The following is a 1,153,433-nucleotide window of genomic DNA, read 5'->3' on the forward strand; positions in this document are numbered from 1 at the left end:
TAAGTCATTTCCACAGTTAATTGCTTAATTCTGATGCAGTTTCTGAAAACTTCACAAGCAAGCAAAATCCTAGAATATTGTGTCTTCAAAGAGGTTTGTGAAAGGATGGAAAGGACACTGATAAACCTTCTTGAATATAGGTTTCTGGTAACTACATGACCATATAATTTGAACTGGGTAAAAATTCCCTTTATGATTCATTTTATAATAAACCAGTAAACTAAGTAGGTGTTTTCCTCAGTTTTGTGAGCTGTCCAAGCTGAACCCAAAGAAGGGCTTGTGAGAATCTCAGTCTCCAGCCAGTCAAAGGACAGGTGACAACCTACTACTTGCAATTGGCATCTTAAGTAGGCTAAGTGTTGTGAGACTGAGCCCTCAATCTGTGGAATCTACACCATCTTCAAGTAAATAGTTTCAGAATTGAATTGAATTATAGGATATCCATTTGGTACCTGCTTGGAAAATTGATGGGGTGGGGGCGGTGAGGAAACCTTTACATTTGGTCACAGAAGTGTTCTATGTTGAGTTTGAGACTAGAAAGCAAAAAAAAATTTGTCTTTTCCTTTACAGAATCTAAGCCCTCAATAGAATGACACCACTGTGTGGTCAAGAATGGAGAAACCCAAGAAACTTAGCATCCCAATATTCAGGTGTCTTCAGTATCTAAAAATTCTTTTACATCCATGCTTTAAAAGAACTTAAAGTCATTTGATAATGAAAACAATACTTCCAGTTTGGTGTCTAATACTTTTACTTCCCAGCAGCATAATACCACTTTGGTCAGGTTGAACCACTGCACAATTTTGCAGCTCTTTCAGAAAAATAATGAAAACAATTGGAAAGACATGATGTACATGCAAATGGTGAGAAAATGATACTATTGTCCAATCCTTCCCCGTAAATGTAAAATGTCCTTAGTTCATCTCCAAACTGTGTATTTATTATAAGCCCTTACATCAGGGATTTTGTTTCTTTCAGTTTTTGTAGCACCAAATAGACACAGTGGCTAACAAGAAATAAATCTGAAAAGTCACTGAAATATTTATCACATGTCAGAAATTTTCTGGTCTGTACCTTTAACCATGTTCCTGGCTTCACACATTCTTCTTAAGAGTAAGCTATAACATAAGATTGAGTTCTCACCCTGTGTTTGCTACTGATGTGATTTGTTTACCATGAATAATACTTTGTTAATATCTTTTGTATATTACTTTACAATTTCCAAGTATTTTATATACAGTGACTCACTTAGTGACTCATTCATTTTAATGTAATGGTGTCCCCCAAACCACAGATAATGATTAGACACATGAACTCTTGTGTCAGACTGCGTGGGTTCAAACCCCAGTTCCACCTGCTAGCTGTGTGACCTTGGACAAGTCACATAATATATCTGTGCTTCAGTTTGTTTATCTATAAAATGGAACCTACTGAATAGAGTTGTTGAAGGGATTTAGTGAGATAGTCCATAAAAGCACTCAGCACAGTAGCTAGAAAATAGAGCTGCATAAATGTTAGTTATGAATAAATTACTTACCTACCTCACTGGGGTATAACCGTGGTTTATAGATAAACTAAGCAGCATTTTTGAGCAGTGGTTTTAGAAAAGCAAGCTCACACAAATCTGTGCAGGGAGTATTTCATGACTTCCATGGGGTGAGGAATTTTATTTTTTCTATCAGGTGTGAAGAGGACCCAATGGACAGTACACTCTCTAGTTATTGCTAGGGTAAATGTTGGAGAGTTTCTCACAGTAAGCTCCAAGAGGGATTGTGTCTGTCTTGTTTGCTGTTGCATTTCCAGAACCTAGCATGCACTAGGTACACAATAAGTATTTGTTAAATGAATAAACACATGGAAACATCTGAGTAAGTATGTGATTAAACTTCAGCTTAGTGTATTCCAGGAATCAAATATGAAAGGATAAATGATCTTTTGAAAATAGGAAGAGATTTAGGGATGGTGTCTCCAATTATTATGAATTTCTTAGAGAACAGTTGTTAATAAATATCAAAGGGGATAATATGCCTGATGATCTTTTTATATAAAAATGAAAATATCTTTTATAAAATTTAAAAATGGGGTTTTATGTTTGAATCATTCCTGCCAGATAATTCAGGAAGCTTGTATAAAGAACTAGAAAGGTTGAGTTCAACTCAGCATAAAAACTCTGTATCCCCAAACATTGTTCCTTATCCACCGTTCAAATGTCCTCAAATCTTTGAAGCCTTTAAAGTAATTAATGAAATTTCAAATTCATACATCTAAAAAGTTTTTATATAGACTCAAAATATGGTTCTAACCATGAAACTTAGAAATCATAGTGACAGTCAGTATAATATAAGCTGGTAAAATTTGTGAGATTTTCAGAAGGCAAAATCCATGTTTTTTGTCTATTCACTGATTCAGCCATTTATTCATCCAACAAATACCGAGTGCCTACATTGTGCCAGGCAGTGGTCAAGGCAGTCACAGCCCTTTCTCTATAGTTTTCCAGCTAGAGAGGGATGAGATGGGTCGGACCACCCCATATTTTGGAAGATCTTTTTCTATGGTGGCCTCCCTGAATCTTCAGAGCATTGAGTTCTACGTTGTCTAAAGCTGGTCTTATGAACAGGCTGTGTCTGTATGATAAAAACAAACTAGTTAAAAGATGAGAAATTTAGGCATTATTCACACATCCACACATATCTATAGATGTTTAAAATAATGTAGACAAAATATTCCACCTCTTGGGGTCCTACGGGCACAGTTGAGTAACATGAAATGAGATAAGATCAGTTTGATGTCACAGTTGAAAACTGCATTTGTAAATCTGTGTAATCCATCTCTAGCCAAGTTCTTTGGAGACAGTCTAAAATCCTTAAAAAGCCTCTGCATGCTAGATTTTGCATTTAGATCTAAGTATTGTCTTAAAAGATTGTGATTGTTCACATAACTGGAGAATTCCCTATTGACTACATGATTGAGGAAACACAAAAGTCTGTTATTCTTTCCAAAGTCAATTGTAACTTAAGCTCATTATCTCCCTGCAGATGTTCTATTTCAAATGACAACAGAATCAAAATGTAAATGCTCCAGTGAAAAGGCTTGGAAACTCTTTTACTGAACTGTGCTCTATGTATTTGTCTTCAAAATCATAGCAGGAAAAAGTTTAGAAAAATCTATCCCACCGGCCACTGACCTAAAAAAGGGAAAAAATTAAATTTCACCAGGATTTCTGGTGATATCATAGCAGTTTTTTAAATTATAACGTTTAATACCTAATTTGTTTATTACATTGAATTGAGCTTCATGTCAGAGCAATGCAGGTTTTTATTTTAATATAATTTGGGACATGTCAGTAGCTCTAATATGATCGTTAATAATGAAGATAATTAGTGTAATACAAGTTGTGGTAATTTCCTTCTTCTTCTGGCTTCAGTGAAACTTAAGAGAACCACAGGTGGCTTAAGTCTTAGTGATGGCTACCTCTGATTAAAACTTTAGGAAAAGACTTACATTTCAACCAACAATATTTTACTGAAGGAAAATGGTCATTTGTATATGAGACCACTCTGATGTATAATCCATCCTTAGATGTCCTAGGTGTGATGGATTGCTTCCTTACTTTGACAAACAATCTGGTATGCCTTTATCAGCACTTAACATTAACCAAATGAAGCATAAATACAAAGGCTTCTAGAAAACACAAATGTAAACTATCTTACCGTTTGATAGTTGTTTCTGTAACACTGTGACAATATTTGTATTGATGTGAAACCATATGATAACTTTAATTTTGACCAAACATTTATGACTAAGTGAAAACATACTCACTTACCTTAAGCTCCAAATTTATACAATGTATTGAAATGTGTTGAAATGACCATTTTCTCATGACAAGGGTTCAGTGATTTCCCTTCATGAGAATCCTGTGGCATTGCCTGAATAGCTTTAATATATCTTTGTTAAATGATAACTAAAATATATGTTTTATTAAATTTTTCTTATAAAAATGTGAACTATCTCTTTCAAACTGAATAATACATCGTCTCCATTCATTCCCTTTTATCATGCTTGTCCTTTTTGTAAATCTATTTTACATAACATACAGGGTCCTAACTGCCCCCACCTCACCACCCCCGTTCTCTCTAGTAAAAAATGATATGTATTCAAGGATGGGAATCTGTTATCACAGGGGGGCATTGTTGAAATTAGCAATTGTCCTAGTTTCCTTGCTGTTTTTCCTCTGGTGAGGGATGCATTGTGAAGAGCAGGAAAAACCTGGTATTGACAATACTATCACCCAACAGGGCATAATAAAATGTGCTGGGTAGTTTTGATTGGTTTTGTTTTATTTTCAAGAAGACAGTCTAAACTGAGCTTCATACATTTCTATTTTGGGGGATTATCTGAAGTGTCAAATTGTATTGTATCTTGGGGAATCAATTTCTGTATTTGAGAAAAGGGAACATTCAAATATTTGCCTGTGGTTTCCTGATCTATTTTGAACACTTCAACTAAGCAATTATTCTTTTCTTAGGTTCATTTATGTGCTTAAGGTATTCAAATGCCCAAACAATTATTGCTTCCTATTTATTTCATAAAGTAAAATCAGACTTAGGTGCCTAGATTTACCATAAACCAAAAATTATGACCTGTAAATGTAGTTCTAACAGATTATTTTCCAGTGAATGATATTTTCTGAAAGATGATATCTCATTGTCTATTTACCTATGGGAATATATTAACAAAGTTGGTGATTTTATTTTATTTTTTCTAGAGGAAGCAGCATCTGCCATTCACAATATTGATATCACTGGTTTCCACCTGCCCAATTATAAAAGAAATAATACTTGTTTATCTTAGAGTGCCAAAAATATCTAGTTTATATTTGGGGAAATTGACCTAAACTTTGTGTGACACAAATATTTGAATATATATGCACATATAATTTAGTTTTGCTAAGCTTTAAAATATGAAATAGGCTTCTATGACAGCACATCAGTGTGAGTAGAGTTTAGATTTCTTCAGTGTTTATCAATCAAAAAGTATAAAACTCAACAAAAAATATTGAGAGTGGGTTTATGTATATAACATACGAGAATCTGTTCACGGGGCTAGGTCCTTTGCTAGTATTCTCTTACTAGATTCTTAATACTTGGTAAGAAAAGAACCTAAGTTGTAACAAATGCACTCTGATAATATATATTTTATAGAATAAATATACATTGTACTCTGTTGGAATTAATAGATACAAGCAATAATTAAAAACTACAGTGCTAGAGTTCCTACACTTGCTTCTAACAAACTAAAAGTTGAGCTAAAATTGGTCCATTCTATTAATGCATAATAAAATTCGTGGAAACAAAAGAAAAAGCCGATTGCTTCTAGAACCTGAAGAAAATATAAATATAGTATGATACCTTGCGATTTTCAAGAGGAAAACAGGTTGAACTTGCAATTAACTGGAATTCCAATTCAGACAACTCAGCACTATGGATTGTGGAGCAGGTGAGGGTAAGGAGCAATGTGTAGGTTTCACTTTGAACTGATGCAGTTTGAATTATAGCCTAATGAGGGGTTTGCTAATATCTGGAAAAGCTATGGACCCAAGATTCACTCAATCTTGGCCCTGGTGATTTATTTAAAAGTCATAGACTTTATTCTTCTTACACTGTTTCAGTTTGCAGACTAGAAAACCTCTCCCTCTGCACACTGAGAATTCCCACTGCAGTGAATGGAAGGTCAATGTATGTAAAGCCCACGTGAGCAGTGGCGGTTCAAGCCCAGAGAAAGAAGGTGTCGAGTTGCCTTGGTAAAGAATTTATACACCATGTGTTCACAGCTTCTTGACAGGTATAATTATCAGTGTTGTCTTTTACTATGTGCTGGGATTCTGAAGCACGGTTTCAAATTTGTGACTATCGGATGTTTGATCAAGTAGCTTTCCCTCAAGGGCCTGAAAGAGAAAAAGAGTGAAGAGAAATCAGTGATTAGTATTCATTTGTCAACTACAATATGCTAAAAATATCAAAAGAGCATATGCTATGTGAGAACAGCAAGGATTATTTTGGGTGCTATCATTCATGCACCATCTTCCACATATGAAAAAATTCGTTTGATGTTTGCAAAGGAAGTAATTATCAAATGAGGATGGAAAAGCCACAGTTGTTCCCTAAAATGAAATAAAGAACACCAGTTTGGAAACATTTCAAATGTAAAACATTTCCTTCTTCCATTTCCAGATGATTCTATTTTTCCTCATGAAGGCAAAGAATAACCAACATTTATGTTACGACTCTTAGGGCTTTTAGTAGTGCTTTTGTTGAGGTAGAAGTCAGCAAAACCTCTCTCTGCTAGGCTGGGAGCACCAATATTCCTTCTCTGACGTGGACATTAAATCTGTCTCTCTTCATAAGGTCAGTCTGACACCACATGAAACAGAGTAGGCAATTACCTCTATGGTCAGATTTTGGGGAGCAGTCTTGCCAGATACTACCCCCATACCTGCCACTCTTCCACTATTAGAGGGTCATTTCTTTCAGAGAGAACAGTGATTTTTACATCTTCGTTCTCAAAGCTGCAGATATTTTTATTTCAATGAATGCCAAGCACCATATTGAAAACAGATTTTAACAAAATTGTTCTGTTTACTTTGCGTCAACACTCTCCAGCTGTCATGCTTTAAAGAGATGTGCCCAACCTCCCCTGGGGCCTACTGAGTGGATTGAAAACCGTGCATAAAGCCATTGTGTTTCCTCAGGAGTCACCAACGAGATATTATATAACAACACATGAGCATTAACATTTTAACTATTATAATATCATCACTCCAACTACTACTTCTATCACTAATGAAAATTTATTGAGTGCTCACTAAGTGTCACATATTTTGCTAAGAGTTTCACATTTTTTTTCATATTTAATCTTCACAACAGACCATTTTACTGAATCTTAGATTGAATAACTTCCTAAAGGTCATTTAGCTACAAAGTGACCAGAGATCTAGACTGAGTTCTTTTTTTTTTTTTTTTTGAGTTGAAGTAAATCTTCACTTCCCAGACTCAAGTGATTCTTCTGCCTCAGCCTCCTGAGTAGCTGGGACTACAGGCATGTGCCACCACCCCCAGCTAATTTTTGTATTTTTAGTAGAGATGGGGTTTCCCCATGTGAGCCAGTCTGGTCTCAAACTCCTGACCGCAGGTAATCTGCCTGCCTTGGCCTCCAAAGTGCTGGGATTACAGGTGTGAGCCACCGTGCCTGGCCTAGAGGCTGAGTTCTTAATGAATTAAATGATAATATAACTACATGTCCTGAAGGAATGGGACTCAGAACAGGTGAATTTTAGTAAGTCTTGGATCTCTTCATCTATCCAGGGCAGGAGTCAGCCTGAGAGAGATCACTGGGCATTCAACATGTGGGCCACTGACATACCTGTTGGGAAGAACCAGCTGCAACAAATGTTAGTATTGCCCTCAGTCATGATTTATAATTTAACTGATTAACAATTTATTTTTAAGAAAAGCTTCTTTTCCATATTAGTGTGTCTTGTTGATCAAATTGCCTACTAACTCTTAAAAGAGCCATTGTGGTAGGCAGAATAGTGCCTCCTCATCCACTAAATGTTAAGTCCACATCCTAATCTCCAGAACCTATAAATATGTTTGATTACATGACAAAAGGCAGTTAAGGTTGTAAATGAAATTAAGATTGCTAAGAAGCCTATGTTAAAATAGGGAAATAACCCTGGATTATTTAGTTCAATCCAATGTAATTAAAAGTGGAAGAGGGATGAGTCAAAGAAAAAAAATCACAAGAGAAATTTAAAGAATATTTTGAACCGAGTAAAAATAAAAAATAAAAATGTTTTGATAAGTTGTGGGAACCAAAAAATCAATCATCTATGCTTCTTCCTTAGGAAACTAGAAAAAGGGCAAATTAAATCCAAAGTAAGCAGAAGAAAACAAATAATAAACATTAATGCAGATTAATTTTTCATTAATAAAAATTAATGTGGAAGAAATCAATGAAATTGAAAATAGGAAATTAATAGAGAAAATCAATGAAATCAAAAGCTGATTATTTAAAATGATCAATAAAAACCAAGCACTGTAGTCCCAGCTACTCAGGAGACTGAGATGGAAGAACTATGTGAGCCCAGGAATTTAAGTCCAGCCTAGGCAACATAGCAAGACCCTTCATCTCCAAAAAAAATAAAATAAAAAGACGGATAAAATCAATAAACTTCTAGCCAAGCTAACAAAAAGGAAGAGAAGACACAAATTATTACCTCTATTAGAAATGAAAGCGGTCACATCACTACAAATACCATGGACATTAAAAGCATAGTAAAAAAAATACTATGAACAACTTTATATCCACCATTTTGATAACCTAGATGAAATGGACAATTCCTTGAAAGACACAGTCTGGGCTGGGTGCGGTGGCTCACACCTGTAATCCCAGCATTTTGGGAGGCCGAGGCTGGCGGATCACCTGAGGTCGGGAGTTTGAGACCAGTCTGACCAACATGGAGAAAACTGGTCTCTACTAAAAATACAAAATTAGCTGGGCATGGTGGCGCATGCCTCTAATCCCAACTACTCGGAAGGCTGAGGCAGGAGAATTGCTTGAACCCAGGAGGTGGAGGTTGCAGTGAGCTGCGATCGCGCCATTGCACTCCAGCCTGGGCAGCAAGAGTGAAACTCTGTCTCAAAAAAAAAAAAAAAAAAAGACACAATCTGCCAAAACTCACATGAGAAAAAATAGACAATTTGAATAGGTCTATATTTATAAAAGAAATCGAATCAATAATTAGTAGCCTTCCAAAGCAGGAAGCACCAGACCCTGATAGGTTCACTGGAGAATTCTACCAAAATTTAAGAAATAAGTTATACCAATTGTCTATAATTGCTTTCAGCATATCAAATAGAAGCAGAGCGAATATTTCCTAACTCATTCTATATGGCCAGCATTACATTAATACCAAAGCCAGACGAAGACACTAGAAGAAAAAAAAACCAACTACAGACCAATATCTCTCAAGAACATAAATTTAAAAACCCTCAACAAAAGTTAGCAAATCAAATCCAACAAGATTTAAAAATGTTAATGACCTTAATGTCCATTCAGAAGAGATTGATTATTGTATACCTAGAAATTAAAACTTTACACAGATATTTAAAATGTAGACCTAAGTCTACTAATGTTAACCATATTGTTTAATTTTTAAAAATCAGGTTATAATTTAGCACGTAAAATATGAGTGAAAATAAGCATATATATATATAAACACATACATATAAACATACATATATAGAAATAACATTTCTGGAGAAAAAACAATGTGTATTAAAATGAAGTGAGATTATAGCTGAAAAGTTAATTTATTCTTTATACTTCTCTACTGTCTAAAAATTTTGCAATGAAAAAGTGTCACTTTCATACACAAACATCAAATGTAAATCAATAGAAATAAATTAACAGTTTTACAAGCACCAAGACAACAACGAAAGTGAAAGAGGGGGACAGAAAACAGCGTTGTGATGAAGGCAGAGGTCAGAGAAATGCAATGTGAGAAGGATTCCACTACCGCTACTCGTTTTGAAGATGGAGGAAGGGCCCAGGAAGCAATGAATTTTCCCTCAGAGCCTCCTAAAGCCCAGTAAAACTGTGTTGGACTTCTATCCTACAGAATTACAAGATATATTTTTTAAATTGTATATTCAATTGGCAAATAATAATTGTATACATTTGTGATGTACAAATAAATTTGTGATGTATAAATATATTGAATTGATGTTTTGATATGTTTAAAATGTGAAATGATTAAACCAGATAAAATAATTAACACATTTTATCACCACACATACTTATTTTTTGTGGTGGAAATATTTAAAAGCTATCCTTTTAACAATTTTGAAATAGATATTATTATTTAACTCATCATTCTGTGCAATAGATCACTAAAGCTTATTCCTCCTGTCTAACTGAAACTTTATACCCTTTGGTCAACTTCTCCCCTTTCTTTCCCTGATCACCCTTCTCCTCTACCTCTGATAATCACTATTCTACTCTCTACTTCTATGAGTCTAACTTTTTTTTTTTTTTTTTTTTTTTTGAGACAGAGTCTTCCTCCGTCGCCCAAGCTGGAGTGCAGTGGTGCGATCTCGGCTCACTGCAACCTCCACCTCCCGGGTTCAATCTATTCTTTTGCCTCAGCCTCCTGAGTAGCTGGGATTAGAGGTGCACCACCACACCTGGCTAATTTTTGTATTTTTAGTAGAGACAGGGTTTCACCATATTGGCCAGGCTGGTCTCAAACTCCTAACCTCGTGATCCACCCACTTCGGCCTCCCAAAATGCTGGAATTACAGGTGTGAGCCACCGCACCTGGCCGAGTCTAACTTTTTAAGATTCCGCTTATAAGTGAGACATGTGGTATTTGTTCTTCTGTGCCTGGCTTATTTCACTTAGCACAATGTCTTCCAGGTTCATCCATGTTGTTGCAAATGAAGGATTTCCCTCCCTTTTAAGGCTGAATAGTATTCTGTTATGTATATCCATTTAGCTGAAGCTGGACACTTACGTTGCTCCCTTATCTTAGCTATTGTGAACAATGCTGCAATCTACATGTACTGCAGGTATCCTTTTAACATGCTAATTTCAATTCATTTGGATATATCCCCAGAAGTGAGATTGCTGGATCATATGGTGGTTCTAATTTTAGTTTTTGAGGACCCTCCTCCATATCATTTTCCAAAATGGCTGTATTAATTTACATTCCCACCACTGGTGCACAAGGATTCCTCTTACTCCATCCCTTGCAAACACTTGTTATATTTTTTCTTTTTTAAAATTTAAAATTTTACTTTTTTTTTTTTTTTTCAGAGATGGGGGTCTCACTGTGTTGCCTAGGGTGGACTCAAATTCCTGGACTCAGGCAATCCTCCTGCCTCACCCTCCTCCTCCTGTGTAGCCAGGACTACAGGTGCTTGCTACCACATCTGGCTTTGTCTTTTTTTGACAACAGCCATTCTAACTGGTGTGAGGTGAAACCTCACTGTGGTTTTAATTTGCATTACCCTGATTATTAGTGACAATGAGCATTTTTCATGCATCTGTTGGCTATACCTTAGGCTTCTTTTGAGAAATGTCTATTAAGTCATTTCCCCATTTTTGATTAGGTTATTTGTTTTCTTGCTACTGAGTTGTTTAAGTTCCATACATATTTTGGATATTAGTCCTTTATCAGATGTATGGTTTGCAAATATTTTCTTCCAATCCATGGGTTATTTCTTCAATCTGTTAATTGTTTCCTTTGCTGTGAAGAAGCTGCTTAGTTGGGTAGAATCCTGTATGTCTATTTTTACTTTTGTTGCCTGTGATTTTGGGAAGGTATCCAATAAATCTTTGCCCAAACCAATGTTGTGGAGCGTTTCTTTCATTTTCGTCTAGTAGTTTCACAGTTTCAAGTCTTACAGTTAAGTTTCCAATCACTTTAAGTTGGTTTTGTTATGGGGTGAGATAAGGGTCCAATTTCATTCTTCTGCTTTGGATATCCAGTTTTCCCAACACCATTGATTGAAGAGATTGTCCTTTATCCATTGCATGTTTTTGATACCTTTGTCAAACATCAATTAACTGTAAATATGTGGATTTATTTCTGGGTTCTCTAGCTTGTTCCATTGGTCTATGTGTCTGTCTTTATGTCAATAGCATGTTGTTTTGATTACCATAGCTTTGTAATAGACCCTGAGGTCAGGTAGTGTGAAGCCTTCAGTCTGGTTCTTTATGCTCAAAGTTGATTTGGCTATTTCATGTCTTTTGTGGTTCCATGCAAATTTTGGGATTTTTTTTTCCTACTTCTGTGAAAAATGACATTGGAATTTTGATAGTAAGAGCATTGAATTCTACAGCATTATAGGAAACAATAAATTTGTGTTATTTTAAGCTACTATATTTGTGGTAATTTTTATGGTAGCCATGGAAAGCTAATGCATCTTTGAGGATGAAGTAATTTGAAGTATGGGGTACTATTTTAAAGGTAATCGATAAGGGTGATTTGGATAACTGCATAAGACTGAATCCCCAGACAGTTCACAAATATGTCTGTGAAGTGGGATCAGGAAAAGTAAGGGTGGCAATATGAATAAGAGCAAGAGGCTTTAAAGCCCATGTTCCTGGGTTTGAATCATGGCCCTATTACTTGTTATAATAGCTGTGAAATGTTAGGTACATTGAAAAAACTCCTATATGCTTCAGTTTCCTACTTTATTTTAAAATTTTTTTAATTTTTAATTTTTGTGTGTACATGATGTATATATTTATGGGGTCTATGAGATGTTTTGATACAGACATGCAATGTGTAATAATCACATCATGGAAAGTGGGGTATGCATCCTCTTAAGTATTTATCCTTTGTGTTACAAACAATCCAGTTGTACTCATTTAGTTATTTTTAAGGGTATAGCTAAATTATTATTGACTATAGTCACCCTGTTGTGCTGTCAAATACTAGGCCTTATGCATTCATTGTGTTTTTGTACCTGTTAACCATCCCCACCTCCCTCCCCACTCCTCCACTATCCTTCCCAGCCTCTGGTAACCATCCTTCTACCCTCTATCTCCATGGGCTCAATTGCTTTGATTTTTAGTTCCCACAAATAAGTGAGAATATGTGATGTTTGTCTTTCTGTGCTTGGCTTATTTCACTGAAAATAATGATCTCCATGTTATTGCAAATTTCTGATTTTTTTTTTTTTTTTTCTGAGACAGAGTCTTGATCTGCCATCAAGGCTGGAGTGCAGTGGCATGAACTTGGCTCACTGCAACCTCCAGCTCCTGTGTTCAAATGATTCTTGTGCCTTAGCCTCCAAAGTAGCTGGGATTATAGGCATGTGTCACCAGCTCTGGCTAATTTTTTTTTCCTTTTTTTTGTATTTTTACTAGAGATGGGGTTTTGCCATGTTGGCCAGGCTGGTCTCAAACTCCTGGCCTCAAGTGATCCAGCCGCTTTGGCCTCCCAAAGTATTGGGATTACAGGTGTGAGCCACCGTGCCTGGCATGAATCTCATTCTCTTTTATTGCTGAATAGTACTCCATTGTGTATAAGTACCACATTTTCTTTATCCATTCATCTGTTGATGGACACTTAGGTTGCTTCTAAATCTTGGCTAATGTGAACAGAGCTGCAGCAAACATGGGAGTGCAGATATCTGCAGTGGGAACCTCCAAACTGTTCTCCATAGTGGTTGTACTAATTAGTTTACTCTTTAAAACAAGATTAAACATAGTACCTAATCTACATAAGGCTATTGTAAAGATTAAGTAATTTAATATATATGAAGCACTTAAAAGAGTTCTTGGCACACACTAATTGTTTAATAAGTGTTAGTCAGCTTTATGATTATTTCTGTCCGGTGTTCTGCTTGGAAACTCTGGGTTCCTTGCATTCGATTTTATTGGAGTCATCCCCTGGAACTTGGTTTTCTCAGTGACTAGGCTGATAGTTTTGGTAATAATTCCCTGGATTAGATCATCAGGATCATGCATGTGGTAATGCTAGAAGAAGGTAGAGAAGGGTTTTAAAGGTAGGCAAAATAAAGAAAATGGGGGGTCTTTAGAGTAGGAGGAAAAAGAGATTTGGTGAGGCCACTGGCAAATGCCAGCAACTTTGTAAATTTAATAAGATACAGGCTGGTTTTGACTGGAATGAATTCTCCACCCTAGATCCAGCCATGGAGGTCAGGGACACGATTTTGGTCTTGACTTCCTCAGAATGTTGATATCTCCAGAGATATTCCTCTTTCTTCTTATTTTTATTTTTTGAGAATCTGGGTGAAATATTATATACATGGAGTCACAATAAAAAACTGAGGTGCTTCAAGCTGAAGAAATATAACACTCTGACATGGTTTGACTGTGTCCCCACCCAAATCTCAACTTGAATTGTATCTCCCAGAATTCCCATGTTGTGGAAGGGACCCAGGGGGAGGTAATTGAATCATGGTGGCTGGTCTTTCCTGTGCTGTTCTTGTGATAGTGAATAAGTCTTACGAGATCTGATGGGTTTATCAGGGGTTTCTGCTTGTGTTTATTCCGCATTTTTCTCTTGCCGAGACCATGTAAGACGTGCCTTTCAGTCTGGGCATGGTGGCTCACATCTGTAATCCCAGCACTTTGGGAGGCTGATGTGGGTGGATCACCTGAGGTCAGGAGTTCGAGACCAGCCTGACCAGTATGGTGAAACCCTGTCTCTACTAAAAATACAAAAATTAGCCAGCCATGGTGGCAGGCACCTGTAATCCCAGCTACTTGGGAGGCTGAGGTAGGAGAATCGCTTGAACCCAGGAGGCAGAGGTTGCAGTGAGCTGAGATCGCACCACGGCACTGTAGCCTGGGTGACAGAGAGAGACTCTGTATTAAAAAAACAAAAAACAAACAAAAAATAGTGCCTTTCCCCTCCAGCCATGATTCTGTGGCCACGTGGAACTGTAAGTCCAATTAAGTCTCTTTTTGTTCCCGGTTTTGGGTACATTTTTATCGGCAGCGTGAAAATGAACTAATACAACTCTTTCTCAAAAAAAGTGGGTATAGCACGAATAAAACCCGAATTCATATTCTCTGTTAACATTTCTAGCATATTATTGTACAGCAATAATTTTTTTACATTTTAGAAAATGTAATGTGTATCCTTCAATATTATCAAATATAGAAGTTAGGGGAAAAGACGATTGATTTTTACTTTAAGAGAGTTTACAATTAAAAGTAAGCATAAGAGACAAATTTCCTGCACAGTACTTGCATTAAATCTTTTTTCCACTTGTATTCACAATTTACCATTGCTAGTTGCTTTATAACTTTTACCATCTCAGATAAAAAAACATATTATTTCTAATTTCAGAGTAGAAATTGCATTTCATTTGATAAACAATAAGATAATATCAGACAAGTATTTTGATTTTACTTGGTTTTTGCTTGACTGGTTAAATTTTATAAAAACCTGAGATGCTTAAAGTCTAATAGTTCAAATTAGCTTCAAACTTTTCTCAGAAGCAACTGTAGTAAGAATTAGCAAGTGTGACAATCCCATTTAGTCCTTAAAAATCAAATTAATTAAAATGTAATTAAGAGCTAATGTAAGTCTCTTTGACTGAAGTCACCATAAAATCCATGAATGACATGACTTGGATGTATTTTATTTGTACCTGAAATGGTCACTACAGTTTTATCTCAATGTGTGTGTATTGCAAGTGCCATCTTGGCAGGCACAAATAAAAATTTCATGTTCACTTAAATCGAACTCTACTATATCTCATGCCAGAAATAACATAGTTTGTATAATAAATGCTTTTTACTAAAAATACTAGTCTGTGGTGGTGAAACCATAGGAAATTTAATGAAGATGGAGTTTTTTTTTTTTTTTTTTTGACGGAGTCTCGCTCTGTCACCCAGGCTGGAGTGCAGTGGTGCGATCTTGGCTCACTGCAAGCTCCGCCTCTTGGGTTCACACCATTCTCCTGCCTCAGCCTCCTGAGTAGCTGGGACTACAGGCGCCCGCCACCACGCCCAGCTATTTTTTTTTTTATTTTTAGTAGAGACGGGGTTTCACCGAATTATCCAGGATGGTCTCGATCTCCTGACCTTGTGATCCACCCGCCTTGGCCTCCCAAAGTGCTGGGATTACAGGCATGAGCCACCGCGCCTGGCCCGAAGAAGGAGATTTAATTAAGATGGATGGAACTGAGAAATGGAATTGAGTAATATGGCTGAGCAAATAATTCTGGCCAAGTCGCATACTTTTAAAGATGATTGAATTAGCATAATATTGGAAGTCTTTAGTAAGACCTCAGAAATCTGAATGGGAACATATTTCTTTCAAAATACTTGCGCAATTTTACTATGGACCAATGTGGCAAATCAATTAGGAGAATTGGTATAAGTCTATATTATCAAGGATGAGAGACAAATGAGTTAGCAAAAAGAGTGTAAATGTTTAACTAAGGAATAATGCGTTGTCATTACCACAAAAGAGATCTTTAAGAGTTCTAAAAGTACAAATGTAAAGTGGCTTTACATTTGGAATGGATAACAGAGAAGAAGGATGTGGACAAAATGACTCGTCCTTGTCTGTCTATAGACTTCTGTCTCAACTACATCATCCTAGACCAAGTCACCATATTTCCTGCCTGGACTACTATACATTAGCCTCCTAATTGGTCTCTGCTTCCACTCTCAGTCTGCAATAATCTATTCTCACAGCAGCCAGAGCAATCTTTTTAATAAATCCAACCATGTCTCTCCTGTGCTTAAAAACCTTTAGTGGCTTCCAGTGCAATAAAATCCAACTTCCCTCAGTGGCTCACAAAGCTCTCTGTGACCTGGTCCCCAGCTATCCTATTGACCCCATAGCCACCACCACTGTTCTTCTGACTCACTATTCTCTAACTACTCGGGCTTTCTTTCTGTTCCTCAAACATGCCTGTCATAGAGCTACTGCATTGGCTATTTCTTTCTCTTTTTAGTCTCTTTTCCTGGCTTCTTGTGATTCAGTCTCATCTGCAATGTTACCTCCTTTGAGAGATCTTCCCTGATCACACAGTCAAGTTGCTACCAAGCAGTTCTCTATTTAAACCCCCTATTTTTACTCTGTAAAGTACTGGTCCCAATAGGATATTTTTATTTACTTGTTTATTTGTTTATTAACTATCTCATGCAACCAGAATGTAGGCATGAGGGCAAAAACTTTGCATTATTCATGCCATTTTTGCAGCTCATGAAACAGTGCCTCGCTTGTAACAGTGTCAAATAAATAATGTGCAATAAATGTATTTCTTTTTTTTTCTTTTTTTTTTTTTGAGACAGAGTCTCGCTCTGTCACCCAGGCTGGAGTGCAGTGACGCGATCTCCGCTTACTGCCAGCTCCACCTTCCAGGTTCACGCCATTCTCCTGCCTCAGCCTCCTGAGTAGCTGGGACTACAGGCGCCCGCCACCATGCCTGGCTAATTTTTTGTATTTTTAGTAGAGACGAGGTTTCACCATGTTAGCCAGGATGGTCTTGATCTCCTGATCTCGTGATCCACCTGCCTCGGCCTCCCAAAGTGCTGGGATTACAGGCATGAGCCACCACGCTTGGCTCCCAATAAATGTATTTCTTAGGATAGAATGCAATTTTAGATAAAGATACTAAAATATGGTACATATAATAAAAAATAGCAGCCTATGAAAGATAGATAGATTGTTGAATTCCCAGGATTGTTGTAGGACAAATCCCTATCTTTTCCCCCTTTTTCTGTGTAGCTTCTTCTTTTCATTTTTTTTTTGTGGTTTTTGGAGACAGAGTTTCACTCTTGTTGCTCAGGCTGGAGTACAATGGCTCGATCTTGGCTTACTGCAATCTCCATCTCCCAGGTTCAAGCAATTCTCCTGCCTCAGCCTCCCAAGTAGCTGGGACTACAGGAGCTAATTTTTGAATTTTAATAGAGACGGGATTTGACGATGTTGGTCAGGCTGGTCTCAAACTCCTGACCTCGTCATCTACCCACCTCGGCTTCCCAAAGTGCTGGGATTACAAGCATAAGACACTGCTCCCAGCCTGTAGCTTCTTCTTTTCACAAGTGTCACAAACAATTAAAAGCCTCATGTTATATCCAATATTTCTGTTTGTGCAAATAGTAATCTGATGTTGAATGACCTAAAACCACTATTACCCACAATCATTTTTCCAAGAATATTTGAAGTTCACTTCAAATACACATTCACAGACATCATAGTGTAAAGGTAGCTAACAATATGAACTGTCTTCTTCAAAGGATAGCAAGGAAAATTTATATAACTCCAGAATATCTGATGTTGGCAGATGAAAACCTGATAGAGTAAAAAGGGAAAGAATTCTATGTTTCTGTAAATGCAGTCATGGGAAATCCACTGAAGCTATTTTAGCTTCATATTTTCATCTAAAAAACTTTTTATTGATACTTGCCTTGAAGGTTTTTTTCTGAGGATTAGGGATAAAATGTGATAAGGGCATAGGGCATAGTAGGAACTTCTAAGATGGGGTCTCTTAACATTTTTTCTTCCATTTTCTTGATAATATACAGCAAAACCTGATTTAGTGTTCTTTGTTACAAAGTGGAATTTAGAAAAAGGCAGGAGAATCTTAGACACATTTTATTTCAACTTTACAACTTTTTCAAAACTCTTAAAGTTTTATTTTTCATTGACAAGTAATAATTTTATATATTTATGGATTATAATGCGATATTTCAATGCATGTATACATTGTGGAATGATCAAATCAGGCTACCAAAGTTGTCACCACAAATACTTATTGTTTCTTTGTGGTGAGAATATTTACAGTCCATTCTCTCAGCTATTTTGAAATATGCAATATAGTATTATTAACTATAGTTACCAAGTTGTATAATAGATCATCTTAACTTATTCCCCTTCTACCTAACTGAAACTTGTAACCTTTAGCTAAGACCTTTTCCCTTTTCTCTGTCTACCCTCCTCCCCCAGCCTCCCAGCCTCTGGAAACCACATTCTACTCTCTACTTCTATGAATTAAAGTTTTTCAGATTCCACACATAGGTGAGATCATGTGGTATTTGCCTGCCCATGCTTGGCTTATTTCACTTAGCATGATGTTCTCTAGGCCCATCCACGCTGACAAAAATGACATTTCCTGCTTTTTAAAGGCTAAATATTAAATGGTATATGTCTGTGTGTGTGTGTGTGTGTGTGTGTGTGTGTGTGTGTGTGTAGGTAGATATAGATATCTATCACATACTTACCACATTTAAAAAATGTATTCATCCCTTGATAGCACTTCAGTTGTTTTCATATCTTGGCTGTTGTAATAATGCTGTATTGAACATGGGAGTGCAAACATCTCTTTGACATATTGATTTCAATTCCTTTGAATATCTCCCCAGAAGCAGAATTGCTGGATCATATGGAATTCTATGAACTTTTTTGAGGAACCTCCGTACTGTCTGTCAAATTGGCTGTAGCAATTTATATTCCCACCAAGAGTGTACAAGGGTTCCCTTTTCTTCACATCCTCATAGCACTTGTTATCTTTCCTCTTTTTGATAATAGCCAAATTAAAAGGTATGAGGTGATATCTCATTGTGGTTTTAATTTGCATTTCTCTGATGATTAGAGATGTTGAGCATTTTTTCATATAGCTGTTGGCCATTTGTATGTTAGACACACTTTAAAGGAGCATCCGCAGAGAACTTCAGAATCTCTTACAGCATAGACAGTGGCAGGTCTCAGCTTCATTCTTTTCGGTGGGGCACTTTTCCAATAAATTGCATCTCAGTATTCTAAAGGAGATCTTTCCAGGGTCAGCACTATAAGGTTGTGCAGTTAATACACTGTGTAAAGGCAACTGGCCAACAGGGTGAGTGAGGCCTGGAATCCAGCCCACACTCTTCTCCTTAGGATCTGGGTTTGCACAGAGGCTGCATTTTCTTAATTTGTATAAAAGCATCCTAGAGCCTGTACTTGCCCCTTTCAAAGTATATCATTTTCCAAATTATCTTATATTTGTGGAGAATATAACTGAATGGCACATAAACTATCTTGCTTATATACTTTTAGATAACTGTCTTTTGTTTGATTGATTTTGTTTGGATTATTTAAATCTAATGATTTTGTTTCAGCTAAGAAAATATATTTTAGAACATATCTAAAATATATTTTAAATATATTCATATATACATATATAAATACATATACATATGTGTGTGTGTATATATATATACTCCTTGTATAGAATAAGTCACTTCTCACCTATGACATGTGGTTTTGTTGTGTTTGTTGCTGCTGCTGCTGTTGCTGCTGCTGAATTAGCAATTGCTGCTGCTGCCGACGCCTGGCTGTTCGTAGCTTTTCAAAGCGAGCCTCCATTTCTTCCAGAACTTTTGGGGTGTATCGCACCACCAGCTTGACGCTGTCTTTAGCAGCCTTGAGTAGTTCCACAGCTTTCTCATGGTGTTCTCCTTCCACACTCTGAAAATACAATGACACTTCTTAAAGGGAGGAGGTTCAATGTTCTTTTCCCTGGAGACAAATCTGAAATTAATATCACATTAAGAACCCAAAATTTAAAATTTTAAGAAAACATGGCAAATGAGTTATCTTACCATCATCGTTATTATTTATTACATTGTGGTTAAACTATAAGCAGGTTAGGCTGCACTAGGTCACAGAATGGACTGCGTGGGGATTCAGGTCATGAGGGTGAAAAGCAATGAAGACCTAAATTATAATGCTGACATTAGGAATGAAATTTCCAAATTTTATCTGGAAGAGTAAATGCACTAGTCAACAAAATTTTGAAAAAAATTAAAACATAGTAACAAAGAGGAAATTTCTCTATCAGATATTAAAATTTATTAAGAATCTACAATGATTAAAGTGGAGTCTTATTGTGTGTATAAAAGAGATAGTAGAACATAGCACAGAGTCCAGAAGGAGAGTCATCACATGGAAAGCTTTATTTATTATTAATGTGGACTTTAGACCAAAGGAGAAAAGGACTATTAACTAAATTAAATAATACAAAATAATGGAGACCCAATCTCATACACTAGGCTAAATATAACAGATTAATTAAAATTTAAATGTAAAATAAAAACATAAAGTAACTAAAATAAAAGAAAGGTGAACATTAATCATCTTTCAATAGAAAAGGAATTCTTAATTTAAAATGCCACAGGAAAAATAACCACAAAATCAGATGTGCACAGTGTAAGTTTCTATGTCTCAAACACTGTAAAAAAAAAAAAAAAAAAAAGGCAAATAAACCAGAAAAACAGTTTCAGTATATGACTGTCATATACTTAGTGCAAAAGGGTTTTTTTTTTCTGGTTTATTTGCCCTTTTTTGTTTTTTTTGAGACACAGTTTCACTCTTGTTGGCCAGGCTGGTGTGCAATGGCCTGATCTGGGCTCACCGCCATTTCCGCCTCCTGGGTTCAAGAGATTCTCCTGCCTCAGCCTCTCGAGTAGCTGGGATTAAAGGGGTGCAACACCACACCCGGCTAATTTTATATTTTTAGTAGAGATGGCGTTTCACCATGTTGGCCAGGCTGGTCTTGAACTCCTGACCTCAAGCGATCCACCTCCCTCAGCCCCTCAAGCTGCTGGGAGTACAGGCATGAGCCACCGCACCCAGCCTGCCCTTCATTCTTCTAACAAGTCAATAAAGATCTAAGCAGAATGAGCAGTTGACATGCATGGACAAAAAATAAAAAATATAAATGGACAATAGACCTCAGAAAAGATATTCAAACTCCCTAGTAATCAAAGAAGTATAGACCAACATAAAAATAAATATATAGATTTTTTTTTTTTTGAGATGGAGTCTTGCTCTGTTGCCCAGGCTAGAGTGCAATGGCGCGATCTTGGCTCACTGCAAGCTCCGCCTCCCGGTTTTACGTCATTCTCCTGCCTCAGCCTCCCGAGTAGCTGGACTACAGGTGCCCGCCACCACGCCCAGCTAATTTTTTTCTATTTTTAGTAAAGACAGGGTTTCACCATGTTAGCCAGGATGGTCTCGATCTCCTGACCTTGTGATCCGCCCACCTTGGCCTCCCAAAGTGCTGGGATTACAGGCGTAAGCCACCGTGCCTGGTTAATATTTCATTTTTAACTTAAAAATGATAAATATATATTTTAAAATTTGGTGTACAGACAAGGATGTAGGAAAATTGGACTCAGACTGCTAATAACTTAACAAAAACCGGTGAAATTTTTCTGGAGGGCACTATCGTTATGCATTGAATAAGCCCTTATTATAAGTGAATAATTTTATATTAAGAAAAATCTATTCAGGATACAATCAAATAGGCACACATACTTATAAGATAGATATAGAAAACAAAAAACAAATCAATTCTTGGCTTTTGAGTTTCAAAACAGTCTTTTGAACATCATGGCATAGACAATACTTGGAGAAACTATGCTTCCTCTAAGTAAACACAATGCTGCTTTTTTCCCAATCTTCTGAAGATTCTCCAGGTTAGGATGATGGAGAAGCAAAAAGAAGAAAGTTGTAATTAGACTTTGTAGGACCCTACATAAGGAAACCCTGGCTCCTGCCCCTCCGAGCGGATCACCAGGGCAGATGACAGAACCCTTAATTTACAGGATTGAACTGCCAAGGCCTTTTTGCCTTGCTTCTTGGGTAAAGTACAGAGAAAAAAAATCACTGTGCAGTGTGATAGATGGAGACTGAGATAAGATTAAAGAGTGTCAGACCACCTAGGAGTCACACTGAAGAGGCAGAGAAGGCCACCCTCAATTGTTTGACATTACATTTTCACAATCCAAGCAGAAGGGAAACTCAAAAAGATACTAAATTGAGTTACAGAAAAATAAAGGAAGTGAAATCTTAAGCACCCTTGAATTATACCTTCAGATTCATAATTTCTACTGCAGATTTGGAGACTTAAGGGATCATTTGATCATTGGCTTAGCCACTCAACTAATATGTTTATTAAGCATTTATTCTATGAATTATAGTCTACTATGTTTCTTGAGAAAACATGAAAGGAAGGTAAACTTTGACAGCATCGTGCAATATAAACCCTATTTTCAGTATGTTTGTAATTTCTTTATAACTGGTCCCACGATGATTTGTTAATGCATATAATTTTCCTTTGAAAGGAAAACTTGGTGATTTGGTTGTCTACATACCCTTCTCTAATTTCTTTTTTAATATTAAAACTTACATGTTTATGTTTTAATAATAATGGTTCACCCATTTTCTAGGCCAGATCATCAGTCTGTAGACTTCTTCGTGGCTTTTGTTCTATTTGCTTTTATTTAATAGGGTTGGAGATTCTAGGCCAGACCTTTAGAGGCCCATTATCTCTGTTTTGGCACTGTGTCTGCGATTCAGTTGCCACAGGAGGGCTGTGGTACTAATGTGTGTGGGCCATTAGGCTCTCACGGTGGTGGTGAAGAGTTGAGAGAAATACGGCTGGCTGGTGCACCACACACCAGGCCCTGCAAAACCATCAAGGTTATCCACTTCCAGTCTCTGCTCTGCCCTCTCCCACACAGTTAACAATGTATCAAAAGCAGACTCCACAGTTTTCAATTCCAGAAATTTTGCCTTCATGCTTTATCTTCAGTTTAGACAAGGACTCAGATTCTCTTTAAGGCTCAACAGAGTCAACAGGTCTCTTTGTTTGGCTCTACTGTCTTTCCCACCAGGACACAGAGCCACTATGAGAGATCTGGGCAGTGTCACAGTTCCTCATTTGTACTACTGAAATGCTTTACTAACATCCTACAAATTATATAATTAAGCAGCTAAGAAGTGAATTTTAGAAAGATATTAAGAAATATAAGCATACTTGAAGAATTTTTATTTCAAACACTCCTCAACTTTGCTTTTTAATTGTTTTCAGAAGCATATCTTAATTCTTGTCTTAAGGATTATTTTTGTGGCCTTTTTTTCCCCACTAGCTTTGCCTACTTTGTAAATACTTTTGAGTACATATGCTTGTCTCCTTAACCTATTATTTATCTCTGGAGTGCTTTTAGTCCGTCAGTATAACTTTGTAATAAGAATAAGGCAGTTTTCTCTTCTTCTTTCTTTCCCTTTTAAGGTAAGAACAAGAAATCAAACCATCTTGCCACAGAAGTCTTGTTGCATGAATAAAAAGAAGCCAAAAGATCTACTCAGTTAGGGTATAAATGTTGATATGCAAGCCCTTCACAGGTATTCCTTGAGCCCTGAAAGTTCAGCATCTATTCTTGCTTTTGACTTAGTCTGTGTCTCACTCTTAATGAAAGTATGCATCATTTCTAGCTAAATATTTAAGACATATTTTGAAATGTGATAGGTTATTTATAAACAGTTAAGCTATTTTTATCAAAGCTGTATATACAAGCACTCCTGATTCAGAGTTGTCTTTTATAAGAACCAGTGTAAGTTTGAGCAATCACTGAAAACTTGTAGCACCAGCTTCCTACATAGGCTGAGAAGGTGGTTCTTATATGACTTTAAGAGCTCTAAAAAGACTTCTTATTTTAAAGTGAAACCCCCTCCTCCATTTAAAACCTGAAATTCTATATTTTTAAGTTTTATCCCCTTGCTTTAAGAGTTTTGTTGTACCTATTGCATTAGCATAAATTAATTTAACAAGGCCTTGCAATGGACATCTGGTAAAATTGGATTTTATTAAGAAGGTGAGTAGTGATGAGAACAGCCTGAGAGTATATGGTAGGTACCCAGGAAATATTTTGACCAAAGAGAAGTATAGCCTAAAACAGAAAAACCCCTAAAAAGAAATGTTACCTACCCCACAATTATGCCTAGGCTGGCCATGAGCATACATGAAATGAATTAAAATGCACTATGAAGACTGTACTTTCCTATCCTGAAAATGCTTCTATCTTTAGCTGATAAATCTTTTAACAATAAACATAAAGATTAATATGAGGTCAAGCACAGTGGCTCTTGCCTGTAATCCCAGCCATTTGGGAGGCTGAGGCAGGAAGGAAGATTGCCTGAGCCTAGGAGTTCAAGACCAACCTGAGCAACATGGCAATACCCCATCTCTACAAAGAATTTTTATTTTTTAAATAGCTGGGGCGAGTGGCACGTGCCTGTGGTCCCAACTACTTGGGATGCTGAACCAAGAGAATAGCTTGAACCCAGGAGGTCGGGGCTGTGGGGAGCCATGTTTGCATCACTGCACTCTAGCCTAGGCAACAGAGCAAGACTCTGTCTCAAAAAAAGAAAAAGTATATATATATACACACACACACACACACACACACAATTATATACATTAGTTATTATATACAATAGTTATATATATATGGAGCCTTCAAAAAGTTGTATTACAATAAATACAAGCTAATAAAATACTAAACTGATATAAAAACCATACAAACTGGATCTCCTATAATATTGATATACAAAGAAATATATTTTCATTTAGGAAGCTGGGAAAAAAATAGCTCAGTAGATAACCAAAGGCATACTTGTTTCATCAGCAATCTCATACAGCGGTAAGCTCTAGGCAGCTTTCAAATTAGTTAATTTGATTGAAGTTTAGCAAATCAATGGCTGGTAAATGAACCAAGGTTTTCTTTGCTTCGTTTTGTTTTGAGATGAAGTCTTACTCTGTCACCCAGGCTGGAGTGCAATGGCACGATCTTGGCTTACTGCAACCTCCATCTCCCAGGTTCAAGCAACTCTTGTGCCTCAGCCTCCCAAGTAGCTGGGACTATAGGTGCCTGCCACCATGCCCAGCTACTTTTTGTATTTTTAGTAAAGACAGGGTTTGCCACATTGGCCAGGCTGATCTCGAACTCCTGGGCTCAAATGATGCGCCTGCTTCAGCCTCGCAAAGTGCTGGGTTTACAGGAATGAGCCACCGTGCCCAGATTCAACCAAGTTTTAAACATGGCTGCATTCTGTTCATTCAATAGTTTTTCTATTCGTATACGCTGTGAGATATTAAAATGGCAGCTTATTTCTGGTATGCTCGTATTTCTGGTATGCTCAACTTCCTGGTTGATTAAGGATCATCCCTTATAAGAGAGAATTTGAATTGCACTACATACATGAATTTGCTCATGACATGTGCTCTCTCTCTCCCGCTTCCATAGAGGGTTAAATTTTGACCCTGGCTAGATCTCAGATGGAAGCAATGCCTGCCCTGGGAAGCAATCATGCGATCTGTGCACCATCAGTCATCAACTGGCTAAGTTTTTAGGCAGGTTTTTCTCTGTGGGAATTACATAGATATCATCTTGATCCAGTTTTCTGATGTGTAAGTTACTTAAACACTTTGTTGGACAACAAGAGTTGGCTAGACCTTGTAGTTATTCAAGGCATACCTACAGCCAGGTTTATGCATAGATTCCTAAATAACATCAGTCATTCCTTTAGATTAAAGGCCAAATGATGTTATCATCATTTGGAGTAAAGGACATCAAGGGTATTAGGTAATTATACCTTAGTGAATTAGATAGCTCAGAAACACAGAACATTATACCTAAAAAGACCTTTAGAAATAATCTCATTTATGTCCTTATATCTTAATACTTAAGGAAACAGACACCTAGACTGGCTATGACTTACTCCATTTTATAAGTCCGTTAGTTGTAGGTCTGGGTTAGAACTCATTTTTCTTGATGACTGCTCTTTCAACAACCCTATGCTAATTTTCTAGCTTAACTAATCCCGAAATGAAATACATGGAGTGTCATTTTTGTGTGATGCAAAAGGATAGGAACTAATGGCAAGAAAAAGATCTGGCAACTCCTAGCTCAAACGTGTGAGCTGGAGTGAAGGAACAGCATGGGGCTACCTGAAGGACTCATTACTACTAGGATTAGGGGGTTATGATTCTCAACTTTGAAAAGGCCCAGTATAACCAAGCAAAGACCTATTCCTTTCCCACAAAGATAACAGTGATTATTTTTTTCTTATGATAGTTTTACTTTTGTTCCATGAAGTTCTTTTGTTTGTTTGTTTGTTTGTTTTCTTTTTGAGATGGAGTCTCGCTCTGTCGCCCAGGCTGGAGTGCAGTGGCCGGATCTCGGCTCACTGCAAGCTCCGCCTCCCCATGAAGTTCTTTTACTATCATTTTATTTTAAGAGTGTGTGTGTTCATACATATAAATGTGTGTAAACATGCATGTGTGTATATGTATACTGTAGTTTTTATTGACCATTTATTAAGTAAAAGGCTGTTTTCTGTGCATTTTATCTAATCCTTGCAACATATCTGTTAAAAAGGTAATGAAAAGGTTAAGAAATGTGTCCTAGGTCACCAGCTAGTAAGTCGAACAGATCAACCTGAAATGAGCTTTATTTGTTTCTAGAGTCGAGGCTCTTACCTACCAATCCTTAATCTTAAATAAAATAATAAAGAAAAAGTAAGTATCACATTGACAGTTTTGCTTACTCATAGAGATGTTTAGGCCAGTCATTCTTAAACCTTGACGTACATAGAAGTCAACTGAAGAACTTTTTAAATATAGAGACCTAGGCTCTTCCCAGCCTTGCCATATTAAGATCTGTAGCAATATGACCTAGGAATATATAAATACAAAACTCTGGTCCAGCCAGTCAGTCTCTGACATGTAGATTTGTGTTTGGACACACTACTCTAAACCCAAATAGAACTAATCAAAATAGTAAAAGTCATCTTAAGGGTTTCTCTACAACCTTACTACAGAAAAAAGTGTTGGTTAGATGAGGGAAATCTTATGATTTTGCCTTGATGTAGCTCTATAGTTGGCATTTTTGATCATTAAAGAAAAACAATGTTGATTGGGTATTTAATTAAGAAAGAAATATTTTTGAATAAGCTACAGGATATAAAATAATGCCTCCTTATGCACAGTTTCAGTTACCCAGGGTCAATCAATGTCCAAAAATAGGTGAGTACAGCACAATGGGATATTTTGAGAGAGAGAATGAGACATCACATTCACATAACTTTGATTGCAGTACATTGTTATAATTGTTCTATTATTGTTGTTAATCTCTTACTGTGCCTCATTTATAAATTAAACCATCCTAAATATGTATGCACAGTAAAGGAAAAAATGTAGTATACATTATTCAGAAAAGAATTTTATGATGTTTCATCTTTCCCTTTTTTCAAATGTGTTAATTTTCCTGTTCTAAATGTAGTCTTTTTTGATTAAGAAAAGTGGAAAATGTATTAAAAGTATCACATTTATCTCTTGGAAAAATATGCTAATGATCTCCCATAGTACTTTGTTCTTGCTTTATGCTAATATCTATCACAAGTGCACTATAATTTATCAGTTCACCATCATTCTGTTGCCACCAGACTGTCCAAGAGCAGGAAGAGTCTAATTTATTTATCTGTGTGTCCAGCATTTATTATGAACTCAATAAATAGTCAATGAATATAACATCAATATAAAATATAAAGTCTTATAGGCTAAGGAACCAGTATTGCCTGGGTTTGAATCTGAACTTCTTCCCTTACCAGCTCTGTGAACACAGACAAGCTGCTTAATATTTCAAAGCTTCACTTTCCTTGTCTGTAAATTGGGCATCATAGTGTACTTAGTTTATAGGATTATTATGAGCATTAAATTTAACATACATAAAGCACTTGGAACAGTGCCTAGGATTTACAAAGCGTCCAACAAACGTTAGTTCTTTGTTGAACTATTTTCTTGTTGATGGTGTTGCTTAGGGCTTTAGATGTTTACAGACAGCAGCAACAAAATATGATTTTGCCTTTGGTGTAAGTAGAAGTTTTCTTTATATTATTTGGGAAGCAAAAGTTTACCAAGTAAATTAATAGTGTATGGGGCTTGTTAGAAGAATGTTTAAAACTATCTAGGTGAATCCACTGCTGTTAATCATCCTCAAGTAATTTAGTGGCATCATTTCCATTCATACAATTGATATGCTAATTACAAATGATCATTAGTTATTCATTAAAACTGTTCCTCTCAGTCCCTCAACAATGTCATGCTCTGTTAGGTAAAGAAGGAACGTGCAGGAGATTTACCTGATAGGAGCATGCATAATGTGAGGGAACTTGAGAGGGGAAAATCATCAAATAACTAAACACCACAAAAGAGCAAGGAGGTTAATGGGAAAAAAAAGTGTATATAATTATACATATTCTTATCCTGTGAGAGCAGTTAGAAATAGAATTTTTGAACCATGAAAGTGGAGAATGCAGAGCATTATCAGTAAGGCTGGGGGCAGAAAACTGAAAACGAGCAAAAAAGCTTTAGAAAAAGATCAGTGCCTTCTAGAAATCAGATATTCACAAATCTAACATTTGGTTGACCTCAGCCCACCTTTCAGATCTGGAGACTAAAACTGGAAACAAATGCAGCTACTACATCCCGGTGGTAATGCTTTATAGTAACTGCTTGATCCTTGATGTCTGCACCAAAAGGGGGGAAAAGTCCTGATGGTTGTTGGAATGAAGATTAAATACACACACGCACACACACACACACACACACCCACCTTCAGGAGTACAAACATGAGCTTTAGAGGTCTGAAAGCAGAACAAAGCTGCCTGGGAAAATATTCCTCGAAAATGATACCTTTAAATCAGTCTACTAATTCTTGAGTGGTGGGTTTCACCCAGGAAGCAGGGATAATAGAGAACACTTACCAACTGTGATTCACACTGGTTTATCTCTGAGATGCAGGCTGTGCACCCCCGTGCTCTCCTAACCCATGACACTCTGTGACACTACACCCCCAATGAGCAAAGGCTTAGAAATGTACATATTCCTAAGCAGAGTGTTGTGACCGCCAGTTCTCATTGTTTGCCTCCAGGTCTGCAAAGGGTTATGGAAGTGGTGATCACCACCATCCCCTACATATCCGCCAAGAACTACCTCCTCCATACTCACCCCATTACAGCTCCACTTACAAAATGCAAATACATCTTAGCCACTAAAATTCACTGTGACTTCTTAAACCACCAAAGCCTTAGCAGAGCCAGGGTGCCAGGGCAGAAAGGCCAGGGATTGGGGTCAGGAGGATCTGGATTTGAATCTTAGACAAGTTGCTTATTAACAGTGTGACCTCTCCCCTCTCAGATAGGGACTGTTCCAGTTTTAGCACTGAAAGTCCCAGGAAATGCATCAGGCCTGGGCAAACTAAGATAATAAGTCACCCAAGACACAAGATGTTGCACATGTGCACAGTGCATAGTAGTGCCTGGTAAATTTTCCTTTTTTTTTTTTAAATTAAAAATACTTTATTGTTAGCAATGCTAATGATCATCTGAGCCTTCAGTAAATCATAATCTTTTTGCTGATGGAGGGTTTTGTCTTTATATGGATGGCTGTTGACTGATCACAGTAGTGGTTGCTAAAGATTGGGGTGGCTGTGGTAATTTCTTAAAATAAGACAACAATGCAAATACATGTGATGGCAGCTGCAGCCAGTCTGGAGTGGACACTGTGAAGACACCAGCTACAGTGGGGGAGGTGCTGCAGGGCTGTGGGCTTTAGGGAGCCAGTGGGAGCCAGCAACAGGCGGAAACCCCACCCCTTCCAAATTGGAGAGGTGAGAGCCCCACCCTCTTGGGCTCAGCTGCAGTTGCCCAGCTGCAGGTGCAGACCCAGGCATCTCTGCATTCTCAGGGACCCATGAAACCCCTCTCCCCTTGCAGGCTCAGAAGTGCCTGCTCCTGCTGCCTGGCCTCTCTCAGCTGCCTGTGCCGGCTGAGATTTCAGAGCAAAGTTGATACCAAGTGCAGGCACTGTTTCAACCAGGCCAGACGTGTGTGCACTCAGGGGAGCACTGACAAGCCAACCCCCTGACACCTCAGCACTCTGTGGACTTTGGGCACTGATGAGCCCAAAGTATTAGTCCGTTTTCACACTGCTAATAAAGAGACACTTGAGACTGGGTAGTTTATAAAGGAAAGCGGTTTAATTGACTCACAGTTCCACATAGCTGGGGAGGCCTCACAATCATGGCAGAAAGCAAGAAGGCGCAAAGCTACATGGCAGCAGGCAAAGAGGGAATGAGAGCCAAGTGAAATGGGAAACTGCTTATAAAACCATCAGATCTTGTGAGACTTATTCACTACCACAAGAACAATATGGGGGCACTGTGTGCAGTGGCTTGTGTCTGTAATCCTAGCACTTTGGGAGGCTGAGGTGGGTGGATCACCTGAGGTCAGGAGTTTGCAACCAGACTGGCCAACATGGTGAAACCCCATTTCTACTAAAAGTACAAAAATTAGCTGGGTGTGGTGGCAGGCGCCTGGAATTCCAGCTACTCAGGAGGCTGAGGCAGGAGAATTGCTTGAACCCAGGGGGTGGAGGTTGCAGTGAGCCAAGATCATGCCACTTCACTCCAGCCTGGGTGAAAGAGTGAAACTCTATCACACACGCACACAAAATAAAAATAAAAGGGGTAACTGCCCCAGTGATTTAGTTATCTCCCACTGGGACCCTTCCACAACACATGGGCATTATGGGAGCTACAATTCAAGATGAGATTTGGGTGGGGACACAGTCAAACCATATCAGGAAGGAAAGCCGAGGGGGCCCAAGGGTGGCTCGGCACAGGACTGTAGGTGTCTCTCAGCACAAAGAGCCGGGGTGCCACGGGCATCAAGGATGGCAGGTTAATGGTGGCAGGAGGCAGGCAGACTCCTGGGTGGAAAGGGGTGGATTGCTGGTGAAGCCCCACCTTCAAGCCAGGGACAGCCTGAAGCCCGGGGGCTGGGCTGCCTGTTCAACGGACCAGAGTGAGAACTTATGGTGCTTTCTCTTGGTCTGCCTGTGGACCAATCAGCATGCACCTACTCCCTTCTGAAGCCCATAAAAACCCCAGATTCAGCCAGACTCATGCAGATGATGGGTCAACCAGTCTACAGAGAGGAGCTACCCACTGTGGGTCTCCTCTCTGCTGAGAGCTGAGCAGATGGTGGGACAACCTGCCTGCAAAGAGGAGCTACCTGCCGTGGGTCTCTTCTGAGCTGTTCTGTTGCTCAATAAAGCACCTCCTCGCTTTGCTCACTCTCTACTTGTTTACATACCTCATTCTTCCTGGACATAGGACAAGAACTTGGGACCTGCCAAATGGCAGGGCTGAAAGACCTGTAACACAAACAGGGCTCAAACATGCCCCTTGCTCATAACGTTGTGGGTGATGAGAAGGAGAGAAGAGCTACGGCCTTTTGGGGAGCCCAGACCTAAGAGCTCCCCGAGCCAGGGTTGTGACACCCTCTTTGGGGCTTTGCAGTTCCTGGCTACTCCAAGCTTCCAGGCACCACTGCAGTCCCTGGTGCCAGGCATGGAAGCTGTTTGTGGTACACCTGGTCCAGCCACAGCCTTCTAGGGAGCCGGCCCCTGTGCCAGCGCCTAGAGCTGCCCACCCTGCCGCAGCCAGCATGCCTGACTCTGTGCAGTGGCCGGACTCCATGCTCACTTGCTCACACACTCCTCACCACTCTGCATCTGGCTTGCCCCTGGTAGGCATAGGATCCAGGCGAGTAGCAGAAGCTGAGCACAACTTGCCAGGCTGAATGTGTGGAATGAGCCCAGCAGGCCCGAGCAAAATTTGGACAAAGGCGACAATGGACACAGAGGCTTCCAGCCAGAAATGTGACACCCCAAGGATTCTGTGACACATGGAAATTAAATAATCTGCTCCTGAATGATTGTTGGGTCAACAATGAAATCAAGATGGAAATTTATAAATCTTTGAACTGAATAATAATAGTGACACAACCTATCAAAACCTCTGGGATACAACAAAAGTGGAGCTAAGAAGAAACTTCATAGCATTAAATGCCTACATCAAAAAGTCTGAAAGAGCACAAATAGACAATCTAAGGTCAGACCTCACAAAACTAGAGAAACAAGAACAATCCAAACCCAAACCCAGTAGAAGAAAAGAAATAACTAAGATCAGGGCAGAACTAAATGAAATGAAACAAAATATACAAAAGATAAATGAAACAAGAAGCTGATTCTTTGAAAAGACAAATAAAATTGATAGTCAATTAGTGAGATTAACCAAAAAGAGAGAAAATCCAAATAAGCTTAATTAGAAATGAAACAGGAGATATTACAACTGATACCACAGAAATACAAAAGATTATTCAAGGCTACTGTGAACACCTTTATACACATAGACTAGAAAACCTAGAGGAGATGGATAAATTCCTGGAAATGTACAACTTTCCTAGATTAAACCAGGAAAATATAGAATCTCTGAACAGACCAATAACAAGCAGTGAGACAGAAATGGTAATAAAAAACATTGCCAACAAAAAAAAAGTCCAGGACCAGATGGATTCACAGCTGAATTCTATCACACATTCAAAGAAGAATTGGTACCAATCTTATTAACACTATTCCACAAGATAGAGAAAGAGGAAATCCTTCCTAAATCATTCTATGAAGCCAGTATCACCTTAATACCAAAACCAGGAAAGGACATAACAAAAAATTAAAACTACAGACCAATATCCTTGATGAACATAGATGCAGAAATCCTTAACAAAATACTAGCTAACCAAATCCAACAACATATCAAAAAGATAATCCACCATGATCAGGTGGGTTTCTTATCAGGGATGCAGGGATGGTTTAACATACATAAGTCAATAAATGTGCTACACCACATAAACAGAATTAAAAACAAAAATCACATGATCATCTCAATAGATGCAGAAAAAGCTTTTGACAAAATCCAGCATCCTTTATGATTAAAACCCTCAGCAAAATAGGCATAGAAGGGACATACCTTAAGGTAATAAAAACCATCGACAACAAACCACCAGCCAACATTATACTGAATGGGAAAAAGTAGAAAGCATTTCCTCTGAGAACTGCAACAAGACAAGGATGCCTACTTTCAGCACTTCTATTCAACATAGTACTGGAAGTCCTCGCCAGAGCAATCAAACGAGAAAGAAAGGGCATCCAAATCAGTCAAGAGGAGCTCAAACTACTGCGATTTGCTGATAATATGATTGTATACCTAGAAACCCTAAATGTTATTTCTTTATAAATTTTTTTAAAAAATCAATAGCCAGGAAGGGAAGGGGTTTTATCAGAGAATGCGTCATTGCCAGCATGAAGAAGGGGAAAGGAAGGAGAGATCTGAGTGATAAGAAAAGTTTGAAACAGTTAGGTTCAAGGGCAGTTAAGTCATTTTTGCCCACTCTGCAATTCTGCCAAGACCCTAAGGGCAGACCTAGTGCCATGGGGCATTATCTCCTTCTGCCACTGCAAAATCCCAGGGATGATACAGCCTGGTTTAAAATGTGAAACTAGCTTAGAAAGAGTACCCAGAATCAGATGAAGACTTTAAAATGTTTATGAAGCAGTGTTGTGTACCGGGATACTGATTGAGATCCCTCAGAATAAGTAACAAGGCCTACCCTTCAAATTGTTTTCCCTGACTTTTATGACAGGTGGGCTGTTACAGTGATGGAAATAGGGCTGAAGCTAGGGAGTTCTATAAAAGATTTGCAACCTAGAAAAAGGCTTAGCCTATAGGAAGTTTTTGAGAAATCTTATTTCCCTAAGCAAGGAATACATCATCCTATCTCCTCTTCCAAGATGACAGCAAGTATCATGGGCAATGACATCTCCTAGAATTCCGTCAATCAGAATAGATTTTTTTTTTCTGTAAGTATCCTACTCTAGCGAGCTCACAGAGATCACAGTTTTTCAAGTGGTGTCATAAGACAACAATAGATTGCTGAAATTATTCAACCAAACCCTTCAAAAGATACACTTTAAATATCTAGCCTGTTTTATAATCCTAGAAGCCCAGGCAATTTAATATAAAACATCAGGGGGAAATACAGAAAATCTGGGCAGAAGTTGTCTGAGCCCGGCACTGTCAAATGTGTTTCCTATAAAGTGTAAAATGGCATGGACATTTATGTTGATGTGTACCATGAATAATAAAACATTAATAATAGCTATAACATTTAATTTAATTGGAGAGATTCAACATTGCAGATGCTTTCTTGCAGGAGAAGTCAAAATTTAAAGGCTATTTCAGGTTTATTGTCCAATATCTCTGTAGCTGTGCATATAAATGTCTTTTCCAATTAAATGTACACCCACAGAATATCCTTTGCTTTTGTCACCATTGATTTATACTAAGATCTTTTGCTTATTTTAAATGCTCTAACTGGCTCTAACCTCCAAAGATTCTTTTCAACCCTCTTCTCTAGTTCCTGCTATCACTAGTCATGCAGCCACCCAAGTTGGACCCTCCTGGGGACATCTTCCCTCAACCCACATCCAATTAACCACCAATACTGGCTGATATTAAAGCATCAATTACCACAATTGCATCTCATCCTCTCCTCCCTCTTATTTCTTATGATTTCTTGCCTGGATTTCCTCCAGCTTCTCTCTTGTCTAAATGCTTCTACCTATTCCAGCCAGAGTTACTTTACTCCTTTTTTTTTTTAGATGGAGTCTTTCTCTGTTGCTCAGCCTAGAGTGCAGTGGCATGGTCTTGGCTCACTGCAACTTTCCCCTCCTGAGTTCAAGCTGTTCTCCTGCCTCTGCCTCCCGAGTAGCTGGGACTATAGGAATGTGCCACCATGCCTGGCTAATTTTTGTATTTTTAGTAGAGACGGGATTTCACCATGTTGGCCAGGTTGGTCTCGAACTCCTGACCTCAAGTGATCCTACTGTCTCAGCCTCCCAAAGTGCTGGGATTACAGGCGTGAGCCACCACCCCTGGCTGAGTTGCTTGGTTTTTGCATGTCCTTGCTTAAAATCTATTGATGAGTAGAAAGAGCACAACTATGATAGGCACTGTCCTTGAGGGCAGGGACCTTGCTTCATTGATGGTTTATCCCTGATACCTAGCACAGTGCACAGTACTCATCCAATGTTTGTTTAGCTAATCTGAAGAGGGCTGACTTTAAAGCTTAGGTCAAAGATTACTGCTGTAAGAAGGTTATTTCATTTCCCTGAGCCTCTCAGTTCCCATATATGCAAAATGGCATTAATAACATCTCCTTCAGGGCTGGCACAGTGGCTCAGGCCTGTAATCCCAGCACTTTGAGAGGCCAAGGTGAGCAGATCACGAGGTCAGGAGATTGAGACCATCCTGGCTAACACGGTGAAACCCCATCTCTACTAAAAATACAAAAAATTAGCTGGGTGTGGTGGTGGGTGCCTGTAGTCCCAGCTACTCGGGAGGCTGAGGCAGGAGAATGGCGTGAACCCGGGAGGCGGAGCTTGCAGTGAGCTGAGATCCTGCCATTGCACTCCACCCTGGGTGACAGAGTGAGACTCTGTCACAAACAAAGAAACAAACAAACAAAACATTTCCTTCACAGAAGTCATTTAGGTTTATATGGACTACCTGTGTAAAGTGCCAAGTACTAAACCTGGCTCACAGAATGTACCCAATAAATGCATTACCCCATACATATTTTTCAATTTTCTAGAAATGAAAATGAAAACATCCTGTATCATGCAAAGCACTTCCCATGTACAGGCAGGTCCAATTCTATTTCCTAATATTAATCTTCAACATATAAGCAACACTATGCTTTTGATTTCAGCATGTGTTTTCATGTTTCTATAATCTCTCAGTTTTATTCCCTCAGTGTAGAATGTCCTTCCTCCACTCTGTTTTAATAACCCCCCACCCATCATTCAAAGCCCATCCCAAACAGTACTTATTCTCTATTATGTCACTTTCTTGCTCAAAATAAATAGCAAACACTTTATGATGGTTTACAAGGACCTTCACTCTTCACTCCCAGCTGGCCTCTATAACCTTATGTCTAATACTCTCCCCATCATTCATATTCAAATCATTCTGGGCGTTTTTTTGTTCTTGCTTATACCTAGTTCATTTCTGCCAGAATTTTGTATGACTAGCTTCTTCACATAAAGTTCTCAGCTACAAGATGCTCAACTCTACTATCAGTTAGGGAGATGCAGATTAAATCTAAAATGAGATCAAAATCATTCACATGCTTAAAAAAAGAATGTATCCCCAAGGATTTGGTGAAATTTATATCTTCATAAAACATAGAAGTATAAATTGATATAGGCCTTTTGAGTCAATTTGGCAATATCTATTAAAATAAAGTATATCCATATCTTCCTATCCTGGCTTGCATATATTAGGATCTACCTGAGAAAAATAGTTACTCATATACATAAAGATTTTCATTCAAGCAGTACTCAAAATAGCGAAACAAAATTAAACAAAAAACCATTTGGTTAACAAACTAAATGTCCATCAACAGGGGAATAGTTAAATGCACCATATATAGAATATTATATAGAAGATTTAAAAAGGTCTATGTACAGATGAGGCAAAATCTCCAAGACATTATTAACCAAGAAAGCAAGTCATAGATAATACGTATATGTAAAAATAGCAGTGCATTTAAGAAAATTACATATAATAATAATAATAATAGTAGCTTATATTCATTGAGTATTTACTATCAGGTACTGTTTCAAGGGCTTTAAATGTAGCAAAATAGTGACTTCTCATAACAACACTGCAAGTTATGTAATGTTATCATCCCAATTTCATATATGAGGAAACTGAGACACAGAAAGGTTAAGTAAGTTTCCATGGCCACACCGTTAATGGGTAACAAATCATTGTCTGGAGGCTGACCTCTTAATCACAGCCCTGCATTGTCTCATATGTTTGTATTTAAAAATAAATAAATAAGTAAATAAATGTGGTGTGTGTGTGTGTGTGTGTGGTGTATGTGTGTGCTTGAATACAAAGAGAAACGTTCAGATGTATGCTCACTACAATGGTGTTTCTACGCGTGGAGAGAGAGAGGGGCTGGAACGGATTGAGGAAAACAGTTAAAGGGACTCTTTAAAAAATCTGATTTTAGTCTTTCCACACTGAATTATTTAAAAATTTGCTAAGAATGCATTTACATATTTATTATATATTTTTAAATACAATAGCCCAGTATCATCCCATAAGGATCATGAGAGGAAAGGTCATTCTAGAACAAACCAAAGAAGGTGGGACAAAGGATAATTTTGTTTAAATAGTACTTTCAGGCAGAGCTTTCAAGTAGTTTGGGCAAAATAAGTCCCCCAAAACAAAAGCAAAAATCCCTACAACTATAATTCTATAATTGCCTGGGTAACTCAGGTGAAATGAAGGGATTTTAGCAAAGTTACCTCAAAATTTACAGATGTAGAAGTATAGTCTGTGGGAGCTTCAAAACCTCAGTCACAATGTAATGCCAATGATATTCTGTTTGAACTTTCATGACTGAATGGTTTTTCTCCCGACATTGTTAATTTGCTGAAACCAAAGTTTTCCTTTCCTATATTTCCTCTCAGTTGTTTATTTGTCGGGGCCAGCATATCACTTATACGGCATGGCAGATCATTCATGGTTCAATATATAGGCTATAAATCCATGTTTTCAAGGAATAATGTTCAATGGAAAAATCATAAGGAAGGATTATGAAATACTTCATGTTTAAAATTTTGCTTTTCATCTAATGGCTCCTGAGATTAAAAACAAACAAACAAACTTGCAGTGATCTCAATCTTGATAGATGTGAGATTCCACAGAGAGTAATCAGTTGACCTAGGAATTTTTCTGAAAATGAAATGAGTTGGCTTTGTCTTTCTTCTTTGGTACAATTACTGTTGATCTTATCCCCCTTCCCCAAATAATAATGTGTCATAACAAAGAAACATCAATATTCTCTACATAATAGATCATAATGAGATAGATAATAATGAGATCTGTGTTTCTCTCACTAAATATTAACTTACATCCACATCTGGTGGCCCTGCCTTTAATTCTGGCCACTTCTAAACCACTCTTCACATTGCAATCATAGTAATCATTCCAAAATGCACTCTCGTGCTTAAAATAATTACATGTGCCTGTATTGCAGATACAGGCCGAAGTCTTTCAGCCTAGTGTACCTCACCCTTTGTGATCTGGCCCCTGTGTATATTTTCACCCTCATTTGCTAATCCATGAAGGTCCAAACAGGAGAACATGCAATTTTTTCTTGTCTCTGGGCCCTTCCTTGTGATGTCTCTTTCACCTTCCTCACTGCCTCCGTTCACCCGCTTGCTTAAATCAATGGCTTGCTGCCTTGATTATAAACTGGCAATGATTATAAGCACTAACATTTATTTAGTACTTACTACATGTTCAGGAACTGTGTTATGCCATTTAAACACTAAAATAGAAAAACTAAGTCGCTTCTTATATTATCATCTTTTAGCAATGAGAAAACTAAGGTTCAGATAAGTTAGCAAATTATTCACCAAACTCCACCAATGACATTGAGTTTGTGCCCTATAGGGATTTACTGAGAACTAAAGGGCCCAGTGCATTTAGAGTGCTCTGCAGACGCTTGGCTTAGAAGCCCTGGAAGGAAGTATTTTCCATTACTTTTGTTACCAATGTTGTTACTACATTTGGGGGTGCTTGCTTTATTTCTAAACTTAGTGTCTCGGGATTTTAAAATTACCATTTTAACACAATGGCACATATAATTGAGTAGAAGATATATTTTTTAAAAGTTGATTTTTTTTAATTAGAAAAAAACTAAAAATTGAAAATGAAAGTGAATTACTAACACTGAACTCATTTCCTCCTCCCCTCTACTCCAATCCACTCCAGTTTCACTGGTTTTTCGTTGCTTCTCTCGAATGCCAGTGCCCTTCAAACCTTAAAGACTTGGTGTTGACGCTTTCCTCTGATGGTCACAGGAGAATGATCTGAATGTTCTTCCCTAGGTGTGGCTCACTCCCTTATCTCCTTTGACCTCCACCTTGAATATCACCCCCTAACTGAGGCTACTCTGACCGGCACCACACTCTCCCTGCCATGGCATCCCCTAGCCTCCTTACACTGTACTGATTAATTTTCTTGGCACTTGCCATCTCTAACACTATATGGATTTCCTTATTTATTTTGTTTATTGCTTATCTGCCATACTAGAATGTGAACTCCACAAAGGTAAGGACTTTTCTGTCTCTTTTTTTTTCATTAAAGAATCTTGACTGCTTCAAATTGTACAATGTAGATGCCTAATAAATGCTTATTGAGTGACTGAGTGAATGACTATTGAAACTGGCCAAGCAATGTTATATAGCCTTGTTTGGCTACACAGGTGCTTTAGATACAAGTTCATGTATATTTTGTCGATTTATTGCCCCATCTAACATCTCTCAAACTAAGGCTTTGGTGGAGTCACTGAGCAGTTAATATATTACTGAAAGCAGATGAATGTGCTTGGATCTAGGCAGAGTAACAAAACAAAGACAGCTAAAGTTAAAAGTCTGACCCAAGGTCTCACATTCCTATAAATAATTGATAATGCATCAGGGGAATTTTAATGAATATATTTGATTTGTTTTATTTACAAAATAGACATACTAAAAGTTGCACATAATTATTAATCCTTTTCTAGAAAAGTAAACAAATTTATTAGAGACCAAGCAGACTGAAAGTGATTGGGCTTCTTTGTGAAACACTGCCAATATACGCAAAACTATATCCAATACAACTGAAGGAAAATATATTTGAAGCAATTACAAATCCTGTCCCATAACATGATGTGTGGTGTGATAACCAACATCATACAACTTTGCATTATCCCTCCTGCCAATTTCATCTAATAAAACACGACTCATGTGAAATGGTGTGTGCCCTAGGTTCCTATGGTAATTAGCTGTGTCTAAATTGCTATAACATGGGCAATGATATTTAAAGTTGCTCTTACATTGCCTAAGAGTGCATAGCAAAATAATAATTATCATGTAATTTAGATTTGCAAAATGTAAACAGATCATGGCCACAAAAATAAGGGGAATTTCAGGATGAGTGGCTGTGCACTGTCTAGCCTGGTGGCCAGTCTCATTTCAGATCCATTGTAAAACTGAGAGACAGACAGCATTCAGGTACCCTGCATGTTTTGGTTACAGACTTTACTGAGTGGTCAAATAGATACTGTGTCTTCTAGATTTAGGCAAAAAAGAAGAGTGGTGAGGCTTTGGCATATTTCTGTTCATGACATATTGGCACAATATTTCTACAAATCACTCAAAGCTAAAGCTAAGGCAATTAGGAGTAGTGCATCCATTTCTACTTATGAAAAACTTAACTTGGTGTTTCTAGGATAATTAGATCAAAGTAAGCTCCCTTAGGGTATGATCTATGTTTTCTTTAAACTGTTCCTTTCCCAGTGCCAGACATGGTACCATGGTTAATAAATCTTATTAGCAGTCTGACTGAAGATTTTAAAGTGATATTCTTACAATAATGTTTGCCTGTAGAGACAGATTCAATACCAAATTTAATAATGGCAAGCTGTCAATTGCTTTGCCTTTGTCATCCATGGTAATTGGGATCAACTCTGGTGCTCCTCCACACAGAACATTCGATTGAGATCAAGCCTTGGATGAAATCTCTTTTCCAGAATGCTCCTCATTTATTGAATCAGAAGGAGCCTGGACTTACCATTTGAAGGTGGTAGGAAATGGCCACCTTCAAATGGGAAGTCTAGGCTCCTTATGATGGCTCACGGTAGCTTCTGTGACATGGCTCCAGCCCATCCCTTCAACTCTACTCTTTAGCTACAAACATGTTGATGCTATGACTTGGTAGAAGTCCATTCTATTCATATTTATGGCATAGTGTACAATGTGTGCATTTTTCAGATTTTAATATTGTAGCTACTATATGATTTGGAACTGTTTTCATGAAAATGAACTAATTTAGTTTAAGATAGTGATTCTCAACCAAGGATGATTTTGCTTGTTAGGGGACAGTTCACAAGGTCTGGGGACATTTTTTATTGTGGTGACTGGATGGGGAGGGTGTTACTGGCCAGGATAAACATTCTACAATGCACAGAATGGCCTCCCCCAGAAAGAATTATCCCATTCAAAATATCAGCAATTTCAAGGGTGAGAAATCCTGGTTGACAAATGTAATTGAGTGAAAAGTTTACATAATATAATTTTTAAGTGTTCTACTTTGAAATGCTGTCAGTTTGATAGAGCTCAGTTAATTAAATTTACATCTTGGAAAAGGCAAAACTAAATTAAAACCTATGCCCTTGTTTATGTTCATATGGCTGAGCCACAGACAACACAACCTCCAAGTACTCAGCTGCTCACTCTCACCTGAACCATCTTTTCTGCTGTGTCAACAAGAGGCAAGATCCTTGTCAGAAACCCAAGAGTTCTTGGTAACTCCCTATTCTTCACCTTGCATATCCAGTCAATCACCAGTTCTTGTTTATAGTCCCGTTACATCCAAAGTCATTTTCAAATCTTTTCCTTTCTCTCCAAATTGCCCCTCTTCCAGTTAAGACCTCCACCATGTCCCTCCAGAACTTCTAAGAGTGTCCTGGTTGATCTTCCACCTCCAGCTTTTCCTCCATGCCTTCACACACCCTATGCCCACATGTTGGCAATTGCCAGAATAACCTATAAAAATTCATGTCATTTTGGCAATTTCCTACCACTTTCAAATGTTAAGTCCAGGCTCCTTGTGATGGCTTATGGTGTCTTCCATGACGTGGCTCAAGCCCATCCCTTCAACCCTACTCTTTAGCTACAAATATGTTGTTTCTTATATGTTTCTGTAGATGTTGTCCCTCTGTCTAGAATGCCCTCCATCAACCTATTCATTCTAACATTCCATAGATAACTACTATTTATCCTTTAAAATGCTTCTTATTATATACCATTTCCTCTACAAAGGCAGAAGGTGTTGTTTGCTTATTTTTAAATTCTGAATTATCGCTACACTGTCCACAGTACCAAATGGCAATAACCGGCTAGAATTGTAATAGGGCATTTCTCCGCTAGATTGCCATCTTTCCCTCTTGATTATCTCTGCTCACTTATCTAATCTCCTTCTGGACCCTAAAATAGTCAAATTTAACCACTCCTACTTCCTGGATAGCCTTTTGCAAAACCAAATCTAGTACAATGTCATGTTCCCTTGACTTTCAGAGGTAGAAGCTCAGAGACTGCCCAGAATCCTCAACTCTTCTGATGTCACATTTTACTTGATTTTTAAGTATGTAAGGACTACCGCATATATAGTGATTAGTTCAGAATGAAAAATCTATGTTGAAATGGTAGTGCTGGGTGATAAGATAGGTTCAGGCTGATGCTAGATCAAATCTTATATACTACATATACAGATTTTGACTTCAGGATCTAAAGTCTTATGCTTTGGTTCTTATTCAAATTTATATTCTTAAAGCTTAAGATATGCTATATATTTACACAGTTGTTGGTGATAATAGGCACCTCTGTAAATAGAAAACATGACTTCTCTTGAGAAGTGATTTGGTGTCACTGAAGGGCAAGGTCAATAATTTACATTTCAGAGTAAGGTTGGCTGTGATAAAATTAGCAACTAATGATTTTGTATCTATGAGAGTAGAGAAAGAAACCCAAGTAGGAAAGGCCTATGATCAAATGTGATTCATTTGCAAATTTATTGAAACAGCCCATACCTCCTCGCTGAACTTAGAAAGATGTAGTTCTAATACCACAGTTGCTGATACTCATTTCCCATATCTGAGACTCAGCAACCAACATTTGAGTTAAAGTTTGGTTATCTCACATGAACCTGTCAGCAATCACATGTGGTTTGTGACATGTCATCTGATTGCCATATGTATCAGTGTCTTCTGTTTTTGAGAATATAATTAAAAACAGAACAAGATATAAATCCATTATGGAAAATTATATAAACCCTTAGACTTACACTTGGCTTGCATTTCACTAGGTATACTCATGTAGCTGTGGCATATTAACATTCCAACCTTGCTTTAGGCTAGTGCCAACAGTCTGTAGACCAGCATAAATAAGTTAGAAGAATGTTCCTCCCAAGTTAGGCTTAAATTGAATCATTGGCTTTTCACTAATGTTTAAAGCAATCACTGGTAATTGGGCTTGGTGAGTTCCACAAAATATAAATGATGCTTTTTTGGACCAGCACAGGATTTCAAGACAAATATTCTATTCATTTGAGATAAACCACACATTTCTCAGCTAGAACAGAAGAAGGATCATTACTTGGTTTACATATTCTGTTTTTGTAAATTAAGGAAAAATGTTGCAATAGGAAACATGGAGAGATGCATCTGGAAGTTTGGTGAAAGGCTGTTTAATAATAATATACAGCAACAATGCTGTGTAATTGTGGAAGCATAAGTCTTATCTTTTAATGCTGTATTTATCATTTCTCTTTTTTATCCTAATTACTATTAGGAAAGGTAGACAGGACAGGTGTTGTTACATCAGTCCTGCAGATATAAAGACACCAAAAATTCCAATGACTTGCCCATAATCAACCCACCAATGACAAGGATCCAATTGCCTCTGAAATTAGAGTATTTAATGGGGGACTTTTATTGTCTCTTGAAGATAAACAAAAAGCAGAGGAGATGACTTAAACTGGGCGGAGAGTCTAACTCTATAGGGAGATAAAATTATAAGAAAGAAAAGACTATTATCTGATTTAAAAGAAAAAATTTATAGTTACTGGGTATTTAAAAGGTATCCAGCATAATGCCAGACACTCTTACATACTTTCTCTTATTTAATCTTTGGATTAAACCTGTGAGAAAGATATTGCTATTTTTGCTTTACGTATGACAAAATAGAGTCTCAAAGAGTAAATAAACATATTATGGTTAAAATAACCTTAACTCCTGAGAAACCATAAGAACTTGAATTTGAATGAGTCCCTTTTGAAATGTTGAAAATATCAATTTACAATAAAGTAAAAGTTTGTAATTTTTCATTAAATATGATGACAGAAAAAAAGGGAAAATTGCTCTTAAGTTGTTATCATATGCAATATCCTAGTCAAGTGATTTAAGGATATAGAAAGAAAATTTCAATACAAAAAATAATAATAAGCTAACAGAAAAAAAAAGTAGAATACATTTCATTTCGTAATGAACAGCCTCAGGATGTATTAGAGACTCTTGGCATATCATCAGATTTCAGAATGGATTTCAGATTCCTAATGCACTTAGAGTAAAATGAAAACTTTTGGGTACCAACCTTAAAACTCCATTGGTTGGCTCCCAATCAGTTCTTCAGCCTCATCTTATCCCACTATGTATACTTTAGTCACTTTGTTCTTTCAGCTGCTCCTACATGGCAAATCATGGACTTCCTTATCTCAAGACCTTCATACAAGCTCTTTCTTATGAAAACAGACTCTTCTCCTTAATCTCAGTTTAAATGTCACCCTTCAAAGAGGCCATTTCTAACACTATTAAAAGTAGCTCCTGGCATGGTGGCTCAACATCTGTAATCCCACCACTTTGGAAGGCCAAGGCTGGTGGATTGCTCGAGCTCAGGAGTTTGAGACCAGTTTGGGCAACATAGTGAAAGCCTGTTTCTATCAAAAATACAAAAACTAGCTGGCATGGTGGCATGTGCCTGTGGTCCCAGCCACTCAGGAGGCTGAGGTGGGAGGATTGCTTAGTCTGGGAGGCAGAGTTTGCACTGAGCCAAGATCACGCCACTGCACTCCAGCCTGGGCCACAGAATGAGACCCTGTCTCAAAAAATAAATAAATAAATATGTATATATATATTTTAAAAGTAGCTTCTCTTGTTCCATTACATGGCTCCTTGTTTTCTTCTTTCCCCTCTGTAACACTTATCACAGTGTTTAATTATGAGGCCATGTTATATTCTGAAGTATTAATTCGTGTTCTTTGTGAATTTCCCCTCCCATTCTGCTTCCTTCAGCCCACACCTTAGGAGTAAAAAAGGACTGAAAAATATCTGAAGGTCTTTGCTGTGCAGCAGAATGTTTTGGCTGCATGTTTTCACGTACATTTTTTTTTTTTTTTTCTCATCAAAGACCAGGCAAGATGGGGGGCGGGGAAAGAAGGAAGAGGAGTCTGAATGGCTTTATTGACTGGATAGGCAGAAGTAGAAGGAGAAAAGTCTGAAAGTGAAAAGGGAAGAAACAACTTGCATTGTCAGAACTAGGAGTAGAGTGGAAAATATTCAGTGTGTGCTGTTTTGAGACTAGAAAACCATCGTGCCCATGCTCTGTGGACAACTGGTCCCATTCCATAGCTCTATACACTTGTAAGCACTCTAGATTTAGGATATTTACACATTGTAGAGGACTGGATAATTTCTCAAAGATATTAATATCAGGTCCTATTCCCCAGAACCTGTAAATATTACCTTTTATAGAAAAAAAAAAAGGTCTTTTCAGATACAATTAGGTTAAGGATCTTGAGATGAGGCGATTACCCTGCATTATCTCAGTGGGCCCTAAGAACTCACAAGTATCCTCATAGAGGGAGGTGGGAGATTTGGCGCAGAGAAGAAGGTAATAATGTTACCATGGAGATAGAGATTGGAATGAGGTGGCCACAAATCAAAGAATGCTGCAGTCACCAGAAGCTGAAGGGAGCAAGGAACAGATTCCCCAATAGCACCTCTAGAGGGAGCACAGCCCTGTTGATGCCTTGATTTGGAGCTAGTGAAACTGATTTGGGATTTTTGGCTTCCAGGGCTGTGAGATAATACATTTCTGTTGTTTAAAAACCACCGTGTGTGGTAATTTGTTATAGCAGCCATAGGAAACTAATATACACATAATGGAGTTAAAAAATCCTGTTACTGTGACCAGTGTGAACCTGAACAAAATCATTGGGAGCATTTCCCTTAGGCTGGGATAACTGATGGATATGTTACATTTATATGTATGTATTTATCATCATCATCATCCTCATCATCATCATCATAATGTTCTTACTCTCTACCAGATTATAACCCTTTTTTTTTTTTGTTTACCACTCCATATCCAAGACTTAGCTCAGTAGCTGGCACATAATAATTTCTCTACAAATAATTGTTGAATGAAAGAAAAGCATTGCTAAAATAACAGTACAAATAGAAGGAAAACACAAACAATAAATGGTAAAAATAACTATGAGAAAGACTGCACCAGTAACTAAACTGAATAGTCAAATACCCATTACCAGCAATCTAAATAGAGATTTAGGTCAGTCTGATCCCATGTGTGGGAATGCTTCCCTCATTTAGAGACTTGCCCTTTAGCACCAACTAACTGTGAGTGTGTTCTGGCACTGGTACACTATCAGCACAATCTCGTGTATGCTCAAAGCTCAAGTTGGTCTATGAAGGAATGAGAGACCTGGTGCCCATTCTTGCAGGCTGAAATCACAGGGTGGGAATGTAGTTGTTCTAACCTGTGAACTATAGTTACCTGTGCTATTGAGAGAGCATGATATTTCCCTGTTCTGCTTTTTAAATTAAAAGATCTCTTATTGTGAGCCAACTCAGAATGAAGGGGGGTAGAATACTGCCTGCTCAGTGTTGCAAAATATACCAGATCATGCTGCATTGTTTGTGCTCTTCTGAAAGTGACTGGGATAAAACAACATAAATGTACTTCTCTTGGCTTCTTCACAAATGTGAGTGAAGTGTCACATGATGTCATGCCGAGAATAAAAATTTTCAGCACTTAGAACTGAAATTTCAGCTTGCACTCCTATTTAATTATAACCTAAACAGTCCCCCACTCAGCTTCTGAGAAAGGTAAAGCATCTGCTAACGACTTCTAGGAATAGAGAGATTGTGAGAATAGCTTTACTTGAGGTCTCTTAGCTGGAATTAAGCTGGGGATCTGTGTGCCAGGCCTATAGGGGAACTGAAGACTGAGCTTCTGTCTTTCCCCTCTTCATGCGAGCACCTGCTCCCCTCTAAGGGCCAAGTGGCTTTAGAGAGTGCTTGTGGACCAGGGCTGTTCAGTTAGCCGGGAATGCAAAGTGCCTGGTGCAAACTGGAATAATGCAGATATGGAACAATTCAAACACATTCAAACCAAACTCTTCACACATCTGCAGTGGTGAATTAGAGTACTGAGCCATTTGAATCAGAGTAAATTCCTTTTCAAAACCTTACTATCTTTAGAAGTGGTTTTTAACTTTTTAAAGGTCAAAGTCTCTTATGAGTAGTTAAGAAAAACAACTGATCTCTCTCCACCAAAAATTTACTTATGCAAACCCATAAAGGCTAAGAAAACTTGATCTTTTCTACATTGTACATGAAAGTACTAATTTATTAATGGCTAAGATATTTATTTACCTTAAATTATGATTAATAAGGCTAGACTGCCTGAGTTAGAATCTCCAGTTCTGCCATTCAGTAGCTGTAGGAGATTGGGCAAGTTGCTTGATCTCTCTCTTCCTCAGTTTCTTCATTTGTAAAATGGGACTGATAATAATAACACCTACCACTGAGGATCATTACGGGTAAATAATGAATTCATTATGTAAAGTGCTTACAGCAGTGTCTGGCATTCAACAAATATATATAGAGCTTTGACCAAATACAGGGACTGTTCTAAGAATTGGGATAAGGCAATGAATACAAATTACTGCCATCATCGGAACATGCATTTTATTGTGGAACTTAAATCTTGCAGTGTAGTTCATAGCAATTAAAAAAACTTTTTGTTTATGTTTTCTCTTTGTTCCGACACAGATAAATAAGATCTTAATACAGATTTCCCCTCTGGGATGCTGTAGCTTCACAGAGCTCGAATCTACAGTTCTAATTTTTATTTCATCTTCATCCCACACCTGACAGCCATTCTGCATAAGTAATTTGGGCTGTGAGTACTTACTTTCAACTTGATATAGGTATTTATAAAATGTAAAAAAAGCCGATGGCAGGAAAACAATTTATTCTGTCCCATCCCTAAACTTTTATTCACTCATCTGTTATGCTTAAAAATCAATTAGCAATCTGTATACACTGTATAGACAATTTTATTTAGTTTTAACTGTAAAGCTAGGTAAATTCAGCTGCAATTTCCCACCAATGGTGCTCTAAGACAATGTTTGCATTTCAGAAGCAAATGAGGGCTTCTTTTCAGTATGCCATATTTTTTTTAAGTCCTCATGCTTATATTTTATCTTTCTATCCTTTTCTTTCCTGTTCCTCACCTGCCTCTCTCCCATCAGTACCAGTAGAATATCACCTTTTGGACTTTCTTGCTTTATAAAAATAAATAAATAATTATAGATTTAAGAGAAGTTGAAAAGTAATGTACAGGGACATCACATGCATCCTTTACCCAGCTTTCCCCAATATTAACATCTTACAAAATCATATTAAACCAGCGAATTGGAACTGGTACAATTCAGAGAGCTGACTCAGATTTCAGTGGGATTTGTTTTTAACATAACCAGTTATTACATTTGGTAAGCATCAGTTATGATTGCAGTAAAGGTTGAAATCCACTTTCTCACCTGCGTGCACGTGTGCACGTGTGTATTTGGATGTGAGTTCATGTGTGCTTTTGTGTGTATCCATTGGGTTGTGTGTGTGACAGAGGGACAGAGAGAGAGAGGGAGGAAACACTCCTGGCCCTACTCTTTCATGAGACTGTGTTTCTGAGGAACAAATGAGAGAACATAATGTAAATACTGTTTAAAAAAACTATAAAATACTAAATAAATAAAACATATATTGTGTTAGATTTCTCATCTTTCCATTCAGAAAAAAATGTCTTATGAATAGGGTACACAGAGCATAGGTAGAGCCTACTCATCTGCCTCAGAGTGTAAGGCAGCATGTGTGTGTTGGTCAGGGGAGGGTTATATGGTACTCTCAGCAAAATCCCATTGGAAGACATAGAATCACATAGTTACAGACTTAGAAGGGACTTTGGGGCCAACCATTCCAACTCTGTACATGGTACTCATATTTTGAAATACTCTGATCAGGTGGTCTCCTAATCTCTGATTAAAACTTCAAATGATGAGCAAATTCTGCCTTATGATTTAGTCACTCTCCATTTAGAGAGCTTTAAGTGTTTAAAAGCTCTTTATTATAATAAGATGACTACCCCATGGCTTTTACACACTGGTCTTGGTTCTGCCATCTGGTGCCCCATACAATGGATGATAGCTGAAGACAGTCATCATTCCCCTAAATATTCTCTTCTCCACTATAAACAATTCAAGTCATTCTTTAACATGTTCCTCATATACAAGGTTGCTCTTCTCTGGGTGAGCTTATTTTTCTTTGCAAGGATGGAATGAGCACAATAGGGTGTGAGCTTAAGCCCAGGAGGCAGAGGTTGCAGTGAGCTGAGATCATACCACTGCACTCCAGCCTGGGCGACAGAGTGAGAACATGAGAAAGAAAGAAAGAAAAAAGAAAAGAAAAGAAAGAGGGAGGGAGGGAAGGAAGGAAGGAAGGAGGGAAAGAAAGTACGAACAGCACCCTCAAGAGCTGGACCAATCTCTTTCTGTGTTCTATACAAGATATTTATATCAGAGCCCCTACAATCGCATTATGTTTTGTCCCCCTCCCTCAACTTGCTTTATATTCCTCTTGAAATCAACATTAAAATTCCCTAAAATTTTTTTCCCCAGGCTTTGATATTTAGTTGTTCCTCCCTGATTCTGCATATATGTAGCTAGTTTTTTTGGGCACAGGAGCAGGACTTCATGAAGATTCTTATTAAAATAGGCCTATTGTACCATTGTATTGAGACTTTTTATATCCTGACTCTATCACTAAATATATTTACGGTTGCCGCTGGCTCCACATTGGCTGCAACCCTTATAAACAGTCCTTGAGTTCTCTCTTAAAATTGCGGAGAAAACACTTGAGCATAAAAGGGTGAAAAGGAGATCATTAGAAAGCTATAAATTCTTACTGTAACATTTTGACCTCCTATTAATGTTAAATTTTAATTCAGCATTCAGTTGTAAGGTTTCACTGAGGATTGATATAAGAAGTAGCCATACACCAAAGGCCTCTGTATTTTCTATGGAATTGTATTAGGCAGTTCAATGTCTCATTTGTAACATTCCCATGGGAAATTTCTCTTGGTGCCTAGGGATAGAAAAAATTTTCTGTCCCAATGATTGCTGAGCTGACATGAGTTTCCATCTGTTTTTGACTTCTAAGAAGCTAGGAGGAAAAAATCAATTGTTCAATTGCTGTATTTTGTCTTTATTTTTATTTATTGATTTCCCCCCCCTTTCCATCACACTTTATAACCTAACATTCCATGTTAATAGTTCTGTGTGTGTATATATATTTCTGTCCTATTTAAAAAGTAAAGAAATTATTCCATGGACATTTAAACATCTGAAAAGACATCTGATGTGTTGTCCTGCTTATCTTTGATTGTTTGTCTAGTTTTATATTTTGCCTGCATTTAGAAAAAGGATATGTCATGGATCTGCCTAAATATATATATAATTTAAAGTTCAGAGAACTTATACTAAAGTAGTTAAGGTTTGTTTTAGCCCTCCAAAGCACTTCCTTTCATAATTTCTCAGTTTAGAATGGCATGTTCTGAAAATCTTCCATATTTAATCTCCTGAAATGGTACCTTATTTAAAGCCAAAAATATAAATCATTCAATCATTTGCTAATCTTTTCTTTTTTGGCCTTTCCATTACAGAATTTTTTTTCATTAAATATTGTTACCTGCCTAGAATTATTTACACTGATAAAACCTCTGGGCTCAGTGTTTGTTAGAAGCCCAGAGTTCTAGAATTGGATTAACTATTATTTGTGTGACTATGAACAAGTCACTGGGTCATGAAGTCTCTTATTTACAGAAAACTGCTTTTTGATGAACACCTGGTCAATATTAGGCATTGTGAAAGAGCACATAACTTACTTTTAAACAGTTTAAAATAGGTAGTTTATAATATATAGTTTGACTATATGAATGTGTAATACTTTAACCTTCAACTTTAGGAGCTTAATAAACCAGTCTAAGGTAGTTAGCCAGCATTATATTGGAAAGGTAATACTCTAGAGGTGGCTACTATATGAGTAGCTGTTGCACCTACTTCAATGAAAAAATGATGCTTTACTTATTAGCAAGAATATGTCAGAAATGGATTTTCTTTGGTGAAATTAGTAGCCCATTAACTAGCAAAATAAATGTTATAAATGGAACTTAATTGGTAAAATGAGAGGTTTAAATATATGTGGGATATTACAATCTTGGAGACATTCCTCACCTTTGCATGAAGAGGATATAAAAATCTTAGGGAGGCCCATGGCCTATACCATAGGATTAATGACCAAAGTTTGATCACTAAACTACCCTATTTTCAGCTGTCAATCTAATAGGATTTCTGATTGTCTGATGCTGAATATAAGGGTAACAAAGTTGTCTCATCTGCCTCACGTGAACCTTTTTCTAAGGTTATGATTAGAACACCTAAATGGACAGAGACCTGGGGTTGTATCAAATTTATGGAAGGGGTTGTGAGTCGAACACTGCCTTCTTGCTAATTAACGTTTGCTAACATATGCTTATATATGTAGCAGAGTTTGCCATAAGACTTACTTTTAACCTAACTAGCAAAAGCAGTACCACTGGGAGGTTGTTAATCCTCACCAACCTCAACCTTCACCAGTAGCCACATTTACCTGTCAAAGGTTTGTATGACCAAATTAACACAGGATAGCTCTCAACAAACATTTTGCCTCGTTTTATTCTTCATCAGAGCCCTTCAAATTAGTTACTATTCCCTTTTTTCAGATAAGGGGATTAAAGTTTAGGGGATACTAATCCATAATCATATGAATATTGAGTGGTAGAACCTTATGTGTTTGATTCCAGATAAGGTAACTGCCACCTCCCAGGTATATCAAAACATCATTGCAAGGAATGGGTAAGTAATTATGAAATGCGTACAATGTGTTCCCTGCAAATGTTTATGCTAAACAAAGTCTGTTTAGCTCCCTTATAAGAAAGTTCAAAGTCAACCACGTATTAAATTTATTATATATATATATATTCTTACTTTACACAATTATAATTACTGTTAATATACTTTGAATTTTTTTAAACTTTTCATACTGTTTTTAAATCTATACCTTATTTGATTTATATAATATATTCAGAGAAATTGCAAGTTCATACTCTGGGGCATAAGCCTCTACGTGATGCAATTGTGTGACCTAGCTCTAGAGTCCTCTACCAGAAAGTTAGACTCTGAAATTATCACTTGAAACATGCTTTGAAAAAGTCACAGTTATCTAAAGGTCAATAAAAAGCTTATCTCAAAACATTATTACATAGAAAAAAGTAAATAGTAATTGGAATGCTGAAGTTATATAAAATATTAATGGGTTGAGAATTTTGATATACATTAGAGGACAGCAGAGTTGAAGGAATAGTTTTGGGTTCTATGAAACTACTAGTCAGTCTAAAAATAAGAAACAAATGAATAAAATTCAAGATATGAATACAGAAGAATTTCATTCCACAGTTACCAATAAAATATCATGTTCCAATTACATTTGATTTTGGATATTGTGTCCCAAGCATAAATCAATCTGGCCACAAATAACTGAAATTGAGTTTATATATTAAAATCCTTAAGTTCTTAGAAAAAAGATCTTAGGTTAATCGAAAGGTAACATTGATAAGTTTCTGTTTATATTTCTGAAATGTATGCTTTTAGGTAATTTATGTCTAATATAAGTGGATGTTATAGGGAGAAAATGTTTGTTTCATAGGAAACAATTTCTTTAGCAACTCCTTATTACAAGTGGAAGTGGTGGCATCCAGAGAATATAAGTTATGAGAAAATGTATATTCATACTTTTACTTTAAAATGTTACATATTTTAATTTACTCTAATTTCATTTAAAAACGAAAGCATATATTATGAATAGGTAATTTAATCAAACTCTTTTTTGGAGGAAGGCTAATATGTTTTTATTATACTATAGCTGTAGATCTGGCTTCAAGAATTTTGAGGCTGGGCGCGATGGTTCACGCCTGTAATCCCAGCACTTTGGGAGGCCGAGGCGGGCGGATCACGAGATCAGGAGATTGATACCATCCTGGCTAACACGGTGAAACCTCGTCTCTACTAAAAATACAAAAATTAACCGGGCTTGCTGGCGGGCGCCTGTAGTCCCAGCTACTTGGGAGGCTGAGGCAGGAGAATGGTGCGAACCTGGGAGGCGGAGCTTGCAGTGAGCTGAGATGGCGCCACTGCACTCCAGCCTAGGGGACAGTGTGAGATTCCATCTCAAAAAAAAAAAAAAAAAAAAAAAAAAAAAGAATTTTGAGTGCATTAGCCTTTTCATATGTGTTATTATTATATAAACATTAAAATTACCCTTCCTCTGTAATTAAAATGAAAAACCCACACACATTACAAAGTAAGGAGCTATATCTTTATTCTTAAAATGTATGTATTTGCTTATAGTAACTTAGGATAAAAAGTATCTTGAAATTACTGTATTCTTGTAAATGTTACTTGGAGTATTATGGGAAGAAAGTTAGCTAGTTGGATTAATTTCCTGGGATGTTTTTTCAACTCACTGATATTTATCATAACTGAACATAATGATATGAGACATAAAAATTAGATCGCAGCTTTTATAGGTTTAATATCCATCAATGCTTAGAAAGCTGGTTAGACATAAAATGAATATTTGTTCTAGGATTTCAACCTTGACTTCAGTAATAGCAGGGGGCAAACAAAAGAATGTGCTTAAGGAGAAAATCTCTGGTTATTTTATAAACATACCACTCCGTTCACTGATAGCAGCTGGTCTCCTCTTTTGAGGCCTCCGTGTCTTTCAGCCACCCCTCCAGGAATTATGCGAGAGATATAAATGGGGGAATTTTGCTCCTTTCCTCCCATCACATTAAAACCAAGGCCTTCATCAGTCTTTGGCAGTTCAACTACTCGAGGGTGGGAGTGGCCTTCACTAGCTGCAAAAGCTGCAACTGTTGCCTGAAAAAAAAAAAGATGGTCTTTTGGTAATAAAATGAGGGAAATAAAGGCTAATCATATGCTTTGCAGTGGGTAGCTCAGGCAACTTCTCATATTTTTATAGTATTCTCCTGTGAAAGAAAGAACACAAAAAGCAGAGGACTTTTTTCATTTAGATGCCATCTAGGATTTCTTTCTTTGGTAAAGTCCCACTCATCTATTTCCAGCTTCCTAGGGCTTATCTGGTATGACAGAATTTTCCTGTCTTCATAAAAATCCTTTCCAGTTACCTTGGTTAGCTGCAATTCTTCCTATTCCTGGAGTCCAAATAACTTTGTTATATGTACTATCTGCTATTATAATTATTTTATACATGTGTTGACTATGAGCACCTTAAGAGCAGAGATGGCGTCTTGCACTCTTTTGCATGACACAGAGTCTAATCTGGTGCTTGCACATAAAAGTTCATAAGTATTTTTTTAATAAATTGAAGAGCACTTGTATGTATACATACTTTTGAATACATACGTAATCTTGCTATTGCCAACCCAAAAGCTTAGCAAATTTAACTTTTTTAAAAAATTAAGGATGCCTTAAAGAGAATGAAAACTAAAATAAAATAATAGATTCAAACAGATTATTGTTAGCTTATACCAATATTCCATATTATTATTCCATACTGAGAAATCTTATCTGGAACAGGATTTTTCTTCCTATATTATACATTAATATTTCAATTATTATAACAAAATAGGCAATATGAAGTCAATGATTTTATACCTAGATATACAAAACATCATTTAATATGGACATAATTTGTTTTAAAATTCATGTACTGATTTCATTAAATGAGTTCAAGAAAACAACTTACCATTAGTTCCCACTAACCCCATAGAAATAAAATAACAGCACTTAGGTAGTTTCTATCAAGAAATGATTCTGTGCCTGCTTATTTTTCACTTTTATTAATTCACCTTGATCACAGTTGATTAGATGCCTGCTATAAAGTGACTTACTCAACACTGTGAAAATATTTATTCCCAACGACTGTACCTTCTTTTCCACACACAGCATTATCACATCAATTTAGCATTATGCTACTGTCTGCATTTAGTGAAAGGTAGTGAATGACATGAAAACAATGGCTTGTTTTTAGCTACATGCATTTGCTCATGCAAACCTCGTTGTCATGCATAGATTTTAATGGCTGACATGGATGCAATGCAGACAGCCCAGAAACAACCAGAAAATACTGTGCTATTGCAACATTATGCTGCTATCCTGCTGTTCTACATGAATAAGAAATGAGAATGGTAAAACACTACACAATTCACTTTCCCCTTAATTAAACCACGTAGGGATCATTTTTCTGTGTGTGTTCCACTTCAGTACAAGCAAAGCATGACATAATGATAATAACACCCTCTTTTTTTCCCTGAGTTTAAACAAAACAAAACAAAACAAAAAAACCTTACAAATCTACAGTGTTCAGTTACAGAGTAAAAACTAAAAAATCAAGAGAGAAACTAAACAAGCGTTGATGTAACACAAAATAATTAAATGGAAAATTCTACTCATTTTCAATGGTTATTTCTTATACATTATTAGAAAAATAAAGTATTTTTAAAAGCAAGTCATGTTTCTATTATAACATTTGTGTGTTTGTAAAAGAAGAGCTGCATCAGTGATTTTAGTTTAAAATTGGTATTTCCTAATGGCCTATTTTCCTGATAATTTCCTGATCTTATCGGTATAACATTTCCATTAGTAGGGTCTCTACAGTCTCTGGATTTGAGTCTTTAAAGGGCAGATGTGGTCACTACTGCAAAAGGTGACAGGCGTTTTCTATAAGGTCTATGCCACATCCTTTCAGCAAGTTACCCACTGCTCAGCTGAATACACAGAAGTATCCTAGATCAGTGGGTGTCAGGTGAATTCTTTTCCTGTCTATTTGAAATCAAATCTTTAGACCGGTGCAAATAAATCTTCATGCACTGAATATGACACAGGTTCTTTCGGATCAGAAGTATGTGTCTGAAAATCATATAGTATTTCACACAATGAACCAGTAGATTTGCTTGTGCCAAATGGACATTAAGTGAGTTTAATGAAATCATTCTCCTTTCTTAAGCTACAGAAGCAGCAGAAACGTTCAATTTTCCATTAGGATTTTTACCTGAGAAGTAGTACTGGTTCTAGACTCTGGGCTGCCACTGATGTCTAAATTCTCTTACAGTGTACACACGAGAATACCTGAAACACACACGCGCACAATCAATTACTAGATAACTGGGGTCAAGTATATTTTTAAAGTTACTCAAGCCTTACCTTTGCTGTTGCCCTCGCACGGAATTCGGGACAGCCATTAACAGTTATCGTTTCATGCATATATTGATACACCTAAAATGTTCACATAAAAAGAAGAATGTGTAAGAACATGAAGAATAATAATTCTTTTATTGCAGAAAGAAAATTATATTTTCACTGTAGGAAAAAGATTCTTTATTGCAAAATAACATAGGTCTGATGTTTGGGAATGTACCTGATAGCACTCCTTAAACAGCAGATATTATTACTCATTGTGATTTTAGATACAATTACAGAAATCATTAAAATGTAGTAGAAAAAAATTGTTTCTTATAAACTTCCAGGGATGGGATTATAAAATCTTTGTATCTATGGTAAAATAAATAGCTTAATCTTAAACTAAAGTACAGAAAAAAAAAAACTTAAAGGATGCCTTGAGGAAGATGTTTGGAAAAAAGTAACAAGGTTAAATGTGTTGGACTATATGTTCATTTTGGATTTAAATAGTATACGTAAAAATTTATTGCATAATGCATAGCAATAAAAGTCCATTTGGTACTAGGCTAGAGTATTTTTGGGGAGTGATCCATTAGCTATTTCAGTAAAAAAGGAAAGGGAAAAACGGCAATCGAAGGTTGAAAGGTTTTTTTCTTCCTTTATATTAATCTTATTTTACATGCTTAACTCAAAAATTAAATAAGTGAATCCAACATTTGATTAATTCACCCATTCAACAACTATTTGTTGAGTGTCTGGGACTAATCTCTTCCCTACATTTTTGACTGGCTCATAATTTCTCAAATACATTTGGTTGAATCTCCACTAACGCTGACTCATCTTTCCCAGGTGACATGGTTAGAAGGAAATTGACAAAGTAGTCTGTACTAAAAAGGCAACAGTGGAATTCAGAATCTAACTTTTAGCTCTGAATCTCCACTTAACAATTATGAGGTGTTCAATTTCTATGGGAAATCTGAATGGAGACAGGAACAAGTTTCCAGAAGATCATTTATGGAATCTGAGATATGTTACTGCAAATTCTCCAGGTTACCTGAACAGCTGCTAAACGTACTTCCAGATTATTTCCTTGGAAATGCATTATTTTGTTTCATAGAGACAGCCTTTCCAAAAATAAATTATACGATTTGCTCTAATAGCCCATTTCAGAGGAGGATTTTCCCTGCCCTGCTTCTCTTGTAATAAACTCTCTCAAATCTGACCCTTCATTCCACCCTAGCTCATTATCTCTTGCTGCAAGCATTGCATTAGTGACTTAATTGGGTCTCCCTGCCATCAAACAATATACACTTTGGTGATCATCAAGTACCTACCTGACCATGTCCCTGCTGTGCTCTTGGCTGTCTGCTGCCCTTACTGCAAAGGTGATAAGGGCTAATACCTACAGGAGTCAAGCCACAGATAATAATGCCGAACTCAGCCTTCTCTCTAGTTTTATTTTCCTGTTTTCTTTTCTCCACCCCCACCATTCCTCAAACATATTGAACTCTCCAAGTTACCTAGGTCTCTGCACATGCCGTTTACTCTGCTAGGAATGCCCTTCCACCTGGCAGATTCTTATTCATCCAAATTTGATATGATGATAAAAGGTCAAATTCAAATATTGTCTCCTCTATTAAATGTTTTCTGCCTCCCTCAAGCAGAGTGAGTCTCTCCACAGTTCCTGGTCATCTGAATTTGTTTGAAGTTATTTTGGTTAACATTGCCAGGGAAAGTGACTTTGCCTGCATCCAAGGATGTTTATGAAGACAATCATTTAGCAAATAATTGGAATATTGTCATCAATTGAATAAAACAAAAGGTGATTTTGTAAGTGCTGGAGATAAATACCTGTACCTAATAAATATCACAAATTAAGAATAATTAGCCTTAAGACCCCAAATTGATTTTGAATTAGAAAGTGGGATATTCAAGGAGCAATACTGTGTAGTAGATAATTTCACAGACTCTGAAGATGGCTTGGAAGCAAACCGTAGCTGTGCCATTTAATTGTATGATGTTTGTCAGTCACTTGATTTCTCTGATCCTCAATTTCCTCATTTTAAAAATGTGCCTTAAAATAGTAAGTAACTTCTAGGTCTGTTATGAGGATTAAATAAGATAAGAACAGTCTGCCATGTTTAGTATGTTTCCAAAAGTTAGCTATCATTGTTATGCTGTTGCTGGCATTTGATGTTTCTCATCTTATTTGACCATGGATCTTTTGGGGAAAATCTCCTAAGATGAGCAGTTCATGAACACTGTTTACATAGAATTGATCAAGGGCTGTAGTTATCAACTGGGGACAATGTTGCCCTTCAGGAGACATTTGGCAATGTCTGGAGGCATTTTTGGCTGTCATAAATGGGATGCTACTGCATCTAGCATGTGGTGGCCAGGGATGCTGCTAAATTCCTACAATGCACAGTGAAGCCTCACAGAACAAAGAATTATCTGCCAAAATATCAATAGGGCTGAGATTGAGAAATCCTGATCTAAGGAATTAAGCTATACCTTTTCTTCTTACATGCAATGATTGGTAAGCTGTAAAAACAGACTTGGATAGCACTGAGTAAAGGCTCTTGTAAAACATTCAATAAATATTTGTTGGAGTAAATTACCATAATTCTGGTATATATTTAATGAGAAATCACCATGGGCCAAATGTAATGCTAACCATTTTATATCCATGAGCTCGGTTAATTATCCTAACTTCTTATTTAGGCACTCTACACACAAAGACACTGAGTCACAGAGGTAGGAACATACCGATGACCACACAGCTAATTTGTTGCAGATTTGGTACAGCAACTCATCTCTATCTCCCTTCAAAATCTTTCCTCTTTCAACCATATCAGACTTTCTTATATTAAAACAGCATCAGATCATTACTATTTTGGCAGTATCAGTGTGAACAAAAACTTGCAGGTGTTATGAGCATTTCTTTATATTTTGAATAAAGGAATCTAGGTTTTATACAGTGGCTACCATTAAACAAGTGAGGGCTGCAAATATACAATGCAACAATTCTGAAACCAATAAATTCATTAGTCCAGAGTGAAATATCATTTTAATCTTCCTTATGATTATAATATATGAAGATTTAGTGGAATGAATCCAATATAATTGCTAGTCTTTTTTTTTTTTTGTCTACAAAACACAATAGATTCTGATTAGCTGGTTTTCAAAAGTGAGCTGAAGAGGACATGATCTGGTTGTAGAGTCAGGTCAAATCCTGGAGATATTAATTCTATTTCTATTAGCTGTGTCACCTTATGAACTTCCTTAGCCTCTCATTTCCTAAGGCGCAAAATATATCCATGCCTATCTTACTTTTCAAGGACAATTTTTAAAGTATTTGTAAAAATCTGAAGCAAGTTTTCATGGAAAGCCAAAGTATTTTACCAGATACCCTGAGAGAGTTCTTAAAGGGAAAACAGAAAATAGTTGTATGTGCTTTAATGAGGGGCTTATACGTGGGGCTTACAGACTCCTGAATTATTTGGGTCCCAGAATGTATGACAAACTTCAGCTACAGCATTTGTAAGTACATTTCATTGGTAAAATGGGTTTAGTTCCTAGTGTAAGTCAAATAATTCATAGAAACTCATAGGGGTTTTACCTTATATCTCAGTATTATTAATTTCCTAACCTTGAATAAATTGCACAGATTCAATAGCATTTTGCATGTTTAGAACTTATTCCAAGCTACTGAAAATTGAAAAAGATTAACTTAAAAAAGCAACAAAATTATAGTGAGTTGGTTCAGAAAGTTCATTTATTCATTTGTTCAGCTAACATTTATTTAGGAGCAATTCTAGTCAATGTATTAGGCATCTGGGCTAAATTATGAAAATAAAAAATAATGGTTGTTTTTAATTAATGTTTGAAACAAAATTTTCACTATAGAAGGGCTGTTTTCAGTTTTTTAAGTGAAAAATTTCCATTTTATTTTTCTTTATATTTAAATGAAAATAGTATACTTTTTCTGGATGGAAATTTTATCCCTGAGAGAATAACAAGTATAAATGAAGTACAAGCTTCACTTTAATTTATTTACCAAGTTTACATACACAGGTCATGCAAACATTATCACAATATAAACTTTACATTGCATAGTTCCTCTTGATCTTGAAAACCCTAATTGGTACAGAAAGCTAGGTAAGGGATGACAAGCCTTTATTGTGAGTTTCTCATTCTGGATCTCTTTTCTACATGACTTCAAGTAACCTACTATCTGTGTAGCTTAGTTGTCTATTATGTAAAAGCCTATATTCAAAGAGGCAATCAAAGAAGATAAAGTATGTGACTTCATAAACCATAACCCATTATTCTTATTATGCTTTTATTCTAATAGCTGCTATTATTTCTATTATTACTATTATATATATATATACACAAGATGCAATTGGAAAAGTGCCTTTAGAATTTAGTTGCTTAGCCAGCAGCAAGTTTGAAAAAACTTTGAATTTAAAGCTAGATTTTGATTGTTCTCTCTTCTACTTTTATAGTAGAGGTTTATTGCCTTTTGTATTTTGATGTTATTTAAAACTTTCTGCTGAGGCAGACACTAGACAGACTCATCTCACACAATCCCCAGTTTCAATCCCCTTCTCCCAGTATTGTCTGACCACATGACCCAGTTCTGTCCAATGACAATTCAATCGGAAGCAGGTGAGAAGCTGCTGGGAAAGCGTTGCTCTCGTGGTGCAAGTGCTGTCTTTTCCCTGTCTTCTACTTCTTGTCTTGTGTGTGGATATTATCAGCTGTAGTGGCAACCTTCAACTTCACAGAGAAGGACCAAGGAAGTGTACAGATGTCAGTTCTGATTACATGGAACTTCTAAGTGCATGCAAAACACCTGCCTATCTCTGAATTTGTTATAACGAAGAAAAGCATTCTTGTTTAAGCCACTACAGCTGGACTTTCTGCTACTTTCAGCCAAAAAAGTTCCTGATTGCTATATTCCTCAAGTAAATGTTATATAGAACTATGCTATCTTTAGGGTCTCTTTTCTTCTGTTCCTTCCAATTCTGAAACTTATAATTTTGTCCATTAGAAATTAGTGCAAATTTGTTAATATGAGGGCCTACAAACCAAAAAGGTAGCCTAAAATAATAGTTAAAAAAAAAAAGAAACTCTTTGAAAAACACTGTTAAAAAAATGAAAAGACAAGCCAACTGGCAGAAAATGTTTGCAAAACATATATCTGATAAAGGCTTCATATCCAGAATCTATAAAGAACTGTCAAAAGCCAAAAAGTAAACAACACAGTTAAAAATGGGTTAAGTATTTGAACAGGTACATTATCATGGAAGATATATGGGTAGCAAATATGAAAAGATACTCAACATCATTAGTCACTTGGGAAAATTCAAATTGAAACCATACTTAGATACACCTACACACTTATTAGAATGTGTAGGTTAAAAAAAAACATACTGACGATATCTAGTGTAGGTGAGAATGTTGGAGAACTAGAATTTTTTTTCTTTTTTTGAGACGGAGTCTCACTCTGTCACCCAGGCTGGAATGCAGTGGCACTATCTCGTCTCACTGTAATCTCTGCCTCCCAGATTCAAGCGATTCTGCTGCCTCAGCCTCCTGAGTAGCTTACAGCCGTCCACCACCACGCCCAGCTAATTTTTTTGTATTTTTAATAGAGACGGGGTTTCACTATATTGTTCAGGCTGGTCTCGAACTCCTGACCTCAAGTGATCCGACGGCCTCGGCTTCCCAAAGTTCTGGGATTACAGGCATGAGCCACTGTGCCCTGCTGAAGAACTAGAAATCTTGAACATTGCTAGTGGAAATACAAAATGGTACAGCCATTTGAGAAAACAGAGTAACAGTTTCCTGCAAGATTTAATGTAAGATCCACTCATCTGCTTCTAGCTATTTATCCAAGATAAAGAAAAAGTTATATTCATACAAAAACAATATGGAAATACTTATAGCAACTTTATTCATAATTGGCACAAACTGGAAACAACCCAAATAGCCTTCAGGTGTGAATGAATAATTAACTGGTGGTATAGCCATACAATGGACTACTTGGCATTAAAAAGGAACAACTGGCTGGGCACAGTGGCTCACATCTGTAATCTCAGCACCTTGGGAGCCTGAGGCAGGAGGATCACTTGAGCGCAGGTATTCTAGACAAGACTTGGCAGCATAGTGAGACCCCATCTCTACAAAATTTATTTAGAAAGGAACAACTACTCATATATACAGCAGTGTAGATGAATCTGAAATGCATGTTGCTAAGCAAAAAAAAAAAAAAAAAAAAAAAGGCCAGACGTTATAATGATCTTATGTGACACTTTGAAAAAGACAAAACAATACGGATAGAAAGCAGATCAAAGGCTGCCAGAGGCTAAGGGTGGGGACCAACAGATTAGACCAAGTATGATGAAATTTTTGGGAATGTTGGAACTGTTCTATATATTCATAATCATGTAATGATTACATGATTGTATGTGATTATTACAGCTCTTAGAACAACACACTAAAAGGTAGAACTATTACTGTCTAAATTATACTTCGAAAGACTGACTTTTTAAAAAGCAAAAAATATTTTTTAAGACATAGGAAAGCAGAAAATATTTTAAAGAGACGAAAATATTCAGAAACTTAATCATGATTTCAGAAGCTAAAAGTAAGGGTTTGAAACATAAAGACATATATATCTAAGAATATATTTCATATAATAATAACATGACATTCATCCTCATTCCACAAAGTTTATCAGCATGGAAAACAGTAGATATATTTAATGGATAAGAACATCTCTTTAAAACATAGGATGCTCCAGAGATTTTGTAGTGCCTCGTTATAGATGGGTTGGCTACTAAAATGTCAATAGAATTACAATTAGCATCATATAAACCCCTCTCTATCAATGACTGGAAAAAAAAAAAGTAAATGCTTCAACAACAAAGTGACATTAGACCAAGTTATCTCAAGAGGGAAAAAAGTGAAAAGACATATAATAGGTATTATCAGAGCAAATGAAAGGACACATGGGAAAATGATGAGGTCTAAATCTCAGCACATTATAGTGTGCATTAAGCCTTGTTAAGTGTATGGCTTTTCTTAAAAAGCAAGTAAGAATGGTTTTTTAATAAGAAAAACTGTAAAAATTAAGATTAATATCTATACCTATCTACACTTTTTAAATGGATTTCTTGATTTTTCTGATTGGGAAACTCAGATAAGAGTTGAATAAAGAAAAATTATTTGATGTGGTATCTGACTTTAAAATATTTTAAAATCTTCATTACATTAAAAATAAAAATTTAGCTCCCCACACTCTTTTACAATTATAGGCCACCTGGGTAGTTGGACAACATTCATAATATTAAGCCATAATGTATTTATCATAATATAATAATACTGCAGGCTTCTTGAAAGAAGATTTTAGGCCAAGGGAGGTATCTAAAATAAATTTGGGGATCATTTGAGGCTCTAAGTTTAATTGCATTCAGTGGAATGGAGTCCATGCCTGCAAAATTAAGTGCCCTGATGTAAATGTACATACTGTACTTGATATGACTAGAATAAAATAGAAATAGAACTTAAGTCACCAACAATTTGGTCTGCTTGTTTTAGGAAGTTTTGTGAAAATAACTGATTCATCTACTAAGGAAGAGATGTTTTAAAAAATCTATTTATTGTCTTTTATCCTTTCATTTTGAAAACCTGGCAGCCACATATAAATTTTATATATTTTAAGCTATAGCTATCCATATAGCTTTCATATATCTTTTCTATATGCTTTTGTAACTGTGGAAAATATTGTTTAAAACTGTAGTGTTAGAATTCCTATAAACTAAAAAATTTAGGTTATGGAATTCGCTGCCTGCGGCCAGCCATTTTTTGCAAAAAAAGAAAAAAGAAAAATTAAATGGCAATCGTACAGACTGTATACAAGTCATGTCTACTACAGTAAGATCATCAAGGCTCAAATCGACCCAGTGAAAATCCAAGAAGGATAGAATTTCCAGAGTACTATCTTTCTACATTTCTCTGCAGCCATCAACTTCGATGAAAACATGTCACCCGTCGGACAAGAAAAAATACTGACAGGTATAAAGAAGCAAAGGACAACATCTTTGTTAGGTCGAAATGAGTTATAAAAGAGGGCTCCACCATTAAAGCAGATATTTGGTAGTATTACTGGTAAAATAAATGTGGCAAATTGGTTTTACCAGTTGACAAACTCTAGGAATAGGTCAAGGTCTTGGAGAGGAAGCATTCCTCCTAGGTTCAGTGGGAACTGTGCCATGTGACATACTCTTTATGTCCTCAAACAAGGACGAAAAACAAATGAACTCTCCAGTTTTTAGTCACAAAGGACATACAAGACCTTCGTGTAGGCTATTAGCTCCATTACTTTCATTGGTATTTTAAACCATGCTGATGCAGTGTAAAGTGCCTTTGGCTACAAAGTGCTTCCTTTCAGCACTGAAGAAGAAACTTCAGTTAACACTCACTAATATATCACTATTGTCTTCAAGAAACAAAATCAGCCTACCTCTAGAGCCTACTACTTCAGTCGTATCCTGACAAGATGTATCTGACAGCCAAGTTATTAATAGGATGGCAATACTTATAACTAAAAACAAAACAAAACAAAACAAAAACTCCACTGAATTTGACGATTGAAAACAAATGTGATGCAAACGTGATACTTTGGGATTAAAAACTTCCTGCCCATTGGCACACAATTTAGCCTCTGCACACCTGTTTATTAGTTGCCCCAATATCCTTATGGAAGGAAGATCTGCCCGTGTGGTTGATCAGCATGCAGGAACTGTACAAGGTCATGGCTTTACTAGTGGTATTGATAGTGTCTCTCAAAGGTTGGCTCTGTGAGATACACCTTCTTCTCTTTCTGCATCCATGTCACAAGAACTTAGGTGGGGGTACCTGCTTGCAGCCGACATAGCTAGTCTTCTCATTTTATATTCCACCTTCTAGGCCAAGCCAGATATCTTAGATTCAGAGTGGAGTAAAACAGATAGTTTACTTAGGCATCTGGGCCCAGTCTTCATTTTCCAATCTATATTTTATCAGAAAAAGCATCACTAGAGAAGATCTTGGTGCTTTCCATGCTGATAGCAAAGTGGTACTTTGTTTCCCATTTGGTTATGGCCCTTGTATCTGGCTTCCTTTGGTAGTAATCCCTGAGAAGGAAGGACAGAATGTGGAAGAGGATTTGAGCACTACTGGGCGCCTGGATAGAATACCATCTTAATAGCACTGAAACCTCATGTCTACTTCTTACAGCCCACAAGCATATTTCTGAGCTCAACTACATGACTCAGACATTTTGCTTCAATGTGATACATGCCATTTATGATTTGCTTTAAAGGACATTAACTAGACTGCAGATATAGAAAAGTCAAATTGAAATTATTCATAATTTATGACCAATCTCATGTCTTAAAGCCAATTTCTGTGAAAATGGTTTTACCAGATTGAAGAAAAATGTAGTCTCAAGTTGCAAGTCATCTCCAATGCTCAGATTAGATGAAGATGAGAAGGATTTTGGACACAGTGATGGCCTTAAATATCTAACCATCTGCCTAGCCAATTTACAAAGAAACTGGGCCTTTTTCTGAAATGATGTGTATAGATTAAGTTTAACGAGAAGGACACATGAGAAACGTCTCCAGCACTCTACCTCTTAAATGATGAGTAAAGGATGGGGAGACCCTCTAGGATGGTATTCTAGAAACACTTAACAGAGACGATTAAATGTCTCCTTGTGCCTGACAGTAAATGGCACATCCTTTTATTTGATTCTGGCTTTGTGGGAGCTCAGTAGGGAGGCATCAGGACTATAGGTACATAATATAGCACAGTCTTCAAAAGTGTCTACCAATTTTCAAATGTCCAGAAGCTATTTATATCACTTGTTTTAGGTGAATTAAAATGACCATGCCACACACTTAATTTTCCAAAGTAAATAGAATATACTTTGCTCAAATTTATAGTTTCAGAACTAATTATTCTATTACATAAAAGCAGAATAATTAGTTGTGAAACTATAAAACTGAAGAATGACTATAATTTTAAAGCTATGCTATTAATCTTAATTTCCCTACTTATTTTTATAATTGGTTTATATTTCCTAGTGGCTCTTAACATATATAACTTTAATAAAGTAGTTCACATTAAATAACTTGTACAAATCATTTAATAACTTCAAGGAAAAAATGAGATCACAAATAACAGGGTGTTTCTACTCTACATGGCAGGTGGCCAAGCCACCAAGAAGAAATTTCTTTTTTTTTTTTTTTTAAGTTGTTCAAAAAAGAATTCCCTTAAGGCAGCTGTTCCCTGTCTTGTCCTTGTTACACAGTCAGAATCCTCTGTGACAGGAAATGCCTGAGCAAAATTTTGGGAAGATGTCATTTTCAATTAGCATAGAACCATTCAAAGTGACTGAATTATCTTTATTTGCTTATTTTCGGTAAAATTCAAACAAGGTTTGGGGCTTCAAATATGCCTTAATTTTCACTGTTTGGATTACGTTGATGTGAAATTTTATGAAGGATTGTGAAGTGCTTAGATATTGGCTCAGCAGACTTGAAATTTACTAGTGTACTTAAAAGTTTGCAAGGGTTGTAAAGTAAGGTTTACTTTTTAAAATACGTCTTTATCAGGTGAATATATTATCTAGGAACAATTAGGGATACATTGTCATTGTCACAGGAGTCATATCAGCTAATCAAATGAACGCTGAGGAAAAAATTTAACTCAGTGAATAAGAGCCAACCTGATTATTCAGTTGATTGAATTAAAATTATTATAGCTAATAATAAGGTTGCCAGATGTAGCAATAAAAATATTGGATGCCGATTAAATTAGAATTTCAGATAAACAATGAACAAATTTCTAGCTTAAGTGTGTTCCATATAATATTTGACACACAGTTAATACTGCATCATAAATGAATTAAGGTTAAAAACAAGACTTATAGTTTGGGAGGTGAGAGATGTTAACAACAGTGAGTATAATTAGGGAGCAAACAATGTAATTTGATGATGGTAGGTTCAGGTTGCAAAAGATAGAAGAGGTCCAGTTTGATGTCATGGTAAAAGATGTGGGTTAATAAGTTTGATTTCAGACAATGTTGTTTGAGTCATTTTGTGATCTCTAGAAGGAGATGTTCAGTAGACAGCTGAATATGCAGGTCTAAAGCTCAGAGGGAAAATGTATGCTATAAAATATAATTTGTGAGTTATTTCTTTGTCAGAAGAAGCTTTGTGTATACTTTACCCTCTAGGAGAGATTGAGAATGAGAAAATGAGAGAATTTTGAGGGGCTCCAACATCTATTTATGTCATTTATAAGCCCAGCCTTAATCATATTGAACCTATTGAGCCAAGACATCTTTTTAAAAAAATTAAATAACTCACATGTACTCCTTTTTAAATGGATTATATTTAGGGGAAAACGAATACAATAAAACCCCAAATTTTTAAGAAATGATTTTAAAGTAAAAGTAATTCCTACACACTATAGAAAATATGTACAATATAGATACATATAAGCAAGAAATTAAAATGATTTATAATTCCATGCCAAAGGACAACCACTATTAACAATCTATCATACTTACTTTTAATCTGTTTATTAGTTTTTCAAATCAAGCCAATCATTACATACTTTTTATAATCTAATATTTTGTTTTCTTTATTTTTTACACTATTTGGAAATTATGACATGTGAGTACATATTAATGCTTATTCTACTTAAAGCTTCATATTAGTCCAATTTGGATGCATCATAATTCATTTAATCAATCCTCTAATGAGGTGTTTTTTTTTCTTACAATCTGTAGAGCAAGAAATAACCTTGAATATCTGTGTTTTGTAAGTGTGAGAACATCTCTTTATGATAAATTCACTGAAGTAGATTACTGAGTCAAAAGTATATGCATTTCCAGTGTTGATAGATATTGGTATATTGCCCCTTTGGTAGAGTTTTGGCAGCCCAGTGTGTGCCAATAATAATTATTGCATCTGTTACCGCACAGACTGCAAGAAGTTTAGAATCATGTTCAATACTGAAATAAAGCTTAGTATTTCAGAAAAATTGACATCAATGAAAGAATGGATGTGAGACAAGTCATTCAAATTGCAACACAAAATGTTGCCAAACTCATAGTCCGGATAGATGCCAACTACTCTGGCCTTTTCCTTTAGCAGAAGGATGACTAAAATAGTGCCTCAAGCAACAGAGTTACCATTCTGTAGCTCCGTTGTCCAGCATCTGTCTGTTCTGATAGAGATCACTTTCCTTTCCTGAAGAGGGAGTCTTTACAGCCCTCAAGAGTTAATTCAGGGTGGTGAATGGACCACTTCAGCCTCTCAGTAATGCTGGCAGGAATCAAAGTCTTCAGAACCCAGAACAACAGGATAAACTACATCATTCTGGAACCCAGAGCAACTGGATAAACTGCACAGGAGTGAATAGAGAGCTGAAGTTTTCAGGTGTTCATGCCTGTTGCAGATACTCTTGATGCCCAGCAGCACTTTCATTTCTGACATGACACTCTTTTCTGCCACCTCCTTTAATAGATCTTTGATTGTGGAAATGTCATCTGAAAATGCTATGTTTGCATTAAGTTTCTTTTGAATGTTCTTCTCTTCATCAACTAACCTTGAGAGAACTGCCTCTTGCTCATGATCCACAAATATGTTCAGGTGCTCACATTTAGAGAAAGATGTTTGTATCTGGTTTTTCACCCTATTTCTCAGTTGTAAAGGTTTTCTATCTTGAGTGGCTACTAATTTTGCACTGTCTACAACTTTCCTTTCCAGAGACTTAATGTAACTGCTGAGCCTCTTCTGGTGATGAGAGGCAGCTTTCTCTCTGGGCCTCAAGTGGTGACTGACCCTGGTGGTCAGAGGGCTGAGTACACAGGAGACGTCACACCTCTAGGTCTTCCTCACAGAAAAGGGTCAGGATCCGATAGTGCTCCTTGCACAACACGTTGGTACCTGCCTCTTCATTTTGTTCCCGGTGATGTGGAGTATCTCGGGAGTTTCAGTCGTCCTTCCCTGCAGGGTGTTGCTCCTGCAGTGGCCCTCTTGGCACTGGTGACACCGGACAGGCAAGGGAAGCTGTCCTATAAATCCACCCAGCGCTGCTTGATGGAGGAGTGACAGAAGTTGTGCCCATATTTGATGGTGATGGGGTCACTCATGTAATCCCGACAGATGGGGCAGTTGGCTTCTGCCTGGAGTCCAGGGCTGCTACAACCACCACTGGGCCATGAATGAAGATCTGGACTAAAGTGAGTTTTCTTCAGGAAGGTTTAGTTGTGCAGATACTCTGCAGTGAGAAGCAGATACACCCTGAGATGCCACTGCCTTTACTGTCCTGACTGTCTCCTTGTCTTAATTAGTCAACACTGATGTCCCAGGGAGCCACTGATCCTTGGTTGCAAAGCGAGGTGCCCAGAGGAGCTCTGCTCATAACCTGCAGACAATCTCACATTTCCTGGGCAACTAGCTGCCCTTGGCAGCCCAGAGGATATAAAACCAATCTAAGCAATTATCTTGGTCAGAAAACAGACATGACTTAAAGATGACTAGTTCCTGGAGCAGGCAGCTCTGTGAGGCAGGTTTTTGAGAGTTGTCTCTGAAGCCAGTCTTGCACCAGATTGTATGTAACCTGATTTTTCACTTAAAATATTGTGAACAGTTTCCCCACTAATTAAATATTCTTTTACATTATTTTAAAGGAGCCATCATCAATGTGATGGTATTAGAATCATTTGAAGACTTTTAAGATAATAGTTGTGTGACCCTCAAAATATATCTCAAAATAGAGAAATAGATGACTTGGTTATTTTCCAAAGAACTTACCAGATAGTTGAGGTTATAACTGTCTCAACTATCACCAAGTCCTTCAGCTTATACTAACCCAACAGAGAGTGAGTCACAATTTGGTAATCTGTAAAGCCTGCAAAAAGAGTTTCATCATATTTCACAATTTCCAGGAATCCTTTAAAATTATGGATCTTAACCTTTTATGTGATACAACTGTATACCTAGGTCTGACCTCTTTTCTTCAATTGATTATATTGAAAATAAGGACTACCACTGATTCTTTTTATTTGCAGGAATGTTGTATAAAGTCCCTGCAAAGACTAAATTAGCAAATTCTGAACCACTGTTTCTAGAGAAAATACATGGTTAGGTTTCTCTGAATCTCTGGTTACATTTTCACCAACAATCAATTCATAACAGTTTTATGAATGTTTTTTGTTTAAAGACATCTTATTTAATACATATTGTTGATTTGCTAACATTGAACTCAAGGCCAACAGCACTATAATGCATGTCTGAACAAAGCTTATCTAACACATATTTTCTCTCTAAGGCACATCATCAACTTCGTGTACTGACAAACAGTAGATAGCACTTCAGCACTATGATGAGGGGCCATTTGAAACAGCAAAATCACCAAGAAAAGGCACAACAATGTGATGAATAAGGCACTAAATAGATGGCAAAAAGCCCACTTCATTACAAGTTGTTGTAACAGGAAGGCAGAGCATTGCCTTGTTCATCCTCAGCTGGGAACTTGAGTGCATACATTAGATGACTCAAATTTTTCTACAGAAAAAGAAGGTACAGAATTAAAGATTCCAGATTGGGCTTACCTTTACTAACACCATCCTGACTCACTGTTACCAAAATGCCAGACTATACTCTTCACAGAGAGGAGTTTTCCATTACATCTTTTCTCATGTGTTCTGTTACATTCAAGTTATGGTAAATGCACCACGCTTGGCTCTGTATAATTAATTTCACAAGATGGATGTCAAGACTATAAAACAATCACTAGGTTCTGATTTGTAGCCTAAGATGGGCTCTAGCTCTCACGCATGTGCAGCTTTGATAGAAAGAAAGAGGAAGGAAAGGAAGAAGATATTAAGGATGCTGACTTAAGGCTGATTTCTATTAGAGTTCTATTTCAAGTTCATTATTTCAACGACGGAATAGACTCTCACAAATAATGATTTAGTTCTCTGCTTTCTTGTAGATTAAACTAGATAATTGATATAGAGGCAGTAAATATGCATAATTAAACATACTTTGTTTATAGAGGTAGAGTCTAAATCAAGTTCTAAGGTTTGATCTACAAAAAGACAGTCAATGTGTCGGCTTAAAGAAGGGAGAAAGAGAGCACATAATCACCTATCCAAAGGTGCACATAAACTTAGCCAAGCCGCAATTAACCATAGCTTTTATTTGGCTTGAATTATCCAGATTTCCCAGGCCCTTTGACCTTCTATTCTGATGAGTGTTTAATTATATGTCCTAATGACCATAATGGCACTGTCACCCAAGGAAGAGAGAAAGAAGACTCATAATGACCTCATTGGTAGCAACATGTGAAAACATATCTTGATGTAGTCTATATGATGTGGCATTTTGACATAGTCCTCTTAACATAGAAAAATTACTTTAAAGCATTTTTTTAATGATCAAGTTATAGACACAACAGACATCTCTGGTCCTCACCCTATCCTATACCCCATCTGGTGGTATGGGTTATGATGCTTAACCATAGGGTAAGGACATTTCTTTTGCATATAAGCTGGAAACTCTTTTTTAACAGCTAACTAATGAATGATGAAAGGCTTGTTTGTTTGTTTTTTTTTTTTTAACAACATTAAAATGTTCCTTTGAAGAAAAGGCAGCACCAAATATTTACTCAACCCTCAAAATGTATCTGGAATTTTGTTTTTGCAGAAACCTCACTGAATTGAGTGAAATTTCATGTAATTTTTAAAATAAAAAGATTTGTTAAAACATGATTTATACAGATATTTTTTTCATTATTTATATCTATAGAAGTCTCAAAAGACAAAGTTACACTCATAAGTTTAAGGGCATAATACCTGCAGCAACTGTTATTATTTCTGTGTTGAAATGAAATCAGCTGACCCAGACATAAGGCTTAAGATGACATGGCAAATCAACTCCAAGACTCAATACGCAAGGCTTGACCCCACTGCTCTAACCATCTCCACTTCCTTGGGATCTGCATAAGATTTTGTTAAAGTTGTTTCCACATCAAGATGAGAAAAAAAAAGAAATGAATCACTTTATTGCTGAAAAAAAAACAGCAAAAATGATGTGGAGAAAATAATGGCTGTTTACATTTGCCATTTTAGGATGAAAGCATTTGAATTTTTTGTTTTGAAAAATGATTTTTTTTATTTTCCAGGAAGTAGACATGTGTTTTCATTAGGAACATTGTTGGAAAATCCCTGCAAAGAGGAACATCTGCATCATTATCACTACTGTCAGAAAAATTCCCTGGCATGCAAAGCACTGAATGCGGCTTGTCTCAAGTAGCAGAGATGCTAACTCATTTAAAAGCCCAGACCTGAAAATGAACTAAACTTCATTTAACTTTTGGAAGTGATATGCCAGGTTCAATTATAGTATGGAAAAAGGCATCAAAACGCAACATTTTTTAATGTGAATAATATTTCATAAGACATTTTCTCTCTAAAAGAGAAAGTAGGTCAGTTTTATCAAAGTGAAAAAAGATGTGAATTTGAATACATTATTAACCTGTCTTTGGGGATGGCAAAAATCTGCCTTTGTATTTCCGTCACCTTCAAATTAAATCCTATAAAAATCTAAGTTAGTTTGTAAAGGGGGAAAGGAAAGCTCAGAAAGTTTTAATTAGGTTGAAGTGCTTCATTAGTACTTACCCTCCATCTGGTATATGCTATCAATTCATGTAAATGCAAAGAATCTCTCAGACACTGATTATTCCTCTCACATTGCTCATTCATTTTTATTGGAGATAATTGTCAGCATAGCTCAGCATTAAAGAAAAACAACCTTCTGATTCCATGCCTGTTTCAAAGTTTATGGTGTCTTCTTTATGTTCTTACTGCCTATCTAAATGCATATTTTAAAAAGTCTTTCACCTAAATGAAAAGATTGTGTAGTCATATTTCTCATCTGTTAAGCAAGTTATCTCTGTGTATTACAAAATTAAAGAAATTCTACACTGATATGACCTATGAAATGCAAAGCACATTCATCTGTCATTTTAAAAAACAGGTTTGTTTTTTAAACTGAGTGGCCTATCCTGCTGTTGGATAAGAATAAGGATGCCTGCTTATATAATATCTACCCAGTTTTTATCATCTTACTTAAAGATGAAGTAGGAAATCAAGGCCTACATCTAACAACTGAGCAATGGAGAAGAGGGATGAGATTAACAATAGCTGTGAGAAATCAAGGAGGTCTTCCTTGAAACTGGTAGTTTAGCAGCTGTCATATTAGATAACAATGTAGTGTGATCACAAACATGGTCAGGAGTTACAGTGCTGAAATGTCCACTTTGGGGCTGAAAGGTGACACAGATTCTCTGCAAGATGATGGATCCAGTGCATAGTGTTTTATGTGAGAAAGGACAGGCAGCTTCCCTCTGTATCTCAGATAAGGGAAAGGATTTAAGACATCGCTATGTGATCTGGAGAGGTAGATGATGATAAGCTCCCCTCCTCAAAATAAGTGACATACAGCCTTTCAGAGGATACAGAATGTTTCTTCTGTAAATTGGGTGAGTCAAAGAATTGTTACCAGGATTCACAATAAGCTGTCAGGTTTGTGGCCTATGTCTCCCATGTGGAGTTTAAATCACTATGGGCCATTTCTTAGTTAGTTTCCTAAATTATAATTCGTGGGTCAGACAAGAGGTAAGGTATTAAAGGGCCTTAATCAAGGATTCAGCAGTGGTGTTTTAAAAAGGGTGTGCATGTGTTGTGTGCAGGTGGGGGGATTTGTAACAAGTGACAAAGATAACTAATCTTCCTCTCTTGAAATTAGATATAATAGAATCTAATATTTGTTTCTGTTATGTAGACATATTCTTCAAAGACTAAATTTAATAAAGGTGAAAGGAGTCTCTCACTTTTAATTATTTTACATAAATTATACTACAGGATATTTAATGGATACAAAGCTTTATCAAAGGAAATAAGCAGTGAGACTACTCCATCAAAAGTAGTAGGTACTTGATTACATTTGAATATGGTTCAAACTGATCTCTAAGTAATTGACTTGGAGTCCCTTTTGAAAACTATGAAAGCATTTTGTTGACTCTATTTTACTCTTCTTAATTTTTTTTTCTGTCTTATTATCCAGTGAACCTACTGGCACAAATAATGTTTTCAGTCTGGATTTTCTTTTTTAGTTTTTGTTGTTTCAGTTATGAAAATCTCAGATAGAAATGAAAGATATAATTCAAAATTGCTCAAACCATATGGTTTCCAAATGTTGCTGCATAATGGAATCACCTGGGGATTCTTAAAACATAGTGATGTCTGGCTCCCACCCCAACATTCTGATCAAATTGCAATGGGCTGAGAGCTGGGCATTGAGACTTTCAAAAGCACTCTATGTGATTCCCATGTGCAGCACAGTTTGGGAACCACTGGCTCAAACACTGAGAAAAACTAATAACATGAAAGTTCAAGGTAAAGAAAATCTAAGGAATTAGTTCAGAGACCATTTTTTCATGAAGAACACTAGGTTTTTACACCTCTGGAATTCTTAGAATGCCAGCTGTGTCTTTGGAGGCTTGTTCTCCTCACCATCTTCCAAAGGCTGCTGCAGTTCCAAAAATCACATGCAGAAAAGACAACACCCAGTGGAAAAGAGGGCATTACTGGTTCCCATGTCTCTCTTTTTTTTAATTTTTATTTTAGAGACAGAATCTCGTTTTGTCACCCAGGCAGTGATGCTGTCATAGCTCACTGCAGCTTCCAAATCCTGGCTCAAGGCATCCTCTTGCCTCGCCCCCCAAGTAGCTGGGGTTACAGGTATGTACCACTGTGCCCAGCTAAGTTTCACATTTTTTGTAGAGACAGGGTCTTGCCATGTTGACCAGTCTTGAGCTCCTGGCCTCAAGCGATCCTGCCACCTCAGCCTCCCAAACTGTTGGGATTATAGATGGGAGCCACCATGCCTAGTCCCATGTCTCTTTTAATAGCCATCATATCTTTGTCAGAAAGTCACCCTTGGACTTCCACTCATGCCCCATTGGCTGGATCAGCTTCACACCCTCACTCTTGACAAGGGAAATTAGACCATGACCCCTGCCTTAGATTAATCCAGTCAGATTGACCCACCTAGCCGAGGATAGAGTCACCCCTTCCCTGAGTCAGACAGGGGCTAAGAGGTGGGGGTATAAACCTGAACAAAATCATTCTACCAGTTAGAGAGAGGTGAAAGAGACTGTTGATAGCAGCTCTGGAGTATCTGCTGTATTCCTTTTTTTTCATGATCTAACAGATAGCTTTCAATCTACTTGGATAAGTTTTCTCTTATGCAAATCTTCTATGAGTTTTCTTTTGACACGCTTTCTGTATGAACATTATGCTCCATAATAATGAGACATCATGAAGATGACAGGGTTCAGAGAAATATCAACCATAAATAACCCCATTCCTAGAGCAGGATGTAACGTCTTATAGTAAATTTCAATTGTTTACTTTAAAAAATGTTTTTCCCTCTTAAAAAAATTTATTGTGGTAAGAGCCCAATATCACTAAACATCAAGTATTTTCAATTTGTGCCTCGCTAGTAGTACTTCAACCCATCTCCTTAATACACAGAAATGTATTAAAAAACTGCTACATTTATTATATCTTGTCAATTTAACACAGTAGTATTTCAATTTTCATTTAAGTATAGTTAAGGTTTAGAGTCCACATAAAAATACTTATCCCTGAAATGTTACTACACTGACAGCAAAGCAAAGTGAAAGCTGGAAGCAGCTATTTCAGCTTCCTATAGTGAAATAACGGATGATTAGCAACTTGACTGCACCTTGGTAGCACTTCTTTTACTGATAATGTTTAAGTTGCCTCCCACAAGAGTGTAATAATCATTATGAGAGGCTATCTGCCTAGTACCAAGGTAATCATTCACAAAGTTCTTCCAGCATGTCACTGTTTGCATGCCCAAGGATAAAGAGACATCTGTCCTGCTGGTAAAAGAGGAAATCAACTGGCCGGGAACGGTGGCTCACACCTGTAATCTCAGCACTTTGGGAGGCCAAGGCGGGCAGATCACCTGAGGTGGGGAGTTCGAGACCAGCCTGACCAAAATGGAGAAACCCCATCTCTACTAAAAATATAAAATTTGCTAGGTGTGATGGCGCATGCCTGTGGTCCCAGCTACTTGGGAGGCTGAGTGGGGAGAATTGTTTGAACCTGGGAGGTGGAGGTTGCAGTGGGCCGAGATTGCGCCATTGCACTCCAGCCTGGGCAACAAGAGTAAAATTCTGTTTCAAAAAATCAATCAAACAAACAGATAACAACAACAACAACAAAAAACAGGAAAGAAACTGCAGGACTTACCTCTTTTCTTCATAGCCATGTGTTACGTGTCTTTTGATGTAATTCAGGTCAAAGTTTTCAGGAAGTAATTAATTCAGAAACCAGGAATGTTACCTGCCCAGCTGCCCAGCAGAGACCATTGCTAAGCTTTAATTAACTGAAGATAAACTATGTAGCAGATAAGATCACTAAAGACCAGTACTTGCCTCTGGGCTGGTTTCAGGCTGGGGGGCCCATATCAGATATGACTACTCTCAGGTAGCAAAACAGGATCACCCTCACAGAAATCCTAGAGCAGAGACTTTTCCAGTGTTAAAAGCTGGACCCACTGCATCTCAACTGCTCTGCACTTGACACTTAAGAAAGATGGATAAGAAGGCAATATGTAATCTAAACCATGACATGATTGCCAGCAAGAAGTTGCAAAGTGATGTAGAAGGTGAAGCTAAGGTGGCCTAAGTTTTGGCTAGGTGGAGAAAAGGCATTGGCATGTAGCAGTTTAAACCAAAGTATCTAATATATACATATATATATATTTATTTATGTGTGTATATATATATACATAAAAGGTTGTGTGGTATAGTTCATGAGACAAATGAACAGAATTCTAGGCAGCTCAAGTGAACACTTTGTGGGAACTCATGTTGACAGTTTAAGATGCATATGTTTTCTGGTCACACAAAAATATAGCATTTCTATCTGACTTGAGAAGATTCTGTAGTGGGGGGAGTTCTGTGGACCCATGAACATGTTCTATCACATTTCTAACCAGCTCAAACTGCCTGGTTGGATTGCTTAGTTGGCTGGGGGTGGATTCATCTTCAGGCAGAAGGCACTGCACTCCATCTGAGCACCACAGGAGAGGCTTGGCAAAGATCTGCAGAAGTGTGGGCAGAAAACCACGTCCATTGGCACCCTCTGACTTCTTTTTATCACACCTCAGGAGACCTCAGAATAGACATATACTTAATTTAAAAACTGTTGGGAATCATTTCATGGAATAACATGTATTTTTGAGGATTCTAAGAAATAGATGTCCAAAAATAGTATAGGTATTGTCAGAGATTTAAATGTCTATATAACTACTAAAAGCATAACTCAACCACATTACGCCAATGTTTTTTTTTTTTTTTCTTTTTTTGCAAATAGTCTTCTTTTTAGTTTAAGAGAAGGCAACACTTGAATGCTCTCAACTCTGGCTCAACAATTGGGTAACTGAACATGACTTACCCTAACAGTGTTGCATGGAAACCTATCATACAAAATATACAATTATAGAGTCAGATACTTCCAAGAAGAATTTCTCATGAATTTTGGAGATCATGGAGAGAAAGCTAGCCAGATGTTTTAAAGGATTGGAAACCATGACATATGAGGAAAGTTAAAAGAAAGATACGGTATATTTAACTTAAGGAGAAAAAACTTGCCAGTTGCAAGGCTCTGGAAACTTCCCTAATTCCTAATATAGTGGGGCTTCTCCTAGGATCTCAATGCACATGGTATGTCCTCCCTGTGATAAAGGCACAACATAACAAAGAATATGTTAGGGAAAATCTTGTTCCATCATTATCACAATTAGTGCATCCATGCATATTATAAAAAGCTGGTTCTTCCTTAAAACACTGCCATTTGCCAGGGAATTTAATAATAAATATTTAAATCTTGGATGAATACAAAATGAACGACTCCCCTAAAGTGTGGATTAAATAATATTACTTGGTATCCTTGAGAATTTTCAGAGTTATTACTAATGTAAGTATACTCTCTCTTTCAATAAGAAGAAAGGTGAATTGTGCAAGTCCACATGATTGGAACTGATAGACATACAAATACTGGGCATGTCCTGGGCAAAGCATGGAGAACAAGAAGTTGTAAGATGAACAGAAGTGGGGAGCACAGAGGTCTCATCACTTCCGTTCTTCTTATAAAAACATGGAGGACTGAATAAATGTTCCAAAGATACACTAAATCATAACTTCCATCACAAATACCTTCTATATGTTTGGTACCCTCATCTACAGATTACTGGGAGACCACAAAGGGGTAGACAAAGTCTCTTGTAACCAGAAATTGTGAACAGGAGAAAACTGTTGAGCCAAGACTATGGCCAGACTATGTATAGTGGAGTCAAGAACATCAGAGTGCTCCTCCAGGTGCTAGCTCCAAGTTGAAAGTTAATATTTCTTTGCATAGGGAAAGATATTTTGTTGTACTATGGTAGGTACATTCACATTCACAAATTTTGGGCCAAATTTACCTTTGTATGTGAAAACTTCAAATGTAATATATTCATATTATTTAAACAGCAAAGATGCTAAGGAATTATTTGTATACCTCAGGGAAAGGTCAATGCAAAATTCTGCTGTAAATGTAAAAAGCATTCAAATAGAAATGATCTAAGCCCCAAGGTCATAAAAGTAGTAACTGCTACATTTTGGAAGGAGTCAGTGTTTGTTAGACAAAATTAAGACATCTCAGGCTGAAAATAGTGCGGGAAATATACCCATCAAATTCAGCTTTTTTTCCTCTTCCTGCCACATTAGAGGATAAAGAATGGGATGAGAGGTAGAAAAGAGAATATATCTGTGGTTATTTTGTTTTAAAAGACCAAGTCAAAGGTGAGGTAATGGAAAAGAATGGGTAATAGGAAATGTCCCTTGGAGTTAACACACAACATATACTGAGTGTATTTCCTAAATAACTTGTTACATTAAAATGAAATTATGTATATTGAATTGCAGTGTCTGAAATAGTATCTGTAAAAGGTATTTCTCTATTAGGAAAGCAAGTCAACAAGCTTAATTATATTGCAACTGCTTTTAAATCCAATTAAATAGTTTTATATATTCAAATTAGCTATTGCATTGAGGAAACCTACTCATCTTACTTTTTTTTTAGTTGTCATTATGTATATCAATCCCAAACACACTGAAATATACTTCAATAAGCATGTTTTTCTAACCATTATAAATATTGCTTTATCAAAAGAAAACCAATACTTTTAAATATCAGAATATTTGGCATTGAATAAACAAAACAGCCAGATAGAGACTAATTCATAAATATTTTGCTTGTAAACTCGTTTTGAATTAAGCATTTATTGTAAAGCAACTTTCACAACTAAATATAAGTATTGATGGTAAAAATATTTCTAGAATCTTGTAATAGACAAATGTAAACCTTTTTATCACTAGGAATTCAATGAGGAAAACATTTTTTAACTTCTACAAAATAGAAATATTTTATAAAATATAAGAATATCAGTTGATATTTAAAGTATTTTTCTCACTGTTAGCTCATTATGCCTATTTAGCCAACTAAAGATAGCATAACTGTTTTGACAATTTTTTAAAGTTGTAGCTTAACAGAGTTAAATTTTCATTACATAGAAATTCAAGTTGAAGAAAATATGTTTGTATAGTTATATCTTCAAATACTGGACACTTCAATTTTTTTTCTTTGCACCTGGCAATAAAAGCATTATAAAGCCATAATTGGAACAATAATCAATTTCATTTATTTTTATGCCATTGTGATTAAATCAACATTTTAAGTCAACTCTTTATTACCCAAGTTTATCATTTCTAAGATGAAAATTTGAATATAAAGCATGATTCAGCAATTCTATTACTTGCAGTCCTTAAGTCATGGAGATCTTGAAAAAGTCCTCCCTCAGCTATAATGATGAGCCAAAATTAATTAAGGCAAATGAATATTCTAAATGAATCTCTTCCTCTTAACTATTGTTTAAATAATTGCTTATGCTTGACAAGATATTTTTCATGAACTATCAACAATGTGATTTGAATCACACTCATAATTACAAACTCCTCAACCATAGTAATTTATAAATTACTGCCCTCTCATGGGACTGTCTTCAAACATTTAAAACATTTATTATTGAGAAGTTCTGTTGAGCTATTATAGTGTATTCATAATTTTCTAAGACCTTAAATTTCTTCCAACCTTGTCATCTGGCTATTTTTTTTTATTATACTTTAAGTTTTAGGGTACATGCATCATCTGGCTATTTTAATTTTTAGTTTTCATTGAAATATACTTGACAAAATTCTTTGTCACATTTGGAGGAAAGACATATTTTATAGCTTGTTTAGAAAAATCTAATTTACTCAGTTAATGTCTAGCATTCTCAATTCTCTCAACATGCGGCAGTAGTTGGCTCTGTCCTGGAGACAAAATAATTACTGTCCCATATATGAAGAGATCAAATTATTTTCAAAGAAATTTTTATAGAATCCAGTTGCAATTCACTTTCTAAAATACGGAGTCAACAATAACTGACAGTTAAGCAGGTGGTCACAGAGGAAAATTAACAGAATATCGTTTTGATCAGATGCACTGTAAGGTAGAATTCTTTAATTTTGCTTGACTGCCAGTAAACTTCTCCACATTGTCTCCATATGGGCTTATATTCCTCAGAACAGTTAGCCCTGAGTATTCTTTAGAAAGATGTGTGTGGCACTGTTCTCTTTTTATGGCTGCTGTGCCTGTTGAGAGCCCCAGGTTGGTAAGACCTGAAAATTGTGTAGGAAGAGGTGTGAAGCAATCGTTAGGGAAATCAGTGAAAGAAAAATAACCTAATCTATTTGGTGTTCCAGAAAGGCTAATCCCCTCTCTCCTTTCCTGACCTTAAAACAGAGGAACAGGTCAAGCACAGTGGCTCACACCTGTAATCCCAGTACTTTGGGAGGTAGAGCCGGGTGGGTCACTTGAGCCCATGAGTTCAAGACCAGCCTGGGCAACATATCAAGACCTTGTCTCCACAAACAATTTTTTAAAATTAAGCGGGGCATGATTGCACAAGCCTGTAGTTCTAACTACTCAGGAGGCTGAGGTAGGAGGACTGCTTGAGCCCAGGAGTTTGAGGCTGAAGTGAGTTATGATGACACCACTGCACTCCAGCCTGGGCAATAGAGCGAGACCCTGTCTCTAAAAAAAAAAAAAAGAAAGAAAGAAAGAAAGTAAAAATAAAACATTCTGATTTGAAATAAGAGAGGAATATCTTTGCATTTAACATGAAAAATGTACACCTGTGCATTGTCAACAAGGTTATGCTTTTGTTGGCTATCTAGACCTCAATGATTTATCTGTCATTAATGCCACTGGTCACTGGCCCATGTTTCCAGAAGCAAGATTGAAAAGAGGAAGAGGTATGTTACTGGGGTGTCTCTAATCCCTCACCTGGACTATTCTAAGGTAAATGGTATCTTATTTTTTTTTTATTGTTTGGATGGTTACTTGTTTATCTGATTTTTATGTTTGCTTTTTTTTTTTTTCACAGTCCCTGAAACACTGGGAAAGACGCCTCTTAAATTACTGCTATTTTGCCCTACAACTGGTAGGGCTGGGTTCTGTAGCTGCATTTCTAGGTGCTAGCAAATAGGGAATAGGCAGCAAAGTACTCTTGGGCTGGACTTTAGGCAGTAGGATACGTCTGAGATGTCCTACTGTTGATCTGGGAAATAGAAAATGTAGTTCAAAAGTTTCCAAGTATCAGGCTTAATAAAGCCTAGGAGTCACTTATTATATGGTGAACAGGTTGACATGGGAAAAACAAGGTAGTTTGGGATAACAAGATTACATGTCACAGATTTCTTTTCTCTCTATTTAAGAAAATAGGCTTTCTTCCTAACTCTGTGGCTATTGGTTGAAAACGGTTTTTCTGCCTTTAGTGCTAACTTACTAAGAAAAGAACTATGGGCACATTTAAATAGACATGCATATTTGTGGTAGATCCAGAAATACATTTGCTAAAGTTTGGACTTAAAAATACTAAATTATTCCAGAAAGGGCTGAAATTTTCTGAAAATGTCATAACTGTTTTGATGAAATAATGCCAATTATACAATGATTAGTAACTAAACTTTTTACATTGTTTCTTGAAAACTTGAATAACAAATATATGAGAAAATAGAATACCAAAAGACAATACATTGTGTTGTGTTAACTGAGGCAAAGAAAGGACAAAGAGGCATATATTTTAAAAATCATTGTTGTTGGTACAAATGGAACATATATGAATAGGTATTGTGGAGATGGGAATTATGGTGCAATTTTCCTATTTTAACTCATTACTGACAAGCATTAAAATAATGTTTCGGCTGGCCGCGGTGGCTCACGCCTGTAATCCCAGCACTTTGGGAGACCGAGGCAGTCAGATTATGGACTCAGGAGATCGAGATCATCCTGGCTAACACGGTGAAGCCCCGTCTCTACTAAAAAATAGAAAAAATTAGCCGGGCATGGTGGCGGGCGCCTGTAGTCCCAGCTACTCGGGAGGCTGAGGCAGGAGAATGGCATGAACCTGTGAGGCAGAGCTTGCAGTGAGCCGAGATGGCGCCACTGCACTCCAGCCTGGGTGACAGAGCGAGACTCTGTCTCAAAACAAACAAACGAAACAAAAACAAAATACTGTTTCATTATTCCCACATTCCAGAATGTTCTGTTGTAGCTATTACCCATAACAAGTAAAACTAGAACTAGACTGGGACCTGGGATACTTTGGTTCTGGTGCTAACTCAGGCACTAACTAGGTTGAAAGACCACTTAAACTTTCTGTATCTTATTTTCTCATCCATAAAATTACATTTACAGTAGGTGAAGGTACCAAATGGATCAGTCTCAGATTTACCAACCCCCTGAATTTTTAATAAAAATATTTGCACATGTACATTTTTTCTGGAAAAAAAAGCCCATAATTTTACCTGCTTCACAAAGAAGTTTATGATTTCCCAAAGGCAAAGAAAGCATAGCACTAGGTGCTTTCTGTGGTTCCTTTTGACCCTGTATACATTACCAACTTTTATACACTTACTACACGAAACTCATGTGTTACATATCTGCACATTCATAAGAACGTACATATTTATGCAAATACATAAAGAACCCTGAAAATTTGGCTCTAATTACAGATCACTTTTCAAGGGTGGAAGCCATTTTAATGTAAGATGTTATTCTGAACTAGAAATGTTAGCATGTTTTGTCTGCGATTTCTATGAGCTCAGAGTCCCATTTGATAATACAAGATTGATGAAAATCAAAGATATGTTTGCCTACTAATAAAAATGAGTCATCTTAAGGAATTCTTCCATGGACCCAACAAATATTTATTAAATGCTTATTATTTGGCTGATATCATGCTAGGTACTAATTTTCTGTTATGATTAAAATAGACATTTTCTACCTTCAGTCTAATAAGGTAGATGACTATTACTTAAATCTTTAATTAACTTTAATAAGATAGAGATCCACAAATTATAGATTTGAAACTGTTCTGTTTTGAGAGCAGTAGGCTGTATTCTATTACATTTTTGCCCCCTTTGGATCTCATGTGCAAAGAACAGAATTGGAATCAACATGACCTTTTGTTTATGGCACATACTCATCATTATACATTTATCCGTGAGTTCCTTGGTTTTATTATTTTTATACACACACACACACACACACAGAGAGAGAAAGAGAGAGACAGACAGAGAGAGAGAGTGACAGAAACAAATTGAAATCTCCCACTGAGACAAAAGCTGGGATCACAAGTAGCTAGGATCAAAACTATGTGCCACCCCTGTTCCCCAAACTCATTCCCTTGGCTCTCACAGATGAGTTAAATAGTAATGAAGGGATCAGAACCTAGAAACAGATTCCTATGTGGAGACTATGATGGATAGTAAGGAGACAGACTAGGAAAACTTCAGTACGCAATAAAGGTAAATATCTTTCAGACACTGGGGTAGGGAAAGATTTCTGAAGTGAGATACCCAAAAAGCATATTTTAAACAAGAGCAATGTGAGCACTTAAAATTGAGAATTTTATTCATGAAAGATACCTTGAAGACAAGTTACAAAGGAAGAGAATATATTCACTATATAAACCACCCCAAAAAAACTACTAATAAGACTACATAAGAATATGTAAAAGCCCAAGTTAGTAGAAAAACACATGAAAGGATGTTTCACAGAAAAAGAAACACATATGGCCAAAAGGATATATTCAACAATCGACTGATCAAGTAAACACCAATGATAACTGTAATAAGACCCCATTGCATTGTACATTCCATTGGTGAAAATTTAAATGTCTCATATACAAGTGTTGGAGGTAATATGGATCCACAATTATACATTGTTTGACAGTGTATAAATTGGACTAATCAAGTTTGAAAACTGTTTGACATAGTCTCTTAAAGTTGAATATTCTTGGCCGGGCGCGGTGGCTCATGCCTGTAATCCCAGCACTTTGGGAGGCCGAGGCGGGCGGATTACCTGAGGTCAGGAGTTCGAGACTACCCTGGCCAACATGATGAAACCCCGTCTCTACTAAAAATACAAAAACTAGCTGGGCATGGTGGCACATGCCTGTAATCCCAGCTACTGGGGAGGCTAAGGTAGGAGAATTACTTGAGCCCAGGAGGCAGAGGTTGCAGTGAGTCGAGATCATGCCACTGCACTCCAGCCTGGCCAACAGAGAGAGACTCTGTCTCAAAAAAAAAAAAAAAAAAAAAAAAAGTTAAATATTCTTATACTTCATGACCCAGAAATTCCACATGTACACAAATACCCCAGAGAAGCCTTGGTCATCTAACCAGAGACACATGTATGTTAATAGTAGTACCAACCAAGATAGTGATAACCTGGAAATAACTCAAATGTCCATCTATAAGAGACAGTGATTTTATAAACTGTGATATCTTCACACAATGGAATATCACACAGCAGCCAAAGCGAATGAACCACAATGCAAAAATTATGGAATCTTAGCAGCATTATAGTAAGTGAAAGAGAACATTCCCCAAATATTTCAACAGTATGGTTATCTCTTTATAACATTTTAAACAAATAAAATTAAAATAAATATATTTTAGGAAAAAATACTGCAATCAGACTATATACAAATAAAGCAAGGAAATAATGAAAAAAGCTGGGATCAGTTTTCAGCCCTAAATCTATATTTCCCTATGAGACAAAAAAAAGAAGAAAGGAAGGAAGAGAGGGAAGAAGAAAGGAAGAGAGTAAGCTAGTAATCGCCTTACATATATTTGAATTATGAATGATACTAAGTTCATTTCTTTTTACATGCAAATTACCCCCAGGGAATAACAGCAAACTGGCTTAAAAATGTCTATTTGTAACTTAACATTCATTTTAGATGGCTTGTACAAATGAACTTCTTTCTCTCCATTTTTGTTGGCAACATTCAAGCAAGAAAAGGTTAAATGACTTGTGCACTGGGAAGAAAAAAAAAAAAAAACAGTTGTCATCCGTGGTGCCAAAAATAGAAGTTCTGATTTCCAGTCCTGTGATCTCAACAGAATGTTCACTCTATCTGACTGATATAAAATACAACTTCTCCAAGGACTCTATTATTTTAAACTACTGTGTAAGTACATGTAATTATAAGCTTCTGGAAATACGCACTGTTTATTTTATCATTTGTAATAGCAAATAGAAAGGCTTGGGCTGAGCATTTACCCAATAATGACACTAACAGCCTTCAGAGTCATTATAGACGATTTTTAAGGGTCTGTTTAGATATCCTTAAGATCACTGACCCATTAGTGCAATTATAGTTTAAGATGGTTCCTGTACTTGCTGCCAGAAAGTGACAAGTTGATGTTACAAACACTCTCTACACATCATTAAAAATGTGTCTTTACTCAGAGAAAACTGCAGAAATAGAACTATAACTATACTTTAAAATTCTGTTCCCAATGGGTGATGTAGTCATTCTCTTTTTGTAATTCCTCTGATAAAATGATAAATTATATTCTCAGAAAATTGAATAAAACAAGTGTGTCTGGAGTTTGTTCCTGCTGGTGGGTTTGTGGTCTCGCTGACTTCAAGAATGAAGCCATGGACCTTTGCGGTGAGTGTTACAGCTCTTAAAGGTGGCACAGACCCAAAGAGTGAGCAGCAGCAAGATTTATTCTGAAAAGAGAAAGAACAACACTTCCACAATACGGAAAGAGATCTGAGCGGGTTGCTGCTGTTGGCGGACGTGGCCAGCTTTTATTCCCTTATTTGTCCCCGCCCATGTCCTGCTGATTGGTCCATTTTACAGAGTTCTGATTGGTCCATTTTACAGTGTGCTGATTGGTCCATTTTACAGAGCACGGATTGGTCCATTTTACAAACCTCTAGCCACAGAGAGCTGATTGGTGAGTTTTTACAGAGTGCTGAATGGTGCATTTTACAAACCTCTAGCTAGCCACCCAGCACTGATTGGTGTGTTTTACAATCCTAGCTACAGAGCACCGATTGGTGCATTTTACAATCCTCTTGTAAGACAGAAAAGTTCTCCAAGTCCCCACACGATCCAAAAGTCCAGCTGGCTTCACCTCTCACAAGTACATTTATTCTGTAGCATTATTTTTATCAATTTAAAAATCTTCATAGTACTTGTCTTTCTTACCCCATTCACACAGTCTCACACAGTTACATATTCCAAGTATCCATACATGCTCAGCCTTTCATGTAGATGCAATCTATGTGAAGAAAAACATAGATTGCTTGCTATGTAACTATAGATTCACAGAACCGGAAGGATAACAGGAGACTGACTACCTAGTGGAGCAGTGTTTCTCAACTGATATTATAGTCCCTTATTAATTAGTCTTTATTTGGGGGTAGGAGGGGGTGGGAGAGAGAGGAGATATCATGGACGCTAGAAAATCTAATGAAGTTTGTGAAGTTATCCCAAGAAAAATCCACTCATGTGTGTAAATGTTCATGTCATTTATTTATTTGTTTGCATTTGACATTGAGTTATTTCACATTTTACAAATAATTATGTGACTCATTTTTCTTGTAAAAATTGACCTCTTTCTAAATAAAACATAAATGCAAATTACTAACCAAATCATATAAAAAAAGAAAACATAGATTCTGCTTAAAATAGTTTTCAATGAGAAGGCTGTTTTATTTGGCTTAGTAAGAAGTTAAAATTTAGGCTACTCTGGAACACTTTGCCTATGGGATAGCCCTGCTGTGTCTATGGAGCAGCCCAAAAAAAAAAAAAAAAAAAAAAAAAAAAAAAAGGAAGAAGTTAAAATTTAGACTGAGCCTTCCTTTATAGGAAAATATCAGTGTTATTTTTAGTATCCAAACAATTTTTTATCTGTTTTAATAGCACTATGTGCTCAAAGTTGCAGCTCACACAGCTTTCAGTATCAAACAGAATTAAATTCCCTATCAGTCGGAGCAGAGCAGACTTTTATCAAGACACCTGAGCTTTCTCCAAGCTACTTCAGGGTGAATTCAGGTTCTATGAAACCCTTTGTCCTCAAGTCAAATGAAATTATTTTTGGAAAGCTAGTGTCAACAATGCAGCCTTTGTCAGCAAGGGAAGATGTTTGAATGCTTTCAATTTTATGTAGTCTAAGCAGAAATAACCTTTAAAAGAGTTTTGTAGTCTTTACAGATGTTTGTAGATCTTCTCCATGGATAAACTGACATGTCTTTCTCATTTTCAACTCCCTTGCCCTCACTAAAGTCTTTCTTTCAGCACTTTCATGTCAATGGAAAGGTCACAAGATTTTACCTCTAATTTCTTCCTCCAAAATGACAGTTGTTTCCAGAGCCACCCTACTAGACCAGAAAATCTGAAATTGAATGACTAGCCTCATTTTTTTTTGACCTAACATCTACAAGGAAGTCCATCCATGAATAAACCTCTCTTGTCAAATTGTTTTAAGATTCAGCTCTCTTTTACTTAAAAAATAGATAAAATGAAATTTCTGACCCAAGTTCAGCCAAGTGCATTAACATTTATTCATTGGAAAGCCAAAAAACTTCTGATAGTAAAAATAATACATTTTGCTTCATTCCCAGATAAAAACTTTTGAAACTCTAGATTTCTGGCTATGTCTGTGAAATTATTTTAACAGAGCAGGCAAAGCATCTTTTTAGAATAATTATCAGTGTCTTTCACACGAATGCATGCTGATGGTGAGGGCAATATGTCTCTATGAAAAGTGGAACCTCTGTCTTCACCAGATTAATTACGCTGGATCTTGCATAAAGAAACTCCATATGTACTCCATATGTACTTGCAGTATCAAGATTTTTGTTCCATTAGGAGTTTTGCTTGATAGACTCTGTTGGGAGGAGGCAACACACACACACACACACACACATACACACACACAGACACACACACACACATCGACATTCAGGTGAGAGATAAAAATCAGAGTTTTACTGAAACAATCATAGTTTTCACTCAGTTGCATGCCAAATGGGAATGCCATAGCTGTTATTTTCACTATAACTGGCTTTGAAATATTGGCAAAATACCAGAGTTCAAGAGTAGGTTCTATCAAGTGAACAGAGGTGCTATTAATTTTTTTTTATTCTAACCAACCAACCAGCTCAAGCATTTCTAGAGTACTTGAAATGATAAAGCTTTCTCCAGTTATTTATGGTTTCTTTTGATTGGAAACATGTCAAAAGTTTCATGTTAGTGCAAATATAAGTTTTGGTAAATTTCCATCCTTTTAAAATTGAACTTCTTCTCCAGGGGAAAAAAATCTATATTGTGTGATTTATTTTCAGGATGCTCAGAAATAAGCTTCCTTGACTTCATCCTATCATTGGCAGGAAACTTATCACACAAGAAACAGTCTGGCTTTTGTGTCCCATCACATTTAGCAATGCAAATAAAATCAAAGGAAATGTAGGAGCCATCAGCTTTCTTTTCTCTGACATTTGCCAACTTAAGCTAAGTTTAATGTGAACAGAAAGAGATATGCACAAACATAATGTCAGATGCATTTTCATTAATTCTGATGAATGCAATGCCATTCCAGATGTCATTGTGCAAGGATAGTAACTTTATGTGAAAAAATACATGCTACTCTGTCCATGTTTAAAGGAAAACATTAAAATATTTTAAAACAATAAAAATATTAAAACAATAAATACATTAAAAAATATTTTATCATAAACAATTTTTTTGCACAAAAAGCAAAGAAAACAAAATAAAGCTAAGTTATATATATATATATATGTACACACACACATATATATATATGTTTGCTCTTACTTAACCTACAACATAAAGTCTGTATATGATCTTTAACTAAAATATCCCTTTTATAACGTGATCTGAAATACAGCATCTAATCTCTGCTGTTGTTATATAGGAAGTTTCCTGTATTACAAATGAGCCCATTTGTAATAGTTATGTATTTCTAGTTATCCTTGGTTATCTGGTCATCCTTGGTTATTCTTCCATTTTTCATCCAGTGTTCTGGCATGGTTAATTCTCTTGCCCTTTATCCCATCAACTATTGGGTGGTAAATCTTATGTTACGCATTACTTTTCTCTTTATGTGGCTGAATATCACCAAGTTCTTAACTTCTTGTCATCTAACAAGGTATCCAGATCTCTTTCTATGCTGGTTGCCTTTTTCTACAACCACTACAATGTGTTAACATCTATCTGAAAATTTGGAGCCATCCATTTAAAAATATTGCATTTTTTGAATGATCAAGAATTACATACATAGGTATATATTTTATTGAATATATAGGAGTGAAATTATATAAAGAAATGCAATGCTAATGGTTTCTCTAAATATTCTTTTGGATTTTATACATATATGATCATATCATCTGTGAGTAATAACAGTACTATCATTTTTCTTTCATTCTAATACTTATACCTATTTTATGTTTTTCTTGACTTATTTTAGTAGCTAGGCCATTCAGAATAATAGTCAATGACAATGGTGATTCTTAACTATTATTTCTAATTTTAGCTTTTTATCACTTAATCCATCAAAATTTTTACAATAGCTACAATTTCTTAATTGTCAACTCTTTAAGCTAGGCACTGTATTAGTCAAGGTATGTAATCCGCTATCTCATTTTATTTAATCTTTCTGACAATCCTATGTAGTTATTATTGTCTTATTTTATCTTAAGAAAGAGAATAAGCAAAACCAAGATCGCAGAAATTAAGTAACTTGGCACTAGATTACAAAATGATGTGGTCAAGCAAGGATGTGAATCCAGATTTGTCACCATCCATTGCCAATATTCTTTCTGCACTTTTCTATTATATTACAATAAGCTATGATTCAGTATCAGCTTTACTTCCCCCCCTCCCTCCTTCCTTCTTTCCTTCTTTCTTCTCTCTCTTTCTGTTTTTCTCTTCTTTTTCCTTCTTCTGTTTTTCTTCCCTACCTCTCTCCTTCGCATCCTTCACTCTCTCCCATTCTTTCTTCCTCCAAATTCCTCTTTCTCCTATTATCCTTATTTTATCTCATATTGTCACTAATGAGCCAAGTATGTATTTTCTTAGGGTAATTCTGAATCTAAGTTGTATCACCCAACCAAACATTGACTCTCTCATAAAGCTGATTAAGTTCTCCTTCTATGTTTTCATCCACACAGTAGATTAAGACATTAATAGGCATTAATTTGAAAAGCATCAAGAACAAAAACTTGTGTCATAATGCTACTTCTCATATGGTTGTGGAATTAGGGTGCAATAGCTCAATTTATTTTAATTATTGATGGTGGGGTAATGAATATAAATATACCAGTCTTGTGTGTTTTCTTCGATTCAGCTTATGGAAACCACCATGTCTCTTCCTATCTGTTATTAATTCCCTAACTTATCAAAACACCATACTTAGGGATACTGTGGGATCCTACTCTTTAATAATGATAAAATCCATTGATTGTGTAATTATTGGCTACCACGCACTGTACTAGGTAGCTGCACATACATGATATTTAATTAGCAGGATCAGTGCAAGACTGGTGGTATTAGTTCATTATTTTAAACTAAAAAATACAATTTTAGAGAAGGGAAAAATAGGTAACCAAGTTGGGATTCAAACTTTGGTCAATTTGACCACAACACTACTCTAGGAACTTAGCTTCTGTCTCTGATCTGACAGAATGTCTCACAGTGACCTTTCCCACATAGCCCTCTTGGGAGGCATTGTGGTGAAAATTCCCATTCCCTTCAAAAAATAATTCTCATTGGGGACCAGGAGCACTTGAACAGTAGACGGATAAACTCCAAATATTTCTCCTATCTTGATTATATCTTTAAGTTCATAAGACAAAAAAAAATCTCTTTATAAAGATAATAATGAAAGTAGGAGAAAATGAGAGATAATCAAGAAGCAAATAAAATTTGTGACTTAAGTTTCTCAAAATTTTAAAAATTGTGAACCGTCTAATGGCTATAGGTACTTATATTGGTTACAAATTTCATATAAGTTTTCAAAGATGTATCACAGTTTATACAACATAGTTTTAAAACATTTTGTTTTACAGCAATTAAAGGATTGATACTGCTTATAACCTTCTGCCAAAGTAAATTTGGTTTGATCATTGTGTATCAATGTGTGTCAGGAGAGCCTGGGTAATGCTGATGTACACTAATCTCTAAGTCTTGGAGATTTAGAGTAACAAAGATTTATTTCTTGCTCAGACTACATGTTCATAAAAGGTTATCTAGAGTCTCTATTTTTTATTTTCTCGTTCTTAAACCAGACTGATTGATAATTTATCATATAAAACATTACTAGTCGTCTAGCAAAAGGAAGAGAACATGGCAAATTATTTACTTATTCATAGGCTCCCATGAAGAAGCGGAACATATAGCTTCTTCCACTCACATGTGATTGGCTAACGCAGTTATCATAACCATAGATAGCTTTAGAGAGGACGGAGAAATTCAACTGTAGCATGCACCAAGAAGTAGAGAACTGGCCCAGTTTTGAAATCCTATTATCACAAAATGACAGTCATTCCATATAGGGTTGATTTATTTTCTTATTCTATACTTCTACTACTTTAGAAAATACTAACATTCAATTTGGTGATTAGCCAAAGAAGGCAGTTCTTGGTGATTATGACATTGTGTTCTGCGTTTTTGCTTCAAACCTGCAAATAGCAGTTATAAATGTGAGAGTAAGTCCTTACAACAGACCACTGTTAGCAGCACATCATCCTCCAGGTCAATGAGCGCATCATCCTGAAAAGCAGGAGCATGAATATTTTACAACTTGGAAGATGATGATAGTACATAGATTTTTAATTTTTTTATTACTTTGGTTGCCACAAGAATTCCTTTGTACTCTGTATTCTTTGTATTGTTTGTATTAGATGTCTTCTTAAAATATGATCACTTATACATTTATTGATTTCTTTCTCTGAGGTGCAAAGAACATGAAGTTTTGGGGCAAAGTCTAATTCTTGACAATTGAGCTATTTGCACTGCAATTCAGTTGTCTTCGGGAATTCTCTTATTAAAAAATCAACATTTCATAATCGTCATATTTCAACTCTATTAATAAGTTTAGGCTAATCTAGCTAATTAATACAGCATGAAGCTAAAACTTGAAGTCACTTGAAATCAGGGAAATGATCTTTACTGAGAATATCGGTACCATAAAATATTTATTTCATCTCTCATTCAAAAACTTGTGTAAATGTGCTCTTATCAGCCAGCACATCTCATTATAGAAAAGTAGTATCATGTGTCAGCCCATTTCTCTGCCATGTTCTTTAAAATCACTTGCACTGATTAGAAGCAATTTAAATATTGATCAGGGGTCTTTAGAGATCCTTCAGCAATAAAACATGACTAAGAAAAGTGTTGCTTACCACTATCTGTATTCTGTGAATGAAGATGTGTGAGGATTTGCATTCAAGTGTAAGTTATTTCTTGATAGAGGAATGCCTTTCTTAGTTGTGTATGTAGATGGTCTTCCTTCAGTACTGATCTCAGCATATATTTTCATGCTTCTTACAGGTTATAGAAAAAAATAGTTAAGGGAGCTTCGAATCTCTTTTAAGGCCATCTATTTCTAGTTAAAAAAATAAAATTTTTATCAAACTATTCTCTTCATACAGGTGCTGCACATATGCCAGGAGCTGATTCAGTGGTTTCATCCAAATGTAAAGCAAAATATGGAATTATTTCAACATATAATAATAACTACTGTTACACTTATGTAAGGCAATAAAAATATTTTTGGCAAAAGCTTGTCCTGCTTTCTTTTTTGAGCATAATTTATGTTTTACAATCTTGTTGGCAAAAGTGTGACCTGTGTCTGTTTTTGCTCTGGTGAGTGCAACTAAGAATGATGCCACTGTCATTTTTGTTCTTTTCTCTGTTTTGCATGACAACATTAATAACTTTCACAAGGAAAAGTATTAACTAGCAAATATTTCTGAAAAACTCAGATAACCACAAAGATTCTGAACATCATTTGAATAAAAAACTAAAACTTCAAATTTTTTTTTTTTTTTTTGCCAGTATTACAATCAGTACCCAAGACACCAGAAGAGGAAGTATTCTAGGCTCACTATAATGCAACTTCGAGACATTTATTATCATACTTTATAGCTGCAATTTTCTTTACTGGCATTTGGTTTCACCTGCCTGGCAACATGCATTCATATTTTATATTTTAATTGAAGAACTTTTCACTAGAAAGATCCATAATATTATTCAGAGTTGTTGTTTATATATTGCTACTATTATTATTTCCTACAGTAAATGTAAATCACACAATAAGAATAATAAAGAAAATTCCAAACTTAGTTGAATGGTCCATCCCACCACAAGTCAATACAAAATTCAAATAGTCATTTCAACATACTTGTTTCACCTTAGTCTTCTGGAAACCATTAGTCAAGAAAGGATTACAATGCAGATTTGCTAGAAAGGCATACCAGCCTATCTGTATATTTTCCATTGCCTTAGACAGTAATGTTTAGTCAGTAGGAGGTTACTACTTCAGATTTACCTGGGAGAGAATTAGTTAGATGTTCTTTTTAGACAAACTCAGCCCCCATTAATGATAACTATTTCTACCTGAATTTCTAGGTGGCTTCATGTGACCACTAAATAGCATAGACTACATGCAACAGTCACCTGCTAGGCAGTCCCTTCATTGGTACCAGAAGATCAACATTTCGTTTTATATGAATGATAAATCCTGGCTGGATCTAATTTAGCAGGCTAAATTATATTTTATCATCTGTCCAAGTAGCTAAAAACAGAAAATTAAAATGTAGTTCCAATCTTAACAATTTCAACTGTTTGTGTAGAGAAGACATGTTTTCTATGAAGAAGACATATGGCTGAATTTAGTTATTAAAATTTTAGTGCCATACCTCTCGAATAGCTGTACAAAACTCACTCTGAAGCACTTTTTTGAGGGATTGTAGCTTGTGCACTGGTACTTCTCCAGATTCCTGTAGTTTTTCCAGTAATTCAATTGCTCTTGCAACATCTGAATGAAAAAAAAAATGAAAATAGAGAAACCTAGAATAAATTGTATCTCATCAGCTCAAAGTACTATTATTCCAGTTGGATTATGACATTGAAAAGCAAGTGGAATTAAACTGCATAATCAGAACTTATATTCATAGCTTTTTGGTCTCATCTTTTGGTAAAAGGTCATTTTAATTTGTTCCACACATTTGTCACTTCATACATTTTCTTTGATGGGATTTCATGTAATTTGTGTCATACAAATTAATTTGAATATTATGTCAGTAAAGAGTTGGACACGTCTATTATTTATTCTGATACTCCAATAACAAAACTAATTCATCAATTTTGCCTCTGAGGTGCTTCCTTTCAGTTCAACTTTTCCTTTCCCATTTCAGTTTGTCATAGCTACAACGTTACATGTATTACTATGATGAATGGATTGCTGTGTATCTCCGCAGTTTGTCTATAAACTTCTTGAGGGTGGGAACTTGTCTGGTTTGGTTACCATTGTATCCTCAGGGTATGGTATATTATAGTGATTAAAATTAATGCACTTTTTCCATTTCACTGCCATTGCATTATTTCAGACCCTCATCATCTCCCCTCTGTCCAATTGGAATTATTTCTTCTCCTCCAGCCTCTTCAAATAGTCCACAAAGTTATTTTCCTAAAATAAAAGTCTGATCATGTGCCAATCTACCAGCCTTTAGAACAGTACTAAGCAAGAGTTTTCAATAACAATTATTTTAAATGCTTCTCTTTCACTTAACAATATCAAAGGTTAATGTATCAAGAAACATGTAGTCTTTTATAGACATAAAATTTAAAATTCCCTGGATTATTTCATATTGCCAAGAGAAAATAATTCAATAAAGAGTCATTTAAAAATACTTATGGGTGATCTCTTCTACCCTTGTCGCTACAGTAAATAACTCACTGAAAAGCCACTTAGGCATTTATGTTATAGGACATGAGGTTTTCGATTCCTAAGTGCCTAGCTCCAGAAAGCGTCCCACATCCCTGCCATCAGCTTATAAATTTATCCATTCACTCATCCATCCAGTATTTTGAGTTTCTGTTATCAATGCTTGGTGCCAGCTTAACAAGAGTATGATACTCCCTTTCAAAGCTCACAATCTAATGAGAAAGAAATATAATAGCACAGCCACCTTCAATAAAATTGTTAGCACCTCAGAATCTGGGTGGGGTTAGCATAGGTGTAAGTATCTAACTGAATAAAATAACAAAAAGTGACTTGGATGGGGACTGTCTTTGAAGTAGTAATTTTGACTGCCAATCGTGGGCCAAAGTAGCACAAATCATTAAATCAATGTGACACTGCCAGTTTCCAAAGTCTGTCTTTTAGTACATAAACAGGAAGTCTACATAGTCAACCGGACAAAACCAGACACTTCCGTAATCAATAAGGTACCAAGCTGAGATTTTATGCATTTCTAACTGCAAAAGATACTCTACCTAGGCTGCAGTAAGCCATGATTGCACCACTGGACTCCAGCCTAGGAGACAGAGTGAGACCCTATCTCTAAAACAACAACAGAGACAAAAATTCTACCTAGATGCCCATGGATGCATGGAACTCTCAGAGCTCTTTTTTTTTTTCCCTAAAACTCGCTCTTCTTTTCCTTGGTTCCATATTTCTAAAAATTTCTTCCCCCAAACAAGCCATCCTCTCAAGCAAAACTATGGTGTTTTTCACACTCCCCTTGCATACAGATAGTCGGCAAGTGCGGTAGATTCTATCTTGGAATTGCCTTTTGTAAAGAGCCCTATCACTCTCATGGAAGTCTTCATCATTTCTCACTTGCAGTACTGGAACATCTCCTAACTGATCTCCTTTAAATTAGCCTTCTTTTTTCAGTCCATCTGCCACATTGCTTCCATAGTAATTATCCTGAATGGTAAACCTAATTATTATTCTCCTGCACATCAAACCTTCCCTGGCTTCCCATTCCCTACAGAGTAAAGTTCAGAGCACTTAGGGTGACATATAAGGCCCTTAACAGCCGACTTCTTCTCGCTCATCTCAGAACACCTCCTCCTGTCCATCCTACAGTGGGGCCATCCCAAATTTTTGCTATTTCTAGGACATGCCACAGAATTCCACACCTATGTTTCGGCACATGTCATCACCTGTTCCTGAAATGCAATTCATTCATTTACACAGTAGTGCTAGCCCTGGGCTGTGCACAGGAGACAGTGGTGAAGGAGATAGCCCCTTTCTCTTGCTTTCACGGAACTCACAGGCTTGAGGAGCAGGGGTCACAGACATGCAATAAAGTGGGTGTGTTCTATAAATGAAGCACTACAGGCTTGTCCATGGAGGTATAACAAAGACATTTATCATCATCAAAGAAGTCAGGGAGGATCTATTTGTGGAAATAACTGCTAAGCAGAGTCCTAGGTAGGAGGTGTAAGTGGAGAAGGAGGGAAGAATGTTCAAGACAAAGGGAATAAATGCAGATCAAAGGCTTGTTAAGAGAGTGTGGGATATTCAAAGAAATAAAAGGCGTTTATTATAGCTAAAGCTGAAAACAGGGTGAGAGTAGAAAGAGATGAGTGGCGAGAGATGAGGTAGACAGAAATCACATCATGGTGGGTGTTCAAGGCCATATAAGGGCAGACTTGGCTTAAAAACTATCTCCTCAACAATGTCTTCCCTGACTCTCTGAAGCAGCTTCAGTTGCTATCATGTCTGCATTTCCACAGTTCTTTGTTCACTCATCTATTATAATAATTACTACCCTCTGTTTGCACGTACATCTCCCTCCTTTATCTCTGTGAATGTATACACTTCTTCAGATGTCAGAAACAAAATATCTCATTCATTGCATCCACAGAATTCCACATCCCTGTGTCTTGGCACATATCATCCCATGTTCCTAAAATGCAGAATACCTAACAAATATCAAGTGTTCAATGCATATTCGTTGAATGAATGAGGGATTAATTGATGAGACTGGCTCAGGAAGGCAGGTGTTAGAGGTCTATGTCTGTGTGAACCTGTAACTTCTCATGAATCTAGAACTCCAGATTATTATCAGCCTTGGTTAAGCCTTGCTTGGATCTGGACTAGGAGAAAAAGGCAAGCCTAAATCTGCAGGCTGAAGAGAATTAGAGACTACACTGGGTGAAGTCCAGCAAAATTGAAAATGATACTATCCTGAATATTTTTAGTAGTTCTCAACCTGGGCTGTGCATTGAAATTATCTAGGGTGCATTTAGAAGTTATTAATGCCTGAGACCTATGCCAAACAAATTAAACCAGAATCTCCAGAACAGTGGTTTTCAACCTTAACTGCACATTAAAATCAACCAGAGAGGCTTTAAAAAAACACAAATGCCTGGGTCGGTCCCACCTGGAGAATTTCTGATGTGATTGGCACAGAGTGGGGGGCTGGGCATGGGGCTTTTTAAAGCCCTTCAGGCGATGCTAAAGTGCAGCCAAGGTTGAGACCACTGCTCTAGTTCGCATGGGTAATTTTAAAGCCCCTGTGTGATTCGAATATGCAGCCAGGGTTGAGAACCTCTGATACGTATTATTGGTTCTAAACACGAATGTGTTTAAGAATCACCCAGAAAAGATTATTGAAATGCAGATGCCTAATCCTTACCCCATTTGAGAGATGTTGATTCAGAAGGTGTGAGGATAAGACCCCGGAATATGCCTTTTAAGCACAAGTTCAAAGTGATCCTTAGTGATTGTTAGTTTACAGACCCCAGAGAGAGAAAAGTGAACGAAATGATTTTTTTAGGTTTCTTTCATTCCAGAATTCCAGAAACCCTTGTACTCTCTATTATTCTTTAATACAGTGTGTAACATGGTGCTGAATGGGATTCTTTGAGGAGTTTCAGAATGATTCATAAAAGCCCACAGATGACAGCAATTAGTGCTAAGGAGGTCGTTAGCAAAGGCTGCTCATTGGAATCACCCGTGAAGTTTTTCAACCTGACCTACTACCACAGACCAATTAAACCAAAATCTCTAGGAGTGGAATCTACTAAACAAGTTGTTGTTTTTTTAATTTTTGTTTTTTAGCTTCCATATGATTTCTAAGACCATCAAAAGCTGAGAAAAATATTGTTCAAAAAAGAGCCATCAAGGAAACCAGACATGTCTCCATTAAGACTTATAAAAGCTGAGCCAACCCTTTTTTATTACACCACAGGCCTTTCCCAGTCCTCATAAGAGGTCATTGGGAGATAAGAGAAAATTCAAGAATTGTTAAATCATTAATTTGACACAGTACTGGGTCTTTTGCTTCTCTTCCAACAACTAAGTAAGGAAGGCTCTGACAGAAACAGTTGTAGCTAGTGGGCATGCCTGAAAGAAGGGAGGCTAGCATCTCTTTCCTCGTGGCATAGGCAATGAACTTGGTGACCCGCTTGCCCTCTCTGTCTGAGCAGAGGGAGACAGCTAAAAAGCAGTGCCCAATGGAGCCTAAACCATCTTGGGGTACCCCTTAAGCCATCTAGTGGGTACCCCTCCAAGGGAGTCTTGTAGTATAATGTCAGGGATACACAGCAAGTGGTAAAAGCCAACGGAAGTCTGAAAACCAGAAGTGGGAGAGATCAAGTTCCTCCAGCCAGGCCTAGCTGTTTTGGAAACAAATAGGTGGGAGTGATAAACGGATGTGAGGCTGGAGTTTTAAACAGAATTCTGATTCCCTTAAGTTCTATAAGAATATCAGAAACCTGCAAGGCTAGGTTCCAGAAGGAAGCAAAAGAAGGCTTCGAGTCAGCAACATACTTTTATTCTTAAATCCATTGGAATAAAGTGTGTGTGGTTTATTTATAACAGTTCCCTTAGGTTCTTGTTCAGAACCTCCTGATGCTTGTTTTATGAAACTCTTCTATCGCATTTGATTAGTAGCAAGAAGTTTGCGTTTACTGGTATAACTCAGATCAAGAGGAATATTAGATAAGAATTGGGGAGGCTGCCAGGTAAGCACAACGAAAGCAAGAAGGATTATTTTCCTAGAACCTACTCCTCCTATTGTCTGCCACCTCTGATGAATACCACTCTCCCAATGCATGAGGCAAATACTTGCATATTACACTTGCCCCTTTGCTCTCCCTCACACTCCCTCACACTTTCATCACACTTCTCAGAATGGGGCCCAATTTAAAATTTATGCATTGCTTATTTCTAGAATTTTCGATTTAATAATTTTGGATTGCGATTGACTGAGGGTAACTGAAATTTTGGAAAGTGAAACCACAGAAAGCAAAACTTCAGATAAGGGGATATTAAAAATTGAGATTAAAAAAAGAGAGGGAGAGGTGGAGCCTTAAAATCTGTTCTTTTAGTACTCATCTCAGATGATTCTGATGGAGGAAGTGGTTCACAAATGCACTCTACAGATCACTGAGTTTAATACATGGTCCAGAACAAAATGAGTTAATGGCCATCATTTAGTCAGTGCTTACTTGTCTTACTTAGATCATCATGTAAAATCCTTACTATTATATCAAGAGATTACTATTATTTATACTGCACAGTTAAAGAAAAATAAAAACAACTAAGGCTCAGAAAGATGAATCATCTGGCCCAAAGCTATACACCTAACAAATGGAGAGGCCAGAATCCAAAACCAGCTGTGTTTGACTCCAGTGCCTGTGCTCTTGTTTATTCCTCTACCCTGCCACAGAAAAGGGATTCAAAATAAAATAATAAAGATATGGCAAATTTATTTTTTAGATACTGCAACATGGACCATTGTGAGCTTGGGCAAACAGTTATAACGCTGCCGAAAGCCTCATAATACATAGTATTACCAATGTGTTTATAGTGATAACAGTGGATCATTGAAAGATGATCACATCATCATCAACTGCCTGATAGTAAAGTGCCACATTGTCAAAAGACTTCCTTCAAAATAGCTGGAACATTATAAACAAAACAAAAACAAGAATAAAATATTGGAACTTAAAAATATTAGAATTTAAAAGGGATGAGCTTACAGTGATCTAAAAGAGTTCAATTATTTTTTCATTCTCTTTTTTTTTATTATACTTTAAGTTTTAGGGTACATGTGCACATTGTGCAGGTTAGTTACATATGTATACATGTGCCATGCTGGTGCACTGCACCCACTAACTCGTCATCTAGCATTAGGTATATCTCCCAATGCTATCCCTCCCCCCTCCCCCCACCCCACAACAGTCCCCAGAGTGTGATATTCCCCAGTTAGAATGGCAATCATTAAAAAGTCAGGAAACAACAGGTGCTGGAGAGGATGTGGAGAAATAGGAACACTTTTACACTGTTGGTGGGACTGTAAACTAGTTCAACCATTGTGGAAGTCAGTGTGGCAATTCCTCAGGGATCTAGAACTAGAAATACCATTTGACCCAGCCATCCCATTACTGGGTATATACCCAAAGGACTATAAATCATGCTGCTATAAAGGCACATGCACACGTATGTTTATTGTGGCATTATTCACAATAGCAAAGACTTGGAACCAACCCAAATGTCCAACAATGATAGACCGGATTAAGAAAATGTGGCACATATACACCATGGAATACTATGCAGCCATAAAAAATGATGAGTTCATGTCCTTTGTAGGGACATGGATGAAATTGGAAAACATCATTCTCAGTAAACTATCACAAGAACAAAAAACCAAACACCGCATATTCTCACTCATAGGTGGGAATTGAACAATGAGATCACATGGACACAGGAAGGGTATTTTTTCATTCTCTAATGATGAGTTTTCATGAACTCGATTGACATTTAGACTGTGGAATTTGACTTATGACGCATCCAAAGCTGGAACATGGATAATGATGCAGCTGGGTCATTTAAAGTTACTGTTCACTAATTCCACAAAATGTGTTGAGCACTCAAGCTAACAATATGAATTATCTATCCCAAAGCCATCCACAACCCTCTAATCGCTTGCCATCTTCTACTACAGAAACTGAAAAGAGAATGCACTTCTTTTTCCAGACTCTACTGCAATTTTGCAAAGTTGTTTTAAGTGTAAAGTCACTGGGTATGGCTTCCAGGAAGGCCTTTGAAATGTACAAACTTCTGGCATAAGCTTTCAACATTTTCATCTTTGCACCCTTCCTCTTTCCCCTTTCTTTTGACAGATATAATGCCTTGAAGTGCCTTGGAGGTAAAACTCCCATTTTGTGATCACGAAGATAACTGCCATGTGCTAAGGATGGTGGAGTAGGAAGAAGGAAAGGACACAGGCCTAATGTCCTCGCTGAGCTGTTGTACTAGCCCTGAACTGTCCAACCCCATGATTCTTGTCTGTGAGAAAAAATATATGCTTCACTATTTGGTTATCTGTGGCTTTCAACCAAATACAAGCTAGCTGCCAGGGGAGCAGGTGACTTTACAGGTGCTTTTCTAGGTTTCCGGGATAATATTGATGCTATAGAGACACTGGAACAACCTACAGTGGTCTTTTGATTAAGATCGTCATGGAAGCCAATCTGGGAAAGGTCTGGAAAATGACCTTTGGACTGAGACTGGAAATGTCAGCCATGTAAAGATCCAAAGAAGGAGCATCCAGACAGGAGGACAGAAAGGGCAGAGATGCTAAAGTGAGGGAGTAAGCCTACATGTGGAAGGTCAGACAAAACCAGTGTTGGTGGAACACTGTAATCAAGGCAACAAGCGATAGTAACAGTGATGTTCTGGTAAACAAATAACACTGGCTACTGACTTATTACTAGTTTTTTGAGGTGCCTAAAAATTTTACCAAATAATGTTCAGTTTAAAAATCTAATACAACGACAGCGCATGTGTACCAACAACATAAAATAAATGGTAAATAATGCTTTGTACTTCTATCACTGTGACATGAAAGGAAACTGTCAATTTAGAAGTTACTAATGAGACATGACAATCGATGTGTCCTACTCATCTGACCCTCATCTCTGCTTTAATCTGCCAACAAGTTGCCGTGTTCGTCAAATGCAGACTAATTGGCAAACCCAGAGAAGAACTGGTTCAAGTTAAATGTGTTCAAATTTTAAAAATTTACTCAGTATGCTATTGAAAATACCCAACTTTATATTTGTTATCAAAAACTAAATGATCATGGGATTTGGGACAACACTGAAGTGTATCACAAAAAAAGTCTGACAATACTAGAGTCATGAATTTATATAACGACAAAATCCTGGCATTGACTGCTCAAAGTGTTTGTCAGACCTACTGCAACGAACAATATATGATACAAAATGAAAAACTATAGTTCTTAAGAGATTCTCTGGAGGTACTTATTTCATTTGAAATTGATTACCTACCCAATAAGCAAATCTTTAGGTATACAAAGCTTAAGATGCAGCCTTCTTTGTTAAACAATTGCTGTTATGTGGTTAAAGTCAGTAATGCATTCCCAGTTTTCCTAGGAACTATATTTAGCATTTTTTTCTGTTTCTTCTTTCCTGTTTTTTTTTAAAATCCTTCTTATTTTCTTTCCTAAACAGCTAAAACTGAAGTTTGATTTGCCTACTACTACCCGAGACATCATGAAATCAAGTTTTACCTTCCTTTCTGTTTCAGCTTTCATTTTTTTCTTATTATATTTGATGTCTTTCCTTTTTTCTGTATTTTTACCTCACTTTTGTATTTAATCTTGTACATATGTTTTTACATCCTTACAGCCAACTATAGCCTTATTCCTAATCCCAGTGAAATTAGCTTATTTTATTTTTTCTTGTTCCCAAAAATGTAATCTGTTTTTACACATCTGAAGGAAGTTGAACAATCTACTGCCTGCCCTTGTTAGGCTAAATACTAGAACACCTGTTTCCTATCAATTTTGGTGTCCAGCATGGAATCGTGACAATTGCAGACACCTGAAAATTGTTTGTTGGGGCCAGATGCGTAATCCTGTAATCCCAGCACTTTGAGAGGCTGAGGTGGGTGGATCACTTGAGCCCAGGAGTTTGAGAACAGCCTGGCCAACATGACAAAACCCCATCTCTACTAAAAATAGAAAAATTAGCCGGCGTGGTGGTGGGCACTTGTAATCCCAGCTACTCGGGAGACTGAGGAGGAAGAATCACCTGACCTGGGAGGCGGAGGTTGCAGTTAGCCAAGATCGTGCCACTGCATTCCAGCCTGGGCGACAGAGTAAGACTGTCTCAAAAAAATTTAAAAAATTGTTTCTTGAATATAATTGATTGCATTAAGTCAAATATTAAATATTGATTTATTATTTGCAAAATCAAAATATTGCCAATATTTTCCCTGATTCTGTAAGTTGTTTGTTTACTGTGTTGATAGTTTCTTTTGCTGTGCTGAAGTTTTTTAAGTTAATTAGGTCCCATTTATTAGGTTTTGGTTTTGTTGCAATTGCTTTTGATATCTTTATTATGAAGTCTTTGCTGAACCTATGTCTAGAATGTTATTTCCTAGATCACCTTTCAGGGTTTTTAAAATTTTAGGTTTTATATCTAAGTATTTAGTCCATCTTGAGTTGATTTTTGTATGTGGTATAAGGAAGGGGTTCAGTTGCAATCTTCTGCATATGGCTAGCCAGTTATAACAGCACCATTTATTGAATACAAAGCCTTCTCCATTGCTTGTTTTTGTCAACTTTGTTGAAGATCAGATGGTTGTTGGTGTGCAACATTATTTCTGGGCTCTCTATTCTGTTCTATTGGTCTCTGTGTCTGTTTTTGTACCACTATCATGCTGTTTTGGTTTCTATAGCCTTATAGTATAGTTTGAAATTAGGAACTGTGATGCCTCCAGCTCTGTGGCTTTTTTGTTTTTGGTTTTGCTTAGCATTGCTTTGGCTATTTGGGCTCTTTTGTGGTTCCATGTGAATTTTAAAATAGTTTTTTTTTTTCTAATTCTGTGAAGAATTGTAGTTTGATAGGAATATAATTGAATCTGTAAATGGCTTTGGGCAGTATGTCCATTTTAATAATATTGATTCTTCCTATCCATGAGCAGAGAATGTTTTTCCATTTGTTTGTGTCATCTCTGATTTCTTTGAGAAGTGTTTTGTAATTCTGATTGTAAAGATCTTTTTGCCTCCCTAGTTAGCTGTATTTCTAGGTATTTTATTATTTTTGTGGCAGTTGTGAATGAGATTGCATTCTTGATGTGGCTCTCAGCTTGAATGTTGTTGGTGTATGGAAATGCCACTGATTTTTGCGCATTGATTTTGTATCCTGAAATTTTGCTGAAGTTCTTTATCAGATCAAAGAGCTTTTGCACACAGTCTATGGGGTTTTCTAGAATTATAGAATTATATAGTCTGTAAACAGGGATAGTTTGACTTCCTCTCTTCCTAATTTGGATGCCTTTTCTTTCTTTCTCTTTCCTCATTGCTCTGGCTAATCCAGTACTATGTCGAGTAGGAGTGGTGATAAGGCATCCTTGTCTTTTTCTCATTTTCAAGAGGAATGCTTCCAGCTTTTTCCCATTCAGTATGATGTTGGCTGTGGGTTTTTCATAGATGGCTCTTATTATTTTGAAGTACGTTTCCTCAATGCCCAGTTTGTTGGAGGTTTTTAGCATGATGTGATGTTTAATTTTATCAAAAGCCTTCTCTACATCTATTGACATGATCATATGGGTTTTGTTTTTAGTTCTGTTTATGTGGTGAATCACATTTATTGATTTGTGTACATTTGAACCAACCTTGCATCCCAAGGATAAACCTTTTTCAATCGTGATGGATTAACTTTTTGATGTGATGCTGGAGTTAGTTTGTTTACATTTTGTTGAGGATTTTTGCATTTATGTGTATCAAGGGTGTTGGCTTGAAGTTTTCTTTTCTGTTGTTGTGTTTCTGCCAGGTTTTGGTATCAGAATGATGCTGGCCTCATATAATGAGTTAGGGAGGAGTCCCTCCTTTTCAATTTTTTTTGGAATACTTTCAGTAGGAATGGTACCAGTTCTTCTTTATGTATCTGGGAAATTTTGGTCATGAATCCATCTGATCTTGGGCTTTTTCTGGTTGGTATGCTGTGTATTACTGATTCAATTTCAGAACTTCCTATTGGTCTGTTCTGGGATTCAATTTCTTCCTGGCTCAATCTTGGGAGGTTGTATATTTCTAGGAATTTATCCATTTCCTCTAGGTTTTCTTTTTCTTTTCTTTTTTTTTTTTTTTTTTTGAAATCGAGTCTCGCTCTGTTGCCCAGGCTGGAGTGCAGTGGTGCGATCTCCACTCACTGCAAGCTCCGCCCCCAGGTTCACGCCATTCTCCTGCCTCAGCCTCCCGAGTAGCTGGGACTACAGGTGCCCGCCACCATGCCGGGCTAATTTTTTGTATTTTTAGTAGAGACGGGGTTTCACCGTGTTAGTCAGGATGGTCTCCATCTCCTGACTTCGTGATCTGCCCGCCTCGGCCTCCCTCCTCTAGGTTTTCTAGTTTGTGTGCATAGAGCTATTCATAGTACTCTCTGACGGGTTTTTGTATTCCTGTGGAGATGGTGGTAACATCCCCTTTGTCATTTCTAATTGTGTTTATTTGGATCTTCTCTTTTTTTTATTTATTGGTCTAGGTAGCACGCTTTCCATCTTATTCTTTCAAAAAACAAGCTCCTGAATTTGTTGATCTTTTGTCTGTTTTTTCATGCCTGAATTTCCTTCAGTTCAGCTCTGATTTTGGTTATTTTTTGTCTTCTGCTAGCTTTGGGATTGGTTTGCTCTGGTTTCTCTAGTTACTCTAGGTGTGATGTTAGGCTGTTAATTTGAGATCTTTCTAACATTTTGATGTGGGCATTTAGCCCTATAAAATTCCCTCAACACTGCTTTAGCTGTGTCATAGAAATTCTGGTATGTTATATCTTTGTTCTCATCAATTTCAAAGAATTTCTTGATTTCTGCCTTAATTTCATAGTTTATCCAAAAGTCATTCAGGAGCAGGTTAATTTCCATGTCGTATGGTTTTGAACAATTTTCTTAGTATTGATTTCTATTTTTATTGTTCTGTGGTCTGAGAATGTGGTTGATATGATGTTGGTTTTTTAATTTGCTGAGGATTCTTTTATGGCAGATTGTGTAGTTGATTTTAGAGTATGTGTTATGTCTGGCAAGATTGTTTGTTGAATAGAATTGATTGTATTAAATCAAAATTTCATATTCTATTTATGTAAGTATTTGTATTCACTAGTTAACAATGATACCATGTCAAACTCTATTTAACAACATTTAGAATTCTTACAAATATGAATTCTAAGAAGATGAGGATTTAGGAACTGGACTCCATCTTTTTATAATGATTAAATATAATTGTCTAAGTGAAGCAGAAAAGAACCGAAGGGTATGACTTGAAAATAGATTGGAGTTCATTTTATTAGCACTTATGAAAATTTTTAGGGAAGTAATTTTTTAAGCTTTCTGGGGAAGATATTTTAAAGTACATTATCCAAACTACAACAGTTTACATGCAGACAAACTTTTTTAGAAAATGAATATGATGGGCACTTAGGCACTACCTAATTAAGTACACTAGAAGTACAGCTGTAGGAATAAAATAAAACCACTATGTAACAGATTAGCAATATGATATAACTCAACAGTGCACTGCTGGCTTCCCATCCTGTCCATCCACACTATTCCTTATTTACATTCCATCTATGACCTCAATTGATTTTAGATGCAGCTAGGTGGAAAAACAGAACACCTTTCACAGAGCTTCAAGTTTAATTTAATTCGAAGTCTATGTATTTTACCTTTTCTTCCCTAATTTCTTATCGGTCTAATGATCTCTCAATAAGTTAAATAATTATTGCTGGCATGTTAAAATGCAAGCCACAAATATATACCAGTTGTAATATTTCCCTAACTTAGTACATAAAAAACAAACTACCTTTTATATTGGTGGTGTTCCATCTGTGCGCATTGTAAAACTTGAGAGATTTTTTTCCCTGTAATTATTATCAGTAAATCCCAGTACCCTTTTTTAGTGTTCAGGGAATTGGAAGAGAAAACCTATCAGGAAATTGCTGAAGAGACACCCCATCAATTGGGGTGTTTTTGGAGAGTTTGTTATAAAGAAACTACAAATTTAACTTTTCCTGTCCTCAAATACATCCTATACTAGCAAATGGATGAATATTTTTATCTAAACTGACACTTTGATATATAATTCTGCTGTAAAGCTCCTTAATAATGTTTCCTCTTTTACCTTATCATTACTGTATCATACTGTCATCCGTTTTCTTCATTATTTTGAGAGTTGTATGATGAGGTTAGTGTGGTGCTATCTACATATTTAAGGGGTAATTAGAGGGCAAAGTAAAGCTTGATGTTTGCAGAAGTTGTTACGGTGAATAGTACATCTATTTTGTTGAGAACATTATCACTACAGGGCAGTATAAAAGATTATTTATAGTTATTTTTTGTATATAGTGAAAGGCAGGGGTCCAGCTTCAGTCTTCTGCATATGACTACCCTGTTATACCCAGGACCATTTATTGAAGAGAGTGTCTTTCCCCCATTGCTTGTTTTTGCCAGCCTTTTTGAAGATCAGACGATTGTAGGTGTGTGGCTTTTTTTCTGAGTTTTCTATTCTGTTCCATTGGTCTATGTGTCTTTTTTTTTTGGACCAGTACCAAAATGTTTTGTTTAATGTGGCTTTATGGTATAGTTCAAAGTCAGGTAGTGTGATGCCGCCAGCTTTGTTCTTTTTGTTTAGGATTGCTTTGGCTATTTGGGCTCTTTTTTGGTTCCGTTTGAAGTTTAGAATAGTTTTTTTCTAATTCTGTGAAGAATGTCATTAGTAGTTTGAGACGAATAGAAATGAATGTGTAAATTGCTTTGGACATTATGGCTATTTTTATGATATTGATTCTTCCAATCTACAAGTACGGGATGTTTTTCCATTTATTAGTGCCATCTCTGATTTCTTTCAGCAGTGGTTTGTAGTTCTCCTTGTTGAGATCTTTTGCTTCCTTGGTTAGCTGTATTCCTAGGTATTTCATTTTCTTTGTGGCTACGGTAAGTGGGATTGTGTTTTTGATTTCACTCTCAGTCTGGACATTGTTGGTGTATAGAAAGGCTACTGGTTTTTGTACATTGACTTTGTATCCTGAAACTTCACTTAAGTCATTTATGAGCTCTAGGAGACTTTTGGCAGAGTCTTTAGGATTTTCTAGGTATAGACTCATATTGTCACTGAAGATATATAGTTTGACTTCTTCTTTTACTATTTGGATCCCTTTTATTTCTTTCTTTTGCCTGTTGCTCTGGCTAGGACTTCCAGTACTATGTTGAGTAGGAGCAGTAAGAGTGGGTGTTGTTATCTTGTTCCAGTTCTCAGGAATGGTTTGACCTCTTGCCCATTCAGCATGATGTTTTTTGTGTGTTTGTCATAAATAGCTTTTATTATTTTGAGGTATGTTTCTTCAATGTCTAGTCAACAAACATTGAAGAAACATACCTCAAAATAATAAAAGCTATCTATGACAAACAGACTAGCCATCAAAGAAATGTACTGCTTTAATATTTAAACATTATCAAAACATTAAAACATTAAAAACCAAGTGGAGTACTTTATTTTATAATAATAAAATAAATTAACAACTGAGAGATAAAAAATTAAATGTAAGGGGCACAAGTGCAATTTTATTACATGGATATATTGAATAGTGGTGATGCCTGGGGTTTTAGTGTAGCTATTATTGTCTGATTGATGTATGTTGTACCCATTAAGTAATTTTTCATCACCCACCCTCCTATCCTTTCAAGTCTCCAGTGTCTGTTATTCCACACTCTATGTCCATGGGTACACATTATTTTAACTCCCACTTATAAGTGAGAACATGTGGTATTGACTTTGTTTTTTAGTTGTTTCACTTAATGGCCTCCAGTTCCATTCATGTTGCTGCAAAAGACATGATTTCATGATTTTTTATGACTGAATAGTATTGCATGGTGTATATATACCCCATTATCTTTACCCAATTATTCACTGATAGACACTTAGGTTGATCTTTGCTATTGTGTGATAAACATACAATTGCAGGTATCTTTTTGTTATAAAGATTTTTTTTTTTCCTTTTTGTAGATAACCAGTAGTGGGATTGCTGGATCAAATAGTAGTAGAGTTCCATTTTTGGTTCTTTGAGGAATCTCTATACTGTTTTCCATAGAAGCTGTAGTAAGTTACAGTCCTATCAACAATGTATAAATGTTCTGTTTTCTCTGCAGCCTCATCAACATCTGTTATATTTATTGACTTTTTAATAGTAGCCATTCTGACTGATGTATGATATATCTTACTGTGGCTTTAATATGTATTTATCTGATGATTAGTGATTTTGAGCGTTTTGGGATTTTATAGAGTAAGTATAAATCCTAGTCCTAGACTTTAGATATTTTTCTATGTTTATAACAATCTTTTAAACTTTTTTCTATGTGGGCAAGACCATCACTAAGCTTTTGTTTTTCTAAAATTAAAACGAAAACTTATGAAAATAACTCAAAATAATATAACTAAATTAATAATTTTAGCTTAAATAAGAGCATATAGTTGTAAAATTTATTTATTTTTAATCAACAAAAAAATTGCACACACATTATATACAACGTGATGTTATGAAGCATGCACATACTATGGAATGGCCAAACTGTGCCAATCCACATATGCATCAACTCACATGCTAGTCATGTTTTTGTGGTGAGAACACTTAAAATCTACTCTCCTAGTGATTTTCAAGAACACTATACAATGTTACTAATTAAAGTCACCACATTTAACGATAAATTTCTTAAAGTTATTTTTTCAATCTGAAATTTTGTATCCTTTGACCTAAATCTCCCTAGCCCCCACCTTCTAGTAACTACCATGATAGTCCCTGTTACTATGAGATGAATTTTATTGTACACATAAATGAGATCATGCAGTATTTGTTTTCCTGTGTAGCTTGTTTCCCTTAACATCATGTCTTTCAGATCCATCATGTTGTTGCAGGTGACAGGATTTTCTTATTTTTCAAGACTGAATAACACATGAAAATGTGGTATACATACACAATTGAATATAGGTTGAATATCCCTAATCCAAAATTCTTGTGACTAGAGGTGTTTCAGATTTTGGATATTTTTGATTTTGGAATATTTATATATACATAATGAGATGTCTTGGGGGTGGAACCCAATTTTAATCATGAATTTTTTTATGCTTCATATATACCTATACATGTAGCTGAAGGTAATTTTATGCAATATTTTTAATAGTTTTGTGCATGAAACAAAGCTTGTGTACATGAGATCAGGTGTGGAAATTTTTATTCACATTTTTTTTCAAAGATTCAGCAATTAGTTTTGTGAAACATCTTTTGCTCCATGATCATTTACTTATTATTACTTGCTTTTATCTGTATTTTTTCTTTATAGTTTGACTAGCTGAGTGTGTGTGTGTGTGCGTGTGTCTTTTAATGATCCTACATTTTTCACAATTCCAATCTAGTGACATCTTGCTTCTTTTCATATAGATATCATTTCTTTCTACCACTTAATTTTGATATCTTCTTTAAAGTAAGTGTTGTTTATAATTTTAAAATTTCCAAGGATTTTTTTTTTCTTTTGAGGCAGAGTGTGGCTCTGTCACCCAGGCTGGAGTGCAGTGGCATGATCTCAGCTCACTGCAACCTCCGCCTCCCGCGTTCAAGCAATTCTCCTGTCTCAGCCTCCCAAAGGATATGGTTTTAAGAAGATTATACTTCTGCATTTTATATTTTAATTTTGTTATACATTGGTCAGAGAAAATTACCAGTGTTATTTCTCATTTTGGATTTTAATAGCATTTTTGGAGTTACATATGGTAAATCATCCACAGATGTTTAAAAATAATAGATAATACAGACACAAACATATATAATATATATGCTAAAGCTTGTTAAATGATTTAATGAAGTCTCAAATAGCCTTATTTTATTTTATCTCCTTGAGCTGGCAATCTTTGAGAAACTGGTTGAATTGCTAATTTTTCCCACTAACAGTTTTTGCCTCATACACATGTATTTCAAAGCTATGGGGCTAGGTACATAGTTGGCTCTAGGTTTAGGATGCTAATGGCATCTTGGTAACATTTCTCTAAGTTAAATATCACTCTTTCACATTTAATTTTGGCTTGAATTCTATTTTGACTGATATTTTAATATTATATTGCTGTATTTTTGTGTTAACTTTTTCCTAGTATTTCATTTTCTATTTCTTTATTTTCAAACTTTCTTTTTATGATTGTCTCTTTTTCATAGCAGCTTATTATTTTCTTGGTTGTCTCTGGTATTTATTTTCTAAAGCATATAATCAAATCATTCCATTAATTTTATATTCTTGGGGATAATTTATTTTAGATAAGTTCTTTCATAAAGATGGGAAGTCCTCAAAGAGCTAGTATTTTTTTGTTTTTATTTAATATTTGTACTTAAAGATTTAGATTAAATTGTATACCTCCATAATAAAATTGGTATTTTCATTCTCTTGTCAGTAGATACAGTTTCTAATAATAAGAACCTGTTTCTAGGGCTAGGTGTGCAGGTGTCTAAAGAATGGAGTGTTCTGCAAGGAAAAATGAAGAGCTGGTTTGTCACTGGGTGTGACAGTACAGTCACTCCAGGTCTTTGAAAAGTGTCTGAGAATATTGCTATGCCTCTTTTCCTATCTCAGCTCTCACTCTACTATTTGCATGTCATACTTCAGAGAAAAAGCTGGGGCTTTAACTAGCAGCAAGTGCTGCTGTTTCTCAGTGTAAAGAAGTGAGAGAAGATAGAGTGGATTCACCTAGTGATTCCAATTCAGTTATCAAGTGTTTGATCCAGGACTGTCTTTCACCTGTTGTCTTTGAGTTTATGGTTTTTCTTGCTTTCGTCGGGAGTTGGGGGGTTTGCCTTGCACTTGCTTTCCCAGGTTCATGCTTTGGGGTTCCTTTTTCTAAGAGCCACACTTTGTGTCTGGCTCCTGTCTAATCACTATGGCATCCTGACACAGTGATTAGAAAGGAGCCAGACGCAAAGAAGGGAACATTAGACACCATGGCCTTCCTGAGGGTGCAGGGTGGGAGGAGGTGAGGATTGAAAAACCACCTATCAGGTACTATGCTGATTACCTGGGTGACAAAGTTATCTGTAAACGAAACCCCAACGACACGCAATGTAGCCATGTAACAAACCTGCATATGCATCCCTTGAACCTAAAATGAAAATCGGAAAAAAAAACAAAGCAAAACAAAAAAGAACGGAGCTAGGAACTAGAAAGGTGGGGAAGCTAAGTTTTCAGGACAGATATTTAGGAGGGTGTCTCAAAGATCAGACTTCCTGGCTCCAATCTCAATTCAGTATTTGCAAATTGTGTCTTTTCAGACAATTCAACCAACCTAAGTTTTATTTTCAGTGAAACAATGATCATAATAGAACATACCTCAGAGTGCGTGCTCTGTGTGTGTGTGTGTATGTGTGTGTGTGTTGAGGATTAAATAAGAGAATTCATGAAAATACTTAGCATTGTGCCTGGCACACAGTGAATGCTTAATACATTTTACTGTGGGTGATAATTGCCATTATTTTCACTCATCAGTCTGATTTTATTGTGTGCTATCTTTCAGGAATTCTTCAAAATGTCTTGTGTGTAGTAACACCCTTTTTATCTCCAGTGCCTTTTAACATTTATTATTTGCTTTATATCTTTTTGACAGCTATGATGTTTGGAATGGGAGGCAATAAGGACATATGTGCTTAACCTACTATCTTGATTCAAATCTTCCTTTCATTGGCATCCACTTACTTGGAAAATGCATTATAACATTAAGGAAAGAACAATGGACTTGGAAGTCAACAGTCCTTGTTTCTAGTCCTAAAATTGTAACTGAAATTTTTGAAATTTGTTTAATTTATCTCAGCTTCAGCATCTTTATCTATAAAATGAGTATTTGGACTAGTTTATCTTTTCTGGCTCTAAAGAATAAATGCTCTGCCTAAAAGGATTGTTCATTTATCAAGAGAGCTATTAAATTAATAGAACACAAAAAAAGGCTATGAAAAAAAGTGATAGAGGGCAATGTGAGTTCTAGAGAGAATGGATTCCATAGAGTGTTACACCAACCTGGCTTTTTAGAGGAGAATGGAAAATGAAGAATGCTTAAAGAGTAGGAAGAAATAAAGAGGATCCCTGTTTCAAGGGAAACTAGTAATAAATATAAGAAGGTAAAAGAAAAAGAATTATTTAAAAGTGTTCCAGACATACAGCCAAATTTAAATTCTTCTGTGTGCTTGATATTAATCAATCCGTATAGAATAGACAATTCAAATTGAAGCTACCCCAATGATAATCAAATCAGTACTCATAAATTTATAGATAAGCAAACCAAAACCAAGTAAGATAAAGTTATTGCCCATGACCTAAAAGTTGAGCATTTCTAAGTACTTAGCCTGAGATATCAGTGATGAAGTTAAAACCAGTACAAAGATACTCTGAATCCCAGGTCAGATCTTTTCCCCACTGTACTACTCAATATTTAATTAAAAATTTCCAGACTTGCTTTTTCCATTTTGTCTTAAATATAGATTTGTTTAGTTAAGATTTAAGAAATATAGACTTAGATTTAGTCTTAAAAATAGATTGCTATATATACAAACATGTACCAACCATGAGAATGATTCCAACATTTTCTAAATCAATACTCACATATCTACTATATCGATGTTAAAGGGTTATGAAATTCATATGTATAAGTAATACGAGTTGTAATAAAATTTGACCCAGGGGAAAGAGTCATTAAAATGACCTAAATAAATGCTACATTTTAATATATATAATTATATGGGAAGTATGTCTTATCAGAGTTAAATATCTATACACATATATGAGAATTTATTATCAAGTAAAATATAATTACTGGAGAGAGATGACTTAAGGTATTAAGACTAATAAGAGAGCTTACTGATGCAAGAAGAGCCATTTCTATACTTTTCTGCACTTGAGACAATAATGATAGAGAATAAAGTTTACCTTTTTAAAGCTCATACACAAAAGGTGATATTTTAAAAAACAACATTCTAATAGAATGATCTCAGTGTAGTTTCAATTTGCTTTTTTCTTCTAAATACTAATGATGTTGACTATGTTTTCATATGCTTATTTGCCACCTGTATATCTTCTTTAGTGAAGTATCTATACAAATCTTTCATTTTTTTTTAAATTGGTTATTTTCTTTTATTGTTGAGTTTTAGGAGTTATTTATATATTTTGAATACAAATACTTTATCGACATGTTTTGCAAATATTTTCTCCTAATCTCCTTGTCTTTTAATTTTCTTAATGTTATCTTTTAAAGACTAATACTTTTTAATTTATCATCCTTTTCTATTATGATACGTGCTTTTTATATTTAACCTAGGCAGTTTTGGACTAACTCAAGGCCTCAAAGATTTTCTTATACTCTCTATTTTAAAATAATATTGGTTTAGGTCTTACATTTACATTTTTGGCCCATTTTGAGTTAATTTTTGATTATAGTGTAAAGGATTGAGGTTCAATTTTTTGCATTTGGTTACCCAATTTTTACAGTACCATTATTGAAGAAAGCTAGCTTTTCCCCAGTGAGTTCCCCTGGTACAGTTGTTCAGTATCAATTAAGCACATATTTGTGGGCCTGTTTCTGGACCGTATTCTATTTCATTGATCCTACATATCAATACTTATACCAAAAATCACACTATATCTTAATTACTGTATCTCAATAGTAAGTTTTGAAATAAAGCAGTAGTGTGAACCTTCTCTGTCTTAGTCCATTGAGGCTGCTATTGAAAATACCATAGGCTGGATAATTTATAAATCATAAAATTATTTCTCTCAGTTCTGGAGGCTGGGATGTCAAAGATTAAGGTGCTGGGAGATTCAGTGTCTGGCGAGGGTCCACTTTCTCACAGATGGCATCTTTTGCTGTGTCCTCGCGTGGCAGAAGGGGCAATGAAGCTACTTGGGACCTTTTTTATAAGAGCATTAATCCCATTCATGAGGGCCCCACCCTCATAACTTAATCGCATCCCCAAAGGCCCCACCTCCTAATAGTACGGCTTTGGAAGTTATTATTTCAACATACGAATTTTGAGTGAACACAAATATTTTTACCATAACACCTTTCAAATTTGCTCTTGCTTTTCAATTCTGTTATTCTATGTCCTCTGCATTTTTGTAAATTTTACATCTAATGACAATTTTTACTAAAAAAAAAAAAACCCTAAAAACACCTGTTGGCATTTTAATTGAGATTGTCTTACATCTGTGTATTAGGTTACTGTGAAAGTAGTTGCAGTTTTTGCCATTACTTTTAATAATGATTTGGGAAAAATTGACATCTCTACAATATTCAGTTTTCCAATCCCTTGAACAATGGTATATTATTTCATTTGTTCAAGTCTTTAATTTCTGTCAACAATGTTTTGTACTTTTAGTAAACAATTTTTGCACATATTGTGTTAAATCTGACTCAGTACTTTCCTGTTTTGATGATATTGTAAATATTACCTTTTAAATTTAGTTTCTAATTGTTTATTGCTATTATACAGAAATACAACTGATATTTTTAAGATAACCTTATATTTTCTTCCATTACTAAAGTCACCTATTAATTTTAGTAGCTTTTTTGGCAGATCCCACCGGATTTTCTCCATAGACAATCATATTGTTGGTGAATAAAGACAGTTTACTCCTTCCATTCAAATCTATATTACATATGTATTTCTTTTGTTTACCTTATTGTACTGACTAGGACACCTCATAAAATGCTAAGTAGAAGTGATGAGGGCAAACATCTTTGCCTTGTTCTCAATCTTAAGAGTAAAGAATTCAGCCTTTTACCATTAAGTATGATATCTACTATAGGTTTCTTGCAGAAACCCTTTATTGAGATAGCTTTCTTTTATTTTTACTTTGCTAGGTGTTTTAAAATCAGGAATAAATATGGAATTATTCAAATGCTTTTTCTACACCTATTGAGATGATGATATGATTTTTGTTATGGTAAATTATTTGGATTGATTTAAAATATGTTAAACCATACTTATCTTCTTGGAATAAACTCCACTTGATCAGAATACATTATCTTTTGTATGTGTATCCTTTTTGTGTATCTTCTGCTGGATTTGAGATGTTAAGATTGTGTTAGCCATTTGTACATTCATATCCATGAGAAATATTTATCTTAGATTTATTTTCCTATATTGTGTTTGTCTGGTTTGGGTATTTGTTAGGGTAATTTTGTACAACTAAAATGAGAAAAGTGATCCCTTTCTAGTATTTTCTGAAAAAGTTTGTGTTGAACTGATAGTATTTCTTTGTTATATGCTTGGCAGAATTCACCAATGAAACCGTCAAAGCAGGAATTATTCTCTGTGAAAATATTTTTAACTACAAATTAATTTTTAAAAACAGATTCTATTTATTCCTTTGTTGAGTTAAAACACCTGTCCAGAAGATGGAGGAAATATTTTGGGGAAAGTTTGCCTTGCTCAGTGCTATTCAGTACATATGTTCACTGACTCTATAATCAAAATTCAATCTTTACATACATGAAAATGTGTCAGAAAAATTTCAAATGTGATTTTAAGGAGGTTCTAGAGGGTGGAAGTTTGTCTATTTTTTTTTTTTTTTTTTTGGTGGGGAGAAGATGAGGTCTCACTATGTTGCCCAGGCTAGACATGAGCTCCTAGGCTAAAGAGATCCTCCCACTTCAGGCTTCTGGCAGTTGGGAATACAGGTACATGCCACTGGGTCTGGCTTGGAAATGCAAGCTTGGAGGTTGGGTTGTAGACTCTAAGCATAAGGGATTAATTTTAAAATTTATAAACAAGACATTTAATCATATGGAAAGGGATATAACACCTTAATATTTGACCAAATAACATAGTATTTACTTGCCAAATGAAAACAAATATAATCTTAGACCACTAGATTTCCTGAAAATTATTCTTGTACCTTTTCTAGTTGGGGAGTCATTAGGATCTAATTGACTCAAAATAAACAAGCAAATGCAATAAATTTGAAATGGCTCGTTCAACAAGATTTTGAATTTATAGTAAATAGCTTGGTATTGTTCCATTTGAGAGAAGATTAAATAAGCTTAGCTTTGTTTTATCTTTTGAACAAGATAAGATCCCAGTACTTAATTCACATTTTTTTAATGCAAGACAAATTACTCATACATAAACAAGTTTATTTGGAAGGCACTATTTTTCAAGTGGTATTAACATGAACTATTCCTGTCATAATTTACTGAGTATTTCTATCTTATCTTTAATAATACATACGTTGAATACGTTAACTCAGGTGCAAGTACTTCATCACATTTTATTAATGCTTTAAACATATTTATTTTTCTATTTATTAACAGATAAGAAAAAATTTAATAAGCCTTAGGAATTCCTTCTCTTATATGTGCATCTCAGTGTCAACACTTACTAATGCATATACACAATGCAAATGAAACAGGAAATTAGTATGCTGGTTTATCAAGCACCAATTCAGGGCAGCCTTACTATCTTTATCTGACATTTCCATAATGGAATGCAAATTCAAATGCCAAAGAAGTTTGAAAGCAGTGACTGAGAAAAACACATTGTTTACCTGAAAATCATTAGTTATATAAAAGGCATTATGTTCTTCTCATGTATGGGGGTTGGGGGGGGATATATAATACCTAATATAATAATTACATTCAAGAAACATTTGTAACTGAATTAGATATAAAATCAGTGTGGCTATTATTATCATTAATCATAGATCTCCTTTTAAAAATAGACTCTAGGCCGGGCATGGTGGCTCACACCTGTATTCCCAACAATTTGGGAGGCTGAGGTGGGCAGATCACCTGAGGTAGGAGTTTGAGACCAGCCTGGCCAACATGGTGAAACCTCGTCTCTACAAAAAATACAAAAATTAGCTGGGTGTGATGGCTCACACCTGTAATCCCAGCTACTCAGGAGGCTGAGGCAGGAGAATCCCTTGAATCCCAGAGGCAGAGGTTGCAGTGACCCGAGATCGCGTCACTGCACTCCAGCCTGGGTGACAGACTGAGACTTGTCTCAAAAAAAAAAAAAAAAAAAGAAAGAAAAGAAAAAGAAAACACTCTATAGAAAATATATGTTATACGTATGTTAAAATGGAAAAGATCTTAAAGGTTACCCACGCCAGTCTCCAGAAAAATGCAAAAAGAAATCCTGTATGTGAGCTCACCTCCATACCTGCATAAGCATTTTAGAAATTCTAAAACATTAATTTCATTCATATTAAAAATAAGGACAAAACACTCATGTTTCTTATTAAAAATGTTCAGAATTTATTGTTTTTATTTGCAATTAAAATGTCAAATGCAAGAATTCACATGGCAGAGAGTGAGTTGAAGAAAACACAGGTGCCTAATTCACAAGCTACAAAAAACAGTATAAAGGTGACCATCTGGGGAAAGCTGGCTGACTTAATTTTCCTATGAGCTTACCGTCTGTTCCTTATTTCTCTTCCAGACTCCATATTCTGACCTTGAAAATGCATCTACATATTTTGCTACATGCATTTCCTTCTAACCATAAATTAACAGGTATTAAATAGATCTAATTATGCAAAGGATATAATACAACAAAGGACATATTGTGTTGCCTTTTTCGTAATCTCAGTTTAAAAAGGTTTTGTTTCTGGTGATGACGCTTTTCAGCCTTTTAGCCATTCTATAAATTCCTACACTTTCCATGATATGCCTGCAAGTGCAGACAAGCACAGTTCTAAGAAACAAATGCTGCTTCTAGGAGGGTGGTTTACAAGGTGTAGAAAAAAGTTATATGTCTGAGAATGTGGAGACGAGGAAACGGGAGCCTGGGATTGTGATCTTGATGTGTTCGCAATGAATTATGAGGCAATACCAGCCGGAGAAAAGAGAAGGCTAAAACAGGGAGGAATTCCTGGCTTATCAAAAATCACCGACTGCTCAAGTACCCCGAGTATGCCAGGATTTCAGAAGGAAGCATCACACTTTACTGCCATAGCGAATACATATGCTGTGTTTATTAGGTTTTCTTTTTATGTCTCAGTCTGAACACTGACAATGATGCTAGTCAAATAAAACATACTTACTTTCAACTATTTGTTGCCACAGCTTTTCTTCAAGTAGTCTTTTGTTCTATTCTGCATTATTTTCTGAAAAAAATCTATAGCTATTACTTCTGTAATGTTGCTAATTCATGCTCTACTTACTTTGAGATTATTCTCTATCATTATATATTATTTGGCGTCTATGCTTCTGAAACTTGCCTCTAACTTAGAACACTTTTCATATATCAGAGTCCCAATTTATGCTTGGTTGTTTCCCCCACATCTTAAAGCTCATTAAGTGCTGAGCTAAACTGATCAACTTCATGGACCAACATGTTTCCTCTTTGACTTTTTCCTTTTCCTCATTTTCACCTCATATTAGTCAATAAAGCATGCCATCAAGATCTCTTTCTTCCTTTCATTCCCATTACTCCTCCTCAAGTTAAGATCAGATCATCCAGATTACTATAATAATAGAGTCCAATATCCTCAAACTATTCCAAAGAATGATCGGGTTCCATGAACAGAGTTTCATCGTCTGCATATTATGTACCATTTGGAGATTCACAAAGTATATTGTAGCCTACAGTAAAGAAACACCTTCAATTTTGTTTAACCCAGTGTTTGGGAAACCCATTATTTTCTAATTTATTTTACCATGAAACTTTTGTTCAAGGACCATCCAATAAACTCTCTCAGAGTAATGTTTATAAAGCACGAATCTTCCCCATACATTCAATCCCGCAACCAATTTTCACATTAGTTAATAAATACACCAGTCAGATTAGTTCACTTCCTTACTCAGAATTTTCAAACACTCTCAATCAAACACTCCCATCAAAAGAAGCTTATTAATCTGCAACCTGCATGTTTCACGTTATCTTTCATGACTTTCTTCATATTGATAGCTGCCCAGATGTTAAGCTTAGCATCCATTGTACTAAAACTGCCCACAGTCATATCAAATAAATAGGTACCATCACTTGGCAATGAATTAACTTTTCACACAGAACTGTGAGACTATGGGCAACCTCTATTAATAGTTTCTAATGGTCAGGATTGTGGCTCATGCCTGTAATCTCAGCATATTGGGAGGCTGAGGTAAGAGGATCTCTTGAACCCAGAAGCTTAAGACCAGCCTAGGCAACATAGTGAGAATCTGACTCTACAAAAAATAAATATTTTTAAAATTAGCTGGGTGCGGTGGTGAGCGCTTGTGGTCCTAGCTAGTCAGGAGGCTAAGGTGGGAGGATCACTTGAGCCTATTGCAACAAAAACAAAAATTGACAAGTGGAATCTAATTAAACTCAAGAGCTTCTACACAGCAAGAGAAACCATCAAGGGAATAAACAGACAACTTACAGAATGGGAGAAAATATTCACAAACTATATATCTGGCAAAGGTCTAATATCCAGAATCTACAAGTAACTTAAATCAACAAGCAAAAAAAAAAAAAAAAAAAAAAAATTAACCCCATTAAAAACTGGGTTAAAGGACATGAACAGACACTTCTCAGAAGAAGACATACAAGTGACTAATGAACATGAAAAAATGCTCATCATCACTAATCATCAGAAAATGCAAATCAAAACTACAATGAGATACCATCTCACACCAGTGAGAATGGTGTTTGTTAAAAAGTCAAAAAAATAACAGACAGACATTGGCAAGGCAAGGCTACAGAGAAAAGGGAACATTTATACACTGTTGGTGGAAATGTAAAACAGTCCAGCCATTCTGGAGATAGTTTGGGGGCTTCTCAAAGAACTAAGAGTTGAGTTACCATTCAACACGGAAACTCCATTACTGGATATATATCCAAGAGAAAATAATTCAACCTACCAAAAAGACACATGAACTCTTATGTTCATCACAGCACTATTCACAATAGCAGACACATGGAATCAACCTAGTTGCCCATCGATGGTGGATTGGATAAAGAATATACGGTACATAGACACTATGGAACACTATGCAGCCATAAAAAAAAAAACAAAATCATGTGCTTTGCAGCAACTGGATGGATGCAGCTGATTAAGCTATTATCCTAAGCAAACTAATGCAGAAACAGAAAACAAAATACCACACGTTCTCACTTATAAGTGAGAGCTAAACATTGAGTACACATGGACATAAAGATGGGAACAACAGACAATGAGGAATACAAGAGCGGGGAGGGAGAGAGAGGGGCAAGAATTGAGACTGCCTATTGGGTACTATGCTCACTGCCTGGGTGATGGATTCATTCATATTCCAAATCTCAGCAACATGTAATATATCTTTCTAACAAACCTGCACATGTTCTCCCTGATTCTAAAATAAATGTTGAGGGGGAAAAAATCCTGTTTACTAAGGCTTCCAAAGGCAACCAGAATTTGATCACTTGTCATTATCTTTTCTGCTACTAGCCTGATCCCAACCACCACCATCTCTGACCTGAATTTTTTCAATAACTTTCTTACTAATCTGTCTATCTACTCTTTACATTCTATGATCAATATAGCTGAGTGAGTTTATTCAAACATAAGTTGGATCATGTCACTAATCCACAAAATCCCTCCTGTGGCTTAGTATTTTAGAGTAAAAGCCAAAGTCTTTAAAATAGTAACCCTGAGCCTCATGCACCCCCTGCTTTCTCTCTTTCTCCTTCTCTCTCTCTCTCTCTGTTTGACTTCATTTCTTACTGTCCTTTGCCTTGTTCCCTCTGCTCCAGCTCTACTGAGCTCATTGCTGTTTGTCCAACACTTTAGAACATTACTGCCTCAGGGCATTTACACTCACTGTTTCCTCTGACTGGGCCATGCTTCTCCAATTATCCTGCTTGTTTGCCCCTTGTCCCCACCTCACTAGAATAGAAGCTTCCTGAGAGTTGAGACTGTGTCTGTTGTATTCACTGCTGCAGTCCCAAAACCTAGAAGAGAGGTTGAAATATATTGGGCCCTCAATAAGAATTTGTTGAGTGATAAGTGAATGCATTTACAAAAGAGTATACAAGTGCTTTGGAAGTAAAAGCAGAAGGATATAACCTAGGTTGCAGGAATAGGAAAAGATTTCATGAGGATTTGGAAACTGAGTGCCAAGAAGACAAGTAGGCATTTGCCAGATAAAGACAAGAAGAAGAAGGGAAGAGCTTTCCCGCAGAGAGAGAAACACACCAAGACTCTGAGGTAATTCTTATTTATTCAACAAATATTTGATAAAAACCTACAATGTTCCAGGCTGTGTTCTAGCATTTGGGACATCTTAAGTAGAGGAGGAAGGCTATACACAAATAAACATTGGCATATGGTCAGTTAATAAGAATGTTATAAAAACAAATTAAGCTGGGATACAGAATGAAGAATGATGGGAGTAGGGAAAAGACAAATTAGATATGGTGGATAATACTTCTAGGGAGGTGACATTTGGGTAGAGACTGAATGAAGCTCAGGGTAAGTTATTATCTGAGGAAAAAGCATTTCTGGGCAAGGCAACAGCAAATTCAAGAGGAGAAGGGTATGCTTATAAATGTGAAAAATTAAAAAATACTTAAAAAGTGGTGAAAGGGCAAACTGGAAAAGAAACCATGGACCCAATTCCATAAAACCCAGCAGGCCAGCCATATTAAGAATATTAGACAATGGGAAGCCACTGAAGATTTGAATGCAAAGGATGACCAGATCAATGTCTCAGGAAATAAAAGCCAAACATAAACTGGCTGTTTTAATACTTAACTCACAATAGCTTCCTTTTAAGTTCAAAAGTCATTTCAGAAATAAGGCTATAGCATCAGTTTAAATGAAAATGGTGCTATTTTTTTCTGTGATACATAAAAATGGTATTATAATTTAAAATGTTTGTTTTTTTAAACTTTAATATAAAATTTGATGCCATTTTATTTGTAAAAGTATCTTTCTTCAGTATTCTTATATTTTTAAATAATCTTTTTTCAAATTTACCTATTATTATTTCAGTGTTATGCTCTTACTTTATAGTTTCTATTCTTTCACAATACATACTTTTAATAATTATAAATATGCTTATTTTATAGTCTCTGACTTTTGTGTCGAGATCTCTCCACTCTTCAAACATAACCTTTTCCCTCCAGATTTCTGTTCCCTTGGCCTGAAACACAGGCCTCATTCATGTGTTGGTTTGTTGTGTACACTGATTCACCCCATATTCTGGCTCCTCCTCATGTGTTTTTAATGTTTAATTGTGAGCACACTTTTGGAAGGGACTGTTTCTTCTATGGGAAACCAGTGTAAATAAATGTTTAAGAGTGCTATCTTTCATTTTACCATCTCCAGTATGCCTTGGCCTACAATTCATTTTACGTACATTTCTTTCTTTCATTGTTTTTCTTTTCTTTTTCTTTTTTTTCTGAGACATCATCTCCCTGTGTCATCCAGGCTGAAGTGCAGTGGCACAATCACTGCTTATTGCAGCCTTGATCTCCCAGACTCAAGTGATCCTCCCACCTCAGCCTCCCTAGTAGCTGGGACTACAGGCATGCACCACCAGGCCTGGCTGATATTTTATTTATTTATTTTTTTAATTTTTTTTGTAGTGATGAGGCTGGTCTCAAACTCCTGAGCTCAAGCAATCCTACCCATGTTGGCCTCCCACAGTACTGGGATTACAGGCATGAGCTACCGTGCCTGGCCTTATGTATATTCCTTGAAAGGTGGATTCCTGAACCAAGTAGGTGGCATATATTTAGATCCCAAACTAGGTAATGCAGTTTGGCTTATGGGCATAATGCAACTCTAATGTCTCACCTCCAGTTCTGTATTGACCTCAGGCATAGGGCTGTCTGGGACCCCTTGCTCCCTTTTCATCTCCCTTCATCTACTTTTACTAAAGTATCAGCTCACACCTCTCCATTCCAGCTTTCACTTTCCCTTTAATTTCAGACACTTGGAGATTCTACTCCCTCATTTTCAATCTAAGCTATAGTTTTTTAATTGTTAAATTTTATCTGGCACGTCTTGATATTTGTAATGGAAGAGTTTCTGTGTTGGCTCAGTCTACCATATTAGAGACTCACTTAAAATTCATCTCTAAATTGGATTTTAATTTGAAATATGAGCAACAACAGAAAAATAGTTTGCATAAGCAAATACAGTCATGGACTACATAACAACATTTCAGTCAATGAGGAGCTGCATATATGATAATGATCTCATAAGATTATGATACTGTATTTGCACTGTACCTTTTCTATATTCAGATACACAAACACTTATAATTGTGTTACAACTGCCCACAGTATTCTGTGCAGTCACAGCCTGTACAGGTTTGTAACCTAGGAGCAATAGGCTATACCAAACAGCCTAGGTGTGTAGTAGGCTATACTATCTAGGTTTTTATAAGTACACTCTATGACATTCCCACAATAAAATCACCTAATGCTTCTTTTCTCATAGAATGTATTTCCATCGTTAAGGAATGCATGCCGGTAGTTGCTGAGATGTACAAATAAGCACCAAAAATTAACCATGCTACAAAAGTGCTTTCTAAGTCTGTCTTCCCATCTGGGAACACAGTTTCTTACTCTGCTAGGTGAGAATAACTTATAGTTCATATTGTATGAGTTAACATTGCAAAACAGTAGTAGTAAAAGGGTGTAAAACCCCTCTAAGAGGAGTTGGAAAGGGAACACAGGCTCCCTGACCTGTGGGAGAGCTTGGGAAGAAGAGACAGTGAGTACTATTCCAAATAAGTGAGAAAAATCCAGCTAAAATGTTTAACAAATTCAGGAAGGGCCAACTGTGAGCAGGGATGAGTATATAACCTTTGAGAGTGGCAAGCACTCACAGATTTTTTTCCACAAACTTCCACCGGGTGCTTCCTAGAAAGAACAGATCAGGGTGGAAAACAAGAGGTGAAGACCCATTACAACGGGGAGAAGGATAAAAGCCAAAAACCCTCTATCCCAGGAATGGGGTGGGAAAGAGAGGGCAGGAAACAGTCCTAGTCCTAAAATCCTTTGATAGTATATGTATATTATTATAGATTTCCTACCACTGGAAAGGGGCAGGGAACTCTCCCACATAAGACTCTCCATAGACAGAAGGCTGAATTTAGTCTGGCAGACCAAAGAAAGGCAGGATCCTGAGAAAGCCCTATGCTTGAGACCCAGACACACAGGGGCTTCCTAAGACTGAGGCTGGACCAGGACAACAGAGAAACACCTTCGTCTCCACCACCAAGCTCGTTCACTATCAAGTCACAAGCAATTGCAGTCTACCCCTGGGGGGAAGGTAGAGGGCAAAGAGACAGAATCTCTCGGTGACACAGGTGCACAGTGGAGCACCTCAAATGGTTAAGTTGAAAGTCAATATAAAATAGAACTTCTCTTTTTATTTTTCTTCAAGGCTTTATAAGCAGAGGTTGAAAAGTATTAGGCACATATAGTAAATAGTTCACAGACCAGTCTCCGTCCCAACTATTCAACTCTGCAGCTGTAGCAGGAAAGCAGCCAGTAGACAATTTGTGAGTAAATGAGCATGGCGGTGCTCCAATAAACTTCACTTATGGATGCTGAAATTTGAATTTAATATGATTTCCATGTGTCAAAATATATTCTTCTTTCATGTTTTTCAACTATTTAAATATGTAAAAGCCATTTTTAAGTCTCAAGATATATTTGATATCAGGACTGTAGTTTGTGACCTCTGGGTTAAGGTAAAATTGGTAGCAATAATTATGGGTTTATAGATACAACAATAGCACCGAAGATGGAAGGGAGCAATGGGAGGTATATTGTAGGTTATAAGTGATATTATTAAGAAAGACTGTGTTAAATTAAGGATATATACTCTAAACCCTAGGGCCACCATTACAAACAATACAAAAAAGACAGAGCAAAATAGGCAAAGGCTCACATCAACATTAGATCATTAAAGTATTATTTGAATATAAGCCAATTGATTAGAGCTCCATCACATTTGGAAAATTTACAGTTTACAAAGAGAAAATCTCATCTTTAAACATATTCAGGAGAAACTTAAAAAATATGCCTAATTAAATTATATTCTTTAAAGCTCTGAAAATAATGGAGAGTGATCCAAGAGAAGTTTTGAAAACTTGTTAGTACATGAAAGACAGAGATTTCTAAATGCAGAGAAGAAAAAATAAATAAAACTAAGCAAAAAACAGGAATACCTTAATATGTACAATATTAAGTTGTAATATTGGCCAGATAATGCTATCTAGTTCTAATATCCATGTACATCTATCTGGCCTATGGCTAAACTGTTCAGCTACTTAAGACAGAGGATTGCTGAGGCCAAGATCATGTAATGATTGCTACACTCTCTTAGCTCCAGCTGTGGTACGGCCTGAATGTGTCCCTCCAAAATGCCTATGCTGAAGCCTAATCACCAATGTGATAGTGTTAGAAGGTAAGGACTTTGAGATATGATTAAGTCAAGAGGGCTCTGGAGATTAGGCCTCAGAGAGCTGCCTTGCCCCTTCTACCACATGAGGACACAGCAAGAAGGTCCTCTAAGAACCAGGAAAAACAGGCCCTAAACAGACATGGAATATGCTGGTACCTTGATTTTGGAATTCCCAGACTCCAGAACCATAAGAAATATATATCTGTAGTTTATAAGTGACCTAGTCTATGGTATTTTATTATAGTAGCCCAAATAGACTAAAGCAGACTGCTGTAACCAAATGCCATACACTGAGTGGCTTACGCAACTGATGTTTATTTCTCATAGTTTTGGAGGCTGGCACTTCCAAGATCAGAGTGCCAGCAGATTCTACCTGACGAGGGCCTTCTTCTGGTTATGAACAGCAGCCTTCTGGATCTGTCTTCACAAGTCAGAAGTGAGAGGGAGATCAAGTGAGCACGAAGGCGTTGGGGAGGGTGGGAGGGAGCATGCTCTGCTCTCCTCTTCTTAGAAGGCTAATAATCCCATCAGGGAGGCCCCACCCTTCTGACTTAATGGAAACCTAATTACCTCCTAAAAGCCCACCTCAAATACCATCACATTAGGGGCTAGGGCTTCAACATATGCATTTCCGGGGAACAGAAATATTCAGCCTATAACATACACCCATCTTAACATTTTCCTATTGGTAGTTACCATGTGATGCCAAACTGGCAATATTTGAAAAATGTGTGACATCAGAAGAAATTAATGTCTGCCTGGTCACAGAATATCTCATTCATCCAGAGGCATGTATCTGTCAAACTCAGCTAAGTAGGATAGGTCTGAGAAGCCAGAAGGACGCAAATATTCCCTTTGAGTTCACAAAATAAGCATCTCAGCATTCCTTCAGTAATGTGCATTAAATTCTACTGCCTTATTTGTTTTATCTTCCACTGTTTACAAAAAGCCCATTTGCTAGAAAACATACGCTGTAATGAAATAGGAAAGGAAATAAATCCTATGCTTAGGTTAAAAATGGTTAAAAATAAAAGTTTTGGCCTACAGGAGTAAACATCTGTTATCTGTAAGTTTACTTAGGTAGAACATCTTTTCCAGATCGAGTGCTAGAAAAATATAGCATTACTTGGTCCACTTAAAATCCATATTAAAACCTCAAGGCATGTATTTTAATGATGATGGATAAGAACAGTCTATGTCTTTTAGGACATTCACAAGTAACATTAAACGGATGTCACGATTCTCTCTTCATGACCGAAATTCAGGGCCTGCTACATTCCCAAATGCCTTTCTCTCCTTTCACTAGGGGGCCTGCTACATTCCCAAATGCCTTTCTCTCCTTTCACTAGGAGGCAAAGACTATCAGGAAAGAAGACTTGGGACACTATTACCACTTTTCACTCACTTTTGTGAGCCTGTCAAAATTCCAGGTCCATATAAAGAAGTTTTGTCTGTGTATTACAGGCCACTGAAAGGTAACCTGAATGTCACAGTCATGATCTCTTGGTTCACTAGCACAGCCTGGGAAGAAGGATCAGAATATGCTGGTACTTTCTTATAATTTAATCTGAGATAGTTAATTTTAAGTGTCAATTTGACTGAATTAAAAGATACCCAGATACAGTAATCCCCCCTTATCCTCAGTTTCGATTTCTGTGGTTTGGGTTACCTGCAGTCAATCTCTGTCCAAAAATATTAAACGGAAAATTCTAGAAATGAATGATTCATCTATTTTAAATTGTGCTTTGCTCTGAGTAGCACAATGAAACCCCTTGCCTTCCATCTGTGTCCGGGACATGAATCATCCCTTTGTCCTGTATACACTACCTGCCCATTACTGTATAAGAAAAACAGTATACAGAGGGTTCACTACTAACCTTGGCTTCAGGCAGCCCCCGGGGGTCTTGGCACATACCCCCTTGCAGAAGGGGGGGCACTACTGTAGTTGGTAAATCACTATTTCTTGTTATGTCTGTGAGGGTGTTTCTGGAAGAGACTGGAATTTGAGTCAGTGAACTGAGTAAAGAAGATCCACCCTCACCTAATGTGGGCGGGCACCCTAGCTCAGATAAAACAAAAAGGCAGAAGAAAGGTGAACTTGCACTCTTTCTACCTGAGCTGGAAAACCTTTCTACTTTTGTCCTTGGACGTCAGAACTGCAGTTTCTCTGGTTTCTGGACTCTGGGATTTATACCAGCAACCCATTGGGGTTCTCAGGCTTTCTGTCTCAAACTGAGAGTTACACCGCTGTCTTTCCTGGTTCTGAGGGGCCTGTGGGTCTTCTCAGCCTCCATAATTGTGTGAGCCAATTCCTCTGATAAATCCTCTCTCTTAAATTTATAGCTGTATATCTTGCTGGCTCTGTGTCTCTGAAAAACCCTGCCTAATACACTGTCTATGAGTATTTTTGCCTTTTGTACTAAGAAATTAATAACCACTATTAATAAGCACAATCATTTATTTAACATCTGCTATTTTTCAATAATTGTGCTGGACCTTAAAAATATATTACATTTTTAAATTGCTTTACCAACATTGCTACGTAAGTTCCTTTTGTAAGCATTGTACAAAGTTCCGTCCTTTTTTTCTCATACAACATACTCTCCTGGTGTGCCTTCTACCTGTCTGTTCTTTGAAGTCTTTGCAAGCACCTGTGCCTCAATTGTTCCTTGCAAGTTCATGTTCCTCAGAGCTTGCTATAGATTCTATTACTGACCTATGCACTTGCTGTTGATAGTATAGTCTAGTGGTTAAGCTTAAGTTCTCAAGAATCAACCAGACTGAGCTCCATTCCTCCTTGTTTAGCCTCTTTATGCCTCAATTCTCAATTCTTCAAAATACAAATAATGTTTTGTATTTTGTTTGTTGTGAAGATTAATTGAAATGAAAGTTTGTTGTGAGGCTTGTTGCCTTATAAGTTTATTGTGAATATTAATTAAAATGAAACATGAAAAGTGCTAAGCACTATGTCTGTCATGTAGTAAATATTCAGTGTATGTGAGCTGTTGTTATCCTACTCAAAATATGTTATTCTAAATTATCTGCATAATAACTGTCTTCTTCCCTAGAATATTAGCTCTTTCCCTACCCCTGCCTTGGTACTGGGCACTCATTAGGCTATCATTTACTTTACATTGAATGGCTAAGCAAAGGAAATAATAATCAAAGGACTGTGTCACCATGCAAACTGGGTGTCATAATTCCTATATTAAAGATGAAAGAAATACAGTGTGGAGAGGGTAGCAATATTCAAAGCTTTCATAGATGGTAAGTGGCAGAACTGCAATTCAAATCCATATGTATCTAAATCTGAAGCCCATGCATTCTTTCATTTATTGCATTGGGGAAAATGCACCCCTGGGGAGAAGAAGTGGAGAATAAAATAATTGTTGAGCACTTACTATGGACTTGGTCGTGTTCTAAGCACTTGCATGTGTTTTCTCATTAGATATTTACAGCAACCTTATATGGCAGAGACTATAATTATTTTCAGTTTTACAGAGGAAAACTAAAGTACAGAAAGGATAGTAGCAGGTCAAGGTTATATGGCTAGGATGAAGCAGGGATAGACAGGACTGGGACTCAGCCATCTGGATCCAAATCTCACACCCCTAAAGCCATGTTTGCCTGTCTCAGCATTATGTGATGCATTGCAATTAAATAGAACTAAAAAGAAAGTTAAAAGTCACTCTTGGTTATATTTACCCCAGTCAGTTACTTAGTACACATTTGATATCTGTATATGATTAGCTTATCTTAGAAAAATAAAATAAGACAGCTGAACATCTACATAAACTCTAACTCCTGTCCTGAACTATCACTGAATCTCAAAATCCATCTGTAACAACTTTTACGAATTGTTATTGAATTTTGTCTGTCCATTTCCACTAATATGATGTTCATTAATTCCCAGAAGGCACTGCCTGAGTCTAATTTTAAAGAGAATAAATGTAGGAAATTTTTTTCTTGAATAAAAAATGTCAGTTTATATCCTTTGCTCATTTACCTAGTTTTACCCTCTAAAACTATGCAATATTTGAAGACAAACCACTAATTTACTCAGCAAATGTTTGAGCACATATCTTTCAAGCACTGTGATAGGCAATGAGTACGGAAAGATATATATTAAAACATATTTTTAGGGTGATAGCCATATAGAAGAAAATTTCAACCTCATGTGGTAAGTGTTCTAATAGAATTATTTAAAACGTGTTAATTGAAACATCAAGAAGTATGTGATTTGGGGCAACAGCAGGATGGCAAATTAGGTGAGTATACAGGGCAATTTTTATTTGAACCTCCAGGCATCTCCAAGTGCTTCCTGCTTCTGGAGATACCAAAATAAACTGAGCCCTTGTCTCTTCATATAGCCTGAAGGCAGCAAACATTCTCTGTCCTTGTCTGTTGGCAGGAGGGTGGAAGCACATGATATCCAGGACTCAGCAAAGAAATAATTATCATTGTTGGGTAGTTACTATATGTCAGGCCTGTTCTATGTGCTTTATACACATTAACTCATTTAAAACCAACAATTTTATCGGGTCAGTGCTATTATTACTATTTTCCATTTTACAGATAAGAAAACTGAGACTTATTCAAGTAACTTTGAGGGAAATTGGAGAGCTATTAAGTAGAAAAGCCATGATTCAAACCCAGGCAGGATGGGCTCTGGAGTGTATGTTTTTAAATACAGAAAGATGTGACTTCCCAAACAATACAATACTCCAGAAATGACTTCTAGTGCAATAGAAACTTGAAGAAAATAGTATTAAAATGTCACTTTACAGTTTGCACAGTATTTTGCTGTCCATTATCTCATTTAATCCTCACGACAATCTTGTAAAATAGGCATTAATACCTGACTACCACCCTCTATCCATCTGTTCCATTCTCCTCTTTATTTTCTTTCTTCTAGTTACTGCTTGCTATTGCTTGCACCCTCCAAGATGATGATCATTGCACTAGCTCTTTCCTCTTCTCAAAGTGTTCTTCCAGATCGTCGCATGGTTGTTTCTGCTGTAATGTCACCTCCTTGGAGAGCCCTTCCAGAATCTCATGGTGTAGCTTTCAGTCCTATTCCACTGTTAACTTTTCTTCTCTGCACTTTGCTCTCTGGAATCACACTATTTGTTTACTTATTTAAATATTTTATCTGTTGACTTAACTAGAACATAAGCACAATCACTAACAGAGAATCTATCTTGTTTATTTCTGTATCTCCCTCCCTAAACATAGAGTAAACGTGACATACAGAAGGCATTCAAAAATATAATTTTAGCTTTTTTTGTTCCTATTTTCATTCCTATTTTTAAAATTCCTTCTTTATTATAAATTACTTTTCCATCAATTTTTAACTTATTATTTGAATATAAGGGATTGATTTTTTTTGGACACTATTTAGAAATAGGATCATTGATTTGTGCATATGAAAGGTTGTATAACCTTAGCAAATTCACTAATATTATCTAATAGCTTTGTAGTTGACAATCAATCTGGAAATAATTACTTTGACAGTTTCTATTTAATATTTTGTTATTTATTGTTTTATAACATTGGTTAAATCATTTTTGTGCTTTGTTTGATGTGATGTAAACAGAAATGTTCACTCTCTCACCTATAAATATAATATTTGACAATCCCAGCACTTTGGGAGGCCGAGGCAGGTGGATCACGAGGTCAGGAGATCAAGACCATGGTGGCTAACACGGTGAAACACCGTCTCTACTAAAAATACAAGAAATTAGCCGGGCATGGTGGTGGGAGCCTGTAATCCCACCTACCGGGAGGCCGAGGCAGGAGAATGGGTGAACCCGGGAGGCGGAGCTTACAGTAAGCCGAGATCGCACCACAGCGCTCCAGCCGGGGCAACAGAGCGAGACTCCATCTCAAAAAAAAAAAAAAAAATTGACATTGGCGGCATTTCATGCCTAGTGTTTGTCAAGTTAAGGAAGTCCTCTACTTAGAGATTACTAAAAGTTGTTTTTTAATCAGATATTAATGTTATCTTTCATCACATGCCTTTATCAATATATACTAAAATGATATGGTTTTTCTCCTTTAATCTGTTAGTGTAAAGAGTTACAGTAAACTATTTTCTTTTCTTTCTTTTCTTTTTTTTTTTTTTTTTTTTTTTGAGACGGAGTCTCGCTCTGTCACCCAGGCTGGAGTGCAGTGGCGTGATCTCGGCTCACTGCAAGCTCCGCCTTCCGGGTTCAGGCCATTCACCTGCCTCAGCCTCCCAAGTAGCTGGGACTACAGGCGCCCGCCACCACGCCCAGCTAATTTTTTGTATTTTTAGCAGAGACCGGGTTTCACCGTGGTCTGGAGCTCCTGACCTCGTGATCTGCCTGCCTTGGCCTCCCAAAGTGCTGGGATTGCAGGCGTGAGCCACCACGCCCGGCCACAGTAAATTATTTTCTAATGTTGAACTATCCTACTTTTTTGGACACTGATGGTTCTCAACTAGATGGGATAGAACTGCCTTTAAAAAGGGAATGTGGAAATTCATTGGGTATTTTCAGTTAACACAGTGTGATTCAAGCTGGCATTTAGCTCCTGGGAACTAAGGATACTAAACCTTTTACATGACAAATAAACTTAGCGCCCTAACTACCAATGGTGTCTCAGTTGAGAAAAACTGCTAACTGTGAATTTGTTTTTCATCATTTTTTTAAAATTATACTTTAAGTTCTAGGGTACATGTGCACAATGTGCAGGTTTGTTACATAGGCATATATGTGCCATGTTGGTTTGCTGCACCCGTCAACTCGTCATTTACATTAGGTATTTCTCCTCAAGCTATCCCTCCCCATCCCCCCACCTCCCGACAGGCCTGGCTGTGTGATGTTCCCCACCCTGTGTCCATGTGTTCTCATTGTTCGGTTCCCATCTATGAGTGAGAATATGTGGTGTTCGGTTTTCTGTCCTTGTGATAGTTTGCTGAGAATGATGGTTTCCAGCTTCATCCATGTCCCTGCAAAGGACATCAACTCATCCTTTTTTATGGCTGCATAGTATTCCATGGTGTATATGTGCCACATTTTCTTAATCCAGTCTATCATTGATGGACATTTGGGTTGGTTCCAAGTCTTTGCTGTTGTGAATAGTGCTGCAATAAACATACATGTGCATGTGTCTTTATAGTAGCATGATTTATAATCCTTTGGATATATACCCAGTAATGGGATCGCTGGGTCAAATAGCATTTCTAGTTCTAGATCCTTGAGGGATCGCCACACTGTCTTCCACAATGGTTGAACTAATTTACACTCCCACCAAGAGTGTAAAAGTGTTCCTATTTCTCCACATCCTCTCCCGCATCTGTTTCCTGACTTTTTAATGATCGCCATTCTAACTGGTGTGAGGTGGCATCCCATTGTGGATTTGATTTGCATTTCTCTGATGACCAGTGATGACATTCACGTGTCTGTTGGCTGCATAAATGTCTTCTTTTGAGGAATGTCTGTTCATATCTTTTGCCCATTTTTTGATGGGGTTGTTTGTTTTTTTCTTGTAAATTTGTTTATTTGTAGATTCTGGATATTAGTCTTTTGTCAGATGGGTAGATTGCAAAAATTTTCTCCCATTCTGTAGGTTGCCTGTTCTCTCTGATGATAGTTTCTTTTGCTGTTCAGAAGCTCTTTAGTTTAATTAGATCCCATTTGTCTATTTTGGCTTTTGTTGCCATTTGCTTTTGGTGTTTTAGTCATGAAGTCTTTGCCCATGCCTATGCCCTGAATGGTATTGCCTAGGTTTTCTTCTAGGGTTTTTTATGATTTTAGGTCTTACATTTAAGTCTTTAATCCATCTTGAGTTAATTTTTGTATTGTATTGAGTTTAATTTTCATCATGTTGTAAAACTTATTATTAACATGATTAATATACCAATACAGCTATTCTAATATCTTTTAAATAATCCCTGCTAGGGTATGCTGTATTACTGTTTTTCTACATTATTAATATTAACTAGTTTTATATTTAATTTTCCAGAGAGTTTTTATAATATTTTGATAATTTAATCACACTGCTCATGGTGAATTTATTATTATGTTGGTGCAAAAGTAATTGCAATCTTTGATATTACCTTCAATGGCAAAAACCTCAATTACTTTTGCACCAACCTAATAAATAAAGTCCTCAATCTTTTCCAAATAAAATACTCTTAAACCAGATTATTCCAGTCAGACACCAGTACAATCAATATGCAATCAGCATTCTAATTTGATTCAATCTAATAAATGAAGGCTACATTCATTTCCTCTAAATTTTATCTCTTTTATTGTAACCTGCCATTCAAGCTAGGAATAATTTTAGGATATTGGCAGGGTTGGCCAAATTATTTGTTATTCCTCCTAGCTTAGTCACCTGTAAAGTTTGTTAAAATATATTCTGTGGTGCTCATTCAAAATATTGGTAACAGTGCCGAACAAGACCATGAACCAAACTTCCTTGGAGAAGTGTTTCTACTAGAAATCCAACAATGAAATCATCCACTTTATGTATTTCCACATTTTCCACAAGGCGTCTGTGAGAGTTGTGGGGTCATGAATATATAATGAGACTATGGTATATGTCTGAACTTCTGCAAGGTCTACTCTTAGTGATTTTCCACGTAGCCTCTGGGATCACCACTTTCTTTTCTAAGTGCCAATATCTCATTCTTTTAAATATATATATGTATACACACACACACACATTTTATATATATTTTAAAATATATATATGGGCCAAGAGGCAACAAATAGATTGCCCTATAGTTTCCCAAAACACCTTTGTCATCTTTTTGGAAGCCAGGTTATTTGTCCATCAGCAATTACTGCTCTTCTCCAATTTTTCTCAAAAATCACTTTCAGCAGTCCCTCAACTACATTCCCCATTTTTTCTTCATTATTGTTAAATAGACCCAGCTGTGATTTCATGCTATGTTTCTCCATCTATCTTATGGGTTTAAATCTTATAGCCATGTTGTGACTCCCATTATTCTATCTTTTTTTAGTTAAAGGTAATCCTTTGATTAATTTAAAAACAAAAGATCTTATATTTAAATATAACTATCTCCACACTGGGCAAGTAAACAAAAGTTGCACAAACAGACTTGGACTAGCTTTATTGTTTCTAAGGAAAATTACCATCAATGGAAATTAGACACCCTAGCTTTATGTCCAAGATAGGTAGATACTTGAATATAACTACAAAATAAGTTTCAATCCCTCATGATTTTTTTCAAGTGGTTTTCAGGCATATTTATTTTTATTGGACAAGTGTTTGAATTCAGTTAGTATATTACTTAGCAAAATTCAATCTTTTTTTTAAAAGATCTCAATTGAATAAACCAGAACTAAGGCATGGATGAAATTAATACAATTTTTAAGGTTAAGTTCACATTTGGTAGTGCAGAGTGAGTTCAAGTTAAATCCATTTTAATTTGTTTATTAGGACATAGTTCTGACATTCATGTATTTATGGTTAAAAAAATTGAAAAGCGTAGCTTATATATATGTGTGTGGAGGGGGGCAATTCTATAGCAACTCCACCCATTTAAAAAACCTTTTCAGTTGTATTCTGACATTAGCTTGTGCGATTCAATTCATAAGTTAAAACAGCAGGGTAAATGCAGACAACTGAAACAGGGCTATGACTATCAAAACCAACACCTCACATTCTTTCTTGGCCCTGGAGAGCACTACACTTTTAGGAGCCAGCTACATACACAGAGAGGCAAAGTGACATCCTAAGGTAGCCATTACTTTTGCATTATTTTAGGTTAGAAGGCTTTTGTTTTGTTTTGTTTTGTTGCATTAAGAATAATCCATGACAGCTAAGTCTTGCTAAGCCAATTTTATTCATTCATTCACTCATTCAATCAACAAATACAAAGAGCATGCCAACTATGTGCCACACAATGTGCTGGGTTCTACATAAACAAACCCGACATGGTCTCTGACCTGATGGAAAGTATATCCTAACAGGCAAATGTCATGACTTTAAGAAAAGAACTCAAAGAGATACTGGCATTGTGCATATAACACCATCTCTAATACCCAGGACAACTTCCTATTTGATAGTACTCCCTAGATGTTTTCTTTCCTCTACTTAAGAGCTAGGCCTTAGTTGTGATCCCTGAAAAACAACACTCATAAGCAAGAGCATTAATTTCATAACTGACAGGAGCACACCAAATACATTTCAGGGCTCGGATGAATGACACACCAAACTAGAAAGGATTCACCAAATTTCTTATTTTTGTAACCAAAATGCTTTAGAGATTTGAGTCATTCTCTTTGTAACTTTTAATTATCAAATAAAAAACAGGCTGGGTGCAGTGGCTCTTGCCTGTAATTCCAGCACTTTGGGAGGCTGAGGCACGCGCATCACCTGAGGTCAGGAGTTCCAGACCAGCCTGGCCAACATGGCAAAAACCCGTCTCTATTAAAAAATACAAAAACATCAGCTGGGCCTGGTGGTGTTGCCTGTTGCCTCCTCGGGAAGCTGAGGCCAGAGAATCACTTAAACCCAAAAGGCTGAGGTTGCAGTGAGCCGAGATCACACCACCACACTCCTGCCTGGGCAACAGAGAAAGACTCTGTCAAAAAGAAAAAAAGAAAAAAGAAATGGAAAACTCCTGGAGTGTTTTGTAACTATATAGTGTGAAAGGAAACACTCATTGATTTACAAAGAAATAAAAAAGTTCAGTTCAATTTTTTAATATTTGCTGGAGCCCAGAGAAAATATGAGAGAGCAAGCAAGCGCTTACTTGTTTGTACACTAAAACACATGCGGCTGCTGCTATGGGAAGGATTTAGGACAAGAGACATAAAATATAGTCAGCCCTCCTCTTTTCTACCCCTGATCAAAACACCAGGGCATACATCTTGAAAACGACATAAAGACTAACCTAATTTTTATTTTCCTTCTTCCTTAATCTTTCTCCGTGTCAAATTAAAACAAACAAACAAACTAGGAGTAAGAGAAGGGGCAAACCCCTCTGGAGTGTAAGCAAAAGCAATTTTCTGGCAAATACAGATTTTATAAAAACCGGTGAATAAAGCTGATTAGAAAACCTATAGGCTTCCCAGGGCTTGAATCGGAAGACGCATGAAGTAATAAGCTCTGCCTGCCTTGAAAAGTGAAAAGGGAAAAGAGAAAAACTGTAATGTATCACAAATTCTATGACAAGTGTGGCACCCATGGGATAGTTATTTGCATTCAATTTTTGTTCTTATGCTTGTTTTCCATAAGGTTGAAATCCACAAAATAAAAGTTCTTGGTTTTATAGCAGATTTTTTAAAGGACAAAAGTTTTATTTGTCTTAAATGAAAAGCACACTAGGATTTGTTTAATCAATATTTTAAATTACGACTTATTTTAGAAGCCAAGAAATAAAGATTTCCATTTTCATTTTTGCAACTTGTCCAAAATGAATTTAACTCACGGAAAAGTTAGATGATAGTAATACCAACCTTGTATCTTATGTAAGCATTTAAATGCAGATTGGAAGCTACTAATCATGTCATAAGGAAAGTATTAGAAATGTTTTAATTATTCATTTTTCTCCAAGAGTTGGTTTTGTATTATTCCTTCATAAGCCATGAGTATTCAAGAGCCATTTGGCTTAAAAATTAAGGGAACAGAGTAAGCAAAAGTAAAATTTGAAGAGTTATTTTGTATTATCTTCTCTAACCTTGAGATGAAAAGTGAAGGAGAATTGGAGCTACCATACTTTAGAAAATCCCTAAATCCATGCGGTCTTTAATTCCTGAAGCATTTCTATGTTCTTTAATATCCACGTGTTAAGTATTAAGGATTGCATTCTGCTTTGTTCCCTTGAGTTTAGCTGAAGGTCATTCCTGGTTTTAAAGATTAAAATCTGAGCAAACTAACCTCTGATGTAGAGAAGAGTTGCTATGAACATTTTAAGGTCTGGAAGAGAAGAATTCCACACTAATCTCCTTATCAGTATCTTCTCTTTGTTACAAGGGTAAATGACATGTACTACTTTCTATACCACTGTCTAACATAAAATATTGGACTAAAATTGAATATATCTCCTCTTATGACCACTTGGATTCAACATGTAGATTTATGCATAGTGACATGTAAATTACAGTGCTCAGTATATTTCTAAAAATCGAATTATAATATATGATGTTTTAGCCTTGTAATACAAAGAAGCAAAAAGCTGATCTATAGATTTTCTTGGCATATATAATTAAATTTCTACCCCAGGATGCATAATTAATGCGTTATTATTTCTTGGTAATTTCAGTTTTTGATCATTTTCTTGGTTATAAATGTAAAAACTGAAAGACAGATAAGTTGTGACTGTGGACCTGCTTTTATGTATACTCTTCACTCTCTCCAGAATGCTTTTCCTAAGGATCTTATTAATCTAATACACCAAAACATAGTTTAAATTTTGCTTTCTCAGCGAGCCTTCCTCGACCAATGCTAACCAAACAGGCCCTTCTCTGTTATTCTCTATTCCAACCACATGTTTATTTTCTTCAGAGCACTTCAAATTTCAACTAATCTGAAATTCTAATTATGAGTTACATCATCTGACCCCCGGCTACCAACTTTACACATCCCATTTTTCATATTCTTCCCTCTCTCACTTTTTCACACTGACCTTCCTGGGTGTTCCCAGTATGCACAGGAGTTCCCCCTCCTGAAGACATTTCCCCAGGTATCTGCAACTTTGCCTCCTCACTTTCTACAGGACTCTTCTCAAATGTCACTGATTCAGGAGGGTGTTCCTTTACTAACACATCTAAAACAGCAGCCCCCATTTATAGCACTCTCCTTTACCCAGTTTTATTTCTTCTCCTTGGCACTTGTAGTTGTATATGTATGTGTTCATTGTGTGACTCTCATTAGCATGCAAATGCCATTAGATTTTATTTATTTTGTTCATTAGCACTGGCACAGTGTATAAAACAATGTTTGGCATAAGTCTGGTGTACAATATTTATTTGTTAAATTAATTAATTAAGCCCTTACTTATCATCCGTCTCTGCCATTAGACTCGTAAGGACCACAAAAGCAGAAACTTTTGTTTCTGGTATTCCTCCAGCATCTTGCATATAGTAGGTGATAAATGAATATTGAATGAATTAATATTTGCCTCTGTGTGTATTTTAATCTCCCTCTCCTAGTAGGTTCTAATTACCACAAAAAGTAGAATTATGTCTCTTTATCACACCAGTGTGTACCAATCCCACAATAGGGTCTGGCTTATGATAGGTACTCATTAAGTGAAGGATATCAAGGACTGGGACCAAAGCCAATAAGAACTTACAATGACCATAGCCACCCAGAGGCCTTTACAGGGTTGATCTCAGGTCTTAATGGCAGATCAAAAAGAGTTTTGGATAGGCACAGGGCCATGAAAATCTGAAATCACCTTGTTCATCCTTTTGGGGCCCAGCCTAGACCTTGAAAAAGCTTACTTCCCAGAGCAGACCCAAGAAGCTAGGTGCAGACTTCTGAGTTTCTTACTTTCAGATATATCTTTCAAATTTGGAAAGCAGTAAATCTTAATTTCGATCCCTAGCTTTGATTTGTTTGCTTAAAACATTTGCCCTGAAGACTATATCCATGTATGATGTCAAAAGGTAGCAAGCAAAAATAATTCAATTGTAATATAAAAATCTCCACTAAATAGTAGAGCAACTTGAAAATATCTCTTATCATCACTTTTTCATGCTTTTTCATTTGTAAAATGAAGATACCAAAAAAGAACTAGCAGCTCTAAAATTGTGGATTATATATTCAGATTTGCTGGGATGCCCTTGGGAGGCTTTGTCAAGCACCTTCTTCCCTTCCTCTCCTTTGCCCACCTGCCACAATTCCTCTTGGTTAAACATCACAGTTTTAGTGAGCTATTGTTACTGACGGCAATCCATCAAGTGTATAGGGGAAAGCTAGGTTGAGAATCTCTGGCCTATGTTATCACTATCATCCTTTCCATGGTTAAAATACTGTGAATCTATGAAATGCACCTCAGTTCACTAGGAAATCACTATATTTTAACATTGCTTAAGTTACTGCTATCCTGAGTTTACTTACACCAACTTAACATTATTTTTTTATTGTACTGTGAGTCAGGGACTATAGCAGACACTGAGAATTCAAAGATGAATTTAGAAATGGTCTCTTCCCTCACGGAGTTCTATCCAATAGGGATAGACAAATGCAACAGAGTGTGATAAATGCTTTAATGGGGCCAAAGCAGCAAGTCAATTTAGAGCGCATCAAAGGGTACCAAAGCAGCCTGGGAGAGAGGTGATCTGGAAAATCTCCCAGTAGGTGACCAAAAACTGAGTCCTAACTCTAATTAATTGAATTATAGACTGCTAAAGCTGCACAGTGTTAGAATCATCTAATTCAAACTCCTGATGTGGCACAGAGAGAATCTGATGTCCAGAGAGGCTGATGTATGCAGAGTGAGTATCAGAGTTGCAGCTAGGACCCAGATATGTAATACTGGGTTGCCTCTTTAAAAATGCACCTTTTTTGAAGGGAAATTTTTAGAAACTTTTCCTTCATCAGTTTAATAATGAAAGTAATTAATCATATTTGAATAAGATACAGAGAACAATATTTATATATATTGACTTTATGCTCAGTGGTGATGCCAATAACCCATCATCTCTTGGTTATAGATTTTCCATGAGCTGCTGATGAATTTTTTTCAGACTCATCCACAGGGTAACCCTGCTTGTCTCCTGAGCTACTGCATGTACGTAATTACACTCAGAAGGACAAGTAGAGTTTGGCTGTGAACAAGAGCAAACTTTAAAAATAAATCTTAGTCCGATTAGCACCTCCTCTCATCAACTGACTGAGGCATCTAAGGGCTAAGGTAAAACCCAACATTGAAATATTTGTATTATTAGTAGTAGTGGTAGTATATAAAATGACTCAGGTATGCAATCTTCTTGGAGTTTTTGCTCCTAACATAGTCACTTGATTTGGGATGTTTAACGACTGTGATTTTGTAATGGGACAATATAAGAAGAGCTCATTACATTAAAACATAAACACTTGGGAAGCTCATAGTTTCTGATAGCTTGCCATCTGTTTGGTTCTTACCGGCAATGGATTTATCCTGCTTAGTGCAGATGATGATATTGTGGGTAAAATCATGGATTATACAATGGATTTCTGAGGTCTTTAACTACTGTTATTAATTTTGCCAGCTTACAAATCAACATCTTCTAATATAAAATCAATTACATTTTATTTTTCAACTCTTACCCTAAGAAAGGTTGCTATGGGCACCACATAACATCTGTTCTGGCGCCAACAGATTGCGTTAAAGTCACCCACAGTCTCTCCAAATTAAAAACCTCAAACTGAGTTCACTGGCTTTGTTACTGTACTCTCAGCAGGATGCTCTTTTGCCTTGCCCATCGTTCAGTTTAATCCTCTAGAAAGAAAATTTTTAGAGGTACATCGGACTAAATCATTTTCTTCTGAGTACACCATTTCCAAATGGCCGCCCAGGGTCCTAAATCCGGCGGCTGCGGAGAGGGACTAGAGGGTGTCCTCCTCTGCAGAGCCGTAGGACTCGAGCGCCTTCATCACTGGACGCTGGAAGCCAGGAAGGAAACCCACACACTCAGGGACAGGTATAACCCCACAGGGGTGCACCAGTGAGGCCCCGATCGCAGCAGAGGACTCCATCCCTGAGCTTGGTGGGGGCGTCCTGGGGAGGAAGCGAACACTTTCCCCGTTCAAGTCAGAGAGCAGGACTCACTGGGTGGCAGGTCAGAAGTTGAATTTTAACCCGACCTGCGCTTTGTCCCCGCGCCTTCCGCAGCCTGGGCGCCGCGGTGGCACCGAGCTGGGAGAGGACACGAGAGGCTGGCGCGGGAGAAGCAGAGAGTTGCTACCCACCGGGAGCTGCCGGCGGCAGGAGCAGACGCGACCCTCGCCGCTTTCGAACGCGAAGCCGCGGAGAGCCGATCTCGGCTGCTGGGGCTCGGCTCCCCGCGCTCTGCCTTGCCCTTTCGGCAGAGGGCAGCTCCCTGCCTGCTGCAGCCCCGCCACTGTGCACCCGGCAGCCCAGGGGTGCGCCCAGCCCGCCCCCCGAGTGGCCGCCGGGACTCCAGCAGTTGGACCGATCCTCGCCCTCCGGCGCCTGGACAAACTTCCTTCCTCCCGGGCCCCTGCGCCAAGCAGGCTGACAGGCGGCTCCCTCGCCGGTCTCCTCTGGGCTCCGGCCGGGCGAGCTTGCTCTCTGCCCCTCTCCAACCCCGAGCCCCTGGCGCCTATAGCCGTCCCCGCGCAGCGGCTCCAACAAAGCCAGAGGACCGGAGACGACCTGGCGAGGGGCTGGGAGTGGCAGCGGGGACCCCAGAGCCAGAAGGAGGCGTCCCCTCGGCGGGGCGAGTACAGTGGGAAGGGGCAGCGGGAACGCAGCGGGGAGAGAAAGGGGAAGAAAGTGTTCTGTTCTCGGCGCGAACGCCTTCCTGGCTCGTCCTCGTTCCCCTTCTCCTCCTGCCTGAGCGCGTCCCATGTCCCGTTGGGAATTGGCAGGCGGGGGAGGGAGGAGGGGAGAGGGGACGCGGTGGCCTGGCGAGCGAGCCGCTCCCTTACCTCTGTCCAGGGTGAGCGGCTGGACCACTGTCAATGTCGCCATGTCTGCCGTGGGAGCCGAAGTGACGCTCGGCTTCAGCATCAGCAACCGCTCGTAGTGAGAAAAAAAGGAGGAGATTGGGGGCGGGGGTGGAGAGGGAAGACGGAAAGGAGGGGGAGGAGGGGGAAGGAAGGAAGGTGGTGGTGGTGGAGAAGAAAGCTTGGGTGGGTTGGTAGCCAGATGGAGACGCAACTGTTCCGCGGCGGCAGATCTTCAGTTGCGGTGCGGAGCTGAGCAGGTATCCGAGAGCGACTGCATCGCCGGGCTCTGGGAGGGAAGGCTCTGCCCTAGAACTTTGCTATTCCACCCCCAGGAGCGCTGGGTGGGTGTAGCTGGCGGGCTGCTTCCTTTCAACTTTCCACTCTAATAAAATGGTCAGAATATACGTGTGTGCATGCGTGTGCGTGTGTGTATCAGGGGAAGAGAGAGGATGGAAAGGGGATATGGGGAAGGGAGTGGGAGATGAGTTTTCTCAGATTAAGAGAAATTGCCAATCCAATAATCCCATCCCCTTTAGAGAGAAAATGCTTCCATTATCAGAAATGTTTGGGATGTAATTACATTTGCAGTTAATTTCTGTTGAAGTTTTTCGGAATGTTGACCTATAACGGCATATAAAGATAACTGACTAAAGGCCAGCGTTCCATCAGTAGGTGTTCATTTAGGACCTGAGTATATTGCCTGGAGAAAAAAAAAAAAAAGGCAAACCTCTTAAAAGTGCTTCAAAATAAAAAACGTGTAGGTAAGTTTCGATCGCTAAGTTTTTCTTTTTCAAGCCACTGTTAATACATTACCAATTCAGTAAATGTAGCTCAGAAACAAGTACAGTGTTCAGATTTTCTCCGAATTTTTTACATACCACATCCTGTAAACATGCCCCACTCCCCCTCACCCACCCAGCAACAAAAACTTTGCTAGTAATGTCCAAACTGATTTTGGTTGTCTATGACTACGTTTGAAAAATATGTACCTAGCACTTTTCATGTTGATTTCTAACCAGTGGTTCAGAGATGCCACTTATCGATTGATTAACATATATGCCAGGAATCGAGATAGAAGAGTTACATTGCCTTGTGCCACGCCTTGATTTAGGAGTTCGATTTAGTCTCCGACTTCCTGTAGCCTGTAATCTAGTGGGAGATGGTGTTATTAAAAACCTGACTTTAGAGTCAGTTGATCAGGATTAAATTACAAGAGCCTTCAAATACTGGCTGTGACCTCTTCGCCCCAATAAAAAGGCTACTTTCACTATCTTGTCATAGTAGGGATTCATTTCCTGACTACGAAATCAAGAAACATAAAGAAACCTTCTATAAGCTGAATAGGGGTGACTGTGGGTGCAGGATTGGAAATGACAAAGCTGCCTCCATCTTGTTTCCTGTGACAGAGCTGAATTGTTTGGGCTAGCAATAAACTCTAAAAGGCAGATACTGTTTTATAGCAAAATATTTGCATATAATTGATGCCATTTTCTTCTGATTACAGATAGGATTTCTGAAGGTCTTTTTCATTTTATAGTCTACAATTGAATTTTAAAAAACAACATTTCACCAATGTGGGAAAGCCAAAGATGATTGGCCATATATAGACTTAACAGACCCTAAAAACAAACCTAAAATAGTAGTTCGATATGCTTATTTTTATTTAGTATTTAAGAAAGAATGCTGATCTTGACATTTGAGTCTTAGTTATGTACTCTTCGGAAGTCACACAATCTCTCACAGATCCTGTTTCCTCCTCTGTCATACAATGGAAATAATATCATTCAATGTCACAGAGATCTGTCATATGAGGAAACTAATTCTACCTTGCAATCTCACTGAGTTTTGTGAGGGTCTAATGGAGTCATACATGTGACTGTGCTTTGAAAACAGTAAAGAATATACAAATTTATTTATACAAGCATACATCCCCTGGAACCGTGTGGTAAGCTCTGTGCTAGGTGCTAACCATGCAAAGATTAATGAGATGGCCCCCTTTCTGCCCAGTCTTGCTTGGGAGACAGTGAGCAAACCATAAGCTTCTGTGCAGTAAGTACTCTAAGCACTATTAAAAGGAAGTGCCCTTGGTGGGCAGAGGTTGCAAAAACAACTTTGGTTTTTTACCGTTATTCACATGCCCTGAATTAAGCAACAGAAAGAAGTTGAGATGAGCGCAATGATACCAGAGTGTGTTACAAGCTTTTGCACAAAATTATTAAACCTCACTCAGTAACTGAGGATAAAAGAACATACAAATCCCTTGACTTCTAATGTAGTTATTTTACAACATCCTTTATTAGGGAATATGTATTTAAGCAACTTGATTCATCAGCCCAAAAGTCATAAATTGTACCCATTCCAACACAAATCCCTGATTGTGGTGTCAGTGAAGGTAGAGTTTTCTTTGTCTTTTTGTTTCCTGATGCATCCTCAGGACTAAACATTTCATAGCATATTTCTGGACTTCTGCCTTGAGCTTCCTATTTGAAATTTGCTCTGTCATTCTTTCTCTGTGTTGACTCTGTAGGGTTGTTGTTGTTTTTAAATCAAGATTAAAAGAGAAATTAAAAGGAAGCATAAATCACCATAAATTCATATGTTATTATTTTTAGTAGTGGAAAGTTCATTCCCTTTAGCTTATGTCTACACAGGTGTAGAAAATTACTAAAAATTCATTATCCATTAGAATTTGTTTTTATGAATAAATACTATCTCTCCAATAATATTTGTGAATTTCGTTTTGAGACATGCAGGGATATACTTGATCTAGTCACATGCCAGTTGCTTTGCTGTGTATTTACCTGAGAATTGTTAAAATATTTGTAATTATGCTTTTATCTTAGCTATTTGGTTACAAAATCACTACACTCTTTCATTAAATGATATGTAGAAATTTAGTTTAATGGTAACTATATTTTCATGGAGTTAACTAATTCAATAAATACTTATTGAGCACTTATATGTGCCAGACTTTGTGCTAAGTTGGTCTCTCCCTTTCTTTCCAGCCCAGAAAAGTAGGTATTTTTATGCCGTTTTGAAGATAAGTAAACTGAAGCTCACAGAGGTTACACAACTTGCTTAAGAATAGTAGCACCTGGCTTCACAATCTCCTGTGCTTTCCACTAAGAAACATCACACTTTGTTCTTTTTTTTTTTTTTTTTTTTTTTTTGAGATGGAGTCTCACTCTGTCGCACAGGCTGCAGTGCAGTGGCGCGATTTCTGCTCACTGCAACCTTCGCCCGCGGGGTTCAAGCGATTCTCCTGACTCAGCCTCCCAAATAGTTGGGCCTACAGGCGCCCGCCACCATGCCTAGCTAATTTTTGTGTTTTTTATGGAGGCGGGGCTTCACCATTATGGTCAGGCTGGCCTCGAACTCCTGACCTCAAGTGATCCGTCTCCTCAGCCTCCCAAAGTGCTGGAATTACAGGCATGAACCACCACGCTGGGCCTCATCACACTTTATTCTATGTTGTTGAAGATTTAGTGATTTCAGCCTTTTATTTCAGAATTCCAGATAAGTATATATATGTTTATAAAATCTTTTAAGAGATATATCAATATATATCTATTAAGATATATATCTTTTAAGAGATATATATTATAAATCTATTTTAATATAATATTAATAAATATATTTAATACATGTGAAATATATTTAATACATATATATGATATATTATATGTATATATACACACACACATCTTTTCTCTCTCTCTTTTATTTTGTGTGTGTGTTGGCTTGAGACATACTCAAAGAGAGGAATGGATGAAGGGAAGTTAGGTCAAAGGACAAAAGAACTATGATACTGGTTCCATTATATATACATATAGGTTAATATTCAAACAACTGCCTATTTGATATATAAAATCTGTTCTTAACAAAATCATTCAAAGCTATGTTAAGGTCGGTTTCACTTAATTGAATTTTTAAAAATTATATGACAAAATCTAGAGAAGGTTTGCATAGAGCATTAGCATACCAAGGAAATGTGTTTAGTTAGATTATAAATGAAGTATAATGAGCACAGTTTCATATGAGAAAATAGCACCTTCAAACTGGAGTTCTTTCAGCCTGGGTGTTAGAAATTGTTTTTGACTGATTCAAGATAACATATTATCTTTCTTAATTCATACAGCTTTGTCAAAATAGCACTAGATTAAGATGAAGTGCCAACCAATATTTTGAAATTTAAATGTTTATTTTTTAAAACCATCATAGAATATCTTACTATATTTAGTTTATCTTTTTTTTTGATAACTACTTATTTGTCTGTTCATTCAACAAACACTTAATATACTGACTATATGCCAAGCACTGTACTAGGCATTGGGGTATTGCAATGAAGAAGAAAAAGTTCCTGTTCTCACTTGGCTTGTATTCTCTAAGGAAGAGAAAGTCAATAAACAAACAAGAAAGAGAGCAATTAGTGACTAAGTATTGTGCAAAGAATGAATAAACTGATGACTAAACTAGATCTAGAATAATGTCAGAATTACAAAAGACAGGGATAGGGAGAATGGCCTTATAGGGAGCAGGAGAGAAAAGCCAGGGATGAGGGAGCAGGCACAGTGTGTATTTGGGTAAAATCGGCAGTTCATTTTGGAGTATAATTAAAAAAAAAAAAAAAAAACAAGCCTAAATAGAGCTATTGAGAGTTAGGTGGTGGAAGGTAATATAATTAATGAACAGAAATACAATGAACCTTTCATTAATTTCTTTGTGCCAACCATACAATAAAATGTATGAATACAATCTATGCTAAGAAAAATATTTGTATCATAGCATCTGCATTAAAAATTACTAACTTCAGAATGAAGAGTTACTAATTCAGAGTTAGATGTTAAAATATTTAGGATGAAATTGAAATATTAAAAGTAAATTCTAAGGGTGGGCGCGGTGGCTCATGCCTGTAACCCCAGCACTTTGGGAGGCCAAGGCGGGTGGATCACCTGAGGTCGGGAGTTCGAGACCAGCCTAACCAACATGGAGAAACCCCGTCTCTACTAAAAATACAAAATTAGCCAGGCATGGTGGCTCATGCCTGTAATCCCAGCTACTCGGGAGGCTGAGGCAGGAGAATGGCTTGAACCCAGGAGGCAGAGGTTGAGGTGATCTGAGATCATGCCATTGCACTCTAGCCTGGGCAAAAAAAAAAGCAAAACTATCTCAAAAAAAAAAAAAAAGTAAATTCTAATTATTATTATTTTTTATTTTCTCCGAAAGAAATAACACTTCTCTGTTTTCACAGTTAGAAGTTATGACTGATCTTTTAATAATGAAATTTAAATTCAAAGCTTAGTTTTTTGTTTTTCTTTAGGCATCCCAAATTCATATTTACATCTCTCGGGAATGTCTAGAAATACAAGAAATATTAAACAAACTAATTTTTAAAAGTAAAGCAGTCTCTTCTCACATTTGCTCAGGAGATGATATTTCTAAACTATTAGAACTCACAAACTTTAACAATTTAAAAAAACATGTTTATTACCATTGTCATCTAAACATTTTAAATATATTTAACATTGATTAAAAAGTTACACTTTTGTCCAACAAATTAAGCACCTGCAATATGCTAGGCACTATTCTGTGCCTGGAACTTAGTTTTAATGAAGAGAGACAGATAAAATACAAATTAGCCATTCAATCAGATAATCTTAGATATTGATTATCATGAACATTGATGTGTTGAAGCCTATTCACACTGTATGTGAGACCCAATAATGTGCATTTTGTCTCATCATCACTTTCAGTTATATCACATTGGTATCTTTTGATTGACCATGGTGGCAGTATTTAAACCATTGGGATTGGTAAATACTCTATTCCAATTTATTTTTCTCCCTCTAGAGAGCCACTTGTTAAACATTTACCAGCATACCACAAAGTATATGACGACAATAAAATAGGATGTTGTGATGAAATATACAGCAGGGAAAGAGGCTACTTTAGAGTGGTCAGGGAAAAAGTCACATTGTACTTAATAGAACATTTTTTAAAATAACAAATCTGCACTGCACTTGATGTGTATGTACTGACTAGGACACAGGACTAGAGATGGAGTTAGAAGTAGGAGACATTCATATTTTTATGGAGTTTACAAAATAATTGGAAAATAAAAGCATAAAATTAATTACAAAATGATATATCAATAATAAACAATACTATAAATTTATATGTGTTAAAGGGATACAGAAATAAAAAAGGTAAGTGTGGATTGTGATGACTTTCTGGAGGCAATTTATGTTGACTTCCAGAAGAAACTTAGAAATATTTACTTTCTTGCATGTAGATAGGAGAATGTTTTACCTTTGAGCAGAGAGAGCTACTCTTTGCAACTTTGAATCAGAGGATTGCTAAGTAGACCAGGAACTTCTTCTTCTTCTTCTTCTTCTTTTTTTGCATTCCTGTATGTGTTTTATTTCATTTTTATTTTTATAAAATAAAAGGAATCTAAGGAATTTCATAGAAAACTAAAGAAAGAGGAGGGGCAAAATGAATATAATAGAGTCTCAGTGTGGCTGGGGAATCTTACCATGGTGAAGGGACAACACTGCCACCTGATACTTGGAAAGGACATTAATGATAGCTAGGACTTGTTTGTTTGGGACTCTGGCTTTATTTAAAACATGGTTAAAATGGCTTTCTCTTGAGGAGCACCTCAATATCTGACTTCTATCCCTTTAAATATAGCTTAACTTACTCCTTCCACCAGCAAAATTTATCTCTAATTTTGGTAGTATGGAATTAATGAAAGATATTAGGAAGAAACAGATGAACAGGCCATCTTCAAATTCTTCACATTCTTACACTGAACAGTAATTGGGGCTAGTAACAGAATTTACTCTAAGTGTGCTGGGAAACATACATGTCAGTAATTAGCAAGTTTAAGAGCTAAATGCACAATTAGCATGGACAGCACATTCAGTAGAGAATTCCAAACTCTCTTTAGTTTTTATCCTCCAATGCTCTAATTTGGAGCAAAAAAATGCTATAATTTTAGTTAGTTTATATTTAAATATCATCTTTCTGGGCCCAGCCTAAAACATAGAGTGCCCTTTTCTCAAAACTAATTAGGAGGATCAAATTATGCTCCTCTAAAACTGAGTTCCTTACTCTCAACTTCTGTGGTTTCCTGGCTTTTCTGGTCCTGGAGGAACTCTTACACTCTTGCCCCTCAGGTGGGCCTTTCTGACCCTGTAATCTCCTTATGCCATTCCTGAGTCTATGCCATTACACAAGGCAGATCCACTTCCTGAAATGCAGTATCTCTGAGAAGTTTCCTCTTCTAAAGTTTTCTTAATTTTGCTTATTGCTTTAAGCATTTACTCACATAATAAATCCAGTTGTGACTTTATTGTAGTCTTTTAGGGATTTAACTAGAATGGGAGCAAATGAGGCAATTGAAGATGGTTTTAACTCTATGTTAGTATCTCAAGGCTCCTGTCACCCAGAATATTGCATAGATTAATTGTGGTAAACCAACCTGAATATTTTTATTTAGACCTCAAATCAAAGAAATCCCCAAAAAGTAGAGACAGCAAGCAAATCTCTGCCATCTTTATCAAGGTAAGATAAGCAAACAAACTATTAACTCTTTTATATATCTTATATATTCTTTCCTTCACAAGAGTTTTTGTTTTGGAATTTTAAACATAAGACAATGCACATGTCAAACAATTCAAAAGGTACTGCAGAAACCCACTCAATCACAAGTCATCAATGTTAAGAAGGATTTTTTTGGTATATTTAATACCATATATTGTATGAAATATATATAACATATATTACACGTGCACATATCTTTTTAAAATTCCAAGTAGAATTCTACTGTGCACTATATTTTGCATATTTATTTATTTTATTTTAGTGATATTTTCATATCAATACATATAGATCTATATAATTCTTCTTAACTACTTCATAACATTTCATTAAACTAGCCTGTCATAGGTGTACTCTCCGGTTGTTTCTAGGCTTTTGCTATCTCAAACAGGGCTATGAATGAAAATCAGTCTTGTTTATAGCATCTTTATAAACATGAACTCCACTCAATTATGGCCTTGTCATTTTGAATAATCCAGTGCTAATGTGGCCATTTTCAATTTTGTGCTTCCAGATTATAATACCTGCAATGGATTTATTCCTGCTTCATTGCATGCATTCTTTCATATGCCATTTGTTACCACTTATTTATAAAAATGTCATATTTAATTGAATTTATAAAACCTAAAGTGATTAAAAGCAAAAAACTAGTCACCATAGACTGATGACAATTTTTCCATTTGAAATACGTGGTATCATGCACTATCCAGCTGACTATTCAGTAAGTCAAGAGATCATGACAATAATTTTCTACTAAGAAACAAATGGTATATATGTCTGAAGGAAGATAAAAATTAAAAGCCTGAAAGTACCGCTTTTTGCAGTGACTCAGGCCTGTAATCCCAGCATTTTGGGAGGCTGAGGCGGGAGGATCACAAGGTAAGGAGATACAGACCATCCTGGCCAACATGGTGAAACCCTGTCTCTACTAAAAATACAAAAATTAGCTGGGCCTGCTGGTGCACACCTGCAATCCCAGCTACTCAGGAGGCTGAGGCAGGAGAATTGCTTGAACAGGGGAGTCGGAGGTTGCAGTGAGCCGAGATCGCGCCACTGCACTCCAGCCTGGTGGTGACAGACCGAGACTCCAACTAGGAAAAAAAAAGTATGTATTTATCATGTACCACATGATGTTTTTAAGTATATACATCACGGAATGACATGTCTAGCTAATTAACATATGTATTAACTCATCATATTATTATTATAGTGATGAGAACACTTTACATCCACTCTCTTATGTCAAGAATACATAGATTACTAACTGTAGTCATTATGCTGTACAGTAGAGCCACTTTTAGATATTTGTTTTATTGAACATTTTATTTCCATTAAATGAAATAGTATAGGAACACAATGAAAACACAAAGAGATGTTTAAGTACTTTCATTTTCAAATAAAATGACATGTTGATTCATTAACTGAATTAAAAAGCTAAGTACAACTTAAAACAATAAATACTATTCTTTCATTAAATTTTATTAGTAGTTAGTAATGCAAAGACTATTTTAAAAGCTAGTGCATATAGTGCTCTCTACTGGCCTTATCTTTATTACAACTACAATCAGTGTCGAGTTTGTAGTTATATGGGAACCATCATGAAAATCTTCTATACTGCAACTACAATCATCGTCAAATTTGTAGTTATGTAGGAAACATCATGATAAACTTCTGTCTCCGAAGACTAATAGTATTTTAATTTTAATTTCTTTTTGTTTTCTCCTTTAGGGGTGTGTGTGTATATGTATGTGCATTCAAAAACATTCATTCTTGAACTTCTATACTGAAGTCAGTTGTGAATTCTGCAAATAAATTGCTGGCATACATCATCACAAATAATCATGTAATAAAGAGAAAATACAAAAAAGATGGATGTAGAACAATAACCAAACTGAAAACATTATGCCTTACATAAGTCAGTAGCAGCTACAATGCTTGCTTTTATTGTCTTTGGAGAAAACAAGTGAAGGCCTCCCAGGAGCAGAATGGGTGGGTGTGTATATTTAGGAAATCATGGTGGACAGTGACCACCATCATAAGCTCCTTTCTTTCTTTCCTCCAACACTCCTTACTTCCTGCACCATCTTCTAAAGACTCCAGAAATCTTACTGGTGCTTTTTTAAAGCTTAGGAAAAAATGTTGGAGTGGTTATGAAAGACATTTGCTTCAGGAGAAATAGAGAGAGAGAGAGAGATTGGTTCATTTATTCTATAATTTCATGTCTAGTTGATACTAAGTGCCACATGCTGTGCTAAGCACTAAACATTGAGCAGTTTTCAAAACCACCAATACCCAACTGGAATTATTGGTATTTGTAGGAATTATTCCTCAATAATATAAATGCAATTGAGGAAAGTACATCGTGCAATGAGAAAGCCTGTAACTGGTACATAAACCGATCTGGGATTCAGAAAGGATATCTCCAGAGCAGTAACACTTATGGTATAACGTGAAGAATGAGTATTAGATGTTAACCAAGCAAAGGTGAGGGTTGTAGAGACCATTCCAAGATCAGGTACCCTATGGGGTACCTTAGGCATGAAAGCACTTGGCCCTTTCAAAAAGCAGAGAGAAAGGTCAATGTGGCTTAAGGAAACAGAACCAGAGAGTCTGCCAAGCTAAGGTAAAAATAACAGGTCTTGAAAGCCACATGAGGGATTTTGGATTTCATCCCAAGAGAAATGGGAAGTTATGGAAGTAGTCTTAAATAGCAGAGTAAGTGAAATAAAGAGATTTGTATTTTCTTTAATATCTGAATGCAATGTGAAGAGTGATCAGGGTGCAGGGAGCAGGTATAAATTAGAAGTGACCATTAAAGAGGCTATTCAGCAATCCAGGTAAGAAAGTACAGTGGTTTGGACTACAAAGATGGAATTGAAATTCAATGAAGTGGATGGATCCCAGAAATGCTTGAAGGATAACACCCATGGCCTTTGGTAAGATTGTATGCAAGTGGTAAAGGAGACACGATATTAAAAAGTGCCTCCTAGGCTTCTGACATGAATGAATGGATAAATGGCGGTAGGAAATATTGAAGGAAAAATTGGGAAGAAAAGTTAGTTTTCAACTTATGAAGTTTGACATCAAAGCTTGACACTTTTGAGATGTCAAAATGGTTATGTCATAATTGATGAACTATGAGTCTGTAGCTAAGAAAAGTCCTGAACTAGAGGTATAAACTTGGAAACCATTTGAATTATAATTGAAATTACTAGAGAGGAGGAAACCACACAAAGAAAGACTACTGAATGGGGAGTGTCTCACACTAAACCCTGATGAAATCCTACATTTAAAGTTCATATAAAGGAAAAGGATCCAGGAAAGGAGAAACAAGAGGTAGATGGAAAACTAAGAGAGACTGATAACATACACAGCAAGGGAATACAAAAGAAATGGGCACTGTGTCACAAGCGCTGCTGAGAGAATAAGAGCCAACCTGAACAAAGACCCCTGGGTTTAGTGATATAAGAAACAAAGCCATGTACTGAGACCAAACTAGGTCTGAGAAGAGTACAGAGTATTGAAATAAATATTGCATAGAGGTTTTTTTTGTTTTTCTTTTTTTAAGTGTGTGTATATATATATATATATATATACTTATATATATAAGTGTATATATATACATATATATGTTTTATATATATAAAACTTATATACACATATATGTGTATATATAAGTGATATACATAAGTTATATACATATAATGTGTATATATATGTTATATATATAGAAGTTATATATATATAGAGAGAGAGTTAATAAAATATATATATATAGAGAGAGAGAGAGAGAGAGTTAATAAAAGTGGATCGAGGTCCAGGTTTAATCAGTTTTTGAAGGATCTGCTTCACCTGAGTTGATGGATACTGCCTTGGACATATAGGTTCTTCCATTCTCAATCCTCTTAAATGCCAAAATATGGACTCTATGAGTAGCTTTGTGAATTACTTCTTTTAATAGTCTTCAAAGTAATGCGTAACACTCTATAGTTCGGCTAGTGCTTAGTGGCCTCAATTTCTCCATAGAGCACTGAACTGATTTGGAGCAGACGATCTTTCCCATCATGACTGCCTGACTGAGTAAACGTGGATGGAGGAAACCCTCATGACTCCAGGAAACTTCCTGGTCAGGATTTTCCAATGTGGCCATCATTTTTCTAAAGCAATACACTGCTAATTCTATATTGTTTTATGATTAATGTTTAGTACATGATTCTAGCCCTACTAAAATATTTGAAGCTGATTTTTACTTCTTTATTTCTATTTGATGTTACTTACTATGCACCCATATACATTGATTCTGTCTTTGGTGCACACAGAGAGAAAGCAACTCAAAAAAAAAAAAAAAGAAAAGAAAAGAAAAGAAAGAAAGACAGCCCTGATATTGACAAATATATCATAGAACAAGTTGCATCCATCTGAACATGTTGCTCCAGACTCAAGACAAAATATGAAAACATTTTTGAGCCATAATGGAATTTGATACTCATTACGAGTATCAAATTTAACCAACAGTGGAAAATGAAATGAGACCCAGAGAGATTATATCAACTGCCCCACTATTCCTAGTTGGTGAGGAACAGGGCTGAGACTGAAGTCCAAGTTTCAACCAGTCCAGTGCCCTTTATACTACACTGTGTTATTACACTAGATTGTAAATTCCACAAGTAGAGGGACAATGTTTGTTTGCCACTGCATATTCATTGCTTGGCATTTTACTGATACCCAATAAATATTTGTGAATAAAAGAATTAGAAGGCCAGCACAGTGGCTCACGCCTGTAACCCCAGCACTTTGGGAGGGCGAAGCAGGTGCATTGTTTGAGCCCAGGAGTTCAAGAACAGTCTGGACAACATGGTGAATCCCCGACTCTACAAAAAAAAAAAAAAATATACAAAAATTAGCTCAGCATGGTGGTGCGGCCTGTAGTCCCAGCTCCTTCAGGTGGGGTTTGAGGCAGGAGGATCACTTGAACCCGGGAGGTCAAGACTGAAGTGAGCCATGATCACACCACTGCACTCCAGCCTGGGCAATAGAGCAAGATCCTGTCCCAAAAAATAAATAAATACATAAATAAAAGAATGAGTAAGAGAACAATATACTGCCCAGCAAATAATCTCCATTTAAAATACATTTTACAATGGAAAATCAGTTCAACTACAGTTATTAACTGCTCACTTTGTACAAGATGTTTTATCTACTATGTTCTATGGAGATTTACAAGAAAAAAATAAATAAAATGTGGCCCTTGCCTTACAGGAACTTAACATTTATCACAATTCTCTGCAAAACAGGGTAGGACATGGTAAGCACCACCATATATAAGAGATATGAACACAGTATTACATGGAACATGGAACGCTTCATGAATATGGTGGTATTTATGCTGGATCTTTTAAAACAGAAGAGTTTTTAGGTGGAGATAGGATTGAAAAACATTTCAGTTGAACTAAACAGAATGTCTAAATGTACACTCAGGAAATGATGGTATGTGTTTTATTATTGAAACAGTCTACTTGTCTGGAACATGGGAGACATGAAGGAAAGTGGAAACCTGTGAAAAGTAGAAAGAAGCTGGTAGAAAAGGGAAAAGAAAGATACCATAGGGGGCTCTGAGAGTTACCTTAAGGAGCTTAAGATTCATTCAGTCTAAAGCTTTTTGAGCAGGAAGGTGACAGGAGGTCCTTCTTGCCAGTGTATTAAAACTTATTATAGAAAAATGATGATGAATTTTAAAAAGGTATAATTACAGAATGTCAAAATTATCCACATGAACTAATGATATTCTATGTTAATATGAAGAGAAGAGATTCATTCTCAGGTCATGGAGACAGGACTTCACACCACACTACAGCTTGACTCATTGGCTGGATGGCCGTCCATACAATTTTCTTCAATGTTCGCTATGGCAGAAATGAAAAAAACATTACTTTTTTGAAGATTTATAAGTCTGACTGTAGAAAAATCAATGGTATACAAAGGAAAGTATGCAGTGGCCTAAGTGTAAAATTCTGAAGACCCACGTTTTCTTAACATCCCACACCTTTCCTAAAGTGTCCCTTTATATACCCCCAAATAACTGTATTCTTTTGTGAATACCCTTTAATTATAGTAGCTTATCTGATCCCAGGTAGTATAAAAACATGGTAATAATTAAGTCTCAAGATGGCTTAAGTATTAACAGACTTGTAAATAAAGAACAACAATGAAATAATGAAAAAAAGCATGAGAGATTTTTGACGGAATAGGATATAAAAAATATTGGTACTACATCAGTGATGAGAGGTTCATTCTGGGAAGCTTTGGGGGAATTATTAAGGATACCTATTTATTTCAAGATGAGTTCTGAAATAATGATGATGTATTCATTTAGTTGAAATGTTTTGAGAACAATGAACTAGATGAAGAGAGAGAATGGCTATGGAGATTTAAACGGTGGTGCGTACACTGAGTCATTTATGTCAGTTCTGTTATAATTACCAATAATCCCAATTTTACAATAAGAGACAAAGCCTAAAGAAAATGTAAATATCATGGAGCCTATAGAAATGACAGAATATTATCACATGGGAAGAAGTTCTTCCCCCTTTCCTCAGGTCTTTATGTGGATTACATTGCCCCATAGATTTTTAGCATCATAATGTTTTAGTACATAATGACTGGCATTTTGATTCAGACTACTGGAAATATAAGACAAAGATGTGTGTAAGACAAATATTAAACATACACATGGGATTTATCTACCATTATCATGTGGGATGTATGCACATGATATAATTCTTGAAACAGAGTGTCTACATTTGATGTCAGTGGAACTTTCACATTAATAAATGAGATAAAATATTTAGGGAATAAGAGAGATGGTAAATGAGCAGGTTAACAATTTTATGTTATGTGCAGCTCATAATTGTAGCTTTGTGAAGAGCTCCTACTGAGTCAATGGGAAGTGTGGGTAGAGGTTAGTGCCAGGTTAATTGTTGTATTCAACATCTATCAGGAGAAAAAGTGGAGATAAAATTGCAGCATTTATGTTTTTTCCTTTCAATTTTCCTTCATCTCAATACTTGTTAGGTTTTCTTCCCTTATTATTTATATCCATGTGTGAATTTTTTTCTTCCCCTCTCTCTTCGGTTTACTGAAGAAATATATGTCATAAAATTGACTTTCAAGGCGTTTAAAAAAATAAAGACAATGTCATTCATCTATTCATTTTCAATATAAAGTTGAAAATATAGTTCCATGGAAAATATTACAAGTAATCTGATGGAAAAATAGATTTTGTAAGGAAAGAAGTGTTTTACCAGCTGTCTCTGTGGCATGCTTGGGATTGTAGTACACCAACAATACTAAACCTGCAGGTAATTTTAATTATCATCTGACAAGTCATTTTTCTTTTGTAGTAGTTCTCTAGCCCTTTGGGATTCACTCCTCTCAATGACTATAGATGTTTCTTCCATGTAGTGAAAGAACTTGAGACTTCAAATGTGCAGCTTTCCGATTCTCTATGAATCTTCATCTTTGCAATGTGATTTAGAGCTGAGTTATAGTATAATTATATGTCAAGGGTACTACTATCTAACCTTTCATCAACTCCAGGTTGACGTCTTTAAATTTGAGGCTTGAAATTACTATACTATTTTTTTACTTCTTTCTTAATTCAGAAAATTAACATTTATGTAAATTAAAGAACATCTGCATTTTACTACTAGTCTGATTTTACTTCTCACCTACTTATTCTTTCTTATAATCACCTTCAAATTTTCCATATCTATGTTTGTTTTTACTTTCATCTCTTTTATCAATATTAATATTGCCTTTCTAAATTTTTACTTTCTGAGACATTCCATTACTAAATTTGGAAAGAATTTACACAAATCCTGAGGGAATTGATAGCAAAAAGAAAAATGAAACAACCTTCTGTGAACTGTAAATTTTCATGTTTATTAAATGCAAAAAATCATTCTTTAAAGAGGAATAAACAAAACTACTTTTGCTTTGTGTCTTCACCTTTTGAAGAGAGCTCTGAAAAAAAATCCATCAGATTACATACGTTATTGAATATTTTAGTGAAAGAAACATTCAAATTAAATTAGTAAGCTTTGATGTCATGTATGTGTTTAAAATCACTGTTGAATGCTTACCTCACTTAAGTTTTTTGGGAAAGAAGTCTATTTTGACAAAATAGTTATTTAAAATTGTAACTTATTTTTTATAAGTCTGAGTACATTCTATGGCAAGCATATATAATTATATTTGTTCATAGGCTTATTGGTGATTTTGAGGAATTTTTCTTTTATCTCTATGAAAACCATGAGTCATTCATTCATTTTCCTAGATATACAAAATCCAAATTCATTTTAAAATTTAAAATAAATTAAATTAAGATATCTTCCTGCAACTTGGTAACATCATTATCTCCATCAGATGAGATATTCTCAGGAGGTCATTACCTTATTGCATTGAAGGGATTATAAATGTGTTATTTTCAGAATGAGATAGATTTCTGTTGCACTTCTTTATCCTCTTGGTCTGAAATCCCTACTTAAGAATTCATTTAAACAATAAGAACACATGGACACAGGAAGGGGAACATCACACACCGGGGACTGTTGTGGGGTGGGGGGAGGGGGGAGGGATAGCATTAGGAGATATATCTAATGCTAAATGACGAGTTAATGGGTGCAGCACACTAACATGGCACATGTATACATATGTAACAAACCTGCACGTTGTGCACACGTACCCTAAAACTTAAAGTATAATAATAATAAAATTTAAAAAAACAAGCAAAAAAAAATGAGAACACATGGACACACTGAAGGAAACAACAGAACTGGGGTCTTGAGCATGGAGGGTGGGAGGAGGGAAAGGAGCAGAAAAGGTAACTGTTGGCTATTGGGCTTGATACCTGAGTAATGAAATAATCTGTAAAACAAACCCTGTGACATGAATTTACCTACATAATAAACCTATATGTGTACCCCTGAACCTAAAATAAAAGTCTAAAAGAAAAAAAAAAGAATTCATTTAGTAATATTCTGGTGTTGCTAATGGTTTAGAAGTTTTCCTTTGGACACAATAGCAATTGGTTATCAAACCACTGTCTAATTCTATTTGTATCATTGGAACATTTAGACGTTAAAAATCCATGAATACTTTTTCAGAAGATTTAAAATGTGAGAGTATAAAAATAGAATATAGACAACTGCAATTGATCCCTCAGCTTGACAACAGATGGAAATTTTTAGAGCTAAACACATTATTTCTATTATCTAGCCATAAAAGGAAAATATCATGATGACAAGTGCATTTATCAATTTCAAACTAGATTCTCATAATCCTCACCTTGTACCAGAATTTTTTCTGAGTTCTAAAATATAAACATCAAGACATACTTCTATTCATCTTACATTTTTAAATAATTTTAAGGAAACGATTCGGTTCCATTGATTAATACTTGACATGTTTCTATGAGCTAAATGAATGCTGAGAAAGTGAAAGCTCCTTACTCATTTAAAGTGCATAAGCTGCACATGGATAAGGCCATGTTTGGATTTGTTGTTTTGCTTTGTTTTGTCCACAAATCTGACATAGTGCTGAATGAAAAATGAATAAATGGGAAGAAGTTAAGGGAAAGAGGAAAGGGGCAAATGGATGAATAATACAAATATATTTCTAAGTGTTTATCTTATATCTCAAATTTTGTACATTAACTGCAATATAGCAAGCAGACTAGCGTTGCCTAAAAAAGTCTGAGTCCGAATGAATTCCTATGTTATCTGTAATTAGCATATCCAAGCACCCTGTTAGGGATGGCTGGCTTCTGCTTACATTGTCTTTGCTTTACAGGCTGTCTGGAATTTTGGAAGTTACAGCGAGATTACTTCTAAAGGGTTAAACTATAAAGTTATCTACTAAGGCAAAATTTGCCCTTGAAATCCCTTATATTACCCATAAAACTTGATTTGGAAGATCTATACTTTTACATTGTAATTTGTAAATGCATTAAAATTTGAGGAGTACTGTGCTGCGCTTGAGGCAAAACAAAGTCAAAACTCTGGGTAGTGAGTGAGTGACCCATGTGACCCGTAGTGCTCAGTGACAGTATAGTTTAGAGATTAAGAGTCCCTGCTTTGAAATCGGTGTGCTGACTCTGAATCCCAGATCTATGGCTCAGCAGCTGTGTGACCTTGACCAAATGACTTAATATCTCTTGCTCCATTTCCACATCTGTAAAATTGGATTATAATTGTACCTATGGAGTAGATTGTTGTGATAATCAAATGAGATAATCTGTGTAAATGGTTTGAAATAGGGTCTAGCGTGTAGTGAAGTGTATTTGCTATTCCTCCTGACTTTATGGTAACTATAAAATTCCTAATAAAGAACAAATGATGGATGAGAATTATAAAATGTTTTTGTTTGCCTGCAGAATTTACTCCATTCTATTTTCATAAATCAGCCTCTGTAAACTTAATGAATATAAATAAATAGTTTCCTGGGAAGAGGTAAGGAGATAAATGTCACTGACACACAGTAGGTAATGCTTACTGGATATTAATCTAAATCTTGATTGAGCAGATAGATGCACATGCTATTCTTGGAAAAGATAGAACAATTACCTTGGCTGCCCATGTCCTATCTTTCCAGCCTGTCACTACCTTTGGAGGCCCTACTGAACAGGAATCAATCTTATGCTCTTAGGTATCAAATGCAGATTAAGTGAGAGTTACATTCTAAGCCCAGCTCAAAAGTTAAATATACCTGTAATGTAACTCCTTATCACTAAGATCTACCAGTTTAGTCCTCCTGAATAAATCTTTTTGGCTCATTGGCCAAAAAGCCTTTCCTGTCATAATTCCTGGCCACACCTCAATAGCATATCCAATCCCGGTTAGAATCACCAAAGGAATGGTTCTTCCAGGTGCTCTGCCATGAGGCCCCCAGGTTCACTTCCATACATACACACACACACCACACACACACACACACACACACATTCCTTTTGTACCACCAGCTATTTAAACTTTTACCCCTTCATTACCATGATCTGAGTCCTTGCCTCCGATTAAATAAGGGCAAGCTGTATTCTTTCCTACTGAAACAGTGGTGGCAGATGTATTCTCAGCATGTCCAGCTAAATATCTCATTAATTTAACCAATTTTTATTCAGTATTGCAGCATGTCAAAGATTATGTGGTGCACTTAATATACTAATAGGTGAGCAACATACACTGAATTCATGACACCTATTATCTAGTAGGGAAGAATGAACATTATATTCATAAATATTTGCTGCAATATATGAGATTGATACAACTCTGTAGCTAACTATTCTTTGTAGGATGGTCAGAACAAAGTATATCCTACATAAATTTGAAATATTTGTGTGCATTCGAGTATACGTATATTTTAATTTGAGTGACAAGTATAGTCATTTGATAAATAACCATTTTCATCTGTTTTACTTTTCATCTGTGAAAGAGAGAGGGTCAGGAGGAGTTTGATATTTTTCATTGATTTGTCTCATTTTACCAGTGGCTATATTATCTTTTTGAAGTGAATCTTTCCATTTAACTTTAAGCTGGAAAATGAGGGAAACACTGTTTCACAAACGCTGTACCTTTGTACTATATTTAAATAGAGATAATTATTTTTTCATCAACCTCATCTGAATATGAGTCAAGTTGCTAAGACATCAAAGCATGTTGGCCAAAGCTTATCATAATGATTTATAAATATTTGGACATTCTATAATGTCACCACAATGTTGCTTTTTTTCTGATGCTTTTCATTACTATAATGTAAAATAGGATTTGATAATTACAGAAGTAATGATAGCTACATTGATTGAGGGCCTACTGTATGTGCCAGGTACACAAAGGATATTTATTAACATTATTTTATTTCATCTTTCCTGTACCTTTATGAAGGTATTGTTTTCTATTCGCAGGTAAGGAAATTCGTACAGAGAGAGGCGAAGGAACATGACCACTTTCTCCAATAAGCCAGACTCCAAACCCCACCTTTCTTCTTTTCAAGAAACGACATTAAGGAACCCATCAGGGACCATAGCAACTTTTATTCACTGTTCAAAGGCTAACTCAACTATCACCATCCCAGTCTGTTCCTTGTTTATAGTTCTGATATTAGTATTCAAGGTTGGCAATTGTTTAAACACCAGCAGTTTACCTTATCACCAGGATTTGAACTGATACGACTACTTCTTTGAATAAAACTCTAATATGGACAAAGCAGATAGAGACACCATAATTAAAACAATGAGGCTAGAGATGGATTTATTTGATGTTGCAATGTATTTCTTTTAAAAACTAACACACTCAAAATGGTTTCTTTAGGTTTTCTCACAGATATAAATAATTGGCTATAAGAATTACCTAGTGGTTTCAATGCACCACGTATATGGAAAGGAATGTTGCTTCTTTTTCATTGAAATCTCTTTTCTTTTTGTATATGAACTATGCCAATCTTTAGATTCTCTTAAAAAACCTTCAAGCATTCTCAAAGCAGAACCAATATCTTAAAACATATTTACATTTTACATTTGGCTATTTCAATTACTGTGAATGGCTCCCTTTAGTTTTCACTGTCTTCATGCTTTGTTATGTTATTCCAATGCCTTTGAAAAAAAAGGCATTAAGAAGTTTGAGAAACAACAAAAGACCATATGCTTTAATCCTACCTGGCTCTTTTTATCTTAATATTTCTTGCCTTGTTACAAAGTAATTTTTAACATATTTTTATTTTCTAAAATGATAGCTTTAAACCAGTGTAAACCAAGAACATCTATGTAATACCTCTAAGATGTCTGCAACCATTTCTTCATACAATCCCTGAGCTCCATATCTCCCCTATTTTATTTTTTATATTCTTTAAGGGAGATTTTACTTTGAAATGCCATTAATAAAACATTCTACCAACATATTAAAACTTGCTAACTTGTACCCAAAATTATCTTTCCTGTAAACCATTCAAATTTATTATTCTATCCTTTAATTTTTTATTATTTATTTATTTACTTATTTACAGACAAGGTTTCACTCTGCCGCCCAGGCTGCAGTGCAGTGGTGCAATCACAGCTCAATGTATCCTTGACCTCTGCGGCTCAAGTGATCCTCCCACCTCAGCTGTGACTACAGGTTCCCGCCACCATGCCTGACTGATTTTTGTATATTTTGTAGAGACAGGGTTTCACCATATTGCCCAGGCTAGTCTCAAACTCCTGGGCTCAAGTGATCCAACTGCCTCAGCCTCCCAAAGTGCTGGAATGACAAGCGTGATTTACTGTGCCTGGCCTAAACATTTTTTAATAACAATTTCATTGAAATATAATTCACAAGCCATAAAATTTATCCATTTAAAGTGTGCAACTGAGTGGCTTTAAGTATATTTACAAAGTTTTACCACTGTGTATCTAATTTTGTAATATTTTCATCATCCTAAAAAGAAATACCATGCCCTTTAGCAGTCACTTCCTGTTCCTACTTCTCCTAACCCCTAGAAACTACTAATTTTCTCTCCAGATTTACCTATTCTATATATTTATATAAATGGAATCATACAATATGAAATATTTTACATCTTCCTTTGTTTATTTACTGTGACATTTTCAAGTTTCATCCATGTTGTAGCATGTACCAGTACTTCCTTCCTGTTTGTGACCAAACAAAATTCCTTTGCCCTTTTATTTTTATTTTTTATTATATTTTATTTATTTATTTATTTTGAGACAGAGTCTCATTCTGTAACCCGGGCTAGAGTGCAGTGGCACAATCTTGGCTCACTGAAGCCTCCATCTCCCGGTTTCAAGCGATTCTCCTTCCTCAGCCTCCCGAGTAGCTGGGATTACAGATGCCCACCACCACACCGGGCTAATCATTTTGTATTTTTAGTAGAGATGGGGTTTCACCATGTTGGCCAGGCTGGTCTCATCCTGACCTCAAGTGATCTTCCCGCCTTGGCCTTCCAAAGTGCTAGGATTACAGGCGTGAGCCACCACGCCCTGCCTCCTTCGCATTTTTAAAAACTACATTTTAAAATCCATTTTTCAGTTAATGGAGGATATGTGGGTTGTCTCTACTTTTTTTGCTACTGTAAGTAATGCTGCTATGGATATTTGTGTATTTTTTGTTTGTTTGTTTTTTGTTTTGAGACAGGGTCTCACTCTGTCACTCAGGCTGGAGTGCAGTGGCACGACCATGGCTCACTGGAGCCTCAATGTCTGGAGCTCAAGTGATGCTCCTACCTCAAACTCCTAGGTAGCTGGGACTATGAGTGCAGGCCACCATGCCTGGAGAGACAAAGCTCTCACTCTGTTGCCCAGGCTGGTCTTGAACTAATGGATTCAAGGGATACTGCCATCTCGGCCTCCCAAAGTGCTGGGATTACAGGTGTGAGCCACCACACTTGGCCCATGTATGAGTTTTTGTGTGAACATAGGTGTTCCCATCTCTTGGGCAAATACCTAAGAATAGAATTGCTGAATCGCATGGTACAATTTGTTTTCCAACTGTAGCTACACCAGTTTACAACCTCACCAGCAATGTATGAGTATTCCAGTTTGTTTTCTTTTTATTTTCTTTCTTTTCTTTTCTTTTCTTTTTTTTTTTTTTTTTTTTTTTTTTTTTTTTTTTTTTTGAGACAGAGTTGCTCTGTAACCCTGTAACCCAGGCTGGAGTGCAAAGTCACAATCTTGGCTCACTGCAACCTCCACCTCCTGGGTTCAAGTGATTCTTGTGCCTTAGCCTCCAGGTAGTTGGGATTACAGCCATGTGCCACCATGCCCAGCAAGTTTTTTGTGTTTTTAGGAGAGATAGAGTTTCACCATGTTGGCCAGGCTGATCTCAAACTCCTGACCTCTAGTGAACTGCCTGTCTTAGCCTCCCAAAGTGCTAGGATTACAGGTGTGAGCCACCACACCCAGCCCAGTCTTCCAGTTTCTCACCTCCTAGCCAACACTTGTTTTTGTCGTCTATTTTAGTCATAGAAGTAGGTGTGAAGTGGTATCTCACTATGGTTTTAATTTGCATTTCCCTAACAACTAATGAGGTTGAGTATGTTTTTATACGTTTTTTTGGCCATTTATATATCTTCTTCAGATAAATTTCTATTCAAATACTTTACCTTTTTAAAATTAGACCTTTGTCTTTTATTGTAGAGTTATCTCTACAAGAGATGCAAAAGAATGAATATCCAGTTTTTCTAATACCATTTGTTGAACAATTATTTTTTCCCATTGAACTGTCTTGGCACCCTTGTTGAAAATTAGTTGACCATAGTATAAAGGGTTATTTCTGTAATAACAGCTCTACAATACTGGAATTCCCTTATTAGATATGTTATTAGCAAATATTTTTTCCATTCTGTTTTCTTTTTACTTTCTTGATGATGTTCATTGAAACACAAAAATTTTTAATTTTGATGCAATTCAATTTATTTATCTTTTTCTTTTGTTGTTTATTCTTTTGTTTTCACATCTAAGAAAGCCTAATCCAAGGTCACAGTGATTTACTCCTACATTGTCTTCTAAAATATTTAAAGGTTAAGCTCTTATATTTAGGTCTGTGTCCATACACATATAATATTTGTATATGGTGTGAGGTAGGAGATATGTCTTCATTCTTTACATGAACTCAATGTTTACTATTTTGAAGAACTGCTAAATTTTTGTCCAAAGTTGCTGTATCACTTATAATCTCATCAGAAATTTAAGAAGATTTCAATTTCTGCACGTGCTATTCAATACCTGTTATTGTCATTGTCTATTACAGATGCAAAAGAATGAATACCCAGTTTTTCTAATTCTATTTGTTGAACAATTATTCTTTCCCATTGAACTGTCTTGGCACCCTTGTTGAAAATTAGTTGACCATAAGTATAAAGAGTTATTTCTGGACTTTCACTTCTATTCCATTTATTTATATTTCTATGCTCATGCCAGTACTATACTCTCTTGATTATTGTAGCTTTGTAGTTAATTTTGAAATCAAAAAGTGTGCATTCTCCTACTTTATTCTTTTTCAAGACTTTTATCTATTCTGGTCCCTTGTATTTCAATATGAATGTTAGAATTCTAGGGGACAGCAAATCTCTTCAGTTTTGCTGAAAAATCAACTCTTGAAAGGCAGATTAATAGCAGAAAAGGCATACAAATTTATTTAACATGTATATGTGGGATCCTTCAGAATAAAGAACTAAAGATACAGGGGAAATTGTCCATTTTTATGCTTAGAATCAACAGAGTATGGACAGCTATGTAGAAATGTGATTGGACAAAATGGGTTTGATCTAATTTTCATGGACTGAGTGGGGAAACCCAGCAAGGCCTGTCTCTACATTTGTCTTGGCCTCTCTGAGCATGTATTCCTTTCTTCTGAGTATAGGGAATTCTTCTCTGGAATGGGGGTCTTATGATCTGTAGTCAAACAAAGTAAGACAGATAATTTCTTTATGTCCAGTTTTTGCACAGAAAGGGAGGGGAAAAATTAGAGTAATATTTTTAAGTTTTATGGTTCATTTTCAGGAAGAGAGAATTAGTTTCTAAGGCTAGTCTTGGGGAAGAATGGGACTGAGACTCATGAGGGCAGGAGAAGGTCAAGGAAAAATGTTGCTTCTGAGGTCAGGGCTGAGGCCCTCATTTCATGGTATTATTTTCTCAGCCCCAGTTTCTGCAAATAAAGCAGTTGAGATTTTGATGGGAATTGTATTAAATCTACAGATCAATTTGGGAACTATTGTCATTTGATAATATTAAGTGTTGCGATACCTGAAGGTGAATATCTTTTCATTTGTAGTTACCAAGTGAAGTCATTTGGGCCTGGAATTTCCTTGTGGAAAATATTTTAGTTGCTAATTAAAACTTTTTACTAGTTATAGGTTTATTCAGATTTTTTCTTGAATTAGTATTGATAGTTTTTGTATTTCTAGGATATGTCCTTTTCATGTATGTTACCTAATGTGTTAGCATTCCATTTCTTGTAATATTTCTTGTTAATCTTTTTTATTTCTGTGAGGTAGGTAGTTGTTATTCTTGATTTTAGTATTAAATAATAATTTGAATATTTTCACATTTTTCTTTAGACAATCCAGCTAAAATTTCTATAAATTTTGTTGATTTTTTTCAAATTACCAACTTTTGGGTTTGCTGAACTTTTTTTTTTTTTTGACATTGAGTCTTGCTCTGTCCCCAGGCTGGAGTGCAGTGGTATGATCTCGGCTCACTGCAACCTCTGCCTTCCAGGTTCAAGCGATTCTCCTGCCTCAGCATCCCGAGTAGCTGGGACTACAGATGCATATCACCATGCCCAACTAATTTTTGTATTTTTAGTAGAGATGGGGTTTAACCTTGTTGGTCAGGATAGTCTCGATTTCTTGACCTCGTGATCTGCCCTCCTCGGCCTCCCAAAGTGCTGGGATTACAGGTGTGAACACCGCGTCCAGCCGGGTTTGCTGATTTTGATGACTGTTTTTCTATTCTCTGTTTCACTAATTTCTATTCTAATACCTATTATTTCTTTTCTTCTTCTTGCTTTGAGTTTAACTTGCCTTTTTTTTTTTTGGTTTCTTAAAATGGAAAGATGGGTTATTTATCTGAGACCTTTTTTCTTTTTAAATACAGACACTTGTAGATATAAATGTACCTCTAACCACTATGTTAGCTGCATCCTGTAAGTTTTGATATGTTGTGCTTTTGTTCTCATTCATCTCAAAGTAATTTCCTTTGGGATTTCTTCTTTAAGTCACTGGTTACTTAGGAGTGTGCTGTTTATGTTCCTTTTATTTGTGAATTTTACATTTCCTTCCGTTTCCTTCCTTCTGTTATTCCATTTCATTCTAGTTGGAAAGCAAACTTCGTATGGTTTAAATCCTTTTAAATATACTGATAGTTATTTTATGGCATAACAGATAGTCTATACTGGAGAATGTTCCATTTATACTTGATAAAAGTGTGCATTCTGCTTTTACTAGGTCAGTGTTCTGTAGATATCTATTAGATCAAGTTTGTTTATAGTGTTTTTTGAGTCTTTTATTTTCTTGTTCTTCTGACTAGTTGTTCTATCCGTTATTGAAAGTTGAGTATTGAAGTTATTGTACTTTTCAACTCCAGAAATTCTATTTTGCCTTTTTAAATAAGTTCTGTTTCTTCACTCATATTCTATTTGGTTTCTTTTAGTTCTTTGAACATAATCATAATAGTTGATTTAAAGTCATTGTCTAGTAAGTCCAAATTTTGACTTTCTTAGGGCCAATTTTTAACTGCTTTTTTTATTTGTTCAGGCCCTGCTTTCCTGTGTGTGTGTGTGTTTTATGATTTTTCAATTTAAAATACTAGACATGTAAAATAACATAATGTTGTAATTCTGAAATCAAATAACGCCTCACTACCCAGGATTTGTTACTGTTGCCATTTGTTGTCATTTTTTTTGTCGTTGATGCTGAGCAAAGCAAAGGACATTGCTTGTTTGATGACTTTCTTGGACTAATTTTGTAAAATCTGTGTTCTTTGTTGTTCCAGCCAGTGAAATTTCTTCTCAGTTAACTTAGTGATCAGTTAATAAATACACAGAGATTTCCTTAGAGGCTTGAACCAATAAGTTTCCAAATCTTTGTCAAGCTGTACTGTTTGTATTGTGGTCTATACCTTCAATGTTCCAGCACACATTTAAAACTCTGCCTTAGTCTCTACCTCCTGCTTGGAAAGGGCATCAACATCAGCCAAATGTGACAGATTAGAATTTTCTCAGGTCATTCCTGTATATGCACAGCCCTTCATATGAATGTGACCTTCTAGATTTTTAAGAATATGTTGGGCCTTTTCAAATCCCCCAGTGGGCATTTCATTCCCTTTTTCCCTTCTAAAATTCTTAGTCTGCCTCTTGCTAGCTACAACTGTTATCACTCCCTCAGCCAGCTGCAATGTTAAACAATTGTCATTATTTTCTACAACTTCCCTGGAGACAATACTCACATAGAGGGAGGTTTGAGTTAGGTCATATAAAGGCAAGCTCTAAGAATGGAGCTTTACTTAGAACCTGCTAGAAAAGTCAAATGGTAACATTTCTCTGGGGATGGCACTTTTAGGAAGCTCCAAACCCTCCATTGGCTGGTAGACTGCTGGTTGACCACTAACATAGTTGTGAGCCTGTTAGATTTCAATGCTGCTATGGAATAAGAAAGAGGGTAGTGGGAGTAGTGCAAGTTAAAATGTCAAAAAGTTCATTGTTCTTACTGAGATTCAGCCATTTTTCTCGCGTAAAAGCTGCGATTGTTGCACGTCTTCGGTTAATTTTCAGTTTTTAAACAGTTGATTTTGTCTATTATTGCCAGTTTTCCCATTTTCTCATTGCTTTTATGAGCAGCATTGTTTTATGACCTATTTTCAGGGATTTTTACTCTGCCATTATGGAAGTGCAAATTCTCCGTGAATGTCTCAGTGCTTTATTAATATCTCAAAATGGATAAATTCTACTCCACATCATTTTCCCCACATTTTAATGATCTTCTTATCTCAATGAATAGTCAAAATATTGATGAGACTTTATTAGCCAGAATCTTAGAGGCTAATTTTTGCACCTGTTTCTATTTCTCTCTTTTATTCCCCTATCGCATATTCAATCCATTACCAAGTGCAATGCATATTATTTCCTAAGTAACTCTCAAATCCATCCACATTTTGGCTCCATAGAAAACATGATGGTTTACTTATTATCTGACTCCAGGATACAATAACAACCCTTTAACTAATCTACTTGCATCTAGGCCAGTCCCATTTAATCATTTATCCACATTGTAGACTACATGACATTTTTTTAAATGCAAAAGATGGTCATTGTCACTTTTGGTTAAAACTCTTAAATACATTTGTATCCTCTTAAGGAAAAAGATAAACTTTCTTACTATGATTTTTAAAGCTCATATATGGCCCAAACTGTCTTTCACCATAAGATATTAGCATATGTTCTTCCCTCTACTTGGAAAATTTTCCCTCTGCCCTTGGTTGAGTAAAGTTTTACTTAGTCTTTATTTATATCTTGTGTGACTCCCCAGGAGATTTTTCTAATTCTCCAACTAAATCACATAGCACCATTCACCTGTTTTTCCTAGCAGTTATTCCAAGAGCAATTTCACATTTATTCATGTGATTATTTAATTAATATTGGTTTCTTCTATAAGACTATAAGCTCTATGAAGGCAGAGACTCTTTCTGATTTTGCTTACAGTTGTATTCCCACAGCTATACCATAATGACTGATGTAAATTTTGTAATCAAGAAATATTTATTAAGTAAATGAATGTTGGTAAGTGATTATGCTAAGGCTATAATGGGACAAGAAAAATTAATTCCTTCCCTTTTAGCCGAGAAGTTAAACAGAATAACTATCAAGCAGCTAAAGGAATTGGTCTAAGTTTGTTTCTCCTTCACTATTTTACTCTTCATTGATAGAAATATTAGTTGTTTGTTTTTTCAAAGATCCAAACAATGATATCAGGCTAAAGCAAACATGTGGAGAATCTATATGCTCAATTTAGTCAGCATAATCACATTTTAAAAATTATTTTGACAATGAAGTTCCTAATTGCACAATATTTAAGTATTAATATATAGCACTGATAAGCTAACAAATATTTTCTATATAACAGACATTTTCTGATCTAGCATTATGGAATAGATAGATTAAATAATTTAATTATCTTGAGTTGTTTGGGAACTATCCGTTTTTAAAAAGTGTTTTCAAGGCAAAGGAAAGGTGATTTTAAATATTTTTCTACTATATTGGGGAAAGCCTTTGATAACACTGATCTGTGGTTAACTATATTCTAAGTTAAGATACAAAAATGTGTCTTTTAGTGGAAATATCATCAGTCATCTAAATTAGGGGTCCCCAACCCCCAGACCACAGACTTGTGCTGATCTCTGGCCTGTTAGGAACCAGGATGCACAGCAGGAGGTAAGTGGTGGGAAGAGGCATTACCACCTGAGCTCCACCCCCTGTCAGATCAGTGGCAGCATTAGATTCTTATAGGAGCACAAAACCCATTGTGAACAGTGCATGTGAGGGACCTAGGCTGCTCGCTCCTGATGAGAATCTAACTAATGCCTGATGATCTGAGTGACCTGAGGTGGAACAGTGTTATCCAGAAATCGTTCCACAATTGGAATCCAATCCATGGAATAATTGCCTTCCATAAAACTAGTCCTTGGTTCCAAAAAGGTTGGGGACTGCTGATCTAAATGATTGACTTGCTTTCTTCTATTTGTATGTATTTTAAAAAAGATTTCTTGAGGATTGAATTGGGGGTTTATCACTTTGCTTTTACCATCAGAGGCCAAGGGTGCCAATAACACCCTATTTTGACATGACCTGACACAGCCCTATTGTAATATCAGTTTCCCTTTTAGAAAGATTGCCACCATGGCTTCATTTGTCTTAGAACTGTCATTTTATAACTAAGTATGTTGTCATGGATTTAAAATGCTTCAGATGACAGCTTTGGATTTCTTTGCTTAACTTTTTAAAGCATTCAAAGTTTAGCAATGTCAAGGATGAACTGTATGCCAATTTTAGATTTATTCTTGGCATAGAATTGTCCTTGCTGCACATTTGCTACCTGGAGATAGCTATTTCCTAGGAAATACATTTTTAATTTAGAGTATTTTTTCCTTCAAATGTAGAAAAAAATAGTTTTCCTTCTTATGCTGATTTTTTTTTCTCTAAATATACAAATCAACTGCTATGCCATTGTATTGCTCACTATAATTTCCCAGACATCATGCTAACTCTCTTACTGCTTTTGGGTAGTTTCTAAAATACAATACTCGAATTAAATATGTTCCCAGTAGATTTTACCCTTTAACTGTGTCCTTCTTTCTTTTTTATACTACTATTATATAGAACCTCTGAATGACTTTATTATATTCAGAGCATGACTGTTATGTCTTGCTATTTTTGTCTTTTCTACTTGAAATAGAGTTTTGTATTTCTCTAGCATTTCTGGGATAGGAGCCCATTAGTTGTAAATGCAAAATCTTCAAAAGTTTTCAAATAAAACACTTAAGCATAGAATATTACTGTAAGAGAATAAGCATATTTGGAACTTGTTTATTTTAATTTTCTTTGTTAGATCCATGGCGAAATAATTTCTACATCCGAATGTGTAAGAAAATTGTCATGAAATGTAATAACTTTTCAGATGTTTTCTGCCAAATATAAAAATAAACTTATACTTTAAAATAGTTTTAGGTTTACAGAAAAATCACAAAAATAGTACAAAGAGTTCACATATACCCCATACCTAGTTTCTCCTATTATTATCATCTTATATTAGTATGATAACTTTGTTACAATAAATATGACAACAATATTGGCACATTATTACTCACTAAAATTCCTAATTTCTTCATATTTCTTTAGTTTTTACTTACAACATTTTTCTGTCCAGGATTCCATCCAGGAAGCCACGTTACATAGTCATGGCTACTTAGCCTCCTCTTGGCTGTGACAGTTCCTCCAACATTCCTAGTTTTTGATGACCTTGACAGTTTAGAGGAGTACTAGTCAAATATTTTGTAGAATGTCTCTCACTTGAGATTTGTCTGATAGTTTTCTCATGATCAGAACTGTATCACATATTTTGTGGAGGAAGGCAAAGTACCAGTCTTATCACACAATATCAAGGGTACGTGCTATCAACTTGACTTATCACTGTTGATGTTAACTGTGATCACCTGGCTGAGGTAGTGTTTGTCAAGTTTCTCCACTGTAAAGTTACTCTTTTTTCCTCTTTTCAATGCTGTACTATTTGGAAGAAAGTGAGCATGCACAGCCCACACTTGAGGAGTGGACAGTAACGTTCCACCTCTTTGAGGGCAATGTCTACATAAATTATTTGGAATTCTTCTGCACTAGAGATTTGTTTGTTACCCCCTTATTTCTTTATTCAGTCAGTCATTTATATCAGCATAGACTCATGGACATTAATTTAAACTTTAAGTTATAATCCAATACCATTTTTATTTGTTTATTTATTAATGTACTTGAATTGCTCTAGCTTTGGCCATTGGGAGCACTTTCATTTGTGTCCTTTATCTTGTTGACATATCTCTGCTTTTTTTTTGGTTTTTGTTTTTTTAGCACCTCTTTACTTTCTGGCTTTACAAAATGCTCTGCTCCAGGCTCATCTTGTGTATTTTCTTTCCCAGTCATAAAATCAGCTATTTTTCCAAGGAGCTCTGGTTTGTTTTATTGGAGATCACAGTGCTAAGTGTTCTGTCATATTTTTTCAAACTAAATGGAGGGGACTGATCTTTCTTGAGCTTCTACTATAATCTTAAGCAGAGGCCAGCAAATGTTTTTTGTAAAGGGTCAGACCATAAATATCTTAGGCTTTGCAGACATATGGTCACTGTTACAACTACTAAACTGCTTTTGAAGCAAAAAAGAGCTATAGACAATATGTAAACAAATGGGTGTGGCTGTGTTTCATCAAAACTATTTTCAAAAGTAGGCGATAGGCCAAGTTTGGCCCACATTCCGTAGTTTGCTGCACCTGATTTAAGGGTGTATATGTGGCTTGTGAGTATGTAAGTGAAGGACAGAGTGCAAGGGAGAATGAAGGTGAGAGTGAAGGAGGAGGAAAGAGAAAGAGAGAGAGAGAAATACACTTTAGAGGGGAAAAAGTTGGGGATTAATTTTAAGTGGTATGATTATAAAACCAGTGTTATTTTAATTTTATTCTACTATCTTTCAGTCAACAGCTCTTCAAATTATGTTCTAGCAGTTCTCTGTATTTTTTTCCAACTCCCAGAAAGTAATAGACTATCTCATGTAGACTAATCAGATATTGTAAGTGGTACAACTGTAACAGTGATGCTGGTTCTACATGTCATACCTGTGTATTGATCTTATTTATTTTTGGTCACATATTGTACAGTTAAGTACTATAGGTTATCAATAAAAAGAAGTTAGACTGGGCATGGTGGCTCATGCCTGTAATCTCAGCACTTTGGGAGGTCGAGGTGGGTGGATCACGAGGTCAGGAGCTCTAGACCAGCCTGGCCAATATGGTGAAACCCCATCTCTACTAAAAATACAAAAAAACTAGGTGGGCGTGGTGGTGCATGCCTATAGTCCCAGTTACTAGGGAGGCTGAGGCAAGAGAATCACTTGAACCCAGGAGGCAGAGGTTGCAGTGAGCCAAGATTGTGCCACTGCACCCCAGCCTGGGCAATAGAGGGAAACTCTGTTCCAAAAAAAAAAAACAACTAGATTAATAAAACTAGCTTTCTTGGCTTTTTAAAATAATTTAATATAACTAGCCCAAGGAAGCTGTTTGATGAAGTATGCTGATTGAAAGCGTCATTCAAAGTAAATACATTTTTCAGTTAACATTGTTCACAACCAGCTACAAATCTGCGTAACTGTTTAATGAGAAGTCTTTTGCTTGCCAGCAAAAGCCGGTATACTGAGATGACAAGTTTAACAATAGTCTTCTCCAGAGTCTAAAAGAGGTCAATGAGGAAAAATGGATATGACAATTTAAACACAGAACTAAATCTTTAAAGAAAGAGAAGAATAAGGACCAAAGAAAAATTAAGGGACCTTAATGTGAATCATACTAATCTCTTACATCATTTAAGTCAATTTCTGAGCCAGATACTTTCCCTTTATATCAGTTCTATCTTTTCTGGATCTTTTTTTTGAACTATTCTTCAGTTTTAAGTCCTCATATTCACAAATTCTTCTGTGAATTTATAGTTCTGGATACTAAATTCATTGATCAAAGTTTCACTTACCAAGGCAGAACGGCTACTGAAAATAAACTTTGCTTCAGCTGTAAAACAAGGTTACCTGTGTAGTATATATTTTCTCCTTCAAACTGTTATAAATCATGGGTAATCAATACAGAGCTGGAAAAAAATAAAGTGTTCAAGGTATATCACACAATGTTTCTAGGCACGTTTTCTTTATGTAGGACATAACAGCTCTCTGTTATTGATTATACATTTTTATAATTGTTTAAATCTATTCTCCAAAATAGAACTCCAGTGAACTTTCTTAGACTGGCTTCAAATGAACTAAATCTTTCCTCCCATTAGGCCATTGATCAGTGATGGAGCTAAACCTACAGTGGAGTATTTAGATGAAACACCAGTTCATACAACTATTGACCACTCATTATATAATACTTCTGGGACAAGGACAAAGTCTGTGGGGAAACGTATTAGAATAGTGGAGTGGAAAAATGGGTATGAAGGTTAAATTGTTAGACTTTTTGGTCCAGTGTAATATTTCAGAGGATAATAATAGCAAGATTACTCTACTTGAGTAGTAATAGCAATAGCTGTGTCCATCAGTAAGGAAAACAGGAACCACTCTAGATATTTCAACAGCAGGGGGATTTAATGCAGGGAATTAGTTATAAAGTGGTTGGAAGGGCTGAGTGAACCAAAGAGTACAGGGAGTTATTCATGGGTATGGAGTTGTTATAACTCCTGGGCTGTAGTACACCTTGCCACTTCTTGGCTGGTGGCTCTGCTCGTGCTAGTATTGCAGTTTACTGAGCACCTGGGAGCCACACTGCTGCTGAGGAGCTCATCTGACACTGCTGCTATTTCTGCTGAGGCCATCTCCAAAGGTAGGAAAATGGTATCTCTCTTCCTCTTATTTTCCAGTCTCTGAACTTAACTAGTAAGGGAAATGTAGTTTGCAGGCTGTCACTCTTACAATTCAAAAGTGAACATAGGGCATCAGAAATAGCACCTATGCCAAGAGAAAAATAATCTAAAAGCAGACAATATAACAGACACTATTTGAAGATAGATGATAGATAGATATGCATTTAATTTTCATAACAACCCTGAATGGTAGATATGGCTTTACCCCTCTTTTACTGATGGGGAAACTGAAGAATAAAGAAGCTAGGTAATATGATCAAAACTGACATAGCTATTAAGAGGTGGAATTAGAATTTGAACCCAGGTCATATGATTCTAGAGTTCACACCTGCAATCATTGTGATGCAAGAGAGGCAAACCACAAAATTGGGGCTTAGCTGGGGAGTGTTCTTGGCTTCACCCAGAGAAGAATTAAAAGGCAAACCTGGCAGTACTAAACAGGAACTTATATTGAAGCACCAGTGTATAGCAACAGCAAAGCAGGACTGCCCCACAGCCAGGGAACCCAGAGTAGCAGCTGAGAGGCAGTTCTGCACTCATACTTACATCCACCTTAGACTATATGCAAATTAAGGGACAGTTTATGCAGAAATTTCTAGGAAGATGGTGGTAAGTTCCAGGTTTTGGGGTCATTGCCATGGAAAGGGGTAATAACTTTTGGGTGTTGCCATGGCAGTGGTAAACTGACATGGCAGGCTGGTGGGGATATCTTGTGGGGAGGTGCTTCCATCCAGGACCTGTTTTAGCTGCTCCTCAAATTGGTCTGGTGTCCGCGCTTCGCCTCCTACCTCAATTATACTACAATTCAACAAGTATAGGTGCTCCGGGCCCTCCTTCATATATCCAAGGGGAAAAGCCAGTCTTTTCCAGGGTCCCCTTCTAAATATTTCTGGTAAGCACCTCCCTAGTTTTTCATATGACCTGATCTTCGTTTGCCACAGCCATTGGCCAAACTGGACCTATATGACTCCTCTTTTTAATGCACCCAACAATGTTAATAATTAATTTCATATAGATTTCCTTCCCTTGTCCTCCCTTAAGCCACTGACTGCTGTTACCATCATACTGGCCTCAGTGTGAGGACAAACACTGTCTCACCTGTTTCTCTGCATGCCATAAGTGAAAATACCTCACCCAAACACGGAATGGACCCTTGCTTTAATTTCCCACAACACGTCTAAAGACAAGACTCAGCAGTATTTCATTAAAGTCTAGAGGTGATGAAAACACAGAATAAATTACAGTTATCATGATATAAGGCTGCTTTGGAAGAGTACTAGTCTAGGGCCATCCTTGAAGAGTCCCAGTCACAGGGTACCTCCTGGTCTGGTTTCTGTCTTGCCTCTGTGTGGCTGGGGCCAGGTTACTCTTACCACATAGAATGTTTTCAAGTCTGTCTATTATCAGAGCCCTGGCTTGCTATCCAAGTCTCATTTAAGGAAGGAGTCCCTTGCTCACTTCAGCTTAAGACTGAATTTCCCAGACTTATTTCCTTTCCCTCGCTAAGAAAAAGTATTTAAAATCTAGGATGTAAAAGGATGACTGCACCTTCTTCTTGAGGCCTAAAAAAGCACTAACAGGTCTGCCCCAGGTTTATCTAATTCTCTAAGATTATACAGTTTCATTTGATTTACTATTTACTATTGATAGAGTACCAGACTCTGTGCAGTAAGATATTAACCTTCAGAAGGCTGTTAAATTGCAAATGATTTTTATCTAGTTGAGTTGCAAATAATTTCTATCTTATAGAAAACATAACCCTAAAGGTTACTTGTTTTGGTCCTGGAGCACATTAAATCATTTTGTATTTAATTTAGCAACATAATTTCAGCATTTTTTCTCTTTCTGTAATTATACATACTTTGGTCTTTTCTATACTACTTTGAACCAATTTATCCTTTGGTTTAATTCCTCCTTAAGGTTTTTAATGTGAGCTCACTTTATGTTTTTTGAGTTACATTTTTATCTTTTAGAAAATTATACTTTGACAGTCATTTTTTCACATGATTAATAAAAACGGAAATGGTCACTTTCTTCAGAGCAAATATCACCACCAGGTTTACAACTGATATTTGTGGGACCTGGAGAACATTGCAAATGTAGGAGGTTCACATACAATATGACTAAATAAGTACAAGTTAGAAATCCGAACTTCAGACTACTACATGAAATATAGTACACTGTTCTTTTTTAACAAGCATCCCTTTATAATGAACACATTGAAAAATATGTATTAAACTTTAGTAACTCTTTATTATTAAAGGTCAAAAAATGTTTTAAATGACCAAATTTAAATTATTATAACATGTTCCTGGCTGCTTCATTAAAATGAGTAAAGTATTTGAAAGGTTAATAAGCAAAGCATATATACATATATTTATCAGTCATTAAGTATTTATTTTACATATTATTTTTATTGCATTCATGTCAACAAAGTTACTTATATATTGTTATAATCATGGCTTTCACATAAATTGTATTCTTTTGACAGTAAGACAAAATTAGACAACCTTTTCTGAATCATCAAAATGCTTAGGGTTTGTTTTAATAACTTCATTTTGAAAAAGTATCTGAAATTGCTAATAAAGCTATAAAGCAATATTTATATTTGGAACTACCCTATAAAATTATATGTTCAAACATTGTAATAAGGGTAACATTTGAAAAATTAACACTTTACAGAAACTATCACATAAATAGTTCAATTATATACTTTTATATTACTTATATCAAGATTTTTACCCTCATAATGCATCATCTAAAACTATACATGTTTCTTCTTCCTAATTCTTCAATGCTAGAATAGTATAAAGAAAATTTAAAATAGAACTATATGACTCAAATCTTCCTGCATTAGGAGTATACCTTAAATTTATAATAGAAAGCTTTTTTTTTTTTTTTTGACAGAGTCTCACTCTGTTGCCCAGGCTGCAGTGCAGTGGCGCCATCTCGGCTCACTGCAAGCTCCGCCTCCCAGGTTCACGCCATTCTCCTGCCTCAGCCTCCCGAGTAGCTGGGACTGCAGGCACCCGCCACCACGCCAGGCTAATTTTTTGTATTTTTTTAGTAGAGGCGGGGTTTCACCATGTTAGCCAGGATGGTCTCCATCTCCTGACCTCGTGATCCACCCGCCTTGGCCTCCCAAAGTGCTGGGATTACAGGAGTGAGCCACTGTGCCCGGCCTAGAAAGCATTTTTTTTAAATAGAAATTAGTTTCAGTTTATTTGTACATGAATCTTTTTCTTCATCATCATGCAAATATTTTTCATTTATTTAATTTCTTCCTATTTTATTAGAAAATCAGTTTTGTTGACATTTTCTCATGCATTTTTTAAGTTTAGAAACAACATTTTCCCTAAATTTTTACATAATGTACCTTACCCTGTCAAAAATTGAAGTAGCCAACCTTAGATTACTTACCTTTTTAATTGATTGCTGACATTATCAATGGCAAGCAACAATTTATACCAAACAATGACAGATAGTACAAAGTCAAGGTTGATTTTATTTTTTTCAAAGACCATAGTTCACTATTTTTTTGTTGTTTTTGGCATTTAAAAGATTGTTTTAATATGTCTAATAGTCTATCCAATTATTTATAACAAGCCCAGTGGGGATTTTTGATACATGATAAACATACTCTGCAATTAAAGTTTATGCAGCAAATATACAACAATTTTGAGCACCACCTGTATAAAATTACAGGTAGATTAAAAATATTAACAAACCTTGAAACCTCAAATTTTCACCACAACAATATACAATTTTTATACTATTTCAAAGGTACAATCCCATACTTATATATATTGCATGAGATTCTCAGATGTATTATGGAATTTGTCAAGGAAGAATTCTGTGCTTAAGGTAGATTCTTTATAATTTAATCTTTCTGGGTCAAGGCATGGACTAATGAACTTCATTTAACAAGATCATGGTTTGGTATAATAGTTGGATAAATATATGAAATATAGAAATTCCACAAATTCCTCCCAAAACAGAACGAGAGCTTTAAGTACCCCCTTTTCTCAGCGCTTCTTGAGTTTAGGGTGGTTTCACTATTCACTCCTTATTTGAGAACCTTCTGTCGTTTTCTTTAATTCCTCTAGCATATATTGTTTTAACAGCACATACTTGATATTTCCATAGTTTGTCCGAGAGTGATAATAATGTGGCATTTGGTATTTTTATTTTATGAAATATGTCAAAAAAATGTTTACACTGTTGGCATAGTTGAAGCCACATTTCTTTCTAGGAGGTCAAAATAAGCCCATATATAGCACAAAGAATGATTCTAGCTTTTTGTCTACAATTCTAGAAGTACATATTTGTTTTTTAGAGATGCGTTTAGCACTATTTCATGAGCTTCCCCTTGACAATTTTTTAACTAATTTAATAAAATGAAAAAAATCAACCATTTTTGAAACTTCAATTAAATCCCACTAAATATTTTTATAAAATATAACTATTTTGATTTCCAATGTTCAGTGTCCTGCTTAGTACCTCTGAATATTTGGTATCACACTTTACCCATATTAGGTCTACTCAAGCACTGTCCACTAGAAATACAATGTGAGCCACATAAGTAGTTTTGAACAAATGAAAAAAGTAAAAATAAGAGGTAAAATTTTAATGATATATTGTATTTTAGTCAACATATCTAAAAGCAATGTCATTTCAACATAAAATCAATATAAAACATTATTAAGATCGATGCCATTCTTTTTTTCTCACAGTAAGTCTTCAGAATTCAGTGTTTATTTTGCACCTACAGCACTCTGGGCCAGCCTCACTTCAAGTGTTCAGTGGTCACATTGGCTAGCAGCTACCATATTGTAAGTATAAATACAGACCAATGTGAATTCAAATTTAAGAGAAATATGAGTGGTATTATAAAATGTTTTTCAGCCTTCATTGGTGACTCTCACAAATACTGCACATTTTGAAAGTACTGCTGAGGCTGCAAACTGGAACAGGGGGCAAGTAAATGGACACTCAGCACTCCAGGGTAATAGTATCTTGTTAGGCAAGGTCTCGTATGCCTAAGAAAAGGGATTCCACAAGTTAGTTAATTTATGTTTTCTCTTTCCGTTTACCACTCTTCACCCCTCAATTTGTCTCCTCAACTGTCTCAACTTCAACAGCAGCATCACTCATAAGCCTCCATACCTACTAAGAGCAGTTGTCTTTGTTTTGACAAGAGGTGTGAAGGAGCCTTTCTTGGGGCTTGACTAGTGTTTGTAACATGTAGAGCCCTCTTAAGTGCTGCATCCACCATTTACTCCTGGTTAAACTTGAAATAATTCTGATCCTCAGTGTCTAAGGCTCTGCTTTTTATTTTCCGAGTAACCGTCCAAAGAAGAATACATGATCTTTACAAAAACAAATACTTTGCTACTGCAAATCATCCTGCTGAACCAGGATGATTCTCTGTCTCTCTCTCCTCTCTCTCTCTCTTCTCTCTCTCTGTGTGTGTGTGTGTGAGAGAGAGAAAGAGAGAGAGATATTTTGGACAAAGAAAAAAACAAGTCTTCAGAAATAGAGCTGTTATAGCTCTGATTAAAATGGACCAATTAATTGTCCCAATTTTCTTCAAGAACGAAACAGGAGTTAGAGAACTTGCTTTATTTGTGTGTAACAAAATAGCCTAATAAGATGCTCCCTCTTCCCCAACAAAGCAATCAATTCAAATTCCACCATTTCTCTGAAATTCCTTTCCAAACCTCTGTTTTCTAATTTTATCTGACCTCAGACTATAAGAACAGTGACATTTTTCTTTTTTAAAAAATTATTTTTATTTTAAGTTCTGGGGTACATGTACAGCATGTGCAGGTTTGTTACATAGGTAAACGTGTGCCATGGTGGTTTGCTGCACCTATCAACCCATCACCTAGGTATTAAGCCCAACATGCATTAGCTGTTTTTCCTAGTGCACTCCTTACCCTCACTCCACCCCACGACAGGCCCCAGTGTGTGCTGTTCCCTTCCCTGTCTTCATGTGTGCTCATTGTTCAGCTCTCACTTGTAAGTGAGAACATGTGGTGTTTGATTTTCTGTTCCCATGTTAGTTTGCTGAGGTTAATGGCTTCCAGCTCCATCCACGCGCCTGAAAAGGACATGATCTTATTCCTTTCTATGGCTGCATAGTATTCCATGGTGTTTATGTACGACATTTTCTTTATCTAGTTTATCATTGTTGGGCATTTGGGTTGATTCCATGTCTTTGCTATTGTGAATAGTGCTACAGTGAACATATGTGTGTATGTATCTTTATAATAGAATGATTTATATGCCTTTGAATCTAAAAGAAACATAAACAAATTTACAAAACAAACAAACAAACAAAAACCCAAACAACCCCTTTAAAAAGTGGGCAAAGTACATGAATAGACATTTCTCAAAAGAAGACATTCTTGCAGGCAACAAACATGAAAAAAAGCTCGACATCACTGATCATTAGAGAAATGCAAATCAAAACCACAGGGAGATACCATCTCATGCCAGTCAGAATGGTGATTATTAAAAAGTCAAGAAACAAAAGATGCTGGTGCAGTTTTGAAGAAATAGGAACGCTTTTACACTGTTGGTGGGAAAGTAAATTAGTTCAAGCATTGTGGGAGACGATGTGGCGATTCTTTAAAGATACAGAACCAGAAATACCATCTGACCCAGCAATCCCGTTACTGGGCATATACCCAAAGGACATTTTTCAAAATTGATATCTAAAGTGATTAATGAATATTTTTCCAAGTAATTCATTTATTCACATAAAAATATTTTATACTGCATTTGTTCATTTCACCACCATTCTAGTTGCTAGGAGTAAAATCATACAATCCCTATTTTTGGTCTTTTAAAAAGATGCATGTCATTGTCTGGATTATTTATTTGTCCAAGTGAAAATATTTCTGTAGACAAGGTGACTTGGGAGAACAGAAGAAGGATGTATTAGTCAAGCAGGCATGGCATCCATTCCCAGTGCTATTTCTCCAGGGTAATAAGAATTAAATTCAGTTCCCCATATTAATCTGTATTCATTTTCCAACTATTGATGACCTTGAAACCATGAAACCACAATTCAACTGGGGGCTGAACCCAGCTGAAACTCCCTTCTAAGAATATGCTAAAGCCATAGAGAAAAATAAATTCAACCCACTTGCAGCCACATCTTTACAATTCCCACAACTGTCCCTCTTGCATAAAAATGCTGATTCTGATGGGGGGATCAATGCATTATCTGTTATTTCATATAACGTGCATCATCACTCCTCTTTATTTATGGGCAAAATGGTGGATTGAAAACAGCACAATTAATATTAAAGATAGTAACACAATGACTTTTAGAAATTGATGCTAAGAATACAATTTGTTAACTTCACACAGCCATTGACTTAACTGTCTATAATTGTAATACAGGAAAGGAGGGTGTGGGTGTGTTTCTGGGTTTGGGCGCCACAGCTCAGAAAATACACCAGTGAATCCTGGCCCATGAGGACTTACTAGAGTGTTCAAAAATAATGAACTCAAAAGGACAGTGAAGAGGAAAAAATCAACAGTATTTATTCTGATTTACTTAAATCAGAGGTGTGGTAAATTAATGTTTTTTTAATTGAAAATATTTATGAAATTTTATATGTATTTAAAATAAAAATTGTATTAAATGTTCATTCTGTAGTTCCTCAAAAACAATGTTAGCTAAATATATATATATACACACACATATATACACACACAAACACTCTCTTTAAAGTAGCTCAAAGAATGTTCACGTATATTTTCCCATTTATCTTCATAAGAGTCCCTATGAGATACAGAGGGGTTATTATTATCACCTCCTTTGAAACAGGGAATGTGAAAGAACAATAGGTTAAATTAATAGTGGCAACCATAAATTGATTTATAGCTTTGAAACCTCGCAAAATAAAATCATGCTTAGTTTACAATTTATTTTTAGAAATAATGGCTTCCCGGGTGTTTTAAAGGCATTATTTATCACCTTAGACTTTATCTGATAATTGTAAAATGTAGAGGTTTTTCAATTACCCTAGAGGCTCATATTTTATTTCTCGAGATATAATCCACATAAGAAAATAATGCCTGAATGAAGTATGTAAATATTAATAGAATTTTGGTCAATAATTAACCGGTGAAGAAAATTCAACAATTTCTACATACGCATGAGTACTTGAGGAATTAATTTATGGATAAACGTCAAAAATGCAATTCACGTTTCCTGGTACAGCTTTACTATTCTAAACATACCTCACAAAATCATTCACTTTAAACTGTGTCATATTGAAATATTTCATGAGGATGTAAAATGGCTAATATACAATTCAGATTACTTTTATAACTTGGTTCAAATGGAAATATGGGGTGGGGGGACGTCCAATATGTTTTCGTTACAAAAAGAGACAACAAAAACACAGACAATAAATTAGTCTCTAAACCTTGCCTTAATAGACTGTCTACTCTTGTAGGCAACTGTTGGGAATGGTTTAATTTATGTCCTAGCCTAAGGGGGTATGCCAGAGAGACTTTCACATATGTTACAGTATTTAGCTTTTCCCTCTGTCTTCTCCCAGTATTGACATTATCTTTTCTTTGCTAATCTTAACATATAAAAAGGGTTTTTTTTAAAAAAAAAAAAAAGGAGGCAAGATGATAGAATCATTTTTTTTGCTTTCTTTCCTCATTCTTCCTTCTTTATTTTTTAAATAAAGAGATTTTGTATGTATAATTTGAATACCATGAAAATGTAGGGTTCTTCATCTCCTGAATATAGTTCCTAGAAGAGAACTCTGTAAATGTGCTTCTTTAGCTCCCTTTAAGAACATGTATTTACTTCTCTTGTGAGGGTATGCACACTCCACATACAGTTTATCCTGTACTGATAAACTATATCTACAGCCATGGAGCCACTGCTATATCCCATTACATGTTGCAGAATTACTTGAACATAACTGAAGGTTGTATATCAAGGGCAGAATTTGATGGCACGTTGGAGATCGAAGCGTATCTGGAATGAGGAAATACCTGTAAAGTATCTGGCACATTGCCTGAGTAGCACATCAAAAGCACTGAATAAATCCTGGTTACCTTTTCCTTCCCTCTTTCATATTACAGGTGTCAGCCAAGTCATTGTCCAGCTTGTAAAGCATTACGGTCTGTATTAGCATGTGTGAGAAGCACAGAGGGAGAATTTCTAACTTTCTGGGCTCTGAGGCTCAGTAACTGCCCTCGACAACAATGAGAAGCTCAAACCAACTGTATATTAGGCTTGTTGACCATTTAAACTGCACACTGTTAGTTTTTCTGAAGAGCTGTTTCGTTTGCTGTCAACACAGAGCAAAGTGTCTTTGATACTACAAGGCACTTGAGCTTCTTGTCATTGACTCTTTTTTAAATTTAGTTTTGATAAGAATAATTCTCCTTTTCATAAAAGCATTGTGATAAAATGAGGATGTTTAGTGAACACAATGCTGATGACATTTTCAGATCTGAAGTGAATAGGCTTTATATGTCTCCATAACTAGATCATCACTCAGAGCCAAAAGCAGAAAATCAGATGGTCTTGTGATTCATCACAGTCCTGAACCCATCTTGTTCAGATGCAAACTATTTTGATTGGATTTGGACCAGGCTTGAATATTGGAGATGGAAGGTGGGGGTGTGTGGAAAACTGGAGGGAGCTGATCAGATTCTCTGTCTGGAATCAATTTGGTTTACTATTTGGTTCTTCACAAATTCACTGACATCTTTGAGAGCAGTTTTCTGTCTTCTGCTACTTTTGTTTTTGTTTTGTGCAGCACCTATTACAGTATGAGCTCACCTGAAGGAGCCCACTAATATTTCTAAATCACACTAGTAAGATAAAAAGTCTCCCCTGAACACTCAATCTAAGGGGACCCCCCCAAGCACTGCATAGCCCATCTATCTATTATATTTCACTTGTTGCCTTTATCACTTTCTGACATTTTCAGTTCATTTGGTTTCCTGTTTATTACCTGGTATCCCCATGAGGGCAGAGCCCTCAGCACATAGAAAACTGCCTGAATTATTAAAGATATTAAATAGTATAAGTATTTGTTGAATAAATAAATAAATAAGTGAAGAATGCTAAGGTACTTAAGGATTTCCTTTTTAGGAAAGTAATTACCACTGCCAGGCTGGTGTATTTAACTTAGTTTTGAACTATAAACACACCCCTAGAAAATAATGAAACAGCTCTGCCCCGTCACACCCTTGAGTCTCCTGAAATAATACAAGGAAAAACAGGCTTAGTCTCCTAAAAATCTATGAGTAGTTCCAGCTAATCTTTAGTTCCATGAAACTGAAACCAAAGGAACTCTGGAATGTATCAGATATTAGGAGTTTGGCTCTAATTGAGTCAAATTAGGAATATGATGAACCAAACAAAGTGCAATTGATAGCATTATTTTGGGGACATAAAATTATTTGTTAGAAGGGTGCTGAACTAGGGATAAAGTCTTTGCGTCATTAGAAGCTACTTTTCATCAGGAGAAGAGTTAAAACAAATAGAAATAAAGGCTATTCTACTGTTGGTTGTCATCCACCATAAACCAACAATCTCCTAGATCAGGGGTCCCCAACCCCAGGCTGCGGACCAGTACCAGTCTACCGCATGATAGGAACCCAGCTGCCCAGGAGGAGGTGAACAGTGGGCCAGTGAGCATTATTGCCAGTGCGCATTATTGCCTAAGCTCTGCCTCCTGTGAGATCAGTGCAGGCATTAGATTCTCAGATGCACAAATGCTATTGTGAACTGCCATGTAAAGGATCTAGGTTGTGTGCTCCTTAAGAGAATCTAACTAATGCCTGATGATCTGAGGTGGAACAGTTTTATCCACCCCCACAACCCTGCCAGTCTGAAACCAGTCCCTGGTGCCAAAAAGGCTGGAGACTGTTCTAGATTATTACGTATAAATAGGATATGGAGCCTAAAAACTCTTCCTTGTAATTCACATGCATAGTTGTTGGTAAAGAATTTCTGTTACTATACTGAAAGAGAAGCTGACCAGTAATGTGTGATCAGACTAAAACTCAATGTAGCAATGACCTGCATAGCCAAAGTAGTCAGCCTGATGAGGAATACATGTCTAGAAAATTATTCTTCTCTGTTTGATCACAAAGAGGTTGATATAATAGGGTCTTTCACTGGACTGAGAGGCCTAATGTCTATTTCAGGTTCAATGTGCCTAAAGAAAAAGTGTATTTGTATTATACAGGAGGTTATTTGCAGTAGTGAACACAAAAATGTTAGTCATTTAAGATAATGATTACTTCTCACTTGTGTTGTATGTCACCAAGGGTTAGCCTCGGAGCTCTGCACATCATGGTTACTCAAGGACCTAAATTGAAAGTAATTTCGTTAATTTATCAATAGGGTTGCTATTTCAACATCATGCCTCCCATTTGCCTTAGCAGGAAAGGTGAGCATGAACATTTGTTCTCCCCTCTGAAATGCTTCTTTCAAAACAGACAAAGAGACTGTCGTCCCTGCTCCTCACATTTAATAGACCTGTGCAGGTCACACAGGCATTCCTAACTTTAATAGAATATAGTTTCTTCTTGTCCATCCAGTAAAGCTTTAGTTATGTCTGCTACAACAGCTCTGAGTACGAAAAAAGTGTTACAATGGAAGCTGAGTGCAGCAGGGTGTCATAATGCAAAAAGAGAACAAAAGACTTAGCAGAAAATCTAGAGATATTGGCAGCAGAAAAAAAAATGGGTATGGTGTAGTCAGTAAAAGGGAGCAGTGTCACCTCCAAATCTCCCTTCCTTTTCCTTCATTTAACTTTTGATTTCTCCTCTTTCTCTCCTTTTTTCTCTCATCCAGTATCTCATGCACACCACAAATAAAATTCTAAGGTTCCCCCTGCCCCAAACATCTGAATGGACCCAACCTCTTGGCCAAGGGCATTCCAAAATTAACCTGAAAAACTAGATCAGACCATGATGGGAAGGAGAGGTCCGATATGCCTCATTATGCCCTTCTTCCTTTTGGAATTCAAGAAAACCCAACCAGTATTAACATCAACATAGACAGTAAGTCTGATTAGAAACATTTACAATCTATTCTCTCTGAAGCCTGGAGGCTTCATCTGCTTGATAAAACCTTTGTCTCCACAACCCCTTATTATAACTTAGACATTCCTTCCTATTGGTAACAACTCTTTCAACCAATTGCCAATCAGAACATTTTTAAATCTACCTATGATGTGGAAGCCCTCACCCTCACCACCCCCCGCTTCAAGCTGTCCTGCCCTTCAAGATTGAACTAATGTAAATCTTACATATATTGATTGATGTATTATGTCTCCCTGAAAACAAGCCCTACCCTAATCACCTTTGGGACATGTCATCAGGACCTCTTGAGGCTGTGTCATGAGTATGTCCTTAGCCTTGGCAAAATTAACTTTTTAAATTGATTGAGACCTGTGTCAGATACTTTTGGGTTTACACGCATGTGGGATTAGGATATTGCTAAAAACTTGGAGGTAAAAAGATGGCGTATTCTGAATACCTAATGATGTTACTCAGATCACAGACCTGGCTCCACCATCATCTCAGGTCCTTTCAGGTTTTGGGGTGATAATGACAAGGCACATTCACATGTACTCATTTTCAGGTTAAGAATGTGAGGGCACTTTATCGCTGGCTGTCACTGTGGGTACAGAGTATGGGCTGATCTAATAGAAGGAGCAGGAATTAGAAATTTATCTCAACAGTCTGTAACACCCCATTGTATCATTTTCTTCCTTTCAGTGAAAAGATGTATATTTATTGACACATCATGGTAGCCAACAGACAGGCAAAGAGCATGCGTGGCTCCACCAAGCTATTCTCAAAAGGAGGCCAGTGGCTTTACCTTTTAAGCACCTGAGCTATTGAAAATATAGTTCTTCTCTGTCATCACTAGAGAGGCTCAGCTGGTTCACTTCACTTCTTCCCAGTCATACTTATTTAAATACAAACCCAAATGTACATCATCATAACAAATTACTCATTTTTTAGTCTAAAAGCTTTTTCAAATTTTGTTTGGTGATCATCTAAACAGGATCTTCGTCTATAAGCCATGCCTAAAATATTCACAGGATTTTCTCTGATTATAAGTACAAGCTGTATCTAAAATAGTTTACTGTAAAAAATGTAGAATGATATAAAATGAAATGCTATAACACAAAATAAATTACAATGTGCTAATTTTATTTTAGTAATAAAATTACAAAAGTAATAACTAATGTTTTGATGAGCATTTCCTGTGTGCCAGGCATTCTGTTGAGTCTTTTATGTAGGCATTCTTATTTAATCATCACGAGAAACCTATGACAGAGTTTCTGTTATTGTCCCCAAAGTGACAAGAGAAGAACCGAGAAATTAAATAACTTTACCAAAAGTTGGAGACAGGACTATACTCTTTGATATTCATCATGATATATAGCTAATACAAATGCACAAGAAGCAATGAGAGTAGAGGCGAAGTTCTGTCTAAGTTTTCTGGAAGAAATCACATCAATAAAACCTTTACAGAAAATGTGATATTTTGAGGCAGAACTTGAGAACCCTTAGTAGTTTGCCTGTCCTATAAGCATTCTAGGCTGAGGGAAAAACATGTTAGAATAATATGAAGTTTAGAGGAAGTAAAGGAAACTAAGACTCAATAGGTTAAAAGATTAAATTGCAAAGTGCCTTTTGAGCCAAGCATAAGAGTATATGGATTGTACAACGTAGGTGATGGGGAACTATTGAAGAATTATGAGCAAAAGGTAGCTCTGTATTATTTGCTTATGAAAAAAATAACAGCCTGTGGCAATGGAAGATGGATTGGAATAATATGGAAGGGAACTGTGGTGCTCACGCCTGTAATCCCAACACTTTGGGAGGCCAAGGTGGGTGGATAATTTGAGGTCAGGGGTTTGAGACCAGCCTGGCCAACATAGTGAAACCCTGCCTCTACTAAAAATACAAAAATTATCCGGGCACGGTTGTGTGCACCTGTAGTCCCAGCCACTGGGGAGGCTAAGGCAGGAGAATTGCTTGAACACAGGAGGTGGAGGTTGGAGTGAGCCGAGACTGCACCACTGCACTCCAGCCTGGGCGACAGCACAAGACTCTGTCTCAAAAAAAAAATATGGAGGGAACTCTAGACTCTTTAAATATATTGCACAAATATAGGTCTCAGAATCAATTAGTATAAAAAAATATGAATTACAGAGCCACACAGACCTGGGTTTGAAACCTAGTTGTACTATTAATACATAGTAACTCTGACTGCTATAATATTTTTTAACTTTTTTAAAGTCTTTTTTTATCAGTAAAATAGAAATGACCACAATACTTACCTTATTAGAATTGTTTAATGATTTAGTATAATAATGATTATCAACCCCTTAGCATAATTCCCTAAATATACTATGCACTAAAAGCAATAAGCTATTATTATTATGAAAATGCTTCCTATAGTATTTGGCATGAAGTTGGTTCTTGGGAATTGGTAGCCTTTTTCTGTACCCATATCATCATCTTTATCAATCTACTTACCTACATACCTCAGTTGTAGTACCAGAATGTATTGCAGATAATGAATTAGACCACTGACAAGAAACATAAAGAACAGAAAATAACCTTCTGTGAACTTTTTCTACAGGATAAATAATAGGAACCAAGACCCTTTCTCTCTATATATCCTCTTTCAAAGACCCGGTTCTCCCAGAGGGAATCAGAGAAGATCCTACATATTATACATGGGGAGACAGACATCTGATGAAAGCAAGAAGAAAATGTTATGGGCTGTGGTTTTTCAGGAGGTAGAAAGTAGAGCTTATTATGCCACAGGCCCTAAGATGGTGGCCTCAGTAAAAAGCAGGAGTGAAAAAATTTCCTCTTTTGTAAATATCTCAGATGAAGCTACAGCAATATCAATGCAAGGGACATGGTAGTATGAGAAAGGAAAATAAATTTTGATAGCTTCCTATAAAAGTTAATGTTTAAAGAATCTCTTATATGTATAATTTTGATTCTATAATACTTAAAAATATGTGTGTGGCATATCCTTCAACATATATATATATATAATTTACACTTTAATTAGAAAAAACAAACTCTCTAAGTAATGCAAGAAGGAAAATAGCTAACACAAGGAGCTAGAATATTGGGAAAACATTGAGTATGTTGAAAGAGCAGAGACTGAGAAAAGCCACCTTAACTCTCAGGTCCACTGCAAGCTTTCTGAGAGTCAGGCAACTGCAGTAAACAAGAATTCACTGTGTGTGTTTGTAGCTGCCTCTAGGCCAAAGGCAGATAATTTTTAGGAGAATTCCCAGAAGCCGTTTCAAAACTTCATATCTGCTGAAGCTCACATATATCCCACTGATGCCCCAAGAGCAATAAGACATTTTTAGCCTCTCTTAAGCTTTCTGTTTCTCACATGAATGCCTCTCATTGGTAAATCTAGGCCACAATCCAGTTGTGAAAACAGAATAAAAGGGAAAAACAGAAGAATTTCTAAATAGTGCTAACTTGCCAAGAGTCAGAGATAGTGATAGAAAATAACTTTTATACTAAACTTGGTAGTATATTATTCCACTGAAGATAAGATATTCATTAAAATTTTAGCCTAGAACTTTTTAGTTTGTCAAAAGATTATGGAATTTATTTATAATGATATGTGTACTTTCAGCATATTTCTTTATACATTGTTTTAAACATATGCATACTTCATAGAAGATTAACATGCAAACAAATGTAGATATCAACTAGAATAGTCTTTTCAATGAATGATGCTAGAACAAATGGATCTCCACATGTAGAAGAATGAAGTTAAACCCTACCATACACCATATACAAATATTATTCAAAATGGATCAGAGACATAAATATAATATATAAATGATAAAAATTACCAGAAGGAAACATAAGAATAAATCTTCATGACTTTTGGATTAGGTAATGCTTTTTTAAATAGAACACCAAATGCACAAAGAAGTAGGTGAATCCATCCTCATCAAAATGAAAAACTTGGTTTCAAAAGACAGCATTGATAAAGTAAAAAGACCACTCAAAGAATAGGAGAAAATATTTGCAAATTATAGATATGATAAAGAACTTAATCGAGAATATGTAAAGGAGACTTATAAGTCAACAACAAAAAGATAAAGTCCCAACTAAAACACAAACAAAAGATGTAAATAGCCATATCTGCAAAATAGAAACAAATAAAAATATGTACACATGAAAAAAGATTCAAATTAGTTATCAGGGAAATTGAATCAAAACCACAATGAGATACCAAATCACATACACTGGGATGGCTAAAATAAAAGACACAATTTGAGCATCTGTAATCTGAAATCACTAATTCTCCAAAATCCAATTTTTTCTGAGCACCAACATAATGCAACAAGTGAAAAATTTCATGCCTGACCTCATGTGATCGGTCACAGTCAAAATGCAGGTGCACAATACATAGATTATTCAGTGTCCTCAAGGGGAGAATGACATTTGCAGCTGCCTTCAGATGTGGTATATTTTTTCCACACCTGCCCAGTTCCCCCCAACAAGCATGTCCACAAAAGGTAAAAAAATGGCATGTGTGCAGGTTGGACAAACCAAATGACAAGTTCCCCATGATGCCCCAAGTGGGGCCAAGACCTACTTGCATTGCTCACAATGGTTTTTTGTGTATTCTCTCCTCTGTGGTGTAAAGGTGTTGTTGAAAATGTCAAAAAGGCCTGAAGGTACCCCTATAGATAACAGTGATAAGAGAAAGAGAGGCTATTTATGTTTTTCTATAGCACAGAAAGTCAAGCTGGTTGAGAAACTGAACAGCAGTGTAAGTATGAAACATCTTACAGATGAATATGGTATTGGAATGACGTATGTCATGTAGCTGTATGACCTAAAGAAAGAGAAGGATAAGCTGTTGAAGTTCCATACCGCAAGTGATGGACAGACATTAAAGAAAAATAGAAAAACACTGCATAAAGCTAAAAATAAAGATCTTGATTATATATTTGAAGTATCGATCCATGAGTGTTGTAGTGAACACATGTGTAATGGTACACTGATCATGAAACAAGCAAAAATCTATTGTGATAAACTGAAAGTGGAAGAGAATTATGAATATTCAGGATGATAGTGGAAATTTAAGAAAAAACACAGTTGGCCAGGCGCGGTGGCTCATGCCAATAATCCCAGCACTTTGGGAGGCCAAGGTGGGTGGATCATGAGGTCAAGAGATTGAGACCATCCTGGCATACATGATGAAACCCCATTGCTACTAAAAATACAAAAATTAGCTGGGCATGGTGGCACGCACCTGTAGTCCCAGCTACTTGAGAGGCTGAGGCAGGAGAATCGCTTGAACCTGGGAGGCGGAAGTTGCAGTGAGCCGAGATTGTGCCATTGCACTCCAGACTGGTGACAGAGCTAGACATCGTCTAAAAAAAAAAAAAAAAAAAAAAAAGACGCGGCACTACTTTACTACTTTTTAAAAGATTATTGATGGTAAAGCATCTGCTGATCACAAAGCAGCAGAGAAATTCATTGACAGGTTTGCCAAGGTCATCAGTGATAAAAATCTGCCTCAGGAACAAGCCTATAATGCTGAAAAAACATCACTACTTTGGCCTCCTTATACCAGAACGATACTGACTACAGCCGATGAGACAGCACCTACAAGATTTAAGGATTTCAAGGACAGAATAACCGCTCTGCGATGTGCTCATACAGCAGACACATATCAGTGTAAACTTGCTGTGATAGGCAAACTTTTGTCTTAGCTGTTTTCAAAGAGTGAGTATCTTAGCAGTCCATTGTTATGCTAACAAAAAGGCATGGATCACTAGGAATATCTTTTCTCATTGGTTTCACAAACATTTTGTACCAGAGGCTTGCGTTGATTGCAGGGAAGCTGGAATGGATAATGCCTGCAAGATTTTGTTATTTCTTAAGAACTGTTCTGCTCATTTTCTAGCTGAAATTCTCATCAAAAATAATGTTTGTGCCAGGTCCTTCCCCTGAAGTGTGACTTCCTAATTCAGCCTTGTGACCAGGGTATGCTTAGATCAATCAAGATTAAATATAAAAACACTTCCTTGAACAGCCTGTTATCAACAGTGAACTGAGATACGGGTGTGGAAGGTTTTCATAAGGTGTTTATCATGAAGGATGCCAGATAAGCTGTTGCCAAGGCTTGGGCCACAGTGACTAAGGACAGAGTTGTGCAGACTTGGCACAATCTCTGGTCTACAACCATGTTCACTGATGATGATGAATATGGTGGTGACTTTGAAAGATTCCACATGTCAAGTGAGAAAAAATGTCTGACCTCCTTACATATGCAAAGAGTATACCTTTAGAGTCCATCGGTAAGCTGGAAGAGGTGGATATTGAAGAGTTCTTAACATTGATAATGAGGCTCCAGTTGTTCATATTGACCAATGGTGAAATAGCCAAAATGGTTCTGAATCAAGGTAACTGTGATAATAGGGATGATGAAGATGATGTTAACACTGCAAAAAAAGTGCCTATAGACAACATGGTGAAAATGTATGACGGGCTTATTGAACTAGAGCAGCGTGCATTCATGACAGAACAAGAAATAATTTCAGTTTGTAAAATCAAAGATTTCTAAGATAAAAACTGTTAATGAGGCAGATGACTTTGGAGGAAACATTTTTAAAAGCCATCCAGCAGATTGCCTCCTCATGTGCCGGTTGCTCAACTGCTTCTGATGTTCTCACCTAAAAATAAGATGTACAATAATCTTATAATCAAAACACAGCACCGTAGGTGGAGTCTGAAAGCCTGCTGTTGTTTGTTGTTTTGTTCTTTAAGAGCTGATACAGGTATTCTGGCGATGCTGCTGTGCTGCTTAGTTACCCTGAATACATTATTTTTTCGCTGTATGAATGGTATGTCATTTTTTTTTTTTACTGTGAAGTACTTACGTGTGATTAAGTGTAAGAAAATGATTGCTTATATGTAGCATATAAATTCAGACTCAGAAATGATGGAGATGCCACACAAGCACAGTTTATCCACATGAGTGACTAAGATAGACGCCTTTGCTTTCTGATGTTTCAATGTACACAAACTTAGTTTCGTGCATAAAATTATTTTAAAATATTGTATAAATTATCTTCAGGCTATGTGTATAAGGTGTACACATAAATTAATTTTTGTGATGCGACTTGGGATTCCTCCTGAACATTTCTCACAATGTATATGCAAATATTTCAAAATCTGAAAAAATCCAAAATCTAAAACACTTCTGGTCCCAAACATTGCAGATAAGGAATACTCAATCTGTTCGAAATGTTGGTTAGGATGTGGAGAAATTGGAATACATAGACATTGCTGACAGGATTATAAAATGGTTCGGTGGGGAACGGTGGCTCATGCCTGTCATCCGGGCACTTTGGGAGGCCGAAGGGGGCGGATCACCTGAGATCAGGAATTTCACACCAACCGGGCCAACGTGGTGAAACTCAACCCCCTCTCCACTAAAAATACAAAATTAGCCAGGCGTGGTGGTGGGTGCCTGTAATCCCAGCTATTCAGGAGGCTGAGGCAGGAGAATAGCTTGAGCCCGGGAGGTGGAGGTTGCAGTGAGCCGAGATCATGCCACTGCACTCCAGCCTGGGCAACAAGAGCAAAACTCCGTCCAAAAAAATACATAAATAAATAAATAATAAAAATAATAAAATAAAATGGTTCAACCATTTTGGAAAAGTTTGCCATTTTCCCAAAATGTTAAATACAGAGTTACCATATGATGTAGCAATTCCACTCTTAAGTATATACTCAGGACAATTGTAAACATATGTCCATGCAAAAACTTGCATATGAGTATTTATGGCAGTATTATTCATAATAGTCAAGATGTGGAAACAACCCAAATATCAGTTGATGAATTGATAAACAAAGCATCATGTATCTATGCAATATTATTTGTTCATAAAAATAATTTAGTAGTGATACATGTTATAACACAAATGAACCTCGAACATCATTGTAATGAATCAAACTAGACAAAAAGGCCATGTAGTGAGTGATTCTATTTATGGGACATGTCCAGAATAGGCAAAATAATAGAGAAGAAAATAGACAGTACTTTCTAGGGACTGAGGTAAAGGGGAAATGGGTAGTGAATGCTATAGGGTTTCTTTCGGGTGTGACAAAAATATTCTAAAATTAGGTGGTAATGGTTGTTCTAAAATTAGATTTTGGTAAATATGCTAAAAACTACTGGATTGTGCACTGTAAATGGTTTAATTTTATGGTATGTGAATTATATCTCGTAAAAAGCTATAATTTAAAAAATGACAGAGCAGAAATGTGAAAAAAGAAAACCCTAAGAAGAGAATGCTAGCAATTTAACCTTTTATGTTTAGAAGTATTATAAGCTATGAAATATTAAAGAAACTATAAAATAATATATAAGATGAATTATTTTAAATGTAAAGGTATAAAAAATGAAAAGGGATTTAGGGTGGTTTATGATTTAAATAATAAATGACCCCATGGCAATGATCATTGTTGCTTTGCACTGTAACCAACATAGTCCCAATACAATGTAAATGCCTACTCCATACTTTCTTTCTTTCTTTCTTTCTTTCTTTCTTTCTTTCTTTCTTTCTTTCTTTCTTTCTTTCTTTCTTCTGCAGCCTCAACTACTAGTGATTCTGCCACCTCAGCCTCCTGAGTAGCTGGGATCACAGGTGTGCACCATCACGCTCAGCTAATTTTTGTATTATTTGTAGAGACAGGGTTTTGCCATGTTGCCCAGGCTGGTTTCAAACTCCTAGGCTCGACTGATCTGCCTGCCTTGGCCTCCCAAAGTGTTGGGATTACAGGTGTAAGCCACCACACCTGGCCAATACATACTTTTAATTATACTTCTCTTTCAGTTTTAGCATTGTTATTTTAAGAATGTGTAATGGCTAGCACTTAGCCTTAGTAAAACTAAAGACCTGGAAATGTATTCTATTTTTTTTAAAGGTCCCACCAAGGTCTTCAAAAGGGATTCTAAAATTTAAAATTCCATTACATGTACATTATAATAAAATAAAGGTGAGGCAATAAAGGTAAGGTAATACCATAAAATAAAGACAGTAAAATGCAAAATTCAAGATGCTAAAGGAATTAGTAAATAATGCTAAATTAGAAGAAATTTGGAAGAAAATATATGTTTTGTATTTATTAGGTTTCATCTAAAGCAAAGAAAGTTATTTTTAGAATCAGTCATATCTTTCTTATTTATAACAGTGCATGAAGATAACTAAATTTACTAGGAGAGAATGATATTGAATTATTCAACAGAAATACTTCAGGTTTTTTTCAGAACGATGAAACGAAGAAAACATAAAAATAACGAATCGGCATATTTGAGTTTTAAGTATCTAGATAAAGATGAATATTGGCCACATTTAAATTTCGAATAAGATCTATGATTTTCTTGGTTCAGCACTGTAGCAAAATGTTATTTCTCTTATGTACCAGTAATAAATACTTTATGTACAGTGGATATTTTCCCTTTCATACTTGCTAATTTAAAAAGAAAATGAGTGATAATAAAGTAAGTTGTGAATAGATTGCCATAGTATTCTATACAATCATCACTTCTTTTTTTACTTTAGCTATACTTATGCCTCATTTTCATTATATTTCTCTAAAATTCATTTTTACTTCTACGAACTCATCTTATTTCCTCTGTCCTATGATCTCATCTTATTACCTCTTGTCATTTTATGTGTCTTTTAGCATAATGCTCCTATTATATATTTTACTCATCTGCTTTGTTTCATAAATCTGTTTATTAGATATGAAAATATTTTCCTTTATCGCCAAATGTTAAATCTTTCCTAAAACACTAGTTCACATACATGAAAAACTATAACCTGTTTTGAAGTTAAGTCAATTAGAAGAGATTACTAGTAGCAGTTTTCTTTCACTTACCGGGGTTATTTTAATTTTCTGCCTCTCTACAGGAATCTGAATCATCTCCCCAACCCATAGGATTTTGGGTTCACTACACTGATGATATCTTTTTAGGATCTGGTGGCAAGAATCAACAAATACCCTAGATGCCTTGGTGTGACATACAATGTGCCAGATGGTGGGAAGTATTCCCCATGAAAATTTGGGCGCCTGCCACCATGGTGAAGTTTCTAAGTTGCCAGTGGTCTATGTCACATTAACTCATTCTCTACAAGGTGGAATTTAAGTTGCTACACCTTACACACCCCTGCCATTGAGAAAAAGCCCCTTTAGAGTCTGCAGGCAACATGCATTCCCACCATTCCTACAGCCTGTACCTGTGATCTCATGGGAAGTTTTCTATAGCCAACTGTATGAGAAAGCTAAAAAAATTAAGGCTGGTTTACACATTAAAAATAGATTTGCAACAAGTAACAACTACACAACTATAACATAACAACTCCATTCACTGGGGCCCTAGAAGACAGCAGGGGCAGAAACTTGGGCAGTGCACTTCAGTGGTAGTGGAGATGACTAGACATATTGATACATACCCATGGATGGATGGATGGTGTCAGTAGATTTCCTGAACAGTCATAAACATGAAAGGAAACTGACTTGAGGAGTAGTGACAAGGAAGTCAGAGGAAGAGGTAAATGGGAAATCAGCAAAAGACCTCTCGGGTCGTTACTTAGTGCAAATATATTTGTATCTCACATATACACTGCCTTGGCACAGGGCATACACTGCAGAGGAGTCTCAATAATCACATTGACAAGGTGACCTGCTCTGTGGATGTTGGAAGTCAGGCTGCCTTAATGCTCTTTGTTTTTAGAGACAGGGTCTTGCTCTGGTGCTCAGGTTGGAGTGCAGTGGCATGATTACAGCTCAGTGCAGCCTCGAACTCCTGGGCTCAAGCAATACTCCTACTTCAGCATCCTGAGTAGCTAGGACTATAGGGGCAAGTGCCACCATGCCTGGCCCTTTTTTTTTTTTTTAAGTTTTTTGTAGAAATGGGATCTTGTCATGTTGCCCAGGCTGATCTTGAACTCCTGTCCTCAAGCAGTCCTCCCATCTCAGCCTCCCAAAGTACTGGATTATGGGCATGAGCCACCATGCCTGGTCAATTATCAGTCCTTTTTAACAACCACCCCACTGTTTGCCCAATAAATTCAAGAACGAGTTGTTCAATGCAGCTTAAATGGAAATTATGCAAGAGTTAAACCATATGAGTGTAACCGTTTCCAAGGCTAACCTGGCCAGGAAAGTTGCTAAGTAATGAGTTTGCCAAGAGCTGAAATGAAAGCTGAGTTGCCAATATGGTACCATTCTCCGGGACATCTGGTGGCAAACTGATTACATTGGATTTTTATGTCATACTAAGGGTACCAATTTGAAATCACTGAAATAGACACCGTGGGTATGGATTTTCCTTCCCAGTCCCATAATATTCTGTCAGAAACATCATCCTTGGATTCACTGAATGCCTTACTCATTATCTGTATTTGTCTGTTCTCACACTGCTAAAAAGAACTACCTGAGATTGGGTAATTTATGAAGAAGAAAGGTTTATTTGACTCACAGTTCTGCAGGCTGTACAGGAAGCATGGCTGGGAGGCCTTAGGAAACTTGTAATTATGGCAGAAGGTAAAGGGGAAGCAAGCATGTCTTACCATGGTGGAGCAGGAGAGAGAGCAAAGGGGTAAGTGCTACACACTTTTTTTGAGACAGGGTCTTGCTCTGTCCCTCAGGTTGGAGTGTAGGGTTGCGATCTTAGCTCACTGCAACCTCTGCCTCCTGGGCTGAACCAATGCTCCCACCTCAGCCTCCCCAGGAGCTGGCACTACAGGCAGGTGCCACTACACCCAGCTAATTTTTGTAGAGATGGGGTTTTGCCATGTTGCCCTGGCTGGTTTCAAACTCCTGGGCTCAAGCAATCTGCCTGCCTTGGCCTCCCAAAGTGCTGAGATTACAGGCATAAGCCACTGCGCCCGCCCATGCTACACACTTTTAAACAACCAGATCTTGTGAAAACTCATTATCATGAAAACTAGAAGGGAGAAATATGCCCCCATGATCTAATCATCTCCCACTACGTCCCTCCCTCAACACTGAAATTATAACATGAGTTTTGGGTGGGGACACAGAGTCAAACCATATCACTGTCATTGGATCCCAAATATTGTTTCTGACCAAGGAACTCATTTGCTGTGAGATTAGTGAGAGGATAAACTAACACAATGAGATTCACTGGTTTTACAAGGTACTCTATCACCTTGAGGTACAGTGAGAACACATAGGTCTGGAACCAGTGGAAGAAATAATAGTGGTTTGTTTTACTCTTAGTATCCTAATTCCTGTTCTAACAACTTTGGACTCTTGTTCCTAATGGAGGAATTATTCTACCATGGAATAAAACTAAATGTCTATGCAACTAGAAGTTGAGATTGCCATCATAATATGTCATATAAATGAACTAACAGGCAAATCAGGGGTGTACTGAACAGTTTGGGGTAAATGATCCTGATTATTAAGGGAAAAGAAGGTCACTGCTACACAGTCGGGTGGAATGTGGAAAACTCTTACTGCTTCCATCTACCATGGGAGAAATTAAGGGACAACTCTAGCAACTGAATGCAGGTAGGATCACCAAAGTTTAGGGCACTCCACCAAGGAAAAAACCATAGCACCTTAGGTGCCAGCTGAGGACATAGAATAGTCACCAGAAAGGGAAGTTCTTAATATTAATTATTGCTTTATATCTAGAGGCAGAAATTACTATAGTACTCAGGCATGCTTTCTTGCTTGATTTGCTGTGAATATATTTGTGTATATTAACCTATGTAATTTTTTACATCAAGTATTTTAGTGGTGGATAACCTGATAGTTTAGCATTAAGGTTAAAGTTTATCAAAAAGGATTGTTACCAAACTGAAATTTTACTAATTTGGGTAAAATAACTGATAGAATTTGTGATCTTTTCTTTGTATTGAGAGAGTAAATTTCTTTTGAATAAGAAATAATTCCAATATGTTAGGTTTTAGACTGTTGCTATTTTTTTTGGTGTTTGTATGTTTAAATATAGATAGAAAGATTTATATGGATGCTAAACTGCCAGAGGACTGACTGCTGCATATTATTTCTTTGAGAGAAGCCAACATGCACCCTTATTTCTTTTTCTGGTTGTCCTCAAATCACAGTGACTAGAAGCCTAGAAAATACATTCCCCAGAATCCTTTGCCAGCAGGTTTCCTGGTTAGAGTTCACCAAGCAGAGGTTACAAAGCCTGAAAGTTGAACGAAAAGTGGAAACCATTATTCTTTATTCAGTGGGGAGATGTCTTGGGCTTCAACAGATGTGATGCTTTGCAGCTCCTCCGGATCCCCTGGAAGTTGTTCACCAGGTGCTATGGTGAGCTAAGATCCATGGTGAAGGGCTTCCTGTGATTCCTGAAACTTCCTAATCCTCTCATGGCTGGTGATGAAACTGAGTGTTCTCTATGATCGAGTAATAGCGAGTGTTCTTTATGATTGCTGCTCCTCCAGCCCTTTCTATGCATTTTTAAATCACTAAGTTCACTGTATTAAATTTATTCTTGCTTTAAATATCAGAGAGTTAAAAACAATTTTTTTTCTAATAGAACCCTGACTAATACCATGACATTGCTCAAATGAATCCTGAAAATTTTAGATTTGGCAACACAATTTGATTTAGCCTGCACTTTTTCAAATAATTGACAGGTCGACTCTTTTTTTTTTTAATTATACTTTTAGGGTACATGTGCACAACGTGCAGGTTTGTTACATATGTATACATGTGCCATGTTGGTGTGCTGCACCCACTAACTTGTCATTTACATTAGGTATATCTCCTAATTCTATCCCTCCCCTATCCCCCCACCCCACAACAGGCCCCAGAGTGTGATGTTCCCCTTCCTGTGTCCAAGTGTTCTCGTTGTTCAATTCCCACCTATGAGTGAGAACATGCGGTGTTTGTTTTTTTGTCCTTGCGATAGTTTGCTGAGAATGATGGTTGACTCTTAACACACTGAGCGAAATCCTTAAACAGGCTTTACAGGATGGGAAATGAGAGAATATGATTGATCATTGAGGAAAATGTAAAATCTATGACACAGTGCATATAGGATGGTGCTTACCTAAGATTATAATGGAATAGAAAAATTCCTATTGCCTACCACATCGTGACCATCCTAAGGTTGTGACACAACCTATTACTTTTCTATATTTAGATATACAAATATGTATCATTGTGTTACAATTGTCTACAGTATTCAGTATAGTCATATACTGTACAGGTTCACAGCCTAGTAGCCATAGGCTCCTATATATACCATATACCCTCAATGTGTAGTAGGCCATATCGTATAGGTTTGTGAAACTACTACACTCTATGATGTTTGCACAGTCAATGCCTAATGATGCTTTTCTCAAGATGTATCCCTGTCGTTGTCACGCTGTATTTTGAAATAACATTTCTTGAGTGCTTAGCTTGTGTTAGACTTTGTTCTGAGAACTTTACGTGCATTAGTTTATTTGATCCTGACAACAAACCAGTGAGGGAGGCATTAGTATTACTCTTACTTCAAGGATATAAAAACAAAGGTTTACAGGGGAACTTGTCTGAAATAGCATAGCTTGAAAATGGTGGAAACTACATTCATATCCAGGCATTCTCACTCCACAGACCTTACTCTTAAGTACTGTAATGTGCTGCTTTGTAATACAATTTTAAAAGGTCAATTCAAAGATACACAATCAATAAAAGCGATTAAAATGAATAATGCAGATGAACATAGGTCTTATATAAATTAAAATGTTTTCCGAGGCTTACTGTGTGACATGAATATGCTTCTTTTTGTCTCTTATCTTTTCGTGCACTCTTATTTCAACCACTGTTCTGGTTTTGGCTGTCTGCTAAAAAATAGTGATGATGGTTATGTTAATAACTAATATTTATTGAGCAGATATTCGTCAGGCACTGTACTAAACACTTCACATATGTATTTCATCCATTCTTCACAATAATTGCACTCTTGGCTACATTTTACAGCCTGGAAAGTTGAGGCTTAGGTGATTAGGTGATTTGTCCATGCAGAAGACAATATAAAATTATAACCCCACCTCCTTGCTGCAGGCCTGTCACTTACTCACCAGGTGACTGCATTTAGGAAGCTGCCAGTCTGAAGAAAATGCATTCATGTTCCTTGGAAAAAGCCCTGATCTCAGAAGGCGTTGATGAAATTCAAATTTAAGCTTCTCTCTCCTTTCTTCTCTCTATAAATACCTTTGTGAAAACAAGCTCATGCCCAGGACCTAAATTAAACTAAAGTGTCAAAGGAAACGAGGCCAGTAGCCTACAAGAAAATCTAGTTTCTGCTTTGTGACTAGTGGATTTTTATAGGACTCTATGTTTCTTGAGAAGAACTCTGGTTTATTTCCTGCAGTTTAAAACTTTTAATCTCTTAGTTTAAAAGAAGATAAAACTAACTGGGAGAAGGAGATGCTGCATACATTTAAGGCAGAGTTTTGCAGGTAGCTTGATGTTTGAAGTAACCTGAAGGCATTTATTTGCCTTTTCATCACTATCTTTCCCAAGAGATACGAACACCTAATTGGAGCTAGTGAGGGGAGAAAGCCTGGACCTAAGCCCTTTGAGGTTTCAGGCTCCAGAACTCTAAGAGGAAAAGAGGATTAATAAAGCTTCTTATGTCAGCAGATTGACATAGTACACATTACTCTGTGCTTCAATTTGATCTGCATTAAACACATCAGCTGGAGAACAGCCCTGTATCTGTTAGCTACCAGTCTTAGTGTGATCCAGATTCCATCTTTAGTACACTTCTGAAAATCCTGTTGCTTCTTTCAGAGGCAGTTATCTGCCAGGTGCTTTGTTATGCGTTCTCATAACACCCTATTAAACTTTGTGGCACTTACCACATTTGTTATATATTTGTAAAACTATCCATTTTATATTTGTCTTCCTCCTTTGCCTAGAGATTATGTTATATTGTAGATTAGAGAAGTTGACTTTGTTGTAATTGTAAACTAACAATCAAAGGCTGTAAGCTACAAGGTAAAAAAAAAAAAAGGACGAGGAGGGAACACTTTTTAAAGAAGGCAAATCAATAAATGAAGCTTTATGTTTTAGAACTTCAGTGGATACAAGTATGAGCAGAAAAATATAAAAATATCCTCAGGTTAGGGAAGGCTTTGTCAATAATTCTAATTCTATTGACACACGATTATATGGTGTGGGAGCTGTTAAGCCATTGGTTTGAAACAAATTTAATTTGGAGACATTTGCTCCATTTAGATTGTTATGGTGTAAAGAATCAAAAATTTTAAGCTTGGAAGAAATTTAAATAACAGTCAAATATTTTAATTTTATAGGTGAAGAAGGTAGGTGCTCAAAGTCATACAATTATTAGTTTAAAAGCTGAAATTACAAGTAGACATATTATCAACATCAGTACCCTTTCCAATAAATGGAAGAAATTACTAAGTTTTAAAAATTTACATCAGCCAGTGAATGCCCTCTCTTACAAGCAATAGAAATAGACTGTGGTTTCTTTTAATAGAAATAAAATTTACAGAATCATTTTAGGAAATTGTTAAATAAAATCCCTATCAATTAGGCTTTAATTGACTTAACCAAGTGGCAGACTTGGGTCAAAACTCCACCAACTTTCTAACTGCAGTAAACTCCCATTCTTACTGGTGATTGCAATGGCAGTGTGGGAAATGGGAATTAACATTGGCTCAGTGTACCAATTCCTTTAAAGGTCTGAGCAAATCCCTTTCTCCTATTACATCCTATCATAGGATGTAAAATCTGTCATCAATAATTTTATATTGCTTATATGTTGAAATTATAATGATTTGGGTACATTTCATCCAATAAAATATAAAAGATAATTTTATTGCTTACTTTTACTTTGTGGCTATTAGAAAATTTAAAATTGCATGCAAGGCACATATTTGCAGCTCACATTGTTTCTATTAACAGCCTTCGCCAAAGCACAGTAATGTGGGTAACTGGTAAGTCACTCTAGGAGAGCCAATAATTAGACCCAATATTTGAGGTAACACATGGAATCATGAATCTCTAGGAGGTGTGTTTATATTGATACCTTCAGCCCAATTTTAAATAATATTACTTCCTCCTTTGTTACATGCTTTCAGAATTTATTTTCATTAATATTTCCACACATTTGCAGAAATAAGAACCAAAGTTCTGAAATTCTTTGAGCCTGTGAGTCTATAATTTTGAAACCATGTTGATAATGGCTTCAGCAGGAAGTATGGAAACAATAAAGATGTGCCATCGTTGGATATGAAAGATACTGTCTTAATTTCCCAGATAACACTCATGTAAGGAAGTTGCAGCATTTTAAGTAAATGGGAAGGAGTTTCTTTGTCTGGCAATAGAAGGTTAGTGGGATTGAGGAATGAGGGTATTTCAAGTCTTCCAGAACCTCTCTCATTTACCCGTCTCTTTTGTGTCCTCACTCTCAGTCAATGCCGTATATCTCATGTAAGAGAATTAGCAAGACCATGATTTTAGTGATATTATAATTTGGCAATTAAATTTTGGTATTTGGCTAATTCAGTACCAATGCTGTAAGAGAAATATTTTGGTTTTTTTTAAGTTTTAATTTTTATTTTTTAAGTACATTAATAGAAAATACCAGAGTTTCAGACTGGCCCTCACGTTGATGGTTTAGGGAAGTGCTGTTAATAGAAACAATATGAGCTGCGAGTATGTGCCTTACATGCAATTTTAAATTTTCTAGTAGCCACAAAGTAAAAGTAAACAAATAAAACTATATTTTATATTTTACTTAATGAAATGTACCTAAAATATAATTTCAACATATACGCAATATAAAATTATTAATGACAGACTTACATGTTATTATTCTTAAACAACAAGTCTTCAATATCACTGGTATATTTAGCCATATGGGACTAGAGGGTAGAACAGCGTGGGTTTCATTCTCTTTCTCTCTAAGCTTTCTGTTACGACTATAAATAGCCACCTGTCTTACAGTCTTGAATTCCTCCTGCCTTGTATACCTTAGTTGCTAATTGCTAGATTTCCAACTGTTGATAGTTACAGGAGATTTTTATTTCCCTTCAGTACTCTTTAGGCAAGAATCCTCATTTCTCTATCTACTGCCTACAGTCTATTCCCAAATACCAATTTCTTCACCAGAGTTTCTGTAGTAAGCAGCAAAGCCAACTCTTGAGAAGTTAAGCAGAAATTGTTTTCTGGATGAATAATGATTAGTTCAGAAATTCACAGGAAAGCTAAAGATTCAGTCTGAGAAAATAAGCATGCGCTGAAAGGTTAGGCATCAATGAACACAACCAAGGTCGTGCTAAGGATACCATTCTTGGCACCTCTGCAAGACTCTCTCAATATTGCTATGCTAGAGTCGATTGGACCTGCATCTTTGCATCACCACCTCAAAATTCAAAGTTGAAGCTGAAGCACTTCACTGGTCAAGCATCATGATCTGGCAGCCAAGAGAGTCATGGAGATGAGATATCTAGATGCTTCCATTTCTGTACTAAGAGGTAGAATTTTCTCATTGCTTAAATCAGGGGAATTCTTCCCAAATAAGATGGCTGGTAGGATATGAGATAGAAAAAGAAGTCACTCCACTAAAAAATCACCCAAGAAATAAACATAGTAGAATAATTATTTCCTTGTTTAAGGAAAATAATTTATAGTGTCATTAATGTGCTCAATAAAAACTAGGGGCCTACTGACTTCTTTAAAGAGAGAGTTTATTCTTTTTTGTGATTAAAATTATATTGTCAAATATTTTAAATTTCAAAAAGTAGTATTTCTGGTTTAATAAGTCAAATTTTAAAAGTCATAATCTTTCCTAAAATAACAAGAGTTAACAGTTTGATGTGATTTTTTTTCCCATTTGTGTGTGTGTGTGCGCTCACACACGTGTGTGCCAGGAGTGATATTTTAGAAGTTTCTCTACCTGAATTGTTTTGAAATGGAAAACAAAATTCCATCTATTCTTTTTTTAAAATTGATACTATATTTATCTTAGAAGAGTCTATAGAAATATAATGATATTATACATCTAATGACAGTGACTGAGATTTAAAAATTTTTGTTTTTTTATTGTGGTAAAAACAATTAACATAAAATTTACCATCTTAACAAATTTTTTTAATTATTATTATACTTTAAGTTTTAGGGTACATGTGCACAATGTGCAGGTTAGTTACATATGTATACATGTGCCATGCTGGTGTGCTGCACCCATTAACTCGTCCTTTAGCATTAGGTATATCTCCTAAAGCTATCCCTCCCCCCTCCCCCACCCCACAACAGTCCCCAGAGTGTGATGTTCCCCTTCCTGTGTCCATGTGTTCTCGTTGTTCAATTCCCACCTATGAGTGAGAATATGTGGTGTTTGGTTTTTTGTTCTTGCGATAGTTTATTGAGAATGATGATTTCCAATTTCATCCATGTCCCTACAAAGGACATGAACTCATCATTTTTTATAGCTGCATAGTATTCCATGGTGTATATGGGCCACATTTTCTTAATCCAGTCTATCATTGTTGGACATTTGGGTTGGTTCCAAGTCTTTGCTATTGTGAATAGTGCTGCAATAAACATACGTGTGCATGTGTCTTTATAGCAGCATGATTTATAATCCTTTGGGTATATACCCAGTAATGGGATGGCTGGGTCAAATGGTATTTCTAGTTCTAGATCCCTGAGGAATCGCCACACTGTCTTCCACAAGGGTTGAACTAGTTTACAGTCCCACCAACAGTGTAAAAGTGTTCCTATTTCTCCACATCCTCTCCAGCACCTGTTGTTTAGAAAAAGAAGGAATCCTCCCTAACTCATCTTATGAGGCCAGCATCATCCTGATACCAAAGCCGGGCAGAGACACAACCAAAAAAGAGAATTTTAGACCAATATCTTTGATGAACATTGATGCAAAAATCCTCAATAAAATACTGGCAAACCGAATCCAGCAGCACATCAAAAAGCTTATCCACCGCGATCAAGTAGGCTTCATCCCTGGGATGCCAGGCTGGTGCTATATACGCAAATCAATAAATGTAATCCAGCATATAAACAGAACCAAAGACAAAAAACACATGATTATCTCAATAGATGCAGAAAAGGCCTTTGACAAAATTCAACAACCTTCATGCTAAAAACTTTCAATAAATTAGGTATTGATGGGACATATCTCAAAATAATAAGAGCTATCTATGACAAACCCACAGCCAATATCGTACTGAATGGGCAAAAACTGGAAGCATTCCCTTTGAAAACTGGCACAAGACAGAGATGCCCTCTCTCACCACTCCTATTCAACATAGTGTTGGAAGTTCTGGCCAGTGCAATCAGGCAAGAGAAGGAAATAAAGGGTATTCAATTAGGAAAAGAGGAAGTCAAATTGTCCCTGTTTGCAGATGACATGATTGTATATCTAGAAAACCCCATCATCTCAGCCCAAAATCTCCTTAAGCTGAAAAGCAACTTTTCAGCAAAGTCTCAGGATACAAAATGAATGTACAAAAATCACAAGCATTCTTATACACCAATAACAGACAAACAGAGAGCCAAATCATGAGTGAACTCCCATTCACAATTGCTTCAAAGAGAATAAAATACCTAGGAATCCAACTTACAAGGGATGTGAAGGACCTCTTTAAGGAGAACTACAAACCACTGCTCAATGAAATAAAAGAGGATACAAACAAATGGAAGAACATTCCATGCTCATGGGTAGGAAGAATCAATATCATAAAAATGGCCATACTGCCCAAGGTAATTTATAGATTCAATGCCATCCCCATCAAGCTACCAATGACTTTCTTCACAGAATTGGAAAAAACTACTTTAAAGTTCATATGGAACCAAAAAAGAGCCTGCATCGCCAAGTCAATCCTAAGCCAAAAGAACAAAGCTGGAAGCATCATGCTACCTGACATCAAACTATGCTACAAGGCTACAGTAAACAAAACAGCATGGTACTGGTACCAAAGCAGAGATATAGATCAATGGAACAGAACGGAGCCCTCAGAAATAACGCCACATATCTACAACTATCTGATCTTTGACAAACCTGAGAAAAACAAGCAATGGGGAAATGATTCCCTATTTAATAAATGGTGCTGGGAAAACTGGCTAGCCATATGTAGAAAGCTGAAACTGGATCCCTTCCTTACACCTTATACAAAAGTTAATTCAAGATGGATTAAAGACTTAAACATTAGACCTAAAACCATAAAAACCCTAGAAGAAAACCTAGGCATTACCATTCAGGTTATAGGCATGGGCAAGGACTTCATGTCTAAAACACCAAAAGCAATGGCAACGAAAGCCAAAATTGACAAATAGGATCTAATTAAACTCAAGAGCTTCTGCACAGCAAAAGAAACTGCCATCAGGGTGAACAGGCAACCTACAAAATGGGAGAAAATTTTCACAACCTACTCATCTGACAAAGGGCTAATATCCAGAATCTACAATGAACTCGAACAAATTTACAAGAAAAAAACAAACAACCCCATCAAAAAGTGGGCGAAGGACATGAGCAGACACTTCTCAAAGGAAGACATTTATGCAGCCAAAAAACACATGAAAAAATGCTCACCATCACTGGCCATCAGAGAAATGCAAATCAAAACCACAATGAGATACTATCTCACACCAGTTAGAATGGCCACCATCTTAACAAATTTTTAAGTGCACAACATTGTTAGCTAGAGGGACGATGTTGTACAGAGATTCTCTAATTTTGATGTTGCCAGTCTTAAAGTCCCTAAGAAAAGGAATCGTTCAGTTCTTAGAACTGCTTAAACTGTAAATTAACATTTCTGTTAATGTCAATGTCACTCTGCTTGGATTTAAAACACATTTTTTATTGCTATTTGTCATGTCATCATTTTAAAGGTTAGAAAAAATGATTTATACTATACTGCAATCTTTCCCATTTCCATTTTCTCTATGTAATGAAAGGTGAAAATGGCAAGACAGTTTAAATGAATTCTGTGGGATCAAGGGACTGTGTAGAACCTTGTCATAACCAACCAGTAGAGCCTCTTAATCAAGAGGAATGTATGCAGGACACAACACAGCTGAATTTCAATCCAGGAGCTGGCAGACACAGAGCAACGGAGAACTAAGGAAATTTAAAAATGAGTTGTAATCTAATTTTGATTGACTCTAAATGGAGATTGACACAAGGAAAATCAGGTGCTGACTGTTCCAGGTTGCCATCTATTATTTCTGAGAAAACTCAGAAATTATAATGTATTATTTCTGAGAAAACTCAGAAATAATAGATGGCAATCTGAAACAGTCAGATTTTAGGCTAATCAAAAACATTTATTAAAGCTAACAGAGTTTTTGATTAGGACAATATTCTAGTCATAATGTAAAGGTAAGCCTAACTTTACAAAAAAATCAGCTATGATTTCATTTGTTCTATTTCCTCCTCTGTACATTATAATTAACATTTGTATTAAGTGCCTACTATGAACACATACTGAACACCTAATATGAAGCTATATACCTACATGATCAATTCAACTTCCGTATAATGATTTGAAATGCCAGTTTTGTAAATGTGTCCCGGCTGATTATATTGGAAGTAATTTGATGTAATCAGCCAGCTAAGTGACTTATCTCCACCTGGCATATTGCTACTTTCTTCACCCTGCATCAGTCACTAGTGCCAAAATGAGCTATGACTCCAGCTGCTCTGGCAATGATGCCCATACCTACTCAGTTATAGAGCACTTTGCTTCATTAGACACTGAGGAGCACTTTAAATAGTACAGCAACCAACTATATTTAGGGTCTTTATTTCCCAGAGTATTATACATGCCAAAAGATAAGGGGGGAAATCAATAGAGACAGACTGCCTTATATTTTTCCTGCAGAGTATTCTTGGCAATGAGAAGCAAGTCACCATGAGGATGACTGAATGAGATACCAGAGCTCAGGGTAAACAGAAGCAACCTATTACTAGCACATCCGGTTTTGTTTTCTAGCTTCTAGCATATTTCTACTCGTTACAGCACATGTTCACCTCCTCATTTCACTGATCTTTTAATATCTGCCCTGTGAACATGAATCCCGAGTACTAAGAACTTCATTCGTATTTTCTGTTTCAATATTCTGCTAAATAGTATGCTCTACACAACTGCATACATATTATGAGGGAGTCCAGAAACTCATATAAACTTACTTTTGTTGGCAAATCATGTTAAGTGCTCTTGAAGCTTACCTGAAAATGTATATATACCTTCTTCTATAATGTCCACATCATTTTAGGATTTAAAAAAAAAAATTATTCAACAAATATTTACTGAGAACCTATTACATTCCAGAAATTCTTCTAGTATCAGTGGTTAGATCATGAACAAAGTTATATAATATCTCTTATATGAAATTTACATCCAAGTGGGGTGAGGCAGAAAACAAACAAAATATAAAACATGAGATGGTGATAAGTGCTATGGGCCAAAATAAATCATGCTAGTGGGTAGCGTATATTGGAGGTATACTGTTAAACAAGATGGCCAGGGAAGGTCTTGCCAAAAAGGTAACATTTAAACAAAGACCTGAAAGGAGAAAAGGATCAAACTTTTTAGATACACAATCAAGTCATTAATAAGAAAATGGATGACTGGGTTTATGTGACTGGAGGTGAGCTACATAAAAATGCATTAATGTAGGCATCATGTAAATTATTAATTCAATAACTTCTGGGGTAGTTCTTTTGACAGAAATAATTAGCTTACTCTTAGAAGCAGATTCCACACAGTGCCTGTAAACTATTAATCAAGTAATAATGGGAGGTTAGAATAAAAACTGTGAAATATGGTGTGTTCAAACTTTTAACCAAACTATAGTGTTGGAACTTAACCAAGCAGAAAGTAGCAACTTTTAGAAGTAATGATATATGTATGATATATGATAGTTCAAAATATGCATGCAATATATATATATGTGTGTGTGTGTATGTGTGTGTGTATATGTGTGTGTGTGTGTGTGTGTGTGTGTGTGTGTGTGTGTGTAGAGAGAGAGTGAGAGGAGAGAGAGACAGGGTGTCATTCTGTTGCCCAGGCAGGGGTATAGAGGCATGGTCATAGCTAGCTGTAACCTCAAACATCTGGTCTCAAGCAGTCTTCCCACCTCAGCCTCCCAAGTAGTTGGTACTACAGGTGTGCACCACCACACCTGACTAATTTTTATTATTATTATTATTTTTTACAGATAGGGTCTTGCTTGTTGTCCAGGCTGGATTCAAACTCCTGGCCTCAAGCAATCCTCCTGCCTTGGCCTCCCAAAGTGTTGGGATTACAGGTGTGAGCCACAGCACCTGGCCCGGAGGAGGTACTATGAAACCATGATGAATAAAACGCTCACATGTAGAAAGCCACAGATTGAAAAAGAGTGGGTCTTCTGTATTGATCATCATTTAAAGCCTATTACCGAAAACATGAAAATTAGGAACTGGATAATAGTTTTTATTGAGATATTTTTTAACTTGCATTAATAAATATTAGTATTATTCCTCATTTCCTTTTTAACTGGAAGGCTTTTATTTTATATTTGAAAGCTAAAGGAGTATAAGAGTCAAATTTTGATTTGATCATACCATGCAAATTAATTGAATTAAACTTGTAAAATAAGTCACAGAATAGTTCATGAGGCTTATAAATAATTAATGAGTCTGGTTTAAAAAAAGGGAGAGACTAATTTAGTGATTTACTTTTCTAAATATTGAAGATATTAAAATAGATGGCTTGCTGCATTTTTCCTTGGATTCATTTTATTTTTTTCATTATTCTACAAAATATCTTATAATCCAGTTATCACTGTTGGTGATTCCCTAGATATAAACTCAATTTAACAATTAAAATTTTAATTACACAATGAATAGACATAGGATGCTTGAACATTAATTAACTTAAAAGTAGGTTAGTTCATGAAAAAGTTTAATTTAACATTAACTTTAGTAGAGAGGAGATGCTACAGAAAGTATATTCATATATTTCAGTGAGCAGAGACTTTAGCAGAGAGAAAATATCCTTTCTGCCATAGCAGATTTAAATCACTATAAATATTTTACAATCTCAGTTTCCAAGAAAAAAACCAAAACATAGCAATGGCTTAGTTACTTATCTTCTCATTGCTCTCTCATAAAAAGCATCAAGGAAAATGGGAGTGGGGGATGCAGAGTTCACAAACTGTATCTTAGATACACCAAATGTTGTATAAACTACCACAGAATAGAAAAATGGAAAATTGTTTTCTATAATTTTCAATGTTAAAATGCTTCTGAGTTCAAATAAAGATTCTCTTTCTCATTGATGCAAATCTTCTTAGGAGTATGTAGAATAAAAGAGCCTATGAAAGTGATTAAAAATCAATAAACTAATAACCTACCATAATCACATAGAGTTATTCAATATTATTCACAGTAATTCAAGGATATATTGATCTTTTAAAATGTGATTATATCATCAATGCATTATGAAATAATATAACAAATTCAACAAATAACCAAAAAGGCATAAAATAAAATTTAATACCTAGAATTGGTGAATGCGGATAAAAATTAGGCAAATGTGATATCATAGAAAGCTCAAGAAAGAAGGATTTCAATATCAGGTTCGGTATTGGTATTATGAGTTGAAATATGATGAGAAATTTTTTAAAAAGCCACTTTATTCAGTAAGATGGAAATCACTATGATGTTGATTAATGGACTTTCATGGAATACTGGGAGCAGTGGAAGGAAAGAATGGGCAGTAGGAAGTCAGTAAGTACAGACAATCTGGTGGCATTTGACTATGAGGTCAACAACATAAATAATTAGATTGTGTGGCAAACAATCCAATTTCTTTAGAATCTACTTTCAAATAACAAATTTCAAAGATTGTGCACTAATGATTCTATTATTTATAAAATTTGTTATTTCTTTCTTTAATTCACCAGTAGCTGAGCAGCTACAAGGTAGAAAGCATTGTACCAAAGGATTCCAAGAAGATCTAAATTCCATTCTATCTATGAAGAGTTTGTATTCTAGTTCTGGAAATTAAAATAGTTAAAATAAAGAATAGAAGGTTTAGGGCTGCAATAATTTTTTGTCCTGACAAAAAAACACATAGCAGCAGTATATTTCCCATAATTATTTCTTGCAGGCCATAGTTTAAAGCTGATCCCAGCAAAATGCACACTAATGCTTTTTAAATTGTATCGTGTCTAGAATATAAAGGTAGGGATATTAAATATGTTATACCATGATAATGTGTAATGTCACTAAACAAAAGGCAATTATTGAAGCACTTTAGGCAGTAATAAAATGAAACTGTAAATCTTTCAAGAAAAATTGTTGGTTATTCAGAATTCCTGTTTACATATCACAAGTCTCATTCCTTCGGTAAATATCGACCTAGTTTTAGTAACATTTTTGGAGAGTACAAATAAATCAAAATCTTCAAACTTCAGAAAGAACAGAACTGGATTAGGAAAACAAAAATTGCAAAAGTAAAGTTGGAAAATTAAGTATTGATAGTTCAGATAAATTGGTGCAAAACTGTTAATTACAAATATAAATTTTTAAAAAATTTTTTGACTACCGACCTTGTGTAAGTTACTATGACGTGAATTGGGAGAAATACATAAAGGAGTAATAACAGTCTGTCCAATCACATTTTATAATCTAAAGTCTCAAGCATTTCTTGTAGTGTGGATCTCTGGGATGAATTATCTCAGTTTTGGCTTATCTGAAAAAATGACTTTATCAGTATCATTGAAGAATATTTTTGGTAGACATAGAATTCTGATTTCTTTTAGCACATTAAAGATGTAATTCCATTTTCTTCATTTTTTGTTCTGATGAGAAACAAGTCCACACAATTCATACTGCTGTTCCCTTTAATGTAATATATATATTTTCCCTCTTGCTACTTGAGATACTCTCTTTATCTTTGATTTTCATTAGCAATTTGATTATGATGTCCCTAGATGTACTGTTTTTGTATTTATCTTATGTGGAGTTAGCTACGTTTCTTGTTTTTCATCAAACTCGTGAAAATTTTGAAAAATTTATCCAATATTTATCTCTGCCCTATTCTCTTTGTAGAACTCCATTCACCTGCATGTCAGACCTCTTAGTTTATAAGACTGTGCTCATTATTTTATAACCTTTTTCTCTTTCTTCAGATTGTAAAATTTCAGTTGATCTATGTTCAAGTTCACTGGCCCATCTGTTACCTCCAGTCTGCTTTTAAGTTCATTGAAATATATTTATTATAGCATCTTTAAAAACTATGTCTATTTCCAATATATTGGCCATTTCCAGTGATTTTCTATTGAATTTTAAAATTTATTGACAATGGGTCATATTTGGTTGCTTCTTTGAAGTCTAGCACCTTTTGTTGCATGTTAGACATTGTGAAGCAAAGTTGCAGAAACTGTGCATTTTGTTATCTTCCTATGAAAGTGTTTTTGTATTCTAACAAACAGTTAAATCACTAGTCACTCTCTTGATTTTGTGGAGGTTTTGTTTAATAATTTGTTATATTGTTTTAATATCTGAAATGTATTCTTTCAATGACTGATCTTTTGCTAAATCTAGCTGAAATATAGTGGGGACTGGCTATAAGGCAGAAAAAAACCGCTCATGAATTGAAGAACTTTAAAAATGTACATTCAAACTGAGAGAGCAGGGAAGAAAGAAAGCCTGCAGCTGTTCCATTGCCCACAGGATTAAACACATTCTCCTGAGACTGAGATACATCACCCTTCGTATTCTCATGCCAGGGAATCTTAAACAGATTTCTCATCCCTGTTATATTCTGCTAATATCCAGCGGCAGAACCTAACTCATTGCAAGACTCAGAGCTTTTGCAATGCTGTTTTCTACACCAGGGATACTCTTGTAGCTAATGTCTTTCAAACACTGTTCATATTATTCCCTCATGAAACTCCACCTAATTCTATCAAATTAAATCTTACACCCTGAGATCTTTCACAATACTTTTTTAAAAATATCTTTATTACAGGTTTTAACTTACCTTATTAGTTCTGCAGTTCTTGGTGAGCATTAATTCATTTATTCAGCAACAACTATTGTGTGTACAATGTATCTGGCATTGGTCTGGGTTCTCAGAATGGAGGAGTGAAAACAATAGAAACAAATTCTGGCTGGGCACTGTGGCTTATGCCTGTAATTCAAGGTGTGATTGTGAGGCCGAGGCGGTGGAGGGGTGAGGTATCATTTGATACCAGGTGTTCAAGATTAGCCTGATCAACATAGGTAGACCCCATCTCTCCAAAAAAAAAAAAAAAAAAAAAAATAGCCAGACGTGTTGGCACGCGTCTATAGTCCCAGTTCCAGTTACTAGGGAGGCTGAGGTGGAAGTATCGCTTGAGCTGGAGTTAGAGGCTGCAGTGAGCTATGATGGCAACACAGCACCCCTCCCTTGGTAACAGAGCCAGACCATGTCTCCCCACCGCCAAAAAAAAAAAAAAAAAAAAAAAAAGAAGGAATAATTTCTGTTCTCAGTCTAGTGGATCATGTAGGTAGATCTTTTCTTCAGGAGTACTAGCTAGTAGTTACAGCTTATGTGAGAATGGACTTTGGAATTAGATTGCATTGCTTGAAGCCCATCTCTACTGTTTTTGAGGTATGTATCCTTAAGCAAGTTACTTAGATTCTCTGTGTTCCATTTTCACCACTTGCTAACTGTGGGTAACATTTGGTAGGTTTTTTATGAGGATAAAATGAGTTAAAATGTGAAAAGCATTTAGAATGGTGCTTGGCATATTAAATCTCAATACATAATTGACATTATGAGTTTTGTCTCTCCCACACCTATATAATTTTTAAAACGTAATAGGTGATAACTACATACTGTTGGATGAATGAATAAATAAATGAATGAATATCTATGCTTCTGGATTAAAAAATACACAGCATATAGCAACATTTTATACTGCTTCTCTCTTTTCTATGTTTTATAACAGAAGCTCTGGCTAGGAGGTGTTATAAGTAGAAAATGGCTGAACTACCTTAATTTTATTTGTTAATGTAATAACCGAATTGACCCCTTCTTTACTGCTATGGTCATATTTGCTCATCTATTCTTTCAACAAAATTGTTTTTGTGCTCTTCCTCATTAAAAACAAAAATGTGACATTCCTTTACATCAGGAATTGACATGCCAGATGAGAAAGTGATATATATTTAATTATATATAATAAAATCTAGTATACAAGGAGTACATGAGGGAATAGAATGAATCACACATTTAAAAGCATACATAAACTACTTTAGCATATATTAATTTAAATAATATGAAATTACCAACATTTTTGACTATTCAAATGGCAATTTGATACAGGTCAAAATAACAGACCATGAAAAATATATTCCATGTATCAGAATACTATGTCAGTTTAGAAGAGAGAAATCTTTCAACCAGGATGATCAAATAAGACTTTAGAAAAGGAGTCAATTAGAATAGATTTGAAGAAAAAGGTAGAGGCGGGGCAAGTGGTTGAAGGCAGTGATTCACCAAATGTGGTTCCACAATTTTAAATGAGCATAGGAAATAATGACCAGAAAACAGCTAACCTGAAAAAATAATGGTCAGGTATTTTTGTTAAATAGTTATTTTCAAGGAAGATGGTGGAGAGAGGGTTCTCATGTTTGTATGCTGGATAACAACCTATCACAAAAGACTGCAGAATTTACACCTTGCACAAAGGCTGTTGCCATCTTACACAAGAAACACTTCTGCAAGGACATCTGCCCAGCAACTGCCTGTCCAACCTCTGACTGACATCACCTTTGTTACTGATTTTTGTAGCCAAAGATAATGATTTTAAAACAATTATGTAACCCTCTTCTTTTTTCCTTTAAAAACTTTTGTCTTTCTCTACCTCCCTGAAAACACACATAGTTTACTATGTGTATTCCATTGCAATGCTTTATTCCCCAATAAATATCTTTTCTTTTTCAAAACAGTTATTTCATTTCATTTTCTTTATTTTTCCCACAGTATCTAACTCTCTGAAGTTGTAGGGATAAAAAGGAGAAAATAGCAGCTCAAGGCAAAGTATCTCCAACTAATGAAGTAAACATTCCTACAAATTAGGTTTTACAAACCTAATAGTAATTGCAAACATCTTATTATGTGTTCTATGTGATAATATTTCCCACAGGAAAATTTTACTTAACATAACTTGTAAAAGTCCAAGTGACTAATCTGGTTTTTCAGTATTGTATTGCATAGCACTAAAATATTCTCTATTAAGTCAGCAAAATTAAATTTTATTTTCTTGATTTACTTAGACAATTCATTTAATGAAATTCAACAGCATACATTTTTTCAAAAAACTTTTATACTAACAAGGTTTTATTGATCAATAATGAAACAAGCATTGAATTATAAAATAAGCAAAATACATAAACATCTGTTCAATAAAGAAGAAAAAGCAACTGCTAATTAACTTGCTTAAAGCAATTTATTTTTATTTTTTATTTTGTTTATAATTTCAACTTTTATTTTAGATTCAGGGGGTACATGTGCAGGTTTGTGACATGGCTGTATTGCATCATGCTGAGGTTTCTGGTACAAATGATCTTGCCACCCAGGTAGTGAGCATAGTACCTGACAGGTAGTTTTTCAGCCCTTAACCCCTCTCCTGCTCTCCCTACTACAGTAGTCCCCAGGATCTGTTGTTCCCATCTTTATGTCTATGTGTACCCAACATTTATATCCCACTTATAAGTGACAATATGTGGCATTTGGTTGTCTGTTCCTATGTTAATTTTCTTAGATTGATGACCTGCAGCTCTGTTCATGTTGCTGCAAAGGATACAATTTTGTTCTTTATATGGCTGCATAGTATTCCATGGTGTATATGTACCACATTTTCTTTATCCGAGTCCACATTTATGGGCACCTAAGTTAATTCCATGTCTTTGCTATTGTGAATAGTGCTGCAATGAAGATACAAATGCATGTCTTTTTGGTAGAATGATTTACTAATATTTTCCTTCGGGTATATACCCAGTAATGGGATTACTGGGTTGAATGGTAGTACAACTCTTACTTCTCTGAGAAATCTCTAACTTCTTTCCATAGTGACTGATCTAATTTACATTCCCACCAACAGTATATAAATGTTTCATTTTCTCCACAACCTTGCCAGCATCTGTTCTTTTTAAAATAATAGCCATTCTGACTGGGGTGAGATGGTATCTCATTGTGATTTTGATTTGCTTTTCTCTGATCTCTGATGATTAGTGATGTTGACCATTTTTAAAATATTTTTGTTGGCTGCTTGTCTGTATTCTTTTGAGAAGTATCTTCGGGTCGTTTGTTCATTTTTAATGGGATTGTCTTTTGCTTGTTAATTTTAGTTCCTTATAGATTCTGGATATTAGATTTTTGTCGCATGCATAGTTTACAAATATTTTCTTCCATTCTGTAGGTTATCTGTTTACTCTAACTACATACATTTCAAGGAATCAGCTCTTTGTTCAAAATACTTCATTTAACAGGAAAATAATAGAACTTCAGGACGCTCATACTTAAAGCACCGCATGAAGTTAAAAACAGTGTGAGTTTAAAAGAATAGTATGCAGTAAGCTTTCATGCTTTAAAATACAAGAAATTTGAACACTAAAGATAGATTGCTGATATTTCTCACTTGAAGGCTTGGGTTTATGATTTTTTGAAATGGAAATTTCAAATGATGTGTATGTTATTTATGATAACGCCACTTAGCTAAGGGAGAATTATTATTATATTTTCACATTAATTGGTATGCCTTTAATACTGATAGTTATTTTTGTACTTGAATATAATGTGAAAATAAGCAAAATACCTATTTATTTTTTCAAATAAATTTTATTATGTATATTTGGGATTGACAACATTATGTTATACAATATAAATAGTAAAATAGTTACTAGAGTATACTATATATATTAATATCTTTCATCTCATATAAGTACAAGGGCAGCTAAAATCGACTTATTTAACAAAAATTATTAATACTATACTATTTTATTAACTTTATCCTCATGTACATTTGATCTCTAAACTTGTTCAACCTACATATCTGCTGCTTTGCATTCTTTGACCTGCATTTCCTCATTTCCTTTTCCCCCATACCTGCTCCTAGTAACCACTGTTTCATTCTCTATCTCTGTGTATTTGACATTTTAAAATATCTATCTATCTATGCATCTCACACATAAGTTTAATCATACAATATTTTTCTTTCTGTGTCTAGTTTATTTCACTTACATAATGTGCTGCAGATCCATCCATGTTTGTAGCAAATGGCAGGATCTCTTTTTTTAGGCTGAATAATATTTCATTTCATATATATATATATATATATATATATATCACATTTTCTTTATTTTTCCCCCATCCATGAACATTTAGATTGTTGGCTATTGTGAATAATGCTGCAATGAACTGTAAATGCACTTACAAATTGATAATTTCATCTCTTTTGAATATATATTAAGAAGAGAGATTGCTGGGTCATATGACAGGGTTTTTTTGTTTGTTTGTTTTTTGAGACAGAGTCTCTGTCACTCAGGCTGGAGTGTAGTAGCATGATCATGGCTCACTACAGCCTCGACCTCCCAGGCTCACACTGTTCTCCCACCTCAGCTTCCTGAGTAGCTGGTACCACAGGCGTATGCCGCCATGCCTACATAATTTATTTTTTTTAGTTTTAGTAGAGAAAAGGCCTCGCTGTGTTGCCCAGGCTGCTCTTGAACTCCTGAGCCCAAGCTATCCTCCAGTCTAGGCATCTCAAAGTGTTGGGATTGCAGGCATGAGCCAGCACACCCCTGCCGACAGTTTTATTTTTAATCGCTTTAGGAACCTTCATACCGCTTTTCATTATGACTGAGCTAATCTACATTCCCAGAGTTCCCTTTTCTCCACATGCTTGCCAACCTTTATTATCCCTTGTTTTTAATTGCCATTGTTATAGGTGTGAAGTGATATCTTCTAGTGGTTTTAATTTGCATTTCCCCTATTAGTGATGTTGAGCACCTTTTCATATATCTGTTGGTTATTTTTGTAACTTTTTTGGAGAAGTGTCAGTTCAGGTCCTTTGCGCATCTAAAAATTGTGTTGCTTTTCTGCTATTGAGTTGTAAGAGTTGTTCATACATTTTGGCTATTAACCCCTTATCAAATATGTGGCTTGCAAGTATTTTTTCCCATTTCATGCATTACCTCTTTTTCTGTTGCTTGTTTCCCTTGCCGTGCAGAATACTCATTTTTTAAACAAAATGTCATATTACTGCTAACATAATATGCCCTGTCTAAAGTAGTAATTCAAAAATTATCCCAATATGCCAAATAATCTAAACATTGTTCTCTATTCCCTTACAGCTAACAGTTGTAGTCCTAAAAAAAATTATAAATAAAAGTGAATCTACTTGCTATTGGTGATTTTATAACAAACTAATGAGATAACACTATTTTGATGTTGTGGAATCACCTTTAAACTGAGATTTAAGGGACCTTTTTTCACCACCTGGGCAATGAAGGGTTTAGATTAGATTGTCTTTATCAGATCCCAAGTTTCATGATACTAATGTTAAATTCGCAGAGATTCTGAAGCTACTGTAACAATGGCTTAATAGAAAACACAAAGCTTCAGCAAGTCACCATGACACGTGTATACCTGTGTAACAAACCTGCACGTTCTGCACATGTATCCCAGAACTTAAAGTAAAATAAAAAAATTTAAAAAAAGAAAACACGAAGCTTATCTTTGCCAGAAGAAAAGCTAGATGTCTTCTCTATTTCTTCTATTTCTTTTGTTTCTCATAGTTTATCCGCAGTCTGTACACAATTCTTGTATTTGGAGAAAAAATCTATTCCCATGACATGAAAGCAAACCCTCTAAGAATTTTAAAGATTCAAAGTTATATGTAAAATATACAATGTGTTATCATGACAAAGAAGGTTTTCTTTCAGTAAAGGAACATTGGTTTAATATTAGAACCTTTATCAATATACTTAACCACACAAAGATAATAAAGAATAAAAATAATATGACCATCTCCATAGACGCATAAAAATTATTTGACAATGTTCAACATTCATTAAGGATTAAAAATTTTCTACAAATTAGCAATGAAAGGAAGTCTTTGTTATTGGGTAAGAGATATTTACAAAAAAAAAAAATCCCCTCATGGTTAACATCATACTTAATGGCTAAATATTCAACACATTCCCCTTAGGTTGGAAGAAGACAAGGATGTCACCATAACCACTCCAATTCAACATTGTACTATAGGTTCTATATAGTACAAAAATCATGAAAAAAGCATAAAAATTGATAGTAGGGAGGTGAAACAGAGGACATGATTGTGTATACATAAAAATCTATTAATATTTATAAATAAATTATTAGAAATTAATCTAGCAAGGTGGCTAGATCATATTTAATACACAAAACTAAATTGTATCTCTCTATGCTAAAAACAGGATAACTCTAAAATATTTATAACAGCACAAAAATATCTAACTCCTAACCATAAATCTTCCAATTGATGTGCTAGACTTCTACAATACAAGTTACAAAATATGGCTGAGAGAAGTTTAAAATAACAAATGGACAGAGAGAACACCATGTTCCTGAATTGGAAGACTCAGTACTTGTAGTAGGCAGAATTGTATTTATTAATTTATTATTTGAGACAGAGGGTTGCTCTGTTGCCTAGGCTGGAGTGCCGTGGCGCACTCATGGCTCACTGCAGCCTCAACCTCCTGGGCTTAAGCAATCCTCCCATATCAACCCTCTGAGTTGCTGGGACTACAGGCATGCACTACCATCCATGCCCAGTTAATTTTCTTTTCTTTTCTTTTCTTTTCTTTCTCTTTTCCTTTCTTTTCTTTCTTTTTTCCTTTCTTTTCTTTCTCTTTTCCTTTCTTTTCTTTCTTTTTTCCTTTCTTTTCTTTCTCTTTTCCTTTCTTTTCTTTCTCTTTTCTTTTTCATTTTCTTCTTTTTTTTCATTGCCTTTCCCTTTCCTTTCTTTTTCTTTCTTTTTTTTTTTGAAACGGGGTTTCACCATTTTGCCAAGGCTGGTGAGCTTCAACAATCCACCTGCTCCTGAGCTCAAGCAATCCACAAGCTTCAGCCTCATACCTGTCACACTGGGATTACAGGTGTGAGCCACTGTGCCCAGCCTAGTAGGCAGAATTTTCAAATGAGCCCTAATGATTTACAACCTTGCATAATCTACTCTTGACTGTAGGCAGGACCTTCAACCTGCTTCTAACTGTTAGAATATGGAAAAGGTGATGGGATATCACAGACATAATTATGTATTGCTGAGTGACAAAGGTGAAGGGATTTTGCAGATATACTTAACTAATCCCAAATTAGCTGAAGCTGAGTTAAGCAAAAGGGTGATTGAGGCAAACCTGACTCATCAGGTGAATCCTTTAAAGAGGGTCTTGATGACAGAGAAGAAAGTCAGAGACTCTTCTGATCATGGAGAAGCAAGTCGCCATGAGTTCTACGTGTTCCAGAAGCAAATACTGACAACAGGACCATGAGCCTCAACTGAGACCCCAGACCCTGCCAGCAATGTGATTGAAAGTTTGTGAGCCCTGGACAGAGAATCCAGATAAATTGTGCCCGGATTTCTGACTATGGAAACTGTGAGATAATAAGTGAGTGTGTTGTTTTGGTTTCCTAAATGTGTGGTAATTTGTTCTGTAGCCATAGAAAATTAAAACACTATTTAAAGATTTAAAACCTAACCCAAATTGATCTATGGATTAAACACCATCCAAATCAAAATCCTAGTATTTTAAAATTAAAATTAAAATTCTAAAATTTATAAGGAAATGCACAGGATTTATGTGAGTCAAAGACATTTTAAAGAAGAATAAATCTGGATTACTAATACTACCAAATATCAAGATACATCATAAAGCTACGGTAATTGTGAATGTGTGGTACTGATGCAAGGATAGATGTATAGATGAATAAAATACAATAGACAGTCCAGAGATGGGCCCACACATGTATGTTCATCTGTTTTGCAATAGAACACCACTGAAATTTGTGGTGACAATTATTGTCTTTTCAATCAATGGTACTAGGTCAACTGGATATTCAAAAGTAACATTAACCTTTACACATAAAAAATAATTTGAGATGTATCATACATATAAATGTAAATGGCAAGATAATAAAGCTCCCACAATGAAAACAGGAAAAAGTTTTCATGTGCCTGATGTGTACAAACATTTTTGAAACAGTTCACGAAAAGCAAACCATAAAAGAAAACATTGATAAACTGGTTTTTTATGATACTAAGATATATGTTCCACCAAGGACATTATTATGAGTGTGAAAAGATAAGCCATTGACTAAAATAAGGTAATTGCCTCACATACATACATCAGATAACTCATTTACAGAATATATAGCCTGTTCAATAAATAATCAGTCAACACGATTAAGATTAAGAAAATCAACCAATAAGAAAAAGATAGATCTCAATTTTATAAATGGGAAAAAGAAAAAACATTACAAAAAAAGAGGAGGTTCAGGTGTCCAAAAATTAAAACACGAAAACATGCTCAGCATCATTAGTCATCAGGGAAATGCAAATTAAAAGTGTAATGATGTAAGGAGATATCATTGCACAGAATCTAGAATTGTTAAAATTAAAACAAGGACAATGCTAAGTACCATCTTTTTGCAACTTGCCTCTTAAAAAGAACTTGGGTATAAGGTATGATTCAGGTTCTTGATTTGCAATTGAATTTGAGTTGGTAATATTAAGTCCTATTTTTCCTCTTTTTCTACATGTTAATATATGCATTGGACATTACAGATATTAACTAGTTAGCCTATTGAAAGAAAATTTGTGTTTCCTCAGGTTAACAACAGAAACTATGGTGCTCTTCAGTACAATGAAGAGAAGAATCAAACATGTTAGGAGAAAAAGCTCATGAATATCTTTTGATGAGACAATTCACTTATAATGTGTTACTTTCTATGAAAAGATGTGAAGAAATTTTTATAGATATCATGTCCTGGGAACTGATTATTGCACTTCTGTGTAAGAGTTCTTAGTTTTTTTATTGGTAGTAGTGCTGTTATTTGTTTTCATTCTCTTTTCACTTGTTTGCTTGTATAAAGGACATTAAAAAAAAAAGGAGTAAGTATAACAGCAGACTACTTCCACAGAGCAATGTCTTATTACTGCAGTAGTCTATAAGGGCTGCTACTTGTGTGTTCTGCCCTCTCAAAGTATAAGAATCTTAACCACAATTTCCATGAAACTCCCTATCCTCATAGGAGTCTAAAATAACATTAGAAAGTGTTCTTTGATTAAAATTATGATAAATTGAATGAGAACGATTCAACTGGCACTACAGATAAAAAGTTTGCTACACAGTTAAGTATAATTAAGTAACCAACTATAAATAATTTACGGATTTCCCACGCTCATTATTAAAGCGCTTGCTCAGGTCCTTAGACATAAAGATAGGGAACTGTGTTTGTAGAGTGTCTTTTCTCCCCTTGTCCAACCTCTGCCGATCTCTGTATGTTCCATTTCCCTCCAGTCCCACTAAGCTCTGATATAGTATTGCTTCCTTTTATAAGGGCTTTTATTACTAATAGCAAAAGTGATACATCTATGATATATTTTATCCTTTTTTTGAACTATAGGATTCTTTCTCTTGGGTATAGCTGGGTGAATCATTCATAGTCATTTAACTTCAGCTGGTACATTAGATTCTATTTTTCAGGAACTTGAAACTGTGATTCAGAGACAGGTAGGCAGTCTTTGTATGTAAATCAATCTGAAGCTATAAACTCAGGAACAATGAGGCTCCTGTGTATGGAAATTCATGCTAGTTGAAGAGCTCTGGACATAGAGCATAGTAGGGGTGTGTGTGTATGTGTGTGTGTGTGTGTTAGGGGATGATATAAATATTGATTCTTGTAGTGATTTATTCCAACTATAAAAATAACTTCTTTAAACGTTTATTGCTATAAAATGTAGGCATACTCAGGGGTTCCAATAATGTGTGCTACTACATTTGGGAGTGTAAAAATCGTTTTTATAAGTAACATCATCATTTTTAGGATTAAAAGAGTTAATACAGATAAAAGACTTAAAACAGTTTCTGACAAATAATAGACACTCAATAAATATTGTCTAATATTATCATTATGGAAAGCTGAGTTGATTGAAGTGACACAGAACCTCTTAAAAAAGCGATAAGGGGAAATGGAAATGACAAGACAAGGAAAAAAGAGACATGATGTGTTCATTAGAATATGTGAACATTTTGTCTTGCCAGTGCATGAGTGTCAGAAGAGTAGAAAATAAAACTGCACAGTGGCTCAGTACCTTAATAGATAGTTGAGTACTATAAAAAAGGAAGATTTCATCCCTTCAATTTTCTGAAATGTGCTTTTTTTAAAAAAAAAAACCACTTTCTTTTAATCCCTTTAAGTATAGAGCCAAAAAATGTTGCGTTGGAAAGTGTATCAGGAACACATGCAGCCTGAGAAGTAGAAGTGTTTATTCAGTTCATTTGATAAAGTAGTTTGTGAAATTGCTGGACTGTAGTTTACACTGCCAGATCAACTGTTGCTGAATAGTTAGTTTATAAATTTTTGCATGGGAAAAACGAAGGAGGATAATAGCAAAGAATTGTTTGGACCAAGATATATGATTTGGCTGTCCGTACAAGCCAAACTCAGGACACAAAATGGCAATGCTCTAATTCAGTTACGTAGAACAAATATCCTAGAATTTTTTTTCTAAGTTACAGCATATAATCTTGCCTTCTATATTTTAGATTGTGTACTAATAAAGTCATCAAATAAAATGCAAATAAAGCAAAAATAGTAGAAGAGAAATATTATCTAACTTTTATTTATCTTTTATTGTGTCAGAATCTCTGCTAAGTGCATTACACATGTTACTTCTTTCAATTCTACAGCCACTCTTATAAGGCAGACTGCAGAGGATGTTGATTTTGGCATCCCCAGCCATGATTTCTGTCTCTTCCCCCATTGAGAAGTCACTATGTGGTTTAAGACTGAACCTACTCCAGATGCACACTTTGGTCTAAACCAAAATAAGAATACTCCTTTCCATTCTTATTTTCTTTCTGCCATAGTATCTGTTTTTTCTTTTTTTTTTTTTTTAATTGAGACAGAGTCTCTTTCTGTTGCCCAAGCTAGAGTGCAGTGGTGTGGTCATAGCTTACTGCAACCTTGAGCTCCTGGGCTCAAGCCATCCTTTCACCTCAGCCTCCTGAGTAGCTAGGACTACAGGGATGCATCACTACACCAACTAATTTTATTTTTTAATTAATTAATTTTTTTTTGGTAGAGACAGGGACTGACTGTGATGCCCAGGCTTATCTCTAACTCGTGGCCTCAAGCAATCCTCTTGCCTCAGCCTCCCAAGCACTTGGATTACCGGATAAGCTGTAGACATGTTTTTAAAGGTGGGTATGTGCCTGTAGGTAGGTAAATCTGGATGAAACTTGGGGCCTTGTATTTGAGGGTTGAGGGAAGGGTATGTCTCTTTTACTCTAAAAGGAATAGTGTGAGATATGAGGCTCACAACTATTGCAGCTGTTTGGCTTCCCCTTGGTGAGCCAGCATTGGCACAAACCTTAAAAAAATGAAGCCAAGGCCAATGATGAAAGTGTTCTTGAAATTTCTGAACTCTCTACTTACATGAGCCAACACATTTTGGTTATATCTGGTTTGAGTAGAATTTTGTGAAACTTATAACTAAGCATCCTAAATGAGTCATAGGCATATTCTTATCCCTACTACACACATGGAGAAAGCAAGATTCAGAAATGTTATGTCATTGCCTAAGAAAATAAGTCCTAGAACTAGGGTTTGGATACTGTAAGTCTGAACTACAGAGCCATGGTGCTTAACTGATAAAGTAGATGGCCTTCCTTAATGATAATGGGACACATTATAGAATTTACTATCGGCATATTCAAGGAATTTTAAAGAACTGTTTCTTATTATTTCTTTACCTAGTTGATAACATTTTGATGGTGAGTTTTTAAAATTTAGTTTCTTTGGGTGAAGTGAAAGAAAGGATTGAGATAATTATTTGGATGTATTGAAATGTAAATACTTGGGTTACTCTGTTTAAAAAAGGAATTTTGAAAGCATGAATGATCACAATAATTGTTCCATATATCTAACTTGGAATCATTGTTGGGCTCCTGAGTGTTCTCTATATTTGATGCATTGAACAGTCTGCTTGAGGAGGTATGGAAACAGTAAGAGTATAGAGGATTAGAAGTTTGGAGGTCTTTGATTGAATTCGGGTAAGTCCCTGAAGGGCTCTGTGATACTGATCAGTCCATGAGCCTCTTAGTATTTTCTTCTGTTAAAAAATTACTTAATACTTTCCTCACCTGCTTGTTGAACAGATGAAATGTGATACTAGATTCATGACTGGCAAAAAAATAATAACTCAATAAATGATATCTAAATCAAACCATCAAAAATTTTGTAAATTATTTACATTATAGGGCCTATTAGAGTGCCCAATATTTAAAAATTCTTCAAGCACTTGTGTTCTTCAGATAAATGATGTTGGTAATATATTCATGCCTTCTCAACAACATAGCATAGCACTAAGAGCAAACTGATAGTTTTATTGGCTACATTTGCATATTTTATCACCCTTAAAATTCCATTTTTATTTTATTTTGTTGCATAGTTTATGGGAAAGGATATTGACTTTGTAATCATAGAACTTATAAAGTTTAAATCTTGACTCTGACTCTTACTAACCATACACATTTAGCAAGTTGCTACCTTCTCTTGCATGGTTTTCTGCAAATAAAGAATTTTTTTTTTTTTATTCTGTGGAGTAAAAGAGGGAATGACAATAGATGACTTCAACCACAATAAAAACATAAATAATCTGTAAAATGCCTTACATAAATTAGTAGTTACTTTGATGTTCATTTCTGTTTGTCCCTCCTGCCTATCTTCTCATTGTCACTAGACACCACTTCAGAGTATTCTTTTATGTATGGAGGGATAAGCACCTTTTAACTTATTCTCTTTGAAATCTGAGAAAATTGGGAAATCTAGAGTATGTCCCATCAGAACGTGCTGACAATAGTTCAAAGTGAGGTTTAAAACTGAATCAAACAACATTTCCTCCTATGTTTCAGACAAATTAATTAAATTCTCCTAAATACCATTGGAAAATATCTCTTCAAAAACCTCACCTGGCTTAAGAAATTCAGGTCCTTTTGGAAGTCTTTGTTTAATTTTTCTGCAAAATTTAAAACCAAACTTTTCATAATCACTAGAATGCAAAGATTATAATTGCATGTTATTTTGCTGCATGTGCATGCTTACACACACACACACACACACACACACAGAAACCATACCCGATATAATGTATCTAAATTATACAGAATCAAAATATTTTATTTATATATATATTAGAATTTTTATCTTAAAAGCATGAATAATTGCCTTAGTTCTCCATTTTTCATGTGCTTCAATCAACCTTAAATTTCATTCTTTAACTTTTATTGCCATTATAATAGACTAGGACTACATAGTATATGTTAAAGAATTTCATTCTTTAACAGTTATTGCCATTATAATAGACCAGGACTACATAGTATATGTTAAATATGTTTTAAAAAGTGCTTTATAATGCATTATCTTCACCAAGGTAAATTGTAGTTCTCTTTTAAACAAAAAAATGATGTGCCGAATGATAATAAGTTAAATGTTTATTTTTATGGTGTCCTATTTCTATTACAAACAACAAAGATCTTGAGAAATAAAAGATCAAGATAACAAAGCAGTAGTCTAAAAGAAAAGCTGAGCAGGTGCAGAGTAATACAGTATTCAGGGCAGGGTAATGGTAACCTTTTCCTTTGGGCATTTGTGGCTTATATATTAAGCATTAGTGCAGTGTCTGTGAGAGATTGACTTATACAAAGAACACCAAATTGGAAGTAAAGGCCCACTTAAAGGAAATGTATATTGGGTAGGGACTATCTATCATCTGTGCTCCCGAGATCGGTTCTAACAAGGGACGATATTAGTATGCAGGCATTTGCGTTTCATTTCTTTTCCAGGTTTTGTTCTTGGAATTAGGTATCCCCATGAAACTCATTAAACCTCCTATTTCTGCAGCCAACACTCCACTCAGGATGAATAATCTAAGGGGTAAATGGAATGTTGATATAAATATGCAAGCGTTTTTGATGAAACATAACATAATAGTAACTAAGAAACTGAAAGAGACTCATAAGCACGAAAAAGAACATTATATTACTTTATTATGTGTAGTTATGGGAAACTCTAATCTGAGTTTTAAATGCTTGTTGAAATACATGTTAGAACTCTCTAAAATTGTTGAGGGCTCATACAGATGTAAGACAGTATTAATATAAATATTTAAGCATGAGGATAAGAAAAATCAAATAAATAATTGTAAATTTATTTTCCTCAATCACCTTTAAAACAGGGTCTTACATACAAGGTAACCACAGGAGAAGGAGTCAGTATTTAACACATTCTTTGGGGATATTTGGATATCACTCTGAAAGAAATAAGCAGGGATTCACATATTCGTGAAAACAGAGAAAGTGGACCATCCACTCTGAATGAGTAATTGTGTAATATATCTCAAGGAAACGAATTCCAAAAAAAAGATTTTGTAAAGTGACAATTGGCACAACAATTAACACTCGTCACGCTGGCAAAAATTAATGATTCATAACACTCGTAAGGAAGTAGAACTCATACTTTGTTGGTGATAGTGTCAATTTGAAAAATTCCTTAGGAGAGTAATTTGGCAATAGCCAGTGAATTCGAAAATAAGCACACTCTTCACTTCGGTATCTTCATTCTGGGTGCTGCCATAGAGATTCATGTGCTCATCTGAAATCCAGTGAAAAATTGGTTTCAGTGTGGATGCTGACATAACAAAAATAAATGAAATCTATTCCTTGTGGATTAAAGATTCAAATTTAAAAACCAAAGCTTTACCAAATGTTAAAAAATGCATAGGACATTTATTTTTCTTAATGGGCAGAGAAAAAAGCGCAACGAATACCACAAAACATATATGAAAACTTGTGGAAATATACCATGTTAAATTACAAGTTTTGTTTCAAAAAGGGAACTATCAACTAAAAGATGAATCTTAAACTTAAAAAAAAGAAAATACACTAGATATTGTTTTCCAATATATAAGATATATAAAACATATGAGCAGATAATTCACTAAAAATGATTTAAAAATATATTAAAAATGCTAAATCTTTAAAATGTTCTTACTATATCAAATGATAAATATGTGAGGTGATGGATATGCTAGTTAGCCTGATTTAACCATTTAACAATGTATACAGGTATCAAAACATCTCATTGTACTCTACTTATATATACAGCTATTTGTCAATTAAAAATGAAATAAAAATTTTCAAAATAAAAATGCTAAACCTCATTAATAAACAGAGTTAAAAATTTAAATAACATTTCTGTACTATTTCACCTCCAATAAATTTGCAAAATTGAAACAGTCTAATAATTAAAATGTGAGTAAATATATGTAGACTATTAATTCTCCTAAGATATTAATGTGAATGTAAACTAACACAACAATTTTAGATAGCAATTTGGCAACATTTAGCAACTTTAAGATGTGTGCACACTTTAACTAATTGCACTTCTAGGTCCCTCAGTAAAACTCTAGCACATGTGCTCGAAGTTACAGATACAAAATATTCATGAGTACTTAAAAAAAAAATCTGATTAGCTTTTTAGTTATCACCTTATTTCTGAGTTTTTCTAAATGTAATTTCATGTTGTATTTTTCATGTATGTATCTCTTAAGTCATTTTTGGTGTCTTTTAGTTCATTTTAAAATAGTAGGTGTAGTTTTGGTATTTATTTATTTGCCTATGTATATAGATATATATTATGTGTGTATGTATGTATCTAAAGCATGTCTTTTCTGGGGTCCTTTCATTGCATATTTCGTTCCTTATTTTATTTTTACCTATGGAATTCAGGTTTAATATTTTTGTCTCGTTTATTTTTGTGTGAAATTCATGTTCCTGGACTTTTAAAAGGCGTTTGATTCAGATGGGTTTTCTAACTTCGCAGAGCTGCCTCTTATGTAGTTTCCTGTAGTAGCTGTAGTTCTGGGTTTTCTTTGTCTCTCAGTGCTTTCCAGTGGATACCTATTGGCTGTCTGGGTGCTCTTCTCTTCTCACACCCATCTGTGCCCTCACTGCTTTGCTCTCTTTCCCCCTTTCTTGGCACCCACTATTACAAACACACAGACGCGTGCACAGATCTTGTGGCTACTGCTGATTTATCTCCCAATGCGTTTATGTGTCTTTCAATATACCTTGTCACCTGGTATTTTAATAAAAATTGCCTGTGGATTTGGTTTTGTTAACTAAATGCTTTTTCTGATTTTATGTGAGGATTTGGGAAGATTCAAAAACTAAGCTGTCACTGAAGCCTTTAAAAATACTAACAAAGGAAAAATTCAGCAAAGAGGAAAGTGGATAAATTGTAATATACAATAAACTACCACAATCTTTAAAATGAACTAATTAAGTGTACCTAAATCAATATGAAGAAGTTGTTTTAAAATGCTGGTCTTTAAATATCAATCTGACTGGGTACATCATATAAATCTTTCCCATCCCTTTCTTGTCACTTCTAAGAATAATTTAAAAGCAAAAAGGAATTTTAAACAATATGTGCATTCATTAGCTGCATAACAAACATAAAACTCAGCAGCTTAAAACTACAGTCATTTATTATTGCTACCACATCTGTAGGTTGGCTGGGCTCATCTGTGCAACTCTGCTTCAGGCTGTGGTGACTGTGAGAGCTCTGCTTCTCCATTCATGTCTTTGTGTCACTTGAGGTAGTTATCCTTCATGTGTCTCTTATCCTCCCTGGACCAGCAAGCTAGCCAGGGCATGGTAATGTCAGAGGCTAAAACATGAAAGTGGGAACTTGGAGACTGTCGAGATCTAGGCCTGGATCTGGCAGAGCGTCACTTCTACCCATACATCATTGGCAAAACCAAGTCACATAGCCAAACCGCAGGTCAATAATGCCTATGACAAGAGGGTGGAGGTGGGGACAGGTGAATAAGTGGGATCAAAAATCCAATCTACCAAAACCTGCATATTCTATTTTTGGCAAATATATGCTATAAAAATAACTCTCAGATTTAATATTTTATGTAAATCCTCCTAAAGCAATTGAGGTCAGACGAGAGCTTCATGGAATAAATCGAATAAGAAACATAGTGGATCCAGTGGCACTAGATCTCAGAGGGGGGAAAAAATCCTGTAGGTAAGATTTATTCCCAACTCTAACAGTCAGATCTTTTCTTTGCCACCGAAGGTGTCAATAAATGCCCTCAAGTTCTCATTTAATTCTAAAGAGAAATGGAGGCATAGCCTCAAAATGAATCACAGAAGCAAGCCATAATTGCAGGAAGCAGTCTGTCTCTGTCGCAGCAGCAATGAAGCAATCTTTAGTGTATGGAAACTGGATAGCCTGCAACTCTAAAGAATGCCAAAAATTTTAACAATTGAAGAATACTTACCAGAAAAATGTATAATTACAATGCAGGTGAAAATTGTGGCCTAAAATTTTACCATACATTTAAAAAATAATAAAGAAGTGACCTCTGCGAGGAATATACAAAAAATATTAGTAAAAAGTCTACCGATGAATGTAATTATCTATTGTATTCTAAAAAATTGCTAATAGAAGAGATTTTATGTGTTCTCATCACACACACACAATGATAAATATAAGATAATCCATATGTTAATTTGCCTGATTTAGCCATTCTACAATGGATATATATTTCAAAACATGTTATACATGATGAACATAAAGAATTTGTATGTGTTAACTTAAAAAAATAGTGCCAAAAATAAATAGAGGATTTATACTGTGAGGTTTTCTAATGTTCTCTTGCTCAAGTAACAATTATATTTCGAAGTTTCAAATTAGATCTTCCTAAACCATATAACATTTGAAAATGTATTATGCTGAGATTATTCTAGCAATAAAACTATAGCAATGCAATTATATAAATATTTTAAATTATAAATGCCAATGTCTTTTTATAAAAATAAATACTTGTCTAGAATTGTTTTCTATTTTAATACTAAAAGTCAAATAAGTGGTAGAAGAAAACCGTAGAAAAAAATACAACAAGAAACTATGGGAATGCTTTTTCAATAAGTATTCTTTGAAATATCACAGAAAACAAATGACTCTATTAAAATAATGAAGCTAAGATAAATATTTTATAATACATAAGATGAAATGTACATACTTATCTTCAAGATATACCAATCTAGAAGATATTACTTCAGTTAATAACTTAAAAATTATTTTGAATTGTTATTCAACTCATGTCACAAGCCCCAAAGCAAACACAACGTTTATGTTCATCAAATATTTTATAAAGACAAAAAAAAAGACAAAAAATATTAGAAATCAAATGAGACAGCAGAGCTCAAAATCAAAGTAGGAATAAAAGAGCAAAATCATTTTAAGAATGTAGAAAAAAATGGGAAAGAAGGGAAATAGAAATCATGAAAAATAGAAATGAGAAAAATAAATACTATAGAATAGAAATAGAGACCTACTAGATATAGAGGGCCCAAGATATGATTCATGATAGCAATCTCTGAAAAAGAAAACTAAATTAATGGGTAGAAGAAGATATTTAAAGGTATAATTCAAGAAAACTTTCCTGAAATGAAGATTTGAAATCTACATACTGTAAGGGCAAACTCTGTGCCGGAAAAAACAACTAGGAACAAGCAATAATGAAATATACCAGTGTCCTAGCAAATTCACTGTACTGCAGTGATAAAGAAATCATCTTTGGGCTAATAGGTAAAAGATCAAGTAATGTATATCAATCTAGGCACCCAGAAGTTGTTATTGTTATAAATATCTAAACAATTAGTGTAGCATCAACATTTGTAAAGAAAAAAGAAAAAAAAAGAAATCCATTAAAAGCACACAGGAAAAAGATATTAACTCAAACACACTAGAGGAAAGAGATGTTAATTCAATATTCTAAGTCTTATTTACTCACATGTATTTGTTGCTATGGATTTTCCTCTGAAAATTGTTTTATCTATATGCTATAGGTTCTGATACGTAGTGTTTTTATTATTGTGGCTCTCAGATAATTCAGTACATTTGGTTTATAATTTTTCTTTTTCCAAGAGCTTTAAATGCTTTTTATCTTTAATATTTGATTGGGAGAGGCTTTGGTTTTCTGGTGTTATTATTAATTACTATTTTCATTGCATTGTAATCAGATAATCAGACAACATTGAGTGCAGTATTCCCACTTGGAGATATTCACTGAGTTTTTATTTATGTTACAGTATGTAACCAATTTTATTATCTTCATGGTGCAGGGTTATATATCTATACATACACATAGACATGTACACATAGATACATACATAAATATACATACATATAATATCTGTTATTAATGTTACTAGGTTTAATAGATCTAAATACATAAGGGAATTTAGTAATTTTTTAGATGACATCTCAAATCAATGAAAAAATATATAGATTATTTAGAAAATGGTGTCAGGACAACTAAAAAATAACAATGTTGGATCCATTCCTCACACACTATATTATGATAAATTCCAAACAAATCAAAGATGAAATATAAAAAAGATAAAAATTTAGAAGAAAATATGTAGAATTTCAAAATAAACTGCAACAGAAAAGATTGATAAGTTTGACTAAAATTAAAATTAAAAAATTCTCCATAAGAAAAAGTCATAAGAAAACTCCAAAGGCAAATGATAAAGTGAGAAAAATATTTGTAGTTCACAATATTGACCAAGGGCTTATCATCTTAAGACATAAGGTTTTCCTGAACATTGATATGTCAAAATCTAATAACCCAATAAAAAATTGGGCAAAAGTGATAGAAAATACAAATGGCTCTTAAATATATGGAAAAATACTCAAGCTTGGTTATGACAGAAGAAATTCAAATGAAAATACATATAGATAGATTTTTTTCACCCTTCAAATGGGCAAAAATATTAAAGTTCAATAATACAACAGAAATATTAACATGTGGAAATTGGTATTCTCATATACTTCTGTTGGGAGTGCAGAGCAATTTAGCAATATCAATTACAATTCATACGTATATACCTGTTGAACTAGCAGTCTTATTTCCAAGACTTTATCCTGTAAATATAATCATGTAGGAAGCCCTTAATATGGGCCCCAGTGATCCTGCCTCATTGGGGATTTTCACACCTTTGTATAATTATCATTCCCTTGAGTGGGTGTTGGACTTACTGACTTATTTCTAATGAGTAAAATATGGCAAAACCCATGAGATGTTGCTTCCAAGATTAGGTTACCAAGAATATGACTTGGGCTCTATCTATCTATCTATCTATCTATCTAATTTATCTATAATCTGTTTCTGTCACACTCCCCTCCCTCTGGCAGAATTATTAATAGCTCTGGAAGAAGCAAACTGGCATGTTGTGAGTGGTCCTATGGGGAGATTCATCTGACACAGAAGTAAGAAGTAAGACCACCCAACAGACAGTGAGGAGCTAAGACCATTAACCTCCAAGGAACTGAATTTTGCCAACAACCACATGAGTGAGCATGAAAGCAAATTTGCCCCCAGTCAAACCTTCAGATGAGAACACAGACATGGTCAACCCCTAATTATAGCCTTGTAAGAGTTATTGAGACAGAAGAATATACCTAAACTAAGACTGAATTCTTGGCTCACAGAATTCATTATACTACAATAGCTAATTCATATGTGTAAAATTATGTATATATTTGTTATATACTGTTGTATTATTTGAAATTGCTAAAACACAGAAACAACCTAAATATCTATCAGAAGAATAGCAGTTGAATATGTTAGGGGACATTCATAAGATGAAATGTGATACTACACTTAGAAAAAATAAGAATGTTCTTTATGCACTGATATGAAAAGATAATCCACATATAATTAAGTTATAAAAGCAATGTACAGAACAGTGTGTATACCACACTACCATTTGTTTATGCATTTAAAACATTTCTGGAAGGATACACAAGAAACTAGTAACCATGGGTACCTATTTTGGGGGACTGAGGTGGGTGGAAACTGGGTGTCTAAAGTACAGAGGTGGGAGGAGGACTTTTAACTCTGTAACATTTTTCACTTACTGACTATGAAACCATGTAAATAGATTAGCTATTCCACAAATTAGTTAATTGTTTAAATGCTTAAATGGAAAAATAAGTAAAATATATGTAACAGAAATGAACTTACTTTTTAAAAACAAAACATAATGTTGAACAAGAAATAGAATACAATTGGGTATACATATATACCACATAGAACACAATTTGCTTTTTCTTGTTATTGTTATACAATACAATTATATAACAATAATACAATTTGCTTTTTCTTATTGTTATATAAGCAAATATCAATAAATTACATATTACTGATTTCCCTGCTATTAAAATTTATACAAATATGTATAATTATTTTAATATTTATATTTTAATATAAATATCTGTATATATTGAATAAATACATATTCCATATACTAAATATATATTAAAATGTATTTTAATATCAGGCAAATAAATAACATGTAATTTATTGATATTTGCTTATATAGTAATAATTCAGAAGTATAATGGTAATGATGCTCAATTTCAAATTTAGGTTCCTGATTATTTTTGGAAAAAGGAGGTGAATAGGATTGGGAAAGGGGACCCAGGGAACTTCCACTGTATCTTTTATATTTTTATTTCAAATTAGGGCATATAGATTGAAAAAGTTCAGGCCAGGTGAAGTAGCATGCCCAGTGCTTTGGGAAGCCCAAAGCCCAGGTGGGAGGATCCTTTGAGCCCAGAAGTCTGTAGTGTGCTATGATCAAGCCACTGCACTCCAGCCTGGGCAGAAAGACCTCATCTCTAAACAAAAAAGAAATAGGAGAAAGCTCAAAGAAGAACAGATATATGGATATACTTAGTGATTTAAGGTAAATAAATTATTTTAGGAAAGTCATTTAAACATATTTTATATTTTAATGATATTAACATTATCTGTGATTCTGTAAAAAATCATATAAAATTTAAAGGTGGTTATAAATGGAATAGTCATTGGACCTATTTAAGAGCCTTCATACAAAGAAACATAAAAGCTCATGTAGCCATCTTCAATATTAGAGACTATGAAAGTAAAAATGCCAGTGTGATTAGGACCCATTCATTTTTAATTACTTTACTAAGGCAGTTTTATTTTATGTTCAAATTAGCAAATGAATCTATAATGTAGCTGAAGATCACTTAGGATAAACAAAGCATTGTAAGCTCACTATAACAACAAAAACTAACCAAACCAAACAAAAAAGTATAATATTTCAAGCAAAGCAGAACCAATAATAAGTATACACACTAAAATATGAGTAATTCTTATAACACCAACTTAATAAAATCTGGGTATTTTTCTGGAAATCAAGTGTCTTCTTGTTCAACCTATTAACCCAGTATAAGAATAGTCTCTATAAGACCCCTGAAGGATGGTGTTTCAGTTTTTATTTCTACTCAGTTGGTTCTAGTTATGCCCTCTTGGCTATGCAGAGCACATTCAATTCCTCATTGTATAAACCCTTTCAAATATTTGAAAACTGTTTAAAATATCTTCTACAACTTCCATTTCAAAGCTATACATACATAATTCTTAATAATTTTTTTGATAAGTAGTCCTGGTGTTGATAAACTGTCTTTTAAAGTGCTTCAGTTTGTCAAATTCCTTGTAAATTTGGTCCTCAACATTCACTCTGTGACTACTCTACAGGCAGAATTTAGGAGTCAAAGAGTCAGCTGCTTACAGGTATTAGATACATCAGGCTTGGTGTAGATCATAGTGAATTAGACTGCCTACCATTGTTTAAATACAGTACATTAGTCAGATTAACTGCTGTAACAAACATTCCCCAAATCTCAATGATTTAACGGAATAAACATTTATTTATTTTTATGTTGCAATGAAGATTAGCATGGGAACTCTGCTCCATGTAATAAATAGCTCAGGGGTGCTGGGTGCGGTGGCTCACGCCTGTAATCCCGGCACTTTGGTAGGTCGAGGCGGGAGGATCACGAGGTCAGGAAACTGAGACCATACTGGCTAACATGGTGAAACACCGTCTCTACTAAAAATACAAAAAATTAGCCAGGCTTGGGGGCGGGCGCCTGTAGTCCCAGCTACTCGGGAGGCTGAGGCAGGAGAATGGCGTGAACCTGGGAGGCAGAGCTTGCAGTGAGCCGAGATGGCGCCACTGCACTCCAGCCTGGGTGACACAGCGAGACTCCATCTCATAAATAAATAAATAAATAAATAGTTCAGGGGTCCAGGCTCCTTCCTGTGCTGCCCCCATTATCTATTACATCTATTCATCTATAGTTGAAGTCTTCCAATTAAATCCTTTGTATGAGTCTGGCTTACAGGATAAGAAAGTGGTTACTGATCATCTTATAGGCAATTTTTTCTGTGGTCATTCCTCAAAGTGACATACATACTTTTAACTATATTTGATTGGCTCGACTCAATCAAACAGCCATACCTAATTTATTGGGAAATGCAATCTAGTTCTGTGCTCAGAAAGGAAAAATAAATAAGATTCAGTGAGTACATAGCATTGCTTTTCTCCAGAGGATGACAGGTAGCCAGCTCAAAACTATTAATAGCACATGGGTGTGTTGGCTCAGTGTTCCCATATCTTTAAATTTTCAAGAGATACTGAAATTTTGTTTTTTCGTTAATGTGACCTCTCCTAATTTTTAAATGTTGACAACTAAATTACTCTTTTGAAGACCTTGTGTGAGCCAGAAGAAAATATATGTCTATGAACTAGATCCAGTCCATAGGTCAACAGTCTGCAAACTTTGGACATGCTACAGCATTCTAAGAGTGAGCATTGAGGGTTATCAAAGTTCAAGATCTCTTCTTTTATGGACTGCAGGCACACAATGTTTTAACAGTGTGCTACCATGATAGTTGGAACCCATAAGAAGAGTTAGTGCATGGTGCCACAGAAGCCAAGGAATGGGTGAGATTTTTGTATACAGCAATAGTCAACAGGGTCACATCCAGTAAAGTAGGATGAGAACTCAAAAGTCATTGGATCCCACAAATCAAAAGCTGAGGCCAGCCACAACCCCATAGTCAAGTCATGCTTCCTGTCCTCTTGAAAATTGCAGTGCAGTTGGAGAGAGGCTGCATACAAACAGAAGTGCCTTCAAGATAATACAACCCGCACTTTAGGAGGCCGAGGCGGGTGGATCACCTGAGGTCAGGAGTATGAGACCAGCCTGACCAGTATGGTGAAACCCCATCTCTACTAAAATACAAAAGTTAGCTGGGCGTGGTGATGGGTGCCTATAATCCCAGCTACTTGGGAGGCTGAGACGGGAGGATTGCTTGAACCCGGGAGACGGAGGTTGCAGTGAGCCAAGATCACGCCACTGCATTCCAGCCTGGGTGACAGAGTGAGACTCTGTCTCAAAAAAAAAAAAAAAAAAAAAAAAGATAATACAACCCAGAATTTGTGGTATAGATTGACTGCAACAAAATCCAGAAAGATAAATCATCATTCTGAAGTGTGATAGTTAAGAAAAGCTTTATGAGGTAGGAGAGACTTGAAGTAGGGCTTGGATAATTTAATAATGGAGAACCTGAATATATTCACATAAAAGTGGACATGTGGTAATAAAAGAATGAACAGGAATTCTAAAAAGCTCAAATTAACCCTCAAGTTCTGCCTTAAGTAGCTTTTTGGATGTCAGAAGCTGTTGATTATTTACCAATCACTATTGATACTTTATTTTCTGTTTTTAGATTGGCACAGGACTTGCTTGCTTTAGGTTTGACCATATGTCTAAATCCTAGCTAGTGGATATAAAGAGAATAAGGTATGCAACTTCCTTGAAATGCTTTCAAATAGAGCCATTTTAAATCAATCTCTCTCTCTCTCTCCCTTCTTGCTGGTTAGAATGAGCATTTAACTGCTGAAGCTTCAGCAGCTATTGGGGCCATTGAGGTGGACTTTGAAATGATAGCCCCTTATAGCACAGAAGCAAGAATAAGGAGCCTGGAATAGAAACATTTGGACCCCTTGAATGGGAGAAAGAAACAACTTGTCTCTTGTTTATGCCACAGTTATTCTGTTTGTTTATTGTTATTGTTTTCTTTCTCTTTTTGCATTTTTTTCTATTTCTGGACATGTGACTTCACCTCCCTGAACTGGAATATCCTTAAAATGAGGGACATGAATTTATTTAGATAGCCCAAATGATGACTGTAGTTTAGCACTCTGCATGCTTCAGCAGAAAATTGTTTAAGTCTACTTCAGTAATTGTACCATGTCACAGATTTCACCAAATCTTGTGTAAAATGTAAAAATTTAGGTATTTGTTTGGATATTTTCAAATAGATATTTCTCTTGAGAAAATATGTGATGATATACATCATACTTTATATTATAATAGGAATTAGAATAGAAAAAAGATTCCAATTCTACTCATTCATTAATATCACACTAAAAACCAACAATTACATCATTAATGATGGTGTTAAATTTTTTATAAATGATTCTTTAAAATTGGTGATTAACATTAGCATCCGTGAAGTCAACATTTCCCAAAGTCAGTTCATTTGAATACAAATCTTGATAAGAAACTAACAAAATATGCATACTGAAGTAAAATAATTGTTTATAGCACCTTTTTTGGAAGTCAACAAATAATAATTGTATATATTTATGGAGTACAATGTAATGTAATGTAATGTAATGTTTTGATATAGGTATACATTGCATAATGATTCAATGAAGCTATTATTTATATTTTTATCCGACAGATTTACCAAAACACATTATAATAAAATCTCTGAGGCATTTCAAACAAGCATATAAACAAAAACATTTATCTTTGTTTAATCAGTTATTTCTCTGACATATTTGAACATAACAATATTTCTTTTCGAAAGAGGGCTTGGGAAACAGTTCTAGGTGGTATACTTTTCCAGAATTCTTTCTTTATATCCTGCTGCTTCTCTAGTAAAGTAAAGAAAGCCCCAAGGTAACAGATAAGTTAAAGTTAGTTTGGTATTTCACAGTACATTCCACAGGAAAACGATAAACCACAGCTTCAGGTTCTTGGAGGAAAACAAGAATGATCAGCGAGATCCATTTAGACACTGCACATTTAGTTTTGCCTTTTGGGCTGTGTTTCTTGGAGGCAACGCTGAGTTTTGATTCAGAAGTACCATTATCGTATTATGAGCATCAGTCAGACATTTGACATAGGCCAAGGGCTTTATGTCTGGGGAGAGAAATTTTAAGAAGAGAATTTTTTTTAGTGGTTGCTTCTAGGCTTTTTTTTTTTGTTTTTCTTTTTTTGGCTGTAAACCTTACAATCTTACAATGTTACACAGGCTATCAATTTTTTATTTTATTTTATTTTATTTTTTTTGAGACAGAATCTCCCTCTGTAGCCCAGGCTGGAGTGCAGTGACGCGAGCTCGGCTCACTGCAAGCTCCGCCTCCCGGGTTCACGCCATTCTCCTGCCTCAGCCTCCCGAGTAGCTGGGACTACAGGCGCCGGCCACTACGCCCGGCTAATTTTTTGTATTTTTAGTAGAGACGGCGTTCCACCGTGTTGGCTAGGATGGCGTCGATCTCCTGACCTTGTGATCTGCCCGCCTCGACCTCCCAAAGTGCTGGGATTACAGGTTTGAGCCACCGCGCCCGGCCTCAAATTTTTTATTAATCAGTAAAAAATGGAAGCAAGAGACTAAAGTGAAAAAAAGTACAATAGAATACAAAAAAAAAAGCAGTTAGTGATTGGAAACACCTCCTTTGTGGTACAGCATAATTTTTTTGTTGTTTTAAATGTTTTGTCTACCAAAAGACCTTCCACAGGGACTAGGAGATACCATCTGGTGATTTTATACAGTATTACTAGAAAAAAAGCTCTATTTCTCCCAATTGTAATATGTCTAAAGATCAGTTTTTTTGACATTTCAGTAATTGTGCCCAGGAAAACAGGTTTTTTTCTTTAGTTTCTTTTTAGAATTTAAGAAAATAGTCTAAAAGCTATTTTCATTATTTAAAACACTAAAGCTATTTTCATTATTTAAAACACTAAAGCTATTTTCATTATTTAAAACACCTACACAAATTTGTAGTACCAAAGGAATGGAAAGTAAAACTGATACATATCACTAATCATAAATCCATAAAGTTGTTGAGTCCAACACATTTTGAGAAGTGCCCTCAAAAATTAACATTAATATTTTTCATCTAGAAATCATGATAGCTATCAAAAACTACAAAGGGCCATGTTATAAACATGTGGATTTTGAATATATAGAACCGTTGGTGGGTTTTCATTTATTCAATTGCTTTACAAATGGATGAATCAAACATCCAGTAAGGTTTTCATTTTAATTTAATTAGGACTTATAATTCTCATTATAGTAAAATGGGTGCTAAGAACACCTAACAGAATGCCTTTATAGACACATAATGATGACAATGTAGGATTACTGATTCAAAACTGCTCTTCCTGGGGAAGGCCCAGAAATCAGTAAGTGGCAAGTAAAATGTGAAACATTTGCTTAGAAACAATTTGTCAACTTCATGCTTCAAACTATATAAATGATCATGTATAGATGTGTTTGGTAATGATAATCATTGAGTTATGTTGATAGGTAAAATATGGGATATGTTGTGCAGGGAAAAAAAGAACATCTGTAGGAGGTCAGACACGAGGCTACCAATTTTGTTTTTTACCCAAATTGAATTCCACTGGGTTGTTAATAACTTGACTAAGAGGTGACCATTTCTGCTTATTTTTGGAACCTGCATATTTTACGTGATTACAAAATGTGATAATGCATATGCAACTCAGACTGGAAAATACACTCAGCTATAGACCTAAGGGTTGTATTTTTAGTTTGGATTCAAATGTTTATTTGCCCTTCACAATATTTCATGAAGACCTTGAACTTATGAACCCATACCATTCTACATCGCTGGTTTAACATGTGCAATGTTTGATTGCTTTTCTGAATGGCCACTAATATTAATTTGTGTATACAGTTCAGAATATTCTATTTTGAAATCCAGCATAACATTTCATTTCAATCTACTGATTTAGTCCTCTAGAGAGGACAGAGGCTATTAAATTTTCAAAGCCTCTCAGTGCTATTCCTGTATCTAATAGAAATAGCCAATTGAAAATAACTACCGTGGTTTCCCCAGGGATTCTAACTGTACCTCATTACATAATGTTCATTTTCTGAGACATAATGTAATCATAATTAATTTTGGGCTTATTAAATTGCTGTACTAGTCTTTATGGATGATTTTTTTATGAGAATAAATCCTTAAAGTTTCTAAAGAAACAATGAGGTCCTGCTTGTTGTTACTGTCATACAGCTGCTGTTGTGAAATGCAGTGCTTTCAGTAAGTGAGTTTCCTAGGTGACAAGTTGTTTCTTTAAGTATCAAACATGACATTTTTAATAACATGTATTTTAAAGTCAGCTATAGACCTGAGGTCTATATCTAAATTAACATTACAATTAATAAAAGTAAAATGAAAATAAAATAAGCATTTTACTTAAGTAAACAGTTACCTACTTGCTTTTATAAACAAAAAATATCAAGCGTAATCTCGCTCTTAACAATTTAGAGTCATTTTCATGACCATCGATTTTTGGCTTAGCATTAATATTATTGTTTTTCTATTCCCCCCTTATTGTTATTTAGTTATTGTGTAATATTTTAGTTTGCCAGTGCATTGCTGAGCACATGGGAAGTTTTTAAATTTTATGGAATGAATATATGAATTCCCAAGTGAAGCTTTCAATTATTCTCCTTTTAACTTGACATAGTCAGCAAAATAAGATAAGCATGATTGCCAAAAATGTGTATTTATTATATTGAATGTTGAATCAAAGGACCAGCCAATAAAGAAGATACTCAAATCTTGAAATACTTATTATTTTGTTGGGCCAGAATTTTTTTCACTTCCTGTAAAGTTCTCAGATTTCTTACAGGTGTTCAAGTTGCCAAAGGTTGAAGTCACCACTGAATGAATCAGATTTTATTTCAATGAGAAAATGACATGTGGAAAATAATGCATTGTGCCCTTGGGCAATACCAATATTTTAACAAATACAGGTTGAGTATCGCTTATCTGAAATGCTTGGGACAATAAGTGTTTTGGATTGTGCATTTTTGCAGATTTTGGAATATTTATAGGTACATAATGAGATATATTGGGGATGGGACCCAAGTCTAAATAAGAAATTTATTTATGTCATATACACCTTATGCACATAGCCTGAAGGTAATTTTAAACGTTTTAAATAATTTTGTGCATGCAACGAGGTTTGTGTACATCAGATAGCAAAGGTGGTACTATCCCAGCCACCCATGTGAACAGTCTGTGGTTGTTTGGCATCACCATCATTCCTGACCCTGAATTTATATGCTACCCATAAGCAATCATTTTCTTGTACTTATTCACACATAAATACTTAGCAGAAAAAAAAAGATAATGACAAACCACTCATACAGTGAAAAAATAATGTGCTCGGTGTAAGTTAGTAGCACTGTAGCATTGCCAGAATACCTACATCAGCTGTTAGACAACAGCAACAACAAACAAAGGTAACCTTTTAGTTTCTACCTGCAATGCCATGTTTTGATTAAAAGATTACCGTACATTTGTTTTTTGTTTATAGATGAGAATAAACGTCAGAAGTAGTTGTGGGATCAGGAAGTGGGTCCTCTAGGGTTGAGGTGGCATTCTGCTGGATGGCTTTTAAAAATGTTTCCTCCAGATTTATCTGCCGTATTAACAATATTTTTTGTCTTAGAAGTCTCTTTTGATTTTATAACCTGACATTATTTCTGGTTCTCTTATGAATGTGCACTATTCTAGTCCTTCAGTAAGCCCATCACACATATTCACCATGTTGTCTCTAGACACTTCTGCAGTGTTAACAAGGTCATTTTCACCATCGATATTATTATGATCACCTTGATTTGGAAAAATTTCAGTTATTTCATCATTGGTTGATGAATGAACAGCTGCAGTCTTATTATTGATCTTAAAAACTTTTTTGATATCCACTTCTTCCAGCTTACTGATGACGCTGAAGGTATCTTTTTGGCATATGAAATGAGGTCAGACTTTTTTCTCATTTGACATACAAAATCTTTCAAAGTCACCACCTTGCTCATCATCATCACTGAATATAGTCAGAGGCCAGAGGTTGTGCCAGGCACACACAATTGTGTCTTTAATCTCTGTGTTCCAAGCAGTGGAAACAATATATACAGCATAGTATTCTTCATGCTAAATGCCTTATGAAAATCTTCCTCACCCATGCCTCTGTTAATGGCTGCTAGCACACTATTGAATAAAGTGTTTTTGGTCAGGCTTGGCGGTTCATGCCTGTAATCCCAGCACTTTGGGAGGCCGAGGCAGTCGGATCACTTGAGGTCAGGAGTTCAAGACCAGCCTGGCCAACATGGCGAAACCCCGTCTGTACTAAAAATATAAAAAAATTAGCCAGGCATGGTGGTGGGTGCCTGTAATCCCAGCTACTCAGGAGGCTGAGGCAAGAGAATCATTTAAACCCAGGAGGTGGAGGTTACAGTGAGCAGAGTTAGCGTCACTGCACTCCAGCCTGGGTGACAGAGGGAGACTCTGTCTCAAAAACAACAACAACAACAACAACAAAAAAAGTGTTTTTATATTTACTCTCAGTGACCTAAAGTTTCCCTGGTTATATGACTGAAATAATGACATTAAATTTGGGAGAAAGTACGTGGCACAAACATTATTTTTGATGAGAATTTTGGCTAGAGGATGATCAGAAAGTTGCCAAGGGATAACAAAATTTTGCAGTCATTATCTAGTCCAGCTTCCTGTTAGTGAGTATGAGCTGTTGGTATAAAATATTTGTGAAACTAATGAGAAAACATGTCCCTGGTGATCCATCCCTTTTTGCCAGCATAATAATGGACTGGTAAGAATTCACTCTTTGAAAACAGCAAGAAGGCAAGCTTTGGCTGATCACAAGTTTACACTCATGTGTGCCTGCTGCATGAGCATATCCCAGCGCAGTTATTCTGTCCTTGGCATCCTTAATTCCTGTAGAGGCTGTCTCATCAGCTGTAGTCTGTGTCCTTCTGAGACAATAATGCCAAAGCAGTTATGTTTCATCAGTACTATAGACTTGTTCCTGGTCAGATTTTCATTAGTAGAATGATGAATGAATTTCTCTGGTGCTTTATGATCAGCAGATGATTTATCACCACAAACTGTAAAAATAAATGCCATGTATTTTTTAAAATTTCTGCAACCATCCTATTGAACAGTTACCATTCCCTTCAACTTTCAGTTCATCGTGATAGATCTTTGCTTCTTTTATGATCAGCATACCATTAAGTGGCATGTTTTCACTGTGATGTTGATGGATACACTTTTTCAGTATGTGATCAAGATCTTCATTTTTAAATTTATGTAATGTTTTTCTATTTTTCATTGGCTTCTGTTCATCACTTTCAGGATAGAACTTCAACAGTTTATCCTTCTGGTTCTTCAGGTCATATGTAGGGGTCCAATGCCATACTCTTCTGTAAGACATTTCACACTTAACAGCACCGTCCAGTTTCTCCAACAGCTTGATTTTCTGTGCTATAGATAATCATAAATACCTCTTCTTTTTCTTATCATTACTAGCAGGGTATCTGCAGGCTTTTTTGACATTATCAACAATATCTTTACATCACAGAGCAGAGAATAAGCAACAAACAAACAAAAACCACAATGAGTAGGTCTTAGCCCCATGTGGGGCATGATGGGAAGCCTGTGGTTGCCATGTCTGTCCACACATGTCATTTTATTATCTTTTGTAAGCGTGTTTGGCGTGGAGAAGATTGGGTGTGTTTAAAAAGATACATGGCGCCGGGCGCGGTGGCTCACGCCTGTAATCCCAGCACTTTGGGAGGCCGAGGCGGGCGGATCACGAGGTCAGGAGATCGAGACCATCCTGGCTAACACGGTGAAACCCCGTCTCTACTAAAAATAGAAAAAATTAGCTGGGCGTGGTAGCCGGCGCCTGTAGTCCCAGCTACTCGGGAGGCTGAGGCAGGAGAATGGCGTGAACCCGGGAGGCGGAGCTTGCAGTGAGCCGAGATCGCGCCACTGCACTCCAGCCTGGGCGACAGAGCGAGACTCCGTCTCAAAAAAAAAAAAAAAAAAAAAAAAAAGATACATGGCAGCTGAAGGGGGATAGGAGGAGTTTTCCCTTAGGATTAATAAGTTGTATGTTTGCACTTAAGTTTTGACTACGGTCTATCACATGGTTGGGTCAAGTATAAAATTTTCCACTTGTGTCATGTCTGCACTCTAAATGTTTTGGGTTTTGGAGTATTTTGGATTTCAGATTTTCAGATTAGGCATGCTCAATCTTGTATGTGTTGCCTTGAGTGGTTACTATATTTACTCATTGTTAGATATAGACAAAATGTCACACATAAAAATTAAAATCTCTTCTCTTTCCACATATGAGGCTAGAATCAAGTCTAAATAGTAGTTCCCTGAGAGGATAATATTGCATATGTTAAAAACTGTAAGATTTGTGAGTGTTCTGTCGGAAAGTCTTCAGGTTTCTTTATATATTACCAAACTGTTCTCTATGATTTGGTTATTATTGATATTTCTTGGGCTGAATACATTGATACTCTGAATATATATGTATACACACATATATGTCTAGACATGCTATTGTATCTATACTGTGAGAGACTGGGATGTATCTCTAAAACTCATTGTGTTCATATACTTGTAGTCATTATTTCCAGCCTCAATGATTTAATTAAGCTGGTAATAAATTAGACAATGATAAAAAAACAAACAAACAAAAAGTAATGTTAGATAATCATTTTTAGAAAATATCTGGACTCTTTTGCAATGATTTTTTCATTTACATTGTTGAATACTTTATAAAATATGATTACATTGGGACAATTATTATATTTCCCTTTTTGTGTTTTCTTCTCTTAGTTTTAGAATTTTTTGCCATAAAGTTTTGAAGAATCAATCCTAAAAGATGCTTTAATTTTAATCTACAATTCTGATTGTAATAATTTTATTTCATGATTCTTCCTGAAATTTTGAAATAAAATGACAGATAATTAAGAAATAGGTATATGTTTTTAAGATTTTTAAATGGATTTCAGTGAAATGTGTTTTATGAAGAGCAGCACAGACTTATTTTGTGGTACTGATGTAATCTCCAGTTGACAGGCTGTCTTGGATTTAGATGGCACCTGTCTAAAAGCTGGAAAGCTTTGTGCTCATAGAACCTTAAGTTAGAGTCTGCAGACTCCTGAATCTGAGGATATTTTCTATGGTTTTACAATAGCTTGATATACACATTTTAAAATCTGTGCTTCATTTGTATGTGTATGCTGAGTAGTAATTTTCTTATTAATAGTTTTAAATTCAACAAATAAAAATTCAAGACTTAGAAAAAAGAGACATCAATTCCCTACATTATAAAGAATGCCTGAGAGGATATGATCCCCTTGAAGCTGATTACAGGGTAGACATACATCTCAGCCATTCCCCATTATTAACCTAGTCTCCATCTCACCCTCAAATCCACTTAAGCAGAACTCCAGGGAATAAAGGGAGTAATTCCAAATTGTGAATTACTAGGCCATGGAAAAGCATTGTGGCTTTCCCCCTCTTTGCTTTAAGAGTGGGGACATCATGCTTACCACATCCAAGAGAGAAGGCCTCAAGAAGTAACGTTCCCAGAAAATAGAAGCCAACATTGGTATCTTATTGCTCAGTTTAATGTTTCACATGCAGCGAACAGGGAGATTTGTGCCTATCTGTGCAGAGGTAAGAGTATTAGAGAAATTATGAAAATAAATTGGATTCATTAAACATTTCCCCAAATTATAGGCTTAATATTTTTTTCTGAACCTTGCCTTTCTTTCTTTCTTTCTTTTCTTTCTTTCTTTCTTTCTTTCTTTCTTTCTTTCTTTCTTTCTTTCTTTCTTTCTTTCTTTCTTTCTTTCTTTTCTTCCTTTCTTCCTTTTTCCTTTCTTCCTTTCTTTCCTTTCTTTCCTTTGTTTCTTTCCCTTTCTTTCTTTCTGTCTTTCTTTCTTTCTTTCTTTCTTTCTATCTTTCTATCTTTCTTTCTGAGATGGGGTCTCTCTCTGTCATTCAGGTTGGAGTGCAATGGCGCGATCTCGGCTCACTACAACCTCCACCTCCCAGGTTCAAGTGATTCTCCTCTCTCAGCCTCCCGAGCAGCTGGGGCTACAGGTGCACATCGCCACACCTGACTAATTTTTGCATTTTTAGTAGAGACGGGGTTTTGCCGTGTTGGTCAGGCTGGTCTTGACTCCTGACCTCAGGTGATCCACCCACCTTGGCGTCCCAAAGTGTTGAGTTTACAGGTGTGAGCCACGGTGCCCTTCCCTAGTTATTTCAATAAGATAACACAATTTATCTAAACAATTTAAACATTGTATAAACGTTAATAAAAGTAACTTTAAAAGTAAAATTGTATTAGAAATATATAAATATTATTTTTTAGAAATAACTTTTTTAATGGGATCAAAATATCCAAAAGAATTAGTTCAGCTATGCAGAGACGCATATTACTTAATGTCAGAATGCAAAAAAGTCAACATTAATTCCATTCTATTTTTCATTTTTATAGTTATATAGGTGAAAAATACTTTCATAAATATGCTGATATTAATCACAGTATTTTTAATATAAGTATCACTTAATTATTTGAGTCCTATGTTATAAGCAAAAAATAACATAGTAATTTATAATAATGATTGTTAATAACATATTAATGGATAGCTCCATTAGATCCTCCTTCAATTTTGTCAAAAGCAAAGAATTTGAAAGCCACTGATTCCCAAAAGAATCTATTATGTAGTGGTCAAAGTCATTTATTTTCTCCATATCTAGGAAGTATTCTGAAATGGCTTTACTAGGGTTTATCAAATGACAATTGTCTGTAACTATTACTCTTTCACTAATATCTAGTTTAGCTGAAGAATAGCTAAGACTTAAATAATATAGTCTTTAGTCTTCACCATGTGAATTGGAAAAAATATTTCTTGATATGACTTGACAAAATAGATTTTAACTACCTTGTTGCATAAGCATAGAAAATCAGAATTTATAAAAATTTCATCCATGGCCTTTTTCCATGGATAGTTTTTGATCATCTCAAAACATGTTCAAATTGTACTTAAAAAACCTACTTCCTTAACCTACACTGCTTCAACTCTTCAAAGCTTTTCTTTTCAGCTAATGTCATGTCCCAAAGGTGAGTGTTGAGAATACCTGAAGAGAACTGCTTACATTTAGATACACAGAAAAAGCTGTTTTCCATACTCAAAAACTTTAATAATATGCTGTTGGCTTTCCTCTGGTGGAATTCTCTCAAAATTAACACATTCTTTGATAGTTGTAGGAAGATGGAGAAGTGAGGTCTTTAAATATTAATTATCAATGCCAATCTGTTTTAAATCCTTTTCTTTCACCTTTAACAGAAATATCTATCACATAGGGAAAACACAACTCCTAAGATAGTTTATGTTTCCTTGGTTATCTATTAAAAGTGATTTCTTTTCTTAGACTAATATTTCATATTAACTTTGTTTTATGTCTGGAGACGTTTTGAGGTGTGTGCCTTTCTTTTGTGAAGCAGGATAAAAGAGATAGGAAGAGGAATGTGGAAGAAGGAAAACTACCTTAATTTCTTCCACAGATTCACTCTCAGATAGATCAGTCTTAGGAAAAAACGTATATGAAATTGAGTATATGGAAATTGATATTCTTAAAGCTATCTTTCTCTTTTATTCCTTTTAAAGTTTGGCGTTATAGGTATTTCCAACCTGAGTCTGAAGACTGACCAAAGGGTATTGCAAAAGCAGGGACTGGAGAAAACTTAAACTCTTTTTGTACCCCACCAATTCAGATTCATCAATAACCAGATGAATAGATGGATGGATAGTTGGATAGAGATGGATGTATGTATAAAAATATTTTTGACAATCGGATAGATTCCTTTATAATCATGCAACTGCCTTGCAGTTTCAACATGTTTGTGTTTATGGTCTTATTAGTCCAAGATAAGAAACTATGTTTAGTAGTTAATGGCAGTATTTTCCAATCTAGGGTCCATACATCCTTGGTGATCCACAGATAACATCCTCAATTTTCTGCAATTTTTCATGTCTGAGAAATCCTGGCTAATAGACGTGGTCAATAAGAGCTCAGGCCATCAGAGCTAGTCACACATGAGTCAAATTATAGCTCCTCCCCTTACTAGCTGTGGATCTTTGGGAAAGTTACCTTCCCCGTCTGAATCTGCTTTCTGATCTGTAAAATGAGAAATGTAATATAAAATGTTCACTTCCTTTTATGTTGAATTAAGAGAAACATTTCATTCACCCATGAAAATCAGAGAGCCAAATATGCTACTTCAGAATAACAGAAACTCCTTGCTATTCTGATGTTTGGGTTCTGGATATAATTAGTAAAAATAAGGTACAATACTTCAAAACTAATGGTACTAGTTTTGCTAGCCATTGTGATAAAATTTTTTTTGTACACTTAAAGAAGGAGAAATTTTTATTGCTAAAAACTAATCAGCCCAGCAGCTAGCAAGTAATTTTGTTTTGTAATAGAAAGTAGAAAATATATTCATTTCATCAGATAAATTTAGATGAGGATTAATTCTAATTGGAATATGTATTTTATGATATGATTTCATAATATGGCTTTTAACTATCAACACAGCTTTTCATTAAATCAGACTCCTTTGAAGCCCAAATTGTTCTTTTTCTATGATAGGAAATTGTCCAGTAGAAATATATTAGCAGAGAATATGGAGTATGTGGGAGAAGAAATTATTAAAAATGAGCAAAAAAAAATTTATTTTATTCATTATTATTATTATTATACTTTAAGTTTTAGGGTACATGTGTACAACGTGCAGGTTTGTTACATATGTATACATGTGCCATGTTGGTGTGCTGCACCCATTAACTCATCATCTAGTACTAGGTATATCTCCCAATGCTATCCCTCCCCCCTCCCCCCACCCCACAACAGTCCCCGATGTGTGATGTTCCCCTTCCTGTGTCCATGTGTCCTCATTGTTCAATTCCCACCTATGAGTGAGAACATGCGGTGTTTGGTTATTTGTCCTTGCAATAGTTTGCTGAGAATGATGGTTTCCAGCTTCATCCATGTCCCTACAAAGGACATAAACTCATCATTTTTTATGGCTGCATAGTATTCCATGGTGTATATGTGTCACATTTTCTTAATCCAGTCTATCATAGATGGACATTTGGGTTGGTTCCAAGTCTTTGCTATTGTGAATAGTGCTGCAATAAACATACGTGTGCATGTGTCTTTATAGCAGCATGATTTATAATCCTTTCGGTATATACCCAGTAATGGGATGGCTGGGTCAAATGGTATTTCTAGTTCTAGATCCCTGAGGAATCGCCACACTGACTTCCACAATGGTTGAACTAGTTTACAGTCCCACCAACAGTGTAAAAGTGTTCCTATTTCTCCACATCCTCTCCAGCACTTGTTGTTTCCTGACTTTTGAATGATCGCCATTCTAACTGGTGTGAGATGGTATGTCATTGCGGTTTTGATTTGCATTTCTCTGATGGAGAGTGATGATGAGCATTTTGTCATGTGTCTTTTGGCTGCATAAATGTCTTCTTTTGAGAAGTGTCTGTTCATATCCTTCTCCCACTTTTTGATGGGGTTGTTTGTTTTTTTCTTGTAAATTTGTTTGAGTTCATTGTAGATTCTGGATATTAGCCCTTTGTCAGATGAGTAGGTTGCAAAAATTTTCTCCCATTTTGTAGGTTGCCTGTTCACTCTGATGGTGGTTTCTTTTGCTGTGCAGAAACTCTTTAGTTTAATTAGATCCCATTTGTCAATTTTGGCTTTGGTTGCCATTGCTTTTGATGTTTTAGACATGAAGTCCTTGCCCATGCCTATGTCCTGAATGGTATTGCCTAGGTTTTCTTCTAGGGTTTTTATGGTTTTAGGTCTAACATGTAAGTCTTTAATCCATCTTGAATTAATTTTTGTATGAGGTGTAAGGAAGGGATCCAGTTTCAGCTTTCTACATATGGCTAGCCAGTTTTCCCAGCACCATTTATTAAATAGGGAATCCTTTCCCCATTGCTTGTTTTTTTCAGGTTTGTCAAAGATCAGATAGTTGTAGATATGTGGCATTATTTCTGAGGGCTGTGTTCTGTTCCATTTGTCTATATCTCTGTTTTGGTACCAGTACCATGCTGTTTTGGTTACTGTAGCCGTGTAGTATAGTTTGAAGTCAGGTAGCTTGATGCCTCCAGCTTTGTTCTTTGGGCTTAGGATTGACTTGGCAATGCAGGCTCTTTTTTGGTTCCATATGAACTTTAAAGTAGCTTTTTCCAATTCTGTGAAGAAAGTCATTGGTAGCTTGATGGGGATGGCATTGGATCTGTAAATTACCTTGGGCAGTATGGCCATTTTCATGACATTGGTTCTTCCTACCCATGAGCATGGAATGTTCTTCCCTTTGTTTGTATCCTCTTTTATTTCGTTGAGCATTGGTTTGTAGTTCTCCTTGAGGTCCTTCACATCCCTTGTAAGTTGGATTCCTAGGTATTTTATTCTCTTTGAAGCAATTGTAAATGGGAGTTCACTCATGATTTGGCTGTTTGTCTGTTACTGGTGTATAAGAATGCTTGTGATTTTTGCACATTGATTTTGTATCCTGAGACTTTGCGGAAGTTGCTTATCAGCTTAAGGAGATTTTGGGCTGAGATGATGGGGTTTTCTAGATATACAATCATGTCATCTGCAAACAGGGACAATTTGACTTCCTCTTTTCCTAATTGAATGCCTTTTATTTCCTTCTCCTGCCTGATTGCCCTGGCCAGAACTTCCAACACTATGTTGAATAGGAGTGGTGAGAGAGGGTATCCCTGTCTTGTGCCAGTTTTAGTGTTTTATGAGGCAATGGAAGAATATTGTAGCTCTATGGAAAGCATTGTACAGTTTTAATTTAGACTTACATTTCTTGTAAAAATGCTGAAAACAATTGATAAGTAGATTTCCTAGTAATATCCAGATCAAATTCATCTTTATTTAAATTATATGGTACATAATTAGTGATAATACTCAGCAACATAGAGCATATTGAGTGGTAGCTAAGAGAGGAAAGCATAGACAAGAAGTTTGGAGTTGTTCTCATATCCTTTTGTATTACTCAGGTTAAGCTATCCATTGTGACAAATTCTGCCCAAATCTCAAAGGCTTCAAACATTAAGATTTATTTCTCACTCACATCACATCTGATATGGGTAGTGATGGACTCTACTCCTCAGGGTGATTCAGGGATCTAGCTCCTTTCATGTAGCTCTACGCTTTTTTAAGGTCCTATAATTTTCCACTGGATTCTCGCAGACAGAGAGCAGACAGGAAGGTAAAGGATCTGGAGGATCTCGTTCAAGGGTTTAGGGGCCAGTCCCAGAGAGCATATTAGACCCACATTAAATTGACCAGATTCGGACTCATTGCTTCACTGTGTGAGGGGCTGGAAATGTAGTCCAGCACCATGCCAAAAATGAAGAAAACATAGATATTGGTGAAAAAACTGGTTAGGGTTTGGTCAGTCTTATATGGAAATTCAGGAGATTTGGTTTAAATTCAGATTTTTCCTGATATGGAGATGATATTATGTTTTACAAATGTTCTGTTACACTCACTCCGTTTTTTATTTATCATAACTGATATTAATTCATTGATTCCTAACTCCACAAGAATCTGAATAATTTTGAATACGTATTGACTTAATTCTACTGTTAAAAAATTGAGTTAATTATAACAAGATCAATTAAGTGCCACCCAGTTAAACTGGAGTGCATTTAAATCCAATTTTCTAAAAAAAGTCCACCAAGTTTAAGTATAGCTTTCCATAACACCCAAGTAAACCAGCATCAAAATGTATGTGTTAGTATTAAAATAACAATAAACCATTGTAATAAAACTAAAATCTCCTAGGAAATCATCTTGCAAACAAATTATTACACTTGTGGGTAATAAGATATACATCTTATGATGGCAAGATCTAATAATAAGGAAGTTCCACTCAAACTTTGCTAATATTATATCTTAACATCTTCAAAGGTATCTGACACATAAATATTCTTTAGCTTTGTATTCTGTTATTTTACAAGATCTTAACGCCTGGCCCATTGCTTTGTATTTTCAAAACACTCATATTTAGAACTTTCCATTTCTTGTTCTCTTAAAATTCTAGCAGTAAAGCTTGGGGTTTGTCATCTCTAATTAATTTTAACTGATTCTTCATTAAAAATATTAGGAATTTAATTGTTTGTTTCCACTCCTAATTATATTATTATTTTAAGAGAAGTTGCACAAATGCTGCTGGTCAAAAATGCTAATATTTGTTCGTCAGAGATCCGTGATATCTGGAGCAGAATTTTTGATTTTCAGCTTCCTCATAGTGAAATAAATCATGACCGTATGTCTCGAATAGAAAAGTGGATGCTTTACCTGAGGTTCAAATCCTAGTTAAGCCACAGTATTTTTACTCCCATATTTCTAAGCCTTAAACAAATACAGTCATAATATCATGTCCAGAAGGAAGATCAAATTTGTTTCATTTTAAATATCAATACAAATGAGTCCATGAAGTAATCTATCTTCTACAACCCTTTTAAAATATTTTTGTATTTGTGCTTTACTCTTTACCTCAAAATCTTGCCTTTTCTGATTTGGTTCTAATTCAGTTTCCTCTACATACCATCAGTTAGTCTTCAGTACAACACTAACTTTTCAGAGGCTCAAATTTCTTACCTATAAAATTGGATTGTTACATCAATTTACCAAGGTTTTGTGAAACTGAAATAATAATGAGCAATAAGCTCTTTATAAAAATAAATACCAACATACAGTGTCCTGCTCTTGCATTCTCCTTTGCTGAGTGCCTTTGAGGTTTTGTTTCTATGTCTTATTCAATAACTCATTCACTCATCCACTTAGTAAATCAGTTGGCAAATCAGATGCAGTCACCAACAAACACTTATCAATACCTACTATGTAACAGTATGAGCTAGCCATCATGGATAGGAAGGTAAGAGAGATCACAGAGTTGTAGTTTATTGGAGCAGAGAGTGAAGGGTGATAATTGCTATGGGAGTGGAAGAACATAACACAGGTACCTATTATACTTAAAAAAAGCTTCCAGGCCAGTTGCAGTGGCACTTGCCTGTAATCTCAGCACTTTGAGAGACCAAGGCATAAGGATCACTTGAGTCCAGGAGTTTGAGACCAGCAAGCTAGTGAAATCTCGTATATATATGTGTGTGTGTGTGTGTGTGTGTGTGTGTATGTATACATATATATGTATGTATATGTATGAATATAGGTGTGGTGCACCTGTGGTCCCAGTGAGCCCAGTGGCTGTGCCTGGGCGACAGAAAGAGACCTTGTCAAAAAAAGAAAGAAAGAAGTAAAGAAAGAAAGTGGGGGGAGGAAGGAAGGGAGGAAGGAAAGGAAAGGAAGAAGGAAAAGAAAGGAAGAAGGGAAGGAAAGGAAGAAGGAAAGGAAAGGAGGAAGGAAAGGCTTCCTGGAAGAAGCAAATAACAAAGATATGAAGGCTGAGTAGGAATTAGCAAAGCAAATACGAAAAGAATAGTCTAGAAAAATGAAGCAATGTGTGTAAGCAGAGGGGGGTAGGAACCAGTCAATAAGGAACCTGAAAGTTCAGGGGGCAACTTGGGAATGTGGTAAGAGATGAGGAGGGGAAGCTAATGAGAGGCTAGATAATGAAGGGCCTAATAAGACAGGGGTTGAGGAATTTGAGGTTTATTTGGGTTGCAATACATAAAAAAAAAATTACTTTCCCAGTTTCTTTTCTATCTCTGACACACATAGTCCATTTCTTAGGTCATAATTTAGCATAAAGGCTTACGTGAGTTTTCTCAATATATGATTGTGCTTCTCATGTCACTCCTGTCATTACTATATCGTTTGGACTGCACATTCTGCATATTACCTTTAATTATACGCTGCTGGGTACACATCCATCAGGGTAGTATCACAGTAGATACTGTTTTCACACTGATCATGGGGGTATCTGCAACTTAATGCTATTACTTGCAGCTTCTGAACCATTCCATCTGTGGGTCTATTTTCTCAGCAACCCACAAAGATCCATTTCTCCCTTCCTTTTCCCAAGGCATGATGATGTTCTCTAAGTAAAATTCAATGAAGGGAGTAGTAACCTCCAGGAAACAATATTCATACACACATGTATATAGGCACATGCATTCATAAACCTTCAATTAGTTTCTGTTACCCTAAAGATAAATTCTGTGTTACATTCTATGGCTTATAAAACACTAATAGGACCTTATAAGTCACGACTACTTCACCTGACTGTTATTGACCACTGCATACAGTGAGGTGGGATTGGCAGGGAGAGAACAAAGAGGCAGAAGAGTGTTCCATACAGAGGTCACAGCATATGAAAATAGCTGGAGATGAAGATGAGAAAAGAATACATCCATCTGAATCACTGAAAAAAGATTAAAGTCTTTTTCATATGCTGTTTTCTCTGTCTGGAACATGCTTCTGCCTCATTTCCTACCTGACCCCAGTCTACTCCTGCAGTCTTAGCTTAAAATTAATCAGAAATACCATTTGACCCAGCAATCCCAGTACTGGGTATATACCCAATAGGATATAAATCATTCTATTATAAAGACACATGCACACATATTGCAACCCTATTCACAAGAGCAAAGACATGGAATAAGCCTAAATGCCCATCAATGATAGACTGGATTTTAAAAATATGGTACATATATGCCATAGAATACTCTGCAGCCCTAAAAAGAACGAGATCATGTTCTTACAGGGACATGGATGGAGCTGGAGGCCACTATCCTTAGCAAACTAACACAGGAACAGAAAAACAAATACTGAATATTGTCACTTATAAGTGACAGCTAAATGATGAGAACACATGGACACATAGAGGGGAACAACCCACACTGGGGCTTTTTTGGAGAGTGCAGGGTAGGAGGAGGGGGAGGATCAGAAAAAATAACTAATGTGTACTAGGCTTAATACCTGAGTGATGAAATAATCTATACAAGAAACCCCCACGACATACATTAACCTATGTAACGAACCTGCACTTGTACCCCTGAGTTTAAAATAAAAGTTAGAAAATAAATCATCTCCTCCAAGAAGCCTTCTTTGGCTTACCTTCCTCTCCTACCATCTTCAAGAATCATGACTGTGCTCCCATACTCCCATAGTACTTTCTTGTAGTTGATTGTTTAATTTTCTCTCCGACTAAACTGTAAGTTCCATGACAATAGTCTTGCTCCTGTTCTATTCCCATTAGCTGCAGGATGCCTCATATATAGCTGGTGCCTAATAAATATATGCTGAATGAATGAATGAAAATAACCACCTATTTAGTACTGACTGAATTACACGCTGTACCAAGCACTTTACATGCATTATCTCATTTAGCCCTCCAGTAGCTCCGGGCAGAATCACTGTTATTGTTCCCATTTCACACATGAGGAAACTAAGCCATGGAATGAAAAACTGGACCAAAAGCATATGGCTAATAAGCAACAGAGCAAGGACTAAAATCAGGGACTCAGCTTGAGCTCTTAAACTGTATATTATAATTATTTATCCCTGGTCTTCGCTGTTACATTTACCCTTTTGTTTCTGATGTTCTGGGATCACAACATGTTAGGCCCACATTAAAGGCTTTTGTAGTGACTGAAGAAATTAATACAATCTTAAAATGTTTTTAAGTTTCCTTTCTTAATTTCCCTCTCCTCCTAGCTAATATTTTCACATGTTCTGAACCTGAAATTCTGTTAATGTGCCTCTACTATATGGTTAAAAGATGTCTTGTTTCACTTTTGTTAATAGGAGGGGAGATTACAGATGACCTTAAATTGGAGTTCAAATATTATGCTCTTTTGCTCTTAGTAAATCTTTTTGTTTCCATAATTGCATCTGATGCTAATGTTACTTTTTAAATAAATGTTCTGTCTCCAAAGGGAAATTTGAAGTGAGTTGTGCCCTTTCTTTTGCAAGCTTCCTGATTATTATCTTTCTAATCTTAGATGATTACATATGTTTTTGAGAGGCAGAGAAAGATGATTGCCTACAAAGTCCATGTTTCCTAGATCCAGGTCTTGTAGAAATTCTTTATCAAATTACCAAAAGTAAACTTGCAGTAATTTAAACGTTTGCATGATTTTTTGTTGTTGGATTCATTAACATGTATATTATAATAAGTCATTTAATGTTACTTTCTAATAATATTTGTGAAGAAAAGAGCAGATTTGGGGGTTATAAAAAACACCAATAAAATATGATTAGCATTCAGTTGTATGCAACATAACCAAATCCCTAGAACAGATTTAATTTTATTATTACTACAAAAATCTTTAATTTACTCTACATAATTATTTTGTGTTTCATAGAAATTAAGGAGTTTAGTTACATGTCTTAATTACTAGACAATTAAAATAATTGCTTTTGAACATTACCACAAATGTATATACAGTACTGAAGATCAAATTTATTTGTCTTCCATGGAATCTTATAATGTACTACTATCTGTAGCACTGCTAAAGTCAATGGGCAATACACATATGACAGATAATAAAGAACTGTGTGGGAGTAAACGTTTGTCACTTTTCTATTACAGATTATATAATCCTCAAAAATATAATGTTAATGTTTGAGGAGATTTTGCTGGATATTTTAAAGCTAAAATTTTAATTTAATTACTGATTGTGGTCTATGTATCATTCAAAACAGTATTGCTTGCAGACCAAACTAAAGGTTTAAATCAATTCTTAAAGCATCTAATCTCAGGAAGACAAAGCATAAAAGAGGGATCTGTTTAGCTGAGCATCTGCCACTTCTATCATTGTCTACACAAGGTGGCTTTTTGTTTCTGTTATTTTTTTTTAATACTTTAAGTTCAAGGGTACATGTGCACAATGTGCAGGTTTGATACATAGGTATACATGTGCCATGTTGGTCTGCTGCACCCATTAACTCGTCATTTACATTAGGTATTTCTCCTAATGCTATCCCTCCCTGAGGCCTCCACCCTCTGACAGGCCCTGGTGTGTGATGTTCCCCGCCCTGTGTCCAAGTGATCTCATTGTTCAATTCCCACCTATGCATGAGAACATGCGGTGTTTGGTTTTCTGTCCTTGTGATAATTTGCTGAGAATGATGGTTTCCAGCTTCATCTATGTCCCTGCAAAGGATATGAACTCATCCTTTTTTATGGCTGCATAGTATTTCATGGTATATATGTGCCACATTTTCTTAATCTAGTCTATCACTGATGGTCATTTGGGTTGGTTCCAAGTCTTTGCTATTGTGAATAGTGCCACAATGAACATATGTGTGCATGTGTCTTTATAGTAGCATGATATATAATCCTTTGGGTATATACCTAATAATGGGATTGCTGGGTCAAATCGTAACTCTAGTTCTAGATCCTTGAGGAATTGCCACTCTGCCTTCCACAGTGGTTGAACTAGTTTACACTCCCACCAACAGTGTAAAAGTGTTCCTATTTCTCCACATCCTCTGCAGCACCTGTTGTTTTCTGACTTTTTAATGATTGCCATTCTAACTGGCGTGAGATGCTATCTCATTGTGATTTTGATTTGCATTTCTCTGATGACAAGTGATGATGAGCATTTTTTCATGTGTCTGCTGGCTGCATAGATGTCTTCTTTTGAGAAGTGTCTGTTCATATCCTTTGCCCACTTTTTGATGGGGTTGTTTGTTTTTTTCTTGTAAATTTGTTTGAATTCTTTGTTGATTCTGGATATTAGCCCTTTGTCAGATGGGTAGATTGCAAAAATTTTTTCACATTCTGTAGGTTGCCTGTTCACTCTGATGGTAGTTTCTTTTGCTGTGCAGAGCTCTTTAGTTTAATTAGATCCCATTTGTCTATTTTGGCTTTTGCCATTGCTTTTGGTGTTTTAGACATGAAGTCCTTGTCCATGCCTATGTCCTGAATGGTATTGCCTAGGTTTTCTTCTAGAGTTTTTATGGTTTTAGGTCTAATATTTAAGTCTTTAATCTGTCTTGAATTAATTTTTGTATAAGGTGTAAGGAAGAGATCTAGTTTCATCTTTCTACCTATGGCTAGCCAGTTTTCCCAACACCATTTATTAAATAGGGAATCCTTTCCCCATTTCTTGTTTTTGTTGGGTTTATCAAAGAGCAGATGGTTGTAGATGTGTGGTGTTATTTCTGAGGCCTCTGTTCTGTTCCATTGGTCTATATCTCTGTTTTGATACCAGCACCATGCTGTTTTGATTATTGTAGCCTTGTAGTATAGTTTGAAGTCAGGTAGCGTGATGCTTCCAGCTTTGTTCTTTTTGCTTAGGATTTCCTTGGCAATGCAGTCTCTTTTTTGGTTCCATATGAACTTTAAAATAGTTTTTTCCAATTCTGTGAAGAAAGTCATTGGTAGCTTGATGGGGATGGCATTGGATCTATAAATTACCTTGGGCAGTATGGTCATTTTCACCATATTGATTCTTCCTATCCATTAGCATGGAATGTTCTTCCATTTATTTGTGTCCTCTTTTATTTTGTTGAGCAGTGGTTTGTAGTTCTCCTTGAAGAGGTCCTTCACATCCCTTGTAAGTTGGATTCCTAGGTATTTTATTCTCTTTGTAGCAATTGTGAGTCAGAGTTCCCTCATGATTTGGCTCTCTGTCTGTTATTGATGTATAGGAATGCTTGTGATTTTTGCACATTGATTTTGTATCCTGAGACTTTGCTGAAGTTGCTTATCAGCTTAAGGAGATTCGGGGCTGAGACGATGGGGTTTTCTAAATATACAATCATGTCATCTGCAAATAGGGACAATTTGACTTTCTCTTTTCCTAATAGAATACCCTTTATTTATTTATTTTGCCTGATTGCCCTGGCCAGAACTTCCAACACTATGTTGAATGGGAATGGTGAGAGAGGGCATCCCTGTCTTGTGCCAGTTTTCAAAGGGAATGCTTCCAGTTTTTGCCCATTCAGTATGATATTGGCTGTGGGTTTGTAATAAATAGCTCTTATGATTTTGAAATACGTCCCATCAATACCTAGTTTATTGAGAGTTTTTAGCATGAAGCACTGCTGAATTTTGTTGTAGGCATTTTCTGCATCTATTGAAATAATCATGTGGTTTTTGTTGTTGGTTCTGCTTATGTGATGAATAACATTTATTGATTTGCGTATGTTGAATTAGCCTTGCATCCAAGGGATGAAGCCGACCTGACCATGGTGGATAAGATTTCTGATGTGCTACTGGATTCGGTTTGCCAGTATTTTACTGAGAATTTTCGCATCAATGTTCTTCAGGGATATTCATCTAAAATTCTATTTTTTTGTTGTGTTTCTTCCAGGCTTTGGTATCAGGATGATGTTGGACTCATAAAATGAGTTAGGGAGGATTCCCTCTTTTTTCTATCCATTGGAATAGTTTCAGAAGGAACGGCACCAGCTTCTCTTTGTACTTCTTTAGAATTCAGCTGTAAACTGGTCTGTTCTTAGGCTTTTGTTATTTGGTAGGCTATTAATTATTGCCTCAATTTCAGAGCCTGTTATTGGTCTATTCAGAGATTCAACTTCTTCTGATGGTAGTTTGTATTTCTGTGAGATCATTGGTGATATCCACTTTATCATTTTTTATTGCATCTATTTGATTCTTCTCTCTTTTCCTGTTAGTCTTGCTAGCAGTCTATCAATTTTGTTGATCTTTTCAAACAAACAAATCCTAGATTCATTGATTTTTGAAGGTTTTTTTGTGTCTCTATCTCTTTCAGTTCTGCTCGGATCTTAGTTATTTCTTCCCTTCTGCTAGCTTTTGAATTTGTTTGCTCTTGCTTCCCTAGTTATTTTAATTGTGATTTTAGGGTGTCAACTTTAGATCTTTCCTGCTTTCTCTTCTGGGCATTTAGTGCTATAAATTTCCCTCTACACAGTGCTTTGAATGTGTCCTAGAGATTCTGGTATATTGTGTCTTTGTTCTCATTGGTTTCAAAGAACATCTTTATTTCTGCCTTCATTTCGTTACATACCCAGTAGTCATTCAGCAGCAAGTTCTTCAGTTTCCATGTAGTTGTGCGGTTTTGAGTGAGTTTTTTAATCCTGAGTTCTAATTTGATTGCACTGTGGTCTGAGAGACAGTTTGTTGTGATTTCTATTCTTTTATATTTGCTGAGGAGTGCTTTACTTCCAATTTTGTGGTGAATTTTAGAAGAAGTGAGATGTGGTGCTGAGAAGAATGTATATTCTGTTGATTTGGAGTTGAGAGTTCTGTAGATGTCTATTAGGTCCTCTTGGTGCAGAGCTGAATTCAATTCCTGGATATCCTTGTTAACCTTCTGTCTCGTTGATCTGTCTAATGTTGACAGTGGGGTGTTAAAGTCTCCCATAATTATTGTGTGGGAGTCTAAGTCTCTTTGTAGGTCTCTAAGGACTTGCTTTATGAATCTGGGTACTCCTGTATTAGGTGCATATATATTTAGGATAGTTAGCTCTTCTTGTTGAATTGATCCCTTTACCATTATGTAATGGCCTTATTTATATCCCTTGATCTTTGTTGGTATAAAGTCTGTTTTATCAGAGACTAGGATTGCAACCCCTCCTTTTTTTTTTTTTGCTTTCCATTTGCTTGATAGATCTTCCTCCATCCCTTTATTTTGAGCCTATGTGCGTCTTTGCACATGAGCTGGGTTTCCTGAATACAGCACACTGATGGGTCTTGACTCTATCCAATTTGTCAGTCTGTCTTTTAATTGGGGCATTTAGCCCATTTACATTTAAGGTTAATATTGTTATATGTGAATTTGATCTTGTCATTATGATGTTAGCTGGTTATTTTGCTCGTTAGTTGATTCAGTTTCTTCCTAGCATTGATGGTCTTTACAATTTGGCATGTATCTGCAGTGGCTGGTGCCAGTTGTTCCTTTCCATGTTTAGTGCTTCCTTCAGGAGCTCTTGTAAGGCAGGCCTGATGTGACAAAATCTCTCAGCATTTGCTTGTCTGTAAAGTATTTTATTTCTCCTTCACTTATGAAGCTTAGTTTGGCTGGGTATGAAATTCTGGGTTGAAAATTCTTTTCTTTAAGAATGTTGAATATTGGCCCCCACTCTCTTCTGGCTTGTAGAGTTTCTGCTGAGAGATCAGCTGTTATTCTGATGGGCTTCCCTCTGTGGGTAACCCGACCTTTCTCTCTGGCTGCCCTTAACATTTTTTCCTTCATTTCAACTTTGGTGAATCTGACAATTATATGTCTTGGAGTTGCTCTTCTTGCAGAATATCTTTGTAGCATTCTCTATATTTCCTGAATTTGAATGTTGACCTGCCTTGCTAGGTTGGGGAAGTTCTCCTGGATAATATCCTGCAGAGTGTTTTCCAACTTGGTTCCATTCTCCCCGTCACTTTCAGGTACACCAGTCAGACATAGATTTGGTCTTTTCACATAGTCCCATATTTTTTGGAGACTTTGTTCATTTCTTTTTATTCTTTTTTCTCTAAACTTCTCTTCTCGCTTCATTTCATTCATTTGATCTTCAATCACTGATACCCTTTCTTCCAGTTGATTGAATCGGCTACTGAAGCTTGTGCATTCATCACGTAGTTCTCTTGCCATGGTTTTCAGCTCCATCAGGTCCTTTAAGGAATTCTCTGCATTGGTTATTCTAGTTAGCCATTCGTCTAATCTTCTTTCAAGGTTTTTAACTTCTTTGTGATGGGTTTGAACTTCCTCCTTTAGCTCGGAGAAGTTTGATCGTCTAAAGCCTTCCTCTCTCAACTCATCAAAGTCATTCTCTGTCCAGCTTTGTTCCATTGCTGGTGAGGAGCTGCATTCCTTTAGAGGAGGAGAGGTGCTCTGATTTTTAGAATTTTCAGTTTTTCTGTTCTGTTTTTTCCCCCTCTTTGTGGTTTTATCTACCTTTGGTCTTTGATGATGGTGACATACAGATGGGGTTTTGGTGTGGATGGCCTTTCTGTCTGTTAGTTTTCCTTTGAACAGTCAGGACCCTCAGCTGCAGGTCTGTTGGAGTTTGCTGGAGGTCCACTCCAGACCCTGTTTGCCTGGGTATCAGCAGCGGAGGCTGCAGAGCAGCAAATATTGCTGAACCGCACATGTTGCTGCCTGATAGTTCCTCTGGAGGTTTCGTCTCAGAGGGGTACATGGCCATGTGAGGTATCAGTCTGCCCCTATTGGGGGGTGCCTCCCAGATAGGCTACTCAGCGTTAAGGGACCCACTTGAGGAGGCAGTCTGTCCGTTCTCAGATCTCAAACTCTGTACTGGGAGAACCACTACTCTCTTCAAAGGTGTCATATAGGGACATTTAAATCTGCAGAGGTTTCTGCTGCCTTTTGTTCGGCTATGCCCTGCCCCCAGAGGTGGAGTCCACAGAGGCAGGCAGGCCTCCTTGAGCTGTGGTGGGTTCCACCCAGTTCCAGCTTCCAGGCCACTTTGTTTACCTACTCAAGCCTCAGCAATGGTGGGTGCCCCTCCCCCAGCCTCACTGCCTCCTTGAAATTCGATCTCAGACTGCTGTGCTAGCAATGAGCGAGGCTCCGTGCGCATGAGACCCTCTGAGCCATGCACGGGATATAATCTCCTGGTGTGCCGTTTGCTAAGACCATTGGAAAAGCGCCATATTAGGGTGGGAGTGACCTGATTTTCCAGGTGCTGTCTGTCACCCCTTTCTTTGACTAGGAAAGGGAATCCCCTGACCCCTTGCACTTCCTGGGTGAGACGATGTCTCACCCTGCTTCGGCTCATGCTCAGTGCACTGCACCCACTGTCCTGCACCCACTGTCCAACAAGCCCCAGTGAGATGAACCCGGTACCTCAGTTGGAAATGCAGAAATCACCTATCCTCTGCTCACTCATGCTGTGAGCTGTAGATTGGAGCTGTTCCTATTTGGCCATCTTGGAACTGCCTCCCGTTCTGTAGGTTTTAACATGTTTCTTAAATACATCTTTCTTTAAAAATAAAAATAAATATCTTTTAAAAATATTTTAAAATTTTTTTGCAGAATCATATTTTCAGGATTTAACATTTGGAATTATAAAGTTCAGGATTATATATTTCAGGATTTTGATTGGCTCATATCTGTAAGCTACAAAAATGAAAACTTATTATCCTATAAAAGAGTTAATACAATATTCAAATTGATTAACCTAAGGAATGGATTATTAATTGATTCATCTATGCTATCTGGAAATAATTCAATAGCCCTAGTATGCTTGAAGTTTTTCTCCTGATGTTAGGTTTCAGAATTGTCTGTTTTTGTGATTTTCTACCTATGAAAGATTCAGCCTACTAGTTACGATCATGCCCTGAATGACTTCCACCAATCCTTTCAGATGTTGAATGCCTTCCTTTATCTTCAGCTGCTCCCAGACTCTTCTTATTCTCTGCTTGGATATTTGCCCAAATGATTAATTCAGTGTATGATGTTCATTCATTCAGGTAGTCTCCTTAACAAAGAGCTATTAAATGTCAATTCTATGTCATGTATTGTATTAGTCCATTCCCATACTACTATAAAGAACTGCCAGAGACCGGGTATTTTATAAAGGAAAGAGGCTTAATTGACTCACAGTTCAGCATGGCTGAGGAGACCTCAGGAAACTTACTGATATCATGACAGAAGGCAAAGAGGAAGCAAGGCACCTTCTTCACAAGGCAGCAGGAAGGAGAAGTGCTGAGTGAAGGGGGAAGAGCCCTTTATAAAACCATCAGATCTCGTGAGAACTCACTCACTATCATGAGAATAGCATGGGGAAAAGCACCCCCATGATTCAATTACCTCCACCTGGTCTCTCCCTTGATATGTGGGCATTATGGGGATTATGGGGATTACAATTCAAGATGAGATATGGGTGGGAACACAAAGCTGAGCCATATCAGGTATATATGAATAGAAAGGTCAAGAGAACAGACAGTTTTTTGCCAGATATCATGATGTTTATCTTCAAATGGTCAGATATAGAAAATAAAGAACTAGCACACTGTAACACAGTAAATAAATATTATTCTAAATAAGGATGTGTGGACTAAGATGAAAATAAAACAAAGTGACAATCAAATCAATGATTTCTGTAACGAGGTGATATTTAAATTAAGATGTGAATTATAGGAAGAAATCAGCCAAGCAGATATCTAGGAGAAGAGCCCTTTAGATAGAGGGATGAAGGGACCAGTAAGGGCAAGGTCTGCATGGTGGGAACAAGCTTGGCATACATGGGAGTTAGAACTAAACAAGTGATGTTGGAGCATATTGTGGTTGTGACATGCAGTCTGATAGATAGAAGTGGGTTGATTATGAAGACTTTATATACTATGGAAAGAAGTTTAGATTTTATACTAAATTCAGTTAAGAGTGATTGGATGGATTTCAAGAAAAGAAGAGATATTATCTTATTTATACTTGTAAAGTTTTGGGGTTCTAACCCTCCTTATTATAATCTTTACTAAAACCATTTGCTACTAATTCTGACATTTGTGACCAACATCTCAAAAACAGAGATAACTGCACCTTTAATTTCCATTTTAATTTCATGCAACTTCAGTACTGGATCCCCCCTTAATTCAAGTTCAGGAAGCCCTTTCTTCTAGAATCTTTATTTTATTAATAGTTTTACTTGTGGGTTAAACAGGCACTTAATTTCTCAACCATTTGCAGTCTTTGCTCATTTCCTTTTGAATTCTGCTTTTGGGAAGTATCTACCAACAATGACAATACAACTTTAACACCTCAAGCCCCATTTTGAACTTTTTAAGGAGTGGGTTGGGTCCTATACAAACATCTACCAACAATGACAATAAAACTTTAACATCTCAAACCCCATTTTGAACTTTTTAAGGAGTGGGTTGGGTCATATACAAATCAAAACAATTTTAATGTGGTCAAATGATACCAACTGTCCCTCATTTACTGTCACAACATATAATTATTTTACAAACTGGAGAACAGTCAATGGCTATTCTAGGCCCAGGGCATGGAGCCTGCCCAAGAAATATCTTAACCTTAGTAAAATATCAGTTGCTTATTAAAGATATCCCTCTCTCTCCCTCCTTCTCCCTTCTAAAATATAGCCTCCTTATATTATCAAGATCATGTCTTTCCCATGTAAATTATCTGCAGTAGAGAAACGTTAAACAGAAACAAAGAGGGGTATTCCAAGATGGCTGAATAGGAACAGCTCCAGTCTGCAGCTCCCAGCATGATTGATGTACAAGACAGGTGATTTCTGCATTTTCAAATGAGGTACCTGGTTCATATCAATGGGACTGGTTGGACAGTGGGTGTAGCTCACAGAGGGCAAGCCAAAGCAGGGCATGGTGGAGTGTTGCCTCACCTTCTACACACTGCTTTAAATGTGTATACACTTTGGGAGGCTGAAAATATACTGACTTTCAGGGCTTAAAAAAAGCCGAAGTGCAAGGGGTTGGGGGATTTCCCTTTCCTAGCCAAGAGAAGCTGTCACAGACTACCTGGAAAAAACGGGATACTCCCGCCCAAATACAGTACTTTTCCCAAGGTCTTAGCAACTGGCAGACAAGGTGATTCTCTCCCATGCCTGGCTCAGTGGCTCCCACGCCCGTGAAGCCTTGCTCACTGCTAGTGCAGCAGTCTGAGATAGATCTGCGAGACAGCAGCCTGGCTGGGGATGGGGCATCCACCATTGCTGAGGCTTGAGTAGGTAAACAAAGAGGCCAGGAAGCTCGAACTGGGTGGAGCCTACCACAGCTCAACAAAGCCTACTGCCTCTAGACTCCACCTCTGTAGGCTGGACGTAGCTGAACAAAAGGCAGCAGACAACTTCTGCAGACTTAAATGTCCCTGTCTGACAGCTCTGAAGAGAGCAGGTCTTCTCCCAGCATGGCGTTAGAGCTCTGAGAACGGATAGACTGCTTCCTCAAGTGGGTCCCTGACCCCCATGTAGCCTAACTGGGAGACACCTCCCAGTAGGGGCTGACAGACACCTCATATAGGTGGCTGCCCCTCTGGGACAAAGCTTCCAGAGGAAGGATCAGGCAGTAATATTTGCTGTTCTGCAGCCTCTGCTGGTGATACCCAGGCAAACAGGGTCTGGAGTGGAACTCCAGCAAACTCCAACAGACCTGCAGCTGAAGATCCTGTTAGAAGGAAAACTAACAAACAGAAAGAAATAGCATCAACATTAACAAAAAGGTCATCTACACCAAAATCCCATTTGTAGGTCACCAACATCAAAGACCAAAGGTAGAAAAAACCGCAAAGCTGGAGAGAAACCAGAGCAGAAAAGCTGAAAATTCTAAAAATCAAAGTGCCTCTTCTCCTCCAAAGGATCACAGCTCCTCGCCAGCAATGGAACAAAGCTGCATAGAGAATGAATTTGACAAGTTGACAGAAGTAGGCTTCAGAAGGTCGATAATAACAAACTTCTCCGAGCTAAAGGAAAATGTTTGAACCCATTGCAAGGAAGCTAAAAACCTTGAAAAAAGATTAGATGAATGGCTAACTAGAATAAACAGTGTAGAGAAGACCTTAAATTACCTGATGGAGCTGAAAACCCTGGCACAAAAACTTCACAATGCATGCACAAGTTTCAATAGCCGATTTGATCAAGTGGAAGAAAGGGTATTGGTGATTGAAGATCAAATGAATGAAAGGAAGTGAGAAGAGAAGTTCAGAGAAAAAAGAGTAAAAAGAAACAAACAAAGCCTCCAAGAAATATGGGACTATGTGAAAAGCAAAAATCTACGTTTGATTGGTGTACCTGAAAGTGATGGGGAGGATGGAACCAAGTCGGAAAACACTCTTCAGGATATTATCCAGGAAAACTTCCCCAACATAGCAAGGCAGGCCAACATTCAAATTCAGGAAATACAGAGAACACCACAAAGATACTCCTCGAGAAGAGCAACCCCAAGACACATAATTGTCAGATTCACCAAGGTTGAAATGAAGGAAAAAGTGTTAAGGGCAACCAGAGAGAAAGGTAATCTGCCCGCCTTGGCCTCCCAAAGTGCTCGGATTACAGGCATGAGCCACCACGCCTGGCCAATATGTGCTAGGTAATCCCAGCAGTTTTGTCACCACCAGGACTGCTCTAAAAGAACTCCTGAAGGAAGCACTAAACATGGAAAGGAACAACTGGTACCAGCCACTGCAGATACATGCCAAATTGTAAAGTTGATGCTAGGAAGAAACTGCATCAACTAATGAGGAAAATAACCAGCTAACATCATAATGACAGGATTAAATTCACACATAACAATATTAACCTTAAATGTAAATGGGCTAAATGCCCCAATTAAAAGACACAGACTGGCAAATTGGATAAAGAATCAAGACCCATCAGTGTGCTGTATTCAGGAAACCCATCTCACGTGCAAAGACACACATAGACTCAAAATAGAGGGATGGAGGAAGATCTACCAAGCAAATGGAAAACAAAAAAAGGCAGGAGTTGCAATCCTAGTCTCTGATAAAACAGACTTTAAACCAACAAAGATCAAAAGAGACAAAGAAGGCCATTACATAATGGTAAAGGGATCAATTCAACAAGAAGAACTAACTATCCTAAAAATATATGCACCCAATACAGGAGCACCCAGATTCATAAAGCAAGTCCTTAGAGACCTACAAAGAGACTTAGACTCCCACACAATAATAATGGGAGACTTTAACACCCCACTGTCAACATTAAACAGATCAACAAGACAGAAGGTTAACAAGGATATCCAGGAATTGAATTCAGCTCTGCACCAAGAGGACCTAATAGACATCTACAGAACTCTCCACTCCAAATCAACAGAATATACATTCTTCTCAGCACCACACCGCACCTATTCCAAAATTGACCACATAGTTGGAAGTAAAGCCCTCCTCAGCAAATATAAAAGAACAGAAACTATAACAAACTGTCTCTCAGACAACAGTGCAATCAAACTAGAACTCAGGATTAAGAAACTCACTCAAAACCACTCAATTACATGGAAGCTGAACAACCTGCTCCTGAATTACTACTGGATACATAAAGAAATGAAGGCAGAAATAAAGATGTTCTTTGAAACCAACAAGAACAAAGACACAATGTACCAGAATCTCTAGGACACATTCAAAGCACTGTGTAGAGGGAAATTTATAGCACTAAATGCCCACAAGAGAAAGCAGGGAAGATCTAAAATTGACACCCTAACATCACAATTAAAAGAACTAGAGAAGCAAGAGCAAACACATTCAAAAGCTAGCAGAAGGCAAGAAATAACTAAGATCAGAGCAGAACTGAAGGAGATAGAGACACAAAATTTCCTTAAAAAAAATCAATGAATCCAGGAGATGGTTTTTTGAAAAGATCAACAAATTGATAGACCACTAGCAAGACTAATAAAGAAGAAAAGAGAGAAGAATCAAATAGACGCAATAAAAAATGATAAAGGGGATATCACCACCGATCCCACAGAAATACAAACTACCATCAGAGAATACTATAAACACCTCTACGCAAATAAACTAGAAAATCTAGGAGAAATGGATAAATTCCTGGACACATACACCCTCCCAAGACTAAACCAGGAAGAGGTTGAATCTCTGAATAGACCAATAACAGGCTCTGAAATTGAGGCAATAATTAATAGCTTGCCAACCAAAGAAAGTCCAGGACAAGAAAAATTCACAGCCGAATTCTACCAGAGGTACAAGGAGGAGCTGGTACCATTTCTTCTCAAACTATTCCAATCAATAGAAAAAGAGGGAATCCTCCCTAACTCATTTTATGAGGCCAGCATCATCCTGATACCAAAGCCTGGCAGAGTCACACCAAAAAAAAGAGAATTTTAGACCAATATCCCTGATGAACATCGATGCAAAAATCCTAAATAAAATACTGGCAAACCGAATCCAGCAACACATCAAAAAGCTTATCCACCATGATCAAGTGGGCTTCATCCCTGGGATGCAAGGCTGGTTCAACATATGCAAATCAATAAAAGTAATCAAGCATATAAACAGAACCAACGACAAAAACCACATGATTATCTCAATAGATGCAGAAAACGCCTTCAACAAAATTCAACAGCTCTTCATACTAAAAACTCTCAATAAATTAGGTGTTGATAGGACATATCTCAAAATCATAAGAGCTATTTATAACAAACCCACAGCCAATATCGTACTGAATGGGCAAAAACTGGAAGCATTCCCTTTGAAAACTGGCACAAGACAGGGATGCCCTCTCTCACAACTCCTATTCAACATAGTGTTGGAAGTTCTGGCCAGGGCAATCAGGCAGGAGAAAGGAATAAAGGGTATTCAATTAGGAAAAGAGGAAGTCAAATTGTCCCTGTTTGCAGATGACATGATTTTATATCTAGAAAACCCCATCATCTCAGCTCAAAATCTCCTTAAGCTGATAAGCAACTTCCGCAAAGTCTCAGGATACAAACTCAATGTGCAAAAATCACAAGCATTCTTATACACCAAACAGAGAGCCAAATCATGAGTGAACTCCCATTCACAATTGCTTCAAAGAGAATAAAATACCTAGGAATCCAACTTACAAGGGATGTGAAGGATCTCTTCAAGGAGAACTACAAACCACTGCTCAACAAAATAAAAGAGGACACAAACAAATGGAAGAGCATTCCATGCTCATGGGTAGGAAGAATCAATATCGTGAAAATGGCCATACTGCCCAAGGTAATTTATAGATTCAATGCCATCCCCATCAAGCTACCAATGACTTTCTTCACAGAATTGGAAAAAGCTACTTTAAAGTTCTTATGGAACCAAAAAAGAGACTGCATTGCCAAGTCAATCCTAAGCCAAAAGAACAAAGCTGGAAGCATCAAGCTACCTGACTTCAAACTATACTACACGGCTACAGTAACCAAAACAGCATGGTACTGGTACCAAAACAGAGATATAGACCAATGGAACAGAACAGAGCCCTCAGAAATAATACCACACATCTACAACTATCTGATCTTTGACAAACCTGACAAAAACAGGAAATGGGGAAAGGATTCCCTATTTAATAAATGGTGTTGGGAAAACCGGCTAGCCATATGTAGAAAGCTGAAACTGGATCCCTTCCGTACACCTTATACAACAATTAATTCAAGATGGATTAAAGACTTCAATGTTAGACCTAAAACCATAAAAACCTTAGAAGAAAACCTAGGCTATACCATTCAGGACATAGGCATGGGCAAGGCCTTCATGTCTAAAACACCAAAAGCAGTGGCAACAAAAGCCAAAATTAACAAATGGGCTCTAATTAAACTAAAGGGCTTCTGCACAGCAAAAGAAACTACCATCAGAGTGGACAGGCAACCTACAGAATAGGAGAAAATTTTTGCAATCTACTCATCTGACAAAGAGCTAATATCCAGAATCTACAATGAACTCAAATTTACAAGAAAAAAACAAACAACCCCATCAAAAAGTGGGTGAAGGATATGAACAGACACTTCTCAAAAGAAGACATTTATGCAGCCAACAGACAGATGAAAAAATGCTCATCATCACCGGCCATCAGAGAAATGCAAATCAAAACCACAATGAGACACCATCTCACACCAGTTAGAATGGTGATCATTAAAAAGTCAGGAAACAGCAGGTGCTGGAGAGGATGTGGAGAAATAGGAACACTTTTACATTGCTGGTGGGAGTGTAAACTAATTCAACCATTGTGGAAGACAGTGTGGCGATTCCTCAAGGATCTAGAACTAGAAATATCATTTGACTCAGCAATCCCATTACTGGGTATATACCCAAAGGATTATAAATCATGCTACCATAAAGACACATGCACACGTATGTTTATTGTGGCACTATTCACAATACCAAAGACTTAGAACCAACCTAAATGTCCATCAATGATAGACTGGATTAAGAAAATGTGGCACATATACACCATGGAATACTATGCAGCCATAAAAAAGGATGAGTTCATGTCCTTTGTAGGGGCATGGATGAAGCTGGAAACCATCATTCTAAGCAAGCTATCACAAGGACAGCAAATCAAACACCGCATGTTCTCACTCATAGGTGGGAATTGAACAATGAGAACACTTGGACACAGGGCGGGGAACATCACACACTGGGGCCTGTTGTGGGGTGGGGGTAGGGGGGTGGGATAGCATTAGGTGATGCACCTAATGTAAATGACGAGTTAATGGGTGCAGCAGACCAACATGGCATGTGTATACATATGTAACAAACCTGCACATTTTGCACATGTACCCTAGAACTTAAAGTATCAGAAAAAAAAAAAATATATATATATATACATATATAATTAAAATAAAACCTACAGAACACATTATAGGCCACTTTAAGCAATAAAACAGATAACAATAACATATTTTTTGGAAGCATAAACACTAAGATATACTAACAAAATTTGTACAGGTATAACAGTTATAAGAAGATGAACCATATTTGTAAAGAAATAAGTTAAAAAGCAAAGTGTATAAATGCATGCCAATATGGTTGGTAATTGTGTGCACCCAAGTTTCTAACTTTGGTATTTGAAATACTACAACAGACAACATAAGTCTTTTTGCAAGATCAATCAAAAACTGTTATGAGTCATCACCACATATGCAGTCACCCAAAGAGTTGAGATCTTGAGAAATTTTATCTTTCACAAATACAGTTTTACTAAGTGGACATCATTCCATTTATTGAAAAAGTTTTATTGTCTTTATGTACACAACCAATGCTTACACACAGAGTCAAAGATTTTAATGCACTTTGTGGAGTCAAATTAGCAAAAATAAATACAACGAATTTGATCTGAACTCTCTAAAAGTCTTTAAACAATTATTCCTCCTGTATTGGAAATGATAAATGAAAAATACACAACATAGAGAATTGTAAAAATCAATGCTGACCATTTAAAATAGTGGGAGAGAAACTAAAAAACAGGAAGAATATAATACCTAGGAATATATTTAATCAAGGAGATGAAAGATCTCCACAAGGAAAACTAGAAAACACTAATGAAAGAAATTGTAGATGACATGAATGGAAAACCATCACATGCTTATGGATAGGAAGAATCATTATTGTTAAAATGACTGTATTAACCAAAGCAATCTACAAATTCAATGAAAATCCTATCAAAATATTGATGTCATTTTTCACAAAATTAAAAAAATTCCCAAAATTCGTATGGAACCAGAAAGGAGCCCAAATAGCCAAAGCATTCCTAAGCAAAAAGAACAAAGCTGGAGGCATCACGTTACCTGACTTCAAATTATACTACAAGGGTGTAGTAAGCAAAACAGCATGATACTGGTATAAAATCAGACACACAGATCAGTAAAATGAATAGAGAACCCAGATATAAAGCAACATACCTACAGCCAACTGATCTTTGACAAACTTGACAAAACACACACTAGGAAAAGTTCACTCTATTGAAAAAATGTTGCTAGGAAAGTTGGAAAGCCATATGTGGAAGAATGAAACTGAATGTCTTTCTCTCACCATATACAAAAATTAACTCAAGATAGACTAAAAACTTAAATGTAAGACCTGGAACTATACCTATAAAAATACGAGAAGAATTCCTAGGAAAAATTTTTCTGGACATTGGCCTAGGCAAAGAATTCATGACCAAGACCTAAAAGTAAATGCAACAAAAACAAAAATAGACAAATGGGACTTAATTAAACTAAAAAGTTTCTTCACATTAAAATAAAGAATCATCAGAGAAAATAGACAACCTGTTGAATAGGAGAAAATATTTTCAAACTATGCATCTGAAAAAAGGACTAATAACCAGAATCTATAAGGAAATCAAACAACTCAACAAAACAAACAAACAAGATATAAATAGCCCCATTAAAGAGTGGGCAAAAGAAATGAACATACGTTGTGTGAAAGAAGAGATACAAATGACCAACAAGCATATGAAAAAAAATGCTCAACATCACTAATCATCAGAGAAATGTGAATTAAAACTACATGAGATGCCATCTTATGCTAGTCAGAAAGACTATTATTAAAAAGGAAAAAAAAATGACAGATGTTGGCAAGGATGTGGAGAAAAGGGAACACTTATACACTATTGGTGGGAATGTAAATAGTACAGTCTCTCTGGAAAACAGTATGGCGATTTCTTAAAGAACTGCAAATAGAACTACCTTTCGATCCAGCAACCCCACTACTGCCTATAATCCCAAAGGAAAAAAACCACTGTATCAAAAAGATACCTGCATCCGTGTGTTTATCACAACACTATTCACAATAACAAAGATATGGAATCAAGCCGAATATCCATGAGTGGATGACTGGATGAAGAAAGTGTGATATATCCTACCCTAAACACATAAACACATACACACACACACACACACACACACACATACACACACACACACACGCATATATAAATTGGCAACCTAAATTGTTAAGCAATCAACTACACTTTATGAAAAATATTATAACAAAGGGCATTTCTTTTTCTTTTCATAATCTGTTACCATGATAATGAGATAATTTCTTATATATTTAAAGTTATATTGCCAGTATTTGAGTACCACACAGTGGTATTAGTTAGGAATATGAAACAGACACAGAAACGAGATAATTCTTTTGGAATTATCTCTGCAAAAGAGTTAAAATCACCTTTTAAGGATTTGGGTTATTTGATTAAAATATTAGTAATTTTTATTGAAAATATTTGCCTACGTCGTCGTTCCCTTCATGTTTTTCTCAAATAGAAGTAACTAGATATGGTTTTTTTTGTTAGTTCTTTTTTTTTTTTTTTTTTTTTTTGAGATGGAGTTTTGCTCGTTGCCCAGGCTGGAGTGCAATGGTATGATCTTGCCCCACTGCAACCTCCACCTCCCTGGTTCAAGCAATTCTCCTGCCTCGGCCTCCTGAGTAGCTGGGATTACAGGCATGCACCACCAACACACTCGGCTAATTTTGTATTTTTAGTGGAGCCGGGGTTTCTCCATATTGGACAGGCTGGTCTCAAACTCCCGACCTCAGGTGATCTGCCCGTCTCGGCCTCCCAAAGTGCTGGGATTACAGGCATGAGCCACCGCGCCCGGTCAATATGTTTTTTAATTAGAAATAACTTTCAGTTGTTTTGTTTTTTCAGAAATAAAAATAAGATTAGTGGAGGATATTTGGCTGCTAGAATGAACTAGAGTTGTAGAATGCCTTCCCATCTATTGGAATGTTACATGTTTTAAAATGATTCTTTCATCTGCCTTTTTCTTCTTTTTTTTTTTTTTTAACTGCAGTTGCTATTTGGGAATAAAAAGAAAGTTTCAAAATAGGAGTTTACAATTTTATTACTATGTATGATTTCATTTTAGACATTTAAAAACTATTTTTTAAGCCCTGAAAATCAGTGTATTTTCCAGAAACCCTTTGCTAAATCATAATAAACTTGCAGTGTTTCTGCAGGGGCAAACTTCAGCTCAGCCCTGCTGCACAGATGAAGTACTTTATGCAAACCCCTCCACATATACTTGCTAAGTTTTCAAAATATTCAAGAAACCAGAAGCATGGAAGTTACAAGCAAACCTTTTTTTAAATTTTTTTGCGACAGAGTCTCACTCTGTTGCCCAGGCTGGAGTGCAGTGGCATGATCTCGGCTCACTGCAACCTCTGCCTCCAAGGTTCAAGCGATTCTTCTTCTCAGCCTCCCGAGTAGCTGGGACTACAGTTGCTCAGCACCACGCCTGGCTCATTTTTGTATTTTTAGTAGAGACAGGGTTTCGCCATACTGGCCAGGCTGGTTTTGAACTCCTGACCTTGTAATCTGCCCGCCTTGGCCTCCTAAAGTGCTGGGATTACAGGTGTGAGCCACTGCGCCCAGCCACAATCAAACATTTTAGTAGCTCTAATACTTGTAGTTAGACATTTGCCTCTTAAAATATTTAGGTGAAAATATAAATTTTGTGGCCAGCAGAATGCATTATTTTAAAATTGTTACAATTTAACTACTTTCTCTTTCTCTTTCTCTCTCTCTCTCTCTCTGGTAAAAACGTTAACCTCTACTAGTGATGACCAAACCTGGTAAAGATTGTAAAGTGGGAAAAACTGGATTGTAGGATCCTTATATCTTTTCTCTCTTTTAATTATAATTCCACTCTGTTCTTCCTTTGTATTTCAGCATTTTTTCCTTAGGCATTAGTATTCTTTTTTTTTTTTTTTTTTCTTTTGAGATGGAGTCTTGCTCTGTGGCCCAGGCTGGAGGCCCGATCTCCGCTCACTGCAACCTCCGGCTCCCGGGTTCAAGCGATTCTTCTGCCTCAGCCTCCTGAGTAGCTGGGATTACAGGCCTGCGCCACCACACCTGGCTAATTTTTGTATTTTTAGTAGAGATGGGGTTTCACCATGTTGGCCAGGCTGGTCTCGAACTCTGGACCTCAGGCGATCCGCCTGCCTCAGCAGGCATTAAGTATTCTGACTCCAGTTTTCTCCCCTCCCTTCATTCTTTCTTGAGCAAATTTCCACACCTTTTTATTCTCTCTGATCTTCTTTCTCTGCACTGTCTCCATTATTTTGCTCTTTCCATTTGCTAGAATGCTTCTCTTAAATAATTTTGTCAATAACTCTGCTTATGATGTTTTAAAATGCCATCCTGAATAGCATATTAATTATACCATTATGACATACAATGAAATAAATACTATGCATTAATAAGCTGGAGTTTTAGCATGCTTAACCATTGAAAAGATTGTGATTACCCTGTACCTCAAATTAATTAAAAATATAATTTTATTTTTTGAAATAATACAGAATTTATATGCATGCTTAAATTAAAATTGTTTCTTTTGAGAGGTTCTGTTTGTTACATTTTAGGTATGTTAATTTGCAGGGTTGAATTTTTAGATTATTTGGTTGTTCACTGGCTTGGCTGCTGTCCTAAATTAGCTTGGCTTGCTACTGACCCAATGCTAAGCAGTTTACGCATATTTGAACCTTGCAACAATCCTGTGAAGTAAGATTATCAGCTTCAGATTACAGATGCAGAAACTGCAGTTCAGAAAACTTAATTAACTTTCCAAATTTTCACACCTAATAAGTGGCAGTAGTGTAATAAGATTCAACCTGAGACTTCATGGCTCATGATTTTAATCTTTTCATATGCTTAATGAGCAATCAACAGGCTCTTGGTGTCTTAATTTAAAGGCTAATAGTTTATCCTGAGGTACTGACTTGCATTTGACACTATTTACACTCGTCTGTCTGACTGTTTGTCCAGTACAATCTTCTAGTTCCACTGGCCTTGCTTGCTCTACCTGTACACTGAACACTCTCCAAACCAGACCCGCTGCATTTCATGGATTATGTCTACACTTATGCTCTCCCTTCAGCCTGAAATGGATCTTACAGTAACAATCTATTGTATACAATTACTTTCAAAAGAAAAAATGGTATACTGATGGGTCCAGAAAAAGTGGTTTCATCTGGCGATACGGGGGTCTAACTTTGCCTCATGTGATCTTGTAATCAGTTCCTTGTTTTTAAGCTCTGAACTTCATACTTCCTTCTGAACCTTCAGAGGAACCCAGCACCTCCAAAACTTGAGACATACCAGGTTCCTAAAGAGAAAATGGATTCTCCTTAGGAAAATCTATTTTCTCCTCCACAAGCTCCTCCTCCCACTTTTAAGTCATATTCCACAGATTCATCTTCTTTCTATTCTTTCATTTGGTTTCTTTTCTTTTCTTTTCCTGTTCTCTTTATCCTTGTAGGATTTTTACCACGACCACCGCCCTCTTTGATTCTCTTTCAGTGGAGTTTCTTTAAGGAGAAGAATGAATGTGGCTATTCAATTTGTCATATTTTACTGGAATTCTAAGATCTTTTTTTTTTTTTTTTTTTTTTTTAAAGTAGAAGATACTCAGCCTGGAATTAAAATCGTGGACTTTGGAGTCAGATTCCCCTCCTTGTTCAAGTTGTGGCACAGAGATAAAATGATCGTATTTGCACAGTATCCTGGAGTGAGTGACAGGATTAGAGTGGGTTTTCCCCTAGCCCTCCACCTTGAGGTGTCAGTAAATTGTATCACGGCATATCTGTAATTCAAAGCATCTGGGCTTTGAAATACTGGGCATCCATAAAGTTTGAATCCTGACTGTTTCACTTGCTAGCTGCGTGGCCTTGGGCAAGTCGATCTATCTCTATACTAGCTCCATTTGTAAACATGGGATTATGGTTCCCACTTCTTGGTACTTTCATGAGAATTACAGGAGCTAACATTTGTTTAAAGTGCCCAGTACAATGTGAACACATACTAGGTGCCAATAATAAATCTGTCGTTCTGGAGAGGACGAAGAGGTTAAATGGCTTTGTAACTTTCTCTGGATTTAAATGGTGACTGTGTCTTTGGCTATTCGACATTATTTGATTTGAGACCTTTGGAAGGACTAAAGTAGACTGCAGATGTCAGGGAAAAGTCTAGTGCCTTGCCTCTCAGTGGAAAGGGAGGTGGTTATTTAAAGAAATATTCTCTGTTTTGCATTACACTTACCTCTGTTCTGTTTAGCCTTTATCTCCACATTATTCTTTTCCTGCAGAATCATTTGTTTACGGATTCTCAAGTTATGATCCTTCCCAAGGTCAGGGGCAGGCCACTATTTCTCACCTCAGATTTGGAAATACGTGTCTTTACATTTAAACCTGCAAATACTGTCACACCAAGACAGAATGTGTTTGGCATACTATTAAGGCAAAAGATTGCATCTGAATCTCGCTAAAGCATGAATAATAGCGGAGCTTGACGAATGTTAAACCTAGACAGTACTATATACCACCTTTCTTTTTACATTTTCCCAGTTTCCTCTTTTGATTCATCTTTACTTACTTCCTATTTTTGTTTTTTGTTTATTTGTTTGTTTTGTTTTCTCATTAGAAAAGCCACAGAAACTCCAAGCAGGCAAATTAGAAGGGAGGCAATGCAACAAGTCCTATCTGTTCTCTGTCTAGATCACATGCAGAGTCTGGTCAGCAGGTGAATCCGCATCCCAGTGGGGTCACCTTTCCTGTGGCCTGTCAATCACCCCAAGAAGCTCTTCCCAATTTGTTTGGCACAACCTCCTTCCACTCCTCCTACCCTCTCAGTGGTCAGGAAATCCCGGAGCAGTCCTTGCCCTGGAGCTGCTTGTGTTTTTAGTAACCAGGGACTGAGCTGATTTTGAAAAATCAATCAATCAATAAATAACAATCAAAGAGCCTTGCCTCAACGCACCGAGTTGCTGGTTTCCTGCAGGTCAGAGGCGATGCCACCTCCACCAACGACCTTCCAAAGATTAAACCAGCCGTGTACAAACTGCTGGATTGAAAATGGAAAGAGATGGGCCGTTGGCCTCCTCCTAGGAGTACTTGTGTGTTGAAATCGGAAGGACGTTCTGGAGTTTGAGCGCGATTTTTCCGGGAAGGCTGTGGGGTTGGAAGTGCGTGTTGGGGTTTGGATCTCGTGCAGCAGCGCAACTAACCTGCTGCAACGGCGCTGTGACACCCCTGTCCCGGGGCCCCCACTTTAGCCTGTTGCTTCTCTGGTCGCTCCAGGTCGGTTTTTCCCGGCGACTCTAGTGTGGCTTCCAAACTTCTGGGCTCCGGGCTCACTTCGGAATTTGCCCCCGCCCCCTACTCCCTTCCCTCAGGCCCCAGGAAGTTGCAAGAGTACCATTTGTCGCACACTCGGGGACCGCGGGTGGCCGGAGGAGATGAAACCGTCTTGGCTGCAATGTCGTAAAGTCACCAGCGCCGGGGGGCTCGGAGGACCCTTGCCTGGGTCCTCTCCGGCCCGGGGAGCCGGTGCGGCCCTCAGGGCTTTAGTGGTCCCGGGCCCGCGGGGCGGTCTCGGGGGCCGGGGATGCAGGGCACTGTCCTCCGGCAGTGGCAGCGAGTACAAGACCCACTTCGCAGCCTCGGTGACCGACCCCGAGAGGTTCTGGGGCACAGCTGCCGAGCAGATCAGCTGGTACAAGCCCTGGACCAAAACGCTGGAGAACAAACACTCGCCCTCTACCAGTTGGTGAGTGACTTCTGTGCCAACCCTGATCCCCCATCCCTGGTAACTTTTTGGGCGCCAGGACCTCCCTGGGACCTGGAATCTGGCATTCTATGACGAAAGAAAATTGAAACTGGAGATGTGTTCAGACCCCTCAATTCGTGTTTCATTTCAATTTCATAGTCAGTTCTCTTGCCTTCTGCTCTTGAGAGACCCTGTTACCTATTGTGAACACAGTGTCCCATAAACGGGAGATTTACCTGACTGGCAAGGTTCTGCTTTGGCAGTGGGAATATTAAGAAAACTAAAACAAGATCCTGCCTCCAGGGACCGCACAGTCTAGTAAGGGAGATACTAGGTAAACAAAGCAAGCGGTACAATAAACTAGGGAATTATAACTAAGTGTCCTCCTACTATGGGGAGGGAGGGTTAAGAAAAGACTTCAATGAAATCGCACCCCATAAGGGTTTGGAAGGATGGGTATGTCTTCTCGAAGTCGACAAGGCCCTAATTATCAAAGTTCTAGAGGTGAACAACAGCTTGAACTGTGACTGAGACAGTGACTGCCAATGATTGTGTTGGCTGGAGAGGTGGGAGGGGAAGTGGTGAGTCAGGGGCTAGGTTGGGAAGGGATTTATGTACTGTGCTAAGTAGCTTGGATCAGATCCATAGGCCTGTTGTGTATATGAAGCTGCAGTATGGGGTACCCAGAAAGAATACAGATAGATATAGGCCAGGTGATGTTAGAAGTCATCGTAGGAGTAAAGTCTTCTACCTGGAGTTGGAATTATAAGAAGTTATAAGCATTATTTTTTTTTGCGTTACAACAAACACAGACACATTGTAGAATAAATATCAAGCTTGCTAAGATACTGAGGGTGAAGCACAGTCAGTGATACTCTTAGAGTGTGGCTCCTTATGTGTCTGCCCTCTGGGGGTGTGATTGCTCTCATCTGCCAGCCATTAGAGAGGATGTTTCCCGTAAAAGTTTGAAAAACACTGCTCAGCAATGAGATGAGGGGAATGATATGGTCAGGTTTGCAGTGGACGAATGGCTCTATGGTCAGAGCAAGAAATCTGGAATGGAATTGGCTAGAGCCTGTTCTGTGTCTCCACCATGCCCAGTCCTCTCAAAAGTGTGTGGGGATGACATGGTGTTCCCTTTAGAATCTGAGCACCTTGCCCCTTCCTATCAATTATTTTTTCAATAGTATTTGATCGGTCCTCTTTTCTGTGCCAGACAGTGAACAAGACACTGGGTGTTCAACAATGAGTAAAACCTAGTCCCTGCTTTCTAGAAGTCATAAAGATTAAAAGCATGGACTCTGGGGCCAGACTACCTGGTCTGAGTTTGGCTTCTCACAGTTACTGTGTGTTCACAGTCAAGTGACTTAATCTCTCTGTGTTTCACTTTCCTGAAATGCAAATATGGAAATAATTGGAGGCTTAACTTAGTAAAGGATGAAGACTATGTCTTTATACACTAGACCCTATACATGTTAGAGGAAGAATAGCTCTCTTTGTATTCTCAGACCATAATTATCTTAGGAGCAGGAAACTCTCCTAGTATTCCTCAGATGAAAGCACAGAGATTATTGCATCACTGTTTCTCAAAGTTCTGTGTACAAATATCTGTCATAAAATATGGTACTATAAATGATTTTATGTGGCCATCTCTATTATAAAACTAATGTGCAGAGAATTCAGTTAAGAAGCCACAGGTATATTCTAAATGAAAACCAGTGAGGGCCAGACCTAAGGCAGTGGCAATAAGAATGGAGGAGAAAGGACAGATTGGAGTGATTCGAGAGGACAATCGGGGATCAGCAAAGGCCCAGGAGAGAGCTTTGGAAGTGAGTGTCAATGTCCCAGCAAGTAGAGCTTAAGACCAGGAGATTTCCTTTTCAATAATTTGCTTTTTCTTTATAATATCTAGTTGCTTGTCTACATTTTTTAAAATGGTGTGTATAAGATGTGTTTAATGAGAAATTTTGTGAAAGGGTCACTATATTTTTATAGATCACAATTTGATAACACTGTATATGAATTCTTTATCTTTTTAGTCTTGAACTCATGCCCAGAAAATCAAAGTGAAGAAGTGATAAAACTTTGACTCTATTTATTTCAGCAGTGCGATTCAATCTTACAAGAATTCTGGTTGGGCAAGCAAGGTTGGGAGGGAAGTAGACGTAGGAGACCAATCTTAAATTTCAGTTAGTCAGTAGTTTCAATTTGAATCTATGACTGCATTGGATACCTAAATGAAGATAGTCCTGATTGGTTAGCAATTTTCCACAAAGCAAAACAGAAGGGCAGACTGAATTTACTTTTATTTTGTTTGGCTTTATATCTGCAAGATCTAAGGCAGAGCTGGCATATAAATTTTTAAAGTGAGAGTCAACTAACTGGATACATAGCTTTGATGATTTTTGTTGCTATAAAACAAGACACCTCTTTGGGAGGTGATAAGTGGATTTAGGCACAATTTGGTGTGAAGGAGCTTTACTTACTTTCTTTGAAGCTGGGATCTGGAGAAGGGAGATATTGACAGCCAAGTGCTTAAGCAAAACAAGGCGAGATTACTATAGCTAATTGTTCTCTCCTCTGTGGATCTGGCATATGTGTAGTCACAGTCTCTGATGCCCTTTGGCTTCCCAGAGGCAAGAGGGATTCTTCATTATAAGCTTGTCTGTTTGTTGTTCACAAAAGTAAACTCCCCTCAGAACCCACAGGCTTATCAAAAGTCTCAGCATATAAATAGTATTGGATATTAGCTTTCACAATGACATAAGCTATGCAACATTTTATGCGTGCAGTAATATAGACATGGAGAATAAATCTTTAAGGGTGATATATGGAAGGGAACTTCCATTGTAGTGAATGACTTTATTAAATGCATTTCCAGTCCTGTAATTTCTAAGACCTTCGAAAGACAAATCCAAATTACGGGTAGGTGCTTTAGGGATTTATACGTAATTGCTTCTCCTCACAGTTTGGTGGTTACTCCATATTGTTAACACCTGGCTCTTTGGGTAATAAAGTCTCTATTAGAGAGACTTCAGTGGAGAACTGCAATCATAGTAATTTCTTCAGTCCTGGAACAACAAAGTGGATGTTTCTGGTTATTTTCTCCGGATAGACATCCTGCTGCCTGTCCTGAAATTGAAATCCAGCTGCCACTCTCTGAAGGATTAGTCAATTCACTTTTCTATTATATATTGTGGTTGACTCTCTGGGCCATCAATTTATCTCTTTCTATGGAAGCATTGCAATCCAATTTTAGTTTACTTTTATTTAAACAACATTCAATGATAGGATTCTCATATACCATTTGTTTAGAAATCAATATGTATTAACAGTGACTATAAACCAAAAAGGAAAAGACTAACTAAATGCAGATTATTAGAAAATAACTTAAGCTTGGCTAACATTTCTGTAGTCAAAATACTGTGGGTTTCTCAAAATGCAGGATCTGAATTCCTTACTAGCTGAGATTAAGGTTGTTTAATCCTGCCAAGTCTTAAAATGGCTTTTAAGAATTAAAGGACATCAATCATTCACCCACTGCATGTACAGTACAGAGAAAATGATGAAAGAGATAGTGAAGGAACTCACCACACAGCAGCGCGAAAGACATGCATTAAATTATTACAAAAGAGACTAATTTTAAATTTTAGATGCAGGGGTACATGTGCAGGTTTGTTATATGGACATATTGTGTGATGTTAAGATTTGGGCTTCCATTGAACTCATCACCCAGATAGTAAACACGGTACCTGGTAGGTTTTTGACCCTGCCCTCCTCTCTCCTTCCTTGCCTTTTGGAATCCCCAGTGTCTATTGTTCCCATCTTTATATCTGTATGTCTCCAGTGTTTAGCTCCCACTTATAAGTGAGAACATGCGTATCTGGTTTTCAACATGATGAACACTATTTAGAGTTGCAGTAGATGCTAGGTAATCCAACCTTTATTGGGTGATATGATACTGTCTTCTTTAGAAGGATCATGAGAGGGGTCTAGAGGAAATGATGTTTAAACTGAGATCAAAATGAGTAGGAGTTAGACATGTGAGAAGTGGGGAGGAACATTCCAGGGAAAGAAAATAGCATATGCAAAGGCCATGAGGTAGACATGTTTAGTAAGTTCCAGAAACTTAAAGAAGGTTTACGTGGTTGGGGCTTAAGAAATGAGAGAAAATTATCTTGAGATGGAAGGAGAGAGCCATATTGTGAATGGTCTTTTGAGTTATGTTAAGGATTTTTAAATTTTTTCCTGGCATATAATACCTGTCAGGTAATACATGACCAAAATGTAAATTTCCTATTCCTTCTTCTTCACTGGGTCAATACAGGCTTGAGTTCAACTGTAGCTTTGCCGCTTACTCTGAGAAAGCTTCAATACCTTTATTTGCAAAATTAGAATCATGACGGTATCTATTTCTAAGGATAAAATTGGGTGAGAGAAGCTTGTAAAGTGCCTAGGACTGTCCCTGACACATACAACTAGATATGATTATCTTTGGAATATGAAAGAAATACTCCTATGAGCTAATGTGGTCCAATAAGTTTTGAGGGGAAGTGGTAGCATTTAGAGTGAATCTTAAAGTAGGACTTAGGAGGAAAGTCATTTATGTTCAGGGAACAAGATGACAAAAACATAGAGGTAAGAAAAGCCAAGTGTCCTTAGAGGATAGTTATAGTAGACCAGCTGGCTTTTAGTGGCTTGTCTGAGTTGCTGGGACTTACTTTCAGAAAATAGTTTCAGCCTGCTTTTAAAAGGCTTGGAGTAGCGAGCTAAGGCATTTGCATTTACTTCTTAGGTCACAGCAGGGCTGAAAGCCTGCAGGTAGGCTTTGTTTGACCTACAAGTTTTGTTTGTTTAATTTGTTAGCATTTAAATATTGGAAGATAAAAATCTAAATTTCCTGTAAAAAATTCAGCTTTTGGTCTTTTTTTTGAGACGGAGTCTCACTCCGTCACCCAGCCTGGAGTGCAATGGCATGATCTCCACTCACTGCAACCTCCATCTCCCCGCTTCAACCATTTCTCCTGCCTCAGCCTCCCGAGTAACTGGGATTACAGATGTGCACCGCCACACCCGACTGATTTTTGTACTTTTTTTTAGTAGATTTGGGGTTTCACCATGTTGGCCAGGCTAGTCTCGAACTCCTGACCTCGTGATCCGCTCACTCGGCCTCCCAAAGTGCTGGGATTACAGGCATGAGCCACCGTGCCTGGCCCTTGGTCTTCTCCTTAAAGAATAAAAAATGGGCAGGGCGCAGCAGCTTACCCATGTAATCCCAGCACTTTGGGAGGCTGAGGCAGGCAGATGACGACGTCAGGAGATCCAGACCATCCTGGCCAACATGGTGAAACCCCGTATCTACTAAAAATACAAAAATTAGCTGGATGTGGTGGCACACACCAGTAATCCTAGCTACTTGGGAGACTAAGGCAAGAGAATCGCTTGATCTAGGGAGTCAGAGCCAAGATTGTGCCACTGCGCTCCAGCCTGGTGACAGAGTGAGACTCTGTCTCAAAAAAACAAACAAGAACACCAACAAAAACCCGGAATGTCTGTCGGCGATGGGTCAGTATTCCTGCACAGCAACACTTGGCTGGAACTGAGCAGCTCTGACCCTTTAAATGGTGCATGTGCTTGTTTGTTATTCACTGTCCTCACCCCTATTGCATTATACTTTGCCTGTCCCAGCCGTTAACTTTTCCATTGTGATCATTTTTGTTTGCAGTGCCTCGTAAGGCAGTAATGATCCATGGAAACATTTTGTTAAGAAGGTGATAGGATGAAAGTATTATCAGAAGCCAAGTTTGACTTCAGATTTCAATATTTCTTGGTAGGTTGGGAAATGAGGGATATTGGGAAACATGGAGTAATGAGAACATAAAATAATGTGACTAATGAACTAGGGTAATAGCAGGAGGTGTAGAAAGAGAGGAACTTCAGGAATAAAAATTAAATTACACATAGTGACTTTTTGGCAGTGGGATGCAGGGAAGTAAAGACATGGTAACTGTAAGAATCTGACTTAAATGTCCAGATGAGGAATTGATGGGGCAATTAAAGTTACGAGGCTGAAAACTGGGAGAGAGCTTGATGTAGAATTACAGATTTTAGTATAAATCTTAAAGAGGTGAGAGGTAGAAGCTTATGAAAGTTGAAGTGAAAGAGAGAAAGAGAGGGAAGAGAAGAGAAAAATAGTAAGGACTGAACTTTGGGAAAAAGTGGGAGAAAAAACTATGGAAATGGATGGACATTCAAAGAAAGAGGAAAAGAAAGAGCAAGATAGTCTAGTGTCATGCATTGTAAAGGAGAGAAAAGATAAAAATAGTGGTCAAGGGCTCTAGAGATGCTTTGAGGCTATTGAAAATCAAAAAAAAAATCTGCTGTGACTCAGAGATTCTTGATGACTTTCTATAATATGATATCAATGGTGAGATGAGGGCCAAAGCCAGAATAGCACATTACAGAGTGAACTGGTATAGGCAAAAACATTCCATGAGGATATTCAACAGTGACAGGAAGATGAAACAGGATAATATATGGCAGTATGGTGGTATCTGGGTCAAGTAAAATATAGTTTCTTCATCATTCCTTATTTCCTCTCCTCCCTTTAAGAAGAAATCTATGTTTAAATGCAGAAGTGAAGAAATTATGAAATAGGAATGAAGGGAATTTTGCTTGTTTTGAAGCCTACTGCTCAACAGGACTCCTTGTTTTTGCAAGTTGAACTTTGTATGGTTTCTTATGTTATTTTTTTGCTTTTGCTGCTAGAAGTTACTGAAAGAAACAGGTTGCAAAAGTCTCAGAATTGGTTTAAAGAGTACTCAGTGATCTGTTTGTTCTTTTTAAATACTACAGTGATTCTAGTGAGCTAAATATCTCAATATTTGTTTGTGAGTCTGACAGGGAGGATAAGGAAGCAGCTGGAAAGGGAAAAGATAATGAATATTTGTTGAGTCCTTTCTCTGAACTATCAACTATACAATAGAGTCATGTATTTCCATTTATTCCTTCCCCAGATGCTGCAAAGTTAGTATTATCATGCCTTTTCTACATATGAGGGAATTGAATCTCAAGACCACACAGCTAGTTAGTAGAGGCTAGACCTGGGTTAGTATTAATAGCTCCAGTGGCTAAGCCCAGAATCTTTTCCTCCAAATATCAAGGCAACTGTTCCAGAAGGCAGGTTGCCAAATCTTGGCCAACCTGAAAAAGATTTTTGGCTACTAAATTGAAGGAGACCAAAGAGATATGAATTAAATGCAAAAGGTAGTTTCTGAATATTTTCACCATAATTGATATTTTTGGGGACAAGTAAGAAGCCAGAACAGGATTTCAGGATTGGATGGTGGTAATGTGTCAATATTAGTTTCCTGAAGTTGATGGTTATAGTATCGTTCTCTAGAAGAATGTCCTTATTTATAACAATTACATATTAAATTATTCTAGGGTTCTTGGGTATCATGTCAGTAAATGTTTCAAAGGGAAAAAAAAAAGTACTTTATCTTGTAATTGCAAATTTTCTGTGAGTTTGAGATTGCTTCAAAGGAAAATAAATACAAATATAATGGGGATTTTATGTATCCAGAAAGCAATTTAATCCCCCTATTGAACTTTGGCTCTTTGGCAAACAAATGCTCAGCTACATTAAACTGTTTGAGAAATTCGGTATTTGTGAGATATTTTTAAAATTACATTTAATTCTGGTTTGAAGGTGAGAGTGTTATATAAAGAGGAAGAATTTTTCTCCTTTTGACAAACTCTAAATTAAATGAATTTATTCATAGCGTTGTACACAGTAAAGGTATATTTAAAATATAAAATCATCATTATTTTATAGATTTAAAAATATTTTAAGAAGGTATCTGGTTGGCATGAAAAATTGCCTGTTAGAAATAAGGCCTCTCAAAATAACCTCATCAAGAAAGACCAGTTTTAAAAGATGGGCCTTATTTTATATTCTGAAGGTCAGCAGCTTGGTACTGTGCCGTATCTAATTTTCTCAGCCTGTCATGCTGCTGAACCTTCAGGACAGAACAGAGTGAACTACAGGAATGCTGCAATTACATAAGCAAGATGGATTGCCTGGCAAATGGCGCAATCAATGAACAATGGAAATTCAATCGTCTGTGACTGATCAACTACTAGGTGTTGGGGGAAAATCCACACTCTTATCACCTCCTGAAAGGTGGCTTACTTTTCTTTTGTCATGCCACATATCGTATTAGTTGAAAGGACAAAAAAATCCAGTGGTTGAAGTTATTTGCTTGTTCTTCTTCTTCTTTTTATTTTTTTTATTCTACTTTCATAAGCAACAAGCTGCAACTCCATGAGGGAGATCATTGCTTTCCACTGTGGTGTGACATTTGTAAGAAAAATGTGTAGGAGGCTAATGAATCTTTGCAATTATATATATGAATGTAATAACCTCTCTAAATTACAGTTTCAAGTATATGTGAACGTGGAGCTCAAATCCTTTATCTAAACTACGTGGATAGGGAACTTGTTATATTAAAGTTATTAATTATATTTGTTTTTGTCAGTATTTTAGTTGAATGAGGTAAGGAACAGTGCATAGAAAGGATAGGTATTATTTTTATAACATCTTAGGAAAATTAAAGTTTGTGAATTTTGAGTTTGAAGGAGTCCAGTTGGAAATATGAGGATAGTAAAAAACAGAAGATCTTTCAAATACTAAATTAGAGAGGGATAGAGTTTAATTATGCGGCTTTAATAATTTAAAACATTAATTGCCTTAAGAGGGAGGAAAGCAATTAAAGTCTGTAGGTCTTTAACTTATGACCTGACTCTGGACAATAGGAATACCTTCTCTTAAGGTGTTTATGGTAGAATAACAACACTTGCCAAGTATAATCTTTCAACGTGTCATTCCTAAGTGGATGCAGCAGTTAAATAAAATAAATTTGGTAAGATGAAGAAGAAGGAGCAGGAGAAGAAGAAGAGCAGGAGGAGGAGGAAGGAGGAAAGAGGAAGAGAAGAAGAAGAAAAGAAGGAGGAAGAAAAAGAATGCTTAATTTCTACTGTAGATCTGGCCAGTATAGATATCTGTAGAAAAATTTAGTAAGACTAAAAAAAAATTAGTCACTCCATATTATTGTCCATTTGCTAAATAACTTTAATGAGTGCATGGGAGCTTAGAAAAGTCCACTTTTGCACTAATCTCACTTTGCATTCTCTCCATACATTTTTTCTTATTTTCATAGAATTCCATTGATTTTCAATTGAGAGGCAAGTATTTTTCTATAATAAACCACAAATACCTAGACTGTGCCTTCCTCTAACTCTCCCTCCCAACTCTCCCTCCTTAAGTACAGATGAAGTTTGCCACTCTTATCAATGGGGTTTGTTGGATACCCTAATTTTGGTGGTTAGGAGGAAAAGGTATTGAGAATTAGTGGAGAAAACAAACTGATTTCTGGTTCAAAATCTTGGCTCTACTCTTTGAACAGTATCTTGGTCCAAATAATTATAATACGGAAGAATTATAAAATGCATACTGTGATGGGTATTACTATTTTTTGTGTTGTTTCTTTTCTCGTCTGTTCTCTTCTGCTAGTATGTAGGAAGATTGGTCTTCCCCACATATACGTGATTATGCGATTAGCTTTGGCCACTGCAATAAGAGGAGCAAGGCTTTTCACTTAGTTAATTGCCAGAGCTTCAATTATTAGTTCTTTCTCATCTGCCATGGCCATTTGGAAGTACATGTAGAATAGAAGCAGTTTGGATTGCTAAGCAAAAACGTATAGATGACAATGTTTTGGGGAGTCTACCTGAACCCACAATGGAGTGGCATGAATGAGAAATAAACATTTATTTTTGCAAGTTACTGAGATTTTGCAGTCGTTACCGTATGGCATAATCCAGCCTGTCCTTACTGATTGACGGGTAAATAATAACTTTATGACTGTTGGGATAATTTAGTCTGCTAAAGTACATAAACATTGTCATGTATATCATAAAATAGCTAACCTTTTTATTATCTGTTATCATAAAAACAGCTGTTATGAAAACAGCTAACAACTAAGCTTTTTATTGTCTCCATAGTATGCGCTAGATACAATACTAAGTGTTTTAATTTATTTAATATTTATAACAACTCTGTGAGGCAGGGCCAATTTTTATTCTTGTTTAAAGGGTTTGGAAATATAGTTTCTTAAGAAACTTGCCTAAACTTATAAAACTAGTAAATAGCAGAGCTAAGATTTCAACCCAGGCTGGCTGAATTTAGCATCTGTGCTCCTAAATATATTCTATTGCTTGTTGAAAATAGTCTCAATTAATTTTAGATTTTTAAAAATTTTTTAACTCTTCTCCTCTGAAACTGTTTAAAGTTTTTACTTTTCTTTTTAAATAGTGATATAAGAAGAGTTTTTAAAGTTTGGGTCTACATCTTAAAAACATTCTAGATATGGAATAAAAAATAGCTGTTCTTTGAAAAAATAAACTTTTAATTTTTTATTGTGTATGACAGTCCTAAAGGTGGGAGGAAGGGAGCTTTAAATGAGTTGACAGCTTCTTTAGAAATGTTTCCTGGGCAGTAGAAAGCAATATTAATCTCTTCCTTAAAACTACTCTGTTGATTTTCTGGCTTAAGGAAAATCTATAATGACCACATTATTCATTGCTTATAGTATGCTTTAATGTTATTTTTATAAGAACATGATAAATAGCCTAATTAATGTATCTAATTATGAACACTTGGAAATTTATTCCTCCAACCTCTCAATAAAAAAATAGGATTTCTTTATATGTTAAGTTGTTGGTTTTATTTACTTTTAAATGCGTTGATGTGTACTATTTCTTTTTATTTTTCTTTCATTCTTTTTTATCTTGATCCTAATTCCCTTCTGCATTTTCAAGCAGAAGATATGCAGGTGGGGAAACCTTGATTAATGACATATGTTAAGTGCAGAGATATATTTCTTGGAAATTGCATTGCAACTGGCTCCCTTAGTTCTAATAAGAATATCCCATTTTTTAGGAATCCAGGGCAGGGTCAATGAGTTGTAGTGTCTCTCACCTGTGTTATTCCATAGACATTGCCAAACTTTGGAAAACAAATGATCTAGAAATGTTAAATGCTTCCTTTGAGTGTTTATGGGATGAGTCAAAAATATATGTGGAATAGAATGAGAAGGAAACTAACATGTGATTATTCTCTAGCTTGTTACTGAGTCATTCCTTTCTGTAACCTGATGTATTATGGTCAGTAATGATAATGGTGATAGTAATAATAACAAAACAATGACAATGGCAAAGACTATAGTACTGCTGTTTTGGTACTAATTATGAAGAATTTGATTTGTGTCGGGCCCTATGCTAATCACTATATGTATATTATCTCTTTGAATCTTCCCAACAACTCTTATAATGCATTTTTATAACACTGTAAACAAATGCACAGAAAGATAAGTGGCTTGTCCGAAGTCATACAGTGGTGGACTTAGTTTTTTCAACCCAGTTGGGTCACACTGTAGAGCCTAATTTCAGTTATAAGTTGTAATTATGCTCTCTACCTTCTGTTTTACATAGCAGAACCTAGAGAGTGAAAAAGCATGAGAGCAATGTAGCATTCTTAAAAATGTTAATCGGGATTTAACTTCCCTTTGCTTTATTTGTTCTCTGTGTTTCTGTGTGTTTTCCACTCTCCTCTTATCTTAGAGAAATGTAAGTCCTCACTGTTTTCCCAGAGCCAACTTGCACATGTCTTTTTGATTTCGTCGCCTTTCAATGTCTCTAGGGATTTTATCTTAAAATCTTTAGTGGTTCTTTCCTAAAAAGCATTTCAATCTTGTTTTCTTTTAAGAAAATTTGGCAAAAATGCTCAACGCTCATCTACATTTTGTCACTTCACATCTATTATGTGAGCTCATACTCTATTGATACTTCTACCAATAATTTGATACATCGCCACTCAGTAATAGGAGAGTAGGGTTCAGGTCTAAATTACATTTGTGATCTTCGCAGCAGAATGCACAAAGCCTTCTGTATATATCAGTTGAACTGACATTAAAACTTCATCATATACAGATTTACCTTCTAATCCATCTCCTAAATCTGATTTTTTATATAAATTGCAGGTAGATACTACCTGAATCATCTATCCAATCAGAACCTCAAATAATCCACAAATCCTCCATCAAGGAACCAAAGAGTTTGAAGTTTTGTCATCTAAGCTTTGGGTCTAAGCTTTATTTTGAGGCAGTTGGCTTCCTTTGCCTCTCCTTAGCTCATTCATTGATCCTTAAGCTGTAGTAGAGGATATTTTATAATCCATGGGTTTCCATTTATCAAGACAAATACATATATACTGCAAGTAGGGAAAGTAGGGAAATACTTCACCTATGTGGGGGATTGGTTCCAGAACACCACCCACTCCCTGCAGATACCAAAATCTGCAGATGCTCAAATCCCTTATGTAAAATAGTGTAATATTTGCATATAACCTATGCACATGCTCCCATATACTTTAAATCATCTTTAGATTACTTGTAATACCTAAAACAATTAAGTGCTATGTAAATAATTGGTATACTGTATTTTTCAAATTTGTATTTTTTAATTATTATATTGTTATTTAAAATTAATTTTTCTCAAATATTTTTGATTCATGGTTGGTTGAATCTGTGCACGTGTAACCTGTGGATATGGAGGGCTGACTGTTCCTATATGAGAATGAACTGGAAAAGTTGCCTCTTAGGCACATATGAGATTCCAAGGATCTCAGATTAAGAGTTGGGTTGATATTATGTTATCAGATTGTCATCTTTTAGTAAATATGTTAAGAAAATTAAAATCACAGAATGAAAAAGTGATAGCAATTATATAAAAATGTTGAATTAGAATGCATTTATGTTATCATAAATTATGATAAAATTTTAATATATTAGAGTAAAAGCCTATCTTGATCTGTTAAAAGCTTGAATTTTAGAAAAAATATAAAACTGATTTTATTATTATTTAAAAATATTGGGTCTTGACTGCTCAAGATCTCCTACATATGTCTAGCATAAGCATCGTTTTACTTTGCTAGAATATTTCAAGAGCAGTCTGAAAATGTAATTTGTAATTACAGGCTTAGTAGACCTAATTTGATGAAATTTTCTCTTACCTTGGTTTACTTAATTTATAAAAATATTAATTTTCAAGTTTATCATTAGTAAAAAATACTTTAATAAGGAGGGTTTTAAAAAAATTAAATATTTCAAAGACAATATTTGATGGAAATCATATAATACCACTCTTAGATCAAAATCTCTTAAATTCTAAAAGATGATTTTACTCTAAGTGTGCATACCTGTGTATGTGTATGTTAAAATGTTACAGGATACAAAACATGTTGGTACATAATAACAGCATCACCTTTTACCATAGTAATTTAACTTCTTAAAAGCATCCTGAGTTCTCAAGAATTTAAGGAAAGTTAAGTAACTTGCTAATGCTCACTTGCCATGCAGAGATAGCAGATCTAGGATGAAAAAACAGACTTACTATGCTTGAGAGTGTATCAGTTTCTCATTGTGTCACGTTTCCTCCCCAATTAATCCTATCTTATCCTCATAATACCAGTGTTACAGATTTAAAAACGAGCTGTGCATACATACATACATATATACATACACATATATGTTTGTTAGCCTTTTATATTTATAAAAGTGGGTTTTATTTTGTTTTTTAGCTCTGGAGTTTATTCATTTGTTAATGCATTTGTTTCTTCTTTATTTTGTTCTTTCATCCAATATTTACTGAATGACCTCTATGGACCAGGCACTATTCCAGGTGCAAGATGAGAGTCCAGATAGAGTTTAACTCTAAAAACAATGTTATACATCAAGCGAGGAAAAAGGGCATTTTGTTTATAGTAAAATAGCATTCATTTTCCTGTTCAATAAAAGAAGAGTAATAACAAGTGATATGGATTATCTAGCTATTATTTTCTGAAAATAAGAGTAACAAAATCCATTTTATTCTACAATCAGTTCTACTCTGAATTGCCTTTGATTGTTGAGGTGTGAAAAACTAGAGCACATAGCGTTCCATTTTGGTGAACAGTGGCCATTTTCTAACTAATGAATCCTTTAATAGATTAAAAAAACAACTAATTTTAATTTTATCCCTTTGTGCAGCCTCTCATTTTTTGTTGGAGGTGAAAACAAGCAGGAAGGCAAGGGAAAGACAAATCAGAAAAGAGAGAATAAAGGGAGATAGTGGGTTTCTTAGCACCAGCTAGATAATGAGATCTTGGATAATTGAGCAGGCTGCACTGTATTCAAGTTTCAAATTATCAAAATGTTAATGGGAAACGTTTCATCTAGGAATGTGGTTGGAGATAGTGGGGTAATTGACAAAAATATAATAAAGATGTACTTTGTAACATTGTTCTCAGATTATTTTGAGTATAAGGCTAGGAAAAAAAGGATAAAAGTTTTATGTTTTGCTTAGCATTAAAGTTATGTCCAATGGTGTCTATTTAGTGTAGTTGGATTTATCTTTGAGGCTATGTCTAGGTTATGTTTGTGTCTGTGTGTTTAAGGTTTTTTTTGGGTGCAAGGTATAGGTTGGACATTAGATGGAGATGTAGTGTGATTTAATTATCAAGGGAGAGGTTTTATAAATGCAAGGCCTAGGATTGAGACTTACGTTTAAATTACTTTCATTGGCATTTATTTATTCAGAAATAATTCTGAGCCAGACGCAGTGGCTCACGGCTGTAATCCTAGCACTTTGTGAGGCCGAGATAAGCGGATCAATTGGGGTCAGGAGTTCGAGACCATACTGACCAACATGGTGAGACCCCATCTCTACTGAAAAATACAAAAAAATTAGACAGGCATGGTGGCTCATGCCTGTTGTCTCAGCTACTGAGGAGGCTGAGGCAGGAGAATCGCTTGAACCTGGGAGATGGAGGTTGCAGTGAGCCGAGACTGCACCACTGCACACTCCAGCCTGGATGACAGAGCGACACTGTGTCCCCACCGCCACCAAAAAAAAAAAAAAAAAAAAAAAAAAAAAAAAAAAAAAAGAATTCTGATTAAAATGTAGGTTTATGCCTTTTTTCCCACTGTAAAAATAGGTATTACTTTACATTTTAATTAGGTAAATGCAGGAAAGTCAAATATCTTGCTATATTAGGTATAGTTCCCTTCAGTGTTTTTTTTTTTGGAAATAATTATAGACTTACAAGAAGTTGCAAAAATAATGCAAAGAGTTCATTTGTATCCATAATCCAGCTTCCCCCAGTAATAACATCTTACATAACTATAGTACATTATTAAAATCAAAATTGTCATTGGCATAATGCAATGAACTAAGCTATAGGTCTTATTCAGATTCACCAGTTTTTGCATTTATTTATTTATATTTTATGTGTAGATGTTATGCCTTTAAAAAATCAAGAATCTATGTCTGTCAATCTGTTTGACTCCCTGGATCTCTATTTCTGTTCTTACAGAGAAATGGAATTGTACTATCCATCCATATTATTTGGTAGCTCATTTTTTTTCACTTGTAAGAAGTGTTTTTTCCATTTTTCTAATTCATTATTTTTAATGTATACAGAATATTTAACATATTGGGTGAATATATAAATATTTCCTAATCCTTTCATATTGGCATTTAGATGGTTTCTCTTTATTTGCTATTATAAATCGGCAGATAGACTTGCATCTTTGGGCTTGGCATTCCAAGGATATATTTTTTTCCTCTCTCTCTCTCTCTGTCTCTGTGTGTGTGTGTGTGTGTGTGTGTGTTTCTCTTTCCTTCCTTCTGGTAAATTCTTAGCAGATTTCAATGTATATTATCCAGCCATTCTCCAAAAAAATAATAAATATTGTAAGTTCCCACCATCTTTTTCCTTATGAAATATTTGAAGAATAAAGATAATAACTTAGAGGAGACTCAACACTGAATTCTGTGAAATCTTAGTATTTTGTCACATTTGTTTCAGATCTTTTTATCATAAGCAGTAAAACATTACAGACACAATTGACGTTCCCTGTGTATCTCTCCCAATTACATGGTATTTACAGAAACAATCTTAGAATAATTTGTAAGGCTTGATGGAAAGGAAAAGTTCTTTTTGGACATTCTCAAATGATTGATTGTATTCCCTCTTTTTAATAGGAGCTCATATTCAACATCTCTCCATGGACATGAGCTAAGTGTTGAGCAGAATGAGTTAATGTATATGCTCTCTGCCTTCTGGGAGCCTCGACTGTAGAGGAGCATTTCATCAGAACATTGCAGCATGTTGTTTTGCATGAGTTATAAGCTGAAAGAGAAAGAAATGGATAGTTAAGATAAAGATGTAATATGAAAAAATGAAAAAATGTATAGTCCTAAAGTTCTCAGGTTTAGAGAACATTAATTTCAATCCTTGTCTATTGCTCTCCTGTCTTCCTCCCATTTCTCCTTAACCAGAGCAACATTAACACCAGGTCAGCTAGTTGGGGTCCTCCTCCCCTGCATCGTGCTGCTGCTGCTCTTTCTCTTTCTTCTCCTTCTCCTCATTTCCTTCTTTGTTCATCATTTCATTATTGTTATCATCAGGAATACATGCTTCTGTTTTTTCCAACAAATACTAGCTGTCATTAGGCAGAGTACACCCTCCATTCCACTCCCTCCTGGTTCTCTGGATAACTCTGAGGTTTCTTCAAAGTTACACACTTGTGGCCCTGGGGGCATTCTGGATTGTAGGTCTGGTTTCTAGGAACCTGCTCTCATTTGGAGTTTGGTTCTTTACAAGCTCATCATGACATTTCTGAATTGGTTGACTGGGGACCACTGTTCCTAAGAGAGTCCCTAAAGTGTTATGAAAAGGACTGACTGATGAAGCATGCTTTCCTTTAAAAACTCTACTTTTAAGTTTATTTGAAACTTAAAATAAACTTAAGCACTGTATTTGAATTTAATATGCTTATGCTTTGAAACCTAAATGTTTTTATCTTTTACTTTGAACCTTAATATTAATCTAATTATCATTTTACATTTTCCACTTTTTTAGATTAAACCAAATCCTATGTCCTTTTACTTAACTTATTGGTTTTTCCTGCATTTTCCTCTAGAATACAAATAAACAAGATAAAATGTATCCTTAACGTCTTTGAATTTACTGTCAGGCATGACTCACAACCGGAGAATCTTTAAGATCATTCATTCATGTCTTTTCATTGACAGTGGATTCAGTTCAGATAACAGGCATTGATTTCCTGAAAGCTTTTCTTTCTATTCTTTTTCCTGTGGGCTGCATTTCTCACCACTGGCAATTCACCTAGCTTTAATCCGAGATGATCTGGCAGGGCTGAAGATGTCTATGTTGTCCTTTCATGTCGAGATGGGACAATCTGGCTAGAGATGGTGTGATGGGGCCAGATTCTGAGTATACATACTCATGTAGGAAGGATCGTTGGGACTAAGGAATGCCTCTGTCTTTACATCAGGTTTCTCTGTTAAAATAATTATCTGTGCTATGGAGAGATGTGCTTTCCAAGTACTTTCACAAAAACAATATCCCTAGTGGTAAATTAACATAAGGCTATTATTCTGTTCCAAGTAAGCAATTACCCAATTTGGAGAGTTTCCTGGAACAGTCAGTTGATACTTCCCAAAGGCCAAGTATCTGTAATTCAGATGGGATATCACTGTGTGAATAAAGCAAAATGTTGCCCTCTTAAAAATACTTAAAGCCTGCTCTGTTTCTGTGCAACAGTAGTCTTTTGAGCTAGTCATTGTTTTTGCTGAGCACTGACTATTTACCTTATAAGAGTCTTTTTATTATTTGTCAGAAGAGAATGTGTCAGGAGAGAATTTGTAAGGAGAATGTGTCAGGAGAGTATATTACATTTCACATTTATTCACACTTACAAACTTTTATTTTAAAATAATCATTGAGCATTTGTTGTGTGCCATTAATGAACTAGCATGTGGTCCCTGCCTACAGAAAGCAGAGAGTCTGGGAGGACACAAAAGTACACAGAAAATAACATGGATACTTAAAAGCGGACATGCACTCGTACCATTTTCTTTTTCTTCTTCTGTTATTATTATACTTTAAGTTCTGGGATACATGCACAGAAAGTGCAGGCTTGTTACATAGGTATACATGTGCCATGTGGTTTGCTGCACCCATCAACCGGTCATCTGCATTAGGTATTTCTCCTAACGCTATCCCTCCCCTTGCCCCCCACCCCCTGACAGGCCCCAGTGCGTGATGTTCCCCTCCCTGTGCCCATATGTTCTCATTGTTCTACTTCCACTTATGAGTGAGAACATGTGGTGTTTGGTTTTCTGTTCCTGTGTTAGTTGCTGAGAACGATGGTTTCCAGCTTCATCCATGTCCCTGCAAAGGACATGAACTCATCCTTTTTTATGGCTGCATGGTATTCCATGTTGTATATGTGCCACATTTTCTTTATCCGTCTATCACTGATGGACATTTGGGTTGGTTTCAAGTCTTTTCTATTGTGAAAAGTGCTGCAATGAACATATGTGTACATGTGTCTTTATGGTAGAAATTTAAAGTTGTTTAATTTAATTAAACTTTAAAAATCAGTTTCTCAGTTGTATTAGCCAAGTGTGGCTATTGAGCACTCGTATGATGGCTACTGTGGTGGAGGAACTAAATTTTAAATTTTATTGTATTTTAGTTAATTTAAATTTAAATTTAGTTAGACACATGTGGCTAGTCGTTACCCTACTGAGCAGCAGAGACATAGAACATTTTCATTGTCACAGAAATTACTAGACAGGGCTGCTCTAGAGAAGGGAGTGGGAATGCTTTTCTTTTCAGGACTAGATTGAATATTTTTGGCTTTGCAGGCCAGACCAGTTCCATTGCAACCTCTCAGTTCTGCTGTTGTAGAGCAAAAACAGCCACAGAGAATACACATAAATCAGTTATATGTTCCAATAATGTTTTCTTTGCACAAACACATAGTGGACCAGTTTGACATGTGAGTTGTAGTTTGCTGACCCCAGCCCTAAAACTTTGGTTTCTTTGGTATTTGTTTTCCTTACTCTTTTCCTGTTTGCCTCTGAAATTTTCCTTTACAGTATTCCATATTTCTCAAACACCTCCCTGCTTCCATCTTTGTTATCACAACACACTTCATTGTTTCAAAACACTATAAATGATCACCCTCCACTTGTGTCCTGCTCCTGCCCATTCTACCTGTGACCATAGAGCTATGCCCTCCTAACTCACCTTAGCCAGTCTGCTCATCTGTTAATGTGTGTAATAATAGTAATTGTCTGCTGTGGTTATTGAAAGGAGCCAATGAAATGTGTATAAAATTACGATCGTGGAAGGCATGAACACTCTCACATTAACACAGAATAGTTGAGACTCAGAGCCCAACTAACACTAATACCAGTGTGTCACTCATTGCGTGTGGACCTCAGGTAGGAAACTTGTCTCTACCTCAGCTTCCTCATATGTAAAATGAGGATTATTGGATGTAGTAGGTCCTTGAATAACGGCATTTTGTTCAACTTTGTTTTGTTGTAATATTGAAGTGGAAAAAAAAAAAAAAGAACAATTCTTGGGCAGGGCCACTGTCTGTGTGTGTTGTTTGCATGTTCTACCCATGTATGGGTGGGATTATTCCGGGTATTCTGATTTCCTTCCACATCCTAAAGATGTGCACATAAGGTGAATTGGCATATCTAAATGGTCCCAGTATGAGAGAGAGAGAGTGTGTGTGTGTGTGTGTGTGTTTGTGTGTGTGTGTGTGACTGTGCCCTGCGATAGGATGGTGTCCTGTCTGGGGCTGGTTCCTGCCCTGTCCCCTGAGTTGCTGAGATAGGCTCCAGCCGCCCACAACCCTGAGCTGAATAATTGGGTAAATAATGCTCTTAGTGGTTGTTATTTATCTTTTTTAAATGTATGGATAGCTCATATTTATTTCAGTGTTTACTATTAGAAGTGTTTTGGGTCCTTATTTAGAAATTTGATGATGTTTTTGTGACCAGAAATATGCCCTAGGAACTTAACACTTGTTTATATCAATTAGCCTGTGGTGAAATTAGTTTCCTTGTATGTCATTTTGCTTAAAGTCTCCATTTCCAAAATCCTATTGATGATGTTAAATGAAGACCTACTGTATTTACCTCACAGAGTCCTCATGAAGATTAAGTGAGTTAATTTGTGTTAAATGCTCATAGCATTGTCTTGATACAATTCTTTAAAATTTTCCCCTAAGTTTTATAGATGAAAAAAGAAAGTCTTAGACATGTTAATTTGTCTGCAGTCATTTAAATAACTAGCAAATGACATGGCTAAGATTCGAACTCTAGTCTGTTGGCCTCAAAGCTCAGGCCTTAACATTGTACTACATTCCTTTTCACATCCATCAGCTCCTTACCACATTCCCTAGTTTAGAATTAATCTCTTTCTTATTATGTGCTTTCATCATGCTTAGTTTGTACCTCTGTCAGGAAATTTGCCACATTTTGCATCTTATCATAGTTATTGCAAACCAGTCTTCGTTTTGAGAGTGGAGAACATGTTTCCAGTTATAATGTTTCCCCTTCCTTCACAGTCTCTGGTCTAATCAATAGAAAATTATTATGAAATGTATTAAATAGAAACACTTTTGAATAGAAAAATTATTATAGTTAATATTTGGGATTCTAATCTGTTGTAGTCTTCTTATGAGATAATGAATTTTTTTATAAAGATTATATATTCACCTTTTTTTAGTATATAGGTAATCAAATGTAGCCTTCATCTTTGAATTGTTTCCAATATGTTGGCTTTGGTTGATTCTACTTTAGAAAAAGAGCCTGAAGTTCTTTTGTTTTATTGTTTATTTATTTATAAATTGTGATGAAGACCCATGTATATAGGAGGTCATCAAGGAAATAAATTGTAATGTTATTCTAAGAAGGAAGCTCATAACAGAAAGTAAATATAAACCTGAACTTTTCAGTTATTTAATAATAAATACATGCAAAGTGCAGAAATCAGTGACTGAGAACACAGATAAAGTTGCAACATTATGACTACTAAATATGGTTGTGTTGAAGGAAGCTTTCAACAGTTATTTCATACAAAGTGCGATATGGCACTTTTTGAGAATTTCATATTATAGGCCACACTGTTAAAAATATATTAAGCTTTGTTCTTGGAATGGGAGAGGATGGTGGAATTGAGAGAAACATTTTAGATTTTACTAATTTAACTTTCTGTAGCTCAGTAACCAAATTTGCAGATTAAAAGCTGTCCGTTACTCTCTGAAAAAAGGCTATCATTCACTCTGAAAGAAGACTTTTTTTTTCAGTATCAGTCTTATTCCCTTTTATAATATTTGAATAGTAAATACATATTTAAATTAAAAATTTTTAGCTCTCAGAAAAGGGAAGGATGGAAATTGGCAGTGATGAAAAAATTGATGGGAAGAGAAGAATCATGTAAACATTTACTACTAGCCACTTCTGGCACCCAGAGATCAAGACCATGGAGGGCAGGCTCCCTACCTCTTAAAAACCCTTCAGATATCCACACACGTTCACTGACTTAGCTCAATGTGTGAACCAAATACATGCCCCAGTCTCACTTATTTGATAAACAAGGCCAGAGTCAAACACAGAATGGGTGAAGTTAACATTAGGAAAGACAGCGAAGACTCAGGGTAGGCTAAGGTGACGAAGAGAACAAATCAGATTCAAGCAAGAGTCTCTCAAAGGGCTGAGTCCAGGTTTTTATGCTGGATGTGAGTTAGCAGGCATTAATGAGCAAGGGGCAAGGACAAATGCAAAATTACCTGTTTTTTTTGTTTTTTTTTTTTTTTTTGAGATGGGGTCTTGCCATGTTGCCCAGGCTGGAGTGCAGTGGCTATTCACAGGTGTGATTATAGGAGAAAATAGAAAATTATGTAAAATGAGAAGTCCAAAAGGAATTTTAAAAGCTATCTTCTTTACAGATCGCTTTGGGGAGGCCCTCAGTCCTGTCTCTGAGAGCTCACATGATGAAGGTGCATCTTTGACTTCTTTACAAGGACATCTAACATTTCTGTAGTGACTATTTATTTATAGGAGCTGAGATTCTTCCCATTTCATTTGCCCTGGAGTGCATCCCTCTGCCTCTTAAATTATGAAATACAACGATTTCAAAGTTTATTTGAATTTGCCGAAACTGATAGATCTTAAGAATTTTATATCAGTCAGAATAGCCTAGGATATGCTGCAGAAATAACCCCCAAATCTTCCTAGTACATCATAGCCCAGGTATTTCTCGCTCATCCTACAAATTGATCTTGGGTTATTAGGAAGATTTGCCCCAGGCCATCCATCCTCACTCAGAGATATAGGCTGACAGTACAGTCAACATTTGGGATGTCACAGGCTTTTGTGGCAGGGAGGCAGGGAGGAGGATATGTAGTAAGTACCCACTGGCTTTTGGAGACTACTTTGCCTGCATTCCTTCTCTTGTTAGGCCCTGGGCTACAGAAAGTGACATGGCCATGCCTCATTTCAAGTGGGTATGAAAGTGCAATCTTACAAATGCCTAGAAGGAAGGCAACCAAAATCATGATAGACAGCAGGAATGATGATTGATAGCATATCTCTCTTTGTGATCTGAAGGTTCTGTGTAGCCAGTTATTATTGACTTTTTAGCTGCTTGAGGTTGATTCTGTTGAGAAAATAAAAGGCAGAAGCAAAATTTTTATGGCCCAGATTTTAGTTTCATAAAACTGAGTTTAGATGTTGTTATAAGTGGAAGAAATGCTTCTTTTTACCAGAAGAAAAATTTAAAGTTATATTTTTACTTAAATATTTTTATTTGATTATAATTAAGCTGACTATTAAGGTAATGAGTCAGTTAAACCAGAAGCTAAGCAAGCTAGACCATTAAAATTTATATTTTTTATTTAAAAAAATTTAAATCACCCATTCAGTATGTAAATACGTGCTCAAATAACTCAAATAACACAGAAGTTTTATTACATAAAAATACAGACTATCCCTTTTCTATTACTGCCCTCCAATTTTTCTCTTACCTGGAGTTTACCACTATTATTTTCTTAAGCATTTTTCCATACTGCTTGTGCATTTATATAATACAAAACATAGATAAACACACAGGCAACTTGCTCTGGCTGTGTAAAAAGCTAATTTTGATCATTGTTTCATATTGATATATGTATATATCACATATACATTGCATTCCTTTAACGATGCATAATATGTATTTAAAATATTAATAGATACTGATTTTGAGCCCTCCTAAGTTGCTGAACAAATTTATTTGCTCACCAACATTATACGAGAATGCTGTTTTCTCTTCACTCTCACTATAACTATGTATGATTTTTTAATATCAAGTCAGAGGGGCAAATGACATCTTATAATTTTAATATTAATTTTCTTGACTGTTAATAAGGTTGAGCATCTTTTTTTTATACTTACTGGTCATTTTCATTTTGTTTTCATCAGTGGATATCATGCTGAAATTGTTTGCCTATTGGATTTTTAAGTTTTTTCTTATTAATTTGTAGAAACACTTTAAATATTGCAAATATGTCTTTCCCTTGTTAAATATGTTGAAAATATGGTCTCCCCATACCCTGGCTTTATATTCTCTTCTATTTTATGCACACGCGCACACACACACACACATACACATATTCTAGCACATATATATACACACACACACTTATATACACACATGCACTCATCTGAGTGTCAAGATATTGGTAGTTGAGTGAAGTACATTTCAGAATCTGAATAAAGATCCTTTTTCACTTGTCAGTTAATGGAGGTTTTGGTTACTAAAATCCTTCTTCCTATGAGTGTTTAAGGAAGAAGAGGCAATGAGAGTAGGATTTCTAGACTTTCCGGAAGTCATATAGAGCCTTGTTCCTGTTCCACAAGTCTTAAATCTTGTACAGGATCCTCTATGGAGAAACTCCTCCTCTCTCAGAAAGTTACACTCTAGGCCCAGAAAAGTTTGTGTGATGTCTGTGCATGTGCATGGGCGCAGGTGAGGGTGCAGGAAGCATAAGTGGGGGAGGGTATGTGTGGCTTAATAATAGTAACCAAAGAAACCAAAATTAAAACTATGTTTCACTTTTCAAATTGGAGAAGATTGGCCATGTGCAGTGGCTCACGCCTGTAATACCACAACTTCGGGAGGCTGAGGTGGGCAGATCACCAGGTCAAGAGATAAAGACCATACTGGCCAGCATGGTGAAACCCCATATCTACTAAAACTACCAAAAAAAAAAAAATTAGCTGGGTTTGGTGGTGCACACCTGTAGTCCCAGCTACTCAGGAAGCTGAGGCAGGAGAACTGCTTGAGCCTGGGAGACAGAGGTTGCAGTGAGCCGAGATCACGCCACTGCACTCCAGCCTGGCAACAGAGCAAGACTGCATCTAAAAAAAAAAAAAAGGAGAAGATTGAGAGTCATCTGCATTGAGAGGAGTTAGATGCTCATGTTAGATTCAGGGAGTGCTGATGATAATATAGATTAATTCAGTATTTCCAGAAAACAATTTGATTATTCAATTTTAATGTGCACACATGTGTTTGATTGTGGGAACGTAGCCTGCTAATGTAATTAGAAAGCAGTGTGACCAATATTTGTCTGCAAGAAACATCATCCTAGGATCATTTAAAATAATGACAGTGTTGTGAAAGGCAATTAGTAACAACACAGGATTAATTTTATTATTGAATAGCCATTGAATGGAATATTATGCCATCATTACCATAATTTTTGAGAATTCCTCAGGCCCTTGGGAAAAACTCATAATGCAGTCCTCAACACAGAGGCAAACTATGAAACTACGTAACAAGTGTGTTTGTATATAGAAAGAATAGAAAATACTCTAAAGTATATTTTTTAGTATTTTTACAGTGAGCATTAGTTACTTTTATAATCTGGGGAGACAAACCATTTAAAACCTGCCCACGAATTTAGAAGGAACAGTAGAGAGTCAGCACATAGAAGGCATTCAATTGACCTTTACTGAAATGATTTTATTTAAAATGAAATAAGAAACTTGTCATAGTAGAATAATCAAATCTTTGAGCTGGGCAGCTTCTTGCAGGTCACTTGGTCTAGTCAGTCGCAGTAAACCAATCTCTAAGCTTAGCCAATTTATATTGGTAGATTCATTACCTGTAACTGCCTCTGGACCATGCTGATTTGCTATCTCCTGCAGCAGTTCTGTGTAACATTGCCTACAGAACCTACCTCATTTGGATCTTTATATTGCCTCCTCCAAAAGGTACTCTTGTTTAAAAAAAAAATTGTCTAAAGGTACTTTTAAAAAAGAAAATCCTAGGATGTTAATATTTTCAATATTAAACTACTCTAAAGTTGCCACCAATTGAAAAAAAATTCCAAGTTCAAGTTTTTTGAGTATTGTTTATAGAAGTAGTATTGTATGTTTGAGGGTTTGGTTCTGTAATCAGACTTCCGTGAGCAAGTTGCTGTGATGAGTTTCCTTGTATGTAAAATGGGATTAATAATAATACCTGCTTCATAGGGAAAGGTTTTTTAAAATTAAATTTGTTAACATATATGATATGAAGTCTTGGACTACAGTAAAAGATTGATAAATGTTATTTAGAAACTTCTGTTTTCAAGACAAGACAGAGAAAATATACTTCCTGCCAAATACAATAAAAAACCTAGGATGTTGTATATCAAACACACATAAGAAGACTGAAAGGTAGAGCGAAGGTCAACCAGCTAGGAAATTTGGGGATGTGAGGAATGGCATGGCCATGAGTTCCCTGGGTTTTCTTTTTTTCTTTCTTTTTGTAACCCACACTGGGTTCTTAAGAAGCTAGCAACCGAGAAGCACCAATAGGCACAGATTTTAAAAAGCCCCAATAAAAACTTTCTCTCTGTGACTACAGAACCAAGAAAGGGACAGCATGGCAAGACAGAAAACTTTTAGGTGAGTGCTGTCCTAATCCAGCCAAACACTCCAGAAAAATACTGTGGCCTCAATTTCATCCTTACCAGTAAAGACCTGCTGAAGAGTCTAGATTTCTGCTCTTGCCAAGGTGTAGCAAGTGCCCCAGACATTGCCTCCTCCCTTGGTGGGGTCAGATTAGTTTATGTGGGGAGCTGAAACTTTCATTCTGGCTAAGGTAAGGAGGTAAGAAGGTCCTCCCACCCAGCCATGTGGGAGGACATGAAGGGTATGGGGGAGCAGTCACAAAGTGCCCTTCTCCTTTCATCTAGGATGAAAGGTTGTAAAAACCTCTTGGGAGCTTGAATTATTACCCTGACCCATCATTCATGAGCCATCCCCCAGCTGACGTGGTATCAAGGGAACCTGGAGATTAATTGGGACTTATACCTGTGCCTGGTAGTAATGAGGTGGCTCCCTGCCCACCAGCACAGTGTCAGAGAAGACCTGCTAAAACAGAAGATTTAAATCAGATTATTATTTTTGTTTATTTTTTAATTTTTATTTTTATAGATTTAGAAGGTACAAGTAGAGCTTTGTGACATGCATATATTGCATAGTGGTGAAATCTGGGCTTCAGCATAACCATCACCCAAAGAGCGTATGTTAAATCAGATTATTCAGTAATCTGCAGACCCGAGATGTAATATAAGACCCGAGATGTCTAGATATGATTTACTCATTACACAAAGATCCAAAAATTATGTGTTATGCAAGAATCAGGAACATTTCACTCTGAATAAGAAAAACAATCCATGGGTGCCAGCACTGAGATGATACAGAGTTTGGAACTACCTGACAAGTATTTTAAAGCGGCCATCATAAAAGTGCTTCAAGGAACAATTATGAACACACTCAAAACAATTTTTTTAGAAAGTTTCCATAAATAAGTAGAAATCATCAGCAAATAAATGAAATGTATAAAAAATAACCAAATGAAAATTTTAGAACTTAAAAATACAATAATGATAATGAAAACTCAGGAATGGGCTCAACAGCAGAATGCAGATGACAGAGAAAAGAATCAATTGAACTGGAGCAGAGAAAAAAAAGTAAAATCATCTATAAATGAATGAGTGAATATGATGTTGCCAACTATAACACCAGTTTAGACATCTAGACTTGGGTTTCAGGTATGGCTTTCTCCAATTCCTAACCACGTGCCCTGGGTATTCTTCTTATCTCTATTCTCTTGACTTTAAAATGGAGAGTAAAAACTTCCCTAGTTACTCTGTCTGGGTCCTAAATCCTATGCTTCTTGAAAGTTTAGTAACATTCTCATTCATTCATTCATCAAACAAATATTGAGTGACTAATACATGGCAAGTGCTGTATATATTCTCCTTGTAATCTTAGGATCTAAAACAGTGTCATATTCTTCTTGTAGTCTTTAAGATTCTTTTTAAAGAGTCTCTGCATTCAGGTAGATTACAGTGTAATGAAGGAAACATCTGAGTGGAGCAATGCTCTAAGTTAAGCTGTGTGGTAAGTGCTATGGTGGAGAAACATACACAGGTACACAGGGCTTTTGAACTACTTGGGGAGGGTGGTGGTAAAATGAAGGACAGCCACAGAAGTGGAAGCTGACTGAATTCAAGGAACTGCAAACTTTGTAATCAGTACAGCTGGAGTTGTGAAGTTGGATGAGTGGAAATGAAACAGAGTAGATCAATGGGTTTTGAATGTCATCTAAAGCAGGGGTCCCCAACCCTAGGGCCATGGACCGGTACCAGTCTGTGGCCTGTTAGGAACTGGGCCACACAGCAGGAGGTGAGCAGCAGGTGACTGAGCAAAGCTTCATCTGTATTTATAGCTGCTCCCCACTGCTCACATTACTGCCTGAGCTTCAACTCCTGTCAGATCAGGGGTGGCATTAGATTCTCATAGGAACACAAGCCATATTGTGAACTGCACATGTGAGGAATCTAGGTTGCATTCTCTTTATGAGAATCTAATGCCTGATGATTTGTCGCTGTCTTCCATCACCCCAAGATGGGACTGTCTAGTTACAGGAAAACAAGCTCAGGGCTCCCACTGATTCTACATTATGGTGAGTTGTATAATTATTTCATTATATGTTATAATGTAATAATAATAGAAATAAAGTGCACAATAAATGTAATGCACTTGAATCATCCTGAAACCATACCCTTCCCCCACCCCAGTTCGGTGGAAACATTGTCTTTCATGAAACCAGTCCCTGATGCCAAAAAGGTTGGGGACTGCTGATCTAGAGGTATATAGTTTTTATCTTGAACTTTAGAGAAATATATTGAATAATTTTGAGCACTATTTGAAATATTTTTGTTGACATATTTACATAATATTTACAATGAACAAAGCCATTATAGCAGCATATGGAGATGGCTTGAGTGAATGGGGTCAGGTCTAAAACAGGGAGATTAATTAGGATGCACTCATTGTAATCAGTGAGAGAACCAAACCATTACAGAGACAATAAAGGCTCTATAAGATGTGACATTACATATAAATGAATATGGAGAGTGAGGGTACAAATCTGACTTTGGAGTTTCTAATTCAGGCCACTGGATGCAACATAGTTCCTTGAAATTTAGAAAACAGGAGGAGGAGCAAGTTTGCAGTTGTGATGGAGCTGTGGGGGTGGAGGTGGAGTGAAATGAGTATAATTTTAGACAGGTTATTTTTTTTAAGTAGAGATGTCCTGCAGACTTTTGGCTATAAGGTATGGAGCTCAGAAAAGAAGGTTAGGGCTGGAGATCAAAGTGGAAGTTGAAACCAGAAGAGTATAGGCATCATCTAGGGAGAAACTGTAGCGTGAGCTAAGGGATGCATATGGAACATGAGATATCACAGCCAATAAAAGATGAAGCAGAGAAAACAAGATGCAACAAACATATTGAAAAAGAGCTGGCAAAGAAGTAGGAGAAGAATAATGCAAATAAATGACAAAGTAAATTCTGTGGAATTGAGGGAAGCCCCTTTTTTGGGTAAAATATCATGAGCATAATTGAATATTGATCACAAAGAATGGTAGAATAGAAGTCATAGATAAAGGAAAAGAGAATAATGATATTATCAAGAAATATTCTAGCAAGTAAATAGTTTCCCTGTCAGAAATGTTTTTTTTTTTCAGGTACAAATATATATATATATAAATGTTTTTGTGGGAAATTCTATAAAACACCTTTCCTTATTTCCACCACAGAATGACAACTTTACCTTTTTGTTGGTGTGTTAGATATTTATGGCCACAATTATACTATATGACCAGGAACCACAAAAATCTCCATAAAATGAACTATTAAGAGTTTATTTCCATGTGTCTGCAGGTGGTCAAGGCATCAGCTGATCTAGGTTGGGGGTGGTTGGGAGCATTGCTTCAAGACATAAATCTAGCTGGTGTGGGCTCCCTGCTTCTTTGGGCTCTGTTCCCACCTGCAGGTGTTCATTCTTGGTGCCATGTTGAGGAGGGAGCAGTTATATCTGGGAGGCTGTTCTCCTGGAGAAGGTAGTGGTGCAGGAGAGCTAGCCTCTGCTTGCATCGTGTCTGCTGACATTGCATTAGCCAAAGCAAGTACATGGATGAGCCCCAAATCAAGACAGAGAGTCTCCACTCATGGAGGAAGGGCCGAGGAAAGAGACAAAATACTTTTGCTAAGAGTAGGATGCTGGGAAGAGGTAATATTTTTGAACAAACATGAGATCAGTCACAGGGGAATTCAGAATCATTATATTAATTAATTCTGTGCTATGCTGTAGGTAGTCAAATTTGCTATTATTGAAATACATAGGGTCATTTGACTTTGATTAAATGATTCTTCCTCCTGTTGCTTTCTGTGGCTATTATTATTATTATTATTATTATTATTATTTTGAGACAGAGTCTTGTTCTGTCACCCAGGCTGGAGTGCAGTGGTGTGATCTTGGCTCACTGCAACCTCCACCTCCTGGGTTCAAGCAGTTCTCTGCCTCAGCCTCCCGAGTAGCTGGAATTTCAGGCACCTGTCACCATGCCTGGTTAATTTTTTGTATTTTTAGTAAAGACAGGGTTTCACCATCTTGGCCAGGTTGGTCTTGAACTCCTGACCTCGTGATCCACCCACCTCAGCCTCCCAAAGTGCTGGGATTACAGGCATGAGCCACTGAGCCCGGCCTCTGTGGCTATGATTTTTTAATGCTGCCACTGTATCTGTAGCTGCTTTTAATCCACTGCTTCATTTCACACAGGGCTCTTTGAGTGAATACCTGAAAGTGATACTCAGCTATTTAACAAGAGCTTTTTTATTTACTTCAATATATTTTCCTGTTATTTTGCATGGTTACTATATTTGGTAGTCTGACGTTGGAAGAAATGGACCATTACTGTACTTGCATATTTTATTCTAATTCCCATTTTACTAAAAATGTGGCATATGTAAAGCCTTTTCTTTTGGAAAAATGAGTTATATTTCCTTAAAAAATTATTCCATGTATCTACATGGTTTCTGTGTTTTCGAAGGAAAACGTTGATCAATTAAGAGATGAAAAGCACTGAATTGCAAAGGCTTTCAAAAATAAATATTTTATATGCGTGTCCCTTCTTTATTCAAATTATGAAGCATTTCAAACATGCAGAAAAGAGCTTATCTATTCTTTGTGAAATTGAAGGCATCACATTTAACTGAAATAAAAAATACATATAGCTCTTTCAGAGCAGAATAGAATTTTTCGGTAAGTTTTTCTATTTGCAGCAGGTACCAAAACTTCAGTCACACATCTGCCATTTGCCCTTTCACAATCCCCAATGCCTCTGCACTGCACTTACATACCATTTATTTCACCTATGTAAAAAGGCTGATTTTGGTGCTTTATACCCTAGTTTTATCCTAAGCAATAAAATCCACAAAGTCGCCAGCTGGAAGTGTGAGGTATGTATTTTTTTAGTGCACATCAAAATAAATACATGTTTATTAAAATAAAAAAGTATACTGTGTACCATCTTAAATATCTAGTTTACAGCTGTCATTACTTGACATAGAATGCACTAGGAAACATTGTTTTAAGGCCAGCTCTATCAAACTAGAAATATAATAACTTCATTAAGTGACAATATATTTTTAAAGCAATCATTCACTTTTACTTTTCAATTATTTTTCAGGTTTGTGGAAGGAATGCTTAACATTTGTTACAATGCCGTTGATCGTCATATTGAAAATGGTAAAGGGGATAAGATTGCTATCATCTATGACAGTCCTGTTACAAACACTAAAGCAACCTTTACCTATAAAGAAGTTCTGGAGCAGGTAATATCATAAACTTTATATATGTATATATGAATTCATATAGAAATTACTTAAATAGCATACCATCTCATTGTAGAGCCTTCAATTCTCTAATGCATTGAAATATGTTGCCATGCTTTTCTTTTGATACACGTTGGAAATGAATACAGGTGTGTTAACTCATGTAGACAGTTTTTATAGCCTTCAATTTATGTTTCACAGTGCTAAATGATGCTCATTTTACAGGGAGAGGATGGCAAATCCTGAGAATATGTGTCAGTCTTCCTCTGGTCTTTACTCTTCATCCACATTACCATCACCTTTGGCTGCTCCCCAGATCTTGTACTATTGAAACAGTCTTCTAACTGCCTTCCCTGTCACTAGGCTCTGCTCATATTAGATGATCACCAGGGTGTTCTTCCTAAGAAACAACATATTTCTCTATGTCACTTAAAAATCTATTTCTTAAAAAATGCTGTTATTCAGAGAGTAAAATCTAGATTGCTGTGGTGTCTAAGACACTTTGAAATCTGGTCATAACATTCCTTCCAAGCTTCATTTTCCAAAATTCTTGACTATGCACACAACCCTTTCTTTTACCCTAGATGTCTTGTTATTGCCTTAGATACTCCTGGGCCTTTGTAGCTCTTTGAACATGTTCATTCCTTTGGCTTATTTGCTCTTTTGAGTTCTTTCCCATCTGTGCAGTTCTTAGGTGGATCATGATATTAAGTGATGAGTTATGAGATTTTTCTCTTTTATTAACATTAGGGTAGAAATAAGGCCTCAGAAGTAATTATAAAAAGTATTTGGGAATTGTGGACTGTGGGAAAGTTATTCAAGCTCTGTGGAACATTTACTAAAAATGATTTAAAGAGAGGTAATGGTGCAAGGCAGGATTTCTCAACTTTGGCACTGTTGATATTTTGGATCAGATAATATTTTGTTGTGGGTGCTGCCATGTACATGGCACGACATTTAGCAGCATCCCTGCCTCCACCTTAAAGATGCTGGTAACACAACCCCACCTCCCTGAGTTGTGATGTCTGCGCACATAGCTAATGTCTGCTGAGTGGTAAGATTGCCACTGGTTGAGAAACTGAAGTTGAGCAGAGTCTGTCATGCTAGGGTTTGGAGGCATTTGCTTTGACATGAAGGCTTTTAAGATTGCATTCTCTCCTTTTGCTTTTTGAACCCATTTAAGGGTTCCATTCCATTTTTAGAAAGTTTCATCAACTCTCCCTGACTCTTTGAAATCATATTCTTTTTCATCAGCAAGTTCTTATTTTGCCTTGTAAGAAATTTCAAGAAAGGCAACTCAGACTAAAGAATGACCTTTCCAGTCCTGAGTAGTTGCAAATAAGAGAGAAGAGTTAGACCAGTTTGCTAGGCTGGGTATCAGCCTGGTTGTAGCAACAAATTCCAACCTCAGCTGATTTAAACATAAAAAAAAGACCTTATGAAAAGGGTAGACTGAAGAGCCAGGCTTAGAAAAATGGTAAACCCTAAGGGAGAAAGAGCAGAAGTGAGGAGTTAAGAAGAACCCACAAATTGTCCAATAACTAGACTCGCTGCCTTGAGTCAATCTTATAGATTGAAAGACAGAGTAGTAACGTCTGTCGTGCTGAACCCCTATTGACTCCAGTGGGGATGGCACCAGGTTCAAGAGGCCAAAGAAGAGACCCAGAGCCCCATACAAGACATGGGGTATTACTGGAGCCTTACATCCAGGGGAGAGGCCACTGGTGGCAGGCTGGGCAGGAGAACTGCACGACTTGCAAAAAGCGTGCAGTTTCTATAGCATCTTCACTTAGCACCATCCCCCTAACAGTCTCCATCTGGCTACTTCCATTTAACCTAAAGCAAAGGGCCTCGATCCCAGACGGGATAGGACTGACATACTCCTCAGAAATAAGGAATGGATGTGTGGATTGGCCACTCCTGGATTTGTATTCCCTAGCTCAGAACTCTGAACACATATTCCAGTGTGCCTGTCATACAGGGTCTTTCTCAGGGTATGGTCAAGTCAAGTCATTGCTGTCAAGGCGTCTATCATACAGCACTAGTTGGCCAAACTTAGGTGACTTGCCTAAACAACCAGGCAGTGGGGAAGAAATATCTTGTCCTCCTTTGATTTAATAGTAGGAACTGGGGGCCTGTCTCCCTCTAGGATGCAAACAAGGGGAATTTCAGTCTAATAAGAATGGGGTTCAAATGCTGGGCAGCTCAAGACAGAAAAAAGCAAAATAATGCTGCAATATATCGTTTGGTATTTTTTATTGGTCTGTAACTGAAAACTGTATTTTTGGGATTAAGTATACAGAGACAGCTCTCACATTGGGATGAGTTAGAAAGGCACTCTGTTACCAAATGAGCTTGTTATTCTTACGAGGCTGCGTTCCATTATAAGAGATAATGTCGATTTCCTGAAAACCTATTATAATCTATGTTTTGTTTTAGGATTGCATTTTCATCTTAGAAGAGGTTTAGTCTATGATTAAAAATCGTGCCTGTGATTTTGGCATATTGCTGCACTCTCATGAAAATACTGGCAAATTCTTATTGGTATACAAATACGTAAATTTACTTAAATATTGTAAAAACATTACGTATATCCACATATTTAATTTGATACATAATCAAACATCGGAGTCAGGGAAAAAGCTTTAGAGAAACCTAAAATAAGAAGAGTTGTTGACATTCTCATTTTCTGTTGTTGGTTTTCAATTAATTAATTACATAAGTGTATATGACAATTATACACATATGTTTTGCTTAGAAGCTTTTCTGCTAACTCATCTTTCAAACCCTTTCTGTGTTTGTGCTGGCTCCCTGGTTTCAGTTTAGCCTGACATCAAAGTAGTTAAAAGGACTGTTTCTCTCACCTGCTGACAGCCTCTGATTCCCCAGGCTTTTCTTCTCTAAAGTACTAAAGGAAGAACTGTTAGGAAAGAGAGAAGCATTGTGTGCTACTTTGATTACTTGCTTCTGATTCCTTCTGGCCTTTATTTTATTAAGTAGAGAAGACAGAGAAAGAAAGATTTAATGGGTAATTCCATTGAGAACAAACGAAAAGAAGTGCCTTTGTACATTACTTGTTTTACTCTCCCATGCTTCATTTCTACCAGAAGTTTCTGGCAGATAATACTTGATTAAATTTGTCTGTATTTCTTATTTAATTAATGAGCCAACAAGACAGACTACCTTGTCTTAGTAACATGAAAGATCTGAAAATTTTACAGAATGATTCAGAAGCAGAGGTTTTCTAAAACTATCATTTTTTCTATAGATCTGAAAATATTTTAAATAACCCTTTATTAAGGTTTTTGTACAGAGATTTGGGCCTAGTTCAAGATCCATCATTCACTCAACAAATATTTGTTTTGTATGCCAAACCCTGATAGGAATAAGAAATACAAAGTAAATGAACCCATTTCCTATTGTCAAAGAGATAAGAAAACATGTAAACAGGCAATTTCAATATAACCGAATAAGGGTCATGATAGGGGTTAATGTTATATTCTGTAGGAACACAAGTGAAGGCAGCCAACTCAGCCAGAGGTAAATAGAGTCTAGGGAGATTTCTGGAAGAGGTAATGCCTAAAATTATCCCAATTGCCTACCCTCCACTAGAAATAATTTTTCCTCCAGATATCTTATGGTCCATGTTACCTGAATGTTATGTTCTCAGTGAGATGTTTTCTGACCATACTAAATACAAATGCTCCTTTCCACACCACTTCATAAATTCATTTTTTCACTTTCTCTTTAATTTAGCATTTATTACTCAGTATCATTCCTTACATTTTATTTGTCTGTCTTTTTTAGTGTCATTTTCTCTTCTAGAATGTAAGTTCCACGAAGGCAGTGACTTTGTATTTGTTTGCAGAATGGTGCCTTGCATGTAGTGAATAGTTGTTGAATGATGAATGAGTCAATGAAAGAATAAACGAATGAAATACTTTTTGAAATTTCTAAGTGACTCTAGCTTCTTTTACTGCAGGAATGTCTTAGATTTAAATTGTATCAGTAATGGAATTGGATTATCTTTCCAAGTAAATTCCATTTCTATCTGTGAAGGATTTTAATTTATTTACATTCAGCTTGGTAGTTCAAGATGAATATATCCTCCTTGGATTTCCCACACTTATAACTCAGAAGATCTGCATTCCAGAGGACATGTATGTTTTTATTGTATTCTTGCTCTTGTTAGCTCTTTTCAAGTTAGTCGTTATCATATTAAGCCTCAGTGAAATAAAAGGTATGTGTAAGAGCGTATTTTATGTGTATGTATATCTTATATATATAGTACTATAGATATTTTAAAGTATCTTTATTTTCACCATCACTAATTTTATGTTGAATTTACTTCTGTGTGTGGCAAGTGTGCTCTGTTTTTTATTTCAACAATTATGAATTTTTATGTATTTATTCACTAAATAAGAACGTGACCCCTGAAGGGCGTTTGAGCAATTTTCATGAATACATGTATACTGGGAAAATTGATAAAACCAATTATGTGTTAAATTTTCCTGATTTAATTCAAACTGCAAATTCCTATTATCTTAACTAAAGGTAATTTTTTGAAACATAACTGTGGCAGTAGTTGTAATTATAAAGGTCAAAAAATTTAGAGGAGAAAATTATTCTGAAATCAAGGGCCATGTCCCATGAGAATTCTTCCTTCCAACCCCGGCCCTGTAGGATATTTTCTTCAAAGTATGTATTCCATCTGCTCAGACATATGTCAGAGTAAGATAATCTGACATTTTTTCATCTGTCATATCAGTATTTCCTTAAGCAAACACTTAAGACACAAAAACCAGGACTTGCAGAAATTCAGCCCTGTCAATGGTTGTCTTTGTTCAGGGGAAAGGATGCAGTGGCTTTTATTATCTGTTTCCTTTCCTTAAATTTCCTAAATAAACAATAAAACCTTCATTTATATTATGGTCAGTGCCACTAAAAAGTGTGTCTCTGTAAGTTAAATTACCTCTTCCATGCTTGGTAAATAGGGGAATGATGCTAGTGTGAGATAGAAGTTATAGTCGTTCATGCATTTCTTTTCCTGGCATGCAATTTTTGAACTTTTATTGATATATAATATATATTCAGATAGGAGAACAGATCACAAGAATAAATTTTGTTAGATTTTCACAAACAGAATAATTCCATGTAAGCAACAAAGAAACAGAATATTTCCAGGCCCCCAGAAGCCCTTGTTGTGCCTCTATTTAGTCATCCTCAGCCCCTACATGATTGCTATTCAGACATCTAAAGGTTTACCTGCTTTTGAGCTTTATACAAATTGAGTAATACAATGTACTCTTTTGTGTCAGGATTTTTTCACTCAACTTTCTGGTGATGAGTTTCATTCATTTCATTGCAAGAGGTTGTAGTTTGGTTATTTGGGTAATGTCTGGTTGGGACTCTTACAAACAATGTTGCTATAAATATGTTTGTACACAAATTTTGTTGACAATATTTATGCATTTGTGTTGGGGATGTGCTTAGGAATGAGATGAATTGTTCGTAGGGTATGCCCACGTTGGACATGAGTAGATAGTGCCAAACAATTTTCCAGAGTGGTTGCACTAATTTATATTCCTATCTGCAATTTATGAGAATGCCAGCTGTGAAAACAGTGTCGACAATTCCAGATCTTTCAAATTTTGCCCTTTCTAGTGAATGCATAGTGGTATTGCATTGTGATTTAATTTTTTTTTCCCTGATGACAAATTAAGTTGAACTTCTTATCCTGTGCTTAATGGACATTTGTCTTGTATTTTGTTTTATTTTAAGTTTGCCGAGATGATATCTCGCTCTATCCCAGGCTGGTCTCAAACTCCTGGGCTCAAGCAATCCTCCTGTCTCAGCCTCCCAAAGTGTTAGAATTACAGGTTTGAGCCACCACACCTGACCAAATGCTGATGCTCTTTTCTGAAATACCATTAATATCTTTTGTCCATTAATTTTTCTATTGGATTGTTAGCATGCCATGTTTTGAAATTTTGGAGAGAGACATTCTCACAATTAAAGAGAAGACCTTATCAATATTTGAAAACCTTAACAAAAATAATAAAGATTCTTTAGTGAGCTGATGGTGAGTTAAATGATTTTAGGAATCAAAGTTGAGAAGACATTTGCCCCTGTTTAAAAAATAATTAATGTTAAAGTCTACACTCTCTCAGTTTCTACTGGCCATTCTTTGAAAGCAAATTTGGAAATGAAAGCTTGCCAGTAGAATATTATGCAACAGGAAGCACCAGTGCCGGTGTTTAAGGATCTACAGAAGATGATGCTGTGTTAATGCATTTATTAATGTTAAAATGTTCTAGTCACATTTAAGTGGTCTGACCCAACCATATGTTTCTGTGAGCTATGTTGTATAATGCAAGTATAATGTATATATTGTATAATGCTTGTGTACACATAATGTACACAAGCAGAAAGGCTTGTATTTCATTTTAAATAGATGAGTATATCCTAAATACTGGCTTAAATTTTTATCAAAATTGTAACTGGAACTTTGGTTTAAAGTACTTTACAACTTACTAAAATTTAGGTTAAATTTTGAGAGGACTCAATATAAAGAAGATAAGCACTAGACAAATTTTAATAGAAAGTATAGGGAATTATTAAATGATGAAACAACAGTTTAGTATTTCCTAGTTTCCCCATTTATTCACAATTATAAGTGTCTAAAGATTATTTCATACTCAATCCAAAAGAGCAACAATACAACCAATCCCTTGAATATTCTCAGACAGATCTTTAGAAATTATATTGTCCATGAAATCAAGACCACTGTTGGAAGTATAAACTTACTTCTTTTCACTCCCCTCCATACCAGAAACTATTTTACCACTCTTTGAAGTCCAGAGCACTTTGCTTACACCTTCTCCTAATGTACTGGTTCATTATTGCTTTTTTAATCCAGTTATTAGGGTACCTACATGATCTTCCTACCAGAGAAAAAGCTCCTTGAGATAAGGGTAATATTTTATTCAGTTTTTCACCTACACAGTAGCTAATGTAGGCCTCATAGTACATGGAGTCATATTATGTAGTGAATTAGTTTGTGAATAAACATTTAATAATTCATTTATAAGAAAGTAAAATCTAATCATTATCTAAGATAAATGATTATTTCCAAAATTATCACTTGCCATCACATTGTGATTTTTGTTTTTATATATTAGGAATTTTTATTTTTAAACAGGGTGAGAATCTTTCTCATTTTAGTTCATTTTCTGACTTTGAAGGTCTGTGTGCTGTCTCATTTAAAGCCCTGATTAAAACATTTACCTTACTTTGCCATTTTAGAAATTGGAAATCTGGTCCATGGCTTTTATTCTTACATTTGCTTAATGCATTTATCATTCACTGATAGGTTCTTACTAGATTTGAATTATCTTCAGGGTGGCTAAACCCTGGTCTTTTAGAAAGTTATCTGAAAATCTGTAGGCCATCTGCTTTGAATTTATTTTCTTGGACTAGAATGATCATGGTGTGAAATTTATTTATTGAGAACATGCTTGTGGAACACATAGTATATATTTGACACTACTAGAGACACCATGGGTTTCAGTAGCGCATAAAATAATCTTTAAGAAAATTGCATTCTAGTTGGGAATATGTACTATGAATAAAAAGATAATACAATATAAATTAGGTATAAGTGAAGAACAATAAAAGGCTAGAGAGGGACTTCACCTGCCATTTGAGATAGGCTTGTCAGGGAAAGTACCTGTCACTTATGAAATGACATTTGAGCATAGACTGAAATAAAGAGTGGGATAGGAACTATGTGAATATTTGAGTGAAAATTGTATTAGGGCTCTGAAACAAGAGTAGATTCAGACCATTGGAAAAGCCATGAGGACTCAGAGCTCATGAGAAGAGAATGGTAGAAAGTGAGGTTAGATGAGTATCCAGGAGTCAGATCATATAGAACCTTGCAGGCCATGGTCAAGACTGTATCTAATTCCAAAGATGATGGGAAGCTCCATATTGTCAAAGAAATCACTTTGGCATCTCTGAAGATGAAGAGACTGTAGTAGGTAAGATTGGAAACAAGGAGATGACAAATGAATCGGCACCCCATAACATAAATCCCCTTAGAACAGCAGTATTTACTTACATGTGGGAAATTAAGGGATAGGATAGATACAGTTTGTGCCGTGAGATTCTGGAAGCTATTCTGCATATGTTTCTGGTCTTGGATCCCTGGCTACATCTAGTGTGTTTGAAAGAAGTCTGATTGAACCAATTATGCAGCAGTTACCTGTAAATGCCCTGCTTCCTCCCCATGTTTTCAGGTCTTTTGTGAGCATTCTAAGAAATTGTTTCTGTATAATTTTCAAGTAGAATTCTGGGAAAAGAAGATTATCTGTTGTAAGTATTTTAGTTCTATTTTTTTCACATACACACATACACTTTAAGGATGATTTTCATAATTAAACATTTACTTAATAACCGATACACTATCCCCCCCTCCACTCAAATTTTTAAATGTTAGGTCAAAGGCTAAGCTGCTAAAATAAGGATGTGCAGTAAAATAGTGGCTTAATTTTTTAAATAATGCATTTGTCTTTTATAATAATCTAAAGATTATGAGGTTTAGCTTGGCATGACCCAAGATTATGAAGTCTTATTGTACCTTCATCTTATAGCTCATTGCCTTCATCTGCATCACTGAAGCTGTGGCAAAGATATGTATGTCCCAACTCTTGGGAAGGTGGAGGAGGATATAGAGGAATGGACATGCTATTTTAATATCCACACAGAGAAATGTCATATATGCTTTCTACACACATCCCATTTGGCCATCAGCTGCTAGGAAGGCTGGAGAAAGTAGTGTAGGTGGAGGCATCTTGATGGGGAGTTAGGAGTTCCTGCCACAAGTACTCTTTCATTTCACAGGCAAAATAAATATCAGACCTTACATGTAAATAATTGTAACCTGTTAATGTCAATAAATTGTAAGTCCAGGGAAATAAATAATACCTGAAATTGAAGTCTCATAGGTGGCATGCTAGAGATTAAGAACAAAGTCTTCAGTGATGTATTCCTCAGACACATACTGAATGCTTATTGTGTATTATTTATTGATTTAGGCAGTGGGGCCATAAAGATGAGCTAAAACATGATTCCTGAATTTCAGGAATTTATAGTTTGCCCAGTGAGAAATACACAAAAGCTACTGAATGGTAGTGTGATAATGTAACAACAAAGCTTTGTGCATTTGTAGCATGGAGAAAGGACCAACCTGGCCACAGCAGTTCAGAGAAGGCTTCACTATTGGGGGAACCCACCCCCAATATTTCGTAGGTTCTATTTTCCCTAAGTGTCGGCCGATCTGAGAAATAAAGAGAAAGAGTACAAAGAGAGGAATTTTACAGCCGGGCCGCTGGGGGTGACATCACATAGCAGTAGGGCTGTGATGCCCACCTGAGCCACACAATCAGCAGGTTTTTACTGAGGATTTCAAAAGGGGAAGGGGTGCAAGAACAGGGAGTAGGTCATAAGATCACATGCTTCAAAGGGCAAAAAGGAGAACAAAGATCACATGCTTCTGAGGCTAATAAAGATCACAAGGCAAAGGGCAAAGCAAAGATCACAAGGCAAAGGGCAAAATCAAAAACTCCCGATAAGGGTCTATGTTCAGCTGTGCACGTATTGTCTTGATAAACATCTTAAATAACAGAAAACAGGGTTTGAGAGCAGAGAACTGGTCTGACCTCAAATTTACCAGGGTGGGGTTTCTTCCCCACCTAATAAGGCTGAGGGTACTGCAGGAGACCAGGGTGTATTTCAATCCTTATCTCAACCACATAAGACAGACACTCACAGAGCGGCTGTTTATAGACCTCTCCCCAGGAATGCATTCCTTTCCCAGGGTCTTAATTATTAATATTCCTTGCTAGGAAAAGAATTTGGTGATATCTTCCCTACTTGCACGTCCATTTATAGGCTGTCTATGCTATATGGCTCTATTCTGCCTGACCCCGCAGGCAGTCAGACCTTATGGTTGTCTTCCTTGTTCCCTAAAATCACTGTTATTCTGTTCTTTTTCAAGGTGCACTGATTTCATATTGTTCAAGCACACATGTTTTACAATCAATTTGTACGGTTAACACAATCATCACAGTGATCCTGAGGTGATGTACATCCTCAGCTTATGAAGATAACAATATTAAGAGATTAAAGTAAGACAGGCATAAGAAATCATAAGAGTATTATTAGGAAAGTCATAAACGTCCATGAAATCTTCACAATTTTTGTTCCTCTGCCATGGCTCAAGCTGGTCCCTCCATTTGGGGTCCTTGACTTCCCACAACACTTCACTGTGGAGGTGATGTAGAAGCTGGGTCAAGTAATAAAAATAGAAGTGTGTGCCCCACACATAGGTGACTCTTCCACAGGTGTCCCCTGAAGGTCTGCAGAAGATTTATCCAAGAGGTGGATTTGACATAGTTAATAATGAAAATGTGCACCCTGAGAACAAAACCAACTGCTTTTGTTGGCTTAAGTTCTAGGACAACAAGACAAATTAAGTAGGAAACAATATAGAAAGATTGTTGGAGAATAAAAGAAGGAGACAGGCAGTCTAAGTTTAGTAGGAAGAGAATAGAAGAAGAAAAAAAATGTCCTTACAAGTGGAAGTGAGGAGAGCTGGTCACAATGAACACTTGTACCTGTTATACAGCAATGTAAAGACAGCTGAATGCATCAACAATTTTCTGTTTCTGACCTTTAAAAATTAACATATGAAACTATAAAATCATTTAATCTAGCACAATTTTCATAACAAGTAGAGGATAAAGCTAACTAACATAAATTGAGGACACTGAGTGGCTAAAGTGGTGCAAATTAATATATTAGAATCGCACTCTGAGTATATAAGACAAAGTATTTTTCATATAAGGATTTTTGAAATAGATAAATACATAGCTATGAAAAATGATGCCACTAAATTATTTTAATTCATTTGGAAGTTTTATGCTCACATTTGTGCACTGTGTAGATATATGTAATACTTAAGTAAATGAATCTGAATAAATCAATATAGGTTGCATTCATTAGAATTATTGTCAAGATTAGAGACCTTGGAGATATTGACTGTTCATTTTCTCATGCCAACCTTGATTTAAAAGCATTTCATTTCCATTACAAAGCTGAATAATATTAACTTTATCATGTATAGGTTTTATGGGAAATTTGATATATTTTAGAATATTTGTCATAAATTCTTGGCACATACCATGATCTATGTTTGTTTTGTTTATTAGTTACTAGTGTATGCACTGTATTTGTGAATTTTTCTTCTCTTTAAATGTGTACAGCTCCTTTGGTTGAGCGATGTAAATGTTGTTAAAACTGACCCAGCTATTGCAATGATCTCATGTCTTTGTACCATTCCTGGGATATTTGGCAAGTTCTCTATGAGACCTTCACATATATTGATTGGCTTTCGAGATGTATTGATCAAAGAAACCGTAAAGGTTAACAGGAACATTGCCCAATCCTGGGAAGTGTGGTTGGTGTAGTCAGGGTAGTTGTCATGTTTTATGTACTGCCGGTGGAAGTGCTGGGGGTGTTTGTTTAATTAGAACTTTGATTAAATAATCACAGCAGAATTGATCTAAACAATGCAGCAGGATTCCTGTTGACATCTTTTGCATCTTTTATATTTGTCTTTCTTTAAGAGAAAAAAGCCTCTAAGAAACCAATTTGGCTTTTTTTTTTCATGAAATAGTGAAGCATATAAATACTTCATAAAGGCAAAACATTTTTACACACTTTTGGTGTTTACTTAAATTATTTTTATTTTAGTGTATTATTAAGCCTAGGCCTTAATGTTCTCTTTTTACAGCTTAGTACATAAATAAAGCCAAATATGAGTTATAGGCAGGGTAAGAACAAACCCACAAAGCTAATCAAGCTCAATATGACAATATTAATTTACTATAATGAATGATATTGCTCTACTGGAGCTGAATGACTGATTGTAAAGTGTGTTTGATGCTGTGACCCTGGGGCTTTGAGTTCGGTGACATGTTCCCTGTGATGCCTCAATTCTCTTGTCACATATTAGTAATTGAACTTCCATAGAGGCTTCGATTATACAATGTGCCATAACCTTATCTGACCTTTACGTATTCTCGGTGAGATTACAAAAATAAACAGTGAAACTGCATGAGTGCTCAGATAATCCAGAGTATGCTATACTATTATTATTATTATTATTATTATTATTATTATTTTGAGATGGAGTCTTGCTCTGCTGCCCAGACTGGAGTGCAGTGGCGTGATCTTGGCTCACTGCAGCCTCCACCTCCCGGTTCAGGCAATTCTCCTGCCTCAGCCTCCAGAGTAGCTGGGACTACAGGTGCGTGGCACCACACCTAGCTAATTTTTGTATTTTTAGTAGAGATAGGGTTTCACCATGTTGGTCAGGATGGTCTTGATCTCCTGACCTCTTGATCTGCCCTCTTTAGCCTCCCAAACTGCTGGGATTACAGGCAGGCATGAGCCACCTCGCCCAGCCTATTATTTTTTAATTTTATCAAAATGAAAACACAACGTTAAAAAATTCTCACAGAGAACTCATGGGCCCTGAGAATATCTCTACCGACTCTACTTGGAGAAACACTACAATAAAGAATTTATTAGATCAAGAGAAAAGGAATCTGGCCTTCATTAACAGTAGAAATTAATGTTCTTTAAAAAATATTATTCGCTAGCCCTTTAATGAAGTGTATATAGCAGACAACAGTGACAGTTTTAAAGTAACAACTTGGTTTCACATTTTGCATGTTTATTATTGTATAAACAAATATGTGAGGCAATTATTACTATCATACTATCATATTATGTTCACTGAAGGAATATAACCTCATCTAGATAACTTACATAAACTTGTGTTGAATTGAATAGTCTTTTTTAATAGAGTGTGGTAGATTCTGTACCTTTTCAAACACTCATTTGGGAAAGTGTGTACATTAGCCACAGAATTATGTTAGATTTTTCAGAATGCTTGTATATGTGAATGCATAACTGTGAAAAGTTACCTCTCTAATAGTTGAATTTTCTTTTTCATTTTAGTCCAGGTGGGTTACATATTTTTTATATGTAATAAAGCTTTCTTCAGCACTTGGGATATTTTCTTTACAAATACTCTAGGAAGCGTACAGAAAGTAATCAACTTTGAATTGTGTTATGTTTTAAAAAATCATTTGAAAAATTTTAAATAGGAATTTGTAATCTATTTCTCTATATATCTATCAGTGGTACTTTCTGAGTGGTGTTTGGGTTCCAGTCTGGCCACCCAACTGCTTAACATATAATATAGTTGAAATATAATGCATTTGCAGTAAAAAAAATCAATATTCTTGCAGTACTCATAAGGGAGGGAAATAAATGAATGTGAATTAAAAATTATTGGAAATGTTAGTTTTAGAGAAAAACAGATTCAATTAAATATCTCTTGAGGTGGGATAAATTGAATCCTGCGGTGAATGGTGGAGGGAAAGGGGCAATCATGGATATAATTTCCAAAAAATTAAAGGAAGATTTTGTGAAGGCTAGCTGGAAACAGATACATGAGAAGATCCTACGGTTTTGCTTTTTTGGTAGATAGAAGGTGGAGAAAGGCTAGAGAACATATGTAAATTAGGGCTTATAACTTTTAGAGTGTCTATTTTAAACCTCTCATATTCTTATACAGTGCAATAAAACTACATTTTTAGATAGCATGCATTTTTAGACACAATACCTATTTAAATACCACAGGTTTTTTTTGAACTTTTATTTTAGGTTTAGGGGGTACATGTGCCGGTTAATTACATGGATAAATTGCGTGTTGTTGAGGTTTGTTGTTCAGATGAGCACAGTACCTGATAGGCTTTCAGTTCTCACCCCCCTCTCACCCTCCCCTCTCTATAGTCCCCAGTGCCCAGTGTCTATAGTTCTCATCTCTATTTCCATATGTACACAATGTTTAGATCCCACCTACATGTGAGAACATGCCATATTTGGTTTTCTGTCTCTGTGTTAGTTTGCTTTGGATGACATCCAGCTGCATTCGTGTTGCTGCAAAGGACATGATCTTGTTCTTTTTTGTGGCTGCATAGTATTCCGTAGTGTATGTACCACATTTTCTTTATCCAGTCCACCATTGGTGGGTATTTAGGTTGACTCTATGTCTGTGCTATTGTGAATAGTGCTGCAATGATGGAACATATTAGTCCATGTATATTTTTGGTAGAATGATTTATTTTCTACCAAATATTTATTTTCCTTTGTGTATATACCGAGTAATAGGATTGCTGGGTCAAATGGTACTACTGTTTTAAATTGTTTGAGAAATCTCCAAAGTGCTTTCCACAGTGGCTGAACTAATTCACATTCCCACAAACTGTGTGTATGTGTTCCCTTTTCTCCACAGCCTTGACAGCCCCTGTTGTTTTTTGATTTTTTTTTTAATTATTATTTTTTTTTATTATACTTTAAGTTTTAGGGTACATGTGCACATTGTGCAGGTTAGTTACATTAATAGCCATTCTGACTGGTGTGACATGGTATCTCATTGTGGTTTTGATTTGCATCTCTCTAAAGATTAGTTATGTTGAGCACTTTTTAATATATTTGTTGGCCTCATGAAATACTAGTTTTAAACGATTTTGATGGTGTGTAGTCACTAGGTAAGGGTCTCTTCTGTGTTCACCTTTCTGTTATCCGGGTTAGGTTTTTAGTTTAACCACACAACTTGTCTCTTACCAGTGTCCTCACTTCTCCTGCATATTGTTGTTCCATTTCACTCTGTGGCAAAACTCCAGACCTGGATCAATCCAATTTCTTATTGTCTTCATTACTGTATCTGATACGTTGAATTCTGTTAAAGAAAAATCACGTAACTACAAATATAGATTTATATAAATTTATGGTCTCCAGTGTCCGCTGGGACTTCAATGCTGCATTTTCTTTTTTTCTTTAGCATTTCTCGAGTAAGTTTCTCTTTTACTCTCCAAAGGCCATTTTAAACTTTTGGCTTTCCTGCCTCTGTGCCTCAAGCTTAACAGGGTACATTGATTCAAACCTAGCAATGATTATATAAATTTATTATCACCAGACCAACAGACTTGCCTGTATCCACACCCATTGTTTTCTCTTTCCCTCCTTTTAAAATAGAAGGTAATCTTTCTTTGGTCTCCTGGAGCCATTCTATCAATTCTTTTTAGGGCTCTTGTTCTGTTAATCTATCTTATACCTATCTCACTGCTGGCTCTTTCTCTTAAAAGCATGCATAAATGGTCCGGGCTTGGTGGCTCACGCCTGTAATCCCAGCACTTTGGGAGGCCGAGGCGGGCAGATCACGAGGTCAGGAGATCGAAACCATCCTGGCTAACATGGTGAAACCCTGTCTCTACTAAAAATACAAAAAATTAGCCGGGCGTGGTGGTGGGCGCCTGTAGTCCCAGCTACTCGGGAGGCTGAGGCAGGAGAATGGCATGAATCCGGGAGGCGGAGCTTGCAGTGAGCCGAGATTGCGCCACCGCACTCCAGCCTGGGCAGAAGAGCGAGACTTCGTCTCAAAACAAAACAAAACAAAACAAAAAAAATGCATAAATGTTTCTACTACTAGCTAGTTTCTTATCTATTTTCATTCACTGATTAACTTCAGAAAAATGCCTTTTAAATTTCCTTACCACACACATAACCAAAATCCTCTAAAATATGCTACTGCCTCATTTAGCTAAGGTAATTAATGCTTTCTTCTTATTAATTCCAATAGGTGTTCAATATTTTACTTCCTCTCTTTATTATGTCTAACATTTTTGTCCATTCTCTGCCAGTCTTCACTTAACTTCTATATACCATTCTGCCCTCATTTTCCTTTCTTTCCTGTGTTCATTTTGTCTAATTATCCTTCTTAAGTGCTTCTTTTGCCTGTCCCTTCACTACCTGCTTCTAGGTTGCCTTCTTTTTCCATTTTACACATCCCGCCTGGGTGATTGTATCTGCGCCAATGGCCTTTTTTGCCACATATGTGATGGTTACTCCCAGTGGCAACGCTGGCTATTCTCAGTTCTGTGTCATCAGCCCACATCTTTCTTCTGATGTTGAGATCATATGCAGGATTGCCGAGTAGGTGTCTATACATGGTTGTTCCACTAGCATCTCAAATTTAAACGTGTCCAATGTGAATGGCATCACTTTCCAATCAGTTGCTAAAACCCAAACTGTGGCCCCATCCTTAATATTTCTCAAGCTTATTTATTTTTACCCCATTACGCAATAATCGAGTTTATGCAATAATCATTACATTATTGATTCTAGTTTATGCAATAATCATTACATTTTAAGAATGTGGAAAGCACTTACTTTTAAAGAGGATGAACATTTTTCAATTATTACACATTGTTTTTCGGGTTAGTCTAAACTCGATGGGCATAACAAGACTCTGTATCATATCTAATATTGTTTCTTCATACCTTTCCAGTTCATCTCACAACCCACTTCATCCTGAATGTTTTCTCTCTCTATACTAAACTGCCTTCACTTTTTCAGCCAAATGGCACATGCTGTGATGATTAGAGATATTGGCAGTAACTCTCCAGTGAGTAAAAGCAGGAGAAAGTTACAATTACCCAATTATTAATGTCTATAGTGGAGAGATGTTAAAATGGTAAAAAGTGGATGCAATCCTTAATTATTCTTTGTCTGTGTATTTTCTTTCTTTTTTATTGCATGCACCCTAGTCCTGTTGTGTGTTAATAACAGGCATCAATTGCATTTTCCATTCTTTTAGACCTTGGACTTCTCCTTGACGTAGAATTATTTTCTCTGTCCACAATGGCCTGTTACACAGAAATACTGTTTTAAAATTAACAAAATATGCTTTACAAGATATGATGAATTCTGATGATTTTCTTGTAAATTTTAACATAAGTATCAAGGAAATGGAAGACAATATTCCTTATCAAGACTGAGCACATATACATAGGGAAATACAGGATTTAACTAATTTTCTGTGAAATTACAGTCTGAAAAATCACGGTAGTCTTGAAAGCAAAGATTATTGAAATATTGATTATTTTGAGCTTGAACTAAAGGGATTAAATAATTATCTATTTCACTTTGCTTGTGAATACATAGTCTGAAAATGACTAAATATTGATTGAAACCCATGTGTGAAGAAACTGGTAATGAGAAAAATGATAATTCTGAGTAATGGTATTTACTCTTTCATTTGGAGAAAATTATTTGAGAAGAAATGTGCTAGTAAATGTTTTCTAGACCACTATCAGATAACTATTTTGAATGTAAGATAGCATTTTGTAATTGTTCTTGAAAAATTTAATACAATGCCATTCTTAAATATAAAATAAGTATTCCTCTGTGTTTTAGATAAATAATAATACATTTTACTTGTAAGTGTAAATGTAATGTTTTCATCTTTAAAAGAAAGATTTTTCTTTTTTAGATAACATCTCTAACTTTCCTGGTTTTAAGAGACATATCTCAAAATAAATTGGCTTAGCATAGTATCATCTTCAATGAAAATTATTTCAATGCTGTATCTAATAAATTGTAACTGTCTAAAAATGTTACATTTCTAGAAGCTTCTTATGTTATATGAAAATATTTATATTCCTGAAAAATTCTCTTCCAAAAAAAGATAGTTTTACTATCATTCCAGATCTTAAGCAGTTTTAGAATAACTGATTATTTTCACAGATATTTACCTGAATGCATAGTTAATGCATGGACTAAAGAATAAGTTATTCATTGTAGTTAAAATTTTAATCTTTTCAATGGCTGCCTGTATGTGTACAAGTAAAACAAACAAAAATGTGTATGATTAATATGTTTAAAAGTAAGGTGCAAGTATTTTATATAACTCTTTCTATGGAAATTATACATATTCTCAAGAACAATTCATTTATCCATACTTTTAGTAATCTGTTTCCTCAGATATTATAATTGGTTTTTAAATTAGTTTTATTTTTTGTTACGGTTTAGACCAGGGTTTGCAATGTAACATTGTGGCATTTTGAAAATATGCATTCCCTGTCTGCTTTTTCATACAGTTTTCTTTGATGTGGCTTTGAAGTTGCCCATGATCACTGCATTTTTACTACAATTTGGAAACTAGGGAACTATCTTTTTTCGTACAAGCATGATTTTCCTTAGGTGAGCACACTTGCTATTTGTGAAGCAAGTGATAATTTGTTCTGTAGAACACAGCTTTTGGCCAATTTTGACTAATCTTTATATTTGAGCTATGAGCATCTGGTCACAAAGTTATACTACCCCAAAGACTGTTTTTGAAAGATTTTCCAGAATGATAACATAAAATTTTTTATTAATTTAGTTTTCATTATTCATAGCAATATGTTTTCATTTTATAACTGAAATTTAAAGCTTTTACTTCTGTCTGATGCATTATATGTTATATTTATGTTATATATAAACCAAATATATGTACATACCATTTTATAATATATAAATTTCAGTTGTTGCATTTTCTTTACAATTATTATTCCTGTATGTGATTTTTTTTTTTTCCAGACTCCAAATTTCTTTGGTTTAAGGACCAACCATTTCCTTCTTATTTTTGTATCTGTAGACTTAACCTCAGTTTAGGACATACAGCTGATACTACATAAATTGAACCAATGACAGGACATTTATGTGTTAAAATGGCTTTAAATTAGTACCAAAATGATTCATCTAATTTCTAGTGGGAAGAGTCACACATTGTTATATCTAAATAAATACATTTATTTCATTTCCTCTAGGCTTCCTTCGCAGCCCAGTTATTCACACATTGGTAGCATAGTATCCTCATGCTAGCTGGCCTTGCTCACCTGGGATCTGTATTGCCCTTGATGTCAGACTGAAAATCAATTTTACTGGTCTATCGTTGTGTAAAACCATCAAGTTATTGACAAATTTAAAAACAAATTTGAGAAGGTGCAAAGATGAATGTGAATTGGGTGAACAGCACATGGTTAACTTTTCTTCAGTTGAAAAACTATTTATTATAAACAACCTATATTAAAATATTTTCCCTTTTGCTAATAATAGAAATTGTAACTCTACACTCAGACATTTATGGTAGGATAATAATATGTCATTCCATAAAAATAATACCTGTTTTCTTCTTTGATAATTTTCCACCTGAAGTTGATAAAAACTAGGTGAACCCTGAAATAGCAGTATCAAATGCCTTCTGTTTTGGAGTTCCAATAATACTTTGAGTGATTATGAACTCATATGTTTTCCCATGCATATTCTCATACATATATATTTAGATTTATAAATTATAATGGAAAATTTTACCAGAGTGACATTTAGGCCTGAAAACTACTGGAAAAGAAAATCGTACTATTGATTCTGTAAACCTTTTGTCTGTAGACCAGCTCTGGTGTGGTTATCAGGTTATCAAAACATTGAGGAGCAGCTGAAACAAGCAAGGCCAAATAGACTCCATCTAGTGGTTACACGGGACTGGTGCAGCCTAATTTGACTAAAACTTGTTTTCAGGGCAGTGGTTGACAACTCAGATGCCTACAGAAGAGGGTGGATGGGAGAAAAATCAATTGTCAGTATGTATCATACTTTCTGTATGGTTAGGGAACTATGGTGTAAGCATATAACATAAAATAAATAAGAGGTAAAAAATATATTTTAAACTCAGAATGAAAAAAAATGCAAGCTGTATGATAAATGCCCCTGGGAATAGTGAGTTCTATGGCAAACCACTAGGCTGATCATCTGGTTCAATTGATTGCTGTTATTCAAGAACACAGGCCTGGTGCTGCTAGACTTCACAATTTTTCTAGAGAAACTGGAGATCTAGATTTGTATGTGAAACCTACTAAATTTAATATGCTGGTTTATTTTCTTAAAATGTGATATGGCCCCAACTTAAATACATCTTGGTCACATTTGGCTGTGACCTGCCATTTTGAGATCTTTGTTTCACACAAGGTCTTGAATTTTTTTTATTATACTTTAAGTTCTAGGGTACATGTGCACAATGTGCAGGTTTGTTACATATGTATGTATGTACCATATTGGTGTGCTGCACCCATTAACTCATCATTTACATTAGGTATTTCTCTTAATGCTATCCCTCTCCCCTCCCCCCACCCCACGACAGGCCCCCGTGTGTGATATTCCCCGCCCTGTGTCCAAGTGTTCTCATTGTTCAGTTCCCACCTATGAGTGAGAACATGCGGTGTTTGGTTTTCTGTCCTTGTGATAGTTTGCTTAGAATGATGGTTTCCAGCTTCATCCATGCCCCTACAAAGGACATGAACTCATCCTTTTTTATGGCTGCATAGTATTCCATGGTGTATATGTGCCACATTTTCTTAATCCAATCTATCATTGATGGACATTTGGGTTGGTTCTAAGTCTTTGGTATTGTGAATAGTGCCACAATAAACATACATGTGCATATGTCTTTATGGTAGCATGATTTATAATCCTTTGGGTATATACCCAGTAATGGGATTGCTGAGTCAAATGGTATTTCTAGTTCTAGATCCTTGAGGAATCGCCACACTGTCTTCCACAATGGTTGAATTAGTTTACATTCCCACCAGCAGTGTAAAAATGTTCCTATTTCTCCACATCCTGTCCAGCACCTGTTGTTTCCTGACTTTTTAATGATTGCCATTCTAACTGGTGTGAGATAGTATCTCATTGTGGTTTTGATTTGCATTTCTCTGATGACCAGTGATGATGAGCATTTTTTCATGTGTCTGTTGGCTGCATAAATGTCTTCTTTTGAGAAGTGTCTGTTCATATGCTTCACCCACTTTTTGATGGGGTTGTTTGATTTTTTTCTTGTAAATTTGTTTAAGTTCTTTGTAGATTCTGCATATTAGCTCTTTACCAGATGGATAGATTGCAAAAATTTTCTCACATTCTGTAGGTTGCATGTTCACTCTGATGGTAGTTTCTTTTGCTATGCAGAAGCTCTTTAGTTTAATTAGATCCCATTTGTCTATTTTGGCTTTTGTTGTCATTGCTTTTGGTGTTTTAGTCGTGAAGTCCTTGCCCATGCCTATGTCCTGAATGCTATTACCTAGGTTTTCTTGTAGGGTTTTTATGGTTTTAGGTATAACATTTAAGTCTTTAATCCATCTTGAATTAATTTTTGTATAACGTGTAAGGAAGGGATGCAGTTTCAGCTTTCTACATATAGCTAGCCAGTTCTTCCAGCTCCATTTATTAAATAGGGAATCCTTTCCCCATTTCTTGTTTTTGTCAAGTTTGTCAAAGATTGGATGGTTGTAGATGTGTGGTGTTGTTTCTGAAGGCTCTGTTCTGTTCAATTGGTCTATATCTCTGTTTTGGTACCAGTACCATGCTGTTTTGGTACCAGTACCATGCTGTTTTGGTTACTGTAGCCTTGTAGTATAGTTTGAAGTCAGGTAACGTGATGCCTCCAGCTTTGTTCTTTTGGCTTAGGATTGTCTTAGCAATGCAGGCTCTTTTTTGTTCCATATGAACATTAAAGTAGTTTTTTCTGATTCTGTGAAGAGAGTCATTGGTAGCTTTATGGGGATGGCAATAAATCTATAAATTACCTTGGGCAGTATGGCCATTTTCACAATATTAATTCTTCCCATCCATGAGCATGGAGTGTTCTTCCATTTGTTTGTGTCCTCTTTTATTTTGTTGAGCAGTGGTTTGTAGTTCTCCTTGAAGAGGTCCTTCACATCCCTTGTAAGTTGGATTCCTAGGTATTTTATTATCTTTGAAGTAATTGTGAATGGGAATTCGCTCATGATTTGGCTCTCTGTTTGTCTGTTATTGATGTATAGGAATGCCTGTGGTTTTTGCACATTGATTTTGTATCCTAAGACTCTGCTGAAGTTGCTTATCAGCTTAGGGAGATTTGGGGCTGAGATGATGGGGTTTTCTGAATATGCAATCATTCATCTGCAAACAGGGACAATTTGACTTACTCTTTTACTAATTGAATACCATTTATTTCTTTCTCCTGCCTGATTGCCCTGGCCAGAACTTCCAACACTATGTTGAATAGGAGTGGTGAGAGAGGGCATCCCTGTCTTGTGCCAGTTTTCAAAGAGAATGCTTCCAGTTTTTGCCCATTCGGTATGATATTGGCTGTGGGTTTGTCATAAATAGCTCTTATTATTTTGAGATACATCCCAACAATACTTAGTCTATTGAGAGTTTTTAGCATGAAAGGCTGTTGAATGGTGTCAAAGGCCTTTTTTGCATCTACTGAGATAATCATGTGGTTTTTGTCTTTGGTTCTGTTTATGTGATGGATTATGTTTATTGATTTGCCTATGTTGAACCAGCCTTGCATCGCAGGGATGAAGCCAACTTGATCATGGTGGATTAGCTTTTTGAAGTGCTGCTGGATTCGGTTTGCCAGTATTTTATTGAGGATTTTTGCATCGATGTTCATCAGGGATATTGGTCTAAAATTCTCTTTTTTTGTTGTGTCTCTGCCAGGCTTTGGTATCAGGATGATACTGGCCTCATAAAATGAGTTAGGGAGGATTCCCTCTTTTTCTATTGATTGGAATAGTTTCAGAAGGAATGGTACCAGCTCGTTTTTGTGCCTCTGGTAGAATTTGGCTGTGAATCTGTCTGGTCCTGGACTTTTTTTTGGTTGGTAGGCTGTTAATTGTTGCCTCAATTTCAGAGCCTGTTGTTGGTGTTTTCAGGGATTCAAATTCTTCCTGGTTTAGTCTTGGGAGGGTGTATGTGTCCAGGAATTTATCCATTTCTTCTAGACTTTCTAGTTTATTTGCGTAGAGGTGTTTATAGTATTCTCTGATGGTAGTTTGTATTTCTGTGGGATCGGTGGTGATATCCCCTTTATCATTTTTTATTGCGTCTATTTGATTCTTCTCTCTTTTCTTCTTTATTAGTCTTGCTAGCAGTCTATCTATTTTGTTGATCTTTTCAAAAAACCAGCTCCTAGATTCATTGATTTTTTGAAGGAAATTTTGTGTCTCTATCTCCTTCAGTTCTGCTCTGATCTTAGTTATTTTTTAATCTCATTTCTTTCAGAGGACAGAAAATTGGTGGGCATCTTCCAGCAACACTGTAAAGTGAGACTGGATTATAAAGTTACTGAATTATTGGTAGTGTGGGCCTTGGTTGAATGTCATTTTTATTCAACTGGCATAATTCAAGATGCTGAAGTCACAGCTTTGGCTATGACTAGCTATTCTCGTTGGTCTCTCTCAGTGTGGTACCTTAAATGATGTACCTAGTAATGTGATCATGAAGCATGGTCACTTTCTGCAGGGGTTGCACACTGAGATGTTTGGATATAACTTTCCAATTTTTGTCTTGTTTTTTTGAGTTCCATGTATAATTCAAGTTTATGATTTTTATTACTTTGGTGTATCTTTCTCATAATCTCTGCTAGCGTCTTTGAAGTTCTTGAAACATAGCACTCAATTATAGAGTTTGCAATATAAAGTAGAATAAAACACTAAAATCGTGTTTTTTTTCTTTCTGTCTTTCACCAGATCCCTTAACCTTCACCACACCTGTCCCCATCCATACAGAGGAAGTGAATAAATAGAAAAGAGAAAAACGGCCAGGATTCAGAATTCTTTAAACTTGTCCAGAAAGTAGGAGAGACAAAAATGAAAGGAGCCATAAATAGACATGTGACCTAATTTCTTCTCCCAAGCCTCCTCTGTTCATTGTGTTGGACAGTCACATTCAAAGGCAAGCCATGGTCCTTCCAATTGCCCACCATGCCCCTACAGGCCCTTTGGCCCCCTGACCTGATCGACAACTGTCTTTTCACTTGTTTCTTCTCCAGGCCCCTGGTTTCCTTGCTGTTCCTTGATCGCATCACATATGATCTCCTTTACCTCTTACATGTTTGTATTCCACTGATGTTCTCTTTGCCTGAAATAGTACATTCATAGATATCCACTTTTTTTCAACTTCTACATGTCTTACAAAACTGTTGCTTTCTTAGTGAGCTCCCGGTGAGAATTACATCCACCCCTTCCCCTGCACTCTGAATCCTCTTTACTCTGCTCTACTTCCCTCCTCCATATGATTGAAGATTTTTTACCACAATAGATAATTTACTTATTTATTGTGTTTATTGCTTATTGTGAGTATTTTCTCTGCTAAAGTATAAGTACTTGCAGGGTAGAGATTATTGTCTTGTCTTGTTTACTTATCTGATGTATCTGAAAACAGTGTCTGACATATAATAGATACTTAATATATATATTTTAAGTAAAAGAATGTTGAACTACTTATTCATTAAGATCTGGGAGTACTTCCCACAGTCCTCTATAATTGCCCATGGGAAGGATTCTTGCAATAAATTTTATCATGTGTGGGCTTATAATCTGTTTTGTCTTTATTGCTAGAAAGTACAAAAACATGTTACGGGGAAGAGACATTTATATGTTGAGGTCTCAAAAACAGAAAAAAAAAAAAGAACTGTGTATGTTGTATCCAAATACAGAGGAAAGTCATTTTGTATAATAATTAGTGTAAAAAAAACTATAAAGGCAGTAGAAAGAGCAAAGAATATGAGGTTGGAAGACCTGTGATCGTGTCCTGTTACAGCATTTGCTAGTTCTCTGACCTTGGTTAGCTGTTTATTAGCTCTGAACCTTATTACCTTATCTTTAGATGTAAATAATAATATAGTAGAATTTGTCTTATTTGCTTTATTAGTGTTTAGTGATATGTTTTCTTTATGAATATATACTTGCTTCCTTTAACAGTTACCCAACATCTATCTAAATTTGTAATTATTTTGTTTTTCTGTTCACCTGACAGATTCACCTTTTGCAATATATAGGCTCTGCAGGGACAATTCTGTGTCTTTCTTTTATCAGTGTTACGTTCCCAACTCTTACATACTATGTCTGATATATAATAGTTGCTCAGTAAAAATGTTGTGACATGAATGGTTAAGCAATCTTAAGTCATAAAGTTTATGTGACATAATAATAGTAGGTTGGTTTATAATCAATGATTATAATACAATTGTTATTACTCTCACCATCTAAAGCATTATCATCATCATCAAATATGTGTTACTTAGGCTCCTTTAATCTACTACCAAGCGGGTGATCAGCTTCTAATATTACTGCCTTAAGTTAGAAGTTTGGTGAAATAATACAAAATACATTTTACTGATTTAATGGTCTTGGCATAGGTCTCCAAGCTGGCTGGTGTCTTGGTCAAGCATGGCATCAAGAAAGGTGACACTGTGGTTATCTACATGCCCATGATCCCACAGGCAATGTATACCATGTTGGCATGTGCAAGGATAGGTGCCATCCACAGTCTCATATTTGGAGGATTTGCTTCCAAAGAACTAAGTAGTCGCATTGATCATGTAAAGGTAAGTGCTTTATTTTGGGAAATCAAGTAGTAGCTAAGTATAATTTAGTCATATTTATCTGTGGATGAATCATCTGAGAATGCTCTATACTTGTTAGATCTTCTCTTCAAATAGGATGGTTGATAAATACTTTTCCTAGAAATCATTACATTAAATATCAAAAAGATGCCTACATGCATATGTTTATTGCAGCTTTATTTACAATTTCAAAGACATGGAATCAACCTAAGTGACCACCAACTGAAGAGTGGATAAATAAAATGTGATATATATAATATATTATATATATTATAATATATATTATATATCACATTATATATTATATATTATAATATATTATATATCACATATATAATATATATCACATTATATATTATATATAATACAATAATACTTAAATACATATAATAATATATAAATATATATAATATATAATATTATAATAATATATAAAATACAATATATACACACACACGCCATGGAATACTTCTCAGCCATAACAAAGAATAAAGTAATACCTTTTGTAGCAAATTGGATGGAACTGGAGATCATTAGCTTAAGTGAAACAACTCAGGAACAGAAAACCAGATACTTCATGTTCTCACTGTTAAGTGGGAGCTAAGCTATGTGTATGCAAAGACATATAGAGTGGTATAATGGACACTGGAAACCCAGAACGGGGATAAGGGATGAAAAACTACCTATTGGATACAATGTACACTATTTGGGTGACAGGTACCCTAAAAGTCCAGACTTCAAGCTATTTAAATAAATACATAAATAAAATGTTTTTTATTTCACATACACCTGTTAATCACACATTTGTTTTAAAGTCAGTCCTATGTGAAAGACATCTTGCTAGGTGCCTTGGGGAATATAAACTATAAGATAAGGTGTCTGCTTTCCAACTTAGCTTGTCATATATTTGGGTGTATAAGACATACAAGAAAAGGACTAATAACTAATTTGTTCATTCAACATATATTTTATTAAGCTCCTGCTATGTTCCTGATACTGTCTTTGCAACTGGGTAATAAGTAATACTTATCAAATGGATGGGACATATAACTAGTTTTACAATCCATATACTTCCAGGAAGTATATATGTTTGAATGGGGTACAAAAATAACAATTTAGTGAGTCTGTTGTGAAATATCATTGAGCTATTTAATCTAAAACAGCACACTGTCTGGCATATAGTACACATTTAAAAATGTTAACTATTATTAATATATGAATTTAGTGCAGGAGTTAGAAAAATTTTAATGGTAATTGACCAGATAGTAAATATTTTAGGCAGTATGGATAACATGATCTCTATTGCACCTACTCAGCTTTGCTGCTGTAGCACAAAAGCATCCTTAGACAACATGTACATGATAGGTGTGCATTTTTCAATAATATTTTATAGAAACAGGCTGTGTGCCGGGTTTGGCTCACAACCATAGTTTGCAGACCCCTGATTTAGAGGAAGAGGCATTTTCTTTCAGTCGGGTGGCCAAAGAAGGCTTCCTGAAGGAGATGAGATTTGAGTTAGATCTTGGCTAAGATTCAGCTAGTTGAAGAGAATGACATAGTAGGATCCAAAAAGGCAGAAAAAGAATCTGAGTCAAGCAGTAGAGACAGGAAATGGTAAAATTCATTTGGAAGGACAGTAAGTAGACCAATGTGACTAAAAGGTGAGAGAAGGTGAGCTTGCAAGGGTAGGTTTTGTCTGAACTGGATTCTGTTAATGAGTAAAAGTTTTTGAACAGGCAAGTGTCATGTTTTAAACAATGTTAAGAAGAGGCAGGTCTTGCAGTATGTAAGTGGGAGTGAAGCTGGAAGCTGTAATAAAAACCTTTGATAGGTGGTCTGTTTGTGAAACAGTGGGCAATATGAAGGGGAAAAAGGACTCTGGGAAGATTAAGGAAGGAAGGTGCTTATCAGAGCAAGAGATGGTTGACCTTTAGAGTTTTACAAGCCCAAGATGAGACATTCTTAATGGGAAGAGAGCTAATATATACTGAAGGCCCCCTGAGTACTAGGTATAGAGTGAGGCTTTGCATATCTCACTTTATCTTGTAATAGATTAGTTATTAAAACAAGAAAGCTGATTTGTGGACAAACCATCTGGGTCCTTTTTTATCTTTTTTTTTTTTCTTTTTAAACATGTTGAGTTAATGCCTATGAAGAAAATCTAGGGAAAATATATCAGTCACTGACCTGCAAAAGAAACTGTAAAAATTTTTGATAAGATATAGGGAAATTACAATATGTAAAACAATAAGGATTTAAAAAACTTCTGGTGTACCACTTAAGGAATTTTCATCCATCACACACACACACACACACACACACACACACACACACACACCCCTAATACTCCTTTGTTAAGGGGTTTATGCAATAAATGCTTTTATGGACAAGGCAATTGGGCAGGTCAAATGTAAGGAGAGAAGATGGAGATATATATATCTGAGATAGTTGGGTAAAATTAGTGTGTAGTTGAAATTAGGAATGATTTTGATGTCATGATCTTCAAATAAATAGGCTAAAGAAAAAGTTTTATTTTAACAGAAGAAGATGGAAAAGATGTATTCTAACAAGTCAGTCTAGACTCAATAAGATCTCCCATAAGACTGTTAATAGAAATGTGAAAGGAATTATTTTTTCAGAGGAAGAGTCTAATTTTGACTTTATTAAATTATTCAAGCTTTGATATATTCTATATATGCTCCTAATTTGATATGTAGCTTGCTTTTGTTTATTCAGAATTCTAAGGAATGCTATCTCGAGCTATTTTTGTGAGTATTATAGATATTAAAATGTGAATTATATTCAAATGTCTGACCTTTAAAAATAAATAAAAGGAAACAAGACTTTCTGCTTTTTTTTTCCTTTTTGTTTTAAGGCAGCTTGATATGGTGGAAAGAGGTTCTGCAACCAGACAGAATTGGCCTTCCTTCTGCCTTCGCCACTTGTAACCTGGGGCAAACTATGTAATTGCACTGAGCCTCCGTTCCATGAATATTAAATTATATTCAAAAAGCAGGCAATACTATATATGCATATATTTAGCACAGTATAAACCTTTCCTAGATGAAATGTATTATAACTAGAAATCAGAATTCAGGAATACATGCAATACTTTGGGTCAATTATCTGCCTTCCGAATAATTTATTATGTGTCTCTTTTGCTTTGGATTTCTTGGTGAAGAAACAATGTACTTAAAAATATGAGGACTTATTTTTCTGCAAATTAATGAGTTCTGCAAACGTTTACTGAAAGCTCATGACATGCCAAGCACTGTGCTAGGTATAGGAAACACAAAAATAAATGACATCCAAACTTGGCCTTATAGAGCTTACTGTGCAGTAATAGAGATTTATGAACACTGACTATAGCTGAACATTTGAGGCATGTCCAGAATGTACTGAAAAGAGAGGTCAACATAAGCTGTGGTTCCCACCAGGGATACATTTTGCCTACACCTGTGTTTGTCTTGAAGAATGACTTAACAAGTTGGCAGGTAAAGAGTATAAAGTGTATCTTAAGGACAGGGGCAGGTCTAGGCTTTGTGGGGCTTGAAACTTTAATCATTTGGGAGCCTTTTTAAGAAAATAATATAATGTAATATTTGGTGAACATGAATATATATTTAGAATGAGAAAAAATTATTACAAATTATTGGAGATTTGGGTCTTTTTCTGCTGTAATCTCTTTAGGCATTTAGTAGAGAAATATATAGAAAACCTATGAAATGCTACTACAACCTCAGCAGCAGCCAGCTCTTATTGGGGCCTTTGCAAGTAAGGGGCCTCAAGATTTGCATTGTACTAGTTTATGGCAAATCCACCTGGCTTAATGGATTATTTGAAAGGGATTTATACATTTCATACATATGAGTCAAAAACATCATTGAGTATGCAGTTTTGAACAGGTAAGTGAGATTTGTGTAGAAGTGATCAAGTCTATAACAATTACAAAGGGTTTACTGGTTTTCAGACCATTCAATAGAAAACAGAAACATTCAGACATTTCTTTAGAAATGTTGAATTGCCAGTCTGCAACTAAAATATTGTGATTACCTAATTAACATTGTTAAAGCTTTCTCTCCATTATTATTTTTTAATTGTAGCCCAAGGTGGTTGTTACAGCATCATTTGGCATTGAACCTGGAAGGAGGGTAGAGTACGTACCACTTGTAGAAGAAGCGCTAAAAATAGGACAACACAAACCAGACAAAATTCTCATTTATAATCGTCCAAATATGGTAATCTGAATATTGAATTTGGTTCTTGCTTATGGTAATATGCTAAGAATGAGTTTAGTTTTTACCATTTAAAAGAGACATTTGATTTATAAGCTATTAAGTATACTGCTGAATGTTATTGTTATTTCTAAAAAATATATGAATAAGACTTACTGACTTCATGAAAATCTAGCTTAAAACCAAAAGACTGAAACACAGAAAGATGTGTGAGATTAATGAATTGGATTCTATGTATATTGCTATTGTTGTGTTTTTTATTAACTCAGATTATATTAGCAATAATAATAACAAACACGAAGTGACTGCTTACCATATGATTTTTAAGACATTCTATTAATGAATATATATATATAAAATAATAATAATAATAATAATTTTTTTTTTTTTTTGAGACGGAGTCTCACTCTGTCGCCCAGGCTGGAGTGCAGTGGCCGATGTCCGCTCATTGCAAGCTCCGCCCCCTGGGTTCATGCCATTCTCCTGCTTCAGCCTCTGGAGTAGCTGGGACTACAGGTGCCTGCCACCACACCCGGCTAATTTTTTATATTTTTAGTAGAGACGGGGTTTCACCGTGTTAGCCAGGATGGTCTCGATCTCCTGACCTCGTGATCCGCCTGCCTGGGCCCCCCAAAGTGCTGGGATTACAGGTGTGAGCCACCGTGCCCGGCCATATTTTTTAATCTTCCTGGTAACTCTATTAACTAGATGATAATATTATTACTATTTTAATAAAAGAAGACTCCAGTGAACATGGAGATAAAGTAACTTGCTCAGTTTGAAAGTGCCAGAGTCAAGATGCGAATGCATGCGCTCTGACTGTATGCTTAATCCCTCAGCTATCCTGACTCTTGGAGTGGTGTGATTAATTTGCATGCAAATATCTTCTTAAAATTTTGAAGAGTATTTAGGCCAGAAATAAAACTATGCTTAGGAAAACAAAACATGAATATTCTAAGTAGATAAATTATTCTGTGATCTATGAAGGAAGGGAGAACAGTATAAGATATCCATGAATACAATTTACCGTACTTTTCCTGTAACTTTGAACTCATGATCACCTTACTTCTTCACCCAAGCAAATCTCTAGCTATTTATGATAAGACCAACTTGGGTTTCTAGCAGATTAAATTTTTTTTTTTGCAGAAGTGAAATTGCAAGACTGCAAAGAATCTTGTGCAATTAATTTATAGAACTCTTGACAAGTTTTCTTTGAAAATACTTAAATGACAAGATATGAGAACAGAGTGTTAAAAATATGTCATTTTGATTACCACCTAGCAATTCCCATTACCACATTAAATTCCTGTGTAAAGTTTTAGTAGTCTGTGGTTCATGAACTGCTGCACTTAATGATTTTAATGTTCTTATGATCTTGAAGAAGAATTTTAAGTTTCTTTCAGAAGACCTCAAGCACTTTTTTTAAAAAAGCTTCTTTGCTGTTTAAATCAGGTAATGCAAAATCAGTAATATAGAAGGCTTTGGGTAAGAACAGTTTAGAGGAATGGCAGGAACACACACACAATGTATGCATATGTGAGTATATGTGTGCTGTTTACATTCATATGTAATTTGTTCAGAACTTATGATGTACTAAGTTCTAGGCCCAATGCTGAGTACTTCCAAATATTTTTTCTTATTTAATTCTAACAAACAAATGAAATACATGCTGTTTCTAGCCTTATTTTGGAGATAAAGAAACTGAGTAATGGAGAGGTCATAGCCCAAAGTCACGGCTACTAAGTGGCAGAACCAGGATTTAAACTCCGGTTTAATGATTTGTAACCAACAAGATATATGCTATTTCTTTCACTATAAACACATTGGATATGTGCAAGTCTCTTCTCTTTTCTTCTTAATAGAGATTAACTGCCTGCTCCCCTCCAATAACTAGCTTACTTTCTCAGCTTCTCTCTTTTTCTGCAGGCCCTTTCCTCTATTGTGATATAGATGAGGGCTGTAGAAATCTCTTGTTCTTTCTATTAGACCTGCTGTTTTGGCAGTAACTAAGCCCAGTGGAATGGCTTTGCTTTGAATTTAGAGAGACACAAATTATGAGGCTCAGTGGTGTGTCTTATTAACCAGGATTGCATTTTTGTAAAAGGAGGTAAAAACTTGGCTGCCACACCTAAGCCTCAGGCAAACAATGATGGAATCAAAGGATATTGCATCAATCACCCCTATGCTCTCCCAATACCGCCTTTTAAGAATTATAAGAATTAGGAAACACATATCTATAGAAGTAAATGCATATATGTGAAAATGTTTTTTTTTCCTCTCTTTGTCAGATCTCCTTTGCACATACCTCTGTTTCTTAGCCTGAAGAATAACCATTTATTGAAGTCCTAATTTCATTAGAGTCCTATAAAAATTATCAACCTGTAATTATTTTTGTGATCCTCAATTTGATGTTTGTATTTTGCAGTGTGATGATTTTTATAGATCTCTGTGTTGTCAAAAGTTTGATAATTTGCAATTAGTTGCTTTTATCCATTGTATAAATAGAAATGGAAATGTATGATTTGGTCATAGTCAACTATTTTATTTATCTAAATGGCAGAGCCAGTACCTATCAGAGTGGGGCTGGAGAAAGCAGTTTGGCCTGAAACTTCAACTTGATACAGGGTCTTCGATTCAGCTATAAATGTGTTAGCTATAAATGTGTTTATTCATACAGGTATCATATTCATACAGGCATATTTGTGATATTATATTGAAGTATTAATTGGTAAATGTACCTATTTAAATATATGAACAGTTTTTACAACCCTGATTAATGTATTAAGCAGCCTAGAAAATGGAAGTGGCTTGTCTTTTCTAAATTTTTCAATCTTTGGGCTTATCTCAGGAATCACTTTAATGAAATGGTTACATACATCTCTAGATAGTAGATCTCATTAACTTTCATTGAGTGTTATATAACTTTGCTTGTGCTTGTGCTAACATGTTCGCCAATTATAAACTTCCTGATGTGTGATCTTGAGCTCAGCTAACATCTAAGAAAAAAACTAGGCTTTTAATGGGCATTAACTCTACTTAAATAGCTGTAATTCCCCATCAGAGTAACTTTTCCATCAGCCACTTCCCTGCTTTTCACCCATCTGGCCATTTCATTGTCACTGTTGTTAAAGAAGACTATTTAATTTCTTTAAAGGAGTATCTGTTTAACTCATGACTCTATTATCACAAAGTTTACTAGAAGGAGGAAAACTTGGATCGTATTTTAGATATATCACAGACTCTGACTAAATTTCAAAACTGGATTTTAGTCTTCAAAAAGGAAGAGTAGAATTCTTCCCTGCTCCTGAAGAAGAATTAATGTTTTCTTATTTGGAAAGGTAGCTGTGGTATTACTCCTACAGGCCATTGTATGAAAAGAAATTTTAATAGCTTAGTTGACACATCATTGTAAAGATAATAAATGCAAAATAAAATAAATAGGCTATGAAAAATAAAAATTAGTTTATAAAGTTATTAGTGTACATACATCTATAAAAACATGAAACGTTATTTAAGCCATGAGTGTTGATGGAAAAATTACTGCATTATACTGAATTTCTAAAGGATATTTCTAGATTTAAATGAAACATGCTTTTTTGTCAGTTTAGTTGAAGTGAATATAAAACTTTTGGACTTTTTATAAACATTTATGTTAAATCATGAACTTGAACTTTTTAGTCATAAATCTGATGTTCAGTGCCATATAGGCCTAGATTTTCAGTCAGATGCTCAGACTTAAATAGATTTAGCTACTTTTTGTTCTCTTGATTTAATCTCCTTATTACAGTACATATTCTTATATTTTTGCTGTGTAGGAGGCGGTTCCTTTGGCTCCCGGTCGTGACCTTGATTGGGATGAAGAGATGGCAAAAGCCCAGTCACATGACTGTGTTCCTGTTCTTTCAGAACACCCATTGTACATTCTTTACACATCTGGCACAACGGGGTTACCTAAGGTACTCACTCTCTTAGAGATAACTATCTATAGCAGTAGATTTACTTTGCACCAAGAATGTTTGATCACTGACTGGAAATGTTTGCAGACTTTACTTTGAAGTTTAGAGAGTTACTTCATTTGCTTTTATTTTTTTTTCCTGTGCCCAGTCTGGAGTGCAGTGGCGTGATCTCACCTGACACAGTTACTCCATATCTTAAAGAGATTTTGTGTTTAGTGCTAAATAGAAAAACATTTATTATTTAACATCAAATATTTTGCTCTCATTTCTTCCAGAATTGTCTCAAATGCTAGAAATATACAATTGCTTTAGTAGATGTTTAATTGAATATCAGTTGGTTTAATAACATTATATAAAAATATATTTTAAATAAAATATTTTTATTCTTTTAGATTGAGGTATAAGTTTCATGCAGTATAGAATTGATTTTTTGATCTAGGGGAATTCAATTATTTATTATGAATGTGATTTTGAGAATTGGCCTAGGCAGTTTGAACAGAGGCAATTTATCCAAAGTATTGAACTATTTGATTTACAGCATGGAAGACACTCAAGGATTTTTAAATCTGTTTACCATGAAATGTGTTTTTACAAAGCAAAGTTGAAAGCATCAATATTCATTGATGTGTCAAATAGCAACAAATACCACTTTTGCCTGGTATCTCCAAATAACACTGTTTCTTCATAGACCCTTATAAAAGATAACAGTATCATTTTCCTTACTCATCTTTATTAGGTGGTTTAATATTCATTGAGTTGTAGAATTTTAGTAGGGGACGGGACTTTCATAATCATTCTCTTCCTTGAGGACAGTGGCTTCTTTATTACTGTTAGATTACTATAGCCTCAGTGTTCTGAAAACTTCATTTCTTAATCTTCTTAGAATAGTGGTTCTATTTGATTAGTTAGCTTTTTAAAAGGAAATTTAAGATGTTCCATATAAACCTTGCTTGTGAAAAGGAACACTTTTGGTAGGGGAATATATTCTCTCTGAGGACACACGTTATGTTTTAGTATATTTTGGTCTACCATTATGCTGTATGTAGTTGGTGCTCAATAAATTTTTGTTGAATTCATACGTAGATACATGCACATGAAGATATTTGTTTCATTGTAGAATTGAAGCCTTATGATTTTGTTGCAACTCTAGTGACTTGAAAAATATTTCTGCATATTGAAGATTGGAAGATTTATTTATTGAAGCATGCCATATAATCTGCTCGACATAATTCTCAACCTCCACTTTTTCCAGTTCTGCCTTGCACACTAGCCACCTGGAGTCCAACTGAACATTTGGCTATAAAATAAGAGGGGACTCAGCAAAGTTATGATCTAATATAAAAGTATCAACATGAGAGAAAACTCCTGACCCTGAAAACACAGTATAACTTAATTTTTTAAAAATTTAGTTCCTTAAAAGCCTGAAGAAATCTTATAAAAACATTTGTGCTACCTCAAGACTTTAAGTCACTGAAATTCACTGTGACCTGGAATGGGATCTTATGGGAGGGGCAGAAGAAAAGGTTTTCAGAAATTAAAAGCTGACTTGCCAGTGTAGTAGAAATCAAATAAAAGCAATACACAGAGCATTATATTGAAAAGTGGTTCCAAATAAGGATGGACCCTAGCTATTCCAGGTTTTCTTTTTTTTCTTTTCTTTTCTTTTTCTTTTTTTTTTTTTGAGACAGTCTCCCTCTGTTGCCCAGGCTGGAGTGCAGTGGCGCGATCTCGGCTCACTGCAAGCTCCACCTCCCGGGTTCACGCCATTCTCGTGCCTTAGCCCCCCGAGTAGCTGGGACTACAGGTGCCCGCCACCACGCCTGGCTAATTTTTTTTTTTTTTTTTTTTTTTTTTTTTTTTGTATTTTTAGTAGAGATGGGGTTTCACTATGTTAGCCAGGATGGTCCTAATCTCTTGACCTCGTGATCCACCCGCCTCGGCCTCCCAAAGTGCTGGGATTACAGGCATGAGCCACTGCGCCCGGCCCAGGTTTTCTCTGAGAGGTTCTTTTCTGGATTCCTTTCAATGCCTAAATGGAAGATCCTTTGATATTTCTATCATCCTCATTTTCCTCCTAATGTACCATCCTGAGACAATCTATTTCAATAAATTTGAGAGGGCTTGAATTGTGTGGAGATTTCTGCATCACAGTGAATTTGACTCAATATAATGTATTTGTATTGAGTGCTCAACAGATACAACTATGAGTAAAGTACAGTCCTTCTAGTCTAGTGGGATTGAACTAGGTATGAACATAGGTGATGCAAGATAGAAGGTGATCCTTTAGTTGGGAAGATAGGTGACTACACACAATGGAGACAAAGAAATTAGTTTTCAGGCTGTTTAATTAGTTTGGGACTTTACATAGGACAGCATGCTTAACAGGGAGGAATCAGATTTGGTTCAAAGTTAGGAGTCTAAGACTTTGAGAACATATGAGGGTGCTTTTGAATATTCATTGAAATAGAATCAGAAGGATGGTTGGAGGCTAGGGAAACTAAAAGTCTTTGACATACTCATCATGATGTGTCTTCAGGACATTTAACATGAAGATGCCCAGTCAAGAGTTGGTGATGAGAGTCTGAGCCCAAGAGTTACACATATGGGGTTGGAGATAGACCCTTGTAGGTCACTGGGGTACAAGACTGGTGATTAAATTGTGTGCGTGAGTGGGCTTTGCAAAGTTAACATATACAGAATGGCAAAAGAAGGTAGTTATCTCTTTAGGTCCCTCTTCCTTCCAGTGGACTTTAGGGTTGAAATTGCTTTAAATTTTACATTACCAACAGACCTTCATGGCACTTATTTTAACCTATCTTATAGATATTAGTTTTTATGGCACTTATTTTAACCTGTCTTATACATATTAGTTTTTATTTATTTACTTTTATAACAATGAATGTTCTCTGAGGTCTTAGAATATACATTATCCTTTTTGGATCCACTGTAGCACTAACGTTAAAATTTGACCCAGGTAGAGCAGAATATTTGTTGAATGATCTCTTACTTCTCTAGTAAGTCAGCTTCTTGGACACCTCCTTATTCATACAATTCTCGTTTCATTTTTCATAGGTATAATCAGGATTAATAGTACCTAAAATCTTAATATGGGATCCACAGAATGTAAGTATAGGAAAAATAAACACACATGCATTAATGGAGCATTTAGATATAAATATGATGTCATCATATGGTTTGTTTCCTCAATCCTTGATCTTCATGAGGAAAAATAATGTTGTGAGCTCATAAAACTCTTCTGCCTAAAAATGCTTGTTTCTCAAATATAAAACACACATAAGTCAGTCTGTTCTTTGGTTAGAATTTGTAGATACATTTAAAGCATATTTGCATATCAGCATTTGCCAACCCTGGAGTTGTCAAGTTGCTGTATGACAGGTTAATCTGTTAGCTGCTGTAAATATTCCAGCAACCACATCTGAGCTTCTTTGCATACATTTCTGTTTTGTTGTGGGCTTCTATTCTGTTTGGTCTGGGTGCCTATATTTGAGATAGTTCAAAGCACTACATGATAAAAGAATCCCTCATCTGGATCAGATGTCCTTTTAGGTATGGGAGATTTAGTGATTATAATATTTATCTTGTTCAGTTTGATATCATAAAGGGATCATGATAATAAAAAAAGGAAAAATGTTCAGTGTCAAAAGAGAACGGGGGAAAGAAATCAAAAGGAAAAGATTGAAAAGAAAGCATGACAAGAAAGTGGTAGATAAGGCCTTTTGTCCTGATGGGCACTTACTTCCTGCCCCAGAAAAAAAAAAGAGTGAAAGTCAAATAAAAAACAGCAGTGAACTTTTTTGTTTGATCTGTGGTACGCTCTTGCAGTTAAAGTGCTGAACTGGTTGCACCCTTGCCCCTTAGCTCACAGTTGTTCAGATCGACAAAAAATTATACAACTGCCAAAATATCCTCCATGGACATAGCTTCAGAATCATCTGAAAACCTGTATCAAGATATTTCATGTTTGATTAAATATCCCGAATAGAAACTTTTTATGCCTTCTAAGAAGATTCAAGATTCACTAAGTTCTACAAGTGTCAAGGGTTTCTCCTGAACAAAGAGTGTTTGTTAAAATAATTGCATTGTTCACACGGGTTTATACACTCAACTGATCACTCATTTAGACAGTCAACAAATGTATTAAATGCCTATTCTATCCCAGACACTGTGCTGAAGATACAAAGATGTTGTCCTCACTGTGCTCAAAGTGGTGGAGAAGGCACAGCACTAGGTGGGGATATCAGTCCTCTGATGAGGTTTGCAGGCCCTGAGGGCTGTGAAAGAGGACCTGAAAGACATTTGACACAAATAACAGGATGGGGTGAAACTTCCCAGAAGAGGTGGTATTTTTGCAATATCTTGAAGTACTCCTGGTGAAGACATTGGAGTTCACCAGGTTTAGAAAACGGTTGGAGGCTTACTCTAGAAAAAGGGGATGCCATTTGTCAAACCACTATCGAAACAAGGTTTAGTGCTGACGTGTTAGATCTTTTAAACAATCAGAACCATTCATTTTTTTCTCGGACGCCTGCCATCATCTGGTGATGGGTTTCTTTTCTTTCCTTCAAATAAAATTTATTTTCCCCCTTTATTGTTTCTTGTCAGGCTGAATTGATACACACACACACGCACAAACGCACACACATATATATATACATACATATACATAAGCATATAAATATGTACACATGCATGGATACATGCATATGTTTACATGTGTGTATGTGAATAGACATTTTACATATGTAAATATATATATATTTGCCTTGTATGATTCTTTATTACAAAGTAAATGATAGAGGGACTTAATGTAGGAAATAGGAAGTTTTGTCATGTACTCTAAGCTTTTCTACTCTCAGTATTTTGGGATTTGCCTGTCAGATATTTAAAGATCATTAAAAAAAAAAAAACTTACATTTTTACAATGAAGAATCCCAGATTCTTAATCTTACCACACACTTCAGGCTTCCCTCCTCTTCTACAACGCCTATTGTTACAATTGCATTTTTCTTTTTCAAGTTGTGGCAGCCAAAACTGCACACAACATTTATACCAACATGTTTTCTGTTTTACTTTAATAGCCCCATTTATGACAATCTGTGAGTTTACTTGTCTTCAAAAGTAGCTCAGTAAGCTGGAAATTATAAAGAACTATCTGTGATAACTTTGTGGTCCCATTTCTGAGTAACTAACATTCACCCTTTACTTTTACTTGCACTGATTGAATTTTTTACACACCATAAACATTGTATTTGTCCCCCACTCCCAAAAGAGAGCACCTTCATATTGCTTCCATTGCTATGTCTGAGATAGGATTCACTTTCATGTCTTTATTCAGGGCACAGAGTGCTAGTCCCATCTGGATATTTTTCAAGTTCCGCAGACATCTTTAAGAATTATGACTGATCCTACCAAAAGATCGGAACAGCATATTGGCAGGTTACAGGGTTTTTATGAGAATATATTAGATCATCTAGTGACTTTACTTTTAAGGTAGGTAGAGTATAAGTACATAGAGAGGCCAGGTGCAGTGCATCATGCCTGTAATCCCAGCACTTTGGAAGGCCGAGGCGGGCAGATCACGAGGTCCGGAGATCGAGACCATCCTGGCTAGCACGGTGAAACCCTGCCTCTACTAAAAAAAAAAAAAAAAAAAAAAAAAATTAGCTGAGCGTGGTGGCATGCCTCTGTAGTCCTGTAGTCCCAGCTACTCGGGAGGCTGAGGCAGGAGAATCGCTTGAACCTGGGAGGCGGAGGTTGTAGTGAGCGAGATCGCGCCACTGCACTCCAGCCTGGGTGACAGAGCAAGACTCCATCTCAAAGGAAAAAAAAGAAAGTGCATATAGAAGGTAATAATAAATAATAGAGATTCGAAAGACTAAAATGAAGAAGGTTTGTGTTTTAGGGGTAAGCACTGGTATTAAGTATTTTTACTTCATATTCAGATATACTGTAAAAGTGCTATTTTTAGTTTACAACTAAATTTGCTTAGTTATAGTATAATGATTTGTTTTCTGGAGCATAATTTATGTGTTTTCAGAGGCTGAATGGTGTTTCTCTTTTGCATTTTAATTATCATTACCTGGAAAATGTGATTATAAACAGGAAATAAAAATGCTTTATCATCTTATTTTTGTTACAAATTAATATTTATGCTAAAGAAATTCTCTTGAAATGTAACCTTCGTGTTTTTTATACTTTCAAACCTCTTATAAAATGTGAACCTGGAGAATATGAAACCATGCATTTCTTTTTTCTGCACCATATCAAATACTCAGAAATTTGAAACTGTATTATCTGAGCATTTGAGAGGCAAGACCAAATTGCAGATCTAGAGTCTAGATTAATAAATGGTAAAAAGATGATTGATTAAAATTTTTATACTCATTCTTTAAAAAATAAAAGTAAGTGGGTATCAAAGACTAATGAAAATCAGAAATTACGGCTCTTCTCACTCCTTCAGCTTCATTTTAATTGTTTTAAATGAGAATCTTTGATGGCAACCTCTAATTATTTTGACATTTATGCCTTTTGACTGATAGGAGCACAGGGTAAAATAAAAAACAATAATTGCTAGAACCAAGGAAATAATATCGTTAATGAGATTTTAAATTTTAGTCTTTACAACTTTTAATGCTTTTTCACGCATGTTCTCCTTTTTAAGTCTCCTTTTTTTGGTCAGATGGGTTTAAGTATTCACTAATTTACAGACAAAGTGACATTGGTAAATGTCGTTTGAAGAATTACTCATCTGAGAGGTAAATAGAAATTTTTCAGCTTATCCTTTACATTTATGTTTCAGGTTTTACAATTGAATTACTACTCAGTTATGTCTTCCCTCACCTTTTATTTCTTGTCATCATTTCTAGTCAATGCATCTTACCCTCTGTACCATATGGTCTAAACATTTACCTAGTTTTAATAATATTTAGAGTTACTGATAAAAATGGGTTCTAAATGCAGGGACATGTAGGATGGAGAGAAAATTTTAAAACATGTTTAATTGAAATTATTACTGATATTAAGTATCACCATATGTCATAACACATGGACAGCATATTGTCTCCAAAAGCTACTTTTTCTAGTCTGTAAAATGAATAGTTTTTATAAAGTGTTTGCAAATTGATTAATATCAGATTCATCAATCTGTTGAGCCATAGGAAAAGATCTTCTCAATAGAACAAACTAGCAAAGTGCATGGACGATAGGATAGGATACAGTGGAAAAATAACTGTTTCGTTTACATGGGAAGGTGCACGTGTAAAGCCTACTGGCAGGGGGCTTAGAATTTCTAATGTTCCCATGGAGATCAAGAGGGCCAGCTGCATGCTAACCATGTCATACAATCTAGAAAATAGCTCTCAAATACCAACAACACTGCATCTGATATTTGCTAAGAGACCAGGTGTTGTTACAGGTGAATAAAATAATGTTCCACAGCATGATGCCTATGTTTTATTAGTGGCACCTGAGGAGAGCAGCAATGTTAGTAACTAACGGAAAGTCAATTTCTGTTTCATTTTCCTGATTTGTGTATGTGTGTTAAGGTGCAGAGCTATGCCAAAAAGCATAACTAATAGCACAGTTATTGATTAGATCCATGTTTGCCCTTTCATAAAAAACAATTTTTTTTTTGCATAAGAGCAGTTATGATTGTTGTACTAAAAGATGCTTCAAAATACATGTGAGTGGAATATACCTTCTATCTCTTAGCAGGTGTTCACCTACTCATTCTGAGTATTCACTCGGTTATGTCTTATTGGGCCAATGATGATTAATGTTTTTTAAAACAATAAATGAACTTAATTATTAAATTTTCCATTAGTTCTTATTTATGGTGACATTTGTACCCAGTGTTCAAATATTAATCTTGCATTTAGGTTGAATATGTTCCCAGTGTTGGGGAGAGCTACTTGAAACTGATTTGTGAAAACTGTACTACAATGATATAATGATCCCTACTTTTGCCCAAAATGCAATATAAGACAAATTTTTTAACCTTAGATTCAACTCACTGGAATTCAGCCCTAAGAGTTCTAGAGTTCATAACTAAAGAATTGCTCAGCTTTAAAGTGTGCTTGCATGATCCTCAGTGAAGCGTTGTAATGAGATTCCAGTTAGAATATGACTTTGTTTCCTCCAAGCAGCTATTATTATTTAATCATCTTAAGAAATAGAGGTCCTTATGTTAGCCTGCATTTGAGGTGTATAACTACATTTTACCTTTCTTCGCATTAAATTTTGTTCTGGAAATACGTCTGAAAATGTAGTGTTGATAATGTGTGGTGCCATTAGAAAAGTTTGTATTGCATGTAATTTTGTGAAATCATGTTTTCTTTAGAAGACTAATAATGTTATGTGAGAATGGATTCTAAAAATGGCACTAATGAGGACAAATTATTTTGTGTTGACTATTGAAGGACCCAAAGAAATAATGATTCAAAGATAATTTTATAAAAGCCAAAGTAACTTGTAGCTAATATATAAAATACTTTTGACCAGGAACTTTTAAAGTGGATGCTATGAAGATAGAGAGTGTTTTTACACATTGTTTATTGATTTTAATTTCACTTTTTCTCTCCTTAGGGTGTGATTAGGCCCACTGGGGGATACGCTGTCATGCTACACTGGTCAATGTCTTCCATATACGGACTTCAACCTGGAGAGGTAATCGTGGTTTTAAATTTACATTACATGACATTTTCTGAATAAAATATATTCATTTTATTATCTTATTTTTTAGGTGTGGTGGGCAGCTTCTGACTTAGGCTGGGTTGTTGGACATTCCTATATCTGCTATGGACCTCTTCTCCATGGGAACACAACAGTTTTATATGAGGTAATAAAGTAAAATTAATACCACATATAAATGATATTTATTTTACTAAAACTTTTCATGAAGCAGTCCTGAGTAGGATCAGAAAAATTGGGGTGGGGACAGGGGACATTATTATATCTTCTTCCAGTTACAAATATAATTTTGAAAGGGAAAGGGATATGTATGAAATATTAGCCAGTTATTTAAATTTCATTGAACAGTCAGAATTAAATTCTGAAGAACATACAAAAACAAGATTTATATCTATCCCTAACAGATTTCTAGAAATTATTGGCAAACTGATACTGATTTTAGAGTCCTAGAAAATAGTTATCATAAAGCAAGCAATGTAGATTCACCTTTTTTATTTTCATAGGATTAATGGATTTCCAAAGTCATGTTGTCTCAATTTTAAATAAATACTTTCCTTGGTTTCTAATAAAGCTCTGTGTATAAGACATAGGAATATACACTGACCAGATTTATAGCTGAATAAATAACTGTTTAAAAATTCGATGAATATATCAGTGTCACCTAGGAATAAGATTTCTTTGCATATAGGAAATTTACTTCATATGCCTATTCCATTTAACTTTATCAATGTCTTGTATAAAGACTTAGAAAACATACCTATCAGATCTGTAGAAGATCAAAGTCTTGGAGGGATAACTAATATGGTAGTTTGCTAAATTATCATTCAAAATGGCCTTGGACTTTTGGGACAAATTTAACAAGATGGAAAAATACATAAATATTTACAGTTCTATATTTAAATTAAAAAATACAGAAATAAAATAGGGAAAACTTGGGTTAGTTGTAGTTTATGTAGCCAAATCTCTGGGTATTATAACATCCATAACTTAAACATAAGCTATTGGTAGGACTGTTTTTAAAAAATACTTACCATGTGCAATGATGTAATCTTACTTTACTCTTCCACATTTGAAAATTTGTATTCAGTTTAACTGAGATGATAAAAAAAATCACTAAATTACTAGAAAGCATCTGAAAAAAGGGAGTAGCATGGAAATAATGTATACAAGAAAGAGGAGGGCTGGGCGTGTTGGCTTATGCCTATAATCCCAGCACTTTGGGAGGCCGAGGCAGGTGGATCACTTGAGGTCAGGAGTTCAAGACCAGCCTGCCAAACATGGTGAAGCCCTGTCTCTACTAAAAATGCAAAAAATAGCCAGACCTGGTGGTGCATGCCTGTAATCCCAGCTACTCAGGAGGCTGAGGCAGGAGAATCACTTGAACCTGGGAGGTAGAGGTTGCAGTGAGCTGAGATCATGCAGCTGCACTCCAGCCTGGGCGACAGACTGAGACTCCATCTCAAAAAAAAAAAAAAAAAAAGGTGAAGAAATTGGGAATGGCTAGTCTGACAAATAATACACTTAAAGTGCAGATATTATAAGTATATTTTGATGTTTAAAAAGTTGCTACATATAAATTATGTAGTCTTGAATGCGGAGTTACAGAGGGTTATATTTTGGGAATAATCAGAGACAAATTTAAATGCTTGGCAGTAGAACAAATGGACAACTTCTCAAATATAAGGCTCTCTCTCACATAAGTGTTCTGTCAATACCAGACAAGGATTGTGAAGTAAAGGGAATTTTATATGTGGGGTGTGGAGAATAGTATTAAATGATTTCAAGTTAATTTGCACTCTTAAATTTCTGCAAGTCAATGAATTTGAAAACATGAGAGGCCATTCTCAATCTTTCTGGAATACTCCAGGCCTCATCATCACTTAAAGGCTATTTGTGTTCTTTCATTTTTAACTGGCTGATTTTCTGTCTCTGAATGCTAACAAATATTAAGGTAGACTTTGACACAAGTATTAAACCATGATATACTACTCTACACTTTTGTATCATGCTTTTATATCTTGCGGACTTGATATGCATTTGGGAATTCATCTACTACTCTGCATCTTTTGTTTAGTGCTTTTATATCTTGCATACTGAATATGCATTTAGGTATTTGTAATAATTAAAACAAAATAATCTTGAGAAATCATTTTGTACCATTGTCTTTGCAATATAATGTTTTTAATTTAAAAAATTATTTCTCTTGAAGTAAACAAAATAAACCTCTACACTGAATAGTTATTTTGAATTGTGGCATTGCTTACATAAATATGACAAAGCCAAAGATGCTAACATATTTATAGTTATAAGCATTAAGCTGCTTTAGAATTGAGATACATACATATTTTGCGCTATTTACCATGGGCTTTTATTGTTTCTCAAGTTTATTTGAAACATGATATTAACACTGTGATGGAGGGTTGTTTGTTTCTATGTTGGAATGATTTGCTCAAGAAGAGTGTAGATGCTCTATAAATATTTGTTGTGTGAATAATTGACTGAAGTAAGCTACTATTTAAAACCTTTTCTCTGCACTCTGGCTTGTTTTCTACAACTTATAAATGTCTTTAACTTTCTCTGGTCACAAAACCAAGTCTTTTAGACCTTTGCCTGCTTCAACTATGCCATCTTTATTTTCTTCTCCACTAAGTTCCTTGAAAAAATATCCTGCCCAGATTCCTGAACCTCATGTTGTTTCAGTTATTCCTCATCTCACTGTAGTCTGATTTATGTTCACATCATTTCATAGAAGCTGCTGCAGCAGGGGTCACCAGTGACTTCATAAGTGACAAAGTCAAAGGGCCTTGTTTAATCTGATTTTATTTTTTCTCTTACTAGAGTTCAGCCCTGCAGACCATTCCTTTAGGTGATCCTTTCCTCTCTCTTGAGCTCCAGGCTCTTTTGCTAATGTTCATGTTGTTTCTTTTTTCTGTTGTGACTTTCCTCCTGTCTTTCCTTTCTTGGTTAACTCCTACTCTCCTTGTAGACTCTGCTTAGATGTTATAATTTCTTGAAAGTTTTCTCTCACGTTCTTGGGCTGTGTGCAGTGCCCCTTTTTGTGGTCCCGTTGCTTTCGAGCATATGTCTGTCACTGAGCTGGCCACACTGTACTGAAATGATACATTTACATCTAGAAGAGGGTATCATCTAGAAGAGGATAAAAGCCAGTTTCACAGCACAGTGCATAGCACACACTACACAATTAATAAATACTTGTGGAACTAAATTATATTCTACTCCTCGTTTTCTTTCTTCCATCCTGACAGCTTGTTCTTTTCTTCTCTTTGTTTCTTTCACTTTGGTCCTTAACATTAGAGTTTAGCAGGATCATAGTCTTTGCTCTATTTTCTTATTCTGCTTACGTTTCCTGGATAATCTCCAAGCAGTTTATATTTGAGGATCATTAATTAAATCATGGCTTCTAAATCCCCTTTTTATATCTGCCTTTCCTGCTGAGTACTAACCTATTGTTAGACATCTCTGAATAGTCTGTGCACATCTTATGCCCAAGATGACATGAACTGAGTTCTGTATCTCCACCCCACCCTGCAAACCATATTTCCTTCAGTGCACTCTGTGTTTCTGTTAATGTTACCTCCATTCATGTAGTAATGCAAACTGAGAATCTGCAAGTGATTCTTAAGTTCATTTTCCTTGCATCTCACACTCTGCTGGTCATTACAGTTTGTTGAATCTACTTATTCAGTACTTATCAAAAGTGTCCTCTTTTTTCCATGCCTCTTGACATGTATTCAAGGCTGATGTTCAGCTCATGCACAAATATGTCATGTTGACTGATGTCCATTCTATGTTTTGGCTTCTGATATGATGTGTGCCTATACATTCCAGTTACATATTTCAGGTTATCATTAGATACACTCCTGTCTTAATATTGATAAAACAACAGACAGAAAATCAGTGAAGATGTAGAAAAACTTGACATCATCAACCAACAAGATTTAATTGACATTCATAGAAAACTATTCTCGATAGCAGCAGAATACACATTCTTTTTAAATGCCCACAGAATAATTACCAAGATAAACGAAAACCTGGGCCACGAAACAAACTTCAACTAATTTAAAAATATTTGAAGTCATGCAAAGTCTATTTTAAGACCACAGTATTTTCAAACTAAAAATTAAAAAGAGTTAACAGGAAAATCCCCAAACAATTGGAATCTAATCAATATACTTCTAAATAAATAATCCATAGGTCAAATAGGAAATATCCAGGAAAACACACACACACACACACACGCACCCCACACACACACACACACACGTCTCTGGGTGTATATATCTCAAACTGATTGAAAAAGAAAGTACATCATATAAAATTTTGGAGGACACAACTAAGGCAGTTCTGAGAGGGAAATTTATAGCACTAAATGGATATACTAGAAAAGAGGAAAACTCTCAAATCAAGAATATAAGCTCCTATCTCAAGATCCTAGGAAAAGAGGAACAAAATATACCTAAAACCAGGAAGGAATAATAAAGGTAAAAGCAGGAATCAATAACATTGAAAACAACAACATAGAAAATTAATGAAAAAGGAACTATTTCTTTGAAAAGATAAATAAAATGGACAAACCTCTACAAGCCTAGCAAAGAAAAGAGACAGAAGACACAAATTACCAGTACCACACGTGAGACAGTAGATATCACTAAAGACCCTGCAGACATCAAAAGTGTAATAGGGGAATACTATGAGAAATTCAACACACATAAATTTGACAACTTAGATGAAGATGAAGTAGACTAATTCCTCAAAAACCATAAACTCACCAAATGAGAAATAAATTACTAGAATAGCCTTATTACTATTAAGAAAATCCAATATGTAATTAAATAGACTCCCAACAAGAAATCTCCAGACACAGATGGTTTTACTGGAAAATTCTACCAATGTTTAAAATAGAAGAGGAGGCAGGGGGCTGTTTGGTATTTCTGTATTCCGTGTGCCATCTACTAATGTTTAAGGGAGAATCAATACCATTTCTGCACAGTCTCTTTCAGAAAATAGAAGAGGAGGGAACACTCTCCTAATCATTTAATGAAGCTTGTATTGCCCTAATAACAAGTCAACGACAAAAAAAAATACTACAAACGAATGTCCTTCATAAACATATAGATACAAGAATTCTTGACAAAATATTAGCAAATATTTTGAATTCAACAATTCAGCAATCTATAAAATGAATTATACACTGTGACCAAGTGGAATTTATTCCAGAGTAACAAGGCTGCTTCAATATCTGAAAATTAATCAAGGTAATCTACCATATTAATAGGCTACAGAAAAATTATATAATCATATTAATTGATGTAGAAAAAGTTGTTTAATAAATTCAACATTCATTCATAATGAAGAGCTATCAGAAAACTAGTAATTGAAAGGAACTTCCTCAACCTGACAAAAGATCACCTATGAAAAAACCTGCTGCTAATATCATACCTAATCATAAAAGCCTGATTGTTTCTCCTCTGTTGTTCAGAAACAAGGCAAGTATTTCCACTCTCACCCTCTATTCAACATATCTGTGGAAGTTCTAGCTCATTTAATAAAGAAGTATAGGGAAGCTGGGCGCAGTGGCTCATGCCTGTAATCCCAGCACTTTGGGAGGTCGAGGGGGGCGGATCATGAGGTCAGGAGTTCAAGGTCAGCCTGGCCAATATGGTGAAACCCCATCTCTACTAAAAATACAAAAATTAGCCAGGCATGGTGGTGCGCACCTATAGTCCCAGCTACTCGGGAGGCTGAGGCAGGAGAATCGCTTGAACCCAGGAGGTGGAAGTTGCAATGAGCCAAGATCACAACACTGCACTCCAGCCTGGGCAACAGAGCAAGACTCCCTCTCAAAAAATAAATAAATAAATAAATATAAACAGAAATATAGAGGAAGAAAAGGCATACACACCAGAAGGGTAGAAATAAAATTGTGTTTATTTGCAGATGGCATGATTATTTGCATAAACGATTACAGAATACACACACACACACACACACACACACACACACACACAAATCCCGTAACTAATAAGTGAGTTCAACCCAGTCTCAGGATACAAGATTAACATACAAATATTCATTGTGTCTCTATAAATCAGCAATGGCCACATATGGCCATAAAGGGCATCACGAAGGATCCTTGTAGAGATGAACTGGTTTGTATCTTGACTGTATCAATATTCTGATTGTGATAACATATTGTAGTTTTGCAGTTTTTACACCTGGGGAAAACTGGTTAAAGGGTACACGGTATATCTCTGTATTACTTCTTACAACTGCATGTAAATCTGCTTATTTTCCTGATAATTACCACATTTTCTAACAAATTCATAAAACTACCTCATTAAAACAAACAACAACAAAAATCTCTAATCCCTTATCTCCTGACAGCTACAACATTCTCTTTTTAAGGCCTTGTCTACACTCAACAGCTTCAACAGCAATTGGAGAAGATTGCAGAGTAAGTTCCTGATTAAGAAATGGAATTTACTCTGCAATCTTCTCCAATTGCTGTCACCATCATTCCATAGCTACAGCTTTTCCTAACATCCCCAGTCATCTCTACTTTTCCAAAGTCATTGGGCATTTTCAGTCTTCACTGTGCTTGACTTCTCAGCATTTGAAAGTGTTGGCCATTTGCTCCATCCTAATCATTCTCTTTCCTTCCAAGGTACAACATGCTCCTGTCTAATGTACCACATGCTCCTGTTTCCCTGCAGTTATTCTTATGCTCATTCCTGTCCCAGGAACATTGCCTGAAATATATGCTACTTGTCTGTTAGATTTCAGCTGGTGTCACTTCCTCAGGGAAGCCCTCCTTGACCTCCCTGATTAGGTCAAATCCCTTTATCATGGTCTTTTAGCACATTGCATTTTCCCTTGGTGGTTTGTATAAAAGTTGCAGATTCATATTAGTCTTTAGGCTCCTTTGATGTGTTTGTTTGCCCTTCTTTCCTGTAACTCTACTAAGGAAGGAGTCATCTGAGTTTGTGTCCACCATCAATTCTCAGCTCCTTGCCTTAATGACACATATTCAATATTCAATACGTATTTGTTAAATAAATGCCTGAATGACAATATCAGAAGAAAACTTGATTTATACATAAAGATTTTTTCTATCAATGAGTAAGAGTAATTTAAATTTTCTTTTTTTTACAACAGGACTGCATGAGCAACTTATATAAGTCAGGTTATATGTTTTATAGACAGAGATTTACTTTTATCAGTGGAATTGGACACATTTAAATATAGAACACCTGTATTTAAGTAGTTTATTTTCTGAGAGGGAAATTTATAGCACTAAATAGATACATTAGAAAAGAGGAAAACACTCAAATCAAGAATATAAGCTCCTATCTCAAGAACCTAGGAAAAGAGGAACAAAATATACCCAAAACCAGGAAAGAATAATAAAGTTACCAAATAATAAAGGAATAAGTCAGGATATATGTTTTATAGACAGAGATTTACTTTTATCAATGGAATTGGACATATTTAAATACAAAACACCTGGCCAGCTCAGTCAGTGCAGTATGAGATATTTAAAGTATGCAATTCTTGAAGGAAAATTGGATTGACCAGTTAAAATATGGAAGCCAATTCTGAATAATTTAGTCTTTACTTTTGAGAGGAAAAAATTGAATGGTACTTCTTTAGAAATCTACTTCATTAATAGAGCACTGATTCCAATAGATCTAACCCTAACCGTGTATGAACAAGAACGGATATTTGGTAGGATGGTTTTGCCAAAGAGAAGGGATAAAACACAAGCAATCTTTTCACATAGGAATGCAATGGATAAACAAATTTAGCTAACAGCCTAGTGGGTATGTGCATTCATGTGTGTGTGATGGCAAATGGTGATTATACAGAGATATGCTCCCTTGCCTCTCTCTTCTCTCTAGTATTTCTTCCCTTTACCAGACTGTCATCTGCAGAATCAAAATCCAACACATTTCTCTAAGGCAAATAAATCTTTCCATGTCCTGCCTTCTCCTTATCTTTGCTGTCTACCAATGTGCAAAAGTGTGTGTTGTACACATATTTCAATTTCATGATACAGTAAGCCCAGGCTTCCACAATGACAGTGGTGTGGTTAAGCAAGAAATGAGATTACTGTTCCTTGGCTAGAATATTACGTAGGTCTAAAATGGAATGTTAGTAGTTACTGTTTCTCCTTAAATCCGGCTTGAGAGTAAGCCATAAACTGGTTGGTATAATTGGTCTTGATATAGCAGTTGTCATTTTTATGTAATAACAGTCTTCTTTTCCAGTCAAGGGATATAAGTTTGCTCTCATTTTACATTTGTTTGTATTTCACATATGGTATACATCACAGCAACAAGCCTTTTCAATAAATTCTTCAGTATGTTTACTAGATTAGCGAGGGCAGATGGCCATTTGTTAATAATTCAACAATTAACTTTGAAGGTATATGCCATACTCTGCCTTCTCAGGCAATAAATTGAATTAGAGAAAGTTGAGGATTTAAAATTCTGAATGATGGTACAGGAGTATGGTCACTGGACTAGAAATACTAACATATGTGTGGTTATCTTGCTCTGCCTTTATGTACCTATATGACTTAAGCAAATTAATTAAACCTCTTTGGTAGTTCATTTTTTAATCATTAAAATGAGAGGGTTGACACATACTGTCTCAATTTTCACTTTTGTGAATCTTCTTCACTTTAATTGGTTTTCTTGAATAAATATATTATTTGGTAACTTATTTTATTTTTTAACTCTGGAATTTATTCCAATTTGTTTTCATAGTTAGGGAATGCTGATTCTTCAAATATATTTACTAAAGAAAACTTTCACTTTAAATTAGTGAACACTTTTAGTGTTTGAGAGGAAGCATACTAGTTAAGGCTGCCATGGTATGATTTCTGACACTTCTGTTTATTAATTGTTTGGCCTCAAGCTGCTTTACTGCTTTCTGCCTTAGTCTTCTGAACTCTAATTATCAGTAGTAATAATACCTATGGCATTCAATTGGTTAATCTGTGAATAAATATTTAGAATAATTCCCACGATATAATAGTGTAATCAGTTCTGGATATTATAAGCTATAGTTATTATTCAAAAACACAAATGTATTATTTCCCAGAATATAATTCTAATATATAAATACTAAACATAAATTCTCCTGTAATCCAGTCACTTAAATGCTTGAATATTACTCCACATTTCTTCTTTCAAAGTCTGTTTGTCCTCATAACATTGAAGAATTCAAATCAGAGCACTAGAGGCAGCTCCCTTTGGAGCCCATTAATTCTCCTCTCAGCACCAAGAAAAAAGAAATCAGCACACAGGGATGTGTTGATTCAGCTACTACCAATTTTGAAGAATGAGCAGAAGATGTAGAAGAAAACTCGGTGGTCTCTCCCCTTGTAGATCTATCCTTTAAGTGTAGGACTTGTGAGTTAAATAAAAGTGAACTCGAAGGCTTTAATCAATGAATAACACAGAGAATTCCCTGGCTCACCATTACCAAGCATTTTAATGTTTCACTTCTATTTTTTTGATGGGCATTATCATTACTAGTTTTTCAACTTTGCATAAAAGTTTGAAAACTTCATAGTATTCAGCTTGATAATCTCTTACTGAATGCTTTTTCTTAAATTCATAGACAGAATGGAAAGTTTAGATAACCCTAATGTCACAGGACCCTTGGGATGTTGCTTTTCCAGCCAGAAGCCTCTGCAGCTGGTGATGCTTTGTCTTGAGTTTTACTTGAGCCTGCTGGGCTCTCTCTGCCCACTTGTCCTGGCAGGCTGTGCTCAGCTTGTCCTACTGGCCTGGATTCCATGCCTGCCAAGGGCAAGCCAGGACCAAAATGGCAAGGGGTGTGTGAGCATGCAAGCGTGGGGTCCAGCCACTGCACACAGTCAGGCACACTGGTTGTTAATGCTGGTTGGGCAGCTCCAGGAGCCACTACGGACCTGTGTCTGGATGAGGGAAACATGGTGGCACGTGGAAGCTTGGAGATGCCAGGAACTGCAGAGCCCCAAAAAGTTTGTCACAGCCCTGGCTTGGGGAGCCCCCAGGTCTGGGCTGCTCAAAGGGCCACAGCCCTTCTCTCCTTCTTGTCACCCATAACATGACAAGCAGGGACGGGGGCCGTGTTTTAGCCCTGTTTGTGCTATAGCTCTTTCAGTTCAGCCATTTGGTGAATCCTGAGTTCTTGTCCCATGTCAAGGATGCATGAGTATGCAGACAACTGGAGGGTGAGCAAGGCAGAGGGGTGCTTTAATTGAGCAACAGTACAGGTCTCTGAAGACATGAAGTGGGTAGGTCCTGTCCACAGGCAAGAGGAGACCTGGAAAGGGTAGCTCCTATCTGGAGGCAGGTCATCCCAATATCTGTGCAGCTTGCAGCTGAGAGGACACCTAGAGTGGGTAGTTCCTATTGGCAGGCAAGTCATCCCATTGAGTCTGCAGCCCTCTGGAATGGATAACTCCTATCTGCAGGCAAGCTGTCCCTCAACTCTGTGAGTCTGGCTGAGTCTGGGGTTTTTATGGGCTTCAGAAGGGAGAAAGTGCATGCTGATTGGCCTATTAGCAGCCATGGATGACCTGGAAAAAGCACCATAAGTTCTCACTCTGGGTCTGGGACCCCACCCAGAACTGACAGCCCTGCTCTCAGGTTTCAGGCTGTCCCTGCCTTGAAGGTGGGGATTCACTGGGGACCCACCCCTTTCCACCCAGAAGCCTGTCTACCTCCTGCTGTCATTAACATGTTGTCCATGGCACCCTGGCTGTCCATGCTGAGGGGCACCTGCAGGCATGCGCTGAACCATCCTTAGCCCCCTTTGATCCCCCTCCTGTGCTCGTTGACACCCAGAGTTCAGAGGGGGCCAAGGAGGTAGGGGGCTGGCATGTTTGCAGTGCCCTGAGTGTGCACACACTCGGCTGTGTTGTGACATCACCTGGACAGGGCCACAACTTTGCTATGAAATCAGAGCAGGCACCAGGAGCAGGGAGAGGCCATGCAGCAGGAGCAGGCACTTCCAAGCCTGTGTGGGGACAGGGGCTTCCTGGGCCTTCGAGAGCACAGGGATGGCTGGGTGGCTGAAGCTGTGGCCTGGAGGGCTGGGATCCTATCCCACCAGCTTGGAAAGTTGTCTCCACAGTAACCATTCCAGATGGGCCACTGCTGCTGCCACTAACCTTTCTTTATAGAATGATTGGTATAGAAATGAACTCTGTAGTCTTTATATTTGTTTAGGAATCAAATGGGATAGTGTAGTTGAAAGTAGTTCAAACGTTTCAAAAATATTATTTTTTTTATAAAGTCCAATCATGTGTTACATAAAAATGTTTTGGTCAATGATAGACCACATATACATTGTGGTCCCATAAGATTATAATGGAGCTGGAAATTTCCTATCATCATAATGTTGTCGCACATTGCATTTCTCACGTTTGTGATGCTGGTATAAACAAACCTACTGTGCTGCCAATGGTGTAAAAGTATAACACATGCAATTATGTGCAGCACATTAATACTTGATAATGATAACAAACGACTGTGGCTGGTTTGTATATTTACTATACTATACCTTTTATCTTTATTTTAGAGCGTACTCCTACATATTAAAAAAGGTTAACTCTAAAACAGTCTTAGACAGATCCTTCAGGTGGTATTCCAGAAGAAGTCATTATTGTCATAGGAGATGACAGCTCCATGCTTGCCCTAGTAGAGCTTCCAGTGGGACAAATTGTGGAGATGGAAGACAGTGATACCAATAATCCTGATCCTGTGTAGGCCTAGGCTAATGTGTATGTTTGTGTCTTCGTTTTTAAACAAAAAAGTTTAAAGTTTTTTAAAAATTGAAATTTTTAAAATGGAAAAAACTTATAGAATGAACATGTAAACAAAGAAAATAATTTTGTTCAGCTGTACAATGTGTTTGTCTTTTAAGCTGTGTTATTACAAGTCAAAAATTTAAAAAACTAAAACATTTATAAAGTAAAATAGTTACAGTAAGCTAAGTTTAATTTAGTATTGGAGAAATAAAACTACTTCTTTAGAAATTTAGTGTAGCTTAAGTGTGCAGTGTTTATACAATATGTAGTATTGTACAGTAATGTCCTACACCTTCATATTCATTCACCACTCACTCACTGACTCACACAAAGCAACTCCTAGTTCTATAAGCTCAATTTCTAGTAAGTGCCCTATATAGGTGTAGCATTTTTTATCTTTTATACCATATTTTTACTGTTATTTTTCTATGCTTAAACATGTTTAGGTACATAGTCACTTACCATTGTGATACAATTGTCTACAGTATTCAGTACAGTAACATGCAGTACAGATATGTAGCCTTGGAGTAAGAGGCAATACCATATAGCCTCAGTGTGTGGTAGGCTTCACCATCTAGGTTTGTATAAATACACTCTGTGAGGTTTTCACAATGCTAAAATCACCTAAAGATACATATGTCAGAACGTATTCTCATCATCAAGCAACACGTGATTGTACATTTTATACATGTGTAAATAAGAGTAATCATTATCATTTTATATGTGTGGACTGAAACTTTAAGCCATTTCCAAATATGCAAGTCTCATATTTGAAAATATTGAGGGTAGGAACTACTCGCAAGTTATTTTTTGCATTTAATACTCTTGCTAAATTATCCCCAAAGTATCTTCAATGAACATCTCAATTCTGTATTTCCCTGTATCTGTAATCTCCACTAAGTCATCCTATACTGTATTTTTCACATGTACACCTTCTGAATACTTAACCCCTCCCAGGCTTCATTTTCACAGTGTAATTTTACCTACATGGATGTAGTTATCTTCTCTTTGCAAGAATTTTGTATTTTTATTTATATTAACCAGTTTAATTTGTTTATTCCTTTTTCAAGGACAGGGATTTGCTTCTTTTAAAGACAGAAATATGCTATTTCCTTTTAAAACAAGTAGCCATGATTCTGCTAACTAGTATATTCAACTGGACACATCATAGTCCTTTTCTTCCCTTCATGTAATGGGAAATAACATTTAAAAAAATCTAGTATATAGCAATCTGCCTTCTGTGTATATAGAATGAGAAAAATGATGACTCAGCTATTACTCTGATTCAGGCTATATAATTTGATCTTCCCAATTGGAAAAGATTATAAAGCTGATGCTAGCATCTTTTAGATTTTTCCCATGACGAGTTGTTAAAAAAATATTTATTTTTGAGTTCCTTTTTCCCTTTATGTATGTCTATGTTTTATGTTGGAGCTAGCAAGCTCAGTTATTGTCATAGCTCCATCAACAATATTTACTAATGTCTATTGTCAGCTCCAAATCATGCTAGAAGGTGATGGGGAAGCAGAATAAATATCAGATATGGCCTTCCACCAAAGGCTCTGACAATATATTCAAGGAATTAAGATTAATATAAAGTACAGAGGCAGGGCGCAGTGGCTCATGCCTGTAATCCCAGCACTTCGGGAGGCCAAGGCAGGCGGATCACGAGGTCAGGAGATCGAGACCATCCTGGCTAACACAGTGAAACTCCGTCTCTACTAAAATACAAAAAAATTAGCCAGGCGTGGTGGTGGGCACCTGTAGTCCCAGCTACTTGGGAGTCTGAGGAAGGAGAATGGTGTGAACCTGGGAGGTGGAGTTCGCAGTGAACCAAGATTGCACCACTGCACTTGCAGCCTGGTGACAGAGCGAGACTCTGTCTCAAAAAAAAAAAAAAAAAAAAAAGATTAATATAAAGTACAGAAAGCAAACAAATCAAGACACACCTAACAAACTCTTACACTGTGTAGAAGATGACAATTTATTTGTAAACTACATGGTGTCATCACCTATGATAAATACTCTACATTTAGCTCTTGCATGCTGGCTCAAAAATCTGCACTAGGTTTTTAAGGGATGTTTGCAACTAGTAGATAGGAAGAACTTTGTGAATGAGACAATAACAATTAATAATTATTATTATTGATTGAGTGCTGAGTGATCAGAACTCTTCTAAGCACTTTTTATACATTGTTTTAATTATCAGTACAAACTCATGATGTAGATATTTTAAGTACCCCATTTACAGCTGTAGAAACTAAGAACAGAGACAGCAAATAAATTTGCCAGTGACACAATGGGGCTGGATCTGGGATTTGAAACAAGCTTCTCTGGATTCAAAAGCAGGATTCCCTTGCCATAATCTGGAGAGGGACAATTGGGAAGTCCAACTGGACTTGGATTGTTGTGTAGTCCAAGATACGTGGCCAGGACTAGAATATCAGTGATCAGAATATTGAGAAGGAGGTTAGGGTGTCAGGTGGCTATTGTAAGAGATGAAAAGGGAGCTGAAAATGGCTCTGATGTCTTCAGCTAGGACAACCAATATAATGGCAGTTATCAACTGAAGTACTACAGTAGGAGGAACAACTGGTGGAGAGGGAAGCAATACTTTTTGTTTTGATAATACTGAGTTTGAAGGTTGTACTCAGATGCTTGTATGACATTGTGAAGTAAGATTTGATCAAGTTACCCAGGTGAAGATTGAGAACAGAAACTTAGGAAATTCTTGAGGCTGAGGAAGAGAAACTATATAAACTGAGAGTTAGAAATTGGAGTCAACAGGAGAATCAGAAAAGCAAAGTGTACTAAAGAAGGGTGACGAGAAGGTTTTTCAGAGGATGAGGATCAACAGTGCCAAGTGCTACAGAGAAAAGACTAATAAGACAACTGAAGAGCACTTTGGTGATCAGGGTATCATTAGCCCCTTTTATAAGGGCAATTTCACGGGAAAGTTTGTTGTTTCATTTTTGACATGGAGAAATCTGAGCATGTTTGAAAGTTGTTTTGGACAAAGAATTGGATGTTATGGAGGGACCAGGTTTTGTGCAACCTCAGGTTGAATCGTAGTATGCATATGGAATAGCCACACTTCACTTCCTGGGCAGAAGTCTGGCAGTGTGATTAAGCAAGAACCCATTTAATTTCTCTGCTTGCAGCAAAGTCTCATTAATCACACTGAATAAGAAAAACCTTAATTTGTCCCTCCAGTACAGGATGGCAGAGTGACTGCACATCCACATGAAATAACTTAGAGATGAAAACAGTCCTGCTAGAAGCTATGAGCTGTATACTAGGGGTAAATGCTCTCTGTGACTACTGAGAATGTTAAATATGTCAGAGTCCCTAATTTGCTCAGCACTGCATCTGCAGAATTAGCAGTTTCCGTTCTCTGCTTCATTTACTTGACATTAATACTTCCAAAGGTAAACATTTTTTAAAGGGGATTAGATAGACTCTTATCTGCTAGATAGAAACAATGGCTTATTCATTGGGGGTTGGCTTCATTATAAGACCCCAAATTGTTAACTCTCAGAGCTAGGAAAGGACGAGAGAAGAACCAAACCGAAAGGATAGATCTAGACCATTTAGGATACACACCCTGCCCTAGTTTGTTTTATGCTGCTATAACAATACAACAGATGGGGTAATTTATATAGAACAGAAATTTATTTCTGAAATATATAGAACAGAAATATATTCTGTTCTATACAGTTGTGTAGGCTGTGACATTCAAGATCAAGGTGCTGGAAGGTTCTGTCTCTTGTTCCAAGATGGTGCCTTGTTTCTGTGTCCTCCAGAGAGGAGGACCGTGTATCTGCACATGGCAGAAGAACAGAAGGACAAAAGAGAACAAACTCACTCCCACAAACCCTTTGTTTTAGCACCATTTGTCCATTCATGAAAGCAGAGCCCTCCTAACCTAAGCATCTTCCAAAAGGCCCCACCTTCCAACACTGTTGCACTGGGGATTCAATTTTCAACACATGAATTTTGGGAGGCATGTTTCAGACCTTAGTACATATGTATCTTCAAAAATAATAGATTTATAGATATTTGTGTCTTGGAGCTTTAGCCATGGAGAAGTCTCACCTTCTCAGGCCTGGACACAGAGTTGTATCCTTAATTGAAGAAAGGAAATGACTCAAGCCTGAGGAATTGCAACTATGTGGGACCTACCACAAGGAGATAGTGAAGAGGGATTGTCAAAATAGCAAACTGATAGAAAGTATTAATCTGAACCATGTGACATTGCTGATATTTGCTTTGACTTATGAAAATGGTGATTCCATATGATTAAAGTAATAGGGAGTGGGGAAAGAAGACAGGTTGGTTGGAGACCTCAGATTGACCAATAAATTGTTGGTTCTTTGAGAATATTTATAACTCTTTAATAGAAGTGCATTAAAAGGGTAGTCTTGGCAATTTACCTATCTTGTGGAACAGAAAATGAAGGGATGTTATGGTCTCTACATGACCATCTGCAGTCTTGCTTCCTCCAAGCTGTTTCTGAGACCAATAGAAAATCTTTAAGGAGCATTTTGTGTTTTGAGAGGCTTTCATATACTTCGACAATTTTTGTTTATAGACGCTTATTAGAATCCCATAGAAGCTATTGACTCCTCTTCCATAGGAAAATGAACATATGTACATACCTTAATTTAATTTCAGAATATCCATGAACTCCTCTGAAGTTCGGGTCAGGAACTCCGTATCTATGAAATTAACATATAATCTTCTCAAGTAGTGATACAACCAACGAAAACACTGGATGAGAGTGATACTCTTTAAAGGTCTCTGGGTAATACATAAAGAGCTTCTGGGTCAGAGCTAATCCTTCCATCTTTGGAGAAAGGTCAGTTGTACTCAGGGTACTATGTCCTATAAATCATGACATTTATGTCCAGTCTAGAGTCTGGTTTATAGGGCAAGGCATAAATAATTAAGGACAGTGAAGCATTTCTCCCCAGTAATTTCCCCTGTATATGGTCATAATCAGATTTCAGTTATCATTATATTCACTTATTAACACTTGGATTTAGCTCATTTATTTATAACAAATGGAGAAAATTAGAAACAGCTAGTGTTACATTCTAGGCTCATCCATTAGGGCAACCAGGCAGGTTGGTATTGAAAAATAGCCTTGTCTGAGATAATGTCTATCGAAGGACCATGTATCAGTTCTAAATCCTGGCCGCAGATTAGAATCACTTGGCTGCAGATTAGAATAACTAAAACACAACAGTGCTCAGCCCAAATCAAGGCCAATTGAATCAGAATCTCTGGAAGTGTGACCAGGCATTGGTTTCATTCAAAATCATCCCAAGAAGTTCTACTGTACATTTAGGGTTAGTAACCACTGGATTTGAGTAATGTTAGATGGTGGTGTGAATAAGATGGAAAAAGGCAAGATGGCAGCCTATCCTTACAGGTGAGGCCTATAGAATGATAGTACATCTCTAGCAAGTAAGAATCAAGGAAGTCAGTCTGATCTGAATCAGATTGTATTTATAAGTAAGTTTTCAATTATTAAAGGAGCGTCTGCCATAACACAAAGTCCTTCATCTGAGGATCTTAAGGCATAGGACAATTATCCCATTTGGCTTTAAAGCAATATAATGTTTTGAAAATTGGAACAAAATAATGTGAGTTATAGAGAAAGGGGCATTGAGAAAGAAAAGGCCCATTTTTGAAGAGATTGTACACCCTCTTTTTTCATATTTTAAAACTTACGAAAGGGAAAACATTGGAAACCTCACCATCCCCTGTTCCAGTTTTACAATTTATCTCCCTTGAAGGTTGTCAATCTTATATGTTATGATAGTTAATTCATATATGAGCAATGTCTTTTATTGTTTTTTAATACAAATGGAATTGTACAAATGCTATGCATACTATTCTGCATTTTAATTTTTTTTCACTAAATAGTATATCCTGGATAATTGCTTATGTTTTAACAAGTTTTAAGTTTAAATGTTGCTGTCCCAAGCACTCATCCCTTGATAAAGACACATGACCTATAGTAGAAACTCAACAAATGCTATTTCTAGTTTTATCACTCTCCTGAAATAAACAAAACAACTCTCTGCATCACCTATCTGCTGAAATAAAATTTGCTACTAGTCGATAAAGGATGCTGCTGTCTTCACCTTAGAACTGCTGTGGAACATGCCTTGGGTGACATTTCGCAAAAGTAGTGCTCAGAAAGAGACTAAATGTATTTCTAATCCTGACACAAAAAAAGAGGCAAAACTGCAGTTGACTCAAAAAGTTTTATATCAGTGTCTGGGAAATCACAAGTAGTCTTAACCTCAAGACCTGAAGAAATGGAATCATAGGATTAATCATAGGATTAATAATAAAGCAAATTTTTTTGCCCACAGATTTAACTCTAGTGTTTAATTATAATTTTATTTTGCTAAGTGATTGTATTTCACTGCTTTCCTGTGTTGAAAACTTAACCTCAGTAGCAAATATGTGAGAAGGTGAGACAGTAACTGGTTTTCTAACTGGGGCCTTGTCATCTACAATACATATTAATACAATGAATCATAACTGGTAGAAAAGTATATATGGATGTTAACATTAAGGCATTTTGGTAACTGTTTTGGTTTCTGTGCTTTGTACCATTGTTAGCCACATTATAAATCTTGCTAATATTTGCAATTGATATTTTATAAATCTCTGAGGTTAAATTTTATAATTTCTAACAGCTGAAAGCTTAGAATTTTGGCTTCGTCATTGTAGACATCCCTTTCTGCCTTTATTATCTAGGAAGCAACTAATAATGTAGACTTAGTTTGGGAGAAAGGAATTAAATAAACAACTGGTAACCACATTGATTTGAGTTTGAGGAGCTTTAAAGTTGGTATTTTTGGCTGCATTATTGCTTTTGGTGTGTATGTTGTTTGTTTAAAATCCCTGCATTCTTAGAATCTTCTTATTTTTAAATTGAATATTGTCTGGGTTATTTCCCCTTACTGAAAACCAAGTTCTGGAATCAATGTCTTTTTCTTTAGGCAGTTCAGTATGCTTAGTGTGTTACTGGCTACCTTTAAAAAGCATTGTGAAGAGATTTTATTGCTTATGTGTGCATGCTTGTCTATGTGTGTGTGTGTGTGTACATGAAGGCAGGAGAGAATTTTAAACAAAATAAATAAGCCATTGAGCCACTTTTATTTACCGTTAATAATAAAAGATTCTTACAGGCTTTGCTTCAGCTTTCTGAAGCTATTAGTGGCGGTAGGTACTGAGAACATATAAGTCCTCTGTTTATTACTGCATTCTTTCTGTTTATTGGACACAAATAGCTTGCAGCATATATTATGCAATTTCTAATAATATTATCCCATACACATGAGAATGTATGTTCCATTAAAGCAGGACCTTATCTGGCTTATTCACAAAATCGTTCCCAGAATATTTATTAAATAAATAAATATACCAGTGTTGCTCACTTTATTATTATTTGTTTGTATGTAAACAACAGTTTCTGATGAAAGATCTTGTTCTATGCTGCATTATATTACCTGAAGTGTTTACATTATTCAGGGCTTAATATATATGTTAATCATCAGACTATTTTTGAAACAGGTAATTTCCTTAATATCATAATTGTTTTAATTTAATTTGACATTGAATAGAAGGTCTTAAGAAAGAAAAAACTAAAGTATATAAATATTAAGTTAATTTTAAATAGGAAAACATTTTATTCATAACATTCAATTCTCTTCTGGGGAATGGACAATAAAACACAAAGCAATTGAACTTTTCTATGTTCAATTAACTTATGAAAGAACATTGTGGGATTTTATGAATCTCTTCTTTACTATTCTAATAGTAATGCTACATTATCATGATTTTTATAATCCATAAGTATAATATTGACGAAAATTAGTTTGGTACAGAGTCAGACTTGCAATAGAAGTTAAAATCTTATATTATAAAAAGTATGATGTAGTTTTTTTACTAATACAGTCATATATTACTTAACAATGGAGATATGTTCTGAGAAATGTATCCTTAGGAGATTTTATCACTTTGTGTACATCATAGAGTATACTTACACAAACCTAGTGGTATAGCCTACTACGTAGCTGGGCTACATGGTATAGTCTATTGCTCCAAGGCTACAAACCTGTACAACATGTTACTGTGTTGAATACTGCAAGCAATTGTAACACAGTGGTATTTGTATAGCTAAATATATCTAAATATAGAAAAAGCGCAGTAAAACTATGGTATCACGCCTGTGATCCCAGCACTTTGAGAGGCCGAAGGCAGGCAAATTGCCTGAGGTCAGAAGTTCAAGACCAGCCTGGCTAACATGGTGAAACCTAGTCTCTACTAAAAAGACAAAAACTAGCTGGGCATGGTGGCAGGTTCTGTAATCTCAGGTACTCGGGAAGCTGAGGCAGGAGAATCCCTTGAATCCGGGAGGCAGAGGTTGCAGTGAGCCAAGATCCTGCCACTGCACTCCAGCCTGAGAGTGAGGCTCTGTCCCCCCACCCAAAAAAAAAAAAAAAAAAAGGCCCTGGTGATCCATGCCCTTTTTTTTAGTGTAACAATGGACTGCTAAGACACTCGCTGTTTTGAAACAGCAGACAAAATTTTGCCTATCACAGCAAGTTTACACTGATGTGTGCCTGCTGTATGAGCACATCCCAGCACAGTTATTCTGTCCCTGGAATCCTTAATTCTTTAGGGGCTGTCTCATCTGCTGTAGTATTTCGGGCATGCACCTGTGTCTTTCTGGCGTGCACCTGTAGTCCCAGCTACTCGGGAGGCTGAGGCAGGAGAATTGCTTCAACCCAGGAGGTCGAGGTTGTAGTAAGCCAAGATTGCACCACTGCACTCCAGCCTCCACGACAGAGCAAGACACTGTCTCAAAAACCACCGAAACAAAGCAAAAAAATATAGTGTCATAATTATCTAAAACATTGCTATATGGTATAGGACTGTATTTTCAATATTTGATCTGCATTTATCATCTTTAAACATAAGAAATTGGAGGCACTGTAAAATACTGTGTCCTCCTTGTAGGTGGTCTTACATGGCATATCATTTTAATTATGATATTAATATCACCCTTTAATGAGTAATTATTTTCTCATGACACTGGCACTGTCGTGGAATTCAATTTCAGTTGGCTATAAAATATCTTTCTTCAGTGGAGGTTAAATTATCCTACCTTATTATCCCAGTGCCTTTAGCTTATTGAGAAAATATTGGCAAAATGATTTATTCTTATTTAGCAGGCAAGTAAATGGAAGCATAGACAGGGTAAGTCAGTTGCACAAGGTCAATTAATAAATCATTTTCACTTGGGTGAGATCACGTTTTCTAAGGCACTGTGTCATACTCAAACTGATCAGTGCCTGAGACATATCAAAAATGTAAAACTAAAATGTTTACCTTGTTTGTGAGAAAGAATAAAGTTGTAGACTCATTTCAGACTGATGTACTAAAGCCTTCAAAATTTGTGAGTGAAATTATGTACATGTGTTGCCAGGCTGTATTTTGCAGCTTTTTATATTATTTGCATGTGTTGATTTGTATGAAGAGTAATGAAATAATTTGAAATAGTGCTTTAGACTAAACAGTTGTGATAATAAAAATGAATTTCCAGCTGCAGGAAATACTTCTTTGGTATTAAAAGAGCAAAATAGAAAGCAATAGAACATAAAACAGATTGAAATAGTTTTTTTTTAAGAAAAGAGGAACATAATTACACTAAATAATATTAAAGAAAACCATTTAAAAATAATAAAAAAATAGTGTCCTATCAATGATCTAATCAATGAGTATTGAATCTAAATTATTGGACAACTATCTTATACCTCACTTATAGTCCTTTCCTTTTTCTAAATTAAGAAAAAATTAATAGGTCTAACTGTCATGATATCATCATTTTTTTGTTGTTCCCTATTTGGGGACATTGTTGAGTTTGCTACTAGCAAATCCTTTGCTCTTTTTACCTTAGTTCAGTGTTTCCTAAATGTCATTTACAGAGTTTCATGGGAAACAGAGATCGAGAATTTAATCATGGAGGTTGAGGAAATATTAGATACAGTTACCCTTCTCGTAGAAATTAGTAATACATCTTAACCCTTTTAAGGTTTCAAGAAATGATCTAAGATTAAAACACCCTGTTGCCATTTGTTTGCCTCCAACTTCCACAAAAGGATTTTGGACATATATATATATCCAAGACATTTATTAACATTCCAGGCATCTTGCTTTAGAAACACAGGAAGAGGTAGCAGTGATGAGGATTGATTATGGAAGAAGGGGATGTGGCTTGGCCAAGATAGGTTTTATGAGTTAGTTAGAATGTTTGGAGAGTTACTGACTTATTTCAGTAACTTGCCTATTTTCCACTTTTCGGAAACATCAACTAAACCTTTCTTTGTCTTTTGAATTGTATGGCTTGCCAAATTGTGAGATTTTTATGCATGATTTTCCATTGAACATAAACAATGTTATTTTGAGTCTGTGGAAAACATGCACTTTGGCACATCTTATTGGATTATTTTTAATTCATAGGAGTTACTTTTCTTGGAGTGAGACATTTAACTGAAAAGGTCATTGCTCAGGAATCACTGCTTTTTCAGATTTTTCTTTTTTCTCAAATGTTTTGAGAAATACTGTTGTCATTTTTAATAGTGATCATGAAAAATACATTAAAGTTCAAAATTCATGACAACCATATATAGTTTTTTTGGCAAATACAAGAATGTTTTATATTCTTAATTTGAATGTGATATGTATTTTTAATTCTTTATTTTTCAAAACTTGATGAAGAAAAAATTGTAATTTGAAAGGTTTTAGGATACTAAAATGGAACAAACAGTCTCTCTTATGCCTGGGTATTTGGTCTGCTTTATTTATGATAGAACATGGAAATATTTTAAAACTAAGATTTGTTGAAAACCCCTTATTATTAATATTGTTGTGTTAAATGTATAACTATTGAACTGTCAGTGAAATATGAGACATTTTACCCAGTGACATTTTAAATGAATCTCATTGTAGGGGAAGCCTGTGGGAACACCAGATGCTGGCGCTTATTTCCGTGTGCTTGCAGAGCATGGAGTAGCTGCCTTGTTTACAGCACCAACTGCAATTAGAGCAATCCGTCAACAGGACCCTGGGGCAGCTTTGGGGAAGCAGTACTCTCTGACAAGGTGACGTTGGGATGCACAGGGCAAATGACATTAGAAAGTGCAATCAAAATGAATAAGTGAACATTATATTTTTTTCTGGTACTGGAATACTCTTATAGGAAGAGCCAAAAGATTCAGAGTGTTATTAAGAACAACTTGTCTAAATATAATTTTGAAATAGTTGGAATTTTAACTCTGCTTAGAGATTTTAAAATATTATATCATGTTAATTTCAGTTCAAATATTATGAAAATATTTCTTTTTAAAATCACTCTTGTTATATTTTCCTTAAAAGGTAAAATGCCAATTCTGACTTAAAATGCACAGATAGATGGATACAGATATACTAGCATCTGCCTTTTGAAAATAGAAGTATGGGTTAAATGAAGGGGCAATATTTGAATGCATGTATACAGATAAAATGTGAAAAATTGTAGTCCAAATTAAATATATTTAAAAAGTGAAGAACAAAGAGACTTAGGTAAACACAGAATAATAGTGGGAGACATCAGGACCACACTGACAGTATTCAATAGATGACTGAGGCAGAAAACTAACAAAGATATTTGGGACTCCACACTCAATCAAATGGACCTGACAGACATCCACAGAACACTCCACCCAACAACAACAGAATATTCATTCTTCTCATCTGCATATGAGAAATACTCTAAAATCAACCATGTGCTCAGCCATAAAGCAATTCTCAACAAATTAAAAAAACTTACCATTGACACTCTCAGACCACAATGAAATAAAAATAGAGATTAATATCAAGAAGCTCTCTGAAAATCATTCAATTACACGGAAATTAAACAATCTGCTCCTGGGTGACTTTTGGGTAAACAATGAAATTAAGGTAGAAATAAAGAAATCCTTTGAACTGAATGAAAACAAATGTACAATATACCAGATTATCTGGGTCATAACTAATGTAGTGATAAGAGGAAACTTTATAGAACTACATGCCCATAAAAAAGTTAGAAAAATCTCAAATTAACAATGTAATGTCACACCCCGAGGAACTACAAAAACCAGAGCAGACCAATCCCAAAGCTAGCAGACAAAAGAAATCAACCAAATTAGATCTGAACTGAAAAAAATTTAGATGCTAAAAAACCATATGAAAGATCAACAAAACCAAAAGTTGAGTTTTTAAAGAATAAAAATCTTGATAGGCCACTAGCTAGACTATTTAAAAAAGAGAGAAGATCCAAATAAACACAATCAGAAATGACAAAGGGAACATTAGCATTGATTCAACAGAAATGTAAAAAATCCTGAGACAATTACAAATACCTCTATGCACACAAAGTAGAAAACCTAGAAGAAATGGATAAATTTCTGAAAACATACAATGTCTTGAGATTGAACCAAGAGGCTGGGTGCTGTGGCTCATGCCTGTAATCTCAGCACACTGGGAGGCCGAGGCAGGTGGATCACGCAGTCGAGACCATCCTGGCCAACATGATGAAACCCCATCTCTATTAAAAATACAAAAATTAGCCAGGTGTGGTGATGTGGGCCTGGCCTGTAGTCCCACCTACTTGGGAGGCTGAGGCAGGAGAATTGCTTGAACCCAGGAGGCGGAGGTTGCAGTGAGCCAAGATCGCACCACTGCACTCCAGCCTGGCAACAGAGTGAGACTCCATTAAAAAAAATAATAATAGTAATACAAAAATAAAAAAAAAATTGAGCCCAGAAGAAATTGAAACCTTAATGAACCAATAAGGAGTTCTGAAAATGAATCAGTAATAAAAAAAACCTACCAACCAGAAAAAGCCCTGGATGAGATGAATTCACAGGTGAATTCTACCAACATAAAGAAGAGCTGGTACCAAACCTACTGAAACTATTTCAAAAAGTTGAGGGGGAGGGATTCCTTCCTAACTCATTCTATAAGGCAAGCATCATTCTGATACCAAACTCTGGCAGAGATGCAATGAAAAAAGAACTTTAGGCCAGTATTCCTAATGAACATAGATGCAAAAATTCTCAACAAAATACCAGCAAACTGAAACGAGCTGCACATCAAAAAGCTAATCCACCATGATCAAGTAGGCTTTACTCCTGGAATGCAAGGTTGGTTCAACATATGCAAATCACTAAATATGAGTCATCACATAAAAATAACTAAAAACAAAAGCTGTGTGATTATCTCAATAGATGCAGAAAATGATATAAATAAAATTTAGTATCCCTTCATTTTAAAACCCCAAACAAGGCATCAAAGGAACATACCTCAAAATAATAAGACTCATCTATAACAAATCTAAGCCAACAATATACTGAACAGGGAAAAGCTGGATGGATTCCCCTTGTAAACCACAACAAAACAAGGATGTCCACTCTCACCACTCCTTTTCAACATAGTTCTGGAAGTCCTTGACAAAGTAATCAGTCAAGAGAAAAAAAAAAGGCATCCAGAAGAAAAAGAGGAAGTCAAACTATCTCTCTTTGCAGATAATATGATTCTATACTTAGAAAACCCTATAGTCTCTGCCCAAAGGCTCCTAGATCTGATAAACAAGTTCAGTAAAGTTTCAAGATCCAAAATCAAGAGCTTCTGCACAGCAAAAGAAACTACCATCACAGTGAACAGGCAACCTACAAAATGGGAGAAAATTTTCACAACCTACTCATCTGACAAAGGGCTAATATCCAGAATCTACAATGAACTCAAACAAATTTACAAGAAAAAAACAAACAACCCCATCAAAAAGTGGGCAAAGGACATGAACAGACACGTCTCAAAAGAAGACATTTATGCAGCCAAAAAACACATGAAAAAATGCTCACCATCACTGGCCATCAGAGAAATGCAAATCAAAACCACAATGAGATACCATCTCACACCAGTTAGAATGGCAATCATTAAAAAGTCAGGAAACAAGAGGTGCTGGAGAGGATGTGGAGAAATAGGAACACTTTTACACTGTTGGTGGGACTGTAAACTAGTTCAACCATTGTGGAAGTCAGTGTGGCGATTCCTCAAGGATCTAGAACTTGAAATACCATTTGACCCAGCCATCCCATTACTGGGTATATACCCAAAGGACTATAAATCATGCTGCTATAAAGACACATGCACACGTATGTTTAGTGCGGCACTATTCACAATAGCAAAGACTTGGAACCAACCCAAATGTCCAAAAATGATAGACTGGATTAAGAAAATGTGGCACATATACACCATGGAATACTATGCAGCCATAAAAAATGATGAGTTCATGTCCTTTGTAGGGACATGGATGAAATTGGAAATCATCATTCTCAGTAAACTATGTCAAGGACAAAAAACCAAACACCACATGTTCTCACTCATAGGTGGGAATTGAAAAATGAGAACACATGGACACAGGAAGGGGAGCATCACACTCTGGGGACTGTTGTGGGATGGGGGAAGGGGGGAGGGATAGCATTAGGAGATATACCTAATGCTAAATGACGAGTTAATGGGTCCAGCACACCAGCATGACACATGTATACATATGTAACTAACCTGCACATTGTGCACATGTACCCTAAAACTTAAAGTATAATAATAATAAAATAAAATAAAAACATTTCTATACACCAATTATATCCAAGCTGAGAACCAAATAAAAAATGCCATCCCATTCACATTAGCAATGAAAAGAATAAAATACCTAGGAATACACCTACAGGTAGGTGAAAAATCTCTACAATTGGAATTACAGAACACTACTGATAGAAATTAGTGATGACACAAATAAATGGAAAAGCATTCCATGCTCATGATTAGGAAGAATCAATATTGTAAAAATGGTCATACTGTCTAAAGCAATTTACAGATTAAATGATATTCCTATCAAGTTACCAATGACACTTTTCACAGAAGTAGAAAAAAACTATTCTAAAATTCATATGGAACCAAAAAGAGCTCAAATAGCCAAAGCAATTTGAAACAAAAAGAACGAAGCCAGAGGCATTATACTACCTGACTTCAAACTATACTACAAGGCTACATTAACTAAAATGGCATAGTACTGCCTCTGAAATAGACACATAGACCAGAGGAACAGGTTAGAGAACCCAGAAATAAAGCTACAGATGTACCACCGTCTAATCTTTGACAAAGTTAACAATAACAAGCAATTGAGAAAGGACTCCATTCAATAAATGGAGCTAGGATAACTGGCTAGCCATATGCGTGAGGTTAAAACCAGTCCCCTTCCTTTCACCATATACAAAAATCAACTCATCATGAATAAAAGACTTAAATATAAAACCTAAAACTATAAAAACCCTAGAAGAATTTATACAAAATGCCATTCTGGACATAGGCCCTGGCAAAGATTTCATGATGAAGACTCCAAAAGTAATTGCCAAAAGAAAAAAGAAAAAAAAACACAAAAAAAACCCCCAAAACTGACAAGTGCGATTAAACTAAAAAGCTTCAGGACAGCAAAAGAAACTGTCAACAGAGTAAACAGACAACGTAGAGTATGGGAGACAATATCTGCCAACTACACATCAGAGAAAGATCTAATATCTGGAATATATAAGGAGCTTAAAGAATTCAACAAACAAAAACCAAACAACCCCATTAAGAAATGGGCTCACGCTTGTAATCCCAGCACTTTGGGAGGCCGAGGTGGGCAGATCACGAGGTCAGGAGATCGAGACCCCGATGAAACCCCATCTCTACTGAAAATATAAAAAATTAGTCAGGCGTGGTGGTGGGTGCCTGTAATCCCAGCTACTCGGAGAGGCTGAGGCAGGAGAATGGCGTGAACCTGGGAGGTGGAGCTTGCAGTGAGCTGAGATCGCGCCACTGCACTCCAGCACTCCAGCCTGGGTGACAGAGCGAGACTCCGTCTCAAAAAAAAAAAAAGAAAAAAAAAAGGGCAAAGTACATTGTATTAGTCCATTCTCACACTGTATAAAGAAATACCTGAGACTAGGTCATTTATAAAGAGAAGTCGTTTAATTGGCTCATGGTTTTGCAGGCTGTAAAGGAAGCATGATGCTGTCATCTGCTCAGCTTCTGAGAAGGCCTCAGGAAACTTGGCAAAGACATGTGATCAAGCTAAATGCCCATCAGTGGTGGACTGGATAAAGAACATTTGGTACATATACACCATAGAATACTACACAGCCATAAAAAGAGTATCATGGCCTTCACGGCAATATGGATAGAGGCGTAGACCATTATCCTAAGCAAATTAATGCAGGAACAGAAAACCAAATACTGCATGTTTACTCTTCTAAGTGTGAGCTAAACATTGAGTATGCATGGACACAAAGAAAGGAACAATAGACACAAGGGGTAGAGTGTGGAGGACCAGGATCAAAATACTACCTCTCAGGTACTATGCTTGTTACCTGGATTACTTGATAATCTGTACAGCAAACACCACAACACACAATTTACCCATGTAACAAATCTGCACATGTGACCCCTGAACCTAAGATACAAGTTGGATAAAACAAAGTGAAGAAAAATATTTTATTTTTGTTTTGTAATAATGTGCTTTGAATGGTCTAGGTATTTTTCTGCTGGCTTATGGATATATCTATATCTGTCTATCTGTCTATGTATCTATCTATCTATGTATCTATCTGTCTATCTATATTTTTCAATTGAGACAGAGTCTCACTGTGTTGCCCAGGCTGGAGTGCAGTGGCATGATCTTGGCTTATTGCAACATTTGCCTCCCAGGTTCAAGCGATTGTCCTGCCTCAGCCTCCCAAGTAGCTGGAATTACAGGTGCCTGCCACCACGCCTCGCTAATTTTTGTATTATTAGCAGAGACAGGTTTTCACCATGTTGGCCAGGCTGGTCTCAAACTCCTGACCTTTGGTTATCTGCCTGCCTCAGCCTCCCAAAGTGCTGGGATTACGAGAATGAGCCACTGCGCCAGGTCATGGACCTACATTTTTATTTAATCTGACGCATAATCAAAGATAATTATAGCAAGTTGCATCTTCAAGGAGAATGCCAACATCAATCTCATTGAACCTCTTTGAATTAGTTTACTATCCTGTAACTAAAAGAAGAGATTTATAGTTTACTCAAGTCAAAAAGTGGGCTTGAATTAAGGCTGCTTATATTGTATAAGTGAAATGCCAGAGTATTTTACTTTTATGTTTCTGTGGCCCAAGGGAATTAAAATAGATATTATGCCCTGAATCCCAGTGTCACTGTGACTGCCTGTGAACCATGTCAGAACCAATATCAACAAAGGCCTCTTCAGCTAAGACTTCCCAGTGTTAGAAAGACAAGAACAGTAGGATCTCTAAAGCCCTTATCATAATAGCCTACACAATCAATATCACTGCCACAAAATCATGCAGCCAGGTCACTAAGGCATCTGCAGTCATCACTAACACTGATCTCACGTGGAGAAGCTGTATGGAGACTACACCACTGCACCCACCTAGTACCAGAACAACTGCACTCTGCCCAACCGATGCCCTCCAGCCTGTCGTCAGGTGAAAGTTTTTCCCTATGAAAGTCATTCTCTGAAGTTTGGAAGAGGAGACTGTAACAGAAGATGCACAAGCATTAATGTGGGAATACCAGAAACATGAAAATGCAAGGGAACATGATGCCACCAAGGGAACATGAGAATTTCCCAGTATCTGACCCCCAAATTTACAGAAATTTATGAAGTTATTGAAAAGGAATTTAAATTAATGATCTTAAGAAAACCAAGAGAGACAAAATAGTATACAAATAGAAAATTCAATGAAATCAGCAAAGTAATTCATGATCTGAATGACAAATTCAACAAAGAAATAGATATCGTAAAAAAGAATCAGAAATCTTGAAGCCAAAGATTTCAATCAATTAAGCAAAAAAAAAAAAAAAAAAAGCAATAGAGAGCTTCAATAGTAGACTAGATAAAGCAGAAAAAGAATCTGTGAACTTCTTGAAAATCAGTCTTTTGAAATGACTCATTCACAGGAAAAAATGAAAAAAGAATGAAAAGGGGTGAAGACAGCCTATGAGATTTATGGGACATCATTAAGTGAAGAAGTATTGCATTATGCTATTTAAGAAGGGAAGAGACAGAGAAAGGGACTAACAGCTCATTTAATGAAATAAATTCTGAAAAATTCTGAAAACTGACTAAGTCTTGGGAGAGATATGGATATTCAGATCCCTAGAGTGCACAGATACCAAAATAGATTAATCTAAAGAGGCACATTATAATCGTATTATCAAAAGTCATATACAGAGAGGATTTTAAAAGCAACAGAGAAAAGCAACAAATTACATATAAGGGAATTTCCATAGAACATTAGCAGATTTCTCAGTAGAAGCCTTATGGGCCAGGGGAGAATGGCATGGTGCTGAAAGGAATAAGAATAAAACAAACACAAAACTGCTAGCCAGACATGCTGTCCTTCAGGAAAGAAGGATAAATAAAGTGTTTCAAAAATAAACAAAAGCTGAAGGAATTCATTATCATTAGACCTGCCTTATAAGAAACATTTAAGGAAGTCCTTCAAGGAGAAACAAAGGGATGGATTATTACTAACATGAATACATACGAAAGTATTCTTCTAGAGGTAATGGTGGTGCATAAATCATACATACACCTAGTATGAAGGTAGAAATCAATTAATTCATTAATAATAGCCAATACATTGGTTAGAAGCACACAATGTAAAAAGATGCATATTTTGACATCAAAAACAAATTGTGTATCAGGAGGAGCATAAAAATATAGAGATTTTGTATGCAACAGAAGTTGAGTTTTTATCAGCTTAAAAAAGTATATTATATCTGTAAGATTGTAACCAAGCAGCTTAGCTTCAAACTGCATTTTAAAAACTGTTTTTCTTTCTTTCCTCTTCTCTCCCCAGTCTCAGGACACAGCATTGAGACCAACTACAAATGCATTTTCTAGAACGTGCTGTGAACCTCCATTCTCTTTCCCTTTCCACTTTATCCAACCATGCCTTATGCGCATTTATTTACCTAAATGCTTGTCAAATGCACATCATGCTCACTTATCTGGTCATGTATTTTCTTGGAAGCTTCAGGACATGAATACTGACACAGAACAGACACCTCCAGTATTCTCTCCCCATACAGACCACTAAAAATTTTAACTGGCAAAGGGTCCAGCTGCTCACTGCTTGTAGAAAGAAGCCAAAATAACAAGAGTGAGGTGTGATAAAAAGAGAGGAGACTTTATTATCCATGCTGGCAAGGGGAAAAGTGGAAATTATTTTGGAAAAATTCCACCCACTTTTCCCCGTGTTAGCACAGACAATTAAAACTCCTCTCTTTTTATCACACTTTGTTTTGTGATTTTGGTTTCTTTCTACAAGCGGCAAACAGCCGGAGCCTTTGCTGGTTACAAGATGTTTTATGTAAATCTCATGGCAACCACAAAACAAAAATCTACAACAGATACACAAATGATAAAGAGAAAGGAATCAAAGCTTAGCACTACAGAAATTATCAAATAACAAAGGTAGACAACAAGAAAGGAAAAAGGAACATAGAAGCTACAAAATAACTAGAAGATAAATAAAATGGCAGTAGTAAGTTTTTACCTATTAATAATAACTTTGACTGTAAATGGATTTTGTTCCCTAACCAAAATCATGTAGTTGCTGAATGGATTAAACATGATTCACTGAAGTGACCCGCTTAGGCCTTAAGGACACATGAAGGCTGAAAGTAAAAAGATGGAAGGGGAACATCCATGTAAATGGTATCCATAAGAGAGCAGGAGTGGCTATACTTACATCTGATAAAATAGACTTCAAATCAAAAGCTGTCACAAGAGACACAGGTCATTTTTTAATAATAAAAGGGTCATTCATTAAGATAACTCAACCACTGTAAATATTTATACACCCAATATTGGATGAGCTAAATATATAAAGCAAATATTAATGAACATGAAAAGACAAATAGATAGCAATACAATATGGTACTTCAAAATCCCACTTTCGACAATGAATACATCAAGCAGACAGAAAATTAATAAGGTGATACTGGACTTAAATTGAACTTTTGACAAAATTGCCCTAACAGACATATACAGAACTTCCCTTCCAACAGAAGCAGAGTACTTATTTTCCTCTAGTGTACACAGAACATTCTCCAGGATAGATTGCATGTTAGGCCACAAAAAAAGCCCTAACAAACTTAATAAGATTGAAATAATATTTAGTATAATTTTAGACCACAATGATATGAAACTATAAGTTAATAACTGGAGTAATCTTGTGTGGTTCACAAATACGTGGAAATTAAACAACATGCTCTTGAACAATCAATGGGTCAAAGAAGAAATCAAAAGAACAATTTAAAAACATCTTCAGGCAAATGATAATGGAAACACAATATACCCAAACTTATGGGATGCAGCAAAAGCAGTTCCAGGAGGAAAATTTATAGCAGTAAATGCCTACAATTAGAAAGAAGAAAGACCCCAAATAAATATTCTAACATTACCCCTCAAGGAATGCAAAACAAATAAACAACTAACCAAAAATTAGCTGATGGAAATAATAAATATCAGAACAGCAATAAATCAAATAAAGTACAGAAAAAACATAAAAATAATTAATAAAACTAAAGTTCACTTTTTGAAGAACAACAAAATTTACAAACTCTTAATGAAAAGAAAAGACTGAAATAAATAAAATCAAAAATAAAAGTGAGGAAATTCTAACAGGCTTCTCAAAATAAAGAGGATTGTAAGGGAATATTACGAAGAATTATATGCCAACAAATTGGATAAACTAGAGAAAATGGATAAATTCCTAGAAAAATATAAGCTACCAATATTAAGTCAATTAAAGTGATTTGAGAAGTAATCAAAACCCTTCCCACAAAGAAAAGCCCAAAACCGGATGATTTTAGAGCTGAATTTTACCAAACATTCAAAAATAATTTATATCAATATTTCTAAAACTCTTCTGAAAAATAAAGCTAGAGGTATACTTCCAGACACATATTATGGGGCCAGCATCATCTTAACACCTAAGTTAGATAAAGATATCACAAGAAAACTATGGTTAATTTCTCTGAGGAACATTCATGCAAAAATTCTTAGTAAAGTATTATCAAAACAAATCCAACAACACATGAAAAGATTATACATTGTGTTCATGTGAGATTTTTCCATGGCATGCAAAACTGATTTAAAGTACATAAATCTATCAGTGTGATACATCACATTAACAGGATCATCATAATTAACACACAAAAAAGCATTCAACAAAATCCAACATCCTTTCTTGATAAAAACCTTCAACAGTTTAGGTATAGAAGGAACATTTATAATAATAAAGACTTTATGAAAAACCTACAGCTAACATTATAATCACTGGAGAGAACTGAAAACTTCCACTAAGATCTGGTAAGGCAAGGATGCCTACTCATGCCACTTCTATTCAACATAATACTGGAGCACTAGCAAGAATAATCAGACAAGAAAAAGAAATTAAATGTATCTAATTGAAAAAGAAGAAGTAAAATTATCTCTATTTGCAGATGATGTGGTCCTATATGCAAAAACCTCCAAAGATACCACAAAAACGTTATTACTAATAAATGAAATCACTAAATTGCAGAATACAAAATCAGCATACAAAAATCAGTGGCATTTTTCTACACAAATAATGATCTAACTGAAAAGAAATAAAGAAAAACCCCATATACAATAACATTGAAAAAATAAAATAAAATACTTTGGAATAATTTTAACCAAGGAGGTGGAAAACTATATTGGTACGGTAAAACTTTACATTAAAACTATAAAATATTGATGAAAGAAATTGAAGAAAACACAAATAAGTGGAAAGATAGCCCATTGCTCATGGATTGGAGGATTTAATGTTATTAAAATATCCATACTATCAAGAGCAATACACAGATTCAATGCAATCCCTATCAAAATCCCAATGGCATTCTTCACAGAAATAGTAAAATTATCCTAAAATTTGTATGAAAACATAAAAGACCCCAAGTAGGCATAGCTATTCTGAGAAAGAACAACAAAGTTGGAGGCATCACACTTCCTGATTTAGAAGTATATTACAAAGCTATAGTAATCAAAACAGTAGCTTACTGGCATAAAAACAGAAACATAGATCAGTGTGGCACAGGACAGAGACCCCAGAAATAGATCCAAATGTATATGGTCAACTAAGTCTTGACAAGCACACCAGGAAGACACAATAGGGAAAAATAGTCACTTTAATAAATGGTGTTGGTAAAACTGGGTTTCCACATATAAAAGAAGGAAATTGGATCCTTAACCTACATTATACACAAAAATCAACTCAAAATGGATAAAAGACCTAAGTATAAGACCAGAAATAACAAAACTTCTAGAAGAGAACATGGGGGAAATGTTTCTGGCTGTTGGACTTGGCAATGGTTTTCTGTATTTCATATCAAATGCTCAGGCCACAAAAGCAAAAATGAATAAATGGAATTACATGAAACTAACAAGCTCTGCACAGCAAAGGAAACAGCTAACAAAATGAAACAGCTGCCTATGAAATGGGAAAGATGTTCACAACTCATATATCTGATAAAGGGTTAATATCCAAAATTTTATAAAGAACTCATACAGTTCAATCGTGGAAAAACTAATAACCTGATCAAAAAATGGGCAAAATACCTGGAAACACATTTCTCCAAAGAAGGCATAAAAATAGCCAGCATGCATATGGAAAGGTGTTCAACATCATTAATTATCAGGGTAATGCAAATGAAAACCACTATGGGATATCACCTCATATCCATTAGATGGCTATTATCAAAAAGCAAAAGATAACAAATGTTGACAAATGTGTAGAGTAAAGGAAACTCTTGTACTCTGTTCTTGAGAATGTAGATTGTTACAGCCATTTTGGAAAACAGAATAGAGGTTTCTAAAGAAATTAAAAATAGAACTACCATATGATCCAGCAATCCGTCTTCTGGGTATATACTCAAAGGAAATGAAGTCACCACATCATGAACATATTTGCATTCCCATGTTCATTGTGGCATCATTCACAATAGCAAAGGGATAGAAACAACCTGTGTCTGCTGATAAACAAATGGATAAAGAAACTGTGTTACATATATACAATGGAATACCATTTCGTTCTAAAAAAGAATGAGATTTTGCCAGTTGCCACAACATAGAGGAAGCTGGAGACACTACGTTGTTAAATAGGTCAGACACAGAAAAATATTACATCATCTCATTTATATGTTAAACTTTAAAACAACAACAAAAAAAATTAAAAAATACAGATATACAGAAGAAAACCATGGTTACCAGGATTGGAAGAAAGGGGAAATGAACAGATATTCAGATGAACAGGTCAGAGGATACAAAGCAGCAGGTATGTAGGATGAACAAGTCTAGAGATCTAGTGTACAACATATAACTTTCCAACTTTAGCAACCACCATTATTAAAATTAAACAAGAAAATGTACAAGCAAAAACTTAATTTCTTCATAAAGTTACCAATATTTATTTCTAAGAGCTCTTAGAGATGCCTATGTCTTATCTACTGCACAAATATGACTCATATTCAGAGCTAATACTCCGGTTAGAATGATAAAATGACAATGCCTGTATGTCTGGCTGTCTTTGAGTTTGTGTTGGAGTTGCATATAAGCATTTCAAATATCCAGCTCTCATTATTACTAAATCATTTTTTTCATATAGCTACCAATTACCACAACAGTTGTCAAATCAGACAAGTAAATAATATAAACCCATTTTGTGAAAAAATAAAAAAAATTATAATTTATACAACTTAAAAAAGCATTACCTCTATCTGTTTCCTATATTTTAAAGCAACAAGGGTTGTTTGAGTATATTTTTATCCCTCTGGCGCTTAGAATAAAAATTTTAGTTTAGGAGGAAGTTTTTTATTAAATTGAGAAAGCAAGTTGAGGCTGATAGCACAGAAATGGTTGCTATCTTATTTGTGTATGTATGACTCAAGGTTACGCAGGTAAGCCTGAGGCTACATAAATATGAATGTGCCCAAATCTGGAATGATTTTAAATCCTCTAATGATGTAGAAAGCAGGAAAGCAAATTAGAAGGATGACATTATTGCTAAGCAAATTTGAGAATAGGATACCTCTAAAGGGAAGTAAATTATATTCACTGGCTAAAAAAACTTATACTTTTTTATTTAGTATTTTTTTGAATTTAGAGATATTCAGAGTATCTCTTCTGTGATATGCTTGATAAAAGATATTGAAAAGTGTTGTTATTGAACAAACCTAAAAATTTAAAGGTGATATATATCTCTGATATGTTAGTAAATAATGAAACTGATCTAGCCTTAGGAATATGAGAATTTTCATGTAGTATATCAAAATAATATCTATGGTTTCAAGTTTATGTCATTACTTTAAAAAATATTTCATATGAAGTAGAAGTAATTTAATAGGGAACTATGCATACATTTATATTTTAACTTTTATTGAGGTATATATACAGAAAAGAACATAAATCAGAATTTTAAAAGTTATAATTATTACAAAGTGAACATATCCATTGAACACATCCAGATCAAGAAATAGCACATATCCTGCATCGCAGAAGCCCTCCCTTTTGTCCTTTCCCAACCATTATCTCTTCTTGGCTTCCCAAAAATATGCCTTATCCTGACCTGTATCACTGTATATTAGTTTTGCTTGTTTTTTTGAACTTGATATAAATGGAATCATACAGAATGTATTCTTTGATACCTGGCTTCTTTCATTTACTTAATGCCTTGAGCTTCATCCATAAGTTTGCGCGTCAAAGTGGTTCTTGCATTTTGATTGCTGGTTAGATCACTCTTCATGAGTATTTCAGTTTATTTACCTATTTTGCTGTTGAAATAATTTTTACTTTTATTTTTTAAGTTGGCAGATACAGTCATACATTTACTCTGTACAACATGATGTTCAATTCCAAAGTATAGATACACTGTGGAAGGACTAAACCTAGCTAATTAACACATGCATTACCTCACAAAGTTACCATTTTTGTGGTGAGAACACTTTACATTTATTCTCCTAGCATTTTTCAAAAAGAATATATTAACTTTAGTCATCATGTTATTCCCAAATCATCTTGGAGTTATTCCCCCTATTTAACTGAAATATTGTAGCCTTTGGCCAATACCTCCCAACTACCCTCTCCCCCTCCAACCACGCTGGCTGCCGGCAACCACCATTCTATTCTCTATCAGATCAGTAGTTGAATTCTTTTTTGATTGTTTCTAATTTTTTGACTCATACAGTTGCAGCATTAATAATACATGTCTTTTTGGTGTCCATACACATATATTGCTGTTGAGCATATATAACTAAGGTATAATGGTTACATTACAGAGTATGTCAAACAGTTTTCCAAGGTTATTCACCAATTTACACACTCACTTGCAGTGTGTGATTGTTCTAGAGTTTCCATGTCTTCACCAGAACATGATATTTTCAGTATTTTAAATTCTGGCCATTCTGATTGTCATGTAGTGATATCTCATTATCATTTAATTTTCATGTCAAAGTTGTTAATGAGGTTGAATGAGGTTGATCACCTTTTAATAATTTTTTGGCCATTGGAAGGTCCTCTTTTATAACATGCTTATTCAAGTCTTTTGCAAATTTTATTTTCTCTTTCTTGTTAATTTGTAGGAGTTTCTCATACTTTATTTTGGATCCAAGTCCTTTACTGACTTATATGTATTATAAACAATCTTCTCCAACTTCTGACTTAAATTTTCCTTTTACCATCACAGTGGTGACTTCTGATAAAAAGATGTGCCTTCTTATCAATAGTTTTCTTTTTGATTACTGCTTTTCAAGTCTTATTTAAGACATAGGTGTTTTTCCTGTATTTCATTTTCTAGAAATTTTATTGTTCATTTTACCTTTCATACTTACAACTGTAATCTATCTGGAATAGATTTGTATGTATGACATGAAGTAAGAGGCTGAGTTTTATTTTTTTCCTTATGTATATCCATTTGATCAATTTCGATTTATTTAAATGGCCGTCCTTTTCTCGCTGCTGTGCAGCAACACTTTTGTCATGACAATGCCTACAAATACCTCATTTGCTTCTTGATTCTATTCTGTTCCATCAGCCTACTTGTTTGTATTCACATTACTCTTACATTGTCTTTATCACTATAGATTTATAACAGATCTTTATCTACTATTAATATATCAAGCTTATTCTTTTTCAAATTTGTTTCGAATATTCTTGGCTCGTTTTATTTCTGAACAGATTTTAGTATCAGCCTAGCAGTTTCAAACACAAAAACATAGAGATAGAGAGAGAGACTTTACATTGAGTTTACAGATTGATACAGTGAAAAAGTCCATGTTAACAAGTATATCTCTTTGTTTATTTAGGACTTTAATTTCTCTCATTAATGATTTTTGGCTTACTGTGTGAAAATCTTGCATATCTTTTTATATTTAAGAAATTTTATTTTTATGCTATGGTCAATGGTATTGTTTACATTTGCATTGTTTGGTCCTGATATAACAACATGTAACTGTTTTTGTATAATGACCTACTTTCTGAAGCTCTTCCCTAGGTCACTTACTAATTGTAGTAGTTTTAATGTATATATGTATGATTGTATTATGTACAGAGTCATGTAGTTTGAGAAAAGTATCAATTTTATTTCTTCTTTTATGCCGTTTATTTCTTTTTCTTACTTTATTCCTAGGATCCTCCAGTAAAGTATTTAATAGAATTGGTGGTAAAGCTCATTTTTGTCTCATCCAGATTATCAGGAAGAAAGCTTTCAATATTCATTATTAAGGAAAATGATTTTAGCGTTTTTTGTTATTAATGTATTATTTGTTTGGAGAAAAGCTATCAAATTAACAAAGTTTCTATTTTTGGTGTTTGGGGATTTTATCTATGTTTTTTCTTCATCTTCTGATGACCATGTGACTTTTCCCCCTCTTATTGTATTAGGAGTTAATGTGGTGAATTATAGTGACTGATTTTTTTAAGTGTCAAATAATTCTTACAATCTTGAAATAAATACATCTTGGTTAATATATTATGCTTTTTAAATATAGCTGAATTTAATTTGCTGACATTTTGTTGAAGATTTTTTTTTTTTTTTGGTAGACCTTGTTTTTAGAGCAATTTTAGATCACAGCAAAATCTTGTGGAAAGTTCAGAGCTTCTATATAACTTATGTTTTCATACATGCACAGCCTCCCCTACTATGAACATCTCACATTACGGCTGTATCTCCTTTAAAATTGATGAACCTATATTGATACTTCATTATCATCCAGAATCCATAATTTAAATATATTTTCATTCTTGGTATTGAACATTCTATGAAGTTTAAGAAAAGTATTGGGACATGTATCCATCATTATAGCATGATTTTACCTGCCCTAAAAATCTTCTATGCTCCACCTGTTATCCCCCCCTTCCTTTCTATTTTTGGAGATTTCTTTAAAATCTAGATTTTTAGTCAAGATTGATCTCTTATTTTCCTTTCTTATACTCTTACTGGTTTTGGTTTCAGGGTTTTGCTCGTCTCATAAAATGGGCATGGAAGTCTTTTTCCCCACTATTATCTGGAAGATTTTATGTACAATTAATTTTATTTAAATGTTTTGAAGTATTTAAAAATCAAATAAAACTCTCTGGGCCAGAAGTGACATTATGGGAAGGTTTTTAAGTTATGAATTCAATTTCCTCTGATGCAGACTGCTTCTTAAATCTGTGGCTTGATATCTTTCACTTATTTTCAGAACTTTTCCGTCTCTTCAAATACTTCTACTTTATTTTCCCTTCTTAAACTTTGATACTTTAATGACACATATGTTAGAACTTTATACCATATCACCTATATTTCATAGGCTCTGTTTGATGATTTTTCTGCTTTTTTTTCACAGTTGCATTTAGATGATTTTATTGTAACCTCTAGTTGTATCTAAACTTTCACTGAGTTTATAATTCCTTAACATTTTTCAGTTTAAATATTTTCATTTGATTCTTTATTATAATTTCCAGTTCTCTGCTAATATTCTACGTATATTTCCTGAACATATTCATCCGAATTATATTTAAGTCTATAGCAAAAATAACTGATTTTATGTGTGTCTTTCTAATGTCTCTTTTTTCTCTTGAGAGTTTAATCATATGGTCTTGTCTTCCATTATATCACTGTTATAAGAAAATAGCTATTTTGGCCGGGTGCGGTGGCTCGTGCCTGTAATCCCAGCACTTTGGGAGGCTGAGGCGGGTGGATCACGAGGTCAGGAGTTCGAGACCAGCCTGGCCAACATAGTGAAACCCCATCTCTACTAAAAATACAAAAAATTAGCCAGACATGGTGGCGGGTGCCTGTAATCCCAGCTACTCGGGAGGCTGAGGCAGGAGAATGGCTTGAATCTGGGAGGCAACGTTATAGTAAGCCGAGATCATGCTCTTGCACTGCAGCCCGGGTGACAGAGCAAGACTCCATCTCAGGAAAAAAACAAACAAGCAAACCAACAAAAAACAGAAAGAAAAAAGAAAAGTAGCTATATTGAGATACCAGATGTTTTAATATCCCCACAGAGTGATTCTTATTCTGACAGGCAATTGTCTTAAGGGAAGATCACTTCTATTCAATTAGGAATGGAGCTGACTTGAAGCTAGACTCCAATATTTGAGAGGGTTGGTTTCTTTCCAGTTTACCTCCATTATTAGGTATACCTCTTCAGGTGTGCAAACTGAATACCTGGGTGTTTTATGTCACCTTTTTTCCATTGTGAATTTTAATCTTCGATTTTCCTTTCCCAAGAAATTATTATGACTGGATTTACCATTTAGTTTCAACACCTGTCAGTCAGCCACATAGTTTTTTTTCAGTTTCTCAGCTCTTCAATTACTGTTTCCAATTAGCAAGTGTCCCAAGAAGGAAAACAGTGAGACAATCAGTCTTATGTCTCTCTACATTTTTCTTTTTAACCTTTTGATGCCTTAAGTGCTATTGCCTTTGAGTTCTCTGATGTGTTCAAAAGGTATTTCATTTTTATATTTTTTCCAGCTTGTTTGGTTGTACTTGAGAAAAAGAGAGAGATAGAGGGTTGTACTTGAAAAAGGGAGAGAGAGAGAGATGAGAAAGAAATGAGAAATTGTTGGGCAAAATGCTAGTCAGCCATTCACAGAAGAGTCAAATACATGTGTGATATTAACACTAGCGTCTTTACATTTTAAAAGTGAATTCTAATGGGGAGCAAATAGAAGAAAATTGAATGTAGGGAAAAGGAAGATAACCATAGGTATATTGATGGCAAAAAATAATGATAATCTGTCACGTGAACCGGAAGTCGACGAGGCATCACTGAAATAATCTGTTTTTATTTAACATCTGTTGGCACAAGTGAAGAGTAATTTTTGCTTGTTTGGTAGTTTATGGACCTTGAAGGAAATATTCACTTTTATTTTTTATTTTTTTGCCCTCACTTTATTCCCTGAAAATTCTTCATCAGATTTGTCTTTAGCTTTTTATTCATTTCTATTTTGGACAAAAATTAATTTGACAACATTATCATTTTTCCATTTCCCTTTTGCTTAATTTTCAGCTTCATTTTAGTCTTGTGTTCAATTTTATATAAAATTAGGGAAAGGTGCATAGGTCTCATGCCCATTCATTTTCTCTCCTCTCCTTTTTTTCTATTCTGAATATTATTATTTTGTTTAGTTTATAGTATTATAGATTTTAAAGTAGATAAATCTTTCCATGTGTTACCATCATCAGAAATTATCTACACATTTAATAGTCAATAATAATCTATGACAGCATTCTCCAATAAACTAATCTCTACAATATGATAGGCGCATGTGATTATTAAACTCTTGAATTGGGTTAGTATTACTGAGAAATTTATATTGTAAGTTTTTTTAAATTTTAACTAATTTAAATTTTAAATGGCCACATGTGGCTAGTAGCTACTATATTGTACAGTCAGATCTAGAGCATATATAATTAACTTAGGTAAATTTACCATCCAGAGGGCCCAAACTACTCTACAAAAATGTCTAATTTTAACTTTTGTAAAATGTATATTTACACAAAATATATTTTTGAATTTTCCACTGTAGACATTTATTCCTTTGTATTATTAATAAAATAATGTCAAGGTCATTAATGAGGAATTTAGCTGTTGAAAAGGTTACTATTTTTTTTTTTTTACAAACCACTATACTTCTTGAAACAATAAGAAGATACCTGATGCCTAAGATAACTACAAAATATAGATTTATACTAAGATTTGTTGTTTCAATTATTATCATGGTTACAAAAAGGGCAAATCACTTAGTGTAGTTTTGTTTACTAAAAGGAATTGAGAGTTAAATTGTATTTGATTAAATATTTATGATATATTGTTTCATTAATTATATCTTATTCCTAAATTTTATTTAGATTTGTATTCTGTTTATGTTCATTAGTATTATACAATTAGCAGTCTGTAATTGATAAAATAACAATAACTTTTTGATAGTTTGAGGAATTTTAATACAAAAATAAATGGATAGTTTCTAGCATATTTAGGGAAAGAAGTCATCCGTAAAGACTTTGACATTTTTCTAAACCACTAATGATCTCACAATTTTTCCTTTGCATTCAATAAATAGTAAAGTGATTTTAATGGAAATGGAAGGGATTTTTCTGACTTTCAGAGACGAAATCACTTTTATCATCCATTGTGGAATATTGTACCTTTCAATTTATTAGTGCCAGCATGACGATTGCTATAATAATGATATTAAAAAGAACAGTAAACAAGTTTAGGAACAAAAGCAATAGGAATATACTGCAAAAACATAGTAATAAATACTAAGTTTTAAAATACATAATAGTGAAATTTGCCATCAGATAAGAGCTCAATGATAATGCATGGTTTATTATTATAATCACTTACTTAGATTAATTGTAGTTTATGTGGTAGAGACTGGGAGATAGTCAAAAAAAATTACAACTTGCAAAAATGCTGGTAATATCAATATATCAGGTGTCCCTTGATTTGCTAAAAATCTGTATTTTAATTTTTTAATTGACAATGTTGTACATCACGTTTTTAATAGTGAATGTTTTTGAAGTTCTCGATCTCTAGTTTCATATATAAGCCAAAGACATGGGCATTTGAACCATCTAGATTTCTTTAAACTAATTTATGGCTTAACAGGCATTGGAAATGTGATATTAAGACCTGTAAAATTATTCATTTTGGTTGCTGTTTGCCTACACTGCTGGGATCAGCCAAACCTATCATGTTATAAATTTTAATGTGTTATATAAATGTATGATGTCTTTCATCATAGGAGTTTTCTAAAATATCAGAAAAGTGTTTGAATAACATATGATTAAAAACATGGACCTACTTTTCAGTCCTAGGATTATCAACATTATGGCCTTTATGTTTTTTATTTTGTCTTGTTTTTACATAGCATTTAAAGTTATAGGTATATCAACCTCATTTTAAACATTAAAACTTTACACTAATCTTTGTTATACTTTAACCTACTTTTAATAATTTAATGCTTAAATAATTTTTTCATTCTGCTATAACAGTTCCCTCGGATGAGGTCATTTTTGATCATCAAATTTTAATCTCAAATTATAAATATATACATTTGATTACTTAAATTTTATCTCAAATTGAAAATGGATATGTAATTTGTCAAAAAAATTGTGTGGTTTTTTTTTTCCTAGTCTCTGTCTCTTATTCATTCTCTTCCTTGCTCTCCCATTTTCTTCCTTACTTTTTGTGCCCCTTCCTTGTTCTCAAAGGTTTAAAGATTACCCTAGCAGCATTGCATACTGTTAGAGGGTACTCACAAAAATTATTCAAATAATTTCTCAACAAAGACTAGTAATAGGTTATTCTCTTATCTGAAATTTAAAATGATGCTTCTGTGTCTATATCAGGACATGCAAATTTTACCTTTGGCATTTATTGTGCTAAAGAACTGCTCCTAGATAATTTTGAATATGCAGTTGAGAAATATACCAGTGGGCAGCTACTCAAATATTATTTTTGACAGTGGATTGTACCATTATGTGAAGTCCTATAACGATGCCTAATTATTAAACCAATCATACTCTAAATTTTGGGAATCTGTTCAGATAACAGTTTACTTATAAAACATTAAGAAATAGATTGTCTTAGCTGCATTTCGTGACACTTGCATACCCACACATATACATGCATAAAGATCCATGTCAGAATAAATTATTAGCATAATGATTTGAGCAGGAATTGAGTATGTAGTATTAAATTAAATTTTTTCTTCATCCAGGCCAGTGTAAGAATTCTGTTGTTTCTTCAGAAAGTCATGATCTACCTCTACACTGTCCCATATGGTAGCCTCTGGCCTCATGTGGTTATTGAACTCTTGAAATACCCTCACGTGGCTATTGAGCTCTTGAAATGTGGCAAGTCCAATTTGAGATTTGGTATTTAAAAAAGACTGGAAGATGTCTCACCAGTAATTTTTATATTCATTGCATGTTGAAATAATAACATTTTGGATATATGTATTTTAATAAAATATATTATTAGAGCTAATTTGAACTTATTCTTTTTTTTCTCTGAATGTGGCTACTAGAAAATTTTAAACTAGATATATTTTTTGGATTTGTAGCTCACATTATATTTCCATTGGACCATGCCAATTGTATTAGCCCATTTTGCATTGTTGTAAAGGAATACCTGAGGCTGGATAATTTATATAGAAAAGAGATTTATTTCGGCTCATGGGTCTGCAGACTGTACAGGAAGCACGATGCCACATCTGCTTCTTGTGTGCCCTCAGAAAGCCTACAATCATGGTGGAAGGCTCAAGGAGAGCAGGCATCTCCCATAGCGAGAGAGGAAGCAAAAGGGAGGAGAGGAAGTGCCTGGCTCTTTAAACCAGCTATCATGCGAATAAGTAGAGTAAGTGAGAACTCACTTATTACCATGGGGAGGACATGAAGCCTTTCCACTAGGCCCCACCTTCAACACTGGGGGGTCACATTTCAACATGAGATTTGGAGGGAACAGATATCCTAACTATATCACCAATTTAGTTCATCCTCATGGCTCCAACTACATTATTACAAAAAATAAAATGTAATAAGGTAATTTTATTCTCTGAATATCTTTATATTAGCAGATTTTTTTAAAATTTTCTCAGAAAACGAATGTGGATTAGTAACAGCACATTGGATGTTTTATCACAATTTAACTAAAACCTTTTTGACACCCTTATAGATTTAAAGGTATCATCTTCTATAGATGAAAATTACCATGAATAATTCTAGGTGATTGCACTTCACATATAGACATCATTTATCAGTGATTCATTTATACTCAGAAATTAATTATTGTGTATTTTCAATCACTGTTTAAAACCTCTATTTTCTGTAGAATAATTAAACTGTTACTTTTTTCTCACTACTGCAGTCAAATGCACCTTCAGGGCCAAGATTATCTATAAAAGTTGGGGAAGATGTTAAAATAAAATTGGTAACGTGAGAACTTGAGAATTTTCTTTGTTTTGTGGCCCATCTTCTGTTGAAGTTCATGCTATCTCTTTGTAATACCCTCTCCCCACTCTTCAGACCTCCTTTAGCCTCTTTAATCAACAAGTCACAGACTTTCTTTTTACTCTCCACTGCTATGATACTTGAGTGATTTTTAATACTATCTTGAAGAGAATCCTTCTATGAAAATACTCCTCTTTCCCTCTGTGTCTTTCACTGTTAGACCTTGTCAGCTACCATAAACACTATCATCCTTCAGAACAGACAGGTTTTCAAGATCTGTAAGTTTGAAATTGCCTTCTGTCTATGACACCCTATTTTTCTCACCTTGCCTTCATTTTCATCAAACTTTTTCTTATGTGACTTCTAGTCATTTACCTCACTATTTTTCCTTGTATTTTTCTTTTATTCTGGTTATTACTGCCTTGCCTTCCTATAATTCCTGCCTAGTCTAGAGTTTACAGACAGCTTTTCCAGCATCGATTTCCCATCCCCTGTATCACACCCCAATATGTGCTACCCCCGCTTAGCCTCCCAGGTCACTGATTGAGTCCATAAAAAACAACTGGCTGTTCTCAAGTCTTTTCACATTTATGTTGTGTACTGAAAATATCCTAGATTAGTAATTCCAGAATTTTGCTCTCCTCAAGGCACTGTTCTTTTTTTCTCAATTTCCACACTCTAAGAAACCAACATGACTCTTCTTTCACTTAGAAGAACAAGTCAAACTGGTGTTAATTTTGCTAACTCCCCACCTCTGTACTTTATCATTCTGAGCATCTAGAAATGTTTAAATACCTAAAAATTTCATGTACTTTGATTGGTCTTGGGGTTATAAAGATACATGTTCCTAAGGAGCTCATAGTGCAGTGTGGGAAATAGACAAAAACAAAAGAAGTCTAGAATGAGATACATGTTCATAGCAAAGACAGAAACAGAATGTTATTGGAACATAGGAGTGGAAGTATTTGAATCTCCATGAATCTTTATGAAATGATATGAAAAATTAAGGGAATAGTAAAATATACTACATTGTTCAGGATCAGTAGACAGGTTTTTGTTTGTCAACTGTTTGTGTTTTACTTTGATGATAAATGAATTAACTCTTTGAACACACACACACACACTTTTTATATATATATAAACAGGTCCTGAGGGCATTTGAAAATGAAAAAAAAAAAACCATAAACACCCATGCTCTCAATGAACCACTAATGGGGTCAACACAATTGTATTTTCCTATTTCATTTTTTCCATTCTGCGATATGGTGCTTTCTGCCAAAGATGGTTATTCTCCTTCATCTTTTAGTACTCTTGTATTCCTTTTGATTGAAGAACCTTTTTGACTTCCAAGGCCACAGTGGCATTTACTTCTTTACCAGCTATTTCTCCTACATATGTCCTTGGAATAGGAAAAATATATACTCGAAATTAGAGTAATCTTTATCATAGGATCTCACAAGAAGGAACAAATTCATATTTATAAGAATATTTGCTACAAAGGACACGAACTCATCATTTTTTATGGCTGCATAGTATTCCATGGTGTATATGTGCCACATTTTCTTAATCCAGTCTATAATTGTTGGACATTTGGGTTGGTTCCAAGTCTCTGCTATTGTGAATAATGCCGCAATAAACATACATGTGCATGTGTCTTTATAGCAGCATGATTTAGAGTCCTTTGGGTATATACCCAGTGGACATGGATGAAATTGGAAATCATCATTCTCAGTAAACTATCGCAAGAACAAAAAACCAAACACCGCATATTCTCACTCATAGGTGGGAATTGAACAATGAGATCGCATGGACACAGGAAGGGGAATATCACACTCTGGGGACTGTGGTGGGGTCGGGGGAGGGGGGAGGGATAGCATTGGGAGATATAGCTAATGCTAGATGACGACTTAGTGGGTGCAGCGCACCAGCATGGCACATGTATACATATGTAACTAACCTGCACAATGTGCACATGTACCCTAAAACTTAAAGTATAATAAAAAAAAAAAGAATATTTGCTGCCTTAGCCAATACTTATGTATGTATTTTTTGTGTATATCCTTACTTAGAATATAGCAATCAAATTTGAAGCTAAAATTAGCAGAGACAATGTCAAGGTGAAATATATTTTATCTTTGATCATTAGATGAACATGGCAGATCGATTACAGAGATCAACTCAATTGCTCTTTTAAAAACTGAAAAGCACTAGCTGTGAATTCTACTTTGGAAGTACCTCACTCCAATTCTGTGATGTATGTTTGGTTACATTTGGGCCCAAACAAGAAATGACTCTCATCATTATACAGTGTGATGTATTTGTTATATTGCTGTATTCCTCTGACATAATGAGTGTGGTTAACCAATGTTTTTAAAATGTAAATACAATTATTTAGATTTATTTTCCAGGAATAATTTGAATTCACTGTCTCATATTCAGGTTCAAAACATTATTTGTGGCTGGAGAACGATGTGATGTAGAGACCCTGGAATGGTCCAAAAATGTCTTCAGAGTACCTGTCTTAGACCATTGGTGGCAAACTGGTGAGCATTTTCCTAACATGTACATAAATAGTAAAGAAATGTTCCAAAAAGCTGTAAGGATTGGAGGAAACTTTTGAGCTACGACCAGCAGATCAGACACAAACTCAGGATTCGAGTGGTTCAGGTTTCAGTAAAAATAAGCAATTTTTTTTATTGATGTGTTATTAATAATGTCTTCATAAGTGACATTGATGCCACCATTCTCTTGGTCCCTAGGTATAAAGTACTAAAGACCTCTTTATCTTCTCTTCTTTGTTTCTTATATCTGGTAAGTTACTAAGTCTCAGATTTTCCTTTGAAGTGTCTGTTGGGTTCATTCCACCTTCAGTATTCCCCTTGCCTTTGAGCTCTGGCAGCTGCATTATCCTCTGTCCTGATTTAAAGTTTCCTAATCACTCATCTCTATTCTCTCTGCTTTTTGATACACCCTGCACACTGCTCCCAGAGTCCTTTTATGAAGCCCTGTTCCTCTCATAGGACTCTCTGGCCACCTTCTTGTGTTCTATAATATCTAATATATTCTGCCTAGCATTAAAGGCAGAGAAATTTATTTTTCTTCAAAACAATTGTCATTACATATATAATTTGTTCATTTAATTTATTTTGTTTATTCCCTATAGTCCTCCCTCTAAGTGTTCCCTGGGAAACAAATTTTCATATTAAATGGATCAACTATAAACTTTGGAATAAGCAGACAACCACCACAACAATAACTCTTTCTGCTTCTTCTTTTGAGGGATGGCTATATATATGAGAATGGGTACATTGTCTAGAAGCCATTTACCTCCTCACAAAGTACAGAGATTTAAAAAAAATTTGACTCACTGAAAGCAGCTATGAGCCATGGGAGCCCTACAACCTTCATATGTACATATTTTATTTTAGTCCCACTTAGTTCAATGAATTAGATCAACCTTTTTATATACATATTTTCAGTATTCTCACCTTCTCTGCATCTGGGGCAGAATATCAAATTTGGGTTAAAAATTAGTGAGATTACTTTGCAAAAAATTAGCTCTGATTGTAAAAATGATTTTCATGTAGAAGATTAACTGAATGACTAAGTGTCAAATGCGGTGTTTGATACTTCAGAAATTTCTGATTCTGACAAATTACACTTTTTATATTATGTCCTTGAATATTGTTCTTTAAAAATGTGTTTTCTGACTGGGCACGGTGGCTCACGCCTATAATTCCTGCACTTTGGGAGGCAAAAACAGGCAGATCACTTGAGATCACTTGAGGTCAGGAATTAGAGACCAGCCTGGACAACATGGTGAAACCGCATCTCTACTTAAAATACAAAAAATTAGCCAGGCGTGATGGAGCGTGCCTGTAATCTCAGCTACTCGGGAGGCTGAGAATTGCTTGAACCCAGGAGGAGGAGGTTGCGGCGAGCCAAGATCCTATCATTGCACTCCAGCCTGGGCAACAGAGCAAGACTCTGTCAAAAAAAAGAAAAAAAAAAAAAGAAAGAAAGAAAGAAAAAAATGTTTTCTACATCCTTTCTAATATGAAATATAAAATGAATAATCAGAGCAGAGGACACTTTCCTTACATAAGATGAAAATCAGAAAGAAGCTTTCTATTCCTTCCAGTTTTATTTACTAAGGGGAAAATTATTTAAACTCAGATTTGTAACTCTTTAGAAAATACAAAGTATAAGAAGGAATTTTGAGAACAATCAATGCTATGTGTAGAAATACATAAAAACAAGTGAAGAATTATTGCATCTGCAAGAAGAATGTTTACAGTATTTATGTATCCCCTATTAGCCAGGAAAGCTTTAACAGTTATTTTCTTGGTCATGAACTAGAAAATGTTTTGTCACCTTTAACATAATTTCTCTTATCTGTTCAAAATGGGGGACTACTTTCCACACAAACGTGACCCGACACAAATGCTTGCAGAAAAGTTGTTTTTCCCTCTTCAAGGTGACTGTGCCAAAACTCACTGAAGAAAACTAGCACATTCACAAATAAAATTATAAAATTCTTTTACTTTTTCTTATAGACACCTTTGTACATAATAGCCTGTGTGGGTTTATGTAGTTAGTTTATTCAGGCTTACAAAAAAGGTCACTGAAGCCTGTGACAGAAGCATATGAGGCCCCTGGTGGATACTCAGTTCCACGAGAATTTGCAATTTTTCTTTAATGTATTGTTCCAAGGGAATTAATAGCTACATTGTGTCAGTGTGCTGTCACTGTAATCAGGTTGGAGTGACTGTTAATTGCCATGGAAAACATGTGGAGTTTACTAATAAAATGAATGATTCTTTCCATTTCCATTGTCCTCATCCCGTTTGCTTTTACAGCCTTTGTTTGGTATTCTGTCCTATTAAACTACACAAATATATTTGAATGGGTAGATGGGTAGCTAGTAGCTAGATCGCTAGATTATTTTGTGCTTTGTAAAATAATTTCACTATAGGTGATGCAGAGGTTGGCTAACAGGAAACTAGTTAGGATCTCTATACGTTTGCATAGAAAAAAATCAATTTATCATTTTCAAAGTTGTATGTTGTGGTGAGTAGTTATAAAATGATACTGAAGGGCTGGGTGCGGTGGTTCAAGCCTGTAATCCCAGCACTTTGGGAGGCCAAGGTGGGCGGATCACGAGGTCAGGAGTTTGAGACCAGCCTGACCAACATGGTGAAACCCGTCTCTACTAAAAATACAAACAAATTAGCCAGGTGTGGTAGTGGGTGCATGTAATCCCAACTACTTGGGAGGCTGAGGCAGGAGAATGGCATGAACCTGGGAAGTGGAGCTTGCAGTGAGCTGAGATCGCACCACTGCACTCCAGCCTGGGTGATAGAGCGAGACTCTGTCTCAAATAAATAAATAAATAAATAAAAATAAAAATAAAATAAAATTTCAACCATTCTTTCCTAAGGTGCTATCAAATTGATGTTTGATTCTGGGTGAAAGGGCAAGTATGTTATGAGTTATTATGAAATATTACAAAAAGATAAACATCTGGTATTCCAAGTGCATTAATGAGTTTCCTAGTTTTGTATATCAAATAGATGGTGGTACATTTCCCCAGGAAGTATGCTAGGAAACACATGTTAATGTTTAAGAGAAGGTTAGCTTTAACCAAATAATACTTTGCTTTATTTCAAATTTCAAGTTTTCTACAGGGTCCCTTTTTCTTGTTATTGACTTAGAAGTTGATATTTTTTACATACTTGCACACTTTTATGAGCCTTTCATATAAATTCATATGTATATGAATAATTCATGAATTTGCTCTCTGATTACACTGATACATGTGTACAAATGAGCTGCTTAGAAACTGTGATGTGTAATTTGAAATTAGTAAGGGATATGTTAAGTAACTAAAACGTATGAATAAAAATTAAGTAGTTCCTGTGACTTGAGTTGTAAGAAGGGACTCCGCAGTCAGTTCATTTATATGACCATGTTTTGTTAATCAGGGTTCTCCAGAGAGACAGAATTTGTAGATATAGATACAGATATATGAGAGGATACTTTTTAGAGAGATTGACTGACATGATTACAGAGACTGGGAAGTCCTGTAATAGGCCATCTGCAAGCTGGAGACCCTGGAATTCTGGTAGCATGGCTCAGTCCAAGTCCAAAGGCCTCCGAATGAGGGAAGCCAACGAATGATGTCACTCTTAGTTTAAGACCAGAGGCTTGAGAACTCAGGGGGCCACTTATATAAGTTCTGGACTCCAAAGATGGGGGAGCCTGGAGTTGTTTTCCAGGGATAGGAGAAGAAGAGTGTATTCCAACTTCAGCAGTTGGATGTACACATTCACCTTTCCTCTGTTCTTGTTCTTTCTGGTTCTGCCTGCTTGGATGGTGCCCACTCGCACTGAGGAAAGATCTTCTCATCTTGTCCATTCAGACTCACATATTAGTCTCTTCTGGAAACATCTTCACAGACACAACCAAACATACTGCTTTACCAGATTGCTAGGTATTTCTTAATTCAGTCAAGTTGACACCTAAAATTAACCATCACACATTATTATTGTTACTCTAGTGCAACTTGTATTAGTACCAACTGATTTTAGTGACTAACATCCTCTTTATTTCATTAAAAAGACATTATTTTATATCTGATTCAAATAATATCTAATAATCTAAATTGAGAAGTAATCTGTAGAAAATACAAGAACAGATTAGCACCCTCCACCCCTCATAGGAACATTTTAATACAGAATTGTTGTTGTTCAGCACCACTGAAGCATGAATCTCTTGCTTTGGAGTATAATAATGTAAATATTTAATGCTGTCATGAAGGAAATTGGTCTTGTCAAGTTTAGAGCGGAGAGTTGTCTCTATTTGTTTCTAAATCTGTATAAAAGCCAAATTGTCATTCACCCAGATGTATTATCTTCACAGTAACTCATCCATAAAAAGATTTAAAAATCTGGATTATTGACTGAATTTTTCATTTTATTTTTTACCCAGAGATAGAGAAACAGAGGTTTTACAATCATAATTTAAAAAGGGAAAACAAAAAGATAATGGTTTCATTAAAATATGGTAATCCATGTGCCAAAAAAAAAAAAAAGAAATGAACAGCCAGAACTTCCTTATCCTCAGCTGTACGATCCCCAAATAAAACACTATATTGTTATAGAGGTCAGACAGGAAGCACAATTTTAGAAGGAAAGAACTGTCAGTGCAGTGCATGGTGGCCTTCATGGGATTTTTTTTTTCTTGTGATTTAAGATCACTGTAAAGGAATTATTGTTTTTATGAGTAAATGAGCTAGTACAAAAAAAAGATTTGTTAAAGTTCAGAGACTTACTGTTAAATCCTAAACACAGTAGATCTACTTTTTTCTATTCTTCCTTCCTCCTCTTCTTCCTTCCTTCCCTCCCTTCCTCCCTCCCCCCTCGTTCTCTTCCTCCCTTCTTTCCTCCCTACCTCTCTTCCACCCTTCTTCCCTCCCTCCCTTCTTTTATTTCTTCTTTCCTTCATTCATTCCTATTTGCTATAAGATATGGTATTGGTTTAGAAATGATTGTAACAAAACATCCTGGAGTCCCAATGTTTAATGTTATTTAATCCTAGATAAAAACGCTTTGTTCTTTCTCTTGCTATCACTCAGTTAATTCATGACAGCTACAAAGATAGAATACTCAAATTCCACAATGGCTTTTATAAGGGACAACTTAGTGAAGGGTTTAGTTCAACAAAATTCAGATTATTTTTACCTGTTGACAGGACACTACCTGTGTACTTACCATCAGAAGATCTAGAGCTTATATTGAAAGTGTTTCAAGTGTCCTTATGTCCAGGTACTGATGACATAGTTGAAATGAAGTAATGACCACCAACTTGAGCAGCACTAGGTGATTTTGTTGTTTGTTTGTTTTCATCACTTTAATGGAGGAATAAAATTCTTAGATAATTCACAGAATTTGTTAAACTCTAAGGAGGAATTTCAATGAGAAAACAGTAGTCATCTAATGAACTGAGACATTGGTGATGATTGAAATGTTTGATCTTACTTTATCTGCCTTGAGCCATCTTTGTGGAGTTCTTCTATCTTGGTGTAATCTGAGTATTTCACTCCATAATTGATTGAACTGCTTCAGTTTTAATTGTAACTGCAGTTCTGAAGTAACTATAGTCTATATACAGCCTAACTCTTCCTCCTTTGGGGAATAATCTGATAATTCTGGATTTTGTTAAAGTGGACCCAAAGGCTCCTGCAAACTTCAGTCATGCCAGCTCCTAAATCTAAACTATTGATTCTAAGGGTACACATACCCTTATACTATGTTATTAAAATGTGTCAGGGCTGCTTGTTATGATTTCTTATTTTTGCATAGCTTGGCAAGTTAGAATTCCTGACAGTAGACAACTGAGGCAAGACTTTTAACTACAAAAGTTGACGAGGTTGATCGAATTTAATCCTTATTCTTACGGATATCTGGAGAAGATTCACTAGCCCAGAAATTGTTTAAGACAGCAATACATTCTATTTACAAAAATCAAAACCACAAAATAGAATAATTACTAAGAGTTTGATAACAGAGATCTCTGTGGGAAATGTTACAGGCACAACTACAGCCCTGTCTCATTCCTCCTAAGTAAACACATTGTAAAACACTTAACTAGGATTTGAGGATTTGCTAGGTAAGGTATCAAAGTCTAAGTCACTTTTTTTTCCGTGATCATCCTCTTCCATTGTTCCTCCTGAATTCTCAGACATTTTTCTTTCATGTGTCCATGTTGATACACTGAATTGCAGATGGATTTAATCTGTCAGCCTGCAGTTCTCTATATTTAGGCTATAATAGGGAATTTTATATCCCTGGAATCAGCATTGAGAACATTATGCCTCTTGTTATTTTTACACTTTTTAAAACGTTTCACAACTGTGTGTTAGTGTGTGACTTTCTTCGAATTTACTTAGCTTGTGTCCTGTGCAAAATCTTGTATATTTACTGCAAAATACATTCCTAGGCATACCTAGGCGTAAGAGGCCCATATAGCTGATGTGACAATGAAGAAAGCACTTTCTTGGTGACTTGAGGACTCCATCTTGATTTAAAAACCTGTTTTATGTGGTTTGAGTACCAACAGCCATTAGCAAATATTCCTCTGTCTGCAGATCAGGGAGCAAAATATTTCCATGTGCTATCAAATACTGCCTTCTGGATTTTGCTTTTTAACTACTTGTTATTCTCTGCTTCTGTATTTTACTCAATAATTTCTGAGTCTATCAAAATTGCGCTATGGTGGGAGGGTTTCTTTAAAGTACATGTCTGTGTTTCAAAGATAATGGATTGAGCTAGTGTGAAATGCAAACTGTAGAACTCAAAGAGTTGGGTTGTACTGAACCGGCAAAACATGACCCCATGAACCGGGTTACCCAGGAGATACCCTAGGCTACTTTCAAATAGTAAAATGCAAATGATCTTTCAGTAATATGAATGACTTAACTACTGTCTGATACATCTTTGTTTTTCACAATTTAATGGTCAGAAATACATTTATTTTTTTTCTTTCATTCATAGAAAAGATATTTTTTGGTAAATTTAGCATGAGAAATTGTGATGGGGAAAAAGCAGTTATATAGACACAGTGTCATCTCAGCAACGTGTAACTAGAGATGGCGTGACAGCATCCATCTGGTGAGAGAGAAAAGAAGCCCTATGTCATTATTGTTGCCTGGCAACAGCATTTTTTCTCATTTAGAGTAGTCTTCATTAGTTTAAAGTAGGTGATTTTTACTGATAATTTGAAAAGCCGGAGCTTAGAAGTAAGCTACATGAATTTGGTTTGTGGAAAGAATAACCTTTTGTCAAATGTAAGGCATGCTTAATAAGGCTTTCTCTTTCTGAAAGTGAATAACTGTTTACAAACTGCTAATCCACCTGAGAATGAATTCCCAAAGCAAACACCCTCATTGAATCAGACATTTCATCTTTATAGCATTATAATGTAAAAAGAACATCATTTTTAAAAAAATATATTACACAAATTAGTTCAGAGATGTAGAATTGTGTTTTGGAATCACTATTTGTGCTCATTATTATATCAGTGACAATGCTTTGGCAAGGGACTAAACGCTGGGAAATTGATTAATAACATAAAGTTGTTTTGGCCTTTGAAATATCTGTTCTATTTCTCCTCCTACTCTGGGCAAGGATCACGTATAAACCATGTTAGAAAGTTGAAAATATGTCATGTTTTTATAGATCTTCACAAGAGCAAGAGTTATCTATACCTTCCCTTGACAAACTTTACTGTCTGGAAATTTGATTCCCCCTGATACATGTAAACCCCTGCACTGGGCCTACTGCCCCCACAAAACAATTCCCAATCCCTCTTTTGCTGTGAATTTTAATTTGGAAAACAGCAGGTGGCTATTCTCCTTGGAGAAACAATGTGGGTAGCAAGGAGGGGGGAGGGGGGAGGGATAGCATTGGGAGATATACCTAATGCTAGATGACGAGTTAGTGGGTGCAGCGCACCAGCATGGCACATGTATACATATGTAGCTAACCTGCACAATGTGCACATGTACCCTAAAACTTAAAGTATAATAAAAAAAAATAAAAAAAAAAAAAGAAGTGATGCAGAATCCGGTAGGACTGCCTTTACATCCCAATTCAGCCACTTACTCTATAGCCAAGGGCAAATACTTGATCTTAAGTTTCCTCAGGACTAATTGAAAGCTTTAAGTGAAGTGAAATATGTACTAACAACCTAGAAGAATTCCTGACATATAGTCAGCACTCAAAAAATATTATTTTTATTTTCCTTTCTATAAATAGCCCTTCATTAATATAAAGGCCATCTTTAGAATCTTGGCCTGTAAATAATTCAGATTCAAAAAAACTTAGACTGTAAAAGCGGAACTTACGTTTGAGAAAATGTAACCGTAGAGATTTTACTTTCCTTGAGTCAACTAGCTAGTTGACATTAGAACCAGAACTCTCATTCTTCTGTGCTGTCCTGGGTCCTCTCCCCATAGCTTTTATCTCATGCCTTCATTAACTCAGTGTTTCTTATCTAGTTAAACACAGGGTTATTTATGGGCTTCTCCATTGAGTCCTCCACAGTTAGAGGCAATGTGCTATAAGGGAGTAGGATAAGACCAGTGTCTCATAGCTCGAATTAATGGTCTTCTTCCTATACAAAGAAGCAACCTATAGGTTGCTTTGAATTAACTATTTTAAACTAAAATCCTACCATCTCCTGAACACAAAGATTACATTGATTTTCTTTCACTAGTGTACATCTCACTGTTTCTGCTTTCTTTCTGCTACCTATTCAAGTTATTTATAGTTCACTGTAAAGATTCAGAGGTGGGGAGAATGGTTTCTTTACAAATTGCCTCTATGCCCATCGTGATGCTGTGATTAATATGATTCAGCAGTACTAGGTTGCTGCATTGATTTATTCGTAAGTCTTCCGCTCGCAGCATGGGCTACCGACTTCTAAATCCATATTGTTTTAATGTAGTTTCTGGAACCACTGTAAAGGCAGAATGGCAGATTGCCAGATGCAGCGGGAGCTCTGATTTATAGAGCTGGACTTGTGAACTTGCCACCACATCTTCCTCTTAACCCTCATTCACATCTAGTTTTCTTTAACTTTTGAGTCATATCCCAGGGGGTTAACTTGGCCTTTTCCCTCTTGCTTTTGCCCCGTATCCAGACAATCACCAAGACCTTTTGATCTTGAGTATAATTAAAATTTGGTCTTATCTTCCACTGCCAGTCACCTGCACCAGACCATCCACATCTATCTGATTTATTGCTTTGGGTTGGGATCATCAGTTTAGTGCTCCAGTTAGCAACTGAAGAGATTTTTCTATAATGCAATTCTGAGCAAATCGCCTTTACGAAACCCCCCATGTCTCCCATTGTTCCTGGAACAATATTCAAATTTCTTAACATGGGATTTTCATCCCGCTGTTTACTTCTTTCACTTGGTCTCTCATCATCTCCCTAAGTACACTTGCCTCCCGCAAGCTTTGCTCTGCGGAATAACTCACAGTCCTTTGATGGTCTAACTTCTGAACCTTTATACATGCTGCAATTTCTATTTGGCATGTTATTTATACCCTCAACACTCCCTTCTCCCCAGAAGAAATACCTTTTAGTGAATAGAATATATTCAATAAATACTTATTGAATGACTGTCCTTTGACTATCATTCTTGGAATAAGAAAATGTTGTAAAGGAATCATAATGGTAACATATAGCTTTTATCTTCCTGGAGTCCTCTATTTTTTTTCTCTCTGGTTCATTTTGGGATTACATTCTGTGATTTGCTACTTATTTTTTTTAGGCCCCTGATCTTTATCATGGGAGCCTAAAATCATGTTAGAAGTATGCATTAACTAGTCAGCAAACATTTCCCAAGCACAGAATGTCAGGGACTGGACTGTTGGTCCTGCTGATACAAATGACTCTCAGGCACACAGGCTGATTTCAGCTGCAGGCTAGGAGAATGTTTTTTGTTAACTACATGCACTTTTTTTTTGAGACTTGCACTAAATCTTTTTAAAAAGGTTATATAACATTTTTAATGGGAAATGTTCCAAGTATTTATTGCTATGTAAAAAAAAAAAAAAAAAATTACTCCAGAACCTGGCAGCTTAAAACAACAACCGTATCTCATGATTTTGTGGATCATAGGCAGAAATCAGCCAGGGATTCTGGTGCTCCAAGTCTCCAAGTATTGTTGACTAAAACAACTCGGACAGTATTCAGTGATGAATTTGTTACCTGAAAGAGATCCTGATCCAGACCCCAAGAAGGGGTTCTTGGACCTCACACAAGATTGAATTCAGGGCAAGTCCATAGAGTAAAGTGAAAGCAAGTTTATTAGGAAAGTAAAGGAATAAAAGAGTGTTACTCCATAGAAAGAGCAGCCCAAACGGCTACTGGTTGGCTATTTTTATGGTTATTTTTAATTATATGCTAGACAAGGGGTGGATGTTTTATGAGTTTTCCAGAAAAGGGGTGAGCACTTCCCAGAAGTGTGGGTCCCTCCCCTTTTTAGACCGTATAGGGTAACTTCCTGACATTGCCATGGCATTTGTAAACTCATGGCACTGGTGCGAGTGTCTTTTAGCATGCTAATGCATTATAATTAGCATATAATGAGCAGTGAGGATGACCAGAGGTCAATTTCATGACCATCTTTGTTTTGGTGAGTTTTGGCCAGCTGCTTTACCTCTTGCTGTTTTATCAGCAAGGTCATTGTGACCTGTATCTTGTGCCAACTTCCTGTCTCATCCTGTGACTAAGAATGCCTAACCACTTTGGAAAGCAGCCCAGTAGGTCTCAGTATTATTTTACTCAGCCCCTATTCAAGATGGAGTTGCTCTGGTTTGAATGCCTCTGACATATTTTCCCCTTCCCTTTTATAAGAGAACCCTAATCCTAAGGGTTGTAGACAGATTAAAATCCATCTTCTGTAACTTCTTCAGGCTGAATGGGGTGATGATATTCCTGCCTATTAGGGTCTCTCGTATTCAGGTTAGAGAGGAGCTTCGTCAGAAAGCATCAGTATGTTGAGGACCACTCATAACTCTTGGCTTCCATCAAAAGGTGATATCTGAAAGATTAAAACGTGTTCAATTTAAGAGGACATTGAGTAAGCTTATCCTGCATTCCCACACATAGAGTACAACAGCAATATATTCCACAATAGTATAGCAAAATAAGTAAAAACTATCCCAAGTAAACGGAGTAAGAAGGCTTTCTATGAACTTGCCAACTGTTGGAACCAAACTGATATGGGGATGCTAGCTGATTCCAATATATACCCAGAATTAGAATACTAATCTGGAATTTTACGTTACCCATCTCTGTTGTTTCTTCTGAGCTGCAGTCAGAGATCACTGATTGGTTCACATGAATAATCAAGGTCAGTCTAAATTACAGGAAAACACTCAGAAACAACTGATGAGACTGGAATCTAATAGCAGGTATACCGTAGTTCTTGAAAAATAAATTTCTCTCTCCAGTCTCCCATTTTTACTAAAGATAAATCATGATAAGACTGATTTGCTTGTAAAAATAAGCTTTAGTCTTATACTTGGCCTAATTATTTGTATAAAGTGCAGCAAGAATAATTATTTTTCACATAGGCTTTTAAAATTTGGCTTTGATGGAATTTTAATTCATTTTTAATTTAATTAATTAATTTGCCATTGTTGTTGTTTTGAGACAGGGTTTCACTTTGTTGCCCAGGCTGGAGTGCAGTGGTGCTATCAGGCTATTGAGTTCACAGACTCAAGTGATCCTCCCACCTCAGCCTGCCCAGTAGCTGGGACTACTGGGTGTGCACCACCATACTTGGCTAATTTTTGTATTTTGTATTTGGTGTTTTTGTAAGATGGGGTTTCACCACATTGCCCAGGCTGGTATCAAACTTGTGGGCTCAAGCAATGCACCTGCCTTGGCCTCCCAAAATGCTGGGAATGCTGTCAGGAGCCTCTTTTTTTTTTAATTTTTAATTTCAATTTTTGTGGATACATGATGTATATATTTATAGGTTGCATGAAATATACAGGCATGCAGTACGTAATAATCACATCATGTCAAAATGGGTAGATTAAGGATTTTTTATAAGAACTGCCAAATTCTCTTTTAGAAATGTATCAATTTTATGCATGCTCACACTTACATAACAAAAGGGATTATCTTTGGTTTATGTGGACCATCTACCCACACAGTCTGTCTGTCATCTGCCACCCAACTGGGCCCTAGTTTTTCTGTCAGTCTTGTGAATTATCATGTGAATTGGTCCCTGATGTTTAGAAAGCCACAGAAATCTATTAACCAGTTATTCTAATACAGCCTCTGTCTGTCTCTGCATTTCCTACTACACATCTCTCTTGCAGCCCAAATAAATTAAACATGGACATAGAACCTGAATGGTGTGTAACTATTTAAATAAATTATATTTACATTGTTATGATTCATTAATTTTTTGTTCAGAAGCCCTCATTAGCTTACAGTGTCACTCAGACTAAGGTCTTAGGATGACTTTGAAGTATTCCTGCATGATCTGCCTCCTCACTATTTCTCTGACCTTATTTCCTATCAATACTTTTTGTTAATTCTGTGATTCTATTTCAGTCACATTGGCTGCCTCACTGTTCTCAAACACTCTAGGTATGAACCGACCTCAGGACCTCTGAACTTGAGTTTCCCTTCTCTTATATTCTTTTCCCCTAAATATCTATGTGTCACATGTCTTCTCTTCTTTCAGATGTTTACTTAAATGTCACCTTCTCAGGGAGGTCTTTCCTGTTCAATACAAAATTGAAAACCCTCTCCATGACATTCCATACTCAGTTTATGTTTCCTTTTTCCGTTAGTATTTATCACTCTTTTACACACCACACATTTCACTCTTGTATAATATGTTGTTCATTATCTCCCCAGTTGGAAATTGGGAGGTCTCCATGCGGGTAGAAATTTTGGCTACTTTTGTTTATTGTATCTCCAGTTCTAACAACAGCACCTAGCACATAATAGCTGCTCAAAAACTATTTGCTAGTAAGTGATTTGTACCACCAATAATGCTATTTGCAAGTATGGGGGACTGGGCTCACTTCCTGCCACAGGGATTTTTCTTCCTCTACTGAGACACAGTCTAGGTGATTTTATTCCTTTCTCATCCTCTGTCTGTTACTTGAGAGCTTCAGAAGTGGTACTTGTCTATTCCATTCTTCTCCTTCTTTGAAAGAACTATGAAAACTAGAACAAGTTATTTAAATTTTCTTGGCTAATCCTCAGAATTTTTCATCAGTAAAAAGAATACTCCCTTTTCTCTCTGTAGTCTTGTAGTAGTGGGAATAAATGCAATTATATAGATTAAAAGCACTCGACTCTTGGTATATAGCATAATTCATATTGGAAAAATATGTATCTAGTTGTCTTCCCTGTTTTTACTTCAGAGTCAGAAATTTTAAAGTAAATTCATTTAGGTAACAGCTTATTATATAATAAAGTAGAGTGAGTCAGTAAAGACATGCAGTAAAGATACCATGAAGTTTGTCCTTTTTTAAAAACAAGGAAATTTCTCTATTAGCTTCTAATGCAGGGTGAGTATAAATGTGCTAAGGTGACATTCTTCATACCCTTCAATTCCCTGTTCATCTTCTTCCTAGCTGTCTCTTATCTAAAGAAACTATGCTGGTGATTTGCTGAACATTTTGTGTTTCTAAGGTGAGGTGCTTTTGTAAAGTTTTCTCTAAATGAAGTATCCCATGCTCTTCTACAAAGAGAATGCTCTAGTTTGTTTATTGTAGCTATTTCCCAATTGCAACATGACATCTAGATTTCTTGTCTCCATAAATAACTGCTAGCCACTTAATTACAGCCCGGGTAGTGTGAAGCAGATGTTTTTAGAACATCCTTGAAATGCGGCTTTGGGAGTTCATAGGATTTCAGTTAAGGATTGCAGCATGCTTAGGGGTTGTCACTAATCAGAAGCCTATTCTGCACATGGACCAGTTTGAGAGCAAGAGTGTTTATCTTGTCTGTGTGCATAAGTGTGTGAGGAAATATGTATATGTTTATATTGAAGATGCGTCAGTCCTTGGGTCCTAGGATGTTCAGAGGTACAAAGAAGGATAACCAAAGTATCTGTAACAACAACTACGGTCTTTTTCAGCTCACTTTTGTTCTACCTATGATTCCTTAGTATGCTTAGAGTCCTAGGAACTGCCATTTTGTCTGATTGTATTTTCTACAAGTCACTAGCAATAGTTCTCTTTCCTACTCTCCTCTCCTCCCCTCTCCTCCCCTCCCCTCCCCTCCCCTCCCCCTCCCCTCCCCCTCCCCTCCCCCTCCCCTCCCCCTCCCCTCCCCCCTCCCCTCCCCCCTCCCTTTCCCTCCCCACCCCCCTCCCCTCCCCTCCCCTCCCCACCCCCCTCCGCTCCCCTCCACTCCCCTCTGCTCGGCTCCTCTCCTCTCCGCTCCTCTCTTCTCTCCTCCTTCTCTTCTCTTCTCTTCTCTCTTCTCTTCTCTTCTCTCTTCTCTTTCTTTCTTTCTTTCTTTTTTCCTTACTTCCTTCTTTCCTTCCTTCCTTTCTTTCTCTTTCTTTCTTTCTTTCTGTCTTTCTTTCTGTCTTTCTTTCTGTCTTTCTTTCTGTCTTTCTTTCTTTCTGTCTTTTTTTAATGGAGTCTTGCTCTGTCACCCAGGCTGGAGTGCAGTGGTGTGATCTCGGCTCACTGCAACCTCCGCCTGCTGAATTCAAGCAATTCGCCTGCCTCAGCCTCCCAAGTAGCTGGGATTGCAGGTGGGTACCACCACGCCTGGCTAATTTTTGTCTTTGTAGTAGAGATGGGGCTTCACCATGTTGGCCAGGCTGGTCCCAAACTCATGACCTCTGGTGATCCACCAGCCTCGGCCTCTGAAAGTGCTGGAATTACAGGCATGAGCCACTACGCCTAGCCAGCAATAGTTCTTTTTCTAATCCTTTGAATGAATCAATCAAAATAAAGTCAACAAGACACTTGAATTACTAATGTTCAAAGTATAAACATATATTATCTACTTTAGGCAACCTGAATGAATAATCATTTTCAGCACCCTAAAGTTTAAGACTCAAATTAATTATATAGAAAAATAAGCTTTTAATAGTTGTCTTATAATCATAATGTATAAAAAAGATGAAGAATAAAGGTTATAAATAAATAATTACTATAGAAAGATGCTTGGGAATCTCAGGAGGTTCGTATATCAGCTTACTTAGGCAGTGAAGATGGACAACGCTTCATTAATCCTTTCTTGCTGTCTTGCAGCTTTATTTAAGACTAGGTTATACTCTCACCTTCTTTTCCTACATCCCCCTTCTCCCAGTGCGATAGGAACAACAGTGTGATAACGTCTTTCATGAGAATCCACACTGTAAGAACTGTAGAGACTCTGAACTCTAGGTAACTGGTGTGCCCCTATTGACAAACTGAACTTAATAAGAATACTTCTAAAATAGATTTACTCTAGCAGCTTCCTTGCACCAGGTAGTAGAAGTAACAAAAGCATCTTGAAGGTGGTATCTCCTTTCCTAATGTGTCTGAGAAGCTTCTCTTCCTATTATCATCTTATTTGTTCTGTGTACCTTCTTTTAAGCACCTCACTCTACAAGACTGCTTCCTGTCATCACCCTGCTCTGGTCTCTCATATCCATTTCGAAGGATAGCTGAGGTGAGCACCTGGACATTTCTGAAAAAACAGAGGGGGAAATGCTGTTAACACTTCTGAGCATGCAGATGTCCTCCCTTGCTTTGATTATGCTGTGGGGAAAATCGGCAGGAGTATTAGATGGCTATGGATTGCCATTTCATAAAATACCTTCCCCCCTGTCCCCCGCCTTTTTTTTTTTTTGGTCATGCTTGGAAAATACTTTAGAACTCTTTGTTAAACATCAGAAATGTCTGCTCTGGTTACTTGCCGATGATCCTCAGCAGTGACCATACGGCTTAGCATCTTGAGCACTAAACTGTGACTTAGGAACTGTGTTTTGATGTTCAAAAGTTCATCTTCTGTTATTGATGCCAGCTGAGCCTCCATCCATAAAATGTGAATAATAAAATGAACTACTCTGGAAGGTAAAGAGCAGTAATAAATTCTTCCCATCATTCTAAAGTGATATCAATATGTGATAAATTATGGTAGAGCCCATGGTAGAAGGAACACATTCTGAGTACTTTAGAAGATGGATGTCTTTAATTTTTTTGGATTACTTTAGATATGATGGGTTTGGCAGTTAATTCCTTGGGTATATGTATGTGTAGGTTATGTGTATAATACTAAGCAAGTAATTCCCAAACTTTTCACTAACCAAATACTATTTTCCTGCCCTTTCGTACATATATATTTTGTATTCAAAAGATTGTGTTAACTCCAAACTTGCTTTTATGAATGTTAATAAGTGCATCCCTCCATTAAAAATAACCACTTTCAGAACTTGTGGTAATCAGGTAATAGCTAGTATTCTGGCTGTTACAACTTGAGACACAGAAAACAAATTTAGCATTTTTGTCAATCATTGCAGGCTAGTTGTGAGAAAGTTCGTGGTTTTGATGAAATAGTCAGCAGAGTATAGTCATCTTCCTCCCTGTGTTTTGGGGCTTCTAACGTCCAGGAACAGCAGACTGAACAACTTGAAAAAGTATTGCCAAAATTAGCTTTAAATGCAGGTTCTCTAGGCAAGTGTAGCTCTTAGGAAATTAGAGCATGATATTATCCATATATATTATATATTTTTTTTAATTTATAAAGACATTTTATTAAAATGTTTTTTTCTGTGTGTAATCTTTTTTTATTTTTATTATTATTATACTTTAAATTTTAGGGTACGTGTGCACAACATGAATTAAACAATGAGAACACATGGACACAGGAGGGGGAACATCACACACCGGGGACTGTTGTGGGGTTGGGGGAGGGGGGAGGGATAGCATTAGGAGATATACCTAATGCTAAATGACAATATTATCCATATATTAAAAGTAATGGCAGAAACCACAATTACTTTTACATCAACGTAATAATTTCAAAAATCTTTGGGTTACTTATTCCGGAGAATGAGCTAGAAATAACAAAAATGTTTTGACACAGCTGTAATTAACAATGATAAACAAAATAACTTTAGGTGAGTCAAGAGAAAGCATCTTTTCTAGTGATCATTTTAGCTTTTAGTGTGTGTTATGGAACAGTCCAAGTCACATAATTTTCCATTCTTCACGCCTGCTGATCCACAATTGCAAACACTAGAGCAGCCTTTCTTTTCTTTAGAAGAAACACTACTATATAAATTTTTCTAATTATGAATTCTTAAGTTTTAATACTGTGGATATGTTATAAGTTACTAGATAGCTTTAAATTTTTAAATAATATATTTGCGCTATTCATCTATTCCTAACGCAGCTACATTGTATGACAAACTAGGGTGGGGTAGAGTGTGCATGTACTCAAGAAACATTATGATTCCAAGTTAAAACATGAAGTGATAAATAACATTTCTTTTTCCAGAGACTGGATCTCCAATTACCGCATCATGTGTTGGATTAGGCAATTCTAAAACACCTCCACCAGGGCAAGCAGGAAAAAGCGTCCCAGGATACAATGGTAAGGAATGACCCTGATAATACGTAAAGTTAATAAATTTGGCATTTTCTTGCATCTAGTGTGTATTATGTTGCATGAAACAAACTAGGGGCTTAATTAGAATCTGGTTGAATGAATGCCTTGTATTAAAAATGAATGCCTTAATTTTTGCTATCAAAAGTATGTTGTGGATTTCCAGGATATGTTCTAAATGACTGTCATAACCACAAAAATAATATCATTAATAAGGTATGTTAGGAATATGGGTGTGAAATTACTATGAAGGAAACACCTGCTGGGAGCCCAGTACTTTATATATGTCTTTTCATTTCATGCTGAAGTATATTTAATTCAGAGCTATCATTACTATTTTAGAGATGAGTTAACCAACTGGTTAACAGACTAAATAATTTTCTTGAGATAACACTGCTGGTTAGATCCTGGGGACAATGCAAACCATTGTCCTCAGAATTTGCTTGCTTTGATTTCAAAAGCTGCAATTTCTTACTGTATATTACACATGCTGCCTTTTAATTTAGGAGTGAGGACAAAGTTTTTAAACCTTATTGTTTAATAATAAAAACAGGCCAGAAGTGGTGTCCCATGCCTGTAATCCCAGCATTTTGGGAGGCCAAGGCAGACGGATCACATGAGGTCAGGAGTTTGAGACCAGCCTGGCCAACGTGGTGAAACCTCGTCTCTACTAAATATACAAAAATTAGCCGGGTGTGGTGGTGTGCGCCTCTAACCCCAGCTACTTGGGAGGCTGAGGCACGAGAATTGCTTGAACCCAGGAAGCAGAGGTTGCAGTGAGCTGAGATCGTGCCACTCCAGCCTAGGCAACACAGCAAGACTCTGTCTCAAAAAATAAATAAATAAATATAAAAATAAAAATAAAAACAAAGGGGGAGGATCCCAAAAGAAAACATTTCTTTGATGCTGGCTTTATGTGACTAGAAGCTATAATATCCTGTCAATTTTTGTTTTTAAATTTATAGTAGTAACCATTATTATTAAACAATTTATCTTGGATGGCTCTCTCTAGGTGTATAAATTATACAAGTCACATAACTTTTTGAACATTGTTTCCTTATTTCTAAATAAGAGTAACATTTTTACATGCTTTCCAGGGCTTCTGTTTTGTCATGTTATGCAATAAAGCATTAACACGGTGCCTACCAGTAGAAAGGCAGAATATGTCTTAGATAGTAGTGCTACTAATATTTCAGAAAAGTCAGAGGACTGACTTGATTTAGACTAACACATTCATTTTACAGACAAGGAAAATGAGGCACAGAGGTTTTGTAATTTGCTTAAGGTCACACAATTTGGCTTAGTAGACCTATGAAGAAAACCTAGCTTTGGGAGACAAAATATGATTCCTAACATATGTTTCTTATTTGCATATAAACTGCAAAATTCAGAGATTTGTCTTTTGCTTCTCTAACATAAAAATATTGGATTTCCCTTCTAGGACAATGGCTAGTTACAAAAACGTGGATCATTTGGTTTAACCTAGCAGATACATTTATAAAAAGATACTTTAGATTTTTTTTTTATTCAAGGCAGAAATAGATATTCTGTGAAGTCAGTGACTTCTCCAGCCCTGGAAAGGTGAACCCAGATTTAGTGAAATCCTCTGTTTAAACAGTCTGTCATCTCTGCTCCTTTTATCAGAAAAAAATGTTTTGTGTTGAGACATTTTTAGGGGTTTCTGATGGTGGAAGATGTTAAACACATTTCTCTGTTAGTATTTCAGTGCCATTTTTATATCTAGTTGTAAGAAATAGTTAAGCTTTGTTCCCTCATGTAACTTCAGTACAGAAGTTTCTCAACTGGCTTGCAGACAGTACAGGTTAAACATTTATAACCAAGGAATCAGTGACTTTATGACTGATAATTTTTATGTTTTGTGATTGTTTAGAGATTAAAATCATAATGTAATATTAAATAGTATAATAATAAAAAAAGGCAGGATCCTTTTAGGAAAGAAAAGAAAATCCTTTTTGTCTAAAAAACATTTAATTTAATATAACACATTTATTGAGTACCTTATGCAAACTTGTCACTTTGCATACATTTTTAAAAATACTTCTTGCATAACCACTATGAGAAAGAGATTTCTCCCATTTCATAGACAGGGAAACTGAACGGGTTACAGAATGTGCCCGGGGCATATAGTGATTTGGCCACTGTACTGAGATTTAGGGAAACAAAGATAAATTAGCCATGGCCTCCATGATCTCACAATCTAGTTAGATACAGATACTTCTACTAACTGTCAATACAGAATTTTAAAACAAAGTGCTCCAGGAACACAAAGAAGGGAACAATTAATTTTTTTCTGAGAGCAACAACCTTCTTTTCTCATATCTGCTTAAGGTAGAATTACCTGGATGAATGAGGCCACATAAATAATCTATTAAAGCCTAGAAGATGATGACTTATCTTCATATTTAGTTTGCACCAAGGGTTACTGAATGTGGATACAAGCTTTAATCTCCTAAACTCTTTTAGGATTCTATCAGGACAGCACAGAAAGTATTGAGATAATATTTGGGAAGATTAAATTGACCAAATTTAAAGCTCCTAAGTGGATATTACGCTTTAAATCAGAATAAGGGGTTTTTTGTAACTTGTAAGTATTTTATTTTTGTCGCGTATAATATTTTTTGGTGTGTTTGAAAACTTCATTTCCTTTACTTTTTAAAAAGCTGAACATGTTTTTAATGCTTCTAATAGATTACAAGGGTACATTTAGTGGACATAGACATAGAGATGAAATTACCACATGTTTGAAATATGATGTCTTCATTTAAGGGATATTCTGAAGGAAAATTTCTGATGTTGTTAGGAATCAGATACATGTGCTCTTTATTTTTTTGTAAGATATTTTAGTTTATATTTGTTCATGGTCTCACAGGAATTAAAAGATTACTCTCTTAAGCTAGAGTTTTTTGGGTTGAATATAAAAATATAGAAAAATGTTTAAGCTTTATGAATTTTTATTCAAATATTTATATTTTACTTTGTAGTTATGATTTTGGATGACAACATGCAAAAACTGAAGGCTCGGTGTTTAGGAAATATTGTGGTAAAGTAAGCAAAAATTTCAATACTACTATATTAAAGGGCAAAAACTGGTGTATATACTAAGAAAAAATGGGGTCAATGCAGTGTTACTGCTACTGAGGAAGTTGTAGAAAGAACTTGTGTGTTGCTTAAGAACTGTGTCAGCTGTGTTGTAATTTAAACATAGAAGCCCCATAAAATACGACCAATTTAAATGCAATTTTCAAAAACCACAAATTTTGCATATTTTTAAATAACTTTTTTTTCATTTTACAGGTTATGTATAGATGATAAAGTTAACTTACATACAAAAAAATATGAATAAGTAAATAAAGTTCCTGTACTCTCACCTCTCAGCAATTACATTATTAACTTCATAATATACATGACTATCTACATTTTTTTGGTATAGATTCAGGGGTACATTTACAGGTTTGTTTCATGGGTATATTGCATAATCCTAGGGTTTGGGCTTCTAATGAACCCATCACCCAAATAGTGAACATAGTACTCAACAGGTAGTTTTTCAACCCTTGCCTCCCTCCCTCACACCTTTTGGACTCCCCAGAGTTTCTAGTTTTCATCATTATGTCCATGTGTACCCATTATTTAGCTCTCAGTTATAAAATATAACATGCAGTATTTGATTTTCGGTTTCTGATTTGACTTTCCACTTTTTGACAAACATTTTACAATGGTGAATCAATTTATTTTTGTGTATTGCTGTTTTCCCTTAACCTTGTCTCATAAGCGCATTTAATTTTTACTCTGTTTCTTAAAATTTTCATCCCCAGTATAGGCTTCTTAGCATTTTTTGAATTTTTATGATTATAAATAATACTATATTAAACATTTTTTCATCTTGTTTTTCTGCTTTTCTGATAATTGCAATAGTATTGAAGAGATTTCTGGAAGTATAATTACTGGGTCAAACAGTATCATCTTATAAAGTTCCTGACTTAGCAAATATCCCATCTTCTTGTTAACATTTTTTTAAATTATTGTTCATTTGATAGGCAAAACTGCTACCATTTAAATTGAAAATATTTAAATTTACTTTAATTACATCAAGACATGTACTTTAAAATTTATATGCTAGTGGAAGCAGAAATGGAAGTTGATTAAGTTAGAAGGTTCACAGTATGTGACATTTTAATAATTGAAAGAGAGATTGCTTTAGTCCCTCTGATTAACATGATATTGACATCTTTACTGATAGAGTTTAAGTAGTAGAATTCACCAGATTGAGCTACTATAAATACAGAGCATCAGGTTTTAAAAATGATTTGCTTTCCTATTTATTTCTATTGGAAGTCAAAAGAACTCTTATTACTTGGCATTCTGAGATTGGTATAAGATTGCTTCCTGTAAAGAAGATATTTTAAATTCTATGAAAATTACATGAAAAACAGTAGTTAAAAAGAGGATGTTTCTTCAGGTAGAGATATTTTAACTATATAGAAAGCTAATAGAAAGCATACAAGTTATGATGTAATTCTTCTCATGCTTTTATCAGTAAACATGTAAGCACTATATTACTTTGTTAAAAGTTTCCATTTTAAAACAACATATCCATCAAGATGAAAAAATTAAATATTGAACATACCATTTGTATTCACAGTTCTCTGAGCCAGAATCTGTGTTAACATAGAGCTGGTTCAAATTTGACCTGTTCAAGGGAAAAGCAGCAGGGGAAGAAGGGAAGGGCTGCTAAAGAAATTAATAATTTGAACACGTTTGTGGGTGGATGTTTGGCTTGCTTAGGGAATAGAATGGTTTTTGAGAGCTTTTCAAAGCACTTTAGCAGCATACATTTTTATGTAACCTCCTAACTTTGTGAGTCATCTATTTCATAAAACAAACTTTTGCAAGATCTCAGAGGTGGCATTTGATGCCAGCACAGTTTTAAACTCCTCATGGGTTTTGTCACTCTAATTATGGGCTGCTTCACCCCACATCCATTCAGAGATAATAAAATATAACAGTGTCCCACATAAACTGTAATTTTTTTCTTATAGCCATTAGTGTTATTTCAAATACTTAAAAGTAACAACTATTGCCTTAAAGCATTCTATGGTTTAGATTGTCACCAATTCACAATTATTTTTTCCCTCTGTATTCCTAAAAGAATTTTATTGTACAGATCCAGGGTTCTGAGATTTCATTATAAATTACTTGATGATGTAATATGTTATGACAAACAGTAGAATTTGATTCCTCTCTTAGGTTAACAGTGAAACTAGATATTTGAATGTATTATAAATCTTTTTGTATTAGAAAGGTAAGGTAGAAATAATCGGAAAACAAAGGTTACCACCAAGATTTCTCTCTCTCCTGCTCTCTCTTTAAAAAAACAGATTTTGAAACTTTTTTTCAGAAACTCCTTTTATCTATAAGAGCAAGAATTTCTTTTTGAAACCCACATTGCCAGCAGCCATTCCACTCTAACTTATCAACTTGAAAAGGATTCACATATCCCAATGGCTGCCTGCAGTATGTGTAGGATGTTTTTATATTTAACATCTATAACATTTCACATTATAGATCTTAAGACTCATTTGTGTAGGTTCATATTTAGAAATAGTAATATGTGGAAACAAACAAACAAGTAAACAAAAACCAAAAAACCTTTTGATCCACCTAGATTTTTCTACATTCCTCTTTATGAGATTCCGCAAATCACTGATTTGTTCTCCTGGGGACCCCTTGACTAGAAGTTGGCTGTTTTAGCACTTCCTAAACTACTATAGGTCTTAAGATATAATAAAAAGGAATCCTGCAATTTTAGTGCTTTATTAGATTACTTACATTCATAGAATTTATCTTTCTAGTAGAAGCGAGAACTTCATGTCCACATGAATGTTAGAAAATTCTTTTGATTTGGGAACCTACTCCAGGCAGTTAATTTAGTAAGAAAGTTAAGGGATCTGAATTCCTATGCATACAAAATACTGATGAATTTTAGAAGGTATTCGTGTAATTGCATCCAGAGCTCCAAAGTGCAGAAATAAAACTATGAGTCAGTAATTTCCAGGCAACAGAGAACAGGGCATGAAAGAAAATTTTAACTGCAATTGCCTTTCTTCCTAGCACAGTGCTCACTGTTATTAAAGCCATAGGTCTCTGGCTCTTTCTCTCTGATGGACAAATGTTTTTCTCTGACCAGATCCATTGTTGCTATTGGAAGTGTGGCCTGTTCACCCTGTGCTGTGTCCTGCAAGCCATGGTGGGGTGCAAGGGAGTTGTATGGAATTGTCTGAGTGGCTTTTACTTTTGTGCCTGACAATTTCTCATTCTTCAGATATGGTTAACGATGCCTGTTCACATATTTACAGCTTCACGTAAATGATTCAGTCACTGCGTTGCCATCTTGGGAAAGAGCCAAGGAAGCTTTCTTTTCATCTGGGTATCCTTTGAGTATAACTAAGCATGTCACATAATTATAATCCTGCTCCTTTCTAAATCTCATATACAGTTTTGAGTGTGATATTTTATTAGCCTTATAACAGCACTATGAGTTAGGCAATGGGCAGACGTTATCCTCCTCATTGTAGACATGACAAAGTATGCAACATTAGTAGTTGCACAGCTAGAACTCACATTATTGCCCAGTCTTTTGTCTGCCCTGAGAGAAAGAAATTATGGTCAATCTCTTCTGGGGAGATAAAAATAACTTCATATGAAAATCTCGAGAAAATCCTAAGGACCCCATAGGAAATACTGAGAGTGCAAAGTTGGGATTTAACCCAGATCTCTCTAGGGAACAGGCTTCAATTTATTTCTATTGCTATGGAAATTCCAGATGGAGCAGTGAAAAATAGACCATCTTTTATCTAGGATAGGAGGCATCTAGGAGTGTAATATTTCGATTGGCCAGGAATGTATTATTTTCCAGGGTGATGGACATCCTTTGTCCTGCCCTAGCTATTTAAGGATTGCTCAGCACTCTAATGCTTCCCTTCCCACATGGCTGTCACTGCTGCCTCAATTATTCACCTTTCCCCTTCAGAATGATCTTTTAGGAAAGGGAATTCTCTAAGAGGACTCTCAATTCATAATTGGATGAGTTGTACCAAAACTCCCTCTTTCACTCTGCTTGGCAGAATTGGGGAAGGTATCACGTGGTGACAGCATTTGCTTTCAAATTTGAAGGATGAGTATAGGTATTAACTAGTTCATTTCTTAGTATTTTTGCATCTTTCCCTTCCTTCTGCCAATCCAATGCACTTTTACATTCTTATAACTACAGAAAAAAAAATTCTTTTTCTATAACTTTAGAAAAAGAGCTCCAGTGCACCCACTGTTCCAGAAGGAAGACCTTCACTTAATGTGTAATAATCCTTAGCAATAAGAAGAAAGGTGTTAATTTGGAATACTGCAACAAAAAAAATCTGCTGTAGCTCATATGCACCTAATGTCTATCTGGATCTTATTGCTTCTTTCCCCATGTTTTCTTTCATTGATCACATTTTCTTATCACATGTTTAAATATATATATGTAAATATATATATGCATATACATACATACATATATATACACACACGTGTGTGTGTGTGTGTGTGTATGCACATGCAGCAGTCCCTATTATCCGTAATTTCACTTCATGCAGTTTCAGTTACCTGTGGTCGACCATAGTCCAAAGTTATTAAATGGAAGATTTCAGAAATAATTCACCTTTTAAATTGCACACCATTCTGAATAGGTGATGAATTCTTGTACTGTCCTGCTTAGTCTTGCCAGGATGTGAATCAGCCCTTTGTCCAGTGCATCCATGTTTTCTACGCTACTGCCCGTTAGTCACTTAGTAGCCGTCTTGGTTATCAGATTGGCTGTCTAGGTGTTACAGTGCTTGTGTGCAACCAACCTTTATTTTACTTAACGATGGCCCTAAAGCACAATAGTAGTGATGCTGGCATATTGTTCTAAGTGTTCTATTTTGTTATTAGTTGTTGCTGTTCATCTCTTACTGTGCCTAATTTATAAATTAAACTTTATCATAGCTATATATGTATAGGAAAAACCTTATTATATGTAGGGTTCAGTACTACCATGGTTTCTCAGGCACCCACTGAGAGTCTTGGAACATATTCCATGTAGATAAAGGGGAACTACTTTGTGTGTGTGTGTGTGTGTGTGTGTGTGTGTTTCTGTATGTGTGTGTCTATTAAAAACACATGATTCCAATTATGAATCCTTTTTTCTTCTCCCCTTTTCTTTAGGAATATTGTATGTCTTCCTTTATGAGTCTTTCTTTAGAGATTTTTCTCAATATCCAAATTACCACATCTGATTTTTTAAGATACCACATCTTGTTAGTGAGGAACAGAAAGCATGCACTTATTTTATCCTATCAATTACCAATTGCAATTTCATATCTTGCTTTTCAGGCTGATCCTCAGTTAGACTTGTGAGTGATGAAGTAGTTTTCTGAGAGCATCTCAAAAATAACTTGGGACAAACACATGTGCTATTTCCAGCAGGTCCACACCTTGGATGGGGATAAAAACTTCTCTTCCAAGCACTACTGGCAAGGCAGAGTTTAACTACCTTCTGTAAAGTTCACCTGATGAACACTTGAATCGTTGCATTTGATGTCATTTCATTAACTTAATGGAGTAGACATCATTCACTATCTTTCCTATCAGTATTCTAAAAATACTAAATTTCTTTTTCTTGTAGTTCACAAAGTGCTAGGATCTCCACGTGTCTGTGATCATAGTTTATATCCTTGTATCGTTAATGTGTAGCACAGTGCATGAGGAATACGAAACACCTAACAAATATTGATCGAAGGAAGAAAATGAATGTTTGTGTTAACGCATAAATAAATGAATAAATAAACAAGGCAATTGAATAATTACTCTGGTGTTTTCTTCTCTACTGTTCAAATCTCCATCCTCTCTCTCCACTGGCTACTTCCACTCAAATCTTTCTCATACTAAATCAACCTGCCTTTGTGCATTAAGCCACTGACATATACATCTCCTTCCAATCGCCACAAATTTTAAAAAGTATAGTCTAACCTTACTGTCTCTACTTACTTCCTGATTATTTCTTAATCACTCCAGCTGTTGCTTTCCCCACTCCATTGAAATGACAATCATGAGAAAACTCAAAACATCTTAATTACTAAGTTCCATGATCACTGTTGCATCTGCTTTCAAACAAAATTTACACTTCATTTAACCTTGTTTAATACTAGGTCATTATTAAAACTGTATTCTAGTGGCTTCTTAGATACTACTTTCCCCTGGTTCTCATAATATCTCTGATTTTATTTTCTTTTTTTTTTTTCTCAGTGGAGTTTTTTCTTTGATATTTCTTTAACACTGATATTTAGCCGTAGAACTATTTTTCCTTTTTTATACTCTCTCCACGAATCATCTCACCAATTTCTAAGATTTCTGTATTACCTAGCTACACATAGTGAGAATATCAATATATCTACCTAGGCTCATCTGTCTTCTGATTTCAGACATGTATTTATTGACATATTACTTGATAACTCCATTTATGATGCCACAGGTTGCTAAAACTCAGTAACTAAACAAATTATTTGTCACCTCTCTACTTCTACAAATCCCAAAATGCCACCTCTCCTGAAAATACTGCTTTTACTACATTGCGCTCTCTGCGTTGGCATCACTATTGATCTAGAATAGAAACTTTCTGTTTCCATCTAGAATAGAAATTTTCTGTTTCCATCTAGAATAGAAACGTTCTATAGAAACTTTCAAAGAGTCAGCTTTGATTTTTCTCTTTTCTTCAACCCTCACACTTAATTTTCATCCTCTTAAACTGTGGCTTCTTGTTATCCAATTCATCACACCAGCTTTAGCACTCTTTCTAGAACAAAGATCCAATTACATCTTTTGTTTTTAAAACACATTTGGTAACTTGGCTTTAACATGTCCTATTGTACTAGTCAGGGTTCTCTGAAGAAATAGAACCAATAGGATTTACACACACACACACACACACATATATGAATACACACATATCTATAGAGAGGGAGAAATATTTGTTTTAAGGAATTAGCTCATGCAGTTGTGAAGGCTAGCAAGTATAAAATTTGCAGGACAGGCCAGCAGGCTGAAGACCCAGGAAAAGTTGTAGTTTGAGTCTGAAGGCAGAATTCCCTCTTCCTACTGGGAGGTCAGACTTTCTTTTCTATTAAGGCCTTCAACTGATGGGATGAGGACCATTCACATTATGGAGGATAATCTGATTTACTCTAAATCTACTGACTTAAATGTTAATTTCATCTAAAAAATACCTTCACGGAAACACCTAGAATGCTTGACCAAATATCTGGGTACCCTGGTCAAGCTAAATTGATGCATAGAATTAACCATCACACCTATTCATAATGTTGAGGACTATTTACACACACACACACACACACAGTAAGTGTTGATTAGACTGAGCAGACCATTTATACTTGTGCACTCATTATTCACTTCATTTTGAAGCCCTTATTGCTATACCTTACATATTTTAAGAAATCAATATCTATTTGCTGATTAACTGACTGAATGGAAAGAATGAATGAAACAAAGAAACACATGAAAGGAAGGAAGGGTTTAGGTACGTTGGTCACACAGTGTGAAGTGTCTTTCCTTCTTATTCCTTTTTCAGCTTCATGAACCTATTCTTCAAGATCGAAATCATAGATCAGTTTCTGCATGTCAAATTCTTTGAGCTTACTCCTTTCTCATGTTTTCTTTTGTACAAAATGTCTACCACATATTGCATATATTGAATTCTTTGTTAGATGCCTCTACAGGATGATTTGAATGATACCATCACCTGCTTTTATCCTTTCACTATTCTGGGACCTCATTCTTTTATCTCTTTTATTTCTTCCCCCACTTCTCACTCTTTTTCTTATTCTCTTCACTGCCATTTCCCAGCACCATGTGTCATATTTAATAGCAATCACCTCTGTAATCCAAAGGGAACCAGCTAGACATATGATGTCCCTCTATAAGGGTGGCTTTAATTCCAGAGAGAAAGTGAAGAGCTGAGATTTTCTATTCTTAATGATTAAGATTAACTAACCTGCACAATGTGCACATGTACCCTCAAACTTAAAGTATAATAAAAAAAAGATTAAAGGTACTTTTTGATATGATTAGGATGACCTATTTTTACCACTGAAGTACATTTTAGGTTGGGCTTTTCATTGAACAGAGGTTTTAATATTTGGTGATTGTTACCAACCTTCGAATAATTAGATGAAAGCCAAAGACATTCTCCTGGGAAACATACAGACAAGTTCTACGTTAAATTTCAGGGGGTTCAAAAGAGTCCTCAGTGTTCATGCACCCCATGGTGTGTTATTCTTAATCCCCAGGGTCTACAGGTATATACAAACTTACTCAGACCTTTCTTGTAAGAATGAGTGATGGTATGAAAATGTGTATTGTCCTTGTTCTTCAGGAACTTTGTGCAGATATTTAAAGTTTTGTGCAACAGCTCTGGAAGCCTGTGTCCTTAAGGCTTAGTTTTTTCTGGGAGATGGCTACGTATGCTTTCATCCTGTAGGCATCAATTAATTATAAGAATATATTCTCTCTATTACAAATTGCTAGCACCTTAATTTTTCTCAGGAAGCAAGAGGAAAGGCAGGTTAGCAGGAAATCTTCTTTTAAAAATAGAAGTTGCTAACATAATTGACTTCTGGAAAGAATGAGATTTTCCCTTTCTCTCTAGTAATATTCTTTCTGTAAAATGCAGTCCTCTTGGTCCTATCTATGCACTCTGGATTAGGTACATACTAGGCTACCAGGACACTCAGCTGTTGTAAAGAGCACTAAATACTAACTCATTTAGGTTATGATTGCGAACAGTTAGGAGTCTTTGCTGTGAGCAGATAGTGTGTGGATGCTGGTGGACCAAAATGTTTGATTTGGGGTACATAAAATGGGAAAAAATGCCTGTTTAATATATATTTTTTGATATGCGTAGCTCTCATCATGGGCAATATTACATGTTCAGATATTTGGATCAGCACTCCTGTATACCAGCAATCAGGTGGAACTAAGAAACAGCTGTCCCCATTGTACCTGGCATGTAAACTGTAATTTGCTTCAGACTCCACCATTCTCTATTTCCCTCAATCCATCATAAATGTCGGCTGCCATTGATTATCACAGATACCTCTTCTTTTTCTTTAGTATAATAGAGCAATAATTTCCAATACCCATGTATATGTCAAAAATGGCACCATAAAATACAGAAAAACCCTATATATCCTTATATTTTTCTTGGGAGCAACTGAAAATTGTCTCTTATTTAATATGCAAGCAGAATGCATCTTCATCAGGTTTATTATCATTTATTTTACATACAATTTGCTTCACTCACTAATGTTATCTCTCTTTGTCCATATTGACATGTGATTTGCCACTTTTTTCCTAAGATCCTCTTCACTTTTTCACCTTCAGCATCCTGAAAGTGCTGCTAAGTTGATTTTTAGTATTTGTTATAGTCATATTCTATTTCAATGCTTAAAAAATTGATGATTTTACACTTTTCTGTAAAATATTAACAATTAAAACAAACTGATGTAGTGATGTTATCTGTATTGTTATTTACAAGTATTTACATAATAAGCTCAGTTAAGAGAACCCGGAGGGATTATTGGCTTCAACCTATTGCCTTCATACAGATTTAGCAAACAGTAATAATCACAACAGCAACAGCAAAAACACAACAGCATTTCTTTGGATTATTTTACAGATTACAAAATACCCTTATGTGCATTTTATGTAATTACATGAAGTCCAGAAATGCTGATGTAGTATATTTCCTCTGTCTTAAAATAATTTTAAATAAAGAGCATCTAGCAAGGGAGAACTCCGCAGGATCGCTACTGGGAGGCTGGACATTATAGAAGTGGGCGATATCTGCTGGCTGCCCAAGGAGGCATCGGCAGCTGCTTCCACTTGTAACAGCATTTTGTTCCTGACAGAATGTGAGAGTAAAATTCAGTGCCATGAAGTTCTAATGTTGAGGTGGCCATGTGACCACACTGCTTTCTTTTGTACTGTCAGACCCGAAAATTCTGCTTGTGGGGAATGTGTGAGATGTCATCTTATGTGTACACTAGCCATCTGTGCTTCATTTTCAATTTTCTCAGCATGAGAACTACGAATTTACAACTCCATTTAGTATGTTTTTATTGTGTAAATATGGGAGGGTAGGTTTTGAAAGCCCCTATGTTTTACAGTATTGAAAATTCCAAACTAAAGTATCTAAAAGGTTTCTGTGTTCAGAAAGCAATTTGAGTGGTTGTCTTTGTTAGTAGGCACTTCCTACAAGGAATAAATATGAGAATTTCATTTATTTATGTAAACATAGGTAGATACATAGATAGATAAACAAGTAGATAGATAGAGGTTAAGCCCTTGCCATGCATATAACACCTGTTTGACCCTATAAATGAAAGAAGTATAAGGAGGAAATTTGCTGAAAACAAAAGATACATAGTTCTGTATATTTTCTATGCTGAAGCATTTCCATGTGTTTATAGAAGTGAGAAATCGCATAAGTCTGGATGATTATGAGAAGAAAAAAGAGGAGGAAGCAGTGAGAGAGAATTCCCAGCGGAGGGAGGCATATTGATTATGAAATAAGTTTTTACACTGGGTGTTTAATTAGAATATTTTCTATTACACAAACAGACAGGCAAAGATGACAATATCTTAGTACTTCAAAAAATGAATTAACTTTTCAATGGTGAAATAATAGTTTTCTAAGAAAGTAATTCAATGACACGTTTTTTGGTTCTTTTTTTTGCAGATATTATGTTTTTCACTGAAGCAATGCTTATTGCTAATAGTTATTTGATTTCCACATACTTGTGCCTTTTGTGCACTTTCCAGAGACTAAAGTCATTCTTCAACAATTCTGCTGTACAATGGTCAGCTACATAAACCTCTGTTAGACATGGTCTGTCCAGCAGATTTAGGGGTTATATTTCAATGTAGGATTTGAATTGTAATTATCTGTCACAGTAGAAAAATAATAGTTCTAATCAATCTGTGTTTATTACCACTTTTATCATAATTTTAACTTCTCTGTTTTTATATAAGGTTACCATTGCCACCTGGGGCTTTTTCAGGACTCTGGAAGAATCAGGAAGCATTCAAGCATTTATACTTTGAAAAATTTCCTGTAAGAACTTTAATATGCTTTTTTATCTTCTTATGTACTTTTCTATAATTCTTGCCTATTAAATGGAGAAACTTGCTCCTAGAATCGTAGATCAAAAAGAAACTTTTAAAGGTTATCTGGACCAGTTTCCAGCTCCCAGGGATAAGAATGCCCAACTCATAATTATCTAAATACGTCAATTTTATTGTTATTGTCAGTCTCTAGACATAGAAATTTATTGGTTTTTCTTAGCAGCTTTTCCTAGAATTTAATAGTCTTCAGTATCAGGACATTATTTGTTACATAAAAATATTTTTTGGACTTTCTGTATGTTTCCTCTACTGGATTCCTCTGTATCAACAGACAGAGAGCAGCAAATCAGAATTATATAATGCCATTAGGACCCTTTAACCTCTTACTGGTTATATGAGCAAAATCCATTCAGCTTGCCCAGAAGTTGTATTTTTCCACTTCTTTATTTTTGACACCATTTTTTGAATGTTCTCTGAGCTCTTTATTTTTAAATCTCATTTTAAAAATACAGATACAGGACAGAAACAGTGTACTCAAAGCCCAACACCCAGCGTCCTGGATAACAAAAAGTGCCTTCCTGTTTCACATTCTGTCATTGTGTGAAACTTGTTACTCCATGCCATGGTGATGTGTCTTATGTTTATAACAGCACTTCATTAATAAAACACATCAGGTTCTGCTCACATCATCTTTCTGTTGTCCCTCTACTACCACCCCCCACCCTCACCGCCTAACCCCAACAGGGACACCTGGTCCTCATTTTTCACTAAGTAAAATTCTGAATGAACAGAATTTCACTAAAAAAGTTTGCCGAAGTACTTAGCATTTTATCTTTATTATTTATTAGTGAAGGACAGATAACCTAATCAACGAAATGAAAATAATTAAAATAGCTTTCTTTAGAAAGAAATTGCAGCATTGAATGTCCTCAATAGCCAAGATTAAACATCCCCTGATAGAGTGTGGCAGGGAAGATTTGTCAGTATAGTTGACTGCAGTAAGCCCAGTCTATCTGCATGATGGGCCACAGTTAAATCATCAGAGTGCAGGTGGTGAGATGATTGATTATAGCCTGACAATGGCAAATGATATGTGCATGTAGTATTAACATGATCACCTTTAACACTAAAAGCTCCCTCAAAGCCCCTGTTTATGTCTACACTATGTGAAGTGACTCTGTACTCTGTCTTTTTACCTGATCTCAAACCTGTTATTTGAGGAATAATAACAGAATAATAACAGCACAGAAGGGTTGAGTAACTTCCCATGAGTTCAAATAAGTGAGAAGTGATGGAACTGAGATGAACCAAAATAGTCAGGCTTGAGAGTTCATACTCTTAACTACTACTCTAGACTGCCTCTCTAATATTAATAAAAGTATTAATTGCAGTAAAATTATTGAGAGCTCATGATGTGCCAGAGTCTGTCCTTTTTCATTTATATACACTGTTTCATGCATGCTTCACAGAAGCTTTAGAAGGCAGGACTCATTTTCCCATTTAACAGATGAGAATACTGAGTCTCAGAAAGTCTAAGAAACACAATAGTGGCTTTCCAGGATTTGTACTAAAGTCCATGTTCATAAACATAGGTATCAAAATAACTCAGAAGCATTAGGAAAAATAATATTTATTTTTTCTACTTTTTATTCTTATTATTCTTATTCTACTGTCATTTCTAGACCAGCAAAAATGTTTTACTTTGAGTGACTAAAAATTAAATTTCATACTTACTATTAAATTTCACTGAAGCTTGAGTCCAATCCTAACCCATATTAATAAACTACTGCTGTATTGGGAAATTATTCATTGGGAGCTTTAAAGATTTTAAAAGTTAATACAATTAAAGAAGAAATGTATCAAAGAATTACTTTGCAATATCGAAGTATATTAGAATTAGTATTGAGCTATTACTTCTCCATTAAAAAAAGAAATTGGATTCATAAACTTTACAACTCTATATTCAAACACTTAAACATTTCTAAAAACACTTCAACTTATTCTTGGCTGTTAGAGGAGCAAAGAGATTCTAGTACAGTTTCCAGATAAAAAGTAGTGTAATTTCCTAGTCTAGTTACGAAAAACGGCAAATGTTCACAGTAAATCCATTTCTATTACATTGTATATTTTACCAAGTTTAAATTGATTACGTTACTTAACAGTACATGCTAATCAAATGTTATTTTTTCTTGTTTTCAGGGATATTATGATACCATGGATGCTGGTTACATGGATGAAGAAGGCTATGTGTATGTTATGTCTCGAGTGGATGATGTAATAAATGTTGCAGGTCACAGAATTTCTGCAGGTGCCATTGAAGAGGTATTGATGAATATTGGTATTCTATTCCAAGTAGTGCTTAGGCACAGAGCTGCACTGAAGACAATATTGAGGTTATTTCACTTGGAAAATTACCACACCCTTCATTTGCAGCAGAGGCTAGGTTACTCTTACATCTCTCCCACCTCACTTTCTCTTTTAGATATTCATATTCCCTACACTCCCACATCCCTGGGTGGTAGTGAAGAGTTTTAAACACTTACATATATTTTTTGTTTATGGGAGAGCCTGTGTACATTTGCTTCTTAATACTTGCTACTTGAATGCCTCTAGCTTCTTGATTTACTCGTGTTTAATCATCAGGTTTGCACATGGTCTTTAAGTGGTATGGGATTAAACATTTTATTGTACTCTTAAATCATGAGAATTTTCTTCCAATGTAAGTCACATAAAGTCTCCAGAAGAGGTTTTTAAAAATGTTTTAAAAACTTACTCCTATGGAGTAAAATCTACATTATTGTTATACAATACTATGAGTATTTATACTAATACAGTTTCTTGTAACCATCACCACAGAAAGGATACAAAACAATTTCAACGCTGTCAAATAATTCCATCATAATATCACCTGTCTATTCTGACTCTGGTACCCCTTATTTTTTTCTTTGTTCCTATGTTTTAGTCTTCTCTCCAATTTTATATAAATAGATGATACAGTATTGTAACCTTTGAGACTGGGTTATTTCATTTAGGAAAATACATTTTAGATTCTTCCAAGTTGTTGCATTTATTAAGAATTTGCCTTTTTATGTTGCTGTATAGAATTTCATCGTGTGGCTGTACTAACAAGTTTATGTATCCATTCATGCATTAAAGGACATATGGGTTATATCCAGTTTGCAGCAATTATAAATAGGGCTGTTATACACATTCAAATACAGGTGTTTGTGTAAAAAAATATTTTATTTCTCTAGGATAAATACTTAGAGTGGGTTTTCTGGGTTGTATATTAAGTGTATGTTTAAGGTTATGAGAAACCACCAAAGAGTTTTCCCGTGTGACTGTGCTATTTTACATAGCCACCAGCAGTATTTAAGGGTTCATACTTCTTCCCATTCTTTCTAGAACTTGGTTGTGTCATTACTCTATTAAACTGTTCTACTCTGTGTGTAATAGTATCTCATTGTGCATGTGATTTGCATTTCTGTAATAACTAGTGATATTGAGCATCTTTTCACAAGCTTATTTGCCATCCATATATCTTTTTTGATGAGGTATCTGTTAAAATCTTCAGCCCATTTTTTTAAATTGGATTGTTTCTTTTCTATTGTTCAGTTTTGTAAGTTCTTTATATATTCTATATACAAGTCCTTTATCTGATATGCAGTTTGCAATTTCTTTTTCTAGTTTCTGACTGATCTTTTTATTTTGTTAAAAGTGCCCATAACAGAGAAAAAAATACTTTTCATTTTGATGAATTCTAATTTATCATTTTTTTCTTTTACGGATTATGATTTTGGTATTGTATATAAAAATGCTTTCCTAACTCAGCATCACAAAGATTTTCTCTTTTGTTTTCATCTAAGAGTTTTATAGTTTTATGTTTTATATTCAGTTTTATTGTTTTACATTTATATCATTTTAAATTTAAATTTGAGTTAATTTTTCAATATAGTGCAAGGTGTAGGTTGATAAATAATTTTTTAAGTGGATGCCAGTTGTTCCAGAATCATTTGTTGAAAAAACTGCCCTTTCTCTATTGAATTGCCATTGCAACTTTGTCAAAAATCAGATGATAATATTGGAGTGGGTCTGTTTCTAGAATATCTTTCTATTTCATTGATCTACTTTTTTTTATGATGATCATGGAAAATATTTAATAGATTTTTTATGTAGATCAATATAATTGATCTACATTATATTTTTACGAATATACTGCCTTGACACTGTAGCTATGTAGTGTATCTTAGAGTTGAATATTGTGAGTCCTCCACATCTGCTCTTCTTTCTTAGTCTTGTTGTAGCTATACTAGTTCCTTTAGGTATTCCATATACATATTAGCATAAAATTTTCTATAGGTACAATGAACCCATGCATAAATTTTGATTGAGATTGTGTTAAATCCATATATTGATTGGAGAAAAATTGCTATTTCAAACTTACTGAGTTCAGTCCATGAGTTTTGTGTATTTCTTTCTTTAGGACTTCTTTGGTATGTTTCTTAAATACTTTGTAATTTTTAGCATACAGATTCTGAACAAGTTTTGTTAAGTTTATATTTAAGTATTTAATTTTTTAGCTATTATACATTTTTTAAAAACTTTGGTTTGACATTTTTCATTGCTAGTGGATAGAAATACTACTGACCTTTTTGCAGACTGATATGTAACCTATGATCTTGTTTAACTTGCTTGCTAGCTCTAGCGGTATTTTTGGTAGACTTGTTGAGACTTTCTGTGTAAACAATTATGTTACATGTGAATAAAAACAGTTTTATTACCTCCTTTCCAATCTGAATGCTTTTTATGTCTTTTTCTTGCCTTTTGGAACTGGCTAGAACTTGGGATAGGATGTTGAACAAGACTGGTAAGAGCAGACACCCTTGTCTTGATCCTGATCTTAGGGTAAAGGCAAGAATGGTGCTAACTGTAGGTATTTCTGTAAACACACACTTCATCAAACTGAATAATTGTTTTTGTATTTCTAATTTGCTGAAGTGTTATTTTTAATTATGAATGAATGTTGAATTTTATCAAATGCTTTTTCTGCCTCTATTAATAGGAATATGTGATTTTTCTTTTTACCCATGTTACGTGAATTACATTAAATAATTTTCAGCTTTTGAACCAGTCGTGCATTCCTGGGACAAACTTTACGTGATTGCAATGAATTACTGTTTTTATACATTGATTTGTATAATTAATAATTGTTATTATTATTAATATTATTAATCAATAGTAATTTTCCTTATTCTGAAATCTACTGTTTGTAGTAATCATATAGCCATTCTTTTCTTTGAATCATATTTGAATCATAGATCTTTTTTCATTTTTTCATTTTTAATCTATCTGTATTATGTTTCGTGTGGGTTTCTTGTAGACAGCACCTACTTAGTTCATATGGACAGCATCTATTTGTTTTTATGTTTATCCAATCTGGCAATCTCCATCATTTAGTGTTTTCAGATAATTTACATTTAATTATTGATATAGTTATATATCTGCCTACCAGTTTATTATTATTCTTTTTTATTCTTCTCTTTTTCATTCTCTTATTTCATTCTCCCCCTTCTCTCTTTTAACTTATTTTGGTTCTTTTTTTGTAGCTTTTATTAATTTGCGAGAACGTCTATGATTCCATTCATACCAAGAGTTTTTGCCCATTCTTCTTGGGCCATGGTTATTGTTTGGTTTTTAATATTCATCTTTGACAGTTTTTTTTATAAGAGTGTCATTTCCACCTTACCCTAGGTCTTATTATGACCCAATGAAAGCCAATGGCAATTTTTCCTACGTGAGTAGCCAGATTCTCCATAAATGAAAGTTTAAAAAATGATTTTTCTCTACTTAAAAGGGAGGGAGGCAGCCGTCCTTCCTGAAGGCTCTTCTTAAAAACATAATGTCTTTAATCAAAACTGTAATTCTTTAATATATAAGTAAAATAGCCCCAGGAGCCAGAGCGCCCTGTGCATCTCCAGTTTTACAATGTGGAAATGTTTCTAACTCCTGGGAATTAATCTCTTTTTAGCAGGTAAATACCCAAGAAGATAGTGAGCCAATCTCCCCAGCTTCTTGGGAGTTTATACTAGGGATCTAGTCTGGACTATACACATTCGGCCTTGACAGATAAATTAAAGTTTTATTATCCTTTAAGATCTGAGCAATTCATTAGGCAAATCACTATAGGTCTAATTTTTCAGATGTTTCAAGAGTCTCAGGAGGCTAGGGCTTTTATAGGAGCACTGGTAAATTTAGAAGTTTATTTCCCCATAGTTATAATATTTAAGTTAAATTTTCTGATAATTCTGATATTTAGGTAATGTTGGGTTTGGTATCTAGCGATTGTCTTTTTTCTTAAAAGATGTTTAGATTTTCCTGATAAATGTCTATTTTAAATCTTATCCCGAGTATTTTGAATATTACATCATGAGGTTCTGGATCCTATTTAAATCTTCTGCATTTCTGTTCTTGTGGCTATTTATTTTAGGAAGTGGTCAGCCCAGTTAGGATCAGACTACATAGCTTTACCCACTTTCTTTGGACTGTGGTTTCAATGTTAATTTGTTTTTCAAAGCTTTTGTCTATTTGGATATTCTACATATATACGATCAGGTTGTTTGCAAACAAATACAGTTTTATATCTTCTTTCTCAGTCTGTATACATTTTATATTCCTTTCTTGTCTTATTGCACTACCTAGTTCAGTGTTGTCTTTCTTGTCTTGTTACACTAGCCAGTATGATGTTGAAAATATAGTTGAAGGTAGACATCCTTGCCTTGTTCCAGATCTTAGTGGGAAAGTTTTGAATTTCTCACCATTGAGTATGATGTAAGCTCTAGGTTTGTTTGTAGATGGTTCATCACCAAATTGTGGAAGTTCCCCTCTATTCGTAGTATACTTAATATTTTTATCATGAATGGGTATTGGATTTTGTCAAATGTTTTATTTTTTTCTGCATCTACTGATATGATCATGTAATTTTCCTTCTTCAGCCTATTGATGCGATGGATTACTTTGATTATTGAATTTCGAACCAGCTTTGTATACCTGGGTTAAATTCCACTTGGTCATAGTACATAACTCTTTCCACACATGATTGGATTCTATTTGCTAATATTTTATGGAGGGTTTTGGCATCTATGCTCGTGACAGCCTCTGTCAATAGTTTTTTTTAATTGTCTTATTTTAGTATTAATACAATGGGAATATTTTCTAACTTATTCTATGGGGCCAGCATTGTTCCAGTTCCATAGATTGAGTTAGAAAATATTCCCATGACTTCTGTCATTGGAAGGGTAGATTGTAGATAATTGGTCTAATTTATTCCTTAAATGGTAGAATTAACTGATGAATTGGTAGAATTCACCAACGAACCTATCTTCACCTGGTACTTTCAGTTTTGGAAGGTTATTAATTGTTGATCTAATTTTTAATAAATATAGGCCTATTCAGATTGTCAATTTCTTCCTGTGTGACTTTTGTCAGATTGTGTCTTTCAAGAAATTAGTTTATTTTGTCTAGGTAATCAAATTTGTGGGCATAGACTTATTCATAATATTCCTTATTATCTTTTTAATGTCCATGATCTGTAGTAATATGTCCTCTTTCATTTCTGGTTTTAGTAATTTGTCTCTTCCTTTGTTTTTCCTTAGCCTGGATAGAGGTTTATTGATTTTATTGATATTTTAAAGGAATAGCTTTTGGTTTTATGGTATTTTCTATTGATTTATTTTCAATTTAATTTATTTCTCCTCTAATTTTTATAATTTATTTTATTCTGCTTACTTTGAATTTAATTTGGTCTTCCATTTTCTAGTTTCCTAAGGTGAAAGTTTACATAATTGATTTTAGATCTCTCTTCTTTTCTAATATGTGAATTCAGTGCTATAAATTTTCCTGTGAGCATGCTGTTGCTGCATCCCATAAATATTGATGTTATATTATAATTTTCATTTAGTTAAAATATGTTTAAATTTCTCTTGAAATATCTTCTTTGACTCATGTGTTATTTAGAAGTGTATTGTTTAACCTCCAATAATTTGTGATTTTACACCTATCTTTCTGTTATTGATTGCTAGTTTAATTCCATTATTACCTCAGAACAGATGTTGTATGATTTATATTCTTTTTAAATTTTTAAGGTGTGTTTTATGGCCCAAAATGTAGTCTGTCTTGGTGACTGTTCCATTTAAGTTTGAAAAAAATGTGTAATCTTCATTCAACAATTTCATTCAGAGACAAGGAAAAAACATAAATCAGATATTTAGATCAACAAAAATAAAGGAAGAGCATCAGAAATGAATAAATGAAGGTGTATTAGTCTATTCTCACACTGCTAGTAAAGACATACCTGAGACTGGGTAATTTATAAAGGAAAGAGGTTTAATTGACTCATAATCCCATATGGCTGGGGAGGCCTCACAATCATGGCAGAAGGAGAATGAAGAGCAAAGTCATGTCTTACATGGCGGCAGGCAAGAGGGAGTGTGCAGGGGAACTCTCTTTATAAAACCATCAGATCTTGTGAGACTTATTCACTATCATGAGAACAACACCGAAAAGATTCGCCCCCATGATTCAGTTACCTCCCACCAGGTGCCTCCCATGACACGTGGGAATTATGGAAGCCACAATTCAAGATGAGATTTGGATGGGTACACAGCCAAACCGTATCAGAAAGTAAAATAAAACATTTTAATTTTCTTGTTCTCAATTTATCTCAAAAATAACAGTTTGTTCATACTAATAACAGCAACAATATGTGTGCATATATGCACATACATATATATATGCTTATGTATAAGCAAAATAGATGACAGCAGTGATACAAGGGCTAGAAGGGAGGAATTAGGAATTTTTGTTATTATAAGGTACTTACTCTGTCTGTGAAGTGTTATTTGAGTGTGGACTTTTTTTTTCTTATTCTTAATTATTAGTTGTTGAATGAAGTGGCCTATTGATGTCAATTTTATTCACTTGATTGATGGTACTGTTGAACTGAACTATGTCCTTACTGATTGTGTGCCCAGTGGATCTGTAAATTTCCAACACAGGAGTGTTAAAGTCTTGAACTATAATAGTTGATTGATCTGTTTCTCCTCCCAATTCTATCATTTTTGCCTGACATACTTTGATGCCCTAAGGATCATCATGGCTTCTCGGGTTATTGACCTCTTTATCATTATGTAATGCTCCTCTTTATTCTTGATACATTTTCTTGCTCTGAAGTCTTCTGTGCTTGAAATTAACATAACTACCCCTACTTATAAAAATTAGCATGGTATAACTTTCTCCATCCCTTTACTTTTAATCTATATGTATTGTTATATTTAAAATGGGTTTCTTTCAGAAAACATATAATTGAGTCTTGTTTTTGATCTACTCTCTGACATTCTGCCTTTTAATTGGTATATTTAGATCATTGATATTAAAGATCATTAATATAACTGAATTAACATTTACCATATTTGTTACAGTTTTCTATTTGTTGCCCTTACTCTTTTTTCTATTTCTGTCTTTCTTTCTCTGCATTTTGTGGTTATAATTGAACATTTTATATTATTTCATTTTGCTCTCCTTTCTTAACATATTAAATATACTTCTTTTGTTTTGGTGGTTGCCCTAATGTTTGCAATATATGTTTACAACTAACCAAGTCCAGACTCAAATAATACATATTACTTCATGGGCAGAGAAAATACCTTATAATAGCAAAATATTTCTTTTTTTTATTATTATACTTTAAGTTTTAGGGTACATGTGCACAATGTGCAGGTTAGTTACATATGTATACATGTGACATGCTGGGGCACTGCACCCACTAACTCGTCATCTAGCATTAGGAATATCTCCCAGTGCTATCCCTCCCCCCTCCCCCCACCTCACAACAGTCCCCATGTGTGATGTTCCCCTTCCTGCGTCCATGTGTTCTCATTGTTCAATTCCCACCTATGAGTGAGAATATGCGGTGTTTGGTTTTTTGTTCTTGCGATAGTTTACTGAGAATGATGATTTCCAATTTCATCCATGTCCCTACGAAGGACATGAACTCATCATTTTTTATGGCTGCATAGTATTCCATGGTGTATATGTGCCACATTTTCTTAATCCAGTCTATCATTATTGGACATTTGGGTTGGTTCCAAGTCTTTGCTATTGTGATTAGTGCTGCAGTAAACATATGTGTGCATGTGTCTTTATAGCAGCATGATTTATAGTCCTTTGGGTATATACCCAGTAATGGGATGGCTGGGTCAAATGGTATTTCTAGTTCTAGATCCCTGAGGAATTGCCACACTGACTTCCACAATGGTTGAACTAGTTTACAGTCCCACCAATGCAATAAAAAATGATAAAGGGGATATCACCACCGATCCCACAGAAATACAAACTACCATCAGAGAATACTACAAACACCTCTATGCAAATAAACTAGAAAATCTAGAAGAAATGGATAAATTCCTCGACACATACACTCTCCCAAGACTAAACCAGGAAGAAGTTGAATCTCTGAATACACCAATAACAGGAGCTGAAATTGTGGCGATAATCAATAGCTTACCAACCAAAAAGAGTCCAGGACCAGATGGATTCACAGCCAAATTCTACCAGAGGTACAAGGAGGAACTGGTACCATTCCTTCTGAAACTATTCCAATCAATAGAAAAAGAGGGAATCCTCCCTACCTCATTTTATGATGCCAACATCATCCTGATACCAAAGCCGGGCAGAGACACAACCAAAAAAGAGAATTTTAGACCAATATCCTTGATGAACATTGATGCAAAAATCCTCAATAAAATACTGGCAAACTGAATCCAGCAGCACATCAAAAAGCTTATCCACCATGATCAAGTGGGCTTCATCCCTGGGATGCAAGACTGGTTCAATATATGCAAATCAATAAATGTAACCTAGCATATAAACAGAACCAAAGACAAAAACCACATGATTATCTCAATAGATGCAGAAAAGGCCTTTGACAAAATTCAACAACCCTTCATGCTGAAACCTCTCAATAAATTAGGTATTGATGGGATGTATCTCAAAATAATAAGAGCTATCTATGACAAACCCACAGCCAATATCATACTGAATGGGCAAAAACTGGAAGCATTCCCTTTGAAAACTGGCACAAGACAGGGATGCCCTCTCTCACCACTCCTATTCAACATAGTGTTGGAAGTTCTGGCCAGGGCAATTAGGCAGGAGAAGGAAATAAAGGGTATTCAATTAGGAAAAGAGGAAGTCAAATGGTCTCTGTTTGCAGACGACATGATTGTATATCTAGAAAACCCCATTGTCTCAGCCCAAAATCTCCTTAAGCTGATAAGCAACTTCAGCAAAGTCTCAGGATACAAAATCAATGTACAAAAATCACAGGCATTCTTATACACCAATAACACACAAAAAGAGAGCCAAATCATGAGTGAACTCCCATTCACAATTGCTTCAAAGAGAATAAAATACCTAGGAATCCAACTTACAAGGGATGTGAAGGACCTCTTCAAGGAGAACTACAAACCACTGCTCAATGAAATAAAAGAGGATACAAAGAAATGGAAGAACATTCCACGCTCATGGGTAGGAAGAATCAATATTGTGAAAATGGCTATACTGCCCAAGGCAATTTACAGATTCAATGCCATCCCCATCAAGCTACCAATGACAATGACTTTCTTCACAGAATTGGAAAAAACTACTTTAAAGTTCATATGGAACCAAAACGGAGCCTGCATCACCAAGTCAATCCTAAGCGAAAAGAACAAAGTTGGAGGCATCACGTTACCTGACTTCAAACTATACTACAAGGCTACAGTAACCAAAACAGCATGGTACTGGTACCAAAACAGAGATATAGATCAATGGAACAGAACAGAGCCCTCAGAAATAACGCTGCATATCTACAACTATCTGATCTTTGACAAATAGCAAAATATTTCTAATTCCTCCCTTGTAGCTCTTGTATCACTGCTGTCATTCACTTGCTTACACATAAGCATATACACATGCACATATACACACATTGTTGCTATTATTATTTTGAACAAACTTATCTGTGAGGTAAATTGAGAACAAGAAAAATAATTTTTTTAATTTTACATTTGTTTATTCATTTCTGATGCTGTTCCTTTATTTTTATTTATACAAGTTTCTGACTTATTTTCCATGTCTCCAAATAACTTAACATTTCTTGCAAAGCAGGTCTACGGGCAACACATTACCTCAAGTTTTTTCTTTTGTCTAAAAAAGTCTGTTTCTCCTTAATTTTTGAAGGATGATTTTCCACAATATAGCAATCTGGAATTCTGTAATTCTAGAATTAATGGTGCTTTTTTCCCTCTTGACACTTTAAATATTTCACTCCACTCTCTTCTTGTTTACATGGTTCCTAAGGAGAAGTCACATGTGATTCTTATCTTTGCTTCTCTATAGGTAAGGTGTTTCTCCCTCCACTCTGGCTTTCTCTAGGATTTTTTTCTTTATCTTAGATTGTTTGAAATTTGAGTATGATATGCCTACATGTAGGATTTTTTTTTTTACATTTATCTTGCTTGATGTTTTCTGCAATTCCTGGATCTATGATTTTGTGTCAGCATAAATTTGGGGGAAACTCTCAGTTATTATTTCTTCATATATTGCTTCTATTTCTTTCTTCTCCTCTCATTACCGCTATTATGTGTTTGTTACAGCTTTTCTATTTGTTCTGAAGTTCTTGGATATTTTGTTCTGTTTGGAGATTTCTTTTCCATCTTTTTTCTCTTTGATTTTTGGTTTTGGAGGTTTCTATTGATACATCCTCAAGCACCAAGATTCTTCTTTCACCTACGTCTAGTTTACAAATAAGTCCATCAGAGACATTCTTTATTTTTGATACAGTGATATTGCTTTGTAGCATTTAAAAAATTCTTTCTTAGAATTTCAATCTCTCTGCTCAGCTTACATTAATCATCTATTATTGCAAGTTGTCTACTTTTTCCATTAATGCCCTTAACATATTAATCGTAGTTTTAAAAAATATCGTGTTAAGATAATTCCAATATTCCTGTCATATGAAACTCTGTTTCTAATGCTTCTTCAGTCTATTCAAACTGTGTGTGTGTGTGTGTGTGTGTATTTGTGTGGTTTGTTGTTGTTATTTATTTTGCCTTTTAGTATGCCTTGTAATTGCCTGTTGAAATACTGACATGATGTACTGTATAAAAAGAACTTCAGTAGGCCTTTGCTGGTGTATTGGTAAGATGCAGGGGGAGGAGAAGTATTCTGTACTCCTATGATTAAATCTTAGTTGTTTCATGAACATGTATCCTTGGACTGTGAACTTCATCTGTTCTTTGCAGATTTTTCCCCTCTTAAAATAGGATGAGCCTGGCGCAGTGGCTCACGCCTGTAATCCCAGCACTATGGGAGGCCAAGATGGGCGGATCACGAGGTCAGGAGATCGAGACCATCCTGGCTAACACAGTGAAACCCTGTCTCTACTAAAAAATACAAAAAATTAGCCAGGCGTGGTGGTGGGCGACTGTAGTCCCAACTACTCGGGAGGCTGAGGCAAGAGAATGGCGTGAATCCCCGAGGCGGAGCTTGCAGTGAGCCGAGATCGCGCCACTGCACTGCAGCCTGGGTGACAGAGTGAGACTCTGTCTCAAAACAAACAAACAAACAAAAAATAGGTTGAATAAAGGGGGCTGGAATTGGATATTTCCTTTCTCCTATGTCAGTTAGGCTCTGAGAAAACTCCAGCAGTTAGGTTCTGTTACAGAATAGTTTCTTTTAAGGGTAGGCCCTGGAAAGAGGAACACAGTGTTTTGTCATACAGCTCGGGTTTTCCAACCTTGGCACTTGTTCCTGTAGAGGTTTCTGCTCCAATAAATTGTGTTTTTCTCTATTTACTTGTCTGCCTCTACAGTTTTGGGGGAGTGGTTTTCCCTGTGAACTTCCTCTCTGACAAATCTAAGAAGAATTGTTTCTGTTTAATTGTTTTTTATTTTTTTTTCAGTTTGTTTAACTTTCTACTTGTTAGAATGGAGTGGTGAATTCGAAGCTTCTTACTTGTAGTGCCAAAACCAGAGGTCCCTTTTCCCTCTTTGGTTCACAAAACTCTCCTTTGCTGTTCTTATGGGTAATGAGTCAGGGCTTTGTCTCCCCACAGTTACCAGGATTCTTCCTGCAACATCTACAGGAACAGTGCCTCTGGGGAGAGGAAGGGGTCTTGTCTCTTTGCTGGCAGTTGCCTAACACATGCCAGGGTAAGTCAACAGAGAGCCACTCTCAGGAGCAGCATGGCTGCTGCTGCAGACAGCAAGTGGCACTGATCCTTTCTGGGTTCTCTTGGTTTAGGGTAGGAGAGTACCCAGGGCTCCCTCCTGCAGGATCTGTTGTACAGCTAGTGTGGAGAAGGGAAGGGGCACACCTTAATTGCTGACATTTACTTGGTGTAAGGTGTGGAGAGGTAACAAATTTTCTACAGCTCTGTAGAGAGAGGGGTGGGCCCTGCTTCTTTGTTGTCACTCATCTGAAGTAGGGAGGACAAAACCTGTTTTCTGACTCCCCTACTTGTTTTCCTGGGCCTCTGACCAGACACAGCAGGCTCTTAGGGCTTTTTCTGTCTGTACTCATTGTCAGTTACACATGCTGAGCTGCTTTAGTCCTCCGGCCAGATTATACAGAAAGTAAAGCAAACAAATGAACAAAAATAACAAAATCCGCAAACTCCCAAATGACAGTGAACTCATCACCAAGTTGTATTTCAAGTTCTTATGTTCTGACTGAGTCTTCTAATATATATTTTAGCCCAGAGTTTTTCATTGTTATTGTGGAAGATATAAGTTACTTCATTTTTTTCTAGAAGCAAATCCCAGAATAGTTTTTAAACTGAATGGAGCAAACAAACTACAATTTGAATGAAAGAAAATGTTTAAAGTAACATGATTAACAATTCACTGTGATCAGAGTATGCAGAGTCAAAGGTTTATTTCCTCTTTCTCTAATTAAAAGAGGATCAGAAAAAAATAGCTATTGGGTACTAGGCTTAGTACCTGGGTGATGAAATAATCTGTACAACAGACCCTTGTGACATGAGTTTATTTCTATAGCAAACCTGCTTATGTACCCCCAAATTTAAAAGTTAAAAAAATTAAAAATTAAAAAAGTTTGTACCTATCTTCAGTTCAAACTTAACAGCTTAATACTTCTTGTCATGTTGGCATGTGTTTCTTAAATGTGATTTTTTTTGAGTAAAAGGAAGGAACTTTATAAAATATTTTAGAACATTTGACCTTTGTGTGCTATTATAATGTTATCTTGTTTTTAAACGACTCTAAATTTTGTGATAACCTGAAATTGAAATTTCATGTCTTTTGGTGTGTTGGCAAAAGATGGTTCTGGTTGCATGAACTTTTAATTTCTTCCTTCTAAGAGATTACTTCCAATATTCACCTGCATTTCCGGCAGACTCAGTCATTCAAAATATGAAAATTATGTACGCATAGTTATTATTATTAGTCAAAAACCTTAGTCTTCTTTTGTTTTTAGAATGAAAAGAGGAGTATCAACCTATTCAAAGATATGTTATGCTTTAATGCTTCTACTGAAATCCTTCTCACTGTATGTAACAGCAGAATGAGATAGGCAGAAAATAGGCAGTTAAAATGGAAAAAGAGAAAAACATGCTAGAATTATTGGCATCTAACAGAAACTTTGTCACTGGGTCTTGGAGTATTTAGGGTGCATAACAGGAAACCATTCAGACCTTAAATCTTTAAGTTAACTTCTCTCTATATATGAATTAAATGACTAAGTTTTTATTAAGTATTTATATTTAATAAGAAAATTCTATCTCAGTTTAAATCAGATTTGTCTTCTCTGTCTTTGAAATCTCTTAGAGAATTGTGAACTGATACTTTATACTGACTTTTTACTAGCTCCTAGCAAAATTGCTTAGCAAATTGATTATTTCCTTCTGAAATGTTTGATGATATATCCAGCTCTTATTAAAGTGCCCAAACCTTACTATTTAACTACTTGACAAGGGTTGCCAGTGGTGAATACCATATTCCACTTTAACTTTTTGGAATAGGAATTGAGGGTCTTAATCCAATGAAAGTTTTATTTGTAGAAAAAAATAGACTGAATATTGTTTTTAAGTACAGTAAAAATATCTACACTTTTCCAGTTTCCCTAAGTAAACATTTTATGAGTAATTATTAGAAAGACAAAAAAGTGTGTAAGTTATTGTTAGAAAGTAATTCATGCTTGCAAGGATGTAGAGAAAAGGGAACTCATACACGGTTAGTAGGAATGTAAATTAGTACAGCCATTATGGAAAATAGTATGGAGATTTTTCGAAAAACTAAAAGTAGAACTACCATAAGGTCTTGCAATCCCACTACTGGGTATTTATCCAAAGGAAAATAAATTAGTATGTCAAAGGGCTACATTTACCCCCATGTTTGTTGCAGCAGTGCTCAAGTAGCAAAGATATAGAATCAACCTAAGCGATCATCAACAGATGAATGCAGAAATAAAATATGGTAAATGTGCATAATAGAATAATACTTGGCCATAAAGAAATATTAAAATCCTGCCATTTGCAGCTATTTGGATGGAACTGGATTTCATTATGTTAAGTGAAACGATCCAGGCACAGAAAGACAATATCTATCCTCATTCATATATGGGATCTGGGATAGTTTATCTTACAGAAACAGAGAGTAGAATGATACCAGAGGCTGAGAAGGGTATGTGTTTGTCAAGTGGTGAAAGGACATGAAAAGAGATTGGTTAATGGGTACAAATACAGTTATATAGAAGGAATAAGTTCTAATATTCAGTAGCAAAGTAGAGTGTCTATAGTTAATAACAATGTATAGTTCAAAATAGCTAGAAATTAGGACTTGAAACGTTTTCAACACATAGAAATGATAAATACTCGAAGTGATGGATACCTTAAGTACCCTGAATTGATCATTACACACTCTATGCATGTAACAAAATATCACATGTACCCTATAAATATGTACAAATATTTGTACCAATAAATTTATAAAAAGAATTTCGAGTACAACAAAACCGTAAAATTTATATTACCCAAATCAAGCAGATATTCTATTAAAATTATTACATCAAAAATATTTCAGGGAACTCTATGTTCTTTTCTGTTCTCATCATAAGAAAATGGAGCTCTAGAATAGCTTTTTATCAATTTAAGAGGACAGTATCCTTGCAGATCCAAGTAAAAATGAGGACCTTCTTTAACTATTAAGTAATAATCAAGTCTATTTTTAAAGTGTTGATTAGTTTTTGAAAGCCCAGCATTGAGCTAGACATTTAGGAAACTTTGATGGAGGTTAAGGAGTTCTTAGAAAAATTGTGTCTAAAATCTGCTAGTTCTGCACTTGTAAGCTAAAATTTGCAGAAGCTAATATGATTGTTCTTGCTCAGTTCTCTTTGACTGCTGTGGCTTTTCATGTGAAGAAATCTTCAGGCCTTTTCATACAAAGAAATGTACAGGAAACAAATTGGGCTCTCTAATTTCACTCTTTCACTTGTAGCTTAAGTGTAGGTTTCTTAAATAATCCCACTAATATTTGTGGGAACTTGGAAATCTGGTGTTAACATACTGCCTTTAAAGCCTACTTAGGACACGGTTCACATGCCTTTTGCCTTTTTGAAGGTTATTCTAACCAAAGTGTCACTATTTGTTTTCCAAGGTAGCTATTTTTTTTGCTATTTTAGGAATGATTCTTCAACATTGAATATATTTCCATAAAGTGACTGTGTATCCAACTAAGATGCCTTGCCATTTCAATTCTACCAAGCATTAAATGACTATTGGATTTAAGTAGTTGCAACATTGCTGAATATTTCCTGAGTATTCACATGAATATTGATGAGTATCTGGAATCTCTCTGACAAGTTTCCTAGATTACTTCAGTGTCAGAGGAAATTTTTAAAAAATCTGTCTTCTTCGAACCATTGCATAGACAATATTGCACTGCAAACTGGCTCCTCCCATCTTATGAGGGTGTTTGATTTGAACTGATTTTTTAAATTAAGATTCTTAAAAATGTAATTGAAAAACCTGTGTAGGTCAACTCAGTGAAGCCTTAAAATATTTTAAATTCATTAAAATCTATGCAAAATTGGCAATACCTAAGAAACAACAGATGACAGGAATTTACTAGTCCTAATCTCATAACATTTATGTACTCAATTGTGGTGAGACTATTGCCTTTTAAGTTCCATGACTTTTTTAGGTACTTAAATGCCAGTTAATCACAGATGCTTCGTAGATTTTATTTGGAGGGAATGCATTAATGTGGTTTTTGATATTTTTCCCCCCATAGGACATTTGGTTGGCTTCTGTCCCTTGAATGTTGCCAAGACATATTTCAACGCTTTCCCTTTTAATGATTCAGTTGTTGAAATCATCACTTGGCATGCAAATAATATTTGTGGGGCCAACATAAAAAGCTACCACCCTTCCTTTATGGCATTTTAAAAACTGATAGATGAATAATATTTGATGTCACTTAGATATGACACATAATTCTTGAAAATGATTTTGCATCTCATAATTTTTAAGAATTTATCTGCAGTAGGCAAAAATGGGAAACTGTAATATTATATTATAGGAAATGTTGTTGTATATTTCTTCTGATTTTAAAATACTCCTTGCTTTTATAGAAAAACAATCAACATTTTCCCATCCGCTTCTAAAAGCACTAAGGATAAAAACTTAGTAAAATTTAAAATAACAAAGTGAAAGAGTGGCAAACTAGATGTTTTGACATTAAATTTAGTTAAAACTCTAGTCATATTGGTTAGGTGACAAAATATGTGGGTGATTTATTTTTTAACAGTGATTTGAACAGATACCTTGGCATTTTAGGAACTCAGGTACAGAGAGTCATGGCACCAATAAACACTAATAATTTTTGATGATTAAAACTCTGGTTAGCCAAGAAAAAGAGATGTTCTTTACTCATTAAGGGAATACCAAGTCAGAATTCATAGCATCTAACTTTCCAAGTCTATATCCTATCTGGTACAGCAAAGTATTATTTTTCATGACTAATGACTGACTACAGTAAGTACTAAAACATACATCTGGCAGTAAAACTTGTCTCTCTGATCTCACCACATCTTTTTATTCTTACTATCATGACCTTAACCTACTGTAGTATCCTTTCAGGTGGTTTTCCTATATAAGCTGTGTCACCCACTCTCAACAATTCTTTATTTATTTTCCACGATGAAACTAAAATAAGTCTGTGCTTTTCAGAATCCACTCTGAAGTGAAAGAAGCTAATCTGAAAAGGCTACATACTGAGTGATTCCAATTATAACATTCTGGAAAAGGACCTTGAAGACAATATAAAGATCCGTGGTTGCCAAGGGTTAGGGGAAAGGGAAAGGATGAATGAGCAGAGCACAGGGAGTATTTGGGTCAGTAAAACTATTCTGCATGATACTATAATGGTGCATACCTGTCTTATACATTTGACAAAACTCAGGCATGTACAGAGTAGACCATAATGTAGTAATGTAAACTATGAGCTAGGATGATAATGATATGCCAATTTTGGTTCATCAGTAGCAACAAATGTATCGCTCTGGTACAAACTTTTGATAATGGGGGAGGCTATGTATATGTAGTGGTAAGATGTATATGAGAATCCTACTTTCTTAGTTGATATTGCTATGAATCTAAAACTACTTTAAAAAAATAAACATAGCTGGGTGTGGTAGCTTATGCCTGTAATCCCAGCACTTTGGGAGGCCGAAGCAGGTTGATTGCTTGAGCCCAGGAGTTTGAGACCAGCCTAGGGAACATGGCGAAACCCCATCTCTACAAAAAAAAAATAAATAAATAAATACAAAAATTTAGCCAGCCATGGTGGTGTGCACCTGTAGAACCAGCTACTGAGGAGGCTGAGGTTGGAGGATCACCTGAGCCTGGGAGATTGAGGCTGCAGTGATCTATGAACATGCCAGCGCACTCCAGCCTAAGACAGAGTGAGATCTTGTCTCAAACAAATAAACATACAAACGAACATAAAAACCCAATATTAAATCTGCTCTGATCTTGCATCTCCTTCTCAACTACTGAAAATGATTTATCACCTTCCCAGGAATGCTAAAATGAGTTGGAAGTTCCTAGCACAGTACCTATCCACCTCTGTAACTCCATCTCCTCCATTCTCACTCTTTTTGTTCTCTTCTTTCCAGCCACACTGGTCTCTTTGAGGTATGAATGGTACCTATGAAGTCCTTCCCCAGGGTTTTTGCCCCATCCCCTTCTCCTTGCCTAATAAATATCTACTCATCCTTCAGATCTACTCATTGTTATTTCCTAAAGAAAAAGTTTTTGAGGCCCATATCTTTCTGCAAAATTGGTTGCTTTTGCTGTATCTTTCATATAAAAAAAATTCCCCAGAGCCCTTATCACTTTTGTTTTTAGACATTTAGAATAGATATTCATAATTATTTATTAATATCTGTCTCCACTACTAGACTGAAAGCATCTTGAAGCAATATGCTGACTATTTTTGATCACCCCTGAGCCCAGTGAATGTTTGCAACACAGGAGTCATTTAGCAAATATTCATTGAATGAATGAATAGAAGAAAGAACAAGGACTGCCAGATGTGCTGTTGGTTAAAAGTTTGCTCACTGTTTTCTCTAGCTATTAGAGCTAGAGAGTCACTGAAATAAAGATTATTGGGGTCACCAAAATAACTATTAATCTTTCAGAAAAAAATCTGAATATGCATTTTTAAAAGTCTCGTCACCATATATATATATATGTATATATATATAAACCCTAAGCATCTGTATTTCATGTGGTTACTCAACTCTGTGGGTTTTTTTGATTTCAGATAGATACTAGCTTTGTGAACTTAAAGCGAGCAATATGAATATAGTTCAACAGTGGGGATTATCTGATGTCAGGGCTTCTCTCCATATCCAGCCTCTTGCAAGTCCTGGAAAATCATCTCTGGATGGGTGGCCACTAGAGGAATTTCATTGTTCACTAACAGACTCAGAAATAAAGTTATTATTTAGCCATAGGGAAGCCTCGGATTCCTTTGGAAGGTATGCCTATGGCAGCCAGCATTAAGACCAAATCGCCATGAGGCTGCCTGTTTGCAGAGGTTTGTTTACATACAGTATCCACTACACATTTTCTCTGACTTCATTAATAAACAACTGAGACAAAGAAACCATTTCCTTACTTTCCAGGTTAGCTGAGCAATTTATCTTAATTACTGTCAACCTTTAGTGACTACCATGGGGATTCTAAGCATTCACTTCACTAGTAATGATGTAAATTACTTATGAATTTTCAATAGGCAGCCATGGATTTTTGGCTTGTCTTACATGCACTTTTTTCCCCAACTGAAATTATATGTGTTTGTATATCTATATCTGTATCTATATCTATATGTTGAATACATGTATATGGTAAATAAATATATTCTAAATGAATGCCTTTCCTTATTACAGTCAATCCTTTCCCATGGTACCGTGGCAGACTGTGCTGTTGTTGGCAAGGAAGATCCCTTAAAAGGTCATGTCCCCTTAGCACTCTGTGTATTGAGAAAAGGTGAGAGATCTTTTTCTCCCTGATTGCTTGGGACCTGAATAATTAAGGTTAATTCAGTGCTTACCATCTGAACTTTCTCTCTAGATATAAATGCAACAGAGGAGCAAGTTTTGGAAGAAATCGTGAAACACGTTAGACAGAACATTGGCCCTGTGGCTGCTTTTCGAAATGCAGTGTTTGTCAAACAGCTACCCAAAACCAGATCTGGCAAGATCCCCCGATCAGCTTTATCTGCCATTGTCAATGGCAAGCCATACAAGGTAAATTACCAAAGATATTTAATCCTGGGTTCTCAGATATTTTTCTTCATTTCTTTGGCATTAGCAAAGCTCTTAAAAATGGTTCTCAAATGTGAATTGCATCTCTAGAAAACACGTAATAGTACTATTTTTTAATGTTAAGGGAGAGATTATATAGCCATTCCTTCTGTAGGAATGAAGGTTTTGGAAAGAAACTCAGATTAGTTAAGAACATATGCTTTAATGATAAGAACCAATGTGTGAAGATATTTTTATTTATTTATTTTAATTTAGAGATAGAGTCTTGCTTTATTACCCAGGCTGTAGTGCAGTGGCGCAATCATGGCCCACTACAGCCTCAAAGTTCTGATCTAAAGAGATCCTCTCACATCAGTCTCATGAGTAGTTGGGACTACAGGTGCATGCAACTGTGCCTGGCTAATTTTTTTCTTTTGTATTTATAGAGGTAGTGTTCTCACTATGTTGCCCAGGGTGGTCTTGAATTCCTGGGCTCAAGCGATTTGATTGCCTCAACCTCCCAAAGTGCTGGGGTTACATGCCTGAGCCACTGCTGCCTGCCAAAATATTTTTTCTCTTAGTAATTGTCAGTTAAATTCAAATAAATTTGTGGAAACTTAATCCTATTGAATTAAAAGGTACATTTTTCCTTATTATAGTAATTAATGGCAATTAGTGAATGAGAAAGCAAAATAATTGAGGCTAGCGGCAGTAGATGTTTAAAATGCTCTAACTGATAAATGCTAATTTTGTAATTATTTTAGGAAATCTTAGGCTTATTCAATCATATGTTTTCTTTTAATTTGTGTGTACATTATGTGTGCAAAGATATACCTATTTTTATCATTAAGATAATAAAAGGCAATGCAACAGTAAGGAGTAGTTATGTGAACAAGTGACAAAAAAGAAACATTCTTTCTACAGAAATATATAGAAGACTCTTAAGAGGAACTCCAACTCTAGCGAAAATACCATCTAGGTCCAATAGTTTTGCTAACTGAACTGTTTATTTTTTTACTCTGGAAAGCTACAGATGAGTATTAATATATTAGGTTCAAAGTTCCCTATTTTTAAACTTTCCATATGAATATTACAAGACAATGGGGAAAACAACATTGCATATAATTGTTTAATTATAGAAAGAGTAGAAGAAATTCAAGGAAGAGTATTCACCTGACCCTAATTTTTTTTCCAGATAACTTCTACAATTGAAGACCCCAGCATTTTTGGCCACGTAGAAGAAATGCTGAAGCAGGCATAATGAGTTTGTCTTATTCCTATTTTGAGTTGATTTAATTTCTTAATTGAAATTAAATTATTTGAGTTGTTTCTCAGAAATAAATATTTCAGTAGAAATTACTTGCAAAATGAAATGTGAATTGTAAAACTTGGCCTAAACAAATCTAATGAAAACATGTGAAAGACCTATGCCTTTTGTTTGGTTTGACCCTGTTAGCATTGTTATTAGTTATCTATAACATGCCTTATTGAATGTCATCTACTGCTTTAGAAAAAACGTATCTAGTGTATTATTTTTAAAATTGTACCTCCCAAGAAGAACACTTTAATTGAAAGCAACACTAATATAGAGCCACTTCCTGAAACCAAGAATCTGTAGTTTTGATCCAAAATCTAAAACTTAAAGTCAGAAAATAATTAAAATTTTTCTTGTAGAAATTTTAGATATTTTCTAGTATTCTTTAGATGCTCACATTGTTTTAAATAAAATAGATGAAATGGGAAGTTTAGGTAATCATCTAGACAGATGAAATTATTATCTAGGTAGGAGGGCTTTTCTATACATTTTCTGAGGGAAAGCAGAACACCGGGGTTATAGCTATACCTTCAGGTCTTTTGTTACTTAGGCAAGGAAAACCACATGTCTGACCTGGTTCAGCATGTAATCCCAGCACTTTGGGAGGCTGAGGCAGGAGGATCACTTGAGGTCAGCAGTTTGAGACCAGCCTGGCCAACATGGTGAAACCCTGTAGCTACTGAAAATACAAAAATAAGCCAGACGTGGTGGCGGGAGGCTGAGGCAAGGAGAATCACTTGAATACAAGAGGCAGAGGTTGCAGTGAGCCAAGTTCCCCCACTGTACTCCAGCCTGGGTGACAGAGTAAGACTCCATCTCAAAACAACAAAAACAACAAAAAAACCACATGCCTGGCAGAGAACAAAGAGATCATTCAGTCCAATCTCTTCATGGAGATGAGGGCTCCTGGGAGCCCCTCTTCATGTCTCAGGTTCTTAGTTGACTACGTTTATCCAAATGATTCCAGATTCCTGTGGAAACAAGGAATCGATGTACAAATGGGGTAGGGTGGCAAGGAAAACTCTTATGGAAGAAACATCAAGGTTTTTACATTAGGTTAAAGACAAGAAGATTTCTAGGTGGGTAGTGTAATGTCTAGGTGATTTTGAAGTGAACTTAAGCCACTAGGTTTGAGGGACAGACAGTAGAAAATGGTGAAGACTGCAGATCACCTGCTATACCTCAAGGAGCAGCGGACCCAGCAGAATATGGCCCAAAAAGGAGGCAGGTCTCCTGTTGCAAGAGCCTCTGTTTTTTTAAAGAGAAAACAAAGAATCCTGGTTTTTATGTGAAATCTCTAATTTTAAAACAATAACTCATTAAAAATATTGTAATGTCCAAAAGTATCTTTCCATTTAACTTCTAAAAATCTCTTAAATGTTTTTTTTAAATAATTGTAAAGTGAGTTTTTGTTAAGCTTATAGGAATGGGCCAGTTAAGGTAAACAGATGTAGGAAATTAAATATTTGATTTACTTAGGGATCTATATGACATCAGTTATCAAAGAATACATTTTAACCCAAAAGTATACCATGTTCATTGTATCTTTGATCGTTCTTCAAGTATGTCTCAATCTTTTAATCTATCAGGAACATTACTATCAAGAGCAGATTGTTGTAACATAATACTCAGGATACATGAAATGTATGTGAGAGATAAATAGATGATAGAAAGTTTATTGTTATAAAAATGACCTACAACTTATATAAAAAATTCTGAAAAGGTTGACTTTTTTTGGACTGAAGGCTGCAAAATAAATGGCTTCTCAAAGTAAATTCCTATTTACTTAATTTGCCTTCTTGATTGTTACACCTGGAAAAATATATTCATCTACTTTTTCCTTTTAATTATGTTAGTAGACTGAATTAAACCAGCTACATAGACACTCTCTCATTTGAAGCTGTTGGGATCCTTGAATTGCCTCTTTCATTGGTACATTTTATCCATTGTCACAACTGTGGTCTTCATTAATAACTCATTTTAATGTCTTAGAAGTAGAATGTGTTTCCTTATTTTTTTTCAAATAAGAGTCAGTTAATTTGAAATGGCAAATTATTTACCTGAATGTGTATCATTGTTCATTTGCAAGGTTTAAGCTCAGGCAGATCCAAGAATTAGGTAAAGGTTGCATCTTTTGTCCTCTTGCACATTTTTTCTGGTAATCAAATCTGAAGCGACATCTCAGCAAGCAGACTTGGGTTATTTTCCAATAGGATGGGAATGGAAAACAGTGCTGGAGACTGGGGAAGTGGCTATTTCCTGTGTCTCACTGGGGAATTGCAAAATCAAAGAATGTTGTTACTTTTATGTGATGAAAAAATAGGGCAAGAAAGATACACCTGAATCATCAGACTGCTTAAAATTTGGGAGGAAAAAATTCTATTTTACTACTAACCATAAATCACTTTTGCTAGATAGTACTTCTGAATTAAATGTATCTTTAAAAACAACAATATAATATTACTAAAAAATGCAGGCATACTTAAACTTGCTAGAATAAATTCTGTGAGGTCTTCGTTTGGTATTTTCATAGGATTTCTTACTGTAAGTTATTGGAAAATGAAAATATAAAGTGCTTTCAGAATTTATAGTATTTTCCAATTCATTGAATTACTTTGCTTGTGAAAATATATTAAACATATTTAAATGAGACCTATCCTACATTTAAAAACCAGTTTTGTTTATATAAAATTGTATTTGAAAGGTCCTGAACATTAAAAATGTGAAAATTTATAATGTTGATGATCAAAAGGTAACGTGTTGAGACTCTGAGCTTAATCCATTAAATGGATTTTAGAATCTAGTAGAAGTTATCTTATAAATTAAAACATATTTTATGCTTTTTTGAGGGAAATACCTGGATCTTTTGCATCACTATATGTTAGTGTCTATTATAGATGATTAATCTTTCTAACTTGATCTTTAAAAGAAAGAAATTGATTTTAGTGATTGAGTGGTATATAATAGTAGATACAAATCTAGTTATGGCATTATAATGTCATAGTTCCTATATTCTATTTCATTTCTATGACTCAAGATGCCCATGTTTAGATGAGCTTAGAAAGCTCTTTCTCATTGTTCCTACTCAGGCCACATTTTTAGAAAAAATTTAAGATCACTCCCATAAGCAAGTTTAGATCTCCCTCTTGTGGCAGACTCAATTTTGAAGCTAAATATTTGGGTCACCCAAAGAACACATTTCCTGATAGTTTAAGTAAATTGTCGAGCCTTATGTGACTAGAAAACAAAGCTTAAACAGAGAACTGGAATTATTATTTTTTTTTATTGACAATGGAAAGGGTTTCTGTTATCATTACCTTTTGACTGAATCTGTTAAATAAAAATAGACATCAAAACAAATGTAATGTACGTGCAAACATAGCAAATTAAAATACAGAAAATAAATTACTAATGACAGGTCTTGCGCTTAATAAGATCAAGCAGCAGAAAATCAGCAGTTAGATAAATGGTATTATTAAATAGGCTTTACTTTGAATCTCCCATATAAACAAAGAATAAACAACAGTAACACCACCAAATAAAGCCACAGGGAAGAGATTACTCTTCTATACTTTTATACACTATATATGTTAATCATTCTGTCTTTCATTTATTTCCTCTGATAAAACTGACTTCAGGGAAGTCGCAACAAGGCCATCTCGGCTAACAGCTTATAACATTAGACATGAGTCTGGCTAATGCCCTGTTACATTGACAAAAGGGAAAGGTATCTTGGGTTTTGTTTTCTCTAGTGGAAATGAGCCTCAGACTCTGCGGTGGTTGACATTCACTGTCCAGTACTGGCTGGCATTTCAAGATATTTGAATGAACATGTGGTTCTTAGTAAATAAGTTTTTTTTTTCTTTTTTTTTTTCTTGGTCCACAGGTAACAAGAGAAGATTATGGTTTTTTAATATAAATTTTTAAATAATTGCTTTTGACCCTTGTAAACAGCTTGGCTTTGTTTTGTATTGAAAAGGAGATCGAGCCATCACAGTGCTATTTCTGAAGATACAGGACATCCCTGATTGCCTTTAAAGCTCTATTTTTGGCTCCGGTTCCAGGTTAAATCATTCTTTTTTACATGATCAGAGGCAGGTTGTTCAGCTTTAAGTATTGACAGACTTGAAGGAGAAACACGTTGAAGCATGAAACATGCTTCAAGGAAACATATTGATTTGACTATTAACAATCCAAAAACTGTAAAAATGGTGGAATGGTAAAATACAAACAGTACTTGGAATTGTCAAATGTTTGCACTCGAGACTCCATGAACCATATATTTTATTTTTTAAAAAATCATATTTATATCCATTTACATAAGACTTACACATTTAAAAAGAAATGCACGGTAATACATAAATGCCTAGTATATTACAATAAAACATGAAAAACAACTGGCTTCATTTCATAAAAGCATCTGTTGTACAGAGTTTATGATGTAGATGATGTTTTTTATTCAAATGACTTAAGCATTTTATTACAATTGTAGTAAACTAATCAAATGTAATATCTGACTCCCCCCAAAAATCACATTTTTCAGCTTTTAATAAGTCATGACGTCATTATTTCCTTAGAATTCAGTTTTCACAAAGGTTTTCACTGCTCGTCTTCTTAGATGGTAGTGCACTTTAGGTAGAGTAGACTGAAAAGACGCCATCTAAAATATACAATGGATAGCATTAGTTCACTGAAAAGTCCCAGACTGGGAAATCTCATTCTACTCCTCTGTGGTGTACCTCCACGCAGCCTGCTTACTCCTGTCCTAGAAGATCATGAGAAGGAAATCATCTAGGATGTAGCCAACAGCCGTATGTAATTAACATTTGCTTTTCTCCAATTTGGTGCAGGGGAGCTTAACAAATAATAGAATTTGCTCAACTTTGTGGAAAGTATGGCAGTAATGTAAACAAAGGTAGTTATGCAAAATGTTAGCATGCCTTCTGAAAAATTTACAACTTGCTAATTAATAAATTGGGTTGAATTGACCTATTTCATAATGTAGATTTATATTCTAGTTCATATATTTTAGAGTTCTTAAAAAATACCTTTATTTGTTACAAAAACATAACAATAATAAGTCACCTATTGTAAACGTTTGTGTCAGTAGTATGGCATTGCTGATTGTTTTCAGCCATAATGTACTTAGAAAAAGCTCACAATTGCTATTACTGACACAAAAGAAACAGCAAGTAGTATGCTCTGGGTTATTTTAATAACAAAAGTGTTATTGTTTCACCAAAACAAAAAATGGTTGTCCTAGATTGAATTATTGTAAATGAATACTGTTATCCCAATTAATGGTAAAAACTAGGAAATATGAACTAGAACGTCATGCATAAAAAACAGATTGCAAATAGAGTAACTCTACCCATCACTTAAGAGCTAAGAAGCAAGCACTACTGAACATATTAAATAGTCATCTGTAAATTAGTGAAGTGTTCATTTCCTGAAGAAATTATAATGCTATGTGTAGAATCTAATATAAACAGTATTTTGGGAGACCTCTTATTTAGCCAAATTATTATATACTTTAAATCATGTCTAATTAGGTGCCAAATTATATACCATAATTAAAATTTTAATGTATGGGTTGTACATTCTGAAATTAAATCTCTTATCGGGATGCTTTTTATTTTATCAGCTTCAAATAGTGATCCAAATAAGGCAGCATATCTGCTCCCATCTTAAGCCCAAAAGACCAACAATAAATTGTGTGGCACTTTTAGTTCAAGGCAATGAAAACAGCACAAGGTGAGTTGTTCCTCTGTCTATAACTGGTTTCTCTTATCCCTGTGCACACATTTTGTTGTAAATATCGCTCTTAAAAAGTATTTTTCCAAAATATTGATTCATCAAAAGTGGTTAAATATTTTGGTAAAGCATAGTTTTAGGTTGAAAAAAATTATGAACATTTGACATTTATAAATCTAGGAAACCACAGTTTTACTATTAAGACTGTTCTTCAATAAAACCTCATTTTTATATGGATTTTAAAGTAGCTTTCATTAATTGGTATTTCCTTAAAATCAAATGCTTGGTATTTATGGTTACATAGGAAGGTTTTGTGCTGGTCCTATCCTCCATTCTTAAAGTAATTTTATTTTGTTCCTATATGTCTTAAATACTTAAAATTTATATTTGTTTTTAGCAAGTGTAAATCAGATTGATAAGAAACAATGTAATAAAGGTTTGAATTTTTCACAGTTTCTACTATTTATTTATTGATTTATTTTAAGACGGAGTCACGCTCTGTCACCCAAGCTTGAGTGCAGTGGCACCATCGCTCACTGCAACTTCTGCCTCCCAGGTTCAAGTGACTCTCTTGCCTCAGCCTCCCAAGTAGATGGGATTATGGGAGTGCAACACCATGCCTGGCTACTTTTTGTGTTTTTAGTAGAGATGAGGTTTCACCATGTTGGCCAGGCTGGTCTCTAACTCCTGACCTGAAGTGATCTACCTGCCTCGGCAAGTTTCTACTTTTTAATATGAAACCATCTCTAAATCACTTTCCTGTCTGTTGCTATTTGACTCGGTGAACTTGCTTAAATCCCTATCCACTACCTTGGCTTCCTTATATAAAATATACACTTAAAAAGATAGGATTTTTTAAAGTGCTGAATTATTATCAATAAAATGCTAAGTTACTCAACAGGAAATGGTACTAAAAAGTAGAAAATAGTGTAGTGGCAACCCATTGATGTGTAATAATACAGTGATAGGCCTCCAACAGGCAGACCTTAAACTATAGGAGACAGATGGTGATAGGAAATGCTAGACTAAGTGTTATAATACGAAGATTTCTTTTCCCCTGAAGCAATTCAAAAGGGTTATCTCATTTCTGTACTGCTAGGGCATACCAAAGAGTATAGTGTATATTTATTAGTCTATGTAGGTTCCATTTTTTAATCTTTTTTTTTTTGTCAGCCAAAGGGAAACTACTCACAGCAGGTCAGTGCTGCCTCCTTTGAGTGGCTGGTCAACATGAGTATGTGCGAACAGTGGAGTTGTCTAACCTCTGCAGTCTTGATGAAGCAACTGCAAATGGAGAAAAGGGCTTTAGAGGGACTTGGATGATTGAGTACAAGATTTCAGATGAGAAAGATTTATTTTCCCTGCATACAGGGATTCTGAACATAATAGTAGACCTTCTTTCTCTCAGATATAAGCCACTCACATTCCTCTTCTCTAGATCAAGTTCCTAATGAAAATTTATCCCAATGTAATTGACCTGAGCTTTTGAGTTGTTATGTATTCTTCCTTAGATAAAATCGGTAACAAGAGCAGCTCCCCAGGGTGCTTCTGATTTTGATACGGAGATTGCTCTTAGAGAACTCATTATAGTGGATTTTTTTTTCCTCTCCAAGTATTGAAGAACTTCTACACTAATTGTAATGATGTTAAATTCCTCATGAATTTCACTGACATGTTCCACCGTATTAACAAGTTGTAAGAAATGTAGATCAAGATCACAGTTTATGCTGGAACTAAATTTGAGCTATAATAACTGTGACCTTGACAAGAAATAATGATGCTAGGTGATTATCTTAACAAATAGCATGGGATTATTTTTCTTTAATGCCTCCCAAACAGAAATAATTTTGTGACTACTATTTCAAAGTTGTCTCTCCTCTGGAATGACTTTTCTTTTGTAAATTAGATAGCTTAAGTCTAATGTCCACAGAAGGAAATAGTAATTGGGAAATTACTGTGTTTTGTGTTTCTTTAATTCTCTTCTCATGTTCATGGCTTGTTTATTTAAGGGCTTCTGCTTTGGCTAGAGGGAAAAATATTTGATGAGTGAATTTCTAAGATGACACATAAAACTCGCAGTATTTAAACATGTGGGGAGACAGTGGAGTTAATTTCCATTTACTATGGATCTTTAGTCCAAGTCCAACCTCTAACTTAAACAAATTGTTACTTTTGGGAATAGAAGACTAAAGAAACACAAATCCTGCAGATGTTTATTGTTCCTCCTAGAGGTGGACATTAACCAAATTGTTCTTTTTAGGATGTTATAAATTATTTTGAAAATGTGAATAAAGTGCCATGAGTTCATGCAATAGCAGTGTAAAAAGGAGTCTGGTTTGTGATGAGAGCAAAGTAAATTTCAAGCAGAGCAAACCAACTCAAGAAAATAATTCCAAAAAGCAAGGTCAGAGAATTATACTAGCTTTGGCTAAACAAGCTTTTTGCTTGATAAGCAGCAATGCAAAACTACTGTACCATCTGTTGTCATTTTTCTTGACTGCCCAGAGGTTGTGGTTAACCTAAATCCAGCTGGTAATGTTTCTGAGGACCCAGGCATCATGCTGATTCCATGTACTTCACGAGGAGGAAACTGCCTTCTCCAGGTTGATCCACGTCTGAAGTTCTTGTCATCACTCTGCCAGTACAGTTTTAAGGTGATGTTACGAAAACAAGTAAACTAGTCCATGTGCTTAAAGCTCTGTGCTTAGAAACATGTAACATAGATGATTTACATTTAGTCTGTCAAGTATACATATGGAATCATGCTTTATCAAGATAGTTCTATGATTCCAAAACAAGACTATAGGAGATTTGATATATAAATTTTTAAATAAAACTTTTCATACGATTTCAAATTTAAGGTCTGACATCTATACAGTAAATATCCTTGAAAGCCTAAAATAAGCCACCAATGTTTTCCAAAATAAATATTGGATATACATTGTTCCACTTTATGCCTACGGGTTTTATGGAATGAGATGATATACTGAATTGAATTAGTTGTTGAGTAGACTACATTTAACTCACACACTTGAATGAAATGACTTCTATGTACACAAATACAATGTAGGTATTTATTTTGGGGAAATCTATATTTGAGATGGCATGGCTAATATGACACACTGTAGCCTATTATAATATCTGTACAAGAAACTCTTAAATATGTGATTTGTGAAGTTTTAGGTGACACAGAATTAACTTGCAATTTGTTGAAAAATCTGTGTAGCCTGGACACCATCATTTCAATAAATACATGTGGTCTTTGGGTACCACCGAAAGCATAATATTACCCTGGTTACATTTTAATAATGTGTATTTTAATATACACAGAGGCAGAGAGTCACATCCCATTTAATTGGCCCAGTAGACTTTTTCTCTAGTTCATTACTATCAGGAAGCAACATCATACCCCACATAGGCTAGTGTCTCTACTTGGACAGATCCTAGGGTGAATCCACATTTTAGAATGTAGCATAGCAATTATATTTTAATTCTGGTTGCTGATTTTGTTATGCCTTAATGAAATAATCTCTTCCTTCTCTTTGTATACACAAAGTACTTTTACAGACATAATTATTTTCCTCCAAATTGGCAAGTAGCAATATATAATTCAGCAGTTAATGAATATTCTGTGTCTAATTCTAAGGAAAATATGAATCATTCCACATAGGTCTTGTCTTCTCATCTCACTGTTTCTTATCTAGGGAAGGACTGTCTATGCCGTAGACAGTTATAGCCAAGTATATGTTGTGTATCCTAATATCTCATTTGATTTCATTCTGGCATTTGGAATAATAAGTCTATATTCACTCAACATAGTAATTTGTGCTATGTTATAGTGAATAATTCTATAAGGTAGGCTTTGTAGACTACTATATTAGTTAAGGGACATTTAAAGTCAATCAGGGAAAAATAAAATCATTTTTATATAATAACATATATCCACTGTTTCAATCCTTATCATTAAAATCTACATTTTGTTTCAGTGTGGTAGCCATTTTGCACATTAAGAGATGTCTGCTACTCTTCCCAACTGCTGTGTTTTTCATTGCCCTAGATCTCCAAATGTGTGTAAATGTAGAAAAGAAACAGAATTTCACAGTTGCAGCCTCTACGACTTCTTGATTCTTGGAGAAGTTTTTGCATTAAGCATAAATAGTCTTCAGTTTTATAAAACACTATGTTACACTGTAGAGCTACACAACTCCTTACAGTGTCGTAGCTAGGGGCTTAAAAATAAGCCAGTTTTGGCTGGGCGTGGTGGCTCACGCCTGTAATCCCAGCATTTTGGGAGGCTGAGGCAGGCGGATCACCTGAGGTCAGGAGTTCCAGACCAGACTGACCAACATGGAGAAACCCTGTCTCTACTAAAAATACAAAATTAGATGGGTGTGGTGGCACACGCCTGTAATCCCAGCTACTTGGGAGGCTCAGGTGTGAGAATCGCTGGAACCCAGGAGACGGAGGTTGTGGTGAGCCAAGATCACACCATTGCACTCCAGCCTGGGCAACAAGAGGGAAACTCTGTCAAAAAAAAAAAAATTGCCAGTTTTTAGAGTTAAGCGTTTGAATTATGATTCCTGACTTCTGTTCTTTCAACATATTGTTACTGCAGAAAGTTAATAGAACTATAAACAACAACATCATGGGGAAAAGTTTTCATGAGATAGGGTTAATTCTTTTAATTGGGGTCAAAGTCTGTATAAGCTTGTTGACACCTCTCAGATTATTTCAGTGGAATCTGAATGTGATCAGCAAAACCTCAGAAATAAGTCCACTATTGTTCTAAGTAAGTTGGCTATTTTTTCTCACACTAAAAAATAAAATAAAATTGAACAAAAGAGACTAGAGGGTTTAAATGACAAAATTATATTTTGTGCTTTTAAAAATAAGAAAAAGCAGCAGTATAGTTTAAAGACAACGAGTCACATCTCATTTAATTGGCTCAATAGACTTTTCTTCTAGTTCATTACTATTAAGAAGCTACCCCACACCTGGACAGCTCCTAAGAGAATGTAGCAATATGACAACTCTTCAATAATTTTTTATTAGAAATTTTTGCAACTTTTAAGTAAGAATAATTGTATTTTAAGATGTATGAGTTTATAAGACTACCTTTTTGAATCAATAATTTCTAGTAAGGATTTAAAAGACTGTCATGCAACTTATAAGACTAGGCTTTTAAAAATATTAATCATTATGCTGATTGAATAAGAGCATGAATTTATCAGAAGTTAGCTGAGTTCAAGACTGTAGAACTTATCTCTCTATAATCCCCACCATAAAGGACAGAGTGGATTTTATAATACCAAGATTATCTGTCCTGCCTATTTGAATATAGAATGATTGGTCCATATTTGAATTTGCTGAGTTCTTCACAAAATAATTTTAATCAGCTTGTCTTTGTAGTAAGGAACACCTGTACTTTGCAACACAGAATTATGCATCTCTTTATTTTCTATTTCATGCTCAGGTTTCCTTCCCACTTCTTCCAGAAAGACCCTGTAGAAAAACTCAGAAAGACTATTAAAATGTCTACAGTCCACAGCATTTGCTGATATCCCTTGTATTCATTCAACTCGGGAGGCTACTTACATGTTTATTATTTTCCAAATAACTTAATATGCACATATTATATAGCGATTCTTATATTCAATATAGCTTTCAAATTCTATGACTGTTAAAATGTTATTAATCTGTTTTGAAGGAAAACTCAGTATCAATATATAAAATAATAAAAAGCTTTCCATTTATTGAAGCAAGTTTTATCCTCATTTTAATTTTCTAAAATTTCCTGGCAAGATATACTGATATTTAAGAAATACATGCACTCTTTATTAAAAAGCTGAATTTATCAACATTAGTGTTTTAACTTTTTTCTAATTTTTAAAAATAATGTTGCCCAACGTTTTGCAGTCACGACTCATAACAATGTTTTGTAAATTACTGTTTAGTATCTCTACCTGCTGAAATGATAATATTTATGAATTAATATAGCTCTTTCCAAAATTAAGTAATAAGATTGAATATTTAACAACAAACCTGGAGAAAATTATTGATTCTAACCATAGAACAGTCATTTGATTAATTTCCAAGCACTATTCCTTAAAAACAAAGATGTTCTATCATTTTTCTTTTACTCTCTCAGATCTCTTTTGAATAACAGGTGGACTTACTTCATCCAGTCGCCTTTCAGTTCCCAGGGCCAAGAGGTTATTGTATTCCCTTTCAAGAATCTGCCTTGCCTGTTGACGTCAAATTACAGTTACCATCACCGAAATCACATTTTATTTTAAAAATCATGTAGCTTATATTTATCTGATAATGTATTATAAACCATACTTTATTTATGGGTTTTGAAGTTTTTAGCCCTCCATGTCTGTTATTAGCCATTGTAAATTTTAACTACAAAAAAAATACAGGGCTTTTTTTTTTTTTTCTGTGAACAGTAGAGAGACAGTCTTGCATAAACATCTGAGGTCAAGAGGCTTTGGTCTCACTTCGTTACTTTATTTCAATTGAGTATTTTGTTTAATCTCTGAAATATGTAAAAACAAAATAAAAAGTGAAACGGGACTGCCAAATTTTTATTGAATCTATGTAGGTAGTTCTCAAACCTGGCCAATGATTATCATTTGAGGAAAGTTTTGATAATAAAGATTCCTATGCCCTATCTCTTGATAACTGATGTCTTAGGACTATGATGTGGGTTGGAGGTTTTATTTTTTATTCATAAGGAACTATACTGATTCAAATTATTATCCAGTTTTGGGAATCACTGACATATCCAATGCTAAGAGTCTGTATAATTCATACATGTAAATAGAAATGACTGCCTCTCAGAGAGGCAGAGACTGATGGCCATCTGCCAGGGATTTCATTTAGTGGAATCTGGCATTCAGGTGGGAGACTGGGCCACATAACTTCAAAATCCCTTTCTTGTTTAATTGTATGATTTTTTTTTTTTTTGGCTAGAAATCCACTAGCCTGAAATTAAAACCCCAGTGACATATTTCAAACATTGAATTAACTTTCATTAACAATCATGAATACACAGCCAATTTTTTTCTAAAAGTTTAGTTTATCATTATATAAACCAGAACACATTGAGACGACAGCAGAAAGTGACTTGCCTGGGTGTTCTGTGTTGGAATCTGTAATAATAAAGCTAAGCTGCTGTAGTCAAAGTTTTCATCCAGGGCTATAAGTGAGCCATGCACACCGCTCTCAAGTATATTATTTGCATATTCTCGAAGTCCAATTGCTTGTATCCAGCGAATAACTCGGTCATTGCTCCACACCAACACGTCTAGGAAAAGAGATGCATCATTTTAGGATGCATTATTTTGCACAGTAGAACCACTGGCTGAAATAAGCCATGGGTATCTGGCCAGGTCACATTTATGCTGATTTATCCACACTCTAATCCATCTGGCTCCCTTCATTTGTGTGTAGTTACTGTTTTAATAATTAATCTTTTCGAGTCTCTATTTTAAAAAGTTGTTATTTTTCAGAGTGTTTGTTATAGCTAAAATGACAGCACTTCAGTCGCGTAGAACACGATGTCTGTGTTTCTTGTTTTCATACTAGAGCCCTAGGTGTCTGTCTGAAGTTCAATATTTTTACCATCAGAGGGAGACATTTCTTATTTGTGTCTTGATAACACACCTCTTCAGTAAACAGCAGACGAGATTGTAATACTGTCTTTCATCAGAAGTGTTTGTTAACCACTACCTAAACATTGGCATATAGACTAGAAGATTTTTTTTTCACCTGAAGTAATATATAAGAACAGAACGGTAAAATAATATAAGGCATCAACAGATGGATACTTACCTTAGTATTATATTTCAATATAATCACATGCTAATGCAAAATTCAAGCACTCAGTCACATGTCAACAATTATTTCCACTCTATTGAAAGTAGTATTCTATTGAGGAAAAAATTTTTTTGATTTTTATTTTCTAAAAATAAAACTTTCAGAGAAAAATGTCGTTTCTTTTTTTTAGATAAAAACATCAAATTATGTTTTATCATTTATTTTCTTCAATATCTTCCCATTAAAAGTTGGCAGAATGCTATATAAAATGAGTAAAATAGTCCGAAGGACTAAAATTGTCCATAGAAAAGAAAGAATTTTAAGAAACTTAAGGGGATATGAGAAAAAGATTAAAACATTTTTACTACCCATAGAAAGGGAAAGGAAACTATAATTACTATTAAAGTAAAAGTAAGTTTTCCTGTCCGTTTTTTTTTTCTTTCTAATGAAGTGCCTAGCTTTTTCAGACAAAGTATAAAAATCTTTCAGGAAATATTCTTCAACTTTAACTGTTTTAAATACCTGTTTCAATAAGCCTTTGAAAAGCATGTTTTAAACAACTATTTTGATGAGTCTTTGAAAATCCTTATTTATCTTATTTTATTCATTTATAACCAACTTAGATGTTCTTGTGTATAACTTTGAAGCAATACAGTGATAGCACAGACCCACTGAGGTCCCCTCATGCAACTTCTCAGGCACCATTCTCACCTAACAGTAACCAATATTCTGACTTCTTTCATTACAGAATCGCCTTGCCCGATTTATTTTTTTTTAGCTTTTCATACATAAAATCACCCAATATGTACTTTTTTGTCTGCCTTTCATTCAATATGGAATTTATCTACGCTTTAGCAAATAGCAGTGGCGTGTTCACGATCATTGCTATCTAGCATCCCATTGCATGATTATGCTGCAATGTATCCATTCTACTGTAGATGGACATGTGAGTAGATTCCACTTTGGGTTATTAAGAATAGTGTTCCTTTGAGGGGGAAAGGGTGGGGGATGGCAAGGGATAAAAAACAACACATCGGGTACAGGGTACACTGCTTGGGTGATGAGTGGACCAAAATGTCAGAAAAATCACCGCTAAAGAACTTGTTCATGTAACCTAACACCACCTGTTCCCCAAAAACCTATTGAAATAAAAATAAATAGTGCTGCTTTGAATATTGTTATACATGGATTTTGTTTTGTATATTTACATGTTGCAGTAGAATAAATAACAAGGAATAGAATTGTTATGTGTTTACTTGTTAGCAGATATTGCTAAGCAAATTCCACTCTCACAATTTAACCTTGCATTATTAATGTCTGAACATCTTCATCTGTACCAATGCTTTGTATTTCTCATTTTTGTTCTTGTTTTGTCTTGCTTTTTTTTAGCCATTATGGTAGGTGTGGTATTATGGGTTGAATTGTGTTCCCCAAAATTCATGTAGAAGCCCTAACTTCCAGTACCTAAGAATGTAACCTTACTTGGATATCAGGTCTTTATAGAAATGATCAATTAAAATGAGTCAATAGAGGGGGCCCAAATTCAATGAGACTGTTATCATTCTTGAATGGCAAAATTTGGAAATAGACATGCACACATGGAGAGCACTATGTGACTATGAAGGCAGGGATCGTGGCGATGTTCCTACACGCCAAAGAACATCAAAAATTGCCAGCAAATCACCAGAAGTCAGGGGCGAAGCGAATAGCAGATTCTTTTCAGTAGGAACTGACTCTGCTAACACCTTGGTCTGGAACTTCTAGTGTGTAAAACTGTGAGACAACACATTTCTGTTGTTTAAGACACACAATCTGTGGTACTTTGATACAGCAGCCCCGACAAACTAATACATGGGGTGTCTCATTGCAGTTTTAATCAGTAACACCCATTATGAACTGAAAACGTCTGCTACTTTTAAGGTTTGTCAGTTTTTACTTTCCATATTTTAAATCTACATATTAGATGTATACTAATTTGCTATATCTTTCCTTCTATTATTTGAAAATAGCCAACTTATTTCTAGTATGTTTCCTGCCTTAAAGTTTATATTCTGATATTAGAAGAATCACAGTAGCTTTGGTTAATATTTGCATGTATACCTCATTTACTAATACGTTTTCTATGTTCTTATATTGAAAGTGTGTCCACTGTATACAGCATATCATTGTTTTTTAATCTGTCCTTAAATTGAAGTAGTTAGTTCTTCCCCACTTAATATTATTACTTTGATATTTGTGCTGAATTCTACCATCTATTTGTCCTATCTGTTCTTTGTTCTTTTTCTCTCTTTCTTGCCATTTATTGTTTTCTAATTTTATTCTACCACTCCATTAGCTTTCTTTTTTCTTTTATTTTTTGAGACTGAGTCTCACTCTTGTTGCCCAGGCTGGAGTGCAATGGCATGATCTCTGCTTACTGCAACCTCTGCCTCCAAGGTTCAAGCGATTCTCCTGCCTCAGCCTCCCAAGTAGCTGGGACTACAGGCATGCGCCACCACACCTGGCTAATTTTGTATTTTTGCTAGAGATGGGGTTTTACCATGTTAGTCAGGCTGGTCTCATCTCCTGACCTCAGGTGATCCACCTGCCTTGGTCTGCCAAAGTGCTGAGATTATAGGCATGAGCCACCATGCCCGGCCCTCTATTAGCTTTTTATATTTACACTTTATATTATTATTTTAGTAGTGACACTTAAAGCTTATAATATGTGTTCTTATTAGAGTCTACTATAAATTATTCCTTTTATTATTTTCTAGATAATGCAAAGACTTTCAAATAATTTAATTTCACTTATTCCCTTCCTTTTGCATTATAGTTATGTATTTTAATTCTATGTAAAATTTAATCCCTGCAGATATTATTTTTACTATTATTATGACATTTACCCATACATTTTTCAGTTCTCCTCCATCATGTGTGCATTTTTTTATTATCTTTATGATCATTTCCATCTGCCTGAATCACTTATTCTAATATTTCTTTTCTATTTGTTTTTTTTCTGGTGAAATAGTCTCTCAGATTTTGTTTGTCTGAAAGTTTATTAATTCTCCCTTTAATATTGATGGACATACTTCAAAGTAAGTTAGTTTGATTCAGCATTTTAAGGTCATAATTCCATTTTCCTCTAGCATTATTTAGTTGAGCAATATCAGTTATATTATGTTGCTCCATTGAAATTATTGTGGAGTTTACTCTGGCAGATTCTAAGATTTTGGGGTGTGGGAAATCATGGTTTTCAGTAGCTCTATTGTAATGTGTTTAGATGTGTTTTTATTTCCCCTTTTATTTTTAATCTCACTTGGGGTCCATCGAGAACCTTGAGTCTGTGGTTTATCATTTCAATTATTTTCTTTTTATGTCTCCACCAGTATCTTTTCAAATATTGCTTCTTTCTTATTGTCTCTTACCTCACCATGTCCAATATGTCTCTAATGATGTTTTATATCATTCGTCCTTTTTGTTTCTTGTCATATGTGGGCTAGATGTTTTCAAGTGATCTTTTATTTCACTAAACTCTCTTCTACTGTTAAACCACCTATTGTGTTCTCAATTTAAGTCTTTATACTTTTCACTTCTTCAAATTTCCATTTGATTATTTGTTAAACATATTGATTCCAACTATATTAAATTCTCCATTTTGTCACTTATATTCCTTACATATTTTTTAATAAACACTGTCAGGGTCAACTATGGATATGTTTCTTTTTTCTGATTTTATCATCGTGGTTTTCCTCATTTTGGCCATTATCTGACATGTCTGAATTTTTCTTTTATTGGCTCTCACATAATATGATTGAAAAATTGCAGAGGCTCTGAATGTCAACTTCTTCTTGAAATGACTTTTATGTTTTTCTGAAGTTATAATAAGGGCAGATCAACTTAATTCCAATTAAAGATTGAGATAAATCAATGCTAGATTTCAATTTTAACATTTCAAAATAAAGCTTAGGAATCTCCTTCACTATAGTAACCATTTTACTACCTATATGTGTTCTGTAAAATGTTCTAAACCTCAAATATACATAATAAAATTTATTTTTAACATTAATAGACATAATAAATAGCCTGATCTGTTTAAGTTTACCCTTAGTCCTACGGTGTGTTTTATCAGAGACCTCAAATTAAAGTATATTTGGTGGTTATGACCTTTGATTTTTTTTGCTGTATTATCATGAGATTACAACAGTTCTCTTTCTAGATTTATTACCCTTTGGCTTCAGCTTTCTGTTCAATTTTTAGATTATAATTCCATCCTTCTTGGAAGTCCACAAATGTCTCTAGAGGAGTATTGTATAAATGGTCAGTCTTATTTTATTATTATTATGTTTTACAGATTCTTTGCTCCTGAAGGCCTGGCAGTTTTGGCACCTCTAAATTCCAATCCCCACCACCACCCCACTCCGTTCCCTGCTTCTCTGTTAGATAGAGGAAAAACAGCAGAGAATGACAGTTTTACTATTTCCTTACATTTTTCTTTTTTCCAAGATCATAACCTCTCAATTCCTGTCCCTCTTAATTGGTTTCTACTGTTTTCATATAGCTCTTTATTACCATTTATTGATTTATCTAGCCTTTCTATTTCTTCTTAGTGGAAGATTGGTCTGACTTAATATGCTCCAATCTATCAGAAGTAGAAGTTCTTCAAATTAGTTGGTGTCCTTTCTGTCTGTGCCAATCCACAGTACTAGCAAAACATTTGTATATGAATCTGGAAGCTGAACATGTATCAGCCTCACATCTCTCTGCTTAACTCCTTTTGTGGATAGAATGATCTCATTTCAAAAGAAAGGTCCTAGATCTTTCTTTGGATTTAGGTAATAAGGAACATGAGAGGAATGCCCACATCCCACAGTCTTATTACTATTAGCTGCTCCATTCTAAGCAGAATGAATTTCTGCACGAAGTAGGACATTTATTGTCCTCCCCTCAGAGTTTTGCCTCTTTCTCCCCGCCCCCCCCCCGCCCCCACCCACTGGTCTTCAGCAAAGCAAAGGATTTCCTTAATATTCTTTACTATATAAGGAAATTTCATATTATACATGTTAATTGTCTCTCTGAGTCAGTTCTGAAGTGTAGCTTTTCCTCCGAGTTTTCCTTAGCCTATTCCATTGAGGTTTTCAGACCTCAGAAAATGGGATGTGAGTTGGTTAGCATCACATTTTGGCTATGTAATCAGCTGCTGTTGATAGTTACTGATTCATTCTAACAACTGGTTACCCTACACTTGAATCCCAAAAGCTAGGCAAGTCCTTGTGGGTGGCAGCAACAGTTCTCCATTTAATTTTATTAAACACACCGTTTTTTAAAAAATGAACGTGACAATGCTCTCAATAATAAAAATAAATCCAGTTTTCCTTGCACTAGATGGATTTGTAAATAGGGAGTATTTGGTTTTTTTCTAGACTTAGGTTTATATTTTGATAGTCTAAGACATATTATGTGGTCGTGATATTTCTGCAAATATGTGCCCATCAAAAATTCCATCGTCACACCTGTAGTTAAGAGTGATCAAATATTTAAAATGACCTGTTTATGAGGTAAAGGCAAATAAAGCATGAATTCAAATGTTTCCTCCTCAGAACAAAATACTTCTTTTTTTTTTTCATTTTTAAAGTTAGATGCCTTTCCATAAATCTGTTTCCAAGCAATGTACGCACTGACTTTAAAACTGTGTAGAAATCTTCTTGACCTAAACAATAAATGGCTAGAGATCAGTGTTGACTGCTTCTTAGCAACAAATTAAATGTTAGTAGGTTCTTGATATTCACATGGTCTTTTCACTTCAGAAAACTATTCATTAAGGTCAGGGTTAATTCACACTTCGGATAATAAGAGACCCCTAGTCACTGTTGAGAATTCTTCCTGTAAATGTCACCAGATCAGTCACAGGAAACAAGCTATTTATGATCTCATTCACAGCTATTTATCAGATAGAGTTGTGTGTGATCATAGTGAATCATGGCAGTTTTTTTTTCCTCAGAGCTACACTCTAATCAGCAATTGCCAGATACTAATATAACATTTGGTATAGGGCCAACTGGGTAATTCCTCTCCTTTAGATCTATCTATATGTGAAACATTTCACGTGGTGAGCTGAGGCATAATAAAATCTAATTGGATAAAAATACTTCAGAAAGGAAACTACAAAGTGGTATCCCATGGGTAAAATCTATCTGTGTGCTAAGACATTCATTGTGTGGTCAAATGCAAACTTCCTTCTGGGGTCTATCTTTGGTCCATTAATTCCCAAATTTCAATTCAACTGAACAGCAATGCACTGAAAACAACCTGCAGTTTCCTGGGGCCCCCAAATAAAGTGAAGTCAAACAACTCAATTTTGATAATGGAAAAGCACTTTCGTGCTTCGAAGTAATGCATCAAATGAAGTGTTACAAGAAATCCATTGTGAGTCTGTCTACTCTCCGATGAGACATACGTAGAAAACTATTTTTAACCAATCACTTTCACATGCATTCAAGCCCGTTCCATTAGAACTAATGTACTTTCCAAGACCTGCCAAAGATAAAAGTAATTTCTGACATTGTTTATCAAAAATGTAAATTATAGAAACCTAAAAAAAATCTTAAGAATAAAACAGCACTAAACGTTAATACTGGAGAATGTAATATATACCACTTTCTTATCTAAATTAAGCCTTAAAAGGAGTGAAGATGAAAACAGAGATTCATGCCTACCCTTGAACCATTAATGTAATGTAGAAACACCCATTAAATTTGATGTAATGCTTCCACATATCAACTCTTGGATAATAGGAAATGGAAATATAACTAATAAGTATTTTAATATCCAAAATTTTCCTTAAAAGCTTTGGTTATATTTTCCTTTTTTTTTTTTTTTTTTTTTTTTTTTTGAGACAGAGTCTTGCTCTGTCGCCCAGGCTGGAGTGCAGTGCAGTGGGGCAATCTCGGCTCACTGCAAGCTCTGCCTCCAGGGTTCATGCCATTCTCCTGCCTCAGCCTCCCGAGTAGCTGGGACTACAGGCGCCTGCCACCACGCCCGGCTAATTTTTTGTATTTTTAGTAGAAATGGGGTTTCACCATGTTAGCCAGGATGGTCTTGATCTCCTGACCTCGTGATCCACCCGCCTCGGCCTCCCAAAGTGCTGAGATTACAGGCGTGAGCCACAGCACCTTGCCTTTTTCTTCTTTAAACAACAAAAGTGGATTGATTATTTTTAGCAAAAAAATACCCACGTATTATCTTCAGTGAAACAATTCAGAAACAAAGTCAAATACCTCATGCTTTCACTTACAAGTGGGCAATAAATAATGTGTCCAGGTGAACACAGAGTATGTAGTGATAGTCATTGGAGTCTCAGAAGGGTGGGAGGCTGGGAGGGTGGCGAAAGATGAGAAATTACTTAATGGGTACAATGTACATCATTCAGGGGTTGGGTACACTAAAACCCAGACTTCACCACCACAAATATATCCATGTAAGAAAACCGCACTTGAACCCTTTAAATTTAAAACAAAAAAAAAACCTTTACCTATATCTTTTTCCAATCATGTATTTTTTTCCTTCAACAACAACAACAATAAAAATAGAATGGTCTCTAAGAATAGAATCTAACATATTCCTCTTTGAAATTATTCTTTCTCGGGTATATTAAGGTACTTCTCTTTTGAAATTATTCTTTCTCAGGTATATTAAGGTACTTCTCTTTTGAAATTATTCTTTCTTGGGCATATTAAGGTACTTCTCTTTTGAAATTATCCTTTCTCGGGTATATTAAGGTACTTCTCAACATTTAGATGATTAATTTTTAAATACAGTATTTTTTCTAACAAACCTGCAATATGGAGTGTCTTTTCTTGTTATTCAAATAAAACATTTTTCTGCACATAACAGCTGCAGCAATTTACACTGTTCCTGATAATATTACCAGCTAAAATTATTAATGAACTAGTTTGGTTTATAGGGGAAAATCCTGATATCATTTCTGCATAAAATCACCATATAATTTCTTTAACTATACTGTTACAAAAATAAAATTGCTGGGGCACTGGAATAAAATTAAAATGATATAAACCAAAGATGAACTGCCATAAAAATGATATACCATGTTTCTCTGAATCATACTGAGAATGTTCCATTAAAAGTCTGACAAAAATATCTACATGGAGACATCTTTAGTACAAGCAGAATGTATAATTAATAGGTTCACATAAATAAATCTCAATTCAAAAACTCAAGATTACTCCCCAAATGGGATATTCACCCTATAATATGGAGATAACCGTTTCTGTATTTTAATTAGAAAAGAATGGAAAAAAAAAAAACAGTAACAATTCTAGCCAAATACTTATGCTACTTACTGACCATTGTAAAACATATAACATTTTAGGTTAGTAAAAGTGAAAGCTAAAAACTCCAGAATAAAGGCATTTCATATGAAAGAAAGATGTATTACCTTTTATTTCATGTTGGCTTGCTTCCCGTCTTCTTTCTAGTTCTTTTCTGTCATAATTCAACCTCTTTAAGCACATAATTCCATATTGTAAACTTGTTCTTTTTTTTATAAAAAAATTAAAAAAAAACACAGTGAGTCTACCTTAGCAGGTGGAGAAAGTTTTGTGATTAGCCATAGTCAACACTATGCACTGCTTCTTAGGGCAACAAGTTAATAAATTACATTTGCAGTCAAATCCTTCAGTATTGGAGGGAAATACATTTATAATTATTCTAAGCACAAAATGTTTCAAAGTAACAGAAAAAAAGTTTTCAAAATAAGAAAAAACAGTTTTAAAATCATCATGGATTATATTGTTCATCTATGTGTCTTTGTCTTTCATTTAGCTATTCCTACATTAGGTGCAGGCAAATTAATATTTTATTCACTTGAAAAGAATTTAAAGTCCCCATTATGGAGACAGTAAGGAATTTATTAGAAATGGATACTCTTTCTTAAGCTGATGAGAAAAATAACACAAAACATAAGTAAGTTAGGTAATAGGATAGAGGACCAAATACTAAAATGAGTAGCTCATAACTCTAAATGATACAGAAGTATGTAAGAAGAACAAGTCAGCAGATATTGAAACTGAATGAAAAGGATATGTGGAATGAGCAGAAAATTGATTGATCCTTAAAGTATCAAGTAGCAGAGACAGGTTGACTCAGGAAAATGGGGCATCATGAACAAAAGATTGCAGATGGAAATTTAAAGGTGTGGTTAGCGAGACACACATTCCAGAGCTGAAAACCCATGCTAGGAAGTAAGGAGGAATACAATTATACATGGAGAATAGGGCATATTAAGGAAAGCCTTAAATTGTGTTTAAGTATGAAATACATATAATCGATACAGAATTATTGGACAATTTTCGGAGGAGGAAGAGGTGACAATAAAGTTTTCTGTTTGGCCAGGCACGGTGGCTCACGCCTGTAATCCCAGCACTTTGGGAGGCTGAGGTGGGTGGATCACGTGGTCAGGAGTTTGAGACCAGCCTAGTCAATATGGTGAAACCCTGTCTCTACTAAAAGTACAAAAATTAGCTGGCTGTGGTGGCACATGCCTGTAGTCCCAGCTACTCGGGAGGCTGAGGCAGAAGAATCGCTTGAGCCCAGGAGGCGGAGGTTGAAGTAGCCCAGATCGTGCCACCGCACTCCACCCTGGGCAACAGAGTGAGACTACATCTCAAAAAAAAAAAAAAAAAAAAGTTTTCTGTTTAAGGAAAAATAATCTCATAGCAAAATAGGAGATGGAGAAATAAGTAATCAGAGAAGATAGAGAAATCAATTCAGGGTTCAGTTCTGCCAAAATAGGCACAACAGCCATGAGCTTGAAAGGAAAATCGATAAACCAGGCATGTTCTGAGAGAGAAAATGAGAAGGTTTAGTGACATTATGTATAAAGATTCAGAAGATGTGATAGGAAAAAATAATCTGTAGACTTCAAGAGTAAAGATCATTGATTATCAGTGATACTTTACATGTTTAGGAATATAAGCAAATTTAGACATACATATTGGCCAGGTTACACTTACTTGCTAGATGCATTTCTAAGCCCCGCATTTTAATAAAAACATTGTTGAGTCAAATATTTCAGAATCAGAGAAAAATGGAAAGAAAATTGCATTAGGCAGGTGTTGTGGTTGAATTGTGTTCCCTAAAATTTACATGTGGAAGCGCTAATTCTCAGTACTTCAGAATGTGATTGCATTTGGAGATAGTGCCCTTAAAGAGGTAATTGAGTTAAATGAGGCCATTAAGGTGGGCCCTAATCCAAACTGACTGGTGACCTTATTAAAAAGAGATTTGGACACTTGGTGACAACAGGAATATATATTCACAGAGAAAGGATTATGTGAGGACACCAAGAGGTGACCATCAGCAAGCCCAGGAGAGAGGCCTCAGAAGAAACCAGACCTGCTGATTCCTTGATCTTGAACTTCTAGCCTCCGGAACTGTGAGAAAATGAATTCTGTTGTTTATGACACCCATCTGTGGTCTTTTGCTTGGCATCCCTAGCAAACTAATTCAGTGATATACTAGATAATGCTGATATAATCACTATCACAGATATTGGGCAGCTTGAGATTAAACCAATGCTTCTTGGTCAGTTTCTGCCAAGTTTTGATATAGAATACAAAATTATACTATACAGAGGACATATAATATTATGAAAATGTCTGTCAGATGGAAAACTGTGCCGAAAGGACCATAGGATGCAATATACAGTCAGGTACTAGTTGCTTTAAGTTGGAGATTAGCATAACTTAAAAATGAAGCTTGGGCATTTCCCAGAACAAACAAAAACCAAGTCATTTGAGTATTTTTTTAAATTTGATCATTATAGAAAACATTTTACTAAAGTAATAAAACAGTATTAAATGTCAATCTAGTGAAGAACGGAAAAACTGGACCCCAAAAATCTAATGCAAACATGTGAAATATGAAGCCCTAAACTTCCCGTGACAGGGAGCTCACTCACTACCTCACAATGTATACACTACAAGGCAGCTGAGAGTGGTACAAAGTTGTTTCTTCTATTAACTAGAAGTCACTCACCTAGGATCTATATCTGTGTTAACTAAAAAATCACGTGCTCAACAGAGAAAAAATAATTCTTCTATCACATAATAGTGATCTTAAAACCTAAGAAAACTTACTTATTTAAAATCTTCCTTCATCCAATTTAAATGTATTTAATTACTTCAACTTTACCACTGGACTTCTACCACCTTATAACAATTTGATACCCATAAATAAATGCAATTTCTTTTTGTTACGTCACTGTATGGTAGCACTTTTGTTGTCTCTGCCAATAAACACAGTCTAAACATGCCTTGTCAAGCCATTAACCAAAATGGAGAGTTTCGTACTAAGGATAAATTCCTTATATTTTTCACACAACTTTCTGTTAAATTATGGATTCTCCATCCAGCACTTTAATGGGTTTTTAAAAAAACACTGTTATATTTATCTTTACCACATTGAATTCAACAGTGTCAACAACTGCATTAAAATTCAAAATATCACCATAAGTTGGAATCAAAAGCCCCAATTATCCTCTATTTATCCTAATTTTATGTCATCAACATATCTAATTTTTATACCATCTTCACTCCAGTCACTGATTAAATGTTGGACAGGAGAGAAGCAAATACAGTCTCCCAAGCCAAAATCATCTACGGTTATATTTATTAACTTATCACCACAATCAACTTTATGTGAAAAAAAAACCAAAATCCAGCTGACATTGTTTCACCTAACATAAACATAGCATTTATGATATGGTATTATAACAGACCCCTTTTTATCTGCTGGATGGTAAACAACTTGAAAAAAGACATTGCCTTTTGCTCAACTGCATCCTCACAGTTATCTAACACAGTATATTTTTTGTTCTGAAATTAATATACAAATAAGCAAACTCATAAAAAGACATAGAAAAATAAACACAAATATGTCTTAGAAGAACAATTTCTTCTCAAATTTTTTCCTAGAATGTTCCTAAATTATAAAATTTATAACCACCTATTTGTGTAGAGTTGAAACTGTGAATATTTGTTTATTCTTCCTAATTTTCTAATATAAACACATATAACTATAAAATTACCAACATGGAATTTTCAAAGAATCTCACAAAAAAATAGACATATGCTCTATGAGGAGAATTTTGTACACATATATTTCCATAAACTTTGGGCACATAATATGCACATAGCTCTAAATTAGAAAGTCCCTGCAATTTGCTGGATGAAAATATTTTTCCAAGTAGATGTATACAAACGATGTTTCAAATGACATATATTTTCTGTCTTCTAGACGTCCATTTTTGTTTTACTAAAGTATAGGTAATATATTGTTTCATTTTAATTATTCTTTGGGGAAAAAAAAGAAAAAACACCTACCGATGGAAACTATCCACCATTTTTAAATGGACACGGAGATCTTTTTTTGTTAGGTGATCTAACATTCTTGCATCTACCAAGCATTCCATAAAGTAACTTCTGTACTGAGGTAACCCCAAGCTGGGAAGCCATTCATTTCCAATCCACTCATGGTTCATATCTCCATAAGCCAGGGTCTGTAGAAAAACCGGACACTAGAATTGTTTTATAGCAGTCAAGTTTCTTAACCAATCAGATAAGATGGTAATTGGATAATATTACCTATTATTATAACTGATATTTAATTACTATGATATGTGGAAACAAAGCAAAAATAATATTCAGATAGCATTTGATTTGATTTGGTATAAAATGGAACTCTGCATACATTTATTAAAGTATCTGCGTATTGAAAATGATTGGCTATTTACTTTGTATTCTCAAAAGGAATTACATTTTGTCCAAGTATGTATTTTATTAATAAAGAAATTATTATACAAACTCTGAGCTTTAAGATTCTGTCTTTATATTGATAGGTTTGTTTTATTTGTATCTGTCATTTCCCTCTTGTCAATGACATTATTGCCATTTCCCACTTATCAATGCCGCTACTACCATTGCTATATTGTAATGGCAAATGTTGATGTGAAATGGAAACCTCAGTAAACAGAGAAAGGAATAAATGTTTTGGAGAGACAGAATTTTGAAGCTTTTTATGGACATTGTTGTTACTTAGCAAAGCAGGTCGTCAGCTTTCCAAAAAATCATTGGAAAGAATCAGTCTTTTCTAGAAATTAATCAAGATAGACTCTAAAAGAAGCAGGACAGGATCAAAAACTAAGACAGATAACCTAATTCTTTAATATAACAAACAAACTATTCTTACCAATACTGTTCAAAACAGCTAAAATGAAAACCCAAATCAACCATTACCACTAAACCAATATTTTAAAAGAACTATTACTCTCTATTATTTCTACAGAATTCCCATTTAGTTCCTTATCATGCCCTAATTTCTCAATTCTAATATGCATTTCTAGGGAAAATCTAACTGCTCCTCTTCTTTTGTGTGTTCTCAAGAACGATGAAATTTTTATCAAAATCAAAATCAAATACAATCCTACTGTGTGTTTAAATACAGGTCCTAATAAAACTACCAAAATTTTTCTTATATTGAAAGGTTTCAATCAGATTGAATATAACACAAATTTTCTCTTTTGGTCATCCAAAATGTGGAAATGTAGAAAAAATGCACAGCTTCCTTGCAAAAGTATATGTCTGTTCCAAGTATAGACACCTGTCTCATACAAACAGCTCAATAAATGCTAACGACTCTGTGGTCTGCAACGCCAACATTTGCTCCTCCAACCTCTCTTCATACACTTTGCATTATATCTGAAGGCATGTGCAACTCCAAATAAGTCTTTTCTTTCTTTTTGTTCCCCCTTTAGATCCAACTTGAATGCTTCCTGATTAAATATATACAGGAGTGATTTCAGAGGAATTTAAGTTTTGGATCATTCTTTTGAGAAAGAAAGAAAAGTACCCTTTTAAAAGAGGTAAGCTATGAAATGTCAATCATCTTATTTTAAAAATATGGTAATTTAAAAAGACATATAAAGTATTAAACATAATCTACATTTACCTATACACATCAGCCTAATATTGAGCTAAGTGAAGGTTTACAATATTGTGACTTATGACAGTTTCTTAATTTATATTCTCATTGCCTACTAAATGATATTAAGGGTCTTAAAGCATATGGATTTCCTACCTGGGCCCAGCTTCCTTCCTCAGATTCTTTCTGTGTTAGCAGCAGGAAATGATTAATAAAGCAGGTAAATATAAATTAATTTCAAATCAATACAGTAAAATTTTTCTAGCAGAAGCAAAATTGTTATACAAAATATTTTGTATAACAGGCAGAATAAACATACAGATTCATAGACCGACAGTGATCAATTTTGCAGTTCAAAGGCAATTAGGCAGCAACTACATCATTTTCAATTAATTCTAATTTAAATGTTAAATTCATAATTTTGTGAACATTTGATTTGGTCATTACAAACCTTTTTTTAATTCTTAAATGAGTGTAATTTTTAAAATGTAATGTGCTATAATAAAAACTTCTGATGACAAATATATATATGTATATATGATAGAGAAATCTTATACAAAGTAAATTAGTGAAGTGAAAAAACTAACTGTATCCCTCCAACAAAGCTTTGTGATAATCAAATAGATTTCAACAACAGCCAACAAAACAGAACAAGACAAAAACCAAGTACAACAAAACTAAACTAAAAATGAAATTAGTACATGACATTGGTGTTTTTATCCTTAACAAACTTGTAATCAATTTTCAAATAAGGATAACACTGAAAAGACATTAAATTAAAAAGAAATTGATAAAGATAAAATATATGATATGCCCAACTTTGTTACTTTACATGAAAAAATGATTTTTATAGCATTTTATTTTTAAAAGTGACAATTAAAGAGTCCCCAAGAAATTCTTTAAAATTGTGCTTTTCAGTACCAAATTAACATAACACTTTTTTGGTTTTTTGGGGGTTTTTTTGGTCAAGCTTGTATCTAAGATGGTAAAGCACAAGAAACCACATGATCATATTAAAAATGAATATTCAATCTAATCTTTTCTATTACCAATTTAATTTGGTTTAGAAACATGTTACCTGTGAATATGTCCAATACTAAATATTTGTTACAAAAACTTCCAGTGTTGCAACATGAATACTATTTATTACTTTCTTCCTTATTGTTTGTGTACTATAAGCTCTTATGATATTAGCCACAATCTAACACTATTTCATTAAAAAATTTCAAGAGAGTGCAGTAAAAGAAAACTGTAAAAAATGTTAGTTATCATTGCATGTAACTATAAAAACACACCCTATTACTCTGGTCTATTGTAAACAGATTAGTTTCCTCATCCAAAGAGCAGCAAAGTCACTTTCCTTCAGGTTCAACAAAGCCATTAAGACTAACCGTTTTTGCTGGAGCTGCAAGATTTTCCATTTCTTCATGAGTCACCCAAACGTTGCCTGAAGGCTAGTGAGGAGGCCCAGAGGGAAGCAGAGGAATCCATGGGAGGCAAGCAGTGGTAAAGAAGAAAGGCAGCACCTCTGTGAGTTAACAGCAACACAGCAATACCACAGTGCCCTTGCCCCTACCGTGTGAAAGAGATAGCATGGCTGGTTTGCTCAGAGCTCCCTGTTTCTTCTACTCAAAAAGATTAACTAGAAAGAGGCATTCTGTGAAGCTCTTGGGGGTGTAGATTTAAAATGACATTTCTGCAATTATTAATCAGAAAAAGAGCATCATCAAAATTTGCATTTCAATGGTATGTGGCTATCAGATCAATTTTTGTAATAACGGTGAACTGATTAAATTTGAACTGTAGAATAATGTAATTTTAATTTTTTACTCAGAAAACAATGGCACATGCACTTTGTTGTGTTATTATCAAAATTTCCTTCACATAATTTTGATTCTCGATATCCTTTGAAGGAAAAAAAATGGTTGTCAATATAAAGCGGAAAGCATTATCATAACTTATCTGGAAACCAGCATCAGCTTTTCCCAAAAGATTCCTTTTACTTGGTGTGATTCAGTAAATAGTAAGTGTCCCTGAATTCTTGCAGCTGAGAAAGAAGTGAAATGCTATTTTTAATTTAATAAAATGTATTTTTCAGCCACACTAGTAACTGTCAAATTATAAAATCCATATATTCCCTAATTCTTCACCAGTATCTGATACCATTATAGAGAAGAACATAGTGTAAAATAAATTTTTTTCTCTAGCAGGCAATATTCTGTTATAAAGTCCCATTTGCTTTCTAAATAAAACACCCCTTGGTATTAGTTCTATACACTTAATAACGTACAGTTTCGAAACCAAAGTCCACTTAGTAACATACAGATCAGGCATATCATTGAAGGTATTGGCCCCTGGAAACCACTTGCCATCAAATTCCATCATTTCTTTATGAACATTGCAAGGTTTTCCAAGCACATCAATGAAATTTACATCCTACATATTATCTGCTACTTGTTTTGGGGAGGGTCCAATTTTTAAAGAATTGGTGTAGCAAAGTTGTTACCCAAACATTACAAGTCATCACCATAATTCACTTTGGGTTTTTCTGCCATTCACCTAGTACCATGACTTTTCCTGTATTAAAAACAAATGTAACTACATATAAATTGATGAGTATAATTTGATGTAAGTGAAATCTTATATATGTATATACATACATATATACAGTCATGCACTACATACCGACATTGTAGTCAAGAATGGGGTGCATGCACAACAAATGGTCTCATATGATTATAATGGAGCTGAAAAGTTCCTGTCACCTACTGATATCAGAGCCATTATACCGCTGTAGTGCAATGCATTATTGACATGTTTGTGGTAATGCTAGTGTAAACAAACCTATTGCACTGCCAGTCGTCTAAAAGTATAGCACGTGCAACTACGTGCAGCCCATAACCCTTGATAATCATCATTAATGACTGGGTTATTGGTTTATGTATTTACCACACCATGATTTTTTAATCATTATTTTACAGTGTACTCCCTCTACTTTTGTTTTTTAAAGAGCTAACTGTAAAATAGCCCCAAGTAGGTTCCTTGGGAGGCATCTCAAAAGAAGGCATTGATATCCTAGGAGATGACAGCTACATGTGTGTTACTGCCCCAATGACTTTTCAGTGGAACAGAATATGGAGATGAAAGACAGTGATACTGATGGTCCCAATCCTATGTAGGCCTATAGTGATTTTTGTGTTTGTGTCTTAGTTTGTAACGAAAAAGCTTAAAGAGGGGAAAAAATAATGAAATAGCAGAAAGCTTATAGGACAAGGATATAAAGAAAGATATTAATTTTGTTCAGCTGTACAATGTATTTGTGTTTTAAGCTAAGTATTATTTTAAAAAGAGTCAAAAGTTAACAAAAAAAAAGATTTATAAATTACAAATGTTACCATAAGCTAAGGCTAATTTATTACTGAGGAAATAAAAAGGTTTTTTTTATGAATTGTGTGTAGTATAAAGTATAGTGTTTATAAAGTCTACAGTAGTATATAGTAATGTCCTAGGCCTTCGTATTCACTAAGTGCCCTATTCACGTGTACCATTTTTTATCTTTTATACTATATTTTTACTGTACCTTTTCTATGTTTAGACATATTTGGATACACAAATACTTACCACAGTGTTACATTTGCCTACAGTATTCAGCTTAGTATCATGCTGTGCAGGTTTGTACCCTGGAGCAATAAGTTATACCACATAGCCTAGGTGTGCAGTAGTCTATACCATTTAGGTTTATGTAAGTATGCTCTATGGTATTCTCAAAACGAAGAAATTGTTTCATGACTCATTTCTCAGAACATATATCTGCATTAAGTGATATTTGATTGTATATATACTTAAGTAACAAATGGAAATGGGTGGTAAGGATTCATAATTATAAGCAAATTCAAGGCACATAAAAATTCCACAGGCTAGACATCAAATATATGTATAGAATTTGTTTTCTTCTACTGTTTTGGAATTTAGAGTACAGATGATGTTTTTTCTATAAGATAAATCTGTGTACACCTATTAAATAAATTTAGAATATAAAAGTCATTTATGTCCTTAAAAGTCCCTTCCTTGTATTCCCTGCTTCTAACAATGATGCTCATTATAAACGGAAAGTTGCATATGAGTATATAAATCATTACTTTACTTGGAATAAATTGTTTTTATTGACTTTAGGAGGAGAGTGCTGTGCTGAAAAGTACTTTACATGCATCTGTCACATTCCCTTTACACCGAGTTATCGTGGTGCTTTCTTGAGTGGGTGTACTGTTGGTTCAAAGTGAGTTTCAGCAGTGATTACCTGAGAAGAAATTCATTTAAGCCAATCTTAAATGGCTTAAGCTTGCAGAACAGTGTAAAATCAATTTTACACTGATTTGTGTAGCTTCTGCTTTGAATCGTAATCCAAATAATGAAGATCTCATTACTTCTTTAAGAAACTACCTGTATTAATTATCTCATACTAGAATAGATACATGCATAGTATCTTTCACAGATTATCTTTAAGTCTGTGTCTGCCAGTCTGTCACCATATTCTGGGATGTGGAACATGCTGGAAGCTATGGTTTTATCTGTTTCATTCCTCACAAAATAAGCATATACCCAGGACAATTTTCTGAAGTATGACTGGCAAACTTTCAGAAGTTGTATGTTAGTTGTTTCTGTTTGATATGCAGTTTTACTTGTGAAGACCACTGCCAGCCCTATAGTCTTGTAAAAAGCCGACAGAAATAGTTTCTACACAACCTAGTCAAGTAGACATTAACTGAAGTTTTAACAAGTTTATTTTATAGGCAAGCTCATATGTAGTAAGTCAATTATTCAATCAGATTGCTCTCTCTCCACCACCACTTTAGGGGATGGAACTTGCATCTAAGTACATTGTGAGGGAGTAATTTAGAGCATGAGAGTTTCAGAGCAAAGCATCCCTACAAGATAGCTAGATTGGGAAACTGAGCAATCAAAGGGCATAAAGATATGAGTGCCTTGGGATTGAGGATACAGTACAAAAAGTAGGTTGGAAAAGCATAAGAAACAAATATTGTATAACTTGGTTGTGGTTCTCTGAGATCCCCTTAAAATTATCTACTCACTGCCCTCGGTAGTCTGTGCTGCAATCTCCCCCAAAAATGTGCGAGCTAGAAAATGCAAACCAAGGGTCATTTTTTTGTGGCTAATATCATCTGATTCTAACATGAAATTTATAAAATTTCAATTATATTATCAAATTAGAATCAAGGGGCTTGAGTTATACAGTAGCACTTACTAATGACTACCCTAGGACATTTCCTAAACCTGTCTAAATTTCAGGTTCTGCACTTCTTAAGTGGGACTAAAAGTGCATGCTCCAGAATAGAAAGAAACGCTAAAAAGTTTACATTATGATACAACATGTTCTTATACAGGGCTGGGACTAGGATGAGGCACATGAGGTCCTGGGAGGCTATCATTTAAGGAAACACTCACTTTCAGGGTTGACATCTGACAATGAGAGCCTCTTTAAATTTTATGCTTGAGATTATCTTGCTTGTCTCCCCTTAGTACCCATGGAATAGAACTTTGAGAAAGTATCAAGGGAGAAGGAGAAGGAAATTTCTAAAAAATGATCAGAATTAAAGAACTTACCTAATGAAATCATTCTGGAAAGAGTTAAGACAGAAAAATAAATATTACAATGAACTTAAGAAATAACTTGTGAAAATTAATCAGGTGAAAATAATGAGTAGTCTTGCTGTCAGAGATACAGTATAAGTAAAGCAGCCAGACCTCAGAATAATCCTAAATCTTACCTAGTTAAAGTAACTTTTATTACTACCTAGGTCATTTAAAGTGTTTTTTACTTTGTAATGGAATTACAAAGTAGTAACTTGAAATTACTTTTCACATTCAAATGGCCTGGATCCACATTTCTCCCTTATCTGAATTTTTGTCTCTCATTATAAGATAAATCCTTCTCATTATAATAAGAATGGTATTTACACCTCACTCTCTTTTCAATAAAGGTTAAGGTTTATAAAGAAAATTATACCACACCCTCTTTTCAATAAAGGTTGGGGCTTATGAGGTAAGTAATAATGAAAAGAGGAATCAAACAGACTAAAAGAATGCTATAAAAACAAGGAAAACTGATAGAGTGCAGGAAGCAGAAGCAGGGGAATGTGCTTGTTAGGAGCAAACCCACATAGGAGTATGACCTTAGGTGAGTCAGTTTACTTCTTTACATTAGTTTTGCCCATTTGTGAAACAGCTATAATAAAAGTACCTTTCTCATAGCTGTAGTTGTGAGAGTCAAATGGGCTATTACATATAAAGCGCTTAGAACAGTCCCTGACAGTGAGCATTCTGCTGATGTTGGCTACTACTGTAATTATATTAGATATTCTGTTAGGTAGTCTCCATTCAAGCAAATCTTTAATTCAAGAAATACTCTGTAGGTCTCTGTATTACACTGAGCTGACTAATGCCTATCTTACACCTTACATTTATGTTCAATCTTGTTGAATTATATGGTTATCAAAAATCACTTTGTTTAAAACTTTTTATTTCCACTGCACTTGCTTTTAAAATGTTTAATTCATCAATTTAAATAAATGTTACATAAAGCAAAATATAAAACAAATTTGGCTCCTATATAAACACTAAGTTGAATTAGTTGGAAAAACCAGAGATAGGCAAATCTTGAATGAAACACACTATCAATAAAATACAATTTTGTCAAAGTCTGGGGAAGGCATTGTAAATGTCCAGAAGGATTCCTCATTCAAATGGCTTTTTGAGTTATCTTGAAGTCGTCACTTTAAAAAGAAACACCAACTAGAGAAATTAAACATGTTTCCAGATAAGATTATCTAAAAGGATAATGTGGAACTCCAGACATTGGAAACATACACAAAAATAGTTTTAGGTGCTCCATCTAAATTTGCAATGCTTTAGGATTTCCGTAATTTTTACCTGAGATAAAGTATTCAAAGAATGCACTTATTTTTGTTACATCCTTCTTCAACCAAATTTCAATTAACTGGTATCTCCATCTCCATCCTACTAGGTAAGAGACTTTCTGTAGTAATAGTAGCTTGGAGAAAAGAAACAGAAAGCTGGAAATTTAGGGCTGGCCCAAGGTAATCATATATGTGACATTTAAATTTTCCTTTTTGATGGTCCAGCCCATTATATCTAGGCAGGAAAGGAGGCAGAATCAAATAAAGTAGTAGAAAAAATAAATAAATAAATAAATAAATAAAAGTTAAAAAAAAAAAGCCCTGAAGCCCAAGTACCTTGTCTTTTTCTCCTCAGAACTTCAGTTAATAAACACGAAATACCTGGCTGAGGAACCCAAGCCCAAACCTCAGTGTGCAAAATAACTTGTATAATCTAAACAAACTGTAGTGTTCTTGAAGACATGATAGAATAACTTTGTTAAAAAAAAAATCTGCCTTTGTGTTTTGTAAGTGTGAATTCTAATACATAATGTTAGGTTATGACTTTATGTAGTGGATTCATTAACAGTGATTTATGTGGAATTTTCATTTGCAATGCAAATTGTATTGGAAATATATTAGAAATGAGTAAATGCTACCATGTAGAGGGAGTAGAAGGAAGAGGAAACATTTAGTAGATATTCTTAAAGCCTAGAGACACAACTTGTCTCATAGAATTTGCATCAGTATCTGGCAAGAGGTACATATATTACGTGAATACAGAGCTATTACACATTAGTAAAAAGATAAATATTCCTATAATAATATAGATAAGTTGGAAAGGTTATGAATAGAAAATTAATATAAATACCAGATTAATAAGAATATAAAAATTTGCACATTTAGTAGTGATTTTTAAAATGTAAATTAAGCAAGGAGATAACCAATGTTGACAAAGGGAGAAAAAATAGCAACACAACACAATTTAACAATTAAAGTTTAAAAGTATTAAGAATATGCATTCCGTATACACAAATATAGCAATGGAAATAACCACAGTTTATGCAACAACATAATTACAAGCACATATTTTACACACAACAACAAATTGTGTTACACAAAACAAAGAAAATGTCCAATACTAGGAATTTGATTAGATAAATTATCACATTTCTACAAAGGACATATTCAATAACTAAAAGTGATGTTGCAACTGCATATTTAATAAAATGAAGAAAATGCTTACACTACATTACTAAATTTACAAAAATGTACAAATTAATATATTATGTGATATAATCCATTTATATAAAAAGATAATGAAAAAAGAATGACAAGATCTTCATCAAATGTTTTCAATAGTGAAAAAATTAACATTGATTATCTCTAAAATCAGTATTTTTTAATGTTTTTAAATTATTTTGTTGTCATCTTTGTATTTTTCTGTATTTTACAAATGTTATACAGGATCATGTATTAGTTCAATAAACATATAAAACTTAAATGCTATAAACAATATATTTTTTATGTTTCAAATGTTCATTTTTGTTTGAAGCCTTATCCAGCTTGTAGTGATTTCTCCTTTCTTGAAGCTCCATCACACTTCACTTCTATTGCACATTTTGGAGTTAATCTATATAATCCTGTACTAAATCTACCAGTCAACATGCTTATTTTCCTTAGTAGAGTTTCCCTTTCTGATCTCAAGGCCACACGTTTCTTATACTTCAGCAGAGTATATGAAATATGTGGGTAGAGTGATCTATACAATGATTATTTTAAGGTGAATATTTACATAATATCTAAAATTTGCCAGGCACTATTGTTAAGGCTTGGGGTTGATGGAAACCTGATGCTATCTTTATTTCGCCTAGTGTGAGATAAATGAAGAAAAGAACTGTAAAATGTTGTTTATAAGTACATGGAGTGGTAACTCAGGAAGGAAACCAAACCCAGGCTTTGGGGGCTCAGCAAAAGCTTTTCAGAGGAAATATTAAAGGAATCAATAAATGAATAATGAATTGGAGAAAATATGATGACTTTGAAGTAGGATGAAAGTTTTGGGCAAAGGGAAGACCAACTACAAAAGCTCATAACTGACCAAAAGGAAAGATGTTTGAAAAACTGAAAGTAGTGCCTGACCTGGGAAATAAAGCCTTCGAGGTGAACTGAGGCTAGATCATAAAGCTTTCTTTACTTCTCCCCATTCTTTAAACAATCGAATGTTAATTAATATGGTATAATTTAAATTCCTTCAGGTTGGTTAAATAGTTTTAGAAAAATAGTTTTAAAATTTCCTGTTGTTCATTAATAAATGAATTACACTGGTAAATAAAAATAATAAAATGTATCATATTTTTCATCTGGAAGTTGGGACTTCAAATTTATTTTTGCAAGATTCATAATGTTTAATAATTTTGTTTGCATTTGCTCTTGGGAGGAAAATGTGGATATAAACCATTTATGATGCTTCTCTCTCAGCTGGAAATTACTCAGCAAACTCTTCATCAGACTTAAATTCAATTTACAATAACTATTTTAATGGTCTTCTCAGTTTCTTATTTTAAATATACAGGTGGCTCTTGAACAACACAGGTTTGAACTGCATCATTCCACTTATACACAGACTTTCTTCTGCCACTGCCACTCCTGAGACTACATGACCAATCTCTCCCCTTCCTCCTCCTCAGCGTACTTTCAACATAAAGACGACGAGGATAAAGGCATTTATGATGAACTACTTCCACATAATGAATAGTAAATATAATTTCTCTTCCCTATGATTTTCTTAATAATATTTTCTTTAGCTTTCTTTATTGTACGAATGGAGCATATATGTGTACATATAAAACACATAATACATGCTTATCAACTATTTGTGTTATCAGTAAGGCTTCCAGTCAACAGTAGGCTCTTAGTAGTTAAGTCTTGGGAGAGCCAAAAATTCTAGCTGATTTTTTGACTGTGTGTGGGGGGTCAGCACCCTTAACTCCTATCTTGTTCAAGGGGCTATTGTATTCTAAATTGTCTTTTAGCTTGAGTCATAATCCAGGTATAGTGAAAAACATTTGTGTCTATTTAAAAATAATATAGGTAAGAATTTTAAAAATTATATATTTTTCCTACATGTCATTTAGGAAGAACTTAAAATGGAGTTATGTAAGAATTATATAAGCCTTTTAAATTTGACCTTTTATTTCTGGCATTAGAATCTAGTATACTGGGAAGGAAAATGTGTAAATAGAAATGAAACAAACTATTCACAACTGTTTAAGATCATGTATAAAAAAGTTATACTTGTTACTTTTCTGCCTGAAAACTGCAATAAAGTAATAAGACTTTTTAATATTTTACCTATTGCTAAAATTTATCTCATTCTCCCATATTTTATTATGCTATATAAGATATGAGATTTGGGAAATCTAGTAATTATCAGAAATAATATACTTTATAAACAAAATATATAATTTAGGAATGGAATAAACAAATAATTAAATACTATTTGGGAGTTTTTGGGAATTTGTCGTCATGCATGCCTTTTTTGTCACATTTTGTTCTTTTCTAGGATTAGAATAGGTAAAAAGTTATGAGATGATTAGGAATTTATAACTGAAAAACAAACAGACTTTGAAAGAAAAAGATATTCCAGATATTCCATTTGGTATTTGTAAAACGTCAAACTCACATAATTTCATAATTATGGAAACTTCTTAAGAAATAGTGAGTTACAAAAGAACACATACAAGTGTCCAACAAACATATAAAAAAGCTCAATATCACTAATCATCAGATATATGCAATTAAAACCAAGTGAGATACCATCTCACCTCAGTCAGAATGGCTATTACTAAAAAGTTAAGAAAAAAAAAAGATGTCGGCAAGGGCACAGAGAAAAGGGAACACTTATACACTGTTGGTGGGAATGTAAATTAATAGAACCTCTATGGAAGACAGTATGGAGAGTTCTCAAAGAACTAAAAATAGAATGAGCATTCAACTAAGTAATCTCGCTACTTAGTACCTACCCAAAGGAAAAGCAATTGTTATATCAAAATAATTCCTGCACTCATGTCTTTATCACAACATTAATCATAATAGCAAAATCATGGAATGAATCGAAGTGTCCATCAGTGGATGATTGGATAAATAAAATGTATATACACACCATGGAATACTATGCAGTCATAAAAAAGAATAAACTAATGTCTTTTGTAGCAACATAGATGGAACTGGAGACCATTATCCCAAGTGAAATAACTTGGAAACAAAAAAAATCAAATACAACATGTCTTCACTTGTAAGTGAGAGCTAAACAATGGGTACATGTGGACAGGTAGAAGGAAATAACAGACATTGGAGACTCCAAAAGGGAAGAGGTTGGTAGGGATGAGGTTTGAAAAATTACCCATTGGGTACAACGTTCACTATTTGGGTGATGGGCACACTGGAAGCCCCAAAATCTCCATTACATAATATACCCATGTAACGAACTTTCACATGTACCCCCTGAATCTATAAAAATAAAAAATATTAAAACTAAAAAATGTAGTCACTTAAGCCTTGCATCTTTAGTAATCACTAATGCTTATATCTTATCTTCTGAGAAATTACCTGAGGGAAAGAGAAAGGAAGGAAGGAAGAAGGGAAGGAAGGAAGGAAGGTAGGAAGGAAGGAAGGAAGGAAGGGAGGGAGGGAGGGAGGGAGGAAGGGAGGGAGGAACAAAGGAACGAAGGAAGGAAGGAAGGAATTGAAAAAAGAGTAAGCTCAGGGTCTTGTCGCTTGGGAGAAAAATCTAAACTTCAGATGCTAGCTCAAAAGTCTGCTATGCTAGCTTTCACGTCTGATATGAATCATAGTTCCTCATTTGAAAACCTATTAAAAGTAGCAGCAAGGTTAATAAAGAGCAAGCTTAATCTCTTGAGAATAATTCAAGCTGACATTGAAATGTGTGCTGTCACAATTTTGCTCTGTAGACTTAGACACACGGCTATTTGCCTAGCACTGAGGAAGGGGAGGAGCAGAAACTGACTCACAGTTCGAGATGTTGGAGGAGCTGAAGGACTTGTTAGGGAAACCATCTCCTGGATTGCTAATCGAAGTTTTAAGCGATGCAGTGGATTGCTGATTCCAATTTCTCTCTGGATCTCAGTGTCAGATAAAGCAGACATGATGGCACCACTCTTCACGTTGGCTCGGCAGGCTGCCACGTACCACGCAGGCATTCCCAACCAAAGCTGTTAGATAGGAAAAAATACATTAACAAATTATAATAATAGTTATCATTTTAGTGTCTCATATGCTAGGAATTATTTTATGTATCTTACATACATGACCTCACCCCATGAGATAAAATGTTATCATTATTTTCCCTAGAGGAGATAGATGCACAGAGAAATTAAATGATGTATTTAAAAACACCAGGGAGGGAGGGATAGAAACAAGATTTGAAATTGAGACATGCTAGCTCCAGAGACTCTATTTTAACTAATTCATATTACTAGTGGTAAAAGTAATGGCTGCATGGCACCAAGTTCCCCTTTGTATGTAGGGACCAGAACGGCTACAAGCCACATTTGATAAGGGACTCAATTAATGTTTGCTTAATGAGTGGCTTCAATTTATAATGCTTCTTTGGAATTCTGAGTGAAGAGAAATTCTGTCACAGAAAGAGACAGCTGTGCCACATCCAGCCATGTGATTTCGATCAAAGCATGCAGTGTAGCTAAGCCACATTTCCACCTACCTTCCTATACCATGTGAAAGATGTGTGAACTTAATTAGATGCTATATATGAAAATGCCTTTTAGAGAGTGAAATGATGTGCTAAGAAAGAAGTTAAAACTCAAATCATTGAAAAACTAAAGAAAGCAACAAAATTAATAATGCATCAGAAATTAGAGATTTTAAGACTGGGCACAGTGGCTCATGCCTGTAATCTCAGCACTTTGGGAGGCCGAGGTGGAAGGATCACATGAGGTCAGGAGTTCGAGACCAGACTGGCCAACTTGGTGAAACATCATCTCTACTAAAAATACAAAAATTAGCTGAGCATGATGGCGGGTGCCTATAACTCCAGCTACTCGGGAGGCTGAGGCAGGAGAATCACTTGAAACTGAGCAGCAGAGGTTGCAGTGAGCTGAGATCAGGCCTTTACACTCCAGGCTGCGGACAGAATGAGACTCTGCCTCAAAACGAAACAAAAGAAAACAACAACAAAAAATGAGGCCAGGCGCGGTGGCTCACGCCTGTAATCCTAGCACTTTGGGAGGCCGAGATGACTGGATTGCCTGAGCTTAGGAGTTCAAGACCAGCCTGGGCAACATGGTGAAACTCTGTCTCTACTAAAACTAAAACAAACAAACAAAAAAATCAGCCAGGCGTGGTGGCAGATGCCTGTAATTCCAGCTACGGGGGAGGCTGAGGCACGAGAATTGCTTAAACCCGGGAGGCAGAGGTTGCAGTGAGCTGAGACTGTGCCACTGCAATCCAGCCTAGGCAACAAAGTGAAACTCTGTCTCAAAAAAGAAAAGAAATTAGATATTTTGATTTTTCAACTTTGCTGTGAGACTCTTGAAAGACAATTAAACCAGCAGTGCTATTTACACAGCACAGGTCTCGTGCACATCTCAAGCACTGGGTGAATGCCAATCACAGGCATTATATTTCAGCACCTGAATAACATCACTTAAAACAGGAATATTCTCCCATTTTCCCTCCATCATTAGTTATGAGTAAGAAGTAGAAAACACAACAAAAAATTAGCAGCTTACATATTTGTTTTTGAATGTCCAAAAGATTGACTGATTTTTTTTTCTATTTGTTGAAATAACAGATTGAACAAAGGAGAGAATTGTGAGAGTGAGAAAAAGTGAGACAAAGAAGAAAAACTATAAATCAGCAAAATACAGTGCCAAGAGCTCTGGACCACAAATCAGAAGACCTGAGCCCTAATTCCTTTCCAGTCATTGGTGAGTCATGTAACCCATCTAAACCTCAGCCATATTTTCCTCATTTGTAAAATGAAGGAATCAAGCTTGATTATTTCTCTCTACCTCCTGATATCCATTCCCTTCTATAATCTCCTTCCTTTGGGGGTAGGATTGGCCCAGTGATTTATTTCTAATAAATAGCTGATGATAAAAGTGATGGGATGTCACTTTCCAGTTTAGGCAATAAAATGACTGTGGTTTCATTCCTGCTAGTCCCCTCCCGCTGTCTCTTTCCCTCTGAGCTCTCACTCTGGAGTAAGTCAGATCTCAGGAGCCCTATGGAGAGTCCCATATGACAAGGAACTAATGTTTCTGGCCAACAGCCAGCAGGAAACTGAATCATGACCCTGACCACATGAATGAGCATGGAAGTGGATTCTCCCCAAGTCTAGCCTTGAGATGACTGCTGCCCTGGCTGATACCTTGATTGCAGCCCTGTGAGAGACTCTGAGCAGAGGCCATCACAAAGCTATTCCCAGACTCCTGACCCATAGAAGTCATGAGATCATAAATGCCAAATTTGGGGGTAATTTGTAAACAGCAATAGCTAACCAGTATAAACATCCTTTTAGTTTAAAAATTCTACAATATTAAAAGACTATTTGTCTCTTTTGAAAAAAAAATGCCAACAACGAAACTCTTTGAGTCAGTGTGGACTGGGTTGTGATAGAGATAAGAGAAAAGAAGGGGAAGATCTAAGTACAGTGTGTGACTGTACAGATTATGCTTTCTTCCAGCAGGTTAGGCACAAATAATTGACCTTGACAGGTACATTATATATGACAGAAGATAGTACTTGAATATTTAGTTTATAAACTCAAACTGTTCAAAATAACTAAACATCTAAATATGTCTTCTTTGGACCCTAATGATTTTTTTACCTTTGTCTTCTAAGATATTTGGATTTCCACACTAGTTAACATCACCCAAATGCCTGCCAATACATTGTTACCAATGTCATCCATAATTAGACCTTAAAGAGTCTTTGATGTGGATAAATGGCATGTGAAGCATGGAATTCTCGCCTACACAAAATTCTTAACAGGCTGTGCACTCAAGGAGGAGCGAAAGGAGATGAAGTTAAAGTTTCATTCATTGGATCACTCAGCTCATTCATCTTGTTTATTCCATTTTATAATTTAAGTTGCATTAGGAATCATAGGCAATTTCTGTGTACTCAGAATAGGTTTAATTAGCACAAACTTCACGGTCTGTCATCTCCTATCACCTTAATGTCAGTAAATCTGTTTTTTTTTCCTTTTTATCTGAAGGATTTGTTCGTCGCTTGCCAAAACAGCAGCGAACTCTCTGTCAAACTGCAACTCATTTTATCGGAGCAAAAACTGAACAAAGAACTGCTATCATTTCTGAGGTGTGATTTCTTAAGCATTTTGTCTTGTGATTGATTTTTTAAATATAGTAATTTTAAAGACACGGTTGAAAGAAGCAGCTGATCGCTAATATCTGATGGCTAATATGCTAAATTTCCCTGTCTGATGTGAAAGAATAAAGTAAAAGCAAAATACAGGCATTTTTCATTCAGTGCAAGAAAAAATACAAAGCGTGTTTCTAGATCTATCTAAGTCTATTTTTAAAACTAAAATGGGCTTTAATGTTTCTTTATTATTTATTTACTTAGCTCTGGCTATAATAAAATGAAGACGGATAATTTTATACTCCAAGACCATTTAAAACAACATGTGTAATTACCTCTGGCAGGCAAGGAAAGCCTGGATTCTTCTTTGCCCTGACACAGGCATATCCTAGCAGCTACTAGCAGCTCACATAGAGAACTGAATAGAAGGGGCAGTGAACAGTACTGTTAAGTGACATGAAACAGCCCTTTGTAGTCAAATATGTAGTTCGGTCAATGTCAAAGTCAGTTTCTGCTGCCTCCTACCCTGTTCAGATATTCCCTTATTTTTCCAGAACACTATGTTGTACAGGAAATGCTGAAAATAGTTCTTCTTTTATTGTAGCATTCAGTTTGGACACAGAAGGGAATAAGGTGTAAGTCTTCTGTTTAATCCCAAGTGTCTAAACCTAGCTAGTCCATAGGCTTTAGAGAACTAGGTTCAGGAACTAAATTACAGGCAAAGGAATGTCTCTCTGTACATCTAGGTGATCTTACTACCTTGGATTACAGAAGTGTTGAATATAGAGAGGGTCTTCTCTGTAACCTTCTAATGAGGAAGGGCCCTGGCCTAATGGATGGGAATGGATGTTCTCTTGCAACAATAAAATTTTGTTTCTTCTCTTGCTCTAGAAATGAAAAGGGTGTGATTTAGAGACACTTCCTTTTATCCCACTGCATGATTTCTTCTACTACGATCACAAAAAAGTGTCAGCATAAAATCATAAATTTATTCCCTAGTAAGCAAATAGTCCCTTATGAGCAATTCCAGACTAAGGGGATGCTGTGATTTCAGAAACTTGCCTTTACCTGTCTCAAAAAAATTATCAACTTAGTAGTGATTGATTCAAGGGCCTCCTAGTTTCATTCTCTTACCTCTAGCCATGCGACCACAGTCGGCCCATCCCACTGGGCAAAAGGTAATCCCTTTCTCCGAGCTTCTTCAAGAAGTTCATGCCTGAAGTATATAGCAAAGATTATTAGGCAGGTATATGGAAAAATATGGCTGTGATTATTTTTAATGATAATATTTTAAAATAACCAATCATCCTTTACAAGATTTTTTATGATACAATATAGAATAACAGAATTCCTTTTTCCTTTGAGTAACACACACACATCATCCATTGATTTTATTACGAATGAAGCATTGACATAGAAAAGTAATTTTCCCCAACATTTATTCATGAAAATCAGAACATTAAGTGCTAACGGAATTAGAAGTGGAATTATATTACCAGCAAATATCGTATCCCTTTAATGAGAAAGTGGCCCAAATGTTCATATTCAAGTATGCATTATGGGATCTAAATGTGGCTTCCACCATCTGCCCTGCCCTCTTTGCCTTACTATCTCCATGGCAAAGAAAATGCTTATATAGAGAGGCAGAAGATAAATTTGGTCCTTTAAGTCACATTCTAGTGATGTGGTTGATTTTAGTATGCCCTGTGGGTCCAGGGATCTATCTTAGGAGTTAGTTATTTGTCTAGACTATAAAACTACATCTCATTTGGAGAAAACTCCAAGGTAAATTGATTTCTAACACTCAAAAGCAATGTAAGGTATCAAATTCAATGGTACACTTGTTTTTATCTATAATCACTACTGTTTTAATGAAATTAAAATATCTTAATAACAACAAATGGTTGTTTTGATAACAAAAGATGCAAAAGAACTCTGAAAAATGCATCTATAATTTCACTGACCCTCTTACTGATTTTTAGAATTGACATCCACTTACAAAGCCAATTTGAGATCACTCATTGTTAAGATAGTAGCTATGTGCTTTCACTGAAATTCAAATTGATATATACTTGGCCAGGAATATATTGGAAAATACATTCTCTTTACTTTAGTATGCCTTGATCTTACACATAGATGATAAAAACATGGTATAATAATTGCTTTATTTTGAATGCATATGTTTTATGCTTAGGAATATTTCATGAAAATCATTTATGAACTCCCAAATGGATAATTTGATTATTTTCTACTATTAATCAATTAGTTACTGTGGTAGACTATATTAATACATTAAGATATATAATGAATAAAATGCCTTTCAACACAGAGTTTTCTGTGTTTGTAATAGATGCAACCAAAAATTCATTAAAAAAGGGGCAAAATACAAATTTAAGTTATAGTGGCTGAAGAGACATAAATCAACTGCTGTTTCATTTGAGGGGATAGAAGTGTTAAGTTCTGCATGTAAGCTATTCAGCACCTGGGAAAGGGAACAGCAATACTTGTGCTCTGAATCTAAAAAAGTAGAGGCACTTCTTCACCTGGCTTGCTCGATCATCCTCCATTCCCTCAGGTCTCCCAGTGACATTCCTTTAGTGAAAACCAGTTTCAAATAGCTTAGCCTCACTGTGACAGATATATATATATAGAAATGGATTGAAGGATCAAAAACAAATAACCTATTAGGTACTTATCGAACACCTGTTGTGGACTGAGACTTGTGTTTGGTGTGGAAAATAGATATGGGTCTAATTTCCCAGGATATCCCGTTAGATGGGCAAAACAAACACATGAAACTGTCTGAAAATACAATACAATACAATATAATACAATACATTACACAAACAGCTGCTAACGTGAAAACTTGGTGATGTACCTTGTGAAGTATGTCATTTTAGAAAAGGGGTTAATAGCCATTGAAGGTGTTGTGAAGGCATTGTGGCAATGGAGCTGGCTTCGAAGGGCAGGTAGGAAAGAGGTGGGGATGGCATTCCAAGCAGGAGAAGCACTAATGGGGAGGTATGGAACTTAACATGAAATATGTGGAAGAAAATTTAGGGTAGGCCTTCACAGAGTTAAAGCATGTTGTAGGAGTTTTAATGTTACATCCAATAGGGAAAGCGACACTTCTAGTTATGTCATAGGTTTGTGACATTAAAAGGGAAGAAATAAATTTACATTTACAATTAGTTTTTGCTTCACATAGTAAAAAAGCAAGTAAATATGCACTAATAACCTAAGGAGCACGTAACATTTTCAGAAGTGTATTCTATGCGTTGCACAAAAGCTATTTTTAAATATTAGAACGCTTTCATTTTGAAACTTCTGACTAGTTCCCTAATAAAAATCCCACTAGAAAGGCCAGAGTGATCCTGTTGAGTCTGATCATGTAACTTTTCTGTTCATAACTCTCCAATCACTTCCTGTCTCACTGGAAATAAAAGCCAAAACAGCTGCTACAATCTATCCTACCCGCGCCATCTCTCTGACTAAACTCCCACCTCACTCAGCAACACTGGCCTCCTTGCTGTTCTTTGGAAACAACCCAGACCTCTTTTCTGTCTCAGGATCTTGGCAGCTCACCTGGAATGCTCTTCCCCTCTATCTCTACATGGCTAACTCTCTCAGCTACTTTAAATCTTTACTCAAATGTCACCTGTTGTCTGAATGTCTCCTCCCCTACTCCCTGAAAACCCCACCCGAAAACTCCAATAAGGAATTTCTTATCCTCATTGTTTGCTTTATTTTTCTCCAAGGTATTGCCCTTCTATCGTAGTATATTATTTACTCCTCATTCTGTCATCTGCCAATAAAATGTAAGCTCAGGGAGGATCTGTGTTTTCATATGCTCTGTTCAGAGATGAATTTGAAGTCTAGAACAAGGTCAGGCACAGAAGAGGTACTAAAGAAATACTTGTAAATGTTAAACAAAATGCCAATCAGTGTTTATATTTAGGTGCTTCTTGTTTCAGTAAATTGTGTCCTATAATGTTTTGTTTTTGTAGTCCAAATAGCTTTTTCTATTTTACCTTATAACCATGTACAACATTTTATATTTTAAAGAACAAATTTTTTTCTTGCATCTTACCTCCTCTTAAGCTTTTATTTCCCACTTTCTCACAATAGTACTGATTCTAGCTGATCCCAAGAGTCTGATCTGTTTGGGATTCCTGGTGAGAATATGGTTAAGAGGCAACCCAATGTGCTCAAATAGTTCTGTTCTATGAACAGAAGTATTGATAACACAATTGTTTGGGAAATTATTGAGCAATCTGGCCACTGAAAAAGTTTTATTTTCTTGGTTTTTGTTTTGTTTAAATCACAAACTCTAATAACAGGATGACTTAAGTAATAGCAGTCTAAGAAAATGAGATAAGGGAGCTCAAATCCTTTGGTCTCCAACTGTTAGGGCAAAATCTCTAGCATCTGTCTTAGGGCTGACATACTTGAGACTGTGGAAAAACGGATCAGATGGGAGGGATGGCTACGTTTTACACCAGGACTGTGTGCTACATGATGGTAACTCCAGATGTGCTTCTCCTTAACCTGAGAGAAGTAACAATTATGTAAAGAAGAACAGCATTGAAATTTCCAAAGCAATATTGCCTTGCATTATTATTTTTAATTATAAAATAATCGGCGCCATACAAAATTTATAAGAGGCATATATCTAGGCATGTTGGCTTGAGAGAGAAGCAATGCTAGAAAAATAAAGCAATGTGGGCAATGCTATAATAGTTGGAAATAACTGAATTTAATACATGATGATATGCTAATAGATTATTAAGGGTAGCACTAATTACATAAGGGCATGCTTATTCTCATCAAGTTTTGGAGTTACTGTCAGAAAAATAGTGATCTGAACTGTATAAGAAATCCTAAATGACAAACTGATTTGGCACAAAGAAGTCTTTTGGATATACTGCTCTTCTCCGTTCAACCTGTCAATGTATGTAAAGGGATTTAGTCTGGAATGGATTTTCTTTGTAGCCAGAATTCAACTTTTTTTAAAGGTCAAGTGACGGTTCTTCCAGAAAAAGAATGTGATCACTTACCCCAGTACAAATTTAACTCTGAAAATTACTCTCTTTCCCTGTTGGCCTGAAGAATAATTTTAGTGTGTTTTTAAAAATAATTTCAGTCAATCAAATATTTGACCATCTTTTCCCAAAGGATCACCTGTACATCACTAAATTTTGGGGCATACATTTCAGGTTTAAGATTCAGAATAGATTTTAGAGGGCATCAGCTGTACTTCCTTTTAGAGGAAGTGTCAGGCATGGAGGTGTTATCACTTGTGTCAAAACACAAACAAGCAAAGTACTAATTGCAAGAAACAGTTATTTTGATTCAGTACAACTTCTGAATCATTGTGCATTTTCAAGAAACACTCTTCAATAAAGAATGCTGTTAGTATCTTCCATAGGCCTCAGGTTCTCCTATTATTGATATCAATAAGTTACTGTGACTAGAAAGTGATATTTTAGGAGGCCCAACATGTGGTGAGCACTCAGATCTGTGAATAATTTGCAAGTCCATATCTAAATGTGCAGAGGGAAGTCTGCACTTGCTATGCCTGAACTGAAGACAGGAGCAAACAAAGGGTGTGCAATCAAGAAATGACTAGACTCAAAAATTTCTAGATAAAAGATCAATAGGGTCTAAAAAATGTATATAAATTAGAAGCATTGACCAAGCTACAGATTTCCAACTTTTAATGCAGACTAATTAACCAGGCGGGTGCAACTTTGGTTAAATGACTAAATCCAGATGGAAATGCCTGGATTTTCATTCTTAGGTTTTAAGTTTCTCCTTAGCGATTGTCGTTGTGGTCTAATTGGTATATGAGTCGAGTCTCTGGCTCCCATCTCTTGCATTTGCATGCCATCCCATGCCTCCCTGCCTTATCTCCCCACATACTTTGTCTTGATTTTCATGATTCAACAAAAATGCTTCCTTTCTATATCCATCCTTCTCTTGCCCTGGAGGCATTATCTACCACTTTCATACATAGGCCCCATAGTACTAAGCAATTTTCTCTATAGTATCTTTTATGTTTTATTGAATTTGTTGGTTCACAAGTTGTGATCCCCAACTCCATGGGCTTGACAGCAGAGACTTTGTATACTCTGTGTCTGAGTTGATTAGGGGGTCAGTCATCTGATTTGTATAGACCTACTATGTGCCAAGTTTTGCAGCAAGCAAAGAATAAAGCCAAGTGAATCTCTGACCTCAAAGACCATACATTCCAGTGAGGAAGGAAGATTTGTATAAACACATATACACATAAATAAACAAAATAAGTTGAGCCATTGATATGTGTTCTACAGGAGGTAAAATAGACTAAGGCAGTAAAGTAGGCAATGCTTATAGTGTTCTGGGAACATAGATGTCTATAACGAGGCAACATTTGAGTAGAAACATGTACGTTGAAAAGTGGCAGGGAGTAGGGGTATGGTGGGAATGTTTTAAGCAGAAACATAGTATAAAATTCCTATTAAAGGAGTGGAATTAAATGTTTGAGCAACTCATAAAAGCCAAGAAGGGCCAGTGTGACTGGAGTGAATTGAAGGACACGGGAGTTGGTGGTGGAGGAAGATGAAATTGGAGACGCAGACAAAAGAAAAGCAAGATCATGTTGGGCCTTGGGAGCTGAAGAGGAGTTTATTCTAAACGTAATAAGAAGCCATCAGAGGGTTTAAGCACAAGAACATAAAATAATTTGTACATTATAAAGACATTTCTGGCTGTTGAGGATAGCACGGACTTGAGTCAGGCCAGAGTTGTGATCTAAGGATACAAGTTAGAAGCTTGTTTCAATTTTCAAGCAGAAGATAATGGTTGCTTTGTCCTGAGCTGTGGCAGTAGAAATGGTGAGAGGTTATTGGAATAGGGATTCAGGCACACAGCATACATTCAATAAATCATAACTGAATGAATGAATGCATGGCAAATTAACTTCTTACCAGCTATGTGTTTTTTGGCTATGTACTTAATCTCTTTGAGACTTAATTTTCCCATATTTGAAGATAATTATAAATTGATCTCAATTTATAAGAACTAAATAAGATAATACTTACAAAAGCACCTAGCAGCCAATATGTATTCAATAGATACTAATTTCCGTTCTCCAATTTTTTCTTATTTTCCCAAAGCAATTCATTGTGTGTGCTACCATCAGATTAACCTCCTCAAAGTAAACATTTATTAGCTTACTATATAACTCAGTAAACATATTTATTAGCTTACTACATAACTCCAATTTCTATAATGGCTTTTAATTTACTATTGAAAGAATGGCCTTTAAGGTCATTCTTGATCTGCCCCTAAATTGCATTTCCAGATTTACCTACTGTATCTCTTCTCTCTAGCTACAATGGATACTCACCATTCTTTGTACTTTACCTCTTCTGTTCTACTGACTTTCTCTCCATTTGGAATGGCCTTTCCTCAATTCATACCATTCAAATTTTCTCTATCCCTTGAGTGATGCCACTCATATCACGTGCAAGACTCTGGTAGGCGGTTCACTGTATGTACACAGCCTTATTTCCTCTACACTATAATCTCCTGCAGGCATGAGCCATGTCTCAACTATTTAAAATTACTTATTAGACAATCCTTTCCATAAATAGCTATCCTATTGGCAACTATATTGGAATGGTAAAACTTGAATTTGTTAGTATTTATATTTGCAATTCTGAAAAATGAAATTCATTAGTTACTCAAAAAAGTCACAGACCATAGGGGACAGTATATCTCCTCCTCATTCTTCCTACTGTGGATGGTTTATCTCTGTCAGTGAAAAGAGACTTTATTCACAGACCTCTCACTTTAGCATGCTATTCTGGGATGCCAATTTGTGGTATGACTGTCCAAATACCATACAGCACTGTCCCTTCTGTCACTCATGATGGCCATTTCATTCACCTTCTATTTGATGCCTGTCATTTTCCCCTTCATACTTTCTAATGTATCTTCCTTTACTTTCTATTGTCACTTCTACCACAGTTTTTTTCTCAGCCTTTAATTGGTCCTTCTCTCCAGGCTTTTTACACTGACATTAAAGAAAAAAAATCTGCCTGGAAGATAAACTTTATGGCAGAGTGGATGAGAAAGTGGCTCCCAAAATCAAATTGCTTGAGCTTGATTCCTTTGCCTGTCCTTTTGGGCTGCGCATCCATAACAAGTCACTGTATTTTGCTGTGATTCAGTTTCCTCATGTGGAACATGAAGCTGATAACCCATCTAATAGGGTTTTTACAAAGGTTTTGTAAGAAAATATGTGTAATATGATTACAAAAGTAACTCACACAAAAGGCAATGGTCAATAAATGTGAGCTTCTTTCTTACTGTTTTTGTTTGTTTGTTTGTTTGTTTGTTTGGCAGAGTTTTACTCTGTCTTCCAGGCTGCAGTGCAGGGGCGTGACAGCTCACTGCAACCTCTGCCTTCCAGGTTCAAGCGATTGTCCTGCTTCAGCCTCCTGAGTAGCTGTGATTATAGGCACGTGCCACCACGCCTGGCTAAATTTTTGTATTCTTAGTAGAGATGGGGTTTCACCATGTTAGCCAGGGTGGTCTCGAACTCCTGGCCTCAAGTGATCTGCTCACGTCAGCTTCCCAAAGTGCTGGCATTACTGACATGAGCCACTGTGCCTGGCCAGGTTTTACTTTAAATAATCATAGCACTGTCCTCTAAAGCCCCTTCGGTCTTTCCTCAAATGTCTAAAAGATTATTTTTAATCTTCATTATAAAGAGATCCCTGGTTTAATCTTGATTTAATTATCTAATTACCTTTCCTTCTAACCAGAATTGAAAAGTACTTTCACAGTTTGTGCATTACCAATTCCACCTTTGCAAATAGCACTTCCCAGAGCTGGTAAGTTGATCGCTACTTTTTCAACTATCAACAACCTTGTGTTTACTTAACTCCTGGCTTCCCTTTTATATGAAATATTTTGTGATCAGCCCAATCTACAATTATCCTCTTCTCCTTTAAAATCTGGAAGCCTGTAGTGTCAATCTCACTCATAGAGATCACTGGTTACCACCATGTGCCTGGGGCCTCATCTCCAACCCAAGAGAGTAAAATCCTGGAAATGAGAGTTTGTTTTTCCACCGTATCATGCATCTTTCTCTGGATGTTCTAGTCAAGAACATCTTTTGAATGACTGCTAAATTGTAATCCAAAAAACTCACAATGTTGACAATCACCTAAGATCCTTGATTATAGGGCATTTTTAAAGTATTCTATATTTTTATAACTTCCAACTGTTCATTGCATCTTAAAAAGAAATAAGAATTCTGCATCACAGTTACCCAGGTTGGCTGCAGAAAAGACTACAATGTTATATCTAACATTCAGAAAGACATTTTGTAGACTGACTGAATACTGCCAAAGCTTTTGTTTAAGCCCTCATCAATTGATGATGATGGTGATGGGCTCCTAGAATCTCTCTATCTCTCATTTGGTAACTTGTCCCTTCCAACCTCCACTGAGACCTTCCTAAACACAAATCTTTTTGTAAGACTCACCTACTTAAAAGCCTCCCCCGCTGTCCTCAAAATAAAGGCCAAATATCTTACACAAAGACGCTTCGCAATCTGGCTGTCTCCCTGGCTTTTTCTGCTCAACTAACACAAATATTTGCTATTACCCAAATACCTCATTCGATTTTACCCCTCCATGTCTTGCTATATGCCCTTTTCTTCTGCCAAGAGCATCCTTCTTCACATCACCATCATAACAACTTTAACTTATCCTTCAGACAGAACTCATGCTTTATTTTTTCTATTAAGATTCTAAGTCCTCTCCCAGGCAGAATTAACTCTCTCTTCTATGCAAATACCATAACTTGTATCTATTATACTTGTACTTATTATACTTTCACTTAAAATTTAAAATGTAATCTAAATATAATTAAATAAATTGTATTACAATTTAATACAGTAAGTGCTATAATTGAGATACATCTAATGCGCTCTCCTGTTCATCTGAACCAGTTCATATTCTTATAAGATGAAATATAGTGGTTTGAAAGAGCAAAGGTTCTGGATGCAGACAAATTAGGCTTTGGATCACACAAAACAATAACTAATGTGCATTTATCACTTATTACCTATGAAGCACTATCCTAAGTGTTTTTATGTGTATTAATTCATTTAATTTTCATAGTAATCCAATAAGATACATATTGACACACATTTGCAGATGAGAACACCGAAGAACAGAGGCCAGTTGGAGTCATGGAACCGTCGAGGTGCAGAATCAGAATTTGAACCCCAATAACCTGTCCACAGAGTCAGCTCTCTTAACCTCCATGCCATCTCTTAGCCAATTAACATTTCTGAAATTTTTCATAACTGAAAAATGAGGATAATAGCACCTTCCTTATTGTAAGTGTAAAATAAAATAATGGACCCCTACTTTTCTTTCTTTTCCTATGGTTCATTTGTTTTTAGAAGTGGCATACATTTATTTGACTTCCTGGTTAATACATAAGGTCTTTACCTTCTTATTGTCACACATTTCAATCCTCAGCATTATAAAAGAACAAACGAACTGTGGCTTTTCTTTTCTTGTTATTCCCTAGTAATATCAGGTTGTACATCTTGGCCAGAGAAAAGTTAGCCTAGTTTAAATGAATGAGATAGAAAAGTTGAATTTGTTGCCATTCATTCCATTTCAATTGATTTTGTAATAACCATACAAAATAATTCTCTGGGTGAAAAATTTACCTTCAGAGCTACTGATTTACTATGGCACATAAGAAGTACTTACTGATAAAACCAGAAGAAATACATATGTGGCTTGATAAGAATGAAGAATAAAATATAAGTCAAATAATGTGACAATGCAATATACTTAATTTTGCATCACAGAAAATAAATCTTCCTTACACAATAGTAGCAGGAAATGTACACAGACTTCACACTATTATTAATTGTAGAATGCATATTGTTTCACTAAAATTCAGCTTTCAAGAGGGTAAATAGGATGTAACCTCCTCAAATTTCAACCAAAGAATGGACTTATTATTCAGGAATCCATACTTGATTAAGTCTGTAAAAACTAAAACTACATATTTGAGAAGCTAGTTGAAATTCTGGTCAGCAAATGCAAAGTATGGTGCCAACTCAATTATTTTTTTTAACATCTGCAAGCTGAACATGTATATCTTAGTTAACATAATTATTCTAAACAGAAATATGTTACAAATTCCAATCAGTTGCTTCAGAAGATTGATTATCTAACTATACATATTTAGCTTCATAAAATTAAGAGTTTCAAATTCAACATTAAATTTGACTTGATTTGAAAGCAAAGCATACTGTGATTTTGTGTATGTGCAAGTGCAAGCGTGTGTGCCTGTGTATCCTATTATTGCATATTTTCACATTTGGTGAAAATGTATGAAAATCCATGACATATTTAAGTAGTGTTTTATTCAGATTCCAGTAAAACATGCTAGGCTGTTTAGATTTCAAATAATTGCATTACATTGGAACTAAAATTCATTCATATTTAAACCGTTTATCTTCAAGCTTCTCTGAAATATAGGGCATAGTCTCAGGAAAGAAATGTATTTGGGAATTGAGTTGCGAGTTATGTAATCTCCTTCCTTACTGTATTTTGAATTTAAATATTTTCAAAGCCATTAAAAAGGTAGAAATACCCCCTGACACACACACACATACACACAAATATGATTGAATCATACAATTATTTATGCTGTTATTGAAAATGAGAGGGGCTTATATTCCTCCCCATTAAACAATTTCACTTTTGCAAGACACCATAGTCTGTACTTTCCAGTCACTTCCTAATAGTAATTGGGGACCTACTGGAGAATATTGTAATTTTTCAGGTTATATGAATACCACTTAGATTAGATTGCTCTAGTGTTTCATCTAATTTTAAGCCCTCTTTTACCCAGTTTGGAAGTTTATAGTTTGGATGCTTCTGAAGGTACAGACAAGTAGATAATAATATTAGTAAGTACAAAGAATATGTCAGTCACTCAGGGCCATGTAGCAAGTAAGTGGGGAAGATGGAATTTAAACTCTATCTTCTGATTCCTAATTCAGTGTTGTTTGCTCCTCACATCTTCCTATGTCATCTTCACTATGTTGTACTATCTTCCCTGATATTATATTATCCAAAGCTTTCTTTTAGTAATTGTACTAGGGAAATGGTGTTAAGGTCCTAAAATGTTTAAGTTCGAGGAGCTTGTGTAAGACAATAAGAAACTGAATTGTAGAATGAAGTCCATTATATCAGTTTCTTACAGTCCATTAATAAGAATGCATCATTCATTCATTGTTTTTCAATATTTAATTCAATAAGGACTCAGGGGAATTAAGTTTTACTTCTTGAAATTATTTTCCTCTGAAAAATTAAAAATCATTAGAAAACAGAAGACAATTTATATGATGACATGAAAACTGTGTTTTAAAACTCAATGTCTATAATATTTGTTATTTTCAAAAAGAGCTTACAATATTCATTTGGCCAACATGGTTGACGAGTACTCTAAACAAAACCTGCCTTGCATTTTTAAGAACACCTTACTAGAGCTTTTCTTAATTCCTCAATATTGTAAACCATCCTAACTGAAGCAAATAATACATCACTAAGTCATTTTGGCAATGGCAACTGTAACTTAAAATTATATTAAAAATAATATAAACCTTATTAGTTAATAAAGTAATATTACAAAGTACAAGAATTTGCATTGGCATACAATATATTTATATAGCCAACTAGTAATATGTTTAATAGTTTCCTGGATAATTGTATCTCATTGCAGTCATTTTATTGATAAAAAATAACACTGCTTTAAATTTAAAAGCAATACCTTCTTCTCAGTCCAAAGTGTTTTAATGAGCTCACCATGTTACAAATGCAGTAGTCTACACCAATGTAAATATTATGCATATTTTATTTTACTTTTTTACTTTGAAGTCAAATTTCTGTTAGGAAAAGATAAATACTCTAATTTTAGCTCAAAGAAAAGGATTTAAAATTTGAAGCCATTATCTGAGTAATTCAGGTTTTTAAAGCTTTAGAAATCAACCAGTAGTACAGGAAACAATGGGAACAACATACATTCAACCAAAACCCAAGGATTATTCTTGGCTCTCTATATGTAAAAGCTCTCCAGGGAAGAACAGCATTTAACCCTTTTCAGATATGTGCCGTTCTATTCATTGGTGAATAAGTTTGTCTCTTGAACATAACACAGGTGGAACATTAAGAAAGGTAGAGGCGGCCCGGCGTGGTGGCTCACGCCTGTAGTCCCAGCACTTTGGAAGGCCGAGGCGGGTGGATCACGAGGTCAGGAGATCAAGACCATCCTGACTAACACGGTGAAACCCCGTCTCTACCAAAAATACAAAAAATTAGCCAGGCATGGTGGTGGGCGCCTGTAGTCCCAGCTACTCGGGAGGCTGAGGCAGGAGAATGGCATGAACCCAGGAGGCGGAGCTTGCAGTGAGCAGAGATCGCGCCACTGCACTCCAGCCTGGGCAACATAGCAAGACTCTGTCTCAAAAAAAAGAAAGAAAGAAAGAAAGAAAGGTGGAGGCAATTCAGACAGGCAGCACAATCAGTAGTACCTGAGTGGTCTCAAAGTATGACTTGAGCCTGGCTGCTTGCCACATTGACCCTTTAGGGAATTACTTGAAAACTAGAGGGAAGGAGTCTAGAATGTCTTTTGACATGTGTATAATAAAACTGAAGAAATACAAGTGCCCAAAAGCTTACATAATTAATTAAAATGTGAACATTTCTCTGAACCAATGATTCCTTTTACTGTGTGGAAATAAATATGCTTCATGATTTTCATTTCAGGTCAGAGGCAGTGCAGCTTGTGTTACAACTCAAAAGAGTAATACTCTGAAAAAAGAAAAAAAAAGATGGCGCTGAAAATAAACATGTTCAGCAGCCATTGTGATTCAACTTACCCAGATGTGCTTTTCATGAGATGGAGAAGGACGGATGGAAAAGAAAAGCACACAAATGTTAATGGATACAGTTCAATCCAAAGAAAACCATGGAATAAAACAAGAGCATTATTTAAGATGTGAGAAAGCTCAGGTATGAGAAAGACATGGTGCCATTTTGTATTTCATCATGACACACATACTCACTGTGTCGAAAAGCATAGTCAGGCTGAGGGTAGTTCTAATAGTTGACCAATAAGTCTATGTCTTGAGTATGAGCCACTCTGAAACATGCATGACCACATTTTCCCAGCCTCGAGTACATCCCAGGAGGAAATCAAGAAATCTTGGTAAAGGACATTCTTTACCTCAGGCCACTTCCATGCTATTTTACCAGTAGAAACAATAACTTATTAATTGGCACTTAGATTTTTATATAGCTTTATAAGCCTACTGCTAAGGCCCAAGAAAAAAGAACAGCAGACATTAGAATGGGCAGCAACTTGAAGTGGAGAACGTCCTTCCTAGTTTGAGGATCTGAAAATCTAGATTCTATTTCTCATACACAATTTGGTCAAAATTATTAGCAGATTCTGATCTTCAATTTCCTCAACATAATCCCTGGCAATATAAATGTGTAAAGTCCATTCCAGATCCATAATGTTATTATTCCAACCAATGCTGTAATAATAATTACTATTTTGGTAAACATATATGGCTAGTAATCAGAACATAAGAAAGTGTAAAAATGTTCTATTCCTCTTCTTCCGTGGCCATATTACTTCCTTCTCTATTTGACTGGCAAAATAAACATCAAGTTTGTGTCTATTGTGGCTCTTTCAGTGGTAGAAATATTTAATTATTTGAATAGGTGTTTATAAATGTTGTTTTGGGGGAAACATCCATAAATTATATTGGTTCACCAATATTACCAGAAATCATCACTAAAACAACACTGATACACATATAGCTTTTGAAGAACCCACTTGCTCCCTGGATGTAGTAGAGGCATTGAGAAAATATGGAAGTTAAATAATTCAACAAAAATCCATGAGAGTATTGTTTTAAAAATATATTACAAGCATAATAGCCTAATTATTAAAAAATAAAATTGTTACTACAACTCATAAAACATGTTCAATATAACAAAATAGAAAGCAGAAATTCCTATGTCAGAAATTAGGCAAGTTAGAACATCTTCTTTTTTATCGCACAATTATTATAAAGAAAAGACTGATGTGCAATGGAACACCCTGCACATGCCTCCTCTCAAGGCATTCATTCAGAGAAACCGTGTACTTTTTATTAAATCGGCACTTTGAAAAAAATGCATATTTTTGGCCTTAACTCCACAGCATCTGTGGGAAACTCCTTAAATTTTCACATAAACAAAAACATAAATGTTCATAAACACTGGCACTACACTGTCCCAAGAAATTTATCATATTTTTCACATCATACACCCCACAGAAATGAAATTAAGACCAAAAGGAGATAGTTTTTAGATTTTAAAATGGTTTTCTTGTCAACATACCTGTGAACTCTATGATGAGCTCTGAAAAAATAGGCAATTTCTGAGCTTTCCAGGAAAATTGCCAAAAGCATTTGGGACTAGTTATCACCATGGACAACATAATCTTTCTGAGCCTACTAGCTATCTAGGAATCACTTCCCTATAAAACAAGTTGATTAAATTTGCACATAGTGAAACATTAATATTTATTAGATGTTCCTTGATCATTTTTCAAAATAGAAAACTTACACAGTATAAATACCTTAAAATATAAAATATAAGATAAAATATGAAAATAAACAGAAAACACAAATTTAAAAGATACTGCTCAAAAAGCATTGCACAAATTTCTAATATTTTTGTTATCAATTTGTATAAATTATCCGATTTCTCATAGTTTTTATGAGCTTTCTTCTCTTCCATAGTAAATAAAGTTAAGAACAATTTCAAGCAGCTATATCACTTTAGAATGTTAAGAATTTCACCTCATGACTTTCAAACAAATGTGTTCTGCAAAAGACAAAAATCTATAGTTATAAATGACCCATATTTTGTGCTAATATATTATAAACTTCATATAGGAGGTAATATATATTTGCAGAGAAGTTTTTTCTGATTAATTTTTCTTATTGTAAATATTGATACATTCTTTCCTACAGATATTTATTTATAGTAGCATATAGCCTCATTATTTTTCTCTCCATGTCAGACGTGTCATGAGGCTACGTTAATAGTAAGAAAGATTCTGTCAAGAATAAATATGCTTCAGTGAAAGACCATTGTGAGTAATTGGCAAGTAAGTTTTAATTAACATAAAAAATAGGTTATGTTACCATCTAATGAATTAGATCAGATCCAATTATTGACATTATGTTTTCCTTGCCAACATCAGCATATATTCAGTCAGGAGAAGAAGAAATGACCAGCAAACATATGTCTTATATTTCAAAATGAGAGCCTTCAACTTTTCAGTTTCCTCACCCTGATCTTCCAGATCTCCTACAATTGAATGAACCTTCTTCTGTTATAAACTAGTCAATTCTGGATTGAAAACTTCAAATAAGAAACAATTCATTAAATGAGTTTTATATTTGGAATATAATTGACTCTTGCTTTGTAAAGTTCAAGTTGGTGATTCAGACATATTTTTAAATTAGTTATTAACACCAAATTGAGTAGTTAATGGCTGGTAACTGAAATGGAAAAGTAAAATAAATAAAGATTTTTTTTTTAATAGGTGAAAGTTGAGAATGTTTAAATGCTGATGGGGAAAAAAAAGACAGGAGCAGAAGTTGAAAGCAAGGGAGAATTCCGCACAAAATGACTAAGAAAATGGAAAGGGATGATCTGAGTAAAAGAATAGCCTAGTTTTCTACAATAAGACAGATGGGACAAGTGTTAGTGTATATTTGGCATCAAGCAATTCAGGGCACTTGGATGGTTTCTCTCTCTGTCTCTCTGTCTCTCTAAGCTAGAATGTAAACTCATCAGCAGAAGATTCAAGTTTGAGGAGAGTGGAGGTCTCTAACAAGAGTTGCAGAGAGTAGAACAACACTAATGAAAGAAAACTCTTGGGATTACTAGGCAGTGCTGAATTTCACAATGAAACTATTTCTAATTTCTCTGCTGTAGTTTTCTCCACAGCACAGATGTGCCAAAATGTACACATGGAGAAAGAAAATTCATCGTTGGGGGTGGTTGTTATATGTAGATGTGACCAAATGAAAGTGGAGTGAAGAAATTTAACAAATTTTGAGGGTGTTGAAATTATGGACGTGATCTAAGCTAAACCAGGAGAGAGGGGAAAAGAGAAAGGGGATAATGCACTGGGAAAGGATAGAGGTTAAATAAAGATGATAGAAGAAAAAGTTCATAAAGCAAGATCAAAGGTGGGAAGACTGTGATTAGCAAGAAATGAGATGCTTGAATTGGTAAGTTTGAAAGAAGCATGATTTGTGGTGATGACAAGATTCAGAATAGGACCATGAAGAGTGTCTGACTTGGGGTAATGAACAACAATGGAAGCAATAAAGTTGTAAAACCAAAAGGTTAGTTTTTGAATGGGTGATCTATTTGGATATCAGAGCATACGAGGGTGACATCAAGAACTGCTTAAAATTCCTACTTAAAGACAGATGATGGGGCCTTTAAAGATAAATATTTAAGCATGTTTCTAGTGATTCTTACAAATGAAAGAAATGGTTCAGAAGTTTAAATGTGGTTCCTCATCACGTTAAAAATAACTTTTCTTTAAGTTAATATTGACTTCAAATAACTAAAATATTTGAGACTACTTAAAGGAGTTTAAGAAATCTTTATTGCTCTAAGAATTTTGTTATTCATCTGCCTAGCAAACCTAATACAGTTAAGCCTCAAATTAAAATTTCAATTATGGAGAATCTGAACCAAAGATATTTAATTTTATGTTTGTGTGTGTGTCTACGAAAATATACTTAATACACACACACACACACATATGTGTATATATATGTGTGTGTATATATATACATATATACATATATACACATATATATACATATGTGTATATATATGTATATGTGTGTGTATATATATATATATATATATATATATATATATGAAGTCTTTTTGTATTGAACTTTTTATCTGTAAAATCCCGGCAAGAGAGAGACTATATGTAATTACTGCCCTTCTTAGAAGTGTGGAGACAGATACATTTGCTTCATGAATGGCTCATTTGAAATAACTATGGGAAGAAACTAAATCTCCAAAGATCTTATAAAAAATACTATACAAAGCTTATATGAAATTTTATATTAACAGGAACAGATGTGGAAAATTCTAGATTAAGATGTCAGCATTATATTTAAATATGCTTTAATTTGATTTTTTTATTTAAAAAACCATAATTATTCTTGCTATTAGACACTCTCTTGTAAGTTTTACTGGAATGAATAATTTAGATTGATTCAAGCACACATTTAAATTCCTTACATGGTTTATTTATTAGGGAACATTAGCATTATTATATCTTATTATATCAAACATTGGAACATTATGTGTGGCTAATTATATCAGAAAAAGTCAATTTTATAAAACAGCTACATCTTGTGTTTTGAAATCCTCCCCATCCCCACTCTTTAAAAGCATGACTGGTTTGAATACATTTGTTGCTCATTTTTAAGGATAGGGTAGGGGCAGATAAGAAACTAATTATTCTCTAGAGGAAAAAAATATGCTACCCTTTCCAGAGTATAAAGAGACTGGGGAATTCTTCATTCACTCCCTATATAGACCATTAACATTAAAAGTTATATAGGATATTCTAAGTGCAGTTGAGATTGGACTACATATTCTTTAAATCACAGCCCTATTCTTAGATACTAAATAATTCCAAGGAAAACTGGGCTCTGGAGATCTACATTTTTGTATAACACAGTGCCTGGAAAGCTATATTTCTTGATGCATAAAAGAAAATAGCAGTTTTTATATTAAAGGCTTTGTGAAAAATATTAGAGATAACACATGTAAAATGCATAGAACAGTGCATTGCCTAGCACATTACAACTAATCACTGTGATTATTATGTAGATATTACATATAAAATAGATAATGTCATTAGCACGCAAAGGATGAGGAAAAAAATGAAGCAGAATATATGCACACAAGGAGGTAAGAGTAATCAGGAACAAAACAAATAGATATTAGGTATATCAAGGCCATGAAGTGCAAAATGGGAAGCAAAGAGAGATAAAGCTGGTGAGATACACAGGGAGCAGATAATGTAGGGATTTATGGACTACATAAAGCCATTTGAAATTAATCCTAGGGCTGTTAGGGAGTGATTGAGGGGTTTTAGGCAGCTAAAAAATAAGATTTAGATAGGTCTGTTTAGCTTAAGCGTGACTAATGGATTATAGGAAGGCAAGACTAGAAGCAGAAAGACTATTGTAGTATGATGGCTTGAGCTGGAAAGAAGAAAATCAACAGATTTGAGAGATTTTTTAAAAAAATGCAATTGACTACATTTGGTAATAGTACATGGACGTGTGCAGAGGAAGAATTAGGACAAGGAAGAGCAGAAGCAAAGAAGAAACCCACGTTTCAGGTTTGGTCACCTGGGTAGAAATCACTGCCCTAACTCCTATTACATTTTCTCAGGTTTTCTTCTTTATCCTAGAGTTCTTTCCTTATCCAGCTTCTGTTTATGCATTCAATTATTTGAGAAATGTATTTTAAATACTTACAATATGCCAGCATCTATATGTTAAAAATTCAAAGATTCTCCTCTGTTCAGTTCTCTTCTGAATTTTACAGAAGATCACAGAATCTCAGGGCAGGGACAATTTAAAAAGCAGGTAGTTCAAACTCTCAGCCAAACGTTGAATCCTCGATGCAATAATCCTATTATGTACATATGCCTGTCAGGTCAATATTAGACATAATTATGGTGAACAATTCCCTTTCAAGGTGGTCAATTCTTTCTTCCTACCTCTGTGATTGCTAATAATTCTCCTACAGTCAGCTCAATTTATCTGTACTAACCCCTGACTTCTGGCCCAAGGTCTTATCACAAGGCCATAGAGAACACGTTTGGTTGTTCATTCTGTTGGCAGCATCTATATCTTTGTTCTGTATATACCACATATTCCTATTTCTACCAGTCTTTGAAGACATGGCTTTGTGTCATCTCACTAGTATGGTCATGTTCCTCTGAACATATGCTGGTTTTAATACATCCACTTCAAGTATCTTTCCCAGAAACGAACACAATACCCAGCTACAATCTGGTAAGTGCATCGAATTTTGACCCTGTTACTGCTTTTACGGATATTGAAAAACATTAAATTATTTGTCAGGCATTGCTCATTTGCCTACCTTGTAGAAAGTTTTTTCTTAGGAGCTACAGGTAAATTATATATGTTCCCCTATATAGAAGAAATCAGTAAGTATAGTCCTAAAGCTGGCTGCAGTATTATAAAAATTCCCCTATAAAATTTCATCTTGTCAGATTTGGATGCCTCTGTAAAAATCATCCTTAAGCATATTCTTTATCTAAAAACTGAGCTATGCCTTCTAGCTTCGCACTTTGACAAATCTGATGTTCTTATTTAAATCATGTGTGAAAATGCTGGGTTATGCCACCTTCTGTTTCACTTAGTCATCATCAATTCATTTGTGAAGCCCCTTTGGTTATCTGTCTTTAGCTGGGAGAATGTCTTATAAATAAGAACATTAGGGTGCCTTTGAGTTTTCGGCACTTTTCTCATTCTCTACAAAGATTTAAAAAGTGATCATGAACCCTGAAATACTTAAATGCAATAATTAGTTTTCATGCCCATCTCTCTACAAGCTCTTTGAAGAACAGAACTATCTAATTCAAATATCAGTAATTTAAAACATTTCTTGGGACATACTGAGCAAAAGAATGAAAAATTATCATTTTCATGTTCTATTAATATTAATCCAGGATTTACATCAATTAAGATAAATGATAAGAATTTATTTAGAAAATGACATTATCTTCTAGTATATGTAACTATCTTGATTTTAATTTTTCATTTACTAATTTTTATTTTACTCTTTCCAGATCAAAAATGTTTCTCCTGGCAGAAATTATGGAGCCAGCACAGGGCTTCTGTTCTACTCACTTTGTTAATATATTAACATTGCACTGCTGGCTCAAAACAGCAACTCTATTCCTTTTGTGCTGTTTTCCTTCCTCTAAATAGATCAAATATATCTAAATATATCTAAAAGAGAACACTTTGGTTTTCCTTAGCTTTCTTTTTACTAACAAATTTCAGTGCATTCTGACCCTTATCCTTTGGATATTATTATTATTTACGTTCAGGGAATTCTTATAATCGTCCTTGGTTGAAGGTAGGTAGGGCTATGCATGATCACATGGCAAAGCAACAGCAGCTCTATTTTAGTGAAAACAGAGAAGACAGGCTTCTGGAGTTCCAAGTAGGAAACTGGGACATATTTTTCCAGAGAAATTTTGAAAGCATTGGTTTTAGGTTCTAAAATGTTGTATATTATTATATTCATTGAATTAGTTGCCGAGGAATTTTCCCGCAGTAATTGTGTCTGTACTAAATAAACCCTTGACTAAAATAAACAAACTGATCCAAGCACAAATATCTGTTCCAAACTAGGCCATAAAAGGATTTCATCTAAGGACTTCATTTTTGGAATGGGATGAAGGATAATATATGTGTTTGTGACAAGACTGGGAAAATCTCTCATGATCTCTTATTGTCAAAGTTTTGGGAATATCTTGGCTCTATTGTTTCTGGAATCTGTGAGATATCCTGGCTCTGTTGTTTCTGTAATCTGTGAGATAATCTAATATCATGCAAGTGAATCCTTCTTTTTGCTTTATCTACCCACAGACAGTTCCTACTGCATGCCTACAAAACAAATTTTTGTGGGGGAAGCACAGACTTTTACTTCCTGTGTATATAGAATACTCAGATGGGAAAATGTACTCAGAGCTTCTAACACATCTTACAAATTAAGTTCTGGAATACAGTTCATTTATAAGTTTAATTTGGCATATAGGCACTTAACGAATATGTATTAAATGAAAGAATATTGTGGAATTTCTGTGATACCTTCACATATAAATATTTTCCATATCATTTATTTTGCTTACAGATATGTACACTCTGAACCTGCCAAATGCCAAAGATTAAAAGTGCAGTCTCAAAACACATTAAAGATTACACACTGAAGGAGACCCTCAGGATTGTGATGGGAATAAATTAAGTAAATCTATAGAGCTTAACTTTTATGTCTTTGATATTCTAACATAAAGATTTATTGGTAGTAATTAAGTGTGACTGCTTTGCTTCAAGGATAAACTGCTTCTCGAGAGAGGATGCTGCTGATAGCTGAGTCGGGGTGTTAATTTCATTTTAATGATATTGAAAAATTAGTTCACATATGAAATCTATTTTCCTTTAGCAGTGTTATCCATTCAGAATACATAGAAAAGTCTAACATATAATAATATATTATTTGTATTGTAACTAAAGATTGAAAATGATAAATTAGTCAGTATATTAACATTCGTATGATATCTTTCAACTTTAGTTACAAAATAGAGAAGATTTCAGCATGGACATATGCTTTACTAAAAAAATTATATAATGTTAAGAGGCAAGAGAAAACATTAGCAGATAAAGAATTAAGTTAAATATTTCATCATTTATATTGCTGGAGATAAATAACAATTCAATGGATATTCTATCAATTTTAATATGTTCACTGCCTATTCAGGACGGTCTTGAGAATTAGAGAGGTGAATTACTGTTGAAACAGACATCCTCATCTTTAATCCCAGAAGTTTCTATAAGACTAAGGTTCTTGGAATCAAAATTGAGTGTAGAAATGTGAGTCCTCTAGAGTAACAGTTGTCAGATAGTCCAGCATAACAAGTCTTCAGTTTGAAAGAATAAAGTAGAAAAATGAAACAAAACATTTGAATAGACACCTACTTACGGCATTTCTGAACACCAAAGATAAAGCAAAAATAAATAAATAAAACACTCAGAGAGAGAGAGAGAGAGGAAAAAGAAATCCTACATGTTATATACAAAAGAATGGCAATCAATTGATCATTAGCCATAACTAGAAGCAAGAAGAGCCGTAACTTCAAAGGTCTGAGGACAAATTATTTTTAACCAATAGTTATATGTTTCGGGCAATTATCAACTGATGTTAGGTGTAAAATATATTTTCAGGTCTCTAATGACTTAAGGAATTTGCCACTTGCCCTATCATCACATTTCTAGAGATGCTGACATGTGAAACTGACAACTAAATATATTCCAGGGGAGAAAAGTAAGAAATTTAATGAGATATATAATAAAAATATAATTAACACTGGTGATTCAAAACTTGCTTAAGCAAGAATGTTGATGACATTAAACTTTATTAATTCCCTTGTAAGCTCATAGTTCTTGATTCTAAAGTAATATTATGTGGGGCTTATACCTGTGCAACTTGAAAGTCTGTGACTAACCAAGTCTTTCTGTGTCAGGTAGATTTAACTATTTGGAGCTTCCAGTTATGCTTTTTTTTCCCCACTATTTACCTAAGCCATGTTCTACCAGCTTTACTGGAAATATGGCTGACAGTTTGATTTCTAATTGACTATTTTGTCAGTCAACAAATAAATTCTGAACTTAGGCAAAGAAGAGAGTTTCTATTTATTGTGCCCTAAAATACTCAGATATGGTCTCTAAGTACAATTTGGTGAGTTGAACCTTATTCAGAAACACAGGAATTTCGGGGGGCCGGCCCATGTAGGTTTTAAATCTGAAGGGACCATCTATCATTCCATACAGTGTAATTGTAGCTCACTGTAACCTCGAATTCATAGGCTCAAACAATCCTCCTGTCTCAGCCTTAGGAGTAGCTAGGCTACCTGCACATGCCATCATGTCTGTCTAATGTATTTTTATTTTTTGTAAAAACAGGGTCTCACTCTGTTGCCCAGGCTGGGTCTCAAGTGCCTAGGCTTGAGCAGTTCTCCCACCTCAGCCTCCCAAAGTGCTGGGATTACAGGCATGAGTCACCATTACTGGCCAGTGTGGTTGGCTTTAATCGGCTATCCTGAACTTCGAAGCTTTTAGGTTAAAACATAGGCTGGAGAGCTAAGAATGGGAAATACGTCCTTAAATATGAGGGCGAAAGGTATAAAAGAAAAAGGGTGAAATTTTCAGGTCTGGTTGTTCTAAACGTAATAGTAAAAGAGAAGATATTTTTGTTAAATAAGAAGAGGTGCCTGGAGTTCAAAGAAATCCAACAGAGAGTGATGGATAAGATCTCAGAGAGTCATGGCATCCCCAGATGAAGTCCACATTGAATAAACTATGAAGAATTATAATATTAATACGGAAACTAAATATTGAGAATAAATGACTCACCCCTTAAATGTCAGGAGCCTACAGAGAAACTGCTCAAATTTTAAAAGGGAAAACCAATAAAATTACTGTGAAGCATTCAAAGAATTACAAGCTGAGTTTTAGTTTGACACAATTATTATAGGTTAACTATACTCTACATAAACCTGCTGGAGAAATTTATGGAATTGATGATGCTTTAAAGAAAAGTACAGCAAAGATGAGGCATAGTAAAGGCAAACTAGGCAGAGCAACAATAGATTGACTTTAGGCGGAGGTTACATGTTACTCTGATGAAACAACAACAGCAACTGTTTAATAATTCTCAGGAAGGTAAAGATGGACAAGACAAGATTTTCATGACTAGTGGGTGGTTTAGCAGATTCAATATTGTTGATTTCCTATTTCTCATAATAAGACAATAGAGAGAAATATAAGCAAAACTAATGCCTGGATCAGAAAACAAAGAAAAAGTAGGATTAAAGTAGGAAAACAAATCTTGTAAGTTGTTGTAACCTACGTGTGTTAAATTTACTGGATGGTAAGTGTGCCTCAAATTAAACCTTTGTTTAGGACTGCCAAGTTACAAATTTCTGAACTTTGCAAAAGTTTGGAATGTCTTAAATGCTGCTCTCTGAAAGTAACTCCCCCATATGGCTTTTTAAAAAATGTACCATAATTAACTCCTCTAGAGATTTCTCCCAATTAAATTTAAAGTTACAGATTGTCAATTCTAAATAGCTGCTATCCTAGCAAATTTGAAAATAAGATATTGTCTAGTTCTGGCTATCCTTGCAAAGACTAATGAATCTCTGCTATGAATTATGGGATAGTGAGCATAGCTCTGTTAAGTACTAAGTCTTGGAAACACCATTTTGCCAGTCCAATGGATAGAATTTAGAAACAACTGATAGGATAGCACAGGTTGCAACTGTGTACGTACGATCTGTAGTGTTCAACATTATGGAAAATGTTGCTTCATTTATTGTTTTTATTTATTTTTAAATAAAATTTACTTAAAATTATTTTTCATCTTGATAGAAGACTAGCAAACATGAAATCGGAACCCAGAAAAGAGTGTAACTCATTAAAGTGCACTGAAAGAGGATCCAGTTTCTTTAAAAAGAAAGAAAATTGGAATTGTTTAAATGAAATTTTAAACACTTGGACAAATCCAAGAATAGGCTGTCAACATTTAATAATATTAATAATTAACAACGTAAAATTCAATAGAAATAAAATTTGAAACCATGTAATTTAAAAGTAAATTGTCTATCTCTAATAAAACTCATTATATGAAGACAACTTACTCTCTGGTAATCCAGAAATCAAGCCACGGTGGCATGCAAATTCCGAATAGGTGTTAACAATTATTCATATAAGTCCTTTGAACACTGATTGCATATTTATGCTCACAGGGCTATTGCTATGGGATAATCAATAATAAGGGAAATACTTTTGTGCTTTCATTAATTAACTCTGACTTGCCTTGTTAAATCCATTTGAACCTAAATACCATTAATCCATGGGAAATAATCGTACTAAGAAATGTTAGCCATTTTTGCCTTATAGAATGTTCTTAATATTCTTCTTAATATTAAAAGCAAGTATTCTACATAACACATCTTACAGTTACATTTTGCCAATACATGTTGCAAAATAAAACCCAAAGTCAAGCATGGTAACATATTTAAGGGAAGAATTAGTATTTTTTTCTGACTGTGAGGGTACTTAGTAGTTGAGAAAAGAGTCTATAAAATTATTATCAAATCAACCCAATAATGTATAAGGTTAATGATAGCTAAACTTTAAATATGTTATTTTAAATCACTGTATAATTGAAATGTTTAACTTTAGTAGCTATTTAAAAAGATATTTCAGTTGGCTCCATCAACAACTAATGAAGTATGCAGTGCACTGCCTCAATATCAGACTTATATGCCATTGTGAAAGCTGTTCAGATTGCCATTCTTTGTCAAGTATTTCTCTGGGAGAAATGAGAATTAACTTTCAAGGGAAATAAACCGAGTCCATTAGTCAGGCTGGGTTTTGATCATTTATATATTTTTAAACTGGAAATCAACTGCCAACATTTAAAAAACTTAACAAAGGAAAGTATTTTTTAGAAGAATGTTTTTCTCAATAAATAGTCACGAAATAGAGTATATCATTAATTGGTAGGACTAAACAAAATGAAGACATTTGAAAAAGATTATGATAATATTTAAATATATTTTTGAGTGATCAGTAACTAAAGAATAAATATATATTATTGATTATGGCTGAGCATTTGATTGTATTGTAGAAATAATGATGTTCTCAAGGTCATTTTTTCTGGACAATATTCCTACTGAATTGGGATATATGTACATAATTTTTAGTAACTAGCAAACTAATAAACAATTAGGTTAGTGAGTTGTTCTGCAACTTGTAAGTATATACTTCCCTATTATTAGTAAACATTTACAAAGCAAGTGAGAAAGCAAAATATGAAGTCAATTGATTAGCCTGTATATTATAATCCTAAGAGCCTATCTGTTACCATGATGATGAGGGCAGTGAATATTCTTTCATAGGAAAGAAGGAAAATGTGAAAACCAAAAACACAATGTAAGGAATATTTGAGAAGAAGGAAAAGAAATAATCAACCAATAGATTCTGGAATAAAGAGAAATTGATTTACATTTAAAGAACATGTCCTAAAGGTGCCATTTTGTCAATGAAAATGTTACTATGTATTTTTAAAATGTTATTTTGGGACCTACTTGCTTTCCAACAGCTGCTGCAACTCAAAATTGGCCAATTTTGCAAGTCATTTAAATGTCCCATATTATATATGAATGAAAAGATACACTATCAATTTCCTGACAGATGCAAAACAATCTGCTCTGAGTCTAAAATAAGTTTATATTCAATCAGTCAGAGAAATGTTTCTCCTTTACTCCATTTCAAAGAGTAGATAGTTATAATTGCCATGAGAGAAAACAAAGCTAGATGGCATAATCTCATTTTATCAAACCAATCAGGTATTAATTTTGAACATCAATAGCATTGCATTACTTGTAAGGATTTTGAAACAAATCTATGGATGGTTACGTTGAAGAAACTGCTTATTTCAACTACAGGCCAAATATTTTTATACTCTTTTAAACAGTAGCTCATTATAACCAGGAAACGTAAGCCCTGAGTGTTTTAGGTAGTATCTGGAAAATATTGGCTTCAATATAGTTCTTTTGTTTCCAACCACTATCTTTTTAATTCCCTATAAATAATAATAAAGAATTGATAAAAGTTAGAAAAAGAGGGAAAAATCCCCAAACCTACTTTTTCTTTAGTCTTCGATCCTTCTCAGCTTGAGTTCCGAGTTTGCCTAACCCCAGGGACTCCTGAGCTGCAGCTTCAGTCTCCATAAAGCCTCCTGTGAAGAGAAGTAACTAAGTATTCAGATTATGTTGCATAGGTTGTGTCAATTCTGAAGTCAGGTTGTTAAAGGTTTAGTTGAGCAACTGTTTAGTATCACATTTTAAAATTTTCCTTATATTACTAACCCAAGATGCATAAAATGGCATGGGTACATACATAAACATACACTGAGAAAATGAAAACAAAACAAAACAGTACCTATGGGGATATAATTTGTTGCACCCAGTGGCAACATAATAAATGTGGCCTGTTCACTGACAAGACACTTAAATATACTGTCCCCAAGTCTTAAAGTCTGTTTTTATACTTTTCTTATGGAAAATAAGAGCAAATATCTACGCAGTGTGTGAGATTTGTTTATTTTTTCAACATGTGAAGTATTTGAAATATTTCACATATAATGGGATAAATGATAGCCAATTGGGTAGGAACTCAAGTATATGTTTTCTATTACAAGTTGAGAGAATGGAGAAGCATTTGCTGACTTCTAAGAGCTCTTCATAGACTGCTCCTGGAAATTTGTTCTGCTCTACTGGCTGACTCCTATGTCCTTCACTATAAATCTTACTTCCAGAACTTGATGTGTTCTGGGCAGGTTCTTGTGTTGTTTTTTAAACTTCATAATATTTTTTGGAAAAAGGCTAAATTTCTTCAAAAGAGCTTGATAAAAATAGTTATCACCAAGTAGGTCATAAGTTCTCATTTAGTGTCAACATATAATATGTATACCTTATATAACTTTATAATAAAAGGAAGGAGAAAGAAAAGTATAATGTACATTAAACACATATCACAGGATTTCTAAACTTACAAAATTAATTCATAAATTATCTATTGTAATTGAAAAATAAGGACTTACTCCTATGTTCTGAAGTCGAGCTAAATGAAAGTGCTCACTATTTTTAAATGAGTTAAGGTATATACTTTTTTTAATAAAAGAAAATTAAACTCCAGTTAAGGTCAAGATTAGGTAGAAAGATTTAAGCTAATATAAACTCTCACAAAGACTATGGAAGAAATTTCATCACTATATCAGTAAATAACTATTGAAGACAACTTTTGCTCTTCTCTCATTGTAGTGGACACTTCCTTACTTAACATTTGCAGGACTCGACCAAGATATGGTTTCTCTTTAGCAAAGTAAAATATCTTACCAAGGTGCCAGAAGCAAATTTTGATGTTACTGTTTTTAATAATGTATTTTACCAAATAATTTATAGTACTGGATAATATTAACTTGGGAACATTGATATAAATAAATTAATCTCATTCCTGATAACCTTTTTACTGAACTATATAATTTTTTAAAAGTCTCCTTTAATTAAAAACACATTTATTGCTGTATAGATCTAATTCAGAGATGTGGAGTTTGAGGGCCAAAATTTGTTTTAGTTATTATTCACATTTAATGAATACGGGTACTTAAATCTTTTTTTATTATGAAAGATTTTTCTTCTGGGTATGGATTAGGAAAGCCTTCTACTGGTGACTAAAGTACTCTTGGGAAACATTTTCAAATGGGAAATTTTCCATTATGTACAGTGAGTGCATATTTTCATTTTATTTCTCTCATCTGTATATTTGCCTTACTGTATATCAATAAATTATTATTCATAGTCTTCAAATAATAATAAAAATGTTTTCTTGAAATGTAAATGAAAATGAATGAGACACTTAAAAGTTATAAAATTCTTGAATGGTCCATATAGGGACATAGAGATTGATGAGGCAGACATATTCAATAAACAATGAAACATTTTCAACCACCAGGTGGTTAGATGAATCAGGCTTTTATTCTTCTGAGCAATATAAGAACATTTAAATTATGATTTAAATTTATTCATGTACCCAAAATTTTAATAGAAAAAAATCACATTTTTAAATAATAAAGCTTGAAATAAAAGCAAAGAAAAATCCAGGAATATTTTGTGAGTTAAATCTAGACATTTTATTTTCTCATAAATATAAAATAAAAAGCATGAAGAACTTAGAAATACTCGGAGAATTGTAAAATCTAGTATCTTTTTTCAAAGCATTTGATAGATAATTGGAACTACATCCTACTCAAAAATGCCAAGTACAAATGGGACGTAAGGCCATTGTAAGTAAAGCTATTTTTAAGCAACACATTCAGGCCAGTGCGCTTAACCAGGAGAAAAGTCCCAGCAAGTGCATATTTTCAGTCTAATTAAAACACTTCTGAGGGAGGACATTTTTTCACAGAATTGACCTAGCTGCTTCACTCATCTAATGTTTATCTTTCCACATACTTGATCAACTAACTGGTAAGGGTGACCTTAGCCAAACCAGCTTACTAATTATTTTACTCTATGGATGATTATCTAAATCCAGTGAGAGTCTGTCTCATTCTTTTCTAGGCATCAGTGGGCTCATATGGCTATGTGAACTTCAGAAATATCTATTTATCTATACCAATATTTTATTCACTCCCTACATGTGACTATTAAGCTCTTGAAATGTGCCTAATTCAAATGATGTATTATAAGTGTAAAATACACACCAGGTTTTGAAAACGTGGTAGAAAAATATATGTAATTCATAAATTTTAAGTGATCATGTGTTAAAATGAGATTATTGTTTCTATATCAGGTTAAATAAAATATAGGATTAAAATTAATCCCACCTATCTCTTTTAACTTTTCTTAATGTAGCTACCAGAAAATTTAAAATTACATATGTGGTTCACATTTGTGGCTTATATTGTATCAATGTTGGCCAGCACTATATACCAGAATTTCTACCTGGATACAGTACATCCACAGAGGGAATGTAAATGTTTGTGTATGTTGAGGGAGGGTGCATTTTTTTGGGTATTATAATGATTGGCACATATTGGACAGGGGACAAGGATTCTAAACATCCTTCATTAAATAGAGAACCTGCAGCTTGTTTCTTTTTTCTTTTTTTCTTTCTTTTTTTTTTTTTTTTTTAAACAGGGTCTCAGTCTCTCTCAGACTGGAGTGCAGTGGTGCCATCAGAGCTCACTGCAACCTCAAACTCCTGAACTCAACCCATCCTCCTCCCAAGTAGCTGGGACTATAGATGTGTGCCACTATGCCCGGCTAGTTTTTCTATTTTTTGTAGAGATGAGGTCTTGCTATGTTGCTTAGGCAGGTCTTCAACTGCTGGCCTCAAGGGATCCTTTGACTTTGGCCTCCCAAAGCACTGGGATTACAGATGTGAGCCACCATGCCTGGCCTAGCTTGTCATTCTCAAAATGATGAGTGCCTCAGAGGAGAAACACTGGCCTGTGGAAACTAGGGGTTACTCATTCTCCAGGAGGTCTATTAGGAAACTATGTGGAAAGAACACAATGAACTCCACCCCTTTCATGGCCTGAAGTGCTTGGGCTTGAAGGTTTGAGTCCCATGATTCAGCAGACTACTTACATAATAAATTGTTTATCACCTTGTCAGGGTCTGCCTAGTGGTTGGGCATGAGCAAGGCAGCATTCTTGCCCTCAAAGTTTTCTTGGCTATCACTCAGGCATCTTTACTTTTGTGAGGCCTTCGAGGACTTGAAATTATTGAGGGCAAGACCACTCCTAAGGTGTGACAGGCACTGTCAAGGATTTTTTTTTGCCAGCCCCTCTTCCTGTGTAAACAGTTTTGAACCACCAAAAAATCAGTGGGACAACGATCTACGGATTCAATCTCATACAATACCATTCTTGCCAGTGGGAGCGAGGGATCCAATTGCCAGACCACCCTCTTGAAAACAGGGTCAGACCACTGGCTCAGGATGACTCCATAGATGCGACTCACTAGGCTCCCTTGGGCATCTGGTTGAGTGCATGCGTGGCATAGAGTGTCAAAGAAAACCCTGAAGGGGAGACACAGGGACCCAGGCTCCTGCTGTTTGGCTGGATCGGGCAACATGTCCAGATGGCACTACTTCCCTTCTGGTCCCAGTGTCTGAATGGTAACTAAGAACATTTCGATGTTTCCCGTGATTAGACCCCGGGTCCGGGTCTCAGCTGGGGGTGCCTTGCCCAGATGGCACTGCCAGCCCTGAACTTTCCCAGACATCAGAGGGAGTCTTAAAATTTTTCAAGGAAGTTGCTACAAAATGTAGGGCTTGCGAAGGCTCAGGGCTCAGGGCACAGGAAGGAGACTCACATGCCTAGATCTGTGGATGGAACTAGTTGGAGGTATCTATTCATTTGGATTGTGAAGGTGTGGAAGTTGTTAGAATCAAAATGGAGTCACTATTGTTAAGAAAATCCTGGCAAGTAGAGCCAGGGAAGGCCATGAACAGAGGATTCTCATGCTCCTACGCATGATAGCAACAACAACAACAACAACAAAAGACCCTACGAAAGCCACAACCTTGCACGAAGGCCATTGCAATCCCATGCAAAAAAATATTTTTATAGGTATATCTGTCTGGCAATTGCCTGTCCAACCTCTGACTGGTGGCACTCTTGTTATTAATTTGAGTAGCCAAAGATAATTATTTCAAAAAATTATGTAATCTTCTTAATTTTTTGCCTTTAAAAATCTTTGTCTTCCTTTCCTTCCCTGAGTATACACATAGTTTATAGTTTACTATGACATACATATTCTTATTACAATGCTCTATTCCTAAATAAACATCTTTTCTTTTAGAGAGCATCTCTATTTGGTATTTAGGTCAACAAAGACAAATATCTCCCCATCTCCCAGTCCTTAAATTTCATTCAAAATCACTTATTTCATATTGGCCCTTGAGATACAAGTCTGTAGAAATTGCTTGACAAACCCATATTGCAAGGCCTCTGTCCTTCCATTTGTCCAGCAGAGGTCTCTGTCATTGTGTGAAAAAGAGATCTCTAACTACTACAATCTGCTGATGATTGGTGGCTTCATCTTTCTTTCAGTAGAACTGTCTTCATCATTAATAAATAGCACATGGTTTGTATTTAAACACATTTGAATTTATAAATTGTTACTTAATTGTTCAACATCTGTTAGTCTGTTAGCTATCTGGAGACTGTATTTATACACAGTGCCTGGCTCATAAAGGGTATGTAACAAATACAGTCATAATTGGAGCTAAATACTACTTTATTTAAAGAAAGACCCTTTCACTATGCAGAGCATGAGTCATTTCTAATGGACACTTTGTGGAATTTACATTGTAACTATTGGTTCCTTAGCATCAAGGAACAATCTAAATTTTGGCGTAAAGGCCGACACAGACACCCAAATTTTAGATGTAGAAAAATACAGTCATGCGCCACATAAAGACCTTTCTGTTAATGATGGGCTGCATTTATGACAGTGTTCCCATAAAATTATAATAGCATATTTTCACTATACCTTTTATGTTTAGGTACACAAATACTTAACCATTGTGTTACGATTGCCTATGGTGTTCAGTACAGTCACATATTGTGGATTTTTTATAGCAACAGGCTATACCTATAGTCTAGGTGTGTAGGTGGCTATTCCATACAGCCTGGGTAGGTAATAGGTTATATTATTTAGGTTTGTGCAACAAAATCCCCTAAGGGATGCAATTTTTAGAATGTATCCTTATCATTGAACAATGCATGACTGTACTTGTGAAATAATGCTGGTGTACTGCTGAAGCTGTTTTTGTCACTGTGAAATTATTTTTTTATTAAGCCTATTATAGTAGGTCAATGAGTTCAGACAATTATAATACAAACTGGCAGATAACCATAAAAGAATTGCCATTTAGAGGCAAAAAAAAGCTCTTTAAATGTGTATATTGCTTTTCATACGCATTTAAAGGAAACTTGCTAAAGTAGCCTTAACCTAATAATATATGCATTTTTATATATGCAATTGGGAATTCTGCTTATTCATAGTTAACATACTTTTCTGTTTTCATTGTTTTTTTCATAGCTTTGTTGTTTTGGCTCTATTTGATCACTCCCTTGTCTTGAATATCTCTTTGTCTTAGATTTGTTTCATCTTTTGCTATGCCTGTCAATAGCCTCTTCTTTATCCTAACCATTCACTATTGACATCAGCTAAGTTGGTCAGATGTGTTCTTTTTTCTTCGTAGTAATTATTAATAGAGCTCTGTGAAGACTCAAAAGAGTTGGCGTTTCTCAGGTGGCAAACAAATCAGTATGTTAAGATGGTATAGAGCAGTTAATTTCCCTAGAAATAGTAAATGTTTAAATATTTCTGTCTCTTCTCCATACACTATCATCATTTTTCTAAGCTGACAAACTGCCTCTGGAAAACAGAGCTCGTTTGCTTTAATCCTTAACTCTCACTTCTGCTTGGATGCTTGACCCTGGAACTCAGATCATCTTATTTCTGTGGTTGGCTCTGCTTCAAGATGCTGCCTCCCAATCTCTGCAGTTCCAATCTGTCTGTGGCTGGGTAACTTGATCTTCGGTGCTAATCACTTCCTTTGCTTCATAAGCTGGCATCACACTTCTGACCCAGCCAGTACCCACTTCCTATTTAACCACAGAAAACACCATTTCCATGACATTCGCTCTGGAGCTTGCTGTTTCACATAGTTTCAATACCCTTTTCTCAAAGATAGGTCCCGTTTGAGACTCTACCTTTACACCTTTTCAAATATGTAGGAAGATTGCACTTAGATGATCCTAGTAGAATCAAACATATACAGGGAGAGAAAGATTAACCCAGAACTCTCTCCAAACATTATGTCTGTATCTTGTATTAGAAAAATAATGTTTCTGTGTGATTTTTTTATTGTTGCCTTGAGTTATTACTTATTCATTTATATGGGATATCCTCAAGACGTTATATACTTCTTGAATAATCGTATTTTTAATTTCTTTATGTGCCCCCACATGTTCCACAGGGATAGGAACTCAATGAAGTATCTTTTGATTGAAATAATCCCAAGAGTTTCCTTTCCGGAGCATCAGACCAGGAAGTAGGAGCCAGGATTCACTATCAACTCTCTTACTAAGTAGCTGCTCTGTCTTCTGAAATCATCTCAGTTTCTATATGTATAGAATGTGGACAACTACATGATCCTCACATATCTTCTAGAATCTTTAGGCATACAGCTCTAGAAGTCTGTAATCTTAAAAGCAGAAATTTATTTTCATAGTAAATATTTTGTGGTGTTTGAGTTGTATAAAGAAGAGTTGCCAGAGAAAAGACTTAAATGTTAGAGATTCATAGATTCAGTATTCCTAGGGTTGAAGTAGATCTTAAAGATCATCCAGTCCAATCAGCTTTCCAATGCTTGGATCCTCTCCACAACAGCTCTTCCTAGTATTTGCCTAGCTTTTGCTCGGCAATTTCCAAGTGACAAATAACTCACTACCTCATAAGCCAGCCCATTTTGTATAGAATTCTGACACCCCACTGTTCTTTCTTACATTGAGATGAAGAATAATTTTGTACAACTTTAATACTTTGGTTCTAGTTTCGTATCCTTACTTACAATGAAAAGGACAATAGCTCTTATACAGAGCAACTCTTCAAATGTTGTGATCAGCTACTTGGTAGGTCAGCAAAGGGAATAAACACACCATTTACTTATGTTCTCCGAACGTGATTCCAATCCTCCACAGGTGCCTAAATTTCTCCTCCAACCTTCCTCCAGGTTGATGATGTGCCTTTAAAAGTACAGTAACCAGGATGCATTCCATTGCTTGGCTGTTCTTTTATCATAGCAGAGTAGAGTAGAAAAAACTTTCATATCAACTCTTATGTCTGTTAATGTGGCCTAAACTTATTAATCAATATTGACTTTAGAGTCACATGAATTTTTTATTTTCTTTTCTTTAAAAACTTGCTTCCAAGAACTATACTTTTAGAGTAGGAGAATTTAGATCCCACTTACATCCATTCTTTCTATTTTTGGTGGGGGGGATAGCATTTAGGGGTAATACTAATCTTTTCACTTAGGATTCCTCCCCTTATTAGTAATCCATCAATCAGATACCTGAGCTGTGGAAACATTCATATCCAAGTGATTTTGGATGTGCTGATCAAGAACAGAGTGAGTCCTAATCATGCCACGAGAAACTTTGATCCCAGGTGACGTTACTCCACTCATCAGTGGGCAAGGATTATTTAACCAGTTATAAATCCCACCTAACTGTTCCATCACTCAGGCCCCATTTTGACATCTTGTTCCCAGGGATGTCATGAGTGATGGCTTGCTCACCACCTTTCATTATCTGTTACTAAGTAAAGTTGCCAAACAAACAAAGGGCATTAGTCTGACACGGCTATTTTTAACATAGGTTAATTTACTTTGTTTCAAAATAGATTAATGCCTTCAGATAAAATTAAAAGTCAAGCTAGTCAGGACTGCAATTATTTATGCATGATCACAGATCTTAGGGTTCATAGCCACTGTTCCTAGTTCTGACAGGACAGACAATGTAGCAGATAAAACTTTTCTGGGCCAAAAATATAGTGAAGTTTTAGTTTTAAGTATAAAGTTTGTATTTGTTTACGTACTATCTTTGCTAAAGTGAAAATTCCTCGATGCCGATAGCCATGTCTTAGTCATTTTCCTAAAGTCCATAATTGGTACTCTGCATTTAAGAGTGGTTCAATATATGTCTATTCACTGAAAGTAGGAATAAATAAATTATTTTGGATTATCTATGTCTTCTCTCCCTCCACCAAAAAAAAAAAAAAAAATCTCAACTCTGGGTCATAAATGCCCTCTTGGTAATGCCTATATTCTGGTTGAACTCTTTCTCTTCAAGTAAACAGATAGAAACAAAAATGAGTTTTTGAATGGTTCCACTTATTTGCATATTCTATTCACATCAGATAAATCTTCATTTCATTCATTTTCTCTAAATTTATACATTACTAAACAAAAGTAACAATATAGATTCTATAATTCTCACTTTGGTCTTGGTGATTTTTCCAATTGTCTGTCTGTTTTGATGGATGGCATTCCTGCCACTGCTTTTACATGTCGATGCCACTTGCTTCTATCTATTATTTGTCATATTCTCACTTTCCAATTTTTGTAACAAATCATTTCATATCTGTTTTAGGCAGAAAACTCCCATTTCAGATACATTGCTTCTTCCTTAATCCACATCATCATAAATATAATTGTGTGTTACCATCCTCTGGAATTGCTTTGACAGTACACATCCTTTGGTGTCCTAACTACCTTTCCATGTTAGTTAAGACTGCACCTATTTCTAGCGTTTCAGTAGCGGTGTGTTTGGAATTGATGCTATGGTAGGTCGTAAAGTGATTGACAGATGAGGAAGGAAAAATGTAGTTGTGAACAACTCAGTCTTGTACATTAAATGCAGGGTAAAGATAAGTCAATATTTGGAGATAATGGCAAGATCAAGTGATAGCTTTTAAAAGTGTGAATTAGACATGAGCATATTTGAGCAATAATGAAAATATCAGAGATGCATTGCATATGGATGCATAAATTGAGGGGTGGGGAGAGATCATGGTCATTGTGCTGTCAAGTCTTAGCAGGATGCTATTACATCCTGAATCTATGTTCCAGGAAGTCAGCAGAAGTACATATTGGTCCTGTTGTCATGGGGATACAAACCAAACCTGTTTATTTAATTTTTCATCCTGGGATTTGTGACATTGAAAGACAATAAATGGCCAGGCACAGTGGCTCATGCTTGTAATCCCAGCACTTTGGGATGCCAAGGCGGGCAGATCACCTGAGGTCAGGAGTTAAGAGACCAGCCTGGCCAACATGGTGAAACCCCATCTCTACTGTAAATACAAAAATTAGCCAGGCGTGGTGGTGGGTGACTGTAATCCCAGCTACTAGGGAGGTTGAGGCAGGAGAATCATTTGAACCCCAGGGAGGCGGAGGTTGCAGTGAGCCGAGATTGTGCCACTGCACTCCAGCCTGGGTGACAGAGTGAAATTCTGTCTAAAAAAAAACAAAAACAACAACAACAAAAAAAGACAATGAACAAAAATACAAAGAAATAGAAATGACTCTAAAACCAGATCCCCGAGTAAGCTAGAAGGAATGCTTCCTCTGTTAGGTGGGTTTCCCTAAATTCAATTGTGGCCTTCAGGTAAACTTGGCTTATATTATGCTTTATTTTTCCTGAATAGTACTTACAAATGGAATTTGAATTCTTTACATGGAAGAACAAACCCTCACTGATTCATTTGAGTCTACATCACTCCTGTTTATTTTCTGCCCATACACTGATACACATTTCAGTTGGGAAATCTTGCTCCTACATTATAGGTAATAATAATCTAAATGAGAACTGTAAACCCTAGTAAGAACAGAATAATTTTTTCAAAAGATATATAAAAACTTGAAATCTCCTATTAGTACCGCAGCTTTTTCTATCCTACTTTTGTAATTTGAGTGAACTAACCATTTGAAAAGGATGTCATAAGAGAATTTTAAAATAAAATAATTTTGGTTGGTTTCTGTTAGGTTTATTCAGTTGCTTTTCAATACAGTGCTTCCTTTGAGTTTTGGGGTTTCCATACTGATATTGTCTATGCTAGTAATACATTAGTAAGAACAGACATATTGTTGCACATATTGAGTTTGATTCTTCATGGGTAGGAGTTATCCATACAATCACATCGACTGATCCTTCCTATCTGAAGTTTATGTTATTACCCTAGCATTTTGAAATATTATATAAAGCAAACAAGATATCCTCTCCAAATATTTCCCTTTGTGAATTACTACAAACATCTTCTTTGCTGTTCATCATTTCTGATAGAACCAAGGAAACATTTTCATAGTTTCATTTATACAGCTTTCCCTTTCCACACCATATTTCTTTATAGACATGTAGTATAGCTACTTTCAACTTAAGTCATGTGTCTCTGCTCTTTTGAGTTAAACCTTTTAAGAGTTATAAATCTTAGCACATGGTTCAGAATTTCAAATTTGGTACTTTGACATCACTATCTCTTTCCCGTAGTTCTTTCCCTGGCATACTATTCTATTTTCTAGTTCTATTTTTACTGGTAGAAGAAAGAACATTGGCAATGCTCCTGTGTTTTAGAATTTTCCAGATCAAGACATTAAAATCATAATCACTCGAGATTTTTCCCTAGGTTCCTCAGATGCATGAATAAGCAGTACTAGGTTGTAGTCCCTGGGTTTGAAAAATGTGAATGGTCTTTCCATCACAACTTGGATACCCCTTCTAGGACCAAAGCAGACCTAAAATTGGTAGCCCTTAACTAAAGTATCAATGGGGCCCATGTATCATTTCCTTTGGTGCAAATATGGTTTTCTGGAACCTGTTTAGACCTATGTTTTATTTTTATTTCTTCAAGTCCTATTTTCAGTAAAGACTTTGTTCTTTTTCCTGGAAGCTTTGATTCACCATTTATGTAGCTTCTACCTAGTTTCATAGGTATAGCATTTTGCTCCTGTCTTCCTCATCCATATTGCAGTCCTTAACAAGCTGCTGATTCTGGCTTTGTTTACACTCTACCTCTGCTATTCTATGAAATAAAGCAATATTACTCAGAGCTCAGAAACTTTCCCAGGTATAAACTGTGACCTGAATTAACTTTTGCTAGTTTCTGACTTTGGTGGGGTTGACGAGAATATAATAGTAATTGAGTTAATTCTTATCTGCTCTGACCTAAAACACACAGTCAGTGAAAATGAGTAATAAAGGCTAAGTTTCTCAAAAGTTCTATACTTTTCTAGACTTTAACTTATATCTTACATACCTTGATTTTGATAGAATATTGTTGGCAAAATTTCTAATGATTTAGGAATTTCTCATCAAAGTTAAATATGAAATAAAAATATAAAATTTTAAGTGATAAGGGCAATTAAATATATTTTAAAAGTAAAGTGTCAATTATGGCAACTAAGATGAATATATACGTTGAAATATAAATAAATATGATTATGATGTTAGCAAAATTAATACTCAAAAATAACCACTCACACTATAGTGACTGACACTGTAATATATTGGATATGACAGATCATTTGGTCAACCACTAGTTGTCAAATAAGATAAAACAAATTTTAAAATAATGTCTGGCATGTATATTTTAAATACAAAATAATCTGTGTCTCTCTTTTTTCCTCATGCAATAATATTATGTATAGCCTAAGGAGTTCCTCTACTGAGAAAGAGGAATACAAAAAGATTTAATTCCTTTGCTAGAGAACATATAATCACACACTGGCCACACATCAGTTTCCTGTAGCTTCCGATGCTTTGTGTGGGTTTCACACTATGGAAGCCAGGAAAGGCATTTTTGGATACTGTAGTCATAAATCTGCAAACATGAATATCGCAATCAGAAATTCTTTTGATGGTAGGGCAGAAAACTAAGTCCTGGAGTTGGGTATTCCTTGCAAATAATTATTACTCTATTTGAGAAACCAAAGGATGTACTAAGAAATTTGGATCATTCCATTCAGCACTTACCACTGTAGGTAGGAGTTTAATTCTTTCCCAATAATATAACTCTAAAAATTAATATATAGAAAGACAACCCCCCATAAGTGAAGGATATATATAATCATTTCAGAAATATCACATATTCTTCTGACAATTATGTAAGTATGTATCATGTATGTATATCTGCTTATTTCTAAATACATATTTAAGTAGTACCATTTCAAATGTACTGATCTATATTTTTATTCTATTAGTCACTGACAATAACTAATTATAACACAATATCTATTGCCCTATTCTTTTCCCCACATCCATCCCTCAACTATACACCATAGAGTTTATTAGGGGGAAGCTATGATAGCTTTAAGCAAAAAAAAATCATGTTCTTTACATTTTATGTAACATATTATAAAGCTTTATTCTAACTTTTTAAAAATTCTTTTTAATTTTTTGTAGGCTTATCAATTCTTTCAACAAAAAAACCTTTAAATCTACATAACTAAGCTTTTATACACATTCATGCTCTAAGTGGCAGTATACTCAATGGTTTTAAGCTGATTTTGAAACATTGGCACCACGATGAATATCACAGTTATGCGATTTATGAAGACATTATTTACCCATTAATAAAATAAGGTTTATACCACTAACATTTACTTTGTAGGTAACTGTGCCTGTCACAAGAGTTAGCATTAAATAAATTCTAGCTATTGTTATAAAGAGAGAAATAAAATGACTGAAAAGTTCACAATACCTTTTCGCTAAGTTTTATTAAGCATTATTCAGCTAAATTGAACATTTAAAGCTAATCAAAATATAAATTTTGTCAGGTAGAAAAGAGAAGAAATGAAAAGAAGAGCAATGAAATGAAATGAAAGATAGATGGATACTGTGACGTGACTAAAATGAGTGGCAGTGGAAAGTCTTAACACATGCATACTTACGGAGCTGCCCAAGTCGAGCTTTTTCTTTTTTACCAAACAAACGTCCTATTGAAGACTTGATTCCTTTCTTCTTGGGGGCTTTGTGAAGAGAGTCTTGGCTGCTGTTGGCACTACCAAGCCCGAGGCTTTCTGGCTCAAGAGAGACAGATAAACTACTGCAAAACACAAAAGAGGAAAATACATGCAACATCCACAAGGTACACAAAAGTCATTTCCTTTAAAAAATGCACCAAAGGAGGAACAAGCAGACCTGTAATTTCATTTTTTCCCCTATTTTCCCATGTTTCCTTTTAAGATATTAAATGCAGGTTTTTTTTTTTCAGCCTTTGGGCCCTGAAACTCCAAATTTCCATAAGATAAATTCATTTTCGCTCCGAATGGCTTTTTTTCTTTACTTTTTTGGTATAATCTCAAACTAATCAGTGAATATAGGCTGAGTTATTAACTGCATGATAAATGGCCTTCTATTATGGAGCACTTGATCCATTGTCTATTTATTTCTCAGAGTCTGTTTTTCTAATCTTAAACATAATGACCTACAGCAAGGAACTGAAATATAACTATTGTGAAATTGAAGCTGCTCTTCTAATCTACAGTTTTACTTGATTTTCCTCTAGCCATCGTTCCCTCTCTCAGTTTTGGAGCCAAATTCAGTTAATTTAAAATCATCTGGGTGCAATTTGGAAGCAACAAACCATGTATCCTCGTGATCAATGTATGTGTTTTCCTAATTAGAGTTCTCAAATATTATTTTAAATACATGTTAAACTGAAATGCTTTTCAAGCTGTTGGTTAAGTTTCAATTTCTGGTCAATATATTTGACACCGTATTAATAGGATGGGATCAATAGACATTGCTATTTGTTTCTATAGTTGTTAATTTTATAACACCACGATAAATTACTTACTTTTACTTACTCATGTGAATTAATTTGAACTCACATTCCCTAACCTTCAAGCAATAGCTTTTTATATGTTGAAATATACTCTTTTTTGGAGAGTGAAAGAAGTAATATTTTGAAGCTGAAGTAACTGATTTTTCCACATTAACAATAAAAAATAGTTGGAAAAAAGAAATGACTGCCAACACAGAAAGCCCTACTTTTAAAAGCATTTATTGTAAAACATAATATCTAGAAGATAGATATTTTTATTGAAGCATTCATCCTTAAGTCATTATATTTGGTTATATTAATTATGTGTCTACAGATGCTGCAATTGATGAGACAATAAGAGAAGATATATTTCAGATATAAACTACATGCTTAGGTATATTCATATCATCAGTGATTACAGAGATCTGTTTGCAGTGCTTTATGCATATGGATAAGACAGTATAAAGAATTGTGATGACAAATGACATATTTCTCCATCTAGACTTATCTTTTTATTTAATATTTTAGCCAAGGACTTTTTTATTTTCTAATAACTTTCTGACTGAGGAGTTATTACTGCTGGCAGCAGCAGTACCCACAGGATGCACATACCTGTCTGCTAAAAGGCACAATCATATACTTTTCAGACTTTAATTACGCTTATACTGCAATCCAAATTTATGATCTTGTCCTACAGTCTCCTTAGTTTTTTGTTAATATTTCTAGTAAGTCCTTCCTCTAGCCTGATCTCATTGTAATAGAAAATATCCACTAAAAAATAGAAGAGTTATTCTTATCTATATTGACCAATAATAAGACCACAAAGATACAGTTAACTTTAAAAATACAAATTTGATATCAAAGTTGAAATTTGGTTATTTCACAAGTGATACTGGGAAAGGGAAGCTGGAGAATTCTGGCTCAAATAATGTAAATTTTTAAGCAGTCTATTCGACAACAACGAAGGAAGAGGAACATTTTTGGAAGGAGGGCATTCAATGTGCAGTGTGCCTGCAGAGTCTTACCTTCGAGCATCATTGTGGTAGGAAGAAGGGAGAGTGTGAGTCATTCTGAGGGCTCTAGGGGTAGGAGGAGGAGAAGTTTCACATTTAATTGTTGCTTTGTCCTCTCGACCATCTTCTTCCACAACTGCAATCTAGAAGCAAAAACAATACATTCAAATAAACCCTTTCTAAATTTCAGTTGAAATTGACACAAATGGAGAATCATGAGAACAAGGCTGTCGAGTAATTTTAATACAAAACAAAACAACAAAACTTGGGGCATTTAAGTCTTACATACATAAATTCCCATTAAAGAGTTGGATTTTCACAAATATTTAAATTGGACACATTAAAATTAAAAAAAAATCATAGACCCACTACACAAAAATGTTTGATTAATAAACACCATAGATCAAGCTTTTCCAACCCACAGCCTGCTGGAAACATATAGCCCAAGACGGCTTTGAATGCAGCCCAACACGAATTCGTAAACTGTCTTAAAACGATTTATGCACGGACCTTTTTTTTAAAGTTCATTAGCTATCATTAGTGTTAGAGTAGTTTATGTGTGGCCCAAGACAATTCTTCTTCTAATGTAGCCCAGGGAAGCCAAAAGATTAGACACTGCTGCCATAAATCAACTAGTTGCTGACTATTGATCTATAGTGTTTATTGACATTGATCTATGATATTTTATAACATCAGAATATAAACTCTTTACAAAAAGGTATTAAACACACATTTGAACAATTCACTAACATATAGCATTATACATACTCAGGCTATCATAATAAAGACATCTTTTAAGTAGGGATTTTTGAAATGAGAAGTTGATAAAATATAACTTTATCAGATAAAGTGTTTTAAATCAGTCAGCCTAATGAAATTTATTACAGGGTATTTAAAATATGAGTTGTGGTTTGTAAGAAAAAAATCTCTTTTTAAAGAGAATAATAGAAGGTAAGATGGTAATGTTTTCAAATTGTTCCATTTTACTACCATGATGGGAAAACTGGCAAAGACATACAGAAAACCAAAAGAAGATGAGATGGGAGGGATTTCCTTAAAGAACAATTTAGTACAGAATCCAGAATGACTCAGGATACTATCCATTTTGTCAGAGATGAAGATATAGAGCTAACTTAAAATTTTTTCCAATGTCAAGTTAATTGTAGAGACATAGTTTTTACAACAATGCTGCATATTTTTCATGGCATCGTTGTGTATCACAATATGGAGAGATCAGGATTGTAGAAAACACAGCTAAAGACTTATGGCTTTAGAGTTCTGATGAAAAAAGTTCTTAGTATGGCTAAACAAAAATTTTTAAAGTTCTAGGGAAATATTTTGTTTGTTTTTATGTAAAGCTATTATGCATAAATGTGTTTACCTATAATAAAGACCTTGTAACTTTGAGGAACTTCATGAAATTGTCAGGACTTTTGTCACCCAATCTTAGGTTCCTTTTAACAGCTTAGGTAGGTAGGCATTTTTATATAATTCCTTTGCTCTATTCAACTAGCATATTGCCATCAGGAGAATCTTTTTCAATAACTGCTTTCGGATTGATTCTGATGCTGTGGAAAACCTTTTTAAACCCACAACCCAGCTAAACTCTTAAGTGTGTTTCTGAACTATTCCTAATACATGTTAGTGTTTTCACAGTTCTGTGATCCCACCATGACTCTTCTCTGATGGTTTCTGCTAAGCATGGCCATTTTTGCTGTCAGAATTTTGCTTCTGAAACATCTTATAAAATACCCTCTTTGTCCTCCCTGCCAGCCAAACTATACTTATTCCCAATAACAGCTTCTAAAAACAGCATGGCACATGTATACATATGTAACTAACCGGCACATGGTGCACAGGTACCCTAAAACTTAAAGTATAATAATAATAATAATAATAAATCATGTACAAAACTTTCCTCTGAATATCACTTAGAGTTTTGGAATCAGAGAGGGATTTGAATTCTGATTTTTCTTAAATGTTGAATAAATAGGCTGATTACTTACCTGCTCTAATATTACATTTCCTCATCAATAAAATGGAAGTGATATAATACTTTTCTTAATGTAGTCTTTTGAAGTGTAAATACCATCATTTATTTAACTCGTTCCCCTGATACACAAGATTTTTTTAGTTTGTGGTCCCTCTTTCCATGACTTTTCTCACAAATTATGTTGTTACTTCCTGAATTATTTGAGACTACATTTTCGTATAGAACCTTCCATCCTACCTTTCTATTTCTTACACCCATTAAACTTATATAGTCCTTTTAAGGTGATGGAGGTCAAAGAAAATAAGGACATTATACTTGGTAAATTTGGTAAATAAGAATGAACTGGTAGTGTTAAGGAGAAGAGGCTATAGGTAGATAGATAATAGCCCAGGAAAATAAAATGGTAATTCCATCTATTCAAGCCATGTAAGAATAATATAGATTCCTTTATTTTTTTTAAAAAAAGGACATAAAAGTTATCTGGTTCCAGGAGTGTTCCAATGTTTGGGTGTAAGCTGACTACCACATCTCGAAGATGCTGAGGAATAGATTTTCGCACTGAATAGAAGTTTGAATCTTTGAAATCTTTTTCATCTGATGTCCCATGAGTGCAAGCTCTACTCAATTATCTAATAAGATGTCATTTTGTGAATCAGAACTTCAGTTCATTTTGTTTCCCATATTCCATATTTATTCTCTTGATTTCATTCCAAACAGAAAAGCGGTGTTTCGAACATATTTTTTTATTTTGCATAGTCTTGATGCTCTGGCATCTGGAGAGGATGCTCCTCTAACCCTAGGGATAGTTAAATCCTGGAAATAGCACATCACTCACCTATAAGTACACCTTTCATATGCAAACCAAACAACTCACAGCCCATACTCTAAATCATCTTCTCCATCTGGCTCTTACTCTCCAAGAGGCAATATTCCTCTGCCCTAATCACCTGTGGGCCAGGCTGAGACAACTAGAGAGAGTCCCTACATCCTGAGGCCAGACAAAATTAATCAGGCTATCCATCCTAACCTGCTTATCCTGCCTTGTCTTGCCTTTCCCTAAGAGACCTCAGAAAACCTTCTGCCCTGCTCCTTCTGCCTCCTGACTGATGCTGGTGCTGTCCTGAGGCACAGAGTACTCTCTCCTCTTGGGAACTGTGAGTAACAAGCCATCTTTTTTTGACAGCTTTCTCCCAATCTGTTGTCCTCACCCTATCAAAATAATAATAAAATATTTGAAAACAATGAGCATTATTTATTATATATTAAATATTAAAACATTTGTACTATATTATATTAATAAATATAAATACTTATATTAAAATTTCAAATTACACCATCCTTGGTTTAAATATTCAATGGAAAACAGGATATTATGGTTCTTATAATCTAATTATTGCTCCAGAAATCATAAACAATTTTATCTTTGAAGTATTTTCTATTATAATCAAATTTAAACAATTCAATACACTTTAAATACTCTCAACTTTTTAATGTTTTATCAACATTCGACTAGAGGGAATATTATTTTAAAGCTTTCATAGAATAAAACAGTATTCAATTCGTAATGATGTAAAAGTTATTTACAGTACCTTTCTCCGATGTTTCCTCAGATCACTTGGCTGTGATTGGCAGTAATAAAAACATAAAACACAATTAATTAAGAATTAACAATCATTTGACCAAGTTACAATTTTAAATAGTGTCTACAACTTGACTATCATTTTTTTCTTCATTTTGTTATTTTCTAAATAAACATTTTAATTACTATAAAAGCACTCCGCCTGGTAGTTAAATTTAGAGAGGGAACTTCTCAGGTAACATAAGTCAGATGATTGTTTCCATAATGGGGCCATGTGTACAGGCACTGGATACGAGGCATGGACCCTGGGAAAGAGAAACTGTGGAATGAGTGAGTGAGTCTAGCTAAAAGAGTGAGCTAGCTAGAAATAAACGAGACTGCATCTTTTCAAGAAAATATTATTGGGAGTGAAGATCCAATGCATATACAAGGAGTTTATAAATTCTTGTTTTTGCCCCATCTATGCAGAGCTTTGGGCCTCCTTTGGGCAGATGTGCTGTTCCTGTGGGATCTCAAAATTTTGGGCATCCTAAAATCTTTCTCTTTCCCACAAATGCCAAAAGCATTTTCTTCAGGTTAAAAAAAATTACCCATATTTTATTTAAAAAAAATACAATTGGTGACAGAATTATATTAGGTGTTAAGGACTTCCTGGATTTCATTTCTTGCTTCTCTGACTTAGATATAAAACACTTTAAATATTTCTTTACTCTTCTAAAAATGCCTTATTTTTCAGTACTCTAATTATAATGTAATAATATTCATATTCCACTGATTTATTTACTACTAATTGTTCAAGAAAATTCATGAAAGCACTGGCATCTTTCTCTCTCTCTCTGTCTCTCACACACACACACAATCACATCTAAAGGATTATAAATATTTTATTGCTATGAAAGTAATAGCACTATCAAGAGTTATGATGCTTATGTTTATAAAAAGACTTAAAAGTGTAAAACTGTGTTGTAAAAATGTCAGAAATAAAAGCAATACAAAAATAATCAAAGTATTCCTGCCTTGAATGCTGACTAAATTTTATTCTGTGGTCCAGGATTCTTACTATAGGTTTGGTACTAAGTTGCTCATTAATACTATGTAGCATATCTTATATAGGCAGAAACTAAGCAAGAGACAATAACACTTTTAACTAACAAAATCAGATGAATGGTTCCTAAATTTCTAAAATAAGCAGATCACAATGTAGTTCCATATGTTTGGTTAGTATATCTCAGCACATTGGCTAAAAGTTTGTACTGTATCCAAGTGGAATCAGTTCTGATTAGCTGGGCATTTTTTCTGGTTGGCCATTGTCTATTCTATTTAAAAAACATTTTTAGTAGGAAGTTTTGGAAATGAGCAGAAAATAGTGGACTCAGCAGCTTAAAGAGGTAACTGTCTTCTTTTTAAAAAAATTCACAATTTTTCTTTTACATAAGTTTTATGGCTTGGAAGCCTCAAAATTGTTAAGTATGCCAATGCATATTCACTACAAAATCATAATTTTACCTCCATAAACAGTTCAGAATGTTTTAATCTTCATCATTGGTGTCATTTCAACATACTATATTTCTAGGTAATGACTGAAACAGAAAGACATGGTAGTACATGCTTTTAAATTAGGCAAATTTGTGGAAAAATCCAGCTCCATTTATTAGCTGTGTTGAATATGGGCACTCCATTTATACTCTCAAAACCTCCACTCTCTGTTGAGATAATGCCCTACTACCTCCAGTTTTGCCACGAGAATTAAATGACTAACATCATGGTATTCAGCAGTCATCACAATCATATTTTCCAGAGGTTTTATTATATATAAATATATATAATGAAATATATTTTATAATGAAATACATATATTATATATTAATAAATATATTTTTATAATAAAATTTTTTAGAATGGGGAAATTTGACTTTTTCTCAGTTGCATTCAGGAAACTTCCTAATTTAGGCTTCCATCTTCTAATCCCAAATATAAAGATAAATGAAATAAGGAATTAATGTATACATGTGAAAATGTGAATATAAAATCTAAAACAAAATTAGGAATTAGTAGCTGTTGCTTTTTATGGCTCTTAACACAAATAATGCAAGAAATTTATGTTATATATTGAAAAGTTATAAAACTCTATCTTGGTGTATTGAAGCAATTATAATACTAAGTTTTGTTACTTATTATGTTAAAAACACACACACACAGAGTCCAAAGTGATTTCCTCCGTATGCCATCAATAAAAATATACTTAATGGTTTAAGTCATTCAATTTTTTAAAAAAAATTATTTTATTTTATTTTTTTCAAGAAGGAATCTCACTCTGTTGCCCAGGCTGGAGTGCAGTGTTGCCATGATAGCTCACTGCAGTCTCAAATTCCTAGGCTCAAGGAATCCTGCTGCCTCAGTATCCTAAGTAGCAGTGACTACAGGTACAGACCACCAACACACCCAGCTAATTTTTTTTCTTTTTTTCTTTTTCTTTTCTTTTTTTTTGAGATGCGGTCTTGCTATGTTTCTTAGGCTAGTCTTGAAATCCTTGCCTCTAGGTAATCCTCCTGCCTCAGCCTCCAAAAGCGCTAGGATTATAGCTGTGAGCCACTATGCCCAGCAATTCATTGACATTTATAATGTGCTATTTAGATTTCTGCTCTACCATTGACTTACTATTTGACCCTTAGAAAGTTACAGCACCTGTGTGGGTTACCATTTCTTCATCTCATAATGGGATTCATAAATGTACTGATCACATAGGGATGTTGTGAATAAGAAAAGATATAAACAATAAAATACACAGAAAGTACTTAGACTAGAACAAACACCCAGTTAAGTTTTAGCTAAAGCATCATTAATCTTAACAGGAGGCAAAGGTTCTCTGGACACATCACCATACCAGTGTCATGACTCCCATCCGATCCATTTCCCTGGCAGGGCTTCGAGGGGTGAGCTTTGGAGTTGAGTGTCCACTGGGGGGAGATGAACTGGCCAGCGATGAAGCTGTAACAGAGGCAGTAATGGAGGTACCTGGGTGGACCCTTGCCAAATTCAGGCCTTCGAGGCTCACACTAGCCACTCTATTTTCAATTTCTTCAGCACGCAACTCTGTAGATTCTTTTTCTTCCTGAATTAGCCTGAAAGATACAGTTTAATTATGATCCATATATAATTTAATATGGATCCATTATATGCTGCTGTAAGGATCATTGGAATTCACATAATAAATCAGTAGAAACTATTCTTGAACATTTTACATCAAATCTAATTTTTTCATCTTTTTTTTTTTCTCTAAATAGTGTAACTTTCAGTAAATTCCAGGGACTTCCTGGCTGCAGTTTAGAAAATTGTTTTCAAATGATACATTTTTTCCTGACAACTTCCAGTTTTACCTTCTTTGTATACTACCACCTGCTAAAACTATTTAAAAATCTTGAACCTAATTAATTTCTACCATTAATCCTAACCTTACATTTGACCTCAGGAACCACTAAAAGAGACTTTAGAAACTCAGCCTTGAGATGGCAAAGGACTAGCAATAGCTTAGAAAAAGTGAAAGATTATAATTACATGTAAATATCCCTCTTAAGATTCAAAGTCATTGAATCTTACCTCCTACCTAATGAAAAAGTTTAAATGATAGTATCCTCAGTAAATGGTCATTCACAATTAGCCAAATAAAACCCTGAGTCTTTTCTTAATATTAATACTTAGCTAAGCCTCCTTTAAGTAAGTACCAGAAAAGGTAATAATGTGAAAATATAGTTATATAGATAGATGATGAATACATAAATAATGAAAAAGTAACTTGGAAATAAAACTAGGCCGGGAGTGGTGGCTCACGCCTGTAATCCCAGCACTTTGGGAGGCCGAGATGGGTGGATCATGAGGTCAGGAGTTCGAGACCAGCCTGGCCAATATGGTGAAACCCCGTCTCTACTAAAAATACAAAAATCAGCCAGGCATGGTGGTGCATGCCTGTAATCCCAGCTACTCTGGAGGCTGAGGCAGGAGAATCGCTTGGACCCGGGAGGCAGAGTTTGCAGTGAGCCGAGATAGCACCACTGCACTCCAGCCTGGGTGGCAGAGTGAGAAAAAAAAATTATATAAATTATTTATTACAAAGGCACAAATAGGAAAGAGCTTTAGCTAGGTTGTGTAAAAATCCTATTTGAATCCTGAATTAAATCTATACACATTTTGTATGTTGTTATAATGAAACTGTGTACCAGTATAGTTTGATAAGGGGGTCGTAAAATTCTCCTGAGCTATTTTGTTCTTGATTACAAATGGTTTATTGGGATCCCCTCTTATATAGAACCTGTACCTTCAAGTTTATGATCACTTCAAAGTTTTCTTTTTACATATTTAGAATGGAGAATGTAATTTATTTGCTAAATTTATTCGCTAAATTTATTCAATAGGAAATACTTCTCTGGTGTACGTTTACTATGGGAAGTTGAGCTACATTTACTCACCTGTTTTTATATGTTCACCAGCTCTTTGATTATTAACTCACTGCTTGTGTCTTCACTAACTATTCTGTAAATCTTTCAGTTTTTAAGTAGTATGTGTTTGCTGGCCAGGCAGAAAGTACTTTGGTAGTCTACTTACATGTCATTGGAATAAGTGATCTTTGTGATTTTAATAGGCTGTTTAAAAATCTTACAAAGTATGGACTTAAAATCTAATCATATATGTTTCACAAAGATTCATTTTGGTTAAAACATTATGAGGCACATTTACACTTAATTATGATCTTTCACTTAGAAAAAGAACATGAATTCTGTTACTCTCAAAGTTTATTTTCATGAATGCATTTTTTAACTTCACCCCAAGGTCAGAACTCCAAAGAAAGGTTTAATCAAGTAACATAGTACATAGTAACGTAGCTTAAAACACATTTGAAAGAAAAAACTATCTTCACCCTCAAAAAATAAAAATGTAAAAAAAAGAAGAAGACATTTTGTACTTTTAAAATACTTAGTAGAAAAATGACTCCTAGAAATTTTTTCTGGTGAGATGTAACATGGTTATGCTGTACGCAGAAATTTTGGTTATTAACTTTAGGTATTCTATAAATTGTACAAGACAGCCAAACCCAGAGGAACAAGTTGGGTAAGAGAGTACATTGAAGTTTAATTTAACAGACAATAGTAGCTAACTATAAAAGCACAGATGAATGAACATTGCTGTGGCAAATGAGTTTGAAGTAATTTGAATCAGTGAGCTGTGAAGACAGAAAACATGCATTTTTTAATGGCTAGATTAGTTTATGAAAGAAGAAAAATCTTAATCACAGAAAAATTCTGGTTGTTATTAGCAGTTCACCTGGTTTGAATCAAGATGACTATTTCTTTTAAATGTGATATAATATCATTTCATGTATTTTTAAAATCTTACAAATAAACAACTATATTAACCTACTGGCCAAGATTGTTACTAGAAATTACTACCCTAATGTTACAAAGCTAAGAGTCACTGAAGAGAAATAGCTTGTTATGGAGGGTGTGTTGATCTCTTTGGTGAAAATAAATATCACAAGAATATAGACTTGATTTCAAACTTAATTTGGTAAATTCGACCATTAGCTGAACAGCCTCAGAAAGTGTTATTCCGTTAATACTTGTTTTACATTATTTTTCTATTTAGAGTAATCAAATATTCATGAAGCACTTTCTAAATATCAAGCGAAGTGCTAAGACCTACAAATAAAGGTGAGCAAAGCCAGATACATTTCTTGCTCCTGTATAAAAGTTACAATCTAGTGAAGGTAAAGAACTGAAGGACAGTACTACGTTCCTTGAAGAAGTGATGGAGGAGCTGTCCATGGTGAGTAAGGGTAACATGAGTGAAATGTTAGGGTAGAAGGGTGTGGAATGACAGGAATGTTCCAGAAGAAAGGGATGACACAACAAAAGAAAGAGCATGGAACATCAAGGAACTAGAAAGTAGGCAAGGTAAATGGTTAGAGAATGGTGAGACAGGTGAGGTATTGTAGACCATATTAAAAAGTGTGGTTGGTATCCTAAGAACAATTGAATGGTTAGAAAAAGGGGGATTACATAAACACATTTGTGTGTTTAAAAGTCTTCTCTGGCTGTAGTTAGGTTGGTATATGGAGAACTAGCATACTACAAAGAAACCAGACAGTAATGGTTATTGTCATACAGGTAAAAAACTATTCTAAAGTGCAGTAGGGTGATGATAGGTAATTTGAATAATAGTAGAAGGAAGCCAACTGATTTAGCTAGAGCCAGAAAGAAAAAAGAAAGGCATTGTTCAAAAGACTTAAAACCTGTTCACCCGTTGAAAAAACAAGTTAAGAATGGTTTGTTGATATTCAGAAGAACACAAATCTACCTGACACAATTGGGTTCATCACTGGGGTTAGTCAAGGAAATGACAGAAAAAGCTGATGTCATTGGAATTCAAGAAACCATATATTAAATTAAAATAAAAGTATCAGAGTGCCAACATTTCTCAATATTTGAAATGTTAATTTGTCCAATTTCAATTGTAATGAAAACCATCTATTATTAGGGTACTATATAGCAACAGTACATTTTTTTCATAACTAGTATGAAATAGTTCATATCACCATATGTTTTATTGCCTTTGAAATGAAAATATAATAAAGATATTTGTTAGGCTATAATATTAAATTATGTCTCACAGATATAGTAAGGCTTTTATATGTAAAGAATGCAGATGAATTTGGTCCCCATTTACTTAGAAAATGTTCACACATATGTCCCCAAAATGCTAGGGGATTTTTAATGATCAGCCTGATTTGTTATAAACTTCAGCATTAATATGTGAAAAATGTATTTTCACTGATGTAAGAATATTAATCATAAAAAACTCTATAAGAATTGTGTCTCAGTTTAAGATATGGTAGCAGCCCAACTTCAAACGCAAGTTTTAGGCACCAGTGAATACAATTAAACAGTCACAAGCACTAAGATTAACAATCTGAGGCTGGGTGTGGTAGCTCACACTTATAATTTCAGTATTTTGGGAGGCCAAGGCAGGAGGATCATTAGAGCCCAGGAGTTCAAGACCACCCTTGGCGAGGGAGACTATGTCTCTACAAAAAATTAAAAAAAAAAAAAAAGACAGGCATGGTGGCACATGCCTATAGTCCCAGCTACTTGGAAGGCTGAGGTGGGAGAATTGCCTGAGACTGGGAGGTTGTGGGCTGCAGTGAGCCAGATCTGAGTTATGGCACACTAGCCTGGGTAGCAGTGTGAGACCCTATTTAAATAAAAAAAAATCTGAATTTTCATGCAATATATTAATACAGAAATGTAATTTTTATTACTAAGAATAGTAGTAATATGTTTGGTTTATCCCATTTAAAGGCATTAACTTTTATTTTTTCTCAAGTGTTCCAGGCAGAGAAGAGGACTCTATCCTGCTTTCTGCATTTGCTTTGCTATGAACTGAATTTTATCTCCCACCTTCAATTCATAGGTCAAAGCTGTAAAGGCCAAAGTGACTGTATTTGAAAATAGGATCTGGAGGAGGTAATTGAGGTTACATGAGGTCTTCCATAAATCTTTCTTTAGTAAAGGCTCTCAGATCCCTTAAAAGTATTTAAAAATTGGAGTGAAATTAATTTGCTGTTCTGAAAAGTTCAAGATCAAGGTTCCAGCAGGGTTCCGTTTTTGGTAAAGGCTCTCTGTTCCTGGCTCCAGGAAAAGGGAAAGGTGGGTGGGCAGTGCAGGGCAGAAAGAGAGAGAGAGAGAGGCTTAATTCCATAGAATTAATATATTAATGTTCTATCTCTCTCTCTCCCCCCACTCTCTTTCTGCCTCCCACTGCCTGCCTCACTTTCCCTTTCCCTGGAGCCAGGAAGAGAGCCTTTACCAAAAACTGAACCCTGCTGATACCTTCATCTTGGACTTTCCAGCCTCTAAAACTGTTAATGTTAATAAACTTCCAAGAAACACGCTGTCCCTGATATAAATGGCATAAAATTGACAAAAAGAATGGTAAATTAATTTCACTCCAATGTTTAAATATTTTAAGGAATCTGAATGCACATTAATTTGCATACTATTTGGTACCTTTACTGCAGTATGTAATGTATCTGAAGAATGTACGTGATTACCACACACACTTTCCCTTTAAGTAGTAAATTTTAATTTAAAAAGTGCTTTAAAATTCACTGGAGAAAGTTTCGCCTTTAACTTATTCTTCTGTATTGTCACTGATGTCATTAATCTTATATGTTTCATGTATGTTCCTTACAAAGGCTGTCCTAATATTATAAAGGAGATATACAATATCCTGGGAATCTTCTGAAAATACACATTCTGATTCGGTGTGTACGGGGTGAGGTCTGAGATTCTGCAGATCTATTAAGCTCCCAGTTAATGCTAATGCTTCTGATCTAGTAATTACATTTTTAGTACAGTATCAAGGTCTTCTAATTTCTTGAAATCATCAGTACTAATTGAAGTTACCTGATTTCTTTGTTGATGGCATCCAATTGTTCCTGAAGCATCATGGCTAGCGTCTGGGCATCGGAATGACCACTTGGAGAGAGAAGATCCATTGAGCTAAAAATTGTTTCTCTGTCATCATCATCAATATCAGACATTTCAGTGTCACTTTCAAAAGGGTGGCTGCTTAGTACTCCAATCTGCTGAGTTCTATTCCACTCGTGATCCCCAAGAGATTTCACCTGAATGGTGAATGAAAAAATGCAGAATATTTATCATATTGCTCATTTTCAAAGCATTAATCTCAAAGACAGCAACAACAACAACAGGCATGCTTTTACAACTGACCTTGCAAAAACTGAACCAATTATTAACATTTTAATTTATTTGCTTCCATAAAATAGTTCCTTGACATCTTAAGTAATGTGAGGGATTGTCAGTATAAATATCAAGATTTTAGTAGAAATAAAGATGATAAACTTCTATATGATTTATAGTTCAATCATATTCCAAGGTAACAATTACTTTAAAGCATGTATTTGTAATACTTTTCCTTATTTCCAAATATAACAATCTATTTATTTGTACTCAAGCACTCATGACTTAAACTAATTAGTCTTCCTATATTTTCTTATTATAAGCTCAGACCACTAATATTATCACATAAGAAATTACACAGGAATTCTCTTCACAACATTTATTTACATCGATTCTAACAAAATGTTATTTAAAATATTGCAAAATGATGTACAGGTATACTCCACAGAGATTTCAGGGTTAGTTCCAGCCCACCCTGATAAAGTGAATGTCACATTAGAGTCACACAAATTTATTGGTTTCCCAATGAATATGAAAGTTATGCCCATTCTCTACTGAAGTCTATTAAGTGTATAATTGCACTGTGTCTAAAAAATGAACATACCTTCATTAAAAATACTTTATAGCTAAAAAATACTAATGATCATCTGAGCCTTCAGTGAGTTTTAATCTTTTTGCTGGTGGAAGGTCTTGCCTTGATGCTGATGGCTGCTGACTGATAAGGGTAATGGTTACTGAAGGTTGGGTGGCTGTGACAATTTTTAAACATAAGACAACAATGAAGTTTGCCACATTGATTGACTCTTTCTTTCATGAAAGATTTCTCTGTAGCATGGAATGAAGTTTGATAGCATTTAACCCACAGTAGAACTTCTTTCAAAATCGGAATCAATCCTCTCACACCCTGAAACTGTCTTATCAACTGTGTAATCTAATATTTTATATCCTTTGTTGTCATTTTAACAATGTTCACCAAGAGTAGTTTCCATCTTCACTGGGAGTAGATTCCATCTCAAGAAACCACTTTCTGTTCATTCATAAAAAGTAAATCCTCATCTGTTCAAGTTTTATCATGAGATTGCAGCAACTTAGTTTCGTTTTCAGGCTCTACTTCTAATTCTAGTTCTCTTGTTATTTTCACCACATTTGCAGTTACTTCCTCCACAGAAGTATTGAGCCCTTCAAAGTCACCCATGAGGGTTAAAATCAATGTCTTCTTAACTCTTATTAAGTTTGATTTTTTTTTTTTTTTGAGAGGGAGTCTTGCTCTGTTGCCCAGGCTGGAGGGCAGCGGCTTGATCTCGGCTCACTGCAACCTCTGCCACCCGAGCTCAAGCTATTCTCATGCCTCAGCCTCCAGAGTAGCTAGGAATGCAGAGGTGCACCACCACACCCAGCTAATTTTTGTACTTTTAGTAGAGATGAGATTTCACCATGTTGGCCAGGCTGGTCTCGAGCTCCTGACTTCAGGTGATCACCTGCCTCAGCCTCTCAAAGTGCTGGGATTACAGGTGTGAGCCATTGAACCTGATCAAGGTTGATGTTTTGACCTTCTCCCATGAGTCATAAATGTTCTTAATGGCGTCTAGAATGATGAATCATTTCCAGAATGTTTTCAATTGGCGTTGCCCCAATCCATCAGAGGAGTCACTACCTATGGCAGTTATAGCCCTATGAAATGTATTTCTTAAGTTATAATACTTGAAAGCCAAAATTACTCCTTTATCCATGGGCTACACAATGAATGTTGTGTTAGCAGGCACGAAAAAAACAATCTCTTTGAGCATCTCTGTCAGAGCTCTTGGGTGGCCAGGTGCATTGTTAATAAGTAGTAATATTTTGAAAGGAGTATGTTTTTCTGAGCAGTAAGTCTCAAATCTGTGTTTAAAATATTCAGTAAACCATGCTGTAAACAAATGTGCTGTCATCTAGGCTTTGTTGTTCCATTCATAGAGCACAGGTAGAGGAGATTTAGCAGAATTCTTGAAGGCCCTAGGATTTTCAGCATAGTGAATGAGCATTGGCTTCAACTTACAGTCACTAGCTGCATTCATTCACCCCTGTCCTCTGAGTCTTTGAAGCCAGTCATTTACTTTTCTTCTCTAGATATGAAAGTCCTAGCTGGCATCTTCTTCCAATGGAAGGTGGTTTCAGCTACATTGAAAACCCATCGTTTAGTGTAGTCATCCTCATGAATTATCATAGCTAGATCTTCTGAATAACTTGTAACAGCTTCTCCATCAGCCCTTGTTGCTTCACCTTGCACTTTTATGTTGTGAAGATGGCTTCCTTCCTTAAACTTTATGAATTGAACAACCCTCTGCTAGCTTCAAAGTTTTCTTCTGCAGCTTCCTCACGTCTCTCAGTCTTCATATAAATGAGGAGAGTTAGGGTCTTGCTCTGGATTATGCTTTGGTTTAAGGGAATGTTGTGCATGCTTTGATTGTTTATCACTAAATGATCAAATTTATGTAGACCACCAAAACGTTCTCCATACCAGCAGTAAGGCTGTTTTGTTTTCTTACTTGCGTGTTGTTTCTTATTTTCCTTCAGGAACTTTTCCTTTGTAGTCACAACTTGGCTGTTTGATGCCAGAGGCCTAGCTTTTGGCTTAACTCAGCTTTTGACATGTCTTCCTCACTAACTTTAATTGTTGCTAGCTTTTGACTTAGTGAGAGATGTGCAACTCTTCCTTTCATTTGAACACTTAAGGCTATTGTAGGGTTATTAATTGACCTACTTTCAATATTGTTGTGTCCTGGGGAATACAAAGGCCCAAAGAAAGGGAAAGCAGTGGGAAATGGCTGTTGGAGCAGAAGCACACACAACATATAGATTAACTTCACTATCTTATATTGGCATGGTTCGTGGTGTGCCCAAATGATTACAATAGTGACATCAAAGATCACTGTTCACAGATCACCATAACAGATATAATAATAATAATAAAAGTTTGAAATATTTCGAGAACTGGTAGGTGCAGTGGCTCATGCTTATAATCCCAGCACTTTGGGAGGCTGAGGTGGGCAGATCACTTGGGCACAGGAGTTTGAGATCAACCTGGGCAAGATGGTGAAATCCCATCACTACAAAAAATACAAAAATTAGCTGGGCATAGTGGTGCCCGCTTGTGGTCCCAGCTACTTGGGAGGCTGAGATGGGAGGATTGCTTGAGCTCAGGAATTCAAGGCTGCAATGAGCCACGATCGTGCCACTGCACTCCAGCCTGGGTGACAGAATAATACCCTGTCTCAAAAAAAAAAAAGTATTGTGAAAATTGCCAAAATATGAGACAGATATAGGGAGTGAGCACATGCATTGAAAAACTAGCATCCATAGACTTGCTTGAGGCACGGTTATCAGGAACCTTCAATTTGTAAAAAACTGACAAACAAACAAACATAATGCTTGTGAAACACAATAAAGCAAAGCACAGTAAAACAAAGTATACCTGTAATTTTTAAGCCCAAGGCATGCTAATTTACATGGTTATGTTTTTTAAATGGATACTAGAAATCTTCCATTTGAAGTAAGCAATTGACCAGTGTTTTTCAAGCTGTTATCTGAATGTATGAGGAGGCTGAGCATAAAAGCCAGATCCTAGATCTCTTTTATTCTGCTTTTTAAAAAATTGGTTTTTATTTTTGTGATCATATAAAATGATTTCTATGGAAGACCACATGATACTTCCCTGAGCATTGAGTTAAGAATTGAGAACCAGAATTAGTATTTGTGTTACAATTTGTTTTGGTATCAAGTAGCACTAATTAATTTGTCACATAATAATGAGAAAAGAATTGAGATTAACTTAATTTAGTCTTCATTTGCTCATTTATTTATTCATGTATTCAACAGATATTGAATGCCTACTATGATGGATTAATTAATACATGGCATACTGGTGCCAGTTCAAACCCAAAAGTCATCAAGGGCCTGTGTACAAATATGGACAAATGGATTATATAGTATTTGGGGTGCATAAAAGTGGTTGAAAGAATAAACTATGCTTAGGCACCAAAGGACTATTTTACTTCTCTATAAAATACAACTACATTATTCAACAAACAGCTTGCAAATTTTAAATTAAGTTATTGACTGAATGGAAGGCTAGCACTGCCCCTTATCATTAATAGTTCTTTATGAACACAAGGAATAGGCTATGTACATTTTCTTCAAAGTGTTTTTAAAATACCAATTTTAATTAAGTTAATTTGAATGAACAACATGAATGCCATTGCTCAAGTGCCCAAGAAAATCAAAAGACTACATGTTTGGCAATGTAGTATAATAGTTAATATTACACTACTAATAGTATTGGAAACTACACAAATATAGGCCCAAGTTTTGACTCCATTACTTTGCTACCTGCGCAATGTTGAACATTTAACTTTTCTGAGCCTCAGTGTTTTTATGTCTGAACTTAGTATACAAGTAGTACCCACTTCATAATGTTATATGAATAAATACACGGGAAATGCTTATTCAACTTTGGGCCCATAGTCGGGGCTTTATGTTACTTACAGTTTTTTTAAAAATGTCATACTCTGTGTTTCAAATTAATAAAAATGCTAGCATTTTCTAATTATCTCAGTGTTAAAATTCTATCAAAAATGAAATTATCTATTTAAATAAAACTAGAGAAGTGTTGAAGTTAAAAGATTAACCTTTGGCTCATCTCTTCGCACACCCATGCGGCCTCTCCTTGGTCTTCTTATTACTTTAGTTGTTCTGTAATCAGACTGGCTGTCCACTAGGGATCCCACTGAGTACCGCAACTCAGCTGAGGTGTCTAGATGAGTTCTGGAAAAAAGGAAAAATATAAAATAATCCAATCTCAAAAATTAAACTTACCAGGAAATTACTATCTGCTGTTTTACTGGCAATAAAGCAGAAATCCTCAAGGAAATAAACCTCAAGAAAGATAACCAATAAATTGTCATGACTCTCTGAGGCCTCTTTAGAGACTTATGTCAGAAGCTGCAGTCTTAGGTCCATTCCTGAAAGTCAAGTGCACTTTCTTCTTTTAGAATATACAGTGCTTATAACCTTTCTGTTTATTATCATTTTCAAATGCAGTAGTAAAATGAATCATAATAAGACTGATAATCAAAATCCATTAGGTTAAATTCTGGCAATTTAGTTTGAGCTCTTTTGTGTATATCACAGTATGTGCTATTGATTACTGTATTTGTTTTAAATATTTCTTATACATCTAGCTAAAAATGTCTGAAATTTGAGGGTCCCAGAACTTTTCCAATCTTAAAATTTTTGGAGAAATTTATTCACATTGTCTATTTTTCACATTCTATTTTTCAATTTAGAGAATCAACAAAATGCTTAAATTTAGATGGACCCAAGGCTTATGGTCTTATTTTTATAAAAGAAAATAGGATATACTACCAAAAGGATTTTTTAAGTTTTTAATAAGACATTGTTTCAAAAGGATGAAGAAAAATCTTTTCATAAGCACATTTGATTCTTAAATCTGCTTAAAGATGAAAGAGTCGGAAAATTTTAGTTGGAAAGTATCATTACACTAGTTTTCAATAAACATGGTAATAAAGTACCCTATAATCAAAGTGCAGAAAAGGCTTCTCCAGGCATATTACTTATATGTAGATTTATAGCAAATTCATTTTATTGTTACAATAATGATGATAATAACAGTGACATAATGCTGTCCTATAAAATGAAATAACAGATCTATCATCAGTAGGAAATATACTTAAAGCTATTAGTTCTATTGAATTTGAGGCTCCTGCTGATTGACTATACTCTCTTTTTCAGTTATTCTTGTGAACAAAGACAAGCACTTCCAAATATCTGGTAACATTAAAAAGGGGAGGTGAGGTTTGGGTGTTTGCAACAGCGGAAGACACTAACTTAAGAAAGTTCTTGTTTTGCCAAATGGGGCATTAGAACAAATGAACTAAAACATTTTCCATCAAATAGGTGACAGCTATTGTTTTTGTAGCAATGTATTTGAGACTTAATCAAGTAAATAGGTTTTATCATGGATAAGTTACATTTTAAAAAAAAACAACTAGGCCATATTCATAAAGGACACAACTCTGTCTTTATCTCTTGGGCAGAGGCTCTAAGTTTCATGAAGAACAAAGATCAGATTTTAGTCACCTTCCTATGTCCAGGAAGGCATTCCTAGCATATAATAAGCACTTCATAAATATCTGGCAAGATGATAAATAAAAAAATGATTATAAGACAGGCTTAAACTGTCTTGTTGTGATCAGTCTGGGTTCCTTTTTCCTGTGGCTGCTTACCTTAATGTCCCTTTAGGCATCAGGGTGAAGTTTCTAACATTATAACTCATCATCCTAGGAGCATTGTTTTCTTGTTGATTTATTTCACAGCTCCAGATAATTTATTTTAAAAAAAAGCAAAACACAGATCTAATCATATCAATTTCCTGCTTAAAATTATTCAATGTCCTTAAAGGCCCTCTATAACTTGGGCCTTTGCCACTTTCCAGTTTCATTTTAAGGTACTCTCTGCCTAGCTTTTCATACAGCTGTACTGACTTTCTTTCAATTCCAGTAACTCACACTTTCTTTTCATTTCTTTGAACATGCTTTTGTTTTTGTTTGTTTGTTTGTGTTCTCCTGAAAACAGTCTCAACACATGTGGTTAACAGTTTTAAGGTCTCAGTTTAAAAGTGCTATTGCCATCTACCCTTCTAGCTCCTAGTATTCTTTTTTATTGTACCAGTCCTCAAACTCATCTCTCTCCTCTTTTTTCCAGTTCTCTGAGCTAGTTCTCTAACAGGAGAAAACAGAGGCAATATTATCATAGTAGTTCAATTTTTAAATCATTCTAGGTGTTCAGTATTTTGAAAGGCTTTTGGAAGGTCTAAGTAAGTCACAAAATAGGCATCAGTTCCTTTAAGCAATGAACCCTGTAGCTTCTCCTCCTGAATCTCCTGTGACTCTTGCATGTAATCTCATTAAAGAACTTGCATAAATAAGCCAGGTAAGAATTTTTTTAGAGAAAACCTATTACCCATCGCTCTGCTTCCTGGAGTGTTCTCTGTTGTCCTTTCCAATTACCCAGAGTCTATCTTTTTTCAGAGTTGAGCCAAATCAAGCCCTTTCTAGTCACTCTGGAACTCATTTTACTTTCTTCTTAGATGAGATATTAAGAGAGAAGAGTGGTCACTGATATTCACTCACCTTAGCTTATCTCTCCTCACCTCCCCACCTATTAGATCAAAGCTTAGTAGACTGAGTTCTCATGCACCTCCTATTTCCATTATTGTTTTTACGAAATTACTTGTCCTCAGAAGCATGAATGTTCTATAAATAATTGTTGTTTAATAAATATTGTTATCCTGTAACTTATTATAATAAGTTCTATCTGTTTAGCTAGCTTACCTTAATTATTTCTATAATACTTTATACTTGTGATATGATTTACTATACATATAATCCCTACTGCTTACTTGTCTTATTTTATCTGCAAAGCAAGCCTGTGATATAATCAGAAAAATATCATTTATGCATATTTAGGTACAAATATGTATTTATTTAGAATGTTATTAAGGAAAACAGGTTTCCAAAATGAAGCAGCCTGTAATTATCTGTGAGTCCTAGGAATGTGGATTGTCTTATTCTTGGTCTAGGGTTCCTTCCACTACAATCTGTTGCTCAAAGAATAATTGTTCTATATAGGCCAAATCATCCTTCATTGTAGATAAATGTCACATTGTTAGGCTGCCCATAATGACTCAGTGCAGTGATAGACTTTTAGACAACACTTTGAAACTCTGTATTTTGAGACATAAGGTCAAAAAAACAAGGAAATGGCCATTTATTCTTAATCAAATGTATTTAATCTATTGATTTGATAATGCTTATTCTATGCATTGACTCCCTTGGTATTTTACCAGTTCTTCTCCTTCTCCTTCTCCACCATCCTCATTATAATCATCATAACCATGTGAACACATAACATTGAAATAATAATTTCAGTTCACATGTAAAAATCAGAATCTTAAAAATGTGAAAAATAAGAATGATTTTCTCAATTAATGACTTACATATGTAAAAGTTCTTTGAGTGTTTTTATGCCTGCTGAACTTTTTCTCATATTCAATTGAGTATGGAAGTACTTAAAATATTAAATATTGTTTTTCCTTACATTTATATTGAAAAGAATTTAAGACACTTCAGGATTTTTTCAATTTGAATTTTTATTTGAGCATCTGAAAAATGCTTTACCAGATATTCATTTATTCATTCTATAATATATCTTGAGAGCATACTATATGCAAGATAGTTTTTTAGGTGTTGAAATTATGGTAGTTATCAAAACAAATACAAACCCGTCCTCTGGTGGAGTTAACTTTCTAAAGATGAACATAACACCAAGAAAGATGAACTTCTACTAAAAGCCTATGGTAGTGGAAAGTTTCAAACGGCTGCTATTATTCTGTGTTGCCTAGTAAATAAGTGACTAAATGAGTGAGTCCTTTTAGGGTTTCTAACAACTTTAAATAAAACATCTCAAACACAAAAGGAAATTATGTGTGAATTATTAACATATAGATCTATCTATCTGTCTATGTATCTATGTATCTATGTATCTATCTATCTATCTATCTATGATCTATCAAGTAAGCTGCCATCCATTGCTTCTTTTTCTTAAGATGAGATAGTGAATCAAAGTAGATGAGTATGTCTAAATTTATTTGAAGTTTTTGTTTTCTTTTCTTTTATCTGATTCATTTCTCTTTTCCTCTTTTTTTTTTTGCAATTACTTTACCGAAATAGGTAGATGCTAAGTGACCATAATCAATAATATTTGTTTAGTCACATAAGCATTGAACATATTTCTGCATGTTTCTACACTGAACACATATAGAAAATTTTATGTCGAATTCAATTTCTGTATTGAACACATATAAAGAGAAGGGCTGACACCTCTTCTTGAATGAGATGCAATCTCCCTGTACACAGTTCAATTTCTTCAATTAAGAATCTTTTAATATATTTATATATATAATGAAATGCAGAATACAAAAGGTAACATTTTAATTTTTTATTGATTATCTACAGAAATAATCTCTAAGTTAAAAAGTTATTTTTGAATGTAAAAACTGTAAATCAGTGAAGAGTCAAAACATGATAATGACTAGTGAGCAATAGGAAGTACTGATTTATTTTAGTTGAGGACATATGAAACCATAAGGGAATTCATGTTGATTTTCAGTGAATTATAGATAAGCTTTTAGTTTAATGTTACCTTGGTATTGTGGGTTCAATTAAAGAGCCAGTTCTCATTTTCAATTGGTCAAGTTCAGATCTCAGCTTTTCAATTTCTTCTGCTAATCTTTCCTAAAAAATCAAAACAGTGTTACTCAGGTGCCAGTAATATCAGCAAGCAATTATGATAAATGAGTCTTAATGATTTTTTTAAAAAGGAAAAACTGAGGATATATTTTTATTAAAGGTTATTACACATAATAATAAAGCATGCCAAAATTTTCCCCTTGTAATAAAAAATGTGGATAGCAGAAATTAATAAAAATTTGTCTACAATCTCTGGCATTCACTAATCCTGAATATTTGAAAATTCGTGGGAATATTAAAATTATGACTAGCTATGTAGACGTCACTTAAAAATGCGGAGTAGAAATCATATGCAGTTTTGAAAATAAAGAAAATGTCTTATTTATGCAGTAAATGAAGAATTTTCATTATTCTATGAGGGTTAAAGGACATATGGGTGAAGGAAAAAGATGATCGGATTGAAAGAAAAAGGAAAGTAAACTCTCTGGCTTTTACTCTGCATGAGATAGGCAACAATTGGAGGATTTTTTAAAAAATATTAATTAATTAATTAATTTATTTATTTATTTAAAGACAGGGCCTCACTCTGTCACTGAGGCTGGAGTGCACCTTAAAAAGTAAAGTTAATAACCAATTAGCTTGATATTGTCACAATTATTTGTACTTAATGATAATTTTCTCAAATTGGCATTATAGGTTCTGGTCTATAAATTTATGAAGATAGGGGTTGTCTTAGAGATTTAATTAACTGCTCATGTAAGCATTCAATTTGGTTTTAATGATTATAACTGTTATATTGTTTTACAGGTCTAAATGTATCATTCTAGATTTTTCTATTACTGTTTTTCCCCTTCCCAGTGGCCAGTGCTTGATATTTTACTTTACTCAAACTTTTCTCACCACATTTTTTTTTTGTCAATGTGGCCTTTGCAATGTTTCTCTTTTCTGTTCTTTTTATTCTCACTACGTCACTACCATCCTACTCTAAGCCCTTTTTATCTTTTTCCTGAATGATTTTTACCAGCTTCAGTCTCTTTCCTACACATTTCTCTGCTAGACATATAATTTCAAAACACATGTACAATAAACTAATGTGTTGCTTTAAAATGTTCAATAGTTTCTTATTGATTTGTAAATATCTTTGTTCATTATTTTCACAAAAGTGCGCTGAGTACCTATTGTGTGTCAGGCACCTGAGATACAGTAGTGAGCTGACAAATGTCTTGCCCTCATGCAATTTAGAATTTAGTAGAAAAGATGAATAATAAACAAGAAGTAATATAGAAATATAGCATGTTGTTAGAAAGGAGAAAACAGGGGAGTCATGGAAGGGTTTTTCAATAAAGTGATACTTGGACAATGACCTAAATAAAGGAGAAATTAAAAAATGAGACTCTTAGGAAAAGGCATGGCAGATAAAAGCAACAACACGTGCATACGCCTCTTAGTGGAAATGGAGTAGAAGGTAAGGAGTCCAGTGTGGCTGGATTGCAGAGGTTAAATTGACAAATAGAGGATACTTTTTTAAAGTATGATTGCAGAACTCAGGAATGGTAGTCCTAAAAGAGGTTGTAAACCACTTCAAACTCTGGCTTTTACTCTGCATGAGATAGGCAACAATTGAAGGATTTTAAAAAATTCTTTTATTTATGTATTTATTTATTTAAAGACAGGGTCTTACTTTGCCACTGAAACTGGAGTGCAGTTATATGATCACAGTTCATTGCAGTCTTGAACTCCTGGGCTCAAGTAATCCTCTTGCCTCTGCCTTCCAAGTAGTTAGGAGGACTACAGGTGTGCACCACTGCACCTGGCTAATTTGTTTTTAATTTTTACTTTCGTAAAGATGGGGTCTTGCTATGTTTCCTGGATTTTCTAGCAGAGAAGTGGCATGATCATTCTAATGGCTGTGAAATAGATTGTCAAGTTGAATTGGGAGTCAGAAAAGAGAGGAAATTTTGAGGCAAGAGAGTAATGGTTTGGACAAGAATGGTGTTAGGGTAAGAGTGGCTATATTTTGGCTGTATCGTGAGAGTAGAAATAAGAGGATTTGATATTGGACTAGATGTGGGATATGAAACAAACATAGGGGTCAAGACTAAGTCCAAGTTTTTTAGCCTGAGTAACTGAAAGAAAGAAAGAAATTGTAATTATGATTGACTGAGAAGACTGCTGGTGTGTTAGGTTAGATGGTGGTGGTGTTTGATGTGTGGGAGTGGGGTGAGAATAGATTGGCATGTTACATTTGAGGTACCTAGGTGTCCAAATGGAGATATTGAGTTGGCAATAGAATATATAAACTCTCTCAGGGAAGAGGACCCAGTAGGTAATCTAAATTTGGATGTGCTCAATTTATAGATGGTATTTAAATCCAGGAGATCAGATGAAGTCACTAGGGGTGAATCAGAGAGAAGAAAGGAAAGCTACCTAGAAACTTCAAATTGTAGAGATAAAGATGGAAAGGGAAACACTGAGAAAAGAGTTTGAGCCTACAGAGGGTTTTGCTGATAATGGACTGTGAGTACAGTTAGTTTAGTGGAAATTTGAGGAATTATAGAAGATGTGGTCAGATTAGTGAATGTGCCCATCTAAATGGGATGATAGTTCAGACATGAGATATGATCTGGGATTTACTCTCTCTGGAGACTGACATAAGCAAGGATGCAAAGCATGGCATGATTAGTACTCTTGGTTGCTTAGGCAGATTGTTGGAGTTACAAGGCTTTGGTAGGTGGTGGGGGAGTGGGTTCTGGGGATATTGCCAGGAGCACACAGAGCTTTGGATAACATAACATGCATAACAGCATCACGTCCAAAATTCACAATCTGCTCAAAAACTACTTCTTTAAATACATACCAGTCACAGTAAACTTCTGATGATTCATCAAATCAATCATCTTGATTTTCTTTGTGCCGTTGCAGAGGATTCATCCTCTACTTAGAATGCTCTACCTTTACTAAGATCATATATGTCTTTAAGAGGCTACTAAAAATGTAATCTCTGTGTTGTCTTTGTGAACTACCTCAGAAAGAATCAGATACTATATTCTAGGCCCCACATTACATTGTTCTAAAGACCTATCTTTCAGGAGATTGTGGACACCTTGACTGTAGAATTAGTTATTTTTAATTGCTTCATAATATGCAGCATCCAGTAGGGTTAAATGTATAATTGTTCTCTTTCCTTTATTCTTCATCTTTTCCAATACCTTCTATATCCCATACTATCCCTCCCTCCCTTCCTTCCTTCCTTCCTTCCCTCCCTCCCTCCCTCTTCCCTTTCCTTCCCTTCCCTTCCCTCCCTTCTTTCTTCCCCCTCTCCCTTCTTTCCTTCATTCTTTTTCCCTTCCTTCTCTCTCTCCATTTCTTCTATCTTTTCTCAACATACAGTTATAGATCACTTCTTAAGTTAGCAATCCTATCTTCTTTAAAAAAATAAGATAAAATTGCTAACAATAACTTTAAAGGCTAATGAAGAAGGAAAATACTATTAGCAATTACCATTAAAATTTCACAATCTGCCCTTAGTTTCCTCTTCTACCACATACTCTACAACAGGAATAATTGATTCCAGCCAAATAGTTGTGCCTATTATTTAAAATGTCACACTCATTACCCATCCCCTCACCCCACCAAGCACCTGTGATCATGCCACATGCACTATGTTTGAAAGCCTGGGGTCAGAGTCCTACTTTCCCTTAAATCTTCAGTCAAGTCCCTCCTTCCTGAAGTCTTCTTCACAGCAGCAATATATCATGGTCTTTCCTACCTGTAGCTCTTACTGCCTACTTCACTAATTTGGCACTTGGCATCTGCTACCCTGCATCCTCATTGGTTTGTAAGGGCTGTGTTCTCTCTCCTCAGTTAGATTTTTTTAGCTCCCTTGGAACTAGGATTATGTTTGGACATATATAACTTAGCATAATTCTATTTATAACAGTATTTAATGTATTTCTACTGAAAGAATATCTAAAACTGACATAAATTAGCGCATATATTTTAATTCTATTTATATAAGGCATAAAGCAAGGCAAAACCATTTTTTAATGTTATAAGTCAAGATAGTGATTATCCTTTAATGGAACAGTATGAGTATAGACTAATTTGGGGGGAGTTTCTGAAGTGCTAATTTTTGGTGAATTTGGGTTACAAAGATTCATGAAGCTCTTCCTCTCTATGTAGGCTTTTCTGCACATATTTTAAAAAGTTAAAATTGTTTTACAAAGATAGCATACTAAAATTATTTTTTCAAATTTATTTTACAACAAAACATTCATCAGTGGAATAGAAAATAAAAATAGAAAAATGGGCCCAAAACATAAGTTTCCATTATACCTTATCATGTAAAGATTCTTCAAGATTCTTTCTGAAAGTTTCTGATTCTTGAATTAAAACATTCTAAAGAAAAGAAAATAGCAGAAATAATTAATAAATTAAACATAAAATACTTAAAAATATATTGATTAATATCTTATCACTCAAGAATCCTCTTAGATTCCTTCCTTAGTTCAGGTATTTCTTGGTTTCCATGGAAACCATGCTTTGATGAAATTTTCAAATGTGAGACCTTCACATTTAAAAAAATACATAATTTAAATGGGAAATGTTATTTTGTAACACTTGAATGAACAAATGAAATAAATATTGCATTTTAAGCTATTTCTGTTTGCCTTTTCTCAGACCACATTTTAAATCAGAAACTATTGGTTATTCTTCAAGTAAGAAAAAGTGAGCAACAAGCTAAATCTTAGAGGTGTTATAAAAAATTCAGAAGAACTCACTTCTATTGTCTGAAGAAAGAAGAAATCATGAAATCATATTCTTAAAAATTTCACTTTCTGGACATCTACTGCAATGTGGAATTAACAATTTATAATGATACTTAAATTATTAGAGAAATAACAAACGCTAGCTATTCAGAAACCTAATATTACATGTCACAAAGTCAGTGGAAATAAGTTGGCATCATAGATACTTAAAATAAACCTTGCCAGAAAATTATTTTTGTTGTTAAAAATTATTTATTTTTCTACAAAACACACAAGTACTATAAGGCATTATTTAAAATAATGTATTCTTTTTCAAAGTTATAGAATAAAATTAAACTAAGAGTGTAGTAATTGCATAGGGGCCATGTATTTGAAGTTGTATGAGAGGAAGTCATGTCTTATTACTTTCTAATGGGTAAATTAATCAAACTACTTTAACTTTTTGTCAAAACATTTTCCCTATTTTGGTTTATTTTATGTACTAATGGAAAATGTCTAGCTAAAATAGTGATTGGCATTCAATCTAGATTTCTAAAATGATGTGATCATCCGGGTTTTATACCCTACCTTAATTTATGCTCTGGAATTGGTAACCAGCTCTCATAACTCTTGCTGGTCTGGTAGCTGCCAACTATCAATGAGACATATATAACTGTAAATCACATTGCAGACTGTACAGAAGCACTATTTCTGAAATAATGCAGCTGAAAATACTGGGTTCCTAAACCCTCTACTGGGATTGATACTAGTTCTTTTGATGATATAAACTCACTTAATTTTGACTTTTAGACTGGTGTGTAGGTATCAGTCACTTGACACGTGAATATTTCAAATCACCTCCCCCCCAAAAAAGTATTGACTTGTGTCTCATCACTTTTTTATTTTGCATACCAGGCAGAGGATAAATAAAATATTTTCATCATAAAAGCACAGCATATTTTAATACATTTGCCTCATATGAACATGTGAATATAAAAGATTTATATATCATGCAAATTTTTTATTCATCCCAAATTTGATCTTACACTTTTTTAAATAAAAAATATGCATTCCTTTCTAAGAATATACCAGGCATTTTTAAAAACTAAGTAAATGGATCATCTGACCATTACAATGATTGCAGCTGTATATAAAACAAACATGAGCATTGCAAAATATTCATGTGATTTTACCCTTCTATCGTTTTACCTTTTCTTCTAGAGCAGCCATTCTTTCCTTTAAGTGTAGTTGTAGGCGTTCATTGGATTCAGTCAGAAGTCTATCAACCGTATCCGATAATCTCTTGTTATGCTCCTCATTCATTTTCTCTCTTTGCCTAGCCTTACATTTTAAAAAATGACATAAAAATCCATTCAAAAACTGTTTGAGATTATTTTTATAGTGTTGCTAGTTTTAAATTGAATTTAATTTTACATCTGTTTTGATTAAAGTGGTGGAAACATTTTATTCAAGTCAACAGGTCATATTTGTAAGTTTTAAATATAACCCATACTCAGTTAAAGGCTTTCTTCTTATATACAGAATACGAATTCATAAACCAATGATTGGGGGGTAATAGTTCTTAATATACATACTCTTTGAAGTTCTTGATTCTTCTCTTCAAGTTGACCCTCTAAATGTCTCATACGTTCTTCAATATTTCCATGTCTCTCTTCAGCCTGTTAAGAAATATGAAGAATACACCTGAAATGTAAGATTTGGTTAACACTTTTCCTCTAAATAAATTGAAATAAAATGTAAAGCAAGCTACTACCAACTGCAAACATAGTTTTTAAAAAATAAACTTTCTTCAAACAGGCAGCTGAACAGCATTGCTTGAAATGTGTCAGCTACAAAGGCCTGTTACATCCAAGCATCAGCAAAACATTGGAGTTATTTATGAGCAATGAAATCAGCCAAATGTAACATGCAGACTGTGCATGGTTTGAACACAAACCTGCCATTGTCCAATCTTAAGCTCCTGAAGCACTGAACTGCACAGATGGTTGATTATCAATAAATAAAAGTAACATAATTTTTATAAATGAAAAGAAAAACTTAGATGGATTCTATTTAGCAATAGAAAGTAAAGTCCAGTAGGACTACCTTCCTACGTATGGAGATCATTTCTTGTAGTTTAGCTTCCATAACATATTGATAATCATCAGATGAGGTAGAAGAGGTTGGATCAGACTAACGAGTCAAGGAAAAGGAGAGGGACAAAATTGAAAAATCAGAACTAAAGACACTGACACCAAACAGAACATAGCACAGAATGCTTAAAAGAAAAGTGTGACAGCAAATTTAATACTTTAATAGACAGAATTTTATGTGGAAAGAACTACATTGATATTTGGTGAACGCGATGCAGTTGATGGTTTTAAATAAAAAAACAATAATATACTAAAATAAAAAGCTATCAACCTAAGATATGAAAGGTTAGTGATGGCTGGCAATGAAAGACTACTACAGAATGAATAAAGCAACTCTGAAAGAGTTATATAATAATTGGAATTATGGGAAACCAAACACCAGAATATGTCTCTGATAGATTGTTAAAAGTTTGTATTACGGTTTGTTTGTCTATATTACTTAAAAATAATGGAAACAGTAGTTTCACAATGTTGAGGAATATGCTAGACAATGACTCAGGTATAATTAATTAGGAACAAAATTTATTCTAAACCTTGCTATGTAGAAAAAAGATTAAAAAAACTAAGTTTATTGTGAGTAGTCCCCAATTCAAGCAAGATTGAGTTTCCTCAGCAACAGGAAAACTTATGAAATGACTTCTGGTCTCTGAATGCACACTATGGTCATTGGTCTAGAATCTAATGGCCTACTCTCAGATACTTGGTCTCAAATATTGGTCTAACAGTCCACTCTCAGATATTGGTCTAGAATTTAATGGCTTACTCTCAGATAGGTTTAATTAGAAATTTTAAATGAAAATGATTGAACGTCCTCAAATTATCAATTGACAACAATGCTGTGAGAACAAGAAATCTTGTTTGTGACTCTCCTAAATGACATTAGGGGCCAATCCCAAACTGTTTCTGCATTGATTTGTTGCTGTGGAAACAAAATAGTGCCTAAAGTGAATAGGCAGCACAGTTTCCTTGTAAGCTCATGTTTGCCCAGTGCCAAGGTTAGATACATGTCTTGGAGGTGACCGTCAGGTTACCACAGGTGCAGAGTGTTCAACACATGTGACATTGCTGATAGCAAAATTGTTAGTATGTTATGCAAGGATTACATATGAAGTTACATCAACATTTTAATCATTGCAAGTTAAGTAATTATTACATTTAAAGGATTCTATGTCAGGACTACAAATTTAACTCCACAGCATATTCTGTCACATTTTATAAGCTCATTCTAAAACAGTGAAACTCACTTTATGCCAATATAGAACTATATATAAATATGTCATGCAGTAACTGAAAAGAAATAGTAACCTATTCATTTGATTCAGATGCATATATACTATTTTATGCAATAAATTCAAATTTAATCTATGAAAGCAAACATTTAACATTTCAATTCTGGTGTGCTTATGCAAACTACAATTCAACATTTACATTTTGTAAGGCTTTCCTTCTGATATTCTTATTTTATAAATGTGGAAGATAATAAAGACATAATAACCAATTTCTTTCCTCCAAGTCGTCCTCAAATTTCCAATTTAGAAGCTATACAGAGTTATCATGGTCCCCAAATGCCATAATTTTTTAAATAAAATTATTTAAATTTTAGAGTTCTATTAAGAATACAGTAAGTGGGTCAAAATGTTGTTGAAATTATATAATATAAATTCATAAAGGTATCTGTGATCCTTCAAAATTACATTTTAACATGCAGTTAGTAGTGTTTAAATTAATTAGGTGACTGACTCAAGACACTTGAGACATGAATATTTCAGCTGCCAAAACTGTGTCTTCAAAAATACAAGTTTTTAGAGGTCTTTAAAACTTCTCGTTGTTTCTGTTTACTTATTAAAAACACATCAAACTTAAAAAGAAAAAACACACAAAACACCAAAATTGTGAAAATTCCTTTCAGAGATAAAATAAGAATTTGGTCCTGTTTAAATTCCTATTATTGCTGATACATTTTATCGGTACTAGAAATACATAAAATACCCCATTCAAGATGAATTATGTCCTTGCTAAAGGAATATGCATTTTAATTAAAAAGTAGATATAATAAATCATAAGACTGGGAGCCCAAAGTAATCTTTATTGGTTAATTGCGTATAAACTCGCCAAAGCAAAACTTTTAGTTGTATCCATAACCATTAATCAATCATTCTGACTTTCTAAAAGACATAAATAAGCTTTGCCTATACACACACACACACAAACACACACACACACAAACACACACACACACACATTAGAAGGAGAAAAATAGTTTATCAACCAAAGAATGCATTCAGACATCCCATCTAAATAATATATACTGGGACCAATTTTCAACCAACACTACTGATTTGCATTCTATGTGAAAACTATAGTTTTAGCAATTGTTGTAAATACAAAGATCACACAGAAACAGTCTGCTATTTTTTATACTCCTTGGTGAAAAACTGTTTATCTTGGTTTCACTCCTTAATATGATATAAGAAAATTTAAAATATACTAAAGTTTTAGGATGAACTACAGGCAGAAATGGTTTTGAGAACATGAATAAACTCAGAAAGGGAGAAGAAATTAAATTTAAAGAGAAAGACCTAGAAAAAAGAAGAAAAAAAGGTGACAGTAAAGTAGAAAAATGTATATTGGTGAAATAAAATGTCTGAGGGGTTATTAAGAATATCATTCAAAATATAGGAGGAGGAACCCATGTTTAAGCTAAGAAGAAATATTTTTACTTTAGTGAGTAGTCAAAAGGTTAATGAACAGAAAAAGACTATGATGATCCATAATAAGGAAATATCAGAAACAAATTGAAACAGAAAAAAAAAAAAACAGATATAAAGATAGACCCTAAAGGTCTTGAGAACAGAGTACAAGAAAAAGTACAAGGCTGTTGAAACCACAAAACTTGGGAAAAGGAATGAAAGGGTGATCCTCAAATGTTTAAAAAAAAATGACAGGCAAAAGGAATGTGTTCAGGATAAAATCTCAGTACTTAAGGAGCTTTCATAATGAATAAAATATGGTCATAATATAAAAAGTATATATTTAAAATATGTTGTTGACATAGCACCAGTCAGAAAAGAAAGTGATAAAAAGGAGAGTGAATTAGAGCATTTGAAGACTTTTTGGAAGAATTCCAATTTTCTGAAAAATGAAATCAAAGAGGTTCAGAGACAGTAAAGGGAGGAGAAAGCTGAGGGGAGCTATTTGTTGTGCCCAAGGTAATATTGTGCCCAAGATATATATATATCAACTTAACAGACTAGACAAGATAAGAGGAAAAAATATAAAGCACCTAATTCCAGTTATCTTTATATATTCTAAATCAATAATTCTTGGGAATATTTAATATAGTGTTTTTTATGTCAAATATTATATTTTAAATTGTTTTTATTCTCAGTCTATCAAAGGTTAATGTGGGGCAGTGATTTTCTGAATTGTAAATTGTGTTACTTGGGGGAAATTGCAGATTTTCTTGTGTTTTAGTCAAGATAATATTGATAATTATTTTAAGCTACAATTTTACAAAAGTTATTTTTCTTATTCAGTAACTCATCTAACCCCCCAAAACAGTGCAATGGAAAAAGATAACTCTTTTTGAAAGTCCTTTATGTTCTTTAGATGAAAGGCCTAATTATGCATATCTTAGTCTAGGTTATAGTCATTTAAGATCTGTGTTTGCAAGAAAAAATGAAATAATATGAACATGTTTAAATATTTTTTCAAATTAAATGATAAATTAATCTTTATCTTAGAAATCACATATTCCTGAAATTGCCAGAGTGGTTTACTGGTATGGTTTGTGACTACAGAACGATCCAAATTATAATCCCATCTTAATCAGTTTTATCCAACTAGTTACTCCAACACTCTGTAAACAAGCAACTATTTAAATGCTCTCTAATCCTGCTCTACGCCGTCAAAGGTTTGTCTTTCATTACCTGGTTAATTGTCCTATTTTAACCAACAGGAAGATCAGTCTACTGTTCATTTTTAATTATTTGCTTTTTTAGAAAATCAGATGTGTGTGTCTAATTCATTGCTGCATCAATTATTTTGGGTAAATCCTAATCCCGTAATTTTAAACTTAAAGTCCAGATACCTATCATACTCACTTATTGTAGTGGCCTTGAAAACTTAGCAAATATTAATGATTGTATAAAAATATAAATTGTGTGATTATTTTTGAAATCATATTAAATGTCAAACATGCTTTTAGTGACAAAATGTAGTTTTATATAACTTGTGACATATATATACACTTTGAAATGATGCCATTTCTGTTTGATTGTCAGAGGTCAGAATAGTTCTTTTTAACATTATAATGCTTGTAAAATTCTAAAATATTCAGATAGTTGCAGAATCTACCGGCCATATTATACAGAAAATTTTGAACACTCTTCAGCGTATTATTGATTTTAATTTTCAGATGAAATTACAACTATAAAGCCGCTTTCTGATTTTTAATTGTTTTAGACCTCAGAATTTTATAAGTCTAACTTCCCACTTCTAAGAAGTTTTATACTGTAGTTGGAGAGGAATCAAGAAGTTATGATATTCTCTATACTTCTAATAGCAATTGATGTGAAGCCTGTTAAATTGTTATGTCTCATATAACATTATCTTTTTTTGTTTATCTCCAGGATTATTATACAAATATTACCATGGAAAATTAACTATAACAATGACATGAAATTTTACTTGTTTTGTTAATGTTTAAATAGGCAGGGGGATCATCACATTTGTATAACAATTATTCCTGCTCGCATAAATATGTATGACAAGAAAAAAATTAACTTAATAACAGATCAATATAATGAAGATTAAATAAACTTAATTTTCATAAAGCCTATAGAAAATCTTAACACATTTCATTTTGATTACAAGTCCTTTCTACAAATATATCTAGGTTGACCAGTTGTTCTAGTGCAGTACCTTGGTTAGGGCTGCAATTCTCTGAGCCAGTTCAGCCTCTACTTCAGGCAAGGTTTCAGCCTTTCTCATGGTCTGCTGCAACTTTTGTTCAGCTAGCTCAAGACGTTCTTGTAACTGTCTGTTTTTCTCTTCCATCTGAAATGGGAATGGGAGCAGAGACACTTAAAGAGTCAGAGTTCGGATAGCAAACACCAGTCGCCAGGGGCTTTGCACTTCAGCCATGATTCTAGATTTAAATCAGCCACTACCACACCTAAATGTGCAAAGTGTTGATTGTTGTCTTGTTATCATATATTGCTTATCTGTTTCCTTCATACATTTCAGCACATTAAAACAATGAAGAAGCTCTTACCACTGGCAGCAAAAAGGAAAGAAATTACTCATGAGTATACATTTTAACAAAGGGAATATAGCTGAGTACTAAGACATCAGATATACCACCGTAGCAAAATATTGAAAATCATGGTATTTAGACTGGAGTTGGAGAGGTAATGTAGCATGATGATCCAGGCTCTAGAGATAAGGTTGACAAACATTTTCTGTAACAGGTCAGATAGTAAAAATGTTAGGCCTCCTGTATCATATGGCCTCAATCCCAAATACTCAACTGTGTTGTAGCACAAAAACAGTCATAGACAATGATTAAATGATTGGGCATGGCTGTGTTCCAATAAGACTTTATTAACAAGAGCAGGCAACCAACCAGCTTTGGCCCACGGTATAGTTTGCCTGTTTCTGCTCTAGAGCCCAATAAACTTAGTATTCCATTATTGGCTCTGGTGTTTAGTAGATGTATGATCTTGGGAAAGTCTAACTGTCTCTGAACTGTAGTGTCTTTACTACAATAACGCTACCTACTTCATAGGTGGTGGTTAGAATTAAGTGAGGTAATACATGAAAACTGTTTAGCACAGATTCTGGCTCATGCCTACATGAAAAGTAAATCAGAGTCATTATTTGTATTACTATTAAGATAAATAATTTATCTTTCTAGAAAGTAAATTTCACACTGAAAATCGTATTTGTTTTGCTAGAGAATTTCAAATTTTAGAGAATGATTACTCAAACATCTGTCAAGAAGTACCCTATTTTATTTACTCCGTTTTGTGAGAATGATGAGAACGCATGGACCAGAAGAAAACCAAGACAGAGATACTGAACCTGCCGTAGGATAGCTTCTTTATTTGCTAACTCATTTTCTAGTTTATCATTCATGTCATGTATGGAGGTAGATTCTCTCTGAGCACTGAGGTAACGCTTTTCAAGGGTTGTAATTCTTTCTTCCATATCTTCCTTTTGTGCCATGGCCTACAATTAAAATAATTAAAAAAAAGCAAATCAGATTCTCAGATTGTTTAATTATTGTCTTGTTAGTTAAATAAAAAAGAAACATAAAAACTACTGCATTCTTGAAGTAAATACTCATTCCTTTCTTTTCATTGAACGAATGTGAGATTGCAGGTGCATGTTCCCAACTTGGCTATCAGAATTATTTTTGAATCTTCGGTTAACCAAAAGCTTTCTGCTGTCTAAGAATGCAATGGAGTAGCTTTTGAAACTCTCTACTGTAGAACTGGCATTCTTGTAAGACAAGTGGCAGATAAATTAGTTCATTATGCAGTAAAATTAAGTACAATTATGAGTAGAGTTGCAAATCATAAAATTGTTAAAAAGGTGGCTACAGTTCTAAATTGTAAAGCAATCTTCAAATAGATAACAAATACCATCCGTATTCTTACCTTCACATTAAGAAAGAGGAACTCTGTGGTTAAAAGGGCAGGCCAAAAAAAAAAAATAGTACATTTGGATCTTATTTACAAGTTTACCAACTGACTTAGAAACTTAGCCATTTACCTAGTTATGTATGTTTCAATTACATAAGATTTTAAAGAAGTCCATGAACACATAAATATAGGAAAAAATCAAGTTCAAGTGGAGAAAATCATGGCATTGATAATATTTTAAACAGTAATTTTTAAATAATAGAATTTATAGATAGTAATATGGAGATAATTTTACCTTACTCACAGCTTACATGGAAATTTATTGGTAGTTAGATAACCTACTTTATTGACAAGATGTTGGGTGAAAATCAAGTGCAGAAGTGAGGCTCATTGGCCTGGAATTGTTTCCTGAGAATGTGGGAAGCTTCTTTGTATAAGGATCCTGGAATTGAGGAAATGGCTATAGTTTCCATATCTTATTATCCAGAATCATTTCATCACTTATTCTTAATCAGTGCCTTTGTCACTCTCCTACAGGGTCCAGACCCAGTCCTGTCACATATAATAATCAGATAAACAGACAGCCTTTCTTCCAATTTTCTTTCTTTTTTTTTTCAGATGATAACTCTAATGAAAAGATAGGTTGAATAAAAAGTAAAATAAGAAATAAAATAGGTAATGTCCTAATCTAATATAATAGCAAGACAAAAATTTTGTTTAAATAAAGAGAGAAAATACCAGAAGTAGTGGATAAAAGGGTTGAAATTAAGAATTTCAGGGAAATGGGATGAAAACTTGAAGTGAGATGCTGTGTGTGTTTATACATGTACCATATTTATACATGCCATTATTTGACTTTGAGAATTTTTGTATATATAAAAAATTAAAATTAATTAAAAAGTAATAGATCAGCCAGAGGCGATGGCTCACACCTGTAATCCCAGCATTTTGGGAGGCCAAGGTGGGCAGGATCTCTTGAGGTCAGGAGTTTGAGACCAGCCTGCCTGGCTAACATGGTGAAACCCCGTCTCTACTAAAAATACAAAAAACTTAGCTGGGCATCATGGCGCATGCCTGTAATCCCAGCTACTCAGAGAGGCTGAGGCCTGAGAATCGCTTGAACTTGGGAGGTGGAGGTTGCAGTGAGCTGAGATCGCACCACTGCACTCCAGCCTGGGCCACAGGACAAGACTCCATTTCAAGAAAAAAAAAAAAAAAAGGAATAGATCCACCATGAAACTCATCATGTTGTCCCTAGTCTCCTGCCCACCCACAAGTTAACTCTCTCTCTTGTATTTTTGTCTTTTATTCTCCTTACTTTTCCTCCACGCAGCTGCCCGAGAGATATTTCTAAATGATCATATTGCTTCTTGGTTTCAATACTTTTATTTCTTCCCCTCCATCTTCAGGGTAAAATCTGAGCTACAAAGCCTGGAATAAAAGTGGTTTCGTGACCTGATACTTCCTTGCTTCAGTGTACTGGGGCTAATAACATCCCCCCAAAATTCGTGTCCACTCTGAACTTGTGAATGTGACCTTATGTGCAAATAAGATTTTGTTCACATAATCAAGTTAAGATGAGGTCACACAGGATTAGGATAGGCCCTAAATCCAATGACTGGTGTTTTTATAAGGAGGGGATTTGGGGACACAGAGATATACCGGGAAGAAGGAGGAAGTCAGTCAGAGAATTGCGTTATACGGAGTTGTACTGCTACCAGCCAAGAATGCCAATGACTCCCAGTAACCATTAGAAGCTAGAAGGGGTGAAGAAGAAATCTCACTAGAGCCTTCAGAGAGAATATGGCCCTGCTGAAACATTGATTTCAGACTTAAAGCCTCCAAAACAGTGAGTGACTAAATTATGGTTGTTTTAAGCCACCCAGTTTGTGGCAATTTGTTATGGCAGCTTTCCAAAACTAATGCACTCTGACATCATGTCTACCTGGAATGTGTGCTGTCTTCTTTGTCTAGCTCAATCCTACTGACCATCAAGACCCAGTCAAAAGCTACTTGATTAATTATGTTGACATTAAAGTGCAAACATAAAAAATTAAATTTAATCTATGAATTCAGCAAAAAATAGCCAGACTAATTTTTAAGAAATATTATATACATACTCCTAGATTTTAGATATCCCAAATAATGCCTACTATTTAAAAAGCTTTTTATTTTCACTTTTGACTTTTTCTACTTTACATATTTTTTATCTCAATGATGGTAGAGTTTTTATCTTAGAGGATCTTTTCAGAGTGCTTAATATTGTATTCTGTCAGTTTCATTTGCAAACAGAACTCTGGAAAAATTTTGTGGTCTGAAGAGAGAAGTCTAAAGCTAACCTGTGTAAATAAACTTCTTACTAAATTTTAACAGCAATAAAGTCAATAAAAGATATACACACATTTCTCAAGAACGTGAGCACTGAAGTAGTACATACTTGCTCCAAATGCTAGTTTGGGACACTTATTAACTCTGCTATAAGGGATCAATATTGGTCACCTTTTCTGTGCTTCACCTTCTTCATATATTGTGTGGGTTGAGATTCTAATATGTAGCACATAGCATTGTTGTTAAGAATCAGGAAGTGCTTTGTATGGTGTCTCATGTAGAAAACACCCTCGATGAATAATAGCTGTTATTTATTATTAATTACTATTATGTACACAATTAGATGATCTCACTCTATGACACAGATTACATGCAGGAATTTTTGCATTTTGTAATTTTGGTACTGCATTTTTTGATTCAGTGATTCATGTGGGAGATTCAATTTTTAACTGCAGGCTGTGTTGCCAAAAATAAACTGGATTTACAAGTCAGAGAAATAGCTTTTCCCTCTGTCATTTGAAAAATTCTAAAAGAGGAAGCTTTTTCTAGTCCCTAAAACTTGCTACCTATAAAAAAATGAGAAAAAATAAAGATTCAATGATCTCTTGACCTGAAGTTCATGTATAAATTGGATTTTGTTCATATTTAATAAATATAACTCTCTGGTAATTTAGATCTATTAAAGTGAAAAATATAACTACATGTTTCAGATAACAGAAAAGGCAACACTGAGATGTATTTAATTCATTTAATCACATAGTGAAATTCTGAAGAACTGTTAATAGGAAGTTGGAAATACAGGATGGTTTTATTCACAAAACAAAATGTAATTAAAATACTCCACTGAAAATTTTAGCTACTGGCACAGCTATGTATTTGATATATCATTATCCATACACAATTAATAATCCTTTTGATTAAAAACTGGAGAGATAATCCACTTGTATGAGATTGTCTATTTTTCTAATTTGAGTGCTGTGTCTAGCTTTAATCCAATTCACGTATTCTTCCTAGATCAAAATCAATTTAAGGAGTTTTGTTTGAAGACAAAATGTAAAATGAAATTAAATTTTGGATAATTTCTTTTTTGACAAAGAAAAACTACAAAAGTATATTCTGAAGCCATCAGTGGAACATATTTATAAATTAGATTGGTGCAAAAGTAATTGCAGTTTTTGCTATTCAAAGTAATAGTTAATTTTAGATACCTTAGAATGTCCTCACATGCAAAGCAAATTATCTTTCTGTTTTTTATTATATGGTTGTTTTTTCTTATTTCCTAATTTTTATTCAATTATTACAACAAACATTTATTACCTGTACAATTTATAAATCATACTATGCTAGCAATGCTATAGGAGTATCAAGAAAAACGAGCTTATTTTTTTCTACTAAGAAACTTGCAATCCGTGGCTTATGCCTATAATTGCAGCCCACTGGGAGGATGAGGTGGGAGGATCCCTTGAACCAGGAATTTGAGACCAGCCTAAGCAACATAGTGGGACCCTTTCTCTACAAAAAACACAAAAATTTTCCAGACATCGTGACATGTGCCCTGTAGTCTTAGCTACTCCAAAGGCTGAGGTGAGAGGATTGCTTGAGCCTAGGAGTTCGAGGTTGCAGTGAGCTGCAAACACTACTGCACTTCAGCCTGGACAACAGAGCAAGACTCTTTCTCTAAAATAAATAAATAATATTTTAAAAGAATAATTAAGAAAAGGAAAAGAAACTTGCAATCCAGTTGACGCTGTGTGACCATAACCCGGAAAAATATTATTCAGGAAAATAAAAGCTTTAAGTGCTAAGTAATTTGTTTTTTAAGTACGTGATTTTCACATCTTCCTGCTTATTGAAAAAAAATAACCAAATATTGATTATTTAGAGGACAGTTATGTTGTAGCTGCATTTTATGATAGTTGCTATCACTGAATTATTTATTGTGCTGTGTTGATTTTGGAAGCAGTTCATAGTGGAAGAAGCACAGGTTTTGAAGCCATGCTGATCTTATTTCTCTTCTGTGCTGCCGAGGAGGGAACTGCATAGACCTTTGGCAAGTTACTTTACCTCACTGAGCTTTGTGGGTCTCATCTGAGAAAAATGGACATAATAATTAGCATTGCCCCTTTTGCCAGTTGTGAGGAATTTGAGACTTTCCATGTAATACACCCGTAATAGTTTTCACATGTGACTCATCCTTAAAAAATTCTTCATAAACCATGGGCCTGGGTGTTGAGACCTGAATATTTCAGAATTAGTTTATTTAGCTTTCACAGTGCTCTGTGTGTGTGTGTGTATACAAAAAAAAAAAAAAGTGATGCATCCAGTAATGCAGGCTGAGTGTAGGCCCTTTCACAGGTTTCATCAACGCCATCAGTTCCTACAGTCTTGCACCTGGCACTTTACACTTTTCCATTGCCAGCCTGGCTCTGGAAACATTTGTGTTTGCAACCTCCCTTCAAAGGTGGATGATGAGAGATATTCCTTTCTCAGGAAACTCTTCTAAAATATATACGTAGAAACGATGGGGCTGATAAGAGTAGTTGTATTTTAAAATAATTCCACATGAAAGGAGAACGTTTTGCCCGTTAGAATGGATTCTTAATAAAAGAACACCTGGTATCATAGAAGTGACATTTTCCATCTGACTGGGTGTTTTGTCACCTACATTCAGAGGCTATTAGTATCAAGGAGTTATTTTTAAATAGGCAGTTAGAAAATGGGGATTGGTTGTTGGGCCTTACCTGTAAGTGATGCTGGATTAGATAAGCATTAATAAAGCAATGAGTACTAAGATGAAAGGAAATCATCTAAATCTCCAGAGCCAAGAGAATGAAGATGGAGAGAATGAACAACAGACCAAGAAGTGAGCCCGGTGATTTGATAGCCAGAAATCCTAGTAATTCCTTAACAGTGATACAGAAGAGTGGTTAAACTGCCTTTACTTTATGAATTCTCTGAGTTTGAATTGTGGGGAGTAGTGAAGAGAAGAGATGCATCCATGAACTATTATATTAATTCACAAAAAGTTGTATCATTATCTGTGCTGCAGTGGAGCAGTCTACCACTTCATGGTTCATCTATCTCTTTTCTGTTTTGTTTTGTTTTGCTAGCAGGCATTGTCGTAGTACATATTCTGATATCATTCACACCTTCTGATATTTACCTATAAATATCTATTCTTTCAGCAAAGATTTTTTGAGTGCCTATTATACAATCAATAGCTGCGCAGGTTCTCTGAAGACAGCAGTGAACAAAACAAGAAAAAAATCCTAGCCCTTATAGATGTTTACGAATAGTTGGGGAGGGAGGCATATGATAACCAAGTATATCAGTAAAATATACATTGTGTCAGGTGATAGAAAGTCCTGTGGGATAAGCAAACAAAAGAAGAGGGAGAGTGTATATGTGTAAATAACAAGGTCAGGGCACATTTCACTGAGAAAACAACATTGAACAAAAGGCAGAGAGAAAAGAAAATGTAACAAAACAGGTCTGGCTTGCTTAAGAGGTCACTCCGGTTGAGCAGAGCATGTTAGGGTGAGACAGTAGATGATCTCCAAGAGGTCAGGAAGGTGGTAGTAGAGAGATTGTACATGGCTTGTAGACCACTGTGAGGGTTTTGATAATAGTGTAAGTAGAATAGGTAGTCATTGAAAAGTTTTAAGCAGAAAAGTGACATGAACTGACTTATAGGCAGGCTGCTCAAGCTGCTGTGTTGAGCATAGACTGAGGTGAGCTGAACGCATGAGCAGGAAGACCAGGGAACAGATGAGCATTGAAATAATCCAGTGAGAGAAAGTGATTGTGTAGAAAAAGCAAAAGCCATGAAGATTCTGAGAAGAGGTCCCATTATGAATATTTTAAAATTGTAAATAACAGGATTTACTGCTGAATCAAACCAAGTGTGAGAGGGGAGAGATCTTAAGGACAGCTTCAAGATTGTTGGCCTGAGCAACAATAATAATGGATAAGGAAGACTGCAGGAGGGTCTGGTTTGCTGAGAAAATATCAAGAAAAGAGTCTGAAATGCTAATTTTGAGATATCCCTTAGTGACTGAGAGAGAAACATCTGGAAATCAGGAAAGAAGGACAAGTTGGAGATATTAATTGGGAATCCTAAGATGATGGTGGCTTTTGGAGCCATGAGACTGCAGAAATTCACCAGGGAAATAAAGGTAGGTAGAGAAGGGAAGACACTCCAAGGTGGGGGAAGAGAAATAGAAGCAGTAAAGGAGCCTGCGAAGAGGTAAGCAAGTAAATACGGATGAAAACCAGAAGAGGATAATGTGCTATGAGCCCAGTGAAGAAGTCCTCTGGAAAATGGATCAGGTGCTTCAGAAGACTGAGAATTGAACCTTGGATTCAGTAACATGGAGGTCAGTAATGACTTTTATGAGAAGAGTTTTGGTGGAACAGTCAGGGAAAAAGTAAGATACAATTGGCTTACGAGAGAATGGGAAGAAAAGAATTGGACACATAGAATAGGGCCAACTTGATGAACAACTAGCTAGTTATATACAAAAGATACTTTTAAAAGATAAAAATACATTTAAAAGAATATGTAAAAATGGGAAAGGCAAAAAGTCAGAAAACACAATTTCCACAAATATAATTTTCTTTTTAGTTGTGACTGAAAAGGTGAAAAAGTGAAAAGACCTTAGCAGGTAAAATGATTTGACAGTGTTACAAATTAAACATCTCCTAGTATTTTTTTTTTAGTAACTTAAAGTACTCTCTTTACTTGATATTAGCCAAGAGACTGAGAAATGACTAAAGTACTCATTTTTTTAAGTAGAAAAAGGGATGTTATGTCTAACAGGAATTTAATACATAGACAAAGAAAGGTCATGTTATACATATGCATGTATATGTATATTAACAGAGCTACATTCCCCTTCATGACACAAAACCAAAATAAGCAATGGAACAATTTAAGGTATTTTTGTAGTATTCCTATATGCTAAGGGTATAGCAATTCATGATTCATACACATATCTAGAGTTATTTAAAATTAAAAGTTTACATTTAAAAAAATTTATTAACAGCTTCAGAATGTCTTTGTTATATCTGACCCTTGATAGCACAAATTTCTTTCCATATATATTTAAAATGCTCATGAAGTAAACTATGTTTGCCCTATTGAACAAGTTTCATAACTTATATAATGCATGCCAAAGTATGGTCTTTTGAGAAGTAAAAAGTATATGGTCATTACGGGAAATTATGGAAACAGTATCTCAGAAGCAGCATTCAGAAATCAAAGACTGAAAGTGGCATGAATCACTTACCTCCCTTATGTCCCTTTGATACTTGGTGTTCATTTCTTCTGTTTTAATGAGATCCTTTCTTGCTGTCTCTGCTTCCTGTTCCACCTCTCCCACTCGGGAAGAAAGGGCTGCTAAACGTTCTTTCATCTGGGCCATTTCATAGTTTTGCTTTTCAAGCAATTCTTGTAGTTCAACTATTTGACTAGTTTCATCGGTTGAGTCTATAGAACCATTGGACAAACGCTGCAGAAATAGAAAAAGAAATGGCACTTAAGAATTTTCATCTTTAATTTAAAATTTAAAATAAACTTAAAGAAATTAAACTGACACTGCTTTCACAGTGAGAAATAAGAAATTCTGAAAAGAACTAGTTTTGCCGAAAAACTAAGTTTCTAAGGAAACTGTTAATTGACATTAAAATATGAAGGTAGATCAGTAATTTTCAAACAGTTTAATAGATGTATTTGAAATATGCTATGCTATGCTCTCTCTCTATATAAAACATAGCATAAAACACTGATGTATCCTAAACATTTAAGTGTTACTACTATTTTATCAATTAGATATATAATTTATTATTAATTTATAATACTATGATATAACACCACACATTATTTTTAATTAATGGGTAAGGACCTATAAGGTGTACAATTGTAAAATTTTTCTTCAAGATCCCTTGTAAATTTTTAAGTTTTATTTTCAATCATGCCCAGAAGAATAACTTACCAAATATTTTTTATCAAAGATTATTCCTGCTGTGAATCTGACCTAGCTGGAACAAACATATAGTATAGAAAAGTTTTTATTTCTATATTGCTATTAACATAAAATCATGTGTGCACACAGCTCACAGGAAGGAGGCTGAAAGGGGTTAAATATTTTGAGAGCTCATTTTTCTTCTTTCCGAAAGGACTGCTTAGAAACCAGGGTTTTCTAAAAATATGTCTTCAGAAGTATGCCCTACAGCTAAAGTCCAAAATATATAAACAACTCAAACAACTCAATAGAAAGAAAATAAATCCCCAGATAAGAAACAGGGAAGAGACCTGAATAAACATTTCTCAAAAGAAGACATACAGATGACCAGCAGATACATGAAAAAATGCTCAATACCAACAACGCATCAGGAAAATGCAAATTAAAACCACGATGAGATATCACTTCATACCTGTTAGAATGGCTATTAGCAAAAAGCCAATAAGTGTTGGTAAAAGAATAAGAATGTGGTAAAATGGAACCCTTGTACACTACTAGTAAAAATGTAAATTAGTATAGCCACTACAGAAAAAGGTATGAGAGTTCCTCAAAAAATCAAAATTATCATATGATCCAGAAATCTCACTTCTGGGTATATAACCAAAGGAATTGAAATCAGTGTGTGGAAGAGATATCTGCACTCCTATGTTCAATGCAAAATTATTTACAATAGCCAAGAAACAGAATCAACCTAACTAAGTGTCTATCAACGGATGAATGGATAAAAGCGAGTGTGGCATACATACACAATGAAATCCTATTCAGTTTCTAAGAAGAAGGAAATTCTGTCATTTGTGACAACATGGATGAGCCTGGAGGACATTATTCTAAGTGAAATAAGCCAGGCACAGAAAGACAAATACTTCTTCACCTCGCTTATCTGTAGAATCTAAAAAGTCAAACTCATAGAAGTTGATAGAAGAATGGTGGTTGTCAGAGGCTGGAAAAAAAGGATAGCTGTGATGAGTTAATGGGAGATGTTAGTCAAAGAGTAAAATAATTCAATTATACAGTAAGAATAATGGTCTATTACACAGCATGATAGCTACAGTTAATAATAAATAATACATTGCTAGAAGAGTAGATTTTAAGTGCTCTCACCACAAAAATGATAAGTGAGTGAGTGATGGATATATTAAGTTGATTGAATCATTCCACATTGTATACATATAGCAAAACATTACATTGTAACTCACGAATATGTACATTTATTATTTGTCAATTAAAAATTAAAAGGCCTGGTGTTGTGGCTCACTCTTTTAATCCCAGTGCTTTGGGAGGCTGAGGCAGGAGACTGCTTGAGGCGATGAATTTGAGACCAGCCTGGGTGACACAGCAAGGCCTCATTTCTAGAAAAAAATTAAAAAAAAAAATAGGGTGTGGTGGCATGCACCTGTAGTGCTAGCTGCTCAAGAGGCTGAGGCAAAAGGATGGCTTGAGCCTAGGAGTTTGAGGCTGTAGTGAGCCATGATCATGCCACAGCAATCCAGCATGGGCAACAGAGCCTTACAACCTTTAAATAAATAAATAAATAAATAAATAAATAAATAAGAAAAGAAAAGAAAGTATGGGCTGTATACGGTGGCTGGCTATTGTAATCCCAGTATTTTGGGAAGCTGGGGTGGGAGGATCACTTGAGGCCAGGAGTTTGAGACCTGCCTGGGCAACATGGGGAGACTCCATCTCTAAAAAATAGGAAAATTAGCCAGGTGTTGTGGCACACACCCATAGTCCCAGCAACTAGAGAGGCAGAGGTGGGCGGGTTGCTTAAGCCCAGAAGGTCCAGGTTGTAGTGAGCCATGATTGCATTAGTGCACTCCAGCCTGGGTGAAAGAGTGGGGCTCTGACCAACATTAATAATGATAATAATAATAATAATGATAAATAAAAGTATGCTCCTCAGCCTAGCTACATTGGAGAAGTTTTGTAGTGAGGACGGTGCAGCAATTTGGGAGAAATAACTAAGAGAAAAAGAACATAAGCAGAAACAGAAAGTATGGAGAGAAAATACAGAAAGTACAGTCATTTCCGCTCATGTTTTCAGCACTTGTTTAAAAACATGAATTTGTTTCAACATAATAGATATATTATAAAACAATTTCAATGTAATGCAAATTTTTTAAATATGCAATTTTGTTCCTGAGAAGCACTGGCTAAATACAGAAAACCACACCTGGCTGAAACAAGCCACATAGGAACACATAAAATGCACACATGCCCATTCCTCAAATATCTAAAACTGACCTCAATGCCCCATGTATGTCATAAATTTGCCCATCGACACCTGTGTTACAACTTTCTGATTTCAGATACCTTTCCTTCTACCACTTCACAAGAAATGAAAGCCTTTAAGTCTTCTAACACTTCCACAAGCAAACTTCAGCTCTTTCTCGGGGGAAAAAAAAAAATACTTATCACTGGATTTGTGCTATTTCCAACTATTTAACAGGTGGAAAATTGTGCTACCATTTTTATTAGCTTTTTTACTTTTATTTTAATGTGACACTGATAAAGTTTTTAGTGTTGTGCCATAAACTTCATTACCCCCTTAAGCCCTGTGATTTTTATTGCACAATATTGCATAGCTCATGATATTTAGGAATGCAAATGACACATAGAGCAGAGTGGACTATAGGAGAATGAGAAGAATAGAAAGCATCATGAAAGCAGTGAGAAAGATAAAACACAGAGAAAGGAAATGCAGGCAAATGGCAAGAAGTACTGTAAGTCCAATAACCTAAACAATGTGAGAGTGTGGAGAAATAGCTGAGCAAATCAAAATTAAAAGAGCAGAGAACGATAGAGACAATTGCCTTTTTAAAGTTGACTAGAGGAATTTCTCAATGTGAAAAGGTAGAAGTTCTAATAAATCTTACGCTGGTCTAATTACTTGTAGACTGTATACAGGATTTAAAGATATTTAAAATTATGGCAAAATCCCTCTAAAATCAGTTATCATACCTCAGTTATCTCAAATTTGGAAATAACTGACTGGCAATTGGTTCCACCCGTCTTCCCTAATCCAGATCTTGGGTGCTGCCTAATGATTATAAACTGGCCTTTCTGAGTTCAGTGTACAGATAGTTGTGTACTGTAGAAGTTCACAATTCCCTCCCTCTAAGAGCAATTCCCAGAGAAATGTTCAGCTCTGATCCTTCAACCAGCAACATTTCCAGCAGAAAGGGGAATAGAGACTCTAAAGGGAGATGTGATTAATGAACTGCAGTACGCACTCCAACATTCCCACATATTCGTAACAGCACTTACTCCTTTTATTAAATAGAATTTGGCACCCAAAATACAGGAGTTCTATGTTCAGATATGGAATGATATCTTCAAAGAATTAGGTCTGTAGATTCAACTTGTATCTTTTTTTTTTTTAAGTTAAGAAAATCTTTTATTAAAAATTCTGATGATTTGCTTTTGCAGCCAAAGTTGTGGGAAGGAAAAAAGATTACAGACTTAAATTTTTAAAAATCAAAATGTTGCCATTTATGAGAACAATATTTCAGGAGGGAAGCCGGAGAATGCTCACTAATCAAGAGTTGGGGACCACTCAACCCTGTTTCTTAATATTACAGAATTACAGTCTGCCTTTAAACCCCAGTATTCTCAGGTCCAACCCTTCCTCTGACAATCAATATTGTTGCAGAAATTGCTTTATGGGAATAACTTCATGATTCAACTTGTATCTTAAGAGATAATTTAGTAACCAACAGAGATTTCTTGGAAATAACATTTACATACTATGAATAAAAGTACAATGCAATCATACTAAATAATTAAATTCAAACACACTTCTTAAAAATAGAAGAAACTATTGTATTTTTGGGGTAAACAAATATAACTTGATATGTTTGTACAATGAAAACAAATATATTACTGATCTCTCCAATAAAATGAATGAATCACAAAAACATTAAGCTGAGAAATAGAAGCTAGATACAAAAGAGTACATAATGTGTGATTCAATTTATTTGAAATTCTAGAAAAGATCATCCTAATCTATAATGGCAGGAAAACAGATTGGTTGTTGCCTGGGCTGGGAGTTGGAATGGGGGACGTGGGGTTGACTTCAAGGGGGCATGACAGCACTTCTAAGGTTTATGGGGATGTTCTTTATCTTGATTTGGGTGTTTACGGAGGCACATATATTTATCAAAATTGACAGAATTGTGCACTTAAATTGTATGTTACTTGTACGTTAATAAATTTGCTTAAAAACCTATAAAAACCTTGAAAAACAAATTTTTATTTTGAAAAATGTTTCATAGAATTGAAAAATCATATTTAAGATTCTAGAGCTCTGAAGAATTTTGGAGAAACTGAGACTCAGGTAATCACATAGAGGTGATCTGAATTAAAATGCAGAACTTTTATTCCCAGTTCAGTTAGTTTACCCTTTACCATATTGCCTCTAATCAGAACATATAAATCAACAGGATAAAATTATATATGATGCATGGTATAGGCATGTACCAAGCAGGTACCAAGCATCCACACACCATTATATATATATATCACTCACACACCCCCAGCCCCAGACAACCACTAACTACTTTCTGTCACACAGATTCACTGTTCTGGACTTTTCATAGAAGTGGAGCCGCTGAACATGTGTTCTTTCGTGACTAGTTTTATGCACTGAGCATGATGTTTTTGAATTTCATTCAATATTTTATATATATACATACATATATATATTCAGTGGAGTTTATATATATATACACATATATATTATATATATATAATATTGGTAAATATTTATTCAGTGCAAATGAACGATATTTATTTTCTAATTTGAAAAATGTTTGTTCTAATTCTGTGCACCTGCGCTCCATTAAAATCTTGTTAATGCACTTAACAAGAAAATTGCATACTTTTAAATGGGCTCAAGGTAAGAGAAATTTAACTAACTATAGATAGTAATCAGGCAACTAAAATAAAACACTTTTAAAATGTTAACTTTTTAAATTCCATTAAGCAGTAAATGTTCACTGCATAGTCTTTATGCTACTGTGTTGGGGTTACCCATGAGGAGATTTTAAAACTCTCAATTTTTATTCCGTAGTGTTTATGAAACTTGTATTTGCAGAAAATATATAATCTTTTATTTATTCTCATTACCTTAAATATATTGTATGGTGAGCTTACTGTGTGTCTTAATAATATCAGAATAAAAAGTCATATTAAAACTGTGATTTATATCTTAGAAAAAGATATTATTTTTGTTCCAAACCATTGTTAACTTGACTTACCTTTAAAATAAATTGTGGCACTTTAATTTAAATGACAAATGGCTGTATTAAAAGTCAATACTTATTTTAAGCAGCTTTACTGGGATATAATTTACATGCTATAAAATGCACCCTTTAAATATAAAAAGTTCAGTGGAGTTTAGTATACTTACAGAGTTGTGCAACTATCAACATTAGTTAATCTCACATTTTTTCACCCTTAGTGGAAATCTCATAATTATTAGCAATCACTGACACACCCCCAGCCCCAGACAACCACTACTTTCTGTCATACAGATTCGCAGTTCTGGACTTTTCACAGAAGTGGAGTTGCTGAACATGTGTTCTTTCGTGACTAGTTTTATGCGCTGAGCATGGTGTTTTCGAATTTCATTCAAGTACCGTAGCATGTTATCCACACCTCATTTCTACATTGATGAATAGTATTCCATCATGGGGATATATTACATGTTATTTATATATTCATCAGTTGAGGGACATTAACGTTGTGTCCACCTTTTGGCTACTATAAATAACTGCTGTGAACTTTTGTGTATAAGTCTTTATATGGACAAATGTTTTCAGTTCTCTTGGATCGATTCCTAGAGTAGAACTGCTGGACCATATGACAATTCTATCTTTAACATGTTGAGGAAATGTTTTCCAAAGTGGTTGCACCATTGTACATTCCTACCAGCAATGTATGAGAGTTCTAATTTTCCACATCTTCACCAAAACTTATTATTGTCTATCTTTTTATTTCAGCTATTCTAGTGGGTGCAAAGTGATGTTTCCTTATGGTTTGGATTTGCATTTCCTAATAACTGATGAAGTTGGACATCTTTTCATGTACTTATTGTTCATTTGTATATCTTATTTGGAGAAATGTCTATTTGAATTATTTGCCTTCATATTAATTGATTTACATGTATTTTTATTGTTGATTTACATGAATTCTTTACATATATTTTGATTCAAGTATTTTATGAAACATATGGCTTGAAAATAGCTTTTCTCTATTCTGTAGACTATCTTTTCACTTTCTTTCATGATGGTATTCTTTGAATTTCAAATGTTTTTAATTTTAAGAAGGTCCAGTTTATCATTTTTTTTTTTCTTTGTGGCTTGGGCTCATGGTGTCATTTCTAAAAAAATCAATCCCCAACAGAAGGTCATAAAGATTTTCAATTTTTTAAAGCAGTATAAGTATATATTTGAAATTATTAATGATCAAATACAATGAAGTCTCATATGTTAAATTTTAAAATATATATTTATATTTACTCATTCATCAATATTTATTAAGCACCTACTTTGGTGTCAAGTGGAAGATAATAAGTTTTAGAATGTTTTAAAAGGTGATAATACTTTTCTGACATCAAGGCAATTCTATCAAGCAAAGAAGTAATACACAAATAGGCAAGTATATGCATTGCAATAAAGTATTACCATAAAGTTTTATTTTGCTTCATATTTATGTGTGGGAGAAGAAAGCAGAGAATATCTTTGTGATATCCTTTGAGTTGGGTCTTCAAAGATGAGTTATTATATTTCAAGTAAAGGAAAGGAGGGGAGTACTTATTCTAGGAACAGAAAATAACATGAGCAAAGGGAGGGGGACATCCCTGAAGAATAATTGTAAGTCGTGCTGTATGCAGAGCAGGAAACATGTGCTATAAGAAAATGGTAAAATATGAGACTTGAAAGGGAAGGCCAGCATAGATTACGATGGCCTTTGTTTTTCCATACTGAATAGAATAAACTTTGGGTACCAGATAGAATGACAAGGAGCCATCAAAGGTGTTTGAACAGGGAAGTAACATGTAAAACTGTGCAAGTAAACTGTTACTCTCTCATCATAAACCCGGTAATTCAGATAAAGCCATTCCTATCTGTAATGGATAATTTTTGCTTGTTTGTTCAATATCCTCACAGCTAGGGTTGCCAGATGAAATATAGGATGTACAGTTAGATTTGAATTTTCAATAAACAATGAAAAACTTGAGTGTAATGATGTCACATGCAGTATTTGGGTCAAGCTTATACTAGGGGAATTGATAATGAAAAGAAAGCATTGAGCTAAACCCTGCAATACAAGCATAAATCATGCAGTTATCTGGCAGAGGAAACAGAAAGATCAAAGACAAAGCGACACAAGTGGGTTTAGGATTTTCAAGGAGACCATTGTAGCTAGAACGGACTGGACTAAATAAAGCAAGAGGGTGGGAGTGGATATAGATGGAAATACGATGTGTGTTCTTGAGATCATTTTAAGACTGGCTTTTGCTCAAGGTGATATGAAAACTACAGGAAGGTGTTGAGCAGAGGAGTGACAATGATTTCACTTACATTTTCAATGGATTCCTCAGTCCTCTTATAAAAGACAGGACAAAAAAAAAGGAATTTAAGAAAATGAATTAAGAGGTGAAAGATTAACGTTGGCTTAGACCAGGGTAATGGGACTAAAGGTTATAAAAGGGGTCATATTCTTTGAATGGATTGAATATGATATGGGACAAAAAGCATAGACTCAAGGATGACTGCAAGATTTGTAGTCTTCGATTAGAAAGATGGAGTTGCTATTTTTTGAGAAGAGAAAATCTGTAGGAGAAGCAGATTTGTGGTTAGGACGGGGCAAAATCCTGGACTGGGTTTTGAAAACAAAGTTTGAAATGACTAATTAGATGTCAAAATAAAGGTGTCAGGCAAGCTATTGTATAAGCCCACAGTAAAGAGTAGTGAGTATATGGATGCTTTCTGCAAGCAGCTATAACATTGGATGAGATCACCTGTGGAGTGAAGTAGGGGGTCGTCAAAGATGACTAATAACGTCTTTGTAGAACTCTCTTCAATTGTTACTTTATCAGAAAGGTCTTTCACCCCTGCCATATAATATATTTACAAAATATGTTTGTTGTCTTTCTCACCTACCAAAATATATATTCCTAAAATTTTTATCTCTATTAAAACTTTAAATCTTAACTTATATATTATTGTACATTTGACTGCGATACAATTTTCACACTTGGCTGTCAAACAGACTTTCCAAACTCAATATGTTTAAAACCTGTGTTCAGAACGTGCTTCTCCCCCTAATATGTTTTGCTTTAATTCATCCCCAACTCAATTAGTGAGAACTTAAGTTTTTCACTTTCTCCAAAAACGGTGGAGTCATCCTTGAGTTCTCTCTTTTTCTCCCATCTTTTATACAATCTATGAGAAACACTTGTTGGCTTTCTTTTCACAAAATATGTGAATGTGACCCACTGTCATGACCTCCACCATTGTCACCCTTGTCTGGGTCATCTACTCTCCTTTGAATTACGGTAACAATCTTGTAACTGGTTCTTTTTTTCTAACCTTGTTTCTTATTTTCATTCTTATAGCAGTCAGACTGATTCATGGTGATCCTGTTACATTGCAGTTAAGTGAATATTCCCATGATAAATGTTAATAATTATCAGAAATATAAAAAATAGCTAGGTCCCACATTACAGCAGGAAATAAACATGTTAATGATTGATACAGAAAAACATTCATCTGTCAAATTCTTAATCTGTATAGTTTGAAGAGATGAGAAGTGTGTATATTGAGTTTATTTTTCGTATATTGAGTTTATTTTTTTCTTTAGAGAAAGTCATCAAATTGAAAGCTTTCAAATGTTTTGTTGCTATTGTTGTTGTTCATCTATAAAATAAAGAATCAACACTAGAGTGGATCTTTCTTCCTGGATGAATTACCAAGTAGTCCTTTTAGATGTGTAAATATAAGTCAAGTAGGCTCCCACATCCCAAGGAAGAATATTTAATAGAATCCTGACAAAAAGTGTCTCTTCTACTGTGTCTTGATATTAAGAGAGTGGAGGAGGAAGATATTTGACATAAACCGGAAACTTCAGGAAGGAGAGGAAAAAACAGATTGCTCCCCTTTCAACTGTGAAGTTCAATGTTTTTCTTAATTCTCTGGTAGACTGACAATTGACTAGATCACAAGGAGTATCAAGAGTCCACAAAGAGAACTTACCATGAGGGAAGTAAGAGTATGAATGTGAACTATGGTCCAACAGCCAGTGGTGGTTCTGGCATGGAATCTGAAAGACCTTCCTGGCTCAGTCATCTTGATGAATTTGGGAACATGAGTATGAACCTAAACTTCAACTGGTAAAACTTGGAGAATGGAAAATTCTTCCTGAAGAATCACTTTGGTAGAGGTTGTCACTACTGCTGGTGGAACTAGTTTGGAAAAACTAGGCCATTTACTGGCATAAGATGGTTTAATTTGGCCTGTATGACAGTGGGTTATTGCAATGGTGCATGGATGGTGTTGGATTTTGAGGGAACACTTGTTTCAAAAGTGATACTTTGAGGGCTAAAAATATGCAATAGCAGTTTTTTAAAAATTTACTCACTTGTTACTTTATCACATTTTCCAGTTATCTTTTCATGAATTGTAAACAAACAAAAAACAAAAACAAACAATCAAACAAAAAAATTCCTTTTTGGTCTGATCAAGTTTTGAAAGTTTTTAGATAACTTAGGCAGAACAACATTGGCCCCAAGAGGCTGGTACCAGACTTACTGTTATTTGGATTACTTGGGCTCTTATATATTTTAGATAGTCAAAAAAGAGCTCAACTTGCCTGTATCCAGGTCACAAAAATTATGTATGTAAAGGATTAATGGTAGGCATAGAAATAATGAACACTAATCAAGTACAACAGAGTTTCATTTATTTTCTATTTTTAAAAATGTCACTTCTGTCAGAGAATCATGCATACAAAAAAAAAAATCAAGTTGTTTATCCCTAGGAAAAGAAAAACAGTTCCAAAAGAATATGTGCCATCATTCTCAGCAAACTAACACAGGAACAAAAAACCAAACACCGCATGTTCTCAGTTATAAGTGGAAGTTGAACAACGAGAACACATGGACACAGAGAGGGGAACATCACACACTGGGGCCTGTCGGGGTGTTGGGGGCAAGGGAAGGGAGGGCATTAGGACAAATACCTAATGCATGTGGGGCTTAAAACCTAGATGACAGGTTGATAGGTGCAGCAAACCACCATGGCACATGTATATCTATGTAACAAACCTGCATATTCTGCATGTGTCCCAGAAGTTAAAAAAAAAAAACTGTCAATGAAATCCACTACTTTTGAAAGATGAGTATATTGTATTCTGAAAATACTTCTTAGCAAACTTGTAAATGAAATTCCAAACCTGATAAAAGCTATCTACCAGTTACTATGATAAGCATCACATTAATGAATAGCATTATTATTAAAGTCTATACTTTTACAAGCTTTATATGTCTTGGACAATAACAATAAATGAAAACTGAAAAGGAAGAGAAGAGAAAAGTAAATCCTCCCAATCTGTGTAATTACTTAGAAAATACCAAGAGTATAGCAAACTCTTAGAACTAATAGTTTTGCAAGTTTGCTGTAATCCATATCAATATTGGAAAATCAATAGCATCTTTATATGCCAGTATTAATTTATTAGGAAAAACATATAAAGGAGATAACAATCACAGTAACTATAAATGCCTAGAAATAAATCTAATCATATATAAGATCTCTATGGGAAAAATTAAACAATTTTATTGAAGAACATAAAATAATACACAAATGAATGGAGACATAAGCCATATGTACATATGGTAAAACAGTATACAATAGAGGCAATAACTTCCCGAAGTTAATTTATTAATTTAAGCAATTGCAGTAAAAATCTTGTTGGGGCACAGAAAACGATTCCCCCAAATATGACTTTGGCTTGTTGAGTGCTTTGAAAATTGAAAGGCCTCAGAAATAATACTTAGAACCAAGATCTGTCTCTGACCTTCCTCTCCTCCCTTTCTCTCTCTCTCTCTGGAATTTCCTTATCTGACTAAAAACACTTCTTTCCACAAGGAATGTAATTGTCTTAAGATTCCCCTCTTCAGGAATCCTGTCAGATTAACCACTAGAGAAGAGCAGAAATTGAGAGTCGTCATGACAAGACAGATTTATAATCTGTTCTTCAGAGGACAGCTCCCAGAGATTACCCAGGGGACTTAATCTGCAATAATAAAGCAATATTTATTCCTGCACAGTCTTTCCCCTTACTTTCCTTTAATTTGTCAGTCCCACCCAGCTTCCAAAAAGAATCATTTGCAAAATGTCTGCCTCCTGAATCCATACATATCTCCTATGTCGAGAATATTTAAGCATCAGCCCTCTGGCCCCTCTTCCAGTCTAATACATTGTAAATGGCAGTTATATCCATATGCGTGTTAAAATAAGTTTTGTGTGCCTTTTTTCACATTAATCTGCCTTCCCTCAATTCATTTTCAGCAAACCTTTAGAGGGTGGAAGAAAATTTTCTCCTTGGCCCCTACAATCTCAACAGAGTTGAAAAATGGAATTTGAAAAGTTGATATTATAATTAAGCTCTAAGAATCAAGATTTATAAAGTTAATCGTTAAAACAGTGTGATATTTATTTCTTATTCTTGAACACGTATTTATTAAGTGTTCATCATGTTCTAGGAACTATTCTAGGTACCTGAGCTTCATCAGGAATAAAACAAGGATCCTAACTTTTATGGAGGTTATTATCTAACTGGGCTGGCAGACAATACATTACAGACATTATAAATAAGTAAAGCATATAAACACATGCTGTGCTATAATACATTACTATGTTAGAATATGTTATGACATTTGAACAAAGACTGGATGGAAGTGGGGAAGTTAACCATGTATCTGGAGGAAAGGCATTTCAGACAAAGGAAAGAGGAAATCAAAAGTCAACAGGAGGCCAGTGTGGCTGGGGTGGATTTGGATGTGAAGTCAGAAGATAAAGACAGTGAGATTTATGTAGAGCCTTGTGTAAGTGGAAAGAAGTTGCAGAGTTTTGAGCAGACGATTGATGTGTTCAGATATATGGTTTAAAACATCACTCTTGTATCAAAATATCACATGCACCATATAAATATGCATAATTAGAATATATCCATAGACATTTTTTTAAAAATGAAAATGAACAGATTACTCTGATTCATGCTGTTTTAAAAATAGACTGGAGATGGCCCATGGGAGAAGCAGAGAGACCTCATAAAAAGTGATTGATTATAATAATTCAGCTGAGAGATGACAGTGGTTCAAAACAGAGTGATCAATGGAAGTGGTAGGATTCTGGATATATTTTGAAGGTAGAGTAAATCAAATTTCTTTATAGTTGGATGGGAGGTGTGAGACATAGGGAGGATGTGAGAGTAATTCCAAATTCTTTAGCTTGAGCAACTGGAAAGGCAAAGTTTTCATCATGTAAACTGGAGATGATGGATCAAATTTTTTAAGGGGGGATATCAAATACGTAAGCTTTTGATATTTTAAATGTGCAAAGTCTTTTAGATATACAAGTGGAGATGTTCAATTGTGGCTGGATATATGCATTTGGTTGTAGGGTCTGAACTAGAGGTAAAGATTCATAAATTATTAGCATATGAATAGGATGAGATTGATTGGAATCATGGAGAGAGTGTAGGTAGAGAACATGTGGAGGGCTGAGCCCTGGGGTGAAGAAAGAAAGAGAAGAAGAGAAGAAACTGGGAGTTGTCATGCCAAGACAGACTTATCATCTGTTCTTCAGAGGGCAGATGCTCCATCATTCAGAAGTCAGAGGGAGGAAAACAGATGGAGATGTAGCCACTGGTAAGTAAGAGGAAAACAATGTAGTTTCCTGTAATGCAAGTGAAGAAGTATACGAAGGAAGAAAACTATTAACTATGTCATATACTGCTGAGACATCAACTATAGCAAGGCCTGAGAATTGGCCTTATATTTAGCACTATAAATTTAGTGATGACTGTAGCAGGAGTGGCTTCTGTGCTATGGTGGGGCAAAACCTTATTGAAATAGGTTTATAAAGGAATTTAAAATGTGGGGCCAAAAGATAATTTTTTTTAAGTTAGGGAAACTTTGTATATTGTAAGAATACAGTCGACCAGGGGTGCCCACGCTCCAAGCCATGGACATGTATTGGTCTGTGGCCTGTTTCGGACCAGACTTCTCAGTAGGAGGTAAAGGTGTGAGCAAAGCTTCATCTGTATTTACAACCACTCCCTATCGCTTGCATTACCGTCTGAGCTCTACTTTCTGTAAGATCAGTGGCAGCATTAGATTCACAAAGGAGTGTGAACCCTATTGTGAACTGTCCATGTGAGGGATCTAGGTTGTGCACTCCTTATGAGAATCTAATGCCTGACTATCTGTCACTGTCAGACGGGACCATCTAGTTGCAGGAAAACAAGCTCAGAGCTCCCACTGATTCTACATTATGGTGAGTTGTATAATTATTTCATTATATATTTCAATGTAATAATTTAAATAAAGTGCAAAATAAATGTAATGTGCTTGAATCATCCTGAAACCATCCCCAACCACACCCCCAGTCAGGGGAAAAATTGTCTTTCACAAAACTGGTTCCTGTTGCCAAGAACTTTGGGGACAATTGGAGTAGACAAAGAAAAGAAAATGATGGCAAAGGAAAGAGCAGTAAAATTTGCTGGGGAAATATACTTGATTAAATGTTTGCTGAAGACATTACACATGGTGTAACAAAGTTTTCTTTGACTAGGCTTTTTTGAAATTTTTGTAAGCCTCATGCTCAGTCTAATAAACTCTTCCATCCTCTTAGAAACATGGACAGGTTTCAGACTTTGCTTAAAGTAAATAATCTTATATTTTGAAATCTATAAAATCAGGTAGTTTTTACGCTGCCTTTTCCCTCCATAGTTCACATTTATTCTTCACTTATTTGTTACCTGTTTATCTCCAATCCCCCTGTTCATGAGCTACATTACTTTGAGCCATTGATCCTTGCTCTGCAAACCTCACAGGGTTGTCGTTACAGAGATCAAATAAAACAACTCACATAAAGGACTTTATGCTGGTTACTTATCTCATTCTTAAAGACCCGTAGCCGCTTTGTTAATGAGGTTTCCAGACAAGTTTGAAAAACAATTTGGCTAACTTTAAAGGTTAAGCACCAGCATTCCTTAATTCCATATTAAGGCATGTCCTGTTGAATTCTCATTCTGGGATACTCTATTTCCCTGTGGGTAAAGAGCGTCTCTGGAAACACTACATACTGTGTTTCTTTCTTGACGCTCGACAATACTAAGAGTTAAAATATAAATACTGTAGTACTTACACCAGTTAAAAATTGTACACAACAATATTTCCTAATCTACTTCTCCTGGGAATTTCATTTGTTGGGTGAGTGGGTCCTATCAAACACCCACTAAATTTCTGGGGAGCTTGTGTTTCATGAGAAATGATGAAATAGATAAATTCTACCAAAGTGAAAAAATACAATTAGATCAACTGAGGAACTTCTGAATGAAAAACTAAACATTCTCCTAGCCTTGCTTAACAGATCACACAAAACAAAACAGAGGAAAAAGAACTTATTCTTGTGTACATCACCAAAAGACAACAGATTCCTTGGCACAAAATGAACCCTCCAATTATGTTAATAAGATAAAGGTAAATGAACAAATTTCCAGTCAGTCAGTCTTTTAAAGTCTTTGGAAATATCCTTCTTCACCAAAAAAAAAAAAAAAAAAAAAAAAAAAAAAAAATTCTGAGTCCCTCAAATCCTAGCTAATACAAATGATACTTCTTATTGAAGACAGCAGAGTGGATTTCACTTCATCTTTCCATCTAACAAGGTCTTAGTTAACACACAATAACCCAGTCACTGCACCCAGAGCGATTGGTTTTGAACCTAATGAGTTTCCATACAGCATTAGAAGACTTTTATTTTTGCCATTGCATATAGAAGATTCCAGACCTTTCGTTATGTGCTTCCTCGCCAACTCAGCTTCTAGAAAATTGATAAAACTTCATGTATATATGGATAAGCCATGGAAGATCCTAACCTTACTCTTTTGGTCCCTTTTCTAGCCAATCATTGAACCTCTGGGCCAGTCCAGCCCATGTATATCTTTAGACCTGCTCTTTCCAAGTTGGCAAATTCATAAACTCCATTCAGTTTGGGGTTTCACTGCTTGACAATTCAATTGAAGAATAAAGGAGAAACATTCAAGTCGTTATGTTTTGTAAGGAATTAGAATACAATATATGGGATCAATACACAGAAGAAAATATTCTGTGAGTGCAATCCATTTGTAAATAAGCCCAATTATATTTTTGAGAGAGGGAATCAATAATGCATAAAATGAGCTACAGTTGACAAGACTGAATCTTTGAAAGAATGGTTGTTGGCCGTAGTTAACATGTATTGATGAACACAAAAAAATGAACAAAATATAGTCAATATATTGAAGACATGCCTGTGGATGATGACTTTTAGTCAGAACTTAGTGAGAATGATTAAAAGAATGGCATTTGTGATAAATGATGTTTATTAGTATTTTAAAATAGGATGAGATATTGATAAGCCAAACTTTTAACTGGACAGCTGACAGGTTTGCATGAGAGTGTGCAAATCTCCACACTATGATATCTCAATATTTCACAATAGCATGATGGAATGAAATCCTTTGTCTCCACTGAGGATCACATTGCTTGTAGAGCTATGTTGGCTTGTTCTAAGTACCTATTTTTGTCATTGGTTGTTCATTCTAAAACAGCATTGTGTTGCTAAAAGTCCACAAAACCCTTAATTTTGATAAAGGCACATCCCGTATTCCATTTTTATCACTTTGGCTCAATATTCTTCATGAACAGTAGTTCTATAATAAAAATACTAGACAATTATTTATTAAATTTACCGATCTGAGGATTATTCTTGCCACTGATTCTTCATTTTGCTTTATGTACTTTTTTGTCCATAATTCTTCTATCTGACAAGAACTAAAGAACTGAAAACGTGCAAACAAAAATGTATTTCTGATTTTACATTTATTCAGCTTTCACATTTCCATATTACTGTTGCTTAAATTGTTATGTTGCATTTTTAGAGAACAGTCACGAATAAATGTCAGATTCAAAGAGGAGAGAAGAATAAGAGCAACAACTTAAAAAAGGAAGCTTTAACTTAGTTCACTTAGTAATTAAGCTCAAAGTGGGAATGATAAGCAAACAGGCCTGGGAGGCGAGAAGAGGCCAGCCAGCTTGGGAAGAACCTCATGTGACATGCCGAGGATGTGCCTCATTTGTTGTATGGTCATTGAAGGATCAGTCAACTCCACTCTTCGATCTATGAAGAACTAGTGTCCCAGTCACTAATACATGACACGTATAAAAATTCACTGCATATAGTTAAGTGTGACTACTGTTTTGTGAAAGTTTTTCATATTGTTGACTCCTGGTACTTTTTCAGGCATCAGTTCAAATCCCACCATCTTAAAAAGATCCCTTCTTTAATGTCTTCACCACTCACCTTGTACGGGTCCCTTGATCATATCTATGCCCTTTTACACTGTGTATATTTGTTTATTGCCTGTACCCTCAACTGTCTTATCATCATTATATTCCTACCACCTAGAATAGGGCCCATTTCTTAGCACCTTTAATAAGGTTGCCACTAAATATTTATTTGATTGAAAACACAGGATTAATAAATAGAATAAGCATTTATTGCTTCTATACAATATGCCTAAGATGATGTAATTCATTGAATATAGTGTTTCTATTCTTATAACTCTGTAAGTTGGCAAGACTATTTCATCTGAAACTCAGAGTCAGCGGTGTTAAGGGTAAGGTTCATACAGCTGGTAGCTGGCAGAGACGGGAACTTCAAACAAATCGCTATTCCACATTGCCTCTCTGACACCCCTCAATGAGGATTAATTAACCTTGTTTTTAAACTCTAATATTATTTTTGATACCACAATATTTATCATGTTTTATGATATTAATTTGGGCATGTTTATTTCTCACTGTAGATTCTTATCAAATTTATTACAGACTATATCTTCTGAATCTCTAACATATCTAATATTCTACTGATTCACATCAGTTAGCAAATACTTGCAGCTGAAAAAATAATTAGAAGTACAGATTATACAAGTAATGAGCATTATTATATCCTTTACAAGAGTAGCATGTTTACTTTTTAAAATTCACCAATTAACTTCCATCTAGAAAGAAATAGGAAAAAGTTATTAGAGCCTGGCTCTGAAAAGGTGGAATTTAGTGTTCTGAAAATTTGTATTATCCTGTGAATATTTATATTCTTCTCAATCAGTTAAATTTAAGACCACACAGAAATATTTAAATTCGTTTCAGTTAAGTGTATTTTTTCTTTTTCTTTTTTCTTTTAAAAAGGCTGATAATAATTACCAGAGTTTTCCATGAATAATAAGGCCTATTTCAGATTGTGTTTTTGTGAGGCTATTTTTGTCAACTATTTTGTCAACAGAGTTCTCAATCCACCGACATAAAACATCTTCTTTGGGCTAATCACCCACCCTGACTGTGTAACTTAAGCAAATTAACTGCCCTAAACAAAGGGTAATCCTTCCAACTAGGGTTTAGAAGTCACTTTCTTAGTTCTATTAGTATCTAATAATAGTTTTACATTTTTGTCCTGATCAACCACTTTTCAATTTACACACTAACACTATAGTCATCGTTGATAATCTGCCAAAATAATAATTTCCTTTCTTTTGTTTGAATATACCTTTTTAAAAGTTCTCAATAAAAAAAATAAGTATTAGGCTTTAAATTACAATCCTTTGACAACTTGTTTTATGGCATTAATATACCTTGAATAATCATGTCATGGAGGATGATTTTGATAAGAAAAATGCTCTATAATATTATATGTGTGTAACTTGGGAGTATTTATATAAGGACAATGAAAATAATAATCAGGATACTGTTTTATGTTTTATCAAGAAATGTCAGGTAAAAAAATGTGGTATAGCTGAGCACGGTGGCTCACACCTGTAATTCCAGCACTTTGGGAGGCCGAGGTGGGCAGATTGCTTGAGCTCAGGAGTTCAAGACCAGCCTGGTCAACATGATGAAACTCTGTCTCTACAAAAATTACCAAAATTAGCCAGGCAGGGTGGCTCATGCCAGTAATGTTAGCTACTTGGAACATTGAGATGGGAGGATTGCTTGAACCCAGGAGAAGGAGGTTGCAGTGAGCCAAGTTCATGCCACTGCACTACAGCCTGGACTGTCTCAAAAATATGTAAATAAAAATAAATTTAAAAATGTGGCATAAATAAAACTTCTTATTACAACACTTTATTGGAACATCCTGAGAAATCAATCACAGGATTAATATAAATTGAAACATGTTTACATATTTTTAAATTTAGACTAAATATATATGATATATTATACACATTTTAGGTTTACACCAAAGGATATGGGCATGATATTATGCATGATAATAATATATAATTATTCTAAAGCATTTAGAAATCACTGTTTTAGAAATTCAAGGAAGCTGAAAAAAGCAAATGAATACCAGTAATCATAATGTTTAAAAACCTTTAGTTACACCAACACAAGAAGTGAATGACTTAGCATTGGCACACAATTTCTTTTCTCCACTGGCTGAAATGCCTTCACTAAGAACTGGAAATCAAAAAAAGTTAAAGACAATTGCTTTGGGTCACCAATGTCTCAAAATCCTCCATATGTGCACTTATATCTGTGAAGATCAGTAGAGACAAATATCAATTATGCATAAATCCTCATCCTAATTCTGTAACCAGTTCCTGAAAAATAATCTGTCATAAACTGTCTTACATTCTCTAATGTCTGCATATTCAAATATTTAGTGGTTATATTGTTAGAGTAGGTAGTTAGGCAACCAATAGGTGATGGTCAGGTGGTTGTTAAACTCTCTCTGTAAAACAATTATTGGTTGCTGCCAGTGCCAGGGAAGACAGACTGTAATAAATAGAAAACATTGAATCTGGTGATCAGCAGTTTCCAGATAAGATCTCAGGAGCTGGGCAAGTGGACTCAAGCATGTGCACTGAGAAGCAAAATGGCAGCATTTAACTGGTATAGGAATAGAACATTCCTCTAGGAACACTCAACTGGTAAGGGAAAAATGCCTCCAGTAAGCATGTATAGGACTTCAGTAAACATGCTGTGCATGCGGCCCCTCCCAAGTGCTGACAGGCCACCGTGCATGCAGACAGCCCACCCCAAAGGAAGAATCAGGGCAGAGGTACCACAACTCCAGAAGCATGCCAGTGTATAAATCCCCAATTCAGAGGTCAAATTGCACACTTGAATCTCTCAAGTTGCCCATTTGGCCCTTTTCCAGCTGTACTTTATCTCCTCTTGTTCCTGCTCTAAAACTTTCCTGCCCTGAAACTTGCCTTGGTCTCTCCCTTTGCCTCATGCCCCACAGTCAATTTCTTTCTTCTGAGAAAGCAAGAATTGAGGTTGCTGCAGACCTGTATGGATTTGCTGCTGCTAACAATACCTTGATGAAAAAATATTTGAAAAAAATATATATGTATGAGCATTCCCTGCCCTCCTCCTCCATAAGAAGAACACTTCAAGTATGAAATAACCTGTTAGGGGATAAAAAAAATCTGAAGTTGTTCATGTCTGAGAAAGGTATATTTCTTCATTTCTGGACTAGATTAGCATAAATACAGCATTATTATAGAAAACAATAATTTGTAGCCTTTTATGAAAAAGACTAGATGACCATAAAATCCATTTTTATAACCAGCCAATTGTGATTCTATAATTCTCTGAGGAGAGGTATACTACTAATGACATAATTAAAATGAAAGAGCAATATCAAATTACATGTTGGTTTCCTAAACTGAGTGCTGAGTGAAAATGCCTTATTAAAGAGCTTGGTGGTGTATCTACTGAAGCAGTATCAGTTTATTTAGTTGAAGGAAAGATAAATAATGTTATTCTAATCTCAGATACAGCTAATGAAATACGTCAAATTGTAGTTTATGTTTTATATTTAGCTTAAGATTTCTATAAAATACATGGATAAAGGCTAAATTCGTGGTCTTATGTGAAGATCTGTTCATTTGTCAGCCACCAGAATTGAAGCTTCTTTCCAGAAATTCATCTGATTTACTTACTTTATTTTGCTTTTCTACTTGAAGGAAGAAACATAAGAAGTCCCTCTATTTTTTCTAACCACATAAGTGAGGAAATGCTAAACTTAATTTATAGTAAGAATTCTAGTGCTATTTATTGTATTGTCCAGTCACTTGCTTCTTAATCGCTAGGTTTTAGAAACTCTTGACATTTTCAATTACAGCAATTTAGCTAGCTGATTCATGTGGTCTTCATTTAGGAGCTTAAGAATCCAAAGATATAACTTGTTACAGGCAAATGATTCTCCTGAGTTTCCAACACAGGATGTGTGAATGCCTCTATGTAATTTTCATCTGATTCTAGACCTACCAATAACTTACCTTCTTCCTCTTCTGTTGGAAAGAGGTGGTCCAGCACAGAAAGCTTTTGTCTTTTGCTAGTGGAGCAACAGAGCGCTAGTTTCCTTTGTGTGGGACTAAACTTCACCCAAAAGGAGAATCATTCCATTATAAAAAATGTAAAAGTCCCATGACTTCACATTTCATTTTATGTTATCTCTCATTAACAAGAGTACTGCTGAGGCCTCAAACAATGCAAGAAAAATACTAATCAAATAAAAGATTACCAACCATTTTCGCAGTCATAAACAACAAATAAGTTACCAATTGTATATTATATCACTTACAATTCAAAAGTGTTGTTTTTCACTTAAAATAGTCCTGCCTATATATGTACATATATATACATATGCCATATATACACACAATGTGTATATATGTACTTTAAATTATATTCTTTATACATATTATAAATTCAATTCTATATAATTGAAATACTTTTAAGAAAATCAATTAAGAGCAGGTAAAAAATTCAAATATGTGTATATGCATACACACAACATATACACATATGTATTATATTTAAGAGAATCAAAATAAGAACAAAAAATGAGAAAGGAAATCACCATAAACCTTGAACCTTTGACCAAAGAATCAACAAATCCTAAAAAAATGTTCATTATGTGGTTTTTATATTTCCTGTCAAATGATATAAGAAGTAAACATTTCCATGTAAGAGCATGTGGGGTGTGTCATACCTTCTCATGGACTTTCTGTCCAGGTTCCATCCCTTCAAGATGTTCTGACTCTGTGGATCCCTCGCTTGATGCCATTTTTCTTTGTATATGAACATTTTGTTCACGCAAGGCAACAATCTGCAAAATAAAAGCACTATGCCTTTAAAGTCTAAATAGGGAATAAAATATAAAAAGAAAATGAATTTACTTCAATGTGGTTAAGAACTAATGAACACTAACAAATAACCAGAAAGTGAACATTACATTTTACTGAATTATTATTCAAAATATATGTTTAAATGTAGGTCACCATTTTGAACATTTACAAAAATTCATAATATCTCTACTAAGAAGAGGTTAAAGCACTGTAAAATTTACCTAAGAAAATATTTTCTTAGAAATGTATCTAAAATCAATGATATATTTGTATTCACGTGATGTTAATTCAGAAATTATTTTTTAAATTAATTTGTAGGATGTAATAAAAATGTTTTTTTGGTCTGTATTTTTAAAGTATACAAGAAACATAAAAGATTGAAGGTTAAAGACTAATTATGAGCACAGCAATTTCGCCTACACTGATAGCCCATCTGCAATTTAATATAAGCAGATACACAGCTGAACTTAAAAAAAAATTTGTAATGCTGTCATGAGCATGTATTAAATTTGTTTTATTATTATAATTTTAATGTCCATTATTTTACCAAATTTAGTTAATTTGCAAACACAAATTAAGAAAGCAGTTATTCTTGCAAACTTTCAGCTCAATTTTAATGACATAATTATTTCAATTAAAAAACAAATTCTCTGGTACTTATAGCATAAGTGATCCTAGTAATAGAGTGAAAAATAGTATTTCAGTCTTTTTAAAATGATGTTTTAAAATACATTTGCTAAATATATATATATATCACTTTGAAAATATTTTACATTATATTAATGCTGTAACTTATTTATTCCATGGCATATTTTATTGTATTATCAACTCAGATAGTAGTCAATATTAGTTCTGGGAGAAATAAATGTACATAGTATTTAATGCACAATAAGATCTGAATAATATTAAACTTACATGTGGAAATTACAAGACCAACATGTCACAAGACGAATAATCATTAACTGAAAAAAACATGATATCAAGGGGTTGGGTGTTTGCCCTGCTACCTGACACTATTTCAATGCCATATTACCACCATGTGTCCATGACATCAGTTGATCTAGCTATTTGATCTCTGGTATTTGAGCATTTGGTATATCCTTCTCTAGGTATATGTTCTTTTCTCTCATATAACTGTAAACACCAAATAATTGGCTCCCTCACGCTTACTCTTGTTCATCTACAATCTATTATCCACAAAGCAGCCAGGTACATCTTTCAAACTTAAATTAGATTGTGTAACCCCTCAGCTTTCTAACAAAACTAACGTTTGGCCCAGCGCGGCAGCTCACGCCTGTAATCTCGGCACTTTGGGAGGCCAAGGTGGCCAGATCACTTGAGGTCAGGAGTTTATGACCACCCTGGCCAACTGGTAAAACCTGTCTCTACTAAAAATATAAAAATTAGCCGGGCGTGATGGTGGGTGCCTGTAATCCCAGCTACTCAGGAGGCTGAGCCAGGAGAATCCCTTGAACCTGGGAGGCGGAGATCGCAGTGAGCTGAGATTGCGCCACTGCACTCCAGCCTGGGCGACAGAGCAAGACTCTGTCTTAAAATAAAATAAAATAAAATAAAATACTTTAAAATTTTGTTGTAAAAAACCTAAAGTTTTCCCAGCTTATTTAGCCAAAATTTAAACTTCTTAACAAGGTCTATACTGTCCTACTTGAGCCCTTTGCTTCAGCGACACTGGCCTCCTTTCCATTCCTCAAACATACCTGTCTCTTTCTTACACAGAACTGAGGAATTTGATGATCTTCCTGTCTAAAACATTTTTCCTCAGCTATCACAGGGGACACAATCCCAGCTTTAAAAACAGTTGAGATACAACTCCTCAGAGTGAATGTGTGTTGTCATCAAACACTTTTTACAATATATCCCTATTTATTTTTGTGCATGTAGCACTCATTAAAGTTTATTATTCCATTTCTCCACTTCCTCATTTGCTTATTTATTTAGCTAGCACAAGTCCTAATAATATCTCCTGAGAAAATAATTTTCAAAAGAATGCTTCATTGAAAACAGCATTTTCATATGAAGTAGCACATCAAATTATTATGTGCAGGGTATTCACTAAAAATGTGTTGAATTAAATAATACATGGATATGGGAAAACAAAGAATCTAAACCTAATTAATTCAAAAAATAACAAAAGATAAAGATTTGGAGTGTACACAAAACTTCAGAAACATTCTTTTCACATTAGTCAACATGGAAATAGATTACATCAAAGGAATGACAAGAAGAATAAAATAGCTCCTAGATATATCATTTTTATATTACACTCTTAACTTCTTGCTTTTTGCATAAATATTATGTTACAATTGATACATGAGATTTTATGAACTATAAATTTTAAAATATTCAAGTATCATTTGTTGACATTCCACTAAGAAAACACCTATGACTAACAGAAATGCTAATACAAAGTACCAGGCCATTTAAAAATTACATGCTTTGTTCTATTATTAATCTACTCAGAAGTGAAGGGAGACATTTAAAAAATATTTAAAGAACATATTTAACTCTCAGCTTACAGATTAGCTTACATTTGTTTAATAAACAGATGACTTTCAAATATGTCCTGGTGCCTGAAATAAAGCAGGCCATCTATAAAAGTTTATTGAATGAATCAGTGAAAAGATGAATTAATGTCCCTATTAAAAAATAATCAAAAAATCAAATTCATTCAGAAAAAAGTACAAATATAATTGAGCCACTATGATTTTTAAAATTCTAAACTTCAAGTTTGCTACAGTGTATACATGACAATTAGTTCCAAAAATGACATAATTTTCAACCACTAACATGCAAACTTTGTTTTGTAAAAATGAATCAAGGCTAAAAATGTTGGCTCTTGATACAGAAGAACAAATGTGACATATTCTATATTCTCTACCACTGTAATATGCTATTTTCTCCAATAACAAATTATCCTGGGTAGTTATGAAACCAAAGCTTCAGCACCTGATTTAATTGTGGGTGTTAATAAGTGGATTATTTTTGACACTGGGGAAAGGGGGAAAGTTTGTAGTTCTCTTTTAAAAATTCCCCTTTGGGTGTTAACCATTTTCTTCAATCTGTTTTAAAGAGTGAAGGGGTCACCAATAAATAACTGGAGCCTAAGGTATCACAGACTTCTTTAGGAAATTCTCTTAGCTGGTTTGAGAAGTGAACACAAGAGATGGCTAGGGAACCAGCTTGGGACAATAAATAGAATGAAAAGAACCTAATGGCCTCAAAATATTCCCTAGGCTCTCACTGAGAGGGAATGTTGTCAGAAGGAGGGCCCAAGCAAATTGCCTACAAGAAAACTAACGTAGGTCTGGATGCCTCACCACTAAACAACATGGCCTACTTGCTATGGTTTAAATGTTCCCTCCAAAACTTATGTTGAAATGTAATTGCCTTTGTAATGGTATTAAGAGGTGGGACCTTTAACAGGTTTTTACGGCATGAGGGCTTTGCTCTCATAAATGGATTAAGGCTGTTATCTCTGGAGTGGGTTATTTATCATTGGAGTGGGTTCTGGATAAAAGGATGGAGTTTGCCCCTCATCCTCTCTCTGTATCATCTCACATGCTTTTATGCCCTTCCATCCCTCTACTATGGGATAAGGCATCATAAAAACTCATGCCAGATGCCAGTGTCATGCCTTGGACTTCCCAGCCTCCAGAACTTTCAGAAATAAATTTATTTTCTTTAAAAATCATCCAGTCTGTGATATTCTGTTATAGCAACACAAAACAGACTAAGACACTACTCCAAATATGATTACATGTTGAGTAGGAGGAACCACTTATGTACAAGTCCTGTTGTTTACCCAGTTCTTATATAACTGTACTGAAAAACTCACTATGTACAAGTACTGTGCTAAACTATTTTTATCTGCTAAGGGGGTATGATTCATATTTAACAAATGATCAGATTAAGATAAAGAAAGATTAATGGGGACAACTGCTATGGTTTGAATATATGCCCTCCTCCAACCCCCAACATTTGTATGTTGAAACCTAGGGCTCAATGTGATAGTTTTGAGAGGTAAGGTCTTTAGGAGACGATAAATGGAATTAGTACCAATATAAAAGGCCTCAAGGGTACTAGCTAATTAAGCCTTTTGCCAGCCACCTTCTGCCATGTGAGGACGCATTGTTCAGGGTGCCATAATGGAAGTAGAAGGCAGTCCTTCCAAATCTGCTGATGCCTTGATGTTGGGCTTTCCTGTCTCCACAACTGTGATACATATATTTCTATTGTTTATAAATTATGCAGTCTCAGACATTTTGTCACAGCAGCACAAATGGACTAAGAAGTAAGAGTCAAATAAAACTTAACTCCGTATCCTTATACTTCCTAATTTGTAACATTGGCTCAAATGGCTCCCCTTTTAAATTTGGGGTCTACTAAATCAGAAGTTAATAGCGGGCTGGGATAGGAAGCATAAACATTTTATTTCCAAGGGCTGATACCCTTGCTGGAATCCTTTGTATGTCATTAAGATTGGACATCTCCCTGGACAGATTCATATGGAGGCAAAGTTTTGCATATATTTTCAGTGAGTTAGCAACCCACTGAAGGCTCATGGAACTCTGTTCAAGATAAACATTTCACAACTGTTTTTACTCTTCAATCATCATTTATCAAGTGTCTGTTGACATTTGCTTTTAGGTATCCCTTCACATTTCTTTGATAATAACATCTTATATTTTCACTGGAGACTTTTCCTTTCTTATTCTAATCCCACAGAGACTGTCAATGAAGGAACCAAGAGCCCATGGCAAATGGGTGGGCACATGATCCAAGCCAGGGAAATCAGAATATTATTACTTTACATGTTTCTGGCTGAGCTATGGGAAACGATTCTATCTACTAAGGAAGGTAAGCTGGTAGAATATGAAAGGGGTACTCTTTGCCATTAATTCCTATTCATGCAGAAAACACATGGAAGAGATGAGGCCCTAACAAATTGCTTCTGGTCCTGATTCTAGGCATCCTTAAATCATTCCTATCCTTGGCATTTTAGTAATATGATCCAAGCCCCAAATTTCCCCTTTTGTGCCCCAACTCATTTGAAATGGTTTTCTGTCACTTGCAACTAAAAGTGACTTGCAAATGCAGCAGGAAACATGGAAGACAATACAGAGTATGCAATACCTAAGTGAGGATTTTGGAGAATGGCTAAGAATTTACCAGACAGACATGGTAGAAGACTTTTTTAGGTGTGTAGAAGATCACAGGCATTTTGTGTTTCTACAACTTTGTGTTCCTAGCACTGTAAGTTGTTTAACATTCCTGTGGCAAAAAGTACCTGGAAAAAATTGGAGGAATGATGGGACTAGCAAAGCTAAAGTGCTTCAACTAAATCTCAGGCATCTGTGTGCTTTTTCTCTCTGGCTTATTGCTTTGTCTTGATCCTTATTTGTGTTTTCTGGTTGCTCATAAGCTTATAACAGCCTGATCCATTCCTTCTAGGCACTCTCAAACACGTTATATTTTCAAGCCAATCTTCTAGGTTTCATTCATATCCTTGCCTCTGTCAGGTTGATTTTGGCTCTGACAAGCTCTGACCCTACACAATAGACAACTGGTAGTCTTGGCGGCTGGGCCTCCAGTCTGCAAAATTCTTTAGCCCTCATTTTTTCTTTCTACCAGCTTGAACACTACTATGTCTTGCAACAGACTCTCTTCTAGCTCCTTGCCTGTGAACAACTGTTTTTCTTTGATATCCTGGAGAGGTTCATTTATCTCAAAAATATTCATTCAGCACTGATGACATACCAGGCGTTAGGGAAACGCAATGGGAGGAAAAGGCAGAAATCCTTCCTAATGGAAATTGTACTCTCATTGGGGAAAATAAGTTATAAACAAAAATAAGTAGAGCATATTTTTAAATGGTGATAACAGAAAAGAGAAAATCAAACCAAGTGAGGAATGCTGTGAGGTATAATTTGATTACAAATTAGGTGATTTCTGAGTATGGGCTTGAGGACAAGAGGGAACAGCAATGTGGATATCTGGGAGAATAACTTTCTAGAAAATGTAAATAATTATTGAAAACAAATATTGAGATTTATAACAATATTTCAGGGAGTTCTTTCAATGATGTAAAATGTCCTCCCTAAAAGAGAGGTAAAAAATCAGTGCAAGTTGATGCCCTGGAGACTTAAGGAAACATATTATCATGAAAAAAATGATTTGGGCGAAAATAACAAAGACTATTAAATATCTTTTTATGCTAAAATTTTAGGATTTCTTGAGGGTTTAATAAATATTAATACATTTATTCAACAAATATTCATTTGATCACTGTTCTAAGTATCACAAAATACTGGGAAAAATGCAGACAGTTTCCTTCTCTTGTGTAGATTACATTCTAGTTAAGGAGGCAAAAAAAAAAAAAAAAAAAGGAAGCAGTAGGACTACAATAACAAAATAGCAATTATTTATTTAGCTCTTATAATATGCCAGAAACTGTGCTAAGTACATTATATAAATTTGCTTCTTTTCATAAACTTTGCATCTACATTATCTTTTCTTTCCAGGTTTGAGATTTCTTGGTATCAGACCCTGAGACTATTATATTTAATGGCAACAACCACAATTGCTTTTGCACCAACCTAATAATAATCAGGTACAAGTAGTTTGAAAGGTGATTCCTGGAAGTGAAACATTTCTTAAATATGCTTGAAAGGCTGAGGATGAATCCTGGCCCATGTAGTTGTTGCTGGTTGTACGATCTTGTACAAGCTATTTAACCTCAAGTTCAGGTTCTTCTTATATCAAATGGAGGGCAAATAATATCTACTTTATATTGTATTTGTTTGTAAAATACTTAGTCAAATTTGATGTACATTAAACACTTGTTATGTAATGACAATGACAATAATGAATTGACTTCCACTTGCCTCTTCAATTTTATGTTTCTATTCATATTGCGTGCTCTAGCTTACTGAAAGGCTTCGATCACACATATAAAAAGTGCCGTCTTGGCTGTGAGTTTTTATATTCACCTGGGTAACCTTTGTTCCTCTTTAACTGCCTCTTAGTCACTTAGTTTTTTAAGTCTTTCAGATGAATTCGGGGACAATATCTTCCCAAGGAGTTACAGAATGCCTTAGTAATCTCCAGTAACTCATGTCATGCAAGTGATTCTATCACAACTGGATGTTAGTTTTCTCACCAACCATTTTGACACAGTGCCTTGAGACTAGAAACTGTTTCTGATTCATTACTTATTCTCAGTTCTTAGGACACTGACTGACAAACAGGAGGCACTCTAGAAATATTTGTAGAATGTCAAATGATGACAGGCTACATGAATGAAAAAAAAGCATATGAGGAGTTGGAAAAATTGGACAGAAATGTTCACAGGATGTATACATGGAGAAGAAAATTAGTTATCCACATAGAGGAATATAAGAACTTGAAGGTCTTTCAAATGTTCATATTATAGGCTTCAAGGTTAAAAAGGATTCTGGGTAGAGCTCACTGGGGAAATAAAGAAATAAAAGAATGGGAAATACTGCAATGGCTTTGTAGGAAAGTCACTGCTCTAGAGTGAGGAGGCAGATAAAGTAGAAGGCATAAGCAACTGTAAAGGAGGCTAGCAGCAGGATCATGGAAGGACAGTTTAATGAAAGTCATCAAGAGTTGTTTTGTAAACTCAAAGTAATAGGCAATTTCATTGCATCTTAAAATATAACATTAAAATGTATTCTCAAGTATGCTGCAGCTTAGGTAATATGATTCACATGCATTGAAGCACATTGTGTATTTGCTTTAGATTTAGAATGAATCAGTGTTTGTGGACAGAAAAATGGAATTCTAACAGTGTCTCTAAGAAACTAATTTCTGCCAATAGAATTTGCCAATAAAAAAGGAAAAGCAATGTAAATTGATTTAGTATTCACTTCATTTTCCTTTATCTTTCTGAAATATTAATATACATGAAGAAATGGGAGTTGAGAAATTAAATTTCTAATTAAGAACTTCTAGCTGTAATAATAGCTATGTCTTGAACATTTATTACATGCCCCATATGAAATAAAGCAATTTACATACATTACCTCATTTAATCTTTCCAGTAACCTTGTAAATTTGGTATTTTTATTTTCATTTTACAAATGAGGCAACTAACACAGAGGAAATATGTAATATACTTGAAGTCATACAGAAAAAGACACAACAGAGATATTTCTGATTCAGGTCTGATTCCTTCAAAACATTTAAAAAATATTATGCTGTAATGCCTTTTGGTAATCAGTGAAATGATTCATTGCATACACAATTTAAATATTTATCAAGGTCAGGACTACAAGTTTGTGGTCTGATTGCAGGGGGATTTACCTGACCTGCGTTGGCAAACAATTTAGAAGATGTCTTCAAAAACATTTAAAAGGTGTCTTCATATATTCCCCAAAATAAAAAAGTCATGGTTTTTACCTTACTGATTATTTTCATTTATAACTCTTATACAGCATAAGCACTTAAACTTACCCTGAAAAAAATTTAACTACTTTTTAAAATAAACTACATCACATAAAATCTTTCATGCTATTTCTACAGGGATTTTCATTCTCATGTTTTTAAATTAATATTTGTCTCTACTTATTTAACAACTTCCAGATAGTGCCCACATCTAATTAACAAAGATTCTTTTCATCTATTTTTATCCCAAATTCAATTAACAATTCCCAGGGTGACACTTACTGAAGTCTCACTACACCAACACATAATTTGCTTCTACACAGATACTTATTCTACTTCTAGCTGAATTCCATGCTTAGATTATAATGAAGTTGAAACACACACACAAACAACAAGAAAAAACTAGTAAAACAGTAGGGATTTACAATTTAAACTTAAGCAACTTTCAGTCACAATAGTTTGCATTTGTGTTGCTATTTATTAATTGGGAAACCATAAAGGTTGAAACACTTATTTAAATAGAATTAAGAAACCCAAGCCAGTAACTATTTCCTTTTCTAGCTCTGTGTTTGGAAATAAGATTTATAAGCATCACTGAAGCATGTTAAAACCAATGGAGAGCAACTTCATGTAGTCTGTGCAGTTTGATCAGCTTACATGTAACATTCAATTTAAATGGCTTTCATTAACCATGGGCAGATTTTGAAAGCTTGTGACACCGAACTGTTCCAGTGAATAATCAAATTGCTTTGAGGTAAGAATCAGAGGTTTGCATTGTGACAATTTATCTTGGTTCAGGTAAAAAAAAAAATTATATATATATATATATATTTAAGAATTTTTACTACATAAAATACTTCCACTCAGTCAACTAATATTTATTGGATGAATAAGAATATTCTACATTTATTTATTTTAAACTTCCCACCCCAAATTTGGCTGACTAGTACTCCCAATTCCTATACAGATAAATTACCTAAGTCCTAAAATTTAAATGCACATTACCAGTAACTTTCTGGTGACCTTTTAATTGAAAATACATCATATAAAAAGTACATAAATTTGGCTATTTCCAAATTTTACATCTAAACTAGTCTTTCTTATATCTAAATACACATGGAATTCAAGCTCAGTTAGTTTATAATGATTAAAAAATCCTCTTTAAATTAATATTTAAAGGTTTTTTTAAAAAAGAAATCTTCCTAAAACAGTAACTGGAATTCAAAACTGTTATTTTTAGTTTTAAGTTTAAAACAGAATGATTCCAATAGCAAAAAAAAAAAAATCAAATATATTCTTAGGTAGAAAGTTTTGCTTTTTTGCAGGAGATGTTTACACTATCCATTTAACTTAGAATTATAATATTCAACAATAGTAATTTTGACAATAGCTATACAATTACATGTTATTAACATGTAATTCTAATGAAAATTACAACTTTATACTAGCATCTCTCTTCTTTTTGTCTAATCAGTATTTCAGTCAATACATTTTCTGATGCTTGATAATGCATCATTTATTTTAACCATCTACGTAGTTCCCTAATAATTAAAATGATAATAAAATAAAATACCAGCATCTTCATTAGAGGCATGTAAAAGGCTACAGAATATACAAAACAACTTATATTGGTCAGAAGAATTAGTGGACATTGTTAAGGCAAGACTATTATTTTACTAGGTTAGCAACTAAGAGTGGCATAATGTGGAAGAATAGTAAGAAAAATAGCCAAGGAAGCTGTTAATACCGGAAAGTGAAAGAATTAATCTAGAGAATGAAAGCAAACACCAATTTCTAAACAGTTTTTCAAAAGTGTTAGTGGTAGGAAAACACATTCTTAACCACTTGTATGTATCGCTGCATGAAAGCAAGACTCAATTTAGAATATATATAAGCAGATAAATAAGGAAGGGTAGAGAGTATTCATTAAGGTAAACAATACTGAGAAGTGCACTACCAAAGATAAAGAAACTGCAATAATTCAGTGTTGAGTGCTGACAGTATTGGCAGTAATTGCGTTAAAAGTTTTGAATTTCATAAAAAAATATGGCAAAATCTCCATCACCAAGGAAGATGCTATTGCTAATAACTTCTCACCTCCTTGAACAAGACAGAAAAATCCTATTCAAAAAGGGAAATAGGTGTCTCACAGTGAAAACAGCAAACAGAACTTACTGAAGGTATTGATTATTATAAAGTACTTCTTTGTACAGAATGGAGGCTATCTTGATTCATACTCGTTTCTCACAATCACTCCCACAGGGCTCTTTGCCCTCTAAAGTCAGAGGTATCAAAATCTGCTAACTTGGTTTAGTTTCAGCTAAGGGCATAAATGACAACTGACTGCAGTAATTAATTATCTCCCCAACTACAATAAAAAGGAAAAGCAAAATTAAAGATACTGAGTTAGGCTGAGAAGAGAGTGAATGCAAACTAAATAATCCAATGTGTGCGTACGTGATCATTTTATAAAGCAGGAAACATGCTCTGTGAATAAGAGCATTTGTTTTCAAAAGTCTCAATAAATATTTATTTTTAAATAAAATGAGATGTTAATATATGACTAAAAGTTTATATTTCATTTACTTTATGTATGCTAAGAAGTATAAAAATACTTTGAGCAAACACTGTTAATAGTATTAAATTTAAAAAGATAAATCTGCCCTATTCTAATCATGTCTTTGTCTTCTGTTTATTCAAGTGTATTCCATTTGCTTTCAGTAATATTTGAATGTTTTAGAACTAATATTCTACTTTAATAATCCAAACACACTATAATTCCATCAATTTGAGTCTTTTAAAATGTTACACTGAAATGAATCTCTCTGAAGATGGACTTATTGATTTCTATATTCTTCCTCTAGCATCATGAAATTTGACCTCTTCAGCCATGCATGGTTAACACTGTAAGTACACATGTGTTTTTTTGTTTTTTCTCCAATCATGGCAAATGTGTCGAAATTATAGGCTGTGTCCTAGATCTATTATTTTAGTTCTATTATGGCAAAGAAGAGAGTTTTAGGGAAAAGCGTTTCAAAGTGTTTGAAAAGTGCTTGAAAAAAATATAGAAGGCAGAAACAATATTCATTAATCAATCTTGCATATAACAAAGCAAGCTAGGGCAATAAAAAGGATTTATTCATTTAGTTCCTTTCTTAGAAATAACAAAAGCATACTAAACCCATTGTTCTGGCCAATTCCTTTTAAAGTAATCCATTTACTTGAGTTCTAATGGTAATTATCATGTTACATTTATCTGTACCCATTTCCATTTTATTTTTATGTGATTTTTAAATGTGCACATATCAAAATAATGTCAGTATGAGAAGGAAGCAGAACTTAAGTGGTCTTTACACCCTTACTATTATGAATAAAGAAAATGAGATTTACAGAGAATAGTGATAATTCTATTCTATTTGTCTCCAACAAATTGCCATCTAGTCAGTCTCACTGTGACAGGACACTCTGCCTCCCTAAATCTCAGTTCAATTATCTTTAAAGGAGATGGATAGTATCATATCTAAAAAGACCACAATGACATTACCAAAATCAATAATAATCATAATATTTACTGAAAGACTCCTTATGCCAACCACAGTTTCATGTTGTTTGAATGTATTAATTCATTTAAAACTCACAACATCATTATAAGTTATTATTATGGTTCAGCCAATTAAGGCAAAAAGAAAAAGGAAATTGCCTATGGTTACAAAGCTAGTGAATAGCAGAATGACTTAGGGAGAAAGTAAGTTTCACTTGGTGGGCGTTAAAGCTCCTCTTTGGAGTAGGTTTGTCTCTTTCCTTAGCCTTCTATTTCCAGAGTAGAATATATTTACTGGAACCAAGTAAATACTCTATTTAGAATAAAGGTTTTTTTATTTACCACTTTTCCTTACTTGCCAACGCTAATTTCTAACTACTCAAAGCTATCCACTTTCCATAAAATATTTCATACTTTTATTGCTCCTTATTTCTGTTTTTGTCAGACCTGCAAGCTAAAAATTGTTTTGACATTTTTGAATAGTTGAAAAACATTAAAAGAGAATAATATTGTGTAAATTATAAGTAATTCACTTTTCAGTGTCCATGAATAAATTTTAATTCGAAAATGGCCAAACTCATTTGTTTACACATTGTCTATGATTGTTTTCACTCCACAATGGTAGAGTAGTTGTGACAGAGACCATCTGGCTCATAAAGCCAAAAATATTTACTAGTTGGACTTTTACAGAAGTTTGCTGATACCTGGTCTAGTGGTTCTTGTCTATCTCTTTAAGGAAAAAAAAAAAAACTGTTCAAATGGATACAGTTAAAGTCAGAATTATAACTAAAATTCCTGAGTTTTAGGTTTATACATTGTTTCTAATTTCCTTCACATAAGTACAAAGAAAAAATTACCCCTGAAAATGAAATTATTTGATAGTGATAATGTGTTTTTTCACATGCTATTTTGTCTACTCATGTCTAAATAGCAGAGATTCAGATAATATAATGATGTTGGTTAATATTAAAATGGAAACAGTTGAGAGAACACAGAAAAAAAAACAGTTTAAAATTGAATGTCAATTGCATTTGCAATATTCTCCTTCTATAGGGGTGAAATTTATTTCACCGAATTTATCAGTACATAAAAATAGTTTTTAACTTATATATTTCTAATATAAGACCCTTAAGGAAAGCAGTTTATTCTTTGGTTACTGATATGCCCTTGACATCCAAAACATTGCTTGGTATCCACCAAGTAGACAGTATAAAGTACTGATTAAGATTATGATTTGTGTGGTAGAATTCTGGTTCTATCACTTACTAACACTGAAATTAAACCAGTTGCTCAACTACGCTCTGCCTCAATTTTCCTATCTATAAAGTAATGATGTTTGCAACATCAGTCTGAAATGTTATTCATGTAAAAAGAAAATCAGTTAAAATATATAAAGTACTTACAAGAGAACCTCACATGTTGTAGGGAATCCATAAGTGTTATTATTGATGTTTTTATAAATATTTATTGAATGAATGTTCTTACAATAAACATAAAGTCTCATGATATTGCCCTTGTATACACGTTTTGATTTAATCATGTTACATGGTATTCATTTTTTCTGTTTTTTTTTATTGTAATAAAAATTTTAACTTTTCTAAGATGGAATCCCAGTTTTTCTTTTGCTGTACCTTGTATTGTTTGAAAGATGTCAGTGTATTATTTCAATACAAATAATATTTCATTCTCTAGTTATAATTTCACTTTTTATATTTAACTCATTTTTCACCTTATTTATGTTGGATATTCAAGTTTGAGAGGGAAGAAAGAGTATATACATGACTTCTGGATATAAATTAGCTTTAAAAATGAAGTGGTTTGGCCATGTGCATTTGCATCCATATCCAAATCCATAGCCATGCCATATGAACCTGCATTCCAGACCTAGTACCACCATTGTTCGATGTATGTTCACAGTTCAGACACAGGCACCAAGAAGAATCCCCTCTACTACAACTTCTCCTGTGGGTGAGAAGGAAAGCAGGAGAACTTCAAAAGCTTTCATGACTGGGGATCCTGCAAGCCATTGCTGCCTTTGCAGACACTCTCAGCCTTGTCTACTAAAAACGCCGTAGTCTTCACTAGTGCTGACCTCAGCTGATGGAACTACCTGGAGTGTAATTGCTGCCCACTCCTGGAGCTGGAACAGCCACTGTGTCATTCAGAGAAGAACCTACCATGCCCACCCAGTTGGTGGCTTCATACCTTCCCATAGGTGAGGTCTTTCCTTACTGAAGCCAGTACAAAAAGTTTAAAGAGGTGACAACTCCTTCAAATGTGCAGACATCAATGCATGTCTATGAGAATATGAAAAATGAAGAAAATGCCACAAAAGGAACACAATAATTTTCTAGTAACTGACCACAGAGAAATGGAGAATAATAAGTTGCCTGACAGGGAATTCAAAATAATTATTTTAAAGAAGTTCAGCAAGCTACAAGCAAACACAGATACACAACTTGAAAATAATCAGCAGAACAATACATGAAAAAAATAAAAGTTCAATAAAGAGGTAAAAATCATAAAAAAGAGTCTAACGAAGTTCTGGAGCTGAAGAATAAAATGAAAACTACAATAGAGTGCTTCAATAGCAGACTTGATCAAACAGAAGAAAGAATCTAAAAATTCAAGGACAGGTCTTTTGATCTTAACCAGTCATAGGAGAGAAAAATGAAAAAAAGTGAAGAAAGCCTATCATATCTATGGAACACCGTCAAGTGGGCCAGTTTATGCATTATGGGAGTCCCAAAAAGAGAAAAAGAAAGAAAGAAATTGATATAAAGCATATTTAGAGAAATAATGGCTGAAAAATCCCCAAATCTCAGGAGAGAAATGGCATGCAAATTCATGAAGCTCAAAAGTTCCCAAATACGATCAACCCCAAAACACTGCACTGAGACAAATTATAATCAAATTATCAAAAGTCAAGGACAAAGATATTAGAAAGCCACAAGAAAAAAGCAACTCATTATGTGAAAGAGAATCCCTGTAAGACTATTAGTAGATTTCTCAGCAGAAACATTGCAGGCCAAGAGACAGTGGGATGATATATTCAAAGTACTGAAAGAAAATAACTGTCTACCAAGAACAATATATCCAACAAAATTATTCTTTAAAAGTGAAGAAGGGATAAAGTCTTTCCAATACAAATGAAAATTGAAGGAGTTTTTCAACTATAGACCTGCCTTAAAAGAAATGCACAAGCAAGTTCTTCAAATTTTAACAAAAACATGCTGAGTAGCAACATGAAAGCATGTAAGAGTATAAATCTCACTGGTTATGGTAAACATATAGATAAATGGAGGTTAAAGTAACATTATAATTGTATTGTATAAATTACTTTTAATCCTACTGTAAAGGTTAGAGATACAAAATTGTTAATGGATACACAATATAAAAAGAAACTCTGACTACAAGAACACAAATTGGGCAGAGTAAAAGGGGGAGTAAAAGTGTGGAGGTTTTGTATTCAATTGAAGTTAAGTTGCCGTTAACTTAAAAAAGACTGTTGTAACTACAAGATATTTTATGAAAGTTTTGAGCTAACCACAAATAAAATACCCACAATATACATAAAATATACAAGAAGAAAAAAAATCAAAGCAAATAACTACAAAAAACCATCTAATTAAAAAGAAGACAGTAAGAGAGGAGAGAGAGAAAAATCAATGGCAAAATGTATAGGAATCAATTAACAAAATGAAATTAGTAATTCCTCACCTGTCAATAATTACTTTAAATATACATGAATTAAAATCACCAATCAAAAGGCATAGCATGGCTGAATGGATTTAAAGGAAAAAAATAATATAACAAGATCCAGTGGTTTATTTTTCATAAGACACTCATTTTACATATAAAGACACACACAGTTTGAAAATGAGGAGCTGAAGAAAGTTATGTTATGCAAATGGTAACCAAAAGAAAGCTAGGGGTAGTTATGCTTATATCATGAAAAGTTATGCCATGCAAACGGTAATCAAAAGAAAGTTGGGAATGGCTATGCTTATATCAGACAAAATAGACTTTAAGTCTAGAACTGTCTCTAGAGGCAAGGTGATTATATAAACAGATATATATATATATATACACACATATGTGTGTGTGTGTATATATGTGTATATATATGTGTGTATATATATGTGTGTATATATATATGTCATTTTCATGAGCTCTCAGATGAAAACGAGAAACAAGGTATTGGAAACTAAAGTAAATGCCATCCTGTTACACCTCTGCAAAGACTAGTAGAATTGTGTCTATATTATTGGACTTTATGGAAGGAAGAACTTAAGAGTGAGGAACTATGATATCTGGTGAAAGAAATATCTAAGCAGCAAAGCATTCACCCTGCTGCGTGACTACTTTTAACTGTTTACAGTGAAGTGTGACAGAAAAGGATTGTCTTAAGGGCAGAATTTATAACTAAAAGGAAAGCAGAGTGAAAAACCTTGGCAAATTCACAGCGTGGGAAGGTAAAATGTGAAAAAATGTGGCCAAGCAACCATTTGTTAAAGAAATTACTAAAGATGGAAGGGAGTCAAGGGCTACTCTTTAAGATAAACAAGTCACTTCTTACATGGATGGCAGCAGGCAAAGAGAGAGCTCATACAGGAGCTCTTATAATAACCCTCAGATTTAATGAGACTTATTCACTATCACAAGAACAGCACAGGAAAGACCTACCCCCATGATAAAATTACCTCCCATTGGGTCCCTCCCACAACACGTGGGAATTCAAGATGAGATTTGGGTGGGGACACAGCCAAATCATATCACCACTCATTAGGCTCTACCTCCCAAAACTGTTGCACTGGGATTAAGTTTCAAACCTATGAACTTTTGGGAGATGTATTCAAGCCATAGCTTTCTGCCCCTGGTTCCCAAAATTAATAAAGTTAATAAAATCAGACATGAAAGAGGAGACATTACAACGAATGCCTAAAAAATATAAAGGATCATAAGAGACTACTATGAACAATTATAACCCAGCAAACTACACAGCCGAGAAGGAATGGATAAATTCCAATAAACATACAATCTGCCAATACTGAATCAAAAGGAAATAGATAATCCGAACAGAAAAATAACAAATAAGGGGATTGAATCAGTAATAAACCAACCCAAATATGTCCATGAACCAATGCCTTCACAGATGAATTCTACAAAACACTGGAAGAGGAATTGATACCAATTCATCTTAAGCTCTTCCAAAAAATAGAAGAAGCAGTAACACTTAAAAGGTCAGGATCCCCTAATTCCAAAATCAAAGATACTACAGAGAATAAAATTACAGGCCAATATTTCTGATGAACAAACATGCAAAAATCCTCAATATAATACTAGCAAACCCAATGCAACAGAACATTAAATAGATCACATATCATGACCAAGAGAGATTTATCTCTGGAATGCAAGGATAGTTTAACATACACAAATCAATCAATATGATACAACACATTAGCAAAATTTTTTAGAAACAGAATTATCTCAACAGATGCAGAAAAGGCAAATGAAAAAGTTCAACATCTATTTATGAAAAATATTCTCAACAAAATTGGTATAGAAGAAAATTACCTCAGCACAATAAAGATCGTGCGTGAAAAGTACATAGCTAACATCTTAATCCATGGAGAAAAACTGAAAACTTTCCTTCTAAGATCCAGCACAAGAAAAGGATGCCCACTTTTACTACTTCTTTTTGACATAGTACTGAAGTCCTAGCCATAGCAATTAGACAGGGAAAGAAAATAAAAAGCAAACAATTGGAAAGGAAGAAGTAAAATAATCTGTATGCAAATGACATGACCACAGACATAAAAAACTGTAAAGGCTCACTGTTATAACTAATATCTATTTTAACTAATAAACAAAACAGTAAAGTTGCAGAATACAAAATCAACATTCAAAAATTAGTTGCATTTCCACACACAAACAACAATATAAAAAGGAAATTAAGAAAACAACCCCCTTAATAATAGCAATGAAAAGAATCAAATACTTAGCAATAAACTTAATCAAAGTGGTAAAAAACTTTTAAATATATTTTAATATCTGTGCATTCTAGGAAAACCCCATACTCAACAATCTTTAATTTTCATAACATTATTAAATGTTTTACATTAATATTTAATAAGGAAATTTCAGAATTATTTTATTTAAATCTCAAAACCATTATATTAGAATTTTGATTGAATTACACCTATAAAATAACTTGGGAAAAATAGATATCTTTACAATATCTAGCTCCAGACACAAAAATGAAACTGTTGTTTCCATGTATTTAGGACATTTTGTATTTCCTAAAACAATGGGTTTTGCTATTTTAGCTAAAAATTTCTAAACATAATTCAGTGTTTACATATAAAATACATCTATATATCTATCTTTATAGTTATTTGAACGAAATATGCTTTTCACTAATGCTTTCTATTTATTGCTGGTGTGGGAATACTACTGATATTTACATATACATTTTTATATTACTTTATTAAGTTCATTAATAAATTCCAAACATTCTTTATGTTTTATGTGTTCTAGAGTCTCCTTTTTGCACATTAATATTCATTCTCACATTCTTTAGCAATAGAACTTTTGTATATGGCCATGAAAATAGAGATTGCATGTCCTGGTCTCTTTTACAGCTTAGAGTGATGTGAGACCAAGTTTTCTTCAATGGCATGTAAGTAAGAGTCATGTGTGCTACTTCCTGATCTTGCCCTTAAAAGTTTCCTTTATATGTTTATTAGCTCCCTATAATACCTGCTGGCTGGAAGTAGTGCCATCTGTGACAGGCACTTTAACCCATACAGCGTATTTATATGTCCCTCAGCCCACTTGTTCTGGATACAACAGACATATCAGTGCAGGTGCAAATCCATCTAATTCCATGGATAGATAAAAATGTATGCTTCTTGGAATAAGTGTTGATTAACCAAAACCTGGAGAAAAGATTTTCAAAGGAGAGATTAGAAGAAATGAATACATCCAAGAAAAGGGAAATGGCTCAGGCATTTACTAATTATGTGATTCAGGTGAATTACTTTAAGCATTAGAACCATATTTTCTGCATCTTTAAAGTGGTGATAGTACTCCCTGTTTTAAAGGTGATTAGATAATTGCAATATCTCAATACATTTTCACTGTTAATAACAGCAATAACCTCGTAATGTGGGGATCCATAAACTTGAAGGTAAGGAAAGGTAAGTAAGTGGTTGGAGCTTTCTGATAACGATAAAATAGCACTTACATAAATATACTTGACTCAGCCTCATGCCTCAAAAACACTAGTTGCCTTTCCTAAACTTGCTAGTGACAGTATTTTATTTTTTTATTTATTCTTTTTTGAGATGAAGCCTCACTCTGTCGCCCAGGATGGAATGCAGTGGCGCAATCTTGGCTTCCTGCAACCTCCACCTCCCAGGTTCAAGCGATTCTCCTGCCTCAGCCTCCCAAGTATCAGGGACTACAGGCCTGTGCCACCATGCCTGGCTAAATTTTTGTATTTTTATTTATTTATTTATTTTTAGTAGAGAGGGGGTTTCACCATGTTAGCCAGGATGGTCTCAAAGGTCTCGAAATCCTGACTTCATGATCACCCAACTTGGGCTCCCAAAGTGCTGGGATTACAGGCGTGAGCCACTGCACCCAGCCCCTACAGTATTATTTAATTGTTTTGTAATTTTCTTTTAAAAGACTCTCTCTCTCTCTGCACTGGCTTTACAAAACTTCCACGACACATTTTCTGATTCTACTGTAAGTTATTTTCTTCCTTATCTCCCAATGACACTGTTTTCTACATGAAAAATACCATTTTGGCTTTATCAACATGTTATTAATTCATAATATGAGAGATCTATCAGCACTATTTGTAAAAATATTCAGTTAAAAAAATTAAGATGATTTATAGTTGTGTGGTAAAGAATTTGACCTTACCCAAAGGAGGTCAGGCTTTTGCCCTCAGCCTTAAGGAGATAATCTTGTCATACCCAATAAAAGTGTTATTTTAAGGTGAGGCTGACTACACCTGATAATCCAGCTTGAGGGACAGTTATGCCAGTTTGACCAACTAGATGATTTAGGGAGCTTTCTCTCCCAACTTCAAAGCTGTGATGAATCAAACAGGTAATTAATCGATCATGCTTATGTAATGAAGCCTTGATTGAAACTTCAAAGATTGATTGATATTCCTTGGTTGGTAATACTCTGTCATGTGTCAATTCTAGAAGGGTAATACGTCCTGAGAATAACAGAAGCTCTGTGTTTGGAATCATCCTGGACTCTGCACTTTGTTTCTCCTGCTTTGGCTGATTTTGATCTGTAACCTTTACCTATAATAAACCATAACTATAATATAATAGATTTCAGTGAGTGCTGTGAGGCTTTCTAGTGACTTATTGAACCTAAGGGTGGATGTTAGAATTTCCTGAACTTGCAGTTGGTATCAGAAGTGAGGGAGGTCCTATGGAGGACTGTGCCCTCAGATGTTGCAGTTTGGCTAAACTCAGGTAATAGTATACGGTAAATACCAACTGATAAGTTATATTTGTTTTTTGCTACCAAGTTTTTTAAAAGTAAAATCATTAGCAGTCAATTATCAATTAAAAAATTAAGGCAATTAATGTATATCTTTTTCATCCATCTTATTTATTTTTTATTTATTTATTTATTTATTTATTTATTTATTTATTTATTTAGTGTTCCAAGAGTTCAGTTATTTGGAACTTCCACAGTTTTCAATACTTGAGAGCTATTGCACTTTCTTGTTAAAAATGACATGGGAACAAATAGGTACTGCAGAAATCCTTTCATCTTGTTTAATACGACCTGAGGTGTCACATTTTCTATATTTAAAACATAGTGGCCACTGTAATGTTCTCATGCTATTTATTACTATTATACTGAAGCCTATACTGTGATATAATAATCAAATGTATCTTAAAAACTGTAAATATCTGGATGCTTTAATCTTTTATGTATAGTTAAATGTTAAATTTTATCAAAGTATTTGGCATTTTTAAAGGTAGTTTAATTTGATTAATTGATTTAATACATGCTTTATTAATTTACACATTTTATGTCTCTTTCAGTGTAATGGAGTTATAAATTTTGAAATAATTCATGTATATATAATAGATATGAAGATATCATGATGGATTCAAATTACTGAAAGATGAGGAAACTATACCAGTTTTATACAGGAGGAAATATTGTTGGGAGAAAGGCCAGGTGACATAGTAACTACACCGAAATTGAAAGTCAGACATCTTGGATTTGGATTCCTGTCGACTAGTGATAACACTCAGAACAATTCACTTAGGTTCTATATGACTCAATTTCTTAACTTTCAAAATGCTAGTAATAATTATCCTTTTCTCATACATTAATTATGATAACTAAAAAATGTGTGTGGGTTCGGGGTATTGTTACAGTACTTACTGTAGTACCAAGCACACAGTAACCTCCTCTAAAATTGCAGATGCTATTATTTTTATCAAACATGTGAATAAGTGAAATGCAATATCATTTATAAAATTCATATAGTGTTACAGAATTATTCTATGAACAACTAAGGTATTTGTTTATTCACAAGAAGAAGATTTCAAAATACAAAAAAAAGGAGATGTAGTCGTGGGTATAACATAAAGTACAGAGTACTACTATCATTTCATTTTTTATCACATTCAAAGTATCAACAGAAAAGTATTTTCATTTGCTCAACTAATAACTAATGTTGACTTTTGAGTCCAATAATAGCAATACAATTTCAGTATGTCAAGTTTACAAAGTGCTTCCCTGTATATTGTCTCATCCAAATATTACGACTTCTTTGAAAGATACATCCAAAATTTACTAATACATTCTATTTCACAGATGAAAAAGAATGAGGCACTGAGAAGTTGAATTAATTGCCAGGTGCTATGGAATTAGTAAATGATAGCTCTATAATTCAATCTTGAATCTTCTGACTTAAAGTTAATATTCTTTAACTTTTTATCTTGCCTCTCACCAAAGTTCAATATTTCATCTAAATTTCTAAGCAATAAGTAATCTTTCTCAAAATGTTAGCTTAAAAACAATAAGAATAAATATGGGTAAAATAAAATAGGTCAATTTATGATGCTTATGACCAAAGTATTAATATCAAACACGATCTTATTATTAATAGAGAAAAAAAGCATTCAAAATCTCCACATGCAAAAATAAAACAACTATGTCTGCTACCACAAATAAAAAAAAACCTTATGCTCTCATCAAAGAAAATATTCTAATCAAAATAGGAGAGAGTCTGGAAAGATTTGCAAACAAACTTCAAATGTCTTATACACAGTAGGTGACACTTTTAACTTCTATTTTAGATAATTGCTTCACACAAGACTTGGAACTAGTAAAATTAGTGGAAGTAGCAAACAGCAATTTTGTTACCTATCTTCTTTGTTGGATTTTAACAGGTATTGTTATAAAACACCTTGATTTTTTTTGTCTGGGAAAGATTCTTTGTATTATAACAGTACAATCATCAACAGCAAAAGATACATTTTCTATTGATGATAATAACTTGGACAATTTACAGTTTATTCATTTATCTTTATAATACAATATCATCATAAAGGATAATCAAGAGGTACAATAAGAAATCATAGGTCTTTGTAAATAACTACTGGTTTAGCAATACTGAAACTTTTAGTTTACCAATCTAAAATTTAAAAAAAATCCATTGTTCAACCATTATTCAACTTTTCCAGAAAATTAAAATCTATACAATCTTCTAACCAAAAATGATACATTTCCAACAGGAATAATACTTTCCCAATAAGTGGGTCTTTTGGAATCTCACAACTGTTGGCAGGCAAGCTAAAAGCATAGCATCAGATAGTTTTGCATTATCTTTAAGGAATATAAGTTCAGAGCTCCAAGGGTGTCACTGTCCTATGCAAACACTGTTGTCATTAAACACATACTGTCATCTGGTAAGTTTAGTCATGGCGACTTGTTTCAATTGTTAATAAAACAAACAAAAAATCTCTTTTATCTGACTTTCTGTTCGAATGTTAACTGAAAATTGGTCATGGAATTTACTAATATGATTCCTAACGTTTAAAATAAGCTAATCAGTGGAATTAGAATATGTAGCATGCATAAACATGTGGAAAATTAGAAAGTCATTATGAGAGTAATCATTTTTATAAAGCAGTGATAGACATACAAAATTAAATCTGCTTTCATCTCACAGAACTGAGAAAGAGATAGAATTTAAAAATACAAAAGTGAGTAATTTGCAAAGGCCCCTCAAAAGAAATGATTCTTATTTTTAGGATTCTGAAATAATTTAACTTAAGAGCTTTTGCAGTGGTCTCTTTTTCTACATCTGGAGCTTTCTACTCACAGATATGGCAGTTTTAATTTGAAGAGAAAACTGACTTAGTCACTTGATTAATTTTTCAAATAAATGATCCTATAACTTCAGATGAGTATTTCTATTACTTCCCTCTAGGCAAATTCCTTAATAGAGTATTGTTCAGCAAATCTCCTACTTTCTCCATGTTTTTCTGCATAATTATCAGCTATTTAAGTTTCTTTTAAACTATTCAAATATAGCTGAACTACTCATGGATTTCAGAAGTTCCCTAATTTTTACCCATGTCAAATTTTAGGGAAAAGTTATAACACTGATTTTATTCTAAGTGGCCAAAGCAATCAAAGACAACTTTAGCTCAATATTTGTATCTCTTCCTTTTGAATTATGATGAATAAAATAACTTCATAGATTTAAATAAGGAAATACCATTGGAGAATCCATGTTGTTTCAGTTGATAAGAGCTGTGAAATACTGGCTTTTATTTAATTTGCTGGGGTAACTTAATGAGAACCTCATCTGGGTCCACCATCCCATACTAAAATTTCTTCGCTTAGTCTTATTGGTTCCTTGCTATGTTCTATGTTGTCTCGTTTACAGTCTCCTTAGTTCCTAAAAAGTAACTCTGTTCTCACTTTCCTTAGCAGATAACCCATTTCCTTGAGAAGAACCCCTGATAAAAAAGAAATCCTCTCCAAATCAACATCTTCATTCATCACTACACTACATGTTCTATTTTCCTTCCTCCATTTCTCAGAGGAAGGAGTTCTATTACTTGCCATTGATCTTAAAATTATAGTTATCCTCCACTGTGCTGCCATCCATAATTTCATGTCCTTCATTTGTGGCTTTGTTTTCAATGGCTATAAGCATTTTCAATTCTGTCCCATTATAATAAGGCTGTCACTCAATACTGTCTGGAATCATTCAGCATATACTCTCTTCTTCCCTTCGTTGCTGAATTTCTCAAAAGAGTATTACCTTCTTTCATTTATCTGAACTCATACATACTTTTAATCGCAGCTATTCTACTTTCATTAGAGTTTACTGCAACTATCTCTGTAAACATTTCTAGTGACCTCTTAACTATAAGTGAAATCATTTCATATCAGACATAATCCTCCATGCCTTCAAGAAACATTGAACACCTCCAATCTTTATGCTTAAAACTCTCTCTCTCTCTCTCTCTCTCTCTCTCAATATCTTGCTATCTCACTACTTCTATCTCTAATTTGGTTCAGTGACTCTTGACTTGCTTGAGTCTCATATCTCTCCTTCCTTCATTCCAGCCTTTTGCTTTTAGAATAGCTTCCACCTTTGCCTGTATCTATTCACCTTTTCCAGTTTTCCATTTATTTCCATGCATTTAACAGAATACTAGTTGTTAACCTAACTCAAAGGATTTGGGGGATGATTACGTGGAATAATGTGTATGATGCAATGGCTATGATCCATGGGCCTGTAATGCCCCCAAAATGTGTGTTGCTGCCTCTAGCTCCTTTCAACATCCTGATGCAATATTTTTCTAAATGTGAATGGTACTTAATACGCCCATGCAAGTTCTTTAATTTTTCCTTAGGAAAATAGACTTCAGAGATAAAGCTGGTTGTAGATGAGGTACAATAATTGTTAATTTCCTTGGAAAATTCTAATTGAAAGTTGGCAAATTCAGTGGTTGGAATAAGTATGCACAGAGTAAAGGCAATAAAAAATATAGTTCAGCCTGCAACTACACTTGCCAGTTCTTTTTATGTATAATGTAATCATGTGGAAAGGCTTTTAAAATAAGCACGCCTGTGTATTCACTGCAAATTAGTCTGTCAATTGAATTTTTACAGGTGCTTCTGAATAATCCATTTCGTCTGGCTTAATTACATAATTTTAAAAGTGTACAGGTTTCTGATAAAAGAGAACACATTGTTAGGATGTAATCTATTTATTCCCCCTTGTACTTCCCTTTATTGTGCTTTTTTTTTTGGCTTTCCAATTTTAAGCAATAACAACAATACTCTGCAAAAAAATAAAGACTTTATTGTATTTTCTGTTTAATTTGTATTTCTGTTTAAATTGTCTGGGCTCACTTTTTTAGGACGATGGCCTGGAACATGTATTCAACGTTAACAATCCAATCTGCCTAAGTGGGGCCATTCAAAAAGGCCTAAAATTACAACACATTTTCATTATGTATATATTTATTTACAATATTTTGTTTGATTTTTAAAATTTATATTCGCCATTACTAAAAGAACATAAGAAATGCCACACTAAGCAATACCTGTGGTCTACTCAGTGCTGTATTTTCTGACACTGTCCCCTTGATTCTTTCAAGATCATGAAGATTCTTTTAAATCTATCTTTAAACACAGTACCTTGACCATCTAATACATTTTTTACCTTTAACTTTTTAAGATACCATTAGTCTATAAAACTGAAAATCCAATCACATCTCTTCTCTTCCTAAAAATTCTGTTGGCTCACTGCTGTCTGCAGGACAAAGCCCAGCTCTAGCCACCTCTCACTCAGATCTGCCTCTCTCTGTCACCTCCTCCCCAATCCTACCTCTACCTGCTTCTATTTTCTTTCTCCAAGTCCATCTGGTGAGCTCTTTATAGTCACTTTTGTAGCACCATCTGTTTTTCCTATTCATACCCCTACAATGAATTCCTCCCTTTGGTAATATTACTAAACCTTGTACCTACTTTTATATTCACATTAGTCATATTGTATTATAATTACGTTTACTGTGATGAAACAAGATAAATAATTAGTGTTTTTTTTATCATTTTTAAGTGTGCCCTTTAAGTACTACTCAATGGCATAAAGTACATTCACATTGTTAATCAGCCATTACCATCATCTGTCTTTCGAACTTCATTCATCTTCCCAAACTGAAATTCTGTACACATTAAATACTAACTCTTCATTATAATTGCTTTTTAACAAATATGGTCTCGCTTTGTTGCTGAGGCTGGTCTCACACTCCTGAGTTCAAGCGACCCTCCTGCCTCAGTGTAATGAGTAGGTAGGATTTCACATATATGCCACCACACCCAGCTTACAATTAGTTTTTAACAGGTCTATCTCATATACTGGCCTTCAGAGCAGAACTAACTTTTTTTTTTTTTCAATACAGAGTCTTTCTCTGTCACCCAGGTTGGAGTGCAGTGGCGTGATCTTGGCCCACTGCAACCTCTGCCTCCCGGGTTCAAGCAATTCTCCTGCCTCAGCCTCCCGAGTAGCTGGGATTACAGGCACGCACCACCACGCCCAGATGATTTTTGTATAGAGACTGGGTTTCACCATGTAGATCAGGCTGGTCTTGAACTCCTGACCTCATGATCCACCCACCTCGGCCTCCCAAAGTGCTGGGATTACAGGCGTGAGCCACTATGCCCGTCTAGAACTGACTTTTTACAAATATGAGTTTGTTAACATATTTATACCCAGTACTTAATGAAATGCCTGGCAAATGGAAGATGCCCAATAAGTATTTGTTAAAGTACCATGATTAAAATCACATATTATATTATTATGCTAACCAAACGCATCAAATTATGCCAACTTTCTAGTTCTTTGCCACGTCAACCTTACACTTTACCAAAAACAAAACATTAACAAAAAAGAAACACAAAAACATACCTTTAATGGTTTTCACTTTACCAAAAATTAGAAAAAAAAAAAAACAGAAAAAAACCCATCATATTACCTTTAGTGCTTTCTCATTTCATAAAGCACAAAATCTACAAATTTTTAGCTCTTCAGAATCTGGATCCCATCAACCTCTTTACCCTCCTCTTCTGTATCTTTTCACACCCTGACTTTTATCAATGCAACATTCCTTATTCTTGAAACAGCAGTTTCAGATTTTCTTAATCATTCTGTCTCCTCAGCCTGAAATACTTCCCACAGTTTTGAGGTTAAATCATAGCCTTCCTTCAAGGATATGCTCAAATGCTGTCTTTTTAGGTTGAAGTCTTCTCCGATCCTTTGGCACAGAATACGCTTCTTCTCTGTTCCCTTCTGTATTTTGCTTGTGCCTGTATTTTGTATTTAGTTAGTTTTGCACTAAATTACATCTTAGTTATACGTGTATACGTCTGTCTCTTTCACTAGAGGGCAAGTTACATGAAAATTTACTTAATACCTCGTTTATTTTCTTTCTTTCCATTTCTTCCTTTCAGAGACTCTCAAAATTTTCTGCACATGGTAGAGATTAATTAAATTGAAAGAAGAAACAACTTGTTCATTTGATACATATGATCAACATATTGCTGTTTATTGAGCATACTGAATGTTGTTCAAATGGTTCATTAAGAGAATAGTCAAAGAACAACATGAAAACACTAGTCAGAATGAAGTGTAGATAATGCAATTTGACAAACATATATTGATCAAGAGGTTCATATCACTGTTACTGAGTGAAATAAATATAAAGGAGAGAGATGAAGTCTATTTTCTCAGTAAACTAACTACACAGGCTTACACAAGTATAAAATTAACCCTAATACTTGTTGAACAGTCGTAATACAGGCTGAAGTAATGAGCTTTAGCCATTAATTAATTAGCCTGTTGGCAAAGAATTATAAAATAGTTCATTAAAGAGGTGACATCTGAGCTTGAGCTTAAATGAGGAAATATGTTTTCAATGAGTGATTTGGGGTTGTGGAGGTATTCCAGGAAAGACTTTAGCATAAATAAGATTTAGAGTTAGGAAAAATGTTGGCTTCTTTAAAAAACAATACACTCTATGACTTAAGGCCTTAGAATGACTCAGGCAGAGCAGTAGGGGTGGTGGAGTTAAAGTAGAATCTGTAGGTTAGGAACACTGAAGAAATTTTTGATGGTATGTTACAAGTCTATGTAACATATATCACTATATTGTTAACATATATTAATATAGCATAATAGATCATTATGTTATCAGTGTACTAATACGGCATATATCATATATAAGTATATATTATAGATGAGAACATATTACAAAAATAATCATTATAATTGGGGCTTCACTTAGCAAGTTTAACCTTGCAGAATTACACAGCAAAAGAGACAAGCAATAGGAACAGATAAAAGCCTACTGTAATATTTCAGGTGAGAATGCATGAAGACCTGAAATATTGTAATTTTAATACATATGGAAAAAGATGAGAGTAAACAGATATGGGGAACATTATAGACACAATTATATACATAAATTGAAACAACCTGAAAGCAGAGAGTTAAGACAAATTCAAAGATAAATACATTTTCAAGTAGGAGGGAATAGTAGTACATTAGGAGAAATAACTTCTCTGGTCTCATCTGTAAAATAATAGTAGTATGTACCTTCCAGCATTAGTGTACTGACATATATGTATTTAACAATAAATATTAACTATAATTACTATTAAGTGCTCCATAAAATGATCTAGTATTGATGTCATTATGGACAATAAAATCTGACTCTAAAACAACTTTATTATTTTATTTGTTTATAAGAATAATGAAAAGTTATTAAAATTTCAAACACTACAGAAACATATGGTATATATACTTGCAAACAATGGAGAAAACAAATAATAACAGTTTGGCACTTATATCTAAAACTTTTTCTATTCCTGTCATAATGAATTATTATTATTATTTATATTTGAAAAATATTGAGATTATTCTATGCAACTTCATTCTTTTTACATAGCAGAATGTTTTGGGGCTTTTTCCAGAAAAGAACATATAGTAGTTTTGTATTCTTTTTAATGAGGCAACTCACTTTATTACATTAATGTGCCATATAGAATCTAAGAGGACATCAGGAAAACTAGGTGGCATTTCAGACCCACCAGAGCATAAGGCACTTTTGTGTAGAGTAGAAAATGTACTCCTTGTAGGTGGCTATGTCCTCTGGTGCGTGTCTGGATTAGCAAACCCTGAGCTATATTTCAGCTCCCACTGACCCCCCCTGCTGGAAATTTGTAGGAGAGAATAATCTATACAATCATTAACAAAGCCCTATGGAAATGCCAAAGGGATGTTTGAAATCTTTTGTGGAGCTCAGAAGAGTATATAAACTTTGAGCTATAGATTTTAGTTTCTTTTCTACAGAAGTCATGGTTGAATTCCTGGATGTCTGGGAAGAATAGACGAGCGATCAATGAAAGAGATTATATAAAGAAAAGATATTAGGAGGTGATAACTCCAAACCCATCTGTGAGAATAAGACAAGTGGTGGTGGTGGGGGGAGGAGAGAGAGAAAGAGAGAAAGAGAGAGAGAGAGAGAGAGAGAGAGAGAGAGAGAGACTCTATATATAATAATGATAGATGAGAGAATAAAGTCTATTAAAATCATATAATGATGATAGAATAAACTGTATGGTCTTTTCAGATTCTACATATGCATATATGTGTATGTATGAATATATCAAGAAATCATTCACAATCTAAATCTCTTCTCTTAATTCTCCATTCTGAATTTGGGAATTGAATTAATTCAGAAAAAAAGTTTGGATAAGATTTTATATCTAAACGGTCACTGTAACAACCAGAAACTCAAGAACCAAGCAGATTATCATAATATAGCACCCTTACTCTTCAAGATGGCAATATGAACTCAGAAAACAAATAGATTTGAATGTTAAGGGACACTTGTAAATACATTTTAAATTTAATTTAAAATCTGAAACGTTGCCGGGTGAGGTGGCTCACGCCTGAAATCTCAGTGCTTTGGGAGGCCAAGTTGGGCAGACTGTTTGACCCCTGGAGTTAAAGACCAGCCTGGGCAACATGGCAAAACTCCTCTCTACAAAGAATACAAAAAAAAAAAAAATTGGCTGGGCATGGTGGCATGCAACTGTAGTCCCAGCTACTCGTAAGGCTGAGGTTTGAGGATCACCAGAGGCTAAGAGGTGGAGGGTGCAGTGAGCCTTGATCGTGCCACTGCACTCCAGCCTGGGCAACAGAGTGAGACCCTGTCTAAAAAAAAAAAAGTTAAATCTGATGCATCAAATAAACGTTTCTCCAGCTCCTTGCTCATTTAGTCATACGCAGGACTTTTGCTCTGGTTCCTGATTATTCGGCTCTTAATAATTTTTTAAACTTTTTCATGAAAATTTGCTCTTTTTTTAAAAACTATCTTCTTCAGTTATTACCTCCAACATTCAAAATCACCTAGTTCTTATCCTAAAGCTGCTAATAGTATGAATTTTTCTAAATGTATTTTGTCAGGTTTCTAAATATATCTTCTTATCATCAATACATGATGCTTTACTTACAGTGATTTCTTATACCAATTGCTGTTACTATAGAGAATCAACAACTCAAACTGCAAGTGTCTTCTGATTTTTTCGTATTTCATTTTGAAATATCAATTTTATTAAAAAGTTAAAGTTGACTCTTTTCTAATTACTCTCTTAAAAGAATCACTATTGATAAGTGATTTATTATTAGAAAACTAAAGTAAATTTTCTTTATCGCTGGGCTTGTGAATTTCTAAATAGGGATTCGAGTTAAGCCACATGGACATTAGTTAAAATCAACAACAAAACCAAAATGGAAGTTAATAATGAGCACGATAATTACTAACAGACATGATTTTTACTTATGCAAGTGACTCTTATTTGTACAAATGATTTTAAACAAAACAAATGGCATTCAGAAAAGTCTGCAGTAATACACAGGAATGCTAAAAAGTAAAAATTTATTTTATCTATGTAAAATCAATCAAATGTACCACACCGCCTATAGGAGACTATAATAATACTTGAGGGATAAAACTCTATTCCAGAAAACAGTGATAAATCTTTCCTCCACTTTTGTTCTCAAGGGCTGCTGTTCAATTTCATGTATAATTGAAGTAACTACTTAGTTGCTATTCCTGGAGCAAATTTTCAGAGCCTCACTTTGAGAGAGTCTGGCTGTGTTGCCCAGGCTGGAGTGCAGTGGCGCGATCTCGGCTCACTGCAAGCTCCGCCTCCAGGGTTCACGCCATTCTCCTGCCTCAGCCTCCCGAGTAGCTGGGGACTACAGGCACCCGCCACCACGCCCAGCTAATTTTTTGTATTTTTAGTAGAGACAGGGTTTCACCGTGTTAGCCAGGATGGTCTCAATTGATCTCCAGACCTCATGATCCACCCGCCTCGGCCTCCCAAAGTGCTGGGATTACAGGCGTGAACCACCGCGCCTGGCCTATGGGACACTTTTATTTCAGCTTACTTTAGCCAAGTGGTCTCATCACACCTTTGTTTATGACAAACAGAAATTCTATCACGGTCATATTAAGCCATGCTTTTATATTAGTAGCCACCAAACTTTTTGTTTGTTTGCCCTTATCAATGAAATATTTTGAGAAATGCATCCAAAATGAATGTATATTTTATCACACATAAAAATCACAATTAACATTAATAAAATATAATATGAATACACATTTTACGTTTTTTTCTGATAGTTCCAGGAACAAGTGCACCCCATCCTGAAGATAATTTATCAACCCCATCTCTTTAAAAGACTGTGTACTCCTTCTCATTACCTATTATTCCAGAGGTTCTTTTCTTCTATGATGACTGAGAGGTACTAATCTCTTATTTCTTTTTTTTTTTTTCCCCAAACCATCCTGTTTACTAAGCTGAATCTGGTCATCAAAAAGTTTTCTTTCCTTTTTAAAAATGGCTATTTCATCATTTATGGTTTTAACACTACTAGCCTTTAATTCACATAGAGTTTACTCTCCTACTAGCTGAAAGTCCATTATTTCTAAAGGTTAAATTGCTATGGCTGGGACAAAGAAAAGCATATATACACTCATTTAATTAATCTAGCTTATTTTGAAGAACAAAAGAGTGGCTGGGAGTGGTGGCTCACGCGTGTAATCCCAGCACTTTGGGAGGCCGAGGCAGGTGAATCACGAGGTCAGGAGTTCAAGACCAGCCTGACCAACATGGTGAAACCCCGTCTCTACTAAAAATACAAAAATTAGCCAGGGGTGGTGGCACATGCCTGTAATCCCAGCTACTTGGGAAGCCGAGGCAGGAGAATTGCTTGAACCCAGCAGGCAGAGGTTGGAGTGAGCCAAGATCGCACCACTGCACTCCAGCCTGGGTGATAGAGCAAGACTCCGTCTCAAAAAACAAAACAAAAAGCAAAGGAGTTTGTACTGAGAAGATTTATTGAGTGGTTTGAAAATGTGTATTTGTCTGTATGCATAATGTATATGTAAACATTATCTTGTTATAAATCCCTTTATAAGACTTATCTTTACTGATATTAGCCTCATATATTGTTATAAATCTATTTATATTTACTTATTTTTTATTGATCCATAATAGATGTACATACTTTGGGGGTACTTGTGATAATTTGATACATTCATATAATGTGTAAAGATCAAAGCAGGTTATTTGGAGTATCCACCACATTAACTATTTATCTTTACTTTTTACTAGGAACATTTAAATTCTGTCTTCTAGCTATTTTGAAACGTATATTAGATTAATGTTAACTATAATCAACCTACTGATCTAGATCTATGGAACACTAGGTCATATTTCTTCCATCTAACTGAAAATTTGTACCCATTAATCAACCCTCTTCATTATTCCCTCCCCTCTACCCTTGGTTATTTAAGAGTAAGAAGATTTTGCTAATTTATATTAGTATGTCCAATACTAGTAATACCAATATTACATTACTGGAATAAACTTGTAGGAAAAATGCAGCCTTATAAATGTCAGAGAAAAAGAGAGATGGGACTATTTTAATTAATGGCTGACACAGGTTAAACTTCTCTGTCTCTCTCTCTCTCTCTCCCTCTCTCTCTCTCTCTATATATATATATATATATAATTTTATTTTATCTATGTAATATCAATAAAATGTACCACACTGTCTATAGGAGACTATAATAATACTTCAGGGATAAAACTATATATATATATATAGTTTTATATCTTAGGTATTATATACATACATATTTAGAGAGAGATAAACAAATATAGATAGATACATGTATATATAAACAAATTTATGTACTCTCTATATATACCTAATTATCCAAGATAATTTGTGCGTTAAAACCCAAGAGAAGTAAAATCTTCCGAAGATAAAATAACTCTTTAAATCTTAAAAAGATGATTGAAAAAACTTTTTTGGGGGTTGTGAATAGTAGCAGAAGTGGATTCAGTGACGTCACTAAATATGAGTACAGTGCTTTTAGAAGATAAGAATAGGCAGGACCTGAGGGCAAGTATATCTCTCCAAGGAGTTCACTTTTATTTGTAGCATTTTCTAAGTTTAACAGTTATTTGATATGTGTTCCAATTTTGAGCTGTGTTTTCCTTCTTGAAACGACTGATGTTCTGCCTGTAGTCTTTCTAAATCTTCATCTCACTAGCTCACATGTCACTAGCTTTTGATAATTTTCCTTTGGTCTAGTAGTGACACATATAAATAACCAAAAATCAGAAAACAAGACTCCGGCAACTAATTTCAACAAGCCTTGTTCAATGGCATAGACAGAATGTAATTTATTTTTTGTGACAGTTATAATAAAAGTGACGTGAAACACAAGGGATGTAATGTCAGCGATATTGCACCTCAAAAGAGGAGAAAGTGTGGCATGTTACCTCCTGATTAGCAGCAGCTAGTTCTTCTTCCAGTGCAGAGACTCTTTCTAAAGAAACCCTCAGTCGCTCCCTTACCTAGAAGAAAAATCAAAATATGTGCAGTAATGTACATCCCATACATATTAAACTGTGCTGAATCCATAATTAACATCATCAGAGACAGTCAATTTGGCAAATTATTAAAGTATTTATATCCCTGCGTGGTCAGAATACTAAATCTGGCAGAAATACAGTGAATGTATTGTCACCTCGTATTGTCACTGTATCAAGGGATTCCCTTGTAAGCAAATGCTTTTGGTAGTTCCCTGATAGAGCTTCAGGTGGGGTTGGAGATTGACTTGTCTTGCTCTGAATTCTGATTCATAGTAAGTGGAGACAAAGTTTAAAAGTATATTATGAATTCATCTAAAAAATAGTCACTGTTTAAGCATGACAAATAGGAAAAAAAATACCCCACCTTTTTCTCTACTTCTGTAAAATAACAAGTGAATTTTCATTTGGTACTTAGTATCTAATTTCAAAAATTATTTGCCTGAAGGAAAGGCCTTTTAAAACCTGAAAAATGTTCTTCGCTTCTCTGTTTTTTATTAATTAGAGGTCTACTTTGTTTTTGAGGAATTGTAAACTACTTAAGTATCTTGGAATTTCCAACTAGCTTCCAGATACCAAAGGTTAAACCATTGTATTTTATAGAACAAAAATCTCTGTATATTTTAGTTTGAAAGTCATAATTTATGCTTGTTTCTTACATAACTGAAACTCGAAGAAGTATTTCATTGATTCTTGCCTTCTTAGAACTTTGTTTTCGTTGTTTTATGTTTAGATCTATATATATGTCCTGATATATATATATATATATATATATATAAAACAATTCAGAGAAAGAAATATTGCTGAATTAAAATGAATGACTATAGCAGTTTAATTTTCCTTAAAAAATCAAAAAACTTTATAGCTTTAACTTAAGATGCAATTCATGGTGGGTTTTCGATTATTTATAAATTAACTTAGATTTTTCTTGGGAATGCTATAGTATTTGTGCAGTTAAGATGTGTTTTAACATATAATTATATTCCTATGAGCTTTCATTTTATTAACTGACAGCATATTTTAATAAATGGTATTTTTCTCCTCTAATAAGATTTAACTGGGAATATAGATTAAATTTATAAAATATGTAAAAACCCAGATACATAAAAAATTAAATTGGAATTATAATATTATTTTTCCAGTTAGCAAACAAACAAAAAGTCAGTAATGTCCTATTAACCTAGAATCCTATTAGGAATTTTTAAGAATCTAAGTCACATTTTAGTATTGTATTACAATACCATGTATATTCAGATGAATGGATGCATTTAATTCCTGAAATAGACCTTGAATCAGCAATAAAAATATCCAAGTAGGGGTTTTAATATTAATTATATTTTGTTATGCTTAAATTCTCTAAAAACAATAATACACATATAAATGGAGACTTGATGTCTAAAAGAGTTGCACAGGATCTTTCATCATATTGAGCTAGAGATTAACTGCCAAGTATCATTCCTGTTAGACAAATATCCAATTGTTAACAAAATACATAGGATTAATGCTGATTAATAACCAAACACTAGTTACATAGCAGGAAATCTTCGATGATTTGATTTGGAGAATACTTTTTTATGAATTTTGAATACATGAAAAAGAAGCAAATATCCCGAAGCCATGAAAATGAGCAGGACAGCTGATGTGTGGAATGCATATATCAAAAAACATTTCAACAGACGTGTGATGTTTAACAGGGATTCCCATATTCTAAAATACCAACTGTAAAATACGGGTGTCCTGAAGAAGGCCTAGTAAACCTAGTTGATGAGAACAGCAATATGAAGCAATCTAAATATGTTAATAATCTCTCCATACACAACGTTGATCATATCACACTTAAGCTGCTGTAGAGAGAGGAAGTTACCGTATTTTAAAATATCAACACATTAAAATCTTTCTAAAAGTCATTCGCATAATATAAGAAATGGTTGAATCTAGGCTACATGGTAGGTTAATATATCTTTGTTTTTTTAAACTTAAACTCTTAGAACTGTTCCAAACTGTTTTCTATTTACTACAAGTTAAGCATTTATATTTTCATTATAGTGAGTTTTTAAGGAGTAAAAGTTATCGAATTTATCCAACAATATGAAAATGAAATAATCATCTTTCATATATTTAGAATAGTGGTTTACAAATTGAGATTATGTTGTCCACGAAGTAATAAATCTAAAACTGTTTTACAAGAAAATAAAAAAAATTCTGAATATATTTTGAGTTATGTTATAAATTGAAAAATTGATGCTGTGAATATCAATAATGCAAACTGAAATTAATATAAGGCAGGGTTGCATTTGGGGAATTATCACTCCTACAACAGAAAATATTCTTGTGGAAATCTCCTCAGACCAGAAGCTCTAATTCATTTTTGACACTAAGATATTTGATAATAAAAATATATAGGGAAGGCATATATATTTAATTTGTTTTGGTTTACATTTCCCATACATGTCTGATATGTTATTTTTAAATAGTCAATGATTTCTGAGTAATTGAATAACACAAGTATATTTCTCATGTTCTCCAACCCTTGGAAGTGGTAAATATATTGTAGAGTAATTTCAAAATTACTGATGGTCTTAGCTAATTATGAATATTCTATGCTACAACTTGGTGGCTGTATAAATAATTGGACATTAATGATGAAAATTATGAATCACTGCAACTCTCTACAGCTATGCTCAATCCTTGTAGAGTTTATTTAGTTCTGCATATGTACTAATCCCTCTATGATAAAGTTGTTTGTTTCCTGTCCCCAAGGCATGGTTAATTGCATCTGTTTCTGACTATATATATATATATATAGTATTACTTGTTTATATATCTATATCCACATCCCTCCTCATCCCTGTGAGAAGCTGTGAGTTACTCTTAGGGAAATTGTCTATGAAGGCACTTAGACACATATGAGTCCCTCGACAACTAAATGAAATGCTATTGTAAACAAGCATCTGGATCAACAGGTTTGAAAGTTTATCAAATGCTGATGTTTACTCCTGCTAATAATAATATTCATAAACGTTCACTAAGGACTTGCCATATGCTAAGCACTGGCTGAAAGCTTTGCATATCAGATCATATCTAATCCTCATGATGACTCTGAGGTCAGTACTAGGATTATCTTAATTCAAGATAAGAGGTAATTGATGCTTTGAGAATGAATGATCAAGTCACTTCTCCAGATCTGTCTGACTCCAGAGCCCCAACTCATTTCTTCTTTAGGCCACTGAGCATTACTTGTTGACAATTAGTCCAGTTGTCCCTGAACTCACCAATGTTCAGAATACCTATGGTGAGTTAATACATATTATTATAGCTCCTAGGGTCATACGATGGAACAACTCATATAGTTATGCTAAACCCACTGAACTTCTATAAAGTAAATTATTTCTAGATTACGTTGTACAACAACCATTTTTTTCTTAAATGTACTCACACGACCAGGTTATTTGTCTTAAGTGCTGTTTATTACCTCTATTCTGATAAAGAATCATTCTTTTGTAAAAGCATCCCTCAAGTGATATGGGAATGCTTATGGGACCATCTCAAATCATACATTCTCTAGTACCTTCATTTAAGTCACTTAAAACTCTTGAATTTTCTCTGAATAGGTCCTTCTCTTCTTATAGCTCTGGGTTATTTTCTGTGTGGGTCCTGCTGCTTAGAGTATCTTTCTCTGCTTAAAAAACCCTTAATCATTCTTTAATACCTAGATCAAATGCCACCCTTTCTTGAAGATATCCTTGTCTTTGTCATTACTCACACAGTCACAGCTTTTTCTGTGGCTACATATTGTGATGGAAATACATCTGTTTTGAGTTGTTTTTCATTGATATGTGAATTCCTAGCACTAACTCTGAACTTCTCAGTCATAGTGAGCATATCTTATTTATCTCTGTGTGTCAAACATGTGCTATGGAGTCTGACACATACTAAAAATTCTATACATATAAACTCTTGCAAATTCTTAGCACTTTTATAAAAAGAGAGGAAATATAATATGAAACTAAATATTGAATATTAAATAATTATTTGATGTCATATTTAGCAAGAATTTTTATATAATATTCATTTCTGTTTTATTCAAAATAATTCTTATACTAATTGCCTCTCGTTGCTAAAATAAAAATAAGATACAATTTCTTCTTAATACTCTAGAAGACAGAATTATAGTTATCCTTACATACACACTCCACATAATCCCCTGTTCTCAGAACATCTGAAAGACCAATGATAAAAATATAAATGTATATAAATATTAAATAGAACAAAAATATTTGCATGCTTAAAAACTAGATATAACTGGGAAATAATCCCTAGTTTGGATTTTAATGCTCAGAACTTGTCGGATACTTTACAATGAAGTGTCCCAATTTCCACTCTAACTCCTAAAGATTTACTAATTTTTAAAAGTTCAGTCTTTGAAATTTCACGAAATTGAAATATGTCATAAGCCTTCCTAATCTCCTAAGGATATTATCATCATATTGGTTTATATATGTCAGTAGAACTTATTTGAGTAACAGCTAAGAGAAGCTTACAGCTACTTTTAAAAATATCTAAATACAGGTTTTTCTACTAATACTTTGTGATGTTACATGCAGAGAATATTCAAATGAATATTTAAAACTATGTTATTAGAGACATTAGAAAATAAGACGCTTCTAAAATAAATGTCTAAAAGTTAAAGTACATCCAATTTGCATATCAAAATATACATAATTTTCAGTTAGTGGTCTCTTATTTTGGAATCTATAAAGAAAGACCAAGTTGGGGGGGTGAGGGGAGAGAGAGAGAGAGAGGCTCAATAATAATATTAAATGATATAACATTTTGAATGTCATCTGAAGTAGGGTTATAATGTACCATAATAGAAGTCTAATTCTGATAAGCCATAGATTCAGTGGTTTAGAAAAAGAAGATGTTTATGAATATTACCAACATCCACACAGTAATCCATTTTCACTTTTAAAAAATGATTTTTCATATAACTCAAAAGTGTTCCTCAACTGACTGACTTTAGGAGTCAGGTGAGTCAATGGATGAAGACAAAGAGCTTGATGCTGATGACAGAAGTGTAGTTAAGCTTGAACTCTTTTTCCATACTATACCTTTTCATCCAAGGCCTTGTGGTGCTCAAACAAAGATTTCAGTGCCTTGAGAACTTCAACTTCACTGGATACTCCTGAGGGAGACTGGGCTTGCCGCTTTACCACTGTCATTCTTAGTGATCTTTCATGTCGTGACACAAGGCACTCCAAATGCTCCAGTAATAGCTATTGGGTTTAACAGAAAATGCAATTATCTTATGAATACAAGTCATAAATACTTACAAATGACTTCCCCCTTAAATTATTGCAGGCTTACATAGTATCTAATGTTAGCTGCAGGTTACACTGCAAGCAGCAACAAGGAAGCACAGACCTGTTTAAAACAGGGTTTATAAAATACATTAAAGATAAATAGTATTTGATCATTTAACAAGTTACTGAATTTAAAAATGTAATGCAAATGTAATGCAGTCCTTTAGCAAATGTAATAATTTCAGTACGAATTCAGCAGAAATAGAACACTTGGAAAAATATGTATGATAATGATGAAAGAACATTGCTTGATGCATCATGATCTTTTTAGAGGATCATAGTGACAGTCAAAATTTATTTCATTTACATATGGCCATTAAAATAATTTGAATTGAATAAAATGAGCATAATCATTATAATGTTACTTTAACTTAATCACATGGTTTTATTCACAATTAGTCTTTAGATTAATTATAGAAAAATATATGCAACCAATTAGAACATACTAACTGAGATTCTCAATTGTCAGTTCAGGAAAGGAAGTTAAGGATACAGTTTTAAATTGCCTGTGTTAGAATCTATGATTTCCCAGAGTAGCCTCTGGGGCCATGACAGAGGTGGAGGGAAAGTCCCTGAAGACTTTCCAGGCTGTTTCAGGCTTTACACTCTTAGCTTTTGCCAGAGGAGTTCTGCTTTGAAATGTTTTGTGAATTGGGGTTTCATATTTGCTTTCATTTCAAAAGGAAGTTCTACTGCTAAAAAACAAAGATATGCTTCACTTCGGAAGCATAGTGAAAAGCATAGGCTAACAAGTGGTGTCTACTTATGCAAAATAAAGAAGAAAATAAAGCAGAAATTACCCAAACAAAAGATTTAAAAACAGATATAAGACACTGAAGGTGGAAAGAATAAAGAAAACAACTTTATTTTTTTCTTTTCAAGATATTTTCTAAAAGTTTAACTGTAATGAAAAATTTTGGTTTTCACTATACCACTGTTAGATTCATTGTCACGTATTAGTATCATATTTTTTGGTTGATTTCTCTACATTTGCTGTCACTAATTATGACTCAAAATGTTAGAAAACTTTGCCATTATTGGGCACAAAGAACACCAGCATCTGAGACACTAAACATGCATAAATCAGTAGATAAGAGTCACATTTAAGGATCAAAATAATCGCCGGGCACAGTGGCTCACTCCTGTAATCCCAGCACTTTGGGAGGCCAAGGCAGGCAGATCACGAGGTCAGGAGATCGAGACCATCCTGGCTAACACAGTGAAACCCCGTCTCTACTAAAATAGTAATAATAATAATAGTAGTTTTTCAGTATGAAAATGACCTGAAATTTTCAAGGAGCCCTTTAAAATTTATCAATCTCTGATTATATTATGGTATTCTATTCTCTCAAATTCTTCAGATACATGTATTCATTGCATAAATCCAAGCTGTTTTACATAGGTTGTGGAGATTTGCATGAACTTAATAATGTCTGTTTTTCCAGTGGCATCTGATGTCAATCTTTCACTGGCAAACTATGTTCCAGACTTCTGGCCTACTTTTAGCTCCTCAGTATGTCAAGCCTTTGCTTATGCTGTACCCTCTGCCCAAAGCTCTCCTTCTTTGGTTCCTCATTTAACCAGCTCTTTCTCATTCTTTAAGTCTCAGCTTAAACATCATCTCTCAACAAGGCATTTGCTCACTACTGTCTAAAGTAAGTTTCTCCTTTTCCCCACCTCCGCAAGTCTCTATTTCAATCCCTTACTAATTTTTTTCACAATATTTTATGATATGCAATTTAAACAAATTTTTCTACCAAATTTCATTCTATTTTCCCATTGCAATAAAAACTCCATGAGAGTTGGCACAGTGTCCGCCTTAATCCTCTTGATCCTCTCTGGATTTGGGTGTTAGCTCAATTCCCAACATCTATAGGTATGCAATTAATACTTGTTGAGTGAACTGAAATATTAAATGAGTTAAATTTACATACCTCATATAGTTTTATATATCTCATACAGATTTGGCCTATATGAAAGCTAAGCCTGTGGCCATGGTTAATTGGCATTATTTCCTAAAAGCTTAGGCTAATTAACATTATTATGTACATCTATCCTTCAATCTGATGACAAAAATAATGAAACCTTTACAACACAATGAAAACTGTTTTTTTCTAATTGTAAATTAGAGTCATCTTGCATAATATAGTCATTCAATAAACATATCAGCATCCAATTTTGCACAATACAGTGTAAGATTTAGAAATATAAAATATCCACCCTCTAGGAAAAGAAACACAATAATGATGCTATAAAGGATATCTGTTATTAGAGACTACCTAAATCTTTTGATCACACTCTTCACATTTGGCAAGTGGAACTTTTTAACTGCTTCTCCCTACCCTCATGTCCTCATTGTCTCTTTACCCAGCTTAAAGTTAACAATTCAGTATTTGTAAGCACTCTCTTTCATGCTCCCTCAGTTTCTAGAACCTGATCACTTGCCACTACAGCCACTGCTTACATTTGTGTCCAAGACCTATAATCTCCCCCTGGATTATAATGGCTCCTTAACTGGTCCTCCTCCTTTCAGCCTTTCATCTTCAGGCTATTCTTAAAACACTATTTCAGTTAAAATGTGAGTTAGGTCATTTATACCTCTGCTCAAATTTTTAATGTCTTCTTATTGAGCTCAAGTGAAAGTCAAAGTCCTTATACATCCCAAAGGGATCTAAATTTTCTGAACTTATCTCCTATTTTTCTTCTTGCTCATTCTGGTATAGCTACATTGGCTGCCTTGCAGTTTTTTGTTTGTTTAGTTTTGTTAGTTTTGCTTTTAACAGGCTAAACATCCATGTCCCCACAACAGGGGTTTTGTACTTCTTCTTTTCTCTAACTAAAACATTCTCTTTCAGAAATCTGTATGACTATCTCACTTCACCTTCTCTTTCATATTTTAACTCAAATGCCACTTTTCAATGAGGCTTTCCCTGGTTACCTACAACATTGGATATCTCCTTCCTAGCATATTAAAATGTTGCTTTGTGTCATTAAGTTTTTGGATAGTTTGTCATATCATGATAGGTAATCAGAAAACCTTCTCCCAGAGGATCTGTAACTATTTATTAGAGTCATAGTACTATGGACAATAAAATATCAAAGTTTCTTGAATATTACCTCTGAGCTAGGAGTAATTTTCTGATCCTCACTCTGTAAGAGTCTTCAGTAACCTGGTGGACAAACTGATTCACCTTGTAGATATCAGCCTATTTCCCTTGCCACCATGTCATATTTCTCAATGTGCATAAAGAAGTGACCATGGTTTCAGGGTTATAAACCTGACAAAATGGGCTTCCCACGATTAAGACTGATGGAGATACCACCATGGCTGAATGGCCCAGCGGCAAGCTGCAGCCATTTAACTTGAGCCCTGTCATGATAAAGTACAGCTGGAGACCAGCTGTTCACCATGAAGCAAGCATATTATATCAAATACTTTCTATTAAAGAGAAGGCAGTTTTTCCTCACTATAATAACCCCCCTTTTTGGATATAGATTTGCTTTCTCTAATGACCATACTTCTACCAGAAACACCATCTTACCGAGTTTTTGCTTACAGTCATGTTATCATATACAACATTACTTCAGACAAAAAAAAAAAAATCTGATTTTACAGTGAAAAGAGTAATGCAATTGATGGATGCTCCCAGGGACCCCTGATTTTTATCACACCATTTAGAAGTAGCTGAACTTATAGAATGGTTAAATAAGCCAAGACTTTTTTTTTTATTTTTTGTTATCATACTGTAAGTTCTAGGGTACATGTGCACAACGTGCAGGTTTCTTACATATGTATACATGTGCCATGTTGGTGTGCTGCACCCATTAACTCATCATTTACATTAGGTATATCTCCTAATGCTATCCCTCCCCCCTCCCCCCGACCCCATGACAGGCCCTGGTGTGTGATGTTCCCCTTCCTGTGTCCAAATGTTCTCATTGTTCAATTCCCACCTATGAGTGAGAACATGCGGTGTTTGGTTTTTTGTCCTTGCAATAGTTTGCTGAGAATGATGGTTTCCAGCTTCATCCATTTCCCTACAAAGGACACAAACTCATCCTTTTTTATGGCTGCATAGTGTTCCATGGTTTATATGAGCCACATTTTCTTAATCCAGTCTATCATTGATGGACATTTGGGTTAGTTCCAAGTCTTCGGTATTGTGAATAGTGCTGCAATAAACATACATGTGCATGTGTCTTTATAGCATCATGATTTATAATCCTTTGGGTATATACCCAGTAATGGGATGGCTGGGTCAAATGGTATTTCTAGTTCTAGATCCTTGAGGAATTGCCACACTGTCTTCCACAATGGTTGAACTAGTTTACAGTCCCACCAACAGTGTAAAAGTGTTCCTATTTCTCCACATCCTCTCCAGCACCTGTTGTTTCCTCACTTTGTAATGATTGCCATTCTAACTGGTGTGACATGGTATCTCATTGTGGTTTTGATTTGCATTCCTCTGATGGCCAGTGATGGTGAGCATTTTTTCATGTGTCTGTTGGCTGCACAAATGTCCTTTTGAGAAGTGTCTGTTCGTATCCTTCGCCCACTTTTTGATAGAGTTGTTTGTTTTTTTTCTTGTAAATTTGTTTGAGTTCTTTGTAGATTCTGGATATTAGCCCTTTGTCAGATGAGTAGATTGCAAAAATTTTCTCCCATTCTGTAGCTTGCCTGTTCACTCTGATGGTAGTTTCTTTTGCTGTGCAGAAGCTCTTTAGTTTAATTAGATCCCATTTGTCAATTTTGGCTTTTGTTGCCATTGCTTTTGGTGTTTTAGACATGAAGTCCTTGCCCATTCCTATGTCCTGAATGGTATTGCCTAGGTTTTCTTCTAGGGTTTTTATCGTTTTAGGTCTAACATTTAAGTCTTTAATCCATCTTGAATTAATTTTTGTATAAGGTGTAAGGAAGGGATCCAGTTTCAGCTTTCTACATGTGGCTAGCCAGTTGACCCAGCACAATTCAAGCTTGGACATAACACATTGCTAAGTAGGAATTCTATCATCCTGGAATTAGTATATCCTCAGAACTACTGATAGAAGTAAGATAGAGTTTCTTTCTTGGAATAGCTATGGGTCCATGTATGTAAGTCCAGAAACCAAGGTTTATAATTGGAATTTATAATTGCCAACTAGGACCTGTGACTAGTGGAGAAAAGAGTATCATTCCTTTTTTGTTGACACACACACACACGCTCACATACAGACACACACACTATATATACACACACGCATGCATGTTTGTGTGTGAATATATATATATAATGTACATTAATACATTATTCTCTTTTCTGTTTTCTGTACCCTGTTACCATATTTTACCCATTAATTATCCCCATTTTCTACCCCTCCCCCTGACTGATAGTTCCTCACAATCCGAATCCCATCTTCCCAGTAACATTTCTTGGGAATGTTTACCACTAGGTGGCAGACCTGTGACTTAAGATCAGTCAACCAGACCTGACCACCCTGGGAGTTAGCCTGAGGGGGCAGAGAGGAAACATGCTGGGAAGGGGTAGTGGCAGAGGCTGCGTGTTTCTGGGACTGGGCTTGTGAGAAAAATTTACAAAGCTAAGAAATGTGGTCCTAGAGACTGTCTGAAAGCTCAGTTTAGAGATTTCTTATATGCTTTAATTAATGTCTTTATTTAAACAGCCAAGCTATATACTCTGTTTCGTGCAATTAGGAACTCTCATCTACATGATAATAAAAACCAAATATGTTTGTATTAATATAAACAGACTCCTTAAGGGATGAACAATTTCACTTATCCCCAATACCAAGGAAAATATTCTACATAATAAGTACTTAATACTTGTTGAATTGGGTTAATGATAAACATCAATTATTCAGGTTGAAGAATATGGACAAAAATGTTCTCATCTGGCATATATATATGGCCTAATTTAAGGTTAAAAATAAAAGTAAATAAATTAAGAGTACAAAAAGTGATACTTAGCTAAGATACCATTAACAATCTACTAATTACACACCTTCACTGGGAGCTACAACTTTAGCCTAATATTTAATAATTCTCACAGAAAGTACAAATGGAACTCTCTTTGGTATACTCAAAGGATTGTAGAGACTATGTGAATGGCCATGAATCCTATGTTTGAATTTTCTTTAAATGACCACAGGTTCTATGTGTATACACACATATGTATCATATATTCACACACAGACACACACACACACAAACGCACACATCATGTGTCATTGGGAATTTTTTGGACTAAGTTTTGCCTTGAAAAGCAAGATGGCCTAGGTAATCTAAATCTTTTATTTTACTATGATTCTGTAAGGATTTCTAAAACTATATAACTTCCTATTAGATCTTAATTCAACAAAACCTTGTGAACATTTATTTCCAATTATAAACGGCACTGAAACAGAAACACATTCTTCCCTGTAGACTAATGTGGCTGCTGTAATATGGTCATATAGCATGACATTAACATCTGAAAACAAAAACCTTTAAATTGGTTGCCTTCTAACTCAACCCACTCCATATCTTTTACCCTCAAATATCGTTTAAAATCCCATATGTTTCTTATGCCCATGTTTGATTATGAAATTGAAATAGCTGTTGGGAGGGCGTATGTCCTATCCTATTTACTCTTGTACTGATCATATCCTATCATAGAACTTTCATAAAAAACTATATACGCACATGCATGTACACACATGTAGAATCTTTATCTGCTTTCAGCTGAGAAGGTCTTCCTTTTCTGAATTGGACCGTATTTTCTACCCACTGATGAAATACGTTTGGATGACATTATTAACTTGTATAGGCAGAGATTTGTCAATAAGAAAAAATTTTTCTTTAGTAGTGATGGGTGTCTAATTGTATCTCAATATCTGTTAAGATAATTCCTTTGGCTCAAAACAAAAGTGAGGGCATGGTAAGAAATGTGTTAAATGCAATTATGTCTTCTTTTTAAGTTTATGATCCATGAGATTAAGTTACAGCTTTATTATTTATAACTAGGTATTAATACTGTTTCTTGAAATCATAACTTAATATGAATACTGTTTCTCAAAACCATAACGTTTTCCTTTTTTTTTTTACATTTTTTTAAATTATAATTTAAGTTTTAGGGTACATGTGCACATTGTGCAGGTTAGTTACATATGTATACATGTGCCATGCTGGTGCGCTGCACCCACTAACTCGTCATCTAGCATTAGGTATATCTCCCAGTGCTATCCCTCCCCCCTTCCCCCACCCCACCACAGTCCCCAGAGTGTGATATTCCCCTTCCTGTGTCCATATGATCTCATTGTTCAATTCCCACCTATGAGTGAGAATTCAAAGTCACACAATAGTTACATTCTAAAACATTATGAACAATTTAAAACATCCTTTGAGATCTTCAGCTATAAAAATAGTTGAAACAACTCCGACAATAAAAATGTTCTTCACACTGACATTCACAGGCAATAACTATACAAAAATTCCCAGTTTTTCTTTACCTCTTCATTAGTTCAGATAACTTTGTCAAAACATGTCTTATTGATCATTTTGAGTTGAAATAACATCAGGAATAAATTATTTTCTATAAATATAACCTTCTGTAAATATATACTTGCCAAAGTATGGTCAGAAGAGTTTTAGGAATAACAAATTTTGTTTCAATATTTTTTCTATATTTTTATCAGTATAAAAATATTGAACAAAAGCTTCTTTGTATGTTTCTATAAATATCCACTATAATTTTTTGAAATTTCTATTTTTGTATAATTGTTTATAATATTATAATGATTTTATTGGGATATTCTTAATTTAATAACTTGAGGCAGTTGGATTTAAGAACAACTGCAGTGATGACTGATTTTCTTTCATTCACTCAAATTTTTGCAATGTCAACGAGGTGTTTCTGCGGAGAAAACATAATACATAGCCAGGCCATGCATTTCAGCTTTGACCTCAGAATAAAAACATAGCACATTGACTTTCCACATGACTAACACAAAATAAAGTAGGATTGAATTACAAAAATTTAAATAGGCCAGGAGCAGTGGCTCATGCCTGTAATCCCAGCACTTTGGGAGGTGAAGACGGGCTGACTGCTTGAGCCCAGGAGTTCGAGACAAGTCCAGGCAACATGGCAAAACCCCATCTCTACAAAAAATAAGAAAAATTAGCTGGGTATGGTGGCATGTGGCTATAGTCCCAGCTACTTGGGAGGCTGAGGTGGGAAGATCACCTGAGTCCAGGGGACTCTAGGCTGCAGTGAACCATGATTGTGCCACTGCACTCCAGCCTGAGCAACAGAGTGAGACCTCGTCTCAAAAGAATTACAAAAAGAAAAAAATAAATTTGAACAAACTGTATTCTTCTTTGAACATAATACCTTTGCATCACATGTGAATTGTGGGTGACATAGGAATATGATTTCTTGAATACATAGTCTGTGGGTAAACTGAGAAGGAAGTAGTGGACTCTCTGGGTGTTTCATTTATAAGCCATTTATAGGCCTGGGACAAGTTACTTACTACCTTACTTTTCTCTTGAATTAAATGGGGATAATGAGATTGCTGTGAGAATAAAGTGAGTTAAACATGTAAAACATTTATAAAAACATTTAGATTTTAATGTTAGCTATTATATTATCATTATTACTCTCTATCTTCATTCAATTCCCACTGGAACTTCTATTTTCTATTTTGGGAGATGGTATAATTCATCCAAATATCATTATACAGAAGGACTTTTTCTGATCTATTGTTTTTGATAACATTCAAAATTAATACAAATGACCCCATCCACACATGGTTTCATGGACTGGCTTTTTATGTTATTTAGCTCAGTTCATGAACATATCCTAACTACTCGATGTAAAGTGAGCCACAAGTTGATCAGAACTTTGGAAATCGGAATGCTCAATTACACTTTATATTTTATTTTATTTTATATATTTATTTATGTATTTATTTTTTGAGATGGAGTCTCCCTCTGTCGCCCAGACTGGAGTGCAGTGACACGATCTCTGCTCACTGCAATCTCACCCTCCTGGATTCAAGCGATTATCCTATTTCAGCATCACGAGTAGCTGAGGTTACAGGCATGTGCCACCATGCCCAGCTATCACTTACGCTTTAAATTTGCTCACAATCTGACACCAATTAAAGTTTCTTTACATGTGAGAAGGAAACACTAGCTTGTTGCTTTGTCTCTATGACCAGCACACAGATATTTATAGCAAGAAGAAAAGCACAACATCTAGAAAGAGAAACAACTATAAAATCCATAAAAATGGTTTTATTTAGCAACATTTGATAAGGCATCTGGTGTGAAGAGAGACATATTTGATTTTCAGCTCTGGATATACTACTTCTGGGGGATGGAGGAGGGTGAGAGGTGGTTATGTAACTTAAGGAGTTATTATATAATTAATACTGTGTACAAGGGGGTTTTCATAAATCTGTTTTCCTTGATGTAGTCAACAACATCAACAACAAAATCCTCCACATCACTGCTTTGAAGAAGGTAGAAATGTATTTTCCAGCCTTATTCATATTTTCAAAGTAACTATTATGCATGGTTGAAATCAATGGCTTCAATATCTGTTATTGTTATTTTAAAGGAACTTTGTATTTTTCTAATTTTGACTCCCGAATAGGTACTTCACATGTGGCTCACCTTCCTCCCTTTATTATCCAAGACTCCTTTGCAAACACAATAGCCTCGGGTATTTCTGGTTCTCATGGGGTTCAATATGATGAAAATTGTACGGATTCTGTCACCAAATCTCTTAGCTCTCTAAAATTCATCACAATTAGATACTGTGGTGGTCTGACTGTTAAGCAATGTCCTCTCTAGCTGTAGTAAGTCTTTGAGTAATAATGCTGATGGCCTCATGGTTAGTGCATGGGCTCTGGATTTAGACTGCCTTACCTTTCAAATTCATTCTTTGCTATTTACTAACTGTGTGACTTCTGGCAAGTTATCTGACCTTTTCTGAGCTCACTTACCTGGTCTGTAAAATTGAGATAATTATAACATCTCCAGAGGGGTGTAGAAAGGAGTAAGGGGCTGAAGAAAAAAGGCTAGATGAACCTACACAGCTAATAAAAGAGTGTCTGATGCATTTTAAATGTGAGCATTAGTTATAAACCTAACCAAAGCTTTGTATTTCCCTGCATTCTCAGCTTTCTGCTCCTACTTTTACATTTGAGTGTGCTGTGTTAAATCAAGGAATGTAGTCTAAAGTACTAAAATATAACATAGTGGAATAGGGCAGAATAAATGTCATGGTATAAATAAATTTTAAATTTGCACGAAAACACAGTGTTAAGTTAAAAAAGTCAAGGGTAGGAAATATATAGAGAGGAAGACAGCAAAAGAAAAAAAAATTGTCTGATACCTGATAATATGATCTAAACTGCCCTTGTTATGCCCTGTTTGAGGCAATCCATTCGACAGGTTCATCAGAGTATCATTGAAAACCAATTCAATGTATGCATGTATGTGAATTCTCTTTACCATAAAATAAGACCTTGATAAATAAGGACATAAATTCAGTTTGATCATGTAACCATTATGCAAGCAACCCTATCTCTCATTAAAGGCACAAGCTCCCAGTTAGTAGAACTGTATTTTATATTACTCTCTAAGACTCATAAAGTGAATAGGCCATTAGCTATACCTATTTTTTTCAGGATTGATCTATTATAGCTATAACATTTAGACTATTTTTCACCAACTTCGTATTTAAATTGAACTTACATCCACATAGAAGTGGTTTTTTTCTACTTCCTTTTAGTAAACTGTACTCCTCTATGGGTAATGTGGTAATTTACATGTTTATAAAATTTAGTGATTTTTTTCTCAAAGAAAATATAGCATGTTTATCAAATTCTGAACTTTAATGTTACATGGCATGTCATATGCTTGATGGAAATACATGGGTTTCCAAAAGTAGAATCTAGCAAATTCCATGAGTTTCATGAAATCAGAATATCATGGCTGGACATTCCCTTGGAAATTTATTAAAACATAAAGGCACTCCTCTTTTAATGGGCAGATTTTTTTTCAGTTTTTTTTCTTGACACTATTTTTTGTTTCCTTTTTATTTTATTTATTATTATTATTTTTTTGAGACAGAGTCTCACTCTGTTGCCCAGGCTGGACTGTGGTGGTGCAATCTCGGTTCACTGCAGCCTCTGCCTCCCAGGCCCTCCCAAGTAGCTGGGACTGCAGGTGCGTGCCACCAAGCCTGGCTGACTTTTGTATTTATAGTAGAAATGGGGTTTCACCATGTTGGCCAGGGTGGTCTCGAACTCCTGACCTTAGGTGATCCGCCTGCCTTGGCCTCCCAAAGTGCTGGGATTACAGGCATGAGCCATCGCGTCCGGCCTTTTTTTTTTTCCTTTTTAAAAAAATCTTCTGCTGGGAGGAGGTGAGAACCAAACCCAGGCCACTCTTTTGTAGCAGCCCTTAATTTAAACTCTTCCTCTTTTCCAAAACTCTCCTCTTTTGCCCGTTTCCAACCTCTGAGGGATTACCCTACCCCCAAAACAACCTTTTGAAAGTTTGAAACCCATTATTGAAATCCAGATCTTCTTTTTAAAGCCACATAAAGTAAAGGCCAGAAGGAATGTGAACATTTTGTAAAGCAACATAGTGATTTAGTAGCTGTGACTATAATTTAGGTTTCCTGTCTTTTTGTTTTGAGTTTTATAGTATATCCTCCTTTACTTTAAGTAACTGTGAGTTACTATCTGCTTAAAGTAATTCTAAAGTTTTAAAGTGCATATATTTTCTTCTTATATGTGTGTTAGATGTAATGCATTGAACTACAAATAGAATTAATTCCAAAAAGGCTACTTTACACTTACTCTTGTGTTGTTTCTTTCAGCTTTAAGTTCAGAGATTTCTTCTTCCTTTTCTAGAAGTTGTTCCCTGCAGGCATTTAATTCTTTTGTCAGTGCAGCAAATTCCTGGAAAAGTAATAAAAATATTTGAAGAAATATTCAAGATCTAAAAGCAGAAAAACATTCAAAATATAAATTTCAAAATGAAAAGAATGGGGAAAAATGACCCCATTGACTGGTCAACATATGTTGCTCTTATGAAGTATCTTAAATTCATTATTCAAAACATGCTAATCCATAATATGCATCATATGCATTTTATTACAGTACACTGCTTAGATGGGTGTATAAAGTATATTTCAAAATATATCAGATACATCACACTGAGCCTAACGTTAATATGATAACTTATTCCTAGAGTAAATTTAAGTTTGGCTAATTTTATGAACAGCTCCCAAAATCTTACACTTTAATTCCTATACAGCAATGTTTATACAGAGTACAGTGGATCTTCAGAACAACCGCAAAAAACCCTGCTAAACGTGCTATTTTGAGATTAACAAATTTATTTGTTAACAAGATGAAGCAGGGGAATCTACCTTTTTTCTTTTTACAAAATAATAAATATGCCTAAGATTTGATAGCATTATCTAAGATTTTCTTATTAATTTGCGTATTGCTCAGTCTTTCTAAAAGGTAAGCTCCATGTGGACAGGGGCTTTGACTTGTTCACGGTTACACCACCAGTGTCTAAGACATAGTGGGAGCTCAAATGGTATTTATTTTTAGTTGATAGAAATAGGTCATATTGTTACCAAAAAATTGGGGATTCTGGAGTAATTCTGTCTTCATGTGGTTAATGACACTGTGAAGGAATCTTCATTGGCCTCCTTCCCCTAAATGGGATCAGAGATCATATGATATGGTATTTTCACCAATAGGTGGAGAGTTTGTTAACACACAGAAAAGGTTATTTAATAAGAAGACCAAAAAATTCAACTATTCTGCTATTCTACCTTATAAATAAATATTTATTTTTTTAAATATAGTAAATAGATCCATATTATCCAAACCCTTTAGAGTGATTTTCAGTAGTAACACTGATGCTTATCAAATATTTAAGTATTTGGGAAAACTTAGGTCCATGCTGAGAAGTCACTCAGAAGATTAAAAAACATAAAATGAAGGAGACAGGTTTGGTTAACCTAACCTCCAGGGAGGCAAATTTAATAAAAAGTAAATGAATATGATGATTATGCAAAGCTGGGGAAGGTTTGGAGTTTATATTTTTGTTTGCTTCAAATCACTTATTTTGCTTAGTTTCTCTAAAGGGCTTCAGCCCAAGTGAGTACTTCAAAGATCTCAGAGTAGGCTTCAGGGCTTAGATTCTAGATGACAGAGTTTGTTGTTGCTTTTTGGCTGACATAGGGATAAATGTTTTCTTCCCTGATTGCCGCATGCTTAAATGTTGCTAATACTCTGAGCATATTATTTAGGTGGTAAATGGAAATAAAACAAATAGAAAACAATAAACCTTTCTCTAGAAAATAAAATTTTCTTCATATACGGTATAGTTTTGATAGAGAAAAGAAGTGATACCTGAAGATTCTTTATTGCACATTATTAACATGTAGGCATTCAGAAAAAATCTTACACTTATGTATATTATAAACATTGACTAAGATAAAACATAACATCTGTATATTTATCATACTAATTATAAAAAATGTATGCATCTATTAGAATTTTAACATTAGATATCTCTAGGCGGTGAAATTATGAATGAATTTTGGTTTTTGGCTTCCACCGAAGTATTTCTATCATCAAACTTTTTACAATGGAGAAATATGTTTTCGTGCTTTGAAAATAAGAGAAAATATAAACCTGTAAGTGCACTGAAACAATGAAGTTTTTAAAGCAGAGGGGAGAAATTAGTGAAGATATTATAGGCCACAGAGAGCTCAGCCTTTTTTATTATCATGGCAATGATTCTGAGTAGGCTAGTGACTCCATGTATTAAGATTAGTCTTGCATTTATTAACTTCCTAGCAACTTTCAGGCACTACTTTCACATTTATTATACCACCTTGCTCTCTAAATACCTAGTGAGGAGGTCTCACTCCCATCTTATGGCTCAGGATACTGAATAATGGTAAGCTGTAGGTCTAAGTTCACAAAACTCACAAGCCATAGGGAGTGAGTTAGTTCTGAGCATCATTCTCCACTGCAAGTTTAGTGCTTTTCTACTATTTCATTTTGAACCTAGTTGTTTGTTGGGTTTATATTATTCAGATCTGGAGTACATTTATAGGTACCCTTTTTCCTTATCTGAAACATTAAATAATATTACTACTGATATGGTTTGGCTCTCTGTCCCCACCCAAATCTCACGTTGAATTGTAACAATCCCCACGTGTCAAGGGCAGGAACAGGTGGAGATAATCGAATCATGGGAGCAGTTTCCCTTCATACTGCTTTCCTGATTGTGAGTAAGTTTGAGATCTGATGATTTTATAAAGGGAAAGCGCTTTCACTTGGTCCTCATTCTCTCTTGCTGCCATCATGTAAGAAGTGCCTTTCACCTTCCACCATGATTGTGTGGCCTCCCTAGTAACATGGAGCTGTGAGTCCATTAAACCTCTTTTTCTTTATAAATTACCCAGTCTCGGGTATGTCTTTATCAGCAACGTGAAAAAGAACTAACACAACTACAATTATCTTGCATGATCCCCCTTAATTAGTCCAAGAGTGTGGGGAACTAGAAGGTCCAAAGTATAGTATACCTTCCACACAGAGCAACAAGTGTTAGACAAGTTTGTTCTATGTATCTGAGACTGTGTAGAGGCAGATATCTCACATGGAGTTAACCACCAAACATTTTAACACTTTTCCTCTGACAGTTCTCTTTCCTATACCTATTCTCCTTACCGTGAACATGAACTGAGCCTTACATCATCTTACAAAGATACCACTAACAGCAAATAGGGTTAACATTGATTGCAAACTTACAGTATGTCAGGTCCTCTGCCAAGCAATTTATATTAATTACCTCATCTATCCTAATAACACACCATAAGAAACTACTAAAATCTCACTGATGCCTAGAGAAGTTAAGTACATCGTGCAAAGTTACACACCTAGTCCATGATGGAGCTGGGCTTTGAACCCAGACAATCTAACTCATACTGGGTGATTACGATAAGTTGTTTGTTTCCCCTGACCACAGGCTTTTCCCTTCTGATTTGTGTTTCAATTTTTGGAAAAATTATATTTCCCAAGGTCATCAAACTTTCAGTGCTTTTTACCTTCAAATATATCAAATTTAAACCAACTTTAACTTTCAAAATTCAAACCACCCAAAACATAACCCTTTCATAACTAATTAGCTTTATTAATTACAGAACAATAGCAACTATTAATACCACTTTGAGCAGTTGGCACTTTGTTTTGCCATGCCCCAAGCTAACCATTTTACATGAATAATTCCATCGACTCCCTATTTTTCAGATGAGGACACTGAAGCTTAGCAGTGATGAATAACTTGTTCAAGGTCACAGCTCAATATGACCCACTTTGATTCTAAAACGTTTAGATTTCTGCAACACTGCCTCCTTCTGGCTAAAAATGAAGTCTCTTATCAAATGTCTCAAGCATTCCGGGATTATCATCCGTCTAACTATCCAGCCATTCATACAACATTTGTTGACCACTTACCACATATCAGACCCTGTGCTAGATGCTGAAGATATGAAGATAACATAGAACAGTTGTTGCAGTTGACCTCATAGAAATTTCAGAATTCACATTTGAGGCCCATCAGGGATCCCCATCATTAACCAGCACTCAAAACCCATCACCAAAGTGCCACACACAGAGTAATACCAGTGTATGCCCTTTAGAAGTCATATGTCCCTCAAAAGCCTCCTTCTTAGACGGTCTATCTTCTGCAACTACTGTGAAACATTTCTCTTTCCTGTTTCCATTTCTACCTTTTCATTTTTTTTCAACTTTTTTTCTTGTTTCTTTTACAAACTACCTACTGTGCCTCAAATACTCTTCATCATCCCTCTGCCTAACTAATTCATTTTTAAAAGCACGAGTTAGCCTTCTTAATGCTTTAAAATACCTAGTTGTATTGTTTTTATAATAACTGAATTATGTGTTCGTCTCCTCCACCTAAACAGTACAATCCTTTAAGGCAAGGTTGTTAGCGTATTTTTATATCCTTAGGTCTTAGCATAGTTCCTGGAAAATTAAGTAAACAGTAAATCCTTGTTGTGATAATAAATAAATGGCTTACTTTCCTCAAACTTTGGACTTTGATACCAAAATAAATTTATAAGATATTATTGGAGGTTTTTTTAAAATTTTTCTAAGTGAGATCACTATAATTTGCTTAACATATAACAGATATAATATTCTTTTTTACTTTGTAGCTGTTGTTTTGTCTATATTGAAATATGCTATATTCTACATGGCAATGACATTATTGTCTGCCATGCTTTTCTAACATATATATATATATATGCACACACCCATACATATATATGTCATTTTGCTCTTTGTAGTTGTGACTGATCTAATTCTCTTATCTCACTGATTCAAACACACTTAGATCTTTCTACAGATTCCTTTTAATTCAGACATGGTGAAGTATGAATAAAGTTTCCTTCTAAGATTTCTCACTGCTTTAACCCTCTGATAATACTCTGTATTATATATTGTATTCTGTTTCTTACCTTTTTCACTCATATATATGTATGTATGTATGTATATGTGTGTGTATATATATGTGTGTGTGTATATATATATATATATACACATATATATATATAATATAGTGATTACCTGGAAACTGCCAAATTCAACAAATTATTCAGAAAATCTTCTCTGATCCTGGTAGTTTCTTCAAAGAGATCTGCAGTATACCTCCCACCTAGGAATAGGCTAGCTCTAGTGCTGAAGCTCACTATTATGAAAGCATAATTTTGTGATATAAATATTTGTGTTGAATGCAAAGATACTAGAATGAATGACAGCATATGCACCTGAGAGAAAATGAATGTGGCAGGAGAAATAATGAAAATATTTTCTATTCCGTAGTGCTTTGGGCCTATTGCTCTGAATAATTCATGCATTTAAATTTATCATTTGTTCATTGGATCTATCACATTGGTCTTATTCATTCTTAAAGTGAAAGTATGTATTTAACTAATATGGTATTTCTCTAGTCTAGCATTTCTCAAATTATCATTTTAGAACAGTATTTCCACAAGATTCCCAGAAAGGAATTCACTGGGAACAACCTAGATTTCCATATAGAAAAGTGTATGAATTAAATATAGTAAATGTGCATGATGGAATATTATGCAAAGGGAAGAATAAACAGGTTAGATCTTTGTACAGCAACATGGAAAGATTTCAAAAATATAATTTTGAGTGAAAAAGGTAAGAAACAGAATACAATGTATAACACAGAGTATTATCAGAAGCTTAAAGTAGTGAGAAACCAATGTTAGAAGGAAACTTTATTCATACTTCATCAAGTCTGAATTAAAAGGAATCTGTAGAAAGAGCTAAGTGTGTTAAAATCAGTGAGATAAGAGAATTAGATCAGTCGCCAACTACTAAGCATACTCAACAAATTTTCAGACTATTTTGTTCACCAACCTATGCATGGCAAATACTTTCTTTTTCCAAAGAGCAAAGTGACGTTCCCCACTCTATATTTTGTCCTTTGGAATTTTAAAGAACAGTCAAGATCTAGACCACACAGTGCCACAACAGTACCCTCAGCGCAAAGGGAGGGGTGCCCTTCTCTTTCTTAGTGTGTCCTCAGGCACATCACAAACACATTTATATGAGCACTCACTATGTAGTGGACCCTGTTTTTAGTGCTGGGAAGATGACAAGCAAAGAAGCAAGTTAAAGTCCCTGCTCTTGATATGTTTATATGCATTCAGGGAATTAATAATTCAAACTACTTTTCTCTGAAATTAATCTTTTCTAGCCATTTCTATCCCTCTCAATAGTAATTCAGCTCATGGTGTAAAGCAATAGTTTCTTTATTTAAAAAAAGAGGAAAATAAAATAAAATTTTTTTCTGTTAATATCTTAAAATTTTGAAAGTATCATCTCTTATACACCAACATAGGACATCTAACTTCTGTGCACTCCTGAATTTGTTACAAGTCTCTTAAATTACATAAAATCTAAAGCTCTTCTATTTCAGCTAATATTCCCAGTTGTTACCTTTTTACTTATTTTCTTCCCCCCTCCCATCATTTTTTTCTTTTAAAAACAGGGTCTCACCTGTCTTTAAAAAAGGACAGGGGTCTTGCTATGTTGTCCAGCTTATCTCAAACTCCTGGCCTCAAGCAATTCTCCCACCTCCACATCAGCTTTCCAAAACACTGGGATTACAGGTGTAAGCCACTGAGCCTTGCTGTTTACTTAACTATCATTTCTTAAGTACTAAGTATATGCTGGGTATATTGTTATGAACTTTACCTCTATTATGTCGTTTAATCATTATAGCAGTGTTATTATTCACAGAACACAGATGAGAAAAGTAGAAGAGATTGTTTCCATCAAAACCCATTCTATTATATGGCAATGCTGGTGCCAACATCCCTGAAACCTGTCATATCCCAGAGCAAAGATAAGCTGTCTTGTATCTTATCAGTGGTTTCACTCTTTTGTGCTGACTTCTAAGCTAAGGATGAGCTTGAGTAATTCAAGTGTCTGTGCTGCAAATATCTCAAATGACAGGCCTTAGGTCAATATGTTGTTCTTAGTGAGTTTAATGAAAAGAGGCTTCTCTTGTTTTGATCTCTGCATATGTTATTTCCAAAGTGAAAAATACAGGGGCAAAGCATAGATTCACTCAGTTCTTGTGCCTATTTACATTCCTAGACAGGAAATTAAAGAGTGTATAACCTCTTCTGGCTAACTTTCCTCTTGTTTTTAAAGTATGCCTTTTCCACCTGGTATATCACCATAGCCTATCGGGCTACCCATTCTCAGACAGACACAGAGCATTCTATTTTTACACAGGTTCATCTTTAAACTCATTTTCTGATATTTAATAATAAACATCATAGAGCTTGAAAAAAAAAAAAAACTTCTAACTTCCCTGACTCATTTCAGATGGTATGCTTACTTGAGGAGGTTTAATTGAGAAAAAAAATGACATATTTTCTCATTTACTAAATGCTTGAAAGGCTTTGATTTAATAGGTAAGTCCCCACCTCAGGAAAGCTGGTTAGGAGAAGCTGCATGATAAGAGGAAAATTCAGCCTTTCAATTTCAAGTCAATGACACCAGACAGTCTCCAGAGAAATCTCTGACAATGCATTCATCTTGATTACAATTTTAATACTCTTTACCTTTCAATTAAACCTGCATTTTCTAATCTTGTGGGCCACTTAATTAATGAACTGACAATGGCCTTATTTCTGCAGCCATCTATCTGAGTAAGTCCTGCCTTGAAGAATCGTGAGTGCAAACCAGTTTGAGAGAGAAGAGGAAAAATAAATGGTGAGTTGGAATTCAGCTTCACTAAACACTGCCAACACCCTCACCAACCACAAAAAAGCATCTTTTAAGTTTATTCTTCAACCATTTGTGCAAATCAAAAATAGCTCTCAGGAAAGCATATGGCATGGAAGCATGCTGATTTGACCATCTAGCATTTCAATTAGACAAAATTAACTGCTTCAAAATGCTTTTTTTATAATGACTTCCTTAGGCTAGGCCCCTCATTTACTGTAGTTTGGTGTTTCCTCCTTTGAACTTTAATAATTCTTCTAGCAATTCTATTTGTAATACTCAGTGGAAAGCTTTGGATTTTAAATCTATTTTTATTTGCATATAATTTCACATAAATTTACATGTAAAAAAATATGTATTTTTTCCCCAAACCACAGGACATACTTTCTAGAACTGATTAATAACAGAAGTATTACATTTGAGAGATATAAACAAAGCAACAAAAAGACAATATATTTCTCAAATTTTATATCTACACTTAGTATATTTGCTGGTAAAAATTCAGAGGAGTCTTTAGAAATTCAGTTTGGAAATCATTTAGTTTGGGAAGAAAGGCATATAGAAATTAATACGTAATCATTATATCACTATGTATATGCAATATTTTTATTTTATTATGTAATCAAATGCAGTGTTAATGACCTCTGTTTTTATAATTGCCTTCTGGTCTCACATGAGCCCAGGGAATGCTGTCATCCAAAATTACTGTGCAAAACAGCCCATGTCTCACGGTCAGCCCTGGGCTAGATAGCTTGAAGGTAGAATCGCCTGCATAACTAATGCAATGTGACAGGCACAACTGGACTCAGAATTTTCACAAAAATCATTGGGTAAGATGGCTCAAGTTAAAAGAAAACTGGGTTTAAATTCCATGTGCATTATATTTTGTGCCCCCTTGAATTTTTATGTATCTATATTCTAATTAGAGAGCTTTTTGGTCTTTTTCCTAAAACTGCATAATAGAAGACTATGTTAATGTATCATGGTGACTTGGGGGATGCAAGCCTATTTAAAATCCAACATGCTACAAAAGTCATTCTCTTGGTAGATGTGTACTTGGATACTTAGTAACTTTTGTTTTCAAAATCTTCTAATCAAGGTACTTAGAATCTTTCAAAAAGTGGATGTTTGTGGAAATCAAAATTGTCAAGCAGTCTCAGGCTGTCTGTCCATCAAGCCATGAATCATTCACTATGCTCCTACTGAAATGTACCCATCTTATATCTTATTCCCACTCTGCTTTGCTTTGTGGACACCAATTTCTCAATGTATATAGAGAACTGCCCCAGGTATTAGGCTTTCTTTGACAACAGCTTGCTAGAGATGAGTCAGCTTGTTTTTAAACCCTGGAGAGCCAGTACTACAGATTGTTTTTAAATCCTGGAGAGGTCACTACAGATTGGTTGGGAACGTATTTGGAGGCAAGGTAGGGTTTTCTCAGTATCCCCACAATGGCTGTTCTGCTGCACTGCATTGCTTCTGTGGGCCCTAGTCACATTTGTCTTCTTGAGCCCATTCATCTATTAAATATATATATAATTTTTAATATATATAATATATTATATTAAATATAATATATAATAAATAATATTAAATATAATAAATATAATAAATAATATACATAAATATATATATATATTAAAAACCATGCAGTTTTTTTCTTTAATGGTAACTGAAACGTAACTCGAGATTCACCTACCTAAGGCTCATTTTACTCATTGCCCTTTTTCTTTGGAAGGCACTAATACTGAAACTAATTTTATATCAGGGACAAAAGGATTATCTTCAAGCATAATAATAAAAAAGAGAGAGTTCTACTATATCATTAGCAAACTAGCATGGCAGAAGTGATTGACATTAGTGTGATACAGTAAAAATACTCAGCACATTTTTGGAGAGAATATATCTTATTGTACCCCTCTGTTCCTGTGTTCCTGCAGTAATTCTTGCTGATCAAAAATTTACATTACTACTACCTAAGACACATCAAGTGACATTCTATAATGTTAATGTATATAAGGGTAGAGCCTATGAGGAAATTCTCTAGATATCATAAAACAGTTCTTAAAAGCTTTCTTAAACATGTCTCTGGCCAGGCGTGGTGGCTCACGCTTGTAATCCCAGCATTTTGGGAGGCCAAGGCGAGTGGATTACCTGAGCTCAGGAGTTCGAGAACAGCCTGGGCAACACAGTGAAACCCTGTCTCCAATAAAATACAAAAAAATTAAAAATATCCCTCAGTATCTATGGAATTAGAACATGTTACATTATTTGAACATTTGATGACACCATGTCATGTCAGTGTGTCCTTTATCTTCTATTATCCTCTCCTCCTCTCTCTGATTGCATCTATTATCACCAACCCAGGGCTCACACACCTCTCAAGATGTTTTCTGGTGTCTGAAATGCAATGATAGTATAAAACATATTTGAGAACTTTTTAATGAACCCTTGCATTGCTTGTTCTGAGATGCTGTTTGAGAGGAGCCCAGCTGCCAACAAGTCTGACCAGAATCCAGGGTTAAAGCCTGAAGTCTTTCACAGATTCCCTGACCCAGGTGAAAAGGATGCTCCCTATTGAATGAAGCTCCCACCTCACCCTTTGGGCTCCTGCTCTAAGTTTGAGTAGCTGCCTTGCTCCCATATCCTGTCCCTCTGCATAATATTACTAGAATGAGAAGGAGACAAACCCAATGGCTTAGAACCAAGACTGAAGTTACTCACTCCAAGTTTCCTTTTCCTTTGACTTGCTCCATCTCCCCTTCATTTTTCTCCAAATAGAAAAAAATAAAACAAAACCTTGTTCTGGTCTTATTGTATGAAAGAAGAGAGAGGGAGGTCATCAGGAAGCAATTCTAACAGAGGAACCAACCAACTTCTTCAGCCAATTAATGCTCTTGTCCTTAATTCTGACTCATCTTTATGGAGGAGAGGGAAAGAATCTTCAATCTCTATAAATGCCCAAAAGATATATTTGCTTATTTGATGCTTCATGCATTTGTACATTTATTAAAACTCAACATTCTAAGTACATTAGTACAATCACCTGGCCCAGTAAGCATTGTAGTTAAAGCATGTCAGGGCTGAGTCATTGCCAACCAAAAACTCTTTTGGCAGGAAAAGCCAATTTTCAACAGCTCTGACAGTGTAAAGCAGGAGGCATGTTTGACAAGATGCTGCATATTAATTTAAAAGGCTTTAGCATCTGGTTAGGTAACACCTGCTGTGGCAAACACTCCCAGACACACAAAATAGCATTCGAGCTGAATATTTAAATCTCCCAACATAGCTCAACAAAGCTCTAACTCTAAACAAAACAAAACAAAACAAAATCACATCTCTAGCAATCAGTTATAATTATATAACCAAAAATATTTGGGCTACAACATTGTTTGCTGTTCACTGAGCTGAAATGCTGTAGTGGGTGCTATAAAAGTTGTAAAATCTATTGAAACATATTTTCCTGCCTTGAAGAATTTAACTGTGTACAACATTTAAAATTGCACACTGTAGCTCAGAAAATAGCACTTTGTGTTATAATATGTTATATCAATATACAGCTAAGAAGTTTATCACTGGGGGGTTGGGGGGTGAAAGCATTAAATAACAGAGTAAAAGAAGCAAACCATGAGAGAGAAATCTGGAAAGACTCTTCTAACCACTCTCTCTGTGAAAGTACATCCCAGCCTAAGGATTGTAGTTGTCTGGCAATAGAGGCGTATGAGAGTTCTGGAATTGTTAGGACACACTAACATGACACGGTGTCATCAAATGTTCAAATAATGTAACATGCTCTAATTCCATAGATACTGAGGGATATTTTTTAATTACTCAATTTTTTTATGTCATTTACTGTAGAGAAGGAGCTTGCCCTTGTCAGCCTAGTTTGGATACTGGCTCACTTGACAATGCATTTCTCTCTGCAAATTTTAAAAACTGACACTTTGATTATTTCTCTATTTACTCCACAAAATATTATTGGATGCCTAATATGTAGGAGTGCCTGTGAAATTTTTCAGACAATACAATGTGTACAATGGTGAAAAAGACATCGTAAATAGAAGTAAGTGAACAATAATTACAATAAAATGTGATAAACGCTGTGATGGGGTTATATCCAGGGTGCCCCGCATGCACCCCTGTAGGAGGGTATGTGCGTGAAGGGGGCATCTAAGATGAAATGTGAAAAATGAGTAAGAGCCAGGCAAAATGTATGGTGAATGAAAATTCTTCCAGATAAAGGGAGCATCATGAGCAACTTTCTAAGATCCAAAAGAGCCTAAGCATACTAAACCTATAAAATTCTTACAGAAATACATAGAGGTAAATCTTTGCAATCTTGGATTAGGTAATGGTTTCTTAAATGTGACGCCAAAAGCTCATACAACACAAGTTAAAATAGACCAGACTCCATATGCTATGACTGAATTGTGTCACCAAATGCATATGTTGAAGCCCTAATCCCCAACATGGTGGTATGTGGAGATGGGAACGTTGGGAAATCATTAGGTTTAGATGAAGTCATGAGTGTACGGCTCTCCATCTGGGATTATTTCCCATTTTAGAAGAGGAAGGGACACCAGAGCTCTCTCTCTGCTATGTGAGGGCACAGCGAGAAGGCAGCCATCTGCAAGCCAGAACGAGGTCTCAGCAGAACCCATCCATGCTGAAACTCTGATCTCAGGTTTTCAGCCTCCAGAACTGCAAGGAAATATATCTTTGTTGATTAAGCCATCCAGTCTATGGTATTTTGTTATGGAAGCCAGAGCTAATTAATATACCATAAAGTTAAGATGTTTACACTTCGAGTAGTATCATTAAGAAAGTGAAAGACAATCCACAGAATGAGACAAAATATGAGCAAACTATATATCTGATAAAGGACTGGTTGTCAAAATATATAAATAACTATTACAATTCTATAATAAGAAGACAAATAACCAAATTTATACATGAACAGATATTCTGAATACACAGCTCTCTAAAGATAAATAGCCAAAAAGCACATGGAAAGCTGTTCCACATCATTAATTGTCAGAGAAATGAAAGTCAAAAGCACAGTGAAATACAATTTCACATAACCTAGAATGGCTATAATCAAAAACACAAATAAGCATTGGCAAAGATGCAGAGGAGCCTCATACACTGCTGGTGGGAGTGTAATATGGTGCAGCCACTTTGCAAAACAGTTTGTCAGTTTCTCAAGCAGTAAAACATAGAGTTATCATATGGTCTAGCAATTTCTCTACTAGGTATATACCCAAGAAAATTGAAAACATATGTCCACACAGAATCTTGTACATGAATGTTCATAGCAGCGTTATTCATTATATCTAAAAGGTGGAAACAATCCAAATGTTCAACAGTGGAGGAATGAATTTTTAAAATGCATATACTTTTTTGTTGTTTTATTTCATATCGTTTTATTTTCTGTGATAAGAACATTTAACATGATATCTGACCTCTTAACAGATTTCTAAGTACACAATACCTGAATTGTAAACCAAAGGCACTATGTTGATCAGTACACGTCTGGAAAAAACTCATCTTGCACAATTGTAATTTTATACCCATTGAACAACAGCTACCCACATACCCCTTCCCCCATCTGCTGGTAACCAATGTTCTGTTGTCTACTTCTATTTCTGTAACTATTTTAGATGCCACATATGTGAGGAATCATGCAGTAGTTGTCCTTCTGTAACTGACTTATTTCCCTCAGCACAATGTCTTCCAGGTCCTTTCATGTTGTCACAAATGGTAGGATTTCATTCTTCATTTTTTTGTCTTTCCTTTATTTATTTATTTATTTATTTATTTATTTATTTATTTATTTATCTGAGACAGAGTCATGCTCTGTCTTCCAGGCTGGAATGCAGTGGTATGATCACAACTCACAACTTACTGCATCCTCTACCTCCTGAGCTCAAGGGATCCTTCCACTTCAGCCTCCAAGGTGGCTGGGACCATAGATACACTCCACTACTCAAAGGTAGTTTTATTTTTATTTATTTATTTATTTATTTTGGTAAAAAAGAGATCTCCATATATTTCCCAGGCTGGTCTCGAACTCCTGGGCTTAAGGGATCCTGCCGCCTCAGCCTCCCAAAGTGCTGAGATTTCAGGCATGAGCCACAGTGCCTGGCTTGGGTTTCCTTTTTTTTTTTTTTTAAGGGTGAATAATTTTCTATTGTTTGAATATATCACACTTTCTTTATCCATTCATCTATTGATGGACATTTAGGTTGTTTTAATTTCTTGGTTATTCTGAAAAATGTTACAAAGGACCTAGGGGTGCAGATGTTTCTTCAAGATTCTGATTTTAATATCTTTGGTTATATACCCAGAAGTGGGATTGCTGGATCATATGCTCATCTTATTTTTAATTTTTTTTGTGAAACCTCCATACTATTTTCCATAGTGGCTGTACCCTATTACGTTTCCACCAACAGTGAATATGGGTTTCAATTTCTCCACAACCTTGCCAGCATTTGTTTTCTTTTGCTTTTCATTTTTGAAAATAGCCATTCTAACAGGTACTAGGTGACATAAGGAAATTTTTGAGGTGATGAACATGTTTATTACCTGAATTCCATTGTGGTGATTGTAACATGAGTGTATACATATGTCGAAACTCACAAAATTGTATACATTAATTATATGAAGAGTTTTTTTAAACAAATACACACAAGGAAATATTATTCAACAATAAAAAGAAATGTAGTATACATGCTATAATATGGATGCTCCTTGAAAAATATGCTAAGTTAAAGAAGCCAGTCACAAAGGACTATATTGTTGTATGATCCTCTTAATATTAAATGTCCAGAATAGGCAAATATACAGAAACAGAAAATGAATTAGTGGTTACCTAGGGCTAGGGGAGTTGGAGCGATTGGAGGAGGTGAGAGCTAAGGAGCTCTGGATTTCCTTCTGGGGTAACAAAAATATTCCAAAATTAATTGTGATGAGGATGCACAATTTTGCGAATATACTAAATGCCAATGAATTGCATTTTTAATGGCTGAATAAAATGGTATGTGTTGTTGCAATAAAGCTGTTTAAATAACAGTAGTTCAGTTTGGATGGAATGGAGGGTAAGCTATGTTAGTTATTTTGGTCTTTGGTAAAAGGCAATAATGGGCACCATGGAAGGAATTTAGGCAGGTGAATGACATTATTAACTTTATCCTCCTTATTATTAGTTTAGCAACCACTCACGGAAATTTAAAACACTAAATTTCTGGACTTGCCAGACTAAGGGCCAGACTCTGGACCTCACCAAATTCATCAAGGTAATGTAACCCTGAAATATTCTTTTTAGTAACCAGTATGCTTGTGGACACTTAATTCTTTTAACATCAATAGCATTTATTGATTGTTGCCATTGGACCCATCCTTATGACCATCTTAACATCTCCTTCCCCAGCAAAAAACAAAACAAAACAAAACAAAAACCTAAAAACAAATAATGCTTCACATTAAAAATATGCCATTTTCTCTCCTGTTCCTAGGGGACTTCCCTTGCTATGAGTATCTTGCTGGTCAGTAGAAGCAGAAAGAATCTCAGATGACTCTGCTTTCTTGGGAAGCACTTTGTAAAATACAATTTTCAAAAAGAAAAAATATATAAAATTACTCACATATTATCTTAATCTTTGCAATTGTTCATAAGCAGTTTGCAAAGACTTAAAGTAGGAATAACTCTTGAATCCTCTCTATCCTGTAGCTATTTACTCATTTATGGAACAAGCCTTGTAAGTATTGAATTGCTACGGAAACATATATGTACATAAAATTGCATGTAGGGCCAGGTGCGGCGACTCACGCCTGTAATCCCAGCACTTTCGGGGGCTGAGGTGCGTGGATCACCTGCTGTCAAGAGTTCCAGACCAGCCTGGCCAACATGGTGAAACCTTGTCTCTACCAAAAATACAAAAATTAGCTGGGCATGATGTGGGGGCGCCTGTAATCTCAGCTACTAGGGAGGCTGAGGCACAAGAATGGCTTGAACCCGGGAGGCGGAGGTTGCAGTGAGCCGAGATTGAGCCATTGCACTCTAGTCTGGGCAACAGAGTGAGACTCCACCTCAAACAAACAAACAAAAAAATTTCATATTGGTAGCAAAATATATAACTGGGTATATAACAAATTGAATTTTTGCTATTTTATACCATCTTCCTATAGCTTCATCAGATAAACCACATGTGTGATAACACTCTGTACTCCTTCGCCTGAGACATGAAATTATCATGACATTTTTCCTGAAGCAGCCGCATAATATCCCTTGATGCTGGACTTTAGGCAGCAACTACTTAATAACCCAAACTGGCACCCAAGATGAATTTTATTGGCCATGCTGTTCTGGAATTGTAAATATTTTACATCTCCTTCAAAATATAAAGTATAGCTGATAGTCCAAGTTAGAAAAATATCCTACCAAAAATTGTCCAACTGCAGAACCATGACTTAGTTTATTATTTACTTATATCAATAAATTACATTAGAATGATTGACTGTTGTCCATGTTATGCACAGAAATCAACATAAGATAATCACCTTATTTGACTGCAGGGCCATAGCATTCCTTACTCATTTTTATTTATGTAATAAATAATGTTACCTGGGAAAATGGAAAAACGGCTATGTGTCAAAGTGTGTATTCAGATGTTCTTTCTTCTCACATTTTTCTTTAACAATATATTTCAAGAGAAAGACTATATTTCAAGTAAGAACTCCAATCTTTTTTTAATAGGAAAAAATGTTTAACACCAAGGTAAGAAAATATTCTCAACATTTCCTTCGTGTAGAATTGTATTCTTTATTTTTAAATTTTAATTAACTAATTTGTTTTGAGATACAGTCTCACCACTTCGTCAAGCAGGCTGGAGAGCAGTGGTGCTCTCTCGGCTCACTGCAACCTCCACCTCCCGATTTCAAGCAATTCTTGTGCCTCAGCCTCCCCAGTAGCTGGAATTACAGGCATCTACCGCCAAGCACAGCTAATTTTTGTATTTTTAGTAGAGACGGGGTCTTGCCATGTTTTTTGGGCTGTTCTCGAACTCCTGGCCTCAAGTGATCCACTGGCCTCAGCCTCCCAAACTGCTGGGATTACAGGCATGCACCACCACACCCGGCTAATTTTTGTATTTTTAGTAGAGATGAGGTTTCACCATGCTGGCTCCACTGGTCTTGAACCCCTGACCTCAAGTGATCCGCCTGTGTCAGCCTCCCAAAGTGCTGAGATTACAGGCATGAGCTATTGAGCACGGCCCTCTTGTGGAGTTTAAAATTTTTCTTTTAATCAATCCCAAATTTGTAAATACATACTAGCACCAGTATCATTTTGTTATAACTTAACTACTGTGAAATATAATTATTGCTTTTTAACTGTATTCTTTAAAAATCCTGTATTACACTTCATAAGCAAAAATTGTTATTATTTCTAAATGTTTTTCCATGAATTAAAGAAGGTTTATCCTTCTTCTAATGAACCATAAGTTTGCTAATTTTGCCCTATTGTTTTGTATAGATCACTCTTAGAATCATTTCGGTGATAAAGTCACTAGCAGATACAAAAGAGGGACCCTGACTGATTGAAAAATCTAGATAGATGTTGAAAATGTGAATTATTTATAATAGAATAATACACAACACAAAAATAAAATGGTATTTTAAGATTAATGAGATTTCTACGTGAATTATTTCCAATTTTAATTATTCATACTACTCTTTCTTTGATTTTTGTTAGTAATCTTGGATAGTCAATCTTCAGATCCCACTAAGACAGAATACTAGAAGCTTTAATTCTATCCTGTCATACAAACCTCTGTATCTAGATGATAAACTCTGTGAGAACCAGAACTAAAACTTTCTGGCCTTCGTTATTTTGCCAGCTCCTTACATGGGGCCTGAAATAGAGACTCCGTATTTGTTAAAGGACCATGGTAAAACGATTACATTTAGTAATTAAAGTTTGATGCAGATTAGTAAGCATTTTTATTTAAGTAAAAATAAGAACAAAAAACTTGTTCCTGATAAAGCTATTGGTGAATGAATCTTAAAACATGGCATATATGTTTCATTATTTTAAAAGTGTTATTCTGTAAACATTTTAAACTTATTTTATATAATGTGTTTTATAATTTTAAAATTCGAGAATACAATTTGCTATTTATTATTTCCTCTGATTCCAGCACAAGGAAACATAGTTCTTCCTGTGATTTTAAATATTGACTTGCCCTGAGTGACCTACAAAGAGACTTAGACTCCCACACATTAATAATGGGAGACTTTAACACCCCACTGTCAACATTAGACAGATCAACGAGACAGAAAGTCAACAAGGATACCCAGGAATTGAACTCAGCTCTGCACCAAGCGGACCTAATAGACATCTACAGAACTCTCCACCCCAAATCAACAGAATATACATTTTTTTCAGCACCACACCACACCTATTCCAAAATTGACCACATACTTGGAAGTAAAGCTCTCCTCAGCAAATGTAAAAGAACAGAAATTATAACAAACTATCTCTCAGACCACAGTGCAATCAAACTAGAACTCAGGATTAAGAATCTCACTCAAAGCCACTCAACTACATGGAAACTGAACAACCTGCTCCTGAATGACTACTGGGTACATAACGAAATGAAGGCAGAAATAAAGATGTTCTTTGAAACCAATGAGAACAAAGACACAACATACCAGAATCTCTGGGACACATTCAAAGCAGTGTGTAGAGGGAAATTTATAGCACTAAATGCCCACAAGAGAAAGCAGGAAAGATCCAAAATTGACACCCTAACATCACAATTAAAAGAACTAGAAAAGCAAGAGCAAACACATTCAAAAGCTAGCAGAAGGCAAGAAATAACTAAAATCCAAGCAGAACTGAAGGAAATAGAGACACAAAAAACCCTTCAAAAAATCAATGAATCCAGGAGCTGGTTTTTTGAAAGGATCAACAAAATTGATAGACTGCTAGCAAGACTAATAAAGAAGAAAAGAGAGAAGAATCAAATAGACACAATAAAAAATGATAAAGGGGATATCACCACCGATCCCACAGAAATACAAACTACCATCAGAGAATACTACAAACACCTCTATGCAAATAAACTAGAAAATCTAGAAGAAATGGATAAATTCCTCGACACATACACTCTCCCAAGACTAAACCAGGAAGAAGTTGAATCTCTGAATACACCAATAACAGGAGCTGAAATTGTGGCAATAATCAATAGTTTACCAACCAAAAAGAGTCCAGGACCAGATGGATTCACAGCCGAATTCTACCAGAGGTACAAGGAGGAACTGGTACCATTCCTTCTGAAACTATTCCAATCAATAGAAAAAGAGGGAATCCTCTCTAACTCATTTTATGAGGCCAGCATCATTCTGATACCAAAGCCAGGCAGAGACACAACAAAAAAGAGAATTTTAGACCAATATCCTTGATGAACATTGATGCAAAAATCCTCAATAAAATACTGGCAAACCGAATCCAGCAGCACATCAAAAAGCTTATCCACCATGATCAAGTGGGCTTCATCCCTGGGATGCAAGGCTGGTTCAATATACGCAAATCAATAAATGTAATCCAGCATATAAACAGAGCCAAAGACAAAAACCACATGATTATCTCAATAGATGCAGAAAAAGCCTTTGACAAAATTCAACAACCCTTCATGCTAAAAACTCTCAATAAATTAGGTATTGATGGGACATATTTCAAAATAATAAGAGCTATCTATGACAAACCCACAGCCAATATCATACTGAATGGGCAAAAACTGGAAGCATTCCCTTTGAAAACTGGCACAAGACAGGGATGCCCTCTCTCACCGCTCCTATTCAACATAGTGTTGGAAGTTCTGGCCAGGGCAATCAGGCAGGAGAAGGAAATAAAGGGTATTCAATTAGGAAAAGAGGAAGTCAAATTGCCCCTGTTTGCAGACGACATGATTGTTTATCTAGAAAACCCCATCGTCTCAGCCCAAAATCTCCTTAAGCTGATAAGCAACTTCAGCAAAGTCTCAGGATACAAAATCAATGTACAAAAATCACAAGCATTCCTATACACCAACAACAGACAAACAGAGAGCCAAATCATGAGTGAACTCCCATTCACAATTGCTTCAAAGAGAATAAAATACCTAGGAATCCAACTTACAAGGGATGTGAAGGACCTCTTCAAGGAGAACTACAAACCACTGCTCAAGGAAATAAAAGAGGATACAAACAAATGGAAGAACATTCCATGCTCATGGGTAGGAAGAATCAATATCGTGAAAATGGCCATACTGCCCAAGGTAATTTACAGATTCAATGCCATCCCCATCAAGCTACCAATGACTTTCTTCACAGAATTGGAAAAAACTACTTTAAAGTTCATATGGAACCAAAAAAGAGCCCGCATCGCCAAGTCAATCCTAAGCCAAAAGAACAAAGCTGGAGGCATCACACTACCTGACTTCAAACTATACTACAAGGCTACAGTAACCAAAACAGCATGGTACTGCTACCAAAACAGAGATATAGATCAATGGAACAGAACAGAGCCCTCAGAAATAACGCCACTTCCCTACAACTATCTGATCTTTGACAAACCTGAGAAAAACAAGCAATGGGGAAAGGATTCCCTGTTTAATAAATGGTGCTGGGAAAACTGGCTAGCCATATGTAGAAAGCTGAAACTGGATCCCTTCCTTACACCTTATACAAAAATCAATTCAAGATGGATTAAAGATTTAAATGTTAGACCTAAAACCATAAAAACCCTACAAGAAAACCTAGGCATTACCATTCAGGACATAGGCGTGGGCAAGGACTTCATGTCCAAAACACCAAAAGCAATGGCAACAAAAGCCAAAATTGACAAATGGGATCTAATTAAACTAAAGAGCTTCTGCACAGCAAAAGAAACTACCATCACAGTGAACAGGCAACCTACAACATGGGAGAAAATTTTCGCAACCTACTCATCTGACAAAGGGCTAATATCCAGAATCTACAATGAACTCAAACAAATTTACAAGAAAAAAAACAAACAACCCCATCAAAAAGTGGGCGAGGGACATGAACAGACACGTCTCAAAAGAAGACATTTATGCAGCCAAAAAACACATGAAAAAATGCTCATCATCACTGGCCATCAGAGAAATGCAAATCAAAACCACAATGAGATACCATCTCACACCAGTTAGAATGGCAATCATTAAAAAGTCAGGAAACAACAGGTGCTGGAGAGGATGTGGAGAAATAGGAACACTTTTACACTGTTGGTGGGACTGTAAACTAGTTCAACCATTGTGGAAGTCAGTGTGGCGATTCCTCAGGGATCTAGAACTAGAAATACCATTTGACCCAGCCATCCCATTACTGGGTATATACCCAAAGGACTATAAATCATGCTGCTATAAAGACACATGCACACGTATGTTTATTGCGGCATTATTCACAATAGCAAAGTCTTGGAACCAACCCAAATGTCCGACAATGATAGACTGGATTAAGAAAATGTGGCACATATACACCATGGAATACTATGCAGCCATAAAAAAGGATGAGTTCATGTCCTTTGTAGGGACATGGATGAAACTGGAAACCATCATTCTCAGTAAACTATCGCAAGAACAAAAAACCAAACACCGCATATTCTCACTCATAGGTGGGAATTGAACAATGAGATCACATGGACACAGGAAGGGGAATATCACACTCTGGGGACTGTGGTGGGGAGGGGGGAGGGGGGAGGGATAGCATTGGGAGATATACCTAATGCTAGATGACGAGTTAGTGGGTGCAGCGCACCAGCATGGCACATGTATACATATGTAACTAACCTGCACAATGTGCACATGTACCCTAAAACTTAAAGTATAATAAAAAAAAAAAGAAAAAAAGAAAACAATGACACTCTCCAACAACCAGTTTCTCAAATGAAATCTTTCATAACAGAAAAAATAAATAAATAAATAAATAAATAAATAAATAAATAAATATTGACTTGCAAGCTCATATTTGGTTATTTTAATCCGTTGAGATTTTTTCTGTAATATCCACCTGAAGGCACTTCAGAGAGAATATATATTTTCCTTCTGCTAGGCACTATGAATCAAGGACTACTTTAAGTTAAAAGGGTTAAAAATGTGAACGCTGATCTTTTTGTTGTTGTTGTTTTGAGACGGAGTCTCCTTCTGTCTCCCAGGCTGGAGTGCAGTGGCGCGATCTCGGCTCACTGCAAGCTCCGCCTCCTGAGTTCATGCCATTCTCCTTCTCAGCCTCCAGAGTAGCTGGGACTACAGGTGCCCGCCACCACGGCCGGCTAATTCTTTGTATTTGTAGTAGAGACGGGGTTTCACTTTGTTAGCCAGGATGGTCTCAATCACCTGACCTTGTGACGATCATTTTTAAGGACAGCAATGTGGTAACTTTTTATTTTCCCTCCACCTTAGCTCAGGCTTATATTAATGGTCAAACTGATGTCTTTTTGTTGATGATAAGTTTCTTCTAGGCTAGTCTATGTCTTTCAGAGTGAAGCTCCTCAGAGGCTCTGGACTTATGCTGAAGTTTTAGTTTGACCTCCTTTCATTCCTCAAGTTTCTAGTTCCTGGAATCAGCAAATATCTACAGGATGCTCCAGCTTTCAGAATACACTCTGCTGGTTTTTAATGATTTGGTTTTTCATGAAAGTGATGTTGAGAGTTTAAAAGCATTTGTGTTGCATTTAGTCTAGGTTTTTGTAGTGAGAAGTCTTTCAGACTTTCCTATTTGCCACACAGTCAAAAGCAGAAGTTGAATATGATGAAATATTTATAGATGTTAAGCTCCAATACTGAATTAATATTAAAAGCAATTCAAGCCATTGCAGAATCATCCCTGAAAATTTGTATTTATTTTCTCTCTGCCGGTTATCTAGTTTGTGAGACACATGATTAAATGTGACATAAAAATTAAGTTCATAAAGAAAAATACAATAAATCTATATTTATATCACATAAATATGAACTGTAAAATAATTCAGTCAACTAAAACAGATTCACATTTCAATAGTGAAAGTGCTCTCTGTTAAGAAGTTTGGTCTGCATTGTGGAAGACAGTGTGGCAATTCCTCAAAGACCTAGAACCAGAAATACCATTTGACCCAGCAATCCAATTACTGGGTATATACCCAAAGGAATATAAACCATTCTATTTTAAAGATACATGCACACGAGTGTTCATTGCAGCAGTATTCACAACAGCAAAGACATGGAACCAACTCAATGCCTATCAATGATAGACTGGATAAAGAAAATGTGGTGCATAAACACCATGGAATAGTATGCATCCATAAAACGGAGCAAGATCATGTCCTTTGCAGGGACATGGATGAAGCTGGAAGCCATTATCCACAGCAAGCTAACCCAAGAACAGAAAACCAAACACTACATGTTCTCACTGATATGTGGGAGCTGAACAATGAGAACATATGGACACAGGGAGGGGAACACACATTGGAGCCTGTCTGGGTGGTAGCGGGGGAAGGGAGAGCATCAGGAAAAATAGCTAATGTATGCTGTGCTTAATACTTAGGTGATGGGTTGATGGGGGCAGCTAACCACCACAGCACACATTTACCTATGTAATAAACGTGCACATACTGTACATGTACCCTGGAACTTAAAATAAAATTTAAAAAAAGAAAAAAAAGGAAATTTGGTCTGAAGAAGAAAGACAAAACCTCAGGATTGAGAGGAAAGGAGGAGAGAGAGCTACTTTCAATTATTTGAAAGGCTTTCACCTGGAAAGCCTTTGACAAAGTTCCTTTGACAGAGAATGATTATGAAGAGGTCAGGAACACATATTTTTACAAAATGATAAATTCCACCATTTGTTCATTGAATGTTTTGAAAGTGATGGCCATGTGTGAAAATCTGTGCTGGTCTTGTGCCGGTCTTCAAAGGGAATGCTTCCAGCTTTTGCCCATTCTGTATGATATTGGCTGTGGGTTTGTCATAAATCGCTTGTATTATTTTGAGATCCATTCCATCAATACTTAGTTTATTGAGAGTTTTTAGTATGAAGGAATGTTGAATTTTATCGAAGGCCTTTTCTGCTTCTATTGAGATAATCATGTGGATTTTGTCATTGGTTCTGTTTATGTGATGAATTACGTTTATTGATTTGCATATGTTGAACCAGCCTTATATCCTAGGGGTGAAGCCGACTTGATCGTGGTGGATAAGCTTTTTGATATGCTGCTAGATTCGGTTTGCCAGTATTTTATTGAGGATTTTCGCATTAATGTTCATCAGGAATATTGGCCTGAAATTTTCTTTTTTTTTTTTTTTAATGTATCTCTGCCAGGTTTTGGTATCAGTATGATGCTGGCCTCATAAAATGAGTTAGGGAGGAGTCCCTCTTTTTCTATTGTTTGGAATAGTTTCAGAAGGGATGGTACCAGCTCCTCTTTGTACCTCTGGTAGAATTCGGCTGTGAATCCATCTTGTCCTGGGCTTTTTTTGGTTGGTAGGCTATTAATTACTGCCTCAATTTCAGATCTTGTTATTTGTCTATTCAGGGATTTGACTTCTTCTTAGGTTAGTCTTGGGAGGGTGTATATGTCCAGGAATTTACCCATTTCTTCTAGATATTCTAGTGTATTTGCGTAGAGGTGTTTATAGTATTCTCTGACGGTAGTTTGTATTTCTGTGGGATCAGTGCTGATATCTCCTTTATCATTTTTTATTGTGTCTATTTGATTCTTCTCTCTTTTCTTCTTTATTAGTCTGGCTAGCAGTCTATCTATTTTGTTAATCTTTTCAAAAAAACCACATCCTGGATTCATTGATTTTTTTGAAGGATTTTACATGTCTCTATCGCCTTCAGATCTGCTCTGATCTTAGTTATTTCTTGTCTTCTGCTAGGTTTTGAATTTGTTTGACCTTGCTTCTCTGGTTCTTTTAATTGTGATTTTAGGTTGTTCATTTTAGATTTTAGATCTTTCCTGCTTTCTCCTGTGGACATTTAATGCTATAAATTTCCCTCTAAACACTGCTTTAGCTGTGTCCCAGATATTCTGCTACATTGTGTCTTCGTTCTTATTGGTTTCAAAGAACTTATTTATTTCTGCCTTAATTTCATTATTTACCTAGTAGTCATTCAGGAGCAGGTTGTCCAGTTTCCATGTAGTTGTGTGGTTTTAAGTCAGTTTCTTAATCCTGAGTTCTAATTTAATTGCACTGTGGTCTGAGAGGCAGTTTGTTATGATTTCCTTTCTTTTGCATTATCTAAGGAGTGTTTTACTTCCAATTATGTGGTCAATTTTAGAATAAGTGCGATGTGGTGCTGAGAAGAATGTATATTCTGTTGATTCGGAGTGGAGAGTTCTGTGGATGTCTATTGAGTCCACTTGGTCCAGAGCTGAATTCAAGTCCTGAATATCCTTGTTAATTTTCTGTCTCATTGAGCTATTTAATATTGACAGTGGGGTGTTAAAGTCTCCCACTATTACTGTGTGGGAGTCTAAGTCTCTTTCTAGGTCTCTAAGAACTTGCTGTATAAATCTGGGTGCTCCTGTATTGGGTCCATATATATTTAGGATAGTTAGCTCTACTTGTTGCATTGATCCCTTTACCAGTATGTAATGCCCTTCTTTGTCTTCTTTGATGTTTGTTGGTTTAAAGTCTGTTTTATCAGAGACCAGGATTGCAACCCCTGCTTTTTTGTTTGTTTGTTTGTTTGTTTCCACTTGCTTGGTAAATATTCCTCCGTCCCTTTATTTTCAGCCTATGTGTGTCTTTGCATGTGAGATGGTTCTCCTGAATAGAGCACACCGATAGGTCTTGACTCTTTATCCAATTTGCCAGTCTGTATCTTTTAACTGGGGCATTTAGCCTTTACATTTAAGGTTAATATTTTCACGTGTGAATTTAGTCTTGTCATTATGATGCTAGCTGGTTATTTTGCCTGTTAGTTGATGCAGTTTCTTCATAGAGTCGATGGTCTTTACAATTTGGTATGTTTTTGCAGTGGCTGATATTGGTTTTTCCTTTCCATATTTAGTGCTTCCTTCAGGAGCACTTGTAATGCAGGCCTGGTGGTGACAAAATCTCTCAGCAATTGCTTGTCTGTAAAGGATTTTATTTTTCCTTCGCTTATGAAGCTTAGTTTGACTGAATATGAAATCTGGGTTGAAAATTCTTTTCTTTAAGAATGTTGAATATTGGCATCCACTCTTCTGCAGAGAGATCCGTGGTTAGTCGGATGGACTTCCCTTTGTGGGTAACCCGACATTTTTCTCTGGCTGCCCTTAACATCTTTTCTTTCATTTCAACCTTGGTGAATCTGATGATTATGTGTCTTGGGGTTGCTCTTCTCGAGGAGTCTCTTTGTGGTGTTCTCTGCATTTCCTGAATTTGAATGTTTGGCCTGTCTTGCTAGGTTGGGGAAGTTCTCCTGGATAGTATCCTGATGAGTATTTTCCAACTTGGTTCCATTCTCCCCATCACTTTCAGGTACACCAATCAAACGTAGGTTTGGTCTTTTCACATAGTCCCATATTTCTTGGAGGCTTTGTTTGTTGCTTTTCATTCTTTTTTCTCTAATCTTGTCTTCACACTTTATTTCATTAAGTTAATCTTCAATCTCTGATGTCCTTTCTTCCACTTGATCGATTTCGCTATTGATACTTGTGTATGCTTCATGAAGTACTCGTGTTGTGTTTTTCAGCTCCATCAGGTCATTTATGTTCTTCTCTAAACTGGTCATTTTAGTTAGCAATTCCTCTAACCTTTTTTCAAGGTTCTTAGCTTCCTTGTATGTGGTTAGAACATGATCCTTTATCTCAGAGGGGTTTGTTATTACCCACCTTCTGAAGCCTACTTCTGTCAATTCATCGAACTCATTATCTGTCCAGTTTTTTTCCCTCGCTGGTAAGGAGCTGTGATCCTTTGGAGGAGAAGAGACATATTGGTTTTTGGAATATTCAGTCTTTTTGCACTTTTTTCCTCATCTTCGTGGATTTATCTACCTTTGGTCTTTGATGTTGGCGACCTTCGGATGGGGTTTCTGTGTGGATGTCCTTTTTGTTGATGTTGATGCTCTTCCTTTGTATTTGTTAGTTTTCCTTCTAACAGTCAGGCCCCTCTGCTGCAGGTCTGCTTGAGTTTGCTAGAAGCCCACTCCAGACCCTGTTTGCCTGGGTATCACCAGAGGAGGCTGCAGACAGCAAAGATTGCTGCCTGTTCCTTCATCTGGAAGCTTCCTCCCAGACGGGCACCCACCAGATGCCAGCCAGAGCTCAGCTGTATGAGGTGTGTCCTCTCTTACCACTCCTATTCGACATAGTATTGGAAGTTCTGGCCACAGCAATCAGGAAAGAGAAAGAAATAAAAGGTATTCAAATAGGAAGAGAGGAAGTCAAATTGTCTCTGTTTGCAGATGACATAATTGTATATTTGGAAAACCCCACAGTCTCAGCAAAAAATCTCCCGAAGCTGATAAGCAACTTCAACAAAGTCTCAGGATACAAAACCAATGTGTAAAAATCACAGGCATTCCTATACACCAATAATAGAGAAACGGAGAGCCAAATCATGAGTGAACTCCCATTCACAATTGCTACAAAGTGAATAAAATACATAGGAATACAACTCACAAGGGATGTGTAGGACCTCTTCAACTAGAACTACAAACAACTGCTCAAGGAAATAAGAGAGGACACAAACAAATGGAGAAATATTCCATGCTCATGGATAGGAAGAACGAATATCGTGAAAATGGCCATACTGGCCAAGGTAATTTATAGATTCAATGCTATTCCCATCAAACTACCATTGACTTTCTTCACAGAATTAGAAAAGACTACTTTAAATTTCATATGGAACCAGTAAAGAGCCCTCATAGCCAAGACAATACTAAACAAAAAGAACAAAGCTGGACGCATCATGCTACCTGACTGCAAACGACGCTACAAGGCTACAGTAACTAAAACATCATGGTACTGGTACCAAAACAAATACATAGACCAATGGAACAGAACAGAGGCCTCAGAATTAATGCCACACATCTGCCACTATCTGATCTTTGACAAACCTGACAAAAACAAGCAATGGGGAAAGGAAATCCATATCTCATCAATGGTGCTGGGAAAACTGGCTAGCCATATGCAGAAAACTGAAACTGGACCACTTCCTTACAACTCATACAAAAATTAACTCAAGGTGGTTTAAAGACTTGAATGTAAGACCTAAAACCATAAAAACCCTAGAAGAATAACTAGGTAATACCATTCAGGACATAGGCATGGGCAAAGACTTCATGACTGAAACACCAAAAGCGATGGCAACAAAAGCCAAAATTGATAAATGGGAGCTAATTAAACTAAAGAGCTTCTGCACAACAAAGGAAACTATCATCAGACTGAAAAGGAAACCTACAGAATGGGAGAAAATTTTTGCAATCTATCCATCTGATAAAGGGCTAATATCCAGAATCTACAAAGAACTTAAACAAATTAACAAGAAAGAAACAACCCCATCAAAAAGTGGGCAAAGGACATGAACAGACACTTCTCAAAAGAAGACATTTATGTGGCCAACAAACATGGAAAAAAAAAGCTCATCATCACTGTTCATTAAAGAAATGCACATCAAAACCACAATAAGATACCATCTCATGCCAGTTAGAATGGCAATTATTAAAAAGTCAGGAAACAACAGATGCTGGAGAGGATGTGGAGAAATAGGAACGCTTTTACACTGTTGTTGGGATTGTAAGTTAGTTCAACCATTGTGGAAGACAGTGTGGCAATTCCTCAAGGATCTAGAACCAGAAATACCATTTGATCCAGCAATCCCATTACTGGGTATATACCCAAAGGATTATAATTCATTCTACTATTAAGACACATGCACATATATGTTTACTGCAGCACTGCTCACAATAGCAAAGGCTTGGAACCCACCCATATGCCCATCAGTGATAGACGGATAAAGAAAATGTGGCACATATACACCATGGAATACTATGCAGCCATAAAAACAGATGAGTTCATGTCCTTTGCAGGGACATGGATGAAGCTGGAAACCATCATTCTCAGCAAACTAACACAGGAACAGAAAACCAAACACTGCATGTTCTCACTCATAACGGGGAGCTGAACAATGAGAACACATGGACACAGGGAGGGGAACATCACACACTGGATCCTGTCAGTGGGTGGGGGATAAGGGAGGGATAGCATTACGAGAAATACCTAATAGCTGTAGCTGATGGGTTGATGGGTGCAGCAAACCACCATGGCACATGTGTACTTATGTAACAAACCTGCAGGTTCTGCACATGTATCCCAGAACATATATATATATACTGTGCTGGGATCACAAAGAATAAACAGTGTTCCAGTGCTAAAATTCTGCTTACAGTTTAAGAAGACACAATTTCAGGATATACTGTGATACATATTATTTGTGATAAAAATTGAATTGTGTTTTATAAATGTGAGATAGAATAATTCTGCCATGACAACTGTGCATATTAAAAAGTTATGTAGAACCCTACATTAAGCAATTCATCATTGCTGGCAGAACTGCAAAATGGCACGGTCACTTTGAAAAATAGCGTAGCATTTATTTGAAATGTTAGAGTTACCATATAACCTAGCAATTCCACTTCTAGTTATACATACAAGGTAAATGAAAACACATGTCTATAAAAAAGCTTTTATATGCGTGTTCATAGTAGCATTATTCATAATAGCCAATAAATGAAAACAACCCAAATATCAATTAACTAATGAATGGATAAATAAAATTTGTACAGCCATGCAGTGGAATATTAATTGGCAATATGAAGAAATAAAGTATTTATAAGCTATAACAAAGATTAATCTTGAAAGCAAAATACCCCATATTGTAAAATTTCAGTTACAGTATATGAAATGTCCAGAAGAGCAAATCCATAGAGGAAGAAAGTAGCCTGGTAGTTGCCAGGGCCCCGGAGGTGGGGCAAGTGGGGAATAATTGCTAATAGATAAAGGGAAGAGGGTGATGCACATGATCTAAAGTTAGATGGTGGTGAAGGTTGCTCAACTCTGTGAATAAGCTAAAAAACACTAAACTATACACTTTAAAAGGTGAATTTTATGCTATATATTTTTTCTTAATACAGTTGTTATGAAAAACTATAAGGAAAAAACTATATAAGGTATTTAAAAATCAAAATGGAAAATAACTTTCATAGAAGGTTCTATTTCTGAAGTTTAATATTTTCAATTCTATAAGATATATATTTCAATTTTATTGAAATTTCTGCTGTACACTTGGGAACTTATAACATTATAAATGTAATCTTTTCAAAGTACTTTATAGAATCGCCCTTCTCCCCTCTCCCTTTTTTTTGGGTTTTGTGACCTATAAAAGTAAATTATTTCTTGCCCTTGTGCAGAAGTTTGAAGTATCCCTCGGGGTAGGAATCACTTTTAAAATGCCCTACTGTTTCACTGATGGTGCTGTATTCTTAAAGGACACTGACAAAAAAATAATGTGGCATTACCTGGGCGAAGGTCATTTCCTTATTAATAATTCTACAATATCCTGGTACTTTCAGAGTTTCATTTTTCTGCCCTATGAAAGACCAAATAAAAAGCCTAAAATGCTGACAGAATAGAAGTAAAAAACTCTTGAGGTGGCTGTAATGGACAAATAAAAAAAATAGTCCACATTATTTTGAGTCCAGCACTATGCTAGACACTTTGGAAGAAGGGGTGGTTTTAACCACAGTGATGCTGATTACCTAGTGTGGAAAACAAAGCATGTAAATAGTTATATACAATGAGACAGAGGCTAGTGATGAAGATGTGTGCAAAGTGTTCTAGGAACACTATGGAGGAGGTGGGATTAATGGTGACTGTGGGAGGCAGAAATACCCTCAAAGATATTAATATTTTCATGTTGTACAATAATATTCAAAATTTTTCCAGGCTTCATTTGCCATAATGATTTTATACAATTAAAATTCACATTCTGTAATTTAAGTATACTCCCATGAATTCACATAATAGCAATATTCATTAGAGTACTACGGAAATGAATAACCATTAGAATTGAGAATATACATGATAGGCCAGACCCTTATTCTAGCAAGAGAAGCATTTGACCAAATTTGATCTCAGCTTTTAAATCTCTACTTTGGCATAATTTAAAACTTCATATGTTAAATATCTTTCATTAAAATAAAAACAGCATTGCTAATTTTAAATTCCCATATTTCTATTAAGGCTGTAAGTTGTGATGATTTTCATATAACTAATTTTGGAGATGAAATTTAACTACATGTATCAAAATGTTTTAAAATATTTTCTTTCTTTGAATCAGCAATTCAAAGAAAGTGATTCAGTAAGTGATATGATAAAATTATTAACAATATAATATATAGCTACAATATAATTATTTCAAGGATATTTAGAGACATAAGAAAATGCTTATTTTATATAGTAGGTGAAAATTATAGGCTAAAAACTACTTTAAAATTAAAGATTCAAATTATTTTTAAGGCCAAAAGGAAATCATTAGCTTGAGCTATATTTCAAAAAGCCAGGCTAGTAAATGAGTATAGGAATTATGAAGTTTTTGCTTGTCTTCAAATTTCTAATTCAAAGTGATACTTCCATAAATGTGAACCCAATGCATTATCTAGTCAATATATGCACTTTTAAGAAGACATCTCATTTTATTTTAGTTGTTCTCTTGTTTATATCGTTTTTGTACAGGTTATGTTTTTCTTTTCATCATCATTTAGTCTTTTTTTAACTCCTTGATACACTTTATATAACTATTTTTACATATTACATACTCAATAAATATATATATTTTAAAAATCCTTAACCTATAAGTTAGTTGTACCTATGTCACTTCCAATATATTTTTCCTCTAGTGCTAAGAAATAAAAGAGTACTTTCCCCAAATAACTCACTCAGATATACAACTCTCACCTCAAATCTGTCAACCCTTTTGTGAATGAAAAATATTTATTTTAAAACTCTGTGCTCTATTAACTTCAGCCTAGATCTAAATGTTGTGTGCTAGAACACAAATGAATCACAAGTTCCCATGAAAATTTGTTTTAATAAAGGTATTTCAAATTTTGTGCAAGAAATGTATAACACAAGTCACAAAATAGTAAACAAATCACTTAAAATACAAGTTTCTATGAGACAATAAAATGTAAATTTTTGTCATTATTGATTGCAAAATATGAAAGTCTGAAACTGCAAATAATTTGGCACCCTTTAAGGAACATTGAATGTTAAATGTATAATAATATAAGTGACATAATTTTTGGAACTAAATGACTTGGCAAGTTCAATTAAAATAGACTAAGTACCCCATCTGCAATTAAATTTATTAAATTATAACACAGATAATTCCAGCATATATGAGGTCATTCTGAAAGAACATTCCTATTTTGACTTTACTTTTCATTTAGCTCATTGTACACAATCTCTGATATACTATCATACATTTTTAGCGTTATAAATTAATTTTTAAATGAAATGTAACACATAGGATTAATAGTAAATATAATTTCACTATATTTCAAGCACTGTTCTAGGCACTTAATATGTATCAGCTTATTGACTATAAACAATAACCATATGGTGTTGCTTCCATGATGATCCCATTTTACATGTAGGGAAATAGTGGCACAAAGAGTTTAAGTGATTTTCTCAGTGCCTTACATGCCTTACTGTCTTATGTGGCAGAATTAGTACTCGAACCCAGCTAGCTGGTAACAAAAGTTCAGTTTAATCACTAAGACTGTACTTCTACTGTCATTTTATTATTATAATATGAACATTACAACATAAACTAATATGCCATGCAGAAAACTTTCAGGATATTAACACATATAAAACATTTAAAAACATAGCATTTCTAGAAATTATATTATTGATAGAACTTTCAGGTACAAATTGCCTTAGGAAAAAATTCTATTTACGATAAACATATGCCAATTTTTTTAACTGCAGATTTTTAGTGATAGATCTATTCAATAAATTTGCACAAAGATTTTCAAATTTAGATGCTGGATATTTAAATCAGCTTGTCATTACACCCTAAAACTAATAAGTATGCCATGCTTTATCCATGTAACTCCTATCATCAACAGTAGGACATCAGCTACACAACTTCAGTTTAGAAAAGTAGTACTCATATCCACTCTTGGCTGATAGTAATCATTAAAACAATAATAGATGATAACATTTTTCAGTCCACCTCAAGAAATAATTTTTATATAACTGTCAACTCCAATTTTTTGATGAGGAAATAAAAATGAAACTAAAAGAAAAATATAAGATCTTAATTGAACCTGAAAACATATGCCAATCAACTCCATGCCCTTCTTATAGTCAAATAATAAACCATATAAAGCCTTGGTACCAGATTTCTTTTAAAAATACATTAATTCCTTTGTTTACTCAATGCATATTTACATTTTGCAAAACACAGTGTGATTTCTGTCCTTAGAAAGCTTCCCTTAGGGAAGAAAAACACATGATCATGCATAGCACAGTGTGTTAAGCTTTGGAGCATCTGGAACCTCAACTTGCCTTGACTGGACTGGCCTAGAATATCCACTGGAGTGAGTTGGTTATCTGTCTATTTACATGAGGGAGAAAGGTGACCCCTGGAAAGACGAAGTAGCAAGGAGGTTAAAGTCTCCAGCTCTCAAAGCAACTGCTTGTTATCTGAATTCCAGCTCCATCTTTTTTAGCTGTGTGTTCTTGGGAAATTTAGTTTACCTTTTTTGTGTTTTATCTTATTAATCTGTAAAACACGGATAACAGAAACAAGCAAAGTCTTACTGGGTTGTTGTGAGCCTTAACTAAGTTATTCAGGTTAAGTGCTTAGACAAGTATGAGCACTTGGTAAGTGTTAACAATGAATTATTATTATTATTATTATTATTATTAATTACTGGAACAAACTCAAAGCTTGTATTTTTAAGGGTGGGAGGGCCTTGTCACTGGCGATTCTAGGAGTAAGCTGTATGTCTCCAAGTCCCGCCAATCTATAGGTACCGATATTGCCACATAGCAGTGGCAATAATCAGCTTCCATGGCTGATATCTCACACCCATGCTTTCAGAATTCTATCAGGCCCACTCTTAGGGTTATTTCACAGTCAATTCCAGTTATTTCTTTAAGGCAAGAAACAAACAGTGTAGGCATAATATCATTAAAATGACAGATGTTTAATGGCCATTGTGATATCTGAAAAAGCTGACAAAACTATATGGAAAGAATAATTAATATAAATGACCATAGAAGGCAAAAGAAATATATCATACTTAGAGGTAATTTGAAATGTGTGTGAGGACAATGAGGCCCATAATCTGATTTTATGTTTAACATCTGCATTTCCATTTAATTTTTTATTCATTATCACTTTTAAAGTATTGATTTAAAAAGCCATGTAATATAGTTACTTAGTGGATACATTAGTTGTGGCCGATAATTCCTTTATTTAAACCAGAGAAAATAGTTTTCCTATGGAACATTACTATACATAACAATAGGGAGGTTTGCTGGTCTATATTTTATTGTCTGTTCCTGTTATTTTATTATTCCAGTTTCTTGTTATATTTGCCTTTGGAGAATAGAATCAGACAAACATGAAACATTTGTCATATACAGAATAGGACCATAATAAAGCCAGAATCAACTCCAATTTTTATTGACAAGCGAGTTAAGTGTACTACGTTCTCATCTGTTTCCTCTCTCTACCACCACAATTCTTTTCACCTGACATTTTGCCATTTTTGGGAGGGTTTTCAAGGATCATATCCTATGCCTCCCTGCTCTGTCATAACAGGGGATTTCACTGAAGTTACCCCCAACACACACACAAACACACCCACAGAGAGACAAAGGACAATACAAAGATATCTCCCTCTCTTTCTGTCACCATATCCATTATCATGGCACCTGATAGCATCTGAGTGAATTCTGTCACTCACTCAAAAGCCCACGGGCCTCACAGCCTACTCTTAAGACACTGATTTTACTAATTTTGCATTGTTTCTTCTGTTTAAGGTGCTCTTCCTTGCCCTGTCTATTTGGAAAACTCTTCTTCATTCTTTAGGGCTTTGATGTCATATCCCCTATTCTAGGAAGCCTATGATCTTCAGACAAAATTTGGAAACCCCTCCTCAGGTTTCCCATTGATGAGAATATATATTTATGGTGCTATAATTGTTTGTACAGTTGTCTAGTTCCCATACGAGAACACATGACTCTGAAGGGATGGATGGTCCTTTCATTTTTAACCTTCTCACAACAATGTGTCTGAAAAGGGCAGCGTCTTAATGTGTTAGAATGAATAAGCTACTTAATGGAATATATGTATACAATTAGGCACAGCGCAATGATTCTAAGACTGCAGGTTAGCCACATAAACAAGTATCTGTCCTATTTCGACACATTAGGCCAGATCACCAATGCCCAACTTTTCTTGGACCAGATATACCATTTACCATATTCTCAATATGTGCTGACTTGGTAACATTGATACAAAAATAATGAACTACAGTAATTGGAATTATTAGTGACTCAGGTATTTCATTAATTTTCAGGCAAAGTATCCTTAAAGCATTGGAAAGAGTTTAAAATTTAGTTCCCTAGTTGCTCAGTATTCTAATATCAGTTTCTGTATCTATATATACATCTAATAATATATATGGGTGTATATATATTATTAATAGGTAAAATATTCATAATAGATAATTATTTTTTCAGTATTTCACAAAATGCTTTGGAAGGAACCGTAAAACTCAAGATGCATTCCCTATGATCAAGGACATTACTTTTAGCTTTCTTTATTTGAATGTTTGCATTTGCACATGTTTCAATGCACCGGTTGAAAGCAACCAAAATAACACAGAGAAAAATCATTAGACAGTTTTGATTATGAACTGGGAGAAAAAGAATGTAGTTTAAAAAAGTAACCTTTTCCCTACTTTTCTCTTAGTTACTATACTCCACTGCCACACAGTACAGAAAAGAAAAAATAAATCTATCTTTGAGAAATGTTTCATTTTCACTTGAAATGATGCAATTAGTCACTGCTCCATATATTTGTGTTTGAAACGTTTCTATCAAGTATAATCTTAGCCAGAGCACCCTATAGTGTACAAGCTATACATGAATAGTGAAAGTATTGTATTTGTTATTTGAAATGTGTCAATGCAGCACACTTCATTCAAAACATTTATGAGTGGAGGTTGACAAGTCTGTCCTTCTAACTCTTATGGCATAACTTACTATTTATATGCTACCTGTATTTCAAGATCCATTCTGTGTTCTAACACTATAGAGAAGGCTAATTGGATATTCCCTCAGAGGGAATAAAAGTTCTCTCTCTGTCCATCTATCTATTTTTATATCTCTTTTTCTTATTATTACAATCTTTCTTTTGTATGTATCCACTTAACCCATTGTAACATTTTCCCCATTATAAGACCTAGCATTCCTCCTCTTATTAAGAATAAACACCTTAGCAGTATTGGCTACATGACTGATGTTGAATTAATCTAATTAAGTTGTTGGAAATACACAATTCAAATTTACTATGTTTGTGAATCCAAAGATAGGTTTACTCGTGGAGTTTTAGGAGCTATAAGGTCAGCCTTTGGAAAATTCTGAATTCGTTTTTTAATTATTTCCTGTGAATATTGCTTTGTAGGATATTTCTAGAAATGCAACCCACCAAAAATAGCCAATCTAAACATTACAATCTCAGCATAAACATTTGCCTCAGTGGAAGTCCTTAATTACCAAATGGAGAGAAATGCATGCAGGCTGTCAGCATCATGTTTCTCCATGGTAGTGTCTCTCACCATTTTGCCACCACGAATGTTTCTAAATGGCCAACATACTACTTCTTCTCATTTGAATGTTTATGTTTGAGAAAATGCAAAAGTAAGAGCACTAAGTGCAAATAGAGGTTTGCTGAAGTTTGTGTATTTAGCTCCTATGGCGTTCTGGATGCCAGATTCACATTCATTAGACATAAATTGATGTTAAGCAGCCTTGACTGCAGGAGGAAAAGCAACAACAAAAATCTCTTCATACCTCTAAGACTTTCAGTCAGATTCTTTTCTTACAGAACCCTGTTCTGCCATTCCAGCACACTGTTTTCTGTTCAGTCTTATCAGTCTTTTCCTGCTTTATTCTTGTTTTTTGACTGCTGTTTATGCCACTTAGGCATTTGCTTATACTGGTCCCCATAGATTTTCCTCCTGTTTAACATTCACAATGGACTCAACTTTCTTTGAAGCATACCTCGTCTATGGAAGCAAATGACATCCTAATTTGTTAACTCTAAGGCATTACAGAACTTTATTTCTTCAAGGCCTCTAACTTTACTTTTGGCCTTATCTTCTGCCATGTCCCATCTGAACACAATGCTGCTTTTACCTGTTCCTTTATACTCTCCAGGAGGACTGTGCAATTGTTATCCTTCTGCCTGAAATACTCTGTTCTATGTCATCTTCTGAGATAAGGCTTCCCTTTTCATCCACTCTACAGTAGGTTTCTGCAACTCATTTTTACCAATTATGATCTCTCTCTCCTCTCATGTTTTAAGACAGTTACCTTTTAATGTTTCTGGAATTACTTTTTTTTTTTTTTTTGCTTTGTCTCCACTGTATTGAAATAATTGCCAATCCAGGTTTCTTACTTTCAAACCTTCTTATATTTAATTCATTTTACAGGTAGATTATTACTTATCACAAATCCTTGTTTGGCCATTTTATTTCCTCATCTCCATTTATTTCCTCATTCTCCCAAAAAAAAGTCACCCCACCATTTGATAAATCCCTCATGTTTAGAGGATAAAATGAATTGTCTTTATTTATTGCTAGAGAGTGAATGTGAACCCTCAAAATTCATTTGTTGACGCCCTAAGCCCGATTTGATGGGAATTTGAGGTGGGGCCTTTGGGAGGTAATTACTGTTAGATAAATCCATGAGGGTGGAGCCCTCATGATGAAAAGAGGAGACATGAGATATCGCGCTCTCTCTCTGTGCCACGTGAGGATACAATAGGAAGCAGACTCTCACCAGACACTGGATCCACCAGTGCCTTGATCTTGAACTTCTCAACCTCCAGAATTGTGAGAAATAAATAGCTGTTTAAGCCACTCAGTCCATGGTATTTTTGTTCTAGTATCCTAAATTGTCGAAGACAGCACTTTATCAAGGTCATCATGTACTAGTCTTTACCTATACCCCTAAACCAAAATGTCTAATACTTCTCTAAAAGGAATACTCTGCTTCAGGGAAGAAAGAATGTTTACAACATTTCTGCTGTTCAATTTAGCCTCACATCATTTCTCTTGCCTGGAACATTATCTTATTCACCCTTCAATGTTTCTAAATCCTATATACTTAATTTAAGGCCTAGTTCAAGTTGTAGTACTTCACTGAATACTTCTCCAATTGATAATCTTTCAATTTTTATTTATAATTACAAGATCTAGGCAGAAAGAGTTTTGTGTGCCTGACTTTGTAGACTTAGTAAAAATAGCTTCACCATTTTTTTTTTAGGAAATAGAAGCATAATGTAAGTACTACACGGCTTATGTTTGATATAATAACATCTGCACAAAAAAACCCACAAAAAGTCTCAATTACTCTTTTTTTTCAAAAGTTTATCACATTCCTTCATGCATTTACTAATTCAAACACATTTATAGGTTTCCTTGAAGAGGTCCAGGCATTCTGCCAGAAAATGGGATTATAGCAGCAGACTAAATTTAGTCAAAACAGATCAAACTCCTTGCCCCTAGGGAGCTTACATCCTTGCAGGGATGATAGTGGGGTTGGAGAGGAAGACATTAAAGAAGACAGGCAAATACAGAGTGTGTTACATGGTGGTAGGTGCTATAGAGTAAAATAAAACGGGGAGGGGTGGAGCTGCAATCTAGATAGAGATGGCAGAAAACACTTAGGAGGAGTGTGGCATTTGAGCAAAGGCCTAAAGACAGCAAGGGAGTAAGACATGTGAGTAGATAAGGGGTAGTTGGAGTATTTCAGAGATGACAGAGTACTTGAAGCAGAAGGAGCCATGAAGAGGAGACCACATCTCAGAGGTAACTTAGGACTCAAGTGTGCAGGACTCTATGGGCTATTATGAGAACTTGGCTTTTGGGAAGCAAATGGAAGATTTTGAGCAAAAAGTGACATGGTCAGATTTCTGTATAAATGTAATCCTTTCAGCTGCTATTTGAGGAACAGACTTAAGTGAGGCAAAAGAGGAAGTAGGAAAATCAATGAGAGGACTATTGAAAGAATCTGGAAAAAGATAAAGGTGACTTGAACCTAAGTGTTAGCTATGGAAGTGATTGAAGTAGATAGATTATGCATATGTTTTCAAGATAATGTCATCAGGTTGAACAATTATATGTGGGTGAGAGATAAAGAGGAAAGTCAGAGATGATGGCAGATGACTCAGAGTTTTTGCCAAAGCAGCTGGAACATAAGAATAGAGATTGGAAAAATTATGAGAAAAGGTTTGGAATGGGAAAGGGAATTAGGAATCAGTTTTTGATGTGTTAAATTGAGATGTCAATTAGATAACTAAGTTAAGATACACATTTTTGGTGTCTGGAGTTTGGGAGAAGGGTCCAAGTTGGAGACGCTAATATAGAAGTCATCACTTATAAAAAGGTACTTAAATCTCTAATTCAGCCCAAATTGCTAAAGGTATGAGATAGACTTAATACACAGAGAAGAGGTTCAAGGACTGAGTCTTGGTACACTTCTCAATGTTCAGATGCTGGGAAGACAAGAAGAGAGCTAATGAAAGATACTGAGAGAGTGGCTATTACAGGGATGAGAAACACCAGAGAAGTGTGTTACTGGGAGCATGGAACATGTTACAAGGAGGAAGTTACTAACTCTGAGAAATAGCCCTGAGGACTTAAAATCTGTCACCAGATTTGGCAACACAGAAATCACTGATGTTCTTAATATTGTCAGGTTCACTGGAGAGATAGGGGGCAACAGCCTGGGAAGATACAGAAGAGAAAAATTGGAGATAATAGGCATTCAAAACTTTTTGAATCACTTTGCTGTAAAGGAACTGATAGAAATCAGGATGGAAGGTAACTAGTAGCACAGATGGAATTGAGTGTGTGTGTGTGTGTGTGTGTGTGTGTATATATATATATATATATATATATATATACATTGGAAAAAATAACAGCATTTTGAACATAGAAACATACATGAAGGCAGGTGGGGAGATATGATGTTCAGAGATGCTGTTTTCTCAGAGAAAGAAGCAGAGTCAATAAGAGAATAAACATGAAAAAGTTATTATTAGAAATTTCAGAAAAAGCAAAGTTGAAAAAGTGTCATTTAGGTTAGACCTAAAACCATAAAAACCCTAGAAGAAAACTTAGGCATTACCATTCAGGACAGGCATGGGCAAGGACTTCATGTCTAAAACACCAAAAGCAATGGCAACAAAAGCCAAAATTGACAAATGGGATCTAATTAAACTAAAGAGCTTCTGCACAGCAAAAGAAACTACACAGGCAACCTACAAAATGGGAAAAAATTTTTGCAACCTACTCATCTGACAAAGGGCTAATATCCAGAATCTACAATGAACTCAAACAAATTTACAAGAAAAAAACAAACAACCCCATCAAAAAGTGGGCAAAGGACATGAACAGACACATCTCAAAAGAAGACATTTATGCAGCCAAAAAACACATGAAAAAATGCTCACCATCACTGGCCATCAGAGAAATGCAAATCAAAACCACAATGAGATACCATCTCACACCAGTTAGAATGGCAATCATTAAAAAGTCAGGAAACAACATGTTCTGGTGAGGATGTGGAGAAATAGGAACACTTTTAGACTGTCGGTGGGACTGTAAACTAGTTCAACCATTGTGGAAGTCAGTGTGGTGATTCCTCAGGGATCTAGAACTAGAAATACCATTTGACCCAGCCATCCCATTACTGGGTATATACCCAAAGGACTATAAATCATGCTGCTATAAAGACACATGCACACGTATGTTTATTGCAGCATTATTCACAACAGCAAAGACTTGGAACCAACCCAAATGTCCAACAACGATAGACTGGATTAAGAAAATGTGGCACATATGCACCACGGAATACTATGCAGCCATAAAAAAGGATGAGTTCATGTCCTTTGTAGGGACATGGATGAAATTGGAAATCATCATTCTCAGTAAACTATCGCAAGGACAAAAAACCAAACACCGCATGTTCTCACTCATAGGTGGGAATTGAACAATGAGAACACATGGACACAGGAAGGGGAACATCACACTCTGGGGACTGTTGTGGGGTGGGGGGAGGGGGAGGGATAGCATTAGGAGATATACCTAATGCTAAATGACTAGTTAATGGGTGCAGCACACCAGCATGGCACATGTATACATATGTAACTAACCTGCACATTGTGCACATGTACCCTAAAACTTAAAGTATAATAATAATAAAATTAAAAAAAAAGAAAAAGTGTCATTTAGGACATCAGTCTTCAAACATATTTGTTCAATCATCCCCTAACAGAAATTTAGCAACTGTACGTCCTCACACATCTGTAAATTAACATCTAAAATTTGTTATTCTATGTTTACCTGAATGCCAAGTATGGAATTTCTGATATAATGTAAATTTTGGCATATATCAAATTGAATCATAACATTTTTGCTATTCTACCCTCATCATTTTACATGAATAAATAAAAACATAAATTCTGCTTTAAGATAGAAAATTTATATTTTTTATTTTGCCTAAATTGTAGTTCCTTTTTTTATAATACAGAAAATATTTTTAAACTTAAAGCCACTTACTGATCACCTAACATAATTCTCTGCAATAAACACACTTAAATACTTTGATTTTAAAATGCGTAGGGCTAGGTATGGTGGCTCATGCCTGTAATGCCAGCACTTTGGGAGACTCAGGCAGAAGGATTGCTTGAGCCCAGGAATTCAAGATCAGCCTGGGAAACAGTGAAACCCCATCTCTACACAAAATACAAATACAAATAAAAATTAACTAGGCATGATGGTGAGCATCTGTAGTCCCAGCTACTCAGGAACCCGAGGCAGGAGAATCACTTGGGCCCCAGGGTTTGAGCCTACAGTGGGCTATAATTGTGCCACTGCACTTTTAGCCTGGGCAACACAGTAAGATCCTGTTTCCAAAACAAAACAAAAGTATAATTTATAAGTCTCCAATTTTAAAATGTTCCTTTGTGTTTGAATTCTCATAAATTATTATTAATTGAAAATGTTAAAAACACATATTATAAAGTTTAATGTTTAAATATGAAAGACAGGAAGTAAATTTTATTGGCAATATATAGTGTAATGACAAAGATAAGAAGTGATATTATGACTTAATTGAGAACTACTTCACAGATAACAATGCAGTGTTTTGTTGTATTGTTTGGAGACCCAGGAGTTTTTATAACTTAGAGCCATGCACAATAAAAGAATTTGGGATGAATGAAAGTGACGCATCTCCTCCCTCCTCTGCTTCTCTCTTTTATTTGAAGGAGATAAGCATTTTAAAATGGATATGAGAAAGGTGAATCAGCTGGATTCTTCAATAGGCAAATCATTTTTAGGAAAGGAGCTCTTAGAAGTTTTAAATTATCCACAAGCAATGTGTGATCCTTGATTTAATTTTGGAGTGAATTAACAAAAAACTATAAAGAAGAAGAATATTTTTGGAGACAATTGCAGAAAATTGCCAATATATTAGTAATGCTATTATATCATGTGAAATTTCTTGGGTGTAATAATGGTATTGGGGTTATTATAGGAGAAAGTCCTCATGAGACTTTCTGAAGTCACTGAAGAGAGACACTGAAGACTTTAGGAGTGATAGATCATATTTTCTGCTTTGTAGTTTCAAATATGTCAGCAAAATGTGTTGAGGAAAGAAATAGATGAGGTAAATGTGGCAAAACAATCATAAATCCACGTGAATGAAAGGAATCAATAACAATACTTTCTGTATACTCTGTCAGCTTTAATATACAAGATCAGAGAGTCCAGTGTTTCTAGGCTCTAACCCTCTGGGATAGAATGGGAAAATTCAACATGTAGAAATAAAACTGAAGGAATATGCTGAGTAAATGTATAGCATGGGAGGTCAATATTGTTACATTTATATGAGTAAAACCAGAAGGATGGTTTAATATGCTAAAAATGGGAGCCAACTTTGAGGCATAAAAATAAATCTGAGAAGTTGGATATCCTATGCCACAGACCACAGTCTACTCTTCTTGAGTATGACATGCCCCAGAGCAAATAAAGCAGACACGAGAGACTCTAAAATGGCTTTAGCCCTACTGAAGCTCCATCTACCTGGAGGAACGGTTTACAATTTTTTTAAGTCAACAATCAGTAATAAAAAGTTGTCATAATTAAAATTCCCAAATCATAAAGGTCAACATATATGTCCTAACTCATGCTTGGTTCTTCATGCAAATGAGCTGCTTGCCAGCAGTGCCACCTCCCTAGAGACAACCAAATGTTTAACTCACCAATGACAAGTGTGACTTCAGAAATAATCCTCTTACTGATTGTTCTTTGTGATAAATTAAAATGATAATAGAAGCAATTGCACCAAGCCCACATTTTCAGATCATTTTATGATTATTTGTGGCTCACGAGATGCTTCTAAATTTCTAACTGAGACCAGTGTCTTCCTTCTTTATCTTTCCAAGATTATTTGCAAATTACTCCTTTCTATTAATTGTCTCTTCATTAGGGCAAAGTTTTCTTATATACTTTTGGTATATGAGTTAACATAGGAATACATAATAGAGACAGAAGTAGAAAAAGGGTCTCCTCCCTTCCTCATGTTAGTCTTTAAGTGACATCCCTATTTCATTGATGTCTTTTTTTTTTTTTTTTTTTTTTTTTTGGCAGAGTTTTGCTCTTATTGCCCAGGCTGGAGTGCAATGGTGCGATCTCGGCTCACTGCCACTGCAGCCTCCCAGGTTCAAGCGATTCTCCTGTCTCAGCCTCCTGAGTAGCTGGGATTACAGGCACACGCCACCACGTCCAGCTAATTTTGTATTTTTAGTAGAGACAGGGTTTCTCCATGTTGATCAGGCTGGTCTCGAACTCCTGACCTCAGGTGATCTGCCTGCCTCTGCCTCCCAAAATGCTGGGATTACAGGCATGAGCCACCACACCTGGCCCTCATAGTTGTCTTTTTTGATGTTCTGAAATATAATCTAAGTTCTAGTTCTAAAGAGTTTCCTTCACCTTCCATGAGCACTGCTCAGTTTCCTTTTCCATAATTTTTCCTTTCCCAGGCCTTTCAATTAAATTGGTTTGGAAAAGACACAGACAAGGAGGAGGGCACAGTATCCCAAATGCTGATAACAAACCAAAAACCTTAAGGGCTGCTGTTCTGCCAATTTACAGAGTTGGCATGGTGCAAGAAAGCAAGCTGTAGTCTGTGTCACAGATTTTTTTCTCAAATTTAGTTTGAAATAATTTTAGATGTATAAGAGTTGCAAAGATACTACAAAGAGTTCTCATATACTCTTTACTCAGCTTCACCTACTGTTTGCATCTTACATAATCATGGTACATTTATCAAATATATTAAAATTAATGAAAAACTATAGACTGTCTTCAGATTTTTCAATTTCTACTAATATTATTCTGTTCCAGGATCCAATTCAGGATACAGATGAAATGTTCTATTTCATCAGGTCTCCTTAGTCTCATCTAATTTGTGACAATTTCTCAGTCTCTCCTTGTCTTTCATGATCTTCACATGTTTGAAGAGTACTGGTCACATAATCTGTAAAATGTCCCTCAGTTTGGATTTTTCCGGTATTTTTTCATGATTACTCATGATTACACTGTGAATTTTTGGAAGAGCAGCACAGAGAGGATGTGTCCTTCTTATTGCATCCTTTCACGGAATACAGCCATGGGGATTTTATTTAACTTATTAATTTATTTATTCATTATTTATTTATTTATTTATTGAGACGGAGTCTCACTCTGTCACCCAGGCTTGAGTGCAGTGGCGTGATCTCGGCTCACTGCAACCTCCACTTCCCAGGTTCAAGTGATTCTCTTGCCTCAGCCTCCCAAGTAGCTGGGATTACAGGCACACACCACCATGCCTGGATAATTTTTGTATATTTTGTAGAGATGGGGTTTCACTATGTTGGCCAGGCTAGACTCGAACTACTGACCTCGTGATCCCCCTACCTTGGCCTCCCAAATTGCTGGGATTAGAGACGTGAGCCACCACGCCCGGCATCATGGGGATTGTAAAATGCAATGTTTCCCATTGAGAAAGTGAGGTAAAGAAAAGAACTGTGCATCAAGCAATAGAAAAAAAAATCAATATTCTGTTTTCACTGGCACTTTTGGCCTGCTGTCCATAAGCCAATACTATAAACTAGCAGGTAGGGTGCTGCAAGAATGTCAATACTTCTGCCACATTTATCTTTGCAGGCTTGCCGCCCCTGCAGTTAACTCATGGAGCATCCTTTGTCAGGACATACATCTGCCTCTGTACCATGCCCCTGTAATGTGTCTTCAAAGGGTGCACCATTCCACATCTGTTCTCCATCTTTTATGACCAACCACTACAAAAACTAGAGAGAATCCCCAACTGTTTGTTTTCTTTCGTTCCAGTTAAGAAAATTGATGATAATCTTAAAAAGGGGCTATGAACTCTCATTATCTCTTTCATTTTATCTTCTTCCTCTCTTTTACCCTACATCTGAGCAGGGGGCCATAGTTAGAAGCAATGCCTTCAGGAAGTACGCACTCTTTCCTAAATTAATTCTCAACATGGAGGTATAGGATCAGCTAATAATAATTATATTTTTGAGGAACAGAGAAAGAGGACAAAGGGGAGAGGAGTCACCACTTATAATCCCTACCAGGATAGCTTTGTACTGTGCTAAACACTTTTTGTCAGATCCCATTTAAATCTGAGATGCCTATAAGGTAAGTATCATTTTCTCTATTTGACTGATGAGGAGAGTGGAGTTCAGTAGAATTTAAAAAATTCTTCAAGGTTAGCTGGTTAGTAAATGAGTAGAGACCACAGGTCATAGTATTTTCTCTCTCCCTCACCTGGAGGAATAAATCATTCATACCACCTCGTACGGGTTAAAGCCAGACATCTTGTCAGTGCTTCCTAAAAAAAAAAAAAGAAAGAAAGAAAAGAAAGAAATTGTTTTTCATATGAGATTCTGTGTCTGGGTCCCTGATGATTTCCTATGCCTAAGTATCTACTTGATAATCTCTCCAAAACGCCACTCTTCCAACACTCTGTGTTGCTATTTTCAGTCCTCTCCAGGAACTCTTAAACTAAAGGACATGATCCTCATGCACTGACAACTACTTCAGCCACCTCAACTCTGACCAGTCCCTCAAAGCAGGGAGCCATCTGTTGTTATTTTCACCACTAACAAATATTCACGGCCTCATGTTTTCCCGGCACATAGTGAACACGCACTTATCTTCCCCCTTTGAAACTAGGTGTGGCCATATTCAAATCAAAATCCTACCCTTTGGTAGTTATAAGACACACAAAAAAACTGAGGCAGGTATTAGAGTTAGAATTCTAGTCTCTCTGGCCCAAACTCTGACCTCATAACCACTGCAAGATGCCCTCCCTATCCTATAGAGCCTAGTACTACACTACCCCCTCCCAACTTTAGCCTCCACATATAGTAAAGTGCTTGGAACACAAAAAACACTTCATAAATTGTGCTGAATGAAATCATTTCCATGAGTGTTTATGGATTTTGAGTTCATTTGTACCTTTTACCTAAAATTCTAGCCACTTTAATTTGGAGAGCTTCCAGAGCAAAGGGCACAGATCCCAGGCATAACAACGCTTTGCGTATACAGCAACCAATATCTTGTCAACCCAGGAAAGTTCCTCCATTGATACCTAGTAGAAATAGCCCAGTTTTTAAAGTCCTCAAAACTATAACAAATTATTTGTTTTTAAAATTTAACTTAAATTAATACAATCAGATTTTTGTGTTATTTGGGTATTAGAGTATGTTAAAGCACATATATCCCAGGGACATAGAGTTTCCGTTTCAAAAAGTCATGCATTCATGTGTGCTAATGACGATCCTATCCTGACCCGCTATGTGACTTGTATCTCTAAACCATAGGCTTTCCTGAATTTTATCTGTTAATTTAACCCTGATTTCTCAGCAGCAGCTTCTCTTTGTAAATAGACTTGCCTCTTCTGTGTCTGACCTCTGCTCCTCATAATCAGATTAACTCAGATAAAGCTGCTTCAGGGAAGAGGTCAAAACCGTTGCCAAAAATAATAGTTGCCCTACTTCAGTCTATTTTCAACAGAGTAGCCAGGAGATCCTGTTCACACCAAAGTCCAATCAGCCCTACTGTTAGCACTCTGCTCACAAGCCTCCAGTGGCTTCCGACCTCACTCACAGTAAAAGCCAAGTCATCCTTTAGCCTATGATGTCCTACATGATTTGAATTCCCTTCCATTGATTTTTGTCACTGATTTTTAAAAATCCGAATTCATTCTCATGTAGCTGAATTGTCCTCTTTGCTTTAAGTATGCCAGGATTATTTCTACCTCAGGGCCTTTGCACTTGATATTCCCTTCACCTTTTCCAAGATAGTTATTCCCTCACCTCAGTCAAGCCTTTATTTAGATGCCCCCTTCTCATCAAGGCATTCTCTGATCTCCTTATTTAAATATATGACACCCCTTCTTTGCTTTACATTTAATCAGAACATGTATCACTATCTAGCATATAATAAATTTGCTTGACCTCTTTTGTTTACTGTCTATGCCTCCTGAATACTGTGTAAGCTCCATGATACAGGCACTTTTCTCTATTTCGAGCACTGTTGTATTACAGAGCCTTAAAAGTACTTGGCACTTACTAGATTACCAAAACACATTTATCACACGACTGAAAAAGTAAATGAATAGACACATCATTATCGATTTTTGCAAATGTTTGAGGCATGTATTATTATTACCCAATAATGCTAGCCAGCTAATACAGCTAATTTTATGTGGTCATATTTACTAAAACTTTACACTTTTGTTAGAGGTTTATCATTAGTATTTTTATTTTTAAATGAAAATTTAAAAAGAATATGCTAAAGGCAGTATTCTTTTCAAGGTGAAAGTTGGCTCTTAGGCATATGTAATGCTCCTAACACTGCTATTGTCAATTTGTTGCTAAGAAAGATCAAAGGAGAAATTGAAAGCCAAGGATGCATAGAGCTAGGAGATATTAATGTGGCTTTGAAGAGGAATATATCCGAGCCCTGGCAGTGGGAGAGTTTCATAAAATAGGGCATTTTCTCTCAGAAAAAGGGACGTGCAGTTTTCGGAACACTTCTCTGTTTTCCAGTGGAACACCATATTTTCACAGAAACCATGCCCTGACCTGATTTATAATTTTGAGAAAATAGTTCAAATGCCCTTTTCTCATTATGAGAAGATCATACTGCTGCCACCACAAGCATTTCACCACTGATAATTTTAATACTGACTCTCAGAGAACCAAGTAAGTAGTTGAACTTAATTCCCCAGAAATTATTTTGCAAGAAAATTTACCAGCAGTTGCTGCCTACATAAAAATGATATGGAACTGCAAACTTGCCATTTAAGAATCAGCCATTTCCCTAAAACAAAGGAAAATTGGTTATAGATTAAGAAACATTTGTGCAATGTAGAATCAGTTTTCGGTTCTGGCTGCATGTTTACCTGGGAACTTTTGAAAATATTCGTATGTGATATTTCATGTCTATACTTCTCCCACTTCCAAAGATATTCTAATTTAGTGAGTCTTGGTAGGTCCTAGTAATCACTATTTTTGACAAGTTCATCCAAACGATTTAATGTGCAACTAACTTTAAGGGAAACATGTAGTGGGAGAAAATGTATACAGGCATATCTGCCTAATACTCTTCACTGATGATTCATTCATTCATCCTAAATTACATCAAGTACCCACTATGTGCTAGGAACTGTGCTAGGGGAAAAAGGTGATGGGGTTTAGACTGTAGTCTAGAAAAAATAACATTGAGCAGAAGAGCAGAAATTACTATTCAAATGTTAATACCACTGCTACATTAATCTCAACAACACACTATTGATAATTTCTTTCCTTTTAGTCTCACTCAAGTTAATCTAATTTATTTGTAATCATTTATCTAAATAATATCTAAGATCTAGTATAACTAGTCATCTATAATCTAATGCAACTTGTACCACTCCACTGCTTCCCTGTTTGGAATGCCTCCTCTAGGACAAAACACACCCTCCATCAAAAGCCGTATGTCTATGGAAATTTTAAGAGAGACAGAGGAAGAGAAAGAGAATTCAACTTCACTTCAAAACCAGACAAAAACTCTCCACTTCAAAACCTTGCATATGGATTCTTTTCTCTAGACTAAACATTCCCACTTCCCATAAATAACACTTCTTTCTCTCTGATGAGTCCTTTCCGCCTCTCCCTCCCACTGCCACTGCCCTGGTCTGGACCAGTTCCTCCGATGAGGACTGTGGTAACAACCTTCTAACTGATTTTTTTTAATTTTTTTATTTTTATTTTTATTTTTCCTTTTAGAAGCTTCACCCTCCAAATAGTCCTTCACTATTCCAAGAATATCTCTGATACCCAGATCTGCTCATCCACACTGTCCAAAAAAACAAAACAAAAAACAAACAAACAAAAACTCTGTCAAATTTCCACCGTCCACATGATAAAGACCAAATGGTTTTCCCACTGACCACATCATAAGACCAAGTGGTTTAGCATGACACACACAGTCTTCTAGAACTTGACTCTGGTCAAATTCTCCAGTGCAGCTCTAGCTAGCCAAGTCTAGATATACAGGATTACTCATCCTTTTGTTATTTTGCTAAAAAAAAAAAAAAAGTTTCATTCCATGAGGAAATAAAAGAAAAAAACCTTTTTAGTCATTTATGTAAATTTTTATAAACTTATAGATAAACTGTGAATTAAAATCTATTCTTTGTACAGTAATTAATTATCTCTGGTCCCTAATAAGTTGAGTACATTGCTTATTTTTCTCTAGTTATAAATTTTATATTTAAAAATTGACCTAAAAGCCTAAATAGCCATGTAAATGCATATGTATAAACAAGGCAAAGCTATTTTAAGCAGAATCTACAATGTATGAAAAACTGGGGCAAACTAAGTAATGCTTAGTCTTAAAACTCATTAAAAACAAAATTCTTTTTGTTATTGTAGCATTTTAAAAAATACAATTTTTAATTGTATTTGAGCAAATACAATTAAGTACAATTAAATAAATTTAATTTAATTTGAGCAAAACAATATATTTAAAATAAGATGATTAAAGTTAGACAGTGATATATTGGAGACATTATTATTTGTTTTGAGATACTTTCATGTGCAGCTAATGAGAAATAATTAAATTATAAAGTAATTATAAATAAATTAGGTATTTCCCATATATTTAAAAGTCTTAATCAATGCAAAATTCTCTTCCTCGTAAATTCTTGAAGCTCAGAGATAATGGAACTATGGAAAGAACAGGCAATCTATAGAATGGGATAAAATTTTTGCAATCTATCCATCTGACAAACGGCTAATATCTAGAATCTACAAGGAACTTAAACAAATTTACGAGAAAAATCAAACAACCCCATCAAAAAGTGGGCGAAAGATATGAACAGACACTTCTCAAAAGAAGATATTTATATGGCCAACAAGCATATGAAAAAAAAGCTTATCACTGGTTATTAGAGAAATGCAAATCAAAACCACAATGAGACACCATCTCACACCAGTTAGAATGGCGATCATTAAAAAGTCAGGAAACAACAGATGCTGGAGAGGACATGGAGAAATAGGAATGCTTTTACACTGTTGGTGGGAGTGTAAACTAGTTCAACCATTGTGGAAGACAGTGTGGTCATTCCTCAAGGATCTAGAAATAAAAATACCATTTGACCCAGCAATCTCATTACTAGGTATATACTCAAAGAATTATAAATCATTCTACTATAAGGACACATGTACAGCTATGTTTATTGCAACACTATTCTCAATAGCAAAGAATTGGAACCAACCCAAATGCCCATCAGTGATAGACTGGATAAAGAAAATGTGGCACATATATACCATGGAATACTATGCAGCCATAAAAAAGGATGAGTTCATATCCTTTGCAGGGACATGGATGAAGCTGGAAACCATCATTCTCAGCAAACTAACACAGGAACAGAAAACCAAACACCGCATGTTCTCACTCATAAGTGGGAGTTGAACAATGAGAACACATGGACACAAGGAGGGGAACATCACACACCGGGCCCTGTCAGGGGGTGGGGTGCTAGGGGAGGGATAGCATTAGGAGAAATACCTAATGTAGATGACGGGTTGATGCATGTAGCAGTGGTACATTCCCACTTCCAAATATATTCTGATTTAGTGAGTCTTTTTACGTCCCAGTAATCAGGATTTTTGACAAGTTCCTCCGAATGATTTAATGTGCAACTAGGTTTAAGAGAAACATGCAGCAAACCACCATGGCACATGTATACCTATGTAACAAACCTGCACATTCTGCACATGTATCCCAGAACTTAAAGTATAATTTAAAAAAAAAAAAAAAGAAAAGGGAAGAAAGGGCCAAACTACTCAAAAGAATGCTGAAAATAAGGGGCTCAGTTGAATATGTTGAAAGTAATGGTAGAGAGGCTGTTAATGCTTCATCTTGGCAAAGACATAGAAAATCTTGGTGATTAATCAAAAGGTCAGAATCCATTACTCTATTTCCTTTCCAAGTGTTTTCCCCAGGATGGTTTTTGTTTGGTGTTTTATTGAGCTCTTGCTTCCTCTGCAAGTGAGCCTAATCTATATGCAGCTCTGGAGCAATGTCTAGCAATTGATTGTTATTTTCTGGACTCTGGCTGCAGGCTTGTCCATGAAAGTTGGAAGGTCTACCACAAAAGTGCAAGTGGAGGCTCAATGCTGTCCCCCTTCTTTTTCCTCCACCTCTGTTCCACACAATGAGTTCCCTCTTGTACATGTGTATGCCCTGAGCCACATGTACCAGCTTCTCAACTACAAGCAGTCTCCTTTTGGCTCTATGGTCCTAAGGATACACATGTCAGAGATGAGGTTTGCAGACAAAGGAGGAGGCCCATTCAGTCCTTAGAAATAGGCTCAGAGCATTGGATTAGGGATTTTCAGGGTTCCTGGTACATGCAGATGGTGTAGAAGAGGTAATGGGATACTGAATTGGATCTAGATTCTTGGCCTCAGGAACATCTGTTCTAGTGGTAAGGAATGAGACCAAAAGAAGACCAGAGCAGGGCTGAAGCACAGAGCATCCGACAGGGTTGCCTCGATTTTCTCACATCCCTGATGTACAGTAAGGATTTAGTACCAATAAGTCATTTAGCAGCTGCTGTATCATGAAAATGTTTCCATGCTGGTGGAAGGAACCAGAATGAGGATGTCAGAAGTTATCTGCAAAGTTACATTAGGCTTATACAATATTTTTTGTACTCATATTTCTACAAAGACCTCAGTTATAACTTTTATTATTTGCTTATGCCTATCATTCCATTAGAATACTTCTTTTCTTTCTTGTCTGCCTGAAAATTTTGCAAGTTTTCTTTAAAAGCCCAGGTCAAACTTATACTCTGTATGAAACTTTCCCCAATCTTCCATCAGCAGAATTAACTTATGTTTAGATAGCACTTTATACACAATTCTAACTTAACACTGCCACACAGCATTACATTTAGGAATATGTATTTTCTCTATTAGAATATAAATTCACTGAACACATGATATTTGCTCATTCTTCCTTTACCCCAAACCAAATACAGTATTTGGTATATATATACAAAGGATACAACTAACTTTTGATGAATTGAATTAAACACATATGTTAAGTTTCCTATTCCTACACTGTTTTGTTTATCTTTTTCTTGAAACTAACTTTTATCAAGATCTTTTGTGGAAAATGTGACAGAATATTCTAGGTATTATATAACCAGGATGGTCTAAAGTAGGCAAATTACCTTTATTGATTCAGCCAATCATTTGGAAACCTTTATTTCTGCAAAGGGCCAGATAGTAAATAATTTAGGCTTTTCTGACTATACAGTCTCTTTCCTGCCACTCAACTCTGATGTTATAGCACAAAAGCAACACAGATAATATGTATACAGCAGGCATGGTTGTGTTCCAGTAAAACTTTATTTACAAAAACAGGTAGCAGGCCAGATGTGGCCCTGATCTATACCAGCACTTCTTAAACATGGTTACACAAGAGAATAAGTCCTAATGCTTTAAAGCATCCAATTATACACTAACTTCTCTCATACACATACAGAATGGTGATAGTTATGTACTATCTTAAGAGAATTGAGAAAATAGTTATTCAAATAGTATTATTTTTTTTCTATGGTTCAGATGAGCAATGCTGGCTGACAGAAATGCTTATCTAGACACTAGACTTCCATTCATAGATAAGCCTAAGACTATATGATATTTTTAACACAAGCTACCATTGGTTCATATTGATTTTCTTTCCAGACAGATCCGCTTAGGTCTTTTATACTTCATTTGTTTTATTATATCTAAATGGAAACTGCATATTCATCATTATTAATTCTTTTCTTGTGGGTTTTATAAAGAAAATCTCCCATTTCTTCCATAATAAAGCAGTATTTTTTTCAATCTATATCTTATGAGCTTGAAATTGTATAGATACAACTAAAATCCAGAACATAATTATTATTAAAATGTCTGGGAAATTGTTTTTAATTGAGTTTTATATGTACCTCCTAAGTGACTTTTTGTATCCAATACTCCATCCAAGCTCTGTAGATGTTATCAAGGCCCAAAACTTGAAATCTCAATTAGCTCCTCTCTTTTATTTTTTATTCAGTTTGTTAGAAAAGTTTGTTGGATTTATTTTTCAAAACACATCCAGCATATAACCACTAGCAACCATGCTGGTCTGAGTCACCTTTATCTTTCCTCTCAATTACTGTAGTAACCTCCTAACTGATCTTTGCTTCTGTCCCTGTCTCCTTCAGTCTACGCTAGGCATACTAGCTAGAGGAGTCCTTTTAAAACATGAAACATATTTGTCTCTCCTTTGTTCAAAACCCAAAGAGTAATCAGTTTTAGATGGAGAAAAATTTATGAGAAACTGGAGAGACCTGTCCAATGTCACATAGACTGGTAGGTCTGGGCACTAGAGCACAAATATCTATCATTGAATCTGAAACCTTATCACATAACCAAAAGTTTCTAAATGTAAATTCATGTGCTATTTGTTTTCTTAGTATTAGACATTTTAAAAAAATAATATCAAAGAGTGTCTACTCCTACTTCTGACATAAAAAAGTGCTAAGTTCCTTAGATCTCAATTCTAGTAGTCACATTGTATTAAACTTCAGGGTGGGGCATTAACTTTATTATAGGTACGCAATATATAAATATATGTATGCTTCTTCATCTCTGAAATAAAGTTTATAGTATAAATACTATATCCCTTGTGTATTATCTGCAAGGATCAAATGAGATAACATTTATGGTAAGAGCTTTGTGGGGCCGGGCACGGTGGGTCACGCCTGTAATCCCAGCACTTTGGGAGGCCGAGGTGGGTGGATCACCTGAGGTCGGGAGGTCGAGACCAGCCTGACCAACATAGAGAAACCCCGTTTCTACCAAAAATACAAAATTAGTCTGGTATGGTGGCACATGCTTGTAATCCCAGCTATTCGGGAGGCTGAGGCAGGAGAATCACTTGAACCCAGGAGGCGGAAGTTGTGGTGAGCCAAGATCATGCCATTGCACTCCAGCCTGGACAACAAGAGCAAAATTCCATCTCAAAAAACAAACAAACAAACAAACAAAAAACAGCTTTGTAAAACTTAAAGAATTATAAATAGCAAGAGTTTACTTTCTTTTTTTTTTTTTGTTTTTTTCTCTCTTTTTAAAATTTATTTATTATTATTATACTTTAAGTTTTAGGGTACATGTGCACAATGTGCAGGTTAGTTACATATGTATACATGTGCCTTGCTGGTGCGCTGCACCCACTAACTCATCATCTAGCATTAGGTATATCTCCCGATGCTATCCCTCCCCCCTCCCCCCACCCCACAACAGTTCCCAGAGTGTGATGTTCCCCTTCCTGTGTCCATGTGCTCTCATTGTTCAATTCCCACCTATGAGTGAGAATATGCGGTGTTTGGTTTTTTGTTCTTGTGATAGTTTACACATGCACACGTATGTTTATTGCGGCATTATTCACAATAGCAAAGACTTGGAACCAACCCAAATGTCCAGCAACGATAGACTGGATTAAGAAAATGTGGCACATATACACCATGGAATACTATGCAGCCATAAAAAATGATGAGTTCATGTCCTTTGTAGGGACATGGATGAAACTGGAAATCATCATTCTCAGTAAACTATCACAAGAGTTTACTTTCACAGGTACTTTAAAGAATAGAAACAACATTACTTCATTGGGATCCAAACCAAAACAGAACCTTTTGTCCAATTATTATCAGTGAGATATTTAGATGTGTAGATGGTGAAACTCTAGATTATGCCCCTTCTCAGTGGCTCACAGACTTCCAAATATTACACAGAAATTAGAAAATGGTAAGAGAAAGAAGGTTTTCCATTTTAGCCATCATCTTGATGACAAAAGACCTTCAAATTTTATTATTGAAGGATTCCTATTTCATCCTCCTCCAACTTTTGGACTAAAAGTTGAGACCAGGGTGAAATACCAGGTATAGAGCCCAAGTGAACAAGCTTTTATTTGCAGGCATTTATATAGGGTCTTTTCTCTGTCCCAAGGAGCTTAGGGGCCTTGGTGCCCTTGAAATCTCTGTCTTCTTCACCCATATTTTCTTGCTTCAGGAAAATACTTCAAGGTCTTGCTTTCTGAACCTGCTCACTCCACCTAACCTTTTTTTTTTTTTGCTCTTGATTCCTGACTTCCTCTGTGGACTCAAACTATATAAAGTCTGTCCCCATCTCAAAGTTGTGGATCACCTCTACTCACTTCTACAACCACATATGCTTTCTGTGGACCTAGAACAGGTTGGAATTCTGGGAATCTAGCTTGAACAAGAAAGGAACTTGGACGTCATCTTTAAAGAAAATGTTCTCCTTTTTCCCTGAATACAAAGGACTCAGCATCATTTTGGTGAGAACTCAACCTTGCCTTTCTTCATCAGAAGTAAAAAGTGAATGTTTTTGAAAGCTCAGAACCATTCTATGCTATCTGTTAGATGTTAAACGCAACTGGAATTTAGAAGAGGAGAAAAGAACACACACCAAAGATAAAAGCAACCTCACCACTCCAACTGCTTAATTTCCTATGCTTCATGTTTTGGTTTCTTCAGTTGGCAGGTTCCAAAAGTTATCTTTACACATATTCAAAATGTCAATTGTATTTCAGAATCCAAAAAATATATTTTCCAAACAGCTATTATATATATTTATTATATATCAATATTTTCCAAGCAGCTATTATATATATTTCCTTAATAACATATATACAAATAAACAGATGAGGCAGGCAGATGCATACAAATGTGTGTGTTTCTGTATGTGTGTGTGAGCTCCAATCACACTTCCCACAGGAACCATACATTTCTCATGAGCTCCTGTAATTTGAACTTTACCACACTTGTCTTCATATTAACTTTTCCAATTAATCACATAGAAACTCAAACTCGTTTTACATTTGAATCTGGTAATTGTGTAATCTTTATCAGCAGAGCAAAAAGCTGAAATAAATTTTAAAACAGGTATATACAATATCATATCTAGAATGTATTAATTACTTAGGTATGAGACACTGTTCAAAGCTCTTTACAGATTTTATTTCTTTAATTCTAAAGACAACATCATGAGATAAGTTCTATGATTGTACCAATTTTAGCAACAACAAAGGAGATATGGAAAGTCACAAATGTGTGTGGCAGGCATAGCAGGAATTTAAACAGATGATCACCCCGAGTTAAGAATAACCTGTAGAATTTCCGATTTGTGGGTGGAAGAAGAATTCTCGCTCTTAACTGTTTTTTAAAAAATTAATATAGTGATGTACTAGTTTTGTATAGTCATCATAAAAGAAAAAATCTTCAAAGAAATTGCTATTACAAACAAAATATTCATGACTAACAAGCATAAAAATAAGGCCATGTCTGAAATCATGTTCACCCACATGAAACATTAAACTCAGAATCAGCCAGGGAGGCTGATGTGCAACTAATTAGAAAACATTCTGATTAGTTTTCTTTATAGTTTTCCTTGTTTTTCATCTTTATCCTTTCCTTAATCTTCAAATGGCAGCTGGGTAGATGTGGTGAAGTTACATCCACAACAATAAATTACCAGGAAAAGGAAAGCCATGTTCAATAAGATTTTCATTGCAAGATACATAACAAAAAAATCTGTTAATTTTCAAGCAAAGCAATGAAAGCTGAAAACTCCCTAGCATACAGAGATGATTCTGAAAAATATTGGGTCAATTTTGTGACCATTTTTGACCCATATCTGGGCATTTTCCAATAGTGTCAAGAGACATCATTTACATTTGAAAATCCGTATACAAAGGAAAAAAGAAACCTCTCACCACTGCCAACAGACACTTTGTGATGGGAGTGTCAATTAGCACAAACTTTTGGAAAATTATTAAGAAAATAATACATCTTCAAGGAAAACATTATAAGAAAATAATTAGAAATGAACATCAAGATTTATAAACAATAATATCCATAGGTAAAATTGATTAAAATGTAATTTATAATCATGCAAATTTGGATAACATAGGAAAATATTTCAAATAATAGTACATTTTTAAAAAGCACTGTACAGGATTATATCTACTAGTAGATTTCAAATACATAAAAATATATTCAAAGTTGCATCAAGCTATTTCCTCTATACTGTAGGTTCTGTGAGGGGAAAAACAAAAAACAACCCTGATGTTTACTTTCATACCTTCGGCATCTACATCAGTATATGGAACATAATCAATGCTCGGTGCAAAAAAGAAAGTTAAATGATGAATGAATACATATATTTCCCTTCATAGATATTCAATATATGCCTGGTAAGCAGTCCTTTAAGAACCCAACATTTCCAAGTCCTGAGCTGATTGTCTAACTGAATAGACCAAACATTTCTACAGGAAGCAGACAGTGTCTATTCAAAGAAAGAGTCCTTTCTTCTACTCTTAATTTTGCTAAATTGGGCAGTACAATGTTTATGTTTGTTAATTTGAAAAAAAAAAGATAATAGTCTAACAACTTTTTAGGTTTCTTGTGCAGTTTATGTGACACAAGGCATGAAAAATATTTAGCATATAAACACATAGCACTAAATAAATCAGAGGTGCAGTTACTCCAGTAAACGGAATCTCTCAAGGCCTATAGAGATGTATTGTGTGATTTATTTTTTCTGCCTGCTTTTAAGTTTTTTTCTGTAGTGTCCGTCAATGTCAGCATGTTAGCTAACAATGTGTTTAATACTTAGCAGATGCTGTCTTATCATCCCTTACTTAAAGTCCCTTAACGGCTCCCCAATGCCTTCATTACAAAATCTAAACACCTCATGCTGACACAAAACATACCTGATGTCCTGGTCGGCCTCTGCCTCTCCCTTCCCATCTCCCACTGCTATCTCTTATGTACCTGCAGCCAAAACAAATTACTTACATTCTCTGAGCATTCTACCTTCTAAACTTTGTGATGCTGGACCCAGCCTAAAATAGAATTTTTCTTTAATCTAAATTCTAATCTTCCTCTAAAGTTAACTCATTAGTTTTTATTGCACTTACAAATAATTTTAGCCTTTCTCAAAAATGTTTAATTTCTAAACTTTTTATTGCTTATTTTTATTTCAAAATATTTGGGGTTCAGGTGGTTTTTGGTTACATGGATGAGTTCTTTGGTGGTGATTTCTGAGATTTTGGTGCACCTGTCATTCGAGCAATATACTGTATACTCAATATGTAGTCTTTTTTCCCTCACTCCCCTCCCATTCTTCCCCACAAGTCCCAAAAGTTCATTACCTCGTTCTTATGCTTTTACAGCCTCATAGCTTAGCTTCCACTTATAAATAAATGAGAACAAAATATTGTATTTGGTTTTCCATTCCTGATTTACTTCACTTAGAATAATCACCTTCAGCTTCATCCAAATTGTAGCAAAAGACATTATTTTGTTCCTTTTTATGCCTGAGTAGTATTCCATGGTGTTAAGTAAAAAGCTTCTGAACAGCAAAATAAATAATCAGCAGAGTAAACAGACAACCCACTGGGTAGGAGAAAATATTTACAAACTACGCATCTGACAAAGGAATAATATCCAGAATTGACACAGAACTCAACCAAATCAGCAAGAAAAATAATAATAATCCCATCAAAAAGTGGGCAAAGGACATGAATAGACAATTTTCAATAGAAGATATACAAATGGCCAACAAACATGGAAAAATGCTCAACATCACTAATTATCAGGGAAACGCAAAGTTAAACCACAATGAGATACCAACTTATTCTTGCAGGGATGTCCATAATTTAAAAAGTCAAAAAACAATATATGTTGGCATGGATGTGGTGAAAAGGGAACACTTTTACACTGCTGGTGGGAATGTAAACTAGTACAACCACTATGGAAAACAGTATGGAAATTCCATAGAAAACTAAAAGTAGAACTACCATTTGATCCAGCAATCCCACTACTGGGTATCTACCCAAAGGAAAAGAAGTCATTATACGAAAAATAATCATGCACCTGCAAGTTTATAGCAGCAAAATTCGCAATTGCAAAGATATGGAACCAACCTAAGTTCCCATCAACCCAGTGGTTAACTTTTTATTTTGAAAGAATTTTAGATTTATAGAAGAGCTATAAAGATAGTACACAGAGTTCACATGTACCTTTCATCCTCTTTCCTCTAACATTGACATCTTATGGTATGTTCACCATACTAAGAAATTAATATTTGTGTAACAGTTTACTTTTATTTTTAAAGATGATTTCATGTAGTTTTAAAAATCTATGCCACTTGAAATTGGTCAACAATATATAATAAAGGTAGAACAATCAGGCATACATAGGTGGGTAACCTTTCTCTGAAGATCAGTGTCATAAGAATGTTTTCTCTATATTTTCCATTAGCAAATTATGAAGTGAATCCAGATTTGTCATCTATGACATTTAAATGGCAATAAATTAGCAGCCTGCTTTGTATATGATTTTCCCCTCAGTGCCAGAATTAAACTGCATTGCTCTACAAAAATGAACAAGCAAAGAAACCACAAAGTCATATTCAAGTATTTGTTTTTTATCTTCTTGTTTACCCGTATGATTATTTCTTGAATTAATACTACATGAGCAGATTGATTTGGAATTGTTACAACAGACAAAAAATCTTTTATCTCTGCCTCACTAGAACTTCCAGAATTTAATTAAAATTTATTCATTGATTCTGCCCTCTTCTATCCCAGTCAAGTTCCTCCCCTGAACAAATACAGTATATAGGGTCAGTGCAATGAGCAGAATTGCTCAGAAAATGTCCTCTCTCCTATTAACCTTACCCACATGTGAACATCTACTGATGTTAGCATTTAAAACACCTTATCCTTCTTTTATTCTAAAAGAAAATTAATTTAAGTAATAAGTAAAATTCAGAATTAAGGTCTTCACTGTTACATTCTATCATAGTGCAATTCACATATTAAGTTGCTAAATAATGACAACACCTGTAACTTTTCTTCTGTAATCATCTGAGCAAATGAATTAACTGTAAGTTAAGTTACTTTATTTTGACACTTCTAAGAGTGCTTTTTTTAAAATTAGGATTTTCATACATGTAACTTTAGGACATTTTTGGAGGTATGCACTGTCTTATACTGTATCCACATGCAAGTAAACTCACTTACTAAGGCTGAAATTAGAAATAAAACAGTTTAAGGAAATTTGGTATTCTTAAATCATGCAATTCTGATACAACTAAATGATACTTTTTTTGACACATATGACCATTCAAAATAATTACTTTTATACAATGATAAAGTTGATGTCTGTTTTAAACAATAAATATACTAAATTATCCTGCATGGGCTACCTTTATTCCCTGTTTAAATCCACTGTGCTTTCCTTGATACAAGATTGGTAGAAATAAATTAACTCATTTATTATTCTATGACATTTTATCATTTAAGCTGTAACTTATGCTTTTATTATAGAGAAGAATCTCTGGTGGATTCTTAGAGACTTTCTTCTTATCCACTTTTTTGCATTCCTTAAGTGTTGTTTTCTGCTATTATATTCAATCTTTAAGATCATATACAGCTAAAATAAATTTAATGAGAGAGAAAGTATGTGTTTCTATTACTGGCATTGCCGTGAATTTTATATCACTGGTTTGCTTTGGTATTTTTACACTGAAAAATGAAGATACATAAAATCATCATAATAAAAAACAAACTGCCAATTAAAATTATACTTTATTTATAATGAACAGTATTTGAGAGGTGCTGAAGTAACTAATGCTAACTCAAGTAATGGGGGGTACAAGGTTACCCCTTTCTTTCCTACCAGCTACATGTACCAAAGAGTAAATCAAAAGAAACCTTTCCTGTAGGATAAAAAGCCTGCTGTGTTTCCGAAATCTTGAAGATTACCCAACATAGATATAAACACACTCTGATAAATGCAAATAACATACAAATCTAAAAGCATATTATTTATATTCATAAATACGCTGTGTTTACACAAATTAATAAAAATGTAAATAGCAAAAATTCTAAAGATTTTGCTACAATTATTTTAGCTTTATCATCAATTTCTCTTTCTGACTTGGGTTTGGATTTAGCTGCTCTTCAACTACTCTGATGGCCAGTCTAGGCTACTGAAGACTATCACTTGCTTTATTCATCAGCTTAGATGCTTATACTACACCTTCTCAGTGAGTGTCATCTGGATGTTTTAAAGTCAACTCAAATTCAATGTCTTCAAAACTTACCTCCCCCACATTTTCTCTTTTTGAATATTGTTTGATAAACACTGGATTATTTAACAAATCTATTTTCAAATCGGAAATCTGGGAGTCATTCTACATTCATTTTTCTCATGAGTACATCCGGTATATCACCAAAGCCTAAAACTTCTACCCCAAATAGATTTCTAGAGTCTCACTCTTTTCTCTCTTTTCTCACATTTGATCATCTCTTACCAAAACTCTTTCTTGAATTTCCACTATACCAGCACATCATATACTTGGAAAGACCTTAAACTCCCAGCATGCCAATTTTTTTTTGTATCTCATGGTTTAAATGGTTTTAAAGATATTATATTTTTTCCACATGGATTGTGGGAATTAAGGAAAAGATGCTCTCCAAATTTATAATTCTTATATAGCTTTTCTACTTGGGGAAGAGTAGAAGAGTGGAAAAGCATATTGGATTTGTTTCATATAGATTAGTTTTATCATTTCTAAGTTCAAATAATGTCTTTATGCTTGTTTAAAGTTGGCCAAGTTATTGTAACTACCAAGAGATAGATTCTACTTATTTGTAAGAGGAGGATAATACTTCCTGAAAGAGTTCTTGTTGAGATTAAATCAGATGTAATATATAATGTTCCTGTCTTCATTTATCAACTCTTCTATCCACTTAGCTTTCAGTTACCAGACATTTCCAATTATAATTTGATATATAAAATAAAATTTCACTTTGTTGTTATGGGTTCAGTTGTGTCCTCTGCCAAATATGTCGAAGTCCTAACCCTAGTACTTTAAAGTTTGAACCTATTTGGAAATAGGGTCTTTGCAGACGTTAAGAAGAAGTCATTTGGTTGGGTCCTAACCCAGTATGACTGTGTCCTTATAAGCAGGAGAAATTTGGACAGAGAAAGACACATACACAGGAAGACAATATGAAGACACAGGGAGAGGTCATCTATAAGACAAGGAATCTGAGGCAATCAAAAGTTCAAAGAATGGACCAGATTCTTGCAAAGAGCCTTCAGAAGGAACCAACCCTGCAAACACCCTGATTTTAGACTTTTAGCATCCAGACTGTGAGATAACAAATTTCTGTTGTGTAAGCCACAGTGGTACGTTCTTATGGCAGCCTCAGCCAACTAATAAAGTTGTTTTCTTATGTTTTATATAAATGTGCCCACTCTTATGTTAACTTTTTTGGAAGGTTAACTAAGGAAAGATCTGAACCAGAAACACAGATAACTTGTCATATCACTTAGTGAAGTACCCCAGGAAACTAGGCAATTCATGAAAGATGTTGATAATCTTAGACATGAAACCAAGAGGAAAATATGTTTAATGAATTGCTCTCACATTCTACAGAACCAAAGAGAAGGCTTCATGATTAAAAGACAAGTAAAATAAAATATGCAGCATTTTTCCTTAACCCCACATTGTAGCTTTTTTTTTTTTTTTGGCTGTTTTGCATTGTTCAGAGCTCTAGTAGAAGACAACAGAATCCACTCAAACTAGTGGGCAATTTGTCACACATGTTAAATGTCTTACCGAATCACTGGTAGGGATGATTAAATAGACTTTAAGCCAAACATTTAGTAACTAATCCTAAAGCTACCCAGCAGAACAAGGATCCAGGAGAATTACTGTCTCTTCCACAGTTAGGAAGTCACCAGCTTCAGTTCTCCACCACTACTGCAACGATGAGGAAGGATATGTAGCCGTAGCAGCTCCAGAAACCCAGCATGTCTTCTACAGCCTGCACCAGTGAAAATCATTCCACACACTTCTCAAGATCCTCAAAGTTGCTGACGAGGTGCCGAGACCTCGGCTAATGCTGCCAAGAAAAACTCCACATGCCTTTGACTGTGCTTGTTGGCAAATAGAGCAGGAGCCACTGAAATACGGCTATCTGAGAAAGGTTAAGATTGACTGAACCTCGATCACATTGAGAACACTAGTTGCAAGAGAATCTTGAAGATGTAGATTGTAGCTTTCCATATTCTGCAATTCTTCAAGGACTATTAAAAGGAGATTGGTATGGTGTTGAGCACCAAGCCACTATACTCACCAAATAACACAGAAACGTTGGTTAGTTATGAAACTCTCTTAGGTACCTGATGCAGCCTCGACTTTAGGAATTCTTACTCTTCATTACCACATACAAGCTATTAGCCTTTCTCTTTCCTGAAAACATACAGTTTTGAGGCTGCTACTCTCAGGTGACACTGCCTGCTACCTTTCCTTGTAATAATTTACAAATGCCCCAGATTGGCCTGTCGTGGGGTGGGGGGAGGGATACCATTAGGAGATACACCTAATGTAAATGACGAGTTAATGGGTGCAGCACACCAACATGGCACATGTATACATATGTAACAAACTTGCACATTGTGCACATGTACCCTAGAACTTAAAGTATAATAAAACAAACAAAAAACAAAACATACACACAAAAAATGCCCCAGATTTACTTCCTTAAAGATTTTAACACCTGGATCATGGCCAATTTCACTATTCCAGTCAAAATTCTTGATGATCCAATACCAACATGGAAGGATATTGACCATCTCTTTTACAATGACTTGATCCTGAATCATATCTCAGCCATCTACTTTCAAGGTCATATCTATGTCCTGATAATAACAACAAGTACACCCCAATTCCATAATCTCAACCTTAACCATCTCATTCTCTATCTACTAGTTTTCTCTATTTCCAATGCTTTTACTCCCTCAAATAGCCAAGATTCGGTAATTCTTCAAAGCTAGGAGTACCAAGCTTTGTGATCCACTGCAGATCACTCCTCCACACTTTCTCATGTTCTCACATCCCTAGCTATTCATCTTAGATAGTACAACCCATCATGGTAAGCACTTTCTTACTGACACCTTCACCTTTCTAAGCATTTCTTTCTCTTCCCCAGAACTCCCTACAAACTTTCCCTGCCTTATCATTTTTTATAATATCTATCTATCTATTAATAGTTGCCTCTTTTCCTACTTGGCCATAATTTCCACAAGGGCAAAGACTCTTTTGTTTATTGCTATTGTCTCAGATGGTGAAACTGTGGCTAGTATGTAATAAGAGCTCAATAAATATTTACTGAGTAAATCAATGACATAATATTTTAGGTTAACTAGAATATTGTCCGTCAGGTTAAAGCTGCTCAAATATTTTACTGAATAAATGAGTCATATAGAATAAACCCTAAGATAAAACAAACCTTTAAAGCCTATTTGATCTACTCATTAAAGGTAGAATGAAAAATCAATTGTGTAAAGCCAATAATATACAAAATAAACAAATGTATTCTATTATTTTTGTCATATAACATACTTTGAAACTTTTCTTCCCTTTTTAAAAACTTTTCCTCCTAAATCTCCTACCTTTTAAATGGAAATTACCTCAATTAAAGCAACAATATGATTTTCAAAGATTAAAAATATATGAGATAACTAATTGAATAAACTCTTACATTGGTCCATTAAAATAACTATAGGTTATATTAATATTGTGCTGGAACTGATTATCTTCAAATTGATTCTATTCTCTTCAATCTGTCTTTAAGGAAGGATATTAAAAGACTTGAAAATACTTAAAGACTAATTTTAATGCTGTCTTTCAGCAGTCACAATGTAGTTCCCAAATTATTAATTACATCAGGTAAATCAACCATGACAAGCTATTAATAGGAAATGGAGAAGAAAATTACAATAGTAAAAACTATTTAAACTGATTATCTAATTATAGAGAGACCCACATTACATAAGCATGCAATAGGACAGCCTATAGAGGTACAGTTAGTCGCAGGTCTGTATCTTTGACTGTTTACAGTGATGTCGCTTCCGTTACTATAATGAACCATTAAGTGACCTACAATATATCAAATGGCATGGAATTGTGTACTTAAAGAAATGTCTCAAGACCTTGTGTAACTAATATGCTCCTAAAGCCTTCACAGCATTTAGCTATAGAAGCAAACAACACAAATTGCTATTCAGAACTTATAATAATGTAGAAAGATTAATTTTAAAATGGAATTTTCAGAGTTTATATACAGTCCCCCGTTATCCATGGAGGAATACATTCCAAGATCCCCAGTAAATGTCTGAAAACAGGTAGTACCAAATTTTATATATGTCTTTCCCTGTATATATGTACATGTAATAAAGTTTAATTTGTAAATTAGACACAGTAGGAGATTAACAAAAATAAAATAGGACAATTATAACAATATACTATAATAAAAGTTATGTGGATGTGGTCTCTCTTTCAAAAATTATCTTACTGCACTGTTTTCACACTTCTCCTTGTGATGATGTGAGATGATATAATGTCTATGTGATAAGATGGAATGAGGTAAAAGATGTAGGCATTTAACACTGGGTTACTTGGCCCTTCCGACAATATGTCAGAAGAAGGATCATCTGCTTTAGGTGATTCTGGATCACTGATCTATCATGATGTTGATGGCCGGATGTCAGGAGTAGATGATGTTGATGCCTAACGCGCAGGTAGTGCAGACAGCATGGATATGCTGGATATGGGGAGGATTCATGTCCCAGGCAGAATGAAGCAGGTTGGCGTGAGATTTCATCACACTACTCTGAATGGTGGGTAGCAATTTAAAACTTATAAACTGTTTATTTCTGGAATTTTCCATTTAATATTTTTGAGCTGTACAACTGACCTTAGGTAACTGAAACCACAATACTGACTGAAAGTGAAACTATGAATATGTGGGGACTACTGTACTTGTAACTCACAAAGTATGCAATAAACACTTGTTCTTTCCTTCCTTCACTTTGATTCTTCTTTTCTTCTTCGTTTCTTCTTTTGACATATATTACTTGTCACCTACTACATGCCAGGTGCTTTGACATGTCTGGCAGAATAGTACATAACAAGACAGACAAGGTGACTGAGATCTGAAGGATAGGAAGTAGTCAGTTAAGACAACAGCTGAGAGGAAGAGGGTCAGGAGGTGGTGACCACCCTTCCTGAGAGCATCCCCACACATTTCTGTTGGTGAGAAATGCATGGTATATTCTAGGAGCCAGGGTGCTGAACACAGAATCAGTGACAGTGCATGTGTCAAGAGGAGAGAGAGAGTAAGTAGGCAGGATTTATACCATGCAGTGCCTGGTAGCCCAGGGAGAGGGTTTGTTCCTATTAGAACTTCAATGGGAAATCATTATAGCAGATTTTTTTTAGGGGGGGTGAGGAAGGGAGGTGTCATATGATATAAACATTGTAAAACATAATAGCAGAAATGTCTATTTATATGTTGCTCTATTTTGTATATGGTGCTAGGGAATCATATAATTCCAAAAATTATGCCATGTTTTAACAAAAGTAAGGTCCTAAATATTCACAAAAGAATGACTAAACTGTAACTCAATGATTAGAGTCAATGGAATACAATTCATTCTTGACTGTTTCTAGAAATTTCAGGAGTCATGAGAAAAAAAAAAGTGCGGTCTAAAGATCACTACCAAAAGATCAAGGTGAGTTTTGAGCCTTCTGCATGCCCTCTTTAACAGCCCCTCATAAATGCAGTTTAAAATAGTAACTGTCATGAGTGATAACTAGACGTATTTATCATCTAATTGAGCTGGTGATGGTTTATTCTGATATTTACTAAACACTTATTCTTTGGAAAAGATTCATCTGCAATGTATCATCCACAGTGGTAAGTACAGTGTACATATGCAGTAAGTGCAATATACTAACATTTTCTTATTTGAGAACAATTTTGAAAAGTAATGTCATCCAAAGGAACAGTGTTTGAAGTGTTCACAGCCTTTTGTTAAAATCGTTGCCCAGCACTTTGGGACGCCGAGGCGGGCAGATCACGAGGTCAGGAGATCAGGAGATCGAGACCATCCTGGCTAACAAGGATCTCTACTAAAAATACAAAAAAAAAAAAAAAAAAAAAAAAAAAAATAGCCAGGCATGGTGTCGGGCGCCTGTAGTCCCAGCTACTCCGGAGGCTGAGGCAGGAGAATGGTGTGAACACGGGAGGCGGAGCTTGCAGTGAGCTGAGATCGCGCCACTGCACTCCAGCCTGGGCGACAGAGCAACTCCATCTCACAAAAAAAAAAAAAAAAAAAAATTTTGCACATTTTTTGTAAAAATCAATGATCTTGTATTATGAAACTAAATTGCATCCAGGACTGCTCAATTTTGTATTATAAAGTTTACATTGTAGATTGTTACATAAAGATAGCAGCAAGGATTAATTTTTGCTATTGTTCTTTTTCCAACCAAACATGATCATAAAATGCATTTACCTATGGGAATAAAGATGAATCAAATAAAATATTTGAAATATGGCATTGTACATATACTTGTTCCATAATAGCTTTTTGAAAGTATTAAATCTATAGATGTGAAAGAAGCAAAAATATAAAAAATCTGAAACTGGACAACAAACATTCATTATGCAAGATATTTAAAGCTAGCTATTGAATTGCTTCAAAATAATTTGTTGTAGGCTACTGTTTTCTTCTTGATTCCACTGCCTACACCTTAACAGGGAATAAATAAGTACTCTCCTATGTGTACAAACACCTTCTTTTTAGAAATATTAACCATCTACTGTGGATTTTATAGATACACTACAATGTAAGGAAAATTGGATGCAAATATATATGTCTTGCATGATCAGAAAAATATGATATATTAAAAGAATATTCTTTCTGAAGTTTCACTCTCTGGAAAAAAAAAGTTCTAAAAGGGCTTATACAGAGCGATTTAAATACAAAAATTTGAATCAATCAGCACTATATCTCTGTAAGTATACAATAGGAAAATTTCTGAATGAGAAATTACACATGCTTTCTGTCATCAGGCTCCTGCTAGCTCAGTGCTATAATTCATCCTACACTGCTGCAAATATATCTTTATAAAAATTATAGCACTACTACTAATATTTTGTGCTTCATTTCACCAAATTTTAACCTAATCACTTCCCTGCCATCCAAATTTTTCCTCAGAAGTCCTTTTCCATGACAAATAACTCTTATCTACCTTGATTCTTCACAGAACGGTTTTCCTCCAGCTTGCTTTGACTGCAAAAACTTTATTTAGAGTGCATCACTGCCCTATGATCCTCACTCACAGAGACAATATTGTGTATTGGTTAAGGTAGTGGTAGCTTCTGTAACAAATAAATCCTGAAATCTCAATAGAGGTTTTTCTAATTAGTGGACTGGGGGAATTTTCTCCCCACATTCACTCAAGGACTCAGGCTGATGGAGGTTCTGCCATCTTTAACATGCTGCTTCTAGTTTGCTCAAAGGATCAACACTCATCTATCAGAGGATTACATGAGATTGTTTTTTTGGCCAGGCCAGAAACCTATGTATGCTAATCTTGCCACTATTTCATTGGCGATAAATCTGTCATGTGCTGCTCCTGACAGAAAGGGAGGATGGGATATACATTATAGCCAAGTGCCCAGCAAGAAAGAAGAAGAGTTTTGCTAAATAGCTAAATAGTCTCTCACAGTCCCACAGACTTCACATATACTAGGCACAGGAGTTTGTTAGCATTTTTCTAGTTAGTAAATAGTTCCTTATTCCTAGGACACTTGTACAAACTACATCTTCCTTAGAATTGACCACCCCCTATATTCTTATCCCTGTGAGATGTTTTAATCTTCACATGGTTGACCCATTCCAAAACGTATCTTCCTAATTAAAAACACAAAAGTATTTCAACATAAATGTTCTTTACTGTCTACCTGCTAGTCATATTCAAGGACATGCATGCACCTCACTTAGCACATTTTTGTCATTAGAACACTTGAATTATTATTAATTATTGAATACTGCATCCTTTTTTTCATCTACATGCCTCTGGGAAATATTATTTCATTAAATAATAGAACCCTCTAATAAAATCTTCACTAAACTACCCTTCTCATTCCTGGGGGTGGTATCTGTACACTGTGCTGCCAAAAAAACCTAGAGCTTACCTCTACAATGTGAGGAACACTTAGAACACGAAAATTTTCTACTAACTTAACAAGACCTAAGGCTAAACTTTTCCACCCATACTTCTTGCTAAACTCAAATTAACCCACCAATAGCTGCTAAACCTTGGTCACAGTCTTGCTTTTTCTACATCTACTACCATGGTTAATGAAACATCAGTTTGCCCATACCTTCCAAAAATATAAACAATGAAAAATTCTTAGAACAAAACTGAACCTTTAGAACTTTGGACCATCTAATTACCTAGATGCCTTTCCCTCCTTTATCTGTCTTACAAAAGTTCTGTTATTTTCCACTACCATACTTACATGTTACACATTGTATGATGCCTCTGCTGCCCCCAGCAAAGCTGTGGGAGTGACTGCCTCCATCTTGTTTTCAAAGGAAGTCATGAAGAACATCAGTGCCCAGGAAGAGAACTGCCATGAGAGTGGGGTCACTTCAGACAGTCCCCACTGAGTCAATGCCCAGTGGAGCCATAGGGTTGGTTCTACCCTCAAGACTGGTAGAGCAACCAGAGTTCTATTCCAGCACAGAAGAGCTCTGGTGTGGGCTGCACCCAGCAAAACCAAGCAGGGATGCCTGGAGCCCTGGAGCCCATTTGCCCAGTAAAGCTGAGAAGATGGAGCCTCTACCCCACTGTGTCCACAAGGAGACCTCTGCCCCAGTGGGCCTCAAGGGCAGACAACTGAGTCAAAGAAGATTCTTCCACAACATTTATGTTTTGGACTTGTTCAGGACCTATCATTTACTTCTTCTTTCCTATTTCTTTATTTTCCAGTGGGAATGTCTTTCCTTGCCTGTCCCACCATTATATTTTGGAAGCACATAATTTGTTTTATTTCACTGGTTCACAACTGGACAAAAATTTGCCTCAGAATGAATTATATCTTGAGTCTCATCCATATCTGATTTAGATAATATTTAGATGAGATGTGAACTTTAGACTTCTAAGTTGATATTAGAACAAGTTAATACTTTTGGGGTAATTGAAATGAATGCATTTTACATTTGAGAAGGACATGCCTTTTTTGGGGGATGGGACAGAATGAAATGGTCTAAATATATCCCCTTAAAATTCATATGTTCAAACCCTAACCTCCAAGGTGATGGCATTAAGAAATGAAGCCTTTGTGAGGTGATGAGCTGATGAGGGCAAATCCTTCATGAATGAGATTAGTGTCCTTATTAAAGAGTCTGAAACTCCTCACCAATTAAAGCTGCCATATGAAGTTACAGTGAAAAGACAACTATCTATGAAACAGAAACCGAGTCCTTACTAGACACTGAATTTGAGGGTGCCTTGATCTTGGATTTTCAAGCATCCAAACTGTGAGAAATAAATTTCTGCTGTCTATAAGTTACCCAGTTCATGGTATTTTATTATGACACCAAAAGGATTAAGACACGTTCCTTAATAATTCTCTACCCCTTTAGATAGAGTCAATTTGGCTCCTGTGATGGATAGATCCTATGGACAAGGTCAAGACACTGGTATCTTTTCCTCTGGTGTTCACTTTCTATACATTCCCTCTTATGTTACAGAACTTGTGATTTGCCCCTCACCAAGGTGAAGAGGTGAAAAGATTTTTGCACATGTAATGAAGGTCCCAAATCACTTGCCTTTGGGTTAATCAAAAGGAATATTATTCTAGATGAGTTTGACTAAATCAGGTAAAAGCTCTTTTGAAAAAAGATATGAAGCACCCTGCAGGTAAGGGAAATATTCCTGCTGAACTTGAAGGAAAGTGTAGGTGACCCCTAAGAGCTGAGGGTCTCAGTACTACAATCACAGAGCCTAAATTCTAGCAGCTACCCTGTGAGCTTGGAAGAGGGCTCTGAGCTCCAGTTGAGGACTCAAATCTGGCCTCTGAAACTTTGAGCAGAAGACTCACCTAGATTGTGTCTAGATTCCTGAACCAAGGAAACTGTGATAATGTGTGCTGTCTTAAGTTGCTAAATGTGTGGTGATTTATTTCCAAGCACTGGAAATTAATGCAGAACCCTTATATATGTTCTCCTTATATTGTTTACTAACTCCATTACAACACTGGACATGAAAAACTGTTGCTCATCAGTGACTTTCTTCCCAGTGAGATTCCAAATTCCACAAAGGCAAGAACCATATCTCATTTATAAAATTCAGTAATCAGAACATATTTTATTTTTGGCTAGAATAATATAGATACACAACAAAATTCTTAGAAATTTTCCCACTATTCTAGTCTAAGTAATCTAGTCATTGGTTAAAAAAATATAAAATTAGAAAATCAAAAACTCCTTATTAAAAATCCAGGTCTCAGGTCTCAATAGCAGACATTAATGAATCCTTTTTTCCTTTCCAAGTACTTAGATATTAGACTAGGTATTTAGCCTTTTACATGCACCCCTGTAGTTTAAGGAAAGCCAATTAATCTCCTACCTTCAGATAACTCTTTTAGCTTGAGACAGCATTTTTTATTCCCCTAATCTCAAATGTCAGCATAGGGATGTGATTTCAGTGAATCTCTTACTTGGAATGCCAGAAACAGAGTGGTCTTTTTCCTGATAGTTGAGAATAAGGGTGCATGTGGCCCTGATTGCTAATGCAGGCCAATTTGTGGCTGTGAGCTTTTGCCTGTTTGGGGATGGAAATAATATCATGAACTGAAGAGCAGGGAAACACAATCAATTGTGTTTAATGACATGATTGAAGACCTGTACCACCATTGCTGAATCCTGCCTTATTTCTGGATTTGAGTCACCAGTAAATCTCTTTACTGTTTAAAGCCAGTATTAGTTGGGATTCTGTTGCTTTAACATATAGTCCTAAATGAGGCCATTTCTAAAACTATATTATCAAAGAATCACTAGGATTGGTATAAAGCAAACATTTGGTCATTCAACTAATTATTTACAGGATTTCAAATAGCTGAATGGACAGTTTTGTTAATACATCCTCATATTTTATGATTGTGGAAATAGAACATTATGACTTTTTAGATTAATGTTGATTTGTAAAGATAGAAGCAACAAATTTTTAAAATATTTAACATTTTTGCTTAGTATTTATCTCTAGCCCCTCAATACCCAGTGGTTCTGAGTAGGTTTAGTTTGCATATCATTGATACCTATTTTAATTGGTAGATACAGTTACTCATATATTAGAATTCTCATAACAGATTTGTACCTATGCTTCTAGCTGAAGGTATGACCTAAAAGTTAAAATACAGAATTATTCTCTGGGAGAATTTAAATTAGCCTTTGATCAGAACCAATAGGGTCACATAATACCAATACCAAGATGGTGGGAACTTCACATAATTGTAAAGTGGTGATGGCAAGGAGGATTAATTTTGCAAAATCCATGCCAATGATACAATAAAAATATTTGTGTCTTAATTTAGTCTTTGAAACATGTCATTTTCTTTGCCTTCAAGAATTCAGCTAATCAATATTTTATTTTAATAGGTGTCAGCACTGTAAAAGTAAGACACAGAAACAGACCAAGAAACCAGCATTGGGCATCTGATGCATCATTACTTTTCTTTCTTTCCTGAACCATTCCCACCATGCCACAATTTCAATCATCCTAAGAAATCATATTATTAATACTCTCGTCTTCCATTTTCTAACACTAGGTATTTACTCCTACTATATACACCCCAGGTAGCTCCATTTTATGCTTCTATTTAGAGTAAAATTCTTTGAAGAAGTTGTCTCTTCATTGTATTGACTTCCACTTTTCTTAGTCTCTTTCAAAGCCTTCTGACTAATCTTAGCAAGGTCCACATGAACACATCCTCCCCTCCCCCTACTCAAATATATGCATAGTTCCTTCTTTATTTCCTTTTTTGAGTTTTATGTCCAAATGGAACCTTCTCAGGTAAGCCTTTCCTCATACCTTCAGTGTTCCCTGCTTTATTTTTTTCTTTAGTGCTTAATGCTTATTTAATTACAATTTATTATACATTTCTGATGGACTGAATTCTTATGTTCCACCCAAATTCATATGTTGGAACTCTATCACCTAATGTGATGGTATTAGGAGGTGGAGTCTTTGGAAGGTAATTAGAATTAGATGATGTCATGAGGGTTTAGTGACCTTACAGGAGTCCTAAGAGAGCCTGCTTCCTGCTTCCATCATATAAGGACACAAGGCACCACCTATGAATGAAAATCTGCTGGGCTTTCACCAGACACCAAATCTGCTGACACTTTGATCTTGGACTTCCTAGCTTCCAGAACTGTGAGAAATAAACTTCTGTTGTTTATAAGCTACTCGGTTTATGGTATTTTGTTGTAGCAGCCTGAACGAACTAAGACAACATTTATAATCGCCACCAATCACTCCTACTAGAATGTAAGTTCCATGAAAGAGGGTTTTTTATTTATTCTATTAACCTCATTATTTCAGTTCCTAGAATAGTACCTACCCCTTAGCAGATATTCAGTATTTTTTGAATGAATGAGAGAGTGCCATTGATCAAGTGAGCAAAAATTAGGGCAGTCACCAACAGTAGACAGAGGATCTGAGGGTACATCTTGAAGCAGACAGATCAATTAAGAGAAATCAAGAACTCAGATAGTGATATGGGTAACAAGAATTCAGAAGCTCAACAAAATGATTAGGTAAAATGCACAGAATTCCATGTTACAGAATAGAATTAGATAAAGTGTCAGCTTTCTACTGAAGAAAATATCCGTACGCACTTTATATAGTCTAGAGACTGAATTTATTTCAAACCTGGCTGATTTATAAGTGGAATCAGGCAAATATAACTAACTTCTAGGTATGAGGGGAAATAAAACGAGTTCCTGACAATAGAATTGGCTTTCTATTCAAATTATTGAGTACATGTGTTCATCCCTAAGCAGCAATGCTTTATAATTGTCTATGACCACAAAATATAATTTAAGTTCATGAATTTATAAATATATTTACTAATAAATACACAGAAAAATAACACCAATATTAGAAACAATCTACAAATGTGTTGTGAAAAGCATTTCCATAGCAACATCAGAATAATTATCGCTATAATCAGCAGTAGAGAAAATGTGCTAAAGCCAAGCTTTATTTTTCTCAGAATCATGGGACTGCAGTGCTCACCCACACAACCGAATCAGCAGCATGAAAAACAACAGAAAATTATATTTTATGTATAAAACAGTAATTGAGCACTCTACAATTATATAGAAATCAATGAGTACAAAAAATAGATTAACAGCTATGAAAAGAGACAATTATGACATTTTTAGTGTCAGTAAAATGTATCATATTCTAATATGAGATTATTTTTCTAAAATTAATGCACTGTAGCTGGAGACCCAATTTTAGAAGAAGAAATGAAAGCTCATATCAAACATCTTAATTTGTAACTCATTAATGCAACTAGCATGACTTCATCTGGAATCAAGAAAGGCACAGTCTCTCAGAGTCAATGTGTCAGAGAAAAGATAAAACTGACAACCCTCAAGAGAATTATTCTTATTTTAATGGACTACATTAAACCAAAAAAATACTACAAAATACGTACTTTTCTGTGTTACATAAAGATATAAGCCATGAAGTATAAAAACAAAGTCATCATAGATTTCTATAGTCAATCAAAAAGACACTTGAGTCTATTTGCTAATATTTTATTTACTTTTTCAGCATCAAGTGATAAAGTAATATCTTAATTTTCTTGCATTTATATTTTTCTGCTATTTTCAATCTTCTATGAGAGAAGAAAAACCCAATCCAATAGTCCACCAGGAAGAAATAACCTCCCAAGGAGAATATAAGCTGTATATTTATTCCAAGTAAATAGAGAGAGAGGGAGAGAGACAAAGAGTGGCGGGGGTGGGGGGGGGGCAGTGGAAAGAGAGAGAGAGAGAGAGAGAGAGAGAGAGAGAGATCCATATACCAGGATTGCTCCAGGCACTAAAAATACAAAGGCAAGCAAGGCCATTTTTTGTTCAATGTCAGCTGAATGCCTTGAAAAACTGTAATTTTTCAATGGGGGTTGGCTAACTCCAGCTCCTCTGGTTAAATACAGCTGACTACTTGTTGCATGGTCCAGGTGCTAAATATGTTTTTTATACTTTTAAATTGTCCAGTTGGAGGAGAACAACACACATTGGGGCTACTGGAGGGTAGAGGGTGAGAGGTGAGAGAGGATAAGGAAAAATAACTAATGGGTACTAGGCTTAATACCTTGGTGATGGAACAATCTGTACAAAAAAAAAACCATGGCACAAGTTTACCTGTGTAACAAACCTGCACATGTACCCCTGAACTTAAAATAAAAGTTTTAAAAAAAAGATGTAGACCAACACATACAATGCTATAAACTAAATTAAGAAGAAAAAGAACTTTCAAAGATTATATGACTTATGAAAATTATATCAAATTCAACTTTCAGCATCCATAAAGATGTTTTATTGGAACACAGCCATGACCACCCATTCCTTCATGCATTGTCTGTCACTGCCTTTGAGCCACAAGAGCAGAGGTGGGTAGCTGACACAGACTCTATGACCTCCCAAAGCTCAAAATATCAACTGTCTGGCTCTTTACAGAAAATTTTGCTAACTACTATTGGGTTAAGCAAAGATTTGACAGATATTCAGAATACAAATGAACACAATTTTAGTATCCTGAAAATTTGGAGCTTCAATATAGGAAGAAATTTAAAAAGAAGGCAGAATTCTGTCAGAAGGTGAATAGAACTGAAATACTCTCTCCTAAGAGCCAAAGAAATGCAAGAGCCCATCTAGTGATGTAATAGCCTAGGTCAGGAATGTAAGCTTTGTGAACAGACCTGGAGTTTGTGAACTGCAAAATGCAGTAGAGCAACTTTTAAAAAAATTGTTCAAGTTTATTATTTTAAAAGAGGGCAAAGTGTGGCAACTGGAATGAACAGAAAAACCACTTGGAATGTCCACAGCTATTCAACTCCTGCTCAGCCACAATCTCTAGTTGAAAAGTCAGCACATCAGCTGAAAAGGGTACAGTCTCCTTAGTAGTACACAGTAAATAGTAAGCCTGGATAAGCCCAGAGAAAATTGAGGAGGATAAAAAAGAGAGAAAAAAAAAAACACATTCTATTAATATATGTGTTTAAAAAGAAATCTCTACATATTTGGAATATTATGTATTTGCAATGTTTTAGACATTCTGTCCTTATTAGAGATAGAAGTCAGGCTTGTGATTGAAATTTAAAATGATTTAGAATTGTGACTTTAAGCAGAAATCTTACTATGTTTGTATGCAGTATTTACATAATTAAGAAAACTCAGATTTCAATATATTATCTGATTTCCCTTTTAATTATCTAAGTTGTTTGACAGACAACATCATAATAAATTTTTTAATGTACTCTTAAACTTTTATAAATTCAAGATGCAGAAAGTTTCAATTCTTTGGTCTGAGTTACAAAAATAATTTCAATGCAATAACTTGAATTACTTTGCAACCAGTTTACTTATTCCCAGCGAATAGAAGCCATGCCAGTAAATCAAATTGGCAAAAATAGTACAAAATTTATTCATCCAAAAATACCTATTAAGTAGTTAGTTGTAATTTGTCTAGAATTCAATGTGGCACTACATATTCGAGATGAATGATAATATCCCTGCCCTTCAGAAAACTAAAGAATGGTGGAAGAGACAGATAATTAAATCACTAGGGTAGAAGTATGATAATAGTATAAATGGAGTGTACCATGAAATCACACATGCAGAAAAAAGGAAACAAAACCCAACATCAAGAGATCACAGAGGACTTTCTGGGTGAATTAAAGCTTACGTGGAATGCTGAATAAAAATGAAGAATCCCCTAGGCTATAAATAGATCACATTTAGTCAACTTACAAAGGACAAAACAAAACAATCATGAGGAAGAGAATGATGATAATTAATAACGAACAGTGATAAGGATGATTGAGATATTGGCATGTGAGGATATAGCAAGATATGAGATAGAATGAAAGACAGGGTCTACTGTACCAGGAACATTGTAGAATATTTAAAGGATAGATTTTCTTCTAAAGGTAATGAGGAGGTTTTAAAGATTATTTTATTTCTTTAAACAAGAGAGTAACACAGGTAAGGTACCCTTGACTGGAGTAGGACTGGAGGCAAAGACATGAACTCAAAGGCTTTGATAATAATGGTACTGGTAAGAAATAATGAGGACAGTAGAATCTGAAAATGAGAAATTCAAAGACCAAGGTTTATTAAATCACTTGTGGAAATAATTTCGAATTAATTTGATATTAATTAGAAAATAAGTATAATGGACACATTTCTTGATAAATGAGCTGCTCAATTCCTAAAAGGTCAGCATGATCTCAATGCAATCCATGGCTGCAACCCCTAACCACAACCTCTGGCCACAGTTACTTGAATCAAAAATTGTCTTTGGAAATAAAAACAGCCGTGACATTTGTTATACAGAAAACTTTTCACTTTGGTGGCCTGGCTTTAACAGATGAGCAAATCCAGTCAAATTAGAGATTTAAAGATTCCCACTAGCAAGCTGTAGACTTTGCAGCTGGAAGATTATATACCCTTGGGTTGTGGGGTGGACATTTTCAGATTTGTGCAAGCTGATGACTAAGTCTATTTGTAGAAATAGGAGGATAGGGCAGAGCAGAGAGAAAAAAGGAAAGTGAGATGAAAATCATATAGTCCCTGAGAGACTATCAGAGCAGCTCAGCTCCCAAAATCTTGCCAGTTGCCATGAGGTCAAGTAGTCCTTTCACTACCATCCTTGGATTTTGTGAGGCCCTTCAAAGCTTTACAATTTACTGTCTGTTCTTGATCTAGTTTACATGGGTTCCATTGCTCGCAAACAAAAAGGCTCTGGGTAGAAAATGCAAAGAACCACTAATGATATAGACAAAATACTATACAGTTAGAAATCTCTTTTACTCTACCTACAAAAAAAATTTTTTAGCTTCTCCTTGAATATTTTCAGTGACCACATGCATAACTGTTTCTGATTACAATCTATCCCATTTGCAGAATTTAGATATTTGCAGCTAATTCTTTTTATTATGATTAAATTTATCCTGATTCCCATTTTATTTTTAAAGCAAGAGCTATGACTCTTATTTGTTTCTTTGTTTTCCTCATGCCATAACCTCCTTCTCTTAAGCAGAGTGCCTAAAAATGTTTTTAAAATTATTATTTGCATTTCCCCTCTCAACATATTAACTGAAGCAGTTTTTCACTGATAGAATAAAATCCCCTTTATCTCAACCAAGAAGGCATCTTCATTTAACAAATATCATTTAATTTTTTTTTGTTAGTAATGTGTTTCTTATGTATCTGGTTTTTGGCCAAAATGCAGCTGTCAGTGCAACTTTGTATCATAATGTTGGTGAGGGGCACTTAACTTTCTGAGTAAAGTTTTAGAGCTCAGTTTCATATCCAGTGTTACCAATATCTTGGTAGAAGAAAGGGATTTAATAAAATGAAATGTTTAACCATGATGGAAAGGGCATTGGATAAAATGTTCAAAATGCATTTAGGTATTGAAATATATAATGGTTACAAATGACATCACAACGTTTTAATATAAAAGGATGACATCACAATATTTTAGTATAAAAGGATATTCTATAAAGGTACTCACATTCTCCAAAGATTACTTACGATTGTATAATTTATCAAATTTATGCATATATTTTTAAATAATTTGTATATTCAATGCCTTTCTTATCCTATTCTTTAGGCCTAGGTTATTTAAAAAAGTACAACCTAGAAGATCTCAAATTTATGCCAAATTAAGTGCTGGTAGATTACACTGAGTTACAGACTTTCTGCAGTGATTTTCCACAACTTGAAATTTTCCACCTTTGAAAATTCGTGAATTTTGGGGGGCAGAAACTGAATTTGGGTGCAAAAATTGCTCTGAATAAGAAATAGTTTTATAGTTATGAATATGTGAACAATGAATTAGAACTTATCAATGTTATACCGAAACTCCTCTTTGATTGTAATGGTTTTTAAATTCACAAATCAATCTATCTATCTATCTATCTATCTATCTATCTATCTATCTACCTACATATATATATATACACATTTGTGTATATACAAATGTGTATATATATATATATATGATAATTTGTGAATTATCAGGATATATATATATTTCCTGAAGTCACTGTATCATCCTAGTAAATTTGCACAATAATATCATATTTGTCTTTAAATTATCACTCCCTTGCTAGTTTTTTTACCAAAACAAAAAAATGAATGGGTAAAGAATATGTGATATATATACACAATAGAATACAATTTGGCCATAAAAACATGAAATCCTGTCATTTACAGCAACATGGATGGATATGTAGGTCATTAGGTTAAGTGAAATAAGCAAGGCACAGAAAGACAAATATTGCATGTTCTCACTCATATGTGTGAGCTAAAATTTTCCTTTCATGGAGGTTGAGAGTAGAATGGTAGTTACCAGAGTCTGGGAAGGGTGTGTGTGTAAAAAGAGGGAGATAAAGAGAGGTTGATTAATGGGTACAAACATAGAGGTAGATAGAAGGAATAAGTTCTAAAAGTCCATAGCAGAGTGGGGTGACTATTACTATAGTAAACAAAAATTTATCATGTATTTCAAAATGTTAACAACTAGAATATAGGACTTAAAACGTTCCCACCACATAAAATTGAGAAATTCTCAGGGCGATGGATATCCTAAATGCCCTGATTTTATTATTACATGTTCTATGCATGTAACAAAATATCACAGGTACTCCATAAAGATGTACAAATATTATGTATCAGGAAAAAATATTTTGAAACTCTATTAATGCATTTTCCCTCTTGGAAATTATACTGGTTTCTTTTTACTTTTCATTCTTTTAAAAAAGACTACAAGGGACCCTAAGCACTAATAATTTACTGCTAAACTTTGAGTTTCAAATTTAACTCAAAAATTCATAGCAAGGCACTCTTTCAAGAGGGAGAAAAAGAACTTTTCTAGAAACAACCCAAGCACACTTCATATACATCAAGAACCAAAGCTGAGAAGACAGTTCATGAAGTCAGAAGTGAGAGCAGATAAAGTAATTGCCACACAAGAACTCTTTCAGAAGTAGAGGAGGGAAGCAAGAAGATGAGAAAAAAGAGAGTAGTGCTGATATGCAAATGGCTTGCTCCCCAGTCAGTGTTGAAATTCTAGGGAGGGAGAAGATGGAGTAGTTTGAAAGATTCAGGTTGATTGGAGAAATGGATAATTAGGGGGAGGTTTCCTGCTTCCCCCAGTACAGTCCCGGCAAGTTCTAACATCTTCAGAGAAGTTCCCATTTTAGCAGGTGTTATGGCCACCATGCAACAAGAAGGTTTCAAATATGTGAACAATAAATTTGAACTTATTGTTATAGCAAAGATCTTCTTGGATTATAATGGTATATACATATATATGTCTCCATATAGGCAAAATTGCCTATATTGGGTGAAATGTTGCCTAGTTGAGTAGACATGAGAGCAGCCTCAGATGGTCTGGTACACTACAGCTTGGAGTATGAAACGTGTAGTTGAAATTTTAAGGGCAATGGACAGCAGAGCATGCACAAGAAGTTCTGAGAATGCTGGTGGATTTCAAGAGGACTGGATTCAGGAAAAGAGGGTTCCAGAGTTTGGGAACTCTTGATTATTGGCAAAGGCCAGATCTACAGTCACCAGCACTGGATTTCAGAACAACACTTGAAAGACAAGATGGTACCCACCATATCTCAGTGGACACTAGGTCATGATGCTCAATATCCTGAAAGGCAGAATCTCACTGTAGCAGGTGCCATGAGATCAGGTTGAGACACCTAAAATGAAGAACATCTAACTCAATAACACAAAAATACATACATTTCTCTGTCCTTCTAGATACTACCTTGGCAAGGGAGGAAGGAAAAAAGTTCATAAAACAGAACCACCCCACAGCAAACACACACACACACACACACACACACACACACACACAAACACACACACACACACACACAAAACTAGTGAGAGTGTTTCAAACTAAAAGAGACTGAGATCTCTTTTATGACACTTATGTGTTACTTTATATGAGGAAATGAAAGTTCAGGAGCAAGAAAATATTCATCATAGAAAACAGGAAAATTTAGAGGAATTTATTTTCTTTTATTTTTAGGAATTGCATGAAAATTTCACTTGTTATAACTATAACTTGGCAAACTCCTTCATTCATGCTGCCTTTGTGGTAACTGTATATATCTACCTTTTCTAAATAAAACCAGAATATAACACAAGGTAACATCTAGGAAGAAAGCATTAGCAAACCGTGCTATTAGCCACTTCATTAAATCAGGCAGGTCATAAAAAACAAGCATAGCCACATTTTCAAATTTGTTCCTCAGATTCATTTTCACACATCATCAAATCTAAGTCTTCAGTGAATACATGAGTGTTATAAATATAGTCAGCATCTCAGCCTGCAAAGAATACACTATGAGAATTAATTACCAAAGCACTTAAAATTCATCAAAATCACAACAAAGCTGACAACTATTATTTACTTCCATATCAGATCAGTTGAAGATTAACGTGAAACAAGATAAATGTATCATCTGTTCTGAACTACCTACACAGTAATCATCTCTGGCTCAGTATAATTTCCAAATTTCACTCTAACATACTCATGAATACTTAATATTACATATAGCCTGTATTTTATCTGAAACTTTCATGGTGCTTTACCATAAAAATAATCGCTTTCAATTATATTTTCCAAGCCATTCAAATGCCACACTAAGAAATATCAACAACCTTATTTTAGATACCAACGAAAGACAAGTATTGTTTCCCCAAATATCTTTATTACAGAAAATTAAAAAAAGAAAACTTTTCCTTAAAGTTCCAAAATTTTAAATTTTATATTGAAAAAAATCAATTTGTTCAATTTCCCAAAGGGAAACCAAAAAAAGTGAACAGCAAATTGACTATTGAAGATTAACCAATTAGTAATAAATATATTTATTGAGTTTATTGCAGATTATTCAATTAATATATACATGCTATATATATAGCATGTAATATACATATATACACAAATATATATACATAAACATATATATATATATATAGTTTTGAAGAAAAATATAAAATAACTTCTCCATTAGAAAATTATCTCTGAGATGTGGTAAGGAGAAGAGGAAATGAAGAATTTTTTTTTTTTAGGTTAACATGACATAGCTAGAAAAACACGCTATATTTCAAATATAGCAGTTAAGACTGATGGGAAAGTAAACATTTTTTAAAATTCATGATAAGTTCCCCACCGGTTATTGACAGGTTTATGGTTTTACGTTAGTAAATATTGATTTATTAAGTATATACTCTTTATAGAATACAATACAGCCCTAAAGTCTGAGTGGAAAGCAGAAGGAGAATTACAAAAGAAATGAAAAATAAGCATCTTCCAATGAAGCACTTAATTATGTATGTATGTTGTAGGCAAAATGAAAAATTTAATATGGAACACTTGTAGAGAAACCAGGCAACAGAAGATAATTCTTTGATGTGTTTAAAGTTTAAAAAAATTCTGCTGGGACAATTATGTAGTATATGAATTTCAGTATTTAGACATTGGACTTTTCCCATTATCTCACAAATCCTCCCCACTGGCAATGGAGACACCATCTCCTTATTTCAACACTTATAAGTAAAAAAGAGAGATAAATAAAAGAGGAGAAAGAGTTAAGGGAGGAAGTGAACAAAAAGAAAGTATGGCCCTAATTATAATCAAAGGCATCCAAAAATACAGAACTGAAAAATCAATTATTCCTTACTGTGTGCCTTTGCCATGCAATGCCAAATAAAAGAACTGAGTGTACTTGGATTCCCTCTTGCCCTTCACACCAATGTTTTGTGGACCACTTACTCATCTAACCTAATACCTGAGATGCCTCCCTTATAACTCTTGGTAAACTTAGATGTTCTCTACAGACCGCGTATTCTAATGTCAACATGCCTCAATTAGAGTGCATATCAAGACGTATTTTAAGAATCCCTTCTTCCTATTAGACTGTTAGTGAGTTCTTCGTTTTACCAATTTTTCCAGGGCCTGACACCAGGCCTGGCCTGCCCCATGTCTGACCTCTGCAAATGTTCAATCTGAACAAAAGATGAGCTCTAAGGGAGAAGAGAACTGGCTGGCTAAAAGGGATCTCAAGATGTAACATTTTCTTACTGAATATTCCCTAGATCAGTGCCTTCCCCGCAATCTTTTGGGGTTAAATATTTGATTTTGTTCAGGACACTAACAGTGGATCAATCTCTCAAACGTAGACTCACATTATCCATGTTTGCAATCTGATAATAAGCAAAAGTCCCAAGAAATGAATAGCAAACCTCACAGTATAGTAGGTGAGAGCACAATTCTTGGATTGAATTGAATCAAATGTTACCCCCACTAGGTTGTAATGTTAGAAAGTTATTATATCCCAATGAACGTGTTTCCTCCCTTGCAAAATAAGCATAAAAATAGTCACCTCAATAGTTGGTTGTGAACATTAAAAATGATAAGGTATGGTGAATACATAGCATAATTACTGCATATTGACAATAAAGAACAAATGTTCATATTATCATGACAATATTAAAGAAAAGAAGTTGTAGATCTTGATGATCAATCCATTCCTCCATTACATGCATGTTCATGGGTGTCAGACACTATTCTTAATACATGGATATATTATTATATAAAACATAATGGAGTTTAGGTTCTAGTGCAGATAGAAATAAGCAATAAAAATACACAATAAATATGTTTTATGTAACAGAGAGAAGATATATGCTTTGGAAAATATAATAGAGGATGTTCGGGAAGATTGGAAATGCTAAGGATGAGGGAAGGGGTATTGCCATTTTAAGTTGGGAAGTCCCAGTAGGTATCATAGAGAAGATGCTATTTCAACAAAGACTTGAAAGAAGTGAACATGTGGATATCAGGAGTAAAAGTATTTTATTATAGAAAACAGCAAATACAAGGGCCCTAAGGTGTAATGTACTGTTTTGTGGAACAGGATGGGGGCTGGTGCAGACAACATGGAGTGAACTAGGGAAAACATAGTATGAGGTGAAGTCAGAGCATGAGTCGTGTCCATGGGTCATTCTAAGAATGTTGGCTTCTATCTGGAGTAAGACAGGTAGTCTGGAGGGTTCTGAGGGCAATAATAACAAAAACTGAGTTTTAGCATCACTTTGGCTGCTGTGTTGAGAACAGACCATAGAGCGACCAGGGTAGAAGCATGGTTTAGGATATGTAGTTAGAGGACTATTGTAATAATCCAGATGAAAGATGATGCTCAGACCAGGGTGGCAGCAATAGAGGTGGCGAAATGTGGTCAGATTTCTGTATGGGTTATATTGTGTGAAAGAGAGAACTCAAGGATGATTTCAAGATTTTATACTAATCCACTGGAATTGAATTGTTATCAGTTAAGGTGGGGAAGACTCTGGGGGGGAGCAGTTGAGAGATGAAGTCCAAGAGTTCTACTTTAAGATACGTCAATTGAGATGCCTATTAGATATAGAAATGGAGAGGTTGGGTAGACATTTGCATATATGTGTCTGAAGGTCAGGGGAGAAATCTGGGCAGGAAATATACATTTGAGAGCCTTGGCCTACAAAATGATATTTAAAGTCACGAGGTTGGGTGACATTTGATGAGATCACCAAATAACCAAGGTCTGCATTTGCAGTATTCCAGTCTTAGGATGTCTGGAGAGGAAAAGAAGCCAGCAATGAAATTTGAGAAGAAACAAGTGATGTAGGAGTAAAACTTGATGTGGTTTTCCCACAATTAGCATCATTAGCATCATAGCAGACCTTGCTAGAAATGCAAACCTCTTACCCCACCCATGCCATAATGAATCAGTGGGGCCCAGCAATTTGTGTTTTAATAACTTCCAGGTGATTCTTATACATGCTAAAGTTTAAGAACCACTGCTGTAGAGGGGCAGTAGAATTTGGGGTAAAAATTAAGAATTTTAATTAATCTCCTTAAATGTTAATACAGTGTCACTGAACCTCTTTGAGGAATAACTCAACTAGATACAGAATGAAGCAGTCCCTCATTGAGCTCAAACTCAAGCACTCCACATTTAGATGCTACCACCCTTAGATTAATGTTTTCACACACTCTATATTTCTTATTTTCTCATTTTCCATTGCTGTTAGGTGTGATTGCTTAGAATAAGTTTTATTCCCTCAATTTGATTTCACTAAGTTCAATTTCTTTCCATTAAATCTGATTAAAGAAACTCAAATTTAACTAAGGTTTTAAACATCCAGGCATTATTAGCATTCCAGAAGAGGGGTTTGTTTATCTGCAAGAATTCCCACAATGTGGAAAAACAGAGAGAGAGAGGAGACAGAGAGAGAGAGAAAGAGAAAGAGAAAGAGAGAGACCAATAGATATTTGTGTTTATAGCCAATTTCAGGCAGATTCTGTACTTCTCACCAACTCCTGTTCTCTTGCCCTACCAAAGCAAACAAACCAAAATAAAATGACAGTTAACAAGGGAATAAAAACACCAAACCAGGGAATAAAGAAATAAATCTTTTAAAGTCTTCTTTAATATTTAAATAGAAATATTTATCATAAGACTTAGCAATTAAGAATGGAAAGAGCTATGTTTTATATCAATTCAACAACTGATTTGGGGAAAGTGATTTAACCTCTCAGAGTTTCTGCATGTTTAACGATACAAATGTGTACAGAAAGTAAATATTCCCTGTAAACTCACCACAAAGGCTGGGCTTGGTCTCTTATATGGGAAAATGCTTTGTCAGCTGAAGAACTAAGTAGAGATTAAATTGATATTAAAATAAATTTTTAAAATGTGTCTTTTATTAAGGGAAGAAACTTTAGGACAGGGAGAATTTATCAATTTTAAATTTTAAATAAATATAGCTCTTTAACTAGGAGTTTAAAAAATATTTCAAGGGAAGATTGCATATATATAGTCTTGATATACATTGTTGGCATTGTCTTATTGATACAAATGGAGTATTCAAAACAAAAATTCATATACTTAAATAATTAATTATCTATACTCAAATATTATTGCAGTTTAGAATTCTAAGCTATTTTGGCCTATTTAAATGAAAATAACATAGAGAAGAGTAGAAAATAAAATGACATACCCTATATCTATCATTAAGATTTAAGAAGTATTTTCGTACTGCTATATTATATTTAGATCTCTCTTTAGCAAGACAAATATGTCACAAAAACAATTAAAGTTGGTGCCTCCGCATTCCATTTCTCTTTATCTCTTTCCCCAGGGGTGCCTGCTATCCTGAAACTGGAATCTATTATTCCCATGCAAATTCTTGCACATTATATACATAGGTATATACTCATAAACAACATATATTATCATTATGTGTTTAAACATTTGCATAAACAACTTACTTTTTAAACATAACATTAAGTTTTAAAATTTATCAGTGTTGATACATGTTGTTAAATAGTCTTCTATTATAAGAATAAAACTATTTAGGCTCCTACACAGAATCAGTTAGGCTGTTTCCACATTTTTCCCCATATTATAAACAGTTCATTGGCAGGCATTTTCTTTTTTTAATGAGTGCTATTCAAATGAATTCAGCTGTGGGAAATTGTTCGTGGCTCATTCACATCTGATAATTCTGTTCATGGGCTCCTCCTCAACAGCTGTCCCTACTAATGCAAGATAATTTTATGTAAAATTAATGTTTCCATAAGAAGGCCTCATGAGAGGAGTTGTCTTCTGTGGTAGGAAGTCAAGAACCAAAGGAAAATCGTAAACTCTAAGAAGAAATATGCAACAAAGTAAATCAGTTTTGGTGATTTCCCAGGTGATTTTACAGGTTCTATGCCAATTTGGAAAATGTGTTGTCTTCTTTCGTTGAAAAATAAAAAAACACTTGTGAAAAAATTGTTACTGCTCAACAAATAGTTCTCTTTCATTATATTAATTAGACAAATTATGTCTTTAAAGCAATAAAAAAAAAACCCTGCTAATAGTTCCTTGAATATTTGGCATTTTTGTGATCAGACTGCTGGACTAAAAAGACTTTTATTTCTTGAGTTGTCTTCCTCAGGAGTTGACTTGTTCCAGGCTACAAGTGAACAATTCTGAAACCACTATACATGTATAATGGAATTGGACAATTAAGTAAATGGTGACTGATGCTGGGAGCCAGGCTTCTCATATTGGAGTTGGAAGTTACAGACAAGCAAGCTTTGAAGACTAGAATTATTGGTATATTACTGGATTAGGGTTAGAAACATCAGGATGAACTCATGTTCAGTTTAATATAGATGTAGATGGATACCGCAGTGAGCTGATTGGTGACTTCCAAAAAAAAAAAAAAAAGTATCTGTTCTAATCCCTGGAACTTACGAACATTACCTTATATGGCAAAATATGTGATTTAACTAAGAATTTTGAGAAGAGTTTATTCTGGTGTACTTGGGTGGGCCTTACATGCACTCACATGTATCCTTTAAGACAGGGCAAGAGAGAGCTTTGGGACAGATGAGCAGGCAATGAGACCATGCAGGCTGAGACTGGGGTGAGTGCAGATACCATGGAATGTCTAAAGCCACAGGAGGCTGAAAGAGGCAAGGACTATATTCTCCTCTAGGAGCCTTGGGAAAGGAGCATGGCTCTGCCAGCACCTCACTTTAGGACTTCTGGCTTCCAGTCTGTGACAGAATAAATTTATATCGTTTTAAGCTGCTGATTTTGTGGTAATTTGTTACCACAGGGCAGACACAGGAAACAAATAAAATAGATACATACAAGTTTTTATAAATATGTGCATATACAGGGGTTAGAGTGCACATATGTTTACTTTGCTCCATCTGCTGAGTGATCCTAGAAGTAATGGGACCCCAGTAACAAAGATAATGCTGACTAATATAACCTTAAAGTTTCCCTCAGCTGGACTAAATTTTAACAGACTTTTTCCTGACTCTAGGCTCCTGACCTCTTTTCTAAAGCTTTTACCTTAGAAAATTTGTGAATATAAATATTTCTATGTTCCTTTGAGATATAAATCTTTTAAACAGCCTCTAGCCAGCTTTATAGCCAGGAATGTCTTTTTCAGGAATCTGGAAGCCATTCCTTTGCAATGTAATCATAAAATAGTTTCCTCATCTCCCAGACTCTGGGAGAATGAGCCCCCAACTTCCTAGGGCATGATGGTTTAAGCTATAAAACTACCTTCAGTCATGAAGATCAGAGAAAGTTTACTTTTCCATTGGATAAGGAAAATTAGAAAACAAAAGTGGCCTAGGATTCCCCTATCCCAGCTCTTAAAATTTCTTCCGCCATTTGTTTTAAGGAGAATTAAGCTCAGATTAACTTGTGGCCTCTCTCCATGTCTGCAGTTGCCTTGAATGAATCTTCCTTTTACTGCTTTTACTGTTTAAATTTGCCAGGCACAGTTTTGGCTTTGACAATACCTAGAGCCTAGCTGTTGGTTTCTAACACCATTCTCCAATAAAAGAAATTAAAGATCCATGGAGAAATAGCTGATTCTAGGACTGGGTTGGGAAATATACAAGACAAGCCTGGAACATTTTGTAGTGCCAGAAGTGCTAAAAACAACAGCAACATAGCAATAAATAAACCACACACCAACACACACATAAACACACACAAAAAATGATGGGGTCTGTCAAAAGGACAGCAGTGAATAGAGCTCCTAATGACCAAAGTGTGCAAATTTTGAGCAACAAAAAAGGCAGAAATAAAGTAGTATTGTATTACAACTTAAAGGATAAAACAAATATCCATGAATCCATAATCACATAAATAAATGATGATATAAATAAATAAATGTGAAGAATATAGAAATCTTACAAAGGTTTGCAGAATTCAAAATAATTGATATGGATACTCTTCCTTAAGTAGGTGGAGCATAACTCCCTACTCTTTAAAGGTGGACTGTCAATAGTGAATTTCTTTCAAAGACAAATGGAAGGGGAATGAGTTCACAGAGTATGGACGTGGGCAGGAAAAAAATAACTTTATAGTGAAGAAACCCGACAAACACTTCCTCAGTCAGGTGATCAAGATTAAAATCAACAGTGATATGTAATATTGACAGTATGTACTCTTCATATGATGTGATGTTAATGGCACTTTACCTCTGTGGTCTTCTTCCCCAAACCCATAACTCTAATCTGATCATAAGAAAAATATCAGACAAATACAAGTTCAGGGATATTCTTCCCAACACGTGACTAGTATACTTCAAAACTGTCAAGGTCATCAAAAACAAGCAAAGTCTGAGAAACAGCCAAGATAAATATTATGTGGTATCCTGGAAGAGATCTTTGAACACAAAAAGGACCTTAGGAAAGAGCCAAAGAGATACGAATAAAGCTTAGACTTTAGTTAATAATAATATATCAACATTGCTTCATTAGTTCTGACCAATGTACCATACCAATGTAAGATGTTAATAACAAGGGAGACTTGGTGAGGGTATATGCTTTCTGTGCTATCTTCACAATTTTTCTGTAACCCTAAAAGTATTCTTATAAAAGCTTATTAAAAAAGAGATCTTTATTTTTGAGTTGATTTTCTCAGCAGATAAAGAAATAAGGTCCAGGTTTCCTACAAGAATGTTCATTATCTTCCCCAGAACTGATGGTTATAATCCCCAAGATGAGAATGTGCTCAGGCAGCATGGTCTTAATGGAGTGATAGTGTACCTCATGCCCAGTCTCCAGAGCAGTTTTTAGGCAAATGACTATTGCCATTAGGATGAAGAGGAGCTGTTCTAGCTAATGGGGCAGCCCAACATACTTCCAGCATAGCTTTTGGATGTCTCTTTGAACATTCACTTTGTTTATAATTATCTGACTGTACCTAATTTGATTCTACATGAAAATTTATACAATTATGTAATTATTCCATTTTAATGTAAGACTGAAACAGACTGTTACCACTATTCTTGAGATTCCACAGAGAACTGCATGCTTTTGCTATTAAAAGACCACTGTTGAAGTATTTGAATATTATCTCTTAGGAACTGATGAAATATAGAGGTTTCAAGCATTTCCATCAGCACACAATCATTCACAACAACCTTCTAGATGCTTATTTTCTATCTTTTCCTATACAAGGTGCTTCCAAATCACCGTCATCACTACTGAAGAATTCAAAGTCCTGAGCTCAAAAGCAATCAGAACCCATAAGGTAGCATAATTAATAGTATAAAATTTCAGTTAAATGCTTAAAGCATAGCAAACTACAAATAATATAACACCAAATAGAATATTATTGTCTGAATGAGGTAATGACTCATCAACTAAAACCACCTAAGATAGAACTTTTTGGTATCTGCTTTCTATTGGTACAATACTTTCATTCTTAATGTTTCTTATGGCTTCACAGGTTTTAGAAATAAAAGAATACATTTTCAGCCTTCCACAGTAATCAACACTTTCAAAAACTGAGATACACATATGCATGCTACACTAACTTACAATAGACAAGTATTTGGTTATATATTAACTCTCAAAGAACACAACTGTTTACTATTCCCTTTCCACAATTGTTAACAGGATGCACTTTCTTTAAATATAAAGTGAAGAAAAATCAGAAATTTTGCAACCAATATTTTCCTTCAGTTTTCTACTTTATCATCTTCTGATACCACCATACCCTGAGGCAGTTCTTGTTCTCGGGTCAGAGTTTGACCTGGGCCTCCACTAAGCAGTAGGATGATTATTCCATGTGCTAGAGTACAATGGAGGATAAGATGGGGGGCGGGTGCCACATGTCTAAAAAGAGTGCTGCTGATATACTGCTGCCAAACAAATACCCAATATTCCTCCAGTTCCCACACCAGTCCAGAATCCTGGTCCAGAATTTTCATATCCTTGTCCTGCAAAAGGACAGTCAAAAATAGAAGTTGCACCATGGCTAGAATTCTGCAGTCCTGTGAATGCAGAATAAAGACTGGGATCAGGGGTCCTGCTCAGTTGGTGAATTTCTGACAACGGTGGGAAATGCACAATACTCAGAATATGGTGGCATAGAATATTGACCATTGCTTAGGAACAGTCTATAAACTACAATGTAGAAGCACCACAGTGGTAATCAATCCACTGATGCCACAGGAATCTGCAGAGTACCACTAATAAAAATTATCTGAGAGGCCAGGCGCCATGGCTCATGCCTGTAATCCCAGAACTTTGGGAGACCGAGGCAGGTGGATCACCTTAGGTCAGAAGTTCGAGACCAGCATGGCCAACATGGTGAAACCTGTCTCTACTAAAAATACAAAAATTGGCCAGAGGTGGTGGCATGTGCCTGTAATCCCAGCTACTCGGGAGGTCGAGGCAGGAGAATCACTTGAACCTGGGAGGCAGAGGTTGCAGTGAGTCAAGATCATGCCACTGCACTCCAGCCTGGGCAACAGAGTGAGACTGAGTCTCAAAAAAAAAAAAAAAAAATCATCCGAGAAAGAGGTAAAACTGTGGTGTTTTCCAGATTCTGAATTTCTTCAGGCCAAGTTCCAAGACCATACAACCTAAGTTATATTCCAAGCCACAGGAACCTCTTTGTACACACAGGTGTTCAGGGGATTCATAGCATTTACAGCTTACCACCGTTTTTTTCTAAATTTGTGTGCAATATCTAAATCACTCTCACATTCCCATGGGGTCTTTCCAGCCCAGTGTAGAGCTTGCAATTACTAGAGGCAAATGCAGGCTGTGGTAGTGCATGCTGCTGTACAGTTACACCAGGAGCTCCAGTAAAAGGAAAGTCACTTCTACAGTGTTTTAACATACATGAATTTCCCCGCCATAGAATTACCATGTATATCTAGGATAAATTTATTTTATTTAAAAACATTTCGGAAAGTCCCACTACCAATCGCCCAATTTGTCAATATAATATACCCCATCTATCACACCCACAGAGATCTTAGGTATAAGTAAAAGCATCTAATGAATTCACTATGATTGGTCATGCCTGAACATTTACATATTAAAATATGTGCTATTTATTATGCATTGACTTTCTCTTACCTCTTTTTTTTTAACATTTCAGAGAAACTGGGCTTTTAAAAAATATTTCTTCTTTAGATAGATCATGTTTTTTACGTGTTTAGATTTAGGAAGTAAAAGAGCATTGGCTTAGAAAGCAATGGATTTATGGTAAGTCGCAGCAGTTGGGCCCAGAAAGTGTGAGGACCACTTGTCCAGAGAACTTCTGATTCTCTGCCTGTCTTCTTCTCTCATAGGGAAAGAGTTAGCAGGACGTCACTTCTCAGTTCCTAATCATGCCCTAAGCCTGGCAGTGAGAAGGGTGGCAGATGCTAGGGGTGGGCGTACTGGAAGGGAAAAGAAAATAATATTTTCCAGTGCCTAGATTTTGGTGTTGGCAGGAAAATTATTTGCCCGTGACAAACTGCATTTATCTTTTATGGAAACTGTGCTCAATTTATGAACTACACTCACTTTAAATTAACTAGAAACCAAAGTTATATTGTGTAAATTTCAGTTGAATTCCAATTTTACTACCCAAAACTCCTATTGGTTAGTTATACATTTTACATAATATTGAATTCAGATATCAAAAGTCGAGCCTCAATCTCTCAATCTAAAACAAAATTCAGCACACTTCACTGTAGGGTAACAACTGTTAACTTATTGACTAACTTATTTTTCTTTTCTTTTTTTTTCTTTTTGAGACAGAGTTTTGCTCTTGTTGCCCAGGCTGGAGTGCAATGGCATGATCTCCACTCACCGCAACCTCTGCCTCCCTGGTTCAAGCGATTCTCCTGCCTCAGGCTCCTGAGTAGCTGGGATTACAGGCATGAGCCACTACACCTGCCTAATTTTGTATTTTTCATAGAGACGGGGTTTCTCCATGTTGGCCAGGCTGGTCTCGAACTTACTGACTAACTTTTAAATGAATCAGTGCTACATTTAATTTGAAGAAGTAACAAAGAGTTAGAGAAAAAACAAAGATAATTGGGGAATTGGGTGCAAGTCCACCATAATCTGTTGACACTCTATAAAAATTCCATGTGACTAATATTTTAACCAGAAAAATAGGAATAATGACTGTTCTCTAGAGCAACCATAACCAGTACCTAGAAAATATGTAATAAATAAGGAAATGGACTAGAACACTAATGTGGTTTTCTGGCAAAGAACTATCCTTACCTAAAAATAATGAGAAGAATATTCAAATACTTACTTTCCTTTAAATAATGAAAACTTTAATTCATGACTCCCATAGCTGTTGTTAGGATTTATGAGTGAAGTCACTAAACTAACATTCATTGAGCACATGCTAGGTAATATAGCAAGTGCTTTGTATATTGCATTTCAATCAGCTTTCCAAACAATGGTATGAGGTTATTGCTACTATATATCTTAATTTCCAAGCCAAAACTTAGAAAAGATCAGTAATTTTTCCAAAGTCTATATAATCAAGAAACACCAGGGTAGGAGATAGAACCCAAGATTGGTTGACTCCAAAGGCTATTTTTCTAAACTCTAAGCTCTATTTACTGCCTATAGTAAGAGGGGATTAGCAGCAACATTGGAATTTACACAGGGAAATACACGGGGAATGTTCGATCATCTAAGGCCTTCCAATAATTTTTCTTTTTTTCAAAAGAAAGCAAGAGCAAGTTTATTTTCTGTTTTAATTAATATTTCAAAAAAGTCCATCAAGAAGTCTACTTGTTTGAATTTCTAAATTTTCACATCAAGATTCTGATTTTTAGGTTTGTCCAAAGCTGGAGAATAATAAAGTTTGATATATTCACAACAATGTTTTCCTTTGTAGGTTTTTCTAGAGATGGGAGTCTCAATATGTTACCTAGACTGCACTTAAACTCCTGTGCTCAAGCAATCCTCTCACCTAAGTCTCTCAAGTAGGTGGAACTATAGACATGCACCATCCCACCTGGCTTAAATTGGGATATATTAATGTTAGTCAATGGTTCATCTATAAATGAATTTTCAAAAGCCTCATTTATAATATTTAAAGCTTGTATGTAAAAATGCATGTAGCCTTCAGAATTTGACGTATTTCCCAAATTCAATGTAGTGCCAGATGATAAAAAAATCCAAAAGAATGCAACAGAATAAGTATGTTGAATAAATGTTAAGCAGATTTTATTTTGCATTTAAAAACATATTCTTTTTGCCCATTTGGAATAGACATCATGATTTTAAACAAAGAAACTGCAGGTACTTACTATGGAACTATACAACTAAATATGCAAAGACAATATTTGTGTTATTTCAAAGCTTTCATTGGTAAGCTTTTTATTAGCAAAAATATAAGGAAGCTTAGTTTCCTGCAAGAGGAATAAATAGTAAAAATTAATGTCTCTGAGCCATAGTTTGCCTCCACACAAGCAGTGAATCATTTCTCCCATCTGTCCCAACCTGAATATATCCCTTAGAGATATCTGCCTTTCTGGGAAGAGCGTTGGCATGTATATTTATTATTACTTTCATTTATATACAGTTCTAGCTTTGCTGCTATCTTCCTAGAGCCTTCAGTTCTTCTGTGATGTTGAGTAAGAGTTATATGTTTTACTGGAAAGATATCAGTCACTATTATTCATAATTAGAAATAAAATCTTTGAATTGATTAGAAGATAATTAATGTATATTCTAAGAAAAAAATCTACTTTTAAGATACATAATGATACACATTAGAGACACCACAAGAATGGATAGAACTTTTGGTTTCTCTAAAAATATGACCTAGATGTCAACTAGAGTCTTCTTCATTTTGATAGTTAAATAATACTAACTGCTGTCCCCATATCATGGCCTATGGGAAGTCTAATGCATTCCTCTTTGATGCTTTTAAGTATACAGGAGTTTTCATTCTTGCAACAACCTGGTTGCTCCAATGTTCTTATCTCACTAAATCCTTGAATATGTCCTATTCCATTAGACATTCTCAAAACATCACTCACATAAGGCTTTTGTGTGCTTACGAGGTAATAAACAATAATCATAGATCAAATAGTAATATCCATAAATAATAGCAATCAGAATATAAGGCATTCTTATTTTAAGATTTTCTTTTTTAGCCATGTTTTCTACTCACTGGCAGGTCATTTTGCTGTCTGGCTGGTCATTTTCCTGCTGGGGTCTCTATTCTCTCTCTACATCCATATATCCCAATTAACATATTATATGAAGCTATTTTTTTAATCTCTATTTCCCCTCGTTTGACTAAACCATCCCCAAATAATTTTTATCTTAGAAAAACAAAAACAAAAACAAAAAACTAAGATTTTTAAGGTATATTCCAAAGCAAAGATAGCTTTCTTTCTGAAAGGACCCTTTAAATATTCTATTACAAAAACAGTTTAGTCTAAATATTGTCTTTAATCTCAAATAAATTGACGAATTACCTAGCAGGAGGCACTAGAGACTTAGAGTAAATGACAAAAATCTCTGCCCTTTTGAAACTCTGTCTACCTGGGAAAATGTACAAATGAAGAAGGTTACAGACAATGCACTAAGTGTTATAATAGAGTTGTATGGGTTTAAGGAGCAGGGAAAATCCGGGGATTAGAGGTGTAGGGGCTCACAGGCAGATTCACATAGAAGGAAACATCTGAGCTAAGACTTTCAGAATGAATAAGAATTTGCTAGGCACTTGGGAAATTAAGGCATTCCAGATCCAGGGAAAACATTTGTCAAGGCATAAAGATAATTTATTTGAAAAAATAGTAATTGGATATCTTTGACAGGGTATGTATAGAAGCGATGTGATCCAATTAGACAGAAGGTAGGGGATTTAAGTGATATATTTTGAAGGTCTAAGTAAGACAGGCTGTGGAAGTAAACAGTAGAGGATCTGAAACAGATTTCCTGTTGGGAGTTTGGTTTCAAGGAACTCAGGTTTCTGGTGGAGGCATCTCTGCAGAACAGCATTAAAATATCCAATGGTGATTTTTAGTTTGACATTTGATTTATGCTGATATTGATGTGCATAGGGGATGTTGAGGTTAGTTCTTTAGTAGAACTAATCAAAATAAACTCAAGGTGCCATTAAAACAGCAAAGGCAAATATGTCAATAAAGATACAAGGGGAAATCATTTAAGGGAGAAGACCAGTGGACTAACGACTGAACTCTGGGGGGGGGGGAATCTATATTTAATGGCTAAAAAGAGGAAGAATCTGAGATGGGAAGAGGTCTCAGAAGGAAATTGGAAGAACCAGGTGATAGCGCTTTCTTAGAATCCTAATGAAAGAATTCAAGAAGGAGGGAGTTATCAATGGTGATAAATGGTGCATTATGATGCATTGAGATCAAATAAGAGAGTAAAAAATAGTTATTGAATTTGGCAAGTAGAAGAACAGAAAAGATAGAGAAAGCAACTTTATTGGCATGACTAGGATAAACACAGATTACAGTGAGTGGAAAATGATCAGGCTAGATATGTACGCTCAGAATTTGGTGTTGCTGCCAACACATCAAGGTCAGACAGCAGGACTTACTTAGCATGTAGCAGATGTTCAATAAAGTTTATGGTATAACTGAATGAAAAGATGAATGGCAAATGAAATTCTGGGGTGAGCCATATCCAAAATGAAATATGAACTATATGTTTTACTATCAGGTGCTGCATTATTAAATTTAGTTAATTTCATTATTTTACAATACTATCATTTTGAAAGGAAGCTATTCTGTCATTAGAAAGTACAGTCCACCTTCCATGTCCAAACAGATAAAAAATATTCAGGAAAAAACAATTAAAAATATCAATAAAACAATTTAAAATACAAATAAAAACAAAGCGACTATTTACAAAGCACTTACATTGCATGATTTACATAGTATTCGCATTGTATTAGATATTATAAGCAATCTAGAGATGATCTAAAGTATAGTGAAGGATAAGCATCCATGGATTTTGGTTTCTGAGGGGTGAAATAAACCCCCCATGGATAGCAAAGGATGACAGTAATCTATTTTTGAAATCTTATGTTTTTATAGTTACTTATTTGTGTACTATCATATTTACTTCTGAGTGTGTGAAACTGTTATTTTAGAAGTGATTTTTGTATTGTATATATAAATGTCTTTTCAAATAAGCATATTTATGTATCCTTTTACCACCTCCTTAATTACTTACAATCTCTGTTTTATTCACTCATTCTCAAAAAGAACAAGGAAACAAGGTGATACTGTGGAATCTTATTTTTTATTAGATAACTACAACTGGATTAATTACTTTAATTTCTCTCTTATTCAAGATGCTTTTTAAATAAATGCCTATACTGAGGCCTAGATGAATATTCTGAACACAAAAATTCTAAGAAATTATTTCAGTATAACCAATTTAAAGAACTTAATTATTTAACTTACATAATTTTAATAGATAAAATTAATAATTAATTTAAAAACAATGTTTATATAATTTCAATAATATTTATCACTATTATAGTAACCAAAATAATATTATATAATAACGAAAATTATTGAACTTTAGAAATAAATGGCAAAATTACTTTATAAGGTTAATCAGAACCTCAGAAATTATGGATTGAAGAATCAACACTATTAAATATGTAAGCATAGAACTCTATGCAGGAGGAGAAAGTAAGAAAACCTTCTGGTTAAGTGAATGATTTCATATTACATTGTGTCCCCTTCTAAGTGTAAACTGCACTGTGTAATATACACATTTTTTTTTCTTGAACAGACTTAGTCATAACAGTTAATTACAGAGACAGGTATTTACTTTGTAAATATAGATGCAACTAAATTGAAAGTATTATTCTGGAACCAATGTATAGGTTTCTGACTTGCCAAACATGTTACAATTGAAATGTCAAGAAACAGTACCTTCTAGTATCTAAGTTATCAATCATGATGACTATATCAATAAAAGCTTATTATATGTTTGAACAATATAATGAAAAATATGAATCTTTTGTTATTTAATGTTTGGTGGTTTAAATATCAAAAATTCATGTGTGTAGCTTTCCAAAATGATGATAATTCAAATAAACAACTCAGTTCAATTAATACTCTAAATTCAATTTTTGACTAAATTTTACATAAGTGAAAACGTAGTTTCCTATTTAGAAGATATGATCCCATTCACGCTAAACAGTAAAGTAGCTTTAGTCATTTTTGATGATGTAGGTTACCCAGAGAAGCTATATTACAGATCTATGCCACCTACACTCAGTCCATCGACAACAAAACAAGCAGTTGTAATGTAGCCTATTAAAAATCAAATAATTAATTCACATTTTTTCCATATAATAAATAGTAACTGAGTCCTCTGCCATTCACTTTGCTCATCACTGAGGACACAGAAATCAAAGACCGATTTTTTTCCCCCTAATGAAAGAGCCACAGTTCATGTACAGAATGTGGTATGACAGGAACACATGGATACATGAAATTCCAGAGAAGAAGCATTAATCTCACGGGCTGAGAGGCCAGAGAAGGTATCTTAGGCGAGCTGTAATCTGAGCTAAGGTTTGAAGAATGAATAGGAGTTAGCCAGATAAATAAGGGAAATAAATTGAAGCATTCTGAGCAAAGGAAATAAAAATAGGAAAAAAAAAAAACAAGAAGCATTAGAATGTAAGTAACTCAGGAATACATTAACAATTAAAACTGTGCCTGTAATATTAATGGTGGTAAATTGTATTTTTCAAAGATGGATACCAGAAAATATCCTATCTTTGCATACTCTTTTGAACGTTAGCTTGTCCTACTCCCATCAAGATGAAGACTGGACTTCATTTCTTTGAATCTTAGTAGGCCCTGTGAGCACTTTAACCCATAGCATGTGGCAGAAGTTGGTAGAATAAAAGACACAAGCATAGCACTTCAATTACCTAACAACTTCTACCTTCTGCTTCTTGTAGCCCTAATCCTGGACCTCATGTAAGAAGTTCAGGAACCACAAGACTCTGCTGAAGAGAGGGGCCATAGAGGAGCACTGAGCTGCTAGACATGTGAGTGAAGAAACCATCCTTGCTTGACACCAGCCCATCAAAGACTTTGCATGATGCTAGTCCCATCTGCTTTCCAATTGGAACTGCACTGAGAGACTCTGAGTGAGAATTATCCAATCAACATCCCGGTCAGAAAAAATAGTGATAAGGTGGTGTTTTAAGCCTCCATATTTTGGAGTTTTTGTCAACAACAGTAAATAACGGAGATATAAAGTGTCTGTTTTGATGGTGATGATGGAGTAGGTGGTAAGAGCTGGATAAGGGACTTGGAACCAGATTAAGAATGGTTTTTATGGCATTTAAGATTTTGGTTTTAGTTTTAAGGGCAATGCTAAGGCAAAAAGAAATTAATTGATTTAATACAACTTTTTTTTTTTGCTAGAAATGGGGATTTGATCCAATTTATACTAAATATCACAATATAAATTAAAAGAGGTGAGCACTAGAATGAGGAGACTCAGTTGAAGGGTGCTTCAGTAATTGAAGTAAAAATGATAAGCCTGAACTAAAATGGCAACAGTAGGAAGAAGGGGATACAAGTGATGTCAAGATTTACCTAGGAGATAAAATTTGTAGGACTTGATCAGTTGTATAGGAGAGATGTAATTTTAGGTACTTAATTAGTAAAAAGTGATGGCAACTCAAATTTTCCTAAGCCAAAGTGGGATATGTTTTCAGGATAATGGTGCTTCTCTTGGAACTCAAAGACTGGGATGTGTCTGGGTCTCAGGGACAACTGGAACTGGGAACCGAAATGTCACTTTCCACTTTTTAACTCTGCTCCTACCTAAATCTTTATTTTCTTTCTCTGTACCATGGCTTCTTCCAATTTTCTTATTATAATGGAGGAACACATGGCCTCCATATTGACCAAGATTTACATCTAATAGTTTTAAGATCCAACAAAATCTACTATCTCTTTCTCAGATCCAGGAACAAAATGTTCAAGAAATCTTCTGATCAGATATTTGAGAAGAATTGATTTTAATTTGCTCATGTCCTCAAAGCAACAAGGGGAGTTTGAGGTGTAGTGAATAGTTTCTTAGAAGAACAACGATTGTATTCCAATTAAGGGAACATAATTCTTGATCCTAGATCAGGTGGACATTTATAGTTCTGGGATTTGAAATATAAATGTTTTCTGAACTAAAAAGGTATACAGTTATTTCAGCACAAGAACTGAAGGCTGTTCAGAAATGTATACCAAAGTTTTTCTTGTTCAGTACCATGTGAGATCATTTCAAACTCTCAGTAACAGAGATGAGTCAACCTTCTAATAAGTATTGGTCTTCTCTTTCTCTAAAGATAGACATTTTTGGGGGAATAGGATCTCAGAGTACAGTTTGTGATCAAATCTCAAAAAAGTTTATTGCATTTACAACAGCATTTTTCAAAGAGAACACCTCTAAATACGACACACAGTTTTGTGGTCACACGAATCCTCAAAGTGCTATATTTTATGTCTGCCTTCAAGGTATTCACTATATAGATTAGAAGATTAAAAGCTCTAAGAAATCTGTAAACACACACACATGCTTCTAAAACTAGTATTTTCTAATGTATTTGACAACCTTTTTAATAGTCTTTCTAATATCCCATATTATATGTTGTAGGAAATTCATATAAAGTAATATTGATTTAGATATCTAAGTCCATGATTTCAAAATGGAAAGTTTTTGTCCCAATTTAAGACATATGGTATGTAATATAGCATAAGATATAATAATGTATATAAAACATCTTCACTGATACTCTTAGTCAAATGACATTTTATTGATATAACTTTAATTAATGAATGATGTTGGCACATTAATCCTTTTCTGTTTCCCAGTAGATATAATGCTTTATTATTCTGCAATTCTTTTTTTTTTTTTTTTTTTTTTTTTTTTTTTATTATACTTTAAGTTTTAGGGTACATGTGCACATTGTGCAGGTTAGTTACATATGTATACATGTGCCATGCTGGTGCGCTGCACCCACTAACTCGTCATCTAGCATTAGGTATATCTCCCAATGCTATCCCTCCCCCCTCCCCCCTCCCCACCACAGTCCCCAGAGTATGATATTCCCCTTCCTGTGTCCATGTGATCTCATTGTTCAATTCCCACCTATGAGTGAGAATATGCGGTGTTTGGTTTTTTGTTCTTGCGATAGTTTACTGAGAATGATGGTTTCCAATTTCATCCATGTCCCTACAAAGGATATGAACTCATCATTTTTTATGGCTGCATAGTACTCCATGGTGTATATGTGCCACATTTTCTTAATCCAGTCTATCATTGTTGGACATTTGGGTTGGTTCCGCAATTCTTGAAATTGATAATTTATAAATCTTAATAGGCACAATTTTCAAACAGTGACAGACTTTCATGAGGAGAAAAGAAATATTTAGTCATAGGTTTGTTTAAATTAATATTTTCACCATTTGGGATGACAAAGCACAAAAAATTACAATTTCTTTTTATAGAGGATAAGAATAAAATTAGAGCACAAATCTGTAAGTCAGTAAATTAATAGAGTTGAGATTTTTAAAACATCTAGTATTTTAATGCAATGAAGAAAAGAAAACATACAGAATCCCACAACTCATGTCTGCAGATCAATAAAAAGGTACAGACTTGATACATATTACTGCTATGCTTCTTCTGGGTACTTAAATATGGCTCTAACAAAATATAATAGGCCACTGTCAAATTCAGTGTTTTCTGAACCTTGTCGCCCATCAGGATAATTCAGAGTTTTTAAAAATAGAGACCCGTGGGGTTTCATCCTCTAAATTAAGTGTTAGTTGGGATGGAACTAAGAAATGTTTATGTTTAAAAGCATCTCTGGTGATTCTGACATCACTGGTCTGTAACTAGCCATGATATGTGGGAAACACTGGACTGGGTGTTCCTGGATCATTTGGCTACTATTTCCAAATACTGTAAATACTGTGTGTTATATTATATATTCCAACTTTTCAATTATCTTTACTTATTCATCAAAATGAAATGTTATTAATTAGACCAATACTTTGAAGTGATGGTAGCCTAATAATATTCCTTGATAAATGCATGGTGGTCATTTTACCAAAATTAATCAGATGAATACATAAAAGTTTATGGCTGTCAATTGAATAATACTTCTTATCATGAATAATGCAAATGGGTTTATTGGGGTCCTAACATTTTAAACTACATACATGTCAAACTTAATTAACTCTGCTTTTATAACCACCTACAGAATGTCTTACCCTTTTTTCATGCACATTAAAAGATGCAAAACTCTGAACTGTTTTCCACAAACTAACATAACATATATAGGCTATCTTACAAGTGAAGGCTAATTGCTAAAGGTGAGATTAGGTAAGTTGAAAAGTGGTGCTGGACATCAAACAAGTGGGAAAATTTGTGCAAGTTTTTAATCAATATTTTGATAGGTTATTATAGTTCAATATATCTACCCCCTACATTAACTTCTGTGGTTGTGGAGTATAAAAAAAAAATCAAGCAAAACTTTATCAGTGATAATCAACCAATTTAAGAGAGAAATTCCACATATGGCCTAAAACCTGGGGGCTACCCATTGTTGGGATCCTTATTACTGAAATTCACCATCAATCTAATAGAAGCTAAAATATAAGATGTACATGAGGACTGCACATCTTTCACTTTTTGCACTTATTTGCATTTTTAATCAGCAAGAATGTTGAAAATTAATTTTTATTTCAATAAAAATTCAATATTAGTTTCAATAAAAGTCAAGCTGTTAATTTCTTAACTGCTGAAAATATTTTTTAAAATATTTGTAGAAGTGATCTAAGTTATCTTGATGACTGGCATTTTTTTTTCCCTCAATGAGACCATCAGCAGTAAAAGGAGGAATTAAACAGGAAGTATTTATCAGGTCTCATTCTTATATGCTTTTACTGAAGTGTATTTCTCTCCCTGATCAATAGCTATGCATTAGAGAGGACAGATATAGATCTTATATCTATACACACACACACATACACGTATACATATATATAAAAATACAGATATTATACGTATGTATATGTATAATAATATAAAGAGTAATTTCTAAATAAATATTTGTCTAGAAATTTGACTGAACTCTGTGGGTGGAGGGACAAGATCTTTTATTCATCATGATATTCCCAAATCCCAGTTTCTGATAGAGTAAAGACTCCCCAAATCCCCATATCTTAAAGGGATATTTATATCCTTTCTATAGAGGCATCCAATTTCAAACTTACTTTGGTTAAAATCCCTGCATATTTTCTTTCCCATTGACCAAAGTGGAGAAGTATCTTTAAAACTGGTCAACCCTAGCAAGCTATTTAATAGCTACAGTGAATGCTTTCTTACTCAAAGATCTCATTATTAAAGCTAACAATTGTTCCAGGAATCAGCATTATTTCAGCAGTTTTCACCAGCTATCTTTAAAACTAGTCTTTGTATAGGTGAATAGGTATAGAAATTTCCTTTCTCTATAATTTAAGCTAATTCATAAAAATACACTAAGCTAGGTCATTACTCAGAGTTAAATACTTTCAGATTATAACTGAGCCTTCTCAAATTAAATGGCATTTAGCTCACTAAATGTGTAATTTACTTAAAAGTATTAATAGTCTTGAGAGAATTAGTGCTTATGCTAAAATATAATTACAAACTCTCTGGCCATAAATTATTTTTCTAATACCATCTGAGACTCAGAAAATGTGTCTAAAGGCATGCCATGGCCTAATCTGGGTAGCAAAATTATAGGGGATTATCTCTGGAATTGGTGGTCCTGTCTCAAGTCTACCATTATAATAGGGAAAGTAATGTTTAAACAGTTTTTGCATTATTCTTGTTCTTAAGATACTCCATTTATACTCAAATCACCCTAAAAAGATAAGAATCTATCAAGTTTATGAAATAAAACTTTCTGAATTCCCAGGTTGTGGCTCATTTCTCAAAGGGGATGTAGATGACTCATTCTGCCTAGTGTATAAATAATATCATTGCATAATGCCCAATTCTTCTAGCAACTAAGTTGAAATACATAGAGAATCATATTCATGCTTTTCCACATTTTCTTTGTACTTCTCAAGTTGTGGAGCTTGGACTTAAGCCAGTACTTAGAATGAATGGAGGATTGATCAGTAGTTACTGTGATCTACATTTCTTTATCCTAGGGCAACTATATTTTCATACACATTACAATTTGATACAAGCTTGCTGACAATAATTAGAAAATTCAGGCAATCAAAATACAAATAAATCAATAATAGTTACACTACCTGGAGAGAACATTCCCGTGCTTTCACATGGAATATAGGATGGCCCTCGCACATTGGTGGTAGTGGAGACAGCCCATCCCAGTGTGATCACAGAGCTGTAGAACAATGCACATCAAAGAAGCCAGAACAGCAGAAGGAGTTAACAGTCTCTCAAAGGATTTGTTTAGGAGGACTTCCAAGATATCTACAGGGACTTGAAAAATACTTGAAGAGGTGGCTACGTATTTCTGATCCTGTAATGGCAGGTGTGGGCAGAGCTGGTGAAAAAGGGATTACTACTTTCTAATTTCCACTCTGGCTGGAGTGGCCTGGGGAAGCACACACTATAATATATGTTATGAATATGTGTGTTTTTCCATGCTATATCACACAATGGCATTAGTGTCATTTCTAGAAGAGTGTATTGTGTATTCAAAAGGCCAAAATATAGTCCCTTCTAAACTAGAACAAGTATAATACTTATTCTGATAAGTTCTTGAATTACAATATATGGCTACTTGGCTAGCTTAATCTATTTTCTTAAATTCATTTCAGAGTTAATAGCCCTGAAAATTAAGAAATCTTTGAACCATCTGAAAAAGACATACTTTGTGCAATAGCTGAAACAATTTTAAAACACACGGAGAAAATACTACCCTTCATTTATTTAAAGGAGTTAAGAATTGCTTCAAGGTACTCTAACTGATAGAAAATGTGGGTAATATCAGCTAATCATATTTCAACAATAAGAGGGTTAAAGGACCTTGATGCTCATTATTAAAAAGGAATGTGGGTGTGGTAGAAACAGCGTGTGCATTTGCACGTGTGGATGCATGTTCATGCACGTGCATGTGTGTGTGTGCACATATAATAGTTAGCAAGGATATTATAGGACAATAAAACATGACACAATATTGTCATTCCAGAGTTGTTGTGTGTTATGGGTCCTTCAAAGGACTCAAATTTTATTTTGTTGTATTCTATTGGGAGAAAAATAATTTTTATTCCAAAGCTAAGTTAATGTTTTCATGTTGTGTAATCAAAATGATGACTTTGATCTAATGAGATTTTATAAGCACATTAAAAATTATACCCTTATAATTATAAACGTACCATTAGAAGACTCTTTTTCTTAGAAACTCCATTATAAACTTAAGAATGGGTTCAATTGCTATTGTGTCAAGGATTTCTCAAAAACATCAAAAGGAAAACTTTTTTATATTTAGGTGAGATCTTGTAAACCTCTTTGAAATTATAAATGCAAGATACTTATTAAGTGATTTTACACTTCATTTATTTTTCTTACCCAATGCTTTTTACATGATGCTTAGTTGTTTTGTTTTGTTTTGTTTTTTTGCAATCTTCTGTCTCATTTCCCCCAACCCAAATAATTTGACACACATCGTTTCAAATAAATTAACATCCTATCTCAGTGGACTCCTTTGGCCAAAATAGAAAGTTCAAATCCTAATTTGTGGGCTGACACATGTGGCCTCCTCTATCCAAGATATAACACGTTATTACACTTTGCACTAACAGACACTGAAGAGCTATGAGCCTTCTTTCTTATTCTTGTCTTTTAAACTGAGGTTTGAATTGACGTATACCTGTGATCCTGAATAATACAGGTACTGTAGACTGGAATGTAAAAGAGACAAAAATAAGGTCCAAATGGTACAGATACTAGAGGTAGTGTGGTAAAGGTGTTTAAAATATTATCAAAAGTACGGGCATGTCTTTAAAAAAACAGAATTGTGGTGGGGGGTATGTGTGTGTGTGTCTGTGTGTATGTGAGAGAGAGAGAGAGAGAGAGAGCTAGAGAGAGAGACAGAGAGAACAGGCAAAGGAGAGAAAGAACAAATCCTAATTTAGCTTTAGATGTAGAACTATATGTGAAAGGTGGTAGGTAATCATGTCATTAGTTTTACATTGTTACATGACCTCACCATCTGATTGTTTTTATAGAAATACTAGCAGAGTCATATGTGTTTTAAAAAAGAACTAGGAGAATTCATTAGGATGACTTACTTCTTTCATAAATAAAAACTGGATTGACTTATTTAATAAATGTCTTGTAAGAGCCCATGTGTCAGGCAGAAAACCAGACTCTCTCTCAGAGAAGACTTCTTCAGATCTTAAAATTTTGGTCTAAATATTTTAACTGAGCTTAAATGTGTTCAAAAATTTGCTTTTACTGCCTTTCAACATCATGTAACCCTAGATTTATAAACACAGAAAAGCATGGAATAGAAGAAAAAGGTCGTATTTGGAATCGCAGAGATGTAAGTCTATTTCTCAGCTCTAGTACAGGTGCCTCTGATTCTATTAATATGGGAATAAGTTATTAATGAACATACAAGCTTAAATTTATAAAATTTAGAGAAATAAATCTATCTGAAAACAGCTGATAATTTTTAATCTATTGAAACTTCTGATCAGGGAAGAATAGATATCAACAAATCACCTTTTATGCAAAAGACTTTCTGCCCACGTTTTAAATCAATGAGCTTTGTTCCTAAATGAAAAACTAATTGTGTATGTACGTGTGTGTGTATTTATATATAATCTTAGCTATTTTATGCAATGATTTACATAACTCACTAAGTTTAAAAGTGTAATAGCATTCCAAATTTTTTCCTATGATTCATTTAAGATAACAGCATCTATTTCTATTGTAGTTTACATGGGAAGAAAGAAAGACCCAGGCTGTGTATATGATATGAGATGGCAAAGAGCAAACTTCATGAACAGAATATGCTGTCTCCTATGTTCCACTTTTCCCTTATGATATTGCAGCAAATTTAATCTTACTAGTTTGAGACATAACATTTCAATTAGCATAGCTAATAATTTAGAAAAACAATTTTGGAGGCTTTTTAATATGATAGGCAACTATGATAGTATAAGTAAGAATTAGACACAGTTCATGCTTCAAAAACTTACAGTCTCTCATGTGAAGCAAATAGAAATACAGTAATGAATTAATGAGGTAAGTGTAGAGATTGTGATGTGCCAGGGTAATACAGGAGGGAGTCCCCCCCCAAAAAAAAACATTAAGCAAATCTGTTGGTATGTTAGAAAAACTCCTGTCCAAAGGGCTCATATAGCTATCTTCCTATTACTTCCCCTCTCTCTGATAAATAAATTTTATATTCTCTGGAGTGCTGTCTGGGGTAATTTTACAAATCACTTTTTTTAAATTATAGCATAGGGTTCAGATGGAATTAGTAACAGACGCAAGCTGCCAACTTCGGTTTCCTATGTGAAAGCCACTTGTTCTCAAAGGGTCTCCACTTTCTAGGCTTGCTTGGTTTTTGTTTTCTGAGTCTGGTTCAAACTTTACCATATGTTCTTAAAAAAATTAACTGCTTAAGAGTTGATTTATCTTGTCTGCATTGAATAGCTTATTATCTTTAACCATGCATCTACCTGGAGTATTCTTTTGATGAAGTTTTACCAAACAAAATGCTAACTAGACTTTCTTTTAACCTTAACAAATACTTCATGTTCACATTTGTTTTGCTAATGTCAGAAAACAGGTATCATCAAAGATAAAAATCATTTAATAAGTTAATATTGACAGTACTTCTTTTATTCTAAAGTTTTGCTGTCTCTTAAAAAGATAGGCCTTTATGTTTTTCAGATCTAGTTTTATAGGTCTGTAACAGATTGTCTGTTGCTAAGCATTCCAGAAAAAGAAATGTAACTTAGAGGGTACAAAAAGAAAATTATAAAATCCAGTGAAAGAAACATAAAAATTGAATACATCTAAAAGTAGTAAGTTATAAGAAGAATAAATTATGCTACTTTAAGCCAAGGGTTAATTGTCTTGATGTTCTTTGAATATAAAATTATAATTTAAGCCAAAAATAATTAGGCCAGTACATAAAATGAAAATAATTCTGAAAATGGTACCCTATTATATTTACTGCCAAGTGTTTATTTTTATTCTACAGATAGTCACAGAGAAAACACTATTAGGGGAAAACATTGAAAACTTACATAGTTAGAACTGAAGATGATAGGTAAATAAGTTTCACTGAGGAATATTTCAAGAACATGTAGGCATTTTGTAAGAGAGTATGTTGAATGTACAATAACTACTTACAGTGAATATTTCCAATAGGATAATATAACATTCATTCTTTCAGGATATTAGGCAAGGAAAGATATTCTTGCAAGTCATTGCCAATGTCAATAGACAACGAACATTGTCTAAACAGAGATGTCATGGCCCTCATTTTTTGTCTTTCTTTTTGAGGAGTGAATGTCTCCATCTTGTCCTCTTTTCTATATATATGTTCTTCTTGTTTTTAAATTATCTTTCCTAAGAAACTTCACTACATATTCCTGCCCAAGTATATCAGTTTGTCTATGTCATTGCTTCTGTCTTTTATCTCCTCTGGTTTGTGACTCCACTACTTAGTCTGGGTCCCCCTTTCTTCTGGCATCTCCACTAGATCCTGAGCCTGAACTTCAAACATTATACACTATTGACGGCACTTAAGGATTTACTAACACGTGCTTTTCATACATGTACAACCTCTGTTCTACTGTCTTAGATTTCTCTTTTCCACAATTACCCTTCTTAAAGAGGTAGTCCAACTTCACTGTTTCCACTTGCTTTTCAAGTGCAAAAGCTTGTGGAACTTGCTTGTGGAAAAACGTGTTTACTCCATACTCATTGCAATCTGGTTTCCTTTTTAGTGAATTAAATCCAAAATCCTCTTCTTAGTTCACATCTAATCTTTTAAATATATGACATAATATGTGACATAATATGACTCAAGAACAACCCCTCTACTCAGCATGGAGGTCTGTTGAGAAAACAGACTACAGCTCACCAGAAGAAATCAACACATGCTGTTAAAATCAGCTAATTGAACTGCTTTACTCTAAATATAAATGTCTTAAATCTTAGCATCTATGATGATACACTAGTCAGTCGTTATTCATTAATTTGTGTATTTAAAAGATATAAAGCCATTATCATGCAGCAGGCATCATTACAGATGCTAAGTTATAAAGCTGAGAATCATATGGTCCCAGCATTTGTGAGGGGAAAAAGTACACAAATAATTGTAATAAAATGTGTTATGCTATAATAGAGATATTTGCCATTGCAGTATGATATCATAGAAGATGAGTCACTTACAAAAAACCTTTAATACATATCATTGTGTCCAAGTATAAAAAAACAACAAAAAGTATTCAACATAAATCTTTTTATTTAAAAGGGAATAAAAAATTGGCTTCTAAAGATTTTTGTGTGAATGACATCAAACATCACTCACTCATTTTGCAAAATAGACATAAGTATGAAAAACAATTATTTTGAATGTATTATTAATTCTGATTAACATTGTACATAGAAATCATTCATCTTCATTGAACATTCATGACATTGATCATTCAAATAGCACTTCAAAAGCAGAGCATTTGAAATGAGAAAATTTACAGAACTATAGATTTTTCAAGCTGAAGGAAACTTAGAGACTATTTGGTCCACACTCATCATTTTACAAAGAAGGAATTGATGCTCTGGGAGACACTTGCACACAAATTCTCTGAAGCATAACTGAAATAGAAGTGAGCCTGCTCTAGTGCGAGTGACCTTTCTACCAAAATGCAAACTGACCAAAATAGGTTGTCTGTACAGTGAACTGCTATTAAGGATGGAGTTCTTTTGTTGGTTTTGAGGTTTCCGGAGTTGGCTGCTTAATATGATTAGGCCCAAAAATGCTAAGGACTTTACTTCCAATAGCATGTAGAACACTGATAGTCCTTGGTGTGAACTGTTTAGAGAGTTATGCAAAATAAATGCATTTAACATTCCTGATTCACTGCTTGTGAGAGGCAAGCAGTTTAGTGACCCTATACCTAATACCTTTGACCATATGTGGAGAACCAAGGAACATAATGAAGCTGGTTGGTTGTTTCTAAGTTCAGTGGACAAAGTGATGAAAGAAAATGATGTACTCAGGGATGCTAACTCCCGGCTTCAAAAGCAGATACTGAGCCTCAAATCTGCTAAGACTGCCCTGAGTAAGAGTCTTATCCTCTCTGTAGAGAAAGAGTTGAAATTGTGGAAAAACAGACACAAGCTCTTATCATACAAGTGGCTGACCTGCAAGGAAAGGTGCATGCACAACCTCACCAGCTGTCTACTGTTAAAGTGAGGGCATTGATTGGAAAAGAATAGGACCCTGCAACTCAGAATGGGGATGTGTGGGAGGACCCTGATAAAGCTGGAGATACTGAGTTTATAAACTCTGATGAACCTTTTTTGCCAGAAGAAACAGCTTACCCATCCCCAGTAGTGGTAACATCCCCTCCCGACCCATGCTGCCATCAGCCTCTCCACCTTTGTCTGAGGAGATAAACCCTGTGCTGCCTGAGGCAACAGTGATGACCTCCCCTGAGGCAGTTGCCAGGCAAGATAATGTTGATTCTCCTCAGGAGCCACCCCCAACACCTCTGTTTGCTTCTAGACCTATAACTAGACTGGCCTAGCCTCCCAGCCTACATCTTTCTCCCGTGCTGGATGCTTCCTGCCCTCGAATATCAGACTCCAAGTTCTTCAGTTTTGGGACTTGGACTGGCTCTCCTTGTTCCTCAGCCTGCAGATGGCCTATTGTGGGACCTTGTGATCATGTGAGTTAATAAACTCCTATCTATCTATCTACCTATCTATCTATCTATCTATCTATCATCTACCTAATTCGTTCTGTCCCTCTACAGAACAGTAACTAATACAAGTGCATACACTCCTTTCTGAAAGTATTTACAATAGCCTGAGAAAAATATTTTAATGAGGACTGTGTGTGTTTTGCCACCACTTCATTTTCTCCAATTATAAAATTATAGGCCAACTCCTAAACACAGTGTTAAACTCCCAGGAATCCTCAAATAGATATTACTTAACATAACTGAGATTGTGTTGCCCTAAGAAATGAAAATAAGGAAATCAAATGCCTAGAAACAGCTTTCATATCTTATAAAAATTACAAGCTGTGCCCCCAAAAATGTCATGGATAATGCCACAAATATTTTCTTTATCTGTCATCTGATCACTTCACTTTAGGACAAATCTATAACTATTTACTTTCCCTTGTAATAATTACTTGCCAGAGGCAGACCAGAATTTGATGTATTCAAACCTGTCACATATGCATATTTACAGGGAAAGCACATCTTCTCCGTGGGAGAGAATTAGGTTTTAAAGTTAGTTCATAAGGCAAAAGTCAATGTATTCAAAACCACCCTGGATGGTCCCTCAGGGAAGCACCAGTCTGAAGATCAAATACTGAGTCCCACTATGTTCACTCCAGGCATTTTTCTTCAGAGTTAGAATATATCACTCCTCCTAGGCAAGAGGACCCAGTAAATGACCTGCCCTGCCATAAGGGCTTTGTCTTATGAAAAGTACATGTACGTTTTGGCTGGGCACGGTGGCTCATGCCTGTAATCCCAGCACTTTGGGAGGCTGAGGCAGGTAGAGCATGAGGTCAAGAGATCGAGACCATCCTATCCAACATGGTAAAACCCCATCTGTACTAAGAAAATACAAAAATCAGCCAGGCTTGGTGGTGGGTGCCTGTAGTCCCAGATACTCGGGAGGTTGAGGCAGAAGAATCACTTGAAGCCGGGAGGCGGAGGTTGCAGTGCGCCGAGATTGTGCCACTACACTCCAGCCTAGCAGCCTGGTGACACAGTGAGACTCCAACTCAAAAAAAAAAAAAAAAAAAAAAAAAGAAGAAAAGAAAAGAAAAAAAGAAAAGTACATGTACTTTTTAATGTATGAAAAGTGTCTTTATCAACTAGGATTACATTCAGCATTACAGAGTGCTCACTTCATGAGAAGCACACATTTTTCAAGTTTCCGTATTCACATTCTCTTAGGGGGATATACACTCATTGCAATAGATTCCTGTAAGATTTCAGTGGTTATTTGTGTCCCATATTTTTGTTGTTGTAGAACATGTGTGACTGTATTTATACAAGATACATGTGCAACTGATGCCATTCCACTTACTACATACACTTTCTCATATATCTATGTTTTTACACTGACATAGATGTATATCAGTACTCAACTGTACATATATGTGTAGTGTAAGAAATGTTTTATGGTATAAGTTTGTTTCAGGAAACAACTGCATTTTGTAAGAATAAAATTATAATAGTAATGCAGTTTATAAAATATGTAATTGTTGTATAATAATTTGTCTGATCTTTTTCCCTCCCTGGGAGAAACTTTCTTTTTTTTGAGACTCAGCGGCACTCTGTCGCCCAGGCTGGAGTGCAGTGGCACAATCTCGGCTCACTGCAAGCTCCGCCTCCCGGGATTCACGCCATTTTCCTGCCTCGGCCTCCCGAGTAGCTGGGACCACAGGCACCCACCACCATGCCTGGCTAATTTTTTTTTTTTTTTGTATTTTTAGTAGAGATGGGGTTTCACTGTGTTAGCCAGGATGGTCTCGATCTCCTGACCTCGTGATCCACCTGCCTCGGCTTCCCAAAGTGCTGGGATTACAGGTGTGATCCACTGCGCCCAGCCAGGAGAGACTTTCTAGACCCTTATAATTGATAGGAGTGTTTTTATTATTAATACCTGATTTTGTGCTAATAAAATGACTTATGCTGGGCCTTTAGGTAGTTTTAGAATAAGAGATGGTCATGTCAAAAATATGAAGCATGTGATTAGTGGATTGGGGCTTTGATCCATGTAATATTTGACTAAACTCCTGACTCCAGTGAGAGGAGGGGTCTACAGATTGAGTCCAATCACTTGGCCAATGATTCACCTAATCATACCTGCATGATAAAACTCCAATGAAAACTTTGGACACCTGAAGTGAACTTCCTGGTTGATGATATGCACTGATGTGCTGGGAGTGTGATACATCCTGATAACAAAGAAGCTTCGAATTTGGGACCCTCCCATTCCAGGGCTTATGTGTCTCTTCATTTGGCTGGTCCTGATTTGTGTCCTTTCTACTGAAACTGTAATTGAAAATATAGCACTTTCCTGAATTCTATGAGTTGTTCTAGTGAATTATTGAACCTCGGTGGAAAATGTAAACCTTCACATTTATAGACACTTGATCAGAAATGTAGGTGGCCTGGCAACCTCAGAGCTTTCAACTGATGTTTGAAGTGAGCATAGTCTTGTGGATGCCTGTGTCCTTAACCTGTAAAGTCTTCACTAATTCCAGGTAGTGTTAGAATTGCATTGCAGTAATCATGTTCCTAATCTGACTAACACTAGGTTTAAATGAACAGATTAAGTTGTTTGTTTAATATGCAATTCATGTAAACTTCCTCAAGAAGCTGTACCCACTAGGGGGTGGATAAAACATTAATTTAATCCAATCTGATAATTTAAACAGTTTCTTGAGATAAAGGACTTCCATATCTCCTGCTCTGGCTACTCTCTGAGATGACAGTGCAGGGTACAGGTCATATATAAACTCATGAAAAAGGACAAGAGTCAGAGGCCTAGAATGTGCTATCTTTTGCCTCTTCTGTCACCAAGGCACTGTCCTTTGTTTGTCTGATGGTGGGTCTCCTTTCTTGTATTCAAACATTTGTCTGGGGTTAATATAACTTGGGATCTCTGTTGAAGCCTGGTTGCCATTGCCAGTTAGACTTTCCTTAGCTAAGCCCCTAGCTCTATAGAGCTTCCTGAATGGGTGGCCGGCCCTCCACCTTTACTGCTGGGTTAAGTTGCTTTTTCCCATGGCTGGCCCAATTGCAGGCCTTCAGGCACTCAAATCTGCAGCTTTCAGCGTGTCCTCTCAGGGAGATTTGATCTGAGAACTCATAAGTCTTTCCATCCTACAGGGGATACAAGGGAGTGTCTTGTCTCATATACAGAACAAGAATGCATGATGAGAAACCATCCCTCCACCTTGATATGCCTTTCTTTTTATCAAATATGTCTTACATCAGCTTCATGCCTGGCCTTCCTTTTCTTTCATTCCCCATCTTGATGGAGAGGAATAGACTCTCTACCCTATTCTCTACAGTGTTACTCAGTGTCAGAGGTCAAAAACTACATGGTATAATGGGGAAATTAAAACAATTCAGATTAATTTCTTCAAAATGGTATCTTTTGTTAAATAAAGATAAATATTCATATTTATATATTTAAAGAATTAAAACATGTATGTGGCCAAAATAGAAAATCACTGTTTTGATAAAAATATATTAGATATTGTTCTACTTTTCTTCATAATGGTATTCAAATAGGACAGCTAAAGACAAAACAGTATTTAAACTATTTAATTTAGTTATCAACATGCATTCATTTTGAATCATGATTTTTAAATAATATTGCTGAAAATTTAAAGTAGTGTGGTTGGTGAGAATCATAGCTTCTTTCTATGTGTTCATATTTCATTGAATAATAGAGTTGCTTTTTTTATCTTTAACAAATAAAAACATGATCAATACCTAGCATTAGATTTCTTACAATTTGAAGAAACTTTATACCATATTGGTTCTGCTGTACAAATGAGAGATAAAATTGCTATTTTAAGATGAGAATTGTACGTAACTTTTATCTTCCCTAACAAAAAGTAATGTGCATTTACTCCACAACGATTTGAAAGTGTGAATAAAAAGTGAAATAATCTAAACTCCGACTACTCCAACAAAAAAGCCTTTAGTTTCCAATACGTAAAATCACTGAATCCTATGGTTCAGAGAAACAAAACTAGTTGCTAATATCTTTCCAGGTATACTTGCAGATTTTTCAAAATGCATTCATTGAAAAACATTTATAACAATAACATTACACTGTAGAGGAATATTGTGTCCTATATTTTGAATTTAACACCAAATAATAAACAAAATTAGAATATTAAACAAGTTTGGAACATTGTCATTGTGGAATTAGGAAAGAACTATATAATAATACCAATAGCTTCTACTTACTGGCACTTAATCAATACAAGGATACTGCAAAGAGCTTTATTTATATATGCTAAAATTTTATTTAATACACAAAATATAGGAAGTGATATTATTGTTCCTTTTACTGATTTTTTTATAGATAGGTTAGAAATGATTATGTCAACCATCCAAGGTTACAAAGCTGGTAATAGGCAGTGAGGGCATTTGAACTCTAAACTATCCACAATTTAAACCCCAAGTTTGATAACTGAGAGAATGAGCCATACCTATAAGCTCTTTCTCCCTGTTTCCAAATCTAGACACAGGCTAGCCAGTTATCCTGAATTATTTCAAAACCCAGCAAAGCAAGTGTTCACTCTTTTCCCTTCCCCTTATTTTCCAACCTATGCTCATTACTACTTCCTATTTCTCAAATATATGATGGCTAACCATATGGTTAACATCATATATATTATCTTGGGAATCAAAGTTGATGTATTGAAAGACAAGTTTTCACTAAACCCAGTGATAATAGAACAAGAGATGCTGTTTTTTGACTTGACAATTACATTTAATATTGATTTGTATATTTTCCTCAAATGTTGATAATATTTTTTTCAAAATTCATTGGCCCCATTTATTCCTTTGAAAAATCCACACTAAAGTTTTTTTCTCCTCCCCCTTCACTTATTGCCAGACTAAATTTAGAGAAAGACAAGTGCTGTGTTGCCAAATCGTGAAATGTGTTTGGGCGAGGTGATGAGAGTTGGTTTGTGAGCAGTAAGGGCTGCTGCTATTTTTGCCAAGAGAAGTATAATATACATGACTCTTTAAAAATTATCTATTGTGTGTCTTTTAAGCAATCTTGGTTTTAAAATCTATTGTGGGTCTTTTATGCAATCTTGGTTTTAAAAATTGAAGCATTCTTTAACATTCATCAGTTGTGAAAATTTTTCTTAAAAAGGGGGAATTTATCTCATTCCTTTAAAAATAATTTTATAATTACATAAAAATATAATATTTTATAATATATAAAATATATCAATTAATAAAATTTATAGGTAAAAATTTATGTATTAATTTCAAAATAGTAACTGTAATGTGGATTATAAAAACAGTTTCACCATGTCTACCAGGAGATATCATCCCATCATAGAAAGCCGGTTCGAAACTAACTGAAGATATGATCTCTTACTGGTTTATATTCTTCTAAAGTTTTGACTGGCTAGATTCATTGAAATCTAGATTCACAAGGTATTTTCATTTATATGGTCATATTTAATTGCATCCCCTAGTAAAAAAAATCATCTAGAATATTTATTCTATTCATTATGGTGTAACAACTTGCATTTGATTTTTTTCATACTGAGAATTTTTTTCCCTACTCTACTGTGCTATGATTACATGAAATAGCTATGATACCAGCATTTATAGAATCTAATTAGAGTATGCCTATGTGGAGAATGATTCCAGGATTGAAAATTTCTTGCGTAAAATGCTTTAAAATATTCTTCCAAATCAACTCTGATTTTGAATTTAATTGTGGTGGCCCATTACTGCTTTTAACATTTCTGGACTACATTCTTGGCATTAAACTTGTCTTGGGAGTGGAAGGAAGAAGGAAAAAATATCCCAGTAACTAGTAAACAAAAACAGGCAGAATATTAGAAGGAAAATATTCATATTCATCCTACCAACTCTCCCTGCTGCCATTTGCAACGTAACCGAGCAGCTTATTTGAAGAGTCTATTATACTGGTTCAAGGACTGGGAAGCAGACTCCTTGGGTTGAAATCCCAGCTCTTCACTTACAAGTTGTGCCATCTTAAGCAAGTTACTCATCTGGAAGTAGTTTAACAAGCAAATAACCTAGCATGCTGGATTATAATAAAGGTCAACTGGTTAATATGCATGGGTAAACCACTTAGGACAGAACACACAGGGTACACGAAATATATGTGTTTCTAAAGTAAAATAATCTCATTCCTTGTGTTTTATAACCTTGAAATAATTATATCCATTTAATAATCTACTCATTCACATATTCAGAAAACATTTACAGAGTACTATAACTGTTTTTCACTTTTTTTCTGGGCCTAGAATAATTTTGTCCAATGTGACAAGCAACAATTTTTGTCAACACATTGTAGGTATTAAGAATTGAATAAAAGAGAAATCCAGTGTATTCCATCTACTTCTTTCATATACTGAAGTGGCATTCCAAATGAAATGTTGTCTAATTCCGTATCTGAGCCAAAGTGGTAAACCCAATGCTGGATCATGTAGTCTTAATATGCAAGAGCACTAAAGAGAGAACCTGTTTTAGGGTATCCCCCAGGACATAACAGATATGCAGATCTGTCTGATCACCTTGTCACTCTGCTACAGCCATACTGGTCTCCTTGCTTTGTTAGGACATGTCAAACAGTCTTCCACCTCAGGAGATTCATATTTGCTGCTCCTTGTCTAGAGCACTACACTTCTCCTAATCTCCCTACTTCTATCCCTGCTCCGACACACAATCTGCTTGACCCATGTCCTCATCTCCTTCAGGTCTCAACTCAAAAGTCAAGTTCTCAGTAAGCCTTCCTTGGACCACCCTTTATAAAATAGCAACTTCTCCCATATACTCAGCATTTTTGTCCTGCTTTGTTTTCATCTTTATCACTATCATCTTGTAATATAATAAATATGTGTTTCCTTAAGTATTGTTTTCATTTTACATGTAAAGACATATTTATTTTCTTTATGTATCCTTTCCCATACAGTGTAAGCTCAATTAGAACAGTCACTCTATTTGTATACTCAATGCCAAAAACAGTGCCTACCACATTTCACATGTCCAAATGTTTAATAAACTTTAGAATAAATGTAGTTACTTTATCTATTTGCCTGTGTCTTGGGCTATTTGCTTTCTTTTGTGCAAACTAAATAGAACCTTCAGCAACCTGGAGTTATGCCCAATGAGCACTACAAATTAGTGGTAGTTCTCTAGCAGCAATGGGACATCCTGGTGCTCGGATCTGTTTTTTAAACATCTTTTCCCATTAAAAGGAACTGAGATCCTTTGAAGAACTGGCTGATTTCAGGTCTAAAGAAGGCGAATCTGAGATAGTTGTGTGTTTGTGTGTGTGTGTGTTCAGAAAATACGCATACAAAGACTAATGGAAGTATGTCAAAGGACATATGGATCAACTTGAAGGAGCTTTCACTGGCAAAATTTGGGATGACTTGTGTACTAAAAAGAAGTGAGTGTAATTTATTTTAATGCAACAAAGAAAGAAAAACACACAAGTGTATTAATATTGAGAAAGAGAGAGAGAGAGACTGAGACTCATTTGCAACACTGGAACTAATACAGCTTCATTGGTTTCAGAGAAGACAATAATAAGTTAATTAAATGACATGTCCAAAATGTCAAATATGACTTCAGATTTTCAGAGCGTGTTGCAGATTAATTGGCAGAAACAGCATGTGTGTACTTTCTATAAGCTCTCAACATGAAGGGTGGAGGCCACAGACTTAACAGAAGAGGGAGCACCACACAAAACAGTAGCATATCTTATTCTGTATTTTTTTTAAATTAATGATGCCCTACAGAGTGGGTACAAAGCTGTCATTCACATTCTCTGCAGTGGTGAGAAAATAGTCAATTTCTTGCTAATAACAACACAAAAGTGGTTTATACTTAGCTTAGATCGCCATTCTGGAATGCTAACCATCTATGTTGAAAAAAATGTTTATAGACATCCATTCTTCTGCTTCTCAAACCACATTTGGTATTAGCAAGAGTACATTCTCAAAGAAGGAACTGCAGAATCAGTAACTAGGTTCCATAGGCAGTCTCTATTTCTAGGTTATTTCCGGTAAATGTGAATCTCCACACTCAGATTTCAGTGCTTTCATCTTGTGATTCTGATATTTGGTTTAACCACCACAATCATGAAGCACGCCTCTATCTCCCCAACTATGAATGTATACTCCCCCAAAGAGAACAGCATGTCTTTAATCACTGATGCCAGGGGCTTCAAAATTGTTAATTAAAATGCTCCTGTAGAACAGCAGTTAATCCTAGTCCTCAATGATATTAAATTATCTTTAAAATATTTATTGTGGTTAAAGAAGCTTTTATCGACTCCAAGGTCCTACTGTGGTCAGTAGTCCTTTGTAACCTAAAAACAGCCTAATATCATAATTGAAAGAAAAAAGAAACAATTTGTAAACTGCTCTATGCTGGAAACACTCAAAGTTGGATTTGAATCATTGACTTTCACCCTGTTATTAGAGTTTTACTTAATATGTCCAGATCTCAGATCATAATTTTGGCTTACAACTAGACAGATGGTACACAATTACACATTTAATGCTACATTTTCTAATGTAACAATACAAAAATAGTTATCAGGGGCTGCATATCCATTTTCTGTAGACACCCAGGAGAAATAACTTTCACATTTCCTCTTTTATCATCTACTTCTATGCAGCCAGAAGGTTGCATGCCACTCCTTACCATCTGTCAATGTATTGCTTGCTAATATATTTTTCTTTAATCAGAGAGTTGATGGGAAATTCTGGATAAGATTCTATTTAATAGCAAAAGATGATGATTTTTTAAAGAATTAGATTATACTTGAGTACTAAAATTACATGAAACATTATTGACTTTCTCCTTAATATTTCAGATGGCTCATCAGAGTTTTGATATTCCTTGTATTTTTTTTAAAGAAAGAGCTTACAAAAATCCCATAAAATAGAAAATGATCAGAATCAGAAGAGGTGATCCTTATTTCTATGCCACTATGTTCACCATCCCTGGTGTAAAAGATTGCATCCTTCTATTAAGACCAATTGAATGCAATAAAAAATTGCAAAACCTACTAAGTACCTTTTTAGTCATATCTCCAGAATACCCCTTGACTTTTCAGTTCCCATGAATAACACAGGTGTAAATAAAATTTTGCCTGTAGTTACCATGGTGTTTTTATAGATGTTTTATTATTATTGGGAAAAAAAAAACACCACTCTTCTGATAGGGCTTGCATGCAATTAGTCACGTGTATTTATAGAAACAAAGTCCTAATTTAACTGATACTTTTATGGTTCACCTTACTCTTACAGATGCAAAGTTTAATTGTTTACTGCTGTATGCCTTTGTGTTACCAAGGGTTAGATAACATGTAACCAAAAAGATTTTGACTTTTCTCCTCTTTTCATGGAATTGTATTAAAACTAATTTGAATGCTAAATAAATTGATGTTTCTCTTGGTTCTGAAAACTGGCAGAATATTTTCTGTGAAGCAAAAGAACACACACTCACACCTCTGCAATTTATGCAGAGGATGGTTATATAATCATTTCACACAGATGAACTCTAAAATTTAAAATGCAATATTTGTGAGACCACTGACTTTTAAATCACCTAAGAATGTTACATTTCTATCTTGTTGTTGATTTGTAAATGCACGTTTAATCATTACTTTTCAATATCCCCTTATCCACAATGGAAATAGTTTCTGAAAGTGAAGATATATGTATTTAAGATATCTGGAAACTATAGATGGTGAATGTAATCGTTCCACCAAATGATTCTCACCACTCCTCTCATCAGTTAGGTTTTATGACAAAGCAGATACTTACAAATTCATTACTACTGCTGAACAGCCAACCAATGCAAGCATAGTGCTGTATAATAATTTTTATTCAAAGTGTTTCATGAGAAATTTAAAGTCTCAATTAAGCTTATGAGTCTTAGATTATAAATATTGGCAATGTGATCAGACCATATTTAACAGGTATTTATGAAACATTTATTTCGTCATCAGCACTATGATAGACATCGGTGATATAAAGGTGAACAGAAAGATACATGGGCTCTGCTCTCTGGAAAGTTCCATTCAAAAAGAGAAAAAAGAATATATATAAATGTATAATTATATACTGAGATAACCTGTATGAAAGAAAAAATATGGGGTTATAAACCTATAAAACAGAGCAACATGATCATATCGATTTGGTCAGGAAAGGCTGTTATATTAGCTATGATGAGGTTCAGTTGCATATGTAAGTATCACGAAATAAGAGTGACAGAAATGAGAAAGAAGTTTACTACTCTTTTATAAAAAAGACTACTGAATATAGGTGTTCCAAGGTCATGCACAGAAGCTGCAAGTTGACAAAGGTCCATACTCCTTCTCTTTTGTTTCTGCCATTTTAAGCATGTGCTTCCACTTTATAAACAAAGATGGCTGGTTGAGCCCCAGCAATCAGGTTTGCATTCCAGTTAGCAAGTAGAAGGAAAGCTTTATGCAACCTGTTCCCTTACATTAGCAGGTGAACACTTAGTCATACAGCCAACCATAGCCATCCCATTTCACGTGACCACACCAGCTTCCCTTCAGTTTTAAGTTCCCTTACAATTGAAGGGAAGCTGGTGTGGTCATGTGAAATGTGCCTGATTAAGAATGGGGTGTCCTTCAATAAAGCAGAAGAAAAGAATGGATATTTGGAGGCAGGTAGCAGTACCTATCATAGATGTCTTGAGAAAATGACTTTGGATCTGAGATTTGAAGGATAAAGAGATGTTAGCCAGATGGAGTGAGGAAGGGAAGACTGAAAAGCAGTCCAGACACATGGCTGCACCAGCTTCACTTGCAACTGAACTTGAACTTCCTGTATCCAGCAGTCTTTATGTGGGAAACAAAACTTCTTTCAGTCAATGCCATTTTGTGATTTTTAACATATGTGATTGAACTTAATCCTACCAAATAAAACAACCTTTGCTGACCCTTTAGATAAGGCCTACTTATTCTATTTTTACTGTTTTTCTGGGTCTCATGCATGACTAATGGTTTTTGTTTTGTTTTGTTTATTAATAATAGCAGGTTTACTCTTACCATGAGTTTATGATAGCATCTAATATCACAAACCCAAAAGTAAATAAATCTCTATCAAGGCTATATAAATGTCTTTAGAATGCATACAAATTTTATAAGTAGCTTCTTGAAGTATTTCTTATTGCTGAACTATACCAAAGATTTTGAAAACTTTTAGATAATCACGTCATATTTTAGGAAATTGGAAAGCATTTTAAAACAAGTTATTCAACTAGTATGATTTCATCTGAAAATATTCCCTGTATTTTTTTTGGAGGGAGGGATTGGTAATTTATTCAAAATAATTTCAAATGCTGTTAATCCAGTCATTTGTTTTTGACACATCCAGACTCAGCATGAATTTTTTTATAATACAGCTGAAGATACTAGAATTTCACATACATATAATATTTCAAGTATAAATTAATTGAGCTGTAGAGATAAGAAAATAAATGTTTATCTAATTTTGTTACTCAGGATAATAAAGTGCTTTACTAAACAGGCTATTTTCCTTTGTAGATTTACTTAATAGGAATTCAAATTCTTTCAACAGAAAATGTTTCCAAAACAGACAAACATTAGAATATCTTGTCTTTCATAAAATAATTATCCCAAATAATGAGCTTAGTAAAATTAACATTCCTCTGCTTAGAGGAAAACCAGACATTATAGTAAAATATTTCACTTTTAAGAAGAGCTTTTAAAAAGTTTATTCTTTTATTGTTTTCCTCCACATTTTCTCTTTGGATTGGTTCCCTCCTGTATGAAAGGTTCCTATCCTGTGCACAGTATTAGCAAGTAGATATAACCGTCAAACATATTTTTCCTACTAAGAAGAAGCCATTGGCAAATGCCAGAGAGCATTCATTAAACCACCATAATGGGAAATATAACCATATGAGTGAGTTGTTCAAAACAATTCAAAGAAGAGAAGGTAGGACACCTGTTGACAAACAACATAGAAGTATATAATGTAAACTTTTTAGAAAAGATTTTCAGCAAGAAAGTTTCATTAAATTGATTTAATGTGAAAGATATTGATGCCTTAAAATTAGAGTATTTATGACAATAAAGTATTTAGGTAAAGTGAGGTGCAAAGATAAATTGGGTGGAGAGGAAGAGCAAGTTGGTTTAGCTAGAAAGGCCGTGTTAGCAGTAATGAAATATAGATGAACATAATTGGTTACTGTGAACTTGTTTAGTGACAACAAAGCTGACTTTCAACTTTGGCAGTTGTATCAGTTAACTATTGTTTTATAAGAAATTATCCCAAAATTTAGTGGCTTATGGCAGTGATTATATTTAGCCTGTTTTTCTGGTTCAGGATTTGGGGATGGCTTAGTTGAATGGTTCAACCTTGGGATCTCTCATGAGGTTTCAGCCAGTGGTCAGCTTGAGAAGTGTCATCTGGAATCTTTCTATTACTAGAAGATCCACTTCTTTCATTCTGTGAATGAAAAAAGTGTTTCATTCACAGGACCAGCAATTTAGTGCTGGCTACGGGCTGGAGGCCTTAGTGACTTTCTATGTGGGCATCTCTACAGGGCTGTGTAAGTGTCTTTAAGCATGGTAGCTGGTTTGTGAGCAATTTCAAGAGAGGTAGGTAGAAGCTGAAATGCCTTCATGATCTCATTTCAGAAGGCACACACTGTCACTTGCACCATATAATATTCACACAAGGTGACCTCTAATGTAATGAAGAAGGGGTCTACACAAAGGCAGACATATCAGGAAGTGAGGGTGTTTGGGGGTTGTCCTTGAGGTTATCAACCAAATTAGGTATTATTATTATCATCATCATCACCATAATGATGAACATTAGAATATCTTGTCTTTCATAAAAAATTATCCCAACTAACCAGCTTACTAAAATTAACACCCCTCTGCTTAGAAGGAAACTGTAAGTTATAGTAAAATATCTCACTTTTAAAAAGAACTTTTAATGAGTTTATTTTATTTTTATTTAAAAAGTTTCATGATGAGGATGATGATCAACATTTTTATTATAGAAAGGCTAATACTTAGTAGCTTACATCATTTCTAATCTTCATAAAATTTCTTTATATCATTTCCAATCTTTATAACAATTCTGTGAGATAGGTTTTATTATTTTCATTTTGTGGTGAGAGCATAGTTAAATAACTTGCCCAAAGTCACATGATTAGTAAATGGTAGCATATCTGTCCATCTGATTCAAATCTCACACTCTTTTAGCCATATCATGATGCCTCTCAGGAAATATTGTCTGCTCTGGGTTGATTTTGCTAGATATCATAAATGCCTGTATAGTGATTGATACACCTCTTAAATGAAGCACAAAGTACAGGAGAAGGAGACACTAATCAACATCAATAATTCAGGTACTTTAAAGTATTGTTTCCCATAATAGTTAAAATACATTTAAAAATAATGCTCATTTTACAATATTAGAATAAGATTGCCAATTTTCTTCTAAGTGAAGCTAAATTGAAAAAAATCTTGAGACAAGTTATTAGTGAATATTTAGCTGGTCATAAACAAGTGCTTTCTTTACGACATTTCTAATATTACATTTTTGTATCAATTTGTAATTTCGAACTTTTATAAAAGCAAAAGTGACACTCATAATAGGCCTTATTATTGAGATGTAGCTAAAGGTAAAAAGATAATGACCAAATCCACTAGGAGGGATTGTGTACTCGAGGAATAGCAACCACATAATACCCCTCTAGTAATGAACATTAACTGTTTTAATCAAGCTCTAATTTGAAATCAGAATTTTAAAAAACTAATCACATTTATTGTAGTGGATAATTTAAAGCTTTTGTTTCATTTTAAACAGATTCTCAGTGACAGATAAATCATTATTTAGGAAGAGATGAATATCATTCCTGACATGGCAATATATTAAGTCTAAGTCTGGAAATTCCTGGACAAACATATGCCCTAAAGGAGGTATAAGCTAAAGGTCATTATTACAGAGGGCTGTTCCACAATTTAATTAGCTTATTTTCATGTGAAAAAAGTAGTTTGGTATCCTCACAATGCATACATCAATTGGAGTTACAAATTGGCTTACGAAGGAAATAATTAAATGACTTCATCACACAAATCAAAGCACATCTTTCTAAAATATAATTATTTATAACTGAAGGAAGGCTCTGTGAATATTTAACCTTGCATTCACCATTCTTCACATAGACGGTACCGTTTGTAGTGCTAAAAATACTCCATCTCTTATACACTATTTTCCAATTTGTGATATTTTTGCATAGGCATCACCTCAGATTCAGATTAAAAATGCTAATTCATTTTCTCCTACATATTTTCTGCATCATCTCTGGAGGTAGTCTTGGTAGTCTGCATTTTGGATAATTATGCATTCTGAAGTTCGAGAATCACTGTAACAATTCCAAGGATCTTTTACTCTGATCCAAGAGAGAGAAGAGATAAAATAAAATGCAGCCAATAAAATCTGAAACTCACAGGCAATTTCTAGAGAGAATTTGAATTGACAGTAACAATTAATTATATTATTAAGAAACAAAGTATTTCATTTAAATATTTGATACTTTAGTAATGATATTAATAAAATAGTACTGTAAGTACACCTGTTTTGCATTCGTGCATGTCAAGCCTCATGATGGGTTCTTTACATATGCAGTATCTCAGTTCACCTTGATGACAATCCCTTGAGGTTGGTATTCCTATCTACCCCATTTTACAGATGTAAAAAGTGAAGTTAGAAAGATTAAATCCCTTGTCCAGAAGGTGGTAAAGAATGATTAACACTCAGCTCTGTATGACTTCAAATGCTATAAGGATTCAATACTAATAACTTTAGGGAAAATGGTTTGCTATTAAAAGAAAATTGAAGCTGATTTGAATAGCACGGTATTGTTGAACATCAAACAGATTGAAATGGAATATCTATATTTTATATAGTATTTATATAAAGTACAGGTAGCCTGATATTAAATACACATTAAATATAAATAAATATATTTATTTTAAATTTTAAAATATTTTAAAACTTTTATGTTAAAATGCTTACAATAAATTATTTCCCTCACTTATAACTTCTCTCCACCAAATAAACAAAAACATCAACAACTACACACATGCATAAATGATAATTATATCCTGTTAGATACTTCATATTCTATAGAAACGATGTCAACTTTAATGAATATATCGCCAACATAAAGCTTGGTACAACATGTGCTTTGTGCCCTTTGAGATAATTACATATATCCTTTATATATTTAGACATTTATTGAACACCCACAATTTGTTCACCTAAAAAAGTGTATTTTTTTCCTTAAGGAACTCACAGAATCATGGGAAAACAGATATGCATAATTAAATCAGATTTGTGGTAATTATTATAATTGAGGTAAGCACAACATTATATGCAATCTCAACAAGAGTAATGGTGAACCTAAATTGAGGGACTGTGACACATTCATATATTGCACCGGACTCTGAAGAAACAGTGAGATTTTAGCACACAGAAGTAGAAAATGGGGAAAGGATGGCACAGAAAGAAAGTGTTAGAAGAAGTGAGGACTGTACAGATGTCATAGACACTTTTTTTTTTTTTTTTTTTTTTTTTGGTCTTAAAGGAAATCTAAAATCTCCTTGAGCACAATCTGTGGTGTACCTTGTTATAGTAGGTGGGACAGTGTTGGGACAGGGGTTGAGCAAGCCAGGCACAAGACCAGCAGATCACAGCACATACATGATTAAATGAGGTCCAGATTGGGCCAGCCACATTTTCTCTGCCTTGAGTAGAGGGCTGTGAGTACAGTTAAACTATCTAGTGATGGATGACATTGTAAAGAGACTGCCCTTCAGTGCATTCTAGTACAGAGATCTCCAAAGCTGCTTTGATTCCTCCAGGACTTTACGCGCAGGTGCTCTTCTCTGTGAGGCCTCTCCTCCCCATATCATTTAAACTGCACACTCTAACACTCCCTTCCCACTTACTATGTTCCCTATTTCTCCTTAGCTTTTATCACTGCCCAGCATGCTATACATCATCCTATTTATTTTGCTATTATCTATTGTATCCTATTAGAATATAAGTTCCATGTTTCACTTCCTTGCCGTAATTTATCCAGTAACTAGAATAGAACTTTGTACATAATAGTCACGTGAGTCAAACAAAACAAAACAAAACAAACAAACTAACAAAAAACCCTGATATTTTTGGTTTTCTTTCAGTGTTTCTGTATCATTCTGATACATTTTTTATTTTGTTTAATGTGCCCATAAGTTTCTGCTGCTTTCAACTGCAAGCCTCAACTGAATGGTATTTTAAAATGTATAAAATGCCTTCCAATATATTTTCTCTTCAACCTTGAGAAACATATTTACTATTTTTATTACTTTAAAAATAAACTGAACCTCGGGGAAATTCAATATTTGCATATTAACGTTTCAAGTTTAGATATAAGGCCCATATTTATATTTCCTGCTCCTTGCATTTTGTAGTCCGCCTCATCTAGAAAATCCCCAATATCGAGATTTGACTAAGATTCCATTTTTAATGATTATTTTACTCCAATACTTATTAATTCATATTTATATCCAATTGAAACATCTTGTTTACATTCACTTTTATGTATTCCCGCAGGTTTCTCACCAGACATGGTGAACAATAATAATGTATTCAAATCAAAGAGTCTTGCTTTTGAATAGATGGAATTGAGTTTCTCTTCCATGTTCTTTACCTCAGGCTACATAATGCCTGTGATTTTCTTCATCCTTTCTTCTTAAGATCTATTTTTCACTTAGTAAATTATATTGGCAGCATTTCATATTAAATATTTCTCTATATTTTTTGAAAATGTAATATACTAACTGGCTATATTAATAAAATTAGATTAACGCAATATTAAAAATAAGGCTAATTTTCTAGGCCTGTGAGTGTATTTGACCTTTCTCTACAAAAGCACAAATTCTCCTACCTTTCGTTTAGCTTATAAAAAACACTATGACTGTCCCTCTCATCATTATCTACAATGGTTGATGTGCTCACACGTCCTTCAACGCATGTTTCATACTGCTACTTATTCTTTCTTATTAGATATATGTAAAAGTTAAATTTGGGGATTACTTAAAAGTGCAAAATACATTAACTTTATTTCAGTTACAATATTTTACAAGGTAAAAAAAAAATCTTCAAATTTGTATTACCAAATAACATCTATTCACTTCACATATATTTTTGGAGTGTCACATATGATGAAATGTCCTGGGAATCATCGTTGAATAAAATACATTTTCTTGGAATTTATGTCTGTAACATGGTACTATAATAACATTAAGCAAAGTACAATTTTCCGGGGAGTTTTTCCATTTTTTTGAGAAGTGAAATATATTTTCAATAAAAATATCACTTCCTATGTTCATTACCTAAAGACTAACCCATATTCAGTCAGTTCAACATTACTCATTAAAACCTTGAATTCCTTGCCTCCTTAATATTTTGTGGCATCTGCCAATACGTATTTCCATTTCAATTCTGTTTAGAAAGATAATCACAGAAATCTACTTAAAAGACAGCTACACATCTATGCTTCCAATTGCACCTTGACTCTCATTGCTGCTAACATCTATTATCCCCCAAAAATACATTATTTCCAATATTTCCCACTCTCCTGAAGCATGCAACGTCATTCCTGTGCCATTTACTTTTGGTACAGTGATTAGGATAAAGCCATTTGATGTAAACTGTTTCAAAATGCTTTCTATCAAGTTTTATTACGTCTCTTTACCCATCTTCTCTTTTCCTTTTTTTTTCTAAGAAAATGAAGCATTGGTCACTACAAGGTTTATGTTCTAGCTCTTAACCTCACCCTTTTCAATTTCTTCAGCATTCTCTGCCTTCTATCAATAAATACAGTAAAGATCAGAGAAAATACATATTTTCCTTCTTGTCATGCAAATAACCTAGAAGAATATTTAAAAATAAATATAGGATGTTTAAGATTTATTAAAACAAATTGGCCATTGCTTTTTCCAGTAAAACATGCTAAAACAGAAACTAGCCTGTTCTAAGAACAAGGCTCTTAGCTGATGGAGTATTCTTCATAATTACCATCACCAATGGGTTGTACTAAATGAGTGTGTCTGTGTGTGCATAACACAACATGGAGACAGGGAATGGCATCACTAAAGATCTGGAGGCCTAGGGTCCACAGTATGTTTTAGAACTTCAAGAAGGTAAAGAAAACAAAAATTCTAGGGAATGTCTGCCATGGAGAAGCTCTGTCTAGAATGGTCCCTCAGTTCATGGCCCATTGGCCAGCCATAAACCATGGCTGGTATGTATGTATTAATAAAATACTTCTTTACTTATGTTTTTGTAATATAATTATTTCAAAATTCCTCATGACTTTTTAAAGAATAAAATTCTTCCTCAAATTCTTTCTCAATTGACACATTTGGAATTAACTGATTCTTTTAGCACAATATAACTGCATCTTACAATCGTCTATTAAAATATTTGTTTTAACCTCTTATGCTTTACAAAAACTGCTCCCTGAAAATATACTTCACATCTAAAGCAAGTTCTTGATAAGTGTTTCCTGAATGAAAGAACAGTGTATGCAAATATTTGAAATATATTGTTGTTAAAACATGTGATTCCTTATATATTAAATATTTAACATTAAACAAAATTGTGTTAAAACAAATAATGTAGTCAGTGATAAATTATAATGCTCGAAATACAGTTAATGTATAATATTTTATTTATGATGCCATATATCATTTAGGATTTCAAAGATGGCTTCATTTTCAGCATCTGTGTAACATCAACCAACTACACCTATGGCTTCTTATAGTCCTATTATAACGTCAAAGCTGGATCATCTTAAAAAGAGCAGAATAATAATGTGCCAAAGAAGACAGAAGTACAGGATAAAGTATGCTACGGTTATACATCGTCTAATGACTGGCTTGTGTTCTGAGAAGTGCATAATTAGGTGATTTTGTCATGTAAACATCATGACACAATACATAAATCTAGATGGCGTAGCCTACTACGCATCTAGCCTATATGGCATAGCTTACTGCTCCTAGGCCACAAACCTGTACAGCATGCTACTGTAGTGATTACTGTAGGCATTGTAATATGGTAGTAATTGTATATCTAAATATATATAAGGCCTATCTAAAACATATGGTAAATATATAGCATAAAAGAATAAAAAGCATTATATATAATATATATATTTATTATATATAATAAATTTATATTTACACATTTTATAATTATATAATATAATATAATTATATTATATATTATATATTAATTATATTTATATATAATATATTATATAATTATATATTATATATAAATATATATAATATATATAAAAGAATAAAAAGCATAAATATATAGCATAAAAGAATAAAAAAGAATAAATATAGGGCACTTACCATAAATGGAGCTTGCAGGACTGCAAATTGCTCTGGGTGAATTGGTGAGTGAGTGGTTGGTGAATGTGAAGGCCTAGGACATTACTGTACACTACTGCAGGCATAGTAAACGATGTACACTTGGGCTACACTAAATTTACAAAACATATTTTTCTTCCTTCAGTGATAAATTAGCCTTAGCTTACTGTAACTGTTTTACTTTATAAACTTTAGGTTATTTTTTTCACTTTTTGACTCTTCTGTAATAACACTTAGCTTAAAACATAAACACATTGTATAGCTGGACAAAAATATTTTCTTTCTTTATATCCGTATTCTATAAGCTTCTTTTCTATTTGATTTTTGTTTTTACTTTTTAAACTTTTGAATTAAAAATAAGACACAGACATGCACATTAGCCCAGGCCCACAGAGGCTCATGATCATCACCACCATTGTCGTCCACCTCTACATTTTGTCTTACAAGAAGGTCTTCAGGAACAATAACACCCACAGAGCTGTCACCACCTATGATAATAGTGCTTTCTTCTGGAATTCTTCCTGAAGTACCTGCCTGAGACTATTTCACAGTTAAGTTTTTTTTAATAAGAAGAAGTACACTCCAAAATATCAATTAAAATATTGTATAGTAAATGTATAAACCAGTAACATAGATGTTTATTATCATTATCAAGTTATTATATACTGTACATAATTGTATGTGCTATACTTTTATATGACTTGCAGCACAGTAGGTTTGTTTACACCAGCATCACCACCAGCATGATGCATTGTGTTATGACGTTATGATGTGTATGATGTTATGATGACTATGATATTATGATGGCTATGATGTCACTTTGTGATAGGAATTTTTCAGTTGCATTGTAATCTTATAGGACCACCATTATATATGCACTTTGTCATTGACCACAATGTCATTAAGTGGTTGTATGACTGTATATACAAACATTACATTGTAGTTCAGAACTGTTGCTTTTGCATTAATTTTATTTTGTAGAAAACAACCAATAAATACAATGTTTTCTATGAATCATGTGTCTTTTCTTCACCAAAATAATTACAATCAAGAATATTTACGATACAATAATCAGGTTATGTTCATTGCTTCCTAGTTTCATTGTCCAGTTTTCTATTTAAAGTTGCTGAGGTTTGCTTTTTGATATAACTTAAAATATCAGTTTGTGATATTCTTTTAACATGCCAGTAATAGCATTGACTCTTTTTGACTCCCAGTGATACAAATTTATTTAAATCTTTACATGTTGTATGCAGCACTTAGCATACAAAGTCAGCTATTCTCTTTTAATTTGTAGATACAGTAAGTTATATTTTAAAATTAGCTAAATTCAGAAATTGGTAATTTTAATGTACATATTTATGACTATAAAACTAAGATGGTAATAAAAGTCATAACAAAGATTCAATATGGTAAACTTCAAAATGAATTATATAACACAATTTAAAAATACACAAGAAATGCATTTATAAAAGAAATACAAGAACACTTTCAAAAGGATACTTAGTATTCTGAAAACTTATATTATATAAGCACAAAATAATGTATATATTATAAGGATCTTGACAAGTCAATATATTTTACTGAGCTTCCCTAATTGATATATAAAATACTTAAAGTAGTGCCTGTGCTCACTTAACATTACATTTCTCTAAATTTAAGATAAGCCAATAAAAAGATTATTTGTAATCTTGAAATAAATTATGCTATTATTTAAAAAGTACCTTCATCATTAAAACAATAGTTAATCTTGAGTTCCATCTTTACTGGAAGTAAATACTTTTACAAGATTCCATATATATTCCATTGAGCTTTTAGAATAACCTTACGACCTAAATATTTTTTTTTATTTTCCAATGGTTTAGGGAAGTAAAAATAGAGAAATAATTTCACTTGCTTATAGTCACACTCTAGCAAATCATAGAACCTGTTTTTGAATAATGTATTTAATTCCAGTGGTCATTGATATGGTTTGGATCTGCTTCCCCATCCAAATATCATCTTGAATTGTAATCCTCACATGTAGAGGGAAGGACCTGTAATTCCCATGTGTCGAGGGAGGGGAGTGATTGGATCATGGCGGCAGTTCCTCCTATCCTGGTCTTGTGATAGTGAGTTCTCATGAGATCTGATGGTTTTATAAATGCTTGACAGTTCTTCCTTCACACTTTCTCTCTCTTGCCTGCCACTTGTAAGACGTGCCTTCTTCCCCTTCCACCATGATTATAAGTTTCCTGAGGCCTCTCTACCCATGTGGAACTGTGAGTTAATTAAACATCTTTTCTTTACAAATTACCCAATCTTGGGTAGTATTCTTTATACCAGTGTGAAAATGGACTAATACATTAATGCTCTTAACTATTATGAATTTTTTTAGAATAATTCTTGTTATTTGTAAAATATTTTGAAAATATAAAAGGAAAAAGCAATAAAAATGGTAGCAAAGTTAAATATGAACTAGAATTAAAAGTAAATTTGGAAGTAGAATTATGTAATTCAAATTACCCAATTTATAATAATATTGTCTGTATGTACATTTAAAGTCAAAGCATTTCTGTTTATCTGTCTACTCTAGAGAACAGAATAATATGCTATTGTGACTTTTTGATAGTTTTCCTTGGGGTAACTCTAAGACCCTTGAGTGCAGAGGCCTAGTGTTTTTCTCAACATTGTTGAAGTCTGACATAATGGTGCCTCACAACAAGGTGTGTCAAAGTTAGCAAACTAATTTTAGTCTAAAATTTAAATATGAACTCATTTATTCATTCAAAAAGCATAGAAACTTTCTATATGACAGGAATTATGCTAGGTGTCAATAAAAATGTGACCAGTTAAGTGAAATAAATTATATGCTCTCTAGGAATTCCCAATCTAGTCGTGCAGAGAGACAAGCAAAAAACTAAGGTTAGTATAATAATGCGATACACATATATTTATTATGGTAAGGAAGTATAAGAACAGGAGAATTTATCTTGAATTAAGTTTCAGGGATAATATTCTAGGATGGGGTTGAATGGGAATATAAGCTTCCAGAAAGTATTTATAAAATAAAGCTAATACACACATTTAGGAGTCAGGAGTATCTAATTAACTTCAGGGGTAATATTCAAGGAGGGGTGATAAGGAAAACAACTTCCAAAATGTACTTACAAAGTAAACCAAGCACACACACTCAAAATAATGATAATTCTGTGTAAGTGAATGTGTCCAGCCCCACCCTACTCCCAATCTCCTCATTCTCTGCTAAAGCCATTTCATCTACTTCCATGGCTTCCTCTACCCAGTAATCAGATGTCTCCCACATTAACATCTACTACTCAGACAGACCTCTTTCCTGAGAGCCAAACCTGTGTTTCCAGCTGTCTAATCAATCTGTTCAAAACTGAACTTAATATATTGTTTTCCAAACGGCTCCTTCTCCATATTCATCTCTCCTTCACTAGAAATATTAAAGATAAACCTGACCTTTCCTCTTTTGCCTCTTATAATATTCAGCAACTTTATAAATTCTTTTGAATTATATTTATTATACCTATTAAATATGTTTCACTTTCTCTTTTATTAGCTCACATCCTTGCCAACTCTAGTGTGATCTATGGACCATACCATACCACTGAAACCACTGTTTCAGTAGCTGCTTTATTGGGCTCTTTCTAACCACCTGGACTGTACTCGGTGTATTAAATACTTTATATCAAGAACTTGCCAAGTCATTTACATACTTCCAATTTCTTTCCCCTCCAGATGATACCTGAAACATAGAGTTATTTTAGCTAGGTACAAGTGAAATACATTTGTATGCCTAAACCTGAGAATCATAAAAGCATTTATGTGATTTTAAGGAGGTTGCACTAAATCAGAATACCAGCAATGACTATATGACACTAAGTAAAACATTCTTCTTTTTAATTTGTAATAAAATTAATTACCTATTTACTAATCATGGTTTTGTATTAGGCAATCTGCTTGATGTCTGTGAATTAACAATGAGAATAAGGATGCAGCACCTGCCCTCATATAATATACAGCCTAGCTAACTTGTATTAGGTAGAGACTTCTGCAAATGGAAGAGTTATAACTTACTATCTGGAGCCCCAAAGGCTACTCATTGATTTCTATGGTCGCTATCACTGATATACAGAACATTCTTAAAAAAACAAAGGTGTGTATTTATGACAGATGTTTTCCTCGAGTTGCCCTTTATATCTTTCAGTGCAATTTCAGGATATAAGTTTATTGGAAATTTGATTATAATAAATATGTATTTGCAACTAGGAAAATACTATCAGTAATGATTACATGAGGGGGTGTAGTTAAATAAAAGCCTTAAATTTAAAAATCCAGTGAGGCAATGTTTTCAAGTTATGGAGACAAATTTCTGTAAATGTCTGCCCTAATAGGTAAACAGTATTGGAAATTACATAGTTTAGAATACTTTTGTTGCTGCATGTAATAATTAACAGTTTAGGCAGCAGAATATAATGGAAAGACCATGGATTTTTGTGTTTTATAGCTCTGGATTCAGACAAACTATATTACTCCCTCTTTGCATTATTAAATGCTGATTTGGGTACCTTTATGGACCTTCATTTTTTCATCTCTAAGTGGGAAATCATGACAACTCATATGCATTTTTTTTAAAAGCTACTGAATTGTTCCCTCTGTTCTCGTCCAAATCCCAACCAAGGAAACATCCAGTATTCTAACAGCAAATCCAAGCTTTTTTTCACTCCTCACTGAAAATTCTTAAATCCAAATCCAAGGTCTTAGGGATTACAGTTAAAGCTATCTTTGTATTTTGGAGGTTGCATACTTTATTTTTAGCCATTTCCTGTCTCTAGGTTATGTTCCAGTTATTTTAAACATCTCTTGTATTATCTCTGCCATTCATAAGCATGAATGCATACAATTGGGTGACAGAGCAAAATACTGATTCTCTCTCTTGGCTGGGAAACTCTGCCTATATTACTAGGTAATCTTGCAGCTAAGAGGTATTTTGTATCATCTGTATATTGTTACTTTGTCTTCATTAATTTTATTTGAACACATAACACATGCCAAGCATTCTGAGAGGTATTTCCAGATGGATTTAAAATTTATCTACCATAAGAAGTTATATGGTCCTCCAAATAATAGAAAAATAATGGCAGACTCTTAGGTAGCAACAAAATGATAGAATGTAGAAAATCTTGTTCTTTGATGAAAAGCCAGAATTACCTCAACCTCATTTGATTACAGAGATATGATGCTATCCATATACTAATTACCATTAGTATCTTTTTTTCTTTTTCTTTTTTATTTTCTTTCCAATTTTATTTATCTATTTATTTATTTTTGAAACAGGGTGATAGGGTTTGGCTGTGTCCCCACCCAAATCTCACCTTGAATTTTAACTCTCTCAATTTCCATGTGTTGTGGGAGGAACCCGGTGGGAGGTGATTGAATTATGGGGGTGGGTCTTTCCTGTGCTGTTCTCGTGATAGTGAATGAGTCTCATGAGATCTGATGGTTTTAAAAATGGGAGTTTCCCTGCCCAAGCTCTCTCTCTTTGCCTGCCACCATCTATTTAAGATGTCATTTGCTCTTCCTTGCCTCCCGCCATGACTGTAAGGCCTCCTCAGCCATGTGGAGCTGTTAAGTCCATTAAACATCTTTTTCTTCCCAGTCTTGGGTATGTCTTTATCAGCAGTGTGAAAACGGACTAATACAGTAAATTGGTACCAGGAGTGGGGTATTGCTGAAAAGATAATTGAAAATGTGGGGGCAACTTTGGAACTGGATAACTGGCAGAGGTTGGAACAGTTTGGAGGGCTCAGAAGAAGACAGGAAAATGTGGGACAATTTGGAACTTCCTAGAGACTTGTTGAATGATTTCGACCAAAATGCTGATAATGATATGGACAATAAAATCCAGGCTGAGGTGGTCTCAGATGGAGATGAGGATCTTTTTGGGAACTGGAGCAAAGGTGACCCTTGTTATGTTTTAGCAAAGAGACTGGTGGCATTTTGCCCTTGCCCTAAAGATTTGTGGAACTTTGAACTTGAGAGAGATGATTTAGGATATCTGGCAGAAGAAATTTCAAAGCAGCAAAGCATTCAAGAGGTGACTTGGGTGTTGTTAAAGGCACTTAGTTTTAAAAGGGAAACAGAGCACAAAAGTTTTGAAAATGTGCAGCCTGACAATGCTATAGAAAAGAAAAACCCATTTTCTGAGGAGAAATTCAAGCCGGCTGCAGGAATTTGCATAAGTAACAAGAAGCTGAATGTTAATCCCCAAGACAATAGTGAAAATGTCTCCAGGGCATGTCAGAGACCTTTGTGGCAGCCCCTCTCATCGCAGGCCCAGAGGTAGAGGAGGAAAAAGTGTTTTCATGGGCCGGGCCCAGGGTCCTTCTGCTATGTGCAGTCTAGGGACTTGGTGCCCTACGTCCCAGCTACACCAGCTGTGATTAAAAGGGGCCAAAGTTCAGCTCAGGTTGTTGCTTCAGAGGGTGGAAGCCTGAAGCCTTGGCAGCTTCCACATGCTGTTGAGCCTGTGGGTGCACAGAAGTCAAGAATTGAGGTTTGGGACCTTCTGCCTAGATTTCACAGGATGTATGGAAATTCCTGGATGCCCAGGCAGAAGTTTTCTGCAGGGGTGGGGTCCTCATGGAGAACGTCTGCTACGGCAGTGCAGAAAAAAATGTGAGGTCAATCTCTACTGGGGAACCACCATTGCTTGCCTCCAGACCCCAGAATGGTAGATCCACTGACACCTTGCACTGTACACCTGGAAAAGCCACAGGCACTCAACATTGGCCCATGAAAGCAGCCAGGAAGGAGGCTGTACCTGTAAAGCCATAGGGGCGGAATTGCCCATGACCATGGGAACCCACCTCTTGCATCAGCATGAATGGATGTGAGACATGAAGTCAAAGGAGATCATTTTGGAGCTTTAAGATTTGACTGCCCTGCTGGATTTCAGACTTGCATGGGGCCTGTAGTCCTTTTGTTTTGGCCAATTTCTCCTGTTTGGAATGGCTGTATTAACCCAATGCCTGTGCCCCCATGGTATTTAGGAAGTATGCAACTTGCTTTTGATTTTACAGGCTCATAGGCAGAAGAAACTTGCCTTGTCTCAGGTAAGACTTTGGACTGTGGACTTTTGAGTTAATGCTGAAATGAGTTAAGATTTTGGGGGACTGTTGGGAAGGCATGATTGGTTTTAAAATGTGAGAACAAGACATTTGGGATGGGTCTGGGATGGAAAAATATGGTTTGATTCTGTCCCCATCCAAATCTCATCTTTAATTGTAACTCCCACACTTCCTACATGTTGTGGAAGGAACCCAGTGGGGTGTGGTTGAATTATGGTGGTGGGTCTTTCCTTTATTATTCTCATGATAGTGAATGAGTCTCATGAGATCCGACGGTTTTAAAAAGAAGAGCACAAGCTCTCTCTTTGCCTACTGCCATCCACTTAAGACATGACTTGCTCCTCTTTGCCTTCTACCATGATTGTGAGGCCTCCTCAGTCACAGGGAACTGTAAGTCTACTAAACCTCTTTTTCTTCCCAGTCTTGGGTATATCTTTATCAGCAGCATGAAAACGAACTAATACACAGGGTATCACTCTGTCACCCAGGTTGGAATTCACTGGTGCAATCTTGGCTCACTGCAACCTCTGCATCCCAGGCTTAAGTGATCCTCCGACCTCAGTCTCCCAAGTAGCTTTGACCACAGGTGTGTACCACCATGCCCAGCTAATTTTTTTGTATTTTTGATAGAGACGGGGTTTCTCTGTGTTGCCTAAGCCGGTCTTGAACTCCTGAGCTCAGGAGTTCCACTTGCCTCGGCCTTGCAAAGTGCTGAGAACACAGGCATGAGCCACCATGCCCAGCTAAGTATCTTTTTGAATAAAATTTCTTCATGCAATTGAGATTTTCAGTTTACATATCAGTCTCCTATTTCAGGTGCTAATCCTATCTGCCAAGTATGAGACTATATACAATAAAAATTTAAAGTTCTCTTGGTAAAATAAGAAAAACCCCAATTAATAAAAATGGTAAAGAGGTATTAAAAATCCTCAAAAAGGCTTTGGCTAGCTACCATAGAAATATTAAAAAACAATAAAATTAAAAATTTTCCTTGGTCACTCATGTATCTATTACATATTTTAAATAATCTTACTTTGTGTGGTACACAAGCAAATTTACATTTATACATCTTTAGATACTATCCCTATTAATAAATAGTTACGTCTCACTAACTGCCTATATAGTTAAAAGAAAAATAATTAGTTGCTTACTGTGTTAAATTTTAATAGGTAAATCATTTATTTTTGAAATATATTTTCCACCTTACACACATATTATTGGTCTCCATGTATGAGGAACACAGCTTAATAAAATGGTCTTGGGGATTATAACAAAGCATAAAATTTGTTTTGGTAGCAGTATGAACAAATAAAGAGGATTTTTTACAAAAGGCATTTAATACAGTGTGCAGGAATGGGTGAAGGCTTCACAGAGGAGGTAGCATGTGAGATAAGTCTTTAAGAAAAATTTTCCAGTGGGCACTTTGAGTGAAGAGGCAAAGACAATCACACAGAAAAGCATGCAAACAACTTTTTTAGGAAAGAAAGTAGAGTGTGTCCCATATCAGGAAGGTCTTTTTTATGCCAAGCTGGGAAGATAATTTCTATCACTTAAGGCAGTGATCCCAACTGGTGGTACCTGTCCATGGCCTGTTAGGAACTAGGCTGCAGAACAGAAGGTGAGCAGTGGGCAATTGAGCAAAGCTTCATCTGTATTTACAGCTGCTCCCCATTACTCACATTACCGCCTGAGCTCTGCCTCCTGTCAGATCAGTGGTGGCATTAGATGCTCATAGGAGTGTGAACCCTATTGTGAACTGTGCTTGTGAGGGATCTATGTTGCACCTGCCTTACAGAAATCTCATGCCTGATGATCTAAGATGGAACATCTTAGATCCCTTCCCTGAAACCATCCCTTCCCGTCCCCTTCTCAAGTTCATGGAAAAATTGTCTTCCAGAAAACCAGTGTCTGGTGCCAGAATGGTTGGAGAAGAGAAGTATTTTAAGCACGGAAGCAGGAGGTTACTATGTTTCCAAACCTATAGTAAAGTTTCTTTCTCTTGTTTTCAGTAGGTATGAAGAGTTAGCCACTTCTATACATAGTTCTGACAGATAATGTTATTAATGCTAGGATTCAATGGCTAAACAAATAAATAAATATATCTTAAACAGAAATAATTCTTCTATGGGCCCAGGAGATATAATGCCTTCTATCAGAAATTATTCCTTTGGTTTGAAGAAATGGGTTGCGAACTTCATTTTGTTTTGTATGTGATAGTAACACACTGTTGTTATTTATGAAAGTTTTCACAGAGAACTCATGAATAAAAAATGTAAATGTAGAATAGAGAAACTTTGTGAGCCTCAAAAGAATGTTTCTTAGCCTGGTGGGGTGGCTCACTCCTGTAATCCCAGCACTTTGGGAGGCCAATGTTGGAGGATTGCTTGAGCCCAGGAGTTCAAGACCCTGGAAAATATAGTGAGACTTCCATCTATACAGAACATTAAAAAAGTAACTGGGTGTGGTGGTGTGTGCCTATAGTCCCAGCTACTTGTGGGGCTAAGGTGGGAGGATCGCTTGAGCCTGGGAGGCTGAGGCTGCAGTGAGCTTTTATTGGGCCACTGTACTCCAGCCTGGGCAACAGAGCGAGATGCTGTCTAAAAATAAAAATAAAATAAAATAAAAATCTTTTCCCTGCTGTTGCTAGCAACTACTGACAAACTCCCGTGAAAGTTTAGGACTGTGCGGATATGGTTTGAAAACAGCTGAGTGAAGGTATTTAATTTCTAGGAAATGAGGGGAGCCATGGTGGTGGCCAGGATATCTGGGAGGAGGGACACATTAAGTCATGACTAACCACTCAGTAGGGTTAGTAGAGCAAATAGATGGTGTTATTTACAAAGATAAAGCTATGAAAGAACAAATGTAGAATCATGTTGAGATATCATTTTTATGGACATAAAGGTAACAAAATTCACTGTGTTTATATATATATATAAATATATTATATATTTATATATATATAAATTGTTTAAATATACTTTAAACAAACATATATATATATATGTTTTTTTTAAAGTAGGTTTTCCATTTGTATATATTTGAGTCCTACAAATTGACACTTCTAATGCATAAGAATACTGCAAATATTATTTTCCTCTAGTAGCTCTTAATTTTAACTTTTGTCAATTAAAGGGCATTTTAGAAACTACACTCTAGAACTTGACTTTTGATGAGAAGTCATTCATTAGACATACAGTGCAAATTGAGTGCTGGCATCATCCAGGGTCCAGGCACCTCTGAGTAGAAAACTGCAGGCACAAGTATATTCACAGTAATATAAAACTGATGATTCACACATAAGGGAATTAGCTTAAATTGAGTGTTACATATTCTATTAAAAAAGGCATATGTGTTTGCACAGAAGTATGAATGTGTTTGTCTAAATTAAAGATGCAATGAAGAGCAAGGTCTTGTACTAAGAATATCCTTCAACTTCTTATTTGTTGCCTTTTCACCTTTGAACTGCTTAGGTCAAATACATTCTAAATCTTACTCTTAAAATGTGATAGCATACCATGTCAGAAAAAAATGACAGGATAGTTTGGAAGTTTAACGAGAATATGGAGCTAAAACACAGTATTATTCATGCTAAGCTCTCTTAAATATATTTGCATATGTTAACTCCTGTGCTAGAATTATTTTAAGGAAGTAAGCATTAAAATCCCAACTCCTTGATGCAGAATCATTTTAGAAGTACATTTGCACCATTTCATAATGACAACCATTTTTGAAAATTTAATCATTTTCTCAAGATACAGTTTTTGACAAATGGTCTGTTACTTTACAGCATCTCATTTGTTTTTATAGCATTTCAACCAAAGAAAATATGCTGCCTCAATATGGGTTAATGTATATAGGTAAGAAAATCATTTAATTCTTTATAATCAATATATAATTCCAATAATCATTCAGTATAATTGTAATAATCATTTAATTCTTTCTTTTGGAAAAAAAAAAAGCCAAGAGTTGACTATTATATACCTTAATCTTTGTGCTTTAAAAACCTTCTTTCTCTCTTTCTTCCACCAAAGGCAAAAACAAACGACAATAGCAACAAAAAGATAAACATCAAAACTTAAACACATATTGTCTGCTATAGACCTCAGGATCAAATATTTTAGGAAATTAAAAATGTAGAAGAACAGAGTTTATGTTTGGTAAAATTTATATCTTATCTTAATTCATACGGTTTTTACAAGAATATGTTATTATCGACAAAAAGGGGGTAGTTAAAAATTGTTGCAGTGTGTTTTCAAAGAAAGTCACCTGCCAAGAAAGGTGTCAGTAAGATCTTTTCTGAAAGAATTGTAAAAAGCCTCTGTCATGACCGAGCATATGGAATGAACTGACCCTTAAACTTTAAGAGACTGAAGTAGAATACCTAATGTCAAATGCTACCCAAAGAGCCAGCTGCAGGATATTGTAAGAGGTGTTCATATCTCAGTGTACAGAGGAGAAAAAAAAGTAATAATTCTGTACAGCAGCCCCAGGGCACTTGCATTTTGAATCACTGCCACAATAAGCAGATCACCAGTAGGAAGAGAATATATTTTGTAAAACCACAGACTTGCACTATCAGTAGACATCAGTGTAAAACAGAAGAGGCAACAGAATTAAAAATAGAAGTATAGAAAGGGGAGAGAGAAAGAGTAATTATATCTACTGCCTACAGTTTGCAAAGGCAAGAGACTTATAATTCAGATGTGCATTTATTTAGAGATCCCTTCAAAAAATTCTGACCACCTTTATTATATTAATTCTCTAGGCCGTTATACTTATTTTTTCCAAGTATGGTATAATTATACAGCCAGAATAATTAAATGTCAGGCTGTTTATGTTTCTATAATGTATAATATACAGGGAAAAGAATATCAAGTTCCTTTTTCATGTAACGATGATATGACTGAATTACAAAGTAAACCTTAGGAATGAAAGGCACAGTTTGAAGATAAAAAGAAGATAGAATCTGATCTAGTTTAGACTTAGCCATTTTCTAGACTGATGGCTGATTTATTCACAGGCAATTGAAATACATTTGGTAGGTAACAGCTTTGTAACTCACATTTATATTATAAATCATTTTGACTTTTCGATAACACAGAAAATCTTCCATCTTAATGAGTTTCTACTCTATTTCAAATTAGAAAGCATACTAAACTTGGTTCTTAAACCTCCTGTATTGTTTATTGTCCTTATGTTATACACATAAGAAAATTAAATAATGGGAATTATGTTAAACTGTGTATATGAAATGCAAAATATTTTTCTAAGCCAAGAGGACTTAGTTTGCAAAGTTCATAAAATCTTACTCTTTCTGCGACGCACAAGGAAAGTAACTCTACAATGTTTACCATATTATAACCATAAATAACAATATCAGGAAACACATCACATCTCATTAACCTTCAAGGATGACACTGTAGCAGATTTAAAAATTCCTGTGGAAAATTGTGTTCACTATTTTTTTTTAATTCACAGAGACTCCTAATGCCATCCTATACCCACAGTTTAAAGTAGATTAAACTGACATGCACATTATTCATTCCATACATTTTCTTCAATACTTCCAACCTTTTTAAGTCTTTCTTCCTTTATATAGCACTTTGTTAAAAGTTTGACAATACATTAACTTACTAAGTAGTGAAGCCATTTAAAGCACACTTACTTGAAAAGTGTAAAACCGGGTCCCATTAGGAGGATGCACTTTAGGGGAGCCAGAAACGGTGTTCATATCCGAGAAAATCATTTCTGATCACTGAGACAATATAATCCACAAGGAGCTACAGATGCAGAGCAGAGAGCTTAGCATACAGATAAATCCATGCATGCATTGAGGGAGACTAGAGGGTAAAATGAAATCTGCCCCATCCTTCTTACATACACAGTGATAGCATTTTGAATCGTTCTTCTACATTTGAAATCTTAGCTGAAAGATCATCAGCCACCGACCTTTTGTGAAGCTAGTTCTCTAGAACATACAATGTTTTTTAAAAAATTAAAAACACAGAAGGAAAAAAGCAAGAACCAACGATAAATGGAGCTTGTGCAGAATCTGGCAGTGCTGTGGACCTGCCCATCTGTTCTCAGTGATAATCACCTCCCTCCACCACAGTCTAGCAGAGTGATTATGCTAAATATCCTGGTTAACCAATAACATACAGTTTCATTTCAGGGAAGCATGCACAGTGTATTCAGAGGACCTCTTCTGACTAACCTGAAGCATGTTTCATATACTGTTTAAAGCTCTACTTAGTAACAAATTGCTGTTTTATCACTCTTATTTCTGTATCTTTCTAAATCTTTTAGTCACTCCCAGACTTTTCAACAAGATGTGATTTTTTTTTTACAAAGCCTTTTTTTTTTAAAGGGAGTTCTTTTATAATTTATAGATCAAAGTATATTACAGCTGTTACAGCTGGCCCGGATATTGAGAGGCAATTGCATACAATTCAGTAAGACTGTATATACTAGGAGTACTATCAAATAAAATGTACCAAATATTTTCCACTTTTCTGAACTGCTATAGAATGTCATGAATACGAATGAAATTATTATTATCTCTTTTCCCCATCTTAGCTAAAAAATCATTATGTTTGACAATCAGTGCTTCAAAAAGTACCACATATTTGTTTTAAATAATCACAACCTTATTTCATATACATATATACACACAAGAATTAATAAAAATATTTAATACACATGAAGATTTTCAACTCAAAAATCCAAAAATATTGAATGCAAACATGTAGGTTTTGTTGCAAAATATGTTCTTTTTGTATATCTTTAACAAATTCTTCAATTTGTATAAAAGATCATATTCAGATGACTTGACAACTTTTAGAGGTAAAAATAAATGTTCCATTTACACATCGTTCAAATGTGGAGACTTCAGTAGGATAGGAAACAGAATAAGCCAAAAGTGGTGTCTTTGTGAATGTATCTAAGATGACATAGTCATACATAATAAAAACCACCTACTTTAAACCTGAAGGCTGTAAAGGATGATGATTTACACATACAACCTAAATTATTATTCATTAGTATTTCCGATTCTCCAATTATGCATCAAGTTTATAACATCAATGGAAAGGATGCAGAAAAGTGATCCTCAATTCTTTAGATGAGACTCCTACATTCTGATAAATTAAGTGTGTAGGTAATTATTTAACTAGCAAACTGCTAAATAAACCAGAAAATTATTTTAATAAAATTTTAATTTGGGAATAATTTCTGATTTATAGAAAATCTGCAAAGAAAGTACAGAGAATTCCTGTATATCCTTCATTCAGTTTTTCTAACTGTTATCTTACATTAACTATGGGACACTTGTCAAAACTAAGAAACTGATGTTAGTATATTATTATTAACTAAACTCAATACTTTACTTGGATTTTACTAGTATTGACATTAATGTGCTCTTTGTATTTTAGGTTCAAATTCAGGGTACCATATTTACTTAGTTGTCATGTCTCTCCAGTTTCTTTTGGTGTGTGACAGCTTTTCTTTGTTTCTCATGACCTTGATGGTCTGGAGAGGAACTGGCCAAATGTACCATAGAATATCCCCTAATCCCATGAAATCATACATGTTTGCCTGTTTTCATCCTGATTACACTGGGCTATGAATGGATAAGCATACCACAAAGGTGAAGTGTCGTCAATCACATCATATTAGTGGTACATGACATCCAGATAACATTATTAATGATGTCAACCTTTGTCACTTGACAAACAAAGTTTTTGCCTGGTTTCTCTACCATAAAGTTACTATTTTCCCTTTCCCATACTCTATTATTTGGAAAGTAGTATACCCTCAACAGGGTTGGTAAGAAATGGCGGAAATTAAGCTTGGCCCCTTGGAAGACAGAGTATCTACATATATTAAATAGATTTCTTCTGTAATGGCTGGCCTCTTTTCCTTCAATTATTTACTTTTTCAGTTATTTACTTACAACAGTATAGACTCATGTATATTTACTTTACACTCTGGTTTGAAATTTAATATTACATAATTTAATGTGTTTTTCATATTGTCCCAGCTTTAATCATTGGTAGCTCCTTTATTTCAGGTTGTCTCCTGTGTCCCTTGACATGCTCCCATCCTTTTGTTTTTAGAGCACTCAATGATATATTTTTAAAATGGTTTTCTCTTGCATAAATCACTTATGATTTGCTGAAACTATTTATCTCCTTAACTATAACTCTAATTATTATTGTGAGTAAACTTGAAAATTTATGTTTTATTTTCCAGTAATTTTTAAGCAGCTATATTATTCAATTTTTTCAAATTAATATTTTTCCCTTCTGATATCTTAGTCCACATGGGATTTATTCAAATGATAATCAAATTTTTTAAATGACTATATAGATTTCCTAGCTGTGGAAATAAGTTATATATGTGAAATATTCTAGATACGTGTTAGGATCTTACTTCCTCTTATGGTTAGCGAGGCCATGTAACTCATGTTCCCCACAGAGTTGTGAGTAGAAATAATCCCTCAAACAGAAACCTCAAGGTTTAAGAGCGAAGTTTTAAGAAAAAAAAATGTTTGTCAAATAGATTTTTACCATGCAAATATAAACTCCATGTACTTTTATGTTTGCCTGTAAACTGGGTCTAACACAATTGAGATCAGAAAATTCACCAGATCCCTTGTTATTGTAGAGCAACTCATAAATCAAATGTTTTTGGTAAAATATCACATATTCTTAATATAATCTCATGTATTTGCTGCATTTGCATCAGCCAGAAAACTATTTTATTTTAGCTGGGAATTATGAATCTTTCCAGCCAATAAGAATACACTTTCTTTTTCATATTTCTTTGGTGGGGGAGGAGATGAAAATAGTATAGATTAATGTTAAAAGAGGCAGGAGGGAGAAATAGTACTACTAATATATAATTATTTTAAGTACAATGCTTTATTCTAAATGTTACTGAAATTGCCAAAGTATACAATTTTTCCAGATAATTTTTTCCTATGATTATTTTGATAATAATGTTATCTCGTAATTCTGAATGTCTATTTGGAAACAACTCAATTTTCTCTTCTGCCTGGTAGCAATAGGAAAGGTGTTGTCCAGGTCTAAAAATTGCCAAGATTTAGAATTATTCATTGTCCATTGTGGTTGAGGCCAAAGCTTATATATCAAGGTACGGTCCCATCATTCTCATTCTGAAAAGCCATGAGAGTTGGAGTTGCTGGAGGATGGAAAAGTTTCTGTCTCACTAAAAAACACATCCCTTTAACTCATGTTAACTGCCTAAAGGAAATAATAAGTATTAAATTTAGTCAGGGACATTTGACACATTTTTTTTCTGTAGGGAAGCCCCATTCAGTCAGGCCCAAGAAGTCCTAATGGGCAGGAACTGAACAGTCTTGGAGCAGGCTCAGAGCTGTGCTAAGTTCCATGCCCAACATTTCATCTAGTACTGTACTTTCCAAACCTGGTTGGTTTGTACCCTTAGGTACATACAGTTTGAAAAACTATGAAGCCTCTCTTTGTCAAAATTTAAATATTTTAAGAGATTTAAATTACAGTACCTCATAGGTATTGACAGATGATACTCATTTAAATGAATCAAATGGAATAAAGACGATCTAGCAATTTAATGCCCATCTTCTATTAAAAACCTCAAGAGCTCTTAAAAATTGAAATTTTATACCATCCCTTTTATTCCTTCAACTTTTTTCCTTTTCTCCTGCACATAATTTTATTTTACTATATTGTACTATCTTTCTATATTGTGTGCCTTAAAGTATTTTATCAGTAATATTATATTTTGTTGCTGCAAAAATATATAATATACACTTAAAATATTTTTCTTTTTAAATTTTAAATGACTATATGGTTGTAAGTGTTAAAACTTGTCTCTTGAAATGAGCAGCATTCACAAATATTATTACCATACAATGTACCAGAACAGAATAAATATATTAAAATGCTGAAAAACATAGAAAATACAATATTATGTCTGGATAACACAAAAAAAGTATGTTTGTATGATACAACTGGAGTTTTATCTTTTTTAAACTAGCTTATGTTTCAATTCAAACATCCTATTAGAATTAGACAGAGTCCTAATTTTCAGTTTTGTAGATTTATTGTTGAGAAACTCTGTTCCCAGAAGTAAGTAGATGGAAAAGAAAAAAGGTTGTGTTGTTGTTATGGTTTTTATCAGCAATATTACTCAAATTTTCTGATTTCTTCTGCATATATACTAGAATAAAGATATATTTTATAATAATCATTAAATACCTTGATTAAATCAACCTCCGATTTTGTTGAAAGCTAACAACCAGAAAACATCTGGCTTTCAAAAAGGATTTCTTATGTAGCTATTAAAGTCATTCACTTTCCTAACACCTAAATCTATAATTTGAGTGGTTTCTTATTTTGGTCCTTGAAGTTTTGAGACCCTGGGGTAATGCGACACAGTTAAGATTCATGAGAAACATACACTCTGAAAGAGAAGATTGATTTAAATGCAGACAGAACTCCTTAATTGTGGCACTGTTCTCAGAATAATAAATTTTAGAAAAGGGTACATATAGAAGAAGAAAATGAATCCCTTGCAAATATCCATGTCCTTGTATTTCTTGGACAGTCTTCATACCTTAATTTTAAATAATTATCAAACATCTATCCCTGCAATCAAATACGTTTCAGGTGGTTGATAAATGTTGACTCAATGAATGTGCTGCTTACACAATATGGCTAAGTAATTGCTTTAAACATCATTTCTAATCAATATAATCAAAAATTAAAAATCAGCTTGGTCATAGTCTTATTAGAAATTCAAAACTTCAGCATATGCTCAGAATGTAAAGGAAAAAATTCAGTGACCACGCTGAGTTCATTGTTCCTTAATAAGCCTCAATCTCCTCACTTATGAAATGGGGATAATATTGCCTCACTCAAAGTCTTCTGTAACATTTAAATAAAATTAAGGTAGTAAGACCCTAATTTGTCTCCATTCTCTGCAATGTCTTGCATTAATTGCAATGTCTCATTAATTGCATATAGTAGATAATTTATAGTGTAACTGGCACATATTTGAGGGGAAAAGAAGAACGATCGATCATTATTTCAGACAATAGACACGAAGACTGTTCTTGGTAAACCAGAACTTGGTCTTTTTTTTTAGAGAGAGAGGGAGGGTCTTGCTCTTGTCGCCCAGGCTGGAGTGCAGTGATGTGAGCACAGCTCATTGCAGCATTGAACTCCTGGGCTCAAGTGATCCACAGTGTCCCTAGTAGCTGGGACTACAGGAGTGTGCCACCACACTTGGCTGTTTATTTTATTTTATTTTTTATAGAGACAGGGTCTTGCTATGTTGCCTAGGCTGGACTCAAACTCCTGGCCTCAAGAGATCCTACTGCATCAGCCTCCCAAATTGTTGGTCATGAGCCACCGCACCCGCCTGTTCTTCACCTTTATTTACATGAAATATACAAAGAATACATTCTCAAAAGCAGCCATATTCTCCAAATTGCTAGTGCTATTTGATGTAATGGGTTTCAGGAAGTTCCAAATTTCACAAGAATAAAATAATAAGTAAATACAGTGTTTACAAACTATGTTCAGTTACTCAATTAAAAAACTAATTCTTTCCTCATAAGTTTGTGTTTAAGATTTTATTAAATTTTTTTAAATGAATTGGTAATTAAAGATAAAGGTGTCACCATAAAAGTTCTGGAAATGGGGACTTGCTCAAACCATTCTCTGGAATAATTACTTAGAAAAATGAAAATATGTCAATTCAAACATGTAATTTCTATATATGTAGTTTTATTCATTCATTTTAAAATTATAGTTTTTGATATTTACATTTAGCAAAATTGATTTTAAATGTGTTTTGTTAAATAATACATTTAAAAAAATAAAACAGTACAGTTATCCCTAGAGAGCTATGGATATTAATTGCATATAGTAGATAATTTATAGTGTAACTGGCACATATTTGAGGGGAAAAGAAGAACGATCAATCATTATTTCAGACAATAGACACGAAGACTGTTCTTGGTAAACCAGAACTTGGTCTTGTGTTTACCGTGGCCTTTGTACTCATGGTAAACACAAAAGTATGTTTACATTTGAGGAGCTTTTATTATATTGGAGGAAAAAAACAGATACACTTTTTGAAAAATTACTTTAAGAGCATTATATATACCAAATCCATTCTAAAGAATATAAACAAATATTTAGGCTTATTAATTAGGGTGACTTCATGGGCTACATTACCTGAAAATCTAGAAAGGAAGAAATTACTAACATTCAGTACTTGTGTGTCAGACATCGACATATGGCATTTAATTTGAGCCATACACTGTCATTTGGCCTGAGTAATATATTGATTTTACATATGAGAACATTGATATTTAAGAAAGTAGAATACCTTTTTCAAGGACAGAATCACTATTCTGACTAAAAAAAAAAAAAAAAAAAAAAAAAAAAAAAAAAAAAAAAAGCCCTGTCCACTACACCTGTCCCTTACTGTTTTCCTTTCTCTTCCACATTTATTCGTTTATTTATTTATTCAACTATGCATTAATCAAAGACTAATTACCAAATGCCTTAAATTTGCCTGGCATTGTTTCCAGGCTTTGGGGACAGGATTATCAGATACAATATCAGTGCTTTAGGAACTTTAAATTTTGTGGGAGAGATACCAGCTAAGGAGAGGTAGTTAAGTAGCAAAACAACTGCAATGTAGTTTGACAAATACTAACCATTGACTTGATGTAATGTATACTGAGTTCATCTGGAAATCACTGAACTCCAGGCATATGTCAGGGTGACCATGGCAAAAGCAGGAGGTTAAAGGCTTTCCAAAAAGAGAATCAGTGTTTGAAACAAAATGAAATGGCATGGAATGGTTGGGAAAATATGGCTGAAAGCATTTCAGGACATAAGAGGTAACTGTGCTAGGTGTGTATTTGTATTTACAAGCAGTTTTTTCAAGTAAAATTAGTAAAGACACTTAATCTGGTCATCATCCTTTTCCTATAAAATCAAATAAAATTAGAACATTCCTGTTTGGAAAAAAAAAGATATGAAATGTTGAGTCACATTTTCACACTTTTGGTTAGTATATTTTAACATCTTTCTTTAGTTTGCCAAATAGCTTTCCAAGATTATTTTTGGTTGTGAAGAAACTTCATTCTTAGTTTGATTGCTTTCAATTTATCATAAAACTATTTCAATCAAAAATTATATATATATATTACAATATCACACCTCAAATAAAATTTAATGTGCTTATGTTATCAATCATTGGTTTTCAGGCAATGGCTACCACTTTACGTGAAGGGTAAATAACATACCCATTTTAATCGCTACAGACAGACCACTACCAAAAATTTCTTAAGATGTATCTTTTCCAAGAGAGGTAAATTATGAAGTTGAGCTTCATGAAATTTAATATTAGCTATCACAATCACCTCAATTTTTACAGAAAGGAATTGAAAATGAAACAGTAAAAGTATGACTAAACTATACTTAACTTAAAACGGAGTAAATTAAAAATCCTGAAGCCAGACATTTGCTCTTAATAGAATTAAGAGAAGACCCCAAGAAATTATCTAATACACCCTTGTGCCCTTAGGAACAGTTACTCCTATGCCATCTGAAATGCATGTTATCAGCTTCGTGTTAATCAATGTTCCAAAAATACTTAGAGCCTATGCTTTCATATCAGGAAATTCAACTCACATATTTTTATAATCCTGGAAAATAATTTTGTTTTAAGAAATAGTTGTGAGATATATTCTGTTTTAAGACCAGCAATTTGACATAGCCTTTCTTTCATTCATTTGTGGGTAAAGCTCAAAATTTTGCTAAAATGATAAGAATTTGGGGATTTAAATACACTGAAAAGGCTGCTTATTTTACATTAATTTTTGATAAATGGTCAGGGGAAAATGGTCATACTGAAAGAACAATGGGGTGAAGAAGGAAGAGAAGAACATAGTGGTGAAAGAGAGAGACAGATGAAAGTAGGTAAATGGGAAAGATGAAGGTGAGAGAGAAAAGGGAGAGGAGAGAGGAGGCGAGGGGAGGAAATAGATATTACACTTTGCATGGTAGCATTACAGGATAACAAAGCATTTTCCAAGCAAACATTCAGTTAAAATTCATGCCATATGGAATGAAATTTGCAGCCCAGATGGACAATACATTCTAGTAAATTTATATGGATAACATATGAACGCTAGTTAAGTATGTAATATCACTAGCCTGTCTGTCTATCTATCCATCCATCCAGCTATCTATCTATCTATCTATCTAATCTGTCTATAATCTCTCTATCTCTATTTAATCTATCTTCATATTTATCCACTTCTAACAGTATCTGTACCCTTAGCTTTATATCATGAGTTCTACAATATGTAGCAAAAATGACCCTTTACAGATAGCCAAAATCCTGAGTTTACTCTATGATTTATTTTCTCAACTTTTATTTCAGATTCAGGGGGTACATGTGCAGATTTGTTACATGAGTGTATTGCACCCAGGTAGTGAGCATAATAGCCAATAAGTAGTTTTTCAACCCACGCTACACTCCATCCCTTCCCACCATAGTAGTCTACAGTGTCAATTGCTCCTATGTTGACGTCCCTGTGTACTCAATGCCTAGCTTCCACTTGTAAGTGAGAAAATGCAGTATTTGGTTTTCTGTTTGTGTGCTAATTCACTTAAGATTATGGCCTCCAGCTCCATCTATGTTTCTGCAAAGGACAAGATTAATTATTTTTATATGGCTGCATAGTATTCTACAGTGTATATGGAGCACATTTTCGCTATCCAGTCCACCATTGATGGGCACCCAGGTTGATTCCACGTCTTTGCCATTGTGAATAGAATGACACTGAACATATGAGTCCATGTAACTTTTTGGTATAATGATTGATTTTCCTTTGAGTATATACCCAGTAATGGGATGGCTAGGTTGAATTGTAGCTCTGTTTTAAGTTATTTGAAATATCTCCAAACTGCTTTTTACAGTGGCTGAACTCATTTACATTCCCAACAATAGTGTATAAGCGTTCTCTTTATCCACTGCATCACCAGCATCTATTGTTTCCTGACTTTGTAGTAATAGCGATTTTGCCTGGTGTGAGATAGTATCTCATTGTGGTTTTCATTTGCAATTCTCTGATGCTTAGTGATGTTCAGTATTTTTTATGTTTGCTGGCCACTTGTATGTCTTCCTTTGAAAAGTATCTGTTCATTTCCTTTGCCCATTTTTAATGAGGTTATTTGTTTTTTGCTTGTTGATTTAAGTTCCTTAAAGATTCTGTATATTAGACCTTTGTCAGACACATAGTTCACAAATATTTCCTCCCATTCTGTAGGTCGTCTGTTTACTTTGTTGATAGTTTATTTCACTGTGCAGAAGCTCTTTAGTTTAATTAGGTACCATTTGTCCATTTTTGCTTTTGTTGTAATTGCTTTTGGGGACTTGGCAAAAAATTATTTGCCAATGCCGATGTTGAGAATGGTATTTCTTCAGTTTTATTTTAGGATTTCTATAGTTTGATGTCTTACATTTAAACCTTTAATCCATCTCTAGTTAATTTTTATATAAGGTGGGAGGTAGGGGCCCAGTTTCAATCTTCTGCATGTGGCTAGCCCGTTATCCCAGCACCATTAATTGAATAGGGAGTCACCTCCTCATGGCTTGCTATTGTCAGCCTCATCGAAGATCTGATGGTTGTAGGTGGTATCTTTATTTCTGAGTTTTCTATTCTGTTCTATTGGTTTATGTGTCTTTGTACCAATACCATGCTGTTTTGGTTACTGGAGGCTTATAGTTTGAAGTAGAGCAGTGTGATGCCTCCAACTTTGTTCTTTTGCTTAGGATTGCTTTGGCTATTTGGGCTCTTTTTTGGTTCCATATGAATTTTAGAATAGTTTTCTCTAATTCTGTGAAGAATGACATTGTTAGTTTGATAGAAGTAGTTGAATCTGTAAATTGCTTCAGGTATATGGCCATTTTAATGATATTGGTCCTATAATCCATGAGAATGGAATGTTTTTTCCATTTATTTGTGTCATCTCTGATTTATTTCAGCAGTTTTGCAGTTCCTCTTGTACAGAACTTTCAACTCTGTGGTTAGCTGAATTCCTACGTATTTCATTTTCTTTGTGGCTACTGTAAATGGAATTGTGTTCTGAATTGACTTTTAGCCTAAACATTATTGATGTATAGAATTGCTACTGATTTTTTAACATTGATTTTTTATCCTGAAACTGTGTTAAAGTCACTTATCATTTCTAGTAGCCTTTTGGCAGAGTCTTTAGAGTTTTCTAAGTACAGAACCATATCATCAGTGAAGAGAGATATTTTGACTTTTTTTCATATTTGGATGCCTTTTATTTCTTTCTCTTATTTGAATGCTCTGGCTAAGACTTCTCGTATTATGTCAAATAGGCGTGGTGAGAATGGACATCTTTGTCTGGTTCCATTTCTCAAGGCGGACAGTTCTAGTTTTTGCTCATTCAGTATGATGTTGGTTGTGTGTTTGTTAAAGATGGCTCTTCTTATTTTGAGGTATATTCCTTTGATGCCTAGTCTGTTGGGGGTTTTTATCATGAAGAGATGTTGAATTTTATCACAAGTTTTTTCTGTGTCTATTGAGATGATCACATTGTTTTTGCTTTTAATTCTGCTTATGTGATGAATCACATTTATTGATTTACATATTTTGAACCAACCTTGCATCCCAGGAATCAAGCCCACTTGATTGTGGTGAATTAGTTTTTTGATGTGCCATTGAATTCTGTTTTATAGTATTCTGTTGAGGATTTTTGCAACTATGATCATAAGGGATACTGGCCTGTAGTTTTATTTCTTTGTTGTGTCTCTGTCAGATTTTGGTATTAGGCTGATTCTGGCTTCATAAAATGAGTTAGGGAGGAGTCCCTCCACTTCAATTTTTTGGAATAGTTTCAGTAGGATTGGTACCAGTTCTTCTTTATAGATCTGGTAAAATTCAGCTGTGAATCCATCTGGTCCAGGGCTTTTTTGATTGGTAGGTTTCTTATTACTGATTGAACTTCAGAACTTGTTATGGGTCTTTTCAGGGTTTCAATCTCTGCCTGATTCAATCTTGGGAAATTATATGTTTCCAGGCATTTATCTATTTCTTCTAGATTTTAAAATTTGTGTGCATAGAGTTGCTTGTAATACTCTCTGAGAATCCTTTGTGTTTCTGTGGGATCAGTTGTGATGTCACCTTTATCATTTCTGACTGTACTTATTTGGATCTTCTATTTTTTTTTCTTTGCTAATATAGCTAGTGGTATGTCAACCTTGCTTATTTTTTTCAAAAAACAAGTCTTGGTTTCATCAATTTTTAAAATATATTTTTGCATGTCAATTTTATTGTTCTCTAATTTTAGTTATTTCTTTATGTCTGCTAGTTTTGGGGTTGGTTTCTCCTTTTTATTTTTCCTAGGTCCTTTCAGTGCAAAGTTAGAGTGCTAATTTGAACTCTTTCTAACTTTTTAATGAAGGTATTTAGGGCTATAGACTTCCCTCTTAACATTGCTTCAGTTGTATCCTAGAGATTTGGATAAGTTTTATACCTATTTTCATTAATTTCAAAGAATTTTTTTATTTTAATGTTCACCCAGGGATTATTCAGGAGTAAATTGTTTAATTTTCATGTATTTGTATACTATAGATTTTTTTGCTATCAATTTCTATTTTTATTGCACTGTGATCCAAGAATGTAGTTGGTATGATTTTAATTTTTTTAATTTATTGAGATTTCCGTTATGAGTAAGCATGTCATCAATCTTAAAATATGTTCTGTGTGCAGATGAGAATAATGTATATTCTGTGGTTGTTGGGTGGAGTGTTCTGTAGATGTCTACTAGGACCAATTGGTCAAATGTTGAGTTTAAGTCCACAGTTTCTTTGTTGTTTTTCTGCTTTGACAATCTAAGGCTGTCAGTGGGGCGTTGAAGTCTCCCATCATTACTGTGTGATTGTCTAAGTCTTCTCATAGGCCAAGAAGAACTTGTTTTATTAAACTGGGTGCTCCAATGTTGGGTATGTATACATTTAGAATGGTTAAGTCTCCTTGTTCAATTGTACTCATTAATATTATGCAATGCCCTTCACTGTCCTTCTTAATTTTTATTGGTGAAAAGTCTGTTTCATCTGATATAGAAATAGGGACGCTTTCTCTTTTTTGTTTTCCATTTGCATGGTAGATCTTTCCTTATTCTTTTACTTTGAACCTGTGGGTGTTGTTACATGTGAAATGGGTCCCTGGAAGAAAGCAGAAGGTTGAATCTTGTCTTTTACACAGTTTGCCACTCTGTGTCCTTTCAGTGGAACATTTACCCCATTTACATTCAAGGTTAATATTGATATGTGTGATTTTTGATCCTGTCATTATGTTGCTAGCTGGTTGCTATGTAGATTTGATTTTACAGTTGCTTTATAGTACCTGAGGGCTATGTACTTAAATGTGTTTTTGTGGTAGCAGGTTTTGTTCTTTTGATTCTAAGTTTAGCACTCCTTTAGGGATCCCTTGTAAAACTAGTCTAGTTGAAAAAAAATCCCTCAATATTTGCTTGTCTAAGAAGGATTTTATTTCTCCTTCAATTATGAAGCTTAGTTTGGTGGGATTTAAAATTCTTGGTTGATTTTTTAAGGACACTGATAACAGTCTCCCTATCTCTTCCGGCAAGTAGGATTTCTGCTAAGAGGTCTTTTGCTAGTCTGATAAAGTTACTTTTGTACCTGACTTGACCTTTATCTCTAGCTGCCTTTAAGATTTTTTTGTTAAAAAAATCTACATGCCTTGGGGACGATCAACTTATCTAGCTGGGGTTATCTGTATCTCTTAGATTTTCATGTCAACCTCTCTAGTGAGATTAGGAGAATTTTCATGGACTACATTTGCAAATATATTTTCCAAATTGTTTATTTTCTTTCTTTCTCTGTCAGGATGCCAATGAATCATAGATTTATTCTCTTTACATAATCCCATATTTCATAGAGGTTTTGTTCATTTTTCCCAATTCCTTTTTGACTTAGTTGCTTCAAAAACTGGTCTTTAAGCTCTGAGATTCTTTCCTCAGCTTGGTCTGTTCTGCTGTTAATACTTCAAGTTATACTATGAAATTCTTGTAGTGAGTTTTCCAGCTTTAGAAGTTCAGTTTGGTTCTTTCTTAAAATGGCTATTTCATATTTCAAATCTTGGATCATTTTACTAGATTCCCTGGATTTTTTGGATGGGTTTACTTTATCCTGAATCTTGATGAGATTCTTGCCGTCCAGATTCTGAATTCTATGTTTGTCATTTCAGTCATTTCAGACTGGCTAAGAACCATTGCTGAAGAGGTAGTGGACTTGTTAGAAGGGGATACTGTCTTTTTGAATTGTCAAGAGTTCCGGAACTGATTCTTTCTCATCAGAGAGTTTTGATGTTCCTTTAACTGTAGTATAAGTTGAGTATAGTCAGTTGCTTTGTTTCTGGATGCTTTCAGAGCACCAGGGCTTTGTGCAGGATTTTTGTTGTGGGTGAATTCTTGGGCTTGTTTTCACAGGTGTATATATTAAAAGGATAATTGTTGATGCTGTAGTTTGGACTGTGATACTGTAGATGGCACTTAAGAGTAATGGCTGGCAGCTAGGCTGATACCTAGTCCCCGACTCTTCTACTTCCTAGCATTCGCGGGGAGGAATAAAGATGGCTCGCTCACCATGTCTGCTCTCGGGCCTTGTGGGGAGCCCTCTACAATCACCAGCGCTGTGCCTCGGTTTCTTTTGGTAGGAGTTCCAGGCCATGAGCCTCTCTTGGGCAAAGGTTGTGACAGGGAGATATGCTGCACCGTTTATGAACCAGCTCTTCAGAGGGAGGCATACCCCACTCCTACCTGGGGCCCGGGACCCAGCAACTGGCCCCTCTCAGTGTTCTGAGCTGGGGTTTCCTCTCCTGCAAGGGGGGTTCCTCCCCTGCCTGAGTGCTGGCCGCAGCACTGAGCTCTTCACTGCAGCCCTGGGGAACCAGGACATCCGTGGTTCATGGTTGGGTTCTAGCTGTGCCAGGGTGTCTGTTGTGTTCCTGTGCTGTCTGGAAAGTACTCATATACAGCAACACATTCAGCAGGGCCGTGGAGGCTGTGGGGTGCACCCACTCCTGCAGGGCAGCTAGGCACAGGCCCTGCGGGGGTCAGGGGACAGCATGTGGAAGGGTTTGCAGAACAGATGTGCCCCGGTCACATCTGTTGCAAAGAAAGTTCAGCTCTCTTCTGGCTCAGAAGTCAGCTGGGGCCAATGCCTCTGGGGGAGCGGGGAGGCGGGCCCAAGTGATGGGCGTTTATGGCTGCTTTTCACTAGAGCTGCCAGCACACAAAAACTCCTGGGCTCCATGCCGTCTCAAGGCCTGTCTCTGCCTATTCCCTGGAGAGATCTCCTGACATCTCACATGTCCATAGGGGATGCAGGGTCCCCTGTCACTAAGTTCCCAGAGGTCCATGGGGAGACTGAACCAAATCTCATTTCCCTCACTCACCCCTCTCCCACGAGCCATTAGTGGCTGGGAACTGGCCCTAATGATCAGGTACCCTAAGTAGGGCTGCCAGCTTCCTTTCTATTCAGCCTCAGTTTCAGAGTCACATCTCCATCCACTATCAGCTTTTTCTCTCCCAATATCTGCTCAAATTATGGTGGCTGACTTAATAATTTGGTCTCTCTTGGTGGGAGCAGTGCTTTCTGGCTGCATCTAATCAGCCATCTTGTCCTCCTGAGTTTACTCATACATCCTACTTCTGGGCCTTCTACTTCCTGGGCTTTTACTTCCAGACAATCCACAGCTGGCTATGCATAGGATCATAGTGCTCATTCTTTCACTCACTCACTTGTAGTGCTCATTCTTTCACTCACTCACTTGTTCAACAAATCATTATTGAGGAGCTATGATGTGCCAGATAACAGCTACAGTTAGAGCAGAAATGATTCTGCAGGTGAACTGGGAGACAAACTCTGCATTTTTTGGCACCCAAATGAGAAACTCCATTCAGCAAGTGTTGTCAATTTTAGCAGTTAGATATTGGATTAGAGGATCCCAAGAAAAAGAAAAAAAAACTTCGAATACCTCAGTCTTTCTTCCAAGATCAAGAAATTTATTTTAGCTAACTCACCATTCATTGAGGATGTCACACAAATGAAGACATTTTTTAGACTCCACTGGGGTAACAGGATATACAGGCAAGTGAACAAAAAGGCATGTCAAAATTGAAATTTAAAACTTCTGTTTATAATAAGACAAAATTAGTAAATCTGGTTAAATTCACATTTTGATGATGTTTTATTTTTACATAATTTCATAAAATATGTATATGAATGTACATAGATGTGTCATATATATGTATGTATGTATATGTGTGAACATTATCTACATAAATACATGTGCATAAACATACACACACACAAATTTAAAATGGTGTTTTCTTTCCATATTTTATTTCTTCTTATTTGATAACTGTTTTTCTCTGTGCTTAAACCAAATTTTTCACAAATTTTTACATGTATTATCATGGTGATAGCCCATAATGACCTTTATGCTTAAATTATAATGTTAAATCATATAAAATACAGGATTAAGAGTTTTGTTTTTGTTGGTCCTTTGACAGACATGTTAGTTGATTAGAAGAACTCTAATATCATAACAGAATCATTTTATTACATGCTGTTAGGTTTATTTCATGTTTTGAAATATATGTCATCAACTAGTTTTATAGAAATTACATTAAAGCTCTAGAGCGGAATGTTATTTCTTCACCTATCACTCTGGATACCAGATGCCTCCATAGTTCCAGATTTTAAAATAATACCTGGAGGAGTTTTAAAACCATGACTTTTATAAACACAAAAAGAGTTACCTGAGCAATTTGGGGCCCACTCTATGACATGAGAACCACATACAGATTATTAGATGTTGAACTTCAACTTGCACACGCCCTCCATGCTCATCTATGTATTATGTAGTGCACTTTTGTCGTTAAATTTCAACCACTTTTTGTTAGCAACTGTTAAAATTCTTAGACATTCCTGACTCAATAAAATATTTCTTCTCTGGATAAATTTAAATTATCCACTTTATTTACTGTTCAGCGTCCATGTAGGTTCTATGATACACTGTGCAGTAATCATTAAATCAAGATACAAAGAATTCTCAGTCTCTCATACATAATTTGGATTTTTTAAATCTACAAGCATAATTCCTAGCCACAGTTTAAGAGATAATAAGTTTCCTTAGTGTGCAAAAGTTATGGAATCTATGGAACTTCTAGTGTATCACTGCTAAGGACTAAAATAATGCATAGCATGGAGTTGGTATTCAATAACTATTTAGGAAATGTTAAAGACATCTTCCTCTGGCTGTTTTGCTTCTCTGTGAGTGTGAGTTGCATTTTAATATTAATTATCTCATTAGACTTGCTGAATAGTCTTGAGAATTAGAAAATACTTATTCTAAGATTATTATAGTTAGTATGTGGTGCATCTAACACTTAAACTTTGGGCTGAATGCACTACTTGGTACTTAACAGGCTAGATTTTGGTGACTGAATGAACAAGCAAAACCATGACCAAATCAAGATATTCTAACCACCAAACTATATTATTTCTATGAATTTGTACTGTCTAGTAGGTTATATTGTTTTAAAAAAAGATTTTTATGGATTGTTTTTAAATATAGGGACATGCCCCTTTGCATACCTACATACATCCACTTGCCTAAATGCACACACAGTATGCTAATCCCCCTGCACATATTCACAGAGTATTGGGGGAAATATGACATTAATGAAAAGAAATATATGGTCTAAAAAACAGAAAGCAGATGTTTTCATGCTCTTCAATGTATGCTTTAGCATACATTTTATTTATAACATCTCAGAAGAAACAGATGTAAATGATAAGATGAGAAGAAAAGAAGAATCAGGATAATAACCAATTATATGCAAGGACTTTAGGATAACATTTACATGGGTAGCATAGAATCATAGAACAAAATTTTAAAACCCAGTAATTTATATGAATGGACATTACATTCAAAATCCCATGTTTAAGATGAGAAAGATTATTGGTTTTACAGGAACAAGACAATATTAGGCAAAACTGTGGAGTAGACTAACACAATGTTTAGGCCACCTTATTTCTTACTCATCAAGATCTCTACTGCCACTCTTACCTTGCTAGCAAATACAGTATTTTCTCCTTAATTTTACTTTTTCCAAGAATTTTATTTAAAGACAAAGCCAATCACTCTCTTGTTTTATTTCTACTAAGAGCAATAACAATGACCTCATAGTTACCATTTATTGAAGATTGTATGCCAAATATGAGGTTGCCCTTTATAAAATATTCTAGTAAATCTTCTAGAATAGTAACAATAATGATAATAATGATAAACCTTCTATTTATTCCTCAATTATGCATAAGGAGTCTTAGATAAATTATGCAACTTGTCTAATATCACGTAACTAATAAGTTGGAAAGTCACATCCTTTGAAATTAGATCTACCTGATTACAAAGCCACAGTATAAATTAAAATTACATCTTGGTACTGCTTTGTGTGACATGGATTTTAAATCTGTGCAGAATATGAAAAAATAATTGATTTCATACATAAAACAATTTTTAGGTGACTGGCTATCTGATTAAGTCTTTAATTTTATGTAATTTTTCAGATTTTTCTGATGGAGCAAATGGGTTGGGAAAGATAGAAAGGTATTAAAGACAGCTGCAAGGGCTTTGGTCTGAGCAGTTGCTCCCGTTTTTGGCCTATGCAATGGAAGGATAAAATAACTGAGATGGGGAAGGCTGCAGGAGTAGTAGGTTTAGGAAAAATTCAAGTGCTCACTCTTGCACATGTTGAGTTTGAGGTTTCTATTAGTCATCTAAATAGAGATGTCACATAGCCAGGTGGATATACAAATCTGGACACCACATTAGCATATAGACTGAAATTTAAAAGACCGAAATGAGGTCATCAAGAAAGTGAATGCAAATAGAGAAATGGTCCAAGCTGGAGGCCCTAGTGGATTCCAACAATTAGAGCCCTGGGAGACCAGCAAAGAAAAATCTGTAGGAGCAATTGCTAACATTGGAGGAAGACCAAAAGAGCAGTGTGACCTAAATTGCTCACGTTAATCCAGTAATTAACCTGAATATTTCTCAGAGGTCAACTAAGATGAGGACTGAGAACTGACCATCAGATTCAACAATGTAATCTGGCTTTATTGGAGGGTTAAGAAAAAAAGCCTGATTGAACTAAATTTAAAAATAAATGGGAGGAGAGAAATTGGAATCCATATTCTTATGCAACACTTTTTTAGCACATTGTTTCAAAGGGAAGCAAAGAAATGGGCAGCCCCTGGCAAAGAAAGGAGGAATAGGAATAAGAGCATGTTGTGCTGAGGGAGAGGCTCCAGGAGAGGATGAAAAACTGATGATGTAGGATGAAAAGTGGATAATCACTAGAGCAATGTCCTTGAGTAGATGAGAAGAGAAAGAATCTACAAGAGAAGAGACTGGATTTGGTGAAGAATGGTACTATCTTTGATAACAGATGGAAAGGCAGAGCATGTGGGTTTACATGCTGGTAATTGTGGTGATGGGAGTCTGTGCACATTTTTGGGAAATCAAGAAGCCAGGATATCAGCTGAGAGTATTGTTGGGGGAGAGAATTTTGGATGTTTAAGAAGTGAAGGATTCAATTCAAGGCTTCAGCATCCTTCTCTGTCTATATCAGTATATTGTAGAAATAACATGATTTTCTATCTGTATCATGATGTGAGCAAGATTGAAAAATTGATCTAGTAGAACGTTATCCACAAAATCTGCTAACTAATATTTCCTTTTGAGAGGTCATTTTACCTTTTTCTCCGTCAAATTCTATGATTTTATGCTGATGGTCTCTTCTAATTCCAGGCCATGTGACCAGTTTTATATTATTAGGCAAGTCTAACAAGTATATTATTAATTAAAATGACTAGGTAAGAAATAAAGGGGTTAAACATCACTTAGAGAGAGAATGATCCCAGCAAAACTTCATTTTTACATATTGACACTGAATTATTAAGAACGTCATGGATCACAACCACTTAACTGGAAATGTAAACACCTAAAATACTATGATCAAATCACAATTTTGCTGATTAGGAGGCCATGTAGATACAGAATTAAATTTATTACATCATGGTAAATTATGGGCATACATTAATTTCTTTAATTTGTCTTTCTCTACTTGACATTCACCACACATTTACTTAAATGAAAGAACCATAAATATTAATATTTCATAATAAATTCAGAAATTCTTATTACAAATGCTTTCCTTTAATATCAAAAGGGCACACATTCAGTAACATGATTACAGTGCTTTAGACAGCATTATACACACTGGCAGTCACAGTCATGCAAAATTAATATTAATTTGATTGAACTGATTAGGTGCAAAGAGTCAGATATTTCTCTGAATGCTGATTGCATTATTATTAACTCAACAACCCAGTATAACAGTTAAAAGCATGGGCTCTAGTGTCAAAGAGATTCAAATTCAAATTGCCACTCTTCTGCTTTCTAGATGAACAAAACTTTGAGTTAGCTTCTCTGAGCCTCAGTTTTGTTCTCTAAAAAGTGGGAATTAAAGTAGGTTTTTAACTTACTAGGGCATTTGCAAAAATTAAAGGAAATAATGTATGTAAAGCACTTTATGTCATTGCCACCCTCTTAGTCACTCAAAAGAAAAAAAAAAAAACTTCATCTTTCTAAATTTATTTTTGCCCAGTAGATTGTGTTGAATTTGTCCCTTTCTTAATTGTTTTTCTCTTGTCCAAAATTATCTTTTCACATTTATCCAAGATCCAGCTCCAGTGTCGCCTCTGTCATGTCATCCCTTCAGTCTAGAGGAATGGTTCTTTTTATTTTCCCACCACTAGTCTGTAGATCTTTTGTATCCCTTTTAAGGTCTGCAGTAGGCAAGTTATTCACATGTTATTGTGCCTGCCCCTTCAACTTGGAGCTCCTAGAGAACTTGAATTGTGTTTCTCCTGTTTCCACTTGTTTTCCACACAGTAGCCTATGATATCTGTAAACATGTAGATCAGGCCACTCCATTTTCCTAATCCCAATCCTCCAATAGTTTCCTGTCACATTTCTGAGAAAATCCAAAGTCTTATCCACAGCCCATAAGCTGTACAATATATGACCCTGGTCCTCTCTCTGTCCTCACTTTATTTCACACTATCTCCTTACACACTACCCTCAGGCAACATGGGTGTCGTTGCAGTTCACAAAGCATAATGTCAATTGATACATAAAAGACCTATTAAGTACCAGCTATAAGTTGCACACTATTCTAGGCATTTAGGATACATTAGTGAACAAAATAGACAAATATTCTTCTGTGTAGTTTCCACTGTAGTGGGAAGAAGTGCAGAAAAACATGTAAAAAGTAAATGAAACTGTATGTGACAGTGGGGAAAGGAAAATGAGAAGAAGTAGAGGTGGTGTGGAGGGACAAGAACTAGAGCAAGGGATAAAGGGATTCGTGAGTTGTGATTTTAAATCCTCCATTAAGCATGTTTTCTCAGGGCATTTGCAGTTGCTGATTTTTTTTGCCTTGCTTTCTCTCCAGTCCACCCAATGGTTCCCTCCACCAGTTAAGTGTCTGTGCAAACAGAAACATCTGTCAACACTTCTGAGAGGCCCAGTCTAAACAGTGTAAAAAGGCATGCCTCCACTCCCACATTACAGCTCTCTACTTTCTTAATCAGCTTTATTTTCTTCATTGCATTTTTACTATGTGTAAATCTGTGTGTGTGTGTGTATTCGATGAGGAAATATATTTTTTTCTGTTTTATTAACTGTTTCATTCCTAGTATGTAGGAACAGTTTGGCATAGAGTTGCCAATAAATATTTATTGAATAAATTAATGTAGGTAATAATTAGCTTTAGCTAATGATTATTAAATTTAAAAGGTAGAGAAAAGAAAACTGAAATTTACTCATTAATGTATTATTTCTGAATAATTAAAAGAACTTTCATTTTAAAATCTGCTTTTGATACCCATGGCACTTTTTTTTTTTTTTTTTTGAGATGGAGTCTCGCTCTGTCGCCCAGGCTGGAGTGCAGTGGCGCGACCTCGGCTCACTGCAAGCTCCGCCTCCCAGGTTCACGCCATTCTCCTGCTCAGCCTCCCAAGTAGCTGGGACTACAGGCACCAGCCACCGCGCCCGGATAACTTTTTTTTGTATTTTTTAGTAGAGAAGGGGTTTCACCATGTTAGCCACGATGGTCTCCATCTCCTGACCTCGTGATCCACCCGCCTCGGCCTCCCAAAGTGCTGGGATTACAGGCGTGAGCCGCCGCGCCCGGCCCATGGCACTTCTATTCATTCATTAATTCAACAATTATTTGTTGAGTGAGATTATTCATTCATTAATTCAACAATTATTAGTCGAGTACCTATAGTAGTCTAGGCTTTATATTAAGCATTGGAATACAATTCAAAGGACAAACAGTTATTTTTTAAAGTCATTCTTAATTATTAAAATGCTCTATCTACATTATTATAAAAATAAAACACAAAAATTGCTTGTGAAGATCACCACACTGTCTTTGAGTTAAATCATCATTCAGTAACGGCCTTAGAAACTTGATTTTTTTGTGTGCTATATGTTACTTACTACATTCTTCTCTTTGGACTACAAGTGAAGTAAAACATCCCTCTCTGGTAATGGGTTGGGAACATGTGAATTGGCAAATGTGCCTTTTATTCTTAGGAGCTCTGGTCCTGAGTCCAGTGACACTCAAGTGATTAGTGAAATAGATCTATAAAGTGTGGTTAATCATACACGTTAGATATGTAACTTTTCAATTCAAGTTGTCATACAACCCAGCAAAAGCAGTCCACTTAAATGCCATAAGATGTAAGTATCGTTTTTTCTTCTCTAAGTTTCTACCTGGACATGACCTGATTTCAAAAATGTGCCCATTCAAGAGTGAGTAGGACTAGTTTATATCTTCACTTGGTATCAATTTACTGCAAGATAGTAAAAAAATCTGTTACTTCCTACTTGGGAATATAAATAAATAATTTTTCTGGAACAATAAATTTAAGTAAGATCTTCATTATTTTTGCCAATAAAATGCTAAATACATTTTTCTGGAAATTTTAGAGTTTCTCCTAGTTAGATAAAATGCAAACACATTGGAAAATGTAAGCTTTAGCTACTCAGCTGTTAAGGTTTAATATTCCTGATACTCAGCTGCAAAGGTTTAATATTCACGATACTAAATATTCACAATATTTCCTTGTGGTCACAAACAAAATAAATCTGACCATTTAAGAAGAAAGGCAGGCCAGGCGCGGTGGCTCACGCCTGTAATCCCAGCACTTTGGGAGGCCGAGGCGGTCGGATCACGAGGTCAGGAGGTCGAGACCATCCTGGCTAAGGCAGTGAAACCCCGTCTCTACTGAAAATACAAAAAAATTATCCGGGCGTGATGGCGGGTGCCTGTAGTCCCAGCTACTCGGGAGGCTGAGGCAGGAGAACGGCGTGAACCTGGGAGGCGGAGCTTGCAGTGAGCCGAGATCGCGCCAATGCACTCCAGCCTGGGCCACAGAGCGAGACTCCGTCTCAAAAAAAAAAAAAAAAGAAAAAAAAAAAAAGAAGAAGAAGAAAGGCAATTCTAGTAGACATAAGTTGACTGGATAAATAAAAAGTAATTTAAAAAATTAAGACTGGCTTATTGAAAAACGATAAAACAGATGTATCAAAAGTAAAATATGCTACAGCTAAATCATAATTTACAGTTTTAAGGAAAAAAGTTTATTCCAGGAAAACTCCAAACAATAATGATTCACATCGTTCAAAATTTTCCTCTGGATCCAGAAGGGATGTTATAATGGATGTTTTAATGCATCATTTTTTTTGTATTTTGGTAATTAAACTATAACTAAAACCCAGAAACATAAAGATATAAAGAAATGTCCAAAGCTTAAGGTGAGAGACAGCCAGAAAGGCATATTCTGGGGCCAGAGAATGCCTAACGAACTGTATGAACTTAGATATCTACTACTGATTTTAAACTGATGATGTAATATCTTGTGCTGACCTAAAATTAGCAGTGAAAGTCTGCATTAGTGACACATTGGGGAAGAAATGCAATGGGATGCATTCGTGCAAACATTAAAGAGGCTCAGCAGAGGACAGAATCTGGTAGGAGTGGGGCTGAGATTATCTAAGGTAATCAGAATTGAGCTTGAAGTATGAATCTGAAGTAAAAGGTTTCAGGCAAATGTAAACATTCCTCTGACATCTTCTAAAATATTAAGGTCACTGAGATACCCATGTAAAATCAATACACTGTTTAGACATTAAAGGGAAAAATAAAATGATGTTCAAAAAGTCATGGATTCATTTACCAAATATTTTACTGAGTTTCTAAAGCTATATGAATTGGTGTGGAATGAAATGTGAGCAAAACGGGAAAAAAATTGTCTTCATAAAGTTTATCTGGCAATAGAATAAATAACCAATTTATCTATCATGGTAGAAGAAATCAGGGAGAAAATCAGAGAGAAGGAGTAGGGGAGTTGAAAAAATATCTTATAGGTAATTAGGGAACCCCTCAATGAGAATTTAACATTTAAACAGATATGAGGTGAGAAAGGGAGTCATAGAGGGCTCAAAGAGCATAACAGGCAGAGAATAAGATGCAGATCCAAAGGTGCTAGGTAGGCAGTATAGTTAGGGTGTGACTGAAGAACAAAGAGGGGTTTATCCAAACTGAGTAAGTGAGCAAGGGAGTAGTAGGTGGTGAAAGCAGAGATATAACAAGAATCCACATTGTGTTGGTTCTTGCATGGCATTAATTGGACATTGATTTTTATTCTAAGTAAGATCAGCAAGTAGGCTGAATGAAACTTTGGAAGGATCTGAGCAGTGGGATGCCATAACTGAATAATTGACCAAGATTTTGAAAGGATCATTTTAGCTTTTGGGTTGAGAATAGTGGATGCAGAGGGTTAGTTAGAGGGGAAGAAGCTAGTTGGCCATGTAGATGAAAGCTAATTGTGGTTTATACAGGGTGGCAGTGGTGAAGGTAATGTGAGGCATATCTGGACTCCAAAAATATTTTGAAGGTAGATTTGGATATGAGGGAAATAGGAGTCAAAGATAACTCCAATAATTTTCCTAAAGAAATGAAAGAATCAGGTTGTCATCAGCTGAGATGGAGAAAACTACAGAAGTATCAGGTTTGGAGGGAAGATCCAGAACTCAATTGTCAACATGTTGAGTTTGAGATATCCTTTAGACATGTACATGGAGATGTCAAGTGGGTAGCTGTACATATTACCTGGGATTTCAGTGGAGAGTACTGGCTATAGATATAAATTTGGGAATCCTCAGTATCTAGACTTAAGGGAGTAAGTATAGGGAAAGAAAAGAAGAGGTCCAATAGCTGAGCCCTGTAACATCCCAATATGAAAGACCAGAAAAATAAGGAAGTAGCAAAAAATCATATTAAAAGGAGGGGCCAGTAAGCATTAGACGAGGATTTGGTGTTTCACCAGTGAAGCAGCCCTCTTTTAGGCTCCTGACTGAAGCACATTCCTCCACTATCCGGATAATTTGGACAGCAATCCAGATGGAATGAGAAAGAAGGTGATGTTTCCCAGGCCAACCCAATTGGGTGTATCAACTTGGGTGACCAATGAAGTGACAAATTACCACATAATAATGTTCATATTCTGACTTTAAGCATAATAATAAACAACATGTGCTTGCAATTTGATACAGGGCTCAATAGCAATACCCCAAATCATTTGGAGCGCTGGATGTCAGTAATAAGGAAAATGATATAGCTTCCTAGAGTAAAATTTTGACATAAGCCTGTGCCCAGTAACTTTCAGTTTTTTTTTCCTCAGCATAAGAATGAATTTTCAATTAAATTTATATGTAGAAGCTCAAGATATAAGGCATATAACAGTGGAATGTGTTTGTTTGAGGCAGAGGTAAAATAAAAAATCAGAAAACAGGCTGCTCAGAGTTCCCACTGGAGCTATCCTTGAGGCATCTGGACATATCCCTAGAGCCTGGGTAAAGCTTATGAACATAGCTTTAAAACTACCGAAAACCTAAAAAGAAAAGAGTTCAGAGATGAAAATAACTGATATTGGAAGTACTCAGAGAAGGTTTACATAGTATTCAGGGAAAACCTGAACCCAACAGAATAGAATGTGCCCTGGCTTTCATTTTTATGTTCCTCCTTCTGCCCCTACCCCCCAGATTAAATATTGGTTGAAATACCTCTAAAACTACACATATCATCATATTGGTGATAACCAGAGTCCTTTAGCAACAATTTTAAGTAGATTTTGTTTAAAGAAAGGTAGGAAAGTTATAGTCCAGAAGAAAATTAAACTGATGTAAATAAGAATATACACATACAGCAAGGTTTACCCATTATAGGAAAACATTAACTGTATGATAAGGGGGAAAATGTGTTTACATGTTTTTGGTTTTGCTTTTCAGAAAGAGAAACAAGATAGTGACTATTCTCTTCTATAACTATCTTGGGGAAAGAAGAAGTTGAAACAAAAAGCAGGCATAACAATGAATCTACAGTGATATCTGATATGTATCTATTTTAATCAAATGGAAGATTAGCCTTACAGATAGCATTAAATAGAAGTGTGACTAGGAAAACAATCTTGTACGGTCCCTCAAGAGGAATATGCCAGTTTATTTAGATATGTGAGCCTTTCAAGAGGCATCCAAAATAGTGAAGAGATGCTAAAAATGTATAAAATCAATTAAAAAGAGAGAATACAAATAAGTGTCATGAGAAATACAAACTGGTATTAATAATGCTCATTAAAATGATGAATATCTTAGGCAATTTTCATGACCTAAAATGATGTATCATTGGCCTCATCCATCTACTACCTAGAATTGGGACATATTTGTATAAGACTGAAAGATGTATCACTAGTTTACAAATGTAAGCAGTTAAGTGATCTCCCCAAAATGTTGGGGTAACTTACATTTAGAGTGTAGGACTCTCACCGCTTCCTTTTTTCAGAGCACATTTGTAATATATTCATGATTGTATCCTTATAGTTGTGTGGGTAAAGTTCCTTAAACCAGACACTCGAAAGATGAACAAATTATTACATGTTAGCTAAGGATATTATGTTTTTGAGTTTTGAGTTTATTTTGAATAGTAAAGTATTAGCACTCAATTTTCCACCTAAGATATAGTGAAAGTAAGAGCATGATACTGGGGTCAAAAAAGGGCAAATTTTACTTCGTATTCTTTTATGTCCTATAAACAAGGCAGCTACATTTTGGGTACTACTTAAATAGCTGCAAAAAAACAAACACCCTACAACAAAAAATAATTTTCATTATTTTTTATCAGAAAATTATGCCAACAATCCTTTATAGTGAATTACCTGTTATATTATTTTGTACTAAATGCTTTTTGCAATTAATCTGTCTTTCCCTTGCCAGAAGAAAAGATCCCATGTGAAATGGTGAATAGGAAAGCACAGGTGCAATGCAAGGAAGAGGTGTTTTGAAAAGTGGGTCTCTACATCTGTAAGCACTTAATGTCAAAAGATGCTCTTCTTAGAGTAGTTGGCATCTATATATATATATGTATAAAACCTTGTATATATAATCCAGATGCTTGCTTTATGTTACTTATATGTCAACTTGTAAATTGAGAAAATATAGAGTAGATTCATACAGTTAATCTCTATATACTCCATTCCTTAATTATTAACTTCTTAGGTTCAGGACCAGTCCAATCCTATAATCTGTATGTTACTCTAGCATTAATCAGTCCCAGGTCACTATAAAATATATATACTGATTTTTATATTTCATTATAAAATATATATACTTCTTATATACATATATTTATATATAATTATAGTGACCTGGGCATATATATATATCATACATTAATGATACTATATATTATTATATGTATAATACATATTACATATGTATAACACATATATAACAAAATATGTATCTTATAGTGACCTGGACAAATATATATATATCATATATTAATGATAATATATAATTATATGTGTAATATATATTATATATGTATAACTATATATAACAAAATAATGGTTTTGAAGCAACTTGGATGGAGCTGGAGGCCATTATTCTAAGTGAAGTAACACAAGAGTGGAAAACCAAAAACTGTAGGTTCTCCCTTATAAGTGGGAGATAAGCTTTGAGTATGCAAAGCCATACAGTGATATAATGGACTTCAGAGACTCAGAAGGGGGAGGGTGGAGGGGGACCAGGGATACAAAACTGCACATTAGGTACAGTGTACACTACTCGGGGAACAGACACACTAAAATCCCAGAATTCACCACTATGTAATTCATCGATGTAACAAAAATCCACTTGCACCCCAAAAACTATTGAAATAACAAAACAAAAATAAATCAATACATACATTACTAAAAATTTACGGCAGTATGGGAAATGTCACTACGATCCCTAAATAAACTGATTTTATTATATAAAGACTATATTATACACACACAATATGTTTGTATGAATAGATATAAATTATACATATGTGTGTATACATATATACACACATATATATCTGTATGACTACATAAGTATGCTGTATATAAAGAAGAGCATGGATGTCAGAAATGTATCTTTTCAGCTCATGAGAATCATGAGGTTCCTAGTTGCTAAAACTATGTACTTACACACTTTAAATAGGGTCATGATCAGGGCCTAAACATATTAATCTCTGTAAGTCAAATATGTCGAGGTTGTCTATAATGTGTTTGATTTGCATGGACATGTCCTAAGCACTTGGAAAGAGTTGTGAAGGAGGAATTTTCACAAGACAAAAATAAAACCACATATAATAAATAGTATGATATATATGTGTTAACCTGACTAGGAATTTGATGGCATGAGTTGAATCCTGGCTCTGATACATTGTGTAGTTGAATCCTGGCTCTGATACATTGTGTAGTATCTATTATGTGTCACTAGGTAAGATACTTAACTTTTGAAATCATGATTTCTAAGGCTGTTAATGAATTTTAATGACACAAACCTGAAAGAAAAGATTCTTGCAACCATTATATTTGGACATCTAATTTAAGGATAATTAGTATTGTAGGTATTAAAATAAAATATTGATTGATTTCGTTTATATATTACCTCTGCTATCCTCCAACATTTTTCTAAACATTATTATAATTTCCTGATTTATTTGCCCTTCCTTCTACTTTTACTTTCTGTAGCTATTTTATATATTATTAAATATATTATAAATATAGTATATTATAGTATATTATTTATACATAAGATATAGTATATAGCCTTTGGTGTTTGTCAAAGAGAGAAAAATGATGCCTAAGTCACAGAAAGAGAAAGGGATAATTCTCAATAACAAAAATTGTCACATTTCCTTAAAAAACCTCAACCACAGGGCTCTACTAAGTTGACAGAAATGTCCAGTTTCAAAAGCAAAATATATAAAGCTCATATTTGTTATTCCTTTTCTAAATTTGATTCATAGGTCTTCAAGTTATCAATTCATGCTGTTATTTACAAGATTGTAGATTAACTTTACGTATATTTCCTAATTAAAGGAACATCAAACTACATAGAGGATTCATACTAGGTTAAAAAAAGGGGGTGGGATGGGGGCTCTAAAGCTATCTAAAATAATAACTTTCTGTAAGTTGGAAAATAAACTATTTTCAAGATTTTTATGTTGTTCATCAAAGGAATATTTTCTTCTAAAGTGGCCTATTCCAACTTATAAAACCCCAAATTTTAAGGCTACATTATATGATCTGAGGCATCATCCAAATATAATTGCATGATATATTTGATCCAATATTATTAAAACCTTATTAAATTTAACAAATGGCATAATCTTGAAAATTAAGGCATGTAACCAAATAAACACAATGTTGGGATATGAACAGAATTTATCTCTTGTGCTGTTTGAGTCACCCTGCAGTATGTCTGGTAGGATGTGCAAAGTACTGCAAACAATGACAAAATTAATAAAACTGGAATTGTGTGCTGCACATTATGTTCTTGGCAGGAAATAAGGTGATGCTATTATAAAGGACACCTGCTTCCAGAAATTCAATTAGAGGACTCTACTGCATTATTTTCCTAGGAACAAAAGTTAAAGTACATTTTGGACGATGTGTATTATTTTGGGGATTGTTGGGGTGAGATGTTAGGGTGAGCAAGGATTTTTGAGATACTCAGTATGCCAAATCATTCTTTATTCTCTAGACACTTTTTCCTCTTGATGTAAAATTTAATCATTTTATGCTACACTACCTTGAATCATAGAGAAATACACAAATTAGTAATTGATCTATTTTACCTATCAAAACTATTTTAATCCATAAAGGATACTTTTTTGCCTCAGGTCCCATTTGATGTGCTTGAAAGCAGGTAATGGTATTATCAATGATTATGCAAGGTCTCAAAATCCATGACTATCTTTAAAAAGCAAGAGTCATTTTGATAGTTGAAATAAGAATGATGGTTATCAGAGGCTGACAAGGGTAATGGGATGGGGAGGGACAAAAAGGGGCTGATAAATGGATACAAATTAAAATGAGTATCTATTTATAATAGATAATAGGAATAAAATCCAAAGTTTGGTAGTACAATAGGGTAACTGTAGTTAACAATAAGTTATTGAATATTTCAACATAACTAGAGGAGTGGGCTTAAAATGTTTGTAACACAAATAAATGATAAATGTTTGAGGTTATGGATTTCCCAGTTAGCCTGATTTTATCATTATACATTTTATACTTATAACAAAATATCTCATGTACCCCATAAATATGTGCAACTATTATGTACCCATTAAATTAAAATTGTTTTAAAAAACAAAGAATGTCACTCTCCTAGGAAAGTACTGACAGTCTGTTGCAACTGTTTTTCCAAGACATCATTACTAGAAAGATGTCATCTGATTCCCGTGTCACACATGGGATATATCTATTACATAACTCTCAATACCACAATCTAAAGGGCAATGTAGACATTAATTTGTCTCAGTTGATTTTCCAGTTTGAAAAAAATTGAAATGGAACTCTTTTATACATTCTGACAATAATGCTAAGTTCATGATCCAAGTCACCTAAGACGCACATATTAAACGTTGCAGAGGTTTTTCCTTGGAATTTCAATTACTTTCATAGGTTGCCCTCTTGTGGCCATCTGTAAAGCTACTAACAACAAAATGAAAACATTGTATGTCTTTTTTTCCATCTAGTAAATGCTTCGAGGGTTTGTTAACACATGGTATCTTAAAATTGACTTAATAATATGTCAGGATAAAATTGAAATGAAAAATCTTAAATATGAATTATAGACAAAATCTTGATTGCTGAAAATTCAGTATTGGCTACAATAAAATTATTCAATAAATACAATACCTAAGTATATGAGAGTTTGCTATGATTATTTATTAATTTTTAAACCATGGGCATTCATTGATTCATGAAGTTGATATAAGGCTTTCATTTCCTAAAATAAAGTTCCAATGTTATACTTCATATAATTTCAGGAGAAAGGATATTTTAAGATATCATAAGATGATTTAAAAAATTCTTTTTTTGAACTGACATATTTAATCAACCGAGCACCTCTATCATCAAAGATGGTTTAAGTAACAACACGAATACAATCAGGCATTTAAGGTATTAAGCATCAATTGATCCCAAGCTACCTATTTAAGCTTTCCTCATTTGTAAAAGAAGTTTGAGCCACATGATCTCGACTAAATCCACAATCCACTTTCTTTTACCTTTTTTTTGTTTTTGTTTTTTGATATGGCTCACTCTGTCACCCAGGCTGGAGTGCAGTGGCGTGATCTTGGCTCACTACAACCTCCAACTCCCAGGTTTAAGGGATTCTCCTGTCTCAGCCTCCTAAGTAGCTGGGACTACCGGCATGCACCACCACGTCTGGCTGATTGCTTTGTATTTTTAACAGAGACGGGGTTTCACCATGTTGGCCAGCCTGGTTTCGAACTCCTGACCTCAAGTGTTCCATTTGTCTTGGCCTCCCAAAGTGCTGGGATTACAGGTGTGAGACACCACGTCCAGTCATAACATCAACTTTCTATGTGTCCTACTTCTAGTTAGCAAGAACTGATTAGCAATCAATAGCTCCTTTCTCTTTTTTCTTTTTTCACTTCCTCCAACTGATTTCTAGAATGCAAGTCAAAATATCTATTGAGTCCTCTTTGTTTGAAGCTGCTGTTTCCTGGTCACATTTGCAGGTTTCAGAAGCCATTCTTTTTAGAGCAAAGGGATCCAATTGCACATAAGGCCTATAGCCTCCTGTTGTTTTCAGTGCTCAAATACTGAGGAGTGGCCCAGAGCCAATACAATGGAGGAAAAAGACCACAGGCAGAGAGATGCTGAGCAGACTGCCCTGGGTAATCTAAATTAGTTGACCTTTCTACCTCTTCCAGAAGGGATATGTGCCAAAAGATAAGGTAAAACCAGCTCAGTATGCACCATCACAATGAGAAATGAACATAAATGAGATCATATGAGCTTTGAAAATGTTTATGTAACAAGGATTCAGGTTATTTATATATAATATGAATTTTTAAATTGTATAATATAATCAATTACTTTAAAAAATTTAGATTCCATTGAATGAGCTTCAATATTATATTCTAACTAGGTAGAAATTTAAAATGTAGGAATCATTTAAAATACATTTTTGGTATGAAAAGGCTTTAAGATTAAAAATAACTGATTAATGACCACTACATTTTTTCAGTAAATCAATAATTAGTCTTTTTAACAGTTAGAAACTCTCTTTTAATTTTTTGGGGTTGGGGGAGGGCTGGATCTTTCATCTTCAAACATCACCTCTCTCATCCATTCATTACCATCTATACTCAATGCCCTCTCTTCCACAGATTCAGGTTTGTGATTAATCAGTAAGGAACTTATGGAAGGAGTGCTTAATAGGTCACAGAGCTACCCAAAACCTGAGAAACCTGGCTTGGAAAATAGAAACAAGGATGAAACGCTTAGGAGTAACTTGGATCACACTAAACATTAACCTTTCATTCCAGCACCCATCAAGTGAGGACACTTGTCACAGAACACTAAATGTCACTGATTTTCCAACTTCAAGTGAGGACACTTGTCACAGAACACTAAATGTCACTGATTTTCCAACTCCCACTGCACCCTACATGGTCCCACTAGGCCCTAGGTCACTGTTGCCTTTAAGAAATGAACACTGCTGTTGTTGGTGAGCCACTACACAGGATTTTTGTGATGGGCAGAATTATGGCTTCTCAAAGAGGTCCACATCCTAATCCCTGAAGCCTGTAAATGTGTTACTTTATATGGCCAAAAAAGTTTACAGATGTGATTAAGTTAATGATCTTGAGATTGAAAGATTATCTGGGATTATTCAGTGGTCCCAATGCAATCACAAAGTTTCTTATAAGAGAGAGGCAGGAGTTCAAGGGTGAGAGAGTGATTTGAAGATGCTTATCCTGCTGGTTTGTGGCTGAAGGGACCATAAACCAAGGAATGCAGGGAGACTCTTGCAGTTGGAAAAGGCAAACAAGTAGATTCTTCCTTAGAGTCTCCAGTGGACCACAGCCTGGCTAACGCTATGATTTTAGCCCAGTAAGACCAATTTCAAGTTTCTGACCTCCAGATAAATAAGATAATAAGGTTATGTAGTTTTAAACTATAAAATTATAGTAATTTGTTGTAGGTGCAAGAGGAAACATGTACAATTGCCCAATGCAGATGCTTCTTTGATCACCAGCTTTCAATTCCAGTCCTTATTGGGTGCATCAGACTTGCCAGGCCCAAAAGATGCAGCTACTCCCTAACTACAAGAAAGGCTGGAAAAGCCAGTATTTTTGTAGCTTCTATAGAACATACAGGTTACACTTCCCCTAAGAAGTATATGATGAAGAATTCCCTGAGGATACGGAAGGTATTGAAAAGCCCCTCAAGAGGACAAATATCTCCTATTATCACACTTTCTTATTATCATTACTCTTTGGACTCTGATATAATCAGCTTTTGGAAGCCTAATAGTCTTGTCCTGATGACTCTGATAAACTATTTCCATTCCTTCCCAGATTAATACCTTCAATAGCTCAAAGCAAGACCAAAAAACTTCAGAAACTAAGACTTTTGATTTAGCTCTCAGAGATAAAGGCTAATTTCTACGGTAGCTCAACCTAGATCTATTTCAAACATAATATAAAAAGAAAAATAAATTTTTTCTATATAATTGCGTAATGCTTTCTTTAAAAAGAATTGTGCTTCCAGGCCCTGTAACATTTTTATGTAAAGATGTCTATGGAAAGGCTATATACATATATATATATATACTTTTTTCCAGACAGAGTCTAGCTCTGTTGGCCAGGCTGGAGGGCAGTGGCACAATCTCAGCTCACTACAACCTCTGCCTCCCAGTCTCACCATCCTCCTCCCACAGCCTCCAAAGTAGCTGGGACTACAGGCGCTCGCTACCATGCCCGGCTCATTTTTGTATTTTTTTGTAGAGATGGAGTTTTGCCATGTTGCCCAGGCTGGTCTCAAACTCCTGGGCTCAAGCGAGCCACCTGCCTCAGTTTCCCAAAGTGCTGGAATTACACGCATGAGCCATAGTGCTTGGCTGGAAAGTCTATCAAATTTTTTAACCTGATTCTTATTATTAGATATTGATTTTAATGCTACTAGCAATGTTATACTAACAGAACATTTCCAGTTATTACAGTGAATATAAAATTTGGATTATGGAATTGAATTTGTTGGTGTTGTCTGATGAAAAAAAATACTGCTCGAGAGTCAGGATCTAAATTCTGGAACATTGAATGAATGAATGGCCTTGTGAAAATTAATTTTTTTGAGCCCAGTTCTTGTTAATCCTCTGTCTTACCTAACCCCAAGGTCCGATGATACACTAAAAGGAAGGGAAAACAATTTAAAAGGTTGTATAAAATTATAAATTCTTATATAGAAATACAGAGAAAAAAGGAAAGTTCAAAGTATACGTTTTTCATTCTATTAAAACATTTCTTCTGTTGATACATGGGGATCTAACTCAAGAATTCTAGAACCTTGAAATTGGAAGATACCATTTCAACTAAGTTGCAACATAATTTCCACAGTGTCTACTATTCAGTGTTCATGCTTCCGTAAGCGAGTTCATCATTTGCAAATATATCCAAGAGCAAGACTGGCTCTGACCTATTGGACTTACAGTCGCCAAACACCTCGCCTCAAGTATAAAGTGATAGTAATCATCATATTTTCCTCATGGGTTAGTAATGTGTGATGTAGTGGCATGACATAATGCCTTTAGTGACTTGGCATGGCATCTGGCACACAATAACTATTTAGTACATCTTAGCTATTAATATCAATAATAAGGACAAATTAAATATGTATTAAGTGTATAGCATTTGTATCAGTTCTTGGGGAAATATACTATGTTCACTTATTCCATATATTTTACTTTTATAAACCATTAACATATACAAAGGGCAGGTATTTTAAATATACTTCTTATCAAAATACAACTTTAGAAAATATTCATTAACAGAAAATGCAGAAGTGAGAACTTGGTTTGTGTTTTATAATTTTAAGTATTTTGTAGACCATGAAATACTCTCAATATAAAAGGAAGGTAAAGAAATCAACAGTGTCATAAACTACAGTTGTATTTTTTTTATTATAGTAATCACAGACATCACCCCAAATCATTCTGTAAATATTTGGCAATGCTAGTTTTTTTACTCCATCAGATGAAATTATTCAATTTCCCTTAAAAATCATCCTTACATAATTTGAAAAACATATAATGAATACCACTATATATATATGTAAATATATATATGTTGTAGATATTGAGAGACACAAAATATCATCTCTTATCTAGAAATTTTCAAGTGTACATTGCATTAAAATTCTTAAAATGCAAAAGTAGTTTGCAAAGAGATCAAGTCCACATATACATGTAATAGTTTGAATGAAGGAAAAACTCTATATTGAGCTGAAATTCTTTGCTCCTTCATTCTTGCCCTCTTTGCCTTTCCAATTCTCTTGCTGTATCATTACCTTTCTTTAACTCCTGGTAGGAATTACACAATATGTTTAATTTCTCACCTCTGTCAGGAATAAGAAAGGAAATATGCAAGCTACAAATGCAGTAGCTGTTTTAGTGTCTGAGCCAAAAAAGCAAATCAGGATGTGTATAAGGGGTCCCGTTTTAACTGGCAAAAGCAATCTGTGTCCTAAGGGGATTTACATGGCCATGGATACTCTGAGCTGCTGTACTCTTCTGTTCCCAGCCCTGTGGACCCTGGCATTCTGATAGGGCTCTAGTGTAGTTCTCCATATACTGATTTTCAGTGGCATTGGAGCCCATACTGCAATCTCAGCTTAGTTTCTGCCTGACTAGGAAAAGTAATGATTACTGTCGTTGAATCACTCTGCGTTATATCCACTTGGATTATCACATTGAATATTCATGCCCACCCTTTTGATGTAGTAAAAACTTGATCATAATCACGTCTAGTAAACGATGAATGTGGCATTTGTGCTCAGGCTTCTGTCTGACTTCAAAATCTGTGACTGTGGCTATTTTTATTACAATGTCCTTCCACCTTAATGGAGCTATAGGAAAAGGAAATATTTTACAATCTCATACACTTTGAATACATCTGGGATTTCTCTTTCTTATCCAAAAGATACAAGAGTAGCCTGCAGAGAGGCTTAGGGATGACTAGACAGAAAGAGTATTGAAATATTTAATGAACCACATGCTGGAGTCATGTGCTAGGTACAGGGTTGGGTACTGGAGATTTGGTGATAAATTTTTCATTGTCTTCACCATTTAGTTGCTGGCAATGTTCTTGAGAGGCAGACATGCAGACAATGTGATACAACATATTCTGAAGTTCACCTGGGGACCCAGGCAAGACAACTGCACTATAATCATGGCTAGGTTAGGCAGGACAGCAAAAAAAATACCCAAAGAAGCAACTTCTAAATTGGTTCTTTAAAGTTAAAGAGGAGCTTGCCAGGCAGAGAAAGGAAAGTTAGATATAGGAATAGAACATTTCAGGCAGGAGAAATTTTATGAGCAAAGAAAACAAACTAAGGATCGCATTTATATAGTGAAAATTGTATAATTATATAGAAGTAGATAATGAGATTAAATGGAGAATATTAGACAAGATAGGAGAGTATAAAATTAGCCATAATTCCTTATTAGGATGGTATTTAAGGTAATTTTGTTTTTGTTTTGTGTTTGGAGCAAGGAGGAGAGGAAGGTGGGTAATAGAGAGGTTGCTTATGTTTATATTAGGAGCTCAAGAAAATATGTGCCAAAACTGAGAAGACCAGGTACTTAAAACTCTGTCAGACAATGCTTTGGCAATGCTTGGAGGTGAACAGCTATTCAAAAGCACTCTCTTGTGTTAAACTGGTGTTAACTTTGTAATGGCTTAAAATATAAGTTAAAATGTTACATTAATTTTTTCCAGTAATGCATTTTTTGTTTGCCTCACCCAATATAGATCCAAATAAAAGAACTTCTTGCATTTCCAGAAATGTCTGTAACATTGCAATAGCAGGTTTTGTTCTTATGGGCTGCTCTGTATAATTGGTTAGTTTGAAGGTCATATTGCATCTTTTTGTAGCTTGCAATATGAATTTTGGAGCTAAGGGTTTAAAAATGTGGATAAGGCAAGACGTCCCCTCCATTCTTTCTCGAAATGTTCCTGCTTCAAGTGACTAATCCTATTTTTGTAATGAAACGAGAATGATTTCTGTAAGTTTATTTTGTGGAATGAAAAAAATGTTTGAGCTGTTTCATTTTGTATTCTTTAAAGCACAGAGCACGTTTCTGGCCTTTGGTTGAACTGATGAAGCATCCCAATCCAGCTGTAACTTTGCTATTCTGCAGAGTTGGAAAATCTGTCAATATCTTCCTGCAAGTGAGCTGTTTTCATGTCTTAAACATTAATTTTGTGTGGTTAAAATCAGTTCATCACACCAGAGGCTTCTGTATTGACCTCTTGTGAAAAGTGGAATAATTTTTCTTGAAGGAACAATGCTGCATATTATAATACAAGTTTCAGAGGCATTATTTGAATTATCATAATTAGTTTTGAGAACCACATGAGGCACTGTGATCATTTTTGCTTCAACCATTAAACATAATTCTGAAAATTCCAGAGGTAAAGAGAAGTCTATATTATTTACCCATATTTTCACCCTTGCTTGTTTTTTTCTTCTTTTCTGGTGTTCCAAATTTCCTTCTTTTGTTATTTCCCAATAGTATGGGTAATGTGTCCTTTAAAATTTTCCCTAAATATTGTCTTTATCAAAGAACACTACATAATAGCTCTAACTTCCAACATATCTTCATTGTCATTAATAGGTACTAGGAGATATTATTTTAAAACATCTTGCTTGCTTCTCAGTATGTGATACAAAATTAGGATTTTATTGCTGCATGATTGGCTCAGATTTTCTGATGTGAGACAATGGGAGCAATGATGAAAGTGTTTGCATTTTATTCTAATAAATTTCAAATGGAAAATCTATTGAAATGTCCCCTTTCCTTCTAGAATCTCTACTGCTTATCTGTCAAATATAAATCAAGGTGGGCATACTTTAGAGTAAGAATCTCCTGAACCTTGGTGACTTTCTTTATAACTCTCTTTGCATTTTAGGCAGTATAATTATTAAATTTGTTGCTTTGACTTCAAAAACAAATAAGAGCTGTCACTCATCAATACACACATTATTCTATTAAAGGAATATATACACACACTCACTGTTTCACTTACTATAATTGTATAAAAATATGTGACAGAAAATAATAATTTTATTAGGTTTATGGATTCTTTGGGTCAAGAATTTTGAAAGATCACAGTAGTGATGGCTTACCCTTGTGCAAGAATGTCTGTAGCCTCAACCAGGAAATCATGAAATGACCTCACACCTGGGGTCTACAGCCTCAACCAGGAAGACATGAAATGACCTCAGACCTGGCAGCTGAAATCACCTGGAGGTGTCTTTATTCAGATGTGTGGTGGCTGGTGCTGGCTTTCATTGGGGACTCCAGCCCTGCTGTTAGCTGGAACAGTACCACACCTGACTTGTCCATGCGGCCTCTTTGTATGTGTTAGTTTGAGCTCCCTCACAGAAAAAAAAGCCAAGTGGAAGCTAGATTGCCTATAATCTAGCCTTGGAAGTCTCCTAACATAATTTCTGCCGATGTCACAAACTCTCTCAGATCAAGTTGGAAGGAGTATCAAAGTCACACTTTAAGAAGAACATGTGGAATAAGAGATACTACTGTGGCCATTTTGGGAAAATGCAATCTCTCTCTCTCTCTCTCTCTGTCTCTCTCACACACACACACGTGAAATGTTTGAATTTTAGAAACAAAGATATCTTGTATTAGTATTTATTTATGCAAAACATTTTACCATTAATCTCTACACCTACTTAGATTTCTATGTTTTTTAATCCTTTTTTCTGTTTCTGCCAAAAGTAACACTTACTGTTAAATGTGAAAGAACATGGAAATATGTTACAAAATAATCTTTTTCTCAGTCTTCAATAATAGCTTTTGATCTTATCTCATACCTCTGTTCTATCCTCTAGACATTAATCTCTATTGGCGCCAGTTAATAGTCCTCAAACGTAAATCTGATTGTATCAATCATAACTCTCTGATATTAAAAAAAAAAGTAAAGGAAAAGAGACAGCTCACAAGATTATTTTCCAAATCCTTAGAATGAAATTTTGGTTTGTTTTGTTTTTTGTTTTGAGACAGAGTCTTGTTCTGTAGCTCAGGCTGGAGTACAGTGGCGCAAGCTCAGCTCGCTGCAACCTCTGCCTCCCAGGTTCAAGTGATTCTTGTGCCTCAGCCTCCTGAGTAGCTGGGATTACAGGCATGTACCACCATGCCCAAGTAAATTTTGTACTTTTAGTAGAGATAGGGTTTCACTATGTTGGCCAGGCTGGTCTCAAACTCCTGACCTCAAGTGATCCTCCTGCCTTGGCCTCCCAAAGTGCTGGGTAGAATGAAATTTATTAAGACACTTCGAAATTGTCAAACTACCTTTGTTCCATTTTTCTTAAAATGGAAATTTCTCCCTCTAACCATTCACTGTTGTATAACTTACTTCCTAAGAACACATCTTATAATTTAATTACTCTATATCTTTTTATTTTTCTTTTTGTGAGACGGAGTTTCACTCTTGTTGCCCAGGCTGGAGTGCAATGGTGTGATCTCGGCTCACTGCAACCTCTGTCTCCTGGGTTCAAGCGATTCTCCTGCCTCAGCCTCCCAAGTAGCTGGGATTACAGGCATGCGCTACCACGCCAGGCTAATTTTTTTTTTTTTTTTTTTTTTTTTAGTAGAGATGGGGTTTCTCTATGTTGGTCAGGCTGGTCCCAAACTCCCGACCTCAGGTGTTCCGCCCGCCTCGGCCTCCCAAAGTGCTGAGATTACAGGCATGAGCCACCGTGCCCAGGCAACAATTTCCTTTTTTCTAGATTGATCTTCCTTTTCCTAAACTGTATTTCCCTTTATCTACCTGTCAAACATTTGGATTCTTCCATACCTAGCTCAAGGTATGGCCATCTCTACCCCTACCTCCCCTCACATGGAATCATTTCATACAAATAATCTTTCAGAACTTACAGCATTGTAGCATTTGCTTACCTGCCTGATTCCTCTGTTACACTATGAGCCTTCTAAGGGTAGGAATCAAGCACTAGATAATAACATTTGTTCATCCATTTATACTGAGTATTTATATGCCATGAAAGATGATTAGCCATGGCAACTGATGGCAATTGGTTCCAGTCACCTCAAAGCTTGTAGGCTAATGTGGAAAAGAGACAACAGTAGACATATTTTTTCTTTGTCCTGCACATGTATCATGTGCCATATACCATGGTCTACTCTTCCACAAAAAAGCACAGTTTCAAATTATCTGGTTTTATTGAAAACAAAGAAAAAGGACATACATATCTTTAAAAGGTATAGGTATAGATTTTAAACGAGATATAATAATAAAATACTCCCTTTCCAAGAGCTGTACGCTATCTTTTGCTCAGTCACAGAAGAAGAAAACTTGTATTCTTTTTCCCCATTACCCGACTATTTTTCCTAGTTATTGCTTCAAATGTCCTCTGCTTTGAAATTTATACATCACTATCTATTTATTCCTCATTATTCTTCCTTCTTCTTGTCATCTCATCCTTTTCCCATTGCTCTCTAGTCACTTATGTCATTTAATATTGACTTCAACTCTTGAATAACTTCCTTATTTCAGCATCAATTCTTATCACCACCCTGTATGACTTGAAAATCTACTCAAGATCATCTGACTGCATGGCAGAACTATTTACTAAAATATAGAATGTAGGAGAAAAATAAGGGTAGTAATGAATTTGTACTTCAAGGTCCTATGTGCCATCCAAGTAAAGTGGATCTAGAGCTCAGAAAAAAACCTAAGGAATAAATAATATAAATATTTATAGATAAAGAGATAAGTTTATCTTCCTAGGAATTGATAATTATTATAGCTACAAATAGAGCCATAAGTTAGATGATTTTTATGAAGAGAGAAAAGTAAAGAGTTGAGGATGAATCTTAAAGCAATGTTTGATCAATATAAGATGAATGCAAGATGATCACTTTATAAATTTGGGATATGTACATAAGGATTTCTTAGGGTTCTGTACCTAGTATGGTAAAATAGAGACTGTAATTTCAGATTTTCTTGTTTTGTCATACATTTTCTTTCCCACTTTAATATACTTCAGAAATGTCTTTCCATATTTCTTCTCTAGTGTCCTGTCACTTTTCTTTTCCTTCCTTTGAAGGAAGTACTTGTTATTAAGGGAATTGTCTGAAGTCTTTAGTATGTCAAATATGAAAGCCAGTAATCTTGTTCATCACTCAGTATCTCTCTCATGAAGAAACAAAATAAAACTGGAAAAGCAATAACAACTACCAGATGAGTAGTGTAGGAGTATGCTTAACTAGTATCAATTTCCCCCTACTTTTTTTTTTTAAAACATGTTGCTCTAGATCAAATTTCCAAATACCATCTGCAAGAAAAACAACATTTAGCACATCTCTGACAAAAGAAAATAGAAACTACAATAGAACATTCACTCCCAAGACTAGAAATATCCCCAACATATCAAAATACTACCCACAGCCTAGAAAAATAAAACACAACCACCCACATTTCTTCCCACCTCCAGCATGACTCAAACACACACATTCTTTTTAACCACAATTACAATTACAAAGAATATCTACTCGGTAAAAAAATATATATATATAGTATTCCTAAAGTCAGCAATAAAATATTATGTATTATGCAGTTACAACAGGTGAAATGTTTTTGGATTTAAATAAAGAAAGCTGAGATATATGTGTTTTTCATAAAAGTTATAAATGTTTTCTTAATTGATAAACAATATCATCTTTCACATAATATATGCTAAATCAATGTCTTTTGAATAGGACTGAAAATAATGATATAATATTTCACTGTAGAATTCGCATTGATATTGCAATACTAAATTATATATGTGAGGACAAGGTCGTTGATAAACTAGACAACCTCTGCCCTATGGTGAGCCATACAGGAAAGAATCTCCATTTAAGAAGCAAAACACATCACCTTAACAAAATGAATATAAGTTTGCTTTTGAAGGCAGCAGAAGATGCCAACATTTCTTATATAAATTGAAATTATTATTATTTATACCTGCTAGTACTAAGTGTATACTCACTTATGAGGAAGGAGTGTTAGTTTTTGAAATATTTGAAGTTTGGGAAAACTTAGCTATATTTAATGACCCTCAAATATGAATATGATTATACATAAACATGCGTGTAGGTATCTAAATTTAATGTCTGTGTAATATTTGAAGGACTATCATAAAATTTTGGAGTGATTTATATTATGAATCCTGCATTTTATTGTTATTCAGTGAAAATACTCCCTGAAGAGTTCTTTACCTATACGATACATTGCAATGAGATAATCAAACACAGAAAGCAGGAGATACAAAAGAAGTCTGTAGAGGAATAAGATTCTAATAGTTGGTGATGATAGGAGTGACTGACTAGAAACAGGATGATCCAAAACTCAGAACGACAAACAACAACAAAATATCGTCTTATCCTACATATCTAATCACACTTGCCAAATAATCATAATTTAATTTTCAAAATTCCTCAATATTTAGTTTTGGCTGCTTACTCTTTTCCTTGCACAGACTTTTGCTCCATATTTTCTTTATTCACAACTTTTCAACTATCTTCTTGATATGGGGATCTTTATCTATGACTTCTATCTAAAACTCCAGTTTAAATTTTCTAGTGCCCCATCATCCATTTCCATTGACAGTACGATTAAACTTTGTCGAAAACAGAATTAATTTCAAGTGAGTTTTTCCTTCTGAGATGTGCTTTTGTTATAACCAGGATACTATTCACAATACTACCAAGAAAATATAAATCCTAAAAATAATAAACTCATGCCATTTTGAGCCCCTACAACATTAAGTATATAGTTATTTATTTTGATTGCATTATTTCATAATGCTCCTAATCACCCAATGAGCTAGCAATGATCATTTACAGTTTTTTTTGCAAATGAAGAAACACATGAGACCTTAAAAAAATTAAGTTGTTTGCATAAGCCCAGTTTTTAGGGAAGGGAATTGGTGATAAAATTAAATCAATTCTTTATTGATACATAATTGTACATATTTATAGGATACATGTGGTATTTTTATACATGTACATAATGTGTAATGCTCAAATCAGGACAATTAAGGATATCCATAACCTCAAACGCTTTTCATTTCTTTGTGTTGGGAACATTTCAAATCTTCTCTTCCAGCTATTTTGAAATATACAACAGGTGTTAAATATAGTCTGGAATGGGTTTTAATCAAGGTCAACTTCACCGCAAGTATTTAACCACATACATTTTATTATTTCTCATTAACTAAGTCACCTAGTTAAAATAATTTAACTAGGCTTTTCTCCCTTTGTCACTTATTTCACAGATTCCAAATCTCATTGATTATTATCTCACCATATGTAGCATTTCCACTTCCATGGCCACAATTCAGATTACAGCAAATTACAAAAGTGACCACAGTTCTTTACTGATCTGCCCATTGCCAAGGTACGCACACCTTGAATCTAACCTGTCCGGTGATTGACTGTGGCCCAAAGAATGCCCCAGAAGTGAGGCTGTATGAGTTCTGAATCTGTGTCTCAATAGATTTTCATCCACTGCTCTCAGTCTTGAGCCACGGGCCACTGCTGCCTATTGAAGACACCTGGTCCAGCCTGTTGGAGGACGAAGGACCCCACAATATGATGAGTCGTCTCAGCTGAACCATTTTAGAACAGCCAGGTTCCTTGATCTGACAACTGACGACAGTCATATAAACAAGCCCAGCCAAGTTCACCTGAGCCTTGCCCACATCAGCAGAACTGCCCTGTAGAGCCAACCTCAAATTCCCACCCCATAGAATCATAGGTGAAATGAATATTTACTATTTTAAAACACTAAGTGTCTAAGGAGAACTAAGTGTCAGGGTGTCTTATTATGCATCGAAATGTAGCTTATCCATTCAGGAAAACTCTGCTCTAGTCAAACTGAACTTCTTACTATTCTCCCACTTTTGTACTTGCATACTACATTTTAACACTTTCATATTATCTTCTTGCATTGATGTGTTACTGATTAAATTCATTGAATATTTTATCCTATCATATGACACAATTCTAGTTATCCCAGGCTTGCAGTATCAAATAATGGAGATGATTTCAATGACTAATATCATTGATATATATATGTAGATATATACATATATAGATAGATAGGTGATAGATAAATGTGTTGATATTTCAACTATATATGATTTCAATTATATATACTTTATCTCAAAGACTCTGTTATAATAAGACATACACATATATACACACAAAAGCTTACATATCTAAAAGTTAAAGAGGTAAAACAAAAAAGTAGGAAAAATAGCAGATTAGCTCCAGTTATAGAACAACTTCTATGCAGAGTGATGTAAGATTTTATGTAGTTATTTTATCTCTCTGGCCTTAGCTTTCACATCTGTCAGAGGGCTATCACCCTCCTATGTTCCTATTTTTAACAAAAGAATTTTCTTGGAATGTTAATAATAATGTTAATAAAAACTGAAAATATATGCAGTTCCTTCCATGTTGCAACTATTGTACTAAAGAATGCTGTGTAATGTCCTTAGTACAGTGTTACAATAAGGGATAATGGATATAAAACAAGCATTGCCCCTTATTATAAAAGTATAATAATATATGTAACATATATACACACACATATTATATGTAATATATACATATATGTATATGTATGCATATATAATATATACATATATGTATATGTATGTATATATAATATGTACATATATGTATATGTATGTATATATAATATGTACATATATGTATATGTATGTATATATAATATACACATATATGTATATGTATGTATATGTAATATACACATATATGTATATGTATGTATATGTAATATACACATATATGTATATGTATGTATATGTAATATACACATATATGTATATGTATGTATATGTAATATACACATATATGTATATGTATGTATATGTAATATACACATATATGTATATGTATGTATATGTAATATACACATATATGTATATGTATGTATATGTAATGTATACATATATGTATATGTATGTATATGTAATGTATACATATATGTATATGTATGTATATGTAATGTATATGTATGTATATATAGTATATACACACATGTATATGTATGTGTATATAGTATATACACACATGTATATGTATGTGTATATAGTATATACACACATGTATATGTATGTGTATATAGTATATACACACATGTATATGTATGTGTATATAGTATATACACACATGTATATGTATGTGTATATAGTATATACACACATGTATATGTATGTGTATATAGTATATACACACATGTATATGTATGTGTATATAGTATATACACGCATGTATATGTATGTGTATATAGTATATACACGCATGTATATGTATGTGTATATAGTATATACACGCATGTATATGTATGTGTATATAGTATATACACGCATGTATATGTATGTGTATATAGTATATACACGCATGTATATGTATGTGTATATAGTATATACACGCATGTATATGTATGTGTATATAGTATATACACGCATGTATATGTATGTGTATATAGTATATACACGCATGTATATGTATGTGTATATAGTATATACACGCATGTATATGTATGTGTATATAGTATATACACGCATGTATATGTATGTGTATATAGTATATACACGCATGTATATGTATGTGTATATAGTATATACACGCATGTATATGTATGTGTATATAGTATATACACGCATGTATATGTATGTGTATATAGTATATACACACATGTATATGTATGTGTATATAGTATATACACACATGTATATGTATGTATATATTACGTACATATATAACGTGTATTACATATGTGTTGTAAGAATGAAATGAACATATTTATGTTATATACACACAAATGTAAAAAAGTGTATATATAACATGTAATAATATATGTAATATACACACATATATAAATTATATATCTCTCTTATGTGTATATAATATATATTTTATATAGTGTGTATATCTATGACTATTATTACATGTTATATATACACATATATATTTTACATATATGTTATGTGTATATATATTACATAAATATGTTCATTTTCTTCTTAAAACATACATATCCAAATTATTTAAAATATCATTATAAAAATAAAATATACTATCATTCAACACTCAATTCAGTTGGTTAAAAGTCAAAGAGATTATGATTTGAAATTCATTCAGAATAACTGTCACATATCATCTCTCTGAAGGATAGGTTTTCAATAGACATCAAGAAACTGAAAAATAAACACCAAAGACCCCTCAACCACTAAAATACTTTTGCAGACACCTTCCCTAAAACTTCTATTAATTATCCTGCATAATGATTTCTAGTAATTACACAAAGTCCAATCAGTGTACAGTTTCTAGTTCTTTAGACTCTGGAATACTTTCATTAGATGCAACAAATTATGAATGAAAATAAGTCAAAGTAGAATGTTTATTTGAATTACATTTGGTAATAAGAATAGAGAGATAAATATTGTTATAACCAAACAATCCTGGTGGGCAGGATTATTTGAGTTATGGCTCTTGGGAAAAATAACGATATACAGGTTGGATGATATGACAGTGAGATGGTTTCTTATCAGACTGAGTAACTGAATTTGGAGTCACCTGAAGGTAGGTTATCAAAATCAGGTGGGGAAAATCTGGCTCAACAAAATCCCATGTTTAAAACAATATATAATTTCATTATAAAATATTTTATTATTCTGCGATTTTGTCATAGAAGAGTGATATGACTTGAGATCTGCAAGTAGTAAGGTAATTTGGCATTCTAAAGCACAGAGTGATTTTAAAAGAGAGAAAATCAATGTTCCTTTTCTGTTTGGGGAAGGGCTGTTTTCCAGTTCTGAGCTTCCCATTAAAAGAGGAATAGCAACAAACTTTTCCCCAATTTTTGAAAGCAAACTGAGATGAATTGATGTCAAATGGGAAACATTTAAAAGAACCAGCACCTTGACCAACTAAAATGTCAAGGTTTTTTTGAATTAAATTCCACAAAATATTATGTGCATTAAACATATGCTGTTAAAAATACAGATAATACACCATAGAAAGATTCTATAAAAATAATCATTTTTAAGGATACAGTAGTGTGTTGTATTATACCTTTTACATTATGATAAAATTTACTTTTGCTAAATAATCTATACCTCAGTATAGGTAAATGATGCGTTACTATATTCTATTGTCCGAAAATCCATCAAGACTCACTCAGGCAAATAGAAATGATGTTTACATGAATATAGCTATCACATTGCTGGTTATATGTAAGTTGGTGAACACACTAAATATATCCCCTTAAGTTTGGATTCCTTATTTTTAAAATAAAGCTTTTCTAGATTAGGTTATATTCATAGTTCCTTATAGCTCTGTTATTTTAAGCTAAATCTTAGTTCTAAGATAATTAATACTTATAAAAAAGTAATCATTAGCAAGTACAATTTTGCAGAAGACTTGTATTGAGTCATAACATGAAAAACTGACAAAATTTTCAAATTCTATTTTCTACCTTTTTAGTTTTTTCTTCAGAAGTAGTATGGTGCTTTCTTTCTACACTAATTTAAAATAAATAAACTGTCAGTAATTTAAAACATTATTCTGTTAATATTTGTTTTCCATTTTCTGTAACATGGTTAAGCATGTGTTCCCACAAGGTGGTGCTCTTTATTTAAAAATTACAACAGGAAGCAGTTTTGTTCTATATAAGCATAGTGCTCAATGATGATACAGATTGAGCATGATTTTAAGTGGCTAAATGAGCAGTGAAAATGCATTTATTACTGAAAACTTATTTTCATTTGATTTTTATTTTTTAAATGCTAAAAGTATAAAACATTTTGGTAGCAATTTCAGTTATTAAGAATTTAGAGGTTTTAAAAGTTCAGTGTTAAAACTGAATAGGAAAATGCATAGTAGCCATAAACAAAAACACAAAGGGAGGAATAGTAAAAATAAAATTTTGGCTGGAACAGAAATTCTTCTCTGGAAATAAAGAAAAGCTAGAATATAACATAGAAATACTATATTTAAACCTTCTAATATTAAACTAAGTACAGAGGAGTCATATACTAAGCACACTTTATTAACCTGAATTCAGGTATTCAGAAGGAAAAGGAAATAAAGAAAGAAAGATAAAGGGAAAGAGAGAAGGAAGGAAGGAAGGAGAAGAAAGAGAAAGAAGGAACTTTTAAAAAGAAATTGAACAGTGATATTAATTTTACTCATCATATTTTTCAAATATTATATTTCCTGACTGTCCGGTCCCTCAGTTCCTTCAAGACTCTTAGAGTTTTACATCTCACCCTGCTGAGGCCCAACTTAATGTTCAATATTTTACATGATTTGCTTACACCACCCCTCAGCATAAACCGAATTATTTTTCTGGTAACCACCTAAAGGAAGAATAATATGTACCAATACTGAAAAAAAATAGATAAGAGTTTTATTTCTACTTAGGATGTAAAAAGTGTGAAGGGAATATTGATCCCAGGCTAAAAATGAGAAAGAGGTAGGTAATCCTGAAAAGTATTATTTTTTTCTTAAACATTCAGAAAGCTGAGTACTTAAGACGTCCCTCTGAGATGAACAAAATTCCAAAGGTTGACAAGCTCCTTTGAGGAAAGACAGGACACACAAACTGTTTAATTATCAGCAGAACATGGAGCCAAGTGAAAGCAGCCATAAAAGTGGGTAGTAGGGAGGCAAGTAACATTTTAGAAATTCTTAAGACCTAGCGTGGGCTATCATGAGAAGTCAGAATTCCTGAGGGCACCATTCCAAGGGGAGCCTGCACCTGCTTGGACACCAGCTCTTTTACAAGAGGGGTTCAGCTACTCCTGGAGATAGGTAGGAAAAGAGAAAAAGACAATCTGCTGCTAGGGGAAGGGCAAGATCCTGTCTAGCATCCAACATTTAGTCCTGTTTTGATAACCAAAGCCATCTGCCCATGGGAGAGAGACAGGAGACCCTTCCATAAGACTTTGGCAAAGATTGGCTGCACTGGCAAAGAGACAGGAGACACTCTTACCCCTTCCTCCTAGGCCAAGGTCAGCTGCTATGAAGAAAGGTATAGAAGTCTTACTCCTCCAACCAGCCCTTCACAGTAGGAAAACCCATCTGCTACTGAGGGAGGAGTAAGACACCAACTAAATTCCAGAATTCTACAATGATATAGTATATTGCTACAGGGGAAAGGCAGGAAATCAGCCTGTAGAAACACCCAATCATTCAAGGCAGAGGTCAGCTGTCTTGAAGGAGGGCTAGAAAACTTGATTGCACCCTAGACCCTCTAGAGAACAGGAAGGGAAATGAAGAAAGACCCAGTGCTGAGGTTTGGTGCAGAGAGCCAGCATAAGACTGGGGCTGGAGGAGAACTATGAAGTTCCAATCTCCCCTTTCCTTTGCTCCCACCATGAGACTGGCAGTAAGTAGGAAGCCACAATAGTCTATTGCTAGGGAAGGCACAGGAATGCAAAGAGAAAGCCCTCACTCCTCTTTCAACACAGGCATGAAAAGTCTTCTGAAAGTTAAAAATGGAAGAGGAACATTTTGACAAACCCTCTGACATTGCAATACTCATACAAATTATAACATAGGTGCAGTCCATAAATGGAAGAATTTTAAGCCTCTGTTTCACTGAATGTGTCCATAGTGACACTAAAGCCTAAAACAAGCTCAACTACTTTCTGCTAACTCAAACTCCAAGTTACTGGCCTGTGAGATAAAGGGGAGTGGACATTCAGGAATACAAATATTTACCTCAGTGTCTTCTGTGTTTTTTAACCAATGCAATGTTTGGTATGGAAGGAAGGAGGGAAGGAAAGAAAGAAGGAAGGGAGGGAGATGAAGGTTGGGGGAGGGAAGCAGGGAGAAAAGGAGGAAGGAAAAAAAGTCCTAGTGTAAAGCAACAAAATAGTCCATAGAACCAGAAACATAGAAATTCAGGATGATGACACTTTCAGGCAGAGATATGAAATTAAAAATTATGGATAATTTGAAGGAACTGGTTTAAAAAAAAGGGGGGGGAGCATGTATAAACAAATGGGGAATTTCAACACAAATTTGGAAACTATAAATAGAAGAATCAAATACAAATACTAGAAATTAAAAATTAATTATCAGAGATTTAAACATTCCCTTAATTGGGCTTAGTAGCAGACCAGGCATAGTAGAGGAAAGATCAGTGAACTTGAAAATGGGTTAATAGGAGTTATCCACACTGAAGCATATTGAGAAACAAAATGGAAAAACAGAAAACAGAACATCTAAAAGCTGTAAGACAGTATCAAATGGTCTTATATGCAAATATATTTTCCAAAAATAATGAAAAAAGAACAAATCATACATTCAAAAAGTTCAGAGAATTCTAAGAATGATAAGAGGAAAAGCATAACCAGAAAAATCCTAGTAAAATTATTAAAAACCAAATATAGCTGGGTGCGGTAGCTCACTCCTGTAATCCCAGCACTTTGGGAGGTCGAGGTGAGCAGATCACGAGGTCAGGAGATCGAGACCATCCTGGCTAACATGGTGAAACCCTGTCTCTACCAAAAATACAAAAAATTAGCCGGGCGTGGTGGCGGGTGCCTGTAGTCCCAGCTACTCAGGAGGCTGAGGCAGGAGAATGGCGTGAATCGGGGTGGTGGAGCTTGCAGTGAGCCCAGATCGTGCCACTACACTCCAGCCTGGGCAACAGAGCAAGACTCTGTCTCAAATGTGTATATATTTATAATATACATATAATATATATATTATATAATATAAAATATATAGTATATATAATATATAAGATAATATATAACATATAATATATAACATATAACATATATAATATAATATATAACATATAATATATAATATATAACATATATAATATAATATGTTATATATATGTAAAATCTTGAAGATGTCATCAAGAGAAAAAGAGGAACTATGATTAAAAATTAAAGGAGGCTTCTTGTCAGAAGCATTGAAAGCTAGAAGACAAGGAAGCAACACTTAACCAAAAGGAAAAAAAAAACTCAATCTAGAACTCTATAAATATAGAATATACTTTTATCCAGAATTACAGAAAAAGTATAATATCTCATGACCCATTATGTTTTAGTAAAGGAGTAAGGTTAGTTCAACAACTGAAATCAATTTATACAATTCACTGGAAAAGAAAAATCACATTATTTTCTCAATCAATAAAAAGCAAGAAAGACAAATTAATAAAATTAAAATCAATTCATACACACAAAAAAACTTTTAGCAAACTAGGAATAGAAAAGAACTTGCTCAGTTTAAAAGGGGAAAATTATTAAAATGAAATGAAACACAACAAAGTATAAAATTTCACAGCTGACATTCATCTATGTAAAAAAAGCTATTAGAACTAATAGTGTATACAGTAAGATTGCATGATACAAAGTTAATATAAAAAATCAATAGTAAGTTGATATACTATCAACAAAAATTGGAAATTAAAATACTAAAACAATTTTGAGAAAATTTTAAAAGACCTAAATAAATGAGAGGATATTCCATATTCATGGATCAGGAGATTAAATATGGGTAAGATATCAATTCTCCTTAAATTGATTTATATATCCAATGTAATCTCAGTGACTCTCATGCAGGGTTTTTTCTTTTTTTGTTTATGTAGAAATTGACAAGCTCATTCTAAAATTTACTCAGAACGTGAAGGCCTTTATTAAGTAAAACAATAAGGAAAAATAAGAACAAAATTGTAGCTCTTTCAAGGATTAGTATAAAATTGCAGTAATAATGACTCTAGTATTGGCAAAAAGATAGACTTACAGATCAATGGAAAAGAAGAGAGTCCAAAACAGACCAAAACATATATGGTCACTTGATTTTGGCAAAATAGTATGGTAATTTAAAGAAGAAATCATAGTTTTTTTTTAAAGAAATATAACTAGGACAATTGGCTAGCCATATGAGAAAAAATAAATATTTACATGCCATACACAAAAATTAATCATTCACAGATCATAGGTCTAAATGTGAGAGTTAGTTAAATTCATAGATTCTAAAAGAAAAAGCAGGAAAAAATCTTTGTCACCTTTATTTAGAGAAAAATTTCTATATAGGCCTCAAAAACAAGGAAAAAAATAAATTGGACTTAATCAAAATTAAAATTGCTCTTTGAAAGGCACTGTTAGAATAAATAAAAAGGCATGCAACAGATTCAGATAAAATATTTATAAAACACATATCTCATAATGGATTTGTCCACTCACTACATAAAAGAACTCTGAAACCTCCATAACAAGAAGATTAAAAAGTAACTTTAATGGGCATATAGATAGCCAATAAATGCATGACCACATGTTCAATGTCATTACTTAACAAGAAATGGAAAGTGCAAACTGAATAAGATATGACATATCCACTAAAATGACTAAAATTAGGAGTGACAATACCAAGTGCTGCTGAGGTTGTGGATCAATTTAGAATTCTCATACATTATTGTTGATGATGCCAAATGACATTTCATTTTGGCAAATGGTATGCCATTTTCTTACAAAGTTAAATATGCACTCATCGGAAAACACAGAAATTCTACTTGTAGGTATCTGCTCAAGAGGTTTTAATATATATTTGAATATTCAGAGCAGATTTGTTCATAATATCTGAAAATTAGAAATGGCCTTAATATCTATCAAATGGCAACTGGATAAACAAACTGTGGTATATGTATATAATAGAAAACTATTCAACAATAAAGAGGAACTATTTTACACTACTGATACATGCAAAACCATAGAAGAATCTTAAAAGCATTGTGCTAAGTGAAATAAGTCATATTGTGTGATTCCTTTGATATAAAATTCCAGAATTGTGAAAACTATCATGACAAAAAGTAGATCATTGGTTGATATGGTATTAGTGTCAGTATAGTCTGACTCAAAAGGGGCCCAGGGAAATTTTTAGGGCCATGGGAATGTTCCATATATTGATTGTCATGGTGATTAAAGAACTACATACATTTTTCAAAACTAATCAAATTATGTTTTGTTTTGTTTTGTTTTTTCCTGAGACAGAGTCTTGCTCTGTTGCCCAGGCTGGAGTGCAGTGGCACGATCTCGGCTCACTGCAAGCTCCGCCTTCCGGATTCACGCCATTCTCCTGCCTCAGCCTCCCCAGTAGCTGGGACTACAGGCGCCCGCCACTGCGCCCAGCTAATTTTTTGTGTTTTTAGTAGAGACGGGGCTTCACCGGGTTAGACAGGATGGTCTCGATCTGCTGACCTTGTGATCTGCCCACCTCGGCCTCCCAAAGTGCTGGGATTACAGGTGTGAGCCACCCAGCCCTGCAAAATTGTGTATTTTAAAAAATGTGGATTGTACTCTTTCTCTATTGTACCTGAGTAAAAAAATTAAATATACAGGATAACTTGTACTATTAGTCTTTAACATGCCTTCTTTCTAAAGGATTTTCAAAAATAATTTGAGTATTTTTCATTTTTTTCTTAAGGCTTTCAAATAAAATCCCTACTGCATAAGAGCAAATCTACCATGTATAGACTTATATCCTATAGGAAATAAGAGAAAGACAATGTTCTGGAGCAGGGGAATGAAATTAAATGTATAATTTAGGGAGGTAAAACTAGATTAGGTATTCAGAAATGATTGCTGAGGTCGCAGGGTAGGCACGGGTTTAAGTTTAGAAACCTATGCAATATTTCTCAAATAATCAATTTTTTCCTCTTTAATTCCAAGTGGAAGATTAAGAATCAAAAGAAATATCTGGCCTGAAGCCAGAGATTTTAGATTTAGCTACCTGCAGTGGAAGCTATGATTGTTCTTGACCACTGTAAAAATGTAGGTAGGAACGAAGAGAAGCATATGGCCAAAGACTGAATTTCAAGACATGCTCACTGAATACAGTGGGAGAAAGGAGTCTCCAGGCAGAAACAGAACAGTTTTAAATTCTACAGAGAGGGCAAGAGAAGTGAAGAATGAAATTAGGTCACTGGATTCAATTATTACAGATACAGATATAATTTTCAAGCATTCTGTTTTAGATGAAGGTTAAAAATCTTTTCACATAAAATGGAGGGAATCATAGTTGAGAGACTGTAGTAGGAGATATAATGTACTAATTTGAGGAATCTGGCTATATAGTAAAGCTGTAGACCCCAACTGGGAGGATATTATAGTTTCATAAAAGGATCTTCAGCATAGGGGACATTCCAAAGCAGAGAAAAGTGAGTTAATGGAAAGGAAGAGACTGCTGGAGGGAAAAGGAATATCTGAAGGTTTAAGTTCCCCAAGGAGCTGGGAGAGAAATGAGAGCAGTAACATGGGTAAAAACCAAGAGAGATGGAAAAACTGTTCAAATCTATTAAGATGTAAAACAGAGATTTATTCTTCCTGCAGGCAGAAACATTAACAAAACTTTTTTTTCAAAAAAATTTGAGTAAATAGTTGAAAGTCAATGTATCTGTATTGTATTACACTTACATGACCAAAACTTAAACATGCTATTTTCTTTTTGTCTTTTCTTTTCTTATTACTCTCTCTTTCCCTCTACTTGACTCTTTCCCTCAAGGTCAGCTTCTGATGTAATGATTCAAAATTGTGTTACTTCAGTGGTGTTATGACTGAATGCTACAAGAGTCTTAAAGTCTTAATTATAGTTACCAAAAGATTATCACAAATCCTCACATAACAGTGAAATGCAAGTTTATTTTTACAGATGAGAAAACTGATGCTCTGTGAGAATAAGTGGCTTCTCTAAAATCAAAGAGCCCATAAGTGATAAAATTGGAATTAAACTCTTGGATCATGTCTTAGGACTTCATTCCTATCTCACAGAACCACAATATTCAAGAAATATTATCTGTTTTGTTCTTTCCTTTGGTATTATTGCCTTTTGAAGATAGCATCCCCTTGTGATTAATTACAAAGAGGAGTTTCCACAGTTGACAGTTTTGACCAGCCAAAAGAAAACTAGTGATCTTAATTCCATTTCTGCCAATAACAAGATACGACCATAGGCAGGTTATTTGCTCTTTCTGAACGTTGATTTCTTTATTTGCAAAGTAAGGTATACAGTTATACAGCCTGTAAGGTCTTTTCTAGTTCTACATTTCTATGAGTCTAAAAGTAGGATGACTGTGAAAGACCAGTTCTACCTTGGAGATGAGCCAAATTTGAAATTGGCTATTTGTTCATAGCCTTCTTCACTCTTCACTTGGATTTTACATATAAATGCTATTTTTAAAAAGTCATACTAGATAAACTGGCTGCAAAATTTAAAACAGAATACCATTGAGGCTTTCGGCTCATGAAGCTATAAAAAGCAGTGTGAACTAGAATTGTGGCCTTACAAAGTTATCATTGGCGATTTGCTTCAGAATTTCATTTCCATCTCATCTTACATAGTAAAAAAAAAACAACACAAAGACTAAAGACACAGAAATCTCAGAGAGCTACTCAGAATGTATTGCTGAGGAAAATTTTCCCTAAGATATTAATTAGGTAAAAAGTCCTGAACGCAGTCATTTGACTAATGAATCCTCATTTACATAAAAATAAATCAGTTATATCAATTACTGTGGGGCAATAGAATGTGGTTCCCCACCTCCCCGTCTTTCCTTCTGTAATATAAGATTCATACATTTTCCTCCTGACAGCTAGTTATTTAGTGTCCTTTATTGGACATTTTTCCTCTAATTTGCTTCATTGTTGGTTTGATCTTAGATTTCTTTCCTCCCATCTTTCTACTTGCTCTTTGTAGATGGTCTCACTATTCCCATATCATTATATATTATTTACATACTGTTATCCCTGAAATTTACATCTCAATCCACATGAAGAATTCACCTACGCCAAACTAAAGAACATTCCCTTTTGCTTCCCACTTCCAACCCCACCCAAATCTGTCTTATGTTCTCTGTTTTGGTAAATGTCATGAGCATCTATCCAGTAGTTCCCCAGACTTAGGAGCCATCTTTAATTTTCCTCAATATACAAATCCAATCCATCAGTAAGTCCTCAATTCTAACTTCATAATATATCTCAACCCAATTCACTTCCCTACTGCTATGACCCTAAACCAAACTCCCACCACTTCTTACCTGAACTCCTGTATTAGCCTAGCCCTTTACCGGATTCTTTTTGGTTCAGTCCTTGTTCTATTTCACTTAATTTTAAGAGCAACCAGCATAATATTTTTAAAACATAAATCTTGCCATGTAATTCCATAGTACTTCCATCATTTTCCATAGTACTTGGAATAAAATCCAGACTCCTACAGGATCTAGCATGATTAGCTGTTGCCTCTCACTCCAATACCATTTTATGCCACTTTGCCTTTAGCTCACTACATTTTTGTCACAGTTAGAGCCTTTGTTCCTTGTCTTAGTATCTTAGCGGTGCTGTAGCAAATTACCACAAATGGATCCCAGACGTCCAAAACCAAGTTGTCAGTAGATTTGTTTCCTTCTAAAAGCTCCAAAAGAGGATCTCTTCCATGCCTCCCTCCCAGGTTCTGGTGGTTGTTAGCAATCCTTGGCATTCCGCAGATTGAAGAGGTATCACTCCAATCTCTGTCTCCATTTCAGATGGCATTCTCCTGCACCAGTCATTAGATTTAGGGCCCAACCTAAATCCAGGATGATTTCAAGATCTTTAACTAATGGCATCTATAAAAATCATATTACCAAATAAGGTCACATTCTGAGGTTCTAGGTGGATATAAATTTTGAGGGGACAATATTTAACCCACTGCATTTCTTCTGCTATTTCATCTCCCTGATCTTCAGATGGTCCATCTTCTGAAAATCACTTCCTCAGAGAAGTCTTCCTTGATTTCCTTCCTTTCTTCATCATAGCTCCCTGTTGTTTCCTTCACAATGCCAGCCAAACAAGTATCATTTCAGTGGCATAGTTTGTATATAATATATGTATATGTGAATACATACTAAATATAGATATGAGTAAACATATAAATATAGTAATATGTGTGTATAAGTGTATATACTTTGTGTTATCAGCTAAGAATATGGGAACATTTCTTAATTTAACTGTCATGGCATATACTCAAAAAAAGCCAGTAAGCAACTGGAGTATTCAAGGAATGGAAAAAAATAAAAAAAAATCATCTGTAGAATGAAAAGTACTAGCGAAGAAGAAAAAAATTTAAAAAATCTGTGAATTTAAAAAATAATAATAAAATATGAGAAAATAATGTAAATGTAAAGAAAAGATACAGAATGATAACACCTTGTATTATATAAGATGTTGAAAAAAACATCTATTTTATACTGATTTTTTTTCTTAGGCTGAGAGATAGTAAGTCCCAATATTAACAAATGTAAAATAAACAAAACATAATTATAAGTAAAAACTACGAGACACTTAATATTTTAAAAGCCTACTAACATAAAATCCTAACTAATTACTATCAACGATGTATGGATCTTGGTGATTTGTTTATAGAATTAAATTTCTGCACAGAAGAACAAAACAAAAAGAATTGCTTCATAAGTCTTCCTCCTAGCATGTTTTTCTGGCTATATAATGAGTATATAGACCTAGCATTTATGGAATAAACCCAACTATCTCCTGAGGTCATATTCTGTGTATTGCTTCATTTAATTAACTAATTATAAAATAAACATGAGCTCCAAAGGAGACCGTAAGCTCCAGATCAGAAAGCAGCCACACCAGTACCTTAATTGCAGTCCATTAAACACTAAGCAGAGGATTCATCTAAGATGTTCCCAGACTTCTGACTCCCAGAAACTGAGATTGTTATTTTAAGTCATTAAGGTTGCGTCAATTTGTTATACAGCAATAGAAAACTAATACACCTAATAAAACAACTTGGGAAGCGCTTCTTCTTTTTAATTGTCTGTTAGAGCTTTTAATAGGTGGTATAATTCCTTCTTTAAATGATTGTAGAATTCACTGGTGAAGCCATCTGGTCCTGAAGTTTTCTTTGTGAGAGGAGATTTTTAATTGAAGGTTTTCCTTCTTTTATGTGAAGTATCACCTGAATTTTTTATTTCTTGAATTAACTTGGTTGAAGTGTGTTTTTCTAGGAATTTGTCCATTTCATCTACAATTTTAGATTCATCAGTATAAATTCTGTTGAAAATATTATCTTATCTTTGATTGTCTGTAGGGCCTATAGTGATATACTCTTACTGAGTTCTGCTATTGTTTATCTGCACCTTCTCACTTGTTTATTTGATGAATCCGCCAGAGAGTTGTCAATGTTAATTTTCCCCAAAAAATCAACTTTTGCCTTTGTTTATCCTCTATATTAAATATTCCAATATATTTTATTAATTTCTGCTACTAACACCATTATTTTTTTCTATATATTTTAGGTTTTATTTACTTGTTTTTCCCTAGGTTCTTAGGTTAAATGTTTATATAATTGATTTTTAGCCTTTATTTTTTCTAATACATATTTTTAAAAATATATTATAAATTTCTCTCTAAGTTGGATTTTAACTGCCTTCCACATGTGTCAATATGTAGTATCTCAAAATGAATAAAAAAAATTCTTATTTGTACTTGAATTATTTTTTGGCCAATGGGTTAATTAGAAGTGTCTATCTTGTTTTCCAAAAATTTTAGCACTTTTTAGTTATTATTTTTAAAATTTTCATGTTTAGTGTTAACTTCTAGCTGAACTCTGCTGTTAAAAGAAAATGTATTCTATATGATTTCAATTCTTTGACAATTATTGTGTTTATCTGTATATGGCCTTCATTTGGTCAATTTGGGGAAATAAAGTAAGCGCTGTATATATATCACCAAGGCCAAGCTTATTTATCACATTGCTCAGATTATTATCTTTACAGACTTTATATTCTAGTCCAATCAGAGCTGTGGAGAAGTAAAATAAAATGTTCTACCATGATTGAGGCTTTTCTATTCTCCTTTTGATTCTGTTAATTTTTGTATGTATATTTTAAATGTATGTTATTAGATGTATAAACATTAAAAATTTTTCTACCTACCTGGTACACCAACTTCAATATTGAAAGCTCTCTTTTTATATTTATTATTTTTTGAAAGACCATGGTTATTGACATTAATGTAGTTATGTAGGCTTTTTAGTTAGTATTTTATGGTATACCTTTTCTAACATTTTAGTTTCAACCTTTATTTAATTATCATATTTGTTCTCTCTTATCTATTATTGTCTGTAGGATCCAGCTGTCTGTAGAGTCATATTTTAGAATTTTTTTGTAAATACATGGTTTCAAAAACATTCTTGAATTTTATCTTGAATTGACCATTTTTCTACTTATATTTAATGCAATTTCTTACATGCTTTTGTTTAAAAGTTAGAATGATGATGTTGGTTGTAATCAGTTTTTATTTAAATTCTTGACCTGTTAGAGAATGGTGATTTAAATTAGGTGAAATCTAGTATTTCTGAATAGGTGTATGAGGAAGATTTCTCCAGATTTCGCCATGCACAATATGTCCATGTAACAAAGCTGCATTTGTACCCCCTAAATCTATAACTCAAGAAAATAAATAAAAATAATTTTGCAGGAGGAGTTTTCAATAGAAGAAAAATAGTCATTCATGTAGATTAGCCATTGTAATCTGCGATAAAGAAAAATTTTTTAAAATAGGATTTTCTATAAAAGTTCTCACCATGCTTCAATCAAAACATAAATTATTTCTATGAGTAAAATATAAGAATATCTAGAGAATTTATTATATAAATGATTTAGTTACTTTCAGAGAACCTTGGTGAACTCTTTTGGTAAAATATTAAATATTAAATATATATAATTTTAACTCTTCTTCTCTTCCTATAATACTTATAAATCTTCTAAATGTACTTTAATAGATTAAAATATCTCTTTGAAAAATAATTTAATAGCCTATCATAAAATCTTTAGGGCAGATTCCTATTATGTGGTATTCTTGAATCAACATAGATTTTAATTGTAAGTAATAATTCTGCAGAATCTCAACTTTAATTTATTATGAATATACAATCAGATCCGTTTTTAAAGTGCCTGTAGTGGTTATAATTAATGTTAAGTGAAAAAAATGCATAAATTTCACGTTTTGCTGATTAATGTTTCCCTGACTGTAAGCACTTGAAAAGACTGTCTAGTTACAGAAGAAAAGCTAGAACAAGTTATTTTCCTTCCAGATGAGTGCTCCTTAACACAGAGACACAGCTCCCCTGGGAAGGTTAATGCTGCCGCCAATCTTCTGGAGACCCAGAGAGGGGAAAGGGAAGAATCCCAAGCCAAAGAGGTTTGCAATTTCCTACAAAGCCAAAGTTTAATGAATACTAATGACAGAACAGGGATGGATCCTTGGAAAACTAGCTCATTTCTTATCTTGCCAAAAGAGATAGAATGCAGTACCAACTTACTGGGGTCCATGGAGAAGCAACAGAAGCTACCGTGGACCTGTACACGTACCGTTGCCTTGGGCTATCCTGGAGATTGGCCTTCAGACTCACCTTCTTAGACAGCCATCTTCATTCTTTCTGGAATGACTAAGAAAGTCTCAACCCTAATATAACTGAGATTGAACAGGCTATTAGGCTACACAGTCACAGGGAGGATGTTTAGGGTTCCCTAGAAAAAAGTAAATAATTTTGAAAAAGATTTCTAAAATCAATTTCAATTTTATTTTCTAAATAAATTTGGCAATTAAATGCAAACTGATGTACCTTAAACAGTTGCAGTAGCTAGCTTTTGTAGTTGCTAAAGTCTGTAGAATTGAAATACCTTTGGACCAAGAAAAGAAAGATCCTTGATTTATTCCCATTCATAATGAAGATCTTAATTTAATGCAAATTAGTTATTTAAGACCTGGTTCACCATTTACCTCTCAAAACAAGTCTTCCAAAAAAATAAAAATAACCCCCCCAAACCCAAATTACCATGATTATTTCCATATAATGCAAAATTAATCATTTATTTATGTACTAATTTTTACACTTGTTAATCATGTGTTAAAAAGAAATGATTGCTGGCTGGGTGTGGTGGCTCACACCTGTAATCCCAGGGAGTGGGAGGCCAAGGCGTGTGGGTAACCTGAGGTCAGGAGTTCGAGACCAGCCTGACCAACAAGGAGAAATCCCATCTCTACTAAAAATACAAAATTAGCTGGGCATGGTGTCATATGCCTGTAGTCCCAGCTACTTGGGAGGCTGAGGCAGGAGAATCACTTGAACCCAGGAAGTGGAGGTTGTGGTGAGCCCAGATCGTGCCATTGCACTCCAGCCTGGGCAACAAGAGCAAAACTCCACCTCAAAAAAATAAGAAAAAGAAAAGAAAAGAAAAAAAAATGATTGCTAACCAATTAGAGTGCAAAAATTTAAAGTAAAGGGTCAATATTTTTTATTTTTTATAAAGTGCTAAGAATAGTACTAAGTGTACAACAGACATTACTAATACGCTTTCTCTATAAGCCTTTATCTTTACTTCATATTTTTCACATTTTAATGAGTAATTATATGTATAAAGCTGTATTCATCCATCTGTTTTTTCCAGAAAAACATCTATCTTTGATAAAAAGTAAAAATAGTTTAACTTTATTGTGTTAGATGAGAACAGTCTAATTAGAAACCAGTCTCTTGTTTAGTTAAGAATTTAAGAGATCAAGAAACCTGTTCTATTTGCTGTAGAAGAATATATGCATATATGTGTGTGTATATTATATGTGCATACATATACATATATGTTATATAAAAATATGTTACATATGTTTTATATATGTTTAAGGGTTGTATATAAATGCCTTCCAACTTACATACAAAGAAACAAATGTATGTCTAATAAACATAAATAGAAAAGGAAGGGAGAAAAAAACAACAAAATACAAATATTTGCAATTTCTATGGTTAAAATGATATTTCCATTTTTGACAAAACTATGGAATTCTGGGGAGCAAAAACACTTGAAGTAAAATAATTTATATTGCACTTTAAATAATTTAACCAGAAAATTGAATATACATTAATATTTATTTTGCATATTTTGCCCTATTTCATTAACACTGATTTTCCTTCACAGGCCTTTCTTTAAATACCTTTTTCCTTTAGATTAGTTATAAATTAACAGTACATCGGAGGGCGGTTCCAAGATGGCTGAATAGGAACAGCTCCAGTCTACAGCTCCCAGCATGAGCAATGCAGAAGACGGACGATTTCTGCATTTCCAACTGAGGTACTGGGTTCATCTCACTGGGGATTGTCAGACAGTGGGTGCAGGACAGTGGTGCAGTGCACCAAGTGTGAGCCGAAGCAGAGCGAGGCATCACCTCACCCGGGAAGTGCAAGGGGTCAGGGAATTCCCTTTCCTAGCCAAGGAAAGGGGTGACAGACAACACCTGGAAAATCAGGTCACTCCCACCCTAATACTGCACTTTCTTAGCAAACGGCACACCCGGAGATTATATCCTTCACCTGGCTCAGAGGGTTCTACGCCCATGGAGCCTCACTCATTGCTAGCACAGCAGTCTGAGATCAAACTGCAAAGTGGTAATGAGGCTGGGAGAGGGGCACCCGCCATTGCTGAGGCTTGAACAGGTAAACAAAGCGGCGGGGAAGCTAGAACTGGGTGGAGCCCACCACAGCTCAAGGAGGCCCTGCCTGCCTCTGTAGACTCCACCTCTGGGGGCAGGGAATAGCCAAACAAAAGGCATCAGAAACCTCTGCAGACTTCAATGTCCCTGTCTGACAGCTTGGAAGACAGTACTGGTTCTCCCAGCATGCAGCTTGAGATCTGAGAACGGACAGACTGCCTCCTCAAGTGAGTCCCTGACCCCTGAGCAGCCTAACTGGGAGGCACCCCCCAGTAGGGGCAGACTGACACCTCACACGGCCGGGTACCCCTCTGAGACAAAACTTCCAGAGGAATGATCAGGCAGCAATATTTGCTGTTCACCAATATTCGCTATTCTGCAGCCTCCACTGCTCCAGGCAAACAGGGTTGGAGGGAACTCTGGCAAATTCCAACAGACCTGCAGCTGAGGGTCCTGACTGTTAGAAGGAAAACTAACAAACAGAAAGGACATCCACACCAAAACCCCATCTGTACATCACCATCATCAAAGACCAAAGGTATATAAAACCACAAAGATGGGGGAAAAAGCAGAGCAGAAAAACTGAAAATTCTAAAAATCAGAGCTCCTTTCCTCCTCCAAAGGAATGCAGCTCCTCACCAGCAACGGAACAAAGCTGGATGGAGAATGACTTTGACGAGTTGAGAGAAGAAGGCTTCAGATGATCAAACTTCCCGAGGTAAACGAGGAAGTTCAAACCCATGGCAAAAAAGTTAAAAACCTTGAAAAAAGATTAGACAAATGGCTAACTAGAATAACCAATGCAGAGAAATCCTTAAAGGACCTGATGGACCTGAAAACCATGGCACGAGAACTACGGGACAAATGCACAAGCTTCAGTAGCTGATTCGATCAACTGGAAGAAAGGGTATCAGCAATGGAAGATGAAATGAATGAAATGAAGTGAGAAGAGAAGTTCAGAGAAAAAAGAATAAAAAGAAAATAACAAAGCCTCCAAGAAATATGGGACTATGTGAAAAGACCAAATCTACGTCCCACTGGTGTACCTGAAAGTGATGGGGAGAATGGAACCAAGTTGGAAAACACTCTGCAGGATATTATCCAGGAGAACTTCCCCAATCTAGCAAGGCAGGCCAACATTCAAATTCAGGAAATACAGAGAACGCTACAAAGATACTCCTTGAGAAGAGCAACTCCAAGAAACATAATTATCAGATTTACCAAAGTTGAAATGAAAGAAAAAATGTTAAGTGCAGCCAGAGAGAAAGGTCGGGTTACCCACAAAGGGAATCCCATCAGACTAACAGTGGATCTCTCGGCAGAAACTCTACAAGCCAGATGAGAGTGGGGGCCAATATTCAACAATCTTAAAGAAAAGAATTTTCAACCCAGAATTTCATATCCAGCGAAACTAAGCTTCATAGGTGAAGGAGAAATAAAATACTTTACAGACAAGCAAATGCAGAGAGATTTTGTCACCACCAGGCCTGCACTAAAAGAGCTCCTGAAGGAAGCACTAAACATGGAAAGGAACAACCGGTACCAGCCACTGCAAAAACATGCCAAATTGTAAAGACCATCGAGGCTAGGAAGAAACTGCATCAACTAACAAGCAAAATAACCAGCTAACATCATAATGACAGGATCAAATTCACACATAACAATATTAAGCTTAAATGTAAATGAGCTAAATGCTCCAATTAAAAGACACAGACTGGCAAATTGGATAAAGAGTCAAGACCCATCTGTGTACTGTATTCAGGAAACCCATCTCACGTGCAGAGACACACATAGGCTCAAAATAAAGGGATGGAGGAAGATCTACCAAGCAAATGGAAAACAGAAAAAGGCAGGGTTTGCAATCCTAGTCTCTGGTAAAACAGACTTTAAACCAACAAAGATCAAAAGAGACAAAGAAGGCCATTACATAATGGTAAAGGGATCAATTCAACAAGAAGAGCTAACTATCCTAAATATATATGCGCCCAATACAGGAGCACCCAGATTCATAAAGCAAGTCCTTAGAGACCTACAAAGAGACTTAGACTCCCACACAATAATTATGGGAGACTTTAAAACCCCACTGTCAACATTAGACAGATCAATTAGACAGAAAGTTAACAAGGATATCCAGGAATTGAACTCAGCTCTGCACCAAGCAGACCTAATAGACATCTACAGAACTCTCCACCCCAAACAAACAGAATATACATTCTTCTCAGCACCACACCGCACTTATTCCAAAATTGACCACATAGTTGGAAGTAAAGCACTCCTCAGCAAATCTAAAAGAACAGAAATTATAACGAACTGTCTCTCAGACCACAGTGCAATCAAACTAGAATTCAGGATTAAGAAACTCATTCAAAACCGCTCAACTACATGGAAACTGAACAACCTGCTCCTGAATGACTACTGGGTACATAAAGAAATGAAGGCACAAATAAAGATGTTCTTTGAAACCAACAAGAACAAAGACACAACATACCGGAATCTCTGGGACACATTTAAAGCAATGTGTAGAGGGAAATTTATGGCCCTAAATGCCCACAAGAGAAAGCAGGAAAGATCGAAAATTGACACCCTAACATCACAATTAAAAGAACTAGAGAAGCAAGAGCAAACACATTCAAAAGCTAGCAGAAGGCAAGAAATAACTAAGATCAGAGCAGAACTGAAGGAGATAGAGACATAAAAAACCCTTCAAAAAAATCAATGAATCCAGGAGCTGGTTTTTTGAAGAGATCAACAAAGTCGATAGACCACTAGCAAGACTAATAAAGAAGAAAAGAGAGAAGAATCAAATAGAAGCAATAAACAATGATAAAGGGGATATCACCACCAATCCCATGGAAATACAAACTACTATCAGAGAATACTATAAACACCTCTATGCAAACAAACTAGAAAATCTAGAAGAAATGGATAAATTCCTCGACACATACACCCTCCCAAGACTAAACCAGGAAGAAGTTGACTCTCTGAATAGACCAATAACAGGCTCTGAAATTGAGGCTATAATTAATAGCTTACCAACCAAAAAAAGTCCAGGACCAGATGGATTCACAGCCGAATTCTACCTGAGGTACAAGGAGGAGCTGGTACCATTCCATCTGAAACTATTCCAATCAATTGAAAAAGAAGGAATCCTCCCTAACTCATTTTATGAGGCCAGCATCATCCTGATACCAAAGCCTGGCAGAGACACAACAAAAAAAAGAGAATTTTAAACCAATATCCCTGATGAACATCAATGCAATAATCCTCAGTAAAATACTAGCCAACTGAATCCAGCAACATATCAAAAAGCTTATCCACCATGATCAAGCGGGCTTCATCCCTGGGATGCAAGGCTGGTTCAACATATGCAAATCAATAAATGTAATCCAGCATATAAACAGAACCAACAACAAAAACCACATGATTATCTCAATAGATGCAGAAAAGGCCTTTGACAAAATTCAACAGCCCTTCATGCTAAAAACTCTCAATAAATTAGGTATTGATGGGACATATCTCAAAATAATAAGAGCTATTTATGACAAACCCACAGCCAATATCATACTGAATGGGCAAAAAATGGAAGCATTCCCTTTGAAAACTGGCACAAGACAGGGATTCCCTCTCTCACCACTCCTATTCAACACAGTGTGGGAAGTTCTGGCCAGGGCAATTAGGCAGGAGGAGGAAATAAAGGGTATTCAATTAGGAAAAGAGGAAGTCAAACTGTCCCTGTTTGCAGATGACATGATTGTATATCTAGAAAACCCCATCGTCTCAGCCCAAAATCTCCTTAAGCTGATAAGCAACTTCAGCAAAGTCTCAGTATACAAAATCAATCTGCAAAAATCACAAACATTCTTATACACCAATAACAGACAAACAGAGAGCCAAATCATGAGTGAACTCCCATTCACAATTGCTTCAAACAAAATAAAATACCTAGGAATCCAACTTACAAGGGATGGAAGGACCTCTTCAAGGAGAACTACAAACCACTGCTCAATGAAATAAAAGAGGATACAAACAAATGGAAGAACATTCCATGCTCATGGATAGGAAGAATCAATATCATGAAAATGGCCATACTGCCCAAGGGAATTTATAGATTCAATGCCATTCCCATCAAGCTACCAATGACTTTCTCCACAGTATTGGAAAAAACTTCTTTAAAGTTCATATGGAACCAAAAAAGAGCCCACATTGCCAAGTCAATCCTAAGCCAAAAGAACAAAGCTGGAGGCATCACGCTACCTGACTTCAAACTATACTACAAGGCTACAGTAACCAAAACAGCATGGTACTGGTACCAAAACAGAGATATAGACCAATGGAACAGAACAGAGCCCTCAGAAATAATGCCACACATCTACAACCATCTGATGTTTGACAAACCTGACAAAAACAAGAAATGGGGAAAGGATTCCCTATTTAATAAATGGTGCTGGGAAAGCTGACTGACCATATTTAGAAAGCTGAAACTGGATCCCTTCCTTACACCTTATACAAAAATCAATTCAAGATGGATTAAAGACTTAAATGTTAGACCTAAAACCATAAAAACCCTAGAAGAAAACCTAGGCAATACCATTCAGGACACAGGCATGGGCAAGGACTTCATGTCTAAAACACCAAAAGCAATGGCAACAAAAGCCAAAATTGGCGAATGGGATCTAATTAAACTAAAGAGCTTCTGCACAGCAAAAGAAACTACCATCAGAGTGAACAGGCAACCTACAGAATGGGAGAAAATTTTTGCAATCTACTCATCTGACAAAGGGCTAGTATCCAGAATCTACAATGAACTCAAACAAATTTACAAGAAAAAAACAAACAACCCCATCAAAAAGTGGGCAAAGGATATGAACAGACACTTCTCAAAAGAAGACATTTATGCAGCCAAAAGACTCATGAAAAAATGCTCATCATCACTGGCCATCAGAGAAATGCAAATCAAAACCACAATGAGATACCATCTCACACCAGTTAGAATGGCGATCATTAAAAAGTCAGGAAACAACAGGTGCTGGAGAGGATGTGGAGAAATAGGAACACTTTTACACTGTTGGTGGGACTGTAAACTAGTTCAACCATTGTGAAAGTCAGTGTGGCAATTCCTCAGGGATCTAGAACTAGAAATACTGTTTGACCCAGCCATCCCATTACTGGGTATATACCCAAAGGATTATAAATCATGCTGCTATAAAGACACATGCACACGCATGTTTATTGCAGCACTATTCACAATAGCAAAGACTTGGAACCAACCCGAATGTCCAACAATGATAGACTGGATTAAGAAAATGTGGCACATATACACCATGGAATACTATGCAGCCATAAAAAAGGATGAGTTCATGTCCTTTGTAGGGACATGGATGAAGCTGGAAACCATCATTCTCAGCAAACTATCACAAGGACAAAAAACCAAACACCACATGTTCTCACTCATAGGTGGGAATTGAACAATGAGAACACATGGACACAGGAAGGGGAACATCACACACTGGGGCCTGTTGTGGGGTGGGGGGAGGGGGGAGGGATAGCATTAGGAGATATACCTAATGTAAATGATGAGTTAATGGGTACAGCACACCAACATGGCACATGTATACATATGTAACAAACCTGCATGTTGTGCACATGTACCCTAAAACTTCTAGTATAATAAAAATGAAAAAAATTTATGGTACATCAAAAGGAAGACTCTATTTCTAACCCAGAGTTGTTTCATTACTCAGAGTTTCTCAAATAATTTGACAGATACAGCAAAAAATTATTTCTAAAATGTTTTCTATCACATTAATCATCAGAATGATGAAACAATATGTTAAGATATTTCCAAAATGCTTCCCACATTTGTAACACATAACACTCAGTGTTATCATAAACTTAACTTTCAGGTCTTTCAGGTGTTAGTCTGAAAGCTCCTATTTCTTTGCTCACTTCTATATTTAACATAATTTAAATTTTTGATTATGGAAAACTACATCTGCATGTGCCCTCTAAGTAGTTTGATTGTGTTGAAATATAGATGCTTAAGTAGTTCTATATCATAGCAGTTACCGTGGTAAACATTTACAGAGGACTTGCGTTTGCCAGGCAGGTTTGGAGCACTCTACATTGCTGGCTCATTAAATAGAACCACCTTGTAAAAGATCCTGTTTTCATCATAATCACATGGTTTAAGAAATAGAGGCAGATCAAAAGCAATGGCAACAAACGCCAAAATTGACAAATGGGATCTAATTAAACTGAAGAGCTTCTGCACAGCAAAAGAAACTACCATCAGAGTGAACAGGCAACCTGCAAAATGGGAGAAAATTTTTGCAATCTACTCATCTGACAAAGGGCTAATATCCAGAATCTACAAAGAACTCAAACAAATTTACAAGAAAAAAACAACCCCATCAACAAGTGGGCGAAGGATATGAACAGACACTTCTCAAAAGAAGACATTTATGCAGCCAAAAGACTCATGAAAAAATGCTCATCATCACTGGCCATCAGATAAATGCAAATCAAAACCACAATGAGATACCATCTCACACCAGTTAGAATGGTGATCATTAAAAAGTCAGGAAACAACAGGTGCTGGACAGGATGTGGAGAAATAGGAACACTTTTACACTGTTGGTGGGACTGTAAACTAGTTCAACCATTGTGGAATTCAGTGTGGCGATTCCTCAAGGATCTAGAACTAGAAATACTGTTTGACCCAGCCATCCCATTACTGGGTATATACCCAAAGGATTATAAATCATGCTGCTATAAAGACACATGCACATGCATGTTTATTGCAGCACTATTCACAATAGCAAAGACTTGAAACCAACCCAAATATCCAACAATGATAGACTGGATTAAGAAAATGTGGCACATATACACCATGGAATACTATGCAGCCATAAAAAATGATGAGTTCATGTCCTTTGTAGGGACACGGATGAAGCTGGAAACCATCATTCTCAGCAAACTATCACAAGGACAAAAAACCAAACACCACATGTTCTCACTCATAGGTGGGAATTGAATAATGAGAACACATGGACACAGGAAGGGGAACATCACACACCGGGGCCTGTTGTGGGGTGGAGAGAAGGGGGAGGGATAGCATTTGGAGATATACCTAATGTTAATTGACGAGTTACTGGGTGCAGCACACCAGCATGGCACATGTATACATATGTAACTAACCTGCACGTTGTGCACATGTACCCTAAAATTTAAAGTATAATAAAAAATAAAAAAAAGAAAAAGACATAGAGGCACAAAGAAGAAAGTAAATTTGCTCAAGGTTACAAACAGCTATCAAGAGGTGGAGCCAAAAATCAAATTGAGGCTGACTTTCCAGAGTCTACACTCTACACCACTACATCTTATGCTATTTTGCAAGGATTACAAGAAAATGAAATCAAAGGTTTATATAAAATATGGTTTGCACACAATATTGTATACTTTCTATAATTTTATTAACTTTTAATAAATTGTAGTCTGAACTGACTCTATGTGTACACTTGACACTAATTATTTTGGAAACTTTCCTAGCAGTTACCCTTTATCATCTTTGGGGCATATACAAAATGTTAACCGTTCTACATCACCAAGCTTCTCCAGCATGTTTATCCTAGTGTTCTGTGCTTTTTCTCTTTTACCTACTTTCCACTATATCTTCCCCTCAGACTTTTCACTGTGCCTTTGAAACCTCTATTTTACATAAAACAATCTTTCCTATTTTATCACTTTGTTGAAGGAGTCTATCATCACTTTACCTCAATGAAAATAGATTTAAATGGCGTCATAGGTTGCACCAATAGGATGCTTTTCCAAATTCCTCAGCTCACTTAACTTCAGAAAGTAGTGTTAGCACCTTTCTTGAAAACCATTAGAATTTCCAACCCATTACTCCTCCATTCTAAAGTAGAACCATCTCTACTTCGGTGCTCACACCATCTGACTATTCCTCCTGTTACTCCTCCCCATCATTAATAACTAAAAATGGCATGGTCTTTTTAACATGTAAATGAAGTTAGTTAATGAAATGACTTCAATTCAAACAAGTAACTAAAATCAAGTAACAGATCCCAAATAAATAATACCTTCATCTTTCATCAATCTTGTTATTAAACAGGCTTTGTCATATATTCCCTCTACATGTCTGGACTTCAGCTTGAGCAGATTTATAACTTTCCAGTCACTGAGAGTTACAGGAATAAATCTCATTGTGGATATCCAGGCCATTTTCAAGTTCAGAATGTCCAGTACAGCCCACCACCAAAATTTAAGTTACTTATTCAACACAGAAATTTTCTGATCACCCCACCTTGAACTACTAGAAAAGAGGAAGATGATCCACTTTTTCACCTGCATTCTGTCTGCTTCATAGGTCTTTCTTCTAGGTTGGGGCAGGGATACGAAAGTGGGTTACAGGAAAAAAGGCAAAGTTTTATAAGACTGGTGACTTCTATGTTCCAGGTGCCAAAATACTGGACTTCTAAACTGGGACTCATTAGAGGATTCTTTGGAGGTCCTCCCATGGGGACATCCCATGCTACACAGATCATTGACATAGGCAATTGCTATTTGCTTTCTGACTAACCATTTGCCTCCTGCCACCACCTCACATTTCAGTTTATATTCTTGGCAGAACAGCTGACATCCTATTAATTCTTAATACTGGATCCCATTGCCCTAGAAGGCAGTCATCATATAAAGGGTTCTATTATCCTTCTACTTCATCAGTCTGGCCCATGGGAAGCTCATGTACCTTTGACACACCAAATTCTTGTTGTAAAGACCACTCTTACTGCTATTCTTTCTCACTGGCCTAATTTAGGTTAGCTTAAGCAGACTTCTACCTCCCAAATTTACTGGAGAAGAAACAAACATCTGATTCAGTGGTCTTACATGTCTGCAAACTCCAAGGAATGCACATTAATTTATTTCTTCCCTTACCTTACATCTAACCCATGGAAGTACTTGATGATACATTGCTGAAAAAATATCAAAATACGAAAATACCACTGCTTCTTTCTATGAGTCATTGCTTTGGGTCCACCCTCATTTGGCTAAGGAGAAGCACACACTTCTCTCCACAGAGTAAAAACCCTGCAGTACTCCCTACCAGCTGACAGCTCTCTGCTAATGAGTCATCTGGTCTTCTCTAAGAGAGAATAATAGTGGTGATTCATAGTGGCAGGACTGATGCTGCCATTATTACAAGTCTGTGGTGAATATGTCTAACACTTCTCCAAAGAATGTGGGGATACTTATCATCAATGGCACTATGTTTTGGGGTTTTAAAGATAATTATGATTCAACAATGGAAACCTCATTTCACATTTTTTAACTCCTGCATTTTTTGAAGTTTTCAATTATTTCATTTTTTGAAGATTTCAATAGTGGTTCACACTATTACAATCTGAGACCTGTTATCATCATCATTCTTGTTTAATTTATGTTTATTAAATACTTATTGAAGGCATACTATGTGCCAGCATTGGTGGTCCAGCATTAAACCAGACAGAAATTTCTGCTCTCATAAGGTTTCTATTCCAATGATGTTAACGTAACTAAGACATACGGCATTCTAAATTTGTCCCTTTGATTTTCTCTACTGTTATTTCTTCCAGTGGTCAACATTTAAAGGTTTCCTTGGGTCCCATTTCTTTCCCTACCATAAAATTCTATTAAAACTGATTTTGTAAGTTTTTTCATTTGCTATTGTCATTTTTACTACCACTACTATAGTCTGAAGTTCACCTTTGTAATTTTATTCCAGAATTATTATAATACCCTCAATCTCCTTTTTCCATGCAGTATGCTGCTAGAGTTATCATTGTGAGCACACAAATATGTCCATGTAAATCGTGTGCTCATTAACATCTGTTCTAATTCATTCATTCAACCAATAGTTATTGAGGAACTCATATGCCAAGTATTATAAATCTTTATTCTATAATAGTGAAAGAAAGAGACAAGGCTTGTAACTATGTAAAGTTTATATTCTAGTAGAAAAATATAAACAATCATCCTATAGGGTCAGAAAAAATAATATTGGGTGTTCATGGAAAACTCTGTTAAAGTGACAATGAAACAAAGACCTAAAGAAAGTGAGGCAGTAAGCCATGAGGATATCTGAGGGGACAGCATGGCACAAAGAAGGAAAAATGGCAAGCGTATTGTCCCTTACCAGTAATAAACTTGTCTGGGTAAAGGGACAGCAATGGCTAGTGCAGCCTAAGTGGATGAGCTATGGAGAAAAAGGTAGAAGGTGAGTTCCTAGAATCATCGTAAAGGAAGGAAGTAATGAAGAGTCTCAGAAACCACTCCATGAGCTTTGGGAATTTTATTGTGATGGGAAGCTAACATAGCTTTAAGGCTAAATGTAACATATTGCAATTTACATTTCATAAAACCTGTCCTTGGTTCATAGAGACTGGAAAGATGAAAAAGAATGGTGGCTTTAAACACAGTGGTAGTTTTGGAGGATTCTAAATAAATTGTGAAGACAGAGCCGAATTATGACTTTAAGTGTTTGGCTTTTGAGAAGGGTAGCATGAAGTAGCCCTTAACTGAGAGGGGAAAATAGCAGGAGGTTTGTAAGAGTAATAGAGGGAATCAGAAGTTCAATTTTTAACTTGTTATGTTTTAAATTCCTATCAGATATACAAGTGAACATGTCAAATGTTTAGTCATATACACAAATCTGAAGTTCAAGGGAGTGATCTAACCTGGAAATATAAATTTTTCAGTTATTATTATTTAAGTAGAACTTATGCTGTTAAATAGATTGGGCCATCAAGGGCCTGAATGTAGATAGAAAACATTGCAGGGCCCACAAAAATGATTCATCCAACACTGTGGCCTCCTGGTTCCTTAATATCATCAATTCCAATTAGCCTCAGTCCCTCTTTATTTCATCACCCACGTCTATGACCACAATCTGGAATTTACTAGTACCTGGAAATATTTTGGTTCTGAAATGCTTAAACCAAGCACACAGGTAATGACAAAACACACTCAAATCTTATCTCCTTAAAATAATTGTGCCTCAACCCCATCTCCTCTATTGGCTATTGCTTCCTCTGACTTCCTGCATAACCAAGCTCTTAAAATAGTTCTCTACAGTCACTGAATACAGTTGTTAGTCTTCCATTTAATCTCTCAGGCCCCTGGAAACTTGATTTTACCTAAATTGCTCTACTACAATTACTCTCACCAAGATAATTTCTTCTTGTTAAATACAATGAACATAGTTTGTGAACTCTCAACATCATGAAACTGCTAATAACCCTCTTGCCATCCTCTCTTTAACTTGGAATTAATGATTCTCACATTTCTGGTATCCCATCCTTGGACCCATCTCTGTTTTGTCTTTTTTGAGGCACATTCTTCCTCTGACCTTTACTTAAGTGCTTTTCTTTCTCAGGCTTTATTCTGAACTCTCTTATCTTATAACTCTATATACATGTTTTTTGGGAGGATGATGTCATCAACTCCAATAGCTTTAATTAAGTCTTCTACATGTCCAAATAAATAGCTTTAAATGAGATCTCACCTTTAAATTTCCAAATCATTCATATATTCCCAACTCAGCTCAACTTAACATGTCTAAAACTGAATCCCTCATTTCCCCCTTGAAAATGCTCTATCTCGTTGGTTTCTTGTCACGATGAATGGTACCTTCATCCACTCAATTGCCAAACCAGAAAGTTCCAATATCAGCCTTGACTTCTCAATAGGCCTCAGTCTGCTTCCAAACAACCACCTATTCTTGTATGTTCACCACGTTCTCAGTATCTCATGAGTCAATCCATTCTTCTCCATTCTTGTTGTCACCTTATAGGCTTTTATTAACCATCTAATTTTTAAAAAAAATAATGTCGAGTTTCTCCTGTGATATTGCCCTCAGTTATTGTTATAATCTAGGGAGACAGACAAAAAAAAAGTCACCATGATCATTTTCATCACTATCCTTTGGAAGAATGACTGCAAGTCTTTTCATAGGTCTCTTTGCTTTAGTCTTTTCTCTAATTCGCTCTCCAACTGGTAACAAGAAAATGTTTCTAAAGGGAAGATCTCATTGGCTCTTCTGTTTAAAGACTTCAATGCTTCCCTTTGGTCTTTAGTATAAAGTACAAATTCCTTCCATGTAATTTATCATATTCTTGCCCAGGCTTAACTTTCTAGCCTTCTATCTCACCTTTATCTGCCATGCCCAGGTTATTTTATACTTTACTACATGATGTTATTTTCTCATTTTTTACTTATGCAGATGCTGTTTCCTCTGCTGAATATACCATGGTCCCCCCATCACTTGGCGAACGTCAATTCATTCTACAATTGGCAAGAAAGAAATTATTATTTTCTATTTGCCTTGCTTGTTTCTCCAGCCCCTTTCTATTCCCATCAATTGGATTATGTGATACTCTTACTTGCTTTCATCTCATCTTGTGCTTACATGATATTATAATTGGTTTTTGCCAAACTGTTCATTCAAGTATATTGTAAGATTCTGAAATGAGTAACTGTGTATTGATTATCAGTGTCTCCAAAACCTAACCAAATGCTATAGTATAGCCTAGCACATAGTGTACACTCAAATATATATTGAATTTGAAATAAACAAATAGGAAAATGAAAGGAAATAATATAACAATATAAGGTTGAAATATAACAATATAAGGTTGAAATAATTTAAATTAGGACACGATTCAGATTAATATTATTTTATTATCTTATCTGTTGAAGTAAATGAGTAGAACATTGTCACTTTTGAATAATCAAATTAAAATCAGTTTTGTAGATTTTTAAACTCTAAGACCATTTACAATTTAAAATATATATAATTTGGTCTAAACAGCACACTCAGAAAATTGAAATTGTTTTAAATTCTGTGGTGTGTTTATCTAAATTGCTAAGGACCATCAGGAAGACAATTAAAATGAGAACAGAAAGTACAATTCTGTTTCCTCAGTGGGGAAAAAAAACCTAATAGAGCTTAAGAATGTTCAGGACAGTGTGCATAGCAAGCCCAAGGATATGAATTAGATGGATAATCACTTATTCATCACACTCTAGAAATAAAGAGAACCATTAGCATTTAGGAAAAAAACCAAACTTAGAACATTTAAAAGTATTAAGTTCTATAGGGAGCAAAATGTATAAATCTTATTATTCCAAAGAAATAAATAGAAAGAAAACAAGGAAGAAACTGAATACCTTCAGTGGTATTCTTGCTATAATTACTATATGAGGCAATGAAGTAGATTTAATTTAAATCCTGATAATAACATTTTGTAACATACAATGAAACATCTTCACATTTGACCAATGTATGTTACAACGAAAATGCTCTGGAATGTCTCATGTAGTCTCTTTATTAGATTTTTGTCAATATCAGCCCTTAAAAACATCAGAAATAATAAGAAAGTAAATAGCTACATAACAATCAAAATATTTTCCTAAACCAAATTGCAAAGAGAAACACCTTTCATTGTGTATATACAGACTCTGCTTGAGTCTGTTATCACTAAACTTAACTCGTATGGCCAAGCTGATCCACTAAATCCTACCTGTTGACTTACACCTAGTCCACAGTCTACAGACAATTCTGGCACCAGGGCAGGGGTTGTCTTAAAAATTACACCTCTCCTACTGGCTCATGGGTTCAACACAGGAAGGGATCCTTCACACTGCTGGTTACACACTGACCTGCACAACTACAGCTCTCCAGATAGCAGGTTCATGCTTTACAGATATATAACAGAGTTCATGCATTGCACCCCAGTACTTCAGTATTCAAAGTCCTCTTGGCCATAGGTACCAGACATGGATATACTTTACCCTGGCCTTGCCAGGGGTTGGCTGACAATGTGGGGCACTTTGATTCTTTACAGTTCCCAAGTTTTTTACATTTTAATATTGCTCATATTTAAAACATAAAACACTATGACAAAGTGGTATATTTACAAAGCACTATTTAATTTAATAACGAATTTTGCACTTTCAATTTTGATTATCTAGTTTCTTTTCCTTTGTACTTCTATGTAAATATAAATTCTATGCTCTTATGCTGGAGGTTAATCTGTGATCAAATTTTTATGAATGGAAACATATGCCAAATATAGAATATCTTTCGATGTAATTTTCAAAGACAGTTTTAAGTTAATATTTAACAGATACTATTTTTTTCTCCAATGATAAAAGCATTTATTTTCTAAAATAATTATGTGATTTGGAAAAATCTGCAAGTTGTGTTTGCTGCTACAATTAATTTACAGTTTCTGAATTAAAATCCTTTTCAGAAACAGGCCATTTGTAAAATTTTGAATCACCCTTGAAAATCATGAATGAGTGATTTTCTTTTTCTTTATTAACATTAAAACTGAGAATTTTCAATAAAATCTATTTAACACTTATTGTTAAAAATATTAATACAAAATTCTCCTAGAGTTCTCAAATTTATTCTTACCAGATATGCAAATTTGCTTATAATGACATTTGCAAATTTGACACAACCTTCTATATATGCCTTACCATTTGAAATAACAAACTTCACTCTTTTTTCTAATGCTTCAGAAATAACATTTATGTGTACCCACAGCAAAATTTGCAATTTTAAACATACCATTAACATTTCAAGATACCTCTGAGATTTCTATTACACTGGCAAAGAAATTACTTGACAGCTATGCATCCTTATGAGAGATCATTCACTCAATACTTGATGTATTCTGTTCAATAAATGAAAAAATATAAGACTTTGAATTTCTTACCAATGAAAACATCATCATAGAATGGTTTCTAGAAAAAGCATAGCTTTTGAAGTAGACAATAGTATTTTGATGATCTATTAAAATGACATTTTTTAGAGAAAGGAAAAAATACACTTTGGGAGGCCAAGGCAGGCAGATCACTTGAAGTCAGGAGTTCAAGACCAGCCTGACCAACACGGTGAAACCCTGTATCTACTAGAATCACAAAAATTAGTTGGGCATGCTGGCGCATGCCTATGATCTCAGCTACTCGCTAGGCTGAGGCAGGAGAACCTTTGAACCCAAAAGGCAGAGGCTGCAGTGAGATCAGGCTACTGCACTCCCATCTGGGTGACAGACAGAACAAGACTCCGTCTCAAAAAAATTTTTTTTAATTTTAAAAAGGAGAAAATAATTTTTAAAACTTGAAATTGATTTAGATTATGTATAATTTAATCTGACTTTCAGTTTTCTAACTTGGAGGCAAAAACAATAGCTTCATTCATTGCTTTATTCTTAAATAATGGAAGTAACCCTAGATACTATTGGGCTAAATACCTAGATACCTTAGATACTTAGGGCTAAAGAAAATGACTGTTACATAGCTCCCGGCAGTATGTTCTAGATAGCTCCTTAACAATGGGAGACACTAAATTAATGTGTACTACTGAACCCCTAGATTAGCTAAGCCCTTATGCACTCTGAAATGTTCATAATGTTTTCCACTCTACAAAATGTTATAAAACAAGCACAATCATTGAAACTTCAGAAAACGTAAGTATAAAATAACCATCATGGTATAGCACAGCCAAGAAAGAACTATCCTCTTCACAATATTATAAGTTGTTTTAAAAGAAAAAAAATCTATCTATCTAAGTATACATATATAGATTGATATACTATACACACACATACACACACACACACACACACATATATACATATATAGAGAGAGAGAGAGATAAAGTTGTATAACTCATGCCTATTCACTTTTATTTATTGGGAATGACATTGATGTTGTTTGCCTTCAGGATACCATTTTTCCTTTCTGTGACCTTTATTTTCTCCCTGCAAAAGGATTTTTTCAACAACTAGGCCACATACCCATTCAATCTTTCATGTTTGGAAACATGCTTTCTTAGAGGGTATGACAAACTAACTTATTTTAACATGTAAATAATGGATAAGATCTTTATCAGTACTTGGCAGAAGACAGATATTTTATTTTGCTTTGAACAAGAGACAAATCCTTTGAAACCAACTAATATCTAACTGTAGAATTCTTCCAGGAATCAGTGAACAGTTGAGGGAAGTATTTTGAAGGTAGTAGATCTACTTTTCTGATGTAAGTTGAATTCTATGGGCAAGCACTGTGCAAGGCAGAAGGGTAAAATTACATCACATAAGCACTCACCTGCAATACTTAGGTAAAAGACTGGCCATTAATCCTGCCAATATACTTTCTGGGTTGACTTACATTTCATCTTGCCTTACATTGTAATGTAATAGGTCTAGCGGATAAATACAAGCAGCTGTCTGCAGCCAATACATTTTTCCACATAAATACTTATTATAAAAATAAAAAGAAGGAAAAGGACTATAATATGTTTTTTAGCCATACTTTAGGAGCAACTTGATGAAAATTAGATAACACCGTGAGACATATCTGAGTGAGAAAGAGCTAGAACAGAAAGTTATCTCTTTAACAACTCACTGGTGTTTTAATGGAGTTAAAGTACTTCACCTACATGCCTATGTGAAGAACAGCTAAAAAGTGATAACATTGAGTTCTGTATGTTCCTCATTAAATTTCATTTTGCTAAACAAAAAGCAAGTAATGACAAAAATGTATGCATTGACTATTTGTTGATATAAGTTGAATCTGTCTTATTACTTTAGATATACTTTGAATTTATTTTGGATCTCAAGCATGAAGTCATAGGGATGTCATCTCTATCAGTGTTTTCTGAAATCTGACATCACAGAAAGGACTAAGATGTTCCAATAATAGAACATCAAGCTTTTGTTGCTGCTTTTAAATTATAATTCATAGAAACTTTAGAACACTTTATAAACTTTAATTTCCTGGAAGCTTCCTGAATTAAGTAGAAAAGAACAATATCCAGAGTCAATACTATTTATCACATGGACATAATTTTTCTCAGTAACTAGAAAATATATTGCAACCCAAATACTATACTCATATTTAGAAAAACAAACTCTCCAGTTAGTAGAATATAAATTACTGAGATATTCTAATAAAGATTTTATTCCTATTTTTAAAGCCAATAAATTGAGATAAATTTTTATGAGTTGTTAAAACTTTTTAATAAAAACACCAGCCCACACCTCAAAGCAATTTCATACTTCTGTTATTAGTTTCTATAATAGCTGTATTTATAAAAATTACCTGCATATGACAAATAATATACAAGCAATCAACTGATAATCTGGTGTGTACACAATTCAATTCATCAACAGTTAAATTTAATGAAGAATCTAACTTACCGGTGGATCAGCCCCCTTAGAACCAGCCAGCCCTCCTGTTAGGGATTCGATATCCTGAAAAGGGGAGAGGTGTTGATTGTAAAGTGCTACTCAACAGCATGAAGAATCCCCCAGTCCCACAGTGTAATAATTTATTTAGCTGCAAAGTTAGGGCACGTCAGCTATTTTATTATTTTTTTGCAATCTTGGACACTGTAGTACTATACAAATAGTCTGCATCTAAAGATCTAGATATTCTCTCCAACTCTGGACAGTCTATAAAAAGAAAAACATGTAAACAGATTTTTTTTAAATATGCAGATGTTTCATCTTTGAAGAGCTGAAGTGAGAGCAGAAAAAAGAAAATTTAAGAAAACTTCAGTTTAACGTACTATTTTGAAAAATATTAAACCCATGGAAAATGTTTAACCTAAAAATATTTAATTTTTTGTTTTTTATGAATACATAATAGTTGTACATATTTATGACATATGATATTTTGATGTAAGTATTTGATGTGTAATAATCAAATTTAAGTCCATCACCTCAAACATTTATCATTTCATTGTTTTGGAAACGTTCCAAATATACTCTTCTAGCTATCATGAAATATACAGTAAATTATTGTTAACAATAGTCGCCCTATTGTGCTACTGAACATTATATCTTATTCATTTTATCTAACTGTAGATAAAAATATTAACCAAATCTTCTTTTTTCACCACCTCCCAACTAGCCTTCCCAGTCTGTGGTAACCACCATTCTATTCACTACCTCCATGAGATCATTTTTTTTATAGCTCTTACATATGAGTAAGAACAGGTGACATTTATCTTTTTGTGCCTGGCTGATTTTACCTAATATTCTCCAGGATCATCCATGCTGTTGCAAATTTTAAAAATTATAACTATGGTCTACTCTATTTCTACACATAGAGTATAAAAATATAAAGAGATCGATTTTTAATCTTTAATAGGTAACCACAGAAGGTCATGCTTGAGTAATAACTATAGTTGTTAAATTTATAAATGGAGAAATAGGAAATGGTGTGATAAGCTGTAGAGGCTGTGACCTGTTTATAGGGACAACTACAACTCAGCCCTATCAGTTCTAAGGCTTTGGTTCCAGGGTTACTAATGATTATATGACTTATTCAAAAGAAGTTGCAATTCTAGGTTTTAAAGTAAAATCACCCAGGTTTTTAGTGTTTGCAACTGATTTAAGTTGTAAACCGTCCCTCATCCCTCCCAAATGAAAAAAACACAACTCTCTGCTAAAAGGCTGCTGGAAAGGAGTTTTGGGTTAAATCGAATGGTCACACTTCTTGGCTAAAAATGTTCTTTCTTATGACTCTGATCACCTCTTATCTGTTTGCATCTAGTTGGAAAGACAGGGATGAAGAGGGGGGAAATATAGTTGCATTAAGAAAGCAAAGAAGAAGGATAATTAAGTCCCAATTGAAGTAATGGAAATTTAAATGCCTATGATGAGGAAAAAGGCCAATATTTTGATATAATTAAGAGGACTTATGCTACTAATTCACTTAGGACTTAATCAGATGATTTTCCCCTTATATTGAAAAAGGGAGGACTCTTAATAATACAATATGGGGCTGGGATGAGCATGTGATGGAAACATTCAAGGAAGGGGACAGGGAAGGATGGTATTATAACTGTTTCTATCTGAAATGCTAACTGTGAAAAGGAACATAATGGGTAATGAATTTATTCATGCATAGTCTATTAAAGGTCACAAATGACAAGGAGTACTTACCAAGAAAATTATTAAATGGTCTTCTTTCTAATGGAAATATATATATATTTTTTTTCTCTACCCAGAATCCTTTTGAGAAACTACTCCTTCCCCTCTCCCATTCTAGCTACAAAAGAGGCTAATAAAAATTGCTTCAAATATTGTAGGGACCTGCCAGAGAATTAAGGCAATATAGAATCTGAAAAACATAATGGTAGAGTTTAAGTCCTTGATTGTATCATTTGAGGAATGTTTGAAATGAGATGTTCTCTCTGCCTGCAATTCAGCTTAAAATAGATTTCTGGCTCTGAAAAGTAAAAATATCCTAATTATATCAGCATTTTTGGGTCTATTTGTAAAAGGCCCACCCTCTCCATCCTGTGCAAATGCTTTATTCCAACATCATGCCCAACATAAAAAAAATCAACTCATCTAAATTATCTGACCTTACATGTTCTTTAGCATTCTTATTGTCACTTAAGTAAATTTTGTCTTTGTATAATTAAAACAAAGCATCAAACACATGTATAAATTGACAAGGAATATTAATATCCTTATCAAATCCAAAGATAAAACATAACTTAAAATTGTTTTCAAATCTCATGGAATGAACAACATTAGGTAGTAAAATGACTAAAATATTAGATTTACAGAAAATAAAACACACAGCTTGCACTGTTTGATAATATTTCTGCTATGACCATACTGAAACAAGTTTCTGTTCATGTAAAATGTTATTTCCAATTATACTTAAAATGAAAAAAAGATACCAAGTGCATTTGGAGTTAATACATGTCTTTCTTTGTAGAAAGGCATATAAGTTATATTAATGATATAATTTTTAATGAAGCTATCAGAGGGATAATAGAGAAACTGATGTGGATAACAAGTATTTTAGCAATTTAGTCAATGCATTTTCTCATATTTTGTAAAGTTTGATCATTAAGATTTCTTATCTAAGTAAGTTGTGCCAAGTTTCAGATTTTTAAAATTTTAAGCTCTTTGTGATTGTCATGTCTTGAGAAAAAATGAGAAAGAAGAATGTAGAAGATGAATGAAAAGGGCAATAAATTTTGTAGTTTTTAACAAATTGAATTCAAAATAAATTACGAATTCATGGCTCTAAATAGTATACAGATGTATATTCTTATCTCTAAATGGGTAAGTTGTAAATTGAATGTAAATCATTCAGTTGTAAAAAAATGTTTGAGTTCATGTTCTATTTTGAGTGTAAGTTGAAAAGGAGTGTCCTACTTGGAGAGAGGTCCAAGTTAAACACCGCTTATCAGTTCATGCAAAAGGAATTTTCTCAGGTGTGCATAATGAACATAAGTGCGCATGGATACATTTATGTTGTAAAATAATAGATAAAACAAATACTTGAGGAACTCTGGACATATGATTACTACATAGCTTTCAAATGATAACTAAAAGTGAGTCAATATTTTTGATGGTTGTTGAATATTTTATCTGCAAAGTATAAGTAAAATCTTTGGCAAATGTGTCTATTTTCTTATTTCAATATATTTTATATAGATAACAACAAAAGGGGACAACAAATAGTATAAACATTGACTTCCTAGAAAGTTTTTTGACTTACTATTGTAAAAATATTATTTGTTTAATTAAAACACTCAAAACATCATTTTATTTTTAACTAGGCTACAGAATTTATTTAACCATATTGCATACCATATTGAGGTCATCATTTGTATCTAATAGATAATAAAATAGCTACTACTCAGTGAACAGTTGCTATGTGCCAGGTACTTTTATAAGTGCTTTGTAGATATTAATGCCATAATAAACTTATGTTAGTTAATTATTTTCTCACGTAAAAGGTTAGATAGTTTACATAACTCATACAGTATCATAGAGCTATTAAGAAATGGGTTATAAAACATATACATAGGACTCCAAACCTGTATTTTTTTAATTATCAGTCCTAGTGAACAGTTTCACCCTGGTACCCTGGTGACACTGCACATATCTATGTTGGCGATGCAGGTAAGGCTAAACCACAGGCTGGTAAATCTTGGTGGAATATCCCGTGACCCTCCCAGAACATGACAAAGGAGGCAGTCTTATGAGGAGCTTTTACATAGCTATTTCTTATTTGCCTCCCTCACACCAGTGAGGCATGGGACTTCCCACACCTCACACCTCCCTACACCAGGTCCATCTTCAGGATATCAAACTACTTAGGTGCAGTATGGAATTGGCTCCTCCCTAACAATACAGCCCACTTCTCTTGTTGCCTGTCATTTGACCCATCCAGTTCAGTGTTGTCCAGTGGAAATTGGGACCAGGGTCAGAATTAGAGCAGGTAAGTGAGGTGCCTATAGTGCAAAATTTAAGTAGGTGCTGGTTCTTAGGGTCATACAACTGCTGACCTGCACTTGTATAATCTTGATAGTGAGCACCTTATTAAATTTTGTGCCCTAAGCACCTCACTTGTCTCATCTGAATCCTGGCCTTTCTAGGGACCTGAGGAGCTGAAACAATGGTAGCCTTCTTTATGCTGACTGTGTAAGTAACAAACATAAAACCATTTGGATTCATCGTCTCCTTATCACTCGAATCTGTAGAAGTGTAGCAAGCACCTACGCCATGTGGTTGCTCAGGGACTGCATGCTGCTTCACACTGGTATCCTCAATCATATGAATTTTTATCATCAATGCTGAATGAAATAAACTAGTATGTATTAATTATATAAGAAACTTCATTTCTTAAACATCATTTCAGATAATGAAAGCTTCATTTTCCTCTCCAAGGTGTGAAAAACCTAAGTGGGGTTATTAGCCAGTCCTTAACACAGCTGTGCAGATTCAGTTTTTCAACACTGGAAAGTTCTGGTCCTGGCATGAAAACCCAGTAAACCAAGGATGGCCAGTGAATCAGAAGTCTTAAAGCTTGGGAAGGTTGAGCTCCAGGAAGAGTGAGGTGATCAGTGTCAGAGCTCTAAGTAGAGTGAGACTTAGGGCATTCTCAGACTTGAGGAGTCTACATTGCACTGCATTTGTACTAGTGGTTGTTCGCCTGCACCTTTGCTCCCTGGCCTCCTGCTCCAAGAATTGGCATATTTTTCCCTTGACAAACACTTTGAATGATGGAGCTATAGGGATTAATAATGTGGCTCTCAGTGTAAGCCATCAAGTTCAGATACTGTAAGTCTTGCTTCCTTTGTGTCCAAGTGAAAAAAAAAAAAAAGGATATTAGGATTTCAGGTCTTTCTCAGAGCTGTTGCTGGATTCTTATTTTTATCCCTGAAGAGCAGGATCAGCCAATTATGTTAAAGAAAAATATGATCAAATAATTTGGCTATCGAATACAGTAAGAATGAACAAATAAAATTCTAAAGAGTTAGTTGACTCTTGCATCACATATGCCACAAGACCCAAGATATCTTCAAACCTGAGAGTTATATTTAAAGTTAATATCAGGTTTTAAGCTTTCACTTGTTCAAAAAGTCACTTAATGTAATATGAAAATACTTAAAACATTATAATAATTGTCAATTATGGGCATTTTAAAATTTCAGATTTATGCATTGTTATGGGTTAAATTATGTTCCCTGAAAATTCAGATGTTGAAATCTTAACCCTCAGTACCTAAGAATGTAACTGTGTTTGAATGTAAGGTCTTTAATGAGGTGATTAAGAAGAATGATCCAATATGACTGGTGTCCTTATAAGAAGCGGAAGAGATAGCAGGGATGTGTGCACACTGAGCAAAGGCCATATGAGAACACAAGAAGAAGGCAGCAATTTCTAAGCCATGGAGAGCGCCCTCAGAAGAAATAAAATCTGCAAACACCTTCATCTTGGAATTCTAGCCCCAGAACTGTGAGAAAATACATTTATATTGTTTAAGTCACTCAGTCTGTGGTATTTTGTTATAGGAGCCCTAGCAAACTAATGCATGCATATTTGTAATTTGGGACTAGTTTACAGATTCTTTGGGAAAAGTTATCATATTTCAATATAGAGTACATAAGAGTTCATTAAGCAGTCTATAAAAAAAATCAGTATCAGTGGAATCAATGTGAAATAGTAAAATGACCATTTCTGTCTAATGGTTATATTTAAAATTATTTCAAGTCTTTAAAATATTTAATGAAGTATTATGTATATGTTAAAACTTGACAAAATTTATTGTATTCAAAATATTGAAATTAAGCATTTCTCTCATCTCCTTTATAGAAAAATTTCTCAAAATTCCCCTCTCCCAATACTTTCTGTTGATATGCCCTGTTGTGCCCACCACATCACTGCAACTCCTCTTATCAAGGTTGCCAATGACATCCTATCGTTCAAATTTAATTTTTCATGTTCTGTCATCATATTTCTTGATCGCTAAGCTTCAGTCGACACAGCTGACTACTCCATCTTTATTGAAATACTTTCCCCTTTTGGCTTTCATTTATTTTCACCCGCTACATGATTTTATTTAGTACTGTGGCTCTAAATATAATGCATGCTGATAAATTTTGAATTTCTATCTTCAGCTTCAACTTATCCTCTGAGATCCATACTGCCACTTCAATCTCCACTTAGATGTATTATAGCCATGTAAAATGCAATAATGCAAAATTAAACTCTTGATTCCATCACAACTCTTCCCTTAAATTAGGTTCCCATCCCAGTGATTGCCATCTTATTAAATGACATCACCATTCACCCAGTTGCTCAGGTCCAAATCCATCAGCAAACCCCACTAAGTCTATTGTAAAAATACTACTTGAATTTGACTACATCTCATTACCTTCATTTCTGTCATCCTAATCCCTTGTACTATATCAATAATATCTATCACATAAACTGAAAAAAATATATATATATATAGCTTTCTAACTGTTGTCCATGAATTTGTTATCTCCCTCTCCCCTATATATTCTCCACATAGTAGCCGAACTATCCATTTAAATTGTAAGTTAGATCACATTGCTGTCTTGACCAAAACCCTAAATGGTTTCCCAGCAATCTTAAAACAAAACACAAACTTATTGCTATGCTCTGTCATGCCCTGTATGATTTGGCTCTTGGCTATCTCTCTGACTATATCTTTTGCCGTTCTCCCTCTGTCCTGCCTTCTCAGACACAATGGCCTCCTTATGATTCCAAAAAAATATTCAAAATTTGGCTTCTATCTCAGGGCCTTTGCCCATGCTTTTCCTGCTTCTTAGGGTGCTCATTTCTAGATGTCCTCATCCATTTTGTGTTGCTATAAAGGATGACCTGAGGCTCGGTAATAAAAAATAAATAAAGAAAAAAAAGGTTTATTTGGTGCAGAATTCTGAGGCCAGAAAGTTCAAGATTGGACTTCTGCATCTGAGCAGGGCCTTAGGCTGCCCCCACCTATGGCAGAAGGCCAAGGGGAGCCAGCTGTGTGAAAGAGTGAGGAGGTGCCAGGCTCTTTGTAAAAACCAGCTCTCATGGGAACTAATAAAGAGAGAACCCACTCACCCCCAAGGGAGGGCATTAATCTATTCATGAGGGATCTGTCCCATGACCCAAACACCTCACAGTAGGTACCACTTCCAACATTAGGTGTCAAATTTCAACATGAGGTTTGAAGGGGACAAACATTAAAACCATAGCAGTAGGATATCCTCCTATTTAACTCACCCACTTCATTCAGGTCTTAGCATACCAAAATTCTGAATGACCTTCCAAAACTAATTATCTAAATCAGTCAAGGTTCCACCTGAACAAACTGACAAACTCAGAGACTATACAGAAGAACATTTAATAAAGGTATGATTTATAGAGGTATGGATAGTTTACAGGGTCCAGAGAAATGGTGGTACACGGGGACTAGCAACAGCTAGACGCTGTAACCACCCTTAAACCTAAAGAAGGTGCAAGAACAATGTAGTCAAGAGTCCAGCAAGAGGTGAATACCTATCATCAGCCTATAGAACAGCTTGCCACACAGTGGAGACTCAATAACTACTTATTGAATAATACAATTACTGAATGAATGATGTGATACTATTTTTACATATATAAAAAGCTGAATCTCAGAGTACATATGGTGAAGTGTGTCTTATTTTTGTATAACTGTATCACTTTGAAAGCATGGCTGAAAGCAATAATGTTTGCACAATAAATCTTTATAAAATGCCTGAGTGAATAAACTAATAAATGACTTGCCCCAAATCACACAGCTGGTGAATGCTTGAAAGAAGCTTTGAAATCCCAAGTGTTATAACTCCAAGCCCAGCATATTTTCTGTTCCATCATATATCACTAATGAGACATCCTCCTGAAAGAAAAACTCCTCAACTCTGTATTTTCTCATCTCTTGAGGTACTAAGTTTCTATATATTACATGGTTTCTAGTGCATCAGAAGGAAAAATGCAAAATTATTTAATAGTCAATAAACAATACATTAAATTCATCCTCTGGTTAAATACTGCCAATGCTTCCAATTAAAGGTCTGACACCTTAATCATTGTACAATCAATAAATCAATGCTTGAAAATTTGACCTAACACGTATGTCTGGCATTAATAAATGGTTCAAATATGTTAAACTAAAAATCAGTAATGTTTATTTTTATGTAACATCTCATAGTGTGTTGGTTCACAGCACTGGGAATAAGTAATAGAAGACAAAATTTATTTTAAACAAATCATTCACTTTTTCACACAAGGCTTAATGGAAACAATCTTTCATCACCAAATACCAGCTCCTTAAGGCAAGCATCCAAATAATGAAGCTGAGTTTGTTAATGAGGCATCTTCCTCCTCAACCAGACTTAAGCAGTTAGTGTTTCCTTGACAACATTATAGGGTAAATTTCCTGGGAGGCATAGAATAAGCAGGAAACATACAGACCAATTTTATAAATCTTTCCTGTGTAAGCCAAAAGGTGTCCTTTTTAAGTATTCTTTAAAACAAAAAAAGGGGAAATATCTATTTCTTTACTTTGAGTATAGGCCAGCCTGAATCTGAATTTTCCTTAAGCCACACAATTAATTCCTTCAAAAAAGAGCAGTTGAGCAAATTTTGTGGCTGAGGCACTGTACTCTTCATGGGAGGACACAATGAGGAGTAAATCAAGGTCACAGGTTTCATAGCATTCAGAGTCATGACATGCTCTCTGACTTTAAGGATTTTTCAGTCCAAAAGCACATAAATCTGCAGAACAACATGAGGAAGAATTTTGAGAAATGTAGTGTTAAAATTATAACAGACAGGGGTTGTGGTGTTAAATTTTATAGTGTGACAATTAGTTTGGGTATTTCATATTGCCAGATTGTACTTTATTTTTGAATGCATATTGGGTAAGTGTCTCCAGGAACTGGTTGAGTAACAGAGTAATTAACATTTATTAAGCATTTACTGAAACAGACACCATGCTAAGAGCTCTACTGCCGCATTAGGTAACATCCTAACTCTCTTAGCCATTATTATTTCCACCATTTCAAGATGATGAAACTGGGTCTTTCAGAGTTTAAATGACTTAACAAAGGTCACACAGCTAGTAAGTATTCAAACCAAAGAGGCTGATTCCAGAGGCAATGATTTTTAACAATGATGCTCTCTTGAATGAATTGAGGTATGAGAAAAGAATAGGGAGAACTTCTTGGTATGCATATGGTGACTTGGAAAAAAACATAAATACTTATTCACTATCTGAAGAAGAAATGCAACAAATTGCAGGCGGAATAATTCTGAGGTGGCTGATATCCTCTGATGGGAGGATGATTATCCTTGATTGACCTGTAAATGTAAGAGCTGAGAACATCAGATTTAGCCAAAAAGTAAAATTCCCAAAATCTTGGCTATATATTTCTAATTTCAAAGTCTTCTACCTGAATTCAAACCTAACTAGGAAATATAATGTGTATCAAAGGCACAAGTGTTTCAATAGTGCATAAGAATAGGGATTTCTGAAGAAAGTGCCAGAGATTCAGGTTTTACATTTTCCACTTCATAAATTTTGTGTGTCGCTTTTTCTTGTCCATTCCTTTCCATATGGCTGAGGCGATAAAGGGAATGTTTTGCTAATTCCTGACTCAGTCTCAATCAATTTCGCTTTTCCAACTTTTCCACACTGATGCATCCTTGCTATCTCAAACTCACTATATCCAAATAAGACATCATCTTCTTTATCAGCCATTGCCATGGCCAACCGCCAATTTCCTATTCCTGTTGATGTTTTCAATAAGCAGTTAGTTATCCAATCTAGGTTTATGGATGTTAATGGAGTTTTCCCTTACTCTGGTATCCATATACCAATCCAGTCTAGTTTTCCTTGTAAATATCTGCTTAGTTGATTGCCTTCTTTCATTTACCATTGCATTTACTAGCTTAGTTCAAAACCTCATTTTATTTTCCCCTGACCCCTGGCTTTTTCCAAAACAGTGTCTTTGTTGAGTTCCTTTTTCCACTCTCACTTTCATATCATCTTTTCTTCCAACCAGTTCCCAAAGTGTGGCCTGAGGACCACCACCAGCAGCAGCAGCAACATCACCCAGGAACTCATAAGACATGCAATTTCTTGGGCCCTACCTGAATTCGACTGCATCTGAAACTGTTTAACACACCCTCCAAGTGAGTCTGATGCAGGCTAAGGTTGGAGAACTACTGCCCCAGAGTGATGTATTTTAAATGCAAATACAGACAGGTTACTTCTGTACTCAAAATACTTAAGTAAGGTCCCCATTCCCAGGAAGGAAAGATAATCAAACCTCTGTACATGTGGTTTTCCATTGTCATCATACATTTCTGAACTACTTTTTTCACTTCACCTTTTACCACTTTCCAAAAAAGAAACCTTGCACTCTTATCATAATGAATCCTGCACTTCCTTATTGTGACAAGTGTCTTCTTTTATGTTTCTGCACCACGGATTCTTATGTCTAGAAAGCCACCCCTACCTTGTGGGTGAATGTAATTCATCCTTTGAAACTCAGTCTAGGCACCATCTCCTCTGGGGAGGCTTTCCTGAGTCCCTCAGACCGAAGGGAGGGTTCTACTCTAGCACAACAGAGGTACTGTCCCAAGAAACTTTGCCTGAGGGGTAGTCAACAGCTCTCCAATTTTACTTCAAGCCTGCAAAATGTAAGACACATGCAAAAATAGACAGCTTAGTGATCCAGAGAACAGGTTCAAGCCTGGCTTTACTACCTACTATCTGTGTGACCTTAGGCTAATTGCTTTATGTTCTTTACAGAAAATAAATCAATCTATGTCCTAGTACACAAATTAGAAAGGTTTGGAATATTTATTATAATAATTAATATTAATTTTGATAATTCATGGAAAGCTACCTATTGATAGCTTACAGTAAACAATATTAATTATTATTATTCATGTAATAATACATAGGCACAGTCTAGTTACACATGTGTAAATTAAAGATAGGCTATGGATACGGATTACATAAAGATATATGTTAAAACAGATAAGCATTAGAATACATGTAAATAAGACCCAAATATAGACTAAACTTAGGTATAAATCTCCATTAGATTTCTAGAGATTATTTTGCCTGAAAGGGAAGGAACCCTAAGATTCATTTTATTTCCCCACATAGTCTTATAACTTTTATGCATTTCTATGGCTTTGGTTATTATACATTTTTCACCAGTCATATTAAAGCATATTATTTTCATTCTTCCTAATAAAAAAATGAGTAATCTTTTTGCTGTACATTAAAAACTATGTATTGGGTAACATGTATACCATAAACCCATACAAATTTATTCCTCTTTAAATGTGTTATTTGATATCACAGGTTTATATACCATGATGTGGGAAGCTTTAAGTAGGTTAGAAATGTGCTATAGCCACTGAGAAGAAGAATTCAACATTTAAATGAGAATATCAATATTATAATCCTAGATACACATAATTTATGGGAGACTCACTTTTGTTTGATGGATGGGAGGCTCAATTACTGTAATTCTAATTTATAATTAAGTCTTCAATTACATGATGCTTAGATCTTCTCCTATCTGACACAAAATGCAAACAAATAACTAGAAAAATATAATACCATATAATTTAATTTTAAAAATCAGGTTTTATTTTCAACTCAGTAAATAGTAGCCTAAAATACTGGCTTAAAAAAAAAAACTTGGAGATTAGCCTATTGGAAGTGATTTTTGTAAGAGGGAAGAATAAAATACTGTCTTTTCCAACTGTTAATAACTGCAGTTCCACTGACTGTGGTACCTTAAGGCAATTTATCGGTCTGATTCATAAATAACCACAAGGCAGAATTTTTTGTGAACTGAAAGCAAAAACAGGGCAAGTGGTTTATGAAATATCTATATATATCTATCTGTTTTTAAAATAGATACTTCTAATAATAGATATTTCTAATACATATTTATTTAACCATATCTCTCCCTTACTAGAATTTAGGTATTAAGCCAATTAATATAAACAGTTTCAAGGTAATCATAAGCTGGCAAGAAAACAGATGATCTATATTCAAATTCAAGTTCACACTTCTAGAAAAAATTGGCATAGGATTTTCAGCTGAATATTAAGTATTTTATGGTCATACATTAATTTTGGAAGTAATAGCCTTGGAGGAATTAGATAGAGCTAGGGGGAGATATGAGATCTTAAATTAAAAAAAAAGAACAGCAATTAGCAACACTATCCAAAATCAGATATGCAAAATTTGTGAAAGGAAGTCTAATTTGGAACCTAAGAAACATGCAGAAAAATTCCCTTTGCATTGCTGTTTTCTTTGGGAAAGAAATTCATCAAGTTCTAAATCATAATTAGTTAATTTCAAATTTATTTTTTATTTTTTAGTTCAGTTTTTGAAATAAGTGATGATCATAATGTTAACAAGAAATAGCAAAAGAACATATGATTTATCTATTTTTCTTCTGGGCAGCTCCATTTCAATTGATGCTACCAGGATTCTATTATGAATAAATGTTTATAATACCAAATAATACTATTGAATGGAAATGTAACTGACTGATATCAGAGCATAAAATGCATTGATGTTATGTTATTCAAGTAATTGAGACTATAGCATAATGTAGGAGTCGTAGAGCACAGCATAGAGCTGGAGATTTAGAGTCGATCATAGAACATTCTATAGTCATTACATGTTCTACAGACAGTCTTGTTCTCCTTTTCATCCACTCAAGCTCCCCCTCCCCAAAATACAACTAAAATAAAGCTTTAAAGTTTATAATATTCTTTCATTTACTGGGATCAATTTAGAATATTTTATATCCTTATCTCTCCTTTCCTTAATATTTCTAGGACATATTTTTCATTACTTATACTTCCTCCCAAATGTAACTGACAGCATTCAAATGAGCCACACCACCAGGTAAGAATTTCAAAGTGCATACAATGCTAAGTTCCTTGGGGTTAGTGCAGTGGCAAAGTTTGGATATTTCTTTTGTTTGAGAGCAATCAAAACAGACAATACAGACAGTCCTTACTTGGCACAGTACAGTGTTAACTGTCTTTACCTTGCATGGCTCCATGAAATCAGTTACTATAAAGCAGGGACATGGCTCCCCTGGTTCTGATATGCACTGGTTTCAGTAAATACAGTACAGTACCACTCAAAGCAAGAATATAGTGGCATTTTAATGGTAGATAAATCTTCATCCCTTTGCCTCCAGCATCCCTTAAACTGGATTGTGAATCTTGAATGCATAGTGCAGTGGCTATGTAACACAATATTAAAATTGGAATCTTTCTCAATTTTAGCTTTGGTCCAAAGGCCAAAAATAATGTGGTGATGACCAGTATTTCCATATCCTTAAGCAAGGAGCTACATCAAGCCATGTGAAAATATTGTAAAACAGATTCTGCCAGAATTGATAAACATTATCTCTTAATGAGAGCATTATTGGCAAATTAGGCAGGAAATTTCTTCATGGAAAGTATACTGAATTTGCATTTCAGGATTTTTCACATCTTTACACTTAGGCACCAAAGTCTATTCCTGTCTCACTCCTCACCCTCCCACTCCTCCTCCCCCAACACACAGAGGTGACTATTCCTGAGGACCAGATTTGAGCTGCAGAGTGGGCAGTGCATCTTAAAGTGCTTGACCTAAGAGGACTGCTAGAAAAGTAAAGCAACGTGGCCCATGGGTAAACTACTAAATTCCATTCCATGTGAAGAGTATATTAATTTCCTATTGCTTCTGTAATGAATTTCCACAAATTAGTGACTCAAAATAACACAAATTTATTATTTTACAGATTTGAAGGTTAGAATCTAAAAATCAAGGTGTTGGCAGGGGCTATGTTCCTTCTGCAGACTTCAGAGGAGAATCCATTTCCTTGCCTTATCCAGCTTTTAAAGGCTGCATGCATTTTTTGGCTTATGGCCTCTTCCTCCATCTTCAAAGAGCATTATTTCAATCTCTAGTTCTATCTTCCCATCTCTTTTTCTAACACTAACCCTTTTGCCTCCTTCTTATAAGGACTCTTACATTGGATGCACCTAGCTAATTCAGAATTATCTCTCCATCTCAAGATTCTTAACCTAATGTTCTCACACCCACAATGTCCCAAAGGTAACATAGCCACATGTCCTGGGATATAAGATGCAGACATTTTGGGGGTTCCTTATGCAGCCTACCACAAGGGGTAATTAAAAACGTAAGTCAGAACAGGCTTGGCCTGAATGTAAGAATACCTTGGATTCAGACCAAATTAAACTTTCTTGACCAGCCCAGGCAGGAGTGACCTCTCCATCCACTGAACTTCCATTATACTTATTTTCATCTATATATTGCCTGATATTATCATTCTATGTGTTTTCTTTCCATATAAATCCTAACTCTCTTAGCATAGGTTTATCCATACCTCTCTATATTCTGTAATGTTTCAATAAATATGTTGATTCGAGAAAAATAAATGGAAAGACAGTTTCAGTGGGCAGTTTCCTGTGTGTGGGAGGACTCTGCCTTAAAGTATCCTATTTCAGTACCTGAAATTCCTTTTATTATATACTGCTTTCTGTTCTGTGGCATTGAATGCTCAGGCACAATGACGAGATAACACCTTATTGGAATTAGTCACCAATACTAAGTGAATCATTTCAACAGATTTTGCCTGAACCTCCACTGCAAACTCATTAGGAGGAAGTATATTAAGTTAGTCATTCTTTTATTGTACAGATTGCATTTGCCAAGTGTCTTTCACATAAGATTAATTCAACAAGGACCTATTAATGGATAATAGTTAGCTAAAAGCAAACTTTAATTAGCTGTGGAAAGGAGATAAGTAACTTTTGACCAGGGGAAACACCAAGAAACAGTATTTAGCAAGGAAGAAATTGTCCAAAAGAGAAAGAAGAAAAAGATACATTTTATTTTATAATATTCTTTAGAATGTCTTTGGAAATTGTGATAGGAAGACTCTAAAATGGTTCCTAGTGATTTTTACCTCCTGGTATTCACACCCTTGTGTAATCCCCCTCTCTTACATGTAGATGTTTAGGCCTAGTAAAAATACGGTTAAGTGTTGGGATGTCTTCTTGTCTCTTCTGAGATTAGGTTACTATAGACTGACTTTCTCTCTTCCTCTCTCTCTCTCTCTCTGACACACACACACATACACAAACACACACACACACACACACACACACAAAACCTGTCTGGGGGAAGTTGCCACACTGTACAGCTTATGGGAAGATCAAGGTAGCAAGAAACTGATGTCTCATGCCAACCACTAGCCAGGAAAGGAAGCTTGCCAAGCTCAGGTTAAGTGAATTCAGAAGTTGCTCCTCCCACAGTTTGAGCCTGAGCTGATGTCAGCCCTAGCTGATACTTTGATTGCAGCCTTGTGAGAGATCTGGAGTCTGAGGACCCAGCTAAACCGTGCCAAATTCCTACCCACAGATATTACGAAATAATATACATTGTTTTAAGCCAGTAAGTGCTCAGGTAATTATTTACACAGGAATAAATAACTAATTTTAGAGTCAATATTCATATATTTCTAATCTGTTATTGAGTTTTTTCTATGTTCACCATACAAGTGCTCATTATAAAATAAAAATATTTTACAGGTTGAATCTTTTTAGACCAATGAATCCATAAAAGAAATAAGCAATTTTCTTCCTCTGGATTTTATGGTCTGGTATTATAATTCTAATTACACTTCGAAAAGCAAAGCGATGTTAGAAAAACAATAATAAATGATCAATCAATTGATTGATGTTAACAACTATCAATATGAATCATAAAATTGTACACATAACTTGTACTGTATCTGCTTCCACACATATTTTCATAGTATTGGTCAATTTTGAATGTATAAGAATCATTAAATTTCTAAGAAAAATATTTTTGTGGTGATAAATTCTAGGCGGAGTTTTGATACCCTAAAGCCATATAACTATCAATAAAGATATAAAATTCTATGACGAAAAAGCAATTATTTTTAATTATTTATAAATAGCTTGGCCAAGTTGACAATAATGTTTAAAAAGCAACTAATTTTTAGTTGCTGAATATATCATCACAGTAGATGATTTATACTTTTTTAAACCTGAGGTACTTTCTAACATAAGTACTCCTTAGTCAATATCTCTGACCACATAATGAAAATATCTATCCAACTCATTTTTACCTAGTGTTTTGGAATAAATGAGGCAGTTTAAGTCTCTTTTCAGGAAGCATTATAAAGTGTATAAGAGATAATATGATATAGTCTTATATATCATAAGGTTAGATGTTTGTCCCCACCCAAATCTCATGTCGAATTTTAATCCCCAGTGTTGGAGGTGGGGTCTGGTGGGTGGTGTTTGGATCATGGGGGCAGATCCCTCATAACTCAGTGATGTCTTGGTAATAGTGAGTTCTCATGAGATCTGCTCATCAAAGAGTGTGTGGAACCTCCCCTCTAACTTTCTTTCACTTGCTCCTGCTATCATCATGTGATGTCCCTGTTCCCCCTTCACTTCCCACCATGACTGAAAGCTCTCTGAGGCTTCTCCAGATGCCAAGCAGATGCCCACACCATGCTCCTTGTAAAGCCTGCAGAACTGTAAGCCAATTTAAATTACCCAGTCTCATATATTTCTTTGTAGCAATGCAAGAATGGCCTAATACAGAAAATTTGTACCAGGAGTTTGGGGCACTGCTATAAAAATACCTAAAAATGTGGAAGTGACTGTGTAACTGGGTAACGGGCAGAGGTTGGAAGAGTTTGGAGGGCTCAGAAGAATACAAAGAGATAAGGGAAAGTTTGGAACTTCTTAGAGACTGGTTAAATGGCTGTGACTAAAATGCTAATAGTAATATGGATGGTAAGGTCCAGGTGTCAAGGTCTTAGATGGAAATGAGGAACTTACAGGAACTGGAGCAAAGTTCACACATGTTATGCCTTAGCAAAGATCTTGGCTGCATTCTGTTCCTACTATAGGGATCTGTGGAAGTTTAAACTAAAGAGTGATGATTAGGGTATCTGATGAAAGAAATTTCTAATTAACAAAGTGTTCAAGATGTGGTCTGGCTGCTTTTAATAGCCTATGTTCAGATACAGGGGCAAAAAAAAATGACCTAAGATTGGAATTTATGTTTAAAAAAACAGTGCATAAAGTTTGGAAAATCCACACCCTGACCATGTGATAGAGAAAGAAAAGAGTTTTTATTTTTCCAGGAGAGAAATTCAAGGAGGCTGAAGAGCAACCACTTGCTAGAGAAATTTGCATAACTAAAAGCGACCCAAGTGCTGATAGCCAAGACAATGGAAAAAGGCCTCAAAAGCATTTCAGAAAACTTTGTGGCAGCCCCTCACATCATCACAGGCCTGGAGACCTAGGAAGAAAGAATGGTTTCATGGGCCAGACCTGGGGCCACCACTGTCCTGTGCAGCCTTCTTGGCATCCTGGTTGCTCCTGCTCCAGCCTTGGATCAAAGGGTTCCAGATACTGCTAGTGCTGGCGGATACTGATAGTGCAAAAGCCACTGAAAGCCTTGGTGGCTTCCATGTGGTGTTAAGCCTGTAGGTGTACAGAGTACAGGAGTGAATGAGGTTTGGTGCTATCTGCCTAGATTGCAGAGGATGTATTGAATAGCCTCAGTGCCCAGGCAAAAGCCTCCTGCAGGGGCAGAGTCCCCACAGAGAGCCTCTCCTAGGGAAGCTCCTATGGGAAAAGTTGGATTGGAGCCCCCACACAGGTTCCCCACGAGGGCACTGCATAGTGAAGCTATGAGAGAGAGGCTACCACCCTCCAGATCAGAGAACTGTAGATCCACCAGCAGCTTGCAACCTGTGCCTGGAGAAGCCACAGGCATTCAACAACCTCTGAGAGCACCCTGGTGCTTAACCTTGCAAAGACACAGAAGTGGAGCTTTCCAAGGCCTTGGGAGTCCACCCCTTGCACCAGTTTGCCCTGGATATGGGATACGGAATAATAGATTATTTGGGAGCTTTAAAATTTAATGACTACCCTCTTTGGTTTCATAATTGCATGAGGTCTACAGCCCCTTTCTTTTGGCCAATTTCTCCTTATTGGAGTATGTTTGCCTAATGCCTATAACTGCATTGAATCTTGGAAATAACTAATTTGTTTTTTATTTTTCAGGCTCATAGGTGGAAGGGAATTGCTTCATCTCTGCTGAGACTTTGAACTTTTGAGTTTACACTAGAATTAGTTAAAAATTTGAGGGACTTTTGAGAAGGCATGATTGTATTTTGCAATGTGAGAAGGACATGAGATTTGGGAGGGGCCAGCAGTAAAATGATATAGTTTGAATATTTGTCCCCACCCTACTTTTTTGTGGAATTGTAGTCCCAGTGCTGAAGATGGGGCCTGGTGGAAGGTGTCTGGATCATAGGAGCATATCCTTCATGGCTTGATGGTGTCTTTGTGGTAGTAAGCTCTTGCGAGATCTGGTCATTTAAAATGTGGCACCTTCCTATCCCCTCTTGCTTGCTCCTACTTTTGCCATGTGATGTGCCTGTTCCCCCTTCACCTTCTGCCATGATTGAAAGCTCCCTGAGGCTTCTTCAGAAGCCAAGCAAATGCCAGCACCATGCTTCCTGTAAAACCGAGAAAACTGTGAGCCAATTAAACTTTTTTTCTTTGTAAATTACCCAGCCAGGTATTTCTTTGCAGCAATGCAAAAATGGCCTAATACAAGATACTTTTTTTAAAAAACAGTATAAATTATTTCCCTTTTCATAAGCATTTGCAAATGATTCAGCCTTACTCTGTTCAGAAAAACACCAGCCAAAAAATAAAAATATAGTTTCATTAGCAAACTTTTCTGCTCAAATGATCATCTCTATACAGCAATTGTTTTTGGCTTCTTCTGAATGTTTTTGCACTTTATATTTCCCAACTCTGGTTTCCTTTGGCAATTCCCTGACCTCATTTCTTAATTCTCAGTGCTATGTTATATAATTGTCTGAATAAGCAGCGTCCCCCCAAAATGAGACAAATTTATTGAGAATTTTGCAATCAGAAAATCAGCAAAAAGGCTAATTTAATATTAACATATTGTGATTTTTGTGTTGTGTAATTGAGTGTTGGTATTAATACAAGAGCTTTAGGCCTAGGATGCCTGGATTTGAATATTGGCTCTGACACTGTACAGATGTATAACCTTGGGCTAGTTACTTAAGAGTTTTGTGTTTTAATTTCCCACATATAAAACTTACGTAACAATAGTACCTGCCTCTGATGATTCTTGGGAAGGTAAATGTGTACACACAGCAAATGCAAATAAGGGTTAAGTGGCAGTAGCACGAATAGCAATAGTAGCAGCAGTAGTAGACAGTGAAATACTGACTTGATGTGCTTTGTTTAAATTTTGATTTGCACATTGGCAGGAGGATAAATCTGGTCTTGTCAATTCCTCTACTGGTTCTGTGGCTGCAGGCTCTTAACTCTCATCATCCAGTCATGAAGAATGTGGTAGCATAATTTCATCAGGAAGTATTGGGACCCAGTGAAGGGTGAGGAAAAAGACTGACATATTGCATATTTGCATATTTAAACCTTGCATATTTAATTTACACACTTATGAAGCAACCTAGTCTTGCTTATGAAGCAAAGACATAAGCCAAGTTTAACAAATCTGACAATATTTTTACAGATCAAATGGGGACCTCATTGAACAGGGTCTCTTATACTCATCCTGTGCATAATGGCCTCAGCGAAACTTTTTCTTTATTAAACATATTGCTGTTTTCAGTTGTTCATACTTTGCTTTTGATTGAGCAGTTTATTAAGATATGTGATGAATTCTTCACCCAGTAAAGGAATTAAAGATTATTTGACACTTCCTTGGTGATAGGCAGAAAATAAGTTAACCTATTAAAATGCAATCCAATTAGTCTTGACTTATATGATCCCCCGCTACTAGATGAAAAGATATTCTCTGATCCTTAAACCTTATGCACTTGAAAAGAAATAGAGTCCTACCTTTTGACCTTAATTTCTTTTCTCTTGAGAGATAGGTTTTTTTGACATGTGAAGTTAGAGAATATTAATCTTAAACTCAGGTTTGTTATGAGTCTAGCAGCTTCTTTGTCATTGTTGAAATGAATCATAGACAGACAATGCCTAATGAGAGAAATGGCAGGATTACTAGAAAATGTAGATCTCCCTGAATTTCTAAATTTTGCTTAATTAATATGTTTAAAATGTGTAATGAATTAAGCATAAAAAGTAAAACATCTTTCCCATTCTCTTTCAATTGAAAGGAATTATCAGAAAGTGTATACACTCCAAGTGACATATTTCTCAGTAAATCTTTTTTAGGCCCTTTAGGCTATTCTGATTCATTAAATGTCACACAGTATGAGAAATTACATAAATTATGATACATTATTTAAAAACTTATTTAGAGACTAAAATTAAGTATTCTATTTATAATTCCTTTCCTTTGCAATAACTATCAGCTCAGACTGGATAAGTATATCTAATTAATCTGAGGAAGGAAAGGGGAAAAAGCCATGGAAATTAAATAAGTCACATTTAAGATTATTAAAGTTTTATAAGCCACTTCAGCTAAAAAATCTATACAGGAATATGTCAAACTATTTGATTTAGATTTACATTATTCAGAGCAAGACAATTCAAATTATTTAGTAATAACATTCGTCCAGAAACTACAAGATAGCATAGTTTTCCTTAGTAAACTGAAAATCAATCAGTAGAAAAACTTTTCCAAAATGTTACAAATGCTCTCATATGTCTGTCTCCTTCACTATTTAGAACATTTCCTCTAGACCAAGACTTTGCTTTGTTCACTGGTCTATTTCCAGGCACCTGGATCAATCAGTGTCTGCATATGATAGGCTCTCTCTCAATAAGTAGAGTTGAATGCCTAGATGAATATACTATTTCAATTCAAGTCAGGCTAGAATGATGAATCAAGGATATATCCAACATTAATTTTTAAGAAAACAAACTAGATATCATGTTTGGAACCTGAATGCAGTAATACTATAGCCAATGTGATAAGAATAATCCTATACAGCCACATTTGTTGAGCAATATTTTTAAAGAAGCCACTTAAAATGTAGTAATATAAATGTCACCATGGATATAAGTATTCAAGAACAGAAACATTAAGGTGACAAAAGTAAAGATTCCAAGACTTACTCTGAGAATTTCTGATTCGATAGGCCAGGAGTTGAAAAACTTTGTTTCTAAGAAAGAAGATTTATTCATGTAGAATTGCTATGACTTGAATGTCCCCTCCAAAACTCATGTTGAAATGTAATTACCATTGTGATGGTGTTAAGAGGTGGGACCCTTATGAGGTAGTAAAACCATGAGGGTTTTGTCCTCATAAATGAATTAGTGCTGTTATTGCAGGAGCAAGTTTCTGATAAAAGTGAGTTTAGCCCCCTCATGCTCTCACTCTTAAACATGCTTTCTTGCCCTTCTATCTTCCACCATGAGATGACACAGCAAGAAGGCCCTAGCCAGATGAGGACCCCTTGACTTTGGATTTCCTAGCCTCCAGAACTGTAAAAAACAAATTTCCCTTATTTATAAATTAGCCTGTGTTATGCTGTCATCACAGCACAAAATGAACTTAAGAGAAGAATGGTTGTGAATAAAGAGCCAGAGGAAAGAACATGAAGAATTAGAAGCCTCAGGAAATAAATATTTTGTTTATCATTTGAAGTAAACCCTTTGTTGCAAATGAGTTTGCATATATTTTGGCCATTCCCTATGCCTGTGGAAGAAGGGTAGGTATGAGATGCACAGTTTAGTAGTGTTACTAATTTCAACCTATCTAGTCCTTTATACACACACACACACACCACAAACACACACATCTAGTGGAAACAAAAAGGTTCATTGATTTTTCTCCTTTAAAGTAGTGGTTTTGAGTAGACTGAATATGAGTTATCTATTGTATGTTCCATGACAATTAACATTTGTTGTAATAAAATGCATTTTAGCACAACAGACTTTATTATAAGCATTGGTAGAGCTAAGATTTTTACTATCTATGAGTAGCTTTGAAAGAAGACATTTCTACTAACTCAGAAAAGCCTTAGATCACATATTTCACTATCAAGTAATATGCAGAATTAGGCCATGCATCTATTATAAAACCACAGAAAAATTTTAGAAATAAAACATTATAGGATTAAAGAAATTGTAAGAAATTACTAAAGGAGATATAGAGAGTATAGCACATTTCATGTGATCTACTCATGTCCTCAAACATTAGTAAAAGATAAAACAAGATGACTTTAATGGTGACTTAAAATTGATTTGTTTCTATAGGGGTTTAAAAGTTTGATAGTGTTGAGTAAAGACTTTACTCTGGTAAACATTATACCAAATTATTTTGATAAATATATTAATACATCAAAAGCATTTTTAAATTTTCATGATTTCAATATTGTACAATTTTTGCAGAGATATTTGCTTCTTAGTATAAAGGTTTTTTCACCATTTATCATAAAAATTTTATGTAACCAAAATTATGTAGTGGTAAAATTGCTTTCTTCATAGTCATAGTAATATTATAAGCTCTTATTGAAGACATATAAACATAAAATAATAATATCCTCTCTAAAACAAAAAAAAAGCTTCTTTCTTGACTATTTGAATTATATTTAAGTTAGTTAAGTATAATCTAAATGAAAGAAAAAACAAATTATTGCATTCTAAGATTATGCCATAAACCTAAATGTTTGCTTTTAGTGGATTTCATCACCATGGTTGATCTCTATCATATAATATTAAGCAATTTCAATTATTCTCTCTGAATACACATTTCTTAACCCTGAATCATCCTCCAAGTATCTTCCTATCTCTCTAGTCCATGTAGAACTAAAAGAGTAATACACATTTATCTTTCTCCATATCTAACTTATTCAATTCCTAACCTGTCTCTGCATCCACATTTCTATTGAATCTTATTTTGCCAAGAGTAAAATAACCTTAATATATTGCTAAATAAAATTCTTACTGGATGTTCATAGTACATAATATAGTTGACTCTTCAATCCTTGAAATTTTAACCCATGAAACTTGTCTTCATCTTTCATGAAAATATTGGACTTTCCCATATCCTATGACCATTTGTCTTCATACTGCTCTTCATGGATGCCTCTTCACCTGAGCTCCCCTGAAATGGTGGTGTTCTTCAGAGTTTAATCCTTGACCATATATCTTCATACTCTGTAATCCTTTTGGATGATCTCATCCATTCACAGAGTCATAATCACTAGCAATGATATATACTGATTATGGCCAAACCTTTATCTCTTCTAGTGTTTATTTTCACTGAGACACATAAAATATAATGTTATATATAAAATATGTAAATGAAAATATTTTTAAATTAGTTACTAATCAAATGCAGAGTTCTACAACTGTATGTCTACAGCTTTCAAATTAAAAAACAAAACTTAAAATTCCCATTCTCATGCTTTACAAAGATTTTTGTCTACCAAATATAAAATCTGTCATAACATGCAGAAAATTAAATGATGAATTATAAGAATAAAATGTGGAACCTGGAAACCCTCTCTGACCAGAATAGGTTTGGTTTTTGTTTTGTTTTAACAAATTCCAAAGCATATGGTTCTGGGAAATGTGTTTCCAAACAATTTTCTAGCATTATTTAAAGATTACTAGTTCCACTTCTGGCATTGTGCACTATGTCTGAATTTATACATTGACTGCATACGGTGTTTAGAAGGATAAAAAAATAAAATGATAACCAAAAATTATCACAGAAATATTCCAGAGAACAGTTACCAAAAAAGACTATGGAAAAAACAAAAACCAAAATAACTAACATCGGTTGGATATAAATATTGATTAGTTGGATATAAATAAATCAGTTGGTTATAAAACTGAGTGAAAATAAAAATTTTGTGTGGAGATAAACTTTACTAAGAATGCTCATCGTTTAAATTTCTTTTATTTATATACTATAAAAATTATTTTTAATGTTACTGACAAGTTGCACGCAAATTTGGATTAAAAGGTTTGGAAGATAAAGAAGAAACAAACCATGGAGAAGTGAGTAAATTCGGTAAGAACTTTGAATAAGTAAAGGTATACAAGATTTTAAGACTGACAGCTTGGGTTCCAGAATGAAACCGCTTCCTTCTGCACATACAGGTTATATGGCAAATTAGTCAGCCTCTGTGAACTGCATTTTCTCATCTGTGAGATGCAGGCCATCATGGTGCACAATACAAAGGATTGTTGGAAAGATTAAATGAAATGTTACAGTGCTTGACATTTAGTCATCATTCAGCAAATGTCACCTATAACTAAGTGTAGCTGCTGTAACTGCTGCTATTACTGCTCATTACAGGTGGGAAGTTGACCTGCTGCCTCCATATTAGGGCTGGGGTCAAACTGATTCATGCATTTAGAGAGAGTTAGGAGGGTACCATCTTGAAGAAACCACACAATGTTGGAACACTCTTAATACATCCATCCACATAATTTTGATCCCTGAGACAAGAAGAATTTATGGGGTTAGAGGCAGTAGAATTTAGGGGTTAGAGCCTGGGCTTTGTGTCAGGCTACTTGGGCTCAAATCATGGCTCTGAAACTTTCTAAATGCATTATCTTAATTAAGTTATGTAACCTCTTTATTTATCTGTAAAATGAAGATAAAAATTATAGCTGACTAAATGGGTTGTGAAATTTAAAAAGCACATTTTATATAAATCACTAGATAGTTTATGAGACATAGTGCTCAATAAATAAATAGCAATCAGTGCCTAATATTCTACTGTTCTTTCTGTCAGTATGTTGTAAAAAATAGTAATACAGTTCTCCATTAAAAGTATACAAATAAAGCTTATTATTTGTGTTTCATTTCGTCAGTCACACAACTGTTCCGATGAACCCGGAACTGAACTCTTTGTCTCATTTAAATCAACCCATAAGAGTAAACTATACACTTTATGGGAAGACTAAAAAAAAAAAAAAAAAAAGTAAGAAGAAAGTGGCTGCAACTTAGATTTACAAGATTTAAGTAAGTGAGGAAAGAGAAAGAGAAACAACAGTAGGCTGAAGACTGGAAAAAGTGAGAGAAAACGTGGGATGTAAGCTGGCATTTCTTATCACTTGCTCCTAGCAGCTGGCTGCTGGAGAGGAGTAAGAAAAACAGGGCAGCCAGCAAACACCCAGGGCATAAGTTCTCATTCTGAGACCTACCCCCACCATCAATGACACTGTGGCTGCTTGTATCTAGTGCCACAGCACAGATTATGCTGATGTAGTTCCACACATGCATCCCTTCAGTACACAAATCTGTTGTAGCACTTCCCAGTCCAAATGTGTCTTTTCTTGGTCCATTTTCTTTCTCCAGTTACTATAAATTTTTCTATTGCCATTGACTGCCAAATTTTTAATGCTGTCTTCACTAGTTTCTCCACTATATTACCCACTTCACTCTGACCTAGCTTCAAATCCCATCACTCCAGTGAAATCAATCTTGTCTATATCACCAAATTATTTTAATCCACTTCATTAAATGTCAGTAGCAATTACTGAAGTTGTCTACACTCTATTTGTCAAAACAGTGGCGTTGATGATCACAGTAAGGATTCTGGGTTTTAATTAAAATATACAGAAAGCCACTGAAAGGATTTTGGCAGGGGAAGGCTCCAATGACACTAGGTTCTTTGGGCTTTATTCTTACTTCTCTGGTTTCTCCTTGTCAAACAAAATTCTAAATTCCAGTTGTTATAGACTAAATGCTGTGTGCCCTAAAAATTCATATTTTGAATCCCTAAATCCCAATGCGATCATATTAGAAGATAGAGTGTTTTGGAGGTAATTAGGTTTAGATATGATTATGAGGGTGAAGCCCCTATTATCAAACTAGTGCCCATATAAAACAGGAAAGTGGCACTGGAGCTTCTTCCCTCCCCCGTGTGAGGACACACCAAGAAGGCAACTATCTGCAAGCCAGAAAGAGAGCTTTTACCAAGAACCAAATCTACCAGCCTTTAATCTTGGACTTCCCAGCCTCTAGAATTATGAGCAACAAATGTCTGTTGTTTAAGCCACCTGGTCTGTGGTATTTTGTTACAGCAGCACAAGTAGACTAAGATGCCGGTGTTCCCCAGAGTTCAGTCCACAGACCTCTTCTCTTTTTTCTCTACACTTCTTCTTGAGGGGTTTCTACCCAGTTTCATAACCTTATTAAAGGCTACTTACTGTCAATGAGTTTCATATTTGTACTTTTGCAAATTCTCCTCTGAGCTACAGATTTTTATAGCAATCTGTTTATCAGACATCTTATTAGACATCTCACAGACACCTCATACTAAATAAGTTTAAAATTTCTCTTTTTTACAGCCCCAATTTTTTCTCCTTCTTAGACTTCTCTATCTGAAAAAAATAATTCCAACAAAACCAGAAAAACTGCTAGTCATCCTTGATTTTTATTCTTCCTCAATCCCCAAGTCCTATCCCTTAAGTAGTCCTATCAATCCAATGTACAGAATCCAATGTATAGCATCTTCTTTTCATCACTACTGCTGCTCAACTGTCCCAACCCACTAACTTGTATCAGAAAAACTAAAATATGTCCCTCATTGTTATCACATTCACCCTCTTGCCCTCCTTCTCCACTTGCTTCAGCAGACTTCTCTGCTAGTATGGATCATGCCCTTCATTACTCCATACTTTTGAAATAAAGCCCAATTTCCTTATTGTGGCCTAAAAATCCCACCATAATCCCGTGCCTTGGCTACACCTCACCTCCACCTCACCTCACTCATGGCTCTGACGAGCTCACTGAGTCCCTAGATGCACCGAGCATCTTCCTAATGCCACTGTGTACCAAGCTGTGTCTTACATATGATACTCTTTCTCTCTGGAACGCTCTCTCTTCTGCTCTTCATAAGGCAATTGTTTATTAATCCTTCAGACCTCAGCTTAAATGTTGCCTACTCACAGAGTCCTTGTTCACTTCAAGTATCTTGATTTGACTTATTATTCTATTCCTCAACCATTTGTTCCTTCATTGAATTAAGATAAAATTATTTTATACCTATTTGTTGTTTACCTGTTTGTTGTTTGTATTTCTGCTAACACAAATAACACAGACATAGGATCTTGTCTCTTGTATTCACTAAGGGATGCTTAGTTCTAGTACATTTCCTGGACTTTGCAGCACTCAATATGTGAAATGAATGAACTCAAGAATGAAAGAGACATTCAATGTACACTTAAATAGTGAAGTAGGGTGTGCAAATTATAACATTAAACAGTTTAAACTGTGTTGTTGTGTAGTAGAGTTTCAATATTAAACATAATTGTCATCCAAAAATATTATAGCTCAATTAACAAGTATTTATTGAACCCAGTACCTATTCTGTGCCCAAAATACTGCCTGGTGTTATGAAGAAGGTTGAGTAAAAAATAAAATGGTCACTGATTTTAAAGGTTATAATATTTTAGAGGAGCTAAGGTATAAACACACAAAACAACTTGAAAAGGATATATAAAATGACTTCATGATGAGAAAAACACCTGTGAAATATGTAATAAAACTTAATGATAGCAAATGAAACTTGTCTTTGATGGGAGTGACCTCAAAAACCCAAGGCCCTTCAGAAAGGGAGCATCAATGAGAACAGATAAAATAAAAGACAAGTGCAGACTTCACTAAAATAGGAAAATTAAATTACCCATATACATGCACATACAAGGTTCATTTGCCTTGGGAAGTTTTAATACCCACAATTCTGAATTTTTCTATAAGTTATATTAAAAAGCCAAGGGACATTACTTGAGGATAGCAACTTAAATATAATATATAAATATTTATTAAGAACCTATCTTGTGGGCCGGGCACGGTGGCTCATACCTGTAATCCCAGGACTTTGGGAGGCCGAGGCAGGTGGATCACCTGAGGTCAGGAGTTTGAGACCAGCCTGACCAACATGGTGAAACCCTGTCTCTACTAAAAATACAAAAATTAGCTGGGCATGGTGGCACATGCCTGTAATCCCAGCTACTTGGGAGGCTGAGGCAGGAAAGTCACTTGAACCTGGGAGGCAGAGGTTGCAGTGAGCCAAGATTGTGTCATTGCACTCCAACCTGGGCAACAAGAGTGAAACTCTGTCTAAAAAAAAAAAAAAAAAAAAAAAGAACCCGTCTTGTGTCCAGCCTCTACCTGGTGTATTGTTACAAAAATGAAAGATACGGCCGGGCGCAGTGGCTCACCCCTATAATCCCAGCAGTTTGGGAGGCCGAGGCGGGCGGATCACGAGGTCAGGAGATCGAGACTATCCTATCCTGGCCAACACGGTGAAACCCCATCTCTACTAAAGAATACAAAAAAATTAGCTGGGCTTGGTGGCGGGCGCCTGTAATCCCAGCTACAGAGGAGGCTGAGGCAGGAGAATGGCATGAACCTAGGAGGCGGAGCTTGCAGTGAGCTGAGATTGCACCACTGCACTCCAGCCTGGGCGACAGAGCAAGACTCGGTCTCAAAAAAATAAAAAAGAAAAGAAAAGGAAGATACAGTACCTACTCAGAGAGTGTCCATAGTCCAGTTGGAGGGAGAAGGAAGGAAGATAATCCTATGAACCTCAAATCAATATACATTGCAACACGTGGTATGTAAAAGATACAAGCACAATATCTCAGTGAATTAATACAATAGATTCTTGGGGAGTAAAGATTTTCTCCACACAGAGCCAAAGACCCTTACTGAAAGGTAAAAATGCAAAAACTCAAACCAAACAAGGTGATTCAGTTGATTATTTTGTCATGATGCATGACTGTCTCATCAGCCAGTTGAATTTTCCACTGTAGTAATCATTTTTACTGAAAAATAGGTTCTCTTTTGTAGAAACTGTAGTTTATAGGAAATCATTTGAGTCACACATTAAGTCATGTTCTAAAGTTTCAGTGTCCAATTCAGCAGCTACTAGTCACAGATAGGTATTTAGCACTTGAAATGTGGCTATTTGCCACGTGTTGAAATGATATTTTGGATATATTGATTTAAACAAAAATATACTATTAAAATTATTTTATTTATTTATTTTTCTTATTTCAAAATGGGACTTTTCAAAAATTTGAAACTGCATGTGTATCTCACATTGTATTTCTACTGGGCAATGCTGCTCTAAAAAGTTTATGAAACAAGTTAATACTATTTTTCAGGAATAGGATGGGACCAACTTAGAAGATTAGACATTGTCCAATACGGAGTTTGCAAAATTCTTTCTAAAACAATATGTAATATAAATAAGGAAGCATAAAAGTTTAACACTATGTACTGCATAAGTATTGTCTTATCCATGTGGGAAAGCACTGAGCACTTTTAAAAATATGGTTCCATCTAGGGAGGCTATATTACATATTTTCAATTAAATTTGAAATGCATTTACAGTATTGTGCTACTGTAGCAGAGAACTTCATAACTATCTTTACTTTTACTTTTATGAAGCTATTTATTATGCTACTTTTGTTGCTTCCACAACCTTAAAAATTATTATACAAAAATGCATATATTTTTTATTTATGTATAATACTTTCCATTTGAATTTATTGATTTCTAAGAGAACTTTTGTATAAGTTAAAGCTAAAGAGAAAAGTCTAAATAAACATCAGGTAGAAATGTATAGTAATACCCGGCCGTGTGAGGTGTCCAGTCTGCCCCTACTGGGGGGTGCCTCCCAGTTAGGCTGCTCAGGGGTCAGGGGTCAGGGACCCACTTGAAGAGGCAGCCCGCATAGCCAAGACAATCCTAAGCCAAAAGAACAAAGCTGGAGGCATCCTGACTTCAAACTATACTACAAGGCTACAGTAACCAAAACAGCATGGTACTGGTACCAAAACAGAGATACAGATCAATGGAACAGAACAGAGCCCTCAGAAATAACACCGCATATCTACAACTATCTGATCTTTGACAAACTTGAGAAAAACGAGCAATGGGGAAAGGATTCCCTATTTAATAAATGGTGCTGGGAAAACTGGCTAGCCATATGTAGAAAGCTGAAACTGGATCCCTTCCTTACACCTTATACAAAAATCAATTCAAGATGGATTAAAGACTTAAACGTTAGACCTAAAACCATAAAAACCCTAGAAGAAAACCTAGGCATTACCATTCAGGACATAGGCACGGGCAAGGACTTCATGTCTAAAACACCAAAAGCAATGGCAACAAAAGCCAAAATTGACAAATGGGATCTAATTAAACTAAAGAGCTTCTGCACAGCAAAAGAAACTACCATCAGAGTGAACAGGCAACCCACAAAATGGGAGAAAATTTTCACAACCTACTCATCTGACAAAGGGCTAATATCCAGAATCTACAACGAACTCAAACAAATTTACAAGAAAAAAACAAACAACCCCATCAAAAAGTGGGCGAAGGACATGAACAGTCACTTCTCAAAAGAAGACATTTATGCAGCCAAAAAACACATGAAAAAATGCTCACCATCACTGGCCATCAGAGAAATGCAAATCAAAACCACAATAAGATATCATCTCACACCAGTTAGAATGGCAATCATTAAAAAGTCAGGAAACAACAGGTGCTGGAGAGGATGTGGAGAAATAGGAACACTTTTACACTGTTGGTGGGACTGTAAACTAGTTCAACCATTGTTGAAGTCAGTGTGGCGATTCCTCAGGGATCTAGAACTAAAAATACCGTTTGACCCAGCCATCCCATTACTGGGTATATACCCAAAGGATTATAAATCATGCTGCTATAAAGATACATGCACTCGTATGTTTATTGCAGCACTATTCACAATAGCAAAGACTTGGAACCAATCCAAATATCCAACAATGATAGACTGGATTAAGAAAATGTGGCACATATACACCATGGAATACTATGCAGCCATAAAAAACGATGAGTTCATGTCCTTTGTAGGGACATGGATGAAATTGGAAATCATCATTCTCAGTAAACTATCGCAAGGACAAAAAACCAAACACCACATATTCTCACTCATAGGTGGGAATTGAACAATGACAACACATGGACGCAGGAAGGGGAACATCACACTCTGGGGACTGTTGTGGGGTGGGGGGAGGGGGGAGGGGTAGCATTGGGAGATATACCTAATGCTAGATGACGAGTTAGTGGGTGCAGCGCACCAGCATGTCACATGTATACATATGTAACTAACCTGCATATTGTGCACATGTACCCTAAAACTTAAAGTATAATAATAAAAAAACAAAAAAAAATGGAAATTTAACAAAATAGAAAAAAAAAGAAATGTATAGGATTAATATACATTGTGTTTATTTTTATGTTTTTAATTGGAAGAAAAATTGTAAAAACAGAGGGTGGTATATAATTTAAAAGAAAATTGAAAATGGCTTCAGATGTTCAGCATCTATTTGTAAACCAAACTAAAGATATGGAGACTCATCCACCAATTGTAAAATTTTAAAGAATGAAATTAGAATTTACTTGTAACTTAGTGAACCTCATGCAAAAAGTTTTCTTAAGTTATTTTGAAAAAAAAGTATTACTTGTAAAAGAATTATAACTGAGATTTATGTAGCTGAGTTAACATGAAGCAATAGCGACATGCAATAGCATTAAACTAAGTGGATAGTTACACTAGTTCTGTGAAGTGTCTTAAAACTGATTGTTACTATCTACTTTGTTTAGGGAATCTCTGTTAATATAAGAGACTCAGTTTACAACCTTCTTCAAATGATTAGGAATAACACAGCTGTTAAAATGCATGAGATTACACTGTAATAGCATTCTTTACCTAATAACAAATCAGGCCACAAATACTAATAAACATAATCACTGGGCCCTTAATGGAAGATGTCTGCTAATTTTGAAAGCTTTACAATTAGCTGTGATTCAATGAACCTGAATCCATGTTAAATTAAACTGTTAGGGAAGACAAAATAGTGTTGTTTCAGGCAGGCAATGCTAAAGGTTCTAACTGAATTTTCTCAAGGCAAGGTAATTTTAAAGATAAAATTGTTCTCTTCTTTTGTTACTGTAAAAGTGAAGCTCTGCTTCATTTATACATTGTACTCAGATTAAAAACCCCCTTTTATTTTATTTTTTAAATTAATAACCTACCAGAGCCATCAGACTGCCAATGTTTCAAACCTTCTCTCTCATCTTTCTTATTGTTCAGGTTCCTCACATAGGGCTTCTTTCTGCCCAGCTCTGCAAGCCTATTCCAGCCTTAGAATCCTTACCCTTGCTGTTCCCTCTTCCTAGAAGGCTCTGCTCCTTGCTCCTCTCATAAATGGCTCCTTTTCATTTAAGTCTCAGTTCAAAGACAGCATTCCAGAGTTTTCTTTTAAAGTGCTCACCACTTCCCCTAATGTAGGAAGGGAATTATTCCTTTCTTTTTGTCAGATCCATCATCAAATTTTGATTTATTTTGTTAATTTTTTTGCTTGTTTATTGTTGGATTTTCCATTATGGAAACTACACTCCATGAGAGCATAAACCATTATTTAGATAATAACTGCCATAAACAAACTACCATTAACAAACGGTTGGTACACACACACACATGCATGCATACCACACATACACACACACATAGACTCACAAATAAATATATTTGTAAATATGTCATATATATTTTACAAAGTTAATTTTTTTGCTATTTGCTAGCAAGGTTTTTTCTATTAAAAATATATTATGAGAGCTTTCAAAGTCAATAAGCAGATCCCTGTAGCAAATTTATAACAGCTATAGGGTGTTCCACCATTTCAGTACACTAGATTATCAAATCTCCTGTGTTGAATACTTATATTAGCACCATACTTTTTTACTACTATAAATAGTAGTTTGTCTCTTATTTTTTAAATAGATATTTTTCACTTGCCTGATTGTTTTCTCAGGATAAATCCCTGTAAATTAAATTGCTAAATAAATAAGAATATACATATTTTAAATTATGGCTCATATTGCCATACTGTCTTCCCAAAATATTTTACCAGTTTCTTCTTAAGTAAACATTATATAAATCTTGGCCATATTGAAATTATGAATACTTGCCAATTCAATGGGGGATAATATATAATTTCTTTTTTAACAAATTATGGCCTTTGCCTATTCTTCTACTGGAAAGTTTATTTTTTGTTGATTTCTAAGATCTATTCAGATATTAAGACTTTAATATCTATAGTAAAATTACTCTCAGTTATAAATACTTTTCCAATATTTATATGTATTTTATATATTTTGGGGCATATATCTTTAGTTGCTTTACAGTAAAATCTGTTTTCCCTTCAGGATTTTTGAGTTTAGTATTAACTTTAAAAATGGGCACCTTCCACCCAAGACTATGAAAATTGCACACTCTCTCTCTCACACACACACATACACACACACAATGTACATCTAATACTTATCACACATGTACATGCTATATATTGTATTTATAAAATATTTTATATTTCCAAAAACTGTTGTAATGTTTTAGATTTAAATATTTAATCAAGAAATTTTAAATTTTGTTTAATCAACATGTAATAATTACAGTGACATGTAAATGATGTACAGTATAATACATGCAGGTATAAATATAGTTTGAGTATTTCTTATCTGAAATGCTTAAAATCAGAAGTGTTTCAGATTGAGTATTTTTTAGGATTTTGGAATATTTACATATACATAATGAGATATCTGTGATCAGCACCCAAGTCTAAACACAAAATTCATTTATGTTTCATATACATCTTATACACATAGAACTGAGATATTTTCATATAATATTTTAAATAATTTTATGCATGAAACAAAGTTTTGACTGTGTTTTGACTGCAACCTGTCACATGAGGTCAGGTATGGAATTTTTCACTTGTGATGTCAGTCAGCACTCAAAAAGTTTTGGGTGTTGGAGCATTTGGGATTTCAGAATTGCACATTAGCTATGCTCAATCTGTATGTATATCCACCTGAATTTTCTTTAAACAATACTAAGGTTTTGCTACTTAGAAGTAAAATCTTTGGTCAAGCACAGTGCCTCACACCTGAAATCCCAGCTCTTTGGGAGGCCGAGAAGAGAACCACTTGAGCCCAGGAGTTCAAGACCAGCTTGGAAACATAGAGAGACCTCTTCACCATTAAAAATCAAAAACATTAGCCAGGTGTGGTGCACATCTGTGGTCCCAGTGACTTGGGAGGCTGAGGTGGGAGGATTGCTTGCACCCAGGAATTTGAGGCTGCAATAAGCCATGATTGCACCACTGCACTCTGCCCTGGACAACAGAGTGAGATTCTGTCTCAAAAAATAAAAATAAAAAGAATATGAAATATTCAACCGACATATAGTTAATTGTTATGGGAGCTATAAATAGAAAGTATTATCTCTCTCAATTGGCTTTGATCATTATAAACACACACATACACATAGAAACACACACATCCACCGTTTAACCCACAGAAATGAAATGCCAAGATTTTCATGCATTGTAAATCCCCATATAAAAGAAACTATATGAACTAATTATAGAATACTATCTATCTATTTATCTATCTATCTATGTAGTCATTTCTAGATTCTCTATTATCTCCTATTGTTTTTTCATTGATCCCAGTATAATTATTGTGCTATAGTAATAACACCTGTATACCTGGTGGTGGGCAATTCTACACTTACCACTCAGAATTGTCCCATTTCCACATAGTTTTTGTTTGTGAATGAATACAAATAAGAATGGTTTTCTACTTAATACTTGCCTATTAGTGCCAACATCAGCTTGACTCTACTAAAAGGCACAGAAGTGTATCTTTCCGTCTCTGTGGTGAAGCTTCTCTTTTGGGATGGGCTATACTTACATTTTTTTTTTTTAATTAGGAGGAATATTTCCAAATGTCCTTCAGCAAGCCAGTATGGTACCTTATCAGTGCCCCAATGCAAAGCTCCAAAGCAAACAAAGGAAAACTCTACTGTAAGTGCTCAAATAACCATTTCTTATACTTCTGATACAATGAAAAAAAAATTTCTTCAAAATTTTTCAGTTGCATGAGAAAATAATAATTCAACATTTTGCAAAAGGAAAGAAGACTATATTAGAATATTTTACAAAAGTCATTCTCATACATTTTATACTTACAGATATATTTTTAAAACATTATTTTAAAGGAGAATTAACATCAATTATACTAATATGTTCAGTGTAAAACAACTTAGCACCACTTTTTTAAAAAGGCATTAATTCAATAACTACTATGCTGGTTGAAAGAAAAAGCAAAATTTGAGTTTCACATAACATTGGTCTCATTTCCATCCTGAATTTTAAACAAAAGTCTACAAACAAGATTAGAGAAATCGTTTTATAAATTTGAATGTTGAGATTTATATAAATATGCCATTATAAGAGTTTGATACAAAGTACTTAATATTTTCTATTGATATGTTCCAAAGAGAACCTCACAAAGAATATTTTTTCTGTATGGCAGGAAAAATGCTAAAATCCCTTAATTGCAAATGTGAATTTCCCAGCTGACATTAATTTTGGTTTATAAGGATGCACATTAAAAGCAGTGTTGCCTAAGCTCCTAAATATAAACTTAGAGTAAGAGTTTAGTAATAAGTATCAGTTATAGAGGCTATGTGTATAGGTTGCATTTTAGAATTCCTTGGTGTTTTTAGTCATGACTAATGAACAGCCCACTCTCAAATATATTCTGAAGGTAGATAGTTTGAAACATCGTGATTTAACAGGTGGCTTACTGGGTGACTCAGCCCCTTCACTCTGACTCTAACAATAACATAAAAGGATTTTTTTTTAAGTGGGACATCACTTTTTTTTTTTTTCAATCAAGCACAAAAAAAGACTCTTACGCTTTCAATTGTGCTGTCTTTAACTTGGATTATGGAACTGCCACCTCGTCAGTTCTCAAGTTCTCTTTAAATGTTCTGATATTTTCAACCACATCTCCAAGAGAAGTGATGGTGTGACTAGAGTCTCACTAAATAATGAAAGCTTGCTTTATTTTATAAGTTAACTGTTCTAAAGGCAAGGGCTGGAGCCTACATCTCAAAGTCTAAAATGTCACGATTAACTTTTTTCATTTTCTTTGTCTTCTTTGCTCATAATACAATTAAATATTATGCCAAATTTTTACCTGTGTGATACATAGCCATGATTAATATTTTATAAATGATTTTAATACTTTAGTACAAAATTATTAGAAAATATGATAAATAATAATACAGCTTTTTTGGGGGGTCTGATAGAATGCTAAGAGCTTTAAGCACATTAATTTAATTAAGCTTCAAAGCAAACTTATGAGGCTGGTACTATTTGTATTCCTCTTTGACATATGAGAAAATTGACACACCAAAAAATTAAGACACTTGCCCAAGGCCACCCAGCTAAGAGTAACAAAATTGGGACTCAAAGTCAGGAAGACTGCTTTTGCTATATACTCTGGAAGAATATGATCTCTAGTTAGATACAAAGTGCTTAATAATTTCTATTGATAGGTCTCAAAGAGAACATTACAAATAATGTTGTTTCTGTATATGAAAAAAATGCTTTAGTACCTTTAATTAACTAATACTCTTCTACAGCTTCCATAGTCTGCAATTATGGCAGGGTCATAAAGAAAATAAAAGAGACACCATTGCCTTTACCCAGCAATGCCAATTCCTACAGTTATACAGCAACCCCAATTCAATCACTCCTAGTTCTGGAAGTCCCAGTGTGCTAGTGGTGTCTCATAGGCTTGCTAATGTAGTTATCCTATAGCATATTGTTCAGGTCACTGCTATGAAGTTTATTGCTGTCTAATTTTACTCTTGGGTTAACCTGATTCACTCATCAAAAAAATTGATTGTGTCTGTAACTATTCCCATCACTGAGAAAATAGCAGAGAACAAAACTAAATCCTTGTTCTTATAAAGCTTATATTCTAGAGAAATGTGAACAGTGACAATTTGTCTGTTAGTAATAAATGCCATTGATGAAAAAGTCGAAGATAGAGGATTTCATTTTATGCAGAATGGTAGGGGTAGGTCTCAATAATAAGATGACATTTGGAACAAAGACCTTAATGAAATGAGGAACGATCTGTGAAGATCACTGGAAGAAGACTATTTTAGGAAGAGTTCTGAGGACCATCCAGGGGACCAGCGTAATTGGAGAAAAGAAAACAAAGAGGTAAGTAGTACGTGGTCAGAGAGAGAGAGGTGGTCAGACCAGATGGTAAATATGTATAGAAGCATAAATATGTCCTTATATACATATAATAAGTAGATACATTCATACACACTTTCATGCATTCAATTCTACGTATTGAAGGTAGAGCAAAGATGATTAAGTGCTGGCTGATATATTTTGGGGGAGAAAGAAAATTAAATCTAGGATGACTTCGAACTTCTGGCCTAAGCAACTAAAAGAATGGGATCTACTACCAAGGTATGAAAGGCAGCTGAGTGAGCAATTTCTTAGAAGGTGAATGAGAATTAGGTATTCAAGTTATAAATATTTTAGGCTTGATATTCCTATTTAATGTCAAAGGAAGATATTAAACAACCAGTTGCCGATGTGAGTCTTCCTTGAGGAGGAATAAAACATCTGGGGTTGCCACGTTGTGAATTATATTGAATGCCCTCAAATGGATAAGCACACCCTCAGAGTGGTTATAGAATGAAAAGGCAGAAGACTAGCCTTGGATATGTTGATATTTTGAAGCTGGGAAGATATGAAAGTGGTTATTTTGTTAGACTCTGAAGAAATAGAGGGTCTGAGTATCCTTCAGACAATATCCCATAATATGTTTTGCAAAAACAGTTTTCATAAAACATATGTGGTTGATTTCATGGAGATATTGTACTTTAATTACAACTGTGGTAAGACCCTTTGACTTAAGCAATGAACCAAAATGAATATAAGGGTATTCTTTTATGCAAATAAAAGCTCTATTTATGAGGACATATATGTTAATGCTTGATATGGAATTGCGCTAGCAGCACATGTCAGCTCTTAACATTTCGAGGAGGTAGTGGTAGAGGATTTGATATATAATTATCTGTAAATAGTCAATGGGTGTTAATGAAGTGGAAAGTTTGTTCCAAACTCCCTATGTCATTCTTCTTCATATTAAACTGGCAGACAAGAGGAGGTCAAATTGTTAAAGAAATAGATGTACTCCTTGGTCCTAATTTTACAAGATGGCACAAGAACCCTGGAACACATATTCAAATTTCTCAATATACAGAGTACAAAATAGAAATAACACAATTTGTACATAGGACTCTAGTCCTAGGAATACTCTTTGTACATTTGGTAAGACTGTGTGAACTGTTTATCTTCATTCACTTCTTTTCCCATTTATTAATCTTAAGAGAATTTAATTATATCAATAGCTGAATCTACTACATGTTAATACTTACATATTAATAGCGAAATCGGTATGTGTTCTTAAATTTGTGCTTGTGCTCTATGGTTTGTATACAGAATAATTTATTTTTTAAGTAGGAGATTGCAAATAAAATTACATTTTCTCAGATGATATCAGGTTAAGCCTCAGGTGAAGAAAAGCTACTGGATATGAGCAGGTTAGGATATGGTCAAGCTTTACGTGCTTTTTCTCAGCTTTTTTCCCCCAGTAAGATTAAGGTGATGTCCATAACAATGGCCAGAGGAATACATTTGCTCTCAGTTTCCATGAATATAAACTTTAATGCTTGGGTGAATAATGAGAAATATATTCGTAATTTTAGAATGTTTTGCAAGCTGGATGTATAAAACTTAGTCAAGGAAATCTGTATCACATAAAACAATTGTACAATCACGATAAAAGTATATTCCCATGAAATTTAGAAAAGCTAATGGCATATGCTCCCTTGATTTCATATTATCTTGTCTTTTTTACTATTAAAAATTAAATAATTAAAATCAAATTTGGACTATTATTGTGAACAAAATTATAGTTTCTTACAAATGACTGACCTTAATATATAAACAATTTTTTTAAATTTTAACTCACAGTTCAATTAAAAACTTTAATTAGAACTGGAATAAATTTCTTTATTAAATTCTCTGTAACAAATATTTAATATATTTATTGAGTAAATAAATTAATAACGTAATATTCATATAGTTTCAGAAATACTTTGTTTTAATATTAATAGGTAAGATCATAACTAGTAATAATGGCTAATTGTTCATTTATTACCATTAAGTTTATATTTATCTACATATAATGTAGAATAACAATTTTTATAAGTATTAAATTATAATCTAAATACATAAAGTTTGTTCTAGAATGTGAACCAAAGCTACAAAATTAATTTTACTGATTTCATCCACTGTATTGCCTTATTTTCTATGTGAACAAAGAGCTGGATCAGCAAAACATTTGGATGAGTTGTAGTTTGTGTTGCCAAAGAAGAGCATAGAGCTAATTAGCCTATACAGGAAATAAGCTCATGCTTTTCAACTCTTTAGAACTATAGTCTAAATACTGAGATAGTAAAATTGCCAAACAGTCCATAAAATTTTCATGACATTTATTTAAAATATCAAGTATAATCCATGGTGATTGAGATTCTATTTCTCACCCAGAAGTTCTTCAACTAGATAGTAAAATACTTGGAAAGTACCAACACACACACACACACACACACACACACACACGAGCACACACATAGGGCGTTCTCTTCTCTTCACACTGTCGGTGGAAAACACGAAAGCAAAAATAAATGCCTAAAAATGCATGTTAGAAGTGATGCTTTAAACGTAGTTTTGTTACTGGACTTACACCTGTGAAGTCAGAAAAACTTCTTGGAGGCTTTTGTTACATTTTCATGTATTTCACCTTTTAAAATTATTACTTCTGTTAGCAGATTTGTGCTAAAAATGTCTTCCTAGGTAAGACAGAAAATGTGCTCAGAAAGAGGTGCGAATGCTTTGGATAAATAAATGTTACCAGCTAGACAAGCAGCAGCTGGTAACCAGAAAAAGGAAGTTCCCACCAGGAAAGAAAAAAAGATTTTTCTGAATAGAATAAGTCAGAAAAAAAAAATGACAAGGTATGGCATCATAGGCCTTGTTGAACTAAAGACATTTCATGATCTGAAGTAATGTAATTGTAAGAATCCAAGAGATAGTGGGACAACATGGGAGTTTAATCTGGGGTCAGCAAGCTTTTTCTGTAGTGGGCCAGATAGCAAATATTTTAGTCTATGTAGGCTACATACTCTCTGTTGCAACTATTCAAATTTGCTTTTGTACCAAGAAAGCAGTCATACACATTATATAAATGAATGATTATGGCTGAGTTCCAATACAACTTTATGGATGCTGAAATTTGCATTTCATATAATTTTTATGTGGCATGAAACAGTATTCTTCTTTTGTTCTTTTCAACCCTTTTAAAATGTAACAAGTGTTCTTATCTTATGGGTGATGTCCAGATTTGGCCCATAGATCCTAGTTTGCTAGCTTCAGGCCTAAATCATCATAGAACTGCAGGAAGTCCAACACTGGTGGATAATAATAGTACATTTATATTAATGAGCCTCTTTTTAATTGAATTGTAAGATGCTTGCAAGTGAAGAGGGTAAAGGTGCTGGATGTACTTATTTTCCTTTGTTATTTGTTTATATGACTATCTTCACCCAGAAGCATAATGAGAGCTCAAATAAACCAGTGTGCTGCTCTTCCTAAAATAGTTAGGGCCTTCAAAACTAATACAGTCATTCAAAATTACTTAATTGAGCACCAATATATGCCAGGCACTGTCCTGGGTGCTAGGAAGACGGTAGTGAATGAAAGAAACAAATTAACCTCAAGAAGCTTACCTTTCAGGATTGTGTCTTAGGACAAGTTCCATGTAAGGAGAATCTGAGATATGGATTCTTGTATATGTGATGCAATGGCAAAGTGCTCTCAGGAGAAGGGGAATGGGGAAGAAGGACAAGGCAAAAAATAAAAAAAACCTAAGCAAGAATATGTGGACTTAGCTTCAGACTACCGTCAAATTGATCCCATGGAGAAAATCTGAAGTGGAAACTGTACCACAGTTAGCTGTACTCTGAGGCAAGGGGGCTGGACTTTTGTACTCCTGTCCCTCACTGGAGAGGCACCTCCTATTTGGCCTGAGGGTAATGCTTCCAAGGGAGACAGAAACATTCCTGAGCGGTCATTAGAGAGATCTGGGCATAAAACTAACATCATCCACTACAGAAGGGTGACAAATAATAAATATAAATATTAAACATTTTTAATATGTCAGGTAGTGACATGGCTTTGTGGCTAGAGGAAGACAGAGAAAGATATAGGTGGAGGGATTGATTACTCTTTTACATCAAGTGGCCAAGGAAGTCCTCTGTGATAATGTGAAATTTCAGAAGAGACCTGAGGAAACTGAGTCCCAGTCATTCAGTTATCTGAGGGAAGAGGAGAACTAGCCTTAGAATGTTCTAGAATGTGTGAGAAGTGGGATGTGGCTGAAGTGTTAAGGATGAGTGGAGAGGTAGAAACTGAAGCTAGATGAAAGGGGTCATGACAGATTATATAGGGCCTTGAAGAACACTGTAATGTGTTCAGCTTTTACCCTAAGAAACAAAAGCACCAAGTGCTACAAGTATGTGCATTATACTTGTAGAACCCAGACGGGCTCTCAAAAACCATCTGGTCTAACTTCTCAATTTTAGAGATTTGTACAGTGGAAAATCTCTTTGAAGATAAAAGACAAGGATAGAGTTCTAAAATGTATGGAAAGTGATTTCCCATTTAATACATTTGAAGAAAATGCTGCTATAAATATTTGAACAGTTTCTACAGATTATGTTCATTTGTTTAAGTCCTGAATCTTAATGTCATCCCATCAATGGCAAAACTGTGAGAGGATGAAAGACAGCTGGCTGATGCACAGAGGATGCATGCTCACTGTCTGACGTTGGCTTGGCATTTATTCTAGCTGTAATTTCAGCACGTTGGGAAAGGGAAATAGTGATAATAATTTCAAGCAAGTGAGCTGTATTTTCTTTACATGCAGTGGTCAGCTACTGCCAAGATGACTATAGCTCCATAAATTGTTATTTCCACCAAATCCAATGCAAAATATTTTATGTTTAAACTGACAAATAAAGAACAAAAAACTATTCTTGGAAGATAATCATTAAGTAGTTATAAAGCAATTTAAAAATAACATAGCATATGAATTCCCATTAACAATATTGGTATCTTGAGACTTCTATTAGTTTGAAAGAAATATTCCACTTCATGTTAGTACTGGACTTCATAGAAATATTTATTAGTGGGTTCAGCCCTCTGTTGTTGGTGTTGTTCAATGTATAGTAACTATACCCAATGTTTCTAATAATTCAAAAATATTTTTATGTTCCAGTGCAAAGCCATATCTTGTTTTCTTGAAAGAGAATTTCTTACATTTCCAGCTCTACCTTAAATGGTCCATATCCTAGCTCTGATGTCAATTCTCCTATATGCAAGTTCTGCTCTTAATTCTGCTTCCTGATTCTTTGCTATTAAAAAGTTCTCTGGGGTGATGATTACCCCTGACAGAGGAGATGTCCTTGAAACAGAAGCCTAATTTTCATCTCCTGTGTCATACTTCTTCTTCCTCCTTTTAAATATGTTGAACTACCAATGACATCAAAAAGAAATTTAAGCCAAAGTGAAGCATTTGGAGGAATTAAAAAGTTTTAACTGAACATCTTTATATATCTTAGTTTAATTAAATCTATAATTAAAACAGCATTGAAGCATACATCTTAAAAAGATCACAGATGAAAAATTCAGTTCTTTCCTGAAATTTCAATAATATATACATATTCTAATATCTAGGTGAAACAAATACATTTCAAAATGTGTTAAGTTCACTGACCTTAAAAAAGCAACATATTGCTGATAAATAACATCATGACATACTTAGCTTAATTTACATAAATAAGCTTTTAAAAATATATAGAATATTTCAGTGTAAGGGAACATTTATTCCATTTGCTTACAGTTAAAGAGTTATGTTTGTCTTATTAATAAATTATATCCATTCTATCTGTATTTAGAGTTAGTAAATTTAAAAAATATGTAATTTAAACATAGTCTGGCAGTCCCTAACTTAAGAGGTCAAGTGTGATTCTTGTGAAATAACCTGTAAAATTGTATCCATTCTATCTGCATTTAGAGTTAGTAAATTTAAAAAAATGTAATTTAAACATAGTCTGGCATTCCCTACCTTAAGAGGTCAAGTGTAAATTCTTGTGAAATTACCTGTAATATAATTGGTGAAGAAGCATGGCCTACATCTGCCCAGGTTTTAAATTTCAAATAAAAGCAACTCCCTAATTGTTACTCTCTTCTGTGCAGAAACACTTGCTCTCAACAGGATTCTTTAATTAGGAAAAGAAATGTTTCTGTAAAAGGCTCTTACTGATTATACAGTAAAATGCTTTGGGGGAAAAATTGCTTTAAATTACTGACACTAAATACATTTGGATCTGCATGTCAAATGCACATACTAACTTCATTCTTGGATAGCCAAGAGCTACACACATAAGTGGACCTAAAATGGATAGAATATAAAACTTCAGTTAGAATGTCATCTGTCACTTTCCCTGGTTTCCCTGCACAGCACTTGTTTGCCCCTTTTGGTAAAGAGATCTCAACTTCTTTGGGATGCTACCTGTCTTCATCATACACAATAGGACCACCAATTAAAGAACTGCACCCTTCTAGCCAAGGTATGGCCCTGTGACTCAAATTAGGCTGCCTCAATTCTCTGACCTGGGAGTAAATTTTGAACAGAGTTCCATGAAGGTGGAAAACAATTAGAGGTAATTCATCTTATGTACAAACACCTTATCAATTGTCCCTTAGTTCCTGCTCAATCCTTGATCCCCATTTTTTTCTGGAATATAACTATTGGGTTCCCTTTTTGTGACTGAGCTGACTTGTATACACTTAATAAATTTTTGTTTGTTTTTTTTTTTTTGGCTTTAGTTAGCCAGAATCAACTTTTGTTACTTAAAACCAAAGATCCCTAACTAATAAAAGCTCATAAAAATGATTAAATATTCCATGTTCAAAAGCATTTAAATTGAAATGTTTGAAATGTTTCTAATAACAAATCAATTAAAATCGGCACATAAGATGAACTATAAATCTTAAGTTGGGAAGCACAGCAACAGGCAGGCAGGTGATTATGAAATGGATGAATGATAGTGTCCTAGCCAAAAAAAAAAAAAAAAAAAAGGTGGCCGTTTTTATTGCCTAGCTGCAGCTATCAGAAACTACATTAATATTACAGAAAAGGGGAAGTGTAAAGCCTCTAGTGAAATGAAGAAAGGGGTGCAGAAAGGGCCAACTGTGGAGAATCTTTCATGTTGACCCCAGAGGTTTTCCTAGAAAAATTTCCCTGACCAATTTTCTTGAATGATGGTTCTACTCTCTAGGACTATATATTTTGCTTCGCATGTATTCTAAGCTTATTGCATTCCTCAATGCATTTACAAACTCCAATTGGGAAGGGACTATGGTTACTATTTTTTCTATATCTGGTAGAGTGATTGTTCAGAAACTGTATTCCATTAACACCTAATACACACACACACAAACACACACACACACACACAAACATACACACACATATGCATACATCTAGTGGCAATTTTATCTCTACAACTTCTCCCAGTGATTAGCTATCTGCTATTAAGACATGATTTCAAAAGAATTGGGGGTCTCACAAAGCATAAAGCTTATCCCCCCTCACCCCTGTTCCACCACCTACACATGCTAATTCAACCTGAGAGTGACTAAAAGTTTACGATGAGAAAAATATTATTTTTACTACAAGCCTTTTATAAAAGCAACTCAACCTTTTTTGTCATAATTTCATGACAGAGCACTGATATCACAGCAGCCACACATTTTTTAGTCACATAAAACTGGCTTCAACTTTAACTGTTTGTTTGATCTGGGATAAAACAAGCATTCTCTCTAAACATCTAGAAAAAACAAGGTAATAATAACATCAACCTCATAAGGGTTTAGCAAGGATTTCAGTGAGACATAACAGTGTCTGATATATTATAAGCACATAATAGATATTACTATTATTATTATTTAAAACAATGTGCTGTACAATCATAATATATCTGCAGTGGTGGTGTAGGACATTAGTTTAGATATCTGATTTCTAATTGTTATTAGTGTCCAGGAAAAAAAAATCAGTGTTTCATAGGACACTTTCCTCAGGGCATTTAGATCTAAAATAATATTTTTTATTGTACAACTTCATACAGATGATGCAATATATAAAGTAGATATAACCTAGGAGTATTCAATGTGACTCATTCCTCAGTCTTCCCCAAGCCCCACGTTTCTCCCAGCCAAGATTAATCTTAACAAAAAAATCAAGTAGTCACATACCTTGCCATAATATTAGAAGACAGTGTATGACAATCATCATTAAGAACTTGATGTCAAATATATCAACTTATCTCTGACAGATTTTTCTCTAAATGAGATTTTCTGTCCATCAAGTCATATATTTATGATCTTAAATGTACTTATTACTAAGTATCTTATCCCCAAATCTAAATAGGCTAGATCTGACATTGACCTTTATTAAAATTACAGGTAGTTATGCTTTTGTAGTTTCTTCCTAAAATTTAAAAAGTAATTTCTCCTTAATCAACAAAGGTTTGTCTGACATCTTAGAACCCCAGGAGAGATAGGAGATAGGAAACCTATCTCAATTCCATATTAAGCTTCAATTTCCCACAGCAAAATCCCTTGAGGAATAGTTCCTGTATTTTCCTCCCTTTGCCTTCTGGAATGCAAATCAGGACGCTACCTCAGGCAGGTTCCAGTTCCTACGAAGGAAGTTTTATATTATCAAAATATTAAATTTATGTTCCAAATCACCTCATTTCAACTCTCCTAAGGACAACTCTTCTTCTGAAAAAAAAACAAAACAAAAACAGTTCAAGGGATGTTTATCTAAGCACGCTGTGCTACCTTCATACAATATGATTTTTATTCAAAATTTCTCTTCTGAAGATTCATGAGGATGCATTTTGCAAAGTATAAAAGATATTAATTACCTGTTCAACTTGTCAGGTTCAGAAAATACATGAATAACACATCAATTAGCAATATATAACACCAAAGAACAGGACATAACCTAAGAATTTAACCTCCTATGATCTGCCTAGCTTCAATTTAAAGTCTAAAGGCACAAGTGCACATATTAAAGCATATAAGCAAATATATTCAGAAACCTAGTGTTAAGAATATTCTGTGTTTTTACCTTGCTGCTTCATATTTCTCTGCTCTATTAACTGCATGCAAACCCCTTAAAACCTATAATTAATATCTCAAAATGCTAAGTAGTTCACTGCACTCTTCCTGCCTGTATTTAAATATAAAAGATAAAGGGGACACAGTTTGCCAGTCTACAGAAAATGCACAGCCAACCTGCACAAGCTGACACATAATTTATGGTGAGGATTAAATGAAATGATATATGACACATATACAATTAGTTCAGACACAGACAGCTGAAAGAATGTTAATAAGTCAAAAGTCAATGAACTTTCTTAAGATTCATGAAAACAATGACCAAATATGTAACTCTGTAAAAACTATCCATACTGTGGTTTGGGGGGAAATAAATGAAATGCATTCTTAGCTGTCATTATAGTCACCTATTCTGTCATTGGTATTTTAATTCTAACACACTTCCCAGGTGTCCATGAAAAGAATTACACTTCTTTCACAAAAAACGATGTCATCACTTTATAGAACACAATTATCTATACACATTGAAAAGCTTCCAGTTGAGTTCATTAAATTCTTGCAAACACAACTATTGTAATGCAAATTAGAGAATATAAAGACACTCTAGAATTTCTGTCTACAAAGCAAGCTCACTGAGAAAACTCTGCATATTATAATGGGATAATTCCCCTTTAAGTTGCTTTATATCTGAAAGCATAAATCAGAGGGTAAAATTAAGATACATTTCTCCTTCATGACTGTAAATAAAATAAATTGTAAATGGCATTATCTGTTAATTTTATCTAAATTATCAGCTAAAATGTTTGAGATTGAAGTACATTTTGGGATATTTCAAAATATTATTACTTCACTCATTTCAAATAATCAAGCTATCTACAAATATAAGAAAAGTGAAACAGGGAAAGATGACTGTTTCATAAGAGAATATTCCCAATCATCTTTTGGCTTGGTTACAATGCTCTATCTCTAAATGTGAATAATCTTAAGAAACAATATTAAAAGATTTATAGGATATCTTCTTTTAAAAGGCCATATTTGACATTGTTAATAGTGATTGTTAATCGTTCTACATAAAGTTTCCAAATAACATTGTGTTATGCCTGACTGATAATGTAAAAGCTCTATAATTATAAGCAATGACAAGATGTTATTAAATTGCTTATGTAATTTTGAGCCTTCTATTTATTTATTTATCATTTTTATAAATTTAGGGGGTACAAATGCAGTTTTCTTACATGAATACATTGTTTCATGGTGAAGTCTGTGCTTTTAGTGTAACCACAACCCAAATAATGCACATTGTACCCATTAGGTAACTTTTCATCCCTCAACCCCCTCCCACTCTCTCACCTTTCTGAGTCTCCAGTGTTTATTATTTCACTCTCTTATGTCCACATGTATGCATTATTTAGCTCCCAATTATAATTGAGAACATTCGACTTTCTTTTTTGAGTTATTTCACCTAATTTAAGATAATGGCCTCCAGTTCTATCCTTGTTGCTGCAAAAGACATGATTTCATCCTTTTTTTATGACTAAGCAGTATCCCATGATATGTATATATACCACATTTTTGTTTACCCAATCATCTATTGATGGGCACTTAGATTCATTCCATATCTTTGCTATAGTGAATAGTGCTGCAATAAACATAAGGGGGAAGGTGTTTTTTGATATAATGATTTCTGTTCCTTTGGGTAGATAGCCAGTGGTGGGATTGCTGGATCCAATAGTAGTTCTATTTTTAGTTCTTTGAGCAATCTCCATACTGTTTCCTACAGAAATTGTACTAATTTACATGCCCATGAACAGTGTATAATAGGTCCTTTTTCTCCACACCCTCATCAGCGTCTGTTATTTTTTGACTTTTAATTATAGCCATTCTAACTGGTTTAAGGTGGTATCTCATTGTGATTTTAATTTGCATTTCTCTGATGATTAGTGATGTTGAACATTTTTTCATACACATGTTGCAAATTGCCTATATAATTAATTCAGCTTTTTTTCAGTTATGTCAGATCAAGGGAACAAAAATAGTATCATAATTTAGAAAAACTTACATAATAAGATTAGGTCTACATAATCTATATATTAAATTCCATACAATGAGTAAGTTTTTTTCCCCAAACTCCCTTAGAAAATACATACATTTTACCATAATAGAAGACACATCAAGAAACAATTTAAAAATTGGAGCCAATAGAGACCACAGTTTCTGATCACAGTGCATTAAAGATAACACTAATAAATTTAGAAAAGAAACAAAACATATTCCCATCAGTAGGAAAGGAAAAACAATTGATCAATTGTTTAGTTCTTTTAAACTGCAGAATATTAATACACTGCCTATCCGAACCTATTAGAAGGAAACCAAAGAGTTCTCAGAAAAAAATTAGGGTCTTAAAATCCATGTTAATGAAGAAGAAAAATTTAAAATAAATGAGTTAAACATCTAACTCATAAAGTTAGAAAAAAATATAAACTTAGAGAAAGTAGAATAAAGTATTTTAAAATGATAAAAATATAAATTGATAAATAAGAAAACATACATTGTAGAGATGATAAAGGAAATAAAAGTAAGTTGAAAGAAACAAGCACAGACAACCCTTTGAATAATCTAATCAAGAAATAAGGGGGAGGAGAAAGAATGGAAGCATAAAGTAAAAGAGAAAAATGACAATAGGTAAATAATAGATACCATAAAAACCTTAAGAGGACCTAGAGTGCTTTCCAGTAATCAATACTATAAAAAACCTTAAGAGGACCTAGAGTGCTTTCCAGTAATCATACTCTATACCCTAATCATATTTTCTTTCACTCTCTTAGGAAACGATTTCACCTCTTCTAGACTCAAACTTCCAAGTCCTCTCTCATATTCACTTTCAATGGATGCCCTTGCTCCCTACTTCACTGAAGAAATTGAGTCAACCAGAAGAGAACTTCCACCAACTCCCCAATCACATCTTCCCACCTATTACCATCTCTACTGATATCCTATAACATCTCATTAACTATCATCGAAAAAATAATGTATTTTTCTACTAAAGCCATTCCATACCTTTCCTCTAAAACTACTCGAAGACAGTACTCCAGGAAGTCTCATCCCTCTCTCATAAATCACAAATGTATGGTTCTCAAATAGATTATTTCTATCAGCATATGTCCTTGAAAACATCCTGATATCTGTCTGGAGGAAAAGAAAACTTTCTTTCTCTTAACCCCACTTTACTCATCAGCTACCACCTGTTCATCTCTTCCCATTTTTAGTAAAATTCCTTGAAACAACCCTTTATACTTGAAATCTTTTCTCCTACTCCTCTTCTTTTAAAGTCACTGAAACCTGGATTTTGTCCACCTTGAGTTACTGAAAACTTGCAGAAAGAGGGTAATATGCTAGACACTGTATAAGTTTGGGAATGTTCATAGTTGAGTTAGACACCAGCTTTGCTTCTGAGAAGTTTCTAATGTAAAACAGTAATCACCTTTCCTAGAATTACAAACAATTCAAATCAACAGAGAAACTACCACTAAGTACCAAAACAAAACAAAACAACCCACAGATGGCCCATGTATTGCTATTTGCTCAAAAAAGATTATATGGCCTGCCTCTTATTGTGTGAACTGTAGTATCTGCATCTGGGGTAAGTGAACTTTCCACACCATTGCCTTTAAGCTTAGCTTTGGCCAACAGAATGTAAGTAGAAGTACTGCTGTGATGCAACAAAATCCCTGAGAACCATTGAATGACCTGCCAATTGCTCTTTTTAGTTCCTACTGCTTTAAGAATGGCATGTCTCTGATTGAAGCTACTTTTTAGCTGGGTCTTAGAATAAAGAAGACATGTGGGACAGAGCCAAAGCCAAGGTGGCCAATATGGTGCAAAAAGGAGAAACAAATCTTTTTTGTTGCAAACCACAGAGATTTGGCTTTTGTTGTTACGGCAACATATTCTAGCAAAAGCTAATTGATGCAGCCCAATTTAATGGTGCCTGAAAAGCATTAGGCCAAGGAATTCTGGGTTCCTTCCATACATTTCAGACCATGTCATATCAAATCAAAATAATGCTATTTTTCTCCATCACAAGCTTATTTATATAACTAAAGGTTCATGAGCATCTTCTGAATTCATAGTACTAGGAGTCAGAAATAAATTTTTTTCAATTGTATTTAACTTTCTATTGGCTCATTTAGCTCTTCTGTTCGCCACTTCTTGGCTGTTTCGAACATTAATTTACAAAAGACAGTTTTTCACTAACCACCAAAAGAAGAAAACTTAGAATGATAGAAAAGTAATATAATTTCATTGCCATTTAATCCTATTAACATAGTTCAAGTATTTCTCCTTGTTTCTATGCTGTTTCTTTGGGGATCTCTACTTTTGCTACTCAAATAGTCAAACAGAGGCATCTGAGAGCTTGTTAAAAATGAAGGCTCCAAGGCCCCACCCCAGACCTACTGAAACAGAATCTACATTTTAACAAAGTCTCCAGCTGAGATGCACATTAACATTTGAGAGGCTGTGGTTTATAAAAGAACAAGTTCTCCTTTTTGCTAGATGTTCTTTTTCATAGATCTGGAGTAGTTAACAGCCAGGATCATTTTTTCTTTTTATGAAACTTTCAGGTGATCCTGATGTAAGAGATTTATAAAATACATTTTGAGAAAAATCAATTTAGGCTTAGCTGAGTATGTCTGAATCTCCAGTTTTGACACTTAGTACTAGTTGCATGGCTCTGTGAAAACTACTTCTCCAAAATTCATTTCTTCCAACCATGGTGAAGTTACTACCTATTTCTATTTCACGGGTTTATAAGGTTGTATCAGATAGTGTACAAAATACCTCACTGTTAACTGCAAAGGAGACTAAAACAAATGCAAAGTTGAAACATATTAGGAACATAATAAAATGTGTTGATTAATATGATGAATGTGTAAATGAATACTATTCAACTCTAATGCAATAAGAAGAAATAACAAAAAGGAATGATATTAGGTTATGGGAAAATACTGCCAAAGGCTGACACAGTCTCTGCTGGTTTGGACTATTGCCTTCACTTTTGGTTGTTTGTTGTTTGTATTTGATATCTCTCCACCAAGTCCAAGAGCAAAAAGGCTAAGAATGGTTGAGAGTATCTTTTCTTATAGGGCTATTTAAAATAGTCATGACTTTCAATCACATAAACGTAATATTAAAAATGTCAATGGCAAAAAATAATTCAATATAAACACAAAGTAAAAATCTTCCTTCCCCAAACATCTCATGCTCAGTCTCACTCCCCACTTTCAATCATTTATGTTTCCAGGTTTTCTGTTATTTTCCACCACAGCATAATTTTAAATAGTGCAAGATGAGAAAATTAGTACAACTATACTTCCTTCTACTTGCTATCCTCCTCTCCTTCTCTCAGCTTCTATTATCTAAATTTTAATAAAAACTATAGTTTGTTCTGTAACTATATCTAGATTTTCCTTGTATTTCCTATAGATTACAATTTTTAAAAATAAGAACATTTAAAATGCTATAAAATTACTGTTGTTTTGCAGAACCAAGAAAAAATATTGAACAAACGCAGAAGACAGATTTCCTTGCCATTAAAACTGCTTTTTAGTAAAGCAGTTGAATTTGATAACCCAGAAAAAGAATTCTAAGGTGACTACCAGAAAAAGAGTAAACTTTTTCAAAACATTCTGACCTATTTAACAAAATTCAGCAATGTGATAGATGGTATTGAGAGATAGGTGGACAGATGGGTAAATGGGATGGAGGAAGAAAGGACATTTTTAAGGAAATTCTCAACTCATCTATCTGTAGTCAATTCTGAAAAGATAATAAAACCACATATTTATACCAAAAGAACGTACAATTATGGGCTACATATATGTAAACATCAAGACACTTTCATTACGAAATATCAAAATTGTTTTGGAAGTGAATGGACCCTTGACCAAAAAACTGTTAATAATTTTATTAACTTAAATAAGTATTACAATAAAAAATTAGGAAGAGAAACAAAAGATCTGTTTTTTTATAGGGTCCAAATAGTGTTATATCTACATTTTTAGAATGACTACATTAGCATTTTCATCACTGAACTTGAATAAATGGACTCATTTAAATAATTAGCACTTAGAAGGCACACTAACCATGGTCACACAGAAAAATTTCATAAATGATAAAACATTAAAGAAATCAGGATTTATTTTTAGAGCAAGTCCTCTGGATACTTTTGAAATGCATCAAGCCCTAGTGACAACGTTGGACATACTGAAAACAATTGTCTTTCTGTATCCTACACTGTACTTTGCAGTGAATTCCTGACTTTGATATTGTGAATAGTTTCAGATATGCAGCACATACTTTATTATTGGAGATATTTTTTAAAGTAGCCTCAAGTGCGGTAAACAGAACAGCCCCCCAAGGATATCTACTCAGTAATCTCTGGAACCTGTAAATATGTTACATACATAGCAAATGGAACTTTGCAAGTATAATTAAGGTTACGGAATTTAAAATAGGAAGAATATCCTGGATTATGGGTCTAATCACCTGAGGCCTTAAAAGTAGCAACATTTCTCCAGCTGGAGTCTCAGAGTTGCAGCAGAAGGAAAAGTAAGGAGATCTGAAGCAAGGGAAGGAACTGATCAGACCATTGTTGGTTTGAAGACAGATGGGGAAAAATTAGGATGAATGCAGCCCACTTAAGGTATTGAAAAGTTGCCCACCATAGCCAGTAAGAAAGCTGGGACTTCAGTTCCACAACCGCAAGGATTGAATTCAGCCAACAAGTGGAATGAGCTTGGAAAGGGATTTGTCCCCAGAACTGTCAGAAAAGAACGTAGCCTTTGCTGACACCTTAATTGTAGCTCTGTAAGAGTCTAAGCAAAAGACCCAGTTGGCTCAAGGTCTACCTGAACTTCTGACCCACAGAATTGTGAGATAATAAATGTGTTAAGCCACTAAATTTGTGATCACGTGTTACAGCAGCAAAAGGAAAACTAATACGATATGTTCCTTTCCTCCTTTGCATAGAGAAAGTTCTACACATTATGCTCCTATTTTGAATATACCCATTTTCCATGATAAATTGAGCCTGGCTAAATTAAATGAATATTAAGAACTATTCAAATCCAAGTGTATTAGTCTGCTCTCATACTGATATGAAGAAATATCTGAATCTGGGTAATTTACAAAGGAAAGAAGTTTAAATGACTCACAGTCCCACATTGCTGGGGAGGCCTCAGGAAATTTACTATCATGGCGGAAGGCAAAAGAGAAGCAGGTAACTTCTTCACAGGTGGCAGGACAGAGTGAGGGCAAGCAGGGGAAATGCCAGATGCTTATGAAACCATCAGATCTCATGAGAACTCTCTCATTATGACAAGAACAGCATGGGGGAAACCACTCCCATGATCCAATTACCTCAACCTGGTCCCACCCTTGACATGTGGGGATTATTGGGATTATAATTTGAGGTGAGATTTGGGGGGGGACACAGAGCTATTATTTCTGGTTTCACAAAACAAACACTTGGACCAGAATTTATTCTGTCCTCAAATGGAAAAGCAACTAACCTTGATATGTCTGCTATATGTTAGATAACAAATTAGGAAATTTGTAAATAATATTTTATGTAAAGTTCACCATGTTCCAATTAAATGTTATTACCCTAAACCTGAGTTAATCTAACTACAGGGTAATAGTTGTTTATATGAGAATTGGTCTAGAAGGCACGAAAAGAGAAGTATAAATGAGTTCTTGTTATGACAAAAAAAAAAAACCTAGAAATTTCTGAGTTAGGTGCATTAGTACCCTTTATAAAGAATGAAGAATCCCTATTTAAAAAATGTAGTAGTTTTTGATTAAAACTGTTACATCTCTGTTGCTCCTGCCATCCTGGTACTGCTGCTCTTATTGCAACTGCCAGAGCTTCCACACACTAACATCACTTCCACTGCTACGCACTACCCTACTACAAGGCTCAGTTGAAACTCAGCCTTGGTCTTCAGAAGCCCTGTTTTGGATGCTGTTCTATGGGTCCTACACTGGCTGTTCAAAATGCTTTGTTCTCTTTCATCCCATTTTCTTCTTTTCTTGTCTGAACTCAGCAGTTAAAGGAAGGCTATATCTGGTCTGTCTGGAGAGATTGAGATGGAAATGTAACTTTCCAGTGTTTTTTTCCATTTCTGCACATAACAGTGTGAAATACCTGAATCTGAAGGTTTAGCACTTTTTTTGTAATTTCTCTTGGCTATGAATGTGGGTCTCATTTACTTTTCAAAAATAAAGATTTGAGACACAGGGAGGTTCAGTGGGTTGAGGTAACTTGAAACCCAAACTTCAAACACTGCGAGCAAATGCATTTTCTGTCTCAAGTTTCACAAAAGAGCCTTACTGTGCTTATATCTCACCATAAAAATCTAAACATTTGCTTTTAAAGACACTTCAGTTAATTAAAAATATATAAGGTTGAAATAGTATTAAAAGTGATATATCAGTATATGAGTATATCAATTTAGAGTGCTGGTTAATGTGAGGGTTCAGAAAACAGACAACCTTGGGTAGAATTGGAACTCTGCCATATACTATCTTTGCAAACTAGAGAAGGTGAGTTAATCCCTCTATGTCAGTTTCCTTATCTGTAAAAGGGGAATAATAATAGTACCTCTAGTCATAGAATGGTGGTTCAGATTAAGTTTGTTATATATGTAAAGTCCTTAAAACTATGCCTGGAGTTCAGCAAGCTCTTAAACATGAGCTATCAATTCTGGTTCTGATTCTAGTCACTAAAGAGTCAGCAGTGCAGGGGTGGGTGGGGAGTTCTAAATAATTGTATTAAAGAAAGCATGATGAAAAGATGAAAGTTAATTCTTAAAGCCTATGTCACAGGATGATATGAGAAATACATGTGAATATAACACGGACTGTGACAATATATAAAGTAATTAGAAAATATTATATGTGTAAGGGCTCAGAAAATGTATCACCACTCAAATATCTTTCTTAAAATGCTTACTTAGAAATACATTCCTTCAGGCAAAGTGATGAAATCAAATGTAAAATATAAAAATGGACAAATGGTGACTACAAGAATGATAGAATCATTCAAATTAAACATATTAATAGCATTTAAATAATTGCTAATAGCTTAATTTCAAATCTGAATGCAACTTTAGACTGGATTTTGCAGTAAAAATACCGTATAAAAGTTTTTAATAATAAATAACACTTTATGTTAATACAAATTGGAAAGTCCAGTGTGGGGAAAAGAGCAAGGACAGAGAAGTTTTCAATTCTTCCTCTTTATATGTTGGACCAGAAAATGGAATGATTACTTTCCTGATTATACCAAATAAAGAAATATGGATGATGTTTTTTTTTAAAAAAAAAAACACTCACACACACAACAGGTTCCACTAGTTTAGTTACAAACAATGTGTATTTCTTACATATACTGCAGAAGAGAAAAGGCAACAAAACCCATTTCAACAGCCAAAGCAAAAAAGCAAAATAATATCAAGGAAGGAAAAAGAGGAAATAAAAAATTAATGACATAGATAATTGCTCATGATATGTTAAGTGAAAATGCAGTGTATAAAATTACATATAGTATGCTTCTAATTTTGAGAATAGCATCTTTCTCTTAGTGTAAAAGATGATAAAGACCATCGACCTAAATTGAACTTTAAGTAATTATAGATGCAGAAACTTGAATATTTTCTACAAAGCACATAAAAAAAGCAGTACAAGGAAACAACTTCCAAGAACAGACCCAAAATTAAACACAGTCAATATGTAATTCAAAGTAGAAAATCACCAAAATAGGTATTATAAACTGTGTTGAAAATTAACTTAGAGCAGACCAGTAAAAAGCAAACAACTTTCTTAGTTACGTCTGGCCTTGTATTTTTGATAAATTTATTACTGAAATATTTTATAAATTAATACAACAATCTTTTATTGTCTCTATATAGTAGAAATATATATATTATGGTTAAGTTTATGATGGTAAAGTACATAAAATTCCAGTTTTAAAGTGTGAGACATAGTTCTTAAGAATATCTCTCTTTTTAGGTTTTAGGTTAAATAACTTCTCCAGAAATATAAAGCAACTAGTACGCATCAAGTGTTTAATCCTTGTTCTTGACTTTCTTTGACTCTAAAATCTGAAATGCTTTAAGGAAGATTGCGTTTTAAAAGTGCAATGGATGTAAATTTTCAGTTATGCAGTATGAATAAGTTCAAGAGATCTGCTGTACACCACTGAGCCTACAGTTAATACTTTATTGTGCACTTAAAATTTTGTTAAGAGGGTAGATCTCATGTTAAGTGTTCTTACCACAATAAAAAATAATAAAATAAAGTGAGGGAATCTTAAATTTAAATCTTGTCTCTGACACTTACCAGTAATGTGAGAATAGGAAACATACTTTTCTGAGATTTTATCTATATATAAAATGGAATTAAAGAGATTGCTTTTACAACTCTTATGAAGATAAAACAAAATATTTAAAGAGGCAATGAATATATTGATCAACAGATGCTTCTTCCTATTCTACTACACTGAGTTCTTTGCTCTTATTCATTTTCTGTCATACTTCTATCATTGTCATATTTCTATCACATAGAAGTGTAAATATTGGTTTAATCATCAGTCACCTCAAATAAGCTAAGCATTCCTGAAAGGGAGAAGCATTTTTCATCGTCTTTTTTTGTTTCTATAAGCCATCAGGATAAGCTACATTTTATCCTGTAACCTACATGTTACACTGCCACCAGGATAACCTACATGTCTATCTTTTGTATTCTCATAAACTAGATAACGTGCCTGCTACATACATATTTTATTTAAAACTTCTGATTTGAGGGCTGTGTCTTCTGAAAATGTGTAAGACCAATGAGCACAGGAATGCAGAAGATAATCAGCACATGTCCCAGATAATCATGGTCTCATATTACCACTGTTTCCTATTTCAGGGTGCATACTGTGCCCAAATCTGAGAATGCTGTGGTGAAAGTGATAGGTGCTGTGGAGCTCACAGTTGGAGTTTGTCTCTAACCCCAGGTGAACCTCTTCAAACACCTAACAATTGTTGAGTCTAGATAAAGGCTCACACAGCACTGTGTTTGTAGTTTGGGAAGATATGCACATATAAGGAAAAAATCTCTTTGCTCTGAGAGATTACATTGCATTTGCAGAAAAAAAAATGCATACAATGACACTAAGCAAGCCATCATTAATGACCAGTTTAGACTTGTATTTTAAGTTATGTGACAGAATAGAAGAATACAAAGGGGGAGAGAGGCAGATTAGAGGTCAGGCTTGAAGACATAATAAGAAGCTTAATCATTTATTTTCCAGATTAGCATTTTACAAATGTAATTCTATGAATTACCTAAGGTGATTGTTAAAACTATGAAATCAAAATTTCCAGAGAAGATGTCATTGTCAACAAGCACTTTGAGCAATTCTCCTTTTCAGTCAAGCTTGTGAAAACTTCTCTAGGTGATTGGGAGCCACGGAAAGTTATTTTTTAACATCTTAATTGAAAAATAATTTACATATCACAAAATTCCTTTGTGTTTAGTGTAGAATGCTATGATTTTAATAAATGTATAGAGGTGTGTAATCATCACAACAATCCACTTTTAAGACTCCCAAAAAGATCCCTACCCATTTGCTGTCACTTCCTATGCCCACCTCCAGCCGTAGGCAAACTTTAATCTCCTTTCCATCTTATAGCTCTGACTTTTCTGGGTATTTCATGAATAAGGAATCATGTAATATGTAATCTTTTATGATGGGCTTCCTTCATTTAGCATGATGATTTTTAAAGTTTCATTCTTGTTGTAGTGCTGATAGTTTGTTACTTATTGCTGAATAGCATTTCATTGCATGAATACACAATATTTTCTTCACCACCTGAGGGATATTTGTTATTATGAATAATGCTGCTATGAACATTTGTGAACAGGATATACGTGAACATATGTTTTCATTTCCCTTGGTTAGATTTCTAGGAGTAAATTTTTTTAATTAAATAAACTACTAGATTATTTTTATGGTAGTTGTACCATATTACATGCCAATTAGCAATGTATGAAAGTTCTTAATTCACCACAGTGTCTCTAATTCTGGGTATTATCTTTTGATTATAAAAATTCTAGATGGTGTGAAATGTGGTTTTAATTTGAAATTCCTAATGACTACAGAGATTGAGCATATCTTCATCTGCTTATTGACATCTATTTACCATCACTGGTGAAATGTCTATGCAAATTGTTTACCCATTTTTTAATTGGGTTTTCCTCTTCTTATTGACTTGTGAGAGTTCTTTATAAATTCAGAATATATGTCCTTTAACAGAGATATGTTTTGAAAGCATTTTCTCCTAGTTATCTTAGTATTTTTCATTTTCTTACTATTTTGAAGTATAAGTTTTTTTTTATTTTGATGAAGTTCAATTTATAATTTTTTTTGTGGATTGTACTTTTAGTGCCATGTTTAAGAAATATTTGCCTAATCCAAGGTTTCAACAATGTTTTCCTATTATTTTCTTCTGAAGAGTGTATCGTTTTGCTCTTACATATTGGTCTATGGGCCACTTTGAGTCAATTTTTGTGTATGATGTTTGGTAAGGTTCTAAATTAGTCTTTGTGCATTTGAATAGCCAATCATCCTAGGCTAATTTGTTGAAAAGACTATCTTCTCCACATTGAATTGGTATATTTGTTGAAAATCAATTGACCATAAATCTACGGGGTTATTCTTGTACTCTCTATCATTATACTTGCTCTATATGTCTATCCTTAAACTAACCTGATTACTGTCCTTTTAGAGTAAGTTTTGAAATCAGTAAATGTTAAATTCTCCAATTTTGTTAATGTTTTTCAAGATTGTTTTAATTATCCTTGGTCCTTTGTCTTTCTATATAAATATTAAAATCACCTTATCCCTTCCTGTATAAAAGCCTGCTGACATTTTAATAGAACTGTGTTGAATTTATAGACAAATTTGGGCACATATGACATCTTAATAATATTGAATATTTTAAAACATGAATGTCTCTACATTTGTTTAGATATTTTTACATTTCTCTTAAAGTCTTCACTATACAAGCCTTGCATGTATTTTGTTTAATTTACTCTTAAGTATTTCATTATTTTAGATGCTATTATAGATGGAGTTGTTTTAACTTCATTTTTTATCATTCTTCGATACTGTACCAAAGTACAATTTATTTATGTATGTTTATCTTTTATCCTGTGACCTTGCTGAATTGGTTTATTCATTCTGTTGGGTTTATTTGTGGACATAGACGCATTTTAATAAAGGCAGTAACACAGTCAGATTTTAATAAAGGCAGTAGCACAGTCAGATCTGTATTTTAAACAGATAACTCTGCAGCTGTGAAGGGGATGCATTTGAAGGAGGAAACGCCGGAGGAAGGAAGAGTTTTTCAACACCGTTGGGACAATTACTGACATCTAGAATACTCAAAGGAATATATAACAAGACTAGGAGTACACCAGAAAAAAAACTGAAAATGGTAACTGCTTATTTTGTCATAGAAATGGACATGTTTATTTTAAGAAAATCATTTTAAGCTATCTTTTCTTTGTTTTTTAGACAAAGTCTCTGTCTGTCACCCAGGTTGGAGTGCAGTGGTGTGATCAGTTCACTGTAACCTCAAACTCCTGGACCCAAGGGATTCTCTTGCCTCTGCCTCCCCAGCAGCTGGGACTACAGACATGTACCACCACACTTGGCTCATTTAAAAAATAATTTGTAGAGAAGGGGGTCTCACTTTGTTGCCCATGCTGGTATCAGGCTACTACATTTATCATGCTTATTAAAGTTGCGGACTTCTTCCAGGAATGGCAGACTGTGTAATTTGGACCAGCTCTATTGATAAGAACAACTAGAAAAATTGGGTAATTTTTTAAACAAATTTTAATTCACTTTTGAAGTGAATTAATAAAGGCAAAAAAAAACAGTGAAGATTTTAGAGTTTGGGATCTAGGGAAAACTAAGCCCTCAGGCATTTGGACCTGCTTTTTCCCTAGTTGTGGAAAAAGGAGAGGCTGGCTCAGCACATTTGGCAACTTCACAAGGCTGAAGAGATGGGAATTGAGATCAAGTCCTTTCAAGATGCAGTAGCCTTAATGAATCTTCCTCACTTGGAGGTGAGACTCCTAAGAACTGTACCCTAGAAGAAATAATCTCTGGATGACAGATCTTCCCAGGGATTATCTGGATTGAGGTAATTAAGATCACTGTTTTTCCAGACATCTGGCCAAAAAAAATAAATGTTCCCTCTAGATGAAGATAATATTCTCCTAGAACTAAAATGACTTCCACTGATGATTTTACAAATGAGATGACTGTCACACAGTCAAAAATAACAATGTACATGATATAACTTGACAAAAATGAATAATAATTCACCAAAAGACAAATGAAACAGATAAAAGGAATTCCTCATATTCAACTTATCAGAAAGACTTAAAATGGCCATGTTTCAACTGTTAAACAAAATTAAAAACAAAACAAATGGAAAAGAATGTTTAAAGATAGTAATCACAACAAAAGATTAAATATATAGATTCAACAGCAAATTAGAAACAGCAGAGAAAATTAGTGAACTAAAATGTCAATACAAAAATAAAATTCCAAATGAATCACAGAGCAATAAGGGGATGGAAAATATAGAAGAAAAAGAGGAATAGAAAATAAAGTGAGAACTAGCATATAGGAAGTGGCATTCCAAAATGAGGGGGGAAACAGAATGTGATGAGGCAGTATTTACTGAACAAAAGTAAATATTTTTCCAAACCAATAAATGGCAGTAAGTCACAATGTTAATAATCTCTATGGACACTAAGAAGAAAAAAAGGAAAATAAAAACAAATACGTTTTAAGTACATTATAGTAAAACTTCTTGTAAAGAAAACTCTCTAAAGCAGCCAAAAAGATTTAAAAAAAAAAAAGGACAGTTTACTCTCAAAGAGGAAACAATTAAATTGACAACTGACTTCTCAACAGCAACAATGAAAGTCAGAATAAAATAATATGTCTTAGTGCCAAGTGAAAATAACCACTAACGTAAAATTCTATCTCCAGTAGAAATACCTTTCAGGAATAAAGGTGAAGTAAAGATATTTTCTGAAAAACTTAAACCAGAAAAATTACTCATCTGCAGACGTACAGTAAAAGAAATATTCAAGTTTATTTTTCAAGTAGAAGAAAAATGATCCCAGATGAAAAACCAGAAAGAATGAGATCCAGAAAGAATAATTGGTAACATAAATGGTATACGTGTGAATAAATCTAAAGGAATATTGCCTGATAAAAATATAATAATATATTTCACATCCTACACATGGAAGTATAAGGCAGGGAAAGTATACATTAACATTACACTTTGCTAAGGATGCACATTGTAATTTGTAGGTTAACAAAAGAATAGCAAGAGTGTAAAACTTCTAGATAACAGAGGAAAAAAATGCAATTCAAATGGTGGCATGAAAGGTTGATTTAAAAAAAAAACAGAATAGATAGGAAAAATAGAAATCCCTTGGTAAAATAGTAGACTAAATACAAATATACAAGTATTTACAGTAATTATAAAGATACCAAATAATTTAAAGAGAAAGATTATCAGTCTGCATACAAATAAAATTCAGAAATTGTTTATTATTTGTGGGAAACATATATAAGAACACAGACACATTGAAAGTAGAAATATAGAAATGGCACACAATGCAAACATTAACAGAAAAGAAATCTGCTCTAATACTATTACTACTAGTAATAAAATCAGATTAAATAGAATTCAAGGGAAAATACCAGTCCAGAAATAAATGGGTCACTTCATGATGATAAAAGGCTCAACTGGTCACGAAGTTATACATATGATACAGTCAAATAAAACTGATAGCAGCCTCAAAATATATGCTAAAAATAAAAGAATTGCAAGAAGTAGAAACTCTATAATTATAGCGTGAGACAATAAAACTTGTTATTATTCTAACACAGAACTTTAGATGTGGAAATGCAAAATGAAGTTACATTTTTTAAAAAACAAATTAAATATATTTGACAGTTACTACAACTTATGATTTCAGAAGTCACATTTTCTATAAAAGGAATACTAGCTGAAGAGATTTTCTAACTCAAGCAACATCAACTGCCACAGATTATTTGTCCAGATGGAATATAGTTCATAGTACTGTATTCTGATAGCATGATGGATCAGACAATTGGCTAACATAACTTTTAAATAACCTTTTTATAAGCATTTTAAAATAAACTTTTCTATATACAAAATTAACAAAGATAATATAATTTTGATATTTAGAACTGATTTTATCTCCTTTATCTTAGAAATAGATCATGAAATAATATTCTTATCATGGAAAACTTTCAATTCAATTACCAATTTTTAAAAAAAACTTGGTCAATTAATCTATTATCGATCAGCAACATATCAATGCATCTTATAAACTCTTATAAGAATAAAAAATTTTGAACTATATCACGTATCTTAATTGAAGCAGATTACACTAAAAGTGGACATAAAAAGAGAAAATCATAGGTAAGAATAATACATGAAAATTAATTTACCGTACATAGAACAAGATAGTGTCAAATTCTAATCACATAAATTCCTAAACAATTTCTTCCAGGTAACATCAATATTAACATGGGCTTACAGATTTAAAAAAGAAAAAAACAAAAACAAAAACCTCTTCAAAACAGAAACCTTCTTCTGGCAAATATCTTAGGAATAACTATTAGTCTTTGTACTTGCCTGGAAGACAACCTGGGGCTTCTTGACCTAGGAGGGAAAGCAGAGCTGGGAGCCAAGAGCAATGAGATTTCATTTTCTTCCTGTAGCACCTATTGCAAGTTCCAGGGCCAACAATCTCACTTTTTGAAAAGCAAAAATGATTTAAAATATTCATTTTGGGGGAAATTTGTTCTAATTCAAGGCCCAAGGAAGAAATTGCCAGTCATTCAGAATCTTACTCAATAAATTTAATCATATTTGAGAGAGAATAGTAGAGCCTTATTATGAGTATTTTTTAAATTATCAGTGTCACAAATAAAACTCTGATTGCAATGTAAATTGTAACTTAAAATTCAAGCCCTATGTACGTTTGGCCTATGAATCTTTTCTTAAATAACTTGTTATGACTCTTAAGTAATCAAACAGCAAGTATTAAGGGTTTACTAAGAGCCAGGCAGCCTTAGCTAATTCAGAGATACTATTTTGTAAACTAATTTAATTGCAGAGATCAATGCAAAGGTGTGTGATCTACTTAGAGTGTGATAGTCATGTTTTAAAAGAAGATGTCCACAACCACAGTTCTAAACTCTCCTTTTCACAAACTGAGGAATCGTGATGGTTGTTGCTACCTTACCCTCGAGCTGTAAAGCTCTGAAGTGAACTATTCAGGAAAAGTAAATAGTGTGAATTTCAGTGTTTCTGTTACTGCATATAGAATTTCTCATCAAAGATTCATAAAAATAAATGAATCATAAACATGCTAATATTAAGTACAACAAATTAGACTATAAATTTTAGCAAAAAATCTCAGGTTAAATAGAAACTCATCTTGATAATACTAATGACTATTTTTCTGTTGGTATCATTCCTTCTGACAGAATAACAATAAGAGCAGGCCAAAAAAAAATAGAATAATTCAAATATAAACTATTCCAAAGTGAAAAACTAATCAAAATATTCTACTGCTCATTTTGTCCTTCCACAAACTGAAAGTCGGATATAGATAATAAATAGTGGTAGCAGTATTATGAAGTCATATAACTATTCATACACTTTTTTTGTGTCAAAAGTGGCTTAGTTTAAGAAATAAATTCCTTAGTGAAAAAACATGAAGAATGTGAAAAAAATGGAATTTCAAATCCACAGAAATTGTGTCAATATCTCTTAAAAATTCCTTCAAAGCAAATCATATACATTCTGACCTCAGTGCTATGATTTTAATATATTCAAAATGTCACCACCACCTCTTGATTTAAAACCCACTTCATTCTTGAAGGGGATTTGAGGTGCAGCATTAATGCTGGTCTCATACATAATGACACTCGTGTTGTAGACACTTGAGCCATAAGGCTCGATGAATTATATTTGTTTTCTTGTTTTCATTAAGATTTTTAATATATGATAGTTTTTTTTTATGATTGCATGATTTGCTAAACAAGCATAGAGTAGATATGGAGAATGTACACAACAAGAAAAAGAATAATCTTTGTTTTCATTTATTTAGTATTTTTTTAACTCCAGCTAAATGCTAGATATTGCAGACAGAAAATACAGCTATGAACCAAATATAAAAGAATCCCCTGACTCAAGCTTGTCCAACCTGGGGCCCACAGGCCACACGTGGCTCAGGATGGCTTTGAAGGCAGCCCAACATAAATTCGTAAACTTTCTTAAAACATTATGAGATTTTTTTGGTGATTTTTTTTTTTTTAGCTCATCAGCTATCATTAGTATTATTGCATTTTATGTGTGGCCCAAGACAATTCATCCTTCCAATGTGGCCCAGGGAAGCCAAAAGATTGGACACCCCTGCCTGACCTCAGAGAGCATAGAGCCCAATGGAGGAAGAAAGAGAAAAGTAAGATAAAGAAATAAAATATACACTATACTAGGTGGTTATAAGTGCTTTGGAGGAAAAGTAGAGAAGAGAGGTTGGGTATATGAGGAAGAGGGATGTAATAATTTCATAAATTTAAGCAGGATGATCAGGCATGGCCTTACTAAGTAAATATTTGAGTAAAGACCTGAAAAGGTAAAGAAAGCAAGCCATATGGTTATTTAGGGGACAACTTTTCCAAGCCTAGAGAGCAGCTGCAGCAGTCCCTAAGGCAGTTGAATCCCTGACCCGTTGGACAGCAAGAACACCAGGATGGTGGGATAGAATGAGTGAGCTGGAAAACAGTAAGATATGTTATCAGATAGGTAAAGGGGAATTGCAAATGTTAACATTGTAGGCCTGGTTAAAGACCTAGGCTTTTCCATTAAGACGTTAAGTTATTTCAGAGATTTGAGCAGATATGAAACAAACTCTGACTTACTTTTTATCCGAATCAGAATCTCTTTTATGGCTCTGAATTATATCGATGAGCTACAAGGACACAAGCAAGGAGAACAGTTAGGAAAATTTCATCTAATTCGGGTAAGAGATGGTGACTCTGACTAGGATGGAGTTGCAGAGGTACTTATAGTGGTTCAATTCTGCACATACTTTGCAGGAAACACTGAGAGACTGCTGCTAGATTGCACAGAGAATATGGAAGAAATAAAACACTGAAGTTTTGGGCCTAAGCCAATGGAAGATTGATGTTGCTATTAATTGAGATGTCAAAGACTAAGTGAAGATCATGAACTCAGTTTTGTACACGTTAAGTTTCTACATTAGACAATAAGTGTCTGAAAGTTGAAAGAATGTCTGGAGAAGAGGTGAAAATTCTGAAGTCATCAACATTTAGATGATATTTAAAGCCAGCAGATGGATGACATTATCAATAGTGTCAATAGAGATAGAAAAAGGCAAGGTTCAGGATCCTGGCCCTGGAGTAATCAAGCATTAAGATGCCAGGAAGATGGCAAGTGAACGATAATAAAGACTGAAAAGTGGCCAAAAACAAAGGAGGAAAACCAGGCAAGTGGGCTATCCTAATGCCAAATGAGGTAAGTGTCTCAAGAAAGAAGGGGGATCCACTGTCTAAAGTTGCTGATAAAGTAAGCATGAATAAAGACTGAGAAGTGACCGTTGCATTTAGCAATGTGGGAGATATTGCTAATCTTCACAGAGCAGTTTAGATGAAGTTGATCTAAATTCATGTTCTCTTAAATCCACTCCACTCAGGGTGAATTCAGGCTGAATGCCTGAATCCAGGAGTTGATTCAAGAGAAAATTTGGGGAGAAAAATAAGAACAGATGTAGCCAATTAAAAAAACAAACAAGGCTGGGCATGGTGGCTCACGCCTGTAATCCCAGGATTTGGGGAGGCCAAGGTGGGTGGATCACGAGGTCAGGAGATGGAGATCATCCTGGCTAACACAGTGAAACCCCGTCTCTACTAAAAATGCAAAAATTAGCTGGGCATGGTGGCACATGCCTGTTGCCCCAGCTACTGGGGAGGCTGAGGCAGGAGAATCATTTGAACCCGGGAGGTGGAGGTTGCAGTGAGCCGAGATTGTGCCACTGCACTCCGGGCCACAGAGTGAGACTCCGTCTCAAAAAAAAAAAAAAAAAACTTTTGCTGTAAAGGAAAAGATAAATGGTGGGGTGGCATCTTGGTAGAGTGGTGGGGGGGTGTTAATAGCTTTTTTTTAAAAAAATAAGAGAAATGTAAGTACATATTTTAATGCTTTCAGTTATAATTTATTAGAGATGGACCGATTCATAATGTAGGAAAAATAATGCAAACGTTTTGTCCAGGAATAGCAAGGGGGGATGAGATCTAGAACAAAAGGGAAAAAGTTGACCTTTTCTAGGAACATGTACAGTTCATCACAGTAGAGGATAAAAGGCAATAAGATCACTAAAAATAACAGCCAGTTTCACTGAATTTACAAATACATGTGACAGTCAGCAGAATTTAGGCAGTGCCTTCTTATTTGCCATTATATATTCCTAGAAACCATAATTGACAAGATAAAATAAAATATAGATAGCAACTCTATGCCATAAGCATAGAACCTGACACAGAATAGGCCCTAAAGTATTTGTTGAATAAATAGTAATTATTTATGAAATGGTTATGATAAAATTAATACATCTAAAATGTTTGCCCTTCATAATCATTTAAAATTAGCAAAATAATACAACAGATTAGAGAGACTATAATTCTTTTGTATGTAAGACAATAGAAAATAGTAAATTCTTTTGTATGTATGTAAATAGAAACCTCAGAAGTTCAGTGGTTTTCCAATGTCACAGGGTTTAGCAAAAGTTGAAGCTGAAATCCAAGTGTTCTACTTTCTAGTTAAATACCCTTTCATGTAACCTACAGTTTCTGGCTGATAAAAAGGATCTTATAGTCTATAAAATATGCTCAGTGCATAAAAAGGTAAATTTATAGTATCATAAATATTAGACTGGGGATCCTTAAGTAATTAAATTCAGTATAATTATATGAATTCTAACAATCATTTCAAATTTCATTAATAATAATTTGTTTGCCTTACTAAAACTTAGAGGTAGTCATGAGAAATATGAGAAATGCTTCCTTTTTTTTTTTTTTTTTTTTTGAGACAAGAGTTTCACTCTTGTTGCCCAGGCTAAGTGCAATGGCACGATCTCAGCTCACTGCAACCTCCGACTCCGGAGTTCAAGCGATTCTCCTGCTTCAGTCTCTCAAGTAGCTGTGATTACAGGTGCCTGCTACTATGCCCCACTAATTTTTTTTGTATTTTCAGTAGAGACGTGGTTTCACCATGTTGGCCAGGCTGGTCTCAAACTCCTGACCTCAGGTGATCTACCCACCTTGGCCTCCCAAAGTGCTGGGATTACAGGCATGGGCCACTGCGCCCAGCCACAAGAAATGCTTTCTATTGTCCATGTCTTTTAAACAGGGTTTCCAGAGGACTTTAATACTTCTTTTAATCTAGATGAACATAACAAGATGAAGAAGAGGGCTCAGAGTATAAACAAAAGTATGTCATTAATGGGATCCTGGTGAATACCACTTACAAATTGTGTGGTGCTGAAGAAGTTACCTAACCTCTCTGTTCCTTAGTTTTATTATCTGCAAAATGGGAATAGTAATAATAACAGCCTCATTGGAATGTTCGGAATATTAATTGAGATGATACCTCTACCCAGTTTAATGTATAAGCTGAATTTAGTAACCATTTTATCTCCTCTGATTCCCTCAGGTTAAGAAATTAATATGAAACAAAATTTCAGACAGCCGTCCTAGCTTCTCTAGCATGATTAGACAATAAATTAATTATCTTTTGTTTTATAATGAAAATGTCTAGTCTAGACTAATGATTTTATAGTTTTGGTTTGAAATAGGATTATAAAAGAGACACAGCCCTAAGGTCCCATCTAACCTAAAGTTTCTCCCCTTACACTTGGTTCAGGCTTACTTCAAGCCCTGAAGTCTGCACTGGAGGGTAGGAGTCTGGTGGTCTCTCTTTATTCTCACTTCACCCACTCACAGCAACTGTTTCTGACCACTTCAGACTCAGGGCCTGTGAAAAGAAACTTGGAGGGGAAAGACCACAGTGGCATGTGGCTGACCCTTGTGTCACCACTGTCTGGGACTTCTGGAATGGCAAATGTGGAAGCAATGACCTTTTTTTCTTCTTCTTCTGGAGTGCATCTGTGGCATTCTCAAAGAACCCCTCTGTCTGTTCTCTTCTCTGGAATCAATCCTCCAAATTTGTTGCTCATAATTCACCACCTTGGAACCTGGGCTTCTGCGAGTATACTCACCTATGGGCTTAAGATAACCCTAAGCAAGCTCCCCTCATGAGGACCGCAGTTGCCCTTCAAACATTGCCAACCTTTTTCTTGACCTTGGAGAACTATGAGGACTTGCCTGCCTTGAAACTCCTTCATCTGCTGTATGGGCATCCACAGCCACTGTGGCTGCTTTTAGATTTTAGACTCTATATCCTTTACTCTCTAAAGGAAACTTGTTAAGCTCTCTGAATGTTTTTCCCGAAGCTCTTCTCACTTGGCTAAGGTGAGCAGGAACTGCTCTCATTTCTCACACATGGAGTGGTAGACTAGGTACAACAAACAAACAGCTTTCCAAAACAAAAGTATTTCTCTTTTAGCTTTTCCAACTCAATCTTTGTAGAGTCCGAATATGGAGTTTGAGTTAACACAAAACTTACTGGTTGGACTATATCTTAGCATCTCCTGCAAATAAAGTCTTGTGCCTCACTTAATTAGCTTCATCTCCAACAGAGAGAGAGGAAAACACTCCCACTTTAATATCTGGGTGCTTAAATAAAATACTGAATGGCATAGTGGGAGTGTTCAGAAATGTTAGCTATTACAATTAATCTTATCTTTGTTATTGAACACTTAAGAAGTAACTACATAAGGAACTGGCCACAAGAAAAAAATTGAGAGGAATAAAACAAAATATTTAAGAACTAAGAGAGTATGGTATCATGAAAGTTAAGGGGATAAGATTCATTTATCCATGTTTTTTGGAGAAGCACAGTGTCAAATAAAACAAACCTACTACAATTATTAATTGGTTATTGGTGATAGCGAACATTCTGAACAGGGAGTTAGAGGAAAAATCAGACTGCAGTATAGAAGTCGAAAAAATTGAGACAGTGAGAGCAAGTCTGGAGAATAAACTTGGAGAATAAGTTTATAGAAAAAGAAAAAATAAGTTGAAAACTAAAGGGAAACACAGAGTCAAGGGACTTTTTTGTTGTTAAGTGTACTTGTCATCATTTTAATTTTAAGAAATATATTTGAACATCTTGCAAAATAGCCAGCTTAGAGGAAAAGTAATTGAAGACACTAGAGACAGAGGGAAAAAATAATCAAAAGAGGAGGTAAAAGGGAGGGTTCAGGGATTTAGAGATAAGTATTCATATACCAGAAGGGCAATGCTTAAGACTGGAGAATGTAAGTAAATGAAGACAAGTATGGGTATAGATAAGTGTGTGAGAGGAAAATAATGAGCATTGAAGGACAACATACCTACTAGCCTAGAAAGGGAATGTTTATGGAGAATTAAGAGCATGGGAATTTCAACATGAAATAATTAATAGCATTGCTTAACACAAAGAATTCAAGGGACATGGAGAATATGAAAGCATCACTAGATTTGCAAAATATTGGTGACATATACGAGTGTACTTTATTTTAGGAAAACAATGATGATAGAAGCCTGATTGCAAGGGTTAAAAAAAGAAAAAGAAGCAATGAGCAATACAGAAAGCAAGCAGATATTTTATTTGGCCAAAAGAAAAAATAACTAGAAGAGAGAAATACACATTAAGAAAATAGGATGGCTATAACAGGAGGTAAAAGATGGAGCATGCTTCTCTTTGACAGGTAAGGGATAAAACAGTGTGCTGGTATTAGGTTTCACAGAAAACAAAGGAGCTCAATTCAGTTATAATCGCAGCACAATAGGAAGGGATGTTGTTTGATGTAATCAAGGGACATGTGTGACTGGCCATGGTGGAAGTGGAAAATTTAGGAAAATTTAGTTAAGAACTTTTTAAAAAGATAAATCAAAAGACCTTTAAAATTTGATAAAGATTGAAGAGAGTAAGGATTTTTAGTGCTCTCAATTTGCGCTAGTGTTCATTATTACCCAGTAAAATTGTGCAGTTAAGGTTGGCTAAAGATAATGATGACAATATCTACAATGATAATATCAGCAACAATAGCTACATTTAACATTTATTGAGCATGTACTACCTGTAAGGCATGGAATTATCATTTGACATATTCCAACTCATTTGTTCCTCATAACGATCTTATGAGGCAGTTTCTATCATTATTTGAAGTAAGCACTTTGACCAAGGTTATTGAGCTAGTAAGTAGCAAGTCCAATTATACCTAGGTAGTATGCATTCAGAATAAAAGTGCTGTCAGGGCATAATCTGTTGCTCTCTATAAGATTTACTCAAATAGTTTGAATTTTAGAATGTCAAAAGATATATATGTCCTCCATAAGTAGCCTCTTTTAATTTCTCATCAAGACGTACACCAGCACATCCCAAATTATACATATAAAAACCTGGTATTTTAAAATGCTCAGGGTTTCTGAAACACATTCTCATACCCCCTTTCAATCACTCTTAAGGGTAGATATTATTTACTCTTTTCAATTAAGGAAACAGAGTTTGAGAGAAATCAAGTGACTTTCCAATGGTCCTCCAGTTAACAAAGGAAGGAGCCCCAATTCAAATTCAGATCTTCTGACTCAAGTCCAAAGCCTTGGCCATTCAGGACATTACCCATCCCTGACCATTCTTTCTCTTCAATAGTCTTTATATTTCAATTATCTTTTCTAGTTTTCTGGTCACATTTCTATTTCAAATCTCCACACTTCACCAGAAGGTTATCACAATAAGCTTTCTCTAACATGAAAATGACCAAAATGACTCTTTTAGTAACATTTGTGTAGGTCAGTTGCAGTAATAATCCCAGTGTTTCATTTATCCTGTAGCCATACCCTTTGCCATTTAATTCTGTTCTGCTTTCTACTCTCTCTAGGTTTGGCCAAGGGACATTACCAAAAATGACTTAAGCAGAAGTTTAAGAAGCATCTGCTTATTCCCATTTGGCTCTTACTCCTCTTCCATGATCATGAGAACCTGCCAGGGCTAGCCCATTACAGGATTAGACACATGGCATAGAGGTGAATGGCCCCAGTTGGCTCAGCCAAGGCTGTCCTGGATCAGAATCAGACAACAGCCAATTGACATGAAGCTGACACAGCCAACATTCAGCTAGCCAGTGACATAAAGTTAGTCCAGCCAAGATCAGCCAATTCAAGATCGGCTGAATTCCACAAACTCATATTTTTGTATGTTATTGAGGTTTTTGTGTTGTTATATAGCATTATTTAAGCAATGGATAACTGATGAATATTATGTAATCCATCCAAAATCAAGATTGTAGAATAATTTTTATTCATGATCTGGTCATCAGTTCACCCCAAATTCTCCAGATTATACCACATAGAAATTCCTGTCTTTATTTTGCACCACACATAATAACAGCCTACGCTTCACAGCCACTATATAGAACTTCACTTTCATCCTATAACCTTTCATCAAACAAATCTTTTTTTCATTATCGATTGCTATTTAATCTTTTAAAACTAAACAAACAAGATTCCCCAAAGAGTCTTCTTTGTGCAAAGTAGGGACCCTAAGCCTAGCCTGGGAAGCACAGCATATGCTGAATTTTGGTTTCCCATATGTCCTTCAGCAAAGTTCTATCTGCACAACTTTACTGCCCCACATGGAATATCTCAGAATCTTTACCAATCGTTTCTCAAAAATAGCTCTTTAATATCACTTTCCACATGAAACTTTTTGTAGTGAATCACATATCAACTTCATAATTCAAATACTTTCAGTACTTCTATAATCTTCCAGTACTATATTTATTTGGGCCCATTTATGTATTTTTTCCAAGCAACTCTATTCCCTAAACTGTCTAAGAGCCAAACTTTTTTCCCCATCCCCTTTACAAACATATGTAGCTATTTAATAATGCACAGTGGACCCTCAGTGTATGCTAAAAAAGGTGATGAAAACAAATTTTAAACTTCTACATATGACATTTTGCAACAGGAAGCACATTCCCTTTACCTCTTCTCCAAACATTCTTAACAAATATATTAATAAGTGACAATTATTCCCCCATTCTCAAAAATGTGTAGGATTATTTTGTCAATATTCCTAGTAAATTACTCTAATTATCCTAATGATTATTCACATATATGTATAGAAATGATCATCTTTTAGCATTCTGGATAAAACAAATGCAAGTAATTCCATATTTAATTTTTTATACATTAATTAGTTTTTATTTGTCTCATATTCTTTAATCATCACAAGTTACCCTATGAGGTGTTAGTATTAAACACTTTTTGTAGCATGGAAATCTGAAGTTCTGACTCAAACTGGTGATGTGTAGTTGGGTCACAGTACAAATCTGATCTTCCTATTTCAAGTTTATTGTTCTTTCTACATCAAAATGCACATATATTTACTTCTGCATTTACTTTAAAAGCCTTTTTTATGGGCCTAGTACTTTGGCAGTTCAGAGGGTTTTGCATTATTGAGATCTGCTCCTTTTCTCAAGGAGCTTATAGTTTAGGTTGGGGAACAGGCACATAAACAGACAATTTAATTACAATATGATAAATGATAAGAGTAAGGCACACAGAACAAATGTACTTAGGGTTCAGAAAAGACTTCCTGAAAGAGATAAACTTTTGGCTGGGATGGGAAATTAACCAGACAAAGACATTGAGGAAAAACATTATAGGTAGAGAGATGAACATGAATGAAGGAAAAAGAATGGAGTTTGCTGGGACACACCAAACAGTGTCGTATTATTCAAGCATATAATGTGACATATTTACAACACCAGAAATGTTAGGAGATGCAGCAAAGAATTTCAGGGTCAGGTGCCAAGAAAAACAGAAGAGTAGAGAGATTTGAGAATTATTTAAGAGGTACAAAAAGTGTGGCCCACTGAGGACTGAATTTAGAGAAGGAAGAAAGCACCAACTATAAGGACCCTTAAGGTGCCTAAGTAAGGAGTTAGAGCACACTTAGGTTGTGAATTGGAGGTAGATGATGACTGGGTTTGGAGCATGTTGAATCTGAGGTTCTGTGGAACATAAAAATGGATCTGTGCATTAATAAGTTAGATAATTGAGGGCATAGCTTAGAAACGTCAGGCCTGGAGGTGTGGAATGATGTGAAATTATCAGCACTTTTTAAACGCAGATATACCCAAAGACATAATGAAAAACTAAACAATATGGCTATAAAATAATTTACATGGTTAAAATTGTTAAAAATTATTGTTGCATTCTTTTATAAAGAAATAATAGGAGAGAAAGTGACTAAAGTAAAGCTCCAATCACCAAGACCTAATAGCACTGAATAGGCAATTTAAGACATCTATGTCATAAAGTTTATCTCTGCTTTCAATTCTACCCTGTGTTTGCTGAAATAATTTTCATTTTTCTGTTACCCTAGTGGTTTTCAACTTTACATGCTTTATTTCTGCCCCAAAAGTCACATTTATGGTAGTTATTTTCACCTTCCAGCTAAATGTCAAGTGCAATGCCACCAAACAGTGGCACATTATTTACAAAATATTCATAAAGTTTCAACAATAGCAATTGATGAAGAATATTCCTCTATTACTTATAGAAAACTTATAGCCCTAAAGATACAGAGTAGGTTATTAAACACTTTCTTAAAAAAAAAAAAAGATGATTATCACTGTCTAAGGACCTGTGGATTTCTAGGGGTACTCAGATATTTATAATAGCAACATACAAATTGATATTGAAAAAGATATCCTCAAAGTATTTTTAATTTAGAATGGAACTATAGCCATCTAAATGTATAGGCTCATAATCCCTAATCTACAATTCCAAAATCCATACACTCTGAAATTGATATTTGATTTGTGAATATGTAATGAATTTGACGGGTGGGAAAATCAGACCTATACTTATCATGAGACTATTTACAGTCTTTTTTTTTTTTACCATGCAGTAGGAATATTCATAGAATTATCTTCAGAAAAATTTCAGAAATATTCAGAAATATGGGTGCTGCCCATAGTCCTTCAGGAGGATTGTTCTATAATATGCTACACACACACACACACACACACACACACACACATATACAGAGAGAGAGAGAGAGACAAGAAACAGAGAGTAAGAGAGAAAGAGAGAGAGAGAGAACCAGAAAACTTCTGAGCTCCAAAACATAACTGGCCCCAAGGGATTTAGATAAAAGGCTGGGCAGTATATTTAAAAATTAAAACTTAACATTTTAAAGGCAATCATAATTTAGATACTCCATACAATTGAATAGCTAGAAATAAAACATTTTCATTCTTGTACCTTTACAAAGAGATTTACCTCCACAATCAGTTACGTATAAAAATATTTTTCAGTTTTCTCCTTTTTTTCCTGAAGTATCTTGTTCTAGTGCTTTATTTTTACAACATTTTTAAGTAAAATAGTCACCTTTTTTTTTTACAGAAGAGGAAAAATTTAAAAATCCAAATTACTTTCAGATGTATTTTGGTAAGATTGGGATTTAAACTGAAAACTTCAAGCTTGAATAAAATCTAGAAAGACAAATGTAAGAGGGATTCATGCAGTCTTACATGTAGGATCAGAATCAACTTCCAAGAAGAGTGGAAGGGAAATGGGAACACACTGCAGCATCTATGCAAGTCAATTAGAAACTTCAGTTGACTGCTGTCCCAGTACACATTGAAGGTATGTTGAACTTGTCTCCAAATATAATAAAATCCTAGTGTAAACTAATGAAACACTCTATCCAGAAGAAGAAATGATTGCCCCATTTTCCACTTTTACAGTAGATAAGGAAGAGTGTGACTGGTTCTGGGACCACTTTAACAAGAGAATTAACTAACTCAAATAATCCTCCAAGAGAGTAAGCAGGATGGTGATAGTTCTAGAAATCACCTTATGAAGAGCAATTGCAAAGACTAAAATATTTTCCTTAAAAAATATAATATTTGGTGTAGCTATCTAGCTGCCTTTTGAAATGAGTCAAAACATTTTGTGTGATGACACAAACCAGGGTACCAAGAAGTGAGAGTTATTAAAAACATTATTTCATCTCAATATAAGATAAACTGCCTGAAAATGAAAAGGACTGGGATGGCAGTTATTCACACAGGGTTATGGGTTTACCTATCAGGATGTGACAGGGGATTCTTAGTGATCCTTTCCATTTTGAGAGTCATAAATACCTCTATGAGTTAATAGTACAGATAGCTTTAGAATTTTATCAACTTTGAATATATAGTTTTCAATATTTATAAAGATATCTTTGCTACAAGCCATAACTTTGTGGAGAGAATTCAACTCTTCAACATTTAGTACACTGTCTTTTAAGGAGAGGGCCAATCAACCTTGTATTTAAAAGAAAGTTTTAGTTTAATGGGGGTGACTATCAAAAATTCCATTCATTTTTATGTTTCTTCTCATACCTAAAAGAGGCACAATTATGCTTTTCATTTTTTTTTTTTTTTTGGAGGTGGAGTCTCTTTCTGTCCCAGGCTGGAGTGCAGTGGTGTGATCTTGGCTCACTGTAACCTCTGCCTCCTGGGTTCAAGCAATTCTCCTGTCTCAGCCTCCCCAGTAGCTGGGACTACAGGCGCATGCCACCACGCCCAGCTAATTTTTTGTATTTTAGTAGAGATGGGGTTTCACCATGTTGCCCAGGCTGGTCTCGAACTCCTGAGCTCAGGCAATCCACCCACCTCGGCCTCCCAAAGTGCTAGGATTGCAGGCCTGAGCCACTGCGGCCAGCCTATGAGTTTCTTAAACAAGTAAATTGACTTTCATCATTAACTTTGTATATAAATAGGCTGGCAGTTCTTAAAATATCTTAGGATTTTTTTTTTCTGTAAAATACAAGGATTGACAGAAATATATTTAAATATAGCTAACAACGTTAAGTTAGTGAGGCTTAACTTTTTCCCTTTCACCAATCTTCAAAATGTTTTAAAAATAAAAAGAAACCAGTTAAAGTGTTTTTTTTTTCCAAGGGAGAGGATAATATATTAGTAATTCCAAGAATTTTAAAGCAGATATTAGGCATTTAAAAAAAAAACAATAGTTGGACACGAGACTTCCAAAGTACGGTCATTTTCAAAGACCACACAACTGAAAATGAAAAATACATATTTCCAAATGTCAATATTGTGTTTAAAAGGTAAGAAAGATAAAACTATCTCCACATTCTGGTCATTAAAAGCTGATCCACAAGTGGTTTTCTACCCCACTAAAACACATAAATACAATTTTTAACAAAGACCGGATAAGAACTCTTGCTTCTCACACAAACCCCCAACCACCATCAGTAGTCCATGATTTTGTTTGAGGCAAGGTTTCAAGTGAACTAATCATCTATTCCTAAGTTGTTCTCACCAAAACGTGTGTATCACATATGTTAAGTGGAAAAGTAACATTAAGAATGGGAGTAAAGTGAATCTTATCAAATGTTGAATTACAATAGGAGAAACAAAGGCTACCAGGAAGCATACCTGTGGCAGGGCTGAATTGAGCTGTCTCTGGAGTGAGTCTCGGTCATAGATGACATCCTGAAGTCTTTGCTGGGCAAGTGAGAGGCTTTCCTGGGTCTCCCGAAGGGTGTCTAGAAGACGATCCCTTTCATCTAGCATATTCACCATCAGCTGCTCAAAATGGGAGTCTGAGTCCGAGCCACTGCTTTGGGACCCCCTTTGGCTCATTGGGGTGTCCTCATTAATCGTGGGCATCACTTCACACATCATTGCTTAAAGAAAGTAAGTGGGAAGGAGTCTTAGTAAAGAAATGATTTCCAATGATTTCATTTGGAGAGCAATTCACTAAATATTTTTCAGCTTATTAGCCTATTTGTCTCTATTTCCCCTACCTGTTGCCCCAAATCCAGCCAAGCAAAATGTTTTGACCTCAATGAAATATGATCCATTTACTTCCTTCAGCCTAAGTGCTTTCTCTTTCCACGATATCACATTTATCTCACCTCCCATATGCAACTTGGTTTCACCTGTTTCTCAAAATTGTTGTTCATGATTTATCCCACCTAATTCAATTTACATAAACATGTGATTTCTATTATTATTTCATCACCTTTCTTATCTGCAAGTTTACAAATCTCTTACAGCGAATACTTTTATGTTACCCTTATTTGTTATTACTGTATATTATTAATAGCAAGCACAGTGTCTGGCATTTAACGGGTAGGAAGTAAATGACTTGAATGACTTAGGTAATTCAATGATTTAAAGTTTACTCTTTCTTGTGGAAAATATACAAATCATTGAGTATTTATTTTATATAATAATCAGCTTTTACTTTGTTTTTTAGTCAACCGATTTTTTTCAAACTGACTAGTTTTAAGCTTTCTGACATTACATTTTCCATTTTATTACTTTTATATGCTCTCTCCCTGAATTCCTACGTGGTCTACCCAGAGCAGATAAGTGATACTGACTGAATTAGACCAAAACCTTATGAAATAAACTGAGGTATATAAATTTGTTTAGAGCATTATACTCATCATTACACTTAATATTCCCTTTTTCCTGTTAACTGCATGGTCTGGTTTTCATCCAAACAATACAAACTAGCACTCTTTCAAATATTCCGCAAAACAGATGTCATAAATTATATTAGCTAATGTAGTAACTTCACATCTCAGCTGCCAATCACAAGTTCTCAGTCATGAAATAAACGAACTGTTTTCAGAATATTTTTAAATTTGATTTAAAATAGACAAAACACACTTAGGTGCATGATTGAACAATTATGTGGCAACTTAAAAATCAGAAATTACCTCATTTTCTCTTTCATCCTCTAGCTAATGTTTCAAAGAAAAGTCAAACTCATCTCATTTTTGGTTGTTGTACTATGGCCAGCAGCTATTAATTAGATGGCTTGGTTTTGCAAAAGGCTGATGTAAAGAAAGGCAGGTTTGGCTGTTGATCCTGAAGCACTGTTTGGTTTTATAATGCAAGGTTAATTAATTTTTCTGCCTATACATTCCTGTCCTTGGGGAAAATATTTCTGGTGATATTTTCAAATAGAATGTCAAGATTTAACAGCTCAATATTTAATTACTTTTTATGTGAGTCTTCATATAAATTGGGTTATTGAGGAGCGAAATTCAATTATCTGTGAATGATCTGGTCAGGGACTCCTGAAAACTAAGAAAAACTTTTAAAAAGTATGTAAGTAAAGTATTTTGTGACTGATAACCTATATTAAAAAATTAAGGGGGTCATTGAATATTAGGAAAGTTTTAAACGCTTTGAAGTTTTGCTCATTGCTCATAACACTGAGCTACCTGAAGGCAGGAATTTAATTTGTTCAATTTTGTATGCACACTAAAATATATAACAGAGAACACACATAAAATGAATATAAGCACATACACCCTGATACCCACACTTGATACTACTGTTACACACTTAATGGATAAAACTGTTTCTTGCATTTATCTCAATTTGATTTTCATTCAAAGACTATCACAAAGATGGAAAATACAGACTCTTTTTAGATGCTTCAAATTTTCTTTATATTAATTGAAAAGGAATTGGAAAACAACAAAAAGTGTTCCAACACATTTGATTATTTAAAACGATTAGTTAGCAGGCCATGCATGAAATCTACACATTGAGCAGCTATGTCATTCTGAGAAATGATTACCAGGAGCCAATATGTTTACTTTTGACATTTAAGGTTAAAACAAAGTACTGGGAGAGCAAATCATAGCATCGTGACAATTTGTGCCCAAACACTCACAACGTTAGGGTTACCTAAACCCTAAAGGGTTTAAATTTTAGGGTTACCTATAGATTTAAATTCTTAAATCTATATTTTAAATTACGTCCTTCTTGAATGAAAGTTATTAATCCCTTTCCACCCTGAATCACTCAGAACAACTTTAAATTCCAAGGCAAAGCATAATAGCAGTGAATAACCCAGTATAATTTTCACCTGAAAATAATATCATAACAATCCCTTATTGTTACCATGGGATATAAACATTCACAAACTTTAGGGTCTTAAATCAACATTAAAGGTAGTCTTCGATTTAGTCAAAAGATGCTATGATGAAAAGTGGCTTAGGGACTTAGAAAGTCTATTAAATCTACACTCAAAAGAACTTGATTTGATTCCACTCCTAAGGCAGGTGAACCAGGACAAGTTACTTTACATGTTAAAACTTTAGTTCTCTCTTTCATGAAAGAGGGCCAATAATCTATGCTTAGGGGAAAAAAAAGAAAATATATAATAGGTTACCTGACTGAGAACACACAGCAAAACATATAAAGGGCAATTAAAAATGTAAGTATTAATTTCTATTATAAAGTGATCAACATTAATCTTTGTAGAAACAATATTTTACCTTTACGACTCATTCTGCTGCTCTGTCTAAAGGTTTAATTCTAGTAGATACTTTTGAACTCTTCAAATCCAATTTATAAAAATCAAATTATGCAAAATTTGCTTAGGAAATAAGATGAATATATGCTGCTTATACCTTGCAGTCAACCCAAATGAGTAAATCCAAAGTCTTCTTATCAAAATTAGAAAAAAATAGTCTACAAAAAAATAAGGCCACTTTCATGAACTAGCTTAGTTTCTTTCATTAGAATTCAGATTCTAACATAAATTACAAAATATTTGATTAATCCTTAAAATGCAGTATAACATTTCTTAAATGCACATTTTGCACATTTTAAGTATTAAAGGCAATTAAAGATATATATTCAATATAAGAGTTAAACACCCTTTTAAAAAATGGATGACATCTGAAGCAGCTTGCACAGTCCGGAAGGCTATGGTCATTCAATGTCTAGTGCGTTTCACCCAGATACATCACTTTTAACTTTTATAATCAGTTTCAATACTAAAAACTGCATTCATCACATAATTTCTGAAAAGCCAGAAAGGGCATTTTAAAAATTTGCCTTGATATTTGCTTTTTCATCATTCCCCCCTCAAAGTCAATTTGATATATAAATTATGTTATCTTCATCTAGATATTGATGCTTTCCTCATTAAATTACTGAAGGTTTTGAAACCTAGTCAGAGACATTGTTAATTTTGTTGAGAAAGAAAAAAAGTAATAATAAATCTGATTGGCTTAATTATCCCAGTGCTTAAATTTAGCCGGAAGAATTTTATATCAGGAAAATAACTCCTTTATTCTTAGCACATAACCTTGACTGTCTTTTAAATTTCTCAGATTTCAAAATAAAAGTTTGAATGCCCACTGGAGTCCTCACTCAAGGGCTTTCAAGATCCAATGTGTTCCTTAACAATATATGCCATCCAAGCAGTACCTCTTCAGATATGAGAGTGCTACAAAAAGCTTTTTTTCTTTTTTCTGTCAACAAATGACTTTATTTAATCATATCACTAGGAATTCGGCCCTACTAGAGGTAAGAATGTAATTATTATCCATAGTGAGTTTCTTCTGAAAATATTTAGTCTTAAGAACTATCCCAGCTCCACCTCAGTTAACCTACAAGGAGTAATTCAGTGAGAGAAATCCTAGCCATTGTCTGATTACATTACATGAATATTCTCCCTCCTATTTAACTCTTTGGAAGCCTCTGTCCTCGGGAAATATGATTATCACCTTTAATGGACACATTTTACACTTTCTTTACCCTAGTGCATTTACAGACAGCCAGAGCCAGCTCAACCCACACTACTGGACAGTTATCTCTCAGCCACACCCCCCACCACCTTGAAGAAGTTGACTTCATCATTTCCACACTAAAATTGTTCATCCTGCCCAACAGGACACAGCCAAGTAGGCAGGAGGTAGAGAGATAGGAGATGGAGAGGATGAGGTGAAAGCAAAAGGCACCTAACGGTAATCAACAAGGAGGAATTTGCATCTCATCTTCCCTGGGGGCGGGGTGGGGCCGGGGAGGTGGTCAAAAAATACAGCGAAAGGAGACAGTAAAACTCAAAGACAGCTTCTGTACCTAATGTCTGTGATTTCGGGTCCTTGCTTCTTCAATTGATCAATGACAACCGCAGTCTCCGGCTTGAGGAGAAGGGAGGCTCACACCCAGCACTCTTGGACCATTTCCCTAGCAACGGGAGGAGAAAGGCAGCTCAGACACACGCGTGCCCCGGCGCCCTCCCGGAACGTGCCCCGGCCCGGTGGCGTGGCAGGAGCTCGGCATCTTCCCGTGGCTCCGTCAGCAGCCAAAAGGAGAAGCGTCCATCGGAAAAATGGCATATTACAAATTTTGCTTTGGGAAGCAGAGCTCGGTTCAGACCATTGTCAAAGGAGGAGAGGGGGAGGCGGCTCTTAAAGCAGCCGCGGCCCCTTTGCCAGAGCAGCCGCAGCTCCCCGCGTGCAGCTGGAGACCCGGGGCGGAGACCGGAGACCGGGGACTGGGTTTGACTTTCAGAAACTTAACCACGCGGCGCCGCTTCCCCTCCGCGCCCGGGCCACCCGGGGTGTGTGGGGCGTCCCTCCAAAAGAGAGCTTGGAGAAAAGGCGTGAGAAGTATCTGGGAGAGAAGTTCTCCACCCAGTCTCCCCTCCTGGAGCCCCTCTGGAGTTTAAGGCTAACCCTGGGAGTTAGAAACCTAAAGGAAAACGAGTCCCTAGGGATGCAAAAAGCAGGACAGGTCTCCTCCCGGCCCGGCCCCCAGCCTGTTTCCGCGCGTTCCCGTGTCTCGTTTCACTTAAAGGAGGCGCTTTTTCTCTGAAAAGGCAAACATCACCCCCTGCCGTCCCCCGGCCCCCCTTCCCTCCCCTCCGCCGCCCCCCCCCCCCCCCCCCCCCCGCCGCCGCCACAGCACACACACCCATTTTTCTCCTCCCGGCCTTTTTGCAAGCCTCTTTGCTTGCTTCAGTTGGCCGGAAGAACCAACCTGCTGGCAGCCGGTGAGGACGCTACAGCATCTTCTCTCCTCACTTGCCTCGTGCGGTGGCTGCTACTCCTCCTCCTCCGTCTCCTCCCCTCCTCCTCCTTGGCAGCCACCACCTCCTCTTCCTCTGGAACAAGGGCTTCCCCTGGAAGCTGCTGCAGTGGTTTCCACCGGCCCTTAAATAAATTCTGAAGTAATCACGTCTTTGCTCTCCTCCTCACGCACACGCGCCCGCGGATACACTCGTCTCCCCCAGAGCCGCTCCCGGGCTGCCGAGGCTCGCTCTGCTCCCAGTGCCCCCTGCGAAGGCGAGGGCCAGGGATGGGCAAAGTGGGAAGGGGGCACACGCTTCCCCGCCTGGGCTTCTTTCACACAATGGGCTCTACAGCCTTCGCTTGTGTCAGCCTGCGCTGGTGGGAATGGGAACGGACTTGGGCACCTTTTGGCTCCCCGGTCTTCTGTGCTTGTCATTTCTTTAAGCAGCTTTTTTCCCACTGGGCCAGGGCATGGTAGTCATGGTTGTAGGGACCTGAGCCAATCTAGGGTGTGGCGGCATCTGTCATTTCTCATTACCTCTTCAGTTCTTCTTCATTCGTATTGTTTTGGTAATGGGAATTGTATGTTAAGTATTCCCTGCCCGAGTAAATTTTAGCTTTGAGCAGAGTCTGGTCTCTCCATCGCGCTCCAGTCCCCCTTATATCTCCACCTCCCTTTACCTACCCTCTTTTCTTTCCGTTGCTGCTGTCCATTCATACAGACTGAGGAAGCAGGAGACAAAATCAGTACCTACTCTGAGCAGAAAGGGAACGTTTCTGTGAGGGAGAGTCACGAATCCTGGGTTTGGTGAAAATGAAGAGGACATGCATGAAGGAATTGGAGGATTAAACACTGAATATAATTTGGGGGTTACTGAAAATATTCTGAGTGTGCTACACGAAAGCCAAAAGACGTGTTTTACTTTTGTGAAACGCCAAGAGTCCAAAGTTAACAAAGAACTAGTATGTAAATAACTGTTCACTTAAAATTAACTACAATATCCAAGAAACAATCTTTGTTTCTGAGGGAAGTATTTAATTCAGTTAGCGACTTTACAATGGAAAGTGGGGTCAAGCTCATGTATTTACCCAACTTCTATTCTAGACTGTTATTTAAATTTTACAACACAACACAATCCTATAAGAAGTATAAAAATAATACGAAAATTCATTAGATGTCAACTGGAGCACTATTTCTCAGACATAATGTGCATACAGATCATCCATGGATCTTGTTAAGTTGTAGATACTGATTCACCAGGAATGGGGTGAAACCTGAAACTCTACCCTTCTAATGACTCCCAGATGGTACTACACTTGAGGAGGAAGGGTCTAGACCATCCAATCGACCCACAATTTGATGTGGCTTAAATACCCCTAACTACAGGAAACTCTTCACCTCACAGGATAGCCTAGTCTATTTTCAGGCAAACTTCATATTGTAATAGCTTCAACATACTAATCATATATCAGTACTCATAACTTTCACTCTCTAGAATTCTACACAAAACATAAAAATTCCTTATACATGAGAGATATTATTTTTACATATAGCTATTATGTCTATTTTTACAAGAATTCCTTCCTTATTAAACCTTGGTTTGAATTTCCTTGGCAATCAATGTTTGTTAATTACTGGCTGAGATGTTCCTACTGTTTCCAAGAAGAGTTTTGATTTCCTTGAGTCCCACTGGTATGTCAAATACAAGTTGTAATTGTAAGTATAATCCCCACATACAGTTGACACAGCATAGTTAAAGGCTAACCCATGGTAGGTATCACAGAAAGAAAAACTTTGATAATGGGAGGCAGAAAAAAATATCACGAGTTAAAGGATATTTTGTTAAGAAGATACAGTCTTCATAGTAAATTTCAGCTGAGAAACTTGACATTATCACTGCTAACTTCACTGCAAAGAGTGTAAATAATATATTAAAACTGAGAAAGACTGTTTAAAGTAGCAATTTTGCATAAGGCATTAGGTGAGCCAATTCACATGAGAAGAGTTACCACCTGCACCAGTTCCTCTAGTTTAGGCCCTTAAATTTAGCATACAAGAGACACTCCAGAAGGGCTTGTTACAACACAGATTGCTGGGCCCTATCCTTCGAGTTTCTGATTCATTACATCTGATTCATTACATTCCTATTAAGTTCCCAGGTGGTACTAATATTGCTAGGTCAGGGATCCCACTCTGAGAAACACTGTGTCGATACATCTGGAGAAATTTGGGAACAAAAGAAGCACAGAGCAAAAAAAAAAAAAAGAACAGGTAAATATTTTTTATTCAAAGAAAAAACATCCCCCATACCAATATAAATCTGACTCTACTGTTTTTGATGCCCAATGAATTATTAAGATGAGATATGCTTGTCTCCTGAATAGTCAACCAGATTTAAGTAGAAGTAGTGAAAGCCATTATTAGTCTTAGTGCCTAATATCAATCAAAGTAGTCCACACCAGAATATAATACTATAGTAGCCACATGTACTAATGCTTCTTCTTAACATTTTATTTTAAATATGAGTTTTTTTGTCTACACACTCCTGTGATGGTTAATACTAAGGGTCAACTTGATTGGATTGAAGGATGCAAAGTATTGATGCTGGGTGTGTCTGTGAGGGTGTTGTCAAAGGAGATTAACATTAAAGTCAGTGGGCTAGGACAGTAAGACCCACCCTTAATCTGGATAGGCACCACCTAATCAGTTGATAGTGTAGCTAGAATATAAAGCAGGCAGAAAAATGTGAAAAGACTAGATTGGCCTAGCCTTCCAGCCTACATTTTCTCTTGCACTGGATGCTTCCTGCCCTCGAACATTGGACGCCAAATTCTTCAGTTCTTGGACTGGCTCACCTTACTCCTCAGTGTGCAGACAGTCTATTGTGGGACCTTGTGATCATGTGAATTAATACTTAATAAACTCATATATATATGTGTGTGTGTATATATATATATATGTCTCTAGCAGGACAGAAGTATATATATGTGTGTGTGTGTGTGTGTGTGTGTGTATGTATGTCTCTAGTGGAACAGAAGTAATAGGATGTGTATATGTACATACACATATATACATACACGTACGTATATGTATATATGTTCACACCAAGACTATCAGTGTTCTCCATACTATTATAAGTAGAGTCCTTAGCATTTTGGGGTCGAATCATATTAAGCAGCCAACTCCAGAAGCTCCAAAACCAATAAAATAACTCCATTCTTAATATTTTGTTCCTCTAAAACCACTCTTGGTACCAAAATCTGTATTAATCAGGGTTCTCTAGCAGGACAGAAGTAATAGAATGTGTATATATATACACACATATATAATGTGTGTATAAATATACACATATATAATGTGTGTATATATATACACACATTATATATGTGTGTATATATGTATATATACGTATATACACAGGATTTCTTGTAAGGTAAGGTGCCAGGTGTCTTGCCAGGTGTCTACTGTTAAAGTGATGTTATTGACTGGAAAAGAATAGGACCACTCAACTTGGAATGGGGATCTGTGGAGGGACCCTGATAAAGCAGGGGACCCTGAGTTTGTGAACTCTGATGAATCTTTTTTGCCAGAAAAACAGCTTCTCCATCCCCAGTAGTGGCAACATCCACTCCCTGACCCATGATGCGGTCAGCCTTTCCATCTTTGTCTGAGGAGATAAACCCTGCACTGCCTGAGGCAACAGTGATGGCCTCCCCTGAGGCAGCTGCCAGGCAAGATAATGTTGATTTTCCTCAGGAGCCACCCCAACACCCATTTGCTTCTAGACGTATAACTGGACCCCAGGGTGTCCCTAGAGGTGAGGTTGAGAGCATGACCCATAAGAAGGTGTGCTACACTCGAAAAGAACTGCCTGAGTTTCCTAATTTATGTAAGCAGAAATCTGGAGAACAGGCATGGGAATGGATATTAAGGGTTTGGGATCATGGCAGAAGGAACATAGAGTTGGATCAGGCTGAGTTTATTGATTTAGGCTCACTAAGTAGGAACTCTGCATTTATTGTTGCAACTTGGGGAGTTAAAAAAGTTCTAATAGTTTATTTGCTTGGTTAGCTGAAATATGGATTAAAAGACGGCCCACTGTGAGTGAGCTGGAAATGCCTGATCTCCGTAGGTTTAATGTAGAAGAAGGGATCCAAAGGCTTAGGGAGATTGGGATGGTGGAGTGGATTGGTCACTTTAGACCTACTCATCCCAGCTGGGAGGTCCAGAAGATATACCCTTGACCAGTGCTTTGCGAAATAGATTTGTGAGGGCAGCATCTGCATCTTTGAAGAGCTCTGTAATTGCTCTTCTCTGTATGTCAGATCTAACAGTGGGAATTGCAGTCACTCAACTACAAAATTTAAATACAGTGGGAATAATTGGATCCTAAAGAGGGGCCAAGTGGCGGCATTCAACCATCAAAGGCAAGGTGGGCCTGGCTACCATAATGAACAGCAGAGGCAAAGCAGCAATCAGAAGAGTCTGACTTGTGTAAGGCTCTGACATTGGCTAACTAATCACGGTGTTTCTAGAAGTGAAATTGATAGGAAGCCTACTGCATTCCTACTTAATTTATACAAGCAGAAAACTTCTAGGTTGAATGGACAAAAGACTAATTTGAATTATAAAAACAGAGAATCATGGTCCCTCTATCAATTTCCAGACTTGAGCCAGTTTACAGACCCAGGACCCCTTGAATGGAGGGGAGGCCATGTCCCCTTGAGGAAGGACCCCACTACACTACTGACAATTTATGCTGTTGATCTTTCTCCCATCCTCCCCCAAGGATAACTCTAGCCTTTTACCAGAGTAACTGTGCAATGGGGAAAGGGAAATGATTAGACATTTTGGGGACCACTGAAGACTAGCTTGAGCTGACATTGACTCCAAGGGACCCAAAATGTTGTTGTGGTCCTCCAGTTAAAGTAGGGGCTTATGGAGGTCAGGTAATTACAGGAGTTTTAGCTCAGGTCCAACTTACAGTGGGTCCAGTGGGTCCAGAGACTCATCCTGTGGTCATTTCCACAGTGCCAGAAGGCATAATTGGTATAGACATACTTAGCTGCTGGCATAACCCTCACATTGGCTCTGTGACTGGTAGGGTGACAGCTATTATGTTGGAAAAGACCAAATGAAAGGCGTTAGAGCTGCCTCTACCAAGAAATATAGTACAACAAAAATAATATTGCATCCCTCCTGTTCAACTCTCCTATTTGGCCTGTGCAGAAGACAGATGGACCTTGGAGAATGACAGTGGATTATCATAAGCTTAACTAAGTGGTGACTCCAATTGCACCAGATGTGGCTTCATTGTTTGAGCAAATTAACACATCTCCTGGTACCTGATATGCAGCCATTGACTTGACAAATGCCTTTTTCTCCATTCCTGTCCGTAGGGCCCACCAGAGGCCATTTGCCTTCAACTGGAAAGATGAACAATATACCTTTACTGTCCTACCTCAGGGGTATATCAACTGTCCAGCTTTGTGTCATAATCTTATTATTGGAAGAGAACTTGATTGCTTTTCACTACCACAAGATATCACACTGGTCCATTACCTTGATGACATTATGTTGACTGGATCCTGTAAGCAAGAATTAGCAAACACTGGACTTATTGGTGAGACATTTGCTTGCCAGAGGATGGGAAATAAATTTAACTAAAATTTAGGGACCTTCTACCTCAGTAAAATTTCTAGGGGTCCAGTGGTGTGGGACTTGTTGAGATATTCTTCCAAGGTGAAGAATAAGTTGCTGCATTTGGTCCCTCCTACACCATAAAAGAGGCACAATGCCTAGTGTGCCTATTTGGATTTTGGAGGCAACACATTCCTCATTTGGGTGTGTTACTCTGGCTCATTTATTGAGTGACCTGAAAGGCTGCCAGTTTTGAGTGGGGTCCAGAACAGAAGAAGGGTCTCCAACAGGTCCAGGCTGCTATGCAAGCTGCTCTGCCACTTGGGTCATATGACTAAGTAGATCCAATAGTGCTTGAGGTGTCAGTGGTAAAAAGGGATGCTGTCTGAAGCCTTTAGCAGGCCCCCAGAGGTGAATCACAGTGGAGGACTCTAGGATTTTGGTGCAAGACCCTGCCATATTCTGCAGATAACTACTCTCCTTTCGAGAGACAGCTCTTGGCCTGTTACCGGGCTTTGGTAACTGAATGTTTGACTATGGGTCATTAAGTCACCGTGTAACCTGAACTGCCTATCGTGAACTGGGTGGTTCCTGACCCATCTAGCCATAAAGTGGGTCATGAACAGCAGCATCCCATCATCAAATGGAAGTGGTATATACGTGATTGGGTTCGAGCAGGTCCTGAAGGCACAAGTCAGTTACATGAGGAAGTGGCTCAAATGCCCATGGTGTCCACTCCTGCCACCCTGCCTTCTCTCCCCCAGCCTGCACCAATGGCCTCATGGGGAGTTCCCTATGATCAGTCAACAGAGGAAGAGAAGACTAGGGCCTGGTTTACAGATGGTTCTGCATGATATGCAGGCACCACCTGAAAGTGGACAGCTGCAGCACTACAACCCCCTTCTAGGACATCCCTGAAGGACACTAGTGAACGGATGTCTTCCCAGTGGGCACAACTTTGAGCACTACACCTGGTTGTGCACTTTGCATGGAAGGAGAAATGGCCAGATGTGCAATTATATACTGATTTATAGGCTGTAGCCAATGGTTTGGCTGGATGGTCAGTGACTTGGAAGAAGCATGCTTGGAAATTGGTGACAAATAAATTTGGGGAAAAGGTATGTGGATGGATCTGTCTGAGTGGTCAAAAACTGTGAAGATATTTGTATGCCATGTGAGTGCTCACCAACAGGTGACCTCAGCAGAGGAGGATTCTAATAATGAAGTGGACAGGATGACCCATTCTGTGGACACCAGCCTCTTTCCCCAGTCACCCCTGTCATTGCCCAATGGGCCAATGAACGAAGTGTCCATGTTGGTAGGGATGGAGGTTATGCATGGGCTCAGCAACATGGACTTCCACTCACCAAGGCTGATGTGGCTACAGCCAGTGCTGAGTGCCCAATGTGCCAGCAGCAGAGACAAACACTGAGCCCTCCATGTGGCACAATTCCTCAGGGTGATCAGCCAGCTAGCTGGTGGCAGGTTGGTTATATTGGACCTCTTCCATTACAGAAAGGTCAGAGGTTTGTCCTCACTGTAATAGACACTTACTCCGGATATGGGTTTACCTATCCTGTACTCAATGCTTCTGCCAAGAATACCACCCGTGGACTCACAGAATGCCTTATGCACTGTCATGGTATACCACACAGCATTGCCTCTGACAAAGGCACTCACTTTACTGCTAAAGAAGTGCATCAGTGAGCTCATGCTCATGGAATTCACTTGTCTTACCATGTTCCCCATCATCCTAAAGCAGCTGGATTGACAGAACAGCGGAATTGCCTTTTGAAGTCAGAATTATAATGCCAAGTAGGTGTCAATACTTTTCAGGCCTGGGGCAAAGTTCTCCAGAAGGCAGTGTACGCTCTGAATCAGTGTCCAATATATGGTACTGTTTCTCCCATAGCCAGGATTCAAGGATCCAGGAATCAAGGGGTGGAAGTGGAAGTGGCACCACTCACCATCATCCTTAGTGATCCACTAGCAAAATTTTTGCTTCCTCTTCTTGCGACATTCTGTTCTGCTGGCCTAGTGGTCTTAGTTCCAGAGGGATGAAATCTGCCACCAGGAGACACAAGAACGATTCTATTAAACAGGAAGTTAAGATTGCCACCTGGACACTTTGGGCTTCTCCTACCTTTAAGGTAACAGGCTATGAAGGGAATTGCAGTGTTGACTGGGGTGATTGACCTGGACTATCAAGATGAAATCAGTCTACTACTCTACAATGGAGATAAAGAAGAGTATGCATGGAATACAGGAGATCCATTAGGGTGTGTCTTAGTATTACCATGCACTTTGATTAAGGTCAATGGGAAACTACAGCAGCCCAATCCAGGCAGGACTACAAATGGCCTAGATCCTTCAGGAATGAAGGTTTGGGTGACTCCACCAGGAAAAAAACCATGACCTGATGATGTGAACACAGAATGAGTAGTAGAAGAAGATAGTCATCAATACCAGCTACGACCACGTGACCAGCTGCAAAAAAGGGGTCTGTAACTGCCATGAGTATTTCTTCCTTCTTTTGTTAAAAACATGTTTGTGCATGTTTTCTTGTACAAAGAATATATCTTCATTGTATTTCCTTTTTTCTTCATCGTGTGACATAAGATTTATTGACTTTATATCAGCATTTAAATATTGTTAACTTTATGTAATAGTATTTTGAGTTGGGGATTGGTGCATTTCTGGTTTTCTGAAGGATATTTGCATTATGTTTGGCATAATTATGACCTTACTATTGTCTTTATTTGAAGATCATTTATGATCTCAGGAGATGTGTATGGGTTCAGGTTGACAAGGGATGGACTTGTGATGGTTAATACCGAGTGGCAACTTGATTGGATTGAAGGATGCAATGTATTGATCCTGGGTGTGTCTGTGAGGTGTGAGGTTATTGCCAAAGGTGATTAACATTTGAGTCAGTGGGCTGGGAAAGGCAGACCCACCCTTAATCTGGTTGGGCACCATCTAATCAGCTGCCAGCATGGCTAGAACATAAAGCAGGCAGAAAACTGTGAAAAAACTAGACTGTCCTAGTCTCTCAGCCTACAGCTTCTCCCATGCTGGATGCTTCCTGGCCTCTAACATCAGACTCCAAGTTCTTCAGCTTTGGGATCAAGACTGGCTTCCTTGCTCCTCAGCTTGCTGACAGTCTATTGTGGGACCTTGTAATCATGTGAGTTAATACTTAATAAGCTCCCCTTTACATATATATATATATATATATATATATATATATGGAGAGAGAGAGAGAGCTTCATATATATATGGAGCTTCACCTTTATATATATAAAGGGGAAGTATTAAGTTTTATATAAATATAATATTATATATATATAATATATAATATTATATATATATTATATATATATAATATTATATATATATATCTCCAATTAGTTCTGTCCCTCTAGACAACCCTGACTAATACAACTCCTTAAATGGAATCTGTTATACAACTTATTTTTACTATGGTAATCCTTTCCTCCTATCCCTCTAGATAGTCTGAATATCACATGGTATATTAGTAATATAGTAACATACAAATATAATAATGGTCACTTGTTTTTATTTAAATCAAGGGTGGATTTATTTGTAAAGATGAAGTTTAATGATATCGGGCACCAAAAAATGGGTAACTAAAATGGGCCATTAAAATAATAAAAATTTAGTAAATAGCAATAATTTTCCTTTTAAGTACAAGAATAATTTTCACGCAAATAGAATGCAAGTAATGTTAGTTGTAAAAGACATGTTGATCTCAATATTACACCATTTCAACTGTGTAGTTACCTATTTACCAAAATATTTTTCCTATAATGAAAATAGTTTATTAAAAACAATTAAATTTTCTACATTTACGCTTAAAGTTTAACTTAAAATTTAAGACGGATTTATATGCAGATAATAGAAGAAACTATCACAATACACTTTACATATAATAGTCTTGTAAGAACACAAATTGTATTTCCATTAAAAATAAAGTCATATGGCATTATCACACTGTATTATTAGGGTGGGCAACAAAACAATCCCAAATATTTAATATGTTAAACTCAAATGAAGTTTATTCTTTACTTTCCCAGTATCCCAAGGTAGAATTGATCAGCGGACTGCTGTCTCCTTTATAGTAATTCAGGCTCCTTTCTTGTCTGTGCCTTGCCATCCCCTTGGGTTTTGCCAGAGAGTGGGAGGGGAAAGAGGGTGGAGGCAGCATACTCACCTCATAAAAAACCTTGGCCCACACGTGACCAGACTTTTCTCAAGCTCCACTGGTAAGAACAACTCACATGGCAACATCCGATTACAAGAGAAACTGGGAAAGTAGTCTAGACTTAAGTACAGAAAAAATAAAAAGGTTTTGATTAAAACTTAGCCAGTTTCTCCCATATATTGTTTGTGAAAATAATAATGGAAATGAAAGGTATGTTAGAGAATGTTACGTTTTAACTTTCTGTGATGTGTAAATTTAAGAAACATATTAAATGCAATTAATTGAAAATAAGGATACAAAAACACCCAATTCTGTTTATTACAAAGGATAAGCATTGTTTATTATGTAAGTTTAGCATGTTTCTTGTGATGTTTATGCTACACGTTATTCTTCCTACCTGTCTAAAAAAGCAAACTGCAGTATATTAAAGCTATGCTAAGCACATCGTTACTGACTCTTGTGCCTCCACGCAAATTTATAAGCATCACTTCTCACAAGATAAATTTTTGTGAAAGGCTATATTAATCAGCCTTTTATCTATGCATTTATATGAGATTACTGTAAGCTCTAGCAACTTGACAAATATTTACTGACATTTCAATTTATAACAAAGGATATCTTACTGTTCTCAAAAAACAAAGACTGTTTGTTATATTTTGAAGTCAAAGTATGGTAGGAGAAGACAAGTTTCAGGGAATTTTGTTTTGCATCACTCAATACTATCTGGCATTAAATCTAAGAGCACTAGGAGAGAAACCACAAACAATAAAAAATGACAATGCCTTCTAAAATATTTTCTCTTTTTTAAAGGAAAATAAAATTTCACAGGAAAAAGTTTTTCATGTCCATCTTCAGACTTGGCGACCATACACTTATAAAAAGTCTGATAAAAAGGGAAGAGAAATGATGTAAATACAATTAACCGTTGTTTTTAAACAGAAAGAATATTTATTCTAACATGAAGCTTATAATAAAGGTTTTCATTTTTCACTACTCCAATTTAGAGACCTTCACTTTTTAATTAAAAAAATCACAAAGTTTTATACTGAGAGTACTAGTCTAATTTCAGTCTTACAAATTAGTAAAATTAAAACTCAGTAGTATAAATTCCTGAATTTTCCACCTCAACTACCTGAAGAAGCTGGACAGATACTGCATGACTTATAATACCTACTTTTAAACTTCTATCAAATATAAATCATTCAGCTATGACTCAAACTGATTTATGATTACCAAATTACTTTGACCATTGGCATTGTTGATGCCTAGTGAACATTTTACTTGATTAACTAGCAACACAAATAAACTGTATGAAGTTGAGATCAGTAAGTGTTACTGTTTTTTAGATGAGAAATCACTGGGAAAAAGTCACTAACATGACAATGACCCCTTCCTTACTGTTTACCATTCAAAGACATGTGCAAGCAGTCATGGACAGTAAATTAAACCATAAGAATAATTGATATGAGTAATCCTCACTTTGGACATAGTTTAAAGATTCATTGAACAATGAAGAATGCAAATGCATGCTTTACAAGGACAATAAAGAGAAGTCAGCAACTTCAATCCCAAATTAGTACTAATTTTAAGAAGTCCTAGACAGTTGAAATTATGTAGAAAAATTTCTCCAAAATTTATGTAATTCATTGAGCAATTGGCTCTTATCTTCTTCTCCACCATAAATAGGGTGAACTTAAGTTCATATATTATGAATTTGAAGGCATAAGATATAGAAGATAGGTCAAGACCAGGTGGGAAAATGTTAGATACTCTACCGATGCATTACTGAGTAAAAAATCATGCCAAAACTTAGTAATTTAAAACAACAATCACTTTATTCTTAATCATGGTATAAGGGGGTCAGAGCCCACCTAGGTAGTTCTGGCTTGGAATCTCTTATGCATGTACAGTCAGACAGTGACTAGACTGGGAAGTGTTGGGGTGAGAGTCAACTAAAGTAGTGGGGGCTGTCCAGGAATCTCTCTTTTTCCCTGTGTATGTGTGTCATCTTGTGGATTCCCTATGTTGTATTGCAAAATGGGATATCTTGGGCTTCCTCACAATTATGGCAGCCCAACGATAGTCAGACATGACAAGATAAGTCTTCAAGAGCAAGTAGTGAGCAAGGCAGAAGTGCAAGTAGTGAACAAGGTCACATGCAGTGACTTAAGCTTTAGAAGTCACATGTAATTTTTGCCATACTCGTATTATGAGACAGCCATCACAACCCACCTGGTTTCAAGGGGAAGAAACATAAATCCCCTTCTCTTAATGAGAGCAGCACCAAATCACATGGTAAATGTTGCTGCCATTTTTAGAAAATAAAGTCAGACACAGCAGGCTACCTTTGTGAAATGTGCATTTGCTATTTCAAATATTCAATTTTCATAGATAAGTTTGTAGTTTGTAAAAGATGGGCCAAGTCTTTTAAAATATTTCAAGAACGGATAAGTAGCTAGTAAGCAAAATATTTGTTAGACATAGGCAGAATTCATGGGAATTGTAAAGTATAAAATAAAAATCAGGGCATGTGTGCGTTAAACATAGACAGAAAAGCACAGAAAGACCAGGGATATCCAGTGTTCATGAGACATGTGAGTAGTACATATTTGTGTATATATTTGTATTTATTATATGTGAACATACCTGATAACAAATACATAGGAGATTCTAAGTATTTAGGATACACTAGATATACATGAAAAATTAGCATTCAAGAGGTCTTTGGCCATCCATAGGTGACACTAATTATAACCATATATATCTTCTGCCCAAGTAACACAAATAAAACCCATCACTATTCATCCAGCTAATTAGAGAGCTACATCTACCAGCCAGATGTATTTGTCCCTGCGTCTCTAATAGAGTATGTGCCATTGACCCAGGATGTCTTCTGCCCTTTTGACCCCTAGCAGGTGTTTCAAGGCCCCTCCATTATGGGCCTTGTAACCACACCATTCATGTGGAAGGCTAATGAGACAGAGAGAGGAACAAGACATAAAAACATTGCGGATCCCAGATTTTAGGTAGTATGGTTTCTCCACACTGTTTGTGCCCTACCCTACATGTGTTAACCGACTCCATCTCTTTTCACTTGTTTCTACGTGTTTTTAGTAGACTTGAGAAAATGCATCATTTGATCATTTTAATTTGTTCTGTGAGCCTTTCTATTCTGTGACCTCTGGGATGTACTTGCTGGTAACGAACATGGAGGCTTCCATTGTATCAAGGTGATGTCCCACATGACATTTTATTTTGGGAAGTGGGAATGCAAAACTTGGGTTCTTATGACCCAAAATATTTTCTCAGAACTCCCTGAATTAGTCCAAAAACAAATACAAACAAATAAAAAGAAAAGAAAAGGCTGGGTGCGGTGGCTTGCGCCTGTAATTCCAGCACTTTGGGGGGCTGAAATGGGGGGATCGCTTGAGCCCAGGTGTTCAAGACCAGCCTGGGCAACATAGCAAAACCTCATCTCTACAAAATAATAAAAAAACAATAATTAGCTGGGTGTGGTGATGTGTGCCTGTAGTCCCAGCTATTTGAGTGGCCGGGGTGGGAGAATTGCTTGAGCCTGGGAGGTTGAGGCTGTAGTGAGCCATGATCATGCCACTGCAATCCAGCCTGGGTGACAAAGTGAGAAACTGTCACAAACAAACAAACAAACAAAAACAAAAAAAGAAAAGCAGGTGCTAATCAAACACGTCAGCCAACTTCCTGACATCTCTGAAGTCCTATTCAGCCAAAGAACCTCAAATCATCTCAAAGATATGTAAGTTGTGGCAGACCACTATCACAAAATAATGCCAACCTGCAACTGGATCCAGGATAGATTTGGATAGAGGGAGCTTGGGACTCCTGGCAAGCTAGCAATAAAATCTCATTATGGTCTTTTAATTAATCTTGAAATTATGCAAACTCACATTTTATGTAATTAAATTTTAGTGATCATTTACCATAGTTAGCAAATATTTGTTACAGCATACATGTGTGTTTCTGCTTTATTTTCTCTTATTTTACTATACCAATCCAATTTTTGAGTTTTGGGATTATAAAATGTGTCTTGGGTATTGAGACTTATTTGATAATATAAATAATGTATTGATTTATAATTTGTGGTTTCCTTGCATCATGTGGGAACCAGCTACATAGGGAGTCAAGAGTCCCACATTGTGATAAAAAAATATAATGGAGGTGATATATTTAATCTATTTGTGGAAGATCAGAAATGAGGATGAAAATGTGTTACCAAGGAAATTTGTGGATGAATGGCATGAAAGGGTAAAAGTGAGGACAAATAACTACAGGCAGATAAACTATGGCTTGCATAAGGAACGGTGGATGGTGAGAAGTTGGCTATAGCAGAGTGGTGAGGGAAGCTTTGACTGAAAGAAAAGAATAAAAATCTAAACAAGACATGAAAATCTTGTTCAAGTGTTTCAAGATGTATCCTGTGGGTAACAGGGAACCTATTAAAGTTTTAAATCAAGGGCATGTGGTGTATATTTTGCAAGAGGCAGGATGAAAATTGAGAGATAAGAAAGAAAGGATAGGTGATATAAATATTGAACCACCTTTCAATGGGATATGAAACAGAGATGAGTATATCTAGGTTGAAGCAAAATGAATTCACCTTTGATCATGTTAAGGGTTATTATCTGACCATGATCCACCTAATTAGAGATGTTCAAAAGCAGTTGAAATACCAATCTATCAAAGAGAAATCTGGGCTGTTAAGAAGTGTTTGCAAATCATTACTGGCATTTGAAATGATGGAAGAGAGGAACATTGATAATTAAGAGGGTGTAGAATCAGATAACATGAGGAAAGGATGACAGAACCTCAGTGACCACTAATATTTAGGAAATGCTTCTAACAAGAAGTAGGCAGAGGTGAGGAGGGGAAGGAAGGAAAGAGTGCAATCATGGCAAGAAGTAGGGAGTGGTGATGAGTGTGAAATATTCCTGAAAAATCAAGTAAGATAAAAATTGGAAAACATAATTTGGATTTGCAAGAACATATTATATTTATTAAGGGGAGTTTCAGTAAAATGGTGATTGCACTTCCTTTCTTTCATTCTCTATATCTTATTGAACATCTATGATATACCAGGCAATATTATAGATACTTAGGATGCAGCAATAAATAATAGAATAAGAGAAAATTCTTGTTTACACGAAGCTTACATTCTAGTGTTCACTCATTTAAAAATATTTACCACAGACCTTATTTTCATCAGACAATGTGTCAGTATTATGGTTTATCACTTGTAAATATCAATTATTATATAATGCTTTAAAAACCACAAATCCTGTGGGGAAGGGCGGGCAGGGAGAATTTTGACCCCAGAAACATTTCACAAATATTGTACTTTAAAAATTCACTTCATGTTGCCTCTGTTCCTATTATATCATGAAGAAGCTTAAATGCAAAATACACCTTTATTAAACTGTTTTTATGCTCCTGTTGGATTTATTTACAGTCATGCATGGCTTTATATTAAGATACTTCTACATTTAATGGTTGACAAGCAAATAACTTGGAAAATTATTCTGAAATTTTGTAGACACAAAATTTTATTAATGACTTCTAGCTATTGTAGAACCAGAAAGTCCATTTTAAAATATTTTTTTCAGTTTATTTATTTGCTGCCCTGTGACTAGGGTTTGAATGAAGGCAGTTGATTTTAAAGATTAATTTCTGTCCAATTAGATTTCAGTGTTCTAATTAAATAATTCAGAAAGCAACAAAAAGTGCAGAGAAACAAAGAGAAACATGTTTTTTTGCTTTCTAAAAATATAAATTTATTAATTCATCAAATATTTTAGATGTCACAGGTATTAACAATATAACTTTTCCTAAACAAATTTATCAGGAATAAATCTCATAATCTCCTCTTTCAAAATGTCTTGTGAAAAGGATTGTGTAATAAGATACCTTATTAAAACACCTTAAAGTTACCTGCAATTAAAGCTTAAGCATTATTAATCAGAAACTTTTGGACTGATTTTTAATTTTACTTCAAAGTTATTAAGGGCACAAATAAAATTTATTGAGTATTTTTTAATTTATTACAGAACATCTTGAGATTAATTGAATATATCTGCAAATCAGGTTTTGCCTTAGTGGCAACGGTTGATTTAAAAAATATATATTAACAATTGAGCATAGCACATTTAATTTGAGATGATTTGGCCTTGAAATTGGCAAAATTAGATATCAATCTACACCTTAGGCTGATCATTACAATTCAATTTACAATGAACTTCCTGAACACCTATTATCTACCATTTAATGCAACTTATTGAATTCCTACTGTAGAAGATATTCAAAAATTAAAAGAAAAATCAAAATACCATGTATAATGAAATAATAAACTTGTAGACATAGTGATACCACAAGATCTCTCTTTGTATGTTTCTTGTTTGCATCAAAGTCAATGTATTTAAAACCAAAGTTATGGAGTTTTTGTAATTTTTTATCCTAAACTCCTTCCAGGTGTCTTTCTGTATGCCATTTTCATCCTCCGAGTAACTAAAATTCATAATTTTGTAATCCCCACTTAATTATAAATTTTGACCCTATAACTAGTATGATGGTAAGATTTGTTGAATTTTAACTACAAAATATTTCTCAATATTTTCCTTTTTATCCTACTGGGACTCAATATCTCAAGCCACATTATTACATAAGCCATTTAACCTTCTTTACTAATCTTGGAGCAATTCAGTAAGTATACAAGGAGGTTGGGATATAAAGAGGCTCTTGGGACAGGAAACATAGGAAGATGCACCAGTGAGGTATAATTGTAAATTATACATAAATATGTCAGCAAGAAGAGCATTTGAATCGTCATGTCCACACATAATATGTGAGACTTAAGCAGGCAAGTAGGGGGCTGCAGGCTGGGTTGCCTGACAGCATGTGAGGTTTACTCAGCTATAGACAGAAACAGGATTCCAGCCCATGAAGGGGTACAAGAACAAGATATGATACCTGCCTTAAACATTTCTGGCAGGGTATGAAAAGAATAGAACATAGTACTGAAAGCATCATCTAAGCAGACTGCCTGTTTTCAAACCCTGTCTCTGCCACATCACATGCTAGCTGACTTTAAGCAAATTATTAAACCTTTCTGTATCACCCATATCATTATGTGTAAAATAGGGATAAAATGATATCCACATCTATGGATGTAGGATTAAAGGAGATCATTCATATACAAGGCTTAATAAATGCCAACTATTATTAGCATCAGTAATTTCAGACCCGAGAAACCAGGCAAAACCTCATATTTGCAGCAGAGATAAAAATTAGAGGTCACTGTAAAGCTAATTTGTATAAGTAGATGAAAGTCAGGGATGGTCTTGATGGATAAACATACCTTCCTCTAACCTCTCAATTATGCAGTTTCATACAGAAAATACATAACTAAATTATATAGAATTTTTGTTAACATTTAAGCTGCCAACATATAAACTAAGCTAAAAATTTAGTTTATTAATACATTCATAAGTGCTTTCTAATACAGTTATCCTCATTGCCTGTTTATCAGGATTTAAGTGTTTGCTTAGGGGAGATTTTTAAAGTAAGTATAAGAATGCTTTATATGTTCATTTTGGGAGAAAACACATTACAATTACCCTTTTTGGACTTCATACCTAAATCCCATGGTAGGAAGCTAAAACAACTTTTGAGAAGGCAATACCAGCTTAAATTGTTTCCTCAGGTAATATTGATTTTCTCACAAAGCTATATGAAAGCTCTTTTAAAAAGCATAAAACACATGGCAAAATATTAATATAATTGATTTAGGGCTATATATTGTTTAGATATATGGAAAATTTCCATCTATTTAAAATAAAAATTACTTCATTCAACAAATATTTATTGTGCTGGACACAGAATATACAGCAATTAATATGGTATATTCTCTTTAAGCAATTATTGTAATAATCATTTAATTCAGATGAGCACCTTACCTGTAGATATAAGCAATACCTACTTCAATTGCTCTGAGGTATTAGTTTTACTTTAAAAGATAGGAAATTGTACGTGATGAAACAGTGCTCTAATAATGCAATAGAGTAGTTGACAAAACAGACTTAGTCAAGAAAAAAAAAATAAAATATTGATATTAGAGATAAATATGCAAAGACAAGTTGTTCACTTGAATAACTTTTCATGACTGCTTTTCTCTACCTCAGGGTAAGTATTATTTGTTTATTTGTTTATCCTACTTCACCAAGTTGTCATTTATTAGATGGAATGTTATAATAGTCTTCAGCCAACATCTCATACCATCAAGGATAATGGTTATGAGAAAATATTTTTATCTCCAGGTATTGGGATTTTGAAGGTCCTTAGAAAGGACCATTTTCAAAATCTCAAGTAAAACATGGGCTACCAAAACTGATTACCTCACAAGATACTATTTTTATGTTAAATGTGATTAATTTTTATACAAAAGTCATGTTACAGAAAGATAAGCAAAGTTCTCTAAGATAATTGGAATATTTGGGCTCATATCATCAAAAACTGAATATTAAAATTGTATTAGGAATAGAACTAGGAGTTTCTTTTTCTAATATGGAAAAATATAATTTAATTTAATTTATCATTCTTACCATAAGAATAAACAATATTTCTGTAAGAAGTGTTATATATCAAATGTTCTATCAATCACATGTTCTAATTTTCATAAGTTAGAACACAAGAAACCAAATCAAATGTCCTAGTTTTATATCAAATGTTCTAATTATAACAAATAAATTATAATATTCCATATGAATGTCCTTTAAATTCAGACCATATATAGAGGATGAAGCACATTTAAAAATTGGACAAATAATTGAAACTATGACTAATAAAACGAGCACTGTCATAACATTGTAAAATCAGCATGCAGCTAAAGAATGATAGCTCCCATTTATCAATTACCATCTTCATAAAATGTTCACTCCCAATCACTCCAGGTTTAAACAACTGTTGTTTTAGTATAATATCTTTCTACCTATCCATCTATGCATCTCTCCCTCTCTTCCTCCACCTCTCTCTACAGTTTATGTTCATAAGAATAAGAGTTGTTATTTCCTACATGTACATTTATATTTGGAAAAGTTAGATCTTGCTGTATGTTATCTTATAAACTCACATTACTTGAAAAGCTTCCTAAGTAACATGCATACTTTTTTTATTTTCTTGTCTTTTACTGGAATTGTGTTTTAGTCATGTAAATTGCCATCAGTACTTCTGCCTAAAAGTCCTTCAAAAGACTCAATTTTTAATGCTTTCTGTCACCAGGAGACACTAAGTTATTTAAGTGGGAAAACTATTTCGAGGATCCTGGGTTGCAATGATGTCATCTATTTGAGAAACTTTAATAAAAACATATACTTGGTGAAGAAAGGGCACGTTTTAGGAAAGACTGACCCCATGGGCAAATCTGGCTAAGATTAACAAAATACCACTAGCTTAACAGGCTGTAAACGTTTATGGACATCAACAAGAACAATCCAATATTATCTTTCTTTGTCAATTACTTCTTAAGGGACAAAAGAGCTTTACAGATGGACAAGTTGATTTAGTTTAGACTAACTTACAGTTATCATTTTGTAATAAATAGAGATTTAGTGTTAGATGAAGTAGTTTGTCCTTTAGAAATTAGATCAAGATATTGAGGTTAACCTTCAGATGGTGACCTTTGTTCCTCATCAACTGTGGCTGTTTATAAGTCTTGGTTTCAAGGTTAATGACATTATATTCATTATGCTGTCAGTTTTCTAAGATAAATCAATTCTTAAATGATATCACTGTAGTGCAAATTTTTCATATCAGAAGCCATCCTGGCCATGCACTTTACAATTTAATTATTGTAAAAGGAAAATGCATTAAAATGTCGTCATATTAAATGGCACCTTTAAATTGAGTGCTAACAATACATTTTTACATTCAGATCCTTGAAAGAAAAGAGTAAAGTGATTCTAAAAAAATAACTTAAAAATGCAAAAAAAAAACCTACCTGATTTTAAAAACTTATTTGCTTATCTTTGTATCCTAGATTACAAATAATTGTATACATATATTTACGTAGATAGTATACATATCTATGGTTTTGTGGAAGAAAATAAAACTAGCTAAATTTATTGTCTTCATACAATTTCAAGTATTATCAGGGAAGTGGTAATAGAAGGTATGGTGGATGGAGGTAGAAATACATTTGTAAGTTTCTATTTCCTTCATGTGCAAATAATTACTCACATGTAAGGAATTTCAAACTATTATATGAACTTCATTGTAACGCCAATTCTTGCCTAACATGAATTGACACCATTTGTAATACCATTGTGAACTAAAAAAAAGATTCTTATTAATAAGAAGGTCATACTATTAAATTACTTTTATTTTCATATGGTGGCTTAGAATCATCTATGATTAACTAAGAAACACTTTCCAAGATTAGATAATAAAAAATTGATATGAAAAATCTATAATAGCTCAAAATATATTACGGAAATTTTCAAATGTCATGTTGGGATCTATTTCAAGAAGTTATTCACCGGGCTGGATTATGATTAGCTCATCATTATCATATTCCAGTTTATAGAATGTATACACGTTTTTTAAAAATCTAATACATTTTACCTGGGAACTCTGATGTGGCATTTTGAGAGTAAGGTGAGAGCTTTTTTGTATTTGAACATAATTTTGAGACCAATGGAAAAATTGTTGAGAAAAAGAGCATTCTCTGCTTGTGTACATCACCATTTGTTTGGCAGGTAAAAGAAAGATGAAGTTATGATCTTTGAAGATTTTGCTCTGGAGGGTTTTAAGTTTAGACTTCACATTACAACAATTGATTTAATCTATTATGTCACATTTTTATTCATCAATATAAATGATGTACAATTTAACTTCACCATCATATAATATTGTTAAATGTTATTTACTAATGGAGCCAATGTCCCTTGTTATTTTACTCCTTTTTAGAACATTTATTTTCTTCCAACTACAAGAAAGGTAACTGCATGTGAACCTGGAATACGCTTTATAATTTCCCTTCTATTACACAAACCAAACTTGACAAGTAGGACTTAAATAAACCAAAGAGCTCTGCACAGAAAAAAAAAAAAAAAAAAAAAAAAAAAAAAACTCAACAGAGTAAACACATAACCTACAGAATCGGAGAAAATATCCACAAACTATGCATCTGACAGAGATCTAATATCCAGAATCTATAAGGAACTTAGTTCAACAAACAAAAAACAACCCCACTAAACATGGGCAAAGGACATGAACAGATACTTCCTAAAAGAAGACATTTATATGGCCAAAAAATACATGAAAAAAAATCATCATCAGTAATTATTAGAGAAATGCAAATGAAAACTACAGTGAGATATCATATACCAGTCAGAATGGCTACTAACAAAAAGTTTAAAAAATAACAAATGCCTGTGAGTTTGCAGAGGAAAGGGAACACACACACTGCTGGTAGGAGTGTAAATTAGTTTGGTCACTGTGGAAAGCAATGTGGACATTCCTCAAAAAAAACTTAGAACTACCATTCTACCCAGGAATCCCATTGCTGAGTATATATCCAAAGGAAAATACATCATTCTAACAAAAAGACACATGCACTGATATGTTTGCTGCTGCACTATGCACGATAGCAAAGACATGGAATCAACCTAGATGCCCACCAACGGTGAACTGGATACAGAAAACTTGGCACATATACACCATGAAATACTATGCAGCCATAAAAAGCAATGAAATTATGTCTTTCGCAGTGACATGGATACAGCTGAAGGCCCTTATTTTAAGTGAACTAACACAGGAACAGAAAACCAAATACTGTTATTTTCTCACTCATACGTGGGAGCTAAACACTGAATACACATAGACACCAAGATGGAAACAACAGACACTGGGAACTACTTGAGTGGGGAGGGTGGAACAAGGCATGGGTTGAAAAACCACCTATCAGATACTATGCTCATTACTGGGGTGACAGGATTATTCATGTGCCTCAGAGACACACCATCTCAGAGACACACAATTTACCCACATGAAAAATTTGCACATGTACCCTAAACTTAAAATAAATGTCAAAAGAAAAAAAATGAGAAAATATAGATGATCTAGGAAAAGGTTTTGCTTAAAAGCTAATTGGTATGAAATGTTTAATATAAACATTACCCAAATGACAAGAATTTGTGAGAACATTTAGCTTGCAAAGAGCAAATTAAGTTATGAAAACTACAACACAAATGTTATCTTGCTGCTTCACTTTTTACCATGTCTTATGAAACCTTTTCAAAGGACTTTAAAATAAACATGTTAGAAATAAAAAAAGAGAGAAAACCAAACTTTACCCTTGGTAAAATTTATTAATTTAACATTTATTAATGTTAAAGAGTATCTTAATAAAACCTTATTGTAAAATATCCTTGCTTTTGATTCAGCTTGAATCTTTGATATTTTTCCCATTGGTTTGCCTTCTTTATTGTCTTTGTACATAGCAACCTGACAATATCTACCACAGATATATAAATTGCAGGTCCATTGATTGCAGCTATCCTTTTTATACCACATTTTAGGGACCATATTATTTTAACAATAAATATTCTAACCTTAAATATCTATCACAGATATATAAATTACAGGTCCATTGATTGTAGCTATCCTTTTTATACCACATTTTAGGGACCATATTATTTTAACAATAAATATTCTAACCTTAAATATCTATCACAGATATATAAATTACAGGTCCATTGATTGTAGCTATCCCTTTTATACCACATTTTAGCAATAAATTATCAGCAAGGAATTGAAGCGAAGTGATCTCTGCCCCTGACTAGCAATAATAGTTGTAATAGTTGTAATCACAACATTTAAGCACCAGTACTGAGAGTTTGCCCTAATGTGTCATCATGTAATTCATTCTTCAAAATAAACAATGCTTCAAATTAGAAGTATTGCTTTGGTATAGGAATCTATATTACCTTTTGTAAATAAAAAAAATATTTTTAACCCATACTCACATAAAGTTCAGCTATCTTCGTTTTGTATTATATTCTATCATTTCACATTCAAATTATCTTGATATCAAAAAGTCCTGCTGTTTTGCCTTTCCCCACTAGAATAGGGAACTAACAATAGAAATGTTCAATGATGAAACCATGGTTACATTAGAAGAAGTTTTTTATGCGTTAGTCAGAGATTCTATTAATTTGTGTTATGTCCTTCGTTCAAAGCATATTCCAGTATTTTAAAGGAGCCGCTAATCTTGGGGGAGAAATAATAAGTGAGAGGGTTTCAGAATATCAACTACTTATATTAAACAATATTGGAGCTTCCTAAGTAAAATAGAAATAAATAAAATATACTCTTTCATTTAACACATGTAAAATAGTAGCTTCCCAAGTAAAACTTATCACTTCAGTCTGATAGCACAAAAGAAAAACATTTCTCACAAATACAGAGAAATCTTTTTTCATATTCATAAGAAAATAAACAGTTTAAAAATACCAAAACCTTATATTTTCTAAACATAAAGCACATTTAGTAATTTTATTTGATGATATAAGTTTCAGACTTTTGACAATTGCTCATTAGCTACAAGGAAGAGTTATATTATTTATGTACAAAATTCAACTAAAAATAATTGTAAATGTATGTACTATTTTAGTTGTATGTATATAAATAAATGAATTGAAATTTAATGAGATATAGATAGGTATATTCATATGCATAATAGAAGATAGATGCATAGAAATAGATATGCACACATATTTTATTTTGAAGGCAATGTATTGGATTTTAAAAAACAATGGCTTAATGTGTAGCGTTCCTTGACATCAGAGAGAATTGTGTAGATAGGCCTGTTTTACAGGAAATGAAAATCTTCTGCCCACTCTAACCTTAGTGGCCCAGCAGGGAGTGGGGAGAGCAGAGAACCCTAGCTCATCTTCCTCTTCCACTCAACAAGAGGCCAGAGGTCAAGAAAGCTTATGGGTCCAGAGGTCAAGAAATCTTATTTACAAGTCTAGGTAGCACAAAACTTGGTGGAGAGAGACGGGAGTGGATCTGGAGAGGCAAACTGACATCAAAAAATTCTCCTTATACCACATCTTTTTAAAAACTTGAAGAATATTAATTATATTTTAAAACCTTAATTTTTAAAGTAGTTTCTTCTGAATGGTCATTAACTTGTTTTTGGTGTTAACAAAGGTCCATGAGATCTGTGGAAGGAAAAGGGAGAGCTTTATTTTCCATTAAAAAAAAATCTGCAGACTGGGGAGACAGAGCCTTCAGCACAAGTGAAAATGTAAATGAACAAAGAAAGGGTCTGGCTTAAATAGAAAAACTTCTCACCTAAGTACTTAACCAGGTTCATTTATGCAAATGAAGGATTCAAACCTTTCAATTCTGATTGGTCAAAATAGTTAAGCCCTAATTGAGTTGTTTCTAAGCCCCAAACCAGAAGTTTCTGTCAGGTACTTATTTCAAATGGTCAATGAGGTGTGTTTCTGGCCTGAGTTTATCTTGTCTCTGGTTACAAGAACTCTTCTGACTCTGCAAGGTAAAGCAGAATGTTTGTCAAGAGCCGCTTTTGCTAGGAACCCAAGTATATGCCAGGACTCTATCTCTTCCTGCTCTGCTACCTGTTTATGCTTTTAAATTTAGAGCATCTTTATTAGCCACAGGGAGTCTCTCTGATCTGGGGAGGTTTGGGTCTTATTTTACAGTTTTATTTCACATTAGTTTGACTATTGTAAGTACTGGCTACCTGTATGCATCTGTTCTTCCTCACTTGTCTATGTAATTGATTTCTACAAGCAGGATTTCTAGTTAAAAAAAAAAAGTTTCGACTGGGTGCAGTGGCTCATGCCTGTAATCCCAGCACTTTGGGAGGCTGAGAAGGGCAGATCACTTGAGGTCAGGAGTTCAAAACCCAGCCTGGCCAATATGGTGAAACCCTGTCTCTTACTAAAAAATACAAAATTAGCCAGGCATGGTGGTGCAGGCCTGTAGTCCCAGCTACTTGGGAGGCTGAGGCAGGAGAATCGCCTGAACCTGGGAGGCAGAGGTTGCAGTGAGCTGAGATCACACCACTGCATGCCAGCCTGAGTGACAGAGTGAGACTCCGTCTCAAAAAAAGAAAAAGAAAAAAAAAAGAAATAGTTTCAATATTTGCTGCCTTATTGATTACCAAAGGTGTTCAATCTTGTTATATTAAAACCAAATATTTGAGAGTTTCTGTTTTACTTAGCAGTTGTCCACACTGATGTTTTCAACTTTTTTTAATGTGTCATTTAACATAACTATATATTCATAGATTTATTGGTTATTGGCATGTCATTTTCTTATGTTAATCATTAGATAAGTCTTTTCACAGACTTGTATCACTTTATTTTCTTTTTGTATTACATAAACATATAATGTATTTATTTTAATTTTATAAAAGTAGGATCATATTATATTATTATTCTACAATTCTGACTTGTTTGCACAATAACCTGTCTTGTTCTTCTGCCCATATTAAGATGTATGGATTTCCTATATTCTTTCTATATGTTAAATGATATCCCAATATATTGTATCAAGAACAAAGCCATTAAATCTATTTTGTGTAACACATTAAATATATTTAATGACTTTGTTCTTGATAGAACATATTGGGGTATTATTTATGCAAATCATTATTTGCATAAATTTCAATATATATTTGGGATTTATGCAAATGAAGGATTCAAACTTATTCAGTTCTGGTTGGTCAAAATAGTATAGAAACAAAGCATATATGTAACAAAATAATGCCTCCATTCTTGCTAGGATATAGAAATTTTCAGTTATAAACAATCCCGAAATAGTCATTTTTACACATATATCTGCAGTTTTACAGTGTTTGAATTTTTCCATCGAGTTATTAGTCTCTTTCTTAATTTGTATGAGAGTTTTGGCATAATAAGGAAGCTGACCCTCATCTGTCTTACGTATTGCATATATTTTTATTTGTTTGTTATTTGCCTTTTGCCTTTTTCCACAGAGTATTTTAAGTTGTTATGTAAATATGTTTATCAATCTTTACTTGAGGGCTCCTGTATTTTATGTCATGCTTATTAAAAACCTACCCATCATTTTGTGTAGTTCTTTTCCCAGCTTTGGGTAGTTTTCTTGTAGGCATGTGCTGATGAGTATTCTCTTGAATACTCCAGGGGAATCCACCGTAGAACCCTCTCCTGTCGGGTGTCTGACCTGCCGGACTCCATCCACCTCAACTTAGGGAACATGCCCGGCTCTACTTAGTACCCTGTCTTTGTGCAGCACAGCACAAAAACTCTATCAAGGCAATAAGTTGGGGAAGAACATATCTTATTTATCTCACAACTTTTAGGGATCTTTGTGCTTCCTTGATTAATGTCCAGTGTTTTGAATACCATTGTTTTATAGATTTTGTATGTTTATTTTTTAGTGGTTAGGGTGGGAAGGTACATCTAGTCTCATAACTTCATCTTGACCAGAGCAGAAATCTACATGGATTTTTGACTTTGGTTATTATTTTATAGAGATTTGCTCATTTTGATATTGATTTCCTCTCTGAACCAACAGATCTCAACCCCCTATGTTGTTGATTTTATACTTTACATGATTCTATTTATATTTTTATATATTTTATTACATATTAAAAATATATGCATATAAATGTTCACACACACTCTGGTTGGAGTACAGATTTTGTACAATTATTTCTGGTTTGTTTAAAGTTTTTGAAAACTTTTCACAACTCAGTTATAGGCATTGTATATTTCACTTCCTGCAGTGAAATATGTGGGAAATCAGCAATGTAGACTCTGGAATCAAGCTTATCAAGGCATATTTTGAAGCTAGTACTTTGAAGAGATTTCCAAATACCATAGAGCTCTCTGAGCTTCATCCTTCTCCCCCAATTCTGTCTTTTCTACTCCAGTTCTTTGTTGTACTCTCAAATTTTCTTTATAGGTGGAGTTCTTTCCTGAAACTCTAACCACATGGCTGGTATCCAGACACTTTGTCTAGTATTTTCAGTTCTATTCTCCTAGAGTGGCTCCTGATCCCTGACACCAGCAGCTCTTTGTGCTGCAGGGAATTAGATGGCCCTAGGAGCCAGAAAATGACCCTTGCCTGGTGTGTAAAGATTGCTATGGACCAGAAATTCCTGTTGACAAGCTCTGCCCTTTGGAAGCCATCACCATTCCCAGTCACTTTCGGTTCACAAGCACCCTTCATTCCTCATCTCCTCTTAGGATAGATGCTCTCCTCTATACCAATTAATTTTCCTGTATACTTCACACTCGAGTTCATCTAAGATAGGACATTTCTCTTAATATAGTGTAGAATGGAAGAATTAATTATTCTGTAACACAAGTCATGCTATCTTTCGAGTTACTTTTTTGCCTTTACCTTTATTGTATGAAAAGTCAGCACTGACAAACAAAAATATGCTTTGAGAATATTTGTTTTGTTTCACTACAAAAACAATTATTTAGCTCTGTGCTAAGTCACTGAGTCATTCTGTAATTAGGATTTTCAAAACCAAATTAAATGTTTTTGAACCAAAAAAGGATCAGCTACAATTCATATGTTACATAGCACCTAGTCTATTATAAGGATAATAAAACCATCACTTTGGTTAATTAGCATTTTTTATTAGAATATTCTACTTCAATTTTAAAGACATATTTGCTCACAAAAAGACTTTGGGGCTGGGATGTGTAGGTGTATCATTATCAAACTTTATGACAAATCAAAATAAAATTTTACAGTTTTATAAAACCCTTCTTTTATGTTTGCTCTCCTAATTGTCACAAGTTTTGATAAATAGAATCACTCTAGCAATCTAGAAAAATCAATAAAAATATATTTGTATAGGGCTTTACAGTTTACAAAGAGCTTGCACACATGGATAATTAGTATATAAGAAAAGGACTAAAACAAAGAAAAAATTATTCTCCTTTAGTTTTTGTCATTTTTTTGGAGTTATTTTTAGTAATTAAACTGAAATAACACATTAAAATATTTCAGTTTAATTAAAAGACATGTATAAATTCAAAAGCCATCTTTATTCTTAATATGTGTGCAGATAGAGTATCTTTCACGTCCTTTATTTCACTGCATTAGAAAAATATTAGTTTCTGTCCACATTGTTTTTCTCAACTATGAAGTGAACCATATTTTATGGTTATATCTATATAAAAGTATAAACATAAGTTAAATTATTGTGATTCTATCTAAAGAGAAGTAAACTCTTTCATTAAAAATGTTTGGACATATTAGGTAAATAATGCCTTTAAATAGAATGTATCACCAATAGTCATGGAGAATCGGATGGCTAGTCTATGAAATTTTTTCTCTTGTTAATGTACTGAAAGTTGTATCTCATTCAGTTTCACTTGAAGAAAAGACATGGACTAATGTTTGTATTGTTACACAATGAGAAAGTCACAATTATTATTATTTTTTTTTAAGACAGGGTCTGTCTCCATCACCCAGGCTGGAGTGCAGTGGCTCAATCAGCTCACTGCAGCCTTGGCTTCCCAGGTTCAAGCAATTCTCCTGCCCTAGCCTCCTGATTTAGCTGGGCTTACAGGCGGGCGTTTGCCACCATGCCTGTCTAATATGTCACATTTCTAAAATGGAATATAGAGGATTTTTTTGTTTTTAGGTTTTCACTAGAGTCATCACATTATGTACCTTAATAATAAAGAAACCTTGCCTTTATCTACTGTGGCATATAAACATATTGACTTCAGTAGCAGGCATAAGTAATGGACAGACAGAATGACACAGTCAACTGTAGACAATAAAATAAACCTTTGTGGAGTTACACTGCTGTATAAAAGATGAAGTAATGACAGAATGAAATTAAAGTTTTTAAACAGATTAATTTTTCATTTGATATCTATATATCCAGTTTTATGGGTTTTCAAATATAAAACAAATTCAAGCTAAATTGACTTTCAAAAGTCCTCATTCAGAAACTGTAAAAATTGTTAGAATATTAGATTCTATAAAAACACTTGGGTGCAAATTTTATAGAGATTCAGAATTATAAATGAAAGCTTATTATTTTGTGCCAGAATTGTATTTATCTGAACACTTTAATAACATCTTGGTTACAGGTTCCATGAATATTTTGCATCTCCAACAATGATCACTTAAATTCCACTTGAAAATTCTAACCTAATTATAGCAGCATTTCATAAAACTTAAAACCCATTACTACGATGATCAACTTTTCATTTATTTAATGCATTTTGTAATGAAATTCCCTTCAAATTACTGAAGGTTTGCCTTCATAACTTATTATTTTATCCCCTCTTAATAAGTTTTCTTTTCTGTTGTTTCTGATTCACTTTAGCTTGCTTCACACATGTATAAATGTATTCTTTACAGAGTATTTACAATTGAGTATCACATCAGCTTCACATATATGCTGGTTCTCTGGAGCTCTTTTCCTGTTTTGTTGATTTTTCTCAACCTCTATTTTTATTATCAACCTCTTCTCTTCTTTTGACTCATTATTACAAATATGTAAACGTACTCAAGTCTTATCCATCTTTTTAAGCCCCTCCTACCATCCATATATTCTACCAATTACTACTCCATATCTTCTCATTTATAGCGAATCTTATTGATATACTACCTGTAATATCTACATTTCATTAGCTCCCTCTCATTCCATAATTCACACCAACACTTTCTAATCAAGCCCGTCCTTGAACTTCATGATGCTAAACCAAATGGGCACTTGACAGGCTTCCTCTAAACTAAGCTCCCAGAAACATTTGACACAGTTAATAAATACTGTTTCTCACAACTCTCTCTTCCTTTGGATTTCCTAAAACCATATTATCTGACTTTACTGTTACACAGAGTGCCAATATTTCTTGGGTTTTTTTTTAAGAGAGTCTTGGATTATGCTTACTGATACGGTGTCATATCCAGTTTTATATTTGTTCATGATTTTTCATTTTGAAGTAAAAGGTAACCGTTAACTCTTACATTAAATATGACAAGATTTACTTGGTAAATTGGTACTTTAAAATTTCCAGATTCTGCTATGATCTTGCTCGACATATGAAAAATGGGTACATTAGACAGCATTCACATTTTAATAATTTGTTAAGCATTATTATTATGATATTGTCATATTAAAATATTCTTGAACATCGTCTCATGTAAACTTTAAAGTAAATTTACGTATTTGAATAGAACAAAAGATGGAGATTGCATGACTAGTCTCTAATTAATTATTTCTGTGCCCTCCCCAATAGGAAGCTTAAATTCTCAGAAAACATAGTATTAACTGAATGTTCAAAAACCATTGCTTTGGAATGTGCATGCTTTTAAGGGACTTAAAAATTGATTTTCAGAGCTTTTTATCTCTGAACTTTCTATCTATACTATATGTTTTGATGCTTTTACTTCTCTGACGTCCTCTGCCACACATACACTAAAAGGCTATCCTACTAGTTAACTTGTTTTGGGCCTATTATGTTTTACCACTGATTTCTTATAATAGAAGAAGTGAAAAATCCACATTTGATTTACAATTATTTATCTCCTTGTCAGGACCGCTGGGGGATAGAAACTGTGACTTGCAGGGCTCATATTTATTAGAGTTGATAATGAGCAGTTCACATTTGCTGACTTGGGCATATGACCTCGAACACACCATGTAAGGGTCACTTTTAATACCCAGATAATACTTTTTATTCTCAATGTTTGAGTTTAGAGTTCTGGAAACTCCAATCCCTTTCTGTGAAGACTTATATAACCATATTAATACTAAACTGATGCACTCAAGAGGCTGAACTGAGGACATATTTACTGTTTCTTCTTATTGCCCGGAACCTTCAAGGCTCTATGTCAAATACTTCATTTTAGTTCTTTAAACAAAATATTGCCAAAAGATAGAATTATTCTGACCACCCTTTTTGTATTCCCATCATTCATCTAAAATGATTTGACAATAGAGACATTCTTAAAATTCTTTTTCCTTTTTTTTTTTTTTTTCACTCTTGTTGCCCAGGCTGGAGTGCAATGGGGTGAGCTCGGCTCACTGCAACCTCCGCCTCCCGGATTCAAGCAATACACCTGCCTCAGCCTCCCAAGTAGCTGGGATTACAGGCATGCACCATCATGCCCAAGTAATTTTGTATTTTTAGTAGAGACAGGGTTTCTCCCTGTTGGTCAGGCTGGTCTTGAACTCTCGACCTCAGGTGATCCGCCCACCTCAGCCTCCCAAAGTGCTGGGATTACAGGTGTGAGCCATTGCACCTGGCCTCTTTTTTCAACTTAATACACAGAGATTGCAACTTTTGAGAAAATGAAATACATATTTAAAGTATATATTTGGAAATATAGGAAAGAGCCAATAGAAACTTACTGAAAATATGTATCACTGCACTTTGATAACTATAAAGTATTATGCAAATATAGAATAATACAGCTATTATTTTTACTCTGTTGGGCATTAGAATATATATCTTTTCTATATCTGTGAATGTAGGAGGCCTTGAGTTGGGGGAGGGCTAGGGTGTTAGAAGGGAGCAAATCCTGAGGTTCTTTCTGTGGATATTATATATCCCTTGTGAAACAGCCTGGATAAAGCTGTGTATACCCTTCCTCAGCTCTGCAGCTAAGCTACAGGCTTCAATTGCCACAGCTTCTTTGGTCCTGTTTTATTAAATTCAACACTAGCACCAGGGTGTGAAGTGGCTAGGGAAATAATTTGGAAAGATTCTTATTCATAGCTCCAATTGGTTTTCTCTGGATTTATAAGCAGCTCAATGCAATTTAATTTATTTCAAATCAATGATGCTACCTATCTATCTATGGAAAAACATTATGCTTATCTCTGTTTAGCATTTGGTGAGCGAATTACCTATTTGTGCTGCTTGCTCCCTTCAGTCCTTAAGTGCTTTTAATTCCAACGTGAACAGCATTATCTGTCTGTACAATTCCAGCTTGTTGTTAAATTTTTGCAATAGCTTTCTAACCTCCAATAGCCACTCCTGGTGTATTGCAGCAACTGCTGTTAAGGGGAACTGCCTAAGACAATGATTTCACTGTGGTGCTTTTGGCTGAGAAAAGGGCACTAGTTTATGAATGGTACTGAATCTTTCACTTGGCTTCTAAAATTCTCTAGCACTGATTATCCTGATTAATCATTTGGAAAAATTATATACTAATATATTGAATTATTTTCTTTGTTCCATATATCTCCCATTATATACCAAGCTACTTAAGGAAAGAGATTGTAGATTTTTCTTTTGATTTCTAGCTATCATTTAAATCATGCCTGCTATGTTCTAAGAACATTATCTCTAATTACACAGCACCTTACGCTAAGTATTGTTATCATTATCTTATATAAGGGAAACTAAGTCACAGAGAAGTATATGACTTGTCTAATTCCACTTTTCTGAGTAAGTGGCAAAGCCAGGATTCAAACCCTTGGCTACAAAGCCCTCTCCCCCCACAGCACAACATACTGCCTCCTAGTAATCTGTATTAGTGTTGATGATATTTGATGTCAAAATAAACATTATCAACAAGAGGATGAAAGAAAAACTACCGAGTTTGCTGCTGCTTTCTCTGTTTGCTTTATTTGCTTGATTATTAGAGCAAGGTAGGAGAAGCAAAGACAAGAATCGAGACAGATGGCAGGAAAAACATTCAGCAGAACTGTGCACACTGCACATTGCTCTTATGTGACACATTTCCCATAATTCAGTAAAATATACAGAACAAGTATTAATAATAATAAGCTTGCTGAACTTACATACCAATTTATAACGAAATTGAGGAGAAATAAGAACAAAGATAATTGTCACCTAATCATTGTCTCCAGGCTAATGGAAGAAGTAAAAAAATCTTGAAGCCATCTTCCTTGAATGCAGAATAACTTTTCCAACAGGAGATACCAAGGCTTATCGGGAATTTTAGGTTGTGTTTTTTGTTTTGTTTTGTTTTTTTTCCATAGACACATGGAAGGCAGCATGTATAAAGAATTTCCCTAAAGTCCTAGGTTCATACTGTATAATAGAGGTGCTCAATACACATTTCCTACATGTTTGTAGAGCATTATGCCTGATTTCCTGTGTAATCCATTAGGAAAAAAATCCTTAATCCCACTTGCAATAGGATAGAATTTTCTTTTTCTTTTTCTTTTTCTTTTTTTTTTTTTTTTTGAGAGGGAGTCTTGCTGTGTCGCCCAGGCTGGAATGCAGTGACTCCATCCTGGGAGTCACTGACAGCATCTCAGCTCACTGCAACCACCGCCTTCCAGATTCAAGCAATTTTCCTGCCTCAGCCTCCTGAGTAGCTGGGATTACAGGCACGCGCCACCATGCCTGGCTAATTTTTTTGGTTTTTGTATTTTTAGTAGAGACGGGGTTTCACAATGCTGGACAGGCTGTTCTTGAACTCCTGACCTCATGATCCACCCCCCTCGGCCTCCCAAAGTGCTGGGATTACAGGCGTGAGCCACCGTGCCTGTCCTCTTTTTCTTTTTCCTGCTGGAACATGGTAGACGAAAATTCCTCTATTTAAAAAATAACTCCTTTATTATTCAACTTCTATACTACCTAATCAGCCCTTGACAGCCAGCCAAAGGCAAAAATTAATTTTTTGGTTAGAAGATCCCACACAGAATAAGTTATCTGTCATTTTACAAAATGTCTGAGTTAACAACATCTAAAGTTCTTGATTTTGAAAACCTTTGTTGAAAGTCTAAACAAAGTATTATATCAGCACTCTACTTTTGACACTCAAAATCTCTGTGTCAATCATCTTACCCCTTCTCCACCTGCAGGGGCATTGGCACTCTTTCTAATTAGATCAGTTCTCACCCATGATAATAACGACGTGGACAACCTTTGTGAATGTAAATGTTACGTGAATTTTGCATGCAGTCAAAATTGTAGAAGTCTTGAAATTCTTTTTATAGAAATTTTATTCTAATGTCTTTCTTTTGTCAGGGCAGGATTGGTTTTATTCTAAGGTCTTTCTTTTGTCAGGGCAGGATTGGTTTGTCAAGAATAGTAGTTTAGTGAATTTTATTACTTTCTAACACTACAGGAGAGAAAACAGAGAATGAAGCAGGAGAAGAAAATCTAGTGGTATACGGCAATAAATACAGTTTTTGAATGTGAGTAATAGCACCAGTAGTATCCTTCTGAGGGTGCAGTATTCATTTTTTTTCCAGTAATACATGTCAACATTTAAGGCAGGCAATTATCAATATTACTATCAATTCTTACCAGTATTCATTTTTCTGGAAACAATAAAAACTAGATTCCCCCAGCCAAATTATGTTAGTGAGAGGAAAAACCAAGGGCATGGCTAAAATATGTCAAATAAAACAAAACCTACTTTGTAAACACAAGATGGCAATTTACTATCTCTATTATTAATGTAAATCTAAACAATAACATCAATTTGTTGTAGCAAAAAGAGAAAAATGACTAACCCAGTTTGGATATATTCTGGCATAATTCTTACATGGCCACAATTTAGAGAATTATAGCATGTTGAAAATATGATATCACTTTATTTATTCTAATAAATATATTGCTGCAAGACTATATCAACTTCTGAAATAAAAGGCACATAGAAAATTTAAATAAATGTTATTAAAGTGAGAAAAAACAGTTAAAATAATTGGGCTAACTTTTCGTTGTAAAGTATGATATCATAAAGAATAATAAATGATTTTTCTATAATTAACTGAAAATGCACCTGAAAATTGCACTGTGTAGATATGTTAGAATTGTGGATTTCACAGATGTGATGGGGTCCTCATGATCACGTTTGTACTTACTTGTGCCCATCATGCATCATCTTCAGAAATTTTTGCACATTTTCCCCTAAATTAGATACAATTCTAGGAAGCAACAGCTTGCAATGTAGACTTTATTGGGAGATTCACTGTAGCCATACAGCAGAAATTAATAAAAATCTAAGCACTTTCTGTTCCACCCTTTTCGCCTAACTTTCTCTTTCCTACAGGCATCTCCAACATTTAAAGCTACAGCTTTTCAAACTCTAGAATCTGTCAGCCAGGCTTCATTGTTTCATGGTTTCTTTTTATAACATAATTCAGTTACCCATCGACCTCCAGAGTCTTGCAAATTTCCTCATTCTTATCAGCCAGCTCAGCAAATAAAGCATGTTCCTTATTGCGGCTTGAAACAGTAAATATTTTTATATTACAAATAAGCCATTTTAACTCACATATAAAATAATTATCTGAAAACAAAAATGTTTAAGCATTTGAACAGGAGAGAAAAATGAATTTATAGGACAGATTTATAGAAATTTATGGGCACAGATTGGTTAAACAAAAAATAAAAACAAAAACAGAACAAAACAAAAAACTCAGAAATACTGATGAATGAGATATAAAATTTCTTACAGGAATCTTTATTAAGTTCTGCTGCATGGTAGCAATGTTTCCACATCTTCAATAAATTTTAATAACATTTATTTATAAAAAAAGATTTAAAGAATATAAAGCCAAGCTTCAGATTGATGATATTTGTAATATTTATTTCTAAAAGATAACTGATGTTCAGAATATTTTAAAATTCAAAAAAAAAATCTACCAAGAAAATGATAGATGACCCTTTCGAAAAGGAGACTAATGACAAAACATCTCTCCACAAAAGAGGAAATTACAAATGGCCTTTAAGAATATGAAGAGCTGTTGCATATTCCAATTGATCAGGGAAAAGCAGATTAACAATGAGATACTATCTTACACTCAAAAGCATGGCTTAGATAGCCAACAATGAAAAGTGTTGGTGAGGGCAAGGAATATAACTTCAACTCTCAAACACTGATCATGACGCATAAACTGTTATAATCTCCTTGGAAAACTGGCAGTATCTAACAAGCTGACTATAGTCAGCTATACCTTGCATCTCCACTGTTCCACTCTAAAGTATACACATAAAATTAAAAAGTGAACAGAAATTTGTAATGTGAGATTAGTGCTACATATTCAAAGCAGCACTCTTCATAAGAACTCTAAATTGGAAACAACTCAACCATCAGCAGTAGAAAGGTAAACAATGTTACATCCTTAAAATGGAGAACTGCACATCAATGAAAAAGAACAAATCACTACTGATAGTGACAGGAGGCAGCCAAATGCCTAGGCAGACAGGGGCGGGTCCCCAGTGAAACCTCACCACCAAGCCAAAGACAGTTTAAAGCCTGAAAATCAAGCTACAAGTTAAACCCTTGGACTGGATTGAGAACTTCTCCTCCTTTTTCCTCTGATTGATCTCCACCCTTCACCTATTTTGCATATACCTACTCTTTCCTAATTGGTTTTCTACACTGTCATGTACATCTTTGAGTGGTTTATTCGCTTTAACCCTTTTTGCATACTCACAAACCAGTCAGCACACACACACCCCATTCTGAGCCCATAAAAGACCCCAGATCCAGCCATAGAGGGGGCCTTTCCCATCTTTGGGTAGGGGATTCCCTCCCCTACCATGCTGCATCCCGTCTCTGCTGAGAGCTGTTCTGTCACTCAATAAAATTTTTCTCGGCCCTCCTCACCCTTCAGTGTCCAGCATATCCTCATTCTTCTTGGGCACAGTACAAGAGTTCGGGAACTGCCAAATGCGGGTACAAGCTATAACACAGGTGAGCTGGGGCACACCAGCATGGCTAAGTGAGGCCTGGGCAGGGCATCACTGACCAGGGGTTTCTGGTTTGCAAAGTGATCAAGAAGAAATAACCTGCATCAGTGCTACATACAACATGGATAAATCTCAGTTGTGCTGTGTTGATCGAAAGAATCCAGGCACAAAACAACACGTACTATATGAGTCCATTCCTATAAAATGCAAAAAAATTGACAAACCTAGTTCATGATTATGCAATTCAGAAAAGTAATTACCTGTGGAGAGGCAACGCTAGGAGGAGGCATGAGAGAGGCTTCTCGAGACACCGGGTCTCTCTTATATTCTGATACAGGTAGTAGTTATAAAAATGTGTTTACCTTTTAATAGTAAATCAGGCAGTATAGTATGACTTGCTTTCTTTTATATGTACAATATAGTTTGGTTTTAAAAGGTTCAAAAACTTATTTAATAATCTTTTACATTTCTTTCCAATCTTGTATTTCCAGCAAAACCAAATATAAAGTCTGCTGCCTTGGTTTTCTGTGTCGAAGACATATGCATATCAATTTATTCACTTGTTGCTGTGGGCCCTATCTGAAAATTTACATTTGGCTGTGTTTATCTATGCTCTCATATTAATCTGACTTTATAAGTGATTGTAAAGGAAACAGTAGAGTCTTTTTTATTTCATTTTATTTTTCTTGCTTTTGTGAAGGATGATGAGCATAGTAACACATAAGCACATCAGAGTATGTCCTAGCTATAAAACACAATGGTATAACTGGAGGAATGTTAAATATTACATATTTAAAACCATTAAATTAAAGATTAAAAAATTACCCACAAAGAAAAAGTGTAAGGCTACTTCTGTCTTTAATATTTGTGGCTAATTTGCAAATTTTAGGATGGATGCATCAAAGAATCAAGATGTATCAAAATCCCATTTTGTTTTATTAAAAATATTGGGATGTGGGAGAGAAGGTCAGGGCAATTATGGAAAATCGATACACTATTATTGGTCATTTATTCTGCAAAATCATAGTTAACCTCTACTAAAACCTTTCTTGAGGGGGCCACCCCTGTGGTACAGTAAGCCTATGTCTATGTTCATTAAGGAGTCCCCACTGCCAAAGAATCCTACTATAGGACAAATATACCATAGTACTTTCAAAGCAAACTCACTTGTAAGTGGATATTCACATTTTGAAAGTATACTTTGAAAAATTAGAAAGCAGAAAAATTAGATTGATGCTTTCTCTCCACCACCATCACATTAAGAAATCCAAACCCAGTTTTTCATTTTAAGAAGATCTTAGGAAGAGTTTAAAGAGCTGTGTAAGGCAGATGAGGCACTAATATACCTTTTATACACAATTGTTTTGGTTTTATCTGAGGCATTGCAAAAAGCTGTAAAACTCACACGACCCAAAACAACCAAAAGCTTCTCAGCTCTAACAGTGTGAGAGATCTCATTATTCCTTGAGACCCTGAAGACTTACCAGGTGCCTAGAGCCGCCCATGAAAATGAGAACTGTTCTAATAAAAGAAGCACCTAATGTATGTTTTTCCTTCAAACTATTAAACCCAAATCCCCCTAGTGGCAAAAGAAGGCTAAGTACCCTAACAGTATGTGGAGGTATATATTAAATTGGCCCTGCCAAGGGACAACATTTCTTTGTATCATCATGTTTTACCAAAAATTTGTAATTTGGAAATATTCTACTGTACAGCATATCCCTGTTTCTTTAAATATGCACCGTTTTAGGTTACTTAAAATTTACTTACCAAAAATTCAAAGCACATATTTTAAATTAAGCGCAAACTGATGCTATAAAAAAGGTATCCCATGTGTTTCAGATTCTGATGTTACCTACTCAATTTTGATTCCTCCCTTCTGTCTTCCAACACAACTCTGACTTTGTTTGTAGTAGCCATGTGCCAATTAAACATATTCACTTACCCCAGTCCTTCTCCCAGTCGGGGAAAGCCATGCAACCGATTTTCGTTTCATGTGCTATAAGAAGTAATTTAACAGTTGGGAACTCTGAATAAGTTATTATTTTCCTGAAAAACAGAAAGTGGGAAGGGAATGAGCTGTCATCATCTTTTTCTTGCTCTTTCCCTCTTTCCTGCATGGAGCATTGACATGAGGCCTGGAGAAGGAACAGTCACTTTGAGCTGAGGATTCTTGGACATCTGTACATAACGAATAACCTGGTAAGAATCTAGAAGTACCTTGAGTGTCACCAGCATGTGACTGCCCACATCTAATGCTGCTCAACGCAACTTCCAGCAATATTGTGTGCCACCCGATACAGTAGCCACTAGCCACATACAGAGCAGTTGAAATGCAGCTAGTGAGACTGAGGAATAAATGCTTAATGTATTTTTAAATTTAAATTTAAATAGCCACATGTGGCTAGTGGTCACTATATTAGATGGCACAATTACACCTATACCACTATTTGGTTAAACTAGATAGGCAAGTTTCTTTAACGAGTAACCGATGGCAGTCCTAATTAAACATAAAGGGTTTAAGTAGCTTCAAGTTCTCTCTTAGCCTCTTGTCACACACACCTACTCTGAAAACCTTTCCCTTAAAACACTATCAGATCACACCTTAGTGGGTCTGAACTACAGATAACTGAGAATCTCTTTACAGGGGGACGCAAGACGGAGCAGGAAAATAGAAACATGAGGTACTGAAGAAAGATTGATTAACCACAGGTAAGCGTGGATACCTGGGGAGAAGCTGCTTCTTCCTGAAAGCAATCAAGCTTTTCCATCTGCATTTCGCAGGCAGCCGGCAGCCAGACAATGCAGAAAGTGGGTGTTTCTGGCTGGTTCAGCCTTTCCTTCTCAAAGAAAACTGGGCCTCTGCTTCCCCTCAAGGGATATGTAAAATCCTACACATTATGCCGCTCTGATTTTTCTCACTTCCTGTCCAGATATAATACCTCTTCTGACTTGGGCTTTGCTTTATATTGGAGCAGAAGAGGACATTGAGTAGACAGAAAGCCTAGAATGATGATAAATAAAACCACATACTTTCAATTTCTTCTCATTTCCCAATTATTTACCTGGAACAAAGGAAGAACAGGGACCAACATGACAATCACCCAGAAGGAGCAGAAGGCTAACTTTGGAAAAATGAGAGGATTAACTACTGCTGCCATCCTGTAAGCAAGGAACATAGTATCAGAAAGTCCTGTCTTTGAAGACAATGAAGAGAAGGATCTGTTTCTGGGCATCCCAGCCATAACCGTAAATATGACATCTGTGAACACAAAGTAAACATCACTGCGGTGATCAGTTTCACCCTAGGCTGCTAAGGGAGACACAGCCCAATAGTTTTCTACAGGTAACTTGTTAGGAACTCTTCATTTTAAAACAACAGCAACAACAACAAAACCCTTACTGTATCTGTGAAATGGATCATTACTGTCTTCCATTTTAAACATACAGACCTCCCCCGACATGTTACCCCGGTCACATGTAGTGACCTGAAGAGTATTTTGCTGCTGTAGTGACTGTGTCTGTCTGCCTTCCTGACCCATCCTGTGGCAGTCATCTATGTAACTGCCTGTCTTCCTTTTGTAGTTGCTTATTTTCAATCACAGGGTTCCTTCTTATATACTCACTGTGTAAAAAATATTAGGGCATAAAAACATTTTTAAAGTATTTTTTCTTTATTTTTAAACTTTTTTAAAGCATAGGCTATGGCAAACAGTCACAAGTAGACTTATGAGAGTGTGTTTTTTTGCTTTTCAACAAATAGAACTCTGGACCTGGCCATTTCAGTGAAGCATACAACTAGAGGAAATTAAATAGATGAAGAAAAACCCAGCACTCTCTAATATGTAAATTCTAAATTACTTAATGATATACTGCAATTTAAATTACACTGTAAATGAAATGATACTGGGTAGATAAAATAGACACAAGGAATATATAAAAGCCAAAAAGAAATTTAGATAATTAAATGATTTGCTATAAAGGCTTCCTTAGCTGTGAAGTGAAGAGCAGCTCAGTTGACACCTATTAGCCACTTAATAAATGATGATAATGAAGTCTTATTTAGCACTTACTATGTGCCAGGCACTGCTAACCACTTTATATTTATTGTCTCAATTACTCCTCTTAATTGTTATAAAAGTGAATATAATCAAGGTAACATTTTATTAGCTTTATGAAGAATTTATACGATATCATAGTTCACCAAAAATATATTTCATATTAGTTTATAATTATTATTTAAGAATAATAGTAACCCCCAATGAGACAGTGGGCATATTGGAATTTTAAACTATAAGCACATAAGATTAACATCCTTATATCCACTTTGGGCTCTACCACTGATGTATCATGTTTTCAGCTATGGACAAGTCTTTGAAACTACCTGTAACAATTTGCCCTGTAAGTTATGAGAAATTGTCTGTATTGGTAATTGCACCACCATGTTTGCATGAGGAGGAAGAAACAAAGTAGAAAATACTCTTGAACAAAAAGTTGTTGATTCAAGATAAGAAGCACTGGACTTCATTATGTGCGGTTCTTAAAAATAACTGAAGTAGAAGAATAAATACAAAATAATTCAGTCCTTTTTCAGAGCTAGCGTAACTTTTGTCTGGATTCTCATGAAGAAACGCATAGAAACGAAGAAGGAGTGGATGGAAACTATGGAACAAAACAGTAAGAGAAGAAAATCGAATTAGAAACAACTTAAAACCACTTATTATGTGTCTCACAATTGCTTCACAGTGCTGGTTTCTGCAAAGAGAAAGAGATACAGAAATAGTGCAAAGCCTGAAGACAAGGGAACGGAAAGATCTTTTCCGTTAACTTCCCTGAAATCATGTGCTACAAAACAGGCATTTTCAGGAAGAGGGGTGGATGTGATGTGTCACAAGTGTATAAATTTTCCAAGTTTGTGTGATAGTAGAATTTTTAAACAAGTTTGTGGCTTTTGTCTTATGTTGATGACTAACAGTTCCCAATGATAGACTCATTCACCTCCAATACTCAAATTACTCATGAAATCACAAGCATATAAATTTCCAGGGCTGTAGAAGAGAGAGTACTGATTGTGATTCGCCACATTCTGGGAATAATTTCCTCTGCTACACACAGATGTGCCAGATTCAGCAAATACTCTGACCTGCCCCATATTTTGAGAAGTAAACCAAACACAGCCACATAGGAAGGTCATGAGTATAAAGTTCTGGTACAGTCCCACTGTACAGTGACCTCAGAAAGACAGGATTTGCACCAAAACAGTGAACCTGCTTTCTTCAGTTTCATGTCATTACTAGCCCCCTCTGTACTTTTAGCATTTGACCTAGAGGCTAAGCACTCAGTAATGTAGCTTGCCCCAGTGAGAACATTTCCAAATAAGGAAGCCAGCCCTGGGATAGGAACGCCACTGTAAACTGGGGCAGTGATTCTGAGGCTGGCAAATGAAATACCGTTTATTTCCAAATGTTCAGGGGGAAAAATTCCAGCCTTCAGAGTTGAAAGAACAGGCAAAAACGAGAAGGATAAGAGATCATTCCTTAATCTTGCAGAACCGCATTAGCTAAAGGCTGCCAGAAAATGGAAATTTGGTAAAGACTTTGCACATTGAACTGTCCTCAAGCTGAAGATCTGAGAGGGGTGTTCTGGCAGCATCCAGGTGTACCGTGAGAGATTACAAAGAGAAAACACACATCTTATCTGTGCTGCAGAGCAAACTACTGGAAGAGTGCACTTATTATTCCAGAGTAAGGAAACCGGCAGGGGTATTGAGACGTGGAAGTGGCCTTAGGCTAATGAAAAGACTATATAAACATAATGGGGACATTCCCTTAAAAATATACCAGAAAGTTTACTCTAGAAATATAGCACCACTGGAGATGTAAGAAGATGTCAGACAGCATTTACTATGTGTTATCACTAAAATATAAGAAAAAAATATGCTATCTGAACTAAGAGGAAGAGAAAAAAAGGAGGAAAAATAAAACAGGCAAGATCAGCATGATGATAACTATACAGCATTTAGAGCTTGAAAATTTGGGTTTAATCCAGTCTCCGCCATACCGCGTATCAACTCCATGTTGCAGTTCACCATTTATCTTTATAGGATCATCAGTTTCCTCACAGACAATAGACGGAAACTAAAATAATGCTAACATTTACAAAAATAGTACAAAAATGCAAAATGAAAAGGACAGGATAATACCTATTAGAGGTTTAAAAGGTCTAAAAAAAGTGACAAGAGAAGATCTATATATAACAGAGTTAAAATAGTTAATATTTTTAGCTTTCTGAGAAAAGATAAATTTATATCCTAACCTTATTATTCTATAATAATACCAAGAAGTTTGAAGAATTATATGTGAGGTATATAACTGCAAAAGGGTTAGATGGCTTAAAAGTAAACATGTGAATGTGATTACGGGGAAGGAGAAAAGCCAAAAATAAAAAGATAATTTATAACGGGAAAATGTACATTTTATTATATGTATTAGACATAATTACCTATTAAAAACAACAAAACCACCATAAACAAATTTAAAAGCAAAAACTAACCAAGGGAAATGCAATAATATGTCAGAGTCAAAAAGATGTTTTAATCTATGAAGAGTGCCCACAAATCAATTGCTAAAATCCCACTAATATCTCCAATTTAAAAAAATATATATATACTAGTAGAAAATTCATAGAATAAATATAAATGGCTAAGAAACAATAGTTTTCAATCTCATTTTAATGTAATTATGTAAATTAACACTTTATATTACCTATCAAATTCTCAAAGATTAAAGAATGATAATGTGGGTGAAAATACACAAATTTGGCACTCATTCCTGCTCTTTTCTGGGAAGCAATTTCATCTCATGTACTAAAAAAAAAAAAAATTTAAAAATATTACATACCGTTTGGACCTAGTATGTCCCTTCCTAGTATTCTATCTATTTAGAGGCAATAAAATTTCCAACAAAGATTAATGCACTGATCTATTCATTGTGCCATTACTTTTAATAGCCAGATATTAGAAACAACTTACATGTTTAACGTTTGGAAAGGGATTTAATGCATATTGGCACATCCACCTGCTGTTTGGGTGATGAGATTTGGCAAAGATTTAAGTCCTGATCTTCTCCCTTCTTATGTCTTACTTTTTCTAAACTATTTAACTTAGCTTTTGTTTCTTCAAATTCACAATGGGATTAATAACATCCATCCTAGGATATTTTTGTTGAGAGCAAATATTAATATGATTATAATTTTAAAGTGAGATGTGCTTAAGAAAAGTTATCAACATAATGTTTATCTGAATCCAATTGTATAAATTGGTCTGAATATTTCTGAAGAAAATTTGTATATAAAATTTAGACTATTATTTGTTTCTTCTGGTCTTGATTCTGCATTCATTGTTCCTCCCCTGTATCTAACCTAAATTTAGAGCTTGGATTCTGTAAACTGAGCCCCATCAGGTGTTTGGCTGGGAGTCATCATCACAAACAAAGCAACTTTCTAAAATGTAGAAACAATCTTGCACACAAGTGGAAATAGGAATTTTCCCCAGGGAAGCATGCAGAATTACAGAAGCCCCTTTATCACCAAGTACTGTTTGAGTGAGTTGAGTAAAGAGGCCATCTAACAGGGATTTTTTTTCCCTGTTGGTTTATGAGAGCTGGGCATCACTATTTGGCATGAATAGTATAGTGACAAAAGGGATATGACAGGCTGGAAGACACAGAAACACAACATCAGCTTATCCAGGTTTTCTCTACCCACCTGTAAACAAACATGACTCCACAACTGAAAGAGTGAGACTCTCAAATGTGGAAGATAGGTTAGTGAATGCAATTCTTTAATAAATAATATGAAGAATTTATGTTTACTCAGACTGTAAGTGATAGGAATGACTCTTCAAATTTTCATTTATTAACTAATTCAGTTGCTCCTATTAATACCATTTTATACAGAAATAAACTGAGACACAGAGCTGACAAATGACTTATCCAAGGCCATACACCTAATGTTTGGCTAAGCCATGACCATGTTAATAATAATAATAACAACGACTAGTAGGCACTCTTGAATGTTTACTATGCACTAGGCTCTGTATTGAGTACCTTACAAAACTTACCTTCTTAAATTTCTACATAACAAATTCTGATATATATGCACTATATGGGCTGAGTATCCCTAATCCAAAATTCTTAGGACCAGGAATGTTTTGAATTTCAGATTTTCTTTTCAGATTTGGGAATATTTAAATATGAATAATGAGGTACTTTGGAAATGGTACCCAAGTTTAAACAAAAAATAAATTTATGTTTTATGTACACCTTATGCACAGAGCCTAAAGACAATTCTATGCAATATTTTAATCGCTTTTTGCATGAAACAAAGTTTGTGTACATTCAACCATCAGAAAGCAAAAGTGTCACTATCTCAGCCACCCATGTCGACAATCTGTGGTTGATTGGTATCACCATTACCCCTGACTCTGAATTTTTATGCTACTGAAAAGCAATAATTTTATTACACTTAATCACACATAAGTGTCATAAGCACTTATCAGTAAAAAATAAGACACACCATTAATACAGTGAGAAAATAATGTGTTCAGGGTAACTAAGCAGTGCAGTAGCATCACAAGAATAGCAGCTGTTAACACCAACAACAAACAACGGCAGGCTTTCAGCCTCTACCTACAATGCTGTGTTTTGATTAAAAGGCTACCATATATTGTATTTTATTGTTTTAGGTGAGTGGAAACATCAGAAGGAGTTGAAGGACCGGGAAGTGAGTCTTCTAGGGATGTCTAGCATTCTACTGGGTAGCTTTTTAAAATGTGTCATCTGCCACATTAACAAGAGTTTTTGTCTTAGAATTCTCTCTTTGATTTTATAAAATGACATGATTTCTTAACCTGTTATAAAGGCACACTGCTCTAGTCCTTCAATAAGCTCATCACACATTATAGGGACTTTTCTTTGCAGTGTTAACAATGTCATCTTCATCATCACTATTATCATGATCACTTTGATTCAGAACCATTTTAGCAATTTCACCATCAGTCAATGAAAGAACAACTGGAGCTTTATTATTGATGTTAAAAACTTCAATATTCACTTCTTCCAGCTTACTGAGGGACCCTGTAGGAATATTTTTTTGCATATCTGAAGAGGTCAGACAGCATTTTTTTTCTCACTTGAAATATGGAATCCTTCAAAGTCACCACCTTATTCATCATCATCACTGAACATAGTCACAAACCAGAGATTGTGTTAGGCCTGCACACAACTGTGTCTTTAGTCACCGTGTTCCAAATGTTTGCAGCAGCCTATACAGCCCCCTATATGCTAAACTCATTTTGAAAAAATCTTCCACATCCATGCCTCTGTTTACTGCTGCTAGCATGCTGTTCAAGAAAGTATTTTTATATTTAATCTTTATAGACTTAAGCATACCCTGGTAACATGACTGAATTAATGGAGTCATATTTGAGAAAAAAATACATAGCATAAACATTATTTTGGGTGAGAATTTTAGACAATGAGCAGAATAGTTGCTAAGGAGTAACAAAATTTTGCAGTCATCATCAAATCCAGCTTCCTTGCAGTGAGCATGAGCCACTGGTACAGAATGTTTATAAAACCAATCAGAAAAGATGTTCCCAGTGATCCATGCCTTTTTATGAGCATAATAATTAGACTGGTAGGAAATTGAGTTCTTGGAAACAGTAAGGATGCAAGTATTGGCCTATCATAGCAAGTGTACATTTGTGCATGCCTGCCGCATTAGCACATCCAAGCACAGTTATTCTGTCATTGGCATTAATTCTAGCAGGGTCTGTTTCCTTAGCTATAGCTAGTGTCTTTTTGGGAAATAATGCCAAAACAGTTGATGTTTCGTCAGCATCATACACTTGTTCTAGCATCAGATTTTCATCAGCAATGATGTTCAACTTATTAATGAATTGCTCTACTTCTTTGTGATCAGCAGATGCTTTATCATCAGAAATCTTTAAAAATTTAATGTCATGCATTTTCTTAAATTTCTGCATCTACCCTCTTGAATTTTCACAGTTCACTTTAATTTTCAGTTCATTGTGGTAGATCTTTGTTTCATTATCAGCTTATTAAGTGGCATATGTTCACTGCAACACTGATGAATCTACTACTTCAATACATGATTAAGATCTTCCTTTTTAGTTTTATTAAGTTTTTTAAAAAAGGTTTTCATTAACTTCTGTTCATTACTTTCCAAATAGAACATCAATAGTCTATCCTTTTGTTTCTCCAGGTTATATATGGTGGTCATTCCAACACTATACTCTTCTGTAAGACGTTTCACACTTACACCACTGTCCACTTAGTCTAACACTTTGACTTTCTGTGCTATAGATAAACATAAATGCTTTAACTTTTCCTTATTTCTGTTACCCACAGGGGTATCCATAGATTTTCTTGATATTTTCAACAGTATCTTTATACCACAGAGCAGAGAATAAGCAAAAGCACCCAGTGAATAATGCACATAGGTCTTGTTTCCATGCAGGGCATCATGGGAACTGGCTCTTGGCATGTCAAACCCACACACTTGCCATTTTATTACTTGTTGTGGGTGTGCATGAGTAGGGGAAATCTTGGCATGTTTGAAAAAGATACATCACAGCTAAAGGGAAATTGGAGGTCTCTTTTTTTTCCTTTGTGAAGCTAAATAAACTGTATTGTGCATATGCATTTGGGTGGTGATTTGTCATTTGTCATATGAGGTCAAGTGTGGAATTTTCTACTTGTGGTGTCATGTTGACACTCAGAAAGTTTCAGATTTTGGAGCCTTTTAGGTCGTGTATTTTCAAATTAGTGATGCTCAACCTGTACTTTTTAGCACAATTTAATGACTATCAATATCAAAGCCTGAATTTGTCAACCATTTAGCTATACTTTCTTCCACTCAATGCACAGGAGAATCAAGAGCATAGCCCTAGTGCTCATAGATTTTCTTTAAGTAAAGAAAAGCAATGAGGGTAAATCAGGATCCTTGAGTTGATGGAATGTAGCTTTCTTCCCCTGGAATCCTATCATCCATACAAAGATCTTTGTGTACTTTCCCAACTATGGAACTTAAAGAATAAACTATCATATAGAATATGTGATTTGATGGAACATAAAAAGCTTGTTTACCCTCAGACATCTCCTTCAATTACATAATCCTTGTATGATATTACTATTAGAATTTGTCCTATGAGGTAATGCAGTACAGCTCCCCTAAGAATCCTATTAAAATTTAAATATATTACCTGATGTAGTAGTTTCCTTGGCTGCTATGATAAGTTACCAAAAATATGATGGCTTCAAACTGCATACATTTATTCTCTTACATTCTGGAGGTCAGAAATCTGAAATCAGTTTCACTTGGTCAAAATCAAGGTGTTGACATTGTCATGCTCCTTTCAGTGGCTGTAGAGGACGATCTCCTTCCTTGACCTTTCCAGCATCTAGAGCTGTATTGCTTGTATTTCTTGGCCCATGGCCCCTGCTTCAATTTTTAAAGCCACCTGTGTACCATCTTGCTTCAGTGGTCACATTGCCTTCTTCTGCATCAAATCTCTCTCTACATCCCAATTTGGGATTTCATTTAGGGCCCATCTACATAATTTAGGATAATCTTCCCATTTTAATTACATCTGCAAGTCCATTTTGCTATATAAGTTTACAAATTTCCCAAGGATAAGTACTTGGTTATCTTTGGGGACCATTATTCAGCCTACCACATCTCAGAACAGTGATTATTTTTAGGAATAATAGATAGTAAATGAAATAAGAGCCTAAGAGAATGGGAGACAAAATAATGCATACTATTTAGAATTACAGCAGGTGATGAAACTGGTTAGGTCAGTTCAGACTACCGCAAATAAATAGGGGTTTGAGGTTACTAATAAGTTTGGGAGGCTATGAAGTGCTATTCTATTTCTAAGATTACCTTTTAAATTTGAAAAGCTAAAATTTAAATATTTACCTTGTGAAAAACTGGAACCCTCAGACACTGCTTGTATGATTTAAAATGTTACAGCAGCTTTGGGAAATGGTCTGGCAGTTCTTCAGAAGATTAAACATAGAGTACCATATGACCCAGTAATTCTCCTAGGTATATGCCCAGGAAAAACTAAAACATACATACACACAAAACATGTACACAGATGCTCATAGCACCATTTGATTTATAATAGGCAAGAGTGAAAACAAGACCAATGTTAATCAACTGAATAAATGGATAAAATATGGTATATCTATACAATGGAATAAATATTATGAGGCATTATAATGAAATGAAGTACTGATAAATGTTACAACATGGAAGAACCTTAAAAGCACTATGTTAAGTAAAATAAGCCAGTCACAAAGTACCACGTATTGTATGACTCAATTTTTAATAAATGTCTAAAATAAGGAAACCCTTAAAATACAATGTAATCAGTGGTTTCCTAGGGCTGAGAGGGGAGGGCTTTGGGAAGAAGTTGGGGAGAGACTGCTAATGGGTGCTAGGTTTCTTTTAGGAGTGACCACAATGTTTTATTTTGTTAAATGAAAACTCAATATAATGCCAACTGATCCTTATCATAGTTCTGCTTATCCTGAAATAGTTACAGTACATAATCAGATATATGATAATACATTAAACTACTTATGATTAAGAATATTACCTGTAGAAAAGAGTTAAATGTGACATTTTCCTGAATCAGCTTCATTCTCATTCATGTCTTGCCTTTTACTATTTTTGTATTCTTTCTGATGTGATGACAAAAGGATTTTTTCACTGAGGTTTAAATAGAATTTCAGTTGAAAAATAATGTTTCTTTTGCTTTTTGGGGAAATAATAAATGCAAACTACAGCTTTATATTATAATTGAAAATATTATCTGCTTACCATGATTTTGACTAAGAATTATTATCCCAATCCTTAAGAAATTTCCGTCATGATAGATCAGACTTAATATTTAACTATACTAGATGCTACATCGTATGTAAAAATTGTACATTACTAATTAATATGTTTATTCAAAAATCACAAACATTTGCTCCACAGGAAGTTTTAGAATTACAATGTAATTTATAATTATGAATGTAGATAGGAAAGGATAGTTTCAAAGTTCCTTTACTTTTGAACTCATGCTGAAAGATAACCTCATGTCAGTGTGTCAGATGCTGGCAGTTCACTCACTCACAACTCCTTGAAAGCCTCTCCTGTCTTCCTTGTCTTTGGACACTGGAAAGCTGAACACTTTATCCCGGTGTCCTTTACAACTGCCTTACAAAGTCGGCCAGGACACACAGATGCGACCAGTAGAATGTAGAAGGACACCTCAAGCTGTATTTCCTGAATGAAAAGTCAAAGTTGCTTGAAAAATGGCTTTGTCTTTGACCCCCCCTCTTTCTTTTTCCTCCTGTCTAGAATGTGAACATGATGCTCAGAAGTAGAGCAGCTTTCTTAAGGCCATGAGGAAGAAAGCTGTACGTTAAGGATGGAAGATAATGACAACAGAAGAAGCCTGGTTTCCTAATGACACCCTTGAGCAGCTTTGATAGCCCTGACCACCTACCTTCCAGATTTTTGACCGAAGAAATTTAATCAACTTATTATGAGGATGAAGCAAAAACATTATAGAAGTGTGATAGTTAGAAATAGTAGCAATGTTTGAAAAAGGGTTTTTAATATAAGGCAGATTCTTTCCCTTTCTTCCTATCATAGAAAATGTGATTAACTAAAGGGTGTTATTATTACTTTACTTTTAGAATGTCTTTACTTTTAGAATGTCTTTACTTTTAGAATGACAGAATTTTGCTATAGTATAACCAACATAAGTTTCGCTTAGTTAAATATGTATTAAAATGAATCAGAGGTATCGTCTGAAAGTTAGGCTGTAAGTTATGACAGATTGATGATAAAAATATAGTTCCCATTGTTTTTACTCATGCATAAGAGTTTCAATACTCTCACATAAATATGGTTTCTTCTTGAACTTCGGTCAGAAGCATTTCTTTGTCTCAGGAAAATAAAATTAGTTTTAAAGGTACTAATATTGTTTCAAGGGTACTAACGATGGGTGGGACAAGTTTTCACTTTTTAAATTAAAAAATATCAATTTTATATTCCTTTAAGGTATCCTAGGGTTTATTTACATCATTCTTCTGTGTTCCCACCTGAAAACAAGGGTTGGGAATAAGGTAGAGGAAAGAAAAACTATTGAAAGACACAGTTTGTGTATTGTGGTTAATCTTTTGCAAATAGTGACCCAAATGCATTTTAATTTTCCCTTTAAGTCATGTTTGGTTTTCCATTTCCCATCTCTAGAGCCAAGCCAGGAAATTTATTACTTCTAGGGAAAAAAAGGGTAGGGCCTTACTCTCTTTAGCAAAACATTGTACTTGAAGACCTGGCTCTATGGAGAGAGGAAAAATTATCAGGCTTTTTGAGTGCCAATTTAATATTTTAAGGGACAATCATAAGGGGCATAGCCATAGCATCGAGAAGATACCACTTTGTCCTTTGACTGCTAGTCCTTAAGGCTTTTTGTTCATAGTAGAATGAAGCTGGAACATAGAGGATGGCAATAAGCCAGTCCTTCTCTGTCTCATGGGATTATGAAAGCATAATAAAGAAAGAGATAGAGAAGGAAGTGAAAGTAGTTAAATTTGTGTTCTAATTTCTCCTTTCCAGAATTTACGTGGAAAGGAGAGTCAAATAAATGAGACAGAGGAAATCCTACTCCATTTCCTGTTTGAAGTGTGCAATAAAACTGTCTCACGGGTGTTCTTCTCTCTCACATCAATCTTGGAGTGCCCATAGCAGAATAAGTGATCATACTTCGTGGTTAGGCAATGTAGCTAGAGTTTGACTCTCCAAAGTTCTTTTATGAACTGAGATGGAACTCAGAAAGCAGATGAAGATGCTGGCTGCTGAGTTTTCCTGGAGTAGGTTGGGAGGTCATTTAAGCAGATAAACCACCCAAGTAGGAAGTCACAGAGGCCTGGAATGAAACTAAGTCTTCCAGGGAGCACCATCTTGCTTTGACAATACTGGAAGTAAACAGATGATGAGTTTAATTGGTCACTGATTTCAGACTTAATTCTCAGTAGTATTATGCCCCATAAACCTATAGTGAGACTACTCCTCTTTCTCTCTCTCTGTGTGTGTATATATATATATAGTGTTTATGTATACATATAAACAGATTTTAAGATTGGAAGAATGTTTTCAAAGATTAGTTTCTGGCTCTGAATATTTTATTCATTTTTTTCTCTCCACCACTACCCACCAAATACTTCTAGTTTCTGATGCCATAAAACATGTTTATTTTATAATAAGTCCCTTTGCTTTGTATCTTTGTATCATGAGTAGAGTGAGTTGCTACTGGAACAGTAAAAGTAGTTCTGGGAAGCCATTCCTACAATGGGAAACAACTCTATCCACGGAGAATGAAAAAAACCAGGGCGAGGTAACCGCCCACCCAGGAGCAACAGGGAGCCAAGGGAACACTCACCACCAGCCAGAGGAAGTGGTGAGTGATTGTGCAACCCTTGGAAACCATTCTTTTTCCACAGATCTTTGCAATCCATGGGTCAGGAGATCCCCTTGTGAACCCAATCCACCAGAGCCTTAGGTCTGACACACAAAGCTGTGTGGAGTCTTGGCAAAGCAGCTGCTCAGGCACACACAGAGACTCAGGAGCTATACCTACTCCAGCCCTGGGATTCCCAAAAAAAGTGTCTGCAACTCAGGCAAGGCAGGAGGTCTGCACAAACCCTCAGAAAGGGGGCGGAATTCAGGAAGCTGAGCAGCATCATTCTGTGGTCCCCAATTCGCCAACACCTCAAAAGATAAGACCCACTGGCTTGGAATTCCAGCCAGCCACTGGCAACAGAATAGAGCATGCCTGGGACCAGAGGGAGCCCCTGGGGGGAGGGGCAGGGATCATCTCTGCTGTTTGATCGACTCAGCCATTCCTGCCTGTAGGCTTTGGAGAGTCCAAATTTTCCAGATTAGGAAGGGTCCCCAGAGCAACGCAGCACAGCAGCTTTGCCAGATCATGGCCAGACTGCTTCTTTAAGTGGGGCACCCATCCATTCCTTCTCACTGGGCAGGATCTCCTAGCCCGGTCCTCCAGCCACACCTGCCCACACCTATCAGGGGAAGAGCTATAATCTCTCCCTGGGAGACAGTGCCCTGGGGAATGGGGGGGTCACCACCTGGGTTGGTTAGATGACTCAGCAGTTCCAGCCTGCATGCTTTGGAGAGTCCAAGCTAACAAGAGGCAGTTCCCCACCATGACACAGCTGTTGTGTCGAGGCATGGAAAGATTGCTTCTTTAAGCGGGACCCCAATCCACTCCTCCTTATGGGGCAGATCCTCCCAGCCAGGGACTCTGGCCACCCCGATTTGTGCTCTACCAGGCTGACAGAGCTCTAATTTCTCCCTGGGATGAAGTGTCTGAGGGATGGAGCAGGCCGCCACCTTGGCCATTTGGACTTCTCAGCTAGTCTAGCCTGTGGGCCCTGGAGAGCCCAAGCCAATCAGGGGCTGAAGGAATCCTCAACACAGCACAGCTGCTCAACCAAAAAGCCAGGCTGCTTGTTTAAATGGGTCTCTGATCCTGTTCCTCCTGACTGGGTGAGATTTCCCAACCTGGGTCTCCAGCCACCTCCAATAGGTGCATTGGGATTGCCAACAGATCAGTACTCCCCTGGGACGGAGCTTATAGAGGAAGGGGCAGGCTGCCATCTTTGCTGTTTCACAGCCTTCACTGATGATACCTCCAGGTACAGGAAAAAGCAAGGCAACTAGGGTCTGGAGCAGACCCCCAGCAAACTGCAATGTCCCTATGGAAGAATGGCCAGACTGTTAAAAGAAAAACAAACAAACAAACAAACAGAAAACAACAATAACAACAACCACAAGCCCACAAGGAAGTCAGCAACCTCAAAGATTAAAGGTAGATAAGCCCACAAAGATGAAAAGGAATCAACACAAAAACACAGAGAACTCAAAAAGCCAGAGTGCCCCTTTTCTTCAAAATGACCACAGCTCCTCTCCATCAAGGGCTCAGAACTGGGCTGAGGCTGAGGTGGCTAAGATGACAGCAGCAGGCTTCAGAAAGTGGGTAATAACAAACTTTGCTGAGCTAAAGAAGCTTGTTGTAACTCAATGCCAAGAAGCTAAGAATCATGATAAAACAATACAGTAGCCGATAGCCAAAACAGCCAGTTTAGAAAGGAACATAACTGACCTGGTAGAGCTGAAAAATACAACATGAGAGCTTCACAATGCAATCACAAGCATTAATTCACAAGCAGAGAAAAGAATCTCAGAACTTGAATACAATCTTTCTGAAATAAGACAGACAGACAAGAATAGAGAAGAAAGAATGAAAAGAAATGAACAAAACCTCTGAGGCATATGGGATTATGTAAAGAGACCAAATCTATGTCTGATTGGGGTGCCAGAAAGAGATGAGGATAATTGAACAAACTTGGAAAATGTACTTCAGGATACCAACCAGGAGAACTTCCACAACCTAGCAAGACAGGCCAACATTCAAATTCAGGAAATGCAGAGAACCGCTGTAAGAATATCCACAAGAAGATCATCCCCAAGACACATAATCATCAGATTCTCCAAGGTCGAAATGAAAGAAAAAGTGTTAAGGGCAGACAGAGAGAAAGATGAGGTCACCTACAAAGGGAAGCCCAACAGACTAATAGCAGATCTCTCAATGGAAACTCAACCAGCCAGAAGAGATTGGGGGACCAAACTTCAACATTATTTAAGAAAAGAATGTCCAACCCAAAATCTCATATTCAGCCAAACTAAGCTTCATAAACAAAGAAGAAATAAGATCCTTTTCAGGCAAGCAATGCTAAGGGAATTTGTTACTACCAAGCCTGCCCTGCAAGAGCTCCTGAAGGAAGCACTTAATATGGAAAGGAAAAATTGTTACTAACCACTACAAAAACACACTGAAGTACATGGACCAGTGACAATATGAAGCAACCACAAAAACAAGTCTGCAAAATAACCAGCTAGCATCATGATGGCAGGATGAAATCCACACATAGCAGTACCAACCTTAAATGTAAATGGGCTAAATGCCCCAATTAGAAGACACAGAATGGCAAGCTGGATACAAAGACAAGTCCCATCAGTATTCAGTCTTCAAGAGACCCATCTCACATGCAAAGATACACATAGGCTCAAAATAAAGGGATGGAGAAAAATTTACCAAGCAAATGGAAAACAGAATAATGCAGGGGTTGCAATCCTAGTTTCTGACAAAATAGACTTTAAACTAACAAAGATAACAAAAAGACATAATGGTAAAGAGTTCAATTCAACAAGAAGAGCTAACTGTCTTAAATATATATGTACCCAATACAGAAGCACCCAGATTCATAAAGCAAGTTCTTAGACACCTTCAAAGATACTTAGACTGTCACACAATAATAGTGGGAGACTTTAATATCCCTTTGACAACACTGGATAGGTCATTGATACAGAAAATTACCAAAGATATTCAGGTCCTGAACTCAGCTCTGGATCAAATGGACCTGATGGATATCTACAGAACTCTCAACCCAAAAACAACAGAATATACATTCTTCTTATCACCACACAGTGCTTACTCTAAAATTGATCATATAATCCGAAGTAAAACACTCCTCAGCAAATGCAAAAGAACTGAAAGTATAATAAACAATTTTTCAGACAACAGTGCAATCAAATTAGAACTCCAGATTAAGAAATTCATTCAAAACCACACAACAACATAGAAACTGAACAACTTGCTCCTGGATGACTCTTGGGTAAATAATGAAATTAAGGCAGAAATAAAGAAGTTCTGTAAAACCAATGAGAACAAAGAGACAACATACCAGAATGTCTGGGATGCAGCTAATGCAATGTTAAGATGGAAATTTATAGCACTAAATGCCTGCATCAAAAAGCTAGAAAGTTCTCAATTTAACAATGTAACTTCACAACTAAAAGGACTAGAAAGCCAAGAGCAAACAAACCCCAAATCTAGCAGAGGACAAGAAATAACCAAGATCAGAGCTGAACTGAAGGAGATAGACACACACACATAAAAACAACAGCAACAACAAAAAAAACCTTCAAAAAATCAATGTATCCAAGAACTGGTTGTTGAAAAACAAAAATAATAAATAGATCACTAGTTACACTAATAAAGAACAAAGGAGAGAATATTCAAATAAACATAATGAGAAAAGATAAGGGGAATATTACCACTGACCCCACAGAAATACAAACAACTATCAGAGAATGCTCTACACACCTCTTTGTAGATATACTAGAAAATCTAGAAGAAATTGATGGATTCCTGGACACATACACCCTCCCGAGACTGAACCAGAAAGAAACTGAATCCCTGAATAGTCAAATAATGAGTTCTGGAATTGAGACAGTAATAAATAGCCTACCAATAAAAAAAGCCCAGGACCCGATGGATTCACAGCTGAATTGTACCAGAGGCACAAGGAAGAGGTGATACCGTTTCTACTAAAACTATTCCCAAAAATTGAAAAGGAGGGACTCCTTCCTAACTCATTGCATGAGGCCAGTATCATCCTGAAACCAAAACCTGGCCGAGATACAGCAAAAAACGAAAACTTCAATATCTTGGATGAACATTGATGCAAAAATCCTCAATAAGATACTGGCAGCCTGAATCCAGCAGCACATCAAAAAGCTTATCTACCACAATCAAGTAGACTTCATCCTCAGGATGCAAGGTTGGTTCAGCATATGCAAATCAATAAGTGTGATTCATCACATAAACAGAAGGAAAGAGAAAAACCACATGGTTATTTCAATAGATGCAGAAAAGGCATTCAATAAAAATTCAACATCCCTTCATAGTAAAAACTCTCAGTAAACTAGGTATTGAAGGAACATACTGCAAAATAATAAGACCCATTTGTGACAGACCCACTGAAAAGGAAAAAGCTGGAAGCATTCCCCTTGAAAACTGGCACAACACAAGGATGCCCTCTCTCACCACTCCTATTCAGCATAGTATTGGAAGTTCTGGCCAGGGAAATAAGGCAAGGGAAAGAAATAAAGGATATCCTGGCCAACATGGTGAAACCCCATCTATACTAAAAATACAAAAATTAGCTGGGCATGGTGGTGTGCACCTGTAGTCCAAGCTACTTGGGAGGCTGAGGCAGGAGAATCGCTTGAACCCAGGAGGTGGAGGTTGCAGCGAGCCGAGATCGTGCCACTGCACTCCAGCCTGGCAACAGAGGGAGACTCTGTCAAAAAAAAAAAAAAAAAAAGTAGAAGAAAGAAAGAAGAAAGGAAGGAAGGAAGGAAGGAAGGGAGAGAGAGAGAGAATATTTATTTATATATGAAAAGAGAAAGTCAAACCATCTTTGCAGATGAGATGATCCTATATCTGGAAAACCTCATTGTCTCAGCTCAAAGATTCCTAAGCTGATAAGCAACTTCAGCAAAGTCTCAAGATACAAAATCAACGTGCAAAAATTGCTAGCTTTCCTATATGCCAACAACAGGCAAGCTGAGAGCCAAATCATGAATAAACTCCCATTCACAATTGCCACAAAAATATCTAGAAATACAGCTAACAAGTAAAGTAAGGGACTTCTTCAAGGAGAACTACAAACCACTGCTCAAATAAATCAGAGATGACACAAACAAATGGAAAAACATTCATGTTCATGGATAGAAGAATTGATATTGTGAAAATGACCATACTGCCCAAAGCAATTTATAGATTCAATGTTATTCCCATTAAACTACCATTGACATTCATCACAGCATTAGAAATGACTGTTTTAAAATTCATATGGAACCAAAAAAGAGCCGAAATAGCCAATACAATCCTAAGCAAAAATAACAAAGCTGGAGGCTTCACACTACCTGACTTCAAATCATATTTCAAAGCTACCATAACCAAAACAGCATGGTTCTGGTGCAAGAACAGACACATAGACCAATGGAACAGAATAGCGAACCCAGAAATAAGACCACTCACCTACAACCATCTGATCTTCAAGAAACCTGACAAAAACAAGCAACAAGGAAAGAATTCCCTATTTCATAAATGGTGCTGGGAGAACTGGCTAGCCATATGCAGAAAACTGAAACTGAACCCCTTCCTTACACCTACAAAAATCAACTCAAGATGGATTAAATATTTAAATGTTAAACCCAAAACTATAAAAACAATAGAAGAAAATCTACGCAATACAATTCACGACAGACACAGGCAAAGATTTCATGATAAGGATGCCAAAAGCAATTGCAACAAAAGCAAAAATGGACAAATGGGATCTAATTAAGCTAAAGAGCTTCCACACAGCAAAAGAAACTATCAGCAGAGTAAACAACAAAACCCACAGAATGGGAAAGAATTTTTGCAATCCATTCATCTGACAAAGGTCTAATGTCCAGCATCTACAAGGAACTTAAGCAAATTTACAAGAAAAAAATGACCCCATTAAAAGTGAGCAAAAAATATGAACAGATACTTCTCCAAAGAAGACATATATGTGGCCAAAAAACATATGAAAAGAAGCTCAACATCACTGATCATTAGAGAAAATGCAAGTCAAAACCACAATGAGAGGCTGGTCACAGTGGCTCATTCCTGTAATCCCAGCAATTTAGGAGGCCGAGGCGGGAGGATCACTTGAGGTCGGGAGTTCAAGACCAGTCTGGCCAACATGGCAGAACCTCATCTCTACTAAAAAAAAACTACTAAAAAAAAAAAAAAAACAAAAAAATTAGCCAGGCATGTTGGAGGGCACCTGTTATCCCAGCTATTCAGGAGGCTGAGGCAGGAGAATTGCTTGAACCTGGGAGGCAGAGGTTGCAGTAAGCCAAGATCGTGTCATTGCAGTCCAGCCTGGGCAACAAGAGCGAAAGTCCGTCTCAAAAAAAAAAAAAAAAAAAAAAAAAAAAAAAAAAAAAAAAGAGACACCATCTCACACTGGTCAGAATGTTTATTAATAAAAGGTCAAAATATCAGATGCTGGCAAGGTTGTGGAGATAAAGGGACGCTTTTACACTGTTGGTGGAAGTGTAAATGAGTTCAACCATTGTGGAAGACTGTTGTGATTTCTCAAAGACCTAGAGGCAAAAATACCATTTGTTCCAGCAATCTCGTTACTGGGTTTATACTCAAAGGAATATAAATCATTCTATTATAAAGATACATACATGGGTATGTTCATTGCAGTACTATTCACAATAGCAAAGACACAGAATTAACCTAAATGCCCATCAATGATAGACTGGCTAAAATAATGTGGTACATATACGACATGAAATAGATGCAGCCATAAAAAGGAACAAGATCATGTACTTTGCAGGAACATGGATGGAGCCGGAAGTCATTATCCTCAGCAAACTAACATAGGAACAGAAAACCAAAGACCACATGTTCTCACTTATAGGTGGGAGCTGAATCATGAGAACACATGGACAGATGAGGGTGGGGAACAACACACTCTGGGGCCTGTTGGAATATGGGGGCATGGGAGGTGGGAGGAGGGAAGGCACCAGGAAGAATAGCTAGTGCATGCTGGGCTCAATACCTAGGTCATGGGATGGTCTATGCAGCAAACCACCGTGATGCACATTTACCTATGTAACAAGCCTGTACATTCAGCACATGTACTCATGAACTTAAAATAACTGTTGGATATGAAAGAAAAGAAGAGAGAGATAAGAGAAAGGAGGAAAAGAAAAGAAAGGAAATGAAAAGAAAAAAAGAAAAGAAAAGGGAAAAGAAAAGGAGAACCTTCTACAGGAATGAGAATGAAGTTCAAAAATACATCAAATCTAACCCAAACTAAACATAGTTCTGATTCAACTCCTCCTTTTCTGTAACTCCTAGCCACTATCCTTTCACACAAGCTATATTGGAAGTATCGCTGGAGTAGAAAAATACAGTGTTCTTAACTTGTTGCATTAAAATATATTATAATTTGTGTCATCTAGATTTTTTTCATCAGTGTTTTGTAGTTCTTTTTGTAGAGATCATTCACCTCATTGGTGTATATTCACACTCCTAGGGGTATATTTGTAGCTATTATAAATGGGAATGAGTTCTTCATTTGGTTCTCAGTTTGATCATTATTGATGTATAGAAATGCTACTGAGTTTAGGCCGGGCGCGGTGGCTCACTTCTGTAATCCCAGCACTTTGGGAGGCCGAGGCGGGCAGATCACGAGGTCAGGAGATCGAGATCAACCTGGCTAACATGGTGAAATTCTGTCTCTACTGAAAATACAAAAAATTAGCCGGGCAGTTGGCGGGTGGCTGTAGTCCCAGCTACACAGGAGGCTGAGGCAGGAAAATATCCTGAACCTGGGAGGTGGAGCTTGCAGTGAGCGAGGGCCACTGCGCTCCAGCCTGGGTGACAGAGCAAGACTCCTTCTCAAAAAAGAAAAAAAAGAAAAGAAACAAAAGAAATGCTACTGAGTTTATTCATGGACTTTGTATCCTGAAAGTTTACTGAAGTCATTTATCAAACCTGGGAGTGTTTTGGAGGCATCTTTAGGGTTTCTTTGGTAGGAGGCCGTATGTTAAATGAACAGATCTCATTTGACTTCCTCTTTTCCAATTTGGATCCCTTTCATTTCTTTCTCTTGCCTGATTGCTCTCGCTGGGATTTCCAGTACTAGGTTGAATAGGAGTATTGAAAGTGAGCACCTTGTATTGTTCCAGTTCTTGGGGAAATGCTTTCAACTCTTCTCCATTCAATATGATGTTTGCTGTGATTTCAGATTATGTTACAAGGCTATAGTAACCCAAACACCATGGTACTGGTATAAATGTAGACACTTAGATCAATGAATCAGAATGCAGAACCCAGAAATAATGCCACAGCTTCAACAAAGTTGACAAAGATATACACTGGGGAAAGGAAACCTTATTCAATAAATGGTGCTGGGAAAATTGGATAGCCATAAGCAGAAGAATGAAACTGGACAGCTGTCTCTCACCATATCCACAAATTAACTCCAGACTATTTAAAGAGTTAAATGTAAGGCCTGAAACTATAAAAATTCAAGAATAAATCCTAGGAAAAATTCTTCTGGACATTGGCTTAGGCCAAGAATCTATGACTAAGTCCTAAGTCCTCAAAAATAACACAAGACCAAAAATAGATAAGTGGGACTTTACTAAAAAGCATCTGTGCAGAAAAATAAAATCAACAGAGTAAATGTACAACCCTACAGAATGGTAGAAAATATTTCAAACTCTGCATCTGAAAAATGGCTAATGTTCAGAATCTACAAGGAACTCAAATAATCTAACAAGAAAAAAACAAATAACTTCATTAAAATGTAGGCATAGGACATGACAGACATTTTCCAAAAGAAGACATGCAAGTGGCCAACAAAAAAGAAAAAAAGCTCAACATGACTAATCATCAGAGATATGCAAATCAAAACCACAATGAGATACCATCTCACACCAGTCAGAATGGCTATTCATAAAAAGTCTAAAAACAACAGATGTTGGCAAGGATGTGGAGAAAAGGGAACACTTATACACTGTTGGTGGGAATGTAAATTAGTACAGTTTCTATGGAAAACAATACGGAGATTTCTCAAATAACTGAAAATCGAACTACCATTCAATCCAACATTCCCACTACTGGATATCTACCCCTCCAAAAAAGAAACTAATATATCAAAAAGACAACAGCACTTGTATAATGATCACAGGATTATTCACAATAGCAAAGTCATGGAAGCAACCTAAGTGTTCATCAACGGATGACTGGATTGAAAACTGTGAGATAGATAGATAGAAAGATAATAGATAGATAGATATAAATATATTATATATTTGATATATAATGTAGATAGATAATGACAGATAGAACAATGATAGATATAAATATATAATATTATATATATATATACACACACACACACACACACATACACACACATATATAATGGAATACTATCCAGCCATAATAAAGGATGAAATCATGTCTTTTGCAGCAACATGGATGGAACTGGAAGCCATTATCCTAAGTGAAATGACTCAGAAACAAAATAAAAACCCACAGGTTCTCACTTAACAAGTAGGAGCTAAACAATGAGTACACATGGACATACAGAGTGTAATAGCAGAGACTCCAAAAGGTAGGAGGATAGGAGGGATGTGATTTATGAAACTATCTGTTGGGTGCAATGTACACTATTTGGGTGATGAGTACACTGAAAGTTCAAACTTCATCACTGCACAATATACCCATTTTTGGATGTTCAGCAATAAATTTTGTCATAGAAACGTAAGTACCTGTGAAAAAATGTGCAAGCACTTATACCTCCTAAATCTAGGAAAATAAAAGTAAATAAATAAATAAATGCATTACTCTTATTTAAAAAAATAAATTTAGACCACATGAAAATATTGCAAATACTTTGCAATAAATACTCTTCTGGGTGAAAGACTAAAAAACATGAGAGACTGAGCAGTTATTTCTTTTCTATAGTATATCAGTCTCTTGAAGACATTTTTTAGATTATCTAAACAGAAGAAGGTTAAAGCTAGATAAATCTAAAATGAAACATTTTCTCATTGAACAATGAGTGTACATTCAGTAAGAAAACTACATTTGTTATAAAAAAATATGGTTTTAATTTACATTTTATCCTTAATGTGGAGATTTTAAACATTAAATACATCATTTAAATAAACTATCTACCCTTCGTCTTATCTCTATTAAAATCTTACTCTTTATTTTTTAAGATCTGACATAATTGCCAATTCTTTGAAAACTTCCCAGATCACCAGGGAAAATTGAACTCACCCAATTATGAATTCCAATGATAATGCTTTGTATCAATTTTCTGATACTAACTGCTTGCCCGTTTCTACTTTAGTTATTGGTTTATTTGCATTACCTCTAGGGTGACCATATAATTTGTTGAACTATTAAGGCCACCTTTGATAATAAAAAAGACAGCTTTTTAATTAAACCAGGATGGCAGGCATATACAATTATTCCTTGATATCCACAGAGGATTGGTTTCAGGACCCCTGTGGATATCAAAGTTCACAAATACTCAAGTCCCTGATATAAAAATCACATAGTATTTACATTCAACCTATGCACAACCTCCTCTATACTTTAAATTATCTCTAGATTACTTATAATCCCTCTTACAATATAAATACTATATAAACATCTGTTATTCTGTATCATTTAAAAATTTCTATTATTTTTGTTGTATTATTTTTATTTTTTTCAAAAAATTTTAATCAGTAGTAGACTGTATCCATGTGGGTGAAACTTTGAATGTGGAACCTGCACATATAGGGGGCTGACTGTACTTAGACTGCCTTGAGGAAACTGTACCTTTACCACCTGTATTTGAATGAAAGTATTTAAACTACATAGGTTAGAACTTTTATTTCTTTTTTCCTCTATGATACTTATCAATGTTCATTAAAATAAAAAAGGAGTTTACAGTGTTTGTTAGATGATTGCTTTATTTGTTAATTTTAGATACTTCCTTTTATTTGAATTCTAAATAGTTTATCTTTCCAATTTATGGACAATAAAGTCACGACATGGACACAGTTTGTATAAACAAGAATTTCATAGACACCATAAATGAACAGAAATTGCTCAATGCTTGATTCGATACGTATACACATTCATATATGTAGACATATATCACAATGAACAAAGGTCACCTTGAATCCTGGAATAAATATTTCTTCTTTTAAACTTGATGGCTTGCATACCAAATTTGAAAGATTTGGACTTCAAAAAAGGGCAATGCCAACAAAATTTATTAGACTTAGAGAGATTAAGGAAAACAGGATTGGTTTAACACATTCCAGGGAATTGTGATTATTAATTTTAATATCAGAACCATTCATCATCTTAATTAATATACAAGAATATATTTCATATTTCTGTCATTAAAATGAACCATAAATTTTTTCCTGTATTTTATAACTTTAAAAAATGTTAAAGAAATTCAAGAATTATCAACAATTTCACATTGAATACATTTTCCATTATTTGAAATTCAGCTTAGATTTTGCATAAGATTATAATACAAAGTCCTGGATCCATTATATAATATTTTTAGTACTTTTTTTAGCTAGGTTTCATTCATTCAATCAAAATTGATAGTTGATTGTAATTCAATGGAAGTAGGTCACTCATTGTACTAAACTCAAAGATAAAATAGTGAATATAATATATTTAATCAAAAAGAAATATCATCTTAATAATCACTAAAAAATTTTTAATTGAGTTTCAGTTTTACATTTAGGGATTAAAACCTATAAACAGAATCATTAATTTTAAAATAATTGCATATTTGCTAAATACAGTAATAACACATTAAGTATAAACATAATTTTACTTGCTTTGAAAACAAACTTGGTTTTCAGTGGAATGAACTTACCCTATATTATAGCTGACCTTATTAGGTCAAATTGTATTCACTTTTCTTTAAGCTAGCAATTAATTTCAAAGCTTATAAGCTTCAGATTACTTTCTTTGGCTAAAAAAATTCCTTCAGTTATTTTCATATTAAGTATTATGCTGTAGACCATATGATTAGCATGGACATAAAATTTTGAAATTAGGCCACAATAAACGAAAATACATAATAGTGTGTAAGTCAGGGTCCCAGAAGGTGTGAAAGTTGCAGATATCAGGATGAAATTACTTTTAGAAGGCCCAAACTAAACAGGGCTGTGAAGACATCAAGGAGAGGAGGCTAGTGCTTACATGTGTGAGATAAGAACTGTTTCCAAGGACTTTCTAAAATCCACAAGGAATCCCTTGACATTCTTTACACATCTCTTGCTATGCAGGCTTACACATTTTTGCACAGGTACTTACATTTCTACGACAAAATTTATTACTGAACATTCTTTAGGACTGTAATAATTGAGATAAAATGCTCTCAAAAGGACATTTGCCCAGTAATGTCATCTCCACCAACGAACTGAGGACTATTGCTTTGGTTCTTTGGAGTCAATGAACAATGTTTCTAAGCATTCTAAACAGCTTAAAGGCACCTCTTCCTTTTTGCTAAGAAAAGCTTTCCTTTACCTCTATCTCACTGGATGCACTTGTGACATCTTGTATTATAATCCTCATTTCTCTTTTTTCAAGTAAACTGAACAATTTTGCGGATAATTTTCTGGATTTTAACAAATTTGATTGACACCAAAAACAGAAAGTACAATAAATTTGAATCAATTGAGGAGGGTTTTTTTAAAAGAGGCTATTTAAAAGGTTAGGAGTGTGACCACCTTTCATACAGAAACTTCTAGGGAAAGAGCTGCTGTGCTGCATACTCAATGTTTCTGTCTTCCTTCCCACTACTCATCTGCTGGTGATTATTTTGTCCAAATTCAACTGGAAGTCAGGGGACAAGTGAGTCTGCTGAAACAGTCAATGCAAGTTCTTCTTTGAGGAAGAAGAGCCAGGTAGAGGCTGAATCTAAGGGAACAAATAGAAGATACATAGCACAGTTCATCCCTTTGTTTCTCAGCATACACTTCTGTCTTTGTCCTAGGTGATAGGTGTGTTCCCATACGGGAGACATATAAAGTCCCACAGCACATCAATTCAATAATACTTCCTTCTGAAACCTAAAATATTAATTATAATCAGTGATTAAGAAAGGAAAGCAGAAGAAACCGAGGGGACCAACAGGACTTAACTAATGCAAAATATGGCTACTTCTTTAGCTACTTAAAAGACCTAGGTTGGTGATCCTGTCTTATCCATAATACAATCCATATTCTCCTTACCCACTGCCAGTAACTTTTCTGTACAGGGTTCATTAGTATGGGGCTATGGTTTGAATGTATCCCCTCCAAAATTCACATGTTGTCAGTGTGATAGTGTTATGAGATAGGCCCTTTAAGAAGTGTTTGGGTCTTAATCTATTAATCAATGAACTCATGCTGTTATACAAAGGACTTGTGAAAGTGGATTCACTTTCCTTTGCTCCTCTGCCACATGAGGACATAGAACTCCTTCCCTCTGGAGGATACAGTGTCAAGGTGTCATCTTGAAAGCAGAGAGCAGCCTTCTTCAGACACTGAACCTGCCAGTGTCTTGATCTTGGACTTCCCAGCCTACGGAATTGTGGGAAAATAAATTATTGTTCTTTATAATTTATCCAGTCTATGTTATTTTGCTATAGCAGCACAATAAGAGTAAGACATTAACTCAAGCCATTTTTCATTTACTGTGTCACTTTGAATAAGAAATGGCTTGAGTTAACGTCTTACTCTTAGGTCCATCATTGTAATGGTTCAGTATGCTGCTCTGTGATTTCCTCATTATCCAAATCTATTTGGGCTTTATTGTGATACAGGGTGAGAGAGTTAACATAGCCCTGTGGCAAAACTGTAAATGCATATTGTCTAGCTCATGTGAAAGAAACCTGTTTCTGGTGTCCTTTAAAATTGGTATGATAAAAAAAATGCATTTGTGAAATAAAAGACCACATACTATGTGCCTGAGTTATTATCAGTCTTCCCTTGCAATGACATTATGCCTGACATAGCAATGGCTATTGGGGCTACTACTTGGTAAAGTCTGCAATAGTCTTAAGAATTTCTCTTGCATCTGTAGAGGTCACAAGAGCAAATTAGATAGATATATGATCAGGGCCCACTATCTCTGCATCTTTTTTTTTTTTTTTTTTTTGAGACTGAGTCTTCCTCTGTCACCCAGGCTGGAGTGCAGTGGCATGATCTCGGCTCACTGCAAGCTCTGCCTCCCAGGTTCACACCATTCTCCTGCTTCAGCCTCCCCAGTAGCTGGGACTACAGTTCCCGCCACCACGCCCGGCTAATTTTTTGTATTTTTAGTAGAGACAGGGTTTCATCATGTTAGCCAGGATGGTCTCGATCTCCTGACCTCTTGATCCACCCGCCTCGGCCTCCCAAAGTGCTGGGATTACAGTTGTAAGCCACTGCGCCCGGCCTTTCTGCATCTTTTTAAGTCTGTAATGGTGGCATTAATCTTCACCATATATCCCAAGAAAATATAGTTTTCTTGGATAGGGTTGGATGAAAAGGTAGTTTCAAAGGATTCTATTTGGCTTTCCCCAGTACAGTACCTCTTACTCCATAGACAAAGGACTCAATGTGGAGTCACTCCTACTGCCAAGTATATAAATTGCAATTATGTGCTCAGAAATTGAGAAATGGCCACTGAATAGGTGTGCAGACTTACTGGACGCACTGAGAGTCATACTTTTACCAAAACTCCATTTATTACCTGGGTCCCATTTGAACCAGGGAGAGGAAAGGAGAGCATAATAATACTTTGGGTCTCTCGGTATCAATGCCAGCTCAGATCCTGATTGCAACACTTCTTGAAATCTTTCTGAAGAAAGAGAGAGGTAGCTAGGGAAAAGTGGGAAAATTGTCAGACTGGAATGCAAATCTGGCCCCAAGTGAAGGGGAGAAGGAGAGATATATCTATATATCTATATGTTTATATATCTAAATATCTACATATCTAAAGTGATATATCTACAGAAATGACTCTCAAATATAAATCCACTCAGTGCTTTTCTTTACATTCCAGTTTCATAGATTTGATTGCATTCCCAACATCTCCATTTGGATGTCTAATAGACATTTCAAAATTAGTGTGCATTTTACTCCCAAATCCATTATCCTACATTCTTTCCATGTCAGTTAAAGGAAATTTATCCTTCCAGTTATTCACATAATAAAATCGTTGGCATTATGCTTAACATTTCTCTTTCTCTCATGCTTCACATATAATCCATACACATCTACCTTTGGTATATATCCAAACTCTGACCACTTTTCAACACTTCCTAACAACCACTGCCATCTCTTGCCTATATTTTGCAGTGACCTTATAACATGTCTTCCTGCTTCCACCCTTGCTCCCTGAAAATTGAATCCCAATATAAGTGAGAGTGATCCTTGAAGAATGTAAGACAGATCATACCACTTCTCTCCTCAAAACCTTCCAATAATGTCTACCCATGATATAAAGACTAAAAACCAGAACTTTTAAATTGCCTACAAAGCCCAACATAAACGATTTCCTTTTTGATTTCGCTTCCTACTACTCTTCTTATTTACCTTTTCCAAGACATACTGACTCCCCTTGCTATTTTCAAACTCAGGCATTTCTTACCTCAGGACTTTTGAACTGGTTTTTCCCTCTACTTAGAATGCACTTTACCTGAAGTGCTTGGTTTATGTTTTCTGATTCAACAATATGCTCAAATGTTTTCTTTTCAAAATGTGCCTCCAGACTGTCATTTAAAAAATTGCAGCCCCTGCTAAGTCATTATTTCCTCTGCTATGTTTTACTTTTCTCCATAGTACTTACTATCTTATAATATATAATATAAATATATTTTATTTATTATTTGTCTATGTCTCTTTGAAATGTAGATAAGTCTCCCAGCCTCTTGCAAGTTTTACAACTTAGGAAAAGTAAAATAATCCAGTAGTCTTCTCTTTGAAATATAATTATTGAAGAAGATATCACCACTACCTCCCAGCTTCTGTGGGAGATAGAAGCCTCAATTTAATATCTCCAACTAGCAAACACAGATGGCCTTAACACATTGACCAACTTTCCCCCTAATGTTCTACAATACCTTCCCACTAGCTCACCCCTCCCACCTCTTGTTTTGGCAGAGTTGAGATCAGTCTCTTTCCCCTATTGCAATAAAGTCTTGAATAAAGTCTTCCTTGGCTGTTTAACTCGTCCGATGCAATTTTCCTTTGACAAAGACAACTTCCAATCTATTTGCTCGATATATTTGCCTATTTAGGACATTTCATGTAAATTGAATCATATAATATGTGGTATTTTGTGACTGATTTCTTTCATTTGTCATAAATGCTTTCTAGTTTCATCCATATTATAGCATGTATCAGTACTTCATTCCTTTTTTCATTGCCAAATATTTTGTTATGTTTGTGGGTGTATATGTATATATATCACATATATTTGTTTATTCATTTGGCAGTTGGTACAAATTTGGGTTGTTTTCACTTTTTGGCTAATATGAAAAATACTGCTATAAGCATTCATGTACAAGTTTTGAATGTACATATTTTCACTTTCCTCGGAGATATAGGTAGTAATGAAATTGCTAGGTCATATAGTTACACCATTTTAACATTTTTAGAAACTGCCAAATCCAAAGCGACTGCACTTTTCTACTAACAACAGATGAAGGTCCTAATTTTTCCATGTCCTGCGAACATTTGTTATTATTTGGATTTTTTTATTGCAGCCATTCAAGTGGATCTTAAGTGGCATCTCATTGTGGTTTGATTTGCATTTATTTCCTAATGACTAACAAAAGTGAGCACCTTTCGGTGTGCTTATCTTCTTTGGAGAATTGCCTATTAAAATACGTTATAAGATGGTGTTTTTATTGATACACAATATTTGTACATATTTATGGGGCGAATGTGATATTTTGATGCATGCATAGAATGTGTAATGATAAAGTCAAAATATTTAGGATTTCCATCACCTTGAGCGTTTATCATTTCTTTGTGTTGGGAACATTTCAAATCCTCTCTTCTAGCAATTTTTAAATATAGACTATATTGTTGACTATACTCACTCTACTGTGCTATTAAACATTTGGGCTTATTCTTTTATCTAGGTACCAATTTACCAACCTGTCTTTATACCCCCAACCCTAACAAACACACACCCTTTCCAGCCTCTGGTAATTTTCATTCCACTGTATCTCCATGAGATCAACTTTTATAGCTCCTAAATGTGAGAGAGAACATGCAATATGTATCTTTCTATGTCTGGCTTATTTCACTTAACATAATGACCTCTCTTGTTCCATCCATGTTGTTGCAAATGACAGGATTTCATTCCTCTTTATGGTCAAATAGTATTTGTTCCTTTTTTTATTTAAGTGAAAGCAAAGGAATAAAAGAATGCCTACTCCATAGACAGAGCAGCCTGAGGGCTGCTGGTTGCCCATTTTTATGGTTATTTCTCGATGATATGCTGAACAAGGGGTGGATTATTCATGCCTTCCCTTTTTAGACCATATAGGGTAACTTGGCTTCTTTACTGCAACCTGTTTTATCAGCAAGGTCTTTAGGACCTGTATCTTGTTCTGAACTCCTATCTCATCCTGTGACTTAGAATGCCTTACCTGTCTGGGAATGTAGCTCAATAGGTTTCAGCCTCATTTTACCCAGCCCTTAATTAAGATTAACCTGCTCTGGTTCAAACGCCTCTGACCAATTTCCCCACTCCCTTTTATAAGAAAACCCTTATCCTAAGGGTTGCAGAGGGACGAAGATCCATATTCTATAACTTCTTCAGACTTATTCGAATAGGTGATTTCCTTTCTTTTGGATGAATATTCAGTAGTGAAGTTTCAAATTTAAAATGATCATACCTTAACTTTTCAAGTTTCAAAGAAATTTTCAAGAGGATATTTCAGTTGTCATTTAAATGCTGTTATGTGCATGGCAAAATAAAAATAAAAAAAGAAATTGATGTAGTTGTGGTGTTATTATATACATTTCATTGTTCCTGGCTCATAACTCACATAGCCCCTGTTACAGACTTTTGTTATAATGTTGGGTGTGTCAGGTCCCACGAAATGGAACCTCTCTGACCTTCTCTTACCCTCCTTTCTTCTGCTCTAAGGCAGGACTCTAACTTTTCCCCACCTTTCTAATTGTGGGTCATAGGACTGTCATTCCAGAAGGATGCTGATCTCAAAAAGCTTCCATAAAAATCCAAGAGGACTGGGTTCTGGGAGCTTCCAGATAGCTGAATATATGGAGGTCCCTGGATGCACCAGGGAGGAATGGCCCAGGCCCCATCCCCCATACCTGACCTTATGCATACCTTCATCTGTTTCCTTTATAATATCCTTTATAATGAACAGATAAATGTAAGTCAGAGTTTCCCTGAGTACTGTGAGCTACTCCAGCAAATTAATCAAACTCAGAGATAAGTGTCCTGGGAATCCCAAATTGAAGCCACTTGGTCAGAAGTTGCAGAGGCCTGGACTTGCCACTGGTAATGTGAGACTGCACACTCAACCTGTGGGATAAAACGCTATCACCAGGTAGATAGTGTCAGAATGGAACTGGATGACACCCAGTTGGTATCTGCTGCAGAACTGATTGCTTGCTTATTGGTCAGGAGAAACCACCATGTATTCTGAGGTCACAGAAGTCTTCTGTATTGATTGTTGTTGTGCTGGGGTAAGAGCACATTTTGAGAGAGTTTTTCCTACAACAGTGGTTGCGGGGAAATAGAAAGAATTTTTCTTTATTAATCATGCTATTTATTTTTGGATCTCTGCCAGTGTGGATTTATATAAAACCTTGAAGCATAAATGATGTCTTTGAAACTTAAAGCTGTTCACTAAAAGATATGCATACTTGAAATGCAGATATTCAATTTCTTGGTTACACAAAGTGATATGTTCAATTTCCTTCTGATAAGCTCAGGTATGCCTCACTTAAAAAAAACAGAATAAAAGAATCTACATTTCTAATACTAATAAAAAAGAGGATAAAAATATATACAGTATAAAATATTCTTTTATCAAAAAAGTAGAAAAAATGATCACAGGATTCTTTTAAGACATTTATCCACTGGATTCAATCATCATTTGACTAATTAATATTGAGTCTTTTAAAAAAAATTATAACACATGAAAGGAAAAAGAGTTTATGTGTTTCTTTATGTACAAATTACAACATATGTAGAAATAAATACAACTGAAGCCTTCCCAGTAAAATTAAATCAGTCTGACTAAAAGTGCATTACTCTTTCCCCTGTGGTATAATGAGAATGGCACTAGAAGAAGAATCAAAAGAACTGAGTTAGCAATTGTAGATATGTGGCAATTCCAGAGAGCAGTTTTGCTTAGTTGCATGAATTTGGACAAAAGAGGAGAAAATACTTGGTGAACTCTATAAAGTTTTATCCAAATTTAAGGTGTTAACAGTTCAAAATCTGACAATTACAAGGAATATGAAGAACAGAAGACGGCAGAGAAATTGACCTAACAATTGTATAATAGGGCACTCTCTCTCTCTATATATATATATCTCTATAGATACATAGATATATATATGGATATATATATATTTGTCAGATTATATATATATACATATATATACAGATATATAATTGTCAGATTATATATATTTCCAAATACAACATAATAAGATGCATTGTCAGATAATAATAAGATGTAATTGTCAGATATATATCTATAATAATATATATAATAATATAACAATAATAAGATGTAATTGTCAGATATATATATATATCCATATATATATATAGAGAGAGAGAGAGAGAGAGATAGGTATAAAGATATGGGTAGATAAATATAGAAATCTAACTCCCTATATAACCAATTCTAAGTAGGTGAGAAAAAAATTGAATTTACTTTTCAATGACTTTTAATTATCTGATAATCTGTGTGCTTCATGTTGACAAATCCAAAACTTGCCCTTTGATCCTCATGCTACTTGATACTTTACAAATATTTTATAATTTTGGCTTACTTTGCTTCTTCAAATGTTTCTTTTTCCTTTTGATTCCATGGTACCACACTTCCTAATTTTCTTCTTACTTCTCTGGACTTTATTTCTGGATCTGCTTATCATTCTCTACTTGACTATTGTCTATTTAGTTCTTCAAAACTTACAACGCTTTCTTGTTTAACGCATTACTATCTCCCTAGGCAATCTCATTCATATTCACAGTTATACTCACTACATAAAATTTTAACCTTAATGTATTCAAATTCAGCCTAGGCTCACATTTCAAAACAATAAGACTGATGACTGAATCTAAGAAGAAGAAATTACAGCAGCCAGAAGGCAATAAAAAGAAATGTTTAAACTGGTAAAACAACAACAAAAAACAAAAACAAAAACAAAAAACTCTCCCTGTCTAGAATTCTATATTCAATAAAATTATCCCTCAACAATTAGGCAAGACAAAGACATTTTCAGATAAACAAAACTAAGACATGGAGTATTTACATGAGTAAATGGAAAAGTATGTTTGATTACTTGCAGAAAATGTGGCTATAAGATATTTTTAAAAATGTATATGACAGTGGAACACAGAGGCAGAAGCATGTAAATGAAGATCAATTGCTGTAAAAATTTTCATATTGCAGGAAGTAGGAAAAAATATTAAATTAGACTATTATTAAGTCAAAGATTTATACTGCATTATGTGTTGCAACCATTAAAATAATATAATTTTTAACTATTAGATAATTTAAAAATAGGATAATAAAAATATTAATCTAAAACAAGGCAATAAGATAAAAATAAAGAAACAAAGAATAGAGGATAGACAATTATAGCAAAACAAATATTAAATGGTATACTAAATCCAAATATCTCAAAAATTAAATAAAATTTAAATGGACTGAACACAATAGCTAAATTATAAGGTTTATTAGACTAGTTTTAAAACAATAAAATTATTTTTAAATATCCAACTATATTCTTGAAAAATTATATTCAAATAAATGAAAATACAGAATTTTAAAAAATAGAATGGGAAAAATACACACCATAAAGACACTAACAAAACTAAGCTGCTGTGGCTATATTAATACAAAAAAGTATAAAAATTATTACTTTAATTTTTGTTATTAATTTAACTTTAATGTACATGATTTAATAATATAGCTTGCACATATAAGCTGAAAACTCAAGAAATAAAAGTACATAAATCTATGAAAAGAGATTTTTAACTCACATTTTTGAATAAATAATAGAATAACAGAAAACAAAAAATAGTAAGTACATTAAAAATTTGAGTATAGAATTAAATAACACAGAAAAAGTGGTATAATAACTGCAGAATGCATCTTATTATGTTTTATTTGGAAATAATTAGAAATGTACAGAGAAAATGCAGAATAAGAAAAGTACAAAGGACATCATAAATCCTCTACCCAGATTCATCTATCTTTAATATGTTACCCAAATTTTATTATTATCTGATTTATCTCCATAGACAGACTTATAGATACAGATATAAAAATGTATGCATTTGGCCCTCTATATCCATGAGTCTGACATCCACCAATTCAAGTGAGCAGATAAAAAATGTATTTTAAAAGGATTAATATTGCATATGTACTGAGTATGTATAGATGTTTTCCTTTTTAATATTCCCTGAAAAATAAATTATAACAACTATTATCATAGTATTTACATTGTATTAGGTATTATAAGTAATCTAGAGATGATGTAAAATATGTAGCAGAAGATATGTTGGTTATATGCAAATACTACACTATTTTATATCAGAGACTTGAGCAAGGGCCATATCTTCACATATCATCGCATTGGTGATTACAGTTTCATCATATAAATTTTTGAAGAACACAGTTTTAGTACATAGAAAAGGAGGTGCACAATAGAGAAAATCCACAGTCAAAAGTTTGTTCTTTACAAAGACCAATAAAAGTAATAAACTGATAGTTAAGATTTATAAAAGTAAAAAACACCTAGTTAAACAAATGAAATAAAATAACTGAACATCACCACAGATCCTGATAACATTTAAAAGGCAATTAGAGGGTTTTATAAATAACTTTATGCAAATAAATTTGACAATTTAGATAAAATTGACACATTTTTAAGAAAAGAGTCCACCAAAACTGGTATAATAAAAATTCTGAATAGTCCTATTACAGCTAAATACATTTAACCAATAATAATAATAATAATAAAAGCTTTCCCACTAAGAACAATTCAGATCCAGTTGATTTCATGCCTGATTTTTAAAAATTGTTTGATAAAAAATTAATACCATTCTTATATAAACTGTTTCAGAAGATAAGAAAACTTATTGTCATAGTTATATGACAGTATCTCTAATAAGTATAGGAGCAAAATTTCTGATATGGTTTAGCTGTATCCCTACCCCAATCTCACCTTGAATTTTAATAATCTCCACGTGTCAAGGGTGGGGCCAGGTGGACATAATTGAATCATGGGGGCATTTTCTACCACATTGTTCTTGTGGTAGTGAATAAGTCTCATGAGATCTAATGGTTTTAAAAATAGGAGTTCCCCTGCACAAGCTCTCTTGCCTGCTGCCATGCAAGATGTGATTTTGCTCTTCATTTGCCTTCCACCATGACTGTGACGCTTCCCCAGCCATGTGGAACTGTGAGTCAATTAAACCTCTTTCCTTTATAAATTACCCATCTTGCATATCTCTTTATTAGCAGCATGAGAACAGACTAATACAGTAAATTGGTACAGGTTGAGTGGGGTGCTGCTGTAAAGATACCTGAAAATGTGGAAACAACTTTGAAACTGGGTAACAGACAGAGGTTGGAACAGTTTGGAGCATTCTGAAGAAGACAGGAAGATGTGGGAAAGTTTGAAATTTCCTAGAGACTTGTTGAATGGCTTTGACCAAAATGCTGATAGTGATATGGACAATGAAGTCTAGGCTGGGGTGGTCTCAGATGGAGATGAGGAACTTCTTGGGAACTGGAGTAAAGGTTGGAACTTCTTGGGAACTGGAGTAAAGGTTACTGTTAATATGCCAAGAGACTGGTGGCATTTTGTTCCTGCCCCAGATATCTGTGGAATTTTGAACTTGAGAGATATGATTTAGGGCATCTGGAAGAAGAAATTTCTAAGCAGCAAAGTTTTCTAGAGGAAGCAGAGCATAAAAGTTTGAAAACTTTGCAGGCTGATGATGCAGTAAAAAAGAAAAACCCATTTTCTGGGGAGAAATTCAAGCCAGCTGCAGAAATTTGTGTAACAACGAGACAAATGATAGTCGCCATGACGATAGGGAAAATATCTCGAGGGCATGTCAGACACCTTCAAGGCAGCCCCTTCTTTCACAGGCCTGGGGGCCTAGGAGGACAATATGGTATCATGGGCTGGAACCAGGGTCCCCCTGCTCTATGCAGCCCAGGGAATTCGTGCCCTGCATCCCAGCTGCTCTAGCCATGGCTAAAAGGGGTCAAAGTACAGCTTGGGCTGTGGCTTCAGAGGGTGTAAGCCCCAAGGCTTGGCAGCGTCCATGTGGTATTGAGCCTGTAGATGCTCAGAAGTTAAGAATTGTGGTTTGGGAACATCCGCCTAGATTTCAGAGGATGTATGGAAATGCCTGGATGTCCAGGCAGAAGTCTGCTGCATGGGCAGGGCCCTCATGAATACCCTCTGCTAGGGCAATGCAGAAAGGAAATGTGGGGTTGGAGCCCCCCGACAGAGTCCCTACTGGGGCACTGCCTAATGAAGCTGTGAGAAGAGGGCCACCATCCTCCAGACCCCAGAACGGTAGATCCACTGACAGTTTGCACCGTGCCACTGGAAAGGCCACAGACGCTCAATGCCAGCCTGGGAAAGCAGCCAAGAGGGAGGCTATACCCTGCAAAGCCACAGTGGTGGAGCTACCCAAGATCACGGGAACCCACCTCTTGCATCAGTGTGACCTGGATGTGAGACATGGAGTCAAAGGAGATCATTTTGGTGCTACGATTTGACTGCCCCATTGGATTCAGACTTGCATGGGACCTGTAGCCCCTTCATTTTGAACAATTTCTCCCATTTGGAATGGTTGTATTTACCTAATGCCTGTAACTCCATTATATCTAGGAAGTAACTAACTTGCTTTTGATTCTACAGACGCATAAGCAGAAAAGACTTGCCTTGTCTCAGATGAGACTTAGGACTGCAGACTTTTGAGTTAATGCTGAAATGATTTAAGACTGTGTGGGACTGTTGGGAAGGCATGATTGATTTTGAAATGTGAGGGCATTAGATTTGGGAGGGGCTGGGGTGGAGTGATATGGTTTGGCTGTTTCCTCAACCAAATCTCATCTTGAATTGTAATAATTTCCATGTGTTAAGGGCAGGGCCAGGTGGAGATAATTGACTCATGGGGGGCGGTTTCCACCGTACTGTTCTTGTGGTAGTAAGTCTTGCAAGATCTGATGGTTTTAAAAGTGGGAGTTCCCCTGCACAAGCCCTCTTGCCTGCTTCTATGTAAGACATGATTTTGCTTCTCATTCACCTTCCACCATGATTGTGAGGTCTCCCCAGCCATGTGGAGCTGCAAGTCAATTAAACCTTTTTCCTTTATAAATTATCCAGTCTTGGATATGTCTTTATCAGCAGAGTGAGAACAGACTAATACAATTTCTGAACAAAATATAAGCTAATTGAATTCAGGATATATATTAAAAAGATAATAAACTTTAACTACATGATGTTTACTTCAGGAATACAACGTGGGTTTAAAGTTTAAAAGTTTACCATATTAACAGAATAAAGAAGAAATATACAACTTTCTTACTGAATTAAAAAATTTTTTCTGATAAATTCAACACCTCTTAAAGATCAATAACTTCCAGTAAACTAGAAATAGAATGGCTTTTCTTAATTTAATAAAGGTAATGTGCAAATAGCCTATAGCTAACATTATACTTTGCGGTAAAAATTTTAATTCCTGAGCCCAGGAGTGAAACAAAAAGGAGTGAGAATGATGAAAAAAAAATATTGCAATTGGACAATGACATGTAAAACTCTCTTCATTTACAATTAATGTAATTGTATACATAAAAATTTCAAGATAATCTAGAAATAAAATTAATCTCATTCATAATTAAACTTTGCAGGTATCTGGAAACAAGTTCAATATACAACAACCAATTGTATTTCTATATACTTGGAACAAATAACTGGGAAGCAAAGTAAAATCTTAAAACACTATTTGAAATGGCATTTTGAAAAACCAGAATATGCAAAAGAATGAAACTGTACCCTAAACTCACATTATATACAAAAATTAATTTAAAATGGATCAAAGACCTAAATGTAATAACAAAAAGTATAAAACTCTTAGAAGAAAATATAGAAGAAAAGCTCCAATGACATTGGATTTGTAGATTATTTCTTAGATATGAAACCTAATGCACAGGCTTTTGTGCTGAAAAGAAAAAAAATTAATGAATTGAATATCATCAGAATTTAAAACTTTTTATATTAAAGGATGCTATTAACAGGGTGAAAAGGCAATCCACAGAAAGGGGTAAAATTGTTGCAAGTCATTATCTAATAAAGAATTAATGTTAAGAATATATAAAGAACTCTGACAATTCAACAACAAAAATACAAACAACCATATTAAAAAATGAGCAAAGGACTTGAGTGTGTGTTTTGCCAAAGAAGATATACAAATGACGATAAGTATGTGAAACAATGCTCAATATCACTAAGCATTACAAAAATGAAATCAAAACCACAAACAAAAATTAATTGTTGACAGAGATATAAAGAAATTAGAACTTCTTTGCTTTTCTGATGGGAATGTAAAATGGTACAGCCATCATCAAAATATTATGGTAGTTCTTCAAAAAAATTAGCATAGCATTATCATATGATCCAGCAATTCCACTTTTGTGGGCATTTGGGTTGCTTCTCAAAGAAACTGAAAGCAGAGTTTGGAGAAGATATTTGTGCGCCTGTGTCCATAACAACATTATTCCACAAGAGCTAAAGCATAGAAGTAACCCAAGTGTCCATTCATAGATAAATGGAATAACAAAATGTATATGCATACAATAGAATATTATTCAGACTTAAAAAAGGAAGTTCTGACATATGCTACAACATATATGAACCTTGAGGACATTACACTAAGTGAAACAAGCTAGCCACAGAAAAACAGAGAAGTCAAAATTATTGAGACAGAAAGTAGAATAGTAATTTCCAGGGGCTGTGGAAGAGGAGAATGGAGAGTTGTAGTGTTTCAGTTTTATAAGATGAAAATAATTTTGGTGATGGATGGTGGTGATGGTTACACAACAATGTGAATGGACTTAATGCCACTGAACTATACACTTAAAATAATAAATTTTCTGCATACTTTACCATAATAAATAAACAATATACCTAGGATTAAAGCTAATGCAAGATAACACCTGTGTCCTTACAACTACAAAGAAGAGCCGAGAAAAAGACAAAGAGACTTAAATAAATGAAGTGAGGCAAACATAAATTAGAAGACTCGATACTGCCAGAACAGAAATTCTTCCCAAACTAGTTTATAGATTTAATAAAATTCCAGTCAAAGTTTCTGTAAGTATTTTTGGAAAAATTAATACAATTTTATTTTTGGAAACCCAAAGATACTTGAATAGCAAAGACAATTTTGAGCATGTTCAACAAGTTATAGAATTTACACCATCAGATTACAAGACGGGTTATAAAGCTTTAATAATTAAGACAATGTGGTATTGGCCTAAGAATAATCAAATAAAACAATAACTACAATAGTTAAGAAGTAGACTTACACATACCAGGCCATTTTATTTATAAATAAATAGGCCAATGACAGTCAGTGAGGAAAGGGTGGTCTTTTTAATAATGGTACTAGAAAATTAGATATAAATAAGAAATATTGAATCTCTATTTTTATGTTCACCATAATCCAAAAGAAATTCAATTTGCATAGTCAATTCAATTGAATATGTAAAACCGTGAGACTTCTAGACAAGAACATGGGAATATGTCTTTATTACTATAAGATAGGCAAAGATTTTTTAAACATGACATACAAAAATAATTAAAAATTGCCAAACTGTACAACATTTAATTAAGAATATTTGTTACTCAAAAAGTATCAACAGAGTTCATAAGTAAGACACTCTTATAATTACAGGATATAAGAAAGTATTTAGAATAAATGTACCTGAGAAAGGACTCATATCTAGAATACATAAAGAACTATAACTAAACAATAATAGATAAATACCTTAATTTCAAAAAATAAATGGCCAAAAGACTGACCAAGCACTTCACAAAAGTGGTTCAATAAGCATGAAAAGTTCCACATCATTTATTATCAAAGAAATTAAAATTGAAATGATAAAACACCCATCACAGTAGCTAACATGAAAAGGAATGAACATTTCAAATGTTGTAACAGAGATGGAGTAGGTAAAACTCTTTCACTCTGCAAGTGTTAGTATAAGTTGCTACAACCACTTTGGCAAACTTTTGGCAAAGGTAAAACCTACATTTACCCTAGACTCATTACTTCCATTTTTAGATATTTGTAAGAGTGCATGTGTGTACCATATGATTTGTTCCTAGCAGCTTTATTTAGAATAGCCATGTACTTGTAAAAACATAAATGGCCACCACCAAGAGAACAAACACACAGATTATGCACATGCAAACTCATGGGAATGTTATACAGCGCTAAAAAAGAACAAATTAGTGATAACCACAACAGCATAGATGACTCTCACAGACATAATTTTGAGTAAAAGAAATAATATATACTGTATGATTCAATTCATATGAAATTTGAAGACAGGTGAAATTAATCAATGTTGTTGAATAGGAGAATACTGAGTATCTCTGGAGGAAGGTATTGACTGGGACGGATTTCAGTACAAGGGCACCTTCTGGAGCTTGGTATCTTGATCTGGGTCATGGTTATTAAATTGATGTAGTAATACGTAAACATTTTTATGTTAAAATTACTCTAGCAATATACTTTAAATTAGTGCAATTAATTATTCATACGTATATCTCATTTTAAAAGTAAACACCTACACATGAACACAAGGTTAGGTATGATCAAAAGGCTTTGAAAATATGGAGCTGAAAACCATTCCTTTGGCCCGTAGACACTTAGTAAGCCCAGCTGAAGAAGCGCCTAGCTAAACAGCCCATCCTCATCACATGCTTCATCTGTAAGACTAAGCATAAGCAAGTCCGAGAAACACTCAGTCTGGTTAAATTTTTTATGTTGTTACACAATGACTTCCCCTTCTAGTTCCTTCATGCTTTGTAAGGCTTTGCTGACAAGACCATGAATCTTTTTAAACGTGTATCATGACATGATGAATTACTCTTGAAGATGGAAGAATTTTTAAATAATCTCCTTTCTGCACAATAATTACTAATTTATTCTATAACATGAGTATTCTTAAAACTTATTTCCTTTTCCTTCAAATAATGAGGCAGTTGTTGCCCTGGATGTGGTTTTCAAATAGGAAATTAGTGCAGAGATTATATCTTCAGAAACCTACTTTTCAGGATACCCATGATTCTCCTATTTATTCCCATATTATTGATCTCTCTTAAAACGCTTACATTAGTTTTGTTGCATGCTTAATTTTTCAGTACTAATGGACTCCTAATTAAATTATATAAATGAATGAATTAAACATAGTTAACATAATACTTAATGCTAAAATTAGAGAGGAAGAATCTGTTATTCTATAAAACTGGAAATAAAAAGACAATGTAATCAAGTTCATATTTATTTTTTTATTTTTATTTATTTATATTTTGAGACAGGGTCTCTCTGTGTCACCTAGGGTAGAGCACAATGGCAGAATCATGGCTTGCTGCAGTCTCAACCTGCTGGGATAAAGTAATTCTCTCATCTCAGTCTCCCAAGTAGCTGGGACTATAGGCACACACCACCACATCCAGTTAATTTTTTTTTTACTTAATTTTTTGTGGAGACTGGGTCTCACTGTGTTGCCCAGGCTGGTCTTGAACTTCTGGGCTCAAATGATCTTGCCTTGGCCTCCCAAAGTGCTGATATTACAGGCATGAGCCACACTGACCAGCTCTGTACTTACTTTTCTAAGCACAGGTAAGTAAGAAAAGCTTTCAGCATCATGATATCAATCATCAAGTGAAATGTGTTCAATTTCTTAAACCTATGCAAAATCTATATCTTCTATCTCATATAGTTATATGGTTCAATTTTTTTTATCTTTTTTTAAAACAGCTTCATTGAAGTATAATTAATACACAAAAACTGCACACATTTAATGTATACAATTTGATGAGTTTGTACATATTTATACATTGCAAAATCATCACCACAACCAAGGTAATAAACATATTCATTACCTTCAAGAGTTTCTTTATGCTTCTTCATTTTAAGAAATTTGCATATTGAGAAGCCTTTTTCTTTGATATAATCAAAACAAGAGGTTTTGAATAATAAAATAATTTTGTGAAAATAATTAGAGCTATAAATACGATTTAAAGGATGTTAATTATTCTTTTCTTTTAAAACATTAGTTTTATTCAGTGTTAATGTGCATGAGATGAATAGAAGCATAAGCAATAAATTTATAATTTATAAATTGTGAGCAATGTGAGCAATTTCATTTGAATACCAAAAATAATCTGATTGAGTTTAGCAAAAATAATTAACCAACTGGCATATAATTTAGCTTTAGTTTTGTGAGCCAGCATAAAAATTCATTAATCTAAAATAACTTTAAAGATCACTATCATTTTAAAATGATTTTTCTCAATATTTGTCTTGTCTTCTCTTCAAACTGTGTTTTCTGTTCCAGTCAAAGTTTAAAATATGACATTAATACAAAATTAATTCTTAACATTTATCATACTTGTCTATTACTATGTCAAAGATCTTACCAAGATATAGAAATTAAGTGTAATTGATTTGAGCTGTAATTTTTAAGAATCTAGACTTTGAAACATTCATTGTCTATCACCATTGCCATTCATATTCACTGCCCCTCTAGAATCATGGCCATTAACTAGTACAATATCTCCTAGTCTCCTAAACTAAAATTGTAGTACTTCATTAAAAAGAGAAAACTCTAAGATATATACTAAACCAGATGGGATTACAGGATTTTTGATTACTTGATTACTGTAAATCAAGAAGAAGTGTATGTTTCTGACTGTGATCTTGAAAGATTCCTCACAGAGGTGGCACTACATTTTGGATTTAAAAGAGGCAGCAGTGTTTAACAGACAGAAATGGTAGTGAAGATACTGCAGACAGAGAGGATGGGTATAAGAAAAACTCAAAATCTGTATTTCTGTTAAGCAGACCAATTTTCTTGGTCTCTGTAGCAATACAAAAGCTCAAGATGTAATCAAACGTTTTAAAAAACACTGATGCTTTCCATACCAAAAAAAACCTTGCATGCATTTTCTTGATGCATTCCAATATGCAGGATAATACCACTGTTGGCAAAAGATGATTTTATGTATGTAAACACAATAGTAAATAATTAAGCCGAGTAATAAGACAAGTACTCTCTTCAATCTCTCTAATTACTTCAGAAAGAACATCTTTCTCTGTTACTTATTGTCTATACCTTTGTATAATTGACAATATATTTTTTCAAGTAACACCGAACTGGCAAAAACTTTATAATTGTTCAATCATAAATTTAATACAATTTATTAATTTGAATACATTAAAAATAAAATCAATTATATTAGGTATTACATTTTATTTGTGGAGACTGATTCGTTTTTATTTAAAGTTGTGATGTAGTTTTATTTTTAAATAAGTTTCCTTAAGAAAAAAGCAAGTTGACTTAAATACAAAATTTAGTTAATGTAATTTGCAAAATGGCAAAAAATATAAAGTTCCTACATAAGAATTTGAATTGGGGAATGAGTGTGCTCAAGATTCGGAAGCAATAAAGAAAGTAAAATTTTGAGCTCACCAGAATAGTGACCAGACATTTCAACGTATCAAAATAAAGACCCCTTAAATTTGTTTTACAAAGACATCAGTTTTCCAGGTGTCCTCTAAAATGCAATATTTAATCCCAAAGTTTATCTCTTTATCTTTAACATGTAAATCCACCTGGGAAATTTTAGAGTAGTTCATATTTTTTTTAAACATTGCTCATGAATTCTACCATTGTTATATGATCATATCTGTTATCTGACCTCACCCTTCCAACTGAACATATTTTATACATATCCTTATTTGGATTTTCTCTCAAAATATTCTTCAGAAATTAGAGGAGAAATGTTATATAAAATATTTTTAGAGAATATTTAGTAAGTTAACTGTATCTGACTTTTATAAGAGCACTTTTAACTATGGTGTCTTTTTATTAATACCTGCCATAATAAATTTGGTTACTTTGGGTTGGACAAATATTTTCTACAGTTTTTTATTGACATAAAAGTATAGCTATTATTTATTTACTTCAGACCTTTATACATTCAAAAATAAGTTTAAGCATTCTGCAGCAACCACTTCCCTATTTTCATGCAATATTAACTGCATATATATAAAGGATATTTTCAAATGACACTTAAAAAACGCTCACTTGTGTTTTACTTCATGTACATCATTTGCTTGGTTAGAATGAAGGTTGTGCTAACATTTTAATACTAGCTACACTGTGATTTATTTATGAAAGCTTGTCAAGACACAACTCAACCATTACTTTCACTCCTTTCTTACATTAATTCCTACATCATGCCTTATGCTTCTAAATTGGGTTGGACGTTAACCTGCAAGCAAACATTCAGATAAAATTTACTGAACATTAATTATGAATTGAAGCAATCTCAAGAGTCACAAAAAAAACTAAATTGTTAAAAAAAAAAAAAAGAAGGAGGCAGAGTCTCTCCCCGTAAGTATTTAAATGCTACTTCAAGAAACACAAAATATAAGCATGGGAAAACTTTAAGGGAATTTAACAAGCAGCTTGCCATTTAACATGCATTAACTAAAATGGCAGTTGAGAAGAGAAGAGAAATTAAAAGGCAGTGCATTCTCAGTGAAAATCCCAAATATGCCACTAATTATTGTGTAACTTTGGGCAAGATTTTAATGATTCTATATCTCAGTTTCCTCATCAGTAAAATGTGGATAACATTAACATATATTAGACAGGGCTGGCTATCTCTTCAACAAAATCTGCTCTCCCCTTCTTAATCAAGTTTTGCTAGGAAGCATTTATTCATTAATGGACCCTCTTTCTCAGCTCTTACTGCAGCCAGATGTGGTCATGTTTCTAGCTCTTGTTGATGAAATCCGAATAGAAGTGATGTTTGTCTCTTTCAAATTAAGATTGTTTAGAAGAGCATGCTTTCTCTCCATGAAGGAAAGCTGCCTACCAAACAGGAATAATCCCCTTTGACTATATAATTGAGTCATTGTTTTTGCACCATTTGCTACCTTAGTTTATCATATACTAACAACTGACCTAGAATTGTTGTGAAGAACATTTTAACACATAGCCTCACTGACAGTAAAATCTTAGTAAATGTTAGCAATTTATAAGTAATGCTTTTACTGGGAACTATTTGTTGATATTTACTAGTTCTGTTAACAATCAGTTCCTTCTATAAGAAGCTAAAAGAAATGTCAATCAACTTGATAGAGTATAAACACTAAATCCAACTTGTTAAGCCCATAATATGAACATGCTATTTGATTCAAAAAGTATTTTATATTATCTGAAGTAAACATGTTATTCTGTCAATAATGAACTTCCAAAGTTTTTTCACAATAAGTGCCTGCTTCTTTTATATTTATCAAGGTATTTATTTAATACATGAATACATGAATGATCCAAAATAGTAACTGTCTTAAAACCAGCTTATAGCAACTTTGTATACTGGTCTCAGACAATGCAGCAAAAATGAATGTATAGAGGTTCAGCAATTGTTTTCCAGCCTTCTTTAATGTTGAAGGGAGTCAATAACTAAAATAGCCCAGCTGTGAATCTGATAAACTGGTAGTGCTATATTTAGTAATCCATTCAATAATCAATAAGCTATGAATTGTATTGGATGTATAAATATAATCTAGTGTAAAAATTACTCTTTGACAGACTATATCAGAAATATTATTTCTTAGAAATTCTTTTTGACTCTTTGACAGACTATATCAGAAATATTATTTCTTAGAAATTCTTTTTGACTTGGTTAACATGTTCTCAGTCATTTCCACAATATCAGTCATCAGATTGTTGTTTTATACAGAAACAACCCCCCTTCACAAGCCATCATTCTCCAACTCTTTAAAATCATATAGGATTTCTGTGTATTTCACAACTAATTAAATGGCAAATTATCTTTACTTTCTGTTTTATTCTGTGGGAAGTATTATAAAATCCAAGCCACTGAAACAGATGATGAATTTGACTAAAATAAGAATGTATTTTTGCACAATAATGAAATATTTAAGTGCACTGTATTTGCTCCTTGACACTTTTTATAAGTTAAAAAATAATATTACCCAATAGGTGCTTTTTGAGCCCTCATCCTCCACCTTACTTCCCCCCTCTAGTAGTCCTCAATGTCAATTGTTCCCATCTTTATATCCATAGGTATTCAATGTTTTCCTCCCACTTATAAGTGAGAGCATGTGGTATTTATTTTTCTATTCTTGTGTTAATTTGCTTAGGATAATGGTCTCCAGCTGCATCCATGTTGCTGCAAAGGACATGATTTCATTCTTTTTATGGCTGTGTAGTATTCCATGGTGTATACGTACCACTTTTTCTTTATCCAATCCACGGTTGATAGGCAGGTAGCCTGATTCTATGTCTCTTCCATGTGAATAGTGCTGTGAAGAACACATGAATATATGTGTCTTTTTGGTAGAACAACTTATTTTCCTATGGGTATATATCCAGTACTGGGATTGCTGAGTCAAATAGTAGCTCTGTTTTAAGTTATTTGAGAAATACCCAAACTGCTTTCCACAGTGGCTGAACTAATTTACATTTCTACAAACGGTATATAAGCCTTCACTTTTCTTTATAACCTCTCCAACATCTGCTATTAAAGTTTTTATTATTTATTTATTTATTTCAAATATTAAAGAGTTTATCTGAGCAAAAAGAATTCAAAAATTGGGCAGCATTCAAAATCAAAAGAAGTTCACAGAGCTCTGCTGCAACAGTGTGGGCAATGTGCTTTTAAGAAAATACATATGTAACTAACCTGCACAATGTGCACATGTACCCTAAAACTTAAAGTATAATAAAAAAAAAAAAGAAAATGTATTTGATTTATTAGAGTGGAAATTCTCTAGGTAGAGGTTAGTTGGTGGTTTCTGATTGGCAAAGTCTTTAGTTTTGTTTTACTGTTTACATTGGGCTTTTAGATTGCTTATATAGGAACCCAAAGTGTTGGAGTCATCTCAGCCTGATGACCTCCCAATTAAAAAAAAATTGTAACATCTTTAAGGCAATGGTCTTAAAAATTTCTATTTACTCTCTTTTTAAAAAAAAATGCATGCACAGGTTTTTTTATAGGTAAATTGCATGTCTCAGGAGTTTTGTGTACAGATTGTTTTGTCACCTAGGTAATAAGCATAGTACCCGATAGATAGTTTTTCAATCCTCATCCTCCTCCCACCCTCCACCCTCAAGAAGGCCCCAGTGTCTATTGTTACCTACATCATTTCCATTTGAGAACAAATTTTAGCTCCCACTTCTAAGTGAGAACATGCAGTATTTGCTTTTCTGTTCCTATGTTAGTTCACTTAGGATAATGGCCTCCAGTTCCATCCATGTTGCTGCAAAAGATGTGGTCTCATTCTTTCTTATGGCTGCATAGTATTTCATGGTGTATATGTATCACATATTCTTTATCCAGTTTACCATTGATAGGCATTTAGGTTGATTCCATGTCTTTGCTATTGTGAATATTTTTAAATAATAGCCATTTTGACTGGTGCAAGATGGTATCTCGTTGTGTTTTTGATTTGCATTTCTCTGATGATTAGTGATGTCGAGCATTTTTTCATGTTTATTGGCCACTTGTATGTCTTCTTTTGAGAAGTGGCTGTTCATATTCTTTATTCACTTTTTAATGAGGTTATTTAGTTTTCTGCTTGCTGAACTGTTTAAGTTCTTTACAGATTCTAGATATTAGACCTTTGTTCAATGCATAGTTGGCACAAGAAAAAACAAATGTTGGTGAGGATGCAGAAAAAGAACACTTATATACTGTTGGTGGAAATGAAAATTAGTACAGCCAATTTGGGAAACAGAAGGTAAGTTTCTTAAAAATTTTAAACTAGAACTACTATATAATCCAACAATCTAACTTTAAGGTATATACAAAAAGGAGTTGAAATTAATATGTTGATGAGACATCTGCACTCCCATGTTCATTGCAACATTATTTACAATAGCCAAGATACGAATCAAACTAAGTGTCCATCAGTGAATGAATAAACAAAGAAAATGAGTATATACACACAATAGAATACTATTCAGTCTTAGAAAAGAAGGAAATTCTGTCATTTGTGACAAGGTGAATGAAACTGGAGGACTTTATGCTCAGTGAAATATGCCAGACACAGAAAAATAAATACTGTATGATCTCACATATACATGGAAACTAAAAAATGTGAATTCATAGAAGCAGAGAGTAGGATGGTGGTTACCTGGGGATGGGGGCCAAACAGAGGGGATGAGGAGATGTGGGTCAAAGTGTACAAAGTTTCAGTCAGACAGGAGGAATAAGTTCTGGACATCTGTTGTCCATTACGATGAGTATAATTAACAAAACATATTGTATACTTAAAAATTGCTAAGTGAGTAGACTTCAAATGTTCTCATTACAAAAAATAATAAGTATGTGAGTTAATGGATATGTAATTAGCTTGATTTAATCATTCAACAACATAGACCTATACTGAAACATCACATTGCACATAATATACACAATAAAAAATAAATAAAACAATTTAAAAATGAAATAAAATAATATTAAAACATTTCTCATGAATATACTCATGAAAGACAATTATCTGAGGAAATGTGAACTAAAAATAAGTAGTAAAATTTTCTTTTTTCCTGAGTCAAATTTGGGAGTTAGGGAAGCTTCCTCTGTTTTCTGTCAAGGATTAACATGGTTCTGTAGATTTCCCAAAATGATCTGCTTATGGAAGAATATATTTAAACCTAAATGGCAACGTAAACCAAGGATCAATGGTTATCAGTACAGTTTAATAAAAAGCAAATATAAATCAACACTATTTTCCAAAGATTTTTGTAATTAATTTATAAGTAAAAATTAATTTAAAAATTAAGTAAAAATTAATTATAACATTAATTTAAATTAACTAAAATAACCAAGTTACAAATACTTTGGTAATTTAACATTCAAAAATAAATTATAAACTTCCACACAGGCATATTTGTAAATGAGGGGCTCCTGACCAATTGTTTCTACTAGAAATGTTTTCTGGAAAATTAAACAACTTCGAATTTAATATGACTGAAATCTTCATATATAAGTTACAGAGATAAAATCATGTGTCCCTTAAAGAACAACAACAGAGTTGTAGTCCTTAAATATTGCCTTAATGTCTTGAAGATCACAAAGAAAGCAATCCCAAAACACTTCTTATCATAAAATGCAAGTCAATGTTCATGAATGCATGAATAATACAGCCTTTTGGTGTTTCAGTGTGAGTCTATTACATCTGAAACTGATCTATATAAGAAAACAAATTATATTATAAAACTAGATATCTAGAAGAGTTAGGGTAGTTAATGCACGATACATGCAATCAGATTATCTTAGTCTTCCCGTTCTTGCATATTCCAAAATCCAATTCTTTCCCAACATGAAGAGAAAACTGTGTTCCTGACCAACTAATGTCTGCATGCTGTTTTCTCATGTTATTTTATTCAGCATAGCCTGTTCCTAATGTAGTCAAATACAAAAAAAAAAAAAACCTATGAGGAAAGCAATAATTTTAAAGAAATACACGGGGCCTGAGTGTTTATCTGGCTTCAATTTACAGAAGAAAACCAGGAAACATGAAAATATCGGGAGAAAATAAAATGTAACTAAATAGGAAAAGATACCTTTGATGGAGCAGTGATTCTGAATTCATTCAATGCTTGCTCTTCCACATAAATGGGCAGCTTCTGCTAGTCTGTCCTTTCCATCTGAACTAGATAATGGTAGCTAATATTTATTTCATATGCATTATATGCCAGGTATCTTTGCAAGCACATTAAATACACTAAATTACTTAATCTCTGCAGGAGCCTATAGAATAAATTATTATCCTGTTCACCATTTAACAGATAGTATTATATGAAATAATATGGAAGTTAATATTACCCATAGTTATAGAGAGCATAGAATCTGTCATCTATTTTGAAATACTTTGAGAATGAAAGTATGAGTAATTAGGACAGATATTAATTAGGGCTGTCACAGGCAAACCAAAACATATGATCATCCTACTTGTATTAAATAACGGTTTTAAGAAAATAGAAGTGACATTATAAATATTCTTTTGACATTTAAAAATTAGTACAATTTTGAATTTTTATTTTATTAGTTTCTAATACTTGAGACGGACTATATAGTATTGCAGTATTATTCACAATAGGTAGCAGTGTTGATAGAATTTTCAGCAATGTTTGTTTTATACTTCAAATAAGCAGGAAAAAAATTTGGCAGAGGACCCAGATAAGAAAAATACAGATAATTTTAGTTCCCTTTAGATGTACAGAAATTGCAAACTTTAAGATAAAATTGCTTAAGTCTTTATAGGAACCATATCTATTGCAAAGGTTTCTTGTTCTCAGAAATGTCAGCATAAAATAATTGCTAAAAGATATAATCCATTCACTCAACACGTTTGTTCAGGACATATATGCAATCTAATATTTCTTTTTACTTAGATCTAAATACTGAATAGTTAAGAGTCACAATTATTCAGAGAAATTGACTTATCTAACATTTATTGACTACCTACTATGTGCCGAGCATTTAAGGATGTTGAGAAGAAAAACAGTCAAATTATACTTAGGGGGATGCAAGTAGAGAAAGACAGAAGAGTCACTAGGTACATAATTGAACAATCATGACATATCAGCTATTAGTAATTGTTATAAAAATAGATTATTGAAATAGTGACTTAAAGGTAGCAGAGTTTTGCTGGGTTTTCAAGGAATTCCTGTCACAGGAGTAAACACTTGAGTTGGAATTTTAATGATAGGGAATGAATGAGAAAGTTGGGGGAAGTATTTGGGGCAGAGGAAAAAGCAGATGCAAAGACCTGAGTTGGGAACAAATCTAGGTAGGTGAAGGGGCGGAAGAATCCAATAAGCTAGAAAGTAGATACAGCAGGAGAGCATGGTTCCAAGTAAGGTTGGGAGTTGACCCAGGCCACAGCACAAGAGTTTGGGGACATAGTACTTACTACGGGTTTAATCTAAGCGCAAAAACAAATGCCATTAGAGTCTTAATCAGTGGGTACCATTATTTGATATCCTTTTTAGATGTATCACTTTGGCTACAATACAAATAACAGATTATGGGAGGGCAGAATGGAAACAGTGAAATAAGCAGATAGCTAAACAGTGGCTTCCGTTTGGGTGGGGGTATTGGAAATGGGAAGTGGTGGGTTCAGTTGGAATACATTTCCAAAATTGAAACAAGAAAGATTTACTGAAATCATAGCTCCTTTTTTCTGTCATAATTGTTGCCTCATTAATGAGCCCAGTTTTTTATTTTTCTGTTATAGTTTGTTTTGTTTTTCACCTGTCACGGGATTCAGGGAGTCAATTAACAGATTTCAGGTGTTCAGTGAACTCCCTACAATGGTATGCAAAATAATTGAGTGCATTTATTTATGTATACAATGTTAAGGGGAAAAGAGTTAATTACTGTCATCAGGTAATCAGAGGTCTGTGACCCAAAGTGAGGCAAGAACTATTGAGCTTATATTTCTAAATATTTCATACATGCTTTCCCATGACCTGGTTATTTTTCTGTTTTCTTCTCTTAATATCCCTGCCTGGTGATTTACATTTTAATAATACTGAACTGCCTCATCTCTTTCCAAATACACTGATATTTCTTTCTCCAATATCTCTTCTCTATCATAATGCTGTATTATTTGCCTCAGCATTTTTGGTTTGGCAAATTTTCCTCATCCTTCAAGTTTTGGCTAAGACATCAACTTCTGTTAGAAGTATCATCTGAACTCCTAAATTGAGCTTAATCATTCCCCTTATATGTCCCAAAAGTTTATTCAAAAGATACTGTGCTTTAAAGCTTTAAAATTTAGGTGGAATATAACGCCTGATTTGTGATACACTCTAGATGAAGGTAGCAATTATTTCATTATAGAATTCCCAAACAATAACATATAATTTCACATTATTTATTGTTCATATATGAAATACTTTATATATATATATATATATACACACACACATATATATATGTAAGGTATATATAGACATATACCTTGTTGTTCCTGTCTAATCCCTCTACTTCAAACTCATGTGATGGTCCTGTATTTCTTAATAATTTCAGTTTATAACAATTTATACCTAAATACAGGACAAGAACTGTGCTTTTAACCTGTGTTTGTTTTTGAGGCTTAAAAAATTAATTTTCAGACAATTCTGGTTATATTTCTCATTTGGTCTGCCACAGTGTATTCTCAATATGACTTTCCATTACAAACGAATGTACATAATTACCAACTTATTTAATATCATTCATATGGTATAATGTATATTTTAAGCAATTTTTGAAATTACAAAAATATTATAATCATTTTACAGAAGAGAGAAAGAACAATAAATGAAGTCACTCAAAATGCTACCAGTTTAATACACTGTGATGTGATGCTGTTCCTCAATTTAAGATTTCTTTTGTCCTTTTTTCCATACTTACAATATCTATCCCTTTTTTCAACTTAAAAAAAGTATCTTCCTTTTTAATGGAAATTTTATAGTGCTTAGTTTTGAATTGTATACAATATTCTTATGTAAATAAACTATTAATTATGTAAGAATTTCCTTATTAGAGTCTATTTGTGAATTTGTTTTCATGCTGGTGTTATTTCATTACACAAGATTCACAGTATTGGTATTACTGATCAAAGATAATTAACCTAAAATAGCTGTTGATACAGATTGCCTAATGTATATCCAATACAGTTGTACAATTACAAAGTCACCATCAATAAAGGATAAACCACTGTATATCACATTTTCCCATATAAATATTATTCACTATATCTTATTTAATGGATGCATAGAACATGATTTTTCATTTTCCTTTATTTTGCATTAGTATCATTGTGCAACTGAAATAGAATTTTTAAAATTATACATTTAAATACTAATGATATTTCCTCTTTTGTTTGTCTATTTCCCGTTCATCATGTTATTTTTTTCCTCATTAACTTGTAAAAATTATTTTAAAGACAAGCAATTACTTCTACCATACTTGCAATTTTGTCTTAAAATGTGTTAACACACTGAACACTAATTGAACTATTTTATGTCACAAGCACCATGACAACAGGTTTATATACACCGGCTCACTCAATTCTTAACAATAATTATGAGACAGGTGCTATTGTTAGCCCCATTTCATAGATAGGAAACTAAGGTATACAACAATTAAGTAGCAGTAGGAAAGCCGGATTCCAAAATCAAGCAGATTGATTTTCAAGCTCTGATTAGTTCCTCAGAAAAAATCTAACACCTTACAATGATATATTTCCTTTGGTTTATCTTTGAGCAGAGTTATTTAAGGCTCTGACTATGAAGAATTCCGTTGTGCTTAATTTATATTTTTGTCCTGTGATTAGAAGGGGGAATTACTAATTTCTAATCATATCCTTCTTTGTGAAATATATTTTTAAAAAATGTTACAATTCCTGGCCAACATGGTGAAACCCCGTCTCTACTAAAACTACAAAAATTAGCCCGACATGGTGGTGTGCATCTGTAATCCCAGCTACTCAGGAGGCTGAGAGAATTGCTTGAACCTGGGAGGCGGAGGTTGCAGTGAGCCGAGATCATGCCATTGCACTCCAGCTTGGGCGAGACAGCGAGACTCTTGTCTTCCCCCCGAAAAAATGAAAATAAATAAATATAAATAAATTATAACTCTTTAAAATCTAAACTCTACCAATTTCTGGAAGCAGGTATACAGAAGTTAGATACTTATGTAATAGCACATCATCTCAGTTACATAGTATGCAACATGAAAAGTACCCACTAGCTTTGCGTACACACAATACCACAATTGCGCATTGTGGCCCTGAGTTAGTATAATTTTATATCCAACTACTAACTTATAAGATCAGATAAAATAAATGTTGTGGCTTATCTATTAGGTACTTTTAGTGATGTCATGTGGGCTATTGAGACCTTAAATATGCACGGTCCCGGACTGTTGTTTCTATGCTATATGAAGACATAGAGAATTGCTTTGTTTCTCTTAAAAATATTTCTTAAACCAAATATGCAATGTAAATATTAGTTCCTCTATATAAATAATGAATTTAATAATAAGCCCATAGGAAGTATCAATATCACAGAGATTAAAAAAAAAACAAACTAAGATTTTGAATTAGAAAGACTAGAATTCCAAAATCTGTCACTGTGTGGCCTTGAGCAGGTAAATACCTTTCAGTTTCCCTATGTTTAAAATAGGGATACGAAATCCACCTTCTCTCAGTTATATTTTGGGGATTATATGTGACATTTAATGTAGTAAGAAAACAAGTTAGAGATTAAGTGTTGAATAAATGCTGGTTATTAATGTAAAATAAGGCCAGAATTCAATAGTAATCTCAAAACAGTGCCTTTAAATGATATCTGGTTGGTTTGAATACAGAGCTTTTTCAGTTTTACTCTTGGGCCTCTGCCTTAAAGCCCTCTGAGGCCTTCTTCACTTCAGTGGGTATACATATAATAAATTAGGCCACTGTGAAAAATATACACTTGACCTGGTTGTCAGTGAATTGTAGCTTGTTTCAGTTGGGAGAATTTTGAGCCCCCTCCCATTAGCTGTTTTTCAGTTAAATCAAAACTGAAAACATAATTATTTCCATTTATTTTCCAGATTGCTAAATGTGATGACTTCATTTATTATTAAGAGCAGCAGTTGGTAACATCTCAGAGCGTGCAAATCAGTTAATCCACTGTGATTAGGTTTTCTTCTCTCTTTTCAATTGGACTGCAGTCTTCTTATTGCTCCAAAATGGAATTATGTTCAATATAAGAAAGAATCAGTAGTTTGTTTATCAATAATCAGGTAGATTATGCTCTAATAATAAGCTATAGAGGTAATAAGCTATAGAGGGCTTTGAGCTGATAAAATAAGAACTCATAGCATATTATAAGAACTTGAGTTTGATATATTTAGCTTAAACACAGGACAATGCTTTAGAAACACAATAAATGATTTTAATGCTGACTTGCTTACCTCTGTCATCTAAATTAATTGCAGTATAATAAAGATTAAGGCCAACTGTGGCAAACATTTCTAGTAAAGTACAATGAACAAACGTATATTTTATTTTTGATATTGACATGTGTGAAATGTAAGATTTAAATTTATTTTAAAAATGAAATAATTTTTATTTAACTAGTGGTCTAAAATCAAGATGGAAATTTTTACATAAAAATGTACATACTTGGCCAGACGTGGTGGCTCCCACCTGTAATACCAGCACTTTGGGAGTCCGAGGCAGGTAGATCACTTGAGGTCAGGAGTTCAAGACCAGTCTGGCCAACATGGTGAAACCCCGTCTCCACTAAAAATACAAAATTAGCTATGCATGGTGGCAGGTGCCTGTAATCACAGCTACTCTGGAGGCTGAGGCAGGAGAATTGCTTGAACCCAGGAGGCAGAAGTTGCAGTGAGCCAAGATCGCACCAATGCACTTCAGCCTGGGAGACAAGAGCAAAATTCCACCTCAAAAAAAAAAACTGACATACTTAATAAAATCATACCATATCCTTATTAGAAATCTCACTAAGTATATATTGATGGCATTTATATTGTTACTAGTAGAAACAATTGTTTTCTTTTCTTCATTTTATCTAGTCCTTTTACAAGGTGAAGAACCAGTAGGTGGTAGAATAAACTTTCAATCCCATTACGGAAAGAATAAATATTTCATATCCAAAAATTTTACTTTCCACATTTATCATCCACCCTTTGATTACAAAATAATTATAATTGCTACTATAAAATTTACAGCATAATATTACTCATGTATTCATAAGTATGTTTGTAAATGCAAAATTTCTACTGTTCTCTTGGGACTGTTTTGAATAGTAGATGTATATTTCATAAGGCTCTTCCAGTAAGAAAAATATTACTATTAACAAAGATAAACTCTAGTCTCTTTCCTACACTATGCCAATTATTTTATTCTAATTTTATTTTTCATGGCATTCTGGTGCTCACATTCATGATAATATTATCATGGAAATTCTTACTTTTAGAAAGTGTCATAGCTAAAACAGGAAATTATCACCATCTTAATCACACTTTTATTATGACTATGAGGTAAAACAAAACCCAGAATCCAAGATACTGCCAAATTTTCAAACTCACATAAATATTTTAAAAGCAGGAAACTGAACATTTCCATTTGGAAAGCCAAATGAGAGTTCTTAGTGGCCAAAATATTCCAAATGAAATTTGACCATATTTCAAATAAGTTGATTCTAAGTGTTATTCAACTGTATTGCTAGCTATTTTCATTTCAACTCATCCATGTAGTTGATTACTCATGTTTCTACTTTTTGTAAATTATTTCAGACCAGAGAATCTGGTGTTATTTTTATAATATTCTCTGAGAATAAACCGAGTTTATTTGAAAGTGATATAAAAAGTATTGTGAGATTGCTGGCTCATATGATAGTCCTATTTTTAATTTTTTGAAGAACCTCCATAATGTTTTCCACAGCAGCTGCACCATTTTACATTCCCACTAACATTGTACACGGGTTTCAATTTCTCGACATTCTTGCTAACATTTTTTATCTTTTGTTTTTAGATAATAGCCATCCTAACAGGTGATATCTCACTGCGGTTTGAATTTGCATTTCTCTGATGATTAGTGATGTTGACCATCTTTGCATGATATTGAGCATCTGTTGGTCATTTGTATGTCTTCTCTGAAGAAATATCTATTGAAGTATTTTGCCCATTTTAAAATTTGATTATTTGCTATCAAGCTGTAAGAATTCTTCAGATGTTTTGGATTGTGTATATCTCCTTGTGTGCTAATATTTCCTTTGAGTATATATGCCTTGAAATCTAATTACTGGTGAATATGTGAGTTTTCAATGTCAGAATACAATACCAAAATGGTGTGTGAAATAATTTATTCATTCAGAAAATTTTGAAAATATATTGTGCTAGATATTGTTTTAGATTCTTGGAATATATCGAAGAATGAAAACAGAGTACTGCCTTCAAGGAGTTTGCATTTTAGGTAAAGAGCACAATCATGTTAGTAAATTGCATAGTATTTTAGAAGGTGATAAGCACTATGGGAGAAAGGAAAAGCACTAATAAGTTTAAAAGGATCAGGAGAACTGCTGAACAGAGGCAGGTTGCATTTTAAAATTTCATTGAAAACTTATTTGAGCAATACTTGAAGGAGGTAAGGATGTTAGACATGCAGATATCTAGTAGAAGGACTTTTCAAGTAGAAGGAGCAGTCAAAGCAAAATATATTTTGCAAAGAATGCCATTGTAGCTGAAGGAGTGGTTATGTAGGAATTAAATCAGAAAAATAGTGGTCAGTGGTGGCACTGATCATACAGGAACTTGTAGGTCATTGTAAGGATTTGGGGTTCTTACTGAGGATAAAATGGGGTTTTCAGCAGATAGGAGACACGATCTAACTAGTGTTTTTAAAAGACCACCCCTGATACTATGTTGAGAATATACCACGAAGGGTCAAGGAAAGAAGCAGGGAGTCCAGAAAGAAGACTTGCAATAATTCAGGTGCAAGTTAATTGTGATTTGGCCTAAGGTTTCATGCTGGACTTTGTATAAAATGATTGGATTTTTGGAACATCTGAAAGATAGACAGAAAAAAATTTCCTAAGAGAATGTATGTGGTATATCCAGATTTTCAAAAAATCAAAGATATCTCCAATATTTTTGGCCTGAGCAACTAGAAGTTTGAGCTGCCATCACCTGAAATGAGAACTCTAGGATGAAAAGTTAGTTGAAGAAAATCAAGAGCATAGTTTTGGATGTGTTTGATTATTCAAGTTTTAAAATACCTATTTAGAATTTAAGTAAACATGTCAAGTACACAGTTTTATACCCACATCTGGAGTTTGAAATAGATGTCTTGGCTGGAAATATAAATCTGAGAGAAGTTGGAGTATCCAGGATAAGGCCAAAAGGATGTGAATGTAGGTAGAGAAGAAAATAGAATCAAGGAATTTGGGCATTTAAAGATTAAAAGGTCAAGGAGTAGAGGAGAGACTAGTGAAAAAGAGAGTGAATAGAGAGGTATGAAAAAAAGAAGAGTGGGGTGTCCAGAAAACTGATGACAGAAGTATATTAAGGTGTATATAGTGATTAACTTTGTCAAATGCTGCTGACAGGACACATAAAATGAGATCTGAGAATTTACCACCAGGCTCAAGCAATACACAAGTCACTGATGACCTTGACAAGAAAACTTTCACTGAAGTAATAGAAATTAAGCCTAATTGGAATGATAGCAAAGAAATACCAGTTTATAATTTCACCAACAGGATATGAGATCCAGCATGGTATGACAGAAATAGTCATGCCATTTATCACTTTAATCTGAGAAGTAACTTCCTATAAGCAGGAAGTTTATAGTCTAGGCCAAATTTATTTAGTATTTTTGTATCTCAGATTTCTCATCTGTAAAATAGGGTATAAAGCATAATTTTTATCATTGTTATGAGTTATGATAAAAAAACAAGACATAACTATTGTAGAAACTCTACTACTCTACCTGGCACAAAGTAGATGACTGATAAATATTTATTTTCTCTCTTCCTTCCCAGGAGATGGAAGTAGAAGAGCCTCAACCACATCATATCATATTTTAGGAAAGAGGATGGACACAGGCATGAGTGAAACAAGACAAAGCTTTGAAGCTGATGTTCAAACTGAAGTTGTGAATGTGGAACTAGATGAACGAGATGATTGTTCAGAATCATGCAGAAATACTGGTTAGAGGGATGGAGACTGGAATAAGACATTTGTAAATTAGCAAAAATATTACTGGAGTTGCAACATTTATCAATGAAATTTGAAAGATCAAGTAAGAACCAGGAGAGATGCAAGTTATAAATGGTGGGAAAAATCATGATAGAAACAATGTTTTGGTGAGAAAGCAGTAGATACGCAACGAAGTTTTAAGCCTCTTACTAACTTCATGACCTTGAGTTTATAGATCCCCATTTAGTCTCTGACCCTCATTTTACTCTACTCCTGTCTTTTTTATTTTTAACATAAATACAGTTCTATACAATCTTCAAATCATCTTATTTTTCAGAAAAAAATATGTCCCTTCTTTTTTCTAAGACATGTTTCCATTTCTGTCCTTGATGCCCGTGATTTTTTCATGCCTTTAAATGTATCCTCCCAAATGTTGTCTTCACTTTTTCTATCTGAATTTATCTTGGCAATTGACAAACAATGGATTCAGCTTCTTATGTCATGATTCCAAGGACAATCTCTAACTTCAGTGACTTTATCTTTTACCTCTATGATGGACGCTATGAAGTACCAGTCTCACTTCAATGAGAATTTGACTTGTTACACCAACTCCGAGGTGTGAGGTCAGTACATAGCCTTCAGTGATCAGCCATTTCAGGGTCTTCCTGTGGCGATTCCTCAAAGATTTAGAACCAGAAATACCATTTGACCCAGCAATCCCATTACTGGGTATATACCCAAAGGAATACAAATCATTCTATTATAAAGATCCATGCACACATATGTTCATTGCAGCACTATTCACAATAGCAAAGACATGGAATCAACCCAGATGCCCATCAATGATAGACTGGATAAAGAAAATGTGGTACATATACACCAATGGAATACTATGTGGCCATAAAAAGGAATGAGCTCATGTCCTTTGCAGGCACATGGATGAAGCTAGAAGCCATCAACCTAAGCAAACTAACACAGGAACAGAAAACCAAACACTGCATGTTCTCACTCTTAAGTGGCAGTTGAACAATGACAACAGATGGACACAGGGAGGGGAACAACACACACCAGGGCCTGTTGGGGGAGTGGGGGCCAAGGGGAGGCAACTTAGGGGATGGGTCAATAGGTGCAGCAAACCACCGTGACACATGTATACCCATGTAACAAACCTGCACGTTCTGCACATGTATCCTGGAACTTAAAGTTAAAAAAAAGAAAGAAATTTGAAAACACTAAATAAGAAGCAGGAGAGATGCAAGTCCTAAAGGGCAGGAAAAATTACGGTAGGACCAATGCCTTTGGCAAGAAAGGAGTAGACAGGTAACCAATTTTTAAGCCTCTGCTTTTCCTCTTTCTAACTTTATGACCTTGAGTTTAGGATCCCCTTTGATAAAAGAGAGGAAGAAAAATTGCATAAAAAGAGATAATTGAGAGCTTCTTGAGACTTTTCCTCAGAAACAAGGACACGATCGCAAATCTGATGAAGGTAAAAATACCAAAGGAATGTCAGATAGTACTTTTGAGATAGTAGGACAAAGAAAGGATGGAAATGGCTGCTATGTCAAAGTAATCTAATAATAGAGGTTCATGAATGCTTGTGTGAGGAGTCTAAAGTATTTTTGAGGGGAGATTAATATTGATAAGCTTTCTTCCATATATCTTGCCTCATCTGGATTAAATATAGGTTGACAACAGTCCGTAAACTCATGTAAGCAAGCTAGTTGTTTCTTCATTTTTTATTGTATTAAACCACTGGACCCGATTAAGCTCAATTCTGAAATTTCAGAATCTTTTGATGTAGTGAGCCGCCACAACGCTCAGGGGTATTACTATTAGGATAAGCATGAAAATTTGAAAATGGGATTATTCTGTTTAAAAACTTTTAGTGGCCCTATTATTGCAGACAGAATAAAAGCATACTCCTTTAAGAAATGGAAATCCTTTGCAATCATTAGCTTATCTCGCCTTTAAGCTACTTCCTTAATACTCTTGGCCATGGTCCATAAGGAAACAGTACACTCACATTGGATAATTGTGGAGAGTTTAGTAGAAGTGTCAAATACATGTTAGGTATTATAATAAAAATAATTAAGAACTCCTTGCCGGAAACAGCATGATAAAAACATCAATAAAAATTGTAGTTGGCTTATGAGGTTTCTTATGTTAAACACACACATACACACACACACACACACACACACACACACACACACGGCTAAATTGAGATGTAAATCCAATTCAGGGTAAGGAGTAAATATTCAGTTTACATGCAAGGGATCAGGTCTGATAAAGCACGATGCAATTTAAAGATTAATAAAATTAACAAAATTATCCAGATCTATAAATTATACTCAAAACACAAGTGGACATAGCCATTCTCCTGTCCTTGGTAACATTTTTTCTACCAAATTTTACTAGATAACTGGTCCTATAGAAATGGATATGACTTAGTACTGGTAGGAATAAATTTATTTTGTTTTTAATGAAAAAAGTAGGGAGAAAGGGACTATTTATTTTGCCACCAAAGTTTGGCATTGTAAATCTGAGCTCTATAATTTAGTATCTGCTGGTAATGAAAGCTCCTGAGGTGGAGAATACGTGATTAGAAAGGAAGCAAAGCATTTATGGCAACCAACATGCTTTCACTTATATTACTGCACTAAATAGAACTTTGAAGTCAGCAAGGCAGAGCATGTTATAATCCTTACTTTACAGCTGAAAAATCACAGATTTAGGGCATTTGCAGTTGGTTCAGTGTCCCATAGTTTATTAATAGTACAGTTAGAATAAGAATCTCTAAGACTGCTAAAATCAGACTCTAGGAGTCTTTCATGCAATTCAGTTTAATCCAATCAAGCAGCCATGAGTATCAGGTACTGATGTTCATTTAAAGTTAGGTGAAAAGAAACTTTATGCTTTGGGAATATATAATCTGGTTTGAGAAAAGAAATTTACAAATTTAATGATACAACTTACAAACTCATTCTGAGGCTTAAAAATCTTTTAGAGGACACAGCACTGTAAATAGAAACACAGGTAAACCACTGCGATGAATTCATGCTGAGAGAGATTACCTGCAGTAAACAATGCATGGTAAACCTTCACTTAAAAAGTTTTCTGATTTCTTATCAAGCCTTTTCCCAAATAATTTATGGATTAAAGTGCTCTGCATTTTATAAGCATTTCCCCTTATATGCTAAGTCATATAAATGCAGAGAAAAAATGGTTATTATACGAATCTAGAGAAGATGTATATAATTACTTATATTACATGGTGTCAGTACTTAATTACAAATTACAGGTGTTCCTCAATTATGATGAGGTGACAGTCCAATAAACCCATCCTACATTGAAAATATACTATATTGAAAGTGCATTTTTGCCTTAAAATATTTTCAATTTAGGGTGGGTCTATCTGGACATACCTCATCTTAAGTCAAGGAGCCTATTGAATGCCTATCGCTTTGTACCATGGTAAAGTGGAAAATTGTAAGTCAAACCATCATAAGTCTGACACCATCTGTACATGGTATTTAGAAATATCTCTATATTGTGGTGAAATTACCTTTGAAATTTTAAGCTTTGGATATTAATATTATGTTCTTCAAGGCACTTATGGAGTAAACGTAGAGTATTTTGCCTTCAATATATGTGTGCTCAGGATGTATAGATATTTTTAAAACTAAGGTATTCAATTAAGGAAATCATAGGCATTTTGTTCCCTCCTCCTTACCCCCAGTACCCTAAATAACTTAAATATAATATTAGGCCAAAAGCTGATTATGCAATATACTATAATATTCCTTAGGAAAGATATGAGTACATATTTTATCTTTTTCTAGTGGTTATTAAAAATGAATACATACTCATTCAGATCAATGTAGAAGTGGAGATGAAAATTTTGTATTTTTCCTGAAGCCTCCTTTCTGGCTCTACTTCCATCAGTTACGAGTTAATGCTGCAAGGGACATAGATGTATGAAGTAAATTATATACTCAATTTTATTGAGCTTACTACTGTATAAAAAAATAAAAAAATAAAAGAAATATAAGTTTAATAATAACAATTATTGATTGCTTACCATCAGCAATATACAGTGTTTGCTAAGGTTGTCACTTACATTATCTCCTTTATTTAATTAACTACTTACAGTAAACTATCTCCATTTTTCAGTTGAGAAAAGTGGAGGTTACAAAAATTAAGTAATATACCCAATATATATGCAGCTGATGTGGGATTAAAACTCAAATTTTTCTAACTCTAGCATCTGACTTTTATACTCTATATCACCTCACAAGGTCTGAATAAGTACCTTTAACATTGCAGAAAATAATTTTTTTGAGACAGAGTCTCGTTCTGTCACCCAAGCTGGAATGCAATGGTGAGATCTAGGCTCACTGTAACCTCTGCCTCCCTGGCTCAGGTGATCCTCCCACCTCAGCCTCCCAATTAGCTGGGACTACAGGCGCGTGCCATCATGCCTGGCTAATTTTTATATTTTTTTGTTTGTTTGTAGACACAAGGTTTCGCCCTGTTGCCTAGACTGGTTTCAAACTCCTAGGCTGAAGCGATCCACCAAAGTGCTGGGATTACAGGTGTGAGCCACTGTGCCACACCCAGAAAATAATTTTTAATAAAAGAGTTTTCTTCCCTTTAGAATACTGAAGCTAACATGGACTAATTGTCCATACATACAAATTTTAAATTTTTTCACCTGTTTCTTGGGTCACCTTTGTCTAACAGAGATTATTTTATTTCATTTCAATACTATTAAAATATTAATACAATGTGAAGCCCTAGTGTAAAAATAACATTTTCATTCTCATAGCAATTCTTTCCAATGCCTGGCTGGATTTGTTGTTTGTCTTTTGATCATATTTCAAACTTTATCTTCCCTAAGAAAGCACATGCTTTATAGCAAGTATTGCCAAAATTAATGTTAATTAACAAAGTTAATCCAGGCAATGTATATTTAAAAACCAAGTTCCTATTTCAAATTATCATGCAAAATATTTTCACAGAGATATATTTAATAAGAAATGAATATCTCTGTAATCCCAGCACTTTGCAAGAACAAGGTGGGAGCAACACTTGAACACAGTAGTTCTAGACCAGCTTGAGCAACATAAGCTTTTTTGCATCTTTTTACGGACAAAATCAATTACTTAGCTTTGCCATGGGTGGTCTTCTCCTCTGGGGACAAAAAAAAAAAAAAAAGCAAGACTTTTTAACTCTTCCTTTATTGCAAAATCGTAACCATAAGTGAAAACATTCTTTTGTAAATTTCTACGACAGGGTAGGATTTATTAAAAGCTTAAAAAAGAATGGCAAAAGAAGAGAACCAAAGTTTATTAGGCACTGTGCTAAAATTCTTAAAATCGTTTCCTCATTTGCTGTAGATGATATTTTCTCCATTTTATAGATCAGTAAACTGAGGCCAGAGAAAGATCAACTAAGATAAAATAGCAATTATGCTGCTTCCTTAAAAATAAGAAGGAGCATGATGGTGTCCATTAGTCTACTAGTAAAGCTTGAAATTTGCTTTTAGGCCTTGAACTTGCCCTGGAGATCTTTAGCTGGCATTCTTCTTAACCCTTAAAGGGATTCTTGATCATAAGCTCCTGACTTTGCTTCTTTTAATATACTGGGGAATCTCTGCCACTACCAAGTAGTAAGGGCATGATTACATGTTTTAAAATTTTATTAGAGCATGTTTCAAAAGACATCAGGAAGACTCTAAGATTCTATATTGCATTAGTTACATTTTATAAAACATTAAAAAAAATACTTGCACTCTTTTACAGTTGGCCTTTTATTTCCCACGTCACAAGGTCTGAAACAAAGAGACAAGGATTCCTGCAGGGATTTGACCCCAGGAACCACATAGTTCCAGAATGTGTTATGCTCTCTGTTTCCCTCACTTAACCACACTCATGCTTCAATGGTTTGCAGACTTCCATGGGAACAACAACAACAAAAGTTATTGTTATGGGATAATCTGAATTTAACAGATGATCTGATCTGTGAAGAGAAACTGTCTCCTCTTTTGCAGAAAGTACATTAAACATTTGTCTCCAACTAACCCATCAAGCTTTTTAAGGATATCTCTATTTTCTCTCTTTTCCTGTACATACTCTGCAATTTCTCACATATGAAATATTCATCTAATTGTTAATATAATTCAATTTAATATCAGTAGCTAAAGATATTCAGTGATATTAGGCTTTTTGAAAATGATTTACTATCTTTAAGGATGCTTTTTATGTTATTTAGAATAAATAGTGACAGTTTTATTAGTTGCTATAGCAACCTGAAATTCCATTTAAAAATGTGACATTCCATTTTCTCATAAGGCATTTTAATTAAAACATATTTGTGTTTACTGAAATGAATATCTAATCTAACCATCATAGTAAGAGGTCATGTGATATAATTGATAATATCGTTACATAGCACTGGAAATGAATTGAATTTGGAACAAAAGTCTTTCTATTTTATAGATACACAATATTTTACATATTTATGGGGTACATGTGAGGATTTTTTACATGAATAGAATGTGTAATGACCAAGTAAGGATATTTGAGGTATCCATCACCTGAAGTATTTGCCATTTATATGTGTTGGTAGTATGTTGAGTCCTCTCTTCTAGCTATTGTAAAACATACAATATATTGTTGCTACCTATAGTCATCCTAGTCTGGTAGGAAACATTAGAACTTATTTCTTTTATCTAACTGTCAGTTTATACTTATTCAGTAACCTCTCTTCACTTACTCCTCTCACCCTCACACGCTTCCCCACCTCTGGTATGCTTTTATTTTATTTTTTTCATTTACTCAAGGTGCAATGTGAGATTGTTAATTTGAGATCTTTCCAGCTTCTTGATTAAAGTGTTTAGGGCTATAACTTTCTTCATAATACTGCCTTAGCTGCATCCCAGAGATCTTGGCAAGTTGTGCCCCTATTTTCATTAATTTCAAAGAATTTTTTGATTTCTGACTTAAATTTCAATTTTCACCCAGAAGTTATCTGGAGCAAGTTACTTAATTTCCATGTACTTGTGTAATTTTGAGAGATCGTCTTGATATTGATTTCTATTTTTATTGCACTGTGATTGGAGAGTGTGTTTGGTATTATTTAAGTTTTTTGAATTTATTGGAACTTGCTTTATGACTAAGTATGTCGTGAATCACAGAATATGTTGTGTGCAAGTAAGGAAAATGTATACTTTGTGATTGTTGGGTGGAGTATTCTATAGATGTCTATTAGGTTCAATTGCTCAAGTATTGAGTTTAAGTCCGAAATTTCTTTGTTGCTTTTCTGCCTCAATGATTGGTCTAATGCTTTCAATGGAGTATTGAAGTCTCCTACTATTATTGTGTGGCTATCTAAGTATTTTTGTAAGTCAAAGAGAACTTTCTTTTTAATGAATCTGGGTGCTTCAATGTTGGGTGCTTATATATTTATGATAGTTAAGTCTTGCTATCCGGATTGTGACTTCTGTGCCTTTCACTTCAGGCATTTCAGTCTGGTTAAAGGCCATTGCTGGGGAGCTAGTGGGCTCATTTGGAGATAAGGAGACATTCTGGTTTTTTGAATTGCCAGAGTCTTGTGCTGATTCTTTCCTATCTGAGGGGACTGGTGTTTCTTTAATTGGGGTGTAAGCTGAGTATAGTCAATTCAGTTTGTTTCTGAATGTTTTCAGAGGGTCAAGGTTCATACAGGATCTTTATTTGTGGGCAAATTCTTGCACTTGTTTTCAAGGGTGTATGTTAGCAGAATAATTTTTGGTGTTGTGGTTTGGGCAGTGATACACTAGATGGTATTTAAGAGTAATGGCCAATAGAAAGGCTCTTAGCCATGCGGCTCTTTTGTATTTCCTTGTGTTTGCTGGTATGCTCTGTAGTAGGGGCTGAGGGGAGATATGATTCCCTCACCAGCTCTTCTCCTGGGCTTTCAGGGAACCCCCACTGATCACTGGTGCCATGCTCGTGTTTCTTTTACTAGGTGTTCTGAGCTATGGGGTTCCCTAGGGCAGAGGCTGTGGCAGGGAGATAGGTCTCGTACTTTCTGGACTATCCTTGCAGTAGAATGCACACCCTGCTCCTGCACCAGCCCTTGAATCCCCATTTCTAACCCTTCTCAGTGCTCTTAGACTATGGGCTCCTCCCTTGCTTGATTGCTGGCCACAGATCTCCACTCAGCACTCCTGAGCTGCACATTACATCCCTGGGGCACGAAGTTGGCTCCAGCTACACTGGGGTATCTGCAGTGCTCCTAGGTCACCATAAAAGTACTCAGATGGAGCAAAGCACTCAGGATGGGCATTGGATGCTGCACTGTGCCCATGCTCCTACGGGATGGCTAGGCAGGATCCCTGGGAGGGGCTGGCATGCAGAAGGGCCTGCAGGACAGACATGCCCCAGTCTCACAGGAAAGACTGTGCTGTTCTCTCCTGCCTTTGTGGTCACCTGGGGCTAGAGCTTCTAGGAGGGAGATGGGGATCTCCGGGGAATGAGTGCCTATGGCTGCAATTTACTGGAGTTGCCTCAGGAACAAAAGCCCTAGGGCTCTGCACTAGCCAAAGCCTGATGTCTGCCTACTTCCTGGGCAGATCCTCCTGCCAGCTCATACATCCTTGGGGTATGTGAGGTTTGCTGTAGCTAAGATCCCAGAGGTTTGCCACAGGAGTAGACTGTCTCTCATTCTCCTCACTCACTGCTTCCCCAGGAGTTGTTTAGGGCTGTACAGGGTTCCCAGCTTCCTCTCTCTTCAGCCTTGACACCAGCATCACCTCTCTATCTACTCTTGGTGTTTTCTCTCTGTAGATCTGCCCAAATTATGTTGGTTTACTCATTAACTTCATCTCATTCTGTGGGAGCAGTGCTCACTGGCTGCATCTAGTCAGTCATTTTGTAGCCCATCTCTATGTCTTCTTTTGAGAATTGTCTATTCATTTCCTTTGCCCATTTTTAATGAGATTATTTGTTTTCCTTATTGTTGAATTAGAAAAAAATGTCATTTTTAGTTAACTGCTTCACTAATTAGGTTAACTTAGTTCTACCACCATTATCTATAATTTAATACTCTTATACCCTTGATTTACTAAATCTAATAAATTGCTGTTACTTGACTAACAGATACTATCAGATATTCTTCTTTAAGATTTTTGGACAGTTTTCCTCTCAGAAAGAATTGCTAACTCCTCTTTGTAGCCTGGGTGTTTTCTGTATAGGTTGCTAATGTGCTTAATTATTTCCTCTTAACTGGGTTGATATGTCTCAAGGGCAAGGCTGCATTTATTTTCCAACATCTAGTTCTAGCACTTAAAATCATGGGATCTCAATAGCAGTTTTAATGCCTAATGTATACATGTATGCAAGAATACATGAGAATAAACCAAATAATGAAAAGTGATAATTTATAAAGACATAAATTTTAAAAAGCTCATGAAAAGATGAATAGATTTATTCTCATCAACTCTCTTTGTATATCTCAACTTTGTCTCAACTATTCTCTTGAGCTTTATCTTTATTTCAAAATTCTGAAATACTATTTTAAAAGGGGTTTCTCTGTGTAGTTTAGAACATACTGTTGAGGGAAAAAGGTAGTTACAGAAAAGCACATATAACATGATATTACACAATATACTCTTATGAAAATAGTATGTCTGTGCATGTGTGTATACTTAGAGATCTTGAACAAGGTTGATCAAAGTATTAGTAGTTGTTACATCTGGGTGTTAAAATTTTATGTCTTTTTCTCTAATTTCCAATTTTTAAACTTATTTGAATTTCTAGATTGATCATTTACATTTATTTTAAAAATATATTTCCTAAATGAAAATAGATTATCAATAAGCAGAGTAAATGAAAATATATCAGTAAATATGCATAGTGTTGGAATTGGATAGTTTAAAATGATAATGGTATTTCCTAGATATCCTGAAGATTATAATTTATTTTCCTGTTTTATATATTTTCCAAAGAATTATTAAATCACAAAAGTTTCTCACAATGAGTAAAATATAACCTATAAAATTAACAACAAAAATTTCCTGGAAACAAAATTTCTTACCACGTTTAAAAAGTTTCTAACTGGTGACCTCCAAGATTCTTAAACAGGGTAAAGTGTACACAACCGTTAAAAAAAAAAAAAAAAAAAAGAAAGAAATCAAGAAATCATGTCCTTTACAGCAACATGGATGAAGATGGAAGCCATTGCCCCAAGGGGATTGAGAAACAAAACCAAATAGTGCATGTTCTCACTTCTAAGTGGGAGTTCAACAATGGGTACACATGGACATAAAGATGGAAATAATAAACACTGGGGACTCTAAAAGAAGAAAGTGTGGGAGAGGGGTGAGGGTTCATAAATTACCTATTGGGTACAATGTTCCCTATTTGGGTAATGGGCACACTAGAGGCCCAATCTTCACCAATATGCAACATACTCATGTAACAAATAAGAACATGCAACCCCTGTATCTAAAATCAATTAATTAAAATCCCCAAAAATCAAAACAAAAACCTTAAGCAAATATTTCTCAATGATAATGTTGGATTTCAGTTGATATGACAAATTTAGCCCACACCTCCATGTTCTTATGCAGAATCCTTTGGCTCTGAAAATACTAGTCAATGGAAACTGGCAGAATGACCACCAGATATTCGGCAATATACATGATCTACATATCTCAGACTATTGTTAGAATATTGGGCATTTTTTCTTTTTCCCCATTATTTCTTCCTTTACTGTACTAAATGAAGATTGAGGTCCATAACTTTGACCTGCAAGCACCTCATTGTAGCCACTTGTTCATTCTTTTTAAAGGTGCCCCCAGTCCTTGAGACAATGACACCTTTTAGGTTGAAACATTTCCTCAGAGATTTTGAATGCAAATCTATTTTCTATCTTCATAGATTAGACAGGGTATATCCATTTGAGTGTCCCCTTGAGCATCTCTAGCCATCTCAATAAGCCCCAAGAACTCCAGGTGGGTAGAATATTAAGAAGAAACTCCCAAATATATTTAGTTTTTAATTTTTCTTGGCTGGTCCTGTGCATGCTAGCAATGATCTCTTTTCCTACATCTATGGTTGCTCAATGGAGCAGCAAAAACATTGTAGAAGAAAAAAAAAAACAGATTAGGGATACTGTTTTGCTGAGCTTCATGAAAAAAATCACGATTTACAGTATACAATATTGTGATTATTTCCCGCGTTTCATGTCTGGACTCATGATCTAGGCTTGTGGCTACATAAGTTTTATCCTGTACAGACTCAAGCAGCAGGTCAGATACATTCACAGGAACAACCTATTCCCCAGCTGCTTCTTCCAAATTTAATTTCTTTTGTGAAATATATTTTTATTAAAGAAACATTCTAGTTATAAGTGCACAAGTTAGTGGAATTTTACAAACAAAACACACCTCTGTTGCAACACCTGGATCAAGAAACAGAATATTGCCAGCCCCCTAGAAACCCCTTGTGTCCCCTCTAAGTCGCTGTCCCTAAGGCTATAATTCTGTTGAGTATATTTGTAGGAGTGAAATTGTTGAGACACAGGTTTACATCAATTCTAATATTTAAGAGATTAAATCACTTTTGCCTGTTTTGTGCTATATATAAATGAAATCATAAAGCAAAAATTCTTTTATATTTTCAAAAAAGAGGCAAAGTATAATGTCCAGTAAAGAAGGAAGCATAGCTCACCAACATTCTCAATAATTTTTAGATTCTAGCAATAAAGATTGCAGTAGAAAATAATGATTAATGTTTATATATAGTTAATGTGGCCTTCTGCTTCCCACATTATCAGTGACTAAGAGCGTTGATAGACCATTCTGACTACAAGTCTACAATAGTACATCCTAAATAGAATTTTATCATGAGGCACAGTTGATTTAGTAAGAGGTCATGAGGTCTCTAATTACTCTCCTCACAGTGAAAACAAAAAGTGTGATTTGGTGCTGGAACAGTACATAGCTCTAAAGAAATGGGTTGCTCTGAGAACATTTACCACTGATAACACTGCTGAATGGATATTCAGTTTCAGTGGGGATGAAGTAGAGCAGCAGAGTCTGTGATTTCCCCACTGACTATGAATCTCTGAAGGCTGAAATGATCTCAGTTTGGATGCCAGCAAATGCAGAAGCAAATCCTCTCTGGAAGAAAGATTTTCCAATTTTTGTAATGCTAGATTCTCAATGGATAAAATAAAGAAATAAAATATATCAAAGATAACCAAATTATCAAAGGTCACCAAAAGAAGTCCACCCACTAACTCAGAGTTTGATTAAAAAATGAAAAGATGTTGTATTCAGTAATACAATAGGGTGACTATAGTTAACAATAATTTATTGTATATTTTAAAATAATAAAGTGAAAATGTAATGTTTCTAACACAAATAAATAATAAGTGCATAAGGTGATCAATACCCCAATAACCCTGATTTTATCACACACATTGTATACCTGTATAAAAATATCACATGTATCCCATAAAAATAGACAAGTGTTATCTGTGTATCCATAAGTAAAAGTAAAAATTTTTTAAAAGGTTTAGACACAAAAATTTAGATATACAGAAACTGCAGATGTTAGAGATCAGCTACAGATGAATTTTTTTAAAATTTAGTCTATAACAAAACAATGAGGAATTAACATCTAGAAATAATCATATGTAATTTTTCAAAATAAAAAGAACCATTGAATTGCTTAAATAGTAGATTAGAAAGAGTCAAAAACAGAATTAATAAACTGGAATATATATCCCAAGAAATGACTAAAATACGTCATGCAGATAAAGAGATGTATTAAAATGAAATTAATATTTATATAGGACAGAATGAGAAGTCTAGTGAGCAACTGACTGGCATCCCAGAAGCAGGGAATAAAAAAAGTAAGTAGGGAAAGTAAAAAATGTTCAAAAAATATATTAAACACATACTAAACAAAAGGCAATATTTCAAGAAATAATGGTTGTGTTTCCTGAACTGATTTTATATAAAAAACAAAATACATATCCAGGAAGCACATTTTATCTAAGATAAGAAGATATCACTTGCAAAGAGAAAACAGCTCATTTCTAAGCAGTTATGTCAACAAGATTAAGAATGGAATTCAGAAGGAAGCAAAAAAAAAAGTTTCCAAATATTCACAGTAAATTAGTGTTGCCATAGGAATATATAACCAGTCAAATTACCTTTAAAAATATGAAGTTGGATGGTTTCAAACATAAAGCAAAAGCTGAAAATGTGAAAATATATTAGGTATAAAATAAATAACCTGAACAGGGACAAAAATTTTCCCTATTATCATGAATGTAACTTGGTTAAATTCCCTATTATAAGACAAAGTGTGCCAAGCGCAGTGGCTCACGCCTGTAATCCCAGCACTTTGGGAGGCCAAGGTGGGCGGAGCATGAGGTCAGGAGATCGAGACCATCCTGGCTAACATGGTGAAACCCTGTCTCTACTAAAAATACAAAAAATTAGCCAGGCATGGGGGCACACGCCTGTAGTCCCAGCTACTCGGGAGGCTGAGGCAGGAGAATTGCTTGAACTCAGGAGGCAGAGGTTGCAGTGACCCGTGATGGCACCACTGCACTCCATCCCTGGGCGACAGAGTGAGACTCTGTCTAAAAATAAATAAATAAATAAAAATAAAAACAAAAATAAAAGGCAAGGTGTAACAAGTACTTTTTTTGCTGTTTTTGTTTATTTGTCTTAGTACTCAACAAATTACAAATATGAGAGAATTCCTTAACCCAATGTAACATCTAAAATATTCTCTCCCTGTACACCATCTGCTATTAAGATCAAATCATGAGGTATCATCCTTTCATATTTGTGTAACTGGTATTTATGCAAATTCGGTAACTATTACTGTCCATTTTGCTACCTTCTAGCCTTAGGAAAATGACTTTAGAACCACAGCACCCATTCCACCCTTCCCCAAACTCCAATTATTTCCAGAGATCACCAATGTGTATTGTATATGATCTCAATGACATCTGCTAACGTCTTGCTTATTCGCATCTTGACGCAAAGCTCTGTTGGACACTAAAGATGTGTCAGTTCACAGGGAGCCAGAACTTCAGTGTGCTCCTCATAGAAACTGAAATAATGCTTTTGCCTACTCGAGATCCCACTGGTCCCCAAGTCCTGAGGCAGCACTGTCTATATGCTGTATTTCCTAAATCCCTTTGAAACATTCATCTTCACTTTTAAACAATGGTATTCTTTCTAGAAATTTCCAAAGTAGCTAATGGGAGCAAGTTTGAGCATAAACCATCCTGTGTTTCTTCTCCTCATCGAGTCTATCAATCACTGCCAGCAGACATTTCTCACAAAATTTCCTCCTTCTCTCTCACATCACATAGTACCTAGATCCTAACAACATATCAATTAAAAACAAGCAAAAGAGTTTTAAACAATAATACTATTTAATGGTGTGTTATGAGAACCGATCAGCCAGGGTAAGTGCCTGAATAATCAGGAAACTCAGATGATATGCTGTATTTGCATATACTAGCTGTATTAGTCCATTTGCACACTGCTATAAGGACATACCCGAAACTAGGTAATTTATAAAGGAAAGGCGTTTAATTGACTCACAGTTCAGCATGGTTGGGGAGGTCTCAGGAAACTTACAATCGTGGAGGAAGGTGAAAGGGAAGAAAGGCACCTTCTTCACAAGGTGGCAGGAAGAAATGCTGAGCAAAGGGGGAAGAGTCCCTTATAAAACCATCAGATGTTGTAAGAATTCACTCACTATCATGAGAACAACGTGGGGGAAACTGCCCCCATGATTCAGTCACCTCCACGTGGCCTCTCCCTTGACATGGGTGGATTATGGAGATTACAATTCAAAATAAAAAGTTTGGTGGGGACACAGAGCCTAACCACATCACCAGCTGAGTCATACCTAGCAATACTCTTAAGTATTAACAAAGTTAGGTTTCATCTTATGGTGGCTGGAGCAGGTTGTTAATGTCTTTCCCTGCATAGTTTTCTTTTTGTCATTATTGATGGTTCACTATCTATCCTCCAGGATGCTGTCAAAAATGAGAACTCAGAAGTTTTTGATACTTTGATGGTAAAGTGATTTACAATTCCAGTAAAAAAAAAAATGGTACAGCTTTATAGTATCTGTAGAAGTGGAAGCCTTTTTTAATTGGATCAAATATATAGTTTTTTATTTTCTGTAGAAACAAAAGACTATCACTTAAAATGGTCACTGGTCTCTTACTGTCAGTTCAGTGTGTGATAAAATAACTTTTTCAATTTTTGGCAATCATGGAGAGTGATAAAATTATATATTGTCTGGACATCAGCTGGCATAAAAAGTGGCATGGGCTATTGTCACTGGCACATTGATTGGTGTTATAAGCAAAATTGATTGTAGGAAGTAAGCATTTAAGACTCACATACTACTCAAGAGAAAAGAGGAACAGAAGAAAAATACATCCATGTAGTTCATATTTTGCTAAACGTTTATTCGTATCTCTTTGGACTACGTCTCTTGTTACAAACGCAAATTTTTAAATTAATTAAATTAATAATTTAAATTATATACATATAAACATACACATCCAAACCTACTGGGTAGGTTTTAAAGGTCAAGGGTATTTTTAAAGACGAGTCTTATAATATATTCAAGAAAAAGATCATTTCGATTACATGCAAATTCTCTCTGAGGATGGTAAATTGAGTGAGTCCAACACACTTCACGAAGTTTGCATAGCATTGAGGCCCAAACCAGAAAATAACTGTATGAGAAAGAAAATATACAGACCAATCTGATACATAATCATAGAAGAAATATTCTCAGTAAAACAGAAGAAAATCTTATTTATCAACTCATTATTAACAAGTAATGCAAAATAATTTAACCTCTGAATGTCTCTTCATCTGCTTTACTTTAGTCATAAGAGAAAAAAGATAATAATTTCAATAAATAAATACAAACATTAAGCATGATTAAACATGCATTCTTAGTAAAAAAAAAACTAAATAAATAATAGCAAACTTCAGAAAACTAGTAATAGAAAACTACCTTTTAAGTGGACAAAGATTTCTATATAAGCCCCTAGCAAACATCATATCCAATGGTGAAATATGGAAATGATTCCTTTTATTTAGTCTTCTTTCAGTCCTCTATCACTATTCATTTCAGCTATTTTCTATTTTTTTGTATTCTAGATAATGCTGTGAGAAACATCCTTTCTACTACAGTATATTGTCTATTCCACACTATTTTCTTATAATAAAGTCCTGAACATAAAATTGTTCAAAATGTATATAACTTCTAAGACTCTTGGTATATATTTCCCAGTTGCTCTTGATTTTCCTTGGACAATGCCTCAATTTAAAACATTTCACCATCTGGTTCCAATACCCTTTGGCAGCCTTATCTTTCCTCAAAATTATTTTCTAATGTTGTGAGTTTACTTATGGCCCCCAGAACCTGATGTTTGCTTTCATATATCCTTTTCCTGTTTGATAAAGTCACCGTCCTCTTTCAAAGTCCAGTTCACTGTTACTTCTCGCTGTTTTAGGGGAAGCTCCTGATTCCCATGGCAATATTAATCGACCCTTCCACTGTGTTCCCTTTGCGGTTGCCTCAGGTTATTTGTACAGTTATCACATTGTACTAGTTAGCTGTTTTTCTGCCTGGCTAAGTTGCCAGTTTCTTGTAAGCATTAACCATGTCCTCTTCACCTTAAACCCCCAGCAAAGACTAGTGTAAGAAACATAAAATCCAATCTTAAGAAATGTTTTCGAATGAGTAAAAGGAGCAGATACTCTCTTTCCCCAAATTAGACCTAAATTCTCTGACCCAGTTTTTATCATCACTTAGGGCAGCAGACCGTTCAGATAAGTGCTAACAGTAGTAAATCTCAGCTCCAAAATTATTTGAGACAATATTCAAAAAGTTGAATGAATTTATAGAAAAAAGTTATGAGGAATTTTAAAATATGAATTTAATTCACATCTTATTAGGGGCTGAATGAATGCTTCCATTACAAGTTTAGTCACGTTTGCTGTTGGAACAATGCCCAAAATCAACTAAGAACATCTGTCTTGAAGAGATAACAACAGATTTCAAAATTATCAAGAATAGCACGAGAATTAGAAAGCACTTTTGAGATTAAACTACCTTAGAATATCAAACATCGCACGTTTGTCTCTTTCTTTTTTTTTTTTTAAAAAAAAAAAAGAGGTACATGTAAGCACATATTGAGTCTTCAACAGGCTCAATTGCTCAAAAGTCAATGTGAATAGCTTTATAAACTGCAACTAAGTGTTTGTTTCAGGTAAGGAAAGTTTTTTACATTAACTTCAGAAGTAAATTACTTCTGTTTCTTTCTATGAAGTGTCCATTTTGATTCTCCTCTCCACAGCCCAATCGCAGACTTCTGTGAAGACTGGTACCCGTTGCTTCTGATTGCATCTTCTATGAACACTTAAATATCCTATGTGCCACCTTCACTTGGAACTCTATTCCCTATCCAATCTTTGTTAATGTGATAATGAAATTATTAATCTCTCACATGATACATATCTTCTATCTCCCTAGAAATATTATAGAGGTCATTTGGTTGGTTGGTGCAAAAGTAATTGCAGGTTTTGCCATTACTTTCAACCTAATATAAACAAAAAAGTCTTTATTTATAGAAATTTGATAGTAAAGCAGGCATGTTGAGCAATCATGTTGTGTCAGGTAAGACTTTGGATATGCCTAAAGATGTGATCACAAATTCACATTTTATAAAGTCAGGCAAGGAATATATATGAGCAATGCAGACTTTGTGTTGCAGATTTGAGTGTGAATACCACATCTAGGGCACCCTGCAGCTGCTCCATTCCAAAAGATGTTGCCATGCAGGATAGCAAGCATGAAGCCTGGAATCCCAACTTTTAAAGTTTTGTATAAAATCAAACATTTTAAAGTTGTTGTTTAATAATTCAATATTTTTGCGATCTTGTGTGAACCAAAGAAAAGGTACCTCTAGGATGGATGTGACAAGTGAGCATCAGTTTGCAGCTTCTAGGACATAAATTGTGTCAAGCATATTCTGCTTCTGGGAGAACATATTCTAACTCCTAATCAGATGTACCCTTTGGGTTCAGAAATTTCCAGGTGAAGTGCTGAAGTTAGGAATCTGATCCAGTACCATGTCAGATTATTTGTAGCCATTTAGGGGTAAGAAGTTTGAGTTTGATATAAGAATTTAAAGGATACTGGAAAGGCTCAAAGTTTGTTTTAAATGTATGAAAAAGAGGTTGTGCTACAGAAATTTTAAAACAGTTGAAGAGAAACATTAAAAAAATCAGAGACGTGTATTTGACAATAATCTGAATTATCAGTTCTCCCAGCTCCTGCATAAATAGTTATAGGTTATCTTTACCTTTCTCAAATTATATGTCTAAACTTTAATTGGAAATGAAAAATGTTTAATAAATGTTATGTAATATTCTTAAGAGTTTACACCACTTTAATCATCACTGACATTATCTCTTGTCAGTAATAAGTACAGTTATAATCCTTACAAATTAACTTTTATCTTTCAATATTTTAAACACTATTTATCTATATAAAATGAATAAAATCTAATTACAGAAAATATGAAGATAAATTAATAAAGAAAAATTTAAGGTAAGCAGATTAACCCCTAAACTCCCAGGTTAATCTATAGAGATATACACACATGTATCAATATTGTTTTAGGTTAGTAACTAAAAATATAAAACATTTTTTGAAATGGCAGAGTATCCAGATGTACCATCATTTTAAAACAGATTTTAAAACAGAGTTTCTAACTTATATACATTTACATTCTAACTTTTACTATTATGAATAGTGCTTCAATATGTATAAACTTGTATATGCTTTAGCATAAAATATGGTAAACTGAATTTCATGGGCATATGTATGGGCATTTTGAAAATTTTTGATACACAGCGAATTTCCTTATGGAAATTCCTACCAATTTAAGTGCTCTGACAACAGAAGTACTCATTTCCCCATGTTTGACATTACTCTTAATCATTGGCTTTTTAATATGTAAAAACCAAGATCTTAATGTTGTTTCAGTGGGCACATCTTTGATTTTGTAACACTAAAACTTTTCCTGATATTTATTGGTCATTGTCTCTGACCTTTTATTTTTAGTTTTTGTTTGTTTGAGACAGGATCTTGCTCTGTTGGCCAGGCTGGAGTGCAGTGGCACAAGCATAGCTCACCGCAATCTTGAACTTCTGGGCTCAAGCCTCAGCCTCCTGGAGTATCTGGGACTACAGGCAAGTGCCATCATGTCCAGCTCATTTTTAAATTTTTTATAGAGATGGGGGTCTTGCTATATTGCCCAGGCTGGTCTCAGATTCCTGAGCTCAATCAATACTCCCACCTCAGGTTCCCAAAGTAATCCTCGAAAACTGGGATTACAGGCATGAGCCACCACACCAGGCCTCTGACCTTTTATAAATCTCTTATTCTTGAGTCTCCATGGGCTGTCTTTTTACTGATAGAAGCTCTTTATGTATATTTAGTTTATCCATATAATACATGTCATATATGTTGCAAATACTTTCCCAAAGTTGTAATTTGTCTTTTATTATTTATGTGTGTTGTTTCACCATACATGATTTATATGTGCATGTAATCAAATTTATCAGTTCTCATTTAAATACAGTCTTTGCAGGATAATTAGAATTTCCCATCCCCCAAATATCTGGCTGTATATTCACTTTTATGTCTTTCATTATATTTGCAGTTAAATCTTCATTCTCTCTATAATTAATTTTCTTGCAAATATTGAGGTGTGGGTATAACTATACTTTTGAAACCTGTTAAATAGTTATCAGGGTTTCATTTACTTTTTTCAAATAGTTTTATTTCATTTTAAATGTAACAATCTAATCAAAAGAGGATTTAAATGATTTAAAACATATAAAAACATATAACCAGTTTTCACATCAATATTATAAATGAATTTATCCATCTTCTACTCTTTTAAAATACTTTATCATAGAAAATATTCTTACCTAGTGATCAAACCATATCCAGGTTGTGCAACTATGGGTCAGTTCCTTGACAGGATTGTTTTCAGGATTTTGGTTTAAGGCATGTTAACTGCTTAGGACAGTGTCTGGCTTATTGCAAGTGCTCAATACATGTCAGCTGTGATGATGAAAGGGATGTCTATTTCTGCACTATATATTAAATTTAATTAAGCTCTCTATTCGTGTACATTTTAATAACAAAGTGAATGATTGCTATAGCTATCAACCCACATTTTCTTGCTTATTGTTGCCCCTTTGTTTGTCCAGAAGAAATTAAAGTTAATTAAGTTACATGGTTAATGGTTTTTTTCACGTTTTCCATATTTTCAGCTAGGAACATTGTGGTAACTTGTGTTTTTCTACAATATTATTCATTACTCAAATTATTTACAATTTATGAGAATACTGTTGGAAATAGTAATCTCTTATAATGTTAAAATATCTTATGTGATTATATTTCTTTCTGATTCTAAATTCTGTGCCTCTGTTTTCTCTCTTTAATATATATACATATTTCTTTATTATATAATTTTCATTTAATATTTAGGTATATTGAAAGTTTAGATTTTTATCACTTATTTTATGAAATATAAATAAAATTATTTATTGTATAATCTATTTTAATATTATTCCCTGTGCTAATTATCTATTGTAGGCAATTTAGATAGTGAAAAGGTAATGGTAGGTAAAATTATTGGTGCTTTAGTATGAATGAAGACATTGCTACCAAACTGTACTATTAATCTTTGCATTCTTTACTGGAATGTACTTGCAAAAAAAAGTCAGTTCCACTTAAGAATGTCTTAAATGAAGAAGTAAAAATTATTAATTTTATTAAATATTGATTAGTGAACGTGCATCTTCCTAATATTCTGTGTGAAGTATGCATACATGCATAAAATATTTTTGCTGCATACCGAAAGTACTATGGTTGTCTCAAGGAAAATAAAACTTGTACAGTTATTTGAATTGAGAGCTGAACTAGTGGTTTTATTATCAAAACAACATTTCCACTTGATGAAACAACTGGCAGATAAACTATGGTTATTCAGACTTAGGTACTTGGCAGACAATTACTTGAAAATGAATGGAGTAAGCCTGTCACTTCAAGAAAACAACTGACAGCATTTGTTGCCAAAGATAAAATTTGATCCTTCAGGTAAAATTTAAGCCTTTGGAAAATAGCTATTTTAGATGCTATGGGCAAGGAGGTATCATGGGAAGAGATAACGTTTGAGCAGATATCTCAACAAAGTGAAAAATAAAGTTATATGATGCTCTGGAAGGAAAGCTTTTTATGCATAAAAGCATTAAAATAAGTGTCTTCATAATATCTACAATCAGTTGTAAACAATATAAATTACAAACATCTCTTGAAGATTAGCAGTACAACTGTGAACAATTGTAGTATCCCAGTGAACCATAATACTAACTGAAACATGTTTATAATATGAAGAAAACGAACTTTCCTCTTTGCATTTATTATCGCCACATCTAATGCTGTATTGATGGGTTTCAGCGTAGCTGTTAAGTTAGGTGGTCAGTATGCCTGCACTATGCCTGCTATCACTTGATTACTAGGTGTTTAGTTCTATTCTGATATTGCTGTACTCAGATATGTCACTGGGTGATTGACAAGCTATTTCCAGATCTCAAATTTCTTATACTTGCTAACAATTAAACCATGTATACATCATCTTGAACTATGGGATCAAATACTGTATTGATTTGCACAATTTCTGTTTCATGTCCCTTGATAGTTTCAGTGTAAACATATAAGAAAAAGACTATGCAGTAACAAATTACAAAATTCCTATTAAATGCCAAGCATTCAACTAGGCATGTTACATTTCACATTCTATTCATTTACCTTAACAAATCTATGACGTAATATTAACTCCATTTTGTAAATGGAAACTCAGATACACAGAATATTTTAATAACTAATAAAGTGAACCATTGATATTGCTGTCAACCCACATTTTCTTGCTTATTATTATGCCTTTGTTTGTCCAGAAGAAATTAACTTGTACTAGACCGTTTAGATTGTGACAGAGAGAAAAATAATATGAATCTAGATAAGATTGATACTAAATTTTACCATCTTTCTAGCTTTCCTTTTTCATAAAATCAAAAGCTTTTTTAACACAATGTTTATGCACTTTCCCTCTTTAAAAATTTGGAACATCTTTTCTACTGTCCTGGGGTTAAAATTAACATCTAAACATGTTTTACATGTTCCTTCAGATCCTAACCCTTCATTTGCCCCGATATGTTAATACTCTCCTTTCATGTGCCATGTTTCCAAATATGAAACATGTTGCTCTTCCTCTAATGTACCATGTTTCTCTCACGTCTTGGCCTTTATTATAGATTGAATCACAGGTCGAGTTATAAAAACAAGGAAGTCCTAATGGAGTGTTTTAAAGGTAATATTTCTTTCAAGTTTTTGTTTTGGAGCTCATATAGTCGTTATTAATAGGAAAAGAGAGTCAGGTAGCCTTTGTAAGTTCAACTTGTGCTTTAATCTCCTCACAAGAGAGAAGCCATCTATTTGTTCATGATTAATAATTCTATATTTTTCTAAGGCAGTGCTGTTCAATTGAACATTCTATGATGATGCAAATGTCCTATATTTGCATTATGCAGTAGAGTAACTACATGCGGCTGTTGAGCACTTGAAGTGTAGCTAGTGTAACTAAGAAACTGAATTTTTAATTGTATATTATCTTAACCAATTTAAATTTAAAGAGCCGTAAGTGACTAGAGGCTCTCATGTTGTACAGCTATGGTCTAGGGAAGTATAACATAGAAAAACTAACAAAGGAGAAGGATCACTTACGAGTGAGAGAGAGCAGCACAAGGAATTTTAAAAATACAGATAATTTCTTTCCTAGTCACCGAAAGCCCATGCTCTTTTTTTATGCGACCTCTTGAATTCCCTGATAAAAATAGTAAACAAGTGATATTTAACTTAGAACAGCTTTTGTTAGTAAAATGAATCACTATTTCAAATAAATAATAATATAGATAGCAGACAATTTTCCTTCTCAAAATGTATTTAAGCTATGCATATTGGGATGATACATAATTTAGGAGATAGATGGTTAAATATAATTCCTGTGCTTTATAAAATCACGAACTTTCAACATTTTAAATTTTCTATTGGTATGCCTTCTTCAGTGTTTCCCTTCTTATTCTCATATCTTTGCCATTGTAAGCTTATATCAGATGTTATGTTACATCATAACAAAAAAATTTGTATGCAAAACAAATTAACTGCATGAAAATATATTTTAAAAAGGAAACATAAATGATCTTCAACAATGAATATTTACACAGTAATGATAATCTAAACACTGATTAATAACTCAAAATTATGATTTCCATATTGCATAGAAAAAAGGGAGTGTCCTTGTCTGCCCTCAAAGGAGGTCAATACGTGTTATGCAAAGTTATAAATTAAATAATGGCATTAGCATATTACATGAATATATGCAGGTAACTATCATAACAGATAGCTAAAAGAGTAAGAAGTGATTGACAATGGGGATTAGCAGTAGAGAGTGGGATTTTTAATATTATATATTTTTTAACTGTATGTCCATATTACCTTGATAAACATTTTTATGTAAAAGCAAAAATATGGAAAGAATCACTGGCGAGAAAAATGCCACAGTCTATGAATCCAGTAAATATCTATGGAATGAAATGTTATACTATGCCTGACCTAGCAATCATTCTAAAACTTAATTTTATTACAATGGCTGGATATATACGAAGAGTATTGTCTAGGCAGAAATGGAATTAAATGAGTAATTTCATTTATAATCTCAGGCTTCAGACTCTTCGAGCTGAAAGGCGCCATAGAGATCATCTATTCATTTTTCTTTGCACTTTCCAGTCAATCTACCCTTCCCTTTATAGCACAAAGAGGCAGAGGCATGGAGACATACAGTACAGCAGAAGGGATGTACCCAATTGCTCACTGACTTGCCTATCATTTGGCAGGTGGGAATAGCCAAAGTAGGGAATCCTAATTCTGTGAGGAGAAAATCAAACGATCTCACTAATAAAGTGTTTTTGAGTTAATAAAAATGTCAGATTTTCTTAATGACTACATTGTTAAGCTATTTTAAATACCAACACATTTAAATTAACTTTAAAACCTTCCATAGATTTTCACTGAACTTAGATTTGTTTTGTTTTGTTTTTTATGTTTTTCTTTTTTTCTTATTTTATTTTATTTTATTTTATTTTAAAGACCCAAGGTAAATGTGCAGGATGTGCAGGTTTGTTATGGAGGTAAATGTGTGTCATGATGATTTCTTGCACCTATCAACCCATCAGACAGTAGATAGCCAGAGTGCAAGGGAGTTCAGATATTCAATAGCCCAGGATGCATTAGCTATTTTTCTTGATGCTTTCCCTTCCCTGCCCCCTCAACAGGTCCCAGTGTGTGGTATTCCCCTCCCTGTGTCTGTGCTCACATTGAACTTAGATTTTAAAAACCTCATGGTTAATCCTTTTAAAATGCAGCTAGATTAGACAAATTAAAATGAACACCCACAATATTTAGTAGAGCAATCTTTATTTTACTCTAGAGTGGGAAATGTTGTCCATATTTGAACTCCCTGAAGCATAATGAGGCAGTTCCTTAACCTAAGTGATCTGTGAATAAATGGTACTTCTGGTCATTTTTATCATTGGAGTGGGGAACTGTAATAGCTTTTCATTCCCAGAAGTGTTTTTTTGTGGTGTGATATTATGGGTATTCATTTGGACTTCTTTGTAGTTGTAGTCAGATACATTAATTTCACAATAACATTGGAGGTATTCTTAGCAAACCTTTTTTGTAAGGTTTTCAAGTTACCTCTTTTTCCTATCCACATGGAAATCCTACTTCCTATCCTGCATAACTCCGCGGGAGCACTAAGCAGGCCCTGGAATTGTGCAGTGTGGGTATGGGTCTGCAGATCTTTGGAGGGGAGATATTGTCACTGAACCAAAAGGCTTGGAAGAGATAAAAACTGAAAACAGCTGGTTGGACACTATATGCCAGGAGTGAAGAGATGTCTGACAAACAGCTTAAATATAAATCTGGAAGATAAATGTCATAGATAGTTGACACAGAAAAATTTGAATTAAATGAATTCATGGAATATGTAAGCTTTTTCACCTTTCACAGTTATGGTGGGTATAAATGAGAGAAAAGTAGATTCCATTTGAATTTATTTTATATGACCCAAGGGATATTTGGCCTTTAACAACATCAGCTTGACTTGGTATTATGTATTTTGTACTGTTGATAAAGAAATTAATATAGTATTGAAATAAAATTATTAATTATGCAGTTTAAAAAGTACAATTATTGTTTGAAATAAATTACATAATGTGCCCATAAAAATAAAAATTATTACTTTTCTTTTTGTGTTTATATCTGACCAAAGCCTATTTCCTCATTTGAATTTTATATTCCTGGCAACAGAGAGCTCACAGGACTCCCTATAGACATTGGCGTAATTATTTTCCCAGTAATTCTGCTCCAGCTCATTAAGAATCTTCTGGAATGCCATGTGGTCATTATAGAGACTATATCTTGCTTAGGTGTGAGCCTAAGAAGAATCCCAAACAGAAGACTGAAATGCTGGCCTATTTATCAGCAGATAATTTTTTAAAATCATTAATAGCATCATACATATTTACCCTCCTAAAAATTATATGCACTAGCATAAATTAAAGCAACACAGAATTTAAAGCCTACGTTTAAATTAGTTGTTGAACACCCCACAGCTTTAGATTTGGCTATATGGATTTTGTGACTATTGCCTGAATTTAGTAAAAATAAGCCCATTTATAGCAGTCTGAAACTCAGAGAGCTGACAGGTAATCACTGGCTATTTTTAGAATTCTTGTTCTATAATTTATCTTCTGGCTTGCATCATGAATTGAGCTATCTTTGAACTACACTATTGTACACAGAGAAGTCACTCAGTTAACATAAAACAAAGTGAATGTATTTCTACTACCACAGTAGGTTTTTGAAGATGTACTTGAATTTTTACGAAATGATAATAAATTAATCATAAAGAGCCACATCTTTAAAAAATTATTACTATATTATTTCCTAGTTATTGAAGAAAAAGCTGAAGCTGGAAAGGCTAGATATATGTAACAAAATGATGGATTATGTGCTATTAGTATTTGTGAAAATGTTATACTGTATACAAAATGCCACATGCAATTGTATTAGGATGTCAATGTTGATAATAAATCTTGGCCAAATAATAAGTACCATTTATTGAGCATTCACAATATGTCAGATATATACTGTTTTAAACATCTGATTTTCCTATAAGACACTTTTTAAAAAATTACGGTTGAATGCCTACTGTATCAGTCAAGGTTCCACTGGGAAATAGATGGCATACTCAAGTGAGTAACTGAGGAGATTTTGGTGAAGGACAAATTACAAAGGTGTAGGAAGGACTGAGGGAATCAAAGGAAGAGGGTGAAAGCCTAGGAATCAAAACAGAAGACTTATCCCTAAGGAGCAAGAACAGGAAGCAAGGAAGCAGTTACCAGAACCTGGGGATCCTAAAATGTTTGAAATGGTGTTATGGGACAGCTGTGGCTTTAAATAGACAAACACAGCTGCTAAGGAGGTGCTGCGAGGGCAACAAATACCTAACTTATGTTTCCTTTTCCCTTGATGCTCTGACAGTGCCTTTCATTAGCAAATTTCAGACAGTAGATAGCCAGAGTGCAAGGGAGTTCAGATATTCAATCCAGCCTTCCATAACAAGCACAGAACAGACAGGTATAGAACAGATCTAGTATGGTAAATGGAGAATATCTAGCAATATTGTAATCACCCAGCAGGTTATTCTTACTGGCTGTACAGATAAAACCAATTCACTAAGACAGTGCTACTGCAGTAGGGAAAGAGTTTAAATAATGCATGGCTAGACAAGTGAAAAGGCAGAAGCTTATTACTCAAATCAGCCCCCTTGAAAATTCAGAGGCTAGAGTTTTTCAAGGATAGTTTTTTGAGCCTGGGGGCTAGGGAATGGAGAATGCTGGTTGGTTGAGTCAAGGATGAAATCATAGGAGATTGGAGCTCTTTTCTTACACTCAGTCAGTCTCTAGGTAGGGGTTTACTGGTCCACGTACTGCCAGTTGGTCTGTACAGAATGCAAAGTCTGAAAAATATCTCCAGGCTAGTCTTAGGTTTTACATACCAATGTTACTTACAAGGGAAACTGGGGACTTTATAAATCTTGCAGCTATCGGCTATGTGACTTTTGAGAGGTACCTAGTAAAAAGAAGGCAAGTTATGAAACAGTGACTGGTTAAACAGTGACTGGTTAAAATATGCCTACATTCTAGCAGAAGAGACAATGGCTGGTAGGAATTTATATCTCCATCTTAGCAGAAAAGACAATAGCTGGTTAGACCTTAAGCATGTCTATATTTTAGCAGAATTTAGACCCTATCACAATTCTAGCCTGGTGGCTTTTCTTAATTTTATGAAGGTGGTTTCAGTCTCCAAGCGAGGAGCAGATTAGTTGTGGGAAGAGGTTGTTATCATTTCTGTTTTAAAGTATAGACTAAATTCTGCTTAGTTAACTTGGAATAAGCAAAGACAGCTTATGAGATAAGAAATAAGATGGATCCAGTTATGTCAGATTTCTCCTACTATCAGAATCTTTGCAAAGGTGGTTTCACTATGTTCCTGGTAATTTTTTAGGTTCTGCGGTGTTAGAAAGAAACAGAGGGAAAAATTCCTGCAGCAGGATATTTATATTCTAATAGATTTGTGAAGAAAATAAGCAAAATAAGTAAAATATATAATATGCAACAAGATGATAAGTTTTATGGAGAAAAACTAAAAAACTAAAATAATAAAGGCTAGAATAGGGAGTGCAGAAGTTGGGGGTAGGTGACTAGTTTTTAAATAGAATAATCAGGAAAGGTCTCACTAAGGAAGTGATATTTGAACAAAGAACTGAAGGAGGGGGTTATATAATCATCCAGGGAGTGCCAACCTAAAAGAAAGAAGCGGAGGCACAAAATATAATTTATAGAATTTATTTGAGCCAAAGTGAGGATGGCTGCCCAGAAGATTCAGAGCCAAATAACCTTGGATATGAGCTCCATTTGTCCTTTGTTACATGAAGATTTTTTCAGGCAAAAAAAAAAAAAAAAGATGGAAGAGGACACGGAGTAAGCTGATATGAAGTGATCAAGAATTTTCATTGGTTTACAGAAGTAACATTGATTCATGATTGGCTATTGATATGGTTTGGCTTTGTTTCCCCACCCAAATCTCATCTTGTAGCTCCAATAATTTCCATGTGTAATAGGAGGGACTCAATGGGAGTTGATTGAATTATGGGGGTGGGTCTCTCCTGTGCCATTCTCATGATAGTGAATGGGTGTCATGAGATCTAATGGTTTCAAAAACAGGAATTGCCCTGCACAAACTCCCTTTTTGCCTGCTGCCATCCACGTAAGATGTGGATGGCATCTCCTTGCCTTCTGTCATAATTGTGAGGCCTCCCTAGCCATATGGAACTGTAAGTCCAATAAACCTCTTTGTTTGGTAAATTGTCCAGTCTTAGGTATATCTTTATCAGCAGTGTGAAAAGGGACTGATACAGCTACACATTATTAAGCTATAGAGCAGCATTATTAGGTTAATTCATAGCTACTTGTGGCAATAGCAAGAAGTTTCAATAGATGAACACGTAGCTTAGAAGGGCAGAAGTAGGACTGTCTCATTTTAATGCCTCTCTGGACCCGATAATTTGAAAGGGCTTACATTTCTCAGATAAAAATTATTTTCTTTTCTTAGGAGAAAACATTTGGAGTAGAGGAACTAACAAGGACAAATTTGTGGGTGAGAACATGATAATATGTTAGTGAAGGAGAAAAGAAAACTAATGTGGCTATAGAGAAAAAATAAGGGGCAGCTTGGAATGGGATGAGGCTGGCAAGATAGGTGGAAGCTGAACAATGCAAGACCTTGCATGTCTTGTAAAGGACTTATTCTAAAAGCAAAGAAAAGCTATTGAAAAGTTGAAAGAGGAGGTGGATGTGATTATTAGACCTACATTCCAGAAAGATCACTCCAGCTGTAGCAAAATAAGAGATGAGAATATTTTGGTCTTAGTAGGGGGCAGATAGCTGAGGAAATAACAAGGGAGAGAGATGTAGGTAGTCCAAGTGGCTGAAGTCGTGTAAACGTCAAATGATGGCAGCTTGGAGAATGGTGGTGACAATATAGATGGATAGATGGAAGAAGGCTCAAAAGATATATAAGATGGAAAGTAATGTGCCACCATAAAGTACTAGATATGGAGGCTGTCTGTCAAAAGATAGGTAGCACTTGGAAAGATTACATTTTCCTTTAATTCATCTTCCAATGTGTTGAATTTTTCAGACCCCCAAGAGAAGAAGCCAGGTAAACTGTTGTTATTTACTTTGGAACTTAAAGAACAGGCCTGGATCAGATATACAAATTGGAGTCACCTAGTCAACTTCCTTTGCGTGGTAAATAAACTGCAGGCATAGGTGTAATTGGATTGAGAGTGTATATATAGTGAGAAGCTAAGAGTGGAATTAGAGCCAAGCTTTGAAGAGCTTCACTTTGAATAGCTTCAAATTTAGTAACGGATAGAGAAGAATTAGTTTGAAAAGGCATATATATATATATATATATATATATATATATATATATGAGAGATATTTTTCAAATTTGTGCTCTCATACCAGAATGAATGATAAACAATAGCCTATTAATTTAAGCCTGAATGTCCACAAAATTATAAATACTATGAGGCTATACCTTTTGACTGATTCCAATATCAATGTTCTGTGTCTTCTCATTGAGATGTGGACTGGATCTCAGTCTTTTCAGAAAATAGATTTTTTCCTTGCTTTCTGCAAGTTTTCAATCATAGTCCTTTGTTTGCTTTCTTATTTTTTATCACAGACATTTGCAGAAATAATTTCTGTACCTAACGAGCTATTCTTTTGTCTTGTAAAACTATACTTATTTTAAAATATCTTCAATTCCAACCTTTTGGTCATTATAAGAAAAGACAGGCCGGGCGCAGTGGCTCATGCCTGTAATCCCAGCACTTTGGGAGGCCGAGGCAGGTGGATCACGAGGTCAGGAGCTCGAGACTATCCAGGCTAACACGGTGAAACCCCATCTCTACTAAAAATACAAAAAATTAGCTGGGCGCGGTGGCGGGTGCCTGTAGTCCCAGCTACTCCGAAGGCTGAGGCAGGAGAATGGTGTGAACTCAGGAGGTGGAGCTTGCAGTGAGTGGAGATGTTGCCACTGCACTCCAGCCTGGGTGACAGAGTGAAACTCCATCTCAAAAAAAAAAAAAAAAAAAAAAAAAAAAAAAAGAAAGAAAGAAAGAAAGAAAAAGAAAAAGACAATCTTATATTTTGTCATTTCTTTGTTCAAAAATAACACTCATTTTTCTGCTTCTCTCTTCCAAGGGATTTTACAGACCTCATTTTCCTTAGAGGGTTATACCAAGAAATTCCCTTCTGTACTCTTGCCCAGAAATAAACAAAACAAAAGAAAACAAAAGTAGTGGGTTCAAGAAGCAGCAAGTATAAAGTTTTAAGCCAAAAAAGGGCTAGAGCCTTTTGGAATGTAAATTGCATATCAATCATGATAGATATTCTTCACTGAATTGCCTGAAAGAATTTTTTGTCATGCAGTGGTTGCTTATGCCTTAGTTTACAACAATTTGCAGTTAGTTATGCCAACCTTCCCACAAAGAATCCTTGGTATGCAGAGTTCCTTTCTTATTAACAGACAAATTTATTACTTTCTTCAACAGTTGGGCTGCTCATTGCCTCTCATTACGTAAGAATACAGATTGGCTGCTTACTCAACCTCGGATAAACAGACCTCAAAACATTTTTCCATTTAAATGGGAGCCCTAGTTTTATGAAAGTGTGATGTTTTGAACTAGAACAAAGAACTAGAACTAGAACAGAGGGTCAACTCTGAGTTGGTAATATGTTACTTGTCCCTAAACACATTAAGAACATCTGTTACAAAATGTACCGCTGTTTTATGAAATCTTCATTTCAGGCCTAATAATTAAAATGTTGATAGATAGTTGACCAAGATTGCCTTTCCCTAACATTCCTCTCAGCTTGACTAAACTTTAGATAAGGTTTCTTCCTGGATGTAGGGCCCTGACCTCCCTTCTTAGGACATTTGTTATAGGAAAACTTGCCCTTGTACATTTCTTCTCTGTCCCTTTGAGTTGGAAATCTGCTACAACCCAGAAATGTCTCTCTCAAGTACCTTGGAGTCATCCTTTTGAAAGATAACCATCAAGAAAGATAGGGTTCCCACCTCCCAGTCTCCCTGGGCAGGCAGAAGCCTAACTACTGTTAGTGCTAATTAGCAAACACAGATGGTCTAATCCCATTGACTAATCCCTCCCCCTCCCAAGTCTTTCAATACTTTTTCACTCTTCTACCTTTTGCTTCAGTGGAGTTGAGTTCAGCCCTTCTCTTATACAGCAATTTTCTCTCTCTCCTATTGTAAAACTCTTGAATAAAGTCTTTTGTGATGGTTTAACTGGTCTGGTGCAATTTCTATTTTTCTTTTTCTTTTTTTCTTTTCTTTTCTTTTTTTTTTTTTTGACACAGTCTCTCTCTGTTGCCCCAGGCTGGAGTTGCAGTGGTGCGATCTTGGCTCACTGCAACCTCTGCCTCCAGGGTTCAAGCGATTCTCCTGCCTCAGCCTCCCAAGTAGCTGGGACTACAGGCGCCTGCCACCATGCCCAGTTAATTTTTGTATTTTTAGTAGAGACGGGCTTTCACCTTATTGGTCAGGCTTGTCTGGAACTCCTGACCTGGTGATCTGCCTGCCTTGGCCTCCCAAAGTACTGGGACTACAGGCGTGAGCCACCACACCCAGCCAATTTCTCTTTAACATGGCAAAAACTACACAAATATTTGGGTCAGATCAGCAAAGATCCTATCTTGACTTGTAGCTTTCTGCCCCTCATTTAAGCAGTGCAGGTGCAAAATTTAATGGGACTATGATTCTCAAAATATTCCTGACCAAATTCATTGGTCTCTCATGGTCACACTGTAGTTTTAAAACTAAAAACAATACTATGACATTGATCCATGTATTTTTTCTAAACATAGTGTCCAACCCTCTCTTTTCTTTAAATTCTTGCCACATGCATGATATATTTTACAAAGTACACACAATTTTTTTCATGGATATGTTGATTACAGCATTCTAAAAATTATCAATTGAATCAAAAATTAAAAATTATTTTAGTTTTGGGTAGTTTTCTTAAGTGACTCAGCTATAAAAAACAGGTAAAGATGCTATTAAAATTTTCACAAACAAAAGAGAAAGCACAAATTGAAAATAAAGACACATTAATATGCTCTAAAATACAAACATAACAATCAAATATTATTATAACATAAGAGAAGTAATTTTACCCTAGGCAATTTGACAGATACTGCCCATACTATGAAACTTCTGGGAACCTCATTGTGATGGTAATATTGAGTGTCAACTTGATTGGATTGAAGGATGCAAAGTATTGATCCTGGGTGTGTCTGTGAGGGTGTTGCCAAAGGAGGTTAATATTTGAGTCAGTGGGCTGGGAAAGGCAGACCCACCCCTAATCTGGGTGGGCACCATCTAATCAGCTGCCAGCATGGCCTGGATATAAAGCAGGCAGAAAAATGTGAAAAGGCTAGATTGGCAAAGCCTCCAAGCCTACATCCTTCTCCCATGCCAGATGCTTCCTGCCTCAAACATTGGACTCTAAGTTCTTCAGGTTGAGACTTGGACTGGCTTCCTTGCTCTTCAGCTTGCAGACAGCCTATTGATCGTGTGAGTTAATACTCCTAATAAACATATGTATATATATCCTATCAGTTCTGTGTCTTTAGATAACCGTGATTAATACAGATTTTGGTACCAGGAGTGGTTCTAGAGGAATAGAATATTAAGGATGGAGTTCTTTTGTTGGTTTTGGGGTTTCTGGAGTTGGCTGCTCAACATGATTAGACCCAAAATTGCTAGGGACTCTACTTCTAATAGTATAGAGAACACTGATAATCCTTGCCATGAACTGTTTAGAGAGTTATGCAAACTAAATGCATTTGACACTTCTGATTGACCACACATAAGAGGCAAGGAGTTTAGTGACTCTATACACAATACCTTTGACCATATGTAGAGAACCAAGGAACATAATGAAGCTGGTTGGTTGCTCCTAAGTTTAGTGAACAAAGTGATGAAAGAAAATGATGAACTCAGGGATTCCAACTCCTGGATTTAGAAGCAGATACTGAGCCTCAAATCTACTAAGATTGCCCTGAGTGAGAGTCTCATCTCCTGTAGAGAAAGAGCTGAAATTGTGGAAAAACAGACACCAGTTCTTATCACGCAAGTGGCTGACCTGCAACCAAAGGTGCCTGCACAGCCTCGCCAGGTGTCTACTGTTAAAGTGAGGGCATTGATTGGAAAAGAATGGGACTGTGCACTTTGGAATGGGGACATGTGGGAGGACCCTGATGAAGCTGGGGACACTGAGCTTGTAAACTCTGATGAATCATTTTTGCCTGAAGAAACAGCTTCCCCATCCCCAATGGTGGCAACATCACCTCCCCGACCCATACTTCCAAGAGCCTTTTCATCTTTGTCTGAGGAAAAAAAAACCCTGCACTGCCTGAGGCAACAGTGATGGCCTCTTCTGAGGCAGTTGCCAGGCAAGATAATGTTGACTTTCCACAGGAGCCACCCCCAACATCCCTATTTGCTTCTAGGCCAATAACTAGACTAAAGTCCCTGCAGACCTTTAGAGGTGAGGTTCAGAGTGTGACCCATAAGGAGGCATGCAACACTCAAAAAGAACTGCTTGAGTTTTCTAATTTATATAAGCAGCAATTTGGAGAACAGACATGGGGATGTATATTAATGGTGTGGGAAAATGGTGTAAGGAACATAGAGTTCAATCAGGATGAATTTATTGGCTTGGGTCCACCAAGTAGAGACTCTGCATTTAATGTTGCAGCTTGGGGAGATAAAAAAAGATTCTAATTGTTTTCTTGCTTGGTTAACTGAAATACATATTAAAAGATGGCCCACTGTAAGCAAGCTGGAAATGCTCCCTTGGTCTAATGTAGAGGAAGGGATCCAAAGGCTTAGGGAGATTGGGATGGTGGAGTGGATTAGTCACTGTAGACCTACTCATCCCAGCTGGGAGGGTCCAGAAGATATACTCTTGACCAGTGTTTTGCGAAATAGATTTGTGAGGGCAGCACCTGCATCTTTGAAAAGCCCATAATTCCTCTTCTCTGTATGTCAGATCTAACAGTGGGAACCACAGTCACTAACTAAAAAATTTAAATACATTGGGAATAATTGGATCCTGACATGACAGGGGCCAAGTAGTGGCACTCATCTGTCAAAGGTAAGGTGGGCATAGCTACCGTAATGGACAGCAGAGGCAAAGCAGCAATCAGAATAGTCTGACTAGTGTAGATCTCTGGCATTGGCTAATGAATCATGGTGTTCCCAGAAGTGAAATTAATAGGAAATCTATTTCATTCCTACTTCATTTATATAAGCAGAAAACTTCCAGGTCAAATGGACAAAAGACCAATTTGAATTATAAAAACATAATCACATCCTCATCAACCAATTTCCATATTTCAGCCAGTTTATAGACCCAGAACCCCTTGAATGAAGATGAGGGTGGGTCCCCTTGAAGAAGAATCCCACTACACTACTGACAATTTATGCTGTTAATCTTTCTCCCATCCTTCCCCAAGTAGACCTCCTGCCTTTTACCATGGTAACAGTGCACTGGGGAAAGGGAAATGATCAGATATTTTGGGGACTACTGAATACTGGCTCTGAGCTGATCTTGATGCAAGGGAACCCAAAAAATCATTGTGATCCACCATTTAAAGTAGGGGCTTATGGAGGTCAGGTAATTAATGAAGTTTTAGCTCAGGTTTGACGTACGGTGGGTCCAGAGGGTCCCCCAACTCATCCTGTGGTGATTTCCCCAGTGCCATATTGCATAATTGGCATAGACATACTTAGCAGCTGGCAGAACCCCCACATTGGCTCCTTGACTGGTGGGTTGAGGCTACCATGTTAGGAAAGGCCAAATGGAAGCCATTAGAAGTGCCTCTACCTAGAGAAATAGTAAATCAAAAACAATATCTCATCCCTTGAGGGACTGTGGAGATTAGTGCCACCAGGACCTGAAAGATGTAGGGGTGGTGATTCCCACTACATCCCGGTTCAACTCTATTTGGACTGTGCAGAAGAGAGATGGACCTAGGAGAATGACAGTGGATTATCATAAGCTTACCCAAGTGGTGACTCCAATTGCAGCTGCTGTACCAGATATGGTTTCATTGCTTGAGCAAATTAACAAATCTCCCGGTACCTTGGTGTGCAGCCATTGACTTGGCAAATGCATTTTTCTCCATTCCTGTCCATAAAGCCCACCAGAAGCAATTTGCCTTCAGCTGGCAAAGCCAGCAATATACCTTTACTGTCCTACCTAATAGGTATATCAACTCTCCAGCTTTGTATCATAATCTTATTCAAAGAGGTCTTGATTGCTTTTTGCTTCCACAAGATATCACCCTGGTCCATTATATTGATTACATTATGCTGATTGGATCCAGTGAGCAAGAAGTAGCAAACATACTGGACTTATTGGTGAGACATTTGCATGCCAGAGGATGGGAAATAAATCCAACTAAAATGCAGGGACTTACCTCGTAAAATATCTAGGGGTTCAGTCATGTGGGGCCTGTCAATATATCCTTCTAAGGTACAGGATAAGTTGCTGCATTTCACCCCCCTACAACCAAGAAAGAGGCACAATGCCTAGTGGGCCTATTTGGATTTTGGAGGCAACACATTCCTCATTTGGGTGTGTTACTCCCACCCATTTATTGAATGACCTGAAAGGCTGCCAGTTTTGAGCAGGGTCAACAGAAGAAGGCTCTGCAACAAGTCCAGGCTGCTATGCAAGCTGCTCTGCCACTTGGGCCATATGACACAATGTTACTTGAAGTGTCAGTGGTAGATAGGGATGCTGTTTGAAGTCTTTGGCAGGTCCCCATAGGCAAATCACAGCAGAGGCCTCTAGGATTTTGGAGCAAGGGCCTGCCATCTTCTGCAGATTACTAAAATATTTTTAAGAGACAGCTCTTGGCCTGTTACTAGGCTTTGGTGGAAAGTGAACGTTTGACTATGGGTCATCAAGTCACCCTGTGACCTGAACTGCCTATCATGAACTGGGTGCTTTCTCCCCTGTCTAGCCATAAAATGGGTCATGTACAGCAGCATTCCATCATCAAATGGAAGTGGTATATACATGATCAGGCTCAAGTAGGTCCTGAAGGCACAAGTAAGTTACATGAGGAAGTGGCTCAAATGCCCAAGGTCCCCACTCCTGCCACCCTGCCTTCTCTCCCACGGTATGCACCGATGGCCTCATGGGGAGTTCCCTATGAGGAGTTAACAGACGAAGAGTAGACTAGGGCCAGGTTCACAGATGGTTCTGCATGATATGCAAGCACCAACCAAAAGTGGAGAGCTGCAGCACTACTGTCCCTTTCTAGGACATTCCTGAAAGACACTGGTAGAGGGAAATCTTCCCAGTGCGCAGCACTTTGAGCAGTGCACCTGTCTGTGCACTTTGCATGGAAGGAGAAATGGCCAGATATGCGATTATATACTGATTCATGGGCTGTAGCCAATGGTTTGGCTGGATGGTCAGGGACTCTGAAGAAGCATGATTGGAAAATTGGTGACAAAGAAATTTGGGGAAGAGGTATGTGGATTGACCTCTCTCAGTGGTCAAAAACTGAAGATATTTGTATCTCATGTTCACCAATAGGTGAACTCAGCAGAGGAGGATTTTAGTAATCAAGTGGATAGGATGACCCATTTGCTGGACACCACTCAGCCTCTTTCTCAGCCAACCCTGTCATCGCCCAATGGGCCCATGAACAAAGTGGCCCTCGTGGCAGGGATGGAGGTTATGCATGGCCTCAGCAACATGGACTTCCACTCACCAAGACTGACCTGGCTACAGCCACTGCTGAGTGCCCAATTTGCCAGCAGCAGAGACCAACACTGAGCCCTCCATATGGCACCATTTCTTGGGGTGATCACCCAACTACCTGGTGGCAGGTTGATTATTTTGGACATCTTATGTCATAAAAAAGGCAGAGGTTTGTCCTCACTGGAATAGACACTTACTCCAGTTATGGGTTTGCCTATCCTTTACACAATGGTACCTCCAAGACTACCATCCATGGACTTTCTGTTTCTCTAGAGAACACTGACTAATATACTCATAAAATTTCAATTTACATTACCTGAATATATTCCCAATCAGAATTAGACTTTTAGTGGAATAAACATTTAAATTAATAATTTTCTCCATTCATGGCTTCTCACCCCAGGTCACATTCATTTTCTACCTGCTGCTGCACAGCAGTGTGCTTCTGCAGTTTGAAGTCTGCAGACTGCAGGATCTTTTGACACTGACTTCCAGCTGGGCATCAGAAGACACCAGCAGGTGATTAGATGATGTCTCCCCTGCATGTGCATTGCCTCCTCAGCTCTGGCTCCTGCTCCCTGGTCCATTCCCAGGGCTCCAACTCTCATAGGTTCCAGTAACACTCATCCATTTCCTGCCCTTGTCCTTTCAGGCCAAGGGTGTTCATGGCTTCCACAAGTCCCTTAGGCTTCACCATCCCTTGGTTTACTTCCCCGTACACTCACTTCTCTAAATACTTTAGTCATTAAACTTTCATCAGCTAATCATTTTGAGCCTGCCATCTGTTTTCTGCCTGACAAGGTATGTGTCACATCAATATTACATATGAACTGAGTTCAAGTTCCTGTCTTAGATGATTGGGGATATTGACATTATGTTTTAAAATAGATTTTAAAATCCTTTGTCTTCAAAGACAGTGAAATATAGCTTCACAGGTATCTTGTCTCTTTATAAACGTATATTAATAAAATTTTCAAACATGCAGAATAGTACAGTAAAATAAACTCAATGATCTCCATCATTTAGCTTCAAAAATAGAATTTTGCTGTGCTTGTTTCAAAGTATTTTCCTTAACTTTTAAAATAATTGCATTGAATATTCACAAATTATAATTGTTTATATTTATAGGGTACAAAGTCATGCTACAATATATTTATATAATGTGGAATAATTGAATCAGGCTAATTAGCAAATCTATCACCTCAAGTACTAATTGTTTATTCCTCCCATGTAACTGAAACATTGTACCTTTTGAGAAACATCTCCCCATTTCCCCCATCCCCCAGCCTCTCAAAAACACCATTGTGCTCTCTGTTCTGTAAATTTGATTGTTTTGGTTTTGACATAAGAAAGAACATCCAGTATTTGTCTTTCTGAATCTCCAGATTCATCCATATGTCTCAAATGGCAAGATTCCTTTTTATTTTTATTATACTTTAAGTTCTGGGATACATGTAAAGAACATGCAGGTTTGTTACATAGGTATACACGTGCCATGGTGGTTTGTGGCACCCATCAACCCATCATCTACATTACATATTTCTCCTAATGCTAGCCCTTTGAGAGGTAAAGCCAGCTGGACTCCCTGGGTCGAGTGGGGACTTGGAGAACTTTTCTGTCTTATAAGAGGATTGTAAAATGAACCAATCAGCACTCTGTAGCTAGCAAGGGGATTGTAAAATGCACCAATCAGTGCTCTGTAAAAACACACCAGTCAGTGCTCTGTAGCTAGCAAGAGGATTGTAAAATGCACCAATCAGCACTCTGTAAAATGCACCAATCAGTGCTCTGTAAAACACACCAATCAGGAGGGTCCTAAAAGTAGCCAATCGCAGGGAGGATTGAAAAAAGGGCACTCTGATAGGCCAGACAGAAATGCTGAACATGGGAGGGGACAAATAAGGGAATAAAAGCTGGCCACCCCAGCCAGCAGCGCCAACCTGCTTTTGTCCCCTTCCAGGCTGTGGAAGCTTTGTTCTTTTGCTCTTCACAATAAACCTTGCTACCACTCACACTTTGGGTCCATGACATCTTTAAGAGCTGTAACACTGCGAAGGTCTGCGCCTTCATTCTTGAAGTCAGCGAGACCAAGCACCCCCACCAGGAACCAACTCTGGACATATCTTGGGGGCTCGTCCAGGATAGCACCACGTGGTGAGTACCATCAGACCCCTTTCGCTTGCTATTCTGTCCTATTTTTTCTTAGAATTCAGGGGTAAACACCGGGCATCTGTCGGCCAGTTAAAAGCGACTAGCACAGCTGCCAGACTAAAGACATTGGTGTCAGGCTTTCTGGGAAAGGGCTTTCTAACAACCCCCAACTCTTTGGAATCGGGAGTGTTGGTTTGCCTGGAACCACTTTTCCTGCACTTCCGAGCTGATACGAATGAGGGTCAACAGAGAGGAAAGCCATTCATCTCCGGGGTCCCAAAAAAAGTTGGTTGAGCCTGTAGCCATAAGCAGAACTCTCAGAGTTATATTGTGCAAGCGAGACTCGCCCATCTATCCTATCTATCCTGACCCTTGCCTCCTGGGCCCTAACACCTGTCAGACAAACTTTCTCCCACCTCTCTTCTCTGAGGCTAGTCCTGCTTCTAAAAACCAGTCCCGGACCCTGGTGCTCTTCTAGTTTCTCCTATAAGAATGATTTCTAGTATAAATTTCAAGACTCTGTTCCCTTCTTTAGGCACCTGAGCTCACCAATCAGAAAGACATAATTTTAGCCCAAAGCCTCATCAGGGCAGGACTATCTGGAATTTTAGGATCCCTCCTCAGACTAGCAGGCCTAACAAAGGCTATTCCCAAAGCTAGGATATGGGGAGCCTCAGAAATTATAGACTTCAAAATTGGGGGGATAGCTTTCCTATTCACATGATGAGAAGTGAGGACAAAAGGTGTCACTCTTCCAACCCTGGAGATCCCTTCCCTCTCAAGGTATGGCCCTCCACTCCATTTTGAGGCATATCATCTTTATAGGACAAGGGTAAGGTGCCAATACCAACAGGAGAAAATGCTTAGGACTCTAACAGGTTTCAAGAATGCGTTGGTAAGGCCTACCAAATCCCTAAATCTGATTTTTCTCAGTCCTCTGTGTCTAAGAGGAAAGGCAAGGGTACAGGTTTTCAAGAAGCATCAGTAGTAGGGGCCACTAAATCTGACCTTCCTCAGTCCTGTTTGTGGTCTAGGAGGAAAACTAGTGTTTCTGCTGCTGCTTCGGTGAGCGCAACTATTCTGAACAGCAGGGTCTAGGGATGGTTGTGGGTTCTTGGGCAGGAAACAAACAAACAAACAAACAAATTAAAAGCATGGGCGGTTTTTTCTTTCAGACGGGAAAGACTCAGGCATCAACATGTTCACCCTTGAAATGCATCCTAAGCCATTGGGACCAATTTGACCCACAAACCCCGAAAAAGAAGCAGCTTATTTTTTTCTATACTATAGCCTGGCCCCAATATTCTCTCTCTGATGGGGAAAAATGGCCACCCAAGGGAAGTATAAATTACAATACTATCCTGCAGCTTGACCTTTTCTATAAGAGGGAAGGCAAATGGAATGAAATACCTTATGCCCAAGCTTTTTTACATTGAAGGATAATCCACAACTAACTATGCAAATCTTGCAATTTACATTCCATAGGAGGACCTCTCAGCTTACCTCCTTATCTTAACCTCCCTACAGCTCCCTTTCCTATTAATGATAAGCCTCCTCTAATCTCCCCTGCCCAGAAGGAAACAAGCAAAGAAATCTCCAAGGGACCACAAAAACCGCTGGACTATCAGTTATGTCCCCTTCAAGCTGTAGGGGGAGGGGAATTTAGCCCAACCCAGGTACATGTCCCCTTCTCCCTCTCTGATTTAAAGCAGATCAAGGCAGACCTGGGGAAGTTTTCAGATGATCCTGATAGGTACACAGATGTCCTACAGGGTCTAGGGCAAATCTTTGACCTCACTTGGAGAGATGTCATGCTTTTGTTAGATCAAGCCCTGGCCTTTAATGAAAAGAATGTGGCTTCAGCTGCAGCCTGAGAGTTTGGAGATACCTGGTATCTTAGTCAAGCAAATGATAGAATGACAACTGAAGAAAGGGACAAATTCCCTACCAGTCAGCAAGCCGTCCCCAGTATGGATCCCCACTGGGACCTAGACTCATATCATGGGGACTGGAGTCACAAACATCTGTTGACTTGTGTTCTAGAAGGACTAAGGAGAATTAGGACAAAGCCCATGAATTATTCAATGACGTCCACCATAACTCAAGGAAAGGAAGAAAATCCTTCCACCTTCCTTGAGTGGCTACAGGAGGCCTTAAGAAAATATGCTCCCCTGTCACCTGACTCCCTTGAAAGTCAATTGATCCTAAAAGATAAGTTCGTTACCCAATCAGCTGCAGATATCAGGAGAAAGCTCCAAAAGCAAGCCCTGGACCCTGAACAAAATCTGGAGGCATTATTAAACCTGGCATCCTTGGTGTTCTATAATAGGGACCAAGAGGAACAGGCCGAAAAGGAAAAGGTGGATAAGAGAAAGGCCACAGCCTTAGTCATGGCCCTCAGGCAAACAAACCTTGGTGGTTCAGAGGGGACAGAAAATGGAGCAGGCCAGTCACCTGGTAGGGCTTGTTATCAGTGTGGTTTGCAAGGACACTTTAAAAAAGATTGTCCAACGAGAAACAAGCTGACCCCTTGCCCACGTCCACAATGCCAAGGCAATTACTGGAAGGTGCACTGCCCCAGAGGACAAAGGTTCTCTGGGTCAGAAGCCCACAACCAGATGATCCAACAACAGGACTGAGGGTATCCGGGGCAAGTGCCAGCTCATGTCATCATCCTCACTGAGCCCCGGGTATGTTTAACCATTGATCGTCAGGAAATTGACTTCCTCCTGGACACTGGCGTGGCCTTCTCAGTGTTAATCTCCTGTCCTGGACAGCTGTCCTCAAGGTCCATTACCATCCGAGGAATCCTGGGACAGCCTGTAACCAGGTATTTCTCCCACCTCCTCAGTTGTAATTGGAGACTTTGCTCTTTTCACATGCCTTTCTTGTTATGCCTAAAAGTCCCACACCCTCATTAGGGAGGGACATATTAGCCAAAGCTGGGGCTATTATCTACATGAATATGGGGAACAAGTTACCCATTTGTTGTCCTCTATTTGAGGAGGGAATCAACCCTGAAGTCTGGGCATTGGAAGGACAATTCAGAAAGGCAAAATATACCCACCCTGTTCAAATCAGGCTAAAAGACCTCACCACTTTTCTGTATCAAAGGAAATATCCATTAAGGCCTGAAGCTCATAAAGGATTACAGGATGTTGTTAGACATTTAAAACCTCAAGGCTTAGTAAGAAAATGCAACAGTCCCTGCAACACCCCAATTCTAGGAGTACAAAAACCAAATGATCAGTGGAGACTAGTGCAAGATCTTAGACTCATCAATGAGGCAGTTATTCCTCTATATCCAGCTGTACCCAACCTCTATATCCTTCTCTCTCAAATACCACAGGAAGCAGAATGGTTCACTCCTCTGGACTTCAAGGATACCTTCTTCTGCATTCCCCTGCACTCTGACTCTCAGTTTCTCTTTGCTTTTGAGGATCCCACAGACCACACATCCCAACTTATGTGGACGGTCTTGCCTCAAGGGTTTAGGGATAGCCCTCATCTGTTTAATCAGGCATTGGCCCAAGATCTAGGCCATTTCTCAAGTCCAGGCACTCTGATCCTTCAGTATGTGGATGATTTACTTTTGGCTACCAGTTCGGAAGCCTCATGCCAGCAGGCTACTCTAGATCTATTGAACTTTCTACCTAATCAAGGGTACCAGGTGTCTAAATCAAAGGCCTAGCCCTGCCTACAACAAGCAAATATCTAGGCCTAATCTTAGCCAGAGGAACCAGGACCCTTAGCAAAGAATGAATACAGCCTATACTGTCTTGTCCTCACCCTAAGACATTAAAACTGTTGCAGGGGTTCCTTGGGATCACCAGCCTTTGCCAACTATGGATCCCCAGATACAGCAAGATGGCCAGGCCACTCTATACTCTAATCAAGGAGTATTTACCCAGAGGGCAAATACTCATCTAATAGAATGGGAACCAGAGGCAGAAACAGCCTTCAACACCTTAAAGCAGGCCCTAGTACAAGCTCCAGCCTTAAGCCTTCCCACAGGATAAAACTTCTCTTTATACACCAAAGAGAGAGCAGGAATAGCTCTTGGAGTCCTTACTCAGACTCATTGGACAACCCCACAACCAGTGGCATACCTAAGTAAGGAAATTGATGTAGTAGCAAAAGGCTGGCCTCACTGTTTATGGGTAGTTGTGACAGTGGCCATCTTAGTATCAGAGGCTATCAAAATAATACAATGAAAGGATCTCACTGTCTGGACTACTCATGATGTAAATGGTATACTAGGTGCCAAAGGAAATTCATGACTATCAGACAACCACCTTCTTAGATACTAGGCACTACTCCTTGAGGGACCAGTGCTTCAAATACACACGTGTGTGGCCCTCAACCCTGCCACTTTTCTCCCAGAGGATGGAGAACCAATAGAGCATGACTGCCAACAAATTGTAGCCCAGACTTATGCTGCCCGAGAGGATCCTTAGAAGTCCCCTAAGCTAATCCTGACCTTAACCTATACACTGATGGAAGTTCATTTGTGGAGAATGGGATATGAAGGGCAGGTTATGCCATAGATAGTGATGTAACTGTACTTGAAAATAAGCCTCTTCCCCCAGGGACCAGTGCCCAGTTAGCAGAATGATTGGCACTTACCCAAGCCTTAGAACTGGGAAAGGATAAATGTGTATACAGATAGTAAGTATACTTATCTAATCCTACATGCCCATGCTGCAATATGGAAAGAAAGGGAATTACTAGCCTCTGGGGGAACCCCCATTATACCACAAGGAAATCATGGAGTTGTTGCACGTAGTGCAAAAACCCAAGGAGGTGGCAGTCTTACACTGCCAAAGGCATCAAAAAAGTAAAGGAGAAAAGGCAGAAGGAAACTATGGGGCAGACACTGAGGCCAAAATTGCTGCCAGGCAGAACCTCCCATTAGAAATACCTATGGAAAGACCCTTGGTATGGAATAACCCTCTCCAAGAGATTAAGCCCCAGTATTCCCCAACCTAAATAGAATGGGGACATTCACAGGGGAATAGTTTTCTCCCCTCAGGGTGGTTAACAACAGAAGAGGGAAAGGTAATCATACCCAAAGCCAGGCAGTGGAAAATCCTTAAGACTCTCCACCAAACTTTTCATATGGGTATTAAGAACACTCATCAAATTTGGCCCTATTTACAGGGCCAAATCTCCTCCAGACCATCCAACAAGTAGTCAAAGCCTGTGAGGTGTGCCAAAGGAATAATCCCTTGGTCCATCATAAGGCCCCTCTCGGGGAACAAAGAATACAGCACTATCCAGGAGAGGACTGGCAATTAGACATCACCTATATGCCTAAGTCAAGGGAATTTCAATACTTGTTGGTCTGTGTTAATACCTTTACAAATTGGATAGAAGCCTTCCCCTGCAAGACAGAGAAGGCTCAGGAAGTGGTTAAAGTCCTAATTCATTAAATAATTCCTAGATTTGAGCTTCCCCAAAGCTCACAAAGTGAAAATGGTCCAGCTTTTAAAGTCACGATAACTCAGGGAATTTCCTGGGTGCTAGGGATATAATATCACCTTCACTGCACCTGGAGGCCACAATCCTCAGGGAAGGTCAAGAAGGCAAAAGAAACACTCAAGAGGCACTTAAGGAAACTAACACAAGAAACTCATCTCCCATGGCCTACTCTTTTGCCCATGGTCTTGTTGAGAATCTGAAATTCTCCTCACAAAATAGGGCTCAGTCCATATGAAATGCTGTATGGATGACCTTTTCTCACAAATGACCTCCTACTTGATCAGGAAATGGTCAACTTGGTCAAGGATATAACTTCTTTGGCAAAATATCAACAAAACTTTAAAAACCTACCTGAAGGATGTCACAGAGAAAAGGGGACAGAGTTGTTTCAACTGGGAGATCCAGTGTTGGTCAAATCCCTCCCCTCTACCTCCCCATCTATGGATTCTTTGTGGGAAGACCATACTTGGTAATCCTCTCTACCCCCACTGCAGTTAAGGTGGCAGGGGTGGAAACTTGGATTAACCACACCTGAGTTAAACTTTGGACACCCCTTGTAGAACCTGCAGCACCGTCAGCTCAGGAGCCCCAAGATCAGCCAGACCAGGCTCGATACATCTGTGAACCATTGGAGAACTTGTGTCTCCTGTTTCAGAAGGAAACATCCCAGACTAAAAAGGCTCCTACAGCTGATTCTGAGGAAAAACTCCTTACTTAAAAAAGATAAGTGAAAACCTATATAATCTTTAACAACTCTCCTTGACCCTTTAGCAGAATCCTTTTACTGTTTCATCACATTATTGAGCAGTATACTAACCATACTCTTTGCAGTAGGACTATGTATGGTAGCTCTTGCCAGGACAAAAATCCTAATCGCATCAACCTTTTTTCTATCATCCTTCATTCTGACAGCAATTTACTCCTACCTTTAACTCAGACTGTATAAAATGATCTCACCTTCCAGGGCTACCTCTTTACCTTCCTACTTATTCTTTACCTATCTATCCCTCCTGCTTCCTTGGATACTCCACACAGTTGCCTCTCCCCTTCCACTAGCTCCTAATTACCTCTACAAGCCTCTCAACTTAATCCACTCTCTGTTAAAACAGTCCAATCCTTCCCTGGCAAACAACTGTTGGCTTTGTATCTCCCTATCAGCAACTGCTTTTGTTGCCACTCCCGTTCCTCCAAAAAACCGGGTCTTTACTAACTTAACTTACCACCCCCATTATGAAGGAAAAGACCCTTTCCAACTTCTAAATATGCAATTATTAGCTGACTTCCCATCTCTGATAGTACCAAAAATACCCTAACAGGATGCGAAATCCAGCTTTTATGCTCTTACATTTTCAACCTCACCTTTTACATGAGCAATAAAAAGCCCATACTTGGCCCTGTAACCACGAATACCATCTGAACTTTCCAAGCCCCTTTATGCATCCAACACAACCTGTTATCAGGCCTGCCCCTGGGGCACCTACTATCCCATCAGTGTAATTACACCCTACAACTTCAAGCCCCAACTGATCATAATAACTTCCAAGTCACCCAAACAGTTCCATTCAGATGGCTTGTCTGCTTCTCAGGGCCTCCAAAAATCATCACCTCCTCCCTGCTTAGCAAACAGTCTGGGTTTTGTAATGGCAAATATACTCCCTGCATGACCATTCACCCCTGGACCCCCTGCAGCAGCACCCCCACCAGTAATGAATGCCTTCTCATCCCCTCTTTCAATCACTCTCTTGAATGGTTCCTAGTAGATACAAAACAGTTTTTTCTCCAATGGGAAAATAGAACACAGGGAGCCACTAAGTTTGCTCTCAACACCCCTTTCCAGCCACTCACTGGAGCTACCTTGGTAAGTACTCTAGGAGTATGGGAAAATGAAAACAACAAACTCACACCCCTTTTTAACATACACAACCAGTTCTGTCTACACAGCCAAGGCATGTTCTTCTTATGTGGAACTTCAACCTATATCTGCCTCTTCACCAACTGGACAGGCACCTGCACCTTAGTCTTCCTAAGTCCCAACATTGACATTGCCCCAGGAAATCAGGCCCTATCAGTGCCCCTCAAAGCACTGGAATAGCCAGTTTATCTACTTCATTATCCTACTGGCACAAACTCTCAAAGGATTTCTCAGACAGTTTATAAGAAATAACAAAATCTATCCTTATGCTACAATCCCAAATACACTCTTTGACAGCAGTGACTCTCCAAAACCGCTCAGGCCTAGACCACCTCACTGCTGAGAAAGGAGAGCTTTGTACCTTCTTAGGGGAAGAGTGTTGTTTTTACACTAACCAGTCAGGGATAGTATGAGACACCGCCCAGCGTTTACAGGAAAAGGCTTGTGAAATCAGACAACGCCTTTCAAACTCTTATTCCAACCTCTGGAGTTGGGCGACATGGCTTCTCCCCTTTCTAGGTCCCATGACAGCCATCTTGCTATTATTCACCTTTAGGCACTGTGTTTTTAACCTCCTTGTCAAATTTGTTTCCTCCAGCTTTGAGGCCATCAAGCTATAGATGGTCTTATAAATGGAATCCCAAATGAGCTCAATTCACAACTTCTACAAAGGCCCCTGGACTGACCCGCTGGCTTAGAGAGTTCCCCTCTGGAGGACACTATAACTGCAGGGCCCCCTCTTCACCTCTATCCAGCAGGAAGTATCTAGAGTGGTCATTGCCCAATCCCCAACAGCAGCTGTGGTGTCCTGCTTAGAGAGGGGATTGAGAGGTGAAGCCATCTGGACTTCCTGAGTCCAGTGGGGACTTGGAGAACTTTTCTGTCTTACAAGAGGATTGTAAAATGCACCAATCAGCTCTCTGTAGCTAGGAAGGGTATTGTAAAATGCACCAATCAGCACTCTGTAAAATGCACCAATCGGCACTCTGTAAAATGCACCAATCAGCAGCATCCTAAATGTATCCAATTGCAGGGAGGATTGAAAAAAGGGCATTCTGATAGGACAGAAACAGAACATGGGAGGGGACAAATAAGGGAATAAAAGCTGGCCACTGCAGCCAGCAGCAGCAATCTGCTCGTGTCCCCATCCGTGCTGTGGAAGCTTTGTTCTTTTGCCCTTCACAATAAACCTTGCTACCGCTCACTCTTTGGGTCCATGCCATCTTTAAGAGCTGTAACACTCACCGCAAAGATCCACAGCTTCATTCTTAAAGTCAGCGAGACCAGAAACTCATTGGCAGGAACCAACTCTGGACACACCTCCCCTAGGCCCCCACCCCCCGACAGGCCCCAGCGTGTGATGTTCCCCTCCCTGTGTCCATGTGTTCTCATTGTTCAACTCCCACTTAATGAGTGAGAACATGTGGCATTTGGTTTTATGTTCCTGTGTTAGTTTGCTGAGAATGATGGTTTCCAGCTTCATCCATGTCCCTGCAAAGGACATGAACTCATCCTTTTTTATGGCTGCATAGTATTCCATGGTGTATATGTGCCACAAAGATTCCTTTGTATTTTAAGGCTCAATGGCATTCCATTATGTATATACACCACAGTTTGTTCCTTTTTATTTTTAAATCAGCTTATAGACACTTAGGTTGAATCCATAACTTGGCTATTGTGAATTATGCTGCAGTAAACATTGGAATACAGATATATCTCACATGCTGATTTCAAATCTTTTGGATATACACTCAGAAGTCATATGGTGGCTCTATTTTTAATTTTTTGAGGAAACATTTACCATAATGATTGTACTAATTTACATCCCGACCAACAATGTATAAGGGTTTCCTTTTCTCCACACCCTTGACAACATTTATTTTTCATGTTTTTTATAGTAGCCATTCTAAGAGGCTTGAGGTGATATTGTGTTTTCAATTTGCATTTCCCTAATAATTATTGATATTGAACCTTTTTAAATATATATCTTGGCCATTATATGTCTTCTTTTGAGAAATGGTTATTCATGTTCTTTGCCCATTTTTTGACTGAGTTATTATTATTTTTTACTATTCAGTTGTTTGAGTTCCTTATATATTTTGGATATTAACCCTTTATCAGAAGTATGGCTTACGAATATTTTCTTCCATTGCATATGTTGCCCCTTTTCCCTGTTGTATTAGTCAGGGCTCTCTAGATGGACAGAACTAATGAAATATATATATAAAGGTGAGTTTATTAAGTATTAACTCACATGATCAAAAGTATATATACATTTTATATAATAAACTCCCCTATATGTATTTATTATATATATTATATATTTATATATTATATATACATTTATATATTTTATATATTTATATATTATATATACATTTATATATTATATATATTTATATATTACATATACATTTATATATTATATATATTTATATATTATATATACATTCATATATTATATATATTTATATATTATATATACATTTATATATATTTTATATATACTTACATATTATATATATATGAAGGGGAGTTCATTAAGTATTAACTCACATGATCAAAACTTCCCACAATAGGTCATCTGCAGGCTGAGGAGCAAGGAGAGCTAGTCCAAGTCCCAAAACTAAAGAACTTGGAGTCCAGTGATGTTCGAGGGCAGGAAGCATCCAGCATGGGAGAAAGATATAGGCTGGGAGGCTAGGCCTGTCTCTGTTTTCACATTTTTCTGGCTGCTGATAATCTAGCCACGCTGGCAGCTGATTAGATTGTGCCCACACAGATTAAGGGTGGGTCTGCCTTCCCCCCCATCAACTGACTCAAATGTTAAGCTCTTTTGGCAACACTCTCACAGACACATCCAGAATCAATACTTTGATTCCTTTGATCCAATCAAGTTGACACAGTATTAACCATCACATCTGTTAATTATTTTCTTTGCTGTGCAGTCACCTTTTAATTTAATATAATCCCATTTGTCTAGTTCTTTGTTGTTGTTGCCTAGCTTTTGAGGACAAATCCAAAAGATTATTGCCTACATCAATGTCATATAATTTTCCATTTATTTTCTTCTAGTAGTTTCACAGTTTCAGATCTTTTAAGTCTTTTATCCATTTTGATTTAATTTTTGTATATGACGTGAGATCAAAGTTCAATTTTATTCTTTTATATGTGAATATACAGTTGTCCCAATATCATTTATTGAAGAAACTGTTCTTCCCTATTGCGTGTTCTTGGAAACTTTACCAAATATTTTTGTGTGTGTCAAAATTCAGTTGACTGTAAATCCATGCATTTTAATGGGCTCTCTATTCTGTTCCATTGGTCTTTGTGTCTGTTTTTATGCTAGCATCATGCTTTTAAAATTACTATAGCTTTGTAATAAAGTTTGAAGTCAATTAGCATGATGCCTCCAGCTTTGTCCTTTTTTGCTCAAAATTGCCTTGGTTATTTTTTTGGTTCTATATGAATTTTTGAATTTTGTTTGTTTTTGTGAGAAATTGGAATTTCAACAGAGATTGCATTGAATCTGTGGATTGCTTTTGATAGTATGAACATTTTAACAATCTTAACTCTTACAACGAATGAACACAAAATAGCTTTCCATTTATTAGTATCTTTCTCAATTTCATCAAAGTTTTGTAATTTTCTTCTTTTCATTTTTTTGCATAATTTATTTACCTTATTCTCTTACCTTTTAAACTTATTCTTTTATATATATATACTTTAAGTTCTGGGGTACATGTGCAGAACATGCAGGTTTGTTACATAGGTATACATGTGCCATGATGGTTTGCTGCACCCATCAACCCATCATCTACATTAGGTATTTCTCCTAATGCTATTCTTCCTCCAGACCCCCAACACCCTGATAGGCCCTGGTGTGTGATGACCCCCCACCCCGCATATTCATGCGTTCTCATTGTTCAACTCCCACTTGTGAGTCAGAGCATGTGGTATTTGGTTTTCTGTTGTTGTGTTAGTTTGCTAAGAATGATGGTTTCCAACTTCATCCATGTCTTTGCAAAGGACATGAACTCATCATTTTTATGGCTGCATAGTATTCCATAGTGTACATGTGTCACATTTTCTTTATCCAGTCTATCATTGATGGGCATTGGGGTCGGTTCCAAGTCTTTGGTATTGTGAACAGTGCCGCAATAAACATATGTGTGCATGTGTCTTTATAGACGAATGGAACACACCAGAGGCCTCAGAAATAACATCACACATCTACAGCTGTCTGATCTTCAACAAACCTGATGAAAACAAGCAATGGGGAAAGGATTCTCTATTTAATAAATGGTGTTGGGAAAACTGGCTAGTCATATGCAGAAAACTGAAACTGGATCCCTTCTTCACACCTTATACAAAAATTAATTCAAGATGGATTAAAGACTTAAATGTCAGACCTAAAACCATAAAAACCCTAGAAGAAAACCTAGGCAATACCATTCAGGACATAGGCATGGGCAAAGACATCATGACTAAAACACCAAAAGCAATGGCAACAAAAGTCAAAATTGACAAATGGGATCTAATTAAACTAAATAGCTCCTGCACAGCAAAATAAACTATCATCAGAGTGAACAGGCAACCTACAGAATGAGAGAAAATTTTTGCTATCTATCCATCTGACAAAAGACTAATATTCAGAATCTACAAAGAACTTAAACACATTTACAAGACAAAAGCAAACCACCCCATCAAAAAGTGGGCAACAAATATGAACAGACACTTCTCCAAAGAAGACTTTTATGCAGCCAACAAACATATGAATAAAGCTCATCACTGGTCATTAGAGAAATGCAAATCAAAACCACAATGATGCCATCATGCCAGTTAGAATGATGATCATTAAAATGTCAGGAAACAACAGATGCTGGAGAGGATGTGGAGAAATAGGAATGCTTTTACACTGTTGGTGGGAGTTTAAATTAGTTCAACCATTGTGGAAGACAGTGTGGCGATTCCTCAAGGGTCTAGAATTAGAAATACCATTTGACCCAGCAATCCCATTACTGGGTGTATACCCAAAGGATTATAAAGCATTCAACTATAAAGCTTTGTAATTTTCTGCGTACAGCTCTTTTATCTCCTTGGTTACATTTATCCCTAAGTATAATAACTTTTGTAGCTATTGTAAATGGGATTGTTTTCTTGATTTATTTTCTAGATTATTCATTGTTACTGTATACAAACACAACTGATTTGTGTATATTGATTGTATCTTGCAACCTTACTGCGTTCATGTATTAATTCTAACAGTTTTTTGGAGTCTTTAGGGTTTTCTATGTATAAGGTCATGTCATCAGCAAACAGTGACAATTGCACTTCTTTCTTTTCTATTTGGATACTTTCTATTTTTTTCTTGCCTAATTGCTCTGGAAAGGACTTTCAGTAGTATATTGAAATGGTGAGAGTGGGCATCCATGCCTTGTTCCTGACCTTAGAAGAAAAGTTTTCATCTTTTTACCTTTAAGTATAATGCTACCTACTGGCTTGTCATGTGTATATGGTTTTTATTGTATTGAGGTAGAGTTCTTCTATACTAAATCTGTTGAGATTTTTTTTTATCATGAATGGATGTTGAATTTTGTCAAATGACTTTTCTGCATCTAATGAGATGATTATATGATTTTTGTCCTTCATTCTGTTAACATGGTGTATCACATTTATACATTTGTTTTTATTTAACCACCCTTTCATCCCTGGGATAAATGATCATGGTAAGTAAGTCTTCTAATGTGCTGTTAAATTTGATTTGCTAGTATTTCGCTGAGGATTTTTGCATGTATGTTCATCAAGAATATTGGCCTGTAGTTTTATTTTTTTGTTGTTGTCTTCTTGTCTGGTTTTGCTATCAGGGTAATACTGGCCTTGTAGAATTAGTAAAGAGAATTCCTACTGCTCCTATATTTTAATAGTTTGAGAATAATTGTATTGATTCAATCTGGTCAAGCGGAAATATTGTGGTGTAATAACTGGCATCATAATTCAGCCCTGCAGCACTAGGTCTTACCCTTTGTATTTGTAGCCCAGCCATGGATGAAAGACCAATCGGTGACCCCCACATAGAATACTGGATTATCATCATCAGCCTTGACTTTTCAGCCACTTTAGCAGCCTTAATTCTAACATGTGATCCTCAATTCAGGAAAACTGCTACTCATGTATTTTGTCCAGTTTTAGAAATACTTATTATTCTAAATAGGTCCAGCACCAATCCAATTAGCCTATCAGAGCTGGAAATGAAAGTAGCAGAGATATGTTATTGAACAAAATAGAATCAGGAGCTCTCCATAGCATCACCATCACCCAGAAAAGATTTAGACCCCTGAAAGTCTAAATCTTAAGAGTAGGGACAATGCAAAGAGTGAGACTACACCCTAGGGGTAAAAATAAAACTGAAATACACTGCCCAGTAAAAAATAAAATCCTGATAAATTGAAAAGGATCCACCTAACTGCTTGCCAGAAATAAAATCAATATTCTTTTTTTCTAAAAATCAGCATAATCCAGTCTTCCTATAATGTGTCATCTAGAATGTTTAGCATAAAATAATTTATATGAATGTTTCTAATTGTTACAACTTGTGTTTTTGAAAACATCTCTACTCATCCCATATATCACTATATATGGTCTCATATATCACTATATATATATATAAATAATATATATATGAACATTTTATTTTTGAGAAACTTTAGCATTTTTTTTCTTTTTTTTATTTTATTATTATTATACTTTAAGTTTTAGGGTACATGTGCACAATGTGCAGGTTAGTTACATATGTATACATGTGCCATGCTGGTGTGCTGCACCCATTAACTCGTCATTTAGCATTAGGTATATCTCCTAATGTTATCCCTCCCCCCTCCCCCTACCCCACAACAGTCCCCAGAGTGTGATGTTCCCCTTCCTGTGTCCATGTGTTCTCATTGTTCAATTCCCACCTATGAGTGAGAACATGTGGTGTTTGGTTTTTTGTCCTTGCGATAGTTTACTGAGAATGATGATTTCCAATTTCATCCATGTCCCTAAAAAGGACATGAACTCATCATTTTTTATGGCTGCATAGTATTCCATGGTGTATATGTGCCACATTTTCTTAATCCAGTCTATCATTGTTGGACATTTGGCTTGGTTCCAAGTCTTTGCTACTGTGAATAGTGCTGCAATAAACATACGTGTGCATGTGTCTTTAGAGCAGCATGATTTATAGTCCTTTGGGTATATACCCAGTAACGGGATGGCTGGGTCAAATGGTATTTCTAGTTCTAGAAATCCCTGAGGAATCACCACACTGACTTCAACAATGGTTGAACTAGTTTACAGTCCCACCAACAGTGTAAAAGTGTTCCTATTTCTCCACATCCTCTCCAGCACCTGTTGTTTCCTGACTTTTTAATGATTGCCATTCTAACTGGTGTGAGATGGTATCTCATTGTGGTTTTGATTTGCATTTCTCTGATGGCCAGTGATGATGAGCATTTTTTCATGTGTTTTTTGGCTGCATAAATCTCTTCTTTTGAGAAGTGTATATTCATATCCTTCACCCACTTTTTGATGGGGTTGTTTGTTTTTTTCTTGTAAATTTGTTTGAGTTCATTGTAGATTCTGGATATTAGCCTTTTGTCAGATGAGAAGGTTGCGAAAATTTTCTCCCATTTTGTAGGTTGCCTGTTCACTCTGATGGTAGTTTCTTTTGCTGTGCAGAAGCTCTTTAGTTTAATTAGATCCCATTTGTCAATTTTGGCTTTTGTTGCCATTGCTTTTGGTGTTTTAGACATGAAGTCCTTGCCCATGCCTATGTCCTGAATGGTAAGCATTTTTAACATTTTAACATTTTCAAAGGCCTGTTCTGTCTTGGTTACTTGTTTTGATTACTAAAAAAAGTGAGAGTCTGGGGTTGTGTATAATATTAGTAAGCATCTTTCTGTTATTTGTTTTAAATTATTTTGCAACCTGCTAACTTTACATATAGCAAAATCTCTTCTCATGATATATATATTTCTGATTTTTTTACTGAGATTTATCAATGTTAATAATAATTAGGCAAAGCAGAGTAGAGATTTTTCTTCAATTTATAGTGATTTCTCAAGTATTTTTGAATTTCCTATATACAAATAATATCATATATGTATGTGCTAACATTACAGAAGAAAGGTCACAGATGTTGAATATGTTATGCACTTAAGAGTACAAAAGAAAATTATTGATAATTTGCAGAAATAAATATTAATCAATTTTTGTTAAAGCTTAGCTGTTGGTTTATAAATGACCATGTACTAATAAAATGACAGAATGCAGAACTGATATTCTTATTGTAGACCAATAGAAAAAGAATTACTAGTATTCTACACAATGTAGGTAATTAATTTTTCACACAGCACTGTTATTTTTTGTTGTTGTTTTGTTTCATTTTTGAGACAGTGTCTCACTCTGTCACGCAGGCTGGACTACAGTGATGTGATCACGGCTCACTGCAGCGTCAACCTCAAGGGCTCAGATGATTCTCCCATCTCAGCTTCCTGAGTAGCTGGGACTACAGGTGTACCACCATGCCTAGCTAATTTTTGTATTTTTAATAGAGACAGGGTTTTACTATATTGCCCAGGCTGGTCTCGAACTCCTGGCTATAAGCGATCCACCTGTCTCAGCCTCCTGAAGTACTGGGATTACAGGCATGAGCCACCGTGCCCGGCCTGCACTGTTTTTAAAATGCAAGATATTTTACCTGAAATTCAAAACTTTGTGAAGTTAGTGCCATTTGACATTAAACATATGGTGTGTTGGCAATTTCAAAAGTTATAAATAACTATTAGGCATCAAAATTGTGCAACAAAATGATGGAGTTAGCAAATTAAGACAAATTTTGAACAGTAAAAATACATATTAACTTCTAAGTTCCTTCTCTTAGGAATTGTCTGTTAAATACTTCCAGAATGCCAATGTGGTCTCAAGTTCTTGAAAACTAAAAATAGAAAACTTATAATAATTGCTTCAAGTCATTATCACGAAACTCATGCCCTAGGAAAAATTTCAAAAACATATTAGTATTCATTTTTCATTGAGATCAGTTTGAATGGGGTTTCTTGCATGTGATTTTCAAGTATTCAGGCAATGATGAGTTACGGCAAGAACATGGAATCTAAAGCCAGTCACACTTTCATTCTAAATTCTTACTTTGTCACTTCTAGGAGTGTGTTATTGTAGGCAAAGATTTTAAGCTCTCTGGCTCTTAATTTAGTGCCTAAACAATACGATAATGTCTTCATTTTAGAGGCTTTGTGAGGATAATATGTAATAACATAAGTAAAGTTTCTTATGAATCTCTCGAATGTAATATATATTCAGTAAATATTGGCATGTTTTCAGATCTTTTTTATTCCTCTTTTGTGAAATAAAAAATTTTTAAAAATTAGACTTTTTCAGAATTTTCAGGGAATAGGATGCAGATAGATATTCGGATGCCATTAGAGCATGTTCGTTCTTTCACCATGGTGTACCTCCATCTACTGCACCTACTCCTATTCTCTGCCAATCACAGGAAATGAACTCCTTGCACTTCTATCAAAGATTTATCTGTCACTTGTGCCCTAAATCCCATCTGCTTTTTATTTTTATTGTCTTCTTTTTCTTTTTTTAAACTCCTGGGCTCAAGTGATCCTCCCATCTCAGCCTCTGTAGTAGATGACACTACAGGCGCAGGCATAATCTACCATGCTGGCTTCATAGTATGGACATTTTATCCTACAATTGTTCTCTCTCTCTCTCCTTCTCCTTCTCCATTTGCTGTATTTCCCTTTCCTCCCAGACCATCATTCTTCTTAACATATAATCTTGCTATTTTTTATAACTTAAAAAACAAATTTATCTTGCCCCACATTATTTTTCTGTATCATTTCTATTTTTTCCAGTAGAGCAAACACTCCAAAAATTTGCTATACTTGCTACATACGCTTGCTGATCTCTAATTCTATACCTCATCTAATTTTTTATATCATAACTTCAGATATTCAGTCATCATTTAAACTATTCATTTTGAGGTAGCTGATTCCAATGCTGAATGACTGGTTGTTAAAAAGCTTCTTCCATAAAGTAATTAAAAATTTTCTTCTTATAATCCATACTAATTTTTCTTCCATATGAAAGCTCTCAAATCTTTGATGACAGCTATTATGTCTTTTAATTATTTCTTTTCCACATTAAATATCTTTACTTATTTTCAAACATTTCTTATGTAAAACATACTTCAATACTCCAATACTTTTCTTATGCTAATATCACTTTTCTATATCTGGTGAAATTAGACAATGCTTCTAATAAAATTTTATATTTTAGCTAAACCTATTCAGGAAATAATGTTTTAAATTTAATTAAAAATTAAGCATTTTATGATTTTCTTTAAAAATATGAATAAATTATACACTATTAACTTTTTTTAGGTTAGGTTAAGCCTACGGTTGGGCAAAGTCCTACTGAAAGTTATAATAGATTACCTCATCTCCAAAAAACTGATTTTGTTATGTTTAAGTAATTAGGTCAAATAAACACTGAAGATTTCATGTTCTAGATTTTTCAGACTAAGGGGAATATAAATATGAATTGAGTACCATAGTTCTACTCATGAAATTCCTTCCATATACAATTTTAACCAGAGGATTAGTGAAAACCAATCATGAAATGCACATAATTGATCATTAAAAAGCAGTAGTTTATCATGAAAAGTGCAATTTAGAGCTAAAGACAAAAATGAGATATGGAGAGAGGGTATAATGTGTTCATAATGCCCATCAGAATTTACTCTGTAGGATACACCACTCCAATTACCAGGTTGTCCAATTAGTTAAAGGCTGTAGATATAGAAAGACTTCCAGAAAGTGTTAGGGATTCAAATAAGCCAAATTTATTTGATGCGATAAATACTTTTTTTTAGCTAGCAACCTCAGATTACTTTTGTATTTTCAGATGATATAAGGATTTAACAAAAAAAAAGAACTGAATTCTTTATCATTCATTTTATACCTTCTTTACTTCTTTATACTAAAAATATACTATGTAGTGGTACATTTTAGGATATTCGTAGCAAAATCTAAAAAGTTTTCATAAAATTTGAGATTATATTTAGTTTGAGAACATAATTACAGGATTTTTATTCAATGATTTCTTTAGAGGTAAAACTCTACATATTATGCATATGTAATACATGCTTATAAATTATAATATATTCTTATATATTATGTATGCCATATATACTTACATATATTATATGTAATCAAATTAAAAGAGAAGTTAAAAAATAAGTCAGCATATTTTATAAAGAGATAAATTATTTTTAAAAATCCAAACCCCACCCTAAGCTTAGTGTGACACCAAAAATAATCATATAATTTATTCCTATTTTTTAAAGTGTATAAAATATATAGCCCTTAGTTCAAATTAAACGATAGTATTTTTTAAAATAGAGTTATCTAAAATGCAAATATATAACTAGCATACAGTTCTAAATAGTATCAATTTTGAAGATATTACTCCACTGTCTAACGGCTTCCATTTGTGATGTTAAAAGTCTTAAACTGATTAACACTCCTTTTTCTCCTTTTCCCCACCAGCTGCATTTATAATTTTGTCTTTGCCTTTAGCATTCTGAATTGTCACTCAGATGTGTCTGCAAGTGTGTTTTCTTTTGCTTTTTATACTTAAGTTATGTTGAGTTTCTGGAATATGAAATAGTCTTTGATCAATTCAGGAAAATTCTTAGCTAATATTACGGAGAATATATTTGGTTCTTTTTGTCTGTGGGAATTTTTTTTTTCTATTTTGTGGCTCACATTTGAAGCTGGTTTGATGACTTACTTGCAAAATTTTTAAATATTTAACAATTTGTTTTTATAAGCCAGAAAGCTGGTTCCAGCACACCACTGAATATACTTCTATGTAGATAGTGTATTTCTGTCTGCACATTAAAGCTAATTTTTATACTTTCTTTTGATTTTTGATTTTAAGAAGAAGAGTTTACTATCTAAAAGCTATCCTTCATTTGTAACTGATCTGATTTCCCTCTGAGTTTAAGATCTCTTTGGTTTTGATGCTCTCAATTTTTACCACAATGGGTCTAGGTATGACTTTGATTTTTTGGTTTTCCTCCTTAGTAACCAATTTTGCTTCTGAATATGAGGATTTATGTCTTTCATAAATACTAGGAAATTAGCCCTCCAAATCTTACTGCTTCTCATTCCTTTTAGTTTCTATTTATGTAATTTCTATTCAATATACATTGAAATGTCTATTTATATTAATTTCTCAGAAATTCTCTAATTTTCAGTTCTGTATATTAGGTAATTTCCTCCAATCTATATTTCAATTCACTAATTCTACCTTGTGTTGTGACTAAAGGGCAGTTCAATCCATCTACTGAGCTTTGAATATCAATTACTATATACTTCAATTATGTAAGTTTTATTTTGTTCTTTTAAAAATACATATTTTTTTTATGAAACATTGTCATTTTTTTTTCTTTTTGGACAGAGTCTCACTGTGTTGCCCAGGCTGGAGTGCAGTGGTGCAATCTCTATTCACTGCAGCCTCAACCTCCCAAGGCTCTAGTAATCCTCCCACCTCAGCCTCCCAGGTAGCTGAGACCACAGGTTCATGTCACCATGCACAGCTAACTTTTGTATTTTTTGTAGAGGTGGGGTTTCACTAAGTTGCCTAAGCTGGTCTTGAAATCCTAGCTCAGGCGATCCTCCCACCTCAGCCTCCCAAAGTACTGAAATGATAGGCGTGAACCACTATGCCCGACCTTAATGTTTTACTTTAAATTTTGTCTTTATTTTACACATACGTATTTAATAATAAACACCTGATAATTCTATTATTTGAACTTCCCATGTGTAATTCGTTATTTGTTGTATTGACTGACTCCCACTCATATGTAGTTGTTTCTTCTTGAGTTTTGTAATTTTTAAGAGTGAGTTCGCTTCATTTGGGCTTCATATTTGAAATACTGAGCAACCTTGAATTCCTCACAGATAAATTTTGGTTTTGCTTTGTCTGGGTGTCCTGAGACCACTCTTTTTTTTTTTTTTTTTTTTTTTTTTCTTGAGATAGAGTCTCTCTCTGTCACCCAGGTTGGAGTGCAGTGGCGCAATCTCGGCTCACTGCAAGCACCATCTCCCGGGTTCACGCCATTGTCCTGCCTCAGCCTCCCAAGTAGCTGGGACTACAGGCGTGTGCCACCACACCTGGCTAATTTTTTTGTATTTTTAGTAGAGACGGGGTTTCACTGTGTTAGCCAGGATGGTCTCGATCTCCTGACCTCGTGATCTGCCTTGGCCTCCCAAAGTGCTGTGATTACAGGCGTGAGCCACCGTGCCTGGCCAAGACCACTCTTAATATTAATTTCTTGGTTTCACCCAGGATGATTTGAGTTAGCTAAATTTGAACAGTATTTATTATGAATAAAGGATCTATTTTTTTCTTCTAGAGTTCAGGCTGAAACAGACACACTTTCCTGTCATCTTTTTATGTTGGAGAGGATGTTGTCCTAGTTTACAATGATTGCTTCCAGGTGTAGGCAGTTGTCTTACAATCACCTGCCCACCAAGGCTCCAGGTGCTGCCCTTTCTTTAAATTTAAAACCTCCATCTTCAATGGTAGGCAAATGATTCAGGTTTTGTTAGCCAATCAGTATATTCTGTCTTCCTTGATCACAGTGACTGGTTCAGAGTTAAGTCTTGTCATCTAAGCATGAAAAATAAAACTTAATTCTACCATCAGGATGCTTGATGCACAGATTGGTTTTCTTTGTCTGTTTGCATTGAACTTGCTAGTGAGAAGCTGATGAAGGCCTGAGCAGTGGAGGATCTAGCAAATTGTGAGAATATTGTTAACACAGATGGATGCAGAGGAGAAACATAAAGGATGGAAATTTAAAAAACCATTTTATTTGAGCCCCTAGGTTCACCATACCTGAATCACCGGATTTTCAATTTATGTGAGTTGAAGTCTGTTTGAATTGGGTTTCTGCAACCTGGATATGAAACTTTTATCTAGTATAATTGCATAATAGCTATTCTCAGTCTTCCCCCATATTTCTCCTTTTGGCAAGTGACAGAAAGTATGAATTTGAATGCAAGAGATAGAAAACAAGAAGTAATTTAACTACTATGTAGGCAACCCGGTGATATCTAACTCAGATACACCTTCTGGGCTGAAGGATTAATCAACTAGCTACTGGGCATTTTGTTAGATAATTCTCAGTTGTCAGCCTATATCAGTCAGGATTCAAACAGAGAAACAGAACCAGTAGTGTGTGTGTGTGTGTGTGTGTGTGTGTGTGTGTGTGTATGTTTTGTTAATAGACAATTCTCAGTTGTCAGCCTATATCAGTCAGGATTGAGCCAGAGAAACAATCAGCACTATGTATGTATATGTGTGTGTGTGTGTATATATATATATATATATACACACACACACATATGCATACATATATATACACATATATATACACAGATATACACACACACACGTATTTATCTCAAGAAAATAGTTTACACAACTGTGGGGGCTGTCAAGGCAAGTCTAAAATCTGTAGGACAGTCCATGAGGAAAGGCAGGCCAGATCTTCTGGGCATAATCTGAAGCTGCCTTTCACAGGTGGAATGTCTTTTTTCTCAGGGAAGCCTCAGTTTTGTTCTAAAAGTCTTTCAATTTATTGAATCAGGCTCAACCAGACTATCCAGGGTAATCTTTCTTACATAAGGACAACTGAAATCACCTTCGCAGCAACACATTTGTTAGTGTTTGCATAACAAGACTATAACACAGACAAGGTAATATATAAAACTGACCATCACATAGTCTGCTTTGAGAATCGCCTAGGTTGAAGAGAGTCTCCTCACCCACGGTCATGGCCCCTTCCCAGACCACCATGCATTTAATGACTGATCTGTGCAGGTCCATTAAAGCCTCACTCCCTTGCTTCAACTCAGGAAAACCCTGAAGGGTCGTATCAACTTAAAAATTTCTCCTGGTTGACAGAAGCCTTTGTTGAGACTGCAAATCTTACCTTGAGCAATCTTACTTTCTTGCCTTCTTCCTCAGGCATGAAAATACTCTTTAATAAACTTTACATGCAAATCCTTCCAGAGAATATCACTCTTGGGAAGCTCAATCTGTAACATGACCCAAAATTCTCTTTATTTATCTTCCTAAAACACACATAAACAATACATTTTGTGTGCTCTTTTAAAACCTATTATGAAGTAGTAAGACTGTAATCCCCAGTGTATTCTAATGCTGAGACTATATCCATGTGGTGTACCATTTTATCTCAGGGACACATACAGCATCTGGAGTATAATATGTTCAATAAATGAATATAAATAAATAAACTAAAGCATTAGAGTTGGTTACCACCAATAGTTAAAATTTCTATTTATAAAAATAGGAATCAGAAATTGTTTCAATCAGCATCTAAATTTATTATAATTGTACTACTGTTGTACAAAACATAAAACATGATGTTCATTTTAAACTGAGGGAAGATGATTGAATAAATTTTGCACCACATTAGAAATGACCGATATGTCAAGAATCCCCAAATTAGCTTGTGATGCTTTGTTTCAATCAATTTAGATTCTGATTTGCTGGAGTGGAAATGACTCTGAATTTAATGGTACTATTTCATTGAATTCTCTTAGAGCCTTTATTATGAATATAATAGCTTTATTATTATGTTATATTATTCCTACTTGAATGGAGAGGAAAATTATTGGAACTTAAAAAAAAGAAGATGCGAGCATGCACACTGCTTCATCTTAGCAGAGGTGAGTATTGTACCAGTAATGTTGATGACAGACGTTTACATGTTCCTAAAAAATGCTGGGAAAGAATTATTCTGGATAAATAAGAACTTTTATGTAGATACATTCATTTACCTTTCCTGGTTATGGTCATTGTTAAATCAAACAAAACAACACAAATTTGGGAGGGAGTGTTTATACCAAAAATATTTGCAAATGCTACAAATCAGGGCTTTTTCCTAGGAAGCTGGTTGTTACTATGCACCAGCACACATCGTAAAGCTCCAACACTTACTCAAGGACATTTTTCCATCAATTTTTCTTTCTCCTCATCATGCAATTTTAATCAAATAAAAAAAGGATTTAATGAAAAATGCAGGATGAGTATGTTTACCAAATTTATATTAATTAATCTGTTCAAGGTAGTAAAACAGTTTTCAAGCATGTGGGGATTAGATAACAAAATCATCACATATATTCAGACATTAGCAATGCAAGTCAGGGATAAAATTGTTTTTTGCTAAGGAGTTTGTAACTTATGCAAAAACATTATATTTATTTGGAGGATTAGAACTAGAAAGGGTGACCAATTTTTGTTTGTTGCTTTATCTAGAGTGCAAAGAGTTTATTTTACTTATAACCGGCAGACACGATGTCATAAGTAAAGTTTAGACAGGCAAACTTATTCATTATGGAAGCAGGACACACTGCCAATTATGCTTCCACACACAGCTCTCCTGTGTTCAGAACCCTCCAATAGCTACTGATTTCCTTCTGAGGAAAGCAAAAGTCCTTACAAAGTCCCCATATAGAATGCAGCCTCTATGAAAATGGAACTTTGTTTGCTTTGCTTAGTGCTATTTAATCAGCTGGTAAAACAACTCCTGACACACAGTAGATGCTCATTAAATATTTTTTAACAGTAAGCCAAACTTTTGACTAAAATGACCAAAGGCTTGTTGGAGTAAGATGTGAGTCCGTTATCATTTTTTTCCTTGATCATAGATTTTCTGTGAACATTATCTAGACAATCATTATAGTCACTCAATAGTTTCAAGACTTAAAATGTGAGTTCAGTCTACCTGAGGAGTTGAGATAATCAATGAATCTGTTGTCAAAAGAGAATGAGTCCCTCAGTATCTGGGAAATTTAACCATATCATGAGCCATGCTATAGGAAAAGCTTAGTGAAATTATTACACATTAAAATAGATTAAGATATAGAAAGAGATAAAAATAATAAACTTATACCAGGATTTTTTTTAGCTTTAAAAATCAGAATACTGTAAAAATAATGGAGGCTAATATTTATAAAGCGCTTATGATTTATCTGATATTTTTCTAAGTGATTTGATTGCACTCTCTGATTTTATATTCATAATAATACTATGATTTAGGTGTCTTTTATTATTCTCATGTTAGAGATAATTTAACTTACACCTAAATAACTTTTAAATCCCAGCACTTTGGGAGGCCCAGGCAGGAGGATTTCTTGAGCTCAGGAGTTTAAGATCAGCCTGGGCAACATGGTTAAACGTTTTCTCTGCAAAAACATACAAAAATTAGCCAGGCATGATGGTGGGTGCCTATAGTCCCAGCTACTGGGGAGGGTGAGGTGGGAGCATCACTTGAGTCCGGGAGACAGAGGTTGCAGTGAGCCAAGATCGTGCTACTGCCCTCCAGCTTGGGTAACAAAGTGAGACTCTATCTCAAAAATAAATAAATAAACACATACATACCTACATACATGATTTTTAAAATGTGCTGTATCGGTCAGAATTCTCCAGAGATATAGAACTAATAGGACATATACATACATACATATTGAGAGATCTATCTTAAGAAATTGACTCTTGGAATTGTGGGTACTGGCAAGTCTAAAATTTCTAGGGAAGGCTGGCCGGCTGGAAACTCAAAGAGGAGTGGATATTGCAGTCTTGTTATGTCTTGTTTTCATTTGGTTTTGATTTTTCAGCTTTATTGAGATATAATTGACAAGTAAAAATTGTGCATCTAACAAGATGTTTTATCTATACATTGTAATATAATTGCCACAATCAAGCTAATTAATATATCCATCACTTCACTTGGTTACCTGTGTGGGTTTGGTGAAGATATTTAAGATCTCTTTTAGCAAACTTCAAATGTGTAACACATTATAATTAGCTATAGTGAACACATTGTACATTAGGTCTACAGAACTTACTCAATTTATAATTGCAAGTTTGTACTCTTTGACTGACATCATCCCATTTTTTCCCATCCCTGACTCCTGGTAACCACCTTTCTACTCTCTGCTTCTATAAGTTTTTTTTTTTTTTTTTTTTTTTTTGTGACGAAGTCTCGCTCTGTCACCCAGGCTGGTGTGCAGCAGCGTGATCTCAGCTCAAAGCAACCTCCGTCTCCTTAGTTCAAGTGATTCTCCTGTGTCAGCCTCCCAAGTAGCTGGGACTACAGGCACGTGCCATCACACCTGGCTAATTTTTTGTATTTTTAGCAGAGACACGGTTTCACCCTGTTAGCCAGGATGGTCTCCATTTATGAGTTTGATTTTTTAAAATTCCACATAAAAGTGAAACAGTCCATTATTTTTCCCTCTGTAGCTGGCTTATTTCATTAGCATAAGGTCCCCCAGGTTCATCCATGTTGTTATAAATTATAGGATTTCCTTCTTTTTCAAGACTAAATAATAGTTCACAATAATATTGTGTATATATATATATGTGTGTATGTGTGTGTCTGGGTATATATGTATCACATTTTTTATCCATTTATCTGTCAAAGAACACTTGGGTTGATTCCATATCTTGGCTTTTATGAACACTGCCACAATGAACATGGTAATGCAATTATCTCTTTCACATACTTATTTCATTTCTTTTGGCTGTATACCCAAAAGTGGGATTGCAGGATCATAGGTAGTTCTATTGTTTTGTTGTGTGGTGTTTTTTTTTTTTTTTGGCAGAAACTTCATACTGTAAATCACAATGGTTGTACTAATTTACATTCCCATCAAAAATGCACAAGGGTTTCCTTTCTCCACAACCTCACCAACACTTATCTTTCATCTTTTTGATAATAGCCATCCTAACAAGTGTATGTTAATATCTCATGGTTTCGCATTGCATTTTTCTCAATTAGCGATGTTGAGCACCTTTTTATATGCCTGTTGACCATTTGTATCTTTTCTTTGAAAAAAAATGTCTATTCAGGTTCTCTGCCCATTTTAAAATTGGATTATTCTATTTTTGTTTGTTTTATTGTTTGCTATTGAGTTGTATGAGTTAATTATATGGTTTGACTGCTAACCACCTAATGGATATATGGTTTGTAAATATTTTCTCCCAATCCATAGTTGCCTGTTCATTTTGTAGACTTTTTTCCTTTGCTGAAAAGAAACTTTTTAGTTTGATTTAGTTCACTTGTTTACTTTTGCTTTTGTTGCCTGTGCTTTTGTTGTCATATCCAAAAAATCATTACCGAGATGAGTGTCATAGACGTTTTTCCTTTTGCTTTCTCCTAGGAGTTTTACTACTTGGGGTCTTAGGTTTAAATATTTAATTCATTTAAGTTGATTTTGGAGTATGATGTAAGATAATGATCAAATTTCACTTTTTTTTTGCATTTGGATATCAAGTTTCTCTAACACATTTCTTGAAAAAGCTATTATTTTTCTCATTGTGTATTCTTGGCTCTTTTGTCAAAGACTAGTTGACTGACTGTATATATGCAAATATATTTCTGAACTTTCTATTCTGTTCCATTGTTGTATGTGTCTATTTTTAGACCAGTATTATACTGTTTTGATTACTATAGCTTTGTAATAATATAATTTGCAGTCAGGAAGTATATGTCTCCAGCTTTGCTTTTGGTTGATGAACATTCGTATGGGAGATAAATAGCACCATACTGCATTAGGAGTGGCTCAGGTAACCTATAACAAAGAATTCTCTATTTTCCTTCCTATTCCTTACTACCTTGCTTTCATTCATTTCACTTATTCATAGCTATAACCACCCAAAAAGGTGTCGCTATTATTACTGTCAACAAGTTATTATCCATTAGATTAATTTAAAAATTTATTTTTAATCTTCATTTACTACTTCCCTAATGCTCTTCCTTCTTTATGTAGCTCCGAATTTCTCACCTATATTGTTTTTTCGCTGAAAAATGTATTTTAATATATCTTGCACGGTAGGTGACAAATAGGTTCAGTTTTTGGTTTGTTTGAGAAAGTCGTTATTTCTCCTTCACTTTTGAAGGATAATTTTGCTGAATATATAAGTCTATATTGGTGGTCATTCATATTCTTTTTACTTGCATGTCTTTTGAGGAAAAGTCCAATGTAATTCTTATTCTTAGTCCTTATAGATAAGGTATTTTATCCTCTCCTGTGGGTTCCTTCAAGATTATATTTTTGTCTTTGATTTTCTGCAATTTGAATGGAATATGCCTACCTACAGATTGGTAGGTATCTTTTTTGCTTGGTATTCTCTGCTCTTTCTTGATCTGTGATTTGGTGTGTGCTATTAATTAAAATTCTCCGTCATTATTGGTTGAAATATTACTTCCATTTCTTTCTTCTCTTTCTAGTTTCTCCATTATGCATATGTAACTTTTTTTTGTAATTGTCCCACAATTCTTAGATATTCTATTTCAAATTTTAATCTAATTTTCTTTTCGATTTTCAGTTTGGGAAGTTTCTATAGACTTATATTCAAGCTCACCAGTTATTTTCTTAGTTGAGTTCAGTCTACTGAAAAGCCCTTCAAAGATATTCTTCATTTTTGTTTCCATCTCGCTGCTTATATTCCTCATCATTTGTACATTTTTCTACTAATAATAGTTATTTTAAATTCCTGGTTTAGTAATTCCAAAATCTCTGCCATATTTGAGTCTGGTTATGATGCATGCTTTGTTTCTTCAGATTGTGTTTTTGCTTTTTAGCATTCCTGTTAATTTTTGTTCTTGAAAGCTAAACATGATATTAGTGGAAAAGACACTCAGATAAATTGGCCTTAGTGTGAGATTTTATGTTGATCTCGGTAAGAGTTAAACTTTCTGCTATAACTTTGGAGTCAGCGGCCAAAATCTCCTCTAGAGTCCCTACATTTATCCTCTCTGCTTCCTTGGGTTTCCTAAGGGCTCGTTCTTTTTTTTCTTCTTCTTCTTCTTTTTTTATTATACTTTAAGTTCTAGGGTACAGGTACACAACATGCAGGTTTGTTACATATGTATATATGTGCCATGTTGGTGTGCTGCACCCATTAACTCGTCATTTACATTAGGTATATCTTCTAATGCTTTCCCTCCCCCCTCCCCCCACCCCACAACAGGCCCCAGTGTATGATGTTCCCCTTCCTGTGTCCAAGTGTTCTCATCGTTCAATTTCCACCTATGAGTGAGAACATGTGGTGTTTGGTTTTCTGTCCTTGCGATCGTTTGCTAAGAATGATATTGCGGCACTATTCACAATAGCAAAGACGTGGAACCAACCCAAATGTCCATCAATGACAGACTGGATTAAGAAAATGTGGCACGTATACACCATGGAATACTATGCAGCCATAAAAAAGGTTGAGTTCATGTCCTTTGTAGGGACATGGATGAAGCTGGAAACCATCATTCTCAGGGCTCTTTCTTAAACAACATTTGAGGCTGGCAGTTCTTTCCGTTGTAATCCCCTGTTATCATGCAGAAGCCTGATTGATTTGGTGGTAAAGTGTGCCATGATTAGTCTCTCAGTCTTTCAGTGAGCTTCCATATGTGACCTTCATAAGTGCTTCTCAGCTATCTTCAGCCGTTTTAGGTGAGACAGGAAGACTAGACAGGGCTGAAGTTGGATATTTCCCTTCCCCCAGGTCAGTTATGCTCCATTGTGTGCCACATAGGTTAGGATCTGGTAAAATAGTTTCCCTTGAAGGCAAGCCTTTGTTAAGAACAGAGTACTCTCAGAATATTTAAAAATGATTACTTTTCTCCTCTCCTTGCCAGAGAAGCATGAGGAGATTATTGCCTTCATCGTAACAGAACTTGGTGGAACTCCTGGAGGTAAAACTCATGAAAGTGTGAGCCCTCTTTAAGGACTTTTTATCTTTCAAGCTGGTCTATGTTGTGTCCAGCATGTCTTCAATACCCTTTAAGTTTTCCTACCAGTTGCTGGCTCAAGCAGTAGCTTCTAATCTTAGTAAACTGGAATTTTCTGTTCTTGTGTGTCTCTCCAGTTGTGGGGGCAGTGGTTTGCCCTGTGACTTCTATTCTCTAATGGTTCTAAGAAATTTAATGTTTTTAATGTTTTTCTAGTTGTGAAGATGGGAGCGATGACATCTGAGTTCTTAATATGTCAGACCAGAAAATGGAAGTAGTTAAAATAGAATAGAAGTGTTTAGGTCTAAATTACATAAACAGAAAAGAATTATTATTGAAAAAAGATAATTCAGAACAAATTTGAAATGCTTTCAGACAAAAAAAGGGAAATCACAGATAAAAATTATGAGAACCGTATACGTGTTTGCGTACATATATATAAAAATATATATTTATGTATATATAAGTATATATTTATACATTAATATATATAAGTATATATTTATACATAATATATATAAGTATATATTTATACATAATATATATAAGTATATATTTATACATAATATATATAAGTATATATTTATACATAATATATATAAGTATATGTTTATACATAATATATATAAGTATATGTTTATACATAAATATATATAAGTATATGTTTATACATAAATATATATAAGTATATGTTTATACATAAATATATATAAGTATATGTTTATACATAAATATATATAAGTATATGTTTATACATAAATATATATAAGTATATGTTTATACATAAATATATATAAGTATATGTTTATACATAAATATATATAAGTATATGTTTATACATAAATATATATAAGTATATGTTTATACATAAATATATATAAGTATATGTTTATACATAAATATATATAAGTATATGTTTATACATAAATATATATAAGTATATGTTTATACATAAATATATATAAGTATATATTTATACATATATAAGTATATATTTATACATATATATAAGTATATATTTATACATATATAAGTATATATTTATACTATATATAAGTATATATTTATACATATAAGTATATATTTCTACATAAATATATATGAGTATATATTTATACATAAATATATATAAGTATATATTTATACATAAATATATATATAAGTATATATTTATACATAAATATATATATAAGTATATATTTATACATAAATATATATAAGTATATATTTATACATAAATATATATAAGTATATATTTATACATAAATATATATAAGTATATATTTATACATAAATATATATAAGTATATATTTATACATAAATATATATAAGTATATATTTGTACATAAATATATAAGTATATATTTGTACATAAATATATATAAGTATATATTTGTACATAAATATATATAAGTATATATTTGTACATATATAAGTATATATTTGTACATATATAAGTATATATTTGTACATATATAAGTATATATACATAAATATATATAAGTATATATACATAAATATATAAGTATATATACATAAATATATAAGTATATATACATAAATATATAAGTATATATACATAAATATATATAAGTATATATACATAAATATATATAAGTATATATACATAAATATATATAAGTATATATATACATGAATATATATAAGTATATATTTATACATGAATATATATAAGTATATATTTATACATGAATATATAAGTATATATTTATACATGTATATATAAGTATATATTATACATGAATATATAAGTATACATTTATACATGAATATATATAAGTATATATTTATACATGAATATATAAAAGTATATATTTATACATGAATATATAGAAGTATATATTTATACATGAATATATAGAAGTATATATTTATACGTAACTTACGTATAAATATATAGAAGTATATATTTATACGTAACTTACGTATAAATATATAGAAGTATATATTTATACGTAAGTTACGTATAAATATATAGAAGTATATATTTATACGTAACTTACGTATAAATATATAGAAGTATATATTTATACGTAACTTATGTATAAATATATAGAAGTATATATTTATACGTAACTTACGTATAAATATATAAGTATATATACATACGTAACTTATATATAAATATATAAGTATATATACATAACATATATAAATATATATACTTAAATACAAATATACACATATATACTTACATATATACTTAGAAGTATATACTTATATATACTTACATATATACTTATAATTATATACTTATATATATACTTACATACATACTTATAAGTATATACTTATATATATACTTACATATATACTTATAAGTATATACTTATATATAAACATATATACTTATATATACTTATATATGCTTATATATAAGTATATATAAGTGTGTGTATATATATAAATATATATGTGTGTGTGTATATATATATATGCAGTTGGCTAACTGCTAGGAAAATCTAATAATAAACAGATACACCTTTTAACTACAAACTATACACACAGACACACACACACACATATGTATACTGATGGGGCTCAGAAAGCAATTCCTCAAAGACTGGCACATTAGCATTCTGAGAGGCCTTAGAAGCTACCTCAAAATCAAGGTCCCTCTAACCTAGTTTGTTACCCTTCTCCAAGCAGAGGCAAGGACCCTCTGGAATTTTCTTATTTGGCCAAGAAAGCTTCTTTCCAAAATAAATGCACTTGTCTGACGATTTCCTCCCTTGGGACCTCATCAAATATGCAGATAACATTCATCCTCTGAGAAGAGAAGACACTGGAAGTCATTATCGTGCCCAGACAGACTTTCCATCTAATCTGAAGGCAGCTCCAAGAGATAACCTAAACATTTTTATCTTCATAATAAGACTAACTTTTTTCAAATGAACCATTGTCTAAGCGTTGGGTCTATTCATTTTTCCTGAAAATCATTCCCTTGTACACCTACCACTTCCTATTCCCTTATGAACAGGACATTTAAGCCTCAACTGTTTGGCCCCTCTTTGAGTTCATTTTTTGTATGACTCCCATGCACACATGTACATGTAACAGTAGTAAATGTATCATGCTTTTCTCTTGTTGACCTGTTTTTTGTTATAGGAGTGTCGACTGTGAACTTTTTCCATGAGCAGGAAAAGGATCACCCTTTTCCCATGCCTAAAATACTATGTGAATGCCTTGAAGCCCAAGATGAATATGTTATTATCACTAATTTATGGTGCTGTGAGTTTTCCCCCAAATAATAGAAGGGAAGAGTATATACATGTTTTCATCTTCCATGGCTCATTATCTCATCCATATACCATGTTAAAAATATACCAATTTGAGTTTAGAAGTATGTTTACTGGAAAAGTGATTGAATTGACATTTACCACAAAATTTCTATAAAAGAAGTGGAACAACAGCAATGAAAATAAATCTTGACAACTTAGGAACTGGTAAGAGCTATTCAAACTATATATGCAAAAATTTTCAAATATTTGTTGCTGGCAAAAAAGCCCATTCTTCAAAACAATGTAATACAGTAATACACATGAAAGGCAGAAAAAAGTGGACTGGCTCTGCTTAGAGCAGAAGAGGAGGCTCATAGCTATCCACCCGACATGGCTTCTTCTCTTTCTGTATTACATGTTCTCTTTCTGTCTTACATCCATGTGGTAGCACCTGCACATCTCCACATTTGTAGGAGCATCTTTTTAGAAAGAAATTATTGAATAATAGTCCAAATATTATTGGATAGGCCATTCATTCCTATCAACCTTGGCGATTCGAAGATCACATGTTAATACCATTAAAAGCCAGATTACTAACTGTATTATCTGAGAATTTGAATATTGTAGGATTTAGAAAATTAAGTATCTGCCACTACAACTGGAATATCACACATCCATCTCCTCTTGGGGATATAAGATTAGATTCAGTTTTGATCATTTATGTTTTCTTAAAGCTGTATGTCTACTGCTTTCTTGACTGCGATTTTGGGGGATTATCCTATTTAGATGACAAATCCTGTTGCAAGGCTAACTTTTTAATGCCTACACCAGTAAGTGTGTCTAAATGTGACGTCACCGAGAAAATTAAAATTATTAGTGTAATTTTTTCATCTATTTATCTATTTTCTGTCTAACTCTCAAAATGCATGTAAAGGTTAATGGTAGTTATCCCTGTCATGAGTAACTCATTTTCTTCTTTACATGTGCCTATATTATAAATATATGCAGTGGATATATTTTCTATTTTTTACATAAGACACTTAACGAACAGTAAATACTGTGCCTAATTTAAAACGTTAATATGTATGACATGAGACAGTTGGCCAACTGCCAGCAACATCTAATAATCAACAGATACAGCTTTTAACTACAAACTTAAACAACCAAATAACCTCATGTAAAAATAATAGGCTAAGCCAATTAGAGGAAAACCATTGATGATCTAAACAAATTTCATATAAACCTCCTGTGAAAGACAGTATGTCACATGCATCTTATAGAAAATTAATTTGACAGTTACAAAAAACTTCCTTCAAGAGGATGAAAAAAGAGACTCCAACAGTATTTTTATAGCACCATTGATAGGCAGTATTAAGCAACTATGTATACAAAATTGAAAAAAAATAACTCATGATGTGGAAAATCAATAACTTTTCTCAACCTACACGTACTCGCCTTTTGAAGATGTCTCATTAAAGAATATAGAAATGAAAGCCATGTATAATGTGTTCAAGCACTGTAAGAATAAATTATAATAATTACTTATACTGACTTTGGTAATATTCCAATAAATGTTTGACAGACAAAACAGAAATTGCTCATTATCAATGATCCCCATGCAAACTGGCATTCCTCAATATTATACAGGATATAATGATAAAATTGTATTGTAATGTTATAGGACATACGATATCCAGAACAAAAAGAAACTGCTAATTATCTAAACAAATATAAATTTATTAAAATGAAAATAACCAGATTTTATTGTTGATAAAGCAATATAATCCATCTATCCATCTGTTTGCTTGCAAACATTATATCAGACCCTATCAAAATATGTTGATACTTGCTGATAGTGCCTGAAACATGGCATCACTCAACAAATATCAGTCACCTACTCCTCTACTGTGTTCTGGTTCTACATTCTCATATCTAAGCCATTTTCCTCTTTGAGAACGGAGATCAAATCTTTCATCTTCCACTTGGATTTTGCCAACATTCCTGGATCATAGCAATCTGGCCTTACTTGTCAATGTGCACTCCCTTTTTTGTTACTGTTTGTTATGTATCATCTATCTGTTAGATTTGTGAATAATCACTCTCTCAACCTTCTTCTAAACATCACAAAGAAAAGAATTAGATGCTTTTGAATACATATACCTTAGAGTAGTATGGAATGCAAAATTGCTTGGTGAATATTTATTCATGAAGACTAAACATAAGAAAATGTTATTCATTTATATCTAAGAATTTACATGGAGCTTGGACCAAGACTTTTATGGTCCCCTAAGCAAGGGTATGTTTCTCTAGATCTACTTTCTCACTTGCTCCACTGTTTTTTCAAGCACTTTCAATGGTTCCTGCTTCTGAGCTTCTACTATGAGCCAAGCCTTTTGCATACATCATCTTTTAATTATCACAGTAATACTATGAGCTATAAATTACTAATCCTATGTTGCAGATTAGTAAATCAAGACTTAAAGTTAACAAAACTTTAGAGGCTCTTGGTAGCAAAACCTAAATTAGACCTCGGTCTGCCTGACTTCAAAGTATGGTTTCTTCTCACCATACTACAATATCTACGTGTACTTAAGCAGTCAAAGTCCAGTTTTCTTTCAGCTCTCTCTTTAGTGTGATTTGCTTGGCACAGACTTTTCATGATTTTTACCATCGTGCACTCTGGATCAAATACACATAAATACATTACTCCCCCTCCACACACACACACACATGCATATACATATACTCACATACACAAAAACTCCAAGGAGTAAATATTTATTTTAAAAAACAATACAGTAATAAGAAGGGAAATATATACCTCAAGATTCCCAAAATGTACATGAAACTAGCAATCATAATTATGCAAATTATTTGTACAACAGTCTTATTCTCATTCTCATTTTAACTAGTACTTCCTTGGCCTTCCTGAGAATAAGCAAAAAGCCAATTACAAAGCCTCATCCGCTTCAAGGCTACTCAAATAGCCAGAGAAAATTCCAGTCAAAACTGAAATTATTGTCCATGCATGTTCAAAATCTTAATGGCTAAAATGCTGTCAGGGGTGTGTGTGTGTTTGTTTGTGTGAGTGTCTGTTCGCTGAACCCCCAACAACGACTGATCTTTTTATTGTCTCCATAGTTTTGCCTTTTCTGGAGTGTCATATAATTGAAATATACAGTATGCAGCATTTTTAGATTGGCTTCTTTCACTTGACAAAATACATTTAAGGTGTCTTCGTCTCTTCATGGCTTGATAATTTATTTCTTTTTATCACTGCATAATATTTCATAGTATGAATGTACAACAGTTTGTTTATCCAGTCATCTAGTGAAAAACATCTTCATTACTTCCAATTTCTGTCAATTACATAGAAAATTGCTATAAACATTCATGTGCAGGTTTTTGTGTGGACATAAATTTTGAAATCATTTGGGTAAATACATAGAAGTGGAATTGCTGAATTATACATTAAGGCTAAATTTAGTTTTCTAAGAAACTGCCAAATTGTATTCCAAAGTGGATGTACATTTTGCATTCCTAACAGCAGTGAATAAGATCCTATTGCTGGCCAGGCACGGTGGCTCACACCTATAATCCCAGCACTCTGGGAGGCTGAGGCAGGCAGATCACCTGAGGTCGGGAGTTCAAGACCAGCCTGACCAACATGGAGAAACTCCGTCTCTACTCAAAATACAAAAGTAGCCACGCGTGGCGGCAGGCGCCTGTAATCCCAGCTCCTTGGGAGGCTGACGCAGGAGAACCCTTGAACCTGGGAGGCAGATATTACAGTGAGCCGAGATCGTGCCATTGCACTCCAGCCTGGGCAACAAGAGTGAAACTCCATCTCAAAAAAAAAAAAAAAAAAATCCTGTTGCTCCACATCCTCACCAGCATTTGGTATTGTGAGTGTTTTGGATTTTAGCCATTCTAATAGATGCGTAGAGATAAGACTGATAAGACTGAATTTTAATTAGTTTTTTGTTGTTGTTGTTGTTCAAAGAGTTTTTCATTGTTATCTCCACTCTTTTGGGTATAAAATTAGCTGTCTCTGCCAAGATTTCATGGCCTTAAGTTTCTGCAGTTTCTTGTGCTGTTAACTCTTCCTTGCAAACCCAGCAAGTCCTTTTTTAATCTCATTGCTTCCTACAACAACTGATGAAATGCAGTCAACGACCAACATACACATTAGTAGCCTGTCTTCCAACTTCATCCCCTAAAGCTAAGAGTTCATTGTGTACATGATCTGCCTCTCATGTTACCTTTGAAGACATGTTTGCCAAATATTTTTTTCCCATAACATAACATAACACTGATTGTTACTTTATTAGTCAGGGTTCTCTAAAGGGACAAAACTAATAGGGTGTATATATATATGTGTGTGTGTGTGTGTGTGTGTGTATGAGTTTATTAAGTATTAACACACATGATAGGCTATCTGCAAGCTGAGAACAAGGAGAGCCAGTCTGAGTCCCAAAACGGAAGAACCTGGAGTCTGATATTCAAGGGAAGGAAGCATCCAGCACAGGAGAAAGATGCTGTGAGACTAGACCAGTCTAGTCTTTTCACATTTTTCTGCCTGCTTTATATCTAGCCATGTTGGCAGCTGATTAGGTGGTACCCATGCAAATTAAGAGTGGGTCTGCCTTTCCCAGCCCACTGACTCAAATGTTAATCTCCTTTGGCAACACACTCACAGATACACCCAGGATCAATACTTTGCATCCTTCAATGCAATCAAGTTGACACTCAGTATTAATTATCACAGGTCCACCCATTGTCAACTTGAACTCATTCACGTCTCGACATCATATATAATCTTCAAATAAAGACAAAAATAAGGTCATAATTACACCTAACATAATACAACTATCCTTCATACAACCAGAAATGCCCCGGTCCCCCGACCAAATACTATTACAAAAAGTTAACAATACTTAAATGCTGATATGAAATCAATAAATATTATGTCACACGATAAAGGAAAAAGGAAATAAAATGAAGATATTTTCTTCATACAAGTGTATACATGCACAAACATATATTTAACAAAAGTAGGAGGAAATACTCATGACAATTACAGTCCTCGTTTCTGCAACAGGACATGTGGTCATAGTTGGTGTTGATGACTACCTTCTTCAACTACCCATTCTGTATTCCCTTTGCCTTCACAAGCACCTCAGCAGGTCATGGTTTTTATCCTGGTGGACTGACCCAAACCTTCATTCCTAAAGGGTCTGGGCCATTTGTAGTCCTGCCTAGATTGTGCTGTTGTAGTTTCCCATAGACCTCAATCACAGGGCATGGTAATACTAAGAGATGCTCTAATGGATCTCCTGTACTCCTTGCATATTCTTCCTTATCTCCATTGTGGAGTGGTAGACTGATTTCATCTTGATAGTCCAAGTCAATCACCACAGCCAAAGCTGTAACTCTCATCTTAGCCTGTTGACTTAAAGGTAGGAAGAGCCCAAAGTGTCCAGGTGGCAATCTTAACTTCCTGTTTAACGGAATAGTTGTTGTGTCTCCTGGTGGCAGCATTCCTCCCTCTGGAACTAAGACCTGTAGGCCAGCAGAACATAATGTCGTGAGATCAGGAAGCAAAAATTTTGCTAGTGGATCACTAGGGGTGATGGTGAGTGGTGCCACTTCCACTTCCACCCCTTGATTCCTGGATCCTTGAATCCTGGCTATGGGAGAAACAGTACCATATATTGGACGCTGATTCAGAGCGTACACGGCCTTCTGGAGAACTTTGCCCCAGCCCTACAAAGTATTTTCACCAAGATGGTGTTGTAATTGTGACTTCAAAAGGCCATTCCACCATTCTATTAGCCCAACTGCTTCAGGATGATGGGCGACATGGGAAGATCAGTGAATTCCATGAGCATGAGCCCACTGCTGCACTTCTTTAGCCGTAAAGTGAGTGCCTTGGTCAGAGGCAATGCTGTTTGGAATACCATGACAGAGGATAAGTCATTCCATGAGTCTACAGATGGTAATATCGACAGAAGTATTGTGTGCAGGACAAGTAAACCCATAACTGGAGTAAGTGTCTATTCCAGTGAGGACAAACCTCTGCCATTTCCATGATGGAAGAGGTCCAATATAATCAACCAGCCACCAGGTAGCTGGCTGATCACCCTGAGAAATGATGCTATAATCGAGGGCTCAGTGTTGGTCTCTGCTGCTGGCAAATTGGGCATTCAGCAGTGGCAGTAGCCAGGTAAGCCTTGGTGAGTGTTGTAAGTCCATGTTGCTGAGCCCATGCATAACCTCCATCCCTGCCACCATGGCCATTTTGTTCATGGACCCATTGGGCTATGACAGGAGTGGCTGGAAAGAGGCTGAGTGGTGTCCACAGAATGGGTCATCCTATTCAGTTGATTATTAAAATCCTCCTCTGCTGAGGTCACCCATTGGTGAGCAGTCACATGGGATACAAATATCTTCACAGTTTTTGACCGCTAAGAGACATTCATCCACATCCCTCTTCCCCAAAATTCTTTGTCCCTAATTTTTCAATCATGATTCTTCCAAGTCCCTTAGTATCCAGCCAAACCATTGGCTACAGCTCATGAATCTTTATGTAATCACACATCTAACCATTTCCCTTCCATGAAAAGTGCACAACCAGGTGCACTGCTCAAAGTTTTGCCCACTATGAAGATTTCCCTTGACCACTGTCCTTTAGGGATGTCCTAGAAAGGGGTTGTAGTGCTGCAGCTGTCCACTTTTGGGTGGTACATGCACATCGTGCAGAACCATCTGTGAACCAGGCCTAGTCTCCTCTTCTTCTGTCAACTGATCATAAGGAAATCCCCATGAGGCGATTGGTGCAGGCCGGGAGAGACAAGGCAGAGTGGCAGGAGTAGAGCGTTTGAGCCACTTCCTTATGTAACTTACTTGTACCTTCAGGACCTACTCGAGCCTGATCACATATATACCACTTCCATTTGATGATGGAATCCTGCGTGCATGACCCACTTTATGGCTAGATGGTTTAGAAAGCACCCAGTTCATGATAGGCAGTTCAGGTCACATGGTGACTTGATGACCCATAATCAAATGTTCAGTTTCCACCAAAACCCAGTAACAGGCCAAGAGCTGCCTCTCAAAAAGAGAGAAGTTATCTGCAGAAGATGGCATGGCTTTGCTTCAAAACCCTAGAGGCCTCCACTGTGATTCACCTATGGGGGCCTTCCAAAGGCTCCAAATGGCATTCCTCTCTGCCACTGACACCTCACTCACTATTGGATCTGGGTCATATGACCTAAGTGGCAGAGCAGCTTGCACAGCAGCCTGGACCTGTTGCAGAGCCATCTTTGCAGCCTTTCGGGTCACTCAATAAATAGGCCACAGTAACACTCCCAAATGAGGAATGTGTGTTCTCCTAAATCCATATAGGCCCACAAGGCACTGTGCCTCTTTCCTGTTGTAGGAAGGGCCAAATGCAGCAATTTACCCTTCACCTTAGAAGGAATATCTTGACAGGTCCCACAACACTGGACCCCTAGAAATTTTACTGAGTTAGCATGTCCCTGTATTTTAGTTGAATTTATTTCCCATCCTCTGGCACACAAACGTCTCACCAATAAGTCCAGTGTGTTTGCACTCCTTGATCACTGGATCCAATCAGCATCATGACGTTAATGTAATGAACCAGCGGGACATCTTGCAAAAGCAAAAAGCAATCAAAGTCTCTCCAAATAAGACTGTAACAGAAAGCCAGAGAGTTGATATACCCATGAGGTAGGACAATAAAGGTATATTACTGGCCTTACAGGTGAAGGCAAATTGCTCTGGTAGGCCTTATGAACAGGAAAGGAGAAAAAGGCATTTGCCAAGTCAGTGGCTGTATACCAGGTACCAGGAGATGTGTTAATTTGCTCAAGCAATAAAACCATATCTGGTACAGCAGCTGCAATTGGAGTCACCACTTAGTTAAGCTTACAGTAATCCACTGTCATTCTCCAAAGTTCATCCATCTTCTGCACAGGCCAAATGGGAGAGCTGAATAGGGATGTAGTGGGAATCACCATTCCTGTGCCTTTCAAGTTCTTGATGGTGGCACTAATCTCTGCAATCCCTCCAGGGATGTGATATCTTTTTTTATTTACTATTTTTTGAGGTAGAGGCAGCTCTAATGTCTTCCATTTGGCCTTTCCCAACATAATAGCCATAACCCTACCAGTCAGGGAGCCAGTGTGGTGGTTCTGCCGCTGCTAAGCATATCTATGCCAATTTTGCATTCTGGCATTAGGGAAATGACCACAGGATGGGTCTGGGGACCCACTGGACCCACTGTAAGTTGGACCTGAGCTAAAGCTCCATTAATTACCTGACCTCCTGAATCAGTCTGTTTTCACATTGCTGATAAAGACATAGCCAAGACTGAGTAATTTATACAGGAAAAAAAGGTTTAATGGACTTACAATTCTACATGACTGGGGAAGCCTCACAATCATGGCAGAAGGCAAGGTGGAGCAAGTCATGTCTTGCATGCATGGCAGCAAGCAAAGAGAGAGCTTGTATAGGGAAACTACTGCTTAGAGAACCATCAGGTCTCCTGAGACGTGTTCACTATCACAAGAACAGCAAGGGAAAGACCTGTTCCCATGATTCAATAACTTCCCACCAGGTACCTTCCACAACACATGGGAATTCAAGATGATATTTGGGTGGGGACACAGTCAAACCATATCATTCCACCCTTGGCCACTCCCAAATCTCATGTCCTCAACTTTCAAAACCAATCATGCCTTCCCAACAGTCCCACAAAGTATTAACTCATTTCAGCATTAACTCAAAAGCCCACAGTCCCATATCTCATTCAAGACAAGGCAAATCCCTTCTGCCTATGAGCCTGTAAAATCAAAAGCAAGTTAATTACTTCCTAGATACGGTGGGGGTACATGCATTGGGTAAATCCAACCATTTCAAATGGGAGAAATTGGCCAAAACAAAGAGGCAACAGGCCCCATGCAAGTCTGAAATCCAGCTGGGAAGTCAAATCTTAGAGCTCCAAAATGATCTCCTTTAACTCCATGTCTCACATCCAGGTCATGCTAATGCAAGAGGTGAGTTCCTATGGTCTTGGTAGCTCCATCCCTGTGGCTTTGCAGGGTACAGCCTCCCTCCCAGCTGCTTTCACAGGCTGGTGTTTAGTGTCTGCAGCTTTTCCAGTTGCGGTGTGCAAGCTGTCAGTGGATCTGCCGTTCTAGGGTCTGGAGGACAGTGGCCCTCTTCTCATAGCTTCATTAGGCAGTGCACCAGTAGGAAGTCCATGTGGGGACTCTGACCCCACATTTCCCTTCCACACTGCCCTAACAGAGGTTCTCCATGAGAGCCCCACCCCTGCAGCAAGCTTCTGTGTGGCCATCCAAGTATTTCCATACATCCTCTGAAATCTAGGTTCAGGTTTCCAACCCTCAATTCTTGACTGTTTGCACTGGCAGACTCAACACCACATGGAAGCTGCCAACCCTTGAGGTTTGCACCCTCTGAAGGCATGGCCCAAGCTCTTCACTGGCCCCTTTCAGCCGTGGCTAAAGCAGATGGGATGCAGAGCACCAAATCCCTAGCCTGCACACAGCATGAGGACCCTGGGTCTGGCCCATGAAACCACTTTTTTCTCCTAGGCCTTTGGGCCTGCGATGAGAGGGGCTTCTGTGAAGACCTCTGGCATGCCCTGGAGACATTTTCCCCATTGTCTTGGTGAGGAACATTCGGCTCCTCATTATTTATGCAAATTTCTGCAGCTGGCTTGAATTTCTCCTCAGAAAATGGGATTTTATTTTCTATCACATTGTTAGGCTGTAAACTTTTCAAACTTTTATGCTGCTTTCCGTATAAAACTGAATGCCATTAATAGCATCCAAGTCACCTCTTGAATGCTTTGCTACTTAGAAATTTCTTCTGCCAGACACCCTAAATAACCTCTCTCAAGTTCAAAATTCCACAAGTCTCCAGGACTGTGGCAAAATGCTGCCAGTCTCTTTGCTAAAACATAGCAAGAGTCACCTTTACTCCAGTTCCCAACAAGTTCCTCATTTTCATCTGAGACCGTCTCAGCCTGGACTTAATTGTCCATATTGCTATCAGCATTTTGGGCAAAGCCATTTAACAAGTCTCTAGGAAGTTCCGAAGGTTCCCACATTTTCCTGTCTCCTTCTCGTTCCTCCAAACTGTCCCAATCTCTACTTGTTACCCAGTTCCAAAGTCACTTCCACATTTTCAGGTATCTTTTCAGCAACACCCCACTCTACTGGTACCAATTTACTATATTAGTCCATTTGCACACTGATGATAAAGACATACCCAAGCCTGGGTAACTTATACAGGAAAAAGAGTTTAATGGACCCTTACAGTTACACGTGACAGGGGAAGCTTCACAATCATGGCAGAAAGCAAGGAGGAGTAAGTCAAGTCTTACATGAATGTCAGCAGGCAAAGAGAGATCTTGCGCAGGGAAACTCCCGCTTATAAAAACCATCAGATTTCTTGAGACTTATTTACTATCATGAGAATAGCATGGGAAAGACCTGCCCCCATGATTCAATTACCTGCAACCAGGTCTCTCCTACAACATATGGGAATTCAAGATGACATTTGGATGAGGACACAGTCAAACCATACCAACTCCATAAGCCCCTAGTTTAGCCAGAAGAACACAATGACATTTTGGATCCCCTGGAATTAACATCAGCTCAGGGCTAGTATCCAGTAGTCCCCAAAACGTCTGATTATTTCCCTTTCCCCAGTGGACAGTTACCCTAGTAAAAGGGCACAGCTCTCTTTGGGGAAGGGTGGGACAAAGATTAGCAGCATAAATTGTAGGTAGTGTAGTGGGGTTCTTCCTCAAAGGACACGGCTTCCTCTGTTTTTATAATTCAAATTAGTCTTTTGTCCATTTGACCTGGAAATTTTCTGCTTATATATATTAAGTTGTAATGCAGTAGGCTTCCTATCAATTTCAATTCTAGGAACACCATGATTAATTAGCCAATGCCAGAGCTCTACACTAGTCAGACTATGCTGGTGCCACTTTGCCTCTGCTGTCCATTATGGTAGTTATGTCCACCTTGCCTTTGACAGTGGAGTGCCGCAACTTGGCCCCTGACATCTCAGGATCCAATTATTCCCATTGTAGTTAAATTTTGTAGTTGATTGACTGTGGTTCCCACTGTTAGATCTGATATACAGATAAGAGCTATTACAAGGCTCTTCAAAGATGCAGGTGCTGCCCTCTATTTTGCAAGGCATTGGTCAAGGTTATATCTTCTGGACCCTCCCAGCTGGGATAAGTAAGTCTAAAGTGACTAATCCACTTCACCATCCCAATCTCCCTAAGCCTTTGGCTCCCTTCCTCTACGTTAAACCAAGGGAGATTAGGCATTTCCAGTTTGCTCAGTGGGCCATCTTTTTATCCATATTTCAGCTAACCAAGCAAATAAACTATTGGAAACTTTTTTTAATTCCCCAAGCTGCAACATTAAATGCAGAGTCCCTACTTAGTGGGCCCAAATCAATAAATTCAGCCTGATCTATGTTCCTTCCACCATTATCCCACACCCTTAATATATATCCACATGTCTGCTCTCCAAATTTCTGCTTATATAAATCAGAAAACTCATGGAGCTCTTTTTAAGTGTACCATACCACCTCATGGGTCACACTCTCAACTTCACCTCTAAAGGCCTGCTGGGACTTTAGTCTGGTTATAGGTCTAGAAGCAAACAGGTGTGTTGGGGGTGGTTCCTGAGAAGAATCAACATTATCTTGCCTGGCAACTGCCTCAGGAGAGGCCATAACTGTTGCCTCAATCAGTGTATGGTTTATCTCCTCAGACAAAGGTGGAAAGGCTGATGGCAGCATGGGTCGAGGAGGGGATGTTGCCACTACTGGGGATGGGGCAGCTGTTTTTCTGGCAAAAGACATTCATTAGAGTTTACAAACTCAGTGTCTCCAGCTTCATCAGGGTCCTCCCACATATCCCCATTCCAAGTTGCAGGGTCCTATTCTTTTCCAATCAATGCCTTCACTTTAACAGTAGACACCTGACGAGGCTGTGCATGCACCTTTTGTTGCAGGTCAGCCACTCGCATGATAAGAGCATGTGTCTGTTTTCCCACAATTTCAGCTCTTTCTCTACAGGAGATGAGACTCTCACTCAGGGCAGTCTTAATAGATTTGAGGCTCAGTATTTGCTTCTAAGGTCAGGAGTTAGAATTCCTGAGTTCATCGTTTCCTTTCATCACTTTGTCCACTGAACTCAGGAGCAACCAACTGGCTTCATTCTATTCCTTGGTTCTCCACATATGATCAAAGGTATTACGTATAGAGTCCCTAAACTCCTTGTCTCTCATGAGCAGTGAATCAGGAGTGTTAAATGCATTTATATTGCATAACTCTCTAAACAGTTAATGCCAAGAACTATCAATGTTCTCCATAATATTAGAAGTAGAGTCCTTAGCATTTTTGGGGTCTAATCATATTTAGCAGCCAACTCCAGAAAACCCAAAACCAACAAAGGAACTCCATCCTTAATATTCTATTCCTCTAGAACCACTCCTGGTACCAAAATCTGTATTAGTCAGGGTTCTCTAGAGAAATAGAACTAATAGGATAGATACATATACAAAGGGGAATTTATTCAGTATTAACTCACACAATCATATGTTCTCACAATAGGTCGTCTGCAAGCTGAGGAGCAAAGAGAGCAAGTCTGAGTCCCAAAACTGAAGAACTTGGATTATGATGTTTGAGGGCAGAATGCATCCAGCACAGTAAAAG

At 35.2% G+C, this 1,153,433-nt stretch overlaps 3 protein-coding genes, 1 long non-coding RNA gene, 2 other non-coding genes and 1 pseudogene across 57 annotated transcripts; 2 read left to right on the top strand and 5 right to left on the bottom strand.

The window, feature by feature from the left end:
- Window positions 1-733: 733 nt before the first annotated feature.
- Window positions 734-145,136, bottom strand: LIN7A (lin-7 homolog A, crumbs cell polarity complex component). Its single transcript, XM_016923919.4, has 7 exons — window positions 145,117-145,136; window positions 144,283-145,003; window positions 95,150-95,268; window positions 56,608-56,679; window positions 54,091-54,300; window positions 19,790-20,008; window positions 734-5,944 (listed from the first exon to the last, which is right to left on the bottom strand). The coding sequence occupies exons 2-6, from the start codon at window positions 144,362-144,364 to the stop codon at window positions 19,790-19,792; spliced, it is 702 nt and encodes a 233-aa protein (XP_016779408.1). The 5' UTR covers window positions 144,365-145,003; window positions 145,117-145,136; the 3' UTR covers window positions 734-5,944.
- Window positions 40,947-41,042, bottom strand: MIR617 (microRNA mir-617). The gene has a single exon (NR_035946.1). It is a non-coding gene; the product is annotated as a microRNA mir-617 (primary transcript).
- Window positions 142,374-142,470, bottom strand: MIR618 (microRNA mir-618). The gene has a single exon (NR_035947.1). It is a non-coding gene; the product is annotated as a microRNA mir-618 (primary transcript).
- Window positions 145,137-284,169: 139,033 nt separating the features above from the next.
- Window positions 284,170-463,458, top strand: ACSS3 (acyl-CoA synthetase short chain family member 3). Of its 2 annotated transcripts, XM_509241.9 has the most exons (16): window positions 284,170-285,077; window positions 316,144-316,288; window positions 341,484-341,672; window positions 345,794-345,928; window positions 349,741-349,881; window positions 358,486-358,566; window positions 358,643-358,738; window positions 381,455-381,606; window positions 406,540-406,643; window positions 424,152-424,247; window positions 427,262-427,325; window positions 438,399-438,480; window positions 440,691-440,813; window positions 460,002-460,101; window positions 460,186-460,361; window positions 461,554-463,458. In XM_509241.9, the coding sequence occupies exons 1-16, from the start codon at window positions 284,767-284,769 to the stop codon at window positions 461,617-461,619; spliced, it is 2,061 nt and encodes a 686-aa protein (XP_509241.2). In that variant the 5' UTR covers window positions 284,170-284,766; the 3' UTR covers window positions 461,620-463,458. The 2 variants fall into 2 exon arrangements, with proteins under 2 accessions (XP_509241.2, XP_016779413.1); XM_016923924.4 differs by lacking the exon at window positions 345,794-345,928 and having other exon boundaries at window positions 284,678-285,077.
- Window positions 301,011-332,561, bottom strand: LOC104001617 (uncharacterized). 2 transcript variants are annotated; one of them, XR_010148374.1, is made up of 4 exons: window positions 332,237-332,550; window positions 331,052-331,166; window positions 324,555-324,641; window positions 301,011-301,368 (listed from the first exon to the last, which is right to left on the bottom strand). It is a non-coding gene; the product is annotated as an uncharacterized LOC104001617 (long non-coding RNA). The 2 variants fall into 2 exon arrangements; XR_673511.3 differs by lacking the exon at window positions 301,011-301,368 and adding an exon at window positions 316,448-316,688 and having other exon boundaries at window positions 332,237-332,561.
- Window positions 463,459-464,937: 1,479 nt separating the features above from the next.
- On the bottom strand, window positions 464,938-970,535 carry PPFIA2 (PTPRF interacting protein alpha 2). Of its 50 annotated transcripts, XM_054664530.2 has the most exons (34): window positions 970,288-970,535; window positions 969,385-969,492; window positions 964,921-965,171; window positions 887,686-887,739; window positions 663,682-663,783; window positions 651,577-651,741; window positions 646,376-646,450; window positions 612,321-612,437; window positions 590,251-590,472; window positions 582,072-582,218; window positions 580,911-581,045; window positions 575,941-576,027; window positions 575,430-575,513; window positions 575,044-575,175; window positions 573,422-573,484; window positions 569,040-569,131; window positions 564,446-564,581; window positions 559,485-559,705; window positions 553,913-554,150; window positions 551,039-551,068; window positions 547,469-547,599; window positions 545,569-545,723; window positions 532,183-532,276; window positions 505,638-505,719; window positions 501,173-501,373; window positions 490,617-490,679; window positions 489,382-489,411; window positions 487,629-487,822; window positions 483,683-483,780; window positions 474,561-474,736; window positions 473,604-473,672; window positions 469,903-470,062; window positions 468,620-468,711; window positions 465,940-466,333 (listed from the first exon to the last, which is right to left on the bottom strand). In XM_054664530.2, exons 3-33 carry the CDS (start codon window positions 965,167-965,169, stop codon window positions 468,653-468,655), a joined length of 3,861 nt encoding a protein of 1,286 aa, XP_054520505.1. In that variant the 5' UTR covers window positions 965,170-965,171; window positions 969,385-969,492; window positions 970,288-970,535; the 3' UTR covers window positions 465,940-466,333; window positions 468,620-468,652. The 50 variants fall into 50 exon arrangements, 49 of the variants coding, with proteins under 49 accessions (XP_063643005.1, XP_003952304.1, XP_009424203.1 ...); XM_063786935.1 differs by lacking the exon at window positions 575,941-576,027 and having other exon boundaries at window positions 464,938-466,333; XM_063786934.1 differs by lacking the exon at window positions 887,686-887,739.
- On the top strand, window positions 1,079,418-1,080,103 carry PANTROV1R-PS249 (vomeronasal 1 receptor panTroV1R-ps249 pseudogene; annotated as a pseudogene).

Source organism: Pan troglodytes, chromosome 10, assembly GCF_028858775.2.
Source record: "Pan troglodytes isolate AG18354 chromosome 10, NHGRI_mPanTro3-v2.0_pri, whole genome shotgun sequence".
Taxonomy (NCBI): domain Eukaryota; kingdom Metazoa; phylum Chordata; class Mammalia; order Primates; family Hominidae; genus Pan; species Pan troglodytes.

What these genes read in the sequence shown, in the direction of transcription:
- PPFIA2 (XM_054664530.2), bottom strand. Translation starts at nt 965,169, where the DNA reads ATGATGTGTGAAGTGATGCCCACGATTAATGAGGACACCCCAATGAGC. An exon ending in ATGGTGGATAGTTTCCATCG is followed by an intron (nt 483,781 to 487,628) that starts GTAGGTGTTTTT and finishes TATAAAAAAAAG; the next exon opens with AACAAGTTTACAATATGGAA. An exon ending in AAGCCAACATGAAATAAAAG is followed by an intron (nt 474,737 to 483,682) that starts GTAATACATCTT and finishes CTCTTTTCCTAG; the next exon opens with ACGTGTTGGTGTGGAGCAAT.
- ACSS3 (XM_509241.9), top strand. Translation starts at nt 284,767, where the DNA reads ATGAAACCGTCTTGGCTGCAATGTCGTAAAGTCACCAGCGCCGGGGGG. An exon ending in CACTCGCCCTCTACCAGTTG is followed by an intron (nt 285,078 to 316,143) that starts GTGAGTGACTTC and finishes ATTATTTTTCAG; the next exon opens with GTTTGTGGAAGGAATGCTTA. An exon ending in ACGGACTTCAACCTGGAGAG is followed by an intron (nt 358,567 to 358,642) that starts GTAATCGTGGTT and finishes CTTATTTTTTAG; the next exon opens with GTGTGGTGGGCAGCTTCTGA.
- LIN7A (XM_016923919.4), bottom strand. Translation starts at nt 144,364, where the DNA reads ATGCTGAAGCCGAGCGTCACTTCGGCTCCCACGGCAGACATGGCGACA. An exon ending in GCCGCTCACCCTGGACAGAG is followed by an intron (nt 95,269 to 144,282) that starts GTAAGGGAGCGG and finishes TTTTTCATTCAG; the next exon opens with ATGTTGCAAGAGCAATTGAA. An exon ending in TGCTATCAGTGAACGGAGTG is followed by an intron (nt 20,009 to 54,090) that starts GTATGTTTATAA and finishes TTGTATTTTCAG; the next exon opens with AGTGTGGAAGGAGAACACCA.